The sequence below is a fragment of the Triturus cristatus genome, chromosome 12 (assembly GCF_964204655.1).
Source record: "Triturus cristatus chromosome 12, aTriCri1.1, whole genome shotgun sequence".
Taxonomy (NCBI): Eukaryota; Metazoa; Chordata; class Amphibia; order Caudata; family Salamandridae; genus Triturus; species Triturus cristatus.
In genome coordinates this window covers 727,244,508-728,379,016 of record NC_140595.1, presented here as the reverse complement: position 1 = coordinate 728,379,016, position 1,134,509 = coordinate 727,244,508, and the positions used below count along the sequence as shown (strand labels likewise).

General features: G+C 41.0%; 1 protein-coding gene and 374 non-coding genes across 375 annotated transcripts; all 375 read right to left on the bottom strand.

Moving 5' to 3' along the window:
- Positions 1-21,302: 21,302 nt before the first annotated feature.
- Positions 21,303-52,570, bottom strand: LOC146782592 (zinc finger BED domain-containing protein 5-like). The gene is made up of 2 exons (XM_085637154.1): positions 51,701-52,570; positions 21,303-21,389 (listed from the first exon to the last, which is right to left on the bottom strand). Exons 1-2 carry the CDS (start codon positions 52,568-52,570, stop codon positions 21,303-21,305), a joined length of 957 nt encoding a protein of 318 aa, XP_085493280.1.
- TRNAS-UGA (transfer RNA serine (anticodon UGA)) lies at positions 28,577-28,658 on the bottom strand. Its single transcript has one exon. It is a non-coding gene; the product is annotated as a tRNA-Ser (tRNA).
- TRNAS-CGA (transfer RNA serine (anticodon CGA)) lies at positions 48,405-48,486 on the bottom strand. The gene has a single exon. It is a non-coding gene; the product is annotated as a tRNA-Ser (tRNA).
- Positions 52,571-57,220: 4,650 nt separating the features above from the next.
- TRNAS-CGA (transfer RNA serine (anticodon CGA)) lies at positions 57,221-57,302 on the bottom strand. Its single transcript has one exon. It is a non-coding gene; the product is annotated as a tRNA-Ser (tRNA).
- A 3,938-nt stretch (positions 57,303-61,240) lies between these two features.
- TRNAS-CGA (transfer RNA serine (anticodon CGA)) lies at positions 61,241-61,322 on the bottom strand. The gene has a single exon. It is a non-coding gene; the product is annotated as a tRNA-Ser (tRNA).
- Positions 61,323-65,259: 3,937 nt separating this feature from the next.
- Positions 65,260-65,341, bottom strand: TRNAS-CGA (transfer RNA serine (anticodon CGA)). Its single transcript has one exon. It is a non-coding gene; the product is annotated as a tRNA-Ser (tRNA).
- A 3,938-nt stretch (positions 65,342-69,279) lies between these two features.
- TRNAS-CGA (transfer RNA serine (anticodon CGA)) lies at positions 69,280-69,361 on the bottom strand. Its single transcript has one exon. It is a non-coding gene; the product is annotated as a tRNA-Ser (tRNA).
- Positions 69,362-73,299: 3,938 nt separating this feature from the next.
- Positions 73,300-73,381, bottom strand: TRNAS-CGA (transfer RNA serine (anticodon CGA)). The gene has a single exon. It is a non-coding gene; the product is annotated as a tRNA-Ser (tRNA).
- A 3,938-nt stretch (positions 73,382-77,319) lies between these two features.
- TRNAS-CGA (transfer RNA serine (anticodon CGA)) lies at positions 77,320-77,401 on the bottom strand. Its single transcript has one exon. It is a non-coding gene; the product is annotated as a tRNA-Ser (tRNA).
- A 3,937-nt stretch (positions 77,402-81,338) lies between these two features.
- TRNAS-CGA (transfer RNA serine (anticodon CGA)) lies at positions 81,339-81,420 on the bottom strand. The gene has a single exon. It is a non-coding gene; the product is annotated as a tRNA-Ser (tRNA).
- A 3,936-nt stretch (positions 81,421-85,356) lies between these two features.
- TRNAS-CGA (transfer RNA serine (anticodon CGA)) lies at positions 85,357-85,438 on the bottom strand. Its single transcript has one exon. It is a non-coding gene; the product is annotated as a tRNA-Ser (tRNA).
- Positions 85,439-89,369: 3,931 nt separating this feature from the next.
- TRNAS-CGA (transfer RNA serine (anticodon CGA)) lies at positions 89,370-89,451 on the bottom strand. The gene has a single exon. It is a non-coding gene; the product is annotated as a tRNA-Ser (tRNA).
- Positions 89,452-93,388: 3,937 nt separating this feature from the next.
- TRNAS-CGA (transfer RNA serine (anticodon CGA)) lies at positions 93,389-93,470 on the bottom strand. The gene has a single exon. It is a non-coding gene; the product is annotated as a tRNA-Ser (tRNA).
- A 3,939-nt stretch (positions 93,471-97,409) lies between these two features.
- Positions 97,410-97,491, bottom strand: TRNAS-AGA (transfer RNA serine (anticodon AGA)). Its single transcript has one exon. It is a non-coding gene; the product is annotated as a tRNA-Ser (tRNA).
- A 3,936-nt stretch (positions 97,492-101,427) lies between these two features.
- TRNAS-AGA (transfer RNA serine (anticodon AGA)) lies at positions 101,428-101,509 on the bottom strand. Its single transcript has one exon. It is a non-coding gene; the product is annotated as a tRNA-Ser (tRNA).
- Positions 101,510-118,664: 17,155 nt separating this feature from the next.
- On the bottom strand, positions 118,665-118,746 carry TRNAS-AGA (transfer RNA serine (anticodon AGA)). The gene has a single exon. It is a non-coding gene; the product is annotated as a tRNA-Ser (tRNA).
- Positions 118,747-122,682: 3,936 nt separating this feature from the next.
- Positions 122,683-122,764, bottom strand: TRNAS-AGA (transfer RNA serine (anticodon AGA)). Its single transcript has one exon. It is a non-coding gene; the product is annotated as a tRNA-Ser (tRNA).
- Positions 122,765-126,700: 3,936 nt separating this feature from the next.
- Positions 126,701-126,782, bottom strand: TRNAS-AGA (transfer RNA serine (anticodon AGA)). The gene has a single exon. It is a non-coding gene; the product is annotated as a tRNA-Ser (tRNA).
- Positions 126,783-131,016: 4,234 nt separating this feature from the next.
- On the bottom strand, positions 131,017-131,098 carry TRNAF-AAA (transfer RNA phenylalanine (anticodon AAA)). Its single transcript has one exon. It is a non-coding gene; the product is annotated as a tRNA-Phe (tRNA).
- A 3,907-nt stretch (positions 131,099-135,005) lies between these two features.
- Positions 135,006-135,087, bottom strand: TRNAS-AGA (transfer RNA serine (anticodon AGA)). The gene has a single exon. It is a non-coding gene; the product is annotated as a tRNA-Ser (tRNA).
- A 3,936-nt stretch (positions 135,088-139,023) lies between these two features.
- On the bottom strand, positions 139,024-139,105 carry TRNAS-AGA (transfer RNA serine (anticodon AGA)). Its single transcript has one exon. It is a non-coding gene; the product is annotated as a tRNA-Ser (tRNA).
- A 3,936-nt stretch (positions 139,106-143,041) lies between these two features.
- On the bottom strand, positions 143,042-143,123 carry TRNAS-AGA (transfer RNA serine (anticodon AGA)). Its single transcript has one exon. It is a non-coding gene; the product is annotated as a tRNA-Ser (tRNA).
- Positions 143,124-147,058: 3,935 nt separating this feature from the next.
- On the bottom strand, positions 147,059-147,140 carry TRNAS-AGA (transfer RNA serine (anticodon AGA)). Its single transcript has one exon. It is a non-coding gene; the product is annotated as a tRNA-Ser (tRNA).
- A 3,936-nt stretch (positions 147,141-151,076) lies between these two features.
- On the bottom strand, positions 151,077-151,158 carry TRNAS-AGA (transfer RNA serine (anticodon AGA)). The gene has a single exon. It is a non-coding gene; the product is annotated as a tRNA-Ser (tRNA).
- Positions 151,159-155,065: 3,907 nt separating this feature from the next.
- On the bottom strand, positions 155,066-155,147 carry TRNAS-AGA (transfer RNA serine (anticodon AGA)). Its single transcript has one exon. It is a non-coding gene; the product is annotated as a tRNA-Ser (tRNA).
- A 3,935-nt stretch (positions 155,148-159,082) lies between these two features.
- Positions 159,083-159,164, bottom strand: TRNAS-AGA (transfer RNA serine (anticodon AGA)). Its single transcript has one exon. It is a non-coding gene; the product is annotated as a tRNA-Ser (tRNA).
- A 3,936-nt stretch (positions 159,165-163,100) lies between these two features.
- TRNAS-AGA (transfer RNA serine (anticodon AGA)) lies at positions 163,101-163,182 on the bottom strand. The gene has a single exon. It is a non-coding gene; the product is annotated as a tRNA-Ser (tRNA).
- A 3,936-nt stretch (positions 163,183-167,118) lies between these two features.
- On the bottom strand, positions 167,119-167,200 carry TRNAS-AGA (transfer RNA serine (anticodon AGA)). The gene has a single exon. It is a non-coding gene; the product is annotated as a tRNA-Ser (tRNA).
- A 3,936-nt stretch (positions 167,201-171,136) lies between these two features.
- Positions 171,137-171,218, bottom strand: TRNAS-AGA (transfer RNA serine (anticodon AGA)). Its single transcript has one exon. It is a non-coding gene; the product is annotated as a tRNA-Ser (tRNA).
- Positions 171,219-175,153: 3,935 nt separating this feature from the next.
- On the bottom strand, positions 175,154-175,235 carry TRNAS-AGA (transfer RNA serine (anticodon AGA)). The gene has a single exon. It is a non-coding gene; the product is annotated as a tRNA-Ser (tRNA).
- A 3,936-nt stretch (positions 175,236-179,171) lies between these two features.
- TRNAS-AGA (transfer RNA serine (anticodon AGA)) lies at positions 179,172-179,253 on the bottom strand. The gene has a single exon. It is a non-coding gene; the product is annotated as a tRNA-Ser (tRNA).
- Positions 179,254-183,160: 3,907 nt separating this feature from the next.
- On the bottom strand, positions 183,161-183,242 carry TRNAS-AGA (transfer RNA serine (anticodon AGA)). The gene has a single exon. It is a non-coding gene; the product is annotated as a tRNA-Ser (tRNA).
- A 3,935-nt stretch (positions 183,243-187,177) lies between these two features.
- TRNAS-AGA (transfer RNA serine (anticodon AGA)) lies at positions 187,178-187,260 on the bottom strand. Its single transcript has one exon. It is a non-coding gene; the product is annotated as a tRNA-Ser (tRNA).
- A 3,936-nt stretch (positions 187,261-191,196) lies between these two features.
- On the bottom strand, positions 191,197-191,278 carry TRNAS-AGA (transfer RNA serine (anticodon AGA)). The gene has a single exon. It is a non-coding gene; the product is annotated as a tRNA-Ser (tRNA).
- Positions 191,279-195,214: 3,936 nt separating this feature from the next.
- Positions 195,215-195,296, bottom strand: TRNAS-AGA (transfer RNA serine (anticodon AGA)). The gene has a single exon. It is a non-coding gene; the product is annotated as a tRNA-Ser (tRNA).
- A 3,913-nt stretch (positions 195,297-199,209) lies between these two features.
- Positions 199,210-199,291, bottom strand: TRNAS-AGA (transfer RNA serine (anticodon AGA)). The gene has a single exon. It is a non-coding gene; the product is annotated as a tRNA-Ser (tRNA).
- A 3,936-nt stretch (positions 199,292-203,227) lies between these two features.
- On the bottom strand, positions 203,228-203,309 carry TRNAS-AGA (transfer RNA serine (anticodon AGA)). Its single transcript has one exon. It is a non-coding gene; the product is annotated as a tRNA-Ser (tRNA).
- A 3,936-nt stretch (positions 203,310-207,245) lies between these two features.
- TRNAS-AGA (transfer RNA serine (anticodon AGA)) lies at positions 207,246-207,327 on the bottom strand. Its single transcript has one exon. It is a non-coding gene; the product is annotated as a tRNA-Ser (tRNA).
- A 2,578-nt stretch (positions 207,328-209,905) lies between these two features.
- Positions 209,906-209,977, bottom strand: TRNAH-GUG (transfer RNA histidin (anticodon GUG)). The gene has a single exon. It is a non-coding gene; the product is annotated as a tRNA-His (tRNA).
- A 1,281-nt stretch (positions 209,978-211,258) lies between these two features.
- TRNAS-AGA (transfer RNA serine (anticodon AGA)) lies at positions 211,259-211,340 on the bottom strand. The gene has a single exon. It is a non-coding gene; the product is annotated as a tRNA-Ser (tRNA).
- Positions 211,341-213,921: 2,581 nt separating this feature from the next.
- Positions 213,922-213,993, bottom strand: TRNAH-GUG (transfer RNA histidin (anticodon GUG)). Its single transcript has one exon. It is a non-coding gene; the product is annotated as a tRNA-His (tRNA).
- Positions 213,994-215,274: 1,281 nt separating this feature from the next.
- On the bottom strand, positions 215,275-215,356 carry TRNAS-AGA (transfer RNA serine (anticodon AGA)). The gene has a single exon. It is a non-coding gene; the product is annotated as a tRNA-Ser (tRNA).
- Positions 215,357-219,268: 3,912 nt separating this feature from the next.
- TRNAS-AGA (transfer RNA serine (anticodon AGA)) lies at positions 219,269-219,350 on the bottom strand. Its single transcript has one exon. It is a non-coding gene; the product is annotated as a tRNA-Ser (tRNA).
- Positions 219,351-223,286: 3,936 nt separating this feature from the next.
- TRNAS-AGA (transfer RNA serine (anticodon AGA)) lies at positions 223,287-223,368 on the bottom strand. The gene has a single exon. It is a non-coding gene; the product is annotated as a tRNA-Ser (tRNA).
- Positions 223,369-227,304: 3,936 nt separating this feature from the next.
- TRNAS-AGA (transfer RNA serine (anticodon AGA)) lies at positions 227,305-227,386 on the bottom strand. Its single transcript has one exon. It is a non-coding gene; the product is annotated as a tRNA-Ser (tRNA).
- Positions 227,387-231,320: 3,934 nt separating this feature from the next.
- Positions 231,321-231,402, bottom strand: TRNAS-AGA (transfer RNA serine (anticodon AGA)). The gene has a single exon. It is a non-coding gene; the product is annotated as a tRNA-Ser (tRNA).
- A 6,188-nt stretch (positions 231,403-237,590) lies between these two features.
- TRNAS-AGA (transfer RNA serine (anticodon AGA)) lies at positions 237,591-237,672 on the bottom strand. The gene has a single exon. It is a non-coding gene; the product is annotated as a tRNA-Ser (tRNA).
- Positions 237,673-240,254: 2,582 nt separating this feature from the next.
- On the bottom strand, positions 240,255-240,326 carry TRNAH-GUG (transfer RNA histidin (anticodon GUG)). Its single transcript has one exon. It is a non-coding gene; the product is annotated as a tRNA-His (tRNA).
- A 1,282-nt stretch (positions 240,327-241,608) lies between these two features.
- Positions 241,609-241,690, bottom strand: TRNAS-AGA (transfer RNA serine (anticodon AGA)). Its single transcript has one exon. It is a non-coding gene; the product is annotated as a tRNA-Ser (tRNA).
- Positions 241,691-245,630: 3,940 nt separating this feature from the next.
- On the bottom strand, positions 245,631-245,712 carry TRNAS-AGA (transfer RNA serine (anticodon AGA)). The gene has a single exon. It is a non-coding gene; the product is annotated as a tRNA-Ser (tRNA).
- A 3,940-nt stretch (positions 245,713-249,652) lies between these two features.
- Positions 249,653-249,734, bottom strand: TRNAS-AGA (transfer RNA serine (anticodon AGA)). The gene has a single exon. It is a non-coding gene; the product is annotated as a tRNA-Ser (tRNA).
- A 2,412-nt stretch (positions 249,735-252,146) lies between these two features.
- On the bottom strand, positions 252,147-252,218 carry TRNAH-GUG (transfer RNA histidin (anticodon GUG)). Its single transcript has one exon. It is a non-coding gene; the product is annotated as a tRNA-His (tRNA).
- A 1,281-nt stretch (positions 252,219-253,499) lies between these two features.
- Positions 253,500-253,581, bottom strand: TRNAS-AGA (transfer RNA serine (anticodon AGA)). The gene has a single exon. It is a non-coding gene; the product is annotated as a tRNA-Ser (tRNA).
- Positions 253,582-256,165: 2,584 nt separating this feature from the next.
- TRNAH-GUG (transfer RNA histidin (anticodon GUG)) lies at positions 256,166-256,237 on the bottom strand. Its single transcript has one exon. It is a non-coding gene; the product is annotated as a tRNA-His (tRNA).
- Positions 256,238-257,518: 1,281 nt separating this feature from the next.
- TRNAS-AGA (transfer RNA serine (anticodon AGA)) lies at positions 257,519-257,600 on the bottom strand. The gene has a single exon. It is a non-coding gene; the product is annotated as a tRNA-Ser (tRNA).
- Positions 257,601-261,538: 3,938 nt separating this feature from the next.
- On the bottom strand, positions 261,539-261,620 carry TRNAS-AGA (transfer RNA serine (anticodon AGA)). The gene has a single exon. It is a non-coding gene; the product is annotated as a tRNA-Ser (tRNA).
- Positions 261,621-263,793: 2,173 nt separating this feature from the next.
- TRNAH-GUG (transfer RNA histidin (anticodon GUG)) lies at positions 263,794-263,865 on the bottom strand. The gene has a single exon. It is a non-coding gene; the product is annotated as a tRNA-His (tRNA).
- A 1,281-nt stretch (positions 263,866-265,146) lies between these two features.
- Positions 265,147-265,228, bottom strand: TRNAC-ACA (transfer RNA cysteine (anticodon ACA)). The gene has a single exon. It is a non-coding gene; the product is annotated as a tRNA-Cys (tRNA).
- A 7,247-nt stretch (positions 265,229-272,475) lies between these two features.
- On the bottom strand, positions 272,476-272,557 carry TRNAS-AGA (transfer RNA serine (anticodon AGA)). Its single transcript has one exon. It is a non-coding gene; the product is annotated as a tRNA-Ser (tRNA).
- Positions 272,558-276,497: 3,940 nt separating this feature from the next.
- TRNAS-AGA (transfer RNA serine (anticodon AGA)) lies at positions 276,498-276,579 on the bottom strand. Its single transcript has one exon. It is a non-coding gene; the product is annotated as a tRNA-Ser (tRNA).
- A 3,526-nt stretch (positions 276,580-280,105) lies between these two features.
- On the bottom strand, positions 280,106-280,187 carry TRNAS-AGA (transfer RNA serine (anticodon AGA)). Its single transcript has one exon. It is a non-coding gene; the product is annotated as a tRNA-Ser (tRNA).
- A 2,173-nt stretch (positions 280,188-282,360) lies between these two features.
- On the bottom strand, positions 282,361-282,432 carry TRNAH-GUG (transfer RNA histidin (anticodon GUG)). Its single transcript has one exon. It is a non-coding gene; the product is annotated as a tRNA-His (tRNA).
- Positions 282,433-283,713: 1,281 nt separating this feature from the next.
- Positions 283,714-283,795, bottom strand: TRNAS-AGA (transfer RNA serine (anticodon AGA)). Its single transcript has one exon. It is a non-coding gene; the product is annotated as a tRNA-Ser (tRNA).
- A 2,173-nt stretch (positions 283,796-285,968) lies between these two features.
- On the bottom strand, positions 285,969-286,040 carry TRNAH-GUG (transfer RNA histidin (anticodon GUG)). Its single transcript has one exon. It is a non-coding gene; the product is annotated as a tRNA-His (tRNA).
- A 1,281-nt stretch (positions 286,041-287,321) lies between these two features.
- On the bottom strand, positions 287,322-287,403 carry TRNAS-AGA (transfer RNA serine (anticodon AGA)). The gene has a single exon. It is a non-coding gene; the product is annotated as a tRNA-Ser (tRNA).
- Positions 287,404-289,571: 2,168 nt separating this feature from the next.
- TRNAH-GUG (transfer RNA histidin (anticodon GUG)) lies at positions 289,572-289,643 on the bottom strand. Its single transcript has one exon. It is a non-coding gene; the product is annotated as a tRNA-His (tRNA).
- A 1,281-nt stretch (positions 289,644-290,924) lies between these two features.
- Positions 290,925-291,006, bottom strand: TRNAS-AGA (transfer RNA serine (anticodon AGA)). The gene has a single exon. It is a non-coding gene; the product is annotated as a tRNA-Ser (tRNA).
- Positions 291,007-293,179: 2,173 nt separating this feature from the next.
- Positions 293,180-293,251, bottom strand: TRNAH-GUG (transfer RNA histidin (anticodon GUG)). Its single transcript has one exon. It is a non-coding gene; the product is annotated as a tRNA-His (tRNA).
- Positions 293,252-294,532: 1,281 nt separating this feature from the next.
- On the bottom strand, positions 294,533-294,614 carry TRNAS-AGA (transfer RNA serine (anticodon AGA)). The gene has a single exon. It is a non-coding gene; the product is annotated as a tRNA-Ser (tRNA).
- A 2,173-nt stretch (positions 294,615-296,787) lies between these two features.
- TRNAH-GUG (transfer RNA histidin (anticodon GUG)) lies at positions 296,788-296,859 on the bottom strand. Its single transcript has one exon. It is a non-coding gene; the product is annotated as a tRNA-His (tRNA).
- Positions 296,860-298,140: 1,281 nt separating this feature from the next.
- On the bottom strand, positions 298,141-298,222 carry TRNAS-AGA (transfer RNA serine (anticodon AGA)). The gene has a single exon. It is a non-coding gene; the product is annotated as a tRNA-Ser (tRNA).
- Positions 298,223-301,748: 3,526 nt separating this feature from the next.
- Positions 301,749-301,830, bottom strand: TRNAS-AGA (transfer RNA serine (anticodon AGA)). Its single transcript has one exon. It is a non-coding gene; the product is annotated as a tRNA-Ser (tRNA).
- A 2,173-nt stretch (positions 301,831-304,003) lies between these two features.
- TRNAH-GUG (transfer RNA histidin (anticodon GUG)) lies at positions 304,004-304,075 on the bottom strand. The gene has a single exon. It is a non-coding gene; the product is annotated as a tRNA-His (tRNA).
- A 1,281-nt stretch (positions 304,076-305,356) lies between these two features.
- On the bottom strand, positions 305,357-305,438 carry TRNAC-ACA (transfer RNA cysteine (anticodon ACA)). The gene has a single exon. It is a non-coding gene; the product is annotated as a tRNA-Cys (tRNA).
- A 3,526-nt stretch (positions 305,439-308,964) lies between these two features.
- TRNAS-AGA (transfer RNA serine (anticodon AGA)) lies at positions 308,965-309,046 on the bottom strand. The gene has a single exon. It is a non-coding gene; the product is annotated as a tRNA-Ser (tRNA).
- Positions 309,047-312,986: 3,940 nt separating this feature from the next.
- Positions 312,987-313,068, bottom strand: TRNAS-AGA (transfer RNA serine (anticodon AGA)). Its single transcript has one exon. It is a non-coding gene; the product is annotated as a tRNA-Ser (tRNA).
- A 2,173-nt stretch (positions 313,069-315,241) lies between these two features.
- Positions 315,242-315,313, bottom strand: TRNAH-GUG (transfer RNA histidin (anticodon GUG)). The gene has a single exon. It is a non-coding gene; the product is annotated as a tRNA-His (tRNA).
- A 1,281-nt stretch (positions 315,314-316,594) lies between these two features.
- Positions 316,595-316,676, bottom strand: TRNAS-AGA (transfer RNA serine (anticodon AGA)). The gene has a single exon. It is a non-coding gene; the product is annotated as a tRNA-Ser (tRNA).
- Positions 316,677-318,849: 2,173 nt separating this feature from the next.
- Positions 318,850-318,921, bottom strand: TRNAH-GUG (transfer RNA histidin (anticodon GUG)). Its single transcript has one exon. It is a non-coding gene; the product is annotated as a tRNA-His (tRNA).
- Positions 318,922-320,202: 1,281 nt separating this feature from the next.
- On the bottom strand, positions 320,203-320,284 carry TRNAS-AGA (transfer RNA serine (anticodon AGA)). Its single transcript has one exon. It is a non-coding gene; the product is annotated as a tRNA-Ser (tRNA).
- A 3,939-nt stretch (positions 320,285-324,223) lies between these two features.
- Positions 324,224-324,305, bottom strand: TRNAS-AGA (transfer RNA serine (anticodon AGA)). Its single transcript has one exon. It is a non-coding gene; the product is annotated as a tRNA-Ser (tRNA).
- Positions 324,306-326,478: 2,173 nt separating this feature from the next.
- Positions 326,479-326,550, bottom strand: TRNAH-GUG (transfer RNA histidin (anticodon GUG)). Its single transcript has one exon. It is a non-coding gene; the product is annotated as a tRNA-His (tRNA).
- Positions 326,551-327,831: 1,281 nt separating this feature from the next.
- Positions 327,832-327,913, bottom strand: TRNAS-AGA (transfer RNA serine (anticodon AGA)). The gene has a single exon. It is a non-coding gene; the product is annotated as a tRNA-Ser (tRNA).
- Positions 327,914-331,852: 3,939 nt separating this feature from the next.
- On the bottom strand, positions 331,853-331,934 carry TRNAS-AGA (transfer RNA serine (anticodon AGA)). The gene has a single exon. It is a non-coding gene; the product is annotated as a tRNA-Ser (tRNA).
- A 2,173-nt stretch (positions 331,935-334,107) lies between these two features.
- On the bottom strand, positions 334,108-334,179 carry TRNAH-GUG (transfer RNA histidin (anticodon GUG)). Its single transcript has one exon. It is a non-coding gene; the product is annotated as a tRNA-His (tRNA).
- A 1,281-nt stretch (positions 334,180-335,460) lies between these two features.
- TRNAS-AGA (transfer RNA serine (anticodon AGA)) lies at positions 335,461-335,542 on the bottom strand. Its single transcript has one exon. It is a non-coding gene; the product is annotated as a tRNA-Ser (tRNA).
- A 2,173-nt stretch (positions 335,543-337,715) lies between these two features.
- On the bottom strand, positions 337,716-337,787 carry TRNAH-GUG (transfer RNA histidin (anticodon GUG)). Its single transcript has one exon. It is a non-coding gene; the product is annotated as a tRNA-His (tRNA).
- A 1,281-nt stretch (positions 337,788-339,068) lies between these two features.
- TRNAS-AGA (transfer RNA serine (anticodon AGA)) lies at positions 339,069-339,150 on the bottom strand. Its single transcript has one exon. It is a non-coding gene; the product is annotated as a tRNA-Ser (tRNA).
- A 3,939-nt stretch (positions 339,151-343,089) lies between these two features.
- On the bottom strand, positions 343,090-343,171 carry TRNAS-AGA (transfer RNA serine (anticodon AGA)). Its single transcript has one exon. It is a non-coding gene; the product is annotated as a tRNA-Ser (tRNA).
- Positions 343,172-345,344: 2,173 nt separating this feature from the next.
- TRNAH-GUG (transfer RNA histidin (anticodon GUG)) lies at positions 345,345-345,416 on the bottom strand. Its single transcript has one exon. It is a non-coding gene; the product is annotated as a tRNA-His (tRNA).
- A 1,281-nt stretch (positions 345,417-346,697) lies between these two features.
- On the bottom strand, positions 346,698-346,779 carry TRNAS-AGA (transfer RNA serine (anticodon AGA)). Its single transcript has one exon. It is a non-coding gene; the product is annotated as a tRNA-Ser (tRNA).
- A 2,173-nt stretch (positions 346,780-348,952) lies between these two features.
- TRNAH-GUG (transfer RNA histidin (anticodon GUG)) lies at positions 348,953-349,024 on the bottom strand. Its single transcript has one exon. It is a non-coding gene; the product is annotated as a tRNA-His (tRNA).
- Positions 349,025-350,305: 1,281 nt separating this feature from the next.
- On the bottom strand, positions 350,306-350,387 carry TRNAS-AGA (transfer RNA serine (anticodon AGA)). The gene has a single exon. It is a non-coding gene; the product is annotated as a tRNA-Ser (tRNA).
- A 2,173-nt stretch (positions 350,388-352,560) lies between these two features.
- On the bottom strand, positions 352,561-352,632 carry TRNAH-GUG (transfer RNA histidin (anticodon GUG)). Its single transcript has one exon. It is a non-coding gene; the product is annotated as a tRNA-His (tRNA).
- Positions 352,633-353,913: 1,281 nt separating this feature from the next.
- Positions 353,914-353,995, bottom strand: TRNAS-AGA (transfer RNA serine (anticodon AGA)). Its single transcript has one exon. It is a non-coding gene; the product is annotated as a tRNA-Ser (tRNA).
- A 3,939-nt stretch (positions 353,996-357,934) lies between these two features.
- TRNAS-AGA (transfer RNA serine (anticodon AGA)) lies at positions 357,935-358,016 on the bottom strand. Its single transcript has one exon. It is a non-coding gene; the product is annotated as a tRNA-Ser (tRNA).
- A 2,173-nt stretch (positions 358,017-360,189) lies between these two features.
- Positions 360,190-360,261, bottom strand: TRNAH-GUG (transfer RNA histidin (anticodon GUG)). The gene has a single exon. It is a non-coding gene; the product is annotated as a tRNA-His (tRNA).
- A 1,281-nt stretch (positions 360,262-361,542) lies between these two features.
- Positions 361,543-361,624, bottom strand: TRNAS-AGA (transfer RNA serine (anticodon AGA)). The gene has a single exon. It is a non-coding gene; the product is annotated as a tRNA-Ser (tRNA).
- A 2,173-nt stretch (positions 361,625-363,797) lies between these two features.
- On the bottom strand, positions 363,798-363,869 carry TRNAH-GUG (transfer RNA histidin (anticodon GUG)). Its single transcript has one exon. It is a non-coding gene; the product is annotated as a tRNA-His (tRNA).
- A 1,281-nt stretch (positions 363,870-365,150) lies between these two features.
- On the bottom strand, positions 365,151-365,232 carry TRNAS-AGA (transfer RNA serine (anticodon AGA)). Its single transcript has one exon. It is a non-coding gene; the product is annotated as a tRNA-Ser (tRNA).
- Positions 365,233-367,818: 2,586 nt separating this feature from the next.
- On the bottom strand, positions 367,819-367,890 carry TRNAH-GUG (transfer RNA histidin (anticodon GUG)). Its single transcript has one exon. It is a non-coding gene; the product is annotated as a tRNA-His (tRNA).
- A 1,281-nt stretch (positions 367,891-369,171) lies between these two features.
- TRNAS-AGA (transfer RNA serine (anticodon AGA)) lies at positions 369,172-369,253 on the bottom strand. Its single transcript has one exon. It is a non-coding gene; the product is annotated as a tRNA-Ser (tRNA).
- Positions 369,254-373,192: 3,939 nt separating this feature from the next.
- Positions 373,193-373,274, bottom strand: TRNAS-AGA (transfer RNA serine (anticodon AGA)). The gene has a single exon. It is a non-coding gene; the product is annotated as a tRNA-Ser (tRNA).
- A 3,523-nt stretch (positions 373,275-376,797) lies between these two features.
- Positions 376,798-376,879, bottom strand: TRNAS-AGA (transfer RNA serine (anticodon AGA)). Its single transcript has one exon. It is a non-coding gene; the product is annotated as a tRNA-Ser (tRNA).
- Positions 376,880-380,815: 3,936 nt separating this feature from the next.
- On the bottom strand, positions 380,816-380,897 carry TRNAS-AGA (transfer RNA serine (anticodon AGA)). Its single transcript has one exon. It is a non-coding gene; the product is annotated as a tRNA-Ser (tRNA).
- A 13,467-nt stretch (positions 380,898-394,364) lies between these two features.
- On the bottom strand, positions 394,365-394,446 carry TRNAS-AGA (transfer RNA serine (anticodon AGA)). The gene has a single exon. It is a non-coding gene; the product is annotated as a tRNA-Ser (tRNA).
- Positions 394,447-398,381: 3,935 nt separating this feature from the next.
- Positions 398,382-398,463, bottom strand: TRNAS-AGA (transfer RNA serine (anticodon AGA)). Its single transcript has one exon. It is a non-coding gene; the product is annotated as a tRNA-Ser (tRNA).
- Positions 398,464-402,402: 3,939 nt separating this feature from the next.
- Positions 402,403-402,484, bottom strand: TRNAS-AGA (transfer RNA serine (anticodon AGA)). Its single transcript has one exon. It is a non-coding gene; the product is annotated as a tRNA-Ser (tRNA).
- Positions 402,485-406,423: 3,939 nt separating this feature from the next.
- Positions 406,424-406,505, bottom strand: TRNAS-AGA (transfer RNA serine (anticodon AGA)). The gene has a single exon. It is a non-coding gene; the product is annotated as a tRNA-Ser (tRNA).
- A 3,938-nt stretch (positions 406,506-410,443) lies between these two features.
- On the bottom strand, positions 410,444-410,525 carry TRNAS-AGA (transfer RNA serine (anticodon AGA)). Its single transcript has one exon. It is a non-coding gene; the product is annotated as a tRNA-Ser (tRNA).
- A 3,526-nt stretch (positions 410,526-414,051) lies between these two features.
- On the bottom strand, positions 414,052-414,133 carry TRNAS-AGA (transfer RNA serine (anticodon AGA)). The gene has a single exon. It is a non-coding gene; the product is annotated as a tRNA-Ser (tRNA).
- Positions 414,134-418,071: 3,938 nt separating this feature from the next.
- On the bottom strand, positions 418,072-418,153 carry TRNAS-AGA (transfer RNA serine (anticodon AGA)). Its single transcript has one exon. It is a non-coding gene; the product is annotated as a tRNA-Ser (tRNA).
- Positions 418,154-422,092: 3,939 nt separating this feature from the next.
- On the bottom strand, positions 422,093-422,174 carry TRNAS-AGA (transfer RNA serine (anticodon AGA)). Its single transcript has one exon. It is a non-coding gene; the product is annotated as a tRNA-Ser (tRNA).
- Positions 422,175-426,113: 3,939 nt separating this feature from the next.
- TRNAS-AGA (transfer RNA serine (anticodon AGA)) lies at positions 426,114-426,195 on the bottom strand. The gene has a single exon. It is a non-coding gene; the product is annotated as a tRNA-Ser (tRNA).
- A 3,939-nt stretch (positions 426,196-430,134) lies between these two features.
- Positions 430,135-430,216, bottom strand: TRNAS-AGA (transfer RNA serine (anticodon AGA)). Its single transcript has one exon. It is a non-coding gene; the product is annotated as a tRNA-Ser (tRNA).
- Positions 430,217-434,138: 3,922 nt separating this feature from the next.
- On the bottom strand, positions 434,139-434,220 carry TRNAS-AGA (transfer RNA serine (anticodon AGA)). The gene has a single exon. It is a non-coding gene; the product is annotated as a tRNA-Ser (tRNA).
- Positions 434,221-440,953: 6,733 nt separating this feature from the next.
- Positions 440,954-441,035, bottom strand: TRNAS-AGA (transfer RNA serine (anticodon AGA)). Its single transcript has one exon. It is a non-coding gene; the product is annotated as a tRNA-Ser (tRNA).
- A 2,586-nt stretch (positions 441,036-443,621) lies between these two features.
- On the bottom strand, positions 443,622-443,693 carry TRNAH-GUG (transfer RNA histidin (anticodon GUG)). Its single transcript has one exon. It is a non-coding gene; the product is annotated as a tRNA-His (tRNA).
- A 1,283-nt stretch (positions 443,694-444,976) lies between these two features.
- TRNAS-UGA (transfer RNA serine (anticodon UGA)) lies at positions 444,977-445,058 on the bottom strand. The gene has a single exon. It is a non-coding gene; the product is annotated as a tRNA-Ser (tRNA).
- A 3,940-nt stretch (positions 445,059-448,998) lies between these two features.
- TRNAS-AGA (transfer RNA serine (anticodon AGA)) lies at positions 448,999-449,080 on the bottom strand. Its single transcript has one exon. It is a non-coding gene; the product is annotated as a tRNA-Ser (tRNA).
- A 2,587-nt stretch (positions 449,081-451,667) lies between these two features.
- Positions 451,668-451,739, bottom strand: TRNAH-GUG (transfer RNA histidin (anticodon GUG)). Its single transcript has one exon. It is a non-coding gene; the product is annotated as a tRNA-His (tRNA).
- A 1,282-nt stretch (positions 451,740-453,021) lies between these two features.
- Positions 453,022-453,103, bottom strand: TRNAS-AGA (transfer RNA serine (anticodon AGA)). Its single transcript has one exon. It is a non-coding gene; the product is annotated as a tRNA-Ser (tRNA).
- A 3,939-nt stretch (positions 453,104-457,042) lies between these two features.
- Positions 457,043-457,124, bottom strand: TRNAS-AGA (transfer RNA serine (anticodon AGA)). The gene has a single exon. It is a non-coding gene; the product is annotated as a tRNA-Ser (tRNA).
- A 3,939-nt stretch (positions 457,125-461,063) lies between these two features.
- Positions 461,064-461,145, bottom strand: TRNAS-AGA (transfer RNA serine (anticodon AGA)). Its single transcript has one exon. It is a non-coding gene; the product is annotated as a tRNA-Ser (tRNA).
- Positions 461,146-465,085: 3,940 nt separating this feature from the next.
- On the bottom strand, positions 465,086-465,167 carry TRNAS-AGA (transfer RNA serine (anticodon AGA)). The gene has a single exon. It is a non-coding gene; the product is annotated as a tRNA-Ser (tRNA).
- Positions 465,168-469,106: 3,939 nt separating this feature from the next.
- TRNAS-AGA (transfer RNA serine (anticodon AGA)) lies at positions 469,107-469,188 on the bottom strand. The gene has a single exon. It is a non-coding gene; the product is annotated as a tRNA-Ser (tRNA).
- A 3,939-nt stretch (positions 469,189-473,127) lies between these two features.
- TRNAS-AGA (transfer RNA serine (anticodon AGA)) lies at positions 473,128-473,209 on the bottom strand. The gene has a single exon. It is a non-coding gene; the product is annotated as a tRNA-Ser (tRNA).
- A 3,939-nt stretch (positions 473,210-477,148) lies between these two features.
- Positions 477,149-477,230, bottom strand: TRNAS-AGA (transfer RNA serine (anticodon AGA)). The gene has a single exon. It is a non-coding gene; the product is annotated as a tRNA-Ser (tRNA).
- A 3,940-nt stretch (positions 477,231-481,170) lies between these two features.
- On the bottom strand, positions 481,171-481,252 carry TRNAS-AGA (transfer RNA serine (anticodon AGA)). Its single transcript has one exon. It is a non-coding gene; the product is annotated as a tRNA-Ser (tRNA).
- A 3,941-nt stretch (positions 481,253-485,193) lies between these two features.
- TRNAS-AGA (transfer RNA serine (anticodon AGA)) lies at positions 485,194-485,275 on the bottom strand. Its single transcript has one exon. It is a non-coding gene; the product is annotated as a tRNA-Ser (tRNA).
- A 3,940-nt stretch (positions 485,276-489,215) lies between these two features.
- TRNAS-AGA (transfer RNA serine (anticodon AGA)) lies at positions 489,216-489,297 on the bottom strand. The gene has a single exon. It is a non-coding gene; the product is annotated as a tRNA-Ser (tRNA).
- A 2,590-nt stretch (positions 489,298-491,887) lies between these two features.
- Positions 491,888-491,959, bottom strand: TRNAH-GUG (transfer RNA histidin (anticodon GUG)). The gene has a single exon. It is a non-coding gene; the product is annotated as a tRNA-His (tRNA).
- Positions 491,960-493,240: 1,281 nt separating this feature from the next.
- On the bottom strand, positions 493,241-493,322 carry TRNAS-AGA (transfer RNA serine (anticodon AGA)). Its single transcript has one exon. It is a non-coding gene; the product is annotated as a tRNA-Ser (tRNA).
- A 2,586-nt stretch (positions 493,323-495,908) lies between these two features.
- Positions 495,909-495,980, bottom strand: TRNAH-GUG (transfer RNA histidin (anticodon GUG)). Its single transcript has one exon. It is a non-coding gene; the product is annotated as a tRNA-His (tRNA).
- A 1,281-nt stretch (positions 495,981-497,261) lies between these two features.
- TRNAS-AGA (transfer RNA serine (anticodon AGA)) lies at positions 497,262-497,343 on the bottom strand. The gene has a single exon. It is a non-coding gene; the product is annotated as a tRNA-Ser (tRNA).
- A 2,575-nt stretch (positions 497,344-499,918) lies between these two features.
- TRNAH-GUG (transfer RNA histidin (anticodon GUG)) lies at positions 499,919-499,990 on the bottom strand. Its single transcript has one exon. It is a non-coding gene; the product is annotated as a tRNA-His (tRNA).
- A 1,281-nt stretch (positions 499,991-501,271) lies between these two features.
- On the bottom strand, positions 501,272-501,353 carry TRNAS-AGA (transfer RNA serine (anticodon AGA)). The gene has a single exon. It is a non-coding gene; the product is annotated as a tRNA-Ser (tRNA).
- Positions 501,354-505,281: 3,928 nt separating this feature from the next.
- TRNAS-AGA (transfer RNA serine (anticodon AGA)) lies at positions 505,282-505,363 on the bottom strand. Its single transcript has one exon. It is a non-coding gene; the product is annotated as a tRNA-Ser (tRNA).
- A 3,935-nt stretch (positions 505,364-509,298) lies between these two features.
- Positions 509,299-509,380, bottom strand: TRNAS-AGA (transfer RNA serine (anticodon AGA)). The gene has a single exon. It is a non-coding gene; the product is annotated as a tRNA-Ser (tRNA).
- A 3,941-nt stretch (positions 509,381-513,321) lies between these two features.
- TRNAS-AGA (transfer RNA serine (anticodon AGA)) lies at positions 513,322-513,403 on the bottom strand. Its single transcript has one exon. It is a non-coding gene; the product is annotated as a tRNA-Ser (tRNA).
- Positions 513,404-517,346: 3,943 nt separating this feature from the next.
- TRNAS-AGA (transfer RNA serine (anticodon AGA)) lies at positions 517,347-517,428 on the bottom strand. Its single transcript has one exon. It is a non-coding gene; the product is annotated as a tRNA-Ser (tRNA).
- Positions 517,429-520,014: 2,586 nt separating this feature from the next.
- TRNAH-GUG (transfer RNA histidin (anticodon GUG)) lies at positions 520,015-520,086 on the bottom strand. The gene has a single exon. It is a non-coding gene; the product is annotated as a tRNA-His (tRNA).
- A 1,285-nt stretch (positions 520,087-521,371) lies between these two features.
- Positions 521,372-521,453, bottom strand: TRNAS-AGA (transfer RNA serine (anticodon AGA)). Its single transcript has one exon. It is a non-coding gene; the product is annotated as a tRNA-Ser (tRNA).
- A 2,589-nt stretch (positions 521,454-524,042) lies between these two features.
- Positions 524,043-524,114, bottom strand: TRNAH-GUG (transfer RNA histidin (anticodon GUG)). Its single transcript has one exon. It is a non-coding gene; the product is annotated as a tRNA-His (tRNA).
- Positions 524,115-525,395: 1,281 nt separating this feature from the next.
- TRNAS-AGA (transfer RNA serine (anticodon AGA)) lies at positions 525,396-525,477 on the bottom strand. The gene has a single exon. It is a non-coding gene; the product is annotated as a tRNA-Ser (tRNA).
- Positions 525,478-528,064: 2,587 nt separating this feature from the next.
- On the bottom strand, positions 528,065-528,136 carry TRNAH-GUG (transfer RNA histidin (anticodon GUG)). Its single transcript has one exon. It is a non-coding gene; the product is annotated as a tRNA-His (tRNA).
- A 1,285-nt stretch (positions 528,137-529,421) lies between these two features.
- On the bottom strand, positions 529,422-529,503 carry TRNAS-AGA (transfer RNA serine (anticodon AGA)). The gene has a single exon. It is a non-coding gene; the product is annotated as a tRNA-Ser (tRNA).
- A 2,585-nt stretch (positions 529,504-532,088) lies between these two features.
- TRNAH-GUG (transfer RNA histidin (anticodon GUG)) lies at positions 532,089-532,160 on the bottom strand. The gene has a single exon. It is a non-coding gene; the product is annotated as a tRNA-His (tRNA).
- Positions 532,161-533,441: 1,281 nt separating this feature from the next.
- Positions 533,442-533,523, bottom strand: TRNAS-AGA (transfer RNA serine (anticodon AGA)). Its single transcript has one exon. It is a non-coding gene; the product is annotated as a tRNA-Ser (tRNA).
- A 2,586-nt stretch (positions 533,524-536,109) lies between these two features.
- On the bottom strand, positions 536,110-536,181 carry TRNAH-GUG (transfer RNA histidin (anticodon GUG)). Its single transcript has one exon. It is a non-coding gene; the product is annotated as a tRNA-His (tRNA).
- A 1,281-nt stretch (positions 536,182-537,462) lies between these two features.
- On the bottom strand, positions 537,463-537,544 carry TRNAS-AGA (transfer RNA serine (anticodon AGA)). The gene has a single exon. It is a non-coding gene; the product is annotated as a tRNA-Ser (tRNA).
- A 3,939-nt stretch (positions 537,545-541,483) lies between these two features.
- Positions 541,484-541,565, bottom strand: TRNAS-CGA (transfer RNA serine (anticodon CGA)). The gene has a single exon. It is a non-coding gene; the product is annotated as a tRNA-Ser (tRNA).
- Positions 541,566-545,506: 3,941 nt separating this feature from the next.
- On the bottom strand, positions 545,507-545,588 carry TRNAS-CGA (transfer RNA serine (anticodon CGA)). The gene has a single exon. It is a non-coding gene; the product is annotated as a tRNA-Ser (tRNA).
- Positions 545,589-548,172: 2,584 nt separating this feature from the next.
- On the bottom strand, positions 548,173-548,244 carry TRNAH-GUG (transfer RNA histidin (anticodon GUG)). The gene has a single exon. It is a non-coding gene; the product is annotated as a tRNA-His (tRNA).
- A 1,281-nt stretch (positions 548,245-549,525) lies between these two features.
- On the bottom strand, positions 549,526-549,607 carry TRNAS-CGA (transfer RNA serine (anticodon CGA)). Its single transcript has one exon. It is a non-coding gene; the product is annotated as a tRNA-Ser (tRNA).
- A 2,590-nt stretch (positions 549,608-552,197) lies between these two features.
- Positions 552,198-552,269, bottom strand: TRNAH-GUG (transfer RNA histidin (anticodon GUG)). Its single transcript has one exon. It is a non-coding gene; the product is annotated as a tRNA-His (tRNA).
- Positions 552,270-553,550: 1,281 nt separating this feature from the next.
- On the bottom strand, positions 553,551-553,632 carry TRNAS-AGA (transfer RNA serine (anticodon AGA)). Its single transcript has one exon. It is a non-coding gene; the product is annotated as a tRNA-Ser (tRNA).
- A 2,588-nt stretch (positions 553,633-556,220) lies between these two features.
- Positions 556,221-556,292, bottom strand: TRNAH-GUG (transfer RNA histidin (anticodon GUG)). Its single transcript has one exon. It is a non-coding gene; the product is annotated as a tRNA-His (tRNA).
- A 1,281-nt stretch (positions 556,293-557,573) lies between these two features.
- TRNAP-AGG (transfer RNA proline (anticodon AGG)) lies at positions 557,574-557,655 on the bottom strand. The gene has a single exon. It is a non-coding gene; the product is annotated as a tRNA-Pro (tRNA).
- Positions 557,656-560,243: 2,588 nt separating this feature from the next.
- On the bottom strand, positions 560,244-560,315 carry TRNAH-GUG (transfer RNA histidin (anticodon GUG)). Its single transcript has one exon. It is a non-coding gene; the product is annotated as a tRNA-His (tRNA).
- A 1,281-nt stretch (positions 560,316-561,596) lies between these two features.
- Positions 561,597-561,678, bottom strand: TRNAS-AGA (transfer RNA serine (anticodon AGA)). Its single transcript has one exon. It is a non-coding gene; the product is annotated as a tRNA-Ser (tRNA).
- Positions 561,679-564,268: 2,590 nt separating this feature from the next.
- Positions 564,269-564,340, bottom strand: TRNAH-GUG (transfer RNA histidin (anticodon GUG)). The gene has a single exon. It is a non-coding gene; the product is annotated as a tRNA-His (tRNA).
- A 1,281-nt stretch (positions 564,341-565,621) lies between these two features.
- TRNAS-AGA (transfer RNA serine (anticodon AGA)) lies at positions 565,622-565,703 on the bottom strand. The gene has a single exon. It is a non-coding gene; the product is annotated as a tRNA-Ser (tRNA).
- Positions 565,704-568,291: 2,588 nt separating this feature from the next.
- TRNAH-GUG (transfer RNA histidin (anticodon GUG)) lies at positions 568,292-568,363 on the bottom strand. The gene has a single exon. It is a non-coding gene; the product is annotated as a tRNA-His (tRNA).
- A 1,281-nt stretch (positions 568,364-569,644) lies between these two features.
- Positions 569,645-569,726, bottom strand: TRNAS-AGA (transfer RNA serine (anticodon AGA)). Its single transcript has one exon. It is a non-coding gene; the product is annotated as a tRNA-Ser (tRNA).
- Positions 569,727-572,316: 2,590 nt separating this feature from the next.
- On the bottom strand, positions 572,317-572,388 carry TRNAH-GUG (transfer RNA histidin (anticodon GUG)). The gene has a single exon. It is a non-coding gene; the product is annotated as a tRNA-His (tRNA).
- Positions 572,389-573,669: 1,281 nt separating this feature from the next.
- TRNAS-AGA (transfer RNA serine (anticodon AGA)) lies at positions 573,670-573,751 on the bottom strand. The gene has a single exon. It is a non-coding gene; the product is annotated as a tRNA-Ser (tRNA).
- A 3,941-nt stretch (positions 573,752-577,692) lies between these two features.
- Positions 577,693-577,774, bottom strand: TRNAS-AGA (transfer RNA serine (anticodon AGA)). Its single transcript has one exon. It is a non-coding gene; the product is annotated as a tRNA-Ser (tRNA).
- A 2,588-nt stretch (positions 577,775-580,362) lies between these two features.
- On the bottom strand, positions 580,363-580,434 carry TRNAH-GUG (transfer RNA histidin (anticodon GUG)). Its single transcript has one exon. It is a non-coding gene; the product is annotated as a tRNA-His (tRNA).
- A 1,281-nt stretch (positions 580,435-581,715) lies between these two features.
- On the bottom strand, positions 581,716-581,797 carry TRNAS-AGA (transfer RNA serine (anticodon AGA)). The gene has a single exon. It is a non-coding gene; the product is annotated as a tRNA-Ser (tRNA).
- Positions 581,798-584,385: 2,588 nt separating this feature from the next.
- TRNAH-GUG (transfer RNA histidin (anticodon GUG)) lies at positions 584,386-584,457 on the bottom strand. The gene has a single exon. It is a non-coding gene; the product is annotated as a tRNA-His (tRNA).
- A 1,281-nt stretch (positions 584,458-585,738) lies between these two features.
- TRNAS-AGA (transfer RNA serine (anticodon AGA)) lies at positions 585,739-585,820 on the bottom strand. The gene has a single exon. It is a non-coding gene; the product is annotated as a tRNA-Ser (tRNA).
- Positions 585,821-595,172: 9,352 nt separating this feature from the next.
- On the bottom strand, positions 595,173-595,244 carry TRNAH-GUG (transfer RNA histidin (anticodon GUG)). Its single transcript has one exon. It is a non-coding gene; the product is annotated as a tRNA-His (tRNA).
- A 1,281-nt stretch (positions 595,245-596,525) lies between these two features.
- On the bottom strand, positions 596,526-596,607 carry TRNAS-AGA (transfer RNA serine (anticodon AGA)). The gene has a single exon. It is a non-coding gene; the product is annotated as a tRNA-Ser (tRNA).
- Positions 596,608-600,548: 3,941 nt separating this feature from the next.
- Positions 600,549-600,630, bottom strand: TRNAS-AGA (transfer RNA serine (anticodon AGA)). The gene has a single exon. It is a non-coding gene; the product is annotated as a tRNA-Ser (tRNA).
- A 2,558-nt stretch (positions 600,631-603,188) lies between these two features.
- Positions 603,189-603,260, bottom strand: TRNAH-GUG (transfer RNA histidin (anticodon GUG)). Its single transcript has one exon. It is a non-coding gene; the product is annotated as a tRNA-His (tRNA).
- A 1,280-nt stretch (positions 603,261-604,540) lies between these two features.
- Positions 604,541-604,622, bottom strand: TRNAS-AGA (transfer RNA serine (anticodon AGA)). The gene has a single exon. It is a non-coding gene; the product is annotated as a tRNA-Ser (tRNA).
- Positions 604,623-607,210: 2,588 nt separating this feature from the next.
- On the bottom strand, positions 607,211-607,282 carry TRNAH-GUG (transfer RNA histidin (anticodon GUG)). The gene has a single exon. It is a non-coding gene; the product is annotated as a tRNA-His (tRNA).
- Positions 607,283-608,563: 1,281 nt separating this feature from the next.
- TRNAS-AGA (transfer RNA serine (anticodon AGA)) lies at positions 608,564-608,645 on the bottom strand. The gene has a single exon. It is a non-coding gene; the product is annotated as a tRNA-Ser (tRNA).
- Positions 608,646-611,233: 2,588 nt separating this feature from the next.
- On the bottom strand, positions 611,234-611,305 carry TRNAH-GUG (transfer RNA histidin (anticodon GUG)). Its single transcript has one exon. It is a non-coding gene; the product is annotated as a tRNA-His (tRNA).
- Positions 611,306-612,586: 1,281 nt separating this feature from the next.
- Positions 612,587-612,668, bottom strand: TRNAS-AGA (transfer RNA serine (anticodon AGA)). Its single transcript has one exon. It is a non-coding gene; the product is annotated as a tRNA-Ser (tRNA).
- A 2,588-nt stretch (positions 612,669-615,256) lies between these two features.
- TRNAH-GUG (transfer RNA histidin (anticodon GUG)) lies at positions 615,257-615,328 on the bottom strand. The gene has a single exon. It is a non-coding gene; the product is annotated as a tRNA-His (tRNA).
- Positions 615,329-616,609: 1,281 nt separating this feature from the next.
- Positions 616,610-616,691, bottom strand: TRNAS-AGA (transfer RNA serine (anticodon AGA)). Its single transcript has one exon. It is a non-coding gene; the product is annotated as a tRNA-Ser (tRNA).
- A 2,586-nt stretch (positions 616,692-619,277) lies between these two features.
- Positions 619,278-619,349, bottom strand: TRNAH-GUG (transfer RNA histidin (anticodon GUG)). The gene has a single exon. It is a non-coding gene; the product is annotated as a tRNA-His (tRNA).
- A 1,281-nt stretch (positions 619,350-620,630) lies between these two features.
- On the bottom strand, positions 620,631-620,712 carry TRNAS-AGA (transfer RNA serine (anticodon AGA)). Its single transcript has one exon. It is a non-coding gene; the product is annotated as a tRNA-Ser (tRNA).
- Positions 620,713-623,300: 2,588 nt separating this feature from the next.
- Positions 623,301-623,372, bottom strand: TRNAH-GUG (transfer RNA histidin (anticodon GUG)). Its single transcript has one exon. It is a non-coding gene; the product is annotated as a tRNA-His (tRNA).
- Positions 623,373-624,653: 1,281 nt separating this feature from the next.
- On the bottom strand, positions 624,654-624,735 carry TRNAS-AGA (transfer RNA serine (anticodon AGA)). The gene has a single exon. It is a non-coding gene; the product is annotated as a tRNA-Ser (tRNA).
- Positions 624,736-627,313: 2,578 nt separating this feature from the next.
- On the bottom strand, positions 627,314-627,385 carry TRNAH-GUG (transfer RNA histidin (anticodon GUG)). The gene has a single exon. It is a non-coding gene; the product is annotated as a tRNA-His (tRNA).
- Positions 627,386-628,666: 1,281 nt separating this feature from the next.
- On the bottom strand, positions 628,667-628,748 carry TRNAS-AGA (transfer RNA serine (anticodon AGA)). The gene has a single exon. It is a non-coding gene; the product is annotated as a tRNA-Ser (tRNA).
- A 3,939-nt stretch (positions 628,749-632,687) lies between these two features.
- On the bottom strand, positions 632,688-632,769 carry TRNAS-AGA (transfer RNA serine (anticodon AGA)). The gene has a single exon. It is a non-coding gene; the product is annotated as a tRNA-Ser (tRNA).
- Positions 632,770-635,357: 2,588 nt separating this feature from the next.
- TRNAH-GUG (transfer RNA histidin (anticodon GUG)) lies at positions 635,358-635,429 on the bottom strand. Its single transcript has one exon. It is a non-coding gene; the product is annotated as a tRNA-His (tRNA).
- A 1,281-nt stretch (positions 635,430-636,710) lies between these two features.
- Positions 636,711-636,792, bottom strand: TRNAS-AGA (transfer RNA serine (anticodon AGA)). Its single transcript has one exon. It is a non-coding gene; the product is annotated as a tRNA-Ser (tRNA).
- Positions 636,793-639,380: 2,588 nt separating this feature from the next.
- Positions 639,381-639,452, bottom strand: TRNAH-GUG (transfer RNA histidin (anticodon GUG)). Its single transcript has one exon. It is a non-coding gene; the product is annotated as a tRNA-His (tRNA).
- A 1,281-nt stretch (positions 639,453-640,733) lies between these two features.
- On the bottom strand, positions 640,734-640,815 carry TRNAS-AGA (transfer RNA serine (anticodon AGA)). The gene has a single exon. It is a non-coding gene; the product is annotated as a tRNA-Ser (tRNA).
- A 2,588-nt stretch (positions 640,816-643,403) lies between these two features.
- On the bottom strand, positions 643,404-643,475 carry TRNAH-GUG (transfer RNA histidin (anticodon GUG)). The gene has a single exon. It is a non-coding gene; the product is annotated as a tRNA-His (tRNA).
- Positions 643,476-644,756: 1,281 nt separating this feature from the next.
- Positions 644,757-644,838, bottom strand: TRNAS-AGA (transfer RNA serine (anticodon AGA)). The gene has a single exon. It is a non-coding gene; the product is annotated as a tRNA-Ser (tRNA).
- A 3,939-nt stretch (positions 644,839-648,777) lies between these two features.
- TRNAS-AGA (transfer RNA serine (anticodon AGA)) lies at positions 648,778-648,859 on the bottom strand. The gene has a single exon. It is a non-coding gene; the product is annotated as a tRNA-Ser (tRNA).
- A 2,588-nt stretch (positions 648,860-651,447) lies between these two features.
- On the bottom strand, positions 651,448-651,519 carry TRNAH-GUG (transfer RNA histidin (anticodon GUG)). The gene has a single exon. It is a non-coding gene; the product is annotated as a tRNA-His (tRNA).
- Positions 651,520-652,800: 1,281 nt separating this feature from the next.
- TRNAS-AGA (transfer RNA serine (anticodon AGA)) lies at positions 652,801-652,882 on the bottom strand. Its single transcript has one exon. It is a non-coding gene; the product is annotated as a tRNA-Ser (tRNA).
- Positions 652,883-655,470: 2,588 nt separating this feature from the next.
- TRNAH-GUG (transfer RNA histidin (anticodon GUG)) lies at positions 655,471-655,542 on the bottom strand. The gene has a single exon. It is a non-coding gene; the product is annotated as a tRNA-His (tRNA).
- Positions 655,543-656,823: 1,281 nt separating this feature from the next.
- TRNAS-AGA (transfer RNA serine (anticodon AGA)) lies at positions 656,824-656,905 on the bottom strand. Its single transcript has one exon. It is a non-coding gene; the product is annotated as a tRNA-Ser (tRNA).
- A 2,580-nt stretch (positions 656,906-659,485) lies between these two features.
- On the bottom strand, positions 659,486-659,557 carry TRNAH-GUG (transfer RNA histidin (anticodon GUG)). Its single transcript has one exon. It is a non-coding gene; the product is annotated as a tRNA-His (tRNA).
- A 1,281-nt stretch (positions 659,558-660,838) lies between these two features.
- Positions 660,839-660,920, bottom strand: TRNAS-AGA (transfer RNA serine (anticodon AGA)). Its single transcript has one exon. It is a non-coding gene; the product is annotated as a tRNA-Ser (tRNA).
- Positions 660,921-664,861: 3,941 nt separating this feature from the next.
- On the bottom strand, positions 664,862-664,943 carry TRNAS-AGA (transfer RNA serine (anticodon AGA)). Its single transcript has one exon. It is a non-coding gene; the product is annotated as a tRNA-Ser (tRNA).
- A 3,941-nt stretch (positions 664,944-668,884) lies between these two features.
- TRNAS-AGA (transfer RNA serine (anticodon AGA)) lies at positions 668,885-668,966 on the bottom strand. Its single transcript has one exon. It is a non-coding gene; the product is annotated as a tRNA-Ser (tRNA).
- Positions 668,967-671,554: 2,588 nt separating this feature from the next.
- Positions 671,555-671,626, bottom strand: TRNAH-GUG (transfer RNA histidin (anticodon GUG)). The gene has a single exon. It is a non-coding gene; the product is annotated as a tRNA-His (tRNA).
- Positions 671,627-672,907: 1,281 nt separating this feature from the next.
- On the bottom strand, positions 672,908-672,989 carry TRNAS-AGA (transfer RNA serine (anticodon AGA)). Its single transcript has one exon. It is a non-coding gene; the product is annotated as a tRNA-Ser (tRNA).
- Positions 672,990-675,577: 2,588 nt separating this feature from the next.
- TRNAH-GUG (transfer RNA histidin (anticodon GUG)) lies at positions 675,578-675,649 on the bottom strand. Its single transcript has one exon. It is a non-coding gene; the product is annotated as a tRNA-His (tRNA).
- A 1,281-nt stretch (positions 675,650-676,930) lies between these two features.
- Positions 676,931-677,012, bottom strand: TRNAS-AGA (transfer RNA serine (anticodon AGA)). Its single transcript has one exon. It is a non-coding gene; the product is annotated as a tRNA-Ser (tRNA).
- A 2,588-nt stretch (positions 677,013-679,600) lies between these two features.
- TRNAH-GUG (transfer RNA histidin (anticodon GUG)) lies at positions 679,601-679,672 on the bottom strand. The gene has a single exon. It is a non-coding gene; the product is annotated as a tRNA-His (tRNA).
- A 1,281-nt stretch (positions 679,673-680,953) lies between these two features.
- Positions 680,954-681,035, bottom strand: TRNAS-AGA (transfer RNA serine (anticodon AGA)). Its single transcript has one exon. It is a non-coding gene; the product is annotated as a tRNA-Ser (tRNA).
- A 3,941-nt stretch (positions 681,036-684,976) lies between these two features.
- On the bottom strand, positions 684,977-685,058 carry TRNAS-AGA (transfer RNA serine (anticodon AGA)). The gene has a single exon. It is a non-coding gene; the product is annotated as a tRNA-Ser (tRNA).
- Positions 685,059-688,998: 3,940 nt separating this feature from the next.
- On the bottom strand, positions 688,999-689,080 carry TRNAS-CGA (transfer RNA serine (anticodon CGA)). Its single transcript has one exon. It is a non-coding gene; the product is annotated as a tRNA-Ser (tRNA).
- A 2,580-nt stretch (positions 689,081-691,660) lies between these two features.
- TRNAH-GUG (transfer RNA histidin (anticodon GUG)) lies at positions 691,661-691,732 on the bottom strand. Its single transcript has one exon. It is a non-coding gene; the product is annotated as a tRNA-His (tRNA).
- Positions 691,733-693,013: 1,281 nt separating this feature from the next.
- TRNAS-AGA (transfer RNA serine (anticodon AGA)) lies at positions 693,014-693,095 on the bottom strand. The gene has a single exon. It is a non-coding gene; the product is annotated as a tRNA-Ser (tRNA).
- A 2,588-nt stretch (positions 693,096-695,683) lies between these two features.
- TRNAH-GUG (transfer RNA histidin (anticodon GUG)) lies at positions 695,684-695,755 on the bottom strand. The gene has a single exon. It is a non-coding gene; the product is annotated as a tRNA-His (tRNA).
- Positions 695,756-697,036: 1,281 nt separating this feature from the next.
- On the bottom strand, positions 697,037-697,118 carry TRNAS-AGA (transfer RNA serine (anticodon AGA)). The gene has a single exon. It is a non-coding gene; the product is annotated as a tRNA-Ser (tRNA).
- A 3,941-nt stretch (positions 697,119-701,059) lies between these two features.
- On the bottom strand, positions 701,060-701,141 carry TRNAS-CGA (transfer RNA serine (anticodon CGA)). The gene has a single exon. It is a non-coding gene; the product is annotated as a tRNA-Ser (tRNA).
- A 2,580-nt stretch (positions 701,142-703,721) lies between these two features.
- Positions 703,722-703,793, bottom strand: TRNAH-GUG (transfer RNA histidin (anticodon GUG)). The gene has a single exon. It is a non-coding gene; the product is annotated as a tRNA-His (tRNA).
- A 1,281-nt stretch (positions 703,794-705,074) lies between these two features.
- On the bottom strand, positions 705,075-705,156 carry TRNAS-AGA (transfer RNA serine (anticodon AGA)). The gene has a single exon. It is a non-coding gene; the product is annotated as a tRNA-Ser (tRNA).
- Positions 705,157-709,097: 3,941 nt separating this feature from the next.
- TRNAS-CGA (transfer RNA serine (anticodon CGA)) lies at positions 709,098-709,179 on the bottom strand. The gene has a single exon. It is a non-coding gene; the product is annotated as a tRNA-Ser (tRNA).
- Positions 709,180-711,759: 2,580 nt separating this feature from the next.
- TRNAH-GUG (transfer RNA histidin (anticodon GUG)) lies at positions 711,760-711,831 on the bottom strand. The gene has a single exon. It is a non-coding gene; the product is annotated as a tRNA-His (tRNA).
- Positions 711,832-713,112: 1,281 nt separating this feature from the next.
- TRNAS-AGA (transfer RNA serine (anticodon AGA)) lies at positions 713,113-713,194 on the bottom strand. Its single transcript has one exon. It is a non-coding gene; the product is annotated as a tRNA-Ser (tRNA).
- A 3,941-nt stretch (positions 713,195-717,135) lies between these two features.
- Positions 717,136-717,217, bottom strand: TRNAS-AGA (transfer RNA serine (anticodon AGA)). Its single transcript has one exon. It is a non-coding gene; the product is annotated as a tRNA-Ser (tRNA).
- A 3,940-nt stretch (positions 717,218-721,157) lies between these two features.
- Positions 721,158-721,239, bottom strand: TRNAS-CGA (transfer RNA serine (anticodon CGA)). Its single transcript has one exon. It is a non-coding gene; the product is annotated as a tRNA-Ser (tRNA).
- A 3,933-nt stretch (positions 721,240-725,172) lies between these two features.
- TRNAS-AGA (transfer RNA serine (anticodon AGA)) lies at positions 725,173-725,254 on the bottom strand. The gene has a single exon. It is a non-coding gene; the product is annotated as a tRNA-Ser (tRNA).
- A 3,939-nt stretch (positions 725,255-729,193) lies between these two features.
- TRNAL-CAA (transfer RNA leucine (anticodon CAA)) lies at positions 729,194-729,275 on the bottom strand. The gene has a single exon. It is a non-coding gene; the product is annotated as a tRNA-Leu (tRNA).
- A 2,580-nt stretch (positions 729,276-731,855) lies between these two features.
- Positions 731,856-731,927, bottom strand: TRNAH-GUG (transfer RNA histidin (anticodon GUG)). Its single transcript has one exon. It is a non-coding gene; the product is annotated as a tRNA-His (tRNA).
- Positions 731,928-733,207: 1,280 nt separating this feature from the next.
- On the bottom strand, positions 733,208-733,289 carry TRNAS-CGA (transfer RNA serine (anticodon CGA)). The gene has a single exon. It is a non-coding gene; the product is annotated as a tRNA-Ser (tRNA).
- A 3,934-nt stretch (positions 733,290-737,223) lies between these two features.
- Positions 737,224-737,305, bottom strand: TRNAS-CGA (transfer RNA serine (anticodon CGA)). The gene has a single exon. It is a non-coding gene; the product is annotated as a tRNA-Ser (tRNA).
- A 2,580-nt stretch (positions 737,306-739,885) lies between these two features.
- On the bottom strand, positions 739,886-739,957 carry TRNAH-GUG (transfer RNA histidin (anticodon GUG)). Its single transcript has one exon. It is a non-coding gene; the product is annotated as a tRNA-His (tRNA).
- A 1,281-nt stretch (positions 739,958-741,238) lies between these two features.
- TRNAS-CGA (transfer RNA serine (anticodon CGA)) lies at positions 741,239-741,320 on the bottom strand. Its single transcript has one exon. It is a non-coding gene; the product is annotated as a tRNA-Ser (tRNA).
- A 2,580-nt stretch (positions 741,321-743,900) lies between these two features.
- Positions 743,901-743,972, bottom strand: TRNAH-GUG (transfer RNA histidin (anticodon GUG)). The gene has a single exon. It is a non-coding gene; the product is annotated as a tRNA-His (tRNA).
- A 1,281-nt stretch (positions 743,973-745,253) lies between these two features.
- TRNAS-CGA (transfer RNA serine (anticodon CGA)) lies at positions 745,254-745,335 on the bottom strand. Its single transcript has one exon. It is a non-coding gene; the product is annotated as a tRNA-Ser (tRNA).
- Positions 745,336-749,268: 3,933 nt separating this feature from the next.
- TRNAS-AGA (transfer RNA serine (anticodon AGA)) lies at positions 749,269-749,350 on the bottom strand. Its single transcript has one exon. It is a non-coding gene; the product is annotated as a tRNA-Ser (tRNA).
- A 2,588-nt stretch (positions 749,351-751,938) lies between these two features.
- Positions 751,939-752,010, bottom strand: TRNAH-GUG (transfer RNA histidin (anticodon GUG)). Its single transcript has one exon. It is a non-coding gene; the product is annotated as a tRNA-His (tRNA).
- Positions 752,011-753,291: 1,281 nt separating this feature from the next.
- TRNAS-AGA (transfer RNA serine (anticodon AGA)) lies at positions 753,292-753,373 on the bottom strand. The gene has a single exon. It is a non-coding gene; the product is annotated as a tRNA-Ser (tRNA).
- A 3,939-nt stretch (positions 753,374-757,312) lies between these two features.
- TRNAS-AGA (transfer RNA serine (anticodon AGA)) lies at positions 757,313-757,394 on the bottom strand. The gene has a single exon. It is a non-coding gene; the product is annotated as a tRNA-Ser (tRNA).
- A 2,588-nt stretch (positions 757,395-759,982) lies between these two features.
- Positions 759,983-760,054, bottom strand: TRNAH-GUG (transfer RNA histidin (anticodon GUG)). Its single transcript has one exon. It is a non-coding gene; the product is annotated as a tRNA-His (tRNA).
- Positions 760,055-761,335: 1,281 nt separating this feature from the next.
- TRNAS-AGA (transfer RNA serine (anticodon AGA)) lies at positions 761,336-761,417 on the bottom strand. The gene has a single exon. It is a non-coding gene; the product is annotated as a tRNA-Ser (tRNA).
- Positions 761,418-764,003: 2,586 nt separating this feature from the next.
- Positions 764,004-764,075, bottom strand: TRNAH-GUG (transfer RNA histidin (anticodon GUG)). Its single transcript has one exon. It is a non-coding gene; the product is annotated as a tRNA-His (tRNA).
- Positions 764,076-765,356: 1,281 nt separating this feature from the next.
- On the bottom strand, positions 765,357-765,438 carry TRNAS-AGA (transfer RNA serine (anticodon AGA)). Its single transcript has one exon. It is a non-coding gene; the product is annotated as a tRNA-Ser (tRNA).
- A 2,587-nt stretch (positions 765,439-768,025) lies between these two features.
- On the bottom strand, positions 768,026-768,097 carry TRNAH-GUG (transfer RNA histidin (anticodon GUG)). Its single transcript has one exon. It is a non-coding gene; the product is annotated as a tRNA-His (tRNA).
- A 1,281-nt stretch (positions 768,098-769,378) lies between these two features.
- Positions 769,379-769,460, bottom strand: TRNAS-AGA (transfer RNA serine (anticodon AGA)). Its single transcript has one exon. It is a non-coding gene; the product is annotated as a tRNA-Ser (tRNA).
- A 2,588-nt stretch (positions 769,461-772,048) lies between these two features.
- TRNAH-GUG (transfer RNA histidin (anticodon GUG)) lies at positions 772,049-772,120 on the bottom strand. The gene has a single exon. It is a non-coding gene; the product is annotated as a tRNA-His (tRNA).
- Positions 772,121-773,401: 1,281 nt separating this feature from the next.
- On the bottom strand, positions 773,402-773,483 carry TRNAS-AGA (transfer RNA serine (anticodon AGA)). Its single transcript has one exon. It is a non-coding gene; the product is annotated as a tRNA-Ser (tRNA).
- A 2,588-nt stretch (positions 773,484-776,071) lies between these two features.
- TRNAH-GUG (transfer RNA histidin (anticodon GUG)) lies at positions 776,072-776,143 on the bottom strand. Its single transcript has one exon. It is a non-coding gene; the product is annotated as a tRNA-His (tRNA).
- A 1,281-nt stretch (positions 776,144-777,424) lies between these two features.
- Positions 777,425-777,506, bottom strand: TRNAS-AGA (transfer RNA serine (anticodon AGA)). Its single transcript has one exon. It is a non-coding gene; the product is annotated as a tRNA-Ser (tRNA).
- Positions 777,507-781,447: 3,941 nt separating this feature from the next.
- Positions 781,448-781,529, bottom strand: TRNAS-AGA (transfer RNA serine (anticodon AGA)). Its single transcript has one exon. It is a non-coding gene; the product is annotated as a tRNA-Ser (tRNA).
- A 3,941-nt stretch (positions 781,530-785,470) lies between these two features.
- On the bottom strand, positions 785,471-785,552 carry TRNAS-AGA (transfer RNA serine (anticodon AGA)). The gene has a single exon. It is a non-coding gene; the product is annotated as a tRNA-Ser (tRNA).
- A 3,942-nt stretch (positions 785,553-789,494) lies between these two features.
- Positions 789,495-789,576, bottom strand: TRNAS-AGA (transfer RNA serine (anticodon AGA)). The gene has a single exon. It is a non-coding gene; the product is annotated as a tRNA-Ser (tRNA).
- A 2,588-nt stretch (positions 789,577-792,164) lies between these two features.
- Positions 792,165-792,236, bottom strand: TRNAH-GUG (transfer RNA histidin (anticodon GUG)). The gene has a single exon. It is a non-coding gene; the product is annotated as a tRNA-His (tRNA).
- A 1,274-nt stretch (positions 792,237-793,510) lies between these two features.
- TRNAS-AGA (transfer RNA serine (anticodon AGA)) lies at positions 793,511-793,592 on the bottom strand. Its single transcript has one exon. It is a non-coding gene; the product is annotated as a tRNA-Ser (tRNA).
- A 2,589-nt stretch (positions 793,593-796,181) lies between these two features.
- TRNAH-GUG (transfer RNA histidin (anticodon GUG)) lies at positions 796,182-796,253 on the bottom strand. Its single transcript has one exon. It is a non-coding gene; the product is annotated as a tRNA-His (tRNA).
- A 1,281-nt stretch (positions 796,254-797,534) lies between these two features.
- TRNAS-AGA (transfer RNA serine (anticodon AGA)) lies at positions 797,535-797,616 on the bottom strand. Its single transcript has one exon. It is a non-coding gene; the product is annotated as a tRNA-Ser (tRNA).
- A 2,587-nt stretch (positions 797,617-800,203) lies between these two features.
- On the bottom strand, positions 800,204-800,275 carry TRNAH-GUG (transfer RNA histidin (anticodon GUG)). The gene has a single exon. It is a non-coding gene; the product is annotated as a tRNA-His (tRNA).
- A 1,281-nt stretch (positions 800,276-801,556) lies between these two features.
- Positions 801,557-801,638, bottom strand: TRNAS-AGA (transfer RNA serine (anticodon AGA)). Its single transcript has one exon. It is a non-coding gene; the product is annotated as a tRNA-Ser (tRNA).
- Positions 801,639-804,226: 2,588 nt separating this feature from the next.
- Positions 804,227-804,298, bottom strand: TRNAH-GUG (transfer RNA histidin (anticodon GUG)). The gene has a single exon. It is a non-coding gene; the product is annotated as a tRNA-His (tRNA).
- A 1,283-nt stretch (positions 804,299-805,581) lies between these two features.
- TRNAS-AGA (transfer RNA serine (anticodon AGA)) lies at positions 805,582-805,663 on the bottom strand. The gene has a single exon. It is a non-coding gene; the product is annotated as a tRNA-Ser (tRNA).
- A 2,588-nt stretch (positions 805,664-808,251) lies between these two features.
- Positions 808,252-808,323, bottom strand: TRNAH-GUG (transfer RNA histidin (anticodon GUG)). Its single transcript has one exon. It is a non-coding gene; the product is annotated as a tRNA-His (tRNA).
- A 1,281-nt stretch (positions 808,324-809,604) lies between these two features.
- Positions 809,605-809,686, bottom strand: TRNAS-AGA (transfer RNA serine (anticodon AGA)). The gene has a single exon. It is a non-coding gene; the product is annotated as a tRNA-Ser (tRNA).
- Positions 809,687-812,274: 2,588 nt separating this feature from the next.
- TRNAH-GUG (transfer RNA histidin (anticodon GUG)) lies at positions 812,275-812,346 on the bottom strand. The gene has a single exon. It is a non-coding gene; the product is annotated as a tRNA-His (tRNA).
- Positions 812,347-813,629: 1,283 nt separating this feature from the next.
- TRNAS-AGA (transfer RNA serine (anticodon AGA)) lies at positions 813,630-813,711 on the bottom strand. The gene has a single exon. It is a non-coding gene; the product is annotated as a tRNA-Ser (tRNA).
- Positions 813,712-816,299: 2,588 nt separating this feature from the next.
- On the bottom strand, positions 816,300-816,371 carry TRNAH-GUG (transfer RNA histidin (anticodon GUG)). The gene has a single exon. It is a non-coding gene; the product is annotated as a tRNA-His (tRNA).
- A 1,281-nt stretch (positions 816,372-817,652) lies between these two features.
- Positions 817,653-817,734, bottom strand: TRNAS-AGA (transfer RNA serine (anticodon AGA)). Its single transcript has one exon. It is a non-coding gene; the product is annotated as a tRNA-Ser (tRNA).
- Positions 817,735-820,322: 2,588 nt separating this feature from the next.
- Positions 820,323-820,394, bottom strand: TRNAH-GUG (transfer RNA histidin (anticodon GUG)). Its single transcript has one exon. It is a non-coding gene; the product is annotated as a tRNA-His (tRNA).
- A 1,283-nt stretch (positions 820,395-821,677) lies between these two features.
- On the bottom strand, positions 821,678-821,759 carry TRNAS-AGA (transfer RNA serine (anticodon AGA)). Its single transcript has one exon. It is a non-coding gene; the product is annotated as a tRNA-Ser (tRNA).
- A 2,588-nt stretch (positions 821,760-824,347) lies between these two features.
- Positions 824,348-824,419, bottom strand: TRNAH-GUG (transfer RNA histidin (anticodon GUG)). Its single transcript has one exon. It is a non-coding gene; the product is annotated as a tRNA-His (tRNA).
- Positions 824,420-825,700: 1,281 nt separating this feature from the next.
- TRNAS-AGA (transfer RNA serine (anticodon AGA)) lies at positions 825,701-825,782 on the bottom strand. Its single transcript has one exon. It is a non-coding gene; the product is annotated as a tRNA-Ser (tRNA).
- Positions 825,783-828,370: 2,588 nt separating this feature from the next.
- TRNAH-GUG (transfer RNA histidin (anticodon GUG)) lies at positions 828,371-828,442 on the bottom strand. The gene has a single exon. It is a non-coding gene; the product is annotated as a tRNA-His (tRNA).
- A 1,281-nt stretch (positions 828,443-829,723) lies between these two features.
- TRNAS-AGA (transfer RNA serine (anticodon AGA)) lies at positions 829,724-829,805 on the bottom strand. The gene has a single exon. It is a non-coding gene; the product is annotated as a tRNA-Ser (tRNA).
- A 2,588-nt stretch (positions 829,806-832,393) lies between these two features.
- Positions 832,394-832,465, bottom strand: TRNAH-GUG (transfer RNA histidin (anticodon GUG)). Its single transcript has one exon. It is a non-coding gene; the product is annotated as a tRNA-His (tRNA).
- Positions 832,466-833,746: 1,281 nt separating this feature from the next.
- On the bottom strand, positions 833,747-833,828 carry TRNAS-AGA (transfer RNA serine (anticodon AGA)). The gene has a single exon. It is a non-coding gene; the product is annotated as a tRNA-Ser (tRNA).
- Positions 833,829-836,416: 2,588 nt separating this feature from the next.
- On the bottom strand, positions 836,417-836,488 carry TRNAH-GUG (transfer RNA histidin (anticodon GUG)). The gene has a single exon. It is a non-coding gene; the product is annotated as a tRNA-His (tRNA).
- Positions 836,489-837,769: 1,281 nt separating this feature from the next.
- TRNAS-AGA (transfer RNA serine (anticodon AGA)) lies at positions 837,770-837,851 on the bottom strand. Its single transcript has one exon. It is a non-coding gene; the product is annotated as a tRNA-Ser (tRNA).
- A 2,588-nt stretch (positions 837,852-840,439) lies between these two features.
- On the bottom strand, positions 840,440-840,511 carry TRNAH-GUG (transfer RNA histidin (anticodon GUG)). The gene has a single exon. It is a non-coding gene; the product is annotated as a tRNA-His (tRNA).
- Positions 840,512-841,794: 1,283 nt separating this feature from the next.
- On the bottom strand, positions 841,795-841,876 carry TRNAS-AGA (transfer RNA serine (anticodon AGA)). Its single transcript has one exon. It is a non-coding gene; the product is annotated as a tRNA-Ser (tRNA).
- Positions 841,877-845,817: 3,941 nt separating this feature from the next.
- TRNAS-AGA (transfer RNA serine (anticodon AGA)) lies at positions 845,818-845,899 on the bottom strand. The gene has a single exon. It is a non-coding gene; the product is annotated as a tRNA-Ser (tRNA).
- A 2,589-nt stretch (positions 845,900-848,488) lies between these two features.
- TRNAH-GUG (transfer RNA histidin (anticodon GUG)) lies at positions 848,489-848,560 on the bottom strand. Its single transcript has one exon. It is a non-coding gene; the product is annotated as a tRNA-His (tRNA).
- A 1,281-nt stretch (positions 848,561-849,841) lies between these two features.
- On the bottom strand, positions 849,842-849,923 carry TRNAS-AGA (transfer RNA serine (anticodon AGA)). Its single transcript has one exon. It is a non-coding gene; the product is annotated as a tRNA-Ser (tRNA).
- A 3,940-nt stretch (positions 849,924-853,863) lies between these two features.
- TRNAS-AGA (transfer RNA serine (anticodon AGA)) lies at positions 853,864-853,945 on the bottom strand. Its single transcript has one exon. It is a non-coding gene; the product is annotated as a tRNA-Ser (tRNA).
- Positions 853,946-856,533: 2,588 nt separating this feature from the next.
- Positions 856,534-856,605, bottom strand: TRNAH-GUG (transfer RNA histidin (anticodon GUG)). The gene has a single exon. It is a non-coding gene; the product is annotated as a tRNA-His (tRNA).
- A 1,281-nt stretch (positions 856,606-857,886) lies between these two features.
- On the bottom strand, positions 857,887-857,968 carry TRNAS-AGA (transfer RNA serine (anticodon AGA)). The gene has a single exon. It is a non-coding gene; the product is annotated as a tRNA-Ser (tRNA).
- A 2,588-nt stretch (positions 857,969-860,556) lies between these two features.
- On the bottom strand, positions 860,557-860,628 carry TRNAH-GUG (transfer RNA histidin (anticodon GUG)). The gene has a single exon. It is a non-coding gene; the product is annotated as a tRNA-His (tRNA).
- Positions 860,629-861,909: 1,281 nt separating this feature from the next.
- Positions 861,910-861,991, bottom strand: TRNAS-AGA (transfer RNA serine (anticodon AGA)). The gene has a single exon. It is a non-coding gene; the product is annotated as a tRNA-Ser (tRNA).
- Positions 861,992-864,580: 2,589 nt separating this feature from the next.
- Positions 864,581-864,652, bottom strand: TRNAH-GUG (transfer RNA histidin (anticodon GUG)). The gene has a single exon. It is a non-coding gene; the product is annotated as a tRNA-His (tRNA).
- A 1,281-nt stretch (positions 864,653-865,933) lies between these two features.
- Positions 865,934-866,015, bottom strand: TRNAS-AGA (transfer RNA serine (anticodon AGA)). Its single transcript has one exon. It is a non-coding gene; the product is annotated as a tRNA-Ser (tRNA).
- Positions 866,016-868,603: 2,588 nt separating this feature from the next.
- Positions 868,604-868,675, bottom strand: TRNAH-GUG (transfer RNA histidin (anticodon GUG)). The gene has a single exon. It is a non-coding gene; the product is annotated as a tRNA-His (tRNA).
- A 1,281-nt stretch (positions 868,676-869,956) lies between these two features.
- TRNAS-AGA (transfer RNA serine (anticodon AGA)) lies at positions 869,957-870,038 on the bottom strand. Its single transcript has one exon. It is a non-coding gene; the product is annotated as a tRNA-Ser (tRNA).
- A 2,588-nt stretch (positions 870,039-872,626) lies between these two features.
- Positions 872,627-872,698, bottom strand: TRNAH-GUG (transfer RNA histidin (anticodon GUG)). The gene has a single exon. It is a non-coding gene; the product is annotated as a tRNA-His (tRNA).
- A 1,281-nt stretch (positions 872,699-873,979) lies between these two features.
- TRNAS-AGA (transfer RNA serine (anticodon AGA)) lies at positions 873,980-874,061 on the bottom strand. Its single transcript has one exon. It is a non-coding gene; the product is annotated as a tRNA-Ser (tRNA).
- Positions 874,062-876,649: 2,588 nt separating this feature from the next.
- On the bottom strand, positions 876,650-876,721 carry TRNAH-GUG (transfer RNA histidin (anticodon GUG)). Its single transcript has one exon. It is a non-coding gene; the product is annotated as a tRNA-His (tRNA).
- A 1,281-nt stretch (positions 876,722-878,002) lies between these two features.
- TRNAS-AGA (transfer RNA serine (anticodon AGA)) lies at positions 878,003-878,084 on the bottom strand. Its single transcript has one exon. It is a non-coding gene; the product is annotated as a tRNA-Ser (tRNA).
- Positions 878,085-880,673: 2,589 nt separating this feature from the next.
- Positions 880,674-880,745, bottom strand: TRNAH-GUG (transfer RNA histidin (anticodon GUG)). The gene has a single exon. It is a non-coding gene; the product is annotated as a tRNA-His (tRNA).
- Positions 880,746-882,026: 1,281 nt separating this feature from the next.
- On the bottom strand, positions 882,027-882,108 carry TRNAS-AGA (transfer RNA serine (anticodon AGA)). The gene has a single exon. It is a non-coding gene; the product is annotated as a tRNA-Ser (tRNA).
- A 3,943-nt stretch (positions 882,109-886,051) lies between these two features.
- On the bottom strand, positions 886,052-886,133 carry TRNAS-AGA (transfer RNA serine (anticodon AGA)). The gene has a single exon. It is a non-coding gene; the product is annotated as a tRNA-Ser (tRNA).
- Positions 886,134-896,679: 10,546 nt separating this feature from the next.
- Positions 896,680-896,761, bottom strand: TRNAS-AGA (transfer RNA serine (anticodon AGA)). The gene has a single exon. It is a non-coding gene; the product is annotated as a tRNA-Ser (tRNA).
- Positions 896,762-901,841: 5,080 nt separating this feature from the next.
- On the bottom strand, positions 901,842-901,923 carry TRNAS-CGA (transfer RNA serine (anticodon CGA)). Its single transcript has one exon. It is a non-coding gene; the product is annotated as a tRNA-Ser (tRNA).
- A 3,939-nt stretch (positions 901,924-905,862) lies between these two features.
- Positions 905,863-905,944, bottom strand: TRNAS-CGA (transfer RNA serine (anticodon CGA)). The gene has a single exon. It is a non-coding gene; the product is annotated as a tRNA-Ser (tRNA).
- Positions 905,945-911,024: 5,080 nt separating this feature from the next.
- TRNAS-CGA (transfer RNA serine (anticodon CGA)) lies at positions 911,025-911,106 on the bottom strand. The gene has a single exon. It is a non-coding gene; the product is annotated as a tRNA-Ser (tRNA).
- Positions 911,107-915,047: 3,941 nt separating this feature from the next.
- Positions 915,048-915,129, bottom strand: TRNAS-CGA (transfer RNA serine (anticodon CGA)). The gene has a single exon. It is a non-coding gene; the product is annotated as a tRNA-Ser (tRNA).
- Positions 915,130-919,068: 3,939 nt separating this feature from the next.
- Positions 919,069-919,150, bottom strand: TRNAS-CGA (transfer RNA serine (anticodon CGA)). The gene has a single exon. It is a non-coding gene; the product is annotated as a tRNA-Ser (tRNA).
- A 3,939-nt stretch (positions 919,151-923,089) lies between these two features.
- On the bottom strand, positions 923,090-923,171 carry TRNAS-CGA (transfer RNA serine (anticodon CGA)). The gene has a single exon. It is a non-coding gene; the product is annotated as a tRNA-Ser (tRNA).
- A 5,080-nt stretch (positions 923,172-928,251) lies between these two features.
- Positions 928,252-928,333, bottom strand: TRNAS-CGA (transfer RNA serine (anticodon CGA)). Its single transcript has one exon. It is a non-coding gene; the product is annotated as a tRNA-Ser (tRNA).
- Positions 928,334-932,274: 3,941 nt separating this feature from the next.
- TRNAS-CGA (transfer RNA serine (anticodon CGA)) lies at positions 932,275-932,356 on the bottom strand. Its single transcript has one exon. It is a non-coding gene; the product is annotated as a tRNA-Ser (tRNA).
- A 3,939-nt stretch (positions 932,357-936,295) lies between these two features.
- On the bottom strand, positions 936,296-936,377 carry TRNAS-CGA (transfer RNA serine (anticodon CGA)). The gene has a single exon. It is a non-coding gene; the product is annotated as a tRNA-Ser (tRNA).
- A 3,940-nt stretch (positions 936,378-940,317) lies between these two features.
- TRNAS-CGA (transfer RNA serine (anticodon CGA)) lies at positions 940,318-940,399 on the bottom strand. The gene has a single exon. It is a non-coding gene; the product is annotated as a tRNA-Ser (tRNA).
- Positions 940,400-944,340: 3,941 nt separating this feature from the next.
- Positions 944,341-944,422, bottom strand: TRNAS-CGA (transfer RNA serine (anticodon CGA)). Its single transcript has one exon. It is a non-coding gene; the product is annotated as a tRNA-Ser (tRNA).
- A 3,941-nt stretch (positions 944,423-948,363) lies between these two features.
- Positions 948,364-948,445, bottom strand: TRNAS-UGA (transfer RNA serine (anticodon UGA)). Its single transcript has one exon. It is a non-coding gene; the product is annotated as a tRNA-Ser (tRNA).
- A 3,940-nt stretch (positions 948,446-952,385) lies between these two features.
- Positions 952,386-952,467, bottom strand: TRNAS-CGA (transfer RNA serine (anticodon CGA)). Its single transcript has one exon. It is a non-coding gene; the product is annotated as a tRNA-Ser (tRNA).
- A 3,942-nt stretch (positions 952,468-956,409) lies between these two features.
- On the bottom strand, positions 956,410-956,491 carry TRNAS-CGA (transfer RNA serine (anticodon CGA)). The gene has a single exon. It is a non-coding gene; the product is annotated as a tRNA-Ser (tRNA).
- Positions 956,492-960,432: 3,941 nt separating this feature from the next.
- On the bottom strand, positions 960,433-960,514 carry TRNAS-CGA (transfer RNA serine (anticodon CGA)). The gene has a single exon. It is a non-coding gene; the product is annotated as a tRNA-Ser (tRNA).
- A 3,942-nt stretch (positions 960,515-964,456) lies between these two features.
- Positions 964,457-964,538, bottom strand: TRNAS-CGA (transfer RNA serine (anticodon CGA)). Its single transcript has one exon. It is a non-coding gene; the product is annotated as a tRNA-Ser (tRNA).
- Positions 964,539-968,479: 3,941 nt separating this feature from the next.
- TRNAS-CGA (transfer RNA serine (anticodon CGA)) lies at positions 968,480-968,561 on the bottom strand. Its single transcript has one exon. It is a non-coding gene; the product is annotated as a tRNA-Ser (tRNA).
- A 2,588-nt stretch (positions 968,562-971,149) lies between these two features.
- TRNAH-GUG (transfer RNA histidin (anticodon GUG)) lies at positions 971,150-971,221 on the bottom strand. The gene has a single exon. It is a non-coding gene; the product is annotated as a tRNA-His (tRNA).
- Positions 971,222-972,501: 1,280 nt separating this feature from the next.
- Positions 972,502-972,583, bottom strand: TRNAS-CGA (transfer RNA serine (anticodon CGA)). The gene has a single exon. It is a non-coding gene; the product is annotated as a tRNA-Ser (tRNA).
- Positions 972,584-982,256: 9,673 nt separating this feature from the next.
- Positions 982,257-982,338, bottom strand: TRNAS-CGA (transfer RNA serine (anticodon CGA)). The gene has a single exon. It is a non-coding gene; the product is annotated as a tRNA-Ser (tRNA).
- Positions 982,339-984,919: 2,581 nt separating this feature from the next.
- Positions 984,920-984,991, bottom strand: TRNAH-GUG (transfer RNA histidin (anticodon GUG)). The gene has a single exon. It is a non-coding gene; the product is annotated as a tRNA-His (tRNA).
- Positions 984,992-986,272: 1,281 nt separating this feature from the next.
- TRNAS-AGA (transfer RNA serine (anticodon AGA)) lies at positions 986,273-986,354 on the bottom strand. Its single transcript has one exon. It is a non-coding gene; the product is annotated as a tRNA-Ser (tRNA).
- A 2,588-nt stretch (positions 986,355-988,942) lies between these two features.
- On the bottom strand, positions 988,943-989,014 carry TRNAH-GUG (transfer RNA histidin (anticodon GUG)). Its single transcript has one exon. It is a non-coding gene; the product is annotated as a tRNA-His (tRNA).
- A 1,281-nt stretch (positions 989,015-990,295) lies between these two features.
- TRNAS-AGA (transfer RNA serine (anticodon AGA)) lies at positions 990,296-990,377 on the bottom strand. The gene has a single exon. It is a non-coding gene; the product is annotated as a tRNA-Ser (tRNA).
- A 2,588-nt stretch (positions 990,378-992,965) lies between these two features.
- On the bottom strand, positions 992,966-993,037 carry TRNAH-GUG (transfer RNA histidin (anticodon GUG)). The gene has a single exon. It is a non-coding gene; the product is annotated as a tRNA-His (tRNA).
- A 1,281-nt stretch (positions 993,038-994,318) lies between these two features.
- Positions 994,319-994,400, bottom strand: TRNAS-CGA (transfer RNA serine (anticodon CGA)). Its single transcript has one exon. It is a non-coding gene; the product is annotated as a tRNA-Ser (tRNA).
- Positions 994,401-996,987: 2,587 nt separating this feature from the next.
- TRNAH-GUG (transfer RNA histidin (anticodon GUG)) lies at positions 996,988-997,059 on the bottom strand. Its single transcript has one exon. It is a non-coding gene; the product is annotated as a tRNA-His (tRNA).
- Positions 997,060-998,340: 1,281 nt separating this feature from the next.
- On the bottom strand, positions 998,341-998,422 carry TRNAS-CGA (transfer RNA serine (anticodon CGA)). Its single transcript has one exon. It is a non-coding gene; the product is annotated as a tRNA-Ser (tRNA).
- A 2,587-nt stretch (positions 998,423-1,001,009) lies between these two features.
- TRNAH-GUG (transfer RNA histidin (anticodon GUG)) lies at positions 1,001,010-1,001,081 on the bottom strand. The gene has a single exon. It is a non-coding gene; the product is annotated as a tRNA-His (tRNA).
- A 1,281-nt stretch (positions 1,001,082-1,002,362) lies between these two features.
- TRNAS-AGA (transfer RNA serine (anticodon AGA)) lies at positions 1,002,363-1,002,444 on the bottom strand. Its single transcript has one exon. It is a non-coding gene; the product is annotated as a tRNA-Ser (tRNA).
- A 2,588-nt stretch (positions 1,002,445-1,005,032) lies between these two features.
- Positions 1,005,033-1,005,104, bottom strand: TRNAH-GUG (transfer RNA histidin (anticodon GUG)). Its single transcript has one exon. It is a non-coding gene; the product is annotated as a tRNA-His (tRNA).
- Positions 1,005,105-1,006,385: 1,281 nt separating this feature from the next.
- TRNAS-CGA (transfer RNA serine (anticodon CGA)) lies at positions 1,006,386-1,006,467 on the bottom strand. The gene has a single exon. It is a non-coding gene; the product is annotated as a tRNA-Ser (tRNA).
- Positions 1,006,468-1,009,054: 2,587 nt separating this feature from the next.
- TRNAH-GUG (transfer RNA histidin (anticodon GUG)) lies at positions 1,009,055-1,009,126 on the bottom strand. Its single transcript has one exon. It is a non-coding gene; the product is annotated as a tRNA-His (tRNA).
- Positions 1,009,127-1,010,407: 1,281 nt separating this feature from the next.
- On the bottom strand, positions 1,010,408-1,010,489 carry TRNAS-CGA (transfer RNA serine (anticodon CGA)). Its single transcript has one exon. It is a non-coding gene; the product is annotated as a tRNA-Ser (tRNA).
- A 2,587-nt stretch (positions 1,010,490-1,013,076) lies between these two features.
- On the bottom strand, positions 1,013,077-1,013,148 carry TRNAH-GUG (transfer RNA histidin (anticodon GUG)). Its single transcript has one exon. It is a non-coding gene; the product is annotated as a tRNA-His (tRNA).
- A 1,281-nt stretch (positions 1,013,149-1,014,429) lies between these two features.
- TRNAS-CGA (transfer RNA serine (anticodon CGA)) lies at positions 1,014,430-1,014,511 on the bottom strand. The gene has a single exon. It is a non-coding gene; the product is annotated as a tRNA-Ser (tRNA).
- A 2,587-nt stretch (positions 1,014,512-1,017,098) lies between these two features.
- On the bottom strand, positions 1,017,099-1,017,170 carry TRNAH-GUG (transfer RNA histidin (anticodon GUG)). Its single transcript has one exon. It is a non-coding gene; the product is annotated as a tRNA-His (tRNA).
- A 1,281-nt stretch (positions 1,017,171-1,018,451) lies between these two features.
- TRNAS-CGA (transfer RNA serine (anticodon CGA)) lies at positions 1,018,452-1,018,533 on the bottom strand. The gene has a single exon. It is a non-coding gene; the product is annotated as a tRNA-Ser (tRNA).
- A 2,581-nt stretch (positions 1,018,534-1,021,114) lies between these two features.
- Positions 1,021,115-1,021,186, bottom strand: TRNAH-GUG (transfer RNA histidin (anticodon GUG)). The gene has a single exon. It is a non-coding gene; the product is annotated as a tRNA-His (tRNA).
- A 1,280-nt stretch (positions 1,021,187-1,022,466) lies between these two features.
- Positions 1,022,467-1,022,548, bottom strand: TRNAS-CGA (transfer RNA serine (anticodon CGA)). The gene has a single exon. It is a non-coding gene; the product is annotated as a tRNA-Ser (tRNA).
- A 3,932-nt stretch (positions 1,022,549-1,026,480) lies between these two features.
- TRNAS-AGA (transfer RNA serine (anticodon AGA)) lies at positions 1,026,481-1,026,562 on the bottom strand. The gene has a single exon. It is a non-coding gene; the product is annotated as a tRNA-Ser (tRNA).
- A 3,940-nt stretch (positions 1,026,563-1,030,502) lies between these two features.
- On the bottom strand, positions 1,030,503-1,030,584 carry TRNAS-AGA (transfer RNA serine (anticodon AGA)). The gene has a single exon. It is a non-coding gene; the product is annotated as a tRNA-Ser (tRNA).
- Positions 1,030,585-1,034,524: 3,940 nt separating this feature from the next.
- TRNAS-AGA (transfer RNA serine (anticodon AGA)) lies at positions 1,034,525-1,034,606 on the bottom strand. The gene has a single exon. It is a non-coding gene; the product is annotated as a tRNA-Ser (tRNA).
- A 3,940-nt stretch (positions 1,034,607-1,038,546) lies between these two features.
- On the bottom strand, positions 1,038,547-1,038,628 carry TRNAS-AGA (transfer RNA serine (anticodon AGA)). The gene has a single exon. It is a non-coding gene; the product is annotated as a tRNA-Ser (tRNA).
- Positions 1,038,629-1,053,838: 15,210 nt separating this feature from the next.
- On the bottom strand, positions 1,053,839-1,053,920 carry TRNAS-AGA (transfer RNA serine (anticodon AGA)). Its single transcript has one exon. It is a non-coding gene; the product is annotated as a tRNA-Ser (tRNA).
- A 3,940-nt stretch (positions 1,053,921-1,057,860) lies between these two features.
- TRNAS-AGA (transfer RNA serine (anticodon AGA)) lies at positions 1,057,861-1,057,942 on the bottom strand. Its single transcript has one exon. It is a non-coding gene; the product is annotated as a tRNA-Ser (tRNA).
- A 2,588-nt stretch (positions 1,057,943-1,060,530) lies between these two features.
- Positions 1,060,531-1,060,602, bottom strand: TRNAH-GUG (transfer RNA histidin (anticodon GUG)). The gene has a single exon. It is a non-coding gene; the product is annotated as a tRNA-His (tRNA).
- A 1,281-nt stretch (positions 1,060,603-1,061,883) lies between these two features.
- TRNAS-AGA (transfer RNA serine (anticodon AGA)) lies at positions 1,061,884-1,061,965 on the bottom strand. The gene has a single exon. It is a non-coding gene; the product is annotated as a tRNA-Ser (tRNA).
- Positions 1,061,966-1,064,553: 2,588 nt separating this feature from the next.
- Positions 1,064,554-1,064,625, bottom strand: TRNAH-GUG (transfer RNA histidin (anticodon GUG)). Its single transcript has one exon. It is a non-coding gene; the product is annotated as a tRNA-His (tRNA).
- Positions 1,064,626-1,065,906: 1,281 nt separating this feature from the next.
- On the bottom strand, positions 1,065,907-1,065,988 carry TRNAS-AGA (transfer RNA serine (anticodon AGA)). Its single transcript has one exon. It is a non-coding gene; the product is annotated as a tRNA-Ser (tRNA).
- Positions 1,065,989-1,068,576: 2,588 nt separating this feature from the next.
- On the bottom strand, positions 1,068,577-1,068,648 carry TRNAH-GUG (transfer RNA histidin (anticodon GUG)). Its single transcript has one exon. It is a non-coding gene; the product is annotated as a tRNA-His (tRNA).
- A 1,281-nt stretch (positions 1,068,649-1,069,929) lies between these two features.
- TRNAS-AGA (transfer RNA serine (anticodon AGA)) lies at positions 1,069,930-1,070,011 on the bottom strand. The gene has a single exon. It is a non-coding gene; the product is annotated as a tRNA-Ser (tRNA).
- A 2,588-nt stretch (positions 1,070,012-1,072,599) lies between these two features.
- TRNAH-GUG (transfer RNA histidin (anticodon GUG)) lies at positions 1,072,600-1,072,671 on the bottom strand. Its single transcript has one exon. It is a non-coding gene; the product is annotated as a tRNA-His (tRNA).
- A 1,281-nt stretch (positions 1,072,672-1,073,952) lies between these two features.
- On the bottom strand, positions 1,073,953-1,074,034 carry TRNAS-AGA (transfer RNA serine (anticodon AGA)). Its single transcript has one exon. It is a non-coding gene; the product is annotated as a tRNA-Ser (tRNA).
- A 2,588-nt stretch (positions 1,074,035-1,076,622) lies between these two features.
- On the bottom strand, positions 1,076,623-1,076,694 carry TRNAH-GUG (transfer RNA histidin (anticodon GUG)). The gene has a single exon. It is a non-coding gene; the product is annotated as a tRNA-His (tRNA).
- A 1,281-nt stretch (positions 1,076,695-1,077,975) lies between these two features.
- TRNAS-AGA (transfer RNA serine (anticodon AGA)) lies at positions 1,077,976-1,078,057 on the bottom strand. The gene has a single exon. It is a non-coding gene; the product is annotated as a tRNA-Ser (tRNA).
- Positions 1,078,058-1,080,645: 2,588 nt separating this feature from the next.
- On the bottom strand, positions 1,080,646-1,080,717 carry TRNAH-GUG (transfer RNA histidin (anticodon GUG)). The gene has a single exon. It is a non-coding gene; the product is annotated as a tRNA-His (tRNA).
- A 1,281-nt stretch (positions 1,080,718-1,081,998) lies between these two features.
- On the bottom strand, positions 1,081,999-1,082,080 carry TRNAS-AGA (transfer RNA serine (anticodon AGA)). The gene has a single exon. It is a non-coding gene; the product is annotated as a tRNA-Ser (tRNA).
- A 2,588-nt stretch (positions 1,082,081-1,084,668) lies between these two features.
- TRNAH-GUG (transfer RNA histidin (anticodon GUG)) lies at positions 1,084,669-1,084,740 on the bottom strand. Its single transcript has one exon. It is a non-coding gene; the product is annotated as a tRNA-His (tRNA).
- Positions 1,084,741-1,086,021: 1,281 nt separating this feature from the next.
- Positions 1,086,022-1,086,103, bottom strand: TRNAS-AGA (transfer RNA serine (anticodon AGA)). Its single transcript has one exon. It is a non-coding gene; the product is annotated as a tRNA-Ser (tRNA).
- A 3,941-nt stretch (positions 1,086,104-1,090,044) lies between these two features.
- Positions 1,090,045-1,090,126, bottom strand: TRNAS-AGA (transfer RNA serine (anticodon AGA)). Its single transcript has one exon. It is a non-coding gene; the product is annotated as a tRNA-Ser (tRNA).
- A 3,941-nt stretch (positions 1,090,127-1,094,067) lies between these two features.
- TRNAS-AGA (transfer RNA serine (anticodon AGA)) lies at positions 1,094,068-1,094,149 on the bottom strand. Its single transcript has one exon. It is a non-coding gene; the product is annotated as a tRNA-Ser (tRNA).
- Positions 1,094,150-1,096,737: 2,588 nt separating this feature from the next.
- Positions 1,096,738-1,096,809, bottom strand: TRNAH-GUG (transfer RNA histidin (anticodon GUG)). The gene has a single exon. It is a non-coding gene; the product is annotated as a tRNA-His (tRNA).
- A 1,281-nt stretch (positions 1,096,810-1,098,090) lies between these two features.
- On the bottom strand, positions 1,098,091-1,098,172 carry TRNAS-AGA (transfer RNA serine (anticodon AGA)). The gene has a single exon. It is a non-coding gene; the product is annotated as a tRNA-Ser (tRNA).
- A 3,941-nt stretch (positions 1,098,173-1,102,113) lies between these two features.
- On the bottom strand, positions 1,102,114-1,102,195 carry TRNAS-AGA (transfer RNA serine (anticodon AGA)). The gene has a single exon. It is a non-coding gene; the product is annotated as a tRNA-Ser (tRNA).
- A 2,588-nt stretch (positions 1,102,196-1,104,783) lies between these two features.
- On the bottom strand, positions 1,104,784-1,104,855 carry TRNAH-GUG (transfer RNA histidin (anticodon GUG)). Its single transcript has one exon. It is a non-coding gene; the product is annotated as a tRNA-His (tRNA).
- Positions 1,104,856-1,106,136: 1,281 nt separating this feature from the next.
- TRNAS-AGA (transfer RNA serine (anticodon AGA)) lies at positions 1,106,137-1,106,218 on the bottom strand. The gene has a single exon. It is a non-coding gene; the product is annotated as a tRNA-Ser (tRNA).
- A 2,588-nt stretch (positions 1,106,219-1,108,806) lies between these two features.
- Positions 1,108,807-1,108,878, bottom strand: TRNAH-GUG (transfer RNA histidin (anticodon GUG)). Its single transcript has one exon. It is a non-coding gene; the product is annotated as a tRNA-His (tRNA).
- A 1,281-nt stretch (positions 1,108,879-1,110,159) lies between these two features.
- On the bottom strand, positions 1,110,160-1,110,241 carry TRNAS-AGA (transfer RNA serine (anticodon AGA)). Its single transcript has one exon. It is a non-coding gene; the product is annotated as a tRNA-Ser (tRNA).
- A 2,587-nt stretch (positions 1,110,242-1,112,828) lies between these two features.
- TRNAH-GUG (transfer RNA histidin (anticodon GUG)) lies at positions 1,112,829-1,112,900 on the bottom strand. The gene has a single exon. It is a non-coding gene; the product is annotated as a tRNA-His (tRNA).
- Positions 1,112,901-1,114,181: 1,281 nt separating this feature from the next.
- TRNAS-AGA (transfer RNA serine (anticodon AGA)) lies at positions 1,114,182-1,114,263 on the bottom strand. Its single transcript has one exon. It is a non-coding gene; the product is annotated as a tRNA-Ser (tRNA).
- A 2,588-nt stretch (positions 1,114,264-1,116,851) lies between these two features.
- TRNAH-GUG (transfer RNA histidin (anticodon GUG)) lies at positions 1,116,852-1,116,923 on the bottom strand. Its single transcript has one exon. It is a non-coding gene; the product is annotated as a tRNA-His (tRNA).
- A 1,281-nt stretch (positions 1,116,924-1,118,204) lies between these two features.
- On the bottom strand, positions 1,118,205-1,118,286 carry TRNAS-AGA (transfer RNA serine (anticodon AGA)). The gene has a single exon. It is a non-coding gene; the product is annotated as a tRNA-Ser (tRNA).
- A 2,587-nt stretch (positions 1,118,287-1,120,873) lies between these two features.
- Positions 1,120,874-1,120,945, bottom strand: TRNAH-GUG (transfer RNA histidin (anticodon GUG)). Its single transcript has one exon. It is a non-coding gene; the product is annotated as a tRNA-His (tRNA).
- A 1,281-nt stretch (positions 1,120,946-1,122,226) lies between these two features.
- On the bottom strand, positions 1,122,227-1,122,308 carry TRNAS-AGA (transfer RNA serine (anticodon AGA)). Its single transcript has one exon. It is a non-coding gene; the product is annotated as a tRNA-Ser (tRNA).
- Positions 1,122,309-1,124,896: 2,588 nt separating this feature from the next.
- TRNAH-GUG (transfer RNA histidin (anticodon GUG)) lies at positions 1,124,897-1,124,968 on the bottom strand. Its single transcript has one exon. It is a non-coding gene; the product is annotated as a tRNA-His (tRNA).
- Positions 1,124,969-1,126,249: 1,281 nt separating this feature from the next.
- Positions 1,126,250-1,126,331, bottom strand: TRNAS-AGA (transfer RNA serine (anticodon AGA)). Its single transcript has one exon. It is a non-coding gene; the product is annotated as a tRNA-Ser (tRNA).
- Positions 1,126,332-1,130,272: 3,941 nt separating this feature from the next.
- On the bottom strand, positions 1,130,273-1,130,354 carry TRNAS-AGA (transfer RNA serine (anticodon AGA)). Its single transcript has one exon. It is a non-coding gene; the product is annotated as a tRNA-Ser (tRNA).
- Positions 1,130,355-1,134,509: the final 4,155 nt, after the last annotated feature.

Sequence of the window (1,134,509 nt, the reverse complement as noted above, 5' to 3'; positions counted from 1 at the left end):
GTCTCTTGCCTGTCTCTCTTAAGCCTTCTTTTTGTAATTCTGCAATTGGCCGATATCTCATTACATAGATCACAAGCTCTCCTCTTTAAAATCCTATCCCTATAACCTCACCTTGCCCAATGTTCCCCAGCCTATCTATCTCACCAACCATTCACTTGAAACCACACAGTCCCCACTAATAATCTCACCTAACTGGTATTAATATAATATATCACAAAGTGACTGGAGTAAACACATGCACATTTCTCTTGAGAGCACATAACTAATCACTATCAAGGATAACTGCTATATTAACCTCTAACCTTGGGTTCCAGAGTAGCTTGATACTCGCTGTATAGCATTTCAACGCCTTGTTTGGGGTAGGAAGTGATATATTGATACAATTACAATTTATTTTCATGCAAATCAGGCTTTACATGTCTGGCTGCCTAATCTGAGATGGACTATGACTGCAAAACCTCTTGCAGTTGTCTAATGTCAGGAGACAGGTTATTGTCAGAAAAGGTTGAATAGTGTAACCAAGCTCAATGGCCAAAAAGCAACATGGCGTAATGGCCAGAGGTGGTGACTTTAAATCTGGGGCACCGGGTTCAAGCCTTGGTGTCGACTCAACATCCTGTGATCTGGACAGGTTAGGCTGAATGCACCAGAGTATCATACAGCCAGGAATGCGCACCTTATTTTTTGTTGTGACAAACATGATGATGGTTTCTAACCATCACAAGGACCGGGTCCCCTTGCTATGCGACGGTCATACACAAGTGAAAAGGGCAACTTGACAACACTGTAATAAACCTGCAGTATTATAATGAATATGTGGTTACAATACATGGTAGAGATCAGTGCTATATTTGTATAGTGGGCAGTGGCTTAAAGTGTTGTTGCAAAGCCCAATTGCCCCTTTGGACGTGCCACTACTGACTATTACCAAAGATGGGAAAGGATGTTGCTTAATGGCTAGAGCGGTCGACCTCGAAGATGGAAAATTGGGTTTGAGTCTCTGCAATGACGCTCAACATCCTGTGATTCTGGGCAAATCACTTAATCTCCCCGTGCCTAACAAAAATGAATGTGTCCTTGTGTAACGAAACTGGTGCTCATGTAAAGTGCTCTGATACCTGATATCTTCGGGTCTAGTACACGCTATGTAAAACAAATTTTTAAAAAAAATAAATAAAAACATAGAGCAAAGTTTACAGTAAGCCACTTTGGGAAAGAGTAGGAAAAATATCATGGATGCTACCATCATCATCTTCACTTTATTTCGATCACAGGGGATCATAAAAGTACACAGCACATACACTATACAATAAAAGAGGGATAGATAGATAGATAGCATAGTTAAGAACATTTAATATAAAAACAAAAAACACATAGTTATAATTAATGACTTCATCATAAAGTGCTTGGTGTGCGCTTAAACTACACTAAATATAATGTTTTTAGCAAGGCCCATCATAAAGTGCATTTTGTTCGTTTTAGCCACAGTGCATACCAATATCTGGGCAAACCAAAGACCACAATTCTACACGTGTCCATACTCAAGATTTGTAACACCTCCAGATAGTGGGCAGGTCCAACTAGTTTACAGAGTGGTATTACCCATTTTACCCTAAGAGATTTATAGTTCAGGCAAAAAAATAGCAAATGCACAATAGATTCAGGACTTACATTACATGCAGGACAAAGATAATCAGTGGCAACATCCTTACTCGATTTTTTACAAAAGAGTTTAGTGGGTATGGTTTTGTACCGAAACTGGAGAAATAATTTCCGGGCCATAGGAGGGACAATTTCATCCAATGTGTCCTCAAAATATGGGGTACATCTAAAATTGAGAAAATCAGTAGTCAAATGACCCTCAGCTTTTGTCAAAACTTGCAATAGAGTTGAGTCCCAAAACATTTCCTTCAACTTCATTCCCGATACAGATACCAAGCTATCTGGGTCAAACCAGAACCCCATCATCCCATGCCTCCCTAGTAACTCTTTTAATACCCTAAACCAGGGGATCAAGGTAATCGATGGAGACTTTAGTAGCTCTGAGAGAGGCTCCCGGTATGGCAGAAGTTCATCCACAATCCACAATCTGTACCAAAACATCAGGAGTTTATAACTTACTTTATGTACCAACTGCCTTTGCGCAAGATCCAAGTATAAGGGCACCAGTGGGGTACTTACAGGTAGATCTACCAAAGATCTAAGAAAGCGATTTTCAATTGAAGACAGGCAATTGATCAAACCTGTACCCCAGAGTTCAGCCCCTTAAAGGGCACCCCCTAATACTTTAGTATTATACATTTTCAAAGCCGGTGCAAGTTGTCTTGATAAAGTTTTCCTGTGAATTTTGGAAATGTCGGGGGTCTGATGTATAAGTTGCATCTTTCACCATGGAGGCTATCATCAGTAACCTTGGATCAGGAACCATACAACTATAACAAAAAACACACTGGTCCCTAGCAACAATACTTTAGATGCAAACAATCAAAGCTCGAATACAAAAAATATTCAAAGAAATTTTATAAAAAACTTTTTCAAGATACATAGTGGCACAGTGAATATTGGTGCAAAATAAACATGCTCGGTACACTATTTAAAGGTGATACACTCAAGTGAAAAATCGTTCACAACTTTTATCAACAAGTGTATCAACAAACACAAGAATACCACAGCCCTTTACAACAAATGCTCAACAATAATATAGGATCAGTGTTTTTTAAGTCAACAGTGTTTTGATCCCAATAAAAATGGCAGGATCCTCACAAGGACTCAGGGGATACAACGAGCCAGAGAGAGAGATTATGAAAGTTAAGGCAGTTGCTAATGAGAGGGGGTCATGGGACGTACCTCAGGAACAGGGTCGCCGGCAATGGCCTGAGATGGAATTATGCTGGATACCCATAGGGGGCTTCAGTTTGCAATGGGAAGCAAGTGTGTTGTCTGAGTCTCAATGTTGAGTGCCAGATTCCTTTACTGGGTCCAAAAGCAGCCCAAAAATGGAGATTTGCTGGTAGTGCTGACTGACAGCATGGAGTCCTTCCCGACAATGGGTTCTCAAAGGGGCTGAGGAACCACACAATACCATGCCAAATGCAGCACACAAACACACTCACATTTTCCTCTTTATTGCCTCAAAATGTGTATATATTTATAGAGCCAAAGTTGGACTGGCCATAAGTGCCACAAGGAAAACCCTCAGTAAGCTGAGGATGAGGGTGCTGCTTTTAAGGGTGGATGGAGAAAGAAATTGCCAGCTATGCGGCGTAACAAACAACCCTGCTGGGACACGCACAATTATTTTATAAATGGGGATCAACTGCAGGGTTCTAGAAATGGCATAATAAGATCTCATTGGGTGTCACCACCAACCAATCTCGTAGCAACATTTTGAATTAGCTGGAAACTAGAAAGTATTTTTATGGGAGTTGTCACGTAGTCTAACCACAATTGAATGACATTTATCACTATCATTTGCCATTGCCGGCCAATCAAAGGAATCAACTTTTTCATGAAGCATGCATTTGCCACTTGGGAGACCTGAGTCTCTAGGGATAGATCAGACTGCAAGTGAATGCACATATTGTACATGGCTTCGCCTGGGATGGGGGAAATCCATGATTTTTTCCAGATCACCCGCTGCCATGTGGATGCTTGTCCAAGAGTGAGAAGTAACACATTTTGAGCTTCAGAAAGTTTTCAATATTTAGCAGCGTGTCAGGGACAGGCAGTTTGCAATGATGGATAAGCACTACAATTCTGCTGTGGTTGCTGAGTCTTTAGATAAACCAAAGGCCAATTGGCTTTCATCCCCATGCCTTAAAATATTTTCCTATGCAGCATGGTGGTGTTGTCAGTATATGTTTAAGATGAAAGCTTAATTTTTAGACCCTTGCAGTACACTTTCACTGATGTTATGGAGAGGATTTGTAAAGAAAGGCATGATTGGTTGGACAGGATTTGAGAGAGCGAATGAATTCATTGAAACCAAATCCTAGACCTACACAGTATGAAGTCCTTGAGGAGTGGGAACATGAGGCTTATAAAAGGGAAAGAGGCAGGAATGGAATAATGTATAGAAATATAATTTCGAGGTATTCTGAAGCTAGATGGGATGATCAAATGAAAAGATGGATGAGAGAAGTGAGTGCAGACGGATTATATCCAGTAATAGTAGCTGAAGATCAGACTGGAGGTAAATGTAAAGAAAAGAAGAATAACATAGAGACTTCAATACATTGTTTATTTGATATGAGTTTTGTTTTCCTCTTCATTGCAAATATATGTTCTCTGTGGTATTTCATGGTTTGCATTGTGTAACTGTACTTACTGGGCATTCATTTTACATTATTTCAATAAAACATTATAAATATACATACTGAGTCTGTTATCATTTTGTAGAATAGAAATGAGATCATAATTATTATCATCAACTCTTCAACTTTAGATTTCATCGTCACAATTTCTAGTTGGAGAAATGTAGGTTCAACAGTGTTAGTGGTAAGTTAGGTATAACTTGCATCTCACTGAACCCCAGTGTGAAGGATTAGTTGGGTAGTGTAAATGGGCCTATGTATATGAAAAATTATTGATCCCTGATCGCTGGATCAGTTTTGGTAGCAGAGGATGGTTAATTATTGATTAGTTTGGCAATAATTATTGATGATTGATTTATTGGTTTTAACATAAAAAAGTTAGTGTTTTTGTTTTATGTTGTCTGGAAGTACGGGTACGGAGTTACCTAAGATCCCGGGATGATGATGATATTTTAGCCTATGTGGCAGAAGAATAGTGTGAAAAGGTATCACACTGCAGAAGTGCTTTGTCTGTTGTCGTAATATCGAACAGCAAAAAGCTGTTGATGTTATTTTAGGGACTTATTCATTCGAAAGAAGATTGCATGAAATAGTGAATGGTCCACTTCCGAAAGTCTGGCCTTACATCCCCAAAGGAGTACCAAGACCTATTTCTGAAAGGAAAGTCCTCTTCCAAAACTTTGGCTAGTATCCCTAGAGGAGTACCAAGTCTTCCTTTAGCTTGATTGAGTGTAGAATAGCGCTGGTCATAATTTTTACTAGAAGCAAAAGAATCTCTCTTTGAGAGGTGTAACTATCTCTTTATTGGTGGAGCAGACAAATTAACATTGTTTTATGTTTGTTTCTAACAAGAATTTAGTTGAGAAAACCTAGAAATACATTGCAGTATTATTTTGTAAAGGGAGGGACAGTAGCAGGAGTAATACTGACATCACAAAAGGCCGCACTGGAATTGGTTAGACAGCGGGCGTGAAGTGAGCTGTGATTGGTCAGTTGCTGTGAGCTGTACTGCTATTGGTCAGAATAGTGTTAGCATCTCAGTATCCCGATTTCCGGCTGTTGGGGGCTCCTAGGGGCGGAGCGAATCAGTTAGCGCTCACAGCCTACATAATTGGCATGCCACCCTCGTTGCGCAGCGGACATGCGCAGGCCCGAGACAGGTGCTGCTGCTGACTCTCACACGCTTGATTACTAAACTCTAAACCTTGATTTTAGCATTCCGCTTTTTAACATATGTGCTTTTAAAATTGAAATTTATCTTGCTGCTACATACTTGCACTTTGCACTTCGTCCTATCGTTGGGTCTGATGCCTGTACCCTGGTCCACCACGGGCTTCCCTCGCTTGTTGTGGGGGGTGCCGGCATCTCAGTATCCAGTTTCCGGCTGTTGGGGGCTGCTAGGGGCGGAACGAATCAGTTAGCGATCTAGCGCTCACAGCCTACATAATTGGCATGTCACACTCGTCGCGCAGCGGACACGCGCAGACACGAGACAGGTGTGGCTGCTGACTCCAACGCGCTTGATTACTAAGCTCTAAACCTTGTTTTTGGCATTCCGCTTTTTAACATATGTGCTTTTAAAATTGAAATTTATCTTTCTGCTACATACTTGCACTTTGCACTTCATCCTATCGTTGGGTCTGACGCCTGCACCCCAGTCCACCACGGGGTTTCCCCGCTTGCTGTGGAGGGTGCCGGCATCTCAGTATCCTGGTTTCTGGCTGTTGGGGGCTGCTAGGGGTGGAGCGAATCAGTTAGCGTTCTAGAGCTTACAGCCTACATAATTGGCATGCCACCCTCGTCGCACAGCGGACGCGCGCTGACACGAGACAGGTGCTGCTGCTGACTCTAACACGCTTGATTACTAAGCTCTAAACCTTGATTTTAGCATTCCGCTTTTTAACATATGTGCTTTTAAAATTGAAATGTATCTTGCGTCTACATACTTGCACTTTACACTTCGTCCTATCGTTGGGTCTGACGCCTGCACCCTGGTCCACCACGGGGTTTACCCCCTTGTTGTGGTGGGTGCCGGCATCTCAGTATCCCGGTTTCCGGCTCTTGGGGGCTGCTAAGGGCGGAGCGTATCAGTTAGCGCTCTAGCGCTCACAGCCTACATAATGGGCATGCCACCCTCGTTGCGCAGCAGGCACGCCGATGGCGCGCTGAAGCCGTGCCGAAGGCAAGCCCGTCTGCGCCCGTCCGCGGCAGACCAGGGCCGGGGGACATAATTTATGCCAATTTTTTAACGTACTCGGCTTCTGATTTGAAACAGTTGCAAGGAAATTGGCCTGTCAACCTCAAGACCAGGGTTATAACTGACAAAGTAGGGATCCTGGCCCACAGGGACCCCTATCCGGAGCTCTCTCATCAACCTAGTCGCAGGGAGTCCACCATCCACGTAAAGAGTTTATCAGATCCATTTATTCCAGAGACATATGAGGTAGGGAATCTTGCTATTAGCTACCAGAACAATCGTTCATTGGTGAAATATCAGCTAGAGAACTTCCAGCTCATAGACTGTGAGAAACCTGCTATCCTCCTTCTCTCTGAAACATGGCTCACTGCTGAGTCGGTTCCTGATATTCTAGCTGCAATCCCCAACGGCTACTATATCATTCAGGCCAATCGTACCCTGGGCAAGATCGGGGGAGGGGTTGCTGCCATCATTCATCAAAGACTTCAGTTTACTTCATTAGGGATTACAGGCATACCATCAGTCGACAGTCTCATACTGAAATGTGAATCGCCTCAGTCCTCTTTTATTAAACAAAAATAAATGTGCATGATTCTTCTGCGTCTAATTTTAACAATCATGAATAAATTTAAATCTTGAATTTTATGTTTTTTGCATTATCGTCCTTGATATTTTTTGTCCCAACTGGGCATTTTACTATCGTCATATATTGTTGCACTGTACCATTTATTGTAATCAACACATGATCCACAGCCTTTGGTTAGGAACTTTACTTAGTTGTTGTCACATTACCCCGTCCCTACTCTCTGATATTAGGTTTCCTCCCTCTCTTTTTATTTATTTATTTGACTACCTCCCAGACAGGATTTAGTGTATTAGGGCTGGGTGGGTGTGCTTGCCAGTGCCTGAAAGTCTGCATGAAGGGCACATTAGGTGTCCCTGTGCATAGTCCAATTCAAACCAGTCCTGGGAGCCGTTCTGGCACGAAACTGGACAAAGGACATGGGAGTAAGTTCCCCCATGTCCAGACCATTCCCTCAGAGGGTCCCCTGAATCTTCCCAACCCTTTCCCTGGGGTACTTAAGGGCTGTAGGTCCCTAGATTCGTCGTGGGATAAGATTCAGAATTGAAACCACTGCACTTCTACCATCTGGGCACTCTGGACTTCGCTGGACTTTGTTTGGGCCTGACTTTGGCTTCCTTCCATTCTGCTGCATCTTCTGTGCCTGTGCTTCATACAGGAACCTACCAAGGCCTGTGAAGCATCAAGGACAACCAAAGTAATGACCCTTGGAGTGAAGGAGTCACTCCCCTGTATTCACAGGCACCGCAACTAAGTTGACGGTCTGTAGATCCTGAGCTCCTTTGGACTACGTGGGCTCCGTGACACAGGTGGTGGTTTTACCCAGCTCCAAAGGCCTACTCTACCCTCTCACCAAGTTTGAGGTCAGTAGTCCTCATGGGGGTTGCAATAACCGAACTCCTGAGTAACACATCCCCTTTGCAGTTGCACAGCATTGTGTGCATCGTGGCATGCATCTTTTGGTGAGCTGTTTGAGGTCCTCTCTCGACTCCTGTGCCTCTGGCCTGTGGGTCTATTTGAGGCTCACCTTTGTTTTTTTTCTTGGGCTCCCCTGACAGCTCGGACCTGCCCTGGCTCCCCTGCTTGCGATGACTCTCCTTGACCTTGCTGGTCCCAACCGTGCACCTTCTTGACTTCCTGCATGGGTTGCATTTGCCAAGTCTTGTTGGTGCTCCCACCGGACACCAACCCCTCAGCACTCGACATCCTTTGTGGGACAGCTTGTATCCAGGTCCTGGTCATCCTCAGCATCGCCTGGTCCTCGCAGCTACAGAGTCAAGATCACCGTCATCTTACCTGAAGCACCCGACATCGGACGGCATCCATCTTCCAAGTTTCCTGGTCATCCCTGAGTGACTTAGACACTGTCCCCTCTGCTTTCAGGTACTTCTCTTCAAGAATCTACGTTTGGATTCCTCCGCACACTTTCTCCTCTTCCAGCAGCGGCACTTTCCTGAAGTCCTCCATTGAGTTCGACATGCAGTTTTCGCTCCCCAAACTTCTGCCTTCCACAGGGTTTTTTCAGGGTCCACTGGAAGGGTCCCTAATCTTTAAAACTCCAACCGCAACTTGCACATAGATTTCCACGGAGCACGCGGTCCTGTTCACACACTGCACACGCTCTCCATGGGGTCCCTATCCACTTACCTTGGGTGGCTCTGTGGGTCCCCAGCAATTCTATGACCTCTCGACATTGTCTTGACTCGAGCCATCGTATTTATACCACTTTCTTAGAATATGGTTTGCCCCCCCCCGGCCCACTATGTATTAGTGCTATTTACTGTGATTTCTTTGCTTTAGTATTGTGTGCTTTGTGTCTAACTCTGTGTGGGAGATCCTGTAACATACTAGAGAATTTAAATGTAACAGTCTTTGTCTACAGGTTACAGACTGCCGCAGTCTTTGTTTCATTAGTCAGTTTAAGTGTTTGTCCATTTGTCCACATAAGGTGGTTTTAAATGGTAATGTGTCCTACTGTGATTACTACTTGGTAGAGTGGAAATCCTTGCATATGATGATGTCATTGTGCTCATATCAGAATGGGAAGATTGTGGCTTGAAGTAGCTATATTGTGGTGCAGTTGTTTTGAATCAACCTAAGTATTTTATTAAGATCATATATTGATTTTGAACATGTTTCTTTTCCCATAGGGCAACATATACTGTCACCTTCAGTAGCACAAAATAATCATTGGTGACTAATTGAATGGTTAAGTTACCTTACTTGTGTTATACTGATCTACTATCTCGTGCATCGTTCCCTGTTGTGGTACTTTGTATTGCTCTACCATTTAAATATGTTGCCATTGCTGGTGTCATTGTAGTGTGTGTTTTTATGAATGTCTACTACTCATGTGTTCGTATATACATATGTAATGTGATGGTAATGGTATATACCTATTATTGGAAATCTGCAGATATTGGAATACATGAAGAGCAGTACAGGATGGTTCTGATATATGTATGAGAAGCTTTTTTGTTTTCAAGAACATCATATTTTGTGCAGGTTTTTTTATCTGAGAAGTTTTGATAGTATTTGAACCTTTTAAAAAGAAACCACATTTAGAAAATCCAGCAAAAAGTAGTACAACAAACAATTTAAATGTAGTGAAAAAGAAAAGAAATATTAAAATTAACACATACAATGATTCAGCTGGGTTAAGAAAGCGAAGAAAAATATTAATGACACACAATATATACAAATGTTACTATCAAACACAGAATTGAGTATCAAGATGGATGAGATCTGTAAGATCCAAAATGCAAATTATTCTCAGAAGGAAAATTTGTTGAAAGAATTGTCCCAAGAGTCACTCTTGCAGTTTCACAGAAGGAAATTACTTGTGCCTCTTGGTGGTGGTTTTGGTGAAATCCTCTCCCACCGGTCCCAATGATCGACCCTCCTCAGGGTGACTGTAGATTCAACAGTTGCTGTGTTAGAGGGGATGGCAGGTTTCTCCTGGGGCTGCAAAGCCTCCCTTTCTGTGGTATAGGCTGCTGTATGGTCCTCTTATGTTATGTGTGCACAGGAAGGCATAGATGACTCACAAATAGCCCTGCATATGTCCCTTAACCCATCATGCACATACCGCGATAGGGAGCACAAAACCGATATTGCCTCTAAATTAGGTCATTGTGCTCCCTCTACAATTGCTTGATGTCAAACATGACATCTTTGAACTCTTTGCGGGTTTTATGTCCTGGCCCATCTTTTCTTTAAGCCTGGAGTCTGCTACATGGATGTTTTGGCCCATAGTTTCCCTAAAACTTTGGGCATCAGTGGCCTCACTCTACTGTTCAAATACTGGCCTACCCGTACCTATACCACCCTGTGGCCTTGGCAGAGTTGACACTATAACACTGGGTCATGGTTTACCTGTGGATATTGGTTTTAGTGTTGTAGTCGACAATACAGGAGCCAGAACAGGGGTGCACACTGTAGTTGTTGAGTCTGATGTTGGGCCATAGAGAGAAGTGATGACTACTGGCTATCGCGGAGGGGGAGGCACATCAAGAGTGGTATAAGGGGTGGTAGGCAGAGTGAGGTTCACCCTAGCAGTCTTCCCAGACACACCTGACTGACCAGGTTGCTCATAAAGAATAGGGAGGGACAAGGAACTAATTGGAAGGTCCAGCACACATGTCCCTTAGATGTATCCTTTAAGCACAAAAGTGTGCTGTTCCTCATGAAAGAAGAAAAAAGAAGGAGGAAGCTGTCGGTCGGTAAAGGGGCTGATCAACTGGGTCGGGAGATCCGATTGTTCAGAAACAATAGCCCTCACACACCCAGAAGGATGTCATGATTCATCATCGGGCAGCTCCTTGATGGGCCAGCGCTGTAATACCCAACAGGGCCCTCTATTTTCTCCACCACTTTAGTGGAAATCATCCTCATATTGGAGGATTTTCTATCACCAGCAAGCTGTAAATCATGCGCTAAGCAGCTATCTTTGGATTTTTGTACAACACAGCATACTCAAAAGTGTGTGCCCTGCATAATTTGTTCAGGAATTTTGTAAAATTACATGAAATGCTTCCAAAATGGACTTGATGTTGCAATTTGCTCTAAAATAGCAGCACAATAGCCTGACACATGCAATCAGCCATTTTCATATGGCTGAGGCACTGCTGACTCCAGCCTGCTCCAGCTGGCTTGTTTCCCAGCCCATACTACTCCAGTCTGAAGCTTTCCTTCCCCATCATCCTTTTTTTTTTTTACCTTTATGTAGTTTCACTTTCTGTCCAGTTTTCATTCCCCTGTGCTTTAAATATTAATTTTGTGAATGCTTGTCTCCCCTTTTGTTCCTTTGCCACCTCCCAGTCCTGGTAGAGGCAGACAGTGAGATTCACTTCTGTTGGCACTTCACAGGTGTGATATTCAGCAACATTTTTGATGAGGAGGATGTGGTGGCACTCATAGTCCATGTGCTCCTCCACCTCCCGCTCATGAAAGAGGCAGGCAAGGAAAAGGCCACACGCTAGACAACTGAATACTATGCTGGAGGCAGGTGCGGCACAGCATGTTTGACAGCAGTGATGTTGCATGGGCCCATTGGCAGCCATGCACAGCAGGCCACTGTGATTGATTGAGAACGGGACCTGCTCGACATTGAAGTGGCAACATCAGTGAAGTGACATTTAACATGTTTTACTTTATCTTTATTACTTTGCAGGAGCCAGGAAAGCTTATGTGAATATAATATATTATTTTTTAATTTAATATAATACAAAATGATATGATATTATATGGTATGATATGATATGATATAATATAATACAATGTGATATGATATATGGTATGATATGATATTATATAATATAATATAATATAATAACATGTAATATAAAATACGATATGATATGATATTATATGGTATAGTATGGTATGGTATGCTATAATATAATATAATATAATATTTATCTCCTTCAGTTTTAGCCTATGTATGTTTATATATATTTACACAATTCAGCTCCGTTCAGGGGACCCCTGGCGCATCTTTAACCGGTGCAGTGCTGTGGCCGAGCCATGCCGTCATAAATGCATCAAAACGGTTCCCTTCGCAGCGAACCAAATTAGCACACACTCACAGTTTGTTTCACTTATCCCAAGTTCTTTATTCTCTTTAGTAGGTATCCAGTCTCAATGTAAACCAACGCGTTTCGCCATCCACCGATAGCTTGATCACGGTTGCCATTGCAAATTTCATTTACCCAATAAAAACAATTGTTGTTAGTCATGTGATTACTGATGTCACACATCTCTTAACATGGAATTCTGGTCTTTGTAGTTTTCCAAACCATATGTTATTAACATTTCATTCCAACTTACAATTTCAAATTTCCAGTCAACCAAGATTCAATGCCAATTAATTACTTGCCTCTCTTATGTGGAAACTTGTCACATTTTAATCTGAACCGCTATCCAAAATTAATTGTTATCATAATTTTTTGATGCGTGTTTGTTTAAGTGTATGTTGTTTGCGTATGTGTTACCACTTTACTCTATATTATTACACTTGTAACCTTGGATACTAGCCGTCTTAAAATCAATTAACATTTAGGTTTAGGGTTCCTAAAGTTTATATCTCAATAGAGAACCGGTTCTCACCATTTTTATTTTTAAGAAGAAGACCATTTTGTCATAGTTGTGAAAAGGGTTGACGTGAGCCATTTGATTCAACCATCAACAATTTACATCACCTTGTGTAGTGCCCTCTAGTGGGTTAGTACTTACAAACTGATTTAGATGCCCTCTAGTGGGATGAACCTCTCATTGACAGATCTTCTTATGGATTATAGGTTAATCTTCACTAACCTTGAAGAAGTAGATTATGTCTATGTGGATTGGAACTACATTTCTGAAAAAGTTTTTTTATATATTATTATTTTTTTTGAAAAAAAAAGGTTTTCTTATATTAATTTTTATATGTTTTTATTTGGTGTTTTTTTTTTTTTTATTAAAATTTATTTACCCGTCTTCCCTTTTGTCTGAAAACACCTCTATTGGCAACAAGAATGGTTATTATCTGTTCCTACAAATGAACATACAGTTCCTCACTTTGGTTGAGGCCCCATGGCGTAAAAGTCCTGAAATTCAGAATCTGTCGTGATTCTCTGCGTCTCAAGTTTTTTTCACGATCACCCCCTCTTTCATGTAGGGTATCGTTTCCAGAGCATAAAAACACAGGGATTTCCAATCTCCTCCGTGACTGGTTTCCATGTGTTTTGCCACTGCATTACTCCTGTCTTTGTTGACTGTAGCTCTGACATGTTCCAGGATTCTCTTTTTAAGTTCACATTTCGTGCTCCCTATATACTTCAATGAGCACGGGCATTCGATTACATATACCACAAATTGGCTTTTGCATGTAATTAATTATTTTATTTGCCATATCTTGTTGTTTGGTAATTTAACTTCTGTCATGTTTTTGGCAATTTGACAAACCTTGCACGCATGGCACTTTTTAAAACCTTTTGTTGTTAGCCACTGTGTTCCTTTCTTTTTGGTATGATCTTGATGGTGGCTGTGTATCAGTTTGTCTCTCAAGTTCTTTGCTCGGCGAAACGTGATGTTGGCATGTTTGCCCATAATTTCGCTCACTGTCGGGTCCAATTGTAATATCTTCCAGTTTCTCCGAAGGATATTCGCTATTTCTTTCGATTCCTTAGAGTGGTCCAAGATCAATCGTACTGCTGGATTTTCTGATTGATTTGTGCTTATGTTTTTTGATTTATTGGTACTTTGACGATTTTCATCGAGGATATCCTGTCTTCTCTGTTCGTTGGCACATTTCCAACATTTTTGGATGGTTCCTTTTTGATATACACGGTGCCTGAATCTTTTTGCTGTATTTCTGCTATGCTTCTCCCATTCTTTCTGTTCTGAGCAGATTCTCCGTAATCGCAGGAATTCACCGTATGGAATGTTATCCTTTACCGATGACTTATGGAAACTGGTTGCATGTAGTGTTGCATTCGTTGAAGTTTCTTTTCTGTGCAATGTGGTTTCTAGTTTGTTGTTCATGATATAAATTTCCGTATCCAGGAATATTATTCTTTCTTTGCTGATGTTGTATGTAAATCTTATATTTGCATCTGTGGAGTTAAGAATTTTGAAATATTCCTCAAATTCCTGTGCCGTCCCATCCCATATTATTAGGAGGTCGTCGATGTATCTTAGCCATTTCATCACTTTGTTTACATATTTGTCATTTTTAGGATGCCATGCTACTTGTTGCTCCCACCAGCCCATGGTGAGGCAGGCGTATCCAGGACTGAAAGAAAACCCCATTGCACATCCCTTAGTCTGTATATAGATTTCTTCTCCAAATAGGAATGTATTCTGAGTGAGACACATATGGATCATGTCCATGAACATTTGATTGTGCTGCTTGAGTTTGATGTCTCGCTCTTTGAGAAAGTAACTGCATGCTAGTAACCCGATATCATTTTCAATATTTGTGTATAGTGATGTTACGTCCATTGTAATTAACATATAGGATGTTTGCCATGGTAGTTCTTGTAAATGTCTCAATAGGTCAGTGGTGTCTTTCAAATATGAGCTTAGGTTGAGCACAAAGGGCATAAAAAAATAATCAATATAATTTGCTACCGGTTCCATAAGTGAACCTTTCGCAGACACTATTGGTCGACCCGGTGGTTTCGATGGATTTTTGTGCACTTTCGGTAGAAAATATATTGTCACCATTATGGGGTGCTCAGTGCTCAGGAATTTTCTTTCATCGTCGTCAATTAAATTCAAATGTTGCCACCTTCGAATTTCCTTATCTAAATGTTCTTTGAAGACTCGTGTCGGATTCCTATCCAGTTTCTTATAATATTCTTTGTTCTTTAGTTGTAGGTGTGCTTCTGCTACATAGTCTGGGGTATTCATTATGACGATGTTTCCACCCTTGTCTGCCATTTTAATGATTATTGATTTGTCTTCCATTAGTTCCTTGAGGGCCGTTCTTTGTTTATATATATATATATGAACGCACCATCCAGCTCCCACAGAAAGAACCATAGGAGAAGGCACGGACACGAGGATTGTCAGGGTACGGCATCAATTAGTTTATTCAAGACACCCTCAACCCATGGGGTAAGAGAAGAGACGCGTTTCGGCTTGTAAAAAAGCCTTTATCGATCCTCATATATATACACATACACACAAACACATGTCTGCACACACACATACATTATTTATTCATATTATATATGTATATATAAACACACATGTACATATATATATATGTATATTCTACTGTAGTACAGGGTCTTTCGGCCAGTCATCGTCATACATTGCTCTGTTTGGTCATTCACATTTTACTTCTGCTACCACAGCATACAGCATGGGGCAGTGGGTCAGGCAACGTCAGCCATGGGATAACTTCACTTTGTGTGGCAGCATTCTGTTCTTTCATAAAGAGCACATCCACACAAAGCTGTTATCTTCATTACTAGCGACTGCAATAGCAAAGTGCACTTTGTGTGGTCAAAAAGTATTTTTGACCAATTTTTTTTTATATCGGAGAGTAATTCCTCAAATAAACTTTACCAAAAACCGTGATAAAACAAAAAAAGGCATTGCAAAGCCAAAAGACTAACAGCCAATGGCAGACCTATTAGCTTGGCCAAAGCTTGTTGGATTTGTGGCATTCCAGCCCATTGCAAGAAGACCAGCCGGAAGCTTGGAATGCATTTTTAAGGGAGAAAAAGTTCTAAAGAAGCACATCAAAGCTAAACCCAAACAGTAACAGTAAACAACCCCAAGTTAGGATCTTGACAGTAATCGAACAATCAGCCAATTTTTTTGAAAGTTCAAAATTATGTTGTAAGTAATAAGAATGAATATTAACAAGTGGAAATGGATAATAATATAATTGTAAGACCAGCAGCTCACCCTGGGGCATATTATCAAGAAACAGCGTTAAAATGATCGCCGCTATAGCGGCAGAAAACTGCAGCTAAAGCGGCTATAATGGGCTTGATAATATGCCGCAGAGAATTCCAATAGAAGCCCATGTTCTGGTGTCAACATGGGCTTCTATTGGAATTCTCACTGGCATATTATCAAGCCCATTATCGTCGCTTTAGCGGCAAGTTTCTGCCGCTAAAGCGGCAATAATTTTAACACCGTGCTTGATAATATGCCCCTTTATTCTCACCTTTTCTCATTTAATTACAGCAGCAGCAACGTCACATGCATTCTGCCTCCCAGCTCCTCGAGAGAATATTTGTTTTGAGATCCAAGTCCACATAGAAACAACATGCACTGTACACACCACCCACCAACCTCACACCTACGCTGCTCCTAATGTTTACACTATCCCTGTCCATGTGTCTGTTAACCAATAACTCCCATCACCACAACCTCAAATACCAAAAAGGAAGAGTCACCAACCAGATGAACCATTTACCTTCTGGCAAGAAAAAGGCTTCTTCTTCTGGGTCTCTCGCTCTCTCTTTGTTTATTGAATACACAATTATCAATTGGAGATGGGGTTTAATTGCATGGATTTTACAAGATCTTGGCCAGGACACCCACTGATACCCCTGCAGCTTCTTCTATCTCTTACCCTCTCAGGATGTTTAGAGACTCTGAACACCCTGTCAGAGGTTCCAGGGTGGTTCCAGCAAGATTTTATGTTGTTGAAACTCCTTTTTTACAGACTGATAAACAACAGCGGCCACATAATGATAGGCTACGCTGGCTCAATGCATTGCTGAGTGCTTGTTTATGTGCACCTGCAGTGTGCAACATGAATTAATGTAAGCTAATATTTCTCCAATTTAGTGCAACCCTTTTCACTGTTTCTGAGCTGTAATGTCTGAAAATCGAGCCCTAGTGGTATAGTGGGTGCCGGGCTGGTTGCCGCATTCCGAGTGGCTGCACAAAATAAGACAATGGGTTTGCGGCAGATGCTTAGGGCAGTGGCGGTGTCTGTTGCTGCTGCTTCAAACCTGGCCTGGCAGTTCAGTCTGCACTATTCCCATGAGGCACAGGGTCAAGACTGATTTGCATATGGCTGGGTCCAAACTGGGGTGGCGTAGTGGGCAAAAGAACAATGGATTTAACCCAGATCTTTTGACTGGGGGAGAATGTTTGCATTGTCAGCATTCGGTCCATCATTTATTTGCTGTAACACTTTTCGCCCTAAGTGGGATGGGTATGTGCAGACGTGGGTCCCTTGCTCACTGTGCCACTAGATTCAAGCTAGCCTGGCTGAAGAAGGGTGACATACCCTGAAACCGGTCCCAGGATGCTTGTTTCCGGTCCAGGGAGGACCTGGCCCGGCAGTTCGGTCTGCCCTGTTCCCATGAGGCACAGGGTCAAGACTGATTTTCATATGGCTGCGTCCAAACTGGGGTGGCGTAGTGGGCAAAAGAATGATGGATTTAACCCAGATCTTTTGAATGGGGGAGTATGTTTGCATTGTCAGCATTCGGTCCATCATTTGTTTGCTGCAATAGCTGCTGCTTCTAAACCACTGAGGATGGGCACAATTGGTTCAGGGGTGATGGAGCAGTTAAGGGGTATTCTGCCAAAATATTGTTTCAAAAATATTATGAGACACAAACGTTGCGTCAAAAATATAGCGATATCAAAAATATAATGGGACATAATATAGAAGGTAAGAATTTTGCTTTTAAGTCATGTATATAGGTTTTCAAAATATAGTTGTGCATACTATCCTTTAAAAAATATTTTAGTTGATTTGTATTAGTTTTTGTGTTACAAGTTGTTATTAATTTAAAATTAAGTATGTTTAATTATTTTTAGTGTCTCTTTTTGATTTGGGAATAAATGTTACTTGTTTTAGTTTTATGTCAAATTATTTTGGTGAGTTGTTGGGTTGGTAGGGGAATAAAGTGGGAAGTTTTAACAATATTTTTTTAATCGAGTAGGACTTTTTTATAAGTTTTAATTTGTTAATTAGAAAATTCATTTTGTATTTTTTTATTTGAAATAGATAAGTTTAACAACATGGTAACATTTTATTTGTTAATTAGTTAATTAAATAATTGATTGTGTTAATTATTTAAATGTTTTTACTAATTAGGATAATTATTAACTATGTTATGTTCAAGTTTTATGTATAATAATTCATTTTATAGTGTTATAGTTTAAAATAAAGCGCATTATTATTTGTTTCTGTTATTAATTTGTTTTGGTTTAGTGGCAAAACAGTAACCATAGCATACAAATCACATTTGTACACAAACGCTGAAATACACTTTTCATCCACAGAAGAAGTACTGCAGTACTGCTTTAGTGAGAGAAAGAGCACGAGCACAGGTGAAACACTGAATTTTCATGACTCCAGTACCAACCTCAGAGGCTGTTACCAAAGCAAGCGTTCCAAACGCAAAAGCAATGCATCTGCGATGGATACAATGGGATAATTCTCTCACTGCAACAGTTGTAGACTACAAATCTGATTCTACATTAAAAACACAAGCATTTCTGCAGTACAAACAGGAATATCCTCTCCCGAATAAAATAATGCCTCTAGATCACTATGAATATATCATTTACACTGACGGATCTGCCAAACCTGCCATAGGAAGTAAATAGCAATATAGCGTAGCATGTGCAAGTGTGAAGGGACGTATGCGGGATGCCAAGTTCCGTCCTAGCAATACACAGACGCAGTCTCTATAAGATTGCACGGCACAGCTGGCAGAACTAAAAGCCCTGATACTGGCACTAAAAAATACAGTTTGGCAATTCCCCTCACTCATTGTGTGTGAGTCGTTTTACTGTGTCCAGTCGTACAATGAATATCTTCCCTATTGGGGCCAGCATGGGTTTAGAGATTCCAAAGGTTGCACAATAAAGCATAAGTTGCTTTGGGAACAGATGGAAGAGGTGAAAAAAGGCTTGCCACAGGCTCATGTAATTCATACATTGAGTCATCAGCTTGTTGGTGTATATGTTGAGGGAAATTTATTGTCTGATGAAGCCACCAAGGTGACAGTACAAACTTCTGCCATTGCTGCAATCACTCGTTCTAACACGAGGATAGACAAACAGATAATGATAGCTGTGAACGCTACGCAGAACAAGAGCTCAGCCTTGCGAAAAGGTTTTCCACTCAAATACTCCCACAAGTTAGATGTGCAAAACATTCTGTATGCTCAAATTCCAGGAGTGGGGGATAGAGTAATACCAGACATGATTCACAGATTGGGATTAATTCTAGCTGCACACAAGGGTCTTGGTTCAGCAAAACAGGTATCGCTGCAACTATCTCACTGCTAAAGCAGCGCTATTGGCGCCAGGTCTTACTAAACAGATCAAGGGTTATGTTCTCAAGGGCGACATCTGTCAACAAAAGAAAGGTTGTAGCACGTCCACCTCTAACACCACTACTGATGTCAGACAGAACTCTCACATGTGTCTATATGGACCACTGCGGCCCCTTACAATCTGACGGGTCTTACAAGTACATCTTGGTGGCAGTGGATTCACGCTTTAGATTCTTGCGGGTTTGGCGTCAGTGCTCAGCTGATGCCTGAACTGTTATAAAGGATTTGCAAGTCTTCATAGGGACATAAACAATTAGCATATTACATTCCGACCGTGGCCCTACGTTTAGCTCATGGTCTTACAATGAAACCATGGGAAGTTTGGGTGTAGAATTGCGTCACTCCTCTATGTATCATTCCGAGGGAAATTCGATTGTGGAGTGGAAGTACAGGGACTTAAAGCAAACCTTAACAGCTAGGGTATTAGACTCGGGTGGCAGTTGTGTCAATCACATATATGGGGTCCAGAGGGCACTAAACAACATGCCAAAAAGTTCCCAGCGGGGCTTTGCTCCATACAAAGTCCTGTTTGGGATTAGACTGTGGGTACCTGACCTCGACTGTGGCAGCACAGTGGCGGATGAAAAACCCTTTGACATCAATCATCGTTTGGCTGTTTTATAGGAACATAATCAATTCCTGGCATTACAAAATAATGTCCAAATAAAACGCACCACTACTGGAGAAGTGAAAGCTGTTCCAGCAAGACCTGCCTGGATCCCAAAGATTGGGGACCAGGTCAGAGAAAAGATAGTGGACAAAAAAGAATTTCAGTCATCTTACAGAGCGCCTGTACCTGTCCTGGCTGTCGAAGGAACAAGAACAGAACTTCTGCATCGTCTTGCCGGCAAGAAAGACAAGAGATGCGTCTCAGTTGATCTGATCAAACCACACTATGTGGCCGATAGTCAATAGTAGGCCATGTGGGCTCCTGGGTAGCCACCGATCTCCTCTCTCTACCATACAGGAAGTTCATATATAAAGATGAATAAACTTTCAAAACTTTGAAGACTCCATTTTGCGAAATAAAGGAGTTACCAGCAATGGAATGGAACTTGTACTTGTTGAAATTGAACAGCAACAAACTACAAATGAAACACAGATCTCAATTCGGCCTAACACCGACATCTATGTGAATATGTCTTAACAGGAGGAATCTACCAGTTTCACAAAACCTACTGAGCACCCAAAGTTAGATTGAACTGTGTCTGGCTACTTCATTGATTTTGATACTTTCTTATTGGATCCAAGGGAACCCAAATTACTGCCACCTCCTGTTACCCACAAACGGCGAATTTGTGATTTCTACATTTGGCTGAAAAAGACTTACTTTGTTTGTCCCTGGCTACAGCTCTGGATTGTAATTGGTCTACTGTTCCTAGTCCTCTGGATAGGTGTAGTGACTATCTTTTTCCTCCTCCTGAATGGACATTACCTCCCAGAATGCTATGCAGTACAACATTTGAACTTGGTCCTGAAACTGCATGCATCATCACACCGTGAACAGAGTGATCTGTCCTTAGTGAACATTACAGCAGTTCCAGTTCCTGAAGGGATAGTTTGGGACAGAATTTAACATTTCTCTTACTGATATTATCATCCCTAGAACTTTCTCTGATTATTGGGACTTTGTAACTGTAAATACTCTGCTGTCTGATTTAGAACATATGATGAATTGAATGATAATACATCTAATTTTGACACCATGTTTTGTGAACAACACTATGGTCACCATTCTTTGCATAAAGCAAGTATCCCACATAATGTTTTCACCTATCATCATTGGGAACGTTGCCCAACACCGCCGATAGATAGTTCAACCATATTTGTACAAACGTTTGCTCATTTTTCTGGGTTTAATATTTCAGACCCGACCACTAATTACTATAAAGTTGCATCTACACCTGCAAAGAAAATATGCTCACCAACAGTAAGCTGATGTACCCTTCCACCTTTATTGCCCCGCTGTCTGTACATGGTTTCACCTTTTGAGAAAACAGTATAGACACAAAATCTGCCTGGGAACTAAATAATCACAAGTTCAGATAAGGCCCTATTTAGAGCATGCCTCACACCACATTAGATAACCATACTGAATGACACAGGGGTCTCCCAGGGTCAGGTAGGTACAGTTGGTACACCCTCAGTGGCACAGGGGCAGCCGGGTGCAGAGGTATTGGGGCAAATGTTATCCAATGCGAGGCAGGGAGCCTTCGGATGGTGGGTGCTGGTGAGCAGGCCATGCGGCTGTGGGAGCTGGGCTCCTGGTCACTTGCTCAGGGCAAATGGGGAAGTAGATTAGGACATAGGTGGCACTGCCAGGGGCACTCGGGCAGCTGGATGCAGGGTGCTTTTGAGCCGTCGGGCGCTCAATGTTATTCAATGGAGATCTTGGAAAGTGAACAAAGGATGCAGGCTCGGGGACGGAGGATCTTCAGAAGCGACCAACACTTTGAGGGGTAATTTGGTATTTTGGAGGATAGGTAGGCACCCAGGAGTTGGGCACAGGTGCAGGGGTGTCTTTTGATGTCGGAAAATCTTACCCCCTGCTGATCGCGGTTGGAGGGGTCCCTGGTTCTGAGGCTGCAGGGGTCGTCTGGGTCATCGAGGAGGGTCCTTGGGCACTGGATTCCAGGTCAGAATCGCCGGGAGGACGTCGTCAGGGTCTTTCTCCACTCGGGCACAGGCCGGGCTCGGCAGATGCAGAGTGTGCTGGATTTGCGGTTCCTGCCTGGCACCAGGGGTAGTGCTGTTTGAGCAGAACCACTGCTCATGGGAGTCCCAGTCTAGGTAGAGTCTCAAGGTGGTCAGGTCCTCTGGGGTTTTTGAGGTTGCTGACCACTGAAGACGCCGGAGTTCCACAGGAGCAGGTTCAAGGATCAACACGCCGATAAGGCTGGGGCCAAGTCAGTTGGTGTTGTTCTCTTGTTAGCAGCTGCGCGGCGGGTCGTCTGGTTTCTTGATCTTCTTGCTTGTTTTCCAATCGGGATCTGCGGAAGGAAGGTTCTACTAAATTTAGGGGCGTTACAGGTCGGGGAAGGGCAGGGACCAATAGGTCCCTGTCCTGGGGTGAGTACACCCCCCTATCCTGCTCCTCTCCTGTGGGAGGGGGCAGGAGCCTATCTCTGATTCGACAGGGCTCCCCCTCCTCAAGATGGCCGGAGCACGGAGTTCTGCTTCACCTCGCCTCTACCACCTGAGAGGTGGAGTTGCCACAGGCTGGCACACCCCCTTTCCTCACGTAAGGTTTCACGCCAGTCTTCCCGCCAGAGTGGGGGTCAGAACCGTTGGGGGCCAGTTGCTGAGTACAGCAAGTGGCCTGGAGAAGCTCACAAAGGCGGCATGCCTTTGAAGCTTCCCCCTGACCATCCTGGGTGAGGAAACCTAGCACCTCGCCCAGAATGTGCATTGTTGCAGGCCCAGGAGAGCAGGGGCTCTCCACTAAGGGATCCAGCAACATGTCTGCTGTGTGGCAGCCTAGGCAGCCTCTCAGACAAGACGTGGATTGTAGGTTAGGTTTCAGGGGGCATCTCTAAGATGCCCTCTGTAGTGCATTTTACATTAAATCCCACACTGGCATTGGTGTGGGTTTAATGTGCTGAGAAGTTTGATATCAAACTTGTCAGTCTCCAGCGTAGCAATTATGGTGCTGTGGAGTTCGTAATGACAGCCTCCCAGCACCATATACTCTTAATGGTATCACTGCACTTACAGTGCCCAGGAATGGCCCTGGGTACTGTAGGGGCACCGGCTCATACACCTGTGCCCACACCACTGGTATAGGGCACCCAGCTAGAGGGGTGGCTGATGTATTCCAGGGCGGTGGGTTTGTGGGCATGTCACACAGGGATGTGTGCCATGTTGACTCTTTGTTTAGTTCTGCACCAGGACACTCAGCCTGCAAAGGCAATGTGTGTGTGTCAGGGTACAGGGCCCCTAAGGGTGGCACAATAAGTGCTGCAGCCCTTAGGGGTCTTCTCTGGTCACAATGCCCTGGGTACCTAGGGTACCCTTTACCAGGGGCTGACATGTGGCCAGCGATGCCAATTGGGTTTAGGCTTTAGTACAGTTTTTAGGGAAGGAGCACCGGCCCTGGGTACCTGATTGGCAGGGACCCAGGGCACACCAAGGAAAAGTGTATCAGGTATCAGGCAAAAAAGTGAGGTGGTTACTGCAACAGAAACCCACTTACTTACAACTACTAATATGTTCTGAAGTGCATGTGCTTCTTCCCTAAACATGTGTGTAATTGGAGTATACCTGACTGACAGATTTAATTTACTTGAAAGTCCCTTGTAAAGTGGTATACCTTATACACAGGGCCCGATTTTGCCACCCACAGAAGTAACCTTTCAAACCTGTCTCAAGCCTGCCACTGCAGTGCCTGTGTATGCAGTGTACTGCCACTTCGACTTGGCATTTAAAACTACTTGCAAAACACACAAGATGATGGACGGAATGTTGCACATTGGCAAAACATTCACCCCCAGTCACAGATCTGGGTTTAATCCATCGTTATTTTGCTCACCACGCCACCCCAGTTCAGACATGGCCATATGCAAATCAGTCTTGACCCTGTGCCTCATGGGAACAGTCCAGCCCGAATTGCCAAGCCATGTCTTCCCTGGACTGGAATCAAGCATCCTAGGACCGGTTTCGGGGTTTCACCCCTCTTCAGCCAGGATAGCTTGACTGCAGTGGCGTAGTGAGCACGGGACCCACGTCTGGGCATACCCTTCCCACATAGGGCAAACAGCAAAACACACAAGATGATGGACGGAATGTTGCACATTGGCAAAACATTCACCCCCAGTCACAGATCTGGGTTTAATCCATCGTTATTTTGCTCACCACGCCACCCCAGTTCAGACATGTCCATATGCAAATCAGTCTTGACCCTTTGCCTCATGGGAACAGTCCAGCCCGAACTGCCAAGCCATGTCTTTCCTGAACCGGAATCAAGCATCCTAGGACCGGTTTCGGGGTTTCACCCCTCTTCAGCCAGGATAGCTTGACTGCAGTGGCGTAGTGAGCACGGGACCCACGTCTGGGCATACCCTTCCCACATAGGGCAAACAGCAAAACACACAAGATGATGGACGGAATGTTGCACACTGGCAAAACATTTACCCCCAGTCACAGATCTGGGTTTAATCCATCGTTATTTTGTTCAACACGCCACCCCAGTTCAGACATGGCCATATGCAAATCAGTCTTGACCCTGTGCCTCATGGGAACAGTCCAGCCCGAACTGCCAAGCCATGTCTTCCCTGGACCGGAATCAAGCATCCTAGGACTGGTTTCGGGGTTTCATCCCTCTTCAGCCAAGATAGCTTGACTCCAGTGGCGTAGTGAGCACGGGACCCATGTCTGGGCATACCCTTCCCACATAGGGCAAACAGCAAAACACACAAGATGATGGATGGAATGTTGCACATTGGCAAAACATTCACCCCCAGTCACAGATCTGGGTTTAATCCATCGTTATTTTGCTCACCACGCCACCCCAGTTCAGACATGGCCATATGCAAATCAGTCTTGACCCTGTGCCTCATGGGAACAGTCCAGCCCGAACTGCCAAGCCATGTCTTCCCTGGACCGGAATCAAGCATCCTAGGACCGGTTTCGGGGTTTCACCCCTCTTCAGCCAGGATAGCTTGACTCCAGTGGCGTAGTGAGCACGGGACCCATGTCTGGGCATACCCTTCCCACATAGGGCAAACAGAAAAACACACAAGATGATGGACGGAATGTTTCACATTGGCAAAACATTCACCCCCAGTCACAGATCTGGGTTTAATCCATCGTTATTTTGCTCACCACGCCACCCAAGTTCAGACATGGCCATATGAAAATCAGTCTTGACCCTGTGCCTCATGGGAACAGTCCAGCCCGAACTGCCAAGCCATGTCTTCCCTGGACCGGAATCAAGCATCCTAGGACCGGTTTCGGGGTTTCACCCCTCTTCAGCCAGGTTAGCTTGACTCTAGTGGCGTAGTGAGCACGGGACCCACGTCTGGGCATACCCTTCCCACATAGGGCAAACAGCAAAACACACAAGATGATGAACGGAATGTTGCACAATGGCAAAACATTCACCCCCAGTCACAGATCTGGGTTCAGACATGGCCATATGCAAATCAGTCTTGACCCTGTGCCTCATGGGAACAGTTCAGCCCGAACTGCCAAGCCATGTCTGCCCTGGACCGGAATCAAGCATCCTAGGACCGGTTTCTGGCTATCAGCCGTCATCAGCCAGGATAGCTTGACTCCAGTGGCGTAGTGAGCACGGGACCCACGTCCGGGCATACCCTTCCCACATAGGGTGAACAGCAAAACACACAAGATGATGGACGGAATGTTGCACAATGGCAAAACATTCACCCCCAGTCACAGATATGGGTTTAATCCATCGTTATTTTGCTCAACACACCACCCCAGTTCAGACATGGCAATATGCAAATCAGTCTTGACCCTGTGCCTCATGGGAACAGTCCAGCCCGAACTGCCAAGCCATGTCTTCCCTGGACCGGAATCAAGCATCCTAGGACCGGTTTCTGGCTATCAGCCGTCATCAGCCAGGATAGCTTGACTCAAGTGGCGTAGTAAGCACGGGACCCATGTCTGGGTATACCCTTCCCAAATAGGGTGAACAGCAAAACACACAAGATGATGGAAGGAATGTTGCACAATGGCAAAACATTCACCCCCAGTCACAGATCTGGGTTTACTCCATCGTTATTGCATTTGCATATGGCCATGTCTGAACTGGGGTGGCGTGGTGACCAAAATAACGATGGATTAAACCCAGATCTGTGACTGGGGGTGAATGTTTTGCCATTGTGCAACATTCCGTCCATCATCTTGTGTGTTTTGCTATTTAAAACTACTTGCCAGGCCTTAAACTCCGCTTTTATTACATATAATTCACCCCTAAGGTAGGCCCTAGGTAGTCCTAGGTGCATGATGCTAGGGGGCATATTATCAAGCCAGGCGATAAAATTGCCGCTAAAACGGCGATAATGGGCTTGATATTATGCTCTATGGAATTCCAATTGAAGTCCATGTTAGATGTCCTACACATTTAACATGAGCTTCAATTGGAATTCCATAGAGCATATTATCAAGCCCATTATCGCCGTTTTAGCGGCAGTTTTCTGCCGCTAAAGCGGCGATAATTTTATCGCCTGGCTTGATAACATGCCCCTATGTAAGTAAAGGATAAGATATGTACTTTGGTGGTTCTCATGTCCTGTAAGTACTAAACACTCTATTTCATTTTTCACTACTGTGAGGTCTACCCCTCTCATAGGTTAGAATTGGGTATTCTCCTATACATTTTATTTGGTAATTCCATATCAGAGAGGAGTAGCTTTATTTATTTATTGAAAATCCTACTTACTGGTGAGGTTGGATTTAACTTTACCATTTTAGAAATGCTACTTTAAGAGAGTGAACATTTCTCTGCACTTACTGCTCTATTTGCCTGAAACCTGGCCCCAATACACGTCTAGATTGGGCTGGGTGACAGAAACATTTGTGCCTTCCCTCTAGAGAGCCACAACACAGGTTACTCAACTGTACCTGAGGGGTGAGCTCCGCTCCCCCTCCACCCCCAATAGGTTCAAGAATGATCATTTATGTAAGTAAATACATTATAGCTACAGCTTATAATCATGTGAGTTTAAATAATTTGTTGTTAGATGGTTTAAATATTTGAAAGGATCTGTTTTTAATAGACATTTTACAAAAAACACTGGTACATTTGCTAAGTCTGTAAAAGCAAAACCCAACTGCAGTGACATTGCCAACCACAATGCCGTGACTCAGATTAAACCCGAGGTTGCTGCGGCCACAACGCAGAGTACTAACGACTATACGATCACGGCGAGCTACTTGGGCTCAATGATGCACAGTGACATGGATAATTTATAATTTGGAACACTCAGGGCTGTTCCTGTGATAGGCTGGATGTATTCATTGCTTCCTCGTTCCTCATACAGAGGCTGCGTCTCCTCAGTGGTTGATAGGCTGAAACCGTTTCCTGGCCGCCTACTTGTGAACTGGCAGGAGTCAAAGATCACACATTACACTTGCGGGCCTGGGATGGGACACCAATGCAGAGAAACCCACCTGGCACAGACCTGCTATTCTGTCTATTAGACCTGCATCTTCCCTGCACCTTTCAAGCCATCTGTATGTGAAGCAAGAAAGAGTTAAGGAGTGATCCATCTCCACTTTTATAGGGAGGATGCCGCCGTGAGCTCCTCCCCGCTTATCACACGAACAGCAGTAAAGCAAGATAAATACACAGTTGGGGGGGGGGGCTGCATGGTTATGTTTTTGAGTAATTATTGAAACTGACCTCAGTGGCTCATTAGCAGAGCTGCGGCTAATGACTGGTGCCAAATCATGATGAAGCAAGCACCATGGCTCGTAGGGGACCCACAACACGCTTTTCTTAGCTCACTGAATTAAAGTATAAACTTCTGCCATGTGTGAGTGGTAAAGGCTTGTTAATATGGTTCCTTTTGCAATTCAAGTCTGACAACAAGAGGCAGGAACCACGGGGCTTTGGAAGCTCTGGAAAGTAGCCACCAACCACAGAGAAAGAGAGAAATGGCAGTATGAGAGGTGGAGAAAACAGGAGCGGGAGCAAGGAGCTCAAATGAGATTAATGGTGCGTAAATAGAGCGCGTAAAGGAACAGTTACACAGCTAAGAAAAGGGAAAGAAAGACTAGGGAAAAAACCCAGAAAGAGCCTGTAGATGAAATTCTCTTCCTGGGACAGCAGGTTAAGAGAAATTACACAGGGAGAGGTTAAGCATGTAATACAGGGGAGTATAAAAACAGAAAATGCAGTTTTATGAAGTGTGTTTGCCTAATCCAGCCAGCACTTTTGTTCTATTTCTCTCTTTGCGTCTTTTATTAATAAAGTAACTTTCAAGTGCATGCGCAGGTATGATTGAGAGAGCAATGGTATAATAATTTGAAGCGTTTACACCAGTGCTAAAGTAGGAATGAGGTGTAGCAAAGACATGAGAGAGGTAGCAATAATAAATATGTGGAGAGGCAATAGTGACACAAAAATAAGCCACCTATTTATAAAACTGAAATGGAAGAAATACTAAAGGTTAACTTCTGAAATTGTAGCCGATAATAAAATGATTCTCGCTGTTGGCAGGATTCGAACCTGCGTGGGGAAACCCCAATGGATTTCAAGTCCATTGTCTTAACCACTTGGCCACAACAACTTACTGTAAGCTGCATGCAAATATTTTATATGAAAGTTTTGAAGTTGTCCCACATCAAAGTACTGATATTCTGCAATGCGCTTTTTAAAAACAATGTATTTTTCATCATGCACGTTCTGTCCTAAAAACAAAAATTGCATGAGTATATCTCTGGATCTGTAAAAGGATACGCTTGCATGCACACTCTCCTGTGGCACTCAATTTTTTGGACCCTGTTGCACTCTGTTTTTGCGCTGCTTTTAGTCTACGACCCATATTACAGAATTCAACCATCTCTGAGTATTTGAGACTCCTTTGTAAGTGCCTTATCTTTAATCCTTGAAAAGCTCTATAATAAAGGGGTCTGTCAAAGATTGCTTGAATGGAAGATAAAAGAAGGCCCACTTGTCTCACCAAATGCCGTAGAGAAACCTGATGTTTTACTCATGTTATCCTTAGTTCATTTTTGTTAGACCTGGCATCCTTAAGGTGGCCTACCAACAACCTTTTTGCTTTTCATCTCACGTTTTGCTGTATCTTTATGTTGTCCTTAGGACTCTAATCACTTTATCACTACTGTGGGAAAGTGGCTCTGTATATACTGTTCCCAAATAGGTACAGTGTGCACAGAGTCCTCAGTCCCCAGAGGTTTGGCAGAGGCTAAAGTTAAATATAATCTTACTCTCTAAAGTGATAGCTTGCTCGAGCAGTAAGGCAGTATCAGAGTACAGTGTAAAGCATTTGTTGTACACACTCAGTCAGCAAATGGTCTCACACTCTCAAGAACTGAACTCTAGGCCAATGGTTTGTATAAAAAAATTAATTGTTGTTTTATTTTAGAACCAACAATAGGTATCAAAATATACTTTCTCAGAATGAGATGCTTTAGTTAAATACTTTGCAATAGACAATTGACTTTTGCAGGTAATAGTTACAGTTTATTGCAATAGGCAACACAATTTCAAACACAATAATACCTTGAGCTCAATGGGAATTTTAAGTTATATGCAATTAATTACTTTCCGGATCAATTTTCTAACTCCAGGACTGGATCCTAGATTCAGTCCTGGGACAGTTCTTGGAAACAAGTGAGTAAATTCGTTTTAGTTACTGTTGTGATTTTTAAGCAATATTTTGCTATTTTAAAAGTTGACACTTAGAAACTTTTTCTGATCAAATTACCAAAGTTATCCTAAGAAGGAAATTCACTTAGCAGGTAAGTGGGGTTATGGTTACTTTTTCTAGGTCAGTGTTGGATCCTAGATCCAGCACTACTGTACCACCTGTAAGCAGTTGAGAAACTGCGTTTAAGTCATAAAGGCGATTTTTAAGGAATATTTATATGTTTGCAAAATGGACACTTAGAAGAAATTTCACAGAAAAACAGTCATTGGTTTCCTATCGAAGAAAATTCAAGTTACGGGTAAAGCACGTTCTCGTTACTTTTGTAATCCAGTGCTGGGCTCCTAGGCTCAGTACTGGGACATCTATCTAAAACAGGTAAGCAATTACGTTTTCACAGTTGGTACGATTTTTAAAGAATATTTGTAAGATTCAATAATCGACACTTAGAAAAATTTTCAGCAAAAAGCAGGCAATGATATCCTATGGAAGGAAATTCGAGTTACTGGTAAGTACGGTTAAAATGACTTTTCAGAGTCAGTACTGAGCTACAAGATGCAGCACTGAGGTCTCTCCTGATAACAGGTCAGTAAATCAGAATTCGCTGTTCGGCTGATTTTAGATGAATATTTTAAAGTTCCAAAACTCCATACTTAGAAGAATTTCCAAGTGAAACCAGTCAATCTTAACCTGTGGAAGAAAAGTGAGTTATCGGCTTTTAGGTAAGTACTCGACTGGCAGAGTTATGGTTCTGGGCATAGACTCGGGGGTCTCAAAGGGGAGTCCCAGTCTACTTGCCAAGCCTTAAACTCCCCTTTTATTACATATCATTTACCCCTAAGGTAGGCCCTAGGTAGTCCTAGGTGCATGATGCTATGTAAGTAAAAGATAAGATATGTACTTTGGTGGTTCGCATGTCCTGTAAGTACCAAACAGTCTATTTCATTTTTCACTACTGTGAGGTCTACCCCTCTCATAGGTTAGCATTGGGTATTCCCCTATACTTTCTATTTGGTAATTCCATATCGGAGAGGAGTAGCTTTATTTATTTATTGAAAATCCTACTTACTGGTGAGGTTAGATTTAACTTTACTATTTTGGAAATGCCACTTTTAGAGAGTGAACATTTCTCTACACTTACTGCTCTATTTGCCTGAAACCTGGCCCCAATACACGTCTGGATTGGGCTGGGTGACAGCAACATTTGTGCCTTCCCTCTAGAGAGCCACAACACAGGTCACTCAACTGCACCTGGGGGATAAGCTCCGCTCCCCCTCCACCCCCAATAGGTAGAAGAACGATACTTTATGTAAGTAAATACATTATAGCTACAGCTTATAATCATGTGAGTTTAAATCATTTGTTGTTTGATGGTTTAAATATTTGAAAGGATCTGTTTTTAATAGACATTTTACAAAAACCACTGGTACGTTTGATAATTCTGTAAAAGCAAAACCCAACTGCCGTGACATTGCCAACCACAATGCCGTGACTTGGATTCGAACCGAGGTTGCTGTGGCCACAACGCAGAGTACTAACCACTATACGATCACAGCGAGCTACTTGGGCTCAATGACATACAGTGACATGGAGAATTTATAATTCGGAACACTCAGGGCTGTTCCTGTGATAGGCTGGATGTATTGATTGCTTTCTCATTCCTCATACAGAGGCTGCGTCTCCTCAGTGGTTGATAGGCTGAAACCGTTTCCTGACCGCCTGCTTGTGAACTGCCCGGAGTCAAAGATCACACATTACACTTGCGGGCCTGTGATGGACACCAATGCAGAGAAACTCACCTGGCACAGACCTTCTATTCTGTCTATTAGACCTGCATCTTCCCTGCAACTTTCGAGCCATTTGTATGTGAAGCAAGAAAGAGTTAAGGAGTGATCCATCTACACTTTTATAGGGAGGATGCCGCCGTGAGCTCCTCCCAGCTAATCACATGAACAGCAGTAAAGCAAGATAAATACAGAGCTGAGGGGGGGCTGCATGGTTATGTTTTTGAGTAATTATTGAAACTGACCTCAGTGGCTCATTAGCAGAGCTGCGGCTAATGACTGGTGCCAAATCATGATGAAGCAAGCACCATGGCTCGTAGGGGACCCACAACACGCTTTTCTTAGCTCACTGAATTAAAGTATAAACTTCCGCCGTGTGTGAGTGGTAAAGGCTTGTTAATATGGTTCCTTTTCCAATTCAAGTCTGTCAACACGAGGCAGGAACCACGGGGCTTCGGAAGCTCTGGAAAGTAGCCACCAACCACAGAGAAAGAGGGAACTGGCAGTATGAGAGGTGGAGAAAACAGGAGCGGGAGCAAGGATCTCAAGGGAGTTAATGGCGCGTAAATAGAGCGCGTAAAGGAACAGTTACACAGCTAAGAAAAGGGAAAGAAAGACTAGGGAAAAAAACACAGAAAGAGCCTGTAGATGAAATTCTCTTCCTGGGACAGCAGGTTAAGAGAAATTACACAGGGAGAGGTTAAGCATGTAACACGGGGGAGAATACAAAAGAAAATGCAGTTTTATGAAGTGTGTTTGCCAAATCCAGCCAGCACTTTTGTTCTATTTCTCTCTTTGCGTCTTTTATTGGTAAAGTAACTTTCAAGTGCATGCGCAGGTGTGATTGAGAGAGCAATGGTATAATAATTTGAAGCGTTTACACCAGTGCTAAAGTAGGAATGAGGTGTAGCAAAGACATGAAAGAGGTAGCGATAATAAATATGTGGAGAGGCAATAGAGATCCGACGGTGTAATACATTGAATCCTGCTACACTATTACCTGTAAAAGGAACAGACCCACTAGCTCATGATTGTGTTGAAATCATTGAAATAAAGACGAGACCTAGACAAGACTTGACAGACGTTCCATTGTTAGATCCAGACCTGACGTTGTATGTAGACGGATCGTGCATGAGAACAAGTACAGGAGATTTAGTGGCCGCGTATGCAGTCACAACAGACACTGAAGTTATTGAGACAAATTGTATAGATACTTTGTCAGCCCAAGCAGCAGAACTTATTGCTCTAACACAAGCCTGTATTCAAGCCACAAATAAGAAAGTTAATGTATACACTGACTCACGTTATGCATTCGGAGTTGTACACGACTTCGGCGTGCTGTGGCGAGAGAGAGGTTATTTAACCTCCCATGGTGCCCACATTCAGCACGGACCCCTCATTCATGCTTTGTTAGACGCAATACATCTACCCACTGCTATATCGATTATGAAATGTAAAGCACACACGAAGGTTACTGATACCATTTCTCAAGGCAATGATTTAGCTGACAGAACAGCTAAACAGACTGCTCAGAATCGCACATTAGACATGACAAAGCCAATAGTTCAGACACCAACACAGTGTATGACAATTAAGGATCCCGCACTTGACGTAATTGACATACAGACACATGCCACAGCAGAAGAAATGAAGAAGTGGACTGAACTAGGAGGGATCCAGACAGATCAAGGATGGATGACGAAGGAGAAATCTGTATGGTTTCTCCCTGATTCCATGGTTCAAGCCATTATAGCTACAGTTCACAGTCCAGCACATTTAGGAGAGAAGGCTATGCTAGACAGCATTCAGCACATTTGGTTCAACAAACATTTACGAGCAGCAGCTAAACAAAAAGTTCGTACCTGTATGATATGTTGTCAGTTTAATCCAGGAAAGAGTGTTCCCGTAGAGCAGGGTGGATTTCAGCCTCCTGACCATCCTTTTGAAGTCCTCCAGATGGATTATATTCAGATGGAACGTTGTCGAGGATTCAAATATGTTCTCGTAGTTGTCTGCGCTCTCTCCCGTTGGACAGAGGCGTATCCCGTATCAGATTACACTGCCCCGACTACTGCCAAGCAGCTAGTTCGAGAATTCTTCCCACGGTACGGGTTACCACGTGTTGTATATTCAGATAACGGCCAGCCTTTCTCATCCGAATTAATGAAACATGTCTCACTTTTGCTGGGATATCAGTGGAAATTCCACTGTGTCCGACACCCCGAGGCAGCAGGTCTCGTGGAACGACACAATCAGCTTTTAAAAATCAGATTGTCTAAAATATGTCAGGAAAAAGGTGTGGACTGGATAGTAGCCTTACCAGTTGCACTATTTTACATGAGGATGGTAGCACACTCTCGAACAGGGCTATCCCCTTATGAAGTGATCTTTGGTAGACCACCGAATATGTGGGGGACGCCTATACCCCGTAAAATAACTGATGTTGACTGTAATATGCTGACAGATTACCTGGCTTCTTTGATGTCTGCACTACAATCTTGTCGTTCACACGTAGTCGCAGCTTTTCCCGACAACACCGAGGTGAAACCTCATGACGTAATCCCCGGTGATTATGTTCTCGTCAGGAATTTTGATCGGAAAACCCAACTGGAGCCAAGGTGGAGGCTTCCTAAGTTGGTCCTGCTAACGACCAGAACAGCTGTGAAGATCGAAGGGAGGAAAGGCTGGGTGCATTCCAGCCATATCAAGAAATTTCATGGACTTCCTCCTGACACAGACAGTACTGCCCGTGTGTCTTCCCCCATTGACTCAAAGCTAACCTTGGCTGAGGCCAGTAGCACCGAACTCTATAAACAGAAACTCAGGTCCAGATCTAAACTGTCGGACGATTTGATTGTTTAAGTCCTCTCCAAGGTGAAGCGGTTGAATCTGTCCCGACATGTACCCCTTAGGTCTGAATCACGTAGAGTCCAGAATCATAATGAAACGACATGCTTATTGTAAATTACTGCGTAACCACTGTATTGTGACTTTATTAATTTTGTTTTCCTTGAGTTTTTTAATAGTTACTGCAAGTATATTGTTGCATATGTACTATCCTGTTTCTAAACGTGTTTTCAATATAACTGGTGAACATTCTTTTAGTGACCTACCCCCACATGAGTTGTCCTATAGACTTGCGCTGCGCAATAACACCTTCATTAGTATGTTACATCATTCCCATCAGACTAGTAATGCCACCAATTGTTGGGTGTGTGGCCGACTCCCTCCCTATCAGAATACCAAAGGAGTTCTGCCTTTCTTTCCACATCCGTTCACACACAATGGCTCCTGTGGAGCATGGTTTAGTTTATTAAATTCCATAGACCCAGACACAGCAGTTTATCAACAACATTGGATATGGGGAAATCTGAATCTAGTTTTATTCAAAGTCTGTCACCCCAATAAGGAGGGTCACCCCAGTAGAACAGGAACTGACTTAGAAAATGAAGTGTATAAATTAGGTAATTTTACGCCTAATCTTATGATTTTGAATGTCAAATCCGAAGTTGAACTAATTCTGCCCACTATGTCAGTATTTCCAGTTAAGGGTGAATTATGTGTAAGAAAAGTTGGTTCCATACATATGGGCCATAGCCAATGCGTTACTACAGTAGAATATAGTGATCAAGGCAAATCTTCATTTAGAGCTTCTCGCCATTCTTACTTTATATGTGGTCAGACGGCATATATGCGTCTGCCTCTAGATTGGGATGGTACCTGTTACATAGCATTCCTTTTGCCACCTGTTTTCCTAGCTCCCCCTGATTATTATCGAAATGTTCATTTAGTACACAAAAGAGAGCGTAGAGATCTCCCGGTTGTCGATTATACTGAAACGGCATGGGACAAGTATGTAGATTTCAATAAAGGTATCTTTCCCTATATAGGTACAATATCAAATAGTAAGCTGATACGTAGACTAACCAAGACTCTTGAAGCTGTAGTAAACGAGACTATAGCCGCCCTAGGCAATCTGACAGAGGAACAATCAGTGATGAGAATTGTTGTTCTCCAGAATCGTCTTGTCCTTGACGTCATCCTGGCCGATAGGGGCGGAGCTTGCAGGATCATCGGATCCAGCTGCTGCATATTCATACCAGAAAATTCGCCATCTGTATATAAAGCTATAACACGCCTTCATAAGATTGTAAGCCAGATACACGAGGATCCAGGCACTTGGACGTGGTCCGGGTGGTTTTGGAGTGTGATATCAGCCTGGGGATGGAGAGTTTTATCCTTCCTAGGTATTGGCCTTCTTATGCTCTTCAGTTGTTGTTTATGTCTGCAATGTGGACCAGCAATTTGTGGTCTGTGTGCCACATCATGCATTCCATATCAAAGTTCTCGTTCAAAATGCCGGAAGAAGAAGGAAGAAGAAATGATGCTATATGAACAGATCAATGGATTGATGAAGATTGATATCTCTTGAAGGGCAAGTAGGGGACAAGGAGGGAATGTGGAAATGTGGATTTTCCTGATCAGTTATGTCCCCTATCTTGGACCCCAACGGTTCTATATGCATGTTACAAGTACATGTATGTTCCCTCCAGTTCCAGTTTCTAAAGACGCAAACATATGTGTGTCTACCGTCAACATGTTCTCTGTCAGATCCGCCATCTATGGGCTGGATATTCGATTCCTAAGCATGAAAGGCCACCGACTTTATATGGCTAAGTTACTCCATTTTTACAGTTCAGGCAAGTAGGCCCGATTCTGTCCTCAAGCCTTTCCCTGCTCTCTGCCTCTGACAGCTTCAGCTTGAGCTTGCATCTGTATCCATGAACTTTGTCCTACTCCCTGTGCAGCTAACGGTGCCTGCCTCGGCTAGTTTTCGCCTGCCTGCCAAGAAGCTGTATTTCACCTTCGAATTATCTATTTTGCTCTTCAGCCGATGCATTCCTGTCTAGTGATTTAAGTAAACATTTCCTCTGCTCACAAGCAAAGGACTCAGCCTTTCCGTCCTCCTGCAAGTGATTCATAGCCCTGCTGCTATGGAAAGTTTTCTGCCCCTCGCATCTCATATAGACACTTAGACGCTTGTACACGCACACACAGTTAGTATAGAATAGATTCTGTCCGAGAGTCCTTCCTTGTGGATAACATAGTTCTCTAAACATAGGATGTTAGATATGATTTGGGATTAGGTTGACTTGACCCCTCAGACTTTTCGTCTCCATATGCAGAGTTAATGTCAAGTCCCCTTCACCCCCTAGTTGCACGTCAATTACACGTCATACTGCTGCGCGCGCATCTATGCCAAGTATTATCTTATAGATCCACCTATGTCTGATAATCCTAACCAATCATGTTTCTTTTATTCCTTATTACGCCTAGTTTCGATCACGTACCTGTCATATCACTTTTCTTATCAAATGTTACGCCTTCTACATTCGTTTCATTGTAATGTGCTTATTATAAAAATGCATGTCTGTCAATAAAGTATTGTACTTCACTTCCTGAACCCTCGTGGTGACGGAACCTGAAGGCCGTGACTCGAGTCGGCCATTTTGAATGGAATAAAGCCCATTTAGAAAACCTCTTATACCACGGATTCTGCCTCTTGTTATTTTGAGCTATTTTACTTTATTTTAAGATTCCGTATGAAATTCAGTCCGGTATTTTATTTACCACATAATGGCGCCCGAATAGGGACACTTTCTCATCTCACGCGCCGGCGGTGCGTTGCAGGCCCGGTCTCCTGCCACAGCTGGACGGACCATAAACGCGTACCAGCAGGATTTCCTGTAAGCTCCCTCCGGTCAAGCGGGGGCGACTGAGGCTGCGATCAACCCAGACGAGGCGGTGAGAAGTGCGAAGTATCCCGACCAGAGCCTAGCTGAGAGAGCAAGATCCGAGGTATACCGAGGCCCACCAGGTTTTTCGAAATCCCGACGTCCAGAGGGTCCGCTGTCAGCAGTCATCAAGTCCCGTCCATTCTCTGAGGCCTTCCGTTTCAAGGAGCTACTCGGTGAGTACCATCGCCGGGGAGGCGTGTTGACGCGCACATAGGTTGTGCCGGTCAAGACGGATTTAGGTACACAAATCCGGTCTGCACTGTTTAGCAGTGTATATGTACTGTTTAGCAGTATATCAAGTATCCCGAAGTATTCAGTTAGTGTCAAGAATTCAGCATGGTGATTAGTTAGGCAGACTATCATCATTGTCGGTCGTTGTTAAAATGTTTAATGTTTAATGTTTAAAGTATTCAGAAATGTCTTGCATATTATGGTATGAATGATTGTTCATTGTTCACTGTTCATTATTGTGTTTTTTCGTATTAAGTAAGTTCAAGAGTAAGTATCAGATCAGTTGGCAATATGCCGCTCTTCTCGAAGTTAAGACAGATTACTACCAGAAAAGGGGTGCTTGAAGAAGCAGTTCCTATTCCTCCTAGGGACACTCCAGGACATTTTATGTACCATAAGCATGGCTTAGATGCCATATTGTTTCTTGATCTATGGGTAGATTATACCAAAGGATTACCAGAAAGTCAAAGGTGGCCCGCAGCGGGAACCTGGGATGCAGAGTGCATCATGAAAGTGGAGGAAGAGTTATGGAAAAGAAAGGTCAGACAGTCAGAGAAAGACGCTGTTGAGTTATGGCGTAAAGAATCTCATAGACGAACAGAAAAAGCACGTAGACAAGAAGAGAGGAGTAAAGAAAGTTCAAATAAAGTTCAAGAAAATCTATTAATTGAGGAAGGTATCCGAGTGAAATCAGAACAAATAAATAGACAAAGAAATGCTCTTATGAATGGTATGTATCCCCTTCTAGCCGAAGGACTACCTAAGGCTGCTCCAGAGATGCCAAAAGACTTGCCACCCCCATTATTTCCAATTAAGGTACATCCAAAAGGGCATCCCAGAACCGCAGAAGATGTTTTTCTCTCCTCATATCTAGACGACGCAGCTCCCAAGTATGCTAACGCCGCACCACATAGACCGTCTGGCGGAAGGGTTCAACGTCAGGATCAGGTATCTGTTCCCGTGCAACAGCAAGTCCCGACACAAGCTTCGGCAAGCACATTTGTTTCTGCATCTGTCTCCGCAGTCGACTCTACAGAGGTATCGACACCAATAGTTGCTGTGTCACGTTCAACGAACCCATTCACACCCGACGCCCCAGATGGGGCCACGGGAGGTGCTAGCAGTACCTTTACACCACCTAGAATAAATAAACTTGTCTTTCAAGAATCAGCACATTCACGTACACCAAAATTCGTAAGTGAACGTACGCTTAAGGAACTCCTTGTTAATTGTAGATATGACCCGGTGGTTGGTAAAGAGGACGAAATGGTCCTGGCATCATTACGTATCAGGCGAGCCGCAGAGTATTTAGCAAGGTTACCAGGAATGACTACGCATCTAGATAACATATATCATTTTGTTCAAACAGGACGAGATCCAGGATGTATTAACAGAGCTATGGAATTCCAGAAAGTAGAAATACAGGGGGAACTGTTACGTTTCCTCATAAACTGTGTAATCAGAAATCAAGATCGTCCGGGGGTAGACCCGAATGCAATGCTTATTCTTACAAGATGGAGTCAGAATATATCAGAAGGGAGACACGATAAACAAAATTGTATAATAGCCATGTGCCGAAAAATCCGTAAAGAAATAGAGCGCATTCATGAAGAAAGATTGGGAACAGACGAGTTTGAGCAAGATGAAGTGTCCGAATCAGGGAATTCCGCAAGACAGTCAGAGACCATAGCCTATGTAGGCAGAGGAAGATCCTGTGAAAATACTAGATGTTTTTCTGACCCAATACACTCTGTATGTCCAAATAATAGCAGAACGTATCCGACGCCTGTAATAAATCTAAAGTCTCCTGAACATTCGTTTCAAGCCGCAGATAAAATACTACGAGAACGAAGGGGTTACCACCTCCTCGATTCCATGGATGAGCAAGAATTAGCCAGATCAGCCGTTCACTGGATTGACAGTCCTGAACAATACGGTGATGAGACCGTAGCACACACATTTTTTAATCTCAGTACAGATGAACAACGTTTAGCTGGAATCTATATGATTCAGCAACTCCTTATATTATATAAAAGCCAACATGCTGACCCTGGTCCTTTACCTGATATATTAACGGAACTGCTCACGAACAGATGGAGAGGTTCTAGTAACAAGCTAATTAAAGAGATATTAGTGTCACGTAAGCAGTATGTCCTTTTTGTAAGTTCGGATTCTCTCTCGCTGCCCCGCAGAGAAAGAGCGCCGTACTATATGGATAGACAAAATCCTTTACGAGAAGTGCACCCAATAAAAGGCGAAGACAATGAGTTTCACCGTGTATTTGTTTACACACCCATATCAAAAATGGAATTATTAGAAATGAAGAAAGTAGTACCTAGTCATGACAAAGACCCAGCGGGTTTCCACCGAGAAATTAAAGATATGTTACTGATGGGAGAGTACACCTTTCCTGATATTATGACGATATTAAAGGTGCTTTTGCCTGCTGGCATTTATGAAAAACTGAAAGAAAAAGAGTGGGAAGTGGGAGACCAAAAGATAGACTGGACAGCATTAGCAGAGGAAGAAAGGGGCCGAACTGCAGGTTCAGGGCTCGGGGATAAAGTTAAACTGTTACCAGGTTTACTAGTACAGGTACTGCCACGTTTATTAACTACAAAAAAAGAAGATTGGGGTGCAATTACAGCCTGCAAACAAAAGCAAGATGAAGACACAAGCGATTATTATGCTCGATTTGAAAAATGTTTTGGTATAAATAGTGGTATAAAAGCAAGTAGTGACTCATATCCACATTTATTTGTGACTAAATTAGTGGAAAATGCATTGCCTCCAGTAAAGAATAGAATATTGAAATTCGAGAGTACCTGGCAAAGTAACACTCCGTCGCAAATGCTACAAATGTTACAGTATCATCACAATAGAATTAGGGATGAACAAGAACACGAGCATAGACGCATGAAGGATACAAAAATGAAAATGCTAGTTTCTCAGACAGTACCAGGAGATGGTCACAAAAAGGGTGTGACACATTCTGGTGATTCCGCAGTTCCTGTAAAAGGAACCTGCAATTACTGTAAACAACTAGGCCATTATGTACACGATTGTCCTGTCCTGAAACGTAATATAGCTACAGGTATTTCAAAAGAGAGACCACGATTAGTTAGACAAGATCAGAATGAACAAGGAGCTATGCAGCATGGACAGTCCATGCCAGTTCAGCAACAGTCCATGCCAGCCTCACAGCAACCCATACAGTTTGTGCCAGCTGCACCACCGTTGCCTGCTACTGCCACACAAACCACAACACGACAAATGTATCAGACCGCACAGTATGAATACCCTGAGTATCAGCGTTACGCATGAAACAGCCTAGAGAGGGAAGTTGACTTACCGCTTATCGAGATTCCTGTAGATCAAGAAGGACCTTATGTGCATAGTGAATTATTAGGTCAAGATAGAAAATTCTTACTCGATACAGGGGCAAGTCGAACAACCATAAAACGTAGTGAAGTTCCAGGGGCACCCCTCTCAGGCTCTCAAAATGTTTCCCTTGGTTTTTCAGGAAAACCTATTATTAATGAAGTATCACAGCCTCTACCACTTACGATAGGACCTTTGACACGAACTACAGATTTATTGCTTACTAAATCATGCCCAGAAAATCTGTTAGGAATTAAAACTCTGAAAGCACTAGGAGCCATAATATGTTGTTCTCCGGAAGGAGTAAGGTTGTTTTTACGTGATTTTAAAGGTCACTATGTGTCCAGAGACATGGATCCCCGACTACAGACTTTACCAGTACATCTATGGGCACAAGGCCCTACGGATGTTGGCTGCATGAACATTACACCCTATCGAGTCACCTTGAAAGCAGGAGTGGTACTACCACGAATGCGACAATACAAGTTACCGCATGATGCTGTAGTGGCTTTGCTGAAAATCATTGATGAGCTAATTGCCCAGGGAGTGGTTGTAGAAACAGACTCAAATATATGTAATTCACCGATAATTCCGATTCTTAAACGAACTGATCCTACTGCCCCACCAGTGTACCGATTGGTTATTGATTTGCGTGAACTAAACAAGTGTATTGTACCACAATTCCCTGTGGTCCCTGATATATCATCATTGTTGACAGCAATTGATTCCGAAGCAACATTCTTTACTGTAATCGATCTCAAGAATGCCTTTTTCAGCGTCCCAATAGATCCGGAAAGCCAATACTTGTTCGGATTCAGTTTAAATGGGCGCAGCTTTAAATTCTCACGCGCTCCCCAAGGATTCACAGAAAGCCCCAGCATCTACAGCCAAGCACTGAAACGAGAACTTGACAGTATCCACATGCCAGTAAATACAGCACTGCTTCAATATGTCGATGATCTGCTGATCACCGCGAGAAGCGAGCCAGCATGTGAAAAAGCTTCTCTGACAGTTTTACATTTCCTAGCCGACAAGGGGCACAAGGTGTCCCCTTCTAAGCTGCAATTCTGTGTTCAGCGAGTTATTTATCTTGGTCACTCGCTGTCCAAGGAGGGAAGGCAGCTTACACCAGATCGCATCCAGTTAATTGCTAACATGTCAATACCCCAGACACAAAAGGAGGTGCGAGCTTTCATAGGCCTCACTTCATATTGTAGGCAGTGGATCCCTCAGTACGCATTTCTAGCAAAACCACTCATTCAGTTAACCACACAGGAGGCAGCCACATCGACTGTTCTCCCTTGGACTCAGGAACATACACAAGCTTTTGAAAGCCTAAAGGAAGCCTTATGTCAAGCACCTGTTTTAGCAACACCATGTTATAGCAAACATTTTACACTCTTTGTTACAGAACGCGAAGGTACTGCCTTGTCAGTACTCACTCAGGATCAAGCAGGATCACGCAAGCCATGTGCTTATTTTTCCAGTACATTAGATCCCGTAGCTCAGGCTTTGCCTGCATGTCTGAAATCAGTGGCAGCGACAGCTTTAGCAATCAGACAAAGCGATGCCATAGTATTAGGACACCCATTGACAGTACAAGTACCACATGCAGTAGAGGTTCTTGTGAACCGAACACAAACACAACACTTGACCATAGCAAGACTTACCGGTTATGAACTGACATTGTTTCAACCACACATAGAGATCCGACGGTGTAATACATTGAATCCTGCTACACTATTACCTGTAAAAGGAACAGACCCACTAGCTCATGATTGTGTTGAAATCATTGAAATAAAGACGAGACCTAGACAAGACTTGACAGACGTTCCATTGTTAGATCCAGACCTGACGTTGTATGTAGACGGATCGTGCATGAGAACAAGTACAGGAGATTTAGTGGCCGCGTATGCAGTCACAACAGACACTGAAGTTATTGAGACAAATTGTATAGATACTTTGTCAGCCCAAGCAGCAGAACTTATTGCTCTAACACAAGCCTGTATTCAAGCCACAAATAAGAAAGTTAATGTATACACTGACTCACGTTATGCATTCGGAGTTGTACACGACTTCGGCGTGCTGTGGCGAGAGAGAGGTTATTTAACCTCCCATGGTGCCCACATTCAGCACGGACCCCTCATTCATGCTTTGTTAGACGCAATACATCTACCCACTGCTATATCGATTATGAAATGTAAAGCACACACGAAGGTTACTGATACCATTTCTCAAGGCAATGATTTAGCTGACAGAACAGCTAAACAGACTGCTCAGAATCGCACATTAGACATGACAAAGCCAATAGTTCAGACACCAACACAGTGTATGACAATTAAGGATCCCGCACTTGACGTAATTGACATACAGACACATGCCACAGCAGAAGAAATGAAGAAGTGGACTGAACTAGGAGGGATCCAGACAGATCAAGGATGGATGACGAAGGAGAAATCTGTATGGTTTCTCCCTGATTCCATGGTTCAAGCCATTATAGCTACAGTTCACAGTCCAGCACATTTAGGAGAGAAGGCTATGCTAGACAGCATTCAGCACATTTGGTTCAACAAACATTTACGAGCAGCAGCTAAACAAAAAGTTCGTACCTGTATGATATGTTGTCAGTTTAATCCAGGAAAGAGTGTTCCCGTAGAGCAGGGTGGATTTCAGCCTCCTGACCATCCTTTTGAAGTCCTCCAGATGGATTATATTCAGATGGAACGTTGTCGAGGATTCAAATATGTTCTCGTAGTTGTCTGCGCTCTCTCCCGTTGGACAGAGGCGTATCCCGTATCAGATTACACTGCCCCGACTACTGCCAAGCAGCTAGTTCGAGAATTCTTCCCACGGTACGGGTTACCACGTGTTGTATATTCAGATAACGGCCAGCCTTTCTCATCCGAATTAATGAAACATGTCTCACTTTTGCTGGGATATCAGTGGAAATTCCACTGTGTCCGACACCCCGAGGCAGCAGGTCTCGTGGAACGACACAATCAGCTTTTAAAAATCAGATTGTCTAAAATATGTCAGGAAAAAGGTGTGGACTGGATAGTAGCCTTACCAGTTGCACTATTTTACATGAGGATGGTAGCACACTCTCGAACAGGGCTATCCCCTTATGAAGTGATCTTTGGTAGACCACCGAATATGTGGGGGACGCCTATACCCCGTAAAATAACTGATGTTGACTGTAATATGCTGACAGATTACCTGGCTTCTTTGATGTCTGCACTACAATCTTGTCGTTCACACGTAGTCGCAGCTTTTCCCGACAACACCGAGGTGAAACCTCATGACGTAATCCCCGGTGATTATGTTCTCGTCAGGAATTTTGATCGGAAAACCCAACTGGAGCCAAGGTGGAGGCTTCCTAAGTTGGTCCTGCTAACGACCAGAACAGCTGTGAAGATCGAAGGGAGGAAAGGCTGGGTGCATTCCAGCCATATCAAGAAATTTCATGGACTTCCTCCTGACACAGACAGTACTGCCCGTGTGTCTTCCCCCATTGACTCAAAGCTAACCTTGGCTGAGGCCAGTAGCACCGAACTCTATAAACAGAAACTCAGGTCCAGATCTAAACTGTCGGACGATTTGATTGTTTAAGTCCTCTCCAAGGTGAAGCGGTTGAATCTGTCCCGACATGTACCCCTTAGGTCTGAATCACGTAGAGTCCAGAATCATAATGAAACGACATGCTTATTGTAAATTACTGCGTAACCACTGTATTGTGACTTTATTAATTTTGTTTTCCTTGAGTTTTTTAATAGTTACTGCAAGTATATTGTTGCATATGTACTATCCTGTTTCTAAACGTGTTTTCAATATAACTGGTGAACATTCTTTTAGTGACCTACCCCCACATGAGTTGTCCTATAGACTTGCGCTGCGCAATAACACCTTCATTAGTATGTTACATCATTCCCATCAGACTAGTAATGCCACCAATTGTTGGGTGTGTGGCCGACTCCCTCCCTATCAGAATACCAAAGGAGTTCTGCCTTTCTTTCCACATCCGTTCACACACAATGGCTCCTGTGGAGCATGGTTTAGTTTATTAAATTCCATAGACCCAGACACAGCAGTTTATCAACAACATTGGATATGGGGAAATCTGAATCTAGTTTTATTCAAAGTCTGTCACCCCAATAAGGAGGGTCACCCCAGTAGAACAGGAACTGACTTAGAAAATGAAGTGTATAAATTAGGTAATTTTACGCCTAATCTTATGATTTTGAATGTCAAATCCGAAGTTGAACTAATTCTGCCCACTATGTCAGTATTTCCAGTTAAGGGTGAATTATGTGTAAGAAAAGTTGGTTCCATACATATGGGCCATAGCCAATGCGTTACTACAGTAGAATATAGTGATCAAGGCAAATCTTCATTTAGAGCTTCTCGCCATTCTTACTTTATATGTGGTCAGACGGCATATATGCGTCTGCCTCTAGATTGGGATGGTACCTGTTACATAGCATTCCTTTTGCCACCTGTTTTCCTAGCTCCCCCTGATTATTATCGAAATGTTCATTTAGTACACAAAAGAGAGCGTAGAGATCTCCCGGTTGTCGATTATACTGAAACGGCATGGGACAAGTATGTAGATTTCAATAAAGGTATCTTTCCCTATATAGGTACAATATCAAATAGTAAGCTGATACGTAGACTAACCAAGACTCTTGAAGCTGTAGTAAACGAGACTATAGCCGCCCTAGGCAATCTGACAGAGGAACAATCAGTGATGAGAATTGTTGTTCTCCAGAATCGTCTTGTCCTTGACGTCATCCTGGCCGATAGGGGCGGAGCTTGCAGGATCATCGGATCCAGCTGCTGCATATTCATACCAGAAAATTCGCCATCTGTATATAAAGCTATAACACGCCTTCATAAGATTGTAAGCCAGATACACGAGGATCCAGGCACTTGGACGTGGTCCGGGTGGTTTTGGAGTGTGATATCAGCCTGGGGATGGAGAGTTTTATCCTTCCTAGGTATTGGCCTTCTTATGCTCTTCAGTTGTTGTTTATGTCTGCAATGTGGACCAGCAATTTGTGGTCTGTGTGCCACATCATGCATTCCATATCAAAGTTCTCGTTCAAAATGCCGGAAGAAGAAGGAAGAAGAAATGATGCTATATGAACAGATCAATGGATTGATGAAGATTGATATCTCTTGAAGGGCAAGTAGGGGACAAGGAGGGAATGTGGAAATGTGGATTTTCCTGATCAGTTATGTCCCCTATCTTGGACCCCAACGGTTCTATATGCATGTTACAAGTACATGTATGTTCCCTCCAGTTCCAGTTTCTAAAGACGCAAACATATGTGTGTCTACCGTCAACATGTTCTCTGTCAGATCCGCCATCTATGGGCTGGATATTCGATTCCTAAGCATGAAAGGCCACCGACTTTATATGGCTAAGTTACTCCATTTTTACAGTTCAGGCAAGTAGGCCCGATTCTGTCCTCAAGCCTTTCCCTGCTCTCTGCCTCTGACAGCTTCAGCTTGAGCTTGCATCTGTATCCATGAACTTTGTCCTACTCCCTGTGCAGCTAACGGTGCCTGCCTCGGCTAGTTTTCGCCTGCCTGCCAAGAAGCTGTATTTCACCTTCGAATTATCTATTTTGCTCTTCAGCCGATGCATTCCTGTCTAGTGATTTAAGTAAACATTTCCTCTGCTCACAAGCAAAGGACTCAGCCTTTCCGTCCTCCTGCAAGTGATTCATAGCCCTGCTGCTATGGAAAGTTTTCTGCCCCTCGCATCTCATATAGACACTTAGACGCTTGTACACGCACACACAGTTAGTATAGAATAGATTCTGTCCGAGAGTCCTTCCTTGTGGATAACATAGTTCTCTAAACATAGGATGTTAGATATGATTTGGGATTAGGTTGACTTGACCCCTCAGACTTTTCGTCTCCATATGCAGAGTTAATGTCAAGTCCCCTTCACCCCCTAGTTGCACGTCAATTACACGTCATACTGCTGCGCGCGCATCTATGCCAAGTATTATCTTATAGATCCACCTATGTCTGATAATCCTAACCAATCATGTTTCTTTTATTCCTTATTACGCCTAGTTTCGATCACGTACCTGTCATATCACTTTTCTTATCAAATGTTACGCCTTCTACATTCGTTTCATTGTAATGTGCTTATTATAAAAATGCATGTCTGTCAATAAAGTATTGTACTTCACTTCCTGAACCCTCGTGGTGACGGAACCTGAAGGCCGTGACTCGAGTCGGCCATTTTGAATGGAATAAAGCCCATTTAGAAAACCTCTTATACCACGGATTCTGCCTCTTGTTATTTTGAGCTATTTTACTTTATTTTAAGATTCCGTATGAAATTCAGTCCGGTATTTTATTTACCACACTGTGATGGGACACCAATGCAGAGAAACTCACCTGGCGCAGACCTTCTATTCTGTCTATTAGACCTGCATCTTCCCTGCACCTTTCGAGCCATTTGTATGTGAAGCAAGAAAGAGTTAAGGAGTGATCCATCTACACTTTTATAGGGAGGATGCCGCCGTGAGCTCCTCCCAGCTAATCACATGAACAGCAGTAAAGCAAGATAAATACAGAGCTGAGGGGGGGCTGCATGGTTATGTTTTTGAGTAATTATTGAAACTGACCTCAGTGGCTCATTAGAAGAGCTGCGGCTAATGACTGGTGCCAAACCATGATGAAGCAAGCACCATGGCTCGTAGGGGACCCACAAAACGCTTTTCTTAGCTCACTGAATTAAAGTATAAACTTCCGCCATGTGTGAGTGGTAAAGGCTTGTTAATATGGTTCCTTTTCCAATTCAAGTCTGACAACACGAGGCAGGAACCACGGGGCTTCGGAAGCTCTGGAAAGTAGCCACCAACCACAGAGAAAGAGAGAACTGGCAGTATGAGAGGTGGAGAAAACAGGAGCGGGAGCAAGGAGCTCAAATGAGATTAATGGCGTGTAAATAGAGCGCGTAAAGGAACAGTTACACAGCTAAGAAAAGGGAAAGAAAGACTAGGGAAAAAAACACAGAAAGAGCCTGTAGATGAAATTCTCTTCCTGGGACAGCAGGTTAAGAGAAATTACACAGGGAGAGGTTAAGCATGTAACACGGGGGAGAATAAAAAAGAAAATGCAGTTTTATGAAGTGTGTTTGCCAAATCCAGCCAGCACTTTTGTTCTATTTCTCTCTTTGCGTCTTTTATTGGTAAAGTAACTTTCAAGTGCATGCGCAGGTGTGATTGAGAGAGCAATGGTATAATAATTTGAAGCGTTTACACCAGTGCTAAAGTAGGAATGAGGTGTAGCAAAGACATGAAAGAGGTAGCGATAATAAATATGTGGAGAGGCAATAGTGACACAAAAATAAGCCACCTATTTATAAACCTGAAATGGAAGAAATACTAAAGGTTAACTTCTGAAATTGTAGCCGATAATAAAAAGATTCTCGTTGTTGGCAGGATTCGAACCTGCGCAGGGAGACCCCAATGGATTTCGAGTCCATCGCCTTAACCACTCGGCCACAACAACTTACTGTAAGCTGAATGCAAATATTTTATTTGGAAGTTTTGAAGTTGTCCCACATCAAAGTACTGATATTCTGCAATGCGCTTTTTAAAAACAATGTTTTTTTCATCATGCACGTTCTGTCCTAAAAACAAAAATTGCATGAGTATATCTCTGGATCTGTAAAAGGATACGCTTGCATGCAAACTCTCATGTGGCACTCAATTTTTTGGACCCTGTTGCACTCTGTTTTTGCGCTGCTTTTAGTCTACCACCCATATTACAGAAGTCAACCATCTCTGAGTATTTGAGACTCCTTTGTAAGTGCCTTATCTTTAATCCTTGAAGAGCTCTATAATAAAGGTGTCTGTCAAAGATTGCTTGAATGGAAGATAAAAGAAGGCCCACTTGTCTCACCAAATGCCGTAGAGTAACCTGATGTTTTACTCATGTTATCCTTAGTTCATTTTTGTTAGACCTGTCATCCTTAAGGTGGCCTACCAGCAACCTTTTTGCTTTTCACCTCACATTTTGCTGTATCTTTAGGTTTGCCTTAGAACTCTAATCACTTTATCACTACTGTGAGAAAGTGGCTCTGTATATACTGTTCCCAAATAGGTACAGTGTGCACAGAGTCCTCAGTCCCCAGAGGTTTGGCAGAGGCTAAAGTTAGATATAACCTTACTCTCTAAAGTGGTAGCTTGCTCGAGCAGTAAGGCAGTATCAGAGTACAGTGTAAAGCATTTGTTGTATACAATCAGTCAGCAAATGGTCTCACACACTCAAGAACTGAACTCTAGACCAATGGTTTGTATAAAAAAATAAATTGTTGTTTTATTTTAGAACCGACAATAGGTATCAAAATATACTTTCTCAGAATGAGATGCTTTAGTTAAATACTTTGCAATAGGCAATTGCCTTTTGCAGGTAATAGTTACAGTTTATTGCAATAGGCAACACAATTTCAAACACAATAATCCATTGAGCTCAATGGGAATTTTAAGTTATATGCAATTAATTACTTTCAGGATTACTTTTCTAACTCCAGGACTGGATCCTAGATTCAGTCCTGGGACAGTTCTTGGAAACAAGTGAGTAAATTCGTTTTAGTTACTGTTGCGATTTTCAAGCAATATTTTGCTATTTTAAAAGTTGACACTTAGAAACTTTTTCTGATCAAATTACCAATGTTATCCTATTTAAGGAAATTCACTTAGCAGGTAAGCGGGGTTATAGTTACTTTTTCTAGGTTAGTGTTGGATCCTAGATCCAGCACTACTGTACCACCTGTAAGCAGTTGAGAAACTGCGTTTAAGTTATACAGGCGATTATTAAGGAATATTTGTATGTTTGCAAAATGGACACTTATAAGAAATTTCACAAAAAAACAGTAATTGGTTTCCTATGGAAGAAAATTCAAGTTACGGGTAAAGTACGTTCTCGTTACTCTTGTAATCCAGTGCTGGGCTCCTAGGCTCAGTACTGGGACATCTATCTAAAACAGGTAAGCAATTAAGTTTTCACAGTTAGTACGATTTTTAAAGAATATTTGTAAGTTTCAATAATCGACACTTAGAAAAATTTTCAGCAAAAAGCAGGCAATGATATCCTATGGAAGGAAATTCGAGTTACTGGTAAGTACGGTTAAAATGACTTTTCAGAGTCAGTACTGAGCTACAAGATGCAGCACTGAGGTCTCTCCTGATAACAGGTCAGTAAATCAGAATTCGCTGTTCGGCTGATTTTAGATGAATATTTTAAAGTTCCAAAACTCCATACTTAGAAGAATTTCCAAGTGAAACCAGTCAATGTTAGCCTATGGAAGAAAAGTGAGTTATCGGCTTTTAGGTAAGTACTCGACTGGCAGAGGTATGGTTCTGGGCATAGACTCAGGGGTCTCCCAGGGGAGTCCCAGTCTACTTGCCAAGCCTTAAACTCCCCTTTTATTACATATCATTTACCCCTAAGGTAGGCCCTAGGTCAGCGTTTTTCAACCTTTTTTGGGCAAAGGCACACTTGTTTCATGAAAAAAATCACGAGGCACACCACCATTAGAAAATGTTAAAAAATGTAACTCTGTGCCTATATATTGACTATATATAAAGTAATTCTCTTGAATAGGTCAATAGGAATCAAATAAACCCAAAGAAAGTATTTTATAATTACTTTATTATGAAATAGTAAGTAAACAGAAATATGAAAAATTATAAAACACTGGTCTTATTGATCAGTGCGCAACCTGGGCCTGTTTGGCTGAACACAAAGCTGATATTCTGGCTGGAATCGAAGAAAGACACACACGTAGCTCTTCGTCAACAGCTCTCAGTCTCTCTCTGTATTTAGTTTTTATAGCAATCATGCTTGAAAAGCTCATCTCACACAGATATGTAGTGGAAAATGGGAGCAATGTCAAAATAGCTTTGTTTGCCAGAAGGGGGAACTCCTTGGCAGTATCCAACCAAAAACTATCCAAAGGTAGATCAGCAAATCTTAGCTTGAAACCACGATTTTGCCTCAGTTCAGTTAGTTCCTCCTGCTCCTGTAAAGTCATGTCCTTTCCACCAACTGATGCTGAGCTATAAGGGTCCCTAACCCAGTCAAGGCATTCAGTGGAGACTGAAGAGAAATAAAATGACAACCTCTCCTCGAGAGTTTTTAAATGTTTAACTATTATCTCACACAGTGCAGCAGTGTGAACACCTTGCCATTGCTTGGTGAGTGTGAACATTTCAAGATTGCCACTTTCCACGTGTTGATGCCAGAGTTGCACCTTTGAACGGAATCCATTTATTTTATCTGTACTTGTAAGCAGGTTTTCATTTCGGCCTTGCATTCGTGTGTTCAGTTCATTCAGATGATGAAATATATCTGCCAGGTATGCCAGCCTTGCACACCACTCATCACTTGCAAGCAGCTTTGCGTAATCTGGCCTCTCATTTGTCAGAAACACTTTAAGTTCCTCCCGCAGCTCATACACACGAACCAAGACCTTGCCACGCGACAACCACCGGACCTCTGTATGAAACAGCAAGGTTTTATGCTTCGCTCCCATCTCCTCACACAAAGCTGCAAATATGCGACTTTTCAGGGGTCGTGACTTTACAAAGTTTACCATGCGCACAACATCATCCAACACATGAACTAGGTCTGCTGGTAAAGTCTTGGCTACGAGGGCCTCACGGTGTAAAAAACAATGCGTAACAATCACATCTGGATTTCTTTCCTTCACTCTGCTTACAAAGCCTTTGGTGCGCCCGACCATGGCTGCAGCTCCATCGGTGCAGACACTTGTGCAGTTTTCCCACTTAAGTCCTCCTTGTTCAAGGTATTCTGATGTGACCCGAAAAATTTCTTCTCCTGTTGTTTTTTCTGGCAATGCCTTGCAAAAAAAGAAGTTTTCTCTAATTGCATCACCATCAACAAAACGCACATTGGCCAAGAGTTGAGCATGTCCACTGATATCAGTAGACTCGTCAAGTTGCAATGCAAATTTCTCACTGATACGGATCTTTTCCAAAACCACACTTTCGATGTCTGCAGACATGTCATTAATATGTCTGGAAATTGTGTTTTCTGAGAGAGGGACTTTGGCTATTTCCTTAGCTGCTTCAGGTCCGAGCATCTCCTCTACAATAGCTTTGCAGGCGGGAAGTATTAATGTCTCTGCCACAGTGTGCGACTTTTTTGACTTGGCTATAAGTTCAGCAACTTGATAGCTAGCTTTAAGAGCTCTTTCATTTACCTTTGTGGTTTTTCTCATGAAAGTTGCCTGTTTCTCTGTGTTTTCGCGCAGGCGAACAAAATAGTCCGCATTCTTGTTTTGAAGCAAAGGGTGTTTCGTTTGGAGATGGCGTTTAAGTTTGCTTGGGACCATAGCACTGTTAGCTAGCTTTTCACCACACACCACGCACAGTGGAGTTGGTTTGTTTGCATCTCCGGTGACAGTAAATCCAAATGAAATATAGCTTTCGCTATATTGCCTTGTGCCAGAGAATTTGCTTGAGCTAACCATCTTTGCTTTCTTTTGATCCCCACTCATACTTGGGCTCTCATCCGGCTCCAAATTTTGTTCAGAGTCCAGTTGTTTCCTTTTCAAAAACGTGTCCATCACTGCAGTATATCTCACTGTCACTCAGTACTAGGCATACACAAGGACGCTGCACCTGCAAGTTACCTATAAAAGAAATTTAAGATTTGTATCTATTAGGAGCAAATTGTGACTGGATGGTTTCTCAGACTCAGAGAGCCCTTGATGCCAATTTTAAGGTTAGCACGTGCTTTAACTACAAACGTTACGTCTGCCCAATTCATTATTAGTACTCATTGTGTATAAAGACTGAACCACACAGTACTAGTATAACGCTTGCTCGTCTCTCTAGTCTGGAGACAAAGGTTAGTTAGTGCTGCTACAACCCATGCGGAATTCTACAAAGATAGTTAATTTCTGCAACAGATATTGGGTGACCATGTAAATTTTTATTAAACAGACACTTTTGTAAATACATCTTGCCTCAAGCATCACTCAAAACTGCTCTCTACCCACAGACTAGGTGCGCAATAGCTTTCCTTGATACATGCAAGCTTATGATCACACCAAAATCCATTCCACAGGAGTGAAAACCATGGACCACATCACAGAAGCACTTAAGCTTAAGGAGGCGCGTGCACGCTGTTAGGACGAATCAACATTTGTAGGAATGGTTGCGCCGGGCTCTAGTCTTGTGCACGAATTAAAAATACAACTTCCAGAATAATAATTATTACATAACGATGGCTTCTTAATTAATTTAAACTCAGCATATTGCCGACATTTCTTGTTGTGCAAACTCCTAAAATGGAATAATTCCTGGAAGTTGATTTGCTCTGCCAATACACGTACCACACAGATAGTTGAACATTTTCTCACATATCTGTTTCAGTTGAGTGAAAGTGACAAGGGGTAGGTGTTGAGAAGTCACAAAGGATGCAACTGTGTGTAACTCGTAACACATCTTCCAGGCTTTACCACCAAGAACCCTTCCCACTGCCCTTCTGTTGGCTGCTAAAGACAGCTTAGCCCCGCTGAGAACTCAGTGCAACATGCATCCATGGGTGTGTATCCCAGCGCCTGCTCATCCGATTAGTGAATGAGTACCACTGTGTTGGGTAATATTAAAACCTGGGTGTTGCCAAAGAGGAGCTGCGAGGCTACTGCTGTGCACTGCAGACAACGCTCTTATAGTCAGGTCTGAAAGTCATACCGGGATTGCGCGACTGACGGATAAGTAGTACGCAATTTATCTTAGGGGAACCAGGTTCGAGTCTCCTTGTTTTTAGTAGTCAACGTCTTGTGATTCTGGCAATCATTTAACCTCCTGCCCCCTACAAAAAGGAACGTGTACTTGTGTAATGATCATGTGTGCCGATCACTCAAGAACATCGCCCTTCACTGACGACCCCGGGGGTAAAATTGTGCAGAGACGGCACATCAGTTGATGTTCAAAGGTAAGGCAGCAGCGTAGAGGCGAGGGCTGGGAGGAGCAGCGTCCCAGAGAGTCGGAGACAGCCGATGGGTTCTGTCTGCAGCCCCTAATTATATTCTGCCAAAATACCCAGGGTGTTATATCTGAAACGTACCACACAGCTCCAAGTAGTTGGAAAAGAACTCCAATTTAAAGACGTTGTGACCCGCTGGCCCTCCCAAAAAACATAACTGAAAACATCTTGGCATGCAGGCCTAAACTAGGGGAATCTTGGAGGCTCCTATGCCTTCGAAGGTGCAGCCTGAACTAGGAAGCAACTACGATCTAACGGTTCTAACCGTTGTAACGGGTCGAGTTCGCGCTGCAAAATAAATGCGTAGTGGGCGATGCACCCACTGCTGAGAACTGCTTGAATGTCGCAGGTGCAGATCCCAGCAAGCTTCTCTGCATCAAGGAAATTAGTACCTGGTTGGATCTGGTAATAGTAATACCTATTAAACATACTATGGGGAAGGCGCTAACAGCGTGCAGTTTCCAACGCCCAGCTTGCAGCCCCACATCCCTCTTGAACCGCCGTACGCATTCATGGGTCGGGCATACGAGGACTTATATATACCTTGTAAGGCTACCGCTACTACACACCATTGTTGACAGGATCCCTCCAAATGCAGACATAACGCACATCTACCGTTAAGCGCTCTCTAACTATGAGCTTTAAAAATGGCTCTACATTCAATACACCCAGAGACTTGGTATTAGTCAGGTCAAGTAGAGTAGAATAGATAGTAGAAAGCATATAACAATACTCTGGATAGGAGGAAATTAAACATTAAAATTTAAATACCTGCGGCCTGGTCTGGATCCGGATGCGGTCTGTCAGTGCCGACTCCCGCCGAGTCCTGGTCTCCGTCCGTCAGTCCTCCTGCTCCGGTCCTGGTGACGCAATGTCTACTTCTCTCCGCTGCTGCGCACACTGCGCTCGGGCGGGAAGGAAGTCGGGAGATACTGCTCTGTGATAGGTCCAGGCTGGAGTCTGGACCAATCACAGCCCGGACATCCGAGGAGCGCCAAACCCCCCCCCCCCCCCCCCCCCCCCCATACCCAGGCCCAGGATACAGTCCGGTGCCCGCTGCCCGGCCTAGTGGGGGAAAATGTATTTTTTTAAAAAAAAATTTGCAATGTTTCCATTTTTCCCACGTTTTCTCACGGCACACCAGGCAACATCTCACGGCTCACTAGTGTGCCGCGGAACAGTGGTTGAAAAACGCTGCACTAGTGTGCCGCGGAACAGTGGTTGAAAAACGCTGCCCTAGGTAGTCCTAGGTGCATGATGCTATGTAAGTAAAAGATAAGATATGTACTTTGGTGGTTCGCATGTCCTGTAAGTACCAAACAGTCTATTTCATTTTTCACTACTGTGAGGTCTACCCCTCTCATAGGTTAGCATTGGGTATTCCCCTATACTTTCTATTTGGTAATTCCATATCGGAGAGGAGTAGCTTTATTTATTTATTGAAAATCTTACTTACTGGTGAGGTTAGATTTAACTTTACTATTTTAGAAATGCCACTTTTAGAGAGTGAACATTTCTCTACACTTACTGCTCTATTTGCCTGAAACCTGGCCACAATACACGTCTGGATTGGGCTGGGTGACAGCAACATTTGTGCCTTCCCTCTAGAGAGCCACAACACAGGTCACTCAACTGCACCTGGGGGGTAAGCTCCGCTCCCCCTCCACCCCCAATAGGTAGAAGAACAATACTTTATGTAAGTAAATACATTATAGCTACAGCTTATAATCCTGTGAGTTTAAATCATTTGTTGTTAGATGGTTTAAATATTTGAAAGGATCTGTTTTTAATATACATTTTACAAAAACCACTGGTACGTTTGATAATTCTGTTAAAGCAAAACCCAACTGCCGTGACATTGCCAACCACAATGCCATGATTCGGATTTGAACCGAGGTTGCTGCAGCCACAACGCAGAGTACTAACCACTACACGATCACAGCGAGCTACTTGGGCTCAATGACATACAGTGACATAGAGAATTTATAATTCGGAACACTCAGGGCTGTTCCTGTGATAGGCTGGATGTATTGATTGCTTTCTCATTCTTCATACAGAGGCTGTGTCTCCTCAGTGGTTGAAGGCTGAAACCGTTTCCTGGCCGCCTGCTTGTGAACTGCCCGGAGTCAAAGATCACACATTACACTTGCGGGCCTGTGATGGGACACCAATGCAGAGAAACTCACCTGGCACAGACCTTCTATTCTGTCTATTAGACCTGTATCTTCCCTGCACCTTTCGAGCCATTTGTATGTGAAGCAAGAAAGAGTTAAGGAGTGATCCATCTACACTTTTATAGGGAGGATGCCTCCGTGAGCTCCTCCCAGCTAATCACATGAACAGCAGAAAAGCAAGATAAATACAGAGCTGAGGGGGGGCTGCATGGTTATGTTTTTGAGTAATTATTGAAACTGACCTCAGTGGCTCATTAGCAGAGCTGCGGCTAATAACTGGTGCCAAATCATGATGAAGCAAGCACCATGGCTCGTAGGGGACCCACAACACGCTTTTCTTAGCTCACTGAATTATAGTATAAACTTCCGCCGTGTGTGAGTGGTAAAGGCTTGTTAATATGGTTCCTTTTCCAATTCAAGTCTGACAACACGAGGCAGGAACCACGGGGCTTCGGAAGCTCTGGAAAGTAGCCACCAACCACAGAGAAAGAGAGAACTGGCAGTATGAGAGGTGGAGAAAACAGGAGCGGGAGCAAGGAGCTCAAATGAGATTAATGGCGCGTAAATAGAGAGCGTAAAGGAACAGTTACACAGCTAAGAAAAGGGAAAGAAAGACTAGGGAAAAAAACACAGAAACAGCCTGTAGATGAAATTCTCTTCCTGGGACAGCAGGTTAAGAGAAATTACACAGGGAGAGGTTAAGCATGTAACACGGGGGACAATAAAAAAGAAAATGCAGTTTTATGAAGTGTGTTTGCCAAATCCAGCCAGCACTTTTGTTCTATTTCTCTCTTTGCGTCTTTTATTGGTAAAGTAACTTTCAAGTGCATGCGCAGGTATGATTGAGAGAGCAATGGTATAATAATTTGAAGCATTTACACCAGTGCTAAAGTAGGAATGAGGTCTAGCAAAGACATGAAAGAGGTAGCGATAATAAATATGTGGAGAGGCAATAGTGACACAAAAATAAGCCACCTATTTATAAAACTGAAATGGAAGAAATACTAAAGGTTAACTTCTGAAATTGTAGCCGATAATAAAAAGATTCTCGTTGTTGGCAGGATTCGAACCGGCGCGGGGAGACCCCAATGGATTTCGAGACCATCGCCTTAACCACTCGGCCACAACAACTTACTGTAAGCTGCATGCAAATATTTTATTTGGAAGTTTTTAAGTTGTCCCACATCAAAGTACTGATATTCTGCAATGCGCTTTTTAAAAACAATGTTTTTTTCATCATGCACGTTCTGTCCTAAAAATAAAAATTTCATGAGTATATCTCTGGATCTGTAAAAGGATACGCTTGCATGCAAACTCTCATGTGGCACTCAATTTTTTGGACCCTGTTGCACTCTGTTTTTGCGCTGCTTTTAGTCTACGACCCATATTACAGAAGTCAACCATCTCTGAGTATTTGAGACTCCTTTGTAAGTGCCTTATCTTTAATCCTTGAAGAGCTCTATAATAAAGGTGTCTGTCAAAGATTGCTTGAATGGAAGATGGCAGAAGGCCCACTTGTCTCACCAAATGCCGTAGAGTAACCTGATGTTTTACTCATGTTTTCCTTAGTTCATTTTTGTTAGACCTGCCATCCTTAAGGTGGCCTACCAGCAACCTTTTTGCTTTTCACCTCACGTTTTGCTGTATCTTTATGTTTGCCTTAGAACTCTAATCACTTTATCACTACTGTGAGAAAGTGGCTCTGTATATACTGTTCACAAATAGGTACAGTGTGCACAGAGTCCTCAGTCCTCAGAGGTTTGGCAGAGGCTAAAGTTAGATATAACCTTACTCTCTAAAGTGGTAGCTTGCTCGAGCAGTAAGGCAGTATCAGAGTACAGTGTAAAGCATTTGTTGTACACAATCAGTCAGCAAATGGTCTCACACACTCAAGAACTGAACTCTAGGCCAATGGTTTGTATAAAAAAATAAATTGTTGTTTTATTTTAGAACCAACAATAGGTATCAAAATATACTTTCTCAGAATGAGATGCTTTAGTTAAATACTTTGCAATAGGCAATTGACTTTTGCAGGTAATAGTTACAGTTTATTGCAATAGGCAACACATTTTCAAACACAATAATACATTGAGCTCAATGGGAATTTTAAGTTATATGCAATTAATTACTTTCAGGATTACTTTTCTAACTCCAGGGTTGGATCCTAGATTCAGTCCTGGGACAGTTCTTGGAAACAAGTGAGTAAATTCGTTTTAGTTACTGTTGTGATTTTTAAGCAATATTTTGCTATTTTAAAAGTTGACACTTAGAAACTTTTTCTGATCAAATTACCAATGTTATCCTACGGAAGGAAATTCACTTAGCAGGTAAGCGTGGTTATAGTTAACTTTTCTAGGTTAGTGTTGGATCCTAGATCCAGCACTACTGTACCACCTGTAAGCAGTTGAGAAACTGCGTTTAAGTTATACAGGCGATTTTTAAGGAATATTTATATGTTTGCAAAATGGACACTTAGAAGAAATTTCACAGAAAGACAGTCATTGGTTTCCTATGGAAGAAAATTCAAGTTACGGGTAAAGCACGTTCTCGTTACTTTTGTAATCCAGTGCTGGGCTCCTAGGCTCAGTACTGGGACATCTATCTAAAACAGGTAAGCAATTACGTTTTCACAGTTGGTACGATTTTTAAAGAATATTTGTAAGTTTCAATAATCGACACTTTGAAAAATTTTCAGCAAAAAGCAGGCAATGATATCCTATGGAAGGAAATTCGAGTTACTGGTAAGTACGGTTAAAATGACTTTTCAGAGTCAGTACTGAGCTACAAGATGCAGCACTGAGGTCTCTCCTGATAACAGGTCAGTAAATCAGAATTCGCTGTTCGGCTGATTTTAGATGAATATTTTAAAGTTCCAAAACTCCATACTTAGAAGAATTTCCAAGTGAAACCAGTCAATGTTAGCCTATGGAAGAAAAGTGAGTTATCGGCTTTTAGGTAAGTACTCGACTGGCAGAGTTATGGTTCTGGGCATAGACTCAGGGGTCTCCCAGGGGAGTCCCAGTCTACTTGCCAAGCCTTAAACTCCCCTTTTATTACATATCATTTACCCCTAAGGTAGGCCCTAGGTAGTCCTAGGTGCATGATGCTATGTAAGTAAAAGATAAGATATGTACTTTGGTGGTTCGCATGTCCTGTAAGTACCAAACAGTCTATTTCATTTTTCACTACTGTGAGGTCTACCCCTCTCATAGGTTAGCATTGGGTATTCCCCTATACTTTCTATTTGGTAATTCCATATCGGAGAGGAGTAGCTTTATTTATTTATTGAAAATCCTACTTACTGTTGAGGTTAGATTTAACTTTACTATTTTAGATATGCCACTTTTAGAGAGTGAACATTTCTCTACACTTACTGCTCTATTTGCCTGAAACCTGGCCCCAATACACGTCTGGATTGGGCTGGGTGACAGCAACATTTGTGCCTTCCCTCTAGAGAGCCACAACACAGGTCACTCAACTGCACCTGGGGGGTTAGCTCCGCTCCCCCTCCACCCCCAATAGGTAGAAGAACGATACTTTATGTAAGTAAATACATTATAGCTACAGCTTATAATCATGTGAGTTTAAATCATTTGTTGTTAGATGGTTTAAATATTTGAAAGGATCTGTTTTTAATATACATTTTACAAAAACCACTGGTACGTTTGATAATTCTGTAAAAGCAAAACCCAACTGCCGTGACATTGCCAACCACAATGCCATGACTCGGATTTAAACCGAGGTTGCTGCAGCCACAACGCAGAGTACTAACCACTATACGATCACAGCGAGCTACTTGGGCTCAATGACATACAGTGACATGGAGAATTTATAATTCGGAACACTCAGGGCTGTTCCTGTGATAGGCTGGATGTATTGATTGCTTTCTCATTCCTCATACAGAGGCTGCGTCTCCTCAGTGGTTGAAGGCTGAAACCGTTTCCTGGCCGCCTGCTTGTGAACTGCCCGGAGTCAAAGATCACACATTACACTTGCGGGCCTGTGATGGGACACCAATGCAGAGAAACTCACCTGGCACAGACCTTCTATTCTGTCTATTAGACCTGCATCTTCCCTGCACCTTTCGAGCCATTTGTATGTGAAGCAAGAAAGAGTTAAGGAGTGATCCATCTACACTTTTATAGGGAGGATGCCTCCGTGAGCTCCTCCCAGCTAATCACATGAACAGCAGTAAAGCAAGATAAATACAGAGCTGAGGGGGGGCTGCATGGTTATGTTTTTGAGTAATTATTGAAACTGACCTCAGTGGCTCATTAGCAGAGCTGCGGCTAATGACTGGTGCCAAATCATGATGAAGCAAGCACCATGGCTCGTAGGGGACCCACAACACACTTTTCTTAGCTCACTGAATTAAAGTATAAACTTCCGCCGTGTGTGAGTGGTAAAGGCTTGTTAATATGGTTCCTTTTCCAATTCAAGTCTGACAACACGAGGCAGGAACCACGGGGCTTCGGAAGCTCTGGAAAGTAGCCACCAACCACAGAGAAAGAGAGAACTGGCAGTATGAGAGGTGGAGAAAACAGGAGCGGGAGCAAGGAGCTCAAATGAGATTAATGGCGCGTAAATAGAGAGCGTAAAGGAACAATTACACAGCTAAGAAAAGGGAAAGAAAGACTAGGGAAAAAAACACAGAAAGAGCCTGTAGATGAAATTCTCTTCCTGGGACAGCAGGTTAAGAGAAATTACACAGGGAGAGGTTAAGCATGTAACACGGGGGAGAATAAAAAAGAAAATGCAGTTTTATGAAGTGTGTTTGCCAAATCCAGCCAGCACTTTTGTTCTATTTCTCTCTTTGCGTCTTTTATTGGTAAAGTAACTTTCAAGTGCATGCCCAGGTATGATTGAGAGAGCAATGGTATAATAATTTGAAGCGTTTACACCAGTGCTAAAGTAGGAATGAGGTGTAGCAAAGACATGAAAGAGGTAGCGATAATAAATATGTGGAGAGGCAATAGTGACACAAAAATAAGCCACCTATTTATAAAACTGAAATGGAAGAAATACTAAAGGTTAACTTCTGAAATTGTAGCCGATAATAAAAAGATTCTCGTTGTTGGCAGGATTCGAACCTGCGCGGGGAGACCCCAATGGATTTCGAGTCCATCGCCTTAACCACTCGGCCACAACAACTTACTGTAAGCTGCATGCAAATATTTTATTTGGAAGTTTTGAAGTTGTCCCACATCAAAGTACTGATGTTCTGCAATGCGCTTTTTAAAAACAATGTTTTTTTCATCATGCACGTTCTGTCCTAAAAACAAAAATTTCATGAGTATATCTCTGGATCTGTAAAAGGATACGCTTGCATGCAAACTCTCATGTGGCACTCAATTTTTTGGACCCTGTTGCACTCTGTTTTTGCGCTGCTTTTAGTCTACGACCCATATTACAGAAGTCAACCATCTCTGAGTATTTGAGACTCCTTTGTAAGTGCCTTATCTTTAATCCTTGAAGAGCTCTATAATAAAGGTGTCTGTCAAAGATTGCTTGAATGGAAGATAAAAGAAGGCCCACTTGTCTCACCAAATGCCGTAGAGTAACCTGATGTTTTACTCATGTTATCCTTAGTTCATTTTTGTTAGACCTGTCATCCTTAAGGTGGCCTACCAGCAACCTTTTTGCTTTTCACCTCACGTTTTGCTGTATCTTTATGTTTGCCTTAGAACTCTAATCACTTTATCACTACTGTAAGAAAGTGGCTCTGTATATACTGTTCCCAAATAGGTACAGTGTGCACAGAGTCCTCAGTCCCCAGAGGTTTGGCAGAGGCTAAAGTTAGATATAACCTTACTCTCTAAAGTGGTAGCTTGCTCGAGCAGTAAGGCAGTATCAGAGTACAGTGTAAAGCATTTGTTGTACACAATCAGTCAGCAAATGGTCTCACACACTCAAGAACTGAACTCTAGGCCAATGGTTTGTATAAAAAAATAAATTGTTGTTTTATTTTAGAACCAACAATAGGTATCAAAATATACTTTCTCAGAATGAGATGCTTTAGTTAAATACTTTGCAATAGGCAATTGACTTTTGCAGGTAATAGTTACAGTTTTTTGCAATAGGCAACACAATTTCAAACACAATAATACATTGAGCTCAATGGGAATTTTAAGTTATATGCAATTAATTACTTTCAGGATTACTTTTCTAACTCCAGGACTGGATCCTAGATTCAGTCCTGGGACATTCTCGGAAACAAGTGAGTAAATTCGTTTTAGTTACTGTTGTGATTTTTAAGCAATATTTTGCTATTTTAAAAGTTGACACTTAGAAACTTTTGCTGATCAAATTACCAATGTTATCCTACGGAAGGAAATTCACTTAGCAGGTAAGCGGGGTTATAGTTACTTTTTCTAGGTTAGTGTTGGATCCTAGATCCAGCACTACTGTACCACCTGTAAGCAGTTGAGAAACTGCGTTTAAGTTATACAGGCGATTTTTAAGGAATATTTATATGTTTGCAAAATGGACACTTAGAAGAAATTTCACAGAAAAACAGTCATTGGTTTCCTATGGATGAAAATTCAAGTTACGGGTAAAGCACGTTCTCGTTACTTTTGTAATCCAGTGCTGGGCTCCTAGGCTCAGTACTGGGACATCTATCTAAAACAGGTAAGCAATTACGTTTTCACAGTTGGTACGATTTTTAAAGAATATTTGTAAGTTTCAATAATCGACACTTTGAAAAATTTTCAGCAAAAAGCAGGCAATGATATCCTATGGAAGGAAATTCGAGTTACTGGTAAGTACGGTTAAAATGACTTTTCAGAGTCAGTACTGAGCTACAAGATGCAGCACTGAGGTCTCTCCTGATAACAGGTCAGTAAATCAGAATTCGCTGTTCGGCTGATTTTAGATGAATATTTTAAAGTTCCAAAACTCCATACGTAGAAGAATTTCCAAGTGAAACCAGTCAATGTTAGCCTATGGAAGAAAAGTGAGTTATCGGCTTTTAGGTAAGTACTCGACTGGCAGAGTTATGGTTCTGGGCATAGACTCAGGGGTCTCCCAGGGGAGTCCCAGTCTACTTGCCAAGCCTTAAACTCCCCTTTTATTACATATCATTTACCCCTAAGGTAGGCCCTAGGTAGTCCTAGGTGCATGATGCTATGTAAGTAAAAGATAAGATATGTACTTTGGTGGTTCGCATGTCCTGTAAGTACCAAACAGTCTATTTCATTTTTCACTACTGTGAGGTCTACCCCTCTCATAGGTTAGCATTGGGTATTCCCCTATACTTTCTATTTGGTAATTCCATATCGGAGAGGAGTAGCTTTATTTATTTATTGAAAATCTTACTTACTGGTGAGGTTAGATTTAACTTTACTATTTTAGAAATGCCACTTTTAGAGAGTGAACATTTCTCTACACTTACTGCTCTATTTGCCTGAAACCTGGCCACAATACACGTCTGGATTGGGCTGGGTGACAGCAACATTTGTGCCTTCCCTCTAGAGAGCCACAACACAGGTCACTCAACTGCACCTGGGGGGTAAGCTCCGCTCCCCCTCCACCCCCAATAGGTAGAAGAACAATACTTTATGTAAGTAAATACATTATAGCTACAGCTTATAATCATGTGAGTTTAAATCATTTGTTGTTAGATGGTTTAAATATTTGAAAGGATCTGTTTTTAATATACATTTTACAAAAACCACTGGTACGTTTGATAATTCTGTTAAAGCAAAACCCAACTGCCGTGACATTGCCAACCACAATGCCATGATTCGGATTTGAACCGAGGTTGCTGCAGCCACAACGCAGAGTACTAACCACTACACGATCACAGCGAGCTACTTGGGCTCAATGACATACAGTGACATAGAGAATTTATAATTCGGAACACTCAGGGCTGTTCCTGTGATAGGCTGGATGTATTGATTGCTTTCTCATTCTTCATACAGAGGCTGCGTCTCCTCAGTGGTTGAAGGCTGAAACCGTTTCCTGGCCGCCTGCTTGTGAACTGCCCGGAGTCAAAGATCACACATTACACTTGCGGGCCTGTGATGGGACACCAATGCAGAGAAACTCACCTGGCACAGACCTTCTATTCTGTCTATTAGACCTGTATCTTCCCTGCACCTTTCGAGCCATTTGTATGTGAAGCAAGAAAGAGTTAAGGAGTGATCCATCTACACTTTTATAGGGAGGATGCCTCCGTGAGCTCCTCCCAGCTAATCACATGAACAGCAGAAAAGCAAGATAAATACAGAGCTGAGGGGGGGCTGCATGGTTATGTTTTTGAGTAATTATTGAAACTGACCTCAGTGGCTCATTAGCAGAGCTGCGGCTAATAACTGGTGCCAAATCATGATGAAGCAAGCACCATGGCTCGTAGGGGACCCACAACACGCTTTTCTTAGCTCACTGAATTATAGTATAAACTTCCGCCGTGTGTGAGTGGTAAAGGCTTGTTAATATGGTTCCTTTTCCAATTCAAGTCTGACAACACGAGGCAGGAACCACGGGGCTTCGGAAGCTCTGGAAAGTAGCCACCAACCACAGAGAAAGAGAGAACTGGCAGTATGAGAGGTGGAGAAAACAGGAGCGGGAGCAAGGAGCTCAAATGAGATTAATGGCGCGTAAATAGAGAGCGTAAAGGAACAGTTACACAGCTAAGAAAAGGGAAAGAAAGACTAGGGAAAACAACACAGAAACAGCCTGTAGATGAAATTCTCTTCCTGGGACAGCAGGTTAAGAGAAATTACACAGGGAGAGGTTAAGCATGTAACACGGGGGACAATAAAAAAGAAAATGCAGTTTTATGAAGTGTGTTTGCCAAATCCAGCCAGCACTTTTGTTCTATTTCTCTCTTTGCGTCTTTTATTGGTAAAGTAACTTTCAAGTGCATGCGCAGGTATGATTGAGAGAGCAATGGTATAATAATTTGAAGCGTTTACACCAGTGCTAAAGTAGGAATGAGGTCTAGCAAAGACATGAAAGAGGTAGCGATAATAAATATGTGGAGAGGCAATAGTGACACAAAAATAAGCCACCTATTTATAAAACTGAAATGGAAGAAATACTAAAGGTTAACTTCTGAAATTGTAGCCGATAATAAAAAGATTCTCGTTGTTGGCAGGATTCGAACCGGCGCGGGGAGACCCCAATGGATTTCGAGACCATCGCCTTAACCACTCGGCCACAACAACTTACTGTAAGCTGCATGCAAATATTTTATTTGGAAGTTTTTAAGTTGTCCCACATCAAAGTACTGATATTCTGCAATGCGCTTTTTAAAAACAATGTTTTTTTCATCATGCACGTTCTGTCCTAAAAATAAAAATTTCATGAGTATATCTCTGGATCTGTAAAAGGATACGCTTGCATGCAAACTCTCATGTGGCACTCAATTTTTTGGACCCTGTTGCACTCTGTTTTTGCGCTGCTTTTAGTCTACGACCCATATTACAGAAGTCAACCATCTCTGAGTATTTGAGACTCCTTTGTAAGTGCCTTATCTTTAATCCTTGAAGAGCTCTATAATAAAGGTGTCTGTCAAAGATTGCTTGAATGGAAGATAACAGAAGGCCCACTTGTCTCACCAAATGCCGTAGAGTAACCTGATGTTTTACTCATGTTTTCCTTAGTTCATTTTTGTTAGACCTGCCATCCTTAAGGTGGCCTACCAGCAACCTTTTTGCTTTTCACCTCACGTTTTGCTGTATCTTTATGTTTGCCTTAGAACTCTAATCACTTTATCACTACTGTGAGAAAGTGGCTCTGTATATACTGTTCACAAATAGGTACAGTGTGCACAGAGTCCTCAGTCCTCAGAGGTTTGGCAGAGGCTAAAGTTAGATATAACCTTACTCTCTAAAGTGGTAGCTTGCTCGAGCAGTAAGGCAGTATCAGAGTACAGTGTAAAGCATTTGTTGTACACAATCAGTCAGCAAATGGTCTCACACACTCAAGAACTGAACTCTAGGCCAATGGTTTGTATAAAAAAATAAATTGTTGTTTTATTTTAGAACCAACAATAGGTATCAAAATATACTTTCTCAGAATGAGATGCTTTAGTTAAATACTTTGCAATAGGCAATTGACTTTTGCAGGTAATAGTTACAGTTTATTGCAATAGGCAACACATTTTCAAACACAATAATACATTGAGCTCAATGGGAATTTTAAGTTATATGCAATTAATTACTTTCAGGATTACTTTTCTAACTCCAGGGTTGGATCCTAGATTCAGTCCTGGGACAGTTCTTGGAAACAAGTGAGTAAATTCGTTTTAGTTACTGTTGTGATTTTTAAGCAATATTTTGCTATTTTAAAAGTTGACACTTAGAAACTTTTTCTGATCAAATTACCAATGTTATCCTACGGAAGGAAATTCACTTAGCAGGTAAGCGTGGTTATAGTTAATTTTTCTAGGTTAGTGTTGGATCCTAGATCCAGCACTACTGTACCACCTGTAAGCAGTTGAGAAACTGCGTTTAAGTTATACAGGCGATTTTTAAGGAATATTTATATGTTTGCAAAATGGACACTTAGAAGAAATTTCACAGAAAAACAGTCATTGGTTTCCTATGGATGAAAATTCAAGTTACGGGTAAAGCACGTTCTCGTTACTTTTGTAATCCAGTGCTGGGCTCCTAGGCTCAGTACTGGGACATCTATCTAAAACAGGTAAGCAATTACGTTTTCACAGTTGGTACGATTTTTAAAGAATATTTGTAAGTTTCAATAATCGACACTTTGAAAAATTTTCAGCAAAAAGCAGGCAATGATATCCTATGGAAGGAAATTCGAGTTACTGGTAAGTACGGTTAAAATGACTTTTCAGAGTCAGTACTGAGCTACAAGATGCAGCACTGAGGTCTCTCCTGATAACAGGTCAGTAAATCAGAATTCGCTGTTTGGCTGATTTTAGATGAATATTTGAAAGTTCCAAAACTCCATACTTAGAAGAATTTCCAAGTGAAACCAGTCAATGTTAGCCTATGGAAGAAAAGTGAGTTATCGGCTTTTAGGTAAGTACTCGACTGGCAGAGTTATGGTTCTGGGCATAGACTCAGGGGTCTCCCAGGGGAGTCCCAGTCTACTTGCCAAGCCTTAAACTCCCCTTTTATTACTTATCATTTACCCCTAAGGTAGGCCCTAGGTAGTCCTAGGTGCATGATGCTATGTAAGTAAAAGATAAGATATGTACTTTGGTGGTTCGCATGTCCTGTAAGTACCAAACAGTCTATTTCATTTTTCACTACTGTGAGGTCTACCCCTCTCATAGGTTAGCATTGGGTATTCCCCTATACTTTCTATTTGGTAATTCCATATCGGAGAGGAGTAGCTTTATTTATTTATTGAAAATCTTACTTACTGGTGAGGTTAGATTTAACTTTACTATTTTAGAAATGCCACTTTTAGAGAGTGAACATTTCTCTTCACTTACTGCTCTATTTGCCTGAAACCTGGCCACAATACACGTCTGGATTGGGCTGGGTGACAGCAACATTTGTGCCTTCCCTCTAGAGAGCCACAACACAGGTCACTCAACTGCACCTGGGGGGTAAGCTCCGCTCCCCCTCCACCCCCAATAGGTAGAAGAACAATACTTTATGTAAGTAAATACATTATAGCTACAGCTTATAATCATGTGAGTTTAAATCATTTGTTGTTAGATGGTTTAAATATTTGAAAGGATCTGTTTTTAATATACATTTTACAAAAACCACTGGTACGTTTGATAATTCTGTTAAAGCAAAACCCAACTGCCGTGACATTGCCAACCACAATGCCATGATTCGGATTTGAACCGAGGTTGCTGCAGCCACAACGCAGAGTACTAACCACTACACGATCACAGCGAGCTACTTGGGCTCAATGACATACAGTGACATAGAGAATTTATAATTCGGAACACTCAGGGCTGTTCCTGTGATAGGCTGGATGTATTGATTGCTTTCTCATTCTTCATACAGAGGCTGCGTCTCCTCAGTGGTTGAAGGCTGAAACCGTTTCCTGGCCGCCTGCTTGTGAACTTTCCGGAGTCAAAGATCACACATTACACTTGCGGGCCTGTGATGGGACACCAATGCAGAGAAACTCACCTGGCACAGACCTTCTATTCTGTCTATTAGACCTGTATCTTCCCTGCACCTTTCGAGCCATTTGTATGTGAAGCAAGAAAGAGTTAAGGAGTGATCCATCTACACTTTTATAGGGAGGATGCCTCCGTGAGCTCCTCCCAGCTAATCACATGAACAGCAGAAAAGCAAGATAAATACAGAGCTGAGGGGGGGCTGCATGGTTATGTTTTTGAGTAATTATTGAAACTGACCTCAGTGGCTCATTAGCAGAGCTGCGGCTAATAACTGGTGCCAAATCATGATGAAGCAAGCACCATGGCTCGTAGGGGACCCACAACACGCTTTTCTTAGCTCACTGAATTATAGTATAAACTTCCGCCGTGTGTGAGTGGTAAAGGCTTGTTAATATGGTTCCTTTTCCAATTCAAGTCTGACAACACGAGGCAGGAACCACGGGGCTTCGGAAGCTCTGGAAAGTAGCCACCAACCACAGAGAAAGAGAGAACTGGCAGTATGAGAGGTGGAGAAAACAGGAGCGGGAGCAAGGAGCTCAAATGAGATTAATGGCGCGTAAATAGAGAGCGTAAAGGAACAGTTACACAGCTAAGAAAAGGGAAAGAAAGACTAGGGAAAAAAACACAGAAACAGCCTGTAGATGAAATTCTCTTCCTGGGACAGCAGGTTAAGAGAAATTACACAGGGAGAGGTTAAGCATGTAACACGGGGGACAATAAAAAAGAAAATGCAGTTTTATGAAGTGTGTTTGCCAAATCCAGCCAGCACTTTTGTTCTATTTCTCTCTTTGCGTCTTTTATTGGTAAAGTAACTTTCAAGTGCATGCGCAGGTATGATTGAGAGAGCAATGGTATAATAATTTGAAGCGTTTACACCAGTGCTAAAGTAGGAATGAGGTCTAGCAAAGACATGAAAGAGGTAGCGATAATAAATATGTGGAGAGGCAATAGTGACACAAAAATAAGCCACCTATTTATAAAACTGAAATGGAAGAAATACTAAAGGTTAACTTCTGAAATTGTAGCCGATAATAAAAAGATTCTCGTTGTTGGCAGGATTCGAACCGGCGCGGGGAGACCCCAATGGATTTCGAGACCATCGCCTTAACCACTCGGCCACAACAACTTACTGTAAGCTGCATGCAAATATTTTATTTGGAAGTTTTTAAGTTGTCCCACATCAAAGTACTGATATTCTGCAATGCGCTTTTTAAAAACAATGTTTTTTTCATCATGCACGTTCTGTCCTAAAAATAAAAATTTCATGAGTATATCTCTGGATCTGTAAAAGGATACGCTTGCATGCAAACTCTCATGTGGCACTCAATTTTTTGGACCCTGTTGCACTCTGTTTTTGCGCTGCTTTTAGTCTACGACCCATATTACAGAAGTCAACCATCTCTGAGTATTTGAGACTCCTTTGTAAGTGCCTTATCTTTAATCCTTGAAGAGCTCTATAATAAAGGTGTCTGTCAAAGATTGCTTGAATGGAAGATAACAGAAGGCCCACTTGTCTCACCAAATGCCGTAGAGTAACCTGATGTTTTACTCATGTTTTCCTTAGTTCATTTTTGTTAGACCTGCCATCCTTAAGGTGGCCTACCAGCAACCTTTTTGCTTTTCACCTCACGTTTTGCTGTATCTTTATGTTTGCCTTAGAACTCTAATCACTTTATCACTACTGTGAGAAAGTGGCTCTGTATATACTGTTCACAAATAGGTACAGTGTGCACAGAGTCCTCAGTCCTCAGAGGTTTGGCAGAGGCTAAAGTTAGATATAACCTTACTCTCTAAAGTGGTAGCTTGCTCGAGCAGTAAGGCAGTATCAGAGTACAGTGTAAAGCATTTGTTGTACACAATCAGTCAGCAAATGGTCTCACACACTCAAGAACTGAACTCTAGGCCAATGGTTTGTATAAAAAAATAAATTGTTGTTTTATTTTAGAACCAACAATAGGTATCAAAATATACTTTCTCAGAATGAGATGCTTTAGTTAAATACTTTGCAATAGGCAATTGACTTTTGCAGGTAATAGTTACAGTTTATTGCAATAGGCAACACATTTTCAAACACAATAATACATTGAGCTCAATGGGAATTTTAAGTTATATGCAATTAATTACTTTCAGGATTACTTTTCTAACTCCAGGGTTGGATCCTAGATTCAGTCCTGGGACAGTTCTTGGAAACAAGTGAGTAAATTCGTTTTAGTTACTGTTGTGATTTTTAAGCAATATTTTGCTATTTTAAAAGTTGACACTTAGAAACTTTTTCTGATCAAATTACCAATGTTATCCTACGGAAGGAAATTCACTTAGCAGGTAAGCGTGGTTATAGTTAATTTTTCTAGGTTAGTGTTGGATCCTAGATCCAGCACTACTGTACCACCTGTAAGCAGTTGAGAAACTGCGTTTAAGTTATACAGGCGCTTTTTAAGGAATATTTATATGTTTGCAAAATGGACACTTAGAAGAAATTTCACAGAAAAACAGTCATTGGTTTCCTATGGATGAAAATTCAAGTTACGGGTAAAGCACGTTCTCGTTACTTTTGTAATCCAGTGCTGGGCTCCTAGGCTCAGTACTGGGACATCTATCTAAAACAGGTAAGCAATTACGTTTTCACAGTTGGTACGATTTTTAAAGAATATTTGTAAGTTTCAATAATCGACACTTTGAAAAATTTTCAGCAAAAAGCAGGCAATGATATCCTATGGAAGGAAATTCGAGTTACTGGTAAGTACGGTTAAAATGACTTTTCAGAGTCAGTACTGAGCTACAAGATGCAGCACTGAGGTCTCTCCTGATAACAGGTCAGTAAATCAGAATTCGCTGTTCGGCTGATTTTAGATGAATATTTGAAAGTTCCAAAACTCCATACTTAGAAGAATTTCCAAGTGAAACCAGTCAATGTTAGCCTATGGAAGAAAAGTGAGTTATCGGCTTTTAGGTAAGTACTCGACTGGCAGAGTTATGGTTCTGGGCATAGACTCAGGGGTCTCCCAGGGGAGTCCCAGTCTACTTGCCAAGCCTTAAACTCCCCTTTTATTACATATCATTTACCCCTAAGGTAGGCCCTAGGTAGTCCTAGGTGCATGATGCTATGTAAGTAAAAGATAAGATATGTACTTTGGTGGTTCGCATGTCCTGTAAGTACCAAACAGTCTATTTCATTTTTCACTACTGTGAGGTCTACCCCTCTCATAGGTTAGCATTGGGTATTCCCCTATACTTTCTATTTGGTAATTCCATATCGGAGAGGAGTAGCTTTATTTATTTATTGAAAATCTTACTTACTGGTGAGGTTAGATTTAACTTTACTATTTTAGAAATGCCACTTTTAGAGAGTGAACATTTCTCTTCACTTACTGCTCTATTTGCCTGAAACCTGGCCACAATACACGTCTGGATTGGGCTGGGTGACAGCAACATTTGTGCCTTCCCTCTAGAGAGCCACAACACAGGTCACTCAACTGCACCTGGGGGGTAAGCTCCGCTCCCCCTCCACCCCCAATAGGTAGAAGAACAATACTTTATGTAAGTAAATACATTATAGCTACAGCTTATAATCATGTGAGTTTAAATCATTTGTTGTTAGATGGTTTAAATATTTGAAAGGATCTGTTTTTAATATACATTTTACAAAAACCACTGGTACGTTTGATAATTCTGTTAAAGCAAAACCCAACTGCCGTGACATTGCCAACCACAATGCCATGATTCGGATTTGAACCGAGGTTGCTGCAGCCACAACGCAGAGTACTAACCACTACACGATCACAGCGAGCTACTTGGGCTCAATGACATACAGTGACATAGAGAATTTATAATTCGGAACACTCAGGGCTGTTCCTGTGATAGGCTGGATGTATTGATTGCTTTCTCATTCTTCATACAGAGGCTGCGTCTCCTCAGTGGTTGAAGGCTGAAACCGTTTCCTGGCCGCCTGCTTGTGAACTTTCCGGAGTCAAAGATCACACATTACACTTGCGGGCCTGTGATGGGACACCAATGCAGAGAAACTCACCTGGCACAGACCTTCTATTCTGTCTATTAGACCTGTATCTTCCCTGCACCTTTCGAGCCATTTGTATGTGAAGCAAGAAAGAGTTAAGGAGTGATCCATCTACACTTTTATAGGGAGGATGCCTCCGTGAGCTCCTCCCAGCTAATCACATGAACAGCAGAAAAGCAAGATAAATACAGAGCTGAGGGGGGGCTGCATGGTTATGTTTTTGAGTAATTATTGAAACTGACCTCAGTGGCTCATTAGCAGAGCTGCGGCTAATAACTGGTGCCAAATCATGATGAAGCAAGCACCATGGCTCGTAGGGGACCCACAACACGCTTTTCTTAGCTCACTGAATTATAGTATAAACTTCCGCCGTGTGTGAGTGGTAAAGGCTTGTTAATATGGTTCCTTTTCCAATTCAAGTCTGACAACACGAGGCAGGAACCACGGGGCTTCGGAAGCTCTGGAAAGTAGCCACCAACCACAGAGAAAGAGAGAACTGGCAGTATGAGAGGTGGAGAAAACAGGAGCGGGAGCAAGGAGCTCAAATGAGATTAATGGCGCGTAAATAGAGAGCGTAAAGGAACAGTTACACAGCTAAGAAAAGGGAAAGAAAGACTAGGGAAAAAAACACAGAAACAGCCTGTAGATGAAATTCTCTTCCTGGGACAGCAGGTTAAGAGAAATTACACAGGGAGAGGTTAAGCATGTAACACGGGGGACAATAAAAAAGAAAATGCAGTTTTATGAAGTGTGTTTGCCAAATCCAGCCAGCACTTTTGTTCTATTTCTCTCTTTGCGTCTTTTATTGGTAAAGTAACTTTCAAGTGCATGCGCAGGTATGATTGAGAGAGCAATGGTATAATAATTTGAAGCGTTTACACCAGTGCTAAAGTAGGAATGAGGTCTAGCAAAGACATGAAAGAGGTAGCGATAATAAATATGTGGAGAGGCAATAGTGACACAAAAATAAGCCACCTATTTATAAAACTGAAATGGAAGAAATACTAAAGGTTAACTTCTGAAATTGTAGCCGATAATAAAAAGATTCTCGTTGTTGGCAGGATTCGAACCGGCGCGGGGAGACCCCAATGGATTTCGAGACCATCGCCTTAACCACTCGGCCACAACAACTTACTGTAAGCTGCATGCAAATATTTTATTTGGAAGTTTTTAAGTTGTCCCACATCAAAGTACTGATATTCTGCAATGCGCTTTTTAAAAACAATGTTTTTTTCATCATGCACGTTCTGTCCTAAAAATAAAAATTTCATGAGTATATCTCTGGATCTGTAAAAGGATACGCTTGCATGCAAACTCTCATGTGGCACTCAATTTTTTGGACCCTGTTGCTCTCTGTTTTTGCACTGCTTTTAGTCTACGACCCATATTACAGAAGTCAACCATCTCTGAGTATTTGGGACTCCTTTGTAAGTGCCTTATCTTTAATCCTTGAAAAGCTCTATAATAAAGGGGTCTGTCAAAGATTGCTTGAATGGAAGATAAAAGAAGGCCCACTCGTCTCACCAAATGCAGTAGAGAAACCTGACGTTTTACTCATGTTATCCTTAGTTCATTTTTGTTAGACCTGGCATCCTTAAGGTGGCCTACCAGCAACCTTTTTGCTTTGCACCTCACGTTTTGCTGTATCTTTATGTTTGCCTTAGAACTCTAATCACTTTATCACTACTGTGAGAAAGTGGCTCTGTATATACTGTTCCCAAATAGGTACAGTGTGCACCGAGTCCTCAGTCCCCAGAGGTTTGGCAGAGGCTAAAGTTAGATATAACCTTACTCTCTAAAGTGGTAGCTTGCTCGAGCAGTAAGGCAGTATCAGAGTACAGTGTAAAGCATTTGTTGTACACAATCAGTCAGCAAATGGTCTCACACACTCAAGAACTGAACTCTAGGCCAATGGTTTGTATAAAAAAATAAATTGTTGTTTTATTTTAGAACCAACAATAGGTATCAAAATATACTTTCTCAGAATGAGATGCTTTAGTTAAATACTTTGCAATAGGCAATTGACTTTTGCAGGTAATAGTTACAGTTTATTGCAATAGGCAACACATTTTCAAACACAATAATACATTGAGCTCAATGGGAATTTTAAGTTATATGCAATTAATTACTTTCAGGATTACTTTTCTAACTCCAGGGTTGGATCCTAGATTCAGTCCTGGGACAGTTCTTGGAAACAAGTGAGTAAATTCGTTTTAGTTACTGTTGTGATTTTTAAGCAATATTTTGCTATTTTAAAAGTTGACACTTAGAAACTTTTTCTGATCAAATTACCAATGTTATCCTACGGAAGGAAATTCACTTAGCAGGTAAGCGTGGTTATAGTTAATTTTTCTAGGTTAGTGTTGGATCCTAGATCCAGCACTACTGTACCACCTGTAAGCAGTTGAGAAACTGCGTTTAAGTTATACAGGCGATTTTTAAGGAATATTTATATGTTTGCAAAATGGACACTTAGAAGAAATTTCACAGAAAGACAGTCATTGGTTTCCTATGGAAGAAAATTCAAGTTACGGGTAAAGCACGTTCTCGTTACTTTTGTAATCCAGTGCTGGGCTCCTAGGCTCAGTACTGGGACATCTATCTAAAACAGGTAAGCAATTACGTTTTCACAGTTGGTACGATTTTTAAAGAATATTTGTAAGTTTCAATAATCGACACTTAGAAAAATTTTCAGCAAAAAGCAGGCAATGATATCCTATGGAAGGAAATTCGAGTTACTGGTAAGTACGGTTAAAATGACTTTTCAGAGTCAGTACTGAGCTACAAGATGCAGCACTGGGGTCTCTCCTGATAACAGGTCAGTAAATCAGAATTCGCTGTTCGGCTGATTTTAGATGAATATTTTAAAGTTCCAAAACTCCATATTTAGAAGAGTTTCCAAGTGAAACCAGTCAATGTTAGCCTATGGAAGAAAAGTGAGTTATCGGCTTTTAGGTAAGTACTCGACTGGCAGAGTTATGGTTCTGGGCATAGACTCAGGGGTCTCCCAGGGGAGTCCCAGTCTACTTGCCAAGCCTTAAACTCCCCTTTTATTACATATCATTTACCCCTAAGGTAGGCCCTAGGTAGTCCTAGGTGCATGATGCTATGTAAGTAAAAGATAAGATATGTACTTTGGTGGTTCGCATGTCCTGTAAGTACCAAACAGTCTATTTCATTTTTCACTACTGTGAGGTCTACCCCTCTCATAGGTTAGCATTGGGTATTCCCCTATACTTTCTATTTGGTAATTCCATATCGGAGAGGAGTAGCTTTATTTATTTATTGAAAATCCTACTTACTGTTGAGGTTAGATTTAACTTTACTATTTTAGATATGCCACTTTTAGAGAGTGAACATTTCTCTACACTTACTGCTCTATTTGCCTGAAACCTGGCCCCAATACACGTCTGGATTGGGCTGGGTGACAGCAACATTTGTGCCTTCCCTCTAGAGAGCCACAACACAGGTCACTCAACTGCACCTGGGGGGTTAGCTCCGCTCCCCCTCCACCCCCAATAGGTAGAAGAACGATACTTTATGTAAGTAAATACATTATAGCTACAGCTTATAATCATGTGAGTTTAAATCATTTGTTGTTAGATGGTTTAAATATTTGAAAGGATCTGTTTTTAATATACATTTTACAAAAACCACTGGTACGTTTGATAATTCTGTAAAAGCAAAACCCATCTGCTGTGACATTGCCAACCACAATGCCATGACTCGGATTTAAACCGAGGTTGCTGCAGCCACAACGCAGAGTACTAACCACTATACGATCACAGCGAGCTACTTGGGCTCAATGACATACAGTGACATGGAGAATTTATAATTCGGAACACTCAGGGCTGTTCCTGTGATAGGCTGGATGTATTGATTGCTTTCTCATTCCTCATACAGAGGCTGCGTCTCCTCAGTGGTTGAAGGCTGAAACCGTTTCCTGGCCGCCTGCTTGTGAACTGCCCGGAGTCAAAGATCACACATTACACTTGCGGGCCTGTGATGGGACACCAATGCAGAGAAACTCACCTGGCACAGACCTTCTATTCTGTCTATTAGACCTGCATCTTCCCTGCACCTTTCGAGCCATTTGTATGTGAAGCAAGAAAGAGTTAAGGAGTGATCCATCTACACTTTTATAGGGAGGATGCCTCCGTGAGCTCCTCCCAGCTAATCACATGAACAGCAGTAAAGCAAGATAAATACAGAGCTGAGGGGGGGCTGCATGGTTATGTTTTTGAGTAATTATTGAAACTGACCTCAGTGGCTCATTAGCAGAGCTGCGGCTAATGACTGGTGCCAAATCATGATGAAGCAAGCACCATGGCTCGTAGGGGACCCACAACACACTTTTCTTAGCTCACTGAATTAAAGTATAAACTTCCGCCGTGTGTGAGTGGTAAAGGCTTGTTAATATGGTTCCTTTTCCAATTCAAGTCTGACAACACGAGGCAGGAACCACGGGGCTTCGGAAGCTCTGGAAAGTAGCCACCAACCACAGAGAAAGAGAGAACTGGCAGTATGAGAGGTGGAGAAAACAGGAGCGGGAGCAAGGAGCTCAAATGAGATTAATGGCGCGTAAATAGAGAGCGTAAAGGAACAATTACACAGCTAAGAAAAGGGAAAGAAAGACTAGGGAAAAAAACACAGAAAGAGCCTGTAGATGAAATTCTCTTCCTGGGACAGCAGGTTAAGAGAAATTACACAGGGAGAGGTTAAGCATGTAACACGGGGGAGAATAAAAAAGAAAATGCAGTTTTATGAAGTGTGTTTGCCAAATCCAGCCAGCACTTTTGTTCTATTTCTCTCTTTGCGTCTTTTATTGGTAAAGTAACTTTCAAGTGCATGCCCAGGTATGATTGAGAGAGCAATGGTATAATAATTTGAAGCGTTTACACCAGTGCTAAAGTAGGAATGAGGTGTAGCAAAGACATGAAAGAGGTAGCGATAATAAATATGTGGAGAGGCAATAGTGACACAAAAATAAGCCACCTATTTATAAAACTGAAATGGAAGAAATACTAAAGGTTAACTTCTGAAATTGTAGCCGATAATAAAAAGATTCTCGTTGTTGGCAGGATTCGAACTTGCGCGGGGAGACCCCAATGGATTTCGAGTCCATTGCCTTAACCACTCGGCCACAGCAACTTACTGTAAGCTGTATGCAAATATTTTATTTGGAAGTTTTGAAGTTGTCCCACATCAAAGTACTGATGTTCTGCAATGCGCTTTTTAAAAACAATGTTTTTTTCATCATGCACGTTCTGTCCTAAAAACAAAAATTGCATGAGTATATCTCTGGATCTGTAAAAGGATACGCTTGCATGCAAACTCTCATGTGGCACTCAATTTTTTGGACCCTGTTGCACTCTGTTTTTGCGCTGCTTTTAGTCTACGACCCATATTACAGAAGTCAACCATCTCTGAGTATTTGAGACTCCTTTGTAAGTGCCTTATCTTTAATCCTTGAAGAGCTCTATAATAAAGGTGTCTGTCAAAGATTGCTTGAATGGAAGATAAAAGAAGGCCCACTTGTCTCACCAAATGCCGTAGAGTAATCTGATGTTTTACTCATGTTATCCTTAGTTCATTTTTGTTAGACCTGTCATCCTTAAGGTGGCCTACCAGCAACCTTTTTGCTTTTCACCTCACGTTTTGCTGTATCTTTATGTTTGCCTTAGAACTCTAATCACTTTATCACTACTGTGACAAAGTGGCTCTGTATATACTGTTCCCAAATAGGTACAGTGTGCACAGAGTCCTCAGTCCCCAGAGGTTTGGCAGAGGCTAAAGTTAGATATAACCTTACTCTCTAAAGTGGTAGCTTGCTCGAGCAGTAAGGCAGTATCAGAGTACAGTGTAAAGCATTTGTTGTACACAATCAGTCAGCAAATGGTCTCACACACTCAAGAACTGAACTCTAGGCCAATGGTTTGTATAAAAAAATAAATTGTTGTTTTATTTTAGAACCAACAATAGGTATCAAAATATACTTTCTCAGAATGAGATGCTTTAGTTATATACTTTGCAATAGGCAATTGACTTTTGCAGGTAATAGTTACAGTTTTTTGCAATAGGCAACACAATTTCAAACACAATAATACATTGAGCTCAATGGGAATTTTAAGTTATATGCAATTAATTACTTTCAGGATTACTTTTCTAACTCCAGGACTGGATCCTAGATTCAGTCCTGGGACATTCTCGGAAACAAGTGAGTAAATTCGTTTTAGTTACTGTTGTGATTTTTAAGCAATATTTTGCTATTTTAAAAGTTGACACTTAGAAACTTTTGCTGATCAAATTACCAATGTTATCCTACGGAAGGAAATTCACTTAGCAGGTAAGCGGGGTTATAGTTACTTTTTCTAGGTTAGTGTTGGATCCTAGATCCAGCACTACTGTACCACCTGTAAGCAGTTGAGAAACTGCGTTTAAGTTATACAGGCGATTTTTAAGGAATATTTATATGTTTGCAAAATGGACACTTAGAAGAAATTTCACAGAAAAACAGTCATTGGTTTCCTATGGATGAAAATTCAAGTTACGGGTAAAGCACGTTCTCGTTACTTTTGTAATCCAGTGCTGGGCTCCTAGGCTCAGTACTGGGACATCTATCTAAAACAGGTAAGCAATTACGTTTTCACAGTTGGTACGATTTTTAAAGAATATTTGTAAGTTTCAATAATCGACACTTTGAAAAATTTTCAGCAAAAAGCAGGCAATGATATCCTATGGAAGGAAATTCGAGTTACTGGTAAGTACGGTTAAAATGACTTTTCAGAGTCAGTACTGAGCTACAAGATGCAGCACTGAGGTCTCTCCTGATAACAGGTCAGTAAATCAGAATTCGCTGTTCGGCTGATTTTAGATGAATATTTTAAAGTTCCAAAACTCCATACTTAGAAGAATTTCCAAGTGAAACCAGTCAATGTTAGCCTATGGAAGAAAAGTGAGTTATCGGCTTTTAGGTAAGTACTCGACTGGCAGAGTTATGGTTCTGGGCATAGACTCAGGGGTCTCCCAGGGGAGTCCCAGTCTACTTGCCAAGCCTTAAACTCCCCTTTTATTACATATCATTTACCCCTAAGGTAGGCCCTAGGTAGTCCTAGGTGCATGATGCTATGTAAGTAAAAGATAAGATATGTACTTTGGTGGTTCGCATGTCCTGTAAGTACCAAACAGTCTATTTCATTTTTCACTACAGTGAGGTCTACCCCTCTCATAGGTTAGCATTGGGTATTCCCCTATACTTTCTATTTGGTAATTCCATATCGGAGAGGAGTAGCTTTATTTATTTATTGAAAATCTTACTTACTGGTGAGGTTAGATTTAACTTTACTATTTTAGAAATGCCACTTTTAGAGAGTGAACATTTCTCTACACTTACTGCTCTATTTGCCTGAAACCTGGCCACAATACACGTCTGGATTGGGCTGGGTGACAGCAACATTTGTGCCTTCCCTCTAGAGAGCCACAACACAGGTCACTCAACTGCACCTGGGGGGTAAGCTCCGCTCCCCCTCCACCCCCAATAGGTAGAAGAACAATACTTTATGTAAGTAAATACATTATAGCTACAGCTTATAATCATGTGAGTTTAAATCATTTGTTGTTAGATGGTTTAAATATTTGAAAGGATCTGTTTTTAATATACATTTTACAAAAACCACTGGTACGTTTGATAATTCTGTTAAAGCAAAACCCAACTGCCGTGACATTGCCAACCACAATGCCATGATTCGGATTTGAACCGAGGTTGCTGCAGCCACAACGCAGAGTACTAACCACTACACGATCACAGCGATCTACTTGGGCTCAATGACATACAGTGACATAGAGAATTTATAATTCGGAACACTCAGGGCTGTTCCTGTGATAGGCTGGATGTATTGATTGCTTTCTCATTCTTCATACAGAGGCTGCGTCTCCTCAGTGGTTGAAGGCTGAAACCGTTTCCTGGCCGCCTGCTTGTGAACTGCCCGGAGTCAAAGATCACACATTACACTTGCGGGCCTGTGATGGGACACCAATGCAGAGAAACTCACCTGGCACAGACCTTCTATTCTGTCTATTAGACCTGTATCTTCCCTGCACCTTTCGAGCCATTTGTATGTGAAGCAAGAAAGAGTTAAGGAGTGATCCATCTACACTTTTATAGGGAGGATGCCTCCGTGAGCTCCTCCCAGCTAATCACATGAACAGCAGAAAAGCAAGATAAATACAGAGCTGAGGGGGGGCTGCATGGTTATGTTTTTGAGTAATTATTGAAACTGACCTCAGTGGCTCATTAGCAGAGCTGCGGCTAATAACTGGTGCCAAATCATGATGAAGCAAGCACCATGGCTCGTAGGGGACCCACAACACGCTTTTCTTAGCTCACTGAATTAAAGTATAAACTTCCGCCGTGTGTGAGTGGTAAAGGCTTGTTAATATGGTTCCTTTTCCAATTCAAGTCTGACAACACGAGGCAGGAACCACGGGGCTTCGGAAGCTCTGGAAAGTAGCCACCAACCACAGAGAAAGAGAGAACTGGCAGTATGAGAGGTGGAGAAAACAGGAGCGGGAGCAAGGAGCTCAAATGAGATTAATGGCGCGTAAATAGAGAGCGTAAAGGAACAGTTACACAGCTAAGAAAAGGGAAAGAAAGACTAGGGAAAAAAACACAGAAACAGCCTGTAGATGAAATTCTCTTCCTGGGACAGCAGGTTAAGAGAAATTACACAGGGAGAGGTTAAGCATGTAACACGGGGGACAATAAAAAAGAAAATGCAGTTTTATGAAGTGTGTTTGCCAAATCCAGCCAGCACTTTTGTTCTATTTCTCTCTTTGCGTCTTTTATTGGTAAAGTAACTTTCAAGTGCATGCGCAGGTATGATTGAGAGAGCAATGGTATAATAATTTGAAGCGTTTACACCAGTGCTAAAGTAGGAATGAGGTGTAGCAAAGACATGAAAGAGGTAGCGATAATAAATATGTGGAGAGGCAATAGTGACACAAAAATAAGCCACCTATTTATAAAACTGAAATGGAAGAAATACTAAAGGTTAACTTCTGAAATTGTAGCCGATAATAAAAAGATTCTCGTTGTTGGCAGGATTCGAACCGGCGCGGGGAGACCCCAATGGATTTCGAGACCATCGCCTTAACCACTCGGCCACAACAACTTACTGTAAGCTGCATGCAAATATTTTATTTGGAAGTTTTTAAGTTGTCCCACATCAAAGTACTGATATTCTGCAATGCGCTTTTTAAAAACAATGTTTTTTTCATCATGCACGTTCTGTCCTAAAAATAAAAATTTCATGAGTATATCTCTGGATCTGTAAAAGGATATGCTTGCATGCAAACTCTCATGTGGCACTCAATTTTTTGGACCCTGTTGCACTCTGTTTTTGCGCTGCTTTTAGTCTACGACCCATATTACAGAAGTCAACCATCTCTGAGTATTTGAGACTCCTTTGTAAGTGCCTTATCTTTAATCCTTGAAGAGCTCTATAATAAAGGTGTCTGTCAAAGATTGCTTGAATGGAAGATAACAGAAGGCCCACTTGTCTCACCAAATGCCGTAGAGTAACCTGATGTTTTACTCATGTTTTCCTTAGTTCATTTTTGTTAGACCTGCCATCCTTAAGGTGGCCTACCAGCAACCTTTTTGCTTTTCACCTCACGTTTTGCTGTATCTTTATGTTTGCCTTAGAACTCTAATCACTTTATCACTACTGTGAGAAAGTGGCTCTGTATATACTGTTCACAAATAGGTACAGTGTGCACAGAGTCCTCAGTCCTCAGAGGTTTGGCAGAGGCTAAAGTTAGATATAACCTTACTCTCTAAAGTGGTAGCTTGCTCGAGCAGTAAGGCAGTATCAGAGTACAGTGTAAAGCATTTGTTGTACACAATCAGTCAGCAAATGGTCTCACACACTCAAGAACTGAACTCTAGGCCAATGGTTTGTATAAAAAAATAAATTGTTGTTTTATTTTAGAACCAACAATAGGTATCAAAATATACTTTCTCAGAATGAGATGCTTTAGTTAAATACTTTGCAATAGGCAATTGACTTTTGCAGGTATAGTTACAGTTTATTGCAATAGGCAACACATTTTCAAACACAATAATACATTGAGCTCAATGGGAATTTTAAGTTATATGCAATTAATTACTTTCAGGATTACTTTTCTAACTCCAGGGTTGGATCCTAGATTCAGTCCTGGGACAGTTCTTGGAAACAAGTGAGTAAATTTGTTTTAGTTACTGTTGTGAGTTTTAAGCAATATTTTGCTATTTTAAAAGTTGACACTTAGAAACTTTTTCTGATCAAATTACCAATGTTATCCTACGGAAGGAAATTCACTTAGCAGGTAAGCGGGGTTATAGTTACTTTTTCTAGGTTAGTGTTGGATCCTAGATCCAGCACTACTGTACCACCTGTAAGCAGTTGAGAAACTGCGTTTAAGTTATACAGGCGATTTTTAAGGAATATTTATATGTTTGCAAAATAGACAATTAGAAGAAATTTCACAGAAAAACAGTCATTGGTTTCCTATGGAAGAAAATTCAAGTTACGGGTAAAGCACGTTCTCGTTACTTTTGTAATCCAGTGCTGGGCTCCTAGGCTCAGTACTGGGACATCTATCTAAAACAGGTAAGCAATTACGTTTTCACAGTTGGTACGATTTTTAAAGAATATTTGTAAGTTTCAATAATCGACACTTAGAAAAATTTTCAGCAAAAAGCAGGCAATGATATCCTATGGAAGGAAATTCGAGTTACTGGTAAGTACGGTTAAAATGACTTTTCAGAGTCAGTACTGAGCTACAAGATGCAGCACTGAGGTCTCTCCTGATAACAGGTCAGTAAATCTGAATTTGCTGTTCGGCTGATTTTAGATGAATATTTTAAAGTTCCAAAACTCCATACTTAGAAGAATTTCCAAGTGAAACCAGTCAATGTTAGCCTATGGAAGAAAAGTGAGTTATCGGCTTTTAGGTAAGTACTCAACTGGCAGAGTTATGGTTCTGGGCATAGACTCAGGGGTCTCCCAGGGGAGTCCCAGTCTACTTGCCAAGCCTTAAACTCCCCTTTTATTACATATCATTTACCCCTAAGGTAGGCCCTAGGTAGTCCTAGGTGCATGATGCTATGTAAGTAAAAGATAAGATATGTACTTTGGTGGTTCGCATGTCCTGTAAGTACCAAACAGTCTATTTCATTTTTCACTACTGTGAGGTCTACCCCTCTCATAGGTTAGCATTGGGTATTCCCCTATACTTTCTATTTGGTAATTCCATATCGGAGAGGAGTAGCTTTATTTATTTATTGAAAATCCTACTTACTGGTGAGGTTAGATTTAACTTTACTATTTTAGAAATGCCACTTTTAGAGAGTGAACATTTCTCTACACTTACTGCTCTATTTGCCTGAAACCTGGCCTCAATACACGTCTGGATTGGGCTGGGTGACAGCAACATTTGTGCCTTCCCTCTAGAGAGCCACAACACAGGTCACTCAACTGCACCTGGGGGGTAAGCTCCGCTCCCCCTCCACCCCCAATAGGTAGAAGAACGATACTTTATGTAAGTAAATACATTATAGCTACAGCTTATAATCATGTGAGTTTAAATCATTTGTTGTTAGATGGTTTAAATATTTGAAAGGATCTGTTTTTAATATACATTTTACAAAAACCACTGGTACGTTTGATAATTCTGTAAAAGCAAAACCCAACTGCCGTGACATTGCCAACCACAATGCCATGACTCGGATTTTAACCGAGGTTGCTGCAGCCACAACGCAGAGTACTAACCACTATACGATCACAACGAGCTACTTGGGCTCAATGACATACAGTGACATGGAGAATTTATAATTCGGAACACTCAGGGCTGTTCCTGTGATAGGCTGGATGTATTGATTGCTTTCTCATTCCTCATACAGAGGCTGCGTCTCCTCAGTGGTTGAAGGCTGAAACCGTTGCCTGGCCGCCTGCTTGTGAACTGCCCAGAGTCAAAGATCACACATTACACTTGCGGGCCTGTGATGGGACACCAATGCAGAGAAACTCACCTGGCACAGACCTTCTATTCTGTCTATTAGACCTGCATCTTCCCTGCACCTTTCGAGCCATTTGTATGTGAAGCAAGAAAGAGTTAAGGAGTGATCCATCTACACTTTTATAGGGAGGATGCCTCCGTGAGCTCCTCCCAGCTAATCACATGAACAGCAGTAAAGCAAGATAAATACAGAGCTGAGGGGGGGCTGCATGGTTATGTTTTTGAGTAATTATTGAAACTGACCTCAGTGGCTCATTAGCAGAGCTGCGGCTAATGACTGGTGCCAAATCATGATGAAGCAAGCACCATGGCTCGTAGGGGACCCACAACACGCTTTTCTTAGCTCACTGAATTAAAGTATAAACTTCCGCCGTGCATGAGTGGTAAAGGCTTGTTAATATGGTTCCTTTTCCAATTCAAGTCTGACAACACGAGGCAGGAACCACGGGGCTTCGGAAGCTCTGGAAAGTAGCCACCAACCACAGAGAAAGATTGAACTGGCAGTATGAGAGGTGGAGAAAACAGGAGCGGGAGCAAGGAGCTCAAATGAGATTAATGGCGCCTAAATAGAGAGCGTAAAGGAACAGTTACACAGCTAAGAAAAGGGAAAGAAAGACTAGGGAAAAAAACACAGAAAGAGCCTGTAGATGAAATTCTCTTCCTGGGACAGCAGGTTAAGAGAAATTACACAGGGAGAGGTTAAGCATGTAACACGGGGGAGAATAAAAAAGAAAATGCAGTTTTATGAAGTGTGTTTGCCAATCCAGCCAGCACTTTTGTTCTATTTCTCTCTTTGCGTCTTTTATTGGTAAAGTAACTTTCAAGTGCATGCGCAGGTATGAATGAGAGAGCAACGGTATAATAATTTGAAGCGTTTACACCAGTGCTAAAATAGGAATGAGGTGTAGCAAAGACATGAAAGAGGTAGCGATAACAAATATGTGGAGAGGCAATAGTGACACAAAAATAAGCCACCTATTTATAAAACTGAAATGGAAGAAATACTAAAGGTTAACTTCTGAAATTGTAGCCGATAATAAAAAGATTCTCGTTGTTGGCAGGATTCGAACCTGCGCGGGGAGACCCCAATGGATTTCGAGTCCATTGCCTTAACCACTCGGCCACAGCAACTTACTGTAAGCTGTATGCAAATATTTTATTTGGAAGTTTTGAAGTTGTCCCACATCAAAGTACTGATGTTCTGCAATGCGCTTTTTAAAAACAATGTTTTTTTCATCATGCACGTTCTGTCCTAAAAACAAAAATTGCATGAGTATATCTCTGGATCTGTAAAAGGATACGCTTGCATTCAAACTCTCTTGTGGCACTCAATTTTTTGGACCCTGTTGCTCTCTGTTTTTGCACTGCTTTTAGTCTACGACCCATATTACAGAAGTCAACCATCTCTGAGTATTTGGGACTCCTTTGTAAGTGCCTTATCTTTAATCCTTGAAAAGCTCTATAATAAAGGGGTCTGTCAAAGATTGCTTGAATGGAAGATAAAAGAAGGCCCACTCGTCTCACCAAATGCAGTAGAGAAACCTGACGTTTTACTCATGTTATCCTTAGTTCATTTTTGTTAGACCTGGCATCCTTAAGGTGGCCTACCAGCAACCTTTTTGCTTTGCACCTCACGTTTTGCTGTATCTTTATGTTTGCCTTAGAACTCTAATCACTTTATCACTACTGTGAGAAAGTGGCTCTGTATATACTGTTCCCAAATAGGTACAGTGTGCACCGAGTCCTCAGTCCCCAGAGGTTTGGCAGAGGCTAAAGTTAGATATAACCTTACTCTCTAAAGTGGTAGCTTGCTCGAGCAGTAAGGCAGTATCAGAGTACAGTGTAAAGCATTTGTTGTACACAATCAGTCAGCAAATGGTCTCACACACTCAAGAACTGAACTCTAGGCCAATGGTTTGTATAAAAAAATAAATTGTTGTTTTATTTTAGAACCAACAATAGGTATCAAAATATACTTTCTCAGAATGAGATGCTTTAATTAAATACTTTGCAATAGGCAATTGACTTTTGCAGTTAATAGTTACAGTTTATTGCAATAGGCAACACAATTTCAAACACAATAATACATTGAGCTCAAAGGGAATTTTAAGTTATATGCAATTAATTACTTTCAGGATTACTTTTCTAACTCCAGGACTGGATCCTAGATTCAGTCCTGGGACAGTTCTTGGAAACAAGTGAGTAAATTCGTTTTAGTTACTGTTGTGATTTTTAAGCAATATTTTGCTATTTTAAAAGTTGACAGAAACTTTTTCTGATCAAATTACCAATGTTATCCTATGGAAGGAAATTCACTTAGCAGGTAAGCGGGGTTATAGTTACTTTTTCTAGGTTAGTGTTGGATCCTAGATCCAGCACTACTGTACCACCTGTAAGCAGTTGAGAAACTGCGTTTAAGTTATACAGGCGATTTTTAAGGAATATTTATATGTTTGCAAAATGGACACTTAGAAGAAATTTCACAGAAAAACAGTCATTGGTTTCCTATGGAAGAAAATTCAAGTTACGGGTAAAGCACCTTCTCGTTACTTTTGTAATCCAGTGCTGGGCTCCTAGGCTCAGTACTGGGACATCTATCTAAAACAGGTAAGCAATTACGTTTTCACAGTTGGTACGATTTTTAAAGAATATTTGTATGTTTCAATAATCGACACTTAGAAAAATTTTCAGCAAAAAGCAGGCTATGATATCCTATGGAAGGAAATTCGAGTTACTGGTAAGTACGGTTAAAATGACTTTTCAGAGTCAGTACTGAGCTACAAGATGCAGCACTAAGGTCTCTCCTGATAACAGGTCAGTAAATCAGAATTCGCTGTTCGGCTGATTTTAGATGAATATTTTAAAGTTCCAAAACTCCATACTTAGAAGAATTTCCAAGTGAAACCAGTCAATGTTAGCCTATGGAAGAAAAGTGAGTTATCGGCTTTTAGGTAAGTACTCGACTGGCAGAGTTATGGTTCTGGGCATAGACTCAGGGGTCTCCCAGGGGAGTCCCAGTCTACTTGCCAAGCCTTAAACTCCCCTTTTATTACATATCATTTACCCCTAAGGTAGGCCCTAGGTAGTCCTAGGTGCATGATGCTATGTAAGTAAAAGATAAGATATGTACTTTGGTGGTTCGCATGTCCTGTAAGTACCAAACAGTCTATTTCATTTTTCACTACTGTGAGGTCCACCCCTCTCATAGGTTAGCATTGGGTATTCCCCTATACTTTCTATTTGGTAATTCCATATCGGAGAGGAGTAGCTTTATTTATTTATTGAAAATCCTACTTACTGGTGAGGTTAGATTTAACTTTACTATTTTAGAAATGCCACTTTTAGAGAGTGAACATTTCTCTACACTTACTGCTCTATTTGCCTGAAACCTGGCCCCAATACACGAATGGATTGGGCTGGGTGACAGCAACATTTGTGCCTTCCCTCTAGAGAGCCACAGCACAGGTCACTCAACTGCACCTGGGGGGTAAGCTCCGCTCCCCCTCCACCCCCAATAGGTAGAAGAACGATACTTTATGTAAGTAAATACATAATAGCTACAGCTTATAATCATGTGAGTTTAAATCATTTGTTGTTAGATGGTTTAAATATTTGAAATGATCTGTTTTTAATATACATTTTACAAAAACCACTGGTACGTTTGCTAATTCTGTAAAAGCAAAACCCAACTGCCGTGACATTGCCAACCACAATGCCATGACTCGGATTTGAACCGAGGTTGCTGCAGCCACAACGCAGAGTACTAACCACTATACAATCAGAGAGCTACTTGGGCTCAATGACATACAGTGACATGGAGAATTTATAATTCGGAACACTCAGGGCTGTTCCTGTGATAGGCTGGATGTATTGATTGCTTTCTCATTCCTCATACAGAGGCTGCGTCTCCTCAGTGGTTGAAGGCTGAAACCGTTTCCTGGCCGCCTGCTTGTGAACTGCCCGGAGTCAAAGATCACACATTACACTTGCGGGCCTGTGATGGGACACCAATGCAGAGAAACTCACCTGGCACAGACCTTCTATTCTGTCTATTAGACCTGCATCTTCTCTGCACCTTTCGAGCCATTTGTATGTGAAGCAAGAAAGAGTTAAGGAGTGATCCATCTACACTTTTATAGGGAGGATGCCGCCGTGAGCTCCTCCCAGCTAATCACATGAACAGCAGTAAAGCAAGATAAATACAGAGCTGAGGGGGGCTGCATGGTTATGTTTTTGAGTAATTATTGAAACTGACCTCAGTGGCTCATTAGCAGAGCTGCGGCTAATGATTGGTGCCAAATCATGATGAAGCAAGCACCATGGCTCGTAGGGGACCCACAACACGCTTTTCTTAGCTCACTGAATTAAAGTATAAACTTCCGCCATTTGTGAGTGGTAAAGGCTTGTTAATATGGTTCCTTTTCCAATTCAAGTCTGACAACACGAGGCAGGAACCACGGGGCTTCGGAAGCTCTGGAAGGTAGCCACCAACCACAGAGAAAGAGAGAACTGGCAGTATGAGAGGTGGAGAAAACAGGAGCGGGAGCAAGGAGCTCAAATGAGATTAATGGCGCGTAAATAGAGCGCGTAAAGGAACAGTTACACAGCTAAGAAAAGGGAAAGAAAGACTAGGGAAAAAAGCACAGAAAGAGCCTGTAGATGAAATTCTCTTCCTGGGACAGCAGGTTAAGAGAAATTACACACGGAGAGGTTAAGCATGTAACACGGGGGAGAATAAAAAAGAAAATGCAGTTTTATGAAGTGTGTTTGCCAAATCCAGCCAGCACTTTTGTTCTATTTCTCTCTTTGCGTCTTTTATTGGTAAAGTAACTTTCAAGTGCATGCGCAGGTATGATTGAGAGAGCAATGGTATAATAATTTGAAGCGTTTACACCAGTGCTAAAGTAGGAATGAGGTGTATCAAAGACATGAAAGAGGTAGCGATAATAAATATGTGGAGAGGCAATAGTGACACAAAAATAAGCCACCTATTTATAAAACTGAAATGGAAGAAATACTAAAGGTTAACTTCTGAAATTGTAGCCGATAATAAAAAGATTCTCGTTGTTGGCAGGATTCGAACCTGCGCGGGAAGACCCCAATGGATTTCGAGTCCATCGCCTTAACCACTCGGCCACAACAACTTACTGTAAACTGCATGCAAATATTTTGTTTGAAAGTTTTGACGTTTTCCCACATCAAAGTACTGATATTCTGCAATGCGCTTTTTAAAAACAATGTTTTTTTCATCATGCACGTTCTGTCCTAAAAACAAAAATTGCATGAGTATATCTCTGGATCTGTAAAAGGATACGCTTGCATGCAAACTCTCATGTGGCACTCAATTTTTTGACACTGTTGCACTCTGTTTTTGCGCTGCTTTTAGTCTACGACCCATATTACAGAAGTCAACCATCTCTGAGTATTTGAGACTCCTTTGTAAGTGCCTTATCTTTAATCCTTGAAGAGCTCTATAATAAAGGTGTCTGTCAAAGATTGCTTGAATGGAAGATAAAAGAAGGCCCACTTGTCTCACCAAATGCCGTAGAGTAACCTGATGTTTTACTCATGTTATCCTTAGTTCATTTTTGTTAGACCTGTCATCCTTAAGGTGGCCTACCAACAACCTTTTTGCTTTTCACCTCACGTTTTGCTGTATCTTTATGTTTGCCTTAGAACTCTAATCTCTTTATCACTACTGTGAGAAACTGGCTCTGTATATACTGTTCCCAAATAGGTACAGTGTGCACAGAGTCCCCAGTCCCCAGAGGTTTGGCAGAGGCTAAAGTTAGATATAACCTTACTCTCTAAAGTGGTAGCTTGCCGAGCAGTAAGGCAGTATCAGAGTACAGTGTAACACATTTGTTGTACACAGTCAGTCAGCAAATGGTCTCACACACTCAAGAACTGAACTCTAGGCCAATGGTTTGTATAAAAAAATAAATTGTTGTTTTATTTTAGAACCAACAATAGGTATCAAAATATACTTTCTCAGAATGAGATGCTTTAGTTAAATACTTTGCAATAGGCAATTGACTTTTGCAGGTAATAGTTACAGTTTATTGCAATAGGCAACACAATTTCAAACACAATAATGCATTGAGCTCAATGGGAATTTTAAGTTATATGCCATTAATTACTTTCAGGATTACTTTTCTAACTCCAGGACTGGATCCTAGATTATGTCCTGCGACAGTTCTTGGAAACAAGTGAGTAAATTCGTTTTAGTTACTGTTGTGATTTTTAAGCAATATTTTGCTATTTTAAAAGTTGACACTTAGAAACTTTTTCTGATCAAATTACCAATGTTATCCTACGGAAGGAAATTCACTTAGCAGGTAAGCGGGGTTATAGTTACTTTTTCTAGGTTAGTGTTGGATCCTAGATCCAGCACTACTGTACCACCTGTAAGCAGTTGAGAAACTGCGTTTAAGTTATACAGGCGATTTTTAAGGAATATTGATGTGTTTGCAAAATGGACACTTAGAAGAAATTTCAGAGAAAAACAGTCATTGGTTTCCTATGGAAGAAAATTCAAGTTACGGGTAAAGTACGTTCTCGTTACTTTTGTAATCCAGTGCTGGGCTCCTAGGCTCAGTACTGGGACATCTATCTAAAACAGGTAAGCAATTACGTTTTCACAGTTGGTACGATTTTTAAAGAATATTTGTAAGTTTCAATAATCGACACTTAGAAAAATTTTCAACAAAAAGCAGGCAATGATATCCTATGGAAGAAAATACGAGTTACTGGTAAGTACGGTTAAAATGACTTTTCAGAGTCAGTAGCGAGCTACAAGATGCAGCACTGAGGTCTCTCCTGATAACAGGTGAGTAAATCAGAATTCGCTGTTCGGCTGATTTTAGGTGAATATTTTAAAGTTCCAAAATTCCATACTTAGAAGAATTTCCAAGTGAAACCAGTCAATGTTAGCCTATGGAAGAAAAGTGAGTTATCGGCTTTTAGGTAAGTACTCGACTGGCAGAGTTATGGTTCTGGGCATAGACTCAGGGGTCTCCCAGGGGAGTCCCAGTCTACTTGCCAAGCCTTAAACTCCCCTTTTATTATATATCATTTACCCCTAAGGTAGGCCTTAGGTAGTCCTAGGTGCATGATGCTATGTAAGTAAAAGATAAGATATGTACTTTGGTGGTTCGCATGTCCTGTAAGTACCAAACAGTCTATTTCATTTTTCACTACTGTGAGGTCCACCCCTCTCATAGGTTAGCATTGGGTATTCCCCTATACTTTCTATTTGGTAATTCCATATCGGAGAGGAGTAGCTTTATTTATTTATTGAAAATCCTACTTACTGGTGAGGTTAGATTTAACTTTACTATTTTAGAAATGCCACTTTTAGCGAGTGAACATTTCTCTACACTTACTGCTCTATTTGCCTGAAACCTGGCCCCAATACACGTCTGGATTGGGCTGGGTGACACCAACATTTGTGCCTTCCCTCTAGAGAGCCACAGCACAGGTCACTCAACTGCACCTGGGGGGTAAGCTCCGCTCCCCCTCCACCCCCAATAGGTAGAAGAACGATACTTTATGTAAGTAAATACATAATAGCTACAGCTTATAATCATGTGAGTTTAAATCATTTGTTGTTAGATGGTTTAAATATTTGAAAGGATCTGTTTTTAATATACATTTTACAAAAACCACTGGTACGTTTGCTAATTCTGTAAAAGCAAGACCCAACTGCTGTGACATTGCCAACCACAATGCCGTGACTCGGATTTGAACCGAGGTTGCTGCGGCCACAACGCAGAGTACTAACCACTATACGATCCCGGCGAGCTACATGGGCTCAAGTGCATACAGTGACATTGAGAAGTTATAATTCGGAACACTCAGGGCTGTTCCTGTGATAGGCTGGATGTATTGATTGCTTTCTCATTCCTTATACAGAGGCTGCGTCTCCTCAGTGGTTGATTGGCTGAAACCGTTTCCTGACCGCCTGCTTCTGAACTGCCCGGAGTCAAAGATCACACATTACACTTGCGGGCCTGTGATGGGACACCAATGCAGAGAAACTCACCTGGCACAGACCTTCTATTCTGTCTATTAGACCTGCATCTTCCCTGCACCTTTCGAGCCATTTGTATGTGAAGCAAGAAAGAGTTAAGGAGTGATCCATCTACACTTTTATAGGGAGGATGCCGCCGTGAGCTCCTCCCAGCTAATCACATGAACAGCAGTAAAGCAAGATAAATACAGAGCTGAGGGGGGGCTGCATGGTTATGTTTTTGAGTAATTATTGAAACTGACCTCAGTGGCTCGTTAGCAGAGCTGCGGCTAATGACTGGTGCCAAATCATGATGAAGCAAGCACCATGGCTCGTAGGGGACCCACAACACGCTTTTCTTAGCTCACTGAATTAAAGTATAAACTTCCGCCGTGTGTGAGTGGTAAAGGCTTGTTAATATGGTTCCTTTTCCAATTCAAGTCTGTCAACACGAAGCAGGAACCACGGGGCTTCGGAAGCTCTGGAAAGTAGCCACCAACCACAGAGAAAGAGAGAACTGGCAGTATGAGAGGTGGAGAAAACAGGAGCGGGAGCAAGGAGCTCAAATGAGATTAATGGCGCGTAAATAGAGCGCGTAAAGGAACAGTTACACAGCTAAGAAAAGGGAAAGAAAGACTAGGGAAAAAAACACAGAAAGAGCCTGTAGATGAAATTCTCTTCCTGGGACAGCAGGTTAAGAGAAATTACACAGGGAGAGGTTAAGCATGTAACACGGGGGAGAATACAAAAGAAAATGCAGTTTTATGAAGTGTGTTTGACAAATCCAGCCAGAACTTTTGTTCTATTTCTCTCTTTGCGTCTTTTATTGGTAAAGTAACTTTCAAGTGCATGCGCAGGTATGATTGAGAGAGCAATGGTATACTAATTTGAAGCGTTTACACCAGTGGTAAAGTAGGAATGAGGTGTAGCAAAGACATGAAAGAGGAAGCGATAATAAATATGTGGAGAGGCAATAGTGACACAAAAATAAGCCACCTATTTATAAAACTGAAATGGAAGAAATACTAAAGGTTAACTTCTGAAATTGTAGCCTATAATAAAAAGATTCTCATTGTTTGCAGGATTCGAACCTGCGCGGGGAGACCCCAAAGAATTTCGAGTCCATCGCCTTAACCACTCGGCCACAACAACTTACTGTAAGTTGCATGCAAATATTTTATTTGAAAGTTTTGAAGTTGTCCCACATCAAAGTACTGATATTCTGCAATGCGCTTTTTAAAAACAATGTTTTTTTCATCATGCACGTTCTGTCCTAAAAACAAAAATTGCATGAGTATATCTCTGGATCTGTAAAAGGATACGCTTGCATGCAAACTCTCATGTGGCACTCAATTTTTTGGACCCTGTTGCACTTTGTTTTTGCGCTGCTTTTAGTCTACGACCCATATTACAGAAGTCAACCATCTCTGAGTATTTGAGACTCCTTTGTAAGTGCCTTATCTTTAATCCTTGAAGAGCTCTATAATAAAGGTGTCTGTCAAAGATTGCTTGAATGGAAGATAAAAGAAGGCCCACTTGTCTCACCAAATGCCGTAGAGTAACCTGATGTTTTACTCATGTTATCCTTAGTTCATTTTTGTTAGAGCTGTCATCCTTAAGGTGGCCTACCAGCAACCTTTTTGCTTTTCACCTCACGTCTTGCTGTATCTTTATGTTTGCCTTAGAACTCTAATCACTTTATCACTACTGTGAGAAAGTGGCTCTGTATATACTGTTCCCAAATAGGTACAGTGTGCACAGAGTCCTCAGTCCCCAGAGGTTTGGCAGAGGCTAAAGTTAGATATAACCTTATTCTCTAAAGTGGTAGCTTGCTCGAGCAGTAAGGCAGTATCAGAGTACAGTGTAAAGCATTTGTTGTACACAATCAGTCAGCAAATGTGTCTCACACACCCAAGAACTGAACTCTAGGCCAATGGTTTGTATAAAAAAATAAATTGTTGTTTTATTTTAGAACCAACAATAGGTATCAAAATATACTTTCTCAGAATGAGATGCTTTAGATAAATACTTTGCAATAGGCAATTGACTTTTGCAGGTAATAGTTACAGTTTATTGCAATAGGCAACACAATTTCAAACACAATAATACATTGAGCTCAATGGGAATTTTAAGTTATATGCAATTAATTACTTACAGGATTACTTTTCTAACTCCAGGACTGGATCCTAGATTCAGTCCTGGGACAGTTCTTGGAAACAAGTGAGTAAATTCGTTTTAGTTACTGTTGTGATTTTTAAGCAATATTTTGCTATTTTAAAAGTTGACACTTGGAAACTTTTTCTGATCAAATTACCAATGTTATCCTATGGAAGGAAATTCACTTAGCAGGTAAGCGGGGTTATAGTTACTTTTTCTAGGTTAGTGTTGGATCCTAGATCCAGCACTACTGTACCACCTGTAAGCAGTTGAGAAACTGCGTTTAAGTTATACAGGCGATTTTTAAGGAATATTTATATGTTTGCAAAATGGACACTTAGAAGAAATTTCACAGAAGAACAGTCATTGGTTTCCTATGGAAGAAAATTCAAGTTACGGGTAAAGTACGTTCTCGTTACTTTTGTAATCCAGTGCTGGGCTCCTAGGCTCAGTACTGGGACATCTATCTAAAACAGGTAAGCAATTACGTTTTCACAGTCGGAACGATTTTTAAAGAATATTTGTAAGTTTCAATAATCGACACTTAGAAAAATTTTCAACAAAAAGCAGGCAATGATATCCTATGGAAGGAAATTCGAGTTCCTGGTAAGTACGGTTAAAATGACTTTTCAGAGTCAGTAGCGAGCTACAAGATGCAGCACTGAGGTCTCTCCTGATAACAGGTGAGTAAATCAGAATTCGCTGTTCGGCTGATTTTAGATGAATATTTTAAAGTTCCAAAATTCCATACTTAGAAGAATTTCCAAGTGAAACCAGTCAATGTTAGCTTATGGAAGAAAAGTGAGTTATCGGCTTTTAGGTAAGTACTCGACTGGCAGAGTTATGGTTCTGGGCATAGACTCAGGGGTCTCCCAGGGGAGTCCCAGTCTACTTGCCAATCCTTAAACTCCCCTTTTATTACATATCATTTACCCCTAAGGTAGGCCTTAGGTAGTCCTAGGTGCATGATGCTATGTAAGTAAAAGATAAGATATGTACTTTGGTGGTTCGCATGTCCTGTAAGTACCAAACAGTCTATTTCATTTTTCACAACTGTGAGGTCTACCCCTCTCATAGGTTAGCATCCGGTATTCCCCTATACTTTCTATTTGGTAATTCCATATCGGAGAGGAGTAGCTTTATTTATTTATTGAAAATCCTACTTACTGGTGAGGTTAGATTTAACTTTACTATTTTAGAAATGCCACTTTTAGAGAGTGAACATTTCTCTACACTTACTGCTCTATTTGCCTGAAACCTGGCCCCAATACACGTCTGGATTGGGCTGGGTGACAGCAACATTTGTGCCTTCCCTCTAGCGAGCCACAACACAGGTCACTCAACTGCACCTGGGGGATAAGCTCCGCTCCCCCTCCACCCCAATAGGTAGAAGAACGATACTTCATGTAAGTAAATACATTATAGCTACAGCTTATAATCATGCGAGTTTAAATCATTTGTTGTTAGATGGTTTAAATATTTGAAAGGATCTGTTTTTAATAGACATTTTACAAAAACTACTGGTACATTTGCTAATTCTGTAAAGTTAACACCCAACTGCCATGACATTGCCAACCACAATGCCATGACTCGGATTCGAACCAAGGCTGCTGTGGCCGCAACGCAGAGTACTAACCACTATACGATCACGGCAAGCTACTTGGGCTCATCGACATACAGTGACATGGGGAATTTATAATTCGGAACACTCAGAGCTGTTCCTGTGATAGGCTGGATGTATTCATTGCTTCCTCATTCCTCATTCAGAGGCTGCGTCTCCTCAGTGGTTGATAGGCTGAAACCGTTTCCTGGCCGCCTGCTTGTGAAATGCCAGGAGTCAAAGATCACACATTACACTTGCGGACCTGTGATGGGACACCAATGCAGAGAAACCCACCTGGCACAGACCTTCTATTCTGTCTATTAGACCTGCATTTTCCCTGCACCTTTCAAGCCATTTGTATGTGAAGCAAGAGAGAGTTAGAGAGTGATCCATCTACACTTTTATAGGGAGGATGTCGCCTTGAGCTCCTCCCAGCTAATCACACGAACAGCAGAAAGGCAAGATAAATATACAGTTGAGGAGTGGGCTGCATGGTTATGTTTTTGAGTAATTATTGAAACTGACCTCAGGGGCTCATTAGCAGAGCTGCGGCTAATGACTGGTGCCAAATCATGATGAAGCAAGCACCATGGCTCGTAGGGGACCCACAACGCGCTTTTCTTAGCTCACTGAATTAAAGTATAAACTTCCGCCGTGTGTGAGTGGTAAAGGCTTGTTAATATGGTTCCTTTTCCAATTCAAGTCTGACAACAAGAGGCAGGAACCACGTGGCTTCGGAAGCTCAGGAAAGTAGCTACCAACCACAGAGAAAGATAGAACTGGCAGTATGAGAGGTGGAGAAAACAGAAGCGGGAGCAAGGAGCTCAAATGAGATTGATGGCGTTTAAATAGAGCGCGTGATGGAACAGTTACACAACTAAGAAATGGGAAAGACAGACTAGGGAAAAAAACACAGAAAGAGCCTGTAGATGAAATTCTCTTCCTGGGACAGCAGGTTAAGAGAAACTACACATGGAGAGGTTAAGCATGTAACACGGGGGAGAATAAAAAAGAAAATGCAGTTTTATGAAGTGTGTTTGCCAATCCAGCCAGCACTTTTGTTCTATTTCTCTCTTTGCGTCTTTTATTGGTAAAGTAACTTTCAAGTGCATGCGCAGGTATGAATGAGAGAGCAACGGTATAATAATTTGAAGCGTTTACACCAGTGCTAAAGTAGGAATGAGGTGTAGCAAAGACATGAAAGAGGTAGCGATAACAAATATGTGGAGAGGCAATAGTGACACAAAAATAAGCCACCTATTTATAAAACTGAAATGGAAGAAATACTAAAGGTCAACTTCTGAAATTGTAGCCGATAATAAAAAGATTCTCGTTGTTGGCAGGATTCAAACCTGCACGGGGATACCTCAATGGATTTCTAGTCCATCGCCTTTACCACTCGGCCACAACAACTTACTGTAAGTTGCATGCAAATATTTTGTTTGAAAGTTTTGAAGTTTTCTCACATCAAAGTACTGATATTCTGCAATGCGCTTTTTAAAAACAATGTTTTTTTCATCATGCACGTTCTGTCCTAAAAACAAAAATTGCATGAGTATATCTCTGGATCTGTAAAAGGATACGCTTGCATTCAAAATCTCTTGTGGCACTCAATTTTTTGGACCCTGTTGCACTCTGTTTTTGCGCTGCTTTTAGTCTACGACCCATATTACAGAAGTCAACCATCTCTGAGTATTTGGGACTCCTTTGTAAGTGCCTTATCTTTAATCCTTGAAAAGCTCTATAATAAAGGGGTCTGTCAAAGATTGCTTGAATGGAAGATAAAAGAAGGCCCATTTGTCTCACCAAATGCAGTAGCGAAACCTGATGTTTTACTCATGTTATCCTTAGTTCAGTTTTTGTTAAACCTGGCATCCTTAAGGTGGCCTACCAGCAACCTTTTTGCTTTTCACCTCACGTTTTGCTGTATCTTTATGTTGGCCTTAGGACTCTAATCACTTTATCACTACTGTGAGAAAGTGGCTCTGTATATACTGTTCCCAAATAGGTACAGTGTGCACAGGTTCCCAAGTCCCCATAGGTTTGGCAGAGGCTAGAGTTAGATATAACCTTACTCTCTAAAGTGGTAGCTTGCCGAGCAGTAAGGCAGTATCAGAGTACAGTGTAAAACATTTGTTGTACACACTCAGTCAGCAAATGGTCTCACACACTCAAGAACTGAACTCTAGGCCATTGGTTTGCATAAAAAAGATATTGTTGTTTTATTTTAGAACCAACAATAGGTATCAAAATATACTTTCTCAGAATGAGATGCTTTAGTTAAATACTTTGAAATAGGCAATTGACTTTTGCAGGTAATAGTTACAGTTTATTGCAATAGGAAACACAATTTGAATCACAATAATACATTGAGCTCAATGGGAATTTTAAGTTATATGCAATTAATTACTTTCAGGATTACTTTTCTAAATCCAGGACTGGATCCTAGATTCAGTCCTGGGACAGTTCTTGGAAACAAGTGAGTACATTTGTTTTAGTTACTGTTGTGATTTTTAAGCAATATTTTGCTATTTTAAAAGTTGACACTTAGAAACTTTTGCTGATCAAATTACCAATGTTATCCTATGGAAGGAAATTCACTTAGCAGGTAAGTGGGGTTATGGTTACTTTTTCTAGCTCAGTGCTGGATCCTAGATCCAGCACTACTGTACCACCTGTAAGCAGTTGAGAAACTGCGTTTAAGTTATACAGGCGATTTTTAAGGAATATTTACATGTTTGCAAAATCGACAGAAGAAATTTCACAGAAAAACAGTCAATGGTTTCCTATGGAAGAAAATTCAAGTTACGGGTAAAGTACGTTCTCGTTACTTTTGTAATCCAGTGCTGGGCTCCTAGGCTCAGTACTGGGACATCTATCTAAAAGAGGTAAATAATTACGTTTTCACAGTTGGTACGATTTTTAAAGAATATTTGTAAGTTTCAAAAATCGACACTTAGAACATTTTCAGCAAAAAGCAGGCAATGATATCCCATGGAAGGAAATTCGAGTTACTGGTAAGTACGGTTAAAATTACTTTTCAGGGTCAGTACTGAGCTCCAAGATGCAGCACTGAGGTCTCTCCTGATAACAGGTGAATAAATCAGAATTCGTTGTTCGGCTGATTTTAGATGAATATTTTAAAGTTCCAAAACTCCACACCACTTAGAAGAATTTCCAAGTGAAACCACTGAATGTTAGCCTATGGAAGAAAAGTGAGTTATCGGCTTTTAGGTAAGTACTCGACTGGCAGAGTTATGGTTCTGGGCATAGACTCAGGGGTCTCCCAGGGGAGTCCCAGCCTACTTGCCAAGCCTTAAACTCCCCTTTTATTACATATAATTTACACCTAAGGTAGGCCCTAGGTAGTCCTAGGTGCATGATGCTATGTAAGTAAAAAATAAGATATGTACTTTGGTGGTTCGCATGTCCTGTAAGTACCAAACAGTCTATTTCATTTTTCACTACTGTGAGGTCTACCCCTCTCATAGGTTAGCTCTGGGTATTCCCCTATACTTTTTATTTGGTAATTCCATATCGGAGAGGAGTAGCTTTATTTATTTATTGACAATCCTACTTACTGGTGAGGTTGGATTTAACTTTACTATTTTAGAAATGCCACTTTTAGAGAGTGAACATTTCTCTGCACTTACTGCTCTATTTGCCTGAAACCTGGCCCCAATACACGTCTGGATTGGGCTGGGTGACAGCAAAATGTGTGCCTTCCATCTAGAGAGCCACAACACAGGTCACTCAACTGCACCTGGGGGGTGAGCTCCGCTCCCCCTCCACCCCCAATAGGTTCAAGAACGATAATTTATGTAAGTAAATACATTATAGCTACAGCTTATAATGATGCGAGTTTAAATCATTTGTTGTTAGATGGTTTAAATATTTGAAAGGATCTGTTTTTAATAGACATTTTACAAAAACCACTGGTACATTTGCTAATTCTGTCAAATTAACACCCAACTGCCGTGACATTGCCATCCACAATGCCGTGACTTGGATTCGAACCGAGGTTGCTGCGGCCACAACGCAGAGTACTAACCACTATACAATCACGGCGAGCTACTTGGGCTCAACGACATACGGTGACATGGAGAATTTATAATTCGGAACACTCAGGGCTGTTCCTGTGATAGGCTGGATGTATTCATTGCTTCCTCATTCCTCATTCAGAGGCTGCGTCTCCTCAGTGGTTGATAGGCTGAAACCGTTTCCTGGCCGCCTGCTTGTGAAATGCCAGGAGTCAAAGATCACACATTACACTTGCGGGCCTGTGATGGGACACCAATGCAAAGAAACCCACCTGGCACAGACCTTCTATTCTGTCTATTAGACCTGCATCTTCCCTGCACCTTTCAAGCCATTTGTATGAGAAGCAAGAAAGAGTTAGAGAGTGATCCATCTACACTTTTATAGGGAGGATGTCGCCGTGAGCTCCTCCCAGCTAATCACACGAACAGCAGAAAAGCAAGATAAATACACAGTTGAGGGGTGGGCTGCATGGTTATGTTTTTGAGTAATTATTGAAACTGACCTCAGTGGCTCATTAGCAGAGCTGCGGCTAATGACTGGTGCCAAATCATGATGAAGCAAGCACCATGGCTCGTAGGGGACCCACAACACGCTTTTCTTAGCTCACTGAATTAAAGTATAAACTTCCGCCGTGTGTGAGTGGTAAAGGCTTGTTAATATGGTTCCTTTTCCAATTCAAGTCTGACAACAAGAGGCAGGAACCACGTGGCTTCGGAAGCTCAGGAAAGTAGCCACCAACCACAGAGAAAGAGAGAACTGGCAGTATGAGAGGTGGAGAAAACAGAAGCGGGAGCAAGGAGCTCAAATGAGATTGATGGCGTTTAAATAGAGCGCATAAAGGAACAGTTACACAGCTAAGAAATGGGAAAGACAGACTAGGGAAAAAAACACAGAAAGAGCCTGTAGATGAAATTCTCTTCCTGGGACAGCAGGTTAAGAGAAATTACACATGGAGAGGTTAAGCATGTAACACGGGGGAGAATAAAAAAGAAAATGCAGTTTTATGAAGTGTGTTTGCCAATCCAGCCAGCACTTTTGTTCTATTTCTCTCTTTGCGTCTTTTATTGGTAAAGTAACTTTCAAGTGCATGCGCAGGTATGAATGAGAGAGCAATGGTATAATAATTTGAAGCGTTTACACCAGTGCTAAAGAAGGAATGAGGTGTAGCAAAGACATGAAAGAGGTAGCTATAACAAATATGTGGAGAGGCAATAGTGACACAAAAATAAGCCACCTATTCATAAAACTGAAATGGAAGAAATACTAAAGGTTAACTTCTGAAATTGTAGCCGATAATAGAAAGATTCTCGTTGTTGGCAGGATTCGAACCTGCTCGTGGATACCACAATGGATTTCTTGCCCATCGCCTTAACCACTCGGCCACAACAACTTACTGTAAGCTGCATGCAAATATTTTGTTTGAAAGTTTTGAAGTTTTCCCACATCAAAGTACTGATATTCTACAATGCGCTTTTTAAAAACAATGTTTTTTTCATCATGCACGTTCTGTCCTAAAAACAAAAATTGCATGAGTATATCTCTGGATCTGTAAAAGGATACGCTTGCATTCAAACTCTCTTGTGGCACTCAATTTTTTGGACCCTGTTGCACTCTGTTTTTGCGCTGCTTTTAGTCTACGACCCATATTACAGAAGTCAACCATCTCTGAGTATTTGGGACTCCTTTGTAAGTGCCTTATCTTGGGGATCCAAGATGGTGGTGCAGGGACCGCGCTGAGCAGCACGCCTGGGAGGCTCCGTCCTATCCCTCTGTTTTGCGACGAAGGAGCTACCGACATAATGCTTTAAGCTACAGGAGGCAACCCGATCCCCCCACACGGACGAGAAGGGGAAAAAAAGGACTGCATCGCTAGGGATGTAACGGCGCAAAGGTGTCACTATACCCGATGTTAAGTCTCACGGATACTGCTCGGCTCTTACGACGCGTACTACAGGGTCTGCGTGGGAGATCTGGGCTCGGCTGGTTTAGCCTTAACCTTCAGGTACTCGCTCTCACTCAGCCAGCCTGGTGGTTAAGGAGAATGCCTTCTAAAAATCAGCCTCGCTCGAGGAAGAACAGCAAACAAACGACCGGAGCCTTGGCCCACCTTGCCGCGACAGGACAAACGGTGGGACAAACGGCGGGAACTGCTACGTTACCTTTGATTATCCCGGCTGGAGCTGAGGGATTTACGACATCAACGAGCGAAGGGCATTGTGCTGAGCCTGAGAAAGCGATGGAGGAAACTGAAGCTTTCTCACAATCACCCTTACTACCACTGACACTGCTGCTGCCGCCAATTGAGTCTGCCGAGCCGCAGCTACGGGAGAAAAGAAACGCGGATAAACAGGTACTGAGACCGTCCATTCTAACAACAAGCTCACATTTTAAGAGCTCAGGCAGAATTACAGCCAAGCCAATGAATAAATCTTCAGTAAGAGAGGTTGGGTTAGCCTGGGATAAAACTGATGGCAAAACAACTGACCTCTCTAATATCGTAGAGTCTACTGCGAAAGATCCCCTTGCTATTAAGGAGGCACACCCAGACAAAGTTAATAATGTTAACATACAGGGGGGTAAACAATTAAATCCTCTTGCCCGTGACACTACGATAGTACACGATGTAACTCTTAATGGTCCCCCAATGGAGCGAACACAGACCGGAGTGCAAATAATTGACACTACGCCTGCCATGAGGCCTGAAACAGCCGAATTTAAGCCCCCCAGTTTAAACACAGCTCTGCAGGTTCTTAAGGGGTCCCGCACCAAGGAACTGGGTCTGTCCCTGGCTACTGAGTTAAACGGAAACCCTCAACCAGTGATACCCGATGCTGGGGCCTGCGAGGCGGATGCACATATCTTTGGGGGGGGAGAATTTCCAGCGGTGCATGTAGAATCTTCGGAGGTCATAGAGAGTATGGAAGATACCGACCCTGCTGACTCCATCGAGCAGATTTCCCTTGAAGAATTAGATGTTGAGACTGAAGTAGAGGACGAGGTGGGGGAGAGGCGAGAGAAAGACTGCAATAAGGCCACAAGGCTAAATTAAATGTCCCCAGAGGTCGAAAGCCTAAAAGTAAATCAAAGGTTAAAAGAGGAGGCAAGACGACTGCCATATTAAATCGGCCTACTACAAGTATTACTCAAAGTTTAAAGAAAAAGCAACCAGACAAAAGCCCTCTAAGAAAATGGATTGAAAACAAAGGCCTTGTTAAAAATATGACTCTGAGATTATCTGGAGCAAGCTTTATCGAAAACTCAGAAAATATAGAATCTCTATGCTTTTCTGCTGACAGCCCCCTTGCTGCTTCGCCCAGCCTACCATTGTATGGGCCAACCGATCAAGGTTCCCTACTTACTCAAGAACACATGGTTGATCCTCGAGCGTCAGTAGATACACTTCTACAATCTAATGCAGCCATAGTTCACCCACCAATTTGTAATGATCCTGCTCCACCTACTGAGAGATCCACACTAGTGACTACGTCTCCTTCAGTCCCTCAAACGAAACACTTAAGTACTATCAAAAAAGGACTAAGGCAAGAAGCGACTGAACTTTCTTCAGCAGATATAATATTACAGATTTTGAATGATCAACGAGCTAAAGCCCAGGAGCACTACCTCCAACTGAGGGAAGACAATGGCAAAATGCAATCTTCTCTACAAGAGCTGACCTCTAAATTAGGGGGGATTTCACAGGATATTGCTGGACTCCAACAACGGGTGGTGGAGATTGAAGAGTCTAGCTCGAAAATGTCTGCCACAGTCGACAAACACGATCTACAACTGTCTGCACTTCAACTAAAAGTCGAAGATTTGGAAAATCGGCAGAGACGCTCTAACCTGAGACTCTTCGGAGTACCGGAAGGGTCCGAGGGCTCTGATCCTAGGGCCTTTTTAGTGGGGCTGCTCCAGAAAGCTTTCCCAGACCTGGCCGACTGGGACTGGGACTCACAAATCCAACGTGCTCATCGCCTACCTTTGGTCTTGAGAAACAGGGGAAACCCGTTTCCACGTCCTTTTTTGATTTTCTTTGGCAATTTTTTACTCCGTCAGGCAGTCTGGCAGAGAGCACGTCCTAACGCCCCTATAGTTACTGGGGGACTATCTATCTTTGTCCGCTCTGACTTAAGTAAAGAAACGATGGACAGACGCTGGAAGCTTCGCAAATTGATAGATCCTATTAAATCTAATGGGGGCCAGGCATTTTTACAAGAACCGGCCCGGCTTAAAGTTATTAAAAACGGACACACTTATTTTTTCAACGATGTCAAAGAAGCCGAAGTATATATATCTAGCACCTACAAAGACAAGAACCAGACTGAAAAATAGTTTGTAGCGTTATGTTTAATTTAGTTGTTTCTAACATAATTTATAAATAATGCTCATAACTGTGAGGTTCAGCTCTTTAAACATTTTTTTTTTTTTTTTTTTTTTTTTTGGTAGTTAAGAGTCTTTACGTTGTTCCCTACATGGATAGGGTGTCTGTAGATACGTAGGGCTGCCCTCACAGAAATATTGGCTAATCTCTTGAACTTTATTGATCACTGGTATCACGAAAAAATCCTTCTTTCTTTACTCTCTTTTTTCTTTTTCAATAGAGGGAGGGTTGGACGGGGCTTGCCTAGGCGCCCTGCTACTGGTGCTGCCTTTCCAGCGGCAGCTGTCACTCAAGGGCGGTTCTTCCCCGGCTGGGGTAAGAGCCAGGGGGGGTATGGGTGGGGGGGATGGTGGGTGGGGGAAATACATAAAAAAAAAAGTTTACAGGCTGGCAATGATGTATATTGTGAGTTTATATTATTTATCCTTATCTCTTCATGTTTCCATGCACAAATAATAGGAAATGTTTCTGGGCATGCGGTGCCGGACGTAGGGCTTCAACTTCTTTTAATAAATGTATGAAATAAAGTGTTTAGCCTGGAATGTAGCAGGGCTGAATAGCAGAAACAAGAGATCTTTGATCACAGAAGAATTAAAACTACACAATCCCCATATTGCTCTCCTCTCTGAGACGCATGTAGTTGGGAAAGATAAGAAACTACTTAACCAGTTGGGTTATGACATTGTGATCTGCTCAAGCCTCGGGCATCCCATCAGAGGAGTGGCTATTCTTAAGGACAAACGCTTTAGGGCTGAAATATTACATACTCTCAGTGACAAAGATGGTAGATGGGCCATTGCCCAGCTTTGCTTTGATAACCTCAAATACATCTTCTGTGTGGTTTATGGCTCTAACACGGATGAGCCAAAAGTTTTTGATCAGTTGAATATAAAACTTTTGGAATGGGAGGGAGAACTTATTATTATGGGGGACTTTATAAAATAGATACAACTAGGCCCGATAGCTTTCAAAGGATGCGCAAAACTAGGGCATCTATTTCTGATTTATGTCGCTTCCATAATATCAAAGACGCTTGGCGACACTTATATCCAAATACACCAGGCTATACATACTACTCAGCACCTCACAAACTGTGTTCAAGATTGGACATGGCACTAATTAGCGATAATTTATTAAAGATTAGTACCATGACTCTGTGCCCCCGTATCTCTTCCGACCATAATGCAATAATCCTTACTATTACCAAGTCACACAATAAGATTCTTCCTAGGCCGTTTTCCTTTCCTAGATACTTGATTTCAGACCCGCAGTATCTGACACAGCTCAAACTACATCTTATAGAATTTATAGATATCAATATGGATTCAGCTCCATGCAGTATGGTATGGGACGCATGTAAAGCAAGTATCAGGGGTTTTACCCAGGCATACACGTTCAGACAAAATTCTGAACGTAAAATATGTAACGTCCAGCTTATATCAGAAATAGCCATCCAAGAAGAACTACTGACATCTGCACTTCGGTCAAACTCACCAACGACTATAGAAATAGGACTTAAACTTGGACTGTTAAAAAACGAAATCAAAACAAAGTTCATTCAGAAGAGCTGTAGTAGTATCCACAAATTTAAAATAGCACAATACGAGGGAGGGGATAAAATCGGTAAAATTTTGGCCTATAAAACTGCTGAGGACAGATCTTACACTTTGATTAAAGGCATTCGAGGAGATGATAACAAAATTTATAATCAACCATCAGATATAATAGAACAATTTGCCAATTATTATGGAAAGCTATATACTCCAGAATATACTCCCAATCCAGACATAATTCGGGATTATCTTGACAAACATATTACTAATCCTCAGATCACTTTGGGGACTGACTTACTGTCCGACAATATAACAATGGCTGAACTGGAGGAGGAGCCTAGCGCGCATCCAAGATGGTCGCGTGAGCACAGGGCTCCCCGGACCCTTGCTGCTCCTCGGAATTTATCCTGAGAATATCCTGATGTGGTTTATGGAATCTGGCAGATGAAGACCGGCTGAGCACGTATCTCTTTTCAGAACTCGAATCGGACCTGGGAATCCTGAGTGGTCGTTGTTCGAACTTTTGGGACCCACCCGACGGAGGTGCCCGGGACGAGGGTGATCCGTGGAGCCGTGTCGTAATTGAACAACAGCGGCTGCAGTGCGGTGCCAGTGGCCGCTCTACCACTTTCGGTTTCACTTTCAGACTTCGGGGGGCTGGCCGGCGAACGCTCTTGATGTGGCGGGGTGTTTCCTTGGCCTCTGCGCGAGGCTTTGTCTCCACCTGCCACTAGTGTGCCCATCGCCCTGGGTCCCCCCGCACCGCTATATTGTGGTCTCTGGTGAGGCGCTGGTCTGCGGTGCCGTTGCCCCTACGACTCTTGATCGGCGGTCCCCTTCGGGGTCCGTGACCACATGGGGGGCAAGGGGGGCCCCGAGGGGCGTAAGACTAAGGCCTCCCTCCGCGGGGGACCGGTCCAGGCCAACGACATGGACCGCTACACTCAGAGCAGAGGGTCCCCTGGAGCGACCGGACCCCCCCCGGACGCCGCCGGTGGTGGCACGACCGTCACTCCGGAGCTTTCCCTGCAGGACATCATGGGCGCCATTGATGGCATCAGGGAAACCATCGCCACGCAATACGAGGCCCTGGCCCGTAAAATCGACACGGTGGCCATCGATGTCACCTTAATTCGGGCAGATCTCTCCAAAACTAACGAGAGGGTCCAGGCTCTTGATGCGCGGACCTCCACCCTTGGTGCGGATGTGTCGGACCTGCAGGCCGCGCTGGGTGACATCAAGGCGGTCAACGATCAGATGGCCCGGCGGCTGGAGGACTTCGAGGGACGGGCCCGACGCAACAATATCCGTGTCATAGGCGTACCGGAGTCCTCCGATAACCGCCCGGTTGACCTCCTGGTCGAGGAACTCATCCTCCAACAGTTGACCCCGGCAGGCCTAAGTAAGTTCTTTGCCGTTGAGCGGGCCCATCGAGTTCCGGGCAGTCGGCCACGGCCGGGGGCCCCCCCGAGGCCTATCGTGGCCAAACTGTTCCACTATAGAGACCGAGATGCGATTCTGCAGGCCTCACGGGTCCACGGCCCGGTTCGTCATGAGAACTCATCCATTAACTTTTATCCGGACTTTACCCAACTTGTCCAGAAACAGCGGATGGGATTCCAGGGGGTGAAGCGTCGTCTCCGTGAACTGGGCCTCAAGTACTCTATGCTCTACCCTGCAAAACTCCGAGTGGAACATGAGGATCGGACTGCCTTTTTTGACTCTCCTGTGGCCGTGAGTGACTGGCTGGACTCGCTGCCGGACAGAGGTGGCCGTCCCGGGCCCTCTGCAGGCGCCGAAGGTGACGGGTCCCCTTTGGAGTGACTTTTGGTCCTTGATTTTGCCATTTTGCACTGTTCAGCTGGGTCTTACTTCTTTTGTTTATTTTGTCTCACTAGGACCAGTGTGGGGGGCGGGCGGGGACGGGTCCCTTTCCTCCTCCGGGGTCTTTTCGTAGAATGGGGTTAGTAGGGCGACAGGCACACTGCAAGTTGGGGGGGTTTTTTGGCCCGCAGGGGTGCAGGGTGGGGGGAGTTGGATTTGGGGAGGGGTTGGGGGGAAGGAGGGGTTGTTTTGCTGTGTGTTTTTTGTTTGCAGGGCGAGGTATTGATTTTTGTCCAGACTTGGGAACTGTGCTACTGACTGGGGGGCCTTTGATCTATCGGAGGGGATGGGGGGGGACGGGTTGAGACTGATGTCATGGAACGTCAATGGGTTGGGGGACCGTATCAAACGGGGTGTAGTACTACAGTATTTATGTCGTCTGACTCCTGATGTGGTGTTTCTCCAGGAGACGCATCTGGTTGGTAATGTTTGTCATGCAATGAACAGGGGGGGATACCGCCTCGTGGCCCATTCTGGTTTTACAACTGGTTCTAGGGGGGTGGGCATTCTCCTGCGATCCTCACTTCCGATGGATATCACTAGGGTAGTCTCGGATGACAGAGGGCGCTATGTGTGTCTGACTGGGAGGTGGGAGGGGCAGCCCCTTTCCCTGGTCTCAGTTTACGTCCCCCCGGGCCTCCAGAACTCCACCTTCACGGACCTGGGTCGAATGCTGCTTGAACTTCCGGATAGTCTTTTGCTTATGGGCGGGGACTTTAATTCGGTGGTTTCGGGTGACCTGGATCGTCACCCACCCAGGGCCCTCCCCGCTGCCCAGGCATGGCTTGGTGGACTGTTGGAGACCTTCGGCCTGGTAGATAGTTGGAGATTAATGCATCCGACCCAATGTCAGTACACCTTTCACTCTGGGGCACATGGGAGTCTTTCTAGGTTAGACTATTTCCTTATGCCCGCGGCGCAGACTGGTCGGATTCGAGAGGTTAGGCACCTGGCACGGGGTATCTCCGACCATTCCCCGCTGTGGCTGCTCTTTGACACTGAGTCACGGTCTGCAGGGCGGATCGCTCCCATTAACCCGTGGTACCTGCGAGACCCTACGACTCGCGACAGCCTGGTCAAGGCTATGGACCAATACTTCCTTGAAAACGAGGGGTCGGTGTCGTCCGCAAGGTCCCTGTGGGAAGCCTTTAAAACCGTAATCCGCGGACACGCCCTCTCCCAGATAGTGGTGGCTAAGAAGTTCAAGAGTGAGGCAGTGGTGAAGCTGGAGACTGACATCTCGGGGCTGGAGTCGGCCTTGGAGACTGGTGTCACTCCGGACGGGCTACATGCCCTCAGCCTGAAACAGTTTGAGTACAGGTCTCTTGTCACTGACGCGGCCAAAACGATGTATAGGGAGCAGCAGGGTCGACTGTATGATGCCGGGGACAAGGCGGGAAAGTTGATTGCGTGGCTGGATAAGAAGGAGAGAGTTAATCGTGTGGTCCCGGAGCTGCGTGTCTCGGATGGAGTGTGTGTGACTGAGCCTGGTGAGATTGTGGAATGTTTCGCTGACCACCTCCGGACCGTGTTCTCCCCGGTGACTGATAGGGATGAAGAAGACTCTCGCCTTCTGCTTAGGGATATTGCTTTGCCTTGCCTGTCCGTCGACGACCGTGAGCAGCTGGACGCTCCCTTGTCTGTAGATGAAATAGCAACTGCGATTCGGTCCCTTCGTTCGGGCAAGGCGATGGGTCCCAACGGTCTGCCTATTGAATTATATAAGTTGCGCCCGGATAAACTCGCGCCCTTCCTCCGTCGTATGTTTCAAGAGTCCCTTGAGGCAGGTTCCCTTCCTGACGACCAGCGTCTGGCTACGATAGTCGTGATCCCCAAGGACGGTAAGCCACGAGACCGCTGTGCCTCATACAGGCCTATTTCACTGCTAAACGCAGAGCCTAAAATCCTGGCTAAAGTCCTTGCCAATCGTTTGTTGAGCGTCATCTGCGATCTGATTCATCCTGATCAATGCGGCTTCATCCCTCATCGTAACACCGCTCTTAACTTGCGGCGTCTTCACGGCGCCCTCGCCAGGGCGGAGTACCTCTCCGAACCAGCCGTGCTGGTTTCTTTAGACGCCACGATGGCCTTTGACACCATCGAGTGGCCATTCCTTTGGGCTGTCTTGACCAAATTCGGCTTTGGGGAAGGATTTCTTGGCTGGGTGAAGCTTCTTTACACGGGACCCATGGCTCAGGTGGTGGTTAATGGGCGGGTCTCTCAGCCCTTCGCTCTCGGTAGGGGTACGAGGCAGGGGTGCCCGTTGTCTCCTCTGCTCTTTGCTCTTGCCCTGGAGCCGCTCGCTGCTTGGCTCCACTGGGAGCCCTCGATCAGAGGGATCCGGTGGGCCCCGGGCTTCGAGGATCGGGTCTCGTTGTATGCGGACGATATTCTCCCGTATCTCACCTCGCCGCGGCGGTCGCTTAATGTTCTCTTTGATGTTCTGACTTCCTTTGGGAGAAATTCGGGTCTAACGATCAACTGGTCTAAATCCTGTGTCTATCCTATCTCCGGTGACCCTCCTCTCTTGCCGCGGCGGCTCCCGATCCAATTATCTCTGTCCGGCTTCAAATACCTGGGGATATACGTCTCGTTGGACCCGGTGGCTCGCTATGAGCAGAATCTCCTGCTTCGACTTCGGCGTTTGAGGGAGGACACGGCTCGGTGGTGTAAGCTGCCCTTGTCCCCGCTGGGTCGGGCAGCACTGTTTAAAATGCTGTCCCTTCCCAGATTCCTCTATGCACTTCAGAACTCCTTCGATGTCATTCCTGTGTCCTACTTTCGGGAGGTGGAGAGCCTGCAGAGGAGACTGGTGTGGGACGGACGGGCGCGTATCGCACTGGCGAAGCTTACTCTCCCCTGGTACGACGGGGGCATCGCGCTTCCCGACATTCGCAGGTATTATTGGGCCTCACAGCTATCGGCCATTAACCATGCCACATATGCGCCTGGCTTGAATCCGGCGTATGGGATGGATAAATTCCTGCTTCCCGGCGGAAACTATAACAGGGCACTTTACTCCAGATCGGCTGGACGGACCCTTACGGGCCCTACTAAGATTGCGGTGCGGATCTGGAAGGCGGCCAATGTAGCCATGGGCTGGAGCGAGCGATTAACGTGTGCTACTCCTCTGTTTGCCTCCGACCGACTGGGAAGCCTCTGGACAACGAAGGGGTTTGACCGTTGGGACACGATCGGTATTAGTAGAGTGGGAGACTTATGGATTAAGGGTGCGGTTAAAACATTCGCGGCGCTCCAGAGCGAATACGAACTTACGGGAACGGAGTTCTTTCGCTACGCCCAGGTTCGGCATGCCCTGCTCTCGGTATTTGGGGCGGGGACCAAGATCCCGGCTTCTTCGCCTCTCGAGGACCGCATACTCGATGGTCATGTCCCCGACAGTACTATCTCTTTAATTTATAAAAAACTTATCAATAATCGGGTGGACCTCTTGGTGCGCCTTCGGGAGGCGTGGACAGGGGATGGGGTGGAACTGGACGACGAGGACTGGCAGTCCGCACTGTCGTCCCCCAAGGAAGTGGCCATTCCAGCCCGTCTCCGCCTGGTCCAGCTAAAGATTCTCCACCGGGTGTATGTGACGGGTCCCCGTTTGGTCTCGATGGGATTTTCTGAAGACGGGCTCTGTAAGCGGGGATGTGGGCTCAGTGCCACCTTTCTCCATATCCTTTGGGAGTGCCGCGAGGTAGCGGAATACTGGCGCCGGGTACATGTGGTCATGGGCCGGGTCACCGGGGTGGCGCTTCTGCCGGAGGTGCGTCGCTGTGTCCTGAATGTGTGGGAGCCCAATGACTATAACGCGGCTCAGACTCGGTGGGCGGCCCTGGGGAACATGATTGCCAAGAGAGATATAGCGCAGCTTTGGGGTTCCCAGCGGCCTCCCACCGTGTCTGTATGGAAGGAGAACATGGACTGGTGCATGTTCAGGGAGAAGACTGTGTATGTGGCTCGTGGTAAACCGGGGGCATGGGGTAGGATCTGGGGGCAATGAAACGCGTATCGTGGGGGTATCTGTACTCCCCCCCTAGTGGACACCGATATTGCTTTGTCCCCCTGACCCTTGATGGTTCCTTGCGATTTTTGGAACAACCGAATATAGACGTTCCTCTCCCGTGACCCCCCCCGACCTATCAGTACTCCTTCCTCTTGATAGCTACTTGAAGGTCTGAAGTAGAGTCCCCCGGAGGTAGCCTGACCCACACTTTTTGCCCTTATGCCTCGCCTTTTGTTTTTATTTGTTATTTATGTTAATCTTAGGTATCCTGCTTCCCTAGGACTATCCGGAGCCACGTACGGGGCTGGGCCCCGGGAGCCAACTATTGCCTCAACAACTGTATAATCCTTTCTGAATCTAGCGGCCGGCCCTGGTGGTTGTAGGCCCATGCTTGTAATTGATTTATTGTTCAATAAAATTTTATAAAAAAATAAAAATAAAAAAAACAATGGCTGAACTACATCAAGCTTTATCATTATTACCTGTAGGGAAAGCGGCGGGGGAAGACTCTATACCGCTGGAAATCTATAAAGCGTGTCTTGCTGAAATAGAATCTTTTTTCCTGAAGGTATTGCAATCAGTTGGGATTAAGGGAAAAACACCCAAATCATGGAATAGAGCTAAAATAATCTTTTTTTTAAAGAAAGGTAAACCAAAGGAGGAGAGGGGGTCATACCGACCCATATCTTTGATAAACGCTGACGCAAAAATATACGCAAAAATTTTGGCACTGAGACTGTCTCCCATTTTGCCTAAAATCGTTAACCAACAACAACATGGGTTTATAACCGGGAGAGACACTACCACACACGTAAATATGGCCATCACGGCATTTGACGTAGCAGAGCTGGACCCCACCCCACTAGGCATGATCCTATTAGATGCTGAGAAGGCTTTTGACCGAGTGGGGTGGGATTATCTCTGGCGTGTCTTGTCTAAAATGGGGTTTGGGGGTCAATTTTTACGGGGCATACAGGCTCTTTACGATAACCCAACGGCCTTTATAAGTTACGGGACTTTGACCTCTCCAGATTTTCCAATATTCCGTGGAACACGTCAGGGATGTCCCTTATCACCTCTGTTATTCGCCCTATCACTAGAACCATTTCTATCTGCCCTTCAGTCCCAAACCCAAATTATACCTTTCAAATCCGGCTCACAAACACTTAAAATAACTACATACGCTGATGATATAGCGGTTTATTCACAAGACATTGAGGAGGCTCTAAAAGGTATTGTCTCTGAGGCTAGTAAATTCGGGGATGTCTCTGGGTATAAACTCAACTTACAAAAGACTCAGGTTATTGCTAACTACACACCAGCTTCAGTGGTCCCTGAGATATGTAAAAATGCAACATATTTAGGCGTAAAATTAACAGCTAAAATTCAAGAAATCAATAATTTGAACTATAACGAATTAAACAAATCCACCATTCTACAACTAAAAAAATGGCATAGATTACCTTTAAACCTAATTGGAAGAATTAATTTAATAAAGATGAAAATACTACCTAAATATCTGTATTTATTCCGCTCTATCCCTCTGGCTTTAAACAATTTGTTCTTTAAACAACTAGACAGTGCATTCAGCAGATTCATTTGGGGCTATAAAAAAGCAAGAAGGTCGCTGAATTCTCTGAAAAATAATATAAACATGGGAGGGCTTAACTTTCCTGATTTTAAGCTTTACTTCTGGTCCGCTTTTGCTCTGCGCATCCGCTCTTTACTAAATGGAGGAGGAACATTTTTTTTTCATACTTTCATGTTAAAACACGACTCAAACAGGTTTTTGCTACGAGCTAACGACCCCAATTATTTCAAAAGAATTAAATTTAAGACTGCTAGAGATTTAATAAAGATCTGGGGTAACATATCAATGCACTGTAAAATTACTTATTTTCATTCAAAGCTACAACTGTGGGGTAACCCGGGTCTTCCGGGAATTTTTAATGATAATACAGCTTATAGCTGGGCTAGGAAGGGCATCAATGTCTTAGGAGATCTATATGGCACACATGGCTTTCTAGATTTTAACACTCTCAAACTTCTATATGATCTACCTGAAACTATGAGATACAAATACTTACAGATGCACGATTATCTGATTAATAAAAAACAACTTATGGTGGTACTAGATAGTGACATATGGAACTATTTATATTCTGGTAAAGATAAATCAGTAATAAGTGATACCTATAACCTCTTAAGCAGCTTTAAATTAAATGATTGCGCTAAGTTAGCTGATAAATGGGGTAAGTTACTAGGCACAAATATTACATCCAGGGAGATAGAATGCTCCCTATCAAACATCAATAAACGGGTCCGATCATCTAGCCTAAGGCTCCAACAGTTCAGAACGAGCTGTATGTTATATTACACGCCTAAAATAATTTCTAAATGGTCTTTTAATAATTTATACAGCAATCGGACAAAGTGCCCTAAATGCTCGGCTGTGTCGGCTGATCTGGTACATATGCTGTTTTCATGCCCCACTCTTGGGACCTTTTGGGGGGATATTCAAAAAGTTCTAAGAGCCAAATTTGTTCAATTACCCATATTCAATGCCGCCTCAGTACTGTTGGATATTTATCCCATTTCTTTCCCACAAGCAGCCTTGGCTTCAATCCTTATGTCTTGTGCCAAGTTAACTCTGGCCAGAGCTTGGATCAGCTCTGATCCACCTACGGTATGGGATTGGTGGGCACTGGTAATTGAGATCCATTCGATGGAGCTAGGTTTAGCAAACTTAAGAGGGATACGTTCCCTGAGCAAACATGAAAAGAATTGGGGAACCTTTATGGAATGATTTGGCTTCTTCCCTCCGCTTAGTACTGTTAAATAATTTTATTTATGTATTTATTCATTTTTTTTTTCTATTTCCTTTTTTTTTTCCTCTTCCTTTTGGTTTTTATAGCCTTTATAGCTTGATACAAAATCTTCATGTTGAAAGAAAATTATACTTTATGAAGTTTTACTACGTGCTCTTTCTCTTTTTTGCTATGTCTATAAATGCATGTATTTACGCATATTGGTTTTGTCAGCCTGTTTACAAATAAAAAATATTAAAAAAAAAAAAAGTAAGTGCCTTATCTTTAATCCTTGAAAAGCTCTATAATAAAGGGGTCTGTCAAAGATTGCTTGAATGGAAGATAAAAGAAGGCCCACTTGTCTCACCAAATGCAGTAGAGAAACCTGATGTTTTACTCATGTTATCCTTAGTTCAGTTTTTGTTAGACCTGGCATCCTTAAGGTGGCCTACCAGCAACCTTTTTGCTTTTCACCTCACGTTTTGCTGTATCTTTATGTTAGCCTTAGGACTCTAATCACTTTATCACTACTGTGAGAAAGTGGCTCTGTATATACTGTTCCCAAATAGGTACAGTGTGCACAGGTTCCCAAGTCTCCATAGGTTTGGCAGAGGCTACAGTTAGATATAACCTTACTCTCTAAAGTGGTAGCTTGCCGAGCAGTAAGGCAGTATCAGAGTACAGTGTAAAACATTTGTTGTACACACTCAGTCAGCAAATGGTCTCACACACTCAAGAACTGAACTCTAGGCCATTGGTTTGCATAAAAAAGATATTGTTGTTTTATTTTAGAACCAACAATAGGTATCAAAATATACATTCTCAGAATGAGATGCTTTAGTTAAATACTTTGCAATAGGCAATTGACTTTTGCAGGTAATAGTTACAGTTTATTGCAATAGGCAACACAATTTGAATCACAATAATACATTGAGCTCAATGGGAATTTTAAGTTATATGCAATTAATTACTTTCAGGATTACTTTTCTAAATCCAGGACTGGATCCTAGATTCAGTCCTGGGACAGTTCTTGGAAACAAGTGAGTACATTTGTTTTAGTTACTGTCGTGATTTTTAAGCAATATTTTGCTATTTTAAAAGTTGACACTTAGAAACTTTTGCTGATCAAATTACCAATGTTATCCTATGGAAGGAAATTCACTTAGCAGGTAAGTGGGGTTATGGTTACTTTTTCTAGCTCAGTGTTGGATCCTAGATCCAGCACTACTGTACCACCTGTAAGCAGTTGAGAAACTGCGTTTAAGTTATACAGGCAATTTTAAGGAATATTTACATGTTTGCAAAATCGACAGAAGAAATTTCACAGAAAAACAGTCAATGGTTTCCTATGGAAGAAAATTCAAGTTACGGGTAAAGTACGTTCTCGTTACTTTTGTAATCCAGTGCTGGGCTCCTAGGCTCAGTACTGGGACATCTATCTAAAACAGGTAAACAATTACGTTTTCACAGTTGGTACGATTTTTAAAGAATATTTGTAAGTTTCAAAAATCGACACTTAGAACATTTTCAGCAAAAAGCAGGCAATGATATCCCATGGAAGGAAATTCGAGTTACTGGTAAGTACGGTTAAAATTACTTTTCAGGGTCAGTACTGAGCTCCAAGATGCAGCACTGAGGTCTCTCCTGATAACAGGTGAATAAATCAGAATTCGTTGTTCGGCTGATTTTAGATGAATATTTTAAAGTTCCAAAACTCCACACCACTTAGAAGAATTTCCAAGTGAAACCACTCAATGTTAGCCTATGGAAGAAAAGTGAGTTATCGGCTTTTAGGTAAGTACTCGACTGGCAGAGTTATGGTTCTGGGCATAGACTCAGGGGTCTCCCAGGGGAGTCCCAGCCTACTTGCCAACCCTTAAACTCCCCTTTTATTACATATAATTTACACCTAAGGTAGGCCCTAGGTAGTCCTAGGTGCATGATGCTATGTAAGTAAAAAATAAGATATGTACTTTGGTGGTTCGCATGTCCTGTAAGTACCAAACAGTCTATTTTATTTTTCACTACTGTGAGGTCTACCCCTCTCATAGGTTAGCTCTGGGTATTCCCCTATACTTTTTATTTGGTAATTCCATATCGGAGAGGAGTAGCTTTATTTATTTATTGACAATCCTACTTACTGGTGAGGTTGGATTTAACTTTACTATTTTAGAAATGCCACTTTTAGAGAGTGAACATTTCTCTGCACTTACTGCTCTATTTGCCTGAAACCTGGCCCCAATACACGTCTGGATTGGGCTGGGTGACAGCAAAATGTGTGCCTTCCCGCTAGAGAGCCACAACACAGGTCACTCAACTGCACCTGGGGGTGAGCTCCGCTCCCCCTCTACCCCCAATAGGTTCAAGAACGATAATTTATGTAAGTAAATACATTATAGCTACAGCTTATAATCATGCGAGTTTAAATCATTTGTTGTTAGATGGTTTAAATATTTGAAAGGATCTTTTTTTAATAGACATTTTACAAAAACCACTGGTACATTTGCTAATTCTGTCAAATTAACACCCAACTGCCGTGACATTGCCAACCACAATGCCGTGACTCGGATTCAAACCGAGGTTGCTGCGGCCACAAAGCAGAGTACTAACCACTATACGATCACGGCGAGCTACTTGGGCTCAACGACATACGGTGACATGGAGAATTTATAATTCGGAACACTCAGGGCTGTTCCTGTGATAGGCTGGATGTATTCATTGCTTCCTCATTCCTCATTCAGAGGCTGCGTCTCCTCAGTGGTTGATAGGCTGAAACCGTTTCCTGGCCGCCTGCTTGTGAAATGCCAGGAGTCAAAGATCACACATTACACTTGCGGGCCTGTGATGGGACACCAATGCAAAGAAACTCACCTGGCACAGACCTTCTATTCTGTCTATTAGACCTGCATCTTCCCTGCACCTTTCAAGCCATTTGTATGAGAAGCAAGAAAGAGTTAGAGAGTGATCCATCTACACTTTTATAGGGAGGATGTCGCCGTGAGCTCCTCCCAGCTAATCACACGAACAGCAGAAAAGCAAGATAAATACACAGTTGAGGGGTGGGCTGCATGGTTATGTTTTTGAGTAATTATTGAAACTGACCTCAGTGGCTCATTAGCAGAGCTGCGGCTAATGACTGGTGCCAAATCATGATGAAGCAAGCACCATGGCTCGTAGGGGACCCACAACACGCTTTTCTTAGCTCACTGAATTAAAGTATAAACTTCCGCCGTGTGTGAGTGGTATAGGCTTGGTAATATGGTTCCTTTTCCAATTCAAGTCTGACAACAAGAGGCAGGAACCACGTGGCTTCGGAAGCTCAGGAAAGTAGCCACCAACCACAGAGAAAGAGAGAACTGGCAGTATGAGAGGTGGAGAAAACAGAAGCGGGAGCAAGGAGCTCAAAAGAGATTGATGGCGTTTAAATAGAGCGCATAAAGGAACAGTTACACAGCTAAGAAATGGGAAAGACAGACTAGGGAAAAAAACACAGAAAGAGCCTGTAGATGAAATTCTCTTCCTGGGACAGCAGGTTAAGAGAAATTACACATGGAGAGGTTAAGCATGTAACACGGGGGAGAATAAAAAAGAAAATGCAGTTTTATGAAGTGTGTTTGCCAATCCAGCCAGCACTTTTGTTCTATTTCTCTCTTTGCGTCTTTTATTGGTAAAGTAACTTTCAAGTGCATGCGCAGGTATGAATGAGAGAGCAATGGTATAATAATTTGAAGCGTTTACACCAGTGCTAAAGAAGGAATGAGGTGTAGCAAAGACATGAAAGAGGTAGCTATAACAAATATGTGGAGAGGCAATAGTGACACAAAAATAAGCCACCTATTCATAAAACTGAAATGGAAGAAATACTGAAGGTTAACTTCTGAAATTGTAGCCGATAATAGAAAGATTCTCGTTGTTGGCAGGATTCGATCCTGCGCGGGGATACCCCAATGGATTTCTAGCCCATCGCCTTAACCACTCGACCACAACAACTTACTGTAAGCTGCATGCAAATATTTTGTTTGAAAGTTTTGAAGTTTTCCCACATCAAAGTACTGATATTCTACAATGCGCTTTTTAAAAACAATGTTTTTTTCATCATGCACGTTCTGTCCTAAAAACAAAAATTGCATGAGTATATCTCTGGATCTGTAAAAGGATACGCTTGCATTCAAACTCTCGTGTGGCACTCAATTTTTTAGACCCTGTTGCACTCTGTTTTTGCGCTGCTTTTAGTCTACGACCCATATTACAGAAGTCAACCATCTCTGAGTATTTGGGACTCCTTTGTAAGTGCCTTATCTTTAATCCTTGAAAAGCTCTATAATAAAGGGGTCTGTCAAAGATTGCTTGAATGGAAGATAAAAGAAGGCCCACTTGTCTCACCAAATGCAGTAGAGAAACCTGATGTTTTACTCATGTTATCCTTAGTTCAGTTTTTGTTAGACCTGGCATCCTTAAGGTGGCCTACCAGCAACCTTTTTGCTTTTCACCTCACGTTTTGCTGTATCTTTATGTTGGCCTTAGGACTCTAATCACTTTATCACTACTGTGAGAAAGTGGCTCTGTATATACTGTTCCCAAATAGGTACAGTGTGCACAGGTTCCCAAGTCCCCATAGGTTTGACAGAGGCTACAGTTAGATATAACCTTACTCTCTAAAGTGGTAGCTTGCCGAGCAGTAAGGCAGTATCAGAGTACAGTGTAAAACATTTGTTGTACACACTCAGTCAGCAAATGGTCTCACACACTCAAGAACTGAACTCTAGGCCATTGGTTTGCATAAAAAAGATATTGTTGTTTTATTTTAGAACCAACAATAGGTATCAAAATATACTTTCTCAGAATGAGATGCTTTAGTTAAATACTTTGCAATAGGCAATTGACTTTTGCAGGTAATAGTTACAGTTTATTGCAATAGGCAACACAATTTGAATCACAATAATACATTGAGCTCAATGGGAATTTTAAGTTATATGCAATTAATTACTTTCAGGATTACTTTTCTAAATCCAGGACTGGATCCTAGATTCAGTCCTGGGACAGTTCTTGGAAACAAGTGAGTACATTTGTTTTAGTTACTGTCGTGATTTTTAAGCAATATTTTGCTATTTTAAAAGTTGACACTTAGAAACTTTTGCTGATCAAATTACCAATGTTATCCTATGGAAGGAAATTCACTTAGCAGGTAAGTGGGGTTATGGTTACTTTTTCTAGCTCAGTGTTGGATCCTAGATCCAGCACTACTGTACCACCTGTAAGCAGTTGAGAAACTGCGTTTAAGTTATACAGGCGATTTTTAAGGAATATTTACATGTTTGCAAAATCGACAGAAGAAATTTCACAGAAAAACAGTCAATGGTTTCCTATGGAAGAAAATTCAAGTTACGGGTAAAGTACGTTCTCGTTACTTTTGTAATCCAGTGCTGGGCTCCTAGGCTCAGTACTGGGACATCTATCTAAAACAGGTAAACAATTATGTTTTCACAGTTGGTACGATTTTTAAAGAATATTTGTAAGTTTCAAAAATCGACACTTAGAACATTTTCAGCAAAAAGCAGGCAATGATATCCCATGGAAGGAAATTCGAGTTACTGGTAAGTACGGTTAAAATTACTTTTCAGGGTCAGTACTGAGCTCCAAGATGCAGCACTGAGGTCTCTCCTGATAACAGGTGAATAAATCAGAATTCGTTGTTCGGCTGATTTTAGATGAATATTTTAAAGTTCCAAAACTCCACACCACTTAGAAGAATTTCCAAGTGAAACCACTCAATGTTAGCCTATGGAAGAAAAGTGAGTTATCGGCTTTTAGGTAAGTACTCGACTGGCAGAGTTATGGTTCTGGGCATAGACTCAGGGGTCTCCCAGGGGAGTCCCAGCCTACTTGCCAACCCTTAAACTCCCCTTTTATTACATATAATTTACACCTAAGGTAGGCCCTAGGTAGTCCTAGGTGCATGATGCTATGTAAGTAAAAAATAAGATATGTACTTTGGTGGTTCGCATGTCCTGTAAGTACCAAACAGTCTATTTTATTTTTCACTACTGTGAGGTCTACCCCTCTCATAGGTTAGCTCTGGGTATTCCCCTATACTTTTTATTTGGTAATTCCATATCGGAGAGGAGTAGCTTTATTTATTTATTGACAATCCTACTTACTGGTGAGGTTGGATTTAACTTTACTATTTTAGAAATGCCACTTTTAGAGAGTGAACATTTCTCTGCACTTACTGCTCTATTTGCCTGAAACCTGGCCCCAATACACGTCTGGATTGGGCTGGGTGACAGCAAAATGTGTGCCTTCCCGCTAGAGAGCCACAACACAGGTCACTCAACTGCACCTGGGGGGTGAGCTCCGCTCCCCCTCTACCCCCAATAGGTTCAAGAACGATAATTTATGTAAGTAAATACATTATAGCTACAGCTTATAATCATGCGAGTTTAAATCATTTGTTGTTAGATGGTTTAAATATTTGAAAGGATCTGTTTTTAATAGACATTTTACAAAAACCACTGGTACATTTGCTAATTCTGTCAAATTAACACCCAACTGCCGTGACATTGCCAACCACAATGCCGTGACTCGGATTCAAACCGAGGTTGCTGCGGCCACAAAGCAGAGTACTAACCACTATACGATCACGGCGAGCTACTTGGGCTCAACGACAAACGGTGACATGGAGAATTTATAATTCGGAACACTCAGGGCTGTTCCTGTGATAGGCTGGATGTATTCATTGCTTCCTCATTCCTCATTCAGAGGCTGCGTCTCCTCAGTGGTTGATAGGCTGAAACCGTTTCCTGGCCGCCTGCTTGTGAAATGCCAGGAGTCAAAGATCACACATTACACTTGCGGGCCTGTGATGGGACACCAATGCAAAGAAACTCACCTGGCACAGACCTTCTATTCTGTCTATTAGACCTGCATCTTCCCTGCACCTTTCAAGCCATTTGTATGAGAAGCAAGAAAGAGTTAGAGAGTGATCCATCTACACTTTTATAGGGAGGATGTCGCCGTGAGCTCCTCCCAGCTAATCACACGAACAGCAGAAAAGCAAGATAAATACACAGTTGAGGGGTGGGCTGCATGGTTATGTTTTTGAGTAATTATTGAAACTGACCTCAGTGGCTCATTAGCAGAGCTGCGGCTAATGACTGGTGCCAAATCATGATGAAGCAAGCACCATGGCTCGTAGGGGACCCACAACACGCTTTTCTTAGCTCACTGAATTAAAGTATAAACTTCCGCCGTGTGTGAGTGGTATAGGCTTGGTAATATGGTTCCTTTTCCAATTCAAGTCTGACAACAAGAGGCAGGAACCACGTGGCTTCGGAAGCTCAGGAAAGTAGCCACCAACCACAGAGAAAGAGAGAACTGGCAGTATGAGAGGTGGAGAAAACAGAAGCGGGAGCAAGGAGCTCAAATGAGATTGATGGCGTTTAAATAGAGCGCATAAAGGAACAGTTACACAGCTAAGAAATGGGAAAGACAGACTAGGGAAAAAAACACAGAAAGAGCCTGTAGATGAAATTCTCTTCCTGGGACAGCAGGTTAAGAGAAATTACACATGGAGAGGTTAAGCATGTAACACGGGGGAGAATAAAAAAGAAAATGCAGTTTTATGAAGTGTGTTTGCCAATCCAGCCAGCACTTTTGTTCTATTTCTCTCTTTGCGTCTTTTATTGGTAAAGTAACTTTCAAGTGCATGCGCAGGTATGAATGAGAGAGCAATGGTATAATAATTTGAAGCGTTTACACCAGTGCTAAAGAAGGAATGAGGTGTAGCAAAGACATGAAAGAGGTAGCTATAACAAATATGTGGAGAGGCAATAGTGACACAAAAATAAGCCACCTATTCATAAAACTGAAATGGAAGAAATACTGAAGGTTAACTTCTGAAATTGTAGCCGATAATAGAAAGATTCTCGTTGTTGGCAGGATTCGATCCTGCGCGGGGATACCCCAATGGATTTCTAGCCCATCGCCTTAACCACTCGACCACAACAACTTACTGTAAGCTGCATGCAAATATTTTGTTTGAAAGTTTTGAAGTTTTCCCACATCAAAGTACTGATATTCTACAATGCGCTTTTTAAAAACAATGTTTTTTTCATCATGCACGTTCTGTCCTAAAAACAAAAATTGCATGAGTATATCTCTGGATCTGTAAAAGGATACGCTTGCATTCAAACTCTCGTGTGGCACTCAATTTTTTAGACCCTGTTGCACTCTGTTTTTGCGCTGCTTTTAGTCTACGACCCATATTACAGAAGTCAACCATCTCTGAGTATTTGGGACTCCTTTGTAAGTGCCTTATCTTTAATCCTTGAAAAGCTCTATAATAAAGGGGTCTGTCAAAGATTGCTTGAATGGAAGATAAAAGAAGGCCCACTTGTCTCACCAAATGCAGTAGAGAAACCTGATGTTTTACTCATGTTATCCTTAGTTCAGTTTTTGTTAGACCTGGCATCCTTAAGGTGGCCTACCAGCAACCTTTTTGCTTTTCACCTCATGTTTTGCTGTATCTTTATGTTGGCCTTAGGACTCTAATCACTTTATCACTACTGTGAGAAAGTGGCTCTGTATATACTGTTCCCAAATAGGTACAGTGTGCACAGGTTCCCAAGTCCCCATAGGTTTGACAGAGGCTACAGTTAGATATAACCTTACTCTCTAAAGTGGTAGCTTGCCGAGCAGTAAGGCAGTATCAGAGTACAGTGTAAAACATTTGTTGTACACACTCAGTCAGCAAATGGTCTCACACACTCAAGAACTGAACTCTAGGCCATTGGTTTGCATAAAAAAGATATTGTTGTTTTATTTTAGAACCAACAATAGGTATCAAAATATACTTTCTCAGAATGAGATGCTTTAGTTAAATACTTTGCAATAGGCAATTGACTTTTGCAGGTAATAGTTACAGTTTATTGCAATAGGCAACACAATTTGAATCACAATAATACATTGAGCTCAATGGGAATTTTAAGTTATATGCAATTAATTACTTTCAGGATTACTTTTCTAAATCCAGGACTGGATCCTAGATTCAGTCCTGGGACAGTTCTTGGAAACAAGTGAGTACATTTGTTTTAGTTACTGTCGTGATTTTTAAGCAATATTTTGCTATTTTAAAAGTTGACACTTAGAAACTTTTGCTGATCAAATTACCAATGTTATCCTATGGAAGGAAATTCACTTAGCAGGTAAGTGGGGTTATGGTTACTTTTTCTAGCTCAGTGTTGGATCCTAGATCCAGCACTACTGTACCACCTGTAAGCAGTTGAGAAACTGCGTTTAAGTTATACAGGCGATTTTTAAGGAATATTTACATGTTTGCAAAATCGACAGAAGAAATTTCACAGAAAAACAGTCAATGGTTTCCTATGGAAGAAAATTCAAGTTACGGGTAAAGTACGTTCTCGTTACTTTTGTAATCCAGTGCTGGGCTCCTAGGCTCAGTACTGGGACATCTATCTAAAACAGGTAAACAATTATGTTTTCACAGTTGGTACGATTTTTAAAGAATATTTGTAAGTTTCAAAAATCGACACTTAGAACATTTTCAGCAAAAAGCAGGCAATGATATCCCATGGAAGGAAATTCGAGTTACTGGTAAGTACGGTTAAAATTACTTTTCAGGGTCAGTACTGAGCTCCAAGATGCAGCACTGAGGTCTCTCCTGATAACAGGTGAATAAATCAGAATTCGTTGTTCGGCTGATTTTAGATGAATATTTTAAAGTTCCAAAACTCCACACCACTTAGAAGAATTTCCAAGTGAAACCACTCAATGTTAGCCTATGGAAGAAAAGTGAGTTATCGGCTTTTAGGTAAGTACTCGACTGGCAGAGTTATGGTTCTGGGCATAGACTCAGGGGTCTCCCAGGGGAGTCCCAGCCTACTTGCCAACCCTTAAACTCCCCTTTTATTACATATAATTTACACCTAAGGTAGGCCCTAGGTAGTCCTAGGTGCATGATGCTATGTAAGTAAAAAATAAGATATGTACTTTGGTGGTTCGCATGTCCTGTAAGTACCAAACAGTCTATTTTATTTTTCACTACTGTGAGGTCTACCCCTCTCATAGGTTAGCTCTGGGTATTCCCCTATACTTTTTATTTGGTAATTCCATATCGGAGAGGAGTAGCTTTATTTATTTATTGACAATCCTACTTACTGGTGAGGTTGGATTTAACTTTACTATTTTAGAAATGCCACTTTTAGAGAGTGAACATTTCTCTGCACTTACTGCTCTATTTGCCTGAAACCTGGCCCCAATACACGTCTGGATTGGGCTGGGTGACAGCAAAATGTGTGCCTTCCCGCTAGAGAGCCACAACACAGGTCACTCAACTGCACCTGGGGGGTGAGCTCCGCTCCCCCTCTACCCCCAATAGGTTCAAGAACGATAATTTATGTAAGTAAATACATTATAGCTACAGCTTATAATCATGCGAGTTTAAATCATTTGTTGTTAGATGGTTTAAATATTTGAAAGGATCTGTTTTTAATAGACATTTTACAAAAACCACTGGTACATTTGCTAATTCTGTCAAATTAACACCCAACTGCCGTGACATTGCCAACCACAATGCCGTGACTCGGATTCAAACCGAGGTTGCTGCGGCCACAAAGCAGAGTACTAACCACTATACGATCACGGCGAGCTACTTGGGCTCAACGACAAACGGTGACATGGAGAATTTATAATTCGGAACACTCAGGGCTGTTCCTGTGATAGGCTGGATGTATTCATTGCTTCCTCATTCCTCATTCAGAGGCTGCGTCTCCTCAGTGGTTGATAGGCTGAAACCGTTTCCTGGCCGCCTGCTTGTGAAATGCCAGGAGTCAAAGATCACACATTACACTTGCGGGCCTGTGATGGGACACCAATGCAAAGAAACTCACCTGGCACAGACCTTCTATTCTGTCTATTAGACCTGCATCTTCCCTGCACCTTTCAAGCCATTTGTATGAGAAGCAAGAAAGAGTTAGAGAGTGATCCATCTACACTTTTATAGGGAGGATGTCGCCGTGAGCTCCTCCCAGCTAATCACACGAACAGCAGAAAAGCAAGATAAATACACAGTTGAGGGGTGGGCTGCATGGTTATGTTTTTGAGTAATTATTGAAACTGACCTCAGTGGCTCATTAGCAGAGCTGCGGCTAATGACTGGTGCCAAATCATGATGAAGCAAGCACCATGGCTCGTAGGGGACCCACAACACGCTTTTCTTAGCTCACTGAATTAAAGTATAAACTTCCGCCTTGTGTGAGTGGTATAGGCTTGGTAATATGGTTCCTTTTCCAATTCAAGTCTGACAACAAGAGGCAGGAACCACGTGGCTTCGGAAGCTCAGGAAAGTAGCCACCAACCACAGAGAAAGAGAGAACTGGCAGTATGAGAGGTGGAGAAAACAGAAGCGGGAGCAAGGAGCTCAAATGAGATTGATGGCGTTTAAATAGAGCGCATAAAGGAACAGTTACACAGCTAAGAAATGGGAAAGACAGACTAGGGAAAAAAACACAGAAAGAGCCTGTAGATGAAATTCTCTTCCTGGGACAGCAGGTTAAGAGAAATTACACATGGAGAGGTTAAGCATGTAACACGGGGGAGAATAAAAAAGAAAATGCAGTTTTATGAAGTGTGTTTGCCAATCCAGCCAGCACTTTTGTTCTATTTCTCTCTTTGCGTCTTTTATTGGTAAAGTAACTTTCAAGTGCATGCGCAGGTATGAATGAGAGAGCAATGGTATAATAATTTGAAGCGTTTACACCAGTGCTAAAGAAGGAATGAGGTGTAGCAAAGACATGAAAGAGGTAGCTATAACAAATATGTGGAGAGGCAATAGTGACACAAAAATAAGCCACCTATTCATAAAACTGAAATGGAAGAAATACTGAAGGTTAACTTCTGAAATTGTAGCCGATAATAGAAAGATTCTCGTTGTTGGCAGGATTCGATCCTGCGCGGGAATACCCCAATGGATTTCTAGCCCATCGCCTTAACCACTCGACCACAACAACTTACTGTGAGCTGCATGCAAATATTTTGTTTGAAAGTTTTGAAGTTTTCCCACATCAAAGTACTGATATTCTACAATGCGCTTTTTAAAAACAATGTTTTTTTCATCATGCACGTTCTGTCCTAAAAACAAAAATTGCATGAGTATATCTCTGGATCTGTAAAAGGATACGCTTGCATTCAAACTCTCGTGTGGCACTCAATTTTTTGGACCCTGTTGCACTCTGTTTTTGCGCTGCTTTTAGTCTACGACCCATATTACAGAAGTCAACCATCTCTGAGTATTTGGGACTCCTTTGTAAGTGCCTTATCTTTAATCCTTGAAAAGCTCTATAATAAAGGGGTCTGTCAAAGATTGCTTGAATGGAAGATAAAAGAAGGCCCACTTGTCTCACCAAATGCAGTAGAGAAACCTGATGTTTTACTCATGTTATCCTTAGTTCAGTTTTTGTTAGACCTGGCATCCTTAAGGTGGCCTACCAGCAACCTTTTTGCTTTTCACCTCACGTTTTGCTGTATCTTTATGTTGGCCTTAGGACTCTAATCACTTTATCACTACTGTGAGAAAGTGGCTCTGTATATACTGTTCCCAAATAGGTACAGTGTGCACAGGTTCCCAAGTCCCCATAGGTTTGACAGAGGCTACAGTTAGATATAACCTTACTCTCTAAAGTGGTAGCTTGCCGAGCAGTAAGGCAGTATCAGAGTACAGTGTAAAACATTTGTTGTACACACTCAGTCAGCAAATGGTCTCACACACTCAAGAACTGAACTCTAGGCCATTGGTTTGCATAAAAAAGATATTGTTGTTTTATTTTAGAACCAACAATAGGTATCAAAACATACTTTCTCAGAATGAGATGCTTTAGTTAAATACTTTGCAATAGGCAATTGACTTTTGCAGGTAATAGTTACAGTTTATTGCAATAGGCAACACAATTTGAATCACAATAATACATTGAGCTCAATGGGAATTTTAAGTTATATGCAATTAATTACTTTCAGGATTACTTTTCTAAATCCAGGACTGGATCCTAGATTCAGTCCTGGGACAGTTCTTGGAAACAAGTGAGTACATTTGTTTTAGTTACTGTCGTGATTTTTAAGCAATATTTTGCTATTTTAAAAGTTGACACTTAGAAACTTTTGCTGATCAAATTACCAATGTTATCCTATGGAAGGAAATTCACTTAGCAGGTAAGTGGGGTTATGGTTACTTTTTCTAGCTCAGTGTTGGATCCTAGATCCAGCACTACTGTACCACCTGTAAGCAGTTGAGAAACTGCGTTTAACCCCTTCGCCGCGGCGGGAATTCCGCCGCGGCGCGGGGGGGTGCGGGGGGGCAGCGCGGCGGGCCTGTGCTCATGACGGAGCCGCTCCGTCATGAGCCACAGTTGAGCTGTGCTCATGACGGAACGGTTCCGTCATGACTCCGCCCATTTGCGTTGTCGCCCCGCACAGGCGGGGAAACAGCGCCGCGCAGGCGGAGCGGCCGCCGACAGGATTGCCATGACGGAACCGTTCCGTCATGAGCACACGGCAACCGTGGCTCATGACGGAACGGTTCCGTCATGAGCAGGGAAGGGGTTAAGTTATACAGGCAATTTTAAGGAATATTTACATGTTTGCAAAATCGACAGAAGAAATTTCACAGAAAAACAGTCAATGGTTTCCTATGGAAGAAAATTCAAGTTACGGGTAAAGTACGTTCTCGTTACTTTTGTAATCCAGTGCTGGGCTCCTAGGCTCAGTACTGGGACATCTATCTAAAACAGGTAAACAATTACGTTTTCACAGTTGGTACGATTTTTAAAGAATATTTGTAAGTTTCAAAAATCGACACTTAGAACATTTTCAGCAAAAAGCAGGCAATGATATCCCATGGAAGGAAATTCGAGTTACTGGTAAGTACGGTTAAAATTACTTTTCAGGGTCAGTACTGAGCTCCAAGATGCAGCACTGAGGTCTCTCCTGATAACAGGTGAATAAATCAGAATTCGTTGTTCGGCTGATTTTAGATGAATATTTTAAAGTTCCAAAACTCCACACCACTTAGAAGAATTTCCAAGTGAAACCACTCAATGTTAGCCTATGGAAGAAAAGTGAGTTATCGGCTTTTAGGTAAGTACTCGACTGGCAGAGTTATGGTTCTGGGCATAGACTCAGGGGTCTCCCAGGGGAGTCCCAGCCTACTTGCCAACCCTTAAACTCCCCTTTTATTACATATAATTTACACCTAAGGTAGGCCCTAGGTAGTCCTAGGTGCATGATGCTATGTAAGTAAAAAATAAGATATGTACTTTGGTGGTTCGCATGTCCTGTAAGTACCAAACAGTCTATTTTATTTTTCACTACTGTGAGGTCTACCCCTCTCATAGGTTAGCTCTGGGTATTCCCCTATACTTTTTATTTGGTAATTCCATATCGGAGAGGAGTAGCTTTATTTATTTATTGACAATCCTACTTACTGGTGAGGTTGGATTTAACTTTACTATTTTAGAAATGCCACTTTTAGAGAGTGAACATTTCTCTGCACTTACTGCTCTATTTGCCTGAAACCTGGCCCCAATACACGTCTGGATTGGGCTGGGTGACAGCAAAATGTGTGACTTCCCGCTAGAGAGCCACAACACAGGTCACTCAACTGCACCTGGGGGGTGAGCTCCGCTCCCCCTCTACCCCCAATAGGTTCAAGAACGATAATTTATGTAAGTAAATACATTATAGCTACAGCTTATAATCATGCGAGTTTAAATCATTTGTTGTTAGATGGTTTAAATATTTGAAAGGATCTGTTTTTAATAGACATTTTACAAAAACCACTGGTACATTTGCTAATTCTGTCAAATTAACACCCAACTGCCGTGACATTGCCAACCACAATGCCGTGACTCGGATTCAAACCGAGGTTGCTGCGGCCACAAAGCAGAGTACTAACCACTATACGATCACGGCGAGCTACTTGGGCTCAACGACATACGGTGACATGGAGAATTTATAATTCGGAACACTCAGGGCTGTTCCTGTGATAGGCTGGATGTATTCATTGCTTCCTCATTCCTCATTCAGAGGCTGCGTCTCCTCAGTGGTTGATAGGCTGAAACCGTTTCCTGGCCGCCTGCTTGTGAAATGCCAGGAGTCAAAGATCACACATTACACTTGCGGGCCTGTGATGGGACACCAATGCAAAGAAACCCACCTGGCACAGACCTTCTATTCTGTTTATTAGACCTGCATCTTCCCTGCACCTTTCAAGCCATTTGTATGAGAAGCAAGAAAGAGTTAGAGAGTGATCCATCTACACTTTTATAGGGAGGATGTCGCCGTGAGCTCCTCCCAGCTAATCACACGAACAGCAGAAAAGCAAGATAAATACACAGTTGAGGGGTGGGCTGCATGGTTATGTTTTTGAGTAATTATTGAAACTGACCTCAGTGGCTCATTAGCAGAGCTGCGGCTAATGACTGGTGCCAAATCATGATGAAGCAAGCACCATGGCTCGTAGGGGACCCACAACACGCTTTTCTTAGCTCACTGAATTAAAGTATAAACTTCCGCCGTGTGTGAGTGGTAAAGGCTTGTTAATATGGTTCCTTTTCCAATTCAAGTCTGACAACAAGAGGCAGGAACCACGTGGCTTCGGAAGGTCAGGAAAGTAGCCACCAACCACAGAGAAAGAGAGAACTGGCAGTATGAGAGGTGGAGAAAACAGAAGCGGGAGCAAGGAGCTCAAATGAGATTGATGGCGTTTAAATAGAGCGCATAAAGGAACAGTTACACAGCTAAGAAATGGGAAAGACAGACTAGGGAAAAAAACACAGAAAGAGCCTGTAGATGAAATTCTCTTCCTGGGACAGCAGGTTAAGAGATATTACACATGGAGAGGTTAAGCATGTAACACGGGGGAGAATAAAAAAGAAAATGCAGTTTTATGAAGTGTGTTTGCCAATCCAGCCAGCACTTTTGTTCTATTTCTCTCTTTGCGTCTTTTATTGGTAAAGTAACTTTCAAGTGCATGCGCAGGTATGAATGAGAGAGCAATGGTATAATAATTTGAAGCGTTTACACCAGTGCTAAAGAAGGAATGAGGTGTAGCAAAGACATGAAAGAGGTAGCTATAACAAATATGTGGAGAGGCAATAGTGACACAAAAATAAGCCACCTATTCATAAAACTGAAATGGAAGAAATACTAAAGGTTAACTTCTGAAATTGTAGCCGATAATAGAAAGATTCTCGTTGTTGGCAGGATTCGAACCTGCGCGGGGATACCCCAATGGATTTTTAGCCCATCGCCTTAACCACTCGGCCACAACAACTTACTGTAAGCTGCATGCAAATATTTTGTTTGAAAGTTTTGAAGTTTTCCCACATCAAAGTACTGATATTCTACAATGCGCTTTTTAAAAACAATGTTTTTTTCATCATGCACGTTCTCTCCTAAAAACAAAAATTGCATGAGTATATCTCTGGATCTGTAAAAGGATACGCTTGCATTCAAACTCTCGTGTGGCACTCAACTTTTTTGGACCCTGTTGCACTCTGTTTTTGCGCTGCTTTTAGTCTACGACCCATATTACAGAAGTCAACCATCTCTGAGTATTTGGGACTCCTTTGTAAGTGCCTTATCTTTAATCCTTGAAAAGCTCTATAATAAAGGGGTCTGTCAAAGATTGCTTGAATGGAAGATAAAAGAAGGCCCACTTGTCTCACCAAATGCAGTAGAGAAACCTGATGTTTTACTCATGTTATCCTTAGTTCAGTTTTTGTTAGACCTGGCATCCTTAAGGTGGCCTACCAGCAACCTTTTTGCTTTTCACCTCACGTTTTGCTGTATCTTTATGTTGGCCTTAGGACTCTAATCACTTTATCACTACTGTGAGAAAGTGGCTCTGTATATACTGTTCCCAAATAGGTACAGTGTACACAGGTTCCCAAGTCCCCATAGGTTTGGCAGAGGCTACAGTTAGATATAACCTTACTCTCTAAAGTGGTAGCTTGCCGAGCAGTAAGGCAGTATCAGAGTACAGTGTAAAACATTTGTTGTACACACTCAGTCAGCAAATGGTCTCACACACTCAAGAACTGAACTCTAGGCCATTGGTTTGCATAAAAAAGATATTGTTGTTTTATTTTAGAACCAACAATAGGTATCAAAATATACTTTCTCAGAATGAGATGCTTTAGTTAAATACTTTGCAATAGGCAATTGACTTTTGCAGGTAATAGTTACAGTTTATTGCAATAGGCAACACAATTTGAATCACAATAATACATTGAGCTCAATGGGAATTTTAAGTTATATGCAATTAATTACTTTCAGGATTACTTTTCTAAATCCAGGACTGGATCCTAGATTCAGTCCTGGGACAGTTCTTGGAAACAAGTGAGTACATTTGTTTTAGTTACTGTCGTGATTTTTAAGCATTATTTTGCTATTTTAAAAGTTGACACTTAGAAACTTTTGCTGATCAAATTACCAATGTTATCCTATGGAAGGAAATTCACTTAGCAGGTAAGTGGGGTTATGGTTACTTTTTCTAGCTCAGTGTTGGATCCTAGATCCAGCACTACTGTACCACCTGTAAGCAGTTGAGAAACTGCGTTTAAGTTATACAGGCGATTTTTAAGGAATATTTACATGTTTGCAAAATCGACAGAAGAAATTTCACAGAAAAACAGTCAATGGTTTCCTATGGAAGAAAATTCAAGTTACGGGTAAAGTACGTTCTCGTTACTTTTGTAATCCAGTGCTGGGCTCCTAGGCTCAGTACTGGGACATCTATCTAAAACAGGTAAACAATTACGTTTTCACAGTTGGTACGATTTTTAAAGAATATTTGTAAGTTTCAAAAATCGACACTTAGAACATTTTCAGCAAAAAGCAGGCAATGATATCCCATGGAAGGAAATTCGAGTTACTGGTAAGTACGGTTAAAATTACTTTTCAGGGTCAGTACTGAGCTCCAAGATGCAGCACTGAGGTCTCTCCTGATAACAGGTGAATAAATCAGAATTCGTTGTTCGGCTGATTTTAGATGAATATTTTAAAGTTCCAAAACTCCACACCACTTAGAAGAATTTCCAAGTGAAACCACTCAATGTTAGCCTATAGAAGAAAAGTGAGTTATCGGCTTTTAGGTAAGTACTCGACTGGCAGAGTTATGGTTCTGGGCATAGACTCAGGGGTCTCCCAGGGGAGTCCCAGCCTACTTGCCAAGCCTTAAACTCCCCTTTTATTACATATAATTTACACCTAAGGTAGGCCCTAGGTAGTCCTAGGTGCATGATGCTATGTAAGTAAAAAATAAGATATTACTTTGGTGGTTCGCATGTCCTGTAAGTACCAAACAGTCTATTTCATTTTTCACTACTGTGAGGTCTACCCTCTCATAGGTTAGCTCTGGGTATTCCCCTATACTTTTTATTTGGTAATTCCATATCGGAGAGGAGTAGCTTTATTTATTTATTGACAATCCTACTTACTGGTGAGGTTGGATTTAACTTTACTATTTTAGAAATGCCACTTTTAGAGAGTGAACATTTCTCTGCACTTACTGCTCTATTTGCCTGAAACCTGGCCCCAATACACGTCTGGATTGGGCTGGGTGACAGCAAAATGTGTGCCTTCCCTCTAGAGAGCCACAACACAGGTCACTCAACTGCACCTGGGGTGTGAGCTCCGCTCCCCCTCCACCCCCAATAGGTTCAAGAACGATAATTTATGTAAGTAAATACATTATAGCTACAGCTTATAATGATGCGAGTTTAAATCATTTGTTGTTAGATGGTTTAAATATTTGAAAGGATCTGTTTTTAATAGACAAATTTACAAAAACCACTGGTACATTTGCTAATTCTGTCAAATTAACACCCAACTGCCGTGACATTGCCAACCACAATGCCGTGACTCGGATTCAAACCGAGGTTGCTGCGGCCACAAAGCAGAGTACTAACCACTATACGATCACGGCGAGCTACTTGGGCTCAACAACATAGGGTGGCATGGAGAATTTATAATTCGGAACACTATTCATTGCTTCCTCATTCCTCATTCAGAGGCTGCGTCTCCTCAGTGGTTGATAGGCTGAAACCGTTTCCTGGCCGCCTGCTTGTGAAATGCCAGGAGTCAAAGATCACACATTACACTTGCGGGCCTGTGATGGGACACCAATGCAAAGAAACCCACCTGGCACAGACCTTCTATTCTGTCTATTAGACCTGCATCTTCCCTGCACCTTTCAAGCCATTTGTATGAGAAGCAAGAAAGAGTTAGAGAGTGATCCATCTACACTTTTATAGGGAGGATGTCGCCGTGAGCTCCTCCCAGCTAATCACACGAACAGCAGAAAAGCAAGATAAATACACAGTTGAGGGGTGGGCTGCATGGTTATGTTTTTGAGTAATTATTGAAACTGACCTCAGTGGCTCATTAGCAGAGCTGCGGCTAATGACTGGTGCCAAATCATGATGAAGCAAGCACTATGGCTCGTAGGGGACCCACAACACGCTTTTCTTAGCTCACTGAATTAAAGTATAAACTTCCGCCGTGTGTGAGTGGTAAAGGCTTGTTAATATGGTTCCTTTTCCAATTCAAGTCTGACAACAAGAGGCAGGAACCACGTGGCTTCGGAAGGTCAGGAAAGTAGCCACCAACCACAGAGAAAGAGAGAACTGGCAGTATGAGAGGTGGAGAAAACAGAAGCGGGAGCAAGGAGCTCAAATGAGATTGATGGCGTTTAAATAGAGCGCATAAAGGAACAGTTACACAGCTAAGAAATGGGAAAGACAGACTAGGGAAAAAAACACAGAAAGAGCCTGTAGATTAAATTCTATTCCTGGGACAGCAGGTTAAGAGAAATTACACATGGAGAGGTTAAGCATGTAACACGGGGGAGAATAAAAAAGAAAATGCAGTTTTATGAAGTGTGTTTGCCAATCCAGCCAGCACTTTTGTTCTATTTCTCTCTTTGCGTCTTTTATTGGTAAAGTAACTTTCAAGTGCATGCGCAGGTATGAATGAGAGAGCAATGGTATAATAATTTGAAGCGTTTACACCAGTGCTAAAGAAAGAATGAGGTGTAGCAAAGACATGAAAGAGGTAGCTATAACAAATATGTGGAGAGGCAATAGTGACACAAAAATAAGCCACCTATTCATAAAACTGAAATGGAAGAAATACTAAAGGTTAACTTCTGAAATTGTAGCCGATAATAGAAAGATACTCGTTGTTGGCAGGATTCGAACCTGCGCGGGGATACCCCAATGGATTTCTAGCCCATCGCCTTAACCACTCGGCCACAACAACTTACTGTAAGCTGCATGCAAATATTTTGTTTGAAAGTTTTGAAGTTTTCCCACATCAAAGTACTGATATTCTACAATGCGCTTTTTAAAAACAATGTTTTTTTCATCATGCACGTTCTGTCCTAAAAACAAAAATTGCATGAGTATATCTCTGGATCTGTAAAAGGATACGCTTGCATTCAATCTCTCGTGTGGCACTCAATTTTTTGGACCCTGTTGCACTCTGTTTTTGCGCTGCTTTTAGTCTACGACCCATATTACAGAAGTCAACCATCTCTGAGTATTTGGGACTCCTTTGTAAGTGCCTTATCTTTAATCCTTGAAAAGCTCTATAATAAAGGGGTCTGTCAAAGATTGCTTGAATGGAAGATAAAAGAAGGCCCACTTGTCTCACCAAATGCAGTAGAGAAACCTGATGTTTTACTCATGCTATCCTTAGTTCAGTTTTTGTTAGACCTGGCATCCTTAAGGTGGCCTACCAGCAACCTTTTTGCTTTTCACCTCACGTTTTGCTGTATCTTTATGTTGGCCTTAGGACTCTAATCACTTTATCACTACTGTGAGAAAGTGGCTCTGTATATACTGTTCCCAAATAGGTACAGTGTGCACAGGTTCCCAAGTCCCCATAGGTTTGGCAGAGGCTACAGTTAGATATAACCTTACTCTCTAAAGTGGTAGCTTGCCGAGCAGTAAGGCAGTATCAGAGTACAGTGTAAAACATTTGTTGTACACACTCAGTCAGCAAATGGTCTCACACACTCAAGAACTGAACTCTAGGCCATTGGTTTGCATAAAAAAGATATTGTTGTTTTATTTTAGAACCAACAATAGGTATCAAAATATACTTTCTCAGAATGAGATGCTTTAGTTAAATACTTTGCAATAGGCAATTGACTTTTGCAGGTAATAGTTACAGTTTATTGCAATAGGCAACACAATTTGAATCACAATAATACATTGAGCTCAATGGGAATTTTAAGTTATATGCAATTAATTACTTTCAGGATTACTTTTCTAAATCCAGGACTGGATCCTAGATTCAGTCCTGGGACAGTTCTTGGAAACAAGTGAGTACATTTGTTTTAGTTACTGTCGTGATTTTTAAGCAATATTTTGCTATTTTAAAAGTTGACACTTAGAAACTTTTGCTGATCAAATTACCAATGTTATCTTATGGAAGGAAATTCACTTAGCAGGTAAGTGGGGTTATGGTTACTTTTTCTAGCTCAGTGTTGGATCCTAGATCCAGCACTACTGTACCACCTGTAAGCAGTTGAGAAACTGCGTTTAAGTTATACAGGCGATTTTTAAGGAATATTTACATGTTTGCAAAATCGACAGAAGAAATTTCACAGAAAAACAGTCAATGGTTTCCTATGGAAGAAAATTCAAGTTACGGGTAAAGTACGTTCTCGTTACTTTTGTAATCCAGTGCTGGGCTCCTAGGCTCAGTACTGGGACATCTATCTAAAACAGGTAAACAATTACGTTTTCACAGTTGGTACGATTTTTAAAGAATATTTGTAAGTTTCAAAAATCGACACTTAGAACATTTTCAGCAAAAAGCAGGCAATGATATCCCATGGAAGGAAATTCGAGTTACTGGTAAGTACGGTTAAAATTACTTTTCAGGGTCAGTACTGAGCTCCAAGATGCAGCACTGAGGTCTCTCCTGATAACAGGTGAATAAATCAGAATTCGTTGTTCGGCTGATTTTAGATGAATATTTTAAAGTTCCAAAACTCCACACCACTTAGAAGAATTTCCAAGTGAAACCACTCAATGTTAGCCTATGGAAGAAAAGTGAGTTATCGGCTTTTAGGTAAGTACTCGACTGGCAGAGTTATGGTTCTGGGCATAGACTCAGGGGTCTCCCAGGGGAGTCCCAGCCTACTTGCCAAGCCTTAAACTCCCCTTTTATTACATATAATTTACACCTAAGGTAGGCCCTAGGTAGTCCTAGGTGCATGATGCTATGTAAGTAAAAAATAAGATATGTACTTTGGTGGTTCGCATGTCCTGTAAGTACCAAACAGTCTATTTTATTTTTCACTACTGTGAGGTCTACCCCTCTCATAGGTTAGCTCTGGGTATTCCCCTATACTTTTTATTTGGTAATTCCATATCGGAGAGGAGTAGCTTTATTTATTTATTGACAATCCTACTTACTGGTGAGGTTGGATTTAACTTTACTCTTTTAGAAATGCCACTTTTAGAGAGTGAACATTTCTCTGCACTTACTGCTCTATTTGCCTGAAACCTGGCCCCAATACACGTCTGGATTGGGCTGGGTGACAGCAAAATGTGTGCCTTCCCGCTAGAGAGCCACAACACAGGTCACTCAACTGCACCTGGGGGGTGAGCTCCGCTCCCCCTCTACCCCCAATAGGTTCAAGAACGATAATTTATGTAAGTAAATACATTATAGCTACAGCTTATAATCATGCGAGTTTAAATCATTTGTTGTTAGATGGTTTAAATATTTGAAAGGATCTGTTTTTAATAGACATTTTACAAAAACCACTGGTACATTTGCTAATTCTGTCAAATTAACACCCAACTGCCGTGACATTGCCAACCGCAATGCCGTGACTCGGATTCAAACCGAGGTTGCTGCGGCCACAAAGCAGAGTACTAACCACTATACGATCACGGCGAGCTACTTGGGCTCAACGACATACGGTGACATGGAGAATTTATAATTCGGAACACTCAGGGCTGTTCCTGTGATAGGCTGGATGTATTCATTGCTTCCTCATTCCTCATTCAGAGGCTGCGTCTCCTCAGTGGTTGATAGGCTGAAACCGTTTCCTGGCCGCCTGCTTGTGAAATGCCAGGAGTCAAAGATCACACATTACACTTGCGGGCCTGTGATGGGACACCAATGCAAAGAAACCCACCTGGCACAGACCTTCTATTCTGTCTATTAGACCTGCATCTTCCCTGCACCTTTCAAGCCATTTGTATGAGAAGCAAGAAAGAGTTAGAGAGTGATCCATCTACACTTTTATAGGGAGGATGTCGCCGTGAGCTCCTCCCAGCTAATCACACGAACAGCAGAAAAGCAAGATAAATACACAGTTGAGGGGTGGGCTGCATGGTTATGTTTTTGAGTAATTATTGAAACTGACCTCAGTGGCTCATTAGCAGAGCTGCGGCTAATGACTGGTGCCAAATCATGATGAAGCAAGCACCATGGCTCGTAGGGGACCCACAACACGCTTTTCTTAGCTCACTGAATTAAAGTATAAACTTCCGCCGTGTGTGAGTGGTAAAGGCTTGTTAATATGGTTCCTTTTCCAATTCAAGTCTGACAACAAGAGGCAGGAACCACGTGGCTTCGGAAGGTCAGGAAAGTAGCCACCAACCACAGAGAAAGAGAGAACTGGCAGTATGAGAGGTGGAGAAAACAGAAGCGGGAGCAAGGAGCTCAAATGAGATTGATGGCGTTTAAATAGAGCGCATAAAGGAACAGTTACACAGCTAAGAAATGGGAAAGACAGACTAGGGAAAAAAACACAGAAAGAGCCTGTAGATGAAATTCTCTTCCTGGGACAGCAGGTTAAGAGAAATTACACATGGAGAGGTTAAGCATGTAACACGGGGGAGAATAAAAAAGAAAATGCAGTTTTATGAAGTGTGTTTGCCAATCCAGCCAGCACTTTTGTTCTATTTCTCTCTTTGCGTCTTTTATTGGTAAAGTAACTTTCAAGTGCATGCGCAGGTATGAATGAGAGAGCAATGGTATAATAATTTGAAGCGTTTACACCAGTGCTAAAGAAGGAATGAGGTGTAGCAAAGACATGAAAGAGGTAGCTATAACAAATATGTGGAGAGGTAATAGTGACACAAAAATAAGCCACCTATTCATAAAACTGAAATGGAAGAAATACTAAAGGTTAACTTCTGAAATTGTAGCCGATAATAGAAAGATTATCGTTGTTGGCAGGATTTGAACCTGCGCGGGGATACCCCAATGGATTTCTAGCCCATCGCCTTAACCACTCGGCCACAACAACTTACTGTAAGCTGCATGCAAATATTTTGTTTGAAAGTTTTGAAGTTTTCCCACATCAAAGTACTGATATTCTACAATGCGCTTTTTAAAAACAATGTTTTTTTCATCATGCACGTTCTGTCCTAAAAACAAAAATTGCATGAGTATATCTCTGGATCTGTAAAAGGATACGCTTGCATTCAAACTCTCGTGTGGCACTCAACTTTTTTGGACCCTGTTGCACTCTGTTTTTGCGCTGCTTTTAGTCTACGACCCATATTACAGAAGTCAACCATCTCTGAGTATTTGGGACTCCTTTGTAAGTGCCTTATCTTTAATCCTTGAAAAGCTCTATAATAAAGGGGTCTGTCAAAGATTGCTTGAATGGAAGATAAAAGAAGGCCCACTTGTCTCACCAAATGCAGTAGAGAAACCTGATGTTTTACTCATGTTATCCTTAGTTCAGTTTTTGTTAGACCTGGCATCCTTAAGGTGGCCTACCAGCAACCTTTTTGCTTTTCACCTCACGTTTTGTTGTATCTTTAGGTTGGCCTTAGGACTCTAATCACTTTATCACTACTGTGAGAAAGTGGCTCTGTATATACTGTTCCCAAATAGGTACAGTGTGCACAGGTTCCCAAGTCCCCATAGGTTTGGCAGAGGCTACAGTTAGATATAACTTTACTCTCTAAAGTGGTAGCTTGCCGAGCAGTAAGGCAGTATCAGAGTACAGTGTAAAACATTTGTTGTACACACTCAGTCAGCAAATGGTCTCACACACTCAAGAACTGAACTCTAGGCCATTGGTTTGCATAAAAAAGATATTGTTGTTTTATTTTAGAACCAACAATAGGTATCAAAATATACTTTCTCAGAATGAGATGCTTTAGTTAAATACTTTGCAATAGGCAATTGACTTTTGCAGGTAATAGTTACAGTTTATTGCAATAGGCAACACAATTTGAATCACAATAATACATTGAGCTCAATGGGAATTTTAAGTTATATGCAATTAATTACTTTCAGGATTACTTTTCTAAATCCAGGACTGGATCCTAGATTCAGTCCTGGGACAGTTCTTGGAAACAAGTGAGTACATTTGTTTTAGTTACTGTCGTGATTTTTAAGCAATATTTTGCTATTTTGAAAGTTGACACTTAGAAACTTTTGCTGATCAAATTACCAATGTTATCCTATGGAAGGAAATTCACTTAGCAGGTAAGTGGGGTTATGGTTACTTTTTCTAGCTCAGTGTTGGATCCTAGATCCAGCACTACTGTACCACCTGTAAGCAGTTGAGAAACTGCGTTTAAGTTATACAGGCGATTTTTAAGGAATATTTACATGTTTGCAAAATCGACAGAAGAAATTTCACAGAAAAACAGTCAATGGTTTCCTATGGAAGAAAATTCAAGTTACGGGTAAAGTACGTTCTCGTTACTTTTGTAATCCAGTGCTGGGCTCCTAGGCTCAGTACTGGGACATCTATCTAAATCAGGTAAACAATTACGTTTTCACAGTTGGTACGATTTTTAAAGAATATTTGTAAGTTTCAAAAATCGACACTTAGAACATTTTCAGCAAAAAGCAGGCAATGATATCCCATGGAAGGAAATTCGAGTTACTGGTAAGTACGGTTAAAATTACTTTTCAGGGTCAGTACTGAGCTCCAAGATGCAGCACTGAGGTCTCTCCTGATAACAGGTGAATAAATCAGAATTCGTTGTTCGGCTGATTTTAGATGAATATTTTAAAGTTCCAAAACTCCACACCACTTAGAAGAATTTCCAAGTGAAACCACTCAATGTTAGCCTATGGAAGAAAAGTGAGTTATCGGCTTTTAGGTAAGTAATCGACTGGCAGAGTTATGGTTCTGGGCATAGACTCAGGGGTCTCCCAGGGGAGTCCCAGCCTACTTGCCAAGCCTTAAACTCCCCTTTTATTACATATAATTTACACCTAAGGTAGGCCCTAGGTAGTCCTAGGTGCATGATGCTATGTAAGTAAAAAATAAGATATGTACTTTGGTGGTTCGCATGTCCTGTAAGTACCAAACAGTCTATTTCATTTTTCACTACTGTGAGGTCTACCCTCTCATAGGTTACCTCTGGGTATTCCCCTATACTTTTTATTTGGTAATTCCATATCGGAGAGGAGTAGCTTTATTTATTTATTGACAATCCTACTTACTGGTGAGGTTGGATTTAACTTTACTATTTTAGAAATGCCACTTTTAGAGAGTGAACATTTCTCTGCACTTACTGCTCTATTTGCCTGAAACCTGGCCCCAATACACGTCTGGATTGGGCTGGGTGACAGCAAAATGTGTGCCTTCCCTCTAGAGAGCCACAACACAGGTCACTCAACTGCACCTGGGGTGTGAGCTCCGCTCCCCCTCCACCCCCAATAGGTTCAAGAACGATAATTTATGTAAGTAAATACATTATAGCTACAGCTTATAATGATGCGAGTTTAAATCATTTGTTGTTAGATGGTTTAAATATTTGAAAGGATCTGTTTTTAATAGACATTTTACAAAAACCACTGGTACATTTGCTAATTCTGTCAAATTAACACCCAACTGCCGTGACATTGCCAACCACAATGCCATGACTCGGATTCAAACCGAGGTTGCTGCGGCCACAAAGCAGAGTACTAACCACTATACGATCACGGCGAGCTACTTGGGCTCAACGACATACGGTGACATGGAGAATTTATAATTCGGAACACTCAGGGCTGTTCCTGTGATAGGCTGGATGTATTCATTGCTTCCTCATTCCTCATTCAGAGGCTGCGTCTCCTCAGTGGTTGATAGGCTGAAACCGTTTCCTGGCCGCCTGCTTGTGAAATGCCAGGAGTCAAAGATCACACATTACACTTGCGGGCCTGTGATGGGACACCAATGCAAAGAAACTCACCTGGCACAGACCTTCTATTCTGTCTATTAGACCTGCATCTTCCCTGCACCTTTCAAGCCATTTGTATGAGAAGCAAGAAAGAGTTAGAGAGTGATCCATCTACACTTTTATAGGGAGGATGTCGCCGTGAGCTCCTCCCAGCTAATCACACGAACAGCAGAAAAGCAAGATAAATACACAGTTGAGGGGTGGGCTGCATGGTTATGTTTTTGAGTAATTATTGAAACTGACCTCAGTGGCTCATTAGCAGAGCTGCGGCTAATGACTGGTGCCAAATCATGATGAAGCAAGCACCATGGCTCGTAGGGGACCCACAACACGCTTTTCTTAGCTCACTGAATTAAAGTATAAACTTCCGCCGTGTGTGAGTGGTATAGGCTTGGTAATATGGTTCCTTTTCCAATTCAAGTCTGACAACAAGAGGCAGGAACCACGTGGCTTCGGAAGCTCAGGAAAGTAGCCACCAACCACAGAGAAAGAGAGAACTGGCAGTATGAGAGGTGGAGAAAACAGAAGCGGGAGCAAGGAGCTCAAATGAGATTGATGGCGTTTAAATAGAGCGCATAAAGGAACAGTTACACAGCTAAGAAATGGGAAAGACAGACTAGGGAAAAAAACACAGAAAGAGCCTGTAGATGAAATTCTCTTCCTGGGACAGCAGGTTAAGAGAAATTACACATGGAGAGGTTAAGCATGTAACACGGGGGAGAATAAAAAAGAAAATGCAGTTTTATGAAGTGTGTTTGCCAATCCAGCCAGCACTTTTGTTCTATTTCTCTCTTTGCGTCTTTTATTGGTAAAGTAACTTTCAAGTGCATGCGCAGGTATGAATGAGAGAGCAATGGTATAATAATTTGAATCGTTTACACCAGTGCTAAAGAAGGAATGAGGTGTAGCAAAGACATGAAAGAGGTAGCTATAACAAATATGTGGAGAGGCAATAGTGACACAAAAATAAGCCACCTATTCATAAAACTGAAATGGAAGAAATACTGAAGGTTAACTTCTGAAATTGTAGCCGATAATAGAAAGATTCTCGTTGTTGGCAGGATTCGATCCTGCGCGGGGATACCCCAATGGATTTCTAGCCCATCGCCTTAACCACTCGACCACAACAACTTACTGTAAGCTGCATGCAAATATTTTGTTTGAAAGTTTTGAAGTTTTCCCACATCAAAGTACTGATATTCTACAATGCGCTTTTTAAAAACAATGTTTTTTTCATCATGCACGTTCTGTCCTAAAAACAAAAATTGCATGAGTATATCTCTGGATCTGTAAAAGGATACGCTTGCATTCAAACTCTCGTGTGGCACTCAATTTTTTGGACCCTGTTGCACTCTGTTTTTGCGCTGCTTTTAGTCTACGACCCATATTACAGAAGTCAACCATCTCTGAGTATTTGGGACTCCTTTGTAAGTGCCTTATCTTTAATCCTTGAAAAGCTCTATAATAAAGGGGTCTGTCAAAGATTGCTTGAATGGAAGATAAAAGAAGGTCCACTTGTCTCACCAAATGCAGTAGAGAAACCTGATGTTTTACTCATGTTATCCTTAGTTCAGTTTTTGTTAGACCTGGCATCCTTAAGGTGGCCTACCAGCAACCTTTTTGCTTTTCACCTCACGTTTTGCTGTATCTTTATGTTGGCCTTAGGACTCTAATCACTTTATCACTACTGTGAGAAAGTGGCTCTGTATATACTGTTCCCAAATAGGTACAGTGTGCACAGGTTCCCAAGTCCCCATAGGTTTGACAGAGGCTACAGTTAGATATAACCTTACTCTCTAAAGTGGTAGCTTGCCGAGCAGTAAGGCAGTATCAGAGTACAGTGTAAAACATTTGTTGTACACACTCAGTCAGCAAATGGTCTCACACACTCAAGAACTGAACTCTAGGCCATTGGTTTGCATAAAAAAGATATTGTTGTTTTATTTTAGAACCAACAATAGGTATCAAAATATACTTTCTCAGAATGAGATGCTTTAGTTAAATACTTTGCAATAGGCAATTGACTTTTGCAGGTAATAGTTACAGTTTATTGCAATAGGCAACACAATTTGAATCACAATAATACATTGAGCTCAATGGGAATTTTAAGTTATATGCAATTAATTACTTTCAGGATTACTTTTCTAAATCCAGGACTGGATCCTAGATTCAGTCCTGGGACAGTTCTTGGAAACAAGTGAGTACATTTGTTTTAGTTACTGTCGTGATTTTTAAGCAATATTTTGCTATTTTAAAAGTTGACACTTAGAAACTTTTGCTGATCAAATTACCAATGTTATCCTATGGAAGGAAATTCACTTAGCAGGTAAGTGGGGTTATGGTTACTTTTTCTAGCTCAGTGTTGGATCCTAGATCCAGCACTACTGTACCACCTGTAAGCAGTTGAGAAACTGCGTTTAAGTTATACAGGCAATTTTAAGGAATATTTACATGTTTGCAAAATCGACAGAAGAAATTTCACAGAAAAACAGTCAATGGTTTCCTATGGAAGAAAATTCAAGTTACGGGTAAAGTACGTTCTCGTTACTTTTGTAATCCAGTGCTGGGCTCCTAGGCTCATTACTGGGACATCTATCTAAAACAGGTAAACAATTACGTTTTCACAGTTGGTACGATTTTTAAAGAATATTTGTAAGTTTCAAAAATCGACACTTAGAACATTTTCAGCAAAAAGCAGGCAATGATATCCCATGGAAGGAAATTCGAGTTACTGGTAAGTACGGTTAAAATTACTTTTCAGGGTCAGTACTGAGCTCCAAGATGCAGCACTGAGGTCTCTCCTGATAACAGGTGAATAAATCAGAATTCGTTGTTCGGCTGATTTTAGATGAATATTTTAAAGTTCCAAAACTCCACACCACTTAGAAGAATTTCCAAGTGAAACCACTCAATGTTAGCCTATGGAAGAAAAGTGAGTTATCGGCTTTTAGGTAAGTACTCGACTGGCAGAGTTATGGTTCTGGGCATAGACTCAGGGGTCTCCCAGGGGAGTCCCAGCCTACTTGCCAACGCTTAAACTCCCCTTTTATTACATATAATTTACACCTAAGGTAGGCCCTAGGTAGTTCTAGGTGCATGATGCTATGTAAGTAAAAAATAAGATATGTACTTTGGTGGTTCGCATGTCCTGTAAGTACCAAACAGTCTATTTTATTTTTCACTACTGTGAGGTCTACCCCTCTCATAGGTTAGCTCTGGGTATTCCCCTATACTTTTTATTTGGTAATTCCATATCGGAGAGGAGTAGCTTTATTTATTTATTGACAATCCTACTTACTGGTGAGGTTGGATTTAACTTTACTATTTTAGAAATGCCACTTTTAGAGAGTGAACATTTCTCTGCACTTACTGCTCTATTTGCCTGAAACCTGGCCCCAATACACGTCTGGATTGGGCTGGGTGACAGCAAAATGTGTGCCTTCCCGCTAGAGAGCCACAACACAGGTCACTCAACTGCACCTGGGGGGTGAGCTCCGCTCCCCCTCTACCCCCAATAGGTTCAAGAACGATAATTTATGTAAGTAAATACATTATAGCTACAGCTTATAATCATGCGAGTTTAAATCATTTGTTGTTAGATGGTTTAAATATTTGAAAGTATCTGTTTTTAATAGACATTTTACAAAAACCACTGGTACATTTGCTAATTCTGTCAAATTAACACCCAACTGCCGTGACATTGCCAACCACAATGCCGTGACTCGGATTCAAACCGAGGTTGCTGCGGCCACAAAGCAGAGTACTAACCACTATACGATCACGGCGAGCTACTTGGGCTCAACGACATACGGTGACATGGAGAATTTATAATTCGGAACACTCAGGGCTGTTCCTGTGATAGGCTGGATGTATTCATTGCTTCCTCATTCCTCATTCAGAGGCTGCGTCTCCTCAGTGGTTGATAGGCTGAAACCGTTTCCTGGCCGCCTGCTTGTGAAATGCCAGGAGTCAAAGATCACACATTACACTTGCGGGCCTGTGATGGGACACCAATGCAAAGAAACTCACCTGGCACAGACCTTCTATTCTGTCTATTAGACCTGCATCTTCCCTGCACCTTTCAAGCCATTTGTATGAGAAGCAAGAAAGAGTTAGAGAGTGATCCATCTACACTTTTATAGGGAGGATGTCGCCGTGAGCTCCTCCCAGCTAATCACACGAACAGCAGAAAAGCAAGATAAATACACAGTTGAGGGGTGGGCTGCATGGTTATGTTTTTGAGTAATTATTGAAACTGACCTCAGTGGCTCATTAGCAGAGCTGCGGCTAATGACTGGTGCCAAATCATGATGAAGCAAGCACCATGGCTCGTAGGGGACCCACAACACGCTTTTCTTAGCTCACTGAATTAAAGTATAAACTTCCGCCGTGTGTGAGTGGTAAAGGCTTGTTAATATGGTTCCTTTTCCAATTCAAGTCTGACAACAAGAGGCAGGAACCACGTGGCTTCGGAAGCTCAGGAAAGTAGCCACCAACCACAGAGAAAGAGAGAACTGGCAGTATGAGAGGTGGAGAAAACAGAAGCGGGAGCAAGGAGCTCAAATGAGATTGATGGCGTTTAAATAGAGCGCATAAAGGAACAGTTACACAGCTAAGAAATGGGAAAGACAGACTAGGGAAAAAAACACAGAAAGAGCCTGTAGATGAAATTCTCTTCCTGGGACAGCAGGTTAAGAGAAATTACACATGGAGAGGTTAAGCATGTAACACGGGGGAGAATAAAAAAGAAAATGCAGTTTTATGAAGTGTGTTTGCCAATCCAGCCAGCACTTTTGTTCTATTTCTCTCTTTGCGTCTTTTATTGGTAAAGTAACTTTCAAGTGCATGCGCAGGTATGAATGAGAGAGCAATGGTATAATAATTTGAAGCGTTTACACCAGTGCTAAAGAAGGAATGAGGTGTAGCAAAGACATGAAAGAGGTAGCTATAACAAATATGTGGAGAGGCAATAGTGACACAAAAATAAGCCACCTATTCATAAAACTGAAATGGAAGAAATACTGAAGGTTAACTTCTGAAATTGTAGCCGATAATAGAAAGATTCTCGTTGTTGGCAGGATTCGAACCTGCGCGGGGATATCCCAATGGATTTCTAGCCCATCGCCTTAACCACTCGACCACAACAACTTACTGTAAGCTGCATGCAAATATTTTGTTTGAAAGTTTTGAAGTTTTCCCACATCAAAGTACTGATATTCTACAATGCGCTTTTTAAAAACAATGTTTTTTTCATCATGCACGTTCTGTCCTAAAAACAAAAATTGCATGAGTATATCTCTGGATCTGTAAAAGGATACGCTTGCATTCAAACTCTCGTGTGGCACTCAATTTTTTGGACCCTGTTGCACTCTGTTTTTGCGCTGCTTTTAGTCTACGACCCATATTACAGAAGTCAACCATCTCTGAGTATTTGGGACTCCTTTGTAAGTGCCTTATCTTTAATCCTTGAAAAGCTCTATAATAAAAGGGTCTGTCAAAGATTGCTTGAATGGAAGATAAAAGAAGGCCCACTTGTCTCACCAAATGCAGTAGAGAAACCTGATGTTTTACTCATGTTATCCTTAGTTCAGTTTTTGTTAGACCTGGCATCCTTAAGGTGGCCTACCAGCAACCTTTTTGCTTTTCACCTCACGTTTTGCTGTATCTTTATGTTGGCCTTAAGACTCTAATCACTTTATCACTACTGTGAGAAAGTGGCTCTGTATATACTGTTCCCAAATAGGTACAGTGTGCACAGGTTCCCAAGTCCCCATAGGTTTGGCAGAGGCTACAGTTAGATATAACCTTACTCTCTAAAGTGGTAGCTTGCCGAGCAGTAAGGCAGTATCAGAGTACAGTGTAAAACATTTGTTGTACACACTCAGTCAGCAAATGGTCTCACACACTCAAGAACTGAACTCTAGGCCATTGGTTTGCATAAAAAAGATATTGTTGTTTTATTTTAGAACCAACAATAGGTATCAAAATATACTTTCTCAGAATGAGATGCTTTAGTTAAATACTTTGCAATAGGCAATTGACTTTTGCAGGTAATAGTTACAGTTTATTGCAATAGGCAACACAATTTGAATCACAATAATACATTGAGCTCAATGGGAATTTTAAGTTATATGCAATTAATTACTTTCAGGATTACTTTTCTAAATCCAGGACTGGATCCTAGATTCAGTCCTGGGACAGTTCTTGGAAACAAGTGAGTACATTTGTTTTAGTTACTGTCGTGATTTTTAAGCAATATTTTGCTATTTTAAAAGTTGACACTTAGAAACTTTTGCTGATCAAATTACCAATGTTATCCTATGGAAGGAAATTCACTTAGCAGGTAAGTGGGGTTATGGTTACTTTTTCTAGCTCAGTGTTGGATCCTAGATCCAGCACTACTGTACCACCTGTAAGCAGTTGAGAAACTGCGTTTAAGTTATACAGGCGATTTTTAAGGAATATTTACATGTTTGCAAAATCGACAGAAGAAATTTCACAGAAAAACAGTCAATGGTTTCCTATGGAAGAAAATTCAAGTTACGGGTAAAGTACGTTCTCGTTACTTTTGTAATCCAGTGCTGGGCTCCTAGGCTCAGTACTGGGACATCTATCTAAAACAGGTAAACAATTACGTTTTCACAGTTGGTACGATTTTTAAAGAATATTTGTAAGTTTCAAAAATCGACACTTAGAACATTTTCAGCAAAAAGCAGGCAATGATATCCCATGGAAGGAAATTCGAGTTACTGGTAAGTACGGTTAAAATTACTTTTCAGGGTCAGTACTGAGCTCCAAGATGCAGCACTGAGGTCTCTCCTGATAACAGGTGAATAAATCAGAATTCGTTGTTCGGCTGATTTTAGATGAATATTTTAAAGTTCCAAAACTCCACACCACTTAGAAGAATTTCCAAGTGAAACCACTCAATGTTAGCCTATGGAAGAAAAGTGAGTTATCGGCTTTTAGGTAAGTACTCGACTGGCAGAGTTATGGTTCTGGGCATAGACTCAGGGGTCTCCCAGGGGAGTCCCAGCCTACTTGCCAAGCCTTAAACTCCCCTTTTATTACATATAATTTACACCTAAGGTAGGCCCTAGGTAGTCCTAGGTGCATGATGCTATGTAAGTAAAAAATAAGATATGTACTTTGGTGGTTCGCATGTCCTGTAAGTACCAAACAGTCTATTTTATTTTTCACTACTGTGAGGTCTACCCCTCTCATAGGTTAGCTCTGGGTATTCCCCTATACTTTTTATTTGGTAATTCCATATCGGAGAGGAGTAGCTTTATTTATTTATTGACAATCCTACTTACTGGTGAGGTTGGATTTAACTTTACTATTTTAGAAATGCCACTTTTAGAGAGTGAACATTTCTCTGCACTTACTGCTCTATTTGCCTGAAACCTGGCCCCAATACACGTCTGGATTGGGCTGGGTGACAGCAAAATGTGTGCCTTCCCGCTAGAGAGCCACAACACAGGTCACTCAACTGCACCTGGGGGGTGAGCTCCGCTCCCCCTCTACCCCCAATAGGTTCAAGAACGATAATTTATGTAAGTAAATACATTATAGCTACAGCTTATAATCATGCGAGTTTAAATCATTTGTTGTTAGATGGTTTAAATATTTGAAAGGATCTGTTTTTAATAGACATTTTACAAAAACCACTGGTACATTTGCTAATTCTGTCAAATTAACACCCAACTGCCGTGACATTGCCAACCGCAATGCCGTGACTCGGATTCAAACCGAGGTTGCTGCGGCCACAAAGCAGAGTACTAACCACTATACGATCACGGCGAGCTACTTGGGCTCAACGACATACGGTGACATGGAGAATTTATAATTCGGAACACTCAGGGCTGTTCCTGTGATAGGCTGGATGTATTCATTGCTTCCTCATTCCTCATTCAGAGGCTGCGTCTCCTCAGTGGTTGATAGGCTGAAACCGTTTCCTGGCCGCCTGCTTGTGAAATGCCAGGAGTCAAAGATCACACATTACACTTGCGGGCCTGTGATGGGACACCAATGCAAAGAAACCCACCTGGCACAGACCTTCTATTCTGTCTATTAGACCTGCATCTTCCCTGCACCTTTCAAGCCATTTGTATGAGAAGCAAGAAAGAGTTAGAGAGTGATCCATCTACACTTTTATAGGGAGGATGTCGCCGTGAGCTCCTCCCAGCTAATCACACGAACAGCAGAAAAGCAAGATAAATACACAGTTGAGGGGTGGGCTGCATGGTTATGTTTTTGAGTAATTATTGAAACTGACCTCAGTGGCTCATTAGCAGAGCTGCGGCTAATGACTGGTGCCAAATCATGATGAAGCAAGCACCATGGCTCGTAGGGGACCCACAACACGCTTTTCTTAGCTCACTGAATTAAAGTATAAACTTCCGCCGTGTGTGAGTGGTAAAGGCTTGTTAATATGGTTCCTTTTCCAATTCAAGTCTGACAACAAGAGGCAGGAACCACGTGGCTTCGGAAGGTCAGGAAAGTAGCCACCAACCACAGAGAAAGAGAGAACTGGCAGTATGAGAGGTGGAGAAAACAGAAGCGGGAGCAAGGAGCTCAAATGAGATTGATGGCGTTTAAATAGAGCGCATAAAGGAACAGTTACACAGCTAAGAAATGGGAAAGACAGACTAGGGAAAAAAACACAGAAAGAGCCTGTAGATGAAATTCTCTTCCTGGGACAGCAGGTTAAGAGATATTACACATGGAGAGGTTAAGCATGTAACACGGGGGAGAATAAAAAAGAAAATGCAGTTTTATGAAGTGTGTTTGCCAATCCAGCCAGCACTTTTGTTCTATTTCTCTCTTTGCGTCTTTTATTGGTAAAGTAACTTTCAAGTGCATGCGCAGGTATGAATGAGAGAGCAATGGTATAATAATTTGAAGCGTTTACACCAGTGCTAAAGAAGGAATGAGGTGTAGCAAAGACATGAAAGAGGTAGCTATAACAAATATGTGGAGAGGCAATAGTGACACAAAAATAAGCCACCTATTCATAAAACTGAAATGGAAGAAATACTAAAGGTTAACTTCTGAAATTGTAGCCGATAATAGAAAGATTCTCGTTGTTGGCAGGATTCGAACCTGCGCGGGGATACCCCAATGGATTTCTAGCCCATCGCCTTAACCACTCGGCCACAACAACTTACTGTAAGCTGCATGCAAATATTTTGTTTGAAAGTTTTGAAGTTTTCCCACATCAAAGTACTGATATTCTACAATGCGCTTTTTAAAAACAATGTTTTTTTCATCATGCACGTTCTGTCCTAAAAACAAAAATTGCATGAGTATATCTCTGGATCTGTAAAAGGATACGCTTGCATTCAAACTCTCGTGTGGCACTCAACTTTTTTGGACCCTGTTGCACTCTGTTTTTGCGCTGCTTTTAGTCTACGACCCATATTACAGAAGTCAACCATCTCTGAGTATTTGGGACTCCTTTGTAAGTGCCTTATCTTTAATCCTTGAAAAGCTCTATAATAAAGGGGTCTGTCAAAGATTGCTTGAATGGAAGATAAAAGAAGGCCCACTTGTCTCACCAAATGCAGTAGAGAAACCTGATGTTTTACTCATGTTATCCTTAGTTCAGTTTTTGTTAGACCTGGCATCCTTAAGGTGGCCTACCAGCAACCTTTTTGCTTTTCACCTCACGTTTTGCTGTATCTTTATGTTGGCCTTAGGACTCTAATCACTTTATCACTACTGTGAGAAAGTGGCTCTGTATATACTGTTCCCAAATAGGTACAGTGTGCACAGGTTCCCAAGTCCCCATAGGTTTGGCAGAGGCTACAGTTAGATATAACCTTACTCTCTAAAGTGGTAGCTTGCCGAGCAGTAAGGCAGTATCAGAGTACAGTGTAAAACATTTGTTGTACACACTCAGTCAGCAAATGGTCTCACACACTCAAGAACTGAACTCTAGGCCATTGGTTTGCATAAAAAAGATATTGTTGTTTTATTTTAGAACCAACAATAGGTATCAAAATATACTTTCTCAGAATGAGATGCTTTAGTTAAATACTTTGCAATAGGCAATTGACTTTTGCAGGTAATAGTTACAGTTTATTGCAATAGGCAACACAATTTGAATCACAATAATACATTGAGCTCAATGGGAATTTTAAGTTATATGCAATTAATTACTTTCAGGATTACTTTTCTAAATCCAGGACTGGATCCTAGATTCAGTCCTGGGACAGTTCTTGGAAACAAGTGAGTACATTTGTTTTAGTTACTGTCGTGATTTTTAAGCATTATTTTGCTATTTTAAAAGTTGACACTTAGAAACTTTTGCTGATCAAATTACCAATGTTATCCTATGGAAGGAAATTCACTTAGCAGGTAAGTGGGGTTATGGTTACTTTTTCTAGCTCAGTGTTGGATCCTAGATCCAGCACTACTGTACCACCTGTAAGCAGTTGAGAAACTGCGTTTAAGTTATACAGGCGATTTTTAAGGAATATTTACATGTTTGCAAAATCGACAGAAGAAATTTCACAGAAAAACAGTCAATGGTTTCCTATGGAAGAAAATTCAAGTTACGGGTAAAGTACGTTCTCGTTACTTTTGTAATCCAGTGCTGGGCTCCTAGGCTCAGTACTGGGACATCTATCTAAAACAGGTAAACAATTACGTTTTCACAGTTGGTACGATTTTTAAAGAATATTTGTAAGTTTCAAAAATCGACACTTAGAACATTTTCAGCAAAAAGCAGGCAATGATATCCCATGGAAGGAAATTCGAGTTACTGGTAAGTACGGTTAAAATTACTTTTCAGGGTCAGTACTGAGCTCCAAGATGCAGCACTGAGGTCTCTCCTGATAACAGGTGAATAAATCAGAATTCGTTGTTCGGCTGATTTTAGATGAATATTTTAAAGTTCCAAAACTCCACACCACTTAGAAGAATTTCCAAGTGAAACCACTCAATGTTAGCCTATAGAAGAAAAGTGAGTTATCGGCTTTTAGGTAAGTACTCGACTGGCAGAGTTATGGTTCTGGGCATAGACTCAGGGGTCTCCCAGGGGAGTCCCAGCCTACTTGCCAAGCCTTAAACTCCCCTTTTATTACATATAATTTACACCTAAGGTAGGCCCTAGGTAGTCCTAGGTGCATGATGCTATGTAAGTAAAAAATAAGATATTACTTTGGTGGTTCGCATGTCCTGTAAGTACCAAACAGTCTATTTCATTTTTCACTACTGTGAGGTCTACCCTCTCATAGGTTAGCTCTGGGTATTCCCCTATACTTTTTATTTGGTAATTCCATATCGGAGAGGAGTAGCTTTATTTATTTATTGACAATCCTACTTACTGGTGAGGTTGGATTTAACTTTACTATTTTAGAAATGCCACTTTTAGAGAGTGAACATTTCTCTGCACTTACTGCTCTATTTGCCTGAAACCTGGCCCCAATACACGTCTGGATTGGGCTGGGTGACAGCAAAATGTGTGCCTTCCCTCTAGAGAGCCACAACACAGGTCACTCAACTGCACCTGGGGTGTGAGCTCCGCTCCCCCTCCACCCCCAATAGGTTCAAGAACGATAATTTATGTAAGTAAATACATTATAGCTACCGCTTATAATGATGCGAGTTTAAATCATTTGTTGTTAGATGGTTTAAATATTTGAAAGGATCTGTTTTTAATAGACAAATTTACAAAAACCACTGGTACATTTGCTAATTCTGTCAAATTAACTCCCAACTGCCGTGACATTGCCAACCACAATGCCGTGACTCGGATTCAAACCGAGGTTGCTGCGGCCACAAAGCAGAGTACTAACCACTATACGATCACGGCGAGCTACTTGGGCTCAACAACATAGGGTGGCATGGAGAATTTATAATTCGGAACACTATTCATTGCTTCCTCATTCCTCATTCAGAGGCTGCGTCTCCTCAGTGGTTGATAGGCTGAAACCGTTTCCTGGCCGCCTGCTTGTGAAATGCCAGGAGTCAAAGATCACACATTACACTTGCGGGCCTGTGATGGGACACCAATGCAAAGAAACCCACCTGGCACAGACCTTCTATTCTGTCTATTAGACCTGCATCTTCCCTGCACCTTTCAAGCCATTTGTATGAGAAGCAAGAAAGAGTTAGAGAGTGATCCATCTACACTTTTATAGGGAGGATGTCGCCGTGAGCTCCTCCCAGCTAATCACACGAACAGCAGAAAAGCAAGATAAATACACAGTTGAGGGGTGGGCTGCATGGTTATGTTTTTGAGTAATTATTGAAACTGACCTCAGTGGCTCATTAGCAGAGCTGCGGCTAATGACTGGTGCCAAATCATGATGAAGCAAGCACTATGGCTCGTAGGGGACCCACAACACGCTTTTCTTAGCTCACTGAATTAAAGTATAAACTTCCGCCGTGTGTGAGTGGTAAAGGCTTGTTAATATGGTTCCTTTTCCAATTCAAGTCTGACAACAAGAGGCAGGAACCACGTGGCTTCGGAAGGTCAGGAAAGTAGCCACCAACCACAGAGAAAGAGAGAACTGGCAGTATGAGAGGTGGAGAAAACAGAAGCGGGAGCAAGGAGCTCAAATGAGATTGATGGCGTTTAAATAGAGCGCATAAAGGAACAGTTACACAGCTAAGAAATGGGAAAGACAGACTAGGGAAAAAAACACAGAAAGAGCCTGTAGATTAAATTCTATTCCTGGGACAGCAGGTTAAGAGAAATTACACATGGAGAGGTTAAGCATGTAACACGGGGGAGAATAAAAAAGAAAATGCAGTTTTATGAAGTGTGTTTGCCAATCCAGCCTGCACTTTTGTTCTATTTCTCTCTTTGCGTCTTTTATTGGTAAAGTAACTTTCAAGTGCATGCGCAGGTATGAATGAGAGAGCAATGGTATAATAATTTGAAGCGTTTACACCAGTGCTAAAGAAAGAATGAGGTGTAGCAAAGACATGAAAGAGGTAGCTATAACAAATATGTGGAGAGGCAATAGTGACACAAAAATAAGCCACCTATTCATAAAACTGAAATGGAAGAAATACTAAAGGTTAACTTCTGAAATTGTAGCCGATAATAGAAAGATACTCGTTGTTGGCAGGATTCGAACCTGCGCGGGGATACCCCAATGGATTTCTAGCCCATCGCCTTAACCACTCGGCCACAACAACTTACTGTAAGCTGCATGCAAATATTTTGTTTGAAAGTTTTGAAGTTTTCCCACATCAAAGTACTGATATTCTACAATGCGCTTTTTAAAAACAATGTTTTTTTCATCATGCACGTTCTGTCCTAAAAACAAAAATTGCATGAGTATATCTCTGGATCTGTAAAAGGATACGCTTGCATTCAATCTCTCGTGTGGCACTCAATTTTTTGGACCCTGTTGCACTCTGTTTTTGCGCTGCTTTTAGTCTACGACCCATATTACAGAAGTCAACCATCTCTGAGTATTTGGGACTCCTTTGTAAGTGCCTTATCTTTAATCCTTGAAAAGCTCTATAATAAAGGGGTCTGTCAAAGATTGCTTGAATGGAAGATAAAAGAAGGCCCACTTGTCTCACCAAATGCAGTAGAGAAACCTGATGTTTTACTCATGTTATCCTTAGTTCAGTTTTTGTTAGACCTGGCATCCTTAAGGTGGCCTACCAGCAACCTTTTTGCTTTTCACCTCACGTTTTGCTGTATCTTTATGTTGGCCTTAGGACTCTAATCACTTTATCACTACTGTGAGAAAGTGGCTCTGTATATACTGTTCCCAAATAGGTACAGTGTGCACAGGTTCCTAGTCCCCATAGGTTTGGCAGAGGCTACAGTTAGATATAACCTTACTCTCTAAAGTGGTAGCTTGCCGAGCAGTAAGGCAGTATCAGAGTACAGTGTAAAACATTTGTTGTACACACTCAGTCAGCAAATGGTCTCACACACTCAAGAACTGAACTCTAGGCCATTGGTTTGCATAAAAAAGATATTGTTGTTTTATTTTAGAACCAACAATAGGTATCAAAATATACTTTCTCAGAATGAGATGCTTTAGTTAAATACTTTGCAATAGGCAATTGACTTTTGCAGGTAATAGTTACAGTTTATTGCAATAGGCAACACAATTTGAATCACAATAATACATTGAGCTCAATGGGAATTTTAAGTTATATGCAATTAATTACTTTCAGGATTACTTTTCTAAATCCAGGACTGGATCCTAGATTCAGTCCTGGGACAGTTCTTGGAAACAAGTGAGTACATTTGTTTTAGTTACTGTCGTGATTTTTAAGCAAAATTTTGCTATTTTAAAAGTTGACACTTAGAAACTTTTGCTGATCAAATTACCAATGTTATCCTATGGAAGGAAATTCACTTAGCAGGTAAGTGGGGTTATGGTTACTTTTTCTAGCTCAGTGTTGGATCCTAGATCCAGCACTACTGTACCACCTGTAAGCAGTTGAGAAACTGCGTTTAAGTTATACAGGCGATTTTTAAGGAATATTTACATGTTTGCAAAATCGACAGAAGAAATTTCACAGAAAAACAGTCAATGGTTTCCTATGGAAGAAAATTCAAGTTACGGGTAAAGTACGTTCTCGTTACTTTTGTAATCCAGTGCTGGGCTCCTAGGCTCAGTACTGGGACATCTATCTAAAACAGGTAAACAATTACGTTTTCACAGTTGGTACGATTTTTAAAGAATATTTGTAAGTTTCAAAAATCGACACTTAGAACATTTTCAGCAAAAAGCAGGCAATGATATCCCATGGAAGGAAATTCGAGTTACTGGTAAGTACGGTTAAAATTACTTTTCAGGGTCAGTACTGAGCTCCAAGATGCAGCACTGAGGTCTCTCCTGATAACAGGTGAATAAATCAGAATTCGTTGTTCGGCTGATTTTAGATGAATATTTTAAAGTTCCAAAACTCCACACCACTTAGAAGAATTTCCAAGTGAAACCACTCAATGTTAGCCTATGGAAGAAAAGTGAGTTATCGGCTTTTAGGTAAGTACTCGACTGGCAGAGTTATGGTTCTGGGCATAGACTCAGGGGTCTCCCAGGGGAGTCCCAGCCTACTTGCCAAGCCTTAAACTCCCCTTTTATTACATATAATTTACACCTAAGGTAGGCCCTAGGTAGTCCTAGGTGCATGATGCTATGTAAGTAAAAAATAAGATATGTACTTTGGTGGTTCGCATGTCCTGTAAGTACCAAACAGTCTATTTTATTTTTCACTACTGTGAGGTCTACCCCTCTCATAGGTTAGCTCTGGGTATTCCCCTATACTTTTTATTTGGTAATTCCATATCGGAGAGGAGTAGCTTTATTTATTTATTGACAATCCTACTTACTGGTGAGGTTGGATTTAACTTTACTATTTTAGAAATGCCACTTTTAGAGAGTGAACATTTCTCTGCACTTACTGCTCTATTTGCCTGAAACCTGGCCCCAATACACGTCTGGATTGGGCTGGGTGACAGCAAAATGTGTGCCTTCCCGCTAGAGAGCCACAACACAGGTCACTCAACTGCACCTGGGGGGTGAGCTCCGCTCCCCCTCTACCCCCAATAGGTTCAAGAACGATAATTTATGTAAGTAAATACATTATAGCTACAGCTTATAATCATGCGAGTTTAAATCATTTGTTGTTAGATGGTTTAAATATTTGAAAGGATCTGTTTTTAATAGACATTTTACAAAAACCACTGGTACATTTGCTAATTCTGTCAAATTAACACCCAACTGCCGTGACATTGCCAACCGCAATGCCGTGACTCGGATTCAAACCGAGGTTGCTGCGGCCACAAAGCAGAGTACTAACCACTATACGATCACGGCGAGCTACTTGGGCTCAACGACATACAGTGACATGGAGAATTTATAATTCGGAACACTCAGGGCTGTTCCTGTGATAGGCTGGATGTATTCATTGCTTCCTCATTCCTCATTCAGAGGCTGCGTCTCCTCAGTGGTTGATAGGCTGAAACCGTTTCCTGGCCGCCTGCTTGTGAAATGCCAGGAGTCAAAGATCACACATTACACTTGCGGGCCTGTGATGGGACACCAATGCAAAGAAACCCACCTGGCACAGACCTTCTATTCTGTCTATTAGACCTGCATCTTCCCTGCACCTTTCAAGCCATTTGTATGAGAAGCAAGAAAGAGTTAGAGAGTGATCCATCTACACTTTTATAGGGAGGATGTCGCCGTGAGCTCCTCCCAGCTAATCACACGAACAGCAGAAAAGCAAGATAAATACACAGTTGAGGGGTGGGCTGCATGGTTATGTTTTTGAGTAATTATTGAAACTGACCTCAGTGGCTCATTAGCAGAGCTGCGGCTAATGACTGGTGCCAAATCATGATGAAGCAAGCACCATGGCTCGTAGGGGACCCACAACACGCTTTTCTTAGCTCACTGAATTAAAGTATAAACTTCCGCCGTGTGTGAGTGGTAAAGGCTTGTTAATATGGTTCCTTTTCCAATTCAAGTCTGACAACAAGAGGCAGGAACCACGTGGCTTCGGAAGGTCAGGAAAGTAGCCACCAACCACAGAGAAAGAGAGAACTGGCAGTATGAGAGGTGGAGAAAACAGAAGCGGGAGCAAGGAGCTCAAATGAGATTGATGGCGTTTAAATAGAGCGCATAAAGGAACAGTTACACAGCTAAGAAATGGGAAAGACAGACTAGGGAAAAAAACACAGAAAGAGCCTGTAGATGAAATTCTCTTCCTGGGACAGCAGGTTAAGAGAAATTACACATGGAGAGGTTAAGCATGTAACACGGGGGAGAATAAAAAAGAAAATGCAGTTTTATGAAGTGTGTTTGCCAATCCAGCCAGCACTTTTGTTCTATTTCTCTCTTTGCGTCTTTTATTGGTAAAGTAACTTTCAAGTGCATGCGCAGGTATGAATGAGAGAGCAATGGTATAATAATTTGAAGCGTTTACACCAGTGCTAAAGAAGGAATGAGGTGTAGCAAAGACATGAAAGAGGTAGCTATAACAAATATGTGGAGAGGTAATAGTGACACAAAAATAAGCCACCTATTCATAAAACTGAAATGGAAGAAATACTAAAGGTTAACTTCTGAAATTGTAGCCGATAATAGAAAGATTATCGTTGTTGGCAGGATTCGAACCTGCGCGGGGATACCCCAATGGATTTCTAGCCCATCGCCTTAACCACTCGGCCACAACAACTTACTGTAAGCTGCATGCAAATATTTTGTTTGAAAGTTTTGAAGTTTTCCCACATCAAAGTACTGATATTCTACAATGCGCTTTTTAAAAACAATGTTTTTTTCATCATGCACGTTCTGTCCTAAAAACAAAAATTGCATGAGTATATCTCTGGATCTGTAAAAGGATACGCTTGCATTCAAACTCTCGTGTGGCACTCAACTTTTTTGGACCCTGTTGCACTCTGTTTTTGCGCTGCTTTTAGTCTACGACCCATATTACAGAAGTCAACCATCTCTGAGTATTTGGGACTCCTTTGTAAGTGCCTTATCTTTAATCCTTGAAAAGCTCTATAATAAAGGGGTCTGTCAAAGATTGCTTGAATGGAAGATAAAAGAAGGCCCACTTGTCTCACCAAATGCAGTAGAGAAACCTGACGTTTTACTCATGTTATCCTTAGTTCAGTTTTTGTTAGACCTGGCATCCTTAAGGTGGCCTACCAGCAACCTTTTTGCTTTTCACCTCACGTTTTGCTGTATCTTTAGGTTGGCCTTAGGACTCTAATCACTTTATCACTACTGTGAGAAAGTGGCTCTGTATATACTGTTCCCAAATAGGTACAGTGTGCACAGGTTCCCAAGTCCCCATAGGTTTGGCAGAGGCTACAGTTAGATATAACTTTACTCTCTAAAGTGGTAGCTTGCCGAGCAGTAAGGCAGTATCAGAGTACAGTGTAAAACATTTGTTGTACACACTCAGTCAGCAAATGGTCTCACACACTCAAGAACTGAACTCTAGGCCATTGGTTTGCATAAAAAAGATATTGTTGTTTTATTTTAGAACCAACAATAGGTATCAAAATATACTTTCTCAGAATGAGATGCTTTAGTTAAATACTTTGCAATAGGCAATTGACTTTTGCAGGTAATAGTTACAGTTTATTGCAATAGGCAACACAATTTGAATCACAATAATACATTGAGCTCAATGGGAATTTTAAGTTATATGCAATTAATTACTTTCAGGATTACTTTTCTAAATCCAGGACTGGATCCTAGATTCAGTCCTGGGACAGTTCTTGGAAACAAGTGAGTACATTTGTTTTAGTTACTGTCGTGATTTTTAAGCAATATTTTGCTATTTTGAAAGTTGACACTTAGAAACTTTTGCTGATCAAATTACCAATGTTATCCTATGGAAGGAAATTCACTTAGCAGGTAAGTGGGGTTATGGTTACTTTTTCTAGCTCAGTGTTGGATCCTAGATCCAGCACTACTGTACCACCTGTAAGCAGTTGAGAAACTGCGTTTAAGTTATACAGGCGATTTTTAAGGAATATTTACATGTTTGCAAAATCGACAGAAGAAATTTCACAGAAAAACAGTCAATGGTTTCCTATGGAAGAAAATTCAAGTTACGGGTAAAGTACGTTCTCGTTACTTTTGTAATCCAGTGCTGGGCTCCTAGGCTCAGTACTGGGACATCTATCTAAAACAGGTAAACAATTACGTTTTCACAGTTGGTACGATTTTTAAAGAATATTTGTAAGTTTCAAAAATCGACACTTAGAACATTTTCAGCAAAAAGCAGGCAATGATATCCCATGGAAGGAAATTCGAGTTACTGGTAAGTACGGTTAAAATTACTTTTCAGGGTCAGTACTGAGCTCCAAGATGCAGCACTGAGGTCTCTCCTGATAACAGGTGAATAAATCAGAATTCGTTGTTCGGCTGATTTTAGATGAATATTTTAAAGTTCCAAAACTCCACACCACTTAGAAGAATTTCCAAGTGAAACCACTCAATGTTAGCCTATGGAAGAAAAGTGAGTTATCGGCTTTTAGGTAAGTACTCGACTGGCAGAGTTATGGTTCTGGGCATAGACTCAGGGGTCTCCCAGGGGAGTCCCAGCCTACTTGCCAAGCCTTAAACTCCCCTTTTATTACATATAATTTACACCTAAGGTAGGCCCTAGGTAGTCCTAGGTGCATGATGCTATGTAAGTAAAAAATAAGATATGTACTTTGGTGGTTCGCATGTCCTGTAAGTACCAAACAGTCTATTTCATTTTTCACTACTGTGAGGTCTACCCTCTCATAGGTTAGCTCTGGGTATTCCCCTATACTTTTTATTTGGTAATTCCATATCGGAGAGGAGTAGCTTTATTTATTTATTGACAATCCTACTTACTGGTGAGGTTGGATTTAACTTTACTATTTTAGAAATGCCACTTTTAGAGAGTGAACATTTCTCTGCACTTACTGCTCTATTTGCCTGAAACCTGGCCCCAATACACGTCTGGATTGGGCTGGGTGACAGCAAAATGTGTGCCTTCCCTCTAGAGAGCCACAACACAGGTCACTCAACTGCACCTGGGGTGTGAGCTCCGCTCCCCCTCCACCCCCAATAGGTTCAAGAACGATAATTTATGTAAGTAAATACATTATAGCTACAGCTTATAATGATGCGAGTTTAAATCATTTGTTGTTAGATGGTTTAAATATTTGAAAGGATCTGTTTTTAATAGACATTTTACAAAAACCACTGGTACATTTGCTAATTCTGTCAAATTAACACCCAACTGCCGTGACATTGCCATCCACAATGCCGTGACTTGGATTCGAACCGAGGTTGCTGCGGCCACAACGCAGAGTACTAACCACTATACGATCACGGCGAGCTACTTGGGCTCAACGACATGTGGTGACATGGAGAATTTATCATTCGGAACACTCAGGGCTGTTCCTGTGATAGGCTGGATGTATTCATTGCTTCCTCATTCCTCATTCAGAGGCTGCGTCTCCTCAGTGGTTGATAGGCTGAAACCGTTTCCTGGCCGCCTGCTTGTGAAATGCCAGGAGTCAAAGATCACACATTACACTTGCGGGCCTGTGATGGGACACCAATGCAAAGAAACCCACCTGGCACAGACCTTCTATTCTGTCTATTAGACCTGCATCTTCCCTGCACCTTTCAAGCCATTTGTATGAGAAGCAAGAAAGAGTTAGAGAGTGATCCATCTACACTTTTATAGGGAGGGTGTCGCCGTGAGCTCCTCCCAGCTAATCACACGAACAGCAGAAAAGCAAGATAAATACACAGTTGAGGGGTGGGCTGCATGGTTATGTTTTTGAGTAATTATTAAAACTGACCTCAGTGGCACATTAGCAGAGCTGCGGCTAATGACTGGTGCCAAATCATGATGAAGCAAGCACCATGGCTCGTAGGGGACCCACAACACGCTTTTCTTAGCTCACTGAATTAAAGTATAAACTTCCGCCGTGTGTGAGTGGTAAAGGCTTGTTAATATGGTTCCTTTTCCAATTCAAGTCTGACAACAAGAGGCAGGAACCACGTGGCTTCGGAAGGTCAGGAAAGTAGCCACCAACCACAGAGAAAGAGAGAACTGGCAGTATGAGAGGTGGAGAAAACAGAAGCGGGAGCAAGGAGCTCAAATGAGATTGATGGCGTTTAAATAGAGCGCATAAAGGAACAGTTACACAGCTAAGAAATGGGAAAGACAGACTAGGGAAAAAAACACAGAAAGAGCCTGTAGATGAAATTCTCTTCCTGGGACAGCAGGTTAAGAGAAATTACACATGGAGAGGTTAAGCATGTAACACGGGGGAGAATAAAAAAGAAAATGCAGTTTTATGAAGTGTGTTTGCCAATCCAGCCAGCACTTTTGTTCTATTTCTCTCTTTGCGTCTTTTATTGGTAAAGTAACTTTCAAGTGCATGCGCAGGTATGAATGAGAGAGCAATGGTATAATAATTTGAAGCGTTTACACCAGTGCTAAAGAAGGAATGAGGTGTAGCAAAGACATGAAAGAGGTAGCTATAACAAATATGTGGAGAGGCAATAGTGACACAAAAATAAGCCACCTATTCATAAAACTGAAATGGAAGAAATACTAAAGGTTAACTTCTGAAATTGTAGCCGATAATAGAAAGATTCTCGTTGTTGGCAGGATTCGAACCTGCACGGGGATACCCCAATGGATTTCTAGCCCATCACCTTAACCACTAGGCCACAACAACTTACTGTAAGCTGCATGCAAATATTTTGTTTGAAAGTTTTGAAGTTTTCCCACATCAAAGTACTGATATTCTACAATGCGCTTTTTAAAAACAATGTTTTTTTCATCATGCACGTTCTGTCCTAAAAACAAAAATTGCATGAGTATATCTCTGGATCTGTAAAAGGATACGCTTGCATTCAAACTCTCGTGTGGCACTCAATTTTTTGGACCCTGTTGCACTCTGTTTTTGCGCTGCTTTTAGTCTACGACCCATATTACAGAAGTCAACCATCTCTGAGTATTTGGGACTCCTTTGTAAGTGCCTTATCTTTAATCCTTAAAAAGCTCTATAATAAAGGGGTCTGTCAAAGATTGCTTGAATGGAAGATAAAAGAAGGCCCACTTGTCTCACCAAATGCAGTAGAGAAACCTGATGTTTTACTCATGTTATCCTTAGTTCAGTTTTTGTTAGACCTGGCATCCTTAAGGTGGCCTACCAGCAACCTTTTTGCTTTTCACCTCACGTTTTGCTGTATCTTTATGTTGGCCTTAGGACTCTAATCACTTTATCACTACTGTGAGAAAGTGGCTCTGTATATACTGTTCCCAAATAGGTACAGTGTGCACAGGTTCCCAAGTCCCCATAGGTTTGGCAGAGGCTACAGTTAGATATAACCTTACTCTCTAATGTGGTAGCTTGCCGAGCAGTAAGGCAGTATCAGAGTACAGTGTAAAACATTTGTTGTACACACTCAGTCAGCAAATGGTCTCACACACTCAAGAACTGAACTCTAGGCCATTGGTTTGCATAAAAAAGATATTGTTGTTTTATGTTAGAACCAACAATAGGTATCAAAATATACTTTCTCAGAATGAGATGCTTTAGTTAAATACTTTGCAATAGGCAATTGACTTTTGCAGGTAATAGTTACAGTTTATTGCAATAGGCAACACAATTTGAATCACAATAATACATTGAGCTCAATGGGAATTTTAAGTTATATGCAATTAATTACTTTCAGGATTACTTTTCTAAATCCAGGACTGGATCCTAGATTCAGTCCTGGGAGAGTTCTTGGAAACAAGTGAGTACATTTGTTTTAGTTACTGTCGTGATTTTTAAGCAATATTTTGCTATTTTGAAAGTTGACACTTAGAAACTTTTGCTGATCAAATTACCAATGTTATCCTATGGAAGGAAATTCACTTAGCAGGTAAGTGGGGTTATGGTTACTTTTTCTAGCTCAGTGTTGGATCCTAGATCCAGCACTACTGTACCACCTGTAAGCAGTTGAGAAACTGCGTTTAAGTTATACAGGCGATTTTTAAGGAATATTTACATGTTTGCAAAATCGACAGAAGAAATTTCACAGAAAAACAGTCAATGGTTTCCTATGGAAGAAAATTCAAGTTACGGGTAAAGTACGTTCTCGTTACTTTTGTAATCCAGTGCTGGGCTCCTAGGCTCAGTACTGGGACATCTATCTAAAACAGGTAAACAATTACGTTTTCACAGTTGGTACGATTTTTAAAGAATATTTGTAAGTTTCAAAAATCGACACTTAGAACATTTTCAGCAAAAAGCAGGCAATGATATACTATGGAAGGAAATTCGAGTTACTGGTAAGTACGGTTAAAATTACTTTTCAGGGTCAGTACTGAGCTCCAAGATGCAGCACTGAGGTCTCTCCTGATAACAGGTGAATAAATCAGAATTCGTTGTTCGGCTGATTTTAGATGAATATTTTAATGTTCCAAAACTCCACACCACTTAGAAGAATTTCCAAGTGAAACCACTCAATGTTAGCCTATGGAAGAAAAGTGAGTTATCGGCTTTTAGGTAAGTACTCGACTGGCAGAGTTATGGTTCTGGGCATAGACTCAGGGGTCTCCCAGGGGAGTCCCAGCCTACTTGCCAAGCCTTAAACTCCCCTTTTATTACATATAATTTACACCTAAGGTAGGCCCTAGGTAGTCCTAGGTGCATGATGCTATGTAAGTAAAAAATAAGATATGTACTTTGGTGGTTCGCATGTCCTGTAAGTACCAAACAGTCTATTTTATTTTTCACTACTGTGAGGTCTACCCCTCTCATAGGTTAGCTCTGGGTATTCCCCTATACTTTTTATTTGGTAATTCCATATCGGAGAGGAGTAGCTTTATTTATTTATTGACAATCCTACTTACTGGTGAGGTTGGATTTAACTTTACTATTTTAGAAATGCCACTTTTAGAGAGTGAACATTTCTCTGCACTTACTGCTCTATTTGCCTGAAACCTGGCCCCAATACACGTCTGGATTGGGCTGGGTGACAGCAAAATGTGTGCCTTCCCGCTAGAAAGCCACAACACAGGTCACTCAACTGCACCTGGGGGGTGAGCTCCGCTCCCCCTCTACCCCCAATAGGTTCAAGAACGATAATTTATGTAAGTAAATACATTATAGCTACAGCTTATAATCATGCGAGTTTAAATCATTTGTTGTTAGATGGTTTAAATATTTGAAAGGATCTGTTTTTAATAGACATTTTACAAAAACCACTGGTACATTTGCTAATTCTGTCAAATTAACACCCAACTGCCGTGACATTGCCAACTGCAATGCCGTGACTCGGATTCAAACCGAGGTTGCTGCGGCCACAAAGCAGAGTACTAACCACTATACGATCACGGCGAGCTACTTGGGCTCAACGACATACGGTGACATGGAGAATTTATAATTCGGAACACTCAGGGCTGTTCCTGTGATAGGCTGGATGTATTCATTGCTTCCTCATTCCTCATTCAGAGGCTGCGTCTCCTCAGTGGTTGATAGGCTGAAACCGTTTCCTGGCCGCCTGCTTGTGAAATGCCAGGAGTCAAAGATCACACATTACACTTGCGGGCCTGTGATGGGACACCAATGCAAAGAAACCCACCTGGCACAGACCTTCTATTCTGTCTATTAGACCTGCATCTTCCCTGCACCTTTCAAGCCATTTGTATGAGAAGCAAGAAAGAGTTAGAGAGTGATCCATCTACACTTTTATAGGGAGGATGTCGCCGTGAGCTCCTCCCAGCTAATCACACGAACAGCAGAAAAGCAAGATAAATACACAGTTGAGGGGTGGGCTGCATGGTTATGTTTTTGAGTAATTATTGAAACTGACCTCAGTGGCTCATTAGCAGAGCTGCGGCTAATGACTGGTGCCAAATCATGATGAAGCAAGCACCATGGCTCGTAGGGGACCCACAACACGCTTTTCTTAGCTCACTGAATTAAAGTATAAACTTCCGCCGTGTGTGAGTGGTAAAGGCTTGTTAATATGGTTCCTTTTCCAATTCAAGTCTGACAACAAGAGGCAGGAACCACGTGGCTTCGGAAGGTCAGGAAAGTAGCCACCAACCACAGAGAAAGAGAGAACTGGCAGTATGAGAGGTGGAGAAAACAGAAGCGGGAGCAAGGAGCTCAAATGAGATTGATGGCGTTTAAATAGAGCGCATAAAGGAACAGTTACACAGCTAAGAAATGGGAAAGACAGACTAGAGAAAAAAACACAGAAAGAGCCTGTAGATGAAATTCTCTTCCTGGGACAGCAGGTTAAGAGAAATTACACATGGAGAGGTTAAGCATGTAACACGGGGGAGAATAAAAAAGAAAATGCAGTTTTATGAAGTGTGTTTGCCAATCCAGCCAGCACTTTTGTTCTATTTCTCTCTTTGCGTCTTTTATTGGTAAAGTAACTTTCAAGTGCATGCGCAGGTATGAATGAGAGAGCAATGGTATAATAATTTGAAGCGTTTACACCAGTGCTAAAGAAGGAATGAGGTGTAGCAAAGACATGAAAGAGGTAGCTATAACAAATATGTGGAGAGGTAATAGTGACACAAAAATAAGCCACCTATTCATAAAACTGAAATGGAAGAAATACTAAAGGTTAACTTCTGAAATTGTAGCCGATAATAGAAAGATTCTCGTTGTTGGCAGGATTCGAACCTGCGCGGGGATACCCCAATTGATTTCTAGCCCATCGCCTTAACCACTCGGCCACAACAACTTACTGTAAGCTGCATGCAAATATTTTGTTTGAAAGTTTTGAAGTTTTCCCACATCAAAGTACTGATATTCTACAATGCGCTTTTTAAAAACAATGTTTTTTTCATCATGCACGTTCTGTCCTAAAAACAAAAATTGCATGAGTATATCTCTGGATCTGTAAAAGGATACGCTTGCATTCAAACTCTCGTGTGGCACTCAACTTTTTTGGACCCTGTTGCACTCTGTTTTTGCGCTGCTTTTAGTCTACGACCCATATTACAGAAGTCAACCATCTCTGAGTATTTGGGACTCCTTTGTAAGTGCCTTATCTTTAATCCTTGAAAAGCTCTATAATAAAGGGGTCTGTCAAAGATTGCTTGAATGGAAGATAAAAGAAGGCCCACTTGTCTCACCAAATGCAGTAGAGAAACCTGATGTTTTACTCATGTTATCCTTAGTTCAGTTTTTGTTAGACCTGGCATCCTTAAGGTGGCCTACCAGCAACCTTTTTGCTTTTCACCTCACGTTTTGCTGTATCTTTATGTTGGCCTTAGGACTCTAATCACTTTATCACTACTGTGAGAAAGTGGCTCTGTATATACTGTTCCCAAATAGGTACAGTGTACACAGGTTCCCAAGTCCCCATAGGTTTGGCAGAGGCTACAGTTAGATATAACCTTACTCTCTAAAGTGGTAGCTTGCCGAGCAGTAAGGCAGTATCAGAGTACAGTGTAAAACATTTGTTGTACACACTCAGTCAGCAAATGGTCTCACACACTCAAGAACTGAACTCTAGGCCATTGGTTTGCATAAAAAAGATATTGTTGTTTTATTTTAGAACCAACAATAGGTATCAAAATATACTTTCTCAGAATGAGATGCTTTAGTTAAATACTTTGCAATAGGCAATTGACTTTTGCAGGTAATAGTTACAGTTTATTGCAATAGGCAACACAATTTGAATCACAATAATACATTGAGCTCAATGGGAATTTTAAGTTATATGCAATTAATTACTTTCAGGATTACTTTTCTAAATCCAGGACTGGATCCTAGATTCAGTCCTGGGACAGTTCTTGGAAACAAGTGAGTACATTTGTTTTAGTTACTGTCGTGATTTTTAAGCAATATTTTGCTATTTTGAAAGTTGACACTTAGAAACTTTTGCTGATCAAATTACCAATGTTATCCTATGGAAGGAAATTCACTTAGCAGGTAAGTGGGGTTATGGTTACTTTTTCTAGCTCAGTGTTGGATCCTAGATCCAGCACTACTGTACCACCTGTAAGCAGTTGAGAAACTGCGTTTAAGTTATACAGGCGATTTTTAAGGAATATTTACATGTTTGCAAAATCGACAGAAGAAATTTCACAGAAAAACAGTCAATGGTTTCCTATGGAAGAAAATTCAAGTTACGGGTAAAGTACGTTCTCGTTACTTTTGTAATCCAGTGCTGGGCTCCTAGGCTCAGTACTGGGACATCTATCTAAAACAGGTAAACAATTACGTTTTCACAGTTGGTACGATTTTTAAAGAATATTTGTAAGTTTCAAAAATCGACACTTAGAACATTTTCAGGAAAAAGCAGGCAATGATATCCCATGGAAGGAAATTCGAGTTACTGGTAAGTACGGTTAAAATTACTTTTCAGGGTCAGTACTGAGCTCCAAGATGCAGCACTGAGGTCTCTCCTGATAACAGGTGAATAAATCAGAATTCGTTGTTCGGCTGATTTTAGATGAATATTTTAAAGTTCCAAAACTCCACACCACTTAGAAGAATTTCCAAGTGAAACCACTCAATGTTAGCCTATGGAAGAAAAGTGAGTTATCGGCTTTTAGGTAAGTACTCGACTGGCAGAGTTATGGTTCTGGGCATAGACTCAGGGGTCTCCCAGGGGAGTCCCAGCCTACTTGCCAAGCCTTAAACTCCCCTTTTATTACATATAATTTACACCTAAGGTAGGCCCTAGGTAGTCCTAGGTGCATGATGCTATGTAAGTAAAAAATAAGATATGTACTTTGGTGGTTCGCATGTCCTGTAAGTACCAAACAGTCTATTTCATTTTTCACTACTGTGAGGTCTACCCTCTCATAGGTTACCTCTGGGTATTCCCCTATACTTTTTATTTGGTAATTCCATATCGGAGAGGAGTAGCTTTATTTATTTATTGACAATCCTACTTACTGGTGAGGTTGGATTTAACTTTACTATTTTAGAAATGCCACTTTTAGAGAGTGAACATTTCTCTGCACTTACTGCTCTATTTGCCTGAAACCTGGCCCCAATACACGTCTGGATTGGGCTGGGTGACAGCAAAATGTGTGCCTTCCCTCTAGAGAGCCACAACACAGGTCACTCAACTGCACCTGGGGTGTGAGCTCCGCTCCCCCTCCACCCCCAATAGGTTCAAGAACGATAATTTATGTAAGTAAATACATTATAGCTACAGCTTATAATGATGCGAGTTTAAATCATTTGTTGTTAGATGGTTTAAATATTTGAAAGGATCTGTTTTTAATAGACATTTTACAAAAACCACTGGTACATTTGCTAATTCTGTCAAATTAACACCCAACTGCCGTGACATTGCCAACCACAATGCCGTGACTCGGATTCAAACCGAGGTTGCTGCGGCCACAAAGCAGAGTACTAACCACTATACGATCACGGCGAGCTACTTGGGCTCAACGACATACGGTGACATGGAGAATTTATAATTCGGAACACTCAGGGCTGTTCCTGTGATAGGCTGGATGTATTCATTGCTTCCTCATTCCTCATTCAGAGGCTGCGTCTCCTCAGTGGTTGATAGGCTGAAACCGTTTCCTGGCCGCCTGCTTGTGAAATGCCAGGAGTCAAAGATCACACATTACACTTGCGTGCCTGTGATGGGACACCAATGCAAAGAAACTCACCTGGCACAGACCTTCTATTCTGTCTATTAGACCTGCATCTTCCCTGCACCTTTCAAGCCATTTGTATGAGAAGCAAGAAAGAGTTAGAGAGTGATCCATCTACACTTTTATAGGGAGGATGTCGCCGTGAGCTCCTCCCAGCTAATCACACGAACAGCAGAAAAGCAAGATAAATACACAGTTGAGGGGTGGGCTGCATGGTTATGTTTTTGAGTAATTATTGAAACTGACCTCAGTGGCTCATTAGCAGAGCTGCGGCTAATGACTGGTGCCAAATCATGATGAAGCAAGCACCATGGCTCGTAGGGGACCCACAACACGCTTTTCTTAGCTCACTGAATTAAAGTATAAACTTCCGCCGTGTGTGAGTGGTATAGGCTTGGTAATATGGTTCCTTTTCCAATTCAAGTCTGACAACAAGAGGCAGGAACCACGTGGCTTCGGAAGCTCAGGAAAGTAGCCACCAACCACAGAGAAAGAGAGAACTGGCAGTATGAGAGGTGGAGAAAACAGAAGCGGGAGCAAGGAGCTCAAATGAGATTGATGGCGTTTAAATAGAGCGCATAAAGGAACAGTTACACAGCTAAGAAATGGGAAAGACAGACTAGGGAAAAAAACACAGAAAGAGCCTGTAGATGAAATTCTCTTCCTGGGACAGCAGGTTAAGAGAAATTACACATGGAGAGGTTAAGCATGTAACACGGGGGAGAATAAAAAAGAAAATGCAGTTTTATGAAGTGTGTTTGCCAATCCAGCCAGCACTTTTGTTCTATTTCTCTCTTTGCGTCTTTTATTGGTAAAGTAACTTTCAAGTGCATGCGCAGGTATGAATGAGAGAGCAATGGTATAATAATTTGAAGCGTTTACACCAGTGCTAAAGAAGGAATGAGGTGTAGCAAAGACATGAAAGAGGTAGCTATAACAAATATGTGGAGAGGCAATAGTGACACAAAAATAAGCCACCTATTCATAAAACTGAAATGGAAGAAATACTGAAGGTTAACTTCTGAAATTGTAGCCGATAATAGAAAGATTCTCGTTGTTGGCAGGATTCGATCCTGCGCGGGGATACCCCAATGGATTTCTAGCCCATCGCCTTAACCACTCGACCACAACAACTTACTGTAAGCTGCATGCAAATATTTTGTTTGAAAGTTTTGAAGTTTTCCCACATCAAAGTACTGATATTCTACAATGCGCTTTTTAAAAACAATGTTTTTTTCATCATGCACGTTCTGTCCTAAAAACAAAAATTGCATGAGTATATCTCTGGATCTGTAAAAGGATACGCTTGCATTCAAACTCTCGTGTGGCACTCAATTTTTTGGACCCTGTTGCACTCTGTTTTTGCGCTGCTTTTAGTCTACGACCCATATTACAGAAGTCAACCATCTCTGAGTATTTGGGACTCCTTTGTAAGTGCCTTATCTTTAATCCTTGAAAAGCTCTATAATAAAGGGGTCTGTCAAAGATTGCTTGAATGGAAGATAAAAGAAGGTCCACTTGTCTCACCAAATGCAGTAGAGAAACCTGATGTTTTACTCATGTTATCCTTAGTTCAGTTTTTGTTAGACCTGGCATCCTTAAGGTGGCCTACCAGCAACCTTTTTGCTTTTCACCTCACGTTTTGCTGTATCTTTATGTTGGCCTTAGGACTCTAATCACTTTATCACTACTGTGAGAAAGTGGCTCTGTATATACTGTTCCCAAATAGGTACAGTGTGCACAGGTTCCCAAGTCCCCATAGGTTTGACAGAGGCTACAGTTAGATATAACCTTACTCTCTAAAGTGGTAGCTTGCCGAGCAGTAAGGCAGTATCAGAGTACAGTGTAAAACATTTGTTGTACACACTCAGTCAGCAAATGGTCTCACACACTCAAGAACTGAACTCTAGGCCATTGGTTTGCATAAAAAAGATATTGTTGTTTTATTTTAGAACCAACAATAGGTATCAAAATATACTTTCTCAGAATGAGATGCTTTAGTTAAATACTTTGCAATAGGCAATTGACTTTTGCAGGTAATAGTTACAGTTTATTGCAATAGGCAACACAATTTGAATCACAATAATACATTGAGCTCAATGGGAATTTTAAGTTATATGCAATTAATTACTTTCAGGATTACTTTTCTAAATCCAGGACTGGATCCTAGATTCAGTCCTGGGACAGTTCTTGGAAACAAGTGAGTACATTTGTTTTAGTTACTGTCGTGATTTTTAAGCAATATTTTGCTATTTTAAAAGTTGACACTTAGAAACTTTTGCTGATCAAATTACCAATGTTATCCTATGGAAGGAAATTCACTTAGCAGGTAAGTGGGGTTATGGTTACTTTTTCTAGCTCAGTGTTGGATCCTAGATCCAGCACTACTGTACCACCTGTAAGCAGTTGAGAAACTGCGTTTAAGTTATACAGGCAATTTTAAGGAATATTTACATGTTTGCAAAATCGACAGAAGAAATTTCACAGAAAAACAGTCAATGGTTTCCTATGGAAGAAAATTCAAGTTACGGGTAAAGTACGTTCTCGTTACTTTTGTAATCCAGTGCTGGGCTCCTAGGCTCAGTACTGGGACATCTATCTAAAACAGGTAAACAATTACGTTTTCACAGTTGGTACGATTTTTAAAGAATATTTGTAAGTTTCAAAAATCGACACTTAGAACATTTTCAGCAAAAAGCAGGCAATGATATCCCATGGAAGGAAATTCGAGTTACTGGTAAGTACGGTTAAAATTACTTTTCAGGGTCAGTACTGAGCTCCAAGATGCAGCACTGAGGTCTCTCCTGATAACAGGTGAATAAATCAGAATTCGTTGTTCGGCTGATTTTAGATGAATATTTTAAAGTTCCAAAACTCCACACCACTTAGAAGAATTTCCAAGTGAAACCACTCAATGTTAGCCTATGGAAGAAAAGTGAGTTATCGGCTTTTAGGTAAGTACTCGACTGGCAGAGTTATGGTTCTGGGCATAGACTCAGGGGTCTCCCAGGGGAGTCCCAGCCTACTTGCCAACGCTTAAACTCCCCTTTTATTACATATAATTTACACCTAAGGTAGGCCCTAGGTAGTCCTAGGTGCATGATGCTATGTAAGTAAAAAATAAGATATGTACTTTGGTGGTTCGCATGTCCTGTAAGTACCAAACAGTCTATTTTATTTTTCACTACTGTGAGGTCTACCCCTCTCATAGGTTAGCTCTGGGTATTCCCCTATACTTTTTATTTGGTAATTCCATATCGGAGAGGAGTAGCTTTATTTATTTATTGACAATCCTACTTACTGGTGAGGTTGGATTTAACTTTACTATTTTAGAAATGCCACTTTTAGAGAGTGAACATTTCTCTGCACTTACTGCTCTATTTGCCTGAAACCTGGCCCCAATACACGTCTGGATTGGGCTGGGTGACAGCAAAATGTGTGCCTTCCCGCTAGAGAGCCACAACACAGGTCACTCAACTGCACCTGGGGGGTGAGCTCCGCTCCCCCTCTACCCCCAATAGGTTCAAGAACGATAATTTATGTAAGTAAATACATTATAGCTACAGCTTATAATCATGCGAGTTTAAATCATTTGTTGTTAGATGGTTTAAATATTTGAAAGTATCTGTTTTTAATAGACATTTTACAAAAACCACTGGTACATTTGCTAATTCTGTCAAATTAACACCCAACTGCCGTGACATTGCCAACCACAATGCCTTGACTCGGATTCAAACCGAGGTTGCTGCGGCCACAAAGCAGAGTACTAACCACTATACGATCACGGCGAGCTACTTGGGCTCAACGACATACGGTGACATGGAGAATTTATAATTCGGAACACTCAGGGCTGTTCCTGTGATAGGCTGGATGTATTCATTGCTTCCTCATTCCTCATTCAGAGGCTGCGTCTCCTCAGTGGTTGATAGGCTGAAACCGTTTCCTGGCCGCCTGCTTGTGAAATGCCAGGAGTCAAAGATCACACATTACACTTGCGGGCCTGTGATGGGACACCAATGCAAAGAAACTCACCTGGCACAGACCTTCTATTCTGTCTATTAGACCTGCATCTTCCCTGCACCTTTCAAGCCATTTGTATGAGAAGCAAGAAAGAGTTAGAGAGTGATCCATCTACACTTTTATAGGGAGGATGTCGCCGTGAGCTCCTCCCAGCTAATCACACGAACAGCAGAAAAGCAAGATAAATACACAGTTGAGGGGTGGGCTGCATGGTTATGTTTTTGAGTAATTATTGAAACTGACCTCAGTGGCTCATTAGCAGAGCTGCGGCTAATGACTGGTGCCAAATCATGATGAAGCAAGCACCATGGCTCGTAGGGGACCCACAACACGCTTTTCTTAGCTCACTGAATTAAAGTATAAACTTCCGCCGTGTGTGAGTGGTAAAGGCTTGTTAATATGGTTCCTTTTCCAATTCAAGTCTGACAACAAGAGGCAGGAACCACGTGGCTTCGGAAGCTCAGGAAAGTAGCCACCAACCACAGAGAAAGAGAGAACTGGCAGTATGAGAGGTGGAGAAAACAGAAGCGGGAGCAAGGAGCTCAAATGAGATTGATGGCGTTTAAATAGAGCGCATAAAGGAACAGTTACACAGCTAAGAAATGGGAAAGACAGACTAGGGAAAAAAACACAGAAAGAGCCTGTAGATGAAATTCTCTTCCTGGGACAGCAGGTTAAGAGAAATTACACATGGAGAGGTTAAGCATGTAACACGGGGGAGAATAAAAAAGAAAATGCAGTTTTATGAAGTGTGTTTGCCAATCCAGCCAGCACTTTTGTTCTATTTCTCTCTTTGCGTCTTTTATTGGTAAAGTAACTTTCAAGTGCATGCGCAGGTATGAATGAGAGAGCAATGGTATAATAATTTGAAGCGTTTACACCAGTGCTAAAGAAGGAATGAGGTGTAGCAAAGACATGAAAGAGGTAGCTATAACAAATATGTGGAGAGGCAATAGTGACACAAAAATAAGCCACCTATTCATAAAACTGAAATGGAAGAAATACTGAAGGTTAACTTCTGAAATTGTAGCCGATAATAGAAAGATTCTCGTTGTTGGCAGGATTCGAACCTGCGCGGGGATATCCCAATGGATTTCTAGCCCATCGCCTTAACCACTCGACCACAACAACTTACTGTAAACTGCATGCAAATATTTTGTTTGAAAGTTTTGAAGTTTTCCCACATCAAAGTACTGATATTCTACAATGCGCTTTTTAAAAACAATGTTTTTTTCATCATGCACGTTCTGTCCTAAAAACAAAAATTGCATGAGTATATCTCTGGATCTGTAAAAGGATACGCTTGCATTCAAACTCTCGTGTGGCACTCAATTTTTTGGACCCTGTTGCACTCTGTTTTTGCGCTGCTTTTAGTCTACGACCCATATTACAGAAGTCAACCATCTCTGAGTATTTGGGACTCCTTTGTAAGTGCCTTATCTTTAATCCTTGAAAAGCTCTATAATAAAAGGGTCTGTCAAAGATTGCTTGAATGGAAGATAAAAGAAGGCCCACTTGTCTCACCAAATGCAGTAGAGAAACCTGATGTTTTACTCATGTTATCCTTAGTTCAGTTTTTGTTAGACCTGGCATCCTTAAGGTGGCCTACCAGCAACCTTTTTGCTTTTCACCTCACGTTTTGCTGTATCTTTATGTTGGCCTTAAGACTCTAATCACTTTATCACTACTGTGAGAAAGTGGCTCTGTATATACTGTTCCCAAATAGGTACAGTGTGCACAGGTTCCCAAGTCCCCATAGGTTTGGCAGAGGCTACAGTTAGATATAACCTTACTCTCTAAAGTGGTAGCTTGCCGAGCAGTAAGGCAGTATCAGAGTACAGTGTAAAACATTTGTTGTACACACTCAGTCAGCAAATGGTCTCACACACTCAAGAACTGAACTCTAGGCCATTGGTTTGCATAAAAAAGATATTGTTGTTTTATTTTAGAACCAACAATAGGTATCAAAATATACTTTCTCAGAATGAGATGCTTTAGTTAAATACTTTGCAATAGGCAATTGACTTTTGCAGGTAATAGTTACAGTTTATTGCAATAGGCAACACAATTTGAATCACAATAATACATTGAGCTCAATGGGAATTTTAAGTTATATGCAATTAATTACTTTCAGGATTACTTTTCTAAATCCAGGACTGGATCCTAGATTCAGTCCTGGGACAGTTCTTGGAAACAAGTGAGTACATTTGTTTTAGTTACTGTCGTGATTTTTAAGCAATACTTTGCTATTTTAAAAGTTGACACTTAGAAACTTTTGCTGATCAAATTACCAATGTTATCCTATGGAAGGAAATTCACTTAGCAGGTAAGTGGGGTTATGGTTACTTTTTCTAGCTCAGTGTTGGATCCTAGATCCAGCACTACTGTACCACCTGTAAGCAGTTGAGAAACTGCGTTTAAGTTATACAGGCGATTTTTAAGGAATATTTACATGTTTGCAAAATCGACAGAAGAAATTTCACAGAAAAACAGTCAATGGTTTCCTATGGAAGAAAATTCAAGTTACGGGTAAAGTACGTTCTCGTTACTTTTGTAATCCAGTGCTGGGCTCCTAGGCTCAGTACTGGGACATCTATCTAAAACAGGTAAACAATTACGTTTTCACAGTTGGTACGATTTTTAAAGAATATTTGTAAGTTTCAAAAATCGACACTTAGAACATTTTCAGGAAAAAGCAGGCAATGATATCCCATGGAAGGAAATTCGAGTTACTGGTAAGTACGGTTAAAATTACTTTTCAGGGTCAGTACTGAGCTCCAAGATGCAGCACTGAGGTCTCTCCTGATAACAGGTGAATAAATCAGAATTCGTTGTTCGGCTGATTTTAGATGAATATTTTAAAGTTCCAAAACTCCACACCACTTAGAAGAATTTCCAAGTGAAACCACTCAATGTTAGCCTATGGAAGAAAAGTGAGTTATCGGCTTTTAGGTAAGTACTCGACTGGCAGAGTTATGGTTCTGGGCATAGACTCAGGGGTCTCCCAGGGGAGTCCCAGCCTACTTGCCAAGCCTTAAACTCCCCTTTTATTACATATAATTTACACCTAAGGTAGGCCCTAGGTAGTCCTAGGTGCATGATGCTATGTAAGTAAAAAATAAGATATGTACTTTGGTGGTTCGCATGTCCTGTAAGTACCAAACAGTCTATTTTATTTTTCACTACTGTGAGGTCTACCCCTCTCATAGGTTAGCTCTGGGTATTCCCCTATACTTTTTATTTGGTAATTCCATATCGGAGAGGAGTAGCTTTATTTATTTATTGACAATCCTACTTACTGGTGAGGTTGGATTTAACTTTACTATTTTAGAAATGCCACTTTTAGAGAGTGAACATTTCTCTGCACTTACTGCTCTATTTGCCTGAAACCTGGCCCCAATACACGTCTGGATTGGGCTGGGTGACAGCAAAATGTGTGCCTTCCCGCTAGAGAGCCACAACACAGGTCACTCAACTGCACCTGGGGGGTGAGCTCCGCTCCCCCTCTACCCCCAATAGGTTCAAGAACGATAATTTATGTAAGTAAATACATTATAGCTACAGCTTATAATCATGCGAGTTTAAATCATTTGTTGTTAGATGGTTTAAATATTTGAAAGGATCTGTTTTTAATAGACATTTTACAAAAACCACTGGTACATTTGCTAATTCTGTCAAATTAACACCCAACTGCCGTGACATTGCCAACCGCAATGCCGTGACTCGGATTCAAACCGAGGTTGCTGCGGCCACAAAGCAGAGTACTAACCACTATACGATCACGGCGAGCTACTTGGGCTCAACGACATACGGTGACATGGAGAATTTATAATTCGGAACACTCAGGGCTGTTCCTGTGATAGGCTGGATGTATTCATTGCTTCCTCATTCCTCATTCAGAGGCTGCGTCTCCTCAGTGGTTGATAGGCTGAAACCGTTTCCTGGCCGCCTGCTTGTGAAATGCCAGGAGTCAAAGATCACACATTACACTTGCGGGCCTGTGATGGGACACCAATGCAAAGAAACCCACCTGGCACAGACCTTCTATTCTGTCTATTAGACCTGCATCTTCCCTGCACCTTTCAAGCCATTTGTATGAGAAGCAAGAAAGAGTTAGAGAGTGATCCATCTACACTTTTATAGGGAGGATGTCGCCGTGAGCTCCTCCCAGCTAATCACACGAACAGCAGAAAAGCAAGATAAATACACAGTTGAGGGGTGGGCTGTATGGTTATGTTTTTGAGTAATTATTGAAACTGACCTCAGTGGCTCATTAGCAGAGCTGCGGCTAATGACTGGTGCCAAATCATGATGAAGCAAGCACCATGGCTCGTAGGGGACCCACAACACGCTTTTCTTAGCTCACTGAATTAAAGTATAAACTTCCGCCGTGTGTGAGTGGTAAAGGCTTGTTAATATGGTTCCTTTTCCAATTCAAGTCTGACAACAAGAGGCAGGAACCACGTGGCTTCGGAAGGTCAGGAAAGTAGCCACCAACCACAGAGAAAGAGAGAACTGGCAGTATGAGAGGTGGAGAAAACAGAAGCGGGAGCAAGGAGCTCAAATGAGATTGATGGCGTTTAAATAGAGCGCATAAAGGAACAGTTACACAGCTAAGAAATGGGAAAGACAGACTAGGGAAAAAAACACAGAAAGAGCCTGTAGATGAAATTCTCTTCCTGGGACAGCAGGTTAAGAGATATTACACATGGAGAGGTTAAGCATGTAACACGGGGGAGAATAAAAAAGAAAATGCAGTTTTATGAAGTGTGTTTGCCAATCCAGCCAGCACTTTTGTTCTATTTCTCTCTTTGCGTCTTTTATTGGTAAAGTAACTTTCAAGTGCATGCGCAGGTATGAATGAGAGAGCAATGGTATAATAATTTGAAGCGTTTACACCAGTGCTAAAGAAGGAATGAGGTGTAGCAAAGACATGAAAGAGGTAGCTATAACAAATATGTGGAGAGGCAATAGTGACACAAAAATAAGCCACCTATTCATAAAACTGAAATGGAAGAAATACTAAAGGTTAACTTCTGAAATTGTAGCCGATAATAGAAAGATTCTCGTTGTTGGCAGGATTCGAACCTGCGCGGGGATACCCCAATGGATTTCTAGCCCATCGCCTTAACCACTCGGCCACAACAACTTACTGTAAGCTGCATGCAAATATTTTGTTTGAAAGTTTTGAAGTTTTCCCACATCAAAGTACTGATATTCTACAATGCGCTTTTTAAAAACAATGTTTTTTTCATCATGCACGTTCTGTCCTAAAAACAAAAATTGCATGAGTATATCTCTGGATCTGTAAAAGGATACGCTTGCATTCAAACTCTCGTGTGGCACTCAACTTTTTTGGACCCTGTTGCACTCTGTTTTTGCGCTGCTTTTAGTCTACGACCCATATTACAGAAGTCAACCATCTCTGAGTATTTGGGACTCCTTTGTAAGTGCCTTATCTTTAATCCTTGAAAAGCTCTATAATAAAGGGGTCTGTCAAAGATTGCTTGAATGGAAGATAAAAGAAGGCCCACTTGTCTCACCAAATGCAGTAGAGAAACCTGATGTTTTACTCATGTTATCCTTAGTTCAGTTTTTGTTAGACCTGGCATCCTTAAGGTGGCCTACCAGCAACCTTTTTGCTTTTCACCTCACGTTTTGCTGTATCTTTATGTTGGCCTTAGGACTCTAATCACTTTATCACTACTGTGAGAAAGTGGCTCTGTATATACTGTTCCCAAATAGGTACAGTGTGCACAGGTTCCCAAGTCCCCATAGGTTTGGCAGAGGCTACAGTTAGATATAACCTTACTCTCTAAAGTGGTAGCTTGCCGAGCAGTAAGGCAGTATCAGAGTACAGTGTAAAACATTTGTTGTACACACTCAGTCAGCAAATGGTCTCACACACTCAAGAACTGAACTCTAGGCCATTGGTTTGCATAAAAAAGATATTGTTGTTTTATTTTAGAACCAACAATAGGTATCAAAATATACTTTCTCAGAATGAGATGCTTTAGTTAAATACTTTGCAATAGGCAATTGACTTTTGCAGGTAATAGTTACAGTTTATTGCAATAGGCAACACAATTTGAATCACAATAATACATTGAGCTCAATGGGAATTTTAAGTTATATGCAATTAATTACTTTCAGGATTACTTTTCTAAATCCAGGACTGGATCCTAGATTCAGTCCTGGGACAGTTCTTGGAAACAAGTGAGTACATTTGTTTTAGTTACTGTCGTGATTTTTAAGCATTATTTTGCTATTTTAAAAGTTGACACTTAGAAACTTTTGCTGATCAAATTACCAATGTTATCCTATGGAAGGAAATTCACTTAGCAGGTAAGTGGGGTTATGGTTACTTTTTCTAGCTCAGTGTTGGATCCTAGATCCAGCACTACTGTACCACCTGTAAGCAGTTGAGAAACTGCGTTTAAGTTATACAGGCGATTTTTAAGGAATATTTACATGTTTGCAAAATCGACAGAAGAAATTTCACAGAAAAACAGTCAATGGTTTCCTATGGAAGAAAATTCAAGTTACGGGTAAAGTACGTTCTCGTTACTTTTGTAATCCAGTGCTGGGCTCCTAGGCTCAGTACTGGGACATCTATCTAAAACAGGTAAACAATTACGTTTTCACAGTTGGTACGATTTTTAAAGAATATTTGTAAGTTTCAAAAATCGACACTTAGAACATTTTCAGCAAAAAGCAGGCAATGATATCCCATGGAAGGAAATTCGAGTTACTGGTAAGTACGGTTAAAATTACTTTTCAGGGTCAGTACTGAGCTCCAAGATGCAGCACTGAGGTCTCTCCTGATAACAGGTGAATAAATCAGAATTCGTTGTTCGGCTGATTTTAGATGAATATTTTAAAGTTCCAAAACTCCACACCACTTAGAAGAATTTCCAAGTGAAACCACTCAATGTTAGCCTATAGAAGAAAAGTGAGTTATCGGCTTTTAGGTAAGTACTCGACTGGCAGAGTTATGGTTCTGGGCATAGACTCAGGGGTCTCCCAGGGGAGTCCCAGCCTACTTGCCAAGCCTTAAACTCCCCTTTTATTACATATAATTTACACCTAAGGTAGGCCCTAGGTAGTCCTAGGTGCATGATGCTATGTAAGTAAAAAATAAGATATTACTTTGGTGGTTCGCATGTCCTGTAAGTACCAAACAGTCTATTTCATTTTTCACTACTGTGAGGTCTACCCTCTCATAGGTTAGCTCTGGGTATTCCCCTATACTTTTTATTTGGTAATTCCATATCGGAGAGGAGTAGCTTTATTTATTTATTGACAATCCTACTTACTGGTGAGGTTGGATTTAACTTTACTATTTTAGAAATGCCACTTTTAGAGAGTGAACATTTCTCTGCACTTACTGCTCTATTTGCCTGAAACCTGGCCCCAATACACGTCTGGATTGGGCTGGGTGACAGCAAAATGTGTGCCTTCCCTCTAGAGAGCCACAACACAGGTCACTCAACTGCACCTGGGGTGTGAGCTCCGCTCCCCCTCCACCCCCAATAGGTTCAAGAACGATAATTTATGTAAGTAAATACATTATAGCTACAGCTTATAATGATGCGAGTTTAAATCATTTGTTGTTAGATGGTTTAAATATTTGAAAGGATCTGTTTTTAATAGACAAATTTACAAAAACCACTGGTACATTTGCTAATTCTGTCAAATTAACTCCCAACTGCCGTGACATTGCCAACCACAATGCCGTGACTCGGATTCAAACCGAGGTTGCTGCGGCCACAAAGCAGAGTACTAACCACTATACGATCACGGCGAGCTACTTGGGCTCAACAACATAGGGTGGCATGGAGAATTTATAATTCGGAACACTATTCATTGCTTCCTCATTCCTCATTCAGAGGCTGCGTCTCCTCAGTGGTTGATAGGCTGAAACCGTTTCCTGGCCGCCTGCTTGTGAAATGCCAGGAGTCAAAGATCACACATTACACTTGCGGGCCTGTGATGGGACACCAATGCAAAGAAACCCACCTGGCACAGACCTTCTATTCTGTCTATTAGACCTGCATCTTCCCTGCACCTTTCAAGCCATTTGTATGAGAAGCAAGAAAGAGTTAGAGAGTGATCCATCTACACTTTTATAGGGAGGATGTCGCCGTGAGCTCCTCCCAGCTAATCACACGAACAGCAGAAAAGCAAGATAAATACACAGTTGAGGGGTGGGCTGCATGGTTATGTTTTTGAGTAATTATTGAAACTGACCTCAGTGGCTCATTAGCAGAGCTGCGGCTAATGACTGGTGCCAAATCATGATGAAGCAAGCACTATGGCTCGTAGGGGACCCACAACACGCTTTTCTTAGCTCACTGAATTAAAGTATAAACTTCCGCCGTGTGTGAGTGGTAAAGGCTTGTTAATATGGTTCCTTTTCCAATTCAAGTCTGACAACAAGAGGCAGGAACCACGTGGCTTCGGAAGGTCAGGAAAGTAGCCACCAACCACAGAGAAAGAGAGAACTGGCAGTATGAGAGGTGGAGAAAACAGAAGCGGGAGCAAGGAGCTCAAATGAGATTGATGGCGTTTAAATAGAGCGCATAAAGGAACAGTTACACAGCTAAGAAATGGGAAAGACAGACTAGGGAAAAAAACACAGAAAGAGCCTGTAGATTAAATTCTATTCCTGGGACAGCAGGTTAAGAGAAATTACACATGGAGAGGTTAAGCATGTAACACGGGGGAGAATAAAAAAGAAAATGCAGTTTTATGAAGTGTGTTTGCCAATCCAGCCAGCACTTTTGTTCTATTTCTCTCTTTGCGTCTTTTATTGGTAAAGTAACTTTCAAGTGCATGCGCAGGTATGAATGAGAGAGCAATGGTATAATAATTTGAAGCGTTTACACCAGTGCTAAAGAAAGAATGAGGTGTAGCAAAGACATGAAAGAGGTAGCTATAACAAATATGTGGAGAGGCAATAGTGACACAAAAATAAGCCACCTATTCATAAAACTGAAATGGAAGAAATACTAAAGGTTAACTTCTGAAATTGTAGCCGATAATAGAAAGATACTCGTTGTTGGCAGGATTCGAACCTGCGCGGGGATACCCCAATGGATTTCTAGCCCATCGCCTTAACCACTCGGCCACAACAACTTACTGTAAGCTGCATGCAAATATTTTGTTTGAAAGTTTTGAAGTTTTCCCACATCAAAGTACTGATATTCTACAATGCGCTTTTTAAAAACAATGTTTTTTTCATCATGCACGTTCTGTCCTAAAAACAAAAATTGCATGAGTATATCTCTGGATCTGTAAAAGGATACGCTTGCATTCAATCTCTCGTGTGGCACTCAATTTTTTGGACCCTGTTGCACTCTGTTTTTGCGCTGCTTTTAGTCTACGACCCATATTACAGAAGTCAACCATCTCTGAGTATTTGGGACTCCTTTGTAAGTGCCTTATCTTTAATCCTTGAAAAGCTCTATAATAAAGGGGTCTGTCAAAGATTGCTTGAATGGAAGATAAAAGAAGGCCCACTTGTCTCACCAAATGCAGTAGAGAAACCTGATGTTTTACTCATGTTATCCTTAGTTCAGTTTTTGTTAGACCTGGCATCCTTAAGGTGGCCTACCAGCAACCTTTTTGCTTTTCACCTCACGTTTTGCTGTATCTTTATGTTGGCCTTAGGACTCTAATCACTTTATCACTACTGTGAGAAAGTGGCTCTGTATATACTGTTCCCAAATAGGTACAGTGTGCACAGGTTCCTAGTCCCCATAGGTTTGGCAGAGGCTACAGTTAGATATAACCTTACTCTCTAAAGTGGTAGCTTGCCGAGCAGTAAGGCAGTATCAGAGTACAGTGTAAAACATTTGTTGTACACACTCAGTCAGCAAATGGTCTCACACACTCAAGAACTGAACTCTAGGCCATTGGTTTGCATAAAAAAGATATTGTTGTTTTATTTTAGAACCAACAATAGGTATCAAAATATACTTTCTCAGAATGAGATGCTTTAGTTAAATACTTTGCAATAGGCAATTGACTTTTGCAGGTAATAGTTACAGTTTATTGCAATAGGCAACACAATTTGAATCACAATAATACATTGAGCTCAATGGGAATTTTAAGTTATATGCAATTAATTACTTTCAGGATTACTTTTCTAAATCCAGGACTGGATCCTAGATTCAGTCCTGGGACAGTTCTTGGAAACAAGTGAGTACATTTGTTTTAGTTACTGTCGTGATTTTTAAGCAATATTTTGCTATTTTAAAAGTTGACACTTAGAAACTTTTGCTGATCAAATTACCAATGTTATCCTATGGAAGGAAATTCACTTAGCAGGTAAGTGGGGTTATGGTTACTTTTTCTAGCTCAGTGTTGGATCCTAGATCCAGCACTACTGTACCACCTGTAAGCAGTTGAGAAACTGCGTTTAAGTTATACAGGCGATTTTTAAGGAATATTTACATGTTTGCAAAATCGACAGAAGAAATTTCACAGAAAAACAGTCAATGGTTTCCTATGGAAGAAAATTCAAGTTACGGGTAAAGTACGTTCTCGTTACTTTTGTAATCCAGTGCTGGGCTCCTAGGCTCAGTACTGGGACATCTATCTAAAACAGGTAAACAATTACGTTTTCACAGTTGGTACGATTTTTAAAGAATATTTGTAAGTTTCAAAAATCGACACTTAGAACATTTTCAGCAAAAAGCAGGCAATGATATCCCATGGAAGGAAATTCGAGTTACTGGTAAGTACGGTTAAAATTACTTTTCAGGGTCAGTACTGAGCTCCAAGATGCAGCACTGAGGTCTCTCCTGATAACAGGTGAATAAATCAGAATTCGTTGTTCGGCTGATTTTAGATGAATATTTTAAAGTTCCAAAACTCCACACCACTTAGAAGAATTTCCAAGTGAAACCACTCAATGTTAGCCTATGGAAGAAAAGTTAGTTATCGGCTTTTAGGTAAGTACTCGACTGGCAGAGTTATGGTTCTGGGCATAGACTCAGGGGTCTCCCAGGGGAGTCCCAGCCTACTTGCCAAGCCTTAAACTCCCCTTTTAATACATATAATTTACACCTAAGGTAGGCCCTAGGTAGTCCTAGGTGCATGATGCTATGTAAGTAAAAAATAAGATATGTACTTTGGTGGTTCGCATGTCCTGTAAGTACCAAACAGTCTATTTTATTTTTCACTACTGTGAGGTCTACCCCTCTCATAGGTTAGCTCTGGGTATTCCCCTATACTTTTTATTTGGTAATTCCATATCGGAGAGGAGTAGCTTTATTTATTTATTGACAATCCTACTTACTGGTGAGGTTGGATTTAACTTTACTATTTTAGAAATGCCACTTTTAGAGAGTGAACATTTCTCTGCACTTACTGCTCTATTTGCCTGAAACCTGGCCCCAATACACGTCTGGATTGGGCTGGGTGACAGCAAAATGTGTGCCTTCCCGCTAGAGAGCCACAACACAGGTCACTCAACTGCACCTGGGGGGTGAGCTCCGCTCCCCCTCTACCCCCAATAGGTTCAAGAACGATAATTTATGTAAGTAAATACATTATAGCTACAGCTTATAATCATGCGAGTTTAAATCATTTGTTGTTAGATGGTTTAAATATTTGAAAGGATCTGTTTTTAATAGACATTTTACAAAAACCACTGGTACATTTGCTAATTCTGTCAAATTAACACCCAACTGCCGTGACATTGCCAACCGCAATGCCGTGACTCGGATTCAAACCGAGGTTGCTGCGGCCACAAAGCAGAGTACTAACCACTATACGATCACGGCGAGCTACTTGGGCTCAACGACATACGGTGACATGGAGAATTTATAATTCGGAACACTCAGGGCTGTTCCTGTGATAGGCTGGATGTATTCATTGCTTCCTCATTCCTCATTCAGAGGCTGCGTCTCCTCAGTGGTTGATAGGCTGAAACCGTTTCCTGGCCGCCTGCTTGTGAAATGCCAGGAGTCAAAGATCACACATTACACTTGCGGGCCTGTGATGGGACACCAATGCAAAGAAACCCACCTGGCACAGACCTTCTATTCTGTCTATTAGACCTGCATCTTCCCTGCACCTTTCAAGCCATTTGTATGAGAAGCAAGAAAGAGTTAGAGAGTGATCCATCTACACTTTTATAGGGAGGATGTCGCCGTGAGCTCCTCCCAGCTAATCACACGAACAGCAGAAAAGCAAGATAAATACACAGTTGAGGGGTGGGCTGCATGGTTATGTTTTTGAGTAATTATTGAAACTGACCTCAGTGGCTCATTAGCAGAGCTGCGGCTAATGACTGGTGCCAAATCATGATGAAGCAAGCACCATGGCTCGTAGGGGACCCACAACACGCTTTTCTTAGCTCACTGAATTAAAGTATAAACTTCCGCCGTGTGTGAGTGGTAAAGGCTTGTTAATATGGTTCCTTTTCCAATTCAAGTCTGACAACAAGAGGCAGGAACCACGTGGCTTCGGAAGGTCAGGAAAGTAGCCACCAACCACAGAGAAAGAGAGAACTGGCAGTATGAGAGGTGGAGAAAACAGAAGCGGGAGCAAGGAGCTCAAATGAGATTGATGGCGTTTAAATAGAGCGCATAAAGGAACAGTTACACAGCTAAGAAATGGGAAAGACAGACTAGGGAAAAAAACACAGAAAGAGCCTGTAGATGAAATTCTCTTCCTGGGACAGCAGGTTAAGAGAAATTACACATGGAGAGGTTAAGCATGTAACACGGGGGAGAATAAAAAAGAAAATGCAGTTTTATGAAGTGTGTTTGCCAATCCAGCCAGCACTTTTGTTCTATTTCTCTCTTTGCGTCTTTTATTGGTAAAGTAACTTTCAAGTGCATGCGCAGGTATGAATGAGAGAGCAATGGTATAATAATTTGAAGCGTTTACACCAGTGCTAAAGAAGGAATGAGGTGTAGCAAAGACATGAAAGAGGTAGCTATAACAAATATGTGGAGAGGTAATAGTGACACAAAAATAAGCCACCTATTCATAAAACTGAAATGGAAGAAATACTAAAGGTTAACTTCTGAAATTGTAGCCGATAATAGAAAGATTATCGTTGTTGGCAGGATTCGAACCTGCGCGGGGATACCCCAATGGATTTCTAGCCCATCGCCCTTAACCACTCGGCCACAACAACTTACTGTAAGCTGCATGCAAATATTTTGTTTGAAAGTTTTGAAGTTTTCCCACATCAAAGTACTGATATTCTACAATGCGCTTTTTAAAAACAATGTTTTTTTCATCATGCACGTTCTGTCCTAAAAACAAAAATTGCATGAGTATATCTCTGGATCTGTAAAAGGATACGCTTGCATTCAAACTCTCGTGTGGCACTCAACTTTTTTGGACCCTGTTGCACTCTGTTTTTGCGCTGCTTTTAGTCTACGACCCATATTACAGAAGTCAACCATCTCTGAGTATTTGGGACTCCTTTGTAAGTGCCTTATCTTTAATCCTTGAAAAGCTCTATAATAAAGGGGTCTGTCAAAGATTGCTTGAATGGAAGATAAAAGAAGGCCCACTTGTCTCACCAAATGCAGTAGAGAAACCTGACGTTTTACTCATGTTATCCTTAGTTCAGTTTTTGTTAGACCTGGCATCCTTAAGGTGGCCTACCAGCAACCTTTTTGCTTTTCACCTCACGTTTTGCTGTATCTTTAGGTTGGCCTTAGGACTCTAATCACTTTATCACTACTGTGAGAAAGTGGCTCTGTATATACTGTTCCCAAATAGGTACAGTGTGCACAGGTTCCCAAGTCCCCATAGGTTTGGCAGAGGCTACAGTTAGATATAACTTTACTCTCTAAAGTGGTAGCTTGCCGAGCAGTAAGGCAGTATCAGAGTACAGTGTAAAACATTTGTTGTACACACTCAGTCAGCAAATGGTCTCACACACTCAAGAACTGAACTCTAGGCCATTGGTTTGCATAAAAAAGATATTGTTGTTTTATTTTAGAACCAACAATAGGTATCAAAATATACTTTCTCAGAATGAGATGCTTTAGTTAAATACTTTGCAATAGGCAATTGACTTTTGCAGGTAATAGTTACAGTTTATTGCAATAGGCAACACAATTTGAATCACAATAATACATTGAGCTCAATGGGAATTTTAAGTTATATGCAATTAATTACTTTCAGGATTACTTTTCTAAATCCAGGACTGGATCCTAGATTCAGTCCTGGGACAGTTCTTGGAAACAAGTGAGTACATTTGTTTTAGTTACTGTCGTGATTTTTAAGCAATATTTTGCTATTTTGAAAGTTGACACTTAGAAACTTTTGCTGATCAAATTACCAATGTTATCCTATGGAAGGAAATTCACTTAGCAGGTAAGTGGGGTTATGGTTACTTTTTCTAGCTCAGTGTTGGATCCTAGATCCAGCACTACTGTACCACCTGTAAGCAGTTGAGAAACTGCGTTTAAGTTATACAGGCGATTTTTAAGGAATATTTACATGTTTGCAAAATCGACAGAAGAAATTTCACAGAAAAACAGTCAATGGTTTCCTATGGAAGAAAATTCAAGTTACGGGTAAAGTACGTTCTCGTTACTTTTGTAATCCAGTGCTGGGCTCCTAGGCTCAGTACTGGGACATCTATCTAAAACAGGTAAACAATTACGTTTTCACAGTTGGTACGATTTTTAAAGAATATTTGTAAGTTTCAAAAATCGACACTTAGAACATTTTCAGCAAAAAGCAGGCAATGATATCCCATGGAAGGAAATTCGAGTTACTGGTAAGTACGGTTAAAATTACTTTTCAGGGTCAGTACTGAGCTCCAAGATGCAGCACTGAGGTCTCTCCTGATAACAGGTGAATAAATCAGAATTCGTTGTTCGGCTGATTTTAGATGAATATTTTAAAGTTCCAAAACTCCACACCACTTAGAAGAATTTCCAAGTGAAACCACTCAATGTTAGCCTATGGAAGAAAAGTGAGTTATCGGCTTTTAGGTAAGTACTCGACTGGCAGAGTTATGGTTCTGGGCATAGACTCAGGGGTCTCCCAGGGGAGTCCCAGCCTACTTGCCAAGCCTTAAACTCCCCTTTTATTACATATAATTTACACCTAAGGTAGGCCCTAGGTAGTCCTAGGTGCATGATGCTATGTAAGTAAAAAATAAGATATGTACTTTGGTGGTTCGCATGTCCTGTAAGTACCAAACAGTCTATTTCATTTTTCACTACTGTGAGGTCTACCCTCTCATAGGTTAGCTCTGGGTATTCCCCTATACTTTTTATTTGGTAATTCCATATCGGAGAGGAGTAGCTTTATTTATTTATTGACAATCCTACTTACTGGTGAGGTTGGATTTAACTTTACTATTTTAGAAATGCCACTTTTAGAGAGTGAACATTTCTCTGCACTTACTGCTCTATTTGCCTGAAACCTGGCCCCAATACACGTCTGGATTGGGCTGGGTGACAGCAAAATGTGTGCCTTCCCTCTAGAGAGCCACAACACAGGTCACTCAACTGCACCTGGGGTGTGAGCTCCGCTCCCCCTCCACCCCCAATAGGTTCAAGAACGATAATTTATGTAAGTAAATACATTATAGCTACAGCTTATAATGATGCGAGTTTAAATCATTTGTTGTTAGATGGTTTAAATATTTGAAAGGATCTGTTTTTAATAGACATTTTACAAAAACCACTGGTACATTTGCTAATTCTGTCAAATTAACACCCAACTGCCGTGACATTGCCATCCACAATGCCGTGACTTGGATTCGAACCGAGGTTGCTGCGGCCACAACGCAGAGTACTAACCACTATACGATCACGGCGAGCTACTTGGGCTCAACGACATGTGGTGACATGGAGAATTTATCATTCGGAACACTCAGGGCTGTTCCTGTGATAGGCTGGATGTATTCATTGCTTCCTCATTCCTCATTCAGAGGCTGCGTCTCCTCAGTGGTTGATAGGCTGAAACCGTTTCCTGGCCGCCTGCTTGTGAAATGCCAGGAGTCAAAGATCACACATTACACTTGCGGGCCTGTGATGGGACACCAATGCAAAGAAACCCACCTGGCACAGACCTTCTATTCTGTCTATTAGACCTGCATCTTCCCTGCACCTTTCAAGCCATTTGTATGAGAAGCAAGAAAGAGTTAGAGAGTGATCCATCTACACTTTTATAGGGAGGATGTCGCCGTGAGCTCCTCCCAGCTAATCACACGAACAGCAGAAAAGCAAGATAAATACACAGTTGAGGGGTGGGCTGCATGGTTATGTTTTTGAGTAATTATTAAAACTGACCTCAGTGGCACATTAGCAGAGCTGCGGCTAATGACTGGTGCCAAATCATGATGAAGCAAGCACCATGGCTCGTAGGGGACCCACAACACGCTTTTCTTAGCTCACTGAATTAAAGTATAAACTTCCGCCGTGTGTGAGTGGTAAAGGCTTGTTAATATGGTTCCTTTTCCAATTCAAGTCTGACAACAAGAGGCAGGAACCACGTGGCTTCGGAAGGTCAGGAAAGTAGCCACCAACCACAGAGAAAGAGAGAACTGGCAGTATGAGAGGTGGAGAAAACAGAAGCGGGAGCAAGGAGCTCAAATGAGATTGATGGCGTTTAAATAGAGCGCATAAAGGAACAGTTACACAGCTAAGAAATGGGAAAGACAGACTAGGGAAAAAAACACAGAAAGAGCCTGTAGATGAAATTCTCTTCCTGGGACAGCAGGTTAAGAGAAATTACACATGGAGAGGTTAAGCATGTAACACGGGGGAGAATAAAAAAGAAAATGCAGTTTTATGAAGTGTGTTTGCCAATCCAGCCAGCACTTTTGTTCTATTTCTCTCTTTGCGTCTTTTATTGGTAAAGTAACTTTCAAGTGCATGCGCAGGTATGAATGAGAGAGCAATGGTATAATAATTTGAAGCGTTTACACCAGTGCTAAAGAAGGAATGAGGTGTAGCAAAGACATGAAAGAGGTAGCTATAACAAATATGTGGAGAGGCAATAGTGACACAAAAATAAGCCACCTATTCATAAAACTGAAATGGAAGAAATACTAAAGGTTAACTTCTGAAATTGTAGCCGATAATAGAAAGATTCTCGTTGTTGGCAGGATTCGAACCTGCACGGGGATACCCCAATGGATTTCTAGCCCATCACCTTAACCACTAGGCCACAACAACTTACTGTAAGCTGCATGCAAATATTTTGTTTGAAAGTTTTGAAGTTTTCCCACATCAAAGTACTGATATTCTACAATGCGCTTTTTAAAAACAATGTTTTTTTCATCATGCACGTTCTGTCCTAAAAACAAAAATTGCATGAGTATATCTCTGGATCTGTAAAAGGATACGCTTGCATTCAAACTCTCGTGTGGCACTCAATTTTTTGGACCCTGTTGCACTCTGTTTTTGCGCTGCTTTTAGTCTACGACCCATATTACAGAAGTCAACCATCTCTGAGTATTTGGGACTCCTTTGTAAGTGCCTTATCTTTAATCCTTGAAAAGCTCTATAATAAAGGGGTCTGTCAAAGATTGCTTGAATGGAAGATAAAAGAAGGCCCACTTGTCTCACCAAATGCAGTAGAGAAACCTGATGTTTTACTCATGTTATCCTTAGTTCAGTTTTTGTTAGACCTGGCATCCTTAAGGTGGCCTACCAGCAACCTTTTTGCTTTTCACCTCACGTTTTGCTGTATCTTTATGTTGGCCTTAGGACTCTAATCACTTTATCACTACTGTGAGAAAGTGGCTCTGTATATACTGTTCCCAAATAGGTACAGTGTGCACAGGTTCCCAAGTCCCCATAGGTTTGGCAGAGGCTACAGTTAGATATAACCTTACTCTCTAAAGTGGTAGCTTGCCGAGCAGTAAGGCAGTATCAGAGTACAGTGTAAAACATTTGTTGTACACACTCAGTCAGCAAATGGTCTCACACACTCAAGAACTGAACTCTAGGCCATTGGTTTGCATAAAAAAGATATTGTTGTTTTATGTTAGAACCAACAATAGGTATCAAAATATACTTTCTCAGAATGAGATGCTTTAGTTAAATACTTTGCAATAGGCAATTGACTTTTGCAGGTAATAGTTACAGTTTATTGCAATAGGCAACACAATTTGAATCACAATAATACATTGAGCTCAATGGGAATTTTAAGTTATATGCAATTAATTACTTTCAGGATTACTTTTCTAAATCCAGGACTGGATCCTAGATTCAGTCCTGGGAGAGTTCTTGGAAACAAGTGAGTACATTTGTTTTAGTTACTGTCGTGATTTTTAAGCAATATTTTGCTATTTTGAAAGTTGACACTTAGAAACTTTTGCTGATCAAATTACCAATGTTATCCTATGGAAGGAAATTCACTTAGCAGGTAAGTGGGGTTATGGTTACTTTTTCTAGCTCAGTGTTGGATCCTAGATCCAGCACTACTGTACCACCTGTAAGCAGTTGAGAAACTGCGTTTAAGTTATACAGGCGATTTTTAAGGAATATTTACATGTTTGCAAAATCGACAGAAGAAATTTCACAGAAAAACAGTCAATGGTTTCCTATGGAAGAAAATTCAAGTTACGGGTAAAGTACGTTCTCGTTACTTGTGTAATCCAGTGCTGGGCTCCTAGGCTCAGTACTGGGACATCTATCTAAAACAGGTAAACAATTACGTTTTCACAGTTGGTACGATTTTTAAAGAATATTTGTAAGTTTCAAAAATCGACACTTAGAACATTTTCAGCAAAAAGCAGGCAATGATATACTATGGAAGGAAATTCGAGTTACTGGTAAGTACGGTTAAAATTACTTTTCAGGGTCAGTACTGAGCTCCAAGATGCAGCACTGAGGTCTCTCCTGATAACAGGTGAATAAATCAGAATTCGTTGTTCGGCTGATTTTAGATGAATATTTTAATGTTCCAAAACTCCACACCACTTAGAAGAATTTCCAAGTGAAACCACTCAATGTTAGCCTATGGAAGAAAAGTGAGTTATCGGCTTTTAGGTAAGTACTCGACTGGCAGAGTTATGGTTCTGGGCATAGACTCAGGGGTCTCCCAGGGGAGTCCCAGCCTACTTGCCAAGCCTTAAACTCCCCTTTTATTACATATAATTTACACCTAAGGTAGGCCCTAGGTAGTCCTAGGTGCATGATGCTATGTAAGTAAAAAATAAGATATGTACTTTGGTGGTTCGCATGTCCTGTAAGTACCAAACAGTCTATTTTATTTTTCACTACTGTGAGGTCTACCCCTCTCATAGGTTAGCTCTGGGTATTCCCCTATACTTTTTATTTGGTAATTCCATATCGGAGAGGAGTAGCTTTATTTATTTATTGACAATCCTACTTACTGGTGAGGTTGGATTTAACTTTACTATTTTAGAAATGCCACTTTTAGAGAGTGAACATTTCTCTGCACTTACTGCTCTATTTGCCTGAAACCTGGCCCCAATACACGTCTGGATTGGGCTGGGTGACAGCAAAATGTGTGCCTTCCCGCTAGAAAGCCACAACACAGGTCACTCAACTGCACCTGGGGGGTGAGCTCCGCTCCCCCTCTACCCCCAATAGGTTCAAGAACGATAATTTATGTAAGTAAATACATTATAGCTACAGCTTATAATCATGCGAGTTTAAATCATTTGTTGTTAGATGGTTTAAATATTTGAAAGGATCTGTTTTTAATAGACATTTTACAAAAACCACTGGTACATTTGCTAATTCTGTCAAATTAACACCCAACTGCCGTGACATTGCCAACTGCAATGCCGTGACTCGGATTCAAACCGAGGTTGCTGCGGCCACAAAGCAGAGTACTAACCACTATACGATCACGGCGAGCTACTTGGGCTCAACGACATACGGTGACATGGAGAATTTATAATTCGGAACACTCAGGGCTGTTCCTGTGATAGGCTGGATGTATTCATTGCTTCCTCATTCCTCATTCAGAGGCTGCGTCTCCTCAGTGGTTGATAGGCTGAAACCGTTTCCTGGCCGCCTGCTTGTGAAATGCCAGGAGTCAAAGATCACACATTACACTTGCGGGCCTGTGATGGGACACCAATGCAAAGAAACCCACCTGGCACAGACCTTCTATTCTGTCTATTAGACCTGCATCTTCCCTGCACCTTTCAAGCCATTTGTATGAGAAGCAAGAAAGAGTTAGAGAGTGATCCATCTACACTTTTATAGGGAGGATGTCGCCGTGAGCTCCTCCCAGCTAATCACACGAACAGCAGAAAAGCAAGATAAATACACAGTTGAGGGGTGGGCTGCATGGTTATGTTTTTGAGTAATTATTGAAACTGACCTCAGTGGCTCATTAGCAGAGCTGCGGCTAATGACTGGTGCCAAATCATGATGAAGCAAGCACCATGGCTCGTAGGGGACCCACAACACGCTTTTCTTAGCTCACTGAATTAAAGTATAAACTTCCGCCGTGTGTGAGTGGTAAAGGCTTGTTAATATGGTTCCTTTTCCAATTCAAGTCTGACAACAAGAGGCAGGAACCACGTGGCTTCGGAAGGTCAGGAAAGTAGCCACCAACCACAGAGAAAGAGAGAACTGGCAGTATGAGAGGTGGAGAAAACAGAAGCGGGAGCAAGGAGCTCAAATGAGATTGATGGCGTTTAAATAGAGCGCATAAAGGAACAGTTACACAGCTAAGAAATGGGAAAGACAGACTAGAGAAAAAAACACAGAAAGAGCCTGTAGATGAAATTCTCTTCCTGGGACAGCAGGTTAAGAGAAATTACACATGGAGAGGTTAAGCATGTAACACGGGGGAGAATAAAAAAGAAAATGCAGTTTTATGAAGTGTGTTTGCCAATCCAGCCAGCACTTTTGTTCTATTTCTCTCTTTGCGTCTTTTATTGGTAAAGTAACTTTCAAGTGCATGCGCAGGTATGAATGAGAGAGCAATGGTATAATAATTTGAAGCGTTTACACCAGTGCTAAAGAAGGAATGAGGTGTAGCAAAGACATGAAAGAGGTAGCTATAACAAATATGTGGAGAGGTAATAGTGACACAAAAATAAGCCACCTATTCATAAAACTGAAATGGAAGAAATACTAAAGGTTAACTTCTGAAATTGTAGCCGATAATAGAAAGATTCTCGTTGTTGGCAGGATTCGAACCTGCGCGGGGATACCCCAATTGATTTCTAGCCCATCGCCTTAACCACTCGGCCACAACAACTTACTGTAAGCTGCATGCAAATATTTTGTTTGAAAGTTTTGAAGTTTTCCCACATCAAAGTACTGATATTCTACAATGCGCTTTTTAAAAACAATGTTTTTTTCATCATGCACGTTCTGTCCTAAAAACAAAAATTGCATGAGTATATCTCTGGATCTGTAAAAGGATACGCTTGCATTCAAACTCTCGTGTGGCACTCAACTTTTTTGGACCCTGTTGCACTCTGTTTTTGCGCTGCTTTTAGTCTACGACCCATATTACAGAAGTCAACCATCTCTGAGTATTTGGGACTCCTTTGTAAGTGCCTTATCTTTAATCCTTGAAAAGCTCTATAATAAAGGGGTCTGTCAAAGATTGCTTGAATGGAAGATAAAAGAAGGCCCACTTGTCTCACCAAATGCAGTAGAGAAACCTGATGTTTTACTCATGTTATCCTTAGTTCAGTTTTTGTTAGACCTGGCATCCTTAAGGTGGCCTACCAGCAACCTTTTTGCTTTTCACCTCACGTTTTGCTGTATCTTTATGTTGGCCTTAGGACTCTAATCACTTTATCACTACTGTGAGAAAGTGGCTCTGTATATACTGTTCCCAAATAGGTACAGTGTGCACAGGTTCCCAAGTCCCCATAGGTTTGGCAGAGGCTACAGTTAGATATAACTTTACTCTCTAAAGTGGTAGCTTGCCGAGCAGTAAGGCAGTATCAGAGTACAGTGTAAAACATTTGTTGTACACACTCAGTCAGCAAATGGTCTCACACACTCAAGAACTGAACTCTAGGCCATTGGTTTGCATAAAAAAGATATTGTTGTTTTATTTTAGAACCAACAATAGGTATCAAAATATACTTTCTCAGAATGAGATGCTTTAGTTAAATACTTTGCAATAGGCAATTGACTTTTGCAGGTAATAGTTACAGTTTATTGCAATAGGCAACACAATTTGAATCACAATAATACATTGAGCTCAATGGGAATTTTAAGTTATATGCAATTAATTACTTTCAGGATTACTTTTCTAAATCCAGGACTGGATCCTAGATTCAGTCCTGGGACAGTTCTTGGAAACAAGTGAGTACATTTGTTTTAGTTACTGTCGTGATTTTTAAGCAATATTTTGCTATTTTGAAAGTTGACACTTAGAAACTTTTGCTGATCAAATTACCAATGTTATCCTATGGAAGGAAATTCACTTAGCAGGTAAGTGGGGTTATGGTTACTTTTTCTAGCTCAGTGTTGGAACCTAGATCCAGCACTACTGTACAACCTGTAAGCAGTTGAGAAACTGCGTTTAAGTTATACAGGCGATTTTTAAGGAATATTTACATGTTTGCAAAATCGACAGAAGAAATTTCACAGAAAAACAGTCAATGGTTTCCTATGGAAGAAAATTCAAGTTACGGGTAAAGTACGTTCTCGTTACTTTTGTAATCCAGTGCTGGGCTCCTAGGCTCAGTACTGGGACATCTATCTAAAACAGGTAAACAATTACGTTTTCACAGTTGGTACGATTTTTAAAGAATATTTGTAAGTTTCAAAAATCGACACTTAGAACATTTTCAGCAAAAAGCAGGCAATGATATCCCATGGAAGGAAATTCGAGTTACTGGTAAGTACGGTTAAAATTACTTTTCAGGGTCAGTACTGAGCTCCAAGATGCAGCACTGAGGTCTCTCCTGATAACGGGTGAATAAATCAGAATTCGTTGTTCGGCTGATTTTAGATGAATATTTTAAAGTTTCAAAACTCCACACCACTTAGAAGAATTTCCAAGTGAAACCACTCAATGTTAGCCTATGGAAGAAAAGTGAGTTATCGGTTTTTAGGTAAGTACTCGACTGGCAGAGTTATGGTTCTGGGCATAGACTCAGGGGTCTCCCAGGGGAGTCCCAGCCTACTTGCCAAGCCTTAAACTCCCCTTTTATTACATATAATTTACACCTAAGGTAGGCCCTAGGTAGTCCTAGGTGCATGATGCTATGTAAGTAAAAAATAAGATATGTACTTTGGTGGTTCGCATGTCCTGTAAGTACCAAACAGTCTATTTCATTTTTCACTACTGTGAGGTCTACCCTCTCATAGGTTAGCTCTGGGTATTCCCCTATTCTTTTTATTTGGTAATTCCATATCGGAGAGGAGTAGCTTTATTTATTTATTGACAATCCTACTTACTGGTGAGGTTGGATTTAACTTTACTATTTTAGAAATGCCACTTTTAGAGAGTGAACATTTCTCTGCACTTACTGCTCTATTTGCCTGAAACCTGGCCCCAATACACGTCTGGATTGGGCTGGGTGACAGCAAAATGTGTGCCTTCCCTCTAGAGAGCCACAACACAGGTCACTCAACTGCACCTGGGGTGTGAGCTCCGCTCCCCCTCCACCCCCACCCCCAATAGGTTCAAGAACGATAATTTATGTAAGTAAATACATTATAGCTACAGCTTATAATGATGCGAGTTTAAATCATTTGTTGTTAGATGGTTTAAATATTTGAAAGGATCTGTTTTTAATAGACATTTTACAAAAACCACTGGTACATTTGCTAATTCTGTCAAATTAACACCCAACTGCCGTGACATTGCCAACCACAATGCCGTGACTCAGATTCAAACCGAGGTTGCTGCGGCCACAAAGCAGAGTACTAACCACTATACGATCACGGCGAGCTACTTGGGCTCAACAACATAGGGTGGCATGGAGAATTTATAATTCGGAACACTATTCATTGCTTCCTCATTCCTCATTCAGAGGCTGCGTCTCCTCAGTGGTTGATAGGCTGAAACCGTTTCCTGGCCGCCTGCTTGTGAAATGCCAGGAGTCAAAGATCACACATTACACTTGCGGGCCTGTGATGGGACACCAATGCAAAGAAACCCACCTGGCACAGACCTTCTATTCTGTCTATTAGACCTGCATCTTCCCTGCACCTTTCAAGCCATTTGTATGAGAAGCAAGAAAGAGTTAGAGAGTGATCCATCTACACTTTTATAGGGAGGATGTCGCCGTGAGCTCCTCCCAGCTAATCACACGAACAGCAGAAAAGCAAGATAAATACACAGTTGAGGGGTGGGCTGCATGGTTATGTTTTTGAGTAATTATTGAAACTGACCTCAGTGGCTCATTAGCAGAGCTGCGGCTAATGACTGGTGCCAAATCATGATGAAGCAAGCACCATGGCTCGTAGGGGACCCACAACACGCTTTTCTTAGCTCACTGAATTAAAGTATAAACTTCCGCCGTGTGTGAGTGGTAAAGGCTTGTTAATATGGTTCCTTTTCCAATTCAAGTCTGACAACAAGAGGCAGGAACCACGTGGCTTCGGAAGGTCAGGAAAGTAGCCACCAACCACAGAGAAAGAGAGAACTGGCAGTATGAGAGGTGGAGAAAACAGAAGCGGGAGCAAGGAGCTCAAATGAGATTGATGGCGTTTAAATAGAGCGCATAAAGGAACAGTTACACAGCTAAGAAATGGGAAAGACAGACTAGGGAAAAAAACACAGAAAGAGCCTGTAGATTAAATTCTCTTCCTGGGACAGCAGGTTAAGAGAAATTACACATGGAGAGGTTAAGCATGTAACACGGGGGAGAATAAAAAAGAAAATGCAGTTTTATGAAGTGTGTTTGCCAATCCAGCCAGCACTTTTGTTCTATTTCTCTCTTTGCGTCTTTTATTGGTAAAGTAACTTTCAAGTGCATGCGCAGGTATGAATGAGAGAGCAATGGTATAATAATTTGAAGCGTTTACACCAGTGCTAAAGAAAGAATGAGGTGTAGCAAAGACATGAAAGAGGTAGCTATAACAAATATGTGGAGAGGCAATAGTGACACAAAAATAAGCCACCTATTCATAAAACTGAAATGGAAGAAATACTAAAGGTTAACTTCTGAAATTGTAGCCGATAATAGAAAGATTCTCGTTGTTGGCAGGATTCGAACCTGCGCGGGGACACCCCAATGGATTTCTAGCCCATCGCCTTAACCACTCGGCCACAACAACTTACTGTAAGCTGCATCCAAATATTTTGTTTGAAAGTTTTGAAGTTTTCCCACATCAAAGTACTGATATTCTACAATGCGCTTTTTAAAAACAATGTTTTTTTCATCATGCACGTTCTGTCCTAAAAACAAAAATTGCATGAGTATATCTCTGGATCTGTAAAAGGATACGCTTGCATTCAAACTCTCGTGTGGCACTCAATTTTTTGGACCCTGTTGCACTCTGTTTTTGCGCTGCTTTTAGTCTACGACCCATATTACAGAAGTCAACCATCTCTGAGTATTTGGGACTCCTTTGTAAGTGCCTTATCTTTAATCCTTGAAAAGCTCTATAATAAAGGGGTCTGTCAAAGATTGCTTGAATGGAAGATAAAAGAAGGCCCACTTGTCTCACCAAATGCAGTAGAGAAACCTGATGTTTTACTCATGTTATCCTTAGTTCAGTTTTTGTTAGACCTGGCATCCTTAAGGTGGCCTACCAGCAACCTTTTTGCTTTTCACCTCACGTTTTGCTGTATCTTTATGTTGGCCTTAGGACTCTAATCACTTTATCACTACTGTGAGAAAGTGGCTCTGTATATACTGTTCCCAAATAGGTACAGTGTGCACAGGTTCCCAAGTCCCCATAGGTTTGGCAGAGGCTACAGTTAGATATAACCTTACTCTCTAAAGTGGTAGCTTGCCGAGCAGTAAGGCAGTATCAGAGTACAGTGTAAAACATTTGTTGTACACACTCAGTCAGCAAATGGTCTCACACACTCAAGAACTGAACTCTATGCCATTGGTTTGCATAAAAAAGATATTGTTGTTTTATTTTAGAACCAACAATAGGTATCAAAATATACTTTCTCAGAATGAGATGCTTTAGTTAAATACTTTGCAATAGGCAATTGACTTTTGCAGGTAATAGTTACAGTTTATTGCAATAGGCAACACAATTTGAATCACAATAATACATTGAGCTCAATGGGAATTTTAAGTTATATGCAATTAATTACTTTCAGGATTACTTTTCTAAATCCAGGACTGGATCCTAGATTCAGTCCTGGGACAGTTCTTGGAAACAAGTGAGTACATTTGTTTTAGTTACTGTCGTGATTTTTAAGCAATATTTTGCTATTTTAAAAGTTGACACTTAGAAACTTTTGCTGATCAAATTACCAATGTTATCCTATGGAAGGAAATTCACTTACCAGGTAAGTGGGGTTATGGTTACTTTTTCTAGCTCAGTGTTGGATCCTAGATCCAGCACTACTGTACCACCTGTAAGCAGTTGAGAAACTGCGTTTAAGTTATACAGGCGATTTTTAAGGAATATTTACATGTTTGCAAAATCGACAGAAGAAATTTCACAGAAAAACAGTCAATGGTTTCCTATGGAAGAAAATTCAAGTTACGGGTAAAGTACGTTCTCGTTACTTTTGTAATCCAGTGCTGGGCTCCTAGGCTCAGTACTGGGACATCTATCTAAAACAGGTAAACAATTACGTTTTCACAGTTGGTACGATTTTTAAAGAATATTTGTAAGTTTCAAAAATCGACACTTAGAACATTTTCAGCAAAAAGCAGGCAATGATATCCCATGGAAGGAAATTCGAGTTACTGGTAAGTACGGTTAAAATTACTTTTCAGGGTCAGTACTGAGCTCCAAGATGCAGCACTGAGGTCTCTCCTGATAACAGGTGAATAAATCAGAATTCGTTGTTCGGCTGATTTTAGATGAATATTTTAAAGTTCCAAAACTCCACACCACTTAGAAGAATTTCCAAGTGAAACCACTCAATGTTAGCCTATGGAAGAAAAGTGAGTTATCGGCTTTTAGGTAAGTACTCGACTGGCAGAGTTATGGTTCTGGGCATAGACTCAGGGGTCTCCCAGGGGAGTCCCAGCCTACTTGCCAAGCCTTAAACTCCCCTTTTATTACATATAATTTACACCTAAGGTAGGCCCTAGGTAGTCCTAGGTGCATGATGCTATGTAAGTAAAAAATAAGCTATGTACTTTGGTGGTTCGCATGTCCTGTAAGTACCAAACAGTCTATTTTATTTTTCACTACTGTGAGGTCTACCCCTCTCATAGGTTAGCTCTGGGTATTCCCCTATACTTTTTATTTGGTAATTCCATATCGGAGAGGAGTAGCTTTATTTATTTATTGACAATCCTACTTACTGGTGAGGTTGGATTTAACTTTACTATTTTAGAAATGCCACTTTTAGAGAGTGAACATTTCTCTGCACTTACTGCTCTATTTGCCTGAAACCTGGCCCCAATACACGTCTGGATTGGGCTGGGTGACAGCAAAATGTGTGCCTTCCCGCTAGAGAGCCACAACACAGGTCACTCAACTGCACCTGGGGGGTGAGCTCCGCTCCCCCTCTACCCCCAATAGGTTCAAGAACGATAATTTATGTAAGTAAATACATTATAGCTACAGCTTATAATCATGCGAGTTTAAATCATTTGTTGTTAGATGGTTTAAATATTTGAAAGGATCTGTTTTTATTAGACATTTTACAAAAACCACTGGTACATTTGCTAATTCTGTCAAATTAACACCCAACTGCCGTGACATTGCCAACTGCAATGCCGTGACTCGGATTCAAACCGAGGTTGCTGCGGCCACAAAGCAGAGTACTAACCACTATACGATCACGGCGAGCTACTTGGGCTCAACGACATACGGTGACATGGAGAATTTATAATTCGGAACACTCAGGGCTGTTCCTGTGATAGGCTGGATGTATTCATTGCTTCCTCATTCCTCATTCAGAGGCTGCGTCTCCTCAGTGGTTGATAGGCTGAAACCGTTTCCTGGCCGCCTGCTTGTGAAATGCCAGGAGTCAAAGATCACACATTACACTTGCGGGCCTGTGATGGGACACCAATGCAAAGAAACCCACCTGGCACAGACCTTCTATTCTGTCTATTAGACCTGCATCTTCCCTGCACCTTTCAAGCCATTTGTATGAGAAGCAAGAAAGAGTTAGAGAGTGATCCATCTACACTTTTATAGGGAGGATGTCGCCGTGAGCTCCTCCCAGCTAATCACACGAACAGCAGAAAAGCAAGATAAATACACAGTTGAGGGGTGGGCTGCATGGTTATGTTTTTGAGTAATTATTGAAACTGACCTCAGTGGCTCATTAGCAGAGCTGCGGCTAATGACTGGTGCCAAATCATGATGAAGCAAGCACCATGGCTCGTAGGGGACCCACAACACGCTTTTCTTAGCTCACTGAATTAAAGTATAAACTTCCGCCGTGTGTGAGTGGTAAAGGCTTGTTAATATGGTTCCTTTTCCAATTCAAGTCTGACAACAAGAGGCAGGAACCACGTGGCTTCGGAAGGTCAGGAAAGTAGCCACCAACCACAGAGAAAGAGAGAACTGGCAGTATGAGAGGTGGAGAAAACAGAAGCGGGAGCAAGGAGCTCAAATGAGATTGATGGCGTTTAAATAGAGCGCATAAAGGAACAGTTACACAGCTAAGAAATGGGAAAGACAGACTAGGGAAAAAAACACAGAAAGAGCCTGTAGATGAAATTCTCTTCCTGGGACAGCAGGTTAAGAGAAATTACACATGGAGAGGTTAAGCATGTAACACGGGGGAGAATAAAAAAGAAAATGCAGTTTTATGAAGTGTGTTTGCCAATCCAGCCAGCACTTTTGTTCTATTTCACTCTTTGCGTCTTTTATTGGTAAAGTAACTTTCAAGTGCATGCGCAGGTATGAATGAGAGAGCAATGGTATAATAATTTGAAGCGTTTACACCAGTGCTAAAGAAGGAATGAGGTGTAGCAAAGACATGAAAGAGGTAGCTATAACAAATATGTGGAGAGGTAATAGTGACACAAAAAAAGGCCACCTATTCATAAAACTGAAATGGAAGAAATACTAAAGGTTAACTTCTGAAATTGTAGCCGATAATAGAAAGATTATCGTTGTTGGCAGGATTCGAACCTGCGCGGGGATACCCCAATGGATTTCTAGCCCATCGCCTTAACCACTCGGCCACAACAACTTACTGTAAGCTGCATGCAAATATTTTGTTTGAAAGTTTTGAAGTTTTCCCACATCAAAGTACTGATATTCTACAATGCGCTTTTTAAAAACAATGTTTTTTTCATCATGCACGTTCTGTCCTAAAAACAAAAATTGCATGAGTATATCTCTGGATCTGTAAAAGGATACGCTTGCATTCAAACTCTCGTGTGGCACTCAACTTTTTTGGACCCTGTTGCACTCTGTTTTTGCGCTGCTTTTAGTCTACGACCCATATTACAGAAGTCAACCATCTCTGAGTATTTGGGACTCCTTTGTAAGTGCCTTATCTTTAATCCTTGAAAAGCTCTATAATAAAGGGGTCTGTCAAAGGTTGCTTGAATGGAAGATAAAAGAAGGCCCACTTGTCTCACCAAATGCAGTAGAGAAACCTGATGTTTTACTCATGTTATCCTTAGTTCAGTTTTTGTTAGACCTGGCATCCTTAAGGTGGCCTACCAGCAACCTTTTTGCTTTTCACCTCACGTTTTGCTGTATCTTTATGTTGGCCTTAGGACTCTAATCACTTTATCACTACTGTGAGAAAGTGGCTCTGTATATACTGTTCCCAAATAGGTACAGTGTGCACAGGTTCCCAAGTCCCCATAGGTTTGGCAGAGGCTACAGTTAGATATAACTTTACTCTCTAAAGTGGTAGCTTGCCGAGCAGTAAGGCAGTATCAGAGTACAGTGTAAAACATTTGTTGTACACACTCAGTCAGCAAATGGTCTCACACACTCAAGAACTGAACTCTAGGCCATTGGTTTGCATAAAAAAGATATTGTTGTTTTATTTTAGAACCAACAATAGGTATCAAAATATACTTTCTCAGAATGAGATGCTTTAGTTAAATACTTTGCAATAGGCAATTGACTTTTGCAGGTAATAGTTACAGTTTATTGCAATAGGCAACACAATTTGAATCACAATAATACATTGAGCTCAATGGGAATTTTAAGTTATATGCAATTAATTACTTTCAGGATTACTTTTCTAAATCCAGGACTGGATCCTAGATTCAGTCCTGGGACAGTTCTTGGAAACAAGTGAGTACATTTGTTTTAGTTACTGTCGTGATTTTTAAGCAATATTTTGCTATTTTGAAAGTTGACACTTAGAAACTTTTGCTGATCAAATTACCAATGTTATCCTATGGAAGGAAATTCACTTAGCAGGTAAGTGGGGTTATGGTTACTTTTTCTAGCTCAGTGTTGGATCCTAGATCCAGCACTACTGTACCACCTGTAAGCAGTTGAGAAACTGCGTTTAAGTTATACAGGCGATTTTTAAGGAATATTTACATGTTTGCAAAATCGACAGAAGAAATTTCACAGAAAAACAGTCAATGGTTTCCTATGGAAGAAAATTCAAGTTACGGGTAAAGTACGTTCTCGTTACTTTTGTAATCCAGTGCTGGGCTCCTAGGCTCAGTACTGGGACATCTATCTAAAACAGGTAAACAATTACGTTTTCACAGTTGGTACGATTTTTAAAGAATATTTGTAAGTTTCAAAAATCGACACTTAGAACATTTTCAGCAAAAAGCAGGCAATGATATCCCATGGAAGGAAATTCGAGTTACTGGTAAGTACGGTTAAAATTACTTTTCAGGGTCAGTACTGAGCTCCAAGATGCAGCACTGAGGTCTCTCCTGATAACAGGTGAATAAATCAGAATTCGTTGTTCGGCTGATTTGAGATGAATATTTTAAAGTTCCAAAACTCCACACCACTTAGAAGAATTTCCAAGTGAAACCACTCAATGTTAGCCTATGGAAGAAAAGTGAGTTATCGGCTTTTAGGTAAGTACTCGACTGGCAGAGTTATGGTTCTGGGCATAGACTCAGGGGTCTCCCAGGGGAGTCCCAGCCTACTTGCCAAGCCTTAAACTCCCCTTTTATTACATATAATTTACACCTAAGGTAGGCCCTAGGTAGTCCTAGGTGCATGATGCTATGTAAGTAAAAAATAAGATATGTACTTTGGTGGTTCGCATGTCCTGTAAGTACCAAACAGTCTATTTCATTTTTCACTACTGTGAGGTCTACCCTCTCATAGGTTAGCTCTGGGTATTCCCCTATACTTTTTATTTAGTAATTCCATATCGGAGAGGAGTAGCTTTATTTATTTATTGACAATCCTACTTACTGGTGAGGTTGGATTTAACTTTACTATTTTAGAAATGCCACTTTTAGAGAGTGAACATTTCTCTGCACTTACTGCTCTATTTGCCTGAAACCTGGCCCCAATACACGTCTGGATTGGGCTGGGTGACAGCAAAATGTGTGCCTTCCCGCTAGAGAGCCACAACACAGGTCACTCAACTGCACCTGGGGGGTGAGCTCCGCTCCCCCTCCACCCCCAATAGGTTCAAGAACGATAATTTATGTAAGTAAATACATTATAGCTACAGCTTATAATCATGCGAGTTTAAATCATTTGTTGTTAGATGGTTTAAATATTTGAAAGGATCTGTTTTTAATAGACATTTTACAAAAACCACTGGTACATTTGCTAATTCTGTCAAATTAACACCCAACTGCCGTGACATTGCCAACCACAATGCCGTGACTCGGATTCAAACCGAGGTTGCTGCGGCCACAAAGCAGAGTACTAACCACTATACGATCACGGCGAGCTACTTGGGCTCAACGACATACGGTGACATGGAGAATTTATAATTCGGAACACTCAGGGCTGTTCCTGTGATAGGCTGGATGTATTCATTGCTTCCTCATTCCTCATTCAGAGGCTGCGTCTCCTCAGTGGTTGATAGGCTGAAACCGTTTCCTGGCCGCCTGCTTGTGAAATGCCAGGAGTCAAAGATCACACATTACACTTGCGGGCCTGTGATGGGACACCAATGCAAAGAAACCCACCTGGCACAGACCTTCTATTCTGTCTATTAGACCTGCATCTTCCCTGCACCTTTCAAGCCATTTGTATGAGAAGCAAGAAAGAGTTAGAGAGTGATCCATCTACACTTTTATAGGGAGGATGTCGCCGTGAGCTCCTCCCAGCTAATCACACGAACAGCAGAAAAGCAAGATAAATACACAGTTGAGGGGTGGGCTGCATGGTTATGTTTTTGAGTAATTATTGAAACTGACCTCAGTGGCTCATTAGCAGAGCTGCGGCTAATGACTGGTGCCAAATCATGATGAAGCAAGCACCATGGCTCGTAGGGGACCCACAACACGCTTTTCTTAGCTCACTGAATTAAAGTATAAACTTCCGCCGTGTGTGAGTGGTAAAGGCTTGTTAATATGGTTCCTTTTCCAATTCAAGTCTGACAACAAGAGGCAGGAACCACGTGGCTTCGGAAGCTCAGGAAAGTAGCCACCAACCACAGAGAAAGAGAGAACTGGCAGTATGAGAGGTGGAGAAAACAGAAGCGGGAGCAAGGAGCTCAAATGAGATTGATGGCGTTTAAATAGAGCGCATAAAGGAACAGTTACACAGCTAAGAAATGGGAAAGACAGACTAGGGAAAAAAACACAGAAAGAGCCTGTAGATGAAATTCTCTTCCTGGGACAGCAGGTTAAGAGAAATTACACATGGAGAGGTTAAGCATGTAACACGGAGGAGAATAAAAAAGCAAATGCAGTTTTATGAAGTGTGTTTGCCAATCCAGCCAGCACTTTTGTTCTATTTCTCTCTTTGCGTCTTTTATTGGTAAAGTAACTTTCAAGTGCATGCGCAGGTATGAATGAGAGAGCAATGGTATAATAATTTGAAGCGTTTACACCAGTGCTAAAGAAGGAATGAGGTGTAGCAAAGACATGAAAGAGGTAGCTATAACAAATATGTGGAGAGGCAATAGTGACACAAAAATAAGCCACCTATTCATAAAACTGAAATGGAAGAAATACTAAAGGTTAACTTCTGAAATTGTAGCCGATAATAGAAAGATTCTCGTTGTTGGCAGGATTCGAACTTGCGCGGGGATACCCCAATGGATTTCTAGCCCATCGCCTTAACCACTCGGCCACAACAACTTACTGTAAGCTGCATGCAAATATTTTGTTTGAAAGTTTTGAAGTTTTCCCACATCAAAGTACTGATATTCTACAATGCGCTTTTTAAAAACAATGTTTTTTTCATAATGCACGTTCTGTCCTAAAAACAAAAATTGCATGAGTATATCTCTGGATCTGTAAAAGGATACGCTTGCATTCAAACTCTCTTGTGGCACTCAATTTTTTGGACCCTGTTGCACTCTGTTTTTGCGCTGCTTTTAGTCTATGACCCATATTACAGAAGTCAACCATCTCTGAGTATTTGTGACTCCTTTGTAAGTGCCTTATCTTTAATCCTTGAAAAGCTCTATAATAAAGGGGTCTGTGAAAGATTGCTTGAATGGAAGATAAAAGAAGGCCCACTTGTCTCACCAAATGCAGTAGAGAAACCTGATGTTTTACTCATGTTATCCTTAGTTCATTTTTTAGACCTGGCATCCTTAAGGTGGCCTACCAGCAACCTTTTTGCTTTTCACCTCACGTTTTGCTGTATCTTTATGTTGGCCTTAGGACTCTAATCACTTTATCACTACTGTGAGAAAGTGGCTCTGTATATACTGTTCCCAAATAGGTACAGTGTGCACAGAGTCCCCAGTCCCCAGAGGTTTGGCAGAGGCTAAAGTTAGATATAACCTTACTCTCTCAAGTGGTAGCTTGCCGAGCAGTAAGGCAGTATCAGAGTACAGTGTAAAACATTTGTTGTACACACTCAGTCAGCAAATGGTCTCACACACTCAAGAACTGAACTCTAGGCCATTGGTTTGCATAAAAAAGATATTGTTGTTTTATTTTAGAACCAACAATAGGCATCAAAATATACTTTCTCAGAATGAGATGCTTTAGTTAAATACTTTGCAATTGACTTTTGCAGGTAATAGTTACAGTTTATTGCAATAGGCAACACAATTTGAATCACAATAATACATTGAGCTCAATGGGAATTTTAAGTTATATGCAAATAATTACTTTCAGGATTACTTTTCTAAATCCAGGACTGGAGCCTAGATTCAGTCCTGGGACAGTTCTTGGAAACAAGTGAGTAAATTCGTTTTAGTAACTGTTGTGATTTTTAAGCAATATTTTGCTATTTTAAAAGTTGACACTTAGAAACTTTTGCTGATCAAATTACCAATGTTATCCTATGGAAGGAAATTCACTTAGCAGGTAAGTGGGGTTATGGTTACTTTTTCTAGGTCAGTGTTGGATCCTAGATCCAGCACTACTGTACCACCTGTAAGCAGTTGAGAAACTGCGTTTAAGTTATACAGGCGATTTTTTTAAGAATATTTACATGTTTGCAAAATCGACACTTAGAAGAAATTTCACAGAAAAACAGTCAATGGTTTCCTATGGAAGAAAATTCAAGTTACGGGTAAAGTACGTTCTCGTTATTTTTGTAATCCAGTGCTGGGCTCCTAGGCTCAGTACTGGGGCATCTATCTAAAACAGGTAAACAATTACGTTTTCACAGTTGGTACGATTTTTAAAGAATATTTGTAAGTTTCAAAAATCGACACTTAGAACATTTTTAGCAAAAAGCAGGCAATGATATCCCATGGAAGGAAATTCGAGTTACTGGTAAGTACGGTTAAAATTACTTTTCAGGGTCAGTACTGAGCTCCAAGTTGCAGCACTGAGGTCTCTCCTGATAACGGGTGAGTAAATCAGAATTCGTTGTCCGGCTGATTTTAGATGAATATTTTAAAGTTCCAAAACTCCACACCACTTAGAAGAATTTCCAAGTGAAACCACTCAATGTTAGCCTATGGAAGAAAAGTGAGTTATCGGCTTTTAGGTAAGTACTCGACTGGCAGAGTTATGGTTCTGGGCATAGACTCAGGGGTCTCCCAGGGGAGTCCCAGCCTACTTGTCAAGCCTTAAACTCCCCTTTTATTACATATAATTTACCCCTAAGGTAGGCCCTAGGTAGTCCTAGGTGCATGATGCTATGTAAGTAAAAAATAAGATTTGTACTTTGGTGGTTCGCATGTCCTGTAAGTACCAAACAGTCTATTTCATTTTTCACTACTGTGAGGTCTACCCCTCTCATAGGTTAGCTCTGGGTATTCCCCTATACTTTTTATTTGGTAATTCCATATCGGAGAGGAGTAGCTTTATTTATTTATTGAAAATCCTACTTACTGGTGAGGTTGGATTTAACTTTACTATTTTAGAAATGCCACTTTTAGAGAGTGAATATTTCTCTGCACTTACTGCTCTATTTGCCTGAAACCTGGCCCCAATACACGTCTGGATTGGGCTGGGTGACAGCAAAATTTGTGCCTTCCCTCTAGAGAGCCACAACACAGGTCACTCAACTGCACCTGGGGGGTGAGCTCCGCTCCCCCTCCACCCCCAATAGGTTCAAGAACGATAATTTATGTAAGTAAATACATTATAGCTACAGCTTATAATCATGCGAGTTTAAATCATTTGTTGTTAGATGGTTTAAATATTTGAAAGGATCTGTTTTTAATAGACATTTTACAAAAACTACTGGTACATTTGCTAATTCTGTAAAATTAACACCCAACTGCCATGACATTGCCAACCACAATGCCGTGACTCGGATTCGAACCGAGGTTGCTGCGGCCACAACGCAGAGTACTAACCACTATACGATCACGGCGAGCTACTTGGGCTCAACGACAAACAGTGACATGGAGAATTTATAATTCGGAACACTCAGGGCTGTTCCTGTGATAGGCTGGATGTATTCATTGCTTCCTCATTCCTCATTCAGAGGCTGCGTCTCCTCAGTGGTTGATAGGCTGAAACCGTTTCCTGGCCGCCTGCTTGTGAAATGCCAGGAGTCAAAGATCACACATTACACTTGCGGACCTGTGATGGGACACCAATGCAGAGAAACCCACCTGGAACAGACCTTCTATTCTGTCTATTTGACCTGCATCTTCCCTGCACCTTTCAAGCCATTTGTATGTGAAGCAAGAAAGAGTTAGAGAGTGATCCATCTACACTTTTATAGGGAGGATGTCGCCGTGACCTCCTCCCAGCTAATCATACGAACAGCAGAAAAGCAAGATAAATACACAGTTGAGGGGTGGGCTGCATGGTTATGTTTTTGAGTAATTATTGAAACTGACCTCAGTGGCTCATTAGCAGAGCTGCGGCTAATGACTGGTGCCAAATCATGATGAAGCAAGCACCATGGCTCGTAGGGGACCCACAACACGCTTTTCTTAGCTCACTGAATTAAAGTATAAACTTCCACCGTGTGTGAGTGGTAAAGGCTTGTTAATATGGTTCCTTTTCCAATTCAAGTCTGACAACAAGAGGCAGGAACCACGTGGCTTCGGAAGCTCAGGAAAGTAGCCACCAACCACAGAGAAAGAGAGAACTGGCAGTATGAGAGATGGAGAAAACAGAAGCGGGAGCAAGGAGCTCAAATGAGATTGATGGCGTTTAAATAGAGCGCGTAAAGGAACAGTTACACAGCTAAGAAATGGGAAAGACAGACTAGGGAAAAAAACACAGAAAGAGCCTGTAGATGAAATTCTCTTCCTGGGACAGCAGGTTAAGAGAAATTACACATGGAGAGGTTAAGCATGTAACACGGGGGAGAATAAAAAAGAAAATGCAGTTTTATGAAGTGTGTTTGCCAATCCAGCCAGCACTTTTGTTCTATTTCTCTCTTTGCGTCTTTTATTGGTAAAGTAACTTTCAAGTGCATGCGCAGGTATGAATGAGAGAGCAATGGTATAATAATTTGAAGCGTTTACACCAGTGCTAAAGAAGGAATGAGGTGTAGCAAAGACATGAAAGAGGTAGCTATAACAAATATGTGGAGAGGCAATAGTGACACAAAAATAAGCCACCTATTCATAAAACTGAAATGGAAGAAATACTAAAGGTTAACTTCTGAAATTGTAGCCGATAATAGAAAGATTCTCGTTGTTGGCAGGATTCGAACCTGCGCGGGGATACCCCAATGGATTTCTAGCCCATCGCCTTAACCACTCGGCCACAACAACTTACTGTAAGCTGCATGCAAATATTTTGTTTGAAAGTTTTGAAGTTTTCCCACATCAAAGTACTGATATTCTACAATGCGCTTTTTAAAAACAATGTTTTTTTCATCATGCACGTTCTGTCCTAAAAACAAAAATTGCATGAGTATATCTCTGGATCTGTAAAAAGATACGCTTGCATTCAAACTCTCGTGTGGCACTCAATTTTTTGGACCCTGTTGCACTCTGTTTTTGCGCTGCTTTTAGTCTACGACCCATATTACAGAAGTCAACCATCTCTGAGTATTTGGGACTCCTTTGTAAGTGCCTTATCTTTAATCCTTGAAAAGCTCTATAATAAAGGGGTCTGTCAAAGATTGCTTGAATGGAAGATAAAAGAAGGCCCACTTGTCTCACCAAATGCAGTAGAGAAACCTGATGTTTTACTCATGTTATCCTTAGTTCAGTTTTTGTTAGACCTGGCATCCTTAAGGTGGCCTACCAGCAACCTTTTTGCTTTTCACCTCACGTTTTGCTGTATCTTTATGTTGGCCTTAGGACTCTAATCACTTTATCACTACTGTGAGAAAGTGGCTCTGTATATACTGTTCCCAAATAGGTACAGTGTGCACAGGTTCCCAAGTCCCCATAGGTTTGGCAGAGGCTACAGTTAGATATAACCTTACTCTCTAAAGTGGTAGCTTGCCGAGCAGTAAGGCAGTATCAGACTACAGTGTATAACATTTGTTGTACACACTCAGTCAGCAAATGGTCTCACACACTCAAGAACTGAACTCTAGGCCATTGGTTTGCATAAAAAAGATATTGTTGTTTTATTTTAGAACCAACAATAGGCATCAAAATATACTTTCTCAGAATGAGATGCTTTAGTTAAATACTTTGCAATTGACTTTTGCAGGTAATAGTTACAGTTTATTGCAATAGGCAACACAATTTGAATCACAATAATACATTGAGCTCAATGGGAATTTTAAGTTATATGCAAATAATTACTTTCAGGATTACTTTTCTAAATCCAGGACTGGAGCCTAGATTCAGTCCTGGGACAGTTCTTGGAAACAAGTGAGTAAATTCGTTTTAGTAACTGTTGTGATTTTTAAGCAATATTTTGCTATTTTAAAAGTTGACACTTAGAAACTTTTGCTGATCAAATTACCAATGTTATCCTATGGAAGGAAATTCACTTAGCAGGTAAGTGGGGTTATGGTTACTTTTTCTAGGTCAGTGTTGGATCCTAGATCCAGCACTACTGTACCACCTGTAAGCAGTTGAGAAACTGCGTTTAAGTTATACAGGCGATTTTTTTAAGAATATTTACATGTTTGCAAAATCGACACTTAGAAGAAATTTCACAGAAAAACAGTCAATGGTTTCCTATGGAAGAAAATTCAAGTTACGGGTAAAGTACGTTCTCGTTATTTTTGTAATCCAGTGCTGGGCTCCTAGGCTCAGTACTGGGGCATCTATCTAAAACAGGTAAACAATTACGTTTTCACAGTTGGTACGATTTTTAAAGAATATTTGTAAGTTTCAAAAATCGACACTTAGAACATTTTTAGCAAAAAGCAGGCAATGATATCCCATGGAAGGAAATTCGAGTTACTGGTAAGTACGGTTAAAATTACTTTTCAGGGTCAGTACTGAGCTCCAAGTTGCAGCACTGAGGTCTCTCCTGATAACGGGTGAGTAAATCAGAATTCGTTGTCCGGCTGATTTTAGATGAATATTTTAAAGTTCCAAAACTCCACACCACTTAGAAGAATTTCCAAGTGAAACCACTCAATGTTAGCCTATGGAAGAAAAGTGAGTTATCGGCTTTTAGGTAAGTACTCGACTGGCAGAGTTATGGTTCTGGGCATAGACTCAGGGGTCTCCCAGGGGAGTCCCAGCCTACTTGTCAAGCCTTAAACTCCCCTTTTATTACATATAATTTACCCCTAAGGTAGGCCCTAGGTAGTCCTAGGTGCATGATGCTATGTAAGTAAAAAATAAGATTTGTACTTTGGTGGTTCGCATGTCCTGTAAGTACCAAACAGTCTATTTCATTTTTCACTACTGTGAGGTCTACCCCTCTCATAGGTTAGCTCTGGGTATTCCCCTATACTTTTTATTTGGTAATTCCATATCGGAGAGGAGTAGCTTTATTTATTTATTGAAAATCCTACTTACTGGTGAGGTTGGATTTAACTTTACTATTTTAGAAATGCCACTTTTAGAGAGTGAATATTTCTCTGCACTTACTGCTCTATTTGCCTGAAACCTGGCCCCAATACACGTCTGGATTGGGCTGGGTGACAGCAAAATTTGTGCCTTCCCTCTAGAGAGCCACAACACAGGTCACTCAACTGCACCTGGGGGGTGAGCTCCGCTCCCCCTCCACCCCCAATAGGTTCAAGAACGATAATTTATGTAAGTAAATACATTATAGCTACAGCTTATAATCATGCGAGTTTAAATCATTTGTTGTTAGATGGTTTAAATATTTGAAAGGATCTGTTTTTAATAGACATTTTACAAAAACTACTGGTACATTTGCTAATTCTGTAAAATTAACACCCAACTGCCATGACATTGCCAACCACAATGCCGTGACTCGGATTCGAACCGAGGTTGCTGCGGCCACAACGCAGAGTACTAACCACTATACGATCACGGCGAGCTACTTGGGCTCAACGACAAACAGTGACATGGAGAATTTATAATTCGGAACACTCAGGGCTGTTCCTGTGATAGGCTGGATGTATTCATTGCTTCCTCATTCCTCATTCAGAGGCTGCGTCTCCTCAGTGGTTGATAGGCTGAAACCGTTTCCTGGCCGCCTGCTTGTGAAATGCCAGGAGTCAAAGATCACACATTACACTTGCGGACCTGTGATGGGACACCAATGCAGAGAAACCCACCTGGAACAGACCTTCTATTCTGTCTATTTGACCTGCATCTTCCCTGCACCTTTCAAGCCATTTGTATGTGAAGCAAGAAAGAGTTAGAGAGTGATCCATCTACACTTTTATAGGGAGGATGTCGCCGTGACCTCCTCCCAGCTAATCATACGAACAGCAGAAAAGCAAGATAAATACACAGTTGAGGGGTGGGCTGCATGGTTATGTTTTTGAGTAATTATTGAAACTGACCTCAGTGGCTCATTAGCAGAGCTGCGGCTAATGACTGGTGCCAAATCATGATGAAGCAAGCACCATGGCTCGTAGGGGACCCACAACACGCTTTTCTTAGCTCACTGAATTAAAGTATAAACTTCCACCGTGTGTGAGTGGTAAAGGCTTGTTAATATGGTTCCTTTTCCAATTCAAGTCTGACAACAAGAGGCAGGAACCACGTGGCTTCGGAAGCTCAGGAAAGTAGCCACCAACCACAGAGAAAGAGAGAACTGGCAGTATGAGAGATGGAGAAAACAGAAGCGGGAGCAAGGAGCTCAAATGAGATTGATGGCGTTTAAATAGAGCGCGTAAAGGAACAGTTACACAGCTAAGAAATGGGAAAGACAGACTAGGGAAAAAAACACAGAAAGAGCCTGTAGATGAAATTCTCTTCCTGGGACAGCAGGTTAAGAGAAATTACACATGGAGAGGTTAAGCATGTAACACGGGGGAGAATAAAAAAGAAAATGCAGTTTTATGAAGTGTGTTTGCCAATCCAGCCAGCACTTTTGTTCTATTTCTCTCTTTGCGTCTTTTATTGGTAAAGTAACTTTCAAGTGCATGCGCAGGTATGAATGAGAGAGCAATGGTATAATAATTTGAAGCGTTTACACCAGTGCTAAAGAAGGAATGAGGTGTAGCAAAGACATGAAAGAGGTAGCTATAACAAATATGTGGAGAGGCAATAGTGACACAAAAATAAGCCACCTATTCATAAAACTGAAATGGAAGAAATACTAAAGGTTAACTTCTGAAATTGTAGCCGATAATAGAAAGATTCTCGTTGTTGGCAGGATTCGAACCTGCGCGGGGATACCCCAATGGATTTCTAGCCCATCGCCTTAACCACTCGGCCACAACAACTTACTGTAAGCTGCATGCAAATATTTTGTTTGAAAGTTTTGAAGTTTTCCCACATCAAAGTACTGATATTCTACAATGCGCTTTTTAAAAACAATGTTTTTTTCATCATGCACGTTCTGTCCTAAAAACAAAAATTGCATGAGTATATCTCTGGATCTGTAAAAAGATACGCTTGCATTCAAACTCTCGTGTGGCACTCAATTTTTTGGACCCTGTTGCACTCTGTTTTTGCGCTGCTTTTAGTCTACGACCCATATTACAGAAGTCAACCATCTCTGAGTATTTGGGACTCCTTTGTAAGTGCCTTATCTTTAATCCTTGAAAAGCTCTATAATAAAGGGGTCTGTCAAAGATTGCTTGAATGGAAGATAAAAGAAGGCCCACTTGTCTCACCAAATGCAGTAGAGAAACCTGATGTTTTACTCATGTTATCCTTAGTTCAGTTTTTGTTAGACCTGGCATCCTTAAGGTGGCCTACCAGCAACCTTTTTGCTTTTCACCTCACGTTTTGCTGTATCTTTATGTTGGCCTTAGGACTCTAATCACTTTATCACTACTGTGAGAAAGTGGCTCTGTATATACTGTTCCCAAATAGGTACAGTGTGCACAGGTTCCCAAGTCCCCATAGGTTTGGCAGAGGCTACAGTTAGATATAACCTTACTCTCTAAAGTGGTAGCTTGCCGAGCAGTAAGGCAGTATCAGACTACAGTGTATAACATTTGTTGTACACACTCAGTCAGCAAATGGTCTCACACACTCAAGAACTGAACTCTAGGCCATTGGTTTGCATAAAAAAGATATTGTTGTTTTATTTTAGAACCAACAATAGGTATCAAAATATACTTTCTCAGAATGAGATGCTTTAGTTAAATACTTTGCAATAGGCAATTGACTTTTGCAGGTAATAGTTACAGTTTATTGCAATAGGCAACACAATTTGAATCACAATAATACATTGAGCTCAATGGGAATTTTAAGTTATATGCAATTAATTACTTTCAGGATTACTTTTCTAAATCCAGGACTGGATCCTAGATTCAGTCCTGGGACAGTTCTTGGAAACAAGTGAGTACATTTGTTTTAGTTACTGTCGTGATTTTTAAGCATTATTTTGCTATTTTAAAAGTTGACACTTAGAAACTTTTGCTGATCAAATTACCAATGTTATCCTATGGAAGGAAATTCACTTAGCAGGTAAGTGGGGTTATGGTTACTTTTTCTAGCTCAGTGTTGGATCCTAGATCCAGCACTACTGTACCACCTGTAAGCAGTTGAGAAACTGTGTTTAAGTTATACAGGCGATTTTTAAGGAATATTTACATGTTTGCAAAATCGACAGAAGAAATTTCACAGAAAAACAGTCAATGGTTTCCTATGGAAGAAAATTCAAGTTACGGGTAAAGTACGTTCTCGTTACTTTTGTAATCCAGTGCTGGGCTCCTAGGCTCAGTACTGGGACATCTATCTAAAACAGGTAAACAATTACGTTTTCACAGTTGGTACGATTTTTAAAGAATATTTGTAAGTTTCAAAAATCGACACTTAGAACATTTTCAGCAAAAAGCAGGCAATGATATCCCATGGAAGGAAATTCGAGTTACTGGTAAGTACGGTTAAAATTACTTTTCAGGGTCAGTACTGAGCTCCAAGATGCAGCACTGAGGTCTCTCCTGATAACAGGTGAATAAATCAGAATTCGTTGTTCGGCTGATTTTAGATGAATATTTTAAAGTTCCAAAACTCCACACCACTTAGAAGAATTTCCAAGTGAAACCACTCAATGTTAGCCTATGGAAGAAAAGTGAGTTATCGGCTTTTAGGTAAGTATTCGACTGGCAGAGTTATGGTTCTGGGCATAGACTCAGGGGTCTCCCAGGGGAGTCCCAGCCTACTTGCCAAGCCTTAAACTCCCCTTTTATTACATATAATTTACACCTAAGGTAGGCCCTAGGTAGTCCTAGGTGCATGATGCTATGTAAGTAAAAAATAAGATATGTACTTTGGTGGTTCGCATGTCCTGTAAGTACCAAACAGTCTATTTCATTTTTCACTACTGTGAGGTCTACCCTCTCATAGGTTAGCTCTGGGTATTCCCCTATACTTTTTATTTGGTAATTCCATATCGGAGAGGAGTAGCTTTATTTATTTATTGACAATCCTACTTACTGGTGAGGTTGGATTTAACTTTACTATTTTAGAAATGCCACTTTTAGAGAGTGAACATTTCTCTGCACTTACTGCTCTATTTGCCTGAAACCTGGCCCCAATACACGTCTGGATTGGGCTGGGTGACAGCAAAATGTGTGCCTTCCCTCTAGAGAGCCACAACACAGGTCACTCAACTGCACCTGGGGTGTGAGCTCCGCTCCCCCTCCACCCCCACCCCCAATTGGTTCAAGAACGATAATTTATGTAAGTAAATACATTATAGCTACAGCTTATAATGATGCGAGTTTAAATCATTTGTTGTTAGATGGTTTAAATATTTGAAAGGATCTGTTTTTAATAGACATTTTACAAAAACCACTGGTACATTTGCTAATTCTGTCAAATTAACACCCAACTGCCGTGACATTGCCAACCACAATGCCGTGACTCAGATTCAAACCGAGGTTGCTGCGGCCACAAAGCAGAGTACTAACCACTATACGATCACGGCGAGCTACTTGGGCTCAACAACATAGGGTGGCATGGAGAATTTATAATTCGGAACACTATTCATTGCTTCCTCATTCCTCATTCAGAGGCTGCGTCTCCTCAGTGGTTGATAGGCTGAAACCGTTTCCTGGCCGCCTGCTTGTGAAATGCCAGGAGTCAAAGATCACACATTACACTTGCGGGCCTGTGATGGGACACCAATGCAAAGAAACCCACCTGGCACAGACCTTCTATTCTGTCTATTAGACCTGCATCTTCCCTGCACCTTTCAAGCCATTTGTATGAGAAGCAAGAAAGAGTTAGAGAGTGATCCATCTACACTTTTATAGGGAGGATGTCGCCGTGAGCTCCTCCCAGCTAATCACACGAACAGCAGAAAAGCAAGATAAATACACAGTTGAGGGGTGGGCTGCATGGTTATGTTTTTGAGTAATTATTGAAACTGACCTCAGTGGCTCATTAGCAGAGCTGCGGCTAATGACTGGTGCCAAATCATGATGAAGCAAGCACCATGGCTCGTAGGGGACCCACAACACGCTTTTCTTAGCTCACTGAATTAAAGTATAAACTTCCGCCGTGTGTGAGTGGTAAAGGCTTGTTAATATGGTTCCTTTTCCAATTCAAGTCTGACAACAAGAGGCAGGAACCACGTGGCTTCGGAAGGTCAGGAAAGTAGCCACCAACCACAGAGAAAGAGAGAACTGGCAGTATGAGAGGTGGAGAAAACAGAAGCGGGAGCAAGGAGCTCAAATGAGATTGATGGCGTTTAAATAGAGCGCATAAAGGAACAGTTACACAGCTAAGAAATGGGAAAGACAGACTAGGGAAAAAAACACAGAAAGAGCCTGTAGATTAAATTCTCTTCCTGGGACAGCAGGTTAAGAGAAATTACACATGGAGAGGTTAAGCATGTAACACGGGGGAGAATAAAAAAGAAAATGCAGTTTTATGAAGTGTGTTTGCCAATCCAGCCAGCACTTTTGTTCTATTTCTCTCTTTGCGTCTTTTATTGGTAAAGTAACTTTCAAGTGCATGCGCAGGTATGAATGAGAGAGCAATGGTATAATAATTTGAAGCGTTTACACCAGTGCTAAAGAAAGAATGAGGTGTAGCAAAGACATGAAAGAGGTAGCTATAACAAATATGTGGAGAGGCAATAGTGACACAAAAATAAGCCACCTATTCATAAAACTGAAATGGAAGAAATACTAAAGGTTAACTTCTGAAATTGTAGCCGATAATAGAAAGATTCTCGTTGTTGGCAGGATTCGAACCTGCGCGGGGACACCCCAATGGATTTCTAGCCCATCGCCTTAACCACTCGGCCACAACAACTTACTGTAAGCTGCATGCAAATATTTTGTTTGAAAGTTTTGAAGTTTTCCCACATCAAAGTACTGATATTCTACAATGTGCTTTTTAAAAACAATGTTTTTTTCATCATGCACGTTCTGTCCTAAAAACAAAAATTGCATGAGTATATCTCTGGATCTGTAAAAGGATACGCTTGCATTCAAACTCTCGTGTGGCACTCAATTTTTTGGACCCTGTTGCACTCTGTTTTTGCGCTGCTTTTAGTCTACTACCCATATTACAGAAGTCAACCATCTCTGAGTATTTGGGACTCCTTTGTAAGTGCCTTATCTTTAATCCTTGAAAAGCTCTATAATAAAGGGGTCTGTCAAAGATTGCTTGAATGGAAGATAAAAGAAGGCCCACTTGTCTCACCAAATGCAGTAGAGAAACCTGATGTTTTACTCATGTTATCCTTAGTTCAGTTTTTGTTAGACCTGGCATCCTTAAGGTGGCCTACCAGCAACCTTTTTGCTTTTCACCTCACGTTTTGCTGTATCTTTATGTTGGCCTTAGGACTCTAATCACTTTATCACTACTGTGAGAAAGTGGCTCTGTATATACTGTTCCCAAATAGGTACAGTGTGCACAGGTTCCCAAGTCCCCATAGGTTTGGCAGAGGCTACAGTTAGATATAACCTTACTCTCTAAAGTGGTAGCTTGCCGAGCAGTAAGGCAGTATCAGAGTACAGTGTAAAACATTTGTTGTACACACTCAGTCAGCAAATGGTCTCACACACTCAAGAACTGAACTCTAGGCCATTGGTTTGCATAAAAAAGATATTGTTGTTTTATTTTAGAACCAACAATAGGTATCAAAATATACTTTCTCAGAATGAGATGCTTTAGTTAAATACTTTGCAATAGGCAATTGACTTTTGCAGGTAATAGTTACAGTTTATTGCAATAGGCAACACAATTTGAATCACAATAATACATTGAGCTCAATGGGAATTTTAAGTTATATGCAATTAATTACTTTCAGGATTACTTTTCTAAATCCAGGACTGGATCCTAGATTCAGTCCTGGGACAGTTCTTGGAAACAAGTGAGTACATTTGTTTTAGTTACTGTCGTGATTTTTAAGCAATATTTTGCTATTTTAAAAGTTGACACTTAGAAACTTTTGCTGATCAAATTACCAATGTTATCCTATGGAAGGAAATTCACTTAGCAGGTAAGTGGGGTTATGGTTACTTTTTCTAGCTCAGTGTTGGATCCTAGATCCAGCACTACTGTACCACCTGTAAGCAGTTGAGAAACTGCGTTTAAGTTATACAGGCGATTTTTAAGGAATATTTACATGTTTGCAAAATCGACAGAAGAAATTTCACAGAAAAACAGTCAATGGTTTCCTATGGAAGAAAATTCAAGTTACGGGTAAAGTACGTTCTCGTTACTTTTGTAATCCAGTGCTGGGCTCCTAGGCTCAGTACTGGGACATCTATCTAAAACAGGTAAACAATTACGTTTTCACAGTTGGTACGATTTTTAAAGAATATTTGTAAGTTTCAAAAATCGACACTTAGAACATTTTCAGCAAAAAGCAGGCAATGATATCCCATGGAAGGAAATTCGAGTTACTGGTAAGTACGGTTAAAATTACTTTTCAGGGTCAGTACTGAGCTCCAAGATGCAGCACTGAGGTCTCTCCTGATAACAGGTGAATAAATCAGAATTCGTTGTTCGGCTGATTTTAGATGAATATTTTAAAGTTCCAAAACTCCACACCACTTAGAAGAATTTCCAAGTGAAACCACTCAATGTTAGCCTATGGAAGAAAAGTGAGTTATCGGCTTTTAGGTAAGTACTCGACTGGCAGAGTTATGGTTCTGGGCATAGACTCAGGGGTCTCCCAGGGGAGTCCCAGCCTACTTGCCAAGCCTTAAACTCCCCTTTTATTACATATAATTTACACCTAAGGTAGGCCCTAGGTAGTCCTAGGTGCATGATGCTATGTAAGTAAAAAATAAGCTATGTACTTTGGTGGTTCGCATGTCCTGTAAGTACCAAACAGTCTATTTTATTTTTCACTACTGTGAGGTCTACCCCTCTCATAGGTTAGCTCTGGGTATTCCACTATACTTTTTATTTGGTAATTCCATATCGGAGAGGAGTAGCTTTATTTATTTATTGACAATCCTACTTACTGGTGAGGTTGGATTTAACTTTACTATTTTAGAAATGCCACTTTTAGAGAGTGAACATTTCTCTGCACTTACTGCTCTATTTGCCTGAAACCTGGCCCCAATACACGTCTGGATTGGGCTGGGTGACAGCAAAATGTGTGCCTTCCCGCTAGAGAGCCACAACACAGGTCACTCAACTGCACCTGGGGGGTGAGCTCCGCTCCCCCTCTACACCCAATAGGTTCAAGAACGATAATTTATGTAAGTAAATACATTATAGCTACAGCTTATAATCATGCGAGTTTAAATCATTTGTTGTTAGATGGTTTAAATATTTGAAAGGATCTGTTTTTATTAGACATTTTACAAAAACCACTGGTACATTTGCTAATTCTGTCAAATTAACACCCAACTGCCGTGACATTGCCAACCGCAATGCCGTGACTCGGATTCAAACCGAGGTTGCTGCGGCCACAAAGCAGAGTACTAACCACTATACGATCACGGCGAGCTACTTGGGCTCAACGACATACGGTGACATGGAGAATTTATAATTCGGAACACTCAGGGCTGTTCCTGTGATAGGCTGGATGTATTCATTGCTTCCTCATTCCTCATTCAGAGGCTGCGTCTCCTCAGTGGTTGATAGGCTGAAACCGTTTCCTGGCCGCCTGCTTGTGAAATGCCAGGAGTCAAAGATCACACATTACACTTGCGGGCCTGTGATGGGACACCAATGCAAAGAAACCCACCTGGCACAGACCTTCTATTCTGTCTATTAGACCTGCATCTTCCCTGCACCTTTCAAGCCATTTGTATGAGAAGCAAGAAAGAGTTAGAGAGTGATCCATCTACACTTTTATAGGGAGGATGTCGCCGTGAGCTCCTCCCAGCTAATCACACGAACAGCAGAAAAGCAAGATAAATACACAGTTGAGGGGTGGGCTGCATGGTTATGTTTTTGAGTAATTATTGAAACTGACCTCAGTGGCTCATTAGCAGAGCTGCGGCTAATGACTGGTGCCAAATCATGATGAAGCAAGCACCATGGCTCGTAGGGGACCCACAACACGCTTTTCTTAGCTCACTGAATTAAAGTATAAACTTCCGCCGTGTGTGAGTGGTAAAGGCTTGTTAATATGGTTCCTTTTCCAATTCAAGTCTGACAACAAGAGGCAGGAACCACGTGGCTTCGGAAGGTCAGGAAAGTAGCCACCAACCACAGAGAAAGAGAGAACTGGCAGTATGAGAGGTGGAGAAAACAGAAGCGGGAGCAAGGAGCTCAAATGAGATTGATGGCGTTTAAATAGAGCGCATAAAGGAACAGTTACACAGCTAAGAAATGGGAAAGACAGACTAGGGAAAAAAACACAGAAAGAGCCTGTAGATGAAATTCTCTTCCTGGGACAGCAGGTTAAGAGAAATTACACATGGAGAGGTTAAGCATGTAACACGGGGGAGAATAAAAAAGAAAATGCAGTTTTATGAAGTGTGTTTGCCAATCCAGCCAGCACTTTTGTTCTATTTCACTCTTTGCGTCTTTTATTGGTAAAGTAACTTTCAAGTGCATGCGCAGGTATGAATGAGAGAGCAATGGTATAATAATTTGAAGCGTTTACACCAGTGCTAAAGAAGGAATGAGGTGTAGCAAAGACATGAAAGAGGTAGCTATAACAAATATGTGGAGAGGTAATAGTGACACAAAAATAAGCCACCTATTCATAAAACTGAAATGGAAGAAATACTAAAGGTTAACTTCTGAAATTGTAGCCGATAATAGAAAGATTATCGTTGTTGGCAGGATTCGAACCTGCGCGGGGATACCCCAATGGATTTCTAGCCCATCGCCTTAACCACTCGGCCACAACAACTTACTGTAAGCTGCATGCAAATATTTTGTTTGAAAGTTTTGAAGTTTTCCCACATCAAAGTACTGATATTCTACAATGCGCTTTTTAAAAACAATGTTTTTTTCATCATGCACGTTCTGTCCTAAAAACAAAAATTGCATGAGTATATCTCTGGATCTGTAAAAGGATACGCTTGCATTCAAACTCTCGTGTGGCACTCAACTTTTTTGGACCCTGTTGCACTCTGTTTTTGCGCTGCTTTTAGTCTACGACCCATATTACAGAAGTCAACCATCTCTGAGTATTTGGGACTCCTTTGTAAGTGCCTTATCTTTAATCCTTGAAAAGCTCTATAATAAAGGGGTCTGTCAAAGGTTGCTTGAATGGAAGATAAAAGAAGGCCCACTTGTCTCACCAAATGCAGTAGAGAAACCTGATGTTTTACACATGTTATCCTTAGTTCAGTTTTTGTTAGACCTGGCATCCTTAAGGTGGCCTACCAGCAACCTTTTTGCTTTTCACCTCACGTTTTGCTGTATCTTTATGTTGGCCTTAGGACTCTAATCACTTTATCACTACTGTGAGAAAGTGGCTCTGTATATACTGTTCCCAAATAGGTACAGTGTGCACAGGTTCCCAAGTCCCCATAGGTTTGGCAGAGGCTACAGTTAGATATAACTTTACTCTCTAAAGTGGTAGCTTGCCGAGCAGTAAGGCAGTATCAGAGTACAGTGTAAAACATTTGTTGTACACACTCAGTCAGCAAATGGTCTCACACACTCAAGAACTGAACTCTAGGCCATTGGTTTGCATAAAAAAGATATTGTTGTTTTATTTTAGAACCAACAATAGGTATCAAAATATACTTTCTCAGAATGAGATGCTTTAGTTAAATACTTTGCAATAGGCAATTGACTTTTGCAGGTAATAGTTACAGTTTATTGCAATAGGCAACACAATTTGAATCACAATAATACATTGAGCTCAATGGGAATTTTAAGTTATATGCAATTAATTACTTTCAGGATTACTTTTCTAAATCCAGGACTGGATCCTAGATTCAGTCCTGGGACAGTTCTTGGAAACAAGTGAGTACATTTGTTTTAGTTACTGTCGTGATTTTTAAGCAATATTTTGCTATTTTGAAAGTTGACACTTAGAAACTTTTGCTGATCAAATTACCAATGTTATCCTATGGAAGGAAATTCACTTAGCAGGTAAGTGGGGTTATGGTTACTTTTTCTAGCTCAGTGTTGGATCCTAGATCCAGCACTACTGTACCACCTGTAAGCAGTTGAGAAACTGCGTTTAAGTTATACAGGCGATTTTTAAGGAATATTTACATGTTTGCAAAATCGACAGAAGAAATTTCACAGAAAAACAGTCAATGGTTTCCTATGGAAGAAAATTCAAGTTACGGGTAAAGTACGTTCTCGTTACTTTTGTAATCCAGTGCTGGGCTCCTAGGCTCAGTACTGGGACATCTATCTAAAACAGGTAAACAATTACGTTTTCACAGTTGGTACGATTTTTAAAGAATATTTGTAAGTTTCAAAAATCGACACTTAGAACATTTTCAGCAAAAAGCAGGCAATGATATCCCATGGAAGGAAATTCGAGTTACTGGTAAGTACGGTTAAAATTACTTTTCAGGGTCAGTACTGAGCTCCAAGATGCAGCACTGAGGTCTCTCCTGATAACAGGTGAATAAATCAGAATTCGTTGTTCGGCTGATTTGAGATGAATATTTTAAAGTTCCAAAACTCCACACCACTTAGAAGAATTTCCAAGTGAAACCACTCAATGTTAGCCTATGGAAGAAAAGTGAGTTATCGGCTTTTAGGTAAGTACTCGACTGGCAGAGTTATGGTTCTGGGCATAGACTCAGGGGTCTCCCAGGGGAGTCCCAGCCTACTTGCCAAGCCTTAAACTCCCCTTTTATTACATATAATTTACACCTAAGGTAGGCCCTAGGTAGTCCTAGGTGCATGATGCTATGTAAGTAAAAAATAAGATATGTACTTTGGTGGTTCGCATGTCCTGTAAGTACCAAACAGTCTATTTCATTTTTCACTACTGTGAGGTCTACCCTCTCATAGGTTAGCTCTGGGTATTCCCCTATACTTTTTATTTGGTAATTCCATATCGGAGAGGAGTAGCTTTATTTATTTATTGACAATCCTACTTACTGGTGAGGTTGGATTTAACTTTACTATTTTAGAAATGCCACTTTTAGAGAGTGAACATTTCTCTGCACTTACTGCTCTATTTGCCTGAAACCTGGCCCCAATACACGTCTGGATTGGGCTGGGTGACAGCAAAATGTGTGCCTTCCCTCTAGAGAGCCACAACACAGGTCACTCAACTGCACCTGGGGTGTGAGCTCCGCTCCCCCTCCACCCCCAATAGGTTCAAGAACGATAATTTATGTAAGTAAATACATTATAGCTACAGGTTATAATGATGCGAGTTTAAATCATTTGTTGTTAGATGGTTTAAATATTTGAAAGGATCTGTTTTTAATAGACATTTTACAAAAAACACTGGTACATTTGCTAATTCTGTCAAATTAACACCCAACTGCCGTGACATTGCCATCCACAATGCCGTGACTTGGATTCGAACCGAGGTTGCTGCGGCCACAACGCAGAGTACTAACCACTATACGATCACGGCGAGCTACTTGGGCTCAACGACATGTGGTGACATGGAGAATTTATAATTCGGAACACTCAGGGCTGTTCCTGTGATAGGCTGGATGTATTCATTGCTTCCTCATTCCTCATTCTGAGGCTGCGTCTCCTCAGTGGTTGATAGGCTCAAACCGTTTCCTGGCCGCCTGCTTGTGAAATGCCAGGAGTCAAAGATCACACATTACACTTGCGGGCCTGTGATGGGACACCAATGCAAAGAAATCCACCTGGCACAGACCTTCTATTCTGTCTATTAGACCTGCATCTTCCCTGCACCTTTCAAGCCATTTGTATGAGAAGCAAGAAAGAGTTAGAGAGTGATCCATCTACACTTTTATAGGGAGGATGTCGCCGTGAGCTCCTCCCAGCTAATCACACGAACAGCAGAAAAGCAAGATAAATACACAGTTGAGGGGTGGGCTGCATGGTTATGTTTTTGAGTAATTATTGAAACTGACCTCAGTGGCACATTAGCAGAGCTGCGGCTAATGACTGGTGCCAAATCATGATGAAGCAAGCACCATGGCTCGTAGGGGACCCACAACACGCTTTTCTTAGCTCACTGAATTAAAGTATAAACTTCCGCCGTGTGTGAGTGGTAAAGGCTTGTTAATATGGTTCCTTTTCCAATTCAAGTCTGACAACAAGAGGCAGGAACCACGTGGCTTCGGAAGGTCAGGAAAGTAGCCACCAACCACAGAGAAAGAGAGAACTGGCAGTATGAGAGGTGGAGAAAACAGAAGCGGGAGCAAGGAGCTCAAATGAGATTGATGGCGTTTAAATAGAGCGCATAAAGGAACAGTTACACAGCTAAGAAATGGGAAAGACAGACTAGGGAAAAAAACACAGAAAGAGCCTGTAGATTAAATTCTCTTCCTGGGACAGCAGGTTAAGAGAAATTACACATGGAGAGGTTAAGCATGTAACACGGGGGAGAATAAAAAAGAAAATGCAGTTTTATGAAGTGTGTTTGCCAATCCAGCCAGCACTTTTGTTCTATTTCTCTCTTTGCGTCTTTTATTGGTAAAGTAACTTTCAAGTGCATGCGCAGGTATGAATGAGAGAGCAATGGTATAATAATTTGAAGCGTTTAAACCAGTGCTAAAGAAGGAATGAGGTGTAGCAAAGACATGAAAGAGGTAGCTATAACAAATATGTGGAGAGGCAATAGTGACACAAAAATAAGCCACCTATTCATAAAACTGAAATGGAAGAAATACTAAAGGTTAACTTCTGAAATTGTAGCCGATAATAGAAAGATTCTCGTTGTTGGCAGGATTCGAACCTGCACGGGGATACCCCAATGGATTTCTAGCCCATCGCCTTAACCACTAGGCCACAACAACTTACTGTAAGCTGCATGCAAATATTTTGTTTGAAAGTTTTGAAGTTTTCCCACATCAAAGTACTGATATTCTACAATGCGCTTTTTAAAAACAATGTTTTTTTCATCATGCACGTTCTGTCCTAAAAACAAAAATTGCATGAGTATATCTCTGGATCTGTAAAAGGATACGCTTGCATTCAAACTCTCGTGTGGCACTCAATTTTTTGGACCCTGTTGCACTCTGTTTTTGCGCTGCTTTTAGTCTACGACCCATATTACAGAAGTCAACCATCTCTGAGTATTTGGGACTCCTTTGTAAGTGTCTTATCTTTAATCCTTGAAAAGCTCTATAATAAAGGGGTCTGTCAAAGATTGCTTGAATGGAAGATAAAAGAAGGCCCACTTGTCTCACCAAATGCAGTAGAGAAACCTGATGTTTTACTCATGTTATCCTTAGTTCAGTTTTTGTTAGACCTGGCATCCTTAAGGTGGCCTACCAGCAACCTTTTTGCTTTTCACCTCACGTTTTGCTGTATCTTTATGTTGGCCTTAGGACTCTAATCACTTTATCACTACTGTGAGAAAGTGGCTCTGTATATACTGTTCCCAAATAGGTACAGTGTGCACAGGTTCCCAAGTCCCCATAGGTTTGGCAGAGGCTACAGTTAGATATAACCTTACTCTCTAAAGTGGTAGCTTGCCGAGCAGTAAGGCAGTATCAGAGTACAGTGTAAAACATTTGTTGTACACACTCAGTCAGCAAATGGTCTCACACACTCAAGAACTGAACTCTAGGCCATTGGTTTGCATAAAAAGATATTGTTGTTTTATTTTAGAACCAACAATAGGTATCAAAATATACTTTCTCAGAATGAGATGCTTTAGTTAAATACTTTGCAATAGGCAATTGACTTTTGCAGGTAATAGTTACAGTTTATTGCAATAGGCAACACAATTTGAATCACAATAATACATTGAGCTCAATGGGAATTTTAAGTTATATGCAATTAATTACTTTCAGGATTACTTTTCTAAATCCAGGACTGGATCCTAGATTCAGTCCTGGGAGAGTTCTTGGAAACAAGTGAGTACATTTGTTTTAGTTACTGTCGTGATTTTTAAGCAATATTTTGCTATTTTGAAAGTTGACACTTAGAAACTTTTGCTGATCAAATTACCAATGTTATCCTATGGAAGGAAATTCACTTAGCAGGTAAGTGGGGTTATGGTTACTTTTTCTAGCTCAGTGTTGGATCCTAGATCCAGCACTACTGTACCACCTGTAAGCAGTTGAGAAACTGCGTTTAAGTTATACAGGCGATTTTTAAGGAATATTTACATGTTTGCAAAATCGACAGAAGAAATTTCACAGAAAAACAGTCAATGGTTTCCTATGGAAGAAAATTCAAGTTACGGGTAAAGTACGTTCTCGTTACTTTTGTAATCCAGTGCTGGGCTCCTAGGCTCAGTACTGGGACATCTATCTAAAACAGGTAAACAATTACGTTTTCACAGTTGGTACGATTTTTAAAGAATATTTGTAAGTTTCAAAAATCGACACTTAGAACATTTTCAGCAAAAAGCAGGCAATGATATCCCATGGAAGGAAATTCGAGTTACTGGTAAGTACGGTTAAAATTACTTTTCAGGGTCAGTACTGAGCTCCAAGATGCAGCACTGAGGTCTCTCCTGATAACAGGTGAATAAATCAGAATTCGTTGTTCGGCTGATTTTAGATGAATATTTTAAAGTTCCAAAACTCCACACCACTTAGAAGAATTTCCAAGTGAAACCACTCAATGTTAGCCTATGGAAGAAAAGTGAGTTATCGGCTTTTAGGTAAGTACTCGACTGGCAGAGTTATGGTCCTGGGCATAGACTCAGGGGTCTCCCAGGGGAGTCCCAGCCTACTTGCCAAGCCTTAAACTCCCCTTTTATTACATATAATTTACACCTAAGGTAGGCCCTCGGTAGTCCTAGGTGCATGATGCTATGTAAGTAAAAAATAAGATATGTACTTTGGTGGTTCGCATGTCCTGTAAGTACCAAACAGTCTATTTCATTTTTCACTACTGTGAGGTCTACCCTCTCATAGGTTAGCTCTGGGTATTCCCCTATACTTTTTATTTGGTAATTCCATATCGGAGAGGAGTAGCTTTATTTATTTATTGACAATCCTACTTACTGGTGAGGTTGGATTTAACTTTACTATTTTAGAAATGCCACTTTTAGAGAGTGAACATTTCTCTGCACTTACTGCTCTATTTGCCTGAAACCTGGCCCCAATACACGTCTGGATTGGGCTTGGTGACAGCAAAATGTGTGCCTTCCCGCTAGAGAGCCACAACACAGGTCACTCAACTGCACCTGGGGGGTGAGCTCCGCTCCCCCTCCACCCCCAATAGGTTCAAGAACGATAATTTATGTAAGTAAATACATTATAGCTACAGCTTATAATCATGCGAGTTTAAATCATTTGTTGTTAGATGGTTTAAATATTTGAAAGGATCTGTTTTTAATAGACATTTTACAAAAACCACTGGTACATTTGCTAATTCTGTCAAATTAACACCCAACTGCCGTGACATTGCCAACCACAATGCCGTGACTCGGATTCAAACCGAGGTTGCTGCGGCCACAAAGCAGAGTACTAACCACTATACGATCACGGCGAGCTACTTGGGCTCAACGACATAGGGTGACATGGAGAATTTATAATTCGGAACACTCAGAGCTGTTCCTGTGAAAGGCTGGATGTATTCATTGCTTCCTCATTCCTCATTCAGAGGCTGCGTCTCCTCAGTGGTTGATAGGCTGAAACCGTTTCCTGGCCGCCTGCTTGTGAAATGCCAGGAGTCAAAGATCACACATTACACTTGCGGGCCTGTGATGGGACACCAATGCAAAGAAACCCACCTGGCACAGACCTTCTATTCTGTCTATTAGACCTGCATCTTCCCTGCACCTTTCAAGCCATTTGTATGAGAAGCAAGAAAGAGTTAGAGAGTGATCCATCTACACTTTTATAGGGAGGATGTCGCCGTGAGCTCCTCCCAGCTAATCACACGAACAGCAGAAAAGCAAGATAAATACACAGTTGAGGGGTGGGCTGCATGGTTATGTTTTTGAGTAATTATTGAAACTGACCTCAGTGGCTCATTAGCAGAGCTGCGGCTAATGACTGGTGCCAAATCATGATGAAGCAAGCACCATGGCTCGTAGGGGACCCACAACACGCTTTTCTTAGCTCACTGAATTAAAGTATAAACTTCCGCCGTGTGTGAGTGGTAAAGGCTTGTTAATATGGTTCCTTTTCCAATTCAAGTCTGACAACAAGAGGCAGGAACCACGTGGCTTCGGAAGGTCAGGAAAGTAGCCACCAACCACAGAGAAAGAGAGAACTGGCAGTATGAGAGGTGGAGAAAACAGAAGCGCGAGCAAGGAGCTCAAATGAGATTGATGGCGTTTAAATAGAGCGCATAAAGGAACAGTTACACAGCTAAGAAATGGGAAAGACAGACTAGGGAAAAAAACACAGAAAGAGCCTGTAGATGAAATTCTCTTCCTGGGACAGCAGGTTAAGAGAAATTACACATGGAGAGGTTAAGCATGTAACACGGGGGAGAATAAAAAAGAAAATGCAGTTTTATGAAGTGTGTTTGCCAATCCAGCCAGCACTTTTGTTCTATTTCTCTCTTTGCGTCTTTTATTGGTAAAGTAACTTTCAAGTGCATGCGCAGGTATGAATGAGAGAGCAATGGTATAATAATTTGAAGCGTTTACACCAGTGCTAAAGAAGGAATGAGGTGTAGCAAAGACATGAAAGAGGTAGCTATAACAAATATGTGGAGAGGCAATAGTGACACAAAAATAAGCCACCTATTCATAAAACTGAAATGGAAGAAATACTAAAGGTTAACTTCTGAAATTGTAGCCGATAATAGAAAGATTCTCGTTGTTGGCAGGATTCGAACCTGCGCGGGGATACCCCAATGGATTTCTAGCCCATCGCCTTAACCACTCGGCCACAACAACTTACTGTAAGCTGCATGCAAATATTTTGTTTGAAAGTTTTGAAGTTTTCCCACATCAAAGTACTGATATTCTACAATGCGCTCTTTAAAAACAATGTTTTTTTCATCATGCACGTTCTGTCCTAAAAACAAAAATTGCATGAGTATATCTCTGGATCTGTAAAAGGATACGCTTGCATTCAAACTCTCGTGTGGCACTCAATTTTTTGGACCCTGTTGCACTCTGTTTTTGCGCTGCTTTTAGTCTACGACCCATATTACAGAAGTCAACCATCTCTGAGTATTTGGGACTCCTTTGTAAGTGCCTTATCTTTAATCCTTGAAAAGCTCTATAATAAAGGGGTCTGTCAAAGATTGCTTGAATGGAAGATAAAAGAAGGCCCACTTGTCTCACCAAATGCAGTAGAGAAACCTGATGTTTTACTCATGTTATCCTTAGTTCAGTTTTTGTTAGACCTGGCATCCTTAAGGTGGCCTACCAGCAACCTTTTTGCTTTTCACCTCACGTTTTGCTGTATCTTTATGTTGGCCTTAGGACTCTAATCACTTTATCACTACTGTGAGAAAGTGGCTCTGTATATACTGTTCCCAAATAGGTACAGTGTGCACAGGTTCCCAAGTCCCCATAGGTTTGGCAGAGGCTACAGTTAGATATAACCTTACTCTCTAAAGTGGTAGCTTGCCGAGCAGTAAGGCAGTATCAGAGTACAGTGTAAAACATTTGTTGTACACACTCAGTCAGCAAATGGTCTCACACACTCAAGAACTGAACTCTAGGCCATTGGTTTGCATAAAAAAGATATTGTTGTTTTATTTTAGAACCAACAATAGGTATCAAAATATACTTTCTCAGAATGAGATGCTTTAGTTAAATACTTTGCAATAGGCAATTGACTTTTGCAGGTAATAGTTACAGTTTATTGCAATAGGCAACACAATTTGAATCACAATAATACATTGAGCTCAATGGGAATTTTAAGTTATATGCAATTAATTACTTTCAGGATTACTTTTCTAAATCCAGGACTGGATCCTAGATTCAGTCCTGGGACAGTTCTTGGAAACAAGTGAGTACATTTGTTTTAGTTACTGTCGTGATTTTTAAGCAATATTTTGCTATTTTAAAAGTTGACACTTAGAAACTTTTGCTGATCAAATTACCAATGTTATCCTATGGAAGGAAATTCACTTAGCAGGTAAGTGGGGTTATGGTTACTTTTTCTAGCTCAGTGTTGGATCCTAGATCCAGCACTACTGTACCACCTGTAAGCAGTTGAGAAACTGCGTTTAAGTTATACAGGCGATTTTTAAGGAATATTTACATGTTTGCAAAATCGACAGAAGAAATTTCACAGAAAAACAGTCAATGGTTTCCTATGGAAGAAAATTCAAGTTACGGGTAAAGTACGTTCTCGTTACTTTTGTAATCCAGTGCTGGGCTCCTAGGCTCAGTACTGGGACATCTATCTAAAACAGGTAAACAATTACGTTTTCACAGTTGGTACGATTTTTAAAGAATATTTGTAAGTTTCAAAAATCGACACTTAGAACATTTTCAGCAAAAAGCAGGCAATGATATCCCATGGAAGGAAATTCGAGTTACTGGTAAGTACGGTTAAAATTACTTTTCAGGGTCAGTACTGAGCTCCAAGATGCAGCACTGAGGTCTCTCCTGATAACAGGTGAATAAATCAGAATTCGTTGTTCGGCTGATTTTAGATGAATATTTTAATGTTCCAAAACTCCACACCACTTAGAAGAATTTCCAAGTGAAACCACTCAATGTTAGCCTATGGAAGAAAAGTGAGTCATCGGCTTTTAGGTAAGTACTCGACTGGCAGAGTTATGGTTCTGGGCATAGACTCAGGGGTCTCCCAGGGGAGTCCCAGCCTACTTGCCAAGCCTTAAACTCCCCTTTTATTACATATAATTTACACCTAAGGTAGGCCCTAGGTAGTCCTAGGTGCATCATGCTATGTAAGTAAAAAATAAGATATGTACTTTGGTGGTTCGCATGTCCTGTAAGTACCAAACAGTCTATTTCATTTTTCACTACTGTCAGGTCTACCCTCTCATAGGTTAGCTCTGGGTATTCCCCTATACTTTTTATTTGGTAATTCCATATCGGAGAGGAGTAGCTTTATTTATTTATTTATTTATTTATTTATTTTGAAAACCGTTATTGACATTTTAATCAATTACACATATGGGCCTACAACCCCCGGGGCCGGCCGCTAAACAGTCAGAATAACAGAAAGCAGGGCTATCACAGTCAGTACCTCGGGGAGCAAAATCTCGTCGCTAGCATACTCTCAGTCTCTGAACAGCCCAAGTAGGAGACCAGGATAATAAAGGTTTACATTTTATAATAGAAAATGATGGAAGGATCAGGTGCCAAACAGTTTCCCAGCAGCGAAAAATGGCAGGCAGAGCGATGAACGTCAACAATATACAGCAGTCTATCTTAGCAATGGCGCTTAAAACAGGAAGTTCAGGATGTGGAGAAAGGACACGGCCATTTGCGCCTGCAACCCCCTGCCCCAAGACCCAGGAAACTCCACGGAAATTATGGCACTCCGAAAACAGCAGTAATTAACAACAAAGGAGTTCTATCATGCTGATCACAGAAAAAGACAGGGAAGAATAAGAGAAGAAAAAGAGGCCATAGAAAAAGGAGGTGAAAGACTAAAGAATCCCCCCCCCATCCCCCCACCCTGCACCTCTGCAGATGAGTACGGCCCCTCCCCCCAGCAGTGTGCCTGTCGCCCCGGAATCAGACCCGAAATATAGAAGAAACAGAGAAAAGGAGTGGGAAAAGAGCCCCCACCAGACGGGGGGGGGGGTAGAGAGAATATTAATAGACTGGAGGAGGGCCTACGAAACACGCCCCCGGCTTCTCCCTCCCGCACCATACGTTGTCCCATAAAGCATACAATAAAGAACACAAAATCGACCCTGCCAAAAAGGAATAAGGAGCATTACGTACTTGGTACACTAACAGTTATGCCGTGTGAGCACACAACTCCCGAGCCCGCCCGCCTAGTAGGTGACCACCTCTGAAGGGTCAGCCTCATCCTTGGCCACTCTTTGCAAACCCACCCATGCATACCCCTCGTCCCAGTGCCATGTCCAATGTTACCAGGGAGAGAAGTGTCCAATAAAACTCAGGAAGCGACACACACAGGTAGGGTAGAGGGCTCTGAAGATCGACACCGTCAGTTCTATGGAGGATCGTCTTTCCCAGCGCCGAGCCAGGATTTACACTGCACACCAGGCCCAGGAAGGCGGAATCAGCCAGGGCGGGCGACCGTAGCCTGGATGTTGCCTGGGTCGTCGGAGGCCGCGCACGGGACAAGGCCACCCCCCCCACTCAGGCCCGAGACCTCCGGAACCGACCAGATCCACCGCCAGCTGGTCGCACGTTAACATACTGTCCGGAGAGTCCAGGCGTGCACTATTCACCGGGGCGGCCACGACACTGTCCCCCCGTGCGCGGCGTAAGAAGTCCCAGTGTACCTGGGGATAGGCAGGCGGCAACTGTTCCGACGCTAATGTCACTCCATCGAGCTTGCTCCCCAACACCCAAGCGCCGTGAATCAAGGTGGAGTGAAGGGCACCGAGAGCCTCGAGAAGGTCACCGTACCCCAGTACAGCTCCCGGCGCTCGCTCCGCTACGCTCCTCAGAGTCGCACCCTCCCAATCCTGCTGCAACCCAGTGTACAGGATGGTGGACTCTGGCATACCAAAATGGCCGCTGGATAGGTCCATCCCAGATCGGGACCGGGACTCAGACACAAGCGCCTCGGGTTCCATGGCACTGGTAACAGGGTTCCGAGGGCAGGCAAACAATGTGTCCGGTGTGTGGTCATGGGCCACAGTCGTCCCCACCACGGACCAGCGCCCGCGAAAATCCGGGAGCGGCCCGCAAGAATCGGGGCAAGGTACGGGCGTCGTCCGGGCAGCTCACCGGCGAAGGATGAAGCAATCACCGGAGAGTCTTGGAGTCGCCACCCCGGGCACGCACGCGTTCAGCTACGCTTAGTGGTAGGAGCGACCTCGGCGAAGCGCAGTCCGGCATTCGCACCACTCCAGTAGTCCGACCCCACCCAGTCACAAAAGGCCGCTGTTGTTGCACTGCCGCCCGGCCACGGCGTCCACTCGAGGTCCCGGCTCCAGGGCTGCACAGGCCGCAAACTTCAGACGGACATTTCTCCGGAGGTACCGCTGCCAGAAACTTTGGGGTCACACGGCCGGTCGCCGCTCGCGTTCACCAACACGGGTAGATAGTGCAGGCTAAGGATCTCGTGCAGGATATCTGTGCGGGGTGCGGAGGTTCACGGAGCCGGGAGCCTACGCTGCCGTCCCGGTCGCCATCTTGGCTCCTCCCCTCCCTTTATTTATTTATTGACAATCCTACTTACTGGTGAGGTTGGATTTAACTTTACTATTTTAGAAATGCCACTTTTAGAGAGTGAACATTTCTCTGCACTTACTGCTCTATTTGCCTGAAACCTGGCCCCAATACACGTCTGGATTGGGCTGGGTGACAGCAAAATGTGTGCCTTCCCGCTAGAGAGCCACAACACAGGTCACTCAACTGCACCTGGGGGGTGAGCTCCGCTCCCCCTCCACCCCCAATAGGTTCAAGAACGATAATTTATGTAAGTAAATACATTATAGCTACAGCTTATAATCATGCGAGTTTAAATCATTTGTTGTTAGATGGTTTAAATATTTGAAAGGATCTGTTTTTAATAGACATTTTACAAAAACCACTGGTACATTTGCTAATTCTGTCAAATTAACACCCAACTGCCGTGACATTGCCAACCACAATGCCGTGACTCGGATTCAAACCGAGGTTGCTGCGGCCACAAAGCAGAGTACTAACCACTATACAATCACGGCGAGCTACTTGGGCTCAACGACATACGGTGACATGGAGAATTTATAATTCGGAACACTCAGGGCTGTTCCTGTGATAGGCTGGATGTATTCATTGCTTCCTCATTCCTCATTCAGAGGCTGCGTCTCCTCAGTGGTTGATAGGCTGAAACCGTTTCCTGGCCGCCTGCTTGTGAAATGCCAGGAGTCAAAGATCACACATTACACTTGCGGGCCTGTGATGGGACACCAATGCAAAGAAACCCACCTGGCACAGACCTTCTATTCTGTCTATTAGACCTGCATCTTCCCTGCACCTTTCAAGCCATTTGTATGAGAAGCAAGAAAGAGTTAGAGAGTGATCCATCTACACTTTTATAGGGAGGATGTCGCCGTGAGCTCCTCCCAGCTAATCACACGAACAGCAGAAAAGCAAGATAAATACACAGTTGAGGGGTGGGCTGCATGGTTATGTTTTTGAGTAATTATTGAAACTGACCTCAGTGGCTCATTAGCAGAGCTGCGGCTAATGACTGGTGCCAAATCATGATGAAGCAAGCACCATGGCTCGTAGGGGACCCACAACACGCTTTTCTTAGCTCACTGAATTAAAGTATAAACTTCCGCCGTGTGTGAGTGGTAAAGGCTTGTTAATATGGTTCCTTTTCCAATTCAAGTCTGACAACAAGAGGCAGGAACCACGTGGCTTCGGAAGGTCAGGAAAGTAGCCACCAACCACAGAGAAAGAGAGAACTGGCAGTATGAGAGGTGGAGAACACAGAAACGGGAGCAAGGAGCTCAAATGAGATTGATGGCGTTTAAATAGAGCGCATAAAGGAACAGTTACACAGCTAAGAAATGGGAAAGACAGACTAGGGAAAAAAACACAGAAAGAGCCTGTAGATGAAATTCTCTTCCTGGGACAGCAGGTTAAGAGAAATTACACATGGAGAGGTTAAGCATGTAACACGGGGGAGAATAAAAAAGAAAATGCAGTTTTATGAAGTGTGTTTGCCAATCCAGCCAGCACTTTTGTTCTATTTCTCTCTTTGCGTCTTTTATTGGTAAAGTAACTTTCAAGTGCATGCGCAGGTATGAATGAGAGAGCAATGGTATAATAATTTGAAGCGTTTACACCAGTGCTAAAGAAGGAATGAGGTGTAGCAAAGACATGAAAGAGGTAGCTATAACAAATATGTGGAGAGGCAATAGTGACACAAAAATAAGCCACCTATTCATAAAACTGAAATGGAAGAAATACTAAAGGTTAACTTCTGAAATTGTAGCCGATAATAGAAAGATTCTCGTTGTTGTGAGGATTCGAACCTGCGCGGGGATACCCCAATGGATTTCTAGCCCATCGCCTTAACCACTCGGCCACAACAACTTACTGTAAGCTGCATGCAAATATTTTGTTTGAAAGTTTTGAAGTTTTCCCACATCAAAGTACTGATATTCTACAATGCGCTTTTTAAAAACAATGTTTTTTTCATCATGCACGTTCTGTCCTAAAAACAAAAATTGCATGAGTATATCTCTGGATCTGTAAAAGGATACGCTTGCATTCAAACTCTCGTGTGGCACTCAATTTTTTGGACCCTGTTGCACTCTGTTTTTGCGCTGCTTTTAGCCTACGACCCATATTACAGAAGTCAACCATCTCTGAGTATTTGGGACTCCTTTGTAAGTGCCTTATCTTTAATCCTTGAAAAGCTCTATAATAAAGGGGTCTGTCAAAGATTGCTTGAATGGAAGATAAAAGAAGGCCCACTTGTCTCACCAAATGCAGTAGAGAAACCTGATGTTTTACTCATGTTATCCTTAGTTCAGTTTTTGTTAGACCTGGCATCCTTAAGGTGGCCTACCAGCAACCTTTTTGCTTTTCACCTCACGTTTTGCTGTATCTTTATGTTGGCCTTAGGACTCTAATCACTTTATCACTACTGTGAAAAAGTGGCTCTGTATATACTGTTCCCAAATAGGTACAGTGTGCACAGGTTCCCAAGTCCCCATAGGTTTGGCAGAGGCTACAGTTAGATATAACCTTACTCTCTAAAGTGGTAGCTTGCCGAGCAGTAAGGCAGTATCAGAGTACAGTGTAAAACATTTGTTGTACACACTCAGTCAGCAAATGGTCTCACACACTCAAGAACTGAACTCTAGGCCATTGGTTTGCATAAAAAAGATATTGTTGTTTTATTTTAGAACCAACAATAGGTATCAAAATATACTTTCTCAGAATGAGATGCTTTAGTTAAATACTTTGCAATAGGCAATTGACTTTTGCAGGTAATAGTTACAGTTTATTGCAATAGGCAACACAATTTGAATCACAATAATACATTGAGCTCAATGGGAATTTTAAGTTATATGCAATTAATTACTTTCAGGATTACTTTTCTAAATCCAGGACTGGATCCTAGATTCAGTCCTGGGACAGTTCTTGGAAACAAGTGAGTACATTTGTTTTAGTTACTGTCGTGATTTTTAAGCAATATTTTGCTATTTTAAAAGTTGACACTTAGAAACTTTTGCTGATCAAATTACCAATGTTATCCTATGGAAGGAAATTCACTTAGCAGGTAAGTGGGGTTATGGTTACTTTTTCTAGCTCAGTGTTGGATCCTAGATCCAGCACTACTGTACCACCTGTAAGCAGTTGAGAAACTGCGTTTAAGTTATACAGGCGATTTTTAAGGAATATTTACATGTTTGCAAAATCGACAGAAGAAATTTCACTGAAAAACAGTCAATGGTTTCCTATGGAAGAAAATTCAAGTTACGGGTAAAGTACGTTCTCGTTACTTTTGTAATCCAGTGCTGGGCTCCTAGGCTCAGTACTGGGACATCTATCTAAAACAGGTAAACAATTACGTTTTCGCAGTTGGTACGATTTTTAAAGAATAGTTGTAAGTTTCAAAAATCGACACTTAGAACATTTTCAGCAAAAAGCAGGCAATGATATCCCATGGAAGGAAATTCGAGTTACTGGTAAGTACGGTTAAAATTACTTTTCAGGGTCAGTACTGAGCTCCAAGATGCAGCACTGAGGTCTCTCCTGATAACAGGTGAATAAATCAGAATTCGTTGTTCGGCTGATTTTAGATGAATATTTTAAAGTTCCAAAACTCCACACCACTTAGAAGAATTTCCAAGTGAAACCACTCAATGTTAGCCTATGGAAGAAAAGTGAGTTATCGGCTTTTAGGTAAGTACTCGACTGGCAGAGTTATGGTTCTGGGCATAGACTCAGGGGTCTCCCAGGGGAGTCCCAGCCTACTTGCCAAGCCTTAAACTCCCCTTTTATTACATATAATTTACACCTAAGGTAGGCCCTAGGTAGTCCTAGGTGCATGATGCTATGTAAGTAAAAAATAAGATATGTACTTTGGTGGTTCGCATGTCCTGTAAGTACCAAACAGTCTATTTCATTTTTCACTACTGTGAGGTCTACCCTCTCATAGGTTAGCTCTGGGTATTCCCCTATACTTTTTATTTGGTAATTCCATATCGGAGAGGAGTAGCTTTATTTATTTATTGACAATCCTACTTACTGGTGAGGTTGGATTTAACTTTACTATTTTAGAAATGCCACTTTTAGAGAGTGAACATTTCTCTGCACTTACTGCTCTATTTGCCTGAAACCTGGCCCCAATACACGTCTGGATTGGGCTGGGTGACAGCAAAATGTGTGCCTTCCCGCTAGAGAGCCACAACACAGGTCACTCAACTGCACCTGGGGGGTGAGCTCCGCTCCCCCTCCACCCCCAATAGGTTCAAGAACGATAATTTATGTAAGTAAATACATTATAGCTACAGCTTATAATCATGCGAGTTTAAATCATTTGTTGTTAGATGGTTTAAATATTTGAAAGGATCTGTTTTTAATAGACATTTTGCAAAAACCACTGTTACATTTGCTAATTCTGTAAAGTTAACACCCAACTGCCATAACATTGCCAACCACAATGCCGTGACTCGGATTCGAACCAAGGTTGCTGCGGCCACAACACAGAGTACTAACCACTATACGATCACGGCAAGCTACTTGGGCTCAACGACATACAGTGACATGGAGAATTTATAATTCGGAACACTCAGGGCTGTTCCTGTGATAGGCTGGATGTATTCATTGCTTCCTCATTCCTCATTCAGAGGCTGCGTCTCCTCAGTGGTTGATAGGCTGAAACCGTTTCCTGGCCGCCTGCTTGTGAAATGCCAGGAGTCAAAGATCACACATTACACTTGCGGACCTGTGATGGGACACCAATGCAGAGAAACCCACCTGGCACAGACCTTCTATTCTGTCTATTAGACCTGCATCTTCCCTGCACCTTTCAAGCCATTTGTATGTGAAGCAAGAAAGAGTTAGAGAGTGATCCATCTACACTTTTATAGGGAGGATGTCGCCTTGAGCTCCTCCCAGCTAATCACACGAACAGCAGAAAAGCAAGATAAATACACAGTTGAGGGGTGGGCTGCATGGTTATGTTTTTTGAGTAATTATTGAAACTGACCTCAGTGGCTCATTAGCAGAGCTGCAGCTAATGACTGGTGCCAAATCATGATGAAGCAAGCACCATGGCTCGTAGGGGACCCACAACACACTTTTCTTAGCTCACTGAATTAAAGTATAAACTTCCGCCGTGTGTGAGTAGTAAAGGCTTGTTAATATGGTTCCTTTTCCAATTCAAGTCTGACAACAAGAGGCAGGAACCACGTGGCTTCGGAAGCTCAGGAAAGTAGCCACCAACCACAGAGAAAGATAGAACTGGCAGTATGAGAGGTGGAGAAAACAGAAGCGGGAGCAAGGAGCTCAAATGAGATTGATGGCGTTTAAATAGAGCGCGTGATGGAACAGTTACACAACTAAGAAATGGGAAAGACAGACTAGGGAAAAAAACACAGAAAGAGCCTGTAGATGAAATTCTCTTCCTGGGACCGCAGGTTAAGAGAAATTACACATGGAGAGGTTAAGCATGTAACACGGGGGAGAATAAAAAAGAAAATGCAGTTTTATGAAGTGTGTTTGCCAATCCAGCCAGCACTTTTGTTCTATTTCTCTCTTTGCGTCTTTTATTGGTAAAGTAACTTTCAAGTGCATGCGCAGGTATGAATGAGAGAGCAACGGTATAATAATTTGAAGCGTTTACACCAGTGCTAAAGTAGGAATGAGGTGTAGCAAAGACATGAAAGAGGTAGCGATAACAAATATGTGGAGAGGCAATAGTGTCACAAAAATAAGCCACCTATTTATAAAACTGAAATGGAAGAAATACTAAAGGTCAACTTCTGAAATTGTAGCCGATAATAAAAAGATTCTCGTTGTTGGCAGGATTCAAACCTGCGCGGGGATACCTCAATGGATTTCTAGTCCATCGCCTTAACCACTCGGCCACAACAACTTACTGTAAGCTGCATGCAAATATTTTGTTTGAAAGTTTTGAAGTTTTCTCACATCAAAGTACTGATATTCTGCAATGCGCTTTTTAAAAACAATGTTTTTTTCATCATGCACGTTCTGTCCTAAAAACAAAAATTGCATGAGTATATCTCTGGATCTGTAAAAGGATACGCTTGCATTCAAACTCTCTTGTGGCACTCAAGTTTTTGGACCCTGTTGCACTCTGTTTTTGCGCTGCTTTTAGTCTACGACCCATATTACAGAAGTCAACCATCTCTGAGTATTTGGGACTCCTTTGTAAGTGCCTTATCTTTAATCCTTGAATAGCTCTATAATAAAGGGGTCTGTCAAAGATTGCTTGAATGGAAGATAAAAGAAGGCCCATTTGTCTCACCAAATGCAGAAGAGAAACCTGATGTTTTACTCATGTTTTCCTTAGTTCAGTTTTTGTTAGACCTGGCATCCTTAAGGTGGCCTACCAGCAACCTTTTTGCTTTTCACCTCACGTTTTGCTGTATCTTTATGTTGGCCTTAGGACTCTAATCACTTTATCACTACTGTGAGAAAGTGGCTCTGTATATACTGTTCCCAAATAGGTACAGTGTGCACAGGTTCCCAAGTCCCCATAGGTTTGACAGAGGCTACAGTTAGATATAACCTTACTCTCTAAAGTGGTAGCTTGCCGAGCAGTAAGGCAGTATCAGACTACAGTGTATAACATTTGTTGTACACACTCAGTCAGCAAATGGTCTCACACACTCAAGAACTGAACTCTAGGCCATTGGTTTGCATAAAAAAGATATTGTTGTTTTATTTTAGAACCAACAATAGGTATCAAAATATACTTTCTCAGAATGAGATGCTTTAGTTAAATACTTTGCAATAGGCAATTGACTTTTGCAGGTAATAGTTACAGTTTATTGCAATAGGCAACACAATTTGAATCACAATAATACATTGAGCTCAATGGGAATTTTAAGTTATATGCAATTAATTACTTTCAGGATTACTTTTCTAAATCCAGGACTGGATCCTAGATTCAGTCCTGGGACAGTTCTTGGAAACAAGTGAGTACATTTGTTTTAGTTACTGTTGTGATTTTTAAGCAATATTTTGCTATTTTAAAAGTTGACACTTAGAAACTTTTGCTGATCAAATTACCAATGTTATCCTATGGAAGGAAATTCACTTAACAGGTAAGTGGGGTTATGGTTACTTTTTCTAGGTCAGTGTTGGATCCTAGATCCAGCACTACTGTACCACCTGTAAGCAGTTGAGAAACTGCGTTTAAGTTATACAGGCGATTTTTAAGGAATATTTAAATGTTTCCAAAATCGACACTTAGAAGAAATTTCACAGAAAAACAGTCAATGGTTTCCTATGGAAGAAAATTCAAGTTACGGGTAAAGTACGTTCTCGTTACTTTTGTAATCCAGTGCTGGGCTCCTAGGCTCAGTACTTGGACATCTATCTAAAACAGGTAAACAATTACGTTTTCACAGTTGGTACGATTTTTAAAGAATATTTGTAAGTTTAAAAAATTGACACTTAGAACATTTTCAGCAAAAAGCAGGCAATGATATCCCATGGAAGGAAATTCGAGTTACTGGTAAGTACGGTTAAAATTACTTTTCAGGGTCAGTACTGAGCTCCAAGATGCAGCACTGAGGTCTCTCCTGATAACAGGTGAATAAATCAGAATTCGTTGTTCGGCTGATTTTAGATGAATATTTTAAAGTTCCAAAACTCCACACCACTTAGAAGAATTTCCAAGTGAAACCACTCAATGTTAGCCTATGGAAGAAAAGTGAGTTATCGGCTTTTGGGTAAGTACTCGACTGGCAGAGTTATGGTTCTGGGCATAGACTCAGGGGTCTCCCAGGGGAGTCCCAGCCTACTTGCCAAGCCTTAAACTCCCCTTTTATTACATATAATGTACCCCTAAGGTAGGCCCTAGGTAGTCCTAGGTGCATGATGCTATGTAAGTAAAAAATAAGATATGTACTTTGGTGGTTCGCATGTCCTGTAGGTACCAAACAGTCTATTTCATTTTTCACTACTGTGAGGTCTACCCCTCTCATAGGTTAGCTCTGTGTATTCCCCTATACTTTTTATTTGGTAATTCCATATCGGAGAGGAGTAGCTTTATTTATTTATTGAAAATCCTACTTACTGGTGAGGTTGGATTTAACTTTACTATTTTAGAAATGCCACTTTTAGAGAGTGAACATGTCTCTGCACTTACTGCTCTATTTGCCTGAAACCTGGCCCCAATACACGTCTGGATTGGGCTGGGTGACAGCAAAATTTGTGCCTTCCCTCTAGAGAGCCACAACACAGGTCACTCAACTGCACCTGGGGGGTGAGCTCCGCTCCCCCTCCACCCCCAATAGGTTCAAGAACGATAATTTATGTAAGTAAATACATTATAGCTACAGCTTATAATCATGCGAGTTTAAATCATTTGTTGTTAGATGGTTTAAATATTTGAAAGGATCTGTTTTTAATAGACATTTTACAAAAACTACTGGTACATTTGCTAATTCTGTAAAATTAACACCCAACTGCCATGACATTGCCAACCACAATGCCGTGACTTGGATTCGAACCGAGGTTGCTGCGGCCACAACACAGAGTACTAACCACTATACGATCACGGCGAGCTACTTGGGCTCAACGACAAACAGTGACATGGAGAATTTATAATTCGGAACACTCAGGGCTGTTCCTGTGATAGGCTGGATGTATTCATTGCTTCCTCATTCCTCATTCAGAGGCTGCGTCTCCTCAGTGGTTGATAGGCTGAAACCGTTTCCTGGCCGCCTGCTTGTGAAATGCCAGGAGTCAAAGATCACACATTACACTTGCGGACCTGTGATGGGACACCAATGCAGAGAAACCCACCTGGAACAGACCTTCTATTCTGTCTATTAGACCTGCATCTTCCCTGCACCTTTCAAGCCATTTGTATGTGAAGCAAGAAAGAGTTAGAGAGTGATCCATCTACACTTTTATAGGGAGGATGTCGCTGTGAGCTCCTCCCAGCTAATCACACGAACAGCAGAAAAGCAAGATAAATACACAGTTGAGGGGTGGGCTGCATGGTTATGTTTTTGAGTAATTATTGAAACTGACCTCAGTGGCTCATTAGCAGAGCTGCGGCTAATGACTGGTGCCAAATCATGATGAAGCAAGCACCATGGCTCGTAGGGGACCCACAACACGCTTTTCTTAGCTCACTGAATTAAAGTATAAACTTCCACCGTGTGTGAGTGGTGAAGGCTTGTTAATATGGTTCCTTTTCCAATTCAAGTCTGACAACAAGAGGCAGGAACCACGTGGCTTCGGAAGCTCAGGAAAGTAGCCACCAACGACAGAGAAAGAGAGAACTGGCAGTATGAGAGATGGAGAAAACAGAAGCGGGGGCAAGGAGCTCAAATGAGATTGATGGCGTTTAAATAGAGCGCGTAAAGGAACAGTTACACAGCTAAGAAATGGGAAAGACAGACTAGGGAAAAAAACACAGAAAGAGCCTGTAGATGAAATTCTCTTCCTGGGACAGCAGGTTAAGAGAAATTACACATGGAGAGGTTAAGCATGTAACACGAGGGAGAATAAAAAAGAAAATGCAGTTTTATGAAGTGTGTTTGCCAATCCAGCCAGCACTTTTGTTCTATTTCTCTCTTTGCGTCTTTTATTGGTAAAGTAACTTTCAAGTGCATGCGCAGGTATGAATGAGAGAGCAACAGTATAATAACTTGAAGCGTTTACACCAGTGCTAAAGTAGGAATGAGGTGTAGCAAAGACATGAAAGAGGTAGCGATAACAAATATGTGGAGAGGCAATAGTGACACAAAAATAAGCCACCTATTTATAAAACTGAAATGGAAGAAATACTAAAGGTTAACTTCTGAAATTGTAGCCCATAATAAAAAAATTCTCGTTGTTGTCAGGATTCGAACCTGCACGGGGATACCCCATTGGATTTCTAGTCCATCGCCTTAACCACTCGGCCACAACAACTTACTGTAAGCTGCATGCAAATATTTTGTTTGAAAGTTTTGAAGTTTTCCCACATCAAAGTACTGATATTCTGCAATGCGCTTTTTAAAAACAATGTTTTTTTCATCATGCACGTTCTGTCCTAAAAACAAAAATTGCATGAGTATATCTCTGGATCTGTAAAAGGATACGCTTGCATTCAAACTCTCTTGTGGCACTCAATTTTTTGGACCCTGTTGCACTCTGTTTTTGCGCTGCTTTTAGTCTATGACCCATATTACAGAAGTCAACCATCTCTGAGTATTTGGGACTCCTTTGTAAGTGCCTTATCTTTAATCCTTGAAAAGCTCTATAATAAAGGGGTCTGTCAAAGATTGCTTGAATGGAAGATAAAAGAAGGCCCACTTGTCTCACCAAATGCAGTAGAGAAACCTGATGTTTTACTCATGTTATCCTTAGTTAATTTTTGTTAGACCTGGCATCCTTAAGGTGGCCTACCAGCAACCTTTTTGCTTTCCACCTCACGTTTTGCTGTATCTTTATGTTGGCCTTAGGACTCTAATCACTTTATCACTACTGTGAGAAAGTGGCTCTGTATATACTGTTCCCAAATAGGTACAGTGTGCACAGAGTCCCCAGTCCCCAGAGGTTTGGCAGAGGCTAAAGTTAGATATAACCTTACTCTCTAAATTGGTAGCTTGCCGAGCAGTAAGGCAGTATCAGAGTACAGTGTAAAACATTTGTTGTACACACTCAGTCAGCAAATGGTCTCACACACTCAAGAACTGAACTCTAGGCCATTGGTTTGCATAAAAAAGATATTGTTGTTTTATTTTAGAACCAACAATAGGTATCAAAATATACTTTCTCAGAATGAGATGCTTTAGTTAAATACTTTGCAATAGGCAATTGACTTTTGCAGGTAATAGTTACAGTTTATTGCAATAGGCAACACAATTTGAATCACAATAATACATTGAGCTCAATGGGAATTTTAAGTTATATGCAAATAATTACTTTCAGGATTACTTTTCTAAATCCAGGACTGGATCCTAGATTCAGTCCTGGGACGGTTTTTGGAAACAAGTGAGTAAATTCGTTTTAGTAACTGTTGTGATTTTTAAGCAATATTTTGCTATTTTAAAAGTTGACACTTAGAAACTTTTGCTGATCAAATTACCAATGTTATCCTATGGAAGGAAATTCACTTAGCAGGTAAGTGGGGTTATGGTTACTTTTTCTAGGTCAGTGTTGGATCCTAGATCCAGCACTACTGTACCACCTGTAAGCAGTTGAGAAACTGCGTTTAAGTTATACAGGCGATTTTTTTAAGAATATTTACATGTTTGCAAAATCGACACTTAGAAGAAATTTCACAGAAAAACAGTCAATGGTTTCCTATGGAAGAAAATTCAAGTTACGGGTAAAGTACGTTCTCGTTATTTTTGTAATCCAGTGCTGGGCTCCTAGGCTCAGTACTGGGGCATCTATCTAAAACAGGTAAACAATTACGTTTTCACAGTTGGTACGATTTTTAAAGAATATTTGTAAGTTTCAAAAATCGACACTTAGAACATTTTTAGCAAAAAGCAGGCAATGATATCCCATGGAAGGAAATTCGAGTTACTGGTAAGTACGGTTAAAATTACTTTTCAGGGTCAGTACTGAGCTCCAAGTTGCAGCACTAAGGTCTCTCCTGATAACGGGTGAATAAATCAGAATTCGTTGTCCGGCTGATTTTAGATGAATATTTTAAAGTTCCAAAACTCCACACCACTTAGAAGAATTTCCAAGTGAAACCACTCAATGTTAGCCTATGGAAGAAAAGTGAGTTATCGGCTTTTAGGTAAGTACTCGACTGGCAGAGTTATGGTTCTGGGCATAGACTCAGGGGTCTCCCAGGGGAGTCCCAGCCTACTTGTCAAGCCTTAAACTCCCCTTTTATTACATATAATTTACCCCTAAGGTAGGCCCTAGGTAGTCCTAGGTGCATGATGCTATGTAAGTAAAAAATAAGATTTGTACTTTGGTGGTTCGCATGTCCTGTAAGTACCAAACAGTCTATTTCATTTTTCACTACTGTGAGGTCTACCCCTCTCATAGGTTAGTTCTGGGTATTCCCCTATACTTTTTATTTGGTAATTCCATATCGGAGAGGAGTAGCTTTATTTTTTTATTGAAAATCCTACTTACTGGTGAGGTTGGATTTAACTTTACTATTTTAGAAATGCCACTTTTAGAGAGTGAATATTTCTCTGCACTTACTGCTCTATTTGCCTGAAACCTGGCCCCAATACACGTCTGGATTGGGCTGGGTGACAGCAAAATTTGTGCCTTCCCTCTAGAGAGCCACAACACAGGTCACTCAACTGCACCTGGGGGGTGAGCTCCGCTCCCCCTCCACCCCCAATAGGTTCAAGAACGATAATTTATGTAAGTAAATACATTATAGCTACAGCTTATAATCATGCGAGTTTAAATCATTTGTTGTTAGATGGTTTAAATATTTGAAAGGATCTGTTTTTAATAGACATTTTACAAAAACTACTGGTACATTTGCTAATTCTGTAAAATTAACACCCAACTGCCATGACATTGCCAACCACAATGCCGTGACTCGGATTCGACCCGAGGTTGCTGCGGCCACAACGCAGAGTACTAACCACTATACGATCACGGCGAGCTACTTGGGCTCAACGACAAACAGTGACATGGAGAATTTATAATTCGGAACACTCAGGGCTGTTCCTGTGATAGGCTGGATGTATTCATTGCTTCCTCATTCCTCATTCAGAGGCTGCGTCTCCTCAGTGGTTGATAGGCTGAAACCGTTTCCTGGCCGCCTGCTTGTGAAATGCCAGGAGTCAAAGATCACACATTACACTTGCGGACCTGTGATGGGACACCAATGCAGAGAAACCCACCTGGAACAGACCTTCTATTCTGTCTATTTGACCTGCATCTTCCCTGCACCTTTCAAGCCATTTGTATGTGAAGCAAGAAAGAGTTAGAGAGTGATCCATCTACACTTTTATAGGGAGGATGTCGCCGTGACCTCCTCCCAGCTAATCATACGAACAGCAGAAAAGCAAGATAAATACACAGTTGAGGGGTGGGCTGCATGGTTATGTTTTTGAGTAATTATTGAAACTGACCTCAGTGGCTCATTAGCAGAGCTGCGGCGAATGACTGGTGCCAAATCATGATGAAGCAAGCACCATGGCTCGTAGGGGACCCACAACACGCTTTTCTTAGCTCACTGAATTAAAGTATAAACTTCCACCGTGTGTGAGTGGTAAAGGCTTGTTAATATGGTTCCTTTTCCAATTCAAGTCTGACAACAAGAGGCAGGAACCACGTGGCTTCGGAAGCTCAGGAAAGTAGCCACCAACCACAGAGAAAGAGAGAACTGGCAGTATGAGAGATGGAGAAAACAGAAGCGGGAGCAAGGAGCTCAAATGAGATTGATGGCGTTTAAATAGAGCGCGTAAAGGAACAGTTACACAGCTAAGAAATGGGAAAGACAGACTAGGGAAAAAAACACAGAAAGAGCCTGTAGATGAAATTCTCTTCCTGGGACAGCAGGTTAAGAGAAATTACACATGGAGAGGTTAAGCATGTAACACGGGGGAGAATAAAAAAGAAAATGCAGTTTTATGAAGTGTGTTTGCCAATCCAGCCAGCACTTTTGTTCTATTTCTCTCTTTGCGTCTTTTATTGGTAAAGTAACTTTCAAGTGCATGCGCAGGTATGAATGAGAGAGCAACAGTATAATAATTTGAAGCGTTTACACCAGTGCTAAAGTAGGAATGAGGTGTAGCAAAGACATGAAAGAGGTAGCGATAACAAATATGTGGAGAGGCAATAGTGACACAAAAATAAGCCACCTATTTATAAAACTGAAATGGAAGAAATACTAAAGGTTAACTTCTGAAATTGTAGCCCATAATAAAAAGATTCTCGTTGTTGGCTGGATTCGAACCTGCGCGGGGATACCCCAATGGATTTCTAGTCCATCGCCTTCACCACTCGGCCACAACAACTTACTGTAAGCTGCATGTAAATATTTTGTTTGAAAGTTTTGAAGTTTTCCCACATCAAAGTACTGATATTCTGCAATGCGCTTTTTAAAAACAATGTTTTTTTCATCATGCACGTTCTGTCCTAAAAACAAAAATTGCATGAGTATATCCTTGAAAAGCTCTATAATAAAGGGGTCTGTGAAAGATTGCTTGAATGGAAGATAAAAGAAGGCCCACTTGTCTCACCAAATGCAGTAGAGAAACCTGATGTTTTACTCATGTTATCCTTAGTTCATTTTTGTTAGACCTGGCATCCTTAAGGTGGCCTACCAGCAACCTTTTTGCTTTTCACCTCACGTTTTGCTGTATCTTTATGTTGGCCTTAGGACTCTAATCACTTTATCACTACTGTGAGAAAGTGGCTCTGTATATACTGTTCCCAAATAGGTACAGTGTGCACAGAGTCCCCAGTCCCCAGAGGTTTGGCAGAGGCTAAAGTTAGATATAACCTTACTCTCTAAAGTGGTAGCTTGCCGAGCAGTAAGGCAGTATCAGAGTACAGTGTAAAACATTTGTTGTACACACTCAGTCAGCAAATGGTCTCACACACTCAAGAACTGAACTCTAGGCCATTGGTTTGCATAAAAAAGATATTGTTGTTTTATTTTAGAACCAACAATAGGCATCAAAATATACTTTCTCAGAATGAGATGCTTTAGTTAAATACTTTGCAATTGACTTTTGCAGGTAATAGTTACAGTTTATTGCAATAGGCAACACAATTTGAATCACAATAATACATTGAGCTCAATGGGAATTTTAAGTTATATGCAAATAATTACTTTCAGGATTACTTTTCTAAATCCAGGACTGGAGCCTAGATTCAGTCCTGGGACAGTTCTTGGAAACAAGTGCGTGAATTCGTTTTAGTAACTGTTGTGATTTTTAAGCAATATTTTGCTATTTTAAAAGTTGACACTTAGAAACTTTTGCTGATCAAATTACCAATGTTATCCTATGGAAGGAAATTCACTTAGCAGGTAAGTGGGGTTATGGTTACTTTTTCTAGGTCAGTGTTGGATCCTAGATCCAGCACTACTGTACCACCTGTAAGCAGTTGAGAAACTGCGTTTAAGTTACACAGGCGATTTTTTTAAGAATATTTACATGTTTGCAAAATCGACACTTAGAAGAAATTTCACAGAAAAACAGTCAATGGTTTCCTATGGAAGAAAATTCAAGTTACGGGTAAAGTACGTTCTCGTTATTTTTGTAATCCAGTGCTGGGCTCCTAGGCTCAGTACTGGGGCATCTATCTAAAACAGGTAAACAATTACGTTTTCACAGTTGGTACGATTTTTAAAGAATATTTGTAAGTTTCAAAAATCGACACTTAGAACATTTTCAGCAAAAAGCAGGCAATGATATCCCATGGAAGGAAATTCGAGTTACTGGTAAGTACGGTTAAAATTACTTTTCAGGGTCAGTACTGAGCTCCAAGTTGCAGCACTGAGGTCTCTCCTGATAACGGGTGAGTAAATCAGAATTCGTTGTCCGGCTGATTTTAGATGAATATTTTAAAGTTCCAAAACTCCACACCACTTAGAAGAATTTCCAAGTGAAACCACTCAATGTTAGCCTATGGAAGAAAAGTGAGTTATCGGCTTTTAGGTAAGTACTCGACTGGCAGAGTTATGGTTCTGGGCATAGACTCAGGGGTCTCCCAGGGGAGTCCCAGCCTACTTGTCAAGCCTTAAACTCCCCTTTTATTACATATAATTTACCCCTAAGGTAGGCCCTAGGTAGTCCTAGGTGCATGATGCTATGTAAGTAAAAAATAAGATTTGTACTTTGGTGGTTCGCATGTCCTGTAAGTACCAAACAGTCTATTTCATTTTTCACTACTGTGAGGTCTACCCCTCTCATAGGTTAGCTCTGGGTATTCCCCTATACTTTTTATTTGGTAATTCCATATCGGAGAGGAGTAGCTTTATTTATTTATTGAAAATCCTACTTACTGGTGAGGTTGGATTTAACTTTACTATTTTAGAAATGCCACTTTTAGAGAGTGAATATTTCTCTGCACTTACTGCTCTATTTGCCTGAAACCTGGCCCCAATACACGTCTGGATTGGGCTGGGTGACAGCAAAATGTGTGCCTTCCCTCTAGAGAGCCACAACACAGGTCACTCAACTGCACCTGGGGGGTGAGCTCCGCTCCCCCTCCACCCCCAATAGGTTCAAGAACGATAATTTATGTAAGTAAATACATTATAGCTACAGCTTATAATCATGCGAGTTTAAATCATTTGTTGTTAGATGGTTTAAATATTTGAAAGGATCTGTTTTTAATAGACATTTTACAAAAACTACTGGTACATTTGCTAATTCTGTAAAATTAACACCCAACTGCCATGACATTGCCAACCACAATGCCGTGACTCGGATTCGAACCGAGGTTGCTGCAGCCACAACGCAGAGTACTAACCACTATACGATCACGGCGAGCTACTTGGGCTCAACGACAAACAGTGACATGGAGAATTTATAATTCGGAACACTCAGGGCTGTTCCTGTGATAGGCTGGATGTATTCATTGCTTCCTCATTCCTCATTCAGAGGCTGCGTCTCCTCAGTGGTTGATAGGCTGAAACCGTTTCCTGGCCGCCTGCTTGTGAAATGCCAGGAGTCAAAGATCACACATTACACTTGCGGACCTGTGATGGGACACCAATGCAGAGAAACCCACCTGGAACAGACCTTCTATTCTGTCTATTTGACCTGCATCTTCCCTGCACCTTTCAAGCCATTTTTATGTGAAGCAAGAAAGAGTTAGAGAGTGATCCATCTACACTTTTATAGGGAGGATGTCGCCGTGAGCTCCTCCCAGCTAATCACACGAACAGCAGAAAAGCAAGATAAATACACAGTTGAGGGGTGGGCTGCATGGTTATGTTTTTGAGTAATTATTGAAACTGAACTCAGTGGCTCATTAGCAGAGCTGCGGCTAATGACTGGTGCCAAATCATGATGAAGCAAGCACCATGGCTCGTAGGGGACCCACAACACGCTTTTCTTAGCTCACTGAATTAAAGTATAAACTTCCACCGTGTGTGAGTGGTAAAGGCTTGTTAATATGGTTCCTTTTCCAATTCAAGTCTGACAACAAGAGGCAGGAACCACGTGGCTTCGGAAGCTCAGGAAAGTAGCCACCAACCACAGAGAAAGAGAGAACTGGCAGTATGAGAGATGGGGAAAACAGAAGCGGGAGCAAGGAGCTCAAATGAGATTGATGGCGTTTAAATAGAGCGCGTAAAGGAACAGTTACACAGCTAAGAAATGGGAAAGACAGACTAGGGAAAAAAACACAGAAAGAGCCTGTAGATGAAATTCTCTTCCTGGGACAGCAGGTTAAGAGAAATTACACATGGAGAGGTTAAGCATGTAACACGGGGGAGAATAAAAAAGAAAATGCAGTTTTATGAAGTGTGTTTGCCAATCCAGCCAGCACTTTTGTTCTATTTCTCTCTTTGCGTCTTTTATTGGTAAAGTAACTTTCAAGTGCATGCGCAGGTATGAATGAGAGAGCAACAGTATAATAATTTGAAGCGTTTACACCAGTGCTAAAGTAGGAATGAGGTGTAGCAAAGACATGAAAGAGGTAGCGATAACAAATATGTGGAGAGGCAATAGTGACACAAAAATAAGCCACCTATTTATAAAACTGAAATGGAAGAAATACTAAAGGTTAACTTCTGAAATTGTAGCCCATAATAAAAAGATTCTCGTTGTTGGCTGGATTCAAACCTGCGCGGGGATACCCCAATGGATTTCTAGTCCATCGCCTTAACCACTCGGCCACAACAACTTACTGTAAGCTGCATGCAAATATTTTGTTTGAAAGTTTTGAAGTTTTCCCACATCAAAGTACTGATATTCTGCAATGCGCTTTTTAAAAACAATGTTTTTTTCATCATGCACGTTCTGTCCTAAAAACAAAAATTGCATGAGTATATCTCTGGATCTGTAAAAGGATACGCTTGCATTCAAACTCTCTTGAGGCACTCAATTTTTTGGACCCTGTTGCACTCTGTTTTTGCGCTGCTTTTAGTCTATGACCCATATTACAGAAGTCAACCATCTCTGAGTATTTGGGACTCCTTTGTAAGTGCCTTATCTTTAATCCTTGAAAAGCTCTATAATAAAGGGGTCTGTGAAAGATTGCTTGAATGGAAGATAAAAGAAGGCCCACTTGTCTCACCAAATGCAGTAGAGAAACCTGATGTTTTACTCATGTTATCCTTAGTTCATTTTTGTTAGACCTGGCATCCTTAAGGTGGCCTACCAGCAACCTTTTTGCTTTTCACCTCACGTTTTGCTGTATCTTTATGTTGGCCTTAGGACTCTAATCACTTTATCACTACTGTGAGAAAGTGGCTCTGTATATACTGTTCCCAAATAGGTACAGTGTGCACAGAGTCCCCAGTCCCCAGAGGTTTGGCAGAGGCTAAAGTTAGATATAACCTTACTCTCTAAAGTGGTAGCTTGCCGAGCAGTAAGGCAGTATCAGAGTACAGTGTAAAACATTTGTTGTACACACTCAGTCAGCAAATGGTCTCACACACTCAAGAACTGAACTCTAGGCCATTGGTTTGCATAAAAAAGATATTGTTGTTTTATTTTAGAACCAACAATAGGTATCAAAATATACTTTCTCAGAATGAGATGCTTTAGTTAAATACTTTGCAATAGGCAATTGACTTTTGCAGGTAATAGTTACAGTTTATTGCAATAGTGAACACAATTTGAATCACAATAACACATTGAGCTCAATGGGAATTTTAAGTTATATGCAATTAATTACTTTCAGGATTACTTTTCTAAATCCAGGACTGGATCCTAGATTCAGTCCTGGGACAGTTCTTGGAAACAAGTGAGTAAATTCGTTTTAGTTACTGTTGTGATTTTTAAGAAATATTTTGCTATTTTAAAAGTTGACACTTAGAAACTTTTGCTGATCAAATTACCAATGTTATCCTATGGAAGGAAATTCACTTAGCAGGTAAGTGGGGTTATGGTTACTTTTTCTAGGTCAGTGTTGGATCCTAGATCCAGCACTACTGTACCACCTGTAAGCAGTTGAGAAACTGCGTTTAAGTTATACAGGCGATTTTTAAGGAATATTTACATGTTTGCAAAATCGACACTTAGAAGAAATTTCACAGAAAAACAGTCAATGGTTTCCTATGGAAAAAAATTCAAGTTACGGGTAAAGTACGTTCTCGTTACTTTTGTAATCCAGTGCTGGGCTCCTAGGCTCAGTACTGGGACATCTATCCAAAACAGGTAAACAATTACGTTTTCACAGTTGGTATGATTTTTAAAGAATATTTGTAAGTTTCAAAAATCGACACTTAGAAAATTTTGAGCAAAAAGCAGGCAATGATATCCCATGGAAGGACATTCGAGTTACTGGTAAGTACGGTTAAAATTACTTTTCAGGGTCAGTACTGAGCTCCAAGATGCAGCACTGAGGTCTCTCCTGATAACGGGTGAGTAAATCAGAATTCGTTGTTCGGCTGATTTTAGATGAATATTTTAAAGTTCCAAAACTCCACACCACTTAGAAGAATTTCCAAGTGAAACCACTCAATGTTAGCCTATGGAAGAAAAGTGAGTTATCGGCTTTTAGGTAAGTACTCGACTGGCAGAGTTATGGTTCTGGGCATAGACTCAGGGGTCTCCCAGGGGAGTCCCAGCCTACTTGCCAAGCCTTAAACTCCCCTTTTAGTACATATAATTTACCCCTAAGGTAGGCCCTAGGTAGTCCTAGGTGCATGATGCTATGTAAGTAAAAAATAAGATAAACTTTGGTGGTTCGCATGTCCTGTAAGTACCAAACAGTCTATTTCATTTTTCACTACTGTGAGGTCTACCCCTCTCATAGGTTAGCTCTGGGTATTCCCCTATACTTTTTATTTGGTAATTCCATATCGGAGAGGAGTAGCTTTATTTATTTATTGAAAATCCTACTTACTGGTGAGGTTGGATTTAACTTTACTATTTTAGAAATGCCACTTTTAGAGAGTGAACATTTCTCTGCACTTACTGCTCTATTTGCCTGAAACCTGGCCCCAATACACGTCTGGATTGGGCTGGGTGACAGCAAAATTTGTGCCTTCCCTCTAGAGAGCCACAACACAGGTCACTCAACTGCACCTGGGGGGTGAGCTCCGCTCCCCCTCCACCCCCAATAGGTTCAAGAACAATAATTTATGTAAGTAAATACATTATAGCTACAGCTTATAATCATGCGAGTTTAAATCATTTGTTGTTAGATGGTTTAAATATTTGAAAGGATCTGTTTTTAATAGACATTTTACAAAAACTACTGGTACATTTGCTAATTCTGTAAAATTAACACCCAACTGCCATGACATTGCCAACAACAATGCCGTGACTCGGATTCGAACCGAGGTTGCTGCGGCCACAACGCAGAGTACTAACCACTATACGATCACGGCGAGCTACTTGGGCTCAACGACAAACAGTGACATGGAGAATTTATAATTCGGAACACTCAGGGCTGTTCCTGTGATAGGCTGGATGTATTCATTGCTTCCTCATTCCTCATTCAGAGGCTGCGTCTCCTCAGTAGTTGATAGGCTGAAACCGTTTCCTGGCCGCCTGCTTGTGAAATGCCAGGAGTCAAAGATCACACATTACACTTGCGGACCTGTGATGGGACACCAATGCAGAGAAACCCACCTGGAACAGACCTTCTATTCTGTCTATTAGACCTGCATCTTCCCTGCACCTTTCAAGCCATTTGTATGTGAAGCAAGAAAGAGTTAGAGAGTGATCCATCTACACTTTTATAGGGAGGATGTCGCCGTGAGCTCCTCCCAGCTAATCACACGAACAGCAGAAAAGCAAGATAAATACACAGTTGAGGGGTGGGCTGCATGGTTATGTTTTTGAGTAATTATTGAAACTGACCTCAGTGGCTCATTAGCAGAGCTGCGGCTAATGACTGGTGCCAAATCATGATGAAGCAAGCACCATGGCTCGTAGGGGACCCACAACACGCTTTTCTTAGCTCACTGAATTAAAGTATAAACTTCCGCCGTGTGTGAGTGGTAAAGGCTTGTTAATATGGTTCCTTTTCCAATTCAAGTCTGACAACAAGAAGCAGGAACCACGTGGCTTCGGAAGCTCAGGAAAGTAGCCACCAACCACAGAGAAAGAGAGAACTGGCAGTATGAGAGGTGGAGAAAACAGAAGCGGGAGCAAGGAGCTCAAATGAGATTGATGGCGTTTAAATAGAGCGCGTAAAGGAACAGTTACACAGCTAAGAAATGGGAAAGACAGACTAGGGAAAAAAACACAGAAAGAGCCTGTAGATGAAATTCTCTTCCTGGGACAGCAGGTTAAGAGAAATTACACATGGAGAGGTTAAGCATGTAACACGGGGGAGAATAAAAAAGAAAATGCAGTTTTATGAAGTGTGTTTGCCAATCCAGCCAGCACTTTTGTTCTATTTCTCTCTTTGCGTCTTTTATTGGTAAAGTAACTTTCAAGTGCATGCGCAGGTATGAATGAGAGAGCAACGGTATAATAATTTGAAGCGTTTACACCAGTGCTAAAGTAGGAATGAGGTGTAGCAAAGACATGAAAGAGGTAGCGATAACAAATATGTGGAGAGGCAATAGTGACACAAAAATAAGCCACCTATTTATAAAACTGAAATGGAAGAAATACTAAAGGTTAACTTCTGAAATTGTAGCCCATAATAAAAAGATTCTCGTTGTTGTCAGGATTCGAAACTGCGCGGGGATACCCCAATGGATTTCTAGTCCATCGCCTTAACCACTCGGCCACAACAACTTACTGTAAGCTGCATGCAAATATTTTGTTTGAAAGTTTTGAAGTTTTCCCACATCAAAGTACTGATATTCTGCAATGCGCTTTTTAAAAACAATGTTTTTTTCATCATGCATGTTCTGTCCTAAAAACAAAAATTGCATGAGTATATCTCTGGATCTGTAAAAGGATACGCTTGCATTCAAACTCTCTTGTGGCACTCAATTTTTTGGACCCTGTTGCACTCTGTTTTTGCGCTGCTTTTAGTCTATGACCCATATTACAGAAGTCAACCATCTCTGAGTATTTGGGACTCCTTTGTAAGTGCCTTATCTTTAATCCTTGAAAAGCTCTATAATAAAGGGGTCTGTCAAAGATTGCTTGAATGGAAGATAAAAGAAGGCCCACTTGTCTCACCAAATGCAGTAGAGAAACCTGATGTTTTACTCATGTTATCCTTAGTTCATTTTTGTTAGACCTGGCATCCTTAAGGTGGCCTACCAGCAACCTTTTTGCTTTTCACCTCACGTTTTGCTGTATCTTTATGTTGGCCTTAGGACTCTAATCACTTTATCACTACTGTGAGAAAGTGGCTCTGTATATACTGTTCCCAAATAGGTACAGTGTGCACAGAGTCCCCAGTCCCCAGAGGTTTGGCAGAGGCTAAAGTTAGATATAACCTTACTCTCTAAAGTGGTAGCTTGCCGAGCAGTAAGGCAGTATCAGAGTACAGTGTAAAACATTTGTTGTACACACTCAGTCAGCAAATGGTCTCACACACTCAAGAACTGAACTCTAGGCCATTGGTTTGCATAAAAAAGATATTGTTGTTTTATTTTAGAACCAACAATAGGTATCAAAATATACTTTCTCAGAATGAGATGCTTTAGTTAAATACTTTGCAATAGGCAATTGACTTTTGCAGGTAATAGTTACAGTTTATTGCAATAGGCAACACAATTTGAATCACAATAATACATTGAGCTCAATGGGAATTTTAAGTTATATGCAATTAATTACTTTCAGGATTACTTTTCTAAATCCAGGACTGGATCCTAGATTCAGTCCTGGGACAGTTCTTGGAAACAAGTGAGTAAATTCGTTTTAGTAACTGTTGTGATTTTTAAGCAATATTTTGCTATTTTAAAAGTTGACACTTAGAAACTTTTGCTGATCAAATTACCAATGTTATCCTATGGAAGGAAATTCACTTAGCAGGTAAGTGGGGTTATGGTTACTTTTTCTAGGTCAGTGTTGGATCCTAGATCCAGCACTACTGTACCACCTGTAAGCAGTTGAGAAACTGCGTTTAAGTTATACAGGCGATTTTTTTAAGAATATTTACATGTTTGCAAAATCGACACTTAGACGAAATTTCACAGAAAAACAGTCAATGGTTTCCTATGGAAGAAAATTCAAGTTACGGGTAAAGTACGTTCTCGTTATTTTTGTAATCCAGTGCTGGGCTCCTAGGCTCAGTACTGGGACATCTATCTAAAACAGGTAAACAATTACGTTTTCACAGTTGGTACGATTTTTAAAGAATATTTGTAAGTTTCAAAAATCGACACTTAAAACATTTTCAGCAAAAAGCAGGCAATGATATCCCATGGAAGGAAATTCGAGTTACTGGTAAGTACGGTTAAAATTACTTTTCAGGGTCAGTACTGAGCTCCAAGATGCAGCACTGAGGTCTCTCCTGATAACGGGTGAGTAAATCAGAATTCGTTGTCCGGCTGATTTTGGATGAATATTTTAAAGTTCCAAAACTCCACACCACTTAGAAGAATTTCCAAGTGAAACCACTCAATGTTAGCCTATGGAAGAAAAGTGAGTTATCGGCTTTTAGGTAAGTACTCCACTGGCAGAGTTATGGTTCTGGGCATAGACCAGGGGTCTCCCAGGGGAGTCCCAGCCTACTTGCCAAGCCTTAAACTCCCCTTTTATTACATATAATTTACCCCTAAGGTAGGCCCTAGGTAGTCCTAGGTGCATGATGCTATGTAAGTAAAAAATAAGATATGTACTTTGGTGGTTCGCATGTCCTGTAAGTACCAAACAGTCTATTTCATTTTTCACTACTGTGAGGTCTACCCCTCTCATAGGTTAGCACTGGGTATTCCCCTATACTTTTTATTTGGTAATTCCATATCGGAGAGGAGTAGCTTTATTTATTTATTGAAAATCCTACTTACTGGTGAGGTTGGATTTAACTTTACTATTTTAGAAATGCCACTTTTAGAGAGTGAATATTTCTCTGCACTTACTGCTCTATTTGCCTGAAACCTGGCCCGATACACGTCTGGATTGGGCTGGGTGACAGCAAAATTTGTGCCTTCCCTCTAGAGAGCCACAACACAGGTCACTCAACTGCACCTGGGGGGTGAGCTCCGCTCCCCCTCCACCCCCAATAGGTTCAAGAACGATAATTTATGTAAGTAAATACATTATAGCTACAGCTTATAATCATGCGAGTTTAAATCATTTGTTGTTAGATGGTTTAAATATTTGAAAGGATCTGTTTTTAATAGACATTTTACAAAAACTACTGGTACATTTGCTAATTCTGTAAAATTCACACCCAAATGCCATGACATTGCCAACCACAATGCCGTGACTCGGATTCAAACCGAGGTTGCTGCAGCCACAACGCAGAGTACTAACCACTATACGATCACGGCGAGCTACTTGGGCTCAACGACAAGCAGTGACATGGAGAATTTAAAATTCGGAACACTCAGGGCTGTTCCTGTGATAGGCTGGATGTATTCATTGCTTCCTCATTCCTCATTCAGAGGCTGCGTCTCCTCAGTGGTTGATAGGCTGAAACCGTTTCCTGGCCGCCTGCTTGTGAAATGCCAGGAGTAAAAGATCACACATTACACTTGCAGACCTGTGATGGGACACCAATGCAGAGAAACCCACCTGGAACAGACCTTCTATTCTGTCTATTAGACCTGCATCTTCCCTGCACCTTTCAAGCCATTTGTATGTGAAGCAAGAAAGAGTTAGAGAGTGATCTATCTACACTTGTATAGGGAGGATGTCGCCGTGAGCTCCTCCCAGCTAATCACACAAACAGCAGAAAAGCAAGATAAATACACAGTTGAGGGGTGGGCTGCATGGTTATGTTTTTGAGTAATTATTGAAACTGACCTCAGTGGCTCATTAGCAGAGCTGCGGCTAATGACTGGTGCCAAATCATGATGAAGCAAGCACCATGGCTCGTAGGGGACCCACAACAAGCTTTTCATAGCTCACTGAATTAAAGTATAAACTTCCACCGTGTGTGAGTGGTAAAGGCTTGTTAATATGGTTCCTTTTCCAATTCAAGTCTGACAACAAGAGGCAGGAACCACGTGGCTTCGGAAGCTCAGGAAAGTAGCCACCAACCACAGAGAAAGAGAGAACTGGCAGTATGAGAGATGGAGAAAACAGAAGCAGGAGCAAGGAGCTCAAATGAGATTGATGGCGTTTAAATAGAGCGCGTAAAGGAACAGTTACACAGCTAAGAAATGGGAAAGACAGACTAGGGAAAAAAACACAGAAAGAGCCTGTAGATGAAATTCTCTTCCTGGGACAGCAGGTTAAGAGAAATTACACATGGAGAGGTTAAGCATGTAACACGGGGGAGAATAAAAAAGAAAATGCAGTTTTATGAAGTGTGTTTGCCAATCCAGCCAGCACTTTTGTTCTATTTCTCTCTTTGCGTCTTTTATTGGTAAAGTAACTTTCAAGTGCATGCGCAGGTATGAATGAGAGAGCAACAGTATAATAATTTGAAGCGTTTACACCAGTGCTAAAGTAGGAATGAGGTGTAGCAAAGACATGAAAGAGGTAGCGATAACAAATATGTCGAGAGGCAATAGTGACGCAAAAATAAGCCACCTATTTATAAAACTGAAATGGAAGAAATACTAAAGGTTAACTTCTGAAATTGTAGCCCATAATAAAAAGATTCTCGTTGTTGGCAGGATTCGAACCTGCGCGGGGATACCCCAATGGATTTCTAGTCCATCGCCTTAAGCACTCGGCCACAACAACTTACTGTAAGCTGCATGCAAATATTTTGTTTGAAAGTTTTGAAGTTTTCCCACATCAAAGTACTGATATTCTGCAATGCGCTTTTTAAAAACAATGTTTTTTTCATCATGCACGTTCTGTCCTAAAAACAAAAATTGCATGAGTATATCTCTGGATCTGTAAAAGGATACGCTTGCATTCAAACTCTCTTGTGGCACTCAATTTTTTGGACCCTGTTGCACTCTGTTTTTGCGCTGCTTTTAGTCTATGACCCATATTACAGAAGTCAACCATCTCTGAGTATTTGGGACTCCTTTGTAAGTGCCTTATCTTTAATCCTTGAAAAGCTCTATAATAAAGGGGTCTGTCAAAGATTGCTTGAATGGAAGATAAAAGAAGGCCCACTTGTCTCACCAAATGCAGTAGAGAAACCTGATGTTTTACTCATGTTATCCTTAGTTCATTTTTGTTAGACCTGGCATCCTTAAGGTGGCCTACCAGCAACCTTTTTGCTTTTCACCTCACGTTTTGCTGTATCTTTATGTTGGCCTTAGGACTCTAATCACTTTATCACTACTGTGAGAAAGTGGCTCTGTATATACTGTTCCCAAATAGGTACAGTGTGCACAGAGTCCCCAGTCCCCAGAGGTTTGGCAGAGGCTAAAGTTAGATATAACCTTACTCTCTAAAGTGGTAGCTTGCCGAGCAGTAAGGCAGTATCAGAGTACAGTGTAAAACATTTGTTGTACACACTCAGTCAGCAAATGGTCTCACACACTCAAGAACTGAACTCTAGGCCATTGGTTTGCATAAAAAAGATATTGTTGTTTTATTTTAGAACCAACAATAGGTATCAAAATATACTTTCTCAGAATGAGATGCTTTAGTTAAATACTTTGCAATAGGCAATTGACTTTTGCAGGTAATAGTTACAGTTTATTGCAATAGTGAACACAATTTGAATCACAATAACACATTGAGCTCAATGGGAATTTTAAGTTATATGCAATTAATTACTTTCAGGATTACTTTTCTAAATCCAGGACTGGATCCTAGATTCAGTCCTGGGACAGTTCTTGGAAACAAGTGAGTAAATTCGTTTTAGTTACTGTTGTGATTTTTAAGCAATATTTTGCTATTTTAAAAGTTGACACTTAGAAACTTATGCTGATCAAATTACCAATGTTATCCTATGGAAGGAAATTCACTGAGCAGGTAAGTGGGGTTATGGTTACTTTTTCTAGGTCAGTGTTGGATCCTAGATCCAGCACTACTGTACCACCTGTAAGCAGTTGAGAAACTGCGTTTAAGTTATACAGGCGATTTTTAAGGAATATTTACATGTTTGCAAAATCGACACCACTTAGAAGAATTTCCAAGTGAAACCACTCAATGTTAGCCTATGGAAGAAAAGTGAGTCATCGGCTTTTAGGTAAGTACTCGACTGGCAGAGTTATGGTTCTGGGCATAGACTCAGGGGTCTCCCAGGGGAGTCCCAGCCTACTTGCCAAGCCTTAAACTCCCCTTTTATTACATATAATTTACCCCTAAGGTAGGCCCTAGGTAGTCCTAGGTGCATGATGCTATGTAAGTAAAAAATAAGATATGTACTTTGGTGGTTCGCATGTCCTGTAGGTACCAAACAGTCTATTTCATTTTTCACTACTGTGAGGTCTACCCCTCTCATAGGTTAGCTCCGGGTGTTCCCCTATACTTTTCATTTGGTAATTCCATATCGGAGAGGAGTAGCTTTATTTATTTATTGAAAATCCTACTTACTGGTGAGGTTGGATTTAACTTTACTATTTTAGAAATGCCACTTTTAGAGAGTGAACATTTCTCTGCACTTACTGCTCTATTTGCCTGAAACCTGGCCCCAATACTCGTCTGGATTGGGCTGGGTGACAGCAAAATTTGTGCCTTCCCTCTAGAGAGCCACAACACAGGTCACTCAACTGCACCTGGGGGGTGAGCTCTGCTCCCCCTCCACCCCCAATAGGTTCAAGAATGATAATTTATGTAAGTAAATACATTATAGCTACAGCTTATAATCATGCGAGTTTAAATCATTTGTTGTTAGATGGTTTAAATATTTGAAAGGATCTGTTTTTAATAGACATTTTACAAAAACTACTGGTACATTTGCTAATTCTGTAAAATTAACACCCAACTGCCATGACATTGCCAACCACAATGCCGTGACTCGGATTCGAACCGAGGTTGCTGCGGCCACAACGCAGAGTACTAACCACTATACGATCACGGCGAGCTACTTGGGCTCAACGACAAACAGTGACATGGAGAATTTAAAATTCGGAACACTCAGGGCTGTTCCTGTGATAGGCTGGATGTATTCATTGCTTCCTCATTCCTCATTCAGAGGCTGCGTCTCCTCAGTGGTTGATAGGCTGAAACCGTTTCCTGGCCGCCTGCTTGTGAAATGCCAGGAGTAAAAGATCACACATTACACTTGCGGACCTGTGATGGGACACCAATGCAGAGAAACCCACCTGGAACAGACCTTCTATTCTGTCTATTAGACCTGCATCTTCCCTGCACCTTTCAAGCCATTTGTATGTGAAGCAAGAAAGAGTTAGAGAGTGATCCATCTACACTTGTATAGGGAGGATGTCGCCGTGAGCTCCTCCCAGCTAATCACACAAACAGCAGAAAAGCAAGATAAATACACAGTTGAGGGGTGGGCTGCATGGTTATGTTTTTGAGTAATTATTGAAACTGACCTCAGTGGCTCATTAGCAGAGCTGCGGCTAATGACTGGTGCCAAATCATGATGAAGCAAGCACCATGGCTCGTAGGGGACCCACAACACGCTTTTCTTAGCTCACTGAATTAAAGTATAAACTTCCACCGTGTGTGAGTGGTAAAGGCTTGTTAATATGGTTCCTTTTCCAATTCAAGTCTGACAACAAGAGGCAGGAACCACGTGGCTTCGGAAGCTCAGGAAAGTAGCCACCAACCACAGAGAAAGAGAGAACTGGCAGTATGAGAGATGGAGAAAACAGAAGCAGGAGCAAGGAGCTCAAATGAGATTGATGGCGTTTAAATAGAGCGCGTAAATGAACAGTTACACAGCTAAGAAATGGGAAAGACAGACTAGGGAAAAAAACACAGAAAGAGCCTGTAGATGAAATTCTCTTCCTGGGACAGCAGGTTAAGAGAAATTACACATGGAGAGGTTAAGCATGTAACACGGAGGAGAATAAAAAAGAAAATGCAGTTTTATGAAGTGTGTTTGCCAATCCAGCCAGCACTTTTGTTCTATTTCTCTCTTTGCGTCTTTTATTGGTAAAGTAACTTTCAAGTGCATGCGCAGGTATGAATGAGAGAGCAACAGTATAATAATTTGAAGCGTTTACACCAGTGCTAAAGTAGGAATGAGGTGTAGCAAAGACATGAAAGAGGTAGCGATAACAAATATGTCGAGAGGCAATAGTGACACAAAAATAAGCCACCTATTTATAAAACTGAAATGGAAGAAATACTAAAGGTTAACTTCTGAAATTGTAGCCCATAATAAAAAGATTCTCGTTGTTGGCAGGATTCGAACCTGCGCGGGGATACCCCAATGGATTTGTAGTCCATCGCCTTAACCACTCGGCCACAACAACTCACTGTAAGCTGCATGCAAATATTTTGTTTGAAAGTTTTGAAGTTTTCCCACATCAAAGTACTGATATTCTGCAATGCGCTTTTTAAAAACAATGTTTTTTTCATCATGCACGTTCTGTCCTAAAAACAAAAATTGCATGAGTATATCTCTGGATCTGTAAAAGGATACGCTTGCATTCAAACTCTCTTGTGGCACTCAATTTTTTGGACCCTGTTGCACTCTGTTTTTGCGCTGCTTTTAGTCTATGACCCATATTACAGAATTCAACCATCTCTGAGTATTTGGGACTCCTTTGTAAGTGCCTTATCTTTAATCCTTGAAAAGCTCTATAATAAAGGGGTCTGTCAAAGATTGCTTGAATGGAAGATAAAAGAAGGCCCACTTGTCTCACCAAATGCAGTAGAGAAACCTGATGTTTTACTCATGTTATCCTTAGTTCATTTTTGTTAGACCTGGCATCCTTAAGGTGGCCTACCAGCAACCTTTTTGCTTTTCACCTCACGTTTTGCTGTATCTTTATGTTGGCCTTAGGACTCTAATCACTTTATCACTACTGTGAGAAAGTGGCTCTGTATATACTGTTCCCAAATAGGTACAGTGTGCACAGAGTCCCCAGTCCCCAGAGGTTTGGCAGAGGCTAAAGTTAGATATAACCTTACTCTCTAAAGTGGTAGCTTGCCGAGCAGTAAGGCAGTATCAGAGTACAGTGTAAAACATTTGTTGTACACACTCAGTCAGCAAATGGTCTCACACACTCAAGAACTGAACTCTAGGCCATTGGTTTGCATAAAAAAGATATTGTTGTTTTATTTTAGAACCAACAATAGGTATCAAAATATACTTTCTCAGAATGAGATGCTTTAGTTAAATACTTTGCAATAGGCAATTGACTTTTGCAGGTAATAGTTACAGTTTATTGCAATAGTGAACACAATTTGAATCACAATAACACATTGAGCTCAATGGGAATTTTAAGTTATATGCAATTAATTACTTTCAGGATTACTTTTCTAAATCCAGGACTGGATCCTAGATTCAGTCCTGGGACAGTTCTTGGAAACAAGTGAGTAAATTCGTTTTAGTTACTGTTGTGATTTTTAAGAAATATTTTGCTATTTTAAAAGTTGACACTTAGAAACTTTTGCTGATCAAATTACCAATGTTATCCTATGGAAGGAAATTCACTTAGCAGGTAAGTGGGGTTATGGTTACTTTTTCTAGGTCAGTGTTGGATCCTAGATCCAGCACTACTGTACCACCTGTAAGCAGTTGAGAAACTGCGTTTAAGTTATACAGGCGATTTTTAAGGAATATTTACATGTTTGCAAAATCGACACCACTTAGAAGAATTTCCAAGTGAAACCACTCAATGTTAGCCTATGGAAGAAAAGTGAGTCATCGGCTTTTAGGTAAGTACTCGACTGGCAGAGTTATGGTTCTGGGCATAGACTCAGGGGTCTCCCAGGGGAGTCCCAGCCTACTTGCCAAGCCTTAAACTCCCCTTTTATTACATATAATTTACCCCTAAGGTAGGCCCTAGGTAGTCCTAGGTGCATGATGCTATGTAAGTAAAAAATAAGATATGTACTTTGGTGGTTCGCATGTCCTGTAGGTACCAAACAGTCTATTTCATTTTTCACTACTGTGAGGTCTACCCCTCTCATAGGTTAGCTCCGGGTGTTCCCCTTTACTTTTCATTTGGTAATTCCATATCGGAGAGGAGTAGCTTTATTTATTTATTGAAAATCCTACTTACTGGTGAGGTTGGATTTAACTTTACTATTTTAGAAATGCCACTTTTAGAGAGTGAACATTTCTCTGCACTTACTGCTCTATTTGCCTGAAACCTGGCCCCAATACTCCTCTGGATTGGGCTGGGTGACAGCAAAATTTGTGCCTTCCCTCTAGAGAGCCACAACACAGGTCACTCAACTGCACCTGGGGGGTGAGCTCTGCTCCCCCTCCACCCCCAATAGGTTCAAGAATGATAATTTATGTAAGTAAATACATTATAGCTACAGCTTATAATCATGCGAGTTTAAATCATTTGTTGTTAGATGGTTTAAATATTTGAAAGGATCTGTTTTTAATAGACATTTTACAAAAACTACTGGTACATTTGCTAATTCTGTAAAATTAACACCCAACTGCCATGACATTGCCAACCACAATGCCGTGACGCAGATTCGAACCGAGGTTGCTGCGGCCACAACGCAGAGTACTAACCACTATACAATCACGGCGAGCTACTTGGGCTCAACGACAAACAGTGACATGGAGAATTTAAAATTCGGAACACTCAGGGCTGTTCCTGTGATAGGCTGGATGTATTCATTGCTTCCTCATTCCTCATTCAGAGGCTGCGTCTCCTCAGTGGTTGATAGGCTGAAACCGTTTCCTGGCCGCCTGCTTGTGAAATGCCAGGAGTAAAAGATCACACATTACACTTGCGGACCTGTGATGGGACACCAATGCAGAGAAACCCACCTGGAACAGACCTTCTATTCTGTCTATTAGACCTGCATCTTCCCTGCACCTTTCAAGCCATTTGTATGTGAAGCAAGAAAGAGTTAGAGAGTGATCCATCTACACTTGTATAGGGAGGATGTCGCCGTGAGCTCCTCCCAGCTAATCACACAAACAGCAGAAAAGCAAGATAAATACACAGTTGAGGGGTGGGCTGCATGGTTATGTTTTTGAGTAATTATTGAAACTGACCTCAGTGGCTCATTAGCAGAGCTGCGGCTAATGACTGGTGCCAAATCATGATGAAGCAAGCACCATGGCTCGTAGGGGACCCACAACACGCTTTTCTTAGCTCACTGAATTAAAGTATAAACTTCCACCGTGTGTGAGTGGTAAAGGCTTGTTAATATGGTTCCTTTTCCAATTCAAGTCTGACAACAAGAGGCAGGAACCACGTGGCTTCGGAAGCTCAGGAAAGTAGCCACCAACCACAGAGAAAGAGAGAACTGGCAGTATGAGAGATGGAGAAAACAGAAGCAGGAGCAAGGAGCTCAAATGAGATTGATGGAAGGAAATTCGAGTTACTGGTAAGTACGGTTAAAATTACTTTTCAGGGTCAGTACTGAGCTCCAAGATGCAGCACTGAGGTCTCTCCTGATAACGGGTGAGTAAATCAGAATTCGTTGTCCGGCTGATTTTAGATGAATATTTTAAAGTTCCAAAACTCCACACCACTTAGAAGAATTTCCAAGTGAAACCACTCAATGTTAGCCTATGGAAGAAAAGTGAGTTATCGGCTTTTAGGTAAGTACTCGACTGGCAGAGTTATGGTTCTGGGCATAGACTCAGGGGTCTCCCAGGGGAGTCCCAGCCTACTTGCCAAGCCTTAAACTCCCCTTTTATTACATATAATTTACCCCTAAGGTAGGCCCTAGGTAGTCCTAGGTGCATGATGCTATGTAAGTAAAAAATAAGATATGTACTTTGGTGGTTCGCATGTCCTGTAGGTACCAAACAGTCTATTTCATTTTTCACTACTGTGAGGTCTACCCCTCTCATAGGTTAGCTCCGGGTGTTCCCCTATACTTTTCATTTGGTAATTCCATATCGGAGAGGAGTAGCTTTATTTATTTATTGAAAATCCTACTTACTGGTGAGGTTGGATTTAACTTTACTATTTTAGAAATGCCACTTTTAGAGAGTGAACATTTCTCTGCACTTACTGCTCTATTTGCCTGAAACCTGGCCCCAATACTCCTCTGGATTGGGCTGGGTGACAGCAAAATTTGTGCCTTCCCTCTAGAGAGCCACAACACAGGTCACTCAACTGCACCTGGGGGGTGAGCTCTGCTCCCCCTCCACCCCCAATAGGTTCAAGAATGATAATTTATGTAAGTAAATACATTATAGCTACAGCTTATAATCATGCGAGTTTAAATCATTTGTTGTTAGATGGTTTAAATATTTGAAAGGATCTGTTTTTAATAGACATTTTACAAAAACTACTGGTACATTTGCTAATTCTGTAAAATTAACACCCAACTGCCATGACATTGCCAACCACAATGCCGTGACTCAGATTCGAACCGAGGTTGCTGCGGCCACAACGCAGAGTACTAACCACTATACAATCACGGCGAGCTACTTGGGCTCAACGACAAACAGTGACATGGAGAATTTAAAATTCGGAACACTCAGGGCTGTTCCTGTGATAGGCTGGATGTATTCATTGCTTCCTCATTCCTCATTCAGAGGCTGCGTCTCCTCAGTGGTTGATAGGCTGAAACCGTTTCCTGGCCGCCTGCTTGTGAAATGCCAGGAGTAAAAGATCACACATTACACTTGCGGACCTGTGATGGGACACCAATGCAGAGAAACCCACCTGGAACAGACCTTCTATTCTGTCTATTAGACCTGCATCTTCCCTGCACCTTTCAAGCCATTTGTATGTGAAGCAAGAAAGAGTTAGAGAGTGATCCATCTACACTTGTATAGGGAGGATGTCGCCGTGAGCTCCTCCCAGCTAATCACACAAACAGCAGAAAAGCAAGATAAATACACAGTTGAGGGGTGGGCTGCATGGTTATGTTTTTGAGTAATTATTGAAACTGACCTCAGTGGCTCATTAGCAGAGCTGCGGCTAATGACTGGTGCCAAATCATGATGAAGCAAGCACCATGGCTCGTAGGGGACCCACAACACGCTTTTCTTAGCTCACTGAATTAAAGTATAAACTTCCACCGTGTGTGAGTGGTAAAGGCTTGTTAATATGGTTCCTTTTCCAATTCAAGTCTGACAACAAGAGGCAGGAACCACGTGGCTTCGGAAGCTCAGGAAAGTAGCCACCAACCACAGAGAAAGAGAGAACTGGCAGTATGAGAGATGGAGAAAACAGAAGCAGGAGCAAGGAGCTCAAATGAGATTGATGGAAGGAAATTCGAGTTACTGGTAAGTACGGTAAAAATTACTTTTCAGGGTCAGTACTGAGCTCCAAGATGCAGCACTGAGGTCTCTCCTGATAACGGGTGAGTAAATCAGAATTCGTTGTCCGGCTGATTTTAGATGAATATTTTAAAGTTCCAAAACTCCACACCACTTAGAAGAATTTCCAAGTGAAACCACTCAATGTTAGCCTATGGAAGAAAAGTGAGTTATCGGCTTTTAGGTAAGTACTCGACTGGCAGAGTTATGGTTCTGGGCATAGACCAGGGGTCTCCCAGGGGAGTCCCAGCCTACTTGCCAAGCCTTAAACTCCCCTTTTATTACATATAATTTACCCCTAAGGTAGGCCCTAGGTAGTCCTAGGTGCATGATGCTATGTAAGTAAAAAATAAGATATGTACTTTGGTGGTTCGCATGTCCTGTAGGTACCAAACAGTCTATTTCATGTTTCACTACTGTGAGGTCTACCCCTCTCATAGGTTAGCTCCGGGTGTTCCCCTATACTTTTCATTTGGTAATTCCATATCGGAGAGGAGTAGCTTTATTTATTTATTGAAAATCCTACTTACTGGTGAGGTTGGATTTAACTTTACTATTTTAGAAATGCCACTTTTAGAGAGTGAACATTTCTCTGCACTTACTGCTCTATTTGCCTGAAACCTGGCCCCAATACTCGTCTGGATTGGGCTGGGTGACAGCAAAATTTGTGCCTTCCCTCTAGAGAGCCACAACACAGGTCACTCAACTGCACCTGGGGGGTGAGCTCTGCTCCCCCTCCACCCCCAATAGGTTCAAGAATGATAATTTATGTAAGTAAATACATTATAGCTACAGCTTATAATCATGCGAGTTTAAATCATTTGTTGTTAGATGGTTTAAATATTTGAAAGGATCTGTTTTTAATAGACATTTTACAAAAACTACTGGTACATTTGCTAATTCTGTAAAATTAACACCCAACTGCCATGACATTGCCAACCACAATGCCGTGACTCAGATTCGAACCGAGGTTGCTGCGGCCACAACGCAGAGTACTAACCACTATACAATCACGGCGAGCTACTTGGGCTCAACGACAAACAGTGACATGGAGAATTTAAAATTCGGAACACTCAGGGCTGTTCCTGTGATAGGCTGGATGTATTCATTGCTTCCTCATTCCTCATTCAGAGGCTGCGTCTCCTCAGTGGTTGATAGGCTGAAACCGTTTCCTGGCCGCCTGCTTGTGAAATGCCAGGAGTAAAAGATCACACATTACACTTGCGGACCTGTGATGGGACACCAATGCAGAGAAACCCACCTGGAACAGACCTTCTATTCTGTCTATTAGACCTGCATCTTCCCTGCACCTTTCAAGCCATTTGTATGTGAAGCAAGAAAGAGTTAGAGAGTGATCCATCTACACTTGTATAGGGAGGATGTCGCCGTGAGCTCCTCCCAGCTAATCACACAAACAGCAGAAAAGCAAGATAAATACACAGTTGAGGGGTGGGCTGCATGGTTATGTTTTTGAGTAATTATTGAAACTGACCTCAGTGGCTCATTAGCAGAGCTGCGGCTAATGACTGGTGCCAAATCATGATGAAGCAAGCACCATGGCTCGTAGGGGACCCACAACACGCTTTTCTTAGCTCACTGAATTAAAGTATAAACTTCCACCGTGTGTGAGTGGTAAAGGCTTGTTAATATGGTTCCTTTTCCAATTCAAGTCTGACAACAAGAGGCAGGAACCACGTGGCTTCGGAAGCTCAGGAAAGTAGCCACCAACCACAGAGAAAGAGAGAACTGGCAGTATGAGAGATGGAGAAAACAGAAGCAGGAGCAAGGAGCTCAAATGAGATTGATGGCGTTTAAATAGAGCGCGTAAAGGAACAGTTACACAGCTAAGAAATGGGAAAGACAGACTAGGGAAAAAAACACAGAAAGAGCCTGTAGATGAAATTCTCTTCCTGGGACAGCAGGTTAAGAGAAATTACACATGGAGAGGTTAAGCATGTAACACGGGGGAGAATAAAAAAGAAAATGCAGTTTTATGAAGTGTGTTTGCCAATCCAGCCAGCACTTTTGTTCTATTTCTCTCTTTGCGTCTTTTATTGGTAAAGTAACTTTCAAGTGCATGCGCAGGTATGAATGAGAGAGCAACAGTATAATAATTTGAAGCGTTTACACCAGTGCTAAAGTAGGAATGAGGTGTAGCAAAGACATGAAAGAGGTAGCGATAACAAATATGTCGAGAGGCAATAGTGACACAAAAATAAGCCACCTATTTATAAAACTGAAATGGAAGAAATACTAAAGGTTAACTTCTGAAATTGTAGCCCATAATAAAAAGATTCTCGTTGTTGGCAGGATTCGAACCTGCGCGGGGATACCCCAATGGATTTCTAGTCCATCGACTTAACCACTCGGCCACAACAACTTACTGTAAGCTGCATGCAAATATTTTGTTTGAAAGTTTTGAAGTTTTCCCACATCAAAGTACTGATATTCTGCAATGCGCTTTTTAAAAACAATGTTTTTTTCATCATGCACGTTCTGTCCTAAAAACAAAAATTGCATGAGTATATATCTGGATCTGTAAAAGGATACGCTTGCATTCAAACTCTCTTGTGGCACTCAATTTTTTGGACCCTGTTGCACTCTGTTTTTGCGCTGCTTTTAGTCTACGACCCATATTACAGAAGTCAACCATCTCTGAGTATTTGGGACTCCTTTGTAAGTGCCTTATCTTTAATCCTTGAAAAGCTCTATAATAAAGGGGTCTGTCAAAGATTGCTTGAATGGAAGATAAAAGAAGGCCCACTTGTCTCACCAAATGCAGTAGAGAAACCTGATGTTTTACTCATGTTATCCTTAGTTCATTTTTGTTAGACCTGGCATCCTTAAGGTGGCCTACCAGCAACCTTTTTGCTTTTCACCTCACGTTTTGCTGTATCTTTATGTTGGCCTTAGGACTCTAATCACTTTATCACTACTGTGAGAAAGTGGCTCTGTATATACTGTTCCCAAATAGGTACAGTGTGCACAGAGTCCCCAGTCCCCAGAGGTTTGGCAGAGGCTAAAGTTAGATATAACCTTACTCTCTAAAGTGGTAGCTTGCCGAGCAGTAAGGCAGTATCAGAGTACAGTGTAAAACATTTGTTGTACACACTCAGTCAGCAAATGGTCTCACACACTCAAGAACTGAACTCTAGGCCATTGGTTTGCATAAAAAAGATATTGTTGTTTTATTTTAGAACCAACAATAGGTATCAAAATATACTTTCTCAGAATGAGATGCTTTAGTTAAATACTTTGCAATAGGCAATTGACTTTGGCAGGTCATAGTTACAGTTTATTGCAATAGGCAACACAATTTGAATCACAATAATACATTGAGCTCAACGGGAATTTTAAGTTATATGCAATTAATTACTTTCAGGATTACTTTTCTAAATCCAGAACTGGATCCTAGATTCAGTCCTGGGACAGTTCTTGGAAACAAGTGAGTACATTCGTTTTAGTAACTGTTGTGATTTTTAAGCAATATTTTGCTATTTTAAAAGTTGACACTTAGAAACTTTTGCTGATCAAATTACCAATGTTATCCTATGGAAGGAAATTCACTTAGCAGGTAAGTGGGGTTATGGTTACTTTTTCTAGGTCAGTGTTGGATCCTAGATCCAGCACTACTGTACCACCTGTAAGCAGTTGAGAAACTGCGTTTAAGTTATACAGGCGATTTTTTTAAGAATATTTACATGTTTGCAAAATCGACACTTGGAAGAAATTTCACAGAAAAACAGTCAATGGTTTCCTATGGAAGAAAATTCAAGTTACGGGTAAAGTACGTTCTCGTTATTTTTGTAATCCAGTGCTGGGCTCCTAGGCTCAGTACTGGGACATCTATCTAAAACAGGTAAACAATTACGTTTTCACAGTTGGTACGATTTTTAAAGAATATTTATAAGTTTCAAAAATCGACACTTATAACATTTTCAGCAAAAAGCAGGCAATGATATCCCATGGAAGGAAATTCGAGTTACTGGTAAGTACGGTTAAAATTACTTTTCAGGGTCAGTACTGAGCTCCAAGATGCAGCACTGAGGTCTCTCCTGATAACGGGTGAGTAAATCAGAATTCGTTGTCCGGCTGATTTTAGATGAATATTTTAAAGTTCCAAAACTCCACACCACTTAGAAGAATTTCCAAGTGAAACCACTCAATGTTAGCCTATGGAAGAAAAGTGAGTTATCGGCTTTTAGGTAAGTACTCGACTGGCAGAGTTATGGTTCTGGGCATAGACTCAGGGGTCTCCCAGGGGAGTCCCAGCCTACTTGCCAAGCCTTAAACTCCCCTTTTATTACATATAATTTACCCCTAAGGTAGGCCCTAGGTAGTCCTAGGTGCATGATGCTATGTAAGTAAAAAATAAGATATGTACTTTGGTGGTTCGCATGTCCTGTAAGTACCAAACAGTCTATTTCATTTTTCACTACTGTGAGGTCTACCCCTCTCATAGGTTAGCTCTGAGTATTCCCCTATACTTTTTATTTGGTAATTCCATATCGGAGAGGAGTAGCTTTATTTATTTATTGAAAATCCTACTTACTGGTGAGGTTGGATTTAACTTTACTATTTTAGAAATGCCACTTTTAGAGAGTGAATATTTCTCTGCACTTACTGCTCTATTTGCCTGAAACCTGGCCCCGATACACGTCTGGATTGGGCTGGGTGACAGCAAAATTTGTGCCTTCCCTCTAGAGAGCCACAACACAGGTCACTCAACTGCACCTGGGGGGTGAGCTCCGCTCCCCCTCCACCCCCAATAGGTTCAAGAACGATAATTTATGTAAGTAAATACATTATAGCTACAGCTTATAATCATGCGAGTTTAAATCATTTGTTGTTAGATGGTTTAAATATTTGAAAGGATCTGTTTTTAATAGACATTTTACAAAAACTACTGGTACATTTGCTAATTCTGTAAAATTAACACCCAACTGCCATGACATTGCCAACCACAATGCTGTGACTCGGATTCGAACCGAGGTTGCTGCGGCCACAACGCAGAGTACTAACCACTATACGATCACGGCGAGCTACTTGGGCTCAACGACAAACAGTGACATGGAGAATTTATAATTCGGAACACTCAGGCGTGTCCCTGTGATAGGGTGGATGTATTCATTGCTTCCTCATTCCTCATTCAGAGGCTGCGTCTCCTCAGTGGTTGATAGGCTGAAACCGTTTCCTGGCCGCCTGCTTGTGAAATGCCAGGAGTCAAAGATCACACATTACACTTGCGGACCTGTGATGGGACACCAATGCAGAGAAACCCACCTGGAACAGACCTTCTATTCTGTCTATTAGACCTACATCTTCCCTGCACCTTTCAAGCCATTTATATGTGAAGCAAGAAAGAGTTAGAGAGTGATCCATCTACACTTTTATAGGGAGGATGTCGCCGTGAGCTCCTCCCAGCTAATCACACGAACAGCAGAAAAGCAAGATAAATACACAGTTGAGGGGTGGGCTGCATGGTTATGTTTTTGAGTAATTATTGAAACTGACCTCAGTGGCTCATTAGCAGAGCTGCGGCTAATGACTGGTGCCAAATCATGATGAAGCAAGCACCATGGCTCGTAGGGGACCCACAACACGCTTTTCTTAGCTCACTGAATTAAAGTATAAACTTCCACCGTGTGTGAGTGGTAAAGGCTTGTTAATATGGTTCCTTTTCCAATTCAAGTCTGACAACAAGAGGCAGGAACCACGTGGCTTCGGAAGCTCAGGAAAGTAGCCACCAACCACAGAGAAAGAGAGAACTGGCAGTATGAGAGATGGAGAAAACAGAAGCGGGAGCAAGGAGCTCAAATGAGATTGATGGCATTTAAATAGAGCGCGTAAAGGAACAGTTACACAGCTAAGAAATGGGAAAGACAGACTAGGGAAAAAAACACAGAAAGAGCCTGTAGATGAAATTCTCTTCCTGGGACAGCAGGTTAAGAGAAATTACACATGGAGAGGTTAAGCATGTAACACGGGGGAGAATAAAAAAGAAAATGCAGTTTTATGAAGTGCGTTTGCCAATCCAGCCAGCACTTTTGTTCTATTTCTCTCTTTGCGTCTTTTATTGGTAAAGTAACTTTCAAGTGCATGCGCAGGTATGAATGAGAGAGCAACAGTATAATAATTTGAAGCGTTTACACCAGTGCTAAAGTAGGAATGAGGTGTAGCAAAGACATGAAAGAGGTAGCGATAACAAATATGTGGAGAGGCAATAGTGACACAAAAATAAGCCACCTATTTATAAAACTGAAATGGAAGAAATACTAAAGGTTAACTTCTGAAATTGTAGCCCATAATAAAAAGATTCTCGTTGTTGGCAGGATTCGAACCTGCGCGGGGATACCCCAATGGATTTCTAGTCCATCGCCTTAACCACTCGGCCACAACAACTTACTGTAAGCTGCATGCAAATATTTTGTTTCAAAGTTTTGAAGTTTTCCCACATCAAAGTACTGATATTCTGCAATGCGCTTTTTAAAAACAATGTTTTTTTCATCATGCACGTTCTGTCCTAAAAACAAAAATTGCATGAGTATATCTCTGGATCTTTAGAAGGATACGCTTGCATTCAAACTCTCTTGTGGCACTCAATTTTTTGGACCCTGTTGCACTCTGTTTTTGCGCTGCTTTTAGTCTATGACCCATATTACAGAAGTCAACCATCTCTGAGTATTTGGGACTCCTTTGTAAGTGCCTTATCTTTAATCCTTGGAAAGCTCTATAATAAAGGGGTCTGTCAAAGATTGCTTGAATGGAAGATAAAAGAAGGCCCACTTGTCTCACCAAATGCAGTAGAGAAACCTGATGTTTTACTCATGTTATCCTTAGTTCATTTTTGTTAGACCTGGCATCCTTAAGGTGGCCTACCAGCAACCTTTTCGCTTTTCACCTCACGTTTTGCTGTATCTTTATGTTGGCCTTAGGACTCTGATCACTTTATCACTACTGTGAGAAAGTGGCTCTGTATATACTGTTCCCAAATAGGTACAGTGTGCACAGAGTCCCCAGTCCCCAGAGGTTTGGCAGAGGCTAAAGTTAGATATAACCTTACTCTCTAAAGTGGTAGCTTGCCGAGCAGTAAGGCAGTATCAGAGTACAGTGTAAAACATTTGTTGTACACACTCAGTCAGCAAATGGTCTCACACACTCAAGAACTGAACTCTAGGCCATTGGTTTGCATAAAAAAGATATTGTTGTTTTATTTTAGAACCAACAATAGGTATCAAAATATACTTTCTCAGAATGAGATGCTTTAGTTAAATACTTTGCAATAGGCAATTGACTTTTGCAGGTAATAGTTACAGTTTATTGCAATAGGCAACACAATTTGAATCACAATAACACATTGAGCTCAATGGGAATTTTAAGTTATATGCAATTAATTACTTTCAGGATTACTTTTCTAAATCCAGGACTGGATCCTAGATTCAGTCCTGGGACAGTTCTTGGAAACAAGTGAGTAAATTCGTTTTAGTTACTGTTGTGATTTTTAAGCAATATTTTGCTATTTTAAAAGTTGACACTTAGAAACTTTTGCTGATCAAATTACCAATGTTATCCTATGGAAGGAAATTCACTTAGCAGGTAAGTGGGGTTATGGTTACTTTTTCTAGGTCAGTGTTGGATCCTAGATCCAGCACTACTGTACCACCTGTAAGCAGTTGAGAAACTGCGTTTAAGTTATACAGGCGATTTTTAAGGAATATTTACATGTTTGCAAAATCGACACCACTTAGAAGAATTTCCAAGTGAAACCACTCAATGTTAGCCTATGGAAGAAAAGTGAGTCATCGGCTTTTAGGTAAGTACTCGACTGGCAGAGTTATGGTTCTGGGCATAGACTCAGGGGTCTCCCAGGGGAGTCCCAGCCTACTTGCCAAGCCTTAAACTCCCCTTTTATTACATATAATTTACCCCTAAGGTAGGCCCTAGGTAGTCCTAGGTGCATGATGCTATGTAAGTAAAAAATAAGATATGTACTTTGGTGGTTCGCATGTCCTGTAGGTACCAAACAGTCTATTTCATTTTTCACTACTGTGAGGTCTACCCCTCTCATAGGTTAGCTCCGGGTGTTCCCCTATACTTTTCATTTGGTAATTCCATATCGGAGAGGAGTAGCTTTATTTATTTATTGAAAATCCTACTTACTGGTGAGGTTGGATTTAACTTTACTATTTTAGAAATGCCACTTTTAGAGAGAGAACATTTATCGGCACTTACTGCCCTATTTGCCTGAAACCTGGCCCCAATACTCGTCTGGATTGGGCTGGGTGACAGCAAAATTTGTGCCTTCCCTCTAGAGAGCCACAACACAGGTCACTCAACTGCACCTGGGGGGTGAGCTCTGCTCCCCCTCCACCCCCAATAGGTTCAAGAATGATAATTTATGTAAGTAAATACATTATAGCTACAGCTTATAATCATGCGAGTTTAAATCATTTGTTGTTAGATGGTTTAAATATTTGAAAGGATCTGTTTTTAATAGACATTTTACAAAAACTACTGGTACATTTGCTAATTCTGTAAAATTAACACCCAACTGCCATGACATTGCCAACCACAATGCTGTGACTCGGATTCGAACCGAGGTTGCTGCGGCCACAACGCAGAGTACTAACCACTATACGATCACGGCGAGCTACTTGGGCTCAACGACAAACAGTGACATGGAGAATTTAAAATTCGGAACACTCAGGGCTGTTCCTGTGATAGGCTGTATGTATTCATTGCTTCCTCATTCCTCATTCAGAGGCTGCGTCTCCTCAGTGGTTGATAGGCTGAAACCGTTTCTTGGCCGCCTGCTTGTGAAATGCCAGGAGTAAAAGATCACACATTACACTTGCGGACCTGTGATGGGACACCAATGCAGAGAAACCCACCTGGAACAGACCTTCTATTCTGTCTATTAGACCTGCATCTTCCCTGCACCTTTCAAGCCATTTGTATGTGAAGCAAGAAAGAGTTAGAGAGTGATCAATCTACACTTGTATAGGGAGGATGTCGCCGTGAGCTCCTCCCAGCTAATCACACAAACAGCAGAAAAGCAAGATAAATACACAGTTGAGGGGTGGGCTGCATGGTTATGTTTTGGAGTAATTATTGAAACTGACCTCAGTGGCTCATTAGCAGAGCTGCGGCTAATGACTGGTGCCAAATCATGATGAAGCAAGCACCATGGCTCGTAGGGGACCCACAACACGCTTTTCTTAGCTCACTGAATTAAAGTATAAACTTCCACCGTGTGTGAGTGGTAAAGGCTTGTTAATATGGTTCCTTTTCCAATTCAAGTCTGACAACAAGAGGCAGGAACCACGTGGCTTCGGAAGCTCAGGAAAGTAGCCACCAACCACAGAGAAAGAGAGAACTGGCAGTATAAGAGATGGAGAAAACAGAAGCAGGAGCAAGGAGCTCAAATGAGATTGATTTCGTTTAAATAGAGCGCGTAAAGGAACAGTTACACAGCTAAGAAATGGGAAAGACAGACTAGGGAAAAAAACACAGAAAGAGCCTGTAGATGAAATTCTCTTCCTGGGACAGCAGGTTAAGAGAAATTACACATGGAGAGGTTAAGCATGTAACACGGGGGAGAATAAAAAAGAAAATGCAGTTTTATGAAGTGTGTTTGCCAATCCAGCCAGCACTTTTGTTCTATTTCTCTCTTTGCGTCTTTTATTGGTAAAGTAACTTTCAAGTGCATGCGCAGGTATGAATGAGAGAGCAACAGTATAATAATTTGAAGCGTTTACACCAGTGCTAAAGTAGGAATGAGGTGTAGCAAAGACATGAAAGAGGTAGCGATAACAAATATGTCGAGAGGCAATAGTGACACAAAAATAAGCCACCTATTTATAAAACTGAAATGGAAGAAATACTAAAGGTTAACTTCTGAAATTGTAGCCCATAATAAAAAGATTCTCGTTGTTGGCAGGATTCGAACCTGCGCGGGGATACCCCAATGGATTTCTAGTCCATCGCCTTAACCACTCGGCCACAACAACTTACTGTAAGCTGCATGCAAATATTTTGTTTGAAAGTTTTGAAGTTTTCCCACATCAAAGTACTGATATTCTGCAATGCGCTTTTTAAAAACAATGTTTTTTTCATCATGCACGTTCTGTCCTAAAAACAAAAATTGCATGAGTATATCTCTGGATCTGTAAAAGGATACGCTTGCATTCAAACTCTCTTGTGGCACTCAATTTTTTGGACCCTGTTGCACTTTGTTTTTGCGCTGCTTTTAGTCTATGACCCATATTACAGAAGTCAACCATCTCTGAGTATTTGGGACTCCTTTGTAAGTGCCTTATCTTTAATCCTTGAAAAGCTCTATAATAAAGGGGTCTGTCAAAGATTGCTTGAATGGAAGATAAAAGAAGGCCCACTTGTCTCACCAAATGCAGTAGAGAAACCTGATGTTTTACTCATGTTATCCTTAGTTCATTTTTGTTAGACCTGGCATCCTTAAGGTGGCCTACCAGCAACCTTTTTGCTTTTCACCTCACGTTTTGCTGTATCTTTATGTTGGCCTTAGGACTCTAATCACTTTATCACTACTGTGAGAAAGTGGCTCTGTATATACTGTTCCCAAATAGGTACAGTGTGCACAGAGTCCCCAGTCCCCAGAGGTTTGGCAGAGGCTAAAGTTAGATATAACCTTACTCTCTAAAGTGGTAGCTTGCCGAGCAGTAAGGCAGTATCAGAGTACAGTGTAAAACATTTGTTGTACACACTCAGTCAGCAAATGGTCTCACACACTCAAGAACTGAACTCTAGGCCATTGGTTTGCATAAAAAAGATATTGTTGTTTTATTTTAGAACCAACAATAGGTATCAAAATATACTTTCTCAGAATGAGATGCTTTAGTTAAATACTTTGCAATAGGCAATTGACTTTTGCAGGTAATAGTTACAGTTTATTGCAATAGTGAACACAATTTGAATCACAATAACACATTGAGCTCAATGGGAATTTTAAGTTATATGCAATTAATTACTTTCAGGATTACTTTTCTAAATCCAGGACTGGATCCTAGATTCAGTCCTGGGACAGTTCTTGGAAACAAGTGAGTAAATTCGTTTTAGTTACTGTTGTGATTTTTAAGCAATATTTAGCTATTTTAAAAGTTGACACTTAGAAACTTTTGCTGATCAAATTACCAATGTTATCCTATGGAAGGAAATTCACTTAGCAGGTAAGTGGGGTTATGGTTACTTTTTCTAGGTCAGTGTTGGATCCTAGATCCAGCACTACTGTACCACCTGTAAGCAGTTGAGAAACTGCGTTTAAGTTATACAGGCGATTTTTAAGGAATATTTACATGTTTGCAAAATCGACACCACTTAGAAGAATTTCCAAGTGAAACCACTCAATGTTAGCCTATGGAAGAAAAGTGAGTCATCGGCTTTTAGGTAAGTACTCGACTGGCAGAGTTATGGTTCTGGGCATAGACTCAGGGGTCTCCCAGGGGAGTCCCAGCCTACTTGCCAAGCCTTAAACTCCCCTTTTATTACATATAATTTACCCCTAAGGTAGGCCCTAGGTAGTCCTAGGTGCATGATGCTATGTAAGTAAAAAATAAGATATGTACTTTGGTGGTTCGCATGTCCTGTAGGTACCAAACAGTCTATTTCATTTTTCACTACTGTGAGGTCTACCCCTCTCATAGGTTAGCTCCGGGTGTTCCCCTATACTTTTCATTTGGTAATTCCATATCGGAGAGGAGTAGCTTTATTTATTTATTGAAAATCCTACTTACTGGTGAGGTTGGATTTAACTTTACTATTTTAGAAATGCCACTTTTAGAGAGTGAACATTTCTCTGCACTTACTGCTCTATTTGCCTGAAACCTGGCCCCAATACTCGTCTGGATTGGGCTGGGTGACAGCAAAATTTGTGCCTTCCCTCTAGAGAGCCACAACACAGGTCACTCAACTGCACCTGGGGGGTGAGCTCTGCTCCCCCTCCACCCCCAATAGGTTCAAGAATGATAATTTATGTAAGTAAATACATTATAGCTACAGCTTATAATCATGCGAGTTTAAATCATTTGTTGTTAGATGGTTTAAATATTTGAAAGGATCTGTTTTTAATAGACATTTTACAAAAACTACTGGTACATTTGCTAATTCTGTAAAATTAACACCCAACTGCCATGACATTGCCAACCACAATGCCGTGACTCGGATTCGAACCGAGGTTGCTGCGGCCACAACGCAGAGTACTAACCACTATACGATCACGGCGAGCTACTTGGGCTCAACGACAAACAGTGACATGGAGAATTTAAAATTCGGAACACTCAGGGCTGTTCCTGTGATAGGCTGGATGTATTCATTGCTTCCTCATTCCTCATTCAGAGGCTGCGTCTCCTCAGTGGTTGATAGGCTGAAACCGTTTCCTGGCCGCCTGCTTGTGAAATGCCAGGAGTAAAAGATCACACATTACACTTGCGGACCTGTGATGGGACACCAATGCAGAGAAACCCACCTGGAACAGACCTTCTATTCTGTCTATTAGACCTGCATCTTCCCTGCACCTTTCAAGCCATTTGTATGTGAAGCAAGAAAGAGTTAGAGAGTGATCCATCTACACTTGTATAGGGAGGATGTCGCCGTGAGCTCCTCCCAGCTAATCACACAAACAGCAGAAAAGCAAGATAAATACACAGTTGAGGGGTGGGCTGCATGGTTATGTTTTTGAGTAATTATTGAAACTGACCTCAGTGGCTCATTAGCAGAGCTGCGGCTAATGACTGGTGCCAAATCATGATGAAGCAAGCACCATGGCTCGTAGGGGACCCACAACACGCTTTTCTTAGCTCACTGAATTAAAGTATAAACTTCCACCGTGTGTGAGTGGTAAAGGCTTGTTAATATGGTTCCTTTTCCAATTCAAGTCTGACAACAAGAGGCAGGAACCACGTGGCTTCGGAAGCTCAGGAAAGTAGCCACCAACCACAGAGAAAGAGAGAACTGGCAGTATAAGAGATGGAGAAAACAGAAGCAGGAGCAAGGAGCTCAAATGAGATTGATGGCGTTTAAATAGAGCGCGTAAAGGAACAGTTACACAGCTAAGAAATGGGAAAGACAGACTAGGGAAAAAAACACAGAAAGAGCCTGTAGATGAAATTCTCTTCCTGGGACAGCAGGTTAAGAGAAATTACACATGGAGAGGTTAAGCATGTAACACGGGGGAGAATAAAAAAGAAAATGCAGTTTTATGAAGTGTGTTTGCCAATCCAGCCAGCACTTTTGTTCTATTTCTCTCTTTGCGTCTTTTATTGGTAAAGTAACTTTCAAGTGCATGCGCAGGTATGAATGAGAGAGCAACAGTATAATAATTTGAAGCGTTTACACCAGTGCTAAAGTAGGAATGAGGTGTAGCAAAGACATGAAAGAGGTAGCGATAACAAATATGTCGAGAGGCAATAGTGACACAAAAATAAGCCACCTATTTATAAAACTGAAATGGAAGAAATACTAAAGGTTAACTTCTGAAATTGTAGCCCATAATAAAAAGATTCTCGTTGTTGGCAGGATTCGAACCTGCGCGGGGATACCCCAATGGATTTCTAGTCCATCGCCTTAAGCACTCGGCCACAACAACTTACTGTAAGCTGCATGCAAATATTTTGTTTGAAAGTTTTGAAGTTTTCCCACATCAAAGTACTGATATTCTGCAATGCGCTTTTTAAAAACAATGTTTTTTTCATCATGCACGTTCTGTCCTAAAAACAAAAATTGCATGAGTATATCTCTGGATCTGTAAAAGGATACGCTTGCATTCAAACTCTCTTGTGGCACTCAATTTTTTGGACCCTGTTGCACTCTGTTTTTGCGCTGCTTTTAGTCTATGACCCATATTACAGAAGTCAACCATCTCTGAGTATTTGGGACTCCTTTGTAAGTGCCTTATCTTTAATCCTTGAAAAGCTCTATAATAAAGGGGTCTGTCAAAGATTGCTTGAATGGAAGATAAAAGAAGGCCCACTTGTCTCACCAAATGCAGTAGAGAAACCTGATGTTTTACTCATGTTATCCTTAGTTCATTTTTGTTAGACCTGGCATCCTTAAGGTGGCCTACCAGCAACCTTTTTGCTTTTCACCTCACGTTTTGCTGTATCTTTATGTTGGCCTTAGGACTCTAATCACTTTATCACTACTGTGAGAAAGTGGCTCTGTATATACTGTTCCCAAATAGGTACAGTGTGCACAGAGTCCCCAGTCCCCAGAGGTTTGGCAGAGGCTAAAGTTAGATATAACCTTACTCTCTAAAGTGGTAGCTTGCCGAGCAGTAAGGCAGTATCAGAGTACAGTGTAAAACATTTGTTGTACACACTCAGTCAGCAAATGGTCTCACACACTCAAGAACTGAACTCTAGGCCATTGGTTTGCATAAAAAAGATATTGTTGTTTTATTTTAGAACCAACAATAGGTATCAAAATATACTTTCTCAGAATGAGATGCTTTAGTTAAATACTTTGCAATAGGCAATTGACTTTTGCAGGTAATAGTTACAGTTTATTGCAATAGTGAACACAATTTGAATCACAATAACACATTGAGCTCAATGGGAATTTTAAGTTATATGCAATTAATTACTTTCAGGATTACTTTTCTAAATCCAGGACTGGATCCTAGATTCAGTCCTGGGACAGTTCTTGGAAACAAGTGAGTAAATTCGTTTTAGTTACTGTTGTGATTTTTAAGCAATATTTTGCTATTTTAAAAGTTGACACTTAGAAACTTTTGCTGATCAAATTACCAATGTTATCCTATGGAAGGAAATTCACTGAGCAGGTAAGTGGGGTTATGGTTACTTTTTCTAGGTCAGTGTTGGATCCTAGATCCAGCACTACTGTACCACCTGTAAGCAGTTGAGAAACTGCGTTTAAGTTATACAGGCGATTTTTAAGGAATATTTACATGTTTGCAAAATCGACACCACTTAGAAGAATTTCCAAGTGAAACCACTCAATGTTAGCCTATGGAAGAAAAGTGAGTCATCGGCTTTTAGGTAAGTACTCGACTGGCAGAGTTATGGTTCTGGGCATAGACTCAGGGGTCTCCCAGGGGAGTCCCAGCCTACTTGCCAAGCCTTAAACTCCCCTTTTATTACATATAATTTACCCCTAAGGTAGGCCCTAGGTAGTCCTAGGTGCATGATGCTATGTAAGTAAAAAATAAGATATGTACTTTGGTGGTTCGCATGTCCTGTAGGTACCAAACAGTCTATTTCATTTTTCACTACTGTGAGGTCTACCCCTCTCATAGGTTAGCTCCGGGTGTTCCCCAATACTTTTCATTTGGTAATTCCATATCGGAGAGGAGTAGCTTTATTTATTTATTGAAAATCCTACTTACTGGTGAGGTTGGATTTAACTTTACTATTTTAGAAATGCCACTTTTAGAGAGTGAACATTTCTCTGCACTTACTGCTCTATTTGCCTGAAACCTGGCCCCAATACTCGTCTGGATTGGGCTGGGTGACAGCAAAATTTGTGCCTTCCCTCTAGAGAGCCACAACACAGGTCACTCAACTGCACCTGGGGGGTGTGCTCTGCTCCCCCTCCACCCCCAATAGGTTCAAGAATGATAATTTATGTAAGTAAATACATTATAGCTACAGCTTATAATCATGCGAGTTTAAATCATTTGTTGTTAGATGGTTTAAATATTTGAAAGGATCTGTTTTTAATAGACATTTTACAAAAACTACTGGTACATTTGCTAATTCTGTAAAATTAACACCCAACTGCCATGACATTGCCTACCACAATGCCGTGACTCGGATTCGAACCAAGGTTGCTGCGGCCACAACGCAGAGTACTAACCACTATACGATCACGGCGAGCTACTTGGGCTCAACGACAAGCAGTGACATGGAGAATTTAAAATTCGGAACACTCAGGGCTGTTCCTGTGATAGGCTGGATGTATTCATTGCTTCCTCATTCCTCATTCAGAGGCTGCGTCTCCTCAGTGGTTGATAGGCTGAAACCGTTTCCTGGCCGCCTGCTTGTGAAATGCCAGGAGTAAAAGATCACACATTACACTTGCGGACCTTAGATGGGACACCAATGCAGAGAAACCCACCTGGAACAGACCTTCTATTCTGTCTATTAGACCTGCATCTTCCCTGCACCTTTCAAGCCATTTGTATGTGAAGCAAGAAAGAGTTAGAGAGTGATCTATCTACACTTGTATAGGGAGGATGTCGCCGTGAGCTCCTCCCAGCTAATCACACAAACAGCAGAAAAGCAAGATAAATACACAGTTGAGGGGTGGGCTGCATGGTTATGTTTTTGAGTAATTATTGAAACTGACCTCAGTGGCTCATTAGCAGAGCTGCGGCTAATGACTGGTGCCAAATCATGATGAAGCAAGCACCATGGCTCGTAGGGGACCCACAACACGCTTTTCTTAGCTCACTGAATTAAAGTATAAACTTCCACCGTGTGTGAGTGGTAAAGGCTTGTTAATATGGTTCCTTTTCCAATTCAAGTCTGACAACAAGAGGCAGGAACCACGTGGCTTCGGAAGCTCAGGAAAGTAGCCACCAACCACAGAGAAAGAGAGAACTGGCAGTATGAGAGATGGAGAAAACAGAAGCAGGAGCAAGGAGCTCAAATGAGATTGATGGCGTTTAAATAGAGCGCGTAAAGGAACAGTTACACAGCTAAGAAATGGGAAAGACAGACTAGGGAAAAAAACACAGAAAGAGCCTGTAGATGAAATTCTCTTCCTGGGACAGCAGGTTAAGAGAAATTACACATGGAGAGGTTAAGCATGTAACACGGGGGAGAATAAAAAAGAAAATGCCGTTTTATGAAGTGTGTTTGCCAATCCAGCCAGCACTTTTGTTCTATTTCTCTCTTTGCGTCTTTTATTGGTAAAGTAACTTTCAAGTGCATGCGCAGGTATGAATGAGAGAGCAACAGTATAATAATTTGAAGCGTTTACACCAGTGCTAAAGTAGGAATGAGGTGTAGCAAAGACATGAAAGAGGTAGCGATAACAAATATGTCGAGAGGCAATAGTGACACAAAAATAAGCCACCTATTTATAAAACTGAAATGGAAGAAATACTAAAGGTTAACTTCTGAAATTGTAGCCCATAATAAAAAGATTCTCGTTGTTGGCAGGATTCGAACCTGCGCGGGGATACCCCAATGGATTTCTAGTCCATCGCCTTAACCACTCGGCCACAACAACTTACTGTAAGCTGCATGCAAATATTTTGTTTGAAAGTTTTGAAGTTTTCCCACATCAAAGTACTGATATTCTGCAATGCGCTTTTTAAAAACAATGTTTTTTTCATCATGCACGTTCTGTCCTAAAAACAAAAATTGCATGAGTATATCTCTGGATCTGTAAAAGGATACGCTTGCATTCAAACTCTCTTGTGGCACTCAATTTTTTGGACCCTGTTGCACTCTGTTTTTGCGCTGCTTTTAGTCTATGACCCATATTACAGAAGTCAACCATCTCTGAGTATTTGGGACTCCTTTGTAAGTGCCTTATCTTTAATCCTTGAAAAGCTCTATAATAAAGGGGTCTGTCAAAGATTGCTTGAATGGAAGATAAAAGAAGGCCCACTTGTCTCACCAAATGCAGTAGAGAAACCTGATGTTTTACTCATGTTATCCTTAGTTCAGTTTTTGTTAGACCTGGCATCCTTAAGGTGGCCTACCAGCAACCTTTTTGCTTTTCACCTCACGTTTTGCTGTATCTTTATGTTGGCCTTAGGACTCTAATCACTTTATCACTACTGTGAGAAAGTGGCTCTGTATATACTGTTCCCAAATAGGTACAGTGTGCACAGAGTCCCCAGTCCCCAGAGGTTTGGCAGAGGCTAAAGTTAGATATAACCTTACTCTCTAAAGTGGTAGCTTGCCGAGCAGTAAGGCAGTATCAGAGTACAGTGTAAAACATTTGTTGTACACACTCAGTCAGCAAATGGTCTCACACACTCAAGAACTGAACTCTAGGCCATTGGTTTGCATAAAAAAGATATTGTTGTTTTATTTTAGAACCAACAATAGGTATCAAAATATACTTTCTCAGAATGAGATGCTTTAGTTAAATACTTTGCAATAGGCAATTGACTTTTGCAGGTAATAGTTACAGTTTATTGCAATAGTGAACACAATTTGAATCACAATAACACATTGAGCTCAATGGGAATTTTAAGTTATATGCAATTAATTACTTTCAGGATTACTTTTCTAAATCTGGATCCTAGATTCAGTCCTGGGACAGTTCTTGGAAACAAGTGAGTAAATTCGTTTTAGTTACTGTTGTGATTTTTAAGCAATATTTTGCTATTTTAAAAGTTGACACTTAGAAACTTTTGCTGATCAAATTACCAATGTTATCCTATGGAAGGAAATTCACTGAGCAGGTAAGTGGGGTTATGGTTACTTTTTCTAGGTCAGTGTTGGATCCTAGATCCAGCACTACTGTACCACCTGTAAGCAGTTGAGAAACTGCGTTTAAGTTATACAGGCGATTTTTAAGGAATATTTACATGTTTGCAAAATCGACACCACTTAGAAGAATTTCCAAGTGAAACCACTCAATGTTAGCCTATGGAAGAAAAGTGAGTCATCGGCTTTTAGGTAAGTACTCGACTGGCAGAGTTATGGTTCTGGGCATAGACTCAGGGGTCTCCCAGGGGAGTCCCAGCCTACTTGCCAAGCCTTAAACTCCCCTTTTATTACATATAATTTACCCCTAAGGTAGGCCCTAGGTAGTCCTAGGTGCATGATGCTATGTAAGTAAAAAATAAGATATGTACTTTGGTGGTTCGCATGTCCTGTAGGTACCAAACAGTCTATTTCATTTTTCACTACTGTGAGGTCTACCCCTCTCATAGGTTAGCTCCGGGTGTTCCCCAATACTTTTCATTTGGTAATTCCATATCGGAGAGGAGTAGCTTTATTTATTTATTGAAAATCCTACTTACTGGTGAGGTTGGATTTAACTTTACTATTTTAGAAATGCCACTTTTAGAGAGTGAACATTTCTCTGCACTTACTGCTCTATTTGCCTGAAACCTGGCCCCAATACTCGTCTGGATTGGGCTGGGTGACAGCAAAATTTGTGCCTTCCCTCTAGAGAGCCACAACACAGGTCACTCAACTGCACCTGGGGGGTGAGCTCTGCTCCCCCTCCACCCCCAATAGGTTCAAGAATGATAATTTATGTAAGTAAATACATTATAGCTACAGCTTATAATCATGCGAGTTTAAATCATTTGTTGTTAGATGGTTTAAATATTTGAAAGGATCTGTTTTTAATAGACATTTTACAAAAACTACTGGTACATTTGCTAATTCTGTAAAATTAACACCCAACTGCCATGACATTGCCAACCACAATGCCGTGACTCGGATTCGAACCAAGGTTGCTGCGGCCACAACGCAGAGTACTAACCACTATACGATCACGGCGAGCTACTTGGGCTCAACGACAAGCAGTGACATGGAGAATTTAAAATTCGGAACACTCAGGGCTGTTCCTGTGATAGGCTGGATGTATTCATTGCTTCCTCATTCCTCATTCAGAGGCTGCGTCTCCTCAGTGGTTGATAGGCTGAAACCGTTTCCTGGCCGCCTGCTTGTGAAATGCCAGGAGTAAAAGATCACACATTACACTTGCGGACCTGTGATGGGACACCAATGCAGAGAAACCCACCTGGAACAGACCTTCTATTCTGTCTATTAGACCTGCATCTTCCCTGCACCTTTCAAGCCATTTGTATGTGAAGCAAGAAAGAGTTAGAGAGTGATCTATCTACACTTGTATAGGGAGGATGTCGCCGTGAGCTCCTCCCAGCTAATCACACAAACAGCAGAAAAGCAAGATAAATACACAGTTGAGGGGTGGGCTGCATGGTTATGTTTTTGAGTAATTATTGAAACTGACCTCAGTGGCTCATTAGCAGAGCTGCGGCTAATGACTGGTGCCAAATCATGATGAAGCAAGCACCATGGCTCGTAGGGGACCCACAACACGCTTTTCTTAGCTCACTGAATTAAAGTATAAACTTCCACCGTGTGTGAGTGGTAAAGGCTTGTTAATATGGTTCCTTTTCCAATTCAAGTCTGACAACAAGAGGCAGGAACCACGTGGCTTCGGAAGCTCAGGAAAGTAGCCACCAACCACAGAGAAAGAGAGAACTGGCAGTATGAGAGATGGAGAAAACAGAAGCAGGAGCAAGGAGCTCAAATGAGATTGATGGCGTTTAAATAGAGCGCGTAAAGGAACAGTTACACAGCTAAGAAATGGGAAAGACAGACTAGGGAAAAAAACACAGAAAGAGCCTGTAGATGAAATTCTCTTCCTGGGACAGCAGGTTAAGAGAAATTACACATGGAGAGGTTAAGCATGTAACACGGGGGAGAATAAAAAAGAAAATGCAGTTTTATGAAGTGTGTTTGCCAATCCAGCCAGCACTTTTGTTCTATTTCTCTCTTTGCGTCTTTTATTGGTAAAGTAACTTTCAAGTGCATGCGCAGGTATGAATGAGAGAGCAACAGTATAATAATTTGAAGCGTTTACACCAGTGCTAAAGTAGGAATGAGGTGTAGCAAAGACATGAAAGAGGTAGCGATAACAAATATGTCGAGAGGCAATAGTGACACAAAAATAAGCCACCTATTTATAAAACTGAAATGGAAGAAATACTAAAGGTTAACTTCTGAAATTGTAGCCCATAATAAAAAGATTCTCGTTGTTGGCAGGATTCGAACCTGCGCGGGGATACCCCAATGGATTTCTAGTCCATCGCCTTAAGCACTCGGCCACAACAACTTACTGTAAGCTGCATGCAAATATTTTGTTTGAAAGTTTTGAAGTTTTCCCACATCAAAGTACTGATATTCTGCAATGCGCTTTTTAAAAACAATGTTTTTTTCATCATGCACGTTCTGTCCTAAAAACAAAAATTGCATGAGTATATCTCTGGATCTGTAAAAGGATACGCTTGCATTCAAACTCTCTTGTGGCACTCAATTTTTTGGACCCTGTTGCACTCTGTTTTTGCGCTGCTTTTAGTCTATGACCCATATTACAGAAGTCAACCATCTCTGAGTATTTGGGACTCCTTTGTAAGTGCCTTATCTTTAATCCTTGAAAAGCTCTATAATAAAGGGGTCTGTCAAAGATTGCTTGAATGGAAGATAAAAGAAGGCCCACTTGTCTCACCAAATGCAGTAGAGAAACCTGATGTTTTACTCATGTTATCCTTAGTTCATTTTTGTTAGACCTGGCATCCTTAAGGTGGCCTACCAGCAACCTTTTTGCTTTTCACCTCACATTTTGCTGTATCTTTATGTTGGCCTTAGGACTCTAATCACTTTATCACTACTGTGAGAAAGTGGCTCTGTATATACTGTTCCCAAATAGGTACAGTGTGCACAGAGTCCCCAGTCCCCAGAGGTTTGGCAGAGGCTAAAGTTAGATATAACCTTACTCTCTAAAGTGGTAGCTTGCCGAGCAGTAAGGCAGTATCAGAGTACAGTGTAAAACATTTGTTGTACACACTCAGTCAGCAAATGGTCTCACACACTCAAGAACTGAACTCTAGGCCATTGGTTTGCATAAAAAAGATATTGTTGTTTTATTTTAGAACCAACAATAGGTATCAAAATATACTTTCTCAGAATGAGATGCTTTAGTTAAATACTTTGCAATAGGCAATTGACTTTTGCAGGTAATAGTTACAGTTTATTGCAATAGTGAACACAATTTGAATCACAATAACACATTGAGCTCAATGGGAATTTTAAGTTATATGCAATTAATTACTTTCAGGATTACTTTTCTAAATCCAGGACTGGATCCTAGATTCAGTCCTGGGACAGTTCTTGGAAACAAGTGAGTAAATTCGTTTTAGTTACTGTTGTGATTTTTAAGCAATATTTTGCTATTTTAAAAGTTGACACTTAGAAACTTTTGCTGATCAAATTACCAATGTTATCCTATGGAAGGAAATTCACTGAGCAGGTAAGTGGGGTTATGGTTACTTTTTCTAGGTCAGTGTTGGATCCTAGATCCAGCACTACTGTACCACCTGTAAGCAGTTGAGAAACTGCGTTTAAGTTATACAGGCGATTTTTAAGGAATATTTACATGTTTGCAAAATCGACACCACTTAGAAGAATTTCCAAGTGAAACCACTCAATGTTAGCCTATGGAAGAAAAGTGAGTCATCGGCTTTTAGGTAAGTACTCGACTGGCAGAGTTATGGTTCTGGGCATAGACTCAGGGGTCTCCCAGGGGAGTCCCAGCCTACTTGCCAAGCCTTAAACTCCCCTTTTATTACATATAATTTACCCCTAAGGTAGGCCCTAGGTAGTCCTAGGTGCATGATGCTATGTAAGTAAAAAATAAGATATGTACTTTGGTGGTTCGCATGTCCTGTAGGTACCAAACAGTCTATTTCATTTTTCACTACTGTGAGGTCTACCCCTCCCATAGGTTAGCTCCGGGTGTTCCCCAATACTTTTCATTTGGTAATTCCATATCGGAGAGGAGTAGCTTTATTTATTTATTGAAAATCCTACTTACTGGTGAGGTTGGATTTAACTTTACTATTTTAGAAATGCCACTTTTAGAGAGTGAACATTTCTCTGCACTTACTGCTCTATTTGCCTGAAACCTGGCCCCAATACTCATCTGGATTGGGCTGGGTGACAGCAAAATTTGTGCCTTCCCTCTAGAGAGCCACAACACAGGTCACTCAACTGCACCTGGGGGGTGAGCTCTGCTCCCCCTCCACCCCCAATAGGTTCAAGAATGATAATTTATGTAAGTAAATACATTATAGCTACAGCTTATAATCATGCGAGTTTAAATCATTTGTTGTTAGATGGTTTAAATATTTGAAAGGATCTGTTTTTAATAGACATTTTACAAAAACTACTGGTACATTTGCTAATTCTGTAAAATTAACACCCAACTGCCATGACATTGCCAACCACAATGCCGTGACTCGGATTCGAACCGAGGTTGCTGCGGCCACAACGCAGAGTACTAACCACTATACGATCACGGCGAGCTACTTGGGCTCAACGACAAACAGTGACATGGAGAATTTAAAATTCGGAACACTCAGGGCTGTTCCTGTGATAGGCTGGATGTATTCATTGCTTCCTCATTCCTCATTCAGAGGCTGCGTCTCCTCAGTGGTTGATAGGCTGAAACCGTTTCCTGGCCGCCTGCTTGTGAAATGCCAGGAGTAAAAGATCACACATTACACTTGCGGACCTGTGATGGGACACCAATGCAGAGAAACCCACCTGGAACAGACCTTCTATTCTGTCTATTAGACCTGCATCTTCCCTGCACCTTTCAAGCCATTTGTATGTGAAGCAAGAAAGAGTTAGAGAGTGATCCATCTACACTTGTATAGGGAGGATGTCGCCGTGAGCTCCTCCCAGCTAATCACACAAACAGCAGAAAAGCAAGATAAATACACAGTTGAGGGGTGGGCTGCATGGTTATGTTTTTGAGTAATTATTGAAACTGACCTCAGTGGCTCATTAGCAGAGCTGCGGCTAATGACTGGTGCCAAATCATGATGAAGCAAGCACCATGGCTCGTAGGGGACCCACAACACGCTTTTCTTAGCTCACTGAATTAAAGTATAAACTTCCACCGTGTGTGAGTGGTAAAGGCTTGTTAATATGGTTCCTTTTCCAATTCAAGTCTGACAACAAGAGGCAGGAACCACGTGGCTTCGGAAGCTCAGGAAAGTAGCCACCAACCACAGAGAAAGAGAGAACTGGCAGTATGAGAGATGGAGAAAACAGAAGCAGGAGCAAGGAGCTCAAATGAGATTGATGGCGTTTAAATAGAGCGCGTAAAGGAACAGTTACACAGCTAAGAAATGGGAAAGACAGACTAGGGAAAAAAACACAGAAAGAGCCTGTAGATGAAATTCTCTTCCTGGGACAGCAGGTTAAGAGAAATTACACATGGAGAGGTTAAGCATGTAACACGGGGGAGAATAAAAAAGAAAATGCAGTTTTATGAAGTGTGTTTGCCAATCCAGCCAGCACTTTTGTTCTATTTCTCTCTTTGCGTCTTTTATTGGTAAAGTAACTTTCAAGTGCATGCGCAGGTATGAATGAGAGAGCAACAGTATAATAATTTGAAGCGTTTACACCAGTGCTAAAGTAGGAATGAGGTGTAGCAAAGACATGAAAGAGGTAGCGATAACAAATATGTCGAGAGGCAATAGTGACACAAAAATAAGCCACCTATTTATAAAACTGAAATGGAAGAAATACTAAAGGTTAACTTCTGAAATTGTAGCCCATAATAAAAAGATTCTCGTTGTTGGCAGGATTCGAACCTGCGCGGGGATACCCCAATGGATTTCTAGTCCATCGCCTTAAGCACTCGGCCACAACAACTTACTGTAAGCTGCATGCAGATATTTTGTTTGAAAGTTTTGAAGTTTTCCCACATCAAAGTACTGATATTCTGCAATGCGCTTTTTAAAAACAATGTTTTTTTCATCATGCACGTTCTGTCCTAAAAACAAAAATTGCATGAGTATATCTCTGGATCTGTAAAAGGATACGCTTGCATTCAAACTCTCTTGTGGCACTCAATTTTTTGGACCCTGTTGCACTCTGTTTTTGCGCTGCTTTTAGTCTATGACCCATATTACAGAAGTCAACCATCTCTGAGTATTTGGGACTCCTTTGTAAGTGCCTTATCTTTAATCCTTGAAAAGCTCTATAATAAAGGGGTCTGTCAAAGATTGCTTGAATGGAAGATAAAAGAAGGCCCACTTGTCTCACCAAATGCAGTAGAGAAACCTGATGTTTTACTCATGTTATCCTTAGTTCATTTTTGTTAGACCTGGCATCCTTAAGGTGGCCTACCAGCAACCTTTTTGCTTTTCACCTCACGTTTTGCTGTATCTTTATGTTGGCCTTAGGACTCTAATCACTTTATCACTACTGTGAGAAAGTGGCTCTCTATATACTGTTCCCAAATAGGTACAGTGTGCACAGAGTCCCCAGTCCCCAGAGGTTTGGCAGAGGCTAAAGTTAGATATAACCTTACTCTCTAAAGTGGTAGCTTGCCGAGCAGTAAGGCAGTATCAGAGTACAGTGTAAAACATTTGTTGTACACACTCAGTCAGCAAATGGTCTCACACACTCAAGAACTGAACTCTAGGCCATTGGTTTGCATAAAAAAGATATTGTTGTTTTATTTTAGAACCAACAATAGGTATCAAAATATACTTTCTCAGAATGAGATGCTTTAGTTAAATACTTTGCAATAGGCAATTGACTTTTGCAGGTAATAGTTACAGTTTATTGCAATAGTGAACACAATTTGAATCACAATAACACATTGAGCTCAATGGGAATTTTAAGTTATATGCAATTAATTACTTTCAGGATTACTTTTCTAAATCCAGGACTGGATCCTAGATTCAGTCCTGGGACAGTTCTTGGAAACAAGTGAGTAAATTCGTTTTAGTTACTGTTGTGATTTTTAAGCAATATTTTGCTATTTTAAAAGTTGACACTTAGAAACTTTTGCTGATCAAATTACCAATGTTATCCTATGGAAGGAAATTCACTGAGCAGGTAAGTGGGGTTATGGTTACTTTTTCTAGGTCAGTGTTGGATCCTAGATCCAGCACTACTGTACCACCTGTAAGCAGTTGAGAAACTGCGTTTAAGTTATACAGGCGATTTTTAAGGAATATTTACATGTTTGCAAAATCGACACCACTTAGAAGAATTTCCAAGTGAAACCACTCAATGTTAGCCTATGGAAGAAAAGTGAGTCATCGGCTTTTAGGTAAGTACTCGACTGGCAGAGTTATGGTTCTGGGCATAGACTCAGGGGTCTCCCAGGGGAGTCCCAGCCTACTTGCCAAGCCTTAAACTCCCCTTTTATTACATATAATTTACCCCTAAGGTAGGCCCTAGGTAGTCCTAGGTGCATGATGCTATGTAAGTAAAAAATAAGATATGTACTTTGGTGGTTCGCATGTCCTGTAGGTACCAAACAGTCTATTTCATTTTTCACTACTGTGAGGTCTACCCCTCTCATAGGTTAGCTCCGGGTGTTCCCCAATACTTTTCATTTGGTAATTCCATATCGGAGAGGAGTAGCTTTATTTATTTATTGAAAATCCTACTTACTGGTGAGGTTGGATTTAACTTTACTATTTTAGAAATGCCACTTTTAGAGAGTGAACATTTCTCTGCACTTACTGCTCTATTTGCCTGAAACCTGGCCCCAATACTCGTCTGGATTGGGCTGGGTGACAGCAAAATTTGTGCCTTCCCTCTAGAGAGCCACAACACAGGTCACGCAACTGCACCTGGGGGGTGAGCTCTGCTCCCCCTCCACCCCCAATAGGTTCAAGAATGATAATTTATGTAAGTAAATACATTATAGCTACAGCTTATAATCATGCGAGTTTAAATCATTTGTTGTTAGATGGTTTAAATATTTGAAAGGATCTGTTTTTAATAGACATTTTACAAAAACTACTGGTACATTTGCTAATTCTGTAAAATTAACACCCAACTGCCATGACATTGCCTACCACAATGCCGTGACTCGGATTCGAACCAAGGTTGCTGCGGCCACAACGCAGAGTACTAACCACTATACGATCACGGCGAGCTACTTGGGCTCAACGACAAGCAGTGACATGGAGAATTTAAAATTCGGAACACTCAGGGCTGTTCCTGTGATAGGCTGGATGTATTCATTGCTTCCTCATTCCTCATTCAGAGGCTGCGTCTCCTCAGTGGTTGATAGGCTGAAACCGTTTCCTGGCCGCCTGCTTGTGAAATGCCAGGAGTAAAAGATCACACATTACACTTGCGGACCTGTGATGGGACACCAATGCAGAGAAACCCACCTGGAACAGACCTTCTATTCTGTCTATTAGACCTGCATCTTCCCTGCACCTTTCAAGCCATTTGTATGTGAAGCAAGAAAGAGTTAGAGAGTGATCTATCTACACTTGTATAGGGAGGATGTCGCCGTGAGCTCCTCCCAGCTAATCACACAAACAGCAGAAAAGCAAGATAAATACACAGTTGAGGGGTGGGCTGCATGGTTATGTTTTTGAGTAATTATTGAAACTGACCTCAGTGGCTCATTAGCAGAGCTGCGGCTAATGACTGGTGCCAAATCATGATGAAGCAAGCACCATGGCTCGTAGGGGACCCACAACACGCTTTTCTTAGCTCACTGAATTAAAGTATAAACTTCCACCGTGTGTGAGTGGTAAAGGCTTGTTAATATGGTTCCTTTTCCAATTCAAGTCTGACAACAAGAGGCAGGAACCACGTGGCTTCGGAAGCTCAGGAAAGTAGCCACCAACCACAGAGAAAGAGAGAACTGGCAGTATGAGAGATGGAGAAAACAGAAGCAGGAGCAAGGAGCTCAAATGAGATTGATGGCGTTTAAATAGAGCGCGTAAAGGAACAGTTACACAGCTAAGAAATGGGAAAGACAGACTAGGGAAAAAAACACAGAAAGAGCCTGTAGATGAAATTCTCTTCCTGGGACAGCAGGTTAAGAGAAATTACACATGGAGAGGTTAAGCATGTAACACGGGGGAGAATAAAAAAGAAAATGCAGTTTTATGAAGTGTGTTTGCCAATCCAGCCAGCACTTTTGTTCTATTTCTCTCTTTGCGTCTTTTATTGGTAAAGTAACTTTCAAGTGCATGCGCAGGTATGAATGAGAGAGCAACAGTATAATAATTTGAAGCGTTTACACCAGTGCTAAAGTAGGAATGAGGTGTAGCAAAGACATGAAAGAGGTAGCGATAACAAATATGTCGAGAGGCAATAGTGACACAAAAATAAGCCACCTATTTATAAAACTGAAATGGAAGAAATACTAAAGGTTAACTTCTGAAATTGTAGCCCATAATAAAAAGATTCTCGTTGTTGGCAGGATTCGAACCTGCGCGGGGATACCCCAATGGATTTCTAGTCCATCGCCTTAACCACTCGGCCACAACAACTTACTGTAAGCTGCATGCAAATATTTTGTTTGAAAGTTTTGAAGTTTTCCCACATCAAAGTACTGATATTCTGCAATGCGCTTTTTAAAAACAATGTTTTTTTCATCATGCACGTTCTGTCCTAAAAACAAAAATTGCATGAGTATATCTCTGGATCTGTAAAAGGATACGCTTGCATTCAAACTCTCTTGTGGCACTCAATTTTTTGGACCCTGTTGCACTCTGTTTTTGCGCTGCTTTTAGTCTATGACCCATATTACAGAAGTCAACCATCTCTGAGTATTTGGGACTCCTTTGTAAGTGCCTTATCTTTAATCCTTGAAAAGCTCTATAATAAAGGGGTCTGTCAAAGATTGCTTGAATGGAAGATAAAAGAAGGCCCACTTGTCTCACCAAATGCAGTAGAGAAACCTGATGTTTTACTCATGTTATCCTTAGTTCATTTTTGTTAGACCTGGCATCCTTAAGGTGGCCTACCAGCAACCTTTTTGCTTTTCACCTCACGTTTTGCTGTATCTTTATGTTGGCCTTAGGACTCTAATCACTTTATCACTACTGTGAGAAAGTGGCTCTCTATATACTGTTCCCAAATAGGTACAGTGTGCACAGAGTCCCCAGTCCCCAGAGGTTTGGCAGAGGCTAAAGTTAGATATAACCTTACTCTCTAAAGTGGTAGCTTGCCGAGCAGTAAGGCAGTATCAGAGTACAGTGTAAAACATTTGTTGTACACACTCAGTCAGCAAATGGTCTCACACACTCAAGAACTGAACTCTAGGCCATTGGTTTGCATAAAAAAGATATTGTTGTTTTATTTTAGAACCAACAATAGGTATCAAAATATACTTTCTCAGAATGAGATGCTTTAGTTAAATACTTTGCAATAGGCAATTGACTTTTGCAGGTAATAGTTACAGTTTATTGCAATAGTGAACACAATTTGAATCACAATAACACATTGAGCTCAATGGGAATTTTAAGTTATATGCAATTAATTACTTTCAGGATTACTTTTCTAAATCCAGGACTGGATCCTAGATTCAGTCCTGGGACAGTTCTTGGAAACAAGTGAGTAAATTCGTTTTAGTTACTGTTGTGATTTTTAAGCAATATTTTGCTATTTTAAAAGTTGACACTTAGAAACTTTTGCTGATCAAATTACCAATGTTATCCTATGGAAGGAAATTCACTGAGCAGGTAAGTGGGGTTATGGTTACTTTTTCTAGGTCAGTGTTGGATCCTAGATCCAGCACTACTGTACCACCTGTAAGCAGTTGAGAAACTGCGTTTAAGTTATACAGGCGATTTTTAAGGAATATTTACATGTTTGCAAAATCGACACCACTTAGAAGAATTTCCAAGTGAAACCACTCAATGTTAGCCTATGGAAGAAAAGTGAGTCATCGGCTTTTAGGTAAGTACTCGACTGGCAGAGTTATGGTTCTGGGCATAGACTCAGGGGTCTCCCAGGGGAGTCCCAGCCTACTTGCCAAGCCTTAAACTCCCCTTTTATTACATATAATTTACCCCTAAGGTAGGCCCTAGGTAGTCCTAGGTGCATGATGCTATGTAAGTAAAAAATAAGATATGTACTTTGGTGGTTCGCATGTCCTGTAGGTACCAAACAGTCTATTTCATTTTTCACTACTGTGAGGTCTACCCCTCTCATAGGTTAGCTCCGGGTGTTCCCCAATACTTTTCATTTGGTAATTCCATATCGGAGAGGAGTAGCTTTATTTATTTATTGAAAATCCTACTTACTGGTGAGGTTGGATTTAACTTTACTATTTTAGAAATGCCACTTTTAGAGAGTGAACATTTCTCTGCACTTACTGCTCTATTTGCCTGAAACCTGGCCCCAATACTCGTCTGGATTGGGCTGGGTGACAGCAAAATTTGTGCCTTCCCTCTAGAGAGCCACAACACAGGTCACGCAACTGCACCTGGGGGGTGAGCTCTGCTCCCCCTCCACCCCCAATAGGTTCAAGAATGATAATTTATGTAAGTAAATACATTATAGCTACAGCTTATAATCATGCGAGTTTAAATCATTTGTTGTTAGATGGTTTAAATATTTGAAAGGATCTGTTTTTAATAGACATTTTACAAAAACTACTGGTACATTTGCTAATTCTGTAAAATTAACACCCAACTGCCATGACATTGCCTACCACAATGCCGTGACTCGGATTCGTACCAAGGTTGCTGCGGCCACAACGCAGAGTACTAACCACTATACGATCACGGCGAGCTACTTGGGCTCAACGACAAGCAGTGACATGGAGAATTTAAAATTCGGAACACTCAGGGCTGTTCCTGTGATAGGCTGGATGTATTCATTGCTTCCTCATTCCTCATTCAGAGGCTGCGTCTCCTCAGTGGTTGATAGGCTGAAACCGTTTCCTGGCCGCCTGCTTGTGAAATGCCAGGAGTAAAAGATCACACATTACACTTGCGGACCTGTGATGGGACACCAATGCAGAGAAACCCACCTGGAACAGACCTTCTATTCTGTCTATTAGACCTGCATCTTCCCTGCACCTTTCAAGCCATTTGTATGTGAAGCAAGAAAGAGTTAGAGAGTGATCTATCTACACTTGTATAGGGAGGATGTCGCCGTGAGCTCCTCCCAGCTAATCACACAAACAGCAGAAAAGCAAGATAAATACACAGTTGAGGGGTGGGCTGCATGGTTATGTTTTTGAGTAATTATTGAAACTGACCTCAGTGGCTCATTAGCAGAGCTGCGGCTAATGACTGGTGCCAAATCATGATGAAGCAAGCACCATGGCTCGTAGGGGACCCACAACACGCTTTTCTTAGCTCACTGAATTAAAGTATAAACTTCCACCGTGTGTGAGTGGTAAAGGCTTGTTAATATGGTTCCTTTTCCAATTCAAGTCTGACAACAAGAGGCAGGAACCACGTGGCTTCGGAAGCTCAGGAAAGTAGCCACCAACCACAGAGAAAGAGAGAACTGGCAGTATGAGAGATGGAGAAAACAGAAGCAGGAGCAAGGAGCTCAAATGAGATTGATGGCGTTTAAATAGAGCGCGTAAAGGAACAGTTACACAGCTAAGAAATGGGAAAGACAGACTAGGGAAAAAAACACAGAAAGAGCCTGTAGATGAAATTCTCTTCCTGGGACAGCAGGTTAAGAGAAATTACACATGGAGAGGTTAAGCATGTAACACGGGGGAGAATAAAAAAGAAAATGCAGTTTTATGAAGTGTGTTTGCCAATCCAGCCAGCACTTTTGTTCTATTTCTCTCTTTGCGTCTTTTATTGGTAAAGTAACTTTCAAGTGCATGCGCAGGTATGAATGAGAGAGCAACAGTATAATAATTTGAAGCGTTTACACCAGTGCTAAAGTAGGAATGAGGTGTAGCAAAGACATGAAAGAGGTAGCGATAACAAATATGTCGAGAGGCAATAGTGACACAAAAATAAGCCACCTATTTATAAAACTGAAATGGAAGAAATACTAAAGGTTAACTTCTGAAATTGTAGCCCATAATAAAAAGATTCTCGTTGTTGGCAGGATTCGAACCTGCGCGGGGATACCCCAATGGATTTCTAGTCCATCGCCTTAACCACTCGGCCACAACAACTTACTGTAAGCTGCATGCAAATATTTTGTTTGAAAGTTTTGAAGTTTTCCCACATCAAAGTACTGATATTCTGCAATGCGCTTTTTAAAAACAATGTTTTTTTCATCATGCACGTTCTGTCCTAAAAACAAAAATTGCATGAGTATATCTCTGGATCTGTAAAAGGATACGCTTGCATTCAAACTCTCTTGTGGCACTCAATTTTTTGGACCCTGTTGCACTCTGTTTTTGCGCTGCTTTTAGTCTATGACCCATATTACAGAAGTCAACCATCTCTGAGTATTTGGGACTCCTTTGTAAGTGCCTTATCTTTAATCCTTGAAAAGCTCTATAATAAAGGGGTCTGTCAAAGATTGCTTGAATGGAAGATAAAAGAAGGCCCACTTGTCTCACCAAATGCAGTAGAGAAACCTGATGTTTTACTCATGTTATCCTTAGTTCATTTTTGTTAGACCTGGCATCCTTAAGGTGGCCTACCAGCAACCTTTTTGCTTTTCACCTCACGTTTTGCTGTATCTTTATGTTGGCCTTAGGACTCTAATCACTTTATCACTACTGTGAGAAAGTGGCTCTGTATATACTGTTCCCAAATAGGTACAGTGTGCACAGAGTCCCCAGTCCCCAGAGGTTTGGCAGAGGCTAAAGTTAGATATAACCTTACTCTCTAAAGTGGTAGCTTGCCGAGCAGTAAGGCAGTATCAGAGTACAGTGTAAAACATTTGTTGTACACACTCAGTCAGCAAATGGTCTCACACACTCAAGAACTGAACTCTAGGCCATTGGTTTGCATAAAAAAGATATTGTTGTTTTATTTTAGAACCAACAATAGGTATCAAAATATACTTTCTCAGAATGAGATGCTTTAGTTAAATACTTTGCAATAGGCAATTGACTTTTGCAGGTAATAGTTACAGTTTATTGCAATAGTGAACACAATTTGAATCACAATAACACATTGAGCTCAATGGGAATTTTAAGTTATATGCAATTAATTACTTTCAGGATTACTTTTCTAAATCCAGGACTGGATCCTAGATTCAGTCCTGGGACAGTTCTTGGAAACAAGTGAGTAAATTCGTTTTAGTTACTGTTGTGATTTTTAAGCAATATTTTGCTATTTTAAAAGTTGACACTTAGAAACTTATGCTGATCAAATTACCAATGTTATCCTATGGAAGGAAATTCACTGAGCAGGTAAGTGGGGTTATGGTTACTTTTTCTAGGTCAGTGTTGGATCCTAGATCCAGCACTACTGTACCACCTGTAAGCAGTTGAGAAACTGCGTTTAAGTTATACAGGCGATTTTTAAGGAATATTTACATGTTTGCAAAATCGACACCACTTAGAAGAATTTCCAAGTGAAACCACTCAATGTTAGCCTATGGAAGAAAAGTGAGTCATCGGCTTTTAGGTAAGTACTCGACTGGCAGAGTTATGGTTCTGGGCATAGACTCAGGGGTCTCCCAGGGGAGTCCCAGCCTACTTGCCAAGCCTTAAACTCCCCTTTTATTACATATAATTTACCCCTAAGGTAGGCCCTAGGTAGTCCTAGGTGCATGATGCTATGTAAGTAAAAAATAAGATATGTACTTTGGTGGTTCGCATGTCCTGTAGGTACCAAACAGTCTATTTCATTTTTCACTACTGTGAGGTCTACCCCTCTCATAGGTTAGCTCCGGGTGTTCCCCTATACTTTTCATTTGGTAATTCCATATCGGAGAGGAGTAGCTTTATTTATTTATTGAAAATCCTACTTACTGGTGAGGTTGGATTTAACTTTACTATTTTAGAAATGCCACTTTTAGAGAGTGAACATTTCTCTGCACTTACTGCTCTATTTGCCTGAAACCTGGCCCCAATACTCGTCTGGATTGGGCTGGGTGACAGCAAAATTTGTGCCTTCCCTCTAGAGAGCCACAACACAGGTCACTCAACTGCACCTGGGGGGTGAGCTCTGCTCCCCCTCCACCCCCAATAGGTTCAAGAATGATAATTTATGTAAGTAAATACATTATAGCTACAGCTTATAATCATGCGAGTTTAAATCATTTGTTGTTAGATGGTTTAAATATTTGAAAGGATCTGTTTTTAATAGACATTTTACAAAAACTACTGGTACATTTGCTAATTCTGTAAAATTAACACCCAACTGCCATGACATTGCCAACCACAATGCCGTGACTCGGATTCGAACCGAGGTTGCTGCGGCCACAACGCAGAGTACTAACCACTATACGATCACGGCGAGCTACTTGGGCTCAACGACAAACAGTGACATGGAGAATTTAAAATTCGGAACACTCAGGGCTGTTCCTGTGATAGGCTGGATGTATTCATTGCTTCCTCATTCCTCATTCAGAGGCTGCGTCTCCTCAGTGGTTGATAGGCTGAAACCGTTTCCTGGCCGCCTGCTTGTGAAATGCCAGGAGTAAAAGATCACACATTACACTTGCGGACCTGTGATGGGACACCAATGCAGAGAAACCCACCTGGAACAGACCTTCTATTCTGTCTATTAGACCTGCATCTTCCCTGCACCTTTCAAGCCATTTGTATGTGAAGCAAGAAAGAGTTAGAGAGTGATCCATCTACACTTGTATAGGGAGGATGTCGCCGTGAGCTCCTCCCAGCTAATCACACAAACAGCAGAAAAGCAAGATAAATACACAGTTGAGGGGTGGGCTGCATGGTTATGTTTTTGAGTAATTATTGAAACTGACCTCAGTGGCTCATTAGCAGAGCTGCGGCTAATGACTGGTGCCAAATCATGATGAAGCAAGCACCATGGCTCGTAGGGGACCCACAACACGCTTTTCTTAGCTCACTGAATTAAAGTATAAACTTCCACCGTGTGTGAGTGGTAAAGGCTTGTTAATATGGTTCCTTTTCCAATTCAAGTCTGACAACAAGAGGCAGGAACCACGTGGCTTCGGAAGCTCAGGAAAGTAGCCACCAACCACAGAGAAAGAGAGAACTGGCAGTATGAGAGATGGAGAAAACAGAAGCAGGAGCAAGGAGCTCAAATGAGATTGATGGCGTTTAAATAGAGCGCGTAAATGAACAGTTACACAGCTAAGAAATGGGAAGGACAGACTAGGGAAAAAAACACAGAAAGAGCCTGTAGATGAAATTCTCTTCCTGGGACAGCAGGTTAAGAGAAATTACACATGGAGAGGTTAAGCATGTAACACGGAGGAGAATAAAAAAGAAAATGCAGTTTTATGAAGTGTGTTTGCCAATCCAGCCAGCACTTTTGTTCTATTTCTCTCTTTGCGTCTTTTATTGGTAAAGTAACTTTCAAGTGCATGCGCAGGTATGAATGAGAGAGCAACAGTATAATAATTTGAAGCGTTTACACCAGTGCTAAAGTAGGAATGAGGTGTAGCAAAGACATGAAAGAGGTAGCGATAACAAATATGTCGAGAGGCAATAGTGACACAAAAATAAGCCACCTATTTATAAAACTGAAATGGAAGAAATACTAAAGGTTAACTTCTGAAATTGTAGCCCATAATAAAAAGATTCTCGTTGTTGGCAGGATTCGAACCTGCGCGGGGATACCCCAATGGATTTGTAGTCCATCGCCTTAACCACTCGGCCACAACAACTCACTGTAAGCTGCATGCAAATATTTTGTTTGAAAGTTTTGAAGTTTTCCCACATCAAAGTACTGATATTCTGCAATGCGCTTTTTAAAAACAATGTTTTTTTCATCATGCACGTTCTGTCCTAAAAACAAAAATTGCATGAGTATATCTCTGGATCTGTAAAAGGATACGCTTGCATTCAAACTCTCTTGTGGCACTCAATTTTTTGGACCCTGTTGCACTCTGTTTTTGCGCTGCTTTTAGTCTATGACCCATATTACAGAATTCAACCATCTCTGAGTATTTGGGACTCCTTTGTAAGTGCCTTATCTTTAATCCTTGAAAAGCTCTATAATAAAGGGGTCTGTCAAAGATTGCTTGAATGGAAGATAAAAGAAGGCCCACTTGTCTCACCAAATGCAGTAGAGAAACCTGATGTTTTACTCATGTTATCCTTAGTTCATTTTTGTTAGACCTGGCATCCTTAAGGTGGCCTACCAGCAACCTTTTTGCTTTTCACCTCACGTTTTGCTGTATCTTTATGTTGGCCTTAGGACTCTAATCACTTTATCACTACTGTGAGAAAGTGGCTCTGTATATACTGTTCCCAAATAGGTACAGTGTGCACAGAGTCCCCAGTCCCCAGAGGTTTGGCAGAGGCTAAAGTTAGATATAACCTTACTCTCTAAAGTGGTAGCTTGCCGAGCAGTAAGGCAGTATCAGAGTACAGTGTAAAACATTTGTTGTACACACTCAGTCAGCAAATGGTCTCACACACTCAAGAACTGAACTCTAGGCCATTGGTTTGCATAAAAAAGATATTGTTGTTTTATTTTAGAACCAACAATAGGTATCAAAATATACTTTCTCAGAATGAGATGCTTTAGTTAAATACTTTGCAATAGGCAATTGACTTTTGCAGGTAATAGTTACAGTTTATTGCAATAGTGAACACAATTTGAATCACAATAACACATTGAGCTCAATGGGAATTTTAAGTTATATGCAATTAATTACTTTCAGGATTACTTTTCTAAATCCAGGACTGGATCCTAGATTCAGTCCTGGGACAGTTCTTGGAAACAAGTGAGTAAATTCGTTTTAGTTACTGTTGTGATTTTTAAGCAATATTTTGCTATTTTAAAAGTTGACACTTAGAAACTTTTGCTGATCAAATTACCAATGTTATCCTATGGAAGGAAATTCACTTAGCAGGTAAGTGGGGTTATGGTTACTTTTTCTAGGTCAGTGTTGGATCCTAGATCCAGCACTACTGTACCACCTGTAAGCAGTTGAGAAACTGCGTTTAAGTTATACAGGCGATTTTTAAGGAATATTTACATGTTTGCAAAATCGACACCACTTAGAAGAATTTCCAAGTGAAACCACTCAATGTTAGCCTATGGAAGAAAAGTGAGTCATCGGCTTTTAGGTAAGTACTCGACTGGCAGAGTTATGGTTCTGGGCATAGACTCAGGGGTCTCCCAGGGGAGTCCCAGCCTACTTGCCAAGCCTTAAACTCCCCTTTTATTACATATAATTTACCCCTAAGGTAGGCCCTAGGTAGTCCTAGGTGCATGATGCTATGTAAGTAAAAAATAAGATATGTACTTTGGTGGTTCGCATGTCCTGTAGGTACCAAACAGTCTATTTCATTTTTCACTACTGTGAGGTCTACCCCTCTCATAGGTTAGCTCCGGGTGTTCCCCTATACTTTTCATTTGGTAATTCCATATCGGAGAGGAGTAGCTTTATTTATTTATTGAAAATCCTACTTACTGGTGAGGTTGGATTTAACTTTACTATTTTAGAAATGCCACTTTTAGAGAGTGAACATTTCTCTGCACTTACTGCTCTATTTGCCTGAAACCTGGCCCCAATACTCCTCTGGATTGGGCTGGGTGACAGCAAAATTTGTGCCTTCCCTCTAGAGAGCCACAACACAGGTCACTCAACTGCACCTGGGGGGTGAGCTCTGCTCCCCCTCCACCCCCAATAGGTTCAAGAATGATAATTTATGTAAGTAAATACATTATAGCTACAGCTTATAATCATGCGAGTTTAAATCATTTGTTGTTAGATGGTTTAAATATTTGAAAGGATCTGTTTTTAATAGACATTTTACAAAAACTACTGGTACATTTGCTAATTCTGTAAAATTAACACCCAACTGCCATGACATTGCCAACCACAATGCCGTGACTCAGATTCGAACCGAGGTTGCTGCGGCCACAACGCAGAGTACTAACCACTATACAATCACGGCGAGCTACTTGGGCTCAACGACAAACAGTGACATGGAGAATTTAAAATTCGGAACACTCAGGGCTGTTCCTGTGATAGGCTGGATGTATTCATTGCTTCCTCATTCCTCATTCAGAGGCTGCGTCTCCTCAGTGGTTGATAGGCTGAAACCGTTTCCTGGCCGCCTGCTTGTGAAATGCCAGGAGTAAAAGATCACACATTACACTTGCGGACCTGTGATGGGACACCAATGCAGAGAAACCCACCTGGAACAGACCTTCTATTCTGTCTATTAGACCTGCATCTTCCCTGCACCTTTCAAGCCATTTGTATGTGAAGCAAGAAAGAGTTAGAGAGTGATCCATCTACACTTGTATAGGGAGGATGTCGCCGTGAGCTCCTCCCAGCTAATCACACAAACAGCAGAAAAGCAAGATAAATACACAGTTGAGGGGTGGGCTGCATGGTTATGTTTTTGAGTAATTATTGAAACTGACCTCAGTGGCTCATTAGCAGAGCTGCGGCTAATGACTGGTGCCAAATCATGATGAAGCAAGCACCATGGCTCGTAGGGGACCCACAACACGCTTTTCTTAGCTCACTGAATTAAAGTATAAACTTCCACCGTGTGTGAGTGGTAAAGGCTTGTTAATATGGTTCCTTTTCCAATTCAAGTCTGACAACAAGAGGCAGGAACCACGTGGCTTCGGAAGCTCAGGAAAGTAGCCACCAACCACAGAGAAAGAGAGAACTGGCAGTATGAGAGATGGAGAAAACAGAAGCAGGAGCAAGGAGCTCAAATGAGATTGATGGCGTTTAAATAGAGCGCGTAAAGGAACAGTTACACAGCTAAGAAATGGGAAAGACAGACTAGGGAAAAAAACACAGAAAGAGCCTGTAGATGAAATTCTCTTCCTGGGACAGCAGGTTAAGAGAAATTACACATGGAGAGGTTAAGCATGTAACACGGGGGAGAATAAAAAAGAAAATGCAGTTTTATGAAGTGTGTTTGCCAATCCAGCCAGCACTTTTGTTCTATTTCTCTCTTTGCGTCTTTTATTGGTAAAGTAACTTTCAAGTGCATGCGCAGGTATGAATGAGAGAGCAACAGTATAATAATTTGAAGCGTTTACACCAGTGCTAAAGTAGGAATGAGGTGTAGCAAAGACATGAAAGAGGTAGCGATAACAAATATGTCGAGAGGCAATAGTGACACAAAAATAAGCCACCTATTTATAAAACTGAAATGGAAGAAATACTAAAGGTTAACTTCTGAAATTGTAGCCCATAATAAAAAGATTCTCGTTGTTGGCAGGATTCGAACCTGCGCGGGGATACCCCAATGGATTTCTAGTCCATCGACTTAACCACTCGGCCACAACAACTTACTGTAAGCTGCATGCAAATATTTTGTTTGAAAGTTTTGAAGTTTTCCCACATCAAAGTACTGATATTCTGCAATGCGCTTTTTAAAAACAATGTTTTTTTCATCATGCACGTTCTGTCCTAAAAACAAAAATTGCATGAGTATATATCTGGATCTGTAAAAGGATACGCTTGCATTCAAACTCTCTTGTGGCACTCAATTTTTTGGACCCTGTTGCACTCTGTTTTTGCGCTGCTTTTAGTCTACGACCCATATTACAGAAGTCAACCATCTCTGAGTAATTGGGACTCCTTTGTAAGTGCCTTATCTTTAATCCTTGAAAAGCTCTATAATAAAGGGGTCTGTCAAAGATTGCTTGAATGGAAGATAAAAGAAGGCCCACTTGTCTCACCAAATGCAGTAGAGAAACCTGATGTTTTACTCATGTTATCCTTAGTTCATTTTTGTTAGACCTGGCATCCTTAAGGTGGCCTACCAGCAACCTTTTTGCTTTTCACCTCACGTTTTGCTGTATCTTTATGTTGGCCTTAGGACTCTAATCACTTTATCACTACTGTGAGAAAGTGGCTCTGTATATACTGTTCCCAAATAGGTACAGTGTGCACAGAGTCCCCAGTCCCCAGAGGTTTGGCAGAGGCTAAAGTTAGATATAACCTTACTCTCTAAAGTGGTAGCTTGCCGAGCAGTAAGGCAGTATCAGAGTACAGTGTAAAACATTTGTTGTACACACTCAGTCAGCAAATGGTCTCACACACTCAAGAACTGAACTCTAGGCCATTGGTTTGCATAAAAAAGATATTGTTGTTTTATTTTAGAACCAACAATAGGTATCAAAATATACTTTCTCAGAATGAGATGCTTTAGTTAAATACTTTGCAATAGGCAATTGACTTTGGCAGGTCATAGTTACAGTTTATTGCAATAGGCAACACAATTTGAATCACAATAATACATTGAGCTCAACGGGAATTTTAAGTTATATGCAATTAATTACTTTCAGGATTACTTTTCTAAATCCAGAACTGGATCCTAGATTCAGTCCTGGGACAGTTCTTGGAAACAAGTGAGTACATTCGTTTTAGTAACTGTTGTGATTTTTAAGCAATATTTTGCTATTTTAAAAGTTGACACTTAGAAACTTTTGCTGATCAAATTACCAATGTTATCCTATGGAAGGAAATTCACTTAGCAGGTAAGTGGGGTTATGGTTACTTTTTCTAGGTCAGTGTTGGATCCTAGATCCAGCACTACTGTACCACCTGTAAGCAGTTGAGAAACTGCGTTTAAGTTATACAGGCGATTTTTTTAAGAATATTTACATGTTTGCAAAATCGACACTTGGAAGAAATTTCACAGAAAAACAGTCAATGGTTTCCTATGGAAGAAAATTCAAGTTACGGGTAAAGTACGTTCTCGTTATTTTTGTAATCCAGTGCTGGGCTCCTAGGCTCAGTACTGGGACATCTATCTAAAACAGGTAAACAATTACGTTTTCACAGTTGGTACGATTTTTAAAGAATATTTATAAGTTTCAAAAATCGACACTTAGAACATTTTCAGCAAAAAGCAGGCAATGATATCCCATGGAAGGAAATTCGAGTTACTGGTAAGTACGGTTAAAATTACTTTTCAGGGTCAGTACTGAGCTCCAAGATGCAGCACTGAGGTCTCTCCTGATAACGGGTGAGTAAATCAGAATTCGTTGTCCGGCTGATTTTAGATGAATATTTTAAAGTTCCAAAACTCCACACCACTTAGAAGAATTTCCAAGTGAAACCACTCAATGTTAGCCTATGGAAGAAAAGTGAGTTATCGGCTTTTAGGTAAGTACTCGACTGGCAGAGTTATGGTTCTGGGCATAGACTCAGGGGTCTCCCAGGGGAGTCCCAGCCTACTTGCCAAGCCTTAAACTCCCCTTTTATTACATATAATTTACCCCTAAGGTAGGCCCTAGGTAGTCCTAGGTGCATGATGCTATGTAAGTAAAAAATAAGATATGTACTTTGGTGGTTCGCATGTCCTGTAAGTACCAAACAGTCTATTTCATTTTTCACTACTGTGAGGTCTACCCCTCTCATAGGTTAGCTCTGAGTATTCCCCTATACTTTTTATTTGGTAATTCCATATCGGAGAGGAGTAGCTTTATTTATTTATTGAAAATCCTACTTACTGGTGAGGTTGGATTTAACTTTACTATTTTAGAAATGCCACTTTTAGAGAGTGAATATTTCTCTGCACTTACTGCTCTATTTGCCTGAAACCTGGCCCCGATACACGTCTGGATTGGGCTGGGTGACAGCAAAATTTGTGCCTTCCCTCTAGAGAGCCACAACACAGGTCACTCAACTGCACCTGGGGGGTGAGCTCCGCTCCCCCTCCACCCCCAATAGGTTCAAGAACGATAATTTATGTAAGTAAATACATTATAGCTACAGCTTATAATCATGCGAGTTTAAATCATTTGTTGTTAGATGGTTTAAATATTTGAAAGGATCTGTTTTTAATAGACATTTTACAAAAACTACTGGTACATTTGCTAATTCTGTAAAATTAACACCCAACTGCCATGACATTGCCAACCACAATGCTGTGACTCGGATTCGAACCGAGGTTGCTGCGGCCACAACGCAGAGTACTAACCACTATACGATCACGGCGAGCTACTTGGGCTCAACGACAAACAGTGACATGGAGAATTTATAATTCGGAACACTCAGGCGTGTCCCTGTGATAGGGTGGATGTATTCATTGCTTCCTCATTCCTCATTCAGAGGCTGCGTCTCCTCAGTGGTTGATAGGCTGAAACCGTTTCCTGGCCGCCTGCTTGTGAAATGCCAGGAGTCAAAGATCACACATTACACTTGCGGACCTGTGATGGGACACCAATGCAGAGAAACCCACCTGGAACAGACCTTCTATTCTGTCTATTAGACCTACATCTTCCCTGCACCTTTCAAGCCATTTGTATGTGAAGCAAGAAAGAGTTAGAGAGTGATCCATCTACACTTTTATAGGGAGGATGTCGCCGTGAGCTCCTCCCAGCTAATCACACGAACAGCAGAAAAGCAAGATAAATACACAGTTGAGGGGTGGGCTGCATGGTTATGTTTTTGAGTAATTATTGAAACTGACCTCAGTGGCTCATTAGCAGAGCTGCGGCTAATGACTGGTGCCAAATCATGATGAAGCAAGCACCATGGCTCGTAGGGGACCCACAACACGCTTTTCTTAGCTCACTGAATTAAAGTATAAACTTCCACCGTGTGTGAGTGGTAAAGGCTTGTTAATATGGTTCCTTTTCCAATTCAAGTTTGACAACAAGAGGCAGGAACCACGTGGCTTCGGAAGCTCAGGAAAGTAGCCACCAACCACAGAGAAAGAGAGAACTGGCAGTATGAGAGATGGAGAAAACAGAAGCGGGAGCAAGGAGCTCAAATGAGATTGATGGCATTTAAATAGAGCGCGTAAAGGAACAGTTACACAGCTAAGAAATGGGAAAGACAGACTAGGGAAAAAAACACAGAAAGAGCCTGTAGATGAAATTCTCTTCCTGGGACAGCAGGTTAAGAGAAATTACACATGGAGAGGTTAAGCATGTAACACGGGGGAGAATAAAAAAGAAAATGCAGTTTTATGAAGTGCGTTTGCCAATCCAGCCAGCACTTTTGTTCTATTTCTCTCTTTGCGTCTTTTATTGGTAAAGTAACTTTCAAGTGCATGCGCAGGTATGAATGAGAGAGCAACAGTATAATAATTTGAAGCGTTTACACCAGTGCTAAAGTAGGAATGAGGTGTAGCAAAGACATGAAAGAGGTAGCGATAACAAATATGTGGAGAGGCAATAGTGACACAAAAATAAGCCACCTATTTATAAAACTGAAATGGAAGAAATACTAAAGGTTAACTTCTGAAATTGTAGCCCATAATAAAAAGATTCTCGTTGTTGGCAGGATTCGAACCTGCGCGGGGATACCCCAATGGATTTCTAGTCCATCGCCTTAACCACTCGGCCACAACAACTTACTGTAAGCTGCATGCAAATATTTTGTTTGAAAGTTTTGAAGTTTTCCCACATCAAAGTACTGATATTCTGCAATGCGCTTTTTAAAAACAATGTTTTTTTCATCATGCACGTTCTGTCCTAAAAACAAAAATTGCATGAGTATATCTCTGGATCTTTAGAAGGATACGCTTGCATTCAAACTCTCTTGTGGCACTCAATTTTTTGGACCCTGTTGCACTCTGTTTTTGCGCTGCTTTTAGTCTATGACCCATATTACAGAAGTCAACCATCTCTGAGTATTTGGGACTCCTTTGTAAGTGCCTTATCTTTAATCCTTGGAAAGCTCTATAATAAAGGGGTCTGTCAAAGATTGCTTGAATGGAAGATAAAAGAAGGCCCACTTGTCTCACCAAATGCAGTAGAGAAACCTGATGTTTTACTCATGTTATCCTTAGTTCATTTTTGTTAGACCTGGCATCCTTAAGGTGGCCTACCAGCAACCTTTTCGCTTTTCACCTCACGTTTTGCTGTATCTTTATGTTGGCCTTAGGACTCTAATCACTTTATCACTACTGTGAGAAAGTGGCTCTGTATATACTGTTCCCAAATAGGTACAGTGTGCACAGAGTCCCCAGTCCCCAGAGGTTTGGCAGAGGCTAAAGTTAGATATAACCTTACTCTCTAAAGTGGTAGCTTGCCGAGCAGTAAGGAAGTATCAGAGTACAGTGTAAAACATTTGTTGTACACACTCAGTCAGCAAATGGTCTCACACACTCAAGAACTGAACTCTAGGCCATTGGTTTGCATAAAAAAGATATTGTTGTTTTATTTTAGAACCAACAATAGGTATCAAAATATACTTTCTCAGAATGAGATGCTTTAGTTAAATACTTTGCAATAGGCAATTGACTTTTGCAGGTAATAGTTACAGTTTATTGCAATAGGCAACACAATTTGAATCACAATAATACATTGAGCTCAATGGGAATTTTAAGTTATATGCAATTAATTACTTTCAGGATTACTTTTCTAAATCCAGGACTGGATCCTAGATTCAGTCATGGGACAGTTCTTGGAAACAAGTGAGTAAATTCGTTTTAGTTACTGTTGTGATTTTTAAGCAATATTTTGCTATTTTAAAAGTTGACACTTAGAAACTTTTGCTGATCAAATTACCAATGTTATCCTATGGAAGGAAATTCCCTTAGCAGGTAAGTGGGGTTATGGTTACTTTTTCTAGGTCAGTGTTGGATCCTAGATCCAGCACTACTGTACCACCTGTAAGCAGTTGAGAAACTGCGTTTAAGTTATACAGGCGATTTTTAAGGAATATTTACATGTTTGCAAAATCGACACCACTTAGAAGAATTTCCAAGTGAAACCACTCAATGTTAGCCTATGGAAGAAAAGTGAGTCATCGGCTTTTAGGTAAGTACTGGACTGGCAGAGTTATGGTTCTGGGCATAGACTCAGGGGTCTCCTAGGGGAGTCCCAGCCTACTTGCCAAGCCTTAAACTCCCCTTTTATTACATATAATTTACCCCTAAGGTAGGCCCTAGGTAGTCCTAGGTGCATGATGCTATGTAAGTAAAAAATAAGATATGTACTTTGGTGGTTCGCATGTCCTGTAGGTACCAAACAGTCTATTTCATTTTTCACTACTGTGAGGTCTACCCCTCTCATAGGTTAGCTCCGGGTGTTCCCCTATACTTTTCATTTGGTAATTCCATATCGGAGAGGAGTAGCTTTATTTATTTATTGAAAATCCTACTTACTGGTGAGGTTGGATTTAACTTTACTATTTTAGAAATGCCACTTTTAGAGAGTGAACATTTCTCTGCACTTACTGCTCTATTTGCCTGAAACCTGGCCCCAATACTCATCTGGATTGGGCTGGGTGACAGCAAAATTTGTGCCTTCCCTCTAGAGAGCCACAACACAGGTCACTCAACTGCACCTGGGGGGTGAGCTCCGCTCCCCCTCCACCCCCAATAGGTTCAAGAACGATAATTTATGTAAGTAAATACATTATAGCTACAGCTTATAATCATGCGAGTTTAAATCATTTGTTGTTAGATGGTTTAAATATTTGAAAGGATCTGTTTTTAATAGACATTTTACAAAAACTACTGGTACATTTGCTAATTCTGTAAAATTAACACCCAACTGCCATGACATTGCCAACCACAATGCCGTGACTCGGATTCGAACCGAGGTTGCTGCGGCCACAACGCAGAGTACTAACCACTATACGATCACGGCGAGCTACTTGGGCTCAACGACAAACAGTGACATGGAGAATTTAAAATTCGGAACACTCAGGGCTGTTCCTGTGATAGGCTGGATGTATTCATTGCTTCCTCATTCCTCATTCAGAGGCTGCGTCTCCTCAGTGGTTGATAGGCTGAAACCGTTTCCTGGCCGCCTGCTTGTGAAATGCCAGGAGTAAAAGATCACACATTACACTTGCGGACCTGTGATGGGACACCAATGCAGAGAAACCCACCTGGAACAGACCTTCTATTCTGTCTATTAGACCTGCATCTTCCCTGCACCTTTCAAGCCATTTGTATGTGAAGCAAGAAAGAGTTAGAGAGTGATCCATCTACACTTGTATAGGGAGGATGTCGCCGTGAGCTCCTCCCAGCTAATCACACAAACAGCAGAAAAGCAAGATAAATACACAGTTGAGGGGTGGGCTGCATGGTTATGTTTTTGAGTAATTATTGAAACTGACCTCAGTGGCTCATTAGCAGAGCTGCGGCTAATGACTGGTGCCAAATCATGATGAAGCAAGCACCATGGCTCGTAGGGGACCCACAACACGCTTTTCTTAGCTCACTGAATTAAAGTATAAACTTCCACCGTGTGTGAGTGGTAAAGGCTTGTTAATATGGTTCCTTTTCCAATTCAAGTCTGACAACAAGAGGCAGGAACCACGTGGCTTCGGAAGCTCAGGAAAGTAGCCACCAACCACAGAGAAAGAGAGAACTGGCAGTATAAGAGATGGAGAAAACAGAAGCAGGAGCAAGGAGCTCAAATGAGATTGATGGCGTTTAAATAGAGCGCGTAAAGGAACAGTTACACAGCTAAGAAATGGGAAAGACAGACTAGGGAAAAAAACACAGAAAGAGCCTGTAGATGAAATTCTCTTCCTGGGACAGCAGGTTAAGAGAAATTACACATGGAGAGGTTAAGCATGTAACACGGGGGAGAATAAAAAAGAAAATGCAGTTTTATAAAGTGTGTTTGCCAATCCAGCCAGCACTTTTGTTCTATTTCTCTCTTTGCGTCTTTTATTGGTAAAGTAACTTTCAAGTGCATGCGCAGGTATGAATGAGAGAGCAACAGTATAATAATTTGAAGCGTTTACACCAGTGCTAAAGTAGGAATGAGGTGTAGCAAAGACATGAAAGAGGTAGCGATAACAAATATGTCGAGAGGCAATAGTGACACAAAAATAAGCCACCTATTTATAAAACTGAAATGGAAGAAATACTAAAGGTTAACTTCTGAAATTGTAGCCCATAATAAAAAGATTCTCGTTGTTGGCAGGATTCGAACCTGCGCGGGGATACCCCAATGGATTTCTAGTCCATCGCCTTAACCACTCGGCCACAACAACTTACTGTAAGCTGCATGCAAATATTTTGTTTGAAAGTTTTGAAGTTTTCCCACATCAAAGTACTGATATTCTGCAATGCGCTTTTTAAAAACAATGTTTTTTTCATCATGCACGTTCTGTCCTAAAAACAAAAATTGCATGAGTATATCTCTGGATCTGTAAAAGGATACGCTTGCATTCAAACTCTCTTGTGGCACTCAATTTTTTGGACCCTGTTGCACTTTGTTTTTGCGCTGCTTTTAGTCTATGACCCATATTACAGAAGTCAACCATCTCTGAGTATTTGGGACTCCTTTGTAAGTGCCTTATCTTTAATCCTTGAAAAGCTCTATAATAAAGGGGTCTGTCAAAGATTGCTTGAATGGAAGATAAAAGAAGGCCCACTTGTCTCACCAAATGCAGTAGAGAAACCTGATGTTTTACTCATGTTATCCTTAGTTCATTTTTGTTAGACCTGGCATCCTTAAGGTGGCCTACCAGCAACCTTTTTGCTTTTCACCTCACGTTTTGCTGTATCTTTATGTTGGCCTTAGGACTCTAATCACTTTATCACTACTGTGAGAAAGTGGCTCTGTATATACTGTTCCCAAATAGGTACAGTGTGCACAGAGTCCCCAGTCCCCAGAGGTTTGGCAGAGGCTAAAGTTAGATATAACCTTACTCTCTAAAGTGGTAGCTTGCCGAGCAGTAAGGCAGTATCAGAGTACAGTGTAAAACATTTGTTGTACACACTCAGTCAGCAAATGGTCTCACACACTCAATAACTGAACTCTAGGCCATTGGTTTGCATAAAAAAGATATTGTTGTTTTATTTTAGAACCAACAATAGGTATCAAAATATACTTTCTCAGAATGAGATGCTTTAGTTAAATACTTTGCAATAGGCAATTGACTTTTGCCGGTAATAGTTACAGTTTATTGCAATAGTGAACACAATTTGAATCACAATAACACATTGAGCTCAATGGGAATTTTAAGTTATATGCAATTAATTACTTTCAGGATTACTTTTCTAAATCCAGGACTGGATCATAGATTCAGTCCTGGGACAGTTCTTGGAAACAAGTGAGTAAATTCGTTTTAGTTACTGTTGTGATTTTTAAGCAATATTTTGCTATTTTAAAAGTTGACACTTAGAAACTTTTGCTGATCAAATTACCAATGTTATCCTATGGAAGGAAATTCACTTAGCAGGTAAGTGGGGTTATGGTTACTTTTTCTAGGTCAGTGTTGGATCCTAGATCCAGCACTACTGTACCACCTGTAAGCAGTTGAGAAACTGTGTTTAAGTTATACAGGCGATTTTTAAGGAATATTTACATGTTTGCAAAATCGACACCACTTAGAAGAATTTCCAAGTGAAACCACTCAATGTTAGCCTATGGAAGAAAAGTGAGTCATCGGCTTTTAGGTAAGTACTCGACTGGCAGAGTTATGGTTCTGGGCATAGACTCAGGGGTCTCCCAGGGGAGTCCCAGCCTACTTGCCAAGCCTTAAACTCCCCTTTTATTACATATAATTTACCCCTAAGGTAGGCCCTAGGTAGTCCTAGGTGCATGATGCTATGTAAGTAAAAAATAAGATATGTACTTTGGTGGTTCGCATGTCCTGTAGGTACCAAACAGTCTATTTCATTTTTCACTACTGTGAGGTCTACCCCTCTCATAGGTTAGCTCCGGGTGTTCCCCTATACTTTTCATTTGGTAATTCCATATCGGAGAGGAGTAGCTTTATTTATTTATTGAAAATCCTACTTACTGGTGAGGTTGGATTTAACTTTACTATTTTAGAAATGCCACTTTTAGAGAGTGAACATTTCTCTGCACTTACTGCTCTATTTGCCTGAAACCTGGCCCCAATACTCGTCTGGATTGGGCTGGGTGACAGCAAAATTTGTGCCTTCCCTCTAGAGAGCCACAACACAGGTCACTCAACTGCACCTGGGGGGTGAGCTCTGCTCCCCCTCCACCCCCAATAGGTTCAAGAATGATAATTTATGTAAGTAAATACATTATAGCTACAGCTTATAATCATGCGAGTTTAAATCATTTGTTGTTAGATGGTTTAAATATTTGAAAGGATCTGTTTTTGATAGACATTTTACAAAAACTACTGGTACATTTGCTAATTCTGTAAAATTAACACCCAACTGCCATGACATTGCCAACCACAATGCCGTGACTCGGATTCGAACCGAGGTTGCTGCGGCCACAACGCAGAGTACTAACCACTATACGATCACGGCGAGCTACTTGGGCTCAACGACAAGCAGTGACATGGAGAATTTAAAATTCGGAACACTCAGGGCTGTTCCTGTGATAGGCTGGATGTATTCATTGCTTCCTCATTCCTCATTCAGAGGCTGCGTCTCCTCAGTGGTTGATAGGCTGAAACCGTTTCCTGGCCGCCTGCTTGTGAAGTGCCAGGAGTAAAAGATCACACATTACACTTGCGGACCTGTGATGGGACACCAATGCAGAGAAACCCACCTGGAACAGACCTTCTATTCTGTCTATTAGACCTGCATCTTCCCTGCACCTTTCAAGCCATTTGTATGTGAAGCAAGAAAGAGTTAGAGAGTGATCCATCTACACTTGTATAGGGAGGATGTCGCCGTGAGCTCCTCCCAGCTAATCACACAAACAGCAGAAAAGCAAGATAAATACACAGTTGAGGGGTGGGCTGCATGGTTATGTTTTTGAGTAATTATTGAAACTGACCTCAGTGGCTCATTAGCAGAGCTGCGGCTAATGACTGGTGCCAAATCATGATGAAGCAAGCACCATGGCTCGTAGGGGACCCACAACACGCTTTTCTTAGCTCACTGAATTAAAGTATAAACTTCCACCGTGTGTGAGTGGTAAAGGCTTGTTAATATGGTTCCTTTTCCAATTCAAGTCTGACAACAAGAGGCAGGAACCACGTGGCTTCGGAAGCTCAGGAAAGTAGCCACCAACCACAGAGAAAGAGAGAACTGGCAGTATGAGAGATGGAGAAAACAGAAGCAGGAGCAAGGAGCTCAAATGAGATTGATGGCGTTTAAATAGAGCGCGTAAAGGAACAGTTACACAGCTAAGAAATGGGAAAGACAGACTAGGGAAAAAAACACAGAAAGAGCCTGTAGATGAAATTCTCTTCCTGGGACAGCAGGTTAAGAGAAATTACACATGGAGAGGTTAAGCATGTAACACGGGGGAGAATAAAAAAGAAAATGCAGTTTTATGAAGTGTGTTTGCCAATCCAGCCAGCACTTTTGTTCTATTTCTCTCTTTGCGTCTTTTATTGGTAAAGTAACTTTCAAGTGCATGCGCAGGTATGAATGAGAGAGCAACAGTATAATAATTTGAAGCGTTTACACCAGTGCTAAAGTAGGAATGAGGTGTAGCAAAGACATGAAAGAGGTAGCGATAACAAATATGTCGAGAGGCAATAGTGACACAAAAATAAGCCACCTATTTATAAAACTGAAATGGAAGAAATACTAAAGGTTAACTTCTGAAATTGTAGCCCATAATAAAAAGATTCTCGTTGTTGGCAGGATTCGAACCTGCGCGGGGATACCCCAATGGATTTCTAGTCCATCGCCTTAACCACTCGGCCACAACAACTTACTGTAAGCTGCATGCAAATATTTTGTTTGAAAGTTTTGAAGTTTTCCCACATCAAAGTACTGATATTCTGCAATGCGCTTTTTAAAAACAATGTTTTTTTCATCATGCACGTTCTGTCCTAAAAACAAAAATTGCATGAGTATATCTCTGGATCTGTAAAAGGATACGCTTGCATTCAAACTCTCTTGTGGCACTCAATTTTTTGGACCCTGTTGCACTCTGTTTTTGCGCTGCTTTTAGTCTACGACCCATATTACAGAAGTCAACCATCTCTGAGTATTTGGGACTCCTTTGTAAGTGCCTTATCTTTAATCCTTGAAAAGCTCTATAATAAAGGGGTCTGTCAAAGATTGCTTGAATGGAAGATAAAAGAAGGCCCACTTGTCTCACCAAATGCAGTAGAGAAACCTGATGTTTTACTCATGTTATCCTTAGTTCATTTTTGTTAGACCTGGCATCCTTAAGGTGGCCTACCAGCAACCTTTTTGCTTTTCACCTCACGTTTTGCTGTATCTTTATGTTGGCCTTAGGACTCTAATCACTTTATCACTACTGTGAGAAAGTGGCTCTGTATATACTGTTCCCAAATAGGTACAGTGTGCACAGAGTCCCCAGTCCCCAGAGGTTTGGCAGAGGCTAAAGTTAGATATAACCTTACTCTCTAAAGTGGTAGCTTGCCGAGCAGTAAGGCAGTATCAGAGTACAGTGTAAAACATTTGTTGTACACACTCAGTCAGCAAATGGTCTCACACACTCAAGAACTGAACTCTAGGCCATTGGTTTGCATAAAAAAGATATTGTTGTTTTATTTTAGAACGAACAATAGGTATCAAAATATACTTTCTCAGAATGAGATGCTTTAGTTAAATACTTTGCAATAGGCAATTGACTTTTGCAGGTCATAGTTACAGTTTATTGCAATAGGCAACACAATTTGAATCACAATAATACATTGAGCTCAATGGGAATTTTAAGTTATATGCAATTAATTACTTTCAGGATTACTTTTCTAAATCCAGGACTGGATCCTAGATTCAGTCCTGGGACAGTTCTTGGAAACAAGTGAGTAAATTCGTTTTAGTAACTGTTGTGATTTTTAAGCAATATTTTGCTATTTTAAAAGTTGACACTTAGAAACTTTTGCTGATCAAATTACCAATGTTATCCTATGGAAGGAAATTCACTTAGCAGGTAAGTGGGGTTATGGTTACTTTTTCTAGGTCAGTGTTGGATCCTAGATCCTGCACTACTATACCACCTGTAAGCAGTTGAGAAACTGCGTTTAAGTTATACAGGCGATTTTTTTAAGAATATTTACATGTTTGCAAAATCGACACTTAGAAGAAATTTCACAGAAAAACAGTCAATGGTTTCCTATGGAAGAAAATTCAAGTTACGGGTAAAGTACGTTCTCGTTATTTTTGTAATCCAGTGCTGGGGTCCTAGGCTCAGTACTGGGACATCTATCTAAAACAGGTAAACAATTACGTTTTCACAGTTGGTACGATTTTTAAAGAATATTTATAAGTTTCAAAAATCGACACTTAGAACATTTTCAGCAAAAAGCAGGCAATGATATCCCATGGAAGGAAATTCGAGTTACTGGTAAGTACGGTTAAAATTACTTTTCAGGGTCAGTACTGAGCTCCAAGATGCAGCACTGAGGTCTCTCCTGATAACGGGTGAGTAAATCAGAATTCGTTGTCCGGCTGATTTTAGATGAATATTTTAAAGTTCCAAAACTCCACACCACTTAGAAGAATTTCCAAGTGAAACCACTCAATGTTAGCCTATGGAAGAAAAGTGAGTTATCGGCTTTTAGGTAAGTACTCGACTGGCAGAGTTATGGTTCTGGGCATAGACCAGGGGTCTCCCAGGGGAGTCCCAGCCTACTTGCCAAGCCTTAAACTCCCCTTTTATTACATATAATTTACCCCTAAGGTAGGCCCTAGGTAGTCCTAGGTGCATGATGCTATGTAAGTAAAAAATAAGATATGTACTTTGGTGGTTCGCATGTCCTGTAAGTACCAAACAGTCTATTTCATTTTTCACTACTGTGAGGTCTACCCCTCTCATAGGTTAGCTCTGGGTATTCCCCTATACTTTTTATTTGGTAATTCCATATCGGAGAGGAGTAGCTTTATTTATTTATTGAAAATCCTACTTACTGGTGAGGTTGGATTTAACTTTACTATTTTAGAAATGCCACTTTTAGAGAGTGAATATTTCTCTGCACTTACTGCTCTATTTGCCTGAAACCTGGCCCCGATACACGTCTGGATTGGGCTGGGTGACAGCAAAATTTGTGCCTTCCCTCTAGAGAGCCACAACACAGGTCACTCAACTGCACCTGGGGGGTGAGCTCCGCTCCCCCTCCACCCCCAATAGGTTCAAGAACGATAATTTATGTAAGTAAATACATTATAGCTACAGCTTATAATCATGCGAGTTTAAATCATTTGTTGTTAGATGGTTTAAATATTTGAAAGGATCTGTTTTTAATAGACATTTTACAAAAACTACTGGTACATTTGCTAATTCTGTAAAATTAACACCCAACTGCCATGACATTGCCAACCACAATGCTGTGACTCGGATTCGAACCGAGGTTGCTGCGGCCACAACGCAGAGTACTAACCAGTATACGATCACGGCGAGCTACTTGGGCTCAATGACAAACAGTGACATGGAGAATTTATAATTCGGAACACTCAGGCGTGTCCCTGTGATAGGGTGGATGTATTCATTGCTTCCTCATTCCTCATTCAGAGGCTGCGTCTCCTCAGTGGTTGATAGGCTGAAACCGTTTCCTGGCCGCCTGCTTGTGAAATGCATGGAGTCAAAGATCACACATTACACTTGCGGACCTGTGATGGGACACCAATGCAGAGAAACCCACCTGGAACAGACCTTCTATTCTGTCTATTAGACCTGCATCTTCCCTGCACCTTTCAAGCCATTTGTATGTGAAGCAAGAAAGAGTTAGAGAGTGATCCATCTACACTTTTATAGGGAGGATGTCGCCGTGAGCTCCTCCCAGCTAATCACACGAACAGCAGAAAAGCAAGATAAATACACAGTTGAGGGGTGGGCTGCATGGTTATGTTTTTGAGTAATTATTGAAACTGACCTCAGTGGCTCATTAGCAGAGCTGCGGCTAATGACTGGTGCCAAATCATGATGAAGCAAGCACCATGGCTCGTAGGGGACCCACAACACGCTTTTCTTAGCTCACTGAATTAAAGTATAAACTTCCACCGTGTGTGAGTGGTAAAGGCTTGTTAATATGGTTCCTTTTCCAATTCAAGTCTGACAACAAGAGGCAGGAACCACGTGGCTTCGGAAGCTCAGGAAAGTAGCCACCAACCACAGAGAAAGAGAGAACTGGCAGTATGAGAGATGGAGAAAACAGAAGCGGGAGCAAGGAGCTCAAATGAGATTGATGGCATTTAAATAGAGCGCGTAAAGGAACAGTTACACAGCTAAGAAATGGGAAAGACAGACTAGGGAAAAAAACACAGAAAGAGCCTGTAGATGAAATTCTCTTCCTGGGACAGCAGGTTAAGAGAAATTACACATGGAGAGGTTAAGCATGTAACACGGGGGAGAATAAAAAAGAAAATGCAGTTTTATGAAGTGCGTTTGCCAATCCAGCCAGCACTTTTGTTCTATTTCTCTCTTTGCGTCTTTTATTGGTAAAGTAACTTTCAAGTGCATGCGCAGGTATGAATGAGAGAGCAACAGTATAATAATTTGAAGCGTTTACACCAGTGCTAAAGTAGGAAAGAGGTGTAGCAAAGACATGAAAGAGGTAGCGATAACAAATATGTGGAGAGGCAATAGTGACACAAAAATAAGCCACCTATTTATAAAACTGAAATGGAAGAAATACTAAAGGTTAACTTCTGAAATTGTAGCCCATAATAAAAAGATTCTCGTTGTTGGCAGGATTCGAACCTGCGCGGGGATACCCCAATGGATTTCTAGTCCATCGCCTTAACCACTCGGCCACAACAACTTACTGTAAGCTGCATGCAAATATTTTGTTTGAAAGTTTTGAAGTTTTCTCACATCAAAGTACTGATATTCTGCAATGCGCTTTTTAAAAACAATGTTTTTTTCATCATGCACGTTCTGTCCTAAAAACAAAAATTGCATGAGTATATCTCTGGATCTGTAAAAGGATACGCTTGCATTCAAACTCTCTTGTGGCACTCAATTTTTTGGACCCTGTTGCGCTCTGTTTTTGGGCTGCTTTTAGTCTATGACCCATATTACAGAAGTCAACCATCTCTGAGTATTTGGGACTCCTTTGTAAGTGCCTTATCTTTAATCCTTGAAAAGCTCTATAATAAAGGGGTCTGTCAAAGATTGCTTGAATGGAAGATAAAAGAAGGCCCACTTGTCTCACCAAATGCAGTAGAGAAACCTGATGTTTTACTCATGTTATCCTTAGTTCATTTTTGTTAGACCTGGCATCCTTAAGGTGGCCTACCAGCAACCTTTTCGCTTTTCACCTCACGTTTTGCTGTATCTTTATGTTGGCCTTAGGACTCTAATCACTTTATCACTACTGTGAGAAAGTGGCTCTGTATATACTGTTCCCAAATAGGTACAGTGTGCACAGAGTCCCCAGTCCCCAGAGGTTTGGCAGAGGCTAAAGTTAGATATAACCTTACTCTCTAAAGTGGTAGCTTGCCGAGCAGTAAGGAAGTATCAGAGTACAGTGTAAAACATTTGTTGTACACACTCAGTCAGCAAATGGTCTCACACACTCAAGAACTGAACTCTAGGCCATTGGTTTGCATAAAAAAGATATTGTTGTTTTATTTTAGAACCAACAATAGGTATCAAAATATACTTTCTCAGAATGAGATGCTTTAGTTAAATACTTTGCAATAGGCAATTGACTTTTGCAGGTAATAGTTACAGTTTATTGCAATAGGCAACACAATTTGAATCACAATAATACATTGAGCTCAATGGGAATTTTAAGTTATATGCAATTAATTACTTTCAGGATTACTTTTCTAAATCCAGGACTGGATCCTAGATTCAGTCATGGGACAGTTCTTGGAAATAAGTGAGTAAATTCGTTTTAGTTACTGTTGTGATTTTTAAGCAATATTTTGCTATTTTAAAAGTTGACACTTAGAAACTTTTGCTGATCAAATTACCAATGTTATCCTACGGAAGGAAATTCCCTTAGCAGGTAAGTGGGGTTATGGTTACTTTTTCTAGGTCAGTGTTGGATCCTAGATCCAGCACTACTGTACCACCTGTAAGCAGTTGAGAAACTGCGTTTAAGTTATACAGGCGATTTTTAAGGAATATTTACATGTTTGCAAAATCGACACCACTTAGAAGAATTTCCAAGTGAAACCACTCAATGTTAGCCTATGGAAGAAAAGTGAGTCATCGGCTTTTAGGTAAGTACTCGACTGGCAGAGTTATGGTTCTGGGCATAGACTCAGGGGTCTCCCAGGGGAGTCCCAGCCTACTTGCCAAGCCTTAAACTCCCCTTTTATTACATATAATTTACCCCTAAGGTAGGCCCTAGGTAGTCCTAGGTGCATGATGCTATGTAAGTAAAAAATAAGATATGTACTTTGGTGGTTCGCATGTCCTGTAGGTACCAAACAGTCTATTTCATTTTTCACTACTGTGAGGTCTACCCCTCTCATAGGTTAGCTCCGGGTGTTCCCCTATACTTTTCATTTGGTAATTCCATATCGGAGAGGAGTAGCTTTATTTATTTATTGAAAATCCTACTTACTGGTGAGGTTGGATTTAACTTTACTATTTTAGAAATGCCACTTTTAGAGAGTGAACATTTCTCTGCACTTACTGCTCTATTTGCCTGAAACCTGGCCCCAATACTCGTCTGGATTGGGCTGGGTGACAGCAAAATTTGTGCCTTCCCTCTAGAGAGCCACAACACAGGTCACTCAACTGCACCTGGGGGGTGAGCTCTGCTCCCCCTCCACCCCCAATAGGTTCAAGAATGATAATTTATGTAAGTAAATACATTATAGCTACAGCTTATAATCATGCGAGTTTAAATCATTTGTTGTTAGATGGTTTAAATATTTGAAAGGATCTGTTTTTGATAGACATTTTACAAAAACTACTGGTACATTTGCTAATTCTGTAAAATTAACACCCAACTGCCATGACATTGCCAACCACAATGCCGTGACTCGGATTCGAACCGAGGTTGCTGCGGCCACAACGCAGAGTACTAACCACTATACGATCACGGCGAGCTACTTGGGCTCAACGACAAGCAGTGACATGGAGAATTTAAAATTCGGAACACTCAGGGCTGTTCCTGTGATAGGCTGGATGTATTCATTGCTTCCTCATTCCTCATTCAGAGGCTGCGTCTCCTCAGTGGTTGATAGGCTGAAACCGTTTCCTGGCCGCCTGCTTGTGAAATGCCAGGAGTAAAAGATCACACATTACACTTGCGGACCTGTGATGGGACACCAATGCAGAGAAACCCACCTGGAACAGACCTTCTATTCTGTCTATTAGACCTGCATCTTCCCTGCACCTTTCAAGCCATTTGTATGTGAAGCAAGAAAGAGTTAGAGAGTGATCCATCTACACTTGTATAGGGAGGATGTCGCCGTGAGCTCCTCCCAGCTAATCACACAAACAGCAGAAAAGCAAGATAAATACACAGTTGAGGGGTGGGCTGCATGGTTATGTTTTTGAGTAATTATTGAAACTGACCTCAGTGGCTCATTAGCAGAGCTGCGGCTAATGACTGGTGCCAAATCATGATGAAGCAAGCACCATGGCTCGTAGGGGACCCACAACACGCTTTTCTTAGCTCACTGAATTAAAGTATAAACTTCCACCGTGTGTGAGTGGTAAAGGCTTGTTAATATGGTTCCTTTTCCAATTCAAGTCTGACAACAAGAGGCAGGAACCACGTGGCTTCGGAAGCTCAGGAAAGTAGCCACCAACCACAGAGAAAGAGAGAACTGGCAGTATGAGAGATGGAGAAAACAGAAGCAGGAGCAAGGAGCTCAAATGAGATTGATGGCGTTTAAATAGAGCGCGTAAAGGAACAGTTACACAGCTAAGAAATGGGAAAGACAGACTAGGGAAAAAAACACAGAAAGAGCCTGTAGATGAAATTCTCTTCCTGGGACAGCAGGTTAAGAGAAATTACACATGGAGAGGTTAAGCATGTAACACGGGGGAGAATAAAAAAGAAAATGCAGTTTTATGAAGTGTGTTTGCCAATCCAGCCAGCACTTTTGTTCTATTTCTCTCTTTGCGTCTTTTATTGGTAAAGTAACTTTCAAGTGCATGCGCAGGTATGAATGAGAGAGCAACAGTATAATAATTTGAAGCGTTTACACCAGTGCTAAAGTAGGAATGAGGTGTAGCAAAGACATGAAAGAGGTAGCGATAACAAATATGTCGAGAGGCAATAGTGACACAAAAATAAGCCACCTATTTATAAAACTGAAATGGAAGAAATACTAAAGGTTAACTTCTGAAATTGTAGCCCATAATAAAAAGATTCTCGTTGTTGGCAGGATTCGAACCTGCGCGGGGATACCCCAATGGATTTCTAGTCCATCGCCTTAACCACTCGGCCACAACAACTTACTGTAAGCTGCATGCAAATATTTTGTTTGAAAGTTTTGAAGTTTTCCCACATCAAAGTACTGATATTCTGCAATGCGCTTTTTAAAAACAATGTTTTTTTCATCATGCACGTTCTGTCCTAAAAACAAAAATTGCATGAGTATATCTCTGGATCTGTAAAAGGATACGCTTGCATTCAAACTCTCTTGTGGCACTCAATTTTTTGGACCCTGTTGCACTCTGTTTTTGCGCTGCTTTTAGTCTACGACCCATATTACAGAAGTCAACCATCTCTGAGTATTTGGGACTCCTTTGTAAGTGCCTTATCTTTAATCCTTGAAAAGCTCTATAATAAAGGGGTCTGTCAAAGATTGCTTGAATGGAAGATAAAAGAAGGCCCACTTGTCTCACCAAATGCAGTAGAGAAACCTGATGTTTTACTCATGTTATCCTTAGTTCATTTTTGTTAGACCTGGCATCCTTAAGGTGGCCTACCAGCAACCTTTTTGCTTTTCACCTCACGTTTTGCTGTATCTTTATGTTGGCCTTAGGACTCTAATCACTTTATCACTACTGTGAGAAAGTGGCTCTGTATATACTGTTCCCAAATAGGTACAGTGTGCACAGAGTCCCCAGTCCCCAGAGGTTTGGCAGAGGCTAAAGTTAGATATAACCTTACTCTCTAAAGTGGTAGCTTGCCGAGCAGTAAGGCAGTATCAGAGTACAGTGTAAAACATTTGTTGTACACACTCAGTCAGCAAATGGTCTCACACACTCAAGAACTGAACTCTAGGCCATTGGTTTGCATAAAAAAGATATTGTTGTTTTATTTTAGAACGAACAATAGGTATCAAAATATACTTTCTCAGAATGAGATGCTTTAGTTAAATACTTTGCAATAGGCAATTGACTTTTGCAGGTCATAGTTACAGTTTATTGCAATAGGCAACACAATTTGAATCACAATAATACATTGAGCTCAATGGGAATTTTAAGTTATATGCAATTAATTACTTTCAGGATTACTTTTCTAAATCCAGGACTGGATCCTAGATTCAGTCCTGGGACAGTTCTTGGAAACAAGTGAGTAAATTCGTTTTAGTAACTGTTGTGATTTTTAAGCAATATTTTGCTATTTTAAAAGTTGACACTTAGAAACTTTTGCTGATCAAATTACCAATGTTATCCTATGGAAGGAAATTCACTTAGCAGGTAAGTGGGGTTATGGTTACTTTTTCTAGGTCAGTGTTGGATCCTAGATCCAGCACTACTATACCACCTGTAAGCAGTTGAGAAACTGCATTTAAGTTATACAGGCGATTTTTTTAAGAATATTTACATGTTTGCAAAATCGACACTTAGAAGAAATTTCACAGAAAAACAGTCAATGGTTTCCTATGGAAGAAAATTCAAGTTACGGGTAAAGTACGTTCTCGTTATTTTTGTAATCCAGTGCTGGGGTCCTAGGCTCAGTACTGGGACATCTATCTAAAACAGGTAAACAATTACGTTTTCACAGTTGGTACGATTTTTAAAGAATATTTATAAGTTTCAAAAATCGACACTTAGAACATTTTCAGCAAAAAGCAGGCAATGATATCCCATGGAAGGAAATTCGAGTTACTGGTAAGTACGGTTAAAATTACTTTTCAGGGTCAGTACTGAGCTCCAAGATGCAGCACTGAGGTCTCTCCTGATAACGGGTGAGTAAATCAGAATTCGTTGTCCGGCTGATTTTAGATGAATATTTTAAAGTTCCAAAACTCCACACCACTTAGAAGAATTTCCAAGTGAAACCACTCAATGTTAGCCTATGGAAGAAAAGTGAGTTATCGGCTTTTAGGTAAGTACTCGACTGGCAGAGTTATGGTTCTGGGCATAGACCAGGGGTCTCCCAGGGGAGTCCCAGCCTACTTGCCAAGCCTTAAACTCCCCTTTTATTACATATAATTTACCCCTAAGGTAGGCCCTAGGTAGTCCTAGGTGCATGATGCTATGTAAGTAAAAAATAAGATATGTACTTTGGTGGTTCGCATGTCCTGTAAGTACCAAACAGTCTATTTCATTTTTCACTACTGTGAGGTCTACCCCTCTCATAGGTTAGCTCTGGGTATTCCCCTATACTTTTTATTTGGTAATTCCATATCGGAGAGGAGTAGCTTTATTTATTTATTGAAAATCCTACTTACTGGTGAGGTTGGATTTAACTTTACTATTTTAGAAATGCCACTTTTAGAGAGTGAATATTTCTCTGCACTTACTGCTCTATTTGCCTGAAACCTGGCCCCGATACACGTCTGGATTGGGCTGGGTGACAGCAAAATTTGTGCCTTCCCTCTAGAGAGCCACAACACAGGTCACTCAACTGCACCTGGGGGGTGAGCTCCGCTCCCCCTCCACCCCCAATAGGTTCAAGAACGATAATTTATGTAAGTAAATACATTATAGCTACAGCTTATAATCATGCGAGTTTAAATCATTTGTTGTTAGATGGTTTAAATATTTGAAAGGATCTGTTTTTAATAGACATTTTACAAAAACTACTGGTACATTTGCTAATTCTGTAAAATTAACACCCAACTGCCATGACATTGCCAACCACAATGCTGTGACTCGGATTCGAACCGAGGTTGCTGCGGCCACAACGCAGAGTACTAACCAGTATACGATCACGGCGAGCTACTTGGGCTCAATGACAAACAGTGACATGGAGAATTTATAATTCGGAACACTCAGGCGTGTCCCTGTGATAGGGTGGATGTATTCATTGCTTCCTCATTCCTCATTCAGAGGCTGCGTCTCCTCAGTGGTTGATAGGCTGAAACCGTTTCCTGGCCGCCTGCTTGTGAAATGCCAGGAGTCAAAGATCACACATTACACTTGCGGACCTGTGATGGGACACCAATGCAGAGAAACCCACCTGGAACAGACCTTCTATTCTGTCTATTAGACCTGCATCTTCCCTGCACCTTTCAAGCCATTTGTATGTGAAGCAAGAAAGAGTTAGAGAGTGATCCATCTACACTTTTATAGGGAGGATGTCGCCGTGAGCTCCTCCCAGCTAATCACACGAACAGCAGAAAAGCAAGATAAATACACAGTTGAGGGGTGGGCTGCATGGTTATGTTTTTGAGTAATTATTGAAACTGACCTCAGTGGCTCATTAGCAGAGCTGCGGCTAATGACTGGTGCCAAATCATGATGAAGCAAGCACCATGGCTCGTAGGGGACCCACAACACGCTTTTCTTAGCTCACTGAATTAAAGTATAAACTTCCACCGTGTGTGAGTGGTAAAGGCTTGTTAATATGGTTCCTTTTCCAATTCAAGTCTGACAACAAGAGGCAGGAACCACGTGGCTTCGGAAGCTCAGGAAAGTAGCCACCAACCACAGAGAAAGAGAGAACTGGCAGTATGAGAGATGGAGAAAACAGAAGCGGGAGCAAGGAGCTCAAATGAGATTGATGGCATTTAAATAGAGCGCGTAAAGGAACAGTTACACAGCTAAGAAATGGGAAAGACAGACTAGGGAAAAAAACACAGAAAGAGCCTGTAGATGAAATTCTCTTCCTGGGACAGCAGGTTAAGAGAAATTACACATGGAGAGGTTAAGCATGTAACACGGGGGAGAATAAAAAAGAAAATGCAGTTTTATGAAGTGCGTTTGCCAATCCAGCCAGCACTTTTGTTCTATTTCTCTCTTTGCGTCTTTTATTGGTAAAGTAACTTTCAAGTGCATGCGCAGGTATGAATGAGAGAGCAACAGTATAATAATTTGAAGCGTTTACACCAGTGCTAAAGTAGGAAAGAGGTGTAGCAAAGACATGAAAGAGGTAGCGATAACAAATATGTGGAGAGGCAATAGTGACACAAAAATAAGCCACCTATTTATAAAACTGAAATGGAAGAAATACTAAAGGTTAACTTCTGAAATTGTAGCCGATAATAAAAAGATTCTCGTTGTTGGCAGGATTCGAACCTGCGCGGGGATACCCCAATGGATTTCTAGTCCATCGCCTTAACCACTCGGCCACAACAACTTACTGTAAGCTGCATGCAAATATTTTGTTTGAAAGTTTTGAAGTTTTCCCACATCAAAGTACTGATATTCTGCAATGCGCTTTTTAAAAACAATGTTTTTTTCATCATGCACGTTCTGTCCTAAAAACAAAAATTGCATGAGTATATCTCTGGATCTGTAAAAGGATACGCTTGCATTCAAACTCTCTTGTGGCACTCAATTTTTTGGACCCTGTTGCGCTCTGTTTTTGCGCTGCTTTTAGTCTATGACCCATATTACAGAAGTCAACCATCTCTGAGTATTTGGGACTCCTTTGTAAGTGCCTTATCTTTAATCCTTGAAAAGCTCTATAATAAAGGGGTCTGTCAAAGATTGCTTGAATGGAAGATAAAAGAAGGCCCACTTGTCTCACCAAATGCAGTAGAGAAACCTGATGTTTTACTCATGTTATCCTTAGTTCATTTTTGTTAGACCTGGCATCCTTAAGGTGGCCTACCAGCAACCTTTTCGCTTTTCACCTCACGTTTTGCTGTATCTTTATGTTGGCCTTAGGACTCTAATCACTTTATCACTACTGTGAGAAAGTGGCTCTGTATATACTGTTCCCAAATAGGTACAGTGTGCACAGAGTCCCCAGTCCCCAGAGGTTTGGCAGAGGCTAAAGTTAGATATAACCTTACTCTCTAAAGTGGTAGCTTGCCGAGCAGTAAGGAAGTATCAGAGTACAGTGTAAAACATTTGTTGTACACACTCAGTCAGCAAATGGTCTCACACACTCAAGAACTGAACTCTAGGCCATTGGTTTGCATAAAAAAGATATTGTTGTTTTATTTTAGAACCAACAATAGGTATCAAAATATACTTTCTCAGAATGAGATGCTTTAGTTAAATACTTTGCAATAGGCAATTGACTTTTGCAGGTAATAGTTACAGTTTATTGCAATAGGCAACACAATTTGAATCACAATAATACATTGAGCTCAATGGGAATTTTAAGTTATATGCAATTAATTACTTTCAGGATTACTTTTCTAAATCCAGGACTGGATCCTAGATTCAGTCATGGGACAGTTCTTGGAAACAAGTGAGTAAATTCGTTTTAGTTACTGTTGTGATTTTTAAGCAATATTTTGCTATTTTAAAAGTTGACACTTAGAAACTTTTGCTGATCAAATTACCAATGTTATCCTATGGAAGGAAATTCCCTTAGCAGGTAAGTGGGGTTATGGTTACTTTTTCTAGGTCAGTGTTGGATCCTAGATCCAGCACTACTGTACCACCTGTAAGCAGTTGAGAAACTGCGTTTAAGTTATACAGGCGATTTTTAAGGAATATTTACATGTTTGCAAAATCGACACCACTTAGAAGAATTTCCAAGTGAAACCACTCAATGTTAGCCTATGGAAGAAAAGTGAGTCATCGGCTTTTAGGTAAGTACTGGACTGGCAGAGTTATGGTTCTGGGCATAGACTCAGGGGTCTCCCAGGGGAGTCCCAGCCTACTTGCCAAGCCTTAAACTCCCCTTTTATTACATATAATTTACCCCTAAGGTAGGCCCTAGGTAGTCCTAGGTGCATGATGCTATGTAAGTAAAAAATAAGATATGTACTTTGGTGGTTCGCATGTCCTGTAGGTACCAAACAGTCTATTTCATTTTTCACTACTGTGAGGTCTACCCCTCTCATAGGTTAGCTCCGGGTGTTCCCCTATACTTTTCATTTGGTAATTCCATATCGGAGAGGAGTAGCTTTATTTATTTATTGAAAATCCTACTTACTGGTGAGGTTGGATTTAACTTTACTATTTTAGAAATGCCACTTTTAGAGAGTGAACATTTCTCTGCACTTACTGCTCTATTTGCCTGAAACCTGGCCCCAATACTCATCTGGATTGGGCTGGGTGACAGCAAAATTTGTGCCTTCCCTCTAGAGAGCCACAACACAGGTCACTCAACTGCACCTGGGGGGTGAGCTCCGCTCCCCCTCCACCCCCAATAGGTTCAAGAACGATAATTTATGTAAGTAAATACATTATAGCTACAGCTTATAATCATGCGAGTTTAAATCATTTGTTGTTAGATGGTTTAAATATTTGAAAGGATCTGTTTTTAATAGACATTTTACAAAAACTACTGGTACATTTGCTAATTCTGTAAAATTAACACCCAACTGCCATGACATTGCCAACCACAATGCCGTGACTCGGATTCGAACCGAGGTTGCTGCGGCCACAACGCAGAGTACTAACCACTATACGATCACGGCGAGCTACTTGGGCTCAATGACAAACAGTGACATGGAGAATTTAAAATTCGGAACACTCAGGGCTGTTCCTGTGATAGGCTGGATGTATTCATTGCTTCCTCATTCCTCATTCAGAGGCTGCGTCTCCTCAGTGGTTGATAGGCTGAAACCGTTTCCTGGCCGCCTGCTTGTGAAATGCCAGGAGTAAAAGATCACACATTACACTTGCGGACCTGTGATGGGACACCAATGCAGAGAAACCCACCTGGAACAGACCTTCTATTCTGTCTATTAGACCTGCATCTTCCCTGCACCTTTCAAGCCATTTGTATGTGAAGCAAGAAAGAGTTAGAGAGTGATCCATCTACACTTGTATAGGGAGGATGTCGCCGTGAGCTCCTCCCAGCTAATCACACAAACAGCAGAAAAGCAAGATAAATACACAGTTGAGGGGTGGGCTGCATGGTTATGTTTTTGAGTAATTATTGAAACTGACCTCAGTGGCTCATTAGCAGAGCTGCGGCTAATGACTGGTGCCAAATCATGATGAAGCAAGCACCATGGCTCGTAGGGGACCCACAACACGCTTTTCTTAGCTCACTGAATTAAAGTATAAACTTCCACCGTGTGTGAGTGGTAAAGGCTTGTTAATATGGTTCCTTTTCCAATTCAAGTCTGACAACAAGAGGCAGGAACCACGTGGCTTCGGAAGCTCAGGAAAGTAGCCACCAACCACAGAGAAAGAGAGAACTGGCAGTATAAGAGATGGAGAAAACAGAAGCAGGAGCAAGGAGCTCAAATGAGATTGATGGCGTTTAAATAGAGCGCGTAAAGGAACAGTTACACAGCTAAGAAATGGGAAAGACAGACTAGGGAAAAAAACACAGAAAGAGCCTGTATATGAAATTCTCTTCCTGGGACAGCAGGTTAAGAGAAATTACACATGGAGAGGTTAAGCATGTAACACGGGGGAGAATAAAAAAGAAAATGCAGTTTTATAAAGTGTGTTTGCCAATCCAGCCAGCACTTTTGTTCTATTTCTCTCTTTGCGTCTTTTATTGGTAAAGTAACTTTCAAGTGCATGCGCAGGTATGAATGAGAGAGCAACAGTATAATAATTTGAAGCGTTTACACCAGTGCTAAAGTAGGAATGAGGTGTAGCAAAGACATGAAAGAGGTAGCGATAACAAATATGTCGAGAGGCAATAGTGACACAAAAATAAGCCACCTATTTATAAAACTGAAATGGAAGAAATACTAAAGGTTAACTTCTGAAATTGTAGCCCATAATAAAAAGATTCTCGTTGTTGGCAGGATTCGAACCTGCGCGGGGATACCCCAATGGATTTCTAGTCCATCGCCTTAACCACTCGGCCACAACAACTTACTGTAAGCTGCATGCAAATATTTTGTTTGAAAGTTTTGAAGTTTTCCCACATCAAAGTACTGATATTCTGCAATGCGCTTTTTAAAAACAATGTTTTTTTCATCATGCACGTTCTGTCCTAAAAACAAAAATTGCATGAGTATATCTCTGGATCTGTAAAAGGATACGCTTGCATTCAAACTCTCTTGTGGCACTCAATTTTTTGGACCCTGTTGCACTTTGTTTTTGCGCTGCTTTTAGTCTATGACCCATATTACAGAAGTCAACCATCTCTGAGTATTTGGGACTCCTTTGTAAGTGCCTTATCTTTAATCCTTGAAAAGCTCTATAATAAAGGGGTCTGTCAAAGATTGCTTGAATGGAAGATAAAAGAAGGCCCACTTGTCTCACCAAATGCAGTAGAGAAACCTGATGTTTTACTGATGTTATCCTTAGTTCATTTTTGTTAGACCTGGCATCCTTAAGGTGGCCTACCAGCAACCTTTTTGCTTTTCACCTCACGTTTTGCTGTATCTTTATGTTGGCCTTAGGACTCTAATCACTTTATCACTACTGTGAGAAAGTGGCTCTGTATATACTGTTCCCAAATAGGTACAGTGTGCACAGAGTCCCCAGTCCCCAGAGGTTTGGCAGAGGCTAAAGTTAGATATAACCTTACTCTCTAAAGTGGTAGCTTGCCGAGCAGTAAGGCAGTATCAGAGTACAGTGTAAAACATTTGTTGTACACACTCAGTCAGCAAATGGTCTCACACACTCAATAACTGAACTCTAGGCCATTGGTTTGCATAAAAAAGATATTGTTGTTTTATTTTAGAACCAACAATAGGTATCAAAATATACTTTCTCAGAATGAGATGCTTTAGTTAAATACTTTGCAATAGGCAATTGACTTTTGCCGGTAATAGTTACAGTTTATTGCAATAGTGAACACAATTTGAATCACAATAACACATTGAGCTCAATGGGAATTTTAAGTTATATGCAATTAATTACTTTCAGGATTACTTTTCTAAATCCAGGACTGGATCATAGATTCAGTCCTGGGACAGTTCTTGGAAACAAGTGAGTAAATTCGTTTTAGTTACTGTTGTGATTTTTAAGCAATATTTTGCTATTTTAAAAGTTGACACTTAGAAACTTTTGCTGATCAAATTACCAATGTTATCCTATGGAAGGAAATTCACTTAGCAGGTAAGTGGGGTTATGGTTACTTTTTCTAGGTCAGTGTTGGATCCTAGATCCAGCACTACTGTACCACCTGTAAGCAGTTGAGAAACTGTGTTTAAGTTATACAGGCGATTTTTAAGGAATATTTACATGTTTGCAAAATCGACACCACTTAGAAGAATTTCCAAGTGAAACCACTCAATGTTAGCCTATGGAAGAAAAGTGAGTCATCGGCTTTTAGGTAAGTACTCGACTGGCAGAGTTATGGTTCTGGGCATAGACTCAGGGGTCTCCCAGGGGAGTCCCAGCCTACTTGCCAAGCCTTAAACTCCCCTTTTATTACATATAATTTACCCCTAAGGTAGGCCCTAGGTAGTCCTAGGTGCATGATGCTATGTAAGTAAAAAATAAGATATGTACTTTGGTGGTTCGCATGTCCTGTAGGTACCAAACAGTCTATTTCATTTTTCACTACTGTGAGGTCTACCCCTCTCATAGGTTAGCTCCGGGTGTTCCCCTATACTTTTCATTTGGTAATTCCATATCGGAGAGGAGTAGCTTTATTTATTTATTGAAAATCCTACTTACTGGTGAGGTTGGATTTAACTTTACTATTTTAGAAATGCCACTTTTAGAGAGTGAACATTTCTCTGCACTTACTGCTCTATTTGCCTGAAACCTGGCCCCAATACTCGTCTGGATTGGGCTGGGTGACAGCAAAATTTGTGCCTTCCCTCTAGAGAGCCACAACACAGGTCACTCAACTGCACCTGGGGGGTGAGCTCTGCTCCCCCTCCACCCCCAATAGGTTCAAGAATGATAATTTATGTAAGTAAATACATTATAGCTACAGCTTATAATCATGCGAGTTTAAATCATTTGTTGTTAGATGGTTTAAATATTTGAAAGGATCTGTTTTTGATAGACATTTTACAAAAACTACTGGTACATTTGCTAATTCTGTAAAATTAACACCCAACTGCCATGACATTGCCAACCACAATGCCGTGACTCGGATTCGAACCGAGGTTGCTGCGGCCACAACGCAGAGTACTAACCACTATACGATCACGGCGAGCTACTTGGGCTCAACGACAAGCAGTGACATGGAGAATTTAAAATTCGGAACACTCAGGGCTGTTCCTGTGATAGGCTGGATGTATTCATTGCTTCCTCATTCCTCATTCAGAGGCTGCGTCTCCTCAGTGGTTGATAGGCTGAAACCGTTTCCTGGCCGCCTGCTTGTGAAGTGCCAGGAGTAAAAGATCACACATTACACTTGCGGACCTGTGATGGGACACCAATGCAGAGAAACCCACCTGGAACAGACCTTCTATTCTGTCTATTAGACCTGCATCTTCCCTGCACCTTTCAAGCCATTTGTATGTGAAGCAAGAAAGAGTTAGAGAGTGATCCATCTACACTTGTATAGGGAGGATGTCGCCGTGAGCTCCTCCCAGCTAATCACACAAACAGCAGAAAAGCAAGATAAATACACAGTTGAGGGGTGGGCTGCATGGTTATGTTTTTGAGTAATTATTGAAACTGACCTCAGTGGCTCATTAGCAGAGCTGCGGCTAATGACTGGTGCCAAATCATGATGAAGCAAGCACCATGGCTCGTAGGGGACCCACAACACGCTTTTCTTAGCTCACTGAATTAAAGTATAAACTTCCACCGTGTGTGAGTGGTAAAGGCTTGTTAATATGGTTCCTTTTCCAATTCAAGTCTGACAACAAGAGGCAGGAACCACGTGGCTTCGGAAGCTCAGGAAAGTAGCCACCAACCACAGAGAAAGAGAGAACTGGCAGTATGAGAGATGGAGAAAACAGAAGCAGGAGCAAGGAGCTCAAATGAGATTGATGGCGTTTAAATAGAGCGCGTAAAGGAACAGTTACACAGCTAAGAAATGGGAAAGACAGACTAGGGAAAAAAACACAGAAAGAGCCTGTAGATGAAATTCTCTTCCTGGGACAGCAGGTTAAGAGAAATTACACATGGAGAGGTTAAGCATGTAACACGGGGGAGAATAAAAAAGAAAATGCAGTTTTATGAAGTGTGTTTGCCAATCCAGCCAGCACTTTTGTTCTATTTCTCTCTTTGCGTCTTTTATTGGTAAAGTAACTTTCAAGTGCATGCGCAGGTATGAATGAGAGAGCAACAGTATAATAATTTGAAGCGTTTACACCAGTGCTAAAGTAGGAATGAGGTGTAGCAAAGACATGAAAGAGGTAGCGATAACAAATATGTCGAGAGGCAATAGTGACACAAAAATAAGCCACCTATTTATAAAACTGAAATGGAAGAAATACTAAAGGTTAACTTCTGAAATTGTAGCCCATAATAAAAAGATTCTCGTTGTTGGCAGGATTCGAACCTGCGCGGGGATACCCCAATGGATTTCTAGTCCATCGCCTTAACCACTCGGCCACAACAACTTACTGTAAGCTGCATGCAAATATTTTGTTTGAAAGTTTTGAAGTTTTCCCACATCAAAGTACTGATATTCTGCAATGCGCTTTTTAAAAACAATGTTTTTTTCATCATGCACGTTCTGTCCTAAAAACAAAAATTGCATGAGTATATCTCTGGATCTGTAAAAGGATACGCTTGCATTCAAACTCTCTTGTGGCACTCAATTTTTTGGACCCTGTTGCACTCTGTTTTTGCGCTGCTTTTAGTCTACGACCCATATTACAGAAGTCAACCATCTCTGAGTATTTGGGACTCCTTTGTAAGTGCCTTATCTTTAATCCTTGAAAAGCTCTATAATAAAGGGGTCTGTCAAAGATTGCTTGAATGGAAGATAAAAGAAGGCCCACTTGTCTCACCAAATGCAGTAGAGAAACCTGATGTTTTACTCATGTTATCCTTAGTTCATTTTTGTTAGACCTGGCATCCTTAAGGTGGCCTACCAGCAACCTTTTTGCTTTTCACCTCACGTTTTGCTGTATCTTTATGTTGGCCTTAGGACTCTAATCACTTTATCACTACTGTGAGAAAGTGGCTCTGTATATACTGTTCCCAAATAGGTACAGTGTGCACAGAGTCCCCAGTCCCCAGAGGTTTGGCAGAGGCTAAAGTTAGATATAACCTTACTCTCTAAAGTGGTAGCTTGCCGAGCAGTAAGGCAGTATCAGAGTACAGTGTAAAACATTTGTTGTACACACTCAGTCAGCAAATGGTCTCACACACTCAAGAACTGAACTCTAGGCCATTGGTTTGCATAAAAAAGATATTGTTGTTTTATTTTAGAACGAACAATAGGTATCAAAATATACTTTCTCAGAATGAGATGCTTTAGTTAAATACTTTGCAATAGGCAATTGACTTTTGCAGGTCATAGTTACAGTTTATTGCAATAGGCAACACAATTTGAATCACAATAATACATTGAGCTCAATGGGAATTTTAAGTTATATGCAATTAATTACTTTCAGGATTACTTTTCTAAATCCAGGACTGGATCCTAGATTCAGTCCTGGGACAGTTCTTGGAAACAAGTGAGTAAATTCGTTTTAGTAACTGTTGTGATTTTTAAGCAATATTTTGCTATTTTAAAAGTTGACACTTAGAAACTTTTGCTGATCAAATTACCAATGTTATCCTATGGAAGGAAATTCACTTAGCAGGTAAGTGGGGTTATGGTTACTTTTTCTAGGTCAGTGTTGGATCCTAGATCCAGCACTACTATACCACCTGTAAGCAGTTGAGAAACTGCGTTTAAGTTATACAGGCGATTTTTTTAAGAATATTTACATGTTTGCAAAATCGACACTTAGAAGAAATTTCACAGAAAAACAGTCAATGGTTTCCTATGGAAGAAAATTCAAGTTACGGGTAAAGTACGTTCTCGTTATTTTTGTAATCCAGTGCTGGGGTCCTAGGCTCAGTACTGGGACATCTATCTAAAACAGGTAAACAATTACGTTTTCACAGTTGGTACGATTTTTAAAGAATATTTATAAGTTTCAAAAATCGACACTTAGAACATTTTCAGCAAAAAGCAGGCAATGATATCCCATGGAAGGAAATTCGAGTTACTGGTAAGTACGGTTAAAATTACTTTTCAGGGTCAGTACTGAGCTCCAAGATGCAGCACTGAGGTCTCTCCTGATAACGGGTGAGTAAATCAGAATTCGTTGTCCGGCTGATTTTAGATGAATATTTTAAAGTTCCAAAACTCCACACCACTTAGAAGAATTTCCAAGTGAAACCACTCAATGTTAGCCTATGGAAGAAAAGTGAGTTATCGGCTTTTAGGTAAGTACTCGACTGGCAGAGTTATGGTTCTGGGCATAGACCAGGGGTCTCCCAGGGGAGTCCCAGCCTACTTGCCAAGCCTTAAACTCCCCTTTTATTACATATAATTTACCCCTAAGGTAGGCCCTAGGTAGTCCTAGGTGCATGATGCTATGTAAGTAAAAAATAAGATATGTACTTTGGTGGTTCGCATGTCCTGTAAGTACCAAACAGTCTATTTCATTTTTCACTACTGTGAGGTCTACCCCTCTCATAGGTTAGCTCTGGGTATTCCCCTATACTTTTTATTTGGTAATTCCATATCGGAGAGGAGTAGCTTTATTTATTTATTGAAAATCCTACTTACTGGTGAGGTTGGATTTAACTTTACTATTTTAGAAATGCCACTTTTAGAGAGTGAATATTTCTCTGCACTTACTGCTCTATTTGCCTGAAACCTGGCCCCGATACACGTCTGGATTGGGCTGGGTGACAGCAAAATTTGTGCCTTCCCTCTAGAGAGCCACAACACAGGTCACTCAACTGCACCTGGGGGGTGAGCTCCGCTCCCCCTCCACCCCCAATAGGTTCAAGAACGATAATTTATGTAAGTAAATACATTATAGCTACAGCTTATAATCATGCGAGTTTAAATCATTTGTTGTTAGATGGTTTAAATATTTGAAAGGATCTGTTTTTAATAGACATTTTACAAAAACTACTGGTACATTTGCTAATTCTGTAAAATTAACACCCAACTGCCATGACATTGCCAACCACAATGCTGTGACTCGGATTCGAACCGAGGTTGCTGCGGCCACAACGCAGAGTACTAACCAGTATACGATCACGGCGAGCTACTTGGGCTCAATGACAAACAGTGACATGGAGAATTTATAATTCGGAACACTCAGGCGTGTCCCTGTGATAGGGTGGATGTATTCATTGCTTCCTCATTCCTCATTCAGAGGCTGCGTCTCCTCAGTGGTTGATAGGCTGAAACCGTTTCCTGGCCGCCTGCTTGTGAAATGCATGGAGTCAAAGATCACACATTACACTTGCGGACCTGTGATGGGACACCAATGCAGAGAAACCCACCTGGAACAGACCTTCTATTCTGTCTATTAGACCTGCATCTTCCCTGCACCTTTCAAGCCATTTGTATGTGAAGCAAGAAAGAGTTAGAGAGTGATCCATCTACACTTTTATAGGGAGGATGTCGCCGTGAGCTCCTCCCAGCTAATCACACGAACAGCAGAAAAGCAAGATAAATACACAGTTGAGGGGTGGGCTGCATGGTTATGTTTTTGAGTAATTATTGAAACTGACCTCAGTGGCTCATTAGCAGAGCTGCGGCTAATGACTGGTGCCAAATCATGATGAAGCAAGCACCATGGCTCGTAGGGGACCCACAACACGCTTTTCTTAGCTCACTGAATTAAAGTATAAACTTCCACCGTGTGTGAGTGGTAAAGGCTTGTTAATATGGTTCCTTTTCCAATTCAAGTCTGACAACAAGAGGCAGGAACCACGTGGCTTCGGAAGCTCAGGAAAGTAGCCACCAACCACAGAGAAAGAGAGAACTGGCAGTATGAGAGATGGAGAAAACAGAAGCGGGAGCAAGGAGCTCAAATGAGATTGATGGCATTTAAATAGAGCGCGTAAAGGAACAGTTACACAGCTAAGAAATGGGAAAGACAGACTAGGGAAAAAAACACAGAAAGAGCCTGTAGATGAAATTCTCTTCCTGGGACAGCAGGTTAAGAGAAATTACACATGGAGAGGTTAAGCATGTAACACGGGGGAGAATAAAAAAGAAAATGCAGTTTTATGAAGTGCGTTTGCCAATCCAGCCAGCACTTTTGTTCTATTTCTCTCTTTGCGTCTTTTATTGGTAAAGTAACTTTCAAGTGCATGCGCAGGTATGAATGAGAGAGCAACAGTATAATAATTTGAAGCGTTTACACCAGTGCTAAAGTAGGAAAGAGGTGTAGCAAAGACATGAAAGAGGTAGCGATAACAAATATGTGGAGAGGCAATAGTGACACAAAAATAAGCCACCTATTTATAAAACTGAAATGGAAGAAATACTAAAGGTTAACTTCTGAAATTGTAGCCCATAATAAAAAGATTCTCGTTGTTGGCAGGATTCGAACCTGCGCGGGGATACCCCAATGGATTTCTAGTCCATCGCCTTAACCACTCGGCCACAACAACTTACTGTAAGCTGCATGCAAATATTTTGTTTGAAAGTTTTGAAGTTTTCCCACATCAAAGTACTGATATTCTGCAATGCGCTTTTTAAAAACAATGTTTTTTTCATCATGCACGTTCTGTCCTAAAAACAAAAATTGCATGAGTATATCTCTGGATCTGTAAAAGGATACGCTTGCATTCAAACTCTCTTGTGGCACTCAATTTTTTGGACCCTGTTGCGCTCTGTTTTTGGGCTGCTTTTAGTCTATGACCCATATTACAGAAGTCAACCATCTCTGAGTATTTGGGACTCCTTTGTAAGTGCCTTATCTTTAATCCTTGAAAAGCTCTATAATAAAGGGGTCTGTCAAAGATTGCTTGAATGGAAGATAAAAGAAGGCCCACTTGTCTCACCAAATGCAGTAGAGAAACCTGATGTTTTACTCATGTTATCCTTAGTTCATTTTTGTTAGACCTGGCATCCTTAAGGTGGCCTACCAGCAACCTTTTCGCTTTTCACCTCACGTTTTGCTGTATCTTTATGTTGGCCTTAGGACTCTAATCACTTTATCACTACTGTGAGAAAGTGGCTCTGTATATACTGTTCCCAAATAGGTACAGTGTGCACAGAGTCCCCAGTCCCCAGAGGTTTGGCAGAGGCTAAAGTTAGATATAACCTTACTCTCTAAAGTGGTAGCTTGCCGAGCAGTAAGGAAGTATCAGAGTACAGTGTAAAACATTTGTTGTACACACTCAGTCAGCAAATGGTCTCACACACTCAAGAACTGAACTCTAGGCCATTGGTTTGCATAAAAAAGATATTGTTGTTTTATTTTAGAACCAACAATAGGTATCAAAATATACTTTCTCAGAATGAGATGCTTTAGTTAAATACTTTGCAATAGGCAATTGACTTTTGCAGGTAATAGTTACAGTTTATTGCAATAGGCAACACAATTTGAATCACAATAATACATTGAGCTCAATGGGAATTTTAAGTTATATGCAATTAATTACTTTCAGGATTACTTTTCTAAATCCAGGACTGGATCCTAGATTCAGTCATGGGACAGTTCTTGGAAATAAGTGAGTAAATTCGTTTTAGTTACTGTTGTGATTTTTAAGCAATATTTTGCTATTTTAAAAGTTGACACTTAGAAACTTTTGCTGATCAAATTACCAATGTTATCCTATGGAAGGAAATTCCCTTAGCAGGTAAGTGGGGTTATGGTTACTTTTTCTAGGTCAGTGTTGGATCCTAGATCCAGCACTACTGTACCACCTGTAAGCAGTTGAGAAACTGCGTTTAAGTTATACAGGCGATTTTTAAGGAATATTTACATGTTTGCAAAATCGACACCACTTAGAAGAATTTCCAAGTGAAACCACTCAATGTTAGCCTATGGAAGAAAAGTGAGTCATCGGCTTTTAGGTAAGTACTCGACTGGCAGAGTTATGGTTCTGGGCATAGACTCAGGGGTCTCCCAGGGGAGTCCCAGCCTACTTGCCAAGCCTTAAACTCCCCTTTTATTACATATAATTTACCCCTAAGGTAGGCCCTAGGTAGTCCTAGGTGCATGATGCTATGTAAGTAAAAAATAAGATATGTACTTTGGTGGTTCGCATGTCCTGTAGGTACCAAACAGTCTATTTCATTTTTCACTACTGTGAGGTCTACCCCTCTCATAGGTTAGCTCCGGGTGTTCCCCTATACTTTTCATTTGGTAATTCCATATCGGAGAGGAGTAGCTTTATTTATTTATTGAAAATCCTACTTACTGGTGAGGTTGGATTTAACTTTACTATTTTAGAAATGCCACTTTTAGAGAGTGAACATTTCTCTGCACTTACTGCTCTATTTGCCTGAAACCTGGCCCCAATACTCATCTGGATTGGGCTGGGTGACAGCAAAATTTGTGCCTTCCCTCTAGAGAGCCACAACACAGGTCACTCAACTGCACCTGGGGGGTGAGCTCCGCTCCCCCTCCACCCCCAATAGGTTCAAGAACGATAATTTATGTAAGTAAATACATTATAGCTACAGCTTATAATCATGCGAGTTTAAATCATTTGTTGTTAGATGGTTTAAATATTTGAAAGGATCTGTTTTTAATAGACATTTTACAAAAACTACTGGTACATTTGCTAATTCTGTAAAATTAACACCCAACTGCCATGACATTGCCAACCACAATGCCGTGACTCGGATTCGAACCGAGGTTGCTGCGGCCACAACGCAGAGTACTAACCACTATACGATCACGGCGAGCTACTTGGGCTCAACGACAAACAGTGACATGGAGAATTTAAAATTTGGAACACTCAGCGCTGTTCCTGTGATAGGCTGGATGTATTCATTGCTTCCTCATTCCTCATTCAGAGGCTGCGTCTCCTCAGTGGTTGATAGGCTGAAACCGTTTCCTGGCCGCCTGCTTGTGAAATGCCAGGAGTAAAAGATCACACATTACACTTGCGGACCTGTGATGGGACACCAATGCAGAGAAACCCACCTGGAACAGACCTTCTATTCTGTCTATTAGACCTGCATCTTCCCTGCACCTTTCAAGCCGTTTGTATGTGAAGCAATAAAGAGTTAGAGAGTGATCCATCTACACTTTTATAGGGAGGATGTCGCCGTGAGCTCCTCCCAGCTAATCACACGAACAGCAGAAAAGCAAGATAAATACACAGTTGAGGGGTGGGCTGCATGGTTATGTTTTTGAGTAATTATTGAAACTGACCTCAGTGGCTCATTAGCAGAGCTGCGGCTAATGACTGGTGCCAAATCATGATGAAGCAAGCACCATGGCTCGTAGGGGACCCACAACACGCTTTTCTTAGCTCACTGAATTAAAGTATAAACTTCCGCCGTGTGTGAGTGGTAAAGGCTTGTTAAAATGGTTCCTTTTCCAATTCAAGTCTGACAACAAGAAGCAGGAACCACGTGGCTTCGGAAGCTCAGGAAAGTAGCCACCAACCACAGAGAAAGAGAGAACTGGCAGTATGAGAGGTGGAGAAAACAGAAGCGGGAGCAAGTAGCTCAAATGAGATTGATGGCGTTTAAATAGAGCACGTAAAGGAACAGTTACACAGCTAAGAAATGGGAAAGACAGACTAGGGAAAAAAACACAGAAAGAGCCTGTAGATGAAATTCTCTTCCTGGGACAGCAGGTTAAGAGAAATTACACATGGAGAGGTTAAGCATGTAACACGGGGGAGAATAAAAAAGAAAATGCAGTTTTATGAAGTGCGTTTGCCAATCCAGCCAGCACTTTTGTTCTATTTCTCTCTTTGCGTCTTTTATTGGTAAAGTAACTTTCAAGTGCATGCGCAGGTATGAATGAGAGAGCAACAGTATAATAATTTGAAGCGTTTACACCAGTGCTAAAGTAGGAATGAGGTGTAGCAAAGACATGAAAGAGGTAGCGATAACAAATATGTGGAGAGGCAATAGTGACACAAAAATAAGCCACCTATTTATAAAACTGAAATGGAAGAAATACTAAAGGTTAACTTCTGAAATTGTAGCCCATAATAAAAAGATTCTCGTTGTTGGCAGGATTCAAACCTGCGCGGGGATACCCCAATGGATTTCTAGTCCATCGCCTTAACCACTCGGCCACAACAACTTACTGTAAGCTGCATGCAAATATTTTGTTTGAAAGTTTTGAAGTTTTCCCACATCAAAGTACTGATATTCTGCAATGCGCTTTTTAAAAACAATGTTTTTTTCATCATGCACGTTCTGTCCTAAAAACAAAAATTGCATGAGTATATCTCTGGATCTGTAAAAGGATACGCTTGCATTCAAACTCTCTTGTGGCACTCAATTTTTTGGACCCTGTTGCACTCTGTTTTTGCGCTGCTTTTAGTCTATGACCCATATTACAGAAGTCAACCATCTCTGAGTATTTGGGACTCCTTTGTAAGTGCCTTATCTTTAATCCTTGAAAAGCTCTATAATAAAGGGGTCTGTCAAAGATTGCTTGAATGGAAGATAAAAGAAGGCCCACTTGTCTCACCAAATGCAGTAGAGAAACCTGATGTTTTACTCATGTTATCCTTAGTTCATTTTTGTTAGACCTGGCATCCTTAAGGTGGCCTACCAGCAACCTTTTTGCTTTTCACCTCACGTTTTGCTGTATCTTTATGTTGGCTTTAGGACTCTAATCACTTTATCACTACTGTGAGAAAGTGGCTCTGTATATACTGTTCCCAAATAGGTACAGTGTGCACAGAGTCCCCAGTCCCCAGAGGTTTGGCAGAGGCTAAAGTTAGATATAACCTTACTCTCTAAAGTGGTAGCTTGCCGAGCAGTAAGGCAGTATCAGAGTACAGTGTAAAACATTTGTTGTACACACTCAGTCAGCAAATGGTCTCACACACTCAAGAACTGAACTCTAGGCCATTGGTTTGCATACAAAAGATATTGTTGTTTTATTTTAGAACCAACAATAGGTATCAAAATATACTTTCTCAGAATGAGATGCTTTAGTTAAATACTTTGCAATAGGCAATTGACTTTTGCAGGTAATAGTTACAGTTTATTGCAATAGGCAACACAATTTGAATCACAATAATACATTGAGCTCAATGGGAATTTTAAGTTATATGCAATTAATTACTTTCAGGATTACTTTTCTAAATCCAGGACTGGATCCTAGATTCAGTCATGGGACAGTTCTTGGAAACAAGTGAGTAAATTCGTTTTAGTTACTGTTGTGATTTTTAAGCAATATTTTGCTATTTTAAAAGTTGACACTTAGAAACTTTTGCTGATCAAATTACCAATGTTATCCTATGGAAGGAAATTCCCTTAGCAGGTAAGTGGGGTTATGGTTACTTTTTCTAGGTCAGTGTTGGATCCTAGATCCAGCACTACTGTACCACCTGTAAGCAGTTGAGAAACTGCGTTTAAGTTATACAGGCGATTTTTAAGGAATATTTAGATGTTTGCAAAATCGACACCACTTAGAAGAATTTCCAAGTGAAACCACTCAATGTTAGCCTATGGAAGAAAAGTGAGTCATCGGCTTTTAGGTAAGTACTCGACTGGCAGAGTTATGGTTCTGGGCATAGACTCAGGGGTCTCCCAGGGGAGTCCCAGCCTACTTGCCAAGCCTTAAACTCCCCTTTTATTACATATAATTTACCCCTAAGGTAGGCCCTAGGTAGTCCTAGGTGCATGATGCTATGTAAGTAAAAAATAAGATATGTACTTTGGTGGTTCGCATGTCCTGTAGGTACCAAACAGTCTATTTCATTTTTCACTACTGTGAGGTCTACCCCTCTCATAGGTTAGCTCCGGGTGTTCCCCTATACTTTTCATTTGGTAATTCCATATCGGAGAGGAGTAGCTTTATTTATTTATTGAAAATCCTACTTACTGGTGAGGTTGGATTTAACTTTACTATTTTAGAAATGCCACTTTTAGAGAGTGAACATTTCTCTGCACTTACTGCTCTATTTGCCTGAAACCTGGCCCCAATACTCGTCTGGATTGGGGTGGGTGACAGCAATATTTGTGCCTTCCCTCTAGAGAGCCACAACACAGGTCACTCAACTGCACCTGGGGGGTGAGCTCCGCTCCCCCTCCACCCCCAATAGGTTCAAGAACGATAATTTATGTAAGTAAATACATTATAGCTACAGCTTATAATCATGCGAGTTTAAATCATTTGTTGTTAGATGGTTTAAATATTTGAAAGGATCTGTTTTTAATAGACATTTTACAAAAACTACTGGTACATTTGCTAATTCTGTAAAATTAACACCCAACTGCCATGACATTGCCAACCACAATGCCGTGACTCGGATTCGAACCGAGGTTGCTGCGGCCACAACGCAGAGTACTAACCACTATACGATCACGGCGAGCTACTTGGGCTCAACGACAAACAGTGACATGGAGAATTTAAAATTCGGAACACTCAGGGCTGTTCCTGTGATAGGCTGGATGTATTCATTGCTTCCTCATTCCTCATTCAGAGGCTGCGTCTCCTCAGTGGTTGATAGGCTGAAACCGTTTCCTGGCCGCCTGCTTGTGAAATGCCAGGAGTAAAAGATCACACATTACACTTGCGGACCTGTGATGGGACACCAATGCAGAGAAACCCACCTGGAACAGACCTTCTATTCTGTCTATTAGACCTGCATCTTCCCTGCACCTTTCAAGCCATTTGTATGTGAAGCAAGAAAGAGTTAGAGAGTGATCCATCTACACTTTTATAGGGAGGATGTCGCCGTGAGCTCCTCCCAGCTAATCACACAAACAGCAGAAAAGCAAGATAAATACACAGTTGAGGGGTGGGCTGCATGGTTATGTTTTTGAGTAATTATTGAAACTGACCTCAGTGGCTCATTAGCAGAGCTGCGGCTAATGACTGGTGCCAAATCATGATGAAGCAAGCACCATGGCTCGTAGGGGACCCACAACACGCTTTTCTTAGCTCACTGAATTAAAGTATAAACTTCCACCGTGTGTGAGTGGTAAAGGCTTGTTAATATGGTTCCTTTTCCAATTCAAGTCTGACAACAAGAGGCAGGAACCACGTGGCTTCGGAAGCTCAGGAAAGTAGCCACCAACCACAGAGAAAGAGAGAACTGGCAGTATAAGAGATGGAGAAAACAGAAGCAGGAGCAAGGAGCTCAAATGAGATTGATGGCGTTTAAATAGAGCGCGTAAAGGAACAGTTACACAGCTAAGAAATGGGAAAGACAGACTAGGGAAAAAAACACAGAAAGAGCCTGTATATGAAATTCTCTTCCTGGGACAGCAGGTTAAGAGAAATTACACATGGAGAGGTTAAGCATGTAACACGGGGGAGAATAAAAAAGAAAATGCAGTTTTATAAAGTGTGTTTGCCAATCCAGCCAGCACTTTTGTTCTATTTCTCTCTTTGCGTCTTTTATTGGTAAAGTAACTTTCAAGTGCATGCGCAGGTATGAATGAGAGAGCAACAGTATAATAATTTGAAGCGTTTACACCAGTGCTAAAGTAGGAATGAGGTGTAGCAAAGACATGAAAGAGGTAGCGATAACAAATATGTCGAGAGGCAATAGTGACACAAAAATAAGCCACCTATTTATAAAACTGAAATGGAAGAAATACTAAAGGTTAACTTCTGAAATTGTAGCCCATAATAAAAAGATTCTCGTTGTTGGCAGGATTCGAACCTGCGCGGGGATACCCCAATGGATTTCTAGTCCATCGCCTTAACCACTCGGCCACAACAACTTACTGTAAGCTGCATGCAAATATTTTGTTTGAAAGTTTTGAAGTTTTCCCACATCAAAGTACTGATATTCTGCAATGCGCTTTTTAAAAACAATGTTTTTTTCATCATGCACGTTCTGTCCTAAAAACAAAAATTGCATGAGTATATCTCTGGATCTGTAAAAGGATACGCTTGCATTCAAACTCTCTTGTGGCACTCAATTTTTTGGACCCTGTTGCACTTTGTTTTTGCGCTGCTTTTAGTCTATGACCCATATTACAGAAGTCAACCATCTCTGAGTATTTGGGACTCCTTTGTAAGTGCCTTATCTTTAATCCTTGAAAAGCTCTATAATAAAGGGGTCTGTCAAAGATTGCTTGAATGGAAGATAAAAGAAGGCCCACTTGTCTCACCAAATGCAGTAGAGAAACCTGATGTTTTACTGATGTTATCCTTAGTTCATTTTTGTTAGACCTGGCATCCTTAAGGTGGCCTACCAGCAACCTTTTTGCTTTTCACCTCACGTTTTGCTGTATCTTTATGTTGGCCTTAGGACTCTAATCACTTTATCACTACTGTGAGAAAGTGGCTCTGTATATACTGTTCCCAAATAGGTACAGTGTGCACAGAGTCCCCAGTCCCCAGAGGTTTGGCAGAGGCTAAAGTTAGATATAACCTTACTCTCTAAAGTGGTAGCTTGCCGAGCAGTAAGGCAGTATCAGAGTACAGTGTAAAACATTTGTTGTACACACTCAGTCAGCAAATGGTCTCACACACTCAATAACTGAACTCTAGGCCATTGGTTTGCATAAAAAAGATATTGTTGTTTTATTTTAGAACCAACAATAGGTATCAAAATATACTTTCTCAGAATGAGATGCTTTAGTTAAATACTTTGCAATAGGCAATTGACTTTTGCCGGTAATAGTTACAGTTTATTGCAATAGTGAACACAATTTGAATCACAATAACACATTGAGCTCAATGGGAATTTTAAGTTATATGCAATTAATTACTTTCAGGATTACTTTTCTAAATCCAGGACTGGATCATAGATTCAGTCCTGGGACAGTTCTTGGAAACAAGTGAGTAAATTCGTTTTAGTTACTGTTGTGATTTTTAAGCAATATTTTGCTATTTTAAAAGTTGACACTTAGAAACTTTTGCTGATCAAATTACCAATGTTATCCTATGGAAGGAAATTCACTTAGCAGGTAAGTGGGGTTATGGTTACTTTTTCTAGGTCAGTGTTGGATCCTAGATCCAGCACTACTGTACCACCTGTAAGCAGTTGAGAAACTGTGTTTAAGTTATACAGGCGATTTTTAAGGAATATTTACATGTTTGCAAAATCGACACCACTTAGAAGAATTTCCAAGTGAAACCACTCAATGTTAGCCTATGGAAGAAAAGTGAGTCATCGGCTTTTAGGTAAGTACTCGACTGGCAGAGTTATGGTTCTGGGCATAGACTCAGGGGTCTCCCAGGGGAGTCCCAGCCTACTTGCCAAGCCTTAAACTCCCCTTTTATTACATATAATTTACCCCTAAGGTAGGCCCTAGGTAGTCCTAGGTGCATGATGCTATGTAAGTAAAAAATAAGATATGTACTTTGGTGGTTCGCATGTCCTGTAGGTACCAAACAGTCTATTTCATTTTTCACTACTGTGAGGTCTACCCCTCTCATAGGTTAGCTCCGGGTGTTCCCCTATACTTTTCATTTGGTAATTCCATATCGGAGAGGAGTAGCTTTATTTATTTATTGAAAATCCTACTTACTGGTGAGGTTGGATTTAACTTTACTATTTTAGAAATGCCACTTTTAGAGAGTGAACATTTCTCTGCACTTACTGCTCTATTTGCCTGAAACCTGGCCCCAATACTCGTCTGGATTGGGCTGGGTGACAGCAAAATTTGTGCCTTCCCTCTAGAGAGCCACAACACAGGTCACTCAACTGCACCTGGGGGGTGAGCTCTGCTCCCCCTCCACCCCCAATAGGTTCAAGAATGATAATTTATGTAAGTAAATACATTATAGCTACAGCTTATAATCATGCGAGTTTAAATCATTTGTTGTTAGATGGTTTAAATATTTGAAAGGATCTGTTTTTGATAGACATTTTACAAAAACTACTGGTACATTTGCTAATTCTGTAAAATTAACACCCAACTGCCATGACATTGCCAACCACAATGCCGTGACTCGGATTCGAACCGAGGTTGCTGCGGCCACAACGCAGAGTACTAACCACTATACGATCACGGCGAGCTACTTGGGCTCAACGACAAGCAGTGACATGGAGAATTTAAAATTCGGAACACTCAGGGCTGTTCCTGTGATAGGCTGGATGTATTCATTGCTTCCTCATTCCTCATTCAGAGGCTGCGTCTCCTCAGTGGTTGATAGGCTGAAACCGTTTCCTGGCCGCCTGCTTGTGAAGTGCCAGGAGTAAAAGATCACACATTACACTTGCGGACCTGTGATGGGACACCAATGCAGAGAAACCCACCTGGAACAGACCTTCTATTCTGTCTATTAGACCTGCATCTTCCCTGCACCTTTCAAGCCATTTGTATGTGAAGCAAGAAAGAGTTAGAGAGTGATCCATCTACACTTGTATAGGGAGGATGTCGCCGTGAGCTCCTCCCAGCTAATCACACAAACAGCAGAAAAGCAAGATAAATACACAGTTGAGGGGTGGGCTGCATGGTTATGTTTTTGAGTAATTATTGAAACTGACCTCAGTGGCTCATTAGCAGAGCTGCGGCTAATGACTGGTGCCAAATCATGATGAAGCAAGCACCATGGCTCGTAGGGGACCCACAACACGCTTTTCTTAGCTCACTGAATTAAAGTATAAACTTCCACCGTGTGTGAGTGGTAAAGGCTTGTTAATATGGTTCCTTTTCCAATTCAAGTCTGACAACAAGAGGCAGGAACCACGTGGCTTCGGAAGCTCAGGAAAGTAGCCACCAACCACAGAGAAAGAGAGAACTGGCAGTATGAGAGATGGAGAAAACAGAAGCAGGAGCAAGGAGCTCAAATGAGATTGATGGCGTTTAAATAGAGCGCGTAAAGGAACAGTTACACAGCTAAGAAATGGGAAAGACAGACTAGGGAAAAAAACACAGAAAGAGCCTGTAGATGAAATTCTCTTCCTGGGACAGCAGGTTAAGAGAAATTACACATGGAGAGGTTAAGCATGTAACACGGGGGAGAATAAAAAAGAAAATGCAGTTTTATGAAGTGTGTTTGCCAATCCAGCCAGCACTTTTGTTCTATTTCTCTCTTTGCGTCTTTTATTGGTAAAGTAACTTTCAAGTGCATGCGCAGGTATGAATGAGAGAGCAACAGTATAATAATTTGAAGCGTTTACACCAGTGCTAAAGTAGGAATGAGGTGTAGCAAAGACATGAAAGAGGTAGCGATAACAAATATGTCGAGAGGCAATAGTGACACAAAAATAAGCCACCTATTTATAAAACTGAAATGGAAGAAATACTAAAGGTTAACTTCTGAAATTGTAGCCCATAATAAAAAGATTCTCGTTGTTGGCAGGATTCGAACCTGCGCGGGGATACCCCAATGGATTTCTAGTCCATCGCCTTAACCACTCGGCCACAACAACTTACTGTAAGCTGCATGCAAATATTTTGTTTGAAAGTTTTGAAGTTTTCCCACATCAAAGTACTGATATTCTGCAATGCGCTTTTTAAAAACAATGTTTTTTTCATCATGCACGTTCTGTCCTAAAAACAAAAATTGCATGAGTATATCTCTGGATCTGTAAAAGGATACGCTTGCATTCAAACTCTCTTGTGGCACTCAATTTTTTGGACCCTGTTGCACTCTGTTTTTGCGCTGCTTTTAGTCTACGACCCATATTACAGAAGTCAACCATCTCTGAGTATTTGGGACTCCTTTGTAAGTGCCTTATCTTTAATCCTTGAAAAGCTCTATAATAAAGGGGTCTGTCAAAGATTGCTTGAATGGAAGATAAAAGAAGGCCCACTTGTCTCACCAAATGCAGTAGAGAAACCTGATGTTTTACTCATGTTATCCTTAGTTCATTTTTGTTAGACCTGGCATCCTTAAGGTGGCCTACCAGCAACCTTTTTGCTTTTCACCTCACGTTTTGCTGTATCTTTATGTTGGCCTTAGGACTCTAATCACTTTATCACTACTGTGAGAAAGTGGCTCTGTATATACTGTTCCCAAATAGGTACAGTGTGCACAGAGTCCCCAGTCCCCAGAGGTTTGGCAGAGGCTAAAGTTAGATATAACCTTACTCTCTAAAGTGGTAGCTTGCCGAGCAGTAAGGCAGTATCAGAGTACAGTGTAAAACATTTGTTGTACACACTCAGTCAGCAAATGGTCTCACACACTCAAGAACTGAACTCTAGGCCATTGGTTTGCATAAAAAAGATATTGTTGTTTTATTTTAGAACGAACAATAGGTATCAAAATATACTTTCTCAGAATGAGATGCTTTAGTTAAATACTTTGCAATAGGCAATTGACTTTTGCAGGTCATAGTTACAGTTTATTGCAATAGGCAACACAATTTGAATCACAATAATACATTGAGCTCAATGGGAATTTTAAGTTATATGCAATTAATTACTTTCAGGATTACTTTTCTAAATCCAGGACTGGATCCTAGATTCAGTCCTGGGACAGTTCTTGGAAACAAGTGAGTAAATTCGTTTTAGTAACTGTTGTGATTTTTAAGCAATATTTTGCTATTTTAAAAGTTGACACTTAGAAACTTTTGCTGATCAAATTACCAATGTTATCCTATGGAAGGAAATTCACTTAGCAGGTAAGTGGGGTTATGGTTACTTTTTCTAGGTCAGTGTTGGATCCTAGATCCAGCACTACTATACCACCTGTAAGCAGTTGAGAAACTGCGTTTAAGTTATACAGGCGATTTTTTTAAGAATATTTACATGTTTGCAAAATCGACACTTAGAAGAAATTTCACAGAAAAACAGTCAATGGTTTCCTATGGAAGAAAATTCAAGTTACGGGTAAAGTACGTTCTCGTTATTTTTGTAATCCAGTGCTGGGGTCCTAGGCTCAGTACTGGGACATCTATCTAAAACAGGTAAACAATTACGTTTTCACAGTTGGTACGATTTTTAAAGAATATTTATAAGTTTCAAAAATCGACACTTAGAACATTTTCAGCAAAAAGCAGGCAATGATATCCCATGGAAGGAAATTCGAGTTACTGGTAAGTACGGTTAAAATTACTTTTCAGGGTCAGTACTGAGCTCCAAGATGCAGCACTGAGGTCTCTCCTGATAACGGGTGAGTAAATCAGAATTCGTTGTCCGGCTGATTTTAGATGAATATTTTAAAGTTCCAAAACTCCACACCACTTAGAAGAATTTCCAAGTGAAACCACTCAATGTTAGCCTATGGAAGAAAAGTGAGTTATCGGCTTTTAGGTAAGTACTCGACTGGCAGAGTTATGGTTCTGGGCATAGACCAGGGGTCTCCCAGGGGAGTCCCAGCCTACTTGCCAAGCCTTAAACTCCCCTTTTATTACATATAATTTACCCCTAAGGTAGGCCCTAGGTAGTCCTAGGTGCATGATGCTATGTAAGTAAAAAATAAGATATGTACTTTGGTGGTTCGCATGTCCTGTAAGTACCAAACAGTCTATTTCATTTTTCACTACTGTGAGGTCTACCCCTCTCATAGGTTAGCTCTGGGTATTCCCCTATACTTTTTATTTGGTAATTCCATATCGGAGAGGAGTAGCTTTATTTATTTATTGAAAATCCTACTTACTGGTGAGGTTGGATTTAACTTTACTATTTTAGAAATGCCACTTTTAGAGAGTGAATATTTCTCTGCACTTACTGCTCTATTTGCCTGAAACCTGGCCCCGATACACGTCTGGATTGGGCTGGGTGACAGCAAAATTTGTGCCTTCCCTCTAGAGAGCCACAACACAGGTCACTCAACTGCACCTGGGGGGTGAGCTCCGCTCCCCCTCCACCCCCAATAGGTTCAAGAACGATAATTTATGTAAGTAAATACATTATAGCTACAGCTTATAATCATGCGAGTTTAAATCATTTGTTGTTAGATGGTTTAAATATTTGAAAGGATCTGTTTTTAATAGACATTTTACAAAAACTACTGGTACATTTGCTAATTCTGTAAAATTAACACCCAACTGCCATGACATTGCCAACCACAATGCTGTGACTCGGATTCGAACCGAGGTTGCTGCGGCCACAACGCAGAGTACTAACCAGTATACGATCACGGCGAGCTACTTGGGCTCAATGACAAACAGTGACATGGAGAATTTATAATTCGGAACACTCAGGCGTGTCCCTGTGATAGGGTGGATGTATTCATTGCTTCCTCATTCCTCATTCAGAGGCTGCGTCTCCTCAGTGGTTGATAGGCTGAAACCGTTTCCTGGCCGCCTGCTTGTGAAATGCATGGAGTCAAAGATCACACATTACACTTGCGGACCTGTGATGGGACACCAATGCAGAGAAACCCACCTGGAACAGACCTTCTATTCTGTCTATTAGACCTGCATCTTCCCTGCACCTTTCAAGCCATTTGTATGTGAAGCAAGAAAGAGTTAGAGAGTGATCCATCTACACTTTTATAGGGAGGATGTCGCCGTGAGCTCCTCCCAGCTAATCACACGAACAGCAGAAAAGCAAGATAAATACACAGTTGAGGGGTGGGCTGCATGGTTATGTTTTTGAGTAATTATTGAAACTGACCTCAGTGGCTCATTAGCAGAGCTGCGGCTAATGACTGGTGCCAAATCATGATGAAGCAAGCACCATGGCTCGTAGGGGACCCACAACACGCTTTTCTTAGCTCACTGAATTAAAGTATAAACTTCCACCGTGTGTGAGTGGTAAAGGCTTGTTAATATGGTTCCTTTTCCAATTCAAGTCTGACAACAAGAGGCAGGAACCACGTGGCTTCGGAAGCTCAGGAAAGTAGCCACCAACCACAGAGAAAGAGAGAACTGGCAGTATGAGAGATGGAGAAAACAGAAGCGGGAGCAAGGAGCTCAAATGAGATTGATGGCATTTAAATAGAGCGCGTAAAGGAACAGTTACACAGCTAAGAAATGGGAAAGACAGACTAGGGAAAAAAACACAGAAAGAGCCTGTAGATGAAATTCTCTTCCTGGGACAGCAGGTTAAGAGAAATTACACATGGAGAGGTTAAGCATGTAACACGGGGGAGAATAAAAAAGAAAATGCAGTTTTATGAAGTGCGTTTGCCAATCCAGCCAGCACTTTTGTTCTATTTCTCTCTTTGCGTCTTTTATTGGTAAAGTAACTTTCAAGTGCATGCGCAGGTATGAATGAGAGAGCAACAGTATAATAATTTGAAGCGTTTACACCAGTGCTAAAGTAGGAAAGAGGTGTAGCAAAGACATGAAAGAGGTAGCGATAACAAATATGTGGAGAGGCAATAGTGACACAAAAATAAGCCACCTATTTATAAAACTGAAATGGAAGAAATACTAAAGGTTAACTTCTGAAATTGTAGCCCATAATAAAAAGATTCTCGTTGTTGGCAGGATTCGAACCTGCGCGGGGATACCCCAATGGATTTCTAGTCCATCGCCTTAACCACTCGGCCACAACAACTTACTGTAAGCTGCATGCAAATATTTTGTTTGAAAGTTTTGAAGTTTTCCCACATCAAAGTACTGATATTCTGCAATGCGCTTTTTAAAAACAATGTTTTTTTCATCATGCACGTTCTGTCCTAAAAACAAAAATTGCATGAGTATATCTCTGGATCTGTAAAAGGATACGCTTGCATTCAAACTCTCTTGTGGCACTCAATTTTTTGGACCCTGTTGCGCTCTGTTTTTGGGCTGCTTTTAGTCTATGACCCATATTACAGAAGTCAACCATCTCTGAGTATTTGGGACTCCTTTGTAAGTGCCTTATCTTTAATCCTTGAAAAGCTCTATAATAAAGGGGTCTGTCAAAGATTGCTTGAATGGAAGATAAAAGAAGGCCCACTTGTCTCACCAAATGCAGTAGAGAAACCTGATGTTTTACTCATGTTATCCTTAGTTCATTTTTGTTAGACCTGGCATCCTTAAGGTGGCCTACCAGCAACCTTTTCGCTTTTCACCTCACGTTTTGCTGTATCTTTATGTTGGCCTTAGGACTCTAATCACTTTATCACTACTGTGAGAAAGTGGCTCTGTATATACTGTTCCCAAATAGGTACAGTGTGCACAGAGTCCCCAGTCCCCAGAGGTTTGGCAGAGGCTAAAGTTAGATATAACCTTACTCTCTAAAGTGGTAGCTTGCCGAGCAGTAAGGAAGTATCAGAGTACAGTGTAAAACATTTGTTGTACACACTCAGTCAGCAAATGGTCTCACACACTCAAGAACTGAACTCTAGGCCATTGGTTTGCATAAAAAAGATATTGTTGTTTTATTTTAGAACCAACAATAGGTATCAAAATATACTTTCTCAGAATGAGATGCTTTAGTTAAATACTTTGCAATAGGCAATTGACTTTTGCAGGTAATAGTTACAGTTTATTGCAATAGGCAACACAATTTGAATCACAATAATACATTGAGCTCAATGGGAATTTTAAGTTATATGCAATTAATTACTTTCAGGATTACTTTTCTAAATCCAGGACTGGATCCTAGATTCAGTCATGGGACAGTTCTTGGAAATAAGTGAGTAAATTCGTTTTAGTTACTGTTGTGATTTTTAAGCAATATTTTGCTATTTTAAAAGTTGACACTTAGAAACTTTTGCTGATCAAATTACCAATGTTATCCTATGGAAGGAAATTCCCTTAGCAGGTAAGTGGGGTTATGGTTACTTTTTCTAGGTCAGTGTTGGATCCTAGATCCAGCACTACTGTACCACCTGTAAGCAGTTGAGAAACTGCGTTTAAGTTATACAGGCGATTTTTAAGGAATATTTACATGTTTGCAAAATCGACACCACTTAGAAGAATTTCCAAGTGAAACCACTCAATGTTAGCCTATGGAAGAAAAGTGAGTCATCGGCTTTTAGGTAAGTACTCGACTGGCAGAGTTATGGTTCTGGGCATAGACTCAGGGGTCTCCCAGGGGAGTCCCAGCCTACTTGCCAAGCCTTAAACTCCCCTTTTATTACATATAATTTACCCCTAAGGTAGGCCCTAGGTAGTCCTAGGTGCATGATGCTATGTAAGTAAAAAATAAGATATGTACTTTGGTGGTTCGCATGTCCTGTAGGTACCAAACAGTCTATTTCATTTTTCACTACTGTGAGGTCTACCCCTCTCATAGGTTAGCTCCGGGTGTTCCCCTATACTTTTCATTTGGTAATTCCATATCGGAGAGGAGTAGCTTTATTTATTTATTGAAAATCCTACTTACTGGTGAGGTTGGATTTAACTTTACTATTTTAGAAATGCCACTTTTAGAGAGTGAACATTTCTCTGCACTTACTGCTCTATTTGCCTGAAACCTGGCCCCAATACTCATCTGGATTGGGCTGGGTGACAGCAAAATTTGTGCCTTCCCTCTAGAGAGCCACAACACAGGTCACTCAACTGCACCTGGGGGGTGAGCTCCGCTCCCCCTCCACCCCCAATAGGTTCAAGAACGATAATTTATGTAAGTAAATACATTATAGCTACAGCTTATAATCATGCGAGTTTAAATCATTTGTTGTTAGATGGTTTAAATATTTGAAAGGATCTGTTTTTAATAGACATTTTACAAAAACTACTGGTACATTTGCTAATTCTGTAAAATTAACACCCAACTGCCATGACATTGCCAACCACAATGCCGTGACTCGGATTCGAACCGAGGTTGCTGCGGCCACAACGCAGAGTACTAACCACTATACGATCACGGCGAGCTACTTGGGCTCAACGACAAACAGTGACATGGAGAATTTAAAATTTGGAACACTCAGCGCTGTTCCTGTGATAGGCTGGATGTATTCATTGCTTCCTCATTCCTCATTCAGAGGCTGCGTCTCCTCAGTGGTTGATAGGCTGAAACCGTTTCCTGGCCGCCTGCTTGTGAAATGCCAGGAGTAAAAGATCACACATTACACTTGCGGACCTGTGATGGGACACCAAGGCAGAGAAACCCACCTGGAACAGACCTTCTATTCTGTCTATTAGACCTGCATCTTCCCTGCACCTTTCAAGCCGTTTGTATGTGAAGCAATAAAGAGTTAGAGAGTGATCCATCTACACTTTTATAGGGAGGATGTCGCCGTGAGCTCCTCCCAGCTAATCACACGAACAGCAGAAAAGCAAGATAAATACACAGTTGAGGGGTGGGCTGCATGGTTATGTTTTTGAGTAATTATTGAAACTGACCTCAGTGGCTCATTAGCAGAGCTGCGGCTAATGACTGGTGCCAAATCATGATGAAGCAAGCACCATGGCTCGTAGGGGACCCACAACACGCTTTTCTTAGCTCACTGAATTAAAGTATAAACTTCCGCCGTGTGTGAGTGGTAAAGGCTTGTTAAAATGGTTCCTTTTCCAATTCAAGTCTGACAACAAGAAGCAGGAACCACGTGGCTTCGGAAGCTCAGGAAAGTAGCCACCAACCACAGAGAAAGAGAGAACTGGCAGTATGAGAGGTGGAGAAAACAGAAGCGGGAGCAAGTAGCTCAAATGAGATTGATGGCGTTTAAATAGAGCACGTAAAGGAACAGTTACACAGCTAAGAAATGGGAAAGACAGACTAGGGAAAAAAACACAGAAAGAGCCTGTAGATGAAATTCTCTTCCTGGGACAGCAGGTTAAGAGAAATTACACATGGAGAGGTTAAGCATGTAACACGGGGGAGAATAAAAAAGAAAATGCAGTTTTATGAAGTGCGTTTGCCAATCCAGCCAGCACTTTTGTTCTATTTCTCTCTTTGCGTCTTTTATTGGTAAAGTAACTTTCAAGTGCATGCGCAGGTATGAATGAGAGAGCAACAGTATAATAATTTGAAGCGTTTACACCAGTGCTAAAGTAGGAATGAGGTGTAGCAAAGACATGAAAGAGGTAGCGATAACAAATATGTGGAGAGGCAATAGTGACACAAAAATAAGCCACCTATTTATAAAACTGAAATGGAAGAAATACTAAAGGTTAACTTCTGAAATTGTAGCCCATAATAAAAAGATTCTCGTTGTTGGCAGGATTCAAACCTGCGCGGGGATACCCCAATGGATTTCTAGTCCATCGCCTTAACCACTCGGCCACAACAACTTACTGTAAGCTGCATGCAAATATTTTGTTTGAAAGTTTTGAAGTTTTCCCACATCAAAGTACTGATATTCTGCAATGCGCTTTTTAAAAACAATGTTTTTTTCATCATGCACGTTCTGTCCTAAAAACAAAAATTGCATGAGTATATCTCTGGATCTGTAAAAGGATACGCTTGCATTCAAACTCTCTTGTGGCACTCAATGTTTTGGACCCTGTTGCACTCTGTTTTTGCGCTGCTTTTAGTCTATGACCCATATTACAGAAGTCAACCATCTCTGAGTATTTGGGACTCCTTTGTAAGTGCCTTATCTTTAATCCTTGAAAAGCTCTATAATAAAGGGGTCTGTCAAAGATTGCTTGAATGGAAGATAAAAGAAGGCCCACTTGTCTCACCAAATGCAGTAGAGAAACCTGATGTTTTACTCATGTTATCCTTAGTTCATTTTTGTTAGACCTGGCATCCTTAAGGTGGCCTACCAGCAACCTTTTTGCTTTTCACCTCACGTTTTGCTGTATCTTTATGTTGGCCTTAGGACTCTAATCACTTTATCACTACTGTGAGAAAGTGGCTCTGTATATACTGTTCCCAAATAGGTACAGTGTGCACAGAGTCCCCAGTCCCCAGAGGTTTGGCAGAGGCTAAAGTTAGATATAACCTTACTCTCTAAAGTGGTAGCTTGCCGAGCAGTAAGGCAGTATCAGAGTACAGTGTAAAACATTTGTTGTACACACTCAGTCAGCAAATGGTCTCACACACTCAAGAACTGAACTCTAGGCCATTGGTTTGCATACAAAAGATATTGTTGTTTTATTTTAGAACCAACAATAGGTATCAAAATATACTTTCTCAGAATGAGATGCTTTAGTTAAATACTTTGCAATAGGCAATTGACTTTTGCAGGTAATAGTTACAGTTTATTGCAATAGGCAACACAATTTGAATCACAATAATACATTGAGCTCAATGGGAATTTTAAGTTATATGCAATTAATTACTTTCAGGATTACTTTTCTAAATCCAGGACTGGATCCTAGATTCAGTCATGGGACAGTTCTTGGAAACAAGTGAGTAAATTCGTTTTAGTTACTGTTGTGATTTTTAAGCAATATTTTGCTATTTTAAAAGTTGACACTTAGAAACTTTTGCTGATCAAATTACCAATGTTATCCTATGGAAGGAAATTCCCTTAGCAGGTAAGTGGGGTTATGGTTACTTTTTCTAGGTCAGTGTTGGATCCTAGATCCAGCACTACTGTACCACCTGTAAGCAGTTGAGAAACTGCGTTTAAGTTATACAGGCGATTTTTAAGGAATATTTAGATGTTTGCAAAATCGACACCACTTAGAAGAATTTCCAAGTGAAACCACTCAATGTTAGCCTATGGAAGAAAAGTGAGTCATCGGCTTTTAGGTAAGTACTCGACTGGCAGAGTTATGGTTCTGGGCATAGACTCAGGGGTCTCCCAGGGGAGTCCCAGCCTACTTGCCAAGCCTTAAACTCCCCTTTTATTACATATAATTTACCCCTAAGGTAGGCCCTAGGTAGTCCTAGGTGCATGATGCTATGTAAGTAAAAAATAAGATATGTACTTTGGTGGTTCGCATGTCCTGTAGGTACCAAACAGTCTATTTCATTTTTCACTACTGTGAGGTCTACCCCTCTCATAGGTTAGCTCCGGGTGTTCCCCTATACTTTTCATTTGGTAATTCCATATCGGAGAGGAGTAGCTTTATTTATTTATTGAAAATCCTACTTACTGGTGAGGTTGGATTTAACTTTACTATTTTAGAAATGCCACTTTTAGAGAGTGAACATTTCTCTGCACTTACTGCTCTATTTGCCTGAAACCTGGCCCCAATACTCGTCTGGATTGGGGTGGGTGACAGCAATATTTGTGCCTTCCCTCTAGAGAGCCACAACACAGGTCACTCAACTGCACCTGGGGGGTGAGCTCCGCTCCCCCTCCACCCCCAATAGGTTCAAGAACGATAATTTATGTAAGTAAATACATTATAGCTACAGCTTATAATCATGCGAGTTTAAATCATTTGTTGTTAGATGGTTTAAATATTTGAAAGGATCTGTTTTTAATAGACATTTTACAAAAACTACTGGTACATTTGCTAATTCTGTAAAATTAACACCCAACTGCCATGACATTGCCAACCACAATGCCGTGACTCGGATTCGAACCGAGGTTGCTGCGGCCACAACGCAGAGTACTAACCACTATACGATCACGGCGAGCTACTTGGGCTCAACGACAAACAGTGACATGGAGAATTTAAAATTCGGAACACTCAGGGCTGTTCCTGTGATAGGCTGGATGTATTCATTGCTTCCTCATTCCTCATTCAGAGGCTGCGTCTCCTCAGTGGTTGATAGGCTGAAACCGTTTCCTGGCCGCCTGCTTGTGAAATGCCAGGAGTAAAAGATCACACATTACACTTGCGGACCTGTGATGGGACACCAATGCAGAGAAACCCACCTGGAACAGACCTTCTATTCTGTCTATTAGACCTGCATCTTCCCTGCACCTTTCAAGCCATTTGTATGTGAAGCAAGAAAGAGTTAGAGAGTGATCCATCTACACTTTTATAGGGAGGATGTCGCCGTGAGCTCCTCCCAGCTAATCACACAAACAGCAGAAAAGCAAGATAAATACACAGTTGAGGGGTGGGCTGCATGGTTATGTTTTTGAGTAATTATTGAAACTGACCTCAGTGGCTCATTAGCAGAGCTGCGGCTAATGACTGGTGCCAAATCATGATGAAGCAAGCACCATGGCTCGTAGGGGACCCACAACACGCTTTTCTTAGCTCACTGAATTAAAGTATAAACTTCCGCCGTGTGTGAGTGGTAAAGGCTTGTTAATATGGTTCCTTTTCCAATTCAAGTCTGACAACAAGAGGCAGGAACCACGTGGCTTCGGAAGCTCAGGAAAGTAGCCACCAACCACAGAGAAAGAGAGAACTGGCAGTATGAGAGATGGAGAAAACAGAAGCAGGAGCAAGGAGCTCAAATGAGATTGATGGCGTTTAAATAGAGCGCGTAAAGGAACAGTTACACAGCTAAGAAATGGGAAAGACAGACTAGGGAAAAAAACACAGAAAGAGCCTGTAGATGAAATTCTCTTCCTGGGACAGCAGGTTAAGAGAAATTACACATGGAGAGGTTAAGCATGTAACACGGGGTAGAATAAAAAAGAAAATGCAGTTTTATGAAGTGTGTTTGCCAATCCAGCCAGCACTTTTGTTCTATTTCTCTCTTTGCGTCTTTTATTGGTAAAGTAACTTTCAAGTGCATGCGCAGGTATGAATGAGAGAGCAACAGTATAATAATTTGAAGCGTTTACACCAGTGCTAAAGTAGGAATGAGGTGTAGCAAAGACATGAAAGAGGTAGCGATAACAAATATGTCGAGAGGCAATAGTGACACAAAAATAAGCCACCTATTTATAAAACTGAAATGGAAGAAATACTAAAGGTTAACTTCTGAAATTGTAGCCCATAATAAAAAGATTCTCGTTGTTGGCAGGATTCGAACCTGCGCGGGGATACCCCAATGGATTTCTAGTCCATCGCCTTAACCACTCGGCCACAACAACTTACTGTAAGCTGCATGCAAATATTTTGTTTGAAAGTTTTGAAGTTTTCCCACATCAAAGTACTGATATTCTGCAATGCGCTTTTTAAAAACAATGTTTTTTTCATCATGCACGTTCTGTCCTAAAAACAAAAATTGCATGAGTATATCTCTGGATCTGTAAAAGGATACGCTTGCATTCAAACTCTCTTGTGGCACTCAATTTTTTGGACCCTGTTGCACTCTGTTTTTGCGCTGCTTTTAGTCTATGACCCATATTACAGAAGTCAACCATCTCTGAGTATTTGGGACTCCTTTGTAAGTGCCTTATCTTTAATCCTTGAAAAGCTCTATAATAAAGGGGTCTGTCAAAGATTGCTTGAATGGAAGATAAAAGAAGGCCCACTTGTCTCACCAAATGCAGTAGAGAAACCTGATGTTTTACTCATGTTATCCTTAGTTCATTTTTGTTAGACCTGGCATCCTTAAGGTGGCCTACCAGCAACCTTTTTGCTTTTCACCTCACGTTTTGCTGTATCTTTATGTTGGCCTTAGGACTCTAATCACTTTATCACTACTGTGAGAAAGTGGCTCTGTATATACTGTTCCCAAATAGGTACAGTGTGCACAGAGTCCCAAGTCCCCAGAGGTTTGGCAGAGGCTAAAGTTAGATATAACCTTACTCTCTAAAGTGGTAGCTTGCCGAGCAGTAAGGCAGTATCAGAGTACAGTGTAAAACATTTGTTGTACACACTCAGTCAGCAAATGGTCTCACACACTCAAGAACTGAACTCTAGGCCATTGGTTTGCATAAAAAAGATATTGTTGTTTTATTTTAGAACCAACAATAGGTATCAAAATATACTTTCTCAGAATGAGATGCTTTAGTTAAATACTTTGCAATAGGCAATTGACTTTTGCAGGTAATAGTTACAGTTTATTGCAATAGTGAACACAATTTGAATCACAATAACACATTGAGCTCAATGGGAATTTTAAGTTATATGCAATTAATTACTTTCAGGATTACTTTTCTAAATCCAGGACTGGATCCTAGATTCAGTCCTGGGACAGTTCTTGGAAACAAGTGAGTAAATTCGTTTTAGTTACTGTTGTGATTTTTAAGCAATATTTTGCTATTTTAAAAGTTGACACTTAGAAACTTTTGCTGATCAAATTACCAATGTTATCCTATGGAAGGAAATTCACTTAGCAGGTAAGTGGGGTTATGGTTACTTTTTCTAGGTCAGTGTTGGATCCTAGATCCAGCACTACTGTACCACCTGTAAGCAGTTGAGAAACTGCGTTTAAGTTATACAGGCGATTTTTTTAAGAATATTTACATGTTTGCAAAATCGACACTTAGAAGAAATTTCACAGAAAAACAGTCAATGGTTTCCTATGGAAGAAAATTCAAGTTACGGGTAAAGTACGTTCTCGTTATTTTTGTAATCCAGTGCTGGGCTCCTAGGCTCAGTACTGGGACATCTATCTAAAACAGGTAAACAATTACGTTTTCACAGTTGGTACGATTTTTAAAGAATATTTATAAGTTTCAAAAATCGACACTTAGAACATTTTCAGCAAAAAGCAGGCAATGATATCCCATGGAAGGAAATTCGAGTTACTGGTAAGTACGGTTAAAATTACTTTTCAGGGTCAGTACTGAGCTCCAAGATGCAGCACTGAGGTCTCTCCTGATAACGGGTGAGTAAATCAGAATTCGTTGTCCGGCTGATTTTAGATGAATATTTTAAAGTTCCAAAACTCCACACCACTTAGAAGAATTTCCAAGTGAAACCACTCAATGTTAGCCTATGGAAGAAAAGTGAGTTATCGGCTTTTAGGTAAGTACTCGACTGGCAGAGTTATGGTTCTGGGCATAGACCAGGGGTCTCCCAGGGGAGTCCCAGCCTACTTGCCAAGCCTTAAACTCCCCTTTTATTACATATAATTTACCCCTAAGGTAGGCCCTAGGTAGTCCTAGGTGCATGATGCTATGTAAGTAAAAAATAAGATATGTACTTTGGTGGTTCGCATGTCCTGTAAGTACCAAACAGTCTATTTCATTTTTCACTACTGTGAGGTCTACCCCTCTCATAGGTTAGCTCTGGGTATTCCCCTATACTTTTTATTTGGTAATTCCATATCGGAGAGGAGTAGCTTTATTTATTTATTGAAAATCCTACTTACTGGTGAGGTTGGATTTAACTTTACTATTTTAGAAATGCCACTTTTAGAGAGTGAATATTTCTCTGCACTTACTGCTCTATTTGCCTGAAACCTGGCCCCGATACACGTCTGGATTGGGCTGGGTGACAGCAAAATTTGTGCCTTCCCTCTAGAGAGCCACAACACAGGTCACTCAACTGCACCTGGGGGGTGAGCTCTGCTCCCCCTCCACCCCCAATAGGTTCAAGAAAGATAATTTATGTAAGTAAATACATTATAGCTACAGCTTATAATCATGCGAGTTTAAATCATTTGTTGTTAGATGGTTTAAATATTTGAAAGGATCTGTTTTTAATAGACATTTTACAAAAACTACTGGTACATTTGCTAATTCTGTAAAATTAACACCCAACTGCCATGACATTGCCAACCACAATGCCGTGACTCGGATTCGAACCGAGGTTGCTGCGGCCACAACGCAGAGTACTAACCACTATACGATCACGGCGAGCTACTTGGGCTCAACGACAAACAGTGACATGGAGAATTTAAAATTCGTAACACTCAGGGCTGTTCCTGTGATAGGCTGGATGTATTCATTGCTTCCTCATTCCTCATTCAGAGGCTGCGTCTCCTCAGTGGTTGATAGGCTGAAACCGTTTCCTGGCCGCCTGCTTGTGAAATGCCAGGAGTAAAAGATCACACATTACACTTGCGGACCTGTGATGGGACACCAATGCAGAGAAACCCACCTGGAACAGACCTTCTATTCTGTCTATTAGACCTGCATCTTCCCTGCACCTTTCAAGCCATTTGTATGTGAAGCAAGAAAGAGTTAGAGAGTGATCCATCTACACTTTTATAGGGAGGATGTCGCCGTGAGCTCCTCCCAGCTAATCACACAAACAGCAGAAAAGCAAGATAAATACACAGTTGAGGGGTGGGCTGCATGGTTATGTTTTTGAGTAATTATTGAAACTGACCTCAGTGGCTCATTAGCAGAGCTGCGGCTAATGACTGGTGCCAAATCATGATGAAGCAAGCACCATGGCTCGTAGGGGACCCACAACACGCTTTTCTTAGCTCACTGAATTAAAGTATAAACTTCCGCCGTGTGTGAGTGGTAAAGGCTTGTTAATATGGTTCCTTTTCCAATTCAAGTCTGACAACAAGAGGCAGGAACCACGTGGCTTCGGAAGCTCAGGAAAGTAGCCACCAACCACAGAGAAAGAGAGAACTGGCAGTATGAGAGATGGAGAAAACAGAAGCAGGAGCAAGGAGCTCAAATGAGATTGATGGCGTTTAAATAGAGCGCGTAAAGGAACAGTTACACAGCTAAGAAATGGGAAAGACAGACTAGGGAAAAAAACACAGAAAGAGCCTGTAGATGAAATTCTCTTCCTGGGACAGCAGGTTAAGAGAAATTACACATGGAGAGGTTAAGCATGTAACACGGGGTAGAATAAAAAAGAAAATGCAGTTTTATGAAGTGTGTTTGCCAATCCAGCCAGCACTTTTGTTCTATTTCTCTCTTTGCGTCTTTTATTGGTAAAGTAACTTTCAAGTGCATGCGCAGGTATGAATGAGAGAGCAACAGTATAATAATTTGAAGCGTTTACACCAGTGCTAAAGTAGGAATGAGGTGTAGCAAAGACATGAAAGAGGTAGCGATAACAAATATGTCGAGAGGCAATAGTGACACAAAAATAAGCCACCTATTTATAAAACTGAAATGGAAGAAATACTAAAGGTTAACTTCTGAAATTGTAGCCCATAATAAAAAGATTCTCGTTGTTGGCAGGATTCGAAACTGCGCGGGGATACCCCAATGGATTTCTAGTCCATCGCCTTAACCACTCGGCCACAACAACTTACTGTAAGCTGCATGCAAATATTTTGTTTGAAAGTTTTGAAGTTTTCCCACATCAAAGTACTGATATTCTGCAATGCGCTTTTTAAAAACAATGTTTTTTTCATCATGCACGTTCTGTCCTAAAAACAAAAATTGCATGAGTATATCTCTGGATCTGTAAAAGGATACGCTTGCATTCAAACTCTCTTGTGGCACTCAATTTTTTGGACCCTGTTGCACTCTGTTTTTGCGCTGCTTTTAGTCTATGACCCATATTACAGAAGTCAACCATCTCTGAGTATTTGGGACTCCTTTGTAAGTGCCTTATCTTTAATCCTTGAAAAGCTCTATAATAAAGGGGTCTGTCAAAGATTGCTTGAATGGAAGATAAAAGAAGGCCCACTTGTCTCACCAAATGCAGTAGAGAAACCTGATGTTTTACTCATGTTATCCTTAGTTCATTTTTGTTAGACCTGGCATCCTTAAGGTGGCCTACCAGCAACCTTTTTGCTTTTCACCTCACGTTTTGCTGTATCTTTATGTTGGCCTTAGGACTCTAATCACTTTATCACTACTGTGAGAAAGTGGCTCTGTATATACTGTTCCCAAATAGGTACAGTGTGCACAGAGTCCCAAGTCCCCAGAGGTTTGGCAGAGGCTAAAGTTAGATATAACCTTACTCTCTAAAGTGGTAGCTTGCCGAGCAGTAAGGCAGTATCAGAGTACAGTGTAAAACATTTGTTGTACACACTCAGTCAGCAAATGGTCTCACACACTCAAGAACTGAACTCTAGGCCATTGGTTTGAATAAAAAAGATATTGTTGTTTTATTTTAGAACCAACAATAGGTATCAAAATATACTTTCTCAGAATGAGATGCTTTAGTTAAATACTTTGCAATAGGCAATTGACTTTTGCAGGTAATAGTTACAGTTTATTGCAATAGTGAACACAATTTGAATCACAATAACACATTGAGCTCAATGGGAATTTTAAGTTATATGCAATTAATTACTTTCAGGATTACTTTTCTAAATCCAGGACTGGATCCTAGATTCAGTCCTGGGACAGTTCTTGGAAACAAGTGAGTAAATTCGTTTTAGTTACTGTTGTGATTTTTAAGCAATATTTTGCTATTTTAAAAGTTGACACTTAGAAACTTTTGCTGATCAAATTACCAATGTTATCCTATGGAAGGAAATTCACTTAGCAGGTAAGTGGGGTTATGGTTACTTTTTCTAGGTCAGTGTTGGATCCTAGATCCAGCACTACTGTACCACCTGTAAGCAGTTGAGAAACTGCGTTTAAGTTATACAGGCGATTTTTTTAAGAATATTTACATGTTTGCAAAATCGACACTTAGAAGAAATTTCACAGAAAAACAGTCAATGGTTTCCTATGGAAGAAAATTCAAGTTACGGGTAAAGTACGTTCTCGTTATTTTTGTAATCCAGTGCTGGGCTCCTAGGCTCAGTACTGGGACATCTATCTAAAACAGGTAAACAATTACGTTTTCACAGTTGGTACGATTTTTAAAGAATATTTATAAGTTTCAAAAATCGACACTTAGAACATTTTCAGCAAAAAGCAGGCAATGATATCCCATGGAAGGAAATTCGAGTTACTGGTAAGTACGGTTAAAATTACTTTTCAGGGTCAGTACTGAGCTCCAAGATGCAGCACTGAGGTCTCTCCTGATAACGGGTGAGTAAATCAGAATTCGTTGTCCGGCTGATTTTAGATGAATATTTTAAAGTTCCAAAACTCCACACCACTTAGAAGAATTTCCAAGTGAAACCACTCAATGTTAGCCTATGGAAGAAAAGTGAGTTATCGGCTTTTAGGTAAGTACTCGACTGGCAGAGTTATGGTTCTGGGCATAGACCAGGGGTCTCCCAGGGGAGTCCCAGCCTACTTGCCAAGCCTTAAACTCCCCTTTTATTACATATAATTTACCCCTAAGGTAGGCCCTAGGTAGTCCTAGGTGCATGATGCTATGTAAGTAAAAAATAAGATATGTACTTTGGTGGTTCGCATGTCCTGTAAGTACCAAACAGTCTATTTCATTTTTCACTACTGTGAGGTCTACCCCTCTCATAGGTTAGCTCTGGGTATTCCCCTATACTTTTTATTTGGTAATTCCATATCGGAGAGGAGTAGCTTTATTTATTTATTGAAAATCCTACTTACTGGTGAGGTTGGATTTAACTTTACTATTTTAGAAATGCCACTTTTAGAGAGTGAATATTTCTCTGCACTTACTGCTCTATTTGCCTGAAACCTGGCCCCGATACACGTCTGGATTGGGCTGGGTGACAGCAAAATTTGTGCCTTCCCTCTAGAGAGCCACAACACAGGTCACTCAACTGCACCTGGGGGGTGAGCTCCGCTCCCCCTCCACCCCCAATAGGTTCAAGAACGATAATTTATGTAAGTAAATACATTATAGCTACAGCTTATAATCATGCGAGTTTAAATCATTTGTTGTTAGATGGTTTAAATATTTGAAAGGATCTGTTTTTAATAGACATTTTACAAAAACTACTGGTACATTTGCTAATTCTGTAAAATTAACCCCCAACTGCCATGACATTGCCAACCACAATGCCGTGACTCGGATTCGAACCGAGGTTGCTGCGGCCACAACGCAGAGTACTAACCAGTATACGATCACGGCGAGCTACTTGGGCTCAACGACAAACAGTGACATGGAGAATTTATAATTCGGAACACTCAGGCGTGTCCCTGTGATAGGGTGGATGTATTCATTGCTTCCTCATTCCTCATTCAGAGGCTGCGTCTCCTCAGTGGTTGATAGGCTGAAACCGTTTCCTGGCCGCCTGCTTGTGAAATGCCAGGAGTCAAAAATCACACATTACACTTGCGGACCTGTGATGGGACACCAATGCAGAGAAACCCACCTGGAACAGACCTTCTATACTGTCTATTAGACCTGCATCTTCCCTGCACCTTTCAAGCCATTTGTATGTGAAGCAAGAAAGAGTTAGAGAGTGATCCATCTACACTTTTATTGGGAGGATGTCGCCGTGAGCTCCTCCCAGCTAATCACACGAACAGCAGAAAAGCAAGATAAATACACAGTTGAGAGGTGGGCTGCATGGTTATGTTTTTGAGTAATTATTGAAACTGACCTCAGTGGCTCATTAGCAGAGCTGCGGCTAATGACTGGTGCCAAATCATGATGAAGCAAGCACCATGGCTCGTAGGGGACCCACAACACGCTTTTCTTAGCTCACTGAATTAAAGTATAAACTTCCACCGTGTGTGAGTGGTAAAGGCTTGTTAATATGGTTCCTTTTCCAATTCAAGTCTGACAACAAGAGGCAGGAACCACGTGGCTTCGGAAGCTCAGGAAAGTAGCCACCAACCACAGAGAAAGAGAGAACTGGCAGTATGAGAGATGGAGAAAACAGAAGCGGGAGCAAGGAGCTCAAATGAGATTGATGGCGTTTAAATAGAGCGCGTAAAGGAACAGTTACACAGCTAAGAAATGGGAAAGACAGACTAGGGAAAAAAACACAGAAAGAGCCTGTAGATGAAATTCTCTTCCTGGGACAGCAGGTTAAGAGAAATTACACATGGAGAGGTTAAGCATGTAACACGGGGGAGAATAAAAAAGAAAATGCAGTTTTATGAAGTGCGTTTGCCAATCCAGCCAGCACTTTTGTTCTATTTCTCTCTTTGCGTCTTTTATTGGTAAAGTAACTTTCAAGTGCATGCGCAGGTATGAATGAGAGAGCAACAGTATAATAATTTGAAGCGTTTACACCAGTGCTAAAGCAGGAATGAGGTGTAGCAAAGACATGAAAGAGGTAGCGATAACAAATATGTGGAGAGGCAATAGTGACACAAAAATAAGCCACCTATTTATAAAACTGAAATGGAAGAAATACTAAAGGTTAACTTCTGAAATTGTAGCCCATAATAAAAAGATTCTCGTTGTTGGCAGGATTCGAACCTGCGCGGGGATACCCCAATGGATTTCTAGTCCATCGCCTTAACCACTCGGCCACAACAACTTACTGTAAGCTGCATGCAAATATTTTGTTTGAAAGTTTTGAAGTTTTCCCACATCAAAGTACTGATATTCTGCAATGCGCTTTTTAAAAACAATGTTTTTTTCATCATGCACGTTCTGTCCTAAAAACAAAAATTGCATGAGTATATCTCTGGATCTGTAAAAGGATACGCTTGCATTCAAACTCTCTTGTGGCACTCAATTTTTTGGACCCTGTTGCACTCTGTTTTTGCGCTGCTTTTAGTCTATGACCCATATTACAGAAGTCAACCATCTCTGAGTATTTGGGACTCCTTTGTAAGTGCCTTATCTTTAATCCTTGAAAAGCTCTATAATAAAGGGGTCTGTCAAAGATTGCTTGAATGGAAGATAAAAGAAGGGCCACTTGTCTCACCAAATGCAGTAGAGAAACCTGATGTTTTACTCATGTTATCCTTAGTTCATTTTTGTTAGACCTGGCATCCTTAAGGTGGCCTACCAGCAACCTTTTTGCTTTTCACCTCACGTTTTGCTGTATCTTTATGTTGGCCTGGGACTCTAATCACTTTATCACTACTGTGAGAAAGTGGCTCTGTATATACTGTTCCCAAATAGGTACAATGTGCACAGAGTCCCCAGTCCCCAGAGGTTTGGCAGAGGCTAAAGTTAGATATAACCTTACTCTCTAAAGTGGTAGCTTGCCGAGCAGTAAGGCAGTATCAGAGTACAGTGTAAAACATTTGTTGTACACACTCAGTCAGCAAATGGTCTCACACACTCAAGAACTGAACTCTAGGCCATTGGTTTGCATAAAAAAGATATTGTTGTTTTATTTTAGAACCAACAATAGGTATCAAAATATACTTTCTCAGAATGAGATGCTTTAGTTAAATACTTTGCAATAGGCAATTGACTTTTGCAGGTAATAGTTACAGTTGATTGCAATAGGCAACACAATTTGAATCACAATAATACATTGAGCTCAATGGGAATTTTAAGTTATATGCAATTAATTACTTTCAGGATTACTTTTCTAAATCCAGGACTGGATCCTAGATTCAGTCCTGGGACAGTTCTTGGAAACAAGTGAGTAAATTAGTTTTAGTTACTGTTGTGATTTTTAAGCAATATTTTGCTATTTTAAAAGTTGACACTTAGAAACTTTTGCTGATCAAATTACCAATGTTATCCTATGGAAGGAAATTCACTTAGCAGGTAAGTGGGGTTATGGTTACTTTTTCTAGGTCAGTGTTGGATCCTAGATCCAGCACTACTGTACCACCTGTAAGCAGTTGAGAAACTGCGTTTAAGTTATACAGGCGATTTTTAAGGAATATTTACATGTTTGCAAAATCGACACCACTTAGAAGAATTTCCAAGTGAAACCACTCAATGTTAGCCTATGGAAGAAAAGTGGGTTATCGGCTTTTAGGTAAGTACTCGAGTGGCAGAGTTATGGTTCTGGGCATAGACTCAGGGGTCTCCCAGGGGAGTCCCAGCCTAATTGCCAAGCCTTAAACTCCCCTTTTATTACATATAATTTACACCTAAGGTAGGCCCTAGGTAGTCCTAGGTGCATGATGCTATGTAAGTAAAATATAAGATATGTACTTTGGTGGTTCGCGTGTCCTGTAAGTACCAAACAGTCTATTTAATTTTTCACTACTGTGAGGTCTACCTCTCTCATAGGTTAGCTCTGGGTATTCCCCTATACTTTTTATTTGGTAATTCCATATCGGAGAGGAGTAGCTTTATTTATTTATTGAAAATCCTACTTACTGGTGAGGTTGGATTTAACTTTACTATTTTAGAAATGCCACTTTTAGAGAGTGAACATTTCTCTGCACTTACTGCTCTATTTGCCTGAAACCTGGCCCCAATACACGTCTGGATTGGGCTGGGTGACAGCAAAATTTGTGCCTTCCCTTTAGAGAGCCACAACACAGGTCACTCAACTGCACCTGGGGGGTGAGCTCCGCTCCCCCTCCACCCCCAATATGTTCAAGAACGATAATTTATGTAAGTAAATACATTATAGCTACAGCTTAAAATCATGCGAGTTTAAATCATTTGTTGCTGATGGTTTAAATATTTGAAAGGATCTGTTTTTAATAGACATTTTACAAAAACCACTGGTACATTTGCTAATTCTGTAAAATTAACACCCAACTGCTGTGACATTGCCAACCACAATGCCGTGACTCAGATTCGAACCGAGGTTGCTGCGGCCACAACACAGAGTACTAACCACTATACGATCACGGCGAACTACTTGGGCTCAACGACATACAGTGACATGGAGAATTTATAATTCGGAACACTCAGGGCTGTTCCTGTGATAGGCTGGATGTATTCATTGCTTCCTCATTCCTCATTCAGAGGCTGCGTCTCCTCAGTGGTTGATAGGCTGAAACCGTTTCCTGGCCGCCTGCTTGTGAAATGCAGGAGTCAAAGATCACACATTACACTTGCGGACCTGTGATGGGACACCAATGCAGAGAAACCCACCTGGCACAGACCTTCTATTCTGTCTATTAGACCTGCATCTTCCCTGCACCTTTCAAGCCATTTGTATGTGAAGCAAGAAAGAGTTAGAGAGTGATCCATCTACACTTTTATAGGGAGGATGTCGCCGTGAGCTCCTCCCAGCTAATCACACGAAAAGCAGAAAAGCAAGATAAATACACAGTTGAGGGGTGGGCTGCATGGTTATGTTTTTGAGTAAATATTGAAACTGACCTCAGTGGCTCATTAGCAGAGCTGCGGCTAATGACTGGTGCCAAATCATGATGAAGCAAGCACCATGGCTCGTAGGGGACCCACAACACGCTTTTCTTAGCTCACTGAATTAAAGTATAAACTTCCGCCGTGTGTGAGTGGTAAAGGCTTGTTAATATGGTTCCTTTTCCAATTCAAGTCTGACAACAAGAGGCAGGAACCACGTGGCTTTGGAAGCTCAGGAAAGTAGCCACCAACCACAGAGAAAGAGAAAACTGGCAGTATGAGAGGTGGAGAAAACAGGAGCGGGAGCAAGGAGCTCAAATGAGATTAATGGCATTTAAATAGAGCGCGTAAAGGAACAGTTACACAGCTAAGACATGGGAAAGACAGACTAGGGAAAAAAACACAGAAAGAGCCTGTAGATGAAATTCTCTTCCTGGGACAGCAGGTTAAGAGAAATTACACATGGAGAGGTTAAGCATGTAACACGGGGGGGAATAAAAAAGAAAATGCAGTTTTATGAAGTGTGTTTGCCAATCCAGCCAGCACTTTTGTTCTATTTCTCTCTTTGCGTCTTTTATTGGTAAAGTAACTTTCAAGTGCATGCGCAGGTATGAATGAGAGAGCAACGGTATAATAATTTGAAGCGTTTACACCAGTGCTAAAGTAGGAATGAGGTGTAGCAAAGACATGAAAGAGGTAGCGATAACAAATATGTGGAGAGGCAATAGTGACACAAAAATAAGCCACCTATTTATAAAACTGAAATGGAAGAAATACTAAAGGTTAACTTCTGAAATTGTAGCCGATAATAAAAAGATTCTCGTTGTTGGCATGATTCGAACCTGCGCGGGGATACCCCAATGGATTTCTAGTCCATCGCTTTAACCACTCAGCCGCAACAACTTACTGTAAGCTGCATACAAATATTTTGTTTGAAAGTTTTGAAGTTTTCCCACATCAAAGTACTGATATTCTGCAATGCGCTTTTTAAAAACAATGTTTTTTTCATCATGCACGTTCTGTCCTAAAAACAAAAATTGCATGAGTATATCTCTGGATCTGTAAAAGGATACGCTTGCATTCAAACTCTCTTGTGGCACTCAATTTTTTGGACCCTGTTGCACTCTGTTTTTGCGCTGCTTTTAGTCTATGACCCATATTACAGAAGTCAACCATCTCTGAGTATTTGGGACTCTTTGTAAGTGCCTTATCTTTAATCCTTGAAAAGCTCTATAATAAAGGGGTCTGTCAAAGATTGCTTGAATGGAAGATAAAAGAAGGCCCATTTGTCTCACCAAATGCAGTAGAGAAACCTGATGTTTTACTCATGTTATCCTTAGTTCAGTTTTTGTTAGACCTGGCATCCTTAAGGTGGCCTACCAGCAACCTTTTTGCTTTTCACCTCACGTTTTGCTGTATCTTTATGTTGGCCTTAGGACTCTAATCACTTTATCACTACTGTGAGAAAGTGGCTCTGTATATACTGTTCCCCAATAGGTACAGTGTGCACAGAGTCCCCAGTCCCCAGAGGTTTGGCAGAGGCTAAAGTTAGATATAACCTTACTCTCTAAAGTGGTAGCTTGCCGAGCAGTAAGGCAGTATCAGAGTACAGTGTAAAACATTTGTTGTACACACTCAGTCAGCAAATGGTCTCACACACTCAAGAACTGAACTCTAGGCCATTGGTTTGCATACAAAAGATATTGTTGTTTTATTTTAGAACCAACAATAGGTATCAAAATATACTTTCTCAGAATGAGATGCTTTAGTTAAATACGTTGCAATAGGCAATTGACTTTTGCAGGTAATAGTTACAGTTTATTGCAATAGGCAACACAATTTGAATCACAATAATACATTGAGCTCAATGGGAATTTTAAGTTATATGCAATTAATTACTTTCAGGATTACTTTTCTAAATCCAGGACTGGATCCTAGATTCAGTCCTGGGACAGTTCTTGGAAACAAGTGAGTAAATTCGTTTTAGTTACTGTTGTGATTTTTAAGCAATATTTTGCTATTTTAAAAGTTGACACTTAGAAACTTTTGCTGATCAAATTACCAATGTTATCCTATGGAAGGAAATTCAATTAGCAGGTAAGTGGGGTTATGGTTACTTTTTCTAGGTCAGTGTTGGATCCTAGATCCAGCACTACTGTACCACCTGTAAGCAGTTGAGAACCTGCGTTTAAGTTATACAGGCGATTTTTAAGGAATATTTACATGTTTGCAAAATCGACACTTAGAAGAAATTTCACAGAAAAACAGTCAATGGTTTCCTATGGAAGAAAATTCAAGTTACGGGTAAAGTACGTTCTCGTTACTTTTGTAATCCAGTGCTGGGGTCCTAGGCTCAGTACTGGGACATCTATCTAAAACAGGTAAACAATTACGTTTTCACAGTTGGTACGATTTTTAAAGAATATTTGTAAGTTTCAAAAATCGACACTTAGAACATTTCAGCAAAAAGCAGGCAATGATATCCTATGGAAGGAAATTCGAGTTACTGGTAAGTACGGTTAAAATTACTTTTCAGGGTCAATACTGAGCTCCAAGATGCAGCACTGAGGTCTCTCCTGATAACAGGTGAGTAAATCCGAATTCGTTGTTCGGCTGATTTTAGATGAATATTTTAATGTTCCAAAACTCCACACCACTTAGAAGAATTTCCAAGTGAAACCACTCAATGTTAGCCTATGGAAGAAAAGTGGGTTATCGGCTTTTAGGTAAGTACTCGAGTGGCAGAGTTATGGTTCTGGGCATAGACTCAGGGGTCTCCCAGGGGAGTCCCAGCCTAATTGCCAAGCCTTAAACTCCCCTTTTATTACATATAATTTACACCTAAGGTAGGCCCTAGGTAGTCCTAGGTGCATGATGCTATGTAAGTAAAATATAAGATATGTACTTTGGTGGTTCGCGTGTCCTGTAAGTACCAAACAGTCTATTTAATTTTTCACTACTGTGAGGTCTACCTCTCTCATAGGTTAGCTCTGGGTATTCCCCTATACTTTTTATTTGGTAATTCCATATCGGAGAGGAGTAGCTTTATTTATTTATTGAAAATCCTACTTACTGGTGAGGTTGGATTTAACTTTACTATTTTAGAAATGCCACTTTTAGAGAGTGAACATTTCTCTGCACTTACTGCTCTATTTGCCTGAAACCTGGCCCCAATACACGTCTGGATTGGGCTGGGTGACAGCAAAATTTGTGCCTTCCCTTTAGAGAGCCACAACACAGGTCACTCAACTGCACCTGGGGGGTGAGCTCCGCTCCCCCTCCACCCCCAATATGTTCAAGAACGATAATTTATGTAAGTAAATACATTATAGCTACAGCTTAAAATCATGCGAGTTTAAATCATTTGTTGCTGATGGTTTAAATATTTGAAAGGATCTGTTTTTAATAGACATTTTACAAAAACCACTGGTACATTTGCTAATTCTGTAAAATTAACACCCAACTGCTGTGACATTGCCAACCACAATGCCGTGACTCAGATTCGAACCGAGGTTGCTGCGGCCACAACACAGAGTACTAACCACTATACGATCACGGCGAACTACTTGGGCTCAACGACATACAGTGACATGGAGAATTTATAATTCGGAACACTCAGGGCTGTTCCTGTGATAGGCTGGATGTATTCATTGCTTCCTCATTCCTCATTCAGAGGCTGCGTCTCCTCAGTGGTTGATAGGCTGAAACCGTTTCCTGGCCGCCTGCTTGTGAAATGCAGGAGTCAAAGATCACACATTACACTTGCGGACCTGTGATGGGACACCAATGCAGAGAAACCCACCTGGCACAGACCTTCTATTCTGTCTATTAGACCTGCATCTTCCCTGCACCTTTCAAGCCATTTGTATGTGAAGCAAGAAAGAGTTAGAGAGTGATCCATCTACACTTTTATAGGGAGGATGTCGCCGTGAGCTCCTCCCAGCTAATCACACGAAAAGCAGAAAAGCAAGATAAATACACAGTTGAGGGGTGGGCTGCATGGTTATGTTTTTGAGTAAATATTGAAACTGACCTCAGTGGCTCATTAGCAGAGCTGCGGCTAATGACTGGTGCCAAATCATGATGAAGCAAGCACCATGGCTCGTAGGGGACCCACAACACGCTTTTCTTAGCTCACTGAATTAAAGTATAAACTTCCGCCGTGTGTGAGTGGTAAAGGCTTGTTAATATGGTTCCTTTTCCAATTCAAGTCTGACAACAAGAGGCAGGAACCACGTGGCTTTGGAAGCTCAGGAAAGTAGCCACCAACCACAGAGAAAGAGAAAACTGGCAGTATGAGAGGTGGAGAAAACAGGAGCGGGAGCAAGGAGCTCAAATGAGATTAATGGCATTTAAATAGAGCGCGTAAAGGAACAGTTACACAGCTAAGACATGGGAAAGACAGACTAGGGAAAAAAACACAGAAAGAGCCTGTAGATGAAATTCTCTTCCTGGGACAGCAGGTTAAGAGAAATTACACATGGAGAGGTTAAGCATGTAACACGGGGGGGAATAAAAAAGAAAATGCAGTTTTATGAAGTGTGTTTGCCAATCCAGCCAGCACTTTTGTTCTATTTCTCTCTTTGCGTCTTTTATTGGTAAAGTAACTTTCAAGTGCATGCGCAGGTATGAATGAGAGAGCAACGGTATAATAATTTGAAGCGTTTACACCAGTGCTAAAGTAGGAATGAGGTGTAGCAAAGACATGAAAGAGGTAGCGATAACAAATATGTGGAGAGGCAATAGTGACACAAAAATAAGCCACCTATTTATAAAACTGAAATGGAAGAAATACTAAAGGTTAACTTCTGAAATTGTAGCCGATAATAAAAAGATTCTCGTTGTTGGCATGATTCGAACCTGCGCGGGGATACCCCAATGGATTTCTAGTCCATCGCTTTAACCACTCAGCCGCAACAACTTACTGTAAGCTGCATACAAATATTTTGTTTGAAAGTTTTGAAGTTTTCCCACATCAAAGTACTGATATTCTGCAATGCGCTTTTTAAAAACAATGTTTTTTTCATCATGCACGTTCTGTCCTAAAAACAAAAATTGCATGAGTATATCTCTGGATCTGTAAAAGGATACGCTTGCATTCAAACTCTCTTGTGGCACTCAATTTTTTGGACCCTGTTGCACTCTGTTTTTGCGGTGCTTTTAGCATACGACCCATATTACAGAAGTCAACCATCTCTGAGTATTTGGGACTCTTTGTAAGTGCCTTATCTTTAATCCTTGAAAAGCTCTATAATAAAGGGGTCTGTCAAAGATTGCTTGAATGGAAGATAAAAGAAGGCCCATTTGTCTCACCAAATGCAGTAGAGAAACCTGATGTTTTACTCATGTTATCCTTAGTTCAGTTTTTGTTAGACCTGGCATCCTTAAGGTGGCCTACCAGCAACCTTTTTGCTTTTCACCTCACGTTTTGCTGTATCTTTATGTTGGCCTTAGGACTCTAATCACTTTATCACTACTGTGAGAAAGTGGCTCTGTATATACTGTTCCCCAATAGGTACAGTGTGCACAGGTTCCCAAGTCCCCATAGGTTTGGCAGAGGCTACAGTTAGATATAACCTTACTCTCTAAAGTGGTAGCTTGCCGAGCAGTAAGGCAGTATCAGAGTACAGTGTAAAACATTTGTTGTACACACTCAGTCAGCAAATGGTCTCACACACTCAAGAACTGAACTCTAGGCCATTGGTTTGCATACAAAAGATATTGTTGTTTTATTTTAGAACCAACAATAGGTATCAAAATATACTTTCTCAGAATGAGATGCTTTAGTTAAATACGTTGCAATAGGCAATTGACTTTTGCAGGTAATAGTTACAGTTTATTGCAATAGGCAACACAATTTGAATCACAATAATACATTGAGCTCAATGGGAATTTTAAGTTATATGCAATTAATTACTTTCAGGATTACTTTTCTAAATCCAGGACTGGATCCTAGATTCAGTCCTGGGACAGTTCTTGGAAACAAGTGAGTAAATTCGTTTTAGTTACTGTTGTGATTTTTAAGCAATATTTTGCTATTTTAAAAGTTGACACTTAGAAACTTTTGCTGATCAAATTACCAATGTTATCCTATGGAAGGAAATTCAATTAGCAGGTAAGTGGGGTTATGGTTACTTTTTCTAGGTCAGTGTTGGATCCTAGATCCAGCACTACTGTACCACCTGTAAGCAGTTGAGAACCTGCGTTTAAGTTATACAGGCGATTTTTAAGGAATATTTACATGTTTGCAAAATCGACACTTAGAAGAAATTTCACAGAAAAACAGTCAATGGTTTCCTATGGAAGAAAATTCAAGTTACGGGTAAAGTACGTTCTCGTTACTTTTGTAATCCAGTGCTGGGCTCCTAGGCTCAGTACTGGGACATCTATCTAAAACAGGTAAACAATTACGTTTTCACAGTTGGTACGATTTTTAAAGAATATTTGTAAGTTTCAAAAATCGATACTTAGAACATTTTCAGCAAAAAGCAGGCAATGATATCCCATGGAAGGAAATTCGAGTTACTGGTAAGTACGGTTAAAATTACTTTTCAGGGTCAATACTGAGCTCCAAGATGCAGCACTGAGGTCTCTCCTGATAACAGGTGAGTAAATCAGAATTCGTTGTTCGGCTGATTTTAGATGAATATTTTAATGTTCCAAAACTCCACACCACTTAGAAGAATTTCCAAGTGAAATCACTCAATGTTAGCCTATGGAAGAAAAGTGGGTTATCGGCTTTTAGGTAAGTACTCGACTGGCAGAGTTATGGTTCTGGGCATAGACTCAGGGGTCTCCCAGGGGAGTCCCAGCCTACTTGCCAAGCCTTAAACTCCCCTTTTATTACATATAATTTACACCTAAGGTAGGCCCTAGGTAGTCCTAGGTGCATGATGCTATGTAAGTAAAAAATAATATATGTACTTTGGTGGTTCGCGTGTCCTGTAAGTACCAAACAGTCTATTTCATTTTTCACTACTGTGAGGTCTACCCCTCTCATAGGTTAGCTCTGGGTATTCCCCTATACTTTTTATTTGGTAATTCCATATCGGAGAGGCGTAGCTTTATTTATTTATTGAAAATCATACTTACTGGTGAGGTTGGATTTAACTTTACTATTTTAGAAATGCCACTTTTAGAGAGTGAACATTTCTCTGCACTTACTGCTCTATTTGCCTGAAACCTGGCCCCAATACACGTCTGGATTGGGCTGGGTGACAGCAAAATTTGTGCCTTCCCTCTAGAGAGCCACAACACAGGTCACTCAACTGCACCTGGGGGGTGAGCTCCGCTCCCCCTCCACCCCCAATAGGTTCAAGAACGATAATTTATGTAAGTAAATACATTATAGCTACAGCTTATAATCATGCGAGTTTAAATCATTTGTTGTTAGATGGTTTAAATATTTGAAAGGATCTGTTTTTAATAGACATTTTACAAAAACCACTGGTACATTTGCTAATTCTGTAAAATTAACACCCAACTGCCATGACATTGCCAACCACAATGCCGTGACTCGGATTCGAACCGTGGTTGCTGCAGCCACAATGCAGAGTACTAACCACTATACGATCACGGCGAGCTACTTGGGCTCAACAACATACAGTGACATGGAGAATTTATAATTCGGAACACTCAGGGCTGTTCCTGTGATAGGCTGGATGTATTCATTGCTTCCTCATTCCTCATTCAGAGGCTGCGTCTCCTCAGTGGTTGATAGGCTGAAACCGTTTCCTGGCCGCCTGCTTGTGAAATGCCAGGAGTCAAAGATCACACATTATTTATTTATTTATTTATTTGCAGGTTTATATAGCGCTGGAATCGACTCCAACTGGAGTATCTCTGCGCTTCTGGCATAAGAATCCTATATCAAGAGTGGAGCATGCGGAAGGCATTAGATTGCATTTGTGAACAGCAGGGTTTTTAGTTGTTTCCTAAACACCAAATGTTCAGAACAGGAACGAATAGCTACAGGAAGACAGTTCCACAATTTAGGTCCCAACACTGAGAGTGCCTTACTTCCGTGCCTGGCTTTCTTAGCACGCGGCACTACCAGTGAGTGCCCATTACTGGATCTGAGCGTTCTAGATGGAATGTATGGGATACATTTCTTTTCCAAATAAAGTGGACCTTGTCTATTTAAGCTCTTGTGTATTAAACAGCAAGTTTTAAATTTTATCCTTTGACGGATAGGAAGCCAATGGAGTTCTTCTAACAGAGGCTTAGATGCTGTTCTTGGGGGGGCATTTAGAACAAGGCGAGCCGCGGTGTTTTGTATTACCTGAAGTCTATTCAGTACTCCCTCATTTGCAGAGAGTAAGAGACCATTACAATAGTCAATCCGACTCATGACAAGGGCCTGCACCAGCGTTTTCCTGAATTGCTCAGGCAGCAATGGAAAAACTTTACGCAGCAAGCTAATAGTGTGGAAGCATACGCCAGTGACATAGTTCGTATGTTGTTTCAATGACAAATCCTGGTCAAGGCGAACCCCCAGGTTTTTAACAATCTGTTTGGGCTCAGGTGCTATGCCTAGACCAGGAGGCCACCAGTCAGGGGTCCAAAGTATTTTTGCTTCACCAAACAGCATGACCTCCGTTTTATTTACATTACACTGTAGGTAGTTGGAGGACATCCAACATGCCACAGCTTCCATGCCAGCAGAGAAAGACCTCCTCAATTCCGGGGTAAGAGTCTTAAAAGGGAAGAGGAGCTGCGTATCGTCCGCGTAAGACACGGGGATGAAGCCAAATTTACGCATCACTCTCGCTAGGGGTGCCACGTAGATGTTGAAAAGTGTTGGGCTTAAACAAGAGCCCTGTGGCACCCCTTTCGAGACTTTCATCTCTGCTGAGCGATACGTACCCATGGTGACAGTCTGGGTACGATCAGAGAGGAAGCTTCCCAACCATGCCAGAGCTTTGTTCTTCACCCCCACGTTCGACAACCGGTCAGTAAGAATGTTATGTGACACGGTGTCAAACGCTGCTGACAAGTCCAGTAAGACCAAGATCACTGAGTAACCCTTATCCTGGTTTGGGAAAAAGGGGGTGGTGATGGACAGAGTTTCTGAATGATGCAGAATACTCTTACCAAGTCAAGAGATCATGGTTTTAATCCATCACCGTTTTTTTAGCTCACTGCACCAACCCAGCTCAGAACCTGGCTACATGCAAATTAGTCTGTACCTGTCCCAGTGCATAATGGGAACAGGGCAAACCAAACTACCAAGCCAATTCTTATACTGGGAAGGAAACAAGCTTCCGGGGACCGGTTTCTGGCATCACAGCCTTCGTCGGCCCGGCTTACCTGAATCCTGATGGTGCAATGAGCAAGGGACTCACGTCTGAGCATACCCTCCCACACTAAGTGTGGATAAAATCGATTTGGGAAAAAGGGGGTGGTGATGGACAGAGTTTCTGAATGATGCAGAATACTCTTACCAAGTCAAGAGATCATGGTTTTAATCCATCACCGTTTTTTAGCTCACTGCACCAACCCAGCTCAGAACCTGGCTACATGCAAATTAGTCTGTACCTGTCCCAGTGCATAATGGGAACAGGGCAAACCAAACTACCAAGCCAATTCTTATACTGGGAAGGAAACAAGCTTCCGGGGACCGGTTTCTGGCATCACAACCTTCGTCGGCCCGGCTTACCTGAATCCTGATGGTGCAATGAGCAAGGGACTCACGTCTGAGCATACCCTCCCACACTAAGTGTGGATAAAATCGATTTGGGAAAAAGGGGGTGGTGATGGACAGAGTTTCTGAATGATGCAGAATACTCTTACCAAGTCAAGAGATCATGGTTTTAATCCATCACCGTTTTTTAGCTCACTGCACCAACCCAGCTCAGAACCTGGCTACATGCAAATTAGTCTGTACCTGTCCCAGTGCATAATGGGAACAGGGCAAACCAAACTACCAAGCCAATTCTTATACTGGGAAGGAAACAAGCTTCCGGGGACCGGTTTCTGGCATCACAGCCTTCGTCGGCCCGGCTTACCTGAATCCTGATGGTGCAATGAGCAAGGGACTCACGTCTGAGCATACCCTCCCACACTAAGTGTGGATAAAATCGATTTGGGAAAAAGGGGGTGGTGATGGACAGAGTTTCTGAATGATGCAGAATACTCTTACCAAGTCAAGAGATCATGGTTTTAATCCATCACCGTTTTTTAGCTCACTGCACCAACCCAGCTCAGAACCTGGCTACATGCAAATTAGTCTGTACCTGTCCCAGTGCATAATGGGAACAGGGCAAACCAAACTACCAAGCCAATTCTTATACTGGGAAGGAAACAAGCTTCCGGGGACCGGTTTCTGGCATCACAGCCTTCGTCGGCCCGGCTTACCTGAATCCTGATGGTGCAATGAGCAAGGGACTCACGTCTGAGCATACCCTCCCACACTAAGTGTGGATAAAATCGATTTGGGAAAAAGGGGGTGGTGATGGACAGAGTTTCTGAATGATGCAGAATACTCTTACCAAGTCAAGAGATCATGGTTTTAATCCATCACCGTTTTTTAGCTCACTGCACCAACCCAGCTCAGAACCTGGCTACATGCAAATTAGTCTGTACCTGTCCCAGTGCATAATGGGAACAGGGCAAACCAAACTACCAAGCCAATTCTTATACTGGGAAGGAAACAAGCTTCCGGGGACCGGTTTCTGGCATCACAGCCTTCGTCGGCCCGGCTTACCTGAATCCTGATGGTGCAATGAGCAAGGGACTCACGTCTGAGCATACCCTCCCACACTAAGTGTGGATAAAATCGATTTGGGAAAAAGGGGGTGGTGATGGACAGAGTTTCTGAATGATGCAGAATACTCTTACCAAGTCAAGAGATCATGGTTTTAATCCATCACCGTTTTTTAGCTCACTGCACCAACCCAGCTCAGAACCTGGCTACATGCAAATTAGTCTGTACCTGTCCCAGTGCATAATGGGAACAGGGCAAACCAAACTACCAAGCCAATTCTTATACTGGGAAGGAAACAAGCTTCCGGGGACCGGTTTCTGGCATCACAGCCTTCGTCGGCCCGGCTTACCTGAATCCTGATGGTGCAATGAGCAAGGGACTCACGTCTGAGCATACCCTCCCACACTAAGTGTGGATAAAATCGATTTGGGAAAAAGGGGGTGGTGATGGACAGAGTTTCTGAATGATGCAGAATACTCTTACCAAGTCAAGAGATCATGGTTTTAATCCATCACCGTTTTTTAGCTCACTGCACCAACCCAGCTCAGAACCTGGCTACATGCAAATTAGTCTGTACCTGTCCCAGTGCATAATGGGAACAGGGCAAACCAAACTACCAAGCCAATTCTTATACTGGGAAGGAAACAAGCTTCCGGGGACCGGTTTCTGGCATCACAGCCTTCGTCGGCCCGGCTTACCTGAATCCTGATGGTGCAATGAGCAAGGGACTCACGTCTGAGCATACCCTCCCACACTAAGTGTGGATAAAATCGATTTGGGAAAAAGGGGGTGGTGATGGACAGAGTTTCTGAATGATGCAGAATACTCTTACCAAGTCAAGAGATCATGGTTTTAATCCATCACCGTTTTTTAGCTCACTGCACCAACCCAGCTCAGAACCTGGCTACATGCAAATTAGTCTGTACCTGTCCCAGTGCATAATGGGAACAGGGCAAACCAAACTACCAAGCCAATTCTTATACTGGGAAGGAAACAAGCTTCCGGGGACCGGTTTCTGGCATCACAGCCTTCGTCGGCCCGGCTTACCTGAATCCTGATGGTGCAATGAGCAAGGGACTCACGTCTGAGCATACCCTCCCACACTAAGTGTGGATAAAATCGATTTGGGAAAAAGGGGGTGGTGATGGACAGAGTTTCTGAATGATGCAGAATACTCTTACCAAGTCAAGAGATCATGGTTTTAATCCATCACCGTTTTTTAGCTCACTGCACCAACCCAGCTCAGAACCTGGCTACATGCAAATTAGTCTGTACCTGTCCCAGTGCATAATGGGAACAGGGCAAACCAAACTACCAAGCCAATTCTTATACTGGGAAGGAAACAAGCTTCCGGGGACCGGTTTCTGGCATCACAGCCTTCGTCGGCCCGGCTTACCTGAATCCTGATGGTGCAATGAGCAAGGGACTCACGTCTGAGCATACCCTCCCACACTAAGTGTGGATAAAATCGATTTGGGAAAAAGGGGGTGGTGATGGACAGAGTTTCTGAATGATGCAGAATACTCTTACCAAGTCAAGAGATCATGGTTTTAATCCATCACCGTTTTTTAGCTCACTGCACCAACCCAGCTCAGAACCTGGCTACATGCAAATTAGTCTGTACCTGTCCCAGTGCATAATGGGAACAGGGCAAACCAAACTACCAAGCCAATTCTTATACTGGGAAGGAAACAAGCTTCCGGGGACCGGTTTCTGGCATCACAGCCTTCGTCGGCCCGGCTTACCTGAATCCTGATGGTGCAATGAGCAAGGGACTCACGTCTGAGCATACCCTCCCACACTAAGTGTGGATAAAATCGATTTGGGAAAAAGGGGGTGGTGATGGACAGAGTTTCTGAATGATGCAGAATACTCTTACCAAGTCAAGAGATCATGGTTTTAATCCATCACCGTTTTTTAGCTCACTGCACCAACCCAGCTCAGAACCTGGCTACATGCAAATTAGTCTGTACCTGTCCCAGTGCATAATGGGAACAGGGCAAACCAAACTACCAAGCCAATTCTTATACTGGGAAGGAAACAAGCTTCCGGGGACCGGTTTCTGGCATCACAGCCTTCGTCGGCCCGGCTTACCTGAATCCTGATGGTGCAATGAGCTAGGGACTCACGTCTGAGCATACCCTCCCACACTAAGTGTGGATAAAATCGATTTGGGAAAAAGGGGGTGGTGATGGACAGAGTTTCTGAATGATGCAGAATACTCTTACCAAGTCAAGAGATCATGGTTTTAATCCATCACCGTTTTTTAGCTCACTGCACCAACCCAGCTCAGAACCTGGCTACATGCAAATTAGTCTGTACCTGTCCCAGTGCATAATGGGAACAGGGCAAACCAAACTACCAAGCCAATTCTTATACTGGGAAGGAAACAAGCTTCCGGGGACCGGTTTCTGGCATCACAGCCTTCGTCGGCCCGGCTTACCTGAATCCTGATGGTGCAATGAGCAAGGGACTCACGTCTGAGCATACCCTCCCACACTAAGTGTGGATAAAATCGATTTGGGAAAAAGGGGGTGGTGATGGACAGAGTTTCTGAATGATGCAGAATACTCTTACCAAGTCAAGAGATCATGGTTTTAATCCATCACCGTTTTTTAGCTCACTGCACCAACCCAGCTCAGAACCTGGCTACATGCAAATTAGTCTGTACCTGTCCCAGTGCATAATGGGAACAGGGCAAACCAAACTACCAAGCCAATTCTTATACTGGGAAGGAAACAAGCTTCCGGGGACCGGTTTCTGGCATCACAGCCTTCGTCGGCCCGGCTTACCTGAATCCTGATGGTGCAATGAGCAAGGGACTCACGTCTGAGCATACCCTCCCACACTAAGTGTGGATAAAATCGATTTGGGAAAAAGGGGGTGGTGATGGACAGAGTTTCTGAATGATGCAGAATACTCTTACCAAGTCAAGAGATCATGGTTTTAATCCATCACCGTTTTTTAGCTCACTGCACCAACCCAGCTCAGAACCTGGCTACATGCAAATTAGTCTGTACCTGTCCCAGTGCATAATGGGAACAGGGCAAACCAAACTACCAAGCCAATTCTTATACTGGGAAGGAAACAAGCTTCCGGGGACCGGTTTCTGGCATCACAGCCTTCGTCGGCCCGGCTTACCTGAATCCTGATAGTGCAATGAGCAAGGGACTCACGTCTGAGCATACCCTCCCACACTAAGTGTGGATAAAATCGATTTGGGAAAAAGGGGGTGGTGATGGACAGAGTTTCTGAATGATGCAGAATACTCTTACCAAGTCAAGAGATCATGGTTTTAATCCATCACCGTTTTTTAGCTCACTGCACCAACCCAGCTCAGAACCTGGCTACATGCAAATTAGTCTGTACCTGTCCCAGTGCATAATGGGAACAGGGCAAACCAAACTACCAAGCCAATTCTTATACTGGGAAGGAAACAAGCTTCCGGGGACCGGTTTCTGGCATCACAGCCTTCGTCGGCCCGGCTTACCTGAATCCTGATGGTGCAATGAGCAAGGGACTCACGTCTGAGCATACCCTCCCACACTAAGTGTGGATAAAATCGATTTGGGAAAAAGGGGGTGGTGATGGACAGAATTTCTGAATGATGCAGGATACTCTTACCAAGTCAAGAGATCATGGTTTTAATCCATCACCTTCGTCGGCCCGGCTTACCTGAATCCTGATGGTGCCATGATTGCTCATTGCACCATCAGGATTCAGGCAAGCCGGGCCGACGAAGGCTGTGATGCCAGAAACCGGTCCCCGGAAGCTTGTTTCCTTCCCAGTATAAGAATTGGCTTGGTAGTTTGGTTTGCCCTGTTCCCATCATGCACTGGGACAGGTACAGACTAATTTGCATGTAGCCAGGTTCTGAGCTGGGATGGTGCAGTGAGCTAAAAAACGGTGATGGATTAAAACCATGATCTCTTGACTTGGTAAGAGTATTCTGCATCATTCAGAAACTCTGTCCATCACCACCCCCTTTTTCCCAAATCGATTTTATCCACACTCAGTGTGGGAGGGTATGCTCAGACGTGAGTCCCTTGCTCATTGCACCATCAGGATTCAGGCAAGCCGGGCCGACGAAGGCTGTGATGCCAGAAACCGGTCCCCGGAAGCTTGTTTCCTTCCCAGTATAAGAATTGGCTTGGTAGTTTGGTTTGCCCTGTTCCCATCATGCACTGGGACAGGTACAGACTAATTTGCATGTAGCCAGGTTCTGAGCTGGGATGGTGCAGTGAGCTAAAAAACGGTGATGGATTAAAACCATGATCTCTTGACTTGGTAAGAGTATTCTGCATCATTCAGAAACTCTGTCCATCACCACCCCCTTTTTCCCAAATCGATTTTATCCACACTCAGTGTGGGAGGGTATGCTCAGACGTGAGTCCCTTGCTCATTGCACCATCAGGATTCAGGCAAGCCGGGCCGACGAAGGCTGTGATGCCAGAAACCGGTCCCCGGAAGCTTGTTTCCTTCCCAGTATAAGAATTGGCTTGGTAGTTTGGTTTGCCCTGTTCCCATCATGCACTGGGACAGGTACAGACTAATTTGCATGTAGCCAGGTTCTGAGCTGGGATGGTGCAGTGAGCTAAAAAACGGTGATGGATTAAAACCATGATCTCTTGACTTGGTAAGAGTATTCTGCATCATTCAGAAACTCTGTCCATCACCACCCCCTTTTTCCCAAATCGATTTTATCCACACTCAGTGTGGGAGGGTATGCTCAGACGTGAGTCCCTTGCTCATTGCACCATCAGGATTCAGGCAAGCCGGGCCGACGAAGGCTGTGATGCCAGAAACCGGTCCCCGGAAGCTTGTTTCCTTCCCAGTATAAGAATTGGCTTGGTAGTTTGGTTTGCCCTGTTCCCATCATGCACTGGGACAGGTACAGACTAATTTGCATGTAGCCAGGTTCTGAGCTGGGATGGTGCAGTGAGCTAAAAAACGGTGATGGATTAAAACCATGATCTCTTGACTTGGTAAGAGTATTCTGCATCATTCAGAAACTCTGTCCATCACCACCCCCTTTTTCCCAAATCGATTTTATCCACACTCAGTGTGGGAGGGTATGCTCAGACGTGAGTCCCTTGCTCATTGCACCATCAGGATTCAGGCAAGCCGGGCCGACGAAGGCTGTGATGCCAGAAACCGGTCCCCGGAAGCTTGTTTCCTTCCCAGTATAAGAATTGGCTTGGTAGTTTGGTTTGCCCTGTTCCCATCATGCACTGGGACAGGTACAGACTAATTTGCATGTAGCCAGGTTCTGAGCTGGGATGGTGCAGTGAGCTAAAAAACGATGATGGATTAAAACCATGATCTCTTGACTTGGTAAGAGTATTCTGCATCATTCAGAAACTCTGTCCATCACCACCCCCTTTTTCCCAAATCGATTTTATCCACACTCAGTGTGGGAGGGTATGCTCAGACGTGAGTCCCTTGCTCATTGCACCATCAGGATTCAGGCAAGCCGGGCCGACGAAGGCTGTGATGCCAGAAACCGGTCCCCGGAAGCTTGTTTCCTTCCCAGTATAAGAATTGGCTTGGTAGTTTGGTTTGCCCTGTTCCCATCATGCACTGGGACAGGTACAGACTAATTTGCATGTAGCCAGGTTCTGAGCTGGGATGGTGCAGTGAGCTAAAAAACGGTGATGGATTAAAACCATGATCTCTTGACTTGGTAAGAGTATTCTGCATCATTCAGAAACTCTGTCCATCACCACCCCCTTTTTCCCAAATCGATTTTATCCACACTCAGTGTGGGAGGGTATGCTCAGACGTGAGTCCCTTGCTCATTGCACCATCAGGATTCAGGCAAGCCGGGCCGACGAAGGCTGTGATGCCAGAAACCGGTCCCCGGAAGCTTGTTTCCTTCCCAGTATAAGAATTGGCTTGGTAGTTTGGTTTGCCCTGTTCCCATCATGCACTGGGACAGGTACAGACTAATTTGCATGTAGCCAGGTTCTGAGCTGGGATGGTGCAGTGAGCTAAAAAACGGTGATGGATTAAAACCATGATCTCTTGACTTGGTAAGAGTATTCTGCATCATTCAGAAACTCTGTCCATCACCACCCCCTTTTTCCCAAATCGATTTTATCCACACTCAGTGTGGGAGGGTATGCTCAGACGTGAGTCCCTTGCTCATTGCACCATCAGGATTCAGGCAAGCCGGGCCGACGAAGGCTGTGATGCCAGAAACCGGTCCCCGGAAGCTTGTTTCCTTCCCAGTATAAGAATTGGCTTGGTAGTTTGGTTTGCCCTGTTCCCATCATGCACTGGGACAGGTACAGACTAATTTGCATGTAGCCAGGTTCTGAGCTGGGATGGTGCAGTGAGCTAAAAAACGGTGATGGATTAAAACCATGATCTCTTGACTTGGTAAGAGTATTCTGCATCATTCAGAAACTCTGTCCATCACCACCCCCTTTTTCCCAAATTAACCCTTATCCTGGAACATGTGCAGGTCGTCCATAACAGAAAGTAATGTAGACTCTGTACTGTGTTTCGGCCTAAAACCAGATTGAGAGTGGTCAAGGCCGCCCACAGTTTCAATAAAGTTGGAAAGGAGTCTGTTGACATACTTTTCTGTAAGTTTTACACTTGCGGACCTGTGATGGGACACCAATGCAGAGAAACCCACCTGACAAAGACCTTCTATTCTGTCTATTAGACCTGCATCTTCCCTGCACCTTTCAAGCCGTTTGTTTGTGAAGCAAGAAAGAGTTAGAGAGTGATCCATCTACACTTTTATAGGGAGGATGTCGCCGTGAGCTCCTCCCAGCTAATCACACGAACAGCAGAAAAGCAAGATAAATACACAGTTGAGGGGTGGGCTGCATCGTTATGTTTTTGAGTAAATATTGAAACTGACCTCAGTGGCTCATTAGCAGAGCTGCGGCTAATGACTGGTGCCAAATCATGATGAAGCAAGCACCATGGCTCGTAGGGGACCCACAACATGCTTTTCTTAGCTCACTAAATTAAAGTATAAACTTCCGCCGTGTGTGAGTGGTAAAGGCTTGTTAATATGGTTCCTTTTCCAATTCAAGTCTGACAACAAGAGGCAGGAACTATGTGGCTTTGGAAGCTCAGGAAAGTAGCCACCAACCACAGAGAAAGAGAGAACTGGCAGTATGAGAGGTGGAGAAAACAGAAGCGGGAGCAAGGAGCTCAAATGAGATTGTTGGCGTTTAAATAGAGCGCGTAAAGGAACAGTTACACAGCTAAGAAATGGGAAAGACAGACTAGGGAAAAAAAACACAGAAAGAGCCTGTAGATGAAATTCTCTTCCTGGGACAGCAGGTTAAGAGAAATTACACATGGAGAGGTTAAGCATGTAACACGGGGGAGAATAAAAAAGAATATGCAGTTTTATGAAGTGTGTTTGCCAATCCAGCCAGCACTTTTGTTCTATTTCTCTCTTTGCGTCTTTTATTGGTAAAGTAACTTTTAAGTGCATGCGCAGGTATGAATGAGAGAGCAACGGTATAATAATTTGAAGCGTTTTTACACCAGTGCTAAAGTAGGAATGAGGTGTAGCAAAGACATGAAAGAGGTAGCGATAACAAATATGTGGAGAGGCAATAGTGACACAAAAATAAGCCACCTATTTATAAAACTGAAATGGAAGAAATACTAAAGGTTAACTTCTGAAATTGTAGCCGATAATAAAAAGATTCTCGTTGTTGGCAGGATTCGAACCTGCGCGGGCATACCCCAATGAATTTCTAGTCCATCGCCTTAACCACTCCGCCACAACAACTTACTGTAAGCTGCATACAAATATTTTGTTTGAAAGTTTTGAAGTTTAACCACATCAAAGTACTGATATTCTGCAATGCGCTTTTTAAAAACAATGTTTTTTTCATCATGCACGTTCTGTCCTAAAAACAAAAATTGCATGAGTATATCTCTGGATCTGTAAAAGGATACGCTTGCATTCAAACTCTCTTGTGGCACTCAATTTTTTGGACCCTGTTGCTCTCTGTTTTTGCGCTGCTTTTAGTCTACGACCCATATTACAGAAGTCAACCATCTCTGAGTATTTGGGACTCCTTTGTAAGTGCCTTATCTTTAATCCTTGAAAAGCTCTATAATAAAGGGGTCTGTCAAAGATTGCTTGAATGGAAGATAAAAGAAGGCCCACTTGTCTCACCAAATGCAGTAGAGAAACCTGATGTTTTACTCATGTTATCCTTAGTTCATTTTTGTTAGACCTGGCATCCTTAAGGTGGCCTACCAGCAACCTTTTTGCTTTTCACCTCACGTTTTGCTGTATCTTTATGTTGGCCTTAGGACTCTAATCACTTTATCACTACTGTGAGAAAGTGGCTCTGTATATACTGTTCCCAAATAGGTACAGTGTGCACAGAGTCCCCAGTCCCCAGAGGTTTGGCAGAGGCTAAAGTTAGATATGACCTTACTTTCTAAAGTGGTAGCTTGCCGAGCAGTAAGGCAGTATCAGAGTACAGTGTAAAACATTTGTTGTACACACTCAGTCAGCAAATGGTCTCACACACTCAAGAACTGAACTCTAGGCCATTGGTTTGCATAAAAAAGATATTGTTGTTTTATTTTAGAACCAACAATAGGTATCAAAATATACTTTCTCAGAATGAGATGCTTTAGTTAAATACTTTGCAATAGGCAATTGACTTTTGCAGGTAATAGTTACAGTTTATTGCAATAGGCAACACAATTTGAATCACAATAATACATTGAGCTCAATGGGAATTTTAAGTTATATGCAATTAATTACTTTCAGGATTACTTTTCTAAATCCAGGACTGGATCCTAGATTCAGTCCTGGGACAGTTCTTGGAAACAAGTGAGTAAATTCGTTTTAGTTACTGTTGTGATTTTTAAGCAATATTTTGCTATTTTAAAAGTTGACATTTAGAAACTTTTCCTGATCAAATTACCAATGTTATCCTATGGAAGGAAATTCACTTAGCAGGTAAGTGGGGTTATGGTTAATTTTTCTAGGTCAGTGTTGGATCCTAGATCCAGCACTGCTGTATCACCTGTAAGCAGTTGAGAAACTGCGTTTAAGTTATACAGGCAATTTTTAAGGAATATTTACATGTTTGCAAAATCGACAGAAGAAATTTCACAGAAAAACAGTCAATGGTTTCCTATAGAAGAAAATTCAAGTTACGGGTAAAGTACGTTCTCGTTACTTTTGTAATCCAGTGCTGGGCTCCTAGGCTCAGTACTGGGACATCTATCTAAAACAGGTAAACAATTACGTTTTCACAGTTGGTACGATTTTTAAAGAATATTTGTAAGTTTCAAAAATCGACACTTAGAAAATTTTCAGCAAAAAGCAGGCAATGATATCCCATGGAAGGAAATTCGAGTTACTGGTAAGTACGGTTAAAATTACTTTTCAGGGTCAGTACTGAGCTCCAAGATGCAGCACTGAGGTCTCTCCTGATAACGGGTGAGTAAATCAGAATTCGTTGTCCGGCTGATTTTAGATGAATATTTTAAAGTTCCAAAACTCCACACCACTTAGAAGAATTTCCAAGTGAAACCACTCAATGTTAGCCTATGGAAGAAAAGTGAGTTATCGGCTTTTAGGTAAGTACTCGACTGGCAGAGTTATGGTTCTGGGCATAGACTCAGGGGTCTCCCAGGGGAGTCCCAGCCTACTTGCCAAGCCTTAAACTCCCCTTTTATGACATATAATTTACCCCTAAGGTAGGCCCTAGGTAGTCCTAGGTGCATGATGCTATGTAAGTAAAAAATAAGATATGTACTTTGGTGGTTCGCATGTCCTGTAAGTACCAAACAGTCTATTTCATTTTTCACTACTGTGAGGTCTACCCCTCTCATTGGTTAGCTCTGGGTATTCCCCTATACTTTTTATTTGGTAATTCCATATCGGAGAGGAGTAGCTTTATTTATTTATTGAAAATCCTACTTTCTGGTGAGGTTGGATTTAACTTTACTATTTTAGAAATGCCACTTTTAGAGAGTGAATATTTCTCTGCACTTACTGCTCTATTTGCCTGAAACCTGGCCCCAAAACACGTCTGGATTGGGCTGGGTGACAGCAAAATTTGTGCCTTCCCTCTAGAGAGCCACAACACAGGTCACTCAACTGCACCTGGGGGGTGAGCTCCGCTCCCCCTCCACCCCCAATAGGTTCAAGAACGATAATTTATGTAAGTAAATACATTATAGCTACAGCTTATAATCATGCGAGTTTAAATCATTTGTTGTTAGATGGTTTAAATATTTGAAAGGATCTGTTTTTAATAGACATTTTACAAAAACTACTGGTACATTTGCTAATTCTGTAAAATTAACACCCAACTGCCATGACATTGCCAACCACAATGCCGTGACTCGGATTCCAACCGAGGTTGCTGCGGCCACAACGCAGAGTACTAACCACTATACGATCACGGCGAGCTACTTGGGCTCAACGACAAACAGTGACATGGAGAATTTATAATTCGGAACACTCAGGGCTGTTCCTGTGATAGGCTGGATGTATTCATTGCTTCCTCATTCCTCATTCAGAGGCTGCGTCTCCTCAGTGGTTGATAGGCTGAAACCGTTTCCTGGCCGCCTGCTTGTGATATGCCAGGAGTCAAAGATCACACATTACACTTGCGGACCTGTGATGGGACACCAATGCAGAGAAACCCACCTGGAACAGACCTTCTATTCTGTCTATTAGACCTGCATCTTCCCTGCACCTTTCAAGCCATTTGTATGTGAAGCAAGAAAGAGTTAGAGAGTGATCCATCTACACTTTTATAGGGAGGTTGTCGCCGTGAGCTCCTCCCAGCTAATCACACGAACAGCAGAAAAGCAAGATAAATACACAGTTGAGGGGTGGGCTGCATGGTTATGTTTTTGAGTAATTATTGAAACTGACCTCAGTGGCTCATTAGCAGAGCTGCGGCTAATGACTGGTGCCAAATCATGATGAAGCAAGCACCATGGCTCGTAGGGGACCCACAACACGCTTTTCTTAGCTCACTGAATTAAAGTATAAACTTCCGCCGTGTGTGAGTGGTAAAGGCTTGTTAATATGGTTCCTTTTCCAATTCAAGTCTGACAACAAGAGGCAGGAACCACGTGGCTTTGGAAGCTCAGGAAAGTAGCCACCAACCACAGAGAAAGAGAAAACTGGCAGTATGAGAGGTGGAGAAAACAGGAGCGGGAGCAAGGAGCTCAAATGAGATTAATGGCATTTAAATAGAGCGCATAAAGGAACAGTTACACAGCTAAGAAATGGGAAAGACAGACTAGGGGAAAAAACACAGAAAGAGCCTGTAGATGAAATTCTCTTCCTGGGACAGCAGGTTAAGAGATATTACACATGGAGAGGTTAAGCATGTAACACGGGGGAGAATAAAAAAGAAAATGCAGTTTTATGAAGTGTGTTTGCCAATCCAGCCAGCACTTTTGTTCTATTTCTCTCTTTGCATCTTTTATTGGTAAAGTAACTTTCAAGTGCATGCGCAGGTATGAATGAGAGAGCAACGGTATAATAATTTGAAGCGTTTACACCAGTGCTAAAGTAGGAATGAGGTGTAGCAAAGACATGAAAGAGGTAGCGATAACAAATATGTGGAGAGGCAATAGTGACACAAAAATAAGCCACCTATTTATAAAACTGAAATGGAAGAAATACTAAAGGTTAACTTCTGAAATTGTAGCCCATAATAAAAAGATTCTCGTTGTTGGCAGGATTCGAACCTGCGCGGGGATACCCCAATGGATTTCTAGTCCATCGCCTTAACCACTCGGCCACAACAACTTACTGTTAGCTGCATACAAATATTTTGTTTGAAAGTTTTGAAGTTTTCCCACATCAAAGTACTGATATTCTGCAATGCGCTTTTTAAAAACAATGTTTTTTTCATCATGCACGTTCTGTCCTAAAAACAAAAATTGCATGAGTATATCTCTGGATCTGTAAAAGGATACGTTCGCATTCAAACTCTGTTGTGGCACTCAATTTTTTGGACCCTGTTGCTCTCTGTTTTTGCGCTGCTTTTAGTCTACGACCCATATTACAGAAGTCAACCATCTCTGAGTATTTGGGACTCCTTTGTAAGTGCCTTATCTTTAATCCTTGAAAAGCTCTATAATAAAGGGGTCTGTCAAAGATTGCTTGAATGGAAGATAAAAGAAGGCCCACTTGTCTCACCAAATGCAGTAGAGAAACCTGATGTTTTACTCATGTTATCCTTAGTTCATTTTTGTTAGACCTGGCATCCTTAAGGTGGCCTACCAGCAACCTTTTTGCTTTTCACCTCACGTTTTGCTGTGTCTTTATGTTGGCCTTAGGACTCTAATCCCTTTCTCACTACTGTGAGAAAGTGGCTCTGTATATACTGTTCCCAAATAGGTACAGTGTGCACAGAATCCCCAGTCCCCAGAGGTTTGGCAGAGGCTAACGTTAGATATAACTTTACTCTCTAAAGTGGTAGCTTGCCGAGCAGTAAGGCAGTATCAGAGTACAGTGTAAAACATTTGTTGTACACACTCAGTCAGCAAATGGTCTCACACACTCAAGAACTGAACTCTAGGCCATTGGTTTGCATAAAAAAGATATTGTTGTTTTATTTTAGAACCAACAATAGGTATCAAAATATACTTTCTGAGAATGAGATGCTTTAGTTAAATACTTTGCAATAGGCAATTGACTTTTGCAGGTAATAGTTACAGTTTATTGCAATAGGCAACACAATTTGAATCACAATAAAACATTGAGCTCAATGGGAATTTTAAGTTATATGCAATTAATTACTTTCAGGATTACTTTTCTAAATCCAGGACTGGATCCTAGATTCAGTCCTGGATCAGTTCTTGGAAACAAGTGAGTAAATTCGTTTTAGTTACTGTTGTGATTTTTAAGCAATATTTTGCTATTTTAAAAGTTGACACTTAGAAACTTTTGCTGATCAAATTACTAATGTTATCCTATGGAAGGAAATTCACTTAGCAGGTAAGTGGGGTTATGGTTACTTTTTCTAGGTCAGTGTTGGATCCTAGATCCAGCACTACTGTACCACTTGTAAGCAGTTGAGAAACTGCGTTTAAGTTATACAGGCGATTTTTAAGGAATATTTAAATGTTTCCAAAATCGACACATAGAAGAAATTTCACAGAAAAATAGTCAATGGTTTTCTATGGAAGAAAATTCAAGTTACGGGTAAAGTACGTTCTCGTTACTTTTGTAATCCAGTGCTGGGCTCCTAGGCTCAGTATTGGGACATCTATCTAAAACAGGTAAACAATTACGTTTTCACAGTTGGTACGATTTTTAAAGAATATTTGTAAGTTTCAAAAATCGACACTTAGAACATTTTCAGCAAAAAGCAGGCAATGATATCCCATGGAAGGAAATTCGAGTTACTGGTAAGTACGGTTAAAATTACTTTTCAGGGTCAGTACTGAGCTCCAAGATGCAGCACTGAGGTCTCTCCTGATAACAGGTGAGTAAATCAGAATTCGTTGTTCGGCTGATTTTAGATGAATATTTTAATGTTCCAAAACTCCACACCACTTAGAAGAATTTCCAAGTGAAACCACTCAATGTTAGCCTATGGAAGAAAAGTGGGTTATCGGCTTTTAGGTAAGTACTCGACTGGCAGAGTTATGGTTCTGGGCATAGACTCAGGGGTCTCCCAGGGGAGTCCCAGCCTACTTGCCAAGCCTTAAACTCCCCTTTTATTACATATAATTTACACCTAAGGTAGGCCCTAGGTAGTCCTAGGTGCATGATGCTATGTAAGTAAAAAATAAGATATGTACTTTGGTGGTTCGCGTGTCCTGTAAGTACCAAACAGTCTATTTCATTTTTCACTACTGTGAGGTCTACCCCTCTCATAGGTTAGCTCTGGGTATTCCCCTATACTTTTTATTTGGTAATTCCAAATCGGAGAGGAGTAGCTTTATTTATTTATTGAAAATCCTACTTACTGGTGAGGTTGGATTTAACTTTACTATTTTAGAAATGCCACTTTTAGAGAGTGAACATTTCTCTGCACTTACTGCTCTATTTGCCTGAAACCTGGCCGCAATACACGTCTGGATTGGGCTGGGTGGCAGCAAAATTTGTGCCTTCCCTCTAGAGAGCCACAACACAGGTCACTCAACTTCACCTGGGGGGTAAGCTCCGCTCCCCCTCCACCCCCAATAGGTTCAAGAACGATAATTTATGTAAGTAAATACATTATAGCTACAGCTTATAATCATGCGAGTTTAAATCATTTGTTGTTAGATGGTTTAAATATTTGAAAGGATCTGTTTTTAATAGACATTTTACAAAAACCACTGGTACATTTGCTAATTCTGTAAAATTAACACCCAACTGCCGTGACATTGCCATCCACAATGCCAAGACATAGATTCGAACCGAGGTTGCTGCGGCCACAACGCAGAGTACTAACCACTATACGATCACGGCGAGCTACTTGGGCTCAACGACATACAGTGACATGGAGAATTTATAATTCGGAACACTCAGGGCTGTTCCTGTGATAGGCTGGATGTATTCATTGCTTCCTCATTCCTCATTCAGAGGCTGCGTCTCCTCAGTGGTTGATAGGCTGAAACCGTTTCCTGCCCGCCTGCTTGTGAAATGCCAGGAGTCAACGATCACACATTACACTTGCGGACCTGTGATGGGACACCAATGCAGAGAAACCCACCTGGCACAGACCTTCTATTCTCTCTGTTAGACCTGCATCTTCCCTGCACCTTTCAAGCCATTTGTATGTGAAGCAAGAAAGAGTTAGAGAGTGATCCATCTACACTTTTATAGGGAGGATGTCGCCGTGAGCTCCTCCCAGCTAATCACACGAACAGCAGAAAAGCAAGATAAATACACAGTTGAGGGGTGGGCTGCATGGTTATGTTTTTGAGTAAATATTGAAACTGACCTCAGTGTCTCATTAGCAGAGCTGCGGCTAATGACTGGTGCCAAATCATGATGAAGCAAGCACCATGGCTCGTAGGGGACCCACAATACGCTTTTCTTAGCTTACTGAATTAAAGTATAAACTTCCGCCGTGTGTGAGTGGTAAAGGATTGGTAATATGGTTCCTTTTCCAATTCAAGTCTGAAAACAAGAGGCAGGAACCACGTGGCTTTGGAAGCTCAGGAAAGTAGCCACCAACCACAGAGAAAGAGAAAACTGGCAGTATGAGAGGTGGAGAAAACAGGAGCGGGAGCAAGGAGCTCAAATGAGATTAATGGCATTTAAATAGAGCGCATAAAGGAACAGTTACACAGCTAAGAAATGGGAAAGACAGACTAGGGAGAAAAACACAGAAAGAGCCTGTAGATGAAATTCTCTTCCTGGGACAGCAGGTTGAGAGAAATTACACATGGAGAGGTTAAGCATGTAACACGGGGGAGAATAAAAAAGAAAATGCAGTTTTATGAAGTGTGTTTGCCAATCCAGCCAGCACTTTTGTTCTATTTCTCTCTTTGCGTCTTTTATTGGTAAAGTAACTTTCAAGTGCATGCGCAGGTATGAATGAGAGAGCAACGGTATAATAATTTGAAGCGTTTACACCAGTGCTAAAGTAGGAATGAGGTGTAGCAAAGACAGGAAAGAGGTAGCGATAACAAATATGTGGAGAGGCAATAGTGACACAAAAATAAGCCACCTATTTATAAAACTGAAATGGAAGAAATACTAAAGGTTAACTTCTGAAATTGTAGCCCATAATAAAAAGATTCTCGTTGTTGGCAGGATTCGAACCTGCGCGGGGATACCCCAATGGATTTCTAGTCCATCGCCTTAACCACTCGGCCACAACAACTTACTGTAAGCTGCATGCAAATTTTTTGTTTGAAAGTTTTGAAGTTTTCCCACATCAAAGTACTGATATTCTGCAATGCGCTTTTTAAAAACAATGTTTTTTTCATCATGCACGTTCTGTCTTAAAAACAAAAATTGCATGAGTATATCTCTGGATCTGTAAAAGGATACGCTTGCATTCAAACTCTCTTGTGGCACTCAATTTTTTGGACCCTGTTGCACTCTGTTTTTGCGCTGCTTTTAGTCTACGACCCATATTACAGAAGTCAACCATCTCTGAGTATTTGGGACTCCTTTGTAAGTGCCTTATCTTTAATCCTTGAAAAGCTCTATAATAAAGGGGTCTGTCAAAGCTTGCTTGAATGGAAGATAAAAGAAGGCCCACTTGTCTCACCAAATGCAGTAGAGAAACCTGATGTTTTACTCATGTTATCCTTAGTTCATTTTTGTTAGACCTGGCATCCTTAAGGTGGCCTACCAGCAACCTTTTTGCTTTTCACCTCACGTTTTGCTGTATCTTTATGTTGGCCTTGGGACTCTAATCACTTTATCACTACTGTGAGAAAGTGGCTCTGTATATACTGTTCCCAAATAGGTACAGTGTGCACAGAGTCCCCAGTCCCCAGAGGTTTGGCAGAGGCTAAAGTTAGATATAACCTTACTCTCTAAAGTGGTAGCTTGCCGAGCAGTAAGGCAGTATCAGAGTACAGTGTAAAACATTTGTTGTACACACTCAGTCAGCAAATAGTCTCACACACTCAAGAACTGAACTCTAGGCCATTGGTTTGCATAAAAAAGATATTGTTGTTTTATTTTAGAACCAACAATAGGTATCAAAATATACTTTCTCAGAATGAGATGCTTTAGTTAAATACTTTGCAATAGGCAATTGACTTTTGCAGGTAATAGTTACAGTTGATTGCAATAGGCAACACAATTTGAATCACAATAATACATTGAGCTCAATGGGAATTTTAAGTTATATGCAATTAATTACTTTCAGGATTAATTTTCTAGATCCAGGACTGGATCCTAGATTCAGTCCTGGGACAGTTCTTGGAAACAAGTGAGTAAATTCGTTTTAGTTACTGTTGTGATTTTTAAGCAATATTTTGCTATTTTAAAAGTTGACACTTAGAAACTTTTGCTGATCAAATTACCAATGTTATCCTATGGAAGGAAATTCACTTAGCAGGTAAGTGGGGTTATGGTTACTTTTTCTAGGTTAGTGTTGGATCCTAGATCCAGCACTACTGTACCACCTGTAAGCAGTTGAGAAACTGCGTTTAAGTTATACAGGCGATTTTTAAGGAATATTTACATGTTTGCAAAATCGACACTTAGAAGAAATTTCACAGAAAAACAGTCAATGGTTTCCTATGGAAGAAAATTCAAGTTACGGGTAAAGTACGTTCTCGTTACTTTTGTAATCCAGTGCTGGGCTCCTAGGCTCAGTACTGGGACATCTATCCAAAACAATTAAACAATTACGTTTTCACAGTTGGTATGATTTTTAAAGAATATTTGTAAGTTTCAAAAATCGACACTTAGAACATTTTCAGCAAAAAGCAGGCAATGATATCCCATGGAAGGAAATTCGAGTTACTGGTAAGTACGGTTAAAATTACTTTTCAGGGTCAGTACTGAGCTCCAAGATGCAGCACTGAGGTCTCTCCTGATAACAGGTGAGTAAATCAGAATTCGTTGTTCGGCTGATTTTAGATGAATATTTTAATGTTCCAAAACTCCACACCACTTAGAAGAATTTCCAAGTGAAACCACTCAATGTTAGCCTATGGAAGAAAAGTGGGTTATCGGCTTTTAGGTAAGTACTCGACAGGCAGAGTTATGGTTCTGGGCATAGACTCAGGGGTCTCCCAGGGGAGTCCCAGCCTACTTGCCAAGCCTTAAACTCCCCTTTTATTACATATAATTTACACCTAAGGTAGGCCCTAGGTAGTCCTAGGTGCATGATGCTATGTAAGTAAAAAATAAGATATGTACTTTGGTGGTTCGCGTGTCCTGTAAGTACCAAACAGTCTATTTCATTTTTCACTACTGTGAGGTCTACCCCTCTCATAGGTTAGCTCTGGGTATTCCCCTATACTTTTTATTTGGTAATTCCAAATCGGAGAGGAGTAGCTTTATTTATTTATTGAAAATCCTACTTACGGGTGAGGTTGGATTTAACTTTACTATTTTAGAAATGCCACTTTTAGAGAGTGAACATTTCTCTGCACTTACTGCTCTATTTGCCTGAAACCTGGCCGCAATACACGTCTGGATTGGGCTGGGTGGCAGCAAAATTTGTGCCTTCCCTCTAGAGAGCCACAACACAGGTCACTCAACTGCACCTGGGGGGTGAGCTCCGCTCCCCCTCCACCCCCAATAGGTTCAAGAACGATAATTTATGTAAGTAAATACATTATAGCTACAGCTTATAATCATGCGAGTTTAAATCATTTGTTGTTAGATGGTTTAAATATTTGAAAGGATCTGTTTTTAATAGACATTTTACAAAAACCACTGGTACATTTGCTAATTCTGTAAAATTAACACCCAACTGCCGTGACATTGCCATCCACAATGCCAAGACATAGATTCAAACCGAGGTTGCTGCGGCCACAACGCAGAGTACTAACCACTATACGATCACGGCGAGCTACTTGGGCTCAACGACATACAGTGACATGGAGAATTTATAATTCGGAACACTCAGGGCTGTTCCTGTGATAGGCTGGATGTATTCATTGCTTCCTCATTCCTCATTCAGAGGCTGCGTCTCCTCAGTGGTTGATAGGCTGAAACCGTTTCCTGCCCGCCTGCTTGTGAAATGCCAGGAGTCAAAGATCACACATTACACTTGCGGACCTGTGATGGGACACCAATGCAGAGAAACCCACCTGGCACAGACCTTCTATTCTCTCTGTTAGACCTGCATCTTCCCTGCACCTTTCAAGCCATTTGTATGTGAAGCAAGAAAGAGTTAGAGAGTGATCCATCTACACTTTTATAGGGAGGATGTCGCCGTGAGCTCCTCCCAGCTAATCACACGAACAGCAGAAAAGCAAGATAAATACACAGTTGAGGGGTGGGCTGCATGGTTATGTTTTTGAGTAAATATTGAAACTGACCTCAGTGTCTCATTAGCAGAGCTGCGGCTAATGACTGGTGCCAAATCATGATGAAGCAAGCACCATGGCTCGTAGGGGACCCACAATACGCTTTTCTTAGCTTACTGAATTAAAGTATAAACTTCCGCCGTGTGTGAGTGGTAAAGGCTTGGTAATATGGTTCCTTTTCCAATTCAAGTCTGAAAACAAGAGGCAGGAACCACGTGGCTTTGGAAGCTCAGGAAAGTAGCCACCAACCACAGAGAAAGAGAAAACTGGCAGTATGAGAGGTGGAGAAAACAGGAGCGGGAGCAAGGAGCTCAAATGAGATTAATGGCATTTAAATAGAGCGCATAAAGGAACAGTTACACAGCTAAGAAATGGGAAAGACAGACTAGGGAGAAAAACACAGAAAGAGCCTGTAGATGAAATTCTCTTCCTGGGACAGCAGGTTGAGAGAAATTACACATGGAGAGGTTAAGCATGTAACACGGGGGAGAATAAAAAAGAAAATGCAGTTTTATGAAGTGTGTTTGCCAATCCAGCCAGCACTTTTGTTCTATTTCTCTCTTTGCGTCTTTTATTGGTAAAGTAACTTTCAAGTGCATGCGCAGGTATGAATGAGAGAGCAACGGTATAATAATTTGAAGCGTTTACACCAGTGCTAAAGTAGGAATGAGGTGTAGCAAAGACAGGAAAGAGGTAGCGATAACAAATATGTGGAGAGGCAATAGTGACACAAAAATAAGCCACCTATTTATAAAACTGAAATGGAAGAAATACTAAAGGTTAACTTCTGAAATTGTAGCCCATAATAAAAAGATTCTCGTTGTTGGCAGGATTCGAACCTGCGCGGGGATACCCCAATGGATTTCTAGTCCATCGCCTTAACCACTCGGCCACAACAACTTACTGTAAGCTGCATGCAAATTTTTTGTTTGAAAGTTTTGAAGTTTTCCCACATCAAAGTACTGATATTCTGCAATGCGCTTTTTAAAAACAATGTTTTTTTCATCATGCACGTTCTGTCCTAAAAACAAAAATTGCATGAGTATATCTCTGGATCTGTAAAAGGATACGCTTGCATTCAAACTCTCTTGTGGCACTCAATTTTTTGGACCCTGTTGCACTCTGTTTTTGCGCTGCTTTTAGTCTACGACCCATATTACAGAAGTCAACCATCTCTGAGTATTTGGGACTCCTTTGTAAGTGCCTTATCTTTAATCCTTGAAAAGCTCTATAATAAAGGGGTCTGTCAAAGATTGCTTGAATGGAAGATAAAAGAAGGCCCACTTGTCTCACCAAATGCAGTAGAGAAACCTGATGTTTTACTCATGTTATCCTTAGTTCATTTTTGTTAGACCTGGCATCCTTAAGGTGGCCTACCAGCAACCTTTTTGCTTTTCACCTCACGTTTTGCTGTATCTTTATGTTGGCCTTGGGACTCTAATCACTTTATCACTACTGTGAGAAAGTGGCTCTGTATATACTGTTCCCAAATAGGTACAGTGTGCACAGAGTCCCCAGTCCCCAGAGGTTTGGCAGAGGCTAAAGTTAGATATAACCTTACTCTCTAAAGTGGTAGCTTGCCGAGCAGTAAGGCAGTATCAGAGTACAGTGTAAAACATTTGTTGTACACACTCAGTCAGCAAATGGTCTCACACACTCAAGAACTGAACTCTAGGCCATTGGTTTGCATAAAAAAGATATTGTTGTTTTATTTTAGAACCAACAATAGGTATCAAAATATACTTTCTCAGAATGAGATGCTTTAGTTAAATACTTTGCAATAGGCAATTGACTTTTGCAGGTAATAGTTACAGTTTATTGCAATAGGCAACACAATTTGAATCACAATAATACATTGAGCTCAATGGGAATTTTAAGTTATATGCAATTAATTACTTTCAGGATTAATTTTCTAGATCCAGGACTGGATCCTAGATTCAGTCCTGGGACAGTTCTTGGAAACAAGTGAGTAAATTCGTTTTAGTTACTGTTGTGATTTTTAAGCAATATTTTGCTATTTTAAAAGTTGACACTTAGAAACTTTTGCTGATCAAATTACCAATGTTATCCTATGGAAGGAAATTCACTTAGCAGGTAAGTGGGGTTATGGTTACTTTTTCTAGGTCAGTGTTGGATCCTAGATCCAGCACTACTGTACCACCTGTAAGCAGTTGAGAAACTGCGTTTAAGTTATACAGGCGATTTTTAAGGAATATTTACATGTTTGCAAAATCGACACTTAGAAGAAATTTCACAGAAAAACAGTCAATGGTTTCCTATGGAAGAAAATTCAAGTTACGGGTAAAGTACGTTCTCGTTACTTTTGTAATCCAGTGCTGGGCTCCTAGGCTCAGTACTGGGACATCTATCCAAAACAATTAAACAATTACGTTTTCACAGTTGGTATGATTTTTAAAGAATATTTGTAAGTTTCAAAAATCGACACTTAGAAAATTTTGAGCAAAAAGCAGGCAATGATATCCCATGGAAGGAAATTCGAGTTACTGGTAAGTACGGTTAAAATTACTTTTCAGGGTCAGTACTGAGCTCCAAGATGCAGCACTGAGGTCTCTCCTGATAACGGGTGAGTAAATCAGAATTCGTTGTTCGGCTGATTTTAGATGAATATTTTAAAGTTCCAAAACTCCACACCACTTAGAAGAATTTCCAAGTGAAACCACTCAATGTCAGCCTATGGAAGAAAAGTGAGTTATCGGCTTTTAGGTAAGTACTCGACTGGCAGAGTTATGGTTCTGGGCATAGACCAGGGGTCTCCCAGGGGAGTCCCAGCCTACTTGCCAAGCCTTAAACTCCCCTTTTAGTACATATAATTTACCCCTAAGGTAGGCCTTAGGTAGTCCTAGGTGCATGATGCTATGTAAGTAAAAAATAAGATATGTACTTTAGTGGTTCGCATGTCCTGTAAGTACCAAACAGTCTATTTCATTTTTCACTACTGTGAGGTCTACCCCTCTCATAGGTTAGCTCTGGGTATTCCCCTATACTTTTTATTTGGTAATTCCATATCGGAGAGGAGTAGCTTTATTTATTTATTGAAAATCCTACTTACTGGTGAGGTTGGATTTAACTTTACTATTTTAGAAAAGCCACTTTTAGAGAGTGAACATTTCTCTGCACTTACTGCTCTATTTGCCTGAAACCTGGCCCCAATACACGTCTGGATTGGGCTGGGTGACAGCAAAATTTGTGCCTTCCCTCTAGAGAGCCACAACACAGGTCACTCAACTGCACCTGGGGGGTGAGCTCCGCTCCCCCTCCACCCCCAATAGGTTCAAGAACAATAATTTATGTAAGTAAATACATTATAGCTACAGCTTATAATCATGCGAGTTTAAATCATTTGTTGTTAGATGGTTTAAATATTTGAAAGGATCTGTTTTTAATAGACATTTTACAAAAACTACTGGTACATTTGCTAATTCTGTAAAATTAACACCCAACTGCCATGACATTGCCAACAACAATGCCGTGACTCAGACTCGAACCAAGGTTGCTGCGGCCACAACGCAGAGTACTAACCACTATACGATCACGGCGAGCTACTTGGGCTCAACAACACACAGTGACATGGAGAATTTATAATTCGGAACACTCAGGGCTGTTCCTGTGATAGGCTGGATGTATTCATTGCTTCCTCATTCCTCATTCAGAGGCTGCGTCTCCTCAGTAGTTGATAGGCTGAAACCGTTTCCTGGCCGCCTGCTTGTGAAATGCCAGGAGTCAAAGATCACACATTACACTTGCGGACCTGTGATGGGACACCAATGCAGAGAAACCCACCTGGAACAGACCTTCTATTCTGTCTATTAGACCTGCATCTTCCCTGCACCTTTCAAGCCATTTGTATGTGAAGCAAGAAAGAGTTAGAGAGTGATCCATCTACACTTTTATAGGGAGGATGTCGCCGTGAGCTCCTCCCAGCTAATCACACGAACAGCAGAAAAGCAAGATAAATACACAGTTGAGGGGTGGGCTGCATGGTTATGTTTTTGAGTAATTATTGAAACTGACCTCAGTGGCTCATTAGCAGAGCTGCGGCTAATGACTGGTGCCAAATCATGATCAAGCAAGCACCATGGCTCGTAGGGGACCCACAAAACGCTTTTCTTAGCTCACTGAATTAAAGTATAAACTTCCGCCGTGTGTGAGTGGTAAAGGCTTGTTAATATGGTTCCTTTTCCAATCCAAGTCTGACAACAAGAAGCAGGACCCACGTGGCTTCGGAAGCTCAGGAAAGTAGCCACCAACCACAGAGAAAGAGAGAACTGGCAGTATGAGAGGTGGAGAAAACAGAAGCGGGAGCATGGAGCTCAAATGAGAGTGATGGCGTTTAAATAGAGCGCGTAAAGGAACAGTTACACAGCTAAGAAATGGGAAAGACAGACTAGGGAAAAAAACACAGAAAGAGCCTGTAGATGAAATTCTCTTCCTGGGACAGCAGGTTAAGAGAAATTACACATGGAGAGGTTAAGCATGTAACACGGGGGAGAATAAAAAAGAAAATGCAGTTTTATGAAGTGTGTTTGCCAATCCAGCCAGCACTTTTGTTCTATTTCTCTCTTTGCGTCTTTTATTGGTAAAGTAACTTTCAAGTGCATGCGCAGGTATGAATGAGAGAGCAACGGTATAATAATTTGAAGCGTTTACACCAGTGCTAAAGTAGGAATGAGGTGTAGCAAAGACATGAAAGAGGTAGCGATAACAAATATGTGGAGAGGCAATAGTGACACAAAAATAAGCCACCTATTTATAAAACTGAAATGGAAGAAATACTAAAGGTTAACTTCTGAAATTGTAGCCCATAATAAAAAGATTCTCGTTGTTGTCAGGATTCGAAACTGCGCGGGGATACCCCAATGGATTTCTAGTCCATCGCCTTAACCACTCGGCCACAACAACTTACTGTAAGCTGCATGCAAATATTTTGTTTGAAAGTTTTGAAGTTTTCCCACATCAAAGTACTGATATTCTGCAATGCGCTTTTTAAAAACAATGTTTTTTTCATCATGCACGTTCTGTCCTAAAAACAAAAATTGCATGAGTATATCTCTGGATCTGTAAAAGGATACGCTTGCATTCAAACTCTCTTGTGGCACTCAATTTTTTGGACCCTGTTGCACTCTGTTTTTGCGCTGCTTTTAGTCTATGACCCATATTACAGAAGTCAACCATCTCTGAGTATTTGGGACTCCTTTGTAAGTGCCTTATCTTTAATCCTTGAAAAGCTCTATAATAAAGGGGTCTGTCAAAGATTGCTTGAATGGAAGATAAAAGAAGGCCCACTTGTCTCACCAAATGCAGTAGAGAAACCTGATGTTTTACTCATGTTATCCTTAGTTCATTTTTGTTAGACCTGGCATCCTTAAGGTGGCCTACCAGCAACCTTTTTGCTTTTCACCTCACGTTTTGCTGTATCTTTATGTTGGCCGTAGGACTCTAATCACTTTATCACTACTGTGAGAAAGTGGCTCTGTATATACTGTTCCCAAATAGGTACAGTGTGCACAGAGTCCCCAGTCCCCAGAGGTTTGGCAGAGGCTAAAGTTAGATATAACCTTACTCTCTAAAGTGGTAGCTTGCCGAGCAGTAAGGCAGTATCAGAGTACAGTGTAAAACATTTGTTGTACACACTCAGTCAGCAAATGGTCTCACACACTCAAGAACTGAACTCTAGGCCATTGGTTTGCATAAAAAAGATATTGTTGTTTTATTTTAGAACCAACAATAGGTATCAAAATATACTTTCTCAGAATGAGATGCTTTAGTTAAATACTTTGCAATAGGCAATTGACTTTTGCAGGTAATAGTTACAGTTGATTGCAATAGGCAACACAATTTGAATCACAATAATACATTGAGCTCAATGGGAATTTTAAGTTATATGCAATTAATTACTTTCAGGATTACTTTTCTAAATCCAGGACTGGATCCTAGATTCAGTCCTGGGACAGTTCTTGGAAACAAGTGAGTAAATTCGTTTTAGTTACTGTTGTGATTTTTAAGCAATATTTTGCTATTTTAAAAGTTGACACTTAGAAACTTTTGCTGATCAAATTACCAATGTTATCCTATGGAAGGAAATTCACTTAGCAGGTAAGTGGGGTTATGGTTACTTTTTCTAGGTCAGTGTTGGATCCTAGATCCAGCACTACTGTACCACCTGTAAGCAGTTGAGAAACTGCGTTTAAATTATACAGGCGATTTTTAAGGAATATTTACATGTTTGCAAAATCGACACCACTTAGAAGAATTTCCAAGTGAAACCACTCAATGTTAGCCTATGGAAGAAAAGTGAGTCATCGGCTTTTAGGTAAGTACTCGACTGGCAGAGTTATGGTTCTGGGCATAGACTCAGGGGTCTCCCAGGGGAGTCCCAGCCTACTTGCCAAGCCTTAAACTCCCCTTTTATTACATATAATTTACCCCTAAGGTAGGCCCTAGGTAGTCCTAGGTGCATGATGCTATGTAAGTAAAAAATAAGATATGTACTTTGGTGGTTCGCATGTCCTGTAGGTACCAAACAGTCTATTTCATTTTTCACTACTGTGAGGTCTACCCCTCTCATAGGTTAGCTCCGGGTGTTCCCCTATACTTTTCATTTGGTAATTCCATATCGGAGAGGAGTAGCTTTATTTATTTATTGAAAATCCTACTTACTGGTGAGGTTGGATTTAACTTTACTATTTTAGAAATGCCACTTTTAGAGAGTGAACATTTCTCTGCACTTACTGCTCTATTTGCCTGAAACCTGGCCCCAATACTCGTCTGGATTGGGCTGGGTGACAGCAAAATTTGTGCCTTCCCTCTAGAGAGCCACAACACAGGTCACTCAACTGCACCTGGGGGGTGAGCTCCGCTCCCCCTCCACCCCCAATAGGTTCAAGAACGATAATTTATGTAAGTAAATACATTATAGCTACAGCTTATAATCATGCGAGTTTAAATCATTTGTTGTTAGATGGTTTAAATATTTGAAAGGATCTGTTTTTAAAAGACATTTTACAAAAACTACTGGTACATTTGCTAATTCTGTAAAATTAACACCCAACTGCCATGACATTGCCAACCACAATGCCGTGACTCGGATTCCAACCGAGGTTGCTGCGGCCACAACGCAGAGTACTAACCACTATACGATCACGGCGAGCTACTTGGGCTCAACGACAAACAGTGACATGGAGAATTTATAATTCGGAACACTCAGGGCTGTTCCTGTGATAGGCTGGATGTATTCATTGCTTCCTCATTCCTCATTCAGAGGCTGCGTCTCCTCAGTGGTTGATAGGCTGAAACCGTTTCCTGGCCGCCTGCTTGTGAAATGCCAGGAGTCAAAGATCACACATTACACTTGCGGACCTGTGATGGGACACCAATGCAGAGAAACCCACCTGGAACAGACCTTCTATTCTGTCTATTAGACCTGCATCTTCCCTGCACCTTTCAAGCCATTTGTATGTGAAGCAAGAAAGAGTTAGAGAGTGATCCATCTACACTTTTATAGGGAGGTTGTCGCCGTGAGCTCCTCCCAGCTAATCACACGAACAGCAGAAAAGCAAGATAAATACACAGTTGAGGGGTGGGCTGCATGGTTATGTTTTTGAGTAATTATTGAAACTGACCTCAGTGGCTCATTAGCAGAGCTGCGGCTAATGACGGGTGCCAAATCATGATGAAGCAAGCACCATGGCTCGTAGGGGACCCACAACACGCTTTTCTTAGCTCACTGAATTAAAGTATAAACTTCCGCCGTGTGTGAGTGGTAAAGGCTTGTTAATATGGTTCCTTTTCCAATTCAAGTCTGACAACAAGAGGCAGGAACCACGTGGCTTTGGAAGCTCAGGAAAGTAGCCACCAACCACAGAGAAAGAGAAAACTGGCAGTATGAGAGGTGGAGAAAACAGGAGCGGGAGCAAGGAGCTCAAATGAGATTAATGGCATTTAAATAGAGCGCATAAAGGAACAGTTACACAGCTAAGAAATGGGAAAGACAGACTAGGGAAAAAAACACAGAAAGAGCCTGTAGATGAAATTCTCTTCCTGGGACAGCAGGTTAAGAGAAATTACACATGGAGAGGTTAAGCATGTAACACGGGGGAGAATAAAAAAGAAAATGCAGTTTTATGAAGTGTGTTTGCCAATCCAGCCAGCACTTTTGTTCTATTTCTCTCTTTGCGTCTTTTATTGGTAAAGTAACTTTCAAGTGCATGCGCAGGTATGAATGAGAGAGCAACAGTATAATAATTTGAAGCGTTTACACCAGTGCTAAAGTAGGAATGAGGTGTAGCAAAGACATGAAAGAGGTAGCGATAACAAATATGTCGAGAGGCAATAGTGACACAAAAATAAGCCACCTATTTATAAAACTGAAATGGAAGAAATACTAAAGGTTAACTTCTGAAATTGTAGCCCATAATAAAAAGATTCTCGTTGTTGGCAGGATTCGAACCTGCGCAGGGATACCCCAATGGATTTCTAGTCCATCACCTTAACCACTCGGCCACAACAACTTACTGTACGCTGCATGCAAATATTTTGTTTGAAAGTTTTGAAGTTTTCCCACATCAAAGTACTGATATTCTGCAATGCGCTTTTTAAAAACAATGTTTTTTTCATCATGCACGTTCTGTCCTAAAAACAAAAATTGCATGAGTATATCTCTGGATCTGTAAAAGGATACGCTTGCATTCAAACTCTCTTGTGGCACTCAATTTTTTGGACCCTGTTGCACTCTGTTTTTGCGCTGCTTTTAGTCTATGACCCATATTACAGAAGTCAACCATCTCTGAGTATTTGGGACTCCTTTGTAAGTGCCTTATCTTTAATCCTTGAAAAGCTCTATAATAAAGGGGTCTGTCAAAGATTGCTTGAATGGAAGATAAAAGAAGGCCCACTTGTCTCACCAAATGCAGTAGAGAAACCTGATGTTTTACTCATGTTATCCTTAGTTCATTTTTGTTAGACCTGGCATCCTTAAGGTGGCCTACCAGCAACCTTTTTGCTTTTCACCTCACGTTTTGCTGTATCTTTATGTTGGCCTTAGGACTCTAATCACTTTATCACTACTGTGAGAAAGTGGCTCTGTATATACTGTTCCCAAATAGGTACAGTGTGCACAGAGTCCCTAGTCCCCAGAGGTTTGGCAGAGGCTAAAGTTAGATATAACCTTACTCTCTAAAGTGGTAGCTTGCCGAGCAGTAAGGCAGTATCAGAGTACAGTGTAAAACATTTGTTGTACACACTCAGTCAGCAAATGGTCTCACACACTCAAGAACTGAACTCTAGGCCATTGGTTTGCATAAAAAAGATATTGTTGTTTTATTTTAGAACCAACAATAGGTATCAAAATATACTTTCTCAGAATGAGATGCTTTAGTTAAATACTTTGCAATAGGCAATTGACTTTTGCAGGTAATAGTTACAGTTTATTGCAATAGTGAACACAATTTGAATCACAATAATACATTGAGCTCAATGGGAATTTTAAGTTATATGCAATTAATTACTTTCAGGATTACTTTTCTAAATCCAGGACTGGATCCTAGATTCAGTTCTGGGACAGTTCTTGGAAACAAGTGAGTACATTTGTTTTAGTTACTGTCGTGATTTTTAAGCAATATTTTGCTATTTTAAAAGTTGACACTTAGAAACTTTTGCTGATCAAATTACCAATGTTATCCTATGGAAGGAAATTCACTTAGCAGGTAAGTGGGGTTATGGTTACTTTTCTAGGTCAGTGTTGGATCCTAGATCCAGCACTACTGTACCACCTGTAAGCAGTTGAGAAACTGCGTTTAAGTTATACAGGCGATTTTTTTAAGAATATTTACATGTTTGCAAAATCGACACTTAGAAGAAATTTCACAGAAAAACAGTCAATGGTTTCCTATGGAAGAAAATTCAAGTTACGGGTAAAGTACGTTCTCGTTATTTTTGTAATCCAGTGCTGGGCTCCTAGGCTCAGTACTGGGACATCTATCTAAAACAGGTAAACAATTACGTTTTCACAGTTGGTACGATTTTTAAAGAATATTTATAAGTTTCAAAAATCGACACTTAGAACATTTTCAGCAAAAAGCAGGCAATGATATCCCATGGAAGGAAATTCGAGTTACTGGTAAGTACGGTTAAAATTACTTTTCAGGGTCAGTACTGAGCTCCAAGATGCAGCACTGAGGTCTCTCCTGATAACGGGTGAGTAAATCAGAATTCGTTGTCCGGCTGATTTTAGATGAATATTTTAAAGTTCCAAAACTCCACACCACTTAGAAGAATTTCCAAGTGAAACCACTCAATGTTAGCCTATGGAAGAAAAGTGAGTTATCGGCTTTTAGGTAAGTACTCGACTGGCAGAGTTATGGTTCTGGGCATAGACCAGGGGTCTCCCAGGGGAGTCCCAGCCTACTTGCCAAGCCTTAAACTCCCCTTTTATTACATATAATTTACCCCTAAGGTAGGCCCTAGGTAGTCCTAGGTGCACGATGCTATGTAAGTAAAAAATAAGATATGTACTTTGGTGGTTCGCATGTCCTGTAAGTACCAAACAGTCTATTTCATTTTTCACTACTGTGAGGTCTACCCCTCTCATAGGTTAGCTCTGGGTATTCCCCTATACTTTTTATTTGGTAATTCCATATCGGAGAGGAGTAGCTTTATTTATTTATTGAAAATCCTACTTACTGGTGAGGTTGGATTTAACTTTACTATTTTAGAAATGCCACTTTTAGAGAGTGAATATTTCTCTGCACTTACTGCTCTATTTGCCTGAAACCTGGCCCCGATACACGTCTGGATTGGGCTGGGTGACAGCAAAATTTGTGCCTTCCCTCTAGAGAGCCACAACACAGGTCACTCAACTGCACCTGGGGGGTGAGCTCCGCTCCCCCTCCACCCCCAATAGGTTCAAGAACGATAATTTATGTAAGTAAATACATTATAGCTACAGCTTATAATCATGCGAGTTTAAATCATTTGTTGTTAGATGGTTTAAATATTTGAAAGGATCTGTTTTTAATAGACATTTTACAAAAACTACTGGTACATTTGCTAATTCTGTAAAATTAACACCCAACTGCCATGACATTGCCAACCACAATGCCGTGACTCGGATTCGAACCGAGGTTGCTGCGGCCACAACGCAGAGTACTAACCAGTATACGATCACGGCGAGCTACTTGGGCTCAACGACAAACGGTGACATGGAGAATTTATAATTCGGAACACTCAGGCGTGTCCCTGTGATAGGGTGGATGTATTCATTGCTTCCTCATTCCTCATTCAGAGGCTGCGTCTCCTCAGTGGTTGATAGGCTGAAACCGTTTCCTGGCCGCCTGCTTGTGAAATGCCAGGAGTCAAAGATCACACATTACACTTGCGGACCTGTGATGGGACACCAATGCAGAGAAACCCACCTGGCACAGACCTTCTATTCTGTCTGTTAGACCTGCATCTTCCCTGCACCTTTCAAGCCATTTGTATGTGAAGCAAGAAAGAGTTAGAGAGTGATCCATCTACACTTTTATAGGGAGGATGTCGCCGTGAGCTCCTCCCAGCTAATCACACGAACAGCAGAAAAGCAAGATAAATACACAGTTGAGGGGTGGGCTGCATGGTTATGTTTTTGAGTAAATATTGAAACTGACCTCAGTGGCTCATTAGCAGAGCTGCGGCTAATGACTGGTGCCAAATCATGATGAAGCAAGCACCATGGCTCGTAGGGGACCCACAATACGCTTTTCTTAGCTTACTGAATTAAAGTATAAACTTCCGCCGTGTGTGAGTGGTAAAGGCTTGTTAATATGGTTCCTTTTCCAATTCAAGTCTGAAAACAAGAGGCAGGAACCACGTGGCTTTGGAAGCTCAGGAAAGTAGCCACCAACCACAGAGAAAGAGAAAACTGGCAGTATGAGAGGTGGAGAAAACAGGAGCGGGAGCAAGGAGCTCAAATGAGATTAATGGCATTTAAATAGAGCGCATAAAGGAACAGTTACACAGCTAAGAAATGGGAAAGACAGACTAGGGAGAAAAACACAGAAAGAGCCTGTAGATGAAATTCTCTTCCTGGGACAGCAGGTTAAGAGAAATTACACATGGAGAGGTTAAGCATGTAACACGGGGGAGAATAAAAAAGAAAATGCAGTTTTATGAAGTGTGTTTGCCAATCCAGCCAGCACTTTGGTTCTATTTCTCTCTTTGCGTCTTTTATTGGTAAAGTAACTTTCAAGTGCATGCGCAGGTATGAATGAGAGAGCAACGGTATAATAATTTGAAGCGTTTACACCAGTGCTAAAGTAGGAATGAGGTGTAGCAAAGACATGAAAGAGGTAGCGATAACAAATATGTGGGGAGGCAATAGTGACACAAAAATAAGCCACCTATTTTTAAAACTGAAATGGAAGAAATACTAAAGGTTAACTTCTGAAATTGTAGCCGATAATAAAAAGATTCTCGTTGTTGGCAGGATTCGAACCTGCGCGGGGATACCCCAATGGATTTCTAGTCCATCGCCATAACCACTCGGCCACAACAACTTACTGTAAGCTGCATACAAATATTTTGTTTGAAAGTTTTGAAGTTTTCCCACATCAAAGTACTGATATTCTGCAATGCGCTTTTTAAAAACAATGTTTTTTTCATCATGCACGTTCTGTCCTAAAAACAAAAATTGCATGAGTATATCTCTGGATCTGTAAAAGGATACGCTTGCATTCAAACTCTCTTGTGGCACTCAATTTTTTGGACCCTGTTGCACTCTGTTTTTGCGCTGCTTTTAGTCTACGACCCATATTACAGAAGTCAACCATCTCTGAGTATTTGGGACTCCTTTGTAAGTGCCTTATCTTTAATCCTTGAAAAGCTCTATAATAAAGGGGTCTGTCAAAGATTGCTTGAATGGAAGATAAAAGAAGGCCCACTTGTCTCACCAAATGCAGTAGAGAAACCTGATGTTTTACTCATGTAATCCTTAGTTCATTTTTGTTAGACCTGGCATCCTTAAGGTGGCCTACCATCAACCTTTTCGCTTTTCACCTCACGTTTTGCTGTGTCTTTATGTTGGCCTTAGGACTCTAATCCCTTTATCACTACTGTGAGAAAGTGGCTCTGTATATACTGTTCCCAAATAGGTACAGTGTGCACAGAGTCCCCAGTCCCCAGAGGTTTGGCAGAGGCTAAAGTTAGATATAACCTTACTCTCTAAAGTGGTAGCTTGCCGAGCAGTAAGGCAGTATCAGAGTACAGTGTAAAACATTTGTTGTACACACTCAGTCAGCAAATGGTCTCACACACTCAAGAACTGAACTCTAGGCCATTGGTTAGCATAAAAAAGATATTGTTGTTTTATTTTAGAACCAACAATAGGTATCAAAATATACTTTCTCAGAATGAGATGCTTTAGTTAAATACTTTGCAATAGGCAATTGACTTTTGCAGGTAATAGTTACAGTTTATTGCAATAGGCAACACAATTTGAATCACAATAATACTTTGAGCTCAATGGGAATTTTAAGTTATATGCAATTAATTACTTTCAGGATTACTTTTCTAAATCCAGGACTGGATCCTAGATTCAGTCCTGGGACAGTTCTTGGAAACAAGTGAGTAAATTCGTTTTAGTTACTGTTGTGATTTTTAAGCAATATTTTGCTATTTTAAAAGTTGACACTTAGAAACTTTTGCTGATCAAATTACCAATGTTATCCTATGGAAGGAAATTCACTTAGCAGGTAAGTGGGGTTATGGTTACTTTTTCTAGGTCAGTGTTGGATCCTAGATCCAGCACTACTGTACCACCTGTAAGCAGTTGAGAAACTGCGTTTAAGTTATACAGGCGATTTTTTTAAGAATATTTACATGTTTGCAAAATCGACACTTAGAAGAAATTTCACAGAAAAACAGTCAATGGTTTCCTATGGAAGAAAATTCAAGTTACGGGTAAAGTACGTTCTCGTTATTTTTGTAATCCAGTGCTGGGCTCCTAGGCTCAGTACTGGGACATCTATCTAAAACAGGTAAACAATTACGTTTTCACAGTTGGTACGATTTTTAAAGAATATTTATAAGTTTCAAAAATCGACACTTAGAACATTTTCAGCAAAAAGCAGGCAATGATATCCCATGGAAGGAAATTCGAGTTACTGGTAAGTACGGTTAAAATTACTTTTCAGGGTCAGTACTGAGCTCCAAGATGCAGCACTGAGGTCTCTCCTGATAACGGGTGAGTAAATCAGAATTCGTTGTCCGGCTGATTTTAGATGAATATTTTAAAGTTCCAAAACTCCACACCACTTAGAAGAATTTCCAAGTGAAACCACTCAATGTTAGCCTATGGAAGAAAAGTGAGTTATCGGCTTTTAGGTAAGTACTCGACTGGCAGAGTTATGGTTCTGGGCATAGACCAGGGGTCTCCCAGGGGAGTCCCAGCCTACTTGCCAAGCCTTAAACTCCCCTTTTATTACATATAATTTACCCCTAAGGTAGGCCCTAGGTAGTCCTAGGTGCACGATGCTATGTAAGTAAAAAATAAGATATGTACTTTGGTGGTTCGCATGTCCTGTAAGTACCAAACAGTCTATTTCATTTTTCACTACTGTGAGGTCTACCCCTCTCATAGGTTAGCTCTGGGTATTCCCCTATACTTTTTATTTGGTAATTCCATATCGGAGAGGAGTAGCTTTATTTATTTATTGAAAATCCTACTTACTGGTGAGGTTGGATTTAACTTTACTATTTTAGAAATGCCACTTTTAGAGAGTGAATATTTCTCTGCACTTACTGCTCTATTTGCCTGAAACCTGGCCCCGATACACGTCTGGATTGGGCTGGGTGACAGCAAAATTTGTGCCTTCCCTCTAGAGAGCCACAACACAGGTCACTCAACTGCACCTGGGGGGTGAGCTCCGCTCCCCCTCCACCCCCAATAGGTTCAAGAACGATAATTTATGTAAGTAAATAAATTATAGCTACAGCTTATAATCATGCGAGTTTAAATCATTTGTTGTTAGATGGTTTAAATATTTGAAAGGATCTGTTTTTAATAGACATTTTACAAAAACTACTGGTACATTTGCTAATTCTGTAAAATTAACACCCAACTGCCATGACATTGCCAACCACAATGCCGTGACTCGGATTCGAACCGAGGTTGCTGCGGCCACAACGCAGAGTACTAACCAGTATACGATCACGGCGAGCTACTTGGGCTCAACGACAAACAGTGACATGGAGAATTTATAATTCGGAACACTCAGGCGTGTCCCTGTGATAGGGTGGATGTATTCATTGCTTCCTCATTCCTCATTCAGAGGCTGCGTCTCCTCAGTGGTTGATAGGCTGAAACCGTTTCCTGGCCGCCTGCTTGTGAAATGCCAGGAGTCAAAGATCACACATTACACTTGCGGACCTGTGATGGGACACCAATGCAGAGAAACCCACCTGGCACAGACCTTCTATTCTGTCTGTTAGACCTGCATCTTCCCTGCACCTTTCAAGCCATTTGTATGTGAAGCAAGAAAGAGTTAGAGAGTGATCCATCTACACTTTTATAGGGAGGATGTCGCCGTGAGCTCCTCCCAGCTAATCACACGAACAGCAGAAAAGCAAGATAAATACACAGTTGAGGGGTGGGCTGCATGGTTATGTTTTTGAGTAAATATTGAAACTGACCTCAGTGGCTCATTAGCAGAGCTGCGGCTAATGACTGGTGCCAAATCATGATGAAGCAAGCACCATGGCTCGTAGGGGACCCACAATACGCTTTTCTTAGCTTACTGAATTAAAGTATAAACTTCCGCCGTGTGTGAGTGGTAAAGGCTTGTTAATATGGTTCCTTTTCCAATTCAAGTCTGAAAACAAGAGGCAGGAACCACGTGGCTTTGGAAGCTCAGGAAAGTAGCCACCAACCACAGAGAAAGAGAAAACTGGCAGTATGAGAGGTGGAGAAAACAGGAGCGGGAGCAAGGAGCTCAAATGAGATTAATGGCATTTAAATAGAGCGCATAAAGGAACAGTTACACAGCTAAGAAATGGGAAAGACAGACTAGGGAGAAAAACACAGAAAGAGCCTGTAGATGAAATTCTCTTCCTGGGACAGCAGGTTAAGAGAAATTACACATGGAGAGGTTAAGCATGTAACACGGGGGAGAATAAAAAAGAAAATGCAGTTTTATGAAGTGTGTTTGCCAATCCAGCCAGCACTTTGGTTCTATTTCTCTCTTTGCGTCTTTTATTGGTAAAGTAACTTTCAAGTGCATGCGCAGGTATGAATGAGAGAGCAACGGTATAATAATTTGAAGCGTTTACACCAGTGCTAAAGTAGGAATGAGGTGTAGCAAAGACATGAAAGAGGTAGCGATAACAAATATGTGGGGAGGCAATAGTGACACAAAAATAAGCCACCTATTTTTAAAACTGAAATGGAAGAAATACTAAAGGTTAACTTCTGAAATTGTAGCCGATAATAAAAAGATTCTCGTTTTTGGCAGGATTCGAACCTGCGCGGGGATACCCCAATGGATTTCTAGTCCATCGCCTTAACCACTCGGCCACAACAACTTACTGTAAGCTGCATACAAATATTTTGTTTGAAAGTTTTGAAGTTTTCCCACATCAAAGTACTGATATTCTGCAATGCACTTTTTAAAAACAATGTTTTTTTCATCATGCACGTTCTGTCCTAAAAACAAAAATTGCATGAGTATATCTCTGGATCTGTAAAAGGATACGCTTGCATTCAAACTCTCTTGTGGCACTCAATTTTTTGGACCCTGTTGCTCTCTGTTTTTGCGCTGCTTTTAGTCTACGACCCATATTACAGAAGTCAACCATCTCTGAGTATTTGGGACTCCTTTGTAAGTGCCTTATCTTTAATCCTTGAAAAGCTCTATAATAAGGGGGTCTGTCAAAGATTGCTTGAATGGAAGATAAAAGAAGGCCCACTTGTCTCACCAAATGCAGTAGAGAAACCTGATGTTTTACTCATGTTATCCTTAGTTCATTTTTGTTAGACCTGGCATCCTTAAGGTGGCCTACCAGCAACCTTTTTGCTTTTCACCTCACGTTTTGCTGTGTCTTTATGTTGGCCTTAGGACTCTAATCCCTTTATCACTACTGTGAGAAAGTGGCTCTGTATATACTGTTCCCAAATAGGTACAGTGTGCACAGAGTCCCCAGTCCCCAGAGGTTTGGCAGAGGCTAAAGTTAGATATAACCTTACTCTCTAAAGTGGTAGCTTGCCGAGCAGTAAGGCAGTATCAGAGTACAGTGTAAAACATTTGTTGTACACACTCAGTCAGCAAATGGTCTCACACACTCAAGAACTGAACTCTAGGCCATTGGTTTGCATAAAAAAGATATTGTTGTTTTATTTTAGAACCAACAATAGGTATCAAAATATACTTTCTCAGAATGAGATGCTTTAGTTAAATACTTTGCAATAGGCAATTGACTTTTGCAGGTAATAGTTACAGTTTATTGCCATAGGCAACACAATTTGAATCACAATAATACATTGAGCTCAATGGGAATTTTAAGTTATATGCAATTAATTACTTTCAGGATTACTTTTCTAAATCCAGGACTGGATCCTAGATTCAGTCCTGGGACAGTTCTTGGAAACAAGTGAGTAAATTCGTTTTAGTTACTGTTGTGATTTTTAAGCAATATTTTGCTATTTTAAAAGTTGACACTTAGAAACTTTTGCTGATCAAATTACCAATGTTATCCTATGGAAGGAAATTCACTTAGCAGGTAAGTGGGGTTATGGTTACTTTTTCTAGGTCAGTGTTGGATCCTAGATCCAGCACTACTGTATCACCTGTAAGCAGTTGAGAAACTGCGTTTAAGTTATACAGGCAATTTTTAAGGAATATTTACATGTCTGCAAAATCGACACTTAGAAGAAATTTCACAGAAAAACAGTCAATGGTTTCCTATGGAAGAAAATTCAAGTTACGGGCAAAGTACGTTCTCGTTACTTTTGTAATCCAGTGCTGGGCTCCTAGGCTCAGTACTGGGACATCTATCTAAAACAGGTAAACAATTACGTTTTCACAGTTGGTACGATTTTTAAAGAATATTTGTAAGTTTCAAAAATCGACACTTAGAAAATTTTCAGCAAAAAGCAGGCAATGATATCCCATGGAAGGAAATTCGAGTTACTGGTAAGTACGGTTAAAATTACTTTTCAGGGTCAGTACTGAGCTCCAAGATGCAGCACTGAGGTCTCTCCTGATAACGGGTGAGTAAATCAGAATTCGTTGTCCGGCTGATTTTAGATGAATATTTTAAAGTTCCAAAACTCCACACCACTTAGAAGAATTTCCAAGTGAAACCACTCAATGTTAGCCTATGGAAGAAAAGTGAGTTATCGGCTTTTAGGTAAGTACTCGACTGGCAGAGTTATGGTTCTGGGCATAGACTCAGGGGTCTCCCAGGGGAGTCCCAGCCTACTTGCCAAGCCTTAAACTCCCCTTTTATTACATATAATTTACCCCTAAGGTAGGCCCTAGGTAGTCCTAGGTGCATGATGCTATGTAAGTAAAAAATAAGATATGTACTTTGGTGGTTCGCATGTCCTGTAAGTACCAAACAGTCTATTTCATTTTTCACTACTGTGAGGTCTACCCCTCTCATTGGTTAGCTCTGGGTATTCCCCTATACTTTTTATTTGGTAATTCCATATCGGAGAGGAGTAGCTTTATTTATTTATTGAAAATCCTACTTACTGGTGAGGTTGGATTTAACTTTACTATTTTAGAAATGCCACTTTTAGAGAGTGAATATTTCTCTGCACTTACTGCTCTATTTGCCTTAAACCTGGCCCCAATACACGTCTGGATTGGGCTGGGTGACAGCAAAATGTGTGCCTTCCCTCTAGAGAGCCACAACACAGGTCACTCAACTGCACCTGGGGGGTGTGCTCCGCTCCCCCTCCACCCCCAATAGGTTCAAGAACGATAATTTATGTAAGTAAATACATTATAGCTACAGCTTATAATCATGCGAGTTTAAATCATTTGTTGTTAGATGGTTTAAATATTTGAAAGGATCTGTTTTTAATAGACATTTTACAAAAACTACTGGTACATTTGCTAATTCTGTAAAATTAACACCCAACTGCCATGACATTGCCAATCACAATGCCGTGACTCGGATTCCAACCGAGGTTGCTGCGGCCACAACGCAGAGTACTAACCACTATACGATCACGGCGAGCTACTTGGGCTCAACGACAAACAGTGACATGGAGAATTTATAATTCGGAACACTCAGGGCTGTTCCTGTGATAGGCTGGATGTATTCATTGCTTCCTCATTCCTCATTCAGAGGCTGCGTCTCCTCAGTGGTTGATAGGCTGAAACCGTTTCCTGGCCGCCTGCTTGTGAAATGCCAGGAGTCAAAGATCACACATTACACTTGCGGACCTGTGATGGGACACCAATGCAGAGAAACCCACCTGGAACAGACCTTCTATTCTGTCTATTAGACCTGCATCTTCCCTGCACCTTTCAAGCCATTTGTATGTGAAGCAAGAAAGAGTTAGAGAGTGATCCATCTACACTTTTATAGGGAGGTTGTCGCCGTGAGCTCCTCCCAGCTAATCACACGAACAGCAGAAAAGCAAGATAAATACACAGTTGAGGGGTGGGCTGCATGGTTATGTTTTTGAGTAATTATTGAAACTGACCTCAGTGGCTCATTAGCAGAGCTGCGGCTAATGACTGGTGCCAAATCATGATGAAGCAAGCACCATGGCTCGTAGGGGACCCACAACACGCTTTTCTTAGTTCACTGAATTAAAGTATAAACTTCCGCCGTGTGTGAGTGGTAAAGGCTTGTTAATATGGTTCCTTTTCCAATTCAAGTCTGACAACAAGAGGCAGGAACCACGTGGCTTTGGAAGCTCAGGAAAGTAGCCACCAACCACAGAGAAAGAGAAAACTGGCAGTATGAGAGGTGGAGAAAACAGGAGCGGGAGCAAGGAGCTCAAATGAGATTAATGGCATTTAAATAGAGCACGTAAAGGAACAGTTACACAGCTAAGAAATGGGAAAGACAGACTAGGGAAAAAAACACAGAAAGAGCCTGTAGATGAAATTCTCTTCCTGGGACAGCAGGTTAAGAGATATTACACATGGAGAGGTTAAGCATGTAACACGGGGGAGAATAAAAAAGAAAATGCAGTTTTATGAAGTGTGTTTGCCAATCCAGCCAGCACTTTTGTTCTATTTCTCTCTTTGCGTCTTTTATTGGTAAAGTAACTTTCAAGTGCATGCGCAGGTATGAATGAGAGAGCAACGGTATAATAATTTGAAGCGTTTACACCAGTGCTAAAGTAGGAATGAGGTGTAGCAAAGACATGAAAGAGGTAGCGATAACAAATATGTGGAGAGGCAATAGTGACACAAAAATAAGCCACCTATTTATAAAACTGAAATGGAAGAAATACTAAATGTTAACTTCTGAAATTGTAGCCCATAATAAAAAGATTCTATTTGTTGGCAGGATTCGAACCTGCGCGGGGATACCCCAATGGATTTCTAGTCCATCACCTTAACCACTCGGCCACAACAACTTACTGTTAGCTGCATACAAATATTTTGTTTGAAAGTTTTGAAGTTTTCCCACATCAAAGTACTGATATTCTGCAATGCGCTTTTTAAAAACAATGTTTTTTTCATCATGCACGTTCTGTCCTAAAAACAAAAATTGCATGAGTATATCTCTGGATCTGTAAAAGGATACGTTCGCATTCAAACTCTGTTGTGGCACTCAATTTTTTGGACCCTGTTGCTCTCTGTTTTTGCGCTGCTTTTAGTCTACGACCCATATTACAATAGTCAACCATCTCTGAGTATTTGGGACTCCTTTGTAAGTGCCTTATCTTTAATCCTTGAAAAGCTCTATAATAAAGGGGTCTGTCAAAGATTGCTTGAATGGAAGATAAAAGAAGGCCCACTTGTCTCACCAAATGCAGTAGAGAAACCTGATGTTTTACTCATGTTATCCTTAGTTCATTTTTGTTAGACCTGGCATCCTTAAGGTGGCCTACCAGCAACCTTTTTGCTTTTCACCTCACGTTTTGCTGTGTCTTTATGTTGGCCTTAGGACTCTAATCCCTTTATCACTACTGTGAGAAAGTGGCTCTGTATATACTGTTCCCAAATAGGTACAGTGTGCACAGAATCCCCAGTCCCCAGAGGTTTGGCAGAGGCTAAAGTTAGATATAACTTTACTCTCTAAAGTGGTAGCTTGCCGAGCAGTAAGGCAGTATCAGAGTACAGTGTAAAACATTTGTTGTACACACTCAGTCAGCAAATGGTCTCACACACTCAAGAACTGAACTTTAGGCCATTGGTTTGCATAAAAAAGATATTGTTGTTTTATTTTAGAACCAACAATAGGTATCAAAATATACTTTCTGAGAATGAGATGCTTTAGTTAAATACTTTGCAATAGGCAATTGACTTTTGCAGGTAATAGTTACAGTTTATTGCAATAGGCAACACAATTTGAATCACAATAAAACATTGAGCTCAATGGGAATTTTAAGTTATATGCAATTAATTACTTTCAGGATTACTTTTCTAAATCCAGGACTGGATCCTAGATTCAGTCCTGGATCAGTTCTTGGAAACAAGTGAGTAAATTCGTTTTAGTTACTGTTGTGATTTTTAAGCAATATTTTGCTCTTTTAAAAGTTGACACTTAGAAACTTTTGCTGATCAAATTACCAATGTTATCCTATGGAAGGAAATTCACTTAGCAGGTAAGTGGGGTTATGGTTACTTTTTCTAGGTCAGTGTTGGATCCTAGATCCAGCACTACTGTACCACTTGTAAGCAGTTGAGAAACTGCGTTTAAGTTATACAGGCGATTTTTAAGGAATATTTAAATGTTTCCAAAATCGACACTTAGAAGAAATTTCACAGAAAAATAGTCAATGGTTTTCTATGGAAGAAAATTCAAGTTACGGGTAAAGTACGTTCTCGTTACTTTTGTAATCCAGTGCTGGGCTCCTAGGCTCAGTACTGGGACATCTATCTAAAACAGGTCAACAATTACGTTTTCACAGTTGGTACGATTTTTAAAGAATATTTGTAAGTTTCAAAAATCGACACTTAGAACATTTTTAGCAAAAAGCAGGCAATGATATCCCATGGAAGGAAATTCGAGTTACTGGTAAGTACGGTTAAAATTACTTTTCAGGGTCAGTACTGAGCTCCAAGATGCAGCACTGAGGTCTCTCCTGATAACAGGTGAGTAAATCAGAATTCGTTGTTCGGCTGATTTTAGATGAATATTTTAAAGTTCCAAAACTCCACACCACTTAGAAGAATTTCCAAGTGAAACCACTCAATGTTAGCCTATGGAAGAAAAGTGGGTTATCGGCTTTTAGGTAAGTACTCGACTGGCAGAGTTATGGTTCTGGGCATAGACTCAGGGGTCTCCCAGGGGAGTCCCAGCCTACTTGCCAAGCCTTCAACTCCCCTTTTATTACATATAATTTACACCTAAGGTAGGCCCTAGGTAGTCCTAGGTGCATGATGCTATGTAAGTAAAAAATAAGATATGTACTTTGGTGGTTCGCGTGTCCTGTAAGTACCAAACAGTCTATTTCATTTTTCACTACTGTGAGGTCTACCCCTCTCATAGGTTAGCTCTGGGTATTCCCCTATACTTTTTATTTGGTAATTCCATATCGGAGAGGAGTAGCTTTATTTATTTATTGAAAATCCTACTTACTGGTGAGGTTGGATTTAACTTTACTATTTTAGAAATGCCACTTTTAGAGAGTGAACATTTCTCTGCACTTACTGCTCTATTTGCCTGAAACCTGGCCGCAATACACGTCTGGATTGGGCTGGGTGGCAGCAAAATTTGTGCCTTCCCTCTAGAGAACCACAACACAGGTCACTCAACTGCACCTGGGGGGTGAGCTCCGCTCCCCCTCCACCCCCAATAGGTTCAAGAACGATAATTTATGTAAGTAAATACATTATAGCTACAGCTTATAATCATGCGAGTTTAAATCATTTGTTGTTAGATGGTTTAAATATTTGAAAGGATCTGTTTTTAATAGACATTTTACAAAAACCACTAGTACATTTGCTAATTCTGTAAAATTATCACCCAACTGCCATGACATTGCCATCCACAATGCCGAGACATAGATTCGAAACGAGGTTGCTGCGGCCACAACGCAGAGTACTAACCACTATACGATCACGGCGAGCTACTTGGGCTCAACGACAAACGGTGACATGGAGAATTTATAATTCGGAACACTCAGGGCTGTTCCTGTGATAGGCTGGATGTATTCATTGCTTCCTCATTCCTCATTCAGAGGCTGCGTCTCCTCAGTGGTTGATAGGCTGAAACCGTTTCCTGCCCGCCTGCTTGTGAAATGCCAGGAGTCAAAGATCACACATTACACTTGCGGACCTGTGATGGGACACCAATGCAGAGAAACCCACCTGGCACAGACCTTCTATTCTCTCTGTTAGACCTGCATCTTCCCTGCACCTTTCAAGCCATTTGTATGTGAAGCAAGAAAGGGTTAGAGAGTGATCCATCTACACTTTTATAGGGAGGATGTCGCCGTGAGCTCCTCCCAGCTAATCACACGAACAGCAGAAAAGCAAGATAAATACACAGTTGAGGGGTGGGCTGCATGGTTATGTTTTTGAGTAAATATTGAAACTGACCTCAGTGGCTCATTAGCAGATCTGCGGCTAATGACTGGTGCCAAATCATGATGAAGCAAGCACCATGGCTCGTAGGGGACCCACAATACGCTTTTCTTAGCTTACTGAATTAAAGTATAAACTTCCGCCGTGTGTGAGTGGTAAAGGCTTGGTAATATGGTTCCTTTTCCAATTCAAGTCTGAAAACAAGAGGCAGGAACCACGTGGCTTTGGAAGCTCAGGAAAGTAGCCACCAACCACAGAGAAAGAGAAAACTGGCAGTATGAGAGGTGGAGAAAACAGGAGCGGGAGCAAGGAGCTCAAATGAGATTAATGGCATTTAAATAGAGCGCATAAAGGAACAGTTACACAGCTAAGAAATGGGAAAGACAGACTAGGGAGAAAAACACAGAAAGAGCCTGTAGATGAAATTCTCTTCCTGGGACAGCAGGTTGAGAGAAATTACACATGGAGAGGTTAAGCATGTAACACGGGGGAGAATAAAAAAGAAAATGCAGTTTTATGAATTGTGTTTGCCAATCCAGCCAGCACTTTTGTTCTATTTCTCTCTTTGCGTCTTTTATTGGTAAAGTAACTTTCAAGTGCATGCGCAGGTATGAATGAGAGAGCAACGGTATAATAATTTGAAGCGTTTACACCAGTGCTAAAGTAGGAATGAGGTGTAGCAAAGACAGGAAAGAGGTAGCGATAACAAATATGTGGAGAGGCAATAGTGACACAAAAATAAGCCACCTATTTATAAAACTGAAATGGAAGAAATACTAAAGGTTAACTTCTGAAATTGTAGCCGATAATAAAAAGATTCTCGTTGTTGGCAGGATTCGAACCTGCGCGGGGATACCCCAATGGATTTCTAGTCCATCGCCATAACCACTCGGCCACAACAACTTACTGTAAGCTGCATACAAATATTTTGTTTGAAAGTTTTGAAGTTTTCCCACATCAAAGTACTGATATTCTGCAATGCGCTTTTTAAAAACAATGTTTTTTTCATCATGCACGTTCTGTCCTAAAAACAAAAATTGCATGAGTATATCTCTGGATCTGTAAAAGGATACGCTTGCATTCAAACTCTCTTGTGGCACTCAATTTTTTGGACCCTGTTGCACTCTGTTTTTGCGCTGCTTTTAGTCTACGACCCATATTACAGAAGTCAACCATCTCTGAGTATTTGGGACTCCTTTGTAAGTGCCTTATCTTTAATCCTTGAAAAGCTCTATAATAAAGGGGTCTGTCAAAGATTGCTTGAATGGAAGATAAAAGAAGGCCCACTTGTCTCACCAAATGCAGTAGAGAAACCTGATGTTTTACTCATGTAATCCTTAGTTCATTTTTGTTAGACCTGGCATCCTTAAGGTGGCCTACCATCAACCTTTTCGCTTTTCACCTCACGTTTTGCTGTGTCTTTATGTTGGCCTTAGGACTCTAATCCCTTTATCACTACTGTGAGAAAGTGGCTCTGTATATACTGTTCCCAAATAGGTACAGTGTGCACAGAGTCCCCAGTCCCCAGAGGTTTGGCAGAGGCTAAAGTTAGATATAACCTTACTCTCTAAAGTGGTAGCTTGCCGAGCAGTAAGGCAGTATCAGAGTACAGTGTAAAACATTTGTTGTACACACTCAGTCAGCAAATGGTCTCACACACTCAAGAACTGAACTCTAGGCCATTGGTTAGCATAAAAAAGATATTGTTGTTTTATTTTAGAACCAACAATAGGTATCAAAATATACTTTCTCAGAATGAGATGCTTTAGTTAAATACTTTGCAATAGGCAATTGACTTTTGCAGGTAATAGTTACAGTTTATTGCAATAGGCAACACAATTTGAATCACAATAATACTTTGAGCTCAATGGGAATTTTAAGTTATATGCAATTAATTACTTTCAGGATTACTTTTCTAAATCCAGGACTGGATCCTAGATTCAGTCCTGGGACAGTTCTTGGAAACAAGTGAGTAAATTCGTTTTAGTTACTGTTGTGATTTTTAAGCAATATTTTGCTATTTTAAAAGTTGACACTTAGAAACTTTTGCTGATCAAATTACCAATGTTATCCTATGGAAGGAAATTCACTTAGCAGGTAAGTGGGGTTATGGTTACTAGATCCTAGATCCAGCACTACTGTACCACCTGTAAGCAGTTGAGAAACTGCGTTTAAGTTATACAGGCGATTTTTAAGGAATATTTACATGTTTGCAAAATCGACACTTAGAAGAAATTTCACAGAAAAACAGACAATGGTTTCCTACGGAAGAAAATTCAAGTTACGGGTAAAGTACGTTCTCGTTATTTTTGTAATCCAGTGCTGGGCTCCTAGGCTCAGTACTGGGACATCTATCTAAAACAGGTAAACAATTACGTTTTCACAGTTGGTACGATTTTTAAAGAATATTTGTAAGTTTCAAAAATCGACACTTAGAACATTTTCAGCAAAAAGCAGGCAATGATATCCCATGGAAGGAAATTCGAGTTACTGGTAAGTACGGTTAAAATTACTTTTCAGGGTCAGTACTGAGCTCCAAGATGCAGCACTGAGGTCTCTCCTGATAACAGGTGAGTAAATCAGAATTCGTTGTTCGGCTGATTTTAGATGAATATTTTAATGTTCCAAAACTCCACACCACTTAGAAGAATTTCCAAGTGAAACCACTCAATGTTAGCCTATGGAAGAAAAGTGGGTTATCGGCTTTTAGGTAAGTACTCGACTGGCAGAGTTATGGTTCTGGGCATAGACTCAGGGGTCTCCCAGGGGAGTCCCAGCCTACTTGCCAAGCCTTAAACTCCCCTTTTATTACATATAATTTACACCTAAGGTAGGCCCTAGGTAGTCCTAGGTGCATGATGCTATGTAAGTAAAAAATAAGATATGTACTTTGGTGGTTCGCGTGTCCTGTAAGTACCAAACAGTCTATTTCATTTTTCACTACTGTGAGGTCTACCCCTCTCATAGGTTAGCTCTGGGTATTCCCCTATACTTTTTATTTGGTAATTCCATATCGGAGAGGAGTAGCTTTATTTATTTATTGAAAATCCTACTTACTGGTGAGGTTGGATTTAACTTTACTATTTTAGAAATGCCACTTTTAGAGAGTGAACATTTCTCTGCACTTACTGCTCTATTTGCCTGAAACCTGGCCGCAATACACGTCTGGATTGGGCTGGGTGGCAGCAAAATTTGTGCCTTCCCTCTAGAGAGCCACAACACAGGTCACTCAACTGCACCTGGGGGGTGAGCTCCGCTCCCCCTCCACCCCCAATAGGTTCAAGAACGATAATTTATGTAAGTAAATACATTATAGCTACAGCTTATAATCATGCGAGTTTAAATCATTTGTTGTTAGATGGTTTAAATATTTGAAAGGATCTGTTTTTAATAGACATTTTACAAAAACCACTGGTACATTTGCTAATTCTGTAAAATTAACACCCAACTGCCGTGACATTGCCATCCACAATGCCGAGACATAGATTCGAACCGAGGTTGCTGCAGCCACAACGCAGAGTACTAACCACTATACGATCACGGCGAGCTACTTGGGCTCAACGACATACAGTGACATGGAGAATTTATAATTCGGAACACTCAGGGCTGTTCCTGTGATAGGCTGGATGTATTCATTGCTTCCTCATTCCTCATTCAGAGGCTGCGTCTCCTCAGTGGTTGATAGGCTGAAACCGTTTCCTGCCCGCCTGCTTGTGAAATGCCAGGAGTCAAAGATCACACAATACACTTGCGGACCTGTGATGGGACACCAATGCAGAGAAACCCACCTGGCACAGACCTTCTATTCTCTCTGTTAGACCTGCATCTTCCCTGCACCTTTCAAGCCATTTGTATGTGAAGCAAGAAAGAGTTAGAGAGTGATCCATCTACACTTTCATAGGGAGGATGTCGCCGTGAGCTCCTCCCAGCTAATCACACGAACAGCAGAAAAGCAAGATAAATACACAGTTGAGGGGTGGGTTGCATGGTTATGTTTTTGAGTAAATATTGAAACTGACCTCAGTGGCTCATTAGCAGAGCTGCGGCTAATGACTGGTGCCAAATCATGATGAAGCAAGCACCATGGCTCGTAGGGGACCCACAATACGCTTTTCTTAGCTTACTGAATTAAAGTATAAACTTCCGCCGTGTGTGAGTGGTAAAGGCTTGGTAATATGGTTCCTTTTCCAATTCAAGTCTGAAAACAAGAGGCAGGAACCACGTGGCTTTGGAAGCTCAGGAAAGTAGCCACCAACCACAGAGAAAGAGAAAACTGGCAGTAAGAGAGGTGGAGAAAACAGGAGCGGGAGCAAGGAGCTCAAATGAGATTAATGGCATTTAAATAGAGCGCATAAAGGAACAGTTACACAGCTAAGAAATGGGAAAGACAGACTAGGGAGAAAAACACAGAAAGAGCCTGTAGATGAAATTCTCTTCCTGGGACAGCAGGTTGAGAGAAATTACACATGGAGAGGTTAAGCATGTAACACGGGGGAGAATAAAAAAGAAAATGCAGTTTTATGAAGTGTGTTTGCCAATCCAGCCAGCACTTTTGTTCTATTTCTCTCTTTGCGTCTTTTATTGGTAAAGTAACTTTCAAGTGCATGCGCAGGTATGAATGAGAGAGCAACGGTATAATAATTTGAAGCGTTTACACCAGTGCTAAAGTAGGAATGAGGTGTAGCAAAGACAGGAAAGAGGTAGCGATAACAAATATGTGGAGAGGCAATAGTGACACAAAAATAAGCCACCTATTTATAAAACTGAAATGGAAGAAATACTAAAGGTTAACTTCTGAAATTGTAGCCGATAATAAAAAGATTCTCGTTGTTGGCAGGATTCGAACCTGCGCGGGGATACCCCAATGGATTTCTAGTCCATCGCCATAACCACTCGGCCACAACAACTTACTGTAAGCTGCATACAAATATTTTGTTTGAAAGTTTTGAAGTTTTCCCACATCAAAGTACTGATATTCTGCAATGCGCTTTTTAAAAACAATGTTTTTTTCATCATGCACGTTCTGTCCTAAAAACAAAAATTGCATGAGTATATCTCTGGATCTGTAAAAGGATACGCTTGCATTCAAACTCTCTTGTGGCACTCAATTTTTTGGACCCTGTTGCACTCTGTTTTTGCGCTGCTTTTAGTCTACGACCCATATTACAGAAGTCAACCATCTCTGAGTATTTGGGACTCCTTTGTAAGTGCCTTATCTTTAATCCTTGAAAAGCTCTATAATAAAGGGGTCTGTCAAAGATTGCTTGAATGGAAGATAAAAGAAGGCCCACTTGTCTCACCAAATGCAGTAGAGAAACCTGATGTTTTACTCATGTAATCCTTAGTTCATTTTTGTTAGACCTGGCATCCTTAAGGTGGCCTACCATCAACCTTTTCGCTTTTCACCTCACGTTTTGCTGTGTCTTTATGTTGGCCTTAGGACTCTAATCCCTTTATCACTACTGTGAGAAAGTGGCTCTGTATATACTGTTCCCAAATAGGTACAGTGTGCACAGAGTCCCCAGTCCCCAGAGGTTTGGCAGAGGCTAAAGTTAGATATAACCTTACTCTCTAAAGTGGTAGCTTGCCGAGCAGTAAGGCAGTATCAGAGTACAGTGTAAAACATTTGTTGTACACACTCAGTCAGCAAATGGTCTCACACACTCAAGAACTGAACTCTAGGCCATTGGTTAGCATAAAAAAGATATTGTTGTTTTATTTTAGAACCAACAATAGGTATCAAAATATACTTTCTCAGAATGAGATGCTTTAGTTAAATACTTTGCAATAGGCAATTGACTTTTGCAGGTAATAGTTACAGTGTATTGCAATAGGCAACACAATTTGAATCACAATAATACTTTGAGCTCAATGGGAATTTTAAGTTATATGCAATTAATTACTTTCAGGATTACTTTTCTAAATCCAGGACTGGATCCTAGATTCAGTCCTGGGACAGTTCTTGGAAACACGTGAGTAAATTCGTTTTAGTTACTGTTGTGATTTTTAAGCAATATTTTGCTATTTTAAAAGTTGACACTTAGAAACTTTTGCTGATCAAATTCCCAATGTTATCCTATGGAAGGAAATTCACTTAGCAGGTAAGTGGGGTTATGGTTACTTTTTCTAGGTCAGTGTTGGATCCTAGATCCAGCACTACTGTACCACCTGTAAGCAGTTGAGAAACTGCGTTTAAGTTATACAGGCGATTTTTAAGGAATATTTACATGTTTGCAAAATCGACACTTAGAAGAAATTTCACAGAAAAACAGTCAATGGTTTCCTACGGAAGAAAATTCAAGTTACGGGTAAAGTACGTTCTCGTTATTTTTGTAATCCAGTGCTGGGCTCCTAGGCTCAGTACTGGGACATCTATCTAAAACAGGTAAACAATTACGTTTTCACAGTTGGTACGATTTTAAAAGAATATTTGTAAGTTTCAAAAATCGACACTTAGAACATTTTCAGCAAAAAGCAGGCAATGATATCCCATGGAAGGAAATTCGAGTTACTGGTAAGTACGGTTAAAATTACTTTTCAGGGTCAGTACTGAGCTCCAAGATGCAGCACTGAGGTCTCTCCTGATAACAGGTGAGTAAATCAGAATTCGTTGTTCGGCTGATTTTAGATGAATATTTTAAAGTTCCAAAACTCCACACCACTTAGAAGAATTTCCAAGTGAAACCACTCAATGTTAGCCCATGGAAGAAAAGTGAGTTATCGGCTTTTAGGTACGTACTCGACTGGCAGAGTTATGGTTCTGGGCATAGACTCAGGGGTCTCCCAGGGGAGTCCCAGCCTACTTGCCAAGCCTTAAACTCCCCTTTTATTACATATAATTTACCCCTAAGGGAGGCCCTAGGTAGTCCTAGGTGCATGATGCTATGTAAGTAAAAAATAAGATATGTACTTTGGTGGTTCGCATGTCCTGTAAGTACCAAACAGTCTATTTCATTTTTCACTACTGTGAGGTCTACCCCTCTCATTGTTTAGCTCTGGGTATTCCCCTATACTTTTTATTTGGTAATTCCATATCGGAGAGGAGTAGCTTTATTTATTTATTGAAAATCCTACTTACTGGTGAGGTTGGATTTAACTTTACTATTTTAGAAATGCCACTTTTAGAGAGTGAATATTTCTCTGCACTTACTGCTCTATTTGCCTGAAACCTGGCCCCAATACACGTCTGGATTGGGCTGGGTGACAGCAAAATTTGTGCCTTCCCTCTAGAGAGCCACAACACAGGTCACTCAACTGCACCTGGGGGGTGAGCTCCGCTCCCCCTCCACCCCCAATAGGTTCAAGAACGATAATTTATGTAAGTAAATACATTATAGCTACAGCTTATAATCATGCGAGTTTAAATCATTTGTTGTTAGATGGTTTAAATATTTGAAAGGATCTGTTTTTAATAGACATTTTACAAAAACTACTGGTACATTTGCTAATTCTGTAAAATTAACACCCAACTGCCATGACATTGCCAACCACAATGCCGTGACTCGGATTCCAACCGAGGTTGCTGCGGCCACAACGCAGAGTACTAACCACTATACGATCACGGCGAGCTACTTGGGCTCAACGACAAACAGTGACATGGAGAATTTATAATTCGGAACACTCAGGGCTGTTCCTGTGATAGGCTGGATGTATTCATTGCTTCCTCATTCCTCATTCAGAGGCTGCGTCTCCTCAGTGGTTGATAGGCTGAAACCGTTTCCTGGCCGCCTGCTTGTGAAATGCCAGGAGTCAAAGATCACACATTACTGACTCCTACAGGCCACTCTCACTAATCAATTGTGATGCAAAAATCTTGGCCAAAGTACTGGCCAATCGCTTGCAGCTAATATTGGGGGGCCTGGTACTGGCAGACCAAGCAGGATTTGTCCCCGGCAGAGCCACCTCCCACAACCTCCGGACCCTCTTCTCTATAGTGGACAATGTGGACCCTAACTTGCCTCTGGCGGCTGTCCTACTGGACGCCACCAAGGCATTCGACTCCCTAGAGTGGGACTATCTCCAATGTATCCTGCGGAACATGGGGATGCCGATAGGATTTACGCAATGGATCGGTATCCTTTACCGCAGACCAGTGGCTCGGGTGGGGGTGAATGGTCGGATTTCTGAGGCCTTTGCTGTATCCAGGGGAACTCGTCAGGGGTGCCCCCTCTCCCCATTATTGTTCACCATAGCGATGGAACCGCTAGCTGCTCGTCTTCGACAACATCACCGGGAAAGGGCTCTGCGATGTCTTCAAAGGGAAGTGCTCATATCATTGTATGCGGACGACATCACGCTATACATCCGCGACCCTGCTGCTAATCTTAACCCTATCTTGAGGGAAGTCATTCGGTTTGCTGGCCTGTCAGGTATACACATTAATTGGGGAAAATCCACTATCTTCCCGCTCACCGCGGCCGCCCAGCCTTTTCAGCTAGATTACCCTCTGAGATGGTGTGAGGACGAAGTCCGCTACCTGGGCATTCTACTCTCCCGTGATAGGACGGAACTGATGCGGATGAATTATGGTCGCACGTTTGACCATATCCAAACTTGCGTGACCAGATGGATCACGCTGCCCCTTTCTTTTGCAGGGCGGGCGTCTCTCATTAAAATGGTGATCCTTCCCAAGCTACTTTACCTCTTCTTAAATATCCCATATTACCCGGGCAGGTCCTTCTTCCGCCTACTGCGCTCCGAGCTCATCCGATTGGTGTGGGGGGGGAAGAGGCCGCGCCTGAGCTGGGACGTCTTGACTCGCCCATTCGCCCAGGGGGGCTTCGATTTACCGGAGCTCGAACTTTATTACTACAGCGCTCAGGCCCATTATGTTCACCATTGGATTTGCCCCACTCCCTTTATGCCACACATAGCGGTGGAACACTGGCTAGTGGATCCTATCCCACTGGAGGGTGCCATCTTTAGTGCGCCGGAGACTAGGGCTGCACACCACACCACAGTCTCCAGCTCGGCTCTAGCGTGGCGTAAGATAGCAAAAGAAGCCAGAATGACACTTCTGTATTCTCCTCTGCTGCCTCTGGCATATCATCCCCGGCTCCCCATTCTGCAGGAGCAAATATTTAAGAAATTTATGGCCAAACGCAACATCAAGACGTGGGGAGACCTGTACCATAACGGGTTATTTCGGTCTCAATCGCACATGCTGGCGGACCTCACACCCACTCCCATGGATACATTTCTTTACACTCGTCTGCGGGGAGGGGTGCGATCGCTGACCGAGGGATTCCCGGAAGAACCACCCACTCTAGACCCTCTACATCAGCTGCTTAAAGCTTCCACTCCGGCACACGCGGTCTCCAATCTATATCACTCTATACGTGCGGTGTCCGACCCGGGAACCTGCAGGGCCCGCACCAGGTGGGAGGCTGACTTAGGGATACCCATAGAGGACGAACTCTGGAGTTATTGTTGTCTCCAGACCGCACAGATCTCCTCCAGTAGTCGATTCAGGGTTATCCACTACAAGTTCCTGCATCGTCTTTATTGTACTCCAGTTCACATTTGTAGGGTGGGCCTCCGAGGGGATGATCTCTGTTGGCGATGCCGCACACCAGAGGCAGATTTTTTGCACATGGCTTGGGGCTGCCGGGAAATAGCCGACTACTGGCAACAAATATATTCCGGGATTTCGGAAATGATAGGAGTCTCACTTACACCATCTCCGATGCAGGCACTCCTGGGGTACACGAAAACCATTAAGAAACCAGTTCGCCGGTTTGCCACCGTTGCTTTCCTCCTTGTGAAGAGGCTAATCGCCTGCAGATGGGGTAGGGGCAGGGATCCTAAATACAAAGACTGGATCGACAACATGGTGCATTGCCAAGATACACTGCTCTGCTATGCTGAGCTGCTACCCACAGCGTCCAGACCAGTGGATATTTGGAGTCCCCTTACGACATATTTATTATCACACCCGCTGACATAGCACACCCTCACTTACCCGAATGCCCGAATTCTATGCCACTGATTCCACTGGATCATTCCATTTGGGAGGGGGGGGGTGGAAACTCTGTTAGGTGAGGGAGGTCCTGGATCTCACTCTTGATCGGAGGGTCGGAGCACCCGCTGCTGACTGTTGGTCCCTCCGAGAACTGGCATGCCCTCTTTGGGAGTACAGGAAGGCGATGAGGTTATAGTCATCCCAAATGTCACCGCAGACCACGAATCAGGTGCCACTGTGACCATGAGTTACTGTATTCCTCGGGGGTGGCTTCAGAGGTCACTACCCTCTACAGAGTCAACCTATGCACATATTGTAATGGTTTATCAGGTTTAATAACACATACAAATCACATGACGTAAAGTATGTTGCGGCCCCACTTAGCATCGTACTGTGGCACTACTGTTTACTGTAACGCTGCCGGCCCCTGAAGGGGTTGTAGGCGGACAGCTGTGTACTAAACCATCATTCAGTTCATATATTACGCTGCCGGCCAGTTGCTGGTTGTAGGCACAGGGGCTGTGTACTGCTTATGTCCAACTTAATAAAGGTTTTTGAAAACTAAAAAAAAAAAAAAAAAAAAAAAAAGATCACACATTACACTTGCGGACCTGTGATGGGACACCAATGCAGAGAAACCCACCTGGAACAGACCTTCTATTCTGTCTATTAGACCTGCATCTTCCCTGCACCTTTCAAGCCATTTGTATGTGAAGCAAGAAAGAGTTAGAGAGTGATCCATCTAAACTTTTATAGGGAGGTTGTCGCCGTGAGCTCCTCCCAGCTAATCACATGAACAGCAGAAAAGCAAGATAAATACACAGTTGAGGGGTGGGCTGCATGGTTATGTTTTTGAGTAATTATTGAAACTGACCTCAGTGGCTCATTAGCGGAGCTGCGGCTAATGACTGGTGCAAAATCATGATGAAGCAAGCACCATGGCTCGTAGGGGACCCACAACACGCTTTTCTTAGCTCTCTGAATTAAAGTATAAACTTCCACCGTGTGTGAGTGGTAAAGGCTTGTTAATATGGTTCCTTTTCCAATTCAAGTCTGACAACAAGAGGCAGGAACCACGTGGCTTCGGAAGTTCAGCAAAGTAGTCACCAACCACATAGAAAGAGAGAACTGGCAGTATGAGAGATGGAGAAAACAGAAGCGGGAGCAAGGAGCTCAAATGAGATTGATGGCGTTTAAATAGAGCGCGTAAAGGAACATTTACACAGCTAAGAAATGGGAAAGACAGACTAGGGGAAAAACACAGAAAGAGCCTGTAGATGAAATTCTCTTCCTGGGACAGCAGGTTAAGAGAAATTACACATGGAGAGGTTAAGCATGTAACACGGGGGAGAATAAAAAAGAAAATGCAGTTTTATGAAGTGTGTTTGCCAATCCAGCCAGCACTTTTGTTCTATTTCTCTCTTTGCGTCTTTTATTGGTAAAGTAACTTTCAAGTGCATGCGCAGGTATGAATGAGAGAGCAACAGTATAATAATTTGAAGCGTTTACACCAGTGCTAAAGTAGGAATGAGGTGTAGCAAAGACATGAAAGAGGTAGCGATAACAAATATGTGGAGAGGCAATAGTGACACAAAAATAAGCCACCTATTTATAAAACTGAAATGGAAGAAATACTAAAGGTTAACTTCTGAAATTGTAGCCCATAGTAAAAAGATTCTCGTTGTTGGCAGGATTTGAACCTGCGCGGGGATACCCCAATGGATTTCTAGTCCATCGCCTTAACCACTCGGCCACAACAACTTACTGTAAGCTGCATGCAAATATTTTGTTTGAAAGTTTTGAAGTTTTCCCACATCAAAGTACTGATATTCTGCAATGCGCTTTTTAAAAACAATGTTTTTTTCATCATGCACGTTCTGTCCTAAAAACAAAAATTGCATGAGTATATCTCTGGATCTGTAAAAGGATACGCTTGCATTCAAACTCTCTTGTGGCACTCAATTTTTTGGACCCTGTTGCACTCTGTTTTTGCGCTGCTTTTAGTCTATGACCCATATTACAGAAGTCAACCATCTCTGAGTATTTGGGACTCCTTTGTAAGTGCCTTATCTTTAATCCTTGAAAAGCTCTATAATAAAGGGGTCTGTCAAAGATTGCTTGAATGGAAGATAAAAGAAGGCCCACTTGTCTCACCAAATGCAGTAGAGAAACCTGATGTTTTACTCATGTTATCCTTAGTTCATTTTTGTTAGACCTGGCATCCTTAAGGTGGCCTACCAGCAACCTTTTTGCTTTTCACCTCACGTTTTGCTGTATCTTTATGTTGGCCTTAGGACTCTAATCACTTTATCACTACTGTGAGAAAGTGGCTCTGTATATACTGTTCCCAAATAGGTACAGTGTGCACAGCGTCCCCAGTCCCCAGAGGTTTGGCAGAGGCTAAAGTTAGATATAACTTTACTCTCTAAAGTGGTAGCTTGCCGAGCAGTAAGGCAGTATCAGAGTACAGTGTAAAACATTTGTTGTACACACTCAGTCAGCAAATGGTCTCACACACTCAAGAACTGAACTCTAGGCCATTGGTTTGCATAAAAAAGATATTGTTGTTTTATTTTAGAACCAACAATAGGTATCAAAATATACTTTCTCAGAATGAGATGCTTTAGTTAAATACTTTGCAATAGGCAATTGACTTTTGCAGGTAATAGTTACAGTTTATTGCAATAGGCAACACAATTTGAATCACAATAATACATTGAGCTCAATGGGAATTTTAAGTTAAATGCAATTAATTACTTTCAGGATTACTTTTCTAAATCCAGGACTGGATCCTAGATTCAGTCCTGGGACAGTTCTTGGAAACAAGTGAGTAAATTCGTTTTAGTTACTGTTGTGATGTTTAAGCAATATTTTGCTATTTTAAAAGTTGACACTTCGAAACTTTTGCTGATCAAATTACCAATGTTATCCTATGGAAGGAAATTCACTTAGCAGGTAAGTGGGGTTATGGTTACTTTTTCTAGGTCAGTGTTGGATCCTAGATCCAGCACTACTGTACCACCTGTAAGCAGTTGAGAAACTGCGTTTAAGTTATACAGGCGATTTTTAAGGAATATTTAAATGTTTCCAAAATCGACACTTAGAAGAAATTTCACAGAAAAACAGTCAATGGTTTCCTATGGAAGAAAATTCAAGTTACGGGTAAAGTACGTTCTCGTTACTTTTGTAATCCAGTGCTGGGCTCCTAGGCTCAGTACTGGGACATCTATCTAAAACAGGTAAACAATTACGTTTTCACAGTTGGTATGATTTTTAAAGAATATTTGTAAGTTTCAAAAATCGACACTTAGAAAATTTTGAGCAAAAAGCAGGCAATGATATCCCATGGAAGGAAATTCGAGTTACTGGTAAGTACGGTTAAAATTACTTTTCAGGGTCAGTACTGATCTCCAAGATGCAGCACTGAGGTCTCTCCTGATAACGGGTGAGTAAATCAGAATTCGTTGTTCGGCTGATTTTAGATGAATATTTTAAAGTTCCAAAACTCCACACCACTTAGAAGAATTTCCAAGTGAAACCACTCAATGTTAGCCTATGGAAGAAAAGTGAGTTATCGGCTTTTAGGTAAGTACTCGACTGGCAGAGTTATGGTTCTGGGCATAGACTCAGGGGTCTCCCAGGGGAGTCCCAACCTACTTGCCAAGCCTTAAACTCCCCTTTTAGTACATATAATTTACCCCTAAGGTAGGCCCTAGGTAGTCCTAGGTGCATGATGCTATGTAAGTAAAAAATAAGATATGTACTTTGGTGGTTCGCATGTCCTGTAAGTACCAAACAGTCTATTTCATTTTTCACTACTGTGAGGTCTACCCCTCTCATAGGTTAGCTCTGGGTATTCCCCTATACTTTTTATTTGGTAATTCCATATCGGAGAGGAGTAGCTTTATTTATTTATTGAAAATCCTACTTACTGGTGAGGTTGGATTTAACTTTACTATTTTAGAAATGCCACTTTTAGAGAGTGAACATTTCTCTGCACTTACTGCTCTATTTGCCTGAAACCTGGCCCCAATACACGTCTGGATTGGGCTGGGTGACAGCAAAATTTGTGCCTTCCCTCTAGAGAGCCACAACACAGGTCACTCAACTGCACCTGGGGGGTGAGCTCCGCTCCCCCTCCACCCCCAATAGGTTCAAGAACGATAATTTATGTAAGTAAATACATTATAGCTGCAGCTTATAATCATGCACGTTTAAATCATTTCTTGTTAGATGGTTTAAATATTTGAAAGGATCTGTTTTTAATAGACATTTTACAAAAACCACTGGTACATTTGCTAATTCTGTAAAATTAACACCCAACTGCCGTGACATTGCCAACCACAATGCCATGACTCGGATTCGAACCGAGGTTGCTGCGGCCACAACGCAGAGTACTAACCACTATACGATCACGGCGAGCTACTTTGGCTCAACGACATACTGTGACATGGAGAATTTATAATTCGGAACACTCAGGGCTGTTACTGTGATCGGCTGGATGTATTCATTGCTTCCTCATTCCTCATTCAGAGGCTGCGTCTCCTCAGTGGTTGATAGGCTGAAACCGTTTCCTGGCCGCCTGCTTGTGAAATGCCAGGAGTCAAAGATCACACATTACACTTGCGGACCTGTGATGGGACACCAATGCAGAGAAACCCACCTGGCACAGACCTTCTATTCTGTCTATTAGACCTGCATCTTCCCTGCACCTTTCAAGCCATTTGTATGTGAAGCAAGAAAGAGTTAGAGAGTGATCCATCTACAATTTTATAGGGAGGATGTCGCCGTGAGCTCCTCCCAGCTAATCACACGAACAGCAGAAAAGCAAGATAAATACACAGTTGAGGGGTGGGCTGCATGGTTATGTTTTTGAGTAAATATTGAAACTGACCTCAGTGGCTCATTAGCAGAGCTGCGGCTAATGACTGGTGCCAAATCATGATGAAGCAAGCACCATGGCTCGTAGGGGACCCACAACACGCTTTTCTTAGCTCACTGAATTAAAGTATAAACTTCCGCCGTGTGTGAGTGGTAAAGGCTTGTTAATATGGTTCCTTTTCCAATTCAAGTCTCTGACAACAAGAGGCAGGAACCACGTGGCTTTGGAAGCTCAGGAAAGTAGCCACCAACCACAGAGAAAGAGAAAACTGGCAGTATGAGAGGTGGAGAAAACAGGAGCGGGAGCAAGGAGCTCAAATGAGATTAATGGCATTTAAATAGAGCGCGTAAAGGAACAGTTACACAGCTAAGAAATGGGAAAGACAGACTAGGGAAAAAAACACAGAAAGAGCCTGTAGATGAAATTCTCTTCCTGGGACAGCAGGTTAAGAGAAATTACACATGGAGAGGTTAAGCATGTAACACGGGGGAGAATAAAAAAGAAAATGCAGTTTTATGAAGTGTGTTTGCCAATCCAGCCAGCACTTTTGTTCTATTTCTCTCTTTGCGTCTTTTATTGGTAAAGTAACTTTCAAGTGCATGCGCAGGTATGAATGAGAGAGCAACAGTATAATAATTTGAAGCGTTTACACCAGTGCTAAAGTAGGAATGAGGTGTAGCAAACACATGAAAGAGGTAGCGATAACAAATATGTGGAGAGGCAATAGTGACACAAAAATAAGCCACCTATTTATAAAACTGAAATGGAAGAAATACTAAAGGTTAACTTCTGAAATTGTAGCCCATAATAAAAAGATTCTCGTTGTTGGCAGGATTCGAACCTGCGCGGGGATACCCCAATGGATTTCAAGTCCATCGCCTTAACCACTCGGCCACAACAACTTACTGTAAGTTGCATGCAAATATTTTGTTTGAAAGTTTTGAAGTTTTCCCACATCAAAGTACTGATATTCTGCAATGCGCTTTTTAAAAACAATGTTTTTTTCATCATGCACGTTCTGTCCTAAAAACAAAAATTGAATGAGTATATCTCTGGATCTGTAAAAGGATACGCTTGCATTCAAACTCTCTTGTGGCACTCAATTTTTTGGACCCTGTTGCACTCTGTTTTTGCGCTGCTTTTAGTCTATGACCCATATTACAGAAGTCAACCATCTCTGAGTATTTGGGACTCCTTTGTAAGTGCCTTATCTTTAATCCTTGAAAAGCTCTATAATAAAGGGGTCTGTCAAAGATTGCTTGAATGGAAGATAAAAGAAGGCCCACTTGTCTCACCAAATGCAGTAGAGAAACCTGATGTTTTACTCATGTTATCCTTAGTTCATTTTTGTTAGACCTGGCATCCTTAAGGTGGCCTACCAGCAACCTTTTTGCTTTTCACCTCACGTTTTGCTGTATCTTTATGTTGGCCTTAGGACTCTAATCACTTTATCACTACTGTGAGAAAGTGGCTCTGTATATACTGTTCCCAAATAGGTACAGTGTGCACAGAGTCCCCAGTCCCCAGAGGTTTGGCAGAGGCTAAAGTTAGATATAACCTTACTCTCTAAAGTGGTAGCTTGCCGAGCAGTAAGGCAGTATCAGAGTACAGTTTAAAACATTTGTTGTACACACTCAGTCAGCAAATGGTCTCACACACTCAAGAACTGAACTCTAGGCCATTGGTTTGCATAAAAAAGATATTGTTGTTTTATTTTAGAACCAACAATAGGTATCAAAATATACTTTCTCAGAATGAGATGCTTTAGTTAAATACTTTGCAATAGGCAATTGACTTTTGCAGGTAATAGTTACAGTTTATTGCAATAGGCAACACAATTTGAATCACAATAATACATTGAGCTCAATGGGAATTTTAAGTTATATGCAATTAATTACTTTCAGGATTACTTTTCTAAATCCAGGACTGGATCCTAGATTCAGTCCTGGGACAGTTCTTGGAAACAAGTGAGTAAATTCGTTTTAGTAACTGTTGTGATTTTTAAGCAATATTTTGCTATTTTAAAAGTTGACACTTAGAAACTTTTGCTGATCAAATTACCAATGTTATCCTATGGAAGGAAATTCACTTAGCAGGTAAGTGGGGTTATGGTTACTTTTTCTAGGTCAGTGTTGGATCCTAGATCCAGCAGTACTGTACCACCTGTAAGCAGTTGAGAAACTGCGTTTAAGTTATACAGGCGATTTTTTAAAGAATATTTACATGTTTGCAAAATCGACACTTAGAAGAAATTTCACAGAAAAACAGTCAATGGTTTCCTATGGAAGAAAATTCAAGTTACGGGTGAAGTACGTTCTCGTTATTTTTGTAATCCAGTGCTGGGCTCCTAGGCTCAGTACTGGGACATCTATCTAAAACAGGTAAACAATTACGTTTTCACAGTTGGTACGATTTTTAAAGAATATTTGTAAGTTTCAAAAATCGACACTTAGAACATTTTCAGCAAAAAGCAGGCAATGATATCCCATGGAAGGAAATTCGAGTTACTGGTAAGTACGGTTAAAATTACTTTTCAGGGTCAGTACTGAGCTCCAAGATGCAGCACTGAGGTCTCTCCTGATAACGGGTGAGTAAATCAGAATTCGTTGTCCGGCTGATTTTAGATGAATATTTTAAAGTTCCAAAACTCCACACCACTTAGAAGAATTTCCAAGTGAAACCACTCAATGTTAGCCTATGGAAGAAAAGTGAGTTATCGGCTTTTAGGTAAGTACTCGACTGGCAGAGTTATGGTTCTGGGCATAGACTCAGGGGTCTCCCAGGGGAGTCCCATCCTACTTGCCAAGTCTTAAACTCCCCTTTTTTTACATATAATTTACCCCTAAGGTAGGCCCTAGGTAGTCCTAGGTGCATGATGCTATGTAAGTAAAAAATAAGATATGTACTTTGGTGGTTCGCATGTCCTGTAAGTACCAAACAGTCTATTTCATTTTTCACTACTGTGAGGTCAACCCCTCTCATAGGTTAGCTCTGGGTATTCCCCTATACTTTTTATTTGGTAATTCCATATCGGAGAGGAGTAGCTTTATTTATTTATTGAAAATCCTACTTACTGGTGAGGTTGGATTTAACTTTACTATTTTAGAAATGCCACTTTTAGAGAGTGAATATTTCTCTGCACTTACTGCTCTATTTGCCTGAAACCTGGCCTCAATACACGTCTGGATTGGGCTGGGTGACAGCAAAATTTGTGCCTTCCCTCTAGAGAGCCACAACACAGGTCACTCAACTGCACCTGGGGGGTGAGCTCCGCTCCCCCTCCACCCCCAATAGGTTCAAGAACGATAATTTATGTAAGTAAATACATTATAGCTACAGCTTATAATCATGCGAGTTTAAATCATTTGTTGTTAGATGGTTTAAATATTTGAAAGGATCTGTTTTTAATAGACATTTTACAAAAACTACTGGTACATTTGCTAATTCTGTAAAATTAACACCCAACTGCCATGACATTGCCAACCACAATGCCGTGACTCGGATTCGAACCGAAGTTGCTGCGGCCACAACGCAGAGTACTAACCACTATACGATCACGGCGAGCTACTTGGGCTCTACGACAAACAGTGACATGGAGAATTTATAATTCGGAACACTCAGGGCTGTTCCTGTGATAGGCTGGATGTATTCATTGCTTCCTCATTCCTCATTCAGAGGCTGCGTCTCCTCAGTGGTTGATAGGCTGAAACCGTTTCCTGGCCGCCTGCTTGTGAAATGCCAGGAGTCAAAGATCACACATTACACTTGCGGACCTGTGATGGGACACCAATGCAGAGAAGCCCACCTGGAACAGACCTTCTATTCTGTCTATTAGACCTGCATCTTCCCTGCACCTTTCAAGCCATTTGTATGTGAAGCAAGAAAGAGTTAGAGAGTGATCCATCTACACTTTTATAGGGAGGTTGTCGCCGTGAGCTCCTCCCAGCTAATCACACGAACAGCAGAAAAGCAAGATAAATACACAGTTGAGGGGTGGGCTGCATGGTTATGTTTTTGAGTAATTATTGAAACTGACCTCAGTGGCTCATTAGCAGAGCTGCGGCTAATGACTGGTGCAAAATCATGATGAAGCAAGCACCATGGCTCGTAGGGGACCCACAACACGCTTTTCTTAGCTCACTGAATTAAAGTATAAACTTCCACCGTGTGTGAGTGGTAAAGGCTTGTTAATATGGTTCCTTTTCCAATTCAAGTCTGACAACAAGAGGCAGGAACCACGTGGCTTCGGAAGCTCAGGAAAGTAGTCACCAACCACAGAGAAAGAGAGAACTGGCAGTATGAGAGATGGAGAAAACAGAAGCGGGAGCAAGGAGCTCAAATGAGATTGATGGCGTTTAAATAGAGTGCGTAAAGGAACAGTTACACAGCTAAGAAATGGGAAAGACAGACTAGGGGAAAAAACACAGAAAGAGCCTGTAGATGAAATTCTCTTCCTGGGACAGCAGGTTAAGAGAAATTACACATGGAGAGGTTAAGCATGTAACACGGGGGACAATAAAAAAGAAAATGCAGTTTTATGAAGTGTGTTTGCCAATCCAGCCAGCACTTTTGTTCTATTTCTCTCTTTGCGTCTTTTATTGGTAAAGTAACTTTCAAGTGCATGCGCAGGTATGAATGAGAGAGCAACAGTATAATAATTTGAAGCGTTTACACCAGTGCTAAAGTAGGAATGAGGTGTAGCAAAGACATGAAAGAGGTAGCGATAACAAATATGTGGAGAGGCAATAGTGACACAAAAATAAGCCACCTATTTATAAAACTGAAATGGAAGAAATACTAAAGGTTAACTTCTGAAATTGTAGCCCATAATAAAAAGATTCTCGTTGTTGGCAGGATTCGAACCTGCGCGGGGATACCCCAATGGATTTCTAGTCCATCACCTTAACCACTCGGCCACAACAACTTACTGAAAGCTGCATGCAAATATTTTGTTTGAAAGTTTTGAAGTTTTCCCACATCAAAGTAATGATATTCTGCAATGCGCTTTTTAAAAACAATGTTTTTTTCATCATGCACGTTCTGTCCTAAAAACAAAAATTGCATGAGTATATCTCTGGATCTGTAAAAGGATACGCTTGCATTCAAACTCTCTTGTGGCACTCAATTTTTTGGACCCTGTTGCACTCTGTTTTTGCGCTGCTTTTAGTCTACGACCCATATTACAGAAGTCAACCATCTCTGAGTATTTGGGACTCCTTTGTAAGTGCCTTATCTTTAATCCTTGAAAAGCTCTATAATAAAGGGGTCTGTCAAAGATTGCTTGAATGGAAGATAAAAGAAGGCCCACTTGTCTCACCAAATGCAGTAGAGAAACCTGATGTTTTACTCATGTTATCCTTAGTTCATTTTTGTTAGACCTGGCATCCTTAAGGTGGCCTACCAGCAACCTTTTTGCTTTTCACCTCACGTTTTGCTGTATCTTTATGTTGGCCTTAGGACTCTAATCACTTTATCACTACTGTGAGAAAGTGGCTCTGTATATACTGTTCCCAAATAGGTACAGTGTGCACAGCGTCCCCAGTCCCCAGAGGTTTGGCAGAGGCTAAAGTTAGATATAACTTTACTCTCTAAAGTGGTAGCTTGCCGAGCAGTATGGCAGTATCAGAGTACAGTGTAAAACATTTGTTGTACACACTCAGTCAGCAAATGGTCTCACACACTCAAGAACTGAACTCTAGGCCATTGGTTTGCATAAAAAAGATATTGTTGTTTTATTTTAGAACCAACAATAGGTATCAAAATATACTTTCTCAGAATGAGATGCTTTAGTTAAATACTTTGCAATAGGCAATTGACTTTTGCAGGTAATAGTTACAGTTTATTGCAATAGGCAACACAATTTGAATCACAATAATACATTGAGCTCAATGGGAATTTTAAGTTATATGCAATTAATTACTTTCAGGATTACTTTTCTAAATCCAGGACTGGATCCTAGATTCAGTCCTGGGACAGTTCTTGGAAACAATTGAGTAAATTCGTTTTAGTTACTGTTGTGATGTTTAAGCAATATTTTGCTATTTTAAAAGTTGACACTTAGAAACTTTTGCTGATCAAATTACCAATGTTATCCTTTGGAAGGAAATTCACTTAGCAGGTAAGTGGGGTTATGGTTACTTTTTCTAGGTCAGTGTTGGATCCTAGATCCAGCACTACTGTACCACCTGTAAGCAGTTGAGAAACTGCGTTTAAGTTATACAGGCGATTTTTAAGGAATATTTACATGTTTGCAAAATCGACACTTGGAAGAAATTTCACAGAAAAACAGTCAATGGTTTCCTATGGAAGAAAATTCAAGTTACGGGTAAAGTACGTTCTCGTTACTTTTGTAATCCAGTGCTGGGCTCCTAGGCTCAGTACTGGGACATCTATCTAAAACAGGTAAACAATTACGTTTTCACAGTTGGAATGACTTTTTAAAGAATATTTGTAAGTTTCAAAAATCGACACTTAGAAAATTTTGAGCAAAAAGCAGGCAATGATATTCCATGGAAGGAAATTCGAGTTACTGGTAAGTACGGTTAAAATTACTTTTCAGGGTCAGTACTGAGCTCCAAGATGCAGCACTGAGGTCTCTCCTGATAACGGGTGAGTAAATCAGAATTCGTTGTTCGGCTGATTTTAGATGAATATTTTAAAGTTCCAAAACTCCACACCACTTAGAAGAATTACCAAGTGAAACCACTCAATGTTAGCCTATGGAAGAAAAGTGAGTTATCGGCTTTTAGGTAAGTACTCGACTGGCAGAGTTATGGTTCTGGGCATAGACTCTGGGGTCTCCCAGGGGAGTCCCAGCCTACTTGCCAAGCCTTAAACTCCCCTTTTATTACATATAATTTACCCCTAAGGTAGGCCCTAGGTAGTCCTAGGTGCATGATGCTATGTAAGTAAAAAATAAGATATGTACTTTGGTGGTTCGCATGTCCTGTAAGTACCAAACAGTCTATTTCATTTTTCACTACTGTGAGGTCTACCCCTCTCATAGGTTAGCTCTGGGTATTCCCCTATACTTTTTATTTGGTAATTCCATATCGGAGAGGAGTAGCTTTATTTATTTATTGAAAATCCTACTTACTGGTGAGGTTGGATTTAACTTTACTATTTTAGAAATGCCACTTTTAGAGAGTGAACATTTCTCTGCACTTACTGCTCTATTTGCCTGAAACCTGGCCCCAATACACGTCTGGATTGGGCTGGGTGACAGCAAAATGTGTGCCTTCCCTCTAGAGAGCCACAACACAGGTCACTCAACTGCACCTGGGGGGTGAGCTCCGCTCCCCCTCCACCCCCAATAGGTTCAAGAACAATAATTTATGTAAGTAAATACATTATAGCTACAGCTTATAATCATGCGAGTTTAAATCATTTGTTGTTAGATGGTTTAAATATTTGAAAGGATCTGTTTTTAATAGACATTTTACAAAAACTACTGGTACATTTGCTAATTCTGTAAATTTAACAGCCAACTGCCATGACATTGCCAACCACAATGCCGTGACTCGGATTTGAACCGAGGTTGCTGCGGCCACAACGCAGAGTACTAACCACTATACGATCACGGCGAGCTACTTGGGCTCAACGACAAACAGTGACATGGAGAATTTATAATTCGGAACACTCAGGGCTGTTCCTGTGATAGGCTGGATGTATTCATTGCTTCCTCATTCCTCATTCAGAGGCTGCGTCTCCTCAGTAGTTGATAGGCTGAAACCGTTTCCTGGCCGCCTGCTTGTGAAATGCCAGGAGTCAAAGATCACACATTACACTTGCGGACCTGTGATGGGACACCAATGCAGAGAAACCCACCTGGAACAGACCTTCTATTCTGTCTATTAGACCTGCATCTTCCCTGCACCTTTCAAGCCATTTGTATGTGAAGCAAGAAAGAGTTAGAGAGTGATCCATCTACACTTTTATAGGGAGGATGTCGCCGTGAGCTCCTCCCAGCTAATCACACGAACAGCAGAAAAGCAAGATAAATACACAGTTGAGGGGTGGGCTGCATGGTTATGTTTTTGAGTAATTATTGAAACTGACCTCAGTGGCTCATTAGCAGAGCTGCGGCTAATGACTGGTGCCAAATCATGATGAAGCAAGCACCATGGCTCGTAGGGGACCCACAACACGCTTTTCTTAGCTAACTGAATTAAAGTATAAACTTCCGCCGTGTGTGAGTGGTAAAGGCTTGTTAATATGGTTCCTTTTCCAATTCAAGTCTGACAACAAGAGGCAGGAACCACGTGGCTTCGGAAGCTCAGGAAAGTAGCCACCAACCACAGAGAAAGAGAGAACTGGCAGTATGAGAGGTGGAGAAAATAGAAGCGGGAGCAAGGAGCTCAAATGAGATTGATGGCGTTTAAATAGAGCGCGTAAAGGAACAGTTACACAGCTAAGAAATGGGAAAGACAGACTAGGGGAAAAAAACACAGAAAGAGCCTGTAGATGAAATTCTCTTCCTGGGACAGCAGGTTAAGAGAAATTACACATGGAGAGGTTAAGCATGTAACACGGGGGAGAATAAAAAAGAAAATGCAGTTTTATGAAGTGTGTTTGCCAATCCAGCCAGCACTTTTGTTCTATTTCTCTCTTTGCGTCTTTTATTGGTAAAGTAACTTTCAAGTGCATGCGCAGGTATGAATGAGAGAGCAACGGTATAATAATTTGAAGCGTTTACACCAGTGCTAAAGTAGGAATGAGTTGTAGCAAAGACATGAAAGAGGTAGCGATAACAAATATGTGGAGAGGCAATAGTGACACAAAAATAAGCCACCTATTCATAAAACTGAAATGGAAGAAATACTAAAGGTTAACTTCTGAAATTGTAGCCGATAATAAAAAGATTCTCGTTGTTGGCAGGATTCGAACCTGCGCAGGGATACCCCAATAGATTTCTAGTCCATCGCCTTAACCACTCGGCCACAACAACTTACTATAAGCTGCATGCAAATATTTTGTTTGAAAGTTTTGAAGTTTTCCCACATCAAAGTACTGATATTCTACAATGCGCTTTTTAAAAACAATGTTTTTTTCATCATGCACGTTCTGTCCTAAAAACAAAAATTGCATGAGTATATCTCTGGATCTGTAAAAGGATACGCTTGCATTCAAACTCTCTTGTGGCACTCAATTTTTTGGACCCTGTTGCACTCTGTTTTTGCGCTGCTTTTAGTCTACGACCCATATTACAGAAGTCAACCATCTCTGAGTATTTGGGACTCCTTTGTAAGTGCCTTATCTTTAATCCTTGAAAAGCTCTATAATAAAGGGGTCTGTCAAAGATTGCTTGAATGGAAGATAAAAGAAGGCCCACTTGTCTCACCAAATGCAGTAGAGAAACCTGATGTTTTACTCATGTTATCCTTAGTTCATTTTTGTTAGACCTGGCATCCTTAAGGTGGCCTACCAGCAACCTTTTTGCTTTTCACCTTACGTTTTGCTGTATCTTTATGTTGGCCTTAGGACTCTAATCACTTTATCACTACTGTGAGAAAGTGGCTCTGTATATACTGTTCCCAAATAGGTACAGTGTGCACAGAGTCCCCAGTCCCCAGAGGTTTGGCAGAGGCTAAAGTTAGATATAACCTTACTCTCTAAAGTGGTAGCTTGCCGAGCAGTAAGGCAGTATCAGAGTACAGTGTAAAACATTTGTTGTACACACTCAGTCAGCAAATGGTCTCACACACTCAAGAACTAAACTCTAGGCCATTGGTTTGCATAAAAAAGATATTGTTGTTTTATTTTAGAACCAACAATAGGTATCAAAATATACTTTCTCAGAATGAGATGCTTTAGTTAAATACTTTGCAATAGGCAATTGACTTTTGCAGGTAATAGTTACAGTTTATTGCAATAGGCAACACAATTTGAATCACAATAATACATTGAGCTCAATGGGAATTTTAAGTTATATGCAAATATTTACTTTCAGGAATATTTTTCTAAATCCAGGACTGGATCCTAGATTCAGTCCTGGGACAGTTCTTGGAAACAAGTGAGTAAATTCGTTTTAGTTACTGTTGTGATGTTTAAGCAATATTTTGCTATTTTAAAAGTTGACACTTAGAAACTTTTGCTGATCAAATTACCAATGTTATCCTATGGAAGGAAATTCACTTAGCAGGTAAGTGGGGTTATGGTTACTTTTTCTAGGTCAGTGTTGGATCCTAGATCCAGCACTACTGTACCACCTGTAAGCAGTTGAGAAACTGCGTTTCAGTTATACAGGCGATTTTTAAGGAATATTTAAATGTTTCCAAAATCGACACTTAGAAGAAATTTCACAGAAAAACAGTCAATGGTTTCCTAAGGAAGAAAATTCAAGTTACGGGTAAAGTACGTTCTCGTTACTTTTGTAATCCAGTGCTGGGCTCCTAGGCTCAGTACTGGGACATCTATCTAAAACAGGTAAACAATTACGTTTTCACAGTTGGTATGATTTTTAAAGAATATTTGTAAGTTTCAAAAATCGACACTTAGAAAATTTTGAGCAAAAAGCAGGCAATGATATCCCATGGAAGGAAATTCGAGTTACTGGTAAGTACGGTTAAAATTACTTTTCAGGGTCAGTACTGAGCTCCAAGATGCAGCACTGAGGTCTCTCCTGATAACGGGTGAGTAAATCAGAATTCGTTGTTCGGCTGATTTTAGATGAATATTTTAAAGTTCCAAAACTCCACACCACTTAGAAGAATTTCCAAGTGAAACCACTCAATGTTAGCCTATGGAAGAAAAGTGAGTTATCGGCTTTTAGGTAAGTACTCGACTGGCAGAGTTATGGTTCTGGGCATAGACTCAGGGGTCTCCCAGGGGAGTCCCAGCCTACTTGCCAAGCCTTAAACTCCCCTTTTATTACATATAATTTACACCTAAGGTAGGCCCTAGGTAGTCCTAGGTGTATGATGCTATGTAAGTAAAAAATAAGATATGTACTTTGGTGGTTCGCATGTCCTGTAAGTACCAAACAGTCTATTTCATTTTTCACTACTGTGAGGTCTACCCCTCTCATAGGTTAGCTCTGGGTATTCCCCTATACTTTTTATTTGGTAATTCCATATCGGAGAGGAGTAGCTTTATTTATTTATTGAAAATCCTACTTACTGGTGAGGTTGGATTTAACTTTACTATTTTAGAAATGCCACTTTTAGAGAGTGAACATTTCTCTGCACTTACTGCTCTATTTGTCTGAAACCTGGCCCCAATACACGTCTGGATTGGGCTGGGTGACAGCAAAATTTGTGCCTTCCCTCTAGAGAGCCACAACACAGGTCACTCAACTGCACCTGGGGGGTGAGCTCCGCTCCCCCTCCACCCCCAATAGGTTCAAGAACAATAATTTATGTAAATAAATACATTATAGCTACAGCTTATAATCATGCGAGTTTAAATCATTTGTTGTTAGATGGTTTAAATATTTGAAAGGATCTGTTTTTAATAGACATTTTACAAAAACTACTGGTACATTTGCTAATTCTGTAAAATTAACACCCAACTGCCATGACATTGCCAACCACAATGCCGTGACTCGGATTCAAACCGAGGTTGCTGGGCCACAACGCAGAGTACGAACCACTATACGATCACGGCGAGCTACTTGGGCTCAACTACAAACAGTGACATGGAGAATTTATAATTCGGAACACTCAGGGCTGTTCCTGTGATAGGCTGGATGTATTCATTGCTTCCTCATTCCTCATTCAGAGGCTGCGTCTCCTCAGTAGTTGATAGGCTGAAACCGTTTCCTGGCCGCCTGCTTGTGAAATGCCAGGAGTCAAAGATCACACATTACACTTGCGGACCTGTGATGGGACACCAATGCAGAGAAACCCACCTGGAACAGACCTTCTATTCTGTCTATTAGACCTGCATCTTCCCTGCACCTTTCAAGCCATTTGTATGTGAAGCAAGAAAGAGTTAGAGAGTGATCCATCTACACTTTTATATGGAGGACGTCGCCGTGAGCTCCTCCCAGCTAATCACACGAACAGCAGAAAAGCAAGATAAATACACAGTTGAGGGGTGGGCTGCATGGTTATGTTTTTGAGTAATTATTGAAACTGACCTCAGTGGCTCATTAGCAGAGCTGCGGCTAATGACTGGTGCCAAATCATGATGAAGCAAGCACCATGGCTCGTAGGGGACCCACAACACGCTTTTCTTAGCTCACTGAATTAAAGTATAATCTTCCGCCGTGTGTGAGTGGTAAAGGCTTGTTAATATGGTTCCTTTTCCAATTCAAGTCTGACAACAAGAGGCAGGAACCACGTGGCTTCGGAAGCTCAGAAAAGTAGCCACCAACCACAGAGAAAGAGAGAACTGGCAGTATGAGAGGTGGAGAAAACAGAAGCGGGAGCAAGGAGCTCAAATGAGATTGTTGGCGTTTAAATAGAGCGCGTAAAGGAACAGTTACACAGCTAAGAAATGGGAAAGACAGACTAGGGAAAAAAAACACAGAAAGAGCCTGTAGATGAAATTCTCTTCCTGGGACAGCAGGTTAAGGGAAATTACACATGGAGAGGTTAAGAATGTAACACGGGGGAGAATAAAAAAGAAAATGCAGTTTTATGAAGTGTGTTTGCCAATCCAGCCAGCACTTTTGTTCTATTTCTCTCTTTGCGTCTTTTATTGGTAAAGTAACTTTCAAGTGCATGCGCAGGTATGAATGAGAGAGCAACGGTATAATAATTTGAAGCGTTTACACCAGTGCTAAAGTAGGAATGAGGTGTAGCAAAGACATGAAAGAGGTAGCGATAACAAATATGTGGAGAGGCAATAGTGACACAAAAATAAGCCACCTATTCATAAAACTGAAATGGAAGAAATACTAAAGGTTAACTTCTGAAATTGTAGCCGATAATAAAAAGATTCTCGTTGTTGGCAGGATTCGAACCTGCGCGGGGATACCCCAATGGATTTCTAGTCCATCGCCTTAACCACTCGGCCACAACAACTTACTGTAAGCTGCATGCAAATATTTTGTTTGAAAGTTTTGAAGTTTTCCCACATCAAAGTACTGATATTCTACAATGCGCTTTTTAAAAACAATGTTTTTTTCATCATGCACGTTCTGTCCTAAAAACAAAAATTGCATGAGTATATCTCTGGATCTGTAAAAGGATACGCTTGCATTCAAACTCTCTTGTGGCACTCAATTTTTTGGACCCTCTTGCACTCTGTTTTTGCGCTGCTTTTAGTCTACGACCCATATTACAGAAGTCAACCATCTCTGAGTATTTGGGACTCCTTTGTAAGTGCCTTATCTTTAATCCTTGAAAAGCTCTATAATAAAGGGGTCTGTCAAAGATTGCTTGAATGGAAGATAAAATAAGGCCCACTTGTCTCACCAAATGCAGTAGAGAAACCTGATGTTTTACTCATGTTATCCTCAGTTCATTTTTGTTAGACCTGGCATCCTTAAGGTGGCCTACCAGCAACCTTTTTGCTTTTCACCTCACGTTTTGCTGAATCTTTATGTTGGCCTTAGGACTCTAATCACTTTATCACTACTGTGAGAAAGTGGCTCTGTATATACTGTTCCCAAATAGGTACAGTGTGCACAGAGTCCCCAGTCCCCAGAGGTTTGGCAGAGGCTAAAGTTAGATATAACCTTACTCTCTAAAGTGGTAGCTTGCCGAGCAGTAAGGCAGTATCAGAGTACAGTGTAAAACATTTGTTGTACACACTCAGTCAGCAAATGGTCTCACACACTCAAGAACTGAACTCTAGGCCATTGGTTTGCATAAAAAAGATATTGTTGTTTTATTTTAGAACCAACAATAGGTATCAAAATATACTTTCTCATAATGAGATGCTTTAGTAAAATACTTTGCAATAGGCAATTGACTTTTGCAGGTAATAGTTACAGTTTATTGCAATAGGCAACACAATTTGAATCACAATAATACATTGAGCTCAATGGGAATTTTAAGTTATATGCAAATATTTACTTTCAGGAATATTTTTCTAAATCCAGGACTGGATCCTAGATTCAGTCCTGGGACAGTTCTTGGAAACAAGTGAGTAAATTCGTTTTAGTTACTGTTGTGATGTTTAAGCAATATTTTGCTATTTTAAAAGTTGACACTTAGAAACTTTTGCTGATCAAATTACCAATGTTATCCTATGGAAGGAAATTCACTTAGCAGGTAAGTGGGGTTATGGTTACTTTTTCTAGGTCAGTGTTGGATCCTAGATCCAGCACTACTGTACCACCTGTAAGCAGTTGAGAAACTGCGTTTCAGTTATACAGGCGATTTTTAAGGAATATTTAAATGTTTCCAAAATCGACACTTAGAAGAAATTTCACAGAAAAACAGTCAATGGTTTCCTAAGGAAGAAAATTCAAGTTACGGGTAAAGTACGTTCTCGTTACTTTTGTAATCCAGTGCTGGGCTCCTAGGCTCAGTACTGGGACATCTATCTAAAACAGGTAAACAATTACGTTTTCACAGTTGGTATGATTTTTAAAGAATATTTGTAAGTTTCAAAAATCGACACTTAGAAAATTTTGAGCAAAAAGCAGGCAATGATATCCCATGGAAGGAAATTCGAGTTACTGGTAAGTACGGTTAAAATTACTTTTCAGGGTCAGTACTGAGCTCCAAGATGCAGCACTGAGGTCTCTCCTGATAACGGGTGAGTAAATCAGAATTCGTTGTTCGGCTGATTTTAGATGAATATTTTAAAGTTCCAAAACTCCACACCACTTAGAAGAATTTCCAAGTGAAACCACTCAATGTTAGCCTATGGAAGAAAAGTGAGTTATCGGCTTTTAGGTAAGTACTCGACTGGCAGAGTTATGGTTCTGGGCATAGACTCAGGGGTCTCCCAGGGGAGTCCCAGCCTACTTGCCAAGCCTTAAACTCCCCTTTTATTACATATAATTTACACCTAAGGTAGGCCCTAGGTAGTCCTAGGTGTATGATGCTATGTAAGTAAAAAATAAGATATGTACTTTGGTGGTTCGCATGTCCTGTAAGTACCAAACAGTCTATTTCATTTTTCACTACTGTGAGGTCTACCCCTCTCATAGGTTAGCTCTGGGTATTCCCCTATACTTTTTATTTGGTAATTCCATATCGGAGAGGAGTAGCTTTATTTATTTATTGAAAATCCTACTTACTGGTGAGGTTGGATTTAACTTTACTATTTTAGAAATGCCACTTTTAGAGAGTGAACATTTCTCTGCACTTACTGCTCTATTTGCCTGAAACCTGGCCCCAATACACGTCTGGATTGGGCTGGGTGACAGCAAAATTTGTGCCTTCCCTCTAGAGAGCCACAACACAGGTCACTCAACTGCACCTGGGGGGTGAGCTCCGCTCCCCCTCCACCCCCAATAGGTTCAAGAACAATAATTTATGTAAATAAATACATTATAGCTACAGCTTATAATCATGCGAGTTTAAATCATTTGTTGTTAGATGGTTTAAATATTTGAAAGGATCTGTTTTTAATAGACATTTTACAAAAACTACTGGTACATTTGCTAATTCTGTAAAATTAACACCCAACTGCCATGACATTGCCAACCACAATGCCGTGACTCGGATTCAAACCGAGGTTGCTGGGCCACAACGCAGAGTACGAACCACTATACGATCACGGCGAGCTACTTGGGCTCAACTACAAACAGTGACATGGAGAATTTATAATTCGGAACACTCAAGGCTGTTCCTGTGATAGGCTGGATGTATTCATTGCTTCCTCATTCCTCATTCAGAGGCTGCGTCTCCTCAGTAGTTGATAGGCTGAAACCGTTTCCTGGCCGCCTGCTTGTGAAATGCCAGGAGTCAAAGATCACACATTACACTTGCGGACCTGTGATGGGACACCAATGCAGAGAAACCCACCTGGAACAGACCTTCTATTCTGTCTATTAGACCTGCATCTTCCCTGCACCTTTCAAGCCATTTGTATGTGAAGCAAGAAAGAGTTAGAGAGTGATCCATCTACACTTTTATAGGGAGGATGTCGCCGTGAGCTCCTCCCAGCTAATCACACGAACAGCAGAAAAGCAAGATAAATACACAGTTGAGGGGTGGGCTGCATGGTTATGTTTTTGAGTAATTATTGAAACTGACCTCAGTGGCTCATTAGCAGAGCTGCGGCTAATGACTGGTGCCAAATCATGATGAAGCAAGCACCATGGCTCGTAGGGGACCCACAACACGCTTTTCTTAGCTCACTGAATTAAAGTATAAACTTCCGCCGTGTGTGAGTGGTAAAGGCTTGTTAATATGGTTCCTTTTCCAATTCAAGTCTGACAACAAGAGGCAGGAACCACGTGGCTTCGGAAGCTCAGAAAAGTAGCCACCAACCACAGAGAAAGAGAGAACTGGCAGTATGAGAGGTGGAGAAAACAGAAGCGGGAGCAAGGAGCTCAAATGAGATTGTTGGCGTTTAAATAGAGCGCGTAAAGGAACAGTTACACAGCTAAGAAATGGGAAAGACAGACTAGGGAAAAAAAACACAGAAAGAGCCTGTAGATGAAATTCTCTTCCTGGGACAGCAGGTTAAGGGAAATTACACATGGAGAGGTTAAGAATGTAACACGGGGGAGAATAAAAAAGAAAATGCAGTTTTATGAAGTGTGTTTGCCAATCCAGCCAGCACTTTTGTTCTATTTCTCTCTTTGCGTCTTTTATTGGTAAAGTAACTTTCAAGTGCATGCGCAGGTATGAATGAGAGAGCAACGGTATAATAATTTGAAGCGTTTACACCAGTGCTAAAGTAGGAATGAGGTGTAGCAAAGACATGAAAGAGGTAGCGATAACAAATATGTGGAGAGGCAATAGTGACACAAAAATAAGCCACCTATTCATAAAACTGAAATGGAAGAAATACTAAAGGTTAACTTCTGAAATTGTAGCCGATAATAAAAAGATTCTCGTTGTTGGCAGGATTCGAACCTGCGCGGGGATACCCCAATGGATTTCTAGTCCATCGCCTTAACCACTCGGCCACAACAACTTACTGTAAGCTGCATGCAAATATTTTGTTTGAAAGTTTTGAAGTTTTCCCACATCAAAGTACTGATATTCTACAATGCGCTTTTTAAAAACAATGTTTTTTTCATCATGCACGTTCTGTCCTAAAAACAAAAATTGCATGAGTATATCTCTGGATCTGTAAAAGGATACGCTTGCATTCAAACTCTCTTGTGGCACTCAATTTTTTGGACCCTGTTGCACTCTGTTTTTGCGCTGCTTTTAGTCTACGACCCATATTACAGAAGTCAACCATCTCTGAGTATTTGGGACTCCTTTGTAAGTGCCTTATCTTTAATCCTTGAAAAGCTCTATAATAAAGGGGTCTGTCAAAGATTGCTTGAATGGAAGATAAAATAAGGCCCACTTGTCTCACCAAATGCAGTAGAGAAACCTGATGTTTTACTCATGTTATCCTTAGTTCATTTTTGTTAGACCTGGCATCCTTAAGGTGGCCTACCAGCAACCTTTTTGCTTTTCACCTCACGTTTTGCTGAATCTTTATGTTGGCCTTAGGACTCTAATCACTTTATCACTACTGTGAGAAAGTGGCTCTGTATATACTGTTCCCAAATAGGTACAGTGTGCACAGAGTCCCCAGTCCCCAGAGGTTTGGCAGAGGCTAAAGTTAGATATAACCTTACTCTCTAAAGTGGTAGCTTGCCGAGCAGTAAGGCAGTATCAGAGTACAGTGTAAAACATTTGTTGTACACACTCAGTCAGCAAATGGTCTCACACACTCAAGAACTGAACTCTAGGCCATTGGTTTGCATAAAAAAGATATTGTTGTTTTATTTTAGAACCAACAATAGGTATCAAAATATACTTTCTCATAATGAGATGCTTTAGTAAAATACTTTGCAATAGGCAATTGACTTTTGCAGGTAATAGTTACAGTTTATTGCAATAGGCAACACAATTTGAATCACAATAATACATTGAGCTCAATGGGAATTTTAAGTTATATGCAATTAATTACTTTCAGGATTACTTTTCTAAATCCAGGACTGGATCCTAGATTCAGTCCTGGGACAGTTCTTGGAAACAAGTGAGTAAATTCGTTTTAGTTACTGTTGTGATGTTTAAGCAATATTTTGCTATTTTAAAAGTTGACACTTAGAAACTTTTGCTGATCAAATTACCAATGTTATCCTATGGAAGGAAATTCACTTAGCAGGTAAGTGGGGTTATGGTTACTTTTTCTAGGTCAGTGTTGGATCCTAGATCCAGCACTACTGTACCACCTGTAAGCAGTTGAGAAACTGCGTTTAAGTTATACAGGCGATTTTTAAGGAATATTTAAATGTTTCCAAAATCGACACTTAGAAGAAATTTCACAGAAAAACAGTCAATGGTTTCCTATGGAAGAAAATTCAAGTTACGGGTAAAGTACGTTCTCGTTACTTTTGTAATCCAGTGCTGGGCTCCTAGGCTCAGTACTGGGACATCTATCTAAAACAGGTAAACAATTACGTTTTCACAGTTGGTATGATTTTTTATAGAATATTTGTAAGTTTCAAAAATCAACACTTAGAAAATTTTGAGCAAAAAGCAGGCAATGATATCCCATGGAAGGAAATTCGAGTTACTGGTAAGTACGGTTAAAATTACTTTTCAGGGTCAGTACTGAGCTCCAAGATGCAGCACTGAGGTCTCTCCTGATAACGGGTGAGTACATCAGAATTCGTTGTTTGGCTGATTTTAGATGAATATTTTAAAGCTCCAAAACTCCACACCACTTAGAAGAATTTCCAAGTGAAACCACTCAATGTTAGCCTATGGAAGAAAAGTGAGTTATCGGCTTTTAGGTAAGTACTCGACTGGCAGAGTTATGGTTCTGGGCATAGACTCAGGGGTCTCCCAGGGGAGTCCCAGCCTACTTGCCAAGCCTTAAACTCCCCTTTTATTACATATAATTTACCCCTAAGGTAGGCCCTAGGTAGTCCTAGGTGCATGATGCTATGTAAGTAAAAAATAAGATATGTACTTTGGTGGTTCGCATGTCCTGTAAGTACCAAACAGTCTATTTCATTTTTCACTACTGTGAGATCTACCCCTCTCATAGGTTAGCTCTGGGTATTCCCCTATACTTTTTATTTGGTAATTCCATATCGGAGAGGAGTAGCTTTATTTATTTATTGAAAATCCTACTTACTGGTGAGGTTGGATTTAACTTTACTATTTTAGAAATGCCACTTTTAGAGAGTGAACATTTCTCTGCACTTACTGCTCTATTTGCCTGAAACCTGGCCCCAAGACACGTCTGGATTGGGCTGGGTGACAGCAAAATTTGTGCCTTCCCTCTAGAGAGCCACAACACAGGTCACTCAACTGCACCTGGGGGGTGAGCTCCGCTCCCCCTCCACCCCCAATAGGTTCAAGAACGATAATTTATGTAAGAAATACATTATAGCTACAGCTTATAATCATGCGAGTTTAAATCATTTGTTGTTAGATGGTTTAAATATTTGAAAGGATCTGTTTTTAATAGACATTTTACAAAAACTACTGGTACATTTGCTAATTCTGTAAAATTAACACCCAACTGCCATGACATTGCCAACCACAATGCCGTGACTCGGATTCGAACCGAGGTTGCTGCGGCCACAACACAGAATACTAACCACTATACGATCATGGCGAGCTACTTGGGCTCAACGACAAACAGTGACATGGAGAATTTATAATTCGGAACACTCAGGGCTGTTCCTGTGATAGGCTGGATGTATTCATTGCTTCCTCATTCCTCATTCAGAGGCTGCGTCTCCTCAGTAGTTGATAGGCTGAAACCGTTTCCTGGCCGCCTGCTTGTGAAATGCCAGGAGTCAAAGATCACACATTACACTTGCGGACCTGTGATGGGACACCAATGCAGAGAAACCCACCTGGAACAGACCTTCTATTCTGTCTATTAGACCTGCATCTTCCCTGCACCTTTCAAGCCATTTGTATGTGAAGCAAGAAAGAGTTAGAGAGTGATCCATCTACACTTTTATAGGGAGGATGTCGCCGTGAGCTCCTCCCAGCTAATCACACGAACAGCAGAAAAGCAAGATAAATACACAGTTGAGGGGTGGGCTGCATGGTTATGTTTTTGAGTAATTATTGAAACTGACCTCAGTGGCTCATTAGCAGAGCTGCGGCTAATGACTGGTGCCAAATCATGATGAAGCAAGCACCATGGCTCGTAGGGGACCCACAACACGCTTTTCTTAGCTCACTGAATTAAAGTATAAACTTCCGCCGTGTGTGAGTGGTAAAGGCTTGTTAAAATGGTTCCTTTTCCAATTCAAGTCTGACAACAAGAGGCAGGAACCACGTGGCTTCGGAAGCTCAGGAAAGTAGCCACCAACCACAGAGAAAGAGAGAACTGGCAGTATGAGAGGTGGAGAAAACAGAAGCGGGAGGAAGGAGCTCAAATGAGATTGATGGCGTTTAAATAGAGCGCGTAAAGGAAGAGTTACACAGCTAAGAAATGGGAAAGACAGACTAGGGAAAGAAAACACAGAAAGAGCCTGTAGATGAAATTCTCTTCCTGGGACAGCAGGTTAAGAGAAATTACACATGGAGAGGTTAAGCATGTAACACGGGGGAGAATAAAAAAGAAAATGCAGTTTTATGAAGTGTGTTTGCCAATCCAGCCAGCACTTTTGTTCTATTTCTCTCTTTGCGTCTTTTATTGGTAAAGTAACTTTCAAGTGCATGCGCAGGTGTGAATGAGAGAGCAACGGTATAATAATTTGAAGCGTTTACACCAGTGCTAAAGTAGGAATGAGGTGTAGCAAAGACATGAAAGAGGTAGCGATAACAAATATGTGGAGAGGCAATAGTGACACAAAAATAAGCCACCTATTCATAAAACTGAAATGGAAGAAATACTAAAGGTTAACTTTTGAAATTGTAGCCGATAATAAAAAGAGTCTCATTGTTGGCAGGATTCGAACCTGCGCGGGGATACCCCAATGGATTTCTAGTCCATCGCCTTAACCACTCGGCCACAACAACTTACTGTAAGCTGCATGCAAATATTTTGTTTGAAAGTTTTGAAGTTTTCCCACATCAAAGTACTGATATTCTACAATGCGCTTTTTAAAAACAATGTTTTTTTCATCATGCACGTTCTGTCCTAAAAACAAAAATTGCATGAGTATATCTCTGGATCTGTAAAAGGATACGCTTGCATTCAAACTCTCTTGTGGCACTCAATTTTTTGGACCCTGTTGCACTCTGTTTTTGCGCTGCTTTTAGTCTACGACCCATATTACAGAAGTCAACCATCTCTGAGTATTTGGGACTCCTTTGTAAGTGCCTTATCTTTAATCCTTGAAAATCTCTATAATAAAGGGGTCTGTCAAAGATTGCTTGAATGGAAGATAAAAGAAGGCCCACTTGTCTCACCAAATGCAGTAGAGAAACCTGATGTTTTACTCATGTTATCCTTAGTTCATTTTTGTTAGACCTGGAATCCTTAAGGTGGCCTACCAGCAACCTTTTTGCTTTTCACCTCACGTTTTGCTGTATCTTTATGTTGGCCTTAGGACTCTAATCACTTTATCACTACTGTGAGAAAGTGGCTCTGTATATACTGTTCCCAAATAGGTACAGTGTGCACAGAGTCCCCAGTCCCCAGAGGTTTGACAGAGGCTAAAGTTAGATATAACCTTACTCTCTAAAGTGGTAGCTTGCCGAGCAGTAAGGCAGTATCAGAGTACAGTGTAAAACATTTGTTGTACACACTCAGTCAGCAAATGGTCTCACACACTCAAGAACTGAACTCTAGGCCATTGGTTTGCATAAAAAAGATATTGTTGTTTTATTTTAGAACCAACAATAGGTATCAAAATATACTTTCTCAGAATGAGATGCTTTAGTTAAATACTTTGCAATAGGCATTTTACTTTTGCAGGTAATAGTTACAGTTTATTGCAGTAGGCAACACAATTTGAATCACAATAATACATTGAGCTCAATGGGAATTTTAAGTTATATGCAATTAATTACTTTCAGGATTACTTTTCTAAATCCAGGACTGGATCCTAGATTCAGTCCTGGGACAGTTCTTGGAAACAAGTGAGTAAATTCGTTTTAGTTACTGTTGTGATGTTTAAGCAATATTTTGCTATTTTAAAAGTTGACACTTAGAAACTTTTGCTGATCAAATTACCAATGTTATCCTATGGAAGGAAATTCACTTAGCAGGTAAGTGGGGTTATGGTTACTTTTTCTAGGTCAGTGTTGGATCCTAGATCCAGCACTACTGTACCACCTGTAAGCAGTTGAGAAACTGCGTTTAAGTTATACAGGCGATTTTTAAGGAATATTTAAATGTTTCCAAAATCGACACTTAGAAGAAATTTCACAGAAAAACAGTCAATGGTTTCCTATGGAAGAAAATTCAAGTTACGGGTAAAGTACGTTCTCGTTACTTTTGTAATCCAGTGCTGGTCTCCTAGGCTCAGTACTGGGACATCTATCTAAAACAGGTAAACAATTACGTTTTCACAGTTGGTACGATTTTTAAAGAATATTTGTAAGTTTCAAAAATCGATACTTAGAACATTTTCAGCAAAAAGCAGGCAATGATATCCCATGGAAGGAAATTCGAGTTACTGGTAAGTACGGTTAAAATTACTTTTCAGGGTCAGTACTGAGCTCCAAGATGCAGCACTGAGGTCTCTCCTGATAACGGGTGAGTAAATCAGAATTCGTTGTTCGGCTGATTTTAGATGAATATTTTAAAGTTCCAAAACTCCACACCACTTAGAAGAATTTCCAAGTGAAACCACTCAATGTTAGCCTATGGAAGAAAAGTGAGTTATCGGCTTTTAGGTAAGTACTCGACTGGCAGAGTTATGGTTCTGGGCATAGACTCAGGGGTCTCCCACGGGAGTCCCAGCCTACTTGCCAAGCCTTAAACTCCCCTTTTAGTACATATAATTTACCCCTAAGGTAGGCCCTAGGTAGTCCTAGGTGCATGATGCTATGTAAGTAAAAAATAAGATATGTACTTTGGTGGTTCGCATGTCCTGTAAGTACCAAACAGTCTATTTCATTTTTCACTACTGTGAGGTCTACCCCTCTCATAGGTTAGCTCTGGGTATTCCCCTATACTTTTTATTTGGTAATTCCATATCGGAGAGGAGTAGCTTTATTTATTTATTGAAAATCCTACTTACTGGTGAGGTTGGATTTAACTTTACTATTTTAGAAATGCCACTTTTAGAGAGTGAACATTTCTCTGCACTTACTGCTCTATTTGCCTGAAACCTGGCCCCAATACACGTCTGGATTGGGCTGGGTGACAGCAAAATTTGTGCCTTCCCTCTAGAGAGCCACAACACAGGTCACTCAACTGCACCTGGGGGGTGAGCTCCGCTCCCCCTCCACCCCCAATAGGTTCAAGAACAATAATTTATGTAAATAAATACATTATAGCTACAGCTTATAATCATGCGAGTTTAAATCATTTGTTGTTAGATGGTTTAAATATTTGAAAGGATCTGTTTTTAATAGACATTTTACAAAAACTACTGGTACATTTGCTAATTCTGTAAAATTAACACCCAACTGCCATGACATTGCCAACCACAATGCCGTGACTCGGATTCAAACCGAGGTTGCTGGGCCACAACGCAGAGTACGAACCACTATACGATCACGGCGAGCTACTTGGGCTCAACTACAAACAGTGACATGGAGAATTTATAATTCGGAACACTCAGGGCTGTTCCTGTGATAGGCTGGATGTATTCATTGCTTCCTCATTCCTCATTCAGAGGCTGCGTCTCCTCAGTAGTTGATAGGCTGAAACCGTTTCCTGGCCGCCTGCTTGTGAAATGCCAGGAGTCAAAGATCACACATTACACTTGCGGACCTGTGATGGGACACCAATGCAGAGAAACCCACCTGGAACAGACCTTCTATTCTGTCTATTAGACCTGCATCTTCCCTGCACCTTTCAAGCCATTTGTATGTGAAGCAAGAAAGAGTTAGAGAGTGATCCATCTACACTTTTATATGGAGGACGTCGCCGTGAGCTCCTCCCAGCTAATCACACGAACAGCAGAAAAGCAAGATAAATACACAGTTGAGGGGTGGGCTGCATGGTTATGTTTTTGAGTAATTATTGAAACTGACCTCAGTGGCTCATTAGCAGAGCTGCGGCTAATGACTGGTGCCAAATCATGATGAAGCAAGCACCATGGCTCGTAGGGGACCCACAACACGCTTTTCTTAGCTCACTGAATTAAAGTATAAACTTCCGCCGTGTGTGAGTGGTAAAGGCTTGTTAATATGGTTCCTTTTCCAATTCAAGTCTGACAACAAGAGGCAGGAACCACGTGGCTTCGGAAGCTCAGAAAAGTAGCCACCAACCACAGAGAAAGAGAGAACTGGCAGTATGAGAGGTGGAGAAAACAGAAGCGGGAGCAAGGAGCTCAAATGAGATTGTTGGCGTTTAAATAGAGCGCGTAAAGGAACAGTTACACAGCTAAGAAATGGGAAAGACAGACTAGGGAAAAAAAACACAGAAAGAGCCTGTAGATGAAATTCTCTTCCTGGGACAGCAGGTTAAGGGAAATTACACATGGAGAGGTTAAGAATGTAACACGGGGGAGAATAAAAAAGAAAATGCAGTTTTATGAAGTGTGTTTGCCAATCCAGCCAGCACTTTTGTTCTATTTCTCTCTTTGCGTCTTTTATTGGTAAAGTAACTTTCAAGTGCATGCGCAGGTATGAATGAGAGAGCAACGGTATAATAATTTGAAGCGTTTACACCAGTGCTAAAGTAGGAATGAGGTGTAGCAAAGACATGAAAGAGGTAGCGATAACAAATATGTGGAGAGGCAATAGTGACACAAAAATAAGCCACCTATTCATAAAACTGAAATGGAAGAAATACTAAAGGTTAACTTCTGAAATTGTAGCCGATAATAAAAAGATTCTCGTTGTTGGCAGGATTCGAACCTGCGCGGGGATACCCCAATGGATTTCTAGTCCATCGCCTTAACCACTCGGCCACAACAACTTACTGTAAGCTGCATGCAAATATTTTGTTTGAAAGTTTTGAAGTTTTCCCACATCAAAGTACTGATATTCTACAATGCGCTTTTTAAAAACAATGTTTTTTTCATCATGCACGTTCTGTCCTAAAAACAAAAATTGCATGAGTATATCTCTGGATCTGTAAAAGGATACGCTTGCATTCAAACTCTCTTGTGGCACTCAATTTTTTGGACCCTGTTGCACTCTGTTTTTGCGCTGCTTTTAGTCTACGACCCATATTACAGAAGTCAACCATCTCTGAGTATTTGGGACTCCTTTGTAAGTGCCTTATCTTTAATCCTTGAAAAGCTCTATAATAAAGGGGTCTGTCAAAGATTGCTTGAATGGAAGATAAAATAAGGCCCACTTGTCTCACCAAATGCAGTAGAGAAACCTGATGTTTTACTCATGTTATCCTCAGTTCATTTTTGTTAGACCTGGCATCCTTAAGGTGGCCTACCAGCAACCTTTTTGCTTTTCACCTCACGTTTTGCTGAATCTTTATGTTGGCCTTAGGACTCTAATCACTTTATCACTACTGTGAGAAAGTGGCTCTGTATATACTGTTCCCAAATAGGTACAGTGTGCACAGAGTCCCCAGTCCCCAGAGGTTTGGCAGAGGCTAAAGTTAGATATAACCTTACTCTCTAAAGTGGTAGCTTGCCGAGCAGTAAGGCAGTATCAGAGTACAGTGTAAAACATTTGTTGTACACACTCAGTCAGCAAATGGTCTCACACACTCAAGAACTGAACTCTAGGCCATTGGTTTGCATAAAAAAGATATTGTTGTTTTATTTTAGAACCAACAATAGGTATCAAAATATACTTTCTCATAATGAGATGCTTTAGTAAAATACTTTGCAATAGGCAATTGACTTTTGCAGGTAATAGTTACAGTTTATTGCAATAGGCAACACAATTTGAATCACAATAATACATTGAGCTCAATGGGAATTTTAAGTTATATGCAAATATTTACTTTCAGGAATATTTTTCTAAATCCAGGACTGGATCCTAGATTCAGTCCTGGGACAGTTCTTGGAAACAAGTGAGTAAATTCGTTTTAGTTACTGTTGTGATGTTTAAGCAATATTTTGCTATTTTAAAAGTTGACACTTAGAAACTTTTGCTGATCAAATTACCAATGTTATCCTATGGAAGGAAATTCACTTAGCAGGTAAGTGGGGTTATGGTTACTTTTTCTAGGTCAGTGTTGGATCCTAGATCCAGCACTACTGTACCACCTGTAAGCAGTTGAGAAACTGCGTTTCAGTTATACAGGCGATTTTTAAGGAATATTTAAATGTTTCCAAAATCGACACTTAGAAGAAATTTCACAGAAAAACAGTCAATGGTTTCCTAAGGAAGAAAATTCAAGTTACGGGTAAAGTACGTTCTCGTTACTTTTGTAATCCAGTGCTGGGCTCCTAGGCTCAGTACTGGGACATCTATCTAAAACAGGTAAACAATTACGTTTTCACAGTTGGTATGATTTTTAAAGAATATTTGTAAGTTTCAAAAATCGACACTTAGAAAATTTTGAGCAAAAAGCAGGCAATGATATCCCATGGAAGGAAATTCGAGTTACTGGTAAGTACGGTTAAAATTACTTTTCAGGGTCAGTACTGAGCTCCAAGATGCAGCACTGAGGTCTCTCCTGATAACGGGTGAGTAAATCAGAATTCGTTGTTCGGCTGATTTTAGATGAATATTTTAAAGTTCCAAAACTCCACACCACTTAGAAGAATTTCCAAGTGAAACCACTCAATGTTAGCCTATGGAAGAAAAGTGAGTTATCGGCTTTTAGGTAAGTACTCGACTGGCAGAGTTATGGTTCTGGGCATAGACTCAGGGGTCTCCCAGGGGAGTCCCAGCCTACTTGCCAAGCCTTAAACTCCCCTTTTATTACATATAATTTACACCTAAGGTAGGCCCTAGGTAGTCCTAGGTGTATGATGCTATGTAAGTAAAAAATAAGATATGTACTTTGGTGGTTCGCATGTCCTGTAAGTACCAAACAGTCTATTTCATTTTTCACTACTGTGAGGTCTACCCCTCTCATAGGTTAGCTCTGGGTATTCCCCTATACTTTTTATTTGGTAATTCCATATCGGAGAGGAGTAGCTTTATTTATTTATTGAAAATCCTACTTACTGGTGAGGTTGGATTTAACTTTACTATTTTAGAAATGCCACTTTTAGAGAGTGAACATTTCTCTGCACTTACTGCTCTATTTGCCTGAAACCTGGCCCCAATACACGTCTGGATTGGGCTGGGTGACAGCAAAATTTGTGCCTTCCCTCTAGAGAGCCACAACACAGGTCACTCAACTGCACCTGGGGGGTGAGCTCCGCTCCCCCTCCACCCCCAATAGGTTCAAGAACAATAATTTATGTAAATAAATACATTATAGCTACAGCTTATAATCATGCGAGTTTAAATCATTTGTTGTTAGATGGTTTAAATATTTGAAAGGATCTGTTTTTAATAGACATTTTACAAAAACTACTGGTACATTTGCTAATTCTGTAAAATTAACACCCAACTGCCATGACATTGCCAACCACAATGCCGTGACTCGGATTCAAACCGAGGTTGCTGGGCCACAACGCAGAGTACGAACCACTATACGATCACGGCGAGCTACTTGGGCTCAACTACAAACAGTGACATGGAGAATTTATAATTCGGAACACTCAGGGCTGTTCCTGTGATAGGCTGGATGTATTCATTGCTTCCTCATTCCTCATTCAGAGGCTGCGTCTCCTCAGTAGTTGATAGGCTGAAACCGTTTCCTGGCCGCCTGCTTGTGAAATGCCAGGAGTCAAAGATCACACATTACACTTGCGGACCTGTGATGGGACACCAATGCAGAGAAACCCACCTGGAACAGACCTTCTATTCTGTCTATTAGACCTGCATCTTCCCTGCACCTTTCAAGCCATTTGTATGTGAAGCAAGAAAGAGTTAGAGAGTGATCCATCTACACTTTTATAGGGAGGATGTCGCCGTGAGCTCCTCCCAGCTAATCACACGAACAGCAGAAAAGCAAGATAAATACACAGTTGAGGGGTGGGCTGCATGGTTATGTTTTTGAGTAATTATTGAAACTGACCTCAGTGGCTCATTAGCAGAGCTGCGGCTAATGACTGGTGCCAAATCATGATGAAGCAAGCACCATGGCTCGTAGGGGACCCACAACACGCTTTTCTTAGCTCACTGAATTAAAGTATAAACTTCCGCCGTGTGTGAGTGGTAAAGGCTTGTTAATATGGTTCCTTTTCCAATTCAAGTCTGACAACAAGAGGCAGGAACCACGTGGCTTCGGAAGCTCAGAAAAGTAGCCACCAACCACAGAGAAAGAGAGAACTGGCAGTATGAGAGGTGGAGAAAACAGAAGCGGGAGCAAGGAGCTCAAATGAGATTGTTGGCGTTTAAATAGAGCGCGTAAAGGAACAGTTACACAGCTAAGAAATGGGAAAGACAGACTAGGGAAAAAAAACACAGAAAGAGCCTGTAGATGAAATTCTCTTCCTGGGACAGCAGGTTAAGGGAAATTACACATGGAGAGGTTAAGAATGTAACACGGGGGAGAATAAAAAAGAAAATGCAGTTTTATGAAGTGTGTTTGCCAATCCAGCCAGCACTTTTGTTCTATTTCTCTCTTTGCGTCTTTTATTGGTAAAGTAACTTTCAAGTGCATGCGCAGGTATGAATGAGAGAGCAACGGTATAATAATTTGAAGCGTTTACACCAGTGCTAAAGTAGGAATGAGGTGTAGCAAAGACATGAAAGAGGTAGCGATAACAAATATGTGGAGAGGCAATAGTGACACAAAAATAAGCCACCTATTCATAAAACTGAAATGGAAGAAATACTAAAGGTTAACTTCTGAAATTGTAGCCGATAATAAAAAGATTCTCGTTGTTGGCAGGATTCGAACCTGCGCGGGGATACCCCAATGGATTTCTAGTCCATCGCCTTAACCACTCGGCCACAACAACTTACTGTAAGCTGCATGCAAATATTTTGTTTGAAAGTTTTGAAGTTTTCCCACATCAAAGTACTGATATTCTACAATGCGCTTTTTAAAAACAATGTTTTTTTCATCATGCACGTTCTGTCCTAAAAACAAAAATTGCATGAGTATATCTCTGGATCTGTAAAAGGATACGCTTGCATTCAAACTCTCTTGTGGCACTCAATTTTTTGGACCCTGTTGCACTCTGTTTTTGCGCTGCTTTTAGTCTACGACCCATATTACAGAAGTCAACCATCTCTGAGTATTTGGGACTCCTTTGTAAGTGCCTTATCTTTAATCCTTGAAAAGCTCTATAATAAAGGGGTCTGTCAAAGATTGCTTGAATGGAAGATAAAATAAGGCCCACTTGTCTCACCAAATGCGGTAGAGAAACCTGATGTTTTACTCATGTTATCCTTAGTTCATTTTTGTTAGACCTGGCATCCTTAAGGTGGCCTACCAGCAACCTTTTTGCTTTTCACCTCACGTTTTGCTGAATCTTTATGTTGGCCTTAGGACTCTAATCACTTTATCACTACTGTGAGAAAGTGGCTCTGTATATACTGTTCCCAAATAGGTACAGTGTGCACAGAGTCCCCAGTCCCCAGAGGTTTGGCAGAGGCTAAAGTTAGATATAACCTTACTCTCTAAAGTGGTAGCTTGCCGAGCAGTAAGGCAGTATCAGAGTACAGTGTAAAACATTTGTTGTACACACTCAGTCAGCAAATGGTCTCACACACTCAAGAACTGAACTCTAGGCCATTGGTTTGCATAAAAAAGATATTGTTGTTTTATTTTAGAACCAACAATAGGTATCAAAATATACTTTCTCATAATGAGATGCTTTAGTAAAATACTTTGCAATAGGCAATTGACTTTTGCAGGTAATAGTTACAGTTTATTGCAATAGGCAACACAATTTGAATCACAATAATACATTGAGCTCAATGGGAATTTTAAGTTATATGCAATTAATTACTTTCAGGATTACTTTTCTAAATCCAGGACTGGATCCTAGATTCAGTCCTGGGACAGTTCTTGGAAACAAGTGAGTAAATTCGTTTTAGTTACTGTTGTGATGTTTAAGCAATATTTTGCTATTTTAAAAGTTGACACTTAGAAACTTTTGCTGATCAAATTACCAATGTTATCCTATGGAAGGAAATTCACTTAGCAGGTAAGTGGGGTTATGGTTACTTTTTCTAGGTCAGTGTTGGATCCTAGATCCAGCACTACTGTACCACCTGTAAGCAGTTGAGAAACTGCGTTTAAGTTATACAGGCGATTTTTAAGGAATATTTAAATGTTTCCAAAATCGACACTTAGAAGAAATTTCACAGAAAAACAGTCAATGGTTTCCTATGGAAGAAAATTCAAGTTACGGGTAAAGTACGTTCTCGTTACTTTTGTAATCCAGTGCTGGGCTCCTAGGCTCAGTACTGGGACATCTATCTAAAACAGGTAAACAATTACGTTTTCACAGTTGGTATGATTTTTTATAGAATATTTGTAAGTTTCAAAAATCGACACTTAGAAAATTTTGAGCAAAAAGCAGGCAATGATATCCCATGGAAGGAAATTCGAGTTACTGGTAAGTACGGTTAAAATTACTTTTCAGGGTCAGTACTGAGCTCCAAGATGCAGCACTGAGGTCTCTCCTGATAACGGGTGAGTAAATCAGAATTCGTTGTTTGGCTGATTTTAGATGAATATTTTAAAGTTCCAAAACTCCACACCACTTAGAAGAATTTCCAAGTGAAACCACTCAATGTTAGCCTATGGAAGAAAAGTGAGTTATCGGCTTTTAGGTAAGTACTCGACTGGCAGAGTTATGGTTCTGGGCATAGACTCAGGGGTCTCCCAGGGGAGTCCCAGCCTACTTGCCAAGCCTTAAACTCCCCTTTTATTACATATAATTTACCCCTAAGGTAGGCCCTAGGTAGTCCTAGGTGCATGATGCTATGTAAGTAAAAAATAAGATATGTACTTTGGTGGTTCGCATGTCCTGTAAGTACCAAACAGTCTATTTCATTTTTCACTACTGTGAGATCTACCCCTCTCATAGGTTAGCTCTGGGTATTCCCCTATACTTTTTATTTGGTAATTCCATATCGGAGAGGAGTAGCTTTATTTATTTATTGAAAATCCTACTTACTGGTGAGGTTGGATTTAACTTTACTATTTTAGAAATGCCACTTTTAGAGAGTGAACATTTCTCTGCACTTACTGCTCTATTTGCCTGAAACCTGGCCCCAATACACGTCTGGATTGGGCTGGGTGACAGCAAAATTTGTGCCTTCCCTCTAGAGAGCCACAACACAGGTCACTCAACTGCACCTGGGGGGTGAGCTCCGCTCCCCCTCCACCCCCAATAGGTTCAAGAACGATAATTTATGTAAGAAATACATTATAGCTACAGCTTATAATCATGCGAGTTTAAATCATTTGTTGTTAGATGGTTTAAATATTTGAAAGGATCTGTTTTTAATAGACATTTTACAAAAACTACTGGTACATTTGCTAATTCTGTAAGATTAACACCCAACTGCCATGACATTGCCAACCACAATGCCTTGACTCGGATTCGAACCGAGGTTGCTGCAGCCACAACGCAGAATACTAACCACTATACGATCACGGCGAGCTACTTGGGCTCAACGACAAACAGTGACATGGAGAATTTATAATTCGGAACACTCAGGGCTGTTCCTGTGATAGGCTGGATGTATTCATTGCTTCCTCATTCCTCATTCAGAGGCTGCGTCTCCTCAGTAGTTGATAGGCTGAAACCGTTTCCTGGCCGCCTGCTTGTGAAATGCCAGGAGTCAAAGATCACACATTACACTTGCGGACCTGTGATGGGACACCAATGCAGAGAAACCCACCTGGAACAGACCTTCTATTCTGTCTATTAGACCTGCATCTTCCCTGCACCTTTCAAGCTATTTGTATGTGAAGCAAGAAAGAGTTAGAGAGTGATCCATCTACACTTTTATAGGGAGGATGTCGCCGTGAGCTCCTCCCAGCTAATCACACGAACAGCAGAAAAGCAAGATAAATACACAGTTGAGGGGTGGGCTGCATGGTTATGTTTTTGAGTAATTATTGAAACTGACCTCAGTGGCTCATTAGCAGAGCTGCGGCTAATGACTGGTGCCAAATCATGATGAAGCAAGCACCATGGCTCGTAGGGGACCCACAACACGCTTTTCTTAGCTCACTGAATTAAAGTATAAACTTCCGCCGTGTGTGAGTGGTAAAGGCTTGTTAATATGGTTCCTTTTCCAATTCAAGTCTGACAACAAGAGGCAGGAACCACGTGGCTTCGGAAGCTCAGGAAAGTAGCCACCAACCACAGAGAAAGAGAGAACTGGCAGTATGAGTGGTGGAGAAAACAGAAGCGGGAGCAAGGAGCTCAAATGAGATTGATGGCGTTTAAATAGAGCGCCTAAAGGAACAGTTACACAGCTAAGAAATGGGAAAGACAGACTAGGGAAAAAAACACAGAAAGAGCCTGTAGATGAAATTCTCTTCCTGGGACAGCAGGTTAAGAGAAATTACACATGGAGAGGTTAAGCATGTAACACGGGGGAGAATAAAAAAGAAAATGCAGTTTTATGAAGTGTGTTTGCCAATCCAGCCAGCACTTTTGTTCTATTTCTCTCTTTGCGTCTTTTATTGGTAAAGTAACTTTCAAGTGCATGCGCAGGTATGAATGAGAGAGCAACGGTATAATAATTTGAAGCGTTTACACCAGTGCTAAAGTAGGAATGAGGTGTAGCAAAGACATGAAAGAGGTAGCGATAACAAATATGTGGAGAGGCAATAGTGACACAAAAATAAGCCACCTATTCATAAAACTGAAATGGAAGAAATACTAAAGGTTAACTTCTGAAAATGTAGCCGATAATAAAAAGATTCTCGTTGTTGGCAGGATTCGAACCTGCGCGGGGATACCCCAATGGATTTCTAGTCCATCGCCTTAACCACTCGGCCACAACAACTTACTGTAAGCTGCATGCAAATATTTTGTTTGAAAGTTTTGAAGTTTTCCCACATCAAAGTACTGATATTCTACAATGCGCTTTTTAAAAACAATGTTTTTTTCATCATGCACGTTCTGTCCTAAAAACAAAAATTGCATGAGTATATCTCTGGATCTGTAAAAGGATACGCTTGCATTCAAACTCTCTTGTGGCACTCAATTTTTTGGACCCTGTTGCACTCTGTTTTTGCGCTGCTTTTAGTCTACGACCCATATTACAGAAGTCAACCATCTCTGAGTATTTGGGACTCCTTTGTAAGTGCCTTATCTTTAATCCTTGAAAAGCTCTATAATAAAGGGGTCTGTCAAAGATTGCTTGAATGGAAGATAAAAGAAGGCCCACTTGTCTCACCAAATGCAGTAGAGAAACCTGATGTTTTACTCATGTTATCCTTAGTTCATTTTTGTTAGACCTGGCATCCTTAAGGTGGCCTACCAGCAACCTTTTTGCTTTTCACCTCACGTTTTGCTGAATCTTTATGTTGGCCTTAGGACTCTAATCACTTTATCACTACTGTGAGAAAGTGGCTCTGTATATACTGTTCCCAAATAGGTACAGTGTGCACAGAGTCCCCAGTCCCCAGAGGTTTGGCAGAGGCTAAAGTTAGATATAACCTTACTCTCTAAAGTGGTAGCTTGCCGAGCAGTAAGGCAGTATCAGAGTACAGTGTAAAACATTTGTTGTACACACTCAGTCAGCAAATGGTCTCACACACTCAAGAACTGAACTCTAGGCCATTGGTTTGCATAAAAAAGATATTGTTGTTTTATTTTAGAACCAACAATAGGTATCAAAATATACTTTCTCAGAATGAGATGCTTTAGTAAAATACTTTGCAATAGGCAATTGACTTTTGCAGGTAATAGTTACAGTTTATTGCAATAGGCAACACAATTTGAATCACAATAATACATTGAGCTCAATGGGAATTTTAAGTTATATGCAATTAATTACTTTCAGGATTACTTTTCTAAATCCAGGACTGGATCCTAGATTCAGTCCTGGGACAGTTCTTGGAAACAAGTGAGTAAATTCGTTTTAGTTACTGTTGTGATGTTTAAGCAATATTTTGCTATTTTAAAAGTTGACACTTAGAAACTTTTGCTGATCAAATTACCAATGTTATCCTATGGAAGGAAATTCACTTAGCAGGTAAGTGGGGTTATGCTTACTTTTTCTAGGTCAGTGTTGGATCCTAGATCCAGCACTACTGTACCACCTGTAAGCAGTTGAGAAACTGCGTTTAGGTTATACAGGCGATTTTTAAGGAATATTTAAATGTTTCCAAAATCGACACTTAGAAGAAATTTCACAGAAAAACAGTCAATGGTTTCCTATGGAAGAAAATTCAAGTTACGGGTAAAGTACGTTCTCGTTACTTTTGTAATCCAGTGCTGGGCTCCTAGGCTCAGTACTGGGACATCTATCTAAAACAGGTAAACAATTACGTTTTCACAGTTGGTATGATTTTTTATAGAATATTTGTAAGTTTCAAAAATCGACACTTAGAAAATTTTGAGCAAAAAGCAGGCAATGATATCCCATGGAAGGAAATTCGAGTTACTGGTAAGTACGGTTAAAATTACTTTTCAGGGTCAGTACTGAGCTCCAAGATGCAGCACTGAGGTCTCTCCTGATAACGGGTGAGTAAATCAGAATTCGTTGTTTGGCTGATTTTAGATGAATATTTTAAAGTTCCAAAACTCCACACCACTTAGAAGAATTTCCAAGTGAAACCACTCAATGTTAGCCTATGGAAGAAAAGTGAGTTATCGGCTTTTAGGTAAGTACTCGACTGGCAGAGTTATGGTTCTGGGCATAGACTCAGGGGTCTCCCAGGGGAGTCCCAGCCTACTTGCCAAGCCTTAAACTCCCCTTTTATTACATATAATTTACCCCTAAGGTAGGCCCTAGGTAGTCCTAGGTGCATGATGCTATGTAAGTAAAAAATAAGATATGTACTTTGGTGGTTCGCATGTCCTGTAAGTACCAAACAGTCTATTTCATTTTTCACTACTGTGAGATCTACCCCTCTCATAGGTTAGCTCTGGGTATTCCCCTATACTTTTTATTTGGTAATTCCATATCGGAGAGGAGTAGCTTTATTTATTTATTGAAAATCCTACTTACTGGTGAGGTTGGATTTAACTTTACTATTTTAGAAATGCCACTTTTAGAGAGTGAACATTTCTCTGCACTTACTGCTCTATTTACCTGAAACCTGGCCCCAATACACGTCTGGATTGGGCTGGGTGACAGCAAAATTTGTGCCTTCCCTCTAGAGAGCCACAACACAGGTCACTCAACTGCACCTGGGGGGTGAGCTCCGCTCCCCCTCCACCCCCAATAGGTTCAAGAACGATAATTTATGTAAGAAATACATTATAGCTACAGCTTATAATCATGCGAGTTTAAATCATTTGTTGTTAGATGGTTTAAATATTTGAAAGGATCTGTTTTTAATAGACATTTTACAAAAACTACTGGTACATTTGCTAATTCTGTAAGATTAACACCCAACTGCCATGATATTGCCAACCACAATGCCTTGACTCGGATTCGAACCGAGGTTGCTGCAGCCACAACGCAGAATACTAACCACTATACGATCACGGCGAGCTACTTGGGCTCAACGACAAACAGTGACATGGAGAATTTATAATTCGGAACACTCAGGGCTGTTCCTGTGATAGGCTGGATGTATTCATTGCTTCCTCATTCCTCATTCAGAGGCTGCGTCTCCTCAGTAGTTGATAGGCTGAAACCGTTTCCTGGCCGCCTGCTTGTGAAATGCCAGGAGTCAAAGATCACACATTACACTTGCGGACCTGTGATGGGACACCAATGCAGAGAAACCCACCTGGAACAGACCTTCTATTCTGTCTATTAGACATGCATCTTCCCTGCACCTTTCAAGCCATTTGTATGTGAAGCAAGAAAGAGTTAGAGAGTGATCCATCTACACTTTTATAGGGAGGATGTCGCCGTGAGCTCCTCCCAGCTAATCACACGAACAGCAGAAAAGCAAGATAAATACACAGTTGAGGGGTGGGCTGCATGGTTATGTTTTTGAGTAATTATTGAAACTGACCTCAGTGGCTCATTAGCAGAGCTGCGGCTAATGACTGGTGCCAAATCATGATGAAGCAAGCACCATGGCTCGTAGGGGACCCACAACACGCTTTTCTTAGCTCACTGAATTAAAGTATAAACTTCCGCAGTGTGTGAGTGGTAAAGGCTTGTTAAAATGGTTCCTTTTCCAATTCAAGTCTGACAACAAGAGGCAGGAACCACGTGGCTTCGGAAGCTCAGGAAAGTAGCCACCAACCACAGAGAAAGAGAGAACTGGCAGTATGAGAGGTGGAGAAAACAGAAGCGGGAGGAAGGAGCTCAAATGAGATTGATGGCGTTTAAATAGAGCGCGTAAAGGAAGAGTTACACAGCTAAGAAATGGGAAAGACAGACTAGGGAAAAAAAACACAGAAAGAGCCTGTAGATGAAATTCTCTTCCTGGGACAGCAGGTTAAGAGAAATTACACATGGAGAGGTTAAGCATGTAACACGGGGGAGAATAAAAAAGAAAATGCAGTTTTATGAAGTGTGTTTGCCAATCCAGCCAGCACTTTTGTTCTATTTCTCTCTTTGCGTCTTTTATTGGTAAAGTAACTTTCAAGTGCATGCGCAGGTATGAATGAGAGAGCAACGGTATAATAATTTGAAGCGTTTACACCAGTGCTAAAGTAGGAATGAGGTGTAGCAAAGACATGAAAGAGGTAGCGATAACAAATATGTGGAGAGGCAATAGTGACACAAAAATAAGCCACCTATTCATAAAACTGAAATGGAAGAAATACTAAAGGTTAACTTTTGAAATTGTAGCCGATAATAAAAAGATTCTCATTGTTGGCAGGATTCGAACCTGCGCGGGGATACCCCAATGGATTTCTAGTCCATCGCCTTAACCACTCGGCCACAACAACTTACTGTAAGCTGCATGCAAATATTTTGTTTGAAAGTTTTGAAGTTTTCCCACATCAAAGTACTGATATTCTACAATGCGCTTTTTAAAAACAATGTTTTTTTCATCATGCACGTTCTGTCCTAAAAACAAAAATTGCATGAGTATATCTCTGGATCTGTAAAAGGATACGCTTGCATTCAAACTCTCTTGTGGCACTCAATTTTTTGGACCCTGTTGCACTCTGTTTTTGCGCTGCTTTTAGTCTACGACCCATATTACAGAAGTCAACCATCTCTGAGTATTTGGGACTCCTTTGTAAGTGCCTTATCTTTAATCCTTGAAAAGCTCTATAATAAAGGGGTCTGTCAAAGATTGCTTGAATGGAAGATAAAAGAAGGCCCACTTGTCTCACCAAATGCAGTAGAGAAACCTGATGTTTTACTCATGTTATCCTTAGTTCATTTTTGTTAGACCTGGTATCCTTAAGGTGGCCTACCAGCAACCTTTTTGCTTTTCACCTCACGTTTTGCTGTATCTTTATGTTGGCCTTAGGACTCTAATCACTTTATCACTACTGTGAGAAAGTGGCTCTGTATATACTGTTCCCAAATAGGGACAGTGTGCACAGAGTCCCCAGTCCCCAGAGGTTTGGCAGAGGCTAAAGTTAGATATAACCTTACTCTCTAAAGTGGTAGCTTGCCGAGCAGTAAGGCAGTATCAGAGTACAGTGTAAAACATTTGTTGTACACACTCAGTCAGCAAATGGTCTCACACACTCAAGAACTGAACTCTAGGCCATTGGTTTGCATAAAAAAGATATTGTTGTTTTATTTTAGAACCAACAATAGGTATCAAAATATACTTTCTCAGAATGAGATGCTTTAGTTAAATACTTTGCAATAGGCATTTGACTTTTGCAGGTAATAGTTACAGTTTATTGCAATAGGCAACACAATTTGAATCACAATAATACATTGAGCTCAATGGGAATTTTAAGTTATATGCAATTAATTACTTTCAGGATTACTTTTCTAAATCCAGGACTGGATCCTAGATTCAGTCCTGGGACAGTTCTTGGAAACAAGTGAGTAAATTCGTTTTAGTTACTGTTGTGATGTTTAAGCAATATTTTGCTATTTTAAAAGTTGACACTTAGAAACTTTTGCTGATCAAATTACCAATGTTATCCTATGGAAGGAAATTCACTTAGCAGGTAAGTGGGGTTATGGTTACTTTTTCTAGGTCAGTGTTGGATCCTAGATCCAGCACTACTGTACCACCTGTAAGCAGTTGAGAAACTGCGTTTAAGTTATACAGGCGATTTTTAAGGAATATTTACATGTTTGCAAAACCGACACTTAGAAGAAATTTCACAGAAAAACAGTCAATGGTTTCCTATGGAAGAAAATTCAAGTTACGGGTAAAGTACGTTCTCGTTACTTTTGTAATCCAGTGCTGGTCTCCTAGGCTCAGTACTGGGACATCTATCTAAAACAGGTAAACAATTACGTTTTCACAGTTGGTACGATTTTTAAAGAATATTTGTAAGTTTCAAAAATCGATACTTAGAACATTTTCAGCAAAAAGCAGGCAATGATATCCCATGGAAGGAAATTCGAGTTACTGGTAAGTACGGTTAAAATTACTTTTCAGGGTCAGTACTGAGCTCCAAGATGCAGCACTGAGGTCTCTCCTGATAACGGGTGAGTAAATCAGAATTCGTTGTTCGGCTGATTTTAGATGAATATTTTAAAGTTCCAAAACTCCACACCACTTAGAAGAATTTCCAAGTGAAACCACTCAATGTTAGCCTATGGAAGAAAAGTGAGTTATCGGCTTTTAGGTAAGTACTCGACTGGCAGAGTTATGGTTCTGGGCATAGACTCAGGGGTCTCCCACGGGAGTCCCAGCATACTTGCCAAGCCTTAAACTCCCCTTTTAGTACATATAATTTACCCCTAAGGTAGGCCCTAGGTAGTCCTAGGTGCATGATGCTATGTAAGTAAAAAATAAGATATGTACTTTGGTGGTTCGCATGTCCTGTAAGTACCAAACAGTCTATTTCATTTTTCACTACTGTGAGGTCTACCCCTCTCATAGGTTAGCTCTGGGTATTCCCCTATACTTTTTATTTGGTAATTCCATATCGGAGAGGAGTAGCTTTATTTATTTATTGAAAATCCTACTTACTGGTGAGGTTGGATTTAACTTTACTATTTTAGAAATGCCACTTTTAGAGAGTGAACATTTCTCTGCACTTACTGCTCTATTTGCCTGAAACCTGGCCCCAATACACGTCTGGATTGGGCTGGGTGACAGCAAAATTTGTGCCTTCCCTCTAGAGAGCCACAACACAGGTCACTCAACTGCACCTGGGGGGTGAGCTCCGCTCCCCCTCCACCCCCAATAGGTTCAAGAACGATAATTTATGTAAGTAAATACATTATAGCTACAGCTTATAATCATGCGAGTTTAAATCATTTGTTGTTAGATGGTTTAAATATTTGAAAGGATCTGTTTTTAATAGACATTTTACAAAAAACTACTGGTACATTTGCTAATTCTGTAAAATTAACACCCAACTGCCATGACATTGCCAACCACTATGCCGTGACTCGGATTCGAACCGAGGTTGCTGCGGCTACAACGCAGAGTACTAACCACTATACGATCACGGCGAGCTACTTGGGCTCAACAACAAACAGTGACATGGAGAATTTATAATTCGGAACACTCAGGGCTGTTCCTGTGATAGGCTGGATGTATTCATTGCTTCCTCATTCCTCATTCAGAGGCTGCGTCTCCTCAGTAGTTGATAGGCTGAAACCGTTTCCTGGCCGCCTGCTTGTGAAATGCCAGGAGTCAAAGATCACACATTACACTTGTGGACCTGTGATGGGACACCAATGCAGAGAAACCCACCTGGAACAGACCTTCTATTCTGTCTATTAGACCTGCATCTTCCCTGCACCTTTCAAGCTATTTGTATGTGAAGCAAGAAAGAGTTAGAGAGTGATCCATCTACACTTTTATAGGGAGGATGTCGCCGTGAGCTCCTCCCAGCTAATCACACGAACAGCAGAAAAGCAAGATAAATACACAGTTGAGGGGTGGGCTGCATGGTTATGTTTTTGAGTAATTATTGAAACTGACCTCAGTGGCTCATTAGCAGAGCTGCGGCTAATGACTGGTGCCAAATCATGATGAAGCAAGCACCATGGCTCGTAGGGGACCCACAACACGCTTTTCTTAGCTCACTGAATTAAAGTATAAACTTCCGCCGTGTGTGAGTGGTAAAGGCTTGTTAATATGGTTCCTTTTCCAATTCAAGTCTGACAACAAGAGGCAGGAACCACGTGGCTTCGGAAGCTCAGGAAAGTAGCCACCAACCACAGAGAAAGAGAGAACTGGCAGTATGAGTGGTGGAGAAAACAGAAGCGGGAGCAAGGAGCTCAAATGAGATTGATGGCGTTTAAATAGAGCGCGTAAAGGAAGAGTTACACAGCTAAGAAATGGGAAAGACAGACTAGGGAAAAAAAACACAGAAAGAGCCTGTAGATGAAATTCTCTTCCTGGGACAGCAGGTTAAGAGAAATTACACATGGAGAGGTTAAGCATGTAACACGGGGGAGAATAAAAAAGAAAATGCAGTTTTATGAAGTGTGTTTGCCAATCCAGCCAGCACTTTTGTTCTATTTCTCTCTTTGCGTCTTTTATTGGTAAAGTAACTTTCAAGTGCATGCGCAGGTATGAATGAGAGAGCAACGGTATAATAATTTGAAGCGTTTACACCAGTGCTAAAGTAGGAATGAGGTGTAGCAAAGACATGAAAGAGGTAGCGATAACAAATATGTGGAGAGGCAATAGTGACACAAAAATAAGCCACCTATTCATAAAACTGAAATGGAAGAAATACTAAAGGTTAACTTCTGAAATTGTAGCCGATAATAAAAAGATTCTCGTTGTTGGCAGGATTCGAACCTGCGCGGGGATACCCCAATGGATTTCTAGTCCATCGCCTTAACCACTCGGCCACAACAACTTACTGTAAGCTGCATGCAAATATTTTGTTTGAAAGTTTTGAAGTTTTCCCACATCAAAGTACTGATATTCTACAATGCGCTTTTTAAAAACAATGTTTTTTTCATCATGCACGTTCTGTCCTAAAAACAAAAATTGCATGAGTATATCTCTGGATCTGTAAAAGGATACGCTTGCATTCAAACTCTCTTGTGGCACTCAATTTTTTGGACCCTGTTGCACTCTGTTTTTGCGCTGCTTTTAGTCTACGACCCATATTACAGAAGTCAATCATCTCTGAGTATTTGGGACTCCTTTGTAAGTGCCTTATCTTTAATCCTTGAAAAGCTCTATCATAAAGGGGTCTGTCAAAGATTGCTTGAATGGAAGATAAAATAAGGCCCACTTGTCTCACCAAATGCAGTAGAGAAACCTGATGTTTTACTCATGTTATCCTTAGTTCATTTTTGTTAGACCTGGCATCCTTAAGGTGGCCTACCAGCAACCTTTTTGCTTTTCACCTCACGTTTTGCTGAATCTTTATGTTGGCCTTAGGACTCTAATCACTTTATCACTACTGTGAGAAAGTGGCTCTGTATATACTGTTCCCAAATAGGTACAGTGTGCACAGAGTCCCCAGTCCCCAGAGGTTTGGCAGAGGCTAAAGTTAGATATAACCTTACTCTCTAAAGTGGTAGCTTGCCGAGCAGTAAGGCAGTATCAGAGTACAGTGTAAAACATTTGTTGTACACACTCAGTCAGCAAATGGTCTCACACACTCAAGAACTGAACTCTAGGCCATTGGTTTGCATAAAAAAGATATTGTTGTTTTATTTTAGAACCAACAATAGGTATCAAAATATACTTTCTCAGAATGAGATGCTTTAGTAAAATACTTTGCAATAGGCAATTGACTTTTGCAGGTAATAGTTACAGTTTATTGCAATAGGCAACACAATTTGAATCACAATAATACATTGAGCTCAATGGGAATTTTAAGTTATATGCAATTAATTACTTTCAGGATTACTTTTCTAAATCCAGGACTGGATCCTAGATTCAGTCCTGGGACAGTTCTTGGAAACAAGTGAGTAAATTCGTTTTAGTTACTGTTGTGATGTTTAAGCAATATTTTGCTATTTTAAAAGTTGACACTTAGAAACTTTTGCTGATCAAATTACCAATGTTATCCTATGGAAGGAAATTCACTTAGCAGGTAAGTGGGGTTATGCTTACTTTTTCTAGGTCAGTGTTGGATCCTAGATCCAGCACTACTGTACCACCTGTAAGCAGTTGAGAAACTGCGTTTAAGTTATACAGGCGATTTTTAAGGAATATTTAAATGTTTCCAAAATCGACACTTAGAAGAAATTTCACAGAAAAACAGTCAATGGTTTCCTATGGAAGAAAATTCAAGTTACGGGTAAAGTACGTTCTCGTTACTTTTGTAATCCAGTGCTGGGCTCCTAGGCTCAGTACTGGGACATCTATCTAAAACAGGTAAACAATTACGTTTTCACAGTTGGTATGATTTTTTATAGAATATTTGTAAGTTTCAAAAATCGACACTTAGAAAATTTTGAGCAAAAAGCAGGCAATGATATCCCATGGAAGGAAATTCGAGTTACTGGTAAGTACGGTTAAAATTACTTTTCAGGGTCAGTACTGAGCTCCAAGATGCAGCACTGAGGTCTCTCCTGATAACGGGTGAGTAAATCAGAATTCGTTGTTTGGCTGATTTTAGATGAATATTTTAAAGTTCCAAAACTCCACACCACTTAGAAGAATTTCCAAGTGAAACCACTCAATGTTAGCCTATGGAAGAAAAGTGAGTTATCGGCTTTTAGGTAAGTACTCGACTGGCAGAGTTATGGTTCTGGGCATAGACTCAGGGGTCTCCCAGGGGAGTCCCAGCCTACTTGCCAAGCCTTAAACTCCCCTTTTATTACATATAATTTACCCCTAAGGTAGGCCCTAGGTAGTCCTAGGTGCATGATGCTATGTAAGTAAAAAATAAGATATGTACTTTGGTGGTTCGCATGTCCTGTAAGTACCAAACAGTCTATTTCATTTTTCACTACTGTGAGATCTACCCCTCTCATAGGTTAGCTCTGGGTATTCCCCTATACTTTTTATTTGGTAATTCCATATCGGAGAGGAGTAGCTTTATTTATTTATTGAAAATCCTACTTACTGGTGAGGTTGGATTTAACTTTACTATTTTAGAAATGCCACTTTTAGAGAGTGAACATTTCTCTGCACTTACTGCTCTATTTGCCTGAAACCTGGCCCCAATACACGTCTGGATTGGGCTGGGTGACAGCAAAATTTGTGCCTTCCCTCTAGAGAGCCACAACACAGGTCACTCAACTGCACCTGGGGGGTGAGCTCCGCTCCCCCTCCACCCCCAATAGGTTCAAGAACGATAATTTATGTAAGAAATACATTATAGCTACAGCTTATAATCATGCGAGTTTAAATCATTTGTTGTTAGATGGTTTAAATATTTGAAAGGATCTGTTTTTAATAGACATTTTACAAAAACTACTGTTACATTTGCTAATTCTGTAAAATTAACACCCAACTGCCATGACATTGCCAACCACAATGCCTTGACTCGGATTCGAACCGAGGTTGCTGCAGCCACAACGCAGAATACTAACCACTATACGATCACGGCGAGCTACTTGGGCTCAACGACAAACAGTGACATGGAGAATTTATAATTCGGAACACTCAGGGCTGTTCCTGTGATAGGCTGGATGTATTCATTGCTTCCTCATTCCTCATTCAGAGGCTGCGTCTCCTCAGTAGTTGATAGGCTGAAACCGTTTCCTGTCCGCCTGCTTGTGAAATGCCAGGAGTCAAAGATCACACATTACACTTGCGGACCTGTGATGGGACACCAATGCAGAGAAACCCACCTGGAACAGACCTTCTATTCTGTCTATTAGACATGCATCTTCCCTGCACCTTTCAAGCCATTTGTATGTGAAGCAAGAAAGAGTTAGAGAGTGATCCATCTACACTTTTATAGGGAGGATGTCGCCGTGAGCTCCTCCCAGCTAATCACACGAACAGCAGAAAAGCAAGATAAATACACAGTTGAGGGGTGGGCTGCATGGTTATGTTTTTGAGTAATTATTGAAACTGACCTCAGTGGCTCATTAGCAGAGCTGCGGCTAATGACTGGTGCCAAATCATGATGAAGCAAGCACCATGGCTCGTAGGGGACCCACAACACGCTTTTCTTAGCTCACTGAATTAAAGTATAAACTTCCGCCGTGTGTGAGTGGTAAAGGCTTGTTAAAATGGTTCCTTTTCCAATTCAAGTCTGACAACAAGAGGCAGGAACCACGTGGCTTCGGAAGCTCAGGAAAGTAGCCACCAACCACAGAGAAAGAGAGAACTGGCAGTATGAGAGGTGGAGAAAACAGAAGCGGGAGGAAGGAGCTCAAATGAGATTGATGGCGTTTAAATAGAGCGCGTAAAGGAAGAGTTACACAGCTAAGAAATGGGAAAGACAGACTAGGGAAAAAAAACACAGAAAGAGCCTGTAGATGAAATTCTCTTCCTGGGACAGCAGGTTAAGAGAAATTACACATGGAGAGGTTAAGCATGTAACACGGGGGAGAATAAAAAAGAAAATGCAGTTTTATGAAGTGTGTTTGCCAATCCAGCCAGCACTTTTGTTCTATTTCTCTCTTTGCGTCTTTTATTGGTAAAGTAACTTTCAAGTGCATGCGCAGGTATGAATGAGAGAGCAACGGTATAATAATTTGAAGCGTTTACACCAGTGCTAAAGTAGGAATGAGGTGTAGCAAAGACATGAAAGAGGTAGCGATAACAAATATGTGGAGAGGCAATAGTGACACAAAAATAAGCCACCTATTCATAAAACTGAAATGGAAGAAATACTAAAGGTTAACTTCTGAAATTGTAGCCGATAATAAAAAGATTCTCGTTGTTGGCAGGATTCGAACCTGCGCGGGGATACCCCAATGGATTTCTAGTCCATCGCCTTAACCACTCGGCCACAACAACTTACTGTAAGCTGCATGCAAATATTTTGTTTGAAAGTTTTGAAGTTTTCCCACATCAAAGTACTGATATTCTACAATGCGCTTTTTAAAAACAATGTTTTTTTCATCATGCACGTTCTGTCCTAAAAACAAAAATTGCATGAGTATATCTCTGGATCTGTAAAAGGATACGCTTGCATTCAAACTCTCTTGTGGCACTCAATTTTTTGGACCCTGTTGCACTCTGTTTTTGCGCTGCTTTTAGTCTACGACCCATATTACAGAAGTCAACCATCTCTGAGTATTTGGGACTCCTTTGTAAGTGCCTTATCTTTAATCCTTGAAAAGCTCTATAATAAAGGGGTCTGTCAAAGATTGCTTGAATGGAAGATAAAAGAAGGCCCACTTGTCTCACCAAATGCAGTAGAGAAACCTGATGTTTTACTCATGTTATCTATCCTTAGTTCATTTTTGTTAGACCTGGCATCCTTAAGGTGGCCTACCAGCAACCTTTTTGCTTTTCACCTCACGTTTTGCTGTATCTTTATGTTGGCCGTAGGACTCTAATCACTTTATCACTACTGTGAGAAAGTGGCTCTGTATATACTGTTCCCAAATAGGTACAGTGTGCACAGAGTCCCCAGTCCCCAGAGGTTTGGCAGAGGCTAAAGTTAGATATAACCTTACTCTCTAAAGTGGTAGCTTGCCGAGCAGTAAGGCAGTATCAGAGTACAGTGTAAAACATTTGTTGTACACACTCAGTCAGCAAATGGTCTCACACACTCAAGAACTGAACTCTAGGCCATTGGTTTGCATACAAAAGATATTGTTGTTTTATTTTAGAACCAACAATAGGTATCAAAATATACTTTCTCAGAATGAGATGCTTTAGTTAAATACTTTGCAATAGGCAATTGACTTTTGCAGGTCATAGTTACAGTTTATTGCAATAGGCAACACAATTTGAATCACAATAATACATTGAGCTCAATGGGAATTTTAAGTTATATGCAATTAATTACTTTCAGGATTACTTTTCTAAATCCAGGACTGGATCCTAGATTCAGTCCTGGGACAGTTCTTGGAAACAAGTGAGTAAATTCGTTTTAGTTACTGTTGTGATGTTTAAGCAATATTTTGCTATTTTAAAAGTTGACACTTAGAAACTTTTGCTGATCAAATTACCAATGTTATCCTATGGAAGGAAATTCACTTAGCAGGTAAGTGGGGTTATGGTTACTTTTTCTAGGTCAGTGTTGGATCCTAGATCCAGCACTACTGTACCACCTGTAAGCAGTTGAGAAACTGCGTTTAAGTTATACAGGCGATTTTTAAGGAATATTTAAATGTTTCCAAAATCGACACTTAGAAGAAATTTCACAGAAAAACAGTCAATGGTTTCCTATGGAAGAAAATGCAAGTTACGGGTAAAGTACGTTCTCGTTACTTTTGTAATCCAGTGCTGGGCTCCTAGGCTCAGTACTGGGACATCTATCTAAAACAGGTAAACAATTACGTTTTCACAGTTGGTATGATTTTTAAAGAATATTTGTAATTTTCTAAAATCGACACTTAGAAAATTTTCAGCAAAAAGCAGGCAATGATATCCCATGGAAGGAAATTTGAGTTACTGGTAAGTACGGTTAAAATTACTTTTCAGGGTCAGTACTGAGCTCCAAGATGCAGCACTGAGGTCTCTCCTGATAACGGGTGAGTAAATCAGAATTCGTTGTTCGGCTGATTTTAGATGAATATTTTAAAGTTCCAAAACTCCACACCACTTAGAAGAATTTCCAAGTGAAACCACTCAATGTTAGCCTATGGAAGAAAAGTGAGTTATCGGCTTTTAGGTAAGTACTCGACTGGCAGAGTTATGGTTCTGGGCATAGACTCAGGGGTCTCCCAGGGGAGTCCCAGCCTACTTGCCAAGCCTTAAACTCCCCTTTTATTACATATAATTTACCCCTAAGGTAGGCCCTAGGTAGTCCTAGGTGCATGATGCTATGTAAGTAAAAAATAAGATATGTACTTTGGTGGTTCGCATGTCCTGTAAGTACCAAACAGTCTATTTCATTTTTCACTACTGTGAGGTCTACCCCTCTCATAGGTTAGCTCTGGGTATTCCCCTATACTTTTTATTTGGTAATTCCATATCGGAGAGGAGTAGCTTTATTTATTTATTGAAAATCCTACTTACTGGTGAGGTTGGATTTAACTTTACTATTTTAGAAATGCCACTTTTAGAGAGTGAACATTTCTCTGCACTTACTGCTCTATTTGCCTGAAACCTGGCCCCAATACACGTCTGGATTGGGCTGGATGACAGCAAAATTTGTGCCTTCCCTCTAGAGAGCCACAACACAGGTCACTCAACTGCACCTGGGGGGTGAGCTCCGCTCCCCCTCCACCCCCAATAGGTTCAAGAACGATAATTTATGTAAGTAAATACATTATAGCTACAGCTTATAATCATGCGAGTTTAAATCATTTGTTGTTAGATGGTTTAAATATTTGAAAGGATCTGTTTTTAATAGACATTTTACAAAAACTACTGGTACATTTGCTAATTCTGTAAAATTAACACCCAACTGCCATGACATTGCCAACCACAATGCCGTGACTCGGATTCGAACCGAGGTTGCTGCGGCCACAACGCAGAGTACTAACCACTATACGATCACGGCGAGCTACTTGGGCTCAACGACAAACAGTGACATGGAGAATTTATAATTCGGAACACTCAGGGCTGTTCCTGTGATAGGCTGGATGTATTCATTGCTTCCTCATTCCTCATTCAGAGGCTGCGTCTCCTCAGTGGTTGATAGGCTGAAACCGTTTCCTGGCCGCCTGCTTGTGAAATGCCAGGAGTCAAAGATCACACATTACACTTGCGGACCTGTGATGGGACACCAATGCAGAGAAACCCACCTGGAACAGACCTTCTATTCTGTCTATTAGACCTGCAGCTTCCCTGCACCTTTCAAGCCATTTGTATGTGAAGCAAGAAAGAGTTAGAGAGTGATCCATCTACACTTTTATAGGGAGGATGTCGCCGTGAGCTCCTCCCAGCTAATCACACGAACAGCAGAAAAGCAAGATAAATACACAGTTGAGGGGTGGGCTGCATGGTTATGTTTTTGAGTAATTATTGAAACTGACCTCAGTGGCTCATTAGCAGAGCTGCGGCTAATGACTGGTGCCAAATCATGATGAAGCAAGCACCATGGCTCGTAGGGGACCCACAACACGCTTTTCTTAGCTCACTGAATTAAAGTATAAACTTCCGCCGTGTGTGAGTGGTAAAGGCTTGTTAATATGGTTCCTTTTCCAATTCAAGTCTGACAACAAGAGGCAGGAACCATGTGGCTTCGGAAGCTCAGGAAAGTAGCCACCAACCACAGAGAAAGAGAGAACTGGCAGTATGAGAGGTGGAGAAAACAGAAGCGGGAGCAAGGAGCTCAAATGAGATTGATGGCGTTTAAATAGAGCGCGTAAAGGAACAGTTACACAGCTAAGAAATGGGAAAGACAGACTAGGGAAAAAAACACAGAAAGAGCCTGTAGATGAAATTCTCTTCCTGGGACAGCAGGTTAAGAGAAATTACACATGGAGAGGTTAAGCATGTAACACGGGGGAGAATAAAAAAGAAAATGCAGTTTTATGAAGTGTGTTTGCCAATCCAGCCAGCACTTTTGTTCTATTTCTCTCTTTGCGTCTTTTATTGGTAAAGTAACTTTCAAGTGCATGCGCAGGTATGAATGAGAGAGCAACGGTATAATAATTTGAAGCGTTTACACCAGTGCTAAAGTAGGAATGAGGTGTAGCAAAGACATGAAAGAGGTAGCGATAACAAATATGTGGAGAGGCAATAGTGACACAAAAATAAGACACCTATTCATAAAACTGAAATGGAAGAAATACTAAAGGTTAACTTCTGAAATTGTAGCCGATAATAAAAAGATTCTCGTTGTTGGCAGGATTCGAACCTGCGCGGGGATACCCCATTGGATTTCTAGTCCATCGCCTTAACCACTCGGCCACAACAACTTAATGTAAGCTGCATGCAAATATTTTGTTTGAAAGTTTTGAACTTTTCCCACATCAAAGTACTGATATTCTACAATGCGCTTTTTAAAAACAATGTTTTTTTCATCATGCACGTTCTGTCCTAAAAACAAAAATTGCATGAGTATATCTCTGGATCTGTAAAAGGATACGCTTGCATTCAAACTCTCTTGTGGCACTCAATTTTTTGGACCCTGTTGCACTCTGTTTTTGCGCTGCTTTTAGTCTACGACCCATATTACAGAAGTCAATCATCTCTGAGTATTTGGGACTCCTTTGTAAGTGCCTTATCTTTAATCCTTGAAAAGCTCTATAATAAAGGGGTCTGTCAAAGATTGCTTGAATGGAAGATAAAAGAAGGCCCACTTGTCTCACCAAATGCAGTAGAGAAACCTGATGTTTTACTCATGTTAATCTTAGTTCATTTTTGTTAGACCTGGCATCCTTAAGGTGGCCTACCAGCAACCTTTTTGCTTTTCACCTCACGTTTTGCTGTATCTTTATGTTGGCCTTAGGACTCTAATCACTTTATCACTACTGTGAGAAAGTGGCTCTGTATATACTGTTCCCAAATAGGTACAGTGTGCACAGAGTCCCCAGTCCCCAGAGGTTTGGCAGAGGCTAAAGTTAGATATAACCTTACTCTCTAAAGTGGTAGCTTGCCGAGCAGTAAGGCAGTATCAGAGTACAGTGTAAAACATTTGTTGTACACACTCGGTCAGCAAATGGTCTCACACACTCAAGAACTGAACTCTAGGCCATTGGTTTGCATACAAAAGATATTGTTGTTTTATTTTAGAACCAACAATAGGTATCAAAATATACTTTCTCAGAATGAGATGCTTTAGTTAAATACTTTGCAATAGGCAATTGACTTTTGCAGGTCATAGTTACAGTTTATTGCAATAGGCAACACAATTTGAATCGCAATAATACATTGAGCTCAATGGGAATTTTAAGTTATATGCAATTAATTACTTTCAGGATTACTTTTCTAAATCCAGGACTGGATCCTAGATTCAGTCATGGGACAGTTCTTGGAAACAAGTGAGTAAATTCGTTTTAGTTACTGTTGTGATGTTTAAGCAATATTTTGCTATTTTAAAAGTTGACACTTAGAAACTTTTGCTGATCAAATTACCAATGTTATCCTATGGAAGGAAATTCACTTAGCAGGTAAGTGGGGTTATGGTTACTTTTTCTAGGTCAGTGTTGGATCCTAGATCCAGCACTACTGTACCACCTGTAAGCATTTGAGAAACTGCGTTTAAGTTATACAGGCGATTTTTAAGGAATATTTAAATGTTTCCAAAATCGACACTTAGAAGAAATTTCACAGAAAAACAGTCAATGGTTTCCTATGGAAGAAAATGCAAGTTACGGGTAAAGTACGTTCTCGTTACTTTTGTAATCCAGTGCTGGGCTCCTAGGCTCAGTACTGGGACATCTATCTAAAACAGGTAAACAATTACGTTTTCACAGTTGGTATGATTTTTAAAGAATATTTGTAATTTTCAAAAATCGACACTTAGAAAATTTTCAGCAAAAAGCAGGCAATGATATCCCATGGAAGGAAATTTGAGTTACTGGTAAGTACGGTTAAAATTACTTTTCAGGGTCAGTACTGAGCTCCAAGATGCAGCACTGAGGTCTCTCCTGATAACGGGTGAGTAAATCAGAATTCGTTGTTCGGCTGATTTTAGATGAATATTTTAAAGTTCCAAAACTCCACACCACTTAGAAGAATTTCCAAGTGAAACCACTCAATGTTAGCCTATGGAAGAAAAGTGAGTTATCGGCTTTTAGGTAAGTACTCGACTGGCAGAGTTATGGTTCTGGGCATAGACTCAGGGGTCTCCCAGGGGAGTCCCAGCATACTTGCCAAGCCTTAAACTCCCCTTTTATTACATATAATTTACCCCTAAGGTAGGCCCTAGGTAGTCCTAGGTGCATGATGCTATGTAAGTAAAAAATAAGATATGTACTTTGGTGGTTCGCATGTCCTGTAAGTACCAAACAGTCTATTTCATTTTTCACTACTGTGAGGTCTACCCCTCTCATAGGTTAGCTCTGGGTATTCCCCTATACTTTTTATTTGGTAATTCCATATCGGAGAGGAGTAGCTTTATTTATTTATTGAAAATCCTACTTACTGGTGAGGTTGGATTTAACTTTACTATTTTAGAAATGCCACTTTTAGAGAGTGAACATTTCTCTGCACTTACTGCTCTATTTGCCTGAAACCTGGCCCCAATACACGTCTGGATTGGGCTGGGTGACAGCAAAATTTGTGCCTTCCCTCTAGAGAGCCACAACACAGGTCAGTCAACTGCACCTGGGGGGTGAGCTCCGCTCCCCCTCCACCCCCAATAGGTTCAAGAACGATAATTTATGTAAGTAAATACATTATAGCTACAGCTTATAATCATGCGAGTTTAAATCATTTGTTGTTAGATGGTTTAAATATTTGAAAGGATCTGTTTTTAATAGACATTTTACAAAAACTACTGGTACATTTGCTAATTCTGTAAAATTAACACCCAACTGCCATGACATTGCCAACCACAATGCCGTGACTCGGATTCGAACCGAGGTTGCTGCGGCCACAACGCAGAGTACTAACCACTATACGATCACGGCGAGCTACTTGGGCTCAACGACAAACAGTGACATGGAGAATTTATAATTCGTAACACTCAGGGCTGTTCCTGTGATAGGCTGGATGTATTCATTGCTTCCTCATTCCTCATTCAGAGGCTGCGTCTCCTCAGTGGTTGATAGGCTGAAACCGTTTCCTGGCCGCCTGCTTGTGAAATGCCAGGAGTCAAAGATCACACATTACACTTGCGGACCTGTGATGGGACACCAATGCAGAGAAACCCACCTGGAACAGACCTTCTATTCTGTCTATTAGACCTGCAGCTTCCCTGCACCTTTCAAGCCATTTGTATGTGAAGCAAGAAAGAGTTAGAGAGTGATCCATCTACACTTTTATAGGGAGGATGTCGCCGTGAGCTCCTCCCAGCTAATCACACGAACAGCAGAAAAGCAAGATAAATACACAGTTGAGGGGTGGGCTGCATGGTTATGTTTTTGAGTAATTATTGAAACTGACCTCAGTGGCTCATTAGCAGAGCTGCGGCTAATGACTGGTGCCAAATCATGATGAAGCAAGCACCATGGCTCGTAGGGGACCCACAACACGCTTTTCTTAGCTCACTGAATTAAAGTATAAACTTCCGCCGTGTGTGAGTGGTAAAGGCTTGTTAATATGGTTCCTTTTCCAATTCAAGTCTGACAACAAGAGGCAGGAACCACGTGGCTTCGGAAGCTCAGGAAAGTAGCCACCAACCACAGAGAAAGAGAGAACTGGCAGTATGAGAGGTGGAGAAAACAGAAGCGGGAGCAAGGAGCTCAAATGAGATTGATGGCGTTTAAATAGAGCGCGTAAAGGAACAGTTACACAGCTAAGAAATGGGAAAGACAGACTAGGGAAAAAAACACAGAAAGAGCCTGTAGATGAAATTCTCTTCCTGGGACAGCAGGTTAAGAGAAATTACACATGGAGAGGTTAAGCATGTAACACGGGGGAGAATAAAAAAGAAAATGCAGTTTTATGAAGTGTGTTTGCCAATCCAGCCAGCACTTTTGTTCTATTTCTCTCTTTGCGTCTTTTATTGGTAAAGTAACTTTCAAGTGCATGCGCAGGTATGAATGAGAGAGCAACGGTATAATAATTTGAAGCGTTTACACCAGTGCTAAAGTAGGAATGAGGTGTAGCAAAGACATGAAAGAGGTAGCGATAACAAATATGTGGAGAGGCAATAGTGACACAAAAATAAGACACCTATTCATAAAACTGAAATGGAAGAAATACTAAAGGTTAACTTCTGAAATTGTAGCCGATAATAAAAAGATTCTCGTTGTTGGCAGGATTCGAACCTGCGCGGGGATACCCCATTGGATTTCTAGTCCATCGCCTTAACCACTCGGCCACAACAACTTACTGTAAGCTGCATGCAAATATTTTGTTTGAAAGTTTTGAACTTTTCCCACATCAAAGTACTGATATTCTACAATGCGCTTTTTAAAAACAATGTTTTTTTCATCATGCACGTTCTGTCCTAAAAACAAAAATTGCATGAGTATATCTCTGGATCTGTAAAAGGATACGCTTGCATTCAAACTCTCTTGTGGCACTCAATTTTTTGGACCCTGTTGCACTCTGTTTTTGCGCTGCTTTTAGTCTACGACCCATATTACAGAAGTCAATCATCTCTGAGTATTTGGGACTCCTTTGTAAGTGCCTTATCTTTAATCCTTGAAAAGCTCTATAATAAAGGGGTCTGTCAAAGATTGCTTGAATGGAAGATAAAAGAAGGCCCACTTGTCTCACCAAATGCAGTAGAGAAACCTGATGTTTTACTCATGTTAATCTTAGTTCATTTTTGTTAGACCTGGCATCCTTAAGGTGGCCTACCAGCAACCTTTTTGCTTTTCACCTCACGTTTTGCTGTATCTTTATGTTGGCCTTAGGACTCTAATCACTTTATCACTACTGTGAGAAAGTGGCTCTGTATATACTGTTCCCAAATAGGTACAGTGTGCACAGAGTCCCCAGTCCCCAGAGGTTTGGCAGAGGCTAAAGTTAGATATAACCTTACTCTCTAAAGTGGTAGCTTGCCGAGCAGTAAGGCAGTATCAGAGTACAGTGTAAAACATTTGTTGTACACACTCGGTCAGCAAATGGTCTCACACACTCAAGAACTGAACTCTAGGCCATTGGTTTGCATACAAAAGATATTGTTGTTTTATTTTAGAACCAACAATAGGTATCAAAATATACTTTCTCAGAATGAGATGCTTTAGTTAAATACTTTGCAATAGGCAATTGACTTTTGCAGGTCATAGTTACAGTTTATTGCAATAGGCAACACAATTTGAATCACAATAATACATTGAGCTCAATGGGAATTTTAAGTTATATGCAATTAATTACTTTCAGGATTACTTTTCTAAATCCAGGACTGGATCCTAGATTCAGTCATGGGACAGTTCTTGGAAACAAGTGAGTAAATTCGTTTTCGTTACTGTTGTGATTTTTAAGCAATATTTTGCTATTTTAAAAGTTGACACTTCGAAACTTTTGCTGATCAAATTACCAATGTTATCCTATGGAAGGAAATTCACTTAGCAGGTAAGTGGGGTTATGGTTACTTTTTCTAGGTCAGTGTTGGATCCTAGATCCAGCACTACTGTACCACCTGTAAGCAGTTGAGAAACTGCGTTTAAGTTATACAGGCGATTTTTAAGGAATATTTGTATGTTTGCAAAATGGACACTTAGAAGAAATTTCACAGAAAAACAGTCAATGGTTTCCTATGGAAGAAAATTCAAGTTACGGGTAAAGTACGTTCTCGTTACTTTTGTAATCCAGTGCTGGGCTCCTAGGCTCAGTACTGGGACATCTATCTAAAACAGGTAAACAATTACGTTTTCACAGTTGGTACGATTTTTAAAGAATTTTGTAAGTTTCAAAAATCGACACTTAGAAAATTTTGAGCAAAAAGCAGGCAATGATATCCCATGGAAGGAAATTCGAGTTACTGGTAAGTACGGTTAAAATTACTTTTCACGGTCAGTACTGAGCTCCAAGATGCAGCACTGAGGTCTCTCCTGATAACGGGTGAGTAAATCAGAATTCGTTGTTCGGCTGATTTTAGATGAATATTTTAAAGTTCCAAAACTCCACACCACTTAGAAGAATTTCCAAGTGAAACCACTCAATGTTAGCCTATGGAAGAAAAGTGAGTTATCGGCTTTTAGGTAAGTACTCGACTGGCATAGTTATGGTTCTGGGCATAGACTCAGGGGTCTCCCAGGGGAGTCCCAGCCTACTTGCCAAGCCTTAAACTCCCCTTTTATTACATATAATTTACCCCCTAGGTAGTCCTAGGTGCATGATGCTATGTAAGTAAAAAATTAAGATATGTACTTTGGTGGTTCGCATGTCCTGTAAGTACCAAACAGTCTATTTCATTTTTCACTACTGTGAGGTCTACCCCTCTCATAGGTTAGCTCTGGGTATTCCCCTATACTTTTTATTTGGTAATTCCATATCGGAGAGGAGTAGCTTTATTTATTTATTGAAAATCCTACTTACTGGTGAGGTTGGATTTAACTTTACTATTTTAGAAATGCCACTTTTAGAGAGTGAACATTTCTCTGCACTTACTGCTCTATTTGCCTGAAACCTGGCCCCAATACACGTCTGGATTGGGCTGGGTGACAGCAAAATTTGTGCCTTCCCTCTAGAGAGCCACAACACAGGTCAGTCAACTGCACCTGGGGGGTGAGCTCCGCTCCCCCTCCACCCCCAATAGGTTCAAGAACGATAATTTATGTAAGTAAATACATTATAGCTACAGCTTATAATCATGCGAGTTTAAATCATTTGTTGTTAGATGGTTTAAATATTTGAAAGGATCTGTTTTTAATAGACATTTTACAAAAACTACTGGTACATTTGCTAATTCTGTAAAATTAACACCCAACTGCCATGACATTGCCAACCACAATGCCGTGACTCGGATTCGAACCGAGGTTGCTGCGGCCACAACGCAGAGTACTAACCACTATACGATCACGGCGAGCTACTTGGGCTCAACGACAAACAGTGACATGGAGAATTTATAATTCGTAACACTCAGGGCTGTTCCTGTGATAGGCTGGATGTATTCATTGCTTCCTCATTCCTCATTCAGAGGCTGCGTCTCCTCAGTGGTTGATAGGCTGAAACCGTTTCCTGGCCGCCTGCTTGTGAAATGCCAGGAGTCAAAGATCACACATTACACTTGCGGACCTGTGATGGGACACCAATGCAGAGAAACCCACCTGGAACAGACCTTCTATTCTGTCTATTAGACCTGCAGCTTCCCTGCACCTTTCAAGCCATTTGTATGTGAAGCAAGAAAGAGTTAGAGAGTGATCCATCTACACTTTTATAGGGAGGATGTCGCCGTGAGCTCCTCCCAGCTAATCACACGAACAGCAGAAAAGCAAGATAAATACACAGTTGAGGGGTGGGCTGCATGGTTATGTTTTTGAGTAATTATTGAAACTGACCTCAGTGGCTCATTAGCAGAGCTGCGGCTAATGACTGGTGCCAAATCATGATGAAGCAAGCACCATGGCTCGTAGGGGACCCACAACACGCTTTTCTTAGCTCACTGAATTAAAGTATAAACTTCCGCCGTGTGTGAGTGGTAAAGGCTTGTTAATATGGTTCCTTTTCCAATTCAAGTCTGACAACAAGAGGCAGGAACCACGTGGCTTCGGAAGCTCAGGAAAGTAGCCACCAACCACAGAGAAAGAGAGAACTGGCAGTATGAGAGGTGGAGAAAACAGAAGCGGGAGCAAGGAGCTCAAATGAGATTGATGGCGTTTAAATAGAGCGCGTAAAGGAACAGTTACACAGCTAAGAAATGGGAAAGACAGACTAGGGAAAAAAACACAGAAAGAGCCTGTAGATGAAATTCTCTTCCTGGGACAGCAGGTTAAGAGAAATTACACATGGAGAGGTTAAGCATGTAACACGGGGGAGAATAAAAAAGAAAATGCAGTTTTATGAAGTGTGTTTGCCAATCCAGCCAGCACTTTTGTTCTATTTCTCTCTTTGCGTCTTTTATTGGTAAAGTAACTTTCAAGTGCATGCGCAGGTATGAATGAGAGAGCAACGGTATAATAATTTGAAGCGTTTACACCAGTGCTAAAGTAGGAATGAGGTGTAGCAAAGACATGAAAGAGGTAGCGATAACAAATATGTGGAGAGGCAATAGTGACACAAAAATAAGACACCTATTCATAAAACTGAAATGGAAGAAATACTAAAGGTTAACTTCTGAAATTGTAGCCGATAATAAAAAGATTCTCGTTGTTGGCAGGATTCGAACCTGCGCGGGGATACCCCAATGGATTTCTAGTCCATCGCCTTAACCACTCGGCCACAACAACTTACTATAAGCTGCATGCAAATATTTTGTTTGAAAGTTTTGAACTTTTCCCACATCAAAGTACTGATATTCTACAATGCGCTTTTTAAAAACAATGTTTTTTTCATCATGCACGTTCTGTCCTAAAAACAAAAATTGCATGAGTATATCTCTGGATCTGTAAAAGGATACGCTTGCATTCAAACTCTCTTGTGGCACTCAATTTTTTGGACCCTGTTGCACTCTGTTTTTGCGCTGCTTTTAGTCTACGACCCATATTACAGAAGTCAACCATCTCTGAGTATTTGGGACTCCTTTGTAAGTGCCTTATCTTTAATCCTTGAAAAGCTCTATAATAAAGGGGTCTGTCAAAGATTGCTTGAATGGAAGATAAAAGAAGGCCCACTTGTCTCACCAAATGCAGTAGAGAAACCTGATGTTTTACTCATGTTAATCTTAGTTCATTTTTGTTAGACCTGGCATCCTTAAGGTGGCCTACCAGCAACCTTTTTGCTTTTCACCTCACGTTTTGCTGTATCTTTATGTTGGCCTTAGGACTCTAATCACTTTATCACTACTGTGAGAAAGTGGCTCTGTATATACTGTTCCCAAATAGGTACAGTGTGCACAGAGTCCCCAGTCCCCAGAGGTTTGGCAGAGGCTAAAGTTAGATATAACCTTACTCTCTAAAGTGGTAGCTTGCCGAGCAGTAAGGCAGTATCAGAGTACAGTGTAAAACATTTGTTGTACACACTCAGTCAGCAAATGGTCTCACACACTCAAGAACTGAACTCTAGGCCATTGGTTTGCATAAAAAAGATATTGTTGTTTTATTTTAGAACCAACAATAGGTATCAAAATATACTTTCTCAGAATGAGATGCTTTAGTAAAATACTTTGCAATAGGCAATTGACTTTTGCAGGTAATAGTTACAGTTTATTGCAATAGGCAACACAATTTGAACCACAATAATACATTGAGCTCAATGGGAATTTTAAGTTATATGCAATTAATTACTTTCAGGATTACTTTTCTAAATCCAGGACTGGATCCTAGATTCAGTCCTGGGACAGTTCTTGGAAACAAGTGAGTAAATTCGTTTTAGTTACTGTTGTGATGTTTAAGCAATATTTTGCTATTTTAAAAGTTGACACTTAGAAACTTTTGCTGATCAAATTACCAATGTTATCCTATGGAAGGAAATTCACTTAGCAGGTAAGTGGGGTTATGGTTACTTTTTCTAGGTCAGTGTTGGATCCTAGATCCAGCACTACTGTACCACCTGTAAGCAGTTGAGAAACTGCGTTTAAGTTATACAGGCGATTTTTAAGGAATATTTAAATGTTTGCAAAATCGACACTTAGAAGAAATTTCACAGAAACACAGTCAATGGTTTCCTATGGAAGAAAATTCAAGTTACGGGTAAAGTACGTTCTCGTTACTTTTGTAATCCAGTGCTGGGCTCCTAGGCTCAGTACTGGGACATCTATCTAAAACAGGTAAACAATTACGTTTTCACAGTTGGTATGATTTTTAAAGAATATTTTTAAGTTTCAAAAATCGACACTTAGAAAATTTTGAGCAAAAAGCAGGCAATGATATCCCATGGAAGGAAATTCGAGTTACTGGTAAGTACGGTTAAAATTACTTTTCACGGTCAGTACTGAGCTCCAAGATGCAGCAATGAGGTCTCTCCTGATAACGGGTGAGTAAATCAGAATTCGTTGTTCGGCTGATTTTAGATGAATATTTTAAAGTTCCAAAACTCCACACCACTTAGAAGAATTTCCAAGTGAAACCACTCAATGTTAGCCTATGGAAGAAAAGTGAGTTATCGACTTTTAGGTAAGTACTCGACTGGCAGAGTTATGGTTCTGGGCATAGACTCAGGGGTCTCCCAGGGGTGTCCCAGCCTACTTGCCAAGCCTTAAACTCCCCTTTTATTACATATAATTTACCCCTAAGGTAGGCCCTAGGTAGTCCTAGGTGCATGATGCTATGTAAGTAAAAAATAAGATATGTACTTTGGTGGTTCGCATGTCCTGTAAGTACCAAACAGTCTATTTCATTTTTCACTACTGTGAGGTCTACCCCTCTCATAGGTTAGCTCTGGGTATTCCCCTATACTTTTTATTTGGTAATTCCATATCGGAGAGGAGTAGCTTTATTTATTCATTGACATTCCTACTTACTGGTGAGGTTGGATTTAACTTTACTATTTTAGAAATGCCACTTTTAGAGAGTGAACATTTCTCTGCACTTACTGCTCTATTTGCCTGAAACCTGGCCCCAATACACGTCTGGATTGGGCTGGATGACAGCAAAATTTGTGCCTTCCCTCTAGAGAGCCACAACACAGGTCACTCAACTGCACCTGGGGGGTGAGCTCCGCTCCCCCTCCACCCCCAATAGGTTCAAGAACGATAATTTATGTAAGTAAATACATTATAGCTACAGCTTATAATCATGCGAGTTTAAATCATTTGTTGTTAGATGGTTTAAATATTTGAAAGGATCTGTTTTTAATAGACATTTTACAAAAACTACTGGTACATTTGCTAATTCTGTAAAATTAACACCCAACTGCCATTACATTGCCGTGACTCGGATTCGAATCGAGGTTGCTGCGGCCACAACGCAGAGTACTAACCACTATACGATCACGGCGAGCTACTTGGGCTCAACGACAAACAGTGACATGGAGAATTTATAATTCGGAACACTCAGGGCTGTTCCTGTGATAGGCTGGATGTATTCATTGCTTCCTCATTCCTCATTCAGAGGCTGCGTCTCCTCAGTAGTTGATAGGCTGAAACCGTTTCCTGGCCGCCTGCTTGTGAAATGCCAGGAGTCAAAGATCACACATTACACTTGCGGACCTGTGATGGGACACCAATGCAGAGAAACCCACCTGGAACAGACCTTCTATTCTGTCTATTAGACCTGCAGCTTCCCTGCACCTTTCAAGCCATTTGTATGTGAAGCAAGAAAGAGTTAGAGAGTGATCAATCTACACTTTTATAGGGAGGATGTCGCCGTGAGCTCCTCCCAGCTAATCACACGAACAGCAGAAAAGAAAAGATAAATACACAGTTGAGGGGTGGGCTGCATGGTTATGTTTTTGAGTAATTATTGAAACTGACCTCAGTGGCTCATTAGCAGAGCTGCGGCTAATGACTGGTGCCAAATCATGATGAAGCAAGCACCATGGCTCGTAGGGGACCCACAACACGCTTTTCTTAGCTCACTGAATTAAAGTATAAACTTCCGACGTGTGTGAGTGGTAAAGGCTTGTTAATATGGTTCCTTTTCCAATTCAAGTCTGACAACAAGAGGCAGGAACCACGTGGCTTCGGAAGCTCAGGAAAGTAGCCACCAACCACAGAGAAAGAGAGAACTGGCAGTATGAGAGGTGGAGGAAACAGAAGCGGGAGCAAGGAGCTCAAATGAGATTGATGGCGTTTAAATAGAGCGCGTAAAGGAACAGTTACACAGCTAAGAAATGGGAAAGACAGACTAGGGAAAAAAACACAGAAAGAGCCTGTAGATGAAATTCTCTTCCTGGGACAGCAGGTTAAGAGAAATTACACATGGAGAGGTTAAGCATGTAACACGGGGGAGAATAAAAAAGAAAAAGCAGTTTTATGAAGTGTGTTTGCCAATCCAGCCAGCACTTTTGTTCTATTTCTCTCTTTGCGTCTTTTATTGGTAAAGTAACTTTCAAGTGCATGCGCAGGTATGAATGAGAGAGCAACGGTATAATAATTTGAAGCGTTTACACCAGTGCTAAAGTAGGAATGAGGTGTAGCAAAAACATGAAAGAGGTAGCGATAACAAATATGTGGAGAGGCAATAGTGACACAAAAATAAGCCACCTATTCATAAAACTGAAATGGAAGAAATACTAAAGGTTAACTTCTGAAATTGTAGCCGATAATAAAAAGATTCTCGTTGTTGGCAGGATTCGAACCTGCGCGGGGATACCCCAATGGATTTCTAGTCCATCACCTTAACCACTCGGCCACAACAACTTACTGTAAGCTGCATGCAAATATTTTGTTTGAAAGTTTTGAACTTTTCCCACATCAAAGTACTGATATTCTGCAATGCGCTTTTTAAAAACAATGTTTTTTTCATCATGCACGTTCTGTCCTAAAAACAAAAATTGCATGAGTATATCTCTGGATCTGTAAAAGGATACGCTTGCATTCAAACTCTCTTGTGGCACTCAATTTTTTGGACCCTGTTGCACTCTGTTTTTGCGCTGCTTTTAGTCTACGACCCATATTACAGAAGTCAACCATCTCTGAGTATTTGGGACTCCTTTGTAAGTGCCTTATCTTTAATCCTTGAAAAGCTCTATAATAAAGGGGTCTGTCAAAGATTGCTTGAATGGAAGATAAAAGAAGGCCCACTTGTCTCACCAAATGCAGTAGAGAAACCTGATGTTTTACTCATGTTAATCTTAGTTCATTTTTGTTAGACCTGGCATCCTTAAGGTGGCCTACCAGCAACCTTTTTGCTTTTCACCTCACGTTTTGCTGTATCTTTATGTTGGCCTTAGGACTCTAATCACTTTATCACTACTGTGAGAAAGTGGCTCTGTATATACTGTTCCCAAATAGGTACAGTGTGCACAGAGTCCCCAGTCCCCAGAGGTTTGGCAGAGGCTAAAGTTAGATATAACCTTACTCTCTAAAGTGGTAGCTTGCCGAGCAGTAAGGCAGTATCAGAGTACAGTGTAAAACATTTGTTGTACACAGTCAGCAAATGGTCTCACACACTCAAGAACGGAACTCTAGGCCATTGGTTTGCATAAAAAGATATTGTTGTTTTATTTTAGAACCAACAATAGGTATCAAAATATTCTTTCTCAGAATGAGATGCTCTAGTTAAATACTTTGCAATAGGCAATTGACTTTTGCAGGTCATAGTTACAGTTTATTGCAATAGGCAACACAATTTGAATCACAATAATACATTGAGCTCAATGGGAATTTTAAGTTATATGCAATTAATTACTTTCAGGATTACTTTTCTAAATCCAGGACTGGATCCTAGATTCAGTCCTGGGACAGTTCTTGGAAACAAGTGATTAAATTCGTTTTAGTTACTGTTGTGATTTTTAAGCAATATTTTGCTATTTTAAAAGTTGACACTTAGAAACTTTTGCTGATCAAATTACCAATGTTATCCTATGGAAGGAAATTCACTTAGCAGGTAAGTGGGGTTATGGTTACTTTTTCTAGGTCAGTGTTGGATCCTAGATCCAGCACTACTGTACCACCTGTAAGCAGTTGAGAAACTGCGTTTAAGTTATACAGGCGATTTTTAAGGAATATTTACATGTTTGCAAAATCGACACTTAGAAGAAATTTCACAGAAAAACAGTCAATGGTTTCCTATGGAAGAAAATTCAAGTTACGGGTAAAGTACGTTCTCGTTACTTTTGTAATCCAGTGCTGGGCTCCTAGGCTCAGTACTGGGACATCTATCTAAAACAGGTAAACAATTACGTTTTCACAGTTGGTATGATTTTTAAAGAATATTTCTAAGTTTCAAAAATCGACACTTAGAAAATTTTGAGCAAAAAGCAGGCAATGATATCCCATGGAAGGAAATTCGAGTTACTGGTAAGTTCGGTTAAAATTACTTTTCAGGGTCAGTACTGAGCTCCAAGATGCAGCACTGAGGTCTCTCCTGATAACGGGTGAGTAAATCAGAATTCGTTGTTCGGCTGATTTTAGATGAATATTTTAAAGTTCCAAAACTCCACACCACTTAGAAGAATTTCCAAGTGAAACCACTCAATGTTAGCCTATGGAAGAAAAGTGAGTTATCGGCTTTTAGGTAAGTACTCGACTGGCAGAGTTATGGTTCTGGGCATAGACTCAGGGGTCTCCCAGGGGAGTCCCAGCCTACTTGCCAAGCCTTAAACTCCCCTTTTATTACATATAATTTACCCCTAAGGTAGGCCCTAGGTAGTCCTAGGTGCATGATGCTATGTAAGTAAAAAATAAGATATGTACTTTGGTGGTTCGCATGTCCTGTAAGTACCAAACAGTCTATTTCATTTTTCACTACTGTGAGGTCTACCCCTCTCATAGGTTAGCTCTGGGTATTCCCCTATACTTTTTATTTGGTAATTCCATATCGGAGAGGAGTAGCTTTATTTATTTATTGAAAATCCTACTTACTGGTGAGGTTGAATTTAACTTTACTATTTTAGAAATGCCACTTTTAGAGAGTGAACATTTCTCTGCACTTACTGCTCTATTTGCCTGAAACCTGGCCCCAATACACGTCTGGATTGGGCTGGATGACAGCAAAATTTGTGCCTTCCCTCTAGAGAGCCACAACACAGGTCACTCAACTGCACCTGGGGGGTGAGCTCCGCTCCCCCTCCACCCCCAATAGGTTCAAGAACGATAATTTATGTAAGTAAATACATTATAGCTACAGCTTATAATCATGCGAGTTTAAATCATTTGTTGTTAGATGGTTTAAATATTTGAAAGGATCTGTTTTTAATAGACATTTTACAAAAACTACTGGTACATTTGCTAATTCTGTAAAATTAACACCCAACTGCCATGACATTGCCAACCACAATGCCGTGACTCAGATTCGAACCGAGGTTGCTGCGGCCACAACGCAGAGTACTAACCACTATACGATCACGGCGAGCTACTTGGGCTCAACTACAAACAGTGACATGGAGAATTTATAATTCGGAACACTCAGGGCTGTTCCTGTGATAGGCTGGATGTATTCATTGCTTCCTCATTCCTCATTCAGAGGCTGCGTCTCCTCAGTAGTTGATAGGCTGAAACCGTTTCCTGGCCGCCTGCTTGTGAAATGCCAGGAGTCAAAGATCACACATTACACTTGCGGACCTGTGATGGGACACCAATGCAGAGAAACCCACCTGGAACAGACCTTCTATTCTGTCTATTAGACCTGCAGCTTCCCTGCACCTTTCAAGCCATTTGTATGTGAAGCAAGAAAGAGTTAGAGAGTGATCCATCTACACTTTTATAGGGAGGATGTCGCCGTGAGCTCCTCCCAGCTAATCACACGAACAGCAGAAAAGCAAGATAAATACACAGTTGAGGGGTGGGCTGCATGGTTATGTTTTTGAGTAATTATTGAAACTGACCTCAGTGGCTCATTAGCAGAGCTGCGGCTAATGACTGGTGCCAAATCATGATGAAGCAAGCACCATGGCTCGTAGGGGACCCACAACACGCTTTTCTTAGCTCACTGAATTAAAGTATAAACTTCCGCCGTGTGTGAGTGGTAAAGGCTTGTTAATATGGTTCCTTTTCCAATTCAAGTCTGACAACAAGAGGCAGGATCCTTGTGGCTTCGGAAGCTCAGGAAAGTAGCCACCAACCACAGAGAAAGAGAGAACTGGCAGTATGAGAGGTGGAGAAAACAGAAGCGGGAGCAAGGAGCTCAAATGAGATTGATGGCGTTTAAATAGAGCGCGTAAAGGAAGACTTACACAGCTAACAAATGGGAAAGACAGACTAGGGAAAAAAAACACAGAAAGAGCCTGTAGATGAAATTCTCTTCCTGGGACAGCAGGTTAAGAGAAATTACACATGGAGAGGTTAAGCATGTAACACGGGGGAGAATAAAAAAGAAAATGCAGTTTTATGAAGTGTGTTTGCCAATCCAGCCAGCACTTTTGTTCTATTTCTCTCTTTGCGTCTTTTATTGGTAAAGTAACTTTCAAGTGCATGCGCAGGTATGAATGAGAGAGCAACGGTATAATAATTTGAAGCGTTTACACCAGTGCTAAAGTAGGAATGAGGTGTAGCAAAGACATGAAAGAGGTAGCGATAACAAATATGTGGAGAGGCAATAGTGACACAAAAATAAGCCACCTATTCATAAAACTGAAATGGAAGAAATACTAAAGGTTAACTTCTGAAATTGTAGCCGATAATAAAAAGATTCTCGTTGATGGCAGGATTCGAACCTGCGCGGGGATACCCCAACGGATTTCTAGTCCATCGCCTTAACCACTCGGCCACAACAACTTACTGTAAGCTGCATGCAAATATTTTGTTTGAAAGTTTTGAAGTTTTCCCACATCAAAGTACTGATATTCTACAATGCGCGTTTTAAAAACAATGTTTTTTTCATCATGCACGTTCTGTCCTAAAAACAAAAATTGCATGAGTATATCTCTGGATCTGTAAAAGGATACGCTTGCATTCAAACTCTCTTGTGGCACTCAATTTTTTGGACCCTGTTGCACTCTGTTTTTGCGCTGCTTTTAGTCTACGACCCATATTACAGAAGTCAACCATCTCTGAGTATTTGGGACTCCTTTGTAAGTGCCTTATCTTTAATCCTTGAAAAGCTCTATAATAAAGGGGTCTGTCAAAGATTGCTTGAATGGAAGATAAAAGAAGGCCCACTTGTCTCACCAAATGCAGTAGAGAAACCTGATGTTTTACTCATGTTATCCTTAGTTCATTTTTGTTAGACCTGGCATCCTTAAGGTGGCCTACCAGCAACCTTTTTGCTTTTCACCTCACGTTTTGCTGTATCTTTATGTTGGCCTTAGGACACTAATCACTTTATCACTACTGTGAGAAAGTGGCTCTGTATATACTGTTCCCAAATAGGTACAGTGTGCACAGAGTCCCCAGTCCCCAGAGGTTTGGCAGAGGCTAAAGTTAGATATAACCTTACTCTTTAAAGTGGTAGCTTGCCGAGCAGTAAGGCAGTATCAGAGTACAGTGTAAAACATTTGTTGTACACACTCAGTCAGCAAATGGTCTCACACACTCAAGAACTGAACTCTAGGCCATTGGTTTGCATAAAAAAGATATTGTTGTTTTATTTTAGAACCAACAATAGGTATCAAAATATACTTTCTCAGACTGAGATGCTTTAGTTAAATACTTTGCAATAGGCAATTGACTTTTGCAGGTAATAGTTACAGTTTATTGCAATAGGCAACACAATTTGAATCACAATAATACATTGAGCTCAATGGGAATTTTAAGTTATATGCAATTAATTACTTTCAGGATTACTTTTCAAAATCCAGGACTGGATCCTAGATTCAGTCCTGGGACAGTTCTTGGAAACAAGTGAGTAAATTCGTTTTAGTTACTGTTGTGATGTTTAAGCAATATTTTGCTATTTTAAAAGTTGACACTTAGAAACTTTTGCTGATCAAATTACCAATGTTATCCTATGGAAGGAAATTCACTTAGCAGGTAAGTGGGGTTATGGTTACTTTTTCTAGGTCAGTGTTGGATCCTAGATCCAGCACTACTGTACCACATGTAAGCAGTTGAGAAACTGCGTTTAAGTTATACAGGCGATTTTTAAGGAATATTTAAATGTTTCCAAAATCGACACTTAGAAGAAATTTCACAGAAAAACAGTCAATGGTTTCCTATGGAAGAAAATTCAAGTTACGGGTAAAGTACGTTCTCGTTACTTTTGTAATCCAGTGCTGGGCTCCTAGGCTCAGTACTGGGACATCTATCTAAAACAGGTAAACAATTACGTTTTCACAGTTGGTATGATTTTTAAAGAATATTTGTAAGTTTCAAAAATCGACACTTAGAAAATTTTCAGCAAAAAGCAGGCAATGATATCCCATGGAAGGAAATTCGAGTTACTGGTAAGTACGGTTAAAATTACTTTTCATGGTCAGTACTGAGCTCCAAGATGCAGCACTGAGGTCTCTCCTGATAACGGGTGAGTAAATCAGAATTCGTTGTTCGGCTGATTTTGGATGAATATTTTAAAGTTCCAAAACTCCACACCACTTAGAAGAATTTCCAAGTGAAACCACTCAATGTTAGCCTATGAAAGAAAAGTGAGTTATCGGCTTTTAGGTAAGTACTCGACTGGCAGATTTATGGTTCTGGGCATAGACTCAGGGGTCTCCCAGGGGAGTCCCAGCCTACTTGCCAAGCCTTAAACTCCCCTTTTATTACATATAATTTACCCCTAAGGTAGGCCCTAGGTAGTCCTAGGTGCATGATGCTATGTAAGTAAAAAATAAGATATGTACTTTGGTGGTTCGCATGTCCTGTAAGTACCAAACAGTCTATTTCATTTTTCACTACTGTGAGGTCTACCCCTCTCATAGGTTAGCTCTGGGTATTCCCCTATACTTTTTATTTGGTAATTCCATATCGGAGAGGAGTAGCTTTATTTATTTATTGAAAATCCTACTTACTGGTGAGGTTGGATTTAACTTTACTATTTTAGAAATGCCACTTTTAGAGAGTGAACATTTCTCTGCACTTACTGCTCTATTTGCCTGAAACCTGGCCCCAATACACGTCTGGATTGGGCTGGATGACAGCAAAATTTGTGCCTTCCCTCTAGAGAGCCACAACACAGGTCACTCAACTGCACCTGGGGGGTGAGCTCCGCTCCCCCTCCACCCCCAATAGGTTCAAGAACGATAATTTATGTAAGTAAATACATTATAGCTACAGCTTATAATCATGCGAGTTTAAATCATTTGTTGTTAGATGGTTTAAATATTTGAAAGGATCTGTTTTTAATAGACATTTTACAAAAACTACTGGTACATTTGCTAATTCTGTAAAATTAACACCCAACTGCCATGACATTGCCAACCACAATGCCGTGACTCGGATTCGAACCGAGGTTGCTGCAGCCACAAGGCAGAGTACTAACCACTATACGATCACGGCGAGCTACTTGGGCTCAATGACAAAACAGTGACATGGAGAATTTATAATTCGGAACACTCAGGGCTGTTCCTGTGATAGGCTGGATGTATTCATTGCTTCCTCATTCCTCATTCAGAGGCTGCGTCTCCTCAGTAGTTGATAGGCTGAAACCGTTTCCTGGCCGCCTGCTTGTGAAATGCCAGGAGTCAAAGATCACACATTACACTTGCGGACCTGTGATGGGACACCAATGCAGAGAAACCCACCTGGAACAGACCTTCTATTCTGTCTATTAGACCTGCAGCTTCCCTGCACCTTTCAAGCCATTTGTATGTGAAGCAAGAAAGAGTTAGAGAGTGATCAATCTACACTTTTATAGGGAGGATGTCGCCGTGAGCTCCTCCCAGCTAATCACACGAACAGCAGAAAAGCAAGATAAATACACAGTTGAGGGGTGGGCTGCATGGTTATGTTTTTGAGTAATTATTGAAACTGACCTCAGTGGCTCATTAGCAGAGCTGCGGCTAATGACTGGTGCCAAATCATGATGAAGCAAGCACCATGGCTCGTAGGGGACCCACAACACGCTTTTCTTAGCTCACTGAATTAAAGTATAAACTTCCGCCGTGTGTGAGTGGTAAAGGCTTGTTAATATGGTTCCTTTTCCAATTCAAGTCTGACAATAAGAGGCAGGAACCACGTGGCTTCGGAAGCTCAGGAATGTATCCACCAACCACAGAGAAAGAGAGAACTGGCAGTATGAGAGGTGGAGAAAACAGAAGCGGGAGCAAGGAGCTCAAATGAGATTGATGGCGTTTAAATAGAGCGCGTAAAGGAACAGTTACACAGCTAAGAAATGGGAAAGACAGACTAGGGAAAAAAACACAGAAAGAGCCTGTAGATGAAATTCTCTTCCTGGGACAGCAGGTTAAGAGAAATTACACATGGAGAGGGTTAAGCATGTAACACGGGGGAGAATAAAAAAGAAAATGCAGTTTTATGAATTGTGTTTGCCAATCCAGCCAGCACTTTTGTTCTATTTCTCTCTTTGCGTCTTTTATTGGTAAAGTAACTTTCAAGTGCATGCGCAGGCATGAATGAGAGAGCAACGGTATAATAATTTGAAGCGTTTACACCAGTGCTAAAGTAGGAATGAGGTGTAGCAAAGACATGAAAGAGGTAGCGATAACAAATATGTGGAGAGGCAATAGTGACACAAAAATAAGCCACCTATTCATAAAACTGAAATGGAAGAAATACTAAAGGTTAACTTCTGAAATTGTAGCCGATAATAAAAAGTTTCTCGTTGTTGGCAGGATTCGAACCTGCGCGGGGATACCCCAATGGATTTCTAGTCCATCACCTTAACCACTCGGCCACAACAACTTACTGTATGCTGCATGCAAATATTTTGTTTGAAAGTTTTGAACTTTTCCCACATCAAAGTACTGATATTCTGCAATGCGCTTTTTAAAAACAATGCTTTTTTCATCATGCACGTTCTGTCCTAAAAACAAAAATTGCATGAGTATATCTCTGGATCTGTAAAAGGATACGCTTGCATTCAAACTCTCTTGTGGCACTCAATTTTTTGGACCCTGTTGCACTCTGTTTTTGCGCTGCTTTTAGTCTACGACCCATATTACAGAAGTCAACCATCTCTGAGTATTTGGGACTCCTTTGTAAGTGCCTTATCTTTAATCCTTGAAAAGCTCTATAATAAAGGGGTCTGTCAAAGATTGCTTGAATGGAAGATAAAAGAAGGCCCACTTGTCTCACCAAATGCAGTAGAGAAACCTGATGTTTTACTCATGTTAATCTTAGTTCATTTTTGTTAGACCTGGCATCCTTAAGGTGGCCTACCAGCAACCTTTTTGCTTTTCACCTCACGTTTTGCTGTATCTTTATGTTGGCCTTAGGACTCTAATCACTTTATCACTACTGTGAGAAAGTGGCTCTGTATATACTGTTCCCAAATAGGTACAGTGTGCACAGAGTCCCCAGTCCCCAGAGGTTTGGCAGAGGCTAAAGTTAGATATAACCTTACTCTCTAAAGTGGTAGCTTGCCGAGCAGTAAGGCAGTATCAGAGTACAGTGTAAAACATTTGTTGTACACACTCAGTCAGCAAATGGTCTCACACACTCAAGAACTGAACTCTAGGCCATTGGTTTGCATACAAAAGATATTGTTGTTTTATTTTAGAACCAACAATAGGTATCAAAATATACTTTCTCAGAATGAGATGCTTTAGTTAAATACTTTGCAATAGGCAATTGACTTTTGCAGGTCATAGTTACAGTTTATTGCAATAGGCAACACAATTTGAATCACAATAATACATTGAGCTCAATGGGAATTTTAAGTTATATGCAATTAATTACTTTCAGGATTACTTTTCTAAATCCAGGACTGGATCCTAGATTCAGTCATGGGACAGTTCTTGGAAACAAGTGAGTAAATTCGTTTTAGTTACTGTTGTGATTTTTAAGCAATATTTTGCTATTTTAAAAGTTGACACTTCGAAACTTTTGCTGATCAAATTACCAATGTTATCCTATGGAAGGAAATTCACTTAGCAGGTAAGTGGGGTTATGGTTACTTTTTCTAGGTCAGTGTTGGATCCTAGATCCAGCACTACTGTACCACCTGTAAGCAGTTGAGAAACTGCGTTTAAGTTATACAGGCGATTTTTAAGGAATATTTAAATGTTTCCAAAATCGACACTTAGAAGAAATTTCACAGAAAAACAGTCAATGGTTTCCTATGGAAGAAAATTCAAGTTACGGGTAAAGTACGTTCTCGTTACTTTTGTAATCCAGTGCTGGGCTCCTAGGCTCAGTACTGGGACATCTATCTAAAACAGGTAAACAATTACGTTTTCACAGTTGGTATGATTTTTAAAGAATATTTGTAAGTTTCAAAAATCGACACTTACAAAATTTTGAGCAAAAAGCAGGCAATGATATCCCATGGAAGGAAATTCGAGTTACTGGTAAGTACGGTTAAAATTACTTTTCAGGGTCAGTACTGAGCTCCAAGATGCAGCACTGAGGTCTCTCCTGATAACGGGTGAGTAAATCAGAATTCGTTGTTCGGCTGATTTTAGATGAATATTTTAAAGTTCCAAAACTCCACACCACTTAGAAGAATTTCCAAGTGAAACCACTCAATGTTAGCCTATGGAAGAAAAGTGAGTTATCGGCTTTTAGGTAAGTACTCGACTGGCAGAGTTATGGTTCTGGGCATAGACTCAGGGGTCTCCCAGGGGAGTCCCAGCCTACTTGCCAAGCCTTAAACTCCCCTTTTATTACATATAATTTACCCCTAAGGTAGGCCCTAGGTAGTCCTAGGTGCATGATGCTATGTAAGTAAAAAATAAGATATGTACTTTGGTGGTTCGCATGTCCTGTAAGTACCAAACAGTCTATTTCATTTTTCACTACTGTGAGGTCTACCCCTCTCATAGGTTAGCTCTGGGTATTCCCCTATACTTTTTATTTGGTAATTCCATATCGGAGAGGAGTAGCTTTATTTATTTATTGAAAATCCTACTTACTGGTGAGGTTGGATTTAACTTTACTATTTTAGAAATGCCACTTTTAGAGAGTGAACATTTCTCTGCACTTACTGCTCTATTTGCCTGAAACCTGGCCCCAATACACGTCTGGATTGGGCTGGATGACAGCAAAATTTGTGCCTTCCCTCTAGAGAGCCACAACACAGGTCACTCAACTGCACCTGGGGGGTGAGCTCCGCTCCCCCTCCACCCCCAATAGGTTCAAGAACGATAATTTATGTAAGTAAATACATTATAGCTACAGCTTATAATCATGCGAGTTTAAATCATTTGTTGTTAGATGGTTTAAATATTTGAAAGGATCTGTTTTTAATAGACATTTTACAAAAACTACTGGTACATTTGCTAATTCTGTAAAATTAACACCCAACTGCCATGACATTGCCAACCACAATGCCGTGACTCGGATTCGAACCGAGGTTGCTGTGGCCACAACGCAGAGTACTAACCACTATACGATCACGGCGAGCTACTTGGGCTCAACGACAAACAGTGACATGGAGAATTTATAATTCGGAACACTCAGGGCTGTTCCTGTGATAGGCTGGATGTATTCATTGCTTCCTCATTCCTCATTCAGAGGCTGCGTCTCCTCAGTAGTTGATAGGCTGAAACCGTTTCCTGGCCGCCTGCTTGTGAAATGCCAGGAGTCAAAGATCACACATTACACTTGCGGACCTGTGATGGGACACCAATGCAGAGAAACCCACCTGGAACAGACCTTCTATTCTGTCTATTAGACCTGCATCTTCCCTGCACCTTTCAAGCCATTTGTATGTGAAGCAAGAAAGAGTTAGAGAGTGATCAATCTACACTTTTATAGGGAGGATGTCGCCGTGAGCTCCTCCCAGCTAATCACACGAACAGCAGAAAAGCAAGATAAATACACAGTTGAGGGGTGGGCTGCATGGTTATGTTTTTGAGTAATTAATTATTGAAACTGACCTCAGTGGCTCATTAGCAGAGCTGCGGCTAATGACTGGTGCCAAATCATAATGAAGCAAGCACCAAGGGTCGTAGGGGACCCACAACACGCTTTTCTTAGCTCACTGAATTAAAGTATAAACTTCCGCCGTGTGTGAGTGGTAAAGGCTTGTTAATATGGTTCCTTTTCCAATTCAAGTCTGACAATAAGAGGCAGGAACCACGTGGCTTCGGAAGCTCAGGAAAGTAGCCACCAACCACAGAGAAAGAGAGAACTGGCAGTATGAGAGGTGGAGAAAACAGAAGCGGGAGCAAGGAGCTCAAATGAGATTGATGGCGTTTAAATAGAGCGCGTAAAGGAACAGTTACACAGCTAAGAAATGGGAAAGACAGACTAGGGAAAAAAACACAGAAAGAGCCTGTAGATGAAATTCTCTTCCTGGGACAGCAGGTTAAGAGAAATTACACATGGAGAGGTTAAGCATGTAACACGGGGGAGAATAAAAAAGAAAATGCAGTTTTATGAAGTGTGTTTGCCAATCCAGCCAGCACTTTTGTTCTATTTCTCTCTTTGCGTCTTTTATTGGTAAAGTAACTTTCAAGTGCATGCGCAGGTATGAATGAGAGAGCAACGGTATAATAATTTGAAGCGTTTACACCAGTGCTAAAGTAGGAATGAGGTGTAGCAAAGACATGAAAGAGGTAGCGATAACAAATATGTGGAGAGGCAATAGTGACACAAAAATAAGCCACCTATTCATAAAACTGAAATGGAAGAAATACTAAAGGTTAACTTCTGAAATTGTAGCCGATAATAAAAAGATTCTCGTTGTTGGCAGGATTCGAACCTGCGCGGGGATACCCCAATGGATTTCTAGTCCATCACCTTAACCACTTGGCCACAACAACTTACTGTATGCTGCATGCAAATATTTTGTTTGAAAGTTTTGAACTTTTCCCACATCAAAGTACTGATATTCTGCAATGCGCTTTTTAAAAACAATGCTTTTTTCATCATGCACGTTCTGTCCTAAAAACAAAAATTGCATGAGTATATCTCTGGATCTGTAAAAGGATACGCTTGCATTCAAACTCTCTTGTGGCACTCAATTTTTTGGACCCTGTTGCACTCTGTTTTTGCGCTGCTTTTAGTCTACGACCCATATTACAGAAGTCAACCATCTCTGAGTATTTGGTACTCCTTTGTAAGTGCCTTATCTTTAATCCTTGAAAAGCTCTATAATAAAGGGGTCTGTCAAAGATTGCTTGAATGGAAGATAAAAGAAGGCCCACTTGTCTCACCAAATGCAGTAGAGAAACCTGATGTTTTACTCATGTTAATCTTAGTTCTTGTTTGTTAGACCTGGCATCCTTAAGGTGGCCTACCAGCAACCTTTTTGCTTTACACCTCACGTTTTGCTGTATCTTTATGTTGGCCTTAGGACTCTAATCACTTTATCACTACTGTGAGAAAGTGGCTCTGTATATACTGTTCCCAAATAGGTACAGTGTGCACAGAGTCCCCAGTCCCCAGAGGTTTGGCAGAGGCTAAAGTTAGATATAACCTTACTCTCTAAAGTGGTAGCTTGCCGAGCAGTAAGGCAGTATCAGAGTACAGTGTAAAACATTTGTTGTACACACTCAGTCAGCAAATGGTCTCACACACTCAAGAACTGAACTCTAGGCCATTGGTTTGCATAAAAAAGATATTGTTGTTTTATTTTAGAACCAACAATAGGTATCAAAATATACTTTCTCAGAATGAGATGCTTTAGTTAAATACTTTGCAATAGGCAATTGACTTTTGCAGGTCATAGTTACAGTTTATTGCAATAGGCAACACAATTTGAATCACAATAATACATTGAGCTCAATGGGAATTTTAAGTTATATGCAATTCATTACTTTCAGGATTACTTTTCTAAATCCAGGACTGGATCCTAGATTCAGTCATGGGACAGTTCTTGGAAACAAGTGAGTAAATTCGTTTTAGTTACTGTTGTGATTTTTAAGCAATATTTTGCTATTTTAAAAGTTGACACTTCGAAACTTTTGCTGATCAAATTACCAATGTTATCCTATGGAAGGAAATTCACTTAGCAGGTAAGTGGGGTTATGGTTACTTTTTCTAGGCCAGTGTTGGATCCTAGATCCAGCACTACTGTACCACCTGTAAGCAGTTGAGAAACTGCGTTTAAGTTATACAGGCGATTTTTAAGGAATATTTAAATGTTTGCAAAATCGACACTTAGAAGAAATTTCACAGAAAAACAGTCAATGGTTTCCTATGGAAGAAAATTCAAGTTACGGGTAAAGTACGTTCTCGTTACTTTTGTAATCCAGTGCTGGGCTCCTAGGCTCAGTACTGGGACATCTATCTAAAACAGGTAAACAATTACGTTTTCACAGTTGGTATGATTTTTAAAGAATATTTGTAAGTTTCAAAAATCGACACTTAGAAAATTTTGAGCAAAAAGCAGGCAATGATATCCCATGGAAGGAAATTCGAGTTACTGGTAAGTACGGTTAAAATTACTTTTCAGGGTCAGTACTGAGCTCCAAGATGCAGCACTGAGGTCTCTCCTGATAACGGGTGAGTAAATCAGAATTCGTTGTTCGGCTGATTTTAGATGAATATTTTAAAGTTCCAAAACTCCACACCACTTAGAAGAATTTCCAAGTGAAACCACTCAATGTTAGCCTATGGAAGAAAAGTGAGTTATCGGCTTTTAGGTAAGTACTCGACTGGCAGAGTTATGGTTCTGGGCATAGACTCAGGGGTCTCCCAGGGGAGTCCCAGCCTACTTGCCAAGCCTTAAACTCCCCTTTTATTACATATAATTTACCCCTAAGGTAGGCCCTAGGTAGTCCTAGGTGCATGATGCTATGTAAGTAAAAAATAAGATATGTACTTTGGTGGTTCGCATGTCCTGTAAGTACCAAACAGTCTATTTCATTTTTCACTACTGTGAGGTCTACCCCTCTCATAGGTTAGCTCTGGGTATTCCCCTATACTTTTTATTTGGTAATTCCATATCGGAGAGGAGTAGCTTTATTTATTTATTGAAAATCCTACTTACTGGTGAGGTTGGATTTAACTTTACTATTTTAGAAATGCCACTTTTAGAGAGTGAACATTTCTCTGCACTTACTGCTCTATTTGCCTGAAACCTGGCCCCAATACACGTCTGGATTGGGCTGGATGACAGCAAAATTTGTGCCTTCCCTCTAGAGAGCCACAACACAGGTCACTCAACTGCACCTGGGGGGTGAGCTCCGCTCCCCCTCCACCCCCAATAGGTTCAAGAACGATAATTTATGTAAGTAAATACATTATAGCTACAGCTTATAATCATGCGAGTTTAAATCATTTGTTGTTAGATGGTTTAAATATTTGAAAGGATCTGTTTTTAATAGACATTTTACAAAAACTACTGGTACATTTGCTAATTCTGTAAAATTAACACCCAACTGCCATGACATTGCCAACCACAATGCCGTGACTCGGATTCGAACCGAGGTTGCTGCGGCCACAACGCAGAGTACTAACCACTATACGATCACGGCGAGCTACTTGGGCTCAACGACAAACAGTGACATGGAGAATTTATAATTTGGAACACTCAGGGCTGTTCCTGTGATAGGCTGGATGTATTCATTGCTTCCTCATTCCTCATTCAGAGGCTGCGTCTCCTCAGTAGTTGATAGGCTGAAACCGTTTCCTGGCCGCCTGCTTGTGAAATGCCAGGAGTCAAAGATCACACATTACACTTGCGGACCTGTGATGGGACACCAATGCAGAGAAACCCACCTGGAACAGACCTTCTATTCTGTCTATTAGACCTGCATCTTCCCTGCACCTTTCAAGCCATTTGTATGTGAAGCAAGAAAGAGTTAGAGAGTGATCAATCTACACTTTTATAGGGAGGATGTCGCCGTGAGCTCCTCCCAGCTAATCACACGAACAGCAGAAAAGCAAGATAAATACACAGTTGAGGGGTGGGCTGCATGGTTATGTTTTTGAGTAATTAATTATTGAAACTGACCTCAGTGGCTCATTAGCAGAGCTGCGGCTAATGACTGGTGCCAAATCATGATGAAGCAAGCACCAAGGGTCGTAGGGGACCCACAACACGCTTTTCTTAGCTCACTGAATTAAAGTATAAACTTCCGCCGTGTGTGAGTGGTAAAGGCTTGTTAATATGGTTCCTTTTCCAATTCAAGTCTGACAATAAGAGGCAGGAACCACGTGGCTTCGGAAGCTCAGGAAAGTAGCCACCAACCACAGAGAAAGAGAGAACTGGCAGTATGAGAGGTAGAGAAAACAGAAGCGGGAGCAAGGAGCTCAAATGAGATTGATGGCGTTTAAATAGAGCGCGTAAAGGAACAGTTACACAGCTAAGAAATGGGAAAGACAGACTAGGGAAAAAAACACAGAAAGAGCCTGTAGATGAAATTCTCTTCCTGGGACAGCAGGTTAAGAGAAATTACACATGGAGAGGTTAAGCATGTAACACGGGGGAGAATAAAAAAGAAAATGCAGTTTTATGAAGTGTGTTTGCCAATCCAGCCAGCACTTTTGTTCTATTTCTCTCTTTGCGTCTTTTATTGGTAAAGTAACTTTCAAGTGCATGCGCAGGTATGAATGAGAGAGCAACGGTATAATAATTTGAAGCGTTTACACCAGTGCTAAAGTAGGAATGAGGTGTAGCAAAGACATGAAAGAGGTAGCGATAACAAATATGTGGAGAGGCAATAGTGACACAAAAATAAGCCACCTATTCATAAAACTGAAATGGAAGAAATACTAAAGGTTAACTTCTGAAATTGTAGCCGATAATAAAAAGATTCTCGTTGTTGGCAGGATTCGAACCTGCGCGGGGATACCCCAATGGATTTCTAGTCCATCACCTTAACCACTCGGCCACAACAACTTACTGTATGCTGCATGCAAATATTTTGTTTGAAAGTTTTGAACTTTTCCCACATCAAAGTACTGATATTCTGCAATGCGCTTTTTAAAAACAATGCTTTTTTCATCATGCACGTTCTGTCCTAAAAACAAAAATTGCATGAGTATATCTCTGGATCTGTAAAAGGATACGCTTGCATTCAAACTCTCTTGTGGCACTCAATTTTTTGGACCCTGTTGCACTCTGTTTTTGCGCTGCTTTTAGTCTACGACCCATATTACAGAAGTCAACCATCTCTGAGTATTTGGTACTCCTTTGTAAGTGCCTTATCTTTAATCCTTGAAAAGCTCTATAATAAAGGGGTCTGTCAAAGATTGCTTGAATGGAAGATAAAAGAAGGCCCACTTGTCTCACCAAATGCAGTAGAGAAACCTGATGTTTTACTCATGTTAATCTTAGTTCTTTTTTGTTAGACCTGGCATCCTTAAGGTGGCCTACCAGCAACCTTTTTGCTTTTCACCTCACGTTTTGCTGTATCTTTATGTTGGCCTTAGGACTCTAATCACTTTATCACTACTGTGAGAAAGTGGCTCTGTATATACTGTTCCCAAATAGGTACAGTGTGCACAGAGTCCCCAGTCCCCAGAGGTTTGGCAGAGGCTAAAGTTAGATATAACCTTACTCTCTAAAGTGGTAGCTTGCCGAGCAGTAAGGCAGTATCAGAGTACAGTGTAAAGCATTTGTTGTACACACTCAGTCAGCAAATGGTCTCACACACTCAAGAACTGAACTCTAGGCCATTGGTTTGCATACAAAAGATATTGTTGTTTTATTTTAGAACCAACAATAGGTATCAAAATATACTTTCTCAGAATGAGATGCTTTAGTTAAATACTTTGCAATAGGCAATTGACTTTTGCAGGTCATAGTTACAGTTTATTGCAATAGGCAACACAATTTGAATCACAATAATACATTGAGCTCAATGGGAATTTTAAGTTATATGCAATTCATTACTTTCAGGATTACTTTTCTAAATCCAGGACTGGATCCTAGATTCAGTCATGGGACAGTTCTTGGAAACAAGTGAGTAAATTCGTTTTAGTTACTGTTGTGATTTTTAAGCAATATTTTGCTATTTTAAAAGTTGACACTTCGAAACTTTTGCTGATCAAATTACCAATGTTATCCTATTGAAGGAAATTCACTTAGCAGGTAAGTGGGGTTATGGTTACTTTTTCTAGGTCAGTGTTGGATCCTAGATCCAGCACTACTGTACCACCTGTAAGCAGTTGAGAAACTGCGTTTAAGTTATACAGGCGATTTTTAAGGAATATTTACATGTTTGCAAAATGGAGACTTAGAAGAAATTTCACAGAAAAACAGTCAATGGTTTCCTAGGGAAGAAAATTCAAGTTACGGGTAAAGTACGTTCTCGTTACTTTTGTAATCCAGTGCTGGGCTCCTAGGCTCAGTACTGGGACATCTATCTAAAACAGGTAAACAATTACGTTTTCACAGTTGGTATGATTTTTAAAGAATTTTGTAAGTTTCAAAAATCGACACTTAGAAAATTTTGAGCAAAAAGCAGGCAATGATATCCCATGGAAGGAAATTCGAGTTACTGGTAAGTACGGTTAAAATTACTTTTCAGGGTCAGTACTGAGCTCCAAGATGCAGCACTGAGGTCTCTCCTGATAACGGGTGAGTAAATCAGAATTCGTTGTTCGGCTGATTTTAGATGAATATTTTAAAGTTCCAAAACTCCACACCACTTAGAAGAATTTCCAAGTGAAACCACTCAATGTTAGCCTATGGAAGAAAAGTGAGTTATCGGCTTTTAGGTAAGTACTCGACTGGCAGAGTTATGGTTCTGGGCATAGACTCAGGGGTCTCCCAGGGGAGTCCCAGCCTACTTGCCAAGCCTTAAACTCCCCTTTTATTACATATAATTTACCCCTAAGGTAGGCCCTAGGTAGTCCTAGGTGCATGATGCTATGTAAGTAAAAAATAAGATATGTACTTTGGTGGTTCGCATGTCCTGTAAGTACCAAACAGTCTATTTCATTTTTCACTACTGTGAGGTCTACCCCTCTCATAGGTTAGCTCTGGGTATTCCCCTATACTTTTTATTTGGTAATTCCATATCGGAGAGGAGTAGCTTTATTTATTTATTGAAAATCCTACTTACTGGTGAGGTTGGATTTAACTTTACTATTTTAGAAATGCCACTTTTAGAGAGTGAACATTTCTCTGCACTTACTGCTCTATTTGCCTGAAACCTGGCTGGCCCCAATACACGTCTGGATTGGGCTGGGTGACAGCAAAATTTGTGCCTTCCCTCTAGAGAGCCACAACACAGGTCACTCAACTGCACCTGGGGGGTGAGCTCCGCTCCCCCTCCACCCCCAATAGGTTCAAGAACGAAAATTTATGTAAGTAAATACATTATAGCTACAGCTTATAATCATGCGAGTTTAAATCATTTGTTGTTAGATGGTTTAAATATTTGAAAGGATCTGTTTTTAATAGACATTTTACAAAAACTACTGGTACATTTGCTAATTCTGTAAAATTAACACCCAACTGCCATGACATTGCCAATCACAATGCCGTGACTCGGATTCGAACCGAGGTTGCTGCGGCCACAACGCAGAGTACTAACCACTATACGATCACGGCAAGCTACTTGGGCTCAACGACAAACAGTGAAATGGAGAATTTATAATTCGGAACACTCAAGGCTGTTCCTGTGATAGGCTGGATGTATTCATTGCTTCCTCATTCCTCATTCAGAGGCTGCGTCTCCTCAGTGGTTGATAGGCTGAAACCGTTTCCTGGCCGCCTGCTTGTGAAATGCCAGGAGTCAAAGATCACACATTACACTTGCGGACCTGTGATGGGACACCAATGCAGAGAAACCCACCTGGAACAGACCTTCTATTCTGTCTATTAGACCTGCAGCTTCCCTGCACCTTTCAAGCCATTTGTATGTGAAGCAAGAAAGAGTTAGAGAGTGATCCATCTACACTTTTATAGGGAGGATGTCGCCGTGAGCTCCTCCCAGCTAATCACACGAACAGCAGAAAAGCAAGATAAATACACAGTTGAGGGGTGGGCTGCATGGTTATGTTTTTGAGTAATTATTGAAACTGACCTCAGTGGCTCATTAGCAGAGCTGCGGCTAATGACTGGTGCCAAATCATGATGAAGCAAGCACCATGGCTCGTAGGGGACCCACAACACGCTTTTCTTAGCTCACTGAATTAAAGTATAAACTTCCGCCGTGTGTGAGTGGTAAAGGCTTGTTAATATGGTTCCTTTTCCAATTCAAGTCTGACAACAAGAGGCAGGAACCACGTGGCTTCGGAAGCTCAGGAAAGTAGCCACCAACCACAGAGAAAGAGAGAACTGGCAGTATGAGAGGTGGAGAAAACAGAAGCGGGAGCAAGGAGCTCAAATGAGATTGATGGTGTTTAAATAGAGCGCGTAAAGGAACAGTTACACAGCTAAGGAATGGGAAAGACAGACTAGGGAAAAAAACACAGAAAGAGCCTGTAGATGAAATTCTCTTCCTGGGACAGCAGGTTAAGAGAAATTACACATGGAGAGGTTAAGCATGTAACACGGGGGAGAATAAAAAAGAAAATGCAGTTTTATGAAGTGTGTTTGCCAATCCAGCCAGCACTTTTGTTCTATTTCTCTCTTTGCGTCTTTTATTGGTAAAGTAACTTTCAAGTGCATGCGCAGGTATGAATGAGAGAGCAACGGTATAATAATTTGAAGCGTTTACACCAGTGCTAAAGTAGGAATGAGGTGTAGCAAAGACATGAAAGAGGTAGCGATAACAAATATGTGGAGAGGCAATAGTGACACAAAAATAAGACACCTATTCATAAAACTGAAATGGAAGAAATACTAAAGGTTAACTTCTGAAATTGTAGCCGATAATAAAATGATTCTCATTGTTGGCAGGATTCGAACCTGCGCGGGGATACCCCAATGGATTTCTAGTCCATCGCCTTAACCACTCGGCCACAACAACTTACTGTAAGCTGCATGCAAATATTTTGTTTGAAAGTTTTGAACTTTTCCCACATCAAAGTACTGATATTCTACAATGCGCTTTTTAAAAACAATGTTTTTTTCATCATGCACGTTCTGTCCTAAAAACAAAAATTGCATGAGTATATCTCTGGATCTGTAAAAGGATACGCTTGCATTCAAACTCTCTTGTGGCACTCAAGTTTTTTGGACCCTGTTGCACTCTGTTTTTGCGCTGCTTTTAGTCTACGACCCATATTACAGAAGTCAACCATCTCTGAGTATTTGGTACTCCTTTGTAAGTGCCTTATCTTTAATCCTTGAAAAGCTCTATAATAAAGGGGTCTGTCAAAGATTGCTTGAATGGAAGATAAAAGAAGGCCCACTTGTCTCACCAAATGCAGTAGAGAAACCTGATGTTTTACTCATGTTAATCTTAGTTCATTTTTGTTAGACCTGGCATCCTTAAGGTGGCCTACCAGCAACCTTTTTGCTTTACACCTCACGTTTTGCTGTATCTTTATGTTGGCCTTAGGACTCTAATCACTTTATCACTACTGTGAGAAAGTGGCTCTGTATATACTGTTCCCAAATAGGTACAGTGTGCACAGAGTCCCCAGTCCCCAGAGGTTTGGCAGAGGCTAAAGTTAGATATAACCTTACTCTCTAAAGTGGTAGCTTGCCGAGCAGTAAGGCAGTATCAGAGTACAATGTAAAACATTTGTTGTACACACTCAGTCAGCAAATGGTCTCACACACTCAAGAACTGAACTCTAGGCCATTGGTTTGCATAAAAAAGATATTGTTGTTTTATTTTAGAACCAACAATAGGTATCAAAATATACTTTCTCAGAATGAGATGCTTTAGTTAAATACTTTGCAATAGGCAATTGACTTTTGCAGGTCATAGTTACAGTTTATTGCAATAGGCAACACAATTTGAATCACAATAATACATTGAGCTCAATGGGAATTTTAAGTTATATGCAATTAATTACTTTCAGGATTACTTTTCTAAATCCAGGACTGGATCCTAGATTCAGTCATGGGACAGTTCTTGGAAACAAGTGAGTAAATTCGTTTTAGTTACTGTTGTGATTTTTAAGCAATATTTTGCTATTTTAAAAGTTGACACTTCGAAACTTTTGCTGATCAAATTACCAATGTTATCCTATGGAAGGAAATTCACTTAGCAGGTAAGTGGGGTTATGGTTACTTTTTCTAGGTCAGTGTTGGATCCTAGATCCAGCACTACTGTACCACCTGTAAGCAGTTGAGAAACTGCGTTTAAGTTATACAGGCGATTTTTAAGGAATATTTAAATGTTTGCAAAATCGACACTTAGAAGAAATTTCACAGAAAAACAGTCAATGGTTTCCTATGAAAGAAAATTCAAGTTACGGGTAAAGTACGTTCTCGTTACTTTTGTAATCCAGTGCTGGGCTCCTAGGCTCAGTACTGGGACATCTATCTAAAACAGGTAAACAATTACGTTTTCACAGTTGGTATGATTTTTAAAGAATATTTGTAAGTTTCAAAAATCGACACTTAGAAAATTTTGAGCAAAAAGCAGGCAATGATATCCCATGGAAGGAAATTCGAGTTACTGGTAAGTACGGTTAAAATTACTTTTCAGGGTCAGTACTGAGCTCCAAGATGCAGCACTGAGGTCTCTCCTGATAACGGGTGAGTAAATCAGAATTCGTTGTTCGGCTGATTTTAGATGAATATTTTAAAGTTCCAAAACTCCACACCACTTAGAAGAATTTCCAAGTGAAACCACTCAATGTTAGCCTATGGAAGAAAAGTGAGTTATCGGCTTTTAGGTAAGTACTCGACTGGCAGAGTTATGGTTCTGGGCATAGACTCAGGGGTCTCCCAGGGGAGTCCCAGCCTACTTGCCAAGCCTTAAACTCCCCTTTTATTACATATAATTTACCCCTAAGGTAGGCCCTAGGTAGTCCTAGGTGCATGATGCTATGTAAGTAAAAAATAAGATATGTACTTTGGTGGTTCGCATGTCCTGTAAGTACCAAACAGTCTATTTCATTTTTCACTACTGTGAGGTCTACCCCTCTCATAGGTTAGCTCTGGGTATTCCCCTATACTTTTTATTTGGTAATTCCATATCGGAGAGGAGTAGCTTTATTTATTTATTGAAAATCCTACTTACTGGTGAGGTTGGATTTAACTTTACTATTTTAGAAATGCCACTTTTAGAGAGTGAACATTTCTCTGCACTTACTGCTCTATTTGCCTGAAACCTGGCCCCAATACACGTCTGGATTGGGCTGGATGACAGCAAAATTTGTGCCTTCCCTCTAGAGAGCCACAACACAGGTCACTCAACTGCACCTGGGGGGTGAGCTCCGCTCCCCCTCCACCCCCAATAGGTTCAAGAACGATAATTTATGTAAGTAAATACATTATAGCTACAGCTTATAATCATGCGAGTTTAAATCATTTGTTGTTAGATGGTTTAAATATTTGAAAGGATCTGTTTTTAATAGACATTTTACAAAAACTACTGGTACATTTGCTAATTCTGTAAAATTAACACCCAACTGCCATGACATTGCCAACCACAATGCCGTGACTCGGATTCGAACCGAGGTTGCTGCGGCCACAACGCAGAGTACTAACCACTATACGATCACGGCGAGCTACTTGGGCTCAACGACAAACAGTGACATGGAGAATTTATAATTTGGAACACTCAGGGCTGTTCCTGTGATAGGCTGGATGTATTCATTGCTTCCTCATTCCTCATTCAGAGGCTGCGTCTCCTCAGTAGTTGATAGGCTGAAACCGTTTCCTGGCCGCCTGCTTGTGAAATGCCAGGAGTCAAAGATCACACATTACACTTGCGGACCTGTGATGGGACACCAATGCAGAGAAACCCACCTGGAACAGACCTTCTATTCTGTCTATTAGACCTGCATCTTCCCTGCACCTTTCAAGCCATTTGTATGTGAAGCAAGAAAGAGTTAGAGAGTGATCAATCTACACTTTTATAGGGAGGATGTCGCCGTGAGCTCCTCCCAGCTAATCACACGAACAGCAGAAAAGCAAGATAAATACACAGTTGAGGGGTGGGCTGCATGGTTATGTTTTTGAGTAATTAATTATTGAAACTGACCTCAGTGGCTCATTAGCAGAGCTGCGGCTAATGACTGGTGCCAAATCATGATGAAGCAAGCACCAAGGGTCGTAGGGGACCCACAACACGCTTTTCTTAGCTCACTGAATTAAAGTATAAACTTCCGCCGTGTGTGAGTGGTAAAGGCTTGTTAATATGGTTCCTTTTCCAATTCAAGTCTGACAATAAGAGGCAGGAACCACGTGGCTTCGGAAGCTCAGGAAAGTAGCCACCAACCACAGAGAAAGAGAGAACTGGCAGTATGAGAGGTGGAGAAAACAGAAGCGGGAGCAAGGAGCTCAAATGAGATTGATGGCGTTTAAATAGAGCGCGTAAAGGAACAGTTACACAGCTAAGAAATGGGAAAGACAGACTAGGGAAAAAAACACAGAAAGAGCCTGTAGATGAAATTCTCTTCCTGGGACAGCAGGTTAAGAGAAATTACACATGGAGAGGTTAAGCATGTAACACGGGGCAGAATAAAAAAGAAAATGCAGTTTTATGAAGTGTGTTTGCCAATCCAGCCAGCACTTTTGTTCTATTTCTCTCTTTGCGTCTTTTATTGGTAAAGTAACTTTCAAGTGCATGCGCAGGTATGAATGAGAGAGCAACGGTATAATAATTTGAAGCGTTTACACCAGTGCTAAAGTAGGAATGAGGTGTAGCAAAGACATGAAAGAGGTAGCGATAACAAATATGTGGAGAGGCAATAGTGACACAAAAATAAGCCACCTATTCATAAAACTGAAATGGAAGAAATACTAAAGGTTAACTTCTGAAATTGTAGCCGATAATAAAAAGATTCTCGTTGTTGGCAGGATTCGAACCTGCGCGGGGATACCCCAATGGATTTCTAGTCCATCACCTTAACCACTCGGCAACAACAACTTACTGTATGCTGCATGCAAATATTTTGTTTGAAAGTTTTGAACTTTTCCCACATCAAAGTACTGATATTCTGCAATGCGCTTTTTAAAAACAATGCTTTTTTCATCATGCACGTTCTGTCCTAAAAACAAAAATTGCATGAGTATATCTCTGGATCTGTAAAAGGATACGCTTGCATTCAAACTCTCTTGTGGCACTCAATTTTTTGGACCCTGTTGCACTCTGTTTTTGCGCTGCTTTTAGTCTACGACCCATATTACAGAAGTCAACCATCTCTGAGTATTTGGTACTCCTTTGTAAGTGCCTTATCTTTAATCCTTGAAAAGCTCTATAATAAAGGGGTCTGTCAAAGATTGCTTGAATGGAAGATAAAAGAAGGCCCACTTGTCTCACCAAATGCAGTAGAGAAACCTGATGTTTTACTCATGTTAATCTTAGTTCTTTTTTGTTAGACCTGGCATCCTTAAGGTGGCCTACCAGCAACCTTTTTGCTTTTCACCTCACGTTTTGCTGTATCTTTATGTTGGCCTTAGGACTCTAATCACTTTATCACTACTGTGAGAAAGTGGCTCTGTATATACTGTTCCCAAATAGGTACAGTGTGCACAGAGTCCCCAGTCCCCAGAGGTTTGGCAGAGGCTAAAGTTAGATATAACCTTACTCTCTAAAGTGGTAGCTTGCCGAGCAGTAAGGCAGTATCAGAGTACAGTGTAAAACATTTGTTGTACACACTCAGTCAGCAAATGGTCTCACACACTCAAGAACTGAACTCTAGGCCATTGGTTTGCATACAAAAGATATTGTTGTTTTATTTTAGAACCAACAATAGGTATCAAAATATACTTTCTCAGAATGAGATGCTTTAGTTAAATACTTTGCAATAGGCAATTGACTTTTGCAGGTCATAGTTACAGTTTATTGCAATAGGCAACACAATTTGAATCACAATAATACATTGAGCTCAATGGGAATTTTAAGTTATATGCAATTCATTACTTTCAGGATTACTTTTCTAAATCCAGGACTGGATCCTAGATTCAGTCATGGGACAGTTCTTGGAAACAAGTGAGTAAATTCGTTTTAGTTACTGTTGTGATTTTTAAGCAATATTTTGCTATTTTAAAAGTTGACACTTCGAAACTTTTGCTGATCAAATTACCAATGTTATCCTATGGAAGGAAATTCACTTAGCAGGTAAGTGGGGTTATGGTTACTTTTTCTAGGTCAGTGTTGGATCCTAGATCCAGCACTACTGTACCACCTGTAAGCAGTTGAGAAACTGCGTTTAAGTTATACAGGCGATTTTTAAGGAATATTTACATGTTTGCAAAATGGAGACTTAGAAGAAATTTCACAGAAAAACAGTCAATGGTTTCCTAGGGAAGAAAATTCAAGTTACGGGTAAAGTACGTTCTCGTTACTTTTGTAATCCAGTGCTGGGCTCCTAGGCTCAGTACTGGGACATCTATCTAAAACAGGTAAACAATTACGTTTTCACAGTTGGTATGATTTTTAAAGAATTTTGTAAGTTTCAAAAATCGACACTTAGAAAATTTTGAGCAAAAAGCAGGCAATGATATCCCATGGAAGGAAATTCGAGTTACTGGTAAGTACGGTTAAAATTACTTTTCAGGGTCAGTACTGAGCTCCAAGATGCAGCACTGAGGTCTCTCCTGATAACGGGTGAGTAAATCAGAATTCGTTGTTCGGCTGATTTTAGATGAATATTTTAAAGTTCCAAAACTCCACACCACTTAGAAGAATTTCCAAGTGAAACCACTCAATGTTAGCCTATGGAAGAAAAGTGAGTTATCGGCTTTTAGGTAAGTACTCGACTGGCAGAGTTATGGTTCTGGGCATAGACTCAGGGGTCTCCCAGGGGAGTCCCAGCCTACTTGCCAAGCCTTAAACTCCCCTTTTATTACATATAATTTACCCCTAAGGTAGGCCCTAGGTAGTCCTAGGTGCATGATGCTATGTAAGTAAAAAATAAGATATGTACTTTGGTGGTTCGCATGTCCTGTAAGTACCAAACAGTCTATTTCATTTTTCACTACTGTGAGGTCTACCCCTCTCATAGGTTAGCTCTGGGTATTCCCCTATACTTTTTATTTGGTAATTCCATATCGGAGAGGAGTAGCTTTATTTATTTATTGAAAATCCTACTTACTGGTGAGGTTGGATTTAACTTTACTATTTTAGAAATGCCACTTTTAGAGAGTGAACATTTCTCTGCACTTACTGCTCTATTTGCCTGAAACCTGGCCCCAATACACGTCTGGATTGGGCTGGGTGACAGCAAAATTTGTGCCTTCCCTCTAGAGAGCCACAACACAGGTCACTCAACTGCACCTGGGGGGTGAGCTCCGCTCCCCCTCCACCCCCAATAGGTTCAAGAACGAAAATTTATGTAAGTAAATACATTATAGCTACAGCTTATAATCATGCGAGTTTAAATCATTTGTTGTTAGATGGTTTAAATATTTGAAAGGATCTGTTTTTAATAGACATTTTACAAAAACTACTGGTACATTTGCTAATTCTGTAAAATTAACACCCAACTGCCATGACATTGCCAATCACAATGCCGTGACTCGGATTCGAACCAAGGTTGCTGCGGCCACAACGCAGAGTACTAACCACTATACGATCACGGCAAGCTACTTGGGCTCAACGACAAACAGTGACATGGAGAATTTATAATTCGGAACACTCAAGGCTGTTCCTGTGATAGGCTGGATGTATTCATTGCTTCCTCATTCCTCATTCAGAGGCTGCGTCTCCTCAGTGGTTGATAGGCTGAAACCGTTTCCTGGCCGCCTGCTTCTGAAATGCCAGGAGTCAAAGATCACACATTACACTTGCGGACCTGTGATGGGACACCAATGCAGAGAAACCCACCTGGAACAGACCTTCTATTCTGTCTATTAGACCTGCAGCTTCCCTGCACCTTTCAAGCCATTTGTATGTGAAGCAAGAAAGAGTTAGAGAGTGATCCATCTACACTTTTATAGGGAGGATGTCGCCGTGAGCTCCTCCCAGCTAATCACACGAACAGCAGAAAAGCAAGATAAATACACAGTTGAGGGGTGGGCTGCATGGTTATGTTTTTGAGTAATTATTGAAACTGACCTCAGTGGCTCATTAGCAGAGCTGCGGCTAATGACTGGTGCCAAATCATGATGAAGCAAGCACCATGGCTCGTAGGGGACCCACAACACGCTTTTCTTAGCTCACTGAATTAAAGTATAAACTTCCGCCGTGTGTGAGTGGTAAAGGCTTGTTAATATGGTTCCTTTTCCAATTCAAGTCTGACAACAAGAGGCAGGAACCACGTGGCTTCGGAAGCTCAGGAAAGTAGCCACCAACCACAGAGAAAGAGAGAACTGGCAGTATGAGAGGTGGAGAAAACAGAAGCGGGAGCAAGGAGCTCAAATGAGATTGATGGTGTTTAAATAGAGCGCGTAAAGGAACAGTTACACAGCTAAGAAATGGGAAAGACAGACTAGGGAAAAAAACACAGAAAGAGCCTGTAGATGAAATTCTCTTCCTGGGACAGCAGGTTAAGAGAAATTACACATGGAGAGGTTAAGCATGTAACACGGGGGAGAATAAAAAAGAAAATGCAGTTTTATGAAGTGTGTTTGCCAATCCAGCCAGCACTTTTGTTCTATTTCTCTCTTTGCGTCTTTTATTGGTAAAGTAACTTTCAAGTGCATGCGCAGGTATGAATGAGAGAGCAACGGTATAATAATTTGAAGCGTTTACACCAGTGCTAAAGTAGGAATGAGGTGTAGCAAAGACATGAAAGAGGTAGCGATAACAAATATGTGGAGAGGCAATAGTGACACAAAAATAAGACACCTATTCATAAAACTGAAATGGAAGAAATACTAAAGGTTAACTTCTGAAATTGTAGCCGATAATAAAATGATTCTCGTTGTTGGCAGGATTCGAACCTGCGCGGGGATACCCCAATGGGTTTCTAGTCCATCGCCTTAACCACTCGGCCACAACAACTTACTGTAAGCTGCATGCAAATATTTTGTTTGAAAGTTTTGAACTTTTCCCACATCAAAGTACTGATATTCTACAATGCGCTTTTTAAAAACAATGTTTTTTTCATCATGCACGTTCTGTCCTAAAAACAAAAATTGCATGAGTATATCTCTGGATCTGTAAAAGGATACGCTTGCATTCAAACTCTCTTGTGGCACTCAATTTTTTGGACCCTGTTGCACTCTGTTTTTGCGCTGCTTTTAGTCTACGACCCATATTACAGAAGTCAACCATCTCTGAGTATTTGGGACTCCTTTGTAAGTGCCTTATCTTTAATCCTTGAAAAGCTCTATAATAAAGGGGTCTGTCAAAGATTGCTTGAATGGAAGATAAAAGAAGGCCCACTTGTCTCACCAAATGCAGTAGAGAAACCTGATGTTTTACTCATGTTAATCTTAGTTCATTTTTGTTAGACCTGGCATCCTTAAGGTGGCCTACCAGCAACCTTTTTGCTTTACACCTCACGTTTTGCTGTATCTTTATGTTGGCCTTAGGACTCTAATCACTTTATCACTACTGTGAGAAAGTGGCTCTGTATATACTGTTCCCAAATAGGTACAGTGTGCACAGAGTCCCCAGTCCCCAGAGGTTTGGCAGAGGCTAAAGTTAGATATAACCTTACTCTCTAAAGTGGTAGCTTGCCGAGCAGTAAGGCAGTATCAGAGTACAGTGTAAAACATTTGTTGTACACACTCAGTCAGCAAATGGTCTCACACACTCAAGAACTGAACTCTAGGCCATTGGTTTGCATAAAAAAGATATTGTTGTTTTATTTTAGAACCAACAATAGGTATCAAAATATACTTTCTCAGAATGAGATGCTTTAGTAAAATACTTTGCAATAGGCAATTGACTTTTGCAGGTAATAGTTACAGTTTATTGCAATAGGCAACACAATTTGAATCACAATAATACATTGAGCTCAATGGGAATTTTAAGTTATATGCAATTAATTACTTTCAGGATTACTTTTCTAAATCCAGGACTGGATCCTAGATTCAGTCCTGGGACAGTTCTTGGAAACAAGTGAGTAAATTCGTTTTAGTTACTGTTGTGATGTTTAAGCAATATTTTGCTATTTTAAAAGTTGACACTTAGAAACTTTTGCTGATCAAATTACCAATGTTATCCTATGGAAGGAAATTCACTTAGCAGGTAAGTGGGGTTATGGTTACTTTTTCTAGGTCAGTGTTGGATCCTAGATCCAGCACTACTGTACCACCTGTAAGCAGTTGAGAAACTGCGTTTAAGTTATACAGGCGATTTTTAAGGAATATTTAAATGTTTGCAAAATCGACACTTAGAAGAAATTTTACAGAAAAACAGTCAATGGTTTCCTATGGAAGAAAATTCAAGTTACGGGTAAAGTACGTTCTCGTTACTTTTGTAATCCAGTGCTGGGCTCCTAGGCTCAGTACTGGGACATCTATCTAAAACAGGTAAACAATTACGTTTTCACAGTTGGTATGATTTTTAAAGAATATTTGTAAGTTTCAAAAATCGACACTTAGAAAATTTTGAGCAAAAAGCAGGCAATGATATCCCATGGAAGGAAATTCGAGTTACTGGTAAGTACGGTTAAAATTACTTTTCACGGTCAGTACTGAGCTCCAAGATGCAGCAATGAGGTCTCTCCTGATAACGGGTGAGTAAATCAGAATTCGTTGTTCGGCTGATTTTAGATGAATATTTTAAAGTTCCAAAACTCCACACCACTTAGAAGAATTTCCAAGTGAAACCACTCAATGTTAGCCTATGGAAGAAAAGTGAGTTATCGGCTTTTAGGTAAGTACTCGACTGGCAGAGTTATAGTTCTGGGCATAGACTCAGGGGTCTCCCAGGGGAGTCCCAGCCTACTTGCCAAGCCTTAAACTCCCCTTTTATTACATATAATTTACCCCTAAGGTAGGCCCTAGGTAGTCCTAGGTGCATGATGCTATGTAAGTAAAAAATAAGATATGTACTTTGGTGGTTCGCATGTCCTGTAAGTACCAAACAGTCTATTTCATTTTTCACTACTGTGAGGTCTACCCCTCTCATAGGTTAGCTCTGGGTATTCCCCTATACTTTTTATTTGGTAATTCCATATCGGAGAGGAGTAGCTTTATTTATTTATTGAAAATCCTACTTACTGGTGAGGTTGGATTTAACTTTACTATTTTAGAAATGCCACTTTTAGAGAGTGAACATTTCTCTGCACTTACTGCTCTATTTGCCTGAAACCTGGCCCCAATACACGTCTGGATTGGGCTGGATGACAGCAAAATTTGTGCCTTCCCTCTAGAGAGCCACAACACAGGTCACTCAACTGCACCTGGGGGGTGAGCTCCGCTCCCCCTCCACCCCCAATAGGTTCAAGAACGATAATTTATGTAAGTAAATACATTATAGCTACATCTTATAATCATGCGAGTTTAAATCATTTGTTGTTAGATGGTTTAAATATTTGAAAGGATCTGTTTTTAATAGACATTTTACAAAAACTACTGGTACATTTGCTAATTCTGTAAAATTAACACCCAACTGCCATGACATTGCCAACCACAATGCCGTGACTCGGATTCGAATCGAGGTTGCTGCGGCCACAACGCAGAGTACTAACCACTATACTATCACGGCGAGCTACTTGGGCTCAACGACAAACAGTGACATGGAGAATTTATAATTCGGAACACTCAGGGCTGTTCCTGTGATAGGCTGGATGTATTCATTGCTTCCTCATTCCTCATTCAGAGGCTGCGTCTCCTCAGTAGTTGATAGGCTGAAACCGTTTCCTGGCCGCCTGCTTGTGAAATGCCAGGAGTCAAAGATCACACATTACACTTGCGGACCTGTGATGGGACACCAATGCAGAGAAACCCACCTGGAACAGACCTTCTATTCTGTCTATTAGACCTGCAGCTTCCCTGCACCTTTCAAGCCATTTGTATGTGAAGCAAGAAAGAGTTAGAGAGTGATCCATCTACACTTTTATAGGGAGGATGTCGCCGTGAGCTCCTCGCAGCTATTCACACGAACAGCAGAAAAGCAAGATAAATACACAGTTGAGGGGTGGGCTGCATGGTTATGTTTTTGAGTAATTATTGAAACTGACCTCAGTGGCTCATTAGCAGTGCTGCGGCTAATGACTGGTGCCAAATCATGATGAAGCAAGCACCATGGCTCGTAGGGGACCCACAACACGCTTTTCTTAGCTCACTGAATTAAAGTATAAACTTCCGCCGTGTGTGAGTGGTAAAGGCTTGTTAATATGGTTCCTTTTCCAATTCAAGTCTGACAACAAGAGGCAGGAACCACGTGGCTTCGGAAGCTCAGGAAAGTAGCCACCAACCACAGAGAAAGAGAGAACTGGCAGTATGAGAGGTGGAGAAAACAGAAGCGGGAGCAAGGAGCTCAAATGAGATTGATGGCGTTTAAATAGAGCGCGTAAAGGAACAGTTACACAGCTAAGAAATGGGAAAGACAGACTAGGGAAAAAAACACAGAAAGAGCCTGTAGATGAAATTCTCTTCCTGGGACAGCAGGTTAAGAGAAATTACACATGGAGAGGTTAAGCATGTAACACGGGGGAGAATAAAAAAGAAAATGCAGTTTTATGAAGTGTGTTTGCCAATCCAGCCAGCACTTTTGTTCTATTTCTCTCTTTGCGTCTTTTATTGGTAAAGTAACTTTCAAGTGCATGCGCAGGTATGAATGAGAGAGCAACGGTATAATAATTTGAAGCGTTTACACCAGTGCTAAAGTAGGAATGAGGTGTAGCAAAGACATGAAAGAGGTAGCGATAACAAATATGTGGAGAGGCAATAGTGACACAAAAATAAGCCACCTATTCATAAAACTGAAATGGAAGAAATACTAAAGGTTAACTTCTGAAATTGTAGCCGATAATAAAAAGATTCTCGTTGTTGGGAGGATTCGAACCTGCACGGGGATACCCCAATGGATTTCTAGTCCATCACCTTAACCACTCGGCCACAACAACTTACTGTAAGCTGCATGCAAATATTTTGTTTGAAAGTGTTGAACTTTTCCCACATCAAAGTACTGATATTCTACAATGCGCTTTTTAAAAACAATGTTTTTTTCATCATGCATGTTCTGTCCTAAAAACAAAAATTGCATGAGTATATCTCTGGATCTGTAAAAGGATACGCTTGCATTCAAACTCTCTTGTGGCACTCAATTTTTTGGACCCTGTTGCACTCTGTTTTTGCGCTGCTTTTAGTCTACGACCCATATTACAGAAGTCAACCATCTCTGAGTATTTGGGACTCCTTTGTAAGTGCCTTATCTTTAATCCTTGAAAAGCTCTATAATAAAGGGGTCTGTCAAAGATTGCTTGAATGGAAGATAAAAGAAGGCCCACTTGTCTCACCAAATGCAGTAGAGAAACCTGATGTTTTACTCATGTTAATCTTAGTTCATTTTTGTTAGACCTGGCATCCTTAAGGTGGCCTACCAGCAACCTTTTTGCTTTTCACCTCACGTTTTGCTGTATCTTTATGTTGGCCTTAGGACTCTAATCACTTTATCACTACTGTGAGAAAGTGGCTCTGTATATACTGTTCCCAAATAGGTACAGTGTGCACAGAGTCCCCAGTCCCCAGAGGTTTGGCAGAGGCTAAAGTTAGATATAACCTTACTCTCTAAAGTGGTAGCTTGCCGAGCAGTAAGGCAGTATCAGAGTACAGTGTAAAACATTTGTTGTACACACTCAGTCAGCAAATGGTCTCACACACTCAAGAACTGAACTCTAGGCCATTGGTTTGCATAAAAAAGATATTGTTGTTTTATTTTAGAACCAACAATAGGTATCAAAATATATTTTCTCAGAATGAGATGCTTTAGTAAAATACTTTGCAATAGGCAATTGACTTTTGCAGGTAATAGTTACAGTTTATTGCAATAGGCAACACAATTTGAATCACAATAATACATTGAGCTCAATGGGAATTTTAAGTTATATGCAATTAATTACTTTCAGGATTACTTTTCTAAATCCAGGACTGGATCCTAGATTCAGTCCTGGGACAGTTCTTGGAAACAAGTGAGTAAATTCGTTTTAGTTGATGTTGTGATGTTTAAGCAATATTTTGCTATTTTAAAAGTTGACACTTAGAAACTTTTGCTGATCAAATTACCAATGTTATCCTATGGAAGGAAATTCACTTAGCAGGTAAGTGGGGTTATGGTTACTTTTTCTAGGTCAGTGTTGGATCCTAGATCCAGCACTACTGTACCACCTGTAAGCAGTTGAGAAACTGCGTTTAAGTTATACAGGCGATTTTTAAGGAATATTTAAATGTTTCCAAAATCAACACTTAGAAGAAATTTCACAGAAAAACAGTCAATGGTTTCCTAAGGAAGAAAATTCAAGTTACGGGTAAAGTACGTTCTCGTTACTTTTGTAATCCAGTGCTGGGTTCCTAGGCTCAGTACTGGGACATCTATCTAAAACAGGTAAACAATTACGTTTTCACAGTTGGTATGATTTTTAAAGAATATTTGTAAGTTTCAAAAATCGACACTTAGAAAATTTTGAGCAAAAAGCAGGCAATGATATCCCATGGAAGGAAATTCGAGTTACTGGTAAGTACGGTTAAAATTACTTTTCAGGGTCAGTACTGAGCTCCAAGATGCAGCACTGAGGTCTCTCCTGATAACGGGTGAGTAAATCAGAATTAGTTGTTCGGCTGATTTTAGATGAATATTTTAAAGTTCCAAAACTCCACACCACTTAGAAGAATTTCCAAGTGAAACAACTCAATGTTAGCCTATGGAAGAAAAGTGAGTTATCGGCTTTTAGGTAAGTACTCGACTGGCAGAGTTATGGTTCTGGGCATAGACTCAGGGGTCTCCCAGGGGAGTCCCAGCCTACTTGCCAAGCCTTAAACTCCCCTTTTATTACATATAATTTACCCCTAAGGTAGGCCCTAGGTAGTCCTAGGTGCATGATGCTATGTAAGTAAAAAATAAGATATGTACTTTGGTGGTTCGCATGTCCTGTAAGTACCAAACAGTCTATTTCATTTTTCACTACTGTGAGGTCTACCCCTCTCATAGGTTAGCTCTGGGTATTCCCCTATACTTTTTATTTGGTAATTCCATATCGGAGAGGAGTAGCTTTATTTATTTATTGAAAATCCTACTTACTGGTGAGGTTGGATTTAACTTTACTATTTTAGAAATGCCACTTTTAGAGAGTGAACATTTCTCTGCACTTACTGCTCTATTTGCCTGAAACCTGGCCCCAATACACGTCTGGATTGGGCTGGATGACAGCAAAATTTGTGCCTTCCCTCTAGAGAGACACAACACAGGTCACTCAACTGCACCTGGGGGGTGAGCTCCGCTCCCCCTCCACCCCCAATAGGTTCAAGAACGATAATTTATGTAAGTAAATACATTATAGCTACAGCTTATAATCATGCGAGTTTAAATCATTTGTTGTTAGATGGTTTAAATATTTGAAAGGATCTGTTTTTAATAGACATTTTACAAAAACTACTGGTACATTTGCTAATTCTGTAAAATTAACACCCAACTGCCATGACATTGCCAACCACAATGCCTTGACTCGGATTCGAACCGAGGTCGCTGCGGCCACAACGCAGAGTACTAACCACTATACGATCACAGCGAGCTACTTGGGCTCAATGACAAACAGTGACATGGAGAATTTATAATTCGGAACACTCAGGGCTGTTCCTGTGATAGGCTGGATGTATTCATTGCTTCCTCATTCCTCATTCAGAGGCTGCGTCTCCTCAGTAGTTGATAGGCTGAAACCGTTTCCTGGCCGCCTGCTTGTGAAATGCCAGGAGTCAAAGATCACACATTACACTTGCGGACCTGTGATGGGACACCAATGCAGAGAAACCCACCTGGAACAGACCTTCTATTCTGTCTATTAGACCTGCAGCTTCCCTGCACCTTTCAAGCCATTTGTATGTGAAGCAAGAAAGAGTTAGAGAGTGATCCATCTACACTTTTATAGGGAGGATGTCGCCGTGAGCTCCTCCCAGCTAATCACACGAACAGCAGAAAAGCAAGATAAATACAGAGTTGAGGGGTGGGCTGCATGGTTAAGTTTTTGAGTAATTATTGAAACTGACCTCAGTGGCTCATTAGCAGAGCTGCGGCTAATGACTGGTGCCAAATCATGATGAAGCAAGCACCATGGCTCGTAGGGGACCCACAACACGCTTTTCTTAGCTCACTGAATTAAAGTATAAACGTCCGCCGTGTGTGAGTGGTAAAGGCTTGTTAATATGGTTCCTTTTCCAATTCAAGTCTGACAACAAGAGGCAGGAACCACGTGGCTTTGGAAGCTCAGGAAAGTAGCCACCACCCACAGAGAAAGAGAGAACTGGCAGTATGAGAGGTGGAGAAAACAGAAGCGGGAGCAAGGAGCTCAAATGAGATTGATGGCGTTTAAATAGAGCGCGTAAAGGAACAGTTACACAGCTAAGAAATGGGAAAGACAGACTAGGGAAAAAAACACAGAAAGAGCCTGTAGATGAAATTCTCTTCCTGGGACAGCAGGTTAAGAGAAATTACACATGGAGAGGTTAAGCATGTAACACGGGGGAGAATATAAAAGAAAATGCAGTTTTATGAAGTGTGTTTGCCAATCCAGCCAGCACTTTTGTTCTATTTCTCTCTTTGCGTCTTTTATTGGTAAAGTAACTTTCAAGTGCATGCGCAGGTATGAATGAGAGAGCAACGGTATAATAATTTGAAGCGTTTACACCAGTGCTAAAGTAGGAATGAGGTGTAGCAAAGACATGAAAGAGGTAGCGATAACAAATATGTGGAGAGGAAATAGTGACACAAAAAAAAGCCACCTATTTATAAAACTGAAATGGAAGAAATACTAAAGGTTAACTTCTGAAATTGTAGCCGATAATAAAGAGATTCTCATTGTTGGCAGGATTCGAACCTGCGCGGGGATAGCCCAATGGATTTCGAGTCCATCGCCTTAACCACTCGGCCACAACAACTTGCTGTAAGCTGCCTACAAATATTTTGTTTGAAAGTTTTGAAGTTTTCCCACATCAAAGTACTGATATTCTGCAATGCGCTTTTTAAAAACAATGTTTTTTTCATCATGCACGTTCTGTCCTAAAAACAAAAATTGCATGAGTATATCTCTGGATCTGTAAAAGGATACGCTTGCATTCAAACTCTCTTGTGGCACTCAAGTTTTTTGGACCCTGTTGCACTCTGTTTTTGCGCTGCTTTTAGTCTACGACCCATATTACAGAAGTCAACCATCTCTGAGTATTTGGGACTCCTTTGTAAGTGCCTTATCTTTAATCCTTGAAAAGCTCTATAATAAAGGGGTCTGTCAAAGATTGCTTGAATGGAAGATAAAAGAAGGCCCACTTGTCTCACCAAATGCAGTAGAGAAACCTGATGTTTTACTCATGTTATCCTTAGTTCAGTTTTTGTTAGACCTGGCATCCTTAAGGTGGCCTACCAGCAACCTTTTTGCTTTTCACCTCACGTTTTGCTGTATCTTTATGTTGGCCTTAGGACTCTAATCACTTTATCACTACTGTGAGAAAGTGGCTCTGTATATACTGTTCCCAAATAGGTACAGTGTGCACAGAGTCCCCAGTCCCCAGAGGTTTGGCAGAGGCTAAAGTTAGATATAGCCTTACTCTCTAAAGTGGTAGCTTGCCGAGCAGTAAGGCAGTATCAGAGTACAGTGTAAAACATTTGTTGTACACACTCAGTCAGCAAATGGTCTCACACACTCAAGAACTGAACTCTAGGCCATTGGTTTGCATACAAAAGATATTGTTGTTTTATTTTAGAACCAACAATAGGTATCAAAATATACTTTCTCAGAATGAGATGCTTTAGTTAAATACTTTGCAATAGGCAATTGACTTTTGCAGGTCATAGTTACAGTTTATTGCAATAGGCAACACAATTTGAATCACAATAATACATTGAGCTCAATGGGAATTTTAAGTTATATGCAATTCATTACTTTCAGGATTACTTTTCTAAATCCAGGACTGGATCCTAGATTCAGTCCTGGGACAGTTCTTGGAAACAAGTGAGTAAATTCGTTTTAGTTACTGTTGTGATTTTTAAGCAATATTTTGCTATTTTAAAAGTTGACACTTAGAAACTTTTGCTGATCAAATTACCAATGTTATCCTATGGAAGGAAATTCACTTAGCAGGTAAGTGGGGTTATGGTTACTTTTTCTAGGTCAGTGTTGGATCCTAGATCCAGCACTACTGTACCACCTGTAAGCAGTTGAGAAACTGCGTTTAAGTTATACAGGCGATTTTTAAGGAATATTTACATGTTTGCAAAATCGACACTTAGAAGAAATTTCACAGAAAAACAGTCAATGGTTTCCTATGGAAGAAAATTCAAGTTACGGGTAAAGTACGTTCTCGTTACTTTTGTAATCCAGTGCTGGGCTCCTAGGCTCAATACTGGGACATCTATCTAAAACAGGTAAACAATTACGTTTTCACAGTTGGTACGATTTTTAAAGAATATTTGTAAGTTTCAAAAATCGACACTTAGAAAATTTTCAGCAAAAAGCAGGCAATGATATCCCATGGAAGGAAATTCGAGTTACTGGTAAGTACGGTTAAAATTACTTTTCAGGGTCAGTACTGAGCTCCAAGATGCAGCACTGAGGTCTCTCCTGATAACAGGTGAGTAAATCAGAATTCGTTGTTCGGCTGATTTTAGATGAATATTTTAAAGTTCCAAAACTCCACACCACTTAGAAGAATTTCCAAGTGAAACAACTCAATGTTAGCCTATGGAAGAAAAGTGAGTTATCGGCTTTTAGGTAAGTACTCGACTGGCAGAGTTATGGTTCTGGGCATAGACTCAGGGGTCTCCCAGGGGAGTCCCAGCCTACTTGCCAAGCCTTAAACTCCCCTTTTATTACATATAATTTACACCTAAGGTAGGCCCTAGGTAGTCCTAGGTGCATGAGGCTATGTAAGTAAAAAATAAGATATGTTCTTTGGTGGTTCGCGTGTCTTGTAAGTACCAAACAGTCTATTTCATTTTTCACTACTGTGAGTTCTACCCCTCTCATAGGTTAGCTCTGTGTATTCCCCTATACTTTTTATTTGGTAATTCCATATCGTAGAGGAGTAGCTTTATTTATTTATTGAAAATCCTACTTACTGGTGAGGTTGGATTTAACTTTACTATTTTAGAAATGCCACTTTTAGAGAGTGAACATTTCTCTGCACTTACTGCTCTATTTGCCTGAAACCTGGCCCCAATACACGTCTGGATTGGGCTGGGTGACAGCAAAATGTGTGCCTTCCCTCTAGAGAGCCACAACACAGGTCACTCAACTGCACCTGGGGGGTGAGCTCCGCTCCCCCTCCACTCCCAATAGGTTCAAGAACGATAATTTATGTAAGTAAATACATTAAAGCTACAGCTTATAATCATGCGAGTTTAAATCATTTGTTGTTAGATGGTTTAAATATTTGAAAGGATCTGTTTTTAATAGACATTTTACAAAAACCACTGGTACATTTGCTAATTCTGTAAAATTAACACCCAACTGCCGTGACATTGCCAACCACAATGCCGTGACTCGGATTCGAAGCGAGGTTGCTGCGGCCACAAAGCAGAGTACTAACCACTATACGATCACGGCGAGCTACTTGGGCTCAACGACATACAGTGACATGGAGAATTTATAATTCGGAACACTCAGGGCTGTCCCTGTGATAGGCTGGATGTATTCATTGCTTCCTCATTAATCATTCAGAGGCTGCGTCTCCTCAGTGGTTGATAGGCTGAAACCGTTTCCTGGCCGCCTGCTTGTGAAATGCCAGGAGTCAAAGATCACACATTACACTTGCGGACCTGTGATGGGACACCAATGCAGAGAAACCCACCTGGCACAGACCTTCTATTCTGTCTATTAGACCTGCATCTTCCCTGCACCTTTCAAGCCATTTGTATGTGAAGCAAGAAAGAGTTAGAGAGTGATCCATCTACTCTTTTATAGGGAGTATGTCGCCGTGAGCTCCTCCCAGCTAATCACACGAACAGCAGAAAAGCAAGATAAATACACTGTTGAGGGGTGGGCTGCATGGTTATATTTTTGAGTAAATATTGAAACTGACCTCAGTGGCTCATTAGCAGAGCTGCGGCTAATGACTGGTGCCAAATCATGATGAAGCAAGCACCATGGCTCGTAGGGGACCCACAACACGCTTTTCTTAGCTCACTGAATTAAAGTATAAACTTCCGCCGTGTGTGAGTGGTAAAGGCTTGTTAATATGGTTCCTTTTCCAATTCAAGTCTGACAACAAGAGGCAGGAACCACGTGGCTTCGGAAGCTCAGGAAAGTAGCCACCAACCACAGAGAAAGAGAGAACTGGCAGTATGAGAGGTGGAGAAAACAGAAGCGGGAGCAAGGAGCTCAAATGAGATTGATGGCGTTTAAATAGAGCGCGTAAAGGAACAGTTACACAGCTAAGAAATGGGAAAGACAGACTAGGGAAAAAAACACAGAAAGAGCCTGTAGATGAAATTCTCTTCCTGGGACAGCAGGTTAAGAGAAATTACACATGGGGAGGTTAAGCATGTAAGACGGGGGAGAATAAAAAAGAAAATGCAGTTTTATGAAGTGTGTTTGCCAATCCAGCCAGCACTTTTGTTCTATTTCTCTCTTTGCGTCTTTTATTGGTAAAGTAACTTTCAAGTGCATGCGCAGGTATGAATGAGAGAGCAACGGTATAATAATTTGAAGCGTTTACACCAGTGCTAAAGTAGGAATGAGGTGTAGCAAAGACATGAAAGAGGTAGCGATAACAAATATGTGGAGAGGTAATAGTGACACAAAAATAAGCCACCTATTTATAAAACTGAAATGGAAGAAATACTAAAGGTTAACTTCTGAAATTGTAGCCGATAATAAAAAGATTCTTGTTGTTGGCTGGAATCAAACCTGCGCGGGAATACCCCAATGGATTTCGAGTCCATCGCCTTAACCACTCGGCCACAACAACTTGCTGTAAGCTGCCTACAAATATTTTGTTTGAAAGTTTTGATGTTTTCCCACATCAAAGTATTGATATTCTGCAATGCGCTTTTTAAAAACAATGTTTTTTTCATCATGCACGTTCTGTCCTAAAAACAAAAATACGCATGAGTATATCTCTTGATCTGTAAAAGGATACGCTTGCATTCAAACTCTCTTGTGGCACTCAATTTTTTATACCCTGTTGCACTCTGTTTTTGCGCTGCTTTTAGTATACGACCCATATTACAGAAGTCAACCATCTCTGAGTATTTGGGACTCCTTTGTAAGTGCCTTATCTTTAATCCTTGAAAAGCTCTATAATAAAGGGGTCTGTCAAAGATTGCTTGAATGGAAGATAAAAGAAGGCCCACTTGTCTCACCAAATGCAGTAGAGAAACCTGATGTTTTACTCATGTTATCCTTAGTTCAGTTTTTGTTAGACCTGGCATCCTTAAGGTGGCCTACCAGCAACCTTTTTGCTTTTCACCTCACGTTTTGCTGTATCTTTATGTTGGCCTTAGGACTCTAATCACTTTATCACTACTGTGAGAAAGTGGCTCTGTATATACTGTTCCCAAATAAGTACAGTGTGCACAGAGTCCCCAGTCCCCAGAGGTTTGGCAGAGGCTAAAGTTAGATATAACCTTACTCTCTAAAGTGGTAGCTTGCCGAGCAGTAAGGCAGTATCAGAGTACAGTGTAAAACATTTGTTGTACACACTCAGTCAGCAAATGGTCTCACACACTCAAGAACTGAACTCTAGGCCATTGGTTTGCATACAAAAGATAGTGTTGTTTTATTTTAGAACCAACAATAGGTATCAAAATATACTTTCTCAGAATGAGATGCTTTAGTTAAATACTTTGCAATAGGCAATTGACTTTTGCAGGTCATAGTTACAGTTTATTGCAATAGGCAACACAATTTGAATCACAATAATACATTGAGCTCAATGGGAATTTTAAGTTATATGCAATTAATTACTTTCAGGATTACTTTTCTAAATCCAGGACTGGATCCTAGATTCAGTCCTGGGACAGTTCTTGGAAACAAGTGAGTAAATTCGTTTTAGTTACTGTTGTGATTTTTAAGCAATATTTTGCTATTTTAAAAGTTGACAGAAACTTTTGCTGATCAAATTACCAATGTTATCCTATGGAAGGAAATTCACTTAGCAGGTAAGTGAGGTTATGGTTCCTTTTTCTAGGTCAGTGTTGGATCCTAGATCCAGCACTACTGTACCACCTGTAAGCAGTTGAGAAACTGCGTTTAAGTTATACAGGCGATTTTTAAGGAATATTTACATGTTTGCAAAATCGACACTTAGAAGAAATTTCACAGAAAAACAGTCAATGGTTTCCTATGGAAGAAAATTCAAGTTACGGGTAAAGTACGTTCTCGTTACTTTTGTAATCCAGTGCTGGGCTCCAAGGCTCAGTACTGGGACATCTATCTAAAACAGGTAAACTATTACGTTTTCACAGTTGGTACGATTTTTAAAGAATATTTGTAAGTTTCAAAAATCGACACTTAGAAAATTTTCAGCAAAAAGCAGGCAATGATATCCCATGGAAGGAAATTCGAGTTACTGGTAAGTACGGTTAAAATTACTTTTCAGGGTCAGTACTGAGCTCCAAGATGCAGCACTGAGGTCTCTCCTGATAACAGGTGAGTAAATCAGAATTCGTTGTTCGGCTGATTTTAGATCAATATTTTGAAGTTCCAAAACTCCACACCACTTAGAAGAATTTCCAAGTGAAACAACTACATTTTAGCCTATGGAAGAAAAGTGAGTTATCGGCTTTTAGGTAAGTACTCGACTGGCAGAGTTATGGTTCTGGGCATAGACTCAGGGGTCTCCCAGGGGAGTCCCAGCCTACTTGCCAAGCCTTAAACTCCCCTTTTATTACATATAATTTACACCTAAGGTAGGCCCTAGGTAGTCCTAGGTGCATGATGCTATGTAAGTAAAAAATAAGATATGTACTTTGGTGGTTCGCGTGTCCTGTAAGTACCAAATAGTCTATTTCATTTTTCACTACTGTGAGGTCTACCCCTCTCATAGGTTAGCTCTGTGTATTCCCCTATACTTTTTATTTGGTAATTCCATATCGGAGAGGAGTAGCTTTATTTATTTATTGAAAATCCTACTTACTGGTGAGGTTGGATTTAACTTTACTATTTTAGAAATGCCACTTTTAGAGAGTGAACATTTCTCTGCACTTACTGCTCTATTTGCCTGAAACCTGGCCCCAATACACGTCTGGATTGGGCTGGGTGACAGCAAAATTTGTGCCTTCCCTCTAGAGAGCCATAACACAGGTCACTCAACTGCACCTGGGGGGTGAGCTCCGCTCCCCCTCCACCCCCAATAGGTTCAAGAACGATAATTTATGTAAGTAAATACATTATAGCTACAGCTTATAATCATGCGAGTTTAAATCATTTGTTGTTAGATGGTTTAAATATTTGAAAGGATTTGTTTTTAATAGGCATTTTACAAAAACCACTGGTACATTTGCTAATTCTGTAAAATTAACACCCAACTGCCGTGACATTGCCAACCACAATGCCGTGACTCGGATTCGAACCGAGGTTGCTGCAGCCACAACGCAGAGTACTAACCACTATACGATCACGGCGAGCTACTTGGGCTCAACGACATACAGTGACATGGAGAATTTATAATTCGGAACACTCAGGGCTGTTCCTGTGATAGGCTGGATGTATTCATTGCTTCCTCATTCCTCATTCAGAGGCTGCGTCTCCTCAGTGGTTGATAGGCTGAAACCGTTTCCTGGCCGCCTGCTTGTGAAATGCCAGGAGTCAAAGATCACACATTACACTTGCGGACCTGTGATGGGACACCAAAGCAGAGAAACCCACCTGGCACAGACCTTCCATTCTGTCTATTAGACCTGCATCTTCCCTGCACCTTTCAAGCCTTTTGTATGTGAAGCAAGAAAGAGTTAGAGAGTGATCCATCTACACTTTTATAGGGAGGATGTCGCCGTGAGCTCCTCCCAGCTAATCACACGAACAGCAGAAAAGCAAGATAAATACACAGTTGAGGGGTGGGCTGCATGGTTATATTTTTGAGTAAATATTGAAACTGACCTCAGTGGCTCATTAGCAGAGCTGCGGCTAATGACTGGTGCCAAATCATGATGAAGCAAGCACCATGGCTCGTAGGGGACCCACAACACGCTTTTCTTAGCTCACTGAATTAAAGTATAAACTTCCGCCGTGTGTGAGTGGTAAAGGCTTGTTAATATGGTTCCTTTTCCAATTCAAGTCTGACAACAAGAGGCAGGAACCACGTGGCTTCGGAAGCTCAGGAAAGTAGCCACCAACCACAGAGAAAGAGAGAACTGGCAGTATGAGAGGTGGAGAAAGCAGAAGCGGGAGCAAGGAGCTCAAATGAGATTGATGGCGTTTAAATAGAGCGCGTAAAGGAACAGTTACACAGCTAAGAAATGGGAAAGACAGACTAGGGAAAAAAACACAGAAAGAGCCTGTAGATGAAATTCTCTTCCTGGGACAGCAGGTTAAGAGAAATTACACATGGGGAGGTTAAGCATGTAACACAGGGGAGAATAAAAAAGAAAATGCAGTTTTATGAAGTGTGTTTGCCAATCCAGCCAGCACTTTTGTTCTATTTCTCTCTTTGCGTCTTTTATTGGTAAAGTAACTTTCAAGTGCATGCGCAGGTATGAATGAGAGAGCAACGGTATAATAATTTGAAGCGTTTACACCAGTGCTAAAGTAGGAATGAGGTGTAGCAAAGACATGAAAGAGGTAGCGATAACAAATATGTGGAGAGGCAATAGTGACACAAAAATAAGCCACCTATTTATGAAACTGAAATGGAAGAAATACTAAAGGTTAACGTCTGAAATTGTAGCCGATAATAAAAAGATTCTCGTTGTTGGCAGGATTCGAACATGTGCGGGAATACCCCAATGGATTTCGAATCCATCGCCTTAACCACTCGGCCACAACAACTTGCTGTAAGATGCCTACAAATATTTTGTTTGAAAGTTTTGATGTTTTCCCACATCAAAGTACTGATATTCTGCAATGCGCTTTTTAAAAACAATGTTTTTTTCATCATGCACGTTCTGTCCTAAAAATAAAAATTGCATGAGTATATCTCTGGATCTGTAAAAGGATACGCTTGCATTCAAACTCTCTTGTGGCACTCAAGTTTTTTGGACCCTGTTGCACTCTGTTTTTGCGCTGCTTTTAGTCTACGACCCATATTACAGAAGTCAACCATCTCTGTGATTATTTGGGACTCCTTTGTAAGTGCCTTATCTTTAATCCTTGAAAAGCTCTATAATAAAGGGGTCTGTCAAAGATTGCTTGAATGGAAGATGAAAGAAGGCCCACTTGTCTCACCAAATGCAGTAGAGAAACCTGATGTTTTACTCATGTTATCCTTAGTTCAGTTTTTGTTAGACCTGGCATCCTTAAGGTGGCCTACCAGCAACCTTTTTGCTTTTCACCTCACGTTTTGCTGTATCTTTATGTTGGCCTTAGGACTCTAATCACTTTATCACTACTGTGAGAAAGTGGCTCTGTATATACTGTTCCCAAATAGGTACAGTGTGCACAGAGTCCCCAGTCCCCAGAGGTTTGCCAGAGGCTAAAGTTAGATATAACCTTACTCTCTAAAGTGGTAGCTTGCCGAGCAGTAAGGCAGTATCAGAGTAAAGTGTAAAACATTTGTTGTACACACTCAGTCAGCAAATGGTCTCACACACTCAAGAACTGAACTCTAGGCCATTGGTTTGCATACAAAAGATATTGTTGTTTTATTTTAGAACCAACAATAGGTATCAAAATATACTTTCTCAGAATGAGATGCTTTAGTTAAATACTTTGCAATAGGCAATTGACTTTTGCAGGTCATAGTTACAGTTTATTGCAATAGGCAACACAATTTGAATCACAATAATACATTGAGCTCAATGGGAATTTTAAGTTATATGCAATTAATTACTTTCAGGATTACTTTTCTAAATCCAGGACTGGATCCTAGATTCAGTCCTGGGACAGTTCTTGGAAACAAGTGAGTAAATTCGTTTTAGTTACTGTTGTGATTTTTAAGCAATATTTTGCTATTTTAAAAGTTGACACTTAGAAACTTTTGCTGATCAAATTACCAATGTTATCCTATGGAAGGAAATTCACTTAGCAGGTAAGTGGGGTTATGGTTACTTTTTCTAGGTCAGTGTTGGATCCTAGATCCAGCACTACTGTACCACCTGTAAGCAGTTGAGAAACTGCGTTTAAGTTATACAGGCGATTTTTAAGGAATATTTACATGTTTGCAAAATCGACACTTAGAAGAAATTTCACAGAAAAACAGTCAATGGTTTCCTATGGAAGAAAATTCAAGTTACGGGTAAAGTACGTTCTCGTTACTTTTGTAATCCAGTGCTGGGCTCCTAGGCTCAGTACTGGGACATCTATCTAAAACAGGTAAACAATTACGTTTTCACAGTTGGTACGATTTTTAAAGAATATTTGTAAGTTTCAAAAATCGACACTTAGAAAATTTTCAGCAAAAAGCAGGCAATGATATCCCATGGAAGGAAATTCGAGTTACTGGTAAGTACGGTTAAAATTACTTTTCAGGGTCAGTACTGAGCTCCAAGATGCAGCACTGAGGTCTCTCCTGATAACAGGTGAGTAAATCAGAATTCGTTGTTCGGCTGATTTTAGATGAATATTTTAAAGTTCCAAAACTCCACACCACTTAGAAGAATTTCCAAGTGAAACCACTCAATGTTAGCCTATGGAAGAAAAGTGAGTTATCGGCTTTTAGGTAAGTACTCGACTGGCAGAGTTATGGTTCTGGGCATAGACTCAGGGGTCTCCCAGGGGAGTCCCAGCCTACTTGCCAAGCCTTAAACTCCCCTTTTATTACATATAATTTACACCTAAGGTAGGCCCTAGGTAGTCCTAGGTGCATGATGCTATGTAAGTAAAAAATAAGATATGTACTTTGGTGGTTCGCGTGTCCTGTAAGTACCAAACAGTCTATTTCATTTTTCACTACTGTGAGGTCTACCCCTCTCATAGGTTAGCTCTGTGTATTCCCCTATACTTTTTATTTGGTAATTCCATATCGGAGAGGAGTAGCTTTATTTATTTATTGAAAATCCTACTTACTGGTGTGGTTGGATTTAACTTTACTATTTTAGAAATGCCACTTTTAGAGAGTGAACATGTCTCTGCACTTACTGCTCTATTTGCCTGAAACCTGGCCCCAATACACGTCTGGATTGGGCTGGGTGACAGCAAAATGTGTGCCTTCCCTCTAGAGAGCCACAACACAGGTCACTCAACTGCACCTGGGGGGTGAGCTCCGCTCCCCCTCCACCCCCAATAGGTTCAAGAACGATAATTTATGTAAGTAAATACATTATAGCTACAGCTTATAATCATGCGAGTTTAAATCATTTGTTGTTAGATGGTTTAAATATTTGAAAGGATCTGTTTTTAATAGACATTTTACAAAAACCACTGGTACATTTGCTAATTCTGTAAAATTAACACCCAACTGCCGTGACATTGCCAACCACAATGCCGTGACTCGGATTGGAACCGAGGTTTCTGCGGCCACAACGCAGAGTACTAACCACTATACGATCACGGCGAGCTACTTGGGCTCAACGACATACAATGACATGGAGAATTTATAATTCGGAACACTCAGGGCTGTTCCTGTGATAGGCTGGATGTATTCATTGCTTCCTCATTCCTCATTCAGAGGCTGCGTCTCCTCAGTGGTTGATAGGCTGAAACCGTTTCCTGGCCGCCTGCTTGTGAAATGCCAAGAGTCAAAGATCACACATTACACTTGCGGACCTGTGATGGGACACCAATGCAGAGAAACCCACCTGGCACAGGCCTTCTATTCTGTCTATTAGACCTGCATCTTCCCTGCACCTTTCAAGCCATTTGTATGTGAAGCAAGAAAGAGTTAGAGAGTGATCCATCTACACTTTTATAGGGAGGATGTCGCCGTGAGCTCCTCCCAGCTAATCACACAAACAGCAGAAAAGCAAGATAAATACACAGTTGAGGGGTGGGCTGCATGGTTATGTTTTTGAGTAAATATTGAAACTGACCTCAGTGGCTCATTAGCAGAGCTGCGGCTAATGACTGGTGCCAAATCATGATGAAGCAAGCACAATGGCTCGTAGGGGACCCACAACACGCTGTTCTTAGCTCACTGAATTAAAGTATAAACTTCCGCCGTGTGTGAGTGGTAAAGGCTTGTTAATATGGTTCCTTTTCCAATTCAAGACTGACAACAAGAGGCAGGAACCACGTGGCTTCGGAAGCTCAGGAAAGTAGCCACCAACCACAGAGAAAGAGAGAACTGGCAGTATGAGAGGTGGAGAAAACAGAAGCGGGAGCAAGGAGCTCAAATGAGATTGATGGCGTTTAAATAGAGCGCGTAAAGGAACAGTTACACAGCTAAGAAATGGGAAAGACAGACTAGGGAAAAAAACACAGAAAGAGCCTGTACATGAAATTCTCTTCCTGGGACAGCAGGTTAAGAGAAATTACACATGGGGAGGTTAAGCATGTAACACGGGGGAGAATAAAAAAGAAAATGCAGTTTTATGAAGTGTGTTTGCCAATCCAGCCAGCACTTTTGTTCTATTTCTCTCTTTGCGTCTTTTATTGGTAAAGTAACTTTCAAGTGCATGCGCAGGTATGAATGAGAGAGCAACGGTATAATAATTTGAAGCGTTTACACCAGTGCTAAAGTAGGAATGAGGTGTAGCAAAGACATGAAAGAGGTAGCGATAACAAATATGTGGAGAGGCAATAGTGACACAGAAATAAGCCACCTATTTATAAAACTGAAATGGAAGAAATACTAAAGGTTAACTTCTGAAATTGTAGCCGATAATAAAAAGATTCTCGTTGTTGGCAGGATTCGAACCTGCGCGGGGATACCCCAATGGATTTCTAGTCCATCGCCTTAATCACTCGGCCACAACAACTTGCTGTAAGCTGCCTACAAATATTTTGTTTGAAAGTTTTGACGTTTTCCCACATCAAAGTACTGATATTCTGCAATGCGCTTTTTAAAAACAATGTTTTTTTCATCATGCACGTTCTGTCCTAAAAATAAAAATTGCATGAGTATATCTCTGGATCTGTAAAAGGATACGCTTGCATTCAAACTCTCTTGTGGCACTCAAGTTTTTTGGACCCTGTTGCACTCTGTTTTTGTGCTGCTTTTAGTCTACGACCCATATTACAGAAGTCAACCATCTCTGATTATTTGGGACTCCTTTGTAAGTGCCTTATCTTTAATCCTTGAAAAGCTCTATAATAAAGGGGTCTGTCAAAGATTGCTTGAATGGAAGATAAAAGAAGGCCCACTTGTCTCACCAAATGCAGTAGAGAAACCTGATGTTTTACTCATGTTATCCTTAGTTCAGTTTTTGTTAGACCTGGCATCCTTAAGGTGGCCTACCAGCAACCTTTTTGCTTTTCACCTCACGTTTTGCTGTATCTTTATGTTGGCCTTAGGACTCTAATCACTTTATCACTACTGTGAGAAAGTGGCTCTGTATATACTGTTCCCAAATAGGTACAGTGTGCACAGAGTCCCCAGTCCCCAGAGGTTTGCCAGAGGCTAAAGTTAGATATAACCTTACTCTCTAAAGTGGTAGCTTGCCGAGCAGTAAGGCAGTATCAGAGTACAGTGTAAAACATTTGTTGTACACACTCAGTCAGCAAATGGTCTCACACACTCAAGAACTGAACTCTAGGCCATTGGTTTGCATACAAAAGATAGTGTTGTTTTATTTTAGAACCAACAATAGGTATCAAAATATACTTTCTCAGAATGAGATGCTTTAGTTAAATACTTTGCAATAGGCAATTGACTTTTGCAGGTCATAGTTACAGTTTATTGCAATAGGCAACACAATTTGAATCACAATAATACATTGAGCTCAATGGGAATTTTAAGTTATATGCAATTAATTACTTTCAGGATTACTTTTCTAAATCCAGGACTGGATCCTAGATTCAGTCCTCGGACAGTTCTTGGAAACAAGTGAGTAAATTCGTTTTAGTTACTGTTGTGATTTTTAAGCAATATTTTGCTATTTTAAAAGTTGACACTTAGAAACTTTTGCTGATCAAAATACAAACGTTATCCTATGGAAGGAAATTCACTTAGCAGGTAAGTGGGATTATGGTTACTTTTTCTAGGTCAGTGTTGGATCCTAGATCCAGCACTACTGTACCACCTGTAAGCAGTTGAGAAACTGCGTTTAAGTTATACAGGCGATTTTTAAGGAATATTTACATGTTTACAAAATCGACACTTAGAAGAAATTTCACAGAAAAACAGTCAATGGTTTCCTATGGAAGAAAATTCAAGTTACGGGTAAAGTACGTTCTCGTTACTTTTGTAATCCAGTGCTGGGCTCCTAGGCTCAGTACTGGGACATCTATCTAAAACAGGTAAACAATTACGTTTTCACAGTTGGTACGATTTTTAAAGAATATTTGTAAGTTTCAAAAATCGACACTTAGAAAATTTTCAGCAAAAAGCAGGCAATGATATCCCATGGAAGGAAATTCGAGTTACTGGTAAGTACGGTTAAAATTACTTTTCAGGGTCAGTACCGAGCTCCAAGATGCAGCACTGAGGTCTCTCCTGATAACAGGTGAGTAAATCAGAATTCGTTGTTCGGCTGATTTTAGATGAATATTTTAAAGTTCCAAAACTCCACACCACTTAGAAGAATTTCCAAGTGAAACCACTCAATGTTAGCCTATGGAAGAAAAGTGAGTTATCGGCTTTTAGGTAAGTACTCGACTGGCAGAGTTATGGTTCTGGGCATAGACTCAGGGGTCTCCCAGGGGAGTCCCAGCCTACTTGCCAAGCCTTAAACTCCCCTTTTATTACATATAATTTACACCTAAGGTAGGCCCTAGGTAGTCCTAGGTGCATGATGCTATGTAAGTAAAAAACAAGCTATGTACTTTGGTGGTTCGCGTGTCCTGTAAGTACCAAACAGTCTATTTCATTTTTCACTACTGTGAGGTCTACCCCTCTCATAGGTTAGCTCTGTGTATTCCCCTATACTTTTAATTTGGTAATTCCATATCGGAGAGGAGTAGCTTTATTTATTTATTGAAAATCCTACTTACTGGTGAGGTTGGATTTAACTTTACTATTTTAGAAATGCCACTTTTAGAGAGTGAACATATCTCTGCACTTACTGCTCTATTTGCCTGAAACCTGGCCCCAATACACGTCTGGATTGGGCTGGGTGACAGCAAAATGTGTGCCTTCCCTCTAGAGAGCCACAACACAGGTCACTCAACTGCACCTGGGGGGTGATCTCCGCTCCCCCTCCACCCCCAATAGGTTCAAGAATGATAATTTATGTAAGTAAATACATTATAGCTACAGCTTATAATCATGCGAGTTTAAATCATTTGTTGTTAGATGGTTTAAATATTTGAAAGGATCTGTTTTTAATAGACATTTTACAAAAACCACTGGTACATTTGCTAATTCTGTAAAATTAACACCCAACTGCCGTGACATTGCCAACCACAATGCCGTGACTCGGATTCGAACCGAGGTTGCTGCGGCCACAACGCAGAGTACTAACCACTATACGATCACGGCGAGCTACTTGGGCTCAACGACATACAGTGACATGGAGAATTTATAATTCGGAACACTCAGGGCTGTTCCTGTGATAGGCTGGATGTATTCATTGCTTCCTCATTCCTCATTCAGAGGCTGCGTCTCCTCAGTGGTTGATAGGCTGAAACCGTTTCCTGGCCGCCTGCTTGTGAAATGCCAGGAGTCAAAGATCACACATTACACTTGCGGACCTGTGATGGGACACCAATGCAGAGAAACCCACCTGGCACAGACCTTCTATTCTGTCTATTAGACCTGCATCTTCCCTGCACCTTTCAAGCCATTTGTATGTGAAACAAGAAAGAGTTAGAGAGTGATCCATCTACACTTTTATAGGGAGGATGTCGCCGTGAGCTCCTCCCAGCTAATCACACGAACAGCAGAAAAGCAAGATAAATACACAGTTGAGGGGTGGGCTGCATGGTTATGTTTTTGAGTATATATTGAAACTGACCTCAGTGGCTCATTAGCAGAGCTGCGGCTAATGACTGGTGCCAAATCATGATGAAGCAGGCACCATGGCTCGTAGGGGACCCACAACACGCTTTTCTTAGCTCACTGAATTAAAGTATAAACTTCCGCCGTGTGTGAGTGGTAAAGGCTTGTTAATATGGTTCCTTTTCCAATTCAAGTCTGACAACAAGAGGCAGGAACCACGTGGCTTCGGAAGCTCAGGAAAGTAGCCACCAACCACAGAGAAAGAGAGAACTGGCAGTATGAGAGGTGGAGAAAACAGAAGGAGGAGCAAGGAGCTCAAATGAGATTGATGGCGTTTAAATAGAGCGCGTAAAGGAACAGTTACACAGCTAAGAAATGGGAAAGACAGACTAGGGAAAAAAACACAGAAAGAGCCTGTAGATGAAATTCTCTTCCTGGGACAGCAGGTTAAGAGAAATTACACATGGGGAGGTTAAGCATGTAACACGGGGGAGAATAAAAAAGAAAATGCAGTTTTATGAAGTGTGTTTGCCAATCCAGCCAGCACTTTTGTTCTATTTCTCTCTTTGCGTCTTTTATTGGTAAAGTAACTTTCAAGTGCATGTGCAGGTATGAATGAGAGAGCAACCGTATAATAATTTGAAGCGTTTACACCAGTGCTAAAGTAGGAATGAGGTGTAGCAAAGACATGAAAGAGGTAGCGATAACAAATATGTGGAGAGGCAATAGTGACACAAAAATAAGCCACCTATTTATAAAACTGAAATGGAAGAAATACTAAAGGTTAACTTCTGAAATTGTAGCCGATAATAAAAAGATTCTTGTTGTTGGCAGGATTCGAACCTGCGCGGGGATACCCCAATGGATTCCTAGTCCATCGCCTTAACCACTCGGCCACAACAACTTGCTGTAAGCTGCCTACAAATATTTTGTTTGAAAGTTTTGAAGTTTTCCCACATCAAAGTACTGATATTCTGCAATGCGCTTTTTAAAAACAATGTTTTTTTCATCATGCACGTTCTGTCCTAAAAACAAAAATTGCATGAGTATATCTCTGGATCTGTAAAAGGATACGCTTGCATTCAAACTCTCTTGTGGCACTCAAGTTTTTTGGACCCTGTTGCACTCTGTTTTTGCACTGCTTTTAGTCTACGACCCATATTACAGAAGTCAACCATCTCTGAGTATTTGGGACTCCTTTGTAAGTGCCTTATCTTTAATCCTTGAAAAGCTCTATAATAAAGGGGTCTGTCAAAGATTGCTTGAATGGAAGATAAAAGAAGGCCCACTTGTCTCACCAAATGCAGTAGAGAAACCTGATGTTTTACTCATGTTATCCTTAGTTCAGTTTTTGTTAGACCTGGCATCCTTAAGGTGGCCTACCAGCAACCTTTTTGCTTTTCACCTCACGTTTTGCTGTATCTTTATGTTGGCCTTAGGACTCTAATCACTTTATCACTACTGTGAGAAAGTGGCTCTGTATATACTGTTCCCAAATAGGTACAGTGTGCACAGAGTCCCCAGTCCCCAGAGGTTTGGCAGAGGCTAAAGTTAGATATAACCTTACTCTCTAAAGTGGTAGCTTGCCGAGCAGTAAGGCAGTATCAGAGTACAGTGTAAAACATTTGTTGTACACACTCAGTCAGCAAATGGTCTCACACACTCAAGAACTGAACTCTAGGCCATTGGTTTGCATACAAAAGATATTGTTGTTTTATTTTAGAACCAACAATAGGTATCAAAATATACTTTCTCAGAATGAGATGCTTTAGTTAAATACTTTGCAATAGGCAATTGACTTTTGCAGGTCATAGTTACAGTTTATTGCAATAGGCAACACAATTTGAATCACAATAATACATTGAGCTCAATGGGAATTTTAAGTTATATGCAATTAATTACTTTCAGGATTACTTTTCTAAATCCAGGACTGGATCCTAGATTCAGTCCTGGGACAGTTCTTGGAAACAAGTGAGTAAATTTGTTTTAGTTACTGTTGTGATTTTTAAGCAATATTTTGCTATTTTAAAAGCTGACACTTAGAAACTTTTGCTGATCAAATTACCAATGTTATCCTATGGAAGGAAATTCACTTAGCAGGTAAGTGGGGTTATGGTTACTTTTTCTAGGTCAGTGTTGGATCCTAGATCCAGCACTACTGTACCACCTGTAAGCAGTTGAGAAACTGCGTTTAAGTTATACAGGCGATTTTTAAGGAATATTTACATGTTTGCAAAATCGACACTTAGAAGAAATTTCACAGAAAAACAGTCAATGGTTTCCTATGGAAGAAAATTCAAGTTACGGGTAAAGTACGTTCTCGTTACTTTTGTAATCCAGTGCTGGGCTCCTAGGCTCAGTACTGGGACATCTATCTAAAACAGGTAAACAATTACGTTTTCACAGTTGGTACGATTTTTAAAGAATATTTGTAAGTTTCAAAAATCGACACTTAGAAAATTTTCAGCAAAAAGCAGGCAATGATATCCCATGGAAGGAAATTCGAGTTACTGGTAAGTACGGTTAAAATTACTTTTCAGGGTCAGTACTGAGCTCCAAGATGCAGCACTGAGGTCTCTCCTGATAACAGGTGAGTAAATCAGAATTCGTTGTTCGGCTGATTTTAGATGAATATTTTAAAGTTCCAAAACTCCACACCACTTAGAAGAATTTCCAAGTGAAACCACTCAATGTTAGCCTATGGAAGAAAAGTGAGTTATCGGCTTTTAGGTAAGTACTCGACTGGCAGAGTTATGGTTCTGGGCATAGACTCAGGGGTCTCACAGGGGAGTCCCAGCCTACTTGCCAAGCCTTAAACTCCCCTTTTATTACATATAATTTACACCTAAGGTAGGCCCTAGGTAGTCCTAGGTGCATGATGCTATGTAAGTAAAAAATAAGATATGTACTTTGGTGGTTCGCGTGTCCTGTAAGTACCAAACAGTCTATTTCATTTTTCACTACTGTGAGGTCTACCCCTCTCATAGGTTAGCTCTGTGTATTCCCCTATACTTTTTATTTGGTAATTCCATATCGGAGAGGAGTAGCTTTATTTATTTATTGAAAATCCTACTTACTGGTGTGGTTGGATTTAACTTTACTATTTTAGAAATGCCACTTTTAGAGAGTGAACATGTCTCTGCACTTACTGCTCTATTTGCCTGAAACCTGGCCCCAATACACGTCTGGATTGGGCTGGGTGACAGCAAAATGTGTGCCTTCCCTCTAGAGAGCCACAACACAGGTCACTCAACTGCACCTGGGGGGTGAGCTCCGCTCCCCCTCCACCCCCAATAGGTTCAAGAACGATAATTTATGTAAGTAAATACATTATAGCTACAGCTTATAATCATGCGAGTTGAAATCATTTGTTGTTAGATGGTTTAAATATTTGAAAGGATCTGTTTTTAATAGACATTTTACAAAAACCACTGGTACATTTGCTAATTCTGTAAAATTAACACCCAACTGCCGTGACATTGCCAACCACAATGCCGTGACTCGGATTCGAACCGAGGTTGCTGCGGCCACAACGCAGAGTACTAACCACTATACGATCACGGCGAGCTACTTGGGCTCAACGACATACAATGACATGGAGAATTTATAATCCGGAACACTCAGGGCTGTTCCTGTGATAGGCTGGATGTATTCATTGCTTCCTCATTCCTCATTCAGAGGCTGCGTCTCCTCAGTGGTTGATAGGCTGAAACCGTTTCCTGGCCGCCTGCTTGTGAAATGCCAGGAGTCAAAGATCACACATTACACTTGCGGACCTGTGATGGGACACCAATGCAGAGAAACCCACCTGGCACAGGCCTTCTATTCTGTCTATTAGACCTGCATCTTCCCTGCACCTTTCAAGCCATTTGTATGTGAAGCAAGAAAGAGTTAGAGAGTGATCCATCTACACTTTTATAGGGAGGATGTCGCCGTGAGCTCCTCCCAGCTAATCACACGAACAGCAGAAAAGCAAGATAAATACACAGTTGAGGGGTGGGCTGCATGGTTATGTTTTTGAGTAAATATTGAAACTGACCTCAGTGGCTCATTAGCAGAGCTGCGGCTAATGACTGGTGCCAAATCATGATGAAGCAAGCACAATGGCTCGTAGGGGACCCACAACACGCTGTTCTTAGCTCACTGAATTAAAGTATAAACTTCCGCCGTGTGTGAGTGGTAAAGGCTTGTTAATATGGTTCCTTTTCCAATTCAAGACTGACAACAAGAGGCAGGAACCACGTGGCTTCGGAAGCTCAGGAAAGTAGCCACCAACCACAGAGAAAGAGAGAACTGGCAGTATGAGAGGTGGAGAAAACAGAAGCGGGAGCAAGGAGCTCAAATGAGATTGATGGCGTTTAAATAGAGCGCGTAAAGGAACAGTTACACAGCTAAGAAATGGGAAAGACAGACTAGGGAAAAAAACACAGAAAGAGCCTGTACATGAAATTCTCTTCCTGGGACAGCAGGTTAAGAGAAATTACACATGGGGAGGTTAAGCATGTAACACGGGGGAGAATAAAAAAGAAAATGCAGTTTTATGAAGTGTGTTTGCCAATCCAGCCAGCACTTTTGTTCTATTTCTCTCTTTGCGTCTTTTATTGGTAAAGTAACTTTCAAGTGCATGCGCAGGTATGAATGAGAGAGCAACGGTATAATAATTTGAAGCGTTTACACCAGTGCTAAAGTAGGAATGAGGTGTAGCAAAGACATGAAAGAGGTAGCGATAACAAATATGTGGAGAGGCAATAGTGACACAAAAATAAGCCACCTATTTATAAAACTGAAATGGAAGAAATACTAAAGGTTAACTTCTGAAATTGTAGCCGATAATAAAACGATTCTCGTTGTTAGCAGGATTCGAACCTGCGCGGGGATACCCCAATGGATTTCTAGTCCATCGCCTTAACCACTCGGCCACAACAACTTGCTGTAAGCTGCCCACAAATATTTTGTTTGAAAGTTTTGACGTTTTCCCACATCAAAGTACTGATATTCTGCAATGCGCTTTTTAAAAACAATGTTTTTTTCATCATGCACGTTCTGTCCTAAAAATAAAAATTGCATGAGTATATCTCTGGATCTGTAAAAGGATACGCTTGCATTCAAATTCTCTTGTGGCACTCAAGTTTTTTGGACCCTGTTGCACTCTGTTTTTGTGCTGCTTTTAGTCTACGACCCATATTACAGAAGTCAACCATCTCTGTGATTATTTGGGACTCCTTTGTAAGTGCCTTATCTTTAATCCTTGAAAAGCTCTATAATAAAGGGGTCTGTCAAAGATTGCTTGAATGGAAGATGAAAGAAGGCCCACTTGTCTCACCAAATGCAGTAGAGAAACCTGATGTTTTACTCATGTTATCCTTAGTTCAGTTTTTGTTAGACCTGGCATCCTTAAGGTGGCCTACAAGCAACCTTTTTGCTTTTCTCCTCACGTTTTGCTGTATCTTTATGTTGGCCTTAGGACTCTAATCACTTTATCACTACTGTGAGAAAGTGGCTCTGTATATACTGTTCCCAAATAGGTACAGTGTGCACAGAGTCCCCAGTCCCCAGAGGTTTGCCAGAGGCTAAAGTTAGATATAACCTTACTCTCTAAAGTGGTAGCTTGCCGAGCAGTAAGGCAGTATCAGAGTACAGTGTAAAACATTTGTTGTACACACTCAGTCAGCAAATGGTCTCACACACTCAAGAACTGAACTCTAGGCCATTGGTTTGCATACAAAAGATATTGTTGTTTTATTTTAGAACCAACAATAGGTATCAAAATATACTTTCTCAGAATGAGATGCTTTAGTTAAATACTTTGCAATAGGCAATTGACTTTTGCAGGTCATAGTTACAGTTTATTGCAATAGGCAACACAATTTGAATCACAATAATACATTGAGCTCAATGGGAATTTTAAGTTATATGCAATTAATTACTTTCAGGATTACTTTTCTAAATCCAGGACTGGATCCTAGATTCAGTCCTGGGACAGTTCTTGGAAACAAGTGAGTAAATTCGTTTTAGTTACTGTTGTGATTTTTAAGCAATATTTTGCTATTTTAAAAGTTGACACTTAGAAACTTTTGCTGATCAAATTACCAATGTTATCCTATGGAAGGAAATTCACTTAGCAGGTATGTGGGGTTATGGTTACTTTTTCTAGGTCAGTGTTGGATCCTAGATCCAGCACTACTGTACCACCTGTAAGCAGTTGAGAAACTGCGTTTAAGTTATACAGGCGATTTTTAAGGAATATTTACATGTTTGCAAAATCGACACTTAGAAGAAATTTCACAGAAAAACAGTCAATGGTTTCCTATGGAAGAAAATTCAAGTTACGGGTAAAGTACGTTCTCGTTACTTTTGTAATCCAGTGCTGGGCTCCTAGGCTCAGTACTGGGACATCTATCTAAAACAGGTAAACAATTACGTTTTCACAGTTGGTACGATTTTTAAAGAATATTTGTAAGTTTCAAAAATCGACACTTAGAAAATTTTCAGCAAAAAGCAGGCAATGATATCCCATGGAAGGAAATTCGAGTTACTGGTAAGTACGGTTAAAATTACTTTTCAGGGTCAGTACTGAGCTCCAAGATGCAGCACTGAGGTCTCTCCTGATAACAGGTGAGTAAATCAGAATTCGTTGTTCGGCTGATTTTAGATGAATATTTTAAAGTTCCAAAACTCCACACCACTTAGAAGAATTTCCAAGTGAAACCACTCAATGTTAGCCTATGGAAGAAAAGTGAGTTATCGGCTATTAGGTAAGTACTCGACTGGCAGAGTTATGGTTCTGGGCATAGACTCAGGGGTCTCCCAGGGGAGTCCCAGCCTACTTGCCAAGCCTTAAACTCCCCTTTTATTACATATAATTTACACCTAAGGTAGGCCCTAGGTAGTCCTAGGTGCATGATGCTATGTAAGTAAAAAATAAGATATGTACTTTGGTGGTTCGCGTGTCCTGTAAGTACCAAACAGTCTATTTCATTTTTCACTACTGTGAGGTCTACCCCTCTCATAGGTTAGCTCTGTGTATTCCCCTATACTTTTTATTTGGTAATTCCATATCGGAGAGGAGTAGCTTTATTTATTTATTGAAAATCCTACTTACTGGTGTGGTTGGATTTAACTTTACTATTTTAGAAATGCCACTTTTAGAGAGTGAACATGTCTCTGCACTTACTGCTCTATTTGCCTGAAACCTGGCCCCAATACACGTCTGGATTGGGCTGGGTGACAGCAAAATGTGTGCCTTCCCTCTAGAGAGCCACAACACAGGTCACTCAACTGCACCTGGGGGGTGAGCTCCGCTCCCCCTCCACCCCCAATAGGTTCAAGAACGATAATTTATGTAAGTAAATACATTATAGCTACAGCTTATAATCATGCGAGTTTAAATCATTTGTTGTTAGATGGTTTAAATATTTGAAAGGATCTGTTTTTAATAGACATTTTACAAAAACCACTGGTACATTTGCTAATTCTGTAAAATTAACACCCAACTGCCGTGACATTGCCAACCACAATGCCGTGACTCGGATTCGAACCGAGGTTGCTGCGGCCACAACGCAGAGTACTAACCACTATACGATCACGGCGAGCTACTTGGGCTCAACGACATACAATGACATGGAGAATTTATAATTCGGAACACTCAGGGCTGTTCCTGTGATAGGCTGGATGTATTCATTGCTTCCTCATTCCTCATTCAGAGGCTGCGTCTCCTCAGTGGTTGATAGGCTGAAACCGTTTCCTGGCCGCCTGCTTGTGAAATGCCAAGAGTCAAAGATCACACATTACACTTGCGGACCTGTGATGGGACACCAATGCAGAGAAACCCACCTGGCACAGGCCTTCTATTCTGTCTATTAGACCTGCATCTTCCCTGCACCTTTCAAGCCATTTGTATGTGAAGCAAGAAAGAGTTAGAGAGTGATCCATCTACACTTTTATAGGGAGGATGTCGCCGTGAGCTCCTCCCAGCTAATCACACGAACAGCAGAAAAGCAAGATAAATACACAGTTGAAGGGTGGGCTGCATGGTTATGTTTTTGAGTAAATATTGAAACTGACCTCAGTGGCTCATTAGCAGAGCTGCGGCTAATGACTGGTGCCAAATCATGATGAAGCAAGCACAATGGCTCGTAGGGGACCCACAACACGCTGTTCTTTGCTCACTGAATTAAAGTATAAACTTCCGCCGTGTGTGAGTGGTAAAGGCTTGTTAATATGGTTCCTTTTCCAATTCAAGACTGACAACAAGAGGCAGGAACCACGTGGCTTCGGAAGCTCAGGAAAGTAGCCACCAACCACAGAGAAAGAGAGAACTGGCAGTATGAGAGGTGGAGAAAACAGAAGCGGGAGCAAGGAGCTCAAATGAGATTGATGGCGTTTAAATAGAGCGCGTAAAGGAACAGTTACACAGCTAAGAAATGGGAAAGACAGACTAGGGAAAAAAACACAGAAAGAGCCTGTACATGAAATTCTCTTCCTGGGACAGCAGGTTAAGAGAAATTACACATGGGGAGGTTAAGCATGTAACACGGGGGAGAATAAAAAAGAAAATGCAGTTTTATGAAGTGTGTTTGCCAATCCAGCCAGCACTTTTGTTCTATTTCTCTCTTTGCGTCTTTTATTGGTAAAGTAACTTTCAAGTGCATGCGCAGGTATGAATGAGAGAGCAACCGTATAATAATTTGAAGCGTTTACACCAGTGCTAAAGTAGGAATGAGGTGTAGCAAAGACATGAAAGAGGTAGCGATAACAAATATGTGGAGAGGCAATAGTGACACAAAAATAAGCCACCTATTTATAAAACTGAAATGGAAGAAATACTAAAGGTTAACTTCTGAAATTGTAGCCGATAATAAAAAGATTGTTGTTGTTGGCAGGATTCGAACCTGCGCGGGGATACCCCAATGGATTTCTAGTCCATCGCCTTAACCACTCGGCCACAACAACTTGCTGTAAGCTGCCTACAAATATTTTGTTTGAAAGTTTTGAAGTTTTCCCACATCAAAGTACTGATATTCTGCAATGCGCTTTTTAAAAACAATGTTTTTTTCATCATGCACGTTCTGTCCTAAAAACAAAAATTGCATGAGTATATCTCTGGATCTGTAAAAGGATACGCTTGCATTCAAACTCTCTTGTGGCACTCAAGTTTTTTGGACCCTGTTGCACTCTGTTTTTGCACTGCTTTTAGTCTACGACCCATATTACAGAAGTCAACCATCTCTGAGTATTTGGGACTCCTTTGTAAGTGCCTTATCTTTAATCCTTGAAAAGCTCTATAATAAAGGGGTCTGTCAAAGATTGCTTGAATGGAAGATAAAAGAAGGCCCACTTGTCTCACCAAATGCAGTAGAGAAACCTGATGTTTTACTCATGTTATCCTTAGTTCAGTTTTTGTTAGACCTGGCATCCTTAAGGTGGCCTACCAGCAACCTTTTTGCTTTTCACCTCACGTTTTGCTGTATCTTTATGTTGGCCTTAGGACTCTAATCACTTTATCACTACTGTGAGAAAGTGGCTCTGTATATACTGTTCCCAAATAGGTACAGTGTGCACAGAGTCCCCAGTCCCCAGAGGTTTGGCAGAGGCTAAAGTTAGATATAACCTTACTCTCTAAAGTGGTAGCTTGCCGAGCAGTAAGGCAGTATCAGAGTACAGTGTAAAACATTTGTTGTACACACTCAGTCAGCAAATGGTCTCACACACTCAAGAACTGAACTCTAGGCCATTGGTTTGCATACAAAAGATATTGTTGTTTTATTTTAGAACCAACAATAGGTATCAAAATATACTTTCTCAGAATGAGATGCTTTAGTTAAATACTTTGCAATAGGCAATTGACTTTTGCAGGTCATAGTTACAGTTTATTGCAATAGGCAACACAATTTGAATCACAATAATACATTGAGCTCAATGGGAATTTTAAGTTATATGCAATTAATTACTTTCAGGATTACTTTTCTAAATCCAGGACTGGATCCTAGATTCAGTCCTGGGACAGTTCTTGGAAACAAGTGAGTAAATTTGTTTTAGTTACTGTTGTGATTTTTAAGCAATATTTTGCTATTTTAAAAGCTGACACTTAGAAACTTTTGCTGATCAAATTACCAATGTTATCCTATGGAAGGAAATTCACTTAGCAGGTAAGTGGGGTTATGGTTACTTTTTCTAGGTCAGTGTTGGATCCTAGATCCAGCACTACTGTACCACCTGTAAGCAGTTGAGAAACTGCGTTTAAGTTATACAGGCGATTTTTAAGGAATATTTACATTTTTGCAAAATCGACACTTAGAAGAAATTTCACAGAAAAACAGTCAATGGTTTCCTATGGAAGAAAATTCAAGTTACGGGTAAAGTACGTTCTCGTTACTTTTGTAATCCAGTGCTGGGCTCCTAGGCTCAGTACTGGGACATCTATCTAAAACAGGTAAACAATTACGTTTTCACAGTTGGTACGATTTTTAAAGAATATTTGTAAGTTTCAAAAATCGACACTTAGAAAATTTTCAGCAAAAAGCAGGCAATGATATCCCATGGAAGGAAATTCGAGTTACTGGTAAGTACGGTTAAAATTACTTTTCAGGGTCAGTACTGAGCTCCAAGATGCAGCACTGAGGTCTCTCCTGATAACAGGTGAGTAAATCAGAATTCGTTGTTCGGCTGATTTTAGATGAATATTTTAAAGTTCCAAAACTCCACACCACTTAGAAGAATTTCCAAGTGAAACCACTCAATGTTAGCCTATGGAAGAAAAGTGAGTTATCGGCTTTTAGGTAAGTACTCGACTGGCAGAGTTATGGTTCTGGGCATAGACTCAGGGGTCTCCCAGGGGAGTCCCAGCCTACTTGCCAAGCCTTAAACTCCCCTTTTATTACATATAATTTACACCTAAGGTAGGCCCTAGGTAGTCCTAGGTGCATGATGCTATGTAAGTAAAAAATAAGATATGTACTTTGGTGGTTCGCGTGTCCTGTAAGTACCAAACAGTCTATTTCATTTTTCACTACTGTGAGGTCTACCCCTCTCATAGGTTAGCTCTGTGTATTCCCCTATACTTTTTATTTGGTAATTCCATATCGGAGAGGAGTAGCTTTATTTATTTATTGAAAATCCTACTTACTGGTGTGGTTGGATTTAACTTTACTATTTTAGAAATGCCACTTTTAGAGAGTGAACATGTCTCTGCACTTACTGCTCTATTTGCCTGAAACCTGGCCCCAATACACGTCTGGATTGGGCTGGGTGACAGCAAAATGTGTGCCTTCCCTCTAGAGAGCCACAACACAGGTCACTCAACTGCACCTGGGGGGTGAGCTCCGCTCCCCCTCCACCCCCAATAGGTTCAAGAACGATAATTTATGTAAGTAAATACATTATAGCTACAGCTTATAATCATGCGAGTTTAAATCATTTGTTGTTAGATGGTTTAAATATTTGAAAGGATCTGTTTTTAATAGACATTTTACAAAAACCACTGGTACATTTGCTAATTCTGTAAAATTAACACCCAACTGCCGTGACATTGCCAACCACAATGCCGTGACTCGGATTCGAACCGAGGTTGCTGCGGCCACAACGCAGAGTACTAACCACTATACGATCACGGCGAGCTACTTGGGCTCAACGACATACAATGACATGGAGAATTTATAATTCGGAACACTCAGGGCTGTTCCTGTGATAGGCTGGATGTATTCATTGCTTCCTCATTCCTCATTCAGAGGCTGCGTCTCCTCAGTGGTTGATAGGCTGAAACCGTTTCCTGGCCGCCTGCTTGTGAAATGCCAGGAGTCAAAGATCACACATTACACTTGCGGACCTGTGATGGGACACCAATGCAGAGAAACCCACCTGGCACAGGCCTTCTATTCTGTCTATTAGACCTGCATCTTCCCTGCACCTTTCAAGCCATTTGTATGTGAATCAAGAAAGAGTTAGAGAGTGATCCATCTACACTTTTATAGGGAGGATGTCGCCGTGAGCTCCTCCCAGCTAATCACACGAACAGCAGAAAAGCAAGATAAATACACAGTTGAGGGGTGGGCTGCATGGTTATGTTTTTGAGTAAATATTGAAACTGACCTCAGTGGCTCATTAGCAGAGCTGCGGCTAATGACTGGTGCCAAATCATGATGAAGCAAGCACAATGGCTCGTAGGGGACCCACAACACGCTGTTCTTAGCTCACTGAATTAAAGTATAAACTTCCGCCGTGTGTGAGTGGTAAAGGCTTGTTAATATGGTTCCTTTTCCAATTCAAGACTGACAACAAGAGGCAGGAACCACGTGGCTTCGGAAGCTCAGGAAAGTAGCCACCAACCACAGAGAAAGAGAGAACTGGCAGTATGAGAGGTGGAGAAAACAGAAGCGGGAGCAAGGAGCTCAAATGAGATTGATGGCGTTTAAATAGAGCGCGTAAAGGAACAGTTACACAGCTAAGAAATGGGAAAGACAGACTAGGGAAAAAAACACAGAAAGAGCCTGTACATGAAATTCTCTTCCTGGGACAGCAGGTTAAGAGAAATTACACATGGGGAGGTTAAGCATGTAACACGGGGGAGAATAAAAAAGAAAATGCAGTTTTATGAAGTGTGTTTGCCAATCCAGCCAGCACTTTTGTTCTATTTCTCTCTTTGCGTCTTTTATTGGTAAAGTAACTTTCAAGTGCATGCGCAGGTATGAATGAGAGAGCAACGGTATAATAATTTGAAGCGTTTACACCAGTGCTAAAGTAGGAATGAGGTGTAGCAAAGACATGAAAGAGGTAGCGATAACAAATATGTGGAGAGGCAATAGTGACACAAAAATAAGCCACCTATTTATAAAACTGAAATGGAAGAAATACTAAAGGTTAACTTCTGAAATTGTAGCCGATAATAAAACGATTCTCGTTGTTGGCAGGAATCGAACCTGCGCGGGGATACCCCAATGGATTTCTAGTCCATCGCCTTAACCACTCGGCCACAACAACTTGCTGTAAGCTGCTTACAAATATTTTGTTTGAAAGTTTTGACGTTTTCCCACATCAAAGTACTGATATTCTGCAATGCGCTTTTTAAAAACAATGTTTTTTTCATCATGCACGTTCTGTCCTAAAAATAAAAATTGCATGAGTATATCTCTGGATCTGTAAAAGGATACGCTTGCATTCAAACTCTCTTGTGGCACTCAAGTTTTTTGGACCCTGTTGCACTCTGTTTTTGTGCTGCTTTTAGTCTACGACCCATATTACAGAAGTCAACCATCTCTGTGATTATTTGGGACTCCTTTGTAAGTGCCTTATCTTTAATCCTTGAAAAGCTCTATAATAAAGGGGTCTGTCAAAGATTGCTTGAATGGAAGATGAAAGAAGGCCCACTTGTCTCACCAAATGCAGTAGAGAAACCTGATGTTTTACTCATGTTATCCTTAGTTCAGTTTTTGTTAGACCTGGCATCCTTAAGGTGGCCTACCGGCAACCTTTTTGCTTTTCACCTCACGTTTTGCTGTATCTTTATGTTGGCCTTAGGACTCTAATCACTTTATCACTACTGTGAGAAAGTGGCTCTGTATATACTGTTCCCAAATAGGTACAGTGTGCACAGAGTCCCCAGTCCCCAGAGGTTTGCCAGAGGCTAAAGTTAGATATAACCTTACTCTCTAAAGTGGTAGCTTGCCGAGCAGTAAGGCAGTATCAGAGTACAGTGTAAAACATTTGTTGTACACACTCAGTCAGCAAATGGTCTCACACACTCAAGAACTGAACTCTAGGCCATTGGTTTGCATACAAAAGATATTGTTGTTTTATTTTAGAACCAACAATAGGTATCAAAATATACTTTCTCAGAATGAGATGCTTTAGTTAAATACTTTGCAATAGGCAATTGACTTTTGCAGGTCATAGTTACAGTTTATTGCAATAGGCAACACAATTTGAATCACAATAATACATTGAGCTCAATGGGAATTTTAAGTTATATGCAATTAATTACTTTCAGGATTACTTTTCTAAATCCAGGACTGGATCCTAGATTCAGTCCTGGGACAGTTCTTGGAAACAAGTGAGTAAATTCGTTTTAGTTACTGTTGTGATTTTTAAGCAATATTTTGCTATTTTAAAAGTTGACACTTAGAAACTTTTGCTGATCAAATTACCAATGTTATCCTATGGAAGGAAATTCACTTAGCAGGTAAGTGGGGTTATGGTTACTTTTTCTATGTCAGTGTTGGATCCTAGATCCAGCACTACTGTACCACCTGTAAGCAGTTGAGAAACTGCGTTTAAGTTATACAGGCGATTTTTAAGGAATATTTACATGTTTGCAAAATCGACACTTAGAAGAAATTTCACAGAAAAACAGTCAATGGTTTCCTATGGAAGAAAATTCAAGTTACGGGTAAAGTACGTTCTCGTTACTTTTGTAATCCAGTGCTGGGCTCCTAGGCTCAGTACTGGGACATCTATCTAAAACAGGTAAACAATTACGTTTTCACAGTTGGTACGATTTTTAAAGAATATTTGTAAGTTTCAAAAATCGACACTTAGAAAATTTTCAGCAAAAAGCAGGCAATGATATCCCATGGAAGGAAACTCGAGTTACTGGTAAGTACGGTTAAAATTACTTTTCAGGGTCAGTACCGAGCTCCAAGATGCAGCACTGAGGTCTCTCCTGATAACAGGTGAGTAAATCAGAATTCGTTGTTCGGCTGATTTTAGATGAATATTTTAAAGTTCCAAAACTCCACACCACTTAGAAGAATTTCCAAGTGAAACCACTCAATGTTAGCCTATGGAAGAAAAGTGAGTTATCGGCTTTTAGGTAAGTACTCGACTGGCAGAGTTATGGTTCTGGGCATAGACTCAGGGGTCTCCCAGGGGAGTCCCAGCCTACTTGCCAAGCCTTAAACTCCCCTTTTATTACATATAATTTACACCTAAGGTAGGCCCTAGGTAGTCCTAGGTGCATGATGCTATGTAAGTAAAAAATAAGCTATGTACTTTGGTGGTTCGCGTGTCCTGTAAGTACCAAACAGTCTATTTCATTTTTCACTACTGTGAGGTCTACCCCTCTCATAGGTTAGCTCTGTGTATTCCCCTATACTTTTAATTTGGTAATTCCATATCGGAGAGGAGTAGCTTTATTTATTTATTGAAAATCCTACTTACTGGTGAGGTTGGATTTAACTTTACTATTTTAGAAATGCCACTTTTAGAGAGTGAACATATCTCTGCACTTACTGCTCTATTTGCCTGAAACCTGGCCCCAATACACGTCTGGATTGGGCTGGGTGACAGCAAAATGTGTGCCTTCCCTCTAGAGAGCCACAACACAGGTCACTCAACTGCACCTGGGGGGTGATCTCCGCTCCCCCTCCACCCCCAATAGGTTCAAGAATGATAATTTATGTAAGTAAATACATTATAGCTACAGCTTATAATCATGCGAGTTTAAATCATTTGTTGTTAGATGGTTTAAATATTTGAAAGGATCTGTTTTTAATAGACATTTTACAAAAACCCCTGGTACATTTGCTAATTCTGTAAAATTAACACCCAACTGCCGTGACATTGCCAACCACAATGCCGTGACTCGGATTCGAACCGAGGTTGCTGCGGCCACAACGCAGAGTACTAACCACTATACGATCACGGCGAGCTACTTGGGCTCAACGACATACAGTGACATGGAGAATTTATAATTCGGAACACTCAGGGCTGTTCCTGTGATAGGCTGGATGTATTCATTGCTTCCTCATTCCTCATTCAGAGGCTGCGTCTCCTCAGTGGTTGATAGGCTGAAACCATTTCCTGGCCGCCTGCTTGTGAAATGCCAGGAGTCAAAGATCACACATTACACTTGCGGACCTGTGATGGGACACCAATGCAGAGAAACCCACCTGGCACAGACCTTCTATTCTGTCTATTAGACCTGCATCTTCCCTGCACCTTTCAAGCCATTTGTATGTGAAACAAGAAAGAGTTAGAGAGTGATCCATCTACACTTTTATAGGGAGGATGTCGCCGTGAGCTCCTCCCAGCTAATCACACGAACAGCAGAAAAGCAAGATAAATACACAGTTGAGGGGTGGGCTGCATGGTTATGTTTTTGAGTATATATTGAAACTGACCTCAGTGGCTCATTAGCAGAGCTGCGGCTAATGACTGGTGCCAAATCATGATGAAGCAGGCACCATGGCTCGTAGGGGACCCACAACACGCTTTTCTTAGCTCACTGAATTAAAGTATAAACTTCCGCCGTGTGTGAGTGGTAAAGGCTTGTTAATATGGTTCCTTTTCCAATTCAAGTCTGACAACAAGAGGCAGGAACCACGTGGCTTCGGAAGCTCAGGAAAGTAGCCACCAACCACAGAGAAAGAGAGAACTGGCAGTATGAGAGGTGGAGAAAACAGAAGGAGGAGCAAGGAGCTCAAATGAGATTGATGGCGTTTAAATAGAGCGCGTAAAGGAACAGTTACACAGCTAAGAAATGGGAAAGACAGACTAGGGAAAAAAACACAGAAAGAGCCTGTTGATGAAATTCTCTTCCTGGGACAGCAGGTTAAGAGAAATTACACATGGGGAGGTTAAGCATGTAACACGGGGGAGAATAAAAAAGAAAATGCAGTTTTATGAAGTGTGTTTGCCAATCCAGCCAGCACTTTTGTTCTATTTCTCTCTTTGCGTCTTTTATTGGTAAAGTAACTTTCAAGTGCATGCGCAGGTATGAATGAGAGAGCAACCGTATAATAATTTGAAGCGTTTACACCAGTGCTAAAGTAGGAATGAGGTGTAGCAAAGACATGAAAGAGGTAGCGATAACAAATATGTGGAGAGGCAATAGTGACACAAAAATAAGCCACCTATTTATAAAACTGAAATGGAAGAAATACTAAAGGTTAACTTCTGAAATTGTAGCCGATAATAAAAAGATTCTTGTTGTTGGCAGGATTCGAACCTGCGCGGGGATACCCCAATGGATTTCTAGTCCATCGCCTTAACCACTCGGCCACAACAACTTGCTGTAAGCCGCCTACAAATATTTTGTTTGAAAGTTTTGAAGTTTTCCCACATCAAAGTACTGATATTCTGCAATGCGCTTTTTAAAAACAATGTTTTTTTCATCATGCACGTTCTGTCCTAAAAACAAAAATTGCATGAGTATATCTCTGGATCTGTAAAAGGATACGCTTGCATTCAAACTCTCTTGTGGCACTCAAGTTTTTTGGACCCTGTTGCACTCTGTTTTTGCGCTGCTTTTAGTCTACGACCCATATTACAGAAGTCAACCATCTCTGAGTATTTGGGACTCCTTTGTAAGTGCCTTATCTTTAATCCTTGAAAAGCTCTATAATAAAGGGGTCTGTCAAAGATTGCTTGAATGGAAGATAAAAGAAGGCCCACTTGTCTCACCAAATGCAGTAGAGAAACCTGATGTTTTACTCATGTTATCCTTAGTTCAGTTTTTGTTAGACCTGGCATCCTTAAGGTGGCCTACCAGCAACCTTTTTGCTTTTCACCTCACGTTTTGCTGTATCTTTATGTTGGCCTTAGGACTCTAATCACTTTATCACTACTGTGAGAAAGTGGCTCTGTATATACTGTTCCCAAATAGGTACAGTGTGCACAGAGTCCCCAGTCCCCAGAGGTTTGGCAGAGGCTAAAGTTAGATATAACCTTACTCTCTAAAGTGGTAGCTTGCCGAGCAGTAAGGCAGTATCAGAGTACAGTGTAAAACATTTGTTGTGCACACTCAGTCAGCAAATGGTCTCACACACTCAAGAACTGAACTCTAGGCCATTGGTTTGCATACAAAAGATATTGTTGTTTTATTTTAGAACCAACAATAGGTATCAAAATATACTTTCTCAGAATGAGATGCTTTAGTTAAATACTTTGCAATAGGCAATTGACTTTTGCAGGTCATAGTTACAGTTTATTGCAATAGGCAACACAATTTGAATCACAATAATACATTGAGCTCAATGGGAATTTTAAGTTATATGCAATTAATTACTTTCAGGATTACTTTTCTAAATCCAGGACTGGATCCTAGATTCAGTCCTGGGACAGTTCTTGGAAACAAGTGAGTAAATTCGTTTTAGTTACTGTTGTGATTTTTAAGCAATATTTTGCTATTTTAAAAGCTGACACTTAGAAACTTTTGCTGATCAAAATACCAACGTTATCCTATGGAAGGAAATTCACTTAGCAGGTAAGTGGGATTATGGTTACTTTTTCTAGGTCAGTGTTGGATCCTAGATCCAGCACTACTGTACCACCTGTAAGCAGTTGAGAAACTGCGTTTAAGTTATACAGGCGATTTTTAAGGAATATTTACATGTTTGCAAAATCGACACTTAGAAGAAATTTCACAGAAAAACAGTCAATGGTTTCCTATGGAAGAAAATTCAAGTTACGGGTAAAGTACGTTCTCGTTACTTTTGTAATCCAGTGCTGGGCTCCTAGGCTCAGTACTGGGACATCTATCTAAAACAGGTAAACAATTACGTTTTCACAGTTGGTACGATTTTTAAAGAATATTTGTAAGTTTCAAAAATCGACACTTAGAAAATTTTCAGCAAAAAGCAGGCAATGATATCCCATGGAAGGAAATTCGAGTTACTGGTAAGTACGGTTAAAATTACTTTTCAGGGTCAGTACCGAGCTCCAAGATGCAGCACTGAGGTCTCTCCTGATAACAGGTGAGTAAATCAGAATTCGTTGTTCGGCTGATTTTAGATGAATATTTTAAAGTTCCAAAACTCCACACCACTTAGAAGAATTTCCAAGTGAAACCACTCAATGTTAGCCTATGGAAGAAAAGTGAGTTATCGGCTTTTAGGTAAGTACTCGACTGGCAGAGTTATGGTTCTGGGCATAGACTCAGGGGTCTCCCAGGGGAGTCCCAGCCTACTTGCCAAGCCTTAAACTCCCCTTTTATTACATATAATTTACACCTAAGGTAGGCCCTAGGTAGTCCTAGGTGCATGATGCTATGTAAGTAAAAAATAAGCTATGTACTTTGGTGGTTCGCGTGTCCTGTAAGTACCAAACAGTCTATTTCATTTTTCACTACTGTGAGGTCTACCCCTCTCATAGGTTAGCTCTGTGTATTCCCCTATACTTTTAATTTGGTAATTCCATATCGGAGAGGAGTAGCTTTATTTATTTATTGAAAATCCTACTTACTGGTGAGGTTGGATTTAACTTTACTATTTTAGAAATGCCACTTTTAGAGAGTGAACATATCTCTGCACTTACTGCTCTATTTGCCTGAAACCTGGCCCCAATACACGTCTGGATTGGGCTGGGTGACAGCAAAATGTGTGCCTTCCCTCTAGAGAGCCACAACACAGGTCACTCAACTGCACCTGGGGGGTGAGCTCCGCTCCCCCTCCACCCCCAATAGGTTCAAGAACGATAATTTATGTAAGTAAATACATTATAGCTACAGCTTATAATCATGCGAGTTTAAATCATTTGTTGTTAGATGGTTTAAATATTTGAAAGGATCTGTTTTTAATAGACATTTTACAAAAACCACTGGTACATTTGCTAATTCTGTCAAAGTCTCACCCAACTGCTGTGACATTGCCAACCACAATGCCGTTACTCGGATTCAAACCGAGGTTGCTGCGGCCACAACGCAGAGTACTAACCACTATACGATCACGGCGAGCTACTTGGGCTCAACGACATACAATGACATGGAGAATTTATAATTCGGAACACTCAGGGCTGTTCCTGTGATAGGCTGGATGTATTCATTGCTTCCTCATTCCTCATTCAGAGGCTGCGTCTCCTCAGTGGTTGATAGGCTGAAACCGTTTCCTGGCCGCCTGCTTGTGAAATGCCAGGAGTCAAAGATCACACATTACACTTGCGGACCAGTGATGGGACACCAATGCAGAGAAACCCACCTGGCACAGGCCTTCAATTCTGTCTATTAGACCTGCATCTTCCCTGCACCTTTCAAGCCATTTGTATGTGAAGCAAGAAAGAGTTAGAGAGTGATCCATCTACACTTTTATAGGGAGGATGTCGCCGTGAGCTCCTCCCAGCTAATCACACGAACAGCAGAAAAGCAAGATAAATACACAGTTGAGGGGTGGGCTGCATGGTTATGTTTTTGAGTAAATATTGAAACTGACCTCAGTGGCTCATTAGCAGAGCTGCGGCTAATGACTGGTGCCAAATCATGATGAAGCAAGCACAATGGCTCGTAGGGGACCCACAACACGCTGTTCTTAGCTCACTGAATTAAAGTATAAACTTCCGCCGTGTGTGAGTGGTAAAGGCTTGTTAATATGGTTCCTTTTCCAATTCAAGTCTGACAACAAGAGGCAGGAACCACGTGGCTTCGGAAGCTCAGGAAAGTAGCCACCAACCACAGAGAAAGAGAGAACTGGCAGTATGAGAGGTGGAGAAAACAGAAGGAGGAGCAAGGAGCTCAAATGAGATTGATGGCGTTTAAATAGAGCGCGTAAAGGAACAGTTACACAGCTAAGAAATGGGAAAGACAGACTAGGGAAAAAAACACAGAAAGAGCCTGTACATGAAATTCTCTTCCTGGGACAGCAGGTTAAGAGAAATTACACATGGGGAGGTTAAGCATGTAACACGGGGGAGAATAAAAAAGAAAATGCAGTTTTATGAAGTGTGTTTGCCAATCCAGCCAGCACTTTTGTTCTATTTCTCTCTTTGCGTCTTTTATTGGTAAAGTAACTTTCAAGTGCATGCGCAGGTATGAATGAGAGAGCAACGGTATAATAATTTGAAGCGTTTACACCAGTGCTAAAGTAGGAATGAGGTGTAGCAAAGACATGAAAGAGGTAGCGATAACAAATATGTGGAGAGGCAATAGTGACACAAAAATAAGCCACCTATTTATAAAACTGAAATGGAAGAAATACTAAAGGTTTACTTCTGAAATTGTAGCCGATAATAAAAAGATTCTCGTTGTTGGCAGGATTCAAACCTGCGCGGGGATACCCCAATGGATTTCTAGTCCATCGCCTTAACCACTCGGCCACAACAACTTGCTGTAAGCTGCCTACAAATATTTTGTTTGAAAGTTTTGACGTTTTCCCACATCAAAGTACTGATATTCTGCAATGCGCTTTTTAAAAACAATGTTTTTTTCATCATGCACGTTCTGTCCTAAAAATAAAAATTGCATGAGTATATCTCTGGATCTGTAAAAGGATACGCTTGCATTCAAACTCTCTTGTGGCACTCAAGTTTTTTGGACCCTGTTGCACTCTGTTTTTGTGCTGCTTTTAGTCTACGACCCATATTACAGAAGTCAACCATCTCTGATTATTTGGGACTCCTTTGTAAGTGCCTTATCTTTAATCCTTGAAAAGCTCTATAATAAAGGGGTCTGTCAAAGATTGCTTGAATGGAAGATAAAAGAAGGCCCACTTGTCTCACCAAATGCAGTAGAGAAACCTGATGTTTTACTCATGTTATCTTTAGTTCAGTTTTTGTTAGACCTGGCATCCTTAAGGTGGCCTACCAGCAACCTTTTTGCTTTTCACCTCACGTTTTGCTGTATCTTTATGTTGGCCGTAGGACTCTAATCACTTTATCACTACTGTGAGAAAGTGGCTCTGTATATACTGTTCCCAAATAGGTACAGTGTGCACAGAGTCCCCAGTCCCCAGAGGTTTGGCAGAGGCTAAAGTTAGATATAACCTTACTCTCTAAAGTGGTAGCTTGCCGAGCAGTAAGGCAGTATCAGAGTACAGTGTAAAACATTTGTTGTACACACTCAGTCAGCAAATGGTCTCACACACTCAAGAACTGAACTCTAGGCCATTGGTTTGCATACAAAAGATATTGTTGTTTTATTTTAGAACCAACAATAGGTATCAAAATATACTTTCTCAGATTGAGATGCTTTAGTTAAATACTTTGCAATAGGCAATTGACTTTTGCAGGTCATAGTTACAGTTTATTGCAATAGGCAACACAATTTGAATCACAATAATACATTGAGCTCAATGGGAATTTTAAGTTATATGCAATTAATTACTTTCAGGATTACTTTTCTAAATCCAGGACTGGATCCTAGATTCAGTCCTGGGACAGTTCTTGGAAACAAGTGAGTAAATTCGTTTTAGTTACTGTTGTGATTTTTAAGCAATATTTTGCTATTTTAAAAGTTGACACTTAGAAACTTTTGCTGATCAAATTACCAATGTTATCCTATGGAAGGAAATTCACTTAGCAGGTAAGTGGGGTTATGGTTACTTTTTCTAGGTCAGTGTTGGATCCTAGATCCAGCACTACTGTACCACCTGTAAGCAGTTGAGAAACTGTGTTTAAGTTATACAGGCGATTTTTAAGGAATATTTACATGTTTGCAAAATCGACACTTAGAAGAAATTTCACAGAAAAACAGTCAATGGTTTCCTATGGAAGAAAATTCAAGTTACGGGTAAAGTACGTTCTCGTTACTTTTGTAATCCAGTGCTGGGCTCCTAGGCTCAGTACTGGGACATCTATCTAAAACAGGTAAACAATTACGTTTTCACAGTTGGTACGATTTTTAAAGAATATTTGTAAGTTTCAAAAATCGACACTTAGAAAATGTTCAGCAAAAAGCAGGCAATGATATCCCATGGAAGGAAATTCGAGTTACTGGTAAGTACGGTTAAAATTACTTTTCAGGGTCAATACTGAGCTCCAAGATGCAGCACTGAGGTCTCTCCTGATAACAGGTGAGTAAATCAGAATTCGTTGTTCGGCTGATTTTAGATGAATATTTTAAAGTTCCAAAACTCCACACCACTTAGAAGAATTTCCAAGTGAAACCACTCAATGTTAGCCTATGGAAGAAAAGTGAGTTATCGGCGTTTAGGTAAGTACTCGACTGGCAGAGTTATGGTTCTGGGCATAGACTCAGGGGTCTCCCAGGGGAGTCCCAGCCTACTTGCCAAGCCTTAAACTCCCCTTTTATTACATATAATTTACACCTAAGGTAGGCCCTAGGTAGTCCTAGGTGCATGATGCTATGTAAGTAAAAAATAAGATATGTACTTTGGTGGTTCGCGTGTCCTGTAAGTACCAAACAGTCAATTTCATTTTTCACTACTGTGAGGTCTACCCCTCTCATAGGTTAGCTCTGTGTATTCCCCTATACTTTTTATTTGGTAATTCCATATCGGAGAGGAGTAGCTTTATTTATTTATTGAAAATCCTACTTACTGGTGAGGTTGGATTTAACTTTACTATTTTAGAAATGCCACTTTTAGAGAGTGAACATGTCTCTGCACTTACTGCTCTATTTGCCTGAAACCTGGCCCCAATACACGTCTGGATTGGGCTGGGTGACAGCAAAATTTGTGCCTTCCCTCTAGAGAGCCACAACACAGGTCACTCAACTGCACCTGGGGGGTGAGCTCCGCTCCCCCTCCACCCCCAATAGGTTCAAGAACGATAATTTATGTAAGTAAATACATTATAGCTACAGCTTATAATCATGCGAGTTTAAATCATTTGTTGTTAGATGGTTTAAATATTTGAAAGGATCTGTTTTTAATAGACATTTTACAAAAACCCCTGGTACATTTGCTAATTCTGTAAAATTAACACCCAACTGCCGTGACATTGCCAACCACAATGCCGTGACTCGGATTCGAACCGAGGTTGCTGCGGCCACAACGCAGAGTACTAACCACTATACGATCACGGCGAGCTACTTGGGCTCAACGACATACAATGACATGGAGAATTTATAATTCGGAACACTCAGGGCTGTTCCTGTGATAGGCTGGATGTATTCATTGCTTCCTCATTCCTCATTCAGAGGCTGCGTCTCCTCAGTGGTTGATAGGCTGAAACCGTTTCCTGGCCGCCTGCTTGTGAAATGCCAGGAGTCAAAGATCACACATTACACTTGCGGACCTGTGATGGGACACCAATGCAGAGAAACCCACCTGGCACAGACCTTCTATTCTGTCTATTAGACCTGCATCTTCCCTGCACCTTTCAAGCCATTTGTATGTGAAGCAAGAAAGAGTTAGAGAGTGATCCATCTACACTTTTATAGGGAGGATGTCGCCGTGAGCTCCTCCCAGCTAATCACACGAACAGCAGAAAAGCAAGATAAATACACAGTTGAGGGGTGGGCTGCATGGTTATGTTTTTGAGTAAATATTGAAACTGACCTCAGTGGCTCATTAGCAGAGCTGCGGCTAATGACTGGTGCCAAATCATGATGAAGCAAGCACCATGGCTCGTAGGGGACCCGCAACAGGCTTTTCTTAGCTCACTGAATTAAAGTATAAACTTCCGCCGTGTGTGAGTGGTAAAGGCTTGTTAATATGGTTCCTTTTCCAATTCAAGTCTGACAACAAGAGGCAGGAACCACGTGGCTTCGGAAGCTCAGGAAAGTAGCCACCAACCACAGAGAAAGAGAGAACTGGCAGTATGAGAGGTGGAGAAAACAGAAGCGGGAGCAAGGAGCTCAAATGAGATTGATGGCGTTTAAATAAAGCGCGTAAAGGAACAGTTACACAGCTAAGAAATGGGAAAGACAGACTAGGGAAAAAAACACAGAAAGAGGCTGTAGATGAAATTCTCTTCCTGTGACAGCAGGTTAAGAGAAATTACACATGGGGAGGTTAAGCATGTAACACGGGGGAGAATAAAAAAGAAAATGCAGTTTTATGAAGTGTGTTTGCCAATCCAGCCAGCACTTTTGTTCTATTTCTCTCTTTGCGTCTTTTATTGGTAAAGTAACTTTCAAGTGCATGCGCAGGTATGAATGAGAGAGCAACCGTATAATAATTTGAAGCGTTTACACCAGTGCTAAAGGAGGAATGAGGTGTAGCAAAGACATGAAAGAGGTAGCGATAACAAATATGTGGAGAGGCAATAGTGACACAAAAATAAGCCACCTATTTATAAAACTGAAATGGAAGAAATACTAAAGGTTAACTTCTGAAATTGTAGCCGATAATAAAAAGATTCTCGTTGTTGGCAGGATTCGAACCTGCGCGGGGATACCCCAATGGATTTCTAGTCCATCGCCTTAACCACTCGGCCACAACAACTTGCTATAAGCTGCCTACAAATATTTTGTTTGAAAGTTTTGAAGTTTTCCCACATCAAAGTTCTGATATTCTGCAATGCGCTTTTTAAAAACAATGTTTTTTTCATCATGCACGTTCTGTCCTAAAAACAAAAATTGCATGAGTATATCTCTGGATCTGTAAAAGGATACGCTTGCATTCAAACTCTCTTGTGGCACTCAAGTTTTTTGGACCCTGTTGCACTCTGTTTTTGTGCTGCTTTTAGTCTACGACCCATATTACAGAAGTCAACCATCTCTGATTATTTGGGACTCCTTTGTAAGTGCCTTATCTTTAATCCTTGAAAAGCTCTATAATAAAGGGGTCTGTCAAAGATTGCTTGAATGGAAGATAAAAGAAGGCCCACTTGTCTCACCAAATGCAGTAGAGAAACCTGATGTTTTACTCATGTTATCCTTAGTTCAGTTTTTGTTAGACCTGGCATCCTTAAGGTGGCCTACCAGCAACCTTTTTGCTTTTCACCTCACGTTTTGCTGTATCTTTATGTTGGCCGTAGGACTCTAATCACTTTATCACTACTGTGAGAAAGTGGCTCTGTATATACTGTTCCCAAATAGGTACAGTGTGCACAGAGTCCCCAGTCCCCAGAGGTTTGGCAGAGGCTAAAGTTAGATATAACCTTACTCTCTAAAGTGGTAGCTTGCCGAGCAGTAAGGCAGTATCAGAGTACAGTGTAAAACATTTGTTGTACACACTCAGTCAGCAAATGGTCTCACACACTCAAGAACTGAACTCTAGGCCATTGGTTTGCATACAAAAGATATTGTTGTTTTATTTTAGAACCAACAATAGGTATCAAAATATACTTTATCAGAATGAGATGCTTTAGTTAAATACTTTGCAATAGGCAATTGACTTTTGCAGGTCATAGTTACAGTTTATTGCAATAGGCAACACCATTTGAATCACAATAATACATTGAGCTCAATGGGAATTTTAAGTTATATGCAATTAATTACTTTCAGGATTACTTTTCTAAATCCAGGACTGGATCCTAGATTCAGTCCTGGGACAGTTCTTGGAAACAAGTGAGTAAATTCGTTTTAGTTACTGTTGTGATTTTTAAGCAATATTTTGCTATTTTCAAAGTTGACACTTAGAAACTTTTGCTGATCAAAATACCAACGTTATCCTATGGAAGGAAATTCACTTAGCAGGTAAGTGGGATTATGGTTACTTTTTCTAGGTCAGTGTTGGATCCTAGATCCAGCACTACTGTACCACCTGTAAGCAGTTGAGAAACTGCGTTTAAGTTATACAGGCGATTTTTAAGGAATATTTACATGTTTGCAAAATCGACACTTAGAAGAAATTTCACAGAAAAACAGTCAATGGTTTCCTATGGAAGAAAATTCAAGTTACGGGTAAAGTACGTTCTCGTTACTTTTGTAATCCAGTGCTGGGCTCCTAGGCTCAGTACTGGGACATCTATCTAAAACAGGTAAACAATTACGTTTTCACAGTTGGTACGATTTTTAAAGAATATTTGTAAGTTTCAAAAATCGACACTTAGAAAATTTTCAGCAAAAAGCAGGCAATGATATCCCATGGAAGGAAATTCGAGTTACTGGTAAGTACGGTTAAAATTACTTTTCAGGGTCAGTACCGAGCTCCAAGATGCAGCACTGAGGTCTCTCCTGATAACAGGTGAGTAAATCAGAATTCGTTGTTCGGCTGATTTTAGATGAATATTTTAAAGTTCCAAAACTCCACACCACTTAGAAGAATTTCCAAGTGAAACCACTCAATGTTAGCCTATGGAAGAAAAGTGAGTTATCGGCTTTTAGGTAAGTACTCGACTGGCAGAGTTATGGTTCTGGGCATAGACTCAGGGGTCTCCCAGGGGAGTCCCAGCCTACTTGCCAAGCCTTAAACTCCCCTTTTATTACATATAATTTACACCTAAGGTAGGCCCTAGGTAGTCCTAGGTGCATGATGCTATGTAAGTAAAAAATAAGATATGTACTTTGGTGGTTCGCGTGTCCTGTAAGTACCAAACAGTCTATTTCATTTTTCACTACTGTGAGGTCTACCCCTCTCATAGGTTAGCTCTGTGTATTCCCCTATACTTTTTATTTGGTAATTCCATATCGGAGAGGAGTAGCTTTATTTATTTATTGAAAATCCTACTTACTGGTGAGGTTGGATTTAACTTTACTATTTTAGAAATGCCACTTTTAGAGAGTGAACATGTCTCTGCACTTACTGCTCTATTTGCCTGAAACCTGGCCGCAATACACGTCTGGATTGGGCTGGGTGACAGCAAAATGTGTGCCTTCCCTCTAGAGAGCCACAACACAGGTCACTCAACTGCACCTGGGGGGTGAGCTCCGCTCCCCCTCCACCCCCAATAGGTTCAAGAACGATAATTTATGTAAGTAAATACATTATAGCTACAGCTTATAATCATGCGAGTTTAAATCATTTGTTGTTAGATGGTTTAAATATTTGAAAGGATCTGTTTTTAATAGACATTTTACAAAAACCACTGGAACATTTGCTAATTCTGTAAAATTAACACCCAACTGCCGTGACATTGCCAACCACAATGCCGTGACTCGGATTCGAACCGAGGTTGCTGCGGCCACAACGCAGAGTACTAACCACTATACGATCACGGCGAGCTACTTGGGCTCAACTACATACACTGACATGGAGAATTTATAATTCGGAACACTCAGGGCTGTTCCTGTGATAGGCTGGATGTATTCATTGCTTCCTCATTCCTCATTCAGAGGCTGCGTCTCCTCAGTGGTTGATAGGCTGAAACCGTTTCCTGGCCGCCTGCTTGTGAAATGCCAGGAGTCAAAGATCACACATTACACTTGCGGACCTGTGATGGGACACCAATGCAGAGAAACCCACCTGGCACAGGCCTTCTATTCTGTCTATTAGACCTGCATCTTCCCTGCACCGTTCAAGCCATTTGTATGTGAAGCAAGAAAGAGTTAGAGAGTGATCCATCTACACTTTTATAGGGAGGATGTCGCCGTGAGCTCCTCCCAGCTAATCACACGAACAGCAGAAAAGCAAGATAAATACACAGTTGAGGGGTGGGCTGCATGGTTATGTTTTTGAGTAAATATTGAAACTGACCTCAGTGGCTCATTAGCAGAGCTGCGGCTAATGACTGGTGCCAAATCATGATGAAGCAAGCACAATGGCTCGTAGGGGACCCACAACACGCTGTTCTTAGCTCACTGAATTAAAGTATAAACTTCCGCCGTGTGTGAGTGGTAAAGGCTTGTTAATATGGTTCCTTTTCCAATTCAAGTCTGACAACAAGAGGCAGGAACCACGTGGCTTCGGAAGCTCAGGAAAGTAGCCACCAACCACAGAGAAAGAGAGAACTGGCAGTATGAGAGGTGGAGAAAACAGAAGTGGGCGCAAGGAGCTCAAATGAGATTGATGGCGTTTAAATAGAGCGCGTAAAGGAACAGTTACACAGCTAAGAAATGGGAAAGACAGACTAGGGAAAAAAACACAGAAAGAGCCTGTACATGAAATTCTCTTCCTGGGACAGCAGGTTAAGAGAAATTACACATGGGGAGGTTAAGCATGTAACACGGGGGAGAATAAAAAAGAAAATGCAGTTTTATGAAGTGTGTTTGCCAATCCAGCCAGCACTTTTGTTCTATTTCTCTCTTTGCGTCTTTTATTGGTAAAGTAACTTTCAAGTGCATGCGCAGGTATGAATGAGAGAGCAACGGTATAATAATTTGAAGCGTTTACACCAGTGCTAAAGTAGGAATGAGGTGTAGCAAAGACATGAAAGAGGTAGCGATAACAAATATGTGGAGAGGCAATAGTGACACAAAAATAAGCCACCTATTTATAAAACTGAAATGGAAGAAATACTAAAGGTTAACTTCTGAAATTGTAGCCGATAATAAAAAGATTCTCGTTGTTGGCAGGATTCGAACCTGCGCGGGGATACCCCAATGGATTTCTAGTCCATCGCCTTAACCACTCGGCCACAACAACTTGCTGTAAGCTGCCTACAAATATTTTGTTTGAAAGTTTTGACGTTTTCCCACATCAAAGTACTGATATTCTGCAATGCGCTTTTTAAAAACAATGTTTTTTTCATCATGCACGTTCTGTCCTAAAAATAAAAATTGCATGAGTATATCTCTGGATCTGTAAAAGGATACGCTTGCATTCAAACTCTCTTGTGGCACTCAAGTTTTTTGGACCCTGTTGCACTCTGTTTTTGTGCTGCTTTTAGTCTACGACCCATATTACAGAAGTCAACCATCTCTGATTATTTGGGACTCCTTTGTAAGTGCCTTATCTTTAATCCTTGAAAAGCTCTATAATTAAGGGGTCTGTCAAAGATTGCTTGAATGGAAGATAAAAGAAGGCCCACTTGTCTCACCAAATGCAGTAGAGAAACCTGATGTTTTACTCATGTTATCCTTAGTTCAGTTTTTGTTAGACCTGGCATCCTTAAGGTGGCCTACCAGCAACCTTTTTGCTTTTCACCTCACGTTTTGCTGTATCTTTATGTTGGCCGTAGGACTCTAATCACTTTATCACTACTGTGAGAAAGTGGCTCTGTATATACTGTTCCCAAATAGGTACAGTGTGCACAGAGTCCCCAGTCCCCAGAGGTTTGGCAGAGGCTAATGTTAGATATAACCTTACTCTCTAAAGTGGTAGCTTGCCGAGCAGTAAGGCAGTATCAGAGTACAGTGTAAAACATTTGTTGTACACACTCAGTCAGCAAATGGTCTCACACACTCAAGAACTGAACTCTAGGCCATTGGTTTGCATACAAAAGATATTGTTGTTTTATTTTAGAACCAACAATAGGTATCAAAATATACTTTATCAGAATGAGATGCTTTAGTTAAATACTTTGCAATAGGCAATTGACTTTTGCAGGTCATAGTTACAGTTTATTGCAATAGGCAACACCATTTGAATCACAATAATACATTGAGCTCAATGGGAATTTTAAGTTATATGCAATTAATTACTTTCAGGATTACTTTTCTAAATCCAGGACTGGATCCTAGATTCAGTCCTGGGACAGTTCTTGGAAACAAGTGAGTAAATTCGTTTTAGTTACTGTTGTGATTTTTAAGCAATATTTTGCTATTTTAAAAGTTGACACTTAGAAACTTTTGCTGATCAAATTACCAATGTTATCCTATGGAAGGAAATTCACTTAGCAGGTAAGTGGGGTTATGGTTACTTTTTCTAGGTCAGTGTTGGATCCTAGATCCAGCACTACTGTACCACCTGTAAGCAGTTGAGAAACTGCGTTTAAGTTATACAGGCGATTTTTAAGGAATATTGACATGTTTGCAAAATCGACACTTAGAAGAAATTTCACAGAAAAACAGTCAATGGTTTCCTATGGAAGAAAATTCAAGTTACGGGTAAAGTACGTTCTCGTTACTTTTGTAATCCAGTGCTGGGCTCCTAGGCTCAGTACTGGGACATCTATCTAAAACAGGTAAACAACTACGTTTTCACAGTTGGTACGATTTTTAAAGAATATTTGTAAGTTTCAAAAATCGACACTTAGAAAATGTTCAGCAAAAAGCAGGCAATGATATCCCATGGAAGGAAATTCGAGTTACTGGTAAGTACGGTTAAAATTACTTTTCAGGGTCAGTACTGAGCTCCAAGATGCAGCACTGAGGTCTCTCCTGATAACAGGTGAGTAAATCAGAATTCGTTGTTCGGCTGATTTTAGATGAATATTTTAAAGTTCCAAAACTCCACACCACTTAGAAGAATTTCCAAGTGAAACCACTCAATGTTAGCCTATGGAAGAAAAGTGAGTTATCGGCTTTTTTTTTTGATAAACAATTTTTATTGGAGATTTTGAAAAACACAGTATTAAAACCTTGCGCCTGACAACCACCACTGTACATTCACACAGGTTGAAAGCATGCCCCCCCTCGTCCCCACCCGAGCCCTGCCCCCCACCCCTACCCCCAAAGCGCCCAATCACAGTATATTGCCCAACCACTTCCCCCATACCCTACGGTATTTCTTAGGACAGCCCCTCGCCTGATAGAGAGTACGTTCCTGGGCCGCGCACCAGTCCACACCAGCACTCCATTTAGCCAAAGTAGGCGGCCGTGGGTGTTTCCATGCCGCTGCAATGTCTCTCTTTGCCACCATGAAGGCCGTCATAAGGAACAGTTTCTCTGCACGAGTGCCTTGTAGACCGTCCGTGATGCCCAGCAGGGTGTGCCTAGGGTTATGTGGTACCTCCCAACCCAACACCTCCGTGAGGTCGGCCTCTATGCCCCTCCAGTAATCTCTTAGGTCCGGACAGGACCACACCATATGGAGAAAGTCGGCCGGGTCAAAGCCACAGCGGGGGCAAGATGCGGTGACAGAGAGGCCCGCTCGGTGTAGACGTGCCGGTGTGAGATATGCAGTATGGAGGTAGTATATCTGAATCAGCCGCAACTTGGCAGAGGCCGTCACCAGCCGGGGGGCCATAAGGGCGTCCCTCCAGTCCACCTCGTCCAAGGGCCCCACCCAACCCTCCCATCTCTCTCTCAAGCCATCCTGAACCGCGGGGGTATTGTTAATAAGTGAGCGGTGTATACGGGAGATACCCCCCCTCCCCAGGTTACCCAGCAAGACCTGAGCTTCAGGGGGACTGTGGTCTGGCAGTCGAACATCTAAAGGAGTATAAGTGCGTATGGCATGGCGCAGCTGGAGGTACCTATAAAACTGTGACGAGTGAAGGGAGAAGCGTTCCTGTAGCTCTGCGTATGAGCACATGCGCCCCCCCCGCCAGACGTCCCCCAACTGGGAGATGCCGAGCAGGTCCCATGACCTAAAGCCCTCCAGGGCAGTAACGTCCCGCAACAGCACCCCGTGCCAAAGGGGAGTGGCGCGAGTCAGCCGCCCAGTCCACCGGGTATGGCGAAGCGCCGCTCGCCAGGCCAGGAAAACCGCCCTAGTGATTCCGGGGCAAGAAGAGGGGATGGGAGCTCCGTACAGGCGATCTAAAATGCAGGGAAAACCCAAATCGGCTAGTTCCAACCTATAGGCCGGGTCGGACCATCCCCCTCCGAACCAATCGTGAATGACGAGAAGGCGAGTGGCCAAATAGTAGAGGTATAGATTGGTCATACCCAACCCTCCATCAAAGGTGGGTAGACGACACGTCGACAAGGCCAGCCGCGGCCGTCCACCGCCCCAGAGGAATCGAGTCGCCAGCCCGTCCAGCTCGCGGAACCAAGGCCGCGGAAAGGACACGGGGGTGTTTTGTAAGATGTACAGGAACCGGGGAAGGATCATCATTTTGTAGAGTGCCACCCTCCCCAGCGGATTGAGCGGGAGCGGTTGCCAGCGCGTCAGGTCAGCCTTGGCCTTTTTGACCAGGGGAGCCACATTGAGGGCCCAGCTCAGTTCCGGGAGCAGAGAGACCCAAATGCCCAGGTATTTAAAGGACAGCCGGCGAAGGGGAATCCTGTCCTGCCAGTCAAAGCATTCCCGAGAGGGGTGCAGAGGCACAAGGACCGATTTGTGCGAGTTTAAGAAGAGGCCAGACACGCGGCCAAAAAGGCCCAAGAGATGGAGGGCACGGGGACCAGATCGCGCCGGGTCGCTGAGATACAATAACACGTCGTCCGCATAAAGGGCTATTCTGTCGGGCGCAAGACCCGGCCACTCCCAGCCCCGAAGAACAGGGTCTGTGCGGACCAGGGCAGCAAGGGGTTCCATAGCGAGGGCAAAGAGGAGAGGCGACAGTGGGCATCCCTGCCGCGTCCCCCGACCGATCCGAAACGGCGTCGACAACGCCCCGTTAACTAGCACTCGAGCACGAGGGCGCGCGTAGAGGACCCGCACCATTCCGACAAATTTGGGGCCGAAACCCATATGAGTCAGGACCTCAAATAGGTAGGACCACCCAACCGAATCAAACGCCTTCTCAAAGTCGGCAAGTAGGAGGGTGAGATATGGGGATATGCGGTGGCGATGAGCCAGGGCCACGTGAAGTCGACGGAGGCAATGGCGAGTACCGCGGTCCGGCATGAAGCCACATTGGTCCGGGTGCACCAGGTGGGGCAGAAAGGGCCGAAGCCTCTGTGCCAGGACCGCCGCGTAGAGTTTGATGTCCGTGTTGATGAGAGAGATCGGTCGGTACGCTGACCTGTCGCAGGAGGGCGGCGCGGACTTGGGCAGGACCACAATCGTGGCCATATCGGCCTCTGGGCGGAAGGAACCGCGTTCAATCGCGTCAGCATAAAGGGCGCTCAACCGAGGGATCAGGAGGTCCTTGTAGGCGGCGTAAAGTTCTTGCGGGAATCCGTCCGGTCCCGGGGTCTTCCCCGCCGACGTGCGCCCAATTGCCTCCCCAATCTCCTCCAGAGAGATGGGCACCTCCAGACTCTCCCAGTCACTGGACCGAAGACAAGGCAGTTTGAAATTGTGAGTTGCCAGCAGCGAAGCTAGAGACAAATCCGACGCCCGGGCCCGGTATAGCTGAGCATAGTATTGAGCGAAGGCGTTGGCCATGGCCACGGAGGTGGACTGAAGCTGGCCTTCTGAATCAGTGACCGCCGGTATGATGCGCGACGCCCCGGGGTAGGTAACCAGCCGGTGCAGCAGAGCCCCATTCTTGTCCCCCCACCCGTAGACCCTCGCCACCGAGGACCGCCAGAGAAGCTTGGCCGCATCCATTGACCGTTGGTGAATCTCGTCCCGCAGAAGCCGCAGTTGACGATCTACGGTCGGATCCCCATCCGCGGACAGAGATTGTTCCAAACGTAACGCCCGGGCCTCGCAAGCAGTAAGTTGCTGAAGCTGCGTCTGGCGGTGCCGCACCACCAACGCCTTGGCGGCCCCCCTGATGGTGGCTTTACCCGCCTCCCAGAGGGTGCCCGCCGAGGAGACAGACCCGTCGTTGTCATTAAAGTACTGCGCCAGCGCGGACCCTACCTCCTTGCAGAGTCTCTTATCTCGGAGAAACCAGGCGTTGAAGCGCCACATTTGACGGGCCCCGTGGGGCGGGGGCCCCAGACCCAGGAGGACAGGGGAATGATCAGATATCCCTCTAGGAAGAATGCGGACATCTTGGATGCCCGCACACTCGGTGGACGGGACAAAGATTGCGTCAATCCGCGCATGAGTGTGGTGGGCGGCCGAGGTGTGGGTGTATTGCCGCGCGCGCGGATGCCAGATACGCCAGGCGTCGCACAAGCCCTGAGCCTCCGCCCACCCCACCAGCTGTTTAGCCCGCGCGGCGCGGGGCGTCGAGACCGGTCCAGAAGAGTCAAGCAATGGGGCAGAGACAGCGTTGAAGTCCCCACCCAGAACCACAGCACCCGGCGGTAGAGCGGCCAGCAGGGACGCGGCATGGGATAATGCTTGGGCCAACCCGGTGGGTGGCGCGTAGAGCGAAAGAAAAGTAAGCGGCCGACCTTCCAGTGTGCCACAGACTGCGATCCCCATCCCCTGGGGGTCACGGGCCACCCGGGTAAAGACAAAGGGAACAGAACGGCGCAGCAGGACGGCGACCCCCCGAGACCCGCGGGAGAACCCAGAGTGCCACACCCGATCGTACCCGTATCTGGCCAAGAAGGGACACCTCTCGCCTAGCAAATGGGTCTCCTGAAGAAGGAGCACGTCGATCTCATTACGGTGAGCATATTTAAGGACTGCAGTGCGTTTGAGTCTGTCTAATAGGCCATTCACGTTCCATGACAGGATGCGCATAAGCGCTTTGGAGGGGAGGTCATCCATGGGAGCGAGGGGAACAGAGCATGCCAGAAAGGAAGCGGCCAGAAGAAGCCAGGACCACGGGTCCTCCACCAGGGAGGGGCAACGGACCACGCGTGAAGGCAAGCGGCAGCAAGGCGCGCATGAATGAATGCAAGGTGAGGCGCAGCAGTGTGTCGAGTGTGGTGTAGTAACAGACGCCCAAAGAAAACCAAAACCAAAACCAACCCAAACAAAACAGTCCCTTAAGAAGAAACAGCCAACAAACCCCCAACCCCAGACCCCCACCCCCCACCCTACACTTCAAAAACGGAAGCATCTGTCGCCCGAACAACCCAACAGGTACGAGACCCCAAGCCTAGATGCTCGGGTGTGGAGAACGTAGTGGACCCCTCCAGAAGAACGGATTTCAATGATACGTCCCAGGTAGTTGTAAGAAAGCGTAGGAGTGGAAACCCCCTCCACCCCTCCATCAAATAAGGCAATCACCCCTCCCCGTAGAGATTTGGCTCAGTCAGCAAGTTACATGGCGGGACTACGGGAGAGGTCAGACAAGTCAGACTGTATGGTGAGGGGGGCGGGAGATCCCCCCGGTCCGGGCGACAGGCGGCGCCGGGGACCCCCAGCCACGTGAGATGATGCACCAGAGGAGGCCGAAGAGTCCCTCACACGCCTCTCAGAAGCATTGGCAGACCTGGTTCGGGCCACCGCCCCTCCGCGGCGCAGCCGGGACTGCGTGCGTTTCCTGCGCCGAGGTCGTCGGGTTCCAAGCACCTCTTTGCCCCGGGCCCCCGTAGCGGGCGACATCGCCGCGGCATGGCGCAGAGGCTTCTCCTCCGTGAGCCAGGTCCAGGCTGCCCGAGGGGTATCAAAGAAGAGAGTCTTGTCCTGGAAAACAACACGGAGGCGGGCCGGGAATTGGAGCTGGTACTGAAGACCCAGGGAGCGCAGCTTTTGCTTCACCTCTGTGTAGGAGCGGCGCTGCTCCTGGACCTCCCGGGTGTAGTCCGGAAAAATCATGATGGTGTGATTGTCAAAGGTCAAGGGGCCACGCACTCGCGCCTCCCGCAAGATAGCGTCTCTGTCTCTGAAATTGAGGATTCGGAGGATAAACGGGCGCGGGGGAGCCCCCACAGGAGGTTTGGCCGCCAGAGACCGGTGCGCCCTCTCCACCACAAACCAGGTCGACAGCCCGGTCTCCGGCATCCAGGACTTGAACCATTGCTCGAGGAAATCGTCGGCGCGGCCAGATTCCACTCCTTCCGGAAAGCCCACCAGGCGAAGGTTGTTACGACGGGCACGATTTTCGGCGTCCTCTGCCCGCCGGTGTAGTTCTTTAGAGTGGGTGGTGAGTTCTCTGACCTGGTCTTGCAGCAGGTGAATGTCGTCTTCCGCTGTGGAAATCCGGGATTCTGCCTCCGTAATGCGGGCCGTGGCGTTGCGGAGGTCCTGCCGTAGGAGCGCAACGTCGACCTTCACCTCGCCAACCATCCCCTCCAGGGAGGTGCGGGAGGCGTCGATGGCCTGAAGGATGACGGCCAAGTCTTTATTCGGGGCCGAAGCCCCCCCCCCACCCGGAGGGTCCGAGCTGGCAAACTGGTCGATCCTCGTCTGGTGGGACGTACCCGGCAACTTGGATCCCCTCTCCTTGCCCATGGCGGACCGAAGAAGTAGGGGCCCGATCCGTGAGGAGGCCCGGAGGACAGCAGGCGACTCCTGCTCCACAAACGCGGCACCGCTCCACACAGGCCAGCGAGGGAGGAGGTCGGGGGCAAGGAGGAAGGGCACGGGCACCCCCAACCGCTTTGTCAGGGTCCGACCAGGCCGCCGTCACCGCGGCGCGCGCCACGAGCCAAAGCGGTCACCCGCTATCCAACGGTGGGTTGCTGGGGGCCACCGAGGCGTCGTCCGGTCAGGGCAACAGGAGACTCCAGGGCCGAGAGTCCAGCCCCCCCTAAATCCTGGGGCAGGAGGGGGCTCGAAGGGGGGGGGCCCCCCCCGCCAGCAGTGGTCCCGGGGCAGCGATTCGGGGGCGCAGGGGGTCACCACCCCATCCAGGTGCCAACAAGAAACGATTAGTCCAAGTGCTGCACCCCACCGGGAGTCCGCCAGGGGAAAGCAGCAGGAAGGGGCCCCCTCAAGCCGCCACAACGCGACAGTTCCGATCCCCCCAACCTGGGTCTCTCTCTCTGCGCGGGCCGACCTGCCCGCCGATGAGGGCTACGCCACCCCCAAGAAGCGCCCCTCCAGCTTCTCCCGTCCCGGCTCACCTCAAAGTCACCGGCAACCGGGGCCCAGATCACAGCTCCTCCGGGCGTGAGGCTGCCAACAACGAGTCTGCGCTCCTGTAGGGCTCTCCCGGATTCCAGCAGCCAGGGACCCACCAGGGGGGGCACAGCGGGGCGGCCAAGGAGATCCACCTCCCAAGAGGCATCAGCGGCAGTCCAGACCTCCAGGCGGCCCAGCGCCGCCAAGGCGAATGCGGGTCGATCTCCCCGCCGACTAGGGCCCCTTTTCCGCCAGGCGAGCGCCGGTGATCATCGGCAGGGGCAGGTCAGCCAGTGGCAAGCGTGGGGCCTGTGCCCCTCGTGGCGCGCCGGGGCCTCGCGTAGCGGGCAGCGCCCCACACAGAACCAGAAGGACGCAGCCAGGTGCCGGCGCGGCTCGCGGGCCGTCCAGCTCCACCGCGGGGGTGTCGGATGTCTCGAAACTCGGGCCGGGGGTAGTGCGTCAGTTCCTCCACCCGCGCCGGTCTGCAGCCAGGACCTGGGACGGCATCAGTGGAGGAGGATCGGCGCTGAGGGGTCCGGCAGCCGGGAGCCTCACTCCGTTGCGGCCATCTTGGCCAGCGCCGCGAGTTATCGGCTTTTAGGTAAGTACTCGACTGGCAGAGTTATGGTTCTGGGCATAGACTCAGGGGTCTCCCAGGGGAGTCCCAGCCTACTTGCCAAGCCTTAAACTCCCCTTTTATTACATATAATTTACACCTAAGGTAGGCCCTAGGTAGTCCTAGGTGCATGATGCTATGTAAGTAAAAAATAAGATATGTACTTTGGTGGTTCGCGTGTCCTGTAAGTACCAAACAGTCTATTTCATTTTTCACTACTGTGAGGTCTACCCCTCTCATAGGTTAGCTCTGTGTATTCCCCTATACTTTTCATTTGGTAATTCCATATCGGAGAGGAGTAGCTTTATTTATTTATTGAAAATCCTACTTACTGGTGAGGTTGGATTTAACTTTACTATTTTAGAAATGCCACTTTTAGAGAGTGAACATGTCTCTGCACTTACTGCTCTATTTGCCTGAAACCTGGCCCCAATACACGTCTGGATTGGGCTGGGTGACAGCAAAATTTGTGCCTTCCCTCTAGAGAGCCACAACACAGGTCACTCAACTGCACCTGGGGGGTGAGCTCCGCTCCCCCTCCACCCCCAATAGGTTCAAGAACGATAATTTATGTAAGTAAATACATTATAGCTACAGCTTATAATCATGCGAGTTTAAATCATTTGTTGTTAGATGGTTTAAATATTTGAAAGGATCTGTTTTTAATAGACATTTTACAAAAACCACTGGTACATTTGCTAATTCTGTAAAATTAACACCCAACTGCCGTGACATTGCCAACCACAATGCCGTGACTCGGATTCGAACCGAGGTTGCTGCGGCCACAACGCAGAGTACTAACCACTATACGATCACGGCGAGCTACTTGGGCTCAACAACATACAATGACATGGAGAATATATAATTCGGAACACTCAGGGCTGTTCCTGTGATAGGCTGGATGTATTCATTGCTTCCTCATTCCTCATTCAGAGGCTGCGTCTCCTCAGTGGTTGATAGGCTGAAACCGTTTCCTGGCCGCCTGCTTGTGAAATGCCAGGAGTCAAAGATCACACATTACACTTGCGGACCTGTGATGGGACACCAATGCAGAGAAACCCACCTGGCACAGACCTTCTATTCTGTCTATTAGACCTGCATCTTCCCTGCACCTTTCAAGCCATTTGTATGTGAAGCAAGAAAGAGTTAGAGAGTGATCCATCTACACTTTTATAGGGAGGATGTCGCCGTGAGCTCCTCCCAGCTAATCACACGAACAGCAGAAAAGCAAGATAAATACACAGTTGAGGGGTGGGCTGCATGGTTATGTTTTTGAGTAAATATTGAAACTGACCTCAGTGGCTCATTAGCAGAGCTGCGGCTAATGACTGGTGCCAAATCATGATGAAGCAAGCACCATGGCTCGTAGGGGACCCACAACACGCTTTTCTTAGCTCACTGAATTAAAGTATAAACTTCCGCCGTGTGTGAGTGGTAAAGGCTTGTTAATATGGTTCCTTTTCCAATTCAAGTCTGACAACAAGAGGCAGGAACCACGTGGCTTCGGAAGCTCAGGAAAGTAGCCACCAACCACAGAGAAAGAGAGAACTGGCAGTATGAGAGGTGGAGAAAACAGAAGCGGGAGCAAGGAGCTCAAATGAGATTGATGGCGTTTAAATAGAGCGCGTAAAGGAACAGTTACACAGCTAAGAAATGGGAAAGACAGACTAGGGAAAAAAACACAGAAAGAGCCTGTAGATGAAATTCTCTTCCTGGGACAGCAGGTTAAGAGAAATTACACATGGGGAGGTTAAGCATGTAACACGGGGGAGAATAAAAAAGAAAATGCAGTTTTATGAAGTGTGTTTGCCAATCCAGCCAGCACTTTTGTTCTATTTCTCTCTTTGCGTCTTTTATTGGTAAAGTAACTTTCAAGTGCATGCGCAGGTATGAATGAGAGAGCAACCGTATAATAATTTGAAGCGTTTACACCAGTGCTAAAGTAGGAATGAGGTGTAGCAAAGACATGAAAGAGGTAGCGATAACAAATATGTGGAGAGGCAATAGTGACACAAAAATAAGCCACCTATTTATAAAACTGAAATGGAAGAAATACTAAAGGTTAACTTCTGAAATTGTAGCCGATAATAAAAAGATTCTCGTTGTTGGCAGGATTCGAACCTGCGCGGGGATACCCCAATGGATTTCTAGTCCATCGCCTTAACCACTCGGCCACAACAACTTGCTGTAAGCTGTCTACAAATATTTTGTTTGAAAGTTTTGAAGTTTTCCCACATCATAGTACTGATATTCTGCAATGCGCTTTTTAAAAACAATGTTTTTTTCATCATGCACGTTCTGTCCTAAAAACAAAAATTGCATGAGTATATCTCTGGATCTGTAAAAGGATACGCTTGCATTCAAACTCTCTTGTGGCACTCAAGTTTTTTGGACCCTGTTGCACTCTGTTTTTGCGCTGCTTTTAGTCTACGACCCATATTACAGAAGTCAACCATCTCTGAGTATTTGGGACTCCTTTGTAAGTGCCTTATCTTTAATCCTTGAAAAGCTTTATAATAAAGGGGTCTGTCAAAGATTGCTTGAATGGAAGATAAAAGAAGGCCCACTTGTCTCACCAAATGCAGTAGAGAAACCTGATGTTTTACTCATGTTATCCTTAGTTCAGTTTTTGTTAGACCTGGCATCCTTAAGGTGGCCTACCAGCAACCTTTTTGCTTTTCACCTCACGTTTTGCTGTATCTTTATGTTGGCCTTAGGACTCTAATCACTTTATCACTATTGTGAGAAAGTGGCTCTGTATATACTGTTCCCAAATAGGTACAGTGTGCACAGAGTCCCCAGTCCCCAGAGGTTTGGCAGAGGCTAAAGTTAGATATAACCTTACTCTCTAAAGTGGTAGCTTGCCGAGCAGTAAGGCAGTATCAGAGTACAGTGTAAAACATTTGTTGTACAAACTCAGTCAGCAAATGGTCTCACACACTCAAGAACTGAACTCTAGGCCATTGGTTTGCATACAAAAGATATTGTTGTTTTATTTTAGAACCAACAATAGGTATCAAAATATACTTTCTCAGAATGAGATGCTTTAGTTAAATACTTTGCAATAGGCAATTGACTTTTGCAGGTCATAGTTACAGTTTATTGCAATAGGCAACACAATTTGAATCACAATAATACATTGAGCTCAATGGGAATTTTAAGTTATATGCAATTAATTACTTTCAGGATTACTTTTCTAAATCCAGGACTGGATCCTAGATTCAGTCCTGGGACAGTTCTTGGAAACAAGTGAGTAAATTCGTTTTAGTTACTGTTGTGATTTTTAAGCAATATTTTGCTATTTTAAAAGTTGACACTTCGAAACTTTTGCTGATCAAATTACCAATGTTATCCTATGGAAGGAAATTCACTTAGCAGGTAAGTGGGGTTATGGTAACTTTTTCTAGGTCAGTGTTGGATCCTAGATCCAGCACTACTGTACCACCTGTAAGCAGTTGAGAAACTGCGTTTAAGTTATACAGGCGATTTTTAAGGAATATTTACATGTTTGCAAAATCGACACTTAGAAGAAATTTCACAGAAAAACAGTCAATGGTTTCCTATGGAAGAAAATTCAAGTTACGGGTGAAGTACGTTCTCGTTACTTTTGTAATCCAGTGCTGGGCTCCTAGGCTCAGTACTGGGACATCTATCTAAAACAGGTAAACAATTACGTTTTCACAGTTGGTACGATTTTTAAAGAATATTTGTAAGTTTCAAAAATCGACACTTAGAAAATGTTCAGCAAAAAGCAGGCAATGATATCCCATGGAAGGAAATTCGAGTTACTGGTAAGTACGGTTAAAATTACTTTTCAGGGTCAGTACTGAGCTCCAAGATGCAGCACTGAGGTCTCTCCTGATAACAGGTGAGTAAATCAGAATTCGTTGTTCGGCTGATTTTAGATGAATATTTTAAAGTTCCAAAACTCCACACCACTTAGAAGAATTTCCAAGTGAAACCACTCAATGTTAGCCTATGGAAGAAAAGTGAGTTATCGGCTTTTAGGTAAGTACTCGACTGGCAGATTTATGGTTCTGGGAATAGACTCAGGGGTCTCCCAGGGGAGTCCCAGCCTACTTGCCAAGCCTTAAACTCCTCTTTTATTACATATAATTTACACCTAAGGTAGGCCCTAGGTAGTCCTAGGTGCATGATGCTATGTAAGTAAAAAATAAGATATGTACTTTGGTGGTTCGCGTGTCCTGTAAGTACCAAACAGTCTATTTCATTTTTCACTACTGTGAGGTCTACCCCTCTCATAGGTTAGCTCTGTGTATTCCCCTATACTTTTTATTTGGTAATTCCATATCGGAGAGGAGTAGCTTTATTTATTTATTGAAAATCCTACTTACTGGTGAGGTTGGATTTAACTTTACTATTTTAGAAATGCCACTTTTAGAGAGTGAACATGTCTCTGCACTTACTGCTCTATTTGCCTGAAACCTGGCCCCAATACACGTCTGGATTGGGCTGGGTGACAGCAAAATTTGTGCCTTCCCTCTAGAGAGCCACAACACAGGTCACTCAACTGCACCTGGGGGGTGAGCTCCGCTCCCCCTCCACCCCCAATAGGTTCAAGAACGATAATTTATGTAAGTAAATACATTATAGCTACAGCTTATAATCATGCAAGTTTAAATCATTTGTTGTTAGATGGTTTAAATATTTGAAAGGATCTGTTTTTAATAGACATTTTACAAAAACCACTGGTACATTTGCTAATTCTGTAAAATTAACACCCAACTGCCGTGACATTGCCAACCACAATGCCGTGACTCGGATCCGAACCGAGGTTGCTGCGGCCACAACGCAGAGTACTAACCACTATACGATCACGGCGAGCTACTTGGGCTCAACGACATACAATGACATGGAGAATTTATAATTCGGAACACTCAGGGCTGTTCCTGTGATAGGCTGGATGTATTCATTGCTTCCTCATTCCTCATTCAGAGGCTGCGTCTCCTCAGTGGTTGATAGGCTGAAACCGTTTCCTGGCCGCCTGCTTGTGAAATGGCAGGAGTCAAAGATCACACATTACACTTGCGGACCTGTGATGGGACACCAATGCAGAGAAACCCACCTGGCACAGGCCTTCTATTCTGTCTATTAGACCTGCATCTTCCCTGCACCTTTCAAGCCATTTGTATGTGAAGCAAGAAAGAGTTAGAGAGTGATCCATCTACACTTTTAAAGGGAGGATGTCGCCGTGAGCTCCTCCCAGCTAATCACACGAACAGCAGAAAAGCAAGATAAATACACAGTTGAGGGGTGGGCTGTATGGTTATGTTTTTGAGTAAATATTGAAACTGACCTCAGTGGCTCATTAGCAGAGCTGCGGCTAATGACTGGTGCCAAATCATGATGAAGCAAGCACAATGGCTCGTAGGGGACCAACAACACGCTTTTCTTAGCTCACTGAATTAAAGTATAACCTTCCGCCGTGTGTGAGTGGTAAAGGCTTGTTAATATGGTTTCTTTTCCAATTCAAGTCTGACAACAAGAGGCAGGAACCACGTGGCTTCGGAAGCTCAGGAAAGTAGCCACCAACCACAGAGAAAGAGAGAACTGGCAGTATGAGAGGTGGAGAAAACAGAAGCGGGAGCAAGGAGCTCAAATGAGATTGATGGCGTTTAAATAGAGTGCGTGAAGGAACAGTTACACAGCTAAGAAATGGGAAAGACAGACTAGGGAAAAAAACACAGAAAGAGCCTGTACATGAAATTCTCTTCCTGGGACAGCAGGTTAAGAGAAATTACACATGGGGAGGTTAAGCATGTAACACGGGGGAGAATAAAAAAGAAAATGCAGTTTTATGAAGTGTGTTTGCCAATCCAGCCAGCACTTTTGTTCTATTTCTCTCTTTGCGTCTTTTATTGGTAAAGTAACTTTCAAGTGCATGCGCAGGTATGAATGAGAGAGCAACGGTATAATAATTTGAAGCGTTTACACCAGTGCTAAAGTAGGAATGAGGTGTAGCAAAGACATGAAAGAGGTAGCGATAACAAATATGTGGAGAGGCAATAGTGACACAAAAATAAGCCACCTATTTATAAAACTGAAATGGAAGAAATACTAAAGGTTAACTTCTGAAATTGTAGCCGATAATAAAAAGATTCTCGTTGTTGGCAGGATTCGAATCTGCGCGGGGATACCCCAATGGATTTCTAGTCCATCGCCTTAACCACTCGGCCACAACAACTTGCTGTAAGCTGCCTACAAATATTTTGTTTGAAAGTTTTGAAGTTTTCCCACATCAAAGTACTGATATTCTGCAATGCGCTTTTTAAAAACAATGTTTTTTTCATCATGCACGTTCTGTCCTAAAAATAAAAATTGCATGAGTATATCTCTGGATCTGTAAAAGGATACGCTTGCATTCAAACTCTCTTGTGGCACTCAAGTTTTTTGGACCCTGTTGCACTCTGTTTTTGTGCTGCTTTTAGTCTACGACCCATATTACAGAAGTCAACCATCTCTGATTATTTGGGACTCCTTTGTAAGTGCCTTATCTTTAATCCTTGAAAAGCTCTATAATAAAGGGGTCTGTCAAAGATTGCTTGAATGGAAGATAAAAGAAGGCCCACTTGTCTCACCAAATGCAGTAGAGAAACCTGATGTTTTACTCATGTTATCCTTAGTTCAGTTTTTGTTAGACCTGGCATCCTTAAGGTGGCCTACCAGCAACCTTTTTGCTTTTCACCTCACGTTTTGCTGTATCTTTATGTTGGCCTTAGGACTCTAATCACTTTATCACTACTGTGAGAAAGTGGCTCTGTATATACTGTTCCCAAATAGGTACAGTGTGCACAGAGTCCCCAGAGGTTTGGCAGAGGCTAAAGTTAGATATAACCTTACTCTCTAAAGTGGTAGCTTGCCGAGCTGTAAGGCAGTATCAGAGTACAGTGTAAAACATTTGTTGTACACACTCAGTCAGCAAATGGTCTCACACACTCAAGAACTGAACTCTAGGCCATTGGTTTGCATACAAAAGATATTGTTGTTTTATTTTAGAACCAACAATAGGTATCAAAATATACTTTCTCAGAATGAGATGCTTTAGTTAAATACTTTGCAATAGGCAATTGACTTTTGCAGGTCATAGTTACAGTTTATTGCAATAGGCAACACAATTTGAATCACAATAATACATTGAGCTCAATGGGAATTTTAAGTTATATGCAATTAATTACTTTCAGGATTACTTTTCTAAATCCAGGACTGGATCCTAGATTCAGTCCTGGGACAGTTCTTGGAAACAAGTGAGTAAATTCGTTTTAGTTACTGTTGTGATTTTTAAGCAATATTTTGCTATTTTAAAAGTTGACACTTAGAAACTTTTGCTGATCAAAATACCAACGTTATCCTATGGAAGGAAATTCACTTAGCAGGTAAGTGGGATTATGGTTACTTTTTCTAGGTCAGTGTTGGATCCTAGATCCAGCACTACTGTACCACCTGTAAGCAGTTGAGAAACGGCGTTTAAGTTATACAGGCGATTTTTAAGGAATATTTACATGTTTGCAAAATCGACACTTAGAAGAAATTTCACAGAAAAACAGTCAATGGTTTCCTATGGAAGAAAATTCAAGTTACGGGTAAAGTACGTTCTCGTTACTTTTGTAATCCAGTGCTGGGCTCCTAGGCTCAGTACTGGGACATCTATCTAAAACAGGTAAACAATTAAGTTTTCACAGTTGGTACGATTTTTAAAGAATATTTGTAAGTTTCAAAAATCGACACTTAGAAAATTTTCAGCAAAAAGCAGGCAATGATATCCCATGGAAGGAAATTCGAGTTACTGGTAAGTACGGTTAAAATTACTTTTCAGGGTCAGTACCGAGCTCCAAGATGCAGCACTGAGGTCTCTCCTGATAACAGGTGAGTAAATCAGAATTCGTTGTTCGGCTGATTTTAGATGAATATTTTAAAGTTCCAAAACTCCACACCACTTAGAAGAATTTCCAAGTGAAACCACTCAATGTTAGCCTATGGAAGAAAAGTGAGTTATCGGCTTTTAGGTAAGTACTCGACTGGCAGAGTTATGGTTCTGGGCATAGACTCAGGGGTCTCCCAGGGGAGTCCCAGCCTACTTGCCAAGCCTTAAACTCCCCTTTTATCACATATAATTGACACCTAAGGTAGGCCCTAGGTAGTCCTAGGTGCATGATGCTATGTAAGTAAAAAATAAGCTATGTACTTTGGTGGTTCGCGTGTCCTGTAAGTACCAAACAGTCTATTTCATTTTTCACTACTGTGAGGTCTACCCCTCTCATAGGTTAGCTCTGTGTATTCCCCTATACTTTTTATTTGGTAATTCCATATCGGAGAGGAGTAGCTTTATTTATTTATTGAAAATCCTACTTACTGGTGAGGTTGGATTTAACTTTACTATTTTAGAAATGCCACTTTTAGAGAGTGAACATGTCTCTGCACTTACTGCTCTATTTGCCTGAAACCTGGCCCCAATACACGTCTGGATTGGGCTGGGTGACAGCAAAATTTGTGCCTTCCCTCTAGAGAGCCACAACACAGGTCACTCAACTGCACCTGGGGGGTGAGCTCCGCTCCCCCTCCACCCCCAATAGGTTCAAGAACGATAATTTATGTAAGTAAATACATTATAGCTACAGCTTATAATCATGCGAGTTTAAATCATTTGTTGTTAGATGGTTTAAATATTTGAAAGGATCTGTTTTTAATAGACATTTTACAAAAACCACTGGAACATTTGCTAATTCTGTAAAATTAACACCCAACTGCCGTGACTCGGATTCGAACCAAGGTTGCTGCGGCCACAACGCAGAGTACTAACCACTATACGATCACGGCGAGCTACTTGGGCTCAACTACATACACTGACATGGAGAATTTATAATTCGGAACACTCAGGGCTGTTCCTGTGATAGGCTGGATGCATTCATTGCTTCCTCATTCCTCATTCAGAGGCTGCGTCTCCTCAGTGGTTGATAGGCTGAAACCGTTTCCTGGCCGCCTGCTTGTGAAATGCCAGGAGTCAAAGATCACACATTACACTTGCGGACCTGTGATGGGACACCAATGCAGAGAAACCCACCTGGCACAGGCCTTCTATTCTGTCTATTAGACCTGCATCTCCCCTGCACCGTTCAAGCCATTTGTATGTGAAGCAAGAAAGAGTTAGAGAGTGATCCATCTACACTTTTATAGGGAGGATGTCGCCGTGAGCTCCTCCCAGCTAATCACACGAACAGCAGAAAAGCAAGATAAATACACAGTTGAGGGGTGGGCTGCATGGTTATGTTTTTGAGTAAATATTGAAACTGACCTCAGTGGCTCATTAGCAGAGCTGCGGCTAATGACTGGTGCCAAATCATGATGAAGCAAGCACAATGGCTCGTAGGGGACCCACAACACGCTGTTCTTAGCTCACTGAATTAAAGTATAAACTTCCGCCGTGTGTGAGTGGTAAAGGCTTGTTAATATGGTTCCTTTTCCAATTCAAGTCTGACAACAAGAGACAGGAACCACGTGGCTTCGGAAGCTCAGGAAAGTAGCCACCAACCACAGAGAAAGAGAGAACTGGCAGTATGAGAGGTGGAGAAAACAGAAGCGGGCGCAAGGAGCTCAAATGAGATTGATGGCGTTTAAATAGAGCGCGTAAAGGAACAGTTACACAGCTAAGAAATGGGAAAGACAGACTAGGGAAAAAACACAGAAAGAGCCTGTACATGAAATTCTCTTCCTGGGACAGCAGGTTAAGAGAAATTACACATGGGGAGGTTAAGCATGTAACACGGGGGAGAATAAAAAAGAAAATGCAGTTTTATGAATTGTGTTTGCCAATCCAGCCAGCACTTTTGTTCTATTTCTCTCTTTGCGTCTTTTATTGGTAAAGTAACTTTCAAGTGCATGCGCAGGTATGAATGAGAGAGCAACGGTATAATAATTTGAAGCGTTTACACCAGTGCTAAAGTAGGAATGAGGTGTAGCAAAGACATGAAAGAGGTAGCGATAACAAATATGTGGAGAGGCAATAGTGACACAAAAATAAGCCACCTATTTATAAAACTGAAATGGAAGAAATACTAAAGGTTAACTTCTGAAATTGTAGCCGATAATAAAAAGATTCTCGTTGTTGGCAGGATTCGAACCTGCGCGGGGATACCCCAATGGATTTCTAGTCCATCGCCTTAACCACTCGGCCACAACAACTTGCTGTAAGCTGCCTACAAATATTTTGTTTGAAAGTTTTGACGTTTTCCCACATCAAAGTACTGATATTCTGCAATGCGCTTTTTAAAAACAATGTTTTTTTCATCATGCACGTTCTGTCCTAAAAATAAAAATTGCATGAGTATATCTCTGGATCTGTAAAAGGATACGCTTGCATTCAAACTCTCTTGTGGCACTCAAGTTTTTTGGACCCTGTTGCACTCTGTTTTTGTGCTGCTTTTAGTCTACGACCCATATTACAGAAGTCAACCATCTCTGATTATTTGGGACTCCTTTGTAAGTGCCTTATCTTTAATCCTTGAAAAGCTCTATAATAAAGGGGTCTGTCAAAGATTGCTTGAATGGAAGATAAAAGAAGGCCCACTTGTCTCACCAAATGCAGTAGAGAAACCTGATGTTTTACTCATGTTATCCTTAGTTCAGTTTTTGTTAGACCTGGCATCCTTAAGGTGGCCTACCAGCAACCTTTTTGCTTTTCACCTCACGTTTTGCTGTATCTTTATGTTGGCCGTAGGACTCTAATCACTTTATCACTACTGTGAGAAAGTGGCTCTGTATATACTGTTCCCAAATAGGTACAGTGTGCACAGAGTCCCCAGTCCCCAGAGGTTTGGCAGAGGCTAATGTTAGATATAACCTTACTCTCTAAAGTGGTAGCTTGCCGAGCAGTAAGGCAGTATCAGAGTACAGTGTAAAACATTTGTTGTACACACTCAGTCAGCAAATGGTCTCACACACTCAAGAACTGAACTCTAGGCCATTGGTTTGCATACAAAAGATATTGTTGTTTTATTTTAGAACCAACAATAGGTATCAAAATATACTTTCTCAGAATGAGATGCTTTAGTTAAATACTTTGCAATAGGCAATTGACTTTTGCAGGTCATAGTTACAGTTTATTGCAATAGGCAACACAATTTGAATCACAATAATACATTGAGCTCAATGGGAATTTTAAGTTATATGCAATTAATTACTTTCAGGATTACTTTTCTAAATCCAGGACTGGATCCTAGATTCAGTCCTGGGACAGTTCTTGGAAACAAGTGAGTAAATTCGTTTTAGTTACTGTTGTGATTTTTAAGCAATATTTTGCTATTTTAAAAGTTGACACTTAGAAACTTTTGCTGATCAAAATACCAACGTTATCCTATGGAAGGAAATTCACTTAGCAGGTAAGTGGGATTATGGTTACTTTTTCTAGGTCAGTGTTGGATCCTAGATCCAGCACTACTGTACCACCTGTAAGCAGTTGAGAAACGGCGTTTAAGTTATACAGGCGATTTTTAAGGAATATTTACATGTTTGCAAAATCGACACTTAGAAGAAATTTCACAGAAAAACAGTCAATGGTTTCCTATGGAAGAAAATTCAAGTTACGGGTAAAGTACGTTCTCGTTACTTTTGTAATCCAGTGCTGGGCTCCTAGGCTCAGTACTGGGACATCTATCTAAAACAGGTAAACAATTACGTTTTCACAGTTGGTACGATTTTTAAAGAATATTTGTAAGTTTCAAAAATCGACACTTAGAAAATTTTCAGCAAAAAGCAGGCAATGATATCCCATGGAAGGAAATTCGAGTTACTGGTAAGTACGGTTAAAATTACTTTTCAGGGTCAGTACCGAGCTCCAAGATGCAGCACTGAGGTCTCTCCTGATAACAGGTGAGTAAATCAGAATTCGTTGTTCGGCTGATTTTAGATGAATATTTTAAAGTTCCAAAACTCCACACCACTTAGAAGAATTTCCAAGTGAAACCACTCAATGTTAGCCTATGGAAGAAAAGTGAGTTATCGGCTTTTAGGTAAGTACTCGACTGGCAGAGTTATGGTTCTGGGCATAGACTCAGGGGTCTCCCAGGGGAGTCCCAGCCTACTTGCCAAGCCTTAAACTCCCCTTTTATTACATATAATTTACACCTAAGGTAGGCCCTAGGTAGTCCTAGGTGCATGATGCTATGTAAGTAAAAAATAAGATATGTACTTTGGTGGTTCGCGTGTCCTGTAAGTACCAAACAGTCTATTTCATTTTTCACTACTGTGAGGTCTACCCCTCTCATAGGTTAGCTCTGTGTATTCCCCTATACTTTTTATTTGGTAATTCCATATCGGAGAGGAGTAGCTTTATTTATTTATTGAAAATCCTACTTACTGGTGAGGTTGGATTTAACTTTACTATTTTAGAAATGCCACTTTTAGAGAGTGAACATGTCTCTGCACTTACTGCTCTATTTGCCTGAAACCTGGCCCCAATACACGTCTGGATTGGGCTGGGTGACAGCAAAATTTGTGCCTTCCCTCTAGAGAGCCACAACACAGGTCACTCAACTGCACCTGGGGGGTGAGCTCCGCTCCCCCTCCACCCCCAATAGGTTCAAGAACGATAATTTATGTAAGTAAATACATTATAGCTACAGCTTATAAACATGCGAGTTTAAATCATTTGTTGTTAGATGGTTTAAATATTTGAAAGGATCTGTTTTTAATAGACATTTTACAAAAACCACTGGTACATTTGCTAATTCTGTAAAATTAACACCCAACTGCCGTGACATTGCCAACCACAATGCCGTGACTCGGATTCGAACCGAGGTTGCTGCGGCCACAACGCAGAGTACTAACCACTATACGATCACGGCGAGCTACTTGGGCTCAACGACATACAGTGACATGGAGAATTTATAATTCGGAACACTCAGGGCTGTTCCTGTGATAGGCTGGATGTATTCATTGCTTCCTCATTCCTCATTCAGAGGCTGCGTCTCCTCAGTGGTTGATAGGCTGAAACCGTTTCCTGGCCGCCTGCTTGTGAAATGCCAGGAGTCAAAGATCACACAATACACTTGCGGACCTGTGATGGGACACCAATGCAGAGAAACCCACCTGGCACAGGCCTTCTATTCTGTCTATTAGACCTGCATCTTCCCTGCACCTTTCAAGCCATTTGTATGTGAAGCAAGAAAGAGTTAGAGAGTGATCCATCTACACTTTTATAGGGAGGATGTCGCCGTGAGCTCCTCCCAGCTAATCACACGAACAGCAGAAAAGCAAGATAAATACACAGTTGAGGGGTGGGCTGCATGGTTATGTTTTTGAGTAAATATTGAAACTGACCTCAGTGGCTCATTAGCAGAGCTGCGGCTAATGACTGGTGCCAAATCATGATGAAGCAAGCACAATGGCTCGTAGGGGACCCACAACACGCTTTTCTTAGCTCACTGAATTAAAGTATAAACTTCCGCCGTGTGTGAGTGGTAAAGGCTTGTTAATATGGTTCCTTTTCCAATTCAAGTCTGACAACAAGAGGCAGGAACCACGTGGCTTCGGAAGCTCAGGAAAGTAGCCACCAACCACAGAGAAAGAGAGAACTGGCAGTATGAGAGGTGGAGAAAACAGAAGCGGGAGCAAGGAGCTCAAATGAGATTGATGGCGTTTAAATAGAGCGCGTAAAGGAACAGTTACACAGCTAAGAAATGGGAAAGACAGACTAGGGAAAAAAACACAGAAAGAGCCTGTACATGAAATTCTCTTCCTGGGACAGCAGGTTAAGAGAAATTACACATGGGGAGGTTAAGCATGTAACACGGGGGAGAATAAAAAAGAAAATGCAGTTTTATGAAGTGTGTTTGCCAATCCAGCCAGAACTTTTGTTCTATTTCTCTCTTTGCGTCTTTTATTGGTAAAGTAACTTTCAAGTGCATGCGCAGGTATGAATGAGAGAGCAACGGTATAATAATTTGAAGCGTTTACACCAGTGCTAAAGTAGGAATGAGGTGTAGCAAAGACATGAAAGAGGTAGCGATAACAAATATGTGGAGAGGCAATAGTGACACAAAAATAAGCCACCTATTTATAAAACTGAAATGGAAGAAATACTAAAGGTTAACTTCTGAAATTGTAGCCGATAATAAAAAGATTCGCGTTGTTGGCAGGATTCGAACCTGCGCAGGGATACCCCAATGGATTTCTAGTCCATCGCCTTAACCACTCGGCCACAACAACTTGCTGTAAGCTGCCTACAAATATTTTGTTTGAAAGTTTTGAAGTTTTCCCACATCAAAGTACTGATATTCTGCAATGCGCTTTTTAAAAGCAATGTTTTTTTCATCATGCACGTTCTGTCCTAAAAATAAAAATTGCATGAGTATATCTCTGGATCTGTAAAAGGATACGCTTGCATTCAAACTCGCTTGTGGCACTCAAGTTTTTTGGACCCTGTTGCACTCTGTTTTTGTGCTGCTTTTAGTCTACGACCCATATTACAGAAGTCAACCATCTCTGATTATTTGGGACTCCTTTGTAAGTGCCTTATCTTTAATCCTTGAAAAGCTCTATAATAAAGGGGTCTGTCAAAGATTGCTTGAATGGAAGATAAAAGAAGGCCCACTTGTCTCACCAAATGCAGTAGAGAAACCTGATGTTTTACTCATGTTATCCTTAGTTCAGTTTTTGTTAGACCTGGCATCCTTAAGGTGGCCTACCAGCAACCTTTTTGCTTTTCACCTCACGTTTTGCTGTATCTTTATGTTGGCCTTAGGACTCTAATCACTTTATCACTACTGTGAGAAAGTGGCTCTGTATACACTGTTCCCAAATAGGTACAGTGTGCACAGAGTCCCCAGTCCCCAGAGGTTTGGCAGAGGCTAAAGTTAGATATAACCTTACTCTCTAAAGTGGTAGCTTGCCGAGCAGTAAGGCAGTATCAGAGTACAGTGTAAAACATTTGTTGTACACACTCAGTCAGCAAATGGTCTCACACACTCAAGAACTGAACTCTAGGCCATTGGTTTGCATACAAAAGATATTGTTGTTTTATTTTAGAACCAACAATAGGTATCAAAATATACTTTCTCAGAATGAGATGCTTTAGTTAAATACTTTGCAATAGGCAATTGACTTTTGCAGGTCATAGTTACAGTTTATTGCAATAGGCAACACAATTTGAATCACAATAATACATTGAGCTCAATGGGAATTTTAAGTTATATGCAATTAATTACTTTCAGGATTACTTTTCTAAATCCAGGACTGGATCCTAGATTCAGTCCTGGGACAGTTCTTGGAAACAAGTGAGTAAATTCGTTTTAGTTACTGTTGTGATTTTTAAGCAATATTTTGCTATTTTAAAAGTTGACACTTAGAAACTTTTGCTGATCAAAATACCAACGTTATCCTATGGAAGGAAATTCACTTAGCAGGTAAGTGGGATTATGGTTACTTTTTCTAGGTCAGTGTTGGATCCTAGATCCAGCACTACTGTACCACCTGTAAGCAGTTGAGAAACGGCGTTTAAGTTATACAGGCGATTTTTAAGGAATATTTACATGTTTGCAAAATCGACACTTAGAAGAAATTTCACAGAAAAACAGTCAATGGTTTCCTATGGAAGAAAATTCAAGTTACGGGTAAAGTACGTTCTCGTTACTTTTGTAATCCAGTGCTGGGCTCCTAGGCTCAGTACTGGGACATCTATCTAAAACAGGTAAACAATTACGTTTTCACAGTTGGTACGATTTTTAAAGAATATTTGTAAGTTTCAAAAATCGACACTTAGAAAATTTTCAGCAAAAAGCAGGCAATGATATCCCATGGAAGGAAATTCGAGTTACTGGTAAGTACGGTTAAAATTACTTTTCAGGGTCAGTACCGAGCTCCAAGATGCAGCACTGAGGTCTCTCCTGATAACAGGTGAGTAAATCAGAATTCGTTGTTCGGCTGATTTTAGATGAATATTTTAAAGTTCCAAAACTCCACACCACTTAGAAGAATTTCCAAGTGAAACCACTCAATGTTAGCCTATGGAAGAAAAGTGAGTTATCGGCTTTTAGGTAAGTACTCGACTGGCAGAGTTATGGTTCTGGGCATAGACTCAGGGGTCTCCCAGGGGAGTCCCAGCCTACTTGCCAAGCCTTAAACTCCCCTTTTATTACATATAATTGACACCTAAGGTAGGCCCTAGGTAGTCCTAGGTGCATGATGCTATGTAAGTAAAAAATAAGCTATGTACTTTGGTGGTTCGCGTGTCCTGTAAGTACCAAACAGTCTATTTCATTTTTCACTACTGTGAGGTCTACCCCTCTCATAGGTTAGCTCTGTGTATTCCCCTATACTTTTTATTTGGTAATTCCATATCGGAGAGGAGTAGCTTTATTTATTTATTGAAAATCCTACTTACTGGTGAGGTTGGATTTAACTTTACTATTTTAGAAATGCCACTTTTAGAGAGTGAACATGTCTCTGCACTTACTGCTCTATTTGCCTGAAACCTGGCCCCAATACACGTCTGGATTGGGCTGGGTGACAGCAAAATTTGTGCCTTCCCTCTAGAGAGCCACAACACAGGTCACTCAACTGCACCTGGGGGGTGAGCTCCGCTCCCCCTCCACCCCCAATAGGTTCAAGAACGATAATTTATGTAAGTAAATACATTATAGCTACAGCTTATAATCATGCGAGTTTAAATCATTTGTTGTTAGATGGTTTAAATATTTGAAAGGATCTGTTTTTAATAGACATTTTACAAAAACCACTGGTACATTTGCTAATTCTGTAAAATTAACACCCAACTGCCGTGACATTGCCAACCACAATGCCGTGACTCGGATTCGAACCGAGGTTGCTGCGGCCACAACGCAGAGTACTAACCACTATACGATCACGGCGAGCTACTTGGGCTCAACGACATACAATGACATGGAGAATTTATAATTCGGAACACTCAGGGCTGTTCCTGTGATAGGCTGGATGTATTCATTGCTTCCTCATTCCTCATTCAGAGGCTGCGTCTCCTCAGTGGTTGATAGGCTGAAACCGTTTCCTGGCCGCCTGCTTGTGAAATGCCAGGAGTCAAAGATCACACAATACACTTGCGGACCTGTGATGGGACACCAATGCAGAGAAACCCACCTGGCACAGGCCTTCTATTCTGTCTATTAGACCTGCATCTTCCCTGCACCTTTCAAGCCATTTGTATGTGAAGCAAGAAAGAGTTAGAGTGTGATCCATCTACACTTTTATAGGGAGGATGTCGCCGTGAGCTCCTCCCAGCTAATCACACGAACAGCAGAAAAGCAAGATAAATACACAGTTGAGGGGTGGGCTGCATGGTTATGTTTTTGAGTAAATATTGAAACTGACCTCAGTGGCTCATTAGCAGAGCTGCGGCTAATGACTGGTGCCAAATCATGATGAAGCAAGCACAATGGCTCGTAGGGGACCCACAACACGCTGTTCTTAGCTCACTGAATTAAAGTATAAACTTCCGCCGTGTGTGAGTGGTAAAGGCTTGTTAATATGGTTCCTTTTCCAATTCAAGTCTGACAACAAGAGGCAGGAACCACGTGGCTTCGGAAGCTCAGGAAAGTAGCCACCAACCACAGAGAAAGAGAGAACTGGCAGTATGAGAGGTGGAGAAAACAGAAGCGGGAGCAAGGAGCTCAAATGAGATTGATGGCATTTAAATAGAGCGCGTAAAGGAACAGTTACACAGCTAAGAAATGGGAAAGACAGACTAGGGAAAAAAACACAGAAAGAGCCTGTACATGAAATTCTCTTCCTGGGACAGCAGGTTAAGAGAAATTACACATGGGGAGGTTAAGCATGTAACACGGGGGAGAATAAAAAAGAAAATGCAGTTTTATGAAGTGTGTTTGCCAATCCAGCCAGCACTTTTGTTCTATTTCTCTCTTTGCGTCTTTTATTGGTAAAGTAACTTTCAAGTGCATGCGCAGGTATGAATGAGAGAGCAACCGTATAATAATTTGAAGCGTTTACACCAGTGCTAAAGGAGGAATGAGGTGTAGCAAAGACATGAAAGAGGTAGCGATAACAAATATGTGGAGAGGCAATAGTGACACAAAAATAAGCCACCTATTTATAAAACTGAAATGGAAGAAATACTAAAGGTTAACTTCTGAAATTGTAGCCGATAATAAAAAGATTCTCGTTGTTGGCAGGGTTCGAACCTGCGCGGGGATACCCCAATGGATTTCTAGTCCATCGCCTTAACCACTCGGCCACAACAACTTGCTATAAGCTGCCTACAAATATTTTGTTTGAAAGTTTTGAAGTTTTCCCACATCAAAGTTCTGATATTCTGCAATGCGCTTTTTAAAAACAATGTTTTTTTCATCATGCACGTTCTGTCCTAAAAACAAAAATTGCATGAGTATATCTCTGGATCTGTAAAAGGATACGCTTGCATTCAAACTCTCTTGTGGCACTCAAGTTTTTTGGACCCTGTTGCACTCTGTTTTTGTGCTGCTTTTAGTCTACGACCCATATTACAGAAGTCAACCATCTCTGATTATTTGGGACTCCTTTGTAAGTGCCTTATCTTTAATCCTTGAAAAGCTCTATAATAAAGGGGTCTGTCAAAGATTGCTTGAATGGAAGATAAAAGAAGGCCCACTTGTCTCACCAAATGCAGTAGAGAAACCTGATGTTTTACTCATGTTATCCTTAGTTCAGTTTTTGTTAGACCTGGCATCCTTAAGGTGGCCTACCAGCAACCTTTTTGCTTTTCACCTCACGTTTTGCTGTATCTTTATGTTGGCCGTAGGACTCTAATCACTTTATCACTACTGTGAGAAAGTGGCTCTGTATATACTGTTCCCAAATAGGTACAGTGTGCACAGAGTCCCCAGTCCCCAGAGGTTTGGCAGAGGCTAAAGTTAGATATAACCTTACTCTCTAAAGTGGTAGCTTGCCGAGCAGTAAGGCAGTATCAGAGTACAGTGTAAAACATTTGTTGTACACACTCAGTCAGCAAATGGTCTCACACACTCAAGAACTGAACTCTAGGCCATTGGTTTGCATACAAAAGATATTGTTGTTTTATTTTAGAACCAACAATAGGTATCAAAATATACTTTATCAGAATGAGATGCTTTAGTTAAATACTTTGCAATAGGCAATTGACTTTTGCAGGTCATAGTTACAGTTTATTGCAATAGGCAACACCATTTGAATCACAATAATACATTGAGCTCAATGGGAATTTTAAGTTATATGCAATTAATTACTTTCAGGATTACTTTTCTAAATCCAGGACTGGATCCTAGATTCAGTCCTGGGACAGTTCTTGGAAACAAGTGAGTAAATTCGTTTTAGTTACTGTTGTGATTTTTAAGCAATATTTTGCTATTTTAAAAGTTGACACTTAGAAACTTTTGCTGATCAAAATACCAACGTTATCCTATGGAAGGAAATTCACTTAGCAGGTAAGTGGGATTATGGTTACTTTTTCTAGGTCAGTGTTGGATCCTAGATCCAGCACTACTGTACCACCTGTAAGCAGTTGAGAAACTGCGTTTAAGTTATACAGGCGATTTTTAAGGAATATTTACATGTTTGCAAAATCGACACTTAGAAGAAATTTCACAGAAAAACAGTCAATGGTTTCCTATGGAAGAAAATTCAAGTTACGGGTAAAGTACGTTCTCGTTACTTTTGTAATCCAGTGCTGGGCTCCTAGGCTCAGTACTGGGACATCTATCTAAAACAGGTAAACAATTACGTTTTCACAGTTGGTACGATTTTTAAAGAATATTTGTAAGTTTCAAAAATCGACACTTAGAAAATTTTCAGCAAAAAGCAGGCAATGATATCCCATGGAAGGAAATTCGAGTTACTGGTAAGTACGGTTAAAATTACTTTTCAGGGTCAGTACCGAGCTCCAAGATGCAGCACTGAGGTCTCTCCTGATAACAGGTGAGTAAATCAGAATTCGTTGTTCGGCTGATTTTAGATGAATATTTTAAAGTTCCAAAACTCCACACCACTTAGAAGAATTTCCAAGTGAAACCACTCAATGTTAGCCTATGGAAGAAAAGTGAGTTATCGGCTTTTAGGTAAGTACTCGACTGGCAGAGTTATGGTTCTGGGCATAGACTCAGGGGTCTCCCAGGGGAGTCCCAGCCTACTTGCCAAGCCTTAAACTCCCCTTTTATTACATATAATTTACACCTAAGGTAGGCCCTAGGTAGTCCTAGGTGCATGATGCTATGTAAGTAAAAAATAAGATATGTACTTTGGTGGTTCGCGTGTCCTGTAAGTACCAAACAGTCTATTTCATTTTTCACTACTGTGAGGTCTACCCCTCTCATAGGTTAGCTCTGTGTATTCCCCTATACTTTTTATTTGGTAATTCCATATCGGAGAGGAGTAGCTTTATTTATTTATTGAAAATCCTACTTACTGGTGAGGTTGGATTTAACTTTACTATTTTAGAAATGCCACTTTTAGAGAGTGAACATGTCTCTGCACTTACTGCTCTATTTGCCTGAAACCTGGCCCCAATACACGTCTGCATTGGGCTGGGTGACAGCAAAATGTGTGCCTTCCCTCTAGAGAGCCACAACACAGGTCACTCAACTGCACCTGGGGGGTGAGCTCCGCTCCCCCTCCACCTCCAATAGGTTCAAGAACGATAATTTATGTAAGTAAATACATTATAGCTACAGCTTATAATCATGCGAGTTTAAATCATTTGTTGTTAGATGGTTTAAATATTTGAAAGGATCTGTTTTTAATAGACATTTTACAAAAACCACTGGAACATTTGCTAATTCTGTAAAATTAACACCCAACTGCCGTGACATTGCCAACCACAATGCCGTGACTCGGATTCGAACCAAGGTTGCTGCGGCCACAACGCAGAGTACTAACCACTATACGATCACGGCGAGCTACTTGGGCTCAACTACATACACTGACATGGAGAATTTATAATTCGGAACACTCAGGGCTGTTCCTGTGATAGGCTGGATGCATTCATTGCTTCCTCATTCCTCATTCAGAGGCTGCGTCTCCTCAGTGGTTGATAGGCTGAAACCGTTTCCTGGCCGCCTGCTTGTGAAATGCCAGGAGTCAAAGATCACACATTACACTTGCGGACCTGTGATGGGACACCAATGCAGAGAAACCCACCTGGCACAGGCCTTCTATTCTGTCTATTAGACCTGCATCTCCCCTGCACCGTTCAAGCCATTTGTATGTGAAGCAAGAAAGAGTTAGAGAGTGATCCATCTACACTTTTATAGGGAGGATGTCGCCGTGAGCTCCTCCCAGCTAATCACACGAACAGCAGAAAAGCAAGATAAATACACAGTTGAGGGGTGGGCTGCATGGTTATGTTTTTGAGTAAATATTGAAACTGACCTCAGTGGCTCATTAGCAGAGCTGCGGCTAATGACTGGTGCCAAATCATGATGAAGCAAGCACAATGGCTCGTAGGGGACCCACAACACGCTGTTCTTAGCTCACTGAATTAAAGTATAAACTTCCGCCGTGTGTGAGTGGTAAAGGCTTGTTAATATGGTTCCTTTTCCAATTCAAGTCTGACAACAAGAGGCAGGAACCACGTGGCTTCGGAAGCTCAGGAAAGTAGCCACCAACCACAGAGAAAGAGAGAACTGGCAGTATGAGAGGTGGAGAAAACAGAAGCGGGCGCAAGGAGCTCAAATGAGATTGATGGCGTTTAAATAGAGCGCGTAAAGGAACAGTTACACAGCTAAGAAATGGGAAAGACAGACTAGGGAAAAAAACACAGAAAGAGCCTGTACATGAAATTCTCTTCCTGGGACAGCAGGTTAAGAGAAATTACACATGGGGAGGTTAAGCATGTAACACGGGGGAGAATAAAAAAGAAAATGCAGTTTTATGAAGTGTGTTTGCCAATCCAGCCAGCACTTTTGTTCTATTTCTCTCTTTGCGTCTTTTATTGGTAAAGTAACTTTCAAGTGCATGCGCAGGTATGAATGAGAGAGCAACGGTATAATAATTTGAAGCGTTTACACCAGTGCTAAAGTAGGAATGAGGTGTAGCAAAGACATGAAAGAGGTAGCGATAACAAATATGTGGAGAGGCAATAGTGACACAAAAATAAGCCACCTATTTATAAAACTGAAATGGAAGAAATACTAAAGGTTAACTTCTGAAATTGTAGCCGATAATAAAAAGATTCTCGTTGTTGGCAGGATTCGAACCTGAGCGGGGATACCCCAATGGATTTCTAGTCCATCGCCTTAACCACTCGGCCACAACAACTTGCTGTAAGCTGCCTACAAATATTTTGTTTGAAAGTTTTGACGTTTTCCCACATCAAAGTACTGATATTCTGCAATGCGCTTTTTAAAAACAATGTTTTTTTCATCATGCACGTTCTGTCCTAAAAATAAAAATTGCATGAGTATATCTCTGGATCTGTAAAAGGATACGCTTGCATTCAAACTCTCTTGTGGCACTCAAGTTTTTTGGACCCTGTTGCACTCTGTTTTTGTGCTGCTTTTAGTCTACGACCCATATTACAGAAGTCAACCATCTCTGATTATTTGGGACTCCTTTGTAAGTGCCTTATCTTTAATCCTTGAAAAGCTCTATAATAAAGGGGTCTGTCAAAGATTGCTTGAATGGAAGATAAAAGAAGGCCCACTTGTCTCACCAAATGCAGTAGAGAAACCTGATGTTTTACTCATGTTATCCTTAGTTCAGTTTTTGTTAGACCTGGCATCCTTAAGGTGGCCTACCAGCAACCTTTTTGCTTTTCACCTCACGTTTTGCTGTATCTTTATGTTGGCCGTAGGACTCTAATCACTTTATCACTACTGTGAGAAAGTGGCTCTGTATATACTGTTCCCAAATAGGTACAGTGTGCACAGAGTCCCCAGTCCCCAGAGGTTTGGCAGAGGCTAATGTTAGATATAACCTTACTCTCTAAAGTGGTAGCTTGCCGAGCAGTAAGGCAGTATCAGAGTACAGTGTAAAACATTTGTTGTACACACTCAGTCAGCAAATGGTCTCACACACTCAAGAACTGAACTCTAGGCCATTGGTTTGCATACAAAAGATATTGTTGTTTTATTTTAGAACCAACAATAGGTATCAAAATATACTTTCTCAGAATGAGATGCTTTAGTTAAATACTTTGCAATAGGCAATTGACTTTTGCAGGTCATAGTTACAGTTTATTGCAATAGGCAACACAATTTGAATCACAATAATACATTGAGCTCAATGGGAATTTTAAGTTATATGCAATTAATTACTTTCAGGATTACTTTTCTAAATCCAGGACTGGATCCTAGATTCAGTCCTGGGACAGTTCTTGGAAACAAGTGAGTAAATTCGTTTTAGTTACTGTTGTGATTTTTAAGCAATATTTTGCTATTTCAAAAGTTGACACAGAAACTTTTGCTGATCAAATTACCAATGTTATCCTATGGAAGGAAATTCACTTAGCAGGTAAGTGGGGTTATGGTTACTTTTTCTAGGTCAGTGTTGGATCCTAGATCCAGCACTACTGTACCACCTGTAAGCAGTTGAGAAACTGCGTTTAAGTTATACAGGCGATTTTTAAGGAATATTTACATGTTTGCAAAATCGACACTTAGAAGAAATTTCACAGAAAAACAGTCAATGGTTTCCTATGGAAGAAAATTCAAGTTACGGGTAAAGTACGTTCTCGTTACTTTTGTAATCCAGTGCTGGGCTCCTAGGCTCAGTACTGGGACATCTATCTAAAACAGGTAAACAACTACGTTTTCACAGTTGGTACGATTTTTAAAGAATATTTGTAAGTTTCAAAAATCGACACTTAGAAAATGTTCAGCAAAAAGCAGGCAATGATATCCCATGGAAGGAAATTCGAGTTACTGGTAAGTACGGTTAAAATTACTTTTCAGGGTCAGTACTGAGCTCCAAGATGCAGCACTGAGGTCTCTCCTGATAACAGGTGAGTAAATCAGAATTCGTTGTTCGGCTGATTTTAGATGAATATTTTAAAGTTCCAAAACTCCACACCACTTAGAAGAATTTCCAAGTGAAACCACTCAATGTTAGCCTATGGAAGAAAAGTGAGTTATCGGCTTTTAGGTAAGTACTCGACTGGCAGAGTTATGGTTCTGGGCATAGACTCAGGGGTCTCCCAGGGGAGTCCCAGCCTACTTGCCAAGCCTTAAACTCCCCTTTTATTACATATAATTTACACCTAAGGTAGGCCCTAGGTAGTCCTAGGTGCATGATGCTATGTAAGTAAAAAATAAGATATGTACTTTGGTGGTTCGCGTGTCCTGTAAGTACCAAACAGTCTATTTCATTTTTCACTACTGTGAGGTCTACCCCTCTCATAGGTTAGCTCTGTGTATTCCCCTATACTTTTTATTTGGTAATTCCATATCGGAGAGGAGTAGCTTTATTTATTTATTGAAAATCCTACTTACTGGTGAGGTTGGATTTAACTTTACTATTTTAGAAATGCCACTTTTAGAGAGTGAACATGTCTCTGCACTTACTGCTCTATTTGCCTGAAACCTGGCCCCAATACACGTCTGGATTGGGCTGGGTGACAGCAAAATTTGTGCCTTCCCTCTAGAGAGCCACAACACAGGTCACTCAACTGCACCTGGGGGGTGAGCTCCGCTCCCCCTCCACCCCCAATAGGTTCAAGAACGATAATTTATGTAAGTAAATACATTATAGCTACAGCTTATAATCATGCGAGTTTAAATCATTTGTTGTTAGATGGTTTAAATATTTGAAAGGATCTGTTTTTAATAGACATTTTACAAAAACCACTGGTACATTTGCTAATTCTGCAAAATTAACACCCAACTGCCGTGACATTGCCAACCACAATGCCGTGACTCGGATTCGAACCGAGGTTGCTGCGGCCACAACGCAGAGTGCTAACCACTATACGATCACGGCGAGCTACTTGGGCTCAACAACATACAATGACATGGAGAATTTATAATTCAGAACACTCAGGGCTGTTCCTGTGATAGGCTGGATGTATTCATTGCTTCCTCATTCCTCATTCAGAGGCTGCGTCTCCTCAGTGGTTGATAGGCTGAAACCGTTTCCTGGCCGCCTGCTTGTGAAATGCCAGGAGTCAAAGATCACACAATACACTTGCGGACCTGTGATGGGACACCAATGCAGAGAAACCCACCTGGCACAGACCTTCTATTCTGTCTATTAGACCTGCATCTTCCCTGCACCTTTCAAGCCATTTGTATGTGAAGCAAGAAAGAGTTAGAGAGTGATCCATCTACACTTTTATAGGGAGGATGTCGCCGTGAGCTCCTCCCAGCTAATCACACGAACAGCAGAAAAGCAAGATAAATACACAGTTGAGGGGTGGGCTGCATGGTTATGTTTTTGAGTAAATATTGAAACTGACCTCAGTGGCTCATTAGCAGAGCTGCGGCTAATGACTGGTGCCAAATCATGATGAAGCAAGCACAATGGCTCGTAGGGGACCCACAACACGCTTTTCTTAGCTCACTGAATTAAAGTATAAACTTCCGCCGTGTGTGAGTGGTAAAGGCTTGTTAATATGGTTCCTTTTCCAATTCAAGTCTGACAACAAGAGGCAGGAACCACGTGGCTTCGTAAGCTCAGGAAAGTAGCCACCAACCACAGAGAAAGAGAGAACTGGCAGTATGAGAGGTGGAGAAAACAGAAGCGGGAGCAAGGAGCTCAAATGAGATTGATGGCGTTTAAATAGAGCGCGTAAAGGAACAGTTACACAGCTAAGAAATGGGAAAGACAGACTAGGGAAAAAAACACAGAAAGAGCCTGTACATGAAATTCTCTTCCTGGGACAGCAGGTTAAGAGAAATTACACATGGGGAGGTTAAGCATGTAACACGGGGGAGAATAAAAAAGAAAATGCAGTGTTATGAAGTGTGTTTGCCAATCCAGCCAGAACTTTTGTTCTATTTCTCTCTTTGCGTCTTTTATTGGTAAAGTAACTTTCAAGTGCATGCGCAGGTATGAATGAGAGAGCAACGGTATAATAATTTGAAGCGTTTACACCAGTGCTAAAGTAGGAATGAGGTGTAGCAAAGACATGAAAGAGGTAGCGATAACAAATATGTGGAGAGGCAATAGTGACACAAAAATAAGCCACCTATTTATAAAACTGAAATGGAAGAAATACTAAAGGTTAACTTCTGAAATTGTAGCCGATAATAAAAAGATTCGCGTTGTTGGCAGGATTCGAACCTGCGCAGGGATACCCCAATGGATTTCTAGTCCATCGCCTTAACCACTCGGCCACAACAACTTGCTGTAAGCTGCCTACAAATATTTTGTTTGAAAGTTTTGAAGTTTTCCCACATCAAAGTACTGATATTCTGCAATGCGCTTTTTAAAAACAATGTTTTTTTCATCATGCACGTTCTGTCCTAAAAATAAAAATTGCATGAGTATATCTCTGGATCTGTAAAAGGATACGCTTGCATTCAAACTCTCTTGTGGCACTCAAGTTTTTTGGAACCTGTTGCACTCTGTTTTTGTGCTGCTTTTAGTCTACGACCCATATTACAGAAGTCAACCATCTCTAATTATTTGGGACTCCTTTGTAAGTGCCTTATCTTTAATCCTTGAAAAGCTCTATAATAAAGGGGTCTGTCAAAGATTGCTTGAATGGAAGATAAAAGAAGGCCCACTTGTCTCACCAAATGCAGTAGAGAAACCTGATGTTTTACTCATGTTATCCTTAGTTCAGTTTTTGTTAGACCTGGCATCCTTAAGGTGGCCTACCAGCAACCTTTTTGCTTTTCACCTCACGTTTTGCTGTATCTTTATGTTGGCCGTAGGACTCTAATCACTTTATCACTACTGTGAGAAAGTGGCTCTGTATATACTGTTCCCAAATAGGTACAGTGTGCACAGAGTCCCCAGTCCCCAGAGGTTTGGCAGAGGCTAAAGTTAGATATAACCTTACTCTCTAAAGTGGTAGCTTGCCGAGCAGTAAGGCAGTATCAGAGTACAGTGTAAAACATTTGTTGTACACACTCAGTCAGCAAATGGTCTCACACAGTCAAGAACTGAACTCTAGGCCATTGGTTTGCATACAAAAGATATTGTTGTTTTATTTTAGAACCAACAATAGGTATCAAAATATACTTTCTCAGAATGAGATGCTTTAGTTAAATACTTTGCAATAGGCAATTGACTTTTGCAGGTCATAGTTACAGTTTATTGCAATAGGCAACACAATTTGAATCACAATAATACATTGAGCTCAATGGGAATTTTAAGTTATATGCAATTAATTACTTTCAGGATTACTTTTCTAAATCCAGGACTGGATCCTAGATTCAGTCCTGGGACAGTTCTTGGAAACAAGTGAGTAAATTCGTTTTAGTTACTGTTGTGATTTTTAAGCAATATTTTGCTATTTTAAAAGTTGACACTTAGAAACTTTTGCTGATCAAATTACCAATGTTATCCTATGGAAGGAAATTCACTTAGCAGGTAAGTGGGGTTATGGTTACGTTTTCTAGGTCAGTGTTGGATCCTAGATCCAGCACTACTGTACCACCTGTAAGCAGTTGAGAAACTGCGTTTAAGTTATACAGGCGATTTTTAAGGAATATTTACATGTTTGCAAAATCGACACTTAGAAGAAATTTCACAGAAAAACAGTCAATGGTTTCCTATGGAAGAAAATTCAAGTTACGGGTAAAGTATGTTCTCGTTACTTTTGTAATCCAGTGCTGGGCTCCTAGGCTCAGTACTGGGACATCTATCTAAAACAGGTAAACAATTACGTTTTCACAGTTGGAACGATTTTTAAAGAATATTTGTAAGTTTCAAAAATCGACACTTAGAAAATTTTCAGCAAAAAGCAGGCAATGATATCCCATGGAAGGAAATTCGAGTTACTGGTAAGTACGGTTAAAATTACTTTTCAGGGTCAGTGCCGAGCTCCAAGATGCAGCACTGAGGTCTCTCCTGATAACAGGTGAGTAAATCAGAATTCGTTGTTCGGCTGATTTTAGATGAATAGTTTAAAGTTCCAAAACTCCACACCACTTAGAAGAATTTCCAAGTGAAACCACTCAATGTTAGCCGATGGAAGAAAAGTGAGTTATCGGCTTTTAGGTAAGTACTCGACTGGCAGAGTTATGGTTCTGGGCATAGACTCAGGGGTCTCCCAGGGGAGTCCCAGCCTACTTGCCAAGCCTTAAACTCCCCTTTTATTACATATAATTTACACCTAAGGTAGGCCCTAGGTAGTCCTAGGTGCATGATGCTATGTAAGTAAAAAATAAGATATGTACTTTGGTGGTTCGCGTGTCCTGTAAGTACCAAACAGTCTATTTCATTTTTCACTACTGTGAGGTCTACCCCTCTCATAGGTTAGCTCTGTGTATTCCCCTATACTTTTTATTTGTTCATTCCATATCCGAGAGGAGTAGCTTTATTAATTTATTGAAAATCCTACTTACTGGTGAGGTTGGATTTAACTTTACTATTTTAGAAATGCCACTTTTAGAGAGTGAACATGTCTCTGCACTTACTGCTCTATTTGCCTGAAACCTGGCCCCAATACACGTCTGGATTGGGCTGGGTGACAGCAAAATTTGTGCCTTCCCTCTAGAGAGCCACAACACAGGTCACTCAACTACACCTGGGGGGTGAGCTCCGCTCCCCCTCCACCCCCAATAGGTTCAAGAACGATAATTTATGTAAGTAAATACATTATAGCTACAGCTTATAATCATGCGAGTTTAAATCATTTGTTGTTAGATGGTTTAAATATTTGAAAGGATCTGTTTTTAATAGACATTTTACAAAAACCACTGGTACATTTGCTAATTCTGTAAAATTAACACCCAACTGCCATGACATTGCCAACCACAATGCCGTGACTCGGATTCGAACCGAGGTTGCTGCGGCCACAACGCAGAGTACTAACCACTATACGATCACGGCGAGCTACTTGGGCTCAACAACATACAGTGACATGGAGAATTTATAATTCGGAACACTCAGGGCAGTTCCTGTGATAGGCTGGATGTATTCATTGCTTCCTCATTCCTCATTCAGAGGGTGCGTCTCCTCAGTGGTTGATAGGCTGAAACCGTTTCCTGGCCGCCTGCTTGTGAAATGCCAGGAGTCAAAGATCACACATTACACTTGCGGACCTGTGATGGGACACCAATGCAGAGAAACCCACCTGGCACAGACCTTCTATTCTGTCTATTAGACCTGCATCTTCCCTGCACCTTTCAAGCCATTTGTATGTGAAGCAAGAAAGAGTTAGAGAGTGATCCATCTACACTTTTATAGGGAGGATGTCGCCGTGAGCTCCTCCCAGCTAATCACACGAACAGCAGAAAAGCAAGATAAATACACAGTTGAGGGGTGGGCTGCATGGTTATGTTTTTGAGTAAATATTGAAACTGACCTCAGTGGCTCATTAGCAGAGCTGCGGCTAATGACTGGTGCCAAATCATGATGAAGCAAGCACCATGGCTCGTAGGGGACCCACAACACGCTTTTCTTAGCTCACTGAATTAAAGTATAAACTTCCGCCGTGTGTGAGTGGTAAAGGCTTGTTAATATGGTTCCTTTTCCAATTCAAGTCTTACAACAAGAGGCAGGAACCACGTGGCTTCGGAAGCTCAGGAAAGTAGCCACCAACCACAGAGAAAGAGAGAACTGGCAGTATGAGAGGTGGAGAAAACAGAAGCGGGAGCAAGGAGCTCAAATGAGATTGATGGCGTTTAAATAGAGCGCGTAAAGGAACAGTTACACAGCTAAGAAATGGGAAAGACAGACTAGGGAAAAAAACACAGAAAGAGCCTGTACATGAAATTCTCTTCCTGGGACAGCAGGTTAAGAGAAATTACACATGGGGAGGTTAAGCATGTAACACGGGGGAGAATAAAAAAGAAAATGCAGTTTTATGAAGTGTGTTTGCCAATCCAGCCAGCACTTTTGTTCTATTTCTCTCTTTGCGTCTTTTATTGGTAAAGTAACTTTCAAGTGCATGCGCAGGTATGAATGAGAGAGCAACCGTATAATAATTTGAAGCGTTTACACCAGTGCTAAAGGAGGAATGAGGTGTAGCAAAGACATGAAAGAGGTAGCGATAACAAATATGTGGAGAGGCAATAGTGACACAAAAATAAGCCACCTATTTATAAAACTGAAATGGAAGAAATACTAAAGGTTAACTTCTGAAATTGTAGCCGATAATAAAAAGATTCTCGTTGTTGGCAGGGTTCGAACCTGCGCGGGGATACCCCAATGGATTTCTAGTCCATCGCCTTAACCACTCGGCCACAACAACTTGCTATAAGCTGCCTACAAATATTTTGTTTGAAAGTTTTGAAGTTTTCCCACATCAAAGTTCTGATATTCTGCAATGCGCTTTTTAAAAACAATGTTTTTTTCATCATGCACGTTCTGTCCTAAAAACAAAAATTGCATGAGTATATCTCTGGATCTGTAAAAGGATACGCTTGCATTCAAACTCTCTTGTGGCACTCAAGTTTTTTGGACCCTGTTGCACTCGGTTTTTGTGCTGCTTTTAGTCTACGACCCATATTACAGAAGTCAACCATCTCTGATTATTTGGGACTCCTTTGTAAGTGCCTTATCTTTAATCCTTGAAAAGCTCTATAATAAAGGGGTCTGTCAAAGATTGCTTGAATGGAAGATAAAAGAAGGCCCACTTGTCTCACCAAATGCAGTAGAGAAACCTGATGTTTTACTCATGTTATCCTTAGTTCAGTTTTTGTTAGACCTGGCATCCTTAAGGTGGCCTACCAGCAACCTTTTTGCTTTTCACCTCACGTTTTGCTGTATCTTTATGTTGGCCGTAGGACTCTAATCACTTTATCACTACTGTGAGAAAGTGGCTCTGTATATACTGTTCCCAAATAGGTACAGTGTGCACAGAGTCCCCAGTCCCCAGAGGTTTGGCAGAGGCTAAAGTTAGATATAACCTTACTCTCTAAAGTGGTAGCTTGCCGAGCAGTAAGGCAGTATCAGAGTACAGTGTAAAACATTTGTTGTACACACTCAGTCAGCAAATGGTCTCACACACTCAAGAACTGAACTCTAGGCCATTGGTTTGCATACAAAAGATATTGTTGTTTTATTTTAGAACCAACAATAGGTATCAAAATATACTTTATCAGAATGAGATGCTTTAGTTAAATACTTTGCAATAGGCAATTGACTTTTGCAGGTCATAGTTACAGTTTATTGCAATAGGCAACACCATTTGAATCACAATAATACATTGAGCTCAATGGGAATTTTAAGTTATATGCAATTAATTACTTTCAGGATTACTTTTCTAAATCCAGGACTGGATCCTAGATTCAGTCCTGGGACAGTTCTTGGAAACAAGTGAGTAAATTCGTTTTAGTTACTGTTGTGATTTTTAAGCAATATTTTGCTATTTTAAAAGTTGACACTTAGAAACTTTTGCTGATCAAAATACCAACGTTATCCTATGGAAGGAAATTCACTTAGCAGGTAAGTGGGATTATGGTTACTTTTTCTAGGTCAGTGTTGGATCCTAGATCCAGCACTACTGTACCACCTGTAAGCAGTTGAGAAACTGCGTTTAAGTTATACAGGCGATTTTTAAGGAATATTTACATGTTTGCAAAATCGACACTTAGAAGAAATTTCACAGAAAAACAGTCAATGGTTTCCTATGGAAGAAAATTCAAGTTACGGGTAAAGTACGTTCTCGTTACTTTTGTAATCCAGTGCTGGGCTCCTAGGCTCAGTACTGGGACATCTATCTAAAACAGGTAAACAATTACGTTTTCACAGTTGGTACGATTTTTAAAGAATATTTGTAAGTTTCAAAAATCGACACTTAGAAAATTTTCAGCAAAAAGCAGGCAATGATATCCCATGGAAGGAAATTCGAGTTACTGGTAAGTACGGTTAAAATTACTTTTCAGGGTCAGTACCGAGCTCCAAGATGCAGCACTGAGGTCTCTCCTGATAACAGGTGAGTAAATCAGAATTCGTTGTTCGGCTGATTTTAGATGAATATTTTAAAGTTCCAAAACTCCACACCACTTAGAAGAATTTCCAAGTGAAACCACTCAATGTTAGCCTATGGAAGAAAAGTGAGTTATCGGCTTTTAGGTAAGTACTCGACTGGCAGAGTTATGGTTCTGGGCATAGACTCAGGGGTCTCCCAGGGGAGTCCCAGCCTACTTGCCAAGCCTTAAACTCCCCTTTTATTACATATAATTTACACCTAAGGTAGGTCCTAGGTGCATGATGCTATGTAAGTAAAAAATAAGATATGTACTTTGGTGGTTCGCGTGTCCTGTAAGTACCAAACAGTCTATTTCATTTTTCACTACTGTGAGGTCTACCCCTCTCATAGGTTAGCTCTGTGTATTCCCCTATACTTTTTATTTGGTAATTCCATATCGGAGAGGAGTAGCTTTATTTATTTATTGAAAATCCTACTTACTGGTGAGGTTGGATTTAACTTTACTATTTTAGAAATGCCACTTTTAGAGAGTGAACATGTCTCTGCACTTACTGCTCTATTTGCCTGAAACCTGGCCCCAATACACGTCTGCATTGGGCTGGGTGACAGCAAAATGTGTGCCTTCCCTCTAGAGAGCCACAACACAGGTCACTCAACTGCACCTGGGGGGTGAGCTCCGCTCCCCCTCCACCTCCAATAGGTTCAAGAACGATAATTTATGTAAGTAAATACATTATAGCTACAGCTTATAATCATGCGAGTTTAAATCATTTGTTGTTAGATGGTTTAAATATTTGAAAGGATCTGTTTTTAATAGACATTTTACAAAAACCACTGGAACATTTGCTAATTCTGTAAAATTAACACCCAACTGCCGTGACATTGCCAACCACAATGCCGTGACTCGGATTCGAACCAAGGTTGCTGCGGCCACAACGCAGAGTACTAACCACTATACGATCACGGCGAGCTACTTGGGCTCAACTACATACACTGACATGGAGAATTTATAATTCGGAACACTCAGGGCTGTTCCTGTGATAGGCTGGATGCATTCATTGCTTCCTCATTCCTCATTCAGAGGCTGCGTCTCCTCAGTGGTTGATAGGCTGAAACCGTTTCCTGGCCGCCTGCTTGTGAAATGCCAGGAGTCAAAGATCACACATTACACTTGCGGACCTGTGATGGGACACCAATGCAGAGAAACCCACCTGGCACAGGCCTTCTATTCTGTCTATTAGACCTGCATCTCCCCTGCACCGTTCAAGCCATTTGTATGTGAAGCAAGAAAGAGTTAGAGAGTGATCCATCTACACTTTTATAGGGAGGATGTCGCCGTGAGCTCCTCCCAGCTAATCACACGAACAGCAGAAAAGCAAGATAAATACACAGTTGAGGGGTGGGCTGCATGGTTATGTTTTTGAGTAAATATTGAAACTGACCTCAGTGGCTCATTAGCAGAGCTGCGGCTAATGACTGGTGCCAAATCATGATGAAGCAAGCACAATGGCTCGTAGGGGACCGACAACACGCTGTTCTTAGCTCACTGAATTAAAGTATAAACTTCCGCCGTGTGTGAGTGGTAAAGGCTTGTTAATATGGTTCCTTTTCCAATTCAAGTCTGACAACAAGAGGCAGGAACCACGTGGCTTCGGAAGCTCAGGAAAGTAGCCACCAACCACAGAGAAAGAGAGAACTGGCAGTATGAGAGGTGGAGAAAACAGAAGCGGGCGCAAGGAGCTCAAATGAGATTGATGGCGTTTAAATAGAGCGCGTAAAGGAACAGTTACACAGCTAAGAAATGGGAAAGACAGACTAGGGAAAAAAACATAGAAAGAGCCTGTACATGAAATTCTCTTCCTGGGACAGCAGGTTAAGAGAAATTACACATGGGGAGGTTAAGCATGTAACACGGGGGAGAATAAAAAAGAAAATGCAGTTTTATGAAGTGTGTTTGCCAATCCAGCCAGCACTTTTGTTCTATTTCTCTCTTTGCGTCTTTTATTGGTAAAGTAACTTTCAAGTGCATGCGCAGGTATGAATGAGAGAGCAACGGTATAATAATTTGAAGCGTTTACACCAGTGCTAAAGTAGGAATGAGGTGTAGCAAAGACATGAAAGAGGTAGCGATAACAAATATGTGGAGAGGCAATAGTGACACAAAAATAAGCCACCTATTTATAAAACTGAAATGGAAGAAATACTAAAGGTTAACTTCTGAAATTGTAGCCGATAATAAAAAGATTCTCGTTGTTGGCAGGATTCGAACCTGCGCGGGGATACCCCAATGGATTTCTAGTCCATCGCCTTAACCACTCGGCCACAACAACTTGCTGTAAGCTGCCTACAAATATTTTGTTTGAAAGTTTTGACGTTTTCCCACATCAAAGTACTGATATTCTGCAATGCGCTTTTTAAAAACAATGTTTTTTTCATCATGCACGTTCTGTCCTAAAAATAAAAATTGCATGAGTATATCTCTGGATCTGTAAAAGGATACGCTTGCATTCAAACTCTCTTGTGGCACTCAAGTTTTTTGGACCCTGTTGCACTCTGTTTTTGTGCTGCTTTTAGTCTACGACCCATATTACAGAAGTCAACCATCTCTGATTATTTGGGACTCCTTTGTAAGTGCCTTATCTTTAATCCTTGAAAAGCTCTATAATAAAGGGGTCTGTCAAAGATGGCTTGAATGGAAGATAAAAGAAGGCCCACTTGTCTCACCAAATGCAGTAGAGAAACCTGATGTTTTACTCATGTTATCCTTAGTTCAGTTTTTGTTAGACCTGGCATCCTTAAGGTGGCCTACCAGCAACCTTTTTGCTTTTCACCTCACGTTTTGCTGTATCTTTATGTTGGCCGTAGGACTCTAATCACTTTATCACTACTGTGAGAAAGTGGCTCTGTATATACTGTTCCCAAATAGGTACAGTGTGCACAGAGTCCCCAGTCCCCAGAGGTTTGGCAGAGGCTAATGTTAGATATAACCTTACTCTCTAAAGTGGTAGCTTGCCGAGCAGTAAGGCAGTATCAGAGTACAGTGTAAAACATTTGTTGTACACACTCAGTCAGCAAATGGTCTCACACACTCAAGAACTGAACTCTAGGCCATTGGTTTGCATACAAAAGATATTGTTGTTTTATTTTAGAACCAACAATAGGTATCAAAATATACTTTCTCAGAATGAGATGCTTTAGTTAAATACTTTGCAATAGGCAATTGACTTTTGCAGGTCATAGTTACAGTTTATTGCAATAGGCAACACAATTTGAATCACAATAATACATTGAGCTCAATGGGAATTTTAAGTTATATGCAATTAATTACTTTCAGGATTACTTTTCTAAATCCAGGACTGGATCCTAGATTCAGTCCTGGGACAGTTCTTGGAAACAAGTGAGTAAATTCGTTTTAGTTACTGTTGTGATTTTTAAGCAATATTTTGCTATTTCAAAAGTTGACACAGAAACTTTTGCTGATCAAATTACCAATGTTATCCTATGGAAGGAAATTCACTTAGCAGGTAAGTGGGGTTATGGTTACTTTTTCTAGGTCAGTGTTGGATCCTAGATCCAGCACTACTGTACCACCTGTAAGCAGTTGAGAAACTGCGTTTAAGTTATACAGGCGATTTTTAAGGAATATTTACATGTTTGCAAAATCGACACTTAGAAGAAATTTCACAGAAAAACAGTCAATGGTTTCCTATGGAAGAAAATTCAAGTTACGGGTAAAGTACGTTCTCGTTACTTTTGTAATCCAGTGCTGGGCTCCTAGGCTCAGTACTGGGACATCTATCTAAAACAGGTAAACAACTACGTTTTCACAGTTGGTACGATTTTTAAAGAATATTTGTAAGTTTCAAAAATCGACACTTAGAAAATGTTCAGCAAAAAGCAGGCAATGATATCCCATGGAAGGAAATTCGAGTTACTGGTAAGTACGGTTAAAATTACTTTTCAGGGTCAGTACTGAGCTCCAAGATGCAGCACTGAGGTCTCTCCTGATAACAGGTGAGTAAATCAGAATTCGTTGTTCGGCTGATTTTAGATGAATATTTTAAAGTTCCAAAACTCCACACCACTTAGAAGAATTTCCAAGTGAAACCACTCAATGTTAGCCTATGGAAGAAAAGTGAGTTATCGGCTTTTAGGTAAGTACTCGACTGGCAGAGTTATGGTTCTGGGCATAGACTCAGGGGTCTCCCAGGGGAGTCCCAGCCTACTTGCCAAGCCTTAAACTCCCCTTTTATTACATATAATTTACACCTAAGGTAGGCCCTAGGTAGTCCTAGGTGCATGATGCTATGTAAGTAAAAAATAAGATATGTACTTTGGTGGTTCGCGTGTCCTGTAAGTACCAAACAGTCTATTTCATTTTTCACTACTGTGAGGTCTACCCCTCTCATAGGTTAGCTCTGTGTATTCCCCTATACTTTTTATTTGGTAATTCCATATCGGAGAGGAGTAGCTTTATTTATTTATTGAAAATCCTACTTACTGGTGAGGTTGGATTTAACTTTACTATTTTAGAAATGCCACTTTTAGAGAGTGAACATGTCTCTGCACTTACTGCTCTATTTGCCTGAAACCTGGCCCCAATACACGTCTGGATTGGGCTGGGTGACAGCAAAATTTGTGCCTTCCCTCTAGAGAGCCACAACACAGGTCACTCAACTGCACCTGGGGGGTGAGCTCCGCTCCCCCTCCACCCCCAATAGGTTCAAGAACGATAATTTATGTAAGTAAATACATTATAGCTACAGCTTATAATCATGCGAGTTTAAATCATTTGTTGTTAGATGGTTTAAATATTTGAAAGGATCTGTTTTTAATAGACATTTTACAAAAACCACTGGTACATTTGCTAATTCTGCAAAATTAACACCCAACTGCCGTGACATTGCCAACCACAATGCCGTGACTCGAATTCGAACCGAGGTTGCTGCGGCCACAACGCAGAGTGCTAACCACTATACGATCACGGCGAGCTACTTGGGCTCAACAACATACAATGACATGGAGAATTTATAATTCGGAACACTCAGGGCTGTTCCTGTGATAGGCTGGATGTATTCATTGCTTCCTCATTCCTCATTCAGAGGCTGCGTCTCCTCAGTGGTTGATAGGCTGAAACCGTTTCCTGGCCGCCTGCTTGTGAAATGCCAGGAGTCAAAGATCACACAATACACTTGCGGACCTGTGATGGGACACCAATGCAGAGAAACCCACCTGGCACAGGCCTTCTATTCTGTCTATTAGACCTGCATCTTCCCTGCACCTTTCAAGCCATTTGTATGTGAAGCAAGAAAGAGTTAGAGAGTGATCCATCTACACTTTTATAGGGAGGATGTCGCCGTGAGCTCCTCCCAGCTAATCACACGAACAGCAGAAAAGCAAGATAAATACACAGTTGAGGGGTGGGCTGCATGGTTATGTTTTTGAGTAAATATTGAAACTGACCTCAGTGGCTCATTAGCAGAGCTGCGGCTAATGACTGGTGCCAAATCATGATGAAGCAAGCACAATGGCTCGTAGGGGACCCACAACACGCTTTTCTTAGCTCACTGAATTAAAGTATAAACTTCCGCCGTGTGTGAGTGGTAAAGGCTTGTTAATATGGTTCCTTTTCCAATTCAAGTCTGACAACAAGAGGCAGGAACCACGTGGCTTCGTAAGCTCAGGAAAGTAGCCACCAACCACAGAGAAAGAGAGAACTGGCAGTATGAGAGGTGGAGAAAACAGAAGCGGGAGCAAGGAGCTCAAATGAGATTGATGGCGTTTAAATAGAGCGCGTAAAGGAACAGTTACACAGCTAAGAAATGGGAAAGACAGACTAGGGAAAAAAACACAGAAAGAGCCTGTACATGAAATTCTCTTCCTGGGACAGCAGGTTAAGAGAAATTACACATGGGGAGGTTAAGCATGTAACACGGGGGAGAATAAAAAAGAAAATGCAGTGTTATGAAGTGTGTTTGCCAATCCAGCCAGAACTTTTGTTCTATTTCTCTCTTTGCGTCTTTTATTGGTAAAGTAACTTTCAAGTGCATGCGCAGGTATGAATGAGAGAGCAACGGTATAATAATTTGAAGCGTTTACACCAGTGCTAAAGTAGGAATGAGGTGTAGCAAAGACATGAAAGAGGTAGCGATAACAAATATGTGGAGAGGCAATAGTGACACAAAAATAAGCCACCTATTTATAAAACTGAAATGGAAGAAATACTAAAGGTTAACTTCTGAAATTGTAGCCGATAATAAAAAGATTCGCGTTGTTGGCAGGATTCGAACCTGCGCAGGGATACCCCAATGGATTTCTAGTCCATCGCCTTAACCACTCGGCCACAACAACTTGCTGTAAGCTGCCTACAAATATTTTGTTTGAAAGTTTTGAAGTTTTCCCACATCAAAGTACTGATATTCTGCAATGCGCTTTTTAAAAACAATGTTTTTTTCATCATGCACGTTCTGTCCTAAAAATAAAAATTGCATGAGTATATCTCTGGATCTGTAAAAGGATACGCTTGCATTCAAACTCTCTTGTGGCACTCAAGTTTTTTGGAACCTGTTGCACTCTGTTTTTGTGCTGCTTTTAGTCTACGACCCATATTACAGAAGTCAACCATCTCTAATTATTTGGGACTCCTTTGTAAGTGCCTTATCTTTAATCCTTGAAAAGCTCTATAATAAAGGGGTCTGTCAAAGATTGCTTGAATGGAAGATAAAAGAAGGCCCACTTGTCTCACCAAATGCAGTAGAGAAACCTGATGTTTTACTCATGTTATCCTTAGTTCAGTTTTTGTTAGACCTGGCATCCTTAAGGTGGCCTACCAGCAACCTTTTTGCTTTTCACCTCACGTTTTGCTGTATCTTTATGTTGGCCGTAGGACTCTAATCACTTTATCACTACTGTGAGAAAGTGGCTCTGTATATACTGTTCCCAAATAGGTACAGTGTGCACAGAGTCCCCAGTCCCCAGAGGTTTGGCAGAGGCTAAAGTTAGATATAACCTTACTCTCTAAAGTGGTAGCTTGCCGAGCAGTAAGGCAGTATCAGAGTACAGTGTAAAACATTTGTTGTACACACTCAGTCAGCAAATGGTCTCACACAGTCAAGAACTGAACTCTAGGCCATTGGTTTGCATACAAAAGATATTGTTGTTTTATTTTAGAACCAACAATAGGTATCAAAATATACTTTCTCAGAATGAGATGCTTTAGTTAAATACTTTGCAATAGGCAATTGACTTTTGCAGGTCATAGTTACAGTTTATTGCAATAGGCAACACAATTTGAATCACAATAATACATTGAGCTCAATGGGAATTTTAAGTTATATGCAATTAATTACTTTCAGGATTACTTTTCTAAATCCAGGACTGGATCCTAGATTCAGTCCTGGGACAGTTCTTGGAAACAAGTGAGTAAATTCGTTTTAGTTACTGTTGTGATTTTTAAGCAATATTTTGCTATTTTAAAAGTTGACACTTAGAAACTTTTGCTGATCAAATTACCAATGTTATCCTATGGAAGGAAATTCACTTAGCAGGTAAGTGGGGTTATGGTTACGTTTTCTAGGTCAGTGTTGGATCCTAGATCCAGCACTACTGTACCACCTGCAAGCAGTTGAGAAACTGCGTTTAAGTTATACAGGCGATTTTTAAGGAATATTTACATGTTTGCAAAATCGACACTTAGAAGAAATTTCACAGAAAAACAGTCAATGGTTTCCTATGGAAGAAAATTCAAGTTACGGGTAAAGTATGTTCTCGTTACTTTTGTAATCCAGTGCTGGGCTCCTAGGCTCAGTACTGGGACATCTATCTAAAACAGGTAAACAATTACGTTTTCACAGTTGGAACGATTTTTAAAGAATATTTGTAAGTTTCAAAAATCGACACTTAGAAAATTTTCAGCAAAAAGCAGGCAATGATATCCCATGGAAGGAAATTCGAGTTACTGGTAAGTACGGTTAAAATTACTTTTCAGGGTCAGTGCCGAGCTCCAAGATGCAGCACTGAGGTCTCTCCTGATAACAGGTGAGTAAATCAGAATTCGTTGTTCGGCTGATTTTAGATGAATAGTTTAAAGTTCCAAAACTCCACACCACTTAGAAGAATTTCCAAGTGAAACCACTCAATGTTAGCCGATGGAAGAAAAGTGAGTTATCGGCTTTTAGGTAAGTACTCGACTGGCAGAGTTATGGTTCTGGGCATAGACTCAGGGGTCTCCCAGGGGAGTCCCAGCCTACTTGCCAAGCCTTAAACTCCCCTTTTATTACATATAATTTACACCTAAGGTAGGCCCTAGGTAGTCCTAGGTGCATGATGCTATGTAAGTAAAAAATAAGATATGTACTTTGGTGGTTCGCGTGTCCTGTAAGTACCAAACAGTCTATTTCATTTTTCACTACTGTGAGGTCTACCCCTCTCATAGGTTAGCTCTGTGTATTCCCCTATACTTTTTATTTGGTAATTCCATATCCGAGAGGAGTAGCTTTATTAATTTATTGAAAATCCTACTTACTGGTGAGGTTGGATTTAACTTTACTATTTTAGAAATGCCACTTTTAGAGAGTGAACATGTCTCTGCACTTACTGCTCTATTTGCCTGAAACCTGGCCCCAATACACGTCTGGATTGGGCTGGGTGACAGCAAAATTTGTGCCTTCCCTCTAGAGAGCCACAACACAGGTCACTCAACTACACCTGGGGGGTGAGCTCCGCTCCCCCTCCACCCCCAATAGGTTCAAGAACGATAATTTATGTAAGTAAATACATTATAGCTACAGCTTATAATCATGCGAGTTTAAATCATTTGTTGTTAGATGGTTTAAATATTTGAAAGGATCTGTTTTTAATAGACATTTTACAAAAACCACTGGTACATTTGCTAATTCTGTAAAATTAACACCCAACTGCCATGACATTGCCAACCACAATGCCGTGACTCGGATTCGAACCGAGGTTGCTGCGGCCACAACGCAGAGTACTAACCACTATACGATCACGGCGAGCTACTTGGGCTCAACAACATACAGTGACATGGAGAATTTATAATTCGGAACACTCAGGGCTGTTCCTGTGATAGGCTGGATGTATTCATTGCTTCCTCATTCCTCATTCAGAGGGTGCGTCTCCTCAGTGGTTGATAGGCTGAAACCGTTTCCTGGCCGCCTGCTTGTGAAATGCCAGGAGTCAAAGATCACACATTACACTTGCGGACCTGTGATGGGACACCAATGCAGAGAAACCCACCTGGCACAGACCTTCTATTCTGTCTATTAGACCTGCATCTTCCCTGCACCTTTCAAGCCATTTGTATGTGAAGCAAGAAAGAGTTAGAGAGTGATCCATCTACACTTTTATAGGGAGGATGTCGCCGTGAGCTCCTCCCAGCTAATCACACGAACAGCAGAAAAGCAAGATAAATACACAGTTGAGGGGTGGGCTGCATGGTTATGTTTTTGAGTAAATATTGAAACTGACCTCAGTGGCTCATTAGCAGAGCTGCGGCTAATGACTGGTGCCAAATCATGATGAAGCAAGCACCATGGCTCGTAGGGGACCCACAACACGCTTTTCTTAGCTCACTGAATTAAAGTATAAACTTCCGCCGTGTGTGAGTGGTAAAGGCTTGTTAATATGGTTCCTTTTCCAATTCAAGTCTTACAACAAGAGGCAGGAACCACGTGGCTTCGGAAGCTCAGGAAAGTAGCCACCAACCACAGAGAAAGAGAGAACTGGCAGTATGAGAGGTGGAGAAAACAGAAGCGGGAGCAAGGAGCTCAAATGAGATTGATGGCGTTTAAATAGAGCGCGTAAAGGAACAGTTACACAGCTAAGAAATGGGAAAGACAGACTAGGGAAAAAAACACAGAAAGAGCCTGTAGATGAAATTCTCTTCCTGGGACAGCAGGTTAAGAGAAATTACACATAGGGAGGTTAAGCATGTAACACGGGGGAGAATAAAAAAGAAAATGCAGTTTTATGAAGTGTGTTTGCCAATCCAGCCAGCACTTTTGTTCTATTTCTCTCTTTGCGTCTTTTATTGGTAAAGTAACTTTCAAGTGCATGCGCAGGTATGAATGAGAGAGCAACCGTATAATAATTTGAAGCGTTTACACCAGTGCTAAAGTAGGAATGAGGTGTAGCAAAGACATGAAAGAGGTAGCGATAACAAATATGTGGAGAGGCAATAGTGACATAAAAATAAGCCACCTATTTATAAAACTGAAATGGAAGAAATACTAAAGGTTAACTTCTGAAATTGTAGCCGATAATAAAAAGATTCTTGTTGTTGGCAGGATTCGAACCTGCGCGGGGATACCCCAATGGATTTCTAGTCCATCGCCTTAACCACTCGGCCACAACAACTTGCTGTAAGCTGCCTACAAATATTTTGTTTGAAAGTTTTGAAGTTTTCCCACATCAAAGTTCTGATATTCTGCAATGCGCTTTTTAAAAACAATGTTTTTTTCATCATGCACGTTCTGTCCTAAAAACAAAAATTGCATGAGTATATCTCTGGATCTGTAAAAGGATACGCTTGCATTCAAACTCTCTTGTGGCACTCAAGTTTTTTGGACCCTGTTGCACTCTGTTTTTGCGCTGCTTTTAGTCTACGACCCATATTACAGAAGTCAACCATCTCTGAGTATTTGGGACTCCTTTGTAAGTGCCTTATCTTTAATCCTTGAAAAGCTCTATAATAAAGGGGTCTGTCAAAGATTGCTTGAATGGAAGATAAAAGAAGGCCCACTTGTCTCACCAAATGCAGTAGAGAAACCTGATGTTTTACTCATGTTATCCTTAGTTCAGTTTTTGTTAGACCTGGCATCCTTAAGGTGGCCTACCAGCAACCTTTTTGCTTTTCACCTCACGTTTTGCTGTATCTTTATGTTGGCCTTAGGACTCTAATCACTTTATCACTACTGTGAGAAAGTGGCTCTGTATATACTGTTCCCAAATAGGTACAGTGTGCACAGAGTCCCCAGTCCCCAGAGGTTTGGCAGAGGCTAAAGTTAGATATAACCTTACTCTCTAAAGTGGTAGCTTGCCGAGCAGTAAGGCAGTATCAGAGTACAGTGTAAAACATTTGTTGTACACACTCAGTCAGCAAATGGTCTCACACACTCAAGAACTGAACTCTAGGCCATTGGTTTGCATACAAAAGATATTGTTGTTTTATTTTAGAACCAACAATAGGTATCAAAATATACTTTCTCAGAATGAGATGCTTTAGTTAAATACTTTGCAATAGGCAATTGACTTTTGCAGGTCATAGTTACAGTTTATTGCAATAGGCAACACAATTTGAATCACAATAATACATTGAGCTCAATGGGAATTTTAAGTTATATGCAATTAATTACTTTCAGGATTACTTTTCTAAATCCAGGACTGGATCCTAGATTCAGTCCTGGGACAGTTCTTGGAAACAAGTGAGTAAATTCGTTTTAGTTACTGTTGTGATTTTTAAGCAATATTTTGCTATTTTAAAAGTTGACACTTAGAAACTTTTGCTGATCAAAATACCAACGTTATCCTATGGAAGGAAATTCACTTAGCAGGTAAGTGGGATTATGGTTACTTTTTCTAGGTCAGTGTTGGATCCTAGATCCAGCACTACTGTACCACCTGTAAGCAGTTGAGAAACGGCGTTTAAGTTATACAGGCGATTTTTAAGGAATATTTACATGTTTGCAAAATCGACACTTAGAAGAAATTTCACAGAAAAACAGTCAATGGTTTCCTATGGAAGAAAATTCAAGTTACGGGTAAAGTACGTTCTCGTTACTTTTGTAATCCAGTGCTGGGCTCCTAGGCTCAGTACTGGGACATCTATCTAAAACAGGTAAACAATTACGTTTTCACAGTTGGTACGATTTTTAAAGAATATTTGTAAGTTTCAAAAATCGACACTTAGAAAATGTTCAGCAAAAAGCAGGCAATGATATCCCATGGAAGGAAATTCGAGTTACTGGTAAGTACGGTTAAAATTACTTTTCAGGGTCAGTACCGAGCTCCAAGATGCAGCACTGAGGTCTCTCCTGATAACAGGTGAGTAAATCAGAATTCGTTGTTCGGCTGATTTTAGATGAATATTTTAAAGTTCCAAAACTCCACACCACTTAGAAGAATTTCCAAGTGAAACCACTCAATGTTAGCCTATGGAAGAAAAGTGAGTTATCGGCTTTTAGGTAAGTACTCGACTGGCAGAGTTATGGTTCTGGGCATAGACTCAGGGGTCTCCCAGGGGAGTCCCAGCCTACTTGCCAAGCCTTAAACTCCCCTTTTATTACATATAATTGACACCTAAGGTAGGCCCTAGGTAGTCCTAGGTGCATGATGCTATGTAAGTAAAAAATAAGCTATGTACTTTGGTGGTTCGCGTGTCCTGTAAGTACCAAACAGTCTATTTCATTTTTCACTACTGTGAGGTCTACCCCTCTCATAGGTTAGCTCTGTGTATTCCCCTATACTTTTAATTTGGTAATTCCATATCGGAGAGGAGTAGCTTTATTTATTTATTGAAAATCCTACTTACTGGTGAGGTTGGATTTAACTTTACTATTTTAGAAATGCCACTTTTAGAGAGTGAACATGTCTCTGCACTTACTGCTCTATTTGCCTGAAACCTGGCCCCAATACACGTCTGGATTGGGCTGGGTGACAGCAAAATTTGTGCCTTCCCTCTAGAGAGCCACAACACAGGTCACTCAACTGCACCTGGGGGGTGAGCTCCGCTCCCCCTCCACCCCCAATAGGTTCAAGAACGATAATTTATGTAAGTAAATACATTATAGCTACAGCTTATAATCATGCGAGTTTAAATCATTTGTTGTTAGATGGTTTAAATATTTGAAAGGATCTGTTTTTAATAGACATTTTACAAAAACCACTGGTACATTTGCTAATTCTGTAAAATTAACACCCAACTGCCGTGACATTGCCAACCACAACGCCGTGACTCGGATTCGAACCGAGGTTGCTGCGGCCACAACGCAGAGTACTAACCACTATACGATCACGGCGAGCTACTTGGGCTCAACGACATACAATGACATGGAGAATTTATAATTCGGAACACTCAGGGCTGTTCCTGTGATAGGCTGGATGTATTCATTGCTTCCTCATTCCTCATTCAGAGGCTGCGTCTCCTCAGTGGTTGATAGGCTGAAACCGTTTCCTGGCCGCCTGCTTGTGAAATGCCAGGAGTCAAAGATCACACATTACACTTGCGGACCTGTGATGGGACACCAATGCAGAGAAACCCACCTGGCACAGGCCTTCTATTCTGTCTATTAGACCTGCATCTTCCCTGCACCTTTCAAGCCATTTGTATGTGAAGCAAGAAAGAGTTAGAGAGTGATCCATCTACACTTTTATAGGGAGGATGTCGCCGTGAGCTCCTCCCAGCTAATCACACGAACAGCAGAAAAGCAAGATAAATACACAGTTGAGGGGTGGGCTGTATGGTTATGTTTTTGAGTAAATATTGAAACTGACCTCAGTGGCTCATTAGCAGAGCTGCGGCTAATGACTGGTGCCAAATCATGATGAAGCAAGCACAATGGCTCGTAGGGGACCAACAACACGCTTTTCTTAGCTCACTGAATTAAAGTATAAACTTCCGCCGTGTGTGAGTGGTAAAGGCTTGTTAATATGGTTCCTTTTCCAATTCAAGTCTGACAACAAGAGGCAGGAACCACGTGGCTTCGGAAGCTCAGGAAAGTAGCCACCAACCACAGAGAAAGAGAGAACTGGCAGTATGAGAGGTGGAGAAAACAGAAGCGGGAGCAAGGAGCTCAAATGAGATTGATGGCGTTTAAATAGAGTGCGTAAAGGAACAGTTACACAGCTAAGAAATGGGAAAGACAGACTAGGGAAAAAAACACAGAAAGAGCCTGTACATGAAATTCTCTTCCTGGGACAGCAGGTTAAGAGAAATTACACATGGGGAGGTTAAGCATGTAACACGGGGGAGAATAAAAAAGAAAATGCAGTTTTATGAAGTGTGTTTGCCAATCCAGCCAGCACTTTTGTTCTATTTCTCTCTTTGCGTCTTTTATTGGTAAAGTAACTTTCAAGTGCATGCGCAGGTATGAATGAGAGAGCAACGGTATAATAATTTGAAGCGTTTACACCAGTGCTAAAGTAGGAATGAGGTGTAGCAAAGACATGAAAGAGGTAGCGATAACAAATATGTGGAGAGGCAATAGTGACACAAAAATAAGCCACCTATTTATAAAACTGAAATGGAAGAAATACTAAAGGTTAACTTCTGAAATTGTAGCCGATAATAAAAAGATTCTCGTTGTTGGCAGGATTCGATCCTGCGCGGGGATACCCCAATGGATTTCTAGTCCATCGCCTTAACCACTCGGCCACAACAACTTGCTGTAAGCTGCCTACAAATATTTTGTTTGAAAGTTTTGAAGTTTTCCCACATCAAAGTACTGATATTCTGCAATGCGCTTTTTAAAAACAATGTTTTTTTCATCATGCACGTTCTGTCCTAAAAATAAAAATTGCATGAGTATATCTCTGGATCTGTAAAAGGATACGCTTGCATTCAAACTCTCTTGTGGCACTCAAGTTTTTTGGACCCTGTTGCACTCTGTTTTTGTGCTGCTTTTAGTCTACGACCCATATTACAGAAGTCAACCATCTCTGATTATTTGGGACTCCTTTGTAAGTGTCTTATCTTTAATCCTTGAAAAGCTCTATAATAAAGGGGTCTGTCAAAGATTGCTTGAATGGAAGATAAAAGAAGGCCCACTTGTCTCACCAAATGCAGTAGAGAAACCTGATGTTTTACTCATGTTATCCTTAGTTCAGTTTTTGTTAGACCTGGCATCCTTAAGGTGGCCTACCAGCAACCTTTTTGCTTTTCACCTCACGTTTTGCTGTATCTTTATGTTGGCCGTAGGACTCTAATCACTTTATCACTACTGTGAGAAAGTGGCTCTGTATATACTGTTCCCAAATAGGTACAGTGTGCACAGAGTCCCCAGTCCCCAGAGGTTTGGCAGAGGCTAATGTTAGATATAACCTTACTCTCTAAAGTGGTAGCTTGCCGAGCAGTAAGGCAGTATCAGAGTACAGTGTAAAACATTTGTTGTACACACTCAGTCAGCAAATGGTCTCACACACTCAAGAACTGAACTCTAGGCCATTGGTTTGCATACAAAAGATATTGTTGTTTTATTTTAGAACCAACAATAGGTATCAAAATATACTTTCTCAGAATGAGATGCTTTAGTTAAATACTTTGCAATAGGCAATTGACTTTTGCAGGTCATAGTTACAGTTTATTGCAATAGGCAACACAATTTGAATCACAATAATACATTGAGCTCAATGGGAATTTTAAGTTATATGCAATTAATTACTTTCAGGATTACTTTTCTAAATCCAGGACTGGATCCTAGATTCAGTCCTGGGACAGTTCTTGGAAACAAGTGAGTAAATTCGTTTTAGTTACTGTTGTGATTTTTAAGCAATATTTTGCTATTTTAAAAGTTGACACTTAGAAACTTTTGCTGATCAAATTACCAATGTTATCCTATGGAAGGAAATTCACTTAGCAGGTAAGTGGGGTTATGGTTACTTTTTCTAGGTCAGTGTTGGATCCTAGATCCAGCACTACTGTACCACCTGTAAGCAGTTGAGAAACTGCGTTTAAGTTATACAGGCGATTTTTAAGGAATATTTACATGTTTGCAAAATCGACACTTAGAAGAAATTTCACAGAAAAACAGTCAATGGTTTCCTATGGAAGAAAATTCAAGTTACGGGTAAAGTACGTTCTCGTTACTTTTGTAATCCAGTGCTGGGCTCCTAGGCTCAGTACTGGGACATCTATCTAAAACAGGTAAACAACTACGTTTTCACAGTTGGTACGATTTTTAAAGAATATTTGTAAGTTTCAAAAATCGACACTTAGAAAATGTTCAGCAAAAAGCAGGCAATGATATCCCATGGAAGGAAATTCGAGTTACTGGTAAGTACGGTTAAAATTACTTTTCAGGGTCAGTACTGAGCTCCAAGATGCAGCACTGAGGTCTCTCCTGATAACAGGTGAGTAAATCAGAATTCGTTGTTCGGCTGATTTTAGATGAATATTTTAAAGTTCCAAAACTCCACACCACTTAGAAGAATTTCCAAGTGAAACCACTCAATGTTAGCCTATGGAAGAAAAGTGAGTTATCGGCTTTTAGGTAAGTACTCGACTGGCAGAGTTATGGTTCTGGGAATAGACTCAGGGGTCTCCCAGGGGAGTCCCAGCCTACTTGCCAAGCCTTAAACTCCTCTTTTATTACATATAATTTACACCTAAGGTAGGCCCTAGGTAGTCCTAGGTGCATGATGCTATGTAAGTAAAAAATAAGATATGTACTTTGGTGGTTCGTGTGTCCTGTAAGTACCAAACAGTCTATTTCATTTTTCACTACTGTGAGGTCTACCCCTCTCATAGGTTAGCTCTGTGTATTCCCCTATACTTTTTATTTGGTAATTCCATATCGGAGAGGAGTAGCTTTATTTATTTATTGAAAATCCTACTTACTGGTGAGGTTGGATTTAACTTTACTATTTTAGAAATGCCACTTTTAGAGAGTGAACATGTCTCTGCACTTACTGCTCTATTTGCCTGAAACCTGGCCCCAATACACGTCTGGATTGGGCTGGGTGACAGCAAAATGTGTGCCTTCCCTCTAGAGAGCCACAACACAGGTCACTCAACTGCACCTGGGGGGTGAGCTCCGCTCCCCCTCCACCTCCAATAGGTTCAAGAACGATAATTTATGTAAGTAAATACATTATAGCTACAGCTTATAATCATGCGAGTTTAAATCATTTGTTGTTAGATGGTTTAAATATTTGAAAGGATCTGTTTTTAATAGACATTTTACAAAAACCACTGGAACATTTGCTAATTCTGTAAAATTAACACCCAACTGCCGTGACATTGCCAACCACAATGCCGTGACTCGGATTCGAACCAAGGTTGCTGCGGCCACAACGCAGAGTACTAACCACTATACGATCACGGCGAGCTACTTGGGCTCAACTACATACACTGACATGGAGAATTTATAATTCGGAACACTCAGGGCTGTTCCTGTGATAGGCTGGATGCATTCATTGCTTCCTCATTCCTCATTCAGAGGCTGCGTCTCCTCAGTGGTTGATAGGCTGAAACCGTTTCCTGGCCGCCTGCTTGTGAAATGCCAGGAGTCAAAGATCACACATTACACTTGCGGACCTGTGATGGGACACCAATGCAGAGAAACCCACCTGGCACAGGCCTTCTATTCTGTCTATTAGACCTGCATCTCCCCTGCACCGTTCAAGCCATTTGTATGTGAAGCAAGAAAGAGTTAGAGAGTGATCCATCTACACTTTTATAGGGAGGATGTCGCCGTGAGCTCCTCCCAGCTAATCACACGAACAGCAGAAAAGCAAGATAAATACACAGTTGAGGGGTGGGCTGCATGGTTATGTTTTTGAGTAAATATTGAAACTGACCTCAGTGGCTCATTAGCAGAGCTGCGGCTAATGACTGGTGCCAAATCATGATGAAGCAAGCACAATGGCTCGTAGGGGACCGACAACACGCTGTTCTTAGCTCACTGAATTAAAGTATAAACTTCCGCCGTGTGTGAGTGGTAAAGGCTTGTTAATATGGTTCCTTTTCCAATTCAAGTCTGACAACAAGAGGCAGGAACCACGTGGCTTCGGAAGCTCAGGAAAGTAGCCACCAACCACAGAGAAAGAGAGAACTGGCAGTATGAGAGGTGGAGAAAACAGAAGCGGGCGCAAGGAGCTCAAATGAGATTGATGGCGTTTAAATAGAGCGCGTAAAGGAACAGTTACACAGCTAAGAAATGGGAAAGACAGACTAGGGAAAAAAACACAGAAAGAGCCTGTACATGAAATTCTCTTCCTGGGACAGCAGGTTAAGAGAAATTACACATGGGGAGGTTAAGCATGTAACACGGGGGAGAATAAAAAAGAAAATGCAGTTTTATGAAGTGTGTTTGCCAATCCAGCCAGCACTTTTGTTCTATTTCTCTCTTTGCGTCTTTTATTGGTAAAGTAACTTTCAAGTGCATGCGCAGGTATGAATGAGAGAGCAACGGTATAATAATTTGAAGCGTTTACACCAGTGCTAAAGTAGGAATGAGGTGTAGCAAAGACATGAAAGAGGTAGCGATAACAAATATGTGGAGAGGCAATAGTGACACAAAAATAAGCCACCTATTTATAAAACTGAAATGGAAGAAATACTAAAGGTTAACTTCTGAAATTGTAGCCGATAATAAAAAGATTCTCGTTGTTGGCAGGATTCGAACCTGCGCGGGGATACCCCAATGGATTTCTAGTCCATCGCCTTAACCACTCGGCCACAACAACTTGCTGTAAGCTGCCTACAAATATTTTGTTTGAAAGTTTTGACGTTTTCCCACATCAAAGTACTGATATTCTGCAATGCGCTTTTTAAAAACAATGTTTTTTTCATCATGCACGTTCTGTCCTAAAAATAAAAATTGCATGAGTATATCTCTGGATCTGTAAAAGGATACGCTTGCATTCAAACTCTCTTGTGGCACTCAAGTTTTTTGGACCCTGTTGCACTCTGTTTTTGTGCTGCTTTTAGTCTACGACCCATATTACAGAAGTCAACCATCTCTGATTATTTGGGACTCCTTTGTAAGTGCCTTATCTTTAATCCTTGAAAAGCTCTATAATAAAGGGGTCTGTCAAAGATTGCTTGAATGGAAGATAAAAGAAGGCCCACTTGTCTCACCAAATGCAGTAGAGAAACCTGATGTTTTACTCATGTTATCCTTAGTTCAGTTTTTGTTAGACCTGGCATCCTTAAGGTGGCCTACCAGCAACCTTTTTGCTTTTCACCTCACGTTTTGCTGTATCTTTATGTTGGCCGTAGGACTCTAATCACTTTATCACTACTGTGAGAAAGTGGCTCTGTATATACTGTTCCCAAATAGGTACAGTGTGCACAGAGTCCCCAGTCCCCAGAGGTTTGGCAGAGGCTAATGTTAGATATAACCTTACTCTCTAAAGTGGTAGCTTGCCGAGCAGTAAGGCAGTATCAGAGTACAGTGTAAAACATTTGTTGTACACACTCAGTCAGCAAATGGTCTCACACACTCAAGAACTGAACTCTAGGCCATTGGTTTGCATACAAAAGATATTGTTGTTTTATTTTAGAACCAACAATAGGTATCAAAATATACTTTCTCAGAATGAGATGCTTTAGTTAAATACTTTGCAATAGGCAATTGACTTTTGCAGGTCATAGTTACAGTTTATTGCAATAGGCAACACAATTTGAATCACAATAATACATTGAGCTCAATGGGAATTTTAAGTAATATGCAATTAATTACTTTCAGGATTACTTTTCTAAATCCAGGACTGGATCCTAGATTCAGTCCTGGGACAGTTCTTGGAAACAAGTGAGTAAATTCGTTTTAGTTACTGTTGTGATTTTTAAGCAATATTTTGCTATTTCAAAAGTTGACACAGAAACTTTTGCTGATCAAATTACCAATGTTATCCTATGGAAGGAAATTCACTTAGCAGGTAAGTGGGGTTATGGTTACTTTTTCTAGGTCAGTGTTGGATCCTAGATCCAGCACTACTGTACCACCTGTAAGCAGTTGAGAAACTGCGTTTAAGTTATACAGGCGATTTTTAAGGAATATTTACATGTTTGCAAAATCGACACTTAGAAGAAATTTCACAGAAAAACAGTCAATGGTTTCCTATGGAAGAAAATTCAAGTTACGGGTAAAGTACGTTCTCGTTACTTTTGTAATCCAGTGCTGGGCTCCTAGGCTCAGTACTGGGACATCTATCTAAAACAGGTAAACAACTACGTTTTCACAGTTGGTACGATTTTTAAAGAATATTTGTAAGTTTCAAAAATCGACACTTAGAAAATGTTCAGCAAAAAGCAGGCAATGATATCCCATGGAAGGAAATTCGAGTTACTGGTAAGTACGGTTAAAATTACTTTTCAGGGTCAGTACTGAGCTCCAAGATGCAGCACTGAGGTCTCTCCTGATAACAGGTGAGTAAATCAGAATTCGTTGTTCGGCTGATTTTAGATGAATATTTTAAAGTTCCAAAACTCCACACCACTTAGAAGAATTTCCAAGTGAAACCACTCAATGTTAGCCTATGGAAGAAAAGTGAGTTATCGGCTTTTAGGTAAGTACTCGACTGGCAGAGTTATGGTTCTGGGCATAGACTCAGGGGTCTCCCAGGGGAGTCCCAGCCTACTTGCCAAGCCTTAAACTCCCCTTTTATTACATATAATTTACACCTAAGGTAGGCCCTAGGTAGTCCTAGGTGCATGATGCTATGTAAGTAAAAAATAAGATATGTACTTTGGTGGTTCGCGTGTCCTGTAAGTACCAAACAGTCTATTTCATTTTTCACTACTGTGAGGTCTACCCCTCTCATAGGTTAGCTCTGTGTATTCCCCTATACTTTTTATTTGGTAATTCCATATCGGAGAGGAGTAGCTTTATTTATTTATTGAAAATCCTACTTACTGGTGAGGTTGGATTTAACTTTACTATTTTAGAAATGCCACTTTTAGAGAGTGAACATGTCTCTGCACTTACTGCTCTATTTGCCTGAAACCTGGCCCCAATACACGTCTGGATTGGGCTGGGTGACAGCAAAATTTGTGCCTTCCCTCTAGAGAGCCACAACACAGGTCACTCAACTGCACCTGGGGGGTGAGCTCCGCTCCCCCTCCACCCCCAATAGGTTCAAGAACGATAATTTATGTAAGTAAATACATTATAGCTACAGCTTATAATCATGCGAGTTTAAATCATTTGTTGTTAGATGGTTTAAATATTTGAAAGGATCTGTTTTTAATAGACATTTTACAAAAACCACTGGTACATTTGCTAATTCTGCAAAATTAACACCCAACTGCCGTGACATTGCCAACCACAATGCCGTGACTCGAATTCGAACCGAGGTTGCTGCGGCCACAACGCAGAGTGCTAACCACTATACGATCACGGCGAGCTACTTGGGCTCAACAACATACAATGACATGGAGAATTTATAATTCGGAACACTCAGGGCTGTTCCTGTGATAGGCTGGATGTATTCATTGCTTCCTCATTCCTCATTCAGAGGCTGCGTCTCCTCAGTGGTTGATAGGCTGAAACCGTTTCCTGGCCGCCTGCTTGTGAAATGCCAGGAGTCAAAGATCACACAATACACTTGCGGACCTGTGATGGGACACCAATGCAGAGAAACCCACCTGGCACAGGCCTTCTATTCTGTCTATTAGACCTGCATCTTCCCTGCACCTTTCAAGCCATTTGTATGTGAAGCAAGAAAGAGTTAGAGAGTGATCCATCTACACTTTTATAGGGAGGATGTCGCCGTGAGCTCCTCCCAGCTAATCACACGAACAGCAGAAAAGCAAGATAAATACACAGTTGAGGGGTGGGCTGCATGGTTATGTTTTTGAGTAAATATTGAAACTGACCTCAGTGGCTCATTAGCAGAGCTGCGGCTAATGACTGGTGCCAAATCATGATGAAGCAAGCACAATGGCTCGTAGGGGACCCACAACACGCTTTTCTTAGCTCACTGAATTAAAGTATAAACTTCCGCCGTGTGTGAGTGGTAAAGGCTTGTTAATATGGTTCCTTTTCCAATTCAAGTCTGACAACAAGAGGCAGGAACCACGTGGCTTCGTAAGCTCAGGAAAGTAGCCACCAACCACAGAGAAAGAGAGAACTGGCAGTATGAGAGGTGGAGAAAACAGAAGCGGGAGCAAGGAGCTCAAATGAGATTGATGGCGTTTAAATAGAGCGCGTAAAGGAACAGTTACACAGCTAAGAAATGGGAAAGACAGACTAGGGAAAAAAACACAGAAAGAGCCTGTACATGAAATTCTCTTCCTGGGACAGCAGGTTAAGAGAAATTACACATGGGGAGGTTAAGCATGTAACACGGGGGAGAATAAAAAAGAAAATGCAGTGTTATGAAGTGTGTTTGCCAATCCAGCCAGAACTTTTGTTCTATTTCTCTCTTTGCGTCTTTTATTGGTAAAGTAACTTTCAAGTGCATGCGCAGGTATGAATGAGAGAGCAACGGTATAATAATTTGAAGCGTTTACACCAGTGCTAAAGTAGGAATGAGGTGTAGCAAAGACATGAAAGAGGTAGCGATAACAAATATGTGGAGAGGCAATAGTGACACAAAAATAAGCCACCTATTTATAAAACTGAAATGGAAGAAATACTAAAGGTTAACTTCTGAAATTGTAGCCGATAATAAAAAGATTCGCGTTGTTGGCAGGATTCGAACCTGCGCAGGGATACCCCAATGGATTTCTAGTCCATCGCCTTAACCACTCGGCCACAACAACTTGCTGTAAGCTGCCTACAAATATTTTGTTTGAAAGTTTTGAAGTTTTCCCACATCAAAGTACTGATATTCTGCAATGCGCTTTTTAAAAACAATGTTTTTTTCATCATGCACGTTCTGTCCTAAAAATAAAAATTGCATGAGTATATCTCTGGATCTGTAAAAGGATACGCTTGCATTCAAACTCTCTTGTGGCACTCAAGTTTTTTGGAACCTGTTGCACTCTGTTTTTGTGCTGCTTTTAGTCTACGACCCATATTACAGAAGTCAACCATCTCTAATTATTTGGGACTCCTTTGTAAGTGCCTTATCTTTAATCCTTGAAAAGCTCTATAATAAAGGGGTCTGTCAAAGATTGCTTGAATGGAAGATAAAAGAAGGCCCACTTGTCTCACCAAATGCAGTAGAGAAACCTGATGTTTTACTCATGTTATCCTTAGTTCAGTTTTTGTTAGACCTGGCATCCTTAAGGTGGCCTACCAGCAACCTTTTTGCTTTTCACCTCACGTTTTGCTGTATCTTTATGTTGGCCGTAGGACTCTAATCACTTTATCACTACTGTGAGAAAGTGGCTCTGTATATACTGTTCCCAAATAGGTACAGTGTGCACAGAGTCCCCAGTCCCCAGAGGTTTGGCAGAGGCTAAAGTTAGATATAACCTTACTCTCTAAAGTGGTAGCTTGCCGAGCAGTAAGGCAGTATCAGAGTACAGTGTAAAACATTTGTTGTACACACTCAGTCAGCAAATGGTCTCACACAGTCAAGAACTGAACTCTAGGCCATTGGTTTGCATACAAAAGATATTGTTGTTTTATTTTAGAACCAACAATAGGTATCAAAATATACTTTCTCAGAATGAGATGCTTTAGTTAAATACTTTGCAATAGGCAATTGACTTTTGCAGGTCATAGTTACAGTTTATTGCAATAGGCAACACAATTTGAATCACAATAATACATTGAGCTCAATGGGAATTTTAAGTTATATGCAATTAATTACTTTCAGGATTACTTTTCTAAATCCAGGACTGGATCCTAGATTCAGTCCTGGGACAGTTCTTGGAAACAAGTGAGTAAATTCGTTTTAGTTACTGTTGTGATTTTTAAGCAATATTTTGCTATTTTAAAAGTTGACACTTAGAAACTTTTGCTGATCAAATTACCAATGTTATCCTATGGAAGGAAATTCACTTAGCAGGTAAGTGGGGTTATGGTTACGTTTTCTAGGTCAGTGTTGGATCCTAGATCCAGCACTACTGTACCACCTGTAAGCAGTTGAGAAACTGCGTTTAAGTTATACAGGCGATTTTTAAGGAATATTTACATGTTTGCAAAATCGACACTTAGAAGAAATTTCACAGAAAAACAGTCAATGGTTTCCTATGGAAGAAAATTCAAGTTACGGGTAAAGTATGTTCTCGTTACTTTTGTAATCCAGTGCTGGGCTCCTAGGCTCAGTACTGGGACATCTATCTAAAACAGGTAAACAATTACGTTTTCACAGTTGGAACGATTTTTAAAGAATATTTGTAAGTTTCAAAAATCGACACTTAGAAAATTTTCAGCAAAAAGCAGGCAATGATATCCCATGGAAGGAAATTCGAGTTACTGGTAAGTACGGTTAAAATTACTTTTCAGGGTCAGTGCCGAGCTCCAAGATGCAGCACTGAGGTCTCTCCTGATAACAGGTGAGTAAATCAGAATTCGTTGTTCGGCTGATTTTAGATGAATAGTTTAAAGTTCCAAAACTCCACACCACTTAGAAGAATTTCCAAGTGAAACCACTCAATGTTAGCCGATGGAAGAAAAGTGAGTTATCGGCTTTTAGGTAAGTACTCGACTGGCAGAGTTATGGTTCTGGGCATAGACTCAGGGGTCTCCCAGGGGAGTCCCAGCCTACTTGCCAAGCCTTAAACTCCCCTTTTATTACATATAATTTACACCTAAGGTAGGCCCTAGGTAGTCCTAGGTGCATGATGCTATGTAAGTAAAAAATAAGATATGTACTTTGGTGGTTCGCGTGTCCTGTAAGTACCAAACAGTCTATTTCATTTTTCACTACTGTGAGGTCTACCCCTCTCATAGGTTAGCTCTGTGTATTCCCCTATACTTTTTATTTGGTAATTCCATATCCGAGAGGAGTAGCTTTATTAATTTATTGAAAATCCTACTTACTGGTGAGGTTGGATTTAACTTTACTATTTTAGAAATGCCACTTTTAGAGAGTGAACATGTCTCTGCACTTACTGCTCTATTTGCCTGAAACCTGGCCCCAATACACGTCTGGATTGGGCTGGGTGACAGCAAAATTTGTGCCTTCCCTCTAGAGAGCCACAACACAGGTCACTCAACTACACCTGGGGGGTGAGCTCCGCTCCCCCTCCACCCCCAATAGGTTCAAGAACGATAATTTATGTAAGTAAATACATTATAGCTACAGCTTATAATCATGCGAGTTTAAATCATTTGTTGTTAGATGGTTTAAATATTTGAAAGGATCTGTTTTTAATAGACATTTTACAAAAACCACTGGTACATTTGCTAATTCTGTAAAATTAACACCCAACTGCCATGACATTGCCAACCACAATGCCGTGACTCGGATTCGAACCGAGGTTGCTGCGGCCACAACGCAGAGTACTAACCACTATACGATCACGGCGAGCTACTTGGGCTCAACAACATACAGTGACATGGAGAATTTATAATTCGGAACACTCAGGGCTGTTCCTGTGATAGGCTGGATGTATTCATTGCTTCCTCATTCCTCATTCAGAGGGTGCGTCTCCTCAGTGGTTGATAGGCTGAAACCGTTTCCTGGCCGCCTGCTTGTGAAATGCCAGGAGTCAAAGATCACACATTACACTTGCGGACCTGTGATGGGACACCAATGCAGAGAAACCCACCTGGCACAGACCTTCTATTCTGTCTATTAGACCTGCATCTTCCCTGCACCTTTCAAGCCATTTGTATGTGAAGCAAGAAAGAGTTAGAGAGTGATCCATCTACACTTTTATAGGGAGGATGTCGCCGTGAGCTCCTCCCAGCTAATCACACGAACAGCAGAAAAGCAAGATAAATACACAGTTGAGGGGTGGGCTGCATGGTTATGTTTTTGAGTAAATATTGAAACTGACCTCAGTGGCTCATTAGCAGAGCTGCGGCTAATGACTGGTGCCAAATCATGATGAAGCAAGCACCATGGCTCGTAGGGGACCCACAACACGCTTTTCTTAGCTCACTGAATTAAAGTATAAACTTCCGCCGTGTGTGAGTGGTAAAGGCTTGTTAATATGGTTCCTTTTCCAATTCAAGTCTTACAACAAGAGGCAGGAACCACGTGGCTTCGGAAGCTCAGGAAAGTAGCCACCAACCACAGAGAAAGAGAGAACTGGCAGTATGAGAGGTGGAGAAAACAGAAGCGGGAGCAAGGAGCTCAAATGAGATTGATGGCGTTTAAATAGAGCGCGTAAAGGAACAGTTACACAGCTAAGAAATGGGAAAGACAGACTAGGGAAAAAAACACAGAAAGAGCCTGTAGATGAAATTCTCTTCCTGGGACAGCAGGTTAAGAGAAATTACACATAGGGAGGTTAAGCATGTAACACGGGGGAGAATAAAAAAGAAAATGCAGTTTTATGAAGTGTGTTTGCCAATCCAGCCAGCACTTTTGTTCTATTTCTCTCTTTGCGTCTTTTATTGGTAAAGTAACTTTCAAGTGCATGCGCAGGTATGAATGAGAGAGCAACCGTATAATAATTTGAAGCGTTTACACCAGTGCTAAAGTAGGAATGAGGTGTAGCAAAGACATGAAAGAGGTAGCGATAACAAATATGTGGAGAGGCAATAGTGACATAAAAATAAGCCACCTATTTATAAAACTGAAATGGAAGAAATACTAAAGGTTAACTTCTGAAATTGTAGCCGATAATAAAAAGATTCTTGTTGTTGGCAGGATTCGAACCTGCGCGGGGATACCCCAATGGATTTCTAGTCCATCGCCTTAACCACTCGGCCACAACAACTTGCTGTAAGCTGCCTACAAATATTTTGTTTGAAAGTTTTGAAGTTTTCCCACATCAAAGTTCTGATATTCTGCAATGCGCTTTTTAAAAACAATGTTTTTTTCATCATGCACGTTCTGTCCTAAAAACAAAAATTGCATGAGTATATCTCTGGATCTGTAAAAGGATACGCTTGCATTCAAACTCTCTTGTGGCACTCAAGTTTTTTGGACCCTGTTGCACTCTGTTTTTGCGCTGCTTTTAGTCTACGACCCATATTACAGAAGTCAACCATCTCTGAGTATTTGGGACTCCTTTGTAAGTGCCTTATCTTTAATCCTTGAAAAGCTCTATAATAAAGGGGTCTGTCAAAGATTGCTTGAATGGAAGATAAAAGAAGGCCCACTTGTCTCACCAAATGCAGTAGAGAAACCTGATGTTTTACTCATGTTATCCTTAGTTCAGTTTTTGTTAGACCTGGCATCCTTAAGGTGGCCTACCAGCAACCTTTTTGCTTTTCACCTCACGTTTTGCTGTATCTTTATGTTGGCCTTAGGACTCTAATCACTTTATCACTACTGTGAGAAAGTGGCTCTGTATATACTGTTCCCAAATAGGTACAGTGTGCACAGAGTCCCCAGTCCCCAGAGGTTTGGCAGAGGCTAAAGTTAGATATAACCTTACTCTCTAAAGTGGTAGCTTGCCGAGCAGTAAGGCAGTATCAGAGTACAGTGTAAAACATTTGTTGTACACACTCAGTCAGCAAATGGTCTCACACACTCAAGAACTGAACTCTAGGCCATTGGTTTGCATACAAAAGATATTGTTGTTTTATTTTAGAACCAACAATAGGTATCAAAATATACTTTCTCAGAATGAGATGCTTTAGTTAAATACTTTGCAATAGGCAATTGACTTTTGCAGGTCATAGTTACAGTTTATTGCAATAGGCAACACAATTTGAATCACAATAATACATTGAGCTCAATGGGAATTTTAAGTTATATGCAATTAATTACTTTCAGGATTACTTTTCTAAATCCAGGACTGGATCCTAGATTCAGTCCTGGGACAGTTCTTGGAAACAAGTGAGTAAATTCGTTTTAGTTACTGTTGTGATTTTTAAGCAATATTTTGCTATTTTAAAAGTTGACACTTAGAAACTTTTGCTGATCAAAATACCAACGTTATCCTATGGAAGGAAATTCACTTAGCAGGTAAGTGGGATTATGGTTACTTTTTCTAGGTCAGTGTTGGATCCTAGATCCAGCACTACTGTACCACCTGTAAGCAGTTGAGAAACGGCGTTTAAGTTATACAGGCGATTTTTAAGGAATATTTACATGTTTGCAAAATCGACACTTAGAAGAAATTTCACAGAAAAACAGTCAATGGTTTCCTATGGAAGAAAATTCAAGTTACGGGTAAAGTACGTTCTCGTTACTTTTGCAATCCAGTGCTGGGCTCCTAGGCTCAGTACTGGGACATCTATCTAAAACAGGTAAACAATTACGTTTTCACAGTTGGTACGATTTTTAAAGAATATTTGTAAGTTTCAAAAATCGACACTTAGAAAATGTTCAGCAAAAAGCAGGCAATGATATCCCATGGAAGGAAATTCGAGTTACTGGTAAGTACGGTTAAAATTACTTTTCAGGGTCAGTACCGAGCTCCAAGATGCAGCACTGAGGTCTCTCCTGATAACAGGTGAGTAAATCAGAATTCGTTGTTCGGCTGATTTTAGATGAATATTTTAAAGTTCCAAAACTCCACACCACTTAGAAGAATTTCCAAGTGAAACCACTCAATGTTAGCCTATGGAAGAAAAGTGAGTTATCGGCTTTTAGGTAAGTACTCGACTGGCAGAGTTATGGTTCTGGGCATAGACTCAGGGGTCTCCCAGGGGAGTCCCAGCCTACTTGCCAAGCCTTAAACTCCCCTTTTATTACATATAATTGACACCTAAGGTAGGCCCTAGGTAGTCCTAGGTGCATGATGCTATGTAAGTAAAAAATAAGCTATGTACTTTGGTGGTTCGCGTGTCCTGTAAGTACCAAACAGTCTATTTCATTTTTCACTACTGTGAGGTCTACCCCTCTCATAGGTTAGCTCTGTGTATTCCCCTATACTTTTAATTTGGTAATTCCATATCGGAGAGGAGTAGCTTTATTTATTTATTGAAAATCCTACTTACTGGTGAGGTTGGATTTAACTTTACTATTTTAGAAATGCCACTTTTAGAGAGTGAACATGTCTCTGCACTTACTGCTCTATTTGCCTGAAACCTGGCCCCAATACACGTCTGGATTGGGCTGGGTGACAGCAAAATTTGTGCCTTCCCTCTAGAGAGCCACAACACAGGTCACTCAACTGCACCTGGGGGGTGAGCTCCGCTCCCCCTCCACCCCCAATAGGTTCAAGAACGATAATTTATGTAAGTAAATACATTATAGCTACAGCTTATAATCATGCGAGTTTAAATCATTTGTTGTTAGATGGTTTAAATATTTGAAAGGATCTGTTTTTAATAGACATTTTACAAAAACCACTGGTACATTTGCTAATTCTGTAAAATTAACACCCAACTGCCGTGACATTGCCAACCACAATGCCGTGACTCGGATTCGAACCGAGGTTGCTGCGGCCACAACGCAGAGTACTAACCACTATACGATCACGGCGAGCTACTTGGGCTCAACGACATACAATGACATGGAGAATTTATAATTCGGAACACTCAGGGCTGTTCCTGTGATAGGCTGGATGTATTCATTGCTTCCTCATTCCTCATTCAGAGGCTGCGTCTCCTCAGTGGTTGATAGGCTGAAACCGTTTCCTGGCCGCCTGCTTGTGAAATGCCAGGAGTCAAAGATCACACATTACACTTGCGGACCTGTGATGGGACACCAATGCAGAGAAACCCACCTGGCACAGGCCTTCTATTCTGTCTATTAGACCTGCATCTTCCCTGCACCTTTAAAGCCATTTGTATGTGAAGCAAGAAAGAGTTAGAGAGTGATCCATCTACACTTTTAAAGGGAGGATGTCGCCGTGAGCTCCTCCCAGCTAATCACACGAACAGCAGAAAAGCAAGATAAATACACAGTTGAGGGGTGGGCTGTATGGTTATGTTTTTGAGTAAATATTGAAACTGACCTCAGTGGCTCATTAGCAGAGCTGCGGCTAATGACTGGTGCCAAATCATGATGAAGCAAGCACAATGGCTCGTAGGGGACCAACAACACGCTTTTCTTAGCTCACTGAATTAAAGTATAAACTTCTGCCGTGTGTGAGTGGTAAAGGCTTGTTAATATGGTTCCTTTTCCAATTCAAGTCTGACAACAAGAGGCAGGAACCACGTGGCTTCGGAAGCTCAGGAAAGTAGCCACCAACCACAGAGAAAGAGAGAACTGGCAGTATGAGAGGTGGAGAAAACAGAAGCGGGAGCAAGGAGCTCAAATGAGATTGATGGCGTTTAAATAGAGTGCGTGAAGGAACAGTTACACAGCTAAGAAATGGGAAAGACAGACTAGGGAAAAAAACACAGAAAGAGCCTGTACATGAAATTCTCTTCCTGGGACAGCAGGTTAAGAGAAATTACACATGGGGAGGTTAAGCATGTAACACGGGGGAGAATAAAAAAGAAAATGCAGTTTTATGAAGTGTGTTTGCCAATCCAGCCAGCACTTTTGTTCTATTTCTCTCTTTGCGTCTTTTATTGGTAAAGTAACTTTCAAGTGCATGCGCAGGTATGAATGAGAGAGCAACGGTATAATAATTTGAAGCGTTTACACCAGTGCTAAAGTAGGAATGAGGTGTAGCAAAGACATGAAAGAGGTAGCGATAACAAATATGTGGAGAGGCAATAGTGACACAAAAATAAGCCACCTATTTATAAAACTGAAATGGAAGAAATACTAAAGGTTAACTTCTGAAATTGTAGCCGATAATAAAAAGATTCTCGTTGTTGGCAGGATTCGAACCTGCGCGGGGATACCCCAATGGATTTCTAGTCCATCGCCTTAACCACTCGGCCACAACAACTTGCTGTAAGCTGCCTACAAATATTTTGTTTGAAAGTTTTGAAGTTTTCCCACATCAAAGTACTGATATTCTGCAATGCGCTTTTTAAAAACAATGTTTTTTTCATCATGCACGTTCTGTCCTAAAAATAAAAATTGCATGAGTATATCTCTGGATCTGTAAAAGGATACGCTTGCATTCAAACTCTCTTGTGGCACTCAAGTTTTTTGGACCCTGTTGCACTCTGTTTTTGTGCTGCTTTTAGTCTACGACCCATATTACAGAAGTCAACCATCTCTGATTATTTGGGACTCCTTTGTAAGTGCCTTATCTTTAATCCTTGAAAAGCTCTATAATAAAGGGGTCTGTCAAAGATTGCTTGAATGGAAGATAAAAGAAGGCCCACTTGTCTCACCAAATGCAGTAGAGAAACCTGATGTTTTACTCATGTTATCCTTAGTTCAGTTTTTGTTAGACCTGGCATCCTTAAGGTGGCCTACCAGCAACCTTTTTGCTTTTCACCTCACGTTTTGCTGTATCTTTATGTTGGCCGTAGGACTCTAATCACTTTATCACTACTGTGAGAAAGTGGCTCTGTATATACTGTTCCCAAATAGGTACAGTGTGCACAGAGTCCCCAGTCCCCAGAGGTTTGGCAGAGGCTAAAGTTAGATATAACCTTACTCTCTAAAGTGGTAGCTTGCCGAGCAGTAAGGCAGTATCAGAGTACAGTGTAAAACATTTGTTGTACACACTCAGTCAGCAAATGGTCTCACACACTCAAGAACTGAACTCTAGGCCATTGGTTTGCATACAAAAGATATTGTTGTTTTATTTTAGAACCAACAATAGGTATCAAAATATACTTTCTCAGAATGAGACGCTTTAGTTAAATACTTTGCAATAGGCAATTGACTTTTGCAGGTCATAGTTACAGTTTATTGCAATAGGCAACACAATTTGAATCACAATAATACATTGAGCTCAATGGGAATTTTAAGTTATATGCAATTAATTACTTTCAGGATTACTTTTCTAAATCCAGGACTGGATCCTAGATTCAGTCCTGGGACAGTTCTTGGAAACAAGTGAGCAAATTCGTTTTAGTTACTGTTGTGATTTTTAAGCAATATTTTGCTATTTTAAAAGTTGACACTTTTGCTGATCAAATTACCAATGTTATCCTATGGAAGGAAATTCACTTAGCAGGTAAGTGGGGTTATGGTTACGTTTTCTAGGTCAGTGTTGGATCCTAGATCCAGCACTACTGTACCACCTGTAAGCAGTTGAGAAACTGCGTTTAAGTTATACAGGCGATTTTTAAGGAATATTTACATGTTTGCAAAATCGACACTTAGAAGAAATTTCACAGAAAAACAGTCAATGGTTTCCTATGGAAGAAAATTCAAGTTACGGGTAAAGTACGTTCTCGTTACTTTTGTATTCCAGTGCTGGGCTCCTAGGCTCAGTACTGGGACATCTATCTAAAACAGGTAAACAATTACGTTTTCACAGTTGGTACGATTTTTAAAGAATATTTGTAAGTTTCAAAAATCGACACTTAGAAAATTTTCAGCAAAAAGCAGGCAATGATATCCCATGGAAGGAAATTCGAGTTACTGGTAAGTACGGTTAAAATTACTTTTCAGGGTCAGTGCCGAGCTCCAAGATGCAGCACTGAGGTCTCTCCTGATAACAGGTGAGTAAATCAGAATTCGTTGTTCGGCTGATTTTAGATGAATATTTTAAAGTTCCAAAACTCCACACCACTTAGAAGAATTTCCAAGTGAAACCACTCAATGTTAGCCGATGGAAGAAAAGTGAGTTATCGGCTTTTAGGTAAGTACTCGACTGGCAGAGTTATGGTTCTGGGCATAGACTCAGGGGTCTCCCAGGGGAGTCCCAGCCTACTTGCCAAGCCTTAAACTCCCCTTTTATTACATATAATTTACACCTAAGGTAGGCCCTAGGTAGTCCTAGGTGCATGATGCTATGTAAGTAAAAAATAAGATATGTACTTTGGTGGTTCGCGTGTCCTGTAAGTACCAAACAGTCTATTTCATTTTTCACTACTGTGAGGTCTACCCCTCTCATAGGTTAGCTATGTGTATTCCCCTATACTTTTTATTTGGTAATTCCATATCGGAGAGGAGTAGCTTTATTAATTTATTGAAAATCCTACTTACTGGTGAGGTTGGATTTAACTTTACTATTTTAGAAATGCCACTTTTAGAGAGTGAACATGTCTCTGCACTTACTGCTCTATTTGCCTGAAACCTGGCCCCAATACACGTCTGGATTGGGCTGGGTGACAGCAAAATTTGTGCCTTCCCTCTAGAGAGCCACAACACAGGTCACTCAACTACACCTGGGGGGTGAGCTCCGCTCCCCCTCCACCCCCAATAGGTTCAAGAACGATAATTTATGTAAGTAAATACATTATAGCTACAGCTTATAATCATGCGAGTTTAAATCATTTGTTGTTAGATGGTTTAAATATTTGAAAGGATCTGTTTTTAATAGACATTTTACAAAAACCACTGGTACATTTGCTAATTCTGTAAAATTAACACCCAACTGCCGTGACATTGCCAACCACAATGCCGTGACTCGGATTCGAACCGAGGTTGCTGCGGCCACAACGCAGAGTACTAACCACTATACGATCACGGCGAGCTACTTGGGCTCAACGACATACAATGACATGGAGAATTTATAATTCGGAACACTCAGGGCTGTTCCTGTGATAGGCTGGATGTATTCATTGCTTCCTCATTCCTCATTCAGAGGCTGCGTCTCCTCAGTGGTTGATAGGCTGAAACCGTTTCCTGGCCGCCTGCTTGTGAAATGCCAGGAGTCAAAGATCACACATTACACTTGCGGACCTGTGATGGGACACCAATGCAGAGAAACCCACCTGGCACAGGCCTTCTATTCTGTCTATTAGACCTGCATCTTCCCTGCACCTTTCAAGCCATTTGTATGTGAAGCAAGAAAGAGTTAGAGAGTGATCCATCTACACTTTTATAGGGAGGATGTCGCCGTGAGCTCCTCCCAGCTAATCACACGAACAGCAGAAAAGCAAGATAAATACACAGTTGAGGGGTGGGCTGCATTTTTATGTTTTTGAGTAAATATTGAAACTGACATCAGTGGCTCATTAGCAGAGCTGCGGCTAATGACTGGTGCCAAATCATGATGAAGCAAGCACAATGGCTCGTAGGGGACCCACAACACGCTTTTCTTAGCTCACTGAATTAAAGTATAAACTTCCGCCGTGTGTGAGTGGTAAAGGCTTGTTAATATGGTTCCTTTTCCAATTCAAGTCTGACAACAAGAGGCAGGAACCACGTGGCTTCGGAAGCTCAGGAAAGTAGCCACCAACCACAGAGAAAGAGAGAACTGGCAGTATGAGAGGTGGAGAAAACAGAAGCGGGAGCAAGGAGCTCAAATGAGATTGATGGCGTTTAAATAGAGCGCGTAAAGGAACAGTTACACAGCTAAGAAATGGGAAAGACAGACTAGGGAAAAAAACACAGAAAGAGCCTGTAGATGAAATTCTCTTCCTGGGACAGCAGGTTAAGAGAAATTACACATGGGGAGGTTAAGCATGTAACACGGGGGAGAATAAAAAAGAAAATGCAGTTTTATGAAGTGTGTTTGCCAATCCAGCCAGCACTTTTGTTCTATTTCTCTCTTTGCGTCTTTTATTGGTAAAGTAACTTTCAAGTGCATGCGCAGGTATGAATGAGAGAGCAACCGTATAATAATTTGAAGCGTTTACACCAGTGCTAAAGTAGGAATGAGGTGTAGCAAAGACATGAAAGAGGTAGCGATAACAAATATGTGGAGAGGCAATAGTGACACAAAAATAAGCCACCTATTTATAAAACTGAAATGGAAGAAATACTAAAGGTTAACTTCTGAAATTGTAGCCGATAATAAAAAGATTCTCGTTGTTGGCAGGATTCGAACCTGCGCGGGGATACCCCAATGGATTTCTAGTCCATCGCCTTAACCACTCGGCCACAACAACTTGCTGTAAGCTGCCTACAAATATTTTGTTTGAAAGTTTTGAAGTTTTCCCACATCATAGTACTGATATTCTGCAATGCGCTTTTTAAAAACAATGTTTTTTTCATCATGCACGTTCTGTCCTAAAAACAAAAATTGCATGAGTATATCTCTGGATCTGTAAAAGGATACGCTTGCATTCAAACTCTCTTGTGGCACTCAAGTTTTTTGGACCCTGTTGCACTCTGTTTTTGCGCTGCTTTTAGTCTACGACCCATATTACAGAAGTCAACCATCTCTGAGTATTTGGGACTCCTTTGTAAGTGCCTTATCTTTAATCCTTGAAAAGCTTTATAATAAAGGGGTCTGTCAAAGATTGCTTGAATGGAAGATAAAAGAAGGCCCACTTGTCTCACCAAATGCAGTAGAGAAACCTGATGTTTTACTCATGTTATCCTTAGTTCAGTTTTTGTTAGACCTGGCATCCTTAAGGTGGCCTACCAGCAACCTTTTTGCTTTTCACCTCACGTTTTGCTGTATCTTTATGTTGGCCTTAGGACTCTAATCACTTTATCACTACTGTGAGAAAGTGGCTCTGTATATACTGTTCCCAAATAGGTACAGTGTGCACAGAGTCCCCAGTCCCCAGAGGTTTGGCAGAGGCTAAAGTTAGATATAACCTTACTCTCTAAAGCGGTAGCTTGCCGAGCAGTAAGGCAGTATCAGAGTACAGTGTAAAACATTTGTTGTACACACTCAGTCAGCAAATGGTCTCACACACTCAAGAACTGAACTCTAGGCCATTGGTTTGCATACAAAAGATATTGTTGTTTTATTTTAGAACCAACAATAGGTATCAAAATATACTTTCTCAGAATGAGATGCTTTAGTTAAATACTTTGCAATAGGCAATTGACTTTTGCAGGTCATAGTTACAGTTTATTGCAATAGGCAACACAATTTGAATCACAATAATACATTGAGCTCAATGGGAATTTTAAGTTATATGCAATTAATTACTTTCAGGATTACTTTTCTAAATCCAGGACTGGATCCTAGATTCAGTCCTGGGACAGTTCTTGGAAACAAGTGAGTAAATTCGTTTTAGTTACTGTTGTGATTTTTAAGCAATATTTTGCTATTTTAAAAGTTGACACTTAGAAACTTTTGCTGATCAAATTACCAATGTTATCCTATGGAAGGAAATTCACTTAGCAGGTAAGTGGGGTTATGGTAACTTTTTCTAGGTCAGTGTTGGATCCTAGATCCAGCACTACTGTACCACCTGTAAGCAGTTGAGAAACTGCTTTTAAGTTATACAGGCGATTTTTAAGGAATATTTACATGTTTGCAAAATCGACACTTAGAAGAAATTTCACAGAAAAACAGTCAATGGTTTCCTATGGAAGAAAATTCAAGTTACGGGTAAAGTACGTTCTCGTTACTTTTGTAATCCAGTGCTGGGCTCCTAGGCTCAGTACTGGGACATCTATCTAAAACAGGTAAACAATTACGTTTTCACAGTTGGTACGATTTTTAAAGAATATTTGTAAGTTTCAAAAATCGACACTTAGAAAATGTTCAGCAAAAAGCAGGCAATGATATCCCATGGAAGGAAATTCGAGTTACTGGTAAGTACGGTTAAAATTACTTTTCAGGGTCAGTACTGAGCTCCAAGATGCAGCACTGAGGTCTCTCCTGATAACAGGTGAGTAAATCAGAATTCGTTGTTCGGCTGATTTTAGATGAATATTTTAAAGTTCCAAAACTCCACACCACTTAGAAGAATTTCCAAGTGAAACCACTCAATGTTAGCCTATGGAAGAAAAGTGAGTTATCGGCTTTTAGGTAAGTACTCGACTGGCAGAGTTATGGTTCTGGGAATAGACTCAGGGGTCTCCCAGGGGAGTCCCAGCCTACTTGCCAAGCCTTAAACTCCTCTTTTATTACATATAATTTACACCTAAGGTAGGCCCTAGGTAGTCCTAGGTGCATGATGCTATGTAAGTAAAAAATAAGATATGTACTTTGGTGGTTCGCGTGTCCTGTAAGTACCAAACAGTCTATTTCATTTTTCACTACTGTGAGGTCTACCCCTCTCATAGGTTAGCTCTGTGTATTCCCCTATACTTTTTATTTGGTAATTCCATATCGGAGAGGAGTAGCTTTATTTATTTATTGAAAATCCTACTTACTGGTGAGGTTGGATTTAACTTTACTATTTTAGAAATGCCACTTTTAGAGAGTGAACATGTCTCTGCACTTACTGCTCTATTTGCCTGAAACCTGGCCCCAATACACGTCTGGATTGGGCTGGGTGACAGCAAAATTTGTGCCTTCCCTCTAGAGAGCCACAACACAGGTCACTCAACTGCTCCTGGGGGGTGAGCTCCGCTCCCCCTCCACCCCCAATAGGTTCAAGAACGATAATTTATGTAAGTAAATACATTATAGCTACAGCTTATAATCATGCAAGTTTAAATCATTTGTTGTTAGATGGTTTAAATATTTGAAAGGATCTGTTTTTAATAGACATTTTACAAAAACCACTGGTACATTTGCTAATTCTGTAAAATTAACACCCAACTGCCGTGACATTGCCAACCACAATGCCGTGACTCGGATCCGAACCGAGGTTGCTGCGGCCACAACGCAGAGTACTAACCACTATACGATCACAGCGAGCTACTTGGGCTCAACGACATACAATGACATGGAGAATTTATAATTCGGAACACTCAGGGCTGTTCCTGTGATAGGCTGGATGTATTCATTGCTTCCTCATTCCTCATTCAGAGGCTGCGTCTCCTCAGTGGTTGATAGGCTGAAACCGTTTCCTGGCCGCCTGCTTGTGAAATGCCAGGAGTCAAAGATCACACATTACACTTGCGGACCTGTGATGGGACACCAATGCAGAGAAACCCACCTGGCACAGACCTTCTATTCTGTCTATTAGACCTGCATCTTCCCTGCACCTTTCAAGCCATTTGTATGTGAAGCAAGAAAGAGTTAGAGAGTGATCCATCTACACTTTTATAGGGAGGATGTCGCCGTGAGCTCCTCCCAGCTAATCACACGAACAGCAGAAAAGCAAGATAAATACACAGTTGAGGGGTGGGCTGCATGGTTATGTTTTTGAGTAAATATTGAAACTGACTTCAGTGGCTCATTAGCAGAGCTGCGGCTAATGACTGGTGCCAAATCATGATGAAGCAAGCACCATGGCTCGTAGGGGACCCACAACACGCTTTTCTTAGCTCACTGAATTAAAGTATAAACTTCCGCCGTGTGTGAGTGGTAAAGGCTTGTTAATATGGTTCCTTTTCCAATTCAAGTCTGACAACAAGAGGCAGGAACCACGTGGCTTCGGAAGCTCAGGAAAGTAGCCACCAACCACAGAGAAAGAGAGAACTGGCAGTATGAGAGGTGGAGAAAACAGAAGCGGGAGCAAGGAGCTCAAATGAGATTGATGGCGTTTAAATAGAGCGCGTAAAGGAACAGTTACACAGCTAAGAAATGGGAAAGACAGACTAGGGAAAAAAACACAGAAAGAGCCTGTAGATGAAATTCTCTTCCTGGGACAGCAGGTTAAGAGAAATTACACATAGGGAGGTTAAGCATGTAACACGGGGGAGAATAAAAAAGAAAATGCAGTTTTATGAAGTGTGTTTGCCAATCCAGCCAGCACTTTTGTTCTATTTCTCTCTTTGCGTCTTTTATTGGTAAAGTAACTTTCAAGTGCATGCGCAGGTATGAATGAGAGAGCAACCGTATAATAATTTGAAGCGTTTACACCAGTGCTAAAGTAGGAATGAGGTGTAGCAAAGACATGAAAGAGGTAGCGATAACAAATATGTGGAGAGGCAATAGTGACATAAAAATAAGCCACCTATTTATAAAACTGAAATGGAAGAAATACTAAAGGTTAACTTCTGAAATTGTAGCCGATAATAAAAAGATTCTCGTTGTTGGCAGGATTCGAACCTGCGCGGGGATACCCCAATGGATTTCTAGTCCATCGCCTTAACCACTCGGCCACAACAACTTGCTGTAAGCTGCCTACAAATATTTTGTTTGAAAGTTTTGAAGTTTTCCCACATCAAAGTTCTGATATTCTGCAATGCGCTTTTTAAAAACAATGTTTTTTTCATCATGCACGTTCTGTCCTAAAAACAAAAATTGCATGAGTATATCTCTGGATCTGTAAAAGGATACGCTTGCATTCAAACTCTCTTGTGGCACTCAAGTTTTTTGGACCCTGTTGCACTCTGTTTTTGCGCTGCTTTTAGTCTACGACCCATATTACAGAAGTCAACCATCTCTGAGTATTTGGGACTCCTTTGTAAGTGCCTTATCTTTAATCCTTGAAAAGCTCTATAATAAAGGGGTCTGTCAAAGATTGCTTGAATGGAAGATAAAAGAAGGCCCACTTGTCTCACCAAATGCAGTAGAGAAACCTGATGTTTTACTCATGTTATCCTTAGTTCAGTTTTTGTTAGACCTGGCATCCTTAAGGTGGCCTACCAGCAACCTTTTTGCTTTTCACCTCACGTTTTGCTGTATCTTTATGTTGGCCGTAGGACTCTAATCACTTTATCACTACTGTGAGAAAGTGGCTCTGTATATACTGTTCCCAAATAGGTACAGTGTGCACAGAGTCCCCAGTCCCCAGAGGTTTGGCAGAGGCTAAAGTTAGATATAACCTTACTCTCTAAAGTGGTAGCTTGCCGAGCAGTAAGGCAGTATCAGAGTACAGTGTAAAACATTTGTTGTACACACTCAGTCAGCAAATGGTCTCACACACTCAAGAACTGAACTCTAGGCCATTGGTTTGCATACAAAAGATATTGTTGTTTTATTTTAGAACCAACAATAGGTATCAAAATATACTTTCTCAGAATGAGACGCTTTAGTTAAATACTTTGCAATAGGCAATTGACTTTTGCAGGTCATAGTTACAGTTTATTGCAATAGGCAACACAATTTGAATCACAATAATACATTGAGCTCAATGGGAATTTTAAGTTATATGCAATTAATTACTTTCAGGATTACTTTTCTAAATCCAGGACTGGATCCTAGATTCAGTCCTGGGACAGTTCTTGGAAACAAGTGAGTAAATTCGTTTTAGTTACTGTTGTGATTTTTAAGCAATATTTTGCTATTTTAAAAGTTGACACTTAGAAACTTTTGCTGATCAAAATACCAACGTTATCCTATGGAAGGAAATTCACTTAGCAGGTAAGTGGGATTATGGTTACTTTTTCTAGGTCAGTGTTGGATCCTAGATCCAGCACTACTGTACCACCTGTAAGCAGTTGAGAAACGGCGTTTAAGTTATACAGGCGATTTTTAAGGAATATTTACATGTTTGCAAAATCGACACTTAGAAGAAATTTCACAGAAAAACAGTCAATGGTTTCCTATGGAAGAAAATTCAAGTTACGGGTAAAGTACGTTCTCGTTACTTTTGTAATCCAGTGCTGGGCTCCTAGGCTCAGTACTGGGACATCTATCTAAAACAGGTAAACAATTACGTTTTCACAGTTGGTACGATTTTTAAAGAATATTTGTAAGTTTCAAAAATCGACACTTAGAAAATTTTCAGCAAAAAGCAGGCAATGATATCCCATGGAAGGAAATTCGAGTTACTGGTAAGTACGGTTAAAATTATTTTTCAGGGTCAGTACCGAGCTCCAAGATGCAGCACTGAGGTCTCTCCTGATAACAGGTGAGTAAATCAGAATTCGTTGTTCGGCTGATTTTAGATGAATATTTTAAAGTTCCAAAACTCCACACCACTTAGAAGAATTTCCAAGTGAAACCACTCAATGTTAGCCTATGGAAGAAAAGTGAGTTATCGGCTTTTAGGTAAGTACTCGACTGGCAGATTTATGGTTCTGGGCATAGACTCAGGGGTCTCCCAGGGGAGTCCCAGCCTACTTGCCAAGCCTTAAACTCCCCTTTTATTACATATAATTGACACCTAAGGTAGGCCCTAGGTAGTCCTAGGTGCATGATGCTATGTAAGTAAAAAATAAGCTATGTACTTTGGTGGTTCGCGTGTCCTGTAAGTACCAAACAGTCTATTTCATTTTTCACTACTGTGAGGTCTACCCCTCTCATAGGTTAGCTCTGTGTATTCCCCTATACTTTTAATTTGGTAATTCCATATCGGAGAGGAGTAGCTTTATTTATTTATTGAAAATCCTACTTACTGGTGAGGTTGGATTTAACTTTACTATTTTAGAAATGCCACTTTTAGAGAGTGAACATATCTCTGCACTTACTGCTCTATTTGCCTGAAACCTGGCCCCAATACACGTCTGGATTGGGCTGGGTGACAGCAAAATGTGTGCCTTCCCTCTAGAGAGCCACAACACAGGTCACTCAACTGCACCTGGGGGGTGAGCTCAGCTCCCCCTCCACCCCCAATAGGTTCAAGAACGATAATTTATGTAAGTAAATACATTATAGCTACAGCTTATAATCATGCGAGTTTAAATCATTTGTTGTTAGATGGTTTAAATATTTGAAAGGATCTGTTTTTAATAGACATTTTACAAAAACCACTGGTACATTTGCTAATTCTGTAAAATTAACACCCAACTGCCGTGACATTGCCAACCACAATGCCGTGACTCGGATTCGAACCGAGGTTGCTGCGGCCACAACGCAGAGTACTAACCACTAAACGATCACGGCGAGCTACTTGGGCTCAACGACATACAATGACATGGAGAATTTATAATTCGGAACACTCAGGGCTGTTCCTGTGATAGGCTGGATGTATTCATTGCTTCCTCATTCCTCATTCAGAGGCTGCGTCTCCTCAGTGGTTGATAGGCTGAAACCGTTTCCTGGCCGCCTGCTTGTGAAATGCCAGGAGTCAAAGATCACACATTACACTTGCGGACCTGTGATGGGACACCAATGCAGAGAAACCCACCTGGCACAGGCCTTCTATTCTGTCTATTAGACCTGCATCTTCCCTGCACCTTTCAAGCCATTTGTATGTGAAGCAAGAAAGAGTTAGAGAGTGATCCATCTACACTTTTATAGGGTGGATGTCGCCGTGAGCTCCTCCCAGCTAATCACACGAACAGCAGAAAAGCAAGATAAATACACAGTTGAGGGGTGGGCTGTATGGTTATGTTTTTGAGTAAATATTGAAACTGACCTCAGTGGCTCATTAGCAGAGCTGCGGCTAATGACTGGTGCCAAATCATGATGAAGCAAGCACAATGGCTCGTAGGGGACCAACAACACGCTTTTCTTAGCTCACTGAATTAAAGTATAAACTTCCGCCGTGTGTGAGTGGTAAAGGCTTGTTAATATGGTTCCTTTTCCAATTCAAGTCTGACAACAAGAGGCAGGAACCACGTGGCTTCGGAAGCTCAGGAAAGTAGCCACCAACCACAGAGAAAGAGAGAACTGGCAGTATGAGAGGTGGAGAAAACAGAAGCGGGAGCAAGGAGCTCAAATGAGATTGATGGCGTTTAAATAGAGCGCGTAAAGGAACAGTTACACAGCTAAGAAATGGGAAAGACAGACTAGGGAAAAAAACACAGAAAGAGCCTGTACATGAAATTCTCTTCCTGGGACAGCAGGTTAAGAGAAATTACACATGGGGAGGTTAAGCATGTAACACGGGGGAGAATAAAAAAGAAAATGCAGTTTTATGAAGTGTGTTTGCCAATCCAGCCAGCACTTTTGTTCTATTTCTCTCTTTGCGTCTTTTATTGGTAAAGTAACTTTCAAGTGCATGCGCAGGTATGAATGAGAGAGCAACGGTATAATAATTTGAAGCGTTTACACCAGTGCTAAAGTAGGAATGAGGTGTAGCAAAGACATGAAAGAGGTAGCGATAACAAATATGTGGAGAGGCAATAGTGACACAAAAATAAGCCACCTATTTATAAAACTGAAATGGAAGAAATACTAAAGGTTAACTTCTGAAATTGTAGCCGATAATAAAAAGATTCTCGTTGTTGGCAGGATTCGAACCTGCGCGGGGATACCCCAATGGATTTCTAGTCCCTCGCCTTAACCACTCGGCCACAACAACTTGCTGTAAGCTACCTACAAATATTTTGTTTGAAAGTTTTGAAGTTTTCCCACATCAAAGTACTGATATTCTGCAATGCGCTTTTTAAAAACAATGTTTTTTTCATCATGCACGTTCTGTCCTAAAAATAAAAATTGCATGAGTATATCTCTGGATCTGTAAAAGGATACGCTTGCTTTCAAACTCTCTTGTGGCACTCAAGTTTTTTGGACCCTGTTGCACTCTGTTTTTGGGCTGCTTTTAGTCTACGACCCATATTACAGAAGTCAACCATCTCTGAGTATTTGGGACTCCTTTGTAAGTGCCTTATCTTTAATCCTTGAAAAGCTTTATAATAAAGGGGTCTTTCAAAGATTGCTTGAATGGAAGATAAAAGAAGGCCCACTTGTCTCACCAAATGCAGTAGAGAAACCTGATGTTTTACTCATGTTATCCTTAGTTCAGTTTTTGTTAGACCTGGCATCCTTAAGGTGGCCTACCAGCAACCTTTTTGCTTTTCACCTCACGTTTTGCTGTATCTTTATGTTGGCCTTAGGACTCTAATCACTTTATCACTACTGTGAGAAAGTGGCTCTGTATATACTGTTCCCAAATAGGTGCAGTGTGCACAGAGTCCCCAGTCCCCAGAGGTTTGGCAGAGGCTAAAGTTAGATATAACCTTACTCTCTAAAGTGGTAGCTTGCCGAGCAGTAAGGCAGTATCAGAGTACAGTGTAAAACATTTGTTGTACACACTCAGTCAGCAAATGGTCTCACACACTCAAGAACTGAACTCTAGGCCATTGGTTTGCATACAAAAGATATTGTTGTTTTATTTTAGAACCAACAATAGGTATCAAAATATACTTTCTCAGAATGAGATGCTTTAGTTAAATACTTTGCAATAGGCAATTGACTTTTGCAGGTCATAGTTACAGTTTATTGCAATAGGCAACACAATTTGAATCACAATAATACATTGAGCTCAATGGGAATTTTAAGTTATATGCAATTAATTACTTTCAGGATTACTTTTCTAAATCCAGGACTGGATCCTAGATTCAGTCCTGGGACAGTTCTTGGAAACAAGTGAGTAAATTCGTTTTAGTTACTGTTGTGATTTTTAAGCAATATTTTGCTATTTTAAAAGTTGACACTTAGAAACTTTTGCTGATCAAATTACCAATGTTATCCTATGGAAGGAAATTCACTTAGCAGGTAAGTGGGGTTATGGTTACGTTTTCTAGGTCAGTGTTGGATCCTAGATCCAGCACTACTGTACCACCTGTAAGCAGTTGAGAAACTGCGTTTAAGTTATACAGGCGATTTTTAAGGAATATTTACATGTTTGCAAAATCGACACTTAGAAGAAATTTCACAGAAAAACAGTCAATGGTTTCCTATGGAAGAAAATTCAAGTTACGGGTAAAGTACGTTCTCGTTACTTTTGTAATCCAGTGCTGGGCTCCTAGGCTCAGTACTGGGACATCTATCTAAAACAGGTAAACAATTACGTTTTCACAGTTGGTACGATTTTTAAAGAATATTTGTAAGTTTCAAAAATCGACACTTAGAAAATGTTCAGCAAAAAGCAGGCAATGATATCCCATGGAAGGAAATTCGAGTTACTGGTAAGTACGGTTAAAATTACTTTTCAGGGTCAGTACTGAGCTCCAAGATGCAGCACTGAGGTCTCTCCTGATAACAGGTGAGTAAATCAGAATTCGTTGTTCGGCTGATTTTAGATGAATATTTTAAAGTTCCAAAACTCCACACCACTTAGAAGAATTTCCAAGTGAAACCACTCAATGTTAGCCTATGGAAGAAAAGTGAGTTATCGGCTTTTAGGTAAGTACTCGACTGGCAGAGTTATGGTTCTGGGAATAGACTCAGGGGTCTCCCAGGGGAGTCCCAGCCTACTTGCCAAGCCTTAAACTCCCCTTTTATTACATATAATTTACACCTAAGGTAGGCCCTAGGTAGTCCTAGGTGCATGATGCTATGTAAGTAAAAAATAAGATATGTACTTTGGTGGTTCGCGTGTCCTGTAAGTACCAAACAGTCTATTTCATTTTTCACTACTGTGAGGTCTACCCGTCTCATAGGTTAGCTCTGTGTATTCCCCTATACTTTTTATTTGGTAATTCCATATCGGAGAGGAGTAGCTTTATTTATTTATTGAAAATCCTACTTACTGGTGAGGTTGGATTTAACTTTACTATTTTAGAAATGCCACTTTTAGAGAGTGAACATGTATCTGCACTTACTGCTCTATTTGCCTGAAACCTGGCCCCAATACACGTCTGGATTGGGCTGGGTGACAGCAAAATTTGTGCCTTCCCTCTAGAGAGCCACAACACAGGTCACTCAACTGCACCTGGGGGGTGAGCTCAGCTCCCCCTCCACCCCCAATAGGTTCAAGAACGATAATTTATGTAAGTAAATACATTATAGCTACAGCTTATAATCATGCAAGTTTAAATCATTTGTTGTTAGATGGTTTAAATATTTGAAAGGATCTGTTTTTAATAGACATTTTACAAAAACCACTGGTACATTTGCTAATTCTGTAAAATTAACACCCAACTGCCGTGACATTGCCAACCACAATGCCGTGACTCGGATTCGAACCGAGGTTGCTGCGGCCACAACGCAGAGTACTAACCACTATACGATCACGGCGAGCTACTTGGGCTCAACGACATACAATGACATGGAGAATTTATAATTCGGAACACTCAGGGCTGTTCCTGTGATAGGCTGGATGTATTCATTGCTTCCTCATTCCTCATTCAGAGGCTGCGTCTCCTCAGTGGTTGATAGGCTGAAACCGTTTCCTGGCCGCCTGCTTGTGAAATGCCAGGAGTCAAAGATCACACATTACACTTGCGGACCTGTGATGGGACACCAATGCAGAGAAACCCACCTGGCACAGGCCTTCTATTCTGTCTATTAGACCTGCATCTTCCCTGCACCTTTCAAGCCATTTGTATGTGAAGCAAGAAAGAGTTAGAGAGTGATCCATCTACACTTTTATAGGGAGGATGTCGCCGTGAGCTCCTCCCAGCTAATCACACGAACAGCAGAAAAGCAAGATAAATACACAGTTGAGGGGTGGGCTGCATTTTTATGTTTTTGAGTAAATATTGAAACTGACATCAGTGGCTCATTAGCAGAGCTGCGGCTAATGACTGGTGCCAAATCATGATGAAGCAAGCACAATGGCTCGTAGGGGACCCACAACACGCTTTTCTTAGCTCACTGAATTAAAGTATAAACTTCCGCCGTGTGTGAGTGGTAAAGGCTTGTTAATATGGTTCCTTTTCCAATTCAAGTCTGACAACAAGAGGCAGGAACCACGTGGCTTCGGAAGCTCAGGAAAGTAGCCACCAACCACAGAGAAAGAGAGAACTGGCAGTATGAGAGGTGGAGAAAACAGAAGCGGGAGCAAGGAGCTCAAATGAGATTGATGGCGTTTAAATAGAGCGCGTAAAGGAACAGTTACACAGCTAAGAAATGGGAAAGACAGACTAGGGAAAAAAACACAGAAAGAGCCTGTACATGAAATTCTCTTCCTGGGACAGCAGGTTAAGAGAAATTACACATGGGGAGGTTAAGCATGTAACACGGGGGAGAATAAAAAAGAAAATGCAGTTTTATGAAGTGTGTTTGCCAATCCAGCCAGCACTTTTGTTCTATTTCTCTCTTTGCGTCTTTTATTGGTAAAGTAACTTTCAAGTGCATGCGCAGGTATGAATGAGAGAGCAACGGTATAATAATTTGAAGCATTTACACCAGTGCTAAAGTAGGAATGAGGTGTAGCAAAGACATGAAAGAGGTAGCGATAACAAATATGTGGAGAGGCAATAGTGACACAAAAATAAGCCACCTATTTATAAAACTGAAATGGAAGAAATACTAAAGGTTAACTTCTGAAATTGTAGCCGATAATAAAAAGATTCTCGTTGTTGGCAGGATTCGAACCTGCGCGGGGATACCCCAATGGATTTCTAGTCCATCGCCTTAACCACTCGGCCACAACAACTTGCTGTAAGCTGCCTACAAATATTTTGTTTGAAAGTTTTGAAGTTTTCCCACATCAAAGTACTGATATTCTGCAATGCGCTTTTTAAAAACAATGTTTTTTTCATCATGCACGTTCTGTCCTAAAAATAAAAATTGCATGAGTATATCTCTGGATCTGTAAAAGGATACGCTTGCATTCAAACTCTCTTGTGGCACTCAAGTTTTTTGGACCCTGTTGCACTCTGTTTTTGTGCTGCTTTTAGTCTATGACCCATATTACAGAAGTCAACCATCTCTGATTATTTGGGACTCCTTTGTAAGTGCCTTATCTTTAATCCTTGAAAAGCTCTATAATAAAGGGGTCTGTCAAAGATTGCTTGAATGGAAGATAAAAGAAGGCCCACTTGTCTCACCAAATGCAGTAGAGAAACCTGATGTTTTACTCATGTTATCCTTAGTTCAGTTTTTGTTAGACCTGGCAACCTTAAGGTGGCCTACCAGCAACCTTTTTGCTTTTCACCTCACGTTTTGCTGTATCTTTATGTTGGCCGTAGGACTCTAATCACTTTATCACTACTGTGAGAAAGTGGCTCTGTATATACTGTTCCCAAATAGGTACAGTGTGCACAGAGTCCCCAGTCCCCAGAGGTTTGGCAGAGGCTAAAGTTAGATATAACCTTACTCTCTAAAGTGGTAGCTTGCCGAGCAGTAAGGCAGTATCAGAGTACAGTGTAAAACATTTGTTGTACACACTCAGTCAGCAAATGGTCTCACACACTCAAGAACTGAACTCTAGGCCATTGGTTTGCATACAAAAGATATTGTTGTTTTATTTTAGAACCAACAATAGGTATCAAAATATACTTTCTCAGAATGAGATGCTTTAGTTAAATACTTTGCAATAGGCAATTGACTTTTGCAGGTCATAGTTACAGTTTATTGCAATAGGCAACACAATTTGAATCACAATAATACATTGAGCTCAATGGGAATTTTAAGTTATATGCAATTAATTACTTTCAGGATTACTTTTCTAAATCCAGGACTGGATCCTAGATTCAGTCCTGGGACAGTTCTTGGAAACAAGTGAGTAAATTCGTTTTAGTTACTGTTGTGATTTTTAAGCAATATTTTGCTATTTTAAAAGTTGACACTTAGAAACTTTTGCTGATCAAATTACCAATGTTATCCTATGGAAGGAAATTCACTTAGCAGGTAAGTGGGGTTATGGTTACGTTTTCTAGGTCAGTGTTGGATCCTAGATCCAGCACTACTGTACCACCTGTAAGCAGTTGAGAAACTGCGTTTAAGTTATACAGGCGATTTTTAAGGAATATTTACATGTTTGCAAAATCGACACTTAGAAGAAATTTCACAGAAAAACAGTCAATGGTTTCCTATGGAAGAAAATTCAAGTTACGGGTAAAGTACGTTCTCGTTACTTTTGTAATCCAGTGCTGGGCTCCTAGGCTCAGTACTGGGACATCTATCTAAAACAGGTAAACAATTACGTTTTCACAGTTGGTACGATTTTTAAAGAATATTTGTAAGTTTCAAAAATCGACACTTAGAAAATTTTCAGCAAAAAGCAGGCAATGATATCCCATGGAAGGAAATTCGAGTTACTGGTAAGTACGGTTAAAATTACTTTTCAGGGTCAGTACTGAGCTCCAAGATGCAGCACTGAGGTCTCTCCTGATAACAGGTGAGTAAATCAGAATTCGTTGTTCGGCTGATTTTAGATGAATATTTTAAAGTTCCAAAACTCCACACCACTTAGAAGAATTTCCAAGTGAAACCACTCAATGTTAGCCGATGGAAGAAAAGTGAGTTATCGGCTTTTAGGTAAGTACTCGACTGGCAGAGTTATGGTTCTGGGCATAGACTCAGGGGTCTCCCAGGGGAGTCCCAGCCTACTTGCCAAGCCTTAAACTCCCCTTTTATTACATATAATTTACACCTAAGGTAGGCCCTAGGTAGTCCTAGGTGCATGATGCTATGTAAGTAAAAAATAAGATATGTACTTTGGTGGTTCGCGTGTCCTGTAAGTACCAAACAGTCTATTTCATTTTTCACTACTGTGAGGTCTACCCCTCTCATAGGTTAGCTCTGTGTATTCCCCTATACTTTTTATTTGGTAATTCCATATCGGAGAGGAGTAGCTTTATTTATTTATTGAAAATCCTACTTACTGGTGAGGTTGGATTTAACTTTACTATTTTAGAAATGCCACTTTTAGAGAGTGAACATGTCTCTGCACTTACTGCTCTATTTGCCTGAAACCTGGCCCCAATACACGTCTGGATTGGGCTGGGTGACAGCAAAATGTGTGCCTTCCCTCTAGAGAGCCACAACAGAGGTCACTCAACTGCACCTGGGGGGTGAGCTCCGCTCCCCCTCCACCCCCAATAGGTTCAAGAACGATAATTTATGTAAGTAAATACATTATAGCTACAGCTTATAATCATGCGAGTTTAAATCATTTGTTGTTAGATGGTTTAAATATTTGAAAGGATCTGTTTTTAATAGACATATTACAAAAACCACTGGTACATTTGCTAATTCTGTAAAATTAACACCCAACTGCCGTGACATTGCCAACCACAATGCCGTGACTCGGATTCGAACCGAGGTTGCTGCGGCCACAACGCAGAGTACTAACCACTATACGATCACGGCGAGCTACTTGGGCTCAACTACATACAATGACATGGAGAATTTATAATTCGGAACACTCCGGGCTGTTCCTGTGATAGGCTGGATGTATTCATTGCTTCCTCATTCCTCATTCAGAGGCTGCGTCTCCTCAGTGGTTGATAGGCTGAAACCGTTTCCTGGCCGCCTGCTTGTGAAATGCCAGGAGTCAAAGATCACACATTACACTTGCGGACCTGTGATGGGACACCAATGCAGAGAAACCCACCTGGCACAGGCCTTCTATTCTGTCTATTAGACCTGCATCTTCCCTGCACCTTTCAAGCCATTTGTATGTGAAGCAAGAAAGAGTTAGAGAGTGATCCATCTACACTTTTATAGGGAGGATGTCGCCGTGAGCTCCTCCCAGCTAATCACACGAACAGCAGAAAAGCAAGATAAATACACAGTTGAGGGGTGGGCTGCATGGTTATGTTTTTGAGTAAATATTGAAACTGACCTCAGTGGCTCATTAGCAGAGCTGCGGCTAATGACTGGTGCCAAATCATGATGAAGCAAGCACAATGGCTCGTAGGGGACCCACAACACGCTGTTCTTAGCTCACTGAATTAAAGTATAAACTTCCGCCGTGTGTGAGTGGTAAAGGCTTGTTAATATGGTTCCTTTTCCAATTCAAGTCTGACAACAAGAGGCAGGAACCACGTGGCTTCGGAAGCTCAGGAAAGTAGCCACCAACCACAGAGAAAGAGAGAACTGGCAGTATGAGAGGTGGAGAAAACAGAAGCGGGAGCAAGGAGCTCAAATGAGATTGATGGCGTTTAAATAGAGCGTGTAAAGGAACAGTTACACAGCTAAGAAATGGGAAAGACAGACTAGGGAAAAAAACACAGAAAGAGCCTGTACATGAAATTCTCTTCCTGGGACAGCAGGTTAAGAGAAATTACACATGGGGAGGTTAAGCATGTAACACGGGGGAGAATCAAAAAGAAAATGCAGTTTTATGAAGTGTGTTTGCCAATCCAGCCAGCACTTTTGTTCTATTTCTCTCTTTGCGTCTTTTATTGGTAAAGTAACTTTCAAGTGCATGCGCAGGTATGAATGAGAGAGCAACGGTATAATAATTTGAAGCGTTTACACCAGTGCTAAAGTAGGAATGAGGTGTAGCAAAGACATGAAAGAGGTAGCGATAACAAATATGTGGAGAGGCAATAGTGACACAAAAATAAGCCACCTATTTATAAAACTGAAATGGAAGAAATACTAAAGGTTAACTTCTGAAATTGTAGCCGATAATAAAAAGATTCTCGTTGTTGGCAGGATTCGAACCTGCGCGGGGATACCCCAATGGATTTCTAGTCCATCGCCTTAACCACTCGGCCACAACAACTTGCTGTAAGCTGCCTACAAATATTTTGTTTGAAAGTTTTGAAGTTTTCCCACATCAAAGTACTGATATTCTGCAATGCGCTTTTTAAAAACAATGTTTTTTTCATCATGCACGTTCTGTCCTAAAAATAAAAATTGCATGAGTATATCTCTGGATCTGTAAAAGGATACGCTTGCATTCAAACTCTCTTGTGGCACTCAAGTTTTTTGGACCCTGTTGCACTCTGTTTTTGTGCTGCTTTTAGTCTACGACCCACATTACAGAAGTCAACCATCTCTGATTATTTGGGACTCCTTTGTAAGTGCCTTATCTTTAATCCTTGAAAAGCTCTATAATAAAGGGGTCTGTCAAAGATTGCTTGAATGGAAGATAAAAGAAGGCCCACTTGTCTCACCAAATGCAGTAGAGAAACCTGATGTTTTACTCATGTTATCCTTAGTTCAGTTTTTGTTAGACCTGGCATCCTTAAGGTGGCCTACCAGCAACCTTTTTGCTTTTCACCTCACGTTTTGCTGTATCTTTATGTTGGCCGTAGGAACCTAATCACTTTATCACTACTGTGAGAAAGTGGCTCTGTATATACTGTTCCCAAATAGGTACAGTGTGCACAGAGTCCCCAGTCCCCAGAGGTTTGGCAGAGGCTAAAGTTAGATATAACCTTACTCTCTAAAGTGGTAGCTTGCCGAGCAGTAAGGCAGTATCAGAGTACAGTGTAAAACATTTGTTGTACACACTCAGTCAGCAAATGGTCTCACACACTCAAGAACTGAACTCTAGGCCATTGGTTTGCATACAAAAGATATTGTTGTTTTATTTTAGAACCAACAATAGGTATCAAAATATACTTTCTCAGAATGAGATGCTTTAGTTAAATACTTTGCAATAGGCAATTGACTTTTGCAGGTCATAGTTACAGTTTATTGCAATAGGTAACACAATTTGAATCACAATAATACATTGAGCTCAATGGGAATTTTAAGTTATATGCAATTAATTACTTTCAGGATTACTTTTCTAAATCCAGGACTGGATCCTAGATTCAGTCCTGGGACAGTTCTTGGAAACAAGTGAGTAAATTCGTTTTAGTTACTGTTGTGATTTTTAAGCAATATTTTGCTATTTTAAAAGTTGACACTTAGAAACTTTTGCTGATCAAATTACCAATGTTATCCTATGGAAGGAAATTCACTTAGCAGGTAAGTGGGGTTATGGTTACGTTTTCTAGGTCAGTGTTGGATCCTAGATCCAGCACTACTGTACCACCTGTAAGCAGTTGAGAAACTGCGTTTAAGTTATACAGGCGATTTTTAAGGAATATTTACATGTTTGCAAAATCGACACTTAGAAGAAATTTCACAGAAAAACAGTCAATGGTTTCCTATGGAAGAAAATTCAAGTTACGGGTAAAGTACGTTCTCGTTACTTTTGTAATCCAGTGCTGGGCTCCTAGGCTCAGTACTGGGACATCTATCTAAAACAGGTAAACAATTACGTTTTCACAGTTGGTACGATTTTTAAAGAATATTTGTAAGTTTCAAAAATCGACACTTAGAAAATTTTCAGCAAAAAGCAGGCAATGATATCCCATGGAAGGAAATTCGAGTTACTGGTAAGTACGGTTAAAATTACTTTTCAGGGTCAGTACTGAGCTCCAAGATGCAGCACTGAGGTCTCTCCTGATAACAGGTGAGTAAATCAGAATTCGTTGTTCGGCTGATTTTAGATGAATATTTTAAAGTTCCAAAACTCCACACCACTTAGAAGAATTTCCAAGTGAAACCACTGAATGTTAGCCTATGGAAGAAAAGTGAGTTATCGGCTTTTAGGTAAGTACTCGACTGGCAGAGTTATGGTTCTGGGCATAGACTTAGGGGTCTCCCAGGGGAGTCCCAGCCTACTTGACAAGCCTTAAACTCCCCTTTTATTACATATAATTTACACCTAAGGTAGGCCCTAGGTAGTCCTAGGTGCATGATGCTATGTAAGTAAAAAATAAGATATGTACTTTGGTGGTTCGCGTGTCCTGTAAGTACCAAACAGTCTATTTCATTTTTCACTACTGTGAGGTCTACCCCTCTCATAGGTTAGCTCTGTGTATTCCCCTATACTTTTTATTTGGTAATTCCATATCGGAGAGGAGTAGCTTTATTTATTTATTGAAAATCCTACTTACTGGTGAGGTTGGATTTAACTTTACTATTTTAGAAATGCCACTTTTAGAGAGTGAACATGTCTCTGCACTTACTGCTCTATTTGCCTGAAACCTGGCCCCAATACACGTCTGGATTGGGCTGGGTGACAGCAAAATGTGTGCCTTCCCTCTAGAGAGCCACAACAGAGGTCACTCAACTGCACCTGGGGGGTGAGCTCCGCTCCCCCTCCACCCCCAATAGGTTCAAGAACGATAATTTATGTAAGTAAATACATTATAGCTACAGCTTATAATCATGCGAGTTTAAATCATTTGTTGTTAGATGGTTTAAATATTTGAAAGGATCTGTTTTTAATAGACATATTACAAAAACCACTGGTACATTTGCTAATTCTGTAAAATTAACACCCAACTGCCGTGACATTGCCAACCACAATGCCGTGACTCGGATTCGAACCGAGGTTGCTGCGGCCACAACGCAGAGTACTAACCACTATACGATCACGGCGAGCTACTTGGGCTCAACGACATACAATGACATGGAGAATTTATAATTCGGAACACTCCGGGCTGTTCCTGTGATAGGCTGGATGTATTCATTGCTTCCTCATTCCTCATTCAGAGGCTGCGTCTCCTCAGTGGTTGATAGGCTGAAACCGTTTCCTGGCCGCCTGCTTGTGAAATGCCAGGAGTCAAAGATCACACATTACACTTGCGGACCTGTGATGGGACACCAATGCAGAGAAACCCACCTGGCACAGGCCTTCTATTCTGTCTATTAGACCTGCATCTTCCCTGCACCTTTCAAGCCATTTGTATGTGAAGCAAGAAAGAGTTAGAGAGTGATCCATCTACACTTTTATAGGGAGGATGTCGCCGTGAGCTCCTCCCAGCTAATCACACGAACAGCAGAAAAGCAAGATAAATACACAGTTGAGGGGTGGGCTGCATGGTTATGTTTTTGAGTAAATATTGAAACTGACCTCAGTGGCTCATTAGCAGAGCTGCGGCTAATGACTGGTGCCAAATCATGATGAAGCAAGCACAATGGCTCGTAGGGGACCCACAACACGCTGTTCTTAGCTCACTGAATTAAAGTATAAACTTCCGCCGTGTGTGAGTGGTAAAGGCTTGTTAATATGGTTCCTTTTCCAATTCAAGTCTGACAACAAGAGGCAGGAACCACGTGGCTTCGGAAGCTCAGGAAAGTAGCCACCAACCACAGAGAAAGAGAGAACTGGCAGTATGAGAGGTGGAGAAAACAGAAGCGGGAGCAAGGAGCTCAAATGAGATTGATGGCGTTTAAATAGAGCGTGTAAAGGAACAGTTACACAGCTAAGAAATGGGAAAGACAGACTAGGGAAAAAAACACAGAAAGAGCCTGTACATGAAATTCTCTTCCTGGGACAGCAGGTTAAGAGAAATTACACATGGGGAGGTTAAGCATGTAACACGGGGGAGAATAAAAAAGAAAATGCAGTTTTATGAAGTGTGTTTGCCAATCCAGCCAGCACTTTTGTTCTATTTCTCTCTTTGCGTCTTTTATTGGTAAAGTAACTTTCAAGTGCATGCGCAGGTATGAATGAGAGAGCAACGGTATAATAATTTGAAGCGTTTACACCAGTGCTAAAGTAGGAATGAGGTGTAGCAAAGACATGAAAGAGGTAGCGATAACAAATATGTGGAGAGGCAATAGTGACACAAAAATAAGCCACCTATTTATAAAACTGAAATGGAAGAAATACTAAAGGTTAACTTCTGAAATTGTAGCCGATAATAAAAAGATTCTCGTTGTTGGCAGGATTCGAACCTGCGCGGGGATACCCCAATGGATTTCTAGTCCATCGCCTTAACCACTCGGCCACAACAACTTGCTGTAAGCTGCCTACAAATATTTTGTTTGAAAGTTTTGAAGTTTTCCCACATCAAAGTACTGATATTCTGCAATGCGCTTTTTAAAAACAATGTTTTTTTCATCATGCACGTTCTGTCCTAAAAATAAAAATTGCATGAGTATATCTCTGGATCTGTAAAAGGATACGCTTGCATTCAAACTCTCTTGTGGCACTCAAGTTTTTTGGACCCTGTTGCACTCTGTTTTTGTGCTGCTTTTAGTCTACGACCCACATTACAGAAGTCAACCATCTCTGATTATTTGGGACTCCTTTGTAAGTGCCTTATCTTTAATCCTTGAAAAGCTCTATAATAAAGGGGTCTGTCAAAGATTGCTTGAATGGAAGATAAAAGAAGGCCCACTTGTCTCACCAAATGCAGTAGAGAAACCTGATGTTTTACTCATGTTATCCTTAGTTCAGTTTTTGTTAGACCTGGCATCCTTAAGGTGGCCTACCAGCAACCTTTTTGCTTTTCACCTCACGTTTTGCTGTATCTTTATGTTGGCCGTAGGAACCTAATCACTTTATCACTACTGTGAGAAAGTGGCTCTGTATATACTGTTCCCAAATAGGTACAGTGTGCACAGAGTCCCCAGTCCCCAGAGGTTTGGCAGAGGCTAAAGTTAGATATAACCTTACTCTCTAAAGTGGTAGCTTGCCGAGCAGTAAGGCAGTATCAGAGTACAGTGTAAAACATTTGTTGTACACACTCAGTCAGCAAATGGTCTCACACACTCAAGAACTGAACTCTAGGCCATTGGTTTGCATACAAAAGATATTGTTGTTTTATTTTAGAACCAACAATAGGTATCAAAATATACTTTCTCAGAATGAGATGCTTTAGTTAAATACTTTGCAATAGGCAATTGACTTTTGCAGGTCATAGTTACAGTTTATTGCAATAGGTAACACAATTTGAATCACAATAATACATTGAGCTCAATGGGAATTTTAAGTTATATGCAATTAATTACTTTCAGGATTACTTTTCTAAATCCAGGACTGGATCCTAGATTCAGTCCTGGGACAGTTCTTGGAAACAAGTGAGTAAATTCGTTTTAGTTACTGTTGTGATTTTTAAGCAATATTTTGCTATTTTAAAAGTTGACACTTAGAAACTTTTGCTGATCAAATTACCAATGTTATCCTATGGAAGGAAATTCACTTAGCAGGTAAGTGGGGTTATGGTTACGTTTTCTAGGTCAGTGTTGGATCCTAGATCCAGCACTACTGTACCACCTGTAAGCAGTTGAGAAACTGCGTTTAAGTTATACAGGCGATTTTTAAGGAATATTTACATGTTTGCAAAATCGACACTTAGAAGAAATTTCACAGAAAAACAGTCAATGGTTTCCTATGGAAGAAAATTCAAGTTACGGGTAAAGTACGTTCTCGTTACTTTTGTAATCCAGTGCTGGGCTCCTAGGCTCAGTACTGGGACATCTATCTAAAACAGGTAAACAATTACGTTTTCACAGTTGGTACGATTTTTAAAGAATATTTGTAAGTTTCAAAAATCGACACTTAGAAAATTTTCAGCAAAAAGCAGGCAATGATATCCCATGGAAGGAAATTCGAGTTACTGGTAAGTACGGTTAAAATTACTTTTCAGGGTCAGTACTGAGCTCCAAGATGCAGCACTGAGGTCTCTCCTGATAACAGGTGAGTAAATCAGAATTCGTTGTTCGGCTGATTTTAGATGAATATTTTAAAGTTCCAAAACTCCACACCACTTAGAAGAATTTCCAAGTGAAACCACTCAATGTTAGCCGATGGAAGAAAAGTGAGTTATCGGCTTTTAGGTAAGTACTCGACTGGCAGAGTTATGGTTCTGGGCATAGACTCAGGGGTCTCCCAGGGGAGTCCCAGCCTACTTGCCAAGCCTTAAACTCCCCTTTTATTACATATAATTTACACCTAAGGTAGTCCCTAGGTAGTCCTAGGTGCATGATGCTATGTAAGTAAAAAATAAGATATGTACTTTGGTGGTTCGCGTGTCCTGTAAGTACCAAATAGTCTATTTCATTTTTCACTACTGTGAGGTCTACCCCTCTCATAGGTTAGCTCTGTGTATTCCCCTATACTTTTAATTTGGTAATTCCATATCGGAGAGGAGTAGCTTTATTTATTTATTGAAAATCCTACTTACTGGTGAGGTTGGATTTAACTTTACTATTTTAGAAATGCCACTTTTAGAGAGTGAACATTTCTCTGCACTTACTGCTCTATTTGCCTGAAACCTGGCCCCAATACACGTCTGGATTGGGTTGGGTGACAGCAAAATTTGTGCCTTCCCTCTAGAGAGCCACAACACAGGTCACTCAACTGCACCTGGGGGGTGAGCTCCGCTCCCCCTCCACCCCCAATAGGTTCAAGAACGATAATTTATGTAAGTAAATACATTATAGCTACAGCTTATAATCATGTGAGTTTAAATCATTTGTTGTTAGATGGTTTAAATATTTGAAAGGATCTGTTTTTAATAGACATTTTACAAAAACCACTGGTACATTTGCTAATTCTGTAACATTAACACCCAACTGCCGTGACATTGCCAACCGCAATGCCGTGACTCGGATTCGAACCGAGGTTGCTGCGGCCACAACGCAGAGTACTAACGACTATATGATCACGGCGAGCTACTTGGGCTCAATGACATACAGTGACATGGAGCATTTATAATTTGGAACACTCAGGGCTGTTCCTGTGATAGGCTGGATGTATTCATTGCTTCCTCATTCCTCATTCAGAGGCTGCGTCTCCTCAGTGGTTGATAGGCTGAAACCGTTTCCTGGCCGCCTGCTTGTGAAATGCCAGGAGTCAAAGATCACACATTACACTTGAGGACCTGTGATGGGACACCAATGCAGAGAAACCCACCTGGCACAGACCTTCTATTCTGTCTATTAGACCTGCATCTTCCCTGCACCTTTCAAGCCATTTGTATGTGAAGCAAGAAAGAGTTAGAGAGTGATCCATCTACACTTTTATAGGGAGGATGTCGCCGTGAGCTCCTCCCAGCTAATCACACGAACAGCAGAAAAGCAAGATAAATACACAGTTGAGGGGTGGGCTGCATGGTTATGTTTTTGAGTAAATATTGAAACTGACCTCAGTGGCTCATTAGCAGAGCTGCGGCTAATGACTGGTGCCAAATCATGATGAAGCAAGCACCATGGCTCGTAGGGGACCCACAACACGCTTTTCTTAGCTCACTGAATTAAAGTATAAACTTCCGCCGTGTGTGAGTGGTAAAGGCTTGTTAATATGGTTCCTTTTCCAATTCAAGTCTGACAACAAGAGGCAGGAACCACGTGGCTTCGGAAGCTCAGGAAAGTAGCCACCAACCACAGAGAAAGAGAGAACTGGCAGTATGAGAGGTGGAGAAAACAGAAGCGGGAGCAAGGAGCTCAAATGAGATTGATGGCGTTTAAATAGAGCGCGTAAAGGAACAGTTACACAGCTAAGAAATGGGAAAGACAGACTAGGGAAAAAAACACAGAAAGAGACTGTAGATGAAATTCTCTTCCTGGGACAGCAAAGTAAGAGAAATTACACATGGGGAGGTTAAGCATGTAACACGGGGGAGAATAAAAAAGAAAATGCAGTTTTATGAAGTGTGTTTGCCAATCCAGCCAGCACTTTTGTTCTATTTCTCTCTTTGCGTCTTTTATTGGTAAAGTAACTTTCAAGTGCATGCGCAGGTATGAATGAGAGAGCAACCGTATAATAATTTGAAGCGTTTACACCAGTGCTAAAGTAGGAATGAGGTGTAGCAAAGACATGAAAGAGGTAACGATAACAAATATGTGGAGAGGCAATAGTGACACAAAAATAAGCCACCTATTTATAAAACTGAAATGGAAGAAATACTAAAGGTTAACTTCTGAAATTGTAGCCGATAATAAAAAGATTCTCGTTGTTGGCAGGATTCGAACCTGCGCGGGGATCCCCCAATGGATTTCTAGTCCATCGCCTTAACCACTCGGCCACAACAACTTGCTGTAAGCTGCCTACAAATATTTTGTTTGAAAGTTTTGAAGTTTTCCCACATCAAAGTACTGATATTCTGCAATGCGCTTTTTAAAAACAATGTTTTTTTCATCATGCACGTTCTGTCCTAAAAACAAAAATTGCATGAGTATATCTCTGGATCTGTAAAAGGATACGCTTGCATTCAAACTCCCTTGTGGCACTCAAGTTTTTTGGACCCTGTTGCACTCTGTTTTTGCGCTGCTTTTAGTCTACGACCCATATTACAGAAGTCAACCATCTCTGAGTATTTGGGACTCCTTTGTAAGTGCCTTATCTTTAATCCTTGAAAAGCTCTATAATAAAGGGGTCTGTCAAAGATTGCTTGAATGGAAGATAAAAGAAGGCCCACTTGTCTCACCAAATGCAGTAGAGAAACCTGATGTTTTACTCATGTTATCCTTAGTTCAGTTTTTGTTAGACCTGGCATCCTTAAGGTGGCCTACCAGCAACCTTTTTGCTTTTCACCTCACATTTTGCTGTATCTTTATGTTGGCCTTAGGACTCTAATCACTTTATCACTACTGTGAGAAAGTGGCTCTGTATATACTGTTCCCAAATAGGTACAGTGTGCACAGAGTCCCCAGTCCCCAGAGGTTTGGCAGAGGCTAAAGTTAGATATAACCTTACTCTCTAAAGTGGTAGCTTGCCGAGCAGTAAGGCAGTATCAGAGTACAGTGTAAAACATTTGTTGTACACACTCAGTCAGCAAATGGTCTCACACACTCAAGAACTGAACTCTAGGCCATTGGTTTGCATACAAAAGATATTGTTGTTTTATTTTAGAACCAACAATAGGTATCAAAATATACTTTCTCAGAATGAGATGCTTTAGTTAAATACTTTGCAATAGGCAATTGACTTTTGCAGGTCATAGTTACAGTTTATTGCAATAGGCAACACAATTTGAATCACAATAATACATTGAGCTCAATGGGAATTTTAAGTTATATGCAATTAATTACTTTCAGGATTACTTTTCTAAATCCAGGACTGGATCCTAGATTCAGTCCTGGGACAGTTCTTGGAAACAAGTGAGTAAATTCGTTTTAGTTACTGTTGTGATTTTTAAGCAATATTTTGCTATTTTAAAAGTTGACACTTCGAAACTTTTGCTGATCAAATTACCAATGTTATCCTATGGAAGGAAATTCACTTAGCAGGTAAGTGGGGTTATGGTTACGTTTTCTAGGTCAGTGTTGGATCCTAGATCCAGCACTACTGTACCACCTGTAAGCAGTTGAGAAACTGCGTTTAAGTTATACAGGCGATTTTTAAGGAATATTTACATGTTTGCAAAATCGACACTTAGAAGAAATTTCACAGAAAAACAGTCAATGGTTTCCTATGGAAGAAAATTCAAGTTGCGGGTAAAGTACGTTCTCGTTACTTTTGTAATCCAGTGCTGGGCTCCTAGGCTCAGTACTGGGACATCTATCTAAAACAGGTAAACAATTACGTTTTCACAGTTGGTACGATTTTTAAAGAATATTTGTAAGTTTCAAAAATCGACACTTAGAAAATTTTCAGCAAAAAGCAGGCAATGATATCCCATGGAAGGAAATTCGAGTTACTGGTAAGTACGGTTAAAATTACTTTTCAGGGTCAGTGCCGAGCTCAAAGATGCAGCACTGAGGTCTCTCCTGATAACAGGTGAGTAAATCAGAATTCGTTGTTCGGCTGATTTTAGATGAATATTTTAAAGTTCCAAAACTCCACACCACTTATAAGAATTTCCAAGTGAAACCACTCAATGTTAGCCGATGGAAGAAAAGTGAGTTATCGGCTTTTAGGTAAGTACTCGACTGGCAGAGTTATGGTTCTGGGCATAGACTCAGGGGTCTCCAAGGGGAGTCCCAGCCTACTTGCCAAGCCTTAAACTCCCCTTTTATTACATATAATTTACACCTAAGGTAGGCCCTAGGTAGTCCTAGGTGCATGATGCTATGTAAGTAAAAAATAAGATATGTACTTTGGTGGTTCGCGTGTCCTGTAAGTACCAAACAGTATATTTCATTTTTCACTACTGTGAGGTCTACCCCTCTCATAGGTTAGCTCTGTGTATTCCCCTATACTTTTAATTTGGTAATTCCATATCGGAGAGGAGTAGCTTTATTTATTTATTGAAAATCCTACTTACTGGTGAGGTTGGATTTAACTTTACTATTTTAGAAATGCCACTTTAGAGAGTGAACATTTCTCTGCACTTACTGCTCTATTTGCCTGAAACCTGGCCCCAATACACGTCTGGATTGGGCTGGGTGACAGCAAAATTTGTGCCTTCCCTCTAGAGAGCCACAACACAGGTCATTCAACTGCACCTGGGGGGTGAGCTCCGCTCCCCCTCCACCCCCAATAGGTTCAAGAACGATAATTTATGTAAGTAAATACATTATAGCTACAGCTTATAATCATGCGAGTTTAAATCATTTGTTGTTAGATGGTTTAAATATTTGAAAGGATCTGTTTTTAATAGACATTTTACAAAAACCACTGGTACATTTGCTAATTCTGTAAAATTAACACCCAACTGCCGTGACATTGCCAACCACAATGCCGTGACTCGGATCCGAACCGAGGTTGCTGCGGCCACAACGCAGAGTACTAACCACTATACGATCACGGCGAGCTACTTGGGCTCAACGACATACAGTGACATGGAGAATTCATAATTCGGAACACTCAGGGCTGTTCCTGTGATAGGCTGGATGTATTCATTGCTTCCTCATTCCTCATTCAGAGGCTGCGTCTCCTCAGTGGTTGATAGGCTGAAACCGTTTCCTGGCAGCCTGCTTGTGAAATGCCAGGAGTCAAAGATCACACATTACACTTGCGGACCTGTGATGGGACACCAATGCAGAGAAACCCACCTGGCACAGACCTTCTATTCTGTCTATTAGACCTGCATCTTCCCTGCACCTTTCAAGCCATTTGTATGTGAAGCAAGAAAGAGTTAGAGAGTGATCCATCTACACTTTTATAGGGAGGATGTCGCCGTGAGCTCCTCCCAGCTAATCACACGAACAGCAGAAAAGCAAGATAAATACACAGTTGAGGGGTGGGCTGCATGGTTATGTTTTTGAGTAAATATTGAAACTGACCTCAGTGGCTCATTAGCAGAGCTGCGGCTAATGACTGGTGCCAAATCATGATGAAGCAAGCACCATGGCTCGTAGGGGACCCACAACACGCTTTTCTTAGCTCACTGAATTAAAGTATAAACTTCCGCCGTGTGTGAGTGGTAAAGGCTTGTTAATATAGTACCTTTTCCAATTCAAGTCTGACAACAAGAGGCAGGAACCACGTGGCTTCGGAAGCTCAGGAAAGTAGCCACCAACCACAGAGAAAGAGAGAACTGGCAGTATGAGAGGTGGAGAAAACAGAAGCGGGAGCAAGGAGCTCAAATGAGATTGATGGCGTTTAAATAGAGCGCGTAAAGGAACAGTTACACAGCTAAGAAATGGGAAAGACAGACTAGGGAAAAAAACACAGAAAGAGCCTGTAGATGAAATTCTCTTCCTGGGACAGCAGGTTAAGAGAAATTACACATGGGGAGGTTAAGCATGTAACACGGGGGAGAATAAAAAAGAAAATGCAGTTTTATGAAGTGTGTTTGCCAATCCAGCCAGCACTTTTGTTCTATTTCTCTCTTTGCGTCTTTTATTGGTAAAGTAACTTTCAAGTGCATGCGCAGGTATGAATGAGAGAGCAACGGTATAATAATTTGAAGCGTTTACACCAGTGCTAAAGTAGGAATGAGGTGTAGCAAAGACATGAAAGAGGTAGCGATAACAAATATGTGGAGAGGCAATAGTGACCCAAAAATAAGCCACCTATTTATAAAACTGAAATGGAAGAAATACTAAAGGTTAACTTCTGAAATTGTAGCCGATAATAAAAAGATTCTCGTTGCTGGCAGGATTCGAACCTGCGCGGGGATACCCCAATGGATTTCGAGTCCATCGCCTTAACCACTCGGCCACAACAACTTGCTGTAAGCTGCTTACAAATATTTTGTTTGAAAGTTTTTCCACATCAAAGTACTGATATTCTGCAATGCGCTTTTTAAAAACAATGTTTTTTTCATCATGCACGTTCTGTCCTAAAAACAAAAATTGCATGAGTATATCTCTGGATCTGTAAAAGGATACGCTTGCATTCAAACTCTCTTTTGGCACTCAAGTTTTTTGGACCCTGTTGCACTCTGTTTTTGCGCTGCTTTTAGTCTACGACCCATATTACAGAAGTCAACCATCTCTGAGTATTTGGGACTCCTTTGTAAGTGTCTTATCTTTAATCCTTGAAAAGCTCTATAATAAAGGGGTCTGTCAAAGATTGCTTGAATGGAAGATAAAAGAAGGCCCACTTGTCTCACCAAATGCAGTAGAGAAACCTGATGTTTTACTCATGTTATCCTTAGTTCAGTTTTTGTTAGACCTGGCATCCTTAAGGTGGCCTACCAGCAACCTTTTTGCTTTTCACCTCACGTTTTGCTGTATCTTTATGTTGGCCTTAGGACTCTAATCACTTTATCACTACTGTGAGAAAGTGGCTCTGTATATACTGTTCCCAAATAGGTACAGTGTGCACAGAGTCCCCAGTCCCCAGAGGTTTGGCAGAGGCTAAAGTTAGATATAACCTTACTCTCTAAAGTGGTAGCTTGCCGAGCAGTAAGGCAGTATCAGAGTACAGTGTAAAACATTTGTTGTACACACTCAGTCAGCAAATGGTCTCACACACTCAAGAACTGAACTCTAGGCCATTGGTTTGCATACAAAAGATATTGTTGTTTTATTTTAGAACCAACAATAGGTATCAAAATATACTTTCTCAGAATGAGATGCTTTAGTTAAATACTTTGCAATAGGCAATTGACTTTTGCAGGTCATAGTTACAGTTTATTGCAATAGGCAACACAATTTGAATCACAATAATACATTGAGCTCAATGGGAATTTTAAGTTATATGCAATTAATTACTTTCAGGATTACTTTTCTAAATCCAGGACTGGATCCTAGATTCAGTCCTGGGACAGTTCTTGGAAACAAGTGAGTAAATTCGTTTTAGTTACTGTTGTGATTTTTAAGCAATATTTTGCTATTTTAAAAGTTGACACTTAGAAACTTTTGCTGATCAAATTACCAATGTTATCCTATGGAAGGAAATTCACTTAGCAGGTAAGTGGGGTTATGGTTACGTTTTCTAGGTCAGTGTTGGATCCTAGATCCAGCACTACTGTACCACCTGTAAGCAGTTGAGAAACTGCGTTTAAGTTATACAGGCGATTTTTAAGGAATATTTACATGTTTGCAAAATCGACACTTAGAAGAAATTTCACAGAAAAACAGTCAATGGTTTCCTATGGAAGAAAATTCAAGTTACGGGTAAAGTACGTTCTCGTTACTTTTGTAATCCAGTGCTGGGCTCCTAGGCTCAGTACTGGGACATCTATCTAAAACAGGTAAACAATTACGTTTTCACAGTTGGTACGATTTTTAAAGAATATTTGTAAGTTTCAAAAATCGACACTTAGAAAATTTTCAGCAAAAAGCAGGCAATGATATCCCATGGAAGGAAATTCGAGTTACTGGTAAGTACGGTTAAAATTACTTTTCAGGGTCAGTACTGAGCTCCAAGATGCAGCACTGAGGTCTCTCCTGATAACAGGTGAGTAAATCAGAATTCGTTGTTCGGCTGATTTTAGATGAATATTTTAAAGTTCCAAAACTCCACACCACTTAGAAGAATTTCCAAGTGAAACCACTCAATGTTAGCCGATGGAAGAAAAGTGAGTTATCGGCTTTTAGGTAAGTACTCGACTGGCAGAGTTATGGTTCTGGGCATAGACTCAGGGGTCTCCCAGGGGAGTCCCAGCCTACTTGCCAAGCCTTAAACTCCCCTTTTATTACATATAATTTACACCTAAGGTAGGCCCTAGGTAGTCCTAGGTGCATGATGCTATGTAAGTAAAAAATAAGATATGTACTTTGGTGGTTCGCGTGTCCTGTAAGTACCAAACAGTCTATTTCATTTTTCACTACTGTGAGGTCTACCCCTCTCATAGGTTAGCTCTGTGTATTCCCCTATACTTTTTATTTGGTAATTCCATATCGGAGAGGAGTAGCTTTATTTATTTATTGAAAATCCTACTTACTGGTGAGGTTGGATTTAACTTTACTATTTTAGAAATGCCACTTTTAGAGAGTGAACATGTCTCTGCACTTACTGCTCTATTTGCCTGAAACCTGGCCCCAATACACGTCTGGATTGGGCTGGGTGACAGCAAAATGTGTGCCTTCCCTCTAGAGAGCCACAACAGAGGTCACTCAACTGCACCTGGGGGGTGAGCTCCGCTCCCCCTCCACCCCCAATAGGTTCAAGAACGATAATTTATGTAAGTAAATACATTATAGCTACAGCTTATAATCATGCGAGTTTAAATCATTTGTTGTTAGATGGTTTAAATATTTGAAAGGATCTGTTTTTAATAGACATATTACAAAAACCACTGGTACATTTGCTAATTCTGTAAAATTAACACCCAACTGCCGTGACATTGCCAACCACAATGCCGTGACTCGGATTCGAACCGAGGTTGCTGCGGCCACAACGCAGAGTACTAACCACTATACGATCACGGCGAGCTACTTGGGCTCAACTACATACAATGACATGGAGAATTTATAATTCGGAACACTCCGGGCTGTTCCTGTGATAGGCTGGATGTATTCATTGCTTCCTCATTCCTCATTCAGAGGCTGCGTCTCCTCAGTGGTTGATAGGCTGAAACCGTTTCCTGGCCGCCTGCTTGTGAAATGCCAGGAGTCAAAGATCACACATTACACTTGCGGACCTGTGATGGGACACCAATGCAGAGAAACCCACCTGGCACAGGCCTTCTATTCTGTCTATTAGACCTGCATCTTCCCTGCACCTTTCAAGCCATTTGTATGTGAAGCAAGAAAGAGTTAGAGAGTGATCCATCTACACTTTTATAGGGAGGATGTCGCCGTGAGCTCCTCCCAGCTAATCACACGAACAGCAGAAAAGCAAGATAAATACACAGTTGAGGGGTGGGCTGCATGGTTATGTTTTTGAGTAAATATTGAAACTGACCTCAGTGGCTCATTAGCAGAGCTGCGGCTAATGACTGGTGCCAAATCATGATGAAGCAAGCACAATGGCTCGTAGGGGACCCACAACACGCTGTTCTTAGCTCACTGAATTAAAGTATAAACTTCCGCCGTGTGTGAGTGGTAAAGGCTTGTTAATATGGTTCCTTTTCCAATTCAAGTCTGACAACAAGAGGCAGGAACCACGTGGCTTCGGAAGCTCAGGAAAGTAGCCACCAACCACAGAGAAAGAGAGAACTGGCAGTATGAGAGGTGGAGAAAACAGAAGCGGGAGCAAGGAGCTCAAATGAGATTGATGGCGTTTAAATAGAGCGTGTAAAGGAACAGTTACACAGCTAAGAAATGGGAAAGACAGACTAGGGAAAAAAACACAGAAAGAGCCTGTACATGAAATTCTCTTCCTGGGACAGCAGGTTAAGAGAAATTACACATGGGGAGGTTAAGCATGTAACACGGGGGAGAATAAAAAAGAAAATGCAGTTTTATGAAGTGTGTTTGCCAATCCAGCCAGCACTTTTGTTCTATTTCTCTCTTTGCGTCTTTTATTGGTAAAGTAACTTTCAAGTGCATGCGCAGGTATGAATGAGAGAGCAACGGTATAATAATTTGAAGCGTTTACACCAGTGCTAAAGTAGGAATGAGGTGTAGCAAAGACATGAAAGAGGTAGCGATAACAAATATGTGGAGAGGCAATAGTGACACAAAAATAAGCCACCTATTTATAAAACTGAAATGGAAGAAATACTAAAGGTTAACTTCTGAAATTGTAGCCGATAATAAAAAGATTCTCGTTGTTGGCAGGATTCGAACCTGCGCGGGGATACCCCAATGGATTTCTAGTCCATCGCCTTAACCACTCGGCCACAACAACTTGCTGTAAGCTGCCTACAAATATTTTGTTTGAAAGTTTTGAAGTTTTCCCACATCAAAGTACTGATATTCTGCAATGCGCTTTTTAAAAACAATGTTTTTTTCATCATGCACGTTCTGTCCTAAAAATAAAAATTGCATGAGTATATCTCTGGATCTGTAAAAGGATACGCTTGCATTCAAACTCTCTTGTGGCACTCAAGTTTTTTGGACCCTGTTGCACTCTGTTTTTGTGCTGCTTTTAGTCTACGACCCACATTACAGAAGTCAACCATCTCTGATTATTTGGGACTCCTTTGTAAGTGCCTTATCTTTAATCCTTGAAAAGCTCTATAATAAAGGGGTCTGTCAAAGATTGCTTGAATGGAAGATAAAAGAAGGCCCACTTGTCTCACCAAATGCAGTAGAGAAACCTGATGTTTTACTCATGTTATCCTTAGTTCAGTTTTTGTTAGACCTGGCATCCTTAAGGTGGCCTACCAGCAACCTTTTTGCTTTTCACCTCACGTTTTGCTGTATCTTTATGTTGGCCGTAGGAACCTAATCACTTTATCACTACTGTGAGAAAGTGGCTCTGTATATACTGTTCCCAAATAGGTACAGTGTGCACAGAGTCCCCAGTCCCCAGAGGTTTGGCAGAGGCTAAAGTTAGATATAACCTTACTCTCTAAAGTGGTAGCTTGCCGAGCAGTAAGGCAGTATCAGAGTACAGTGTAAAACATTTGTTGTACACACTCAGTCAGCAAATGGTCTCACACACTCAAGAACTGAACTCTAGGCCATTGGTTTGCATACAAAAGATATTGTTGTTTTATTTTAGAACCAACAATAGGTATCAAAATATACTTTCTCAGAATGAGATGCTTTAGTTAAATACTTTGCAATAGGCAATTGACTTTTGCAGGTCATAGTTACAGTTTATTGCAATAGGTAACACAATTTGAATCACAATAATACATTGAGCTCAATGGGAATTTTAAGTTATATGCAATTAATTACTTTCAGGATTACTTTTCTAAATCCAGGACTGGATCCTAGATTCAGTCCTGGGACAGTTCTTGGAAACAAGTGAGTAAATTCGTTTTAGTTACTGTTGTGATTTTTAAGCAATATTTTGCTATTTTAAAAGTTGACACTTAGAAACTTTTGCTGATCAAATTACCAATGTTATCCTATGGAAGGAAATTCACTTAGCAGGTAAGTGGGGTTATGGTTACGTTTTCTAGGTCAGTGTTGGATCCTAGATCCAGCACTACTGTACCACCTGTAAGCAGTTGAGAAACTGCGTTTAAGTTATACAGGCGATTTTTAAGGAATATTTACATGTTTGCAAAATCGACACTTAGAAGAAATTTCACAGAAAAACAGTCAATGGTTTCCTATGGAAGAAAATTCAAGTTACGGGTAAAGTACGTTCTCGTTACTTTTGTAATCCAGTGCTGGGCTCCTAGGCTCAGTACTGGGACATCTATCTAAAACAGGTAAACAATTACGTTTTCACAGTTGGTACGATTTTTAAAGAATATTTGTAAGTTTCAAAAATCGACACTTAGAAAATTTTCAGCAAAAAGCAGGCAATGATATCCCATGGAAGGAAATTCGAGTTACTGGTAAGTACGGTTAAAATTACTTTTCAGGGTCAGTACTGAGCTCCAAGATGCAGCACTGAGGTCTCTCCTGATAACAGGTGAGTAAATCAGAATTCGTTGTTCGGCTGATTTTAGATGAATATTTTAAAGTTCCAAAACTCCACACCACTTAGAAGAATTTCCAAGTGAAACCACTCAATGTTAGCCGATGGAAGAAAAGTGAGTTATCGGCTTTTAGGTAAGTACTCGACTGGCAGAGTTATGGTTCTGGGCATAGACTCAGGGGTCTCCCAGGGGAGTCCCAGCCTACTTGCCAAGCCTTAAACTCCCCTTTTATTACATATAATTTACACCTAAGGTAGGCCCTAGGTAGTCCTAGGTGCATGATGCTATGTAAGTAAAAAATAAGATATGTACTTTGGTGGTTCGCGTGTCCTGTAAGTACCAAACAGTCTATTTCATTTTTCACTACTGTGAGGTCTACCCCTCTCATAGGTTAGCTCTGTGTATTCCCCTATACTTTTTATTTGGTAATTCCATATCGGAGAGGAGTAGCTTTATTTATTTATTGAAAATCCTACTTACTGGTGAGGTTGGATTTAACTTTACTATTTTAGAAATGCCACTTTTAGAGAGTGAACATGTCTCTGCACTTACTGCTCTATTTGCCTGAAACCTGGCCCCAATACACGTCTGGATTGGGCTGGGTGACAGCAAAATGTGTGCCTTCCCTCTAGAGAGCCACAACAGAGGTCACTCAACTGCACCTGGGGGGTGAGCTCCGCTCCCCCTCCACCCCCAATAGGTTCAAGAACGATAATTTATGTAAGTAAATACATTATAGCTACAGCTTATAATCATGCGAGTTTAAATCATTTGTTGTTAGATGGTTTAAATATTTGAAAGGATCTGTTTTTAATAGACATATTACAAAAACCACTGGTACATTTGCTAATTCTGTAAAATTAACACCCAACTGCCGTGACATTGCCAACCACAATGCCGTGACTCGGATTCGAACCGAGGTTGCTGCGGCCACAACGCAGAGTACTAACCACTATACGATCACGGCGAGCTACTTGGGCTCAACGACATACAATGACATGGAGAATTTATAATTCGGAACACTCCGGGCTGTTCCTGTGATAGGCTGGATGTATTCATTGCTTCCTCATTCCTCATTCAGAGGCTGCGTCTCCTCAGTGGTTGATAGGCTGAAACCGTTTCCTGGCCGCCTGCTTGTGAAATGCCAGGAGTCAAAGATCACACATTACACTTGCGGACCTGTGATGGGACACCAATGCAGAGAAACCCACCTGGCACAGGCCTTCTATTCTGTCTATTAGACCTGCATCTTCCCTGCACCTTTCAAGCCATTTGTATGTGAAGCAAGAAAGAGTTAGAGAGTGATCCATCTACACTTTTATAGGGAGGATGTCGCCGTGAGCTCCTCCCAGCTAATCACACGAACAGCAGAAAAGCAAGATAAATACACAGTTGAGGGGTGGGCTGCATGGTTATGTTTTTGAGTAAATATTGAAACTGACCTCAGTGGCTCATTAGCAGAGCTGCGGCTAATGACTGGTGCCAAATCATGATGAAGCAAGCACAATGGCTCGTAGGGGACCCACAACACGCTGTTCTTAGCTCACTGAATTAAAGTATAAACTTCCGCCGTGTGTGAGTGGTAAAGGCTTGTTAATATGGTTCCTTTTCCAATTCAAGTCTGACAACAAGAGGCAGGAACCACGTGGCTTCGGAAGCTCAGGAAAGTAGCCACCAACCACAGAGAAAGAGAGAACTGGCAGTATGAGAGGTGGAGAAAACAGAAGCGGGAGCAAGGAGCTCAAATGAGATTGATGGCGTTTAAATAGAGCGTGTAAAGGAACAGTTACACAGCTAAGAAATGGGAAAGACAGACTAGGGAAAAAAACACAGAAAGAGCCTGTACATGAAATTCTCTTCCTGGGACAGCAGGTTAAGAGAAATTACACATGGGGAGGTTAAGCATGTAACACGGGGGAGAATAAAAAAGAAAATGCAGTTTTATGAAGTGTGTTTGCCAATCCAGCCAGCACTTTTGTTCTATTTCTCTCTTTGCGTCTTTTATTGGTAAAGTAACTTTCAAGTGCATGCGCAGGTATGAATGAGAGAGCAACGGTATAATAATTTGAAGCGTTTACACCAGTGCTAAAGTAGGAATGAGGTGTAGCAAAGACATGAAAGAGGTAGCGATAACAAATATGTGGAGAGGCAATAGTGACACAAAAATAAGCCACCTATTTATAAAACTGAAATGGAAGAAATACTAAAGGTTAACTTCTGAAATTGTAGCCGATAATAAAAAGATTCTCGTTGTTGGCAGGATTCGAACCTGCGCGGGGATACCCCAATGGATTTCTAGTCCATCGCCTTAACCACTCGGCCACAACAACTTGCTGTAAGCTGCCTACAAATATTTTGTTTGAAAGTTTTGAAGTTTTCCCACATCAAAGTACTGATATTCTGCAATGCGCTTTTTAAAAACAATGTTTTTTTCATCATGCACGTTCTGTCCTAAAAATAAAAATTGCATGAGTATATCTCTGGATCTGTAAAAGGATACGCTTGCATTCAAACTCTCTTGTGGCACTCAAGTTTTTTGGACCCTGTTGCACTCTGTTTTTGTGCTGCTTTTAGTCTACGACCCACATTACAGAAGTCAACCATCTCTGATTATTTGGGACTCCTTTGTAAGTGCCTTATCTTTAATCCTTGAAAAGCTCTATAATAAAGGGGTCTGTCAAAGATTGCTTGAATGGAAGATAAAAGAAGGCCCACTTGTCTCACCAAATGCAGTAGAGAAACCTGATGTTTTACTCATGTTATCCTTAGTTCAGTTTTTGTTAGACCTGGCATCCTTAAGGTGGCCTACCAGCAACCTTTTTGCTTTTCACCTCACGTTTTGCTGTATCTTTATGTTGGCCGTAGGAACCTAATCACTTTATCACTACTGTGAGAAAGTGGCTCTGTATATACTGTTCCCAAATAGGTACAGTGTGCACAGAGTCCCCAGTCCCCAGAGGTTTGGCAGAGGCTAAAGTTAGATATAACCTTACTCTCTAAAGTGGTAGCTTGCCGAGCAGTAAGGCAGTATCAGAGTACAGTGTAAAACATTTGTTGTACACACTCAGTCAGCAAATGGTCTCACACACTCAAGAACTGAACTCTAGGCCATTGGTTTGCATACAAAAGATATTGTTGTTTTATTTTAGAACCAACAATAGGTATCAAAATATACTTTCTCAGAATGAGATGCTTTAGTTAAATACTTTGCAATAGGCAATTGACTTTTGCAGGTCATAGTTACAGTTTATTGCAATAGGTAACACAATTTGAATCACAATAATACATTGAGCTCAATGGGAATTTTAAGTTATATGCAATTAATTACTTTCAGGATTACTTTTCTAAATCCAGGACTGGATCCTAGATTCAGTCCTGGGACAGTTCTTGGAAACAAGTGAGTAAATTCGTTTTAGTTACTGTTGTGATTTTTAAGCAATATTTTGCTATTTTAAAAGTTGACACTTAGAAACTTTTGCTGATCAAATTACCAATGTTATCCTATGGAAGGAAATTCACTTAGCAGGTAAGTGGGGTTATGGTTACGTTTTCTAGGTCAGTGTTGGATCCTAGATCCAGCACTACTGTACCACCTGTAAGCAGTTGAGAAACTGCGTTTAAGTTATACAGGCGATTTTTAAGGAATATTTACATGTTTGCAAAATCGACACTTAGAAGAAATTTCACAGAAAAACAGTCAATGGTTTCCTATGGAAGAAAATTCAAGTTACGGGTAAAGTACGTTCTCGTTACTTTTGTAATCCAGTGCTGGGCTCCTAGGCTCAGTACTGGGACATCTATCTAAAACAGGTAAACAATTACGTTTTCACAGTTGGTACGATTTTTAAAGAATATTTGTAAGTTTCAAAAATCGACACTTAGAAAATTTTCAGCAAAAAGCAGGCAATGATATCCCATGGAAGGAAATTCGAGTTACTGGTAAGTACGGTTAAAATTACTTTTCAGGGTCAGTACTGAGCTCCAAGATGCAGCACTGAGGTCTCTCCTGATAACAGGTGAGTAAATCAGAATTCGTTGTTCGGCTGATTTTAGATGAATATTTTAAAGTTCCAAAACTCCACACCACTTAGAAGAATTTCCAAGTGAAACCACTCAATGTTAGCCGATGGAAGAAAAGTGAGTTATCGGCTTTTAGGTAAGTACTCGACTGGCAGAGTTATGGTTCTGGGCATAGACTCAGGGGTCTCCCAGGGGAGTCCCAGCCTACTTGCCAAGCCTTAAACTCCCCTTTTATTACATATAATTTACACCTAAGGTAGTCCCTAGGTAGTCCTAGGTGCATGATGCTATGTAAGTAAAAAATAAGATATGTACTTTGGTGGTTCGCGTGTCCTGTAAGTACCAAATAGTCTATTTCATTTTTCACTACTGTGAGGTCTACCCCTCTCATAGGTTAGCTCTGTGTATTCCCCTATACTTTTAATTTGGTAATTCCATATCGGAGAGGAGTAGCTTTATTTATTTATTGAAAATCCTACTTACTGGTGAGGTTGGATTTAACTTTACTATTTTAGAAATGCCACTTTTAGAGAGTGAACATTTCTCTGCACTTACTGCTCTATTTGCCTGAAACCTGGCCCCAATACACGTCTGGATTGGGTTGGGTGACAGCAAAATTTGTGCCTTCCCTCTAGAGAGCCACAACACAGGTCACTCAACTGCACCTGGGGGGTGAGCTCCGCTCCCCCTCCACCCCCAATAGGTTCAAGAACGATAATTTATGTAAGTAAATACATTATAGCTACAGCTTATAATCATGTGAGTTTAAATCATTTGTTGTTAGATGGTTTAAATATTTGAAAGGATCTGTTTTTAATAGACATTTTACAAAAACCACTGGTACATTTGCTAATTCTGTAACATTAACACCCAACTGCCGTGACATTGCCAACCGCAATGCCGTGACTCGGATTCGAACCGAGGTTGCTGCGGCCACAACGCAGAGTACTAACGACTATATGATCACGGCGAGCTACTTGGGCTCAATGACATACAGTGACATGGAGCATTTATAATTTGGAACACTCAGGGCTGTTCCTGTGATAGGCTGGATGTATTCATTGCTTCCTCATTCCTCATTCAGAGGCTGCGTCTCCTCAGTGGTTGATAGGCTGAAACCGTTTCCTGGCCGCCTGCTTGTGAAATGCCAGGAGTCAAAGATCACACATTACACTTGAGGACCTGTGATGGGACACCAATGCAGAGAAACCCACCTGGCACAGACCTTCTATTCTGTCTATTAGACCTGCATCTTCCCTGCACCTTTCAAGCCATTTGTATGTGAAGCAAGAAAGAGTTAGAGAGTGATCCATCTACACTTTTATAGGGAGGATGTCGCCGTGAGCTCCTCCCAGCTAATCACACGAACAGCAGAAAAGCAAGATAAATACACAGTTGAGGGGTGGGCTGCATGGTTATGTTTTTGAGTAAATATTGAAACTGACCTCAGTGGCTCATTAGCAGAGCTGCGGCTAATGACTGGTGCCAAATCATGATGAAGCAAGCACCATGGCTCGTAGGGGACCCACAACACGCTTTTCTTAGCTCACTGAATTAAAGTATAAACTTCCGCCGTGTGTGAGTGGTAAAGGCTTGTTAATATAGTACCTTTTCCAATTCAAGTCTGACAACAAGAGGCAGGAACCACGTGGCTTCGGAAGCTCAGGAAAGTAGCCACCAACCACAGAGAAAGAGAGAACTGGCAGTATGAGAGGTGGAGAAAACAGAAGCGGGAGCAAGGAGCTCAAATGAGATTGATGGCGTTTAAATAGAGCGCGTAAAGGAACAGTTACACAGCTAAGAAATGGGAAAGACAGACTAGGGAAAAAAACACAGAAAGAGCCTGTAGATGAAATTCTCTTCCTGGGACAGCAGGTTAAGAGAAATTACACATGGGGAGGTTAAGCATGTAACACGGGGGAGAATAAAAAAGAAAATGCAGTTTTATGAAGTGTGTTTGCCAATCCAGCCAGCACTTTTGTTCTATTTCTCTCTTTGCGTCTTTTATTGGTAAAGTAACTTTCAAGTGCATGCGCAGGTATGAATGAGAGAGCAACGGTATAATAATTTGAAGCGTTTACACCAGTGCTAAAGTAGGAATGAGGTGTAGCAAAGACATGAAAGAGGTAGCGATAACAAATATGTGGAGAGGCAATAGTGACCCAAAAATAAGCCACCTATTTATAAAACTGAAATGGAAGAAATACTAAAGGTTAACTTCTGAAATTGTAGCCGATAATAAAAAGATTCTCGTTGCTGGCAGGATTCGAACCTGCGCGGGGATACCCCAATGGATTTCGAGTCCATCGCCTTAACCACTCGGCCACAACAACTTGCTGTAAGCTGCTTACAAATATTTTGTTTGAAAGTTTTTCCACATCAAAGTACTGATATTCTGCAATGCGCTTTTTAAAAACAATGTTTTTTTCATCATGCACGTTCTGTCCTAAAAACAAAAATTGCATGAGTATATCTCTGGATCTGTAAAAGGATACGCTTGCATTCAAACTCTCTTTTGGCACTCAAGTTTTTTGGACCCTGTTGCACTCTGTTTTTGCGCTGCTTTTAGTCTACGACCCATATTACAGAAGTCAACCATCTCTGAGTATTTGGGACTCCTTTGTAAGTGTCTTATCTTTAATCCTTGAAAAGCTCTATAATAAAGGGGTCTGTCAAAGATTGCTTGAATGGAAGATAAAAGAAGGCCCACTTGTCTCACCAAATGCAGTAGAGAAACCTGATGTTTTACTCATGTTATCCTTAGTTCAGTTTTTGTTAGACCTGGCATCCTTAAGGTGGCCTACCAGCAACCTTTTTGCTTTTCACCTCACGTTTTGCTGTATCTTTATGTTGGCCTTAGGACTCTAATCACTTTATCACTACTGTGAGAAAGTGGCTCTGTATATACTGTTCCCAAATAGGTACAGTGTGCACAGAGTCCCCAGTCCCCAGAGGTTTGGCAGAGGCTAAAGTTAGATATAACCTTACTCTCTAAAGTGGTAGCTTGCCGAGCAGTAAGGCAGTATCAGAGTACAGTGTAAAACATTTGTTGTACACACTCAGTCAGCAAATGGTCTCACACACTCAAGAACTGAACTCTAGGCCATTGGTTTGCATACAAAAGATATTGTTGTTTTATTTTAGAACCAACAATAGGTATCAAAATATACTTTCTCAGAATGAGATGCTTTAGTTAAATACTTTGCAATAGGCAATTGACTTTTGCAGGTCATAGTTACAGTTTATTGCAATAGGCAACACAATTTGAATCACAATAATACATTGAGCTCAATGGGAATTTTAAGTTATATGCAATTAATTACTTTCAGGATTACTTTTCTAAATCCAGGACTGGATCCTAGATTCAGTCCTGGGACAGTTCTTGGAAACAAGTGAGTAAATTCGTTTTAGTTACTGTTGTGATTTTTAAGCAATATTTTGCTATTTTAAAAGTTGACACTTAGAAACTTTTGCTGATCAAATTACCAATGTTATCCTATGGAAGGAAATTCACTTAGCAGGTAAGTGGGGTTATGGTTACGTTTTCTAGGTCAGTGTTGGATCCTAGATCCAGCACTACTGTACCACCTGTAAGCAGTTGAGAAACTGCGTTTAAGTTATACAGGCGATTTTTAAGGAATATTTACATGTTTGCAAAATCGACACTTAGAAGAAATTTCACAGAAAAACAGTCAATGGTTTCCTATGGAAGAAAATTCAAGTTACGGGTAAAGTACGTTCTCGTTACTTTTGTAATCCAGTGCTGGGCTCCTAGGCTCAGTACTGGGACATCTATCTAAAACAGGTAAACAATTACGTTTTCACAGTTGGTACGATTTTTAAAGAATATTTGTAAGTTTCAAAAATCGACACTTAGAAAATTTTCAGCAAAAAGCAGGCAATGATATCCCATGGAAGGAAATTCGAGTTACTGGTAAGTACGGTTAAAATTACTTTTCAGGGTCAGTACTGAGCTCCAAGATGCAGCACTGAGGTCTCTCCTGATAACAGGTGAGTAAATCAGAATTCGTTGTTCGGCTGATTTTAGATGAATATTTTAAAGTTCCAAAACTCCACACCACTTAGAAGAATTTCCAAGTGAAACCACTCAATGTTAGCCGATGGAAGAAAAGTGAGTTATCGGCTTTTAGGTAAGTACTCGACTGGCAGAGTTATGGTTCTGGGCATAGACTCAGGGGTCTCCCAGGGGAGTCCCAGCCTACTTGCCAAGCCTTAAACTCCCCTTTTATTACATATAATTTACACCTAAGGTAGGCCCTAGGTAGTCCTAGGTGCATGATGCTATGTAAGTAAAAAATAAGATATGTACTTTGGTGGTTCGCGTGTCCTGTAAGTACCAAACAGTCTATTTCATTTTTCACTACTGTGAGGTCTACCCCTCTCATAGGTTAGCTCTGTGTATTCCCCTATACTTTTTATTTGGTAATTCCATATCGGAGAGGAGTAGCTTTATTTATTTATTGAAAATCCTACTTACTGGTGAGGTTGGATTTAACTTTACTATTTTAGAAATGCCACTTTTAGAGAGTGAACATGTCTCTGCACTTACTGCTCTATTTGCCTGAAACCTGGCCCCAATACACGTCTGGATTGGGCTGGGTGACAGCAAAATGTGTGCCTTCCCTCTAGAGAGCCACAACAGAGGTCACTCAACTGCACCTGGGGGGTGAGCTCCGCTCCCCCTCCACCCCCAATAGGTTCAAGAACGATAATTTATGTAAGTAAATACATTATAGCTACAGCTTATAATCATGCGAGTTTAAATCATTTGTTGTTAGATGGTTTAAATATTTGAAAGGATCTGTTTTTAATAGACATATTACAAAAACCACTGGTACATTTGCTAATTCTGTAAAATTAACACCCAACTGCCGTGACATTGCCAACCACAATGCCGTGACTCGGATTCGAACCGAGGTTGCTGCGGCCACAACGCAGAGTACTAACCACTATACGATCACGGCGAGCTACTTGGGCTCAACGACATACAATGACATGGAGAATTTATAATTCGGAACACTCCGGGCTGTTCCTGTGATAGGCTGGATGTATTCATTGCTTCCTCATTCCTCATTCAGAGGCTGCGTCTCCTCAGTGGTTGATAGGCTGAAACCGTTTCCTGGCCGCCTGCTTGTGAAATGCCAGGAGTCAAAGATCACACATTACACTTGCGGACCTGTGATGGGACACCAATGCAGAGAAACCCACCTGGCACAGGCCTTCTATTCTGTCTATTAGACCTGCATCTTCCCTGCACCTTTCAAGCCATTTGTATGTGAAGCAAGAAAGAGTTAGAGAGTGATCCATCTACACTTTTATAGGGAGGATGTCGCCGTGAGCTCCTCCCAGCTAATCACACGAACAGCAGAAAAGCAAGATAAATACACAGTTGAGGGGTGGGCTGCATGGTTATGTTTTTGAGTAAATATTGAAACTGACCTCAGTGGCTCATTAGCAGAGCTGCGGCTAATGACTGGTGCCAAATCATGATGAAGCAAGCACAATGGCTCGTAGGGGACCCACAACACGCTGTTCTTAGCTCACTGAATTAAAGTATAAACTTCCGCCGTGTGTGAGTGGTAAAGGCTTGTTAATATGGTTCCTTTTCCAATTCAAGTCTGACAACAAGAGGCAGGAACCACGTGGCTTCGGAAGCTCAGGAAAGTAGCCACCAACCACAGAGAAAGAGAGAACTGGCAGTATGAGAGGTGGAGAAAACAGAAGCGGGAGCAAGGAGCTCAAATGAGATTGATGGCGTTTAAATAGAGCGTGTAAAGGAACAGTTACACAGCTAAGAAATGGGAAAGACAGACTAGGGAAAAAAACACAGAAAGAGCCTGTACATGAAATTCTCTTCCTGGGACAGCAGGTTAAGAGAAATTACACATGGGGAGGTTAAGCATGTAACACGGGGGAGAATAAAAAAGAAAATGCAGTTTTACGAAGTGTGTTTGCCAATCCAGCCAGCACTTTTGTTCTATTTCTCTCTTTGCGTCTTTTATTGGTAAAGTAACTTTCAAGTGCATGCGCAGGTATGAATGAGAGAGCAACGGTATAATAATTTGAAGCGTTTACACCAGTGCTAAAGTAGGAATGAGGTGTAGCAAAGACATGAAAGAGGTAGCGATAACAAATATGTGGAGAGGCAATAGTGACACAAAAATAAGCCACCTATTTATAAAACTGAAATGGAAGAAATACTAAAGGTTAACTTCTGAAATTGTAGCCGATAATAAAAAGATTCTCGTTGTTGGCAGGATTCGAACCTGCGCGGGGATACCCCAATGGATTTCTAGTCCATCGCCTTAACCACTCGGCCACAACAACTTGCTGTAAGCTGCCTACAAATATTTTGTTTGAAAGTTTTGAAGTTTTCCCACATCAAAGTACTGATATTCTGCAATGCGCTTTTTAAAAACAATGTTTTTTTCATCATGCACGTTCTGTCCTAAAAATAAAAATTGCATGAGTATATCTCTGGATCTGTAAAAGGATACGCTTGCATTCAAACTCTCTTGTGGCACTCAAGTTTTTTGGACCCTGTTGCACTCTGTTTTTGTGCTGCTTTTAGTCTACGACCCACATTACAGAAGTCAACCATCTCTGATTATTTGGGACTCCTTTGTAAGTGCCTTATCTTTAATCCTTGAAAAGCTCTATAATAAAGGGGTCTGTCAAAGATTGCTTGAATGGAAGATAAAAGAAGGCCCACTTGTCTCACCAAATGCAGTAGAGAAACCTGATGTTTTACTCATGTTATCCTTAGTTCAGTTTTTGTTAGACCTGGCATCCTTAAGGTGGCCTACCAGCAACCTTTTTGCTTTTCACCTCACGTTTTGCTGTATCTTTATGTTGGCCGTAGGAACCTAATCACTTTATCACTACTGTGAGAAAGTGGCTCTGTATATACTGTTCCCAAATAGGTACAGTGTGCACAGAGTCCCCAGTCCCCAGAGGTTTGGCAGAGGCTAAAGTTAGATATAACCTTACTCTCTAAAGTGGTAGCTTGCCGAGCAGTAAGGCAGTATCAGAGTACAGTGTAAAACATTTGTTGTACACACTCAGTCAGCAAATGGTCTCACACACTCAAGAACTGAACTCTAGGCCATTGGTTTGCATACAAAAGATATTGTTGTTTTATTTTAGAACCAACAATAGGTATCAAAATATACTTTCTCAGAATGAGATGCTTTAGTTAAATACTTTGCAATAGGCAATTGACTTTTGCAGGTCATAGTTACAGTTTATTGCAATAGGTAACACAATTTGAATCACAATAATACATTGAGCTCAATGGGAATTTTAAGTTATATGCAATTAATTACTTTCAGGATTACTTTTCTAAATCCAGGACTGGATCCTAGATTCAGTCCTGGGACAGTTCTTGGAAACAAGTGAGTAAATTCGTTTTAGTTACTGTTGTGATTTTTAAGCAATATTTTGCTATTTTAAAAGTTGACACTTAGAAACTTTTGCTGATCAAATTACCAATGTTATCCTATGGAAGGAAATTCACTTAGCAGGTAAGTGGGGTTATGGTTACGTTTTCTAGGTCAGTGTTGGATCCTAGATCCAGCACTACTGTACCACCTGTAAGCAGTTGAGAAACTGCGTTTAAGTTATACAGGCGATTTTTAAGGAATATTTACATGTTTGCAAAATCGACACTTAGAAGAAATTTCACAGAAAAACAGTCAATGGTTTCCTATGGAAGAAAATTCAAGTTACGGGTAAAGTACGTTCTCGTTACTTTTGTAATCCAGTGCTGGGCTCCTAGGCTCAGTACTGGGACATCTATCTAAAACAGGTAAACAATTACGTTTTCACAGTTGGTACGATTTTTAAAGAATATTTGTAAGTTTCAAAAATCGACACTTAGAAAATTTTCAGCAAAAAGCAGGCAATGATATCCCATGGAAGGAAATTCGAGTTACTGGTAAGTACGGTTAAAATTACTTTTCAGGGTCAGTACTGAGCTCCAAGATGCAGCACTGAGGTCTCTCCTGATAACAGGTGAGTAAATCAGAATTCGTTGTTCGGCTGATTTTAGATGAATATTTTAAAGTTCCAAAACTCCACACCACTTAGAAGAATTTCCAAGTGAAACCACTCAATGTTAGCCGATGGAAGAAAAGTGAGTTATCGGCTTTTAGGTAAGTACTCGACTGGCAGAGTTATGGTTCTGGGCATAGACTCAGGGGTCTCCCAGGGGAGTCCCAGCCTACTTGCCAAGCCTTAAACTCCCCTTTTATTACATATAATTTACACCTAAGGTAGTCCCTAGGTAGTCCTAGGTGCATGATGCTATGTAAGTAAAAAATAAGATATGTACTTTGGTGGTTCGCGTGTCCTGTAAGTACCAAATAGTCTATTTCATTTTTCACTACTGTGAGGTCTACCCCTCTCATAGGTTAGCTCTGTGTATTCCCCTATACTTTTAATTTGGTAATTCCATATCGGAGAGGAGTAGCTTTATTTATTTATTGAAAATCCTACTTACTGGTGAGGTTGGATTTAACTTTACTATTTTAGAAATGCCACTTTTAGAGAGTGAACATTTCTCTGCACTTACTGCTCTATTTGCCTGAAACCTGGCCCCAATACACGTCTGGATTGGGTTGGGTGACAGCAAAATTTGTGCCTTCCCTCTAGAGAGCCACAACACAGGTCACTCAACTGCACCTGGGGGGTGAGCTCCGCTCCCCCTCCACCCCCAATAGGTTCAAGAACGATAATTTATGTAAGTAAATACATTATAGCTACAGCTTATAATCATGTGAGTTTAAATCATTTGTTGTTAGATGGTTTAAATATTTGAAAGGATCTGTTTTTAATAGACATTTTACAAAAACCACTGGTACATTTGCTAATTCTGTAACATTAACACCCAACTGCCGTGACATTGCCAACCGCAATGCCGTGACTCGGATTCGAACCGAGGTTGCTGCGGCCACAACGCAGAGTACTAACGACTATATGATCACGGCGAGCTACTTGGGCTCAATGACATACAGTGACATGGAGCATTTATAATTTGGAACACTCAGGGCTGTTCCTGTGATAGGCTGGATGTATTCATTGCTTCCTCATTCCTCATTCAGAGGCTGCGTCTCCTCAGTGGTTGATAGGCTGAAACCGTTTCCTGGCCGCCTGCTTGTGAAATGCCAGGAGTCAAAGATCACACATTACACTTGAGGACCTGTGATGGGACACCAATGCAGAGAAACCCACCTGGCACAGACCTTCTATTCTGTCTATTAGACCTGCATCTTCCCTGCACCTTTCAAGCCATTTGTATGTGAAGCAAGAAAGAGTTAGAGAGTGATCCATCTACACTTTTATAGGGAGGATGTCGCCGTGAGCTCCTCCCAGCTAATCACACGAACAGCAGAAAAGCAAGATAAATACACAGTTGAGGGGTGGGCTGCATGGTTATGTTTTTGAGTAAATATTGAAACTGACCTCAGTGGCTCATTAGCAGAGCTGCGGCTAATGACTGGTGCCAAATCATGATGAAGCAAGCACCATGGCTCGTAGGGGACCCACAACACGCTTTTCTTAGCTCACTGAATTAAAGTATAAACTTCCGCCGTGTGTGAGTGGTAAAGGCTTGTTAATATAGTACCTTTTCCAATTCAAGTCTGACAACAAGAGGCAGGAACCACGTGGCTTCGGAAGCTCAGGAAAGTAGCCACCAACCACAGAGAAAGAGAGAACTGGCAGTATGAGAGGTGGAGAAAACAGAAGCGGGAGCAAGGAGCTCAAATGAGATTGATGGCGTTTAAATAGAGCGCGTAAAGGAACAGTTACACAGCTAAGAAATGGGAAAGACAGACTAGGGAAAAAAACACAGAAAGAGCCTGTAGATGAAATTCTCTTCCTGGGACAGCAGGTTAAGAGAAATTACACATGGGGAGGTTAAGCATGTAACACGGGGGAGAATAAAAAAGAAAATGCAGTTTTATGAAGTGTGTTTGCCAATCCAGCCAGCACTTTTGTTCTATTTCTCTCTTTGCGTCTTTTATTGGTAAAGTAACTTTCAAGTGCATGCGCAGGTATGAATGAGAGAGCAACGGTATAATAATTTGAAGCGTTTACACCAGTGCTAAAGTAGGAATGAGGTGTAGCAAAGACATGAAAGAGGTAGCGATAACAAATATGTGGAGAGGCAATAGTGACCCAAAAATAAGCCACCTATTTATAAAACTGAAATGGAAGAAATACTAAAGGTTAACTTCTGAAATTGTAGCCGATAATAAAAAGATTCTCGTTGCTGGCAGGATTCGAACCTGCGCGGGGATACCCCAATGGATTTCGAGTCCATCGCCTTAACCACTCGGCCACAACAACTTGCTGTAAGCTGCTTACAAATATTTTGTTTGAAAGTTTTTCCACATCAAAGTACTGATATTCTGCAATGCGCTTTTTAAAAACAATGTTTTTTTCATCATGCACGTTCTGTCCTAAAAACAAAAATTGCATGAGTATATCTCTGGATCTGTAAAAGGATACGCTTGCATTCAAACTCTCTTTTGGCACTCAAGTTTTTTGGACCCTGTTGCACTCTGTTTTTGCGCTGCTTTTAGTCTACGACCCATATTACAGAAGTCAACCATCTCTGAGTATTTGGGACTCCTTTGTAAGTGTCTTATCTTTAATCCTTGAAAAGCTCTATAATAAAGGGGTCTGTCAAAGATTGCTTGAATGGAAGATAAAAGAAGGCCCACTTGTCTCACCAAATGCAGTAGAGAAACCTGATGTTTTACTCATGTTATCCTTAGTTCAGTTTTTGTTAGACCTGGCATCCTTAAGGTGGCCTACCAGCAACCTTTTTGCTTTTCACCTCACGTTTTGCTGTATCTTTATGTTGGCCTTAGGACTCTAATCACTTTATCACTACTGTGAGAAAGTGGCTCTGTATATACTGTTCCCAAATAGGTACAGTGTGCACAGAGTCCCCAGTCCCCAGAGGTTTGGCAGAGGCTAAAGTTAGATATAACCTTACTCTCTAAAGTGGTAGCTTGCCGAGCAGTAAGGCAGTATCAGAGTACAGTGTAAAACATTTGTTGTACACACTCAGTCAGCAAATGGTCTCACACACTCAAGAACTGAACTCTAGGCCATTGGTTTGCATACAAAAGATATTGTTGTTTTATTTTAGAACCAACAATAGGTATCAAAATATACTTTCTCAGAATGAGATGCTTTAGTTAAATACTTTGCAATAGGCAATTGACTTTTGCAGGTCATAGTTACAGTTTATTGCAATAGGCAACACAATTTGAATCACAATAATACATTGAGCTCAATGGGAATTTTAAGTTATATGCAATTAATTACTTTCAGGATTACTTTTCTAAATCCAGGACTGGATCCTAGATTCAGTCCTGGGACAGTTCTTGGAAACAAGTGAGTAAATTCGTTTTAGTTACTGTTGTGATTTTTAAGCAATATTTTGCTATTTTAAAAGTTGACACTTAGAAACTTTTGCTGATCAAATTACCAATGTTATCCTATGGAAGGAAATTCACTTAGCAGGTAAGTGGGGTTATGGTTACGTTTTCTAGGTCAGTGTTGGATCCTAGATCCAGCACTACTGTACCACCTGTAAGCAGTTGAGAAACTGCGTTTAAGTTATACAGGCGATTTTTAAGGAATATTTACATGTTTGCAAAATCGACACTTAGAAGAAATTTCACAGAAAAACAGTCAATGGTTTCCTATGGAAGAAAATTCAAGTTACGGGTAAAGTACGTTCTCGTTACTTTTGTAATCCAGTGCTGGGCTCCTAGGCTCAGTACTGGGACATCTATCTAAAACAGGTAAACAATTACGTTTTCACAGTTGGTACGATTTTTAAAGAATATTTGTAAGTTTCAAAAATCGACACTTAGAAAATTTTCAGCAAAAAGCAGGCAATGATATCCCATGGAAGGAAATTCGAGTTACTGGTAAGTACGGTTAAAATTACTTTTCAGGGTCAGTACTGAGCTCCAAGATGCAGCACTGAGGTCTCTCCTGATAACAGGTGAGTAAATCAGAATTCGTTGTTCGGCTGATTTTAGATGAATATTTTAAAGTTCCAAAACTCCACACCACTTAGAAGAATTTCCAAGTGAAACCACTCAATGTTAGCCGATGGAAGAAAAGTGAGTTATCGGCTTTTAGGTAAGTACTCGACTGGCAGAGTTATGGTTCTGGGCATAGACTCAGGGGTCTCCCAGGGGAGTCCCAGCCTACTTGCCAAGCCTTAAACTCCCCTTTTATTACATATAATTTACACCTAAGGTAGGCCCTAGGTAGTCCTAGGTGCATGATGCTATGTAAGTAAAAAATAAGATATGTACTTTGGTGGTTCGCGTGTCCTGTAAGTACCAAACAGTCTATTTCATTTTTCACTACTGTGAGGTCTACCCCTCTCATAGGTTAGCTCTGTGTATTCCCCTATACTTTTTATTTGGTAATTCCATATCGGAGAGGAGTAGCTTTATTTATTTATTGAAAATCCTACTTACTGGTGAGGTTGGATTTAACTTTACTATTTTAGAAATGCCACTTTTAGAGAGTGAACATGTCTCTGCACTTACTGCTCTATTTGCCTGAAACCTGGCCCCAATACACGTCTGGATTGGGCTGGGTGACAGCAAAATGTGTGCCTTCCCTCTAGAGAGCCACAACAGAGGTCACTCAACTGCACCTGGGGGGTGAGCTCCGCTCCCCCTCCACCCCCAATAGGTTCAAGAACGATAATTTATGTAAGTAAATACATTATAGCTACAGCTTATAATCATGCGAGTTTAAATCATTTGTTGTTAGATGGTTTAAATATTTGAAAGGATCTGTTTTTAATAGACATATTACAAAAACCACTGGTACATTTGCTAATTCTGTAAAATTAACACCCAACTGCCGTGACATTGCCAACCACAATGCCGTGACTCGGATTCGAACCGAGGTTGCTGCGGCCACAACGCAGAGTACTAACCACTATACGATCACGGCGAGCTACTTGGGCTCAACGACATACAATGACATGGAGAATTTATAATTCGGAACACTCCGGGCTGTTCCTGTGATAGGCTGGATGTATTCATTGCTTCCTCATTCCTCATTCAGAGGCTGCGTCTCCTCAGTGGTTGATAGGCTGAAACCGTTTCCTGGCCGCCTGCTTGTGAAATGCCAGGAGTCAAAGATCACACATTACACTTGCGGACCTGTGATGGGACACCAATGCAGAGAAACCCACCTGGCACAGGCCTTCTATTCTGTCTATTAGACCTGCATCTTCCCTGCACCTTTCAAGCCATTTGTATGTGAAGCAAGAAAGAGTTAGAGAGTGATCCATCTACACTTTTATAGGGAGGATGTCGCCGTGAGCTCCTCCCAGCTAATCACACGAACAGCAGAAAAGCAAGATAAATACACAGTTGAGGGGTGGGCTGCATGGTTATGTTTTTGAGTAAATATTGAAACTGACCTCAGTGGCTCATTAGCAGAGCTGCGGCTAATGACTGGTGCCAAATCATGATGAAGCAAGCACAATGGCTCGTAGGGGACCCACAACACGCTGTTCTTAGCTCACTGAATTAAAGTATAAACTTCCGCCGTGTGTGAGTGGTAAAGGCTTGTTAATATGGTTCCTTTTCCAATTCAAGTCTGACAACAAGAGGCAGGAACCACGTGGCTTCGGAAGCTCAGGAAAGTAGCCACCAACCACAGAGAAAGAGAGAACTGGCAGTATGAGAGGTGGAGAAAACAGAAGCGGGAGCAAGGAGCTCAAATGAGATTGATGGCGTTTAAATAGAGCGTGTAAAGGAACAGTTACACAGCTAAGAAATGGGAAAGACAGACTAGGGAAAAAAACACAGAAAGAGCCTGTACATGAAATTCTCTTCCTGGGACAGCAGGTTAAGAGAAATTACACATGGGGAGGTTAAGCATGTAACACGGGGGAGAATAAAAAAGAAAATGCAGTTTTATGAAGTGTGTTTGCCAATCCAGCCAGCACTTTTGTTCTATTTCTCTCTTTGCGTCTTTTATTGGTAAAGTAACTTTCAAGTGCATGCGCAGGTATGAATGAGAGAGCAACGGTATAATAATTTGAAGCGTTTACACCAGTGCTAAAGTAGGAATGAGGTGTAGCAAAGACATGAAAGAGGTAGCGATAACAAATATGTGGAGAGGCAATAGTGACACAAAAATAAGCCACCTATTTATAAAACTGAAATGGAAGAAATACTAAAGGTTAACTTCTGAAATTGTAGCCGATAATAAAAAGATTCTCGTTGTTGGCAGGATTCGAACCTGCGCGGGGATACCCCAATGGATTTCTAGTCCATCGCCTTAACCACTCGGCCACAACAACTTGCTGTAAGCTGCCTACAAATATTTTGTTTGAAAGTTTTGAAGTTTTCCCACATCAAAGTACTGATATTCTGCAATGCGCTTTTTAAAAACAATGTTTTTTTCATCATGCACGTTCTGTCCTAAAAATAAAAATTGCATGAGTATATCTCTGGATCTGTAAAAGGATACGCTTGCATTCAAACTCTCTTGTGGCACTCAAGTTTTTTGGACCCTGTTGCACTCTGTTTTTGTGCTGCTTTTAGTCTACGACCCACATTACAGAAGTCAACCATCTCTGATTATTTGGGACTCCTTTGTAAGTGCCTTATCTTTAATCCTTGAAAAGCTCTATAATAAAGGGGTCTGTCAAAGATTGCTTGAATGGAAGATAAAAGAAGGCCCACTTGTCTCACCAAATGCAGTAGAGAAACCTGATGTTTTACTCATGTTATCCTTAGTTCAGTTTTTGTTAGACCTGGCATCCTTAAGGTGGCCTACCAGCAACCTTTTTGCTTTTCACCTCACGTTTTGCTGTATCTTTATGTTGGCCGTAGGAACCTAATCACTTTATCACTACTGTGAGAAAGTGGCTCTGTATATACTGTTCCCAAATAGGTACAGTGTGCACAGAGTCCCCAGTCCCCAGAGGTTTGGCAGAGGCTAAAGTTAGATATAACCTTACTCTCTAAAGTGGTAGCTTGCCGAGCAGTAAGGCAGTATCAGAGTACAGTGTAAAACATTTGTTGTACACACTCAGTCAGCAAATGGTCTCACACACTCAAGAACTGAACTCTAGGCCATTGGTTTGCATACAAAAGATATTGTTGTTTTATTTTAGAACCAACAATAGGTATCAAAATATACTTTCTCAGAATGAGATGCTTTAGTTAAATACTTTGCAATAGGCAATTGACTTTTGCAGGTCATAGTTACAGTTTATTGCAATAGGTAACACAATTTGAATCACAATAATACATTGAGCTCAATGGGAATTTTAAGTTATATGCAATTAATTACTTTCAGGATTACTTTTCTAAATCCAGGACTGGATCCTAGATTCAGTCCTGGGACAGTTCTTGGAAACAAGTGAGTAAATTCGTTTTAGTTACTGTTGTGATTTTTAAGCAATATTTTGCTATTTTAAAAGTTGACACTTAGAAACTTTTGCTGATCAAATTACCAATGTTATCCTATGGAAGGAAATTCACTTAGCAGGTAAGTGGGGTTATGGTTACGTTTTCTAGGTCAGTGTTGGATCCTAGATCCAGCACTACTGTACCACCTGTAAGCAGTTGAGAAACTGCGTTTAAGTTATACAGGCGATTTTTAAGGAATATTTACATGTTTGCAAAATCGACACTTAGAAGAAATTTCACAGAAAAACAGTCAATGGTTTCCTATGGAAGAAAATTCAAGTTACGGGTAAAGTACGTTCTCGTTACTTTTGTAATCCAGTGCTGGGCTCCTAGGCTCAGTACTGGGACATCTATCTAAAACAGGTAAACAATTACGTTTTCACAGTTGGTACGATTTTTAAAGAATATTTGTAAGTTTCAAAAATCGACACTTAGAAAATTTTCAGCAAAAAAAAGGCAATGATATCCCATGGAAGGAAATTCGAGTTACTGGTAAGTACGGTTAAAATTACTTTTCAGGGTCAGTACTGAGCTCCAAGATGCAGCACTGAGGTCTCTCCTGATAACAGGTGAGTAAATCAGAATTCGTTGTTCGGCTGATTTTAGATGAATATTTTAAAGTTCCAAAACTCCACACCACTTAGAAGAATTTCCAAGTGAAACCACTCAATGTTAGCCGATGGAAGAAAAGTGAGTTATCGGCTTTTAGGTAAGTACTCGACTGGCAGAGTTATGGTTCTGGGCATAGACTCAGGGGTCTCCCAGGGGAGTCCCAGCCTACTTGCCAAGCCTTAAACTCCCCTTTTATTACATATAATTTACACCTAAGGTAGTCCCTAGGTAGTCCTAGGTGCATGATGCTATGTAAGTAAAAAATAAGATATGTACTTTGGTGGTTCGCGTGTCCTGTAAGTACCAAATAGTCTATTTCATTTTTCACTACTGTGAGGTCTACCCCTCTCATAGGTTAGCTCTGTGTATTCCCCTATACTTTTAATTTGGTAATTCCATATCGGAGAGGAGTAGCTTTATTTATTTATTGAAAATCCTACTTACTGGTGAGGTTGGATTTAACTTTACTATTTTAGAAATGCCACTTTTAGAGAGTGAACATTTCTCTGCACTTACTGCTCTATTTGCCTGAAACCTGGCCCCAATACACGTCTGGATTGGGTTGGGTGACAGCAAAATTTGTGCCTTCCCTCTAGAGAGCCACAACACAGGTCACTCAACTGCACCTGGGGGGTGAGCTCCGCTCCCCCTCCACCCCCAATAGGTTCAAGAACGATAATTTATGTAAGTAAATACATTATAGCTACAGCTTATAATCATGTGAGTTTAAATCATTTGTTGTTAGATGGTTTAAATATTTGAAAGGATCTGTTTTTAATAGACATTTTACAAAAACCACTGGTACATTTGCTAATTCTGTAACATTAACACCCAACTGCCGTGACATTGCCAACCGCAATGCCGTGACTCGGATTCGAACCGAGGTTGCTGCGGCCACAACGCAGAGTACTAACGACTATATGATCACGGCGAGCTACTTGGGCTCAATGACATACAGTGACATGGAGCATTTATAATTTGGAACACTCAGGGCTGTTCCTGTGATAGGCTGGATGTATTCATTGCTTCCTCATTCCTCATTCAGAGGCTGCGTCTCCTCAGTGGTTGATAGGCTGAAACCGTTTCCTGGCCGCCTGCTTGTGAAATGCCAGGAGTCAAAGATCACACATTACACTTGAGGACCTGTGATGGGACACCAATGCAGAGAAACCCACCTGGCACAGACCTTCTATTCTGTCTATTAGACCTGCATCTTCCCTGCACCTTTCAAGCCATTTGTATGTGAAGCAAGAAAGAGTTAGAGAGTGATCCATCTACACTTTTATAGGGAGGATGTCGCCGTGAGCTCCTCCCAGCTAATCACACGAACAGCAGAAAAGCAAGATAAATACACAGTTGAGGGGTGGGCTGCATGGTTATGTTTTTGAGTAAATATTGAAACTGACCTCAGTGGCTCATTAGCAGAGCTGCGGCTAATGACTGGTGCCAAATCATGATGAAGCAAGCACCATGGCTCGTAGGGGACCCACAACACGCTTTTCTTAGCTCACTGAATTAAAGTATAAACTTCCGCCGTGTGTGAGTGGTAAAGGCTTGTTAATATGGTTCCTTTTCCAATTCAAGTCTGACAACAAGAGGCAGGAACCACGTGGCTTCGGAAGCTCAGGAAAGTAGCCACCAACCACAGAGAAAGAGAGAACTGGCAGTATGAGAGGTGGAGAAAACAGAAGCGGGAGCAAGGAGCTCAAATGAGATTGATGGCGTTTAAATAGAGCGCGTAAAGGAACAGTTACACAGCTAAGAAATGGGAAAGACAGACTAGGGAAAAAAACACAGAAAGAGACTGTAGATGAAATTCTCTTCCTGGGACAGCAAAGTAAGAGAAATTACACATGGGGAGGTTAAGCATGTAACACGGGGGAGAATAAAAAAGAAAATGCAGTTTTATGAAGTGTGTTTGCCAATCCAGCCAGCACTTTTGTTCTATTTCTCTCTTTGCGTCTTTTATTGGTAAAATAACTTTCAAGTGCATGCGCAGGTATGAATGAGAGAGCAACCGTATAATAATTTGAAGCGTTTACACCAGTGCTAAAGTAGGAATGAGGTGTAGCAAAGACATGAAAGAGGTAACGATAACAAATATGTGGAGAGGCAATAGTGACACAAAAATAAGCCACCTATTTATAAAACTGAAATGGAAGAAATACTAAAGGTTAACTTCTGAAATTGTAGCCGATAATAAAAAGATTCTCGTTGTTGGCAGGATTCGAACCTGCGCGGGGATCCCCCAATGGATTTCTAGTCCATCGCCTTAACCACTCGGCCACAACAACTTGCTGTAAGCTGCCTACAAATATTTTGTTTGAAAGTTTTGAAGTTTTCCCACATCAAAGTACTGATATTCTGCAATGCGCTTTTTAAAAACAATGTTTTTTTCATCATGCACGTTCTGTCCTAAAAACAAAAATTGCATGAGTATATCTCTGGATCTGTAAAAGGATACGCTTGCATTCAAACTCCCTTGTGGCACTCAAGTTTTTTGGACCCTGTTGCACTCTGTTTTTGCGCTGCTTTTAGTCTACGACCCATATTACAGAAGTCAACCATCTCTGAGTATTTGGGACTCCTTTGTAAGTGCCTTATCTTTAATCCTTGAAAAGCTCTATAATAAAGGGGTCTGTCAAAGATTGCTTGAATGGAAGATAAAAGAAGGCCCACTTGTCTCACCAAATGCAGTAGAGAAACCTGATGTTTTACTCATGTTATCCTTAGTTCAGTTTTTGTTAGACCTGGCATCCTTAAGGTGGCCTACCAGCAACCTTTTTGCTTTTCACCTCACATTTTGCTGTATCTTTATGTTGGCCTTAGGACTCTAATCACTTTATCACTACTGTGAGAAAGTGGCTCTGTATATACTGTTCCCAAATAGGTACAGTGTGCACAGAGTCCCCAGTCCCCAGAGGTTTGGCAGAGGCTAAAGTTAGATATAACCTTACTCTCTAAAGTGGTAGCTTGCCGAGCAGTAAGGCAGTATCAGAGTACAGTGTAAAACATTTGTTGTACACACTCAGTCAGCAAATGGTCTCACACACTCAAGAACTGAACTCTAGGCCATTGGTTTGCATACAAAAGATATTGTTGTTTTATTTTAGAACCAACAATAGGTATCAAAATATACTTTCTCAGAATGAGATGCTTTAGTTAAATACTTTGCAATAGGCAATTGACTTTTGCAGGTCATAGTTACAGTTTATTGCAATAGGCAACACAATTTGAATCACAATAATACATTGAGCTCAATGGGAATTTTAAGTTATATGCAATTAATAACTTTCAGGATTACTTTTCTAAATCCAGGACTGGATCCTAGATTCAGTCCTGGGACAGTTCTTGGAAACAAGTGAGTAAATTCGTTTTAGTTACTGTTGTGATTTTTAAGCAATATTTTGCTATTTTAAAAGTTGACACTTCGAAACTTTTGCTGATCAAATTACCAATGTTATCCTATGGAAGGAAATTCACTTAGCAGGTAAGTGGGGTTATGGTTACGTTTTCTAGGTCAGTGTTGGATCCTAGATCCAGCACTACTGTACCACCTGTAAGCAGTTGAGAAACTGCGTTTAAGTTATACAGGCGATTTTTAAGGAATATTTACATGTTTGCAAAATCGACACTTAGAAGAAATTTCACAGAAAAACAGTCAATGGTTTCCTATGGAAGAAAATTCAAGTTGCGGGTAAAGTACGTTCTCGTTACTTTTGTAATCCAGTGCTGGGCTCCTAGGCTCAGTACTGGGACATCTATCTAAAACAGGTAAACAATTACGTTTTCACAGTTGGTACGATTTTTAAAGAATATTTGTAAGTTTCAAAAATCGACACTTAGAAAATTTTCAGCAAAAAGCAGGCAATGATATCCCATGGAAGGAAATTCGAGTTACTGGTAAGTACGGTTAAAATTACTTTTCAGGGTCAGTGCCGAGCTCAAAGATGCAGCACTGAGGTCTCTCCTGATAACAGGTGAGTAAATCAGAATTCGTTGTTCGGCTGATTTTAGATGAATATTTTAAAGTTCCAAAACTCCACACCACTTATAAGAATTTCCAAGTGAAACCACTCAATGTTAGCCGATGGAAGAAAAGTGAGTTATCGGCTTTTAGGTAAGTACTCGACTGGCAGAGTTATGGTTCTGGGCATAGACTCAGGGGTCTCCCAGGGGAGTCCCAGCCTACTTGCCAAGCCTTAAACTCCCCTTTTATTACATATAATTTACACCTAAGGTAGGCCCTAGGTAGTCCTAGGTGCATGATGCTATGTAAGTAAAAAATAAGATATGTACTTTGGTGGTTCGCGTGTCCTGTAAGTACCAAACAGTATATTTCATTTTTCACTACTGTGAGGTCTACCCCTCTCATAGGTTAGCTCTGTGTATTCCCCTATACTTTTAATTTGGTAATTCCATATCGGAGAGGAGTAGCTTTATTTATTTATTGAAAATCCTACTTACTGGTGAGGTTGGATTTAACTTTACTATTTTAGAAATGCAACTTTAGAGAGTGAACATTTCTCTGCACTTACTGCTCTATTTGCCTGAAACCTGGCCCCAATACACGTCTGGATTGGGCTGGGTGACAGCAAAATTTGTGCCTTCCCTCTAGAGAGCCACAACACAGGTCATTCAACTGCACCTGGGGGGTGAGCTCCGCTCCCCCTCCACCCCCAATAGGTTCAAGAACGATAATTTATGTAAGTAAATACATTATAGCTACAGCTTATAATCATGCGAGTTTAAATCATTTGTTGTTAGATGGTTTAAATATTTGAAAGGATCTGTTTTTAATAGACATTTTACAAAAACCACTGGTACATTTGCTAATTCTGTAAAATTAACACCCAACTGCCGTGACATTGCCAACCACAATGCCGTGACTCGGATCCGAACCGAGGTTGCTGCGGCCACAACGCAGAGTACTAACCACTATACGATCACGGCGAGCTACTTGGGCTCAACGACATACAGTGACATGGAGAATTCATAATTCGGAACACTCAGGGCTGTTCCTGTGATAGGCTGGATGTATTCATTGCTTCCTCATTCCTCATTCAGAGGCTGCGTCTCCTCAGTGGTTGATAGGCTGAAACCGTTTCCTGGCAGCCTGCTTGTGAAATGCCAGGAGTCAAAGATCACACATTACACTTGCGGACCTGTGATGGGACACCAATGCAGAGAAACCCACCTGGCACAGACCTTCTATTCTGTCTATTAGACCTGCATCTTCCCTGCACCTTTCAAGCCATTTGTATGTGAAGCAAGAAAGAGTTAGAGAGTGATCCATCTACACTTTTATAGGGAGGATGTCGCCGTGAGCTCCTCCCAGCTAATCACACGAACAGCAGAAAAGCAAGATAAATACACAGTTGAGGGGTGGGCTGCATGGTTATGTTTTTGAGTAAATATTGAAACTGACCTCAGTGGCTCATTAGCAGAGCTGCGGCTAATGACTGGTGCCAAATCATGATGAAGCAAGCACCATGGCTCGTAGGGGACCCACAACACGCTTTTCTTAGCTCACTGAATTAAAGTATAAACTTCCGCCGTGTGTGAGTGGTAAAGGCTTGTTAATATAGTACCTTTTCCAATTCAAGTCTGACAACAAGAGGCAGGAACCACGTGGCTTCGGAAGCTCAGGAAAGTAGCCACCAACCACAGAGAAAGAGAGAACTGGCAGTATGAGAGGTGGAGAAAACAGAAGCGGGAGCAAGGAGCTCAAATGAGATTGATGGCGTTTAAATAGAGCGCGTAAAGGAACAGTTACACAGCTAAGAAATGGGAAAGACAGACTAGGGAAAAAAACACAGAAAGAGCCTGTAGATGAAATTCTCTTCCTGGGACAGCAGGTTAAGAGAAATTACACATGGGGAGGTTAAGCATGTAACACGGGGGAGAATAAAAAAGAAAATGCAGTTTTATGAAGTGTGTTTGCCAATCCAGCCAGCACTTTTGTTCTATTTCTCTCTTTGCGTCTTTTATTGGTAAAGTAACTTTCAAGTGCATGCGCAGGTATGAATGAGAGAGCAACGGTATAATAATTTGAAGCGTTTACACCAGTGCTAAAGTAGGAATGAGGTGTAGCAAAGACATGAAAGAGGTAGCGATAACAAATATGTGGAGAGGCAATAGTGACCCAAAAATAAGCCACCTATTTATAAAACTGAAATGGAAGAAATACTAAAGGTTAACTTCTGAAATTGTAGCCGATAATAAAAAGATTCTCGTTGCTGGCAGGATTCGAACCTGCGCGGGGATACCCCAATGGATTTCGAGTCCATCGCCTTAACCACTCGGCCACAACAACTTGCTGTAAGCTGCTTACAAATATTTTGTTTGAAAGTTTTTCCACATCAAAGTACTGATATTCTGCAATGCGCTTTTTAAAAACAATGTTTTTTTCATCATGCACGTTCTGTCCTAAAAACAAAAATTGCATGAGTATATCTCTGGATCTGTAAAAGGATACGCTTGCATTCAAACTCTCTTTTGGCACTCAAGTTTTTTGGACCCTGTTGCACTCTGTTTTTGCGCTGCTTTTAGTCTACGACCCATATTACAGAAGTCAACCATCTCTGAGTATTTGGGACTCCTTTGTAAGTGTCTTATCTTTAATCCTTGAAAAGCTCTATAATAAAGGGGTCTGTCAAAGATTGCTTGAATGGAAGATAAAAGAAGGCCCACTTGTCTCACCAAATGCAGTAGAGAAACCTGATGTTTTACTCATGTTATCCTTAGTTCAGTTTTTGTTAGACCTGGCATCCTTAAGGTGGCCTACCAGCAACCTTTTTGCTTTTCACCTCACGTTTTGCTGTATCTTTATGTTGGCCTTAGGACTCTAATCACTTTATCACTACTGTGAGAAAGTGGCTCTGTATATACTGTTCCCAAATAGGTACAGTGTGCACAGAGTCCCCAGTCCCCAGAGGTTTGGCAGAGGCTAAAGTTAGATATAACCTTACTCTCTAAAGTGGTAGCTTGCCGAGCAGTAAGGCAGTATCAGAGTACAGTGTAAAACATTTGTTGTACACACTCAGTCAGCAAATGGTCTCACACACTCAAGAACTGAACTCTAGGCCATTGGTTTGCATACAAAAGATATTGTTGTTTTATTTTAGAACCAACAATAGGTATCAAAATATACTTTCTCAGAATGAGATGCTTTAGTTAAATACTTTGCAATAGGCAATTGACTTTTGCAGGTCATAGTTACAGTTTATTGCAATAGGCAACACAATTTGAATCACAATAATACATTGAGCTCAATGGGAATTTTAAGTTATATGCAATTAATTACTTTCAGGATTACTTTTCTAAATCCAGGACTGGATCCTAGATTCAGTCCTGGGACAGTTCTTGGAAACAAGTGAGTAAATTCGTTTTAGTTACTGTTGTGATTTTTAAGCAATATTTTGCTATTTTAAAAGTTGACACTTAGAAACTTTTGCTGATCAAATTACCAATGTTATCCTATGGAAGGAAATTCACTTAGCAGGTAAGTGGGGTTATGGTTACGTTTTCTAGGTCAGTGTTGGATCCTAGATCCAGCACTACTGTACCACCTGTAAGCAGTTGAGAAACTGCGTTTAAGTTATACAGGCGATTTTTAAGGAATATTTACATGTTTGCAAAATCGACACTTAGAAGAAATTTCACAGAAAAACAGTCAATGGTTTCCTATGGAAGAAAATTCAAGTTACGGGTAAAGTACGTTCTCGTTACTTTTGTAATCCAGTGCTGGGCTCCTAGGCTCAGTACTGGGACATCTATCTAAAACAGGTAAACAATTACGTTTTCACAGTTGGTACGATTTTTAAAGAATATTTGTAAGTTTCAAAAATCGACACTTAGAAAATTTTCAGCAAAAAGCAGGCAATGATATCCCATGGAAGGAAATTCGAGTTACTGGTAAGTACGGTTAAAATTACTTTTCAGGGTCAGTACTGAGCTCCAAGATGCAGCACTGAGGTCTCTCCTGATAACAGGTGAGTAAATCAGAATTCGTTGTTCGGCTGATTTTAGATGAATATTTTAAAGTTCCAAAACTCCACACCACTTAGAAGAATTTCCAAGTGAAACCACTCAATGTTAGCCGATGGAAGAAAAGTGAGTTATCGGCTTTTAGGTAAGTACTCGACTGGCAGAGTTATGGTTCTGGGCATAGACTCAGGGGTCTCCCAGGGGAGTCCCAGCCTACTTGCCAAGCCTTAAACTCCCCTTTTATTACATATAATTTACACCTAAGGTAGTCCCTAGGTAGTCCTAGGTGCATGATGCTATGTAAGTAAAAAATAAGATATGTACTTTGGTGGTTCGCGTGTCCTGTAAGTACCAAACAGTCTATTTCATTTTTCACTACTGTGAGGTCTACCCCTCTCATAGGTTAGCTCTGTGTATTCCCCTATACTTTTAATTTGGTAATTCCAGATCGGAGAGGAGTAGCTTTATTTATTTATTGAAAATCCTACTTACTGGTGAGGTTGGATTTAACTTTACTATTTTAGAAATGCCACTTTTAGAGAGTGAACATTTCTCTGCACTTACTGCTCTATTTGCCTGAAACCTGGCCCCAATACACGTCTGGATTGGGTTGGGTGACAGCAAAATTTGTGCCTTCCCTCTAGAGAGCCACAACACAGGTCACTCAACTGCACCTGGGGGGTGAGCTCCGCTCCCCCTCCACCCCCAATAGGTTCAAGAACGATAATTTATGTAAGTAAATACATTATAGCTACAGCTTATAATCATGTGAGTTTAAATCATTTGTTGTTAGATGGTTTAAATATTTGAAAGGATCTGTTTTTAATAGACATTTTACAAAAACCACTGGTACATTTGCTAATTCTGTAACATTAACACCCAACTGCCGTGACATTGCCAACCACAATGCCGTGACTCGGATTCGAACCGAGGTTGCTGCGGCCACTACGCAGAGTACTAACGACTATATGATCACGGCGAGCTACTTGGGCTCAATGACATACAGTGACATGGAGAATTTATAATTTGGAACACTCAGGGCTGTTCCTGTGATAGGCTGGATGTATTCATTGCTTCCTCATTCCTCATTCAGAGGCTGCGTCTCCTCAGTGGTTGATAGGCTGAAACCGTTTCCTGGCCGCCTGCTTGTGAAATGCCAGGAGTCAAAGATCACACATTACACTTGAGGACCTGTGATGGGACACCAATGCAGAGAAACCCACCTGGCACAGACCTTCTATTCTGTCTATTAGACCTGCATCTTCCCTGCACCTTTCAAGCCATTTGTATGTGAAGCAAGAAAGAGTTAGAGAGTGATCCATCTACACTTTTATAGGGAGGATGTCGCCGTGAGCTCCTCCCAGCTAATCACACGAACAGCAGAAAAGCAAGATAAATACACAGTTGAGGGGTGGGCTGCATGGTTATGTTTTTGAGTAAATATTGAAACTGACCTCAGTGGCTCATTAGCAGAGCTGCGGCTAATGACTGGTGCCAAATCATGATGAAGCAAGCACCATGGCTCGTAGGGGACCCACAACACGCTTTTCTTAGCTCACTGAATTAAAGTATAAACTTCCGCCGTGTGTGAGTGGTAAAGGCTTGTTAATATGGTTCCTTTTCCAATTCAAGTCTGACAACAAGAGGCAGGAACCACGTGGCTTCGGAAGCTCAGGAAAGTAGCCACCAACCACAGAGAAAGAGAGAACTGGCAGTATGAGAGGTGGAGAAAACAGAAGCGGGAGCAAGGAGCTCAAATGAGATTGATGGCGTTTAAATAGAGCGCGTAAAGGAACAGTTACACAGCTAAGAAATGGGAAAGACAGACTAGGGAAAAAAACACAGAAAGAGACTGTAGATGAAATTCTCTTCCTGGGACAGCAAAGTAAGAGAAATTACACATGGGGAGGTTAAGCATGTAACACGGGGGAGAATAAAAAAGAAAATGCAGTTTTATGAAGTGTGTTTGCCAATCCAGCCAGCACTTTTGTTCTATTTCTCTCTTTGCGTCTTTTATTGGTAAAGTAACTTTCAAGTGCATGCGCAGGTATGAATGAGAGAGCAACCGTATAATAATTTGAAGCGTTTACACCAGTGCTAAAGTAGGAATGAGGTGTAGCAAAGACATGAAAGAGGTAACGATAACAAATATGTGGAGAGGCAATAGTGACACAAAAATAAGCCACCTATTTATAAAACTGAAATGGAAGAAATACTAAAGGTTAACTTCTGAAATTGTAGCCGATAATAAAAAGATTCTCATTGTTGGCAGGATTCGAACCTGCGCGGGGATACCCCAATGGATTTCTAGTCCATCGCCTTAACCACTCGGCCACAACAACTTGCTGTAAGCTGCCTACAAATATTTTGTTTGAAAGTTTTGAAGTTTTCCCACATCAAAGTACTGATATTCTGCAATGCGCTTTTTAAAAACAATGTTTTTTTCATCATGCACGTTCTGTCCTAAAAACAAAAATTGCATGAGTATATCTCTGGATCTGTAAAAGGATACGCTTGCATTCAAACTCCCTTGTGGCACTCAAGTTTTTTGGACCCTGTTGCACTCTGTTTTTGCGCTGCTTTTAGTCTACGACCCATATTACAGAAGTCAACCATCTCTGAGTATTTGGGACTCCTTTGTAAGTGCCTTATCTTTAATCCTTGAAAAGCTCTATAATAAAGGGGTCTGTCAAAGATTGCTTGAATGGAAGATAAAAGAAGGCCCACTTGTCTCACCAAATGCAGTAGAGAAACCTGATGTTTTACTCATGTTATCCTTAGTTCAGTTTTTGTTAGACCTGGCATCCTTAAGGTGGCCTACCAGCAACCTTTTTGCTTTTCACCTCACATTTTGCTGTATCTTTATGTTGGCCTTAGGACTCTAATCACTTTATCACTACTGTGAGAAAGTGGCTCTGTATATACTGTTCCCAAATAGGTACAGTGTGCACAGAGTCCCCAGTCCCCAGAGGTTTGGCAGAGGCTAAAGTTAGATATAACCTTACTCTCTAAAGTGGTAGCTTGCCGAGCAGTAAGGCAGTATCAGAGTACAGTGTAAAACATTTGTTGTACACACTCAGTCAGCAAATGGTCTCACACACTCAAGAACTGAACTCTAGGCCATTGGTTTGCATACAAAAGATATTGTTGTTTTATTTTAGAACCAACAATAGGTATCAAAATATACTTTCTCAGAATGAGATGCTTTAGTTAAATACTTTGCAATAGGCAATTGACTTTTGCAGGTCATAGTTACAGTTTATTGCAATAGGCAACACAATTTGAATCACAATAATACATTGAGCTCAATGGGAATTTTAAGTTATATGCAATTAATTACTTTCAGGATTACTTTTCTAAATCCAGGACTGGATCCTAGATTCAGTCCTGGGACAGTTCTTGGAAACAAGTGAGTAAATTCGTTTTAGTTACTGTTGTGATTTTTAAGCAATATTTTGCCATTTGAAAAGTTGACACTTCGAAACTTTTGCTGATCAAATTACCAATGTTATCCTATGGAAGGAAATTCACTTAGCAGGTAAGTGGGGTTATGGTTACGGTTTCTAGGTCAGTGTTGGATCCTAGATCCAGCACTACTGTACCACCTGTAAGCAGTTGAGAAACTGCGTTTAAGTTATACAGGCGATTTTTAAGGAATATTTACATGTTTGCAAAATCGACACTTAGAAGAAATTTCACAGAAAAACAGTCAATGGTTTCCTATGGAAGAAAATTCAAGTTGCGGCTAAGTACGTTCTCGTTACTTTTGTAATCCAGTGCTGGGCTCCTAGGCTCAGTACTGGGACATCTATCTAAAACAGGTAAACAATTACGTTTTCACAGTTGGTACGATTTTTAAAGAATATTTGTAAGTTTCAAAAATCGACACTTAGAAAATTTTCAGCAAAAAGCAGGCAATGATATCCCATGGAAGGAAATTCGAGTTACTGGTAAGTACGGTTAAAATTACTTTTCAGGGTCAGTGCCGAGCTCAAAGATGCAGCACTGAGGTCTCTCCTGATAACAGGTGAGTAAATCAGAATTCGTTGTTCGGCTGATTTTAGATGAATATTTTAAAGTTCCAAAACTCCACACCACTTAGAAGAATTTCCAAGTGAAACCACTCAATGTTAGCCGATGGAAGAAAAGTGAGTTATCGGCTTTTAGGTAAGTACTCGACTGGCAGAGTTATGGTTCTGGGCATAGACTCAGGGGTCTCCCAGGGGAGTCCCAGCCTACTTGCCAAGCCTTAAACTCCCCTTTTATTACATATAATTTACACCTAAGGTAGGCCCTAGGTAGTCCTAGGTGCATGATGCTATGTAAGTAAAAAATAAGATATGTACTTTGGTGGTTCGCGTGTCCTGTAAGTACCAAACAGTATATTTCATTTTTCACTACTGTGAGGTCTACCCCTCTCATAGGTTAGCTCTGTGTATTCCCCTATACTTTTAATTTGGTAATTCCATATCGGAGAGGAGTAGCTTTATTTATTTATTGAAAATCCTACTTACTGGTGAGGTTGGATTTAACTTTACTATTTTAGAAATGCCACTTTAGAGAGTGAACATTTCTCTGCACTTACTGCTCTATTTGCCTGAAACCTGGCCCCAATACACGTCTGGATTGGGCTGGGTGACAGCAAAATTTGTGCCTTCCCTCTAGAGAGCCACAACACAGGTCATTCAACTGCACCTGGGGGGTGAGCTCCGCTCCCCCTCCACCCCCAATAGGTTCAAGAACGATAATTTATGTAAGTAAATACATTATAGCTACAGCTTATAATCATGCGAGTTTAAATCATTTGTTGTTAGATGGTTTAAATATTTGAAAGGATCTGTTTTTAATAGACATTTTACAAAAACCACTGGTACATTTGCTAATTCTGTAAAATTAACACCCAACTGCCGTGACATTGCCAACCACAATGCCGTGACTCGGATCCGAACCGAGGTTGCTGCGGCCACAACGCAGAGTACTAACCACTATACGATCACGGCGAGCTACTTGGGCTCAACGACATACAGTGACATGGAGAATTTATAATTCGGAACACTCAGGGCTGTTCCTGTGATAGGCTGGATGTATTCATTGCTTCCTCATTCCTCATTCAGAGGCTGCGTCTCCTCAGTGGTTGATAGGCTGAAACCGTTTCCTGGCAGCCTGCTTGTGAAATGCCAGGAGTCAAAGATCACACATTACACTTGCGGACCTGTGATGGGACACCAATGCAGAGAAACCCACCTGGCACAGACCTTCTATTCTGTCTATTAGACCTGCATCTTCCCTGCACCTTTCAAGCCATTTGTATGTGAAGCAAGAAAGAGTTAGAGAGTGATCCATCTACACTTTTATAGGGAGGATGTCGCCGTGAGCTCCTCCCAGCTAATCACACGAACAGCAGAAAAGCAAGATAAATACACAGTTGAGGGGTGGGCTGCATGGTTATGTTTTTGAGTAAATATTGAAACTGACCTCAGTGGCTCATTAGCAGAGCTGCGGCTAATGACTGGTGCCAAATCATGATGAAGCAAGCACCATGGCTCGTAGGGGACCCACAACACGCTTTTCTTAGCACACTGAATTAAAGTATAAACTTCCGCCGTGTGTGAGTGGTAAAGGCTTGTTAATATAGTACCTTTTCCAATTCAAGTCTGACAACAAGAGGCAGGAACCACGTGGCTTCGGAAGCTCAGGAAAGTAGCCACCAACCACAGAGAAAGAGAGAACTGGCAGTATGAGAGGTGGAGAAAACAGAAGCGGGAGCAAGGAGCTCAAATGAGATTGATGGCGTTTAAATAGAGCGCGTAAAGGAACAGTTACACAGCTAAGAAATGGGAAAGACAGACTAGGGAAAAAAACACAGAAAGAGCCTGTAGATGAAATTCTCTTCCTGGGACAGCAGGTTAAGAGAAATTACACATGGGGAGGTTAAGCATGTAACACGGGGGAGAATAAAAAAGAAAATGCAGTTTTATGAAGTGTGTTTGCCAATCCAGCCAGCACTTTTGTTCTATTTCTCTCTTTGCGTCTTTTATTGGTAAAGTAACTTTCAAGTGCATGCGCAGGTATGAATGAGAGAGCAACGGTATAATAATTTGAAGCGTTTACACCAGTGCTAAAGTAGGAATGAGGTGTAGCAAAGACATGAAAGAGGTAGCGATAACAAATATGTGGAGAGGCAATAGTGACCCAAAAATAAGCCACCTATTTATAAAACTGAAATGGAAGAAATACTAAAGGTTAACTTCTGAAATTGTAGCCGATAATAAAAAGATTCTCGTTGCTGGCAGGATTCGAACCTGCGCGGGGATACCCCAATGGATTTTGAGTCCATCGCCTTAACCACTCGGCCACAACAACTTGCTGTAAGCTGCTTACAAATATTTTGTTTGAAAGTTTTTCCACATCAAAGTACTGATATTCTGCAATGCGCTTTTTAAAAACAATGTTTTTTTCATCATGCACGTTCTGTCCTAAAAACAAAAATTGCATGAGTATATCTCTGGATCTGTAAAAGGATACGCTTGCATTCAAACTCTCTTTTGGCACTCAAGTTTTTTGGACCCTGTTGCACTCTGTTTTTGCGCTGCTTTTAGTCTACGACCCATATTACAGAAGTCAACCATCTCTGAGTATTTGGGACTCCTTTGTAAGTGTCTTATCTTTAATCCTTGAAAAGCTCTATAATAAAGGGGTCTGTCAAAGATTGCTTGAATGGAAGATAAAAGAAGGCCCACTTGTCTCACCAAATGCAGTAGAGAAACCTGATGTTTTACTCATGTTATCCTTAGTTCAGTTTTTGTTAGACCTGGCATCCTTAAGGTGGCCTACCAGCAACCTTTTTGCTTTTCACCTCACGTTTTGCTGTATCTTTATGTTGGCCTTAGGACTCTAATCACTTTATCACTACTGTGAGAAAGTGGCTCTGTATATACTGTTCCCAAATAGGTACAGTGTGCACAGAGTCCCCAGTCCCCAGAGGTTTGGCAGAGGCTAAAGTTAGATATAACCTTACTCTCTAAAGTGGTAGCTTGCCGAGCAGTAAGGCAGTATGAGAGTACAGTGTAAAACATTTGTTGTACACACTCAGTCAGCAAATGGTCTCACACACTCAAGAACTGAACTCTAGGCCATTGGTTTGCATACAAAAGATATTGTTGTTTTATTTTAGAACCAACAATAGGTATCAAAATATACTTTCTCAGAATGAGATGCTTTAGTTAAATACTTTGCAATAGGCAATTGACTTTTGCAGGTCATAGTTACAGTTTATTGCAATAGGCAACACAATTTGAATCACAATAATACATTGAGCTCAATGGGAATTTTAAGTTATATGCAATTAATTACTTTCAGGATTACTTTTCTAAATCCAGGACTGGATCCTAGATTCAGTCCTGGGACAGTTCTTGGAAACAAGTGAGTAAATTCGTTTTAGTTACTGTTGTGATTTTTAAGCAATATTTTGCTATTTTAAAAGTTGACACTTAGAAACTTTTGCTGATCAAAATACCAACGTTATCCTATGGAAGGAAATTCACTTAGCAGGTAAGTGGGATTATGGTTACTTTTTCTAGGTCAGTGTTGGATCCTAGATCCAGCACTACTGTACCACCTGTAAGCAGTTGAGAAACTGCGTTTAAGTTATACAGGCGATTTTTAAGGAATATTTACATGTTTGCAAAATCGACACTTAGAAGAAATTTCACAGAAAAACAGTCAATGGTTTCCTATGGAAGAAAATTCAAGTTACGGGTAAAGTACGTTCTCGTTACTTTTGTAATCCAGTGCTGGGCTCCTAGGCTCAGTACTGGGACATCTATCTAAAACAGGTAAACAATTACGTTTTCACAGTTGGTACGATTTTTAAAGAATATTTGTAAGTTTCAAAAATCGACACTTAGAAAATTTTCAACAAAAAGCAGGCAATGATATCCCATGGAAGGAAATTCGAGTTACTGGAAAGTACGGTTAAAATTACTTTTCAGGGTCAGTACCGAGCTCCAAGATGCAGCACTGAGGTCTCTCCTGATAACAGGTGAGTAAATCAGAATTCGTTGTTCGGCTGATTTTAGATGAATATTTTAAAGTTCCAAAACTCCACACCACTTAGAAGAATTTCCAAGTGAAACCACTCAATGTTAGCCTATGGAAGAAAAGTGAGTTATCGGCTTTTAGGTAAGTACTCGACTGGCAGAGTTATGGTTCTGGGCATAGACTCAGGGGTCTCCCAGGGGAGTCCCAGCCTACTTGCCAAGCCTTAAACTCCCCTTTTATTACATATAATTTACACCTAAGGTAGGCCCTAGGTAGTCCTAGGTGCATGATGCTATGTAAGTAAAAAATAAGCTATGTACTTTGGTGGTTCGCGTGTCCTGTAAGTACCAAACAGTCTATTTCATTTTTCACTACTGTGAGGTCTACCCCTCTCATAGGTTAGCTCTGTGTATTCCCCTATACTTTTAATTTGGTAATTCCATATCGGAGAGGAGTAGCTTTATTTATTTATTGAAAATCCTACTTACTGGTGAGGTTGGATTTAACTTTACTATTTTAGAAATGCCACTTTTAGAGAGTGAACATTTCTCTGCACTTACTGCTCTATTTGCCTGAAACCTGGCCCCAATACACGTCTGGATTGGGCTGGGTGACAGCAAAATGTGTGCCTTCCCTCTAAAGAGCCACAACACAGGTCACTCAACTGCACCTGGGGGGTGATCTCTGCTCCCCCTCCACCCCCAATAGGTTCAAGAACGATAATTTATGTAAGTAAATACATTATAGCTACAGCTTATAATCATGCGAGTTTAAATCATTTGTTGTTAGATGGTTTAAATATTTGAAAGGATCTGTTTTTAATAGACATTTTACAAAAACCACTGGTACATTTGCTAATTCTGTAAAATTAACACCCAACTGCCGTGACATTGCCAACCACAATGCCGTGACTCGGATTCGAACCGAGGTTGCTGCGGCCACAACGCAGAGTACTAACCACTATACGATCACGGCGAGCTATTGGGCTCAACGACATACAGTGACATGGAGAATTTATAATTCGGAACACTCAGGGCTGTTCCTGTGATAGGCTGGATGTATTCATTGCTTCCTCATTCCTCATTCAGAGGCTGCGTCTCCTCAGTGGTTGATAGGCTGAAACCGTTTCCTGGCCGCCTGCTTGTGAAATGCCAGGAGTCAAAGATCACACATTACACTTGCGGACCTGTGATGGGACACCAATGCAGAGAAACCCACCTGGCACAGACCTTCTATTCTGTCTATTAGACCTGCATCTTCCCTGCACCTTTCAAGCCATTTGTATGTGAAGCAAGAAAGAGTTAGAGAGTGATCCATCTACACTTTTATAGGGAGGATGTCGCCGTGAGCTCCTCCCAGCTAATCACACGAACAGCAGAAAAGCAAGATAAATACACAGTTGAGGGGTGGGCTGCATGGTTATGTTTTTGAGTAAATATTGAAACTGACCTCAGTGGCTCATTAGCAGAGCTGCGGCTAATGACTGGTGCCAAATCATGATGAAGCAAGCACCATGGCTCGTAGGGGACCCACAACACGCTTTTCTTAGCTCACTGAATTAAAGTATAAACTTCCGCCGTGTGTGAGTGGTAAAGGCTTGTTAATATGGTTCCTTTTCCAATTCAAGTCTGACAACAAGAGGCAGGAACCACGTGGCTTCGGAAGCTCAGGAAAGTAGCCACCAACCACAGAGAAAGAGAGAACTGGCAGTATGAGAGGTGGAGAAAACAGAAGCGGGAGCAAGGAGCTCAAATGAGATTGATGGCGTTTAAATAGAGCGCGTAAAGGAACAGTTACACAGCTAAGAAATGGGAAAGACAGACTAGGGAAAAAAACACAGAAAGAGCCTGTAGATGAAATTCTCTTCCTGGGACAGCAGGTTAAGAGAAATTACACATGGGGAGGTTAAGCATGTAACACGGGGGAGAATAAAAAAGAAAATGCAGTTTTATGAAGTGTGTTTGCCAATCCAGCCAGCACTTTTGTTCTATTTCTCTCTTTGCGTCTTTTATTGGTAAAGTAACTTTCAAGTGCATGCGCAGGTATGAATGAGAGAGCAACGGTATAATAATTTGAAGCGTTTACACCAGTGCTAAAGTAGGAATGAGGTGTAGCAAAGACATGAAAGAGGTAGCGATAACAAATATGTGGAGAGGCAATAGTGACACAAAAATAAGCCACCTATTTATAAAACTGAAATGGAAGAAATACTAAAGGTTAACTTCTGAAATTGTAGCCGATAATAAAAATATTCTCGTTGTTGGCAGGATTCGAACCTGCGCGGGGATACCCCAATTGATTTCGAGTCCATCGCCTTAACCACTCGGCCACAACAACTTGCTGTAAGCTGCTTACAAATATTTTGTTTGAAAGTTTTTCCACATCAAAGTACTGATATTCTGCAATGCGCTTTTTAAAAACAATGTTTTTTTCATCATGCACGTTCTGTCCTAAAAACAAAAATTGCATGAGTATATCTCTGGATCTGTAAAAGGATACGCTTGCATTCAAACTCTCTTGTGGCACTCAAGTTTTTTGGACCCTGTTGCACTCTGTTTTTGCGCTGCTTTTAGTCTACGACCCATATTACAGAAGTCAACCATCTCTGAGTATTTGGGACTCCTTTGTAAGTGCCTTATCTTTAATCCTTGAAAAGCTCTATAATAAAGGGGTCTGTCAAAGATTGCTTGAATGGAAGATAAAAGAAGGCCCACTTGTCTCACCAAATGCAGTAGAGAAACCTGATGTTTTACTCATGTTATCCTTAGTTCAGTTTTTGTTAGACCTGGCATCCTTAAGGTGGCCTACCAGCAACCTTTTTGCTTTTCACCTCACGTTTTGCTGTATCTTTATGTTGGCCTTAGGACTCTAATCACTTTATCACTACTGTGAGAAAGTGGCTCTGTATATACTGTTCCCAAATAGGTACAGTGTGCACAGAGTCCCCAGTCCCCAGAGGTTTGGCAGAGGCTAAAGTTAGATATAACCTTACTCTCTAAAGTGGTAGCTTGCCGAGCAGTAAGGCAGTATCAGAGTACAGTGTAAAACATTTTTTGTACACACTCAGTCAGCAAATGGTCTCACACACTCAAGAACTGAACTCTAGGCCATTGGTTTGCATACAAAAGATATTGTTGTTTTATTTTAGAACCAACAATAGGTATCAAAATATACTTTCTCAGAATGAGATGCTTTAGTTAAATACTTTGCAATAGGCAATTGACTTTTGCAGGTCATAGTTACAGTTTATTGCAATAGGCAACACAATTTGAATCACAATAATACATTGAGCTCAATGGGAATTTTAAGTTATATGCAATTAATTACTTTCAGGATTACTTTTCTAAATCCAGGACTGGATCCTAGATTCAGTCCTGGGACAGTTCTTGGAAACAAGTGAGTAAATTCGTTTTAGTTACTGTTGTGATTTTTAAGCAATATTTTGCTATTTTAAAAGTTGACACTTAGAAACTTTTGCTGATCAAATTACCAATGTTATCCTATGGAAGGAAATTCACTTAGCAGGTAAGTGGGGTTATGGTTACTTTTTCTAGGTCAGTGTTGGATCCTAGATCCAGCACTACTGTACCACCTGTAAGCAGTTGAGAAACTGCGTTTAAGTTATACAGGCGATTTTTAAGGAATATTTACATGTTTGCAAAATCGACAAATTAGAAGAAATTTCACAGAAAAACAGTCAATGGTTTCCTATGGAAGAAAATTCAAGTTACGGGTAAAGTACGTTCTCGTTACTTTTGTAATCCAGTGCTGGGCTCCTAGGCTCAGTACTGGGACATCTATCTAAAACAGGTAAACAATTACGTTTTCACAGTTGGTACGATTTTTAAAGAATATTTGTAAGTTTCAAAAATCGACACTTAGAAAATTTTCAGCAAAAAGCAGGCAATGATATCCCATGGAAGGAAATTCGAGTTACTGGTAAGTACGGTTAAAATTACTTTTCAGGGTCAGTACTGAGCTCCAAGATGCAGCACTGAGGTCTCTCCTGATAACAGGTGAGTAAATCAGAATTCGTTGTTCGGCTGATTTTAGATGAATATTTTAAAGTTCCAAAACTCCACACCACTTAGAAGAATTTCCAAGTGAAACCACTGAATGTTAGCCTATGGAAGAAAAGTGAGTTATCGGCTTTTAGGTAAGTACTCGACTGGCAGAGTTATGGTTCTGGGCATAGACTCAGGGGTCTCCCAGGGGAGTCCCAGCCTACTTGCCAAGCCTTAAACTCCCCTTTTATTACATATAATTTACACCTAAGGTAGGCCCTAGGTAGTCCTAGGTGCATGATGCTATGTAAGTAAAAAATAAGCTATGTACTTTGGTGGTTCGCGTGTCCTGTAAGTACCAAACAGTCTATTTCATTTTTCACTACGGTGAGGTCTACCCCTCTCATAGGTTAGCTCTGTGTATTCCCCTATACTTTTAATTTGGTAATTCCATATCGGAGAGGAGTAGCTTTATTTATTTATTGAAAATCCTACTTACTGGTGAGGTTGGATTTAACTTTACTATTTTAGAAATGCCACTTTTAGAGAGTGAACATGTCTCTGCACTTACTGCTCTATTTGCCTGAAACCTGGCCCCAATACACGTCTGGATTGGGCTGGGTGACAGCAAAATTTGTGCCTTCCCTCTAGAGAGCCACAACACAGGTCACTCAACTGCACTTGGGGGGTGAGCTCCGCTCCCCCTCCACCCCCAATAGGTTCAAGAACGATAATTTATGTAAGTAAATACATTATAGCTACAGCTTATAATCATGCGAGTTTAAATCATTTGTTGTTAGATGGTTTAAATATTTGAAAGGATCTGTTTTTAATAGACATTTTACAAAAACCACTGGTACATTTGCTAATTCTGTAAAATTAACACCCAACTGCCGTGACATTGCCAACCACAATGCCGTGACTCGGATCCGAACCGAGGTTGCTGCGGCCACAACGCAGAGTACTAACCACTTTACGATCACGGCGAGCTACTTGGGCTCAACGACATACAGTGACATGGAGAATTTATAATTCGGAACACTCAGGGCTGTTTCTGTGATAGGCTGGATGTATTCATTGCTTCCTCATTCCTCATTCAGAGGCTGCGTCTCCTCAGTGGTTGATAGGCTGAAACCGTTTCCTGGCCGCCTGCTTGTGAAATGCCAGGAGTCAAAGATCACACATTACACTTGCGGACCTGTGATGGGACACCAATGCAGAGAAACCCACCTGGCACAGACCTTCTATTCTGTCTATTAGACCTGCATCTTCCCTGCACCTTTCAAGCCATTTGTATGTGAAGCAAGAAAGAGTTAGAGAGTGATCCATCTACACTTTTATAGGGAGGATGTCGCCTTGAGCTCCTCCCAGCTAATCACACGAACAGCAGAAAAGCAAGATAAATACACAGTTGAGGGGTGGGCTGCATGGTTATGTTTTTGAGTAAATATTGAAACTGACCTCAGTGGCTCATTAGCAGAGCTGCGGCTAATGACTGGTGCCAAATCATGATGAAGCAAGCACCATGGCTCGTAGGGGACCCACAACACGCTTTTCTTAGCTCACTGAATTAAAGTATAAACTTCCGCCGTGTGTGAGTGGTAAAGGCTTGTTAATATGGTTCCTTTTCCAATTCAAGTCTGACAACAAGAGGCAGGAACCACGTGGCTTCGGAAGCTCAGGAAAGTAGCCACTAACCACAGAGAAAGAGAGAACTGGCAGTATGAGAGGTGGAGAAAACAGAAGCGGGAGCAAGGAGCTCAAATGAGATTGATGGCGTTTAAATAGAGCGCGTAAAGGAACAGTTACACAGCTAAGAAATGGGAAAGACAGACTAGGGAAAAAAACACAGAAAGAGCCTGTAGATGAAATTCTCTTCCTGGGACAGCAGGTTAAGAGAAATTACACATGGGGAGGTTAAGCATGTAACACGGGGGAGAATAAAAAAGAAAATGCAGTTTTATGAAGTGTGTTTGCCAATCCAGCCAGCACTTTTGTTCTATTTCTCTCTTTGCGTCTTTTATTGGTAAAGTAACTTTCAAGTGCATGCGCAGGTATGAATGAGAGAGCAACGGTATAATAATTTGAAGCGTTTACACCAGTGCTAAAGTAGGAATGAGGTGTAGCAAAGACATGAAAGAGGTAGCGATAACAAATATGTGGAGAGGCAATAGTGACACAAAAATAAGCCACCTATTTATAAAACTGAAATGGAAGAAATACTAAAGGTTAACTTCTGAAATTGTAGCCGATAATAAAAAGATTCTCGTTGTTGGCAGGATTCGAACCTGCGCGGGGATACCCCAATGGATTTCGAGTCCATCGCCTTAACCACTCGGCCACAAGAACTTGCTGTAAGCTGCTTACAAATATTTTGTTTGAAAGTTTTTCCACATCAAAGTACTGATATTCTGCAATGCGCTTTTTAAAAACAATGTTTTTTTCATCATGCACGTTCTGTCCTAAAAACAAAAATTGCATGAGTATATCTCTGGATCTGTAAAAGGATACGCTTGCATTCAAACTCTCTTGTGGCACTCAAGTTTTTTGGACCCTGTTGCACTCTGTTTTTGCGCTGCTTTTAGTCTACGACCCATATTACAGAAGTCAACCATCTCTGAGTATTTGGGACTCCTTTGTAAGTGCCTTATCTTTAATCCTTGAAAAGCTCTATAATAAAGGGGTCGGTCAAAGATTGCTTGAATGGAAGATAAAAGAAGGCCCACTTGTCTCACCAAATGCAGTAGAGAAACCTGATGTTTTACTCATGTTATCCTTAGTTCAGTTTTTGTTAGACCTGGCATCCTTAAGGTGGCCTACCAGCAACCTTTTTGCTTTTCACCTCACGTTTTGCTGTATCTTTATGTTGGCCTTAGGACTCTAATCACTTTATCACTACTGTGAGAAAGTGGCTCTGTATATACTGTTCCCAAATAGGTACAGTGTGCACAGAGTCCCCAGTCCCCAGAGGTTTGGCAGAGGCTAAAGTTAGATATAACCTTACTCTCTAAAGTGGTAGCTTGCCGAGCAGTAAGGCAGTATCAGAGTACAGTGTAAAACATTTGTTGTACACACTCAGTCAGCAAATGGTCTCACACACTCAAGAACTGAACTCTAGGCCATTGGTTTGCATACAAAAGATATTGTTGTTTTATTTTAGAACCAACAATAGGTATCAAAATATACTTTCTCAGAATGAGATGCTTTAGTTAAATACTTTGCAATAGGCAATTGACTTTTGCAGGTCATAGTTACAGTTTATTGCAATAGGCAACACAATTTGAATCACAATAATACATTGAGCTCAATGGGAATTTTAAGTTATATGCAATTAATTACTTTCAGGATTACTTTTCTAAATCCAGGACTGGATCCTAGATTCAGTCCTGGGACAGTTCTTGGAAACAAGTGAGTAAATTCGTTTTAGTTACTGTTGTGATTTTTAAGCAATATTTTGCTATTTTAAAAGTTGACACTTAGCAAGTTTTGCTGATCAAAATACCAACGTTATCCTATGGAAGGAAATTCACTTAGCAGGTAAGTGGGATTATGGTTACTTTTTCTAGGTCAGTGTTGGATCCTAGATCCAGCACTACTGTACCACCTGTAAGCAGTTGAGAAACTGCGTTTAAGTTATACAGGCGATTTTTAAGGAATATTTACATGTTTGCAAAATCGACACTTAGAAGAAATTTCACAGAAAAACAGTCAATGGTTTCCTATAGAAGAAAATTCAAGTTACGGGTAAAGTACGTTCTCGTTACTTTTGTAATCCAGTGCTGGGCTCCTAGGCTCAGTACTGGGACATCTATCTAAAACAGGTAAACAATTACGTTTTCACAGTTGGTACGATTTTTAAAGAATATTTGTAAGTTTCAAAAATCGACACTTAGAAAATTTTCAGCAAAAAGCAGGCAATGATATCCCATGGAAGGAAATTCGAGTTACTGGTAAGTACGGTTAAAATTACTTTTCAGGGTCAGTACCGAGCTCCAAGATGCATCACTGAGGTCTCTCCTGATAACAGGTGAGTAAATCAGAATTCGTTGTTCGGCTGATTTTAGATGAATATTTTAAAGTTCCAAAACTCCACACCACTTAGAAGAATTTCCAAGTGAAACCACTCAATGTTAGCCTATGGAAGAAAAGTGAGTTATCGGCTTTTAGGTAAGTACTCGACTGGCAGAGTTATGGTTCTGGGCATAGACTCAGGGGTCTCCCAGGGGAGTCCCAGCCTACTTGCCAAGCCTTAAACTCCCCTTTTATTACATATAATTTACACCTAAGGTAGGCCCTAGGTAGTCCTAGGTGCATGATGCTATGTAAGTAAAAAATAAGCTATGTACTTTGGTGGTTCGCGTGTCCTGTAAGTACCAAACAGTCTATTTCATTTTTCACTACTGTGAGGTCTACCCATCTCATAGGTTAGCTCTGTGTATTCCCCTATACTTTTAATTTGGTAATTCCATATCGGAGAGGAGTAGCTTTATTTATTTATTGAAAATCCTACTTACTGGTGAGGTTGGATTTAACTTTACTATTTTAGAAATGCCACTTTTAGAGAGTGAACATTTCTCTGCACTGACTGCTCTATTTGCCTGAAACCTGGCCCCAATACACGTCTGGATTGGGCTGGGTGACAGCAAAATGTGTGCCTTCCCTCTAGAGAGCCACAACACAGGTCACTCAACTGCACCTGGGGGGTGATCTCCGCTCCCCCTCCACCCCCAATAGGTTCAAGAACGATAATTTATGTAAGTAAATACATTATAGCTACAGCTTATAATCATGCGAGTTTAAATCATTTGTTGTTAGATGGTTTAAATATTTGAAAGGATCTGTTTTTAATAGACATTTTACAAAAACCACTGGTACATTTGCTAATTCTGTAAAATTAACACCCAACTGCCGTGACATTGCCAACCACAATGCCGTGACTCGGATTCGAACCGAGGTTGCTGCGGCCACAACGCAGAGTACTAACCACTATACGATCACGGCGAGCTACTTGGGCTCAACGACATACAGTGACATGGAGAATTTATAATTCGGAACACTCAGGGCTGTTCCTGTGATAGGCTGGATGTATTCATTGCTTCCTCATTCCTCATTCAGAGGCTGCGTCTCCTCAGTGGTTGATAGGCTGAAACCGTTTCCTGGCCGCCTGCTTGTGAAATGCCAGGAGTCAAAGATCACACATTACACTTGCGGACCTGTGATGGGACACCAATGCAGAGAAACCCACCTGGCACAGACCTTCTATTCTGTCTATTAGACCTGCATCTTCCCTGCACCTTTCAAGCCATTTGTATGTGAAGCAAGAAAGAGTTAGAGAGTGATCCATCTACACTTTTATAGGGAGGATGTCGCCGTGAGCTCCTCCCAGCTAATCACACGAACAGCAGAAAAGCAAGATAAATACACAGTTGAGGGGTGGGCTGCATGGTTATGTTTTTGAGTAAATATTGAAACTGACCTCAGTGGCTCATTAGCAGAGCTGCGGCTAATGACTGGTGCCAAATCATGATGAAGCAAGCACCATGGCTCGTAGGGGACCCACAACACGCTTTTCTTAGCTCACTGAATTAAAGTATAAACTTCCGCCGTGTGTGAGTGGTAAAGGCTTGTTAATATGGTTCCTTTTCCAATTCAAGTCTGACAACAAGAGGCAGGAACCACGTGGCTTCGGAAGCTCAGGAAAGTAGCCACCAACCACAGAGAAAGAGAGAACTGGCAGTATGAGAGGTGGAGAAAACAGAAGCGGGAGCAAGGAGCTCAAATGAGATTGATGGCGTTTAAATAGAGCGCGTAAAGGAACAGTTACACAGCTAAGAAATGGGAAAGACAGACTAGGGAAAAAAACACAGAAAGAGCCTGTAGATGAAATTCTCTTCCTGGGACAGCAGGTTAAGAGAAATTACACATGGGGAGGTTAAGCATGTAACACGGGGGAGAATAAAAAAGAAAATGCAGTTTTATGAAGTGTGTTTGCCAATCCAGCCAGCACTTTTGTTCTATTTCTCTCTTTGCGTCTTTTATTGGTAAAGTAACTTTCAAGTGCATGCGCAGGTATGAATGAGAGAGCAACGGTATAATAATTTGAAGCGTTTACACCAGTGCTAAAGTAGGAATGAGGTGTAGCAAAGACATGAAAGAGGTAGCGATAACAAATATGTGGAGAGGCAATAGTGACACAAAAATAAGCCACCTATTTATAAAACTGAAATGGAAGAAATACTAAAGGTTAACTTCTGAAATTGTAGCCGATAATAAAAAGATTCTCGTTGTTGGCAGGATTCGAACCTGCGCGGGGACACCCCAATGGATTTCGAGTCCATCGCCTTAACCACTCGGCCACAACAACTTGCTGTAAGCTGCTTACAAATATTTTGTTTGAAAGTTTTTCCACATCAAAGTACTGATATTCTGCAATGCGCTTTTTAAAAACAATGTTTTTTTCATCATGCACGTTCTGTCCTAAAAACAAAAATTGCATGAGTATATCTCTGGATCTGTAAAAGGATACGCTTGCATTCAAACTCTCTTGTGGCACTCAAGTTTTTTGGACCCTGTTGCACTCTGTTTTTGCGCTGCTTTTAGTCTACGACCCATATTACAGAAGTCAACCATCTCTGAGTATTTGGGACTCCTTTGTAAGTGCCTTATCTTTAATCCTTGAAAAGCTCTATAATAAAGGGGTCTGTCAAAGATTGCTTGAATGGAAGATAAAAGAAGGCCCACTTGTCTCACCAAATGCAGTAGAGAAACCTGATGTTTTACTCATGTTATCCTTAGTTCAGTTTTTGTTAGACCTGGCATCCTTAAGGTGGCCTACCAGCAACCTTTTTGCTTTTCACCTCACGTTTTGCTGTATCTTTATGTTGGCCTTAGGACTCTAATCACTTTATCACTACTGTGAGAAAGTGGCTCTGTATATACTGTTCCCAAATAGGTACAGTGTGCACAGAGTCCCCAGTCCCCAGAGGTTTGGCAGAGGCTAAAGTTAGATATAACCTTACTCTCTAAAGTGGTAGCTTGCCGAGCAGTAAGGCAGTATCAGAGTACAGTGTAAAACATTTGTTGTACACACTCAGTCAGCAAATGGTCTCACACACTCAAGAACTGAACTCTAGGCCATTGGTTTGCATACAAAAGATATTGTTGTTTTATTTTAGAACCAACAATAGGTATCAAAATATACTTTCTCAGAATGAGATGCTTTAGTTAAATACTTTGCAATAGGCAATTGACTTTTGCAGGTCATAGTTACAGTTTATTGCAATAGGCAACACAATTTGAATCACAATAATACATTGAGCTCAATGGGAATTTTAAGTTATATGCAATTAATTACTTTCAGGATTACTTTTCTAAATCCAGGACTGGATCCTAGATTCAGTCCTGGGACAGTTCTTGGAAACAAGTGAGTAAATTCGTTTTAGTTACTGTTGTGATTTTTAAGCAATATTTTGCTATTTTAAAAGTTGACACTTAGAAACTTTTGCTGATCAAAATACCAACGTTATCCTATGGAAGGAAATTCACTTAGCAGGTAAGTGGGATTATGGTTACTTTTTCTAGGTCAGTGTTGGATCCTAGATCCAGCACTACTGTACCACCTGTAAGCAGTTGAGAAACTGCGTTTAAGTTATACAGGCGATTTTTAAGGAATATTTACATGTTTGCAAAATCGACACTTAGAAGAAATTTCACAGAAAAACAGTCAATGGTTTCCTATGGAAGAAAATTCAAGTTACGGGTAAAGTACGTTCTCGTTACTTTTGTAATCCAGTGCTGGGCTCCTAGGCTCAGTACTGGGACATCTATCTAAAACAGGTAAACAATTACGTTTTCACAGTTGGTACGATTTTTAAAGAATATTTGTAAGTTTCAAAAATCGACACTTAGAAAATTTTCAGCAAAAAGCAGGCAATGATATCCCATGGAAGGAAATTCGAGTTACTGGTAAGTACGGTTAAAATTACTTTTCAGGGTCAGTACCGAGCTCCAAGATGCAGCACTGAGGTCTCTCCTGATAACAGGTGAGTAAATCAGAATTCGTTGTTCGGCTGATTTTAGATGAATATTTTAAAGTTCCAAAACTCCACACCACTTAGAAGAATTTCCAAGTGAAACCACTCAATGTTAGCCTATGGAAGAAAAGTGAGTTATCGGCTTTTAGGTAAGTACTCGACTGGCAGAGTTATGGTTCTGGGCATAGACTCAGGGGTCTCCCAGGGGAGTCCCAGCCTACTTGCCAAGCCTTAAACTCCCCTTTTATTACATATAATTTACACCTAAGGTAGGCCCTAGGTAGTCCTAGGTGCATGATGCTATGTAAGTAAAAAATAAGCTATGTACTTTGGTGGTTCGCGTGTCCTGTAAGTACCAAACAGTCTATTTCATTTTTCACTACTGTGAGGTCTACCCATCTCATAGGTTAGCTCTGTGTATTCCCCTATACTTTTAATTTGGTAATTCCATATCGGAGAGGAGTAGCTTTATTTATTTATTGAAAATCCTACTTACTGGTGAGGTTGGATTTAACTTTACTATTTTAGAAATGCCACTTTTAGAGAGTGAACATTTCTCTGCACTGACTGCTCTATTTGCCTGAAACCTGGCCCCAATACACGTCTGGATTGGGCTGGGTGACAGCAAAATGTGTGCCTTCCCTCTAGAGAGCCACAACACAGGTCACTCAACTGCACCTGGGGGGTGATCTCCGCTCCCCCTCCACCCCCAATAGGTTCAAGAACGATAATTTATGTAAGTAAATACATTATAGCTACAGCTTATAATCATGCGAGTTTAAATCATTTGTTGTTAGATGGTTTAAATATTTGAAAGGATCTGTTTTTAATAGACATTTTACAAAAACCACTGGTACATTTGCTAATTCTGTAAAATTAACACCCAACTGCCGTGACATTGCCAACCACAATGCCGTGACTCGGATTCGAACCGAGGTTGCTGCGGCCACAACGCAGAGTACTAACCACTATACGATCACGGCGAGCTACTTGGGCTCAACGACATACAGTGACATGGAGAATTTATAATTCGGAACACTCAGGGCTGTTCCTGTGATAGGCTGGATGTATTCATTGCTTCCTCATTCCTCATTCAGAGGCTGCGTCTCCTCAGTGGTTGATAGGCTGAAACCGTTTCCTGGCCGCCTGCTTGTGAAATGCCAGGAGTCAAAGATCACACATTACACTTGCGGACCTGTGATGGGACACCAATGCAGAGAAACCCACCTGGCACAGACCTTCTATTCTGTCTATTAGACCTGCATCTTCCCTGCACCTTTCAAGCCATTTGTATGTGAAGCAAGAAAGAGTTAGAGAGTGATCCATCTACACTTTTATAGGGAGGATGTCGCCGTGAGCTCCTCCCAGCTAATCACACGAACAGCAGAAAAGCAAGATAAATACACAGTTGAGGGGTGGGCTGCATGGTTATGTTTTTGAGTAAATATTGAAACTGACCTCAGTGGCTCATTAGCAGAGCTGCGGCTAATGACTGGTGCCAAATCATGATGAAGCAAGCACCATGGCTCGTAGGGGACCCACAACACGCTTTTCTTAGCTCACTGAATTAAAGTATAAACTTCCGCCGTGTGTGAGTGGTAAAGGCTTGTTAATATGGTTCCTTTTCCAATTCAAGTCTGACAACAAGAGGCAGGAACCACGTGGCTTCGGAAGCTCAGGAAAGTAGCCACCAACCACAGAGAAAGAGAGAACTGGCAGTATGAGAGGTGGAGAAAACAGAAGCGGGAGCAAGGAGCTCAAATGAGATTGATGGCGTTTAAATAGAGCGCGTAAAGGAACAGTTACACAGCTAAGAAATGGGAAAGACAGACTAGGGAAAAAAACACAGAAAGAGCCTGTAGATGAAATTCTCTTCCTGGGACAGCAGGTTAAGAGAAATTACACATGGGGAGGTTAAGCATGTAACACGGGGGAGAATAAAAAAGAAAATGCAGTTTTATGAAGTGTGTTTGCCAATCCAGCCAGCACTTTTGTTCTATTTCTCTCTTTGCGTCTTTTATTGGTAAAGTAACTTTCAAGTACATGCGCAGGTATGAATGAGAGAGCAACGGTATAATAATTTGAAGCGTTTACACCAGTGCTAAAGTAGGAATGAGGTGTAGCAAAGACATGAAAGAGGTAGCGATAACAAATATGTGGAGAGGCAATAGTGACACAAAAATAAGCCACCTATTTATAAAACTGAAATGGAAGAAATACTAAAGGTTAACTTCTGAAATTGTAGCCGATAATAAAAAGATTCTCGTTGTTGGCAGGATTCGAACCTGCGCGGGGACACCCCAATGGATTTCGAGTCCATCGCCTTAACCACTCGGCCACAACAACTTGCTGTAAGCTGCTTACAAATATTTTGTTTGAAAGTTTTTCCACATCAAAGTACTGATATTCTGCAATGCGCTTTTTAAAAACAATGTTTTTTTCATCATGCACGTTCTGTCCTAAAAACAAAAATTGCATGAGTATATCTCTGGATCTGTAAAAGGATACGCTTGCATTCAAACTCTCTTGTGGCACTCAAGTTTTTTGGACCCTGTTGCACTCTGTTTTTGCGCTGCTTTTAGTCTACGACCCATATTACAGAAGTCAACCATCTCTGAGTATTTGGGACTCCTTTGTAAGTGCCTTATCTTTAATCCTTGAAAAGCTCTATAATAAAGGGGTCTGTCAAAGATTGCTTGAATGGAAGATAAAAGAAGGCCCACTTGTCTCACCAAATGCAGTAGAGAAACCTGATGTTTTACTCATGTTATCCTTAGTTCAGTTTTTGTTAGACCTGGCATCCTTAAGGTGGCCTACCAGCAACCTTTTTGCTTTTCACCTCACGTTTTGCTGTATCTTTATGTTGGCCTTAGGACTCTAATCACTTTATCACTACTGTGAGAAAGTGGCTCTGTATATACTGTTCCCAAATAGGTACAGTGTGCACAGAGTCCCCAGTCCCCAGAGGTTTGGCAGAGGCTAAAGTTAGATATAACCTTACTCTCTAAAGTGGTAGCTTGCCGAGCAGTAAGGCAGTATCAGAGTACAGTGTAAAACATTTGTTGTACACACTCAGTCAGCAAATGGTCTCACACACTCAAGAACTGAACTCTAGGCCATTGGTTTGCATACAAAAGATATTGTTGTTTTATTTTAGAACCAACAATAGGTATCAAAATATACTTTCTCAGAATGAGATGCTTTAGTTAAATACTTTGCAATAGGCAATTGACTTTTGCAGGTCATAGTTACAGTTTATTGCAATAGGCAACACAATTTGAATCACAATAATACATTGAGCTCAATGGGAATTTTAAGTTATATGCAATTAATTACTTTCAGGATTACTTTTCTAAATCCAGGACTGGATCCTAGATTCAGTCCTGGGACAGTTCTTGGAAACAAGTGAGTAAATTCGTTTTAGTTACTGTTGTGATTTTTAAGCAATATTTTGCTATTTTAAAAGTTGACACTTAGAAACTTTTGCTGATCAAAATACCAACGTTATCCTATGGAAGGAAATTCACTTAGCAGGTAAGTGGGATTATGGTTACTTTTTCTAGGTCAGTGTTGGATCCTAGATCCAGCACTACTGTACCACCTGTAAGCAGTTGAGAAACTGCGTTTAAGTTATACAGGCGATTTTTAAGGAATATTTACATGTTTGCAAAATCGACACTTAGAAGAAATTTCACAGAAAAACAGTCAATGGTTTCCTATGGAAGAAAATTCAAGTTACGGGTAAAGTACGTTCTCGTTACTTTTGTAATCCAGTGCTGGGCTCCTAGGCTCAGTACTGGGACATCTATCTAAAACAGGTAAACAATTACGTTTTCACAGTTGGTACGATTTTTAAAGAATATTTGTAAGTTTCAAAAATCGACACTTAGAAAATTTTCAGCAAAAAGCAGGCAATGATATCCCATGGAAGGAAATTCGAGTTACTGGTAAGTACGGTTAAAATTACTTTTCAGGGTCAGTACCGAGCTCCAAGATGCAGCACTGAGGTCTCTCCTGATAACAGGTGAGTAAATCAGAATTCGTTGTTCGGCTGATTTTAGATGAATATTTTAAAGTTCCAAAACTCCACACCACTTAGAAGAATTTCCACGTGAAACCACTCAATGTTAGCCTATGGAAGAAAAGTGAGTTATCGGCTTTTAGGTAAGTACTCGACTGGCAGAGTTATGGTTCTGGGCATAGACTCAGGGGTCTCCCAGGGGAGTCCCAGCCTACTTGCCAAGCCTTAAACTCCCCTTTTATTACATATAATTTACACCTAAGGTAGGCCCTAGGTAGTCCTAGGTGCATGATGCTATGTAAGTAAAAAATAAGCTATGTACTTTGGTGGTTCGCGTGTCCTGTAAGTACCAAACAGTCTATTTCATTTTTCACTACTGTGAGGTCTACCCCTCTCATAGGTTAGCTCTGTGTATTCCCCTATACTTTTAATTTGGTAATTCCATATCGGAGAGGAGTAGCTTTATTTATTTATTGAAAATCCTACTTACTGGTGAGGTTGGATTTAACTTTACTATTTTAGAAATGCCACTTTTAGAGAGTGAACATTTCTCTGCACTTACTGCTCTATTTGCCTGAAACCTGGCCCCAATACACGTCTGGATTGGGCTGGGTGACAGAAAAATGTGTGCCTTCCCTCTAGAGAGCCACAACACAGGTCACTCAACTGCACCTGGGGGGTGATCTCCGCTCCCCCTCCACCCCCAATAGGTTCAAGAACGATAATTTATGTAAGTAAATACATTATAGCTACAGCTTATAATCATGCGAGTTTAAATCATTTGTTGTTAGATGGTTTAAATATTTGAAAGGATCTGTTTTTAATAGACATTTTACAAAAACCACTGGTACATTTGCTAATTCTGTAAAATTAACACCCAACTGCCGTGACATGGCCAACCACAATGCCATGACTCAGATTCGAACCGAGGTTGCTGCAGCCACAACGCAGAGTACTAACCACTATACGATCACGGCGAGCTACTTGGGCTCAACGACATACAGTGACATGGAGAATTTATAATTCGGAACACTCAGGGCTGTTCCTGTGATAGGCTGGATGTATTCATTGCTTCCTCATTCCTCATTCAGAGGCTGCGTCTCCTCAGTGGTTGATAGGCTGAAACCGTTTCCTGGCCGCCTGCTTGTGAAATGCCAGGAGTCAAAGATCACACATTACACTTGCGGACCTGTGATGGGACACCAATGCAGAGAAACCCACCTGGCACAGACCTTCTATTCTGTCTATTAGACCTGCATCTTCCCTGCACCTTTCAAGCCATTTGTATGTGAAGCAAGAAAGAGTTAGAGAGTGATCCATCTACACTTTTATAGGGAGGATGTCGCCGTGAGCTCCTCCCAGCTAATCACACGAACAGCAGAAAAGCAAGATAAATACACAGTTGAGGGGTGGGCTGCATGGTTATGTTTTTGAGTAAATATTGAAACTGACCTCAGTGGCTCATTAGCAGAGCTGCGGCTAATGACTGGTGCCAAATCATGATGAAGCAAGCACCATGGCTCGTAGGGGACCCACAACACGCTTTTCTTAGCTCACTGAATTAAAGTATAAACTTCCGCCGTGTGTGAGTGGTAAAGGCTTGTTAATATGGTTCCTTTTCCAATTCAAGTCTGACAACAAGAGGCAGGAACCACGTGGCTTCGGAAGCTCAGGAAAGTAGCCACCAACCACAGAGAAAGAGAGAACTGGCAGTATGAGAGGTGGAGAAAACAGAAGCGGGAGCAAGGAGCTCAAATGAGATTGATGGCGTTTAAATAGAGCGCGTAAAGGAACAGTTACACAGCTAAGAAATGGGAAAGACAGACTAGGGAAAAAAACACAGAAAGAGCCTGTACATGAAATTCTCTTCCTGGGACAGCAGGTTAAGAGAAATTACACATGGGGAGGTTAAGCATGTAACACGGGGGAGAATAAAAAAGAAAATGCAGTTTTATGAAGTGTGTTTGCCAATCCAGCCAGCACTTTTGTTCTATTTCTCTCTTTGCGTCTTTTATTGGTAAAGTAACTTTCAAGTGCATGCGCAGGTATGAATGAGAGAGCAACCGTATAATAATTTGAAGCGTTTACACCAGTGCTAAAGTAGGAATGAGGTGTAGCAAAGACATGAAAGAGGTAGCGATAACAAATATGTGGAGAGGCAATAGTGACACAAAAATAAGCCACCTATTTATAAAACTGAAATGGAAGAAATACTAAAGGTTAACTTCTGAAATTGTAGCCGATAATAAAAAGATTCTCGTTGTTGGCAGGATTCGAACCTGCGCGGGGATACCCCAATGGATTTCTAGTCCATCGCCTTAACCACTCGGCCACAACAACTTGCTGTAAGCTGCCTACAAATATTTTGTTTGAAAGTTTTGAAGTTTTCCCACATCAAAGTACTGATATTCTGCAATGCGCTTTTTAAAAACAATGTTTTTTTCATCATGCACGTTCTGTCCTAAAAACAAAAATTGCATGAGTATATCTCTGGATCTGTAAAAGGATACGCTTGCATTCAAACTCTCTTGTGGCACTCAAGTTTTTTGGACCCTGTTGCACTCTGTTTTTGCGCTGCTTTTAGTCTACGACCCATATTACAGAAGTCAACCATCTCTGAGTATTTGGGACTCCTTTGTAAGTGCCTTATCTTTAATCCTTGAAAAGCTCTATAATAAAGGGGTCTGTCAAAGATTGCTTGAATGGAAGATAAAAGAAGGCCCACTTGTCTCACCAAATGCAGTAGAGAAACCTGATGTTTTACTCATGTTATCCTTAGTTCAGTTTTTGTTAGACCTGGCATCCTTAAGGTGGCCTACCAGCAACCTTTTTGCTTTTCACCTCACGTTTTGCTGTATCTTTATGTTGGCCTTAGGACTCTAATCACTTTATCACTACTGTGAGAAAGTGGCTCTGTATATACTGTTCCCAAATAGGTACAGTGTGCACAGAGTCCCCAGTCCCCAGAGGTTTGGCAGAGGCTAAAGTTAGATATAACCTTACTCTCTAAAGTGGTAGCTTGCCGAGCAGTAAGGCAGTATCAGAGTACAGTGTAAAACATTTGTTGTACACACTCAGTCAGCAAATGGTCTCACACATTCAAGAACTGAACTCTAGGCCATTGGTTTGCATACAAAAGATATTGTTGTTTTATTTTAGAACCAACAATAGGTATCAAAATATACTTTCTCAGAATGAGATGCTTTAGTTAAATACTTTGCAATAGGCAATTGACTTTTGCAGGTCATAGTTACAGTTTATTGCAATAGGCAACACAATTTGAATCACAATAATACATTGAGCTCAATGGGAATTTTAAGTTATATGCAATTAATTACTTTCAGGATTACTTTTCTAAATCCAGGACTGGATCCTAGATTCAGTCCTGGGACAGTTCTTGGAAACAAGTGAGTAAATTCGTTTTAGTTACTGTTGTGATGTTTAAGCAATATTTTGCTATTTTAAAAGTTGACACTTAGAAACTTTTGCTGATCAAAATACCAACATTATCCTATGGAAGGAAATTCACTTAGCAGGTAAGTGGGATTATGGTTACTTTTTCTAGGTCAGTGTTGGATCCTAGATCCAGCACTACTGTACCACCTGTAAGCAGTTGAGAAACTGTGTTTAAGTTATACAGGCGATTTTTAAGGAATATTTACATGTTTGCAAAATCGACACTTAGAAGAAATTTCACAGAAAAACAGTCAATGGTTTCCTATGGAAGAAAATTCAAGTTACGTGTAAAGTACGTTCTCGTTACTTTTGTAATCCAGTGCTGGGCTCCTAGGCTCAGTACTGGGACATCTATCTAAAACAGGTAAACAATTACGTTTTCACAGTTGGTACGATTTTTAAAGAATATTTGTAAGTTTCAAAAATCGACACTTAGAAAATTTTCAGCAAAAAGCAGGCAATGATATCCCATGGAAGAAAATTCGTGTTACTGGTAAGTACGGTTAAAATTACTTTTCAGGGTCAGTACCGAGCTCCAAGATGCAGCACTGAGGTCTCTCCTGATAACAGGTGAGTAAATCAGAATTCGTTGTTCGGCTGATTTTAGATGAATATTTTAAAGTTCCAAAACTCCACACCACTTAGAAGAATTTCCAAGTGAAACCACTCAATGTTAGCCTATGGAAGAAAAGTGAGTTATCGGCTTTTAGGTAAGTACTCGACTGGCAGAGTTATGGTTCTGAGCATAGACTCAGGGGTCTCCCAGGGGAGTCCCAGCCTACTTGCCAAGCCTTAAACTCCCCTTTTATTACATATAATTTACACCTAAGGTAGGCCCTAGGTAGTCCTAGGTGCATGATGCTATGTAAGTAAAAAATAAGCTATGTACTTTGGTGGTTCGCGTGTCCTGTAAGTACCAAACAGTCTATTTCATTTTTCACTACTGTGAGGTCTACCCCTCTCATAGGTTAGCTCTGTGTATTCCCCTATACTTTTAATTTGGTAATTCCATATCTGAGAGGAGTAGCTTTATTTATTTATTGAAAATCCTACTTACTGGTGAGGTTGGATTTAACTTTACTATTTTAGAAATGCCACTTTTAGAGAGTGAACATTTCTCTGCACTTACTGCTCTATTTGCCTGAAACCTGGCCCCAATACACGTCTGGATTGGGCTGGGTGACAGCAAAATGTGTGCCTTCCCTCTGGAGAGCCACAACACAGGTCACTCAACTGCACCTGGGGGGTGATCTCCGCTCCCCCTCCACCCCCAATAGGTTCAAGAACGATAATTTATGTAAGTAAATACATTATAGCTACAGCTTATAATCATGCGAGTTTAAATCATTTGTTGTTAGATGGTTTAAATATTTGAAAGGATCTGTTTTTAATAGACATTTTACAAAAACCACTGGTACATTTGCTAATTCTGTAAAATTAACACCCAACTGCCGTGACATTGCCAACCACAATGCCGTGACTCGGATTCGAACCGAGGTTGCTGCGGCCACAACGCAGAGTACTAACCACTATACGATCACGGCGAGCTACTTGGGCTCAACGACATACAGTGACATGGAGAATTTATAATTCGGAACACTCAGGGCTGTTCCTGTGATAGGCTGGATGTATTCATTGCTTCCTCATTCCTCATTCAGAGGCTGCGTCTCCTCAGTGGTTGATAGGCTGAAACCGTTTCCTGGCCGCCTGCTTGTGAAATGCCAGGAGTCAAAGATCACACATGACACTTGCGGACCTGTGATGGGACACCAATGCAGAGAAACCCACCTGGCACAGACCTTCTATTCTGTCTATTAGACCTGCATCTTCCCTGCACCTTTCAAGCCATTTGTATGTGAAGCAAGAACGAGTTAGAGAGTGATCCATCTACACTTTTATAGGGAGGATGTCGCCGTGAGCTCCTCCCAGCTAATCACACGAACAGCAGAAAAGCAAGATAAATACACAGTTGAGGGGTGGGCTGCATGGTTATGTTTTTGAGTAAATATTGAAACTGACCTCAGTGGCTCATTAGCAGAGCTGCGGCTAATGACTGGTGCCAAATCATGATGAAGCAAGCACCATGGCTCGTAGGGGACCCACAACACGCTTTTCTTAGCTCACTGAATTAAAGTATAAACTTCCGCCGTGTGTGAGTGGTAAAGGCTTGTTAATATGGTTCCTTTTCCAATTCAAGTCTGACAACAAGAGGCAGGAACCACGTGGCTTCGGAAGCTCAGGAAAGTAGCCACCAACCACAGAGAAAGAGAGAACTGGCAGTATGAGAGGTGGAGAAAACAGAAGCGGAAGCAAGGAGCTCAAATGAGATTGATGGCGTTTAAATAGAGCGCGTAAAGGAACAGTTACACAGCTAAGAAATGGGAAAGACAGACTAGGGAAAAAAACACAGAAAGAGCCTGTAGATGAAATTCTCTTCCTGGGACAGCAGGTTAAGAGAAATTACACATGGGGAGGTTAAGCATGTAACACGGGGGAGAATAAAAAAGAAAATGCAGTTTTATGAAGTGTGTTTGCCAATCCAGCCAGCACTTTTGTTCTATTTCTCTCTTTGCGTCTTTTATTGGTAAAGTAACTTTCAAGTGCATGCGCAGGTATGAATGAGAGAGCAACCGTATAATAATTTGAAGCGTTTACACCAGTGCTAAAGTAGGAATGAGGTGTAGCAAAGACATGAAAGAGGTAGCGATAACAAATATGTGGAGAGGCAATAGTGACACAAAAATAAGCCACCTATTTATAAAACTGAAATGGAAGAAATACTAAAGGTTAACTTCTGAAATTGTAGCCGATAATAAAAAGCTTCTCGTTGTTGGCAGGATTCGAACCTGCGCGGGGATACCCCAATGGATTTCTAGTCCATCGCCTTAACCACTCGGCCACAACAACTTGCTGTAAGCTGCCTACAAATATTTTGTTTGAAAGTTTTGAAGTTTTCCCACATCAAAGTACTGATATTCTGCAATGCGCTTTTTAAAAACAATGTTTTTTTCATCATGCACGTTCTGTCCTAAAAACAAAAATTGCATGAGTATATCTCTGGATCTGTAAAAGGATACGCTTGCATTCAAACTCCCTTGTGGCACTCAAGTTTTTTGGACCCTGTTGCACTCTGTTTTTGCGCTGCTTTTAGTCTACGACCCATATTACAGAAGTCAACCATCTCTGAGTATTTGGGACTCCTTTGTAAGTGCCTTATCTTTAATCCTTGAAAAGCTCTATAATAAAGGGGTCTGTCAAAGATTGCTTGAATGGAAGATAAAAGAAGGCCCACTTGTCTCACCAAATGCAGTAGAGAAACCTGATGTTTTACTCATGTTATCCTTAGTTCAGTTTTTGTTAGACCTGGCATCCTTAAGGTGGCCTACCAGCAACCTTTTTGCTTTTCACCTCACGTTTTGCTGTATCTTTATGTTGGCCTTAGGACTCTAATCACTTTATCACTACTGTGAGAAAGTGGCTCTGTATATACTGTTCCCAAATAGGTACAGTGTGCACAGAGTCCCCAGTCCCCAGAGGTTTGGCAGAGGCTAAAGTTAGATATAACCTTACTCTCTAAAGTGGTAGCTTGCCGAGCAGTAAGGCAGTATCAGAGTACAGTGTAAAACATTTGTTGTACACACTCAGTCAGCAAATGGTCTCACACACTCAAGAACTGAACTCTAGGCCATTGGTTTGCATACAAAAGATATTGTTGTTTTATTTTAGAACCAACAATAGGTATCAAAATATACTTTCTCAGAATGAGATGCTTTAGTTAAATACTTTGCAATAGGCAATTGACTTTTGCAGGTCATAGTTACAGTTTATTGCAATAGGCAACACAATTTGAATCACAATAATACATTGAGCTCAATGGGAATTTTAAGTTATATGCAATTAATTACTTTCAGGATTACTTTTCTAAATCCAGGACTGGATCCTAGATTCAGTCCTGGGACAGTTCTTGGAAACAAGTGAGTAAATTCGTTTTAGTTACTGTTGTGATTTTTAAGCAATATTTTGCTATTTTAAAAGTTGACACAGAAACTTTTGCTGATCAAAATACCAACGTTATCCTATGGAAGGAAATTCACTTAGCAGGTAAGTGGGATTATGGTTACTTTTTCTAGGTCAGTGTTGGATCCTAGATCCAGCACTACTGTACCACCTGTAAGCAGTTGAGAAACTGCGTTTAAGTTATACAGGCGATTTTTAAGGAATATTTACATGTTTGCAAAACCGACACTTAGAAGAAATTTCACAGAAAAACAGTCAATGGTTTCCTATGGAAGAAAATTCAAGTTACGTGTAAAGTACGTTCTCGTTACTTTTGTAATCCAGTGCTGGGCTCCTAGGCTCAGTACTGGGACATCTATCTAAAACAGGTAAACAATTACGTTTTCACAGTTGGTACGATTTTTAAAGAATATTTGTAAGTTTCAAAAATCGACACTTAGAAAATTTTCAGCAAAAAGCAGGCAATGATATCCCATGGAAGGAAATTCGAGTTACTGGTAAGTACGGTTAAAATTACTTTTCAGGGTCAGTACCGAGCTCCAAGATGCAGCACTGAGGTCTCTCCTGATAACAGGTGAGTAAATCAGAATTCGTTGTTCGGCTGATTTTAGATGAATATTTTAAAGTTCCAAAACTCCACACCACTTAGAAGAATTTCCAAGTGAAACCACTCAATGTTAGCCTATGGAAGAAAAGTGAGTTATCGGCTTTTAGGTAAGTACTCGACTGGCAGAGTTATGGTTCTGGGCATAGACTCAGGGGTCTCCCAGGGGAGTCCCAGCCTACTTGCCAAGCCTTAAACTCCCCTTTTATTACATATAATTTACACCTAAGGTAGGCCCTAGGTAGTCCTAGGTGCATGATGCTATGTAAGTAAAAAATAAGCTATGTACTTTGGTGGTTCGCGTGTCCTGTAAGTACCAAACAGTCTATTTCATTTTTCACTACTGTGAGGTCTACCCCTCTCATAGGTTAGCTCTGTGTATTCCCCTATACTTTTAATTTGGTAATTCCATATCGGAGAGGAGTAGCTTTATTTATTTATTGAAAATCCTACTTACTGGTGAGGTTGGATTTAACTTTACTATTTTAGAAATGCCACTTTTAGAGAGTGAACATTTCTCTGCACTTACTGCTCTATTTGCCTGAAACCTGGCCCCAATACACGTCTGGATTGGGCTGGGTGACAGAAAAATGTGTGCCTTCCCTCTAGAGAGCCACAACACAGGTCACTCAACTGCACCTGGGGGGTGATCTCCGCTCCCCCTCCACCCCCAATAGGTTCAAGAACGATAATTTATGTAAGTAAATACATTATAGCTACAGCTTATAATCATGCGAGTTTAAATCATTTGTTGTTAGATGGTTTAAATATTTGAAAGGATCTGTTTTTAATAGACATTTTACAAAAACCACTGGTACATTTGCTAATTCTGTAAAATTAACACCCAACTGCCGTGACATGGCCAACCACAATGCCATGACTCAGATTCGAACCGAGGTTGCTGCAGCCACAACGCAGAGTACTAACCACTATACGATCACGGCGAGCTACTTGGGCTCAACGACATACAGTGACATGGAGAATTTATAATTCGGAACACTCAGGGCTGTTCCTGTGATAGGCTGGATGTATTCATTGCTTCCTCATTCCTCATTCAGAGGCTGCGTCTCCTCAGTGGTTGATAGGCTGAAACCGTTTCCTGGCCGCCTGCTTGTGAAATGCCAGGAGTCAAAGATCACACATTACACTTGCGGACCTGTGATGGGACACCAATGCAGAGAAACCCACCTGGCACAGACCTTCTATTCTGTCTATTAGACCTGCATCTTCCCTGCACCTTTCAAGCCATTTGTATGTGAAGCAAGAAAGAGTTAGAGAGTGATCCATCTACACTTTTATAGGGAGGATGTCGCCGTGAGCTCCTCCCAGCTAATCACACGAACAGCAGAAAAGCAAGATAAATACACAGTTGAGGGGTGGGCTGCATGGTTATGTTTTTGAGTAAATATTGAAACTGACCTCAGTGGCTCATTAGCAGAGCTGCGGCTAATGACTGGTGCCAAATCATGATGAAGCAAGCACCATGGCTCGTAGGGGACCCACAACACGCTTTTCTTAGCTCACTGAATTAAAGTATAAACTTCCGCCGTGTGTGAGTGGTAAAGGCTTGTTAATATGGTTCCTTTTCCAATTCAAGTCTGACAACAAGAGGCAGGAACCACGTGGCTTCGGAAGCTCAGGAAAGTAGCCACCAACCACAGAGAAAGAGAGAACTGGCAGTATGAGAGGTGGAGAAAACAGAAGCGGGAGCAAGGAGCTCAAATGAGATTGATGGCGTTTAAATAGAGCGCGTAAAGGAACAGTTACACAGCTAAGAAATGGGAAAGACAGACTAGGGAAAAAAACACAGAAAGAGCCTGTACATGAAATTCTCTTCCTGGGACAGCAGGTTAAGAGAAATTACACATGGGGAGGTTAAGCATGTAACACGGGGGAGAATAAAAAAGAAAATGCAGTTTTATGAAGTGTGTTTGCCAATCCAGCCAGCACTTTTGTTCTATTTCTCTCTTTGCGTCTTTTATTGGTAAAGTAACTTTCAAGTGCATGCGCAGGTATGAATGAGAGAGCAACCGTATAATAATTTGAAGCGTTTACACCAGTGCTAAAGTAGGAATGAGGTGTAGCAAAGACATGAAAGAGGTAGCGATAACAAATATGTGGAGAGGCAATAGTGACACAAAAATAAGCCACCTATTTATAAAACTGAAATGGAAGAAATACTAAAGGTTAACTTCTGAAATTGTAGCCGATAATAAAAAGATTCTCGTTGTTGGCAGGATTCGAACCTGCGCGGGGATACCCCAATGGATTTCTAGTCCATCGCCTTAACCACTCGGCCACAACAACTTGCTGTAAGCTGCCTACAAATATTTTGTTTGAAAGTTTTGAAGTTTTCCCACATCAAAGTACTGATATTCTGCAATGCGCTTTTTAAAAACAATGTTTTTTTCATCATGCACGTTCTGTCCTAAAAACAAAAATTGCATGAGTATATCTCTGGATCTGTAAAAGGATACGCTTGCATTCAAACTCTCTTGTGGCACTCAAGTTTTTTGGACCCTGTTGCACTCTGTTTTTGCGCTGCTTTTAGTCTACGACCCATATTACAGAAGTCAACCATCTCTGAGTATTTGGGACTCCTTTGTAAGTGCCTTATCTTTAATCCTTGAAAAGCTCTATAATAAAGGGGTCTGTCAAAGATTGCTTGAATGGAAGATAAAAGAAGGCCCACTTGTCTCACCAAATGCAGTAGAGAAACCTGATGTTTTACTCATGTTATCCTTAGTTCAGTTTTTGTTAGACCTGGCATCCTTAAGGTGGCCTACCAGCAACCTTTTTGCTTTTCACCTCACGTTTTGCTGTATCTTTATGTTGGCCTTAGGACTCTAATCACTTTATCACTACTGTGAGAAAGTGGCTCTGTATATACTGTTCCCAAATAGGTACAGTGTGCACAGAGTCCCCAGTCCCCAGAGGTTTGGCAGAGGCTAAAGTTAGATATAACCTTACTCTCTAAAGTGGTAGCTTGCCGAGCAGTAAGGCAGTATCAGAGTACAGTGTAAAACATTTGTTGTACACACTCAGTCAGCAAATGGTCTCACACATTCAAGAACTGAACTCTAGGCCATTGGTTTGCATACAAAAGATATTGTTGTTTTATTTTAGAACCAACAATAGGTATCAAAATATACTTTCTCAGAATGAGATGCTTTAGTTAAATACTTTGCAATAGGCAATTGACTTTTGCAGGTCATAGTTACAGTTTATTGCAATAGGCAACACAATTTGAATCACAATAATACATTGAGCTCAATGGGAATTTTAAGTTATATGCAATTAATTACTTTCAGGATTACTTTTCTAAATCCAGGACTGGATCCTAGATTCAGTCCTGGGACAGTTCTTGGAAACAAGTGAGTAAATTCGTTTTAGTTACTGTTGTGATGTTTAAGCAATATTTTGCTATTTTAAAAGTTGACACTTAGAAACTTTTGCTGATCAAAATACCAACATTATCCTATGGAAGGAAATTCACTTAGCAGGTAAGTGGGATTATGGTTACTTTTTCTAGGTCAGTGTTGGATCCTAGATCCAGCACTACTGTACCACCTGTAAGCAGTTGAGAAACTGTGTTTAAGTTATACAGGCGATTTTTAAGGAATATTTACATGTTTGCAAAATCGACACTTAGAAGAAATTTCACAGAAAAACAGTCAATGGTTTCCTATGGAAGAAAATTCAAGTTACGTGTAAAGTACGTTCTCGTTACTTTTGTAATCCAGTGCTGGGCTCCTAGGCTCAGTACTGGGACATCTATCTAAAACAGGTAAACAATTACGTTTTCACAGTTGGTACGATTTTTAAAGAATATTTGTAAGTTTCAAAAATCGACACTTAGAAAATTTTCAGCAAAAAGCAGGCAATGATATCCCATGGAAGAAAATTCGTGTTACTGGTAAGTACGGTTAAAATTACTTTTCAGGGTCAGTACCGAGCTCCAAGATGCAGCACTGAGGTCTCTCCTGATAACAGGTGAGTAAATCAGAATTCGTTGTTCGGCTGATTTTAGATGAATATTTTAAAGTTCCAAAACTCCACACCACTTAGAAGAATTTCCAAGTGAAACCACTCAATGTTAGCCTATGGAAGAAAAGTGAGTTATCGGCTTTTAGGTAAGTACTCGACTGGCAGAGTTATGGTTCTGAGCATAGACTCAGGGGTCTCCCAGGGGAGTCCCAGCCTACTTGCCAAGCCTTAAACTCCCCTTTTATTACATATAATTTACACCTAAGGTAGGCCCTAGGTAGTCCTAGGTGCATGATGCTATGTAAGTAAAAAATAAGCTATGTACTTTGGTGGTTCGCGTGTCCTGTAAGTACCAAACAGTCTATTTCATTTTTCACTACTGTGAGGTCTACCCCTCTCATAGGTTAGCTCTGTGTATTCCCCTATACTTTTAATTTGGTAATTCCATATCTGAGAGGAGTAGCTTTATTTATTTATTGAAAATCCTACTTACTGGTGAGGTTGGATTTAACTTTACTATTTTAGAAATGCCACTTTTAGAGAGTGAACATTTCTCTGCACTTACTGCTCTATTTGCCTGAAACCTGGCCCCAATACACGTCTGGATTGGGCTGGGTGACAGCAAAATGTGTGCCTTCCCTCTGGAGAGCCACAACACAGGTCACTCAACTGCACCTGGGGGGTGATCTCCGCTCCCCCTCCACCCCCAATAGGTTCAAGAACGATAATTTATGTAAGTAAATACATTATAGCTACAGCTTATAATCATGCGAGTTTAAATCATTTGTTGTTAGATGGTTTAAATATTTGAAAGGATCTGTTTTTAATAGACATTTTACAAAAACCACTGGTACATTTGCTAATTCTGTAAAATTAACACCCAACTGCCGTGACATTGCCAACCACAATGCCGTGACTCGGATTCGAACCGAGGTTGCTGCGGCCACAACGCAGAGTACTAACCACTATACGATCACGGCGAGCTACTTGGGCTCAACGACATACAGTGACATGGAGAATTTATAATTCGGAACACTCAGGGCTGTTCCTGTGATAGGCTGGATGTATTCATTGCTTCCTCATTCCTCATTCAGAGGCTGCGTCTCCTCAGTGGTTGATAGGCTGAAACCGTTTCCTGGCCGCCTGCTTGTGAAATGCCAGGAGTCAAAGATCACACATGACACTTGCGGACCTGTGATGGGACACCAATGCAGAGAAACCCACCTGGCACAGACCTTCTATTCTGTCTATTAGACCTGCATCTTCCCTGCACCTTTCAAGCCATTTGTATGTGAAGCAAGAACGAGTTAGAGAGTGATCCATCTACACTTTTATAGGGAGGATGTCGCCGTGAGCTCCTCCCAGCTAATCACACGAACAGCAGAAAAGCAAGATAAATACACAGTTGAGGGGTGGGCTGCATGGTTATGTTTTTGAGTAAATATTGAAACTGACCTCAGTGGCTCATTAGCAGAGCTGCGGCTAATGACTGGTGCCAAATCATGATGAAGCAAGCACCATGGCTCGTAGGGGACCCACAACACGCTTTTCTTAGCTCACTGAATTAAAGTATAAACTTCCGCCGTGTGTGAGTGGTAAAGGCTTGTTAATATGGTTCCTTTTCCAATTCAAGTCTGACAACAAGAGGCAGGAACCACGTGGCTTCGGAAGCTCAGGAAAGTAGCCACCAACCACAGAGAAAGAGAGAACTGGCAGTATGAGAGGTGGAGAAAACAGAAGCGGAAGCAAGGAGCTCAAATGAGATTGATGGCGTTTAAATAGAGCGCGTAAAGGAACAGTTACACAGCTAAGAAATGGGAAAGACAGACTAGGGAAAAAAACACAGAAAGAGCCTGTAGATGAAATTCTCTTCCTGGGACAGCAGGTTAAGAGAAATTACACATGGGGAGGTTAAGCATGTAACACGGGGGAGAATAAAAAAGAAAATGCAGTTTTATGAAGTGTGTTTGCCAATCCAGCCAGCACTTTTGTTCTATTTCTCTCTTTGCGTCTTTTATTGGTAAAGTAACTTTCAAGTGCATGCGCAGGTATGAATGAGAGAGCAACCGTATAATAATTTGAAGCGTTTACACCAGTGCTAAAGTAGGAATGAGGTGTAGCAAAGACATGAAAGAGGTAGCGATAACAAATATGTGGAGAGGCAATAGTGACACAAAAATAAGCCACCTATTTATAAAACTGAAATGGAAGAAATACTAAAGGTTAACTTCTGAAATTGTAGCCGATAATAAAAAGCTTCTCGTTGTTGGCAGGATTCGAACCTGCGCGGGGATACCCCAATGGATTTCTAGTCCATCGCCTTAACCACTCGGCCACAACAACTTGCTGTAAGCTGCCTACAAATATTTTGTTTGAAAGTTTTGAAGTTTTCCCACATCAAAGTACTGATATTCTGCAATGCGCTTTTTAAAAACAATGTTTTTTTCATCATGCACGTTCTGTCCTAAAAACAAAAATTGCATGAGTATATCTCTGGATCTGTAAAAGGATACGCTTGCATTCAAACTCCCTTGTGGCACTCAAGTTTTTTGGACCCTGTTGCACTCTGTTTTTGCGCTGCTTTTAGTCTACGACCCATATTACAGAAGTCAACCATCTCTGAGTATTTGGGACTCCTTTGTAAGTGCCTTATCTTTAATCCTTGAAAAGCTCTATAATAAAGGGGTCTGTCAAAGATTGCTTGAATGGAAGATAAAAGAAGGCCCACTTGTCTCACCAAATGCAGTAGAGAAACCTGATGTTTTACTCATGTTATCCTTAGTTCAGTTTTTGTTAGACCTGGCATCCTTAAGGTGGCCTACCAGCAACCTTTTTGCTTTTCACCTCACGTTTTGCTGTATCTTTATGTTGGCCTTAGGACTCTAATCACTTTATCACTACTGTGAGAAAGTGGCTCTGTATATACTGTTCCCAAATAGGTACAGTGTGCACAGAGTCCCCAGTCCCCAGAGGTTTGGCAGAGGCTAAAGTTAGATATAACCTTACTCTCTAAAGTGGTAGCTTGCCGAGCAGTAAGGCAGTATCAGAGTACAGTGTAAAACATTTGTTGTACACACTCAGTCAGCAAATGGTCTCACACACTCAAGAACTGAACTCTAGGCCATTGGTTTGCATACAAAAGATATTGTTGTTTTATTTTAGAACCAACAATAGGTATCAAAATATACTTTCTCAGAATGAGATGCTTTAGTTAAATACTTTGCAATAGGCAATTGACTTTTGCAGGTCATAGTTACAGTTTATTGCAATAGGCAACACAATTTGAATCACAATAATACATTGAGCTCAATGGGAATTTTAAGTTATATGCAATTAATTACTTTCAGGATTACTTTTCTAAATCCAGGACTGGATCCTAGATTCAGTCCTGGGACAGTTCTTGGAAACAAGTGAGTAAATTCGTTTTAGTTACTGTTGTGATTTTTAAGCAATATTTTGCTATTTTAAAAGTTGACACAGAAACTTTTGCTGATCAAAATACCAACGTTATCCTATGGAAGGAAATTCACTTAGCAGGTAAGTGGGATTATGGTTACTTTTTCTAGGTCAGTGTTGGATCCTAGATCCAGCACTACTGTACCACCTGTAAGCAGTTGAGAAACTGCGTTTAAGTTATACAGGCGATTTTTAAGGAATATTTACATGTTTGCAAAATCGACACTTAGAAGAAATTTCACAGAAAAACAGTCAATGGTTTCCTATGGAAGAAAATTCAAGTTACGTGTAAAGTACGTTCTCGTTACTTTTGTAATCCAGTGCTGGGCTCCTAGGCTCAGTACTGGGACATCTATCTAAAACAGGTAAACAATTACGTTTTCACAGTTGGTACGATTTTTAAAGAATATTTGTAAGTTTCAAAAATCGACACTTAGAAAATTTTCAGCAAAAAGCAGGCAATGATATCCCATGGAAGGAAATTCGAGTTACTGGTAAGTACGGTTAAAATTACTTTTCAGGGTCAGTACCGAGCTCCAAGATGCAGCACTGAGGTCTCTCCTGATAACAGGTGAGTAAATCAGAATTCGTTGTTCGGCTGATTTTAGATGAATATTTTAAAGTTCCAAAACTCCACACCACTTAGAAGAATTTCCAAGTGAAACCACTCAATGTTAGCCTATGGAAGAAAAGTGAGTTATCGGCTTTTAGGTAAGTACTCGACTGGCAGAGTTATGGTTCTGGGCATAGACTCAGGGGTCTCCCAGGGGAGTCCCAGCCTACTTGCCAAGCCTTAAACTCCCCTTTTATTACATATAATTTACACCTAAGGTAGGCCCTAGGTAGTCCTAGGTGCATGATGCTATGTAAGTAAAAAATAAGCTATGTACTTTGGTGGTTCGCGTGTCCTGTAAGTACCAAACAGTCTATTTCATTTTTCACTACTGTGAGGTCTACCCCTCTCATAGGTTAGCTCTGTGTATTCCCCTATACTTTTAATTTGGTAATTCCATATCGGAGAGGAGTAGCTTTATTTATTTATTGAAAATCCTACTTACTGGTGAGGTTGGATTTAACTTTACTATTTTAGAAATGCCACTTTTAGAGAGTGAACATTTCTCTGCACTTACTGCTCTATTTGCCTGAAACCTGGCCCCAATACACGTCTGGATTGGGCTGGGTGACAGCAAAATTTGTGCCTTCCCTCTAGAGAGCCACAACACAGGTCACTCAACTGCACCTGGGGGGTGAGCTCCGCTCCCCCTCCACCCCCAATAGGTTCAAGAACGATAATTTATGTAAGTAAATACATTATAGCTACAGCTTATAATCATGCGAGTTTAAATCATTTGTTGTTAGATGGTTTAAATATTTGAAAGGATCTGTTTTTAATAGACATTTTACAAAAACCACTGGTACATTTGCTAATTCTGTAAAATTAACACCCAACTGCCGTGACATTGCCAACCACAATGCCGTGACTCGGATTCGAACCGAGGTTGCTGCGGCCACAACGCAGAGTACTAACCACTATACGATCACGGCGAGCTACTTGGGCTCAACGACATACAGTGACATGGAGAATTTATAATTCGGAACACTCAGGGCTGTTCCTGTGATAGGCTGGATGTATTCATTGCTTCCTCATTCCTCATTCAGAGGCTGCGTCTCCTCAGTGGTTGATAGGCTGAAACCGTTTCCTGGCCGCCTGCTTGTGAAATGCCAGGAGTCAAAGATCACACATTACACTTGCGGACCTGTGATGGGACACCAATGCAGAGAAACCCACCTGGCACAGACCTTCTATTCTGTCTATTAGACCTGCATCTTCCCTGCACCTTTCAAGCCATTTGTATGTGAAGCAAGAAAGAGTTAGAGAGTGATCCATCTACACTTTTATAGGGAGGATGTCGCCGTGAGCTCCTCCCAGCTAATCACACGAACAGCAGAAAAGCAAGATAAATACACAGTTGAGGGGTGGGCTGCATGGTTATGTTTTTGAGTAAATATTGAAACTGACCTCAGTGGCTCATTAGCAGAGCTGCGGCTAATGACTGGTGCCAAATCATGATGAAGCAAGCACCATGGCTCGTAGGGGACCCACAACACGCTTTTCTTAGCTCACTGAATTAAAGTATAAACTTCCGCCGTGTGTGAGTGGTAAAGGCTTGTTAATATGGTTCCTTTTCCAATTCAAGTCTGACAACAAGAGGCAGGAACCACGTGGCTTCGGAAGCTCAGGAAAGTAGCCACCAACCACAGAGAAAGAGAGAACTGGCAGTATGAGAGGTGGAGAAAACAGAAGCGGGAGTAAGGAGCTCAAATGAGATTGATGGCGTTTAAATAGAGCGCGTAAAGGAACAGTTACACAGCTAAGAAATGGGAAAGACAGACTAGGGAAAAAAACACAGAAAGAGCCTGTACATGAAATTCTCTTCCTGGGACAGCAGGTTAAGAGAAATTACACATGGGGAGGTTAAGCATGTAACACGGGGGAGAATAAAAAAGAAAATGCAGTTTTATGAAGTGTGTTTGCCAATCCAGCCAGCACTTTTGTTCTATTTCTCTCTTTGCGTCTTTTATTGGTAAAGTAACTTTCAAGTGCATGCGCAGGTATGAATGAGAGAACAACCGTATAATAATTTGAAGCGTTTACACCAGTGCTAAAGTAGGAATGAGGTGTAGCAAAGACATGAAAGAGGTAGCGATAACAAATATGTGGAGAGGCAATAGTGACACAAAAATAAGCCACCTATTTATAAAACTGAAATGGAAGAAATACTAAAGGTTAACTTCTGAAATTGTAGCCGATAATAAAAAGATTCTCGTTGTTGGCAGGATTCGAACCTGCGCGGGGATACCCCAATGGATTTCTAGTCCATCGCCTTAACCACTCGGCCACAACAACTTGCTGTAAGCTGCCTACAAATATTTTGTTTGAAAGTTTTGAAGTTTTCCCACATCAAAGAACTGATATTCTGCAATGCGCTTTTTAAAAACAATGGTTTTTTCATCATGCACGTTCTGTCCTAAAAACAAAAATTGCATGAGTATATCTCTGGATCTGTAAAAGGATACGCTTGCATTCAAACTCTCTTGTGGCACTCAAGTTTTTTGGACCCTGTTGCACTCTGTTTTTGCGCTGCTTTTAGTCTACGACCCATATTACAGAAGTCAACCATCTCTGAGTATTTGGGACTCCTTTGTAAGTGCCTTATCTTTAATCCTTGAAAAGCTCTATAATAAAGGGGTCTGTCAAAGATTGCTTGAATGGAAGATAAAAGAAGGCCCACTTGTCTCACCAAATGCAGTAGAGACACCTGATGTTTTACTCATGTTATCCTTAGTTCAGTTTTTGTTAGACCTGGCATCCTTAAGGTGGCCTACCAGCAACCTTTTTGCTTTTCACCTCACGTTTTGCTGTATCTTTATGTTGGCCTTAGGACTCTAATCACTTTATCACTACTGTGAGAAAGTGGCTCTGTATATACTGTTCCCAAATAGGTACAGTGTGCACAGAGTCCCCAGTCCCCAGAGGTTTGGCAGAGGCTAAAGTTAGATATAACCTTACTCTCTAAAGTGGTAGCTTGCCGAGCAGTAAGGCAGTATCAGAGTACAGTGTAAAACATTTGTTGTACACACTCAGTCAGCAAATGGTCTCACACACTCAAGAACTGAACTCTAGGCCATTGGTTTGCATACAAAAGATATTGTTGTTTTATTTTAGAACCAACAATAGGTATCAAAATATACTTTCTCAGAATGAGATGCTTTAGTTAAATACTTTGCAATAGGCAATTGACTTTTGCAGGTCATAGTTACAGTTTATTGCAATAGGCAACACAATTTGAATCACAATAATACATTGAGCTCAATGGGAATTTTAAGTTATATGCAATTAATTACTTTCAGGATTACTTTTCTAAATCCAGGACTGGATCCTAGATTCAGTCCTGGGACAGTTCTTGGAAACAAGTGAGTAAATTCGTTTTAGTTACTGTTGTGATTTTTAAGCAATATTTTGCTATTTTAAAAGTTGACACTTAGAAACTTTTGCTGATCAAAATACCAACGTTATCCTATGGAAGGAAATTCACTTAGCAGGTAAGTGGGATTATGGTTACATTTCTAGGTCAGTGTTGGATCCTAGATCCAGCACTACTGTACCACCTGTAAGCAGTTGAGAAACTGCGTTTAAGTTATACAGGCGATTTTTAAGGAATATTTACATGTTTGCAAAATCGACACTTAGAAGAAATTTCACAGAAAAACAGTCAATGGTTTCCAATGGAAGAAAATTCAAGTTACGGGTAAAGTACGTTCTCGTTACTTTTGTAATCCAGTGCTGGGCTCCTAGGCTCAGTACTGGGACATCTATCTAAAACAGGTAAACAATTACGTTTTCACAGTTGGTACGATTTTTAAAGAATATTTGTAAGTTTCAAAAATCGACACTTAGAAAATTTTCAGCAAAAAGCAGGCAATGATATCCCATGGAAGGAAATTCGAGTTACTGGTAAGTACGGTTAAAATTACTTTTCAGGGTCAGTACCGAGCTCCAAGATGCAGCACTGAGGTCTCTCCTGATAACAGGTGAGTAAATCAGAATTCGTTGTTCGGCTGATTTTAGATGAATATTTTAAAGTTCCAAAACTCCACACCACTTAGAAGAATTTCCAAGTGAAACCACTCAATGATAGCCTATGGAAGAAAAGTGAGTTATCGGCTTTTAGGTAAGTACTCGACTGGCAGAGTTATGGTTCTGGGCATAGACTCAGGGGTCTCCCAGGGGAGTCCCAGCCTACTTGCCAAGCCTTAAACTCCCCTTTTATTACATATAATTTATACCTAAGGTAGGCCCTAGGTAGTCCTAGGTGCATGATGCTATGTAAGTAAAAAATAAGCTATGTACTTTGGTGGTTCGCGTGTCCTGTAAGTACCAAACAGTCTATTTCATTTTTCACTACTGTGAGGTCTACCCGTCTCATAGGTTAGCTCTGTGTATTCCCCTATACTTTTAATTTGGTAATTCCATATCGGAGAGGAGTAGCTTTATTTATTTATTGAAAATCCTACTTACTGGTGAGGTTGGATTTAACTTTACTATTTTAGAAATGCCACTTTTAGAGAGTGAACATTTCTCTGCACTTACTGCTCTATTTGCCTGAAACCTGGCCCCAATACACGTCTGGATTGGGCTGGGTGACAGCAAAATGTGTGCCTTCCCTCTAGAGAGCCACAACACAGGTCACTCAACTGCACCTGGGGGGTGATCTCCGCTCCCCCTCCACCCCCAATAGGTTCAAGAACGATAATTTAAGTAAGTAAATACATTATAGCTACAGCTTATAATCATGCGAGTTTAAATCATTTGTTGTTAGATGGTTTAAATATTTGAAAGGATCTGTTTTTAATAGACATTTTACAAAAACCACTGGTACATTTGCTAATTCTGTAAAATTAACACCCAACTGCCGTGACATTGCCAACCACAATGCCGTGACTCGGATTCGAACCGAGGTCGCTGCGGCCACAACGCAGAGTACTAACCACTATACGATCACGGCGAGCTACTTGGGCTCAACAACATACAGTGACATGGAGAATTTATAATTCGGAACACTCAGGGCTGTTCCTGTGATAGGCTGGATGTATTCATTGCTTCCTCATTCCTCATTCAGAGGCTGCGTCTCCTCAGTGGTTGATAGGCTGAAACCGTTTCCTGGCCGCCTGCTTGTGAAATGCCAGGAGTCAAAGATCACACATTACACTTGCGGACCTGTGATGCGACACCAATGCAGAGAAACCCACCTGGCACAGACCTTCTATTCTGTCTATTAGACCTGCATCTTCCCTGCACCTTTCAAGCCATTTGTATGTGAAGCAAGAAAGAGTTAGAGAGTGATCCATCTACACTTTTATAGGGAGGATGTCGCCGTGAGCTCCTCCCAGCTAATCACACGAACAGCAGAAAAGCAAGATAAATACACAGTTGAGGGGTGGGCTGCATGGTTATGTTTTTGAGTAAATATTGAAACTGACCTCAGTGGCTCATTAGCAGAGCTGCGGCTAATGACTGGTGCCAAATCATGATGAAGCAAGCACCATGGCTCGTAGGGGACCCACAACACGCTTTTCTTAGCTCACTGAATTAAAGTATAAACTTCCGCCGTCTGTGAGTGGTAAAGGCTTGTTAATATGGTTCCTTTTCCAATTCAAGTCTGACAACAAGAGGCAGGAACCACGTGGCTTCGGAAGCTCAGGAAAGTAGCCACCAACCACAGAGAAAGAGAGAACTGGCAGTATGAGAGGTGGAGAAAACAGAAGCGGGAGCAAGGAGCTCAAATGAGATTGATGGCGTTTAAATAGAGCGCGTAAAGGAACAGTTACACAGCTAAGAAATGGGAAAGACAGACTAGGGAAAAAAACACAGAAAGAGCCTGTAGATGAAATTCTCTTCCTGGGACAGCAGGTTAAGAGAAATTACACATGGGGAGGTTAAGCATGTAACACGGGGGAGAATAAAAAAGAAAATGCAGTTTTATGAAGTGTGTTTGCCAATCCAGCCAGCACTTTTGTTCTATTTCTCTCTTTGCGTCTTTTATTGGTAAAGTAACTTTCAAGTGCATGCGCAGGTATGAATGAGAGAGCAACCGTATAATAATTTGAAGCGTTTACACCAGTGCTAAAGTAGGAATGAGGTGTAGCAAAGACATGAAAGAGGTAGCGATAACAAATATGTGGAGAGGCAATAGTGACACAAAAATAAGCCACCTATTTATAAAACTGAAATGGAAGAAATACTAAAGGTTAACTTCTGAAATTGTAGCCGATAATAAAAAGCTTCTCGTTGTTGGCAGGATTCGAACCTGCGCGGGGATTCCCCAATGGATTTCTAGTCCATCGCCTTAACCACTCGGCCACAACAACTTGCTTTAAGCTGCCTACAAATATTTTGTTTGAAAGTTTTGAAGTTTTCCCACATCAAAGTACTGATATTCTGCAATGCGCTTTTTAAAAACAATGTTTTTTTCATCATGCACGTTCTGTCCTAAAAACAAAAATTGCATGAGTATATCTCTGGATCTGTAAAAGGATACGCTTGCATTCAAACTCTCTTGTGGCACTCAAGTTTTTTGGACCCTGTTGCACTCTGTTTTTGCGCTGCTTTTAGTCTACGACCCATATTACAGAAGTCAACCATCTCTTAGTATTTGGGACTCCTTTGTAAGTGCCTTATCTTTAATCCTTGAAAAGCTCTATAATAAAGGGGTCTGTCAAAGATTGCTTGAATGGAAGATAAAAGAAGGCCCACTTGTCTCACCAAATGCAGTAGAGAAACCTGATGTTTTACTCATGTTATCCTTAGTTCAGTTTTTGTTAGACCTGGCATCCTTAAGGTGGCCTACCAGCAACCTTTTTGCTTTTCACCTCACGTTTTGCTGTATCTTTATCTTGGCCTTAGGACTCTAATCACTTTATCACTACTGTGAGAAAGTGGCTCTGTATATACTGTTCCCAAATAGGTACAGTGTGCACAGAGTCCCCAGTCCCCAGAGGTTTGGCAGAGGCTAAAGTTAGATATAACCTTACTCTCTAAAGTGGTAGCTTGCCGAGCAGTAAGGCAGTATCAGAGTACAGTGTAAAACATTTGTTGTACACACTCAGTCAGCAAATGGTCTCACACACTCAAGAACTGAACTCTAGGCCATTGGTTTGCATACAAAAGATATTGTTGTTTTATTTTAGAACCAACAATAGGTATCAAAATATACTTTCTCAGAATGAGATGCTTTAGTTAAATACTTTGCAATAGGCAATTGACTTTTGCAGGTCATAGTTACAGTTTATTGCAATAGGCAACACAATTTGAATCACAATAATACATTGAGCTCAATGGGAATTTTAAGTTATATGCAATTAATTACTTTCAGGATTACTTTTCTAAATCCAGGACTGGATCCTAGATTCAGTCCTGGGACAGTTCTTGGAAACAAGTGAGTAAATTCGTTTTAGTTACTGTTGTGATTTTTAAGCAATATTTTGCTATTTTAAAAGTTGACACTTAGAAACTTTTGCTGATCAAAATACCAACGTTATCCTATGGAAGGAAATTCACTTAGCAGGTAAGTGGGATTATGGTTACTTTTTCTAGGTCAGTGTTGGATCCTAGATCCAGCACTACTGTACCACCTGTAAGCAGTTGAGAAACTGCGTTTAAGTTATACAGGCGATTTTTAAGGAATATTTACATGTTTGCAAAATCGACACTTAGAAGAAATTTCACAGAAAAACAGTCAATGGTTTCCAATGGAAGAAAATTCAAGTTACGGGTAAAGTACGTTCTCGTTACTTTTGTAATCCAGTGCTGGGCTCCTAGGCTCAGTACTGGGACATCTATCTAAAACAGGTAAACAATTACGTTTTCACAGTTGGTACGATTTTTAAAGAATATTTGTAAGTTTCAAAAATCGACACTTAGAAAATTTTCAGCAAAAAGCAGGCAATGATATCCCATGGAAGGAAATTCGTGTTACTGGTAAGTACGGTTAAAATTACTTTTCAGGGTCAGTACCGAGCTCCAAGATGCAGCACTGAGGTCTCTCCTGATAACAGGTGAGTAAATCAGAATTCGTTGTTCGGCTGATTTTAGATGAATATTTTAAAGTTCCAAAACTCCACACCACTTAGAAGAATTTCCAAGTGAAACCACTCAATGTTAGCCTATGGAAGAAAAGTGAGTTATCGGCTTTTAGGTAAGTACTCGACTGGCAGAGTTATGGTTCTGGGCATAGACTCAGGGGTCTCCCAGGGGAGTCCCAGCCTACTTGCCAAGCCTTAAACTCCCCTTTTATTACATATAATTTATACCTAAGGTAGGCCCTAGGTAGTCCTAGGTGCATGATGCTATGTAAGTAAAAAATAAGCTATGTACTTTGGTGGTTCGCGTGTCCTGTAAGTACCAAACAGTCTATTTCATTTTTCACTACTGTGAGGTCTACCCGTCTCATAGGTTAGCTCTGTGTATTCCCCTATACTTTTAATTTGGTAATTCCATATCGGAGAGGAGTAGCTTTATTTATTTATTGAAAATCCTACTTACTGGTGAGGTTGGATTTAACTTTACTATTTTAGAAATGCCACTTTTAGAGAGTGAACATTTCTCTGCACTTACTGCTCTATTTGCCTGAAACCTGGCCCCAATACACGTCTGGATTGGGCTGGGTGACAGCAAAATGTGTGCCTTCCCTCTAGAGAGCCACAACACAGGTCACTCAACTGCACCTGGGGGGTGATCTCCGCTCCCCCTCCACCCCCAATAGGTTCAAGAACGATAATTTAAGTAAGTAAATACATTATAGCTACAGCTTATAATCATGCGAGTTTAAATCATTTGTTGTTAGATGGTTTAAATATTTGAAAGGATCTGTTTTTAATAGACATTTTACAAAAACCACTGGTACATTTGCTAATTCTGTAAAATTAACACCCAACTGCCGTGACATTGCCAACCACAATGCCGTGACTCGGATTCGAACCGAGGTTGCTGCGGCCACAACGCAGAGTACTAACCACTATACGATCACGGCGAGCTACTTGGGCTCAACAACATACAGTGACATGGAGAATTTATAATTCGGAACACTCAGGGCTGTTCCTGTGATAGGCTGGATGTATTCATTGCTTCCTCATTCCTCATTCAGAGGCTGCGTCTCCTCAGTGGTTGATAGGCTGAAACCGTTTCCTGGCCGCCTGCTTGTGAAATGCCAGGAGTCAAAGATCACACATTACACTTGCGGACCTGTGATGCGACACCAATGCAGAGAAACCCACCTGGCACAGACCTTCTATTCTGTCTATTAGACCTGCATCTTCCCTGCACCTTTCAAGCCATTTGTATGTGAAGCAAGAAAGAGTTAGAGAGTGATCCATCTACACTTTTATAGGGAGGATGTCGCCGTGAGCTCCTCCCAGCTAATCACACGAACAGCAGAAAAGCAAGATAAATACACAGTTGAGGGGTGGGCTGCATGGTTATGTTTTTGAGTAAATATTGAAACTGACCTCAGTGGCTCATTAGCAGAGCTGCGGCTAATGACTGGTGCCAAATCATGATGAAGCAAGCACCATGGCTCGTAGGGGACCCACAACACGCTTTTCTTAGCTCACTGAATTAAAGTATAAACTTCCGCCGTCTGTGAGTGGTAAAGGCTTGTTAATATGGTTCCTTTTCCAATTCAAGTCTGACAACAAGAGGCAGGAACCACGTGGCTTCGGAAGCTCAGGAAAGTAGCCACCAACCACAGAGAAAGAGAGAACTGGCAGTATGAGAGGTGGAGAAAACAGAAGCGGGAGCAAGGAGCTCAAATGAGATTGATGGCGTTTAAATAGAGCGCGTAAAGGAACAGTTACACAGCTAAGAAATGGGAAAGACAGACTAGGGAAAAAAACACAGAAAGAGCCTGTAGATGAAATTCTCTTCCTGGGACAGCAGGTTAAGAGAAATTACACATGGGGAGGTTAAGCATGTAACACGGGGGAGAATAAAAAAGAAAATGCAGTTTTATGAAGTGTGTTTGCCAATCCAGCCAGCACTTTTGTTCTATTTCTCTCTTTGCGTCTTTTATTGGTAAAGTAACTTTCAAGTGCATGCGCAGGTATGAATGAGAGAGCAACCGTATAATAATTTGAAGCGTTTACACCAGTGCTAAAGTAGGAATGAGGTGTAGCAAAGACATGAAAGAGGTAGCGATAACAAATATGTGGAGAGGCAATAGTGACACAAAAATAAGCCACCTATTTATAAAACTGAAATGGAAGAAATACTAAAGGTTAACTTCTGAAATTGTAGCCGATAATAAAAAGCTTCTCGTTGTTGGCAGGATTCGAACCTGCGCGGGGATACCCCAATGGATTTCTAGTCCATCGCCTTAACCACTCGGCCACAACAACTTGCTGTAAGCTGCCTACAAATATTTTGTTTGAAAGTTTTGAAGTTTTCCCACATCAAAGTACTGATATTCTGCAATGCGCTTTTTAAAAACAATGGTTTTTTCATCATGCACGTTCTGTCCTAAAAACAAAAATTGCATGAGTATATCTCTGGATCTGTAAAAGGATACGCTTGCATTCAAACTCTCTTGTGGCACTCAAGTTTTTTGGACCCTGTTGCACTCTGTTTTTGCGCTGCTTTTAGTCTACGACCCATATTACAGAAGTCAACCATCTCTGAGTATTTGGGACTCCTTTGTAAGTGCCTTATCTTTAATCCTTGAAAAGCTCTATAATAAAGGGGTCTGTCAAAGATTGCTTGAATGGAAGATAAAAGAAGGCCCACTTGTCTCACCAAATGCAGTAGAGAAACCTGATGTTTTACTCATGTTATCCTTAGTTCAGTTTTTGTTAGACCTGGCATCCTTAAGGTGGCCTACCAGCAACCTTTTTGCTTTTCACCTCACGTTTTGCTGTATCTTTATGTTGGCCTTAGGACTCTAATCACTTTATCACTACTGTGAGAAAGTGGCTCTGTATATACTGTTCCCAAATAGGTACAGTGTGCACAGAGTCCCCAGTCCCCAGAGGTTTGGCAGAGGCTAAAGTTAGATATAACCTTACTCTCTAAAGTGGTAGCTTGCCGAGCAGTAAGGCAGTATCAGAGTACAGTGTAAAACATTTGTTGTACACACTCAGTCAGCAAATGGTCTCACACACTCAAGAACTGAACTCTAGGCCATTGGTTTGCATACAAAAGATATTGTTGTTTTATTTTAGAACCAACAATAGGTATCAAAATATACTTTCTCAGAATGAGATGCTTTAGTTAAATACTTTGCAATAGGCAATTGACTTTTGCAGGTCATAGTTACAGTTTATTGCAATAGGCAACACAATTTGAATCACAATAATACATTGAGCTCAATGGGAATTTTAAGTTATATGCAATTAATTACTTTCAGGATTACTTTTCTAAATCCAGGACTGGATCCTAGATTCAGTCCTGGGACAGTTCTTGGAAACAAGTGAGTAAATTCGTTTTAGTTACTGTTGTGATTTTTAAGCAATATTTTGCTATTTTAAAAGTTGACACTTAGAAACTTTTGCTGATCAAAATACCAACGTTATCCTATGGAAGGAAATTCACTTAGCAGGTAAGTGGGATTATGGTTACTTTTTCTAGGTCAGTGTTGGATCCTAGATCCAGCACTACTGTACCACCTGTAAGCAGTTGAGAAACTGCGTTTAAGTTATACAGGCGATTTTTAAGGAATATTTACATGTTTGCAAAATCGACACTTAGAAGAAATTTCACAGAAAAACAGTCAATGGTTTCCAATGGAAGAAAATTCAAGTTACGGGTAAAGTACGTTCTCGTTACTTTTGTAATCCAGTGCTGGGCTCCTAGGCTCAGTACTGGGACATCTATCTAAAACAGGTAAACAATTACGTTTTCACAGTTGGTACGATTTTTAAAGAATATTTGTAAGTTTCAAAAATCGACACTTAGAAAATTTTCAGCAAAAAGCAGGCAATGATATCCCATGGAAGGAAATTCGTGTTACTGGTAAGTACGGTTAAAATTACTTTTCAGGGTCAGTACCGAGCTCCAAGATGCAGCACTGAGGTCTCTCCTGATAACAGGTGAGTAAATCAGAATTCGTTGTTCGGCTGATTTTAGATGAATATTTTAAAGTTCCAAAACTCCACACCACTTAGAAGAATTTCCAAGTGAAACCACTCAATGTTAGCCTATGGAAGAAAAGTGAGTTATCGGCTTTTAGGTAAGTACTCGACTGGCAGAGTTATGGTTCTGGGCATAGACTCAGGGGTCTCCCAGGGGAGTCCCAGCCTACTTGCCAAGCCTTAAACTCCCCTTTTATTACATATAATTTATACCTAAGGTAGGCCCTAGGTAGTCCTAGGTGCATGATGCTATGTAAGTAAAAAATAAGCTATGTACTTTGGTGGTTCGCGTGTCCTGTAAGTACCAAACAGTCTATTTCATTTTTCACTACTGTGAGGTCTACCCGTCTCATAGGTTAGCTCTGTGTATTCCCCTATACTTTTAATTTGGTAATTCCATATCGGAGAGGAGTAGCTTTATTTATTTATTGAAAATCCTACTTACTGGTGAGGTTGGATTTAACTTTACTATTTTAGAAATGCCACTTTTAGAGAGTGAACATTTCTCTGCACTTACTGCTCTATTTGCCTGAAACATGGCCCCAATACACGTTTGGATTGGGCTGGGTGACAGCAAAATGTGTGCCTTCCCTCTAGAGAGCCACAACACAGGTCACTCAACTGCACCTGGGGGGTGATCTCCGCTCCCCCTCCACCCCCAATAGGTTCAAGAACGATAATTTATGTAAGTAAATACATTATAGCTACAGCTTATAATCATGCGAGTTTAAATCATTTGTTGTTAGATGGTTTAAATATTTGAAAGGATCTGTTTTTAATAGACATTTTACAAAAACCACTGGTACATTTGCTAATTCTGTAAAATTAACACCCAACTGCCGTGACATTGCCAACCACAATGCCGTGACTCGGATTCGAACCGAGGTTGCTGCGGCCACAACGCAGAGTACTAACCACTATACGATCACGGCGAGCTACTTGGGCTCAACAACATACAGTGACATGGAGAATTTATAATTCGGAACACTCAGGGCTGTTCCTGTGATAGGCTGGATGTATTCATTGCTTCCTCATTCCTCATTCAGAGGCTGCGTCTCCTCAGTGGTTGATAGGCTGAAACCGTTTCCTGGCCGCCTGCTTGTGAAATGCCAGGAGTCAAAGATCACACATTACACTTGCGGACCTGTGATGCGACACCAATGCAGAGAAACCCACCTGGCACAGACCTTCTATTCTGTCTATTAGACCTGCATCTTCCCTGCACCTTTCAAGCCATTTGTATGTGAAGCAAGAAAGAGTTAGAGAGTGATCCATCTACACTTTTATAGGGAGGATGTCACCGTGAGCTCCTCCCAGCTAATCACACGAACAGCAGAAAAGCAAGATAAATACACAGTTGAGGGGTGGGCTGCATGGTTATGTTTTTGAGTAAATATTGAAACTGACCTCAGTGGCTCATTAGCAGAGCTGCGGCTAATGACTGGTGCCAAATCATGATGAAGCAAGCACCATGGCTCTTAGGGGACCCACAACACGCTTTTCTTAGCTCACTGAATTAAAGTATAAACTTCCGCCGTGTGTGAGTGGTAAAGGCTTGTTAATATGGTTCCTTTTCCAATTCAAGTCTGACAACAAGAGGCAGGAACCACGTGGCTTCGGAAGCTCAGGAAAGTAGCCACCAACCACAGAGAAAGAGAGAACTGGCAGTATGAGAGGTGGAGAAAACAGAAGCGGGAGCAAGGAGCTCAAATGAGATTGATGGCGTTTAAATAGAGCGCGTAAAGGAACAGTTACACAGCTAAGAAATGGGAAAGACAGACTAGGGAAAAAAACACAGAAAGAGCCTGTAGATGAAATTCTCTTCCTGGGACAGCAGGTTAAGAGAAATTACACATGGGGAGGTTAAGCATGTAACACGGGGGAGAATAAAAAAGAAAATGCAGTTTTATGAAGTGTGTTTGCCAATCCAGCCAGCACTTTTGTTCTATTTCTCTCTTTGCGTCTTTTATTGGTAAAGTAACTTTCAAGTGCATGCGCAGGTATGAATGAGAGAGCAACCGTATAATAATTTGAAGCGTTTACACCAGTGCTAAAGTAGGAATGAGGTGTAGCAAAGACATGAAAGAGGTAGCGATAACAAATATGTGGAGAGGCAATAGTGACACAAAAATAAGCCACCTATTTATAAAACTGAAATGGAAGAAATACTAAAGGTTAACTTCTGAAATTGTAGCCGATAATAAAAAGCTTCTCGTTGTTGGCAGGATTCGAACCTGCGCGGGGATACCCCAATGGATTTCTAGTCCATCGCCTTAACCACTCGCCCACAACAACTTGCTGTAAGCTGCCTACAAATATTTTGTTTGAAAGTTTTGAAGTTTTCCCACATCAAAGTACTGATATTCTGCAATGCGCTTTTTAAAAACAATGTTTTTTTCATCATGCACGTTCTGTCCTAAAAACAAAAATTGCATGAGTATATCTCTGGATCTGTAAAAGGATACGCTTGCATTCAAACTCTCTTGTGGCACTCAAGTTTTTTGGACCCTGTTGCACTCTGTTTTTGCGCTGCTTTTAGTCTACGACCCATATTACAGAAGTCAACCATCTCTGAGTATTTGGGACTCCTTTGTAAGTGCCTTATCTTTAATCCTTGAAAAGCTCTATAATAAAGGGGTCTGTCAAAGATTGCTTGAATGGAAGATAAAAGAAGGCCCACTTGTCTCACCAAATGCAGTAGAGAAACCTGATGTTTTACTCATGTTATCCTTAGTTCAGTTTTTGTTAGACCTGGCATCCTTAAGGTGGCCTACCAGCAACCTTTTTGCTTTTTACCTCACGTTTTGCTGTATCTTTATGTTGGCCTTAGGACTCTAATCACTTTATCACTACTGTGAGAAAGTGGCTCTGTATATACTGTTCCCAAATAGGTACAGTGTGCACAGAGTCCCCAGTCCCCAGAGGTTTGCCAGAGGCTAAAGTTAGATATAACCTTACTCTCTAAAGTGGTAGCTTGCCGAGCAGTAAGGTAGTATCAGAGTACAGTGTAAAACATTTGTTGTACACACTCAGTCAGCAAATGGTCTCACACACTCAAGAACTGAACTCTAGGCCATTGGTTTGCATACAAAAGATATTGTTGTTTTATTTTAGAACCAACAATAGGTATCAAAATATACTTTCTCAGAATGAGATGCTTTAGTTAAATACTTTGCAATAGGCAATTGACTTTTGCAGGTCATAGTTACAGTTTATTGCAATAGGCAACACAATTTGAATCACAATAATACATTGAGCTCAATGGGAATTTTAAGTTATATGCAATTAATTACTTTCAGGATTACTTTTCTAAATCCAGGACTGGATCCTAGATTCAGTCCTGGGACAGTTCTTGGAAACAAGTGAGTAAATTCGTTTTAGTTACTGTTGTGATTTTTAAGCAATATTTTGCTATTTTAAAAGTTGACACTTAGAAACTTTTGCTGATCAAAATACCAACGTTATCCTATGGAAGGAAATTCACTTAGCAGGTAAGTGGGATTATGGTTACTTTTTCTAGGTCAGTGTTGGATCCTAGATCCAGCACTACTGTACCACCTGTAAGCAGTTGAGAAACTGCGTTTAAGTTATACAGGCGATTTTTAAGGAATATTTACATGTTTGCAAAATCGACACTTAGAAGAAATTTCACAGAAAAACAGTCAATGGTTTCCAATGGAAGAAAATTCAAGTTACGGGTAAAGTACGTTCTCGTTACTTTTGTAATCCAGTGCTGGGCTCCTAGGCTCAGTACTGGGACATCTATCTAAAACAGGTAAACAATTACGTTTTCACAGTTGGTACGATTTTTAAAGAATATTTGTAAGTTTCAAAAATCGACACTTAGAAAATTTTCAGCAAAAAGCAGGCAATGATATCCCATGGAAGGAAATTCGTGTTACTGGTAAGTACGGTTAAAATTACTTTTCAGGGTCAGTACTGAGCTCCAAGATGCAGCACTGAGGTCTCTCCTGATAACAGGTGAGTAAATCAGAATTCGTTGTTCGGCTGATTTTAGATGAATATTTTAAAGTTCCAAAACTCCACACCACTTAGAAGAATTTCCAAGTGCAACCACTCAATGTTAGCCTATGGAAGAAAAGTGAGTTATCGGCTTTTAGGTAAGTACTCGACTGGCAGAGTTATGGTTCTGGGCATAGACTCAGGGGTCTCCCAGGGGAGTCCCAGCCTACTTGCCAAGCCTTAAACTCCCCTTTTATTACATATAATTTACACCTAAGGTAGGCCCTAGGTAGTCCTAGGTGCATGATGCTATGTAAGTAAAAAATAAGCTATGTACTTTGGTGGTTCGCGTGTCCTGTAAGTACCAAACAGTCTATTTCATTTTTCACTACTGTGAGGTCTACCCCTCTCATAGGTTAGCTCTGTGTATTCCCCTATACTTTTAATTTGGTAATTCCATATCGGAGAGGAGTAGCTTTATTTATTTATTGAAAATCCTACTTACTGGTGAGGTTGGATTTAACTTTACTATTTTAGAAATGCCACTTTTAGAGAGTGAACATTTCTCTGCACTTACTGCTCTATTTGCCTGAAACCTGGCCCCAATACACGTCTGGATTGGGCTGGGTGACAGCAAAATGTGTGCCTTCCCTCTAGAGAGCCACAACACAGGTCACTCAACTGCACCTGGGGGGTGATCTCCGCTCCCCCTCCACCCCCAATAGGTTCAAGAATGATAATTTATGTAAGTAAATACATTATAGCTACAGCTTATAATCATGCGAGTTTAAATCATTTGTTGTTAGATGGTTTAAATATTTGAAAGGATCTGTTTTTAATAGACATTTTACAAAAACCACTGGTACATTTGCTAATTCTGTAAAATTAACAACCTACTGCCGTGACATTGCCAACCACAATGCTGTGACTCGGATTCGAACCGAGGTTGCTGCGGCCACAACGCAGAGTACTAACCACTATACGATCACGGCGAGCTACTTGGGCTCAACAACATACAGTGACATGGAGAATTTATAATTCGGAACACTCAGGGCTGTTCCTGTGATAGGCTGGATGTATTCATTGCTTCCTCATTCCTCATTCAGAGGCTGCGTCTCCTCAGTGGTTGATAGGCTGAAACCGTTTCCTGGCCGCCTGCTTGTGAAATGCCAGGAGTCAAAGATCACACATTACACTTGCGGACCTGTGATGCGACACCAATGCAGAGAAACCCACCTGGCACAGACCTTCTATTCTGTCTATTAGACCTGCATCTTCCCTGCACCTTTCAAGCCATTTGTATGTGAAGCAAGAAAGAGTTAGAGAGTGATCCATCTACACTTTTATAGGGAGGATGTCACCGTGAGCTCCTCCCAGCTAATCACACGAACAGCAGAAAAGCAAGATAAATACACAGTTGAGGGGTGGGCTGCATGGTTATGTTTTTGAGTAAATATTGAAACTGACCTCAGTGGCTCATTAGCAGAGCTGCGGCTAATGACTGGTGCCAAATCATGATGAAGCAAGCACCATGGCTCTTAGGGGACCCACAACACGCTTTTCTTAGCTCACTGAATTAAAGTATAAACTTCCGCCGTGTGTGAGTGGTAAAGGCTTGTTAATATGGTTCCTTTTCCAATTCAAGTCTGACAACAAGAGGCAGGAACCACGTGGCTTCGGAAGCTCAGGAAAGTAGCCACCAACCACAGAGAAAGAGAGAACTGGCAGTATGAGAGGTGGAGAAAACAGAAGCGGGAGCAAGGAGCTCAAATGAGATTGATGGCGTTTAAATAGAGCGCGTAAAGGAACAGTTACACAGCTAAGAAATGGGAAAGACAGACTAGGGAAAAAAACACAGAAAGAGCCTGTAGATGAAATTCTCTTCCTGGGACAGCAGGTTAAGAGAAATTACACATGGGGAGGTTAAGCATGTAACACGGGGGAGAATAAAAAAGAAAATGCAGTTTTATGAAGTGTGTTTGCCAATCCAGCCAGCACTTTTGTTCTATTTCTCTCTTTGCGTCTTTTATTGGTAAAGTAACTTTCAAGTGCATGCGCAGGTATGAATGAGAGAGCAACCGTATAATAATTTGAAGCGTTTACACCAGTGCTAAAGTAGGAATGAGGTGTAGCAAAGACATGAAAGAGGTAGCGATAACAAATATGTGGAGAGGCAATAGTGACACAAAAATAAGCCACCTATTTATAAAACTGAAATGGAAGAAATACTAAAGGTTAACTTCTGAAATTGTAGCCGATAATAAAAAGCTTCTCGTTGTTGGCAGGATTCGAACCTGCGCGGGGATACCCCAATGGATTTCTAGTCCATCGCCTTAACCACTCGCCCACAACAACTTGCTGTAAGCTGCCTACAAATATTTTGTTTGAAAGTTTTGAAGTTTTCCCACATCAAAGTACTGATATTCTGCAATGCGCTTTTTAAAAACAATGTTTTTTTCATCATGCACGTTCTGTCCTAAAAACAAAAATTGCATGAGTATATCTCTGGATCTGTAAAAGGATACGCTTGCATTCAAACTCTCTTGTGGCACTCAAGTTTTTTGGACCCTGTTGCACTCTGTTTTTGCGCTGCTTTTAGTCTACGACCCATATTACAGAAGTCAACCATCTCTGAGTATTTGGGACTCCTTTGTAAGTGCCTTATCTTTAATCCTTGAAAAGCTCTATAATAAAGGGGTCTGTCAAAGATTGCTTGAATGGAAGATAAAAGAAGGCCCACTTGTCTCACCAAATGCAGTAGAGAAACCTGATGTTTTACTCATGTTATCCTTAGTTCAGTTTTTGTTAGACCTGGCATCCTTAAGGTGGCCTACCAGCAACCTTTTTGCTTTTTACCTCACGTTTTGCTGTATCTTTATGTTGGCCTTAGGACTCTAATCACTTTATCACTACTGTGAGAAAGTGGCTCTGTATATACTGTTCCCAAATAGGTACAGTGTGCACAGAGTCCCCAGTCCCCAGAGGTTTGCCAGAGGCTAAAGTTAGATATAACCTTACTCTCTAAAGTGGTAGCTTGCCGAGCAGTAAGGTAGTATCAGAGTACAGTGTAAAACATTTGTTGTACACACTCAGTCAGCAAATGGTCTCACACACTCAAGAACTGAACTCTAGGCCATTGGTTTGCATACAAAAGATATTGTTGTTTTATTTTAGAACCAACAATAGGTATCAAAATATACTTTCTCAGAATGAGATGCTTTAGTTAAATACTTTGCAATAGGCAATTGACTTTTGCAGGTCATAGTTACAGTTTATTGCAATAGGCAACACAATTTGAATCACAATAATACATTGAGCTCAATGGGAATTTTAAGTTATATGCAATTAATTACTTTCAGGATTACTTTTCTAAATCCAGGACTGGATCCTAGATTCAGTCCTGGGACAGTTCTTGGAAACAAGTGAGTAAATTCGTTTTAGTTACTGTTGTGATTTTTAAGCAATATTTTGCTATTTTAAAAGTTGACACTTAGAAACTTTTGCTGATCAAAATACCAACGTTATCCTATGGAAGGAAATTCACTTAGCAGGTAAGTGGGATTATGGTTACTTTTTCTAGGTCAGTGTTGGATCCTAGATCCAGCACTACTGTACCACCTGTAAGCAGTTGAGAAACTGCGTTTAAGTTATACAGGCGATTTTTAAGGAATATTTACATGTTTGCAAAATCGACACTTAGAAGAAATTTCACAGAAAAACAGTCAATGGTTTCCAATGGAAGAAAATTCAAGTTACGGGTAAAGCACGTTCTCGTTACTTTTGTAATCCAGTGCTGGGCTCCTAGGCTCAGTACTGGGACATCTATCTAAAACAGGTAAACAATTACGTTTTCACAGTTGGTACGATTTTTAAAGAATATTTGTAAGTTTCAAAAATCGACACTTAGAAAATTTTCAGCAAAAAGCAGGCAATGATATCCCATGGAAGGAAATTCGTGTTACTGGTAAGTACGGTTAAAATTACTTTTCAGGGTCAGTACTGAGCTCCAAGATGCAGCACTGAGGTCTCTCCTGATAACAGGTGAGTAAATCAGAATTCGTTGTTCGGCTGATTTTAGATGAATATTTTAAAGTTCCAAAACTCCACACCACTTAGAAGAATTTCCAAGTGCAACCACTCAATGTTAGCCTATGGAAGAAAAGTGAGTTATCGGCTTTTAGGTAAGTACTCGACTGGCAGAGTTATGGTTCTGGGCATAGACTCAGGGGTCTCCCAGGGGAGTCCCAGCCTACTTGCCAAGCCTTAAACTCCCCTTTTATTACATATAATTTACACCTAAGGTAGGCCCTAGGTAGTCCTAGGTGCATGATGCTATGTAAGTAAAAAATAAGCTATGTACTTTGGTGGTTCGCGTGTCCTGTAAGTACCAAACAGTCTATTTCATTTTTCACTACTGTGAGGTCTACCCCTCTCATAGGTTAGCTCTGTGTATTCCCCTATACTTTTAATTTGGTAATTCCATATCGGAGAGGAGTAGCTTTATTTATTTATTGAAAATCCTACTTACTGGTGAGGTTGGATTTAACTTTACTATTTTAGAAATGCCACTTTTAGAGAGTGAACATTTCTCTGCACTTACTGCTCTATTTGCCTGAAACCTGGCCCCAATACACGTCTGGATTGGGCTGGGTGACAGCAAAATGTGTGCCTTCCCTCTAGAGAGCCACAACACAGGTCACTCAACTGCACCTGGGGGGTGATCTCCGCTCCCCCTCCACCCCCAATAGGTTCAAGAATGATAATTTATGTAAGTAAATACATTATAGCTACAGCTTATAATCATGCGAGTTTAAATCATTTGTTGTTAGATGGTTTAAATATTTGAAAGGATCTGTTTTTAATAGACATTTTACAAAAACCACTGGTACATTTGCTAATTCTGTAAAATTAACAACCTACTGCCGTGACATTGCCAACCACAATGCTGTGACTCGGATTCGAACCGAGGTTGCTGCGGCCACAACGCAGAGTACTAACCACTATACGATCACGGCGAGCTACTTGGGCTCAACAACATACAGTGACATGGAGAATTTATAATTCGGAACACTCAGGGCTGTTCCTGTGATAGTCTGGATGTATTCATTGCTTCCTCATTCCTCATTCAGAGGCTGCGTCTCCTCAGTGGTTGATAGGCTGAAACCGTTTCCTGGCCGCCTGCTTGTGAAATGCCAGGAGTCAAAGATCACACATTACACTTGCGGACCTGTGATGGGACACCAATGCAGAGAAACCCACCTGGCACAGACCTTCTATTCTGTCTATTAGACCTGCATCTTCCCTGCACCTTTCAAGCCATTTGTATGTGAAGCAAGAAAGAGTTAGAGAGTGATCCATCTACACTTTTATAGGGAGGATGTCGCCGTGAGCTCCTCCCAGCTAATCACACGAACAGCAGAAAAGCAAGATAAATACACAGTTGAGGGGTGGGCTGCATGGTTATGTTTTTGAGTAAATATTGAAACTGACCTCAGTGGCTCATTAGCAGAGCTGCGGCTAATGACTGGTGCCAAATCATGATGAAGCAAGCACCATGGCTCGTAGGGGACCCACAACACGCTTTTCTTAGCTCACTGAATTAAAGTATAAACTTCCGCCGTGTGTGAGTGGTAAAGGCTTGTTAATATAGTTCCTTTTCCAATTCAAGTCTGACAACAAGAGGCAGGAACCACGTGGCTTCGGAAGCTCAGGAAAGTAGCCACCAACCACAGAGAAAGAGAGAACTGGCAGTATGAGAGGTGGAGAAAACAGAAGCGGGAGCAAGGAGCTCAAATGAGATTGATGGCGTTTAAATAGAGCGCGTAAAGGAACAGTTACACAGCTAAGAAATGGGAAAGACAGACTAGGGAAAAAAACACAGAAAGAGCCTGTAGATGAAATTCTCTTCCTGGGACAGCAGGTTAAGAGAAATTACACATGGGGAGGTTAAGCATGTAACACGGGGGAGAATAAAAAAGAAAATGCAGTTTTATGAAGTGTGTTTGCCAATCCAGCCAGCACTTTTGTTCTATTTCTCTCTTTGCGTCTTTTATTGGTAAAGTAACTTTCAAGTGCATGCGCAGGTATGAATGAGAGAGCAACGGTATAATAATTTGAAGCGTTTACACCAGTGCTAAAGTAGGAATGAGGTGTAGCAAAGACATGAAAGAGGTAGCGATAACAAATATGTGGAGAGGCAATAGTGACACAAAAATAAGCCACCTATTTATAAAACTGAAATGGAAGAAATACTAAAGGTTAACTTCTGAAATTGTAGCCGATAATAAAAAGATTCTCGTTGTTGGCAGGATTCGAACCTGCGCGGGGATACCCCAATGGATTTCTAGTCCATCGCCTTAACCACTCGGCCACAACAACTTGCTGTAAGCTGCCTACAAATATTTTGTTTGAAAGTTTTGAAGTTTTCCCACATCAAAGTACTGATATTCTGCAATGCGCTTTTTAAAAACAATGTTTTTTTCATCATGCACGTTCTGTCCTAAAAATAAAAATTGCATGAGTATATCTTTGGATCTGTAAAAGGATACACTTGCATTCAAACTCTCTTGTGGCACTCAAGTTTTTTGGACCCTGTTGCACTCTGTTTTTGTGCTGCTTTTAGTCTACGACCCATATTACAGAAGTCAACCATCTCTGATTATTTGGGACTCCTTTGTAAGTGCCTTATCTTTAATCCTTGAAAAGCTCTATAATAAAGGGGTCTGTCAAAGATTGCTTGAATGGAAGATAAAAGAAGGCCCACTTGTCTCACCAAATGCAGTAGAGAAACCTGATGTTTTACTCATGTTATCCTTAGTTCAGTTTTTGTTAGACCTGGCATCCTTAAGGTGGCCTACCAGCAACCTTTTTGCTTTTCACCTCACGTTTTGCTGTATCTTTATGTTGGCCGTAGGACTCTAATCACTTTATCACTACTGTGAGAAAGTGGCTCTGTATATACTGTTCCCAAATAGGTACAGTGTGCACAGAGTCCCCAGTCCCCAGAGGTTTGGCAGAGGCTAAAGTTAGATATAACCTTACTCTCTAAAGTGGTAGCTTGCCGAGCAGTAAGGCAGTATCAGAGTACAGTGTAAAACATTTGTTGTACACACTCAGTCAGCAAATGGTCTCACACACTCAAGAACTGAACTCTAGGCCATTGGTTTGCATACAAAAGATATTGTTGTTTTATTTTAGAAAGAACAATAGGTATCAAAATATACTTTCTCAGAATGAGATGCTTTAGTTAAATACTTTGCAATAGGCAATTGACTTTTGCAGGTCATAGTTACAGTTTATTGCAATAGGCAACACAATTTGAATCACAATAATACATTGAGCTCAATGGGAATTTTAAGTTATATGCAATTAATTACTTTCAGGATTACTTTTCTAAATCCAGGACTGGATCCTAGATTCAGTCCTGGGACAGTTCTTGGAAACAAGTGAGTAAATTCGTTTTAGTTACTGTTGTGATTTTTAAGCAATATTTTGCTATTTTAAAAGTTGACACTTAGAAACTTTTGCTGATCAAATTACCAATGTTATCCTATGGAAGGAAATTCACTTAGCAGGTAAGTGGGGTTATGGTTACGTTTTCTAGGTCAGTGTTGGATCCTAGATCCAGCACTACTGTACCACCTGTAAGCAGTTGAGAAACTGCGTTTAAGTTATACAGGCGATTTTTAAGGAATATTTACATGTTTGCAAAATCGACACTTAGAAGAAATTTCACAGAAAAACAGTCAATGGTTTCCTATGGAAGAAAATTCAAGTTACGGGTAAAGTACGTTCTCGTTACTTTTGTAATCCAGTGCTGGGCTCCTAGGCTCAGTACTGGGACATCTATCTAAAACAGGTAAACAATTACGTTTTCACAGTTGGTACGATTTTTAAAGAATATTTGTAAGTTTCAAAAATCGACACTTAGAAAATTTTCAGCAAAAAGCAGGCAATGATATCCCATGGAAGGAAATTCGTGTTACTGGTAAGTACGGTTAAAATTACTTTTCAGGGTCAGTACTGAGCTCCAAGATGCAGCACTGAGGTCTCTCCTGATAACAGGTGAGTAAATCAGAATTCGTTGTTCGGCTGATTTTAGATGAATATTTTAAAGTTCCAAAACTCCACACCACTTAGAAGAATTTCCAAGTGAAACCACTCAATGTTAGCCTATGGAAGAAAAGTGAGTTATCGGCATTTAGGTAAGTACTCGACTGGCAGAGTTATGGTTCTGGGCATAGACTCAGGGGTCTCCCAGGGGAGTCCCAGCCTACTTGCCAAGCCTTAAACTCCCCTTTTATTACATATAATTTACACCTAAGGTAGGCCCTAGGTAGTCCTAGGTGCATGATGCTATATAAGTAAAAAATAAGATATGCACTTTGGTGGTTCGCGTGTCCTGTAAGTACCAAACAGTCTATTTCATTTTTCACTACTGTGAGGTCTACCCCTCTCATAGGTTAGCTCTGTGTATTCCCCTATACTTTTTATTTGGTAATTCCATATCGGAGAGGAGTAGCTTTATTTATTTATTAAAAATCCTACTTACTGGTGAGGTTGGATTTAACTTTACTATTTTAGAAATGCCACTTTTAGAGAGTGAACATGTCTCTGCACTTACTGCTCTATTTGCCTGAAACCTCGCCCCAATACACGTCTGGATTGGGCTGGGTGACAGCAAAATTTGTGCCTTCCCTCTAGAGAGCCACAACACAGGTCACTCAACTGCACCTGGGGGGTGAGCTCCGCTTCCCCTCCACCCCCAATAGGTTCAAGAACGATAATTTATGTAAGTAAATACATTATAGCTACAGCTTATAATCATGCGAGTTTAAATCATTTGTTGTTAGATGGTTTAAATATTTGAAAGGATCTGTTTTTAATAGACATTTTACAAAAACCACTGGTACATTTGCTAATTCTGTAAAATTAACACCCAACTGCCGTGACATTGCCAACCACAATGCTGTGACTCGGATTCGAACCGAGGTTGCTGCGGCCACAACGCAGAGTACTAACCACTATACGATCACGGCGAGCTACTTGGGCTCAACGACATACAGTGACATGGAGAATTTATAATTCGGAACACTCAGGGCTGTTCCTGTGATAGTCTGGATGTATTCATTGCTTCCTCATTCCTCATTCAGAGGCTGCGTCTCCTCAGTGGTTGATAGGCTGAAACCGTTTCCTGGCCGCCTGCTTGTGAAATGCCAGGAGTCAAAGATCACACATTACACTTGCGGACCTGTGATGGGACACCAATGCAGAGAAACCCACCTGGCACAGACCTTCTATTCTGTCTATTAGACCTGCATCTTCCCTGCACCTTTCAAGCCATTTGTATGTGAAGCAAGAAAGAGTTAGAGAGTGATCCATCTACACTTTTATAGGGAGGATGTCGCCGTGAGCTCCTCCCAGCTAATCACACGAACAGCAGAAAAGCAAGATAAATACACAGTTGAGGGGTGGGCTGCATGGTTATGTTTTTGAGTAAATATTGAAACTGACCTCAGTGGCTCATTAGCAGAGCTGCGGCTAATGACTGGTGCCAAATCATGATGAAGCAAGCACCATGGCTCGTAGGGGACCCACAACACGCTTTTCTTAGCTCACTGAATTAAAGTATAAACTTCCGCCGTGTGTGAGTGGTAAAGGCTTGTTAATATAGTTCCTTTTCCAATTCAAGTCTGACAACAAGAGGCAGGAACCACGTGGCTTCGGAAGCTCAGGAAAGTAGCCACCAACCACAGAGAAAGAGAGAACTGGCAGTATGAGAGGTGGAGAAAACAGAAGCGGGAGCAAGGAGCTCAAATGAGATTGATGGCGTTTAAATAGAGCGCGTAAAGGAACAGTTACACAGCTAAGAAATGGGAAAGACAGACTAGGGAAAAAAACACAGAAAGAGCCTGTAGATGAAATTCTCTTCCTGGGACAGCAGGTTAAGAGAAATTACACATGGGGAGGTTAAGCATGTAACACGGGGGAGAATAAAAAAAGAAAATGCAGTTTTATGAAGTGTGTTTGCCAATCCAGCCAGCACTTTTGTTCTATTTCTCTCTTTGCGTCTTTTATTGGTAAAGTAACTTTCAAGTGCATGCGCAGGTATGAATGAGAGAGCAACGGTATAATAATTTGAAGCGTTTACACCAGTGCTAAAGTAGGAATGAGGTGTAGCAAAGACATGAAAGAGGTAGCGATAACAAATATGTGGAGAGGCAATAGTGACACAAAAATAAGCCACCTATTTATAAAACTGAAATGGAAGAAATACTAAAGGTTAACTTCTGAAATTGTAGCCGATAATAAAAAGATTCTCGTTGTTGGCAGGATTCGAACCTGCGCGGGGATACCCCAATGGATTTCTAGTCCATCGCCTTAACCACTCGCCCACAACAACTTGCTGTAAGCTGCCTACAAATATTTTGTTTGAAAGTTTTGAAGTTTTCCCACATCAAAGTACTGATATTCTGCAATGCGCTTTTTAAAAACAATGTTTTTTTCATCATGCACGTTCTGTCCTAAAAATAAAAATTGCATGAGTATATCTCTGGATCTGTAAAAGGATACACTTGCATTCAAACTCTCTTGTGGCACTCAAGTTTTTTGGACCCTGTTGCACTCTGTTTTTGTGCTGCTTTTAGTCTACGACCCATATTACAGAAGTCAACCATCTCTGATTATTTGGGACTCCTTTGTAAGTGCCTTATCTTTAATCTTTGAAAAGCTCTATAATAAAGGGGTCTGTCAAAGATTGCTTGAATGGAAGATAAAAGAAGGCCCACTTGTCTCACCAAATGCAGTAGAGAAACCTGATGTTTTACTCATGTTATCCTTAGTTCAGTTTTTGTTAGACCTGGCATCCTTAAGGTGGCCTACCAGCAACCTTTTTGCTTTTCACCTCACGTTTTGCTGTATCTTTATGTTGGCCGTAGGACTCTAATCACTTTATCACTACTGTGAGAAAGTGGCTCTGTATATACTGTTCCCAAATAGGTACAGTGTGCACAGAGTCCCCAGTCCCCAGAGGTTTGGCAGAGGCTAAAGTTAGATATAACCTTACTCTCTAAAGTGGTAGCTTGCCGAGCAGTAAGGCAGTATCAGAGTACAGTGTAAAACATTTGTTGTACACACTCAGTCAGCAAATGGTCTCACACACTCAAGAACTGAACTCTAGGCCATTGGTTTGCATATAAAAGATATTGTTGTTTTATTTTAGAACCAACAATAGGTATCAAAATATACTTTCTCAGAATGAGATGCTTTAGTTAAATACTTTGCAATAGGCAATTGACTTTTGCAGGTCATAGTTACAGTTTATTGCAATAGGCAACACAATTTGAATCACAATAATACATTGAGCTCAATGGGAATTTTAAGTTATATGCAATTAATTACTTTCAGGATTACTTTTCTAAATCCAGGACTGGATCCTAGATTCAGTCCTGGGACAGTTCTTGGAAACAAGTGAGTAAATTCGTTTTAGTTACTGTTGTGATTTTTAAGCAATATTTTGCTATTTTAAAAGTTGACACTTAGAAACTTTTGCTGATCAAATTACCAATGTTATCCTATGGAAGGAAATTCACTTAGCAGGTAAGTGGGGTTATGGTTACGTTTTCTAGGTCAGTGTTGGATCCTAGATCCAGCACTACTGTACCACCTGTAAGCAGTTGAGAAACTGCGTTTAAGTTATACAGGCGATTTTTAAGGAATATTTACATGTTTGCAAAATCGACACTTAGAAGAAATTTCACAGAAAAACAGTCAATGGTTTCCTATGGAAGAAAATTCAAGTTACGGGTAAAGTACGTTCTCGTTACTTTTGTAATCCAGTGCTGGGCTCCTAGGCTCAGTACTGGGACATCTATCTAAAACAGGTAAACAATTACGTTTTCACAGTTGGTACGATTTTTAAAGAATATTTGTAAGTTTCAAAAATCGACACTTAGAAAATTTTCAGCAAAAAGCAGGCAATGATATCCCATGGAAGGAAATTCGTGTTACTGGTAAGTACGGTTAAAATTACTTTTCAGGGTCAGTACTGAGCTCCAAGATGCAGCACTGAGGTCTCTCCTGATAACAGGTGAGTAAATCAGAATTCGTTGTTCGGCTGATTTTAGATGAATATTTTAAAGTTCCAAAACTCCACACCACTTAGAAGAATTTCCAAGTGAAACCACTCAATGTTAGCCTATGGAAGAAAAGTGAGTTATCGGCTTTTAGGTAAGTACTCGACTGGCAGAGTTATGGTTCTGGGCATAGACTCAGGGGTCTCCCAGGGGAGTCCCAGCCTACTTGCCAAGCCTTAAACTCCCCTTTTATTACATATAATTTACACCTAAGGTAGGCCCTAGGTAGTCCTAGGTGCATGATGCTATGTAAGTAAAAAATAAGATATGTACTTTGGTGGTTCGCGTGTCCTGTAAGTACCAAACAGTCTATTTCATTTTTCACTACTGTGAGGTCTACCCCTCTCATAGGTTAGCTCTGTGTATTCCCCTATACTTTTTATTTGGTTATTCCATATCGGAGAGGAGTAGCTTTATTTATTTATTGAAAATCCTACTTACTGGTGAGGTTGGATTTAACTTTACTATTTTAGAAATGCCACTTTTAGAGAGTGAACATGTCTCTGCACTTACTGCTCTAATTGCCTGAAACCTGGCCCCAATACACGTCTGGATTGGGCTGGGTGACAGCAAAATTTGTGCCTTCCCTCTAGAGAGCCACAACACAGGTCACTCAACTGCACCTGGGGGGTGAGCTCCGCTCCCCCTCCACCCCCAATAGGTTCAAGAACGATAATTTATGTAAGTAAATACATTATATCTACAGCTTATAATCATGCGAGTTTAAATCATTTGTTGTTAGATGGTTTAAATATTTGAAAGGATCTGTTTTTAATAGACATTTTACAAAAACCACTGGTACATTTGCTAATTCTGTAAAATTAACACCCAACTGCCGTGACATTGCCAACCACAATGCCGTGACTCGGATTCGAACCGAGGTTGCTGCGGCCACAACGCAGAGTACTAACCACTATACGATCACGGCGAGCTACTTGGGCTCAACGACATACAGTGACATGGAGAATTTATAATTCGGAACACTCAGGGCTGTTCCTGTGATAGGCTGGATGTATTCATTGCTTCCTCATTCCTCATTCAGAGGCTGCGTCTCCTCAGTGGTTGATAGGCTGAAACCGTTTCCTGGCCGCCTGCTTGTGAAATGCCAGGAGTCAAAGATCACACATTACACTTGCGGACCTGTGATGGGACACCAATGCAGAGAAACCCACCTGGCACAGACCTTCTATTCTGTCTATTAGACCTGCATCTTCCCTGCACCTTTCAAGCCATTTGTATGTGAAGCAAGAAAGAGTTAGAGAGTGATCCATCTACACGGGAGGATGTCGCCGTGAGCTCCTCCCAGCTAATCACACGAACAGCAGAAAAGCAAGATAAATACACAGTTGAGGGGTGGGCTGCATGGTTATGTTTTTGAGTAAATATTGAAACTGACCTCAGTGGCTCATTAGCAGAGCTGCGGCTAATGACTGGTGCCAAATCATGATGAAGCAAGCACCATGGCTCGTAGGGGACCCACAACACGCTTTTCTTAGCTCACTGAATTAAAGTATAAACTTCCGCCGTGTGTGAGTGGTAAAGGCTTGTTAATATAGTTCCTTTTCCAGTTCAAGTCTGACAACAAGAGGCAGGAACCACGTGGCTTCGGAAGCTCAGGAAAGTAGCCACCAACCACAGAGAAAGAGAGAACTGGCAGTATGAGAGGTGGAGAAAACAGAAGCGGGAGCAAGGAGCTCAAATGAGATTGATGGCGTTTAAATAGAGCGCGTAAAGGAACAGTTACACAGCTAAGAAATGGGAAAGACAGACTAGGGAAAAAAACACAGAAAGAGCCTGTACATGAAATTCTCTTCCTGGGACAGCAGGTTAAGAGAAATTACACATGGGGAGGTTAAGCATGTAACACGGGGGAGAATAAAAAAGAAAATGCAGTTTTATGAAGTGTGTTTGCCAATCCAGCCAGCACTTTTGTTCTATTTCTCTCTTTGCGTCTTTTATTGGTAAAGTAACTTTCAAGTGCATGCGCAGGTATGAATGAGAGAGCAACGGTATAATAATTTGAAGCGTTTACACCAGTGCTAAAGTAGGAATGAGGTGTAGCAAAGACATGAAAGAGGTAGCGATAACAAATATGTGGAGAGGCAATAGTGACACAAAAATAAGCCACCTATTTATAAAACTGAAATGGAAGAAATACTAAAGGTTAACTTCTGAAATTGTAGCCGATAATAAAAAGATTCTCGTTGTTGGCAGGATTCGAACCTGCGCGGGGATACCCCAATGGATTTCTAGTCCATCGCCTTAACCACTCGGCCACAACAACTTGCTGTAAGCTGCCTTCAAATATTTTGTTTGAAAGTTTTGAAGTTTTCCCACATCAAAGTACTGATATTCTGCAATGCGCTTTTTAAAAACAATGTTTTTTTCATCATGCATGTTCTGTCCTAAAAACAAAAATTGCATGAGTATATCTCTGGATCTGTAAAAGGATACGCTTGCATTCAAACTCTCTTGTGGCACTCAAGTTTTTTGGACCCTGTTGCACTCTGTTTTTGCGCTGCTTTTAGTCTACTACCCATATTACAGAAGTCAACCATCTCTGAGTATTTGGGACTCCTTTGTAAGTGCCTTATCTTTAATCCTTGAAAAGCTCTATAATAAAGGGGTCTGTCAAAGATTGCTTGAATGGAAGATAAAAGAAGGCCCACTTGTCTCACCAAATGCAGTAGAGAAACCTGATGTTTTACTCATGTTATCCTTAGTTCAGTGTTTGTTAGACCTGGCATCCTTAAGGTGGCCTACCAGCAACCTTTTTGCTTTTCACCTCACGTTTTGCTGTATCTTTATGTTGGCCTTAGGACTCTAATCACTTTATCACTACTGTGAGAAAGTGGCTCTGTATATACTGTTCCCAAATAGGTACAGTGTGCACAGAGTCCCCAGTCCCCAGAGGTTTGGCAGAGGCTAAAGTTAGATATAACCTTACTCTCTAAAGTAGTAGCTTGCCGAGCAGTAAGGCAGTATCAGAGTACAGTGTAAAACATTTGTTGTACACACTCAGTCAGCAAATGGTCTCACACACTCAAGAACTGAACTCTAGGCCATTGGTTTGCATACAAAAGATATTGTTGTTTTATTTTAGAACCAACAATAGGTATCAAAATATACTTTCTCAGAATGAGATGCTTTAGTTAAATACTTTGCAATAGGCAATTGACTTTTGCAGGTCATAGTTACAGTTTATTGCAATAGGCAACGCAATTTGAATCACAACAATACATTGAGCTCAATGGGAATTTTAAGTTATATTCAATTAATTACTTTCAGGATTACTTTTCTAAATCCAGGACTGGATCCTAGATTCAGTCCTGGGACAGTTCTTGGAAACAAGTGAGTAAATTCGTTTTAGTTACTGTTGTGATTTTTAAGCAATATTTTGCTATTTTAAAAGTTGACACTTAGAAACTTTTGCTGATCAAATTACCAATGTTATCCTATGGAAGGAAATTCACTTAGCAGGTAAGTGGGGTTATGGTTACTTTTTCTAGGTCAGTGTTGGATCCTAGATCCAGCACTACTGTACCACCTGTAAGCAGTTAAGAAACTGCGTTTAAGTTATACAGGCGATTTTTAAGGAATATTTACATGTTTGCAAAAATCGACACTTAGAAGAAATTTCACAGAAAAACAGTCAATGGTTTCCTATGGAAGAAAATTCAAGTTACGGGTAAAGTACGTTCTCGTTACTTTTGTAATACAGTGCTGGGCTCCTAGGCTCAGTACTGGGACATCTATCTAAAACAGGTAAACAATTACGTTTTCACAGTTGGTACGATTTTTAAAGAATATTTGTAAGTTTCAAAAATCGACACTTAGAAAATTTTCAGCAAAAAGCAGGCAATGATATCCCATGGAAGGAAATTCGAGTTACTGGTAAGTACGGTTAAAATTACTTTTCAGGGTCAGTACTGAGCTCCAAGATGCAGCACTGAGGTCTCTCCTGATAACAGGTGAGTAAATCAGAATTCGTTGTTCGGCTGATTTTAGATGAATATTTTAAAGTTCCAAAACTCCACACCACTTAGAAGAATTTCCAAGTGAAACCACTCAATGTTAGCCTATGGAAGAAAAGTGAGTTATCGGCTTTTAGGTAAGTTCTCGACTGGCAGAGTTATGGTTCTGGGCATAGACTCAGGGGTCTCCCAGGGGAGTCCCAGCCTACTTGCCAAGCCTTAAACTCCCCTTTTATTACATATAATTTACACCTAAGGTAGGCCCTAGGTAGTCCTAGGTGCAAGATGCTATGTAAGTAAAAAATAAGATATGTACTTTGGTGGTTCGCGTGTCCTGTAAGTACCAAACAGTCTATTTCATTTTTCACTACTGTGAGGTCTACCCCTCTCATAGGTTAGCTCTGTGTATTCCCCTATACTTTTTATTTGGTAATTCCATATCGGAGAGGAGTAGCTTTATTTATTTATTGAAAATCCTACTTACTGGTGAGGTTGGATTTAACTTTACTATTTTAGAAATGCCACTTTTAGAGAGTGAACATGTCTCTGCACTTACTGCTCTATTTGCCTGAAACCTGGCCCCAATACACGTCTGGATTGGGCTGGGTGACAGCAAAATGTGTGCCTTCCCTCTAGAGAGCCACAACACAGGTCACTCAACTGCACCTGGGGGGTGAGCTCCGCTCCCCCTCCACCCCCAATAGGTTCAAGAACGATAATTTAAGTAAGTAAATACATTATAGCTACAGCTTATAATCATGCGAGTTTAAATCATTTGTTGTTAGATGGTTTAAATATTTGAAAGGATCTGTTTTTAATAGACATTTTACAAAAACCACTGGTACATTTGCTAATTCTGTAAAATTAACACCCAACTGCCGTGACATTGCCAACCACAATGCCGTGACTCGGATTCGAACCGAGGTTGCTGCGGCCACAACGCAGAGTACTAACCACTATACGATCACGGCGAGCTACTTGGGCTCAACGACATACAGTGACATGGAGAATTTATAATTCGGAACACTCAGGGCTGTTCCTGTGATAGGCTGGATGTATTCATTGCTTCCTCATTCCTCATTCAGAGGCTGCGTCTCCTCAGTGGTTGATAGGCTGAAACCGTTTCCTGGCCGCCTGCTTGTGAAATGCCAGGAGTCAAAGATCACACATGACACTTGCGGACCTGTGATGGGACACCAATGCAGAGAAACCCACCTGGCACAGACCTTCTATTCTGTCTATTAGACCTGCATCTTCCCTGCACCTTTCAAGCCATTTGTATGTGAAGCAAGAAAGAGTTAGAGAGTGATCCATCTACACTTTTATAGGGAGGATGTCGCCGTGAGCTCCTCCCAGCTAATCACACGAACAGCAGAAAAGCAAGATAAATACACAGTTGAGGGGTGGGCTGCATGGTTATGTTTTTGAGTAAATATTGAAACTGACCTCAGTGGCTCATTAGCAGAGCTGCGGCTAATGACTGGTGCCAAATCATGATGAAGCAAGCACCATGGCTCGTAGGGGACCCACAACACGCTTTTCTTAGCTCACTGAATTAAAGTATAAACTTCCGCCGTGTGTGAGTGGTAAAGGCTTGTTAATATAGTTCCTTTTCCAATTCAAGTCTGACAACAAGAGGCAGGAACCACGTGGCTTCGGAAGCTCAGGAAAGTAGCCACCAACCACAGAGAAAGAGAGAACTGGCAGTATGAGAGGTGGAGAAAACAGAAGCGGGAGCAAGGAGCTCAAATGAGATTGATGGCGTTTAAATAGAGCGCGTAAAGGAACAGTTACACAGCTAAGAAATGGGAAAGACAGACTAGGGAAAAAAACACAGAAAGAGCCTGTACATGAAATTCTCTTCCTGGGACAGCAGGTTAAGAGAAATTACACATGGGGAGGTTAAGCATGTAACACGGGGGAGAATAAAAAAGAAAATGCAGTTTTATGAAGTGTGTTTGCCAATCCAGCCAGCACTTTTGTTCTATTTCTCTCTTTGCGTCTTTTATTGGTAAAGTAACTTTCAAGTGCATGCGCAGGTATGAATGAGAGAGCAACGGTATAATAATTTGAAGCGTTTACACCAGTGCTAAAGTAGGAATGAGGTGTAGCAAAGACATGAAAGAGGTAGCGATAACAAATATGTGGAGAGGCAATAGTGACACAAAAATAAGCCACCTATTTATAAAACTGAAATGGAAGAAATACTAAAGGTTAACTTCTGAAATTGTAGCCGATAATAAAAAGATTCTCGTTGTTGGCAGGATTCGAACCTGCGCGGGGATACCCCAATGGATTTCTAGTCCATCGCCTTAACCACTCGGCTACAACAACTTGCTGTAAGCTGCCTACAAATATTTTGTTTGAAAGTTTTGAAGTTTTCCCACATCAAAGTACTGATATTCTGCAATGCGCTTTTTAAAAACAATGTTTTTTTCATCATGCATGTTCTGTCCTAAAAACAAAAATTGCATGAGTATATCGCTGGATCTGTAAAAGGATACGCTTGCATTCAAACTCTCTTGTGGCACTCAAGTTTTTTGGACCCTGTTGCACTCTGTTTTTGCGCTGCTTTTAGTCTACGACCCATATTACAGAAGTCAACCATCTCTGAGTATTTGGGACTCCTTTGTAAGTGCCTTATCTTTAATCCTTGAAAAGCTCTATAATAAAGGGGTCTGTCAAAGATTGCTTGAATGGAAGATAAAAGAAGGCCCACTTGTCTCACCAAATGCAGTAGAGAAACCTGATGTTTTACTCATGTTATCCTTAGTTCAGTGTTTGTTAGACCTGGCATCCTTAAGGTGGCCTACCAGCAACCTTTTTGCTTTTCACCTCACGTTTTGCTGTATCTTTATGTTGGCCTTAGGACTCTAATCACTTTATCACTACTGTGAGAAAGTGGCTCTGTATATACTGTTCCCAAATAGGTACAGTGTGCACAGAGTCCCCAGTCCCCAGAGGTTTGGCAGAGGCTAAAGTTAGATATAACCTTACTCTCTAAAGTGGTAGCTTGCCGAGCAGTAAGGCAGTATCAGAGTACAGTGTAAAACATTTGTTGTACACACTCAGTCAGCAAATGGTCTCACACACTCAAGAACTGAACTCTAGGCCATTGGTTTGCATACAAAAGATATTGTTGTTTTATTTTAGAACCAACAATAGGTATCAAAATATACTTTCTCAGAATGAGATGCTTTAGTTAAATACTTTGCAATAGGCAATTGACTTTTGCAGGTCATAGTTACAGTTTATTGCAATAGGCAACGCAATTTGAATCACAATAATACATTGAGCTCAATGGGAATTTTAAGTTATATGCAATTAATTACTTTCAGGATTACTTTTCTAAATCCAGGACTGGATCCTAGATTCAGTCCTGGGACAGTTCTTGGAAACAAGTGAGTAAATTCGTTTTAGTTACTGTTGTGATTTTTAAGCAATATTTTGCTATTTTAAAAGTTGACACTTAGAAACTTTTGCTGATCAAATTACCAATGTTATCCTATGGAAGGAAATTCACTTAGCAGGTAAGAGGGGTTATGGTTACTTTTTCTAGGTCAGTGTTGGATCCTAGATCCAGCACTACTGTACCACCTGTAAGCAGTTGAGAAACTGCGTTTAAGTTATACAGGCGATTTTTAAGGAATATTTACATGTTTGCAAAATCGACACTTAGAAGAAATTTCACAGAAAAACAGTCAATGGTTTCCTATGGAAGAAAATTCAGGTTACGGGTAAAGTACGTTCTCGTTACTTTTGTAATCCAGTGCTGGGCTCCTAGGCTCAGTACTGGGACATCTATCTAAAACAGGTAAACAATTACGTTTTCACAGTTGGTACGATTTTTAAAGAATATTTGTAAGTTTCAAAAATCGACACTTAGAAAATTTTCAGCAAAAAGCAGGCAATGATATCCCATGGAAGGAAATTCGAGTTACTGGTAAGTACGGTTAAAATTACTTTTCAGGGTCAGTACTGAGCTCCAAGATGCAGCACTGAGGTCTCTCCTGATAACAGGTGAGTAAATCAGAATTCGTTGTTCGGCTGATTTTAGATGAATATTTTAAAGTTCCAAAACTCCACACCACTTAGAAGAATTTCCAAGTGAAACCACTCAATGTTAGCCTATGGAAGAAAAGTGAGTTATCGGCTTTTAGGTAAGTACTCGACTGGCAGAGTTATGGTTCTGGGCATAGACTCAGGGGTCTCCCAGGGGAGTCCCAGCCTACTTGCCAAGCCTTAAACTCCCCTTTTATTACATATAATTTACACCTAAGGTAGGCCCTAGGTAGTCCTAGGTGCATGATGCTATGTAAGTAAAAAATAAGATATGTACTTTGGTGGTTCGCGTGTCCTGTAAGTACCAAACAGTCTATTTCATTTTTCACTACTGTGAGGTCTACCCCTCTCATAGGTTAGCTCTGTGTATTCCCCTATACTTTTATTTGGTAATTCCATATCGGAGAGGAGTAGCTTTATTTATTTATTGAAAATCCTACTTACTGGTGAGGTTGGATTTAACTTTACTATTTTAGAAATGCCACTTTTAGAGAGTGAACATGTCTCTGCACTTACTGCTCTATTTGCCTGAAACCTGGCCCCAATACACGTCTGGATTGGGCTGGGTGACAGCAAAATGTGTGCCTTCCCTCTAGAGAGCCACAACACAGGTCACTCAACTGCACCTGGGGGGTGAGCTCCGCTCCCCCTCCACCCCCAATAGGTTCAAGAACGATAATTTATGTAAGTAAATACATTATAGCTACAGCTTATAATCATGCGAGTTTAAATCATTTGTTGTTAGATGGTTTAAATATTTGAAAGGATCTGTTTTTAATAGACATTTTACAAAAACCACTGGTACATTTGCTAATTCTGTAAAATTAACACCCAACTGCCGTGACATTGCCAACCACAATGCCGTGACTCGGATTCGAACCGAGGTTGCTGCGGCCACAACGCAGAGTACTAACCACTATACGATCACGGCGAGCTACTTGGGCTCAACGACATACAGTGACATGGAGAATTTATAATTCGGAACACTCAGGGCTGTTCCTGTGATAGGCTGGATGTATTCATTGCTTCCTCATTCCTCATTCAGAGGCTGCGTCTCCTCAGTGGTTGATAGGCTGAAACCGTTTCCTGGCCGCCTGCTTGTGAAATGCCAGGAGTCAAAGATCACACATTACACTTGCGGACCTGTGATGGGACACCAATGCAGAGAAACCCACCTGGCACAGGCCTTCTATTCTGTCTATGAGACCTGCATCTTCCCTGCACCTTTCAAGCCATTTGTATGTGAAGCAAGAAAGAGTTAGAGAGTGATCCATCTACACTTTTATAGGGAGGATGTCGCCGTGATCTCCTCCCAGCTAATCACACGAACAGCAGAAAAGCAAGATAAATACACAGTTGAGGGGTGGGCTGCATGGTTATGTTTTTGAGTAAATATTGAAACTGACCTCAGTGGCTCATTAGCAGAGCTGCGGCTAATGACTGGTGCCAAATCATGATGAAGCAAGCACCATGGCTCGTAGGGGACCCACAACACGCTTTTCTTAGCTCACTGAATTAAAGTATAAACTTCCGCCGTGTGTGAGTGGTAAAGGCTTGTTAATATGGTTCCTTTTCCAATTCAAGTCTGACAACAAGAGGCAGGAACCACGTGGCTTCGGAAGCTCAGGAAAGTAGCCACCAACCACAGAGAAAGAGAGAACTGGCAGTATGAGAGGTGGAGAAAACAGAAGCGGGAGCAAGGAGCTCAAATGAGATTGATGGCGTTTAAATAGAGCGCGTAAAGGAACAGTTACACAGCTAAGAAATGGGAAAGACAGACTAGGGAAAAAAACACAGAAAGAGCCTGTACATGAAATTCTCTTCCTGGGACAGCAGGTTAAGAGAAATTACACATGGGGAGGTTAAGCATGTAACACGGGGGAGAATAAAAAAGAAAATGCAGTTTTATGAAGTGTGTTTGCCAATCCAGCCAGCACTTTTGTTCTATTTCTCTCTTTGCGTCTTTTATTGGTAAAGTAACTTTCAAGTGCATGCGTAGGTATGAATGAGAGAGCAACGGTATAATAATTTGAAGCGTTTACACCAGTGCTAAAGTAGGAATGAGGTGTAGCAAAGACATGAAAGAGGTAGCGATAACAAATATGTGGAGAGGCAATAGTGACACAAAAATAAGCCACCTATTTATAAAACTGAAATGGAAGAAATACTAAAGGTTAACTTCTGAAATTGTAGCCGATAATAAAAAGATTCTCGTTGTTGGCAGGATTCGAACCTGCGCGGGGATACCCCAATGGATTTCTAGTCCATCGCCTTAACCACTCGGCCACAACAACTTGCTGTAAGCTGCCTACAAATATTTTGTTTGAAAGTTTTGAAGTTTTCCCACATCAAAGTACTGATATTCTGCAATGCGCTTTTTAAAAACAATGTTTTTTTCATCATGCATGTTCTGTCCTAAAAACAAAAATTGCATGAGTATATCTCTGGATCTGTAAAAGGATACGCTTGCATTCAAACTCTCTTGTGGCACTCAAGTTTTTTGGACCCTGTTGCACTCTGTTTTTGCGCTGCTTTTAGTCTACGACCCATATTACAGAAGTCAACCATCTCTGAGTATTTGGGACTCCTTTGTAAGTGCCTTATCTTTAATCCTTGAAAAGCTCTATAATAAAGGGGTCTGTCAAAGATTGCTTGAATGGAAGATAAAAGAAGGCCCACTTGTCTCACCAAATGCAGTAGAGAAACCTGATGTTTTACTCATGTTATCCTTAGTTCAGTGTTTGTTAGACCTGGCATCCTTAAGGTGGCCTACCAGCAACCTTTTTGCTTTTCACCTCACGTTTTGCTGTATCTTTATGTTGGCCTTAGGACTCTAATCACTTTATCACTACTGTGAGAAAGTGGCTCTGTATATACTGTTCCCAAATAGGTACAGTGTGCACAGAGTCCCCAGTCCCCAGAGGTTTGGCAGAGGCTAAAGTTAGATATAACCTTACTCTCTAAAGTGGTAGCTTGCCGAGCAGTAAGGCAGTATCAGAGTACAGTGTAAAACATTTGTTGTACACACTCAGTCAGCAAATGGTCTCACACACTCAAGAACTGAACTCTAGGCCATTGGTTTGCATACAAAAGATATTGTTGTTTTATTTTAGAACCAACAATAGGTATCAAAATATACTTTCTCAGAATGAGATGCTTTAGTTAAATACTTTGCAATAGGCAATTGACTTTTGCAGGTCATAGTTACAGTTTATTGCAATAGGCAACGCAATTTGAATCACAATAATACATTGAGCTCAATGGGAATTTTAAGTTATATGCAATTAATTACTTTCAGGATTACTTTTCTAAATCCAGGACTGGATCCTAGATTCAGTCCTGGGACAGTTCTTGGAAACAAGTGAGTAAATTCGTTTTAGTTACTGTTGTGATTTTTAAGCAATATTTTGCTATTTTAAAAGTTGACACTTAGAAACTTTTGCTGATCAAATTACCAATGTTATCCTATGGAAGGAAATTCACTTAGCAGGTAAGTGGGGTTATGGTTACTTTTTCTAGGTCAGTGTTGGATCCTAGATCCAGCACTACTGTACCACCTGTAAGCAGTTGAGAAACTGCGTTTAAGTTATACAGGCGATTTTTAAGGAATATTTACATGTTTGCAAAATCGACACTTAGAAGAAATTTCACAGAAAAACAGTCAATGGTTTCCTATGGAAGAAAATTCAAGTTACGGGTAAAGTACGTTCTCGTTACTTTTGTAATCCAGTGCTGGGCTCCTAGGCTCAGTACTGGGACATCTATCTAAAACAGGTAAACAATTACGTTTTCACAGTTGGTACGATTTTTAAAGAATATTTGTAAGTTTCAAAAATCGACACTTAGAAAATTTTCAGCAAAAAGCAGGCAATGATATCCCATGGAAGGAAATTCGAGTTACTGGTAAGTACGGTTAAAATTACTTTTCAGGGTCAGTACTGAGCTCCAAGATGCAGCACTGAGGTCTCTCCTGATAACAGGTGAGTAAATCAGAATTCGTTGTTCGGCTGATTTTAGATGAATATTTTAAAGTTCCAAAACTCCACACCACTTAGAAGAATTTCCAAGTGAAACCACTCAATGGTAGCCTATGGAAGAAAAGTGAGTTATCGGCTTTTAGGTAAGTACTCGACTGGCAGAGTTATGGTTCTGGGCATAGACTCAGGGGTCTCCCAGGGGAGTCCCAGCCTACTTGCCAAGCCTTAAACTCCCCTTTTATTACATATAATTTACACCTAAGGTAGGCCCTAGGTAGTCCTAGGTGCATGATGCTATGTAAGTAAAAAATGAGATATGTACTTTGGTGGTTCACGTGTCCTGTAAGTACCAAACAGTCTATTTCATTTTTCACTACTGTGAGGTCTACCCCTCTCATAGGTTAGCTCTGTGTATTCCCCTATACTTTTTATTTGGTAATTCCATATCGGAGAGGAGTAGCTTTATTTATTTATTGAAAATCCTACTTACTGGTGAGGTTGGATTTAACTTTACTATTTTAGAAATGCCACTTTTAGAGAGTGAACATGTCTCTGCACTTACTGCTCTATTTGCCTGAAACATGGCCCCAATACACGTCTGGATTGGGCTGGGTGACAGCAAAATTTGTGCCTTCCCTCTAGAGAGCCACAACACAGGTCACTCAACTGCACCTGGGGGGTGAGCTCCGCTCCCCCTCCACCCCCAATAGGTTCAAGAACGATAATTTATGTAAGTAAATACATTATAGCTACAGCTTATAATCATGCGAGTTTAAATCATTTGTTGTTAGATGGTTTAAATATTTGAAAGGATCTGTTTTTAATAGACATTTTACAAAAACCACTGGTACATTTGCTTATTCTGTAAAATTAACACCCAACTGCCGTGACATTGCCAACCACAATGCCGTGACTCGGATTCGAACCGAGGTTGCTGCGGCCACAACGCAGAGTACTAACCACTATACGATCACGGCGAGCTACTTGGGCTCAACGACATACAATGACATGGAGAATTTACATAATTCGGAACACTCAGGGCTGTTCCTGTGATAGGCTGGATGTATTCATTGCTTCCTCATTCCTCATTCAGAGGCTGCGTCTCCTCAGTGGTTGATAAGCGGAAACCGTTTCCTGGCCGCCTGCTTGTGAAATGCCAGGAGTCAAAGATCACACATTACACTTGCGGACCTGTGATGGGACACCAATGCAGAGAAACCCACCTGGCACAGGCCTTCTATTCTGTCTATTAGACCTGCATCTTCCCTGCACCTTTCAAGCCATTTGTATGTGAAGCAAGAAAGAGTTAGAGAGTGATCCATCTACACTTTTATAGGGAGGATGTCGCCGTGAGCTCCTCCCAGCTAATCACACGAACAGCAGAAAAGCAAGATAAATACACAGTTGAGGGGTGGGCTGCATGGTTATGTTTTTGAGTAAATATTGAAACTGACCTCAGTGGCTCATTAGCAGAGCTGCGGCTAATGACTGGTGCCAAATGATGATGAAGCAAGCACAATGGCTCGTAGGGGACCCACAACACGGTTTTCTTAGCTCACTGAATTAAAGTATAAACTTCCGCCGTGTGTGAGTGGTAAAGGCTTGTTAATATAGTTCCTTTTCCAATTCAAGTCTGACAACAAGATGCAGGAACCACGTGGCTTCGGAAGCTCAGGAAAGTAGCCACCAACCACAGAGAAAGAGAGAACTGGCAGTATGAGAGGTGGAGAAAACAGAAGCGGGAGCAAGGAGCTCAAATGAGATTGATGGCGTTTAAATAGAGCGCGTAAAGGAACAGTTACACAGCTAAGAAATGGGAAAGACAGACTAGGGAAAAAAACACAGAAAGAGCCTGTACATGAAATTCTCTTCCTGGGACAGCAGGTTAAGAGAAATTACACATGGGGAGGTTAAGCATGTAACACGGGGGAGAATAAAAAAGAAAATGCAGTTTTATGAAGTGTGTTTGCCAATCCAGCCAGCACTTTTGTTCTATTTCTCTCTTTGCATCTTTTATTGGTAAAGTAACTTTCAAGTGCATGCGCAGGTATGAATGAGAGAGCAACGGTATAATAATTTGAAGCGTTTACACCAGTGCTAAAGTAGGAATGAGGTGTAGCAAAGACATGAAAGAGGTAGCGATAACAAATATGTGGAGAGGCAATAGTGACACAAAAATAAGCCACCTATTTATAAAACTGAAATGGAAGAAATACTAAAGGTTAACTTCTGAAATTGTAGCCGATAATAAAAAGATTCTCGTTGTTGGAAGGATTCGAACCTGCGCGGGGATACCCCAATGGATTTCTAGTCCATCGCCTTAACCACTCGGCCACAACAACTTGCTGTAAGCTGCCTACAAATATTTTGTTTGAAAGTTTTGAAGTTTTCCCACATCAAAGTACTGATATTCTGCAATGCGCTTTTTAAAAACAATGTTTTTTTCATATTGCACGTTCTGTCCTAAAAATAAAAATTGCATGAGTATATCTCTGGATCTGTAAAAGGATACGCTTGCATTCAAACTCTCTTGTGGCACTCAAGTTTTTTGGACCCTGTTGCACTCTGTTTTTGTGCTGCTTTTAGTCTACGACCCATATTACAGAAGTCAACCATCTCTGATTATTTGGGACTCCTTTGTAAGTGCCTTATCTTTAATCCTTGAAAAGCTCTATAATAAAGGGGTCTGTCAAAGATTGCTTGAATGGAAGATAAAAGAAGGCCCACTTGTCTCACCAAATGCAGTAGAGAAACCTGATGTTTTACTCATGTTATCCTTAGTTCAGTTTTTGTTAGACCTGGCATCCTTAAGGTGGCCTACCAGCAACCTTTTTGCTTTTCACCTCACGTTTTGCTGTATCTTTATGTTGGCCGTAGGACTCTAATCACTTTATCACTACTGTGAGAAAGTGGCTCTGTATATACTGTTCCCAAATAGGTACAGTGTGCACAGAGTCCCCAGTCCCCAGAGGTTTGGCAGAGGCTAAAGTTAGATATAACCTTACTCTCTAAAGTGGTAGCTTGCCGAGCAGTAAGGCAGTATCAGAGTACAGTGTAAAACATTTGTTGTACACACTCAGTCAGCAAATGGTCTCACACACTCAAGAACTGAACTCTAGGCCATTGGTTTGCATACAAAAGATATTGTTGTTTTATTTTAGAACCAACAATAGGTATCAAAATATACTTTCTCAGAATGAGATGCTTTAGTTAAATACTTTGCAATAGGCAATTGACTTTTGCAGGTCATAGTTACAGTTTATTGCAATAGGCAACACAATTTGAATCACAACAATACATTGAGCTCAATGGGAATTTTAAGTTATATGCAATTAATTACTTTCAGGATTACTTTTCTAAATCCAGGACTGGATCCTAGATTCAGTCCTGGGACTGTTCTTGGAAACAAGTGAGTAAATTCGTTTTAGTTACTGTTGTGATTTTTAAGCAATATTTTGCTATTTTAAAAGTTGACACTTAGAAACTTTTGCTGATCAAATTACCAATGTTATCCTATGGAAGGAAATTCACTTAGCAGGTAAGTGGGGTTATGGTTACGTTTTCTAGGTCAGTGTTGGATCCTAGATCCAGCACTACTGTAGCACCTGTAAGCAGTTGAGAAACTGCGTTTAAGTTATACAGGCGATTTTTAAGGAATATTTACATGTTTGCAAAATCGACACTTAGAAGAAATTTCACAGAAAAACAGTCAATGGTTTCCTATGGAAGAAAATTCAAGTTACGGGTAAAGTACGTTCTCGTTACTTTTGTAATCCAGTGCTGGGCTCCTAGGCTCAGTACTGGGACATCTATCTAAAACAGGTAAACAATTACGTTTTCACAGTTGGTACGATTTTTAAAGAATATTTGTAAGTTTCAAAAATCGACACTTAGAAAATTTTCAGCAAAAAGCAGGCAATGATATCCCATGGAAGGAAATTCGAGTTACTGGTAAGTACGGTTAAAATTACTTTTCAGGGTCAGTACTGAGCTCCAAGATGCAGCACTGAGGTCTCTCCTGATAACAGGTGAGTAAATCAGAATTCGTTGTTCGGCTGATTTTAGATGAATATTTTAAAGTTCCAAAACTCCACACCACTTAGAAGAATTTCCAAGTGAAACCACTCAATGTTAGCCTATGGAAGAAAAGTGAGTTATCGGCTTTTAGGTAAGTACTCGACTGGCAGAGTTATGGTTCTGGGCATAGACTCAGGGGTCTCCCAGGGGAGTCCCAGCCTACTTGCCAAGCCTTAAACTCCCCTTTTATTACATATAATTTACACCTAAGGTAGGCCCTAGGTAGTCCTAGGTGCATGATGCTATGTAAGTAAAAAATAAGATATGTACTTTGGTGGTTCGCGTGTCCTGTAAGTACCAAACAGTCTATTTCATTTTTCACTACTGTGAGGTCTACCCCTCTCATAGGTTAGCTCTGTGTATTCCCCTATACTTTTTATTTGGTAATTCCATATCGGAGAGGAGTAGCTTTATTTATTTATTGAAAATCCTACTTACTGGTGAGGTTGGATTTAACTTTACTATTTTAGAAATGCCACTTTTAGAGAGTGAACATGTCTCTGCACTTACTGCTCTATTTGCCTGAAACCTGGCCCCAATACACGTCTGGATTGGGCTGGGTGACAGCAAAATTTGTGCCTTCCCTCTAGAGAGCCACAACACAGGTCACTCAACTGCACCTGGGGGGTGAGCTCCGCTCCCCCTCCACCCCCAATAGGTTCAAGAACGATAATTTATGTAAGTAAATACATTATAGCTACAGCTTATAATCATGCGAGTTTAAATCATTTGTTGTTAGATGGTTTAAATATTTGAAAGGATCTGTTTTTAATAGACATTTTACAAAAACCACTGGTACATTTGCTAATTCTGTAAAATTAACACCCAACTGCCGTGACATTGCCAACCACAATGCCGTGACTCGGATTCGAACCGAGGTTGCTGCGGCCACAACGCAGAGTACTAACCACTATACGATCACGGCGAGCTACTTGGGCTCAACGACATACAGTGACATGGAGAATTTATAATTCGGAACACTCAGGGCTGTTCCTGTGATAGGCTGGATGTATTCATTGCTTCCTCATTCCTCATTCAGAGGCTGCGTCTCCTCAGTGGTTGATAGGCTGAAACCGTTTCCTGGCCGCCTGCTTGTGAAATGCCACGAGTCAAAGATCACACATTACACTTGCGGACCTGTGATGGGACACCAATGCAGAGAAACCCACCTGGCACAGGCCTTCTATTCTGTCTATGAGACCTGCATCTTCCCTGCACCTTTCAAGCCATTTGTATGTGAAGCAAGAAAGAGTTAGAGAGTGATCCATCTACACTTTTATAGGGAGGATGTCGCCGTGAGCTCCTCCCAGCTAATCACACGAACAGCAGAAAAGCAAGATAAATACACAGTTGAGGGGTGGGCTGCATGGTTATGTTTTTGAGTAAATATTGAAACTGACCTCAGTGGCTCATTAGCAGAGCTGCGGCTAATGACTGGTGCCAAATGATGATGAAGCAAGCACAATGGCTCGTAGGGGACCCACAACACGGTTTTCTTAGCTCACTGAATTAAAGTATAAACTTCCGCCGTGTGTGAGTGGTAAAGGCTTGTTAATATAGTTCCTTTTCCAATTCAAGTCTGACAACAAGATGCAGGAACCACGTGGCTTCGGAAGCTCAGGAAAGTAGCCACCAACCACAGAGAAAGAGAGAACTGGCAGTATGAGAGGTGGAGAAAACAGAAGCGGGAGCAAGGAGCTCAAATGAGATTGATGGCGTTTAAATAGAGCGCGTAAAGGAACAGTTACACAGCTAAGAAATGGGAAAGACAGACTAGGGAAAAAAACACAGAAAGAGCCTGTACATGAAATTCTCTTCCTGGGACAGCAGGTTAAGAGAAATTACACATGGGGAGGTTAAGCATGTAACACGGGGGAGAATAAAAAAGAAAATGCAGTTTTATGAAGTGTGTTTGCCAATCCAGCCAGCACTTTTGTTCTATTTCTCTCTTTGCGTCTTTTATTGGTAAAGTAACTTTCAAGTGCATGCGCAGGTATGAATGAGAGAGCAACGGTATAATAATTTGAAGCGTTTACACCAGTGCTAAAGTAGGAATGAGGTGTAGCAAAGACATGAAAGAGGTAGCGATAACAAATATGTGGAGAGGCAATAGTGACACAAAAATAAGCCACCTATTTATAAAACTGAAATGGAAGAAATACTAAAGGTTAACTTCTGAAATTGTAGCTGATAATAAAAAGATTCTCGTTGTTGGCAGGATTCGAACCTGCGCGGAGATACCCCAAAGGATTTCTAGTCCATCGCCTTAACCACTCGGCCACAACAACTTGCTGTAAGCGGCCTACAAATATTTTGTTTGAAAGTTTTGAAGTTTTCCCACATCAAAGTACTGATATTCTGCAATGCGCTTTTTAAAAACAATGTTTTTTTCATCATGCACGTTCTGTCCTAAAAACAAAAATTGCATGAGTATATCTCTGGATCTGTAAAAGGATACGCTTGCATTCAAACTCTCTTGTGGCACTCAAGTTTTTTGGACCCTGTTGCACTCTGTTTTTGCGCTGCTTTTAGTCTACGACCCATATTACAGAAGTCAACCATCTCTGAGTATTTGGGACTCCTTTGTAAGTGCCTTATCTTTAATCCTTGAAAAGCTCTATAATAAAGGGGTCTGTCAAAGATTGCTTGAATGGAAGATAAAAGAAGGTCCACTTGTCTCACCAAATGCAGTAGAGAAACCTGATGTTTTACTCATGTTATCCTTAGTTCAGTGTTTGTTAGACCTGGCATCCTTAAGGTGGCCTACCAGCAACCTTTTTGCTTTTCACCTCACGTTTTGCTGTATCTTTATGTTGGCCTTAGGACTCTAATCACTTTATCACTACTGTGAGAAAGTGGCTCTGTATATACTGTTCCCAAATAGGTACAGTGTGCACAGAGTCCCCAGTCCCCAGAGGTTTGGCAGAGGCTAAAGTTAGATATAACCTTACTCTCTAAAGTGGTAGCTTGCCGAGCAGTAAGGCAGTATCAGAGTACAGTGTAAAACATTTGTTGTACACACTCAGTCAGCAAATGGTCTCACACACTCAAGAACTGAACTCTAGGCCATTGGTTTGCATACAAAAGATATTGTTGTTTTATTTTAGAACCAACAATAGGTATCAAAATATACTTTCTCAGAATGAGATGCTTTAGTTAAATACTTTGCAATAGGAAATTGACTTTTGCAGGTCATAGTTACAGTTTATTGCAATAGGCAACACAATTTGAATCACAATAATACATTGAGCTCAATGGGAATTTTAAGTTATATGCAATTAATTACTTTCAGGATTACTTTTCTAAATCCAGGACTGGATCCTAGATTCAGTCCTGGGACAGTTCTTGGAAACAAGTGAGTAAATTCGTTTTAGTTACTGTTGTGATTTTTAAGCAATATTTTGCTATTTTAAAAGTTGACACTTAGAAACTTTTGCTGATCAAATTACCAATGTTATCCTATGGAAGGAAATTCACTTAGCAGGTAAGTGGGGTTATGGTTACTTTTTCTAGGTCAGTGTTGGATCCTAGATCCAGCACTACTGTACCACCTGTAAGCAGTTGAGAAACTGCGTTTAAGTTATACAGGCGATTTTTAAGGAATATTTACATGTTTGCAAAATCGACACTTAGAAGAAATTTCACAGAAAAACAGTCAATGGTTTCCTATGGAAGAAAATTCAAGTTACGGGTAAAGTACGTTCTCGTTACTTTTGTAATCCAGTGCTGGGCTCCTAGGCTCAGTACTGGGACATCTATCTAAAACAGGTAAACAATTACGTTTTCACAGTTGGTACGATTTTTAAAGAATATTTGTAAGTTTCAAAAATCGACACTTAGAAAATTTTCAGCAAAAAGCAGGCAATGATATCCCATGGAAGGAAATTCGAGTTACTGGTAAGTACGGTTAAAATTACTTTTCAGGGTCAGTACTGAGCTCCAAGATGCAGCACTGAGGTCTCTCCTGATAACAGGTGAGTAAATCAGAATTCGTTGTTCGGCTGATTTTAGATGAATATTTTAAAGTTCCAAAACTCCACACCACTTAGAAGAATTTCCAAGTGAAACCACTCAATGGTAGCCTATGGAAGAAAAGTGAGTTATCGGCTTTTAGGTAAGTACTCGACTGGCAGAGTTATGGTTCTGGGCATAGACTCAGGGGTCTCCCAGGGGAGTCCCAGCCTACTTGCCAAGCCTTAAACTCCCCTTTTATTACATATAATTTACACCTAAGGTAGGCCCTAGGTAGTCCTAGGTGCATGATGCTATGTAAGTAAAAAATGAGATATGTACTTTGGTGGTTCACGTGTCCTGTAAGTACCAAACAGTCTATTTCATTTTTCACTACTGTGAGGTCTACCCCTCTCATAGGTTAGCTCTGTGTATTCCCCTATACTTTTTATTTGGTAATTCCATATCGGAGAGGAGTAGCTTTATTTATTTATTGAAAATCCTACTTACTGGTGAGGTTGGATTTAACTTTACTATTTTAGAAATGCCACTTTTAGAGAGTGAACATGTCTCTGCACTTACTGCTCTATTTGCCTGAAACATGGCCCCAATACACGTCTGGATTGGGCTGGGTGACAGCAAAATTTGTGCCTTCCCTCTAGAGAGCCACAACACAGGTCACTCAACTGCACCTGGGGGGTGAGCTCCGCTCCCCCTCCACCCCCAATAGGTTCAAGAACGATAATTTATGTAAGTAAATACATTATAGCTACAGCTTATAATCATGCGAGTTTAAATCATTTGTTGTTAGATGGTTTAAATATTTGAAAGGATCTGTTTTTAATAGACATTTTACAAAAACCACTGGTACATTTGCTTATTCTGTAAAATTAACACCCAACTGCCGTGACATTGCCAACCACAATGCCGTGACTCGGATTCGAACCGAGGTTGCTGCGGCCACAACGCAGAGTACTAACCACTATACGATCACGGCGAGCTACTTGGGCTCAACGACATACAAGGACATGGAGAATTTACATAATTCGGAACACTCAGGGCTGTTCCTGTGATAGGCTGGATGTATTCATTGCTTCCTCATTCCTCATTCAGAGGCTGCGTCTCCTCAGTGGTTGATAAGCGGAAACCGTTTCCTGGCCGCCTGCTTGTGAAATGCCAGGAGTCAAAGATCACACATTACACTTGCGGACCTGTGATGGGACACCAATGCAGAGAAACCCACCTGGCACAGGCCTTCTATTCTGTCTATTAGACCTGCATCTTCCCTGCACCTTTCAAGCCATTTGTATGTGAAGCAAGAAAGAGTTAGAGAGTGATCCATCTACACTTTTATAGGGAGGATGTCGCCGTGAGCTCCTCCCAGCTAATCACACGAACAGCAGAAAAGCAAGATAAATACACAGTTGAGGGGTGGGCTGCATGGTTATGTTTTTGAGTAAATATTGAAACTGACCTCAGTGGCTCATTAGCAGAGCTGCGGCTAATGACTGGTGCCAAATGATGATGAAGCAAGCACAATGGCTCGTAGGGGACCCACAACACGGTTTTCTTAGCTCACTGAATTAAAGTATAAACTTCCGCCGTGTGTGAGTGGTAAAGGCTTGTTAATATAGTTCCTTTTCCAATTCAAGTCTGACAACAAGATGCAGGAACCACGTGGCTTCGGAAGCTCAGGAAAGTAGCCACCAACCACAGAGAAAGAGAGAACTGGCAGTATGAGAGGTGGAGAAAACAGAAGCGGGAGCAAGGAGCTCAAATGAGATTGATGGCGTTTAAATAGAGCGCGTAAAGGAACAGTTACACAGCTAAGAAATGGGAAAGACAGACTAGGGAAAAAAACACAGAAAGAGCCTGTACATGAAATTCTCTTCCTGGGACAGCAGGTTAAGAGAAATTACACATGGGGAGGTTAAGCATGTAACACGGGGGAGAATAAAAAAGAAAATGCAGTTTTATGAAGTGTGTTTGCCAATCCAGCCAGCACTTTTGTTCTATTTCTCTCTTTGCATCTTTTATTGGTAAAGTAACTTTCAAGTGCATGCGCAGGTATGAATGAGAGAGCAACGGTATAATAATTTGAAGCGTTTACACCAGTGCTAAAGTAGGAATGAGGTGTAGCAAAGACATGAAAGAGGTAGCGATAACAAATATGTGGAGAGGCAATAGTGACACAAAAATAAGCCACCTATTTATAAAACTGAAATGGAAGAAATACTAAAGGTTAACTTCTGAAATTGTAGCCGATAATAAAAAGATTCTCGTTGTTGGAAGGATTCGAACCTGCGCGGGGATACCCCAATGGATTTCTAGTCCATCGCCTTAACCACTCGGCCACAACAACTTGCTGTAAGCTGCCTACAAATATTTTGTTTGAAAGTTTTGAAGTTTTCCCACATCAAAGTACTGATATTCTGCAATGCGCTTTTTAAAAACAATGTTTTTTTCATATTGCACGTTCTGTCCTAAAAATAAAAATTGCATGAGTATATCTCTGGATCTGTAAAAGGATACGCTTGCATTCAAACTCTCTTGTGGCACTCAAGTTTTTTGGACCCTGTTGCACTCTGTTTTTGTGCTGCTTTTAGTCTACGACCCATATTACAGAAGTCAACCATCTCTGATTATTTGGGACTCCTTTGTAAGTGCCTTATCTTTAATCCTTGAAAAGCTCTATAATAAAGGGGTCTGTCAAAGATTGCTTGAATGGAAGATAAAAGAAGGCCCACTTGTCTCACCAAATGCAGTAGAGAAACCTGATGTTTTACTCATGTTATCCTTAGTTCAGTTTTTGTTAGACCTGGCATCCTTAAGGTGGCCTACCAGCAACCTTTTTGCTTTTCACCTCACGTTTTGCTGTATCTTTATGTTGGCCGTAGGACTCTAATCACTTTATCACTACTGTGAGAAAGTGGCTCTGTATATACTGTTCCCAAATAGGTACAGTGTGCACAGAGTCCCCAGTCCCCAGAGGTTTGGCAGAGGCTAAAGTTAGATATAACCTTACTCTCTAAAGTGGTAGCTTGCCGAGCAGTAAGGCAGTATCAGAGTACAGTGTAAAACATTTGTTGTACACACTCAGTCAGCAAATGGTCTCACACACTCAAGAACTGAACTCTAGGCCATTGGTTTGCATACAAAAGATATTGTTGTTTTATTTTAGAACCAACAATAGGTATCAAAATATACTTTCTCAGAATGAGATGCTTTAGTTAAATACTTTGCAATAGGCAATTGACTTTTGCAGGTCATAGTTACAGTTTATTGCAATAGGCAACACAATTTGAATCACAACAATACATTGAGCTCAATGGGAATTTTAAGTTATATGCAATTAATTACTTTCAGGATTACTTTTCTAAATCCAGGACTGGATCCTAGATTCAGTCCTGGGACTGTTCTTGGAAACAAGTGAGTAAATTCGTTTTAGTTACTGTTGTGATTTTTAAGCAATATTTTGCTATTTTAAAAGTTGACACTTAGAAACTTTTGCTGATCAAATTACCAATGTTATCCTATGGAAGGAAATTCACTTAGCAGGTAAGTGGGGTTATGGTTACGTTTTCTAGGTCAGTGTTGGATCCTAGATCCAGCACTACTGTAGCACCTGTAAGCAGTTGAGAAACTGCGTTTAAGTTATACAGGCGATTTTTAAGGAATATTTACATGTTTGCAAAATCGACACTTAGAAGAAATTTCACAGAAAAACAGTCAATGGTTTCCTATGGAAGAAAATTCAAGTTACGGGTAAAGTACGTTCTCGTTACTTTTGTAATCCAGTGCTGGGCTCCTAGGCTCAGTACTGGGACATCTATCTAAAACAGGTAAACAATTACGTTTTCACAGTTGGTACGATTTTTAAAGAATATTTGTAAGTTTCAAAAATCGACACTTAGAAAATTTTCAGCAAAAAGCAGGCAATGATATCCCATGGAAGGAAATTCGAGTTACTGGTAAGTACGGTTAAAATTACTTTTCAGGGTCAGTACTGAGCTCCAAGATGCAGCACTGAGGTCTCTCCTGATAACAGGTGAGTAAATCAGAATTCGTTGTTCGGCTGATTTTAGATGAATATTTTAAAGTTCCAAAACTCCACACCACTTAGAAGAATTTCCAAGTGAAACCACTCAATGTTAGCCTATGGAAGAAAAGTGAGTTATCGGCTTTTAGGTAAGTACTCGACTGGCAGAGTTATGGTTCTGGGCATAGACTCAGGGGTCTCCCAGGGGAGTCCCAGCCTACTTGCCAAGCCTTAAACTCCCCTTTTATTACATATAATTTACACCTAAGGTAGGCCCTAGGTAGTCCTAGGTGCATGATGCTATGTAAGTAAAAAATAAGATATGTACTTTGGTGGTTCGCGTGTCCTGTAAGTACCAAACAGTCTATTTCATTTTTCACTACTGTGAGGTCTACCCCTCTCATAGGTTAGCTCTGTGTATTCCCCTATACTTTTTATTTGGTAATTCCATATCGGAGAGGAGTAGCTTTATTTATTTATTGAAAATCCTACTTACTGGTGAGGTTGGATTTAACTTTACTATTTTAGAAATGCCACTTTTAGAGAGTGAACATGTCTCTGCACTTACTGCTCTATTTGCCTGAAACCTGGCCCCAATACACGTCTGGATTGGGCTGGGTGACAGCAAAATTTGTGCCTTCCCTCTAGAGAGCCACAACACAGGTCACTCAACTGCACCTGGGGGGTGAGCTCCGCTCCCCCTCCACCCCCAATAGGTTCAAGAACGATAATTTATGTAAGTAAATACATTATAGCTACAGCTTATAATCATGCGAGTTTAAATCATTTGTTGTTAGATGGTTTAAATATTTGAAAGGATCTGTTTTTAATAGACATTTTACAAAAACCACTGGTACATTTGCTAATTCTGTAAAATTAACACCCAACTGCCGTGACATTGCCAACCACAATGCCGTGACTCGGATTCGAACCGAGGTTGCTGCGGCCACAACGCAGAGTACTAACCACTATACGATCACGGCGAGCTACTTGGGCTCAACGACATACAGTGACATGGAGAATTTATAATTCGGAACACTCAGGGCTGTTCCTGTGATAGGCTGGATGTATTCATTGCTTCCTCATTCCTCATTCAGAGGCTGCGTCTCCTCAGTGGTTGATAGGCTGAAACCGTTTCCTGGCCGCCTGCTTGTGAAATGCCACGAGTCAAAGATCACACATTACACTTGCGGACCTGTGATGGGACACCAATGCAGAGAAACCCACCTGGCACAGGCCTTCTATTCTGTCTATGAGACCTGCATCTTCCCTGCACCTTTCAAGCCATTTGTATGTGAAGCAAGAAAGAGTTAGAGAGTGATCCATCTACACTTTTATAGGGAGGATGTCGCCGTGAGCTCCTCCCAGCTAATCACACGAACAGCAGAAAAGCAAGATAAATACACAGTTGAGGGGTGGGCTGCATGGTTATGTTTTTGAGTAAATATTGAAACTGACCTCAGTGGCTCATTAGCAGAGCTGCGGCTAATGACTGGTGCCAAATCATGATGAAGCAAGCACCATGGCTCGTAGGGGACCCACAACACGCTTTTCTTAGCTCACTGAATTAAAGTATAAACTTCCGCCGTGTGTGAGTGGTAAAGGCTTGTTAATATGGTTCCTTTTCCAATTCAAGTCTGACAACAAGAGGCAGGAACCACGTGGCTTCGGAAGCTCAGGAAAGTAGCCACCAACCACAGAGAAAGAGAGAACTGGCAGTATGAGAGGTGGAGAAAACAGAAGCGGGAGCAAGGAGCTCAAATGAGATTGATGGCGTTTAAATAGAGCGCGTAAAGGAACAGTTACACAGCTAAGAAATGGGAAAGACAGACTAGGGAAAAAAACACAGAAAGAGCCTGTACATGAAATTCTCTTCCTGGGACAGCAGGTTAAGAGAAATTACACATGGGGAGGTTAAGCATGTAACACGGGGGAGAATAAAAAAGAAAATGCAGTTTTATGAAGTGTGTTTGCCAATCCAGCCAGCACTTTTGTTCTATTTCTCTCTTTGCGTCTTTTATTGGTAAAGTAACTTTCAAGTGCATGCGCAGGTATGAATGAGAGAGCAACGGTATAATAATTTGAAGCGTTTACACCAGTGCTAAAGTAGGAATGAGGTGTAGCAAAGACATGAAAGAGGTAGCGATAACAAATATGTGGAGAGGCAATAGTGACACAAAAATAAGCCACCTATTTATAAAACTGAAATGGAAGAAATACTAAAGGTTAACTTCTGAAATTGTAGCTGATAATAAAAAGATTCTCGTTGTTGGCAGGATTCGAACCTGCGCGGAGATACCCCAAAGGATTTCTAGTCCATCGCCTTAACCACTCGGCCACAACAACTTGCTGTAAGCGGCCTACAAATATTTTGTTTGAAAGTTTTGAAGTTTTCCCACATCAAAGTACTGATATTCTGCAATGCGCTTTTTAAAAACAATGTTTTTTTCATCATGCACGTTCTGTCCTAAAAACAAAAATTGCATGAGTATATCTCTGGATCTGTAAAAGGATACGCTTGCATTCAAACTCTCTTGTGGCACTCAAGTTTTTTGGACCCTGTTGCACTCTGTTTTTGCGCTGCTTTTAGTCTACGACCCATATTACAGAAGTCAACCATCTCTGAGTATTTGGGACTCCTTTGTAAGTGCCTTATCTTTAATCCTTGAAAAGCTCTATAATAAAGGGGTCTGTCAAAGATTGCTTGAATGGAAGATAAAAGAAGGTCCACTTGTCTCACCAAATGCAGTAGAGAAACCTGATGTTTTACTCATGTTATCCTTAGTTCAGTGTTTGTTAGACCTGGCATCCTTAAGGTGGCCTACCAGCAACCTTTTTGCTTTTCACCTCACGTTTTGCTGTATCTTTATGTTGGCCTTAGGACTCTAATCACTTTATCACTACTGTGAGAAAGTGGCTCTGTATATACTGTTCCCAAATAGGTACAGTGTGCACAGAGTCCCCAGTCCCCAGAGGTTTGGCAGAGGCTAAAGTTAGATATAACCTTACTCTCTAAAGTGGTAGCTTGCCGAGCAGTAAGGCAGTATCAGAGTACAGTGTAAAACATTTGTTGTACACACTCAGTCAGCAAATGGTCTCACACACTCAAGAACTGAACTCTAGGCCATTGGTTTGCATACAAAAGATATTGTTGTTTTATTTTAGAACCAACAATAGGTATCAAAATATACTTTCTCAGAATGAGATGCTTTAGTTAAATACTTTGCAATAGGAAATTGACTTTTGCAGGTCATAGTTACAGTTTATTGCAATAGGCAACACAATTTGAATCACAATAATACATTGAGCTCAATGGGAATTTTAAGTTATATGCAATTAATTACTTTCAGGATTACTTTTCTAAATCCAGGACTGGATCCTAGATTCAGTCCTGGGACAGTTCTTGGAAACAAGTGAGTAAATTCGTTTTAGTTACTGTTGTGATTTTTAAGCAATATTTTGCTATTTTAAAAGTTGACACTTAGAAACTTTTGCTGATCAAATTACCAATGTTATCCTATGGAAGGAAATTCACTTAGCAGGTAAGTGGGGTTATGGTTACTTTTTCTAGGTCAGTGTTGGATCCTAGATCCAGCACTACTGTACCACCTGTAAGCAGTTGAGAAACTGCGTTTAAGTTATACAGGCGATTTTTAAGGAATATTTACATGTTTGCAAAATCGACACTTAGAAGAAATTTCACAGAAAAACAGTCAATGGTTTCCTATGGAAGAAAATTCAAGTTACGGGTAAAGTACGTTCTCGTTACTTTTGTAATCCAGTGCTGGGCTCCTAGGCTCAGTACTGGGACATCTATCTAAAACAGGTAAACAATTACGTTTTCACAGTTGGTACGATTTTTAAAGAATATTTGTAAGTTTCAAAAATCGACACTTAGAAAATTTTCAGCAAAAAGCAGGCAATGATATCCCATGGAAGGAAATTCGAGTTACTGGTAAGTACGGTTAAAATTACTTTTCAGGGTCAGTACTGAGCTCCAAGATGCAGCACTGAGGTCTCTCCTGATAACAGGTGAGTAAATCAGAATTCGTTGTTCGGCTGATTTTAGATGAATATTTTAAAGTTCCAAAACTCCACACCACTTAGAAGAATTTCCAAGTGAAACCACTCAATGGTAGCCTATGGAAGAAAAGTGAGTTATCGGCTTTTAGGTAAGTACTCGACTGGCAGAGTTATGGTTCTGGGCATAGACTCAGGGGTCTCCCAGGGGAGTCCCAGCCTACTTGCCAAGCCTTAAACTCCCCTTTTATTACATATAATTTACACCTAAGGTAGGCCCTAGGTAGTCCTAGGTGCATGATGCTATGTAAGTAAAAAATGAGATATGTACTTTGGTGGTTCACGTGTCCTGTAAGTACCAAACAGTCTATTTCATTTTTCACTACTGTGAGGTCTACCCCTCTCATAGGTTAGCTCTGTGTATTCCCCTATACTTTTTATTTGGTAATTCCATATCGGAGAGGAGTAGCTTTATTTATTTATTGAAAATCCTACTTACTGGTGAGGTTGGATTTAACTTTACTATTTTAGAAATGCCACTTTTAGAGAGTGAACATGTCTCTGCACTTACTGCTCTATTTGCCTGAAACATGGCCCCAATACACGTCTGGATTGGGCTGGGTGACAGCAAAATTTGTGCCTTCCCTCTAGAGAGCCACAACACAGGTCACTCAACTGCACCTGGGGGGTGAGCTCCGCTCCCCCTCCACCCCCAATAGGTTCAAGAACGATAATTTATGTAAGTAAATACATTATAGCTACAGCTTATAATCATGCGAGTTTAAATCATTTGTTGTTAGATGGTTTAAATATTTGAAAGGATCTGTTTTTAATAGACATTTTACAAAAACCACTGGTACATTTGCTTATTCTGTAAAATTAACACCCAACTGCCGTGACATTGCCAACCACAATGCCGTGACTCGGATTCGAACCGAGGTTGCTGCGGCCACAACGCAGAGTACTAACCACTATACGATCACGGCGAGCTACTTGGGCTCAACGACATACAATGACATGGAGAATTTACATAATTCGGAACACTCAGGGCTGTTCCTGTGATAGGCTGGATGTATTCATTGCTTCCTCATTCCTCATTCAGAGGCTGCGTCTCCTCAGTGGTTGATAAGCGGAAACCGTTTCCTGGCCGCCTGCTTGTGAAATGCCAGGAGTCAAAGATCACACATTACACTTGCGGACCTGTGATGGGACACCAATGCAGAGAAACCCACCTGGCACAGGCCTTCTATTCTGTCTATTAGACCTGCATCTTCCCTGCACCTTTCAAGCCATTTGTATGTGAAGCAAGAAAGAGTTAGAGAGTGATCCATCTACACTTTTATAGGGAGGATGTCGCCGTGAGCTCCTCCCAGCTAATCACACGAACAGCAGAAAAGCAAGATAAATACACAGTTGAGGGGTGGGCTGCATGGTTATGTTTTTGAGTAAATATTGAAACTGACCTCAGTGGCTCATTAGCAGAGCTGCGGCTAATGACTGGTGCCAAATGATGATGAAGCAAGCACAATGGCTCGTAGGGGACCCACAACACGGTTTTCTTAGCTCACTGAATTAAAGTATAAACTTCCGCCGTGTGTGAGTGGTAAAGGCTTGTTAATATAGTTCCTTTTCCAATTCAAGTCTGACAACAAGATGCAGGAACCACGTGGCTTCGGAAGCTCAGGAAAGTAGCCACCAACCACAGAGAAAGAGAGAACTGGCAGTATGAGAGGTGGAGAAAACAGAAGCGGGAGCAAGGAGCTCAAATGAGATTGATGGCGTTTAAATAGAGCGCGTAAAGGAACAGTTACACAGCTAAGAAATGGGAAAGACAGACTAGGGAAAAAAACACAGAAAGAGCCTGTACATGAAATTCTCTTCCTGGGACAGCAGGTTAAGAGAAATTACACATGGGGAGGTTAAGCATGTAACACGGGGGAGAATAAAAAAGAAAATGCAGTTTTATGAAGTGTGTTTGCCAATCCAGCCAGCACTTTTGTTCTATTTCTCTCTTTGCATCTTTTATTGGTAAAGTAACTTTCAAGTGCATGCGCAGGTATGAATGAGAGAGCAACGGTATAATAATTTGAAGCGTTTACACCAGTGCTAAAGTAGGAATGAGGTGTAGCAAAGACATGAAAGAGGTAGCGATAACAAATATGTGGAGAGGCAATAGTGACACAAAAATAAGCCACCTATTTATAAAACTGAAATGGAAGAAATACTAAAGGTTAACTTCTGAAATTGTAGCCGATAATAAAAAGATTCTCGTTGTTGGAAGGATTCGAACCTGCGCGGGGATACCCCAATGGATTTCTAGTCCATCGCCTTAACCACTCGGCCACAACAACTTGCTGTAAGCTGCCTACAAATATTTTGTTTGAAAGTTTTGAAGTTTTCCCACATCAAAGTACTGATATTCTGCAATGCGCTTTTTAAAAACAATGTTTTTTTCATATTGCACGTTCTGTCCTAAAAATAAAAATTGCATGAGTATATCTCTGGATCTGTAAAAGGATACGCTTGCATTCAAACTCTCTTGTGGCACTCAAGTTTTTTGGACCCTGTTGCACTCTGTTTTTGTGCTGCTTTTAGTCTACGACCCATATTACAGAAGTCAACCATCTCTGATTATTTGGGACTCCTTTGTAAGTGCCTTATCTTTAATCCTTGAAAAGCTCTATAATAAAGGGGTCTGTCAAAGATTGCTTGAATGGAAGATAAAAGAAGGCCCACTTGTCTCACCAAATGCAGTAGAGAAACCTGATGTTTTACTCATGTTATCCTTAGTTCAGTTTTTGTTAGACCTGGCATCCTTAAGGTGGCCTACCAGCAACCTTTTTGCTTTTCACCTCACGTTTTGCTGTATCTTTATGTTGGCCGTAGGACTCTAATCACTTTATCACTACTGTGAGAAAGTGGCTCTGTATATACTGTTCCCAAATAGGTACAGTGTGCACAGAGTCCCCAGTCCCCAGAGGTTTGGCAGAGGCTAAAGTTAGATATAACCTTACTCTCTAAAGTGGTAGCTTGCCGAGCAGTAAGGCAGTATCAGAGTACAGTGTAAAACATTTGTTGTACACACTCAGTCAGCAAATGGTCTCACACACTCAAGAACTGAACTCTAGGCCATTGGTTTGCATACAAAAGATATTGTTGTTTTATTTTAGAACCAACAATAGGTATCAAAATATACTTTCTCAGAATGAGATGCTTTAGTTAAATACTTTGCAATAGGCAATTGACTTTTGCAGGTCATAGTTACAGTTTATTGCAATAGGCAACACAATTTGAATCACAACAATACATTGAGCTCAATGGGAATTTTAAGTTATATGCAATTAATTACTTTCAGGATTACTTTTCTAAATCCAGGACTGGATCCTAGATTCAGTCCTGGGACTGTTCTTGGAAACAAGTGAGTAAATTCGTTTTAGTTACTGTTGTGATTTTTAAGCAATATTTTGCTATTTTAAAAGTTGACACTTAGAAACTTTTGCTGATCAAATTACCAATGTTATCCTATGGAAGGAAATTCACTTAGCAGGTAAGTGGGGTTATGGTTACGTTTTCTAGGTCAGTGTTGGATCCTAGATCCAGCACTACTGTAGCACCTGTAAGCAGTTGAGAAACTGCGTTTAAGTTATACAGGCGATTTTTAAGGAATATTTACATGTTTGCAAAATCGACACTTAGAAGAAATTTCACAGAAAAACAGTCAATGGTTTCCTATGGAAGAAAATTCAAGTTACGGGTAAAGTACGTTCTCGTTACTTTTGTAATCCAGTGCTGGGCTCCTAGGCTCAGTACTGGGACATCTATCTAAAACAGGTAAACAATTACGTTTTCACAGTTGGTACGATTTTTAAAGAATATTTGTAAGTTTCAAAAATCGACACTTAGAAAATTTTCAGCAAAAAGCAGGCAATGATATCCCATGGAAGGAAATTCGAGTTACTGGTAAGTACGGTTAAAATTACTTTTCAGGGTCAGTACTGAGCTCCAAGATGCAGCACTGAGGTCTCTCCTGATAACAGGTGAGTAAATCAGAATTCGTTGTTCGGCTGATTTTAGATGAATATTTTAAAGTTCCAAAACTCCACACCACTTAGAAGAATTTCCAAGTGAAACCACTCAATGTTAGCCTATGGAAGAAAAGTGAGTTATCGGCTTTTAGGTAAGTACTCGACTGGCAGAGTTATGGTTCTGGGCATAGACTCAGGGGTCTCCCAGGGGAGTCCCAGCCTACTTGCCAAGCCTTAAACTCCCCTTTTATTACATATAATTTACACCTAAGGTAGGCCCTAGGTAGTCCTAGGTGCATGATGCTATGTAAGTAAAAAATAAGATATGTACTTTGGTGGTTCGCGTGTCCTGTAAGTACCAAACAGTCTATTTCATTTTTCACTACTGTGAGGTCTACCCCTCTCATAGGTTAGCTCTGTGTATTCCCCTATACTTTTTATTTGGTAATTCCATATCGGAGAGGAGTAGCTTTATTTATTTATTGAAAATCCTACTTACTGGTGAGGTTGGATTTAACTTTACTATTTTAGAAATGCCACTTTTAGAGAGTGAACATGTCTCTGCACTTACTGCTCTATTTGCCTGAAACCTGGCCCCAATACACGTCTGGATTGGGCTGGGTGACAGCAAAATTTGTGCCTTCCCTCTAGAGAGCCACAACACAGGTCACTCAACTGCACCTGGGGGGTGAGCTCCGCTCCCCCTCCACCCCCAATAGGTTCAAGAACGATAATTTATGTAAGTAAATACATTATAGCTACAGCTTATAATCATGCGAGTTTAAATCATTTGTTGTTAGATGGTTTAAATATTTGAAAGGATCTGTTTTTAATAGACATTTTACAAAAACCACTGGTACATTTGCTAATTCTGTAAAATTAACACCCAACTGCCGTGACATTGCCAACCACAATGCCGTGACTCGGATTCGAACCGAGGTTGCTGCGGCCACAACGCAGAGTACTAACCACTATACGATCACGGCGAGCTACTTGGGCTCAACGACATACAGTGACATGGAGAATTTATAATTCGGAACACTCAGGGCTGTTCCTGTGATAGGCTGGATGTATTCATTGCTTCCTCATTCCTCATTCAGAGGCTGCGTCTCCTCAGTGGTTGATAGGCTGAAACCGTTTCCTGGCCGCCTGCTTGTGAAATGCCACGAGTCAAAGATCACACATTACACTTGCGGACCTGTGATGGGACACCAATGCAGAGAAACCCACCTGGCACAGGCCTTCTATTCTGTCTATGAGACCTGCATCTTCCCTGCACCTTTCAAGCCATTTGTATGTGAAGCAAGAAAGAGTTAGAGAGTGATCCATCTACACTTTTATAGGGAGGATGTCGCCGTGAGCTCCTCCCAGCTAATCACACGAACAGCAGAAAAGCAAGATAAATACACAGTTGAGGGGTGGGCTGCATGGTTATGTTTTTGAGTAAATATTGAAACTGACCTCAGTGGCTCATTAGCAGAGCTGCGGCTAATGACTGGTGCCAAATCATGATGAAGCAAGCACCATGGCTCGTAGGGGACCCACAACACGCTTTTCTTAGCTCACTGAATTAAAGTATAAACTTCCGCCGTGTGTGAGTGGTAAAGGCTTGTTAATATGGTTCCTTTTCCAATTCAAGTCTGACAACAAGAGGCAGGAACCACGTGGCTTCGGAAGCTCAGGAAAGTAGCCACCAACCACAGAGAAAGAGAGAACTGGCAGTATGAGAGGTGGAGAAAACAGAAGCGGGAGCAAGGAGCTCAAATGAGATTGATGGCGTTTAAATAGAGCGCGTAAAGGAACAGTTACACAGCTAAGAAATGGGAAAGACAGACTAGGGAAAAAAACACAGAAAGAGCCTGTACATGAAATTCTCTTCCTGGGACAGCAGGTTAAGAGAAATTACACATGGGGAGGTTAAGCATGTAACACGGGGGAGAATAAAAAAGAAAATGCAGTTTTATGAAGTGTGTTTGCCAATCCAGCCAGCACTTTTGTTCTATTTCTCTCTTTGCGTCTTTTATTGGTAAAGTAACTTTCAAGTGCATGCGCAGGTATGAATGAGAGAGCAACGGTATAATAATTTGAAGCGTTTACACCAGTGCTAAAGTAGGAATGAGGTGTAGCAAAGACATGAAAGAGGTAGCGATAACAAATATGTGGAGAGGCAATAGTGACACAAAAATAAGCCACCTATTTATAAAACTGAAATGGAAGAAATACTAAAGGTTAACTTCTGAAATTGTAGCTGATAATAAAAAGATTCTCGTTGTTGGCAGGATTCGAACCTGCGCGGAGATACCCCAAAGGATTTCTAGTCCATCGCCTTAACCACTCGGCCACAACAACTTGCTGTAAGCGGCCTACAAATATTTTGTTTGAAAGTTTTGAAGTTTTCCCACATCAAAGTACTGATATTCTGCAATGCGCTTTTTAAAAACAATGTTTTTTTCATCATGCACGTTCTGTCCTAAAAACAAAAATTGCATGAGTATATCTCTGGATCTGTAAAAGGATACGCTTGCATTCAAACTCTCTTGTGGCACTCAAGTTTTTTGGACCCTGTTGCACTCTGTTTTTGCGCTGCTTTTAGTCTACGACCCATATTACAGAAGTCAACCATCTCTGAGTATTTGGGACTCCTTTGTAAGTGCCTTATCTTTAATCCTTGAAAAGCTCTATAATAAAGGGGTCTGTCAAAGATTGCTTGAATGGAAGATAAAAGAAGGTCCACTTGTCTCACCAAATGCAGTAGAGAAACCTGATGTTTTACTCATGTTATCCTTAGTTCAGTGTTTGTTAGACCTGGCATCCTTAAGGTGGCCTACCAGCAACCTTTTTGCTTTTCACCTCACGTTTTGCTGTATCTTTATGTTGGCCTTAGGACTCTAATCACTTTATCACTACTGTGAGAAAGTGGCTCTGTATATACTGTTCCCAAATAGGTACAGTGTGCACAGAGTCCCCAGTCCCCAGAGGTTTGGCAGAGGCTAAAGTTAGATATAACCTTACTCTCTAAAGTGGTAGCTTGCCGAGCAGTAAGGCAGTATCAGAGTACAGTGTAAAACATTTGTTGTACACACTCAGTCAGCAAATGGTCTCACACACTCAAGAACTGAACTCTAGGCCATTGGTTTGCATACAAAAGATATTGTTGTTTTATTTTAGAACCAACAATAGGTATCAAAATATACTTTCTCAGAATGAGATGCTTTAGTTAAATACTTTGCAATAGGAAATTGACTTTTGCAGGTCATAGTTACAGTTTATTGCAATAGGCAACACAATTTGAATCACAATAATACATTGAGCTCAATGGGAATTTTAAGTTATATGCAATTAATTACTTTCAGGATTACTTTTCTAAATCCAGGACTGGATCCTAGATTCAGTCCTGGGACAGTTCTTGGAAACAAGTGAGTAAATTCGTTTTAGTTACTGTTGTGATTTTTAAGCAATATTTTGCTATTTTAAAAGTTGACACTTAGAAACTTTTGCTGATCAAATTACCAATGTTATCCTATGGAAGGAAATTCACTTAGCAGGTAAGTGGGGTTATGGTTACTTTTTCTAGGTCAGTGTTGGATCCTAGATCCAGCACTACTGTACCACCTGTAAGCAGTTGAGAAACTGCGTTTAAGTTATACAGGCGATTTTTAAGGAATATTTACATGTTTGCAAAATCGACACTTAGAAGAAATTTCACAGAAAAACAGTCAATGGTTTCCTATGGAAGAAAATTCAAGTTACGGGTAAAGTACGTTCTCGTTACTTTTGTAATACAGTGCTGGGCTCCTAGGCTCAGTACTGGGACATCTATCTAAAACAGGTAAACAATTACGTTTTCACAGTTGGTACGATTTTTAAAGAATATTTGTAAGTTTCAAAAATCGACACTTAGAAAATTTTCAGCAAAAAGCAGGCAATGATATCCCATGGAAGGAAATTCGAGTTACTGGTAAGTACGGTTAAAATTACTTTTCAGGGTCAGTACTGAGCTCCAAGATGCAGCACTGAGGTCTCTCCTGATAACAGGTGAGTAAATCAGAATTCGTTGTTCGGCTGATTTTAGATGAATATTTTAAAGTTCCAAAACTCCACACCACTTAGAAGAATTTCCAAGTGAAACCACTCAATGTTAGCCTATGGAAGAAAAGTGAGTTATCGGCTTTTAGGTAAGTACTCGACTGGCAGAGTTATGGTTCTGGGCATAGACTCAGGGGTCTCCCAGGGGAGTCCCAGCCTACTTGCCAAGCCTTAAACTCCCCTTTTATTACATATAATTTACACCTAAGGTAGGCCCTAGGTAGTTCTAGGTGCATGATGCTATGTAAGTAAAAAATAAGATATGTACTTTGGTGGTTCGCGTGTCCTGAAAGTACCAAACAGTCTATTTCATTTTTCACTACTGTGAGGTCTACCCCTCTCATAGGTTAGCTCTGTGTATTCCCCTATACTTTTTATTTGGTAATTCCATATCGGAGAGGAGTAGCTTTATTTATTTATTGAAAATCCTACTTACTGGTGAGGTTGGATTTAACTTTACTATTTTAGAAATGCCACTTTTAGAGAGTGAACATGTCTCTGCACTTACTGCTCTATTTGCCTGAAACATGGCCCCAATACACGTCTGGATTGGGCTGGGTGACAGCAAAATTTGTGCCTTCCCTCTAGAGAGCCACAACACAGGTCACTCAACTGCACCTGGGGGGTGAGCTCCGCTCCCCCTCCACCCCCAATAGGTTCAAGAACGATAATTTATGTAAGTAAATACATTATAGCTACAGCTTATAATCATGCGAGTTTAAATCATTTGTTGTTAGATGGTTTAAATATTTGAAAGGATCTGTTTTTAATAGACATTTTACAAAAACCACTGGTACATTTGCTAATTCTGTAAAATTAACACCCAACTGCCGTGACATTGCCAACCACAATGCCGTGACTCGGATTCGAACCGAGGTTGCTGCGGCCACAACACAGAGTACTAACCACTATACGATCACGGCGAGCTACTTGGGCTCAACGACATACAGTGACATGGAGAATTTATAATTCGGAACACTCAGGGCTGTTCCTGTGATAGGCTGGATGTATTCATTGCTTCCTCATTCCTCATTCAGAGGCTGCGTCTCCTCAGTGGTTGATAGGCTGAAACCGTTTCCTGGCCGCCTGCTTGTGAAATGCCAGGAGTCAAAGATCACACATTACACTTGCGGACCTGTGATGGGACACCAATGCAGAGAAACCCACCTGGCACAGACCTTCTATTCTGTCTATTAGACCTGCATCTTCCCTGCACCTTTCAAGCCATTTGTATGTGAAGCAAGAAAGAGTTAGAGAGTGATCCATCTACACTTTTATAGGGAGGATGTCGCCGTGAGCTCCTCCCAGCTAATCACACGAACAGCAGAAAAGCAAGATAAATACACAGTTGAGGGGTGGGCTGCATGGTTATGTTTTTGAGTAAATATTGAAACTGACCTCAGTGGCTCATTAGCAGAGCTGCGGCTAATGACTGGTGCCAAATCATGATGAAGCAAGCACCATGGCTCGTAGGGGACCCACAACACGCTTTTCTTAGCTCACTGAATTAAAGTATAAACTTCCGCCGTGTGTGAGTGGTAAAGGCTTGTTAATATAGTTCCTTTTCCAATTCAAGTCTGACAACAAGAGGCAGGAACCACGTGGCTTCGGAAGCTCAGGAAAGTAGCCACCAACCACAGAGAAAGAGAGAACTGGCAGTATGAGAGGTGGAGAAAACAGAAGCGGGAGCAAGGAGCTCAAATGAGATTGATGGCGTTTAAATAGAGCGCGTAAAGGAACAGTTACACAGCTAAGAAATGGGAAAGACAGACTAGGGAAAAAAACACAGAAAGAGCCTGTACATGAAATTCTCTTCCTGGGACAGCAGGTTAAGAGAAATTACACATGGGGAGGTTAAGCATGTAACACGGGGGAGAATAAAAAAGAAAATGCAGTTTTATGAAGTGTGTTTGCCAATCCAGCCAGCACTTTTGTTCTATTTCTCTCTTTGCGTCTTTTATTGGTAAAGTAACTTTCAAGTGCATGCGCAGGTATGAATGAGAGAGCAACGGTATAATAATTTGAAGCGTTTACACCAGTGCTAAAGTAGGAATGAGGTGTAGCAAAGACATGAAAGAGGTAGCGATAACAAATATGTGGAGAGGCAATAGTGACACAAAAATAAGCCACCTATTTATAAAACTGAAATGGAAGAAATACTAAAGGTTAACTTCTGAAATTGTAGCCGATAATAAAAAGATTCTCGTTGTTGGCAGGATTCGAACCTGCGCGGGGATACCCCAATGGATTTCTAGTCCATCGCCTTAACCACTCGGCCACAACAACTTGCTGTAAGCTGCCTACAAATATTTTGTTTGAAAGTTTTGAAGTTTTCCCACATCAAAGTACTGATATTCTGCAATGCGCTTTTTAAAAACAATGTTTTTTTCATCATGCATGTTCTGTCCTAAAAACAAAAATTGCATGAGTATATCTCTGGATCTGTAAAAGGATACGCTTGCATTCAAACTCTCTTGTGGCACTCAAGTTTTTTGGACCCTGTTGCACTCTGTTTTTGCGCTGCTTTTAGACTACGACCCATATTACAGAAGTCAACCATCTCGGAGTATTTGGGACTCCTTTGTAAGTGCCTTATCTTTAATCCTTGAAAAGCTCTATAATAAAGGGGTCTGTCAAAGATTGCTTGAATGGAAGATAAAAGAAGGCCCACTTGTCTCACCAAATGCAGTAGAGAAACCTGATGTTTTACTCATGTTATCCTTAGTTCAGTGTTTGTTAGACCTGGCATCCTTAAGGTGGCCTACCAGCAACCTTTTTGCTTTTCACCTCACGTTTTGCTGTATCTTTATGTTGGCCTTAGGACTCTAATCACTTTATCACTACTGTGAGAAAGTGGCTCTGTATATACTGTTCCCAAATAGGTACAGTGTGCACAGAGTCCCCAATCCCCAGAGGTTTGGCAGAGGCTAAAGTTAGATATAACCTTACTCTCTAAAGTGGTAGCTTGCCGAGCAGTAAGGCAGTATCAGAGTACAGTGTAAAACATTTGTTGTACACACTCAGTCAGCAAATGGTCTCACACACTCAAGAACTGAACTCTAGGCCATTGGTTTGCATACAAAAGATATTGTTGTTTTATTTTAGAACCAACAATAGGTATCAAAATATACTTTCTCAGAATGAGATGCTTTAGTTAAATACTTTGCAATAGGCAATTTACTTTTGCAGGTCATAGTTACAGTTTATTGCAATAGGCAACGCAATTTGAATCACAATAATACATTGAGCTCAATGGGAATTTTAAGTTATATGCAATTAATTACTTTCAGGATTACTTTTCTAAATCCAGGACTGGATCCTAGATTCAGTCCTGGGACAGTTCTTGGAAACAAGTGAGTAAATTCGTTTTAGTTACTGTTGTGATTTTTAAGCAATATTTTGCTATTTTAAAAGTTGACACTTAGAAACTTTTGCTGATCAAATTACCAATGTTATCCTATGGAAGGAAATTCACTTAGCAGGTAAGTGGGGTTATGGTTACTTTTTCTAGGTCAGTGTTGGATCCTAGATCCAGCACTACTGTACCACCTGTAAGCAGTTGAGAAACTGCGTTTAAGTTATACAGGCGATTTTTAAGGAATATTTACATGTTTGCAAAATCGACACTTAGAAGAAATTTCACAGAAAAACAGTCAATGGTTTCCTATGGAAGAAAATTCAAGTTACGGGTAAAGTACGTTCTCGTTACTTTTGTAATCCAGTGCTGGGCTCCTAGGCTCAGTACTGGGACATCTATCTAAAACAGGTAAACAATTACGTTTTCACAGTTGGTACGATTTTTAAAGAATATTTGTAAGTTTCAAAAATCGACACTTAGAAAATTTTCAGCAAAAAGCAGGCAATGATATCCCATGGAAGGAAATTCGAGTTACTGGTAAGTACGGTTAAAATTACTTTTCAGGGTCAGTACTGAGCTCCAAGATGCAGCACTGAGGTCTCTCCTGATAACAGGTGAGTAAATCAGAATTCGTTGTTCGGCTGATTTTAGATGAATATTTTAAAGTTCCAAAACTCCACACCACTTAGAAGAATTTCCAAGTGAAACCACTCAATGTTAGCCTATGGAAGAAAAGTGAGTTATCGGCTTTTAGGTAAGTACTCGACTGGCAGAGTTATGGTTCTGGGCATAGACTCAGGGGTCTCCCAGGGGAGTCCCAGCCTACTTGCCAAGCCTTAAACTCCCCTTTTATTACATATAATTTACACCTAAGGTAGGCCCTAGGTAGTCCTAGGTGCATGATGCTATGTAAGTAAAAAATGAGATATGTACTTTGGTGGTTCGCGTGTCCTGTAAGTACCAAACAGTCTATTTCATTTTTCACTACTGTGAGGTCTACCCCTCTCATAGGTTAGCTCTGTGTATTCCCCTATACTTTTTATTTGGTAATTCCATATCGGAGAGGAGTAGCTTTATTTATTTATTGAAAATCCTACTTACTGGTGAGGTTGGATTTAACTTTACTATTTTAGAAATGCCACTTTTAGAGAGTGAACATGTCTCTGCACTTACTGCTCTATTTGCCTGAAACATGGCCCCAATACACGTCTGGATTGGGCTGGGTGACAGCAAAATTTGTGCCTTCCCTCTAGAGAGCCACAACACAGGTCACTCAACTGCACCTGGGGGGTGAGCTCCGCTCCCCCTCCACCCCCAATAGGTTCAAGAACGATAATTTATGTAAGTAAATACATTATAGCTACAGCTTATAATCATGCGAGTTTAAATCATTTGTTGTTAGATGGTTTAAATATTTGAAAGGATCTGTTTTTAATAGACATTTTACAAAAACCACTGGTACATTTGCTAATTCTGTAAAATTAACACCCAACTGCCGTGACATTGCCAACCACAATGCCGTGACTCGGATTCGAACCGAGGTTGCTGCGGCCACAACGCAGAGTACTAACCACTATACGATCACGGCGAGCTACTTGGGCTCAACGACATACAGTGACATGGAGAATTTATAATTCGGAACACTCAGGGCTGTTCCTGTGATAGGCTGGATGTATTCATTGCTTCCTCATTCCTCATTCAGAGGCTGCGTCTCCTCAGTGGTTGATAGGCTGAAACCGTTTCCTGGCCGCCTGCTTGTGAAATGCCACGAGTCAAAGATCACACATTACACTTGCGGACCTGTGATGGGACACCAATGCAGAGAAACCCACCTGGCACAGGCCTTCTATTCTGTCTATGAGACCTGCATCTTCCCTGCACCTTTCAAGCCATTTGTATGTGAAGCAAGAAAGAGTTAGAGAGTGATCCATCTACACTTTTATAGGGAGGATGTCGCCGTGAGCTCCTCCCAGCTAATCACACGAACAGCAGAAAAGCAAGATAAATACACAGTTGAGGGGTGGGCTGCATGGTTATGTTTTTGAGTAAATATTGAAACTGACCTCAGTGGCTCATTAGCAGAGCTGCGGCTAATGACTGGTGCCAAATCATGATGAAGCAAGCACCATGGCTCGTAGGGGACCCACAACACGCTTTTCTTAGCTCACTGAATTAAAGTATAAACTTCCGCCGTGTGTGAGTGGTAAAGGCTTGTTAATATGGTTCCTTTTCCAATTCAAGTCTGACAACAAGAGGCAGGAACCACGTGGCTTCGGAAGCTCAGGAAAGTAGCCACCAACCACAGAGAAAGAGAGAACTGGCAGTATGAGAGGTGGAGAAAACAGAAGCGGGAGCAAGGAGCTCAAATGAGATTGATGGCGTTTAAATAGAGCGCGTAAAGGAACAGTTACACAGCTAAGAAATGGGAAAGACAGACTAGGGAAAAAAACACAGAAAGAGCCTGTACATGAAATTCTCTTCCTGGGACAGCAGGTTAAGAGAAATTACACATGGGGAGGTTAAGCATGTAACACGGGGGAGAATAAAAAAGAAAATGCAGTTTTATGAAGTGTGTTTGCCAATCCAGCCAGCACTTTTGTTCTATTTCTCTCTTTGCGTCTTTTATTGGTAAAGTAACTTTCAAGTGCATGCGCAGGTATGAATGAGAGAGCAACGGTATAATAATTTGAAGCGTTTACACCAGTGCTAAAGTAGGAATGAGGTGTAGCAAAGACATGAAAGAGGTAGCGATAACAAATATGTGGAGAGGCAATAGTGACACAAAAATAAGCCACCTATTTATAAAACTGAAATGGAAGAAATACTAAAGGTTAACTTCTGAAATTGTAGCTGATAATAAAAAGATTCTCGTTGTTGGCAGGATTCGAACCTGCGCGGAGATACCCCAAAGGATTTCTAGTCCATCGCCTTAACCACTCGGCCACAACAACTTGCTGTAAGCGGCCTACAAATATTTTGTTTGAAAGTTTTGAAGTTTTCCCACATCAAAGTACTGATATTCTGCAATGCGCTTTTTAAAAACAATGTTTTTTTCATCATGCACGTTCTGTCCTAAAAACAAAAATTGCATGAGTATATCTCTGGATCTGTAAAAGGATACGCTTGCATTCAAACTCTCTTGTGGCACTCAAGTTTTTTGGACCCTGTTGCACTCTGTTTTTGCGCTGCTTTTAGTCTACGACCCATATTACAGAAGTCAACCATCTCTGAGTATTTGGGACTCCTTTGTAAGTGCCTTATCTTTAATCCTTGAAAAGCTCTATAATAAAGGGGTCTGTCAAAGATTGCTTGAATGGAAGATAAAAGAAGGTCCACTTGTCTCACCAAATGCAGTAGAGAAACCTGATGTTTTACTCATGTTATCCTTAGTTCAGTGTTTGTTAGACCTGGCATCCTTAAGGTGGCCTACCAGCAACCTTTTTGCTTTTCACCTCACGTTTTGCTGTATCTTTATGTTGGCCTTAGGACTCTAATCACTTTATCACTACTGTGAGAAAGTGGCTCTGTATATACTGTTCCCAAATAGGTACAGTGTGCACAGAGTCCCCAGTCCCCAGAGGTTTGGCAGAGGCTAAAGTTAGATATAACCTTACTCTCTAAAGTGGTAGCTTGCCGAGCAGTAAGGCAGTATCAGAGTACAGTGTAAAACATTTGTTGTACACACTCAGTCAGCAAATGGTCTCACACACTCAAGAACTGAACTCTAGGCCATTGGTTTGCATACAAAAGATATTGTTGTTTTATTTTAGAACCAACAATAGGTATCAAAATATACTTTCTCAGAATGAGATGCTTTAGTTAAATACTTTGCAATAGGAAATTGACTTTTGCAGGTCATAGTTACAGTTTATTGCAATAGGCAACACAATTTGAATCACAATAATACATTGAGCTCAATGGGAATTTTAAGTTATATGCAATTAATTACTTTCAGGATTACTTTTCTAAATCCAGGACTGGATCCTAGATTCAGTCCTGGGACAGTTCTTGGAAACAAGTGAGTAAATTCGTTTTAGTTACTGTTGTGATTTTTAAGCAATATTTTGCTATTTTAAAAGTTGACACTTAGAAACTTTTGCTGATCAAATTACCAATGTTATCCTATGGAAGGAAATTCACTTAGCAGGTAAGTGGGGTTATGGTTACTTTTTCTAGGTCAGTGTTGGATCCTAGATCCAGCACTACTGTACCACCTGTAAGCAGTTGAGAAACTGCGTTTAAGTTATACAGGCGATTTTTAAGGAATATTTACATGTTTGCAAAATCGACACTTAGAAGAAATTTCACAGAAAAACAGTCAATGGTTTCCTATGGAAGAAAATTCAAGTTACGGGTAAAGTACGTTCTCGTTACTTTTGTAATACAGTGCTGGGCTCCTAGGCTCAGTACTGGGACATCTATCTAAAACAGGTAAACAATTACGTTTTCACAGTTGGTACGATTTTTAAAGAATATTTGTAAGTTTCAAAAATCGACACTTAGAAAATTTTCAGCAAAAAGCAGGCAATGATATCCCATGGAAGGAAATTCGAGTTACTGGTAAGTACGGTTAAAATTACTTTTCAGGGTCAGTACTGAGCTCCAAGATGCAGCACTGAGGTCTCTCCTGATAACAGGTGAGTAAATCAGAATTCGTTGTTCGGCTGATTTTAGATGAATATTTTAAAGTTCCAAAACTCCACACCACTTAGAAGAATTTCCAAGTGAAACCACTCAATGTTAGCCTATGGAAGAAAAGTGAGTTATCGGCTTTTAGGTAAGTACTCGACTGGCAGAGTTATGGTTCTGGGCATAGACTCAGGGGTCTCCCAGGGGAGTCCCAGCCTACTTGCCAAGCCTTAAACTCCCCTTTTATTACATATAATTTACACCTAAGGTAGGCCCTAGGTAGTTCTAGGTGCATGATGCTATGTAAGTAAAAAATAAGATATGTACTTTGGTGGTTCGCGTGTCCTGAAAGTACCAAACAGTCTATTTCATTTTTCACTACTGTGAGGTCTACCCCTCTCATAGGTTAGCTCTGTGTATTCCCCTATACTTTTTATTTGGTAATTCCATATCGGAGAGGAGTAGCTTTATTTATTTATTGAAAATCCTACTTACTGGTGAGGTTGGATTTAACTTTACTATTTTAGAAATGCCACTTTTAGAGAGTGAACATGTCTCTGCACTTACTGCTCTATTTGCCTGAAACATGGCCCCAATACACGTCTGGATTGGGCTGGGTGACAGCAAAATTTGTGCCTTCCCTCTAGAGAGCCACAACACAGGTCACTCAACTGCACCTGGGGGGTGAGCTCCGCTCCCCCTCCACCCCCAATAGGTTCAAGAACGATAATTTATGTAAGTAAATACATTATAGCTACAGCTTATAATCATGCGAGTTTAAATCATTTGTTGTTAGATGGTTTAAATATTTGAAAGGATCTGTTTTTAATAGACATTTTACAAAAACCACTGGTACATTTGCTAATTCTGTAAAATTAACACCCAACTGCCGTGACATTGCCAACCACAATGCCGTGACTCGGATTCGAACCGAGGTTGCTGCGGCCACAACACAGAGTACTAACCACTATACGATCACGGCGAGCTACTTGGGCTCAACGACATACAGTGACATGGAGAATTTATAATTCGGAACACTCAGGGCTGTTCCTGTGATAGGCTGGATGTATTCATTGCTTCCTCATTCCTCATTCAGAGGCTGCGTCTCCTCAGTGGTTGATAGGCTGAAACCGTTTCCTGGCCGCCTGCTTGTGAAATGCCAGGAGTCAAAGATCACACATTACACTTGCGGACCTGTGATGGGACACCAATGCAGAGAAACCCACCTGGCACAGACCTTCTATTCTGTCTATTAGACCTGCATCTTCCCTGCACCTTTCAAGCCATTTGTATGTGAAGCAAGAAAGAGTTAGAGAGTGATCCATCTACACTTTTATAGGGAGGATGTCGCCGTGAGCTCCTCCCAGCTAATCACACGAACAGCAGAAAAGCAAGATAAATACACAGTTGAGGGGTGGGCTGCATGGTTATGTTTTTGAGTAAATATTGAAACTGACCTCAGTGGCTCATTAGCAGAGCTGCGGCTAATGACTGGTGCCAAATCATGATGAAGCAAGCACCATGGCTCGTAGGGGACCCACAACACGCTTTTCTTAGCTCACTGAATTAAAGTATAAACTTCCGCCGTGTGTGAGTGGTAAAGGCTTGTTAATATAGTTCCTTTTCCAATTCAAGTCTGACAACAAGAGGCAGGAACCACGTGGCTTCGGAAGCTCAGGAAAGTAGCCACCAACCACAGAGAAAGAGAGAACTGGCAGTATGAGAGGTGGAGAAAACAGAAGCGGGAGCAAGGAGCTCAAATGAGATTGATGGCGTTTAAATAGAGCGCGTAAAGGAACAGTTACACAGCTAAGAAATGGGAAAGACAGACTAGGGAAAAAAACACAGAAAGAGCCTGTACATGAAATTCTCTTCCTGGGACAGCAGGTTAAGAGAAATTACACATGGGGAGGTTAAGCATGTAACACGGGGGAGAATAAAAAAGAAAATGCAGTTTTATGAAGTGTGTTTGCCAATCCAGCCAGCACTTTTGTTCTATTTCTCTCTTTGCGTCTTTTATTGGTAAAGTAACTTTCAAGTGCATGCGCAGGTATGAATGAGAGAGCAACGGTATAATAATTTGAAGCGTTTACACCAGTGCTAAAGTAGGAATGAGGTGTAGCAAAGACATGAAAGAGGTAGCGATAACAAATATGTGGAGAGGCAATAGTGACACAAAAATAAGCCACCTATTTATAAAACTGAAATGGAAGAAATACTAAAGGTTAACTTCTGAAATTGTAGCCGATAATAAAAAGATTCTCGTTGTTGGCAGGATTCGAACCTGCGCGGGGATACCCCAATGGATTTCTAGTCCATCGCCTTAACCACTCGGCCACAACAACTTGCTGTAAGCTGCCTACAAATATTTTGTTTGAAAGTTTTGAAGTTTTCCCACATCAAAGTACTGATATTCTGCAATGCGCTTTTTAAAAACAATGTTTTTTTCATCATGCATGTTCTGTCCTAAAAACAAAAATTGCATGAGTATATCTCTGGATCTGTAAAAGGATACGCTTGCATTCAAACTCTCTTGTGGCACTCAAGTTTTTTGGACCCTGTTGCACTCTGTTTTTGCGCTGCTTTTAGACTACGACCCATATTACAGAAGTCAACCATCTCGGAGTATTTGGGACTCCTTTGTAAGTGCCTTATCTTTAATCCTTGAAAAGCTCTATAATAAAGGGGTCTGTCAAAGATTGCTTGAATGGAAGATAAAAGAAGGCCCACTTGTCTCACCAAATGCAGTAGAGAAACCTGATGTTTTACTCATGTTATCCTTAGTTCAGTGTTTGTTAGACCTGGCATCCTTAAGGTGGCCTACCAGCAACCTTTTTGCTTTTCACCTCACGTTTTGCTGTATCTTTATGTTGGCCTTAGGACTCTAATCACTTTATCACTACTGTGAGAAAGTGGCTCTGTATATACTGTTCCCAAATAGGTACAGTGTGCACAGAGTCCCCAATCCCCAGAGGTTTGGCAGAGGCTAAAGTTAGATATAACCTTACTCTCTAAAGTGGTAGCTTGCCGAGCAGTAAGGCAGTATCAGAGTACAGTGTAAAACATTTGTTGTACACACTCAGTCAGCAAATGGTCTCACACACTCAAGAACTGAACTCTAGGCCATTGGTTTGCATACAAAAGATATTGTTGTTTTATTTTAGAACCAACAATAGGTATCAAAATATACTTTCTCAGAATGAGATGCTTTAGTTAAATACTTTGCAATAGGCAATTTACTTTTGCAGGTCATAGTTACAGTTTATTGCAATAGGCAACGCAATTTGAATCACAATAATACATTGAGCTCAATGGGAATTTTAAGTTATATGCAATTAATTACTTTCAGGATTACTTTTCTAAATCCAGGACTGGATCCTAGATTCAGTCCTGGGACAGTTCTTGGAAACAAGTGAGTAAATTCGTTTTAGTTACTGTTGTGATTTTTAAGCAATATTTTGCTATTTTAAAAGTTGACACTTAGAAACTTTTGCTGATCAAATTACCAATGTTATCCTATGGAAGGAAATTCACTTAGCAGGTAAGTGGGGTTATGGTTACTTTTTCTAGGTCAGTGTTGGATCCTAGATCCAGCACTACTGTACCACCTGTAAGCAGTTGAGAAACTGCGTTTAAGTTATACAGGCGATTTTTAAGGAATATTTACATGTTTGCAAAATCGACACTTAGAAGAAATTTCACAGAAAAACAGTCAATGGTTTCCTATGGAAGAAAATTCAAGTTACGGGTAAAGTACGTTCTCGTTACTTTTGTAATCCAGTGCTGGGCTCCTAGGCTCAGTACTGGGACATCTATCTAAAACAGGTAAACAATTACGTTTTCACAGTTGGTACGATTTTTAAAGAATATTTGTAAGTTTCAAAAATCGACACTTAGAAAATTTTCAGCAAAAAGCAGGCAATGATATCCCATGGAAGGAAATTCGAGTTACTGGTAAGTACGGTTAAAATTACTTTTCAGGGTCAGTACTGAGCTCCAAGATGCAGCACTGAGGTCTCTCCTGATAACAGGTGAGTAAATCAGAATTCGTTGTTCGGCTGATTTTAGATGAATATTTTAAAGTTCCAAAACTCCACACCACTTAGAAGAATTTCCAAGTGAAACCACTCAATGTTAGCCTATGGAAGAAAAGTGAGTTATCGGCTTTTAGGTAAGTACTCGACTGGCAGAGTTATGGTTCTGGGCATAGACTCAGGGGTCTCCCAGGGGAGTCCCAGCCTACTTGCCAAGCCTTAAACTCCCCTTTTATTACATATAATTTACACCTAAGGTAGGCCCTAGGTAGTCCTAGGTGCATGATGCTATGTAAGTAAAAAATGAGATATGTACTTTGGTGGTTCGCGTGTCCTGTAAGTACCAAACAGTCTATTTCATTTTTCACTACTGTGAGGTCTACCCCTCTCATAGGTTAGCTCTGTGTATTCCCCTATACTTTTTATTTGGTAATTCCATATCGGAGAGGAGTAGCTTTATTTATTTATTGAAAATCCTACTTACTGGTGAGGTTGGATTTAACTTTACTATTTTAGAAATGCCACTTTTAGAGAGTGAACATGTCTCTGCACTTACTGCTCTATTTGCCTGAAACATGGCCCCAATACACGTCTGGATTGGGCTGGGTGACAGCAAAATTTGTGCCTTCCCTCTAGAGAGCCACAACACAGGTCACTCAACTGCACCTGGGGGGTGAGCTCCGCTCCCCCTCCACCCCCAATAGGTTCAAGAACGATAATTTATGTAAGTAAATACATTATAGCTACAGCTTATAATCATGCGAGTTTAAATCATTTGTTGTTAGATGGTTTAAATATTTGAAAGGATCTGTTTTTAATAGACATTTTACAAAAACCACTGGTACATTTGCTTATTCTGTAAAATTAACACCCAACTGCCGTGACATTGCCAACCACAATGCCGTGACTCGGATTCGAACCGAGGTTGCTGCGGCCACAACGCAGAGTACTAACCACTATACGATCACGGCGAGCTACTTGGGCTCAACGACATACAATGACATGGAGAATTTATATAATTCGGAACACTCAGGGCTGTTCCTGTGATAGGCTGGATGTATTCATTGCTTCCTCATTCCTCATTCAGAGGCTGCGTCTCCTCAGTGGTTGATAAGCTGAAACCGTTTACTGGCCGCCTGCTTGTGAAATGCCAGGAGTCAAAGATCACACATTACACTTGCGGACCTGTGATGGGACACCAATGCAGAGAAACCCACCTGGCACAGGCCTTCTATTCTGTCTATTAGACCTGCATCTTCCCTGCACCTTTCAAGCCATTTGTATGTGAAGCAAGAAAGAGTAAGAGAGTGATCCATCTACACTTTTATAGGGAGGATGTCGCCGTGAGCTCCTCCCAGCTAATCACACGAACAGCAGAAAAGCAAGATAAATACACAGTTGAGGGGTGGGCTGCATGGTTATGTTTTTGAGTAAATATTGAAACTGACCTCAGTGGCTCATTAGCAGAGCTGCGGCTAATGACTGGTGCCAAATGATGATGAAGCAAGCACAATGGCTCGTAGGGGACCCACAACACGCTTTCCTTAGCTCACTGAATTAAAGTATAAACTTCCGCCGTATGTGAGTGGTAAAGGCTTGTTAATATGGTTCCTTTTCCAATTCAAGTCTGACAACAAGAGGCAGGAACCACGTGGCTTCGGAAGCTCAGGAAAGTAGCCACCAACCACAGAGAAAGAGAGAACTGGCAGTATGAGAGGTGGAGAAAACAGAAGCGGGAGCAAGGAGCTCAAATGAGATTGATGGCGTTTAAATAGAGCGCGTAAAGGAACAGTTACACAGCTAAGAAATGGGAAAGACAGACTAGGGAAAAAAACACAGAAAGAGCCTGTACATGAAATTCTCTTCCTGGGACAGCAGGTTAAGAGAAATTACACATGGGGAGGTTAAGCATGTAACACGGGGGAGAATTAAAAAGAAAATGCAATTTTATGAAGTGTGTTTGCCAATCCAGCCAGCACTTTTGTTCTATTTCTCTCTTTGCGTCTTTTATCGGTAAAGTAACTTTCAAGTGCATGCGCAGGTATGAATGAGAGAGCAACGGTATAATAATTTGAAGCGTTTACACCAGTGCTAAAGTAGGAATGAGGTGTAGCAAAGACATGAAAGAGGTAGCGATAACAAATATGTGGAGAGGCAATAGTGACACAAAAATAAGCCACCTATTTATAAAACTGAAATGGAAGAAATACTAAAGGTTAACTTCTGAAATTGTAGCCGATAATAAAAAGATTCTCGTTGTTGGCAGGATTCGAACCTGCGCGGGGATACCCCAATGGATTTCTAGTCCATCGCCTTAACCACTCGGCCACAACAACTTGCTGTAAGCTACCTACAAATATTTTGTTTGAAAGTTTTGAAGTTTTCCCACATCAAAGTACTGATATTCTGCAATGCGCTTTTTAAAAACAATGTTTTTTTCATCATGCACGTTCTGTCCTAAAAATAAAAATTGCATGAGTATATCTCTGGATCTGTAAAAGGATACGCTTGCATTCAAACTCTCTTGTGGCACTCAAGTTTTTTGGACCCTGTTGCACTCTGTTTTTGTGCTGCTTTTAGTCTACGACCCATATTACAGAAGTCAACCATCTCTGATTATTTGGGACTCCTTTGTAAGTGCCTTATCTTTAATCCTTGAAAAGCTCTATAATAAAGGGGTCTGTCAAAGATTGCTTGAATGGAAGATAAAAGAAGGCCCACTTGTCTCACCAAATGCAGTAGAGAAACCTGATGTTTTACTCATGTTATCCTTAGTTCAGTTTTTGTTAGACCTGGCATCCTTAAGGTGGCCTACCAGCAACCTTTTTGCTTTTCACCTCACGTTTTGCTGTATCTTTATGTTGGCCGTAGGACTCTAATCACTTTATCACTACTGTGAGAAAGTGGCTCTGTATATACTGTTCCCAAATAGGTACAGTGTGCACAGAGTCCCCAGTCCCCAGAGGTTTGGCAGAGGCTAAAGTTAGATATAACCTTACTCTCTAAAGTGGTAGCTTGCCGAGCAGTAAGGCAGTATCAGAGTACAGTGTAAAACATTTGTTGTACACACTCAGTCAGCAAATGGTCTCACACACTCAAGAACTGAACTCTAGGCCATTGGTTTGAATACAAAAGATATTGTTGTTTTATTTTAGAACCAACAATAGGTATCAAAATATACTTTCTCAGAATGAGATGCTTTAGTTAAATACTTTGCAATAGGCAATTGACTTTTGCAGGTCATAGTTACAGTTTATTGCAATAGGCAACACAATTTGAATCACAATAATACATTGAGCTCAATGGGAATTTTAAGTTATATGCAATTAATTACTTTCAGGATTACTTTTCTAAATCCAGGACTGGATCCTAGATTCAGTCCTGGGACAGTTCTTGGAAACAAGTGAGTAAATTCGTTTTAGTTACTGTTGTGATTTTTAAGCAATATTTTGCTATTTTAAAAGTTGACACTTAGAAACTTTTGCTGATCAAATTACCAATGTTATCCTATGGAAGGAAATTCACTTAGCAGGTAAGTGGGGTTATGGTTACGTTTTCTACGTCAGTGTTGGATCCTAGATCCAGCACTACTGTACCACCTGTAAGCAGTTGAGAAACTGCGTTTAAGTTATACAGGCGATTTTTAAGGAATATTTACATGTTTGCAAAATTGACACTTAGAAGAAATTTCACAGAAAAACAGTCAATGGTTTCCTGAGGAAGAAAATTCAAGTTACGGGTAAAGTACGTTCTCGTTACTTTTGTAATCCAGTGCTGGGCTCCTAGGCTCAGTACTGGGACATCTATCTAAAACAGGTAAACAATTACGTTTTCACAGTTGGTACGATTTTTAAAGAATATTTGTAAGTTTCAAAAATCGACACTTAGAAAATTTTCAGCAAAAAGCAGGCAATGATATCCCATGGAAGGAAATTCGAGTTACTGGTAAGTACGGTTAAAATTACTTTTCAGGGTCAGTACCGAGCTCCAAGATGCAGCACTGAGGTCTCTCCTGATAACAGGTGAGTAAATCAGAATTCGTTGTTCGGCTGATTTTAGATGAATATTTTAAAGTTCCAAAACTCCACACCACTTAGAAGAATTTCCAAGTGAAACCACTCAATGTTAGCCTATGGAAGAAAAGTGAGTTATCGGCTTTTAGGTAAGTACTCGACTGGCAGAGTTATGGTTCTGGGCATAGACTCAGGGGTCTCCCAGGGGAGTCCCAGCCTACTTGCCAAGCCTTAAACTCCCCTTTTATTACATATAATTTACACCTAAGGTAGGCCCTAGGTAGTCCTAGGTGCATGATGCTATGTAAGTAAAAAATAAGATATGTACTTTGGTGGTTCGCGTGTCCTGTAAGTACCAAACAGTCTATTTCATTTTTCGCTACTGTGAGGTCTACCCCTCTCATAGGTTAGCTCTGTGTATTCCCCTACACTTTTTATTTGGTAATTCCATATCGGAGAGGAGTAGCTTTATTTATTTATTGAAAATCCTACTTACTGGTGAGGTTGGATTTAACTTTACTATTTTAGAAATGCCACTTTTAGAGAGTGAACATGTCTCTGCACTTACTGCTCTATTTGCCTGAAACCTGGCCCCAATACACGTCTGGATTGAGCTGGGTGACAGCAAAATTTGTGCCTTCCCTCTAGAGAGCCACAACACAGGTCACTCAACTGCACCTGGGGGGTGAGCTCCGCTCCCCCTCCACCCCCAATAGGTTCAAGAACGATAATTTATGTAAGTAAATACATTATAGCTACAGCTTATAATCATGCGAGTTTAAATCATTTGTTGTTAGATGGTTTAAATATTTGAAAGGATCTGTTTTTAATAGACATTTTACAAAAACCACTGGTACATTTGCTAATTCTGTAAAATTAACACCCAACTGCCGTGACATTGCCAACCACAATGCCGTGACTCGGATTCAAACCGAGGTTGCTGCGGCCACAACGCAGAGTACTAACCACTATACGATCACAGCGAGCTACTTGGGCTCAACGACATACAGTGACATGGAGAATTTATAATTCGGAACACTCAGGGCTGTTCCTGTGATAGGCTGGATGTATTCATTGCTTCCTCATTCCTCATTCAGAGGCTGCGTCTCCTCAGTGGTTGATAGGCTGAAACCGTTTCCTGGCCGCCTGCTTGTGAAATGCCAGGAGTCAAAGATCACACATTACACTTGCGGACCTGTGATGGGACACCAATGCAGAGAAACCCACCTGGCACAGACCTTCTATTCTGTCTATTAGACCTGCATCTTCCCTGCACCTTTCAAGCCATTTGTATGTGAAGCAAGAAAGAGTTAGAGAGTGATCCATCTACACTTTTATAGGGAGGATGTCGCCGTGAGCTCCTCCCAGCTAATCACACGAACAGCAGAAAAGCAAGATAAATACACAGTTGAGGGGTGGGCTGCATGGTTATGTTTTTGAGTAAATATTGAAACTGACCTCAGTGGCTCATTAGCAGAGCTGCGGCTAATGACTGGTGCCAAATCATGATGAAGCAAGCACCATGGCTCGTAGGGGACCCACAACACGCTTTTCTTAGCTCACTGAATTAAAGTATAAACTTCCGCCGTGTGTGAGTGGTAAAGGCTTGTTAATATAGTTCCTTTTCCAATTCAAGTCTGACAACAAGACGCAGGAACCACGTGGCTTCGGAAGCTCAGGAAAGTAGCCACCAACCACAGAGAAAGAGAGAACTGGCAGTATGAGAGGTGGAGAAAACAGAAGCGGGAGCAAGGAGCTTAAATGAGATTGATGGCGTTTAAATAGAGCGCGTAAAGGAACAGTTACACAGCTAAGAAATGGGAAAGACAGACTAGGGAAAAAAACACAGAAAGAGCCTGTAGATGAAATTCTCTTCCTGGGACAGCAGGTTAAGAGAAATTACACATGGGGAGGTTAAGCATGTAACACGGGGGAGAATAAAAAAGAAAATGCAGTTTTATGAAGTGTGTTTGCCAATTCAGCCAGCACTTTTGTTCTATTTCTCTCTTTGCGTCTTTTATCGGTAAAGTAACTTTCAAGTGCATGCGCAGGTATGAATGAGAGAGCAACGGTATAATAATTTGAAGCGTTTACACCAGTGCTAAAGTAGGAATGAGGTGTAGCAAAGACATGAAAGAGGTAGCGATAACAAATATGTGGAGAGGCAATAGTGACACAAAAATAAGCCACCTATTTATAAAACTGAAATGGAAGAAATACTAAAGGTTAACTTCTGAAATTGTAGCCGATAATAAAAAGATTCTCGTTGTTGGCAGGATTCGAACCGGCGCGGGGATACCCCAATGGATTTCTAGTCCATCGCCTTAACCACTCGGCCACAACAACTTGCTGTAAGCTGCCTACAAATATTTTGTTTGAAAGTTTTGAAGTTTTCCCACATCAAAGTACTGATATTCTGCAATGCGCTTTTTAAAAACAATGTTTTTTTCATCATGCACGTTCTGTCCTAAAAATAAAAATTGCATGAGTATATCTCTGGATCTGTAAAAGGATACGCTTGCATTCAAACTCTCTTGTGGCACTCAAGTTTTTTGGACCCTGTTGCACTCTGTTTTTGTGCTGCTTTTAGTCTACGACCCATATTACAGAAGTCAACCATCTCTGATTATTTGGGACTCCTTTGTAAGTGCCTTATCTTTAATCCTTGAAAAGCTCTATAATAAAGGGGTCTGTCAAAGATTGCTTGAATGGAAGATAAAAGAAGGCCCACTTGTCTCACCAAATGCAGTAGAGAAACCTGATGTTTTACTCATGTTATCCTTAGTTCAGTGTTTGTTAGACCTGGCATCCTTAAGGTGGCCTACCAGCAACCTTTTTGCTTTTCACCTCACGTTTTGTTGTATCTTTATGTTGGCCTTAGGACTCTAATCACTTTATCACTACTGTGAGAAAGTGGCTCTGTATATACTGTTCCCAAATAGGTACAGTGTGCACAGAGTCCCCAGTCCCCAGAGGTTTGGCAGAGGCTAAAGTTAGATATAACCTTACTCTCTAAAGTGGTAGCTTGCCGAGCAGTAAGGCAGTATCAGAGTACAGTGTAAAACATTTGTTTGTACACACTCAGTCAGCAAATGGTCTCACACACTCAAGAACTGAACTCTAGGCCATTGGTTTGCATACAAAAGATATTGTTGTTTTATTTTAGAACCAACAATAGGTATCAAAATATACTTTCTCAGAATGAGATGCTTTAGTTAAATACTTTGCAATAGGCAATTGACTTTTGCAGGTCATAGTTACAGTTTATTGCAATAGGCAACACAATTTGAATCACAATAATACATTGAGCTCAATGGGAATTTTAAGTTATATGCAATTAATTACTTTCAGGATTACTTTTCTAAATCCAGGACTGGATCCTAGATTCAGTCCTGGGACAGTTCTTGGAAACAAGTGAGTAAATTCGTTTTAGTTACTGTTGTGATTTTTAAGCAATATTTTGCTATTTTAAAAGTTGACACTTAGAAACTTTTGCTGATCAAATTACCAATGTTATCCTATGGAAGGAAATTCACTTAGCAGGTAAGTGGGGTTATGGTTACTTTTTCTAGGTCAGTGTTGGATCCTAGATCCAGCACTACTGTACCACCTGTAAGCAGTTGAGAAACTGCGTTTAAGTTATACAGGCGATTTTTAAGGAATATTTACATGTTTGCAAAATCGACACTTAGAAGAAATTTCACAGAAAAACAGTCAATGGTTTCCTATGGAAGAAAATTCAAGTTACGGGTAAAGTACGTTCTCGTTACTTTTGTAATCCAGTGCTGGGCTCCTAGGCTCAGTACTGGGACATCTATCTAAAACAGGTAAACAATTACGTTTTCACAGTTGGTACGATTTTTAAAGAATATTTGTAAGTTTCAAAAATCGACACTTAGAAAATTTTCAGCAAAAAGCAGGCAATGATATCCCATGGAAGGAAATTCTAGTTACTGGTAAGTACGGTTAAAATTACTTTTCAGGGTCAGTACCGAGCTCCAAGATGCAGCACTGAGGTCTCTCCTGATAACAGGTGAGTAAATCAGAATTCGTTGTTCGGCTGATTTTAGATGAATATTTTAAAGTTCCAAAACTCCACACCACTTAGAAGAATTTCCAAGTGAAACCACTCAATGTTAGCCTATGGAAGAAAAGTGAGTTATCGGCTTTTAGGTAAGTACTCGACTGGCAGAGTTATGGTTCTGGGCATAGACTCAGGGGTCTCCCAGGGGAGTCCCAGCCTACTTGCCAAGCCTTAAACTCCCCTTTTATTACATATAATTTACACCTAAGGTAGGCCCTAGGTAGTCCTAGGTGCATGATGCTATGTAAGTAAAAAATAAGATATGTACTTTGGTGGTTCGCGTGTCCTGTAAGTACCAAACAGTCTATTTCATTTTTCACTACTGTGAGGTCTACCCCTCTCATAGGTTAGCTCTGTGTATTCCCCTATACTTTTTATTTGGTAATTCCATATCGGAGAGGAGTAGCTTTATTTATTTATTGAAAATCCTACTTACTGGTGAGGTTGGATTTAACTTTACTATTTTAGAAATGCCACTTTTAGAGAGTGAACATGTCTCTGCACTTACTGCTCTATTTGCCTGAAACCTGGCCCCAATACACGTCTGGATTGGGCTGGGTGACAGCAAAATTTGTGCCTTCCCTCTAGAGAGCCACAACACAGGTCACTCAACTGCACCTGGGGGGTGAGCTCCGCTCCCCCTCCACCCCCAATAGGTTCAAGAACGATAATTTATGTAAGTAAATACATTATAGCTACAGCTTATAATCATGCGAGTTTAAATCATTTGTTGTTAGATGGTTTAAATATTTGAAAGGATCTGTTTTTAATAGACATTTTACAAAAACCACTGGTACATTTGCTAATTCTGTAAAATTAACACCCAACTGCCGTGACATTGCCAACCACAATGCCGTGACTCGGATTCGAACCGAGGTTGCTGCGGCCACAACGCAGAGTACTAACCACTATACGATCACGGCGAGCTACTTGGGCTCAACGACATACAGTGACATGGAGAATTTATAATTCGGAACACTCAGGGCTGTTCCTGTGATAGGCTGGATGTATTCATTGCTTCCTCATTCCTCATTCAGAGGCTGCGTCTCCTCAGTGGTTGATAGGCTGAAACCGTTTCCTGGCCGCCTGCTTGTGAAATGCCAGGAGTCAAAGATCACACATTACACTTGCGGACCTGTGATGGGACACCAATGCAGAGAAACCCACCTGGCACAGACCTTCTATTCTGTCTATTAGACCTGCATCTTCCCTGCACCTTTCAAGCCATTTGTATGTGAAGCAAGAAAGAGTTAGAGAGTGATCCATCTACACTTTTATAGGGAGGATGTCGCCGTGAGCTCCTCCCAGCTAATCACACGAACAGCAGAAAAGCAAGATAAATACACAGTTGAGGGGTGGGCTGCATGGTTATGTTTTTGAGTAAATATTGAAACTGACCTCAGTGGCTCATTAGCAGAGCTGCGGCTAATGACTGGTGCCAAATCATGATGAAGCAAGCACCATGGCTCGTAGGGGACCCACAACACGCTTTTCTTAGCTCACTGAATTAAAGTATAAACTTCCGCCGTGTGTGAGTGGTAAAGGCTTGTTAATATAGTTCCTTTTCCAATTCAAGTCTGACAACAAGAGGCAGGAACCACGTGGCTTCGGAAGCTCAGGAAAGTAGCCACCAACCACAGAGAAAGAGAGAACTGGCAGTATGAGAGGTGGAGAAAACAGAAGCGGGAGCAAGGAGCTTAAATGAGATTGATGGCGTTTAAATAGAGCGCGTAAAGGAACAGTTACACAGCTAAGAAATGGGAAAGACAGACTAGGGAAAAAAACACAGAAAGAGCCTGTAGATGAAATTCTCTTCCTGGGACAGCAGGTTAAGAGAAATTACACATGGGGAGGTTAAGCATGTAACACGGGGGAGAATAAAAAAGAAAATGCAGTTTTATGAAGTGTGTTTGCCAATTCAGCCAGCACTTTTGTTCTATTTCTCTCTTTGCGTCTTTTATCGGTAAAGTAACTTTCAAGTGCATGCGCAGGTATGAATGAGAGAGCAACGGTATAATAATTTGAAGCGTTTACACCAGTGCTAAAGTAGGAATGAGGTGTAGCAAAGACATGAAAGAGGTAGCGATAACAAATATGTGGAGAGGCAATAGTGACACAAAAATAAGCCACCTATTTATAAAACTGAAATGGAAGAAATACTAAAGGTTAACTTCTGAAATTGAAGCCGATAATAAAAAGATTCTCGTTGTTGGCAGGATTCGAACCTGCGCGGGGATACCCCAATGGATTTCTAGTCCATCGCCTTAACCACTCGGCCACAACAACTTGCTGTAAGCTACCTACAAATATTTTGTTTGAAAGTTTTGAAGTTTTCCCACATCAAAGTACTGATATTCTGCAATGCGCTTTTTAAAAACAATGTTTTTTTCATCATGCACGTTCTGTCGTAAAAATAAAAATTGCATGAGTATATCTCTGGATCTGTAAAAGGATACGCTTGCATTCAAACTCTCTTGTGGCACTCAAGTTTTTTGGACCCTGTTGCACTCTGTTTTTGTGCTGCTTTTAGTCTACGACCCATATTACAGAAGTCAACCATCTCTGATTATTTGGGACTCCTTTGTAAGTGCCTTATCTTTAATCCTTGAAAAGCTCTATAATAAAGGGGTCTGTCAAAGATTGCTTGAATGGAAGATAAAAGAAGGCCCACTTGTCTCACCAAATGCAGTAGAGAAACCTGATGTTTTACTCATGTTATCCTTAGTTCAGTTTTTGTTAGACCTGGCATCCTTAAGGTGGCCTACCAGCAACCTTTTTGCTTTTCACCTCACGTTTTGCTGTATCTTTATGTTGGCCGTAGGACTCTAATCACTTTATCACTACTGTGAGAAAGTGGCTCTGTATATACTGTTCCCAAATAGGTACAGTGTGCACAGAGTCCCCAGTCCCCAGAGGTTTGGCAGAGGCTAAAGTTAGATATAACCTTACTCTCTAAAGTGGTAGCTTGCCGAGCAGTAAGGCAGTATCAGAGTACAGTGTAAAACATTTGTTGTACACACTCAGTCAGCAAATGGTCTCACACACTCAAGAACTGAACTCTAGGCCATTGGTTTGCATACAAAAGATATTGTTGTTTTATTTTAGAACCAACAATAGGTATCAAAATATACTTTCTCAGAATGAGATGCTTTAGTTAAATACTTTGCAATAGGCAATTGACTTTTGCAGGTCATAGTTACAGTTTATTGCAATAGGCAACACAATTTGAATCACAACAATACATTGAGCTCAATGGGAATTTTAAGTTATATGCAATTAATTACATTCAGGATTACTTTTCTAAATCCAGGACTGGATCCTAGATTCAGTCCTGGGACAGTTCTTGGAAACAAGTGAGTAAATTCGTTTTAGTTACTGTTGTGATTTTTAAGCAATATTTTGCTATTTTAAAAGTTGACACTTAGAAACTTTTGCTGATCAAATTACCAATGTTATCCTATGGAAGGAAATTCACTTAGCAGGTAAGTGGGGTTATGGTTACGTTTTCTAGGTCAGTGTTGGATCCTAGATCCAGCACTACTGTACCACCTGTAAGCAGTTGAGAAACTGCGTTTAAGTTATACAGGCGATTTTTAAGGAATATTTACATGTTTGCAAAATCGACACTTAGAAGAAATTTCACAGAAAAACAGTCAATGGTTTCCTATGGAAGAAAATTCAAGTTACGGGTAAAGTACGTTCTCGTTACTTTTGTAATCCAGTGCTGGGCTCCTAGGCTCAGTACTGGGACATCTATCTAAAACAGGTAAAAAATTACGTTTTCATAGTTGGTACGATTTTTAAAGAATATTTGTAAGTTTCAAAAATCGACACTTAGAAAATTTTCAGCAAAAAGCAGGCAATGATATCCCATGGAAGGAAATTCGAGTTACTGGTAAGTACGGTTAAAATGACTTTTCAGGGTCAGTACTGAGCTCCAAGATGCAGCACTGAGGTCTCTCCTGATAACAGGTGAGTAAATCAGAATTCGTTGTTCGGCTGATTTTAGATGAATATTTTAAAGTTCCAAAACTCCACACCACTTAGAAGAATTTCCAAGTGAAACCACTCAATGTTAGCCTATGGAAGAAAAGTGAGTTATCGGCTTTTAGGTAAGTACTCGACTGGCAGAGTTATGGTTCTGGGCATAGACTCAGGGGTCTCCCAGGGGAGTCCCAGCCTACTTGCCAAGCCTTAAACTCCCCTTTTATTACATATAATTTACACCTAAGGTAGGCCCTAGGTAGTCCTAGGTGCATGATGCTATGTAAGTAAAAAATAAGATATGTACTTTGGTGGTTCGCGTGTCCTGTAAGTACCAAACAGTCTATTTCATTTTTCACTACTGTGAGGTCTACCCCTCTCATAGGTTAGCTCTGTGTATTCCCCTATACTTTTTATTTGGTAATTCCATATCGGAGAGGAGTAGCTTTATTTATTTATTGAAAATCCTACTTACTGGTGAGGTTGGATTTAACTTTACTATTTTAGGAATGCCACTTTTAGAGAGTGAACATGTCTCTGCACTTACTGCTCTATTTGCCTGAAACCTGGCCCCAATACACGTCTGAATTGGGCTGGGTGACAGCAAAATTTGTGCCTTCCCTCTAGAGAGCCACAACACAGGTCACTCAACTGCACCTGGGGGGTGAGCTCCGCTCCCCCTCCACCCCCAATAGGTTCAAGAACGATAATTTATGTAAGTAAATACATTATAGCTACAGCTTATAATCATGCGAGTTTAAATCATTTGTTGTTAGATGGTTTAAACATTTGAAAGGATCTGTTTTTAATAGACATTTTACAAAAACCACTGGTACATTTGCCAATTCTGTAAAATTAACACCCAACTGCCGTGACATTGCCAACCACAATGCCGTGACTCGGATTCGAGCCAAGGTTGCTGCGGCCACAACGCAGAGTACTAACCACTATACGATCACGGCGAGCTACTTGGGCTCAACGACATACAGTGACATGGAGAATTTATAATTCGGAACACTCAGGGCTGTTCCTGTGATAGGCTGGATGTATTCATTGCTTCCTCATTCCTCATTCAGAGGCTGCGTCTCCTCAGTGGTTGATAGGCTGAAACCGTTTCCTGGCCGCCTGCTTGTGAAATGCCAGGAGTCAAAGATCACACATTACACTTGCGGACCTGTGATGGGACACCAATGCAGAGAAACCCACCTGGCACAGACCTTCTATTCTGTCTATTAGACCTGCATCTTCCCTGCACCTATCAAGCCATTTGTATGTGAAGCAAGAAAGAGTTAGAGAGTGATCCATCTACACTTTTATCGGGAGGATGTCGCCGTGAGCTCCTCCCAGCTAATCACACGAACAGCAGAAAAGCAAGATAAATACACAGTTGAGGGGTGGGCTGCATGGTTATGTTTTTGAGTAAATATTGAAACTGACCTCAGTGGCTCATTAGCAGAGCTGCGGCTAATGACTGGTGCCAAATCATGATGAAGCAAGCACCATGGCTCGTAGGGGACCCACAACACGCTTTTCTTAGCTCACTGAATTAAAGTATAAACTTCCGCCGTGTGTGAGTGGTAAAGGCTTGTTAATATAGTTCCTTTTCCAATTCAAGTCTGACAACAAGAGGCAGGAACCACGTGGCTTCGGAAGCTCAGGAAAGTAGCCACCAACCACAGAGAAAGAGAGAACTGGCAGTATGAGAGGTGGAGAAAACAGAAGCGGGAGCAAGGAGCTCAAATGAGATTGATGGCGTTTAAATAGAGCGCGTAAAGGAACAGTTACACAGCTAAGAAATGGGAAAGACAGACTAGGGAAAAAAACACAGAAAGAGCCTGTACATGAAATTCTCTTCCTGGGACAGCAGGTTAAGAGAAATTACACATGGGGAGGTTAAGCATGTAACACGGGGAGAATAAAAAAGAAAATGCAGTTTTATGAAGTGTGTTTGCCAATCCAGCCAGCACTTTTGTTCTATTTCTCTCTTTGCGTCTTTTATTGGTAAAGTAACTTTCAAGTGCATGCGCAGGTATGAATGAGAGAGCAACGGTATAATAATTTGAAGCGTTTACACCAGTGCTAAAGTAGGAATGAGGTGTAGCAAAGACATGAAAGAGGTAGCGATAACAAATATGTGGAGAGGCAATAGTGACACAAAAATAAGCCACCTATTTATAAAACTGAAATGGAAGAAATACTAAAGGTTAACTTCTGAAATTGTAGACGATAATAAAAAGATTCTCGTTGTTGGCAGGATTCGAACCTGCGCGGGGATACCCCAATGGATTTCTAGTCCATCGCCTTAACCACTCGGCCACAACAACTTGCTGTAAGCTGCCAACAAATATTTTGTTTGAAAGTTTTGAAGTTTTCCCACATCAAAGTACTGATATTCTGCAATGCGCTTTTTAAAAACAATGTTTTTTTCATCATGCACGTTCTGTCCTAAAAACAAAAATTGCATGAGTATATCTCTGGATCTGTAAAAGGATACGCTTGCATTCAAACTCTCTTGTGGCACTCAAGTTTTTTGGACCCTGTTGCACTCTGTTTTTGCGCTGCTTTTAGTCTACGACCCATATTACAGAAGTCAACCATCTCTGAGTATTTGGGACTCCTTTGTAAGTGCCTTATCTTTAATCCTTGAAAAGCTCTATAATAAAGGGGTCTGTCAAAGATTGCTTGAATGGAAGATAAAAGAAGGCCCACTTGTCTCACCAAATGCAGTAGAGAAACCTGATGTTTTACTCATGTTATCCTTAGTTCAGTGTTTGTTAGACCTGGCATCCTTAAGGTGGCCTCCCAGCAACCTTTTTGCTTTTCACCTCACGTTTTGCTGTATCTTTATGTTGGCCTTAGGACTCTAATCACTTTATCACTACTGTGAGAAAGTGGCTCTGTATATACTGTTCCCAAATAGGTACAGTGTGCACAGAGTCCCCAGTCCCCAGAGGTTTGGCAGAGGCTAAAGTTAGATATAACCTTACTCTCTAAAGTGGTAGCTTGCCGAGCAGTAAGGCAGTATCAGAGTACAGTGTAAAACATTTGTTGTACACACTCAGTCAGCAAATGGTCTCACACACTCAAGAACTGAACTCTAGGCCATTGGTTTGCATACAAAAGATATTGTTGTTTTATTTTAGAACCAACAATAGGTATCAAAATATACTTTCTCAGAATGAGATGCTTTAGTTAAATACTTTGCAATAGGCAATTGACTTTTGCAGGTCATAGTTACAGTTTATTGCAATAGGCAACACAATTTGAATCACAATAATACATTGAGCTCAATGGGAATTTTAAGTTATATGCAATTAATTACTTTCAGGATTACTTTTCTAAATCCAGGACTGGATCCTAGATTCAGTCCTGGGACAGTTCTTGGAAACAAGTGAGTAAATTCGTTTTAGTTACGGTTGTGATTTTTAAGCAATATTTTGCTATTTTAAAAGTTGACACTTATAAACTTTTGCTGATCAAATTACCAATGTTATCCTATGGAAGGAAATTCACTTAGCAGGTAAGTGGGGTTATGGTTACTTTTTCTAGGTCAGTGTTGGATCCTAGATCCAGCACTACTGTACCACCTGTAAGCAGTTGAGAAACTGCGTTTAAGTTATACAGGCGATTTTTAAGGAATATTTACATGTTTGCAAAATCGACACTTAGAAGAAATTTCACAGAAAAACAGTCAATGGTTTCCTAAGGAAGAAAATTCAAGTTACGGGTAAAGTACGTTCTCGTTACTTTTGTAATCCAGTGCTGGGCTCCTAGGCTCAGTACTGGGACATCTATCTAAAACAGGTATACAATTACGTTTTCACAGTTGGTACGATTTTTAAAGAATATTTGTAAGTTTCAAAAATCGACACTTAGAAAATTTTCAGCAAAAAGCAGGCAATGATATCCCATGGAAGGAAATTCGAGTTACTGGTAAGTACGGTTAAAATTACTTTTCAGGGTCAGTACTGAGCTCCAAGATGCAGCACTGAGGTCTCTCCTGATAACAGGTGAGTAAATCAGAATTCGTTGTTCGGCTGATTTTAGATGAATATTTTAAAGTTCCAAAACTCCACACCACTTAGAAGAATTTCCAAGTGAAACCACTCAATGTTAGCCTATGGAAGAAAAGTGAGTTATCGGCTTTTAGGTAAGTACTCGACTGGCAGAGTTATGGTTCTGGGCATAGACTCAGGGGTCTCCCAGGGGAGTCCCAGCCTACTTGCCAAGCCTTAAACTCCCCTTTTATTACATATAATTTACACCTAAGGTAGGCCCTAGGTAGTCCTAGGTGCATGATGCTATATAAGTAAAAAATAAGATATGTACTTTGGTGGTTCGCGTGTCCTGTAAGTACCAAACAGTCTATTTCATTTTTCACTACTGTGAGGTCTACCCCTCTCATAGGTTAGCTCTGTGTATTCCCCTATACTTTTTATTTGGTAATTCCATATCGGAGAGGAGTAGCTTTATTTATTTATTGAAAATCCTACTTACTGGTGAGGTTGGATTTAACTTTACTATTTTAGAAATGCCACTTTTAGAGAGTGAACATGTCTCTGCACTTACTGCTCTATTTGCCTGAAACCTGGCCCCAATACACGTCTGGATTGGGCTGGGTGACAGCAAAATTTGTGCCTTCCCTCTAGAGAGCCACAACACAGGTCACTCAACTGCACCTGGGGGGTGAGCTCCGCTCCCCCTCCACCCCCAATAGGTTTAAGAACGATAATTTATGTAAGTAAATACATTATAGCTACAGCTTATAATCATGCGAGTTTAAATCATTTGTTGTTAGATGGTTTAAATATTTGAAAGGATCTGTTTTTAATAGACATTTTACAAAAACCACTGGTACATTTGCTAATTCTGTAAAATTAACACCCAACTGCCGTGACATTGCCAACCACAATGCCGTGACTCGGATTCGAACCGAGGTTGCTGCGGCCACAACGCAGAGTACTAACCACTATACGATCACGGCGAGCTACTTGGGCTCAACGACATACAGTGACATGGAGAATTTATAATTCGGAACACTCAGGGCTGTTCCTGTGATAGGCTGGATGTTTTCATTGCTTCCTCATTCCTCATTCAGAGGCTGCGTCTCCTCAGTGGTTGATAGGCTGAAACCGTTTCCTGGCCGCCTGCTTGTGAAATGCCAGGAGTCAAAGATCACACATTACACTTGCGGACCTGTGATGGGACACCAATGCAGAGAAACCCACCTGGCACAGACCTTCTATTCTGTCTATTAGACCTGCATCTTCCCTGCACCTTTCAAGCCATTTGTATGTGAAGCAAGAAAGAGTTAGAGAGTGATCCATCTACACTTTTATAGGGAGGATGTCGCCGTGAGCTCCTCCCAGCTAATCACACGAACAGCAGAAAAGCAAGATAAATACACAGTTGAGGGGTGGGCTGCATGGTTATGTTTTTGAGTAAATATTGAAACTGACCTCAGTGGCTCATTAGCAGAGCTGCGGCTAATGACTGGTGCCAAATGATGATGAAGCAAGCACAATGGCTCGTAGGGGACCCACAACACGCTTTCCTTAGCTCACTGAATTAAAGTATAAACTTCCGCCGTATGTGAGTGGTAAAGGCTTGTTAATACGGTTCCTTTTCCAATTCAAGTCTGACAACAAGAGGCAGGAACCACGTGGCTTCGGAAGCTCAGGAAAGTAGCCACCAACCACAGAGAAAGAGAGAACTGGCAGTATGAGAGGTGGAGAAAACAGAAGCGGGAGCAAGGAGCTCAAATGAGATTGATGGCGTTTAAATAGAGCGCGTAAAGGAACAGTTACACAGCTAAGAAATGGGAAAGACAGACTAGGGAAAAAAACACAGAAAGAGCCTGTACATGAAATTCTCTTCCTGGGACAGCAGGTTAAGAGAAATTACACATGGGGAGGTTAAGCATGTAACACGGGGGAGAATTAAAAAGAAAATGCAATTTTATGAAGTGTGTTTGCCAATCCAGCCAGCACTTTTGTTCTATTTCTCTCTTTGCGTCTTTTATTGGTAAAGTAACTTTCAAGTGCATGCGCAGGTATGAATGAGAGAGCAACGGTATAATAATTTGAAGCGTTTACACCAGTGCTAAAGTAGGAATGAGGTGTAGCAAAGACATGAAAGAGGTAGCGATAACAAATATGTGGAGAGGCAATAGTGACACAAAAATAAGCCACCTATTTATAAAACTGAAATGGAAGAAATACTAAAGGTTAACTTCTGAAATTGTAGCCGATAATAAAAAGATTCTCGTTGTTGGCAGGATTCGAACCTGCGCGGGGATACCCCAATGGATTTCTAGTCCATCGCCTTAACCACTCGGCCACAACAACTTGCTGTAAGCTACCTACAAATATTTTGTTTGAAAGTTTTGAAGTTTTCCCACATCAAAGTACTGATATTCTGCAATGCGCTTTTTAAAAACAATGTTTTTTTCATCATGCACGTTCTGTCCTAAAAATAAAAATTGCATGAGTATATCTCTGGATCTGTAAAAGGATACGCTTGCATTCAAACTCTCTTGTGGCACTCAAGTTTTTTGGACCCTGTTGCACTCTGTTTTTGTGCTGCTTTTAGTCTACGACCCATATTACAGAAGTCAACCATCTCTGATTATTTGGGACTCCTTTGTAAGTGCCTTATCTTTAATCCTTGAAAAGCTCTATAATAAAGGGGTCTGTCAAAGATTGCTTGAATGGAAGATAAAAGAAGGCCCACTTGTCTCACCAAATGCAGTAGAGAAACCTGATGTTTTACTCATGTTATCCTTAGTTCAGTTTTTGTTAGACCTGGCATCCTTAAGGTGGCCTACCAGCAACCTTTTTGCTTTTCACCTCACGTTTTGCTGTATCTTTATGTTGGCCGTAGGACTCTAATCACTTTATCACTACTGTGAGAAAGTGGCTCTGTATATACTGTTCCCAAATAGGTACAGTGTGCACAGAGTCCCCAGTCCCCAGAGGTTTGGCAGAGGCTAAAGTTAGATATAACCTTACTCTCTAAAGTGGTAGCTTGCCGAGCAGTAAGGCAGTATCAGAGTACAGTGTAAAACATTTGTTGTACACACTCAGTCAGCAAATGGTCTCACACACTCAAGAACTGAACTCTAGGCCATTGGTTTGAATACAAAAGATATTGTTGTTTTATTTTAGAACCAACAATAGGTATCAAAATATACTTTCTCAGAATGAGATGCTTTAGTTAAATACTTTGCAATAGGCAATTGACTTTTGCAGGTCATAGTTACAGTTTATTGCAATAGGCAACACAATTTGAATCACAATAATACATTGAGCTCAATGGGAATTTTAAGTTATATGCAATTAATTACTTTCAGGATTACTTTTCTAAATCCAGGACTGGATCCTAGATTCAGTCCTGGGACAGTTCTTGGAAACAAGTGAGTAAATTCGTTTTAGTTACTGTTGTGATTTTTAAGCAATATTTTGCTATTTTAAAAGTTGACACTTAGAAACTTTTGCTGATCAAATTACCAATGTTATCCTATGGAAGGAAATTCACTTAGCAGGTAAGTGGGGTTATGGTTACGTTTTCTACGTCAGTGTTGGATCCTAGATCCAGCACTACTGTACCACCTGTAAGCAGTTGAGAAACTGCGTTTAAGTTATACAGGCGATTTTTAAGGAATATTTACATGTTTGCAAAATCGACACTTAGAAGAAATTTCACAGAAAAACAGTCAATGGTTTCCTGAGGAAGAAAATTCAAGTTACGGGTAAAGTACGTTCTCGTTACTTTTGTAATCCAGTGCTGGGCTCCTAGGCTCAGTACTGGGACATCTATCTAAAACAGGTAAACAATTACGTTTTCACAGTTGGTACGATTTTTAAAGAATATTTGTAAGTTTCAAAAATCGACACTTAGAAAATTTTCAGCAAAAAGCAGGCAATGATATCCCATGGAAGGAAATTCGAGTTACTGGTAAGTACGGTTAAAATTACTTTTCAGGGTCAGTACCGAGCTCCAAGATGCAGCACTGAGGTCTCTCCTGATAACAGGTGAGTAAATCAGAATTCGTTGTTCGGCTGATTTTAGATGAATATTTTAAAGTTCCAAAACTCCACACCACTTAGAAGAATTTCCAAGTGAAACCACTCAATGTTAGCCTATGGAAGAAAAGTGAGTTATCGGCTTTTAGGTAAGTACTCGACTGGCAGAGTTATGGTTCTGGGCATAGACTCAGGGGTCTCCCAGGGGAGTCCCAGCCTACTTGCCAAGCCTTAAACTCCCCTTTTATTACATATAATTTACACCTAAGGTAGGCCCTAGGTAGTCCTAGGTGCATGATGCTATGTAAGTAAAAAATAAGATATGTACTTTGGTGGTTCGCGTGTCCTGTAAGTACCAAACAGTCTATTTCATTTTTCGCTACTGTGAGGTCTACCCCTCTCATAGGTTAGCTCTGTGTATTCCCCTACACTTTTTATTTGGTAATTCCATATCGGAGAGGAGTAGCTTTATTTATTTATTGAAAATCCTACTTACTGGTGAGGTTGGATTTAACTTTACTATTTTAGAAATGCCACTTTAAGAGAGTGAACATGTCTCTGCACTTACTGCTCTATTTGCCTGAAACCTGGCCCCAATACACGTCTGGATTGAGCTGGGTGACAGCAAAATTTGTGCCTTCCCTCTAGAGAGCCACAACACAGGTCACTCAACTGCACCTGGGGGGTGAGCTCCGCTCCCCCTCCACCCCCAATAGGTTCAAGAACGATAATTTATGTAAGTAAATACATTATAGCTACAGCTTATAATCATGCGAGTTTAAATCATTTGTTGTTAGATGGTTTAAATATTTGAAAGGATCTGTTTTTAATAGACATTTTACAAAAACCACTGGTACATTTGCTAATTCTGTAAAATTAACACCCAACTGCCGTGACATTGCCAACCACAATGCCGTGACTCGGATTCGAACCGAGGTTGCTGCGGCCACAACGCAGAGTACTAACCACTATACGATCACGGCGAGCTACTTGGGCTCAACGACATACAGTGACATGGAGAATTTATAATTCGGAACACTCAGGGCTGTTCCTGTGATAGGCTGGATGTATTCATTGCTTCCTCATTCCTCATTCAGAGGCTGCGTCTCCTCAGTGGTTGATAGGCTGAAACCGTTTCCTGGCCGCCTGCTTGTGAAATGCCAGGAGTCAAAGATCACACATTACACTTGCGGACCTGTGATGGGACACCAATGCAGAGAAACCCACCTGGCACAGACCTTCTATTCTGTCTATTAGACCTGCATCTTCCCTGCACCTTTCAAGCCATTTGTATGTGAAGCAAGAAAGAGTTAGAGAGTGATCCATCTACACTTTTATAGGGAGGATGTCGCCGTGAGCTCCTCCCAGCTAATCACACGAACAGCAGAAAAGCAAGATAAATACACAGTTGAGGGGTGGGCTGCATGGTTATGTTTTTGAGTAAATATTGAAACTGACCTCAGTGGCTCATTAGCAGAGCTGCGGCTAATGACTGGTGCCAAATCATGATGAAGCAAGCACCATGGCTCGTAGGGGACCCACAACACGCTTTTCTTAGCTCACTGAATTAAAGTATAAACTTCCGCCGTGTGTGAGTGGTAAAGGCTTGTTAATATAGTTCCTTTTCCAATTCAAGTCTGACAACAAGAGGCAGGAACCACGTGGCTTCGGAAGCTCAGGAAAGTAGCCACCAACCACAGAGAAAGAGAGAACTGGCAGTATGAGAGGTGGAGAAAACAGAAGCGGGAGCAAGGAGCTTAAATGAGATTGATGGCGTTTAAATAGAGCGCGTAAAGGAACAGTTACACAGCTAAGAAATGGGAAAGACAGACTAGGGAAAAAAACACAGAAAGAGCCTGTAGATGAAATTCTCTTCCTGGGACAGCAGGTTAAGAGAAATTACACATGGGGAGGTTAAGCATGTAACACGGGGGAGAATAAAAAAGAAAATGCAGTTTTATGAAGTGTGTTTGCCAATTCAGCCAGCACTTTTGTTCTATTTCTCTCTTTGCGTCTTTTATCGGTAAAGTAACTTTCAAGTGCATGCGCAGGTATGAATGAGAGAGCAACGGTATAATAATTTGAAGCGTTTACACCAGTGCTAAAGTAGGAATGAGGTGTAGCAAAGACATGAAAGAGGTAGCGATAACAAATATGTGGAGAGGCAATAGTGACACAAAAATAAGCCACCTATTTATAAAACTGAAATGGAAGAAATACTAAAGGTTAACTTCTGAAATTGTAGCCGATAATAAAAAGATTCTCGTTGTTGGCAGGATTCGAACCGGCGCGGGGATACCCCAATGGATTTCTAGTCCATCGCCTTAACCACTCGGCCACAACAACTTGCTGTAAGCTGCCTACAAATATTTTGTTTGAAAGTTTTGAAGTTTTCCCACATCAAAGTACTGATATTCTGCAATGCGCTTTTTAAAAACAATGTTTTTTTCATCATGCACGTTCTGTCCTAAAAATAAAAATTGCATGAGTATATCTCTGGATCTGTAAAAGGATACGCTTGCATTCAAACTCTCTTGTGGCACTCAAGTTTTTTGGACCCTGTTGCACTCTGTTTTTGTGCTGCTTTTAGTCTACGACCCATATTACAGAAGTCAACCATCTCTGATTATTTGGGACTCCTTTGTAAGTGCCTTATCTTTAATCCTTGAAAAGCTCTATAATAAAGGGGTCTGTCAAAGATTGCTTGAATGGAAGATAAAAGAAGGCCCACTTGTCTCACCAAATGCAGTAGAGAAACCTGATGTTTTACTCATGTTATCCTTAGTTCAGTTTTTGTTAGACCTGGCATCCTTAAGGTGGCCTACCAGCAACCTTTTTGCTTTTCACCTCACGTTTTGCTGTATCTTTATGTTGGCCGTAGGACTCTAATCACTTTATCACTACTGTGAGAAAGTGGCTCTGTATATACTGTTCCCAAATAGGTACAGTGTGCACAGAGTCCCCAGTCCCCAGAGGTTTGGCAGAGGCTAAAGTTAGATATAACCTTACTCTCTAAAGTGGTAGCTTGCCGAGCAGTAAGGCAGTATCAGAGTACAGTGTAAAACATTTGTTTGTACACACTCAGTCAGCAAATGGTCTCACACACTCAAGAACTGAACTCTAGGCCATTGGTTTGCATACAAAAGATATTGTTGTTTTATTTTAGAACCAACAATAGGTATCAAAATATACTTTCTCAGAATGAGATGCTTTAGTTAAATACTTTGCAATAGGCAATTGACTTTTGCAGGTCATAGTTACAGTTTATTGCAATAGGCAACACAATTTGAATCACAATAATACATTGAGCTCAATGGGAATTTTAAGTTATATGCAATTAATTACTTTCAGGATTACTTTTCTAAATCCAGGACTGGATCCTAGATTCAGTCCTGGGACAGTTCTTGGAAACAAGTGAGTAAATTCGTTTTAGTTACTGTTGTGATTTTTAAGCAATATTTTGCTATTTTAAAAGTTGACACTTAGAAACTTTTGCTGATCAAATTACCAATGTTATCCTATGGAAGGAAATTCACTTAGCAGGTAAGTGGGGTTATGGTTACTTTTTCTAGGTCAGTGTTGGATCCTAGATCCAGCACTACTGTACCACCTGTAAGCAGTTGAGAAACTGCGTTTAAGTTATACAGGCGATTTTTAAGGAATATTTACATGTTTGCAAAATCGACACTTAGAAGAAATTTCACAGAAAAACAGTCAATGGTTTCCTATGGAAGAAAATTCAAGTTACGGGTAAAGTACGTTCTCGTTACTTTTGTAATCCAGTGCTGGGCTCCTAGGCTCAGTACTGGGACATCTATCTAAAACAGGTAAACAATTACGTTTTCACAGTTGGTACGATTTTTAAAGAATATTTGTAAGTTTCAAAAATCGACACTTAGAAAATTTTCAGCAAAAAGCAGGCAATGATATCCCATGGAAGGAAATTCGAGTTACTGGTAAGTACGGTTAAAATTACTTTTCAGGGTCAGTACCGAGCTCCAAGATGCAGCACTGAGGTCTCTCCTGATAACAGGTGAGTAAATCAGAATTCGTTGTTCGGCTGATTTTAGATGAATATTTTAAAGTTCCAAAACTCCACACCACTTAGAAGAATTTCCAAGTGAAACCACTCAATGTTAGCCTATGGAAGAAAAGTGAGTTATCGGCTTTTAGGTAAGTACTCGACTGGCAGAGTTATGGTTCTGGGCATAGACTCAGGGGTCTCCCAGGGGAGTCCCAGCCTACTTGCCAAGCCTTAAACTCCCCTTTTATTACATATAATTTATACCTAAGGTAGGCCCTAGGTAGTCCTAGGTGCATGATGCTATGTAAGTAAAAAATAAGATATGTACTTTGGTGGTTCGCGTGTCCTGTAAGTACCAAACAGTCTATTTCATTTTTCACTACTGTGAGGTCTACCCCTCTCATAGGTTAGCTCTGTGTATTCCCCTATACTTTTTATTTGGTAATTCCATATCGGAGAGGAGTAGCTTTATTTATTTATTGAAAATCCTACTTACTGGTGAGGTTGGATTTAACTTTACTATTTTAGAAATGCCACTTTTAGAGAGTGAACATGTCTCTGCACTTACTGCTCTATTTGCCTGAAACCTGGCCCCAATACACGTCTGGATTGGGCTGGGTGACAGCAAAATTTGTGCCTTCCCTCTAGAGAGCCACAACACAGGTCACTCAACTGCACCTGGGGGGTGAGCTCCGCTCCCCCTCCACCCCCAATAGGTTCAAGAACGATAATTTATGTAAGTAAATACATTATAGCTACAGCTTATAATCATGCGAGTTTAAATCATTTGTTGTTAGATGGTTTAAATATTTGAAAGGATCTGTTTTTAATAGACATTTTACAAAAACCACTGGTACATTTGCTAATTCTGTAAAATTAACACCCAACTGCCGTGACATTGCCAACCACAATGCCGTGACTCGGATTCGAACCGAGGTTGCTGCGGCCACAACGCAGAGTACTAACCACTATACGATCACGGCGAGCTACTTGGGCTCAACGACATACAGTGACATGGAGAATTTATAATTCGGAACACTCAGGGCTGTTCCTGTGATAGGCTGGATGTATTCATTGCTTCCTCATTCCTCATTCAGAGGCTGCGTCTCCTCAGTGGTTGATAGGCTGAAACCGTTTCCTGGCCGCCTGCTTGTGAAATGCCAGGAGTCAAAGATCACACATTACACTTGCGGACCTGTGATGGGACACCAATGCAGAGAAACCCACCTGGCACAGACCTTCTATTCTGTCTATTAGACCTGCATCTTCCCTGCACCTTTCAAGCCATTTGTATGTGAAGCAAGAAAGAGTTAGAGAGTGATCCATCTACACTTTTATAGGGAGGATGTCGCCGTGAGCTCCTCCCAGCTAATCACACGAACAGCAGAAAAGCAAGATAAATACACAGTTGAGGGGTGGGCTGCATGGTTATGTTTTTGAGTAAATATTGAAACTGACCTCAGTGGCTCATTAGCAGAGCTGCGGCTAATGACTGGTGCCAAATCATGATGAAGCAAGCACCATGGCTCGTAGGGGACCCACAACACGCTTTTCTTAGCTCACTGAATTAAAGTATAAACTTCCGCCGTGTGTGAGTGGTAAAGGCTTGTTAATATAGTTCCTTTTCCAATTCAAGTCTGACAACAAGAGGCAGGAACCACGTGGCTTCGGAAGCTCAGGAAAGTAGCCACCAACCACAGAGAAAGAGAGAACTGGCAGTATGAGAGGTGGAGAAAACAGAAGCGGGAGCAAGGAGCTTAAATGAGATTGATGGCGTTTAAATAGAGCGCGTAAAGGAACAGTTACACAGCTAAGAAATGGGAAAGACAGACTAGGGAAAAAAACACAGAAAGAGCCTGTAGATGAAATTCTCTTCCTGGGACAGCAGGTTAAGAGAAATTACACATGGGGAGGTTAAGCATGTAACACGGGGGAGAATAAAAAAGAAAATGCAGTTTTATGAAGTGTGTTTGCCAATTCAGCCAGCACTTTTGTTCTATTTCTCTCTTTGCGTCTTTTATCGGTAAAGTAACTTTCAAGTGCATGCGCAGGTATGAATGAGAGAGCAACGGTATAATAATTTGAAGCGTTTACACCAGTGCTAAAGTAGGAATGAGGTGTAGCAAAGACATGAAAGAGGTAGCGATAACAAATATGTGGAGAGGCAATAGTGACACAAAAATAAGCCACCTATTTATAAAACTGAAATGGAAGAAATACTAAAGGTTAACTTCTGAAATTGTAGCCGATAATAAAAAGATTCTCGTTGTTGGCAGGATTCGAACCGGCGCGGGGATACCCCAATGGATTTCTAGTCCATCGCCTTAACCACTCGGCCACAACAACTTGCTGTAAGCTGCCTACAAATATTTTGTTTGAAAGTTTTGAAGTTTTCCCACATCAAAGTACTGATATTCTGCAATGCGCTTTTTAAAAACAATGTTTTTTTCATCATGCACGTTCTGTCCTAAAAATAAAAATTGCATGAGTATATCTCTGGATCTGTAAAAGGATACGCTTGCATTCAAACTCTCTTGTGGCACTCAAGTTTTTTGGACCCTGTTGCACTCTGTTTTTGTGCTGCTTTTAGTCTACGACCCATATTACAGAAGTCAACCATCTCTGATTATTTGGGACTCCTTTGTAAGTGCCTTATCTTTAATCCTTGAAAAGCTCTATAATAAAGGGGTCTGTCAAAGATTGCTTGAATGGAAGATAAAAGAAGGCCCACTTGTCTCACCAAATGCAGTAGAGAAACCTGATGTTTTACTCATGTTATCCTTAGTTCAGTTTTTGTTAGACCTGGCATCCTTAAGGTGGCCTACCAGCAACCTTTTTGCTTTTCACCTCACGTTTTGCTGTATCTTTATGTTGGCCGTAGGACTCTAATCACTTTATCACTACTGTGAGAAAGTGGCTCTGTATATACTGTTCCCAAATAGGTACAGTGTGCACAGAGTCCCCAGTCCCCAGAGGTTTGGCAGAGGCTAAAGTTAGATATAACCTTACTCTCTAAAGTGGTAGCTTGCCGAGCAGTAAGGCAGTATCAGAGTACAGTGTAAAACATTTGTTGTACACACTCAGTCAGCAAATGGTCTCACACACTCAAGAACTGAACTCTAGGCCATTGGTTTGCATACAAAAGATATTGTTGTTTTATTTTAGAACCAACAATAGGTATCAAAATATACTTTCTCAGAATGAGATGCTTTAGTTAAATACTTTGCAATAGGCAATTGACTTTTGCAGGTCATAGTTACAGTTTATTGCAATAGGCAACACAATTTGAATCACAATAATACATTGAGCTCAATGGGAATTTTAAGTTATATGCAATTAATTACTTTCAGGATTACTTTTCTAAATCCAGGACTGGATCCTAGATTCAGTCCTGGGACAGTTCTTGGAAACAAGTGAGTAAATTCGTTTTAGTTACTGTTGTGATTTTTAAGCAATATTTTGCTATTTTAAAAGTTGACACTTAGAAACTTTTGCTGATCAAATTACCAATGTTATCCTATGGAAGGAAATTCACTTAGCAGGTAAGTGGGGTTATGGTTACTTTTTCTAGGTCAGTGTTGGATCCTAGATCCAGCACTACTGTACCACCTGTAAGCAGTTGAGAAACTGCGTTTAAGTTATACAGGCGATTTTTAAGGAATATTTACATGTTTGCAAAATCGACACTTAGAAGAAATTTCACAGAAAAACAGTCAATGGTTTCCTATGGAAGAAAATTCAAGTTACGGGTAAAGTACGTTCTCGTTACTTTTGTAATCCAGTGCTGGGCTCCTAGGCTCAGTACTGGGACATCTATCTAAAACAGGTAAACAATTACGTTTTCACAGTTGGTACGATTTTTAAAGAATATTTGTAAGTTTCAAAAATCGACACTTAGAAAATTTTCAGCAAAAAGCAGGCAATGATATCCCATGGAAGGAAATTCGAGTTACTGGTAAGTACGGTTAAAATTACTTTTCAGGGTCAGTACCGAGCTCCAAGATGCAGCACTGAGGTCTCTCCTGATAACAGGTGAGTAAATCAGAATTCGTTGTTCGGCTGATTTTAGATGAATATTTTAAAGTTCCAAAACTCCACACCACTTAGAAGAATTTCCAAGTGAAACCACTCAATGTTAGCCTATGGAAGAAAAGTGAGTTATCGGCTTTTAGGTAAGTACTCGACTGGCAGAGTTATGGTTCTGGGCATAGACTCAGGGGTCTCCCAGGGGAGTCCCAGCCTACTTGCCAAGCCTTAAACTCCCCTTTTATTACATATAATTTACACCTAAGGTAGGCCCTAGGTAGTCCTAGGTGCATGATGCTATGTAAGTAAAAAATAAGATATGTACTTTGGTGGTTCGCGTGTCCTGTAAGTACCAAACAGTCTATTTCATTTTTCACTACTGTGAGGTCTACCCCTCTCATAGGTTAGCTCTGTGTATTCCCCTATACTTTTTATTTGGTAATTCCATATCGGAGAGGAGTAGCTTTATTTATTTATTGAAAATCCTACTTACTGGTGAGGTTGGATTTAACTTTACTATTTTAGAAATGCCACTTTTAGAGAGTGAACATGTCTCTGCACTTACTGCTCTATTTGCCTGAAACCTGGCCCCAATACACGTCTGGATTGGGCTGGGTGACAGCAAAATTTGTGCCTTCCCTCTAGAGAGCCACAACACAGGTCACTCAACTGCACCTGGGGGGTGAGCTCCGCTCCCCCTCCACCCCCAATAGGTTCAAGAACGATAATTTATGTAAGTAAATACATTATAGCTACAGCTTATAATCATGCGAGTTTAAATCATTTGTTGTTAGATGGTTTAAATATTTGAAAGGATCTGTTTTTAATAGACATTTTACAAAAACCACTGGTACATTTGCTAATTCTGTAAAATTAACACCCAACTGCCGTGACATTGCCAACCACAATGCCGTGACTCGGATTCGAACCGAGGTTGCTGCGGCCACAACGCAGAGTACTAACCACTATACGATCACGGCGAGCTACTTGGGCTCAACGACATACAGTGACATGGAGAATTTATAATTCGGAACACTCAGGGCTGTTCCTGTGATAGGCTGGATGTATTCATTGCTTCCTCATTCCTCATTCAGAGGCTGCGTCTCCTCAGTGGTTGATAGGCTGAAACCGTTTCCTGGCCGCCTGCTTGTGAAATGCCAGGAGTCAAAGATCACACATTACACTTGCGGACCTGTGATGGGACACCAATGCAGAGAAACCCACCTGGCACAGACCTTCTATTCTGTCTATTAGACCTGCATCTTCCCTGCACCTTTCAAGCCATTTGTATGTGAAGCAAGAAAGAGTTAGAGAGTGATCCATCTACACTTTTATAGGGAGGATGTCGCCGTGAGCTCCTCCCAGCTAATCACACGAACAGCAGAAAAGCAAGATAAATACACAGTTGAGGGGTGGGCTGCATGGTTATGTTTTTGAGTAAATATTGAAACTGACCTCAGTGGCTCATTAGCAGAGCTGCGGCTAATGACTGGTGCCAAATCATGATGAAGCAAGCACCATGGCTCGTAGGGGACCCACAACACGCTTTTCTTAGCTCACTGAATTAAAGTATAAACTTCCGCCGTGTGTGAGTGGTAAAGGCTTGTTAATATAGTTCCTTTTCCAATTCAAGTCTGACAACAAGAGGCAGGAACCACGTGGCTTCGGAAGCTCAGGAAAGTAGCCACCAACCACAGAGAAAGAGAGAACTGGCAGTATGAGAGGTGGAGAAAACAGAAGCGGGAGCAAGGAGCTTAAATGAGATTGATGGCGTTTAAATAGAGCGCGTAAAGGAACAGTTACACAGCTAAGAAATGGGAAAGACAGACTAGGGAAAAAAACACAGAAAGAGCCTGTAGATGAAATTCTCTTCCTGGGACAGCAGGTTAAGAGAAATTACACATGGGGAGGTTAAGCATGTAACACGGGGGAGAATAAAAAAGAAAATGCAGTTTTATGAAGTGTGTTTGCCAATTCAGCCAGCACTTTTGTTCTATTTCTCTCTTTGCGTCTTTTATCGGTAAAGTAACTTTCAAGTGCATGCGCAGGTATGAATGAGAGAGCAACGGTATAATAATTTGAAGCGTTTACACCAGTGCTAAAGTAGGAATGAGGTGTAGCAAAGACATGAAAGAGGTAGCGATAACAAATATGTGGAGAGGCAATAGTGACACAAAAATAAGCCACCTATTTATAAAACTGAAATGGAAGAAATACTAAAGGTTAACTTCTGAAATTGTAGCCGATAATAAAAAGATTCTCGTTGTTGGCAGGATTCGAACCGGCGCGGGGATACCCCAATGGATTTCTAGTCCATCGCCTTAACCACTCGGCCACAACAACTTGCTGTAAGCTGCCTACAAATATTTTGTTTGAAAGTTTTGAAGTTTTCCCACATCAAAGTACTGATATTCTGCAATGCGCTTTTTAAAAACAATGTTTTTTTCATCATGCACGTTCTGTCCTAAAAATAAAAATTGCATGAGTATATCTCTGGATCTGTAAAAGGATACGCTTGCATTCAAACTCTCTTGTGGCACTCAAGTTTTTTGGACCCTGTTGCACTCTGTTTTTGTGCTGCTTTTAGTCTACGACCCATATTACAGAAGTCAACCATCTCTGATTATTTGGGACTCCTTTGTAAGTGCCTTATCTTTAATCCTTGAAAAGCTCTATAATAAAGGGGTCTGTCAAAGATTGCTTGAATGGAAGATAAAAGAAGGCCCACTTGTCTCACCAAATGCAGTAGAGAAACCTGATGTTTTACTCATGTTATCCTTAGTTCAGTTTTTGTTAGACCTGGCATCCTTAAGGTGGCCTACCAGCAACCTTTTTGCTTTTCACCTCACGTTTTGCTGTATCTTTATGTTGGCCGTAGGACTCTAATCACTTTATCACTACTGTGAGAAAGTGGCTCTGTATATACTGTTCCCAAATAGGTACAGTGTGCACAGAGTCCCCAGTCCCCAGAGGTTTGGCAGAGGCTAAAGTTAGATATAACCTTACTCTCTAAAGTGGTAGCTTGCCGAGCAGTAAGGCAGTATCAGAGTACAGTGTAAAACATTTGTTGTACACACTCAGTCAGCAAATGGTCTCACACACTCAAGAACTGAACTCTAGGCCATTGGTTTGCATACAAAAGATATTGTTGTTTTATTTTAGAACCAACAATAGGTATCAAAATATACTTTCTCAGAATGAGATGCTTTAGTTAAATACTTTGCAATAGGCAATTGACTTTTGCAGGTCATAGTTACAGTTTATTGCAATAGGCAACACAATTTGAATCACAATAATACATTGAGCTCAATGGGAATTTTAAGTTATATGCAATTAATTACTTTCAGGATTACTTTTCTAAATCCAGGACTGGATCCTAGATTCAGTCCTGGGACAATTCTCGGAAACAAGTGAGTAAATTCGTTTTAGTTACTGTTGTGATTTTTAAGCAATATTTTGCTATTTTAAAAGTTGACACTTAGAAACTTTTGCTGATCAAATTACCAATGTTATCCTATGGAAGGAAATTCACTTAGCAGGTAAGTGGGGTTATGGTTACGTTTTCTAGGTCAGTGTTGGATCCTAGATCCAGCACTACTGTAGCACCTGTAAGCAGTTGAGAAACTGCGTTTAAGTTATACAGGCGATTTTTAAGGAATATTTACATGTTTGCAAAATCGACACTTAGAAGAAATTTCACAGAAAAACAGTCAATGGTTTCCTATGGAAGAAAATTCAAGTTACGGGTAAAGTACGTTCTCGTTACTTTTGTAATCCAGTGCTGGGCTCCTAGGCTCAGTACTGGGACATCTATCTAAAACAGGTAAACAATTACGTTTTCACAGTTGGTACGATTTTTAAAGAATATTTGTAAGTTTCAAAAATCGACACTTAGAAAATTTTCAGCAAAAAGCAGGCAATGATATCCCATGGAAGGAAATTCGAGTTACTGGTAAGTACGGTTAAAATTACTTTTCAGGGTCAGTACCGAGCTCCAAGATGCAGCACTGAGGTCTCTCCTGATAACAGGTGAGTAAATCAGAATTCGTTGTTCGGCTGATTTTAGATGAATATTTTAAAGTTCCAAAACTCCACACCACTTAGAAGAATTTCCAAGTGAAACCACTCAATGTTAGCCTATGGAAGAAAAGTGAGTTATCGGCTTTTAGGTAAGTACTCGACTGGCAGAGTTATGGTTCTGGGCATAGACTCAGGGGTCTCCCAGGGGAGTCCCAGCCTACTTGCCAAGCCTTAAACTCCCCTTTTATTACATATAATTTACACCTAAGGTAGGCCCTAGGTAGTCCTAGGTGCATGATGCTATGTAAGTAAAAAATAAGATATGTACTTTGGTGGTTCGCGTGTCCTGTAAGTACCAAACAGTCTATTTCATTTTTCACTACTGTGAGGTCTACCCCTCTCATAGGTTAGCTCTGTGTATTCCCCTATACTTTTAATTTGGTAATTCCATATCGGAGAGGAGTAGCTTTATTTATTTATTGAAAATCCTACTTACTGGTGAGGTTGGATTTAACTTTACTATTTTAGAAATGCCACTTTTAGAGAGTGAACATGTCTCTGCACTTACTGCTCTATTTGCCTGAAACCTGGCCCCAATACACGTCTGGATTGGGCTGGGTGACAGCAAAATTTGTGCCTTCCCTCTAGAGAGCCACAACACAGGTCACTCAACTGCACCTGGGGGGTGAGCTCCGCTCCCCCTCCACCCCCAATAGGTTCTAGAACGATAATTTATGTAAGTAAATACATTATAGTTACAGCTTATAATCATGCGAGTTTAAATCATTTGTTGTTAGATGGTTTAAATATTTGAAAGGATCTGTTTTTAATGGACATTTTACAAAAACCACTGGTACATTTGCTAATTCTGTAAAATTAACACCCAACTGCCGTGACATTGCCAACCACAATGCCGTGACTCGGATTCGAACCGAGGTTGCTGCGGCCACAACGCAGAGTACTAACCACTATACGATCACGGCGAGCTACTTGGGCTCAACTACATACAGTGACATGGAGAATTTATAATTCGGAACACTCAGGGCTGTTCCTGTGATAGGCTGGATGTATTCATTGCTTCCTCATTCCTCATTCAGAGGCTGCGTCTCCTCAGTGGTTGATAGGCTGAAACCGTTTCCTGGCCGCCTGCTTGTGAAATGCCAGGAGTCAAAGATCACACATTACACTTGCGGACCTGTGATGGGACACCAATGCAGAGAAACCCACCTGGCACAGACCTTCTATTCTGTCTATTAGACCTGCATCTTCCCTGCACCTTTCAAGCCATTTGTATGTGAAGCAAGAAAGAGTTAGAGAGTGATCCATCTACACTTTGATAGGGAGGATGTCGCCGTGAGCTCCTCCCAGCTAATCACACGAACAGCAGAAAAGCAAGATAAATACACAGTTGAGGGGTGGGCTGCATGGTTATGTTTTTGAGTAAATATTGAAACTGACCTCAGTGGCTCATTAGCAGAGCTGCGGCTAATGACTGGTGCCAAATCATGATGAAGCAAGCACCATGGCTCGTAGGGGACCCACAACACGCTTTTCTTAGCTCACTGAATTAAAGTATAAACTTCCGCCGTGTGTGAGTGGTAAAGGCTTGTTAATATAGTTCCTTTTCCAATTCAAGTCTGACAACAAGAGGCAGGAACCACGTGGCTTCGGAAGCTCAGGAAAGTAGCCACCAACCACAGAGAAAGAGAGAACTGGCAGTATGAGAGGTGGAGAAAACAGAAGCGGGAGCAAGGAGCTTAAATGAGATTGATGGCGTTTAAATAGAGCGCGTAAAGGAACAGTTACACAGCTAAGAAATGGGAAAGACAGACTAGGGAAAAAAACACAGAAAGAGCCTGTAGATGAAATTCTCTTACTGGGACAGCAGGTTAAGAGAAATTACACATGGGGAGGTTAAGCATGTAACACGGGGGAGAATAAAAAAGAAAATGCAGTTTTATGAAGTGTGTTTGCCAATTCAGCCAGCACTTTTGTTCTATTTCTCTCTTTGCGTCTTTTATCGGTAAAGTAACTTTCAAGTGCATGCGCAGGTATGAATGAGAGAGCAACGGTATAATAATTTGAAGCGTTTACACCAGTGCTATAGTAGGAATGAGGTGTAGCAAAGACATGAAAGAGGTAGCGATAACAAATATGTGGAGAGGCAATAGTGACACAAAAATAAGCCACCTATTTATAAAACTGAAATGGAAGAAATACTAAAGGTTAACTTCTGAAATTGTAGCCGATAATAAAAAGATTCTCGTTGTTGGCAGGATTCGAACCTGCGCGGGGATTCCCCAATGGATTTCTAGTCCATCGCCTTAACCACTCGGCCACAACAACTTGCTGTAAGCTGCCTACAAATATTTTGTTTGAAAGTTTTGAAGTTTTCCCACATCAAAGTACTGATATTCTGCAATGCGCTTTTTAAAAACAATGTTTTTTTCATCATGCACGTTCTGTCCTAAAAATAAAAATTGCATGAGTATATCTCTGGATCTGTAAAAGGATACGCTTGCATTCAAACTCTCTTGTGGCACTCAAGTTTTTTGGACCCTGTTGCACTCTGTTTTTGTGCTGCTTTTAGTCTACGACCCATATTACAGAAGTCAACCATCTCTGATTATTTGGGACTCCTTTGTAAGTGCCTTATCTTTAATCCTTGAAAAGCTCTATAATAAAGGGGTCTGTCAAAGATTGCTTGAATGGAAGATAAAAGAAGGCCCACTTGTCTCACCAAATGCAGTAGAGAAACCTGATGTTTTACTCATGTTATCCTTAGTTCAGTTTTTGTTAGACCTGGCATCCTTAAGGTGGCCTACCAGCAACCTTTTTGCTTTTCACCTCACGTTTTGCTGTATCTTTATGTTGGCCGTAGGACTCTAATCACTTTATCACTACTGTGAGAAAGTGGCTCTGTATATACTGTTCCCAAATAGGTACAGTGTGCACAGAGTCCCCAGTCCCCAGAGGTTTGGCAGAGGCTAAAGTTAGATATAACCTTACTCTCTAAAGTGGTAGCTTGCCGAGCAGTAAGGCAGTATCAGAGTACAGTGTAAAACATTTGTTGTACACACTCAGTCAGCAAATGGTCTCACACACTCAAGAACTGAACTCTAGGCCATTGGTTTGCATACAAAAGATATTGTTGTTTTATTTTAGAACCAACAATAGGTATCAAAATATACTTTCTCAGAATGAGATGCTTTAGTTAAATACTTTGCAATAGGCAATTGACTTTTGCAGGTCATAGTTACAGTTTATTGCAATAGGCAACACAATTTGAATCACAATAATACATTGAGCTCAATGGGAATTTTAAGTTATATGCAATTAATTACTTTCAGGATTACTTTTCTAAATCCAGGACTGGATCCTAGATTCAGTCCTGGGACAATTCTCGGAAACAAGTGAGTAAATTCGTTTTAGTTACTGTTGTGATTTTTAAGCAATATTTTGCTATTTTAAAAGTTGACACTTAGAAACTTTTGCTGATCAAATTACCAATGTTATCCTATGGAAGGAAATTCACTTAGCAGGTAAGTGGGGTTATGGTTACGTTTTCTAGGTCAGTGTTGGATCCTAGATCCAGCACTACTGTACCACCTGTAAGCAGTTGAGAAACTGCGTTTAAGTTATACAGGCGATTTTTAAGGAATATTTACATGTTTGCAAAATCGACACTTAGAAGAAATTTCACAGAAAAACAGTCAATGGTTTCCTGAGGAAGAAAAATCAAGTTACGGGTAAAGTACGTTCTCGTTACTTTTGTAATCCAGTGCTGGGCTCCTAGGCTCAGTACTGGGACATCTATCTAAAACAGGTAAACAATTACGTTTTCACAGTTGGTACGATTTTTAAAGAATATTTGTAAGTTTCAAAAATCGACACTTAGAAAATTTTCAGCAAAAAGCAGGCAATGATATCCCATGGAAGGAAATTCGAGTTACTGGTAAGTACGGTTAAAATTACTTTTCAGGGTCAGTACCGAGCTCCAAGATGCAGCACTGAGGTCTCTCCTGATAACAGGTGAGTAAATCAGAATTCGTTGTTCGGCTGATTTTAGATGAATATTTTAAAGTTCCAAAACTCCACACCACTTAGAAGAATTTCCAAGTGAAACCAGTCAATGTTAGCCTATGGAAGAAAAGTGAGTTATCGGCTTTTAGGTAAGTACTCGACTGGCAGAGTTATGGTTCTGGGCATAGACTCAGGGGTCTCCCAGGGGAGTCCCAGCCTACTTGCCAAGCCTTAAACTCCCCTTTTATTACATATAATTTACACCTAAGGTAGGCCCTAGGTAGTCCTAGGTGCATGATGCTATATAAGTAAAAAATAAGATGTGTACTTTGGTGGTTTGCGTGTCCTGTAAGTACCAAACAGTCTATTTCATTTTTCACTACTGTGAGGTCTACCCCTCTCATAGGTTAGCTCTGTGTATTCCCCTATACTTTTAATTTGGTAATTCAATATAGGAGAGGAGTAGCTTTATTTATTTATTGAAAATCCTACTTACTGGTGAGGTTGGATTTAACTTTACTATTTTAGAAATGCCACTTTTAGAGAGTGAACATGTCTCTGCACTTACTGCTCTATTTGCCTGAAACCTGGCCCCAATACACGTCTGGATTGGGCTGGGTGACAGCAAAATTTGTGCCTTCCCTCTAGAGAGCCACAACACAGGTCACTCAACTGCACCTGGGGGGTGAGCTCCGCTCCCCCTCCACCCCCAATAGGTTCAAGAACGATAATTTATGTAAGTAAATACATTATAGTTACAGCTTATAATCATGCGAGTTTAAATCATTTGTTGTTAGATGGTTTAAATATTTGAAAGGATCTGTTTTTAATAGACATTTTACAAAAACCACTGGTACATTTTCTAATTCTGTAAAATTAACACCCAACTGCCGTGACATTGCCAACCACAATGCCGTGACTCGGATTCGAACCGAGGTTGCTGCGGCCACAACGCAGAGTACTAACCACTATACGATCACGGCGAGCTACTTGGGCTCAACGACATACAATGACATGGAGAATTTATAATTCGGAACACTCAGGGCTGTTCCTGTGATAGGCTGGATGTATTCATTGCTTCCTCATTCCTCATTCAGAGGCTGCGTCTCCTCAGTGGTTGATAGGCTGAAACCGTTTCCTGGCCGCCTGCTTGTGAAATGCCAGGAGTCAAAGATCACACATTACACTTGCGGACCTGTGATGGGACACCAATGCAGAGAAACCCACCTGGCACAGGCCTTCTATTCTGTCTATTAGACCTGCATCTTCCCTGCACCTTTCAAGCCATTTGTATGTGAAGCAAGAAAGAGTTAGAGAGTGATCCATCTACACTTTTATAGGGAGGATGTCGCCGTGAGCTCCTCCCAGCTAATCACACGAACAGCAGAAAAGCAAGATAAATACACAGTTGAGGGGTGGGCTGCATGGTTATGTTTTTGAGTAAATATTGAAACTGACCTCAGTGGCTCATTAGCAGAGCTGCGGCTAATGACTGGTGCCAAATGATGATGAAGCAAGCACAATGGCTCGTAGGGGACCCACAACACGCTTTTCTTAGCTCACTGAATTAAAGTATAAACTTCCGCCGTGTGTGAGTGGTAAAGGCTTGTTAATATGGTTCCTTTTCCAATTCAAGTCTGACAACAAGAGGCAGGAACCACGTGGCTTCGGAAGCTCAGGAAAGTAGCCACCAACCACAGAGAAAGAGAGAACTGGCAGTATGAGAGGTGGAGAAAACAGAAGCGGGAGCAAGGAGCTCAAATGAGATTGATGGCGTTTAAATAGAGCGCGTAAAGGAACAGTTACACAGCTAAGAAATGGGAAAGACAGACTAGGGAAAAAAACACAGAAAGAGCCTGTACATGGAACTCTCTTCCTGGGACAGCAGGTTAAGAGAAATTACACATGGGGAGGTTAAGCATGTAACACGGGGGAGAATAAAAAAGAAAATGCAGTTTTATGAAGTGTGTTTGCCAATCCAGCCAGCACTTTTGTTCTATTTCTCTCTTTGCGTCTTTTATTGGTAAAGTAACTTTCAAGTGCATGCGCAGGTATGAATGAGAGAGCAACGGTATAATAATTTGAAGCGTTTACACCAGTGCTAAAGTAGGAATGAGGTGTAGCAAAGACATGAAAGAGGTAGCGATAACAAATATGTGGAGAGGCAATAGTGACACAAAAATAAGCCACCTATTTATAAAACTGAAATGGAAGAAATACTAAAGGTTAACTTCTGAAATTGTAGCCGATAATAAAAAGATTCTCGTTGTTGGCAGGATTCGAACCTGCGCGGGGATACCCCAATGGATTTCTAGTCCATCGCCTTAACCACTCGGCCACAACAACTTGCTGTAAGCTGCCTGCAAATATTTTGTTTGAAAGTTTTGAAGTTTTCCCACATCAAAGTACTGATATTCTGCAATGCGCTTTTTAAAAACAATGTTTTTTTCATCATGCACGTTCTGTCCTAAAAATAAAAATTGCATGAGTATATCTCTGGATCTGTAAAAGGATACGCTTGCATTCAAACTCTCTTGTGGCACTCAAGTTTTTTGGACCCTGTTGCACTCTGTTTTTGTGCTGCTTTTAGTCTACGACCCATATTACAGAAGTCAACCATCTCTGATTATTTGGGACTCCTTTGTAAGTGCCTTATCTTTAATCCTTGAAAAGCTCTATAATAAAGGGGTCTGTCAAAGATTGCTTGAATGGAAGATAAAAGAAGGCCCACTTGTCTCACCAAATGCAGTAGAGAAACCTGATGTTTTACTCATGTTATCCTTAGTTCAGTTTTTGTTAGACCTGGCATCCTTAAGGTGGCCTACCAGCAACCTTTTTGCTTTTCACCTCACGTTTTGCTGTATCTTTATGTTGGCCGTAGGACTCTAATCACTTTATCACTACTGTGAGAAAGTGGCTCTGTATATACTGTTCCCAAATAGGTACAGTGTGCACAGAGTCCCCAGTCCCCAGAGGTTTGGCAGAGGCTAAAGTTAGATATAACCTTACTCTCTAAAGTGGTAGCTTGCCGAGCAGTAAGGCAGTATCAGAGTACAGTGTAAAACATTTGTTTGTACACACTCAGTCAGCAAATGGTCTCACACACTCAAGAACTGAACTCTAGGCCATTGGTTTGCATACAAAAGATATTGTTGTTTTATTTTAGAACCAACAATAGGTATCAAAATATACTTTCTCAGAATGAGATGCTTTAGTTAAATACTTTGCAATAGGCAATTGACTTTTGCAGGTCATAGTTACAGTTTATTGCAATAGGCAACACAATTTGAATCACAATAATACATTGAGCTCAATGGGAATTTTAAGATATATGCAATTAATTACTTTCAGGATTACTTTTCTAAATCCAGGACTGGATCCTAGATTCAGTCCTGGGACAGTTCTTGGAAACAAGTGAGTAAATTCGTTTTAGTTACTGTTGTGATTTTTAAGCAATATTTTGCTATTTTAAAAGTTGACACTTAGAAACTTTTGCTGATCAAATTACCAATGTTATCCTATGGAAGGAAATTCACTTAGCAGGTAAGTGGGGTTATGGTTACTTTTTCTAGGTCAGTGTTGGATCCTAGATCCAGCACTACTGTACCACCTGTAAGCAGTTGAGAAACTGCGTTTAAGTTATACAGGCGATTTTTAAGGAATATTTACATGTTTGCAAAATCGACACTTAGAAGAAATTTCACAGAAAAACAGTCAATGGTTTCCTATGGAAGAAAATTCAAGTTACGGGTAAAGTACGTTCTCGTTACTTTTGTAATCCAGTGCTGGGCTCCTAGGCTCAGTACTGGGACATCTATCTAAAACAGGTAAACAATTACGTTTTCACAGTTGGTACGATTTTTAAAGAATATTTGTAAGTTTCAAAAATCGACACTTAGAAAATTTTCAGCAAAAAGCAGGCAATGATATCCCATGGAAGGAAATTCGAGTTACTGGTAAGTACGGTTAAAATTACTTTTCAGGGTCAGTACTGAGCTCCAAGATGCAGCACTGAGGTCTCTCCTGATAACAGGTGAGTAAATCAGAATTCGTTGTTCGGCTGATTTTAGATGAATATTTTAAAGTTCCAAAACTCCACACCACTTAGAAGAATTTCCAAGTGAAACCACTCAATGTTAGCCTATAGAAGAAAAGTGAGTTATCGGCTTTTAGGTAAGTACTCGACTGGCAGAGTTATGGTTCTGGGCATAGACTCAGGGGTCTCCCAGGGGAGTCCCAGCCTACTTGCCAAGCCTTAAACTCCCCTTTTATTACATATAATTTACACCTAAGGTAGGCCCTAGGTAGTCCTAGGTGCATGATGCTATGTAAGTAAAAAATAAGATATGTACTTTGGTGGTTCGCGTGTCCTGTAAGTACCAAACAGTCTATTTCATTTTTCACTACTGTGAGGTCTACCCCTCTCATAGGTTAGCTCTGTGTATTCCCCTATACTTTTTATTTGGTAATTCCATATCGGAGAGGAGTAGCTTTATTTATTTATTGAAAATCCTACTTAGTGGTGAGGTTGGATTTAACTTTACTATTTTAGAAATGCCACTTTTAGAGAGTGAACATGTCTCTGTACTTACTGCTCTATTTGCCTGAAACCTGGCCCCAATACACATCTGGATTGGGCTGGGTGACAGCAAAATTTGTGCCTTCCCTCTAGAGAGCCACAACACAGGTCACTCAACTGCACCTGGGGGGTGAGCTCCGCTCCCCCTCCACCCCCAATAGGTTCAAGAACGATAATTTATGTAAGTAAATACATTATAGCTACAGCTTATAATCATGCGAGTTTAAATCATTTGTTGTTAGATGGTTTAAATATTTGAAAGGATCTGTTTTTAATAGACATTTTACAAAAACCACTGGTACATTTGCTAATTCTGTAAAATTAACACCCAACTGCCGTGACATTGCCAACCACAATGCCGTGACTCGGATTCGAACCGAGGTTGCTGCAGCCACAACGCAGAGTACTAACCACTATACGATCACGGCGAGCTACTTAGGCTCAACGACATACAGTGACATGGAGAATTTATAATTCGGAACACTCAGGGCTGTTCCTGTGATAGGCTGGATGTATTCATTGCTTCCTCATTCCTCATTCAGAGGCTGCGTCTCCTCAGTGGTTGATAGGCTGAAACCGTTTCCTGGCCGCCTGCTTGTGAAATGCCAGGAGTCAAAGATCACACATTACACTTGCGGACCTGTGATGGGACACCAATGCAGAGAAACCCACCTGGCACAGACCTTCTATTCTGTCTATTAGACCTGCATCTTCCCTGCACCTTTCAAGCCATTTGTATGTGAAGCAAGAAAGAGTTAGAGAGTGATCCATCTACACTTTTATAGGGAGGATGTCGCCGTGAGCTCCTCCCAGCTAATCACACGAACAGCAGAAAAGCAAGATAAATACACAGTTGAGGGGTGGGCTGCATGGTTATGTTTTTGAGTAAATATTGAAACTGACCTCAGTGGCTCATTAGCAGAGCTGCGGCTAATGACTGGTGCCAAATCATGATGAAGCAAGCACCATGGCTCGTAGGGGACCCACAACACGCTTTTCTTAGCTCACTGAATTAAAGTATAAACTTCCGCCGTGTGTGAGTGGTAAAGGCTTGTTAATATAGTTCCTTTTCCAATTCAAGTCTGACAACAAGAGGCAGGAACCACGTGGCTTCGGAAGCTCAGGAAAGTAGCCACCAACCACAGAGAAAGAGAGAACTGGCAGTATGAGAGGTGGAGAAAACAGAAGCGGGAGCAAGGAGCTCAAATGAGATTGATGGCGTTTAAATAGAGCGCGTAAAGGAACAGTTACACAGCTAAGAAATGGGAAAGACAGACTAGGGAAAAAAACACAGAAAGAGCCTGTAGATGAAATTCTCTTCCTGGGACAGCAGGTTAAGAGAAATTACACATGGGGAGGTTAAGCATGTAACACGGGGGAGAATAAAAAAGAAAATGCAGTTTTATGAAGTGTGTTTGCCAATCCAGCCAGCACTTTTGTTCTATTTCTCTCTTTGCGTCTTTTATTGGTAAAGTAACTTTCAAGTGCATGCGCAGGTATGAATGAGAGAGCAACGGTATAATAATTTGAAGCGTTTACACCAGTGCTAAAGTAGGAATGAGGTGTAGCAAAGACATGAAAGAGGTAGCGATAACAAATATGTGGAGAGGCAATAGTGACACAAAAATAAGCCACCTATTTATAAAACTGAAATGGAAGAAATACTAAAGGTTAACTTCTGAAATTGTAGCCGATAATAAAAAGATTCTCGTTGTTGGCAGGATTCGAACCTGCGCGGGGATACCCCAATGGATTTCTAGTCCATCGCCTTAACCACTCGGCCACAACAACTTGCTGTAAGCTGCCTACAAATATTTTGTTTGAAAGTTTTGAAGTTTTCCCACATCAAAGTACTGATATTCTGCAATGCGCTTTTTAAAAACAATGTTTTTTTCATCATGCACGTTCTGTCCTAAAAATAAAAATTGCATGAGTATATCTCTGGATCTGTAAAAGGATACGCTTGCATTCAAACTCTCTTGTGGCACTCAAGTTTTTTGGACCCTGTTGCACTCTGTTTTTGTGCTGCTTTTAGTCTACGACCCATATTACAGAAGTCAACCATCTCTGATTATTTGGGACTCCTTTGTAAGTGCCTTATCTTTAATCCTTGAAAAGCTCTATAATAAAGGGGTCTGTCAAAGATTGCTTGAATGGAAGATAAAAGAAGGCCCACTTGTCTCACCAAATGCAGTAGAGAAACCTGATGTTTTACTCATGTTATCCTTAGTTCAGTTTTTGTTAGACCTGGCATCCTTAAGGTGGCCTACCAGCAACCTTTTTGCTTTTCACCTCACGTTTTGCTGTATCTTTATGTTGGCCTTAGGACTCTAATCACTTTATCACTACTGTGAGAAAGTGGCTCTGTATATACTGTTCCCAAATAGGTACAGTGTGCACAGAGTCCCCAGTCCCCAGAGGTTTGGCAGAGGCTAAAGTTAGATATAACCTTACTCTCTCAAAAGTGGTAGCTTGCCGAGCAGTAAGGCAGTATCAGAGTACAGTGTAAAACATTTGTTGTACACACTCAGTCAGCAAATGGTCTCACACACTCAAGAACTGAACTCTAGGCCATTGGTTTGCATACAAAAGATATTGTTGTTTTATTTTAGAACCAACAATAGGTATCAAAATATACTTTCTCAGAATGAGATGCTTTAGTTAAATACTTTGCAATAGGCAATTGACTTTTGCAGGTCATAGTTACAGTTTATTGCAATAGGCAACACAATTTGAATCACAATAATACATTGAGCTCAATGGGAATTTTAAGTTATATGCAATTAATTACTTTCAGGATTACTTTTCTAAATCCAGGACTGGATCCTAGATTCAGTCCTGGGACAATTCTTGGAAACAAGTGAGTAAATTCGTTTTAGTTACTGTTGTGATTTTTAAGCAATATTTTGCTATTTTAAAAGTTGACACTTAGAAACTTTTGCTGATCAAATTACCAATTTTATCCTATGGAAGGAAATTCACTTAGCAGGTAAGTGGGGTTATGGTTACGTTTTCTAGGTCAGTGTTGGATCCTAGATCCAGCACTACTGTACCACCTGTAAGCAGTTGAGAAACTGCGTTTAAGTTATACAGGCGATTTTTAAGGAATATTTACATGTTTGCAAAATCGACACTTAGAAGAAATTTCACAGAAAAACAGTCAATGGTTTCCTATGGAAGAAAATTCAAGTTACGGGTAAAGTACGTTCTCGTTACTTTTGTAATCCAGTGCTGGGCTCCTAGGCTCAGTACTGGGACATCTATCTAAAACAGGTAAACAATTACGTTTTCACAGTTGGTACGATTTTTAAAGAATATTTGTAAGTTTCAAAAATCGACACTTAGAAAATTTTCAGCAAAAAGCAGGCAATGATATCCCATGGAAGGAAATTCGAGTTACTGGTAAGTACGGTTAAAATTACTTTTCAGGGTCAGTACTGAGCTCCAAGATGCAGCACTGAGGTCTCTCCTGATAACAGGTGAGTAAATCAGAATTCGTTGTTCGGCTGATTTTAGATGAATATTTTAAAGTTCCAAAACTCCACACCACTTAGAAGAATTTCCAAGTGAAACCACTCAATGTTAGCCTATGGAAGAAAAGTGAGTTATCGGCTTTTAGGTAAGTACTCGACTGGCAGAGTTATGGTTCTGGGCATAGACTCAGGGGTCTCCCAGGGGAGTCCCAGCCTACTTGCCAAGCCTTAAACTCCCCTTTTATTACATATAATTTACACCTAAGGTAGGCCCTAGGTAGTCCTAGGTGCATGATGCTATGTAAGTAAAAAATAAGATATGTACTTTGGTGGTTCGCGTGTCCTGTAAGTACCAAACAGTCTATTTCATTTTTCACTACTGTGAGGTCTACCCCTCTCATAGGTTAGCTCTGTGTATTCCCCTATACTTTTTATTTGGTAATTCCATATCGGAGAGGAGTAGCTTTATTTATTTATTGAAAATCCTACTTACTGGTGAGGTTGGATTTAACTTTACTATTTTAGAAATGCCACTTTTAGAGAGTGAACATGTCTCTGCACTTACTGCTCTATTTGCCTGAAACCTGGCCCCAATACACGTCTGGATTGGGCTGGGTGACAGCAAAATTTGTGCCTTCCCTCTAGAGAGCCACAACACAGGTCACTCAACTGCACCTGGGGGGTGAGCTCCGCTCCCCCTCCACCCCCAATAGGTTCAAGAACGATAATTTATGTAAGTAAATACATTATAGCTACAGCTTATAATCATGCGAGTTTAAATCATTTGTTGTTAGATGGTTTAAATATTTGAAAGGATCTGTTTTTAATAGACATTTTACAAAAACCACTGGTACATTTTCTAATTCTGTAAAATTAACACCCAACTGCCGTGACATTGCCAACCACAATGCCGTGACTCGGATTCGAACCGAGGTTGCTGCGGCCACAACGCAGAGTACTAACCACTATACGATCAGGGCGAGCTACTTGGGCTCAACGACATACAATGACATGGAGAATTTATAATTCGGAACACTCAGGGCTGTTCCTGTGATAGGCTGGATGTATTCATTGCTTCCTCATTCCTCATTCAGAGGCTGCGTCTCCTCAGTGGTTGATAGGCTGAAACCGTTTCCTGGCCGCCTGCTTGTGAAATGCCAGGAGTCAAAGATCACACATTACACTTGCGGACCTGTGATGGGACACCAATGCAGAGAAACACACCTGGCACAGGCCTTCTATTCTGTCTATTAGACCTGCATCTTCCCTGCACCTTTCAAGCCATTTGTATGTGAAGCAAGAAAGAGTTAGAGAGTGATCCATCTACACTTTTATAGGGAGGATGTCGCCGTGAGCTCCTCCCAGCTAATCACACGAACAGCAGAAAAGCAAGATAAATACACAGTTGAGGAGTGGGCTGCATGGTTATGTTTTTGAGTAAATATTGAAACTGACCTCAGTGGCTCATTAGCAGAGCTGCGGCTAATGACTGGTGCCAAATGATGATGAAGCAAGCACAATGGCTCGTAGGGGACCCACAACACGCTTTTCTTAGCTCACTGAATTAAAGTATAAACTTCCGCCGTGTGTGAGTGGTAAAGGCTTGTTAATATGGTTCCTTTTCCAATTCAAGTCTGACAACAAGAGGCAGGAACCACGTGGCTTCGGAAGCTCAGGAAAGTAGCCACCAACCACAGAGAAAGAGAGAACTGGCAGTATGAGAGGTGGAGAAAACAGAAGCGGGAGCAAGGAGCTCAAATGAGATTGATGGCGTTTAAATAGAGCGCGTAAAGGAACAGTTACACAGCTAAGAAATGGGAAAGACAGACTAGGGAAAAAAACACAGAAAGAGCCTGTACATGAAATTCTCTTCCTGGGACAGCAGGTTAAGAGAAATTACACATGGGGAGGTTAAGCATGTAACACGGGGGAGAATAAAAAAGAAAATACAATTTTATGAAGTGTGTTTTCCAATCCAGCCAGCACTTTTGTTCTATTTCTCTCTTTGCGTCTTTTATTGGTAAAGTAACTTTCAAGTCCATGCGCAGGTATGAATGAGAGAGCAACAGTATAATAATTTGAAGCGTTTACACCAGTGCTAAAGTAGGAATGAGGTGTAGCAAAGACATGAAAGAGGTAGCGATAACAAATATGTGGAGAGGCAATAGTGACACAAAAATAAGCCACCTATTTATAAAACTGAAATGGAAGAAATACTAAAGGTTAACTTCTGAAATTGTAGCCGATAATAAAAAGATTCTCGTTGTTGGCAGGATTCGAACCTGCGCGGGGATACCCCAATGGATTTCTAGTCCATCGCCTTAACCACTCGGCCACAACAACTTGCTGTAAGCTGACTACAAATATTTTGTTTGAAAGTTTTGAAGTTTTCCCACATCAAAGTACTGATATTCTGCAATGCGCTTTTTAAAAACAATGTTTTTTTCATCATGCACGTTCTGTCCTAAAAATAAAAATTGCATGAGTATATCTCTGGATCTGTAAAAGGATACGCTTGCATTCAAACTCTCTTGTGGCACTCAAGTTTTTTGGACCCTGTTGCACTCTGTTTTTGTGCTGCTTTTAGTCTACGACCCATATTACAGAAGTCAACCATCTCTGATTATTTGGGACTCCTTTGTAAGTGCCTTATCTTTAATCCTTGAAAAGCTCTATAATAAAGGGGTCTGTCAAAGATTGCTTGAATGGAAGATAAAAGAAGGCCCACTTGTCTCACCAAATGCAGTAGAGAAACCTGATGTTTTACTCATGTTATCCTTAGTTCAGTTTTTGTTAGACCTGGCATCCTTAAGGTGGCCTACCAGCAACCTTTTTGCTTTTCACCTCACGTTTTGCTGTATCTTTATGTTGGCCTTAGGACTCTAATCACTTTATCACTACTGTGAGAAAGTGGCTCTGTATATACTGTTCCCAAATAGGTACAGTGTGCACAGAGTCCCCAGTCCCCAGAGGTTTGGCAGAGGCTAAAGTTAGATATAACCTTACTCTCTAAAGTGGTAGCTTGCCGAGCAGTAAGGCAGTATCAGAGTACAGTGTAAAACATTTGTTGTACACACTCAGTCAGCAAATGGTCTCACACACTCAAGAACTGAACTCTAGGCCATTGGTTTGAATACAAAAGATATTGTTGTTTTATTTTAGAACCAACAATAGGTATCAAAATATACTTTCTCAGAATGAGATGCTTTAGTTAAATACTTTGCAATAGGCAATTGACTTTTGCAGGTCATAGTTACAGTTTATTGCAATAGGCAACACAATTTGAATCACAATAATACATTGAGCTCAATGGGAATTTTAAGTTATATGCAATTAATTACTTTCAGGATTACTTTTCTAAATCCAGGACTGGATCCTAGATTCAGTCCTGGGACAGTTCTTGGAAACAAGTGAGTAAATTCGTTTTAGTTACTGTTGTGATTTTTAAGCAATATTTTGCTATTTTAAAAGTTGACACTTAGAAACTTTTGCTGATCAAATTACCAATGTTATCCTATGGAAGGAAATTCACTTAGCAGGTAAGTGGGGTTATGGTTACGTTTTCTAGGTCAGTGTTGGATCCTAGATCCAGCACTACTGTACCACCTGTAAGCAGTTGAGAAACTGCGTTTAAGTTATACAGGCGATTTTTAAGGAATATTTACATGTTTGCAAAATCGACACTTAGAAGAAATTTCACAGAAAAACAGTCAATGGTTTCCTATGGAAGAAAATTCAAGTTACGGGTAAAGTACGTTCTCGTTACTTTTGTAATCCAGTGCTGGGCTCCTAGGCTCAGTACTGGGACATCTATCTAAAACAGGTAAACAATTACGTTTTCACAGTTGGTACGATTTTTAAAGAATATTTGTAAGTTTCAAAAATCGACACTTAGAAAATTTTCAGCAAAAAGCAGGCAATGATATCCCATGGAAGGAAATTCGAGTTACTGGTAAGTACGGTTAAAATTACTTTTCAGGGTCAGTACTGAGCTCCAAGATGCAGCACTGAGGTCTCTCCTGATAACAGGTGAGTAAATCAGAATTCGTTGTTCGGCTGATTTTAGATGAATATTTTAAAGTTCCAAAACTCCACACCACTTAGAAGAATTTCCAAGTGAAACCACTCAATGTTAGCCTATGGAAGAAAAGTGAGTTATCGGCTTTTAGGTAAGTACTCGACTGGCAGAGTTATGGTTCTGGGCATAGACTCAGGGGTCTCCCAGGGGAGTCCCAGCCTACTTGCCAAGCCTTAAACTCCCCTTTTATTACTTATAATTTACACCTAAGGTAGGCCCTAGGTAGTCCTAGGTGCATGATGCTATGTAAGTAAAAAATAAGATATGTACTTTGGTGGTTCGCGTGTCCTGTAAGTACCAAACAGTCTATTTCATTTTTCACTACTGTGAGGTCTACCCCTCTCATAGGTTAGCTCTGTGTATTCCCCTATACTTTTTATTTGGTAATTCCATATCGGAGAGGAGTAGCTTTATTTATTTATTGAAAATCCTACTTACTGGTGAGGTTGGATTTAACTTTACTATTTTAGAAATGCCACTTTTAGAGAGTGAACATGTCTCTGCACTCACTGCTCTATTTGCCTGAAACCTGGCCCCAATACACGTCTGGATTGGGCTGGGTGACAGCAAAATTTGTGCCTTCCCTCTAGAGAGCCACAACACAGGTCACTCAACTGCACCTGGGGGGTGACCTCCGCTCCCCCTCCACCCCCAATAGGTTCAAGAACGATAATTTATGTAAGTAAATACATTATAGCTACAGCTTATAATCATGCGAGTTTAAATCGGTTCGGTTCAAAAATCTTTATTCGATTCATACAATGAATCATAAAAGCACAAAGTTAAAAAACATAATACACAAATAAGGTGATCCATCCATAAAATAAAAATTACAATTCAAAAAAATCCATCATACAGCATAAATACAAATCCAATGGCAAAGCACAGTTCTACAGCTAATTTATCCATAGCGTTTCCTAATCTGAAGTGAAACTCTTATAAAATTTAACATGGCACAGCAAGTATCAACAGAAGATAATGACAGCAAATAATCATAGCCTTCTTTATAAGTGCATGGTTGCCGCCCCTTCAGGACAGGTTTAATAAATCTAATCCTAGGATCTTGATATAAGGAGCAAAACAGGACAACATGTATAGTACTTTGGCTAACTCTGTCATTACAGGGACAAGGGGGTAGCTGCTCACACCAACCCCCTTGTTTAGGAAAGGCGAAAAGAAAATGGAGGGTATTTAGCCTAAACCTCGTGAGATAAAACCGCCATTGGACATTAGTTGTAAAAGTTAAATAAAATTGATGCTGTAACTTAGGTACATAGCCAATAGGGCCTCCCAGACACCGTGAGCCTAAAAACTTCCAGTAATTTGACTTAATTTGGGTTTTTATGTTTCCCTGGATGTTTGCAGGATTTTCATAAACATGACCCAAACCTATCTTATTCAACATGTCCCTGACGTATGACAACCAGGGGATCTTGTTTGCATTATCCAGGCTCAAGCAGTCTGAGAGAATTTCTCTCGAGAGCTGCAAATCGTCAGATAACCATATTTTGCCCCATAATAATAGGGGTGACAGACGAATGATGTCAGTCACTTTGGTCATTCCCATTTCATTATGACAGAAGCTATTCGATGAACCCGATGGAATCAGTAATACCCGTTTTAGGAATTTATTTTCCATCACTTGTACCACTGAGGGGTTTTCGGTCCCCCATACTCCTGCCCCGTAGGTAGCCACAGATAAACATTTAGATATATAAAGAGTTTTAAGGTGCGCAACAGGTTTTTGACCCAACTTACCACAGAAGCGAAAAAGACCTTCTATGGAGCGGGTAGCACTCTGGGCTCGAGCCTTCATTAAAGGAGCCCAACTTAGTTTGCTATTGAAAAGATTTCCAAGGTAATTAAAATTCTCCACCCTTTCAATAGTAGAGTGATTCACCACAAATTTTCTAGGTTTTGTTCCTTTAGGACCACAGACCATTGCAAAAGATTTTCCAAAATTTACCTTCAGGTCAAGATCCAGCATGAAGGTGTTAAAGGCATCTAGGCACAACTGCAAACTGTTTCCAGTGAGGGTCATTAAAACAGTATCGTCTGCATATGAGAGTATAGGAATACTCCTACCGTTTACCTTAGGAAAATCACAACAGTGGTCCAACAAGTACTTTTCTAGTCCATTTGTGTATACTAGGAACAAGAAAGGCGCCAAAATGCAACCTTGACGCACCCCCTCAGTTGAGGGAATAGGTTTAGTTGTTTCCCCCCCAGGTCCAAATCTTATAGCCACGGACGTTGCTGCGTGTAGTCTGCGGAGAAGTGTCACCAGGGGTTCTTCGAAGCCCATATCGTCCATCATCTGCCACAGCCTGCTTCTACAAACAGTGTCAAAGGCGCTTGACAGGTCCATGAAGGCAAGGTAAATTGCAGAACTCCTTGCCTTCATGTACTTGCCAATAATTAGCGCCAAATTCAGGCACTGCTCAACTGTCCCCTTCCCACTTCTGAATCCATACTGGGAGTTCACAATTAGACCAACAGAGTCAGCCCATGTTTCTAATCTGGCCAAAATAACCCTCCCCAATAGTTTACATGATGCATCGATCAAGGATATAGGGCGATAGCATCGGGGATCACACCTATCGCCCTTCTTGAAAATCGGCACCACCACTGCCACCTTCCACGATACAGGGATGCGACCAAGAACAACAGCCCTAAAAACATTCAGTAATAAAGGTGCCCAAGCTTCAATATTATGTTTAAAAAAGTCTAAAGGGACGGCATCAGGGCCCGGGGCTTTTAATGATATGCCCTTCCTCAAAGCTACTTCAACCTCTTCCAGTGTAAGTGAAGAGCTAAGAAGCAAAGCTGAAGATGGTACCACCAAATCCCCTACATCATCCAACAAATCCGAAAGTAATAATGCTTTGGGATTAAAGATTTTACCAAAGTGAACTTCCCAAGATTCACCAGTAATCTGCGTCAGTATACTTTCTTTGGTGTCATTTTTAAACAAGGGACGATTTACTACTTCCCAGAAGAGCCTACTATCTTTTAGCTCAGAGGCCTTCTCTAGATCGTCCCAGGCTCGATTTTTCAATTCCTGCTTCCTCTTTGTGATGGCCTCTTTATAAGCCCTTCTGGTCGATCTTATCAGTTCCTTATTTCTTGGTTTTTGTGTAAGGGCAGCTTTTAAGGATTTATGTGAGGCAGAGCATGCGGAGTCAAACCATTTAAAACACCTTAAATTCTTTTTCCCCACTGGTTTTCTAAGGTGCTCAGCCACGTGCCCACATAATTTTTCAAAACTCCCAATGACCTTGTCTGGATCAGACGTCAGAGACAGGCATGATTCGATCTCAGTTTTACAAACATTCAGAATCTCTACCTCAAGGCCTTCAGCATTTATTTTCCCCCACTTCATGGTAACTCCCTGATTTTTATTATATGTTATGGGTTGCTCCCAAACCAAATGTTTTCTACTAGCAGGGGCACTCAAGGATAGCATTAAAGGATTATGATCGCTTACGGCACTTGCGATTACCTCAAGCCTATTAACATAATGAAGAAAGTTACTAGACACAAATACAAAATCAATAGTACTCATTGCACCTCTTGTTCCCTGAAAGGTTGGTATTGGCGATATATTTGGGGCAGCCCAGGGCTCTACCATACATAAGTCATTTAGAATAATGATATTATTTAAAGCGTCCCCCTGGGGCGTGTGTTTAAAATGCATCAAGGGCTGTTCATTTAGATCATTGATACCACAGACATTGCAGCCACCAAATTTGCACAGTGTACAATTAAAATCACCAACCCAAATAACTACTAATAAAGCTCGATCACTACGAGCCTTACATATTGCTTCCTCCAAACTCTGGATTGTAGATACATCATTTCTATCAAAGACATTATGGTACCAATTAATTAACAACACGGGCTCTGGGAACAAATTTTCCAACAAGAGCAACTGGTACCAAGGAGTATCCACTATTTTTGAGGTTATCAGGTTCTTTAGTTTGATGGATAGAGCTGTCATTAACCCACCCCTTGCCCTCCCAGCTAGTGATGGGACCGCCAAAACATTAAAAGATTGAAAACCATCAATTTCCCCACCCACTCTGCTCCATGTCTCCTGAAAGCACAGGATATCCTGACCACCCACATGCTCCAGCCAAGCTTCATCCTCCATTCTACCCGCAAGACCTGCAATATTCCATGAGATTAGACACAGCCCAGGTTCCCCTAGGCTATTGTCCACAAACTTTATTGGAGTTTCCAGGTCAGGCCCAGTAATTGGTGGGTTTAGCTCACAGGCTAAGTTGCTAACAGTTTGACTATCCGAACGCATATTAGGTTGAGCATTGTGGTCGAAAGCGTCCACCACCTGGTTATCCTCCTGCCTTATCCCCCCGTTTTCCCCCATGACCAAATCTGTGGTAGATAAAATGCTTTCCTTTTTCTTGTCTAATGGTCAATCTAAACCCTCCATTCCCACCAGTGGGTCAAATCGGTTTCTTAATGGAATATTGTTATTTGGCATCCACCCTAGGTATTCCTCCCCCTGGAATCTCCTTCTTGATTGGTCATAGGGGGTTTGCCCAAAATTTTTGAAACTTGTTGGCCCCATGAAAGATCCATCACCCTGGAACCACAAACCAGGATGATTTTGAGGGGGTCGAGATATAGTATTAATCTGAGTCCATCCAGAGTAATTATTACCCTGCACTCTCGACCCAGGAAAGCGAGGGTTAGGGGGAAGATGATGCAAGTTGGGATAAAAATATTCAAGACCTATACATTGAATATCCCCCATTCTAGCAAACCTTGCTTTGTTACAGATTAAGTCCTTGACCCACCTGTCCCTAAAATTAATTAGGATACAATCCCCCTCTAAATCCTTCTTGCTTGGGCCAACCCAAGGGACCCTTCGTACGTTTAATATTTTTGTACTAGAGGCTGGGGGGAGTGGTCTATTGTTGTTGAGCCAGAATATGACTTTATTTGATAGGTCCTGATTTGATTCATGTTTATTTGGTGCGACCACCGGGACACCTGTCAGGATGGCCATAAAAGGTGCAGATTCGGGGGGTATATTCACACATATTGGTTTACTTGGAGGTGCCATTTCATCCAGAACTAATGGGCCGCTCAGTGGAGTTTGTTTAACTTGAGATGAGGCTACTGGCTTAGATGTAATTGAGCTCGGTGCTGCTGCTATAGCCATAATCGGTATTGACTGAGAGTCCCCATCAGCCACCAGTGCAGGTCTAGTTGGGACTGATCGTACAGGGGTTCGCTGGGAATCAACAGATGCAATAGGCTGGGGCGGATTACTTGGTTTTTGAATAGAGGTTTTATGAGCCCCCTTCTTTATTTCAATACAATTCCCCTGGGCCTGTGGAAATTTGCTGTTGTTAGCCAAAATTTCCAGCGAATGTGTGTTAACTGATATTAAGTGCTCTAATTGGTCCAATTTTAGGTTAACTATTTGTGTTCTCTCAATAAGGGGTAACAAGAGATTTTTTACCAGCTTCTCAATATGTGTTAACAAAGCTTTGTTGTTGTTGTTTTGGCAGCAATGAGTCAGATCACCAGGGTCTCCCATACGTATGACCCTTCCCTTCAAGTGACCTCCCCCTCTTTTACGTTTACTAGTTTTTGTGACTTCTGGAACAGAGGCCGAAGCTTTGGATTGTAGGGAAATGGGGCCCGACAGGGTCAAATTAGGGTGTTGGATCCCATCCTCAATATTGCTCAATACAGAACAATCTTCTATTGGACCGTTCACTACATCGCCCATAGATATTTCTTGATTTTCTGAAGTAACGGCTAAGTCTGGGCTGGCTTCCAAGTCGTTTATTATGCTCTTTTCAGGAGTGACCACAGATGCAAACCGACCCAAAGATGAACGCTTCCCCGTAACTAAGTCCAGAGACAAACGCTTTTCAGTAAGAGCAATTTCCTTATCTAATATCCCCGTGGCACGGGTGATAAAATCATCTAAGGTTCCAGTGGCTTTAACACTACTTGACTTTACTGTAACCCGCCTACCCTTTCTTAGTGATGAGGACATCATAAGACTAAAAATAAGGAATAATGTGTACAATTTAAAATATAAATTAGATAAAAGTTTAAAACTTCAATTACACATTATAACTACATTCAACATCTTATCACATTGATAACTAAAACATACTTTGAGTCCTCGAATCCCGAGAGTAAGAGAAAGGGCCCGGCCCGTCCCTGTACGTCCTTGGACGTCCTTAGACGGCCCGCCCTTTGCCCGGGCTTAGCCCCGGGCGCTCCCGCGCGCTCCCGCGCTGCGGATGAGTGGCTGCTTAAGTTTGGAAATTAGGTAGGTGAGGGGGGCGTGTCGTGCAGGGAGAGCAGCCCAGGTGTAGGCAATGGGGCTCGCAGGGACTCCTGGGCAATGGAGTCCCCTGCTGCTCGCAGCCCTGTACAGATGCGCTCACCCCGGTGAAGGCAACCCCGTCCAGGCGCTCTTACGGTGTTCACTGGACGCTGCGGGACCCGCGCAGCGGGTCCGGCGAGTTGTTGGGCCGGGAAAGGCAAGAAAGTCAACTGGTTAGTCCCACGTCGTTCCTGAAAGCAAAGATGAATCCCAGGGATGGGAGCTTGGTGTTCTGCTTTTAATCACAGCTATGCAGGGGGGCGTGTCGTGCAGGGAGAGCAGCCCAGGTGTAGGCAATGGGGCTCGCAGGGACTCCTGGGCAATGGAGTCCCCTGCTGCTCGCAGCCCTGTACAGATGCGCTCACCCCGGTGAAGGCAACCCCGTCCAGGCGCTCTTACGGTGTTCACTGGACGCTGCGGGACCCGCGAGTTGTTGGGCCGGGAAAGGCAAGAAAGTCAACTGGTTAGTCCCACGTCGTTCCTCAGATTCCTTCCCTACTGCAGCTGAAAACAGAGCGTGGATTGTGTTAAGAGTCTGGATAGCTTTACCTCCCAGTGCTTCAAGCAGTTCATAGCACAAGTCTGTACAGGATGGTTAAAGAGGATGCAACAAACTAAGGGACCCAGGAAGCCCAGGTTGTGAAGCTTTCATGTCCCAGAGGTGTTGATTGGTGGTAGAACAGCCTTCCCTTCTGTAGGGTGGCTCATGAGGCCACATGTGCAGCTGGTGCTCCTAGAACAATCCTAATGTGAAAGATGGCAATACATAGGTCGTAAGACTATCCAAGAGTGTCTGGAATGACTCTTACTCCTCAGCATACAGGCCCTGCCACAGATGGGTAAGCAGACCCAACACCTTCTAAGGACCGGGCAATGAACAGCAGGGAATTAGTTCCCGTGAAGGCAAACACAGAGATTAGAGAGAGCTCCCTCGTGTTCTTTCACTCTGACTCCTCTCCATCCGGCAGGGGGCGGGACCTTTCCTACTCAAACCATCCTTGTTTCAGTCTTCAATTTTTAAATTAATTGTAGAATGGTATTTCAAATTACCAATACCATAAACAGACTGTAGTTACCCAGTTTTCTTTACTCCGTTCCGACGGTGCTTCTGAGACACCACAGGTACTCGTTCCCCTCATACCATGACTCTTAGCGCGTGCTCACCTGCGCAACAATTTGTGGAAAATGGAGAATTTATAATTCGGAACACTCAGGGCTGTTCCTGTGATAGGCTGGATGTATTCATTGCTTCCTCATTCCTCATTCAGAGGCTGCGTCTCCTCAGTGGTTGATAGGCTGAAACCGTTTCCTGGCCGCCTGCTTGTGAAATGCCAGGAGTCAAAGATCACACATTACACTTGCGGACCTGTGATGGGACACCAATGCAGAGAAACCCACCTGGCACAGACCTTCTATTCTGTCTATTAGACCTGCATCTTCCCTGCACCTTTCAAGCCATTTGTATGTGAAGCAAGAAAGAGTTAGAGAGTGATCCATCTACACTTTTATAGGGAGGATGTCGCCGTGAGCTCCTCCCAGCTAATCACACGAACAGCAGAAAAGCAAGATAAATACACAGTTGAGGGGTGGGCTGCATGGTTATGTTTTTGAGTAAATATTGAAACTGACCTCAGTGGCTCATTAGCAGAGCTGCGGCTAATGACTGGTGCCAAATGATGATGAAGCAAGCACAATGGCTCGTAGGGGACCCACAACACGCTTTTCTTAGCTCACTGAATTAAAGTATAAACTTCCGCCGTGTGTGAGTGGTAAAGGCTTGTTAATATGGTTCCTTTTCCAATTCAAGTCTGACAACAAGAGGCAGGAACCACGTGCCTTCGGAAGCTCAGGAAAGTAGCCACCAACCACAAAGAAAGAGAGAACTGGCAGTATGAGAGGTGGAGAAAACAGAAGCGGGAGCAAGGAGCTCAAATGAGATTGATGGCGTTTAAATAGAGCGCGTAAAGGAACAGTTACACAGCTAAGAAATGGGAAAGACAGACTAGGGAAAAAAACACAGAAAGAGCCTGTACATGAAATTCTCTTCCTGGGACAGCAGGTTAAGAGAAATTACACATGGGGAGGTTAAGCATGTAACACGGGGGAGAATAAAAAAGAAAATGCAATTTTATGAAGTGTGTTTTCCAATCCAGCCAGCACTTTTGTTCTATTTCTCTCTTTGAATCTTTTATTGGTAAAGTAACTTTCAAGTCCATGCGCAGGTATGAATGAGAGAGCAACGGTATAATAATTTGAAGCGTTTACACCAGTGCTAAAGTAGGAATGAGGTGTAGCAAAGACATGAAAGAGGTAGCGATAACAAATATGTGGAGAGGCAATAGTGACACAAAAATAAGCCACCTATTTATAAAACTGAAATGGAAGAAATACTAAAGGTTAACTTCTGAAATTGTAGCCGATAATAAAAAGATTCTCGTTGTTGGCAGGATTCGAACCTGCGCGGGGATACCCCAATGGATTTCTAGTCCATCGCCTTAACCACTCGGCCACAACAACTTGCTGTAAGCTGACTACAAATATTTTGTTTGAAAGTTTTGAAGTTTTCCCACATCAAAGTACTGATATTCTGCAATGCGCTTTTTAAAAACAATGTTTTTTTCATCATGCACGTTCTGTCCTAAAAACAAAAATTGCATGAGTACATCTCTGGATATGTAAAAGGATACGCTTGCATTCAAACTCCCTTGTGGCACTCAAGTTTTTTGGACCCTGTTGCACTCTGTTTTTGCGCTGCTTTTAGTCTACGACCCATATTACAGAAGTCAACCATCTCTGAGTATTTGGGACTCCTTAGTAAGTGCCTTATCTTTAATCCTTGAAAAGCTCTATAATAAAGGGGTCTGTCAAAGATTGCTTGAATGGAAGATAAAAGAAGGCCCACTTGTCTCACCAAATGCAGTAGAGAAACCTGATGTTTTACTCATGTTATCCTTAGTTCAGTTTTTGGTAGACCTGGCATCCTTAAGGTGGCCTACCAGCAACCTTTTTAGTTTTCACCTCACGTTTTGCTGTATCTTTATGTTGGCCTTAGGACTCTAATCACTTTATCACTACTGTGAGAAAGTGGCTCTGTATATACTGTTCCCAAATAGGTACAGTGTGCACAGAGTCCCCAGTCCCCAGAGGTTTGGCAGAGGCTAAAGTTAGATATAACCTTACTCTCTAAAGTGGTAGCTTGCCGAGCAGTAAGGCAGTATCAGAGTACAGTGTAAAACATTTGTTGTACACACTCAGTCAGCAAATGGTCTCACACACTCAAGAACTGAACTCTAGGCCAGTGGTTCCCAAACTTTTGACTCCTGAGGACCCCCATTGAGTCACCACTGGAAGACGGGGACCCCCAAGCAATTTGTAGGATTTAAATTTCAAACATTAAAATAGTAATTAAAAAAAAATAAACACACGTGTGCACAAAAAACAAATACTCAAATTACTAAGGATTTTAGGGGCATATTTACAAGTCCCTATAGCCATGGGAACGTCACTTTTTGCGATGTTCCTGTGGCAGTAGGGGCTTCACCTTATTTACAAGGCAGCGTTAAGCCACTTATTGTGGCTTAACGCTGCCTTATATATAAGGCCAACTTTCACGCAATGCTTAGCATGAAAATGGTGGGCAGTGGGAGTTGCAGTGGGGGTTTCACTCAAACACCCATTGATTTTGACGCTGCCCTCTATTTACAAGGTCAGCTGAAATAGGAGACCGCACCAAAATTAAGACCATGAAAAACCTGGTCTTAACTTGGCGAAATGAGGAGGAATGCTTTATTTCTCCTAGTTTTTGCTTTGATTGTTTATGTTCAGGAAGGTGACCCTTTCTGCACATAAACAATCTTTAATAAAAAATGACGTTTTGTAACTTCCATGTGTGCTGCATTAGGCAGCACACAGAGAAGAAACAAAACGGCATTACAAAATTGTTCATGTGGAGGAAGTGGGAACATAGCAGCATCAGGATAATGATAGACTGGGAATAAACATATGTTGCTAACTTTTACCATGCAGTTTGCAAGCAGCTCTTTGAAGACAGTTTATAGGACACTGTGCTAGATTACGATTGTGCCTTATGAATTGCACAGTGACAAAAGAATATCTGTGACAAAATCAGTAACCCACTGACCTATGCACATAAAATACTGTTTTTTAAAATGCATTGTACACTTTGCAGTAGGCATATTAACCCTCTGTGTCACATTAGATAAGTCAAAGCTGCCACTGGACAAAACTCTCATCTCTCTCCAGCAGGTACATTAATCACTGGCATTTTCTTGACACTTTTATAGTTGCTCGAAAACTGCTAATTTTACATGGAACTTTGCAGTGCTTTTAAAACTGCTACCTGCGGACCCCCTGGGACTATGTCACGGACCCCTGGGGGTCCTCGGACCCCAGTTTGGGAAACACTGCTCTAGGCCATTGGTTTGCATACAAAAGATATTGTTGTTTTATTTTAGAACCAACAATAGGTATCAAAATATACTTTCTCAGAATGAGATGCTTTAGTTAAATACTTTGCAATAGTCAATTGACTTTTGCAGGTCATAGTTACAGTTTATTGCAATAGGCAACACAATTTGAATCACAATAATACATTGAGCTCAATGGGAATTTTAAGTTATATGCAATTAATTACTTTCAGGATTACTTTTCTAAATCCAGGACTGGATCCTAGATTCAGTCCTGGGACAGTTCTTGGAAACAAGTGAGTAAATTCGTTTTAGTTACTGTTGTGATTTTTAAGCAATATTTTGCTATTTTACAAGTTGACACTTAGAAACTTTTGCTGATCAAATTACCAATGTTATCCTATGGAAGGAAATTCACTTAGCAGGTAAGTGGGGTTATGGTTCCTTTTTCTAGGTCAGTGTTGGATCCTAGATCCAGCACTACTGTACCACCTGTAAGCAGGTGAGAAACTGCGTTTAAGTTATACAGGCGATTTTTAAGGAATATTTACATGTTTGCAAAGTCGACACTTAGAAGAAATTTCACAGAAAAACAGTCAATGGTTTCCTATGGAAGAAAATTCAAGTTACGGGTAAAGTACATTCTCGTTACTTTTGTAATCCAGTGCTGGGCTCCTAGGCTCAGTACTGGGACATCTATCTAAAACAGGTAAACAATTACGTTTTCACAGTTGGTACGATTTTTAAAGAATATTTGTAAGTTTCAAAAATCGACACTTAGAAAATTTTCAGCAAAAAGCAGGCAATGATATCCCATGGAAGGAAATTCGAGTTACTGGTAAGTACGGTTAAAATTACTTTTCAGGGTCAGTACTGAGCTCCAAGATGCAGCACTGAGGTCTCTCCTGATAACAGGTGAGTAAATCAGAATTCGTTGTTCGGCTGATTTTAGATGAATATTTTAAAGTTCCAAAACTCCACACCACTTAGAAGAATTTCCAAGTGAAACAACGAAATTTTAGCCTATGGAAGAAACGTGAGTTATCGGCTTTTAGGTAAGTACTCGACTGGCAGAGTTATGGTTCTGGGCATAGACTCAGGGGTCTCCCAGGGGAGTCCCAGCCTACTTGCCAAGCCTTAAACTCCCCTTTTATTACATATAATTTACACCTAAGGTAGGCCCTAGGTAGTCCTAGGTGCATGATGCTATGTAAGTAAAAAATAAGATATGTACTTTGGTGGTTCGCGTGTCCTGTAAGTACCAAACAGTCTATTTCATTTTTCACTACTGTGAGGTCTACCCCTCTCATAGGTTAGCTCTGTGTATTCCCCTATACTTTTTATTTGGTAATTCCATATCGGAGAGGAGTAGCTTTATTTATTTATTGAAAATCCTACTTACTGGTGAGGTTGGATTTAACTTTACTATTTTAGAAATGCCACTTTTAGAGAGTGATCATTTCTCTGCACTTACTGCTCTATTTGCCTGAATCCTGGCCCCAATACACGTCTGGATTGGGCTGGGTGACAGCAAAATTTGTGCCTTCCCTCTAGAGAGCCACAACACAGGTCACTCAACTGCACCTGGGGGGTGAGCTCCGCTCCCCCTCCACCCCCAATAGGTTCAAGAACGATAATTTATGTAAGTAAATACATTATAGCTACAGCTTATAATCATGCGAGTTTAAATCATTTGTTGTTAGATGGTTTAAATATTTGAAAGGATCTGTTTTTAATAGACATTTTACAAAAACCACTGGCACATTTGCTAATTCTGTAAAAATAACACCCAACTGCCGTGACATTGCCAACCACAATGCCGTGACTCGGATTCAAACCAAGGTTGCTGCGGCCACAACGCAGAGTACTAACCACTATACGATCACGGCGAGCTACTTGGGCTCAACGACATACAGTGACATGGAGAATTTATAATTCGGAACACTCAGGGCTATTCCTGTGATAGGCTGGATGTATTCATTGCTTCCTCATTCCTCATTCAGAGGCTGCGTCTCCTCAGTGGTTGATAGGCTGAAACCGTTTCCTGGCCGCCTGCTTGTGAAATGCCAGGAGTCAAAGATCACACATTACACTTGCGGACCTGTGATGGGACACCAATGCAGAGAAACCCACCTGGCACAGACCTTCTATTCTGTCTATTAGACCTGCATCTTCCCTGCACCTTTCAAGCCATTTGTATGTGAAGCAAGAAAGAGTTAGAGAGTGATCCATCTACACTTTTATAGGGAGGATGTCGCCGTGAGCTCCTCCCAGCTAATCACACGAACAGCAGAAAAGCAAGATAAATACACAGTTGAGGGGTGGGCTGCATGGTTATGTTTTTGAGTAAATATTGAAACTGACCTCAGTGGCTCATTAGCAGAGCTGCGGCTAATGACTGGTGCCAAATCATGATGAAGCAAGCACCATGGCTCGTAGGGGACCCACAACACGCTTTTCTTAGCTCACTGAATTAAAGTATAAACTTCCGCCGTGTGTGAGTGGTAAATGCTTGTTAATATGGTTCCTTTTCCAATTCAAGTCTGACAACAAGAGGCAGGAACCACGTGGCTTCGGAAGCTCAGGAAAGTAGCCACCAACCACAGAGAAAGAGAGAACTGGCAGTATGAGAGGTGGAGAAAACAGAAGCGGGAGCAAGGAGCTCAAATGAGATTGATGGCGTTTAAATAGAGCGCGTAAAGGAACAGTTACACAGCTAAGAAATGGGAAAGACAGACTAGGGAAAAAAACACAGAAAGAGCCAGTAGATGAAATTCTCTTCCTGGGACAGCAGGTTAAGAGAAATTACACATGGGGAGGTTAAGCATGTAACACGGGGGAGAATAAAAAAGAAAATGCAGTTTTATGAAGTGTGTTTGCCAATCCAGCCAGCACTTTTGTTCTATTTCTCTCTTTGCGTCTTTTATTGGTAAAGTAACTTTCAAGTGCATGCGCAGGTATGAATGAGAGAGCAACGGTATAATAATTTGAAGCGTTTACACCAGTGCTAAAGTAGGAATGAGGTGTAGCAAAGACATGAAAGAGGTAGCGATAACAAATATGTGGAGAGGCAATAGTGACACAAAAATAAGCCACCTATTTATAAAACTGAAATGGAAGAAATACTAAAGGTTAACTTCTGAAATTGTAGCCGATAATAAAAAGATTCTCGTTGTTGGCAGGATTCGAACCTGCGCGGGGATACCCCAATGGATTTCGAGTCCATCGCCTTAACCACTCGGCCACAACAACTTACTGTAAGCTGCCTACAAATATTTTGTTTGAAAGTTTTGAAGTTTTCCCACATCAAAGTACTGATATTCTGCAATGCGCTTTTTAAAAACAATGTTTTTTTCATCATGCACGTTCTGTCCTAAAAACAAAAATTGCATGAGTACATCTCTGGATCTGTAAAAGGATACGCTTGCATTCAAACTCCCTTGTGGCACTCAAGTTTTTTGGACCCTGTTGCACTCTGTTTTTGCGCTGCTTTTAGTCTACGACCCATATTACAGAAGTCAACCATCTCTGAGTATTTGGGACTCCTTTGTAAGTGCCTTATCTTTAATCCTTGAAAAGCTCTATAATAAAGGGGTCTGTCAAAGATTGCTTGAATGGAAGATAAAAGAAGGCCCACTTGTCTCACCAAATGCAGTAGAGAAACCTGATGTTTTACTCATGTTATCCTTAGTTCAGTTTTTGGTAGACCTGGCATCCTTAAGGTGGCCTACCAGCAACCTTTTTGCTTTTCACCTCACGTTTTGCTGTATCTTTATGTTGGCCTTAGCACTCTAATCACTTTATCACTACTGTGAGAAAGTGGCTCTGTATATACTGTTCCCAAATAGGTACAGTGTGCACAGAGTCCCCAGTCCCCAGAGGTTTGGCAGAGGCTAAAGTTAGATATAACCTTACTCTCTAAAGTGGTAGCTTGCCGAGCAGTAAGGCAGTATCAGAGTACAGTGTAAAACATTTGTTGTACACACTCAGTCAGCAAATGGTCTCACACACTCAAGAACTGAACACTAATCCATTGGTTTGCATACAAAAGATATTGTTGTTTTATTTTAGAACCAACAATAGGTATCAAAATATACTTTCTCAGAATTAGATGCTTTAGTTAAATACTTTGCAATAGGCAATTGACTTTTGCAGGTCATAGTTACAGTTTATTGCAATAGGCAACACAATTTGAATCACAATAATACATTGAGCTCAATGGGAATTTTAAGTTATATGCAATTAATTACTTTCAGGATTACTTTTCTAAATCCAGGACTGGATCCTAGATTCAGTCCTGGGACAGTTCTTGGAAACAAGTGAGTAAATTCGTTTTAGTTACTGTTGTGATTTTTAAGCAATATTTTGCTATTTTACAAGTTGACATTTGAAACTTTTGCTGATCAAATTACCAATGTTATCCTATGGAAGGAAATTCACTTAGCAGGTAAGTGGGGTTATGGTTCCTTTTCTAGGTCAGTGTTGGATCCTAGATCCAGCACTACTGTACCACCTGTAAGCAGGTGAGAAACTAGGTTTAAGTTATACAGGCGATTTTTAAGGAATATTTACATGTTTGCAAAATCGACACTTAGAAGAAATTTCACAGAAAAACAGTCAATGGTTTTCTATGGAAGAAAATTCAAGTTACGGGTAAAGTACATTCTCGTTACTTTTGTAATCCAGTGCTGGGCTCCTAGGCTCAGTACTGGGACATCTATCTAAAACAGGTAAACAATTACGTTTTCACAGTTGGTACGATTTTTAAAGAATATTTGTAAGTTTCAAAAATCGACACTTAGAAAATTTTCAGCAAAAAGCAGGCAATGATATCCCATGGAAGGAAATTCGAGTTACTGGTAAGTACGGTTAAAATTACTTTGCAGGGTCAGTACTGAGCTCCAAGATGCAGCACTGAGGCCTCTCCTGATAACAGGTGAGTAAATCAGAATTCGTTGTTCGGCTGATTTTAGATGAATATTTTAAAGTTCCAAAACTCCACACCACTTAGAAGAATTTCCAAGTGAAACAACGAAATTTTAGCCTATGGAAGAAAAGTGAGTTATCGGCTTTTAGGTAAGTACTCGACTGGCAGAGTTATGGTTCTGGGCATAGACTCAGGGGTCTCCCAGGGGAGTCGCAGCCTACTTGCCAAGCCTTAAACTCCCCTTTTATTACATATAATTTATACCTAAGGTAGGCCCTAGGTAGTCCTAGGTGCATGATGCTATGTAAGTAAAAAATAAGATATGTACTTTGGTGGTTCGCGTGTCCTGTAAGTACCAAACAGTCTATTTCATTTTTCACTACTGTGAGGTCTACCCCTCTCATAGGTTAGCTCTGTGTATTCCCCTATACTTTTTATTTGGTAATTCCATATCGGAGAGGAGTAGCTTTATTTATTTATTGAAAATCCTACTTAGTGGTGAGGTTGGATTTAACTTTACTATTTTAGAAATGCCACTTTTAGAGAGTGAACATTTCTCTGCACTTACTGCTCTATTTGCCTGAAACCTGGCCCCAATACACGTCTGGATTGGGCTGGGTGACAGCAAAATTTGTGCCTTCCCTCTAGAGAGCCACAACACAGGTCACTCAACTGCACCTGGGGGGTGAGCTCCGCTCCCCCTCCACCCCCAATAGGTTCAAGAACGATAATTTATGTAAGTAAATACATTATAGCTACAGCTTATAATCATGCGAGTTTAAATCATTTGTTGTTAGATGGTTTAAATATTTGAAAGGATCTGTTTTTAATAGACATTTTACAAAAACCACTGGCACATTTGCTAATTCTGTAAAAATAACACCCAACTGCCGTGACATTGCCAACCACAATGCCGTGACTCGGATTCAAACCGAGGTTGCTGCGGCCACAACGCAGAGTACTATCCACTATACGATCACGGCGAGCTACTTGGGCTCAACGACATACAGTGACATGGAGAATTTATAATTCGGAACACTCAGGGCTATTCCTGTGATAGGCTGGATGTATTCATTGCTTCCTCATTCCTCATTCAGAGGCTGCGTCTCCTCAGTGGTTGATAGGCTGAAACCGTTTCCTGGCTGCCTGCTTGTGAAATGCCAGGAGTCAAAGATCACACATTACACTTGCGGACCTGTGATGGGACACCAATGCAGAGAAACCCACCTGGCACAGACCTTCTATTCTGTCTATTAGACCTGCATCTTCCCTGCACCTTTCAAGCCATTTGTATGTGAAGCAAGAAAGAGTTAGAGAGTGATCCATCTACACTTTTATAGGGAGGATGTCGCCGTGAGCTCCTCCCAGCTAATCACACGAACAGCAGAAAAGCAAGATAAATACACAGTTGAGGGGTGGGCTGCATGGTTATGTTTTTGAGTAAATATTGAAACTGACCTCAGTGGCTCATTAGCAGAGCTGCGGCTAATGACTGGTGCCAAATCATGATGAAGCAAGCACCATGGCTCGTAGGGGACCCACAACACGCTTTTCTTAGCTCACTGAATTAAAGTATAAACTTCCGCCGTGTGTGAGTGGTAAATGCTTGTTAATATGGTTCCTTTTCCAATTCAAGTCTGACAACAAGAGGCAGGAACCACGTGGCTTCGGAAGCTCAGGAAAGTAGCCACCAACCACAGAGAAAGAGAGAACTGGCAGTATGAGAGGTGGAGAAAACAGAAGCGGGAGCAAGGAGCTCAAATGAGATTGATGGCGTTTAAATAGAGCGCGTAAAGGAACAGTTACACAGCTAAGAAATGGGAAAGACAGACTAGGGAAAAAAACACAGAAAGAGCCAGTAGATGAAATTCTCTTCCTGGGACAGCAGGTTAAGAGAAATTACACATGGGGAGGTTAAGCATGTAACACGGGGGAGAATAAAAAAGAAAATGCAGTTTTATGAAGTGTGTTTGCCAATCCAGCCAGCACTTTTGTTCTATTTCTCTCTTTGCGTCTTTTATTGGTAAAGTAACTTTCAAGTGCATGCGCAGGTATGAATGAGAGAGCAACGGTATAATAATTTGAAGCGTTTACACCAGTGCTAAAGTAGGAATGAGGTGTAGCAAAGACATGAAAGAGGTAGCGATAACAAATATGTGGAGAGGCAATAGTGACACAAAAATAAGCCACCTATTTATAAAACTGAAATGGAAGAAATACTAAAGGTTAACTTCTGAAATTGTAGCCGATAATAAAAAGATTCTCGTTGTTGGCAGGATTCGAACCTGCGCGGGGATACCCCAATGGATTTCGAGTCCATCGCCTTAACCACTCGGCCACAACAACTTGCTGTAAGCTGCCTACAAATATTTTGTTTGAAAGTTTTGAAGTTTTCCCACATCAAAGTACTGATATTCTGCAATGCGCTTTTTAAAAACAATGTTTTTTTCATCATGCACGTTCTGTCCTAAAAACAAAAATTGCATGAGTACATCTCTGGATCTGTAAAAGGATACGCTTGCATTCAAACTCCCTTGTGGCACTCAAGTTTTTTGGACCCTGTTGCACTCTGTTTTTGCGCTGCTTTTAGTCTACGACCCATATTACAGAAGTCAACCATCTCTGAGTATTTGGGACTCCTTTGTAAGTGCCTTATCTTTAATCCTTGAAAAGCTCTATAATAAAGGGGTCTGTCAAAGATTGCTTGAATGGAAGATAAAAGAAGGCCCACTTGTCTCACCAAATGCAGTAGAGAAACCTGATGTTTTACTCATGTTATCCTTAATTCAGTTTTTGGTAGACCTGGCATCCTTAAGGTGGCCTACCAGCAACCTTTTTAGTTTTCACCTCACGTTTTGCTGTATCTTTATGTTGGCCTTAGGACTCTAATCACTTTATCACTACTGTGAGAAAGTGGCTCTGTATATACTGTTCCCAAATAGGTACAGTGTGCACAGAGTCCCCAGTCCCCAGAGGTTTGGCAGAGGCTAAAGTTAGATATAACCTTACTCTCTAAAGTGGTAGCTTGCCGAGCAGTAAGGCAGTATCAGAGTACAGTGTAAAACATTTGTTGTACACACTCAGTCAGCAAATGGTCTCACACACTCAAGAACTGAACTCTAGGCCAGGGGTTCCCAAACTTTTGACTCCTGAGGACCCCCATTGAGTCACCACTGGAAGACGGGGACCCCCAAGCAATTTGTAGGATTTAAATTTCAAACATTAAAATAGTAATTAAAAAAAAATAAACACACGTGTGCACAAAAAACAAATACTCAAATTACTAAGGATTTTAGGGGCATATTTACAAGTCCCTATAGCCATGGGAACGTCACTTTTTGCGATGTTCCTGTGGCAGTAGGGGCTTCGCCTTATTTACAAGGCAGCGTTAAGCCACTTATTGTGGCTTAACGCTGCCTTATATATAAGGCTAACTTTCACGCAATGCTTAGCATGAAAATGATGGGCAGTGGGAGTTGCAGTGGGGGTTTCACTCAAACACCCATTGATTTTGACGCTGCCCTCTATTTACAAGGTCAGCTGAAATAGGAGACCGCACCAAAATTAAGACCATGAAAAACCTGGTCTTAACTTGGCGAAATGAGGAGGAATGCTTTATTTCTCCTAGTTTTTGCTTTGATTGTTTATGTTCAGGAAGGTGACCCTTTCTGCACATAAACAATCTTTAATAAAAAATGACGTTTTGTAACTTCCATGTGTGCTGCATTAGGCAGCACACAGAGAAGTAACAAAACGGCATTACAAAATTGTTCATGTGCAGGAAGTGGGAACATAGCAGCATCAGGATAATGATAGACTGGGAATAAACATATGTTGCTAACTTTTACCATGCAGTTTGCAAGCAGCTCTTTGAAGACAGTTTATAGGACACTGTGCTAGATTACGATTGTGCCTTATGAATTGCACAGTGACAAAAGAATATCTGTGACAAAATCAGTAACCCACTGACCTATGCACATAAAATACTGTTTTTTAAAATGCATTGTACACTTTGCAGTAGGCATATTAACCCTCTGTGTCACATTAGATAAGTCAAAGCTGCCACTGGACAAAACTCTCATCTCTCTCCAGCAGGTACATTAATCACTGGCATTTTCTTGACACTTTTATAGTTGCTCGAAAACTGCTAATTTTACATGGAACTTTGCAGTGCTTTTAAAACTGCTACCTGCGGACCCCCTGGGACTATGTCACGGACCCCTGGGGGTCCTCGGACCCCAGTTTGGGAAACACTGCTCTAGGCCATTGGTTTGCATACAAAAGATATTGTTGTTTTATTTTAGAACCAACAATAGGTATCAAAATATACTTTCTCAGAATGAGATGCTTTAGTTAAATTCTTTGCAATAGGCAATTGACTTTTGCAGGTCATAGTTACAGTTTATTGCAATAGGCAACACAATTTGAATCACAATAATACATTGAGCTCAATGGGAATTTTAAGTTATATGCAATTAATTACTTTCAGGATTACTTTTCTAAATCCAGGACTGGATCCTAGATTCAGTCCTGGGACAGTTCTTGGAAACAAGTGAGTAAATTCGTTTTAGTTACTGTTGTGATTTTTAAGCAATATTTTGCTATTTTACAAGTTGACACTTAAAAACTTTTGCTGATCAAATTACCAATGTTATCCTATGGAAGGAAATTCACTTAGCAGGTAAGTGGGGTTATCGTTCCTTTTTCTAGGTCAGTGTTGGATCCTAGATCCAGCACTACTGTACCACCTGTAAGCAGGTGAGAAACTGCGTTTAAGTTATACAGGCGATTTTTAAGGAATATTTACATGTTTGCAAAATCGACACTTAGAAGAAATTTCACAGAAAAACAGTCAATGGTTTCCTATGGAAGAAAATTCAAGTTACGGGTAAAGTACATTCTCGTTACTTTTGTAATCCAGTGCTGGGCTCCTAGGCTCAGTACTGGGACATCTATCTAAAACAGGTAAACAATTACGTTTTCACAGTTGGTACGATTTTTAAAGAATTTTTGTAAGTTTCAAAAATCGACACTTAGAAAATTTTCAGCAAAAAGCAGGCAATGATATCCCATGGAAGGAAATTCGAGTTACTGGTAAGTACGGTTAAAATTACTTTTCAGGGTCAGTACTGAGCTCCAAGATGCAGCACTGAGGTCTCTCCTGATAACAGGTGAGTAAATCAGAATTCGTTGTTCGGCTGATTTTAGATGAATATTTTAAAGTTCCAAAACTCCACACCACTTAGAAGAATTTCCAAGTGAAACCACTCAATGTTAGCCTATGGAAGAAAAGTGAGTTATCGGCTTTTAGGTAAGTACTCGACTGGCAGAGTTATGGTTCTGGGCATAGACTCAGGGGTCTCCCAGGGGAGTCCCAGCCTACTTGCCAAGCCTTAAACTCCCCTTTTATTACATATAATTTACACCTAAGGTAGGCCCTAGGTAGTCCTAGGTGCATGATGCTATGTAAGTAAAAAATAAGATATGTACTTTGGTGGTTCGCGTGTCCTGTAAGTACCAAACAGTCTATTTCATTTTTCACTACTGTGAGGTCTACCCCTCTCATAGGTTAGCTCTGTGTATTCCCCTATACTTTTTATTTGGTAATTCCATATCGGAGAGGAGTAGCTTTATTTATTTATTGAAAATCCTACTTACTGGTGAGGTTGGATTTAACTTTACTATTTTAGAAATGCCACTTTTAGAGAGTGAACATGTCTCTGCACTTACTGCTCTATTTGCCTGAAACCTGGCCCCAATACACGTCTGGATTGGGCTGGGTGACAGCAAAATTTGTGCCTTCCCTCTAGAGAGCCACAACACAGGTCACTCAACTGCACCTGGGGGGTGAGCTCCGCTCCCCCTCCACCCCCAATAGGTTCAAGAACGATAATTTATGTAAGTAAATACATTATAGCTACAGCTTATAATCATGCGAGTTTAAATCATTTGTTGTTAGATGGTTTAAATATTTGAAAGGATCTGTTTTTAATAGACATTTTACAAAAACCACTGGTACATTTTCTAATTCTGTAAAATTAACACCCAACTGCCGTGACATTGCCAACCACAATGCCGCGACTCGGATTCAAACGGAGGTTGCTGCGGCCGCAACGCAGAGTACTAACCACTATACGATCACGGCGAGCTACTTGGGCTCAACGACATACAGTGACATGGAGAATTTATAATTCGGAACACTCAGGGCTGTTCCTGTGATAGGCTGGATGTATTCATTGCTTCCTCATTCCTCATTCAGAGGCTGCGTCTCCTCAGTGGTTGATAGGCTGAAACCGTTTCCTGGCCGCCTGCTTGTGAAATGCCAGGAGTCAAAGATCACACATTACACTTGCGGACCTGTGATGGAACACCAATGCAGAGAAACCCACCTGGCACAGACCTTCTATTCTGTCTATTAGACCTGCATCTTCCCTGCACCTTTCAAGCCATTTGTATGTGAAGCAAGAAAGAGTTAGAGAGTGATCCATCTACACTTTTATAGGGAGGATGTCGCCGTGAGCTCCTCCCAGCTAATCACACAAACAGCAGAAAAGCAAGATAAATACACAGTTGAGGGGTGGGCTGCATGGTTATGTTTTTGAGTAAATATTGAAACTGACCTCAGTGGCTCATTAGCAGAGCTGCGGCTAATGACTGGTGCCAAATCATGATGAAGCAAGCACCATGGCTCGTAGGGGACCCACAACACGCTTTTCTTAGCTCACTGAATTAAAGTATAAACTTCCGCCGTGTGTGAGTGGTAAAGGCTTGTTAATATGGTTCCTTTTCCAATTCAAGTCTGACAACAAGAGGCAGGAACCACGTGGCTTCGGAAGCTCAGGAAAGTAGCCACCAACCACAGAGAAAGAGAGAACTGGCAGTATGAGAGGTGGAGAAAACAGAAGCGGGAGCAAGGAGCTCAAATGAGATTGATGGCGTTTAAATAGAGCGCGTAAAGGAACAGTTACACAGCTAAGAAATGGGAAAGACAGACTAGGGAAAAAAACACAGAAAGAGCCTGTAGATGAAATTCTCTTCCTGGGACAGCAGGTTAAGAGAAATTACACATGGGGAGGTTAAGCATGTAACACGGGGGAGAATAAAAAAGAAAATGCAGTTTTATGAAGTGTGTTTGCCAATCCAGCCAGCACTTTTGTTCTATTTCTCTCTTTGCGTCTTTTATTGGTAAAGTAACTTTCAAGTGCATGCGCAGGTATGAATGAGAGAGCAACGGTATAATAATTTGAAGCGTTTACACCAGTGCTAAAGTAGGAATGAGGTGTAGCAAAGACATGAAAGAGGTAGCGATAACAAATATGTGGAGAGGCAATAGTGACACAAAAATAAGCCACCTATTTATAAAACTGAAATGGAAGAAATACTAAAGGTTAACTTCTGAAATTGTAGCCGATAATAAAAAGATTCTCGTTGTTGGCAGGATTTGAACCTGCGCGGGGATACCCCAACGGATTTCGAGTCCATCGCCTTAACCACTCGGCCACAACAACTTGCTATAAGCTGCCTACAAATATTTTGTTTCAAAGTTTTGAAGTTTTCCCACATCAAAGTACTGATATTCTGCAATGCGCTTTTTAAAAACAATGTTTTTTTCATCATGCACGTTCTGTCCTAAAAACAAAAATTGCATGAGTATATCTCTGGATCTGTAAAAGGATACGCTTGCATTCAAACTCCCTTGTGGCACTCAAGTTTTTTGGACCCTGTTGCACTCTGTTTTTGCGCTGCTTTTAGTCTACGACCCATATTACAGAAGTCAACCATCTCTGAGTATTTGGGACTCCTTTGTAAGTGCCTTATCTTTAATCCTTGAAAAGCTCTATAATAAAGGGGTCTGTCAAAGATTGCTTGAATGGAAGATAAAAGAAGGCCCACTTGTCTCACCAAATGCAGTAGAGAAACCTGATGTTTTACTCATGTTATCCTTAGTTCAGTTTTTGGTAGACCTGGCATCCTTAAGGTGGCCTACCAGCAACCTTTTTGCTTTTCACCTCACGTTTTGCTGTATCTTTATGTTGGCCTTAGCACTCTAATCACTTTATCACTACTGTGAGAAAGTGGCTCTGTATATACTGTTCCCAAATAGGTACAGTGTGCACAGAGTCCCCAGTCCCCAGAGGTTTGGCAGAGGCTAAAGTTAGATATAACCTTACTCTCTAAAGTGGTAGCTTGCCGAGCAGTAAGGCAGTATCAGAGTACAGTGTAAAACATTTGTTGTACACACTCAGTCAGCAAATGGTCTCACACACTCAAGAACTGAACTCTAGGCCATTGGTTTGCATACAAAAGATATTGTTGTTTTATTTTAGAACCAACAATAGGTATCAAAATATACTTTCTCAGAATGAGATGCTTTAGTTAAATACTTTGCAATAGGCAATTGACTTTTGCAGGTCATAGTTACAGTTTATTGCAATAGGCAACACAATTTGAATCACAATAATACATTGAGCTCAATGGGAATTTTAAGTTATATGCAATTAGTTACTTTCAGGATTACTTTTCTAAATCCAGGACTGGATCCTAGATTCAGTCCTGGGACAGTTCTTGGAAACAAGTGAGTAAATTCGTTTTAGTTACTGTTGTGATTTTTAAGCAATATTTTGCTATTTTACAAGTTGACACTTAGAAACTTTTGCTGATCAAATTACCAATGTTATCCTATGGAAGGAAATTCACTTAGCAGGTAAGTGGGGTTATGGTTCCTTTTTCTAGGTCAGTGTTGGATCCTAGATCCAGCACTACTGTACCACCTGTAAGCAGGTGAGAAACTGCGTTTAAGTTATACAGGCGATTTTTAAGGAATATTTACATGTTTGCAAAGTCGACACTTAGAAGAAATTTCACAGAAAAACAGTCAATGGTTTCCTATGGAAGAAAATTCAAGTTACGGGTAAAGTACATTCTCGTTACTTTTGTAATCCAGTGCTGGGCTCCTAGGCTCAGTACTGGGACATCTATCTAAAACAGGTAAACAATTACGTTTTCACAGTTGGTACGATTTTTAAAGAATATTTGTAAGTTTCAAAAATCGACACTTAGAAAATTTTCAGCAAAAAGCAGGCAATGATATCCCATGGAAGGAAATTCGAGTTACTGGTAAGTACGGTTAAAATTACTTTTCAGGGTCAGTACTGAGCTCCAAGATGCAGCACTGAGGTCTCTCCTGATAACAGGTGAGTAAATCAGAATTCATTGTTCGGCTGATTTTAGATGAATATTTTAAAGTTCCAAAACTCCACACCACTTAGAAGAATTTCCAAGTGAAACAACGAAATTTTAGCCTATGGAAGAAACGTGAGTTATCGGCTTTTAGGTAAGTACTCGACTGGCAGAGTTATGGTTCTGGGCATAGACTCAGGGGTCTCCCAGGGGAGTCCCAGCCTACTTGCCAAGCCTTAAACTCCCCTTTTATTACATATAATTTACACCTAAGGTAGGCCCTAGGTAGTCCTAGGTGCATGATGCTATGTAAGTAAAAAATAAGATATGTACTTTGGTGGTTCGCGTGTCCTGTAAGTACCAAACAGTCTATTTCATTTTTCACTACTGTGAGGTCTACCCCTCTCATAGGTTAGCTCTGTGTATTCCCCTATACTTTTTATTTGGTAATTCCATATCAGAGAGGAGTAGCTTTATTTATTTATTGAAAATCCTACTTACTGGTGAGGTTGGATTTAACTTTACTATTTTAGAAATGCCACTTTTAGAGAGTGATCATTTCTCTGCACTTACTGCTCTATTTGCCTGAATCCTGGCCCCAATACACGTCTGGATTGGGCTGGGTGACAGCAAAATTTGTGCCTTCCCTCTAGAGAGCCACAACACAGGTCACTCAACTGCACCTGGGGGGTGAGCTCCGCTCCCCCTCCACCCCCAATAGGTTCAAGAACGATAATTTATGTAAGTAAATACATTATAGCTACAGCTTATAATCATGCGAGTTTAAATCATTTGTTGTTAGATGGTTTAAATATTTGAAAGGATCTGTTTTTAATAGACATTTTACAAAAACCACTGGCACATTTGCTAATTCTGTAAAAATAACACCCAACTGCCGTGACATTGCCAACCACAATGCCGTGACTCGGATTCAAACCAAGGTTGCTGCGGCCACAACGCAGAGTACTAACCACTATACGATCACGGCGAGCTACTTGGGCTCAACGACATACAGTGACATGGAGAATTTATAATTCGGAACACTCAGGGCTATTCCTGTGATAGGCTGGATGTATTCATTGCTTCCTCATTCCTCATTCAGAGGCTGCGTCTCCTCAGTGGTTGATAGGCTGAAACCGTTTCCTGGCCGCCTGCTTGTGAAATGCCAGGAGTCAAAGATCACACATTACACTTGCGGACCTGTGATGGGACACCAATGCAGAGAAACCCACCTGGCACAGACCTTCTATTCTGTCTATTAGACCTGCATCTTCCCTGCACCTTTCAAGCCATTTGTATGTGAAGCAAGAAAGAGTTAGAGAGTGATCCATCTACACTTTTATAGGGAGGATGTCGCCGTGAGCTCCTCCCAGCTAATCACACGAACAGCAGAAAAGCAAGATAAATACACAGTTGAGGGGTGGGCTGCATGGTTATGTTTTTGAGTAAATATTGAAACTGACCTCAGTGGCTCATTAGCAGAGCTGCGGCTAATGACTGGTGCCAAATCATGATGAAGCAAGCACCATGGCTCGTAGGGGACCCACAACACGCTTTTCTTAGCTCACTGAATTAAAGTATAAACTTCCGCCGTGTGTGAGTGGTAAATGCTTGTTAATATGGTTCCTTTTCTAATTCAAGTCTGACAACAAGAGGCAGGAACCACGTGGCTTCGGAAGCTCAGGAAAGTAGCCACCAACCACAGAGAAAGAGAGAACTGGCAGTATGAGAGGTGGAGAAAACAGAAGCGGGAGCAAGGAGCTCAAATGAGATTGATGGCGTTTAAATAGAGCGCGTAAAGGAACAGTTACACAGCTAAGAAATGGGAAAGACAGACTAGGGAAAAAAACACAGAAAGAGCCAGTAGATGAAATTCTCTTCCTGGGACAGCAGGTTAAGAGAAATTACACATGGGGAGGTTAAGCATGTAACACGGGGGAGAATAAAAAAGAAAATGCAGTTTTATGAAGTGTGTTTGCCAATCCAGCCAGCACTTTTGTTCTATTTCTCTCTTTGCGTCTTTTATTGGTAAAGTAACTTTCAAGTGCATGCGCAGGTATGAATGAGAGAGCAACGGTATAATAATTTGAAGCGTTTACACCAGTGCTAAAGTAGGAATGAGGTGTAGCAAAGACATGAAAGAGGTAGCGATAACAAATATGTGGAGAGGCAATAGTGACACAAAAATAAGCCACCTATTTATAAAACTGAAATGGAAGAAATACTAAAGGTTAACTTCTGAAATTGTAGCCGATAATAAAAAGATTCTCGTTGTTGGCAGGATTCGAACCTGCGCGGGGATACCCCAATGGATTTCGAGTCCATCGCCTTAACCACTCGGCCACAACAACTTGCTGTAAGCTGCCTACAAATATTTTGTTTGAAAGTTTTGAAGTTTTCCCACATCAAAGTACTGATATTCTGCAATGCGCTTTTTAAAAACAATGTTTTTTTCATCATGCACGTTCTGTCCTAAAAACAAAAATTGCATGAGTACATCTCTGGATCTGTAAAAGGATACGCTTGCATTCAAACTCCCTTGTGGCACTCAAGTTTTTTGGACCCTGTTGCACTCTGTTTTTGTGCTGCTTTTAGTCTACGACCCATATTACAGAAGTCAACCATCTCTGAGTATTTGGGACTCCTTTGTAAGTGCCTTATCTTTAATCCTTGAAAAGCTCTATAATAAAGGGGTCTGTCAAAGATTGCTTGAATGGAAGATAAAAGAAGGCCCACTTGTCTCACCAAATGCAGTAGAGAAACCTGATGTTTTACTCATGTTATCCTTAGTTCAGTTTTTGGTAGACCTGGCATCCTTAAGGTGGCCTACCAGCAACCTTTTTGCTTTTCACCTCACGTTTTGCTGTATCTTTATGTTGGCCTTAGCACTCTAATCACTTTATCACTACTGTGAGAAAGTGGCTCTGTATATACTGTTCCCAAATAGGTACAGTGTGCACAGAGTCCCCAGTCCCCAGAGGTTTGGCAGAGGCTAAAGTTAGATATAACCTTACTCTCTAAAGTGGTAGCTTGCCGAGCAGTAAGGCAGTATCAGAGTACAGTGTAAAACATTTGTTGTACACACTCAGTCAGCAAATGGTCTCACACACTCAAGAACTGAACTCTAATCCATTGGTTTGCATACAAAAGATATTGTTGTTTTATTTTAGAACCAACAATAGGTATCAAAATATACTTTCTCAGAATGAGATGCTTTAGTTAAATACTTTGCAATAGGCAATTGACTTTTGCAGGTCATAGTTACAGTTTATTGCAATAGGCAACACAATTTGAATCACAATAATACATTGAGCTCAATGGGAATTTTAAGTTATATGCAATTAATTACTTTCAGGATTACTTTTCTAAATCCAGGACTGGATCCTAGATTCAGTCCTGGGACAGTTCTTGGAAACAAGTGAGTAAATTCGTTTTAGTTACTGTTGTGATTTGTAAGCAATATTTTGCTATTTTACAAGTTGACATTTGAAACTTTTGCTGATCAAATTACCAATGTTATCCTATGGAAGGAAATTCACTTAGCAGGTAAGTGGGGTTATGGTTCCTTTTCTAGGTCAGTGTTGGATCCTAGATCCAGCACTACTGTACCACCTGTAAGCAGGTGAGAAACTGCGTTTAAGTTATACAGGCGATTTTTAAGGAATATTTACATGTTTGCAAAATCGACACTTAGAAGAAATTTCACAGAAAAACAGTCAATGGTTTTCTATGGAAGAAAATTCAAGTTACGGGTAAAGTACATTCTCGTTACTTTTGTAATCCAGTGCTGGGCTCCTAGGCTCAGTACTGGGACATCTATCTAAAACAGGTAAACAATTACGTTTTCACAGTTGGTACGATTTTTAAAGAATATTTGTAAGTTTCAAAAATCGACACTTAGAAAATTTTCAGCAAAAAGCAGGCAATGATATCCCATGGAAGGAAATTCGAGTTACTGGTAAGTACGGTTAAAATTACTTTTCAGGGTCAGTACTGAGCTCCAAGATGCAGCACTGAGGTCTCTCCTGATAACAGGTGAGTAAATCAGAATTCGTTGTTCGGCTGATTTTAGATGAATATTTTAAAGTTCCAAAACTCCACACCACTTAGAAGAATTTCCAAGTGAAACAACGAAATTTTAGCCTATGGAAGAAACGTGAGTTATCGGCTTTTAGGTAAGTACTCGACTGGCAGAGTTATGGTTCTGGGCATAGACTCAGGGGTCTCCCAGGGGAGTCCCAGCCTACTTGCCAAGCCTTAAACTCCCCTTTTATTACATATAATTTACTCCTAAGGTAGGCCCTAGGTAGTCCTAGGTGCATGATGCTATGTAAGTAAAAAATAAGATATGTACTTTGGTGGTTCGCGTGTCCTGTAAGTACCAAACAGTCTATTTCATTTTTCACTACTGTGAGGTCTACCCCTCTCATAGGTTAGCTCTGTGTATTCCCCTATACTTTTTATTTGGTAATTCCATATCGGAGAGGAGTAGCTTTATTTATTTATTGAAAATCCTACTTACTGGTGAGGTTGGATTTAACTTTACTATTTTAGAAATGCCACTTTTAGAGAGTGATCATTTCTCTGCACTTACTGCTCTATTTGCCTGAATCCTGGCCCCAATACACGTCTGGATTGGGCTGGGTGACAGCAAAATTTGTGCCTTCCCTCTAGAGAGCCACAACACAGGTCACTCAACTGCACCTGGGGGGTGAGCTCCGCTCCCCCTCCACCCCCAATAGGTTCAAGAACGATAATTTATGTAAGTAAATACATTATAGCTACAGCTTATAATCATGCGAGTTTAAATCATTTGTTGTTAGATGGTTTAAATATTTGAAAGGATCTGTTTTTAATAGACATTTTACAAAAACCACTGGCACATTTGCTAATTCTGTAAAAATAACACCCAACTGCCGTGACATTGCCAACCACAATGCCGTGACTCGGATTCAAACCAAGGTTGCTGCGGCCACAACGCAGAGTACTAACCACTATACGATCACGGCGAGCTACTTGGGCTCAACGACATACAGTGACATGGAGAATTTATAATTCGGAACACTCAGGGCTATTCCTGTGATAGGCTGGATGTATTCATTGCTTCCTCATTCCTCATTCAGAGGCTGCGTCTCCTCAGTGGTTGATAGGCTGAAACCGTTTCCTGGCCGCCTGCTTGTGAAATGCCAGGAGTCAAAGATCACACATTACACTTGCGGACCTGTGATGGGACACCAATGCAGAGAAACCCACCTGGCACAGACCTTCTATTCTGTCTATTAGACCTGCATCTTCCCTGCACCTTTCAAGCCATTTGTATGTGAAGCAAGAAAGAGTTAGAGAGTGATCCATCTACACTTTTATAGGGAGGATGTCGCCGTGAGCTCCTCCCAGCTAATCACACGAACAGCAGAAAAGCAAGATAAATACACAGTTGAGGGGTGGGCTGCATGGTTATGTTTTTGAGTAAATATTGAAACTGACCTCAGTGGCTCATTAGCAGAGCTGCGGCTAATGACTGGTGCCAAATCATGATGAAGCAAGCACCATGGCTCGTAGGGGACCCACAACACGCTTTTCTTAGCTCACTGAATTAAAGTATAAACTTCCGCCGTGTGTGAGTGGTAAATGCTTGTTAATATGGTTCCTTTTCCAATTCAAGTCTGACAACAAGAGGCAGGAACCACGTGGCTTCGGAAGCTCAGGAAAGTAGCCACCAACCACAGAGAAAGAGAGAACTGGCAGTATGAGAGGTGGAGAAAACAGAAGCGGGAGCAAGGAGCTCAAATGAGATTGATGGCGTTTAAATAGAGCGCGTAAAGGAACAGTTACACAGCTAAGAAATGGGAAAGACAGACTAGGGAAAAAAACACAGAAAGAGCCAGTAGATGAAATTCTCTTCCTGGGACAGCAGGTTAAGAGAAATTACACATGGGGAGGTTAAGCATGTAACACGGGGGAGAATAAAAAAGAAAATGCAGTTTTATGAAGTGTGTTTGCCAATCCAGCCAGCACTTTTGTTCTATTTCTCTCTTTGCGTCTTTTATTGGTAAAGTAACTTTCAAGTGCATGCGCAGGTATGAATGAGAGAGCAACGGTATAATAATTTGAAGCGTTTACACCAGTGCTAAAGTAGGAATGAGGTGTAGCAAAGACATGAAAGAGGTAGCGATAACAAATATGTGGAGAGGCAATAGTGACACAAAAATAAGCCACCTATTTATAAAACTGAAATGGAAGAAATACTAAAGGTTAACTTCTGAAATTGTAGCCGATAATAAAAAGATTCTCGTTGTTGGCAGGATTCGAACCTGCGCGGGGATACCCCAATGGATTTCGAGTCCATCGCCTTAACCACTCGGCCACAACAACTTACTGTAAGCTGCCTACAAATATTTTGTTTGAAAGTTTTGAAGTTTTCCCACATCAAAGTACTGATATTCTGCAATGCGCTTTTTAAAAACAATGTTTTTTTCATCATGCACGTTCTGTCCTAAAAACAAAAATTGCATGAGTACATCTCTGGATCTGTAAAAGGATACGCTTGCATTCAAACTCCCTTGTGGCACTCAAGTTTTTTGGACCCTGTTGCACTCTGTTTTTGCGCTGCTTTTAGTCTACGACCCATATTACAGAAGTCAACCATCTCTGAGTATTTGGGACTCCTTTGTAAGTGCCTTATCTTTAATCCTTGAAAAGCTCTATAATAAAGGGGTCTGTCAAAGATTGCTTGAATGGAAGATAAAAGAAGGCCCACTTGTCTCACCAAATGCAGTAGAGAAACCTGATGTTTTACTCATGTTATCCTTAGTTCAGTTTTTGGTAGACCTGGCATCCTTAAGGTGGCCTACCAGCAACCTTTTTGCTTTTCACCTCACGTTTTGCTGTATCTTTATGTTGGCCTTAGCACTCTAATCACTTTATCACTACTGTGAGAAAGTGGCTCTGTATATACTGTTCCCAAATAGGTACAGTGTGCACAGAGTCCCCAGTCCCCAGAGGTTTGGCAGAGGCTAAAGTTAGATATAACCTTACTCTCTAAAGTGGTAGCTTGCCGAGCAGTAAGGCAGTATCAGAGTACAGTGTAAAACATTTGTTGTACACACTCAGTCAGCAAATGGTCTCACACACTCAAGAACTGAACTCTAATCCATTGGTTTGCATACAAAAGATATTGTTGTTTTATTTTAGAACCAACAATAGGTATCAAAATATACTTTCTCAGAATTAGATGCTTTAGTTAAATACTTTGCAATAGGCAATTGACTTTTGCAGGTCATAGTTACAGTTTATTGCAATAGGCAACACAATTTGAATCACAATAATACATTGAGCTCAATGGGAATTTTAAGTTATATGCAATTAATTACTTTCAGGATTACTTTTCTAAATCCAGGACTGGATCCTAGATTCAGTCCTGGGACAGTTCTTGGAAACAAGTGAGTAAATTCGTTTTAGTTACTGTTGTGATTTTTAAGCAATATTTTGCTATTTTACAAGTTGACATTTGAAACTTTTGCTGATCAAATTACCAATGTTATCCTATGGAAGGAAATTCACTTAGCAGGTAAGTGGGGTTATGGTTCCTTTTCTAGGTCAGTGTTGGATCCTAGATCCAGCACTACTGTACCACCTGTAAGCAGGTGAGAAACTAGGTTTAAGTTATACAGGCGATTTTTAAGGAATATTTACATGTTTGCAAAATCGACACTTAGAAGAAATTTCACAGAAAAACAGTCAATGGTTTTCTATGGAAGAAAATTCAAGTTACGGGTAAAGTACATTCTCGTTACTTTTGTAATCCAGTGCTGGGCTCCTAGGCTCAGTACTGGGACATCTATCTAAAACAGGTAAACAATTACGTTTTCACAGTTGGTACGATTTTTAAAGAATATTTGTAAGTTTCAAAAATCGACACTTAGAAAATTTTCAGCAAAAAGCAGGCAATGATATCCCATGGAAGGAAATTCGAGTTACTGGTAAGTACGGTTAAAATTACTTTGCAGGGTCAGTACTGAGCTCCAAGATGCAGCACTGAGGCCTCTCCTGATAACAGGTGAGTAAATCAGAATTCGTTGTTCGGCTGATTTTAGATGAATATTTTAAAGTTCCAAAACTCCACACCACTTAGAAGAATTTCCAAGTGAAACAACGAAATTTTAGCCTATGGAAGAAAAGTGAGTTATCGGCTTTTAGGTAAGTACTCGACTGGCAGAGTTATGGTTCTGGGCATAGACTCAGGGGTCTCCCAGGGGAGTCGCAGCCTACTTGCCAAGCCTTAAACTCCCCTTTTATTACATATAATTTACACCTAAGGTAGGCCCTAGGTAGTCCTAGGTGCATGATGCTATGTAAGTAAAAAATAAGATATGTACTTTGGTGGTTCGCGTGTCCTGTAAGTACCAAACAGTCTATTTCATTTTTCACTACTGTGAGGTCTACCCCTCTCATAGGTTAGCTCTGTGTATTCCCCTATACTTTTTATTTGGTAATTCCATATCGGAGAGGAGTAGCTTTATTTATTTATTGAAAATCCTACTTAGTGGTGAGGTTGGATTTAACTTTACTATTTTAGAAATGCCACTTTTAGAGAGTGAACATTTCTCTGCACTTACTGCTCTATTTGCCTGAAACCTGGCCCCAATACACGTCTGGATTGGGCTGGGTGACAGCAAAATTTGTGCCTTCCCTCTAGAGAGCCACAACACAGGTCACTCAACTGCACCTGGGGGGTGAGCTCCGCTCCCCCTCCACCCCCAATAGGTTCAAGAACGATAATTTATGTAAGTAAATACATTATAGCTACAGCTTATAATCATGCGAGTTTAAATCATTTGTTGTTAGATGGTTTAAATATTTGAAAGGATCTGTTTTTAATAGACATTTTACAAAAACCACTGGCACATTTGCTAATTCTGTAAAAATAACACCCAACTGCCGTGACATTGCCAACCACAATGCCGTGACTCGGATTCAAACCGAGGTTGCTGCGGCCACAACGCAGAGTACTATCCACTATACGATCACGGCGAGCTACTTGGGCTCAACGACATACAGTGACATGGAGAATTTATAATTCGGAACACTCAGGGCTATTCCTGTGATAGGCTGGATGTATTCATTGCTTCCTCATTCCTCATTCAGAGGCTGCGTCTCCTCAGTGGTTGATAGGCTGAAACCGTTTCCTGGCCGCCTGCTTGTGAAATGCCAGGAGTCAAAGATCACACATTACACTTGCGGACCTGTGATGGGACACCAATGCAGAGAAACCCACCTGGCACAGACCTTCTATTCTGTCTATTAGACCTGCATCTTCCCTGCACCTTTCAAGCCATTTGTATGTGAAGCAAGAAAGAGTTAGAGAGTGATCCATCTACACTTTTATAGGGAGGATGTCGCCGTGAGCTCCTCCCAGCTAATCACACGAACAGCAGAAAAGCAAGATAAATACACAGTTGAGGGGTGGGCTGCATGGTTATGTTTTTGAGTAAATATTGAAACTGACCTCAGTGGCTCATTAGCAGAGCTGCGGCTAATGACTGGTGCCAAATCATGATGAAGCAAGCACCATGGCTCGTAGGGGACCCACAACACGCTTTTCTTAGCTCACTGAATTAAAGTATAAACTTCCGCCGTGTGTGAGTGGTAAATGCTTGTTAATATGGTTCCTTTTCCAATTCAAGTCTGACAACAAGAGGCAGGAACCACGTGGCTTCGGAAGCTCAGGAAAGTAGCCACCAACCACAGAGAAAGAGAGAACTGGCAGTATGAGAGGTGGAGAAAACAGAAGCGGGAGCAAGGAGCTCAAATGAGATTGATGGCGTTTAAATAGAGCGCGTAAAGGAACAGTTACACAGCTAAGAAATGGGAAAGACAGACTAGGGAAAAAAACACAGAAAGAGCCAGTAGATGAAATTCTCTTCCTGGGACAGCAGGTTAAGAGAAATTACACATGGGGAGGTTAAGCATGTAACACGGGGGAGAATAAAAAAGAAAATGCAGTTTTATGAAGTGTGTTTGCCAATCCAGCCAGCACTTTTGTTCTATTTCTCTCTTTGCGTCTTTTATTGGTAAAGTAACTTTCAAGTGCATGCGCAGGTATGAATGAGAGAGCAACGGTATAATAATTTGAAGCGTTTACACCAGTGCTAAAGTAGGAATGAGGTGTAGCAAAGACATGAAAGAGGTAGCGATAACAAATATGTGGAGAGGCAATAGTGACACAAAAATAAGCCACCTATTTATAAAACTGAAATGGAAGAAATACTAAAGGTTAACTTCTGAAATTGTAGCCGATAATAAAAAGATTCTCGTTGTTGGCAGGATTCGAACCTGCGCGGGGATACCCCAATGGATTTCGAGTCCATCGCCTTAACCACTCGGCCACAACAACTTGCTGTAAGCTGCCTACAAATATTTTGTTTGAAAGTTTTGAAGTTTTCCCACATCAAAGTACTGATATTCTGCAATGCGCTTTTTAAAAACAATGTTTTTTTCATCATGCACGTTCTGTCCTAAAAACAAAAATTGCATGAGTACATCTCTGGATCTGTAAAAGGATACGCTTGCATTCAAACTCCCTTGTGGCACTCAAGTTTTTTGGACCCTGTTGCACTCTGTTTTTGCGCTGCTTTTAGTCTACGACCCATATTACAGAAGTCAACCATCTCTGAGTATTTGGGACTCCTTTGTAAGTGCCTTATCTTTAATCCTTGAAAAGCTCTATAATAAAGGGGTCTGTCAAAGATTGCTTGAATGGAAGATAAAAGAAGGCCCACTTGTCTCACCAAATGCAGTAGAGAAACCTGATGTTTTACTCATGTTATCCTTAATTCAGTTTTTGGTAGACCTGGCATCCTTAAGGTGGCCTACCAGCAACCTTTTTAGTTTTCACCTCACGTTTTGCTGTATCTTTATGTTGGCCTTAGGACTCTAATCACTTTATCACTACTGTGAGAAAGTGGCTCTGTATATACTGTTCCCAAATAGGTACAGTGTGCACAGAGTCCCCAGTCCCCAGAGGTTTGGCAGAGGCTAAAGTTAGATATAACCTTACTCTCTAAAGTGGTAGCTTGCCGAGCAGTAAGGCAGTATCAGAGTACAGTGTAAAACATTTGTTGTACACACTCAGTCAGCAAATGGTCTCACACACTCAAGAACTGAACTCTAGGCCAGGGGTTCCCAAACTTTTGACTCCTGAGGACCCCCATTGAGTCACCACTGGAAGACGGGGACCCCCAAGCAATTTGTAGGATTTAAATTTCAAACATTAAAATAGTAATTAAAAAAAAATAAACACACGTGTGCACAAAAAACAAATACTCAAATTACTAAGGATTTTAGGGGCATATTTACAAGTCCCTATAGCCATGGGAACGTCACTTTTTGCGATGTTCCTGTGGCAGTAGGGGCTTCGCCTTATTTACAAGGCAGCGTTAAGCCACTTATTGTGGCTTAACGCTGCCTTATATATAAGGCTAACTTTCACGCAATGCTTAGCATGAAAATGATGGGCAGTGGGAGTTGCAGTGGGGGTTTCACTCAAACACCCATTGATTTTGACGCTGCCCTCTATTTACAAGGTCAGCTGAAATAGGAGACCGCACCAAAATTAAGACCATGAAAAACCTGGTCTTAACTTGGCGAAATGAGGAGGAATGCTTTATTTCTCCTAGTTTTTGCTTTGATTGTTTATGTTCAGGAAGGTGACCCTTTCTGCACATAAACAATCTTTAATAAAAAATGACGTTTTGTAACTTCCATGTGTGCTGCATTAGGCAGCACACAGAGAAGTAACAAAACGGCATTACAAAATTGTTCATGTGCAGGAAGTGGGAACATAGCAGCATCAGGATAATGATAGACTGGGAATAAACATATGTTGCTAACTTTTACCATGCAGTTTGCAAGCAGCTCTTTGAAGACAGTTTATAGGACACTGTGCTAGATTACGATTGTGCCTTATGAATTGCACAGTGACAAAAGAATATCTGTGACAAAATCAGTAACCCACTGACCTATGCACATAAAATACTGTTTTTTAAAATGCATTGTACACTTTGCAGTAGGCATATTAACCCTCTGTGTCACATTAGATAAGTCAAAGCTGCCACTGGACAAAACTCTCATCTCTCTCCAGCAGGTACATTAATCACTGGCATTTTCTTGACACTTTTATAGTTGCTCGAAAACTGCTAATTTTACATGGAACTTTGCAGTGCTTTTAAAACTGCTACCTGCGGACCCCCTGGGACTATGTCACGGACCCCTGGGGGTCCTCGGACCCCAGTTTGGGAAACACTGCTCTAGGCCATTGGTTTGCATACAAAAGATATTGTTGTTTTATTTTAGAACCAACAATAGGTATCAAAATATACTTTCTCAGAATGAGATGCTTTAGTTAAATTCTTTGCAATAGGCAATTGACTTTTGCAGGTCATAGTTACAGTTTATTGCAATAGGCAACACAATTTGAATCACAATAATACATTGAGCTCAATGGGAATTTTAAGTTATATGCAATTAATTACTTTCAGGATTACTTTTCTAAATCCAGGACTGGATCCTAGATTCAGTCCTGGGACAGTTCTTGGAAACAAGTGAGTAAATTCGTTTTAGTTACTGTTGTGATTTTTAAGCAATATTTTGCTATTTTACAAGTTGACACTTAAAAACTTTTGCTGATCAAATTACCAATGTTATCCTATGGAAGGAAATTCACTTAGCAGGTAAGTGGGGTTATCGTTCCTTTTTCTAGGTCAGTGTTGGATCCTAGATCCAGCACTACTGTACCACCTGTAAGCAGGTGAGAAACTGCGTTTAAGTTATACAGGCGATTTTTAAGGAATATTTACATGTTTGCAAAATCGACACTTAGAAGAAATTTCACAGAAAAACAGTCAATGGTTTCCTATGGAAGAAAATTCAAGTTACGGGTAAAGTACATTCTCGTTACTTTTGTAATCCAGTGCTGGGCTCCTAGGCTCAGTACTGGGACATCTATCTAAAACAGGTAAACAATTACGTTTTCACAGTTGGTACGATTTTTAAAGAATTTTTGTAAGTTTCAAAAATCGACACTTAGAAAATTTTCAGCAAAAAGCAGGCAATGATATCCCATGGAAGGAAATTCGAGTTACTGGTAAGTACGGTTAAAATTACTTTTCAGGGTCAGTACTGAGCTCCAAGATGCAGCACTGAGGTCTCTCCTGATAACAGGTGAGTAAATCAGAATTCGTTGTTCGGCTGATTTTAGATGAATATTTTAAAGTTCCAAAACTCCACACCACTTAGAAGAATTTCCAAGTGAAACCACTCAATGTTAGCCTATGGAAGAAAAGTGAGTTATCGGCTTTTAGGTAAGTACTCGACTGGCAGAGTTATGGTTCTGGGCATAGACTCAGGGGTCTCCCAGGGGAGTCCCAGCCTACTTGCCAAGCCTTAAACTCCCCTTTTATTACATATAATTTACACCTAAGGTAGGCCCTAGGTAGTCCTAGGTGCATGATGCTATGTAAGTAAAAAATAAGATATGTACTTTGGTGGTTCGCGTGTCCTGTAAGTACCAAACAGTCTATTTCATTTTTCACTACTGTGAGGTCTACCCCTCTCATAGGTTAGCTCTGTGTATTCCCCTATACTTTTTATTTGGTAATTCCATATCGGAGAGGAGTAGCTTTATTTATTTATTGAAAATCCTACTTACTGGTGAGGTTGGATTTAACTTTACTATTTTAGAAATGCCACTTTTAGAGAGTGAACATGTCTCTGCACTTACTGCTCTATTTGCCTGAAACCTGGCCCCAATACACGTCTGGATTGGGCTGGGTGACAGCAAAATTTGTGCCTTCCCTCTAGAGAGCCACAACACAGGTCACTCAACTGCACCTGGGGGGTGAGCTCCGCTCCCCCTCCACCCCCAATAGGTTCAAGAACGATAATTTATGTAAGTAAATACATTATAGCTACAGCTTATAATCATGCGAGTTTAAATCATTTGTTGTTAGATGGTTTAAATATTTGAAAGGATCTGTTTTTAATAGACATTTTACAAAAACCACTGGTACATTTTCTAATTCTGTAAAATTAACACCCAACTGCCGTGACATTGCCAACCACAATGCCGCGACTCGGATTCAAACGGAGGTTGCTGCGGCCGCAACGCAGAGTACTAACCACTATACGATCACGGCGAGCTACTTGGGCTCAACGACATACAGTGACATGGAGAATTTATAATTCGGAACACTCAGGGCTGTTCCTGTGATAGGCTGGATGTATTCATTGCTTCCTCATTCCTCATTCAGAGGCTGCGTCTCCTCAGTGGTTGATAGGCTGAAACCGTTTCCTGGCCGCCTGCTTGTGAAATGCCAGGAGTCAAAGATCACACATTACACTTGCGGACCTGTGATGGAACACCAATGCAGAGAAACCCACCTGGCACAGACCTTCTATTCTGTCTATTAGACCTGCATCTTCCCTGCACCTTTCAAGCCATTTGTATGTGAAGCAAGAAAGAGTTAGAGAGTGATCCATCTACACTTTTATAGGGAGGATGTCGCCGTGAGCTCCTCCCAGCTAATCACACAAACAGCAGAAAAGCAAGATAAATACACAGTTGAGGGGTGGGCTGCATGGTTATGTTTTTGAGTAAATATTGAAACTGACCTCAGTGGCTCATTAGCAGAGCTGCGGCTAATGACTGGTGCCAAATCATGATGAAGCAAGCACCATGGCTCGTAGGGGACCCACAACACGCTTTTCTTAGCTCACTGAATTAAAGTATAAACTTCCGCCGTGTGTGAGTGGTAAAGGCTTGTTAATATGGTTCCTTTTCCAATTCAAGTCTGACAACAAGAGGCAGGAACCACGTGGCTTCGGAAGCTCAGGAAAGTAGCCACCAACCACAGAGAAAGAGAGAACTGGCAGTATGAGAGGTGGAGAAAACAGAAGCGGGAGCAAGGAGCTCAAATGAGATTGATGGCGTTTAAATAGAGCGCGTAAAGGAACAGTTACACAGCTAAGAAATGGGAAAGACAGACTAGGGAAAAAAACACAGAAAGAGCCTGTAGATGAAATTCTCTTCCTGGGACAGCAGGTTAAGAGAAATTACACATGGGGAGGTTAAGCATGTAACACGGGGGAGAATAAAAAAGAAAATGCAGTTTTATGAAGTGTGTTTGCCAATCCAGCCAGCACTTTTGTTCTATTTCTCTCTTTGCGTCTTTTATTGGTAAAGTAACTTTCAAGTGCATGCGCAGGTATGAATGAGAGAGCAACGGTATAATAATTTGAAGCGTTTACACCAGTGCTAAAGTAGGAATGAGGTGTAGCAAAGACATGAAAGAGGTAGCGATAACAAATATGTGGAGAGGCAATAGTGACACAAAAATAAGCCACCTATTTATAAAACTGAAATGGAAGAAATACTAAAGGTTAACTTCTGAAATTGTAGCCGATAATAAAAAGATTCTCGTTGTTGGCAGGATTTGAACCTGCGCGGGGATACCCCAACGGATTTCGAGTCCATCGCCTTAACCACTCGGCCACAACAACTTGCTATAAGCTGCCTACAAATATTTTGTTTCAAAGTTTTGAAGTTTTCCCACATCAAAGTACTGATATTCTGCAATGCGCTTTTTAAAAACAATGTTTTTTTCATCATGCACGTTCTGTCCTAAAAACAAAAATTGCATGAGTATATCTCTGGATCTGTAAAAGGATACGCTTGCATTCAAACTCCCTTGTGGCACTCAAGTTTTTTGGACCCTGTTGCACTCTGTTTTTGCGCTGCTTTTAGTCTACGACCCATATTACAGAAGTCAACCATCTCTGAGTATTTGGGACTCCTTTGTAAGTGCCTTATCTTTAATCCTTGAAAAGCTCTATAATAAAGGGGTCTGTCAAAGATTGCTTGAATGGAAGATAAAAGAAGGCCCACTTGTCTCACCAAATGCAGTAGAGAAACCTGATGTTTTACTCATGTTATCCTTAGTTCAGTTTTTGGTAGACCTGGCATCCTTAAGGTGGCCTACCAGCAACCTTTTTGCTTTTCACCTCACGTTTTGCTGTATCTTTATGTTGGCCTTAGCACTCTAATCACTTTATCACTACTGTGAGAAAGTGGCTCTGTATATACTGTTCCCAAATAGGTACAGTGTGCACAGAGTCCCCAGTCCCCAGAGGTTTGGCAGAGGCTAAAGTTAGATATAACCTTACTCTCTAAAGTGGTAGCTTGCCGAGCAGTAAGGCAGTATCAGAGTACAGTGTAAAACATTTGTTGTACACACTCAGTCAGCAAATGGTCTCACACACTCAAGAACTGAACTCTAGGCCATTGGTTTGCATACAAAAGATATTGTTGTTTTATTTTAGAACCAACAATAGGTATCAAAATATACTTTCTCAGAATGAGATGCTTTAGTTAAATACTTTGCAATAGGCAATTGACTTTTGCAGGTCATAGTTACAGTTTATTGCAATAGGCAACACAATTTGAATCACAATAATACATTGAGCTCAATGGGAATTTTAAGTTATATGCAATTAGTTACTTTCAGGATTACTTTTCTAAATCCAGGACTGGATCCTAGATTCAGTCCTGGGACAGTTCTTGGAAACAAGTGAGTAAATTCGTTTTAGTTACTGTTGTGATTTTTAAGCAATATTTTGCTATTTTACAAGTTGACACTTAGAAACTTTTGCTGATCAAATTACCAATGTTATCCTATGGAAGGAAATTCACTTAGCAGGTAAGTGGGGTTATGGTTCCTTTTTCTAGGTCAGTGTTGGATCCTAGATCCAGCACTACTGTACCACCTGTAAGCAGGTGAGAAACTGCGTTTAAGTTATACAGGCGATTTTTAAGGAATATTTACATGTTTGCAAAGTCGACACTTAGAAGAAATTTCACAGAAAAACAGTCAATGGTTTCCTATGGAAGAAAATTCAAGTTACGGGTAAAGTACATTCTCGTTACTTTTGTAATCCAGTGCTGGGCTCCTAGGCTCAGTACTGGGACATCTATCTAAAACAGGTAAACAATTACGTTTTCACAGTTGGTACGATTTTTAAAGAATATTTGTAAGTTTCAAAAATCGACACTTAGAAAATTTTCAGCAAAAAGCAGGCAATGATATCCCATGGAAGGAAATTCGAGTTACTGGTAAGTACGGTTAAAATTACTTTTCAGGGTCAGTACTGAGCTCCAAGATGCAGCACTGAGGTCTCTCCTGATAACAGGTGAGTAAATCAGAATTCATTGTTCGGCTGATTTTAGATGAATATTTTAAAGTTCCAAAACTCCACACCACTTAGAAGAATTTCCAAGTGAAACAACGAAATTTTAGCCTATGGAAGAAACGTGAGTTATCGGCTTTTAGGTAAGTACTCGACTGGCAGAGTTATGGTTCTGGGCATAGACTCAGGGGTCTCCCAGGGGAGTCCCAGCCTACTTGCCAAGCCTTAAACTCCCCTTTTATTACATATAATTTACACCTAAGGTAGGCCCTAGGTAGTCCTAGGTGCATGATGCTATGTAAGTAAAAAATAAGATATGTACTTTGGTGGTTCGCGTGTCCTGTAAGTACCAAACAGTCTATTTCATTTTTCACTACTGTGAGGTCTACCCCTCTCATAGGTTAGCTCTGTGTATTCCCCTATACTTTTTATTTGGTAATTCCATATCAGAGAGGAGTAGCTTTATTTATTTATTGAAAATCCTACTTACTGGTGAGGTTGGATTTAACTTTACTATTTTAGAAATGCCACTTTTAGAGAGTGATCATTTCTCTGCACTTACTGCTCTATTTGCCTGAATCCTGGCCCCAATACACGTCTGGATTGGGCTGGGTGACAGCAAAATTTGTGCCTTCCCTCTAGAGAGCCACAACACAGGTCACTCAACTGCACCTGGGGGGTGAGCTCCGCTCCCCCTCCACCCCCAATAGGTTCAAGAACGATAATTTATGTAAGTAAATACATTATAGCTACAGCTTATAATCATGCGAGTTTAAATCATTTGTTGTTAGATGGTTTAAATATTTGAAAGGATCTGTTTTTAATAGACATTTTACAAAAACCACTGGCACATTTGCTAATTCTGTAAAAATAACACCCAACTGCCGTGACATTGCCAACCACAATGCCGTGACTCGGATTCAAACCAAGGTTGCTGCGGCCACAACGCAGAGTACTAACCACTATACGATCACGGCGAGCTACTTGGGCTCAACGACATACAGTGACATGGAGAATTTATAATTCGGAACACTCAGGGCTATTCCTGTGATAGGCTGGATGTATTCATTGCTTCCTCATTCCTCATTCAGAGGCTGCGTCTCCTCAGTGGTTGATAGGCTGAAACCGTTTCCTGGCCGCCTGCTTGTGAAATGCCAGGAGTCAAAGATCACACATTACACTTGCGGACCTGTGATGGGACACCAATGCAGAGAAACCCACCTGGCACAGACCTTCTATTCTGTCTATTAGACCTGCATCTTCCCTGCACCTTTCAAGCCATTTGTATGTGAAGCAAGAAAGAGTTAGAGAGTGATCCATCTACACTTTTATAGGGAGGATGTCGCCGTGAGCTCCTCCCAGCTAATCACACGAACAGCAGAAAAGCAAGATAAATACACAGTTGAGGGGTGGGCTGCATGGTTATGTTTTTGAGTAAATATTGAAACTGACCTCAGTGGCTCATTAGCAGAGCTGCGGCTAATGACTGGTGCCAAATCATGATGAAGCAAGCACCATGGCTCGTAGGGGACCCACAACACGCTTTTCTTAGCTCACTGAATTAAAGTATAAACTTCCGCCGTGTGTGAGTGGTAAATGCTTGTTAATATGGTTCCTTTTCTAATTCAAGTCTGACAACAAGAGGCAGGAACCACGTGGCTTCGGAAGCTCAGGAAAGTAGCCACCAACCACAGAGAAAGAGAGAACTGGCAGTATGAGAGGTGGAGAAAACAGAAGCGGGAGCAAGGAGCTCAAATGAGATTGATGGCGTTTAAATAGAGCGCGTAAAGGAACAGTTACACAGCTAAGAAATGGGAAAGACAGACTAGGGAAAAAAACACAGAAAGAGCCAGTAGATGAAATTCTCTTCCTGGGACAGCAGGTTAAGAGAAATTACACATGGGGAGGTTAAGCATGTAACACGGGGGAGAATAAAAAAGAAAATGCAGTTTTATGAAGTGTGTTTGCCAATCCAGCCAGCACTTTTGTTCTATTTCTCTCTTTGCGTCTTTTATTGGTAAAGTAACTTTCAAGTGCATGCGCAGGTATGAATGAGAGAGCAACGGTATAATAATTTGAAGCGTTTACACCAGTGCTAAAGTAGGAATGAGGTGTAGCAAAGACATGAAAGAGGTAGCGATAACAAATATGTGGAGAGGCAATAGTGACACAAAAATAAGCCACCTATTTATAAAACTGAAATGGAAGAAATACTAAAGGTTAACTTCTGAAATTGTAGCCGATAATAAAAAGATTCTCGTTGTTGGCAGGATTCGAACCTGCGCGGGGATACCCCAATGGATTTCGAGTCCATCGCCTTAACCACTCGGCCACAACAACTTGCTGTAAGCTGCCTACAAATATTTTGTTTGAAAGTTTTGAAGTTTTCCCACATCAAAGTACTGATATTCTGCAATGCGCTTTTTAAAAACAATGTTTTTTTCATCATGCACGTTCTGTCCTAAAAACAAAAATTGCATGAGTACATCTCTGGATCTGTAAAAGGATACGCTTGCATTCAAACTCCCTTGTGGCACTCAAGTTTTTTGGACCCTGTTGCACTCTGTTTTTGCGCTGCTTTTAGTCTACGACCCATATTACAGAAGTCAACCATCTCTGAGTATTTGGGACTCCTTTGTAAGTGCCTTATCTTTAATCCTTGAAAAGCTCTATAATAAAGGGGTCTGTCAAAGATTGCTTGAATGGAAGATAAAAGAAGGCCCACTTGTCTCACCAAATGCAGTAGAGAAACCTGATGTTTTACTCATGTTATCCTTAGTTCAGTTTTTGGTAGACCTGGCATCCTTAAGGTGGCCTACCAGCAACCTTTTTGCTTTTCACCTCACGTTTTGCTGTATCTTTATGTTGGCCTTAGCACTCTAATCACTTTATCACTACTGTGAGAAAGTGGCTCTGTATATACTGTTCCCAAATAGGTACAGTGTGCACAGAGTCCCCAGTCCCCAGAGGTTTGGCAGAGGCTAAAGTTAGATATAACCTTACTCTCTAAAGTGGTAGCTTGCCGAGCAGTAAGGCAGTATCAGAGTACAGTGTAAAACATTTGTTGTACACACTCAGTCAGCAAATGGTCTCACACACTCAAGAACTGAACTCTAATCCATTGGTTTGCATACAAAAGATATTGTTGTTTTATTTTAGAACCAACAATAGGTATCAAAATATACTTTCTCAGAATGAGATGCTTTAGTTAAATACTTTGCAATAGGCAATTGACTTTTGCAGGTCATAGTTACAGTTTATTGCAATAGGCAACACAATTTGAATCACAATAATACATTGAGCTCAATGGGAATTTTAAGTTATATGCAATTAATTACTTTCAGGATTACTTTTCTAAATCCAGGACTGGATCCTAGATTCAGTCCTGGGACAGTTCTTGGAAACAAGTGAGTAAATTCGTTTTAGTTACTGTTGTGATTTGTAAGCAATATTTTGCTATTTTACAAGTTGACATTTGAAACTTTTGCTGATCAAATTACCAATGTTATCCTATGGAAGGAAATTCACTTAGCAGGTAAGTGGGGTTATGGTTCCTTTTCTAGGTCAGTGTTGGATCCTAGATCCAGCACTACTGTACCACCTGTAAGCAGGTGAGAAACTGCGTTTAAGTTATACAGGCGATTTTTAAGGAATATTTACATGTTTGCAAAATCGACACTTAGAAGAAATTTCACAGAAAAACAGTCAATGGTTTTCTATGGAAGAAAATTCAAGTTACGGGTAAAGTACATTCTCGTTACTTTTGTAATCCAGTGCTGGGCTCCTAGGCTCAGTACTGGGACATCTATCTAAAACAGGTAAACAATTACGTTTTCACAGTTGGTACGATTTTTAAAGAATATTTGTAAGTTTCAAAAATCGACACTTAGAAAATTTTCAGCAAAAAGCAGGCAATGATATCCCATGGAAGGAAATTCGAGTTACTGGTAAGTACGGTTAAAATTACTTTGCAGGGTCAGTACTGAGCTCCAAGATGCAGCACTGAGGCCTCTCCTGATAACAGGTGAGTAAATCAGAATTCGTTGTTTGGCTGATTTTAGATGAATATTTTAAAGTTCCAAAACTACACACCACTTAGAAGAATTTCCAAGTGAAACAACGAAATTTTAGCCTATGGAAGAAAAGTGAGTTATCGGCTTTTAGGTAAGTACTCGACTGGCAGAGTTATGGTTCTGGGCATAGACTCAGGGGTCTCCCAGGGGAGTCGCAGCCTACTTGCCAAGCCTTAAACTCCCCTTTTATTACATATAATTTACACCTAAGGTAGGCCCTAGGTAGTCCTAGGTGCATGATGCTATGTAAGTAAAAAATAAGATATGTACTTTGGTGGTTCGCGTGTCCTGTAAGTACCAAACAGTCTATTTCATTTTTCACTACTGTGAGGTCTACCCCTCTCATAGGTTAGCTCTGTGTATTCCCCTATACTTTTTATTTGGTAATTCCATATCGGAGAGGAGTAGCTTTATTTATTTATTGAAAATCCTACTTACTGGTGAGGTTGGATTTAACTTTACTATTTTAGAAATGCTACTTTTAGAGAGTGAACATTTCTCTGCACTTACTGCTCTATTTGCCTGAAACCTGGCCCCAATACACGTCTGGATTGGGCTGGGTGACAGCAAAATTTGTGCCTTCCCTCTAGAGAGCCATAACACAGGTCACTCAACTGCACCTGGGGGGTGAGCTCCGCTCCCCCTCCACCCCCAATAGGTTCAAGAACGATAATTTATGTAAGTAAATACATTATAGCTACAGCTTATAATCATGCGAGTTTAAATCATTTGTTGTTAGATGGTTTAAATATTTGAAAGGATCTGTTTTTAATAGACATTTTACAAAAACCACTGGTACATTTGCTAATTCTGTAAAAATAACACCCAACTGCCGTGACATTGCCAACCACAATGCCGTGACTCGGATTCAAACCGAGGTTGCTGCGGCCACAACGCAGAGTACTATCCACTATACGATCACGGCGAGCTACTTGGGCTCAACGACATACAGTGACATGGAGAATTTATAATTCGGAACACTCAGGGCTATTCCTGTGATAGGCTGGATGTATTCATTGCTTCCTCATTCCTCATTCAGAGGCTGCGTCTCCTCAGTGGTTGATAGGCTGAAACCGTTTCCTGGACGCCTGCTTGTGAAATGCCAGGAGTCAAAGATCACACATTACACTTGCGGACCTGTTATGGGACACCAATGCAGAGAAACCCACCTTGCACAGACCTTCTATTCTGTCTATTAGACCTGCATCTTCCCTGCACCTTTCAAGCCATTTGTATGTGAAGCAAGAAAGAGTTAGAGAGTGATCCATCTACACTTTTATAGGGAGGATGTCGCCGTGAGCTCCTCCCAGCTAATCACACGAACAGCAGAAAAGCAAGATAAATACACAGTTGAGGGGTGGGCTGCATGGTTATGTTTTTGAGTAAATATTGAAACTGACCTCAGTGGCTCATTAGCAGAGCTGCGGCTAATGACTGGTGCCAAATCATGATGAAGCAAGCACCATGGCTCGTAGGGGACCCACAACACGCTTTTCTTAGCTCACTGAATTAAAGTATAAACTTCCGCCGTGTGTGAGTGGTAAAGGCTTGTTAATATGGTTCCTTTTCCAATTCAAGTCTGACAACAAGAGGCAGGAACCACGTGGCTTCGGAAGCTCAGGAAAGTAGCCACCAACCACAGAGAAAGAGAGAACTGGCAGTATGAGAGGTGGAGAAAACAGAAGCGGGAGCAAGGAGCTCAAATGAGATTGATGGCGTTTAAATAGAGCGCGTAAAGGAACAGTTACACAGCTAAGAAATGGGAAAGACAGACTAGGGAAAAAAACACAGAAAGAGCCTGTAGATGAAATTCTCTTCCTGGGACAGCAGGTTAAGAGAAATTACACATGGGGAGGTTAAGCATGTAACACGGGGGAGAATAAAAAAGAAAATGCAGTTTTATGAAGTGTGTTTGCCAATCCAGCCAGCACTTTTGTTCTATTTCTCTCTTTGCGTCTTTTATTGGTAAAGTAACTTTCAAGTGCATGCGCAGGTATGAATGAGAGAGCAACGGTATAATAATTTGAAGCGTTTACACCAGTGCTAAAGTAGGAATGAGGTGTAGCAAAGACATGAAAGAGGTAGCGATAACAAATATGTGGAGAGGCAATAGTGACACAAAAATAAGCCACCTATTTATAAAACTGAAATGGAAGAAATACTAAAGGTTAACTTCTGAAATTGTAGCCGATAATAAAAAGATTTTCGTTGTTGGCAGGATTCGAAACTGCGCGGGGATACCCCAATGGATTTCGAGTCCATCGCCTTAACCACTCGGCCACAACAACTTGCTGTAAGCTGCCTACAAATATTTTGTTTGAAAGTTTTGAAGTTTTCCCACATCAAAGTATTGATATTCTGCAATGCGCTTTTTAAAAACAATGTTTTTTTCATCATGCACGTTCTGTCCTAAAAACAAAAATTGCATGAGTATATCTCTGGATCTGTAAAAGGATACGCTTGCATTCAAACTCCCTTGTGGCACTCAAGTTTTTTGGACCCTGTTGCACTCTGTTTTTGCGCTGCTTTTAGTCTACGACCCATATTACAGAAGTCAACCATCTCTGAGTATTTGGGACTCCTTTGTAAGTGCCTTATCTTTAATCCTTGAAAAGCTCTATAATAAAGGGGTCTGTCAAAGATTGCTTGAATGGAAGATAAAAGAAGGCCCACTTGTCTCACCAAATGCAGTAGAGAAACCTGATGTTTTACTCATGTTATCCTTAGTTCAGTTTTTGGTAGACCTGGCATCCTTAAGGTGGCCTACCAGCAACCTTTTTGCTTTTCACCTCACGTTTTGCTGTATCTTTATGTTGGCCTTAGCACTCTAATCACTTTATCACTACTGTGAGAAAGTGGCTCTGTATATACTGTTCCCAAATAGGTACAGTGTGCACAGAGTCCCCAGTCCCCAGAGGTTAGGCAGAGGCTAAAGTTAGATATAACCTTACTCTCTAAAGTGGTAGCTTGCCGAGCAGTAAGGCAGTATCAGAGTACAGTGTAAAACATTTGTTGTACACACTCAGTCAGCAAATGGTCTCACACACTCAAGAACTGAACTCTAGGCCATTGGTTTGCATACAAAAGATATTGTTGTTTTATTTTAGAACCAACAATAGGTATCAAAATATACTTTCTCAGAATGAGATGCTTTAGTTAAATACTTTGCAATAGGCAATTAACTTTTGCAGGTCACAGTTACAGTTTATTGCAATAGGCAACACAATTTGAATCACAATAATACATTGAGCTCAATGGGAATTTTAAGTTATATGCAATTAATTACTTTCAGGATTACTTTTCTAAATCCAGGACTGGATCCTAGATTCAGTCCTGGGACAGTTCTTGGAAACAAGTGAGTAAATTCGTTTTAGTTACGGTTGTGATTTTTAAGCAATATTTTGCTATTTTAAAAGTTGACACTTAGAAACTTTTGCTGATCAAATTACCAATGTTATCCTATGGAAGGAAATTCACTTAGCAGGTAAGTGGGGTTATGGTTACTTTTTCTAGGTCAGTGTTGGATCCTAGATCCAGCACTACTGTACCACCTGTAAGCAGTTGAGAAACTGCGTTTAAGTTATACAGGCGATTTTTAAGGAATATTTACATGTTTGCAAAATCGACACTTAGAAGAAATTTCACAGAAAAACAGTCAATGGTTTCCTATGGAAGAAAATTCAAGTTACGGGTAAAGTACGTTCTCGTTACTTTTGTAATCCAGTGCTGGGCTCCTGGGCTCAGTACTGGGACATCTATCTAAAACAGGTAAACAATTACGTTTTCACAGTTGGTACGATTTTTAAAGAATATTTGTAAGTTTCAAAAATCGACACTTAGAAAATTTTCAGCAAAAAGCAGGCAATGATATCCCATGGAAGGAAATTCGAGTTACTGGTAAGTACGGTTAAAATTACTTTTCAGGGTCAGTACTGAGCTCCAAGATGCAGCACTGAGGTCTCTCCTGATAACAGGTGAGTAAATCAGAATTCGTTGTTCGGCTGATTTTAGATGAATATTTTAAAGTTCCAAAACTCCACACCACTTAGAAGAATTTCCAAGTGAAACAACGAAATTTTAGCCTATGGAAGAAAAGTGAGTTATCGGCTTTTAGGTAAGTACTCGACTGGCAGAGTTATGGTTCTGGGCATAGACTCAGGGGTCTCCCAGGGGAGTCCCAGCCTACTTGCCAAGCCTTAAACTCCCCTTTTATTACATATAATTTACACCTAAGGTAGGCCCTAGGTAGTCCTAGGTGCATGATGCTATGTAAGTAAAAAATAAGATATGTACTTTGGTGGTTCGCGTGTCCTGTAAGTATCAAACAGTCTATTTCATTTTTCACTACTGTGATGTCTACCCCTCTCATAGGTTAGCTCTGTGTATTCCCCTATACTTTTTATTTGTTAATTCCATATCGGAGAGGAGTAGCTTTATTTATTTATTGAAAATCCTACTTACTGGTGAGGTTGGATTTAACTTTACTATTTTAGAAATGCCACTTTTAGAGAGTGAACATGTCTCTGCACTTACTGCTCTATTTGCCTGAAACCTGGCCCCAATACACGTCTGGATTGGGCTGGGTGACAGCAAAATTTGTGCCTTCCCTCTAGAGAGCCACAACACAGGTCACTCAACTGCACCTGGGGGGTGAGCTCCGCTCCCCCTCCACCCCCAATAGGTTCAAGAACGATAATTTATGTAAGTAAATACATTATAGCTACAGCTTATAATCATGCGAGTTTAAATCATTTGTTGTTAGATGGTTTAAATATTTGAAAGGATCTGTTTTTAATAGACATTTTACAAAAACCACTGGCACATTTGCTAATTCTGTAAAATTAACACCCAACTGCCGTGACATTGCCAACCACAATGCCGTGACTCGGATTCAAACCGAGGTTGCTGCGGCCACAATGCAGAGTACTAACCACTATACGATCACGGCGAGCTACTTGGGCTCAACGACATACAGTGACATGGAGAATTTATAATTCAGAACACTCAGGGCTATTCCTGTGATAGGCTGGATGTATTCATTGCTTCCTCATTCCTCATTCAGAGGCTGCGTCTCTCAGTGGTTGATAGGCTGAAACCGTTTCCTGGCCGCCTGCTTGTGAAATGCCAGGAGTCAAAGTTCACACATTACACTTGCGGACCTGTGATGGGACACCAATGCAGAGAAACCCACCTGGCACAGACCTTCTATTCTGTCTATTAGACCTGCATCTTCCCTGCACCTTTCAAGCCATTTGTATGTGAAGCAAGAAAGAGTTAGAGAGTGATCCATCTACACTTTTATAGGGAGGATGTCGCCGTGAGCTCCTCCCAGCTAATCACACGAACAGCAGAAAAGCAAGATAAATACACAGTTGAGGGGTGGGCTGCATGGTTATGTTTTTGAGTAAATATTGAAACTGACCTCAGTGGCTCATTAGCAGAGCTGCGGCTAATGACTGGTGCCAAATCATGATGAAGCAAGCACCATGGCTCGTAGGGGTCCCACAACACGCTTTTCTTAGCTCACTGAATTAAAGTATAAACTTCCGCCGTGTGTGTGTGGTAAAGGCTTGTTAATATGGTTCTTTTTCCAATTCAAGCCTGACAACAAGAGGCAGGAACCACGTGGCTTCGGAAGCTCAGGAAAGTAGCCACCAACCACAGAGAAAGAGAGAACTGGCAGTATGAGAGGTGGAGAAAACAGAAGCGGGAGCAAGGAGCTCAAATGAGATTGATGGCGTTTAAATAGAGCGCGTAAAGGAACAGTTACACAGCTAAGAAATGGGAAAGACAGACTAGGGAAAAAAACACAGAAAGAGCCTGTAGATGAAATTCTCTTCCTGGGACAGCAGGTTAAGAGAAATTACACATGGGGAGGTTAAGCATGTGACACGGGGGAGAATAAAAAAGAAAATGCAGTTTTATGAAGTGTGTTTGCCAATCCAGCCAGCACTTTTGTTCTATTTCTCTCTTTGCGTCTTTTATTGGTAAAGTAACTTTCAAGTGCATGCGCAGGTATGAATGAGAGAGCAACGGTATAATAATTTGAAGCGTTTACACCAGTGCTAAAGTAGGAATGAGGTGTAGCAAAGACATGAAAGAGGTAGCGATAACAAATATGTGGAGAGGCAATAGTGACACAAAAATAAGCCACCTATTTATAAAACTGAAATGGAAGAAATACTAAAGGTTAACTTCTGAAATTGTAGCCGATAATAAAAAGATTCTCGTTGTTGGCAGGATTCGAACCTGCGCGGGGATACCCCAATGGATTTCGAGTCCATCGCCTTAACCACTCAGCCACAACAACTTACTGTAAGCTGCCTACAAATATTTTGTTTGAAAGTTTTGAAGTTTTCCCACATCAAAGTACTGATATTCTGCAATGCGCTTTTTAAAAACAATGTTTTTTTCATCATGCACGTTCTGTCCTAAAAACAAAAATTGCATGAGTATATCTCTGGATCTGTAAAAGGATAAGCTTGCATTCAAACTCCCTTGTGGCACTCAAGTTTTTTGGAACCTGTTGCACTCTGTTTTTGCGCTGCTTTTAGCCTACGACCCATATTACAGAAGTCAACCATCTCTGAGTATTTGGGACTCCTTTGTAAGTGCCTTATCTTTAATCCTTGAAAAGCTCTATAATAAAGGGGTCTGTCAAAGATTGCTTGAATGGAAGATAAAAGAAGGCCCACTTGTCTCACCAAATGCAGTAGAGAAACCTGATGTTTTACTCATGTTATCCTTAGTTCAGTTTTTGGTAGACCTGGCATCCTTAAGGTGGCCTACCAGCAACCTTTTTGCTTTTCACCTCACGTTTTGCTGTATCTTTATGTTGGCCTTAGGACTCTAATCACTTTATCACTACTGTGAGAAAGTGGCTCTGTATTTACTGTTCCCAAATAGGTACAGTGTGCACAGAGTCCCCAGTCCCCAGAGGTTTGGCAGAGGCTAAAGTTAGATATAACCTTACTCTCTAAAGTGGTAGCTTGCCGAGCAGTAAGGCAGTATCAGAGTACAGTGTAAAACATTTGTTGTACACACTCAGTCAGCAAATGGTCTCACACACTCAAGAACTGAACTCTAGGCCATTGGTTTGCATACAAAAGATATTGTTGTTTTATTTTAGAACAAACAATAGGTATCAAAATATACTTTCTCAGAACGAGATGCTTTAGTTAAATACTTTGCAATAGGCAATTGACTTTTGCAGGTCATAGTTACAGTTTATTGCAATAGGCAACACAATTTGAATCACAATAATACATTGAGCTCAATGGGAATTTTAAGTTATATGCAATTAATTACTTTCAGGATTACATTTCTAAATCCAGGACTGGATCCTAGATTCAGTCCTGGGACAGTTCTTGGAAACAAGTGAGTAAATTCGTTTTAGTTACTGTTGTGATTTTTAAGCAATATTTTGCTATTTTAAAAGTTGACACTTCGAAACTTTTGCTGATCAAATTACCAATGTTATCCTATGGAAGGAAATTCACTTAGCAGGTAAGTGGGGTTATGGTTACTTTTTCTAGGTCAGTGTTGGATCCTAGATCCAGCACTACTGTACCACCTGTAAGCAGTTGAGAAACTGCGTTTAAGTTATACAGGCGATTTTTAAGGAATATTTACATGTTTGCAAAATCGACACTTAGAAGAAATTTCACAGAAAAACAGTCAATGGTTTCCTATGGAAGAAAATTCAAGTTACGGGTAAAGTACGTTCTCGTTACTTTTGTAATCCAGTGCTGGGCTCCTAGGCTCAGTACTGGGACATCTATCTAAAACAGGTAAACAATTACGTTTTCACAGTTGGTACGATTTTTAAAGAATATTTGTAAGTTTCAAAAATCGACACTTAGAAAACTTTCAGCAAAAAGCAGGCAATGATATCCCATGGAAGGAAATTCGAGTTACTGGTAAGTACGGTTAAAATTAGTATTTCAGGGTCAGTACTGAGCTCCAAGATGCAGCACTGAGGTCTCTCCTGATAACAGGTGAGTAAATCAGAATTCGTTGTTCGGCTGATTTTAGATGAATATTTTAAAGTTCCAAAACTCCACACCACTTAGAAGAATTTCCAAGTGAAACCACTCAATGTTAGCCTATGGAAGAAAAGTGAGTTATCGGCTTTTAGGTAAGTACTCGACTGGCAGAGTTATGGTTCTGGGCATAGACTCAGGGGTCTCCCAGGGGAGTCCCAGCCTACTTGCCAAGCCTTAAACTCCCCTTTTATTACATATAATTTACACCTAAGGTAGGCCCTAGGTAGTCCTAGGTGCATGATGCTATGTAAGTAAAACATAAGATATATACTTTGGTGGTTCGCGTGTCCTGTAAGTACCAAACAGTCTATTTCATTTTTCACTACTGTGAGGTCTACCCCTCTCATAGGTTAGCTCTGTGTATTCCCCTATACTTTTTATTTGGTAATTCCATATCGGAGAGGAGTAGCTTTATTTATTTATTGAAAATCCTACTTACTGGTGAGGTTGGATTTAACTTTACTATTTTAGAAATGCCACTTTTAGAGAGTGAACATTTCTCTGCACTTACTGCTCTATTTGCCTGAAACCTGGCCCCAATACACGTCTGGATTGGGCTGGGTGACAGCAAAATTTGTGCCTTCCCTCTAGAGAGCCACAACACAGGTCACTCAACTGCACCTGGGGGGTGAGCTGCGCTCCCCCTCCACCCCCAATAGGTTCAAGAACGATAATTTATGTAAGTAAATACATTATAGCTACAGCTTATAATCATGCGAGTTTAAATCATTTGTTGTTAGATGGTTTAAATATTTGAAAGGATCTCTTTTTAATAGACATTTTACAAAAACCACTGGCACATTTGCTAATTCTGTAAAAATAACACCCAACTGCCGTGACATTGCCAACCACAATGCCGTGACTCAGATTCAAACCGAGGTTGCTGCGGCCACAACGCAGAGTACTATCCACTATGCGATCACGGCGAGCTACTTGGGCTCAACGACATACAGTGACATGGAGAATTTATAATTCGGAACACTCAGGGCTATTCCTGTGATAGGCTGGATGTATTCATTGCTTCCGCATTCCTCATTCAGAGGCTGCGTCTCCTCAGTGGTTGATAGGCTGAAACCGTTTCCTGGCCGCCTGCTTGTGAAATGCCAGGAGTCAAAGATCACACATTACACTTGCGGACCTGTGATGGGACACCAATGCAGAGAAACCCACCTGGCACAGACCTTCTATTCTGTGTATTAGACCTGCATCTTCCCTGCACCTTTCAAGCCATTTGTATGTGAAGCAAGAAAGAGTTAGAGAGTGATCCATCTACACTTTTATAGGGAGGATGTCGCCGTGAGCTCCTCCCAGCTAATCACACGAACAGCAGAAAAGCAAGATAAATACACAGTTGAGGGGTGGGCTGCATGGTTATGTTTTTGAGTAAATATTGAAACTGACCTCAGTGGCTCATTAGCAGAGCTGCGGCTAATGACTGGTGCCAAATCATGATGAAGCAAGCACCATGGCTCGTAGGGGACCCACAACACGCTTTTCTTAGCTCACTGAATTAAAGTATAAACTTCCGCCGTGTGTGAGTGGTAAAGGCTTGTTAATATGGTTCCTTTTCCAATTCAAGTCTGACAACAAGAGGCAGGAACCACGTGGCTTCGGAAGCTCAGGAAAGTAGCCACCAACCACAGAGAAAGAGAGAACTGGCAGTATGAGAGGTGGAGAAAACAGAAGCGGGAGCAAGGAGCTCAAATGAGATTGATGGCGTTTAAATAGAGCGCGTAAAGGAACAGTTACACAGCTAAGAAATGGGAAAGACAGACTAGGGAAAAAAACACAGAAAGAGCCAGTAGATGAAATTCTCTTCCTGGGACAGCAGGTTAAGAGAAATTACACATGGGGAGGTTAAGCATGTAACACGGGGAGAATAAAAAAGAAAATGCAGTTTTATGAAGTGTGTTTGCCAATCCAGCCAGCACTTTTGTTCTATTTCTCTCTTTGCGTCTTTTATTGGTAAAGTAACTTTCAAGTGCATGCGCAGGTATGAATGAGAGAGCAACGGTATAATAATTTGAAGCGTTTACACCAGTGCTAAAGTAGGAATGAGGTGTAGCAAAGACATGAAAGAGGTAGCGATAACAAATATGTGGAGAGGCAATAGTGATACAAAAATAAGCCACCTATTTATAAAACTGAAATGGAAGAAATACTAAAGGTTAACTTCTGAAATTGTAGCCGATAATAAAAAGATTCTCGTTGTTGGCAGGATTCGAACCTGCGCGGGGATACCCCAATGGATTTCGAGTCCATCGCCTTAACCACTCGGCCACAACAACTTGCTGTAAGCTGCCTACAAATATTTTGTTTGAAAGTTTTGAAGTTTTCCCACATCAAAGTACTGATATTCTGCAATGCGCTTTTTAAAAACAATGTTTTTTTCATCATGCACGTTCTGTCCTAAAAACAAAAATTGCATGAGTACATCTCTGGATCTATAAAAGGATACGCTTGCATTCAAACTCCCTTGTGGCACTCAAGTTTTTTGGACCCTGTTGCACTCTGTTTTTGCGCTGCTTTTAGTCTACGACCCATATTACAGAAGTCAACCATCTCTGAGTATTTGGGACTCCTTTGTAAGTGCCTTATCTTTAATCCTTGAAAAGCTCTATAATAAAGGGGTCTGTCAAAGATTGCTTGAATGGAAGATAAAAGAAGGCCCACTTGTCTCACCAAATGCAGTAGAGAAACCTGATGTTTTACTCATGTTATCCTTAGTTCAGTTTTTGGTAGACCTGGCATCCTTAAGGTGGCCTACCAGCAACCTTTTTGCTTTTCACCTCACGTTTTGCTGTATCTTTATGTTGGCCTTAGGACTCTAATCACTTTATCACTACTGTGAGAAAGTGGCTCTGTATTTACTGTTCCCAAATAGGTACAGTGTGCACAGAGTCCCCAGTCCCCAGAGGTTTGGCAGAGGCTAAAGTTAGATATAACCTTACTCTCTAAAGTGGTAGCTTGCCGAGCAGTAAGGCAGTATCAGAGTACAGTGTAAAACATTTGTTGTACACACTCAGTCAGCAAATGGTCTCACACACTCAAGAACTGAACTCTAGGCCATTGGTTTGCATACAAAAGATATTGTTGTTTTATTTTAGAACCAACAATAGGTATCAAAATATACTTGCTCAGAATGAGATGCTTTAGTTAAATACTTTGCAATAGGCAATTGACTTTTGCAGGTCATAGTTACAGTTTATTGCAATAGGCAACACAATTTGAATCACAATAATACATTGAGCTCAATGGGAATTTTAAGTTATATGCAATTAATTACTTTCAGGATTACTTGTCTAAATCCAGGACTGGATCCTAGATTCAGTCCTGGGACAGTTCTTGGAAACAAGTGAGTAAATTCGTTTTAGTTACTGTTGTGATTTTTAAGCAATATTTTGCTATTTTACAAGTTGACACTTAGAAACTTTTGCTGATCAAATTACCAATGTTATCCTATGGAAGGAAATTCACTTAGCAGGTAAGTGGGGTTATGGTTACTTTTTCTAGGTCAGTGTTGGATCCTAGATCCAGCACTACTGTACCACCTGTAAGCAGGTGAGAAACTGCGTTTAAGTTATACAGGCGATTTTTAAGGAATATTTACATGTTTGCAAAATCGACACTTAGAAGAAATTTCACAGAAAAACAGTCAATGGTTTCCTATGGAAGAAAATTCAAGTTACGGGTAAAGTACATTCTCGTTACTTTTGTAATCCAGTGCTGGGCTCCTAGGCTCAGTACTGGGACATCTATCTAAAACAGGTAAACAATTACGTTTTCACAGTTGGTACGATTTTTAAAGAATATTTGTAAGTTTCAAAAATCGACACTTAGAAAATTTTCAGCAAAAAGCAGGCAATGATATCCCATGGAAGGAAATTCGAGTTACTGGTAAGTACGGTTAAAATTAGTATTTCAGGGTCAGTACTGAGCTCCAAGATGCAGCACTGAGGTCTCTCCTGATAACAGGTGAGTAAATCAGAATTCGTTGTTCGGCTGATTTTAGATGAATATTTTAAAGTTCCAAAACTCCACACCACTTAGAAGAATTTCCAAGTGAAACCACTCAATGTTAGCCTATGGAAGAAAAGTGAGTTATCGGCTTTTAGGTAAGTACTCGACTGGCAGAGTTATGGTTCTGGGCATAGACTCAGGGGTCTCCCAGGGGAGTCCCAGCCTACTTGCCAAGCCTTAAACTCCCCTTTTATTACATATAATTTACACCTAAGGTAGGCCCTAGGTAGTCCTAGGTGCATGATGCTATGTAAGTAAAACATAAGATATATACTTTGGTGGTTCGCGTGTCCTGTAAGTACCAAACAGTCTATTTCATTTTTCACTACTGTGAGGTCTACCCCTCTCATAGGTTAGCTCTGTGTATTCCCCTATACTTTTTATTTGGTAATTCCATATCGGAGAGGAGTAGCTTTATTTATTTATTGAAAATCCTACTTACTGGTGAGGTTGGATTTAACTTTACTATTTTAGAAATGCCACTTTTAGAGAGTGAACATTTCTCTGCACTTACTGCTCTATTTGCCTGAAACCTGGCCCCAATACACGTCTGGATTGGGCTGGGTGACAGCAAAATTTGTGCCTTCCCTCTAGAGAGCCACAACACAGGTCACTCAACTGCACCTGGGGGGTGAGCTGCGCTCCCCCTCCACCCCCAATAGGTTCAAGAACGATAATTTATGTAAGTAAATACATTATAGCTACAGCTTATAATCATGCGAGTTTAAATCATTTGTTGTTAGATGGTTTAAATATTTGAAAGGATCTCTTTTTAATAGACATTTTACAAAAACCACTGGCACATTTGCTAATTCTGTAAAAATAACACCCAACTGCCGTGACATTGCCAACCACAATGCCGTGACTCAGATTCAAACCGAGGTTGCTGCGGCCACAACGCAGAGTACTATCCACTATGCGATCACGGCGAGCTACTTGGGCTCAACGACATACAGTGACATGGAGAATTTATAATTCGGAACACTCAGGGCTATTCCTGTGATAGGCTGGATGTATTCATTGCTTCCGCATTCCTCATTCAGAGGCTGCGTCTCCTCAGTGGTTGATAGGCTGAAACCGTTTCCTGGCCGCCTGCTTGTGAAATGCCAGGAGTCAAAGATCACACATTACACTTGCGGACCTGTGATGGGACACCAATGCAGAGAAACCCACCTGGCACAGACCTTCTATTCTGTGTATTAGACCTGCATCTTCCCTGCACCTTTCAAGCCATTTGTATGTGAAGCAAGAAAGAGTTAGAGAGTGATCCATCTACACTTTTATAGGGAGGATGTCGCCGTGAGCTCCTCCCAGCTAATCACACGAACAGCAGAAAAGCAAGATAAATACACAGTTGAGGGGTGGGCTGCATGGTTATGTTTTTGAGTAAATATTGAAACTGACCTCAGTGGCTCATTAGCAGAGCTGCGGCTAATGACTGGTGCCAAATCATGATGAAGCAAGCACCATGGCTCGTAGGGGACCCACAACACGCTTTTCTTAGCTCACTGAATTAAAGTATAAACTTCCGCCGTGTGTGAGTGGTAAAGGCTTGTTAATATGGTTCCTTTTCCAATTCAAGTCTGACAACAAGAGGCAGGAACCACGTGGCTTCGGAAGCTCAGGAAAGTAGCCACCAACCACAGAGAAAGAGAGAACTGGCAGTATGAGAGGTGGAGAAAACAGAAGCGGGAGCAAGGAGCTCAAATGAGATTGATGGCGTTTAAATAGAGCGCGTAAAGGAACAGTTACACAGCTAAGAAATGGGAAAGACAGACTAGGGAAAAAAACACAGAAAGAGCCAGTAGATGAAATTCTCTTCCTGGGACAGCAGGTTAAGAGAAATTACACATGGGGAGGTTAAGCATGTAACACGGGGAGAATAAAAAAGAAAATGCAGTTTTATGAAGTGTGTTTGCCAATCCAGCCAGCACTTTTGTTCTATTTCTCTCTTTGCGTCTTTTATTGGTAAAGTAACTTTCAAGTGCATGCGCAGGTATGAATGAGAGAGCAACGGTATAATAATTTGAAGCGTTTACACCAGTGCTAAAGTAGGAATGAGGTGTAGCAAAGACATGAAAGAGGTAGCGATAACAAATATGTGGAGAGGCAATAGTGATACAAAAATAAGCCACCTATTTATAAAACTGAAATGGAAGAAATACTAAAGGTTAACTTCTGAAATTGTAGCCGATAATAAAAAGATTCTCGTTGTTGGCAGGATTCGAACCTGCGCGGGGATACCCCAATGGATTTCAAGTCCATCGCCTTAACCACTCGGCCACAACAACTTGCTGTAAGCTGCCTACAAATATTTTGTTTGAAAGTTTTGAAGTTTTCCCACATCAAAGTACTGATATTCTGCAATGCGCTTTTTAAAAACAATGTTTTTTTCATCATGCACGTTCTGTCCTAAAAACAAAAATTGCATGAGTACATCTCTGGATCTATAAAAGGATACGCTTGCATTCAAACTCCCTTGTGGCACTCAAGTTTTTGGACCCTGTTGCACTCTGTTTTTGCGCTGCTTTTAGTCTACGACCCATATTACAGAAGTCAACCATCTCTGAGTATTTGGGACTCCTTTGTAAGTGCCTTATCTTTAATCCTTGAAAAGCTCTATAATAAAGGGGTCTGTCAAAGATTGCTTGAATGGAAGATAAAAGAAGGCCCACTTGTCTCACCAAATGCAGTAGAGAAACCTGATGTTTTACTCATGTTATCCTTAGTTCAGTTTTTGGTAGACCTGGCATCCTTAAGGTGGCCTACCAGCAACCTTTTTGCTTTTCACCTCACGTTTTGCTGTATCTTTATGTTGGCCTTAGGACTCTAATCACTTTATCACTACTGTGAGAAAGTGGCTCTGTATTTACTGTTCCCAAATAGGTACAGTGTGCACAGAGTCCCCAGTCCCCAGAGGTTTGGCAGAGGCTAAAGTTAGATATAACCTTACTCTCTAAAGTGGTAGCTTGCCGAGCAGTAAGGCAGTATCAGAGTACAGTGTAAAACATTTGTTGTACACACTCAGTCAGCAAATGGTCTCACACACTCAAGAACTGAACTCTAGGCCATTGGTTTGCATACAAAAGATATTGTTGTTTTATTTTAGAACCAACAATAGGTATCAAAATATACTTGCTCAGAATGAGATGCTTTAGTTAAATACTTTGCAATAGGCAATTGACTTTTGCAGGTCATAGTTACAGTTTATTGCAATAGGCAACACAATTTGAATCACAATAATACATTGAGCTCAATGGGAATTTTAAGTTATATGCAATTAATTACTTTCAGGATTACTTGTCTAAATCCAGGACTGGATCCTAGATTCAGTCCTGGGACAGTTCTTGGAAACAAGTGAGTAAATTCGTTTTAGTTACTGTTGTGATTTTTAAGCAATATTTTGCTATTTTACAAGTTGACACTTAGAAACTTTTGCTGATCAAATTACCAATGTTATCCTATGGAAGGAAATTCACTTAGCAGGTAAGTGGGGTTATGGTTACTTTTTCTAGGTCAGTGTTGGATCCTAGATCCAGCACTACTGTACCACCTGTAAGCAGGTGAGAAACTGCGTTTAAGTTATACAGGCGATTTTTAAGGAATATTTACATGTTTGCAAAATCGACACTTAGAAGAAATTTCACAGAAAAACAGTCAATGGTTTCCTATGGAAGAAAATTCAAGTTACGGGTAAAGTACGTTCTCGTTACTTTTGTAATCCAGTGCTGGGCTCCTAGGCTCAGTACTGGGACATCTATCTAAAACAGGTAAACAATTACGTTTTCACAGTTGGTACGATTTTTAAAGAATATTTGTAAGTTTCAAAAATCGACACTTAGAAAATTTTCAGCAAAAAGCAGGCAATGATATCCCATGGAAGGAAATTCGAGTTACTGGTAAGTACGGTTAAAATTACATTTCAGGGTCAGTACTGAGCTCCAAGATGCAGCACTGAGGTCTCTCCTGATAACAGGTGAGTAAATCAGAATTCGTTGTTCGGCTGATTTTAGATGAATATTTTAAAGTTCCAAAACTCCACACCACTTAGAAGAATTTCCAAGTGAAACCACTCAATGTTAGCCTATGGAAGAAAAGTGAGTTATCGGCTTTTAGGTAAGTACTCGACTGGCAGAGTTATGGTTCTGGGCATAGACTCAGGGGTCTCCCAGGGGAGTCCCAGCCTACTTGCCGAGCCTTAAACTCCCCTTTTATTACATATAATTTACACCTAAGGTAGGCCCTAGGTAGTCCTAGGTGCATGATGCTATGTAAGTAAAAAATAAGATATGTACTTTGGTGGTTTGCGTGTCCTGTAAGTACCAAACAGTCTATTTCATTTTTCACTACTGTGAGGTCTACCCCTCTCATAGGTTAGCTCTGTGTATTCCCCTATACTTTTTATTTGGTAATTCCATATCGGAGAGGAGTAGCTTTATTTATTTATTGAAAATCCTACTTACTGGTGAAGTTGGATTTAACTTTACTATTTTAGAAATGCCACTTTTAGAGAGTGAACATTTCTCTGCACTTACTGCTCTATTTGCCTGAAACCTGGCCCCAATACACGTCTGGATTGGGCTGGGTGACAGCAAAATTTGTGCCTTCCCTCTAGAGAGCCACAACACAGGTCACTCAACTGCACCTGGGGGGTGAGCTCCGCTCCCCCTCCACCCCCAATAGGTTCAAGAACGATAATTTATGTAAGTAAATACATTATAGCTACAGCTTATAATCATGCGAGTTTAAATCATTTGTTGTTAGATGGTTTAAATATTTGAAAGGATCTGTTTTTAATAGACATTTTACAAAAACCACTGGCACATTTGCTAATTCTGTAAAATTAACACCCAACTGCCGTGACATTGCCAACCACAACGCCGTGACTCGGATTCAAACCGAGGTTGCTGCAGCCACAACGCAGAGTACTAACCACTATACGATCACGGCGAGCTACTTGGGCTCAACGACATACAGTGACATGGAGAATTTATAATTCGGAACACTCAGGGCTATTCCTGTGATAGGCTGGATGTATTCATTGCTTCCTCATTCCTCATTCAGAGGCTGCGTCTCCTCAGTGGTTGATAGGCTGAAACCGTTTCCTGGCCGCCTGCTTGTGAAATGCCAGGAGTCAAAGTTCACACATTACACTTGCGGACCTGTGATGGGACACCAATGCAGAGAAACCCACCTGGCACAGACCTTCTATTCTGTCTATTAGACCTGCATCTTCCCTGCACCTTTCAAGCCATTTGTATGTGAAGCAAGAAAGAGTTAGAGAGTGATCCATCTACACTTTTATAGGGAGGATGTCGCCGTGAGCTCCTCCCAGCTAATCACACGAACAGCAGAAAAGCAAGATAAATACACAGTTGAGGGGTGGGCTGCATGGTTATGTTTTTGAGTAAATATTGAAACTGACCTCAGTGGCTCATTAGCAGAGCTGCGGCTAATGACTGGTGCCAAATCATGATGAAGCAAGCACCATGGCTCGTAGGGGACCCACAACACGCTTTTCTTAGCTCACTGAATTAAAGTATAAACTTCCGCCGTGTGTGTGTGGTAAAGGCTTGTTAATATGGTTCCTTTTCCAATTCAAGCCTGACAACAAGAGGCAGGAACCACGTGGCTTCGGAAGCTCAGGAAAGTAGCCACCAACCACAGAGAAAGAGAGAACTGGCAGTATGAGAGGTGGAGAAAACAGAAGCGGGAGCAAGGAGCTCAAATGAGATTGATGGCGTTTAAATAGAGCGCGTAAAGGAACAGTTACACAGCTAAGAAATGGGAAAGACAGACTAGGGAAAAAAACACAGAAAGAGCCTGTAGATGAAATTCTCTTCCTGGGACAGCAGGTTAAGAGAAATTACACATGGGGAGGTTAAGCATGTAACACGGGGGAGATTAAAAAAGAAAATGCAGTTTTATGAAGTGTGTTTGCCAATCCAGCCAGCACTTTTGTTCTATTTCTCTCTTTGCGTCTTTTATTGGTAAAGTAACTTTCAAGTGCATGCGCAGGTATGAATGAGAGAGCAACGGTATAATAATTTGAAGCGTTTACACCAGTGCTAAAGTAGGAATGAGGTGTAGCAAAGACATGAAAGGGGTAGCGATAACAAATATGTGGAGAGGCAATAGTGACACAAAAATAAGCCACCTATTTATAAAACTGAAATGGAAGAAATACTAAAGGTTAACTTCTGAAATTGTAGCCGATAATAAAAAGATTCTCGTTGTTGGCAGGATTCGAACCTGCGCGGGGATACCCCAATGGATTTCGAGTCCATCGCCTTAACCACTCGGCCACAACAACTTGCTGTAAGCTGCCTACAAATATTTTGTTTGAAAGTTTTGAAGTTTTCCCACATCAAAGTACTGATATTCTGCAATGCGCTTTTTAAAAACAATGTTTTTTTCATCATGCACGTTCTGTCCTAAAAACAAAAATTGCATGAGTACATCTCTGGATCTGTAAAAGGATACGCTTGCATTCAAACTCCCTTGTGGCACTCAAGTTTTTTGGACCCTGTTGCACTCTGTTTTTGCGCTGCTTTTAGTCTACGACCCATATTACAGAAGTCAACCATCTCTGAGTATTTGGGACTCCTTTGTAAGTGCCTTATCTTTAATCCTTGAAAAGCTCTATAATAAAGGGGTCTGTCAAAGATTGCTTGAATGGAAGATAAAAGAAGGCCCACTTGTCTCACCAAATGCAGTAGAGAAACCTGATGTTTTACTCATGTTATCCTTAGTTCAGTTTTTGGTAGACCTGGCATCCTTAAGGTGGCCTACCAGCAACCTTTTTGCTTTTCACCTCACGTTTTGCTGTATCTTTATGTTGGCCTTAGGACTCTAATCACTTTATCACTACTGTGAGAAAGTGGCTCTGTATATACTGTTCCCAAATAGGTACAGTGTGCACAGAGTCCCCAGTCCCCAGAGGTTTGGCAGAGGCTAAAGTTAGACATAACCTTACTCTCTAAAGTGGTAGCTTGCCGAGCAGTAAGGCAGTATCAGAGTACAGTGTAAAACATTTGTTGTACACACTCAGTCAGCAAATGGTCTCACACACTCAAGAACTGAATTCTAGGCCATTGGTTTGCATACAAAAGATATTGTTGTTTTATTTTAGAACCAACAATAGGTATCAAAATATACTTGCTCAGAATGAGATGCTTTAGTTAAATACTTTGCAATAGGCAATTGACTTTTGCAGGTCATAGTTACAGTTTATTGCAATAGGCAACACAATTTGAATCACAATAATACATTGAGCTCAATGGGAATTTTAAGTTATATGCAATTAATTACTTTCAGGATTACTTTTCTAAATCCAGGACTGGATCCTAGATTCAGTCCTGGGACAGTTCTTGGAAACAAGTGAGTAAATTCGTTTTAGTTACTGTTGTGATTTTTAAGCGAATATTTTGCTATTTTAAAAGTTGACACTTAGAAACTTTTGCTGATCAAATTACCAATGTTATCCTATGGAAGGAAATTCACTTAGCAGGTAAGTGGGGTTATGGTTACTTTTTCTAGGTCAGTGTTGGATCCTAGATCCAGCACTACTGTACCACCTGTAAGCAGTTGAGAAACTGCGTTTAAGTTATACAGGCGATTTTTAAGGAATATTTACATGTTTGCAAAATCGACACTTAAAAGAAATTTCACAGAAAAACAGTCAATGGTTTCCTATGGAAGAAAATTCAAGTTACGGGTAAAGTACGTTCTCGTTACTTTTGTAATCCAGTGCTGGGCTCCTAGGCTCAGTACTGGGACATCTATCTAAAACAGGTAAACAATTACGTTTTCACAGTTGGTACGATTTTTAAAGAATATTTGTAAGTTTCAAAAATCGACACTTAGAAAATTTTCAGCAAAAAGCAGGCAATGATATCCCATGGAAGGAAATTCGAGTTACTGGTAAGTACGGTTAAAATTACTTTTCAGGGTCAGTACTGAGCTCCAAGATGCAGCACTGAGGTCTCTCCCGATAACAGGTGAGTAAATCAGAATTCGTTGTTCGGCTGATTTTAGATGAATATTTTAATGTTCCAAAACTCCACACCACTTAGAAGAATTTCCAAGTGAAACAACGAAATTTTAGCCTATGGAAGAAAAGTGAGTTATCGGCTTTTAGGTAAGTACTCGACTGGCAGAGTTATGGTTCTGGGCATAGACTCAGGGGTCTCCCAGGGGAGTCCCAGCCTACTTGCCAAGCCTTAAACTCCCCTTTTATTACATATAATTTACACCTAAGGTAGGCCCTAGGTAGTCCTAGGTGCATGATGCTATGTAAGTAAAAAATAAGATATGTACTTTGGTGGTTCGCGTGTCCTGTAAGTACCAAACAGTCTATTTCATTTTTCACTACTGTGAGGTCTACCCCTCTCATAGGTTAGCTCAGTGTATTCCCCTATACTTTTTATTTGTTAATTCCATATCGGAGAGGAGTAGCTTTATTTATTTATTGAAAATCCTACTTACTGGTGAGGTTGGATTTAACTTTACTATTTTAGAAATGCCACTTTTAGAGAGTGAACATGTCTCTGCACTTACTGCTCTATTTGCCTGAAACCTGGCCCCAATACACGTCTGGATTGGGCTGGGTGACAGCAAAATGTGTGCCTTCCCTCTAGAGAGCCACAACACAGGTCACTCAACTGCACCTGGGGGGTGAGCTCCGCTCCCCCTCCACCCCCAATAGGTTCAAGAACGATAATTTATGTAAGTAAATACATTATAGCTACAGCTTATAATCATGCGAGTTTAAATCATTTGTTGTTAGATGGTTTAAATATTTGAAAGGATCTGTTTTTAATAGACATTTTACAAAAACCACTGGCACATTTGCTAATTCTGTAAAATTAACACCCAACTGCCGTGACATTGCCAACCACAATGCCGTGACTCGGATTCAAACCGAGGTTGCTGCGGCCACAACGCAGAGTACTAACCACTATACGATCACGGCGAGCTACTTGGGCTCAACGACATACAGTGACATGGAGAATTTATAATTCGGAACACTCAGGGCTATTCCTGTGATAGGCTGGATGTATTCATTGCTTCCTCATTCCTCATTCAGAGGCTGCGTCTCCTCAGTGGTTGATAGGCTGAAACCGTTTCCTGGCCGCCTGCTTGTGAAATGCCAGGAGTCAAAGTTCACACATTACACTTGCGGACCTGTGATGGGACACCAATGCAGAGAAACCCACCTGGCACAGACCTTCTATTCTGTCTATTAGACCTGCATCTTCCCTGCACCTTTCAAGCCATTTGTATGTGAAGCAAGAAAGAGTTAGAGAGTGATCCATCTACACTTTTATAGGGAGGATGTCGCCGTGAGCTCCTCCCAGCTAATCACACGAACAGCAGAAAAGCAAGATAAATACACAGTTGAGGGGTGGGCTGCATGGTTATGTTTTTGAGTAAATATTGAAACTGACCTCAGTGGCTCATTAGCAGAGCTGCGGCTAATGACTGGTGCCAAATCATGATGAAGCAAGCACCATGGCTCGTAGGGGACCCACAACACGCTTTTCTTAGCTCACTGAATTAAAGTATAAACTTCCGCCGTGTGTGTGTGGTAAAGGCTTGTTAATATGGTTCCTTTTCCAATTCAAGCCTGACAACAAGAGGCAGGAACCACGTGGCTTCGGAAGCTCAGGAAAGTAGCCACCAACCACAGAGAAAGAGAGAACTGGCAGTATGAGAGGTGGAGAAAACAGAAGCGGGAGCAAGGAGCTCAAATGAGATTGATGGCGTTTAAATAGAGCGCGTAAAGGAACAGTTACACAGCTAAGAAATGGGAAAGACAGACTAGGGAAAAAAACACAGAAAGAGCCTGTAGATGAAATTCTCTTCCTGGGACAGCAGGTTAAGAGAAATTACACATGGGGAGGTTAAGCATGTAACACGGGGGAGATTAAAAAAGAAAATGCAGTTTTATGAAGTGTGTTTGCCAATCCAGCCAGCACTTTTGTTCTATTTCTCTCTTTGCGTCTTTTATTGGTAAAGTAACTTTCAAGTGCATGCGCAGGTATGAATGAGAGAGCAACGGTATAATAATTTGAAGCGTTTACACCAGTGCTAAAGTAGGAATGAGGTGTAGCAAAGACATGAAAGGGGTAGCGATAACAAATATGTGGAGAGGCAATAGTGACACAAAAATAAGCCACCTATTTATAAAGCTGAAATGGAAGAAATACTAAAGGTTAACTTCTGAAATTGTAGCCGATAATAAAAAGATTCTCGTTGTTGGCAGGATTCGAACCTGCGCGGGGATACCCCAATGGATTTCGAGTCCATCGCCTTAACCACTCGGCCACAACAACTTGCTGTAAGCTGCCTACAAATATTTTGTTTGAAAGTTTTGAAGTTTTCCCACATCAAAGTACTGATATTCTGCAATGCGCTTTTTAAAAACAATGTTTTTTTCATCATGCACGTTCTGTCCTAAAAACAAAAATTGCATGAGTACATCTCTGGATCTGTAAAAGGATACGCTTGCATTCAAACTCCCTTGTGGCACTCAAGTTTTTTGGACCCTGTTGCACTCTGTTTTTGCGCTGCTTTTAGTCTACGACCCATATTACAGAAGTCAACCATCTCTGAGTATTTGGGACTCCTTTGTAAGTGCCTTATCTTTAATCCTTGAAAAGCTCTATAATAAAGGGGTCTGTCAAAGATTGCTTGAATGGAAGATAAAAGAAGGCCCACTTGTCTCACCAAATGCAGTAGAGAAACCTGATGTTTTACTCATGTTATCCTTAGTTCAGTTTTTGGTAGACCTGGCATCCTTAAGGTGGCCTACCAGCAACCTTTTTGCTTTTCACCTCACGTTTTGCTGTATCTTTATGTTGGCCTTAGGACTCTAATCACTTTATCACTACTGTGAGAAAGTGGCTCTGTATATACTGTTCCCAAATAGGTACAGTGTGCACAGAGTCCCCAGTCCCCAGAGGTTTGGCAGAGGCTAAAGTTAGATATAACCTTACTCTCTAAAGTGGTAGCTTGCCGAGCAGTAAGGCAGTATCAGAGTACAGTGTAAAACATTTGTTGTACACACTCAGTCAGCAAATGGTCTCACACACTCAAGAACTGAACTCTAGGCCATTGGTTTGCATACAAAAGATATTGTTGTTTTATTTTAGAACCAACAATAGGTATCAAAATATACTTGCTCAGAATGAGATGCTTTAGTTAAATACTTTGCAATAGGCAATTGACTTTTGCAGGTCATAGTTACAGTTTATTGCAATAGGCAACACAATTTGAATCACAATAATACATTGAGCTCAATGGGAATTTTAAGTTATATGCAATTAATTACTTTCAGGATTACTTGTCTAAATCCAGGACTGGATCCTAGATTCAGTCCTGGGACAGTTCTTGGAAACAAGTGAGTAAATTCGTTTTAGTTACTGTTGTGATTTTTAAGCAATATTTTGCTATTTTACAAGTTGACACTTAGAAACTTTTGCTGATCAAATTACCAATGTTATCCTATGGAAGGAAATTCACTTAGCAGGTAAGTGGGGTTATGGTTACTTTTTCTAGGTCAGTGTTGGATCCTAGATCCAGCACTACTGTACCACCTGTAAGCAGGTGAGAAACTGCGTTTAAGTTATACAGGCGATTTTTAAGGAATATTTACATGTTTGCAAAATCGACACTTAGAAGAAATTTCACAGAAAAACAGTCAATGGTTTCCTATGGAAGAAAATTCAAGTTACGGGTAAAGTACGTTCTCGTTACTTTTGTAATCCAGTGCTGGGCTCCTAGGCTCAGTACTGGGACATCTATCTAAAACAGGTAAACAATTACGTTTTCACAGTTGGTACGATTTTTAAAGAATATTTGTAAGTTTCAAAAATCGACACTTAGAAAATTTTCAGCAAAAAGCAGGCAATGATATCCCATGGAAGGAAATTCGAGTTACTGGTAAGTACGGTTAAAATTACATTTCAGGGTCAGTACTGAGCTCCAAGATGCAGCACTGAGGTCTCTCCTGATAACAGGTGAGTAAATCAGAATTCGTTGTTCGGCTGATTTTAGATGAATATTTTAAAGTTCCAAAACTCCACACCACTTAGAAGAATTTCCAAGTGAAACCACTCAATGTTAGCCTATGGAAGAAAAGTGAGTTATCGGCTTTTAGGTAAGTACTCGACTGGCAGAGTTATGGTTCTGGGCATAGACTCAGGGGTCTCCCAGGGGAGTCCCAGCCTACTTGCCGAGCCTTAAACTCCCCTTTTATTACATATAATTTACACCTAAGGTAGGCCCTAGGTAGTCCTAGGTGCATGATGCTATGTAAGTAAAAAATAAGATATGTACTTTGGTGGTTTGCGTGTCCTGTAAGTACCAAACAGTCTATTTCATTTTTCACTACTGTGAGGTCTACCCCTCTCATAGGTTAGCTCTGTGTATTCCCCTATACTTTTTATTTGGTAATTCCATATCGGAGAGGAGTAGCTTTATTTATTTATTGAAAATCCTACTTACTGGTGAAGTTGGATTTAACTTTACTATTTTAGAAATGCCACTTTTAGAGAGTGAACATTTCTCTGCACTTACTGCTCTATTTGCCTGAAACCTGGCCCCAATACACGTCTGGATTGGGCTGGGTGACAGCAAAATTTGTGCCTTCCCTCTAGAGAGCCACAACACAGGTCACTCAACTGCACCTGGGGGGTGAGCTCCGCTCCCCCTCCACCCCCAATAGGTTCAAGAACGATAATTTATGTAAGTAAATACATTATAGCTACAGCTTATAATCATGCGAGTTTAAATCATTTGTTGTTAGATGGTTTAAATATTTGAAAGGATCTGTTTTTAATAGACATTTTACAAAAACCACTGGCACATTTGCTAATTCTGTAAAATTAACACCCAACTGCCGTGACATTGCCAACCACAACGCCGTGACTCGGATTCAAACCGAGGTTGCTGCAGCCACAACGCAGAGTACTAACCACTATACGATCACGGCGAGCTACTTGGGCTCAACGACATACAGTGACATGGAGAATTTATAATTCGGAACACTCAGGGCTATTCCTGTGATAGGCTGGATGTATTCATTGCTTCCTCATTCCTCATTCAGAGGCTGCGTCTCCTCAGTGGTTGATAGGCTGAAACCGTTTCCTGGCCGCCTGCTTGTGAAATGCCAGGAGTCAAAGTTCACACATTACACTTGCGGACCTGTGATGGGACACCAATGCAGAGAAACCCACCTGGCACAGACCTTCTATTCTGTCTATTAGACCTGCATCTTCCCTGCACCTTTCAAGCCATTTGTATGTGAAGCAAGAAAGAGTTAGAGAGTGATCCATCTACACTTTTATAGGGAGGATGTCGCCGTGAGCTCCTCCCAGCTAATCACACGAACAGCAGAAAAGCAAGATAAATACACAGTTGAGGGGTGGGCTGCATGGTTATGTTTTTGAGTAAATATTGAAACTGACCTCAGTGGCTCATTAGCAGAGCTGCGGCTAATGACTGGTGCCAAATCATGATGAAGCAAGCACCATGGCTCGTAGGGGACCCACAACACGCTTTTCTTAGCTCACTGAATTAAAGTATAAACTTCCGCCGTGTGTGTGTGGTAAAGGCTTGTTAATATGGTTCCTTTTCCAATTCAAGCCTGACAACAAGAGGCAGGAACCACGTGGCTTCGGAAGCTCAGGAAAGTAGCCACCAACCACAGAGAAAGAGAGAACTGGCAGTATGAGAGGTGGAGAAAACAGAAGCGGGAGCAAGGAGCTCAAATGAGATTGATGGCGTTTAAATAGAGCGCGTAAAGGAACAGTTACACAGCTAAGAAATGGGAAAGACAGACTAGGGAAAAAAACACAGAAAGAGCCTGTAGATGAAATTCTCTTCCTGGGACAGCAGGTTAAGAGAAATTACACATGGGGAGGTTAAGCATGTAACACGGGGGAGATTAAAAAAGAAAATGCAGTTTTATGAAGTGTGTTTGCCAATCCAGCCAGCACTTTTGTTCTATTTCTCTCTTTGCGTCTTTTATTGGTAAAGTAACTTTCAAGTGCATGCGCAGGTATGAATGAGAGAGCAACGGTATAATAATTTGAAGCGTTTACACCAGTGCTAAAGTAGGAATGAGGTGTAGCAAAGACATGAAAGGGGTAGCGATAACAAATATGTGGAGAGGCAATAGTGACACAAAAATAAGCCACCTATTTATAAAACTGAAATGGAAGAAATACTAAAGGTTAACTTCTGAAATTGTAGCCGATAATAAAAAGATTCTCGTTGTTGGCAGGATTCGAACCTGCGCGGGGATACCCCAATGGATTTCGAGTCCATCGCCTTAACCACTCGGCCACAACAACTTGCTGTAAGCTGCCTACAAATATTTTGTTTGAAAGTTTTGAAGTTTTCCCACATCAAAGTACTGATATTCTGCAATGCGCTTTTTAAAAACAATGTTTTTTTCATCATGCACGTTCTGTCCTAAAAACAAAAATTGCATGAGTACATCTCTGGATCTGTAAAAGGATACGCTTGCATTCAAACTCCCTTGTGGCACTCAAGTTTTTTGGACCCTGTTGCACTCTGTTTTTGCGCTGCTTTTAGTCTACGACCCATATTACAGAAGTCAACCATCTCTGAGTATTTGGGACTCCTTTGTAAGTGCCTTATCTTTAATCCTTGAAAAGCTCTATAATAAAGGGGTCTGTCAAAGATTGCTTGAATGGAAGATAAAAGAAGGCCCACTTGTCTCACCAAATGCAGTAGAGAAACCTGATGTTTTACTCATGTTATCCTTAGTTCAGTTTTTGGTAGACCTGGCATCCTTAAGGTGGCCTACCAGCAACCTTTTTGCTTTTCACCTCACGTTTTGCTGTATCTTTATGTTGGCCTTAGGACTCTAATCACTTTATCACTACTGTGAGAAAGTGGCTCTGTATATACTGTTCCCAAATAGGTACAGTGTGCACAGAGTCCCCAGTCCCCAGAGGTTTGGCAGAGGCTAAAGTTAGACATAACCTTACTCTCTAAAGTGGTAGCTTGCCGAGCAGTAAGGCAGTATCAGAGTACAGTGTAAAACATTTGTTGTACACACTCAGTCAGCAAATGGTCTCACACACTCAAGAACTGAATTCTAGGCCATTGGTTTGCATACAAAAGATATTGTTGTTTTATTTTAGAACCAACAATAGGTATCAAAATATACTTGCTCAGAATGAGATGCTTTAGTTAAATACTTTGCAATAGGCAATTGACTTTTGCAGGTCATAGTTACAGTTTATTGCAATAGGCAACACAATTTGAATCACAATAATACATTGAGCTCAATGGGAATTTTAAGTTATATGCAATTAATTACTTTCAGGATTACTTTTCTAAATCCAGGACTGGATCCTAGATTCAGTCCTGGGACAGTTCTTGGAAACAAGTGAGTAAATTCGTTTTAGTTACTGTTGTGATTTTTAAGCGAATATTTTGCTATTTTAAAAGTTGACACTTAGAAACTTTTGCTGATCAAATTACCAATGTTATCCTATGGAAGGAAATTCACTTAGCAGGTAAGTGGGGTTATGGTTACTTTTTCTAGGTCAGTGTTGGATCCTAGATCCAGCACTACTGTACCACCTGTAAGCAGTTGAGAAACTGCGTTTAAGTTATACAGGCGATTTTTAAGGAATATTTACATGTTTGCAAAATCGACACTTAAAAGAAATTTCACAGAAAAACAGTCAATGGTTTCCTATGGAAGAAAATTCAAGTTACGGGTAAAGTACGTTCTCGTTACTTTTGTAATCCAGTGCTGGGCTCCTAGGCTCAGTACTGGGACATCTATCTAAAACAGGTAAACAATTACGTTTTCACAGTTGGTACGATTTTTAAAGAATATTTGTAAGTTTCAAAAATCGACACTTAGAAAATTTTCAGCAAAAAGCAGGCAATGATATCCCATGGAAGGAAATTCGAGTTACTGGTAAGTACGGTTAAAATTACTTTTCAGGGTCAGTACTGAGCTCCAAGATGCAGCACTGAGGTCTCTCCCGATAACAGGTGAGTAAATCAGAATTCGTTGTTCGGCTGATTTTAGATGAATATTTTAATGTTCCAAAACTCCACACCACTTAGAAGAATTTCCAAGTGAAACAACGAAATTTTAGCCTATGGAAGAAAAGTGAGTTATCGGCTTTTAGGTAAGTACTCGACTGGCAGAGTTATGGTTCTGGGCATAGACTCAGGGGTCTCCCAGGGGAGTCCCAGCCTACTTGCCAAGCCTTAAACTCCCCTTTTATTACATATAATTTACACCTAAGGTAGGCCCTAGGTAGTCCTAGGTGCATGATGCTATGTAAGTAAAAAATAAGATATGTACTTTGGTGGTTCGCGTGTCCTGTAAGTACCAAACAGTCTATTTCATTTTTCACTACTGTGAGGTCTACCCCTCTCATAGGTTAGCTCAGTGTATTCCCCTATACTTTTTATTTGTTAATTCCATATCGGAGAGGAGTAGCTTTATTTATTTATTGAAAATCCTACTTACTGGTGAGGTTGGATTTAACTTTACTATTTTAGAAATGCCACTTTTAGAGAGTGAACATGTCTCTGCACTTACTGCTCTATTTGCCTGAAACCTGGCCCCAATACACGTCTGGATTGGGCTGGGTGACAGCAAAATGTGTGCCTTCCCTCTAGAGAGCCACAACACAGGTCACTCAACTGCACCTGGGGGGTGAGCTCCGCTCCCCCTCCACCCCCAATAGGTTCAAGAACGATAATTTATGTAAGTAAATACATTATAGCTACAGCTTATAATCATGCGAGTTTAAATCATTTGTTGTTAGATGGTTTAAATATTTGAAAGGATCTGTTTTTAATAGACATTTTACAAAAACCACTGGCACATTTGCTAATTCTGTAAAATTAACACCCAACTGCCGTGACATTGCCAACCACAATGCCGTGACTCGGATTCAAACCGAGGTTGCTGCGGCCACAACGCAGAGTACTAACCACTATACGATCACGGCGAGCTACTTGGGCTCAACGACATACAGTGACATGGAGAATTTATAATTCGGAACACTCAGGGCTATTCCTGTGATAGGCTGGATGTATTCATTGCTTCCTCATTCCTCATTCAGAGGCTGCGTCTCCTCAGTGGTTGATAGGCTGAAACCGTTTCCTGGCCGCCTGCTTGTGAAATGCCAGGAGTCAAAGTTCACACATTACACTTGCGGACCTGTGATGGGACACCAATGCAGAGAAACCCACCTGGCACAGACCTTCTATTCTGTCTATTAGACCTGCATCTTCCCTGCACCTTTCAAGCCATTTGTATGTGAAGCAAGAAAGAGTTAGAGAGTGATCCATCTACACTTTTATAGGGAGGATGTCGCCGTGAGCTCCTCCCAGCTAATCACACGAACAGCAGAAAAGCAAGATAAATACACAGTTGAGGGGTGGGCTGCATGGTTATGTTTTTGAGTAAATATTGAAACTGACCTCAGTGGCTCATTAGCAGAGCTGCGGCTAATGACTGGTGCCAAATCATGATGAAGCAAGCACCATGGCTCGTAGGGGACCCACAACACGCTTTTCTTAGCTCACTGAATTAAAGTATAAACTTCCGCCGTGTGTGTGTGGTAAAGGCTTGTTAATATGGTTCCTTTTCCAATTCAAGCCTGACAACAAGAGGCAGGAACCACGTGGCTTCGGAAGCTCAGGAAAGTAGCCACCAACCACAGAGAAAGAGAGAACTGGCAGTATGAGAGGTGGAGAAAACAGAAGCGGGAGCAAGGAGCTCAAATGAGATTGATGGCGTTTAAATAGAGCGCGTAAAGGAACAGTTACACAGCTAAGAAATGGGAAAGACAGACTAGGGAAAAAAACACAGAAAGAGCCTGTAGATGAAATTCTCTTCCTGGGACAGCAGGTTAAGAGAAATTACACATGGGGAGGTTAAGCATGTAACACGGGGGAGATTAAAAAAGAAAATGCAGTTTTATGAAGTGTGTTTGCCAATCCAGCCAGCACTTTTGTTCTATTTCTCTCTTTGCGTCTTTTATTGGTAAAGTAACTTTCAAGTGCATGCGCAGGTATGAATGAGAGAGCAACGGTATAATAATTTGAAGCGTTTACACCAGTGCTAAAGTAGGAATGAGGTGTAGCAAAGACATGAAAGGGGTAGCGATAACAAATATGTGGAGAGGCAATAGTGACACAAAAATAAGCCACCTATTTATAAAGCTGAAATGGAAGAAATACTAAAGGTTAACTTCTGAAATTGTAGCCGATAATAAAAAGATTCTCGTTGTTGGCAGGATTCGAACCTGCGCGGGGATACCCCAATGGATTTCGAGTCCATCGCCTTAACCACTCGGCCACAACAACTTGCTGTAAGCTGCCTACAAATATTTTGTTTGAAAGTTTTGAAGTTTTCCCACATCAAAGTACTGATATTCTGCAATGCGCTTTTTAAAAACAATGTTTTTTTCATCATGCACGTTCTGTCCTAAAAACAAAAATTGCATGAGTACATCTCTGGATCTGTAAAAGGATACGCTTGCATTCAAACTCCCTTGTGGCACTCAAGTTTTTTGGACCCTGTTGCACTCTGTTTTTGCGCTGCTTTTAGTCTACGACCCATATTACAGAAGTCAACCATCTCTGAGTATTTGGGACTCCTTTGTAAGTGCCTTATCTTTAATCCTTGAAAAGCTCTATAATAAAGGGGTCTGTCAAAGATTGCTTGAATGGAAGATAAAAGAAGGCCCACTTGTCTCACCAAATGCAGTAGAGAAACCTGATGTTTTACTCATGTTATCCTTAGTTCAGTTTTTGGTAGACCTGGCATCCTTAAGGTGGCCTACCAGCAACCTTTTTGCTTTTCACCTCACGTTTTGCTGTATCTTTATGTTGGCCTTAGGACTCTAATCACTTTATCACTACTGTGAGAAAGTGGCTCTGTATATACTGTTCCCAAATAGGTACAGTGTGCACAGAGTCCCCAGTCCCCAGAGGTTTGGCAGAGGCTAAAGTTAGATATAACCTTACTCTCTAAAGTGGTAGCTTGCCGAGCAGTAAGGCAGTATCAGAGTACAGTGTAAAACATTTGTTGTACACACTCAGTCAGCAAATGGTCTCACACACTCAAGAACTGAACTCTAGGCCATTGGTTTGCATACAAAAGATATTGTTGTTTTATTTTAGAACCAACAATAGGTATCAAAATATACTTGCTCAGAATGAGATGCTTTAGTTAAATACTTTGCAATAGGCAATTGACTTTTGCAGGTCATAGTTACAGTTTATTGCAATAGGCAACACAATTTGAATCACAATAATACATTGAGCTCAATGGGAATTTTAAGTTATATGCAATTAATTACTTTCAGGATTACTTTTCTAAATCCAGGACTGGATCCTAGATTCAGTCCTGGGACAGTTCTTGGAAACAAGTGAGTAAATTCGTTTTAGTTACTGTTGTGATTTTTAAGCAATATTTTGCTATTTTAAAAGTTGACACTTAGAAACTTTTGCTGATCAAATTACCAATGTTATCCTATGGAAGGAAATTCACTTAGCAGGTAAGTGGGGTTATGGTTACTTTTTCTAGGTCAGTGTTGGATCCTAGATCCAGCACTACTGTACCACCTGTAAGCAGTTGAGAAACTGCGTTTAAGTTATACAGGCGATTTTTAAGGAATATTTACATGTTTGCAAAATCGACACTTAGAAGAAATTTCACAGAAAAACAGTCAATGGTTTCCTATGGAAGAAAATTCAAGTTACGGGTAAAGTACGTTCTCGTTACTTTTGTAATCCAGTGCTGGGCTCCTAGGCTCAGTACTGGGACATCTATCTAAAACAGGTAAACAATTACGTTTTCACAGTTGGTACGATTTTTAAAGAATATTTGTAAGTTTCAAAAATCGACACTTAGAAAATTTTCAGCAAAAAGCAGGCAATGATATCCCATGGAAGGAAATTCGAGTTACTGGTAAGTACGGTTAAAATTACTTTTCAGGGTCAGTACTGAGCTCCAAGATGCAGCACTGAGGTCTCTCCCGATAACAGGTGAGTAAATCAGAATTCGTTGTTCGGCTGATTTTAGATGAATATTTTAAAGTTCCAAAACTCCACACCACTTAGAAGAATTTCCAAGTGAAACAACGAAATTTTAGCCTATGGAAGAAAAGTGAGTTATCGGCTTTTAGGTAAGTACTCGACTGGCAGAGTTATGGTTCTGGGCATAGACTCAGGGGTCTCCCAGGGGAGTCCCAGCCTACTTGCCAAGCCTTAAACTCCCCTTTTATTACATATAATTTACACCTAAGGTAGGCCCTAGGTAGTCCTAGGTGCATGATGCTATGTAAGTAAAAAATAAGATATGTACTTTGGTGGTTCGCGTGTCCTGTAAGTACCAAACAGTCTATTTCATTTTTCACTACTGTGAGGTCTACCCCTCTCATAGGTTAGCTCTGTGTATTCCCCTATACTTTTTATTTGGTAATTCCATATCGGAGAGGAGTAGCTTTATTTATTTATTGAAAATCCTACTTACTGGTGAGGTTGGATTTAACTTTACTATTTTAGAAATGCCACTTTTAGAGAGTGAACATGTCTCTGCACTTACTGCTCTATTTGCCTGAAACCTGGCCCCAATACACGTCTGGATTGGGCTGGGTGACAGCAAAATTTGTGCCTTCCCTCTAGAGAGCCACAACACAGGTCACTCAACTGCACCTGGGGGGTGAGCTCCGCTCCCCCTCCACCCCCAATAGGTTCAAGAACGATAATTTATGTAAGTAAATACATTATAGCTACAGCTTATAATCATGCGAGTTTAAATCATTTGTTGTTAGATGGTTTAAATATTTGAAAGGATCTGTTTTTAATAGACATTTTACAAAAACCACTGGCACATTTGCTAATTCTGTAAAATTAACACCCAACTGCCGTGACATTGCCAACCACAATGCCGTGACTCGGATTCAAACCGAGGTTGCTGCGGCCACAACGCAGAGTACTAACCACTATACGATCACGGCGAGCTACTTGGGCTCAACGACATACAGTGACATGGAGAATTTATAATTCGGAACACTCAGGGCTATTCCTGTGATAGGCTGGATGTATTCATTGCTTCCTCATTCCTCATTCAGAGGCTGCGTCTCCTCAGTGGTTGATAGGCTGAAACCGTTTCCTGGCCGCCTGCTTGTGAAATGCCAGGAGTCAAAGTTCACACATTACACTTGCGGACCTGTGATGGGACACCAATGCAGAGAAACCCACCTGGCACAGACCTTCTATTCTGTCTATTAGACCTGCATCTTCCCTGCACCTTTCAAGCCATTTGTATGTGAAGCAAGAAAGAGTTAGAGAGTGATCCATCTACACTTTTATAGGGAGGATGTCGCCGTGAGTTCCTCCCAGCTAATCACACGAACAGCAGAAAAGCAAGATAAATACACAGTTGAGGGGTGGGCTGCATGGTTATGTTTTTGAGTAAATATTGAAACTGACCTCAGTGGCTCATTAGCAGAGCTGCGGCTAATGACTGGTGCCAAATCATGATGAAGCAAGCACCATGGCTCGTAGGGGACTCACAACACGCTTTTCTTAGCTCACTGAATTAAAGTATAAACTTCCGCCGTGTGTGTGTGGTAAAGGCTTGTTAATATGGTTCCTTTTCCAATTCAAGCCTGACAACAAGAGGCAGGAACCACGTGGCTTCGGAAGCTCAGGAAAGTAGCCACCAACCACAGAGAAAGAGAGAACTGGCAGTATGAGAGGTGGAGAAAACAGAAGCGGGAGCAAGGAGCTCAAATGAGATTGATGGCGTTTAAATAGAGCGCGTAAAGGAACAGTTACACAGCTAAGAAATGGGAAAGACAGACTAGGGAAAAAAACACAGAAAGAGCCTGTAGATGAAATTCTCTTCCTGGGACAGCAGGTTAAGAGAAATTACACATGGGGAGGTTAAGCATGTAACACGGGGGAGATTAAAAAAGAAAATGCAGTTTTATGAAGTGTGTTTGCCAATCCAGCCAGCACTTTTGTTCTATTTCTCTCTTTGCGTCTTTTATTGGTAAAGTAACTTTCAAGTGCATGCGCAGGTATGAATGAGAGAGCAACGGTATAATAATTTGAAGCGTTTACACCAGTGCTAAAGTAGGAATGAGGTGTAGCAAAGACATGAAAGGGGTAGCGATAACAAATATGTGGAGAGGCAATAGTGACACAAAAATAAGCCACCTATTTATAAAACTGAAATGGAAGAAATACTAAAGGTTAACTTCTGAAATTGTAGCCGATAATAAAAAGATTCTCGTTGTTGGCAGGATTCGAACCTGCGCGGGGATACCCCAATGGATTTCGAGTCCATCGCCTTAACCACTCGGCCACAACAACTTGCTGTAAGCTGCCTACAAATATTTTGTTTGAAAGTTTTGAAGTTTTCCCACATCAAAGTACTGATATTCTGCAATGCGCTTTTTAAAAACAATGTTTTTTTCATCATGCACGTTCTGTCCTAAAAACAAAAATTGCATGAGTACATCTCTGGATCTGTAAAAGGATACGCTTGCATTCAAACTCCCTTGTGGCACTCAAGTTTTTTGGACCCTGTTGCACTCTGTTTTTGCGCTGCTTTTAGTCTACGACCCATATTACAGAAGTCAACCATCTCTGAGTATTTGGGACTCCTTTGTAAGTGCCTTATCTTTAATCCTTGAAAAGCTCTATAATAAAGGGGTCTGTCAAAGATTGCTTGAATGGAAGATAAAAGAAGGCCCACTTGTCTCACCAAATGCAGTAGAGAAACCTGATGTTTTACTCATGTTATCCTTAGTTCAGTTTTTGGTAGACCTGGCATCCTTAAGGTGGCCTACCAGCAACCTTTTTGCTTTTCACCTCACGTTTTGCTGTATCTTTATGTTGGCCTTAGGACTCAAATCACTTTATCACTACTGTGAGAAAGTGGCTCTGTATATACTGTTCCCAAATAGGTACAGTGTGCACAGAGTCCCCAGTCCCCAGAGGTTTGGCAGAGGCTAAAGTTAGATATAACCTTACTCTCTAAAGTGGTAGCTTGCCGAGCAGTAAGGCAGTATCAGAGTACAGTGTAAAACATTTGTTGTACACACTCAGTCAGCAAATGGTCTCACACACTCAAGAACTGAATTCTAGGCCATTGGTTTGCATACAAAAGATATTGTTGTTTTATTTTAGAACCAACAATAGGTATCAAAATATACTTGCTCAGAATGAGATGCTTTAGTTAAATACTTTGCAATAGGCAATTGACTTTTGCAGGTCATAGTTACAGTTTATTGCAATAGGCAACACAATTTGAATCACAATAATACATTGAGCTCAATGGGAATTTTAAGTTATATGCAATTAATTACTTTCAGGATTACTTTTCTAAATCCAGGACTGGATCCTAGATTCAGTCCTGGGACAGTTCTTGGAAACAAGTGAGTAAATTCGTTTTAGTTACTGTTGTGATTTTTAAGCAATATTTTGCTATTTTAAAAGTTGACACTTAGAAACTTTTGCTGATCAAATTACCAATGTTATCCTATGGAAGGAAATTCACTTAGCAGGTAAGTGGGGTTATGGTTACTTTTTCTAGGTCAGTGTTGGATCCTAGATCCAGCACTACTGTACCACCTGTAAGCAGTTGAGAAACTGCGTTTAAGTTATACAGGCGATTTTTAAGGAATATTTACATGTTTGCAAAATCGACACTTAAAAGAAATTTCACAGAAAAACAGTCAATGGTTTCCTATGGAAGAAAATTCAAGTTACGGGTAAAGTACGTTCTCGTTACTTTTGTAATCCAGTGCTGGGCTCCTAGGCTCAGTACTGGGACATCTATCTAAAACAGGTAAACAATTACGTTTTCACAGTTGGTACGATTTTTAAAGAATATTTGTAAGTTTCAAAAATCGACACTTAGAAAATTTTCAGCAAAAAGCAGGCAATGATATCCCATGGAAGGAAATTCGAGTTACTGGTAAGTACGGTTAAAATTACTTTACAGGGTCAGTACTGAGCTCCAAGATGCAGCACTGAGGTCTCTCCTGATAACAGGTGAGTAAATCTGAATTCGTTGTTCGTCTGATTTTAGATGAATATTTTAAAGTTCCAAAACTCCACACCACTTAGAAGAATTTCCAAGTGAAACCACTCAATGTTAGCCTATGGAAGAAAAGTGAGTTATCGGCTTTTAGGTAAGTACTCGACTGGCAGAGTTATGGTTCTGGGCATAGACTCAGGGGTCTCCCAGGGGAGTCCCAGCCTACTTGCCAAGCCTTAAACTCCCCTTTTATTACATATAATTTACACCTAAGGTAGGCCCTAGGTAGTCCTAGGTGCATGATGCTATGTAAGTAAAACATAAGATATGTACTTTGGTGGTTCGCGTGTCCTGTAAGTACCAAACAGTCTATTTCATTTTTCACTACTGTGAGGTCTACCCCTCTCATAGGTTAGCTCTGTGTATTCCCCTATACTTTTTATTTGGTAATTCCATATCGGAGAGGAGTAGCTTTATTTATTTATTGAAAATCCTACTTACTGGTGAGGTTGGATTTAACTTTACTATTTTAGAAATGCCACTTTTAGAGAGTGAACATGTCTCTGCACTTACTGCTCTATTTGCCTGAAACCTGGCCCCAATACACATCTGGATTGGGCTGGGTGACAGCAAAATTTGTGCCTTCCCTCTAGAGAGCCACAACACAGGTCACTCAACTGCACCTGGGGGGTGAGCTCCGCTCCCCCTCCACCCCCAATAGGTTCAAGAACGATAATTTATGTAAGTAAATACATTATAGCTACAGCTTATAATCATGCGAGTTTAAATCATTTGTTGTTAGATGGTTTAAATATTTGAAAGGATCTGTTTTTAATAGACATTTTACAAAAACCACTGGCACATTTGCTAATTCTGTAAAATAAACACCCAACTGCCGTGACATTGCCAACCACAATGCCGTGACTCGGATTCAAACCGAGGTTGCTGCGGCCACAACGCAGAGTACTAACCACTATACCATCACGGCGAGCTACTTGGGCTCAACGACATACAGTGACATGGAGAATTTATAATTCGGAACACTCAGGGCTATTCCTGTGATAGGCTGGATGTATTCAATGCTTCCTCATTCCTCATTCAGAGGCTGCGTCTCCTCAGTGGTTGATAGGCTGAAACCGTTTCCTGGCCGCCTGCTTGTGAAATGCCAGGAGTCAAAGATCACACATTACACTTGCGGACCTGTGATGGGACACCAATGCAGAGAAACCCACCTGGCACAGACCTTCTATTCTGTCTATTAGACCTGCATCTTCCCTGCACCTTTCAAGCCATTTGTATGTGAAGCAAGAAAGAGTTAGAGAGTGATCCATCTACACTTTTATAGGGAGGATGTCGCCGTGAGCTCCTCCCAGCTAATCACACGAACAGCAGAAAAGCAAGATAAATACACAGTTGAGGGGTGGGCTGCATGGTTATGTTTTTGAGTAAATATTGAAACTGACCTCAGTGGCTCATTAGCAGAGCTGCGGCTAATGACTGGTGCCAAATCATGATGAAGCAAGCACCATGGCTCGTAGGGGACCCACAACACGCTTTTCTTAGCTCACTGAATTAAAGTATAAACTTCCGCCGTGTGTGAGTGGTAAAGGCTTGTTAATATGGTTCCTTTTCCAATTCAAGTCTGACAACAAGAGGCAGGAACCACGTGGCTTCGGAAGCTCAGGAAAGTAGCCACCAACCACAGAGAAAGAGAGAACTGGCAGTATGAGAGGTGGAGAAAACAGAAGCGGGAGCAAGGAGCTCAAATGAGATTGATGGCGTTTAAATAGAGCGCGTAAAGGAACAGTTACACAGCTAAGAAATGGGAAAGACAGACTAGGGAAAAAAACACAGAAAGAGCCTGTAGATGAAAGTCTCTTCCTGGGACAGCAGGTTAAGAGAAATTACACATGGGGAGGTTAAGCATGTAACACGGGGGAGAATAAAAAGAAAATGCAGTTTTATGAAGTGTGTTTGCCAATCCAGCCAGCACTTTTGTTCTATTTCTCTCTTTGCGTCTTTTATTGGTAAAGTAACTTTCAAGTGCATGCGCAGGTATGAATGAGAGAGCAACGGTATAATAATTTGAAGCGTTTACACCAGTGCTAAAGTAGGAATGAGGTGTAGCAAAGACATGAAAGAGGTAGCGATAACAAATATGTGGAGAGGCAATAGTGACACAAAAATAAGCCACCTATTTATAAAACTGAAATGGAAGAAATACTAAAGGTTAACTTCTGAAATTGTAGCCGATAATAAAAAGATTCTCGTTGTTGGCAGGATTCGAACCTGCGCGGGAATACCCCAATGGATTTCGAGTCCATCGCCTTAACCACTCGGCCACAACAACTTGCTGTAAGCTGCCTACAAATATTTTGTTTGAAAGTTTTGATGTTTTCCCACATCAAAGTACTGATATTCTGCAATGCGCTTTTTAAAAACAATGTTTTTTTCATCATGCACGTTCTGTCCTAAAAACAAAAATTGCATGAGTATATCTCTGGATCTGTAAAAGGATACGCTTGCATTCAATCTCTCTTGTGGCACTCAAGTTTTTTGGACCCTGTTGCACTCTGTTTTTGCGCTGCTTTTAGTCTACGACCCATATTACAGAAGTCAACCATCTCTGAGTATTTGGGACTCCTTTGTAAGTGCCTTATCTTTAATCCTTGAAAAGCTCTATAATAAAGGGGTCTGTCAAAGATTGCTTGAATGGAAGATAAAAGAAGGCCCACTTGTCTCACCAAATGCAGTAGAGAAACCTGATGTTTTACTCATGTTATCCTAAGTTCAGTTTTTGTTAGACCTGGCATCCTTAAGGTGGCCTACCAGCAACCTTTTTGCTTTTCACCTCACGTTTTGCTGTATCTTTATGTTGGCCTTAGGACTCTAATCCCTTTATCACTACTGTGAGAAAGTGGCTCTGTATATACTGTTCCCAAATAGGTACAGTGTGCACAGAGTCCCCAGTCCCCAGAGGTTTGGCAGAGGCTAAAGTTAGATATAACCTTACTCTCTAAAGTGGTAGCTTGCCGAGCAGTAAGGCAGTATCAGAGTACAGTGTAAAACATTTGTTGTACACACTCAGTCAGCAAATGGTCTCACACACTCAAGAACTGAACTCTAGGCCATTGGTTTGCATACAAAAGATATTGTTGTTTTATTTTAGAACCAACAATAGGTATCAAAATATACTTTCTCAGAATGAGATGCTTTAGTTAAATACTTTGCAATAGGCAATTGACTTTTGCAGGTCATAGTTACAGTTTATTGCAATAGGCAACACAATTTGAATCACAATAATACATTGAGCTCAATAGGAATTTTAAGTTATATGCAATTAACTACTTTCAGGATTACTTTTCTAAATCCAGGACTGGATCCTAGATTCAGTCCTGGGACAGTTCTTGGAAACAAGTGAGTAAATTCGTTTTAGTTACTGTTGTGATTTTTAAGCAATATTTTGCTATTTTACAAGTTGACACTTAACAACTTTTGCAGATCAAATTACCAATGTTATCCTATGGAAGGAAATTCACTTAGCAGGTAAGTGGGGTTATGGTTCCTTTTTCTAGGTCAGTGTTGGATCCTAGATCCAGCACTACTGTACCACCTGTAAGCAGTTGAGAAACTGCGTTTAAGTTATACAGGCGATTTTTAAGGAATATTTACATGTTTGCAAAATCGACACTTAGAAGAAATTTCACAGAAAAACAGTCAATGGTTTCCTATGGAAGAAAATTCAAGTTACGGGTAAAGTACTGTTATAAAGATGACCAGAAGGCAGGTAAGTAAGAACTCTTCTTTAATGGTCATACACCACCACAGGATCCAGCCTAGTCAGAGGAAGGGTGCAATGGAATGTTGGTGACAGGGAGAGGGAAGAACCAAGGGAGGAGGAAGGAGGGGGGGGGAAAGGAACGTACCAAGTAGGCGATTACAACACACCTCCCTGCATAGGGCAAAGAGAGACATAGCAGATTTAACAAGCAGCGAAAGGTCACTGCAGAACAATGTAAGCAGTAGAACAACAAAGCTAGGTAAGGAACCACAAGGAACATTTGACAATAATTCTCATTTAACACAGTAGTCTCTGGTCCATACAGGTGAGCTCCTTGCTCTCATAGACCTTCTGTGACTGAGGGTTTGCAACTCTGTCTCCGGGTCACTTTCGTTGTCCAAGTCACCCCCTTGTCCATGAGGAATGATTCTGTCCATGCTCCATGTTTGGCCATTGTCGAGATGGACTACATTCCTACCCACACTAGTTATTTTGTAAGGATCCGAAAATCTTGACGCTTCTTTCCTGCGTGCTTTAGGTAAATCCACCCGGACCCAATCACCTTCTTTGAACATTTGTGTTTTTACATGTTTGGTCTGGTCATACCTGACTTTGTATTTAGCTCGGTGTTCCTCCACTTTCCTTGAGATTTCACCTCTGTTTACTACACCGGCGTCCTTCCTTGGCCCTACCGGTGGAGTTAATTTGGTCTTTGGGATCCTTCCTTTGAGAGAGGTGAACGGAGAAACCCCAGTCACACTGTTTGGAGAAGTGCGATAGGCCCATACTGTTTCCACTAACGCTGAATTTGCTGGTGTCCCCATTACTTCTGCTCTCTGCAAACACTCTTTGAACAACCGGTTGATCCTTTCCACTAACCCGTTTGCACGGGGACAGTACAAAGCAGATTTGAGGTGAGTGATGCCCCGGTGATACAGAAATTCTTTCATCTTGTCCGAAGTGAACTGTACTCCATTGTCTGTTATAAGGGTATCAGGTAACCCTTCCTCAAAGAACACACTTTCTAAGAATTGTATGAGGACTCTTGTGTCTATCTGCTGGACACATTTGTAGGCCAACCACCTTGAATGATAGTCCACTAGCACCAGAATGAACCGTTCCTTTAATGTTCTTAGGTTGAGGGGACCCATGATGTCCAAGGCTAACTTTGACCATGGTCGATTAGGCACTTCGACAGGCGACAGGGGGGGCTTGTGGGTCTGGTGAGTTTTGTCACTCCGGCTACAGTCTACACAATTTCTCACCACCTGTTCCGTCATGGCGTCCATACCTGGCCACCAATATTCCAGTCTGATTTTATTCTTGGTTAGGCTTCGCCCTAAGTGTCCTGCATGCGCAAGCCCCACAATCTTTTCTCTCAGGTTCTCCGGTGGAATCACTTTCTCCCCTCTGCAAACCACATTGCCTTGTATATTGAGTTCTACTCTGACATCCCAGAATTTACTTAAACTGATAGGAATATCATTCTTGTTTTCCGGCCAACCATTCTTGATGAACTCTTTAATTGAACACATCTCTGCATCATTTTGCATACTGTCATTCCATTCTTCTTTTTTTAGGCATGTGAGTTGCAAAATCACATCATCACATTCACAGCTAACAGGAGCACTTTCTCCCTCTGAGGGAGACCGTGACAGAAAGTCAGCAACCGTGTTTTGATGACCTGGCATATATCTCACACAAAAATTGTATCCTTCCAGTCCCAGAATCCATCTAGCAATTCTGGGAGTGGTTTTGTTAGCCCCTTTGGTGGTGAAAGCAAACATCAGTGGTTTGTGGTCCGTCTTTACAGTAAAAGGGATACCCCACAGAAAGAAGCGGAAGTGTTTAATCGCCCAGAAACAAGCTAGTGCTTCTTTCTCCACCACTGAGTAGTTGATTTCTGCCCCCTTAAGAGCTCGAGATGCAAAGGCCACAATGTGTTCCTTGCCTTCCCCCATTTGGGTGAGACTGGCCCCCAACCCGTTATTGCTTGCATCAGTGGAAAGGATTGTGGTTTTGTTCGGGTCAAACCTACCCAGGGGTGGTGCAGAAATTATGCTTTCTTTGACAAGATCAAAGGCCTTCTGACAGGCATCGGACCACACATACAAGGTTCTGGATTTGAGTAGGTTACGTAAAGGTTCCACTATTGAGGAATAGTTCCTCACAAATTTTGAATAGTATTCGGAAAGGCCCAAAAATGATTTAAGGTCTTGAACACCTTTAGGGGCCTCAGTGTCCCTAATCGCCTTAACTAGGTCTATTTTGGGTTTGATCGCATCTTGAGAGGTGGTGTGTCCTAGATACTCAACCGATCCCACCCCTATACGACATTTCTCCTTTTTTAGAGTGAGCCCTGATTTTTCCAAGTTGGACAAGACCATCCTGAGGGTGACGTTATGCTCATTTAAGTCCTTCCCGTAGATTAATATGTCATCTTGAAAACAGAGTGTTCTGGGAAGGTCTTTCAAGACATGCTGCATGATCCTCTGGAAGGCGGCCGCAGCAGAAGCCAACCCAAAAGGCATGCGACGGAATTGGAAGGCTCCTAGGGGTGTCACAAAGGAGGTGAGATGCCGTGAGTTGGGATGAAGCTCCACCTGGTGATAGGCAGAGGATAAGTCGAGAACGCTGAAACAACTCGCACCATTAATGAGGGTAAGCACCTCATGAATACGTGGAAGGGGGTGCCTGTCTACCCATATGTTTTGGTTAAGGTCCCTGAGGTCCACACAGAGCCTGATGTCCTTACTGGTAGCCTTGGTGGTAAGAACAATGGGGGCCAACCACTGTGAACACTCTATGGGTTCGATCACCCCCAACGACAGCAATCTGTCTAGCTCATTTTGAAGAGGCACGTGCATTAAATGTGGTATGGGTCTGGCTTTGTGTGCTACCGGTTTGGCATTGGATTTCAATTTGATGGAATGCTGATAATTCTTGAGTAATCCTAGGTCATCAGAAAACACTTTGGGGAAATCATTGCAAACATCCATCCCTCCCACCGAGGGATCCACTAAGAGGACTTGGTCGGGACTGTTGGGGTCTAACTTAATCCCGAGTTCCCTCTGGTGTTTCCATCCCAACAAGTTGGACCCCTTCTGGGTAATGTATATCTTGCCCACTGTGTTCCTTCCTTTGAACCCTATTTCCTTAGTGGTAATACCTAATAGGGGTATAGGGTCCCCATTGTAGCCTCCTGGTTGTATGTCCGGAGGTTGTACCGTTTCTTCCCATGAGGGAAACAGTTGAGAAAATATGGTGGCATCAACCAGGGTGTAAGGGGAACATGAATCAGCAAAGACCGTTAGGGTTTTGTTATCCAGGGTAATGTTGCAAGATGGGAATTTATCGGTATTGTTTTTGTCTTTAAGTTGAAAAATTAACTTGGGATCAGGAAATAATTGTGGCTCAATCTCCAACACCGCTTTAGAGCGCTGATCATGACATACCCTGGACAAATGTCCTTTTTTCCCACATTTGTGGCAGACAACAGAACGTGCTTGGCAAATCGGGTTATTGGCTAAGTGTGTAGGGCTCCCACATCTATAACACTTGAATTTATTTCCCTGAAGTGGGGTGTTAGCTATCTTACTTTTGTGATCTTTGCTTATGGCATTGACCTCCATGGTTTTGCCCCCTTCACCTTTCATTTCAACCATACAATCTGCCGTGTGCTCAATCCCTACCGCTATATCTATGGCTTCCTTGAGGTTAGGATTGGCCACAAGCAGCCTCTCCTGAATCTTATGATTGTTGGTGCACCTGACCAACTGGTCTCTAATCAGGGAATCCTGAAGGGACTCAAACTCACATGTGTTCGCTAGACCCTTTAAGGCTGCAATAAATGGTTTAACCTTCTCATTTTTTCCCTGTGTTCTTGAGAAGAATTTATGTCTCTCTAACACTACGTTTATCCTTTTACTGAAATGCTTTTCTAGTTTGTTTACTGCCACAATATACACATTTTCATCGTCATCACTATCACTTCCCCCTTCTGCATTAGTCGAAATGTCATCATAGACCTTGCGTCCCTCCACGCCCAAATTGTGTAGCAGGGTGTGTAACTTGCGTAAATGGGAAAACTTCTCCCCTCCAATAGCAATAAGATAGGACTCCAGTAACCCAAACCATTGTTTCCAAGGCAGAATAGGTTCTCCTGCCTCGTTAAGGAAAGGTGGGGGCTGCGACATATTAGCAGCTGCCATAATTTACAATAACTATGAGGGAGGAGGTAAAATACAGCAAAACAAAACAATGAACAACGTTGGAAAATGAAGAGGAGAAAACCCAATATACTCAAAATTGTTTTACACCCCACCCCATACAAAAGTCAATGTACATTTCAATATATGATGGAGCAGTACAGAAAATTAGCACAGGTACCAGTTTGGACAGTCATCAAAAATACAATTGAATAACCAACATACACTACAATACTCTGGCGAACACACCACACAGGAGGATCAACAGAACGTGTGACTGAGAATGTTAGCAAAGGAAAACTGAGCTGGTCAGCGTGAGCAGACAAGCGCGACCACAGTGATGATAACTGTGCCCATCAGTGACAAAAACTATGTGCAGCTGTGCCTGTCAGCGTGAAATGAGAGGCAGAAGATTCCACAAGCTGTGCCCATCAGCGAAAACGAAGAAAACACATTACAAAGAAGGATTTACACAGCTATATCCTGGATATGTGGAGAATTTCGCTGGAGCCCTTAAGATGAAGAAATTGTTGTATTTTCCCCACAACCGGATCGTTAAGAAGAGCCACGCTGCCACCTGGTGGATGAAGTCAGAAACGCACCCCCATTCACCTCAGCAGAGGAGTGTCAATTATGACGGATCAGTTGCGAGCGCGCGAGAAGGAATGCTCGGCTGCCGTCAGGAATCCTGTCAGAAATGCCTCACTTGAATAAAACAACACAGAGGCTGCCGCACACGGCTATGACAAAGGCGAAGAAACAGAAGCTATGTTGACGATGCTTCAAACCACAGCCAATACAGCGTTGCTGAGGTCCAAGCAGTACTGAAAGCCAACCCCGTAGCACCCTCAGGCAGGCGCTGTGGTAACCGGTGCGGTAGCGCTGGATGGCCAAAAGCAGGGAATTGACTCCAAATGAGGCGAATTGCAACAAAGGCGGCTGAAACGCTCCTTAGGTCCGCAGAAGCAGGGAGAAACCCGACTAATCACACAGTCGAAATCATACCCTTCACAGACGGAGCCACGGCAGGACAGGAAAGGCAGCGCTAAGAGGCCAACACACAGAGCAAGTGTCACAAGGTCACGAAGGCGAAGCTAAAGTGGCAAACTCCCTCCTTCTCTCAGCCACATGCAGGCAGAAGCACACTTGCGAAATTGAAGGGATAAAACACCTCTTTAATCAGCACAGTAACAGTCTTACTTTGAAGAATTTAGAAACAGCGGAGCCTCCCAGGTACTCACGACCGCCGACACAGGAGAGCTGGAATTGAAGAATTGGGGGTGATGGTGAGCCGTCCCCACACAGCAAGACGTCGCCAGTGTTATAAAGATGACCAGAAGGCAGGTAAGTAAGAACTCTTCTTTAATGGTCATACACCACCACAGGAACCAGCCTAGTCAGAGGAAGGGTGCAATGGAATGTTGGTGACAGGGAGAGGGAAGAACCAAGGGAGGAGGAAGGAGGGGGGGAAAGGAACGTACCAAGTAGGCGATTACAACAAGTACGTTCTCGTTACTTTTGTAATCCAGTGCTGGGCTCCTAGGCTCAGTACTGGGACATCTATCTAAAACAGGTAAACAATTACGTTTTCACAGTTGGTACGATTTTTAAAGAATATTTGTAAGTTTCAAAAATCGACACTTAGAAAATTTTCAGCAAAAAGCAGGCAATGATATCCCATGGAAGGAAATTCGAGTTACTGGTAAGTACGGTTAAAATTACTTTTCAGGGTCAGTACTGAGCTCCAAGATGCAGCACTGAGGTCTCTCCTGATAACAGGTGAGTAAATCAGAATTCGTTGTTCGGCTGATTTTAGATGAATATTTTAAAGTTCCAAAACTCCACACCACTTAGAAGAATTTCCAAGTGAAACAACGAAATTTTAGCCTATGGAAGAAAAGTGAGTTATCGGCTTTTAGGTAAGTACTCGACTGGCAGAGTTATGGTTCTGGGCATAGACTCAGGGGTCTCCCAGGGGAGTCGCAGCCTACTTGCCAAGCCTTAAACTCCCCTTTTATTACATATAATTTACACCTAAGGTAGGCCCTAGGTAGTCCTAGGTGCATGATGCTATGTAAGTAAAAAATAAGATATGTACTTTGGTGGTTCGCGTGTCCTGTAAGTACCAAACAGTCTATTTCATTTTTCACTACTGTGAGGTCTACCCCTCTCATAGGTTAGCTCTGTGTATTCCCCTATACTTTTTATTTGGTAATTCCATATCGGAGAGGAGTAGCTTTATTTATTTATTGAAAATCCTACTTACTGGTGAGGTTGGATTTAACTTTACTATTTTAGAAATGCCACTTTTAGAGAGTGAACATGTCTCTGCACTTACTGCTCTATTTGCCTGAAACCTGGCCCCAATACACGTCTGGATTGGGCTGGGTGACAGCAAAATTTGTGCCTTCCCTCTAGAGAGCCACAACACAGGTCACTCAACTGCACCTGGGGGGTGAGCTCCGCTCCCCCTCCACCCCCAATAGGTTCAAGAACGATAATTTATGTAAGTAAATACATTATAGCTACAGCTTATAATCATGCGAGTTTAAATCATTTGTTGTTAGATGGTTTAAATATTTGAAAGGATCTGTTTTTAATAGACATTTTACAAAAACCACTGGCACATTTGCTAATTCTGTAAAATTAACACCCAACTGCCGTGACATTGCCAACCACAATGCCGTGACTCGGATTCAAACCGAGGTTGCTGCGGCCACAACGCAGAGTACTAACCACTATACGATCACGGCGAGCTACTTGGGCTCAACGACATACAGTGACATGGAGAATTTATAATTCGGAACACTCAGGGCTATTCCTGTGATAGGCTGGATGTATTCATTGCTTCCTCATTCCTCATTCAGAGGCTGCGTCTCCTCAGTGGTTGATAGGCTGAAACCGTTTCCTGGCCGCCTGCTTGTGAAATGCCAGGAGTCAAAGTTCACACATTACACTTGCGGACCTGTGATGGGACACCAATGCAGAGAAACCCACCTGGCACAGACCTTCTATTCTGTCTATTAGACCTGCATCTTCCCTGCACCTTTCAAGCCATTTGTATGTGAAGCAAGAAAGAGTTAGAGAGTGATCCATCTACACTTTTATAGGGAGGATGTCGCCGTGAGCTCCTCCCAGCTAATCACACGAACAGCAGAAAAGCAAGATAAATACACAGTTGAGGGGTGGGCTGCATGGTTATGTTTTTGAGTAAATATTGAAACTGACCTCAGTGGCTCATTAGCAGAGCTGCAGCTAATGACTGGTGCCAAATCATGATGAAGCAAGCACCATGGCTCGTAGGGGACCCACAACACGCTTTTCTTAGCTCACTGAATTAAAGTATAAACTTCCGCCGTGTGTGTGTGGTAAAGGCTTGTTAATATGGTTCCTTTTCCAATTCAAGCCTGACAACAAGAGGCAGGAACCACGTGGCTTCGGAAGCTCAGGAAAGTAGCCACCAACCACAGAGAAAGAGAGAACTGGCAGTATGAGAGGTGGAGAAAACAGAAGCGGGAGCAAGGAGCTCAAATGAGATTGATGGCGTTTAAATAGAGCGCGTAAAGGAACAGTTACACAGCTAAGAAATGGGAAAGACAGACTAGGGAAAAAAACACAGAAAGAGCCTGTAGATGAAATTCTCTTCCTGGGACAGCAGGTTAAGAGAAATTACACATGGGGAGGTTAAGCATGTAACACGGGGGAGATTAAAAAAGAAAATGCAGTTTTATGAAGTGTGTTTGCCAATCCAGCCAGCACTTTTGTTCTATTTCTCTCTTTGCGTCTTTTATTGGTAAAGTAACTTTCAAGTGCATGCGCAGGTATGAATGAGAGAGCAACGGTATAATAATTTGAAGCGTTTACACCAGTGCTAAAGTAGGAATGAGGTGTAGCAAAGACATGAAAGGGGTAGCGATAACAAATATGTGGAGAGGCAATAGTGACACAAAAATAAGCCACCTATTTATAAAACTGAAATGGAAGAAATACTAAAGGTTAACTTCTGAAATTGTAGCCGATAATAAAAAGATTCTCGTTGTTGGCAGGATTCGAACCTGCGCGGGGATACCCCAATGGATTTCGAGTCCATCGCCTTAACCACTCGGCCACAACAACTTGCTGTAAGCTGCCTACAAATATTTTGTTTGAAAGTTTTGAAGTTTTCCCACATCAAAGTACTGATATTCTGCAATGCGCTTTTTAAAAACAATGTTTTTTTCATCATGCACGTTCTGTCCTAAAAACAAAAATTGCATGAGTACATCTCTGGATCTGTAAAAGGATACGCTTGCATTCAAACTCCCTTGTGGCACTCAAGTTTTTTGGACCCTGTTGCACTCTGTTTTTGCGCTGCTTTTAGTCTACGACCCATATTACAGAAGTCAACCATCTCTGAGTATTTGGGACTCCTTTGTAAGTGCCTTATCTTTAATCCTTGAAAAGCTCTATAATAAAGGGGTCTGTCAAAGATTGCTTGAATGGAAGATAAAAGAAGGCCCACTTGTCTCACCAAATGCAGTAGAGAAACCTGATGTTTTACTCATGTTATCCTTAGTTCAGTTTTTGGTAGACCTGGCATCCTTAAGGTGGCCTACCAGCAACCTTTTTGCTTTTCACCTCACGTTTTGCTGTATCTTTATGTTGGCCTTAGGACTCAAATCACTTTATCACTACTGTGAGAAAGTGGCTCTGTATATACTGTTCCCAAATAGGTACAGTGTGCACAGAGTCCCCAGAGGTTTGCCAGAGGCTAAAGTTAGATATAACCTTACTCTCTAAAGTGGTAGCTTGCCGAGCAGTAAGGCAGTATCAGAGTACAGTGTAAAACATTTGTTGTACACACTCAGTCAGCAAATGGTCTCACACACTCAAGAACTGAACTCTAGGCCATTGGTTTGCATACAAAAGATATTGTTGTTTTATTTTAGAACCAACAATAGGTATCAAAATATACTTGCTCAGAATGAGATGCTTTAGTTAAATACTTTGCAATAGGCAATTGACTTTTGCAGGTCATAGTTACAGTTTAATGCAATAGGCAACACAATTTGAATCACAATAATACATTGAGCTCAATGGGAATTTTAAGTTATATGCAATTAATTACTTTCAGGATTACTTTTCTAAATCCAGGACTGGATCCTAGATTCAGTCCTGGGACAGTTCTTGGAAACAAGTGAGTAAATTCGTTTTAGTTACTGTTGTGATTTTTAAGCAATATTTTGCTATTTTAAAAGTTGACACTTAGAAACTTTTGCTGATCAAAATACCAACGTTATCCTATGGAAGGAAATTCACTTAGCAGGTAAGTGGGATTATGGTTACTTTTTCTAGGTCAGTGTTGGATCCTAGATCCAGCACTACTGTACCACCTGTAAGCAGTTGAGAAACTGCGTTTAAGTTATACAGGCGATTTTTAAGGAATATTTACATGTTTGCAAAATCGACACTTAGAAGAAATTTCACAGAAAAACAGTCAATGGTTTCCTATGGAAGAAAATTCAAGTTACGGGTAAAGTACGTTCTCGTTACTTTTGTCATCCAGTGCTGGGCTCCTAGGCTCAGTACTGGGACATCTATCTAAAACAGGTAAACAATTACGTTTTCACAGTTGGTACGATTTTTAAAGAATATTTGTAAGTTTCAAAAATCGACACTTAGAAAATTTTCAGCAAAAAGCAGGCAATGATATCCCATGGAAGGAAATTCGAGTTACTGGTAAGTACGGTTAAAATTACTTTTCAGGGTCAGTACCGAGCTCCAAGATGCAGCACTGAGGTCTCTCCTGATAACAGGTGAGTAAATCAGAATTCGTTGTTCGGCTGATTTTAGATGAATATTTTAAAGTTCCAAAACTCCACACCACTTAGAAGAATTTCCAAGTGAAACCACTCAATGTTAGCCTATGGAAGAAAAGTGAGTTATCGGCTTTTAGGTAAGTACTCGACTGGCAGAGTTATGGTTCTGGGCATAGACTCAGGGGTCTCCCAGGGGAGTCCCAGCCTACTTGCCAAGCCTTAAACTCCCCTTTTATTACATATAATTTACACCTAAGGTAGGCCCTAGGTAGTCCTAGGTGCATGATGCTATGTAAGTAAAAAATAAGCTATGTACTTTGGTGGTTCGCGTGTCCTGTAAGTACCAAACAGTCTATTTCATTTTTCACTACTGTGAGGTCTACCCCTCTCATAGGTTAGCTCTGTGTATTCCCCTATACTTTTAATTTGGTAATTCCATATCGGAGAGGAGTAGCTTTATTTATTTATTGAAAATCCTACTTACTGGTGAGGTTGGATTTAACTTTACTATTTTAGAAATGCCACTTTTAGAGAGTGAACATATCTCTGCACTTACTGCTCTATTTGCCTGAAACCTGGCCCCAATACACGTCTGGATTGGGCTGGGTGACAGCAAAATGTGTGCCTTCCCTCTAGAGAGCCACAACACAGGTCACTCAACTGCACCTGGGGGGTGATCTCCGCTCCCCCTCCACCCCCAATAGGTTCAAGAACGATAATTTATGTAAGTAAATACATTATAGCTACAGCTTATAATCATGCGAGTTTAAATCATTTGTTGTTAGATGGTTTAAATATTTGAAAGGATCTGTTTTTAATAGACATTTTACAAAAACCACTGGTACATTTGCTAATTCTGTAAAATTAACACCCAACTGCCGTGACATTGCCAACCACAATGCCGTGACTCGGATTCGAACCGAGGTTGCTGCGGCCACAACGCAAAGTACTAACCACTATACGATCACGGCGAGCTACTTGGGCTCAACGACATACAGTGACATGGAGAATTTATAATTCGGAACACTCAGGGCTGTTCCTGTGATAGGCTGGATGTATTCATTGCTTCCTCATTCCTCATTCAGAGGCTGCGTCTCCTCAGTGGTTGATAGGCTGAAACCGTTTCCTGGCCGCCTGCTTGTGAAATGCCAGGAGTCAAAGATCACACATTACACTTGCGGACCTGTGATGGGACACCAATGCAGAGAAACCCACCTGGCACAGACCTTCTATTCTGTCTATTAGACCTGCATCTTCCCTGCACCTTTCAAGCCATTTGTATGTGAAGCAAGAAAGAGTTAGAGAGTGATCCATCTACACTTTTATAGGGAGGATGTCGCCGTGAGCTCCTCCCAGCTAATCACACGAACAGCAGAAAAGCAAGATAAATACACAGTTGAGGGGTGGGCTGCATGGTTATGTTTTTGAGTAAATATTGAAACTGACCTCAGTGGCTCATTAGCAGAGCTGCGGCTAATGACTGGTGCCAAATCATGATGAAGCATGCACCATGGCTCGTAGGGGACCCACAACACGCTTTTCTTAGCTCACTGAATTAAAGTATAAACTTCCGCCGTGTGTGAGTGGTAAAGGCTTGTTAATATGGTTCCTTTTCCAATTCAAGTCTGACAACAAGAGGCAGGAACCACGTGGCTTCGGAAGCTCAGGAAAGTAGCCACCAACCACAGAGAAAGAGAGAACTGGCAGTATGAGAGGTGGAGAAAACAGAAGCAGGAGCAAGGAGCTCAAATGAGATTGATGGCGTTTAAATAGAGCGCGTAAAGGAACAGTTACACAGCTAAGAAATGGGAAAGACAGACTAGGGAAAAAAACACAGAAAGAGCCTGTAGATGAAATTCTCTTCCTGGGACAGCAGGTTAAGAGAAATTACACATGGGGAGGTTAAGCATGTAACACGGGGGAGAATAAAAAAGAAAATGCAGTTTTATGAAGTGTGTTTGCCAATCCAGCCAGCACTTTTGTTCTATTTCTCTCTTTGCGTCTTTTATTGGTAAAGTAACTTTCAAGTGCATGCGCAGGTATGAATGAGAGAGCAACCGTATAATAATTTGAAGCGTTTACACCAGTGCTAAAGTAGGAATGAGGTGTAGCAAAGACATGAAAGAGGTAGCGATAACAAATATGTGGAGAGGCAATAGTGACACAAAAATAAGCCACCTATTTATAAAACTGAAATGGAAGAAATACTAAAGGTTAACTTCTGAAATTGTAGCCGATAATAAAAAGATTCTCGTTGTTGGCAGGATTCGAACCAGCGCGGGGATACCCCAATGGATTTCTAGTCCATCGCCTTAACCACTCGGCCACAACAACTTGCTGTAAGCTGCCTACAAATATTTTGTTTGAAAGTTTTGAAGTTTTCCCACATCAAAGTACTGATATTCTGCAATGCGCTTTTTAAAAACAATGTTTTTTTCATCATGCACGTTCTGTCCTAAAAACAAAAATTGCATGAGTATATCTCTGGATCTGTAAAAGGATACGCTTGCATTCAAACTCTCTTGTGGCACTCAAGTTTTTTGGACCCTGTTGCACTCTGTTTTTGCGCTGCTTTTAGTCTACGACCCATATTACAGAAGTCAACCATCTCTGAGTATTTGGGACTCCTTTGTAAGTGCCTTATCTTTAATCCTTGAAAAGCTCTATAATAAAGGGGTCTGTCAAAGATTGCTTGAATGGAAGATAAAAGAAGGCCCACTTGTCTCACCAAATGCAGTAGAGAAACCTGATGTTTTACTCATGTTATCCTTAGTTCAGTTTTTGTTAGACCTGGCATCCTTAAGGTGGCCTACCAGCAACCTTTTTGCTTTTCACCTCACGTTTTGCTGTATCTTTATGTTGGCCTTAGGACTCTAATCACTTTATCACTACTGTGAGAAAGTGGCTCTGTATATACTGTTCCCAAATAGGTACAGTGTGCACAGAGTCCCCAGTCCCCAGAGGTTTGGCAGAGGCTAAAGTTAGATATAACCTTACTCTCTAAAGTGGTAGCTTGCCGAGCAGTAAGGCAGTATCAGAGTACAGTGTAAAACATTTGTTGTACACACTCAGTCAGCAAATGGTCTCACACACTCAAGAACTGAACTCTAGGCCATTGGTTTCCATACAAAAGATATTGTTGTTTTATTTTAGAACCAACAATAGGTATCAAAATATACTTTCTCAGAATGAGATGCTTTAGTTAAATACTTTGCAATAGGCAATTGACTTTTGCAGGTCATAGTTACAGTTTATTGCAATAGGCAACACAATTTGAATCACAATAATACATTGAGCTCAATGGGAATTTTAAGTTATATGCAATTAATTACTTTCAGGATTACTTTTCTAAATCCAGGACTGGATCCTAGATTCAGTCCTGGGACAGTTCTTGGAAACAAGTGAGTAAATTCGTTTTAGTTACTGTTGTGATTTTTAAGCAATATTTTGCTATTTTAAAAGCTGACACTTAGAAACTTTTGCTGATCAAATTACCAATGTTATCCTATGGAAGGAAATTCACTTAGCAGGTAAGTGGGGTTATGGTTACTTTTTCTAGGTCAGTGTTGGATCCTAGATCCAGCACTACTGTACCACCTGTAAGCAGTTGAGAAACTGCGTTTAAGTTATACAGGCGATTTTTAAGGAATATTTACATGTTTGCAAAATCGACACTTAGAAGAAATTTCACAGAAAAACAGTCAATGGTTTCCTATGGAAGAAAATTCAAGTTACGGGTAAAGTACGTTCTCGTTACTTTTGTAATCCAGTGCTGGGCTCCTAGGCTCAGTACTGGGACATCTATCTAAAACAGGTAAACAACTACGTTTTCACAGTTGGTACGATTTTTAAAGAATATTTGTAAGTTTCAAAAATCGACACTTAGAAAATGTTCAGCAAAAAGCAGGCAATGATATCCCATGGAAGGAAATTCGAGTTACTGGTAAGTACGGTTAAAATTACTTTTCAGGGTCAGTACTGAGCTCCAAGATGCAGCACTGAGGTCTCTCCTGATAACAGGTGAGTAAATCAGAATTCGTTGTTCGGCTGATTTTAGATGAATATTTTAAAGTTCCAAAACTCCACACCACTTAGAAGAATTTCCAAGTGAAACCACTCAATGTTAGCCTATGGAAGAAAAGTGAATTATCGGCTTTTAGGTAAGTACTCGACTGGCAGAGTTATGGTTCTGGGCATAGACTCAGGGGTCTCCCAGGGGAGTCCCAGCCTACTTGCCAAGCCTTAAACTCCCCTTTTATTACATATAATTTACACCTAAGGTAGGCCCTAGGTAGTCCTAGGTGCATGATGCTATGTAAGTAAAAAATAAGCTATGTACTTTGGTGGTTCGCGTGTCCTGTAAGTACCAAACAGTCTATTTCATTTTTCACTACTGTGAGGTCTACCCCTCTCATAGGTTAGCTCTGTGTATTCCCCTATACTTTTAATTTGGTAATTCCATATCGGAGAGGAGTAGCTTTATTTATTTATTGAAAATCCTACTTACTGGTGAGGTTGGATTTAACTTTACTATTTTAGAAATGCCACTTTTAGAGAGTGAACATATCTCTGCACTTACTGCTCTATTTGCCTGAAACCTGGCCCCAATACACGTCTGGATTGGGCTGGGTGACAGCAAAATGTGTGCCTTCCCTCTAGAGAGCCACAACACAGGTCACTCAACTGCACCTGGGGGGTGATCTCCGCTCCCCCTCCACCCCCAATAGGTTCAAGAACGATAATTTATGTAAGTAAATACATTATAGCTACAGCTTATAATCATGCGAGTTTAAATCATTTGTTGTTAGATGGTTTAAATATTTGAAAGGATCTGTTTTTAATAGACATTTTACAAAAACCACTGGTACATTTGCTAATTCTGTAAAATTAACACCCAACTGCCGTGACATTGCCAACCACAATGCCGTGACTCGGATTCGAACCGAGGTTGCTGCGGCCACAACGCAGAGTACTAACCACTATACGATCACGGCGAGCTACTTGGGCTCAACGACATACAATGACATGGAGAATTTATAATTCGGAACACTCAGGGTTGTTCCTGTGATAGGCTGGATGTATTCATTGCTTCCTCATTCCTCATTCAGAGGCTGCGTCTCCTCAGTGGTTGATAGGCTGAAACCGTTTCCTGGCCGCCTGCTTGTGAAATGCCAGGAGTCAAAGATCACACATTACAATTGCGGACCTGTGATGGGACACCAATGCAGAGAAACCCACCTGGCACAGACCTTCTATTCTGTCTATTAGACCTGCATCTTCCCTGCACCTTTCAAGCCATTTGTATGTGAAGCAAGAAAGAGTTAGAGAGTGATCCATCTACACTTTTATAGGGAGGATGTCGCCGTGAGCTCCTCCCAGCTAATCACACGAACAGCAGAAAAGCAAGATAAATACACAGTTGAGGGGTGGGCTGCATGGTTATGTTTTTGAGTAAATATTGAAACTGACCTCAGTGGCTCATTAGCAGAGCTGCGGCTAATGACTGGTGCCAAATCATGATGAAGCATGCACCATGGCTCGTAGGGGACCCACAACACGCTTTTCTTAGCTCACTGAATTAAAGTATAAACTTCCGCCGTGTGTGAGTGGTAAAGGCTTGTTAATATGGTTCCTTTTCCAATTCAAGTCTGACAACAAGAGGCAGGAACCACGTGGCTTCAGAAGCTCAGGAAAGTAGCCACCAACCACAGAGAAAGAGAGAACTGGCAGTATGAGAGGTGGAGAAAACAGAAGCGGGAGCAAGGAGCTCAAATGAGATTGATGGCATTTAAATAGAGCGCGTAAAGGAACAGTTACACAGCTAAGAAATGGGAAAGACAGACTAGGGAAAAAAACACAGAAAGAGCCTGTAGATGAAATTCTCTTCCTGGGACAGCAGGTTAAGAGAAATTACACATAGGGAGGTTAAGCATGTAACACGGGGGAGAATAAAAAAGAAAATGCAGTTTTATGAAGTGTGTTTGCCAATCCAGCCAGCACTTTTGTTCTATTTCTCTCTTTGCGTCTTTTATTGGTAAAGTAACTTTCAAGTGCATGCGCAGGTATGAATGAGAGAGCAACCGTATAATAATTTGAAGCGTTTACACCAGTGCTAAAGTAGGAATGAGGTGTAGCAAAGACATGAAAGAGGTAGCGATAACAAATATGTGGAGAGGCAATAGTGACACAAAAATAAGCCACCTATTTATAAAACTGAAATGGAAGAAATACTAAAGGTTAACTTCTGAAATTGTAGCCGATAATAAAAAGATTCTCGTTGTTGGCAGGATTCGAACCTGCGCGGGGATACCCCAATGGATTTCTAGTCCATCGCCTTAACCACTCGGCCACAACAACTTGCTGTAAGCTGCCTACAAATATTTTGTTTGAAAGTTTTGAAGTTTTCCCACATCATAGTACTGATATTCTGCAATGCGCTTTTTAAAAACAATGTTTTTTTCATCATGCACGTTCTGTCCTAAAAATAAAAATTGCATGAGTATATCTCTGGATCTGTAAAAGGATACGCTTGCATTCAAACTCTCTTGTGGCACTCAAGTTTTTTGGACCCTGTTGCACTCTGTTTTTGCGCTGCTTTTAGTCTACGACCCATATTATCGAAGTCAACCATCTCTGAGTATATGGGACTCCTTTGTAAGTGCCTTATCTTTAATCCTTGAAAAGCTCTATAATAAAGGGGTCTGTCAAAGATTGCTTGAATAGAAGATAAAAGAAGGCCCACTTGTCTCACCAAATGCAGTAGAGAAACCTGATGTTTTACTCATGTTATCCTTAGTTCAGTTTTTGTTAGACCTGGCATCCTTAAGGTGGCCTACCAGCAACCTTTTTGCTTTTCACCTCACGTTTTGCTGTATCTTTATGTTGGCCGTAGGACTCTAATCACTTTATCACTACTGTGAGAAAGTGGCTCTGTATATACTGTTCCCAAATAGGTACAGTGTGCACAGAGTCCCCAGTCCCCAGAGGTTTGGCAGAGGCTAAAGTTAGATATAACCTTACTCTCTAAAGTGGTAGCTTGCCGAGCAGTAAGGCAGTATCAGAGTACAGTGTAAAACATTTGTTGTACACACTCAGTCAGCAAATGGTCTCACACACTCAAGAACTGAACTCTAGGCCATTGGTTTGCATACAAAAGATATTGTTGTTTTATTTTAGAACCAACAATAGGTATCAAAATATACTTTCTCAGAATGAGATGCTTTAGTTAAATACTTTGCAATAGGCAATTGACTTTTGCAGGTCATAGTTACAGTTTATTGCAATAGGCAACACAATTTGAATCACAATAATACATTGAGCTCAATGGGAATTTTAAGTTATATGCAATTAATTACTTTCAGGATTACTTTTCTAAATCCAGGACTGGATCCTAGATTCAGTCCTGGGATAGTTCTTGGAAACAAGTGAGTAAATTCGTTTTAGTTACTGTTGTGATTTTTAAGCAATATTTTGCTATTTTAAAAGTTGACACTTTGAAACTTTTGCTGATCAAATTACCAATGTTATCCTATGGAAGGAAATTCACTTAGCAGGTAAGTGGGGTTATGGTTACGTTTTCTAGGTCAGTGTTGGATCCTAGATCCAGCACTACTGTACCACCTGTAAGCAGTTGAGAAACTGCGTTTAAGTTATACAGGCGATTTTTAAGGAATATTTACATGTTTGCAAAATCGACACTTAGAAGAAATTTCACAGAAAAACAGTCAATGGTTTCCTATGGAAGAAAATTCAAGTTACGGGTAAAGTACGTTCTCGTTACTTTTGTAATCCAGTGCTGGGCTCCTAGGCTCAGTACTGGGACATCTATCTAAAACAGGTAAACAATTACGTTTTCACAGTTGGTACGATTTTTAAAGAATATTTGTAAGTTTCAAAAATCGACACTTAGAAAATTTTCAGCAAAAAGCAGGCAATGATATCCCATGGAAGGAAATTCGAGTTACTGGTAAGTACGGTTAAAATTACTTTTCAGGGTCAGTACTGAGCTCCAAGATGCAGCACTGAGGTCTCTCCTGATAACAGGTGAGTAAATCAGAATTCGTTGTTCGGCTGATTTTAGATGAATATTTTAAAGTTCCAAAACTCCACACCACATAGAAGAATTTCCAAGTGAAACCACTCAATGTTAGCCTATGGAAGAAAAGTGAGTTATCGGCTTTTAGGTAAGTACTCGACTGGCAGAGTTATGGTTCTGGGCATAGACTTAGGGGTCTCCCAGGGGAGTCCCAGCCTACTTGACAAGCCTTAAACTCCCCTTTTATTACATATAATTTATACCTAAGGTAGGCCCTAGGTAGTCCTAGGTGCATGATGCTATGTAAGTAAAAAATAAGATATGTACTTTGGTGGTTTGCGTGTCCTGTAAGTACCAAACAGTCTATTTCATTTTTCACTACTGTGAGGTCTACCCTTCTCATAGGTTAGCTCTGTGTATTCCCCTATACTTTTTATTTGGTAATTCCATATCGGAGAGGAGTAGCTTTATTTATTTATTGAAAATCCTACTTACTGGTGAGGTTGGATTTAACTTTACTATTTTAGAAATGCCACTTTTAGAGAGTGAACATGTCTCTGCACTTACTGCTCTATTTGCCTGAAACCTGGCCCCAATACACGTCTGGATTGGGCTGGGTGACAGCAAAATTTGTGCCTTCCCTCTAGAGAGCCACAACACAGGTCACTCAACTGCACTTGGGGGGTGAGCTCCGCTCCCCCTCCACCCCCAATAGGTTCAAGAACGATAATTTATGTAAGTAAATACATTATAGCTACAGCTTATAATCATGCGAGTTTAAATCATTTGTTGTTAGATGGTTTAAACATTTGAAAGGATCTGTTTTTAATAGACATTTTACAAAAACCACTGGTACATTTGCTAATTCTGTAAAATTAACACCCAACTGCCGTGACATTGCCAACCACAATGCCGTGACTCGGATTCGAACCGAGGTTGCTGCGGCCACAACGCAGAGTACTAACCACTATACGATCACGGCGAGCTACTTGGGCTCAACGACATACAGTGACATGGAGAATTTATAATTCGGAACACTCAGGGCTGTTCCTGTGATAGGCTGGATGTATTCATTGCTTCCTCATTCCTCATTCAGAGGCTGCGTCTCCTCAGTGGTTGATAGGCTGAAACCGTTTCCTGGCCGCCTGCTTGTTAAATGCCAGGAGTCAAAGATCACACATTACACTTGCGGACCTGTGATGGGACACCAATGCAGAGAAACCCACCTGGCACAGACCTTCTATTCTGTCTATTAGACCTGCATCTTCCCTGCACCTTTCAAGCCATTTGTATGTGAAGCAAGAAAGAGTTAGAGAGTGATCCATCTACACTTTTATAGGGAGGATGTCGCCGTGAGCTCCTCCCAGCTAATCACACGAACAGCAGAAAAGCAAGATAAATACACAGTTGAGGGGTGGGCTGCATGGTTATGTTTTTGAGTAAATATTGAAACTGACCTCAGTGGCTCATTAGCAGAGCTGCGGCTAATGACTGGTGCCAAATCATGATGAAGCAAGCACCATGGCTCGTAGGGGACCCACAACACGCTTTTCTTAGCTCACTGAATTAAAGTATAAACTTCCGCCGTGTGTGAGTGGTAAAGGCTTGTTAATATAGTTCCTTTTCCAATTCAAGTCTGACAACAAGAGGCAGGAACCACGTGGCTTCGGAAGCTCAGGAAAGTAGCCACCAACCACAGAGAAAGAGAGAACTGGCAGTATGAGAGGTGGAGAAAACAGAAGCGGGAGCAAGGAGCTCAAATGAGATTGATGGCGTTTAAATAGAGCGCGTAAAGGAACAGTTACACAGCTAAGAAATGGGAAAGACAGACTAGGGAAAAAAACACAGAAAGAGCCTGTAGATGAAATTCTCTTCCTGGGACAGCAGGTTAAGAGAAATTACACATGGGGAGGTTAAGCATGTAACACGGGGGAGAATAAAAAAGAAAATGCAGTTTTATGAAGTGTGTTTGCCAATCCAGCCAGCACTTTTGTTCTATTTCTCTCTTTGCGTCTTTTATTGGTAAAGTAACTTTCAAGTGCATGCGCAGGTATGAATGAGAGAGCAACGGTATAATAATTTGAAGCGTTTACACCAGTGCTAAAGTAGGAATGAGGTGTAGCAAAGACATGAAAGAGGTAGCGATAACAAATATGTGGAGAGGCAATAGTGACACAAAAATAAGCCACCTATTTATAAAACTGAAATGGAAGAAATACTAAAGGTTAACTTCTGAAATTGTAGCCGATAATAAAAAGATTCTCATTGTTGGCAGGATTCGAAACTGCGCGGGGATACCCCAATGGATTTCGAGTCCATCGCCTTAACCACTCGGCCACAACAACTTGCTGTAAGCTGCCTACAAATATTTTGCTTGAAAGTTTTGAAGTTTTCCCACATCAAAGTACTGATATTCTGCAATGCGCTTTTTAAAAACAATGTTTTTTTCATCATGCACGTTCTGGCCTAAAAACAAAAATTGCATGAGTATATCTCTGGATCTGTAAAAGGATACGCTTGCATGCAAACTCTCTTGTGACACTCAATTTTTTGGACCCTGTTGCACTCTGTTTTTGCGCTGCTTTTAGTCTACGACCCATATTACAGAAGTCAACCATCTCTGAGTATTTGGGACTCCTTTGTAAGTGCCTTATCTTTAATCCTTGAAAAGCTCTATAATAAAGGGGTCTGTCAAAGATTGCTTGAATGGAAGATAAAAGAAGGCCCACTTGTCTCACCAAATGCAGTAGAGAAACCTGATGTTTTACTCATGTTATCCTTAGTTCAGTTTTTGTTAGACCTGGCATCCTTAAGGTGGCCTACCAGCAACCTTTTTGCTTTTCACCTCAGGTTTTGCTGTATCTTTATGTTGGCCTTAGGACTCTAATCACTTTATCACTACTGTGAGAAAGTGGCTCTGTATATACTGTTCCCAAATAGGTACAGTGTGCACAGAGTCCCCAGTCCCCAGAGGTTTGGCAGAGGCTAAAGTTAGATATAACCTTACTCTCTAAAGTGGTAGCTTGCCGAGCAGTAAGGCAGTATCAGAGTACAGTGTAAAACATTTGTTGTACACACTCAGTCAGCAAATGGTCTCACACACTCAAGAACTGAACTCTAGGCCATTGGTTTGCATACAAAAGATATTGTTGTTTTATTTTAGAACCAACAATAGGTATCAAAATATACTTTCTCAGAATGAGATGCTTTAGTTAAATACTTTGCAATAGGCAATTGACTTTTGCAGGTCATAGTTACAGTTTATTGCAATAGGCAACACAATTTGAATCACAATAATACATTGAGCTCAATGGGAATTTTAAGTTATATGCAATTAATTACTCTCAGGATTACTTTTCTAAATCCAGGACTGGATCCTAGATTCAGTCCTGGGACAGTTCTTGGAAACAAGTGAGTACATTCGTTTTAGTTACTGTTGTGATTTTAAAGCAATATTTTGCTATTTTAAAAGTTGACACTTCGAAACTTTTGCTGATCAAATTACCAATGTTATCCCATGGAAGGAAATTCACTTAGCAGGTAAGTGGGGTTATGGTTACTTTTTCTAGGTCAGTGTTGGATCCTAGATCCAGCACTACTGTACCACCTGTAAGCAGTTGAGAAACTGCGTTTAAGTTATACAGGCGATTTTTAAGGAATATTTACATGTTTGCAAAATCGACACTTAGAAGAAATTTCACAGAAAAACAGTCAATGGTTTCCTATGGAAGAAAATTCAAGTTACGGGTAAAGTACGTTCTTGTTACTTTTGTAATCCAGTGCTGGGCTCCTAGGCTCAGTACTGGGACATCCATCTAAAACAGGTAAACAATTACGTTTTCACAGTTGGTACGATTTTTAAAGAATATTTGTAAGTTTCAAAAATCAACACTTAGAAAATTTTCAGCAAAAAGCAGGCAATGATATCCCATGGAAGGAAATTCGAGTTACTGGTAAGTACGGTTAAAATTACTTTTCAGGGTCAGTACTGAGCTCCAAGATGCAGCACTGAGGTCTCTCCTGATAACAGGTGAGTAAATCAGAATTCGTTGTTCGGCTGATTTTAGATGAATATTTTAAAGTTCCAAAACTCCACACCACATAGAAGAATTTCCAAGTGAAACCACTCAATGTTAGCCTATGGAAGAAAAGTGAGTTATCGGCTTTTAGGTAAGTACTCGACTGGCAGAGTTATGGTTCTGGGCATAGACTTAGGGGTCTCCCAGGGGAGTCCCAGCCTACTTGACAAGCCTTAAACTCCCCTTTTATTACATATAATTTATACCTAAGGTAGGCCCTAGGTAGTCCTAGGTGCATGATGCTATGTAAGTAAAAAATAAGATATGTACTTTGGTGGTTTGCGTGTCCTGTAAGTACCAAACAGTCTATTTCATTTTTCACTACTGTGAGGTCTACCCCTCTCATAGGTTAGCTCTGTGTATTCCCCTATACTTTTTATTTGGTAATTCCATATCGGAGAGGAGTAGCTTTATTTATTTATTGAAAATCCTACTTACTGGTGAGGTTGGATTTAACTTTACTATTTTAGAAATGCCACTTTTAGAGAGTGAACATGTCTCTGCACTTACTGCTCTATTTGCCTGAAACCTGGCCCCAATACACGTCTGGATTGGGCTGGGTGACAGCAAAATTTGTGCCTTCCCTCTAGAGAGCCACAACACAGGTCACTCAACTGCACTTGGGGGGTGAGCTCCGCTCCCCCTCCACCCCCAATAGGTTCAAGAACGATAATTTATGTAAGTAAATACATAATAGCTACAGCTTATAATCATGCGAGTTTAAATCATTTGTTGTTAGATGGTTTAAACATTTGAAAGGATCTGTTTTTAATAGACATTTTACAAAAACCACTGGTACATTTGCTAATTCTGTAAAATTAACACCCAACTGCCGTGACATTGCCAACCACAATGCCGTGACTCGGATTCGAACCGAGGTTGCTGCGGCCACAACGCAGAGTACTAACCACTATACGATCACGGCGAGCTACTTGGGCTCAACGACATACAGTGACATGGAGAATTTATAATTCGGAACACTCAGGGCTGTTCCTGTGATAGGCTGGATGTATTCATTGCTTCCTCATTCCTCATTCAGAGGCTGCGTCTCCTCAGTGGTTGATAGGCTGAAACCGTTTCCTGGCCGCCTGCTTGTGAAATGCCAGGAGTCAAAGATCACACATTACACTTGTGGACCTGTGATGGGACACCAATGCAGAGAAACCCACCTGGCACAGACCTTCTATTCTGTCTATTAGACCTGCATCTTCCCTGCACCTTTCAAGCCATTTGTATGTGAAGCAAGAAAGAGTTAGAGAGTGATCCATCTACACTTTTATAGGGAGGATGTCGCCGTGAGCTCCTCCCAGCTAATCACACGAACAGCAGAAAAGCAAGATAAATACACAGTTGAGGGGTGGGCTGCATGGTTATGTTTTTGAGTAAATATTGAAACTGACCTCAGTGGCTCATTAGCAGAGCTGCGGCTAATGACTGGTGCCAAATCATGATGAAGCAAGCACCATGGCTCGTAGGGGACCCACAACACGCTTTTCTTAGCTCACTGAATTAAAGTATAAACTTCCGCCGTGTGTGAGTGGTAAAGGCTTGTTAATATAGTTCCTTTTCCAATTCAAGTCTGACAACAAGAGGCAGGAACCACGTGGCTTCGGAAGCTCAGGAAAGTAGCCACCAACCACAGAGAAAGAGAGAACTGGCAGTATGAGAGGTGGAGAAAACAGAAGCGGGAGCAAGGAGCTCAAATGAGATTGATGGCGTTTAAATAGAGCGCGTAAAGGAACAGTTACACAGCTAAGAAATGGGAAAGACAGACTAGGGAAAAAAACACAGAAAGAGCCTGTAGATGAAATTCTCTTCCTGGGACAGCAGGTTAAGAGAAATTACACATGGGGAGGTTAAGCATGTAACACGGGGGAGAATAAAAAAGAAAATGCAGTTTTATGAAGTGTGTTTGCCAATCCAGCCAGCACTTTTGTTCTATTTCTCTCTTTGCGTCTTTTATTGGTAAAGTAACTTTCAAGTGCATGCGCAGGTATGAATGAGAGAGCAACGGTATAATAATTTGAAGCGTTTACACCAGTGCTAAAGTAGGAATGAGGTGTAGCAAAGACATGAAAGAGGTAGCGATAACAAATGTGTGGAGAGGCAATAGTGACACAAAAATAAGCCACCTATTTATAAAACTGAAATGGAAGAAATACTAAAGGTTAACTTCTGAAATTGTAGCCGATAATAAAAAGATTCTCGTTGTTGGCAGGATTCGAACCTGCGCGGGGATACCCCAATGGATTTCGAGTCCATCGCCTTAACCACTCGGCCACAACAACTTGCTGTAAGCTGCCTACAAATATTTTGTTTGAAAGTTTTGAAGTTTTCCCACATCAAAGTACTGATATTCTGCAATGCGCTTTTTAAAAACAATGTTTTTTTCATCATGCACGTTCTGTCCTAAAAACAAAAATTGCATGAGTATATCTCTGGATCTGTAAAAGGATACGCTTGCATGCAAACTCTCTTGTGGCACTCAATTTTTTGGACCCTGTTGCACTCTGTTTTTGCGCTGCTTTTAGTCTACGACCCATATTACAGAAGTCAACCATCTCTGAGTATTTGGGACTCCTTTGTAAGTGCCTTATCTTTAATCCTTGAAAAGCTCTACAATAAAGGGGTCTGTCAAAGATTGCTTGAATGGAAGATAAAAGAAGGCCCACTTGTCTCACCAAATGCAGTAGAGAAACCTGATGTTTTACTCATGTTATCCTTAGTTCAGTTTTTGTTAGACCTGGCATCCTTAAGGTGGCCTACCAGCAACCTTTTTGCTTTTCACCTCAGGTTTTGCTGTATCTTTATGTTGGCCTTAGGACTCTAATCACTTTATCACTACTGTGAGAAAGTGGCTCTGTATATACTGTTCCCAAATAGGTACAGTGTGCACAGAGTCCCCAGTCCCCAGAGGTTTGGCAGAGGCTAAAGTTAGATATAACCTTACTCTCTAAAGTGGTAGCTTGCCGAGCAGTAAGGCAGTATCAGAGTACAGTGTAAAACATTTGTTGTACACACTCAGTCAGCAAATGGTCTCACACACTCAAGAACTGAACTCTAGGCCATTGGTTTGCATACAAAAGATATTGTTGTTTTATTTTAGAACCAACAATAGGTATCAAAATATACTTTCTCAGAATGAGATGCTTTAGTTAAATACTTTGCAATAGGCAATTGACTTTTGCAGGTCATAGTTACAGTTTATTGCAATAGGCAACACAATTTGAATCACAATAATACATTGAGCTCAATGGGAATTTTAAGTTATATGCAATTAATTACTCTCAGGATTACTTTTCTAAATCCAGGACTGGATCCTAGATTCAGTCCTGGGACAGTTCTTGGAAACAAGTGAGTACATTCGTTTTAGTTACTGTTGTGATTTTAAAGCAATATTTTGCTATTTTAAAAGTTGACACTTCGAAACTTTTGCTGATCAAATTACCAATGTTATCCTATGGAAGGAAATTCACTTAGCAGGTAAGTGGGGTTATGGTTACTTTTTCTAGGTCAGTGTTGGATCCTAGATCCAGCACTACTGTACCACCTGTAAGCAGTTGAGAAACTGCGTTTAAGTTATACAGGCGATTTTTAAGGAATATTTACATGTTTGCAAAATCGACACTTAGAAGAAATTTCACAGAAAAACAGTCAATGGTTTCCTATGGAAGAAAATTCAAGTTACGGGTAAAGTACGTTCTCGTTACTTTTGTAATCCAGTGCTGGGCTCCTAGGCTCAGTACTGGGACATCTATCTAAAACAGGTAAACAATTACGTTTTCACAGTTGGTACGATTTTTAAAGAATATTTGTAAGTTTCAAAAATCGACACTTAGAAAATTTTCAGCAAAAAGCAGGCAATGATATCCCATGGAAGGAAATTCGAGTTACTGGTAAGTACGGTTAAAATTACTTTTCAGGGTCAGTACTGAGCTCCAAGATGCAGCACTGAGGTCTCTCCTGATAACAGGTGAGTAAATCAGAATTCGTTGTTCGGCTGATTTTAGATGAATATTTTAAAGTTCCAAAACTCCACACCACATAGAAGAATTTCCAAGTGAAACCACTCAATGTTAGCCTATGGAAGAAAAGTGAGTTATCGGCTTTTAGGTAAGTACTCGACTGGCAGAGTTATGGTTCTGGGCATAGACTTAGGGGTCTCCCAGGGGAGTCCCAGCCTACTTGACAAGCCTTAAACTCCCCTTTTATTACATATAATTTATACCTAAGGTAGGCCCTAGGTAGTCCTAGGTGCATGATGCTATGTAAGTAAAAAATAAGATATGTACTTTGGTGGTTTGCGTGTCCTGTAAGTACCAAACAGTCTATTTCATTTTTCACTACTGTGAGGTCTACCCCTCTCATAGGTTAGCTCTGTGTATTCCCCTATACTTTTTATTTGGTAATTCCATATCGGAGAGGAGTAGCTTTATTTATTTATTGAAAATCCTACTTACTGGTGAGGTTGGATTTAACTTTACTATTTTAGAAATGCCACTTTTAGAGAGTGAACATGTCTCTGCACTTACTGCTCTATTTGCCTGAAACCTGGCCCCAATACACGTCTGGATTGGGCTGGGTGACAGCAAAATTTGTGCCTTCCCTCTAGAGAGCCACAACACAGGTCACTCAACTGCACTTGGGGGGTGAGCTCCGCTCCCCCTCCACCCCCAATAGGTTCAAGAACGATAATTTATGTAAGTAAATACATTATAGCTACAGCTTATAATCATGCGAGTTTAAATCATTTGTTGTTAGATGGTTTAAACATTTGAAAGGATCTGTTTTTAATAGACATTTTACAAAAACCACTGGTACATTTGCTAATTCTGTAAAATTAACACCCAACTGCCGTGACATTGCCAACCACAATGCCGTGACTCGGATTCGAACCGAGGTTGCTGCGGCCACAACGCAGAGTACTAACCACTATACGATCACGGCGAGCTACTTGGGCTCAACGACATACAGTGACATGGAGAATTTATAATTCGGAACACTCAGGGCTGTTCCTGTGATAGGCTGGATGTATTCATTGCTTCCTCATTCCTCATTCAGAGGCTGCGTCTCCTCAGTGGTTGATAGGCTGAAACCGTTTCCTGGCCGCCTGCTTGTGAAATGCCAGGAGTCAAAGATCACACATTACACTTGTGGACCTGTGATGGGACACCAATGCAGAGAAACCCACCTGGCACAGACCTTCTATTCTGTCTATTAGACCTGCATCTTCCCTGCACCTTTCAAGCCATTTGTATGTGAAGCAAGAAAGAGTTAGAGAGTGATCCATCTACACTTTTATAGGGAGGATGTCGCCGTGAGCTCCTCCCAGCTAATCACACGAACAGCAGAAAAGCAAGATAAATACACAGTTGAGGGGTGGGCTGCATGGTTATGTTTTTGAGTAAATATTGAAACTGACCTCAGTGGCTCATTAGCAGAGCTGCGGCTAATGACTGGTGCCAAATCATGATGAAGCAAGCACCATGGCTCGTAGGGGACCCACAACACGCTTTTCTTAGCTCACTGAATTAAAGTATAAACTTCCGCCGTGTGTGAGTGGTAAAGGCTTGTTAATATAGTTCCTTTTCCAATTCAAGTCTGACAACAAGAGGCAGGAACCACGTGGCTTCGGAAGCTCAGGAAAGTAGCCACCAACCACAGAGAAAGAGAGAACTGGCAGTATGAGAGGTGGAGAAAACAGAAGCGGGAGCAAGGAGCTCAAATGAGATTGATGGCGTTTAAATAGAGCGCGTAAAGGAACAGTTACACAGCTAAGAAATGGGAAAGACAGACTAGGGAAAAAAACACAGAAAGAGCCTGTAGATGAAATTCTCTTCCTGGGACAGCAGGTTAAGAGAAATTACACATGGGGAGGTTAAGCATGTAACACGGGGGAGAATAAAAAAGAAAATGCAGTTTTATGAAGTGTGTTTGCCAATCCAGCCAGCACTTTTGTTCTATTTCTCCCTTTGCGTCTTTTATTGGTAAAGTAACTTTCAAGTGCATGCGCAGGTATGAATGAGAGAGCAACCGTATAATAATTTGAAGCGTTTACACCAGTGCTAAAGTAGGAATGAGGTGTAGCAAAGACATGAAAGAGGTAGCGATAACAAATATGTGGAGAGGCAATAGTGACACAAAAATAAGCCACCTATTTATAAAACTGAAATGGAAGAAATACTAAAGGTTAACTTCTGAAATTGTAGCCGATAATAAAAAGATTCTCGTTGTTGGCAGGATTCGAACCTGCGCGGGGATACCCCAATGGATTTCTAGTCCATCGCCTTAACCACTCGGCCACAACAACTTGCTGTAAGCTGCGTACAAATATTTTGTTTGAAAGTTTTGAAGTTTTCCCACATCAAAGTACTGATATTCTGCAATGCGCTTTTTAAAAACAATGTTTTTTTCATCATGCACGTTCTGTCCTAAAAACAAAAATTGCATGAGTATATCTCTGGATCTGTAAAAGGATACGCTTGCATTCAAACTCTCTTGTGGCACTCAAGTTTTTTGGACCCTGTTGCACTCTGTTTTTGCGCTGCTTTTAGTCTACAACCCATATTACAGAAGTCAACCATCTCTGAGTATTTGGGACTCCTTTGTAAGTGCCTTATCTTTAATCCTTGAAAAGCTCTATAATAAAGGGGTCTGTCAAAGATTGCTTGAATGGAAGATAAAAGAAGGCCCACTTGTCTCACCAAATGCAGTAGAGAAACCTGATGTTTTACTCATGTTATCCTTAGTTCAGTTTTTGTTAGACCTGGCATCCTTAAGGTGGCCTACCAGCAACCTTTTTGCTTTTCACCTCAGGTTTTGCTGTATCTTTATGTTGGCCTTAGGACTCTAATCACTTTATCACTACTGTGAGAAAGTGGCTCTGTATATACTGTTCCCAAATAGGTACAGTGTGCACAGAGTCCCCAGTCCCCAGAGGTTTGGCAGAGGCTAAAGTTAGATATAACCTTACTCTCTAAAGTGGTAGCTTGCCGAGCAGTAAGGCAGTATCAGAGTACAGTGTAAAACATTTGTTGTACACACTCAGTCAGCAAATGGTCTCACACACTCAAGAACTGAACTCTAGGCCATTGGTTTGCATACAAAAGATATTGTTGTTTTATTTTAGAACCAACAATAGGTATCAAAATATACTTTCTCAGAATGAGATGCTTTAGTTAAATACTTTGCAATAGGCAATTGACTTTTGCAGGTCATAGTTACAGTTTATTGCAATAGGCAACACAATTTGAATCACAATAATACATTGAGCTCAATGGGAATTTTAAGTTATATGCAATTAATTACTCTCAGGATTACTTTTATAAATCCAGGACTGGATCCTAGATTCAGTCCTGGGACAGTTCTTGGAAACAAGTGAGTACATTCGTTTTAGTTACTGTTGTGATTTTAAAGCAATATTTTGCTATTTTAAAAGTTGACACTTCGAAACTTTTGCTGATCAAATTACCAATGTTATCCCATGGAAGGAAATTCACTTAGCAGGTAAGTGGGGTTATGGTTACTTTTTCTAGGTCAGTGTTGGATCCTAGATCCAGCACTACTGTACCACCTGTAAGCAGTTGAGAAACTGCGTTTAAGTTATACAGGCGATTTTTAAGGAATATTTACATGTTTGCAAAATCGACACTTAGAAGAAATTTCACAGAAAAACAGTCAATGGTTTCCTATGGAAGAAAATTCAAGTTACGGGTAAAGTACGTTCTCGTTACTTTTGTAATCCAGTGCTGGGCTCCTAGGCTCAGTACTGGGACATCTATCTAAAACAGGTAAACAATTACGTTTTCACAGTTGGTACGATTTTTAAAGAATATTTGTAAGTTTCAAAAATCGACACTTAGAAAATTTTCAGCAAAAAGCAGGCAATGATATCCCATGGAAGGAAATTCGAGTTACTGGTAAGTACGGTTAAAATTACTTTTCAGGGTCAGTACTGAGCTCCAAGATGCAGCACTGAGGTCTCTCCTGATAACAGGTGAGTAAATCAGAATTCGTTGTTCGGCTGATTTTAGATGAATATTTTAAAGTTCCAAAACTCCACACCACATAGAAGAATTTCCAAGTGAAACCACTCAATGTTAGCCTATGGAAGAAAAGTGAGTTATCGGCTTTTAGGTAAGTACTCGACTGGCAGAGTTATGGTTCTGGGCATAGACTTAGGGGTCTCCCAGGGGAGTCCCAGCCTACTTGACAAGCCTTAAACTCCCCTTTTATTACATATAATTTATACCTAAGGTAGGCCCTAGGTAGTCCTAGGTGCATGATGCTATGTAAGTAAAAAATAAGATATGTACTTTGGTGGTTTGCGTGTCCTGTAAGTACCAAACAGTCTATTTCATTTTTCACTACTGTGAGGTCTACCCCTCTCATAGGTTAGCTCTGTGTATTCCCCTATACTTTTTATTTGGTAATTCCATATCGGAGAGGAGTAGCTTTATTTATTTATTGAAAATCCTACTTACTGGTGAGGTTGGATTTAACTTTACTATTTTAGAAATGCCACTTTTAGAGAGTGAACATGTCTCTGCACTTACTGCTCTATTTGCCTGAAACCTGGCCCCAATACACGTCTGGATTGGGCTGGGTGACAGCAAAATTTGTGCCTTCCCTCTAGAGAGCCACAACACAGGTCACTCAACTGCACTTGGGGGGTGAGCTCCGCTCCCCCTCCACCCCCAATAGGTTCAAGAACGATAATTTTTGTAAGTAAATACATAATAGCTACAGCTTATAATCATGCGAGTTTAAATCATTTGTTGTTAGATGGTTTAAACATTTGAAAGGATCTGTTTTTAATAGACATTTTACAAAAACCACTGGTACATTTGCTAATTCTGTAAAATTAACACCCAACTGCCGTGACATTGCCAACCACAATGCCGTGACTCGGATTCGAACCGAGGTTGCTGCGGCCACAACGCAGAGTACTAACCACTATACGATCACGGCGAGCTACTTGGGCTCAACGACATACAGTGACATGGAGAATTTATAATTCGGAACACTCAGGGCTGTTCCTGTGATAGGCTGGATGTATTCATTGCTTCCTCATTCCTCATTCAGAGGCTGCGTCTCCTCAGTGGTTGATAGGCTGAAACCGTTTCCTGGCCGCCTGCTTGTGAAATGCCAGGAGTCAAAGATCACACATTACACTTGTGGACCTGTGATGGTACACCAATGCAGAGAAACCCACCTGGCACAGACCTTCTATTCTGTCTATTAGACCTGCATCTTCCCTGCACCTTTCAAGCCATTTGTATGTGAAGCAAGAAAGAGTTAGAGAGTGATCCATCTACACTTTTATAGGGAGGATGTCGCCGTGAGCTCCTCCCAGCTAATCACACGAACAGCAGAAAAGCAAGATAAATACACAGTTGAGGGGTGGGCTGCATGGTTATGTTTTTGAGTAAATATTGAAACTGACCTCAGTGGCTCATTAGCAGAGCTGCGGCTAATGACTGGTGCCAAATCATGATGAAGCAAGCACCATGGCTCGTAGGGGACCCACAACACGCTTTTCTTAGCTCACTGAATTAAAGTATAAACTTCCGCCGTGTGTGAGTGGTAAAGGCTTGTTAATATAGTTCCTTTTCCAATTCAAGTCTGACAACAAGAGGCAGGAACCACGTGGCTTCGGAAGCTCAGGAAAGTAGCCACCAACCACAGAGAAAGAGAGAACTGGCAGTATGAGAGGTGGAGAAAACAGAAGCGGGAGCAAGGAGCTCAAATGAGATTGATGGCGTTTAAATAGAGCGCGTAAAGGAACAGTTACACAGCTAAGAAATGGGAAAGACAGACTAGGGAAAAAAACACAGAAAGAGCCTGTAGATGAAATTCTCTTCCTGGGACAGCAGGTTAAGAGAAATTACACATGGCGAGGTTAAGCATGTAACACGGGGGAGAATAAAAAAGAAAATGCAGTTTTATGAAGTGTGTTTGCCAATCCAGCCAGCACTTTTGTTCTATTTCTCTCTTTGCGTCTTTTATTGGTAAAGTAACTTTCAAGTGCATGCGCAGGTATGAATGAGAGAGCAACGGTATAATAATTTGAAGCGTTTACACCAGTGCTAAAGTAGGAATGAGGTGTAGCAAAGACATGAAAGAGGTAGCGATAACAAATGTGTGGAGAGGCAATAGTGACACAAAAATAAGCCACCTATTTATAAAACTGAAATGGAAGAAATACTAAAGGTTAACTTCTGAAATTGTAGCCGATAATAAAAAGATTCTCGTTGTTGGCAGGATTCGAACCTGCGCGGGGATACCCCAATGGATTTCGAGTCCATCGCCTTAACCACTCGGCCACAACAACTTGCTGTAAGCTGCCTACAAATATTTTGTTTGAAAGTTTTGAAGTTTTCCCACATCAAAGTACTGATATTCTGCAATGCGCTTTTTAAAAACAATGTTTTTTTCATCATGCACGTTCTGTCCTAAAAACAAAAATTGCATGAGTATATCTCTGGATCTGTAAAAGGATACGCTTGCATGCAAACTCTCTTGTGGCACTCAATTTTTTGGACCCTGTTGCACTCTGTTTTTGCGCTGCTTTTAGTCTACGACCCATATTACAGAAGTCAACCATCTCTGAGTATTTGGGACTCCTTTGTAAGTGCCTTATCTTTAATCCTTGAAAAGCTCTATTATAAAGGGGTCTGTCAAAGATTGCTTGAATGGAAGATAAAAGAAGGCCCACTTGTCTCACCAAATGCAGTAGAGAAACCTGATGTTTTACTCATGTTATCCTTAGTTCAGTTTTTGTTAGACCTGGCATCCTTAAGGTGGCCTACCAGCAACCTTTTTGCTTTTCACCTCAGGTTTTGCTGTATCTTTATGTTGGCCTTAGGACTCTAATCACTTTATCACTACTGTGAGAAAGTGGCTCTGTATATACTGTTCCCAAATAGGTACAGTGTGCACAGAGTCCCCAGTCCCCAGAGGTTTGGCAGAGGCTAAAGTTAGATATAACCTTACTCTCTAAAGTGGTAGCTTGCCGAGCAGTAAGGCAGTATCAGAGTACAGTGTAAAACATTTGTTGTACACACTCAGTCAGCAAATGGTCTCACACACTCAAGAACTGAACTCTAGGCCATTGGTTTGCATACAAAAGATATTGTTGTTTTATTTTAGAACCAACAATAGGTATCAAAATATACTTTCTCAGAATGAGATGCTTTAGTTAAATACTTTGCAATAGGCAATTGACTTTTGCAGGTCATAGTTACAGTTTATTGCAATAGGCAACACAATTTGAATCACAATAATACATTGAGCTCAATGGGAATTTTAAGTTATATGCAATTAATTACTCTCAGGATTACTTTTATAAATCCAGGACTGGATCCTAGATTCAGTCCTGGGACAGTTCTTGGAAACAAGTGAGTACATTCGTTTTAGTTACTGTTGTGATTTTAAAGCAATATTTTGCTATTTTAAAAGTTGACACTTCGAAACTTTTGCTGATCAAATTACCAATGTTATCCCATGGAAGGAAATTCACTTAGCAGGTAAGTGGGGTTATGGTTACTTTTTCTAGGTCAGTGTTGGATCCTAGATCCAGCACTACTGTACCACCTGTAAGCAGTTGAGAAACTGCGTTTAAGTTATACAGGCGATTTTTAAGGAATATTTACATGTTTGCAAAATCGACACTTAGAAGAAATTTCACAGAAAAACAGTCAATGGTTTCCTATGGAAGAAAATTCAAGTTACGGGTAAAGTACGTTCTCGTTACTTTTGTAATCCAGTGCTGGGCTCCTAGGCTCAGTACTGGGACATCTATCTAAAACAGGTAAACAATTACGTTTTCACAGTTGGTACGATTTTTAAAGAATATTTGTAAGTTTCAAAAATCGACACTTAGAAAATTTTCAGCAAAAAGCAGGCAATGATATCCCATGGAAGGAAATTCGAGTTACTGGTAAGTACGGTTAAAATTACTTTTCAGGGTCAGTACTGAGCTCCAAGATGCAGCACTGAGGTCTCTCCTGATAACAGGTGAGTAAATCAGAATTCGTTGTTCGGCTGATTTTAGATGAATATTTTAAAGTTCCAAAACTCCACACCACATAGAAGAATTTCCAAGTGAAACCACTCAATGTTAGCCTATGGAAGAAAAGTGAGTTATCGGCTTTTAGGTAAGTACTCGACTGGCAGAGTTATGGTTCTGGGCATAGACTTAGGGGTCTCCCAGGGGAGTCCCAGCCTACTTGACAAGCCTTAAACTCCCCTTTTATTACATATAATTTATACCTAAGGTAGGCCCTAGGTAGTCCTAGGTGCATGATGCTATGTAAGTAAAAAATAAGATATGTACTTTGGTGGTTTGCGTGTCCTGTAAGTACCAAACAGTCTATTTCATTTTTCACTACTGTGAGGTCTACCCCTCTCATAGGTTAGCTCTGTGTATTCCCCTATACTTTTTATTTGGTAATTCCATATCGGAGAGGAGTAGCTTTATTTATTTATTGAAAATCCTACTTACTGGTGAGGTTGGATTTAACTTTACTATTTTAGAAATGCCACTTTTAGAGAGTGAACATGTCTCTGCACTTACTGCTCTATTTGCCTGAAACCTGGCCCCAATACACGTCTGGATTGGGCTGGGTGACAGCAAAATTTGTGCCTTCCCTCTAGAGAGCCACAACACAGGTCACTCAACTGCACTTGGGGGGTGAGCTCCGCTCCCCCTCCACCCCCAATAGGTTCAAGAACGATAATTTATGTAAGTAAATACATAATAGCTACAGCTTATAATCATGCGAGTTTAAATCATTTGTTGTTAGATGGTTTAAACATTTGAAAGGATCTGTTTTTAATAGACATTTTACAAAAACCACTGGTACATTTGCTAATTCTGTAAAATTAACACCCAACTGCCGTGACATTGCCAACCACAATGCCGTGACTCGGATTCGAACCGAGGTTGCTGCGGCCACAACGCAGAGTACTAACCACTATACGATCACGGCGAGCTACTTGGGCTCAACGACATACAGTGACATGGAGAATTTATAATTCGGAACACTCAGGGCTGTTCCTGTGATAGGCTGGATGTATTCATTGCTTCCTCATTCCTCATTCAGAGGCTGCGTCTCCTCAGTGGTTGATAGGCTGAAACCGTTTCCTGGCCGCCTGCTTGTGAAATGCCAGGAGTCAAAGATCACACATTACACTTGTGGACCTGTGATGGGACACCAATGCAGAGAAACCCACCTGGCACAGACCTTCTATTCTGTCTATTAGACCTGCATCTTCCCTGCACCTTTCAAGCCATTTGTATGTGAAGCAAGAAAGAGTTAGAGAGTGATCCATCTACACTTTTATAGGGAGGATGTCGCCGTGAGCTCCTCCCAGCTAATCACACGAACAGCAGAAAAGCAAGATAAATACACAGTTGAGGGGTGGGCTGCATGGTTATGTTTTTGAGTAAATATTGAAACTGACCTCAGTGGCTCATTAGCAGAGCTGCGGCTAATGACTGGTGCCAAATCATGATGAAGCAAGCACCATGGCTCGTAGGGGACCCACAACACGCTTTTCTTAGCTCACTGAATTAAAGTATAAACTTCCGCCGTGTGTGAGTGGTAAAGGCTTGTTAATATAGTTCCTTTTCCAATTCAAGTCTGACAACAAGAGGCAGGAACCACGTGGCTTCGGAAGCTCAGGAAAGTAGCCACCAACCACAGAGAAAGAGAGAACTGGCAGTATGAGAGGTGGAGAAAACAGAAGCGGGAGCAAGGAGCTCAAATGAGATTGATGGCGTTTAAATAGAGCGCGTAAAGGAACAGTTACACAGCTAAGAAATGGGAAAGACAGACTAGGGAAAAAAACACAGAAAGAGCCTGTAGATGAAATTCTCTTCCTGGGACAGCAGGTTAAGAGAAATTACACATGGGGAGGTTAAGCATGTAACACGGGGGAGAATAAAAAAGAAAATGCAGTTTTATGAAGTGTGTTTGCCAATCCAGCAAGCACTTTTGTTCTATTTCTCTCTTTGCGTCTTTTATTGGTAAAGTAACTTTCAAGTGCATGCGCAGGTATGAATGAGAGAGCAACGGTATAATAATTTGAAGCGTTTACACCAGTGCTAAAGTAGGAATGAGGTGTAGCAAAGACATGAAAGAGGTAGCGATAACAAATGTGTGGAGAGGCAATAGTGACACAAAAATAAGCCACCTATTTATAAAACTGAAATGGAAGAAATACTAAAGGTTAACTTCTGAAATTGTAGCCGATAATAAAAAGATTCTCGTTGTTGGCAGGATTCGAACCTGCGCGGGGATACCCCAATGGATTTCGAGTCCATCGCCTTAACCACTCGGCCACAACAACTTGCTGTAAGCTGCCTACAAATATTTTGTTTGAAAGTTTTGAAGTTTTCCCACATCAAAGTACTGATATTCTGCAATGCGCTTTTTAAAAACAATGTTTTTTTCATCATGCACGTTCTGTCCTAAAAACAAAAATTGCATGAGTATATCTCTGGATCTGTAAAAGGATACGCGTGCATGCAAACTCTCTTGTGGCACTCAATTTTTTGGACCCTGTTGCACTCTGTTTTTGCGCTGCTTTTAGTCTACGACCCATATTACAGAAGTCAACCATCTCTGAGTATTTGGGACTCCTTTGTAAGTGCCTTATCTTTAATCCTTGAAAAGCTCTATAATAAAGGGGTCTGTCAAAGATTGCTTGAATGGAAGATAAAAGAAGGCCCACTTGTCTCACCAAATGCAGTAGAGAAACCTGATGTTTTACTCATGTTATCCTTAGTTCAGTTTTTGTTAGACCTGGCATCCTTAAGGTGGCCTACCAGCAACCTTTTTGCTTTTCACCTCAGGTTTTGCTGTATCTTTATGTTGGCCTTAGGACTCTAATCACTTTATCACTACTGTGAGAAAGTGGCTCTGTATATACTGTTCCCAAATAGGTACAGTGTGCACAGAGTCCCCAGTCCCCAGAGGTTTGGCAGAGGCTAAAGTTAGATATAACCTTACTCTCTAAAGTGGTAGCTTGCCGAGCAGTAAGGCAGTATCAGAGTACAGTGTAAAACATTTGTTGTACACACTCAGTCAGCAAATGGTCTCACACACTCAAGAACTGAACTCTAGGCCATTGGTTTGCATACAAAAGATATTGTTGTTTTATTTTAGAACCAACAATAGGTATCAAAATATACTTTCTCAGAATGAGATGCTTTAGTTAAATACTTTGCAATAGGCAATTGACTTTTGCAGGTCATAGTTACAGTTTATTGCAATAGGCAACACAATTTGAATCACAATAATACATTGAGCTCAATGGGAATTTTAAGTTATATGCAATTAATTACTCTCAGGATTACTTTTCTAAATCCAGGACTGGATCCTAGATTCAGTCCTGGGACAGTTCTTGGAAACAAGTGAGTACATTCGTTTTAGTTACTGTTGTGATTTTAAAGCAATATTTTGCTATTTTAAAAGTTGACACTTCGAAACTTTTGCTGATCAAATTACCAATGTTATCCTATGGAAGGAAATTCACTTAGCAGGTAAGTGGGGTTATGGTTACTTTTTCTAGGTCAGTGTTGGATCCTAGATCCAGCACTACTGTACCACCTGTAAGCAGTTGAGAAACTGCGTTTAAGTTATACAGGCGATTTTTAAGGAATATTTACATGTTTGCAAAATCGACACTTAGAAGAAATTTCACAGAAAAACAGTCAATGGTTTCCTATGGAAGAAAATTCAAGTTACGGGTAAAGTACGTTCTCGTTACTTTTGTAATCCAGTGCTGGGCTCCTAGGCTCAGTACTGGGACATCTATCTAAAACAGGTAAACAATTACGTTTTCACAGTTGGTACGATTTTTAAAGAATATTTGTAAGTTTCAAAAATCGACACTTAGAAAATTTTCAGCAAAAAGCAGGCAATGATATCCCATGGAAGGAAATTCGAGTTACTGGTAAGTACGGTTAAAATTACTTTTCAGGGTCAGTACTGAGCTCCAAGATGCAGCACTGAGGTCTCTCCTGATAACAGGTGAGTAAATCAGAATTCGTTGTTCGGCTGATTTTAGATGAATATTTTAAAGTTCCAAAACTCCACACCACATAGAAGAATTTCCAAGTGAAACCACTCAATGTTAGCCTATGGAAGAAAAGTGAGTTATCGGCTTTTAGGTAAGTACTCGACTGGCAGAGTTATGGTTCTGGGCATAGACTTAGGGGTCTCCCAGGGGAGTCCCAGCCTACTTGACAAGCCTTAAACTCCCCTTTTATTACATATAATTTATACCTAAGGTAGGCCCTAGGTAGTCCTAGGTGCATGATGCTATGTAAGTAAAAAATAAGATATGTACTTTGGTGGTTTGCGTGTCCTGTAAGTACCAAACAGTCTATTTCATTTTTCACTACTGTGAGGTCTACCCCTCTCATAGGTTAGCTCTGTGTATTCCCCTATACTTTTTATTTGGTAATTCCATATCGGAGAGGAGTAGCTTTATTTATTTATTGAAAATCCTACTTACTGGTGAGGTTGGATTTAACTTTACTATTTTAGAAATGCCACTTTTAGAGAGTGAACATGTCTCTGCACTTACTGCTCTATTTGCCTGAAACCTGGCCCCAATACACGTCTGGATTGGGCTGGGTGACAGCAAAATTTGTGCCTTCCCTCTAGAGAGCCACAACACAGGTCACTCAACTGCACTTGGGGGGTGAGCTCCGCTCCCCCTCCACCCCCAATAGGTTCAAGAACGATAATTTATGTAAGTAAATACATTATAGCTACAGCTTATAATCATGCGAGTTTAAATCATTTGTTGTTAGATGGTTTAAACATTTGAAAGGATCTGTTTTTAATAGACATTTTACAAAAACCACTGGTACATTTGCTAATTCTGTAAAATTAACACCCAACTGCCGTGACATTGCCAACCACAATGCCGTGACTCGGATTCGAACCGAGGTTGCTGCGGCCACAACGCAGAGTACTAACCACTATACGATCACGGCGAGCTACTTGGGCTCAACGACATACAGTGACATGGAGAATTTATAATTCGGAACACTCAGGGCTGTTCCTGTGATAGGCTGGATGTATTCATTGCTTCCTCATTCCTCATTCAGAGGCTGCGTCTCCTCAGTGGTTGATAGGCTGAAACCGTTTCCTGGCCGCCTGCTTGTGAAATGCCAGGAGTCAAAGATCACACATTACACTTGTGGACCTGTGATGGGACACCAATGCAGAGAAACCCACCTGGCACAGACCTTCTATTCTGTCTATTAGACCTGCATCTTCCCTGCACCTTTCAAGCCATTTGTATGTGAAGCAAGAAAGAGTTAGAGAGTGATCCATCTACACTTTTATAGGGAGGATGTCGCCGTGAGCTCCTCCCAGCTAATCACACGAACAGCAGAAAAGCAAGATAAATACACAGTTGAGGGGTGGGCTGCATGGTTATGTTTTTGAGTAAATATTGAAACTGACCTCAGTGGCTCATTAGCAGAGCTGCGGCTAATGACTGGTGCCAAATCATGATGAAGCAAGCACCATGGCTCGTAGGGGACCCACAACACGCTTTTCTTAGCTCACTGAATTAAAGTATAAACTTCCGCCGTGTGTGAGTGGTAAAGGCTTGTTAATATAGTTCCTTTTCCAATTCAAGTCTGACAACAAGAGGCAGGAACCACGTGGCTTCGGAAGCTCAGGAAAGTAGCCACCAACCACAGAGAAAGAGAGAACTGGCAGTATGAGAGGTGGAGAAAACAGAAGCGGGAGCAAGGAGCTCAAATGAGATTGATGGCGTTTAAATAGAGCGCGTAAAGGAACAGTTACACAGCTAAGAAATGGGAAAGACAGACTAGGGAAAAAAACACAGAAAGAGCCTGTAGATGAAATTCTCTTCCTGGGACAGCAGGTTAAGAGAAATTACACATGGGGAGGTTAAGCATGTAACACGGGGGAGAATAAAAAAGAAAATGCAGTTTTATGAAGTGTGTTTGCCAATCCAGCCAGCACTTTTGTTCTATTTCTCTCTTTGCGTCTTTTATTGGTAAAGTAACTTTCAAGTGCATGCGCAGGTATGAATGAGAGAGCAACGGTATAATAATTTGAAGCGTTTACACCAGTGCTAAAGTAGGAATGAGGTGTAGCAAAGACATGAAAGAGGTAGCGATAACAAATATGTGGAGAGGCAATAGTGACACAAAAATAAGCCACCTATTTATAAAACTGAAATGGAAGAAATACTAAAGGTTAACTTCTGAAATTGTAGCCGATAATAAAAAGATTCTCGTTGTTGGCAGGATTCGAACCTGCGCGGGGATACCCCAATGGATTTCGAGTCCATCGCCTTAACCACTCGGCCACAACAACTTGCTGTAAGCTGCCTACAAATATTTTGTTTGAAAGTTTTGAAGTTTTCCCACATCAAAGTACTGATATTCTGCAATGCGCTTTTTAAAAACAATGTTTTTTTCATCATGCACGTTCTGTCCTAAAAACAAAAATTGCATGAGTATATCTCTGGATCTGTAAAAGGATACGCTTGCATGCAAACTCTCTTGTGGCACTCAATTTTTTGGACCCTGTTGCACTCTGTTTTTGCGCTGCTTTTAGTCTACGACCCATATTACAGAAGTCAACCATCTCTGAGTATTTGGGACTCCTTTGTAAGTGCCTTATCTTTAATCCTTGAAAAGCTCTATAATAAAGGGGTCTGTCAAAGATTGCTTGAATGGAAGATAAAAGAAGGCCCACTTGTCTCACCAAATGCAGTAGAGAAACCTGATGTTTTACTCATGTTATCCTTAGTTCAGTTTTTGTTAGACCTGGCATCCTTAAGGTGGCCTACCAGCAACCTTTTTGCTTTTCACCTCAGGTTTTGCTGTATCTTTATGTTGGCCTTAGGACTCTAATCACTTTATCACTACTGTGAGAAAGTGGCTCTGTATATACTGTTCCCAAATAGGTACAGTGTGCACAGAGTCCCCAGTCCCCAGAGGTTTGGCAGAGGCTAAAGTTAGATATAACCTTACTCTCTAAAGTGGTAGCTTGCCGAGCAGTAAGGCAGTATCAGAGTACAGTGTAAAACATTTGTTGTACACACTCAGTCAGCAAATGGTCTCACACACTCAAGAACTGAACTCTAGGCCATTGGTTTGCATACAAAAGATATTGTTGTTTTATTTTAGAACCAACAATAGGTATCAAAATATACTTTCTCAGAATGAGATGCTTTAGTTAAATACTTTGCAATAGGCAATTGACTTTTGCAGGTCATAGTTACAGTTTATTGCAATAGGCAACATAATTTGAATCACAATAATACATTGAGCTCAATGGGAATTTTAAGTTATATGCAATTAATTACTCTCAGGATTACTTTTCTAAATCCAGGACTGGATCCTAGATTCAGTCCTGGGACAGTTCTTGGAAACAAGTGAGTACATTCGTTTTAGTTACTGTTGTGATTTTAAAGCAATATTTTGCTATTTTAAAAGTTGACACTTCGAAACTTTTGCTGATCAAATTACCAATGTTATCCTATGGAAGGAAATTCACTTAGCAGGTAAGTGGGGTTATGGTTACTTTTTCTAGGTCAGTGTTGGATCCTAGATCCAGCACTACTGTACCACCTGTAAGCAGTTGAGAAACTGCGTTTAAGTTATACAGGCGATTTTTAAGGAATATTTACATGTTTGCAAAATCGACACTTAGAAGAACTTTCACAGAAAAACAGTCAATGGTTTCCTATGGAAGAAAATTCAAGTTACGGGTAAAGTATGTTCTCGTTACTTTTGTAATCCAGTGCTGGGCTCCTAGGCTCAGTACTGGGACATCTATCTAAAACAGGTAAACAATTACGTTTTCACAGTTGGTACGATTTTTAAAGAATATTTGTAAGTTTCAAAAATCGACACTTAGAAAATTTTCAGCAAAAAGCAGGCAATGATATCCCATGGAAGGAAATTCGAGTTACTGGTAAGTACGGTTAAAATTACTTTTCAGGGTCAGTACTGAGCTCCAAGATGCAGCACTGAGGTCTCTCCTGATAACAGGTGAGTAAATCAGAATTCGTTGTTCGGCTGATTTTAGATGAATATTTTAAAGTTCCAAAACTCCACACCACATAGAAGAATTTCCAAGTGAAACCACTCAATGTTAGCCTATGGAAGAAAAGTGAGTTATCGGCTTTTAGGTAAGTACTCGACTGGCAGAGTTATGGTTCTGGGCATAGACTTAGGGGTCTCCCAGGGGAGTCCCAGCCTACTTGACAAGCCTTAAACTCCCCTTTTATTACATATAATTTATACCTAAGATAGGCCCTAGGTAGTCCTAGGTGCATGATGCTATGTAAGTAAAAAATAAGATATGTACTTTGGTGGTTTGCGTGTCCTGTAAGTACCAAACAGTCTATTTCATTTTTCACTACTGTGAGGTCTACCCCTCTCATAGGTTAGCTCTGTGTATTCCCCTATACTTTTTATTTGGTAATTCCATATCGGAGAGGAGTAGCTTTATTTATTTATTGAAAATCCTACTTACTGGTGAGGTTGGATTTAACTTTACTATTTTAGAAATGCCACTTTTAGAGAGTGAACATGTCTCTGCACTTACTGCTCTATTTGCCTGAAACCTGGCCCCAATACACGTCTGGATTGGGCTGGGTGACAGCAAAATTTGTGCCTTCCCTCTAGAGAGCCACAACACAGGTCACTCAACTGCACTTGGGGGGTGAGCTCCGCTCCCCCTCCACCCCCAATAGGTTCAAGAACGATAATTTATGTAAGTAAATACATTATAGCTACAGCTTATAATCATGCGAGTTTAAATCATTTGTTGTTAGATGGTTTAAACATTTGAAAGGATCTGTTTTTAATAGACATTTTACAAAAACCACTGGTACATTTGCTAATTCTGTAAAATTAACACCCAACTGCCGTGACATTGCCAACCACAATGCCGTGACTCGGATTCGAACCGAGGTTGCTGCGGCCACAACGCAGAGTACTAACCACTATACGATCACGGCGAGCTACTTGGGCTCAACGACATACAGTGACATGGAGAATTTATAATTCGGAACACTCAGGGCTGTTCCTGTGATAGGCTGGATGTATTCATTGCTTCCTCATTCCTCATTCAGAGGCTGCGTCTCCTCAGTGGTTGATAGGCTGAAACCGTTTCCTGGCCGCCTGCTTGTGAAATGCCAGGAGTCAAAGATCACACATTACACTTGTGGACCTGTGATGGGACACCAATGCAGAGAAACCCACCTGGCACAGACCTTCTATTCTGTCTATTAGACCTGCATCTTCCCTGCACCTTTCAAGCCATTTGTATGTGAAGCAAGAAAGAGTTAGAGAGTGATCCATCTACACTTTTATAGGGAGGATGTCGCCGTGAGCTCCTCCCAGCTAATCACACGAACAGCAGAAAAGCAAGATAAATACACAGTTGAGGGGTGGGCTGCATGGTTATGTTTTTGAGTAAATATTGAAACTGACCTCAGTGGCTCATTAGCAGAGCTGCGGCTAATGACTGGTGCCAAATCATGATGAAGCAAGCACCATGGCTCGTAGGGGACCCACAACACGCTTTTCTTAGCTCACTGAATTAAAGTATAAACTTCCGCCGTGTGTGAGTGGTAAAGGCTTGTTAATATAGTTCCTTTTCCAATTCAAGTCTGACAACAAGAGGCAGGAACCACGTGGCTTCGGAAGCTCAGGAAAGTAGCCACCAACCACAGAGAAAGAGAGAACTGGCAGTATGAGAGGTGGAGAAAACAGAAGCGGGAGCAAGGAGCTCAAATGAGATTGATGGCGTTTAAATAGAGCGCGTAAAGGAACAGTTACACAGCTAAGAAATGGGAAAGACAGACTAGGGAAAAAAACACAGAAAGAGCCTGTAGATGAAATTCTCTTCCTGGGACAGCAGGTTAAGAGAAATTACACATGGGGAGGTTAAGCATGTAACACGGGGGAGAATAAAAAAGAAAATGCAGTTTTATGAAGTGTGTTTGCCAATCCAGCCAGCACTTTTGTTCTATTTCTCTCTTTGCGTCTTTTATTGGTAAAGTAACTTTCAAGTGCATGCGCAGGTATGAATGAGAGAGCAACGGTATAATAATTTGAAGCGTTTACACCAGTGCTAAAGTAGGAATGAGGTGTAGCAAAGACATGAAAGAGGTAGCGATAACAAATATGTGGAGAGGCAATAGTGACCCAAAAATAAGCCACCTATTTATAAAACTGAAATGGAAGAAATACTAAAGGTTAACTTCTGAAATTGTAGCCGATAATAAAAAGATTCTCGTTGCTGGCAGGATTCGAACCTGCGCGGGGAAACCCCAATGGATTTCGAGTCCATCGCCTTAACCACTCGGCCACAACAACTTGCTGTAAGCTGCTTACAAATATTTTGTTTGAAAGTTTTTCCACATCAAAGTACTGATATTCTGCAATGCGCTTTTTAAAAACAATGTTTTTTTCATCATGCACATTCTGTCCTAAAAACAAAAATTGCATGAGTATATCTCTGGATCTGTAAAAGGATACGCTTGCATTCAAACTCTCTTGTGGCACTCAAGTTTTTTGGACCCTGTTGCACTCTGTTTTTGCGCTGCTTTTAGTCTACGACCCATATTACAGAAGTCAACCATCTCTGAGTATTTGGGACTCCTTTGTAAGTGCCTTATCTTTAATCCTTGAAAAGCTCTATAATAAAGGGGTCTGTCAAAGATTGCTTGAATGGAAGATAAAAGAAGGCCCACTTGTCTCACCAAATGCAGTAGAGAAACCTGATGTTTTACTCATGTTATCCTTAGTTCAGTTTTTGTTAGACCTGGCATCCTTAAGGTGGCCTACCAGCAACCTTTTTGCTTTTCTCCTCACGTTTTGCAGTATCTTTATGTTGGCCTTAGGACTCTAATCACTTTATCACTACTGTGAGAAAGTGGCTCTGTATATACTGTTCCCAAATAGGTACAGTGTGCACAGAGTCCCCAGTCCCCAGAGGTTTGGCAGAGGCTAAAGTTAGATATAACCTTACTCTCTAAAGTGGTAGCTTGCCGAGCAGTAAGGCAGTATCAGAGTACAGTGTAAAACATTTTTTGTACACACTCAGTCAGCAAATGTTCTCACACACTCAAGAACTGAACTCTAGGCCATTGGTTTGCATACAAAAGATATTGTTGTTTTATTTTAGAACCAACAATAGGTATCAAAATATACTTTCTCAGAATGAGATGCTTTAGTTAAATACTTTGCAATAGGCAATTGACTTTTGCAGGTCATAGTTACAGTTTATTGCAATAGGCAACACAATTTGAATCACAATAATACATTGAGCTCAATGGGAATTTTAAGTTATATGCAATTAATTACTTTCAGGATTACTTTTCTAAATCCAGGACTGGATCCTAGATTCAGTCCTGGGACAGTTCTTGGAAACAAGTGAGTAAATTCGTTTTAGTTACTGTTGTGATTTTTAAGCAATATTTAGCTATTTTAAAAGTTGACACTTAGAAACTTTTGCTGATCAAATTACCAATGTTATCCTATGGAAGGAAATTCACTTAGCAGGTAAGTGGGGTTATGGTTACTTTTTCTAGGTCAGTGTTGGATCCTAGATCCAGCACTACTGTACCACCTGTAAGCAGTTGAGAAACTGCGTTTAAGTTATACAGGCGATTTTTAAAGGAATATTTACATGTTTGCAAAATCGACAATTAGAAGAAATTTCACAGAAAAACAGTCAATGGTTTCCTATGGAAGAAAATTCAAGTTACGGGTAAAGTACGTTCTCGTTACTTTTGTAATCCAGTGCTGGGCTCCTAGGCTCAGTACTGGGACATCTATCTAAAACAGGTAAACAATTACGTTTTCACAGTTAGTACGATTTTTAAAGAATATTTGTAAGTTTCAAAAATCGACACTTAGAAAATTTTCAGCAAAAAGCAGGCAATGATATCCCATGGAAGGAAATTCGAGTTACTGGTAAATACGGTTAAAATTACTTTTCAGGGTCAGTACTGAGCTCCAAGATGCAGCACTGAGGTCTCTCCTGATAACAGGTGAGTAAATCAGAATTCGTTGTTCGGCTGATTTTAGATGAATATTTTAAAGTTCCAAAACTCCACACCACTTAGAAGAATTTCCAAGTGAAACCACTGAATGTTAGCCTATGGAAGAAAAGTGAGTTATCGGCTTTTAGGTAAGTACTCGACTGGCAGAGTTATGGTTCTGGGCATAGACTTAGGGGTCTCCCAGGGGAGTCCCAGCCTACTTGACAAGCCTTAAACTCCCCTTTTATTACATATAATTTATACCTAAGGTAGGCCCTAGGTAGTCCTAGGTGCATGATGCTATGTAAGTAAAAAATAAGATATGTACTTTGGTGGTTTGCGTGTCCTGTAAGTACCAAACAGTTTATTTCATTTTTCACTACTGTGAGGTCTACCCCTCTCATAGGTTAGCTCTGTGTATTCCCCTATACTTTTTATTTGGTAATTCCATATCGGAGAGGAGTAGCTTTATTTATTTATTGAAAATCCTACTTACTGGTGAGGTTGGATTTGACTTTACTATTTTAGAAATGCCACTTTTAGAGAGTGAACATGTCTCTGCACTTACTGCTCTATTTGCCTGAAACCTGGCCCCAATACACGTCTGGATTGGGCTGGGTGACAGCAAAATTTGTGCCTTCCCTCTAGAGAGCCACAACACAGGTCACTCAACTGCACTTGGGGGGTGAGCTCCGCTCCCCCTCCACCCCCAATAGGTTCAAGAACGATAATTTATGTAAGTAAATACATTATAGCTACAGCTTATAATCATGCGAGTTTAAATCATTTGTTGTTAGATGGTTTAAATATTTGAAAGGATCTGTTTTTAATAGACATTTTACAAAAACCACTGGTACATTTGCTAATTCTGTAAAATTAACACCCAACTGCCGTGACATTGCCAACCACAATGCCGTGACTCGGATTCGAACCGAGGTTGCTGCGGCCACAACGCAGAGTACTAACCACTATACGATCACGGCGAGCTACTTGGGCTCAACGACATACAGTGATATGGAGAATTTATAATTCAGAACACTCAGGGCTGTTCCTGTGATAGGCTGGATGTATTCATTGCTTCCTCATTCCTCATTCAGAGGCTGCGTCTCCTCAGTGGTTGATAGGCTGAAACCGTTTCCTGGCCGCCTGCTTGTGAAATGCCAGGAGTCAAAGATCACACATTACACTTGCGGACCTGTGATGGGACACCAATGCAGAGAAACCCACCTGGCACAGACCTTCTATTCTGTCTATTAGACCTGCATCTTCCCTGCACCTTTCAAGCCATTTGTATGTGAAGCAAGAAAGAGTTAGAGAGTGATCCATCTACACTTTTATAGGGAGGATGTCGCCGTGAGCTCCTCCCAGCTAATCACACGAACAGCAGAAAAGCAAGATAAATACACAGTTGAGGGGTGGGCTGCATGGTTATGTTTTTGAGTAAATATTGAAACTGACCTCAGTGGCTCATTAGCAGAGCTGCGGCTAATGACTGGTGCCAAATCATGATGAAGCAAGCACCATGGCTCGTAGGGGACCCACAACACGCTTTTCTTAGCTCACTGAATTAAAGTATAAACTTCCGCCGTGTGTGAGTGGTAAAGGCTTGTTAATATGCTTCCTTTTCCAATTCAAGTCTGACAACAAGAGGCAGGAACCACGTGGCTTCGGAAGCTCAGGAAAGTAGCCACCAACCACAGAGAAAGAGAGAACTGGCAGTATGAGAGGTGGAGAAAACAGAAGCGGGAGCAAGGAGCTCAAATGAGATTGATGGCGTTTAAATAGAGCGCGTAAAGGAACAGTTACACAGCTAAGAAATGGGAAAGACAGACTAGGGAAAAAAACACAGAAAGAGCCTGTAGATGAAATTCTCTTCCTGGGACAGCAGGTTAAGAGAAATTACACATGGGGAGGTTAAGCATGTAACACGGGGAGAATAAAAAAGAAAATGCAGTTTTATGAAGTGTGTTTGCCAATCCAGCCAGCACTTTTGTTCTATTTCTCTCTTTGCGTCTTTTATTGGTAAAGTAACTTTCAAGTGCATGCGCAGGTATGAATGAGAGAGCAACGGTATAATAATTTGAAGCGTTTACACCAGTGCTAAAGTAGGAATGAGGTGTAGCAAAGACATGAAAGAGGTAGCGATAACAAATATGTGGAGAGGCAATAGTGACACAAAAATAAGCCACCTATTTATAAAACTGAAATGGAAGAAATACTAAAGGTTAACTTCTGAAATTGTAGCCGATAATAAAAAGATTCTCGTTGTTGGCAGGATTCGAACCTGCGCGGGGATACCCCAATGGATTTCGAGTCCATCGCCTTAACCACTCGGCCACAACAACTTGCTGTAAGCTGCTTACAAATATTTTGTTTGAAAGTTTTTCCACATCAAAGTACTGATATTCTGCAATGCGCTTTTTAAAAACAATGTTTTTTTCATCATGCACGTTCTGTCCTAAAAACAAAAATTGCATGAGTATATCTCTGGATCTGTAAAAGGATACGCTTGCATTCAAACTCTCTTGTGGCACTCAAGTTTTTTGGACCCTGTTGCACTCTGTTTTTGCGCTGCTTTTAGTCTACGACCCATATTACAGAAGTCAACCATCTCTGAGTATTTGGGACTCCTTTGTAAGTGCCTTATCTTTAATCCTTGAAAAGCTCTATAATAAAGGGGTCTGTCAAAGATTGCTTGAATGGAAGATAAAAGAAGGCCCACTTGTCTCACCAAATGCAGTAGAGAAACCTGATGTTTTACTCATGTTATCCTTAGTTCAGTTTTTGTTAGACCTGGCATCCTTAAGGTGGCCTACCAGCAACCTTTTTGATTTTCAACTCACGTTTTGCTGTATCTTTATGTTGGCCTTAGGACTCTAATCACTTTATCACTACTGTGAGAAAGTGGCTCTGTATATACTGTTCCCAAATAGGTACAGTGTGCACAGAGTCCCCAGTCCCCAGAGGTTTGGCAGAGGCTAAAGTTAGATATAACCTTACTCTCTAAAGTGGTAGCTTGCCGAGCAGTAAGGCAGTATCAGAGTACAGTGTAAAACATTTGTTGTACACACTCAGTCAGCAAATGGTCTCACACACTCAAGAACTGAACTCTAGGCCATTGGTTTGCATACAAAAGATATTGTTGTTTCATTTTAGAACCAACAATAGGTATCAAAATATACTTTCTCAGAATGAGATGCTTTAGTTAAATACTTTGCAATAGGCAATTGACTTTTGCAGGTCATAGTTACAGTTTATTGCAATAGGCAACACAATTTGAATCACAATAATACATTGAGCTCAATGGGAATTTTAAGTTATATGCAATTAATTACTTTCAGGATTACTTTTCTAAATCCAGGACTGGATCCTAGATTCAGTCCTGGGACAGTTCTTGGAAACAAGTGAGTAAATTCGTTTTAGTTACTGTTGGGATTTTTAAGCAATATTTTGCTATTTTAAAAGTTGACACTTAGAAACTTTTGCTGATCAAAATACCAACGTTATCCTATGAAAGGAAATTCACTTAGCAGGTAAGTGGGATTATGGTTACTTTTTCTAGGTCAGTGTTGGATCCTAGATCCAGCACTACTGTACCACCTGTAAGCAGTTGAGAAACTGCGTTTAAGTTATACAGGCGATTTTTAAGGAATATTTACATGTTTGCAAAATCGACACTTAGAAGAAATTTCACAGAAAAACAGTCAATGGTTTCCTATGGAAGAAAATTCAAGTTACGGGTAAAGTACGTTCTCGTTACTTTTGTAATCCAGTGCTGGGCTCCTAGGCTCAGTACTGGGACATCTATCTAAAACAGGTAAACAATTACGTTTTCACAGTTGGTACGATTTTTAAAGAATATTTGTAAGTTTCAAAAATCGACACTTAGAAAATTTTCAGCAAAAAGCAGGCAATGATATCCCATGGAAGGAAATTCGAGTTACTGGTAAGTACGGTTAAAATTACTTTTCAGGGTCAGTACCGAGCTCCAAGATGCAGCACTGAGGTCTCTCCTGATAACAGGTGAGTAAATCAGAATTCGTTGTTCGGCTGATTTTAGATGAATATTTTAAAGTTCCAAAACTCCACACCACTTAGAAGAATTTCCACGTGAAACCACTCAATGTTAGCCTATGGAAGAAAAGTGAGTTATCGGCTTTTAGGTAAGTACTCGACTGGCAGAGTTATGGTTCTGGGCATAGACTCAGGGGTCTCCCAGGGGAGTCCCAGCCTACTTGCCAAGCCTTAAACTCCCCTTTTATTACATATAATTTACACCTAAGGTAGGCCCTAGGTAGTCCTAGGTGCATGATGCTATGTAAGTAAAAAATAAGATATGTATTTGGTGGTTCGCGTGTCCTGTAAGTACCAAACAGTCTATTTCATTTTTCACTACTGTGAGGTCTACCCCTCTCATAGGTTAGCTCTGTGTTTTCCCCTATACTTTTAATTTGGTAATTCCATATCGGAGAGGAGTAGCTTTATTTATTTATTGAAAATCCTACTTACTGGTGAGGTTGGATTTAACTTTACTATTTTAGAAATGCCACTTTTAGAGAGTGAACATTTCTCTGCACTTACTGCTCTATTTGCCTGAAACCTGGCCCCAATACACGTCTGGATTGGGCTGGGTGACAGCAAAATGTGTGCCTTCCCTCTAGAGAGCCACAACACAGGTCACTCAACTGCACCTGGGGGGTGATCTCCGCTCCCCCTCCACCCCCAATAGGTTCAAGAACGATAATTTATGTAAGTAAATACATTATAGCTACAGCTTATAATCATGCGAGTTTAAATCATTTGTTGTTAGATGGTTTAAATATTTGAAAGGATCTGTTTTTAATAGACATTTTACAAAAACCACTGGTACATTTGCTAATTCTGTAAAATTAACACCCAACTGCCGTGACATGGCCAACCACAATGCCGTGACTCAGATTCGAACCGAGGTTGCTGCGGCCACAACGCAGAGTACTAACCACTATACGATCACGGCGAGCTACTTGGGCTCAACGACATACAGTGACATGGAGAATTTATAATTCGGAACACTCAGGGCTGTTCCTGTGATAGGCTGGATGTATTCATTGCTTCCTCATTCCTCATTCAGAGGCTGCGTCTCCTCAGTGGTTGATAGGCTGAAACTGTTTCCTGGCCGCCTGCTTGTGAAATGCCAGGCGTCAAAGATCACACATTACACTTGCGGACCTGTGATGGGACACCAATGCAGAGAAACCCACCTGGCACAGACCTTCTATTCTGTCTATTAGACCTGCATCTTCCCTGCACCTTTCAAGCCATTTGTATGTGAAGCAAGAAAGAGTTAGAGAGTGATCCATCTACACTTTTATAGGGAGGATGACGCCGTGAGCTCCTCCCAGCTAATCACACGAACAGCAGAAAAGCAAGATAAATACACAGTTGAGGGGTGGGCTGCATGGTTATGTTTTTGAGTAAATATTGAAACTGACCTCAGTGGCTCATTAGCAGAGCTGCGGCTAATGACTGGTGCCAAATCATGATGAAGCAAGCACCATGGCTCGTAGGGGACCCACAACACGCTTTTCTTAGCTCACTGAATTAAAGTATAAACTTCCGCCGTGTGTGAGTGGTAAAGGCTTGTTAATATGGTTCCTTTTCCAATTCAAGTCTGACAACAAGAGGCAGGAACCACGTGGCTTCGGAAGCTCAGGAAAGTAGCCACCAACCACAGAGAAAGAGAGAACTGGCAGTATGAGAGGTGGAGAAAACAGAAGCGGGAGCAAGGAGCTCAAATGAGATTGATGGCGTTTAAATAGAGCGCGTAAAGGAACAGTTACACAGCTAAGAAATGGGAAAAACAGACTAGGGAAAAAAACACAGAAAGAGCCTGTAGATGAAATTCTCTTCCTGGGACAGCAGGTTAAGAGAAATTACACATAGGGAGGTTAAGCATGTAACACGGGGGAGAATAAAAAAGAAAATGCAGTTTTATGAAGTGTGTTTGCCAATCAAGCCAGCACTTTTGTTCTATTTCTCTCTTTGCGTCTTTTATTGGTAAAGTAACTTTCAAGTGCATGCGCAGGTATGAATGAGAGAGCAACCGTATAATAATTTGAAGCGTTTACACCAGTGCTAAAGTAGGAATGAGGTGTAGCAAAGACATGAAAGAGGTAGCGATAACAAATATGTGGAGAGGCAATAGTGACACAAAAATAAGCCACCTATTTATAAAACTGAAATGGAAGAAATACTAAAGGTTAACTTCTGAAATTGTAGCCGATAATAAAAAGATTCTCGTTGTTGGCAGGATTCGAACCTGCGCGGGGATACCCCAATGGATTTCTAGTCCATCGCCTTAACCACTCGGCCACAACAACTTGCTGTAAGCTGCCTACAAATATTTTGTTTGAAAGTTTTGAAGTTTTCCCACATCAAAGTACTGATATTCTGCAATGCGCTTTTTAAAAACAATGTTTTTTTCATCATGCACGTTCTGTCCTAAAAACAAAAATTGCATGAGTATATCTCTGGATCTGTAAAAGGATACGCTTGCATTCAAACTCTCTTGTGGCACTCAAGTTTTTTGGACCCTGTTGCACTCTGTTTTTGCGCTGCTTTTAGTCTACGACCCATATTACAGAAGTCAACCATCTCTGAGTATTTGGGACTCCTTTGTAAGTGCCTTATCTTTAATCCTTGAAAATCTCTATAATAAAGGGGTCTGTCAAAGATTGCTTGAATGGAAGATAAAAGAAGGCCCACTTGTCTCACCAAATGCAGTAGAGAAACCTGATGTTTTACTCATGTTATCCTTAGTTCAGTTTTTGTTAGACCTGGCATCCTTAAGGTGGCCTACCAGCAACCGTTTTGCTTTTCACCTCACGTTTTGCTGTATCTTTATGTTGGCCTTAGGACTCTAATCACTTTATCACTACTGTGAGAAAGTGGCTCTGTATATACTGTTCCCAAATAGGTACAGTGTGCACAGAGTCCCCAGTCCCCAGAGGTTTGGCAGAGGCTAAAGTTAGATATAACCTTACTCTCTAAAGTGGTAGCTTGCCGAGCAGTAAGGCAGTATCAGAGTACAGTGTAAAACATTTGTTGTACACACTCAGTCAGCAAATGGTCTCACACACTCAAGAACTGAACTCTAGGCCATTGGTTTGCATACAAAAGATATTGTTGTTTTATTTTAGAACCAACAATAGGTATCAAAATATACTTTCTCAGAATGAGATGCTTTAGTTAAATACTTTGCAATAGGCAATTGACTTTTGCAGGTCATAGTTACAGTTTATTGCAATAGGCAACACAATTTGAATCACAATAATACATTGAGCTCAATGGGAATTTTAAGTTATATGCAATTAATTACTTTCAGGATTACTTTTCTAAATCCAGGACTGGATCCTAGATTCAGTCCTGGGACAGTTCTTGGAAACAAGTGAGTACATTCGTTTTAGTTACTGTTGTGATTTTTAAGCAATATTTTGCTATTTTAAAAGTTGACACTTAGAAACTTTTGCTGATCAAAATACCAACGTTATCCTATGGAAGGAAATTCACTTAGCAGGTAAGTGGGATTATGGTTACTTTTTCTAGGTCAGTGTTGGATCCTAGATCCAGCACTACTGTACCACCTGTAAGCAGTTGAGAAACTGCGTTTAAGTTATACAGGCGATTTTTAAGGAATATTTACATGTTTGCAAAATCGACACTTAGAAGAAATTTCACAGAAAAACAGTCAATGGTTTCCTATGGAAGAAAATTCAAGTTACGGGTAAAGTACGTTCTCGTTACTTTTGTAATCCAGTGCTGGGCTCCTAGGCTCAGTACTGGGACATCTATCTAAAACAGGTAAACAATTACGTTTTCACAGTTGGTACGATTTTTAAAGAATATTTGTAAGTTTCAAAAATCGACACTTAGAAAATTTTCAGCAAAAAGCAGGCAATGATATCCCATGGAAGGAAATTCGAGTTACTGGTAAGTACGGTTAAAATTACTTTTCAGGGTCAGTACCGAGCTCCAAGATGCAGCACTGAGGTCTCTCCTGATAACAGGTGAGTAAATCAGAATTCGTTGTTCGGCTGATTTTAGATGAATATTTTAAAGTTCCAAAACTCCACACCACTTAGAAGAATTTCCAAGTGAAACCACTCAATGTTAGCCTATGGAAGAAAAGTGAGTTATCGGCTTTTAGGTAAGTACTCGACTGGCAGAGTTATGGTTCTGGGCATAGACTCAGGGTCTCCCAGGGGAGTCCCAGCCTACTTGCCAAGCCTTAAACTCCCCTTTTATTACATATAATTTACACCTAAGGTAGGCCCTAGGTAGTCCTAGGTGCATGATGCTATGTAAGTTAAAAATAAGCTATGTACTTTGGTGGTTCGCGTGTCCTGTAAGTACCAAACAGTCTATTTCATTTTTCACTACTGTGAGGTCTACCCCTCTCATAGGTTAGCTCTGTGTATTCCCCTATACTTTTAATTTGGTAATTCCATATCGGAGAGGAGTAGCTTTATTTATTTATTGAAAATCCTACTTACTGGTGAGGTTGGATTTAACTTTACTATTTTAGAAATGCCACTTTTAGAGAGTGAACATTTCTCTGCACTTACTGCTCTATTTGCCTGAAACCTGGCCCCAATACACGTCTGGATTGGGCTGGGTGACAGCAAAATGTGTGCCTTCCCTCTAGAGAGCCACAACACAGGTCACTCAACTGCACCTGGGGGGTGATCTCCGCTCCCCCTCCACCCCCAATAGGTTCAAGAACGATAATTTATGTAAGTAAATACATTATAGCTACAGCTTATAATCATGCGAGTTTAAATCATTTGTTGTTAGATGGTTTAAATATTTGAAAGGATCTGTTTTTAATAGACATTTTACAAAAACCACTGGTACATTTGCTAATACTGTAAAATTAACACCCAACTGCCGTGACATGGCCAACCACAATGCCGTGACTCAGATTCGAACCGAGGTTGCTGCGGCCACAACGCAGAGTACTAACCACTATACGATCACTGCGAGCTACTTGGGCTCAACGACATACAGTGACATGGAGAATTTATAATTCGGAACACTCAGGGCTGTTCCTGTGATAGGCTGGATGTATTCATTGCTTCCTCATTCCTCATTCAGAGGCTGCGTCTCCTCAGTGGTTGATAGGCTGAAACCGTTTCCTGGCCGCCTGCTTGTGAAATGCCAGGAGTCAAAGATCACACATTACACTTGCGGACCTGTGATGGGACACCAATGCAGAGAAACCCACCTGGCACAGACCTTCTATTCTGTCTATTAGACCTGCATCTTCCCTGCACCTTTCAAGCCATTTGTGTGTGAAGCAAGAAAGAGTTAGAGAGTGATCCATCTACACTTTTATAGGGAGGATGTCGCCGTGAGCTCCTCCCAGCTAATCACACGAACAGCAGAAAAGCAAGATAAATACACAGTTGAGGGGTGGGCTGCATGGTTATGTTTTTGAGTAAATATTGAAACTGACCTCCGTGGCTCATTAGCAGAGCTGCGGCTAATGACTGGTGCCAAATCATGATGAAGCAAGCACCATGGCTCGTAGGGGACCCACAACACGCTTTTCTTAGCTCACTGAATTAAAGTATAAACTTCCGCCGTGTGTGAGTGGTAAAGGCTTGTTAATATGGTTCCTTTTCCAATTCAAGTCTGACAACAAGAGGCAGGAACCACGTGGCTTCGGAAGCTCAGGAAAGTAGCCACCAACCACAGAGAAAGAGAGAACTGGCAGTATGAGAGGTGGAGAAAACAGAAGCGGGAGCAAGGAGCTCAAATGAGATTGATGGCGTTTAAATAGAGCGCGTAAAGGAACAGTTACACAGCTAAGAAATGGGAAAGACAGACTAGGGAAAAAAACACAGAAAGAGCCTGTAGATGAAATTCTCTTCCTGGGACAGCAGGTTAAGAGAAATTACACATGGGGAGGTTAAGCATGTAACACGGGGGAGAATAAAAAAGAAAATGCAGTTTTATGAAGTGTGTTTGCCAATCCAGCCAGCACTTTTGTTCTATTTCTCCCTTTGCGTCTTTTATTGGTAAAGTAACTTTCAAGTGCATGCGCAGGTATGAATGAGAGAGCAACCGTATAATAATTTGAAGCGTTTACACCAGTGCTAAAGTAGGAATGAGGTGTAGCAAAGACATGAAAGAGGTAGCGATAACAAATATGTGGAGAGGCAATAGTGACACAAAAATAAGCCACCTATTTATAAAACTGAAATGGAAGAAATACTAAAGGTTAACTTCTGAAATTGTAGCCGATAATAAAAAGATTCTCGTTGTTGGCAGGATTCGAACCTGCGCGGGGATACCCCAATGGATTTCTAGTCCATCGCCTTAACCACTCGGCCACAACAACTTGCTGTAAGCTGTGTACAAATATTTTGTTTGAAAGTTTTGAAGTTTTCCCACATCAAAGTACTGATATTCTGCAATGCGCTTTTTAAAAACAATGTTTTTTTCATCATGCACGTTCTGTCCTAAAAACAAAAATTGCATGAGTATATCTCTGGATCTGTAAAAGGATACGCTTGCATTCAAACTCTCTTGTGGCACTCAAGTTTTTTGGACCCTGTTGCACTCTGTTTTTGCGCTGCTTTTAGTCTACAACCCATATTACAGAAGTCAACCATCTCTGAGTATTTGGGACTCCTTTGTAAGTGCCTTATCTTTAATCCTTGAATAGCTCTATAATAAAGGGGTCTGTCAAAGATTGCTTGAATGGAAGATAAAAGAAGGCCCACTTGTCTCACCAAATGCAGTAGAGAAACCTGATGTTTTACTCATGTTATCCTTAGTTCAGTTTTTGTTAGACCTGGCATCCTTAAGGTGGCCTACCAGCAACCTTTTTGATTTTCAACTCACGTTTTGCTGTATCTTTATGTTGGCCTTAGGACTCTAATCACTTTATCACTACTGTGAGAAAGTGGCTCTGTATATACTGTTCCCAAATAGGTACAGTGTGCACAGAGTCCCCAGTCCCCAGAGGTTTGGCAGAGGCTAAAGTTAGATATAACCTTACTCTCTAAAGTGGTAGCTTGCCGAGCAGTAAGGCAGTATCAGAGTACAGTGTAAAACATTTGTTGTACACACTCAGTCAGCAAATGGTCTCACACACTCAAGAACTGAACTCTAGGCCATTGGTTTGCATACAAAAGATATTGTTGTTTCATTTTAGAACCAACAATAGGTATCAAAATATACTTTCTCAGAATGAGATGCTTTAGTTAAATACTTTGCAATAGGCAATTGACTTTTGCAGGTCATAGTTACAGTTTATTGCAATAGGCAACACAATTTGAATCACAATAATACATTGAGCTCAATGGGAATTTTAAGTTATATGCAATTAATTACTTTCAGGATTACTTTTCTAAATCCAGGACTGGATCCTAGATTCAGTCCTGGGACAGTTCTTGGAAACAAGTGAGTAAATTCGTTTTAGTTACTGTTGGGATTTTTAAGCAATATTTTGCTATTTTAAAAGTTGACACTTAGAAACTTTTGCTGATCAAAATACCAACGTTATCCTATGGAAGGAAATTCACTTAGCAGGTAAGTGGGATTATGGTTACTTTTTCTAGGTCAGTGTTGGATCCTAGATCCAGCACTACTGTACCACCTGTAAGCAGTTGAGAAACTGCGTTTAAGTTATACAGGCGATTTTTAAGGAATATTTACATGTTTGCAAAATCGACACTTAGAAGAAATTTCACAGAAAAACAGTCAATGGTTTCCTATGGAAGAAAATTCAAGTTACGGGTAAAGTACGTTCTCGTTACTTTTGTAATCCAGTGCTGGGCTCCTAGGCTCAGTACTGGGACATCTATCTAAAACAGGTAAACAATTACGTTTTCACAGTTGGTACGATTTTTAAAGAATATTTGTAAGTTTCAAAAATCGACACTTAGAAAATTTTCAGCAAAAAGCAGGCAATGATATCCCATGGAAGGAAATTCGAGTTACTGGTAAGTACGGTTAAAATTACTTTTCAGGGTCAGTACCGAGCTCCAAGATGCAGCACTGAGGTCTCTCCTGATAACAGGTGAGTAAATCAGAATTCGTTGTTCGGCTGATTTTAGATGAATATTTTAAAGTTCCAAAACTCCACACCACTTAGAAGAATTTCCAAGTGAAACCACTCAATGTTAGCCTATGGAAGAAAAGTGAGTTATCGGCTTTTAGGTAAGTACTCGACTGGCAGAGTTATGGTTCTGCGCATAGACTCAGGGTCTCCCAGGGGAGTCCCAGCCTCCTTGCCAAGCCTTAAACTCCCCTTTTATTACATATAATTTATACCTAAGGTAGGCCCTAGGTAGTCCTAGGTGCATGATGCTATGTAAGTTAAAAATAAGCTATGTACTTTGGTGGTTCGCGTGTCCTGTAAGTACCAAACAGTCTATTTCATTTTTCACTACTGTGAGGTCTACCCCTCTCATAGGTTAGCTCTGTGTATTCCCCTATACTTTTAATTTGGTAATTCCATATCGGAGAGGAGTAGCTTTATTTATTTATTGAAAATCCTACTTACTGGTGAGGTTGGATTTAACTTTACTATTTTAGAAATGCCACTTTTAGAGAGTGAACATTTCTCTGCACTTACTGCTCTATTTGCCTGAAACCTGGCCCCAATACACGTCTGGATTGGGCTGGGTGACAGCAAAATGTGTGCCTTCCCTCTAGAGAGCCACAACACAGGTCACTCAACTGCACCTGGGGGGTGATCTCCGCTCCCCCTCCACCCCCAATAGGTTCAAGAACGATAATTTATGTAAGTAAATACATTATAGCTACAGCTTATAATCATGCGAGTTTAAATCATTTGTTGTTAGATGGTTTAAATATTTGAAAGGATCTGTTTTTAATAGACATTTTACAAAAACCACTGGTACATTTGCTAATACTGTAAAATTAACACCCAACTGCCGTGACATGGCCAACCACAATGCCGTGACTCAGATTCGAACCGAGGTTGCTGCGGCCACAACGCAGAGTACTAACCACTATACGATCACGGCGAGCTACTTGGGCTCAACGACATACAGTGACATGGAGAATTTATAATTCGGAACACTCAGGGCTGTTCCTGTGATAGGCTGGATGTATTCATTGCTTCCTCATTCCTCATTCAGAGGCTGCGTCTCCTCAGTGGTTGATAGGCTGAAACCGTTTCCTGGCCGCCTGCTTGTGAAATGCCAGGAGTCAAAGATCACACATTACACTTGCGGACCTGTGATGGGACACCAATGCAGAGAAACCCACCTGGCACAGACCTTCTATTCTGTCTATTAGACCTGCATCTTCCCTGCACCTTTCAAGCCATTTGTATGTGAAGCAAGAAAGAGTTAGAGAGTGATCCATCTACACTTTTATAGGGAGGATGTCGCCGTGAGCTCCTCCCAGCTAATCACACGAACAGCAGAAAAGCAAGATAAATACACAGTTGAGGGGTGGGCTGCATGGTTATGTTTTTGAGTAAATATTGAAACTGACCTCAGTGGCTCATTAGCAGAGCTGCGGCTAATGACTGGTGCCAAATCATGATGAAGCAAGCACCATCGCTCGTAGGGGACCCACAACACGCTTTTCTTAGCTCACTGAATTAAAGTATAAACTTCCGCCGTGTGTGAGTGGTAAAGGCTTGTTAATATGGTTCCTTTTCCAATTCAAGTCTGACAACAAGAGGCAGGAACCACGTGGCTTCGGAAGCTCAGGAAAGTAGCCACCAACCACAGAGAAAGAGAGAACTGGCAGTATGAGAGGTGGAGAAAACAGAAGCGGGAGCAAGGAGCTCAAATGAGATTGATGTCGTTTAAATAGAGCGCGTAAAGGAACAGTTACACAGCTAAGAAATGGGAAAGACAGACTAGGGAAAAAAACACAGAAAGAGCCTGTAGATGAAATTCTCTTCCTGGGACAGCAGGTTAAGAGAAATTACACATGGGGAGGTTAAGCATGTAACACGGGGGAGAATAAAAAAGAAAATGCAGTTTTATGAAGTGTGTTTGCCAATCCAGCCAGCACTTTTGTTCTATTTCTCCCTTTGCGTCTTTTATTGGTAAAGTAACTTTCAAGTGCATGCGCAGGTATGAATGAGAGAGCAACCGTATAATAATTTGAAGCGTTTACACCAGTGCTAAAGTAGGAATGAGGTGTAGCAAAGACATGAAAGAGGTAGCGATAACAAATATGTGGAGAGGCAATAGTGACACAAAAATAAGCCACCTATTTATAAAACTGAAATGGAAGAAATACTAAAGGTTAACTTCTGAAATTGTAGCCGATAATAAAAAGATTCTCGTTGTTGGCAGGATTCGAACCTGCGCGGGGATACCCCAATGGATTTCTAGTCCATCGCCTTAACCACTCGGCCACAACAACTTGCTGTAAGCTGCGTACAAATATTTTGTTTGAAAGTTTTGAAGTTTTCCCACATCAAAGTACTGATATTCTGCAATGCGCTTTTTAAAAACAATGTTTTTTTCATCATGCACGTTCTGTCCTAAAAACAAAAATTGCATGAGTATATCTCTGGATCTGTAAAAGGATACGCTTGCATTCAAACTCTCTTGTGGCACTCAAGTTTTTTGGACCCTGTTGCACTCTGTTTTTGCGCTGCTTTTAGTCTACAACCCATATTACAGAAGTCAACCATCTCTAAGTATTTGGGACTCCTTTGTAAGTGCCTTATCTTTAATCCTTGAAAAGCTCTATAATAAAGGGGTCTGTCAAAGATTGCTTGAATGGAAGATAAAAGAAGGCCCACTTGTCTCACCAAATGCAGTAGAGAAACCTGATGTTTTACTCATGTTATCCTTAGTTCAGTTTTTGTTAGACCTGGCATCCTTAAGGTGGCCTACCAGCAACCTTTTTGATTTTCAACTCACGTTTTGCTGTATCTTTATGTTGGCCTTAGGACTCTAATCACTTTATCACTACTGTGAGAAAGTGGCTCTGTATATACTGTTCCCAAATAGGTACAGTGTGCACAGAGTCCCCAGTCCCCAGAGGTTTGGCAGAGGCTAAAGTTAGATATAACCTTACTCTCTAAAGTGGTAGCTTGCCGAGCAGTAAGGCAGTATCAGAGTACAGTGTAAAACATTTGTTGTACACACTCAGTCAGCAAATGGTCTCACACACTCAAGAACTGAACTCTAGGCCATTGGTTTGCATACAAAAGATATTGTTGTTTCATTTTAGAACCAACAATAGGTATCAAAATATACTTTCTCAGAATGAGATGCTTTAGTTAAATACTTTGCAATAGGCAATTGACTTTTGCAGGTCATAGTTACAGTTTATTGCAATAGGCAACACAATTTGAATCACAATAATACATTGAGCTCAATGGGAATTTTAAGTTATATGCAATTAATTACTTTCAGGATTACTTTTCTAAATCCAGGACTGGATCCTAGATTCAGTCCTGGGACAGTTCTTGGAAACAAGTGAGTAAATTCGTTTTAGTTACTGTTGGGATTTTTAAGCAATATTTTGCTATTTTAAAAGTTGACACTTAGAAACTTTTGCTGATCAAAATACCAACGTTATCCTATGGAAGGAAATTCACTTAGCAGGTAAGTGGGATTATGGTTACTTTTTCTAGGTCAGTGTTGGATCCTAGATCCAGCACTACTGTACCACCTGTAAGCAGTTGAGAAACTGCGTTTAAGTTATACAGGCGATTTTTAAGGAATATTTACATGTTTGCAAAATCGACACTTAGAAGAAATTTCACAGAAAAACAGTCAATGGTTTCCTATGGAAGAAAATTCAAGTTACGGGTAAAGTACGTTCTCGTTACTTTTGTAATCCAGTGCTGGTCTCCTAGGCTCAGTACTGGGACATCTATCTAAAACAGGTAAACAATTACGTTTTCACAGTTGGTACGATTTTTAAAGAATATTTGTAAGTTTCAAAAATCGACACTTAGAAAATTTTCAGCGAAAAGCAGGCAATGATATCCCATGGAAGGAAATTCGAGTTACTGGTAAGTACGGTTAAAATTACTTTTCAGGGTCAGTACCGAGCTCCAAGATGCAGCACTGAGGTCTCTCCTGATAACAGGTGAGTAAATCAGAATTCGTTGTTCGGCTGATTTTAGATGAATATTTTAAAGTTCCAAAACTCCACACCACTTAGAAGAATTTCCAAGTGAAACCACTCAATGTTAGCCTATGGAAGAAAAGTGAGTTATCGGCTTTTAGGTAAGTACTTGACTGGCAGAGTTATGGTTCTGGGCATAGACTCAGGGTCTCCCAGGGGAGTCCCAGCCTACTTGCCAAGCCTTAAACTCCCCTTTTATTACATATAATTTACACCTAAGGTAGGCCCTAGGTAGTCCTAGGTGCATGATGCTATGTAAGTAAAAAATAAGCTATGTACTTTGGTGGTTTGCGTGTCCTGTAAGTACCAAACAGTCTATTTCATTTTTCACTACTGTGAGGTCTACCCCTCTCATAGGTTAGCTCTGTGTATTCCCCTATACTTTTAATTTGGTAATTCCATATCGGAGAGGAGTAGCTTTATTTATTTATTGAAAATCCTACTTACTGGTGAGGTTGGATTTAACTTTACTATTTTAGAAATGCCACTTTTAGAGAGTGAACATTTCTCTGCACTTACTGCTCTATTTGCCTGAAACCTGGCCCTAATACACGTCTGGATTGGGCTGGGTGACAGCAAAATGTGTGCCTTCCCTCTAGAGAGCCACAACACAGGTCACTCATCTGCACCTGGGGGGTGATCTCCGCTCCCCCTCCACCCCCAATAGGTTCAAGAACGATAATTTATGTAAGTAAATACATTATAGCTACAGCTTATAATCATGCGAGTTTAAATCATTTGTTGTTAGATGGTTTAAATATTTGAAAGGATCTGTTTTTAATAGACATTTTACAAAAACCACTGGTACATTTGCTAATTCTGTAAAATTAACACCCAACTGCCGTGACATTGCCAACCACAATGCCGTGCCTCAGATTCGAACCGAGGTTGCTGCGGCCACAACGCAGAGTACTAACCACTATACGATCACGGCGAGCTACTTGGGCTCAACGACATACAGTGACATGGAGAATTTATAATTCGGAACACTCAGGGCTGTTCCTGTGATAGGCTGGATGTATTCATTGCTTCCTCATTCCTCATTCAGAGGCTGCGTCTCCTCAGTGGTTGATAGGCTGAAACCGTTTCCTGGCCGCCTGCTTGTGAAATGCCAGGAGTCAAAGATCACACATTACACTTGCGGACCTGTGATGGGACACCAATGCAGAGAAACCCACCTGGCACAGACCTTCTATTCTGTCTATTAGACCTGCATCTTCCCTGCACCTTTCAAGCCATTTGTATGTGAAGCAAGAAAGAGTTAGAGAGTGATCCATCTACACTTTTATAGGGAGGATGTCGCCGTGAGCTCCTCCCAGCTAATCACACGAACAGCAGAAAAGCAAGATAAATACACAGTTGAGGGGTGGGCTGCATGGTTATGTTTTTGAGTAAATATTGAAACTGACCTCAGTGGCTCATTAGCAGAGCTGCGGCTAATGACTGGTGCCAAATCATGATGAAGCAAGCACCATGGCTCGTAGGGGACCCACAACACGCTTTTCTTAGCTCACTAAATTAAAGTATAAACTTCCGCCGTGTGTGAGTGGTAAAGGCTTGTTAATATGGTTCCTTTTCCAATTCAAGTTTGACAACAAGAGGCAGGAACCACGTGGCTTCGGAAGCTCAGGAAAGTAGCCACCAACCACAGAGAAAGAGAGAACTGGCAGTATGAGAGGTGGAGAAAACAGAAGCGGGAGCAAGGAGCTCAAATGAGATTGATGGCGTTTAAATAGAGCGCGTAAAGGAACAGATACACAGGTAAGAAATGGGAAAGACAGACTAGGGAAAAAAACACAGAAAGAGCCTGTAGATGAAATTCTCTTCCTGGGACAGCAGGTTAAGAGAAATTACACATGGGGAGGTTAAGCATGTAACACGGGGGAGAATAAAAAAGAAAATGCAGTTTTATGAAGTGTGTTTGCCAATCCAGCCAGCACTTTTGTTCTATTTCTCTCTTTGCGTCTTTTATTGGTAAAGTAACTTTCAAGTGCATGCGCAGGTATGAATGAGAGAGCAACCGTATAATAATTTGAAGCGTTTACACCAGTGCTAAAGTAGGAATGAGGTGTAGCAAAGACATGAAAGAGGTAGCGATAACAAATATGTGGAGAGGCAATAGTGACACAAAAATAAGCCACCTATTTATAAAACTGAAATGGAAGAAATACTAAAGGTTAACTTCTGAAATTGTAGCCGATAATAAAAAGATTCTCGTTGTTGGCAGGATTCGAACCTGCGCGGGGATACCCCAATGGATTTCTAGTCCATCGCCTTAACCACTCGGCCACAACAACTTGCTGTAAGCTGCCTACAAATATTTTGTTTGAAAGTTTTGAAGTTTTCCCACATCAAAGTACTGATATTCTGCAATGCGCTTTTTAAAAACAATGTTTTTTTCATCATGCACGTTCTGTCCTAAAAACAAAAATTGCATGAGTATATCTCTGGATCTGTAAAAGGATACGCTTGCATTCAAACTCTCTTGTGGCACTCAAGTTTTTTGGACCCTGTTGCACTCTGTTTTTGCGCTGCTTTTAGTCTACTGTGGTAAATAATTTTCCTTTACCGGGACTTAATTTGATACGGAAACATAATAAAACAGCTCAGTAAAATGAGAGGCAGAATCCGTGGTATTAGAGGTTCTGAATGGGCTTTATTCCAATGAACGATTATAATCGGTTGCTCCAAGTTCCGTCACCACGAAGGTTCAGGAAGTGAAGTACATACATTATTGACAAGAAATGACTTTTATAGTACATACATTACAATGAAGCGAATACAGTAGGCGTAACAATTGATAAGGAAAATGACGATTTATCTGCGTAACCAAAAAATGGGTGTAATAAGGAGTAAAAAGGAACATAATTGGTTAGGATGTCATATATAGGTGGATCTATAAGATAATACTTGGCATAGATGCGCGCGCAGCAGCATGACGTGTGATTGACGTGCAACTAGGGGGTGAAGGGGACTTGACGTTTAGCTCTACATGTGGAGACAAGAAGTCTGGGGGGTCAAGTCAACCTAATCCCAAATCATATCTAACATCCTATGTTTAAAGAACTATGTTATCCACAAAAGAAGGACTCTCGGACAGAATCTATTCTATACTGACTGTGCGTGCGTGTACAAGCGTCTAAGTGTCTACACTAAATGCGAGGGGGTAGAAATATTCCATGGTAACAAGGCTATGAATTACTTGTATAAAGACAGAGAAGCCGGGCCTTTTGCTCGGTAGCTGGAAGAATGTTTACTTAAACTACTAGACAGGAATGCATCGGCTGAGGGGGAAGCAGATAATTCGAAGGTGAAATACAGTTCTTGGCAGAGAATAGGCTGATGTCAGGCTTCGTGAGCCGCGCAGAGAATGAGACAAAGTTCATGGTCACAGATGCAGGCTCAGACTGGAGTTTTCAGAGGCAGAAGGCAAGAAGAGTTTGATGACAGAATCAGGGCCTACTTGCCTGGACTGTAAAATGGCATAAGTGAACCATATAAAGGCGGTGGCCTTTCGTACTTAGGAATGGAATATCCGGCCTATTCATGGCGGATCTGACAGAGGACATGTTGACGGTGGACGCACATGTGTTTGCGTCTTCATAACTGGAACTGGAGGGAACATACATGTACTTGTAACATGCACATAGAACCGTTGGGGTCCAAGATAGGGGACATAACTGACCAGAAAAATCCATATTTCCACATTCCCTCCTTGTCCCCTACTTGCCCGTCAAGAGATATCAATCTTCATTAATCCATTGATCTGTTCATATAGCATCATTTGTTCTTCTTTCTTCTTCCGGGATCTTGAATGAAAATCTTGATGTGGAATGCACGATGTGGCACACAGACCACAAATCGCTGGTCCACAGTGCAGGCATAAGCAGCAACTGAATAGTATGAGAAGGCCAATACCTAGGAAGGATAGAACTCTCCATCCCCAGGCTGATATCACACTCCAAAACCAACCGGACCAAGTCCAGGTGCCTGGGTTCTGGTGTATCTGGCTTACAATCTTATGAAGGCGAGTTATAGCTTTATATACAGATGGCGAATTTTCTGGTATGAATACGCAGCAGCTTGATCCGATGACCCTACAAGCTCCGCCCCTATCAGCCAGGATGACGTCAAGGACAAGACGATTTTGAAGCACAACAATCCGCATAGCAGACTGCTCTTCTGTTAAATTGCCTAAGGCGGAAATAGTTTCATTCACTACTGCTTCAAGGGTTCTAGTTAATCTACGTATCAGCTTACTATTAGTAACAGTACCTATATAGGGAAAGATGCCTTTATTGAAATCTACATACTTGTCCCATGCCGTCTCAGTATAATCGACAATTGGGAGATCTCTCCGCTCTCTATTGTGTACTAAATGAATATTTCTGTAATAATCAGGAGGAGCTAGGAAAACAGGTGGCAAAAGGAATGCAATGTAGCAGGTACCATCCCAATCTAGAGGTAGACGCATATATGCAGTCTGACCACATATAAAGTAGGAGTGGCGATAAGCTCTAAATGAAGATTTGCCTTGATCACTGAATTCTACTATAGTAGTGCATTTACTTTGGCCCATATGTATGGAACCAACCTTTCTTACACACAATTCACCTTTCGCTGGGAATACTGACATGGTGGGTAAGACTAGTTCAACTTCGGATACGACATTTAGAATCATGAGATTAGGTGTAAAATTACCTAATCCATATACTTCATTTTCTAGATCAGTTCCTGTTCTTTTGGGGCGACCCTCCTTGTCAGGGTAGCAGACCTTGAGTAAAACTAGGTTCAGGTTTCCCCATACCCACTGATCTTGGTAAACTGCTGTGTCTGAGTCTATGGAATTGATTAAACTAAACCATGCTCCACAGGAGCCATTATGTGTAAACGGATGTGGAAAGAAAGGCAAGACTCCTTCATAATTCTGATAGGGAGGGAGCCGACCACACACCCAACAATTAGTTGCATTACTAGTCTGATGGGAATGATGTAACATACTAATGAAAGTGTTATTGCGCAGCGCAAGTCTATAAGACAATTCATGCGGAGGTAAGTCACTAAAAGAATGTTCAGCAGTAACATTGTAAACGTTTCTGACAATAGGGTAATATATGTGCAACAATATACTTGCAGTAATTATTAAAAGACTCAAGAAAAACAAGATTAATAATGTCACTATGCAGTGGCTACGCAGTGATTTACAATACGCCTGTCGTTTCAACATTTTCCGCGACTGTCCATGATTCAGGTCTAGAGGATACATGTCAGAGACAAATTCAACCGCTTCACCTTGGAGAGGACTTAAACAATCAAATTGTCTGACGTTCTAGGCCTCAATTTTACTTTATAGAGTTCGGTTTTTGTCTTTTCAACCAAAGGAAGTTTTGAATCAGTCTGTGAGGGAGTGCAGGGCACAATGTCTATATCCGAGGATAATCCATGAAATTTCTTGATATGACTTGAATGAATCCAGCCCTTGCGGCCCTCGATCTTCACGGCTGTCCTTGTAGTGAGCAGAACCAACTTGGGTGTCTTCCACCTGGGCTCCAGCTGAGTCTTTCGGTCGAAATTTCTCACAAATACGAGATCACCCGGAACTACGTCATGGGGTTTCACCTCAGTGTTGTCGGGAAAGGCTGCAGCTACCTGTGAACGACAAGATTGTAGTGCAGACATCAAGGAAGCCAAGTAATCTGTCAGCATATTACAGTCAACATCAGTTATTTTGCGTGGTATAGGCGTCCCCCACATATTTGGTGGTCTGCCGAAGATCACCTCATACGGGGATAGCCCTGTTCGAGAGTGTGCTACCATTCTCATGTAAAAGAGTGCAACTGGTAACGCTACTACCCAGTCGACACCTTTCTCTCTGCATATTTTGGACAATCTGATTTTCAGTATTTGGTTGTGTCTTTCTACGAGACCTGCTGCTTCGGGGTGTCGGACACAGTGGAATTTCCACTGATAACCTAACAAAAGTGAAACGTGTTTCATTAATTCGGATGAGAACGGCTGGCCGTTATCTGAGTAGACAACACGTGGTAAACCGTATCGTGGGAAGAATTCTCGAACCAACTGTTTGGCAGTAGTCGGGGCAGTGTAATCTGAAACCGGGTATGCCTCCGTCCAGCGGGACAGAGCGCAGACAACTACGAGAACATATTTGAATCCTCGACATCGTTCCATCTGGATATAATCCATCTGGAGGACTTCAAAAGGGTGATTAGGAGGATGAAATCCACCTTGTTCTACGGGAACACTTTTTCCTGGGTTGAACTGGCAACAGATCATACAGGTACGGACCTTTTGTTTGGCTGCAGCTCGTAAATGCTTGTTGAACCAAATATGTTGAATGCTGTCTAGCATAGCTTTCTCTCCTAGATGCGCTGGACCATGGATAGTGTTAATAATGACTTGGACCATTGAATCAGGGAGGAACCACACAGACTTTTCCTTCATCATCCATCCTTGGTCCGTTTGGATCCCTCCTAATTCAGTCCATTTCTTTATTTCATCTGGTGTAGCATGTGTCTGTATGTCAATTACGTCAAGGGTAGGATCTTTAACTGTCATACAATGTGTCGGCATCGGGACTATTGTCTTTGTCATGTCGGATGTTTGTGTTTGAGCAGTCTGTTTAGCTGTTCTGTCAGCTAAATCATTGCCTTGAGAAATGATATCAGTAACTTTCGTATGAGCTTTACATTTCATAATTGATATTGCAGTCGGTAGATGTATTGCATCTAATAAGGCATGAATGAGGGGTCCGTGCTGAATGTGGGCACCGTGGGAAGTTAAATAACCTCTCTCTCGCCACAGCACGCCGAAGTCATGTACAACTCCGAATGCATAACGTGAATCAGTGTATATGTTGACTTTTTTACTTGTGGCTTGAATACAGGCTTGTGTCAGAGCGATGAGCTCTGCGGCTTGAGCTGACAAAGTATTTATACGATTAGTTTCAATGACTTCAGTATCTGTTGTGACTGCGTAAGCAGCCACTAACTCTCCTGTACTTGTTCTCATACATGAACCATCTACATACAATGTCAGGTCTGGATCTGACAATGGGACATCGGTTAAGTCTTGTCTGGGTTTCGTCGTTATTGTAATAACTTCAATACAGTCATGGGCTAGTGGGTCTGTTCCGGTTACTGGCAAAAGTGTGGCAGGATTCAATGTGTTACAGCGTCTGATTTCTATATGTGGCTGAAACAATGTAAGCTCGTACCCTGTAAGTCGTGCTATAGTCAAGTGTTGTGTTTGCGTTCTATTTACAAGAACCTCTACTGCATGTGGTACTTGAACTGTCAATGGATGTCCTAACACTATGGCATTGCTTTGTCTGATTGCTAAAGCTGTCGCTGCCACTGATTTTAGGCATGCAGGCAAAGCCTGAGCTACTGGATCTAATGTACTAGAAAAATAAGCACATGGTTTGTGTGCTCCTGCTTGTTCCTGTGTGAGTACTGACAAGGCAGTACCTTCGCGTTCTGTAACAAAGAGTGTAAACTGTTTTCTGTAACATGGTGTTGCTAAAACAGGTGCTTGACATAAAGCTTTCTTTAGGCTTTCAAAAGCTTGTGTATGTTCCTGAGTCCAAGGGAGAACAGTCGATGTGGCTGCCTCCTGTGTTGTCAACTGAATGAGTGGTTTTGCTAGAAATGCGTATTGCGGGATCCACTGTCTACAGTATGAAGTGAGGCCTATGAAAGCCCGCACCTCCTTTTGTGTCTTGGGTATTTGCATGTTAGCTATTAACTGAATGCGGTCGGGTGTAAGCTGCCTTCCCTCCTTGGACAGCGAGTGTCCAAGATAAATAACTCGCTGGACACAGAATTGCAGCTTAGAAGGGGACACCTTGTGCCCCTTTTCGGCTAGAAACTGTAAAACTGTCAGTGATGCTTTTTCACATTCGGGTTCGCTTCGGGCGGTGATCAGCAGATCATCGACGTATTGAAGCAGAGCAGTGTTAACTGGCATGTGGATACTGTCAAGTTCTCGTTTCAGTGCTTGGCTATAGATGCTGGGGCTTTCTGTAAATCCTTGAGGTGCGCGTGAGAATTTAAAGCTACGTCCATTTAAACTAAATCCGAACAAATATTGGCTTTCCGGATCTATTGGGACGCTGAAAAAGGCATTCTTGAGATCGATTACAGTAAAGAATGTCGCTTCGGAATCAATAGCTGTCAGTAATGACGAGATATCTGGGACCACAGGGAATTGTGGCACAATGCATTTGTTTAACTCGCGTAGATCAATAACCAATCGATAGACTGGCGGGGCCTTTGGATCTGTTCGTTTAAGAATCGGAATTATCGGTGAATTACATACATTGGAGTCTGTTTCTACAACCACTCCTTGGGCAATGAGCTCGTCAATGATTTGTAGTAAAGCCACTACAGCATCTGGTGGTAACTTGTATTGTCGCATTCGTGGTAGCACCACTCCTGCCTTTAATGTGACTCGATATGGTGTAATGTTCATGCAACCAACATCTGTAGGGCCTTGTGCCCATAGATGTGTGGGTAAAGTCTGTAATCGGGGATCCATGTCTCTAGACACATAATGACCTTTAAAATCACGTAAAAACAATCTTACTCCTTCCGGAGAACAACATATTATGGCTCCTAGAGCTTTCAACGTTTTTATTCCTAATAGATTTTCTGGACATGATTTAGTAAGCAATAAATCGGTAGTTCGGGTCAAAGGTCCTATCGTAAGTGGGAGAGGCTGTGACACCTCATTAACAATAGGTTTTCCTGAAAAACCAAGGGAAATATTCTGTGAGCCTGAGAGGGGTGCCCCTGGAACTTCACTACGTTTTATGGTTGTTCGACTTGCCCCTGTATCGAGTAAAAATTTTCTGTCTTGGCCTAATAATTCACTATGTACATAAGGTCCTTCTTGATCTACAGGGATCTCGATAAGGGGTAAGTCAACTTCCCTCTCTAGGCTTTTTCATGCGTAACGCTGGTACTCAGGATATTCATACTGTGCGGTCTGATACATTTGTCGTGTTGTTGTCTGTGTGGCAGCAACAGGCAACGGTGGTGCAGCTGGCACAAACTGTATTGGCTGTTGTGCGGCTGGCATGGACTGTGCATGCTGCGGAGCTCCTTGTTCATTCTGATCTTGTCTTAGTGGCCGTGGTCTTTCTTGTGTTTTACCTATGCTGATATTATGTTTCAAAACTGGACAATCGTGTACGTAATGACCTGGCTTTTTGCAATAATTGCATGTCCCTTTTACAGGTCCTGCTGAATCACCGGAATGTGTCATACCCTTTTTATGTCCTTCAGCTGGAACTGTCTGAGAAACTAGCATTTTCGTTTTCGTGTCTTTCATGCGTCTGTGTTCGTGTTCTTGTTCCTCTCTAATTCTATTGTGATGGTATTGTAACATTTGTAACATTTGTGATGGAGTGTTACCTTGCCAGGTACTCTCGAATTTTAATACTCTATTCTTTACTTGGGGTAGAGCATTTTCTACTAATTTTGTTACGAACAGATGTGGGTATGATTCGCTACTTGCTTTTAGGCCACTATTTATACCAAAACATTTTTCAAATCGGGCATAGTAATCACTAGTGTCTTCATCTTGCTTCTGTTTACAGGCTGAAATTGTACCCCAATCTTCCTTTTTCGTAGTTAATAAACGTGGCAGTACCTGTACTAGTAAACCTGGTAATGCCTTAGTTTTGTCCCCAAGCCCTGCTCCTGCAGTTCGGGCCTTTTCTTCTGCTTCTAATGCTGACCATTCTATCTTTTGGTCTCCTACCTCCCACTCTTTTTCCTTGAGTTTTTCGTAAATGCCAGCAGGCATCAATACCTTCAGTATTGTCATAATGTCGGGATAGGTATACTCCCCCATGAGTAACATGTCTTTAATTTCTCGGTGAAAACCCGCTGGGTCTTTGTCATGACTGGGTACCACTTTCTTCATTTGTAACAATTCTATTTTCGATATGGGCGTATATACAAATACGCGTTTAAACTCATTGTCCTCGCCCTTTATTGGGTGCACTTCTCGTAGGGGATTCTGTCTATCCATGTAATACGTAGTTCTTTCCTTGACGGGTAATGAGACACGGTCTGAACATACAAAAAGAATATACTGCTTTCTTGATTCTAGAATTTCTTTAATTAATTTAGTACCTGAACCTCTCCATTTATTCATAAGCAATTCAGTCAATATGTCAGGTAAGGGACCAGGATCTGAATGTTGACTCCGATATAGTATAACGAGTTGTTGAATCATATAAATCCCAGCTAACCTCTGTTCATCTGGGGTGAGATTCAAAAACGTGCGTGCTACTGTATCATCACTATATTTTCCGGGACTGTCCACCCAATGGACAGCTGCCCTAGCTAAATCTTGTTCATCCATAGAATCGAGGAAATGATAACCCCTTCGTTCTCGGAGTAGTTTGTCGGCGACTTGGAACGAATGCTCGTTAGACCTTATATGGACTATGGGTGTTGGGAAACCCCTGTTATTGTCTGGACATATCGGACGTATCGGGTCAATAGGACATCTATTACTATTACAAGATCTTCCTCTACCTACATAGGCTATAGTGTCTGACTGTCCTGTGGGCAGTCCTGATCCTTCCTCCTCGTTTTGCTCGAACTCATCTACCGCTAATCTTTCTTCGTGTAAGCGTCCTATTTCTTTACGGATCTTTCGGCACATGGCTATTATACAATTTTGTTTATCATGTCTACCTTCTGATATATTCTGGCTCCATCTGGTAAGAATTTGCATTGCTTCCGGGTCTACCCCCGGTCGGTCTTCATTTCTGATCACACAATTTATGAGGAAACGTAACAGTTCCCCCTGTATCTCCACTTTCTGGTATTCCATAGCTCTGTTAATACATTCTGGATCTCGCCCTGTTTGGACAAAATGGTATATTTTATCTAGATGGGCAGTCATTCCCGGTAACTTCCCTAAGTACACTGCGGCTCGTCTGATACGTAATGATGCTAGGGTCATTTCGTCCTCTTTGCCGGGCACAGGGTCATATCTGCAATCTATAAGAAGTTCCTTAAGCGTACGGGCATTAATGAGTTTGGGTGTACGTGAATGTCCTGACTCTTGAAAAGTAAGTTTATTTATTCTGGGTGGCGTAGAAAAGATGTTGCTAGCACCTCCCGTAGCCCCATCTGGGGTGTCGGATGTGAAAGGATTCGTTGAACGTGATACAGCAACTATAGGTGTGGACACAGCTATAGAAGCAGCTGTAGGAACAGATGTAGAAACAGATGTGCTTACCGGAACTTGTTGCTGTAGAGATACGGATACCGGATCTTGGCGTTGAACCTCCCCGATAGGTGGTCTATGTGGGGCGGAATTAGCATACTCGGGAGCTGCGTCATCTAAATATGAGGAAAGAAAAACATCTTCTGCGGTTCTAGGATGCCCCTTAGGATGTACCTTTATTGGGAATAATGGGGGTGGCAAGTCTTTCGGTATCTCTGGAGTAGCCTTAGGTAATCCTTCGGCCAGAAGGGGATACATACCATTCATAAGGGCATTCCTTTGTCTATCTACTTGTTCTGATTTCACTCGGATACCTTCCTCAATTAATAGATTTTCTCGAACTTTATTTGAACTCTCTTTACTCTTCTCTTCCTGTCTACGTGCTTTTTCTGTTCGTCTATGTGATTCTTTACGCCATAATTCAATGGCATCTTTCTGTGACTGTCTGACTTTCCTTTTCCATAACTCTTCCTCGACTTTCATGATGCACTCTGCATCCCAGGTTCCCGCTGTGGGCCACCTCTGACTTTCTGGTAATTCCTTGGTGTAATCTACCCATAAATCAAGAAATAATATAGCGTCTAAGCCATGTTTATGATACATGAAGTACCCTGGAGTGTCCCTAGGAGGAATGGGAACGGCTTCTTCGAGTACCCCTTTTCTTGTAGTGATCTGTCTTAGTTTCGAAAAGAGCGGCATATTGAGAACTGATCTGATACTTAATCTTGAACACACTTAGTACAAAAGCACAATTATGAACAACCATTCATACCACAATATGCAGGACATTTAACACATTAAACATTAAACATTAAACATTCTTAGCCTTTTAAAATAACCAACAATGATGATCGTCTGCATAACTAATCACCAAGCATAATTCTTGACAATAACTAGATACTTCGGAATACTTGATATACTGCTAAACAGTACAGATACACTGCTAAAACAGTGCAGACCGGATTTGTGTACCCAAACCCGTCTTGACCGGCACAACCTATGTGCACGTCAGAAATGCCTCCCCAGCAATGGTACTCACCGGGTAGCTTCGGAAACGGAAGGCCTCGGAAACTGGACTTGAACCGGACTGGACTCGACTCGACTCGTCGGAAACTGGACTCGACTTGGGACTTCGGAAACTGGTGGGCCTCTGTATACCTCGGATCTTGCTCTCTCAGCTAGGCTCTGGTCGGGATACTTCGCACTTCTCACCGCCTCGTCTGGGTGTTGATCGCAGCCTCAGTCGCCCCCGCTTGACCGGAGGGAGATACAGGAAATCCTGCTGGTACGCGTTGTTGTCCGTCCAGCTGTGGCAGGAGACCGGGCCTGCAACTCACCGCCGGCGCGTGAGATGAGAAAGTGTCCCTATTCGGGCGCCATTCATGTGGTAAATAATTTTCCTTTACCGGGACTTAATTTGATACGGAAACATAATAAAACAGCTCAGTAAAATGAGAGGCAGAATCCGTGGTATTAGAGGTTCTGAATGGGCTTTATTCCAATGAACGATTATAATCGGTTGCTCCAAGTTCCGTCACCACGAAGGTTCAGGAAGTGAAGTACATACATTATTGACAAGAAATGACTTTTATAGTACATACATTACAATGAAGCGAATACAGTAGGCGTAACAATTGATAAGGAAAATGACGATTTATCTGCGTAACCAAAAAATGGGTGTAATAAGGAGTAAAAAGGAACATAATTGGTTAGGATGTCATATATAGGTGGATCTATAAGATAATACTTGGCATAGATGCGCGCGCAGCAGCATGACGTGTGATTGACGTGCAACTAGGGGGTGAAGGGGACTTGACGTTTAGCTCTACATGTGGAGACAAGAAGTCTGGGGGGTCAAGTCAACCTAATCCCAAATCATATCTAACATCCTATGTTTAAAGAACTATGTTATCCACAAAAGAAGGACTCTCGGACAGAATCTATTCTATACTGACTGTGCGTGCGTGTACAAGCGTCTAAGTGTCTACACTAAATGCGAGGGGGTAGAAATATTCCATGGTAACAAGGCTATGAATTACTTGTATAAAGACAGAGAAGCCGGGCCTTTTGCTCGGTAGCTGGAAGAATGTTTACTTAAACTACTAGACAGGAATGCATCGGCTGAGGGGGAAGCAGATAATTCGAAGGTGAAATACAGTTCTTGGCAGAGAATAGGCTGATGTCAGGCTTCGTGAGCCGCGCAGAGAATGAGACAAAGTTCATGGTCACAGATGCAGGCTCAGACTGGAGTTTTCAGAGGCAGAAGGCAAGAAGAGTTTGATGACAGAATCAGGGCCTACTTGCCTGGACTGTAAAATGGCATAAGTGAACCATATAAAGGCGGTGGCCTTTCGTACTTAGGAATGGAATATCCGGCCTATTCATGGCGGATCTGACAGAGGACATGTTGACGGTGGACGCACATGTGTTTGCGTCTTCATAACTGGAACTGGAGGGAACATACATGTACTTGTAACATGCACATAGAACCGTTGGGGTCCAAGATAGGGGACATAACTGACCAGAAAAATCCATATTTCCACACTACGACCCATATTACAGAAGTCAACCATCTCTGAGTATTTGGGACTCCTTTGTAAGTGCCTTATCTTTAATCCTTGAAAATCTCTATAATAAAGGGGTCTGTCAAAGATTGCTTGAATGGAAGATAAAAGAAGGCCCACTTGTCTCACCAAATGCAGTAGAGAAACCTGATGTTTTACTCATGTTATCCTTAGTTCAGTTTTTGTTAGACCTGGCATCCTTAAGGTGGCCTACCAGCAACCTTTTTGCTTTTCACCTCACATTTTGCTGTATCTTTATGTTGGCCTTAGGACTCTAATCACTTTATCACTACTGTGAGAAAGTGGCTCTGTATATACTGTTCCCAAATAGGTACAGTGTGCACAGAGTCCCCAGTCCCCAGAGGTTTGGCAGAGGCTAAAGTTAGATATAACCTTACTCTCTAAAGTGGTAGCTTGCCGAGCAGTAAGGCAGTATCAGAGTACAGTGTAAAACATTTGTTGTACACACTCAGTCAGCAAATGGTCTCACACACTCAAGAACTGAACTCTAGGCCATTGGTTTGCATACAAAAGATATTGTTGTTTTATTTTAGAACCAACAATAGGTATCAAAATATACTTTCTCAGAATGAGATGCTTTAGTTAAATACTTTGCAATAGGCAATTGACTTTTGCAGGTCATAGTTACAGTTTATTGCAATAGGCAACACAATTTGAATCACAATAATACATTGAGCTCAATGGGAATTTTAAGTTATATGCAATTAATTACTTTCAGGATTACTTTTCTAAATCCAGGACTGGATCCTAGATTCAGTCCTGGGACAGTTCTTGGAAACAAGTGAGTAAATTCGTTTTAGTTACTGTTGTGATTTTTAAGCAATATTTTGCTATTTTAAAAGTTGACACTTAGAAACTTTTGCTGATCAAAATACCAACGTTATCCTATGGAAGGAAATTCACTTAGCAGGTAAGTGGGATTATGGTTACTTTTTCTAGGTCAGTGTTGGATCCTAGATCCAGCACTACTGTACCACCTGTAAGCAGTTGAGAAACTGCGTTTAAGTTATACAGGCGATTTTTAAGGAATATTTACATGTTTGCAAAATCGACACTTAGAAGAAATTTCACAGAAAAACAGTCAATGGTTTCCTATGGAAGAAAATTCAAGTTACGGGTAAAGTACGTTCTCGTTACTTTTGTAATCCAGTGCTGGGCTCCTAGGCTCAGTACTGGGACATCTATCTAAAACAGGTAAACAATTACGTTTTCACAGTTGGTACGATTTTTAAAGAATATTTGTAAGTTTCAAAAATCGACACTTAGAAAATTTTCAGCGAAAAGCAGGCAATGATATCCCATGGAAGGAAATTCGAGTTACTGGTAAGTACGGTTAAAATTACTTTTCAGGGTCAGTACCGAGCTCCAAGATGCAGCACTGAGGTCTCTCCTGATAACAGGTGAGTAAATCAGAATTCGTTGTTCGGCTGATTTTAGATGAATATTTTAAAGTTCCAAAACTCCACACCACTTAGAAGAATTTCCAAGTGAAACCACTCAATGTTAGCCTATGGAAGAAAAGTGAGTTATCGGCTTTTAGGTAAGTACTTGACTGGCAGAGTTATGGTTCTGGGCATAGACTCAGGGTCTCCCAGGGGAGTCCCAGCCTACTTGCCAAGCCTTAAACTCCCCTTTTATTACATATAATTTACACCTAAGGTAGGCCCTAGGTAGTCCTAGGTGCATGATGCTATGTAAGTAAAAAATAAGCTATGTACTTTGGTGGTTCGCGTGTCCTGTAAGTACCAAACAGTCTATTTCATTTTTCACTACTGTGAGGTCTACCCCTCTCATAGGTTAGCTCTGTGTATTCCCCTATACTTTTAATTTGGTAATTCCATATCGGAGAGGAGTAGCTTTATTTATTTATTGAAAATCCTACTTACTGGTGAGGTTGGATTTAACTTTACTATTTTAGAAATGCCACTTTTAGAGAGTGAACATTTCTCTGCACGTACTGCTCTATTTGCCTGAAACCTGGCCCCAATACACGTCTGGATTGGGCTGGGTGACAGCAAAATGTGTGCCTTCCCTCTAGAGAGCCACAACACAGGTCACTCATCTGCACCTGGGGGGTGATCTCCGCTCCCCCTCCACCCCCAATAGGTTCAAGAACGATAATTTATGTAAGTAAATACATTATAGCTACAGCTTATAATCATGCGAGTTTAAATCATTTGTTGTTAGATGGTTTAAATATTTGAAAGGATCTGTTTTTAATAGACATTTTACAAAAACCACTGGTACATTTGCTAATTCTGTAAAATTAACACCCAACTGCCGTGACATTGCCAACCACAATGCCGTGCCTCAGATTCGAACCGAGGTTGCTGCGGCCACAACGCAGAGTACTAACCACTATACGATCACGGCGAGCTACTTGGGCTCAACGACATACAGTGACATGGAGAATTTATAATTCGGAACACTCAGGGCTGTTCCTGTGATAGGCTGGATGTATTCATTGCTTCCTCATTCCTCATTCAGAGGCTGCGTCTCCTCAGTGGTTGATAGGCTGAAACCGTTTCCTGGCCGCCTGCTTGTGAAATGCCAGGAGTCAAAGATCACACATTACACTTGCGGACCTGTGATGGGACACCAATGCAGAGAAACCCACCTGGCACAGACCTTCTATTCTGTCTATTAGACCTGCATCTTCCCTGCACCTTTCAAGCCATTTGTATGTGAAGCAAGAAAGAGTTAGAGAGTGATCCATCTACACTTTTATAGGGAGGATGTCGCCGTGAGCTCCTCCCAGCTAATCACACAAACAGCAGAAAAGCAAGATAAATACACAGTTGAGGGGTGGGCTGCATGGTTATGTTTTTGAGTAAATATTGAAACTGACCTCAGTGGCTCATTAGCAGAGCTGCGGCTAATGACTGGTGCCAAATCATGATGAAGCAAGCACCATGGCTCGTAGGGGACCCACAACACGCTTTTCTTAGCTCACTAAATTAAAGTATAAACTTCCGCCGTGTGTGAGTGGTAAAGGCTTGTTAATATGGTTCCTTTTCCAATTCAAGTTTGACAACAAGAGGCAGGAACCACGTGGCTTCGGAAGCTCAGGAAAGTAGCCACCAACCACAGAGAAAGAGAGAACTGGCAGTATGAGAGGTGGAGAAAACAGAAGCGGGAGCAAGGAGCTCAAATGAGATTGATGGCGTTTAAATAGAGCGCGTAAAGGAACAGTTACACAGCTAAGAAATGGGAAAGACAGACTAGGGAAAAAAACACAGAAAGAGCCTGTAGATGAAATTCTCTTCCTGGGACAGCAGGTTAAGAGAAATTACACATGGGGAGGTTAAGCATGTAACACGGGGGAGAATAAAAAAGAAAATGCAGTTTTATGAAGTGTGTTTGCCAATCCAGCCAGCACTTTTGTTCTATTTCTCTCTTTGCGTCTTTTATTGGTAAAGTAACTTTCAAGTGCATGCGCAGGTATGAATGAGAGAGCAACCGTATAATAATTTGAAGCGTTTACACCAGTGCTAAAGTAGGAATGAGGTGTAGCAAAGACATGAAAGAGGTAGCGATAACAAATATGTGGAGAGGCAATAGTGACACAAAAATAAGCCACCTATTTATAAAACTGAAATGGAAGAAATACTAAAGGTTAACTTCTGAAATTGTAGCCGATAATAAAAAGATTCTCGTTGTTGGCAGGATTCGAACCTGCGTGGGGATACCCCAATGGATTTCTAGTCCATCGCCTTAACCACACGGCCACAACAACTTGCTGTAAGCTGCCTACAAATATTTTGTTTGAAAGGTTTGAAGTTTTCCCACATCAAAGTACTGATATTCTGCAATGCGCTTTTTAAAAACAATGTTTTTTTCATCATGCACGTTCTGTCCTAAAAACAAAAATTGCATAAGTATATCTCTGGATCTGTAAAAGGATACGCTTGCATTCAAACTCTCTTGTGGCACTCAAGTTTTTTGGACCCTGTTGCACTCTGTTTTTGCGCTGCTTTTAGTCTACGACCCATATTACAGAAGTCAACCATCTCTGAGTATTTGGGACTCCTTTGTAAGTGCCTTATCTTTAATCCTTGAAAAGCTCTATAATAAAGGGGTCTGTCAAAGATTGCTTGAATGGAAGATAAATGAAGGCCCACTTGTCTCACCAAATGCAGTAGAGAAACCTGATGTTTTACTCATGTTATCCTTAGTTCAGTTTTTGTTAGACCTGGCATCCTTAAGGTGGCCTACCAGCAACCTTTTTGCTTTTCACCTCACGTTTTGCTGTATCTTTATGTTGGCCTTAGGACTCTAATCACTTTATCACTACTGTGAGAAAGTGGCTCTGTATATACTGTTCCCAAATAGGTACAGTGTGCACAGAGTCCCCAGTCCCCAGAGGTTTGGCAGAGGCTAAAGTTAGATATAACCTTACTCTCTAAAGTGGTAGCTTGCCGAGCAGTAAGGCAGTATCAGAGTACAGTGTAAAACATTTGTTGTACACACTCAGTCAGCAAATGGTCTCACACACTCAAGAACTGAACTCTAGGCCATTGGTTTGCATACAAAAGATATTGTTGTTTTATTTTAGAACCAACAATAGGTATCAAAATATACTTTCTCAGAATGAGATGCTTTAGTTAAATACTTTGCAATAGGCAATTGACTTTTGCAGGTCATAGTTACAGTTTATTGCAATAGGCAACACAATTTGAATCACAATAATACATTGAGCTCAATGGGAATTTTAAGTTATATGCAATTAATTACTTTCAGGATTACTTTTCTAAATCCAGGACTGGATCCTAGATTCAGTCCTGGGACAGTTCTTGGAAACAAGTGAGTAAATTCGTTTTAGTTACTGTTGTGATTTTTAAGCAATATTTTGCTATTTTAAAAGTTGACACTTAGAAACTTTTGCTGATCAAAATACCAACGTTATCCTATGGAAGGAAATTCACTTAGCAGGTAAGTGGGATTATGGTTACTTTTTCTAGGTCAGTGTTGGATCCTAGATCCAGCACTACTGTACCACCTGTAAGCAGTTGAGAAACTGCGTTTAAGTTATACAGGCGATTTTTAAGGAATATTTACATGTTTGCAAAATCGACACTTAGAAGAAATTTCACAGAAAAACAGTCAATGGTTTCCTATGGAAGAAAATTCAAGTTACGGGTAAAGTACGTTCTCGTTACTTTTGTAATCCAGTGCTGGGCTCCTAGGCTCAGTACTGGGACATCTATCTAAAACAGGTAAACAATTACGTTTTCACAGTTGGTACGATTTTTAAAGAATATTTGTAAGTTTCAAAAATCGACACTTAGAAAATTTTCAGCAAAAAGCAGGCAATGATATCCCATGGAAGGAAATTCGAGTTACTGGTAAGTACGGTTAAAATTACTTTTCAGGGTCAGTACCGAGCTCCAAGATGCAGCACTGAGGTCTCTCCTGATAACAGGTAAGTAAATCAGAATTCGTTGTTCGGCTGATTTTAGATGAATATTTTAAAGTTCCAAAACTCCACACCACTTAGAAGAATTTCCAAGTGAAACCACTCAATGTTAGCCTATGGAAGAAAAGTGAGTTATCGGCTTTTAGGTAAGTACTCGACTGGCAGAGTTATGGTTCTGGGCATAGACTCAGGGTCTCCCAGGGGAGTCCCAGCCTACTTGCCAAGCCTTAAACTCCCCTTTTATTACATATAATTTACACCTAAGGTAGGCCCTAGGTAGTCCTAGGTGCATGATGCTATGTAAGTAAAAAATAAGCTATGTACTTTGGTGGTTCGCGTGTCCTGTAAGTACCAAACAGTCTATTTCATTTTTCACTACTGTGAGGTCTACCCCTCTCATAGGTTAGCTCTGTGTATTCCCCTATACTTTTAATTTGGTAATTCCATATCGGAGAGGAGTAGCTTTATTTATTTATTGAAAATCCTACTTACTGGTGAGGTTGGATTTAACTTTACTATTTTAGAAATGCCACTTTTAGAGAGTGAACATTTCTCTGCACTTACTGCTCTATTTGCCTGAAACCTGGCCCCAATACACGTCTGGATTGGGCTGGGTGACAGCAAAATGTGTGCCTTCCCTCTAGAGAGCCACAACACAGGTCACTCAACTGCACCTGGGGGGTGATCTCCGCTCCCCCTCCACCCCCAATAGGTTCAAGAACGATAATTTATGTAAGTAAATACATTATAGCTACAGCTTATAATCATGCGAGTTTAAATCATTTGTTGTTAGATGGTTTAAATATTTGAAAGGATCTGTTTTTAAGAGACATTTTACAAAAACCACTGGTACATTTGCTAATACTGTAAAATTAACACCCAACTGCCGTGACATGGCCAACCACAATGCCGTGACTCAGATTCGAACCGAGGTTGCTGCGGCCACAACGCAGAGTACTAACCACTATACGATCACGGATAGCTACTTGGGCTCAACGACATACAGTGACATGGAGAATTTATAATTCGGAACACTCAGGGCTGTTCCTGTGATAGGCTGGATGTATTCATTGCTTCCTCATTCCTCATTCAGAGGCTGCGTCTCCTCAGTGGTTGATAGGCTGAAACCGTTTCCTGGCCGCCTGCTTGTGAAATGCTAGGAGTCAAAGATCACACATTACACTTGCGGACCTGTGATGGGACACCAATGCAGAGAAACCCACCTGGCACAGACCTTCTATTCTGTCTATTAGACCTGCATCTTCCCTGCACCTTTCAAGCCATTTGTATGTGAAGCAAGAAAGAGTTAGAGAGTGATCCATCTACACTTTTATAGGGAGGATGTCGCCGTGAGCTCCTCCCAGCTAATCACACGAACAGCAGAAAAGCAAGATAAATACACAGTTGAGGGGTGGGCTGCATGGTTATGTTTTTGAGTAAATATTGAAACTGACCTCAGTGGCTCATTAGCAGAGCTGCGGCTAATGACTGGTGCCAAATCATGATGAAGCAAGCACCATGGCTCGTAGGGGACCCACAACACGCTTTTCTTAGCTCACTGAATTAAAGTATAAACTTCCGCCGTGTGTGAGTGGTAAAGGCTTGTTAATATGGTTCCTTTTCCAATTCAAGTCTGACAACAAGAGGCAGGAACCACGTGGCTTCGGAAGCTCAGGAAAGTAGCCACCAACCACAGAGAAAGAGAGAACTGGCAGTATGAGAGGTGGAGAAAACAGAAGCGGGAGCAAGGAGCTCAAATGAGATTGATGGCGTTTAAATAGAGCGTGTAAAGGAACAGTTACACAGCTAAGAAATGGGAAAGACAGACTAGGGAAAAAAACACAGAAAGAGCCTGTAGATGAAATTCTCTTCCTGGGACAGCAGGTTAAGAGAAATTACACATGGGGAGGTTAAGCATGTAACACGGGGGAGAATAAAAAAGAAAATGCAGTTTTATGAAGTGTGTTTGCCAATCCAGCCAGCACTTTTGTTCTATTTCTCTCTTTGCGTCTTTTATTGGTAAAGTAACTTTCAAGTGCATGCGCAGGTATGAATGAGAGAGCAACCGTATAATAATTTGAAGCGTTTACACCAGTGCTAAAGTAGGAATGAGGTGTAGCAAAGACATGAAAGAGGTAGCGATAACAAATATGTGGAGAGGCAATAGTGACACAAAAATAAGCCACCTATTTATAAAACTGAAATGGAAGAAATACTAAAGGTTAACTTCTGAAATTGTAGCCGATAATAAAAAGATTCTCGTTGTTGGCAGGATTCGAACCTGCGCGGGGATACCCCAATGGATTTCTAGTCCATCGCCTTAACCACTCGGCCACAACAACTTGCTGTAAGCTGCGTACAAATATTTTGTTTGAAAGTTTTGAAGTTTTCCCACATCAAAGTACTGATATTCTGCAATGCGCTTTTTAAAAACAATGTTTTTTTCATCATGCACGTTCTGTCCTAAAAACAAAAATTGCATGAGTATATCTCTGGATCTGTAAAAGGATACGCTTGCATTCAAACTCTCTTGTGGCACTCAAGTTTTTTGGACCCTGTTGCACTCTGTTTTTGCGCTGCTTTTAGTCTACAACCCATATTACAGAAGTCAACCATCTCTGAGTATTTGGGACTCCTTTGTAAGTGCCTTATCTTTAATCCTTGAAAAGCTCTATAATAAAGGGGTCTGTCAAAGATTGCTTGAATGGAAGATAAAAGAAGGCCCACTTGTCTCACCAAATGCAGTAGAGAAACCTGATGTTTTACTCATGTTATCCTTAGTTCAGTTTTTGTTAGACCTGGCATCCTTAAGGTGGCCTACCAGCAACCTTTTTGATTTTCAACTCACGTTTTGCTGTATCTTTATGTTGGCCTTAGGACTCTAATCACTTTATCACTACTGTGAGAAAGTGGCTCTGTATATACTGTTCCCAAATAGGTACAGTGTGCACAGAGTCCCCAGTCCCCAGAGGTTTGGCAGAGGCTAAAGTTAGATATAACCTTACTCTCTAAAGTGGTAGCTTGCCGAGCAGTAAGGCAGTATCAGAGTACAGTGTAAAACATTTGTTGTACACACTCAGTCAGCAAATGGTCTCACACACTCAAGAACTGAACTCTAGGCCATTGGTTTGCATACAAAAGATATTGTTGTTTCATTTTAGAACCAACAATAGGTATCAAAATATACTTTCTCAGAATGAGATGCTTTAGTTAAATACTTTGCAATAGGCAATTGACTTTTGCAGGTCATAGTTACAGTTTATTGCAATAGGCAACACAATTTGAATCACAATAATACATTGAGCTCAATGGGAATTTTAAGTTATATGCAATTAATTACTTTCAGGATTACTTTTCTAAATCCAGGACTGGATCCTAGATTCAGTCCTGGGACAGTTCTTGGAAACAAGTGAGTAAATTCGTTTTAGTTACTGTTGGGATTTTTAAGCAATATTTTGCTATTTTAAAAGTTGACACTTAGAAACTTTTGCTGATCAAAATACCAACGTTATCCTATGGAAGGAAATTCACTTAGCAGGTAAGTGGGATTATGGTTACTTTTTCTAGGTCAGTGTTGGATCCTAGATCCAGCACTACTGTACCACCTGTAAGCAGTTGAGAAACTGCGTTTAAGTTATACAGGCGATTTTTAAGGAATATTTACATGTTTGCAAAATCGACACTTAGAAGAAATTTCACAGAAAAACAGTCAATTGTTTCCTATGGAAGAAAATTCAAGTTACGGGTAAAGTACGTTCTCGTTACTTTTGTAATCCAGTGCTGGGCTCCTAGGCTCAGTACTGGGACATCTATCTAAAACAGGTAAACAATTACGTTTTCACAGTTGGTACGATTTTTAAAGAATATTTGTAAGTTTCAAAAATCGACACTTAGAAAATTTTCAGCAAAAAGCAGGCAATGATATCCCATGGAAGGAAATTCGAGTTACTGGTAAGTACGGTTAAAATTACTTTTCAGGGTCAGTACCGAGCTCCAAGATGCAGCACTGAGGTCTCTCCTGATAACAGGTGAGTAAATCAGAATTCGTTGTTCGGCTGATTTTAGATGAATATTTTAAAGTTCCAAAACTCCACACCACTTAGAAGAATTTCCACGTGAAACCACTCAATGTTAGCCTATGGAAGAAAAGTGAGTTATCGGCTTTTAGGTAAGTACTCGACTGGCAGAGTTATGGTTCTGGGCATAGACTCAGGGGTCTCCCAGGGGAGTCCCAGCCTACTTGCCAAGCCTTAAACTCCCCTTTTATTACATATAATTTACACCTAAGGTAGGCCCTAGGTAGTCCTAGGTGCATGATGCTATGTAAGTAAAAAATAAGATATGTACTTTGGTGGTTCGCGTGTCCTGTAAGTACCAAACAGTCTATTTCATTTTTCACTACTGTGAGGTCTACCCCTCTCATAGGTTAGCTCTGTGTTTTCCCCTATACTTTTAATTTGGTAATTCCATATCGGAGAGGAGTAGCTTTATTTATTTATTGAAAATCCTACTTACTGGTGAGGTTGGATTTAACTTTACTATTTTAGAAATGCCACTTTTAGAGAGTGAACATTTCTCTGCACTTACTGCTCTATTTGCCTGAAACCTGGCCCCAATACACGTCTGGATTGGGCTGGGTGACAGCAAAATGTGTGTCTTCCCTCTAGAGAGCCACAACACAGGTCACTCAACTGCACCTGGGGGGTGATCTCCGCTCCCCCTCCACCCCCAATAGGTTCAAGAACGATAATTTATGTAAGTAAATACATTATAGCTACAGCTTATAATCATGCAAGTTTAAATCATTTGTTGTTAGATGGTTTAAATATTTGAAAGGATCTGTTTTTAATAGACATTTTACAAAAACCACTGGTACATTTGCTAATTCTGTAAAATTAACACCCAACTGCCGTGACATTGCCAACCACAATGCCGTGACTCGGATTCGAACCGAGGTTGCTGCGGCCACAACGCAGAGTACTAACCACTATACGATCACGGCGAGCTACTTGGGCTCAACGACATACAGTGACATGGAGAATTTATAATTCGGAACACTCAGGGCTGTTCCTGTGATAGGCTGGATGTATTCATTGCTTCCTCATTCCTCATTCAGAGGCTGCGTCTCCTCAGTGGTTGATAGGCTGAAACCGTTTCCTGGCCGCCTGCTTGTGAAATGCCAGGAGTCAAAGATCACACATTACACTTGCGGACCTGTGATGGGACACCAATGCAGAGAAACCCACCTGGCACAGACCTTCTATTCTGTCTATTAGACCTGCATCTTCCCTGCACCTTTCAAGCCATTTGTATGTGAAGCAAGAAAGAGTTAGAGAGTGATCCATCTACACTTTTATAGGGAGGATGTCGCCGTGAGCTCCTCCCAGCTAATCACACGAACAGCAGAAAAGCAAGATAAATACACAGTTGAGGGGTGGGCTGCATGGTTATGTTTTTGAGTAAATATTGAAACTGACCTCAGTGGCTCATTAGCAGAGCTGCGGCTAATGACTGGTGCCAAATCATGATGAAGCAAGCACCATGGCTCGTAGGGGACCCACAACACGCTTTTCTTAGCTCACTGAATTAAAGTATAAACTTCCGCCGTGTGTGAGTGGTAAAGGCTTGTTAATATGGTTCCTTTTCCAATTCAAGTCTGACAACAAGAGGCAGGAACCACGTGGCTTCGGAAGCTCAGGAAAGTAGCCACCAACCACAGAGAAAGAGAGAACTGGCAGTATGAGAGGTGGAGAAAACAGAAGCGGGAGCAAGGAGCTCAAATGAGATTGATGGCGTTTAAATAGAGCGCGTAAAGGAACAGTTACACAGCTAAGAAATGGGAAAGACAGACTAGGGAAAAAAACACAGAAAGAGCCTGTAGAAGAAATTCTCTTCCTGGGACAGCAGGTTAAGAGAAATTACACATGGGGAGGTTAAGCATGTAACACGGGGGAGAATAAAAAAGAAAATGCAGTTTTATGAAGTGTGTTTGCCAATCCAGCCAGCACTTTTGTTCTATTTCTCTCTTTGCGTCTTTTATTGGTAAAGTAACTTTCAAGTGCATGCGCAGGTATGAATGAGAGAGCAACCGTATAATAATTTGAAGCGTTTACACCAGTGCTAAAGTAGGAATGAGGTGTAGCAAAGACATGAAAGAGGTAGCGATAACAAATATGTGGAGAGGCAATAGTGACACAAAAATAAGCCACCTATTTATAAAACTGAAATGGAAGAAATACTAAAGGTTAACTTCTGAAATTGTAGCCGATAATAAAAAGATTCTCGTTGTTGGCAGGATTCGAACCTGCGCGGGGATACCCCAATGGATTTCTAGTCCATCGCCTTAACCACTCGGCCACAACACCTTGCTGTAAGCTGCTTACAAATATTTTGTTTGAATGTTTTGAAGTTTTCCCACATCAAAGTACTGATATTCTGCAATGCGCTTTTTAAAAACAATGTTTTTTTCATCATGCACGTTCTGTCCTAAAAACAAAAATTGCATGAGTATATCTCTGGATCTGTAAAAGGATACGCTTGCATTCAAACTCTCTTGTGGCACTCAAGTTTTTTGGACCCTGTTGCACTCTGTTTTTGCGCTGCTTTTAGTCTACGACCCATATTACAGAAGTCAACCATCTCTGAGTATTTGGGACTCCTTTGTAAGTGCCTTATCTTTAATCCTTGAAAAGCTCTATAATAAAGGGGTCTGTCAAAGATTGCTTGAATGGAAGATAAAAGAAGGCCCACTTGTCTCACCAAATGCAGTAGAGAAACCTGATGTTTTACTCATGTTATCCTTAGTTCAGTTTTTGTTAGACCTGGCATCCTTAAGGTGGCCTACCAGCAACCTTTTTGCTTTTCACCTCACGTTTTGCTGTATCTTTATGTTGGCCTTAGGACTCTAATCACTTTATCACTACTGTGAGAAAGTGGCTCTGTATATACTGTTCCCAAATAGGTACAGTGTGCACAGAGTCCCCAGTCCCCAGAGGTTTGGCAGAGGCTAAAGTTAGATATAACCTTACTCTCTAAAGTGGTAGCTTGCCGAGCAGTAAGGCAGTATCAGAGTACAGTGTAAAACATTTGTTGTACACACTCAGTCAGCAAATGGTCTCACACACTCAAGAACTGAACTCTAGGCCATTGGTTTGCATACAAAAGATATTGTTGTTTTATTTTAGAACCAACAATAGGTATCAAAATATACTTTCTCAGAATGAGATGCTTTAGTTAAATACTTTGCAATAGGCAATTGACTTTTGCAGGTCATAGTTACAGTTTATTGCAATAGGCAACACAATTTGAATCACAATAATACATTGAGCTCAATGGGAATTTTAAGTTATATGCAATTAATTACTTTCAGGATTACTTTTCTAAATCCAGGACTGGATCCTAGATTCAGTCCTGGGACAGTTCTTGGAAACAAGTGAGTAAATTCGTTTTAGTTACTGTTGTGATTTTTAAGCAATATTTTGCTATTTTAAAAGTTGACACTTAGACACTTTTGCTGATCAAAATACCAACGTTATCCTATGGAAGGAAATTCACTTAGCAGGTAAGTGGGATTATGGTTACTTTTTCTAGGTCAGTGTTGGATCCTAGATCCAGCACTACTGTACCACCTGTAAGCAGTTGAGAAACTGCGTTTAAGTTATACAGGCGATTTTTAAGGAATATTTACATGTTTGCAAAATCGACACTTAGAAGAAATTTCACAGAAAAACAGTCAATGGTTTCCAATGGAAGAAAATTCAAGTTACGGGTAAAGTACGTTCTCGTTACTTTTGTAATCCAGTGCTGGGCTCCTAGGCTCAGTACTGGGACATCTATCTAAAACAGGTAAACAATTACGTTTTCACAGTTGGTACGATTTTTAAAGAATATTTGTAAGTTTCAAAAATCGACACTTAGAAAATTTTCAGCAAAAAGCAGGCAATGATATCCCATGGAAGGAAATTCGTGTTACTGGTAAGTACGGTTAAAATTACTTTTCAGGGTCAGTACCGAGCTCCAAGATGCAGCACTGAGGTCTCTCCTGATAACAGGTGAGTAAATCAGAATTCGTTGTTCGGCTGATTTTAGATGAATATTTTAAAGTTCCAAAACTCCACACCACTTAGAAGAATTTCCAAGTGAAACCACTCAATGTTAGCCTATGGAAGAAAAGTGAGTTATCGGCTTTTAGGTAAGTACTCGACTGGCAGAGTTATGGTTCTGGGCATAGACTCAGGGGTCTCCCAGGGGAGTCCCAGCCTACTTGCCAAGCCTTAAACTCCCCTTTTATTACATATAATTTACACCTAAGGTAGGCCCTAGGTAGTCCTAGGTGCATGATGCTATGTAAGTAAAAAATAAGCTATGAACTTTGGTGGTTCGCGTGTCCTGTAAGTACCAAACAGTCTATTTCATTTTTCACTACTGTGAGGTCTACCCCTCTCATAGGTTAGCTCTGTGTATTCCCCTATACTTTTAATTTGGTAATTCCATATCGGAGAGGAGTAGCTTTATTTATTTATTGAAAATCCTACTTACTGGTGAGGTTGGATTTAACTTTACTATTTTAGAAATGCCACTTTTAGAGAGTGAACATTTCTCTGCACTTACTGCTCTATTTGCCTGAAACCTGGCCCCAATTCACGTCTGGATTGGGCTGGGTGACAGCAAAATGTGTGCCTTCCCTCTAGAGAGCCACAACACAGGTCACTCAACTGCACCTGGGGGGTGATCTCCGCTCCCCCTCCACCCCCAATAGGTTCAAGAACGATAATTTATGTAAGTAAATACATTATAGCTACAGCTTATAATCATGCGAGTTTAAATCATTTGTTGTTAGATGGTTTAAATATTTGAAAGGATCTGTTTTTAATAGACATTTTACAAAAACCACTGGTACATTTGCTAATTCTGTAAAATTAACACCCAACTGCCGTGACATTGCCAACCACAATGCCGTGACTCGGATTCGAACCGAGGTTGCTGCGGCCACAACGCAGAGTACTAACCACTATACAATCACGGCGAGCTACTTGGGCTCAACGACATACAGTGACATGGAGAATTTATAATTCGGAACACTCAGGGCTGTTCCTGTGATAGGCTGGATGTATTCATTGCTTCCTCATTCCTCATTCAGAGGCTGCGTCTCCTCAGTGGTTGATAGGCTGAAACCGTTTCCTGGCCGCCTGCTTGTGAAATGCCAGGAGTCAAAGATCACACATTACACTTGCGGACCTGTGATGGGACACCAATGCAGAGAAACCCACCTGGCACAGACCTTCTATTCTGTCTATTAGACCTGCATCTTCCCTGCACCTTTCAAGCCATTTGTATGTGAAGCAAGAAAGAGTTAGAGAGTGATCCATCTACACTTTTATAGGGAGGATGTCGCCGTGAGCTCCTCCCAGCTAATCACACGAACAGCAGAAAAGCAAGATAAATACACAGTTGAGGGGTGGGCTGCATGGTTATGTTTTTGAGTAAATATTGAAACTGACCTCAGTGGCTCATTAGCAGAGCTGCGGCTAATGACTGGTGCCAAATCATGATGAAGCAAGCACCATGGCTCGTAGGGGACCCACAACACGCTTTTCTTAGCTCACTGAATTAAAGTATAAACTTCGGCCGTGTGTGAGTGGTAAAGGCTTGTTAATATGGTTTCTTTTCCAATTCAAGTCTGACAACAAGAGGCAGGAACCACGTGGCTTCGGAAGCTCAGGAAAGTAGCCACCAACCACAGAGAAAGAGAGAACTGGCAGTATGAGAGGTGGAGAAAACAGAAGCGGGAGCAAGGAGCTCAAATGAGATTGATGGCGTTTAAATAGAGCGCGTAAAGGAACAGTTACACAGCTAAGAAATGGGAAAGACAGACTAGGGAAAAAAACACAGAAAGAGCCTGTAGAAGAAATTCTCTTCCTGGGACAGCAGGTTAAGAGAAATTACACATGGGGAGGTTAAGCATGTAACACGGGGGAGAATAAAAAAGAAAATGCAGTTTTATGAAGTGTGTTTGCCAATCCAGCCAGCACTTTTGTTCTATTTCTCTCTTTGCGTCTTTTATTGGTAAAGTAACTTTCAAGTGCATGCGCAGGTATGAATGAGAGAGCAACCGTATAATAATTTGAAGCGTTTACACCAGTGCTAAAGTAGGAATGAGGTGTAGCAAAGACATGAAAGAGGTAGCGATAACAAATATGTGGAGAGGCAATAGTGACACAAAAATAAGCCACCTATTTATAAAACTGAAATGGAAGAAATACTAAAGGTTAACTTCTGAAATTGTAGCCGATAATAAAAAGATTCTCGTTGTTGGCAGGATTCGAACCTGCGCGGGGATACCCCAATGGATTTCTAGTCCATCGCCTTAACCACTCGGCCACAACACCTTGCTGTAAGCTGCCTACAAATATTTTGTTTGAATGTTTTGAAGTTTTCCCACATCAAAGTACTGATATTCTGCAATGCGCTTTTTAAAAACAATGTTTTTTTCATCATGCACGTTCTGTCCTAAAAACAAAAATTGCATGAGTATATCTCTGGATCTGTAAAAGGATACGCTTGCATTCAAACTCTCTTGTGGCACTCAAGTTTTTTGGACCCTGTTGCACTCTGTTTTTGCGCTGCTTTTAGTCTACGACCCATATTACAGAAGTCAACCATCTCTGAGTATTTGGGACTCCTTTGTAAGTGCCTTATCTTTAATCCTTGAAAAGCTCTATAATAAAGGGGTCTGTCAAAGATTGCTTGAATGGAAGATAAAAGAAGGCCCACTTGTCTCACCAAATGCAGTAGAGAAACCTGATGTTTTACTCATGTTATCCTTAGTTCAGTTTTTGTTAGACCTGGCATCCTTAAGGTGGCCTACCAGCAACCTTTTTGCTTTTCACCTCACGTTTTGCTGTATCTTTATGTTGGCCTTAGGACTCTAATCACTTTATCACTACTGTGAGAAAGTGGCTCTGTATATACTGTTCCCAAATAGGTACAGTGTGCACAGAGTCCCCAGTCCCCAGAGGTTTGGCAGAGGCTAAAGTTAGATATAACCTTACTCTCTAAAGTGGTAGCTTGCCGAGCAGTAAGGCAGTATCAGAGTACAGTGTAAAACATTTGTTGTACACACTCAGTCAGCAAATGGTCTCACACACTCAAGAACTGAACTCTAGGCCATTGGTTTGCATACAAAAGATATTGTTGTTTTATTTTAGAACCAACAATAGGTATCAAAATATACTTTCTCAGAATGAGATGCTTTAGTTAAATACTTTGCAATAGGCAATTGACTTTTGCAGGTCATAGTTACAGTTTATTGCAATAGGCAACACAATTTGAATCACAATAATACATTGAGCTCAATGGGAATTTTAAGTTATATGCAATTAATTACTTTCAGGATTACTTTTCTAAATCCAGGACTGGATCCTAGATTCAGTCCTGGGACAGTTCTTGGAAACAAGTGAGTAAATTCGTTTTAGTTACTGTTGTGATTTTTAAGCAATATTTTGCTATTTTAAAAGTTGACACTTAGACACTTTTGCTGATCAAAATACCAACGTTATCCTATGGAAGGAAATTCACTTAGCAGGTAAGTGGGATTATGGTTACTTTTTCTAGGTCAGTGTTGGATCCTAGATCCAGCACTACTGTACCACCTGTAAGCAGTTGAGAAACTGCGTTTAAGTTATACAGGCGATTTTTAAGGAATATTTACATGTTTGCAAAATCGACACTTAGAAGAAATTTCACAGAAAAACAGTCAATGGTTTCCAATGGAAGAAAATTCAAGTTACGGGTAAAGTACGTTCTCGTTACTTTTGTAATCCAGTGCTGGGCTCCTAGGCTCAGTACTGGGACATCTATCTAAAACAGGTAAACAATTACGTTTTCACAATTGGTACGATTTTTAAAGAATATTTGTAAGTTTCAAAAATCGACACTTAGAAAATTTTCAGCAAAAAGCAGGCAATGATATCCCATGGAAGGAAATTCGTGTTACTGGTAAGTACGGTTAAAATTACTTTTCAGGGTCAGTACCGAGCTCCAAGATGCAGCACTGAGGTCTCTCCTGATAACAGGTGAGTAAATCAGAATTCGTTGTTCGGCTGATTTTAGATGAATATTTTAAAGTTCCAAAACTCCACACCACTTAGAAGAATTTCCAAGTGAAACCACTCAATGTTAGCCTATGGAAGAAAAGTGAGTTATCGGCTTTTAGGTAAGTACTCGACTGGCAGAGTTATGGTTCTGGGCATAGACTCAGGGGTCTCCCAGGGGAGTCCCAGCCTACTTGCCAAGCCTTAAACTCCCCTTTTATTACATATAATTTACACCTAAGGTAGGCCCTAGGTAGTCCTAGGTGCATGATGCTATGTAAGTAAAAAATAAGCTATGAACTTTGGTGGTTCGCGTGTCCTGTAAGTACCAAACAGTCTATTTCATTTTTCACTACTGTGAGGTCTACCCCTCTCATAGGTTAGCTCTGTGTATTCCCCTATACTTTTAATTTGGTAATTCCATATCGGAGAGGAGTAGCTTTATTTATTTATTGAAAATCCTACTTACTGGTGAGGTTGGATTTAACTTTACTATTTTAGAAATGCCACTTTTAGAGAGTGAACATTTCTCTGCACTTACTGCTCTATTTGCCTGAAACCTGGCCCCAATTCACGTCTGGATTGGGCTGGGTGACAGCAAAATGTGTGCCTTCCCTCTAGAGAGCCACAACACAGGTCACTCAACTGCACCTGGGGGGTGATCTCCGCTCCCCCTCCACCCCCAATAGGTTCAAGAACGATAATTTATGTAAGTAAATACATTATAGCTACAGCTTATAATCATGCGAGTTTAAATCATTTGTTGTTAGATGGTTTAAATATTTGAAAGGATCTGTTTTTAATAGACATTTTACAAAAACCACTGGTACATTTGCTAATTCTGTAAAATTAACACCCAACTGCCGTGACATTGCCAACCACAATGCCGTGACTCGGATTCGAACCGAGGTTGCTGCGGCCACAACGCAGAGTACTAACCACTATACGATCACGGCGAGCTACTTGGGCTCAACGACATACAGTGACATGGAGAATTTATAATTCGGAACACTCAGGGCTGTTCCTGTGATAGGCTGGATGTATTCATTGCTTCCTCATTCCTCATTCAGAGGCTGCGTCTCCTCAGTGGTTGATAGGCTGAAACCGTTTCCTGGCCGCCTGCTTGTGAAATGCCAGGAGTCAAAGATCACACATTACACTTGCGGACCTGTGATGGGACACCAATGCAGAGAAACCCACCTGGCACAGACCTTCTATTCTGTCTATTAGACCTGCATCTTCCCTGCACCTTTCAAGCCATTTGTATGTGAAGCAAGAAAGAGTTAGAGAGTGATCCATCTACACTTTTATAGGGAGGATGTCGCAGTGAGCTCCTCCCAGCTAATCAAACGAACAGCAGAAAAGCAAGATAAATACACAGTTGAGGGGTGGGCTGCATGGTTATGTTTTTGAGTAAATATTGAAACTGACCTCAGTGGCTCATTAGCAGAGCTGCGGCTAATGACTGGTGCCAAATCATGATGAAGCAAGCACCATGGCTCGTAGGGGACCCACAACACGCTTTTCTTAGCTCACTGAATTAAAGTATAAACTTCGGCCGTGTGTGAGTGGTAAAGGCTTGTTAATATGGTTTCTTTTCCAATTCAAGTCTGACAACAAGAGGCAGGAACCACGTGGCTTCGGAAGCTCAGGAAAGTAGCCACCAACCACAGAGAAAGAGAGAACTGGCAGTATGAGAGGTGGAGAAAACAGAAGCGGGAGCAAGGAGCTCAAATGAGATTGATGGCGTTTAAATAGAGCGCGTAAAGGAACAGTTACACAGCTAAGAAATGGGAAAGACAGACTAGGGAAAAAAACACAGAAAGAGCCTGTAGATGAAATTCTCTTCCTGGGACAGCAGGTTAAGAGAAATTACACATTTGGAGGTTAAGCATGTAACACGGGGGAGAATAAAAAAGAAAATGCAGTTTTATGAAGTGTGTTTGCCAATCCAGCCAGCACTTTTGTTCTATTTCTCTCTTTGCGTCTTTTATTGGTAAAGTAACTTTCAAGTGCATGCGCAGGTATGAATGAGAGAGCAACCGTATAATAATTTGAAGCGTTTACACCAGTGCTAAAGTAGGAATGAGGTGTAGCAAAGACATGAAAGAGGTAGCGATAACAAATATGTGGAGAGGCAATAGTGACACAAAAATAAGCCACCTATTTATAAAACTGAAATGGAAGAAATACTAAAGGTTAACTTCTGAAATTGTAGCCGATAATAAAAAGCTTCTCGCTGTTGGCAGGATTCGAACCTGCGCGGGGATACCCCAATGGATTTCTAGTCCATCGCCTTAACCACTCGCCCACAACAACTTGCTGTAAGCTGCCTACAAATATTTTGTTTGAAAGTTTTGAAGTTTTCCCACATCAAAGTACTGATATTCTGCAATGCGCTTTTTAAAAACAATGTTTTTTTCATCATGCACGTTCTGTCCTAAAAACAAAAATTGCATGAGTATATCTCTGGATCTGTAAAAGGATACGCTTGCATTCAAACTCTCTTGTGGCACTCAAGTTTTTTGGACCCTGTTGCACTCTGTTTTTGCGCTGCTTTTAGTCTACGACCCATATTACAGAAGTCAACCATCTCTGAGTATTTGGGACTCCTTTGTAAGTGCCTTATCTTTAATCCTTGAAAAGCTCTATAATAAAGGGGTCTGTCAAAGATTGCTTGAATGGAAGATAAAAGAAGGCCCACTTGTCTCACCAAATGCAGTAGAGAAACCTGATGTTTTACTCATGTTATCCTTAGTTCAGTTTTTGTTAGACCTGGCATCCTTAAGGTGGCCTACCAGCAACCTTTTTGCTTTTCACCTCACGTTTTGCTGTATCTTTATGTTGGCCTTAGGACTCTAATCACTTTATCACTACTGTGAGAAAGTGGCTCTGTATATACTGTTCCCAAATAGGTACAGTGTGCACAGAGTCCCCAGTCCCCAGAGGTTTGGCAGAGGCTAAAGTTAGATATAACCTTACTCTCTAAAGTGGTAGCTTGCCGAGCAGTAAGGCAGTATCAGAGTACAGTGTAAAACATTTGTTGTACACACTCAGTCAGCAAATGGTCTCACACACTCAAGAACTGAACTCTAGGCCATTGGTTTGCATACAAAAGATATTGTTGTTTTATTTTAGAACCAACAATAGGTATCAAAATATACTTTCTCAGAATGAGATGCTTTAGTTAAATACTTTGCAATAGGCAATTGACTTTTGCAGGTCATAGTTACAGTTTATTGCAATAGGCAACACAATTTGAATCACAATAATACATTGAGCTCAATGGGAATTTTAAGTTATATGCAATTAATTACTTTCAGGATTACTTTTCTAAATCCAGGACTGGATCCTAGATTCAGTCCTGGGACAGTTCTTGGAAACAAGTGAGTAAATTCGTTTTAGTTACTGTTGTGATTTTTAAGCAATATTTTGCTATTTTAAAAGTTGACACTTAGACACTTTTGCTGATCAAAATACCAACGTTATCCTATGGAAGGAAATTCACTTAGCAGGTAAGTGGGATTATGGTTACTTTTTCTAGGTCAGTGTTGGATCCTAGATCCAGCACTACTGTACCACCTGTAAGCAGTTGAGAAACTGCGTTTAAGTTATACAGGCGATTTTTAAGGAATATTTACATGTTTGCAAAATCGACACTTAGAAGAAATTTCACAGAAAAACAGTCAATGGTTTCCAATGGAAGAAAATTCAAGTTACGGGTAAAGTACGTTCTCGTTACTTTTGTAATCCAGTGCTGGGCTCCTAGGCTCAGTACTGGGACATCTATCTAAAACAGGTAAACAATTACGTTTTCACAGTTGGTACGATTTTTAAAGAATATTTGTAAGTTTCAAAAATCGACACTTAGAAAATTTTCAGCAAAAAGCAGGCAATGATATCCCATGGAAGGAAATTCGTGTTACTGGTAAGTACGGTTAAAATTACTTTTCAGGGTCAGTACCGAGCTCCAAGATGCAGCACTGAGGTCTCTCCTGATAACAGGTGAGTAAATCAGAATTCGTTGTTCGGCTGATTTTAGATGAATATTTTAAAGTTCCAAAACTCCACACCACTTAGAAGAATTTCCAAGTGAAACCACTCAATGTTAGCCTATGGAAGAAAAGTGCGTTATCGGCTTTTAGGTAAGTACTCGACTGGCAGAGTTATGGTTCTGGGCATAGACTCAGGGGTCTCCCAGGGGAGTCCCAGCCTACTTGCCAAGCCTTAAACTCCCCTTTTATTACATATAATTTACACCTAAGGTAGGCCCTAGGTAGTCCTAGGTGCATGATGCTATGTAAGTAAAAAATAAGCTATGAACTTTGGTGGTTCGCGTGTCCTGTAAGTACCAAACAGTCTATTTCATTTTTCACTACTGTGAGGTCTACCCCTCTCATAGGTTAGCTCTGTGTATTCCCCTATACTTTTAATTTGGTAATTCCATATCGGAGAGGAGTAGCTTTATTTATTTATTGAAAATCCTACTTACTGGTGAGGTTGGATTTAACTTTACTATTTTAGAAATGCCACTTTTAGAGAGTGAACATTTCTCTGCACTTACTGCTCTATTTGCCTGAAACCTGGCCCCAATTCACGTCTGGATTGGGCTGGGTGACAGCAAAATGTGTGCCTTCCCTCTAGAGAGCCACAACACAGGTCACTCAACTGCACCTGGGGGGTGATCTCCGCTCCCCCTCCACCCCCAATAGGTTCAAGAACGATAATTTATGTAAGTAAATACATTATAGCTACAGCTTATAATCATGCGAGTTTAAATCATTTGTTGTTAGATGGTTTAAATATTTGAAAGGATCTGTTTTTAATAGACATTTTACAAAAACCACTGGTACATTTGCTAATTCTGTAAAATTAACACCCAACTGCCGTGACATTGCCAACCACAATGCCGTGACTCGGATTCGAACCGAGGTTGCTGCGGCCACAACGCAGAGTACTAACCACTATACGATCACGGCGAGCTACTTGGGCTCAACGACATACAGTGACATGGAGAATTTATAATTCGGAACACTCAGGGCTGTTCCTGTGATAGGCTGGATGTATTCATTGCTTCCTCATTCCTCATTCAGAGGCTGCGTCTCCTCAGTGGTTGATAGGCTGAAACCGTTTCCTGGCCGCCTGCTTGTGAAATGCCAGGAGTCAAAGATCACACATTACACTTGCGGACCTGTGATGGGACACCAATGCAGAGAAACCCACCTGGCACAGACCTTCTATTCTGTCTATTAGACCTGCATCTTCCCTGCACCTTTCAAGCCATTTGTATGTGAAGCAAGAAAGAGTTAGAGAGTGATCCATCTACACTTTTATAGGGAGGATGTCGCCGTGAGCTCCTCCCAGCTAATCACACGAACAGCAGAAAAGCAAGATAAATACACAGTTGAGGGGTGGGCTGCATGGTTATGTTTTTGAGTAAATATTGAAACTGACCTCAGTGGCTCATTAGCAGAGCTGCGGCTAATGACTGGTGCCAAATCATGATGAAGCAAGCACCATGGCTCGTAGGGGACCCACAACACGCTTTTCTTAGCTCACTGAATTAAAGTATAAACTTCGGCCGTGTGTGAGTGGTAAAGGCTTGTTAATATGGTTTCTTTTCCAATTCAAGTCTGACAACAAGAGGCAGGAACCACGTGGCTTCGGAAGCTCAGGAAAGTAGCCACCAACCACAGAGAAAGAGAGAACTGGCAGTATGAGAGGTGGAGAAAACAGAAGCGGGAGCAAGGAGCTCAAATGAGATTGATGGCGTTTAAATAGAGCGCGTAAAGGAACAGTTACACAGCTAAGAAATGGGAAAGACAGACTAGGGAAAAAAACACAGAAAGAGCCTGTAGAAGAAATTCTCTTCCTGGGACAGCAGGTTAAGAGAAATTACACATGGGGAGGTTAAGCATGTAACACGGGGGAGAATAAAAAAGAAAATGCAGTTTTATGAAGTGTGTTTGCCAATCCAGCCAGCACTTTTGTTCTATTTCTCTCTTTGCGTCTTTTATTGGTAAAGTAACTTTCAAGTGCATGCGCAGGTATGAATGAGAGAGCAACCGTATAATAATTTGAAGCGTTTACACCAGTGCTAAAGTAGGAATGAGGTGTAGCAAAGACATGAAAGAGGTAGCGATAACAAATATGTGGAGAGGCAATAGTGACACAAAAATAAGCCACCTATTTATAAAACTGAAATGGAAGAAATACTAAAGGTTAACTTCTGAAATTGTAGCCGATAATAAAAAGATTCTCGTTGTTGGCAGGATTCGAACCTGCGCGGGGATACCCCAATGGATTTCTAGTCCATCGCCTTAACCACTCGGCCACAACACCTTGCTGTAAGCTGCCTACAAATATTTTGTTTGAATGTTTTGAAGTTTTCCCACATCAAAGTACTGATATTCTGCAATGCGCTTTTTAAAAACAATGTTTTTTTCATCATGCACGTTCTGTCCTAAAAACAAAAATTGCATGAGTATATCTCTGGATCTGTAAAAGGATACGCTTGCATTCAAACTCTCTTGTGGCACTCAAGTTTTTTGGACCCTGTTGCACTCTGTTTTTGCGCTGCTTTTAGTCTACGACCCATATTACAGAAGTCAACCATCTCTGAGTATTTGGGACTCCTTTGTAAGTGCCTTATCTTTAATCCTTGAAAAGCTCTATAATAAAGGGGTCTGTCAAAGATTGCTTGAATGGAAGATAAAAGAAGGCCCACTTGTCTCACCAAATGCAGTAGAGAAACCTGATGTTTTACTCATGTTATCCTTAGTTCAGTTTTTGTTAGACCTGGCATCCTTAAGGTGGCCTACCAGCAACCTTTTTGCTTTTCACCTCACGTTTTGCTGTATCTTTATGTTGGCCTTAGGACTCTAATCACTTTATCACTACTGTGAGAAAGTGGCTCTGTATATACTGTTCCCAAATAGGTACAGTGTGCACAGAGTCCCCAGTCCCCAGAGGTTTGGCAGAGGCTAAAGTTAGATATAACCTTACTCTCTAAAGTGGTAGCTTGCCGAGCAGTAAGGCAGTATCAGAGTACAGTGTAAAACATTTGTTGTACACACTCAGTCAGCAAATGGTCTCACACACTCAAGAACTGAACTCTAGGCCATTGGTTTGCATACAAAAGATATTGTTGTTTTATTTTAGAACCAACAATAGGTATCAAAATATACTTTCTCAGAATGAGATGCTTTAGTTAAATACTTTGCAATAGGCAATTGACTTTTGCAGGTCATAGTTACAGTTTATTGCAATAGGCAACACAATTTGAATCACAATAATACATTGAGCTCAATGGGAATTTTAAGTTATATGCAATTAATTACTTTCAGGATTACTTTTCTAAATCCAGGACTGGATCCTAGATTCAGTCCTGGGACAGTTCTTGGAAACAAGTGAGTAAATTCGTTTTAGTTACTGTTGTGATTTTTAAGCAATATTTTGCTATTTTAAAAGTTGACACTTAGACACTTTTGCTGATCAAAATACCAACGTTATCCTATGGAAGGAAATTCACTTAGCAGGTAAGTGGGATTATGGTTACTTTTTCTAGGTCAGTGTTGGATCCTAGATCCAGCACTACTGTACCACCTGTAAGCAGTTGAGAAACTGCGTTTAAGTTATACAGGCGATTTTTAAGGAATATTTACATGTTTGCAAAATCGACACTTAGAAGAAATTTCACAGAAAAACAGTCAATGGTTTCCAATGGAAGAAAATTCAAGTTACGGGTAAAGTACGTTCTCGTTACTTTTGTAATCCAGTGCTGGGCTCCTAGGCTCAGTACTGGGACATCTATCTAAAACAGGTAAACAATTACGTTTTCACAGTTGGTACGATTTTTAAAGAATATTTGTAAGTTTCAAAAATCGACACTTAGAAAATTTTCAGCAAAAAGCAGGCAATGATATCCCATGGAAGGAAATTCGTGTTACTGGTAAGTACGGTTAAAATTACTTTTCAGGGTCAGTACCGAGCTCCAAGATGCAGCACTGAGGTCTCTCCTGATAACAGGTGAGTAAATCAGAATTCGTTGTTCGGCTGATTTTAGATGAATATTTTAAAGTTCCAAAACTCCACACCACTTAGAAGAATTTCCAAGTGAAACCACTCAATGTTAGCCTATGGAAGAAAAGTGAGTTATCGGCTTTTAGGTAAGTACTCGACTGGCAGAGTTATGGTTCTGGGCATAGACTCAGGGGTCTCCCAGGGGAGTCCCAGCCTACTTGCCAAGCCTTAAACTCCCCTTTTATTACATATAATTTACACCTAAGGTAGGCCCTAGGTAGTCCTAGGTGCATGATGCTATGTAAGTAAAAAATAAGCTATGAACTTTGGTGGTTCGCGTGTCCTGTAAGTACCAAACAGTCTATTTCATTTTTCACTACTGTGAGGTCTACCCCTCTCATAGGTTAGCTCTGTGTATTCCCCTATACTTTTAATTTGGTAATTCCATATCGGAGAGGAGTAGCTTTATTTATTTATTGAAAATCCTACTTACTGGTGAGGTTGGATTTAACTTTACTATTTTAGAAATGCCACTTTTAGAGAGTGAACATTTCTCTGCACTTACTGCTCTATTTGCCTGAAACCTGGCCCCAATTCACGTCTGGATTGGGCTGGGTGACAGCAAAATGTGTGCCTTCCCTCTAGAGAGCCACAACACAGGTCACTCAACTGCACCTGGGGGGTGATCTCCGCTCCCCCTCCACCCCCAATAGGTTCAAGAACGATAATTTATGTAAGTAAATACATTATAGCTACAGCTTATAATCATGCGAGTTTAAATCATTTGTTGTTAGATGGTTTAAATATTTGAAAGGATCTGTTTTTAATAGACATTTTACAAAAACCACTGGTACATTTGCTAATTCTGTAAAATTAACACCCAACTGCCGTGACATTGCCAACCACAATGCCGTGACTCGGATTCGAACCGAGGTTGCTGCGGCCACAACGCAGAGTACTAACCACTATACAATCACGGCGAGCTACTTGGGCTCAACGACATACAGTGACATGGAGAATTTATAATTCGGAACACTCAGGGCTGTTCCTGTGATAGGCTGGATGTATTCATTGCTTCCTCATTCCTCATTCAGAGGCTGCGTCTCCTCAGTGGTTGATAGGCTGAAACCGTTTCCTGGCCGCCTGCTTGTGAAATGCCAGGAGTCAAAGATCACACATTACACTTGCGGACCTGTGATGGGACACCAATGCAGAGAAACCCACCTGGCACAGACCTTCTATTCTGTCTATTAGACCTGCATCTTCCCTGCACCTTTCAAGCCATTTGTATGTGAAGCAAGAAAGAGTTAGAGAGTGATCCATCTACACTTTTATAGGGAGGATGTCGCCGTGAGCTCCTCCCAGCTAATCACACGAACAGCAGAAAAGCAAGATAAATACACAGTTGAGGGGTGGGCTGCATGGTTATGTTTTTGAGTAAATATTGAAACTGACCTCAGTGGCTCATTAGCAGAGCTGCGGCTAATGACTGGTGCCAAATCATGATGAAGCAAGCACCATGGCTCGTAGGGGACCCACAACACGCTTTTCTTAGCTCACTGAATTAAAGTATAAACTTCGGCCGTGTGTGAGTGGTAAAGGCTTGTTAATATGGTTTCTTTTCCAATTCAAGTCTGACAACAAGAGGCAGGAACCACGTGGCTTCGGAAGCTCAGGAAAGTAGCCACCAACCACAGAGAAAGAGAGAACTGGCAGTATGAGAGGTGGAGAAAACAGAAGCGGGAGCAAGGAGCTCAAATGAGATTGATGGCGTTTAAATAGAGCGCGTAAAGGAACAGTTACACAGCTAAGAAATGGGAAAGACAGACTAGGGAAAAAAACACAGAAAGAGCCTGTAGAAGAAATTCTCTTCCTGGGACAGCAGGTTAAGAGAAATTACACATGGGGAGGTTAAGCATGTAACACGGGGGAGAATAAAAAAGAAAATGCAGTTTTATGAAGTGTGTTTGCCAATCCAGCCAGCACTTTTGTTCTATTTCTCTCTTTGCGTCTTTTATTGGTAAAGTAACTTTCAAGTGCATGCGCAGGTATGAATGAGAGAGCAACCGTATAATAATTTGAAGCGTTTACACCAGTGCTAAAGTAGGAATGAGGTGTAGCAAAGACATGAAAGAGGTAGCGATAACAAATATGTGGAGAGGCAATAGTGACACAAAAATAAGCCACCTATTTATAAAACTGAAATGGAAGAAATACTAAAGGTTAACTTCTGAAATTGTAGCCGATAATAAAAAGATTCTCGTTGTTGGCAGGATTCGAACCTGCGCGGGGATACCCCAATGGATTTCTAGTCCATCGCCTTAACCACTCGGCCACAACACCTTGCTGTAAGCTGCCTACAAATATTTTGTTTGAATGTTTTGAAGTTTTCCCACATCAAAGTACTGATATTCTGCAATGCGCTTTTTAAAAACAATGTTTTTTTCATCATGCACGTTCTGTCCTAAAAACAAAAATTGCATGAGTATATCTCTGGATCTGTAAAAGGATACGCTTGCATTCAAACTCTCTTGTGGCACTCAAGTTTTTTGGACCCTGTTGCACTCTGTTTTTGCGCTGCTTTTAGTCTACGACCCATATTACAGAAGTCAACCATCTCTGAGTATTTGGGACTCCTTTGTAAGTGCCTTATCTTTAATCCTTGAAAAGCTCTATAATAAAGGGGTCTGTCAAAGATTGCTTGAATGGAAGATAAAAGAAGGCCCACTTGTCTCACCAAATGCAGTAGAGAAACCTGATGTTTTACTCATGTTATCCTTAGTTCAGTTTTTGTTAGACCTGGCATCCTTAAGGTGGCCTACCAGCAACCTTTTTGCTTTTCACCTCACGTTTTGCTGTATCTTTATGTTGGCCTTAGGACTCTAATCACTTTATCACTACTGTGAGAAAGTGGCTCTGTATATACTGTTCCCAAATAGGTACAGTGTGCACAGAGTCCCCAGTCCCCAGAGGTTTGGCAGAGGCTAAAGTTAGATATAACCTTACTCTCTAAAGTGGTAGCTTGCCGAGCAGTAAGGCAGTATCAGAGTACAGTGTAAAACATTTGTTGTACACACTCAGTCAGCAAATGGTCTCACACACTCAAGAACTGAACTCTAGGCCATTGGTTTGCATACAAAAGATATTGTTGTTTTATTTTAGAACCAACAATAGGTATCAAAATATACTTTCTCAGAATGAGATGCTTTAGTTAAATACTTTGCAATAGGCAATTGACTTTTGCAGGTCATAGTTACAGTTTATTGCAATAGGCAACACAATTTGAATCACAATAATACATTGAGCTCAATGGGAATTTTAAGTTATATGCAATTAATTACTTTCAGGATTACTTTTCTAAATCCAGGACTGGATCCTAGATTCAGTCCTGGGACAGTTCTTGGAAACAAGTGAGTAAATTCGTTTTAGTTACTGTTGTGATTTTTAAGCAATATTTTGCTATTTTAAAAGTTGACACTTAGACACTTTTGCTGATCAAAATACCAACGTTATCCTATGGAAGGAAATTCACTTAGCAGGTAAGTGGGATTATGGTTACTTTTTCTAGGTCAGTGTTGGATCCTAGATCCAGCACTACTGTACCACCTGTAAGCAGTTGAGAAACTGCGTTTAAGTTATACAGGCGATTTTTAAGGAATATTTACATGTTTGCAAAATCGACACTTAGAAGAAATTTCACAGAAAAACAGTCAATGGTTTCCAATGGAAGAAAATTCAAGTTACGGGTAAAGTACGTTCTCGTTACTTTTGTAATCCAGTGCTGGGCTCCTAGGCTCAGTACTGGGACATCTATCTAAAACAGGTAAACAATTACGTTTTCACAGTTGGTACGATTTTTAAAGAATATTTGTAAGTTTCAAAAATCGACACTTAGAAAATTTTCAGCAAAAAGCAGGCAATGATATCCCATGGAAGGAAATTCGTGTTACTGGTAAGTACGGTTAAAATTACTTTTCAGGGTCAGTACCGAGCTCCAAGATGCAGCACTGAGGTCTCTCCTGATAACAGGTGAGTAAATCAGAATTCGTTGTTCGGCTGATTTTAGATGAATATTTTAAAGTTCCAAAACTCCACACCACTTAGAAGAATTTCCAAGTGAAACCACTCAATGTTAGCCTATGGAAGAAAAGTGAGTTATCGGCTTTTAGGTAAGTACTCGACTGGCAGAGTTATGGTTCTGGGCATAGACTCAGGGGTCTCCCAGGGGAGTCCCAGCCTACTTGCCAAGCCTTAAACTCCCCTTTTATTACATATAATTTACACCTAAGGTAGGCCCTAGGTAGTCCTAGGTGCATGATGCTATGTAAGTAAAAAATAAGCTATGAACTTTGGTGGTTCGCGTGTCCTGTAAGTACCAAACAGTCTATTTCATTTTTCACTACTGTGAGGTCTACCCCTCTCATAGGTTAGCTCTGTGTATTCCCCTATACTTTTAATTTGGTAATTCCATATCGGAGAGGAGTAGCTTTATTTATTTATTGAAAATCCTACTTACTGGTGAGGTTGGATTTAACTTTACTATTTTAGAAATGCCACTTTTAGAGAGTGAACATTTCTCTGCACTTACTGCTCTATTTGCCTGAAACCTGGCCCCAATTCACGTCTGGATTGGGCTGGGTGACAGCAAAATGTGTGCCTTCCCTCTAGAGAGCCACAACACAGGTCACTCAACTGCACCTGGGGGGTGATCTCCGCTCCCCCTCCACCCCCAATAGGTTCAAGAACGATAATTTATGTAAGTAAATACATTATAGCTACAGCTTATAATCATGCGAGTTTAAATCATTTGTTGTTAGATGGTTTAAATATTTGAAAGGATCTGTTTTTAATAGACATTTTACAAAAACCACTGGTACATTTGCTAATTCTGTAAAATTAACACCCAACTGCCGTGACATTGCCAACCACAATGCCGTGACTCGGATTCGAACCGAGGTTGCTGCGGCCACAACGCAGAGTACTAACCACTATACGATCACGGCGAGCTACTTGGGCTCAACGACATACAGTGACATGGAGAATTTATAATTCGGAACACTCAGGGCTGTTCCTGTGATAGGCTGGATGTATTCATTGCTTCCTCATTCCTCATTCAGAGGCTGCGTCTCCTCAGTGGTTGATAGGCTGAAACCGTTTCCTGGCCGCCTGCTTGTGAAATGCCAGGAGTCAAAGATCACACATTACACTTGCGGACCTGTGATGGGACACCAATGCAGAGAAACCCACCTGGCACAGACCTTCTATTCTGTCTATTAGACCTGCATCTTCCCTGCACCTTTCAAGCCATTTGTATGTGAAGCAAGAAAGAGTTAGAGAGTGATCCATCTACACTTTTATAGGGAGGATGTCGCAGTGAGCTCCTCCCAGCTAATCAAACGAACAGCAGAAAAGCAAGATAAATACACAGTTGAGGGGTGGGCTGCATGGTTATGTTTTTGAGTAAATATTGAAACTGACCTCAGTGGCTCATTAGCAGAGCTGCGGCTAATGACTGGTGCCAAATCATGATGAAGCAAGCACCATGGCTCGTAGGGGACCCACAACACGCTTTTCTTAGCTCACTGAATTAAAGTATAAACTTCGGCCGTGTGTGAGTGGTAAAGGCTTGTTAATATGGTTTCTTTTCCAATTCAAGTCTGACAACAAGAGGCAGGAACCACGTGGCTTCGGAAGCTCAGGAAAGTAGCCACCAACCACAGAGAAAGAGAGAACTGGCAGTATGAGAGGTGGAGAAAACAGAAGCGGGAGCAAGGAGCTCAAATGAGATTGATGGCGTTTAAATAGAGCGCGTAAAGGAACAGTTACACAGCTAAGAAATGGGAAAGACAGACTAGGGAAAAAAACACAGAAAGAGCCTGTAGATGAAATTCTCTTCCTGGGACAGCAGGTTAAGAGAAATTACACATTTGGAGGTTAAGCATGTAACACGGGGGAGAATAAAAAAGAAAATGCAGTTTTATGAAGTGTGTTTGCCAATCCAGCCAGCACTTTTGTTCTATTTCTCTCTTTGCGTCTTTTATTGGTAAAGTAACTTTCAAGTGCATGCGCAGGTATGAATGAGAGAGCAACCGTATAATAATTTGAAGCGTTTACACCAGTGCTAAAGTAGGAATGAGGTGTAGCAAAGACATGAAAGAGGTAGCGATAACAAATATGTGGAGAGGCAATAGTGACACAAAAATAAGCCACCTATTTATAAAACTGAAATGGAAGAAATACTAAAGGTTAACTTCTGAAATTGTAGCCGATAATAAAAAGCTTCTCGCTGTTGGCAGGATTCGAACCTGCGCGGGGATACCCCAATGGATTTCTAGTCCATCGCCTTAACCACTCGCCCACAACAACTTGCTGTAAGCTGCCTACAAATATTTTGTTTGAAAGTTTTGAAGTTTTCCCACATCAAAGTACTGATATTCTGCAATGCGCTTTTTAAAAACAATGTTTTTTTCATCATGCACGTTCTGTCCTAAAAACAAAAATTGCATGAGTATATCTCTGGATCTGTAAAAGGATACGCTTGCATTCAAACTCTCTTGTGGCACTCAAGTTTTTTGGACCCTGTTGCACTCTGTTTTTGCGCTGCTTTTAGTCTACGACCCATATTACAGAAGTCAACCATCTCTGAGTATTTGGGACTCCTTTGTAAGTGCCTTATCTTTAATCCTTGAAAAGCTCTATAATAAAGGGGTCTGTCAAAGATTGCTTGAATGGAAGATAAAAGAAGGCCCACTTGTCTCACCAAATGCAGTAGAGAAACCTGATGTTTTACTCATGTTATCCTTAGTTCAGTTTTTGTTAGACCTGGCATCCTTAAGGTGGCCTACCAGCAACCTTTTTGCTTTTCACCTCACGTTTTGCTGTATCTTTATGTTGGCCTTAGGACTCTAATCACTTTATCACTACTGTGAGAAAGTGGCTCTGTATATACTGTTCCCAAATAGGTACAGTGTGCACAGAGTCCCCAGTCCCCAGAGGTTTGGCAGAGGCTAAAGTTAGATATAACCTTACTCTCTAAAGTGGTAGCTTGCCGAGCAGTAAGGCAGTATCAGAGTACAGTGTAAAACATTTGTTGTACACACTCAGTCAGCAAATGGTCTCACACACTCAAGAACTGAACTCTAGGCCATTGGTTTGCATACAAAAGATATTGTTGTTTTATTTTAGAACCAACAATAGGTATCAAAATATACTTTCTCAGAATGAGATGCTTTAGTTAAATACTTTGCAATAGGCAATTGACTTTTGCAGGTCATAGTTACAGTTTATTGCAATAGGCAACACAATTTGAATCACAATAATACATTGAGCTCAATGGGAATTTTAAGTTATATGCAATTAATTACTTTCAGGATTACTTTTCTAAATCCAGGACTGGATCCTAGATTCAGTCCTGGGACAGTTCTTGGAAACAAGTGAGTAAATTCGTTTTAGTTACTGTTGTGATTTTTAAGCAATATTTTGCTATTTTAAAAGTTGACACTTAGACACTTTTGCTGATCAAAATACCAACGTTATCCTATGGAAGGAAATTCACTTAGCAGGTAAGTGGGATTATGGTTACTTTTTCTAGGTCAGTGTTGGATCCTAGATCCAGCACTACTGTACCACCTGTAAGCAGTTGAGAAACTGCGTTTAAGTTATACAGGCGATTTTTAAGGAATATTTACATGTTTGCAAAATCGACACTTAGAAGAAATTTCACAGAAAAACAGTCAATGGTTTCCAATGGAAGAAAATTCAAGTTACGGGTAAAGTACGTTCTCGTTACTTTTGTAATCCAGTGCTGGGCTCCTAGGCTCAGTACTGGGACATCTATCTAAAACAGGTAAACAATTACGTTTTCACAGTTGGTACGATTTTTAAAGAATATTTGTAAGTTTCAAAAATCGACACTTAGAAAATTTTCAGCAAAAAGCAGGCAATGATATCCCATGGAAGGAAATTCGTGTTACTGGTAAGTACGGTTAAAATTACTTTTCAGGGTCAGTACCGAGCTCCAAGATGCAGCACTGAGGTCTCTCCTGATAACAGGTGAGTAAATCAGAATTCGTTGTTCGGCTGATTTTAGATGAATATTTTAAAGTTCCAAAACTCCACACCACTTAGAAGAATTTCCAAGTGAAACCACTCAATGTTAGCCTATGGAAGAAAAGTGAGTTATCGGCTTTTAGGTAAGTACTCGACTGGCAGAGTTATGGTTCTGGGCATAGACTCAGGGGTCTCCCAGGGGAGTCCCAGCCTACTTGCCAAGCCTTAAACTCCCCTTTTATTACATATAATTTACACCTAAGGTAGGCCCTAGGTAGTCCTAGGTGCATGATGCTATGTAAGTAAAAAATAAGCTATGAACTTTGGTGGTTCGCGTGTCCTGTAAGTACCAAACAGTCTATTTCATTTTTCACTACTGTGAGGTCTACCCCTCTCATAGGTTAGCTCTGTGTATTCCCCTATACTTTTAATTTGGTAATTCCATATCGGAGAGGAGTAGCTTTATTTATTTATTGAAAATCCTACTTACTGGTGAGGTTGGATTTAACTTTACTATTTTAGAAATGCCACTTTTAGAGAGTGAACATTTCTCTGCACTTACTGCTCTATTTGCCTGAAACCTGGCCCCAATTCACGTCTGGATTGGGCTGGGTGACAGCAAAATGTGTGCCTTCCCTCTAGAGAGCCACAACACAGGTCACTCAACTGCACCTGGGGGGTGATCTCCGCTCCCCCTCCACCCCCAATAGGTTCAAGAACGATAATTTATGTAAGTAAATACATTATAGCTACAGCTTATAATCATGCGAGTTTAAATCATTTGTTGTTAGATGGTTTAAATATTTGAAAGGATCTGTTTTTAATAGACATTTTACAAAAACCACTGGTACATTTGCTAATTCTGTAAAATTAACACCCAACTGCCGTGACATTGCCAACCACAATGCCGTGACTCGGATTCGAACCGAGGTTGCTGCGGCCACAACGCAGAGTACTAACCACTATACGATCACGGCGAGCTACTTGGGCTCAACGACATACAGTGACATGGAGAATTTATAATTCGGAACACTCAGGGCTGTTCCTGTGATAGGCTGGATGTATTCATTGCTTCCTCATTCCTCATTCAGAGGCTGCGTCTCCTCAGTGGTTGATAGGCTGAAACCGTTTCCTGGCCGCCTGCTTGTGAAATGCCAGGAGTCAAAGATCACACATTACACTTGCGGACCTGTGATGGGACACCAATGCAGAGAAACCCACCTGGCACAGACCTTCTATTCTGTCTATTAGACCTGCATCTTCCCTGCACCTTTCAAGCCATTTGTATGTGAAGCAAGAAAGAGTTAGAGAGTGATCCATCTACACTTTTATAGGGAGGATGTCGCCGTGAGCTCCTCCCAGCTAATCACACGAACAGCAGAAAAGCAAGATAAATACACAGTTGAGGGGTGGGCTGCATGGTTATGTTTTTGAGTAAATATTGAAACTGACCTCAGTGGCTCATTAGCAGAGCTGCGGCTAATGACTGGTGCCAAATCATGATGAAGCAAGCACCATGGCTCGTAGGGGACCCACAACACGCTTTTCTTAGCTCACTGAATTAAAGTATAAACTTCGGCCGTGTGTGAGTGGTAAAGGCTTGTTAATATGGTTTCTTTTCCAATTCAAGTCTGACAACAAGAGGCAGGAACCACGTGGCTTCGGAAGCTCAGGAAAGTAGCCACCAACCACAGAGAAAGAGAGAACTGGCAGTATGAGAGGTGGAGAAAACAGAAGCGGGAGCAAGGAGCTCAAATGAGATTGATGGCGTTTAAATAGAGCGCGTAAAGGAACAGTTACACAGCTAAGAAATGGGAAAGACAGACTAGGGAAAAAAACACAGAAAGAGCCTGTAGAAGAAATTCTCTTCCTGGGACAGCAGGTTAAGAGAAATTACACATGGGGAGGTTAAGCATGTAACACGGGGGAGAATAAAAAAGAAAATGCAGTTTTATGAAGTGTGTTTGCCAATCCAGCCAGCACTTTTGTTCTATTTCTCTCTTTGCGTCTTTTATTGGTAAAGTAACTTTCAAGTGCATGCGCAGGTATGAATGAGAGAGCAACCGTATAATAATTTGAAGCGTTTACACCAGTGCTAAAGTAGGAATGAGGTGTAGCAAAGACATGAAAGAGGTAGCGATAACAAATATGTGGAGAGGCAATAGTGACACAAAAATAAGCCACCTATTTATAAAACTGAAATGGAAGAAATACTAAAGGTTAACTTCTGAAATTGTAGCCGATAATAAAAAGATTCTCGTTGTTGGCAGGATTCGAACCTGCGCGGGGATACCCCAATGGATTTCTAGTCCATCGCCTTAACCACTCGGCCACAACACCTTGCTGTAAGCTGCCTACAAATATTTTGTTTGAATGTTTTGAAGTTTTCCCACATCAAAGTACTGATATTCTGCAATGCGCTTTTTAAAAACAATGTTTTTTTCATCATGCACGTTCTGTCCTAAAAACAAAAATTGCATGAGTATATCTCTGGATCTGTAAAAGGATACGCTTGCATTCAAACTCTCTTGTGGCACTCAAGTTTTTTGGACCCTGTTGCACTCTGTTTTTGCGCTGCTTTTAGTCTACGACCCATATTACAGAAGTCAACCATCTCTGAGTATTTGGGACTCCTTTGTAAGTGCCTTATCTTTAATCCTTGAAAAGCTCTATAATAAAGGGGTCTGTCAAAGATTGCTTGAATGGAAGATAAAAGAAGGCCCACTTGTCTCACCAAATGCAGTAGAGAAACCTGATGTTTTACTCATGTTATCCTTAGTTCAGTTTTTGTTAGACCTGGCATCCTTAAGGTGGCCTACCAGCAACCTTTTTGCTTTTCACCTCACGTTTTGCTGTATCTTTATGTTGGCCTTAGGACTCTAATCACTTTATCACTACTGTGAGAAAGTGGCTCTGTATATACTGTTCCCAAATAGGTACAGTGTGCACAGAGTCCCCAGTCCCCAGAGGTTTGGCAGAGGCTAAAGTTAGATATAACCTTACTCTCTAAAGTGGTAGCTTGCCGAGCAGTAAGGCAGTATCAGAGTACAGTGTAAAACATTTGTTGTACACACTCAGTCAGCAAATGGTCTCACACACTCAAGAACTGAACTCTAGGCCATTGGTTTGCATACAAAAGATATTGTTGTTTTATTTTAGAACCAACAATAGGTATCAAAATATACTTTCTCAGAATGAGATGCTTTAGTTAAATACTTTGCAATAGGCAATTGACTTTTGCAGGTCATAGTTACAGTTTATTGCAATAGGCAACACAATTTGAATCACAATAATACATTGAGCTCAATGGGAATTTTAAGTTATATGCAATTAATTACTTTCAGGATTACTTTTCTAAATCCAGGACTGGATCCTAGATTCAGTCCTGGGACAGTTCTTGGAAACAAGTGAGTAAATTCGTTTTAGTTACTGTTGTGATTTTTAAGCAATATTTTGCTATTTTAAAAGTTGACACTTAGACACTTTTGCTGATCAAAATACCAACGTTATCCTATGGAAGGAAATTCACTTAGCAGGTAAGTGGGATTATGGTTACTTTTTCTAGGTCAGTGTTGGATCCTAGATCCAGCACTACTGTACCACCTGTAAGCAGTTGAGAAACTGCGTTTAAGTTATACAGGCGATTTTTAAGGAATATTTACATGTTTGCAAAATCGACACTTAGAAGAAATTTCACAGAAAAACAGTCAATGGTTTCCAATGGAAGAAAATTCAAGTTACGGGTAAAGTACGTTCTCGTTACTTTTGTAATCCAGTGCTGGGCTCCTAGGCTCAGTACTGGGACATCTATCTAAAACAGGTAAACAATTACGTTTTCACAGTTGGTACGATTTTTAAAGAATATTTGTAAGTTTCAAAAATCGACACTTAGAAAATTTTCAGCAAAAAGCAGGCAATGATATCCCATGGAAGGAAATTCGTGTTACTGGTAAGTACGGTTAAAATTACTTTTCAGGGTCAGTACCGAGCTCCAAGATGCAGCACTGAGGTCTCTCCTGATAACAGGTGAGTAAATCAGAATTCGTTGTTCGGCTGATTTTAGATGAATATTTTAAAGTTCCAAAACTCCACACCACTTAGAAGAATTTCCAAGTGAAACCACTCAATGTTAGCCTATGGAAGAAAAGTGAGTTATCGGCTTTTAGGTAAGTACTCGACTGGCAGAGTTATGGTTCTGGGCATAGACTCAGGGGTCTCCCAGGGGAGTCCCAGCCTACTTGCCAAGCCTTAAACTCCCCTTTTATTACATATAATTTACACCTAAGGTAGGCCCTAGGTAGTCCTAGGTGCATGATGCTATGTAAGTAAAAAATAAGCTATGAACTTTGGTGGTTCGCGTGTCCTGTAAGTACCAAACAGTCTATTTCATTTTTCACTACTGTGAGGTCTACCCCTCTCATAGGTTAGCTCTGTGTATTCCCCTATACTTTTAATTTGGTAATTCCATATCGGAGAGGAGTAGCTTTATTTATTTATTGAAAATCCTACTTACTGGTGAGGTTGGATTTAACTTTACTATTTTAGAAATGCCACTTTTAGAGAGTGAACATTTCTCTGCACTTACTGCTCTATTTGCCTGAAACCTGGCCCCAATTCACGTCTGGATTGGGCTGGGTGACAGCAAAATGTGTGCCTTCCCTCTAGAGAGCCACAACACAGGTCACTCAACTGCACCTGGGGGGTGATCTCCGCTCCCCCTCCACCCCCAATAGGTTCAAGAACGATAATTTATGTAAGTAAATACATTATAGCTACAGCTTATAATCATGCGAGTTTAAATCATTTGTTGTTAGATGGTTTAAATATTTGAAAGGATCTGTTTTTAATAGACATTTTACAAAAACCACTGGTACATTTGCTAATTCTGTAAAATTAACACCCAACTGCCGTGACATTGCCAACCACAATGCCGTGACTCAGATTCGAACCGAGGTTGCTGCGGCCACAAAGCAGAGTACTAACCACTATACGATCACGGCGAGCTACTTGGGCTCAACGACATACAGTGACATGGAGAATTTATAATTCGGAACACTCAGGGCTGTTCCTGTGATAGGCTGGATGTATTCATTGCTTCCTCATTCCTCATTCAGAGGCTGCGTCTCCTCAGTGGTTGATAGGCTGAAACCGTTTCCTGGCCGCCTGCTTGTGAAATGCCAGGAGTCAAAGATCACACATTACACTTGCGGACCTGTGATGGGACACCAATGCAGAGAAACCCACCTGGCACAGACCTTCTATTCTGTCTATTAGACCTGCATCTTCCCTGCACCTTTCAAGCCATTTGTATGTGAAGCAAGAAAGAGTTAGAGAGTGATCCATCTACACTTTTATAGGGAGGATGTCGCCGTGAGCTCCTCCCAGCTAATCACACGAACAGCAGAAAAGCAAGATAAATACACAGTTGAGGGGTGGGCTGCATGGTTATGTTTTTGAGTAAATATTGAAACTGACCTCAGTGGCTCATTAGCAGAGCTGCGGCTAATGACTGGTGCCAAATCATGATGAAGCAAGCACCATGGCTCGTAGGGGACCCACAACACGCTTTTCTTAGCTCACTGAATTAAAGTATAAACTTCGGCCGTGTGTGAGTGGTAAAGGCTTGTTAATATGGTTTCTTTTCCAATTCAAGTCTGACAACAAGAGGCAGGAACCACGTGGCTTCGGAAGCTCAGGAAAGTAGCCACCAACCACAGAGAAAGAGAGAACTGGCAGTATGAGAGGTGGAGAAAACAGAAGCGGGAGCAAGGAGCTCAAATGAGATTGATGGCGTTTAAATAGAGCGCGTAAAGGAACAGTTACACAGCTAAGAAATGGGAAAGACAGACTAGGGAAAAAAACACAGAAAGAGCCTGTAGATGAAATTCTCTTCCTGGGACAGCAGGTTAAGAGAAATTACACATGGGGAGGTTAAGCATGTAACACGGGGGAGAATAAAAAAGAAAATGCAGTTTTATGAAGTGTGTTTGCCAATCCAGCCAGCACTTTTGTTCTATTTCTCTCTTTGCGTCTTTTATTGGTAAAGTAACTTTCAAGTGCATGCGCAGGTATGAATGAGAGAGCAACCGTATAATAATTTGAAGCGTTTACACCAGTGCTAAAGTAGGAATGAGGTGTAGCAAAGACATGAAAGAGGTAGCGATAACAAATATGTGGAGAGGCAATAGTGACACAAAAATAAGCCACCTATTTATAAAACTGAAATGGAAGAAATACTAAAGGTTAACTTCTGAAATTGTAGCCGATAATAAAAAGCTTCTCGCTGTTGGCAGGATTCGAACCTGCGCGGGGATACCCCAATGGATTTCTAGTCCATCGCCTTAACCACTCGCCCACAACAACTTGCTGTAAGCTGCCTACAAATATTTTGTTTGAAAGTTTTGAAGTTTTCCCACATCAAAGTACTGATATTCTGCAATGCGCTTTTTAAAAACAATGTTTTTTTCATCATGCACGTTCTGTCCTAAAAACAAAAATTGCATGAGTATATCTCTGGATCTGTAAAAGGATACGCTTGCATTCAAACTCTCTTGTGGCACTCAAGTTTTTTGGACCCTGTTGCACTCTGTTTTTGCGCTGCTTTTAGTCTACGACCCATATTACAGAAGTCAACCATCTCTGAGTATTTGGGACTCCTTTGTAAGTGCCTTATCTTTAATCCTTGAAAAGCTCTATAATAAAGGGGTCTGTCAAAGATTGCTTGAATGGAAGATAAAAGAAGGCCCACTTGTCTCACCAAATGCAGTAGAGAAACCTGATGTTTTACTCATGTTATCCTTAGTTCAGTTTTTGTTAGACCTGGCATCCTTAAGGTGGCCTACCAGCAACCTTTTTGCTTTTCACCTCACGTTTTGCTGTATCTTTATGTTGGCCTTAGGACTCTAATCACTTTATCACTACTGTGAGAAAGTGGCTCTGTATATACTGTTCCCAAATAGGTACAGTGTGCACAGAGTCCCTAGTCCCCAGAGGTTTGGCAGAGGCTAAAGTTAGATATAACCTTACTCTCTAAAGTGGTAGCTTACCGAGCTGTAAGGCAGTATCAGAGTACAGTGTAAAACATTTGTTGTACACACTCAGTCAGCAAATGGTCTCACACACTCAAGAACTGAACTCTAGGCCATTGGTTTGCATACAAAAGATATTGTTGTTTTATTTTAGAACCAACAATAGGTATCAAAATATACTTTCTCAGAATGAGATGCTTTAGTTAAATACTTTGCAATAGGCAATTGACTTTTGCAGGTCATAGTTACAGTTTATTGCAATAGGCAACACAATTTGAATCACAATAATACATTGAGCTCAATGGGAATTTTAAGTTATATGCAATTAATTACTTTCAGGATTACTTTTCTAAATCCAGGACTGGATCCTAGATTCAGTCCTGGGACAGTTCTTGGAAACAAGTGAGTAAATTCGTTTTAGTTACTGTTGTGATTTTTAAGCAATATTTTGCTATTTTAAAAGTTGACACTTAGAAACTTTTGCTGATCAAAATACCAACGTTATCCTATGGAAGGAAATTCACTTAGCAGGTAAGTGGGATTATGGTTACTTTTTCTAGGTCAGTGTTGGATCCTAGATCCAGCACTACTGTACCACCTGTAAGCAGTTGAGAAACTGCGTTTAAGTTATACAGGCGATTTTTAAGGAATATTTACATGTTTGCAAAATCGACACTTAGAAGAAATTTCACAGAAAAACAGTCAATGGTTTCCTATGGAAGAAAATTCAAGTTACGGGTAAAGTACGTTCTCGTTACTTTTGTAATCCAGTGCTGGGCTCCTAGGCTCAGTACTGGGACATCTATCTAAAACAGGTAAACAATTATGTTTTCACAGTTGGTACGATTTTTAAAGAATATTTGTAAGTTTCAAAAATCGACTCTTAGAAAATTTTCAGCAAAAAGCAGGCAATGATATCCCATGGAAGGAAATTCGTGTTACTGGTAAGTACGGTTAAAATTACTTTTCAGGGTCAGTACCGAGCTCCAAGATGCAGCACTGAGGTCTCTCCTGATAACAGGTGAGTAAATCAGAATTCGTTGTTCGGCTGATTTTAGATGAATATTTTAAAGTTCCAAAACTCCACACCACTTAGAAGAATTTCCAAGTGAAACCACTCAATGTTAGCCTATGGAAGAAAAGTGAGTTATCGGCTTTTAGGTAAGTACTCGACTGGCAGAGTTATGGTTCTGGGCATAGACTCAGGGGTCTCCCAGGGGAGTCCCAGCCTACTTGCCAAGCCTTAAACTCCCCTTTTATTACATATAATTTACACCTAAGGTAGGCCCTAGGTAGTCCTAGGTGCATGATGCTATGTAAGTAAAAAATAAGCTATGAACTTTGGTGGTTCGCGTGTCCTGTAAGTACCAAACAGTCTATTTCATTTTTCACTACTGTGAGGTCTACCCCTCTCATAGGTTAGCTCTGTGTATTCCCCTATACTTTTAATTTGGTAATTCCATATCGGAGAGGAGTAGCTTTATTTATTTATTGAAAATCCTACTTACTGGTGAGGTTGGATTTAACTTTACTATTTTAGAAATGCCACTTTTAGAGAGTGAACATTTCTCTGCACTTACTGCTCTATTTGCCTGAAACCTGGCCCCAATTCACGTCTGGATTGGGCTGGGTGACAGCAAAATGTGTGCCTTCCCTCTAGAGAGCCACAACACAGGTCACTCAACTGCACCTGGGGGGTGATCTCCGCTCCCCCTCCACCCCCAATAGGTTCAAGAACGATAATTTATGTAAGTAAATACATTATAGCTACAGCTTATAATCATGCGAGTTTAAATCATTTGTTGTTAGATGGTTTAAATATTTGAAAGGATCTGTTTTTAATAGACATTTTACAAAAACCACTGGTACATTTGCTAATTCTGTAAAATTAACACCCAACTGCCGTGACATTGCCAACCACAATGCCGTGACTCGGATTCGAACCGAGGTTGCTGCGTCCACAACGCAGAGTACTAACCACTATACGATCAACGCGAGCTACTTGGGCTCAACGACATACAGTGACATGGAGAATTTATAATTCGGAACACTCAGGGCTGTTCCTGTGATAGGCTGGATGTATTCATTGCTTCCTCATTCCTCATTCAGAGGCTGCGTCTCCTCAGTGGTTGATAGGCTGAAACCGTTTCCTGGCCGCCTGCTTGTGAAATGCCAGGAGTCAAAGATCACACATTACACTTGCGGACCTGTGATGGGACACCAATGCAGAGAAACCCACCTGGCACAGACCTTCTATTCTGTCTATTAGACCTGCATCTTCCCTGCACCTTTCAAGCCATTTGTATGTGAAGCAAGAAAGAGTTAGAGAGTGATCCATCTACACTTTTATAGGGAGGATGTCGCCGTGAGCTCCTCCCAGCTAATCACACGAACAGCAGAAAAGCAAGATAAATACACAGTTGAGGGGTGGGCTGCATGGTTATGTTTTTGAGTAAATATTGAAACTGACCTCAGTGGCTCATTAGCAGAGCTGCGGCTAATGACTGGTGCCAAATCATGATGAAGCAAGCACCATGGCTCGTAGGGGACCCACAACACGCTTTTCTTAGCTCACTGAATTAAAGTATAAACTTCGGCCGTGTGTGAGTGGTAAAGGCTTGTTAATATGGTTTCTTTTCCAATTCAAGTCTGACAACAAGAGGCAGGAACCACGTGGCTTCGGAAGCTCAGGAAAGTAGCCACCAACCACAGAGAAAGAGAGAACTGGCAGTATGAGAGGTGGAGAAAACAGAAGCGGGAGCAAGGAGCTCAAATGAGATTGATGGCGTTTAAATAGAGCGCGTAAAGGAACAGTTACACAGCTAAGAAATGGGAAAGACAGACTAGGGAAAAAAACACAGAAAGAGCCTGTAGATGAAATTCTCTTCCTGGGACAGCAGGTTAAGAGAAATTACACATGGGGAGGTTAAGCATGTAACACGGGGGAGAATAAAAAAGAAAATGCAGTTTTATGAAGTGTGTTTGCCAATCCAGCCAGCACTTTTGTTCTATTTCTCTCTTTGCGTCTTTTATTGGTAAAGTAACTTTCAAGTGCATGCGCAGGTATGAATGAGAGAGCAACCGTATAATAATTTGAAGCGTTTACACCAGTGCTAAAGTAGGAATGAGGTGTAGCAAAGACATGAAAGAGGTAGCGATAACAAATATGTGGAGAGGCAATAGTGACACAAAAATAAGCCACCTATTTATAAAACTGAAATGGAAGAAATACTAAAGGTTAACTTCTGAAATTGTAGCCGATAATAAAAAGCTTCTCGCTGTTGGCAGGATTCGAACCTGCGCGGGGATACCCCAATGGATTTCTAGTCCATCGCCTTAACCACTCGCCCACAACAACTTGCTGTAAGCTGCCTACAAATATTTTGTTTGAAAGTTTTGAAGTTTTCCCACATCAAAGTACTGATATTCTGCAATGCGCTTTTTAAAAACAATGTTTTTTTCATCATGCACGTTCTGTCCTAAAAACAAAAATTGCATGAGTATATCTCTGGATCTGTAAAAGGATACGCTTGCATTCAAACTCTCTTGTGGCACTCAAGTTTTTTGGACCCTGTTGCACTCTGTTTTTGCGCTGCTTTTAGTCTACGACCCATATTACAGAAGTCAACCATCTCTGAGTATTTGGGACTCCTTTGTAAGTGCCTTATCTTTAATCCTTGAAAAGCTCTATAATAAAGGGGTCTGTCAAAGATTGCTTGAATGGAAGATAAAAGAAGGCCCACTTGTCTCACCAAATGCAGTAGAGAAACCTGATGTTTTACTCATGTTATCCTTAGTTCAGTTTTTGTTAGACCTGGCATCCTTAAGGTGGCCTACCAGCAACCTTTTTGCTTTTCACCTCACGTTTTGCTGTATCTTTATGTTGGCCTTAGGACTCTAATCACTTTATCACTACTGTGAGAAAGTGGCTCTGTATATACTGTTCCCAAATAGGTACAGTGTGCACAGAGTCCCTAGTCCCCAGAGGTTTGGCAGAGGCTAAAGTTAGATATAACCTTACTCTCTAAAGTGGTAGCTTGCCGAGCAGTAAGGCAGTATCAGAGTACAGTGTAAAACATTTGTTGTACACACTCAGTCAGCAAATGGTCTCACACACTCAAGAACTGAACTCTAGGCCATTGGTTTGCATACAAAAGATATTGTTGTTTTATTTTAGAACCAACAATAGGTATCAAAATATACTTTCTCAGAATGAGATGCTTTAGTTAAATACTTTGCAATAGGCAATTGACTTTTGCAGGTCATAGTTACAGTTTATTGCAATAGGCAACACAATTTGAATCACAATAATACATTGAGCTCAATGGGAATTTTAAGTTATATGCAATTAATTACTTTCAGGATTACTTTTCTAAATCCAGGACTGGATCCTAGATTCTTTCCTGGGACAGTTCTTGGAAACAAGTGAGTAAATTCGTTTTAGTTACTGTTGTGATTTTTAAGCAATATTTTGCTATTTTAAAAGTTGACACTTAGAAACTTTTGCTGATCAAAATACCAACGTTATCCTATGGAAGGAAATTCACTTAGCAGGTAAGTGGGATTATGGTTACTTTTTCTAGGTCAGTGTTGGATCCTAGATCCAGCACTACTGTACCACCTGTAAGCAGTTGAGAAACTGCGTTTAAGTTATACAGGCGATTTTTAAGGAATATTTACATGTTTGCAAAATCGACACTTAGAAGAAATTTCACAGAAAAACAGTCAATGGTTTCCTATGGAAGAAAATTCAAGTTACGGGTAAAGTACGTTCTCGTTACTTTTGTAATCCAGTGCTGGGCTCCTAGGCTCAGTACTGGGACATCTATCTAAAACAGGTAAACAATTATGTTTTCACAGTTGGTACGATTTTTAAAGAATATTTGTAAGTTTCAAAAATCGACTCTTAGAAAATTTTCAGCAAAAAGCAGGCAATGATATCCCATGGAAGGAAATTCGAGTTACTGGTAAGTACGGTTAAAATTACTTTTTAGGGTCAGTACCGAGCTCCAAGATGCAGCACTGAGGTCTCTCCTGATAACAGGTGAGTAAATCAGAATTCGTTGTTCGGCTGATTTTAGATGAATATTTTAAAGTTCCAAAACTCCACACCACTTAGAAGAATTTCCAAGTGAAACCACTCAATGTTAGCCTATGGAAGAAAAGTGAGTTATCGGCTTTTAGGTAAGTACTCGACTGGCAGAGTTATGGTTCTGGGCATAGACTCAGGGGTCTCCCAGGGGAGTCCCAGCCTACTTGCCAAGCCTTAAACTCCCCTTTTATTACATATAATTTACACCTAAGGTAGGCCCTAGGTAGTCCTAGGTGCATGATGCTATGTAAGTAAAAAATAAGCTATGTACTTTGGTGGTTTGCGTGTCCTGTAAGTACCAAACAGTCTATTTCATTTTTCACTACTGTGAGGTCTACCCCTCTCATAGGTTAGCTCTGTGTATTCCCCTATACTTTTAATTTGGTAATTCCATATCGGAGAGGAGTAGCTTTATTTATTTATTGAAAATCCTACTTACTGGTGAGGTTGGATTTAACTTTACTATTTTAGAAATGCCACTTTTAGAGAGTGAACATTTCTCTGCACTTACTGCTCTATTTGCCTGAAACCTGGCCCCAATACACGTCTGGATTGGGCTGGGTGACAGCAAAATGTGTGCCTTCCCTCTAGAGAGCCACAACACAGGTCACTCAACTGCACCTGGGGGGTGATCTCCGCTCCCCCTCCACCCCCAATAGGTTCAAGAACGATAATTTATGTAAGTAAATACATTATAGCTACAGCTTATAATCATGCGAGTTTAAATCATTTGTTGTTAGATGGTTTAAATATTTGAAAGGATCTGTTTTTAATAGACATTTTACAAAAACCACTGGTACATTTGCTAATTCTGTAAAATTAACACCCAACTGCCGTGACATTGCCAACCACAATGCCGTGACTCGGATTCGAACCGAGGTTGCTGCGGCCACAACGCAGAGTACTAACCACTATACGATCACGGCGAGCTACTTGGGCTCAACGACATACAGTGACATGGAGAATTTATAATTCGGAACACTCAGGGCTGTTCCTGTGATAGGCTGGATGTATTCATTGCTTCCTCATTCCTCATTCAGAGGCTGCGTCTCCTCAGTGGTTGATAGGCTGAAACCGTTTCCTGGCCGCCTGCTTGTGAAATGCCAGGAGTCAAAGATCACACATTACACTTGCGGACCTGTGATGGGACACCAATGCAGAGAAACCCACCTGGCACAGACCTTCTATTCTGTCTATTAGACCTGCATCTTCCCTGCACCTTTCAAGCCATTTGTATGTGAAGCAAGAAAGAGTTAGAGAGTGATCCATCTACACTTTTATAGGGAGGATGTCGCCGTGAGCTCCTCCCAGCTAATCACACGAACAGCAGAAAAGCAAGATAAATACACAGTTGAGGGGTGGGCTGCATGGTTATGTTTTTGAGTAAATATTGAAACTGACCTCAGTGGCTCATTAGCAGAGCTGCGGCTAATGACCGGTGCCAAATCATGATGAAGCAAGCACCATGGCTCGTAGGGGACCCACAACACGCTTTTCTTAGCTCACTGAATTAAAGTATAAACTTCCGCCGTGTGTGAGTGGTAAAGGCTTGTTAATATGGTTCCTTTTCCAATTCAAGTCTGACAACAAGAGGCAGGAACCACGTGGCTTCGGAAGCTCAGGAAAGTAGTCACCAACCACAGAGAAAGAGAGAACTGGCAGTATGAGAGGTGGAGAAAACAGAAGCGGGAGCAAGGAGCTCAAATGAGATTGATGGCGTTTAAATAGAGCGCGTAAAGGAACAGTTACACAGCTAAGAAATGGGAAAGACAGACTAGGGAAAAAAACACAGAAAGAGCCTGTAGATGAAATTCTCTTCCTGGGACAGCAGGTTAAGAGAAATTATACATGGGGAGGTTAAGCATGTAACACGGGGGAGAATAAAAAAGAAAATGCAGTTTTATGAAGTGTGTTTGCCAATCCAGCCAGCACTTTTGTTCTATTTCTCTCTTTGCGTCTTTTATTGGTAAAGTAACTTTCAAGTGCATGCGCAGGTATGAATGAGAGAGCAACCGTATAATAATTTGAAGCGTTTACACCAGTGCTAAAGTAGGAATGAGGTGTAGCAAAGACATGAAAGAGGTAGCGATAACAAATATGTGGAGAGGCAATAGTGACACAAAAATAAGCCACCTATTTATAAAACTGAAATGGAAGAAATACTAAAGGTTAACTTCTGAAATTGTAGCCGATAATAAAAAGCTTCTCGTTGTTGGCAGGATTCGAACCTGCGCGGGGATACCCCAATGGATTTCTAGTCCATCGCCTTAACCACTCGGCCACAACAACTTGCTGTAAGCTACCTACAAATATTTTGTTTGAAAGTTTTGAAGTTTTCCCACATCAAAGTACTGATATTCTGCAATGCGCTTTTTAAAAACAATGTTTTTTTCATCATGCACGTTCTGTCCTAAAAACAAAAATTGCATGAGTATATCTCTGGATCTGTAAAAGGATACGCTTGCATTCAAACTCCCTTGTGGCACTCAAGTTTTTTGGATCCTGTTGCACTCTGTTTTTGCGCTGCTTTTAGTCTACGACCCATATTACAGAAGTCAACCATCTCTGAGTATTTGGGACTCCTTTGTAAGTGCCTTATCTTTAATCCTTGAAAAGCTCTATAATAAAGGGGTCTGTCAAAGATTGCTTGAATGGAAGATAAAAGAAGGCCCACTTGTCTCACCAAATGCAGTAGAGAAACCTGATGTTTTACTCATGTTATCCTTAGTTCAGTTTTTGTTAGACCTGGCATCCTTAAGGTGGCCTACCAGCAACCTTTTTGCTTTTCACCTCACGTTTTGCTGTATCTTTATGTTGGCCTTAGGACTCTAATCACTTTATCACTACTGTGAGAAAGTGGCTCTGTATATACTGTTCCCAAATAGGTACAGTGTGCACAGAGTCCCCAGTCCCCAGAGGTTTGGCAGAGGCTAACGTTAGATATAACCTTACTCTCTAAAGTGGTAGCTTGCCGAGCAGTAAGGCAGTATCAGAGTACAGTGTAAAACATTTGTTGTACACACTCAGTCAGCAAATGGTCTCACACACTCAAGAACTGAACTCTAGGCCATTGGTTTGCATACAAAAGATATTGTTGTTTTATTTTAGAACCAACAATAGGTATCAAAATATACTTTCTCAGAATGAGATGCTTTAGTTAAATACTTTGCAATAGGCAATTGACTTTTGCAGGTCATAGTTACAGTTTATTGCAATAGGCAACACAATTTGAATCACAATAATACATTGAGCTCAATGGGAATTTTAAGTTATATGCAATTAATTACTTTCAGGATTACTTTTCTAAATCCAGGACTGGATCCTAGATTCAGTCCTGGGACAGTTCTTGGAAACAAGTGAGTAAATTCGTTTTAGTTACTGTTGTGATTTTTAAGCAATATTTTGCTATTTTAAAAGTTGACACTTAGAAACTTTTGCTGATCAAAATACCAACGTTATCCTATGGAAGGAAATTCACTTAGCAGGTAAGTGGGATTATGGTTACTTTTTCTAGGTCAGTGTTGGATCCTAGATCCAGCACTACTGTACCACCTGTAAGCAGTTGAGAAACTGCGTTTAAGTTATACAGGCGATTTTTAAGGAATATTTACATGTTTGCAAAATCGACACTTAGAAGAAATTTCACAGAAAAACAGTCAATGGTTTCCTATGGAAGAAAATTCAAGTTACGTGTAAAGTACGTTCTCGTTACTTTTGTAATCCAGTGCTGGGCTCCTAGGCTCAGTACTGGGACATCTATCTAAAACAGGTAAACAATTACGTTTTCACAGTTGGTACGATTTTTAAAGAATATTTGTAAGTTTCAAAAATCGACACTTAGAAAATTTTCAGCAAAAAGCAGGCAATGATATCCCATGGAAGGAAATTCGAGTTACTGGTAAGTACGGTTAAAATTACTTTTCAGGGTCAGTACTGAGCTCCAAGATGCAGCACTGAGGTCTCTCCTGATAACAGGTGAGTAAATCAGAATTCGTTGTTCGGCTGATTTTAGATGAATATTTTAAAGTTCCAAAACTCCACACCACTTAGAAGAATTTCCAAGTGAAACCACTAAATGTTAGCCTATGGAAGAAAAGTGAGTTATCGGCTTTTAGGTAAGTACTCGACTGGCAGAGTTATGGTTCTGGGCATAGACTCAGGGGTCTCCCAGGGGAGTCCCAGCCTACTTGCCAAGCCTTAAACTCCCCTTTTATTACATATAATTTACACCTAAGGTAGGCCCTAGGTAGTCCTAGGTGCATGATGCTCTGTAAGTAAAAAATAAGCTATGTACTTTGGTGGTTCGCGTGTCCTGTAAGTACCAAACAGTCTATTTCATTTTTCACTACTGTGAGGTCTACCCCTCTCATAGGTTAGCTCTGTGTATTCCCCTATACTTTTAATTTGGTAATTCCATATCAGAGAGGAGTAGCTTTATTTATTTATTGAAAATCCTACTTACTGGTGAGGTTGGATTTAACTTTACTATTTTAGAAATGCCACTTTTAGAGAGTGAACATTTCTCTGCACTTACTGCTCTATTTGCCTGAAACCTGGCCCCAATACACGTCTGGATTGGGCTGGGTGACAGCAAAATGTGTGCCTTCCCTCTAGAGAGCCACAACACAGGTCACTCAACTGCACCTGGGGGGTGATCTCCGCTCCCCCTCCACCCCCAATAGGTTCAAGAACGATAATTTATGTAAGTAAATACATTATAGCTACAGCTTATAATCATGCGAGTTTAAATCATTTGTTGTTAGATGGTTTAAATATTTGAAAGGATCTGTTTTTAATAGACATTTTACAAAAACCACTGGTACATTTGCTAATTCTGTAAAATTAACACCCAACTGCCGTGACATTGCCAACCACAATGCCGTGACTCGGATTCGAACCGAGGTTGCTGCGGCCACAACGCAGAGTACTAACCACTATACGATCAGGGAGAGCTACTTGGGCTCAACGACATACAGTGACATGGAGAATTTATAATTCGGAACACTCAGGGCTGTTCCTGTGATAGGCTGGATGTATTCATTGCTTCCTCATTCCTCATTCAGAGGCTGCGTCTCCTCAGTGGTTGATAGGCTGAAACCGTTTCCTGGCCGCCTGCTTGTGAAATGCCAGGAGTCAAAGATCACACATTACACTTGCGGACCTGTGATGGGACACCAATGCAAAGAAACCCACCTGGCACAGACCTTCTATTCTGTCTATTAGACCTGCATCTTCCCTGCACCTTTCAAGCCATTTGTATGTGAAGCAAGAAAGAGTTAGAGAGTGATCCATCTACACTTTTATAGGGAGGATGTCGCCGTGAGCTCCTCCCAGCTAATCACACGAACAGCAGAAAAGCAAGATAAATACACAGTTGAGGGGTGGGCTGCATGGTTATGTTTTTGAGTAAATATTGAAACTGACCTCAGTGGCTCATTAGCAGAGCTGCGGCTAATGACTGGTGCCAAATCATGATGAAGCAAGCACCATGGCTCGTAGGGGACCCACAACACGCTTTTCTTAGCTCACTGAATTAAAGTATAAACTTCCGCCGTGTGTGAGTGGTAAAGGCTTGTTAATATGGTTCCTTTTCCAATTCAAGTCTGACAACAAGAGGCAGGAACCACGTGGCTTCGGAAGCTCAGGAAAGTAGCCACCAACCACAGAGAAAGAGAGAACTGGCAGTATGAGAGGTGGAGAAAACAGAAGCGGGAGCAAGGAGCTCAAATGAGATTGATGGCGTTTAAATAGAGCGCGTAAAGGAACAGTTACACAGCTAAGAAATGGGAAAGACAGACTAGGGAAAAAAACACAGAAAGAGCCTGTAGATGAAATTCTCTTCCTGGGACAGCAGGTTAAGAGAAATTATACATGGGGAGGTTAAGCATGTAACACGGGGGAGAATAAAAAAGAAAATGCAGTTTTATGAAGTGTGTTTGCCAATCCAGCCAGCACTTTTGTTCTATTTCTCTCTTTGCGTCTTTTATTGGTAAAGTAACTTTCAAGTGCATGCGCAGGTATGAATGAGAGAGCAACCGTATAATAATTTGAAGCGTTTACACCAGTGCTAAAGTAGGAATGAGGTGTAGCAAAGACATGAAAGAGGTAGCGATAACAAATATGTGGAGAGGCAATAGTGACACAAAAATAAGCCACCTATTTATAAAACTGAAATGGAAGAAATACTAAAGGTTAACTTCTGAAATTGTAGCCGATAATAAAAAGCTTCTCGTTGTTGGCAGGATTCGAACCTGCGCGGGGATACCCCAATGGATTTCTAGTCCATCGCCTTAACCACTCGGCCACAACAACTTGCTGTAAGCTGCCTACAAATATTTTGTTTGAAAGTTTTGAAGTTTTCCCACATCAAAGTACTGATATTCTGCAATGCGCTTTTTAAAAACAATGTTTTTTTCATCATGCACGTTCTGTCCTAAAAACAAAAATTGCATGAGTATATCTCTGGATCTGTAAAAGGATACGCTTGCATTCAAACTCCCTTGTGGCACTCAAGTTTTTTGGATCCTGTTGCACTCTGTTTTTGCGCTGCTTTTAGTCTACGACCCATATTACAGAAGTCAACCATCTCTGAGTATTTGGGACTCCTTTGTAAGTGCCTTATCTTTAATCCTTGAAAAGCTCTATAATAAAGGGGTCTGTCAAAGATTGCTTGAATGGAAGATAAAAGAAGGCCCACTTGTCTCACCAAATGCAGTAGAGAAACCTGATGTTTTACTCATGTTATCCTTAGTTCAGTTTTTGTTAGACCTGGCATCCTTAAGGTGGCCTACCAGCAACCTTTTTGCTTTTCACCTCACGTTTTGCTGTATCTTTATGTTGGCCTTAGGACTCTAATCACTTTATCACTACTGTGAGAAAGTGGCTCTGTATATACTGTTCCCAAATAGGTACAGTGTGCACAGAGTCCCCAGTCCCCAGAGGTTTGGCAGAGGCTAAAGTTAGATATAACCTTACTCTCTAAAGTGGTAGCTTGCCGAGCAGTAAGGCAGTATCAGAGTACAGTGTAAAACATTTGTTGTACACACTCAGTCAGCAAATGGTCTCACACACTCAAGAACTGAACTCTAGGCCATTGGTTTGCATACAAAAGATATTGTTGTTTTATTTTAGAACCAACAATAGGTATCAAAATATACTTTCTCAGAATGAGATGCTTTAGTTAAATACTTTGCAATAGGCAATTGACTTTTGCAGGTCATAGTTACAGTTTATTGCAATAGGCAACACAATTTGAATCACAATAATACATTGAGCTCAATGGGAATTTTAAGTTATATGCAATTAATTACTTTCAGGATTACTTTTCTAAATCCAGGACTGGATCCTAGATTCAGTCCTGGGACAGTTCTTGGAAACAAGTGAGTAAATTCGTTTTAGTTACTGTTGTGATTTTTAAGCAATATTTTGCTATTTTAAAAGTTGACACTTAGAAACTTTTGCTGATCAAAATACCAACGTTATCCTATGGAAGGAAATTCACTTAGCAGGTAAGTGGGAATATGGTTACTTTTTCTAGGTCAGTGTTGGATCCTAGATCCAGCACTACTGTACCACCTGTAAGCAGTTGAGAAACTGCGTTTAAGTTATACAGGCGATTTTTAAGGAATATTTACATGTTTGCAAAATCGACACTTAGAAGAAATTTCACAGAAAAACAGTCAATGGTTTCCTATGGAAGAAAATTCAAGTTACGTGTAAAGTACGTTCTCGTTACTTTTGTAATCCAGTGCTGGGCTCCTAGGCTCAGTACTGGGACATCTATCTAAAACAGGTAAACAATTACGTTTTCACAGTTGGTACGATTTTTAAAGAATATTTGTAAGTTTCAAAAATCGACACTTAGAAAATTTTCAGCAAAAAGCAGGCAATGATATCCCATGGAAGGAAATTCGAGTTACTGGTAAGTACGGTTAAAATTACTTTTCAGGGTCAGTACTGAGCTCCAAGATGCAGCACTGAGGTCTCTCCTGATAACAGGTGAGTAAATCAGAATTCGTTGTTCGGCTGATTTTAGATGAATATTTTAAAGTTCCAAAACTCCACACCACTTAGAAGAATTTCCAAGTGAAACCACTCAATGTTAGCCTATGGAAGAAAAGTGAGTTATCGGCTTTTAGGTAAGTACTCGACTGGCAGAGTTATGGTTCTGGGCATAGACTCAGGGGTCTCCCAGGGGAGTCCCAGCCTACTTGCCAAGCCTTAAACTCCCCTTTTATTACATATAATTTACACCTAAGGTAGGCCCTAGGTAGTCCTAGGTGCATGATGCTCTGTAAGTAAAAAATAAGCTATGTACTTTGGTGGTTCGCGTGTCCTGTAAGTACCAAACAGTCTATTTCATTTTTCACTACTGTGAGGTCTACCCCTCTCATAGGTTAGCTCTGTGTATTCCCCTATACTTTTAATTTGGTAATTCCATATCGGAGAGGAGTAGCTTTATTTATTTATTGAAAATCCTACTTACTGGTGAGGTTGGATTTAACTTTACTATTTTAGAAATGCCACTTTTAGAGAGTGAACATTTCTCTGCACTTACTGCTCTATTTGCCTGAAACCTGGCCCCAATACACGTCTGGATTGGGCTGGGTGACAGCAAAATGTGTGCCTTCCCTCTAGAGAGCCACAACACAGGTCACTCAACTGCACCTGGGGGGTGATCTCCGCTCCCCCTCCACCCCCAATAGGTTCAAGAACGATAATTTATGTAAGTAAATACATTATAGCTACAGCTTATAATCATGCGAGTTTAAATCATTTGTTGTTAGATGGTTTAAATATTTGAAAGGATCTGTTTTTAATAGACATTTTACAAAAACCACTGGTACATTTGCTAATTCTGTAAAATTAACACCCAACTGCCGTGACATTGCCAACCACAATGCCGTGACTCGGATTCGAACCGAGGTTGCTGCGGCCACAACGCAGAGTACTAACCACTATACGATCACGGCGAGCTACTTGGGCTCAACGACATACAGTGACATGGAGAATTTATAATTCGGAACACTCAGGGCTGTTCCTGTGATAGGTTGGATGTATTCATTGCTTCCTCATTCCTCATTCAGAGGCTGCGTCTCCTCAGTGGTTGATAGGCTGAAACCGTTTCCTGGCCGCCTGCTTGTGAAATGCCAGGAGTCAAAGATCACACATTACACTTGCGGACCTGTGATGGGACACCAATGCAAAGAAACCCACCTGGCACAGACCTTCTATTCTGTCTATTAGACCTGCATCTTCCCTGCACCTTTCAAGCCATTTGTATGTGAAGCAAGAAAGAGTTAGAGAGTGATCCATCTACACTTTTATAGGGAGGATGTCGCCGTGAGCTCCTCCCAGCTAATCACACGAACAGCAGAAAAGCAAGATAAATACACAGTTGAGGGGTGGGCTGCATGGTTATGTTTTTGAGTAAATATTGAAACTGACCTCAGTGGCTCATTAGCAGAGCTGCGGCTAATGACTGGTGCCAAATCATGATGAAGCAAGCACCATGGCTCGTAGGGGACCCACAACACGCTTTTCTTAGCTCACTGAATTAAAGTATAAACTTCCGCCGTGTGTGAGTGGTAAAGGCTTGTTAATATGGTTCCTTTTCCAATTCAAGTCTGACAACAAGAGGCAGGAACCACGTGGCTTCGGAAGCTCAGGAAAGTAGCCACCAACCACAGAGAAAGAGAGAACTGGCAGTATGAGAGGTGGAGAAAACAGAAGCGGGAGCAAGGAGCTCAAATGAGATTGATGGCGTTTAAATAGAGCGCGTAAAGGAACAGTTACACAGCTAAGAAATGGGAAAGACAGACTAGGGAAAAAAACACAGAAAGAGCCTGTAGATGAAATTCTCTTCCTGGGACAGCAGGTTAAGAGAAATTATACATGGGGAGGTTAAGCATGTAACACGGGGGAGAATAAAAAAGAAAATGCAGTTTTATGAAGTGTGTTTGCCAATCCAGCCAGCACTTTTGTTCTATTTCTCTCTTTGCGTCTTTTATTGGTAAAGTAACTTTCAAGTGCATGCGCAGGTATGAATGAGAGAGCAACCGTATAATAATTTGAAGCGTTTACACCAGTGCTAAAGTAGGAATGAGGTGTAGCAAAGACATGAAAGAGGTAGCGATAACAAATATGTGGAGAGGCAATAGTGACACAAAAATAAGCCACCTATTTATAAAACTGAAATGGAAGAAATACTAAAGGTTAACTTCTGAAATTGTAGCCGATAATAAAAAGCTTCTCGTTGTTGGCAGGATTCGAACCTGCGCGGGGATACCCCAATGGATTTCTAGTCCATCGCCTTAACCACTCGGCCACAACAACTTGCTGTAAGATGCCTACAAATATTTTGTTTGAAAGTTTTGAAGTTTTCCCACATCAAAGTACTGATATTCTGCAATGCGCTTTTTAAAAACAATGTTTTTTTCATCATGCACGTTCTGTCCTAAAAACAAAAATTGCATGAGTATATCTCTGGATCTGTAAAAGGATACGCTTGCATTCAAACTCCCTTGTGGCACTCAAGTTTTTTGGATCCTGTTGCACTCTGTTTTTGCGCTGCTTTTAGTCTACGACCCATATTACAGAAGTCAACCATCTCTGAGTATTTGGGACTCCTTTGTAAGTGCCTTATCTTTAATCCTTGAAAAGCTCTATAATAAAGGGGTCTGTCAAAGATTGCTTGAATGGAAGATAAAAGAAGGCCCACTTGTCTCACCAAATGCAGTAGAGAAACCTGATGTTTTACTCATGTTATCCTTAGTTCAGTTTTTGTTAGACCTGGCATCCTTAAGGTGGCCTACCAGCAACCTTTTTGCTTTTCACCTCACGTTTTGCTGTATCTTTATGTTGGCCTTAGGACTCTAATCACTTTATCACTACTGTGAGAAAGTGGCTCTGTATATACTGTTCCCAAATAGGTACAGTGTGCACAGAGTCCCCAGTCCCCAGAGGTTTGGCAGAGGCTAAAGTTAGATATAACCTTACTCTCTAAAGTGGTAGCTTGCCGAGCAGTAAGGCAGTATCAGAGTACAGTGTAAAACATTTGTTGTACACACTCAGTCAGCAAATGGTCTCACACACTCAAGAACTGAACTCTAGGCCATTGGTTTGCATACAAAAGATATTGTTGTTTTATTTTAGAACCAACAATAGGTATCAAAATATACTTTCTCAGAATGAGATGCTTTAGTTAAATACTTTGCAATAGGCAATTGACTTTTGCAGGTCATAGTTACAGTTTATTGCAATAGGCAACACAATTTGAATCACAATAATACATTGAGCTCAATGGGAATTTTAAGTTATATGCAATTAATTACTTTCAGGATTACTTTTCTAAATCCAGGACTGGATCCTAGATTCAGTCCTGGGACAGTTCTTGGAAACAAGTGAGTAAATTCGTTTTAGTTACTGTTGTGATTTTTAAGCAATATTTTGCTATTTTAAAAGTTGACACTTAGAAACTTTTGCTGATCAAAATACCAACGTTATCCTATGGAAGGAAATTCACTTAGCAGGTAAGTGGGATTATGGTTACTTTTTCTAGGTCAGTGTTGGATCCTAGATCCAGCACTACTGTACCACCTGTAAGCAGTTGAGAAACTGCGTTTAAGTTATACAGGCGATTTTTAAGGAATATTTACATGTTTGCAAAATCGACACTTAGAAGAAATTTCACAGAAAAACAGTCAATGGTTTCCTATGGAAGAAAATTCAAGTTACGTGTAAAGTACGTTCTCGTTACTTTTGTAATCCAGTGCTGGGCTCCTAGGCTCAGTACTGGGACATCTATCTAAAACAGGTAAACAATTACGTTTTCACAGTTGGTACGATTTTTAAAGAATATTTGTAAGTTTCAAAAATCGACACTTAGAAAATTTTCAGCAAAAAGCAGGCAATGATATCCCATGGAAGGAAATTCGAGTTACTGGTAAGTACGGTTAAAATTACTTTTCAGGGTCAGTACTGAGCTCCAAGATGCAGCACTGAGGTCTCTCCTGATAACAGGTGAGTAAATCAGAATTCGTTGTTCGGCTGATTTTAGATGAATATTTTAAAGTTCCAAAACTCCACACCACTTAGAAGAATTTCCAAGTGAAACCACTCAATGTTAGCCTATGGAAGAAAAGTGAGTTATCGGCTTTTAGGTAAGTACTCGACTGGCAGAGTTATGGTTCTGGGCATAGACTCAGGGGTCTCCCAGGGGAGTCCCAGCCTACTTGCCAAGCCTTAAACTCCCCTTTTATTACATATAATTTACACCTAAGGTAGGCCCTAGGTAGTCCTAGGTGCATGATGCTCTGTAAGTAAAAAATAAGCTATGTACTTTGGTGGTTCGCGTGTCCTGTAAGTACCAAACAGTCTATTTCATTTTTCACTACTGTGAGGTCTACCCCTCTCATAGGTTAGCTCTGTGTATTCCCCTATACTTTTAATTTGGTAATTCCATATCGGAGAGGAGTAGCTTTATTTATTTATTGAAAATCCTACTTACTGGTGAGGTTGGATTTAACTTTACTATTTTAGAAATGCCACTTTTAGAGAGTGAACATTTCTCTGCACTTACTGCTCTATTTGCCTGAAACCTGGCCCCAATACACGTCTGGATTGGGCTGGGTGACAGCAAAATGTGTGCCTTCCCTCTAGAGAGCCACAACACAGGTCACTCAACTGCACCTGGGGGGTGATCTCCGCTCCCCCTCCACCCCCAATAGGTTCAAGAACGATAATTTATGTAAGTAAATACATTATAGCTACAGCTTATAATCATGCGAGTTTAAATCATTTGTTGTTAGATGGTTTAAATATTTGAAAGGATCTGTTTTTAATAGACATTTTACAAAAACCACTGGTACATTTGCTAATTCTGTAAAATTAACACCCAACTGCCGTGACATTGCCAACCACAATGCCGTGACTCGGATTCGAACCGAGGTTGCTGCGGCCACAACGCAGAGTACTAACCACTATACGATCACGGCGAGCTACTTGGGCTCAACGACATACAGTGACATGGAGAATTTATAATTCGGAACACTCAGGGCTGTTCCTGTGATAGGCTGGATGTATTCATTGCTTCCTCATTCCTCATTCAGAGGCTGCGTCTCCTCAGTGGTTGATAGGCTGAAACCGTTTCCTGGCCGCCTGCTTGTGAAATGCCAGGAGTCAAAGATCACACATTACACTTGCGGACCTGTGATGGGACACCAATGCAAAGAAACCCACCTGGCACAGACCTTCTATTCTGTCTATTAGACCTGCATCTTCCCTGCACCTTTCAAGCCATTTGTATGTGAAGCAAGAAAGAGTTAGAGAGTGATCCATCTACACTTTTATAGGGAGGATGTCGCCGTGAGCTCCTCCCAGCTAATCACACGAACAGCAGAAAAGCAAGATAAATACACAGTTGAGGGGTGGGCTGCATGGTTATGTTTTTGAGTAAATATTGAAACTGACCTCAGTGGCTCATTAGCAGAGCTGCGGCTAATGACTGGTGCCAAATCATGATGAAGCAAGCACCATGGCTCGTAGGGGACCCACAACACGCTTTTCTTAGCTCACTGAATTAAAGTATAAACTTCCGCCGTGTGTGAGTGGTAAAGGCTTGTTAATATGGTTCCTTTTCCAATTCAAGTCTGACAACAAGAGGCAGGAACCACGTGGCTTCGGAAGCTCAGGAAAGTAGCCACCAACCACAGAGAAAGAGAGAACTGGCAGTATGAGAGGTGGAGAAAACAGAAGCGGGAGCAAGGAGCTCAAATGAGATTGATGGCGTTTAAATAGAGCGCGTAAAGGAACAGTTACACAGCTAAGAAATGGGAAAGACAGACTAGGGAAAAAAACACAGAAAGAGCCTGTAGATGAAATTCTCTTCCTGGGACAGCAGGTTAAGAGAAATTATACATGGGGAGGTTAAGCATGTAACACGGGGGAGAATAAAAAAGAAAATGCAGTTTTATGAAGTGTGTTTGCCAATCCAGCCAGCACTTTTGTTCTATTTCTCTCTTTGCGTCTTTTATTGATAAAGTAACTTTCAAGTGCATGCGCAGGTATGAATGAGAGAGCAACCGTATAATAATTTGAAGCGTTTACACCAGTGCTAAAGTAGGAATGAGGTGTAGCAAAGACATGAAAGAGGTAGCGATAACAAATATGTGGAGAGGCAATAGTGACACAAAAATAAGCCACCTATTTATAAAACTGAAATGGAAGAAATACTAAAGGTTAACTTCTGAAATTGTAGCCGATAATAAAAAGCTTCTCGTTGTTGGCAGGATTCGAACCTGCGCGGGGATACCCCAATGGATTTCTAGTCCATCGCCTTAACCACTCGGCCACAACAACTTGCTGTAAGCTGCCTACAAATATTTTGTTTGAAAGTTTTGAAGTTTTCCCACATCAAAGTACTGATATTCTGCAATGCGCTTTTTAAAAACAATGTTTTTTCATCATGCACGTTCTGTCCTAAAAACAAAAATTGCATGAGTATATCTCTGGATCTGTAAAAGGATACGCTTGCATTCAAACTCCCTTGTGGCACTCAAGTTTTTTGGATCCTGTTGCACTCTGTTTTTGCGCTGCTTTTAGTCTACGACCCATATTACAGAAGTCAACCATCTCTGAGTATTTGGGACTCCTTTGTAAGTGCCTTATCTTTAATCCTTGAAAAGCTCTATAATAAAGGGGTCTGTCAAAGATTGCTTGAATGGAAGATAAAAGAAGGCCCACTTGTCTCACCAAATGCAGTAGAGAAACCTGATGTTTTACTCATGTTATCCTTAGTTCAGTTTTTGTTAGACCTGGCATCCTTAAGGTGGCCTACCAGCAACCTTTTTGCTTTTCACCTCACGTTTTGCTGTATCTTTATGTTGGCCTTAGGACTCTAATCACTTTATCACTACTGTGAGAAAGTGGCTCTGTATATACTGTTCCCAAATAGGTACAGTGTGCACAGAGTCCCCAGTCCCCAGAGGTTTGGCAGAGGCTAAAGTTAGATATAACCTTACTCTCTAAAGTGGTAGCTTGCCGAGCAGTAAGGCAGTATCAGAGTACAGTGTAAAACATTTGTTGTACACACTCAGTCAGCAAATGGTCTCACACACTCAAGAACTGAACTCTAGGCCATTGGTTTGCATACAAAAGATATTGTTGTTTTATTTTAGAACCAACAATAGGTATAAAAATATACTTTCTCAGAATGAGATGCTTTAGTTAAATACTTTGCAATAGGCAATTGACTTTTGCAGGTCATAGTTACAGTTTATTGCAATAGGCAACACAATTTGAATCACAATAATACATTGAGCTCAATGGGAATTTTAAGTTATATGCAATTAATTACTTTCAGGATTACTTTTCTAAATCCAGGACTGGATCCTAGATTCAGTCCTGGGACAGTTCTTGGAAACAAGTGAGTAAATTCGTTTTAGTTACTGTTGTGATTTTTAAGCAATATTTTGCTATTTTAAAAGTTGACACTTAGAAACTTTTGCTGATCAAAATACCAACGTTATCCTATGGAAGGAAATTCACTTAGCAGGTAAGTGGGATTATGGTTACTTTTTCTAGGTCAGTGTTGGATCCTAGATCCAGCACTACTGTACCACCTGTAAGCAGTTGAGAAACTGCGTTTAAGTTATACAGGCGATTTTTAAGGAATATTTACATGTTTGCAAAATCGACACTTAGAAGAAATTTCACAGAAAAACAGTCAATGGTTTCCTGTGGAAGAAAATTCAAGTTACGTGTAAAGTACGTTCTCGTTACTTTTGTAATCCAGTGCTGGGCTCCTAGGCTCAGTACTGGGACATCTATCTAAAACAGGTAAACAATTACGTTTTCACAGTTGGTACGATTTTTAAAGAATATTTGTAAGTTTCAAAAATCGACACTTAGAAAATTTTCAGCAAAAAGCAGGCAATGATATCCCATGGAAGGAAATTCGAGTTACTGGTAAGTACGGTTAAAATTACTTTTCAGGGTCAGTACTGAGCTCCAAGATGCAGCACTGAGGTCTCTCCTGATAACAGGTGAGTAAATCAGAATTCGTTGTTCGGCTGATTTTAGATGAATATTTTAAAGTTCCAAAACTCCACACCACTTAGAAGAATTTCCAAGTGAAACCACTCAATGTTAGCCTATGGAAGAAAAGTGAGTTATCGGCTTTTAGGTAAGTACTCGACTGGCAGAGTTATGGTTCTGGGCATAGACTCAGGGGTCTCCCAGGGGAGTCCCAGCCTACTTGCCAAGCCTTAAACTCCCCTTTTATTACATATAATTTACACCTAAGGTAGGCCCTAGGTAGTCCTAGGTGCATGATGCTCTGTAAGTAAAAAATAAGCTATGTACTTTGGTGGTTCGCGTGTCCTGTAAGTACCAAACAGTCTATTTCATTTTTCACTACTGTGAGGTCTACCCCTCTCATAGGTTAGCTCTGTGTATTCCCCTATACTTTTAATTTGGTAATTCCATATCGGAGAGGAGTAGCTTTATTTATTTATTGAAAATCCTACTTACTGGTGAGGTTGGATTTAACTTTACTATTTTAGAAATGCCACTTTTAGAGAGTGAACATTTCTCTGCACTTACTGCTCTATTTGCCTGAAACCTGGACCCAATACACGTCTGGATTGGGCTGGGTGACAGCAAAATGTGTGCCTTCCCTCTAGAGAGCCACAACACAGGTCACTCAACTGCACCTGGGGGGTGATCTCCGCTCCCCCTCCACCCCCAATAGGTTCAAGAACGATAATTTATGTAAGTAAATACATTATAGCTACAGCTTATAATCATGCGAGTTTAAATCATTTGTTGTTAGATGGTTTAAATATTTGAAAGGATCTGTTTTTAATAGACATTTTACAAAAACCACTGGTACATTTGCTAATTCTGTAAAATTAACACCCAACTGCCGTGACATTGCCAACCACAATGCCATGACTCGGATTCGAACCGAGGTTGCTGCGGCCACAACGCAGAGTACTAACCACTATACGATCACGGCGAGCTACTTGGGCTCAACGACATACAGTGACATGGAGAATTTATAATTCGGAACACTCAGGGCTGTTCCTGTGATAGGCTGGATGTATTCATTGCTTCCTCATTCCTCATTCAGAGGCTGCGTCTCCTCAGTGGTTGATAGGCTGAAACCGTTTCCTGGCCGCCTGCTTGTGAAATGCCAGGAGTCAAAGATCACACATTACACTTGCGGACCTGTGATGGGACACCAATGCAAAGAAACCCACCTGGCACAGACCTTCTATTCTGTCTATTAGACCTGCATCTTCCCTGCACCTTTCAAGCCATTTGTATGTGAAGCAAGAAAGAGTTAGAGAGTGATCCATCTACACTTTTATAGGGAGGATGTCGCCGTGAGCTCCTCCCAGCTAATCACACGAACAGCAGAAAAGCAAGATAAATACACAGTTGAGGGGTGGGCTGCATGGTTATGTTTTTGAGTAAATATTGAAACTGACCTCAGTGGCTCATTAGCAGAGCTGCGGCTAATGACTGGTGCCAAATCATGATGAAGCAAGCACCATGGCTCGTAGGGGACCCACAACACGCTTTTCTTAGCTCACTGAATTAAAGTATAAACTTCCGCCGTGTGTGAGTGGTAAAGGCTTGTTAATATGGTTCCTTTTCCAATTCAAGTCTGACAACAAGAGGCAGGAACCACGTGGCTTCGGAAGCTCAGGAAAGTAGCCACCAACCACAGAGAAAGAGAGAACTGGCAGTATGAGAGGTGGAGAAAACAGAAGCGGGAGCAAGGAGCTCAAATGAGATTGATGGCGTTTAAATAGAGCGCGTAAAGGAACAGTTACACAGCTAAGAAATGGGAAAGACAGACTAGGGAAAAAAACACAGAAAGAGCCTGTAGATGAAATTCTCTTCCTGGGACAGCAGGTTAAGAGAAATTATACATGGGGAGGTTAAGCATGTAACACGGGGGAGAATAAAAAAGAAAATGCAGTTTTATGAAGTGTGTTTGCCAATCCAGCCAGCACTTTTGTTCTATTTCTCTCTTTGCGTCTTTTATTGGTAAAGTAACTTTCAAGTGCATGCGCAGGTATGAATGAGAGAGCAACCGTATAATAATTTGAAGCGTTTACACCAGTGCTAAAGTAGGAATGAGGTGTAGCAAAGACATGAAAGAGGTAGCGATAACAAATATGTGGAGAGGCAATAGTGACACAAAAATAAGCCACCTATTTATAAAACTGAAATGGAAGAAATACTAAAGGTTAACTTCTGAAATTGTAGCCGATAATAAAAATCTTCTCGTTGTTGGCAGGATTCGAACCTGCGCGGGGATACCCCAATGGATTTCTAGTCCATCGCCTTAACCACTCGGCCACAACAACTTGCTGTAAGATGCCTACAAATATTTTGTTTGAAAGTTTTGAAGTTTTCCCACATCAAAGTACTGATATTCTGCAATGCGCTTTTTAAAAACAATGTTTTTTTCATCATGCGCGTTCTGTCCTAAAAACAAAAATTTCATGAGTATATCTCTGGATCTGTAAAAGGATACGCTTGCATTCAAACTCCCTTGTGGCACTCAAGTTTTTTGGATCCTGTTGCACTCTGTTTTTGCGCTGCTTTTAGTCTACGACCCATATTACAGAAGTCAACCATCTCTGAGTATTTGGGACTCCTTTGTAAGTGCCTTATCTTTAATCCTTGAAAAGCTCTATAATAAAGGGGTCTGTCAAAGATTGCTTGAATGGAAGATAAAAGAAGGCCCACTTGTCTCACCAAATGCAGTAGAGAAACCTGATGTTTTACTCATGTTATCCTTAGTTCAGTTTTTGTTAGACCTGGCATCCTTAAGGGGGCCTACCAGCAACCTTTTTGCTTTTCACCTCACGTTTTGCTGTATCTTTATGTTGGCCTTAGGACTCTAATCACTTTATCACTACTGTGAGAAAGTGGCTCTGTATATACTGTTCCCAAATAGGTACAGTGTGCACAGAGTCCCCAGTCCCCAGAGGTTTGGCAGAGGCTAAAGTTAGATATAACCTTACTCTCTAAAGTGGTAGCTTGCCGAGCAGTAAGGCAGTATCAGAGTACAGTGTAAAACATTTGTTGTACACACTCAGTCAGCAAATGGTCTCACACACTCAAGAACTGAACTCTAGGCCATTGGTTTGCATACAAAAGATATTGTTGTTTTATTTTAGAACCAACAATAGGTATCAAAATATACTTTCTCAGAATGAGATGCTTTAGTTAAATACTTTGCAATAGGCAATTGACTTTTGCAGGTCATAGTTACAGTTTATTGCAATAGGCAACACAATTTGAATCACAATAATACATTGAGCTCAATGGGAATTTTAAGTTATATGCAATTAATTACTTTCAGGATTACTTTTCTAAATCCAGGACTGGATCCTAGATTCAGTCCTGGGACAGTTCTTGGAAACAAGTGAGTAAATTCGTTTTAGTTACTGTTGTGATTTTTAAGCAATATTTTGCTATTTTAAAAGTTGACACTTAGAAACTTTTGCTGATCAAAATACCAACGTTATCCTATGGAAGGAAATTCACTTAGCAGGTAAGTGGGATTATGGTTACTTTTTCTAGGTCAGTGTTGGATCCTAGATCCAGCACTACTGTACCACCTGTAAGCAGTTGAGAAACTGCGTTTAAGTTATACAGGCGATTTTTAAGGAATATTTACATGTTTGCAAAATCGACACTTAGAAGAAATTTCACAGAAAAACAGTCAATGGTTTCCTATGGAAGAAAATTCAAGTTACGTGTAAAGTACGTTCTCGTTACTTTTGTAATCCAGTGCTGGGCTCCTAGGCTCAGTACTGGGACATCTATCTAAAACAGGTAAACAATTACGTTTTCACAGTTGGTACGATTTTTAAAGAATATTTGTAAGTTTCAAAAATCGACACTTAGAAAATTTTCAGCAAAAAGCAGGCAATGATATCCCATGGAAGGAAATTCGAGTTACTGGTAAGTACGGTTAAAATTACTTTTCAGGGTCAGTACTGAGCTCCAAGATGCAGCACTGAGGTCTCTCCTGATAACAGGTGAGTAAATCAGAATTCGTTGTTCGGCTGATTTTAGATGAATATTTTAAAGTTCCAAAACTCCACACCACTTAGAAGAATTTCCAAGTGAAACCACTCAATGTTAGCCTATGGAAGAAAAGTGAGTTATCGGCTTTTAGGTAAGTACTCGACTGGCAGAGTTATGGTTCTGGGCATAGACTCAGGGGTCTCCCAGGGGAGTCCCAGCCTACTTGCCAAGCCTTAAACTCCCCTTTTATTACATATAATTTACACCTAAGGTAGGCCCTAGGTAGTCCTAGGTGCATGATGCTCTGTAAGTAAAAAATAAGCTATGTACTTTGGTGGTTCGCGTGTCCTGTAAGTACCAAACAGTCTATTTCATTTTTCACTACTGTGAGGTCTACCCCTCTCATAGGTTAGCTCTGTGTATTCCCCTATACTTTTAATTTGGTAATTCCATATCGGAGAGGAGTAGCTTTATTTATTTATTGAAAATCCTACTTACTGGTGAGGTTGGATTTAACTTTACTATTTTAGAAATGCCACTTTTAGAGAGTGAACATTTCTCTGCACTTACTGCTCTATTTGCCTGAAACCTGGCCCCAATACACGTCTGGATTGGGCTGGGTGACAGCAAAATGTGTGCCTTCCCTCTAGAGAGCCACAACACAGGTCACTCAACTGCACCTGGGGGGTGATCTCCGCTCCCCCTCCACCCCCAATAGGTTCAAGAACGATAATTTATGTAAGTAAATACATTATAGCTACAGCTTATAATCATGCGAGTTTAAATCATTTGTTGTTAGATGGTTTAAATATTTGAAAGGATCTGTTTTTAATAGACATTTTACAAAAACCACTGGTACATTTGCTAATTCTGTAAAATTAACACCCAACTGCCGTGACATTGCCAACCACAATGCCGTGACTCGGATTCGAACCGAGGTTGCTGCGGCCACAACGCAGAGTACTAACCACTATACGATCACGGCGAGCTACTTGGGCTCAACGACATACAGTGACATGGAGAATTTATAATTCGGAACACTCAGGGCTGTTCCTGTGATAGGCTGGATGTATTCATTGCTTCCTCATTCCTCATTCAGAGGCTGCGTCTCCTCAGTGGTTGATAGGCTGAAACCGTTTCCTGGCCGCCTGCTTGTGAAATGCCAGGAGTCAAAGATCACACATTACACTTGCGGACCTGTGATGGGACACCAATGCAAAGAAACCCACCTGGCACAGACCTTCTATTCTGTCTATTAGACCTGCATCTTCCCTGCACCTTTCAAGCCATTTGTATGTGAAGCAAGAAAGAGTTAGAGAGTGATCCATCTACACTTTTATAGGGAGGATGTCGCCGTGAGCTCCTCCCAGCTAATCACACGAACAGCAGAAAAGCAAGATAAATACACAGTTGAGGGGTGGGCTGCATGGTTATGTTTTTGAGTAAATATTGAAACTGACCTCAGTGGCTCATTAGCAGAGCTGCGGCTAATGACTGGTGCCAAATCATGATGAAGCAAGCACCATGGCTCGTAGGGGACCCACAACACGCTTTTCTTAGCTCACTGAATTAAAGTATAAACTTCCGCCGTGTGTGAGTGGTAAAGGCTTGTTAATATGGTTCCTTTTCCAATTCAAGTCTGACAACAAGAGGCAGGAACCACGTGGCTTCGGAAGCTCAGGAAAGTAGCCACCAACCACAGAGAAAGAGAGAACTGGCAGTATGAGAGGTGGAGAAAACAGAAGCGGGAGCAAGGAGCTCAAATGAGATTGATGGCGTTTAAATAGAGCGCGTAAAGGAACAGTTACACAGCTAAGAAATGGGAAAGACAGACTAGGGAAAAAAACACAGAAAGAGACTGTAGATGAAATTCTCTTCCTGGGACAGCAGGTTAAGAGAAATTACACATGGGGAGGTTAAGCATGTAACACGGGGACGAATAAAAAAGAAAATGCAGTTTTATGAAGTGTGTTTGCCAATCCAGCCAGCACTTTTGTTCTATTTCTCTCTTTGCGTCTTTTATTGGTAAAGTAACTTTCAAGTGCATGCGCAGGTATGAATGAGAGAGCAACCGTATAATAATTTGAAGCGTTTACACCAGTGCTAAAGTAGGAATGAGGTGTAGCAAAGACATGAAAGAGGTAGCGATAACAAATATGTGGAGAGGCAATAGTGACACAAAAATAAGCCACCTATTTATAAAACTGAAATGGAAGAAATACTAAAGGTTAACTTCTGAAATTGTAGCCGATAATAAAAAGCTTCTCGTTGTTGGCAGGATTCGAACCTGCGCGGGGATACCCCAATGGATTTCTAGTCCATCGCCTTAACCACTCGCCCACAACAACTTGCTGTAAGCTGCCTACAAATATTTTGTTTGAAAGTTTTGAAGTTTTCCCACATCAAAGTACTGATATTCTGCAATGCGCTTTTTAAAAACAATGTTTTTTTCATCATGCACGTTCTGTCCTAAAAACAAAAAATGCATGAGTATATCTCTGGATCTGTAAAAGGATACGCTTGCATTCAAACTCTCTTGTGGCACTCAAGTTTTTTGGACCCTGTTGCACTCTGTTTTTGCGCTGCTTTTAGTCTACGACCCATATTACAGAAGTCAACCATCTCTGAGTATTTGGGACTCCTTTGTAAGTGCCTTATCTTTAATCCTTGAAAAGCTCTATAATAAAGGGGTCTGTCAAAGATTGCTTGAATGGAAGATAAAAGAAGGCCCACTTGTCTCACCAAATGCAGTAGAGAAACCTGATGTTTTACTCATGTTATCCTTAGTTCAGTTTTTGTTAGACCTGGCATCCTTAAGGTGGCCTACCAGCAACCTTTTTGTTTTTCACCTCACGTTTTGCTGTATCTTTATGTTGGCCTTAGGACTCTAATCACTTTATCACTACTGTGAGAAAGTGGCTCTGTATATACTGTTCCCAAATAGGTACAGTGTGCACAGAGTCCCCAGTCCCCAGAGGTTTGGCAGAGGCTAAAGTTAGATATAACCTTACTCTCTAAAGTGGTAGCTTGCCGAGCAGTAAGGCAGTATCAGAGTACAGTGTAAAACATTTGTTGTACACACTCAGTCAGCAAATGGTCTCACACACTCAAGAACTGAACTCTAGGCCATTGGTTTGCATACAAAAGATATTGTTGTTTTATTTTAGAACCAACAATAGGTATCAAAATATACTTTCTCAGAATGAGATGCTTTAGTTAAATACTTTGCAATAGGCAATTGACTTTTGCAGGTCATAGTTACAGTTTATTGCAATAGGCAACACAATTTGAATCACAATAATACATTGAGCTCAATGGGAATTTTAAGTTATATGCAATTAATTACTTTCAGGATTACTTTTCTAAATCCAGGACTGGATCCTAGATTCAGTCCTGGGACAGTTCTTGGAAACAAGTGAGTAAATTCGTTTTAGTTACTGTTGTGATTTTTAAGCAATATTTTGCTATTTTAAAAGTTGACACTTAGAAACTTTTGCTGATCAAAATACCAACGTTATCCTATGGAAGGAAATTCACTTAGCAGGTAAATGGGATTATGGTTACTTTTTCTAGGTCAGTGTTGGATCCTAGATCCAGCACTACTGTACCACCTGTAAGCAGTTGAGAAACTGCGTTTAAGTTATACAGGCGATTTTTAAGGAATATTTACATGTTTGCAAAATCGACACTTAGAAGAAATTTCACAGAAAAACAGTCAATGGTTTCCAATGGAAGAAAATTCAAGTTACGGGTAAAGTACGTTCTCGTTACTTTTGTAATCCAGTGCTGGGCTCCTAGGCTCAGTACTGGGACATCTATCTAAAACAGGTAAACAATTACGTTTTCACAGTTGGTACGATTTTTAAAGAATATTTGTAAGTTTCAAAAATCGACACTTAGAAAATTTTCAGCAAAAAGCAGGCAATGATATCCCATGGAAGGAAATTCGCGTTACTGGTAAGTACGGTTAAAATTACTTTTCAGGGTCAGTACCGAGCTCCAAGATGCATCACTGAGGTCTCTCCTGATAACAGGTGAGTAAATCAGAATTCGTTGTTCGGCTGATTTTAGATGAATATTTTAAAGTTCCAAAACTCCACACCACTTAGAAGAATTTCCAAGTGAAACCACTCAATGTTAGCCTATGGAAGAAAAGTGAGTTATCGGCTTTTAGGTAAGTACTCGACTGGCAGAGTTATGGTTCTGGGCATAGACTCAGGGGTCTCCCAGGGGAGTCCCAGCCTACTTGCCAAGCCTTAAACTCCCCTTTTATTACATATAATTTACACCTTAGGTAGGCCCTAGGTAGTCCTAGGTGCATGATGCTATGTAAGTAAAAAATAAGATATGTACTTTGGTGGTTCGCGTGTCCTGTAAGTACCAAACAGTCTATTTCATTTTTCACTACTGTGAGGTCTACCCCTCTCATAGGTTAGCTCTGTGTATTCCCCTATACTTTTAATTTGGTAATTCCATATCGGAGAGGAGTAGCTTTATTTATTTATTGAAAATCCTACTTACTGGTGAGGTTGGATTTAACTTTACTATTTTAGAAATGCCACTTTTAGAGAGTGAACATTTCTCTGTACTTACTGCTCTATTTGACTGAAACCTGGCCCCAATACACGTCTGGATTGGGCTGGGTGACAGCAAAATGTGTGCCTTCCCTCTAGAGAGCCACAACACAGGTCACTCAACTGCACCTGGGGGGTGATCTCCGCTCCCCCTCCACCCCAATAGGTTCAAGAACGATAATTTATGTAAGTAAATACATTATAGCTACAGCTTATAATCATGCGAGTTTAAATCATTTGTTGTTAGATGGTTTAAATATTTGAAAGGATCTGTTTTTAATAGACATTTTACAAAAACCACTGGTACATTTGCTAATTCTGTAAAATTAACACCCAACTGCCGTGACATTGCCAACCACAATGCCGTGACTCGGATTCGAACCGAGGTTGCTGCGGCCACAACGCAGTGTACTAACCACTATACGATCACGGCGAGCTACTTGGGCTCAACGACATACAGTGACATGGAGAATTTATAATTCGGAACACTCAGGGCTGTTCCTGTGATAGGCTGGATGTATTCATTGCTTCCTCATTCCTCATTCAGAGGCTGCGTCTCCTCAGTGGTTGATAGGCTGAAACCGTTTCCTGGCCGCCTGCTTGTGAAATGCCAGGAGTCAAAGATCACACATTACACTTGCGGACCTGTGATGGGACACCAATGCAGAGAAACCCACCTGGCACAGACCTTCTATTCTGTCTATTAGACCTGCATCTTCCCTGCACCTTTCAAGCCATTTGTATGTGAAGCAAGAAAGAGTTAGAGAGTGATCCATCTACACTTTTATAGGGAGGATGTCGCCGTGAGCTCCTCCCAGCTAATCACACGAACAGCAGAAAAGCAAGATAAATACACAGTTGAGGGGTGGGCTGCTTGGTTATGTTTTTGAGTAAATATTGAAACTGACCTCAGTGGCTCATTAGCAGAGCTGCGGCTAATGACTGGTGCCAAATCATGATGAAGCAAGCACCATGGCTCGTAGGGGACCCACAACACGCTTTTCTTAGCTCACTGAATTAAAGTATAAACTTCCGCCGTGTGTGAGTGGTAAAGGCTTGTTAATATGGTTCCTTTTCCAATTCAAGTCTGACAACAAGAGGCAGGAACCACGTGGCTTCGGAAGCTCAGGAAAGTAGCCACCAACCACAGAGAAAGAGAGAACTGGCAGTATGAGAGGTGGAGAAAACAGAAGCGGGAGCAAGGAGCTCAAATGAGATTGATGGCGTTTAAATAGAGCGCGTAAAGGAACAGTTACACAGCTAAGAAATGGGAAAGACAGACTAGGGAAAAAAACACAGAAAGAGCCTGTAGATGAAATTCTCTTCCTGGGACAGCAGGTTAAGAGAAATTACACATGGGGAGGTTAAGCATGTAACACGGGGGAGAATAAAAAAGGAAATGCAGTTTTATGAAGTGTGTTTGCCAATCCAGCCAGCACTTTTGTTCTATTTCTCTCTTTGCGTCTTTTATTGGTAAAGTAACTTTCAAGTGCATGCGCAGGTATGAATGAGAGAGCAACCGTATAATAATTTGAAGCGTTTACACCAGTGCTAAAGTAGGAATGAGGTGTAGCAAAGACATGAAAGAGGTAGCGATAACAAATATGTGGAGAGGCAATAGTGACACAAAAATAAGCCACCTATTTATAAAACTGAAATGGAAGAAATACTAAAGGTTAACTTCTGAAATTGTAGCCGATAATAAAAAGCTTCTCGTTGTTGGCTGGATTCAAACCTGCGCGGGGATACCCCAATGGATTTCTAGTCCATCGCCTTAACCACTCGCCCACAACAACTTGCTGTAAGCTGCCTACAAATATTTTGTTTGAAAGTTTTGAAGTTTTCCCACATCAAAGTACTGATATTCTGCAATGCGCTTTTTAAAAACAATGTTTTTTTCATCATGCACGTTCTGTCCTAAAAACAAAAAATGCATGAGTATATCTCTGGATCTGTAAAAGGATACGCTTGCATTCAAACTCTCTTGTGGCACTCAAGTTTTTTGGACCCTGTTGCACTCTGTTTTTGCGCTGCTTTTAGTCTACGACCCATATTACAGAAGTCAACCATCTCTGAGTATTTGGGACTCCTTTGTAAGTGCCTTATCTTTAATCCTTGAAAAGCTCTATAATAAAGGGGTCTGTCAAAGATTGCTTGAATGGAAGATAAAAGAAGGCCCACTTGTCTCACCAAATGCAGTAGAGAAACCTGATGTTTTACTCATGTTATCCTTAGTTCAGTTTTTGTTAGACCTGGCATCCTTAAGGTGGCCTACCAGCAACCTTTTTGCTTTTCACCTCACGTTTTGCTGTATCTTTATGTTGGCCTTAGGACTCTAATCACTTTATCACTACTGTGAGAAAGTGGCTCTGTATATACTGTTCCCAAATAGGTACAGTGTGCACAGAGTCCCCAGTCCCCAGAGGTTTGGCAGAGGCTAAAGTTAGATATAACCTTACTCTCTAAAGTGGTAGCTTGCCGAGCAGTAAGGCAGTATCAGAGTACAGTGTAAAACATTTGTTGTACACACTCAGTCAGCAAATGGTCTCACACACTCAAGAACTGAACTCTAGGCCATTGGTTTGCATACAAAAGATATTGTTGTTTTATTTTAGAACCAACAATAGGTATCAAAATATACTTTCTCAGAATGAGATGCTTTAGTTAAATACTTTTCAATAGGCAATTGACTTTTGCAGGTCATAGTTACAGTTTATTGCAATAGGCAACACAATTTGAATCACAATAATACATTGAGCTCAATGGGAATTTTAAGTTATATGCAATTAATTACTTTCAGGATTACTTTTCTAAATCCAGGACTGGATCCTAGATTCAGTCCTGGGACAGTTCTTGGAAACAAGTGAGTAAATTCGTTTTAGTTACTGTTGTGATTTTTAAGCAATATTTTGCTATTTTAAAAGTTGACACTTAGAAACTTTTGCTGATCAAAATACCAACGTTATCCTATGGAAGGAAATTCACTTAGCAGGTAAGTGGGATTATGGTTACTTTTTCTAGGTCAGTGTTGGATCCTAGATCCAGCACTACTGTACCACCTGTAAGCAGTTGAGAAACTGCGTTTAAGTTATACAGGCGATTTTTAAGGAATATTTACATGTTTGCAAAATCGACACTTAGAAGAAATTTCACAGAAAAACAGTCAATGGTTTCCTATGGAAGAAAATTCAAGTTACGGGTAAAGTACGTTCTCGTTACTTTTGTAATCCAGTGCTGGGCTCCTAGGCTCAGTACTGGGACATCTATCTAAAACAGGTAAACAATTACGTTTTCACAGTTGGTACGATTTTTAAAGAATATTTGTAAGTTTCAAAAATCGACACTTAGAAAATTTTCAGCAAAAAGCAGGCAATGATATCCCATGGAAGGAAATTCGTGTTACTGGTAAGTACGGTTAAAATTACTTTTCAGGGTCAGTACCGAGCTCCAAGATGCATCACTGAGGTCTCTCCTGATAACAGGTGAGTAAATCAGAATTCGTTGTTCGGCTGATTTTAGATGAATATTTTAAAGTTCCAAAACTCCACACCACTTAGAAGAATTTCCAAGTGAAACCACTCAATGTTAGCCTATGGAAGAAAAGTGAGTTATCGGCTTTTAGGTAAGTACTCGACTGGCAGAGTTATGGTTCTGGGCATAGACTCAGGGGTCTCCCAGGGGAGTCCCAGCCTACTTGCCAAGCCTTAAACTCCCCTTTTATTACATATAATTTACACCTAAGGTAGGCCCTAGGTAGTCCTAGGTGCATGATGCTATGTAAGTAAAAAATAAGATATGTACTTTGGTGGTTCGCGTGTCCTGTAAGTACCAAACAGTCTATTTCATTTTTCACTACTGTGAGGTCTACCCCTCTCATAGGTTAGCTCTGTGTATTCCCCTATACTTTTAATTTGGTAATTCCATATCGGAGAGGAGTAGCTTTATTTATTTATTGAAAATCCTACTTACTGGTGAGGTTGGATTTAACTTTACTATTTTAGAAATGCCACTTTTAGAGAGTGAACATTTCTCTGCACTTACTGCTCTATTTGACTGAAACCTGGCCCCAATACACATCTGGATTGGGCTGGGTGACAGCAAAATGTGTGCCTTCCCTCTAGAGAGCCACAACACAAGTCACTCAACTGCACCTGGGGGGTGATCTCCGCTCCCCCTCCACCCCCAATAGGTTCAAGAACGATAATTTATGTAAGTAAATACATTATAGCTACAGCTTATAATCATGCGAGTTTAAATCATTTGTTGTTAGATGGTTTAAATATTTGAAAGGATCTGTTTTTAATAGACATTTTACAAAAACCACTGGTACATTTGCTAATTCTGTAAAATTAACACCCAACTGCCGTGACATTGCCAACCACAATGCCGTGACTCGGATTCGAACCGAGGTTGCTGCGGCCACAACGCAGAGTACTAACCACTATACGATCACGGCAAGCTACTTGGGCTCAACGACATACAGTGACATGGAGAATTTATAATTCGGAACACTCAGGGCTGTTCCTGTGATAGGCTGGATGTATTCATTGCTTCCTCATTCCTCATTCAGAGGCTGCGTCTCCTCAGTGGTTGATAGGCTGAAACCGTTTCCTGGCCGCCTGCTTGTGAAATGCCAGGAGTCAAAGATCACACATTACACTTGTGGACCTGTGATGGGACACCAATGCAGAGAAACCCACCTGGCACAGACCTTCTATTCTGTCTATTAGACCTGCATCTTCCCTGCACCTTTCAAGCCATTTGTATGTGAAGCAAGAAAGAGTTAGAGAGTGATCCATCTACACTTTTATAGGGAGGATGTCGCCGTGAGCTCCTCCCAGCTAATCACACGAACAGCAGAAAAGCAAGATAAATACACAGTTGAGGGGTGGGCTGCTTGGTTATGTTTTTGAGTAAATATTGAAACTGACCTCAGTGGCTCATTAGCAGAGCTGCGGCTAATGACTGGTGCCAAATCATGATGAAGCAAGCACCATGGCTCGTAGGGGACCCAAAACACGCTTTTCTTAGCTCACTGAATTAAAGTATAAACTTCCGCCGTGTGTGAGTGGTAAAGGCTTGTTAATATGGTTCCTTTTCCAATTCAAGTCTGACAACAAGAGGCAGGAACCACGTGGCTTCGGAAGCTCAGGAAAGTAGCCACCAACCACAGAGAAAGAGAGAACTGGCAGTATGAGAGGTGGAGAAAACAGAAGCGGGAGCAAGGAGCTCAAATGAGATTGATGGCGTTTAAATAGAGCGCGTAAAGGAACAGTTACACAGCTAAGAAATGGGAAAGACAGACTAGGGAAAAAAACACAGAAAGAGCCTGTAGATGAAATTCTCTTCCTGGGACAGCAGGTTAAGAGAAATTACACATGGGGAGGTTAAGCATGTAACACGGGGGAGAATAAAAAAGGAAATGCAGTTTTATGAAGTGTGTTTGCCAATCCAGCCAGCACTTTTGTTCTATTTCTCTCTTTGCGTCTTTTATTGGTAAAGTAACTTTCAAGTGCATGCGCAGGTATGAATGAGAGAGCAACCGTATAATAATTTGAAGCGTTTACACCAGTGCTAAAGTAGGAATGAGGTGTAGCAAAGACATGAAAGAGGTAGCGATAACAAATATGTGGAGAGGCAATAGTGACACAAAAATAAGCCACCTATTTATAAAACTGAAATGGAAGAAATACTAAAGGTTAACTTCTGAAATTGTAGCCGATAATAAAAAGCTTCTCGTTGTTGGCTGGATTCAAACCTGCGCGGGGATACCCCAATGGATTTCTAGTCCATCGCCTTAACCACTCGCCCACAACAACTTGCTGTAAGCTGCCTACAAATATTTTGTTTGAAAGTTTTGAAGTTTTCCCACATCAAAGTACTGATATTCTGCAATGTGCTTTTTAAAAACAATGTTTTTTTCATCATGCACGTTCTGTCCTAAAAACAAAAAATGCATGAGTATATCTCTGGATCTGTAAAAGGATACGCTTGCATTCAAACTCTCTTGTGGCACTCAAGTTTTTTATACCCTGTTGCACTCTGTTTTTGCGCTGCTTTTAGTCTACGACCCATATTACAGAAGTCAACCATCTCTGAGTATTTGGGACTCCTTTGTAAGTGCCTTATCTTTAATCCTTGAAAAGCTCTATAATAAAGGGGTCTGTCAAAGATTGCTTGAATGGAAGATAAAAGAAGGCCCACTTGTCTCACCAAATGCAGTAGAGAAACCTGATGTTTTACTCATGTTATCCTTAGTTCAGTTTTTGTTAGACCTGGCATCCTTAAGGTGGCCTACCAGCAACCTTTTTGCTTTTCACCTCACGTTTTGCTGTATCTTTATGTTGGCCTTAGGACTCTAATCACTTTATCACTACTGTGAGAAAGTGGCTCTGTATATACTGTTCCCAAATAGGTACAGTGTGCACAGAGTCCCCAGTCCCCAGAGGTTTGGCAGAGGCTAAAGTTAGATATAACCTTACTCTCTAAAGTGGTAGCTTGCCGAGCAGTAAGGCAGTATCAGAGTACAGTGTAAAACATTTGTTGTACACACTCAGTCAGCAAATGGTCTCACACACTCAAGAACTGAACTCTAGGCCATTGGTTTGCATACAAAAGATATTGTTGTTTTATTTTAGAACCAACAATAGGTATCAAAATATACTTTCTCAGAATGAGATGCTTTAGTTAAATACTTTGCAATAGGCAATTGACTTTTGCAGGTCATAGTTACGGTTTATTGCAATAGGCAACACAATTTGAATCACAATAATACATTGAGCTCAATGGGAATTTTAAGTTATATGCAATTAATTACTTTCAGGATTACTTTTCTAAATCCAGGACTGGATCCTAGATTCAGTCCTGGGACAGTTCTTGGAAACAAGTGAGTAAATTCGTTTTAGTTACTGTTGTGATTTTTAAGCAATATTTTGCTATTTTAAAAGTTGACACTTAGAAACTTTTGCTGATCAAAATACCAACGTTATCCTATGGAAGGAAATTCACTTAGCAGGTAAGTGGGATTATGGTTACTTTTTCTAGGTCAGTGTTGGATCCTAGATCCAGCACTACTGTACCACCTGTAAGCAGTTGAGAAACTGCGTTTAAGTTATACAGGCGATTTTTAAGGAATATTTACATGTTTGCAAAATCGACACTTAGAAGAAATTTCACAGAAAAACAGTCAATGGTTTCCTATGGAAGAAAATTCAAGTTACGGGTAAAGTACGTGCTCGTTACTTTTGTAATCCAGTGCTGGGCTCCTAGGCTCAGTACTGGGACATCTATCTAAAACAGGTAAACAATTACGTTTTCACAGTTGGTACGATTTTTAAAGAATATTTGTAAGTTTCAAAAATCGACACTTAGAAAATTTTCAGCAAAAAGCAGGCAATGATATCCCATGGAAGGAAATTCGAGTTACTGGTAAGTACGGTTAAAATTACTTTTCAGGGTCAGTACTGAGCTCCAAGATGCAGCACTGAGGTCTCTCCTGATAACAGGTGAGTAAATCAGAATTCGTTGTTCGGCTGATTTTAGATGAATATTTTAAAGTTCCAAAACTCCACACCACTTAGAAGAATTTCCAAGTGAAACCACTCAATGTTAGCCTATGGAAGAAAAGTGAGTTATCGGCTTTTAGGTAAGTACTCGACTGGCAGAGTTATGGTTCTGGGCATAGACTCAGGGGTCTCCCAGGGGAGTCCCAGCCTACTTGCCAAGCCTTAAACTCCCCTTTTATTACATATAATTTACACCTAAGGTAGGCCCTAGGTAGTCCTAGGTGCATGATGCTATGTAAGTAAAAAATAAGCTATGTACTTTGGTGGTTCGCGTGTCCTGTAAGTACCAAACAGTCTATTTCATTTTTCACTACTGTGAGGTCTACCCCTCTCATAGGTTAGCTCTGTGTATTCCCCTATACTTTTAATTTGGTAATTCCATATCGGAGAGGAGTAGCTTTATTTATTTATTGAAAATCCTACTTACTGGTGAGGTTGGATTTAACTTTACTATTTTAGAAATGCCACTTTTAGAGAGTGAACATTTCTCTGCACTTACTGCTCTATTTGCCTGAAACCTGGCCCCAATACACATCTGGATTGGGCTGGGTGACAGCAAAATGTGTGCCTTCCCTCTAGAGAGCCACAACACAAGTCACTCAACTGCACCTGGGGGGTGATCTCCGCTCCCCCTCCACCCCCAATAGGTTCAAGAACGATAATTTATGTAAGTAAATACATTATAGCTACAGCTTATAATCATGCGAGTTTAAATCATTTGTTGTTAGATGGTTTAAATATTTGAAATGATCTGTTTTTAATAGACATTTTACAAAAACCACTGGTACATTTGCTAATTCTGTACAATTAACACCCAACTGCCGTGACATTGCCAACCACAATGCCGTGACTCAGATTCAAACCGAGGGTGCTGCGGCCACAACGCAGAGTACTAACCACTATACGATCACGGCGAGCTACTTGGGCTCAACGACATACAGTGACATGGAGAATTTATAATTCGGAACACTCAGGGCTGTTCCTGTGATAGGCTGGATGTATTCATTGCTTCCTCATTCCTCATTCAGAGGCTGCGTCTCCTCAGTGGTTGATAGGCTGAAACCGTTTCCTGGCCGCCTGCTTGTGAAATGCCAGGAGTCAAAGATCACACATTACACTTGCGGACCTGTGATGGGACACCAATGCAGAGAAACCCACCTGGCACAGACCTTCTATTCTGTCTATTAGACCTGCATCTTCCCTGCACCTTTCAAGCCATTTGTATGTGAAGCAAGAAAGAGTTAGAGAGTGATCCATCTACACTTTTATAGGGAGGATGTCGCCGTGAGCTCCTCCCAGCTAATCACACGAACAGCAGAAAAGCAAGATAAATACACAGTTGAGGGGTGGGCTGCATGGTTATGTTTTTGAGTAAATATTGAAACTGACCTCAGTGGCTCATTAGCAGAGCTGCGGCTAATGACTGGTGCCAAATCATGATGAAGCAAGCACCATGGCTCGTAGGGGACCCACAACACGCTTTTCTTAGCTCACTGAATTAAAGTATAAACTTCCGCCGTGTGTGAGTGGTAAAGGCTTGTTAATATGGTTCCTTTTCCAATTCAAGTCTGACAACAAGAGGCAGGAACCACGTGGCTTCGGAAGCTCAGGAAAGTAGCCACCAACCACAGAGAAAGAGAGAACTGGCAGTATGAGAGGTGGAGAAAACAGAAGCGGGAGCAAGGAGCTCAAATGAGATTGATGGCGTTTAAATAGAGCGCGTAAAGGAACAGTTACACAGCTAAGAAATGGGAAAGACAGACTAGGGAAAAAAACACAGAAAGAGCCTGTAGATGAAATTCTCTTCCTGGGACAGCAGGTTAAGAGAAATTACACATGGGGAGGTTAAGCATGTAACACGGGGGAGAATAAAAAAGAAAATGCAGTTTTATGAAGTGTGTTTGCCAATCCAGCCAGCACTTTTGTTCTATTTCTCTCTTTGCGTCTTTTATTGGTAAAGTAACTTTCAAGTGCATGCGCAGGTATGAATGAGAGAACAACCGTATAATAATTTGAAGCGTTTACACCAGTGCTAAAGTAGGAATGAGGTGTAGCAAAGACATGAAAGAGGTAGCGATAACAAATATGTGGAGAGGCAATAGTGACACAAAAATAAGCCACCTATTTATAAAACTGAAATGGAAGAAATACTAAAGGTTAACTTCTGAAATTGTAGCCGATAATAAAAAGCTTCTCGTTGTTGGCAGGATTCGAACCTGCGCGGGGATACCCCAATGGATTTCTAGTCCATCGCCTTAACCACTCGGCCACAACAACTTGCTGTAAGCTGCCTACAAATATTTTGTTTGAAAGTTTTGAAGTTTTCCCACATCAAAGTACTGATATTCTGCAATGCGCTTTTTAAAAACAATGTTTTTTTCATCATGCACGTTCTGTCCTAAAAACAAAAATTGCATGAGTATATCTCTGGATCTGTAAAAGGATACGCTTGCATTCAAACTCTCTTGTGGCACTCAAGTTTTTTGGACCCTGTTGCACTCTGTTTTTGCGCTGCTTTTAGTCTACGACCCATATTACAGAAGTCAACCATCTCTGAGTATTTGGGACTCCTTTGTAAGTGCCTTATCTTTAATCCTTGAAAAGCTCTATAATAAAGGGGTCTGTCAAAGATTGCTTGAATGGAAGATAAAAGAAGGCCCACTTGTCTCACCAAATGCAGTAGAGAAACCTGATGTTTTACTCATGTTATCCTTAGTTCAGTTTTTGTTAGACCTGGCATCCTTAAGGTGGCCTACCAGCAACCTTTTTGCTTTTCACCTCACGTTTTGCTGTATCTTTATGTTGGCCTTAGGACTCTAATCACTTTATCACTACTGTGAGAAAGTGGCTCTGTATATACTGTTCCCAAATAGGTACAGTGTGCACAGAGTCCCCAGTCCCCAGAGGTTTGGCAGAGGCTAAAGTTAGATATAACCTTACTCTCTAAAGTGGTAGCTTGCCGAGCAGTAAGGCAGTATCAGAGTACAGTGTAAAACATTTGTTGTACACACTCAGTCAGCAAATGGTCTCACACACTCAAGAACTGAACTCTAGGCCATTGGTTTGCATACAAAAGATATTGTTGTTTTATTTTAGAACCAACAATAGGTATCAAAATATACTTTCTCAGAATGAGATGCTTTAGTTAAATACTTTGCAATAGGCAATTGACTTTTGCAGGTCATAGTTATAGTTTATTGCAATAGGCAACACAATTTGAATCACAATAATACATTGAGCTCAATGGGAATTTTAAGTTATATGCAATTAATTACTTTCAGGATTACTTTTCTAAATCCAGGACTGGATCCTAGATTCAGTCCTGGGACAGTTCTTGGAAACAAGTGAGTAAATTCGTTTTAGTTACTGTTGTGATTTTTAAGCAATATTTTGCTATTTTAAAAGTTGACACTTAGAAACTTTTGCTGATCAAAATACCAACGTTATTGTTAGACCTGGCATCATTGGCATGAGTCTCTCCTCCATTTTTTTCTGTTTGCCTCCTCTGTTTACGATGTTTTTGCTGGATTATTGCTTTGGGCACTGTGCCACTGCTGATCAGTGCCACAGTGCAAGTGCTCCCTATGTTAAATTGTTACGTTGATTGGTGTTACCATGATTGGCTTGGTTGACTTACTGTTCAGACCCTAGTCTAGTGCACTGCGCGTGCCAAGGGCGTGTAAGTTAACTGCTGCTGGTGGGCTTGCAGCACTGGTTGTGCCACCCACAGAAGCAGCGTGCAAAATGTGTCTCAGGCCTGCCACCGCGGCGCCTGCGTGCAGTCCCTGACTGCCATGTCGACTTGGTAAGGAAACCTACTTACCAGTCTCTAAACCTTCCCTTTGCCACATTTCAGACACCTCTATGGTAGGCCCTAGGGCAGGGTGCATTGTTGGTAAAAGGTAGGTCATGCCCTGATGTGTGTGGCATGACCTAATAGTGAATTACAGCCATTTTCGTTTTTCACTATTGAAGGGCTACCTGCCTCCAATAGGCCAGACTGGGCAGACTGATTATTAACTCCATTATAATCTATCTGACTCAGGGAGCATGGTAGCAAGTCGAGTTTAGTATCCCTGAACTCAGAATTTAATAACACACCCTTTAGGATGGATGGTTTTTAAATTCTATGTTTGAAAATAGCACTTTTAGAAAGTGGCTATTTTCTTGTCCAACTATCTACCGGTCTCTGCTGGTTTGGTGTGTGTGTCAGGGGCTGGGTGGCTCCAGAGGTCTGAGTGAGTCAGTGTGGGGTGAATGGGGCGTTTACACGTAGAGTGAGGGAAGAGTAGCCTGCCCTGCCTGACACAATACTGGCCCCGCCTCCTGCTGGGCGACTGATAGCCCTGCTCCTACCAGTGACAATACTGGCTCCGCCTCCTGCTGGGCGGCTGAGGACTCTGCCCTGCCCAGTGAATAGGCCAGGTGCCTCTGCCTGGCAACACCCACAACAAACCTGAGATGGTGGGAATCGCCCTGCTTGGACAAAGGGAACAAAGGGAAAAAGGGGTATAAGAGAAGGACCCCTGAACCAAGAACTCAGATCACTTCTGACAAGGAAACCTGTACCAAGGACAAGAAGCCTGCTGATCTAAGGACTTGCCTCCCCTTTCTGCCAGAGTGCTGTTTTGCTGTGGAGGAACCTGAAAGCTGCTTCTTTATTTTTGCCAAGGAACAAGGAGAGAGGAACTTGGTGTGTACTCTCTGAACACTTGCTAGGAAATCTCCAAGGACTGGAAGAGTGCCAGTCTCCTGCTGAAGTCACAGGGCCAAAGGACTTCACCATTTGCTGAATTGCTGGAAAGTGTTGTTTCCAGTACACAAGGGAAAATCTGCAGTCTCGACGCCGCCGACGCCGCCGAATCCAGCTCGACATCGTGAGTAACGGCTCCAGTGTCCCGAGCCTTCGACGCCGGCCGCCGGGCCCGATCGACGCCAGCAGCAACACCAGTGAGCAGTGGGTATCGGCCCCGGCTCCAAGTGACCCCGTCTCGACGCCGGTATCAACGCCAGTGAGGAGTGAGTATCGGCTCTACCTCCAAGCGACCCCGTCCCGACGCCGCTGCTGATCGCATCGACTCGACGCCCTTCTCGACGCCGTGAGCGCTGCTCCGGCCCGACATCCCTCGACGCCGCTGCGGATTGACCCGACTCCGAGGCACGATCGACGCCGACCTCGACGCCGACATCTCGACGCCGTGGATCATCGTTTTCTTCGTTTCTCAAGGTACTGTACTTGTGGGGTCTGTTGCAACTCCAGGCTCGACGTAGCGCTCCTCGCGGTCGACGCCGAACCTTGGGAATCTTGTAGACTCGACGTCGTGTGACTCCTGTGGGGGTTACATTGTTGCCAAAGAACTGTGCTCAGAAGAATACTTTGCTAAAGAACTATTTGCCAAGAAGAAACCTTACTTGAACTATTATTTTTCCTTCCGAAGAGTATTTATTAAGACTGTGGTATATTTTTGTCGTTATTTGGTCTTGTGCTAAGCCTTATATAAAAATACTATTTTTATAATAACTTCTGTGTCGTGTCCATCTGTAGTGCATCCACTTTATTACTGTATGTGGTCATAAATGCTTAACACACTGCCTCTGAGATAAGCCTGTCTGCTCTGCCAAGCTACCAAGGGGGTAGCAGGGGTTATCTGAGTGTGTAATCCCCTTGCCCTGACTAGAGTTGGTTGGTCCCTATTTGTCAGAAGTGTATACCTCTGCCAACTAGAGACCGCCGGTTCTAACATTGGTGGCAGCGGTGGGATTTGAACTTTGCATTTATGACTCATGTGCAGTGATTAGTGTACGCTACATAGTGAAAGCAGACCATAACGCAGCCACAATCTGTTTTTGGTAGGATATTCTATTTTTGTTCTCCGCTTTCCTGGAGCTTATTTTCTTAAACACTGCCAGTTTTGACCATGGAGAATGCCGGAGCTGCTACACCTGTGGAGAATGTTGTGGGGGAGTTCGATAAGGAGAAGATAGATTCCTACACGCTAAAAGATCTAAAAGGATTTTGCAAGCAGTTTAAAGTTCCTACCACAGGTGTCTCAAAGAAAGAGGGCTTCCTCAAAGCGCTGAAGGCCTGGTTAGAGGCCAGAAATCCCTCTGATCCGGTGGTGGTACCGGAAGAGGAAGAAGAAGAGGAAGAGGAAGAGCCCACAGGTGGGCCAGTGTCATCTCCAGGCAGTAGTGCGTCCTCTAGGAGCCTTTCCCCCGAAGAATTAGAAGACAGGGAGAAGGAGAGGGGGTACAAGTTAGAAATGGCAAAACTTAAATTAGGAGGGCAGTTGGAATTAGAGAATGCAAGAAGCAAGAGAGAAGCTGAAATGGAGAGCAAAAGATTAGATTTTGAGAGAGAGAAATTAGCGTTTGAACGTGAGAAGATGGTGAGGGAGATGGAGCTTAAAACTAAGAGTTTAGAGTTGAATC

Coding starts and splice junctions, on each gene's coding strand:
- LOC146782592 (XM_085637154.1), bottom strand. CDS start 52,570: ATGGACACGTTTTTGAAAAGGAAACAACTGGACTCTGAACAAAATTTG. Junction 21,390..51,700: donor TCGGGCGCACCAAAGGCTTT/GTAAGCAGAGTG, acceptor TTTTCTCAAAAG/GTGAAACCATGTACAGACAG.